Source organism: Dryobates pubescens, chromosome 4, assembly GCF_014839835.1.
Source record: "Dryobates pubescens isolate bDryPub1 chromosome 4, bDryPub1.pri, whole genome shotgun sequence".
Taxonomy (NCBI): domain Eukaryota; kingdom Metazoa; phylum Chordata; class Aves; order Piciformes; family Picidae; genus Dryobates; species Dryobates pubescens.
Genome location: NC_071615.1, coordinates 29442513 through 30320997, shown reverse-complemented (window position 1 = coordinate 30320997; position 878485 = coordinate 29442513). Strand labels below are relative to the sequence as shown.

Here is an 878485-nt window from a genome sequence, read left to right as displayed (position 1 = left end):
AGATAATGCTGGGGCAAGGGGCAGAGGGAGCACTGAGGGGAAACAGGATAAACACAAGAGCCTGAGCTAATAAATGCAGTGGAACAATAGAGAGTATTTTTTTAAAAAATTAAGATCCTACCTTCTTAAGGTGATCTAACAAACTCATACACAGCTCACTTAATGAGAACTTAAAGCACCATCATTTGTGTATGCAGTAAACCTAATCCCACTCAAGTGCATCAGCAACCTGACTCCAAGACTTAGCAGCCATTCTGGGAATCAAAACTCACCAGGTGGTCTGTACATCTCCAGTCAGGAAGACAAAGAGCAGGGACCACAAAAACCACATGGGCATATGCACTTCATGGGTCATAGTATCTTCAAAGAAATTACTCAACAGGTAATATGTAACAAAGACCACATCTGAGAAAGGAAAAGACAAAACTCAATCATTTGTTTAACAAACAAACAAAAAAGAAGAAGAAAGGTACAACTGACAGAATGTGCCTCTTCCTAAGATGTGTTACAACAGCTGTACAAGGTAATAAAAGCCTATCAGTCACTTGGTATCAGCTGAGCATACACTCACTGTACTTCAAGCAGGTGAGAAGTCTGTATTATTTATAACCTACTTTCTTCTGCTGCTGTGGTTAAAGGTGTGATATCAAAAGCAGGTCCTGTGGCCCCAGCCATCAACTGAAGATGAGAATATGACAAGATACATTTATGTCTGAAATGGCTTGAATGTCACACCAAAATTGAAACCTGACTGTTCTAAATATGTTAACTTTTTTCAAAGAGATAAATGTTGAGCCTAAGACTATTTTACTGGAGTAAATTTTCCTAAAACTAATTTAAATCCTCTCTGATCTGTGATCATTCATGGTTTTGAGAGGGCAGAGAGGTAATGTCCATGATGGCATAGCTGGTTTTGATGGGGGTTTTTGGTTGTGCATAGCTCAACATTTTCTACTTTAGCTGCATGTAATCCTGTAGCATGTAAAAGGTAATTTACCTGTATGCAAAGCCAGCATCTCCATTCTAGTCCAGTCATGTCCCAGGTAAGCAATCCACTGTGTATTTAAATGTTTATGTAGCCATGTTAGCTTGGTATCACAAAGAACCCACTGCATGCTTGCTTGCTTTATCTACTTAGATTTCATACAGGTTTAACCTCAACACTTTAAAACATTGGCCAGTGTCAAACTAACCTGACAGAAAGGGAAAAAACTCACAGGTAACTACAGGTTTAATGGAAATAGCCTAAAGAAAAAGGCATATTAGAGAGCCATTGAGGGAAAACTGCAGTGGGCTCAACCCTTCTCAACACCTGAGAATCAAAATGGGACAAGGAGGAACTCCATCTAAAATTCCCAGCTAAAGGAAAAAATTATCACACTGAGCTCATAAGTCACCAGGAGACACTCATCTTAGGAAACCAGAGTTTATCAAGTCCTGGTGCTCACAGTTAGTTCTGTTTTTCATATGGTTTACAAGCTCTCCACCAATGCCTCAGAACAGGTACACCAGCAAGGCTGTCTGGGCTCACATTCTTCCTTTCTCAAAGCCCACTGCTAACTTCAGAGGAGTTAATCTTGCAGAGGAGCATTTAAATGACAACAAATGGGCACAATTCTTTTCCCATCACAACAGGGAGGTGGGCCTTGGCCTCATTTAAAGCTGCTCCTTTAAAGTTGCCCCTTTCTGTGAAGAGGTACTATCTATAAAAGAAAGCAGTCTGTCCCTTCCCTTTCCAATACAGCAGTTATTTAGGGTGGAAAAATATCTAGCTGAAAAAAAAACCGTTCCATTCCTATTGCATTGGGAAGGTGATTAAAAGGAAGAGAGAGAGGAAAACAGCCTGCCAGTAGAAACTTTATGAGGTATTGTATTAGAAAGTCTATTTCTCTGTCTCAAGGTTTAAATCAGAAAAAATAGGCTACTTGTGAACACAGGAGAGAAATGAACACAACTTTTCATTCATTAACAAAATCTGCAGCAGGTTTGAGGCTTTTGTATTTGTTTGCTTGTTTTGCTACTGTCAGCAAGATTTTTGTACACTGAGAGCAGCCTGTTTAAACTTGGGGTAGATGTTCAAGAGCATGAGATTATGGATTTAGATTAAGTAGCTTTGCTGCTTAGCTGCTTGAGCACTGGTTCCAGAACTGCACAGGGTTTGGACAGCTCTTTTCAGTGCTTTCCTTTTCTTCTAACACTCATTTGGTTTCAAAAGCTTACTGCCTTCAGCACCTGTGCAGTAAAATGGGTTAGAGAAGTCCAGCCAAGTCTGTATCCAGTTTGGTTCATCAGAATAAAGGCTGATCATGCTTGGCAGTGACGCTTATAGCTCTCTCCCAAACCTACCCCTCCAAAGAGGAAAAAAACATGTTCTACCACAGAGCACTGTGCAAGCCAAACATACTGGAAGGCTAAATGAAACCTCCACCAACCCTGCAGGCAGCTCTCTGCACTGGGAGTGGGTCTTTACCAGCTGTTTCGTACTAAACCCTGTTGCTGGAAGAGGAACTCTGCCCTGCAGGCACCTAGAGCACACAGTGCCTAGCTCCTGAAGCATAAGGATACTTCAGTATGCCAGTACGGGAGATATAAATAAGGAAGCAAACTCACTACTTAGATACAGACACTGAGAAGCTGGAAAGCAGTGTGGACCTGACCTTCCAGTCTCTGAAACAGAAAATGTGATAAAATAGCAGGTTTAGATAAGGAATGCAGCTACCTGGGCTAAAACACAGTGCTGGAGACCTTTTCTTTCACAAGCCGGTAAGGTAATTTTCAGGTATAGTCCAGATAACCAACGTGCAGTTTTTCCCCCTTTGCTTGGTTAGTCCTAGTGATTTTCCTTCAGGCTTTTCAGTGTTTCACCCATTGCTTTCCTTTGCCTTTGATGTTTCCAGTGCAATCTGCATAGAATCAAGGACCATAAACATATCTGGCACAGGCAATTTACAGTCTTCCCAACACTCTGACATCCAGATCAACTAGGCAGCAAGCTTCAGAAAGTGATGGCCCACCCAAGTGATGGCAAAGATGCTTTGTAGAAATGGCTGCTACACCACTTTCTCACCTCCGCCTCCAACTGCTAAAGACTGGCTCTTCAGGTCTTCCAGCAGATACTTTTGATCTTCCCATTCACTAACTCCTTATACTTGGGAGAACCTCAACAAACAGTTAGTATTCACATTTTTTTAAGGTAACCCACACCTCTATGACAGAAGCAGGTTGAAAAGCAATCACACAAGCCACTTTAATGACAAAGGTGCAAAAAAAGAAGGAACAAGGAAAAGGTTGAGCACAAAAAATGTCACCCATGTGAGCACAGCTGCATCCCAAACCTCACCCCATTCCCCTCAAAAAAAGCAGATTCACTGCATCAGAGTTCCAGCAAGTCCTTTAGGGAGATTCACACCACCTATGATTGTGCTTTGAATTTTCTGCTCTCTTACATGCCCTCAGTAATATTTAATCTTTTTTCCCCTTTGGCAACATGAAGAATATGCCATATCTGTTCTGAAGAAGGAAGACTGTTCGTCTGAGGACTGGCTTGCTAGAAATACCTGTATTTTTGTTAATGAACCTCAGAGACTTTCCTCTAAACAAGGAATTTTGTGAGAAAAAAAAAATAACTGAAATGTGTTCTTGTTTTTCATATCAATATCAAAGCAGTTTGTACTGCTTCTGTATCGTTTGTTTTTATCATTATGACATGATCAAATAATTTCTTTGTTTCTCAGTCTCACAAATCCTAATTTAAGCTGAAATTCTGATGAAGAAGAAAAATTAAAATTCATCATTTTTGTTTTATAAGGTAGGGCGACCCTCGACATGAGCATGTCTGAGTAGAAATCCAGCTGTTGATCACTTATTATACTCCCTGCTACCGTACGGAAGGAGGTTCATTTCATATGGGAAGTATCAGACTGGTAGGAAAATGAAGACCTTTCTTTCATTGATGCATTGGTGCACATACAAAAAAAGAGGGGGGAAAAAAAAATAATTAAGCTCTATACCCCTCTATATAATTAAGCTCTATAATTAAGCTCTAGACATAGACCCTGTCCTACCACTTGAGAGTCCCAACAGAGTGCAAGCTACCACCAGTTTAACAGTTTTCCAGTTAGAGACGCCACTCTGCTCTCAGTCGGATTTGTCATCAACAATTCACCTCACATATGACACCAAATGGTGTCCCTCATGTGAAAACAACTCGTAAACTAATAAATAAGAGGAAGAGATATTTAATAATTGATAATGAAATGGAGTAAAACCAGTGACCTTGGCAGGAAACATTCTGCAGCTTATTAGCAATTGGCAGAGCCAGTCATCCATCCTCCTTAAATCCATTTCCCGAACGTGTTGCATGTCTTGAATTTATACTGCTCTGGCATCAAACCATGAACATCACATTTCTGTCTTGCAGTCTAAATCCGGCAGACTTTGCTCCTCCTACCAACAACAGCCTCTTTGTCTACTTTTCCTACATACAGATATATATGCTCCTCTAAATTTTCCACAGAAGCCTAGATGTAGAAATATTTGTAGGTCCAATAATTTAATTGATCTTTGTAGCCTCAGGCAGCATAGTGCCTGAGCACAACTAGAGTTTATGGACTGCTGGCATGAGGTATATATTTTAGAGTTCTCCTTAGAAGCCAGAGGAAAAAATGAGAGCAGTATTATTCCTTCTACAGGTTTTATGGTGGGAAAAAAAGTGCATTGTAGACAATGATTACTCAGTACGTTGTGCAAAAATCATTGCCAGGGACCAAAAAAATCACCTTCTGTACAGTGTTTTTGGCAGTACAACAAACATTCTACACCAGGATTTTTATAAGTAATATTAATCTTTCTTGCTGGAGTTGGGCACTGTTAATGCACTGTCATGGTAAGGCTGTATGTTTAAGCCATTCAGAACTCATCCTATTTTACACTATTTTTCAAGTACCTTTTAACTACAGCAGTTGTATCGACATTTCCTTTCTGCATCTTCTAGAAACTCAACAGGAGCTCTCAGCCTTTTGGAAGAGACATGATTAATACCATTTTCCATGCCTGCATATGTGAATACATACTGATGCAGATGTAAACCAGCATGTACACATTCATGTGTCTATATGTATTTGAGTATTTTTATATATGTGTAGCACACACAAACATGCCATAGATGCAGATATAGACACATAAAACTTTTCCATTGTGGCCACTGTAGCCACATTTTAGTCCATTGCTGAATGGTTGACCCCTTTTTCTAAAGAAATGCCTGGATATGGTATTTTTGGCTTCAGCTGCATTTTAAAGCACTCACACCTAAATTAGAACTGGGGAGGTTCCAGGCTCCCGAGGAAGCCAGCATTCACCAGTTCCCAGAACAAGAGCAGCCTCTTCCCCAAAATAAACCTTCCTAGCAATTTCTCTTAATGTGTTTGTGCGTTTTAAGGGCTCAGCAGCAGCAAGGGAACAGGTCAAGTATTTTTGATGATTTCATTCCTTACACCACACAGCTAATTATGTTGGAAGGTGGGTTGTTTGGGTTTGGTGCAGGTTTTTTTGCTTTTCATCTTTTCATTCCACACAAATATGGATTGATTTTTTTTTCTTCTGCCGTTGCCTGCAGCAAAGTGAAATGTACACATAAAATAACCATATAAAAGTCTAACAACTTTTCTTTTCAAAGTGTTTTCTTACACATCCTCCTGGAAGAAAATTCACTGAGGTTTGTTGATGGGGGTGTGAAGGATGCTGCAAGAGGAGGGAGGTTAGGATATTTATACCCCTGCCTGGATTCAGAACTGGGTTTAAATAATAAAACTTCTTATGAGCAGCTGCAAGGAAGGGAGTGAGCAGGAGAGAATTTTGATTCTGTGAGGCTAGACTATAAGTGGTGTCAATGGTAGTAAATCAGAAACGAGACCTGAATGAAGACTGGGGGGGCGGAAAAACATATTTCTTTGCCTGTGCATTGAAACTCGTTAGTGAATTTTGATTAGTGACTTTTCTGTGTTTGCTTTCTGAAGACATTTAGGGGTCTGAACTGTCTTCATTCAAGTGGTAGATGCACTATGTGCTCTAACTACTGTGAGAGATGTTACATAAAGCACAAATAAGCTAATTAGCGGAAGCATCTCTCTAGGGTGCAAAAGAAGCCAGCTGCATACGCAGGCTTCAGAATCAGGAGGGGTCTATTTTCCTCTCAGACATGGTGGAAAAGTCCAGTTGAGTGGTGAACAGCAAGTTGCATTGTGAAATGGATTAAATTCAAACAAATTATGCTGTCAAGATAGTCTGTCACTACTGGAAATTCCTCAAAGGAATCTGCACTGGTGTTGAATGACACAGGCTGTTGGTTAATTTCCACTACCCAATACAATCTAAAGTAACAGAGCTATTGACATGAAAGTACATAAATTACTTTATTTAGCTCTTGAAACACTGCCATTTTGCATCCAGACACACAGTTGGAAGGTTGTACAGATGTACTCACAGCCTTCACCTTTGGCATTTTGGCAGGGCACCCATGGAAAAGTGCCCTATGGACCCTGTCCCCCTTTGCTTCCCTGAAGGGCAGATAGCCCTGATGACTTTCTCCAAAAGGCTTTACAGCAGCTTCCTGGGTACTTCCTCCCACACACAAGCACAGGCTACAGTACTTTAGCACTCGCAGAGCAACCACCATCCCGAACATCAGTGAGTGCAACCCCCTCAGATCATCCAGAGGCATTTACAGTTTCCCTGTTCTATCTCTATAGTCTTGGGCCAGACCACTCCTCTTGGCACCATGAACATTCAGATCAACACAAAGTGAGCTGGAACGGGTCTTCAGGGGCTGAACATCTGACAAACTAAAGCATGTATCTACTGATTGTCTTTGTCAGCTCTTTGTAGACAATGTTTTAACATTTACAGGTAAGTGAATGCTGCCATTTCCAATACATTTACAGCAAGAACCTCCTTCATCATTAATTCTACAGACTTCTATGGATGTTAAAGTGGTGTTGACATTTTAAGCACGCTAACTCTAATACTTGCAACCAACATAGATGTCTGCATACTTAAAAATAAAGTTCCATACTGATGACAATTATTCTGATTCCTCATATGCAGCTCTTGCCTTGGTAGGTGATGTGTATATGTTAACAATGCACAGAGAACTGAAGAGGTGGCTCTAGAAGCAATCTCCTGGGATTTCTGAGGAGCAAAGGGGGAGCTTTGAAAAACAGTAACTCTCAGAAGGCAAAATTGTAGCAAGGACAATCTATAGGAGAACAGGTCTCTACAGCTACCTGAAAGGATCTTGTGGAGGGGCTGGTGCTGGTCTCTTCTCACAGGCAATTACAGTGGTGAAATACTGGAGCAGGTTGCCCAGGGATGTGGTTGAGGGCCTGTCCCTTGAGATTCAATGGGGCCCTGAGCAGGCTGACCTAGTTGCAGGTGTCCCTGCAGGGGGACTGGACAAGATGATCTTTGAGGATCCCTGCTAACCCAATTCAATCTTGGGCTATGGGCTCTTTCCCATAGCCCAGGATCCCATTTCAGCCTATCCCAGGGTGCTGATCCCCAGCTCCCCAAGGCCCTGTCACTTAACCTGGGTTAAGAGCAGCTTCTCACCCTGCCAAAGCCTGCCCAGCTTACCTCTCTCAAGGATAGTGGCACATCCTGCTAGTCAGATCTTGCCCTTCATAATCCCTTAAGGAACTGCTGCTCTGGCTGTCTCCTGACATGCACTATGCAAGGTTAGCTTCACTGTGGGAGTAGCCTGCAAATGTCCCACCCAGATCAATCAGATGAGATAGGAGTCACCTGAAAACACAGGTGCTTGTTCTACAGTTAGACCAAGAAACCTTCATTTCCCTAGGCTTATCCTGGCTGCCTATATCAGAAATACACATATCATTAAATCCAGAGGGACAGCACTAAACAAGAAGACTTAATATGGCACTGCACACCAGCAGAACACTAACTTTGGGGTGTATAGTTCCAGACTATAGCAAACATGAAGTCAAACTCATTAGCACAGCCCTTCTGCTGCTGAGGTCACGGCCAGACCCACAGCGGAAAGGGCTGCAGCAGCTTAAGAGCTGGATTGCTAATGAGCTAATCGCTACCACCTTTTGCTTGTTTTCTCTTTTGTGTTGCAGCCCATCTCCCACCCCTTAAAAAGCGTTTCAGCAGTCTGGTTCCAAAGAGTCTATGACTGTGGTTTAAGTGTGTGGAGAGGCAATATAGCTGAGGACCTTGGGAGCTCGCACGTTCTAAAATGGACGCAGGTCTGTCCCCATCTCTGCTGCTTCCAGTGCTTTATCCTGGCTGTTCACTCCTTTATTCTCTTCTACCAGCTCTGATGCTCATCTCCTACAAGGTAAGCTCACCCAGCTCATTCATCCAGGAAAAAACACAATAGGTCAAGCTACCCGAGTTAGTTTTCCACTGAATTAGTAAATTGAATGTGGTTTACAATGCTACCAGAGAAGCATCACAGCCAAGACAAGGGATGGGGGAATGGGATTACCCTCCTTTTGTAGTAGCAAATGGTTAGACACATTTCTAAATATTGTCTAACCATGTAAAAATGTGCCAAACCTACTGCTGATATGGCTGAGGTGTACATTTGTATTAAAGACTTGTGATAGCCTTCAGCACAGGAGGAGGGAAGAAGCCAGCTTGGGGCAAGTAGCTACTAAAATGTCCTAATTAGCTTCACAAAATTTTGATGTGCTCTGACCATGCTAGGAAGAAGTTAGTGCATTTTATTCCATGTTTGGTACATGCTAGCACCAGGTCAGCAGTGCTGATGGCATAGGGGGATTTGGTGGCTGTGTTCCTGTGCCAACAGCTGTGGTGTATTGGGTCATTAGAAACACAGATCTTGCACTGTGAAGAGAAGACAAGGGGATGAGAATAGACTGGGCAAATGAAAGTGTGAGGTAGAAAGAGAATAGCTAGGGCAAGAGGGAGGAAAAGAGAGTGAATGCTGTTTGGTGGCCTCTTTTGACATTCTTTGTTTTTCTTACACTGCGAGGACTGAAGTTAGCAGTGAGTGATGATAATTAGCAACCAGAGTTGAGAATAAGACACTCTGAATTACTGGCTTCCCTATGAGTTACGATGACTTATAAGGTAATTGTAGACATTTGTCAGACCACAACTTTATCTGACCAGTTGTGACCACTTCAACTTTCCACACATATTTGCTTTGTATTCATTTAGTTATCAATTAGTCTATTGAGACTACTTCTTAGTATGTCTCCCTGTCACACTTACTGAACAATGCTAGAACACCACAGTGCAATTCAGGTGCCTCTTAGAGCCAAACTACTAGTCCTGACCTGAGCTGATTAAAGAGACATTCTTCTAACCAATTCACCTCTGAGTATGATACAAAGCAAGAAAAAAAAATAATTTGAAAGGATATGTATAACAAAAGCATACATTTTCTTTTAGCTCTTTCCCTGACTGCATGCTACATGGGATATGCCACATGGTGTATCCATATGGGATATGCTAGGCATATCCTTACGTAGGCGTAACTGATAATAAATTAATAATTTAGTTTATCGAAGAGAGCATTGAAAGGTAAACTCTGAAGTCAAAATGCAGACCTCTAATGTTGGCTTCTGTCTGAAAGCAGAAAACCCTGGCTCCTTCACTGTTCGCTTCAAAAAGTGGGGTTTAATTTTTTAACAACATCTTGCTCCACTTGCCACAGACATTGGTGCCAGCTGAATATTCTAGGTGCTGTGGCCAACACCTTGAATAAACATGTGCCTGCCTAAAGTAATGGAAAATCTGACTACTGCCCTGGGGTGTCATATTTTGTCCCAAATGTCTGTGCTCTGCACGGATACATTCCTACTTTTAGATTTGAAAAACACATAAGAAATACTTCTTCCTGCCCACACTGCAAAGTGCAGCAGCAGAAGACCAAGGAATTTCCAGAGCCAGTGATTCTGTTGAAAGATAAATGTATTTTTCTTGCGAAGCTTGACTTTAAAAAGTGAAAGAAAATTTTGTTATGACTTTCTGAGCTATTGTTGGTATAGAGGACAAGGAATTATCATTTTACCCATGAGAACTGGGAAACTCTGGTTCTGGTATTGTCTCTGCCTGTAGTTGCAACATACCTTCTCTTTCTGGAACATAGAATCATAGAATCAATAAGGTTGGAAAAGACCTCAGAGATCATCAAGTCCAACCTATTGCCTAATACCTAACACCTCCTGACAACTAAACCATGGATCCAAGTGCCATATCTAAGCCTTTTTTGAACACCTCCAGGGATGGGGACTCCACCACCTCCCTGGGCAGCACATCCCAGTGGCCAATTCCTTTTTCTGGGAAGAACTTTCTCTTGTACCACAGATTTCAGAGATTGATGAAGCTCCTGATTATATGCAAGGGAGATTTCATCCACATGGAAGAACTTATACACCAGTGAGGCTGTAATATAGCCCTAGTGTGGAAGTTCTAGTAAGGGGCTTGTGTACAACGTGTCACTCTGTGGGAACTCCAAACACTGTGGCCACCCTTGTCAGACAGAGAGAGTATCTTGTGTATACTGGTACCACGTGGATAGAGACCTGACACAAGCCTCTAGGCAAGTGGTAATACAAATAAATCATAGTGGACAGCAGCTTCTGAGAAAGAAGGGTCGCCCTTTAAGGGACAAGAAGCCCATAGCAATCAGGAAGTCAAGTCCTGTACAAATATTTTAAATACTGTTAATGTTTTGATGGCTGAGGATGTGATTTATTATTTATTTTTCTGTCCCCTTCCCTCTAGCTTTTTAATCAAAACGAAATCTAATCACGGTCAGTTACTACAACTCTTCTGACAGACAGTAACTTGTTAAGCCAGGGTTGTGTGACTGTGTTCATCATTTTCCCACATTCTGTGCCAGAGCCAGTAGCCTTCATCTGGTCTCAAAATCTTTATTAATGTAACTTGATTTAGCTCAGAACTCACTCCAGCCACTTCTTTACCCCTACTGTGAGACATTATCTTATTTCAGGTTAATTTAATAACTGACCAACTAAATACAAGACGCTCTTTAAGCCATTGGTTGAAGGCTGGAAGACAAAGGAGTTTAGAAGTAGTTTTGCTGCACTGACACTAAGTAAATCTCTACACTTTTCTGTGTATATAAAGTTTGAGTACACTTGAAGAAATGTCAAGTTACAGTGGTTCAAAATCATATCGTCCTTCAATCAAGCCACAGCAACAGGCTGAGTGCTCCTGTAAAGTACAACAGAACAGCTTAAATCTCCTTTTGCTGGTTAGCCTACAGATTAATTTGCTTCATTAAAATGTAAGCCACTACCTGATACCTTGGGGTCAGACTGACCTAAGACAGTGTCTGTGGTCAGTTGGCACATCTCAGCCGATGAGGATAATCAGTTAAACCACTCACTATTTCAAAGTGGCTTCATGTGCTAAGTGCATTAACCATTTCCATATTTTAACCACTTGTAGGTTGAAAGGCATTTCAGTTTGAAAATATCTCCTAGCTCTAATAAGCTTGATTCTTTTGCAGCCTGCCTAAAAGCAGTGGAATTCACCTTTTGCAACAGATGCACAAATGGATGTGTCTTTGATGTTTTTAGAGCTACAAAAGTTAGATGTTTTCAATTAAAACAAGTGCTATTTACTTCTGTACTTACGGGTAATAGAACACTTTTGACTTTTACAAAGTGCATGTTATTAAAGCACTTTGCTAATGTACAAAGGCACTTTCATAAAACAAGAAAGAAAAGAAGCAGTCCTCTTTCAAACTGTCTCTGGAAAATGAGATGAAAGAAAAGAAAGACTTGTGAGAAAAGAGTTCTTTAACAATAGGAGAGCTGTCTTCAGCTGTTCCTATGTATGATTTCAGCCATCATCTTTATGCCTAGAAGTACTTTTATAAACATTCGTAACAATTTAAACATATTCTATCACTCAAAACTTTTCACACAAGGGCTCTTCACCCTAACCTTTTTGATGAGGCCAGAAAACACTTATATTGCAGTTTCCAAGGTATTCCTAAAATAGTACAATAGAGAAGTAATATGGCATTGTTAGTGTTTTGGAGTAACTATTACTGATTTATTACTTAATATCATTATTGAAACTCTATGAGGACCTCTCTGTATATCTCAGTTTATTTATTTTCAGCAAATATTTCCTGTATTATGCTCTGGAATTGCAGTTTTCAGGAATTTAAGCCTTGATTAAGCCAGGCACAAGGATGAGATTAAGTCTTTTTCTGAAGCCATTTTCATCTTCTGTATTTCTTGTCTTCCCTTGCACTGACAATGACAGAGTTCCAGCACTCAGAAATTTGCACAGTCAGATCTACAACTCCTAACTATTTAGTATGATATGCCTAAAAATATAATTACTAGGTTATGCTTGCAGTGGCCAAGCTGAAGGAAGGAGTGCTGTGTTTTTCTCCAAATATTTTCTTGTTAGGCTAAGAAGGGCTTTTGTATTTTTTCCATTTCAAGTAAACCCAAAAGGCTGTTTTATGGGGGGGGGGGGGGGAGGGGTGTATTATTTCCAATAAAATACCTCTCCATTTGTGAGTGTCTGTAAAATGGCAGAGGAAAAATGTATTATTCTTCAGGTCATATAGCAATGTTTCCAGTAATGTGGCGTTTCTAATGGAGAAATCATCAGCAGAGATGTTGTTATTTTTCTGTACAGACCTTCATGCAAGATGCTTAAAAGCTCTTCCATTTCAGTTTCAGAATAAGGCAAAAGAATGGATGCCTTATTCACTATTTCTTAAATATATGTATTGCTTCTCATCTCTGAAAAAGGAGTTTTAACCCAGGGATGATGATTACACTGCATTATTTTGCTTCTGCATGGCACTTTCAAAACCAAAATGCCCCATCTCAGTTTTCTATCAAAAACCAGATTCTGATGGTGTCTTCACATTTTGCCCCATCAAACTTTCTGTCTCTATGTAATTTCTGTCTTTCCATTCTATTGTGTTTTGTCTCATAAGGACAGCTTTTTCATCTCCTCTTATTAAAGAAGAGATGAACAATTAGAACAAACAGCTAGAACAGATGCTTAGTGCAGAGCATGTAGAAAAGCAGATATGAAGGAATTTGTCTTGTAGAATGCAAAAGCAAAGCATAGCTTTAGGTAGCTGGGTTTTTGAGGCCAGAGTCAAAAAAAACCTTTTGGAGAAAGAATGCATTTACATGCTTCTATGTATGTAAGCATTTATTTATTTATTTATTTCTCTTAGAGTAAAATGTCATCTCAAAAAAGCATCAGCTGCAACCAGAGATGCTATTACAGGTTTTGTATTATTAGCATCCACAAGTGCTGGGGGTGAGGAAAAGGTGCAGAAGCAGCAGGGGACTGCTGCCACAAACGGTTTCACAGAGTCATGGGTCTTTCAGAGACATCTCCAGCTTATATTACTTCTAAAGTTAGCATTATTTCTCCATTCCAAATAATCAGAAATAAAACATCAGACAGTAAACACTCCCCCAGTGACTAACTGTGTTGTTTGGGTCTTTTCTTCCCCCAGCTCCCCGCCCTACACTCTTTCCCCCCCCAACTACTTTGCAGAAAGAAAAGACACTAAAAGTTCCTTCTGTGAGTTACCAAGGTGCTCCCAGCCCATTGTGCAGAATCATTGTCAGGTTAAATTAGGGAGTACAGACTCCATGAGTGTAAAAAAATCAATACTTGATGGAAGATTGCTCCCCGGAAAATCTGTTTTGATTCCAGGATTAATTCGCGACCAAAGGCTTCTGCAAAATGACATGCCATTAGTCAGAAAATGAACACATTCTACCCTTGAAATTGGATGGAAATATGTCAGGTGATTGACCTATTCATTCTCTTCGCTCTCTGGGCAGAGAGAGTAGGTGTGGTAGCTGTGAATTAGGCCTGCGAACCAGGTCCATTTTCCAAGCAGTAGGAAAAAAAAAATAGTCCAATGTGAATTGCAAGTATTCTCTAGGCCATTGTTGTAAAGCTATTGCAAATGCATTCCGTCAAGGTAAATGCATTTGTCTGGAAGGCCTGACTCTCTTGTGTTTTCTAAATCTCAGAATAAACCACACTAAAAATCTTAAAATAAAGCAGGGATTTTTTTTTTCCCTTCTTCTGCAAAAAAAGCCTTGCAATATTAATGACAATGTAATTTGTTTGCCATATATAAAGTAACATTCCACCCCCCCTCCCTTTGCTCACCAGTTTCTTCCACAAAAATCTTTCACAAGACAAACCCAGTGCTTAGGCTGTGCTGGCTGCTCTGTGTTCAGGCCTCTCAGCAGTCCCCATGGCAATCACAGCAGCCAGCCATGAGCCTCCAAAGGCCTCCAGGTTGTCTTCTCTGTTTTGCAAGGTGCCAAACTCTAGGACAAAAGGGCATTTTAATCTTTCTCTTTATATATTCTGAGTCTCAACTATGTCTGCTTACACTGTTGAAACATGCTGAATATGTGGAACAGAAAGGTCATGACATGAGATATTTGTATTTATTTATCTGGTGTGGAATTGCCAAGGTGAAGCTAACCTCTTGGTAGATGGGCTTTTCCAGTAGAGAGAGAAGTTGTAGGCAGCAGCATTAGACCTTGTGTCTGGAGAGTGGGGAGGCTCTGTGTCTCTCAGTGACCTGACTGGAGTGCACTGAGAGGGAAGAGGAAAGAATGCAAAGTTGCTATATTGCACTAGATGTTTCAGATAGAAGCCACCACAAAAGTTTTCTTCTTGTAACCTCTGAAAAACATTGCTAGCTGGTATGTCATACTAGGATTCAAGAACAGAAGCAATGAACATCACCAAAATGTATATTGGCACTGGCTGAAAACTCAATAGCAGCCTAACACATCAGTCTACCAAACAATGATGTATATCAATGGACTTATTCTCTAAGAATTTGACTCTCCTTTGGCTGAAATCCCCCTCCAACAACAGGCCTAAAGTAAACCTGAAGAATTCTGGACTTGAAATTCTGCACTTACTATCTTCCACCCTGATTGTGATACAGTATCTGTTGGTTTTCTCACAAAGATCCCACCGTAAAGGTTGACCCTACTAAAAGCTGTACATTTTACATCCAGTTCTGGTGTTTCTTTCATTCAAAATTCAGAAGTAATCTACTGTGTAAAGAGTAAGTCAGTGAGGGTGATGATCCACAGGTGATTACCCAGGTTGTAGAGACAGCACGTTGGTGGATTAGGTCTTCCACATGAGGTCAAGCTTTTCAACATAGCCATCAATATCTAGGGAAAGGAAAAAGCATTTCCTGGCAGTATCATGGGAGCAGCTTGGAATGGTGGTACTGGAACACTCCACTAATCTTTGTTTCTCTGGTGATTTCATGGACTAAGTGTCTTCCAAGAGAACCATTTAAAACTACAACACTAAGCTTAAAATCAGCAGGAGACATTTCTCTCCCCAGATTATAGAGATCCTCACTGACAACCCACTGCAACAGTTCTATTATAAATGTGCACCAGATTAATATTGTAACCTTCTGATCAAGCACAGAGGGTCTTATCAAGCATGTTACACAACCGGTAGTTCTTTCCCATCAAGTAGAACCCTGGAGATGTTAAACCACCAAAACAACTAAGGAATGTGCTATGTTAATACCAGAGTAGGACAAATTGTTACCCCTCAGAGTTCATAGCCAAATCACACTAGCAGAGTCTTATCTTTAATCCAAAGTCAGTGCAATCACCACTACATTGAAGAAATTATCACTGTGAATATAATTTATCTCTTCTCATCTTCTGTCATCTAAAAGCAGGATGCCAAGTTTCCTTGACTGGAAAGGTAGGAACCTCATGGAAAGGAAGTCATCCCACACTAATATAGGAAGGGCGAACTGTCCTCCCAAGTTCCCTTCCTCTTCCTATTAACTTCAGAATGGATCTTACAAGATTAACTTAGACTGGTTGCCAAAGTGCTAATATTAGATAAAATTAATCCCATTTTTCATGCCCACATCCATGCACCTACAAAAGAAGTATAAAAATTACCAACTCTCAGAAACACTGGGAGGGTTCCCTAATTAAAGCCAGTGTGTTGCTTTCAGTGGCAAAACTCTCACTGAAGCAATGTATGACGTGTTTGGAGCCCAGTGGATGTTAAATGTTATGCAGGTTAAAAATGCCTTGGAGGAATTTGGTTTTGATAGAAAGAGAAGCAACAGCCTTAACCTGCAGCAAAACAGATTAGAGGAGAAGTTAAGGGGAAAAAAACCTTTCTAAGGGGCAAGGCAGGTGGATAGCTGTGCTTCAGAGCCTACCTAAACAATCAGGAATTATTTAAATGCATATGGTTATGTTTCCAAACAAGAACTTAATTTTTATAATGTATAGCAGTTTTGATTCTCTCTCCCTTTTGGGGGGAGTTCATCTAGAAGGTCTGGAGAAAAGGAGGCTCAGGGAACACATTCTGACTGTAGTGAGGTTGGAGTCAATCTCTTCTCCCTAGTAACAAGTGAAAGGAGAGGAAATGGCATCAAGTTGCACCAAGGGAGGTTTAGGTTAGATATGGCAAGAAAATTCTTTACTGAAAGGATTCTCAAAGACTGAAACAGGCTCCCCAGGGAGATGGTTGAATCCCCGTCCCTGAAGTGTTCAAAAAGTACAAAGATGTGGTGCTGAGGGACGTGGTTTAACACCAGACTTGGCAGAGTTAGATAATAGTTGGACTTGATGATCTTAAAGTTCTTTTCCAACTGAAGCAATTCTATGATTCTATGAAATTTATCATTGCAAAAGATTTGCAGGTATAGAAGGGGTATGAGAGATTTACAAGTGTCAGGTGTTATGGTGGCAAAATAACTTTTGGGCTGCAACTGCATTGTGAGTGCACATTTCCAGACATCTGACTATCAATGACTTTGTCCCAGGCTCTAACACTGCTTTCTTTCTTTCCTTCTAAAGTAATTTTTTTTTTTCCTCACTCATTTCTACCTCTCTATTCTCTCATATATATTGCCTGAGCTTCTCTCCCATTTTGTATTTTGGATCCTTTGGGCATCTAATTTCAACTTACAGACCACTGCTATCACCAGATAATCTTCATGAGCTATTATGTGAACAAAAGATTCCAGGCTTGAGGGAGTTTGCCTGAATATTTTCAAATAATATTGAAATATTTCTCAGTGCAATTACCCTGGCTTGATACTAATGAGATAACTTGATGCTAATGAGAATATGGATTTTTTTCTTATGAGAAGGCCACCATGATTATGTTGCATATGAAAAAAAATTTAAAAAGGAAAAGACTGGCCTATGCAGTTCTTTGGGTGCATCTTCTGTGGTGATGTGGCAGTAAGAGCAGCTCCTCCTATTTTCAAAAACTGTTAGCCAAGCTTTACTCTTAATGGATCTAGAACTTGAGATAAGTTAGCAAATCATTCTAAAGGTGCTAGTGGAGCTTCACCTCCAAAGAAAAAGAATTTGCTTCTGAAGGCATGGTAAAATAAATTCAAATGATGAGTCTAAAATGGCCTTGATTGACTATTTAATTAATTCAGCAAATTCTCTAAATAAAGCCCCTGACTATGGATGTCTTCTAGACCTAAAACACTGAAGTATGTACTCTAAAGAACTCTGCATTACCTTATTTTATATATATATATATATACACACAGGTAATGGTTTCTGACCCCTCCTTCCATCATTCCTATACATGGCCACAGCATCAACCCACAAATTCAAAGAAACACAGCAGTGTGTTCCAGTGTGAATACTTTTTCTTCCTTTTTTCATCCTGATCTCTCATTTTTTCCATAACACAGCTGTAACCTCCCCCTAGGACAATTCCTGTTAAAGAATTAACAGATAAGATATAGTAACCACCTACATTCTGTCCAAATCCAAATGCATCTCCACCAGGAACTGTGAACAACCCTTCTCTCTTCCTCTGCCCATAATTGCAGGCTATGTGTCTGTCCCATGCCTGATAACGAACTCCTGAGCTCTCTGAACATCTACATTTGAATCTGTGTCACTGATGATGATCTGCTGCACACATGAGATTGGGGGGGAAGAATTAAACTTTCCTGATGAATATGCCTATAATTTCAGTATTCAGTATTCAGTATCACTAAGGTTGGAAGAGACCTCAAAGATCATCGAGTCCAACCTGTCACCACAGACCTCATGACTAGAGTAGGGAGGACACTAGTGCCCACTGCAGGCTTGAACTCACGACCTTCCCCATTAAAGGTCTTATGTGCTACCAACTGAGCCACACCACTCCCCCAAAAAAAATAAAAAGCAGATAAAGTTGGAGTGAGCCTTAAGTCTAGGTATCATTCTATTAAAATGCTATTAAAGATGCAGACATTTCTTTCAAAAGACGGAAAATAGTCCTTGAAGCCAATGATTAGCAGAAAAGCGAGAATCCTGTAAAGCCAGAAAATTGACTGTATGGCGCAATCAAGTTTCTTTGTCAAGTTCTAAATGCTTTCTTAGAAAAACCCCTACAAGAAAATCTAAAGGAAGGTGAACTCTTGGCATAGCTTCCAATCACAGTTTGCACATGTAGTTCATAACGGTTAATGACATTTTTCTTCTCTTCAATTTCACATAAGAAGATAAAAAGGAAAACTGCATGAATTTGTCTATAGCATGATGACTGTGGTCAATATCTTGCTATTTGCTCTGTCAATGCCATCAAAATATTGTTTAATAATTTAGAAGCAACCATGTAATTTTCTTCCCCAGTAGTAGCAAATTAGGCACTTACTAAATAATTGACAAAAAAACCTTAATTCTAGGGATGCTTTGAGGAACATACTATTAGCTGGCAGTTTTTAAAACTTTTCCTTGCATTAGTGATGATATTTTTAAATTATCATCATGCCAATTCTTACCAGTGTAGGAAACTGCACAGCTTGATATTTCAACCCTCTCATTTTCAAGAACTAACCACCTTCTCTTACAAAACCAGAGAGGGAACCATTCAAAGGAGTCATGAAAAATTAGATATATGTGGGGAAGAATTCACACAGGCAGGGGAATGCACTTTAAAACTTTGTATCATAATGCATTATGTTTACCTGCCTATTTCTATGAAGATACTGCATAAATTAGGATTTCAGGAGAAATGTCAAACTGCAAATCCAGTTTTATAAGTAGCTTGAAAAAGACAAGTTTTAAATAATGCAGCAAACTATACACTTAAAAATCTTTGCAGGAAAAGCACGCCCACAGTTTCACACAATTGCCTTCTTCAGACAAAGAAGCTGAAATACTGATATCAAAATGCACTAAGAACATCTGTGACCTGGAAATATAAGTTCCACTTTCTCAAAAAAAAACCCCAATCCTTCGTTTGTGAAGCAATGTTTGATGATGAAGTGGCAGCAGTACATGTGGGATTCTTCTTGCAGGAATGGAAAAAATGTAGCATTTAGCTGAATTCAGTTTGTCCCACCCATGATGCTGAGGGATAACCACTTCTGTTGTCTCAGGGTTATTTTGGGTGACTGTGCATTCTTGGCAAGAAGAGCCAGGGGAATTGTATGGCACTGTCTGCTTGCACCAAAGGTGTCTCCAAGCACTTCAGTGACAAGATTTGCCTAGATGAGCTAGGCAGAGCTGCTCAGCAGTAGAAGGTGCAGCAGTTGTGTTAGAAGAATGTTTGATATTTTACCCTCGCTTATTTTTGCATAAACCTTAGGAAACAGAACTGGAGTAGGTCCTGTGAGCACTTCAACTGAGATCTCTATGACATAATTGATGATTTCCAGTAAGTCGTCTATTTTTTTTTTTTTCTCTCCAGGGAAACAGGTGGTGTTGAAGTATTTATTATACGGGCTCCAAGAGCTGCCAAGGTATGCAGCTCTAGTGCCAGCAGTACCTGCAGGCAGAGCACCCCAGCACAGTGCACAGCGGGGTTTCCCAAACCAGAGGAACCTCGTGCAGAGTTTAGTGGCCAGCAGCCTGCAGCTCATATGACAGCAGCTGACAGGAGCAATGGCATCTAAGCCTCCCCACATATACAAAAGAATCCCTTAGTGAATGCCAGGACCAAGAGCAGTGGGAGCAGGTCATGATATGGTAGTTCACATGGGAAGGCATGAGGATGGGGGCAGAAGCTCTGCCAGCTCAACAGCAGAGCAATGGGCTTCACCTGGCAGAGAGCCACGGCCTCTGAACTTTGCACCCACCACAACAGACACAGCTGCCCAGACAGACCTGCCACTCAGGTGCCAGGCTGCAGAATGTGTCCTGCTCTTGCCCAGTACAGGTCAGCAGCACTGAGCCACACCTGTGGGAGGTGAACCCAAGTAGAACTTTTCCACTTATCAGCAGAGTTCTGGAAGGTGAATAGGTTGAGAACTATCAGGGTGTGTGAGAGAGAGGGACACTGCTGGAAACATACTGTCCTCCCTGACACAGGCCAAACAGGCAGGCAGCATGCATGATATGGGGAATTCCCTACTCTTTCTCCACCTGGCTAAAAACAGTGACTCAAGAGCCACAGGGCAATGACAAAAAGTTCCCGCCTGGTGTAGTAGATGTCACCTCTGCAGCCAACTCACCTTCTCGGGTGCCCTTGCACACAAGGTAGAATTGAACAATGACAAGGATGACAATTCTAGCATGGAATTGTCACTGAAGTTGTGCCAGCCTATGCCCTGTGTCTAAACTTTGTCCCTAAAAAACCAAACAAACAAAACCAACAACAAGCACAAAACAAACTAACACAAAAAAATCCACCACAAAACCTGGCATTGTCATAGGTGACTCCCTTCTGAAGGGAACAGGAATCCCTATATGTAGACTGGACCCACTTCTTAGGGAAGTCTGTTGTCTCCCATGGGTGCAGGTTAAATATGTGGTGAGAAAACTTCCTACCTTGATAAGACCCTCAGGATACTATCTGTTATTAATTTTTAAGGTAGGCACTGGTGAAGTTACAATAAGAAGTCCAAGGACAATCAAGAGAGACTGGTTAAAGGATTAGGAGCACAAGTAGTGTAGTATTCTCCTCTGTCCCTCCAGTTGCAGGGAATGATGAGGGAAGAAACAGGAAAAGCTAGCTGACCAATAGCTGGCCCCCAGCCTAGTGTGACCAGCAGAATTTTTGGCTTTTTGATCATGGGTCAGTCTACATGACACCAGGCCCACTGACAACAGGAGGGGTACACCTGCCTCAAAGATGGAAAAGGATCTTGGCACAGGAGTTAGCACTGTCAGTCTCTTCTCCCAAGTAACCAGTCATAGAAGAAGAGGACACAATCTTAATTTGCACCAGAGAAGGTTTAGATTTGATATTGTGAAAAAAGTCTTTACCAAAAGGGTTGTCAGGCCCTGGACCAGGCTGCCCAGGGAAGTGGTTGAGCCACCATCCCTGGAGATATTTAAATGACATGTAAATGTAGTGCTGAGGGACGTGGTTTCATGGTGGATTAGTAGTGCTGGTATAATGGACTTGATGATCTTAAGGGCTTTTTCCAACCTCAGTGATTCTGTAATCAAACTATTCACCTAGAGACTATTCATATTCACTCTTCTCATCCCATATCTTCTGTTTCACTTTGGTTTGTGCATGAAGAATAAATGTTTTTCCTGGTCAATGTATCTGTTTAACTAGTAGCTAGACAGCATGACAGGTTAATGTTATAGCAGAAGATTTCAAATCTTTAGCTTCAAGATAAAATACTGCAAGATTCTTTAGGCAACTTTCACCCTAAAATTTGGCACCAAAGTGCCTTTGAGTATCTTGGTTGTGTACATTAATTATTTGTCCTAGTGATTATTTCTAAGCGATCTCTGCAAACATTGCTAGGGAATTCAGAGAATTAGTACTTGCTCGGAGGGTGGGACAAAAAGGAATAGAGCAAGAACTTGTTTCCTTCCTGCTCTCAGTTTGACCAGATTATTTTTTCAGTGTAACACAGTTGATTTTAATTTCACATTAATGAAATTACTTTTCATTACCATATCACAGAGCTCAGAGTCCTGCTCTACATACTGTATAAAACCCATGTAACATTTGAAGCTCTGCTGTTGAAAGCTCAGATATTTGTTTTTCTTCTGTTCATGGCTTTAGCTGTTCTGGCCAGCTGTCACAAAAGTAAAGGGGTGTGTTAGCTGTTTCTTTGCTTTTTAAAAAGAAAGAAATTCCCTATGCTTAAAAAAACCCTCACTATCTAAGTGGTACAAATTACAAGCCTTGCCATTCACACCTTACTGAGGTAATGAAGTGGAAAGGGGTAAGTTGCCATCTGCTGCTGTTTAGCTGTAGACAGTTTTCTGCAAGACTAAGTTAACTGGTCAACAGCACATCTGTTTTTCCTGTGATCTGTGATGCCTGTAATTGCCCACTGCAAAAAAATATAAAAGCATTATTTTAAGATGAAAATTGAGAATTTGCAGCGGATTGTTGGAGGCAGCAAAAGCCAGCAGGGCATCTCTGAGATGGCAATTTCCAGAGCTTTCTTACATTCCTCCTCTGGCTGGTATCTTGGAGGAACTGAGTGTCTGTGTTTCATTATGATCTCTGCCTTGTATCTGGAGAAAGAAAATTTGTAGTGATCCTACAGGTTCACAGGGACAGAAAAGAGTCAATATTTCTTATGGTTGTGGTTTTCAAATAGGCTAATTAAATTGCTAACATTTGTCACAGGAGAGTTGAGCTTTAGCAGATTGCTAATAGCAACTCATTATCATAAAACACTTTCAGAAAGTAGAAGTATTACTAAGATCTAGAAATCTAAGCAGAGTCAGAACTCATTTTTCATCTGTGTTTTAATGCTTTCTTTAAGAAAAGGCTGTGCTCAAAGATAAGAAATGAGGTTTCTTTTTCAAGACAAAACATATTTCCCAGAATCTCTGGCAGTGGCCTGATTTGAGCAGCTAGAGCTGAATTCACAAGAAAAATCATCCACATTAACAGCACAACTTTGCCCTTGTCATCTACGTATTTCATGTGTCCACCTTTTAGAAGACAAAAGCTGAGAACAAATGACTCCAGTATGACTGTGTTCTTACAGAAACCATATGATAAATAAAATACTTGGTCTTAGTCACTGCAAAAAGCGTCTGCTATATTATACAGCTGTCTGTGAGTAGCCTACCTCTCTCAGAAAAAGATATAGGCAATATTTGTCTTATTCACTGTAACAACTGAGAACCAAGGAACTTTAAAAGCAGAAATAGCTGCAACCATTGCCTTAGACTGTTTCTGGTAGGAAAGAAACATGGGTAGCATATAGATTTGACTTTTATGTGTATGCATGAAAATTGCTAAGGGAAGTTAAACTCAAGAGATTAAACTACAGTCACTTTTATCTCTGCATTAGAGTAGTTTTCAAAGGTTAGGTCCATCTTAAGAGTAAATTTGATCTCTCATAACCAGTGGAAATCACAAGTGACAGATCATAGTCTGGGAAGCAGTGGATCTGCAAAGAGGCCTTGCTCAGAACACTGAGTTGAATAAGGAGGTAAAGCATGTGCTAAATAACAATTGTCTCTGTCAAATAAATCATTTAAGAAGCTAGTAAAACCCTTTAAAAGGCTTTAAACAAAAATGCCAGTGAAAAGACAATTTTTTATAAATAGGTTTCTTTTTGCTGCTTTAGAACAAGAGTATAACTTTGAAAGGAGGTCATCTGGTTCAGTCACCCTGCACACCCTCAAAGCAGGGACAGCTTCAAACTTTAAGAAGCAAAGTATACAGCTGGTTGGTGACATTTTTTTGAAAGTGCATACATTTGGGGCAATGATTTTTGTCTGTAATCTATTATTAGACTGTCTTGTACATTTTTGTCTCCATCCTGCCTCCTCCTCCTGACTGTAGCAGTAAAAAATTAATGAAGTTGAAAAGGAAAATCTAAATCTATTCTCATTATAATAACTGTTAAATGACACTTTTTCTGATTCTAGCACATATTTTCCATATCATAACCATGCTTAGTTTAGTTTATTTGTTTTTCTCTGACTTCCTTTATCCCAGGATTTCCCGGATAACTGAGCTAATGGTGGTTTCAGCATTTCAATGCAAGGGCTGCAGGGTCCAATTATATTGACTATGTTGCCACTCCTTGTTTCCCTTGCCACATTAAATCCCTCACCCTTCAAAATGAAAATAAACACCTTAGAAAAAATAAGTCTCTAACCTTTTGGGAATATAAGCATTTGCAGCCTGTTAATTGCAGTGAAGTTATTTCAGAAGAGAAGGCTGGAAGATTTCAAAAGTTCTTCTTGTGAATGGATCCAGGAAGAGATTAAAACACTGGTAGAGCCTTCAGGAACATTTGCGACAGATAAGAGAGAAATGTAGCAGACAGTGAGGCAGACCTTACAAATATGGTGGAAATAGCTGGAGGAAAATTGAGAGAGGCCAGAAAGGAAACAGACTATGAGAGAGGAGAGACCAGTAGTGCCAAAAGCAGCCAGAATATTAAAGAGGTAAAAACAGACAAGAGGTTCTGGGTTTGCCCACGAGGAAGGCTTGGGTGACCATTATCAATAGCAAACTCCTATGAAGAGCTGGGGGAACAATTAGAAAGATATGATGGAAAGGAGGAAAAATATCAAGAAGTGACTGGCTAAAGAGGGCTGTCTGAATAAGGCTCACAAAAACTTTGTGTATCATTGGGATAGTAAGAACATGAATTTGTGAGAGAGCTGCTAGCTCAGAGTCATCAGCTGCTGTGCTCCCTAGCTTTAGCTTCGAGGGTTCAGTGACAGTACAGCTAATAGGACAGGAGTTGAATAGGAACCACTAGTTAAGGCAGACGCTAATGACATGGGAACAAAAAATTTCTGAGGATAATTTAAAGCATGCATGTAGAACATCCCCTGTACCATATATTTTATAAATGAGCTTGCATGAACACCACATCTGAATTGTCGTTTGGCTATGTAAAGGAGAAACAGCACACCTGATTTCCAAGTAGACACTGGAGCATTAGAAGCCATAGAGAGTACATCATCTTGTTACAATATAAATCTTTCCCCCCCACCCACCCACTGATGCTCCTTGTTCCAGTAATCATTTGTAGTGAAATTCCAGGGAGAACAACTAATAGAGTCACAGCAGTACACCAGCATTATAACAGGAGGGGACTGTGATAACCAGAGGAGAATTTAAACAACTCAGGATTAAGTGATGCCCTAGCTGTTCCAGTCCACACAAAGACCTTAGTGGGCAGAGACACAATGCTGGTTTTAAAATCACCCACTGCCCCCAGAATCTTTGCTGTTCTCTTGTAAAATAATGCACTATTAAGTCACAAAAATAAAAGGGAAATGATTGGTACTGTCCCAATTAGAGGGTCTCACTGTCAGATTTGCCATCCAGTGATATCCAGTATGACAAGAATATCAACATGACCTCAGTGGTACTAGTAGACCATGGATATGGGCAGATTAAGCAGTAATAAGCAACACACTGGATAGCATCAGGTAGGGTTCTGCCTATGCTTTGGAATATTGGAAGGTGGGAACTGTTCGATTAATACTTGTTCTTTGCTGAATCCATTGCTGGATAAAGTTAAGGGCCATTTGTATAGATGCAACGTGTAAGGTTAGAAGGGTCAATGCTTGCTATTCTCAATGTCCTGGTGTCTGTAGTTAACCTTGGACTCCTGTCACTGCATATAAATGTAATGAAACATGTATGTAAAGGTGCCGTGGCCTTCTGAATTCTCCATCCAATCCTTCTGTCAGGCTGCCAGATGAAAGAGGATTTGAAAATATGCTCATTTAAATCCTTTCCAAAAATATTTACTATTATTACTGAACTCTTCAAGACTTCCTGCCATTCCCACAGCTGAACACTGTAGTTTATTAAGCAATACTGACTGTCATCAGCAGAGATTTGGACCCAAAAATACTCAGAAACTTGTTAGATTATGAATCTTCTACATGACAGAAGACACAAACTCCTAATGGAGGAAAGAGCACATGCTGGTGTGCTTCTTAGACAGCAGATACACTCACATAATAGTTCCATTTCATAAGTAGTACTTGTGATGATTGTGTGTCCTGCTTTGAGTTAGAACAGACACTGTACATTCTCAGAAGTTTTCTGGTTTCGTTCTGGAAGCAACTTTTAAGACAGAATAGGAATTACAGACCTATCCTCCCCAAAGTTTGGCACCTTGACTGAGAAAGGAATTCTTCTGTTGTCTGAGATAAGATTCACAGTTAAGGCATTGATAACAATGCTTTTTATGTAAAACTAAAATAATAATACCAACGCTTTTTCCAGGTCATTCTCCTCCCAGATGTTTAAAGGAAATTATTATGTGGTAAAGGGAAGCCACCATGCAAGCAGAGACTATTTGGCAGGTTCTATACTGGAATATACAGGACTCAACTATATGTTTATGGTTTCGTCTGGACATTGAGGAAAACTGGAGCTGATCCCTAGCTGCTTTTTTACCCTTTCTGCTCTACTGTTATGGTTTATAAAGTTACATGATAGCAATACACATCTTAAATCTCCTTTAGTCAGCCTCCAACATGATGATAACTGACAGCTTGTCTCTGGTTAGCAGACTGAATTGGGAGTGAGTGCACTCACATGGCTGCTCCATGCTGAAAGTCCTAATCTCATTTTGCGGGATTCTGAAATGCTGCTGACTTTATTTTTCCAACATCTTATTAGGGCTCTAGGTGTATCTTGTAGACTAGAGAAAATTCTCTCTCTATAATCAGCATTTCAAGGAATGGTTGTACATTCTTATTTATCTTCTAGACCTATGCTAGTGATACCTTCACCTTTATTGTCATCTGCATGTATGTCTCTCCTAGCTACATTACTTCCATCATACAGGATTTGCACTTTCTTTAGGTAGTTCTGGTTTCTTCCACAGCTGCATTGTGCCTAAAGCCACACTCAGCTAGTATTTTCTCCCAGATCAAAACGTCATTCCATTAAACCTTCATGCCTCCCATCCCATCAAAATATTGATGATTTTTCCCCATAAAACACCCAGGGAGCTGAACACGTGCCAGTTCCACTTGCTGTTTTTGCCGGACTGAAACTTTTGAGCTCTGCATGACTTTCGGCCTCGGGTGGCTCATCGCGGTTTGGATTTTCTTATGTCTTCAAGTTCAGAGCACTGACCATCCTCCATAGTATTTCTGTGGACTAGTCGATTTTCTTTGCTCAAAATGTTTCATGAGGGGTTAATTCTGATTTTTATTCTGTAGTAGCCCCCAGAATTTTTTGATTCTGCTCACAGACTCACCTCCTGCTGGGAACATATCTGGCCCTTAAAAATTGTTCTTCAGCCACAATTCTGTCACAGACTGTTCTCTGGCTTCACCTTCAGTTTGTATTTTTCACTGTTTGCAGTTGTGTGGTGCTATACTCTTCAAATGTCCTTATAACAGCATTACTTTCTCTTTGTCTAAGTTACACGGAAATTATTAAGCACATAAAACATTTTGAAGACAGCTATTCTAGAATTAGGGCAACCATCTAACTGATTGTCTCTGTTGCTGGTATCCTAATACAGCTGCTGACAACCACAGCATGACACACCTTTTAAAACTTCCTGTGAGTTTTCCAGATCTCCACAGAGTTTTGGCTCCAATGGAGCTTTTAGTCACTCCATTCTCTCACTCTAGTTCTTTTCTTGCTCCATTTTACAAAGACCAGGAAATGATCAGCAGTAATTCAGAAATTACCATTCCCACTTGGGGTGGGTTGAAGTTTCCTCCCCCCCCAGCATTAATTTTGCCAGGCCAATTCAGTTAGCAGCAAATGAAGCTGTATTTAAAAGCAAAAACTACACTCTACAATGCAATGAATATGTAAAAAATATAAAGTATTTACAATAATATGAAGATATTTACAATTAGCAAACACCATGGAAACTCCCCCTGGTCAGAGACCAGGGAAGCTGTTCCACTGCCCCTCCTCCCCCTGTCCCACAAGAGAGAAAAGGAGCCAAGAGAAAGAAGTGCTTTAGACTTAACTAAACATCTCAGCCAAGGCCAGCCAACAAGCAGGTTAATCTCTCCTGAGCGAAGCAAACAGCAGAGATCAGAAAAGAAGAGAGAGAATTGTGTTGGTACAACTTGTCTTATACTAGATATTTATCCAATGTATCTGTTTAGAATAATCTTTAGTTTTCCTTTTAACACCCAACAGTGATTTATTTATATTTTTCTACTTTTTTGCTCAAAATCTGTAACTAAATTTTAAAGGCATAGCCAAAACCACCACACCACTGGTGTTCTGCTTTATTTGATTGTTTTTGCCAGCTGCTTTGTGCACAGAGGGAGCAAAGCAGCAAAGACTCTTGCCATGTGCCAGGAAAAAAAGGCACAACTGCTGGCATGAAGGAAGAGGTGACAAAAGTCACTAGGAGCTCTGAAAGGAAACAAGTAGGAAATGGCAGCTCTCAGTGGGTGATGGAGAGTGTAGGCGATCAGCCCTTTGCCTCTTCCAAATGCCCTCAAATCAGCCAAGCACAAAGCCCCTGGTGCCTACTGTTTCACTTATATCAGCTCATTTCCTAACTGAAGAACACCTACTTTGCAGCTCACGCTCCTCTCAATCACAAAAGAGCCAGGTATTCAGCTGCCTCCATCAGGACCCAGTGGGCTCTAATAGCCTGCAGCAGCAGCACCCAGAGCCTCCCCACTCTCTCTGCACATTGGCCCAAGAGCTCAGCCCAACACATTGTCTTGTCACCTGGACTGAGTTACAGGAGTACCTGTCTTCATTCTTCAGTCAGGCCTTTTTTCATGGATGGAGCTGGGAGCTGAGGTTGTTTAGCCTGGAGAAGAGGAGGCTCAGGGGAGCCCTTCTTGCAGTCTACAACTACCTGAAGGGAGTTTGTAGCCAGGTGGGGGTTGGTCTCTTCTCCCAGGCAACCTGTGACAGAATGAGAAGACACAGTCTCAAGCTGTGCCAGAAGACGTTTAGGCTGGATGTTAGGATGATTGGCCATTGGAATGGGCTGCCCAGGGAGGTGGTGGAGTCGCTGTCACTGGAGGTGTTTAAAAGTAGCTGGTCTCCAGCTCTGCCTCCTGGATGACTCTGGGACCTACAGTACAGTCTTACTTCAAGCCCTGCCTCTGGCCAGACCCACCATGTCAGAGGCTGCTCACTTAGCTTGGACCCTGTGGGATGGTACCCTACCAGTGACAGGCTGGCCTGCTTTGTGATCACCTGTGGCTCTGGGCTTGGCCCCTGATACGGTGTGGCCCTGCTTATGCTTCTCTCTGACAGCTACAACCTCTTCTCTTCCTGCAGAGAAGAGAAACCTTATACCATGGCAGCTCCTGATAAGACAGACATAAGTCATACAGGTAAGTCAATGCAAGTAGTTTGGTCTGTTACATGACTTTTGCTTACTCTGATCCATGCAAGGGCCATAAAATACAAATTTTCATCTGCACTTTTTAAACTGGAAGTCTTATACTTGCCATATTGGATGACCTGGAGTCAGACTACCTGGTCTGTACGTTCCCATCCTTGTATCAGAGGGGAATATGGCATTAGCATGTTCAGCTCAAGCTCTTCAGAGCTGACTCATTGAGCTGAAGATTACAAGAAGATTAAAACTAGCAGAGGGTACAGCTGAGGGAATCAGAAAGGCAGAAGTTCTGTGACAACTTTCTCAAACACAAAACTTTAGTCTGAAGTCCTTAGGGAAGACTGTCAAACCTCACTCTGCTAGCACAGAAAGGAAGAAAGCAAGCTGCTGTCCTTAATGTATCAGTGTCTGGGGAAACCATACTAACAACTGAGAATAGTTGAGAGGAAAGGCACATAATATGCAACAGGTTTTTCTAAATCTAGTTGGGAATCATGTTGCAGTATACAGACTTCACATATAACAGAGTCTTAAATGAGGCTGCTGCTGGGATGGGTGTTTTTCCAGTGGGGAGAAGTCACAAGCAATTATACATCCATGTGAGAAAAGGAGAAAATTGTACTTCTAATTTCAAGTATTACACCTGAAGATTCAGCTACTGAGCTACCAGAAATAATAGCACACTTAGTAGCAGTAGAATCCTGCATTCAAACACATAGTTTTCTTCTAATACGGATCTAGAAGTACATTTCCTTTGACAGCTAAGGGCAGGCAGCCAGATAAGCTGCTATTCCAGTTAAGAAACTTTACATGAAGTTTACTCTGAAGCCATATGAAACACTTCAATGAATGCCAGAGCCATTCATAAAGATTTTTCAGTTTGTGTCTAATGTAGGAGTATATTTGATTTTCTATAATGTGGACCTGCCAATACAGGACGTGGGAATATCTATCTGATGATAAAACCTGTTAATATTTCTCTAAAGCATTTGTTGGTGCAGCCTTTCATCATGAATAACAAAACATTTGAGGAAAGAATGGTATTGGTAGTTTAGATTTGTGAGATTTCCCTATGTGTTCTCAAACTGAAGGTCATGTAAAATTCAAACTTTCATGTTTCCTCTCTAAATTCATTCTCATCTCAAAGTAATTTTTAATTCTGAGTTTCTAAAGTAGACACTTAACATTTCTTTGAATGATTTTTTGTTTAAATACAGAATTACAAATAGTTGTTAAGCAAAAACAGTGAAAATGTTACTGTACTTCTGTGTTCAAAAAAGCAAAACAACCAACACCCCACCAAAAAAAACCCAAACAACAGCAACAAAAAAAAAAAAAAAAAAAAAAAAAAAAAAAAAAACCACACCACCACCACACTGTGCAATTACTTTTCCTGAAGTTTACAAATATTTTAATACCTGTCCTCTGTTAGCATTGGGTCTGTGTTTTATGGTTCTGCCCCCACAGGGAAAGAAATGGAAGGTAAAGCAGCATGACTGTTGTCCTAATTGAATGCATAAATACTTCAGAGTTATTAAACCCAAATTTTTATGCTTTCCCTTGTCACTTCCTGTGCCAAGTTTGCTATAGGATCTATTGGGTACTAATTAAACAGGAGAACTAAATTCACACATCCCATCTTTGCAAAGGTTCTCATCCTAATGTTTTGGATGTGGATACAACAATTCTGGTGCATACAAGTATTTTTATGCACATCTAAATGGCATTAGCTCTTTTATAGCAGTTATCAAAATCTACATTTTTTTTTTCCTGCTGAGGCTTTTCCACATTGTATTCTGCAGAAACAGAATTCCCCAAAAAAGGGCAGAAGGTTCCTAAAATGTAAAGGTTGAGGGCTAGCTTCATTCTATGGGAACTCAGTGAGAAGCTTGACATAGGCTCCTCTTAAGGACCTAGTTAAAATTTGACTTTAATGTGGTAGCACAAATCAGAAATCAGACTTTTTACTTGTTTTTTGAAACTGAGTGAAGTGTAAAACTTCATTTTGTATTACACTGGGGATCAGGTGCCTGGAAAGGCCACAAATAAATGCTGTGCTAATAGTAGTGAAACTGAATTTTTTTTTTTATAATGGATTTGTTATTCTCCTATCTACCATGGATATAAAGAGAGAGCTAACCTAACAGTTAGAGCAGGGGACATGGAAATCAAAAATCCCATTTATTTTCCGCTGGAGTTCAAGAATCTTCTACTTGTCCACTCTTTTAACATTCCATTTCCTAAGCAGACTTCAGTGATTACTTTTGTTTGGTTGGGGTTTTTTCAGGCAAAAATTCACCTTGAGATTGAGCTTCCTGTCAGCCCTAGAATATCTCCCAGATGAAGTTTTATGAGAAAACCCAAAGCAGGGAACAAAAAGGCCTTTCTTTGAAAGGGGCTGGCTCAATGTGTTTTCAAGATATTAAGTAGCCACAGAAATTACTCGTCTAAAGAAGTTTAATATTCCTTTTTGTTTCTGAGTGCAACAGTCTTATTTGTGGCATATGCATAATCTCAAGTTACAGACCTCTCTTACCCAGGTAAGAGGAAAAGCTCATCATGTCTCACTCACTCTCTAAGAATTCTAGAGAGCTGGAGTCAGGAGATTGCTCAATCCCAAATCATATAGCACCATCTGCTGTACATTGTTGTGGTTGCCTTTGATTTTCAAATACACCTGTATAGGAACTAGTTAAAAATATGTAAATTAAAAGAAAAAAAATTGCTTAAGGAAGGGGTAAAAAGTCCATGCCCAAGACTTGAAAGAAGCTTGCATTATTGAAAGGCTGGAGTGCAAGAAGTATTACACTTGTGATAACCCAAAGTTTTGTTCCCTAGGCCAGCCTTCCAGCTGTGGGTTTGGGAAGGATAAAGCACCATGTAAGCTGAGATTCTTCTCCCTTGAGCTGTTGGGACTGCAGCACCTGCTCAGCTCTCTGCCTCCTCTGTCATGCTATTGCAAGGTAAATTCAATCTGGGGTCTTTCTGCTCATAAAGAAGTAGTATTCACTGTGACAAGTGCTAGCTTAAGTAAAAGCCCTGGGGTGGGTTCCACTTGCTGTGGCTGACTGTCCTCATTACTGAGACCAAAATCTTTGGGGTTTCTTTCTCTTCCCTCCTCTGTAAATTGTAAATGAGGCAATGCCCAATGAATGTTACAGTGGGCTAGGACTCAGAAGATCTCCAGTTCCTAGCTCTGTCATTCACCAGCTGGATAATTTTAGGAACGGTCTAGTTCCCCTGTTACCCTGCTTCTAAGTGATGACCAGCAGTTCCTGGTTTGCTAAGAGTCCTTTCCTAACTCTCTGGAAGATAAGAGAATATATATCAGGAAGACTGAGATGCCCAGGTTCTGGAGAAATCTACCTCATTTGACAGAAAAAAATCTACACAATTAAACACATTTCAGCTTTGTCAATAGAGAACCCTCCCTATACCCACAGTGCAAGAAAAGCCTCAGACTCCAACATGTTTAGTGGCAGTCAAGGACAATAAACCCATGAGATGGCTGAGGAAGGTCTGACCTAAAGAACACAGTTGTATGTCACTATAGAGATTCTGTGGAAAATGTTACATGAATGGTTCTTATAAAATAATAAATTTGTGTGTGTACTGCAGTGTTTTTAAAAGACAAATGCAGGATAGACCTAGACAAAAAGCATTCTTTTTTTCTGTGTACAGATGCCTTCTTTGCTCCATGCTACATGGATTATTACATTAAGTTTAATTTCTTCATGGCATACTGTCAATTAAACCCTCCCATTAGTATCCACTGACAATATTCTGTATAAATCAAGAGTCTTTGTATTTTCTGATGCTGTTAGTCCACTAACTAGTGGTTAAAGTATAAAATTAAATGTTCTTGCTGGATCCTACAAGTCAGTATCAAAAAACCTTAATGTTTTCAATCTGCTACCTGATGTCACTACCATATAGCTAATACCCTTGAACACTAAATATTTTATACAGAATCAAAGCAATGTGATCCATTCCCTCATGATATCAGCAGACTCAGGGTTACCTTATAGCAAAAGCTGCTGGAAGGATTTCTGTGTCAGAAAGAAAGTGAGATCACTGTAAATTTTCATGCTATGACCATAATGGTCAAGCAAATGGTGACAGAGTAATATGTTCTATTACTGATTGGAGGAGCTGGGACCAAGACGTAGTTGACCTAAGCAACCAGATATCAGGCCTCTGTGCCATGTTAGTTGAAATAAGAGAGACCAGTGATGGAATCATGCGTCTTGGTTATCTCGGCACTCTTCTGTATCTCTGAAGCAGTGTTTTGCTTTGCCAAATGCTGAAGAAATCAAACAAGACTAGTTTAGTGCCTTCTTTAGTAAAAGCAGATTCACCCATAAAGTTTCCTCACGTTGATTTTTCTTAGGGCCAGCTTACCAGATCCCTCTTGCTGGGTGGTTGGGGTTTTCATTGATCCTTTACCACCTTAATACTACAGTTACAACCATCCAAATACAGTCTTGTAAATATTTTCTTGAGTCCAGGTCTTGCACAGTATTTTCATTACTTCAAGATTTTTGAAGGGGGGGAAAGGAAAGCTTTTATTTCTTTTTTCTCCTTTGATTATCTTATGGTACTATAATATGGTTCCGTTCAAAACCTATTGCTATGCCTGTTCTGCTGCCAAAAGTGACTAGCCTCTTGAGTGATGTGGATTCAGGCCACTCTCTGCTGAATAGTTGATAGACCAGGGATAGCCCCCTGAGGCCAGTGCCCTGGGCAGTGTAAAAATGCAGAGCTGGAGGTCCCTCTAGGCTATACAGATGATCTCTATTTAGATACCGTGGTATGGTAGAACTGCCATTTTGGTGACCTGCATCCAGAGGGCAGCCAATTCAAGTCTACTTAAGTGAGCTTTAACCTGAACCATAAATGCACAATTCACTTCTTGCAGCCTCACAGGCTCCTCAGCCAGTGTCCATGTGCCTATTATTATTTTGTAATTCCTTAATATAATATGTGCTTCCAAAATAACCGCAAAGATTTCTCCATGCTCTCCTTCCATCTGTGCACATAAGAGGATACAAAAGAAGCCTGATTCTCCTCCCTGAAAATCATTCTCTACAGAGAACCACTCTTCAGTCATTTTCCCACATAGCACATGTCTTTGTACAATTCAGCACCTGATCCCCAGCAGTACAGGATGCAATTTCATATTCCATGCGTCTCTCTTCCCTCTGCAAGTGCAACACCCACTCATGGCTCACTGGCACTTTCACATCAGGCATCTTCTCTCCTTTCCACAGTAACAGGTCCAGTCAAGTTCCCACATCCAAATAACACACAGTGCTCCTTTTCAGGAATTTCACCTAGTGCATTTCTTGCATTTAATTTGAATAAACCAGTTGGAAGAAGAGCACCCTCCACCACCATACTTAAAACAGGCATGTCCTTTTGCACTGAAAGCAACAGAACTTTATTAGGAAGCTGTCAGATATAGACAGACAGATTCAGGAGATTACAGTCGCATAGGTCAGAGGGAAAGAGCAGCAGTAATAAAGAAGACAGATGATCTGTAGTACTCCTGATTGCTGCTGCTATACCAACAGAGGTGCAAGTGCTCCCAGCACATCTGGAGAGGCTAATACCTTTGTGCTGAAGGTATAACCTGAATGTGGAGTTATACCACCCTAAACAATCCACCGTGGAGTGCAGGCAGGGACAAATCTGACCCTACAGTCTCTCTGACACAGTGCTTCCTCATCCTCCATCCTCCATGATGCAGCAGGGACCTTTTTGCTGCCAGAAACCTACACATTTATAGTGTTACAGCAAACATTATGCAGTCACTTACTGCTCAGATCAACCTCTTTCATGCTCAGTTAGAACATTTCTGCTATCTCAAGAGTTCTGAGAGACACACTGCAAATAAAGACTATTGCAGGAAACTTTTTCTGTAATAATGATTTTTTTCCCCCTGCTCTCCTAACATGAGAGAAGTGACATTGTTCCTTAATGAGGATTGGAAGGTCTGAACCAAAAGAGTCCCCAGCACCATAGCATGCTGCTGTTTCAGTGGAAGCTTTGTCTCATTGACAGTTGCTGTCACTAGCATCAATAATTTAAAGCCACAGACACTATGAAGTGGTAAATAATTTAAAATATATAATTCATGTCCGTTCTTATTGCTGCAGCTCAGTCAGGATCCAAATTTTTTTATACCTGTATTTATACTGAGGAGCACACACAATAGCCAGCCAGCAGCAGTTTCATCAAAACAGCTCCTATTATTTTTATTTACTTAACAATTCAACATTTTGTTCTTGAGAGCAGAGGCTCTGGCATACTGTAGCACACTGGAACACCAGGTTCTAAAACTTTTTCTGTTAAAAAGGTTCCCTAGAAGAACAGTGGCATCATAAAGTCATAGAAAACCCTTAAATAAATAATAATTTGACCAAAAAAATAAATAAATCAGAATTCACACTGCTTGCCAGAATGTTATACAAAAATATATTGAGTCAAAGTATGATTGAGATGTGCTGCACCTAAAAATTCTTCCTCCAAGCAATACTAAACTAAACAAAATCTGCCAAACAATCAAAACAAAACCCAGCCTTCATTTTAAAGTTACCTGGGACTTAAAAGGACTTTTCTTCATAGAATAAGAAATAAAGCTATGTGAAAAGAAACCTTGTAAAGTTTTCCTTAAGTATGACTTTCTGACAAGGACCCTTTCCAATATCTTCAGGTTTCTTTCCTGATATGAAGTGTTCACAAATCAAATGCTAATTGGCTACCCAAGTTTAAAAACTATGGGGCTAGGTAAGTCCCCCAGGTGACAAGTGCCTTTGAATCACAGACATTCCAGTATTGTTAAGATATACCGAGGAACTGTTTTGTAAAAGGAAACACTAGTTCAGTTGTCACTCATGAGAATATTCCTGTTACCAATGTAATTTACATGTATTCATATATTTTGCCTGTATGGGTAAGGTTGCTTTACTGAGCAAGGATGCTGAACTCGGTTATTGACACATTGTTTTTCTGATGAAGATGATGAAATTCTTCTGATATTGGACTCGCAGTGTTCAAGAAAGGAGGGATGGGGGTGGGAGGTGGGGGTGGTATTTACTCTTTTGTTTATTGTTTTTCTTTTCTAAAAGGAAGGGAAAGTTATGAATTTTTCTGAAATGGATGCTATTGCTTTAATAGGCTATCCTGGGAAAGGGCTACTCCTTGTCTCTGGCAGAAAGTCTTTATAGCATCTCTTTTCAGTTGCAGTAATTTTCAGAGCCTGCAAAAGAAAAAGCAGTTTGTGTGCTGACTAGATCTAAGGGGGGGAAAAAAGTAAATGAAAATAGGTGTGAGGGCACAAGAAATCCCTAGATAGAGAAAGAAAGAAAAATATTCTAAAGAAGATTCAGTCTTTCTTCTCTATAAACTTTTTTCAAGTTCTCTTTTCACTTGTCCTCCCAGCAGCCTATGTAGAAAACGTTCCCTTTTCACCAGTAACATCTCAGTCCTAAAGAAGAGCTGCCCTAGTGGGATCAGATCAGATGATAGGGGATGTTCTTATTCACTTGGGTATAACTGATTTGGTTTGTTAATTAATTTATTTTTAAACAATGTGTGTTCTTTGTTGCTCAAACTTCAATTTAATCAGTTGTGTGGCCTCCTCTAACTAGACTATTGTAACCCCTGCAGAATGTAGTTATACTTTTACGTGCAGAAACATCAAAAAAGATTCCCATCATCCAACTTTCCAACTTCTTTTTTTTAATGCATTCAGAATTCTTTGAAGTAACAGGAAATCTTCCTACTTATTTTTTTGCATGGGATCAGGTTTTTTTGTTTGGTTTGTGTGAGCAAATGAAGTTTGCCTCCAAATTAATAGTCTTGAACAACTTCAGAGTCAATAGGGGAAAACCAAATGCTTCTAAGTAACTACTAGTTGTGTCAAAAAACATGCCTTTAAATTGTCTCTTTCCATCCAGTATCTCTAAGGGAAGCCAGGGATGCCTTCTTTGGACGTACAAATATCTATATAGAAGAAACAAAGTTGTTTGGAATGAGTTATACTGTGCCCCTGTCACTGTGAAAGACAAGGAAGTCTTCCAAGGGGCAGATCAAAAAATATACTTTAGACACAGCCTTCAAACATAGACAGAGCACAGTGTGATTTCTGTGGCACTCGCACTCCTAGTTCAGCCAGAGTGAAACTTTGCATTACAAAGTCAGACACACTTCTACAGCAGGTGGGCAGGCAGGATGTCTTCCTTCAGCCAGTACTAGTCTGAATAGTATGAAAAATAAAACTAGAAATCTCAGATTTCTGTATATTGGAACGATTAACCAACTTTATGGGTGTACCTAGAACTGACCCAGGTCTTCAAAACTTAGATTAATATATTTTCCTTTCAAAAGGGTAATGTCCTCATGGCTTGCCCTTTTAAAATTAAAGAGCCAATTCTGAGCACCTCTTACTCCTTCTTTCTTCAGAAACAATTCAAGCATGGTACCAGCTGCAGGATACACAGTACATTTCACGCACTTTTTTCATACCAGACTACCTACCAACACATTGAAATAGGAGAGCATGAGGCAACCTCTTCCAGTTTCCTCTAATACCACATAGTGTCTGGCAGGCATAGGCCAGCATCTAAGAGGAGGACATCTTAGAAACCAGATAAAACTATCCTCATCTGAGATGATGCTGCGTGTGTTACAGCTGACTGAATTGGCTGGAGCAAATGTATGGTGAAGTGTTTCACTGTGTAATGTCATGACCAGTGAGATTGTTACAGAGTGTGAAGTTCAAGGCTTCATTTAGACAACTTTAAGAAGGTTTTTAAATATTCGGATCACAGCAGAAATATTCAGATACTGAAACTGGATTTGAAAATCTACTGTAAACATCCATTACTGCCTCCAGCTGCAGCTCCTTATAGCTACAGAAGTGTTAAATCCTATAGTAAATCCAGGTAGGAGATAAAGAGCTAAAAAGGCCATACAGCTCCATGAACAATCAAGTGTGATCTCTAGTTGTATTCTAAAATTCCTGCACAAGATAGTATGATTATCTCATAGAAATGTCAAGGTCTAGCATCCTCAGTGTGCCTTTCTTATTCAGAAATCCTAAAACCTGGTTTCATGTTGCAATAACTAAAAGTTATTAAATTAGATCTTTCTATAAATGAGTGTCTACAGCAATAAGCATAGAAATCTTTCACAAAGTTATATAGTAAACCAGAAGGGGGGTTATGATTCTAACCAAGGACTCTATTTTTACCACCTTGGGTCCAACATGAGCTATTTTTCAAATTATATCAAAGAACTGTTTACCATTTCCCCTTGCCTTTGAGAAGAAAAGAAGGCTCAAAACACAGTTACCAATTCTAATTAATCACATGGCTAATTCTCCCTTAAATTCTGTTCCTTCTTGCACTTCACATTTATGCATAGGATGAAGAACTTCCATCTTCTAGTTCCATTTTTCAGGTAGTGATTAAAAGAGAAGCTTTGAACAGGCATTCCCAAAATGGTTCCTAAGTGTTCACTCTTTCACATGTTTTACAAATGTCCAAAGCTTTATCACCTCTGTCCTTGATGAACTAGAAGTCCCACTGAACCTTTCACTGAAGGAAAATAATCTCTTCCTACAAATCATAGTAGCTGAGCACTGGCCAAGCAGAATAACCATTGCACTGTGTTCACAAAGATGTTTGCACAGCAGTGGCAGATTAAATAACATGTATGTAAGTAGCCTATTGACATGTTATCAGATTCTGATGGATCTTATTGCTAATGTGAACCCAGCTTAACTTTATCTCATGTAACTGCATGTAACCTTGGATGACATGTTAGAAGTTCATTGTTAGCTTCCACTGCAGCTAGAGAGAACTTGACATCTTGGGTAGACCAGAGTTCTCCTGGCGATGTTTGAGCATTGGATTGATTATACAGAGAGATTTTTACATAGGTGTTCAGGAAAGGGCTTGAAGTTAGTCTGGGTAAATCTAAGATTTGCTGTCCTAAACTACTTAGGAGGCTATGAAGTATGAGAAATGGTATTTGAGACTACCAGGTTCCTTAGATGTTTCTCTAATATTCACTGCAGCTTCAGCATATGGCCTTATTACACCCACAACACACCACTCCATTTCCTCAAAAGGCAAAGGAATATGCAGCTCTTTCAGTCTTTACAGTCACTCCTCTGAGTCTTATTTAAGTTAGAGCTATTAAGAGGCGAGAGGGAGAGTGGAAGAAGAGTTGGAATCAAGACAGGTAATTCAAATTCAGATTTGGAGGCCTCTGGTTAAGACTTTTGAGAAAAACGGTTTGTAGCTGAGAAATCTGAGAAACTTCATCTTTGGTGGTACAGAATGTGCAAAGAAAGCCTTCATACTGTATGTTTGTCTATACACTAATTGATCCACTCATGAAGCTTTGATAAATGACACTATACACTTAGCAAGGGCACTGCTTTTCAGGAATTAATTTCATCCATATTCTGACTATGACACCTACAGGCCACAGAGAGCTGTGCAAATGTGTGAAGATTATTTTTAGGATGAAAGAAAAAAGTCTTGCCCATTCCATCTCAAGAGAAGCTACTTATAATGAGGCACTTACCTCTCATATTACTGAGCTAATAACAGTATGAATTGATGTGGTTTTCCTTTTTTTTCTTTCAATTTAAAGTGGAGTAAACAACTGCTTTCTTAAACTTCTACAAGGATATCTTTAATGGCATATGGCTGTAGATTAGTGAAAAGGAGTTTCACAAAAGGATGGTGTAATTCCTAAGTGTCTGTTCATTCTGAATAGCTGTATTGTTCCCTACAAGAATGCACAGATATTAAAATACAATGCTTTTCACCAATGGCTATTGAAAAACTACTGCCAGAAGAGAACCATGACAGTTTTTATCTTCCTCAAATTGGAAGGGATCAGGAAAAAGGAGTGTCTGCAACAGGGCAAGAGGTGCTGTAATTTCTGTTTGCCACTGGGTTCCATGAAAACAATTAATTGCCTTGGGCTGGTGAGACGTGGTGCCCAACCCAGCAGTGATTACAGCTTCAGTAGTGACTCTACGAAATGAAAACTTGTTCAGGAGAACTTCAGCACACAAGGAGGGAGGAAAGGACAGAATACAAAATCAAGAAGTAGGAAAGACATGGTCAAGAAGTAGAAAAGACATGGCAAAATCTTTATCTGCTAAAGGCTAGATATATCTTTTCAGAAACATTGCCAGTCTTTTTCCCATGTGAAATTCTTAAACATGTCACATTACTGGGGAAAATCCTTGGAAAATACAGTACATGTGAGTTGATCTATTCAGACTTTTACACGAACCACAATCTGCCTTTAAACTCCTAATAATGTACAATATAGACAGACCACAGTCTTAATCAGTCATCTGAGCTGCTGTCTATACTTCAGATACACCAACACTTTTGCTCTCTTTTCTGTGTGGCAAAATACTTGGTGTCTGTTTTCAGGGTTCCCAAATCCCCCAATCTTTGATTGCTCTGTCTTCTGCTTCTTTTTATAGACTGGTTTCTGATTCTCCCTAGGTACCCCTAAGTACCTCCCAATGGGAAGAACTATATCCTGGGTGAACAAATAGGAAATTTATTCTAACCTGCTCTGTCAAAGAAGTGGAGACTCCAGTGGAAGCTCTATTTATTTTAGTGAAAGACTTCTAAGTATGATTGCTGTTAATGTTACCATTACCAAGCACCTTAAGGAGACAGATTTAGACGTTATTGAACATCTTTTGCTATAAAGTCCATTTACCATCTCCTCTGGTCACTCTGAATTTAATTCAGTTCAGGTCTTGGGTGACAGGTTGGACTTGATGATCTTTGAGGTCTCTTCCAACCTTATTGATTCTATGACTCTATGATTATCTGAAATGATGAAAAACTTCTCATGGGTTTGTTATTCCAGGAATTGACTGGCAAGGAGGAGGGCAGCAAGATCAATATAGTCACAACGAATATCATAGGTGTCAGTGTCCCTGCCTGGAAACCAGGGGACAAGATTTGCTTCTCCTACAAGAAGTTAGTTTGTAACACTGATCTCTGCAACAGCAAGGAGTGAACTGTAGCCCGGCGGATCTAACACAAACCAGTCTACCGTTGTGAGGACAAGGGATTGAAAGGGCTGGGCAGATATCTCTGGTTACACTGCTCCTTATATATATACCTATAATGTGTCAGGTGCTCTGGGATTCTATGCATAAATGACTGCAGCAATGAGATTTTAATGGCTTGTTTAGAAGAAGTTTTGCTAGTAAAAAAAGCTTTCTTAGAAAGTAATCTACTTTCACTTTTTTCAGAGAACCACAGAATGTCAGATTGGAAGGAACCTTAAGGATCCTTTGGTCCAACCTTTCTACCCTTTAGCCCTTGTGTTTTCTATGTAGCTCCTCATAAAAAGGGAGTCTCAATCCTCCCAGTAACCACCTTTTGTGTATTGCTATGTGGTAAGAAAAATCTCTCCTAACCCTTCTCTTCTCAAGGCTGAACAAACCCAGTTCTCTCAGCCTTTCCTCATATGGCAGATCTGCCAGTCCTCTGATCATTCTCATTCTCCTACTTTCAAATCCTGACATGCAAGACTAGGAACACGGCAAGATATGCGTTTTGGATAACAACCTTATCCCTGGAACCAAAGCTCAGATCACTTCAGGCTTTTCTCTTAAACTATTATTTGTAATAATAATCTGCTTTCTTTATCATCAACAATTACTTGTCTTCTGTGACATTCAGTATTATTCTGTTTCTTCTTTCGCTTATAGAGCATCTTCATCATGCACTCAAATCCGAGATTAAAAGAAAAGCCTCTTAAGAAATACTATGACAAATAAAGCCCATGTGGTAGGCACACAGGTAAATGAAATGCAGAGTAAAAATTTCAATAAACATTGAATCACCATCAATCTAGCATACCTGCAATGTCCCCAAACAAGAGAATTATTTTCCAGTGAGTGATGTCTTGCCAATGGGGTACTACACACAGCATGATTAATTTTCACAGTCTAATGAGTTCCCCTCACACACACACACAAAAAAATAAAATTAAAAAATCTAAATTTATTTTGCAGTATCTGTCTTAAATTTCATTAATTCACTTATTCTAAAGTACATTTGTTGTGATTTTTATCTATGCTGCTGTACTGGGAAACATGTCACATATGCGTACAAAAAATCTTGTTATTTTAGCTTGAGAAGGTCCTTGCTTTCTGTGACAGGGGGTAAATGTATGCAGCAGGAAGACAGTGCCTTGGCTAAGGTCAGACCATTACTTCTGATCAGGCAAAGGAGGAGTAACACACCAATACCCACGAAGATTTGACCAAAGGTTCTTTTTGTTGCTGGTGAACAACCTACGCCTCAAAATTACACACCAAGAGGTAGCCTGTGCCCTGCCTGTGCCTACTGAGTCCATGGATTGTTGAATCAATGGCAGCAAAGCCAAAGTTTCAACCAAGGCCCATGCCTTGCTATCATATCCTGGTGCCCCAAAACAGGGCATGACAGCTGCTGAAGGGATGACCTGGACTTCTGGTGAATCTGCTAACAGCTAGCTCAAGGGAAAGAAATAAAATCCTGTTACCTTCTCTGTAGTCTCCTCTCAGGAGGAAGATTTAGAAGCCAGCAGCTAATCTGACAAAGAAAGGGTTTATTTTCACTTCAAGAGCTCTTTCTTTCTTCTATTCCTGATAGTCATCTCACCTAAATAATGATTTATCCACTGTCATTCCATTTCTCTCAATGCTAATGACTCCACAGAAAAATGTCAAAATCAAGAGTTTACACCAAAGAAAGCCCACAAAACTTCCCTTGCAAGTGTACACAGACCAAACAAGGGAGAGGATAGAATTTCAGGAGCATTTTAAATTACAGATATCTGTAAATTATTTATTGATATTTAATGAATGACTGATACACACTGTTACATTATTTAGTAGCAGAGAACTCTTTTGAAGGGCTTTAGATTCTGCAGATATTTTTACACAGTACTTCTGCTTTTCTTTCTTTCATTCTTTCTTTGGTTTTGTTGTTGTTGCTGTTGGGTTGGTTTGGCAGGAAATATCTGCCACCTACCTCCCTTTTTTGATTGGGTTCAACTACTTCAAGTATATTGACCCCTAGTCAGATACCAACACAAAATCTAAGCCCACAGCAGAAGCTGAAACTGCCCTTCCACTTAGCCAGATGTGATGTGAAATGCTGGGACCTTTTCTAAGTTCTCAGCTATACCTATGAAGTCTTACTGGTGGATACCCCTAACTTTTACTATGGTTTTGACATACTGTAGAAATGTGGTGAGCTCTAAGTGCACAATAAATCAATAGTTTCTTAGCAGTTATCCAAGAGTCCATAATCATCTTATTCCACAATACTATCCAAACCATGGCTGAGCTCTAATACTATATGGTCCCACCATGTAACAACCACTGTGTTACAGAGCCAGAAATAGCTAGTCCCTGACTAGAGCTGATTGGGTCATTCTTCCAAATAATGCATTACAGGAATCCTTTTCCTTTAGTATTAAAATAAATTATTCATGTTCTTTACAAAATGAGCAGTTTTATTGTGACTGATTAAATCATATACCTAAAATACATTGCTTGCAATATTTTTTGACCATCAATCATTTAATGAATTATTCAGAAATATTTGTATTATGCTGTCTCTGGTTATTTGGAGTCAGGGAAATAGATAAATATCCTCTTAATGTGTTCTCCCTCAACAGAGACTTGGACTGAGAGATGGGGGCAGTGTTGAGGGTTGCTTGTTGTGGGTGTTGTGGGAAACGCCTTCAAGTTTAAAAAAAAAAACAAGAGCACAGCAGCAACAAAACACACACCAAACCCAAATAAGCAAAACCAACAAAATACTTGTGATTCTAACTACAAGAAGTGTGAATTCTTTCTTTCCCCTTCCTTCCTTTCAGAGAGGGAAGATACTGCAGTTCAGTAATGAATTTGCACTACACTGAATCCAGACTGAATCTCCAGGAGAGGGAGACAATGAATAGGCCAGTAGGAAGGATTGAATGCTGATGTCAATTAAGCCAAAACCATGAAATAAATGAGGGGTTTCAGTGGTTGTTCTCCACAGCCACTCCAGTTTGGTATGCAAGGAAACACTTCCCTTTTATTGCAATAGTAAATTTCAGAGCATACAGAGAGAGAGAATATTGGCATTTCAATCAGGGGAGCTTCGCGCACACACGCACAGCCCACTCAACTCTGTGTTGAAAGCTTTATGAAAGGAAGCCCGTAGGATATCCAAGAGATTACTTACAAGATTCCAAGGGATGGATTTTTACAAAATCCTCATAACACAGGCTGGTGCCCTTGTTGAAGTGAATTTGAAATATGCCCCTGAGCTCCTCAGTCTGCAGACAATGCTTACAGGTATCGGGGTATACACGCATACCTATATTTATTACAACAAACAGACACGGTGCTTGTTGCAAATACAAAGATAAGGTGTCAATCTGTAAGAATTTTAAAAATCAATGGTGTTTGTAGGGGCTGCTATTAATTTTCATCATCACACCAGTCATTCAGGAAACAAGGTTTGTTGTCTCTGTAGCTTTAGCTTCTGAAAAGAGAAAATAGCCATTGCACAGGAATATGGGGGTTGGAGTGACAGACAGAACCAGGTTTTATGTTCTCAAGTAATCAGAGACTACACCATCTTATGCCTTAATAGTGTTCTGAGAATTTTCTTGAGGAGCTAATGCTGCATGAGGATAAAATGTAGCCCTCAGCACATTAGTAAAACATTTGCACACTACTTTCTTGCTAGAAAAACTGGAACTATTCCACATGTGCTAAGATGATTCTCAGAGGACCTGCAGATTCTCCTTAAATGATTAAGTCAATCTCTTCAATAAACTGGCAATGCCTTTGCTAAGCATTGTAGTAAAGGGTGACCCTCAACAGAATGTGATCATTTACAAATCCAAAAAATTTAATTAGTTATTTAGAAAAATACTCTAAAATGGGATTTTTTTAATAAAGCTCTGGGAACAGAATTGACAGTTAATTTTAGTTTATACCATGTTTATAAATAACAGGAATAGAAATTAACTCTAATGTTTCACAGATCTTACAATACGCAATGTGATCAATTTACAATTGCTACATAATTAGAACACAGTTCCCATTTTGAGATGTGTTTTTCCCCTCAGCTGAATCATCCAAACAAAGCTATTGCAGTGAGGTTTCGCAGAGGAATTGATATCTGTATAGGATTTAGAAAGAGAAATGACTGGAATCTGGGGTTAGGAAGAAATAAATTAAGTAGCCCATTTCTATAGAGAGTTTTTAGCTGTCTCTGTGCACAAATTGCCTCAAATCAGCTTCCCTTACATTTCATCTCCTGTAATTTAGAATGCCTGCCAATGAATTTGATCCCCAGCCTTCAGGTGGTGCTAATTTTTTTCAGATTTCGCTATGTAATTGCCACATTACTTTTAAAACTGTTTAGTCACAATTAGTCAGCTGACACTTTGAGTCCATGGCAAAATACAATATGCAGTTTTGCCAAAGGTGTGACCTGATTTTTTTCACATAACAAAGGATAGTTTGTTGTTGTTTGGTGGTTTGTTTTGGTGGGTTTTGGGGGTTTTCTTAGCTCTTTGAAGAATTTTGAAGTTCTTTATTGCTATTTAAAATATGAGCCAAGACTGCCTGATGTATCCCATTGAGCCACTCATTGCAGCTTTTGTTTGGGCAAACAAAGCCTGCTGGACTTTGAATGTATCATATGATTACTCTAAAGTAACATGAGAACTGCTTATTTAGTTTTCTTAAAGGGCTAGGAAGTCTGCTGCTGCTGACAGTTTGATGAGAAAGCTCACTTCTCTGTGATCCTGCATGCCCAGCACCGCATTAGCTGAGTGCAAACCCACAGAAATCAATAACTGCCTAAAGAGCAATGTGCCTCTTGGCATAAGTCAGAGTGACAGATACTGACCACAACAGTGCAATGAAAAAAGTACCTAATGTTTAGTTGGTTTCTTGCTGGGAGATGAACAGCATTTGTTTTTTCCTGAGCAAAGTACAGGCAGGTAACTGCATGTAAATATATCTAGTTAAGTCCTGTGAAATAAATCTGGACTAAGTAGGAGTCTTTTCCAGACTACTGAGTAAAATCCAAGACATGTCACATGCAATAGGTCTCGTTTAAATGTCAAATTCCCTGCTCTGTTAGCTGCATAGCACCTGTAGTTGCTATCAAGGACAGTAGCTTCCACTGACACAAATGGTAATTGTGAAAGATGAGCGCTTCTGTACTCACAGCTCTGAGAAAGGAACCCAGGAAAGTGGTAAGATCACATTCCAGAGAAGGCAGGAGAATAAATTCCTGAGCATTTAGCTACATGCCATCACCTCCAGGTGGCTGAGCATAACTCAGTTGTAAGGAAAGTGCTACTTGCTTTTCCAGCCTTGGTTAAGAGGGTAGTACTAAGAATGGGAGAAAGAAAGGAGCTAAAAGAAGGGAAACCCACTGCCCTGGGGCAGTGCAGTAATATCTAAGACCACACCTGGCTGCAGCAGCTGTTGTAAGGTAAAAACGGGCAAAAGGGGCATAATCATTTTGTACCCCGCAACATGCTGTCCTGGCCAATTCCTCAGTGAGCTCTGGTGCAGTTCATAGGTGACAACGGCCCTGCAGGAGGCTGCAGCTTCCTGTAGAAGGGAGCCAGGCCCAATGTATAGCTGGGTCCCAAGAGGCCCAGCAATGCCAGCTGACTTTCTCCCACAACTGAGGATATGAATTGCCCAGCAGCCTTTGTGCTAGCACTGCCAAACAACCAATTATACACAGCAGATATGGCATACGTGCTGTACCAGAATTGTTCACCAACCACATGCAATTGCAAAGCCACCACTTAACCACCCTTGTCATAACCTCAACCTTTCATAAACTGTGCATTGTAATTGAAAACAATTGTTTTCTCATGGTTTCAGGTGCCAAAGAAATCAGTGCACTCCACAAGTTTTATGCCTTCTAGCAGCACTATTCACTTCAGACAACTGGATCAGAACTGTACAGCTGCTATTCCTACAGTTTTTCATCATTTGCCTGAGTTTATACAAGTGATAAAACAGAGAGGGCAAGGCATCCCTTAGCCAGAGGTAAAATGCTGACATTTCTCCCTGTCGAAGCAACACAAGTGTGATAGTCTGTGTGATTTGAATAGAGATGCATTGTACTGGGGAAATTCACAAGCAGAATATAGCATTTTCCTTGATCCAATTACAGTTAATGTAGTTTTGTACACTATAATCAATTATTACACAGAAAAGGAAAAAAAGTGTAACAACGTAGAAAAATCTTATTGAAGGACATCTGAATCACACAGCTATGAGGTCCTGATGTATTGGTGATACAAGCTCATCGCTGATGCTACAATTTCAGTAGACACATGATTCAGCTACACAACTAAAATGTAGACTTTATTACATTTTCTTGTTCCTGTGGAATTTCACATTGTCAAAAAGCTCACTGTCAAGAGATCACATAATTGGGAATATCCCTTCCTTGCTTCTCTATAATGTATATATTATAAAAAGGATATTATGTATTACACTCTGTTCTGTCAGCATTATCTTAAGCTGGAATTTGTATGCTGCTCAGCCATACCACCTTTTTCGCAATGTTACAGCTGCCTGTAAGATTCCAGAATGAAAATATGGACTACCTCTGGGGGTAACAAATTTCACTCATTTGAGGAGCAAACCAGGGAAAACGACAGTTGGAGGGGAACTGTGTTGGTGTTAATAAGATGTACCTGCTGCTCTACTTAGTACACAACAGTTCAGAGTACAGCTTTTCAGACTGCAAGCCTGGCTTCCCTGGGGATGTTCAAAGCAAGCGTGGGGAAAGCAGTGGGGGGAATATATTCTTTTGCTTAACCACTTCCACTTATAACTCAGTACAAACCAAACATCTGGCTATCTGTGGAATATTCAAGAAAGCATTCTTTTTTCTGCCACGATCTCAAATAATGATTCTGCAAGTAGAAAAACTGTCCTGTTGTGACCTTTAATTATCAAACTTCTGTGCTTTGGTAATATAGGAGGAGGGGGGAAAGGAAAAAAAAAAAATCCTCTCCCTTGAAAACACTTGTGTGAAAAGAAATGGCAAAATTATTATTAAGATTCCTGTGGTGTCTTGAAGTGAATGTTAGACACCTACCCCTGAGATTGAGATTCATAAATTTCTAGCTCTTTTCCCTATTATTCCATTTTCTCCTGACATTAAACGAGACATTTTGACCCAAAGTGTTGTGCAATGTTATCAGTTGTTATTGAAGAAAAGTGATTTCACAAACACAGGGAAGTGATTCCTATGTATTACCCTCATGACAAAAGGATGATAGGGCTTTAGTAGTAAATTGCCTTAATACTCTGAATGAGAGATGTTATAGGAAAACACAGAAATGCAAGTTTATTACTATGCCCTGGTAATAATTATTGATCCGAGAGGTTTATTTTAACCCTCTTGTTTAATGTAGGGTCATAATGGTCTCCTGTGCTGTGAGCTGCAATATTTAAAACCTCATTAAGCCTATGACCTTGCAGTTAACCTGTTGGCTTGCTGTTTTCTTCTCTGTGGTAGGTCTGGAAGCAAAGGATTTAAGTAGCAGAGGTCACTGCATTATTATTGCAACATGCAGCTAGCAGTAACAACCCCACCATCCCTCACATGGAGGAAAAATGCAGAGAGACAAGATGAGGAGAGAGACGTGGACTGCATGTGAGCACAAGTAAGTCTTTCTTTTTGCTGCTGTAGGCAGTGCTACCAAAGCTCTGTTATTCACCACATTCACAAAAACCAGTTTAGAATCTGCCTAGGCAGTAGAGCCACATACTTGGAAAAGACTACAGGATACACATTTTTGGAGGGGCTTATGGTTTAAAGCTCTTTCAGAATCTTTATGCAATGTTTGATTATAGTACATATACCATCTTTATTAAATATTGACACTTCAATAGCTTACTCTTTCCATTATGTTTTCAACTCATTTACTACATAGAACAAGTGAAAAGTGATTCAAGTGTTCTTGAAATTCACCCAAATACCATTTTAAGAGCTATGGTTTCTTAAAAAGATTCTAGTACTCCCAAAATTAGAGTCAATGAAACATGGTTCCATCAGTCCATAACAATAAGAATTGTGTGACTGGAGAATAACTTATGGTGTAAATAGTGCTCTGCCCTGGGCCCTTAACAAACCTCATCTTTGCCAGAGACAATAGTACACAGCAATAGAGTACTGGTGAGAATGTGATCATCCTGCCAATCGAAGTAGCCCACACACAGCACAAGTCCTGGCTATGGTAATCAAGCATGCTTCGAAAAAAAGCTTGAAATTTTGAGATGTTTTTGTGCATTAAGACAAAGTCCATTGACTGTTCCCATCATTTTGGGTTTGAGACACTGATGACCGAAACTGGGAGCAATGTTTTATCATCTGAAGCATTATGTACAATAATGCATGTGTAAAGGAGCAGCTCAGGCCACTGTGTTCATGTATTTTACCATAGGCAGTTGCTTGCAGCTGATTCTTAACAGCAGACTTTGCTGCTAAGATAAAGCTGTCAAAAAGCCTTTGTAATGACTCCCCACAACCATTTATTAGTCCTGAGCTCTGCATGACCATGTACTGGCTTCTCTGGAACCATTCTCCAGTACTCCAAGTGTTTACGGCTCAGAGGTACCTTTGGTACAACAGATACCATAAGCCTAAAATTAACCAGTTTTTAATCCTAGATATGCCAGTGACAAACTTTACAATGGGTCACAAATCAACTCTCCCTTTGTTTTTCGCATTCTCAGGTAACTTTTCTTTATTCTGCAAAAATACCAGAACTGTTTTGTAGCCACTGAAATATTGTTCTCATGTTTTTATCGTTGGACATGTGTCATTATAAAGTGTCAACATAATACAGACACTGATTTATTAAGAACAAAAAGGTGTGGGAAACATCCACACCCCAAGGCACCACACCTGCCCTCAAGGCCTGCCAAGGCCATCAGCATGCAATCAAATTGTTTCCAAGTTGCAACTGCACTTCATAACCCAGTACTGTTGCTCTACATGTACAATGTGATTCACCAAATTTTCCACCCACAACTGCTAAGAGAAAGGAATGGTAATATGATGTTTCTTCATTGTTTCTCATGGTTGTAAGGCCTTATCTTAAACAAACATCTTTATGACAACTTATCTTAAACAGACATTTTTATAAGGACTTATCCAAACATCTGTGTGGAATGATCAGCTTTGGACATTTAAACCAAGATAATATGAATAGGGGAAAATCACATTGAGCCATAACTTACGTATCTTTCCAGAAGAACAAGAGGCTGAAGGGACAGAGTGCAAGAGCTGTTTTGGATGGGACATAAGCATTGGGTAAACCCATTTGCAATTGTGCTGTTATGACTGGTCACAAAGGGTCCCAAGTTGCTAGAAGGCTTTTCTGTGACTGTGCATTTGTGTCTGTGAGGTATATTCAGTATCCTTGCCTACTTGGAAAAACAAAACCAAAAACCAAACCAGGCAGAGCTAGCTAAACAGGCCTCTACCAGCCAGGAGGTGAAAGTAATACAATTGGAGCAGGAAATCAGCAGTCACAGGCATGTATGGTAACTGATGAGGACCAGCTGTGTGCAGTTCTAGCATCCAGAGGTACCAGTAACATTTCATCCCCCAACACATCAGTTTCTAGACAGATTTGGGTTACTTGGTGATCCATACCTCACAGCATGCAACCAGCAGCAATGCATCCTAGAAGGGCCATGAGCAGAAGGGCAGGCTGTCTCTGCAAAACAAGAGATAAGTGGAATGACAGTGCTGTGGCTGTGTAAGACACAGCGCATGATCATTCACTACTTGCGGCACGAGGACAGGTTCTGCTGCCACCCAGGCAGTGTCCCTACCCATGCTGTAATGAATCTCACCAGCCATCTGTGGGACAGGAGGTGGGACATATGGCAGTTGGTGTGGGGTGAGTGTGCTACCATGGCCAGTCAAAGTCCCCATTGGCCTCTCAGAGAAGTATTCAGTACATGAGGGCATTTACTGTAACAAGAGCCGGCAATTGGAGAGATGTGCAACTTGAATTCAAGTTTGGTGTGTCGCACATTGATGACAAATACTATAAAGATGAATAATATTTATCTAAAGAGCTAAAGGGTGTCAGGAGGATGGAGCCAGACTCTTCTTAGTGGTGTCCAGAGACAGGACAAGTGACAAATGGAACACAAGAGGTCCCACATAAACATAAGAGGAAAAAAATCTTCACTTTGAGGGTGGCAGAGCACCAGAAGAAGCTGCTAAGTGAGTGTGAGAAATTGTTATATTTGGCTTTTGCAAGGGGAAGGTGGGTGCCAGCGTTGCTGGGGACCGCGGGGTTTGATCCTTAAGCTGATCGGCTGGTTGTAGTCTGTGGTGTGTAGGATGTGTATTGGGAGAGAAATGGAGGGAAGGTGAGGCATCCAGATGCCAGAAGACTGGCTGGGTCAAGAGTGCAAACCTTTGTCCCAGCCCTGCCTGCAGCCAGCAACAGGCGGGACTGGGAATGAGGGGTGTGGGAGTGTGCTTGGGAAATGTAAAGGGATTCGTGGAGATATTTATGAGTATGTATGTTTGACTATATAAGCTCAACCCATGTTGTTCTGGTGCTCCTCTAGCGAATCTGGTATGTGCCCAGAGCTGTTTTCCCTTTATTTTATAATAAACTGCATTTAAAATTTAGCAGTGAGCTCATTTCTCACATGAGGTTGTGAGGTCTCCACCTCTGGGGGTATTCAAAACATGCCTGGGCATGTACCTGTGTGATTTACTGTGAATGATCCTGCTTGGGGAGGGCTGTTGGGCTAGGTTGTCTTCAGAAGTCCCTTCCAAACCTTACCATTCTGTGAAAAGGGTATTACTGTTTTCTCTAATAGAACCAAGAAACTGACTTCTGCTGAAAAAGGACTTATGATTGTAACGTCCAAATTCTGTAAATGACAATGTAAGGGCACGTCTGACACAGAGACCTCGAGAACTCAAAAGCCAACACGGCAAAGTTTTTACACTCCACAATTTGTGACCGAAATGAGAACAAAACCTCTGTAACCCGGGGAATACACTCTCCCTGGGCGTGGCCTGCGGGCAGCTTGGAAGGCCTGGGGCAGCCACACACACACCTGCTCCGTAGAGCTGCACTAGGTATTCGGCTAGGTAACGGCTCCCTCCCGCGCCGGCGCCCAGACTCCTCCCACAACGTACAGAGCAGGAAGACTAGGCCGGGCCACCCCGTCCCTCCTCGCTGAGGATGGGAGGAGGCTGCGCCCGCACTCAAGATGGTGGCCTGTCTCCAGCGTCTCACACGAGCTTTGAAGCCGCAGGATGCTGGTTAAGATGGCGGCTATTTACCTGCGGCCTCCGCGGACTTCGCCCTCGGCTAACATGGCTGCCGCTCCCATAATACTTCCGGCGGCAGTGAAGCTAGGTTGCCCTTAGTCAAGACGGCGGCGTCCAGCGAGCAGGGGAGGGCAGTGGCTCGGAGGCTGTGGTGAGGGGACGGGGCGCGGGGCTGGGCTGGCGGTGGGGTATGAACGGGCAGCCGGGAGAGGAGAGGTAAGGCTGCGCCTGCTGTCAAGTCAGGGAGAAAGAAGGGCCCATACAGCACGGCTGTCGGGCTGAGCGGCCGGCTGTGAAATGGCGGGCCGTGGCCTGGGCGGGGGGGCTCGGCCGGGTTTCCCTGCGGCAGGGACGGAGCCGGCAGGCTGTGAGGCTGCAGCCACTTGCGTCCCAGAAAGAGTAGGATGGCTCTTCCAGCCTGCGTTTTCCTGAGAGCCGCGGCTGCAAGAAACGGCTGTTGGGGGGTGGGGGTGAGAATTTCCACCAATGCAGTGAATTAGCTATGAGTGGGCTCTTAAGGATTTGTTCAGTGGGATAGAGTAAGCAATCGAGTTCTGTCTTTTTCCCTCTGCAGCAGAGCTACTCAAGTTTTTATTCAAAATAGGTCTGGAGCATAAGCTCTATGAGGAGAGGCTGAGGGAGCTGGAGTTGTTTAGCCTGGAGAAGAGGATGCTCAGGGGATACCTTACTGCTGTCGACAAGTACTTGAAGGGAAGTTGTAGCCAGGAGGGGGTTGGTCTCTTCTCCCAGGCAACCAGCAGCAGAACAAGAGGACACAGTCTCAAGCTGCACCAGGGGAAGTTTAGGCTCGATATGAGGAGAAAGTACTTCACAGGAAGAGTCATTTGCCAGTGGAATGGGCTGCTCAGGGAGGTGGTGGAGTCACTGTCCCTGGAGGTGTTCAAAAAGGGATTGGGCATGGCACTTGAAGCCATGGTTTAGTTAGTTATGAGTTGTTGGGTGATAGGTTGGACTCGATGATCTCTGAGGTCTTTTCCAACCTTACTGATTCTATGATTCTATGATTTCTACTCGAGATTTATAAGATACTTAACCGTTCAGCATATCCTTGACACTGCAAATCAAAGGTGAAAGTCCTTGCCAGCTTATTAATTCTGCAGGCAGTTACCTGTGTTTAAGCGTAATGTACCTCATGGAAGCTGTTTGGGGCTGTGTCAGCTACTAGTAGAATCAAGTCATGAAGTTGTTTCTGCCTGCTGTTCATGTACTAGAAGCATTTAGAAATGCTAATTTGACTTGGGGGGGTGTGTCCCTGCCATGAGGGAAGAAACTGCTTACAGTTGTCCTCATAAGTTGCAGAGGTTGCTTTACCAGTGATGACCTGACTGTTTTCTTTTGACAGATACACCCTGATGGTAAACAGCATCCATTTTCCATGTGGAAAGAATTGTACAAGTTGAATAACCAGCTCCTGACATGACTTCTCTTGCCTGTACTTCTAATCTGAAACTTAGCCAGAGGATCTTTTGAGAGCTTCTTAGTTTTTTGTTACCACATAAACACAAGTCATAGTCATCGCTGCTGTTATGTCCTGGGTACAAGTTGCAGTCAGCCGATCCAGTGAGGATATATTTGATGAAGATGCAGATGAGATGTATCTACTACAGAAAGAATGGAACAGCACCATGAAAAAGAGATTGAAGGTATTTCTATAACAATGATTGCCCACTTCAGATTTACTGATGTACACCTGATATACATATGGTTAATTTCAAGTGAAAGGCTTAAAATATTTGGGGCATAGTTTCTTCTGAATGTCAGGAAATTTTTAACAAGGAATTACAGAAACTCTATTCTAGTAGTCGTCAGAGCAAAGTATTGTTTTACAAGACATCATGTGTTTGTGAAAGACAGTGCTAAATTCTGATGCAAGCTATTTGCTTCATACTTGTAGATGTAGGGCCACACAACTAAACACTGCTAATAAAAATATATGAGATGTTTGGGGATTTAAGTACAGTCAGATTTAAGATGTGCAGCTTCACATGGAACCATAACTGGATGGTGTGGTCTGAGTAGTTCTTTGGCTTACTTACTCTCCTTGCAAAAAAAGTATTTCATGAAAGCTGGCTTCCAGAGCCTGTCATTCTCTGGAATTCTACAGGGAACAAACCAAGTACATAAACCCAGATTCCTCCAACAGATACATGATCAGAGTGGGACCGGCAGGACTCATCTACTCATGGGTAAACAGCATTTGTCTGGAGAACATGAAAGAAAGCTGTTGTGCAGGCTGTTGACAAGGAAGGGTATTAAACAGAGCTGTTGTGTTATTCCTTGTAAATCCCTTGAAAAGACTGGTTTTCTTAAGAGGCTGTTCAGTGTTCTTGCAGAAATCCCTCTCATATTTTATGAGGGGATACTGCAAAAATTACAAAATGTTACTGAGATTAGAGCTCTATAATGGGCAAAATAAAGAAACATTCTTCTTCCCTACGGTTTCTCCAGCAGGGCCACCAGTTTTCATCTCTCAGGAGCAAACAGAAATTTTCATTCTTACAACTAGCAATTTTGGTGTGGAAAAAATTTAAGGAATATTCTAAATGTTATGGTAATGGGAGTAGGATATAAATATATTAATTTGCATTAAAATCATTAGCTATTTCTTACAGAAAGCAATCACAATGTTTTCTGTATTTATATGACTCACTCCACCGCTATCTTTTTCCAGCATAGCTCTTGAATTTTGGGTATGATCTGGGAAACAGAAGAGCAAGGCTCAGTCATTAGTTTTGTGAAAACAAGTAGATGGATTGCAGAGAGGAGACTGCCCTTGCTAAAGGGGAGGCTTTGCAGTCTATGTATTTTGGATGTCAAGGATTCTGTATGTGGTATTCTTTAAGAATTCTTCCTGAAGGAGTTGGTCATAATCAAGCATGCTTTCACAGAATTGTCAGGGTTGGAAAGGACCTCAAAGCTCAACCAGTTCCAATCCCTCTACCATGGGCAGGGACACCTCACACTAGATCAGCTTGCTCAGAGCCACATCCAGCCTGGCCTTAAAAAAACTTCCAGGGATGGGGCTTACACCAGATTTCCTGCAGATTTTTTTTTTTTAAATTTAATATTTTTTTTTGGCTGCTAAAAATAGAGTGCAATGCAAAAATCATGTTTTGGCTTGGCAGTAGAGGTGTAGCTGAGAGGGGTGTTCAAATCTAGAAGCTGTGATTTAGGAGACTGAACACTTGTTTAAACTTTTATTGCCATGAAATTGTCATAGGTCCAGTTTTTCATCTTGTGAACAACCTGTTTTGCTGCTCTTATTATAGGAAGGCTACAGGGATGGAGTTGAGGCTGGGAAAGAACTTGCACTGCAAGAAGGCTTTAATCAAGGTTACAGACACGGCGCTGAGCTGATGGTTACATGCGGCCAGTTCAGAGGAACCCTGAAGTAGGTTACAAACTGCTTAAGGTCAAGAGGGTGTGTGCAGAGGGAGCATGTAGGCAGATTGTTGTTTGGTTGGTTTGGGTTTGGTGGGTGGGTGGGTTGGTTGGTTGGTTTTGGTGTGGTTTTTTGTTTGCTTGTTTGTTTTGGCGTGGGTGGGTTTTTTTGGTTGGTTTGTTTATTTCAATTTCATTTTTAAAAAAAGATGCATAGCCAATCTGTCCACAGGAAGCAACCTGAGAATTCTCTGGTCTCAAATACAGGGAATTGCCTACCTAGGGCAGAGAGTGATCAGTGTTGAAAGTCCTCCTTCAGCTGCTCCTCCAAAATTATCTGAATCTACCGCTTTAATACTCAGTTCTGCTGACTGAATTTCCCAGAAAGTGCGAATGAGACATGCATACATTTATATAGTGCAGATATCTTGTCACATTGCCATCTCCCTTCAACAACTAGAGATCTTTGTGGGTATGTGTAATCACTTTTGTGTTTTTTTCCTGTTCTTCACTTTTCAGTGCTCTCTTATCCTGGTGTCATTTTAATGGACATGATTCTGCTTTAAATGAGATAAATAAACTTCTTGATATGGTTGGAAAGCATGAAGAGGATGTCCTTAAGTATCTGAATTCTACTGAACAACAGCCACATCTTAGCCACATTTTAGACTCTGTTCAGGACATGGACCTTAACTACACAGCTCCAGCTGGGACAGAGTGCAATGAAGATAAAGCTGGAAAACATGAAGACATTGGAAGGTCTGATGAAAACATTGGTAGAAACAATGGTGAGGTTGATTCCTTGCAGTCTGATGGCAAGGCGAAACTCTTCACAGATCCCGAAAGGTCAACCCTTGCTTGGGTTAAAAAGCAGACTGTTTGGCTAGTAGAGCAACTGGGCTTATCTCTGGATATAGTCCATCATGTTCAGCAACTGGAACACTAGTTTTTCTGTCTCACGGTGTTTCAAATTCTTTCAGTTGAATTTTATTCTGTGTTTGTGGACCATGTACAGGCTGATGCATCACTTCTTTAGGGAAATCTGATTTTGATACATCCCAGTAGGGGTAATTTCTGTAAATCTTAACCATGCTTTGGCTCCTGGCAAAAAACTCTTGCCCTCCATCTAAACTTTCACAGTAGGAGGAAGTGGTGTTAAAGCTCTAAAAAATTTTACCAAACCTGTTTCTGTTCTGTGTCAAAAGCTGTCATTTCACACTGGCTTTCTCTCTTGGCAGAAGTTTGGAAATGGAATGGGTCCCTTAAGTATCCCCTCTAAGGAGGTACATTTTAGTATCTAAAAAATAAATTTCCCATTTGTCAAGTGTTATGGACAAGCACTTCTTGCTGAATAATCTGCTGTTCATGGTATTCTAACTCAAAATAGAAGAGGATTTGCTGCTGATTTCTAGAGTGTTGTGAGTCTCTCTAGTCACTATATAAAACGTAAACATTTTCTACTCTGTCAAATTCTTCCTCTTTTGTAACCACTCTGCAGTGCACTTTCACAGTTTAAAACTAGTTGTTTTGCTTTTTCCCTTTTTCTCCTACAGTTCTGGTTAGTTCTGCTGAAAACACCATTCTCCTCAAATGCAGTAGTACTGACACTTCCTTTGCTTTCCTGTTAGACCATCTACTCCTACCTTGTTAGACCACACTGAACATGTTTCCAGTCTAATGAACTTCGTCATGTTATATTTATTTTGCCAGTTTCTCTAGCCTGGACTCTTTCCCTCGTTCCTCTAGTGGTTTTCCCGAATTCTTAAAGGAGGCCTGGCTAATTCACCTCTCAGAAACCCTTGCCAGTCATACACGCATGCATCTGACGACTTCGTATTTCTGTGCCAACATTCTGTACTTGAGTGCTTTTCCTGTTGTTTGCCTTACCTGTAGCTGCAAATTGCTCTAGTCAGGAAGTGTTTCGTTTGTCAATGCATATCTCTGTTTTACACTAATTAAACTGATTTACAGGAAGTTAGGAGTTTGCTTGTTTTTAAATTGCTTGTAACTTTCCTTCGTGTCTGGACAAACTGAAACTTTAAACAACTGACTTAACTATACATGAGAAGAGTTTAATACCTTGAGGCCAAAAAAAAAACCAAAAAACAAAAATGAGGTATAAGTTACTTCATTTTCAGAGACTGAGTTTACAATTTTCTTAGTAAAGACTATTGTCCTTCTACTGAGTTAATATACTGAAAGTTTGGCTGACATTTAGAATAGAATTAACCATGTTGGAAAAGACCTTCGAGATCATCAAGTCCAACCCATCACCCAACGCCTTCTAATCAACTAAACCATGGCACCAAGTGCCTATTTAGTACCTACAGAACTGTAATTTAGTCTCTTATTGAACCCATGTCTGAAATAGTGGACAAATAGGGCTGTCTGCATTAATTACATATGTACAAAATGGTTCAAACAACTTTCTCAGTTTATTTCCTGTAATGCTGACATGGATAAACATTACTTTTCTACAAGTGCATATGCTATGTTGTAGCTTTTATCACCTACATTAGATGGAAATTTCTTCTATACTCCGGTAGAATATGATGCAGAAAAAAATAAAGGTTACTAGAGCAGTGTTCCGAATTTGGAAGTTTAGAACTGCAAATCCAAGAGTATTACATCTTTGTATTTAATAATGGCTAAAGAGGAAACTCCATTCACAAGTTACTAAGTAGACAATGAGCTTGCCAGGTTCTGTCCAACCACTGCAAGAGCAAGCTATGCCAGGGAAAACTTTTTATTTCTTATTTGATTATTAAACAATAGACTGTTTTTCTTATCTGTCATAACAGCTTCTGTACTAGCTGTGGAATTACTTCCCTCCACTCTGCACAAAATTCCTGTGCTTACTGGGGAGTTGTTTTTTCCATGTTAATAGCCAGAGTTTCCAGTTACGCTGTGAAGAGATTTTCTTTGGGGCCGCCTGTAGTACCTGACTTATCTGTCACTACCAAATCTTGCTGACCAGCAACAGAAAGACTTTCTTCAAGACTATTATAATCCATAACTGGTTCACATGGTTGTTCAGGTATTTGTGCTGTTTCTATTTCCATGTCTTGTATTTCACTATTGGCTTTCACCTTGGCAGCATTCCTGAAAATAGCTCTCATGAGAAGTGGAACTGACATGCAGCTGTGGGAGGAAATGAAAGGTTAGTCATTACTACAATCTTCATTCATTCTTCAGCTGTGGCTGGTGCCTGAATGATAGGTGTGGAACTGCCTCCTTGGTCTTTTGGCCTAGTACAGCCTCATAGGTGTAACATTGTTACTGCAGTATAGAAATATATTTACATAATGAAATTAGATGCTGGATCTTTGAGCTTAGCGGTGCAGAGAAGCTTTGACAGAAATAGTTTGAGGGTTTGGTTTTAAAAGAAGTCCTGAGGGTGCTTTTAATGAAAACCTAAATAATATTGAAATATATTAATTCTTTCTGAGTTATATATTGCAACTTCTGTGTTTTGTGTAAGACAGGTAGAGACTTTATCTTTTCTAAAACACCATCTATCCTAGAGGGTTTTTTTCCCAGTCTTAACAATAGAATTACCAGGGAGAGCATGTGGTATATCCTGTGACTTAAAAACAGGGCAGGCTAATTAAACAGGCTGAAAATCCAGCCTGCACTGATCTTGCTGTCATCAAATAGATAATAGTTGCATACTAGCTTATGCCAAATGAATTAGTGCTCAATTGTTTCTCTGGCTTATGTTGCTGTCTCTCAGCAGCTTGCCACTCGTAGGATTTGTTTCAGAAAACAAGCCAGAGACGGAGTGGTAGACATGCCACATACTCTTCACTTCCGGAAAAGAAGCACGGATTGTTGTAAGGTGGATGTGGAAAAAGTTTTTTCATGCAATTCTAAGTTATAACACTCCTGAGCCTGTCATGGGCTGGAGTCTTCAGAAAAGCATGCTTACAAAATCAAAAAGCAACTTTATAAAAGGTCAAACTCTCTTCATTCAGAAGCGTTGTCCTGCCCCACCTGGTTTCTGCTAGAAAGAAACACTTCCCCTCACTATTAATGTTTAACCTTTTTTGTAAGAGACACTGAAGAAACTAACCTCACTATTTCCACTTAATACTAGAGTGAGGTTTTCTGTTTGCTAAGTTTATGGCATTGTGAACACATCTGCTATTTCCATTAAATGGATATCTAGGGTTCATGTCAAGTGTTCTGAAATAAAATAAAACTACATACCGCATCAAAGCTCTTGCTATAAAATCATCACTAGAATTTAGAGTTGGATCTTGAGGATTTAAATGAAGGTGACAGCGGACGTCTCTGGACGCTATAACATCAATTGCCACTAAGAAAGAAGAGAAGTACTTCAAAGTAAACATTTTACAAGCACTGAAAGCCATCCTTTTGCTCTTATGTTTCAAGAGAGGTGAGTTTGCACTGGACAGGAAGGGGCTTGCAGCAATGCTTCTTCAAGACTTAATTGTGGTTTTTTGTTAATAAATCAGAAACAGTAAATTTAGAATTAACTGTAGGCAAAGAGAGAATAGGACTTATTTACTTTCTGTTTTATGCTGAATACAGATTGCTTTTCAGTAAGCATTTTATATGCAGGAGCCCCTTTGTATTGTTTGTAGGTTCTACACTGCTGAAAGTAACCTTTAGGATGTACTTGTAACCCTGAAGTATAGTGCAGGAGCCCAGAAAAAGCCAAGTCCCTTGTCAGCCCGATAAAGAGGATAGTATCAATTATTCCACACATACCACAGGCTAAATTCTCTTTCACAGGATGAAGGAAAAAGACAGAAAAGCTGCTGTTCTTATGTGGTACCACTTCAAAGTAAAGCAGTTCTGAATCATCTAGAAATAAAATTAACATCTAATGATATGCAGCCATTGAACCTAGACTCTTTTTGGCTGAATCACATGCCAGAACTTTAAAAAAACCTGATACAGTACAATTTAATTATTCATTACTTTGGCAACTTGCTTTATGCTTCTAGAGGTGTCAAGCCTAGGAGACTTTAAAAAAAATATATATTTAACAGAATGTAATACTTGAGTTAAGGAATTTTGCTATCATCTAAAATATTCCCCAACTGACAGCTTTGGCAAGGGCGCAGTAAATGTTAACACCCATCTCAGAAGCTAGTTTCCTTCTAGTGCTCTGCCATTCCTTCCAACCACACGATTTACCTTCATTGATATGCCTCTCTGAGACACAGCTGCTAATTAGGGTGTTACGTGCCACCTGATGTCGAAGAATCTCTATTACGCCAGGCACACACTTCGGGTGACTAAATGGGATTTTACTGACCAAGGCCCCTGCTAGATCCGATCTTCCTGAGCCCTTGTTTATGAAGTAACAGTGCTTTGGGCAATCTGGAAGAGACTGATCAACAAATACAGTGACATTTCAAGCACTCGAAACAAGAAAAGCGAAGCTTGATGCTATCAGGAAACTGCACAGTCTGACAGCAAACATAATTTTGGAAGACACACTTCTGGCATGTCCATCATGTCTCTACATTTCAGTAGAGGAAGCTAAATGAGATACACTCTCCCTCCCAAATGCATCCAAAGTAGGTGAAGATACTCAGAGCCAAGTGGTCAGGCAAGTGCCACTAATTCTTCCAACCACTCTTAAGAATGCTGAAGGCTATAGAAATGTTACCAATCACACTCTCTCAGAAGAATATCATTGCAGTGCTGCTTGACGGTTACAATACAAATAGGGTAGCAGTTTTGCCTGAAATCTCTGGGACATTGTATGTTGTTCCTCCTTCCATCACTACTGCTTTCTTTGGAGGAACATGCTCGGCTAGAATATCTCCTGATGATTCATGTGAAGAGGAGGAGAAGAGGACACAGTAAGGAAAAAATTGCCACCTGTTCATGTTGACAGTGATTCTATGGCACAATTAGAAGTGCAATGTTGTGTTACCTACTTCAGGATGCCAAATGGGAACCTTAAGAAAAGGGCAGTTTATTAACAAGGTCTACATTAAGGAAAGCTGAGGAGCAGAATAAAAGAGGATTTTCTCCCATGCTTATGGAGTAAGAGTGTTTCTTCTACCTTCCTTTCAAGGTTGCAATTCAGTTTAGTAATTTATTCCTAGAAATAAAATCTAAACTGAGAAGCAAACCACTCTCCCAACAAGTACTAGTGTTTTAGGGAACTGCTGGAGGGTTAAAAGCCTTTTGTGTGTGTGTCTAATGGAAATGCAAAAATTATCCATTTTGTGGGTTTCATAGAGAAGAGCTTTGCTAAACCTTATTTTATCATGGTGTAAACTTACTACTACCCTCTGAACCACCACCTCAGACTCCAAGAACTATATAAGCAATGGGCTCTGCTAACATCTGCTGGTGAAACAGAAAGAAATTCCCTCTTCTTTTGTTGTCATGAATTGCAAAATTAATGTCTCCTACCATAAAAACCCTAAAAAGTCAATCTTTGAAGCTTCTTTTGTAGTTGCCCTGTACATAAGTGTGGCAGAAAGCATTTTAGCCACCATTTTTTTTATTCTAAAACTTCCCTTCTAAATATAATATAGCCTAAATTAAAATTTTTTGTAATAATCCAGTTATTAAACCAGTTATTATTATTTTTGTAATAAACCAGTTATTAAAAGGGAAGTCATCTACAATTAAACAATCATGGCTGTGCATAGTAATTGACATCACTGTTAAAACACTTTGCACTTTTCTTCTTGCCAGTACCTTGAATCATTATTCCTAGTGTTACCTAATCAAGAAATCTTTTTTGTTCGAACAGTGTGATATGCAGTGTGACATCCAGCATGATGAAGACCTTCAAAAATCTAGGTAAGTACCATACTGGGATTTGTTCCTAACATCAGTCAGTATGTTTCCTTCTTTTTAAGGCATTAATGATAAAGCTCCAAGCAATTTTTACAAGTGTAAATATTTGGGTTACACACAGACAAATTAGGGTGACTTCAGCAGCCTTGCACCCAGTGTTTCATTAATTCATTCACTTGAAAGGGTCTAATACTGTTTTGTAAATAAGCTGAGCATTTAAATACTGCTGGGATTCTTTGAAGTCTGCTTATGGGGAAATATAATTCAGTACATATCTTGCACAAGGGCAGAATGTGTGCCAAAAGCACACTGTACTTACCACAAAGAAACAGGATTGATGTGTAGACAAGTCTTCACTGCATTTTTCTTTCAGGGTGGACTGAACAATCAGCTCATAGAGAGGAGCCAGTTTCAAGCCAGTAATCTGAATTCCTGAAAACAGGTGATTTATTTTTTTTAATTGGCATTTAAGTTATGACTGTACATGAAAGCTAATATTAAAACCAAACCCAGTGTTCTGAAAAGACAAAACCATTAATACCCTTTCTTACTCACTTTTTTTGCTAGTGGGACTTGTAGGTGGTGTGTTTAACAGCTTTGCCTGTAATTGTCATATCTTTCTTAGAACTTCTCTGTTTTGCACTGGTTGCTAAAATGTAACACTTGGACTGAGAGAACAGAAGGTGTTCTGCCCCAGAAAACAATTTCATCTCTTCCAACATTAACACACCAAATAAGCAATGCACAGTCACAGAAGTACTTAGTCTTAAAAACAATGACAACATGCCTGTAAGCCTCTGTATCTCTTCAATACTGGATGAGGACATAGGAATAGGCTGGTGAAACTTCATCACAAAAAAAGCTGAAAACTCCATGCTGAGTTCATCAGTCAGTGGCAAAAAAGTAGGGTTCCTGGGGGGAAAAAAAAAAAAATCAGAATGAAAGCTTGTTCCAGAACTTGGCAAAAGAAGGACTCTTAGTGCACTGTCTGGTCCTTAGTGGTTTACTATGTTCCACAATTTTTCTGTCTTGAGAAAAGTTTTGCATTATAATTGCAACTATAGCCTTTAATGTTTTCAAACAAAGCTAATGTGCAGGCTGGCAGAAAGGAAAAGTGAGCCACCAGAAACTGGGGAACAATGCATAAGGGTGTTTGCTATAGATCATTCACTAGTGATTTATTTTGGAAAATGACTTCATACTTTTCTTCTAGCTTAGTATTGAAGTATAGAGAGGGATGTCAATATCCATGGTGGGATGGCAAACTATTTTGTACAGTTAATGTATAATATCCTTTGACACATATTTTATTCTGAAACTATGCAAGAGTTGCTTGTTGAATACCAGGAAGTTAAGCAGTTCTATTCCAGTGGCTCCTTCTGACTTCAAATCTATGAATAAATCCATAGTTCAACACAAATGACACACATATGACAAATATGAACACAATAGATTTAAAGACCATTTGGGAAAACTGTAAAATCCCCAAGTTATAGAGGGTGTAACTATGGAGCATAACACCATCCATAAACCAGAGTTGCCTGGTTTAGCAGAGGCTAAACCCAAGTTGTGCTGAGGTTACTGCAACTGATTCATAACTCCATTTCTGTACGGACAAGTGTCCAGAGCCTCACCCATCTTCTCCAGTTTGTGAATCTACAAGCAGTGGAGAAAGAGAAAGTCTGTGGAGAGTATCTGTGCCTTCAACAATTACAATGGCTTTTGTTCCACATACTTGGGAACCTGAGGATGAAAGAGAAGTGTGTTATTTTTTTCTCCTGTCAGTGTAGATGAATCCTATGCATATAAATATAGGCAAGGTCTTTTAAAGGTCAAATCCAATTAACAGCCCTAATGGCTTGGCCAGCAAGGAGAAGCCTGCACAAACCATGCTCAGAATGCCAAAGCTGCCCAATGTTGGTAGCTGCTTTGGAGACATACCATGAGACAGGTCAAGCAAGCACCAGTCATTTTCATGTTGGCCAGGTAGTTTAGTTTGGTGGTGCTCTCACTTCAGTTTGGGTCAACAGCTGAGAAATGGGAAAATAGTTCCCGATGTACACTATAACTGTGCTAAAGTGCATCACATGAATCATTCTGCTATGCTATAGTTTTGGATCTTATTTTTGAGTTTCATTAATGAACTTTGCTTCATGAAACAGGTAGTGCTGAAAAAGTCACACTGGTTATTTCTGCTTTTCTGGCTTTACCAGGATTTAGTTCTGCTTCCAAAGCTTGATAAGGAGAAATGTAAAATTCAATGCTCATTGGAGTTCCTGTGGAATGAAAAAAAAATAATAAAAGTCACTGCACATGTCAACAGAGGGCACAAAGGCAAAAAAACCCAAAACCAGGGTAGATGGGCAGAAGAGGAGTCTTTGCAAAAGCATATCTCTAGTTATAGTATATGTTCAAATCACAGCATCTTCTTGGCATTTAGCAGCTAAACCCTCAGTGTACTAATTTATCAGACATCTTTGGAAAGATTAGATTAAGTTTCTCTCTTTTGCACAATTATCTGTTGTCCAGCCTTAAAAAAACTGGTTCAACTCCTCACTTTTTGTCACTAGGCTAAAACAGAAGGGAAACCTGTAACACTTGCATAAGGGACACTCAGGGTTGTGGTAGCAGACATTAGAAGTACTTTTATGAACCTTAACATATTTATAGTTAGACCTCACTTCTGACAGTGTAGATGAAGAAAAATAATATCAACTGTATTTGCCCTTTAGGCAACATAAGTATTATCACAGCTGCTACCACTGTCATTTCATGGTTATTCCCAAACCTGAGTGTTGCCACCATTGCTTTTGGCTGCTGCATGAGTCAGAGCTGCAGCAGCAGATAAAACACCTGGCCTCTTTGTATTTTCTCCTGTATTTCTGTACACTACCGGAGAATACAGACACACCAAGACCCTACATCATGTTTAATTTATAATGGAGGATCTTTTCTGTTAAGAAAGGTCAATTCAATGAGGGTTTTTGGTTAAAAGTCTTTGAATCTATGAAGGAAAAGAAAAAAAAAATATCACCTCCAGTTCTTGGCACCAGGTGTCCTACTTTTCCATGAAGTACTTCAGTAACTCTGTTTACATCCTGAACTCTGGTTCAAAACACATCTTGATTAGTGTTTCCTGAGTTGCTGTGCTTGCTAGGCTAATGTAGAGAGTAATTTGCACCCTTAATCAGAGGGAGATGATGCTTTCTTGGAAGTAGATTGTGTCCCCATTTGCTATGGCAGCTTCTGAAACCCATAATTCCATTCACACATTACTCCTCAGTCTTAGGCTTCCAGTTTCAATCCTGTATCAGAGCTGTTTCATGTTGCAATTTGATGTGCTATTTACCAGACATGAAGTGGGACAAAAATATTGGGAGTGGCAAGTTGAAAATAACCTGGATAAACTAAGTCAAACAGATCTAATCTCTAGGCTCATATGTTATCACACAGCTAAATACATACAACCATACAATTACACAGCTGTACATTAAAACTTTGAACTGCATTAACTTACATATTCTATGACTCATAATTTGTATCTACTGAGATATCCATAATCAACAAGGATATAGTATATATGTTCAATTAATATGCTTCTTAAAGGAACACTGAAAAACAAGACAAGAGTGTGCTTCAAGTTACAGAGGGCCATGCTTGCCCAGAGTACTTAATAGGCACAATATCAGAAAAGATGCTTCAAAAGGAAAGCACTGCCCTCAACTGTGAGTTTCTGAAAAGAATAAAAGTCACTGTACAGTTACCAGAGGGTTTAGGAGAATCTGTAATCCTTCTCTTTGAAAGAAGAAATGAGAAAAGGAAGGATAGGAAAGAAAGCTAGCATCCACTACACCTGACCTGAGCACAAAATGAGACATCCAAACAGCAGGACCCCAAAAGATATGTTTTACTTCTGCCACAGGGAGATCTAAATATGAGTGCTGGCATTCAGATGCACTGTTAGCTCCTGGTAGGTGGTCATATGCATGCTCTCTCAAGTTCTGCAATCAATTGGTTTCCCAACAAGTCTCTTAGATAAAGCACAGGAATTCAGCAGATTGTCATTTGGCATGCCTGGGGTTCTCAAGCTGGAGAAAAGCTTCAAGCTTTTCAGTGGAAGAAAAGTCATTAGATGTCTACATCCTGCTCGATAATTTGATAATTTAACACGTTTTCATTTAAATGAAGGCATGGAGGGAGAAGAAGAAAGAGGTAGACTTCAAGTTAGACTTCTAGTTACCTGTCTAGAAGAGACATTGAATAAATATCTTTTTCAAGGGCTTGCAAAGCAAGGTATCCCTTAGCTTTCATTTCACTGTGAGGGAGAGATGACAAATTGTGATTTTTGTAAACAAAAGCCAGTTACAGATTTTTAAAGTTTTTCAAGTAAAGTTGCAACCTGTTTCCTGGAGTTTGATATAGATTTGACAAGTCCTCTAGAATATTTCCAAAGGCATCATAGTTCTTCATTCTACCAAAAAGAAACAATTGCTATCACACTACTGAATAAGGTAGATAATAGGTCTTTTATACAACTTGCTAGAAAAAACACAGTTTCAGAGTGACACAGGCCCCCTCCTTATCAGATCTGGCAAGCAGCAGCACTTCTTTTAAGTTGTCTTAGAAAATACCAGGAAATGTGAATCCTTGGCTCTGTTGCAACAAGCAAGCTAATTATAGCTGACACTAGTTAAATATGTACTACTGAAAGCTATAGATGTGTGTGACACACAAATTTGACAGCTTATCAGCTGAAAAGCATTTTTCCTGGTGTTCCAATAAAGCTGGTCATGTAGTAACACTTCCCTAATACAATGCACTTTCTCATAGGTCTCTTCATCAAAATAGCAAGGGTTGTGTTAATATTGCACTCCACAGCACCCTGTGAGAGAGATGGATCTTAAATACAGCTGATAGATATGTCAGTCAAAAAAAGAACAGGGGACAAGTGGTTTGCAGAAGTTTGTGAAGAATCCTGCAGATTCTGATTATCTGTGATAGCCTGGAGCTTGTGTCAGACTAACCCACCAGGTATTTACTCATCTGTTTAAGTGGATTTTAAAAGCCTTAGTAAATTCTGTAGTGCTGCAGTCAGAGAGATGTACACAAGAAGACAGACCTTCCCTTTATGCACAGATGTGGCTGCAGTGTCAATCAGCAGAGAGGCCTAATAAGCCTGCCTGGAATTCCCCAATGGGACAAAACCTTTCTAAATAGAAACCTAAACAAGTCTGTTCTTCCAGATGGACTAGTAGAGAAATGGGGAAAAGGGATGGAAGCAGCTCCTGCATAGACAGGTGCAGACATGGCACCAGCTTATGCATCAGCTGGTTGGGTTTTCATGATTTTATAGCTAGTTTGAGATTCACAGAAATCACTACACATATAATAGACTGTCTTGTGACCAAATAAAATACCCCAAGAGGTGTAAAAGAGATACTTGCACTTTGTGCCCAATCCTAAAAAAAATAAAAGAGGAATGCAAACAAGTAGTACCCACAGTGTCAGTGGCAATGAAATGACATCATTCAGAGCCAAACTGCTGGCAGTTAACATTACTGAGAGTCAAAAACTTTGGAAAATGACAGTTAAAGCTTTTAAGATGTAGCTGTTTATAGCCATAAAGTTAATACAACTTAATTTCTGAGCGAAAAGAAGGCCAGAAAGACTGATGATATATTACAGGTGCACAGAGAAGACAGATGAAATATGCAAGGTAAATGATTATTCTTTCTTTACCTTCCCCTTCAACTGTTCTGCTAAGGTATTTAAATAAGAATCCATATATTTAAATAGACTCGTTATTAGTAAAATCAGGAACCTTGATTCTTTACCTTAGATGCTGCACCAAGTCATCACAAACCTAGAGGAATAAGAAAGAGGAGTTCTCTGTTGCCATCCTTTGTGAAGCATCTCTTAAAAGCATTTTATTCCTATCACTAGGATTGTTCCCCATTACTTTCAGTTAGGTGATGAGTTTAAAAAAACACCCAAGCAACAAAAAACCCCCAGACTAACATTACAGTAGTCAAAATATGATATTAATATGATTAGAATTACAAAGGCTCTGTGGAAGAGGATAAAATTCACAGAAATAGTTTGTTGATAAATTCATTTAAAAAAAAAAATCTTTGCTAGTTTTTCTTTTATTGGCAGTTACTGTTCTTAAAAATTCTCTAGATGTGCATTTGCATCCTAATAATATTGTCCAGCACTCACTCATCAACAGCCCTATGCTAGTTAAACAGAACAACTTGAAATTCCTGGGCTAACCGCAACTGAAAAAAAAAAAGGCATTAGATTAACTCCAAATTAATATAACCCTTTGGATGCTTACTGTTTAAAAATAGAGCTTATGCTTCCTGCTCCCTTCCCCACGACAGCTGTAGAATTGTCTGTAACACTAAACAACTGCAGAATAGGGTTCGTGAACTGCAGAGTAATATTTTGCCAACATTTTTAATGAGAAATTTTACAAGAAAAACATCCCCATTTGTAGGAATGCACCTAAAGAAGCCAGAAGGGAAAAGAGACTCTGGTAACAGCTCCAAGACATCCCTTGGGAATATAAATTGCACTACACCTTGGCAGGAGAATGTTCTAAGACCCCATTGTTTGCTGTATATATATATATCAAAGTAGGAGAATACAAGTATTTATGCAGGGTACTACAAAACTCTTGGAATATAGCCAGGTCAGCTGAATTTTACCTTAATATTTATCCTACAGCACTTCATATCTGTAACTGAGTTGTAAGTTTAGGTGAGAGATTCAGGTGCCTAAAGAGGCAGCTGATGTCATGAACAGGCTGGTAGGTGGGACAGAAGCAAAAGGAAGCCAAAGTCTTTCTGACACAGCAGCTGGAGGCCAGGTGGGAGATTACAGGGAGGTGAAAGAGAAAATTACCACAGGAGCTTCTCCAAGGTGAGCCAACTTTACATCCACCACTTCTCCATCCTTCTCCAGCTGTACTTCTATATAAAACATGTTTGATGTTATGTAGCAGGTAGTCCCAGTGGGGCTAACATGAGCATTAAGCCTGAGGAAAGAGAAAAATTAAAATAAATAAATAAAGCCTTGTATATCCAAAAATGCTGTAACATGAAGAAAGGAAATGAGTGTAGTTTACTTGGTCGTGGGAAGAGGCTCTGGGGATGCTTCCAAAATAACTCTTCCTTGGCTCAGCTTCTGAAAACTATCCCATCAGGCAAGATATTTGTGCTCTGCATTATCATGTTGCCTGGCTGAAAACTATTTACCTCAATCTGCAGCTTTGGGACCTAGGCATGCAAGCCCTGTCTTCACTCAACAACTTCTTTCACAAAGGGCTAATCAAAATAGGCAGTTATGCTCAATCCAAGAAATAGTCTCCATTAGAACACTGGGTTAAAAAAAAAATTGTTGACAAGCCATCCAGATGGTGTTCCCCACTGGACTTGGGACCATGCTTGCTCATTTTTATTTATTCATAAACAAACTTACCCTTTTTGTTTGGATAAAGATTCCAATCTGTTCATCATGGAAAACAAAGATTTAGCTGAAAAAAAATTAAAAGGAATTGTTATTTAATCAGGCTGCAATGATCAAGTAGAACCATTATTATTCTGCTTTAAGGGGTATGATTTAGGTAATGAGAAAATGGTATCTCTTGTACGACTTATTATTATTAATGACAACTACAACCCTATGATTAACAAGTGGTGTGCTGAGGAGAGCTTGTTCTCAGATTTTGAGAATAGCTGTAGCCTGAAGGCTTAGTCCAAAAATGAGTCACAAGTCTCTTGTGTCATATCCACCTCTCTGTTTATACATCTGACCCTTTTGGGCAAATATCACCAATAGAGAAGGATGGGTAGTTTCCAAGGAATGTTAAAAAATACATTTTGAGTTTTCTGACAGCTCGTTACCGTTTAATGTCCTCTGTATCTTCTCCAAGCAAGAGCGAAATGGACCATCTGGAGCATTACTGACAGGCTGTCGAAGTGGCTTATCCTAGCACATTTGTGAAAACAAGAGACAGGCTCCTTAAATTACTAGCCAAAGAGGAATATCCCTGCATGCAAGACATAACGCCAGTGCCCAGAACAACAGAACTCTACATATTTCTTTTTGTCACACATAGAGGTGACCTATCATTGGAGCTATCTCCAAAGTGGCAGCATGGAATGGATTTGTGAAGAACCTGTTGTGCAGAGGCCTCCGGGGCAGGGAGCAGCTTCCCATTCCCTTTTTAGCAGAATACAAGCTCTGACAGCTAATTTCACCATAATAGTGGAGATCAACTAAGAAAGTATTCCTGTTTTAGAAGGAATCTTCCTGAGTGAAAAAGGAGAGATCAGTAAGCACAACAGATCTACTTGGCTTGATTCAGGGTGCAAGTTCCAGCTGAAGATGTTAAGTAGCAAGCAAACTCTCCCAGCTTCTCTTCTAGCTCTTGTCTGAGAACTTCTCATACCTCACACTTCAATTCACAAAGAACAGTCAGTTTTGAAAAGTTTTCACTATGTTCAAACTCAGGACATTGTTTTCAGAGCAAGGCTTTAGTTAAGTATTAATAGAAAGAGGCATGGAAACAAGTGGGACTTTTTATATAAACTCGCAGCAGTTGTGCTAATCTGCTTTTTACAAAGATGATCCTTAAATCTAATTAGTTGCTAAAAGGGCGGGAAGCATGGAACCAGTTAAGGTATATCACAGCAGAAGAGAGTCTAGATAGCAGGTTTAGGGACAGATTCTGAAAAACAGTCTTTTCTCCTATTCCTGTGGGCAAGAAATTGTCTTTAGGTACTACAAATGTACTAACAAAAATGGAGAAGAACCTAAAGTATTAGACAATCAGGATTAATTCCTGAAGAGTTAAAATAATGCAAAAACCCAATCTCCACAGTGTTAAAATGACATAGGAAGTTTTTTTGTTTCTCCACTGTTGGAAGAAAAGTCAGGAGCCAGGCTATAAAAGGCACCAGTTTTGGGAGGGGTTTTCTCAGTTGTTTTACTTTTTTAAAGGCAAGCGGTTTTTGAACCACCTCAGCAACCCTCTCTTGCACCACATATCCTTCTCCCACCTAATCTGTGATTCTTACCATGCAAAAATGCACAAGTTTCAGCGTTTCGGCCCATGTTTTTTGTTGGTACTTTAAACGCAACTGTTCCATTAAATCATTTGTAGAAACAGCAGTTGCAGCACCTGAAAAACATGTCAACATATTCTAAATATAACGGCATGTATTGACATTGGCAACCAGAAAAGTTGAAGGGGGAAATACATAAAAATTTGCTAAGTGATGAATATTATGCTTCAAAAGACAAGGCAGAAAAAAATTAATTTAGTTGAATTTTGCTTACAAGTATCTAATATTTGTAAGACCTGACAGAAAAGTTGCAGGGATAAATTTTGTATGGGCAAGTATTTTCAATGTTAAATAGAGGGATGCAGTCTTATCTCCAGCTTGTTAATAAACTAGGCTATCTTTACATATGCTAAAATCTCATATGTATATTCTTAATAAATACCAAGACCTTGCTGAGAATACCAAGCATCCAGTTTTCTACACCCATCTAGAGCTTATTAGAGATAATTTTTATTAGAGATAATATTTTCTTTGGGGGTGGTGAAATATTGGTACAGGTTGCCCAGAAAGGAGGAGAAGCCTTATCCTTGGAAACATTCTAGATCAGGCTGGATGGGGCTCTGAGCAACCTGGTCTAGTTGAAGATGTCCCTGTCCACTTCAGAGGGTTGGACTAGGTGACTTTTAAAGGTCCCTTCCAACGTAGACCTCTCTATGATTCTCCAGAGAGAGATAATCTCAATGTAGAGAAAAATCAATGCAGCTGAAAGAGTTAAATATGTTTGCATTTCAGCTTTTACAAAGGAAGTGCTATTAAATATTAATTTATTTTTAAAACTGGCATTAGAAGTGACTACAGGTATAGTCATGAGCTTTACCTGTGACTTGATGCATCCATTTAAAATCATGTTCTCACCATTTATAGAGAGACATTTTACCTTAAGTTTGCTTGAACAGTATTGAAATGTTTTCTCCTGGGCTAGAACATGTACAATGGCCCATCTACAGTAAGTAGGTTGCCTCAGTCCACATTGTGTGAATGGGTGTGTGCATGTATGATGTACCACAGCTGGGTAGTGTTTTGTGTTTCTGTGATAATTGTCATAAATGTTTGCCTTGAATCAGAGCTCCTTAGAGTGTCTGTGATCTTGATACTGACTACGGTGGTTTGATCATGTCCTGAAGAAGCAGAGAAGTTATTTGCTGACTCTCAAATAGATCACTTCCAAAGTAATGGAGGGAAACAAGCCACTGCTTGCCTTTGTCTGTAAAATAGCTGCTCTGCAAATAAACAGGACTGATGTTAAGTAGTCACTGTCCAGCATGCAGCCAAGCCTAAAATTCACTTCAATTTTTAAACACAAAATAACCCTTTCCATTGTGATCAAATATATGTATTTAAGTAGATAAATATACATAATTTTTTCCAGGATAGGGATAGTGCCAGATTTTTGTAACAGGACAAATATTCCAAGACAAGTAGTAGCCTTCATACCTACAAAGAAGTGTAGCAGTGGCTAAGGTCATGAATGAGAAACAGCATCTTAACCTTTGTCAGAATGCTCCGCAGATCAAGGTGTTGTTCTAGTATTCAGAACTGTCCTATCAAATTACCACACTCAAGAGAAGAATTAAGAGTGCTGAATAATTAAAACCATTCTAATTATAGCATCTCAGGCATATTAGATATACAAATGTTTAACTGGGTCAGTTCATGGAAAGAAAAAAAGAAAAGGCAACTGGCCAAGCCTTATCATCAGTATAAAAGATAATAGGAATTACCACATAGATCCTGCATGCCCACCTGCTCTGGATTACTCTGCAGGTTCAGCAAACACTGATGTTGAAAGATACTTCCATGAGCAGAGCTACAAAACAAATTGTCCCCAGAGAAAAATCTTCTCTTATTCTCAAAGAATTGGAGGTTATCTTATCCTCTTTTAAAGAGTTAAAAATGGTATGTTTCTTTAGGGACCTTTAGAGAGATTCATTTTTATTACTACTTAGTTTATTTTTTTTATGGTTTTCTGTGCCTTGCTAAATCCCTGACTCCATAACGTGCTACACAATGCACACCCTGGGCACACTGTGATTCATACAAAAGCAACGTTTTGTAATGTCATACTTCTTCCATTTCTGAATAATTTTTCTATTTCATTGAATGTTCACTTCTCTGAGAAAGGATCAATGTATTTTCCATGCAGATTCTTGCATGAATTCAAGTAAGCGGTTTGTTTCAGTGAAGATGCTGTACACTTAACACAAAGCAAGAGAAAACTGCATACTTTGGATACATTTTAATGATAGCAGTTTGGAGAACATTCCAAGGATTCCATATTCAGTGCAACACTGGTATATATATATTTTTTTTTTTTGGCCTAACTTCTACAGAGGGTGCTGGGAGTTGCTTTTTTCTGTTATTGTTACATCCAGTCTGGATTGTTTTTTTCACCTGAAGAATACAAATCAAAAGAAATCACCAGCAATATCTCCTCTGGCCTACTTCCAGCATTTTCTTAGAATTGCATTTTTCCAAAAGTCCTCAGCTGAACTGATCAAAAAAAAACCCGGCAGCTACATGACAGCTGGAGCTGGGGTGCTCAGTGAAAACCAGTGGTTTGTTAGAACTGCAGCATATGGTAAGAGGTGTGGCTGTGATTATCTGAACTGATACCTAGTCAGGAGGCTGAGGGAACTGGGGTTGTTCAGCCTGGAGAACAGGAGGCTCTGGAGAGACTTTAGAGCAGTCTTCCAGTACCTGAAGGGGGCCTACTGGGGAGAGACTGTTTACAAGGGCGTGCAGTGACAGGACAAGGAGCAATGGCTTCAAACTAGAGAAGGGCAGATTTAGATTGAATATCAGGAAGAAGTTCTTCACTATGAGGGTGCCAGAACACTGGAACAGGTTGCCCAGGGGGGTGGTTGAGGCCTCTTCCCTGGAGATATTCATGGTAAGACTCAATGAGGCCCTGGGCAACCTGATCTAGCAGGGATGTCCCTGCTGACTGGGTGGAGGTCAGACTAGATGACTTTTGGAGGGCCCTTCCAGCCTGGACCATTCTGTGATTCTATGAGATCACAGGTTCTATTGTGCTCTTTCACAAAGTGCCCTGAGACTGGGGAGTGATCAGCAGTGACAGAGCTATAAAGTGGCCATGTAACTAACTGGACCATGACTCACTGTTTTCAAAAATGTTGAGCACTCAAACCATTCCTTTGTCTGTCCCAGGTGCTCTTCAATCTAAGGTAGGCTAAACCCAGTGCTGCTTAGCTTTTATGAACCATAGCTTAATGCAATACAGTCTACAATTTATGGTTTTACAATCCATAAAAACTACTACATGGTTTGTCATTTTTGCTTCACACTACATCATCAACACAATTATGAAGTGTAATTATTTTGTTCTTAAGAGTAACATCAGAAAGTTGGTGTCTGAATTTTATTTCACTACAGCCTTACAGACTGAACCAGTTTTACTTCACAATTCATTGAATAGTACTCCTGGCTCTGCACTCTGAGGCGCTTAACACTAACAGGATTTGACTGTATACTACTCTTTCACTGAAAGTGATTCAGATCTTTCAAAGCCAAAGACAGACATAAAAAAAAAATAGGTTTGTAGTAAATGGCTATGGATGTAGAAAAGCATTGACACTGACAAGACATATCTTTTCCTCAGAGTGCAGTCAAGGTATGGCTAACATTCAATTTCTGCTTGATATTTGCATTATAGTCTCCAAGTAGTTACTGTCTAAGTCTTCTCCCAAAGGTACTTGAGACATACAGCCATAACTTAAATAACCTCATGAGGTTAACTGGAGGGCTGGCTTCACATACATACACTCTCCCTTTACAAGGTTTCATAGGACATCATAACTGATGTTCATAACTGAATATTTGTTGCTTATCCCACATTTCATCTTTCCAAGACACTTCTGATCATTTTTATAACTCAAATCAGGTGTTGCACCATCATTCATGTTCTTTACTGACATCACTCAGGTGAAATTATGAAGCCCATCACTAAAGATCTGCCAACAGCTCTCCCTCAAGATAAGAGATAAAGCAAATGCAGCTGGAATATAATCTGCAAAATATGTCAGAATTAGTAATAACTGTCATATGTTGAAAGTCTGCAGTGAAAATGTAGTTGTTGAGTGGGGGAGAATGGGAGCGAAGATTTAAGTGAGGAGCTGAAAATCATGGCAAGCACTTAGGAGATAACTGAGGCAGAGAAGGGGTGAAGCAGAGAAAGAGACTAATTGTGCTTAAAGGATCTTTCCACCAGTATGTCTGAAAGCTAACCACACAAGAGTCCATCTTAATTTTCCTGGTTTTCCAGGTGGGGAGAGGAGGTTACTCCTGAAGCTGGCCACAGCTACAGAACTAGAAAACAAATTGTGGATTACCTCACTCCACTACAGCAGTAAGAAGAGAACCTCCAAAGAAAGAAAGAAAGAGATGGGGAAAGAGACTAAAGAAACACAAGAAGAAAGGCTGTAAAAAGACATGTCAAAACCATGAAGTAAGTATAAAACCACAGAAAGTCTGAAAAACAGGAGCAATAGAAAAGGAAGGATATGGAAAGCAGAAAAAAAATATAAAAAGGGAAATACAGGAGGAATAATTACATAGCTACCTCTAAGATTAGAAAAGATAGTTTTAGAATGTTTTTGTCTTATTTTTATGACAGAAAAGTGACGTGACTGTAGGTCTACTTTGAGCTGCTTTAAACCAATAGGAGTTTGGAGATGATTGTTAGGCTTAAGTGTTCTGATTGAATATATATCAGGATGTGAGTTATATAATATCCAGACTAAAAAAAGCAGCAGCATTCAGTGGCAAATACTGATTTCAGTAAAATAGTGTGTAGGAAGGACACATTTTTCAGGAAAGACAATATATAAAGGAGCTCAATCTCAAAAAATGCCAGTTCAAGATGTTACATCAGTGCCATGCAGAGAAGTATTCCATAGAAACTATGTATTTTACAGCATTCTGTATTGGTTAAGCAATTTGATACTGCTTTTTATATCTTATGTTTTAAAACCAAAGCTAATTAAATTATGAAGACTTGTAATAAATACATGCAATAAATGTTGTATTATACATTTTAGTGTCTGTATGTTTTTAGACATTTTGTAATTGCTTAACTATGTTCCTAATAATGTTGGGGGTTTTAATATCTTGTAAGCCAGCTGTGTTGTAACCTTCAAATCTCAGAATTCCAGGCTCCTAGACACCTACTAGAATGATGTTATTTCCCCTAGCTCCGTTGAATGACAGGATGAATGACTGCAAACTCATCACTAGTCTTGAGTTCATCGTTATTCAAGTCGCTTGACTGCATTTTCCTTATAGGCACAAAGCATTCAGAAATAGATTATCTTCTCAACATGATAAGAAAGCTACGAGTGCTAAGCACCATGACATGCTCAGAAGGAGTACTGAGAATAGTGTCATTTGGACAGCTTAGCGAACACAAGTATCTTATTACCCAACAGTTTATTACAGCAATTTCACTATCTGGTTTTTAGGGAGTATGGATCTGTCTGCAAGAGTAGGGGGACATGTCTTACAGGTTTGGAGGCAGTCATAGATGATGGGAAGCTTCTCTATCAACTATCAAATTAATATGTCCTTGCACTTAGCAAGATTAACAGGACCAACTGCTCACATAACCTGTGTGTGTGTGAGTTGTAGCGTTCAGAATCTGGACTGGATTGGCTCATTCTGAGAACAGCTAACATTCATCCCTGCCCATCACAAAAATACTCTCTGGTTTGTGTGTGCTGCAGAAGCATAGAGAAAAAAAAAAGCTATCCATAACTTTAGAGCTTAATGTCTAAATACAAAAGATAGATTAAAGTTGGGATGAGAAAATGATGGGACAGTGACTGGCCAAGATCAGAGCAGATTAGTGACACTGTGAGAGTTTGTCATAGTTTAAACTCAGACAGCAACTAAGCACCATACAGCCACTTGCTCACTACCCACCCCATGCCTTGAGACAGGGAAGAGAATCGGAAGGGTAAAAGTAAGAAAATTCATGAGCTGAGACAAAGGCAGTTTAGTAAGTAAAGCAAAAGCCATGTATGCAAGCAAAGCAAAACAAGGATTTCAATCACTACTTCCCACTGGTAGGCAGGTGTTCAGCCATCTCCAAGAAAGCCAGGCTCCGTCACATGTAACAGTTATTTGGGAAGATAAATGCCATAACTCCAAATGTCTCCCCCTTCCTTCTTCTTCCCTTCCCGTTTATTGATGATGTCATATGATATGGAATATCCCTTTGGTCAGCTGGGGTCAGCTGTCCCAGCTCTGTTGCCTCCCAGCTTCTTGTGCATCCCCAGCCTACTTGCTGGTGGAGCACTCTGAAAAGCAGAAAAGACCTTGACACTGTGTAAGCACTGCTCAGCTATAACTAAAACATCCCTGTGTTATCATCACTGTTCTCACCACAAATCCAAAATACAGCCCCATAACAGCTACTTTGAAGAAAATTAACTCTATCCAGCCCAAACCAGCACAGAGTAGTTTTAAGATTACCTAAATCCCAATCCAGTAGGCTGTCCCCTAGGACCTGCAGTTGTACTGCCTGATAGCAGGCACCAAAATAAGATTTGTCACATCAGATTCTGCTGCTAGTTTTTGGAGATTCAACCTCCCAACAGATGCACCATACTCCCAAGGCAGCCATTGCTCTCACTTGTATGGGGAACTATGTACTAAATCTGCACTTGGGCCTGTCAGTTATATACCTCAAGTGTAGCACGTCCCTGAACCCTGAAAATCCCTTACAGAAACACACACAAAAGCACATAAACTTGGGAAGGATGAGCATGTTGCTAATTAGCCGGGCAACAGTTCACCATATTCTTCACTCATTATTACTTCTGATTGTTTACAGCTGGTACAAATGAGGCAGGTGAAAGCTTTGAGCTCTTTCCTTGTGTTAGGGAGGTGATTGTCCCTAGAATACATGGTGGCTTTGAGTTAGATGGTTTCTCTCCTTCAGTCCTGCTGCTTAGAAACTCCATTAAATCACAAATGCATTTCACGTATCCTTATATATTGGTAATAAAAGGTTGTCTAATAAATTATAATCCATAAAAGATAAGAAATTATTTGTAATACCAGGAAACCCTACGCCCCACTATTGACTTCAGTTCAGCAATGCCAACACCAAGCTGTGTAGTGCGGTGGACTCACTTGAGGGAAGGAATGCCATCCAGGGGGGGTCTTGACAGGCTTGAGAAGTGGGCCAGTGGCAAATGCATGAGGTTCAATACGTCAAAGTGCAGGGTCCTGCATCTGAGTCAGGCCAATCTCAGGCACAAATACAGGCCAGGTGCAGAATGGGTTGAGAGTAGCCCTGAAGAAAGAGACTCGGGTATACTGATTGATTAGAACCTCAACATGAGTCAGCAGTGGGTGGTGGGACTCTGCAATAGGTTGCCCAGGGGGGTTGTGGATGTCTCCTCCCTGGGGGTGTTCAAGGCCAAGTTGGATGAGGCTTTGAGCAGCCAAGTTTAGTTGAGAGGCATCTCTGCCCATGGTGGGGAAGTTGGAGTAGATGATCTCTAAGGTCCCTTCCAACCTAAGCCATTCTATGAATACTTCACAACACATGGACATACAGACCCAGCAGATGCCAGGTAAACCTATGCTGAAACAGGTATTTTAATCAGACTGAACTGCATATGAATTGTTCCTTCTATGCTATGAGTTCCTTAGATTCTGTGGAATATACAAAAAGTAGTTCATACTGAAATGGATAAGTAAGTAGTGATGGACTAAACACTGGCTAAATGTCCATGATGTCAAAAATTGCAGAAAACTGAGCACAGAGAACAAGGGGGTTTTTAAGTGCACCTGCTTTGCAAATAGAGCACAATGCTTGTATGATGCAAAGACTGAGGCCAAAGATTTCCAGCTGAGGTAATAAACACCAAAATTTCTAAACTCAGAGACTACTTTCAGCCAGGTAATTGTGAGGAGGGAAGGGGTCAAAACAGTTTGTGTCTTCCTTCAATGGTTACAGCCTGATAAAACCTGTACTGATAAGTCTATGTCATGCTTAGGTTCCATGACATCTTACGTTACGAACTTGTCATACTGCGTTGACATGCAGCTCCTATTTAAGTTACTGATTTACCAGTGAAAGATACTGTTATTAAGGCATTCTTATTATGCAAATTACTATTATTCATGTGGAAACTCTATCTCCCCATTTTCTTTGGAATCTATAAAAACTGTCACACATGGAGTGGGCCATAACCATAAAGCTCCCCCTCACGATCTCAGGGCTTCATGCTCCCTTCTTCCAGGGGTAATACTTCTTACAATCAGTATACGAAATGCTTCCTCAGCTTGCACTCATGCCTTGAGGAAAGCCTATGTTCTGCTTTCCACGCTAGAAATAACTGTGTTTGTAAATCTAGCGACAGATGTCAGGAATTTATCTTCTTACCACGGCAGAACATGCTCATCTACTTGCCAGAGCAGGGATTACATGGGGGAAAGAGCAATGAGCATGAAGCTACGCTGTTGGTCACAGTCTCGATACACTCGGCTGAAAGACTGAGAAGCAGTCACTCTGCAACCATTAGGCTTCCGAGTCAAAGTGCCGCCGGGATGGGTTGGGGGACAGTCCCAAAGAAGGGCCGGCCTTGTTCCGCGCCTGGGAGCCGCCCACCAGAAGCAGGCCCCGAATCCCCCACAGAGGCGATTCCCGCCTTCGGCCGCCCCTCTCCGCCCCTCCTAGCGGCCCCTCCTAGCGGTCCCTCCTGGGCGGAGCCCCGCGACATCACCCACCCCCGCGCCCCGCCGGAAGCAGCTGCCGCGCTCATGCCCCGCCCTCTTCTCCTCCCGGAAGTGGGTTCCGCCCGCGCGCACCGGGTGCCCGGCTCCTGCGCCGCCGCGCCCGCGCCTCTTCCCTTCCACCCCACTGCATGACTCCCTCCCCTGCGCGCCAGGAGCAGGGGCGGGGCCGCGCCCTGTGACGATCCGGCCTCTGCGGTCGTGGCCTCGGCTCTCAGTGCGGCGCAGCCCGCCCCGGCCACGGCCCGCCCCGCTCGGCCCCGCCCTCCGCCGCGGGCCTCGCGCGCGCCGCCGGGTCAGCGCGCGGGGGCGGTGCCAGGCGGCGCCAGGGCTCCTCTCCGCCCGCTCCCGCCCTCCCCAATCGCTTCTCTGGCGGGCAGCAGCGCTCGCCCCACCGCCGCAGGTGAGTCGGGGGTAGCGCTGGGCGAGTGGGCCACGCCGCACCGCGCCAAGGGACGGGCCGGAGGGAGCCGCCGGGCTTCTCGCTACCGGGACAGCACGCAGAGACCCTTCCCCGCCCGCCGCCGGGGGAGCGCTGCCGCGTGTGGGGGGAGATGGCTGGGGGGAGAGAGGGGAATTCTCCGCGGCTCCGCGCCCGCCGTTCTTCCTCGCCCGGTGGTTGGCGTTGAGGCGCGGCTGCCTTCTCCCCTCCCTTGGCTGATGGTGTGTGCCCACCGACCCCACCCGAGGGTGTGGGGAGAGGCAGGCGCGGCCGCGGGCGGTGCCCGGGAACCTTCCGCGGAGGCCAGGCGGAGGGTACCCGGCCGCTCCCTGAAGGTTACTGGCGTCGACCTTGGGGGTTTCCCGCCCCAGGCCTGCCGCTGCCCGCCCGGACTCTGAGGGGAGTGAGGAGAGGGCGGTGGTGTCCCCGGCATAGTGTGCGGCGGGGCTTGGCCGTCTCCTGTTGCGGTGGTAGCGGCGGCGTGAGGCAGGTGCGGGCGTCCCCGCCGCGTCCTCGGGGCGCGCCCGCACCTGCGGAGGGCGGAACGCGGCCACGGCAGAGCCGTCAACCCAAACAAAGGAGCCGCACCGCGGGGCCGGCGGGGAAGGACCCGGGGCTCCCATCCCTCGGACCGGGCAGCGCGGGGCGGCAGCTTCTGCCGTGGCTGTGTCAGCAGCTGGGTGCCGGAGCCTCTGTGCGTGCGATTACAGAATGAGTAAGAGCAGCGATTCGGTACCATGTAATCGCTGCGCGCTTCCCTGCGCTGTGCTTTTCTGTAGTGGCACACGTTAGCAGGCGTTGCTGGTAACTACAGCTTGTGCTTGCCTGCAACAAAAGGAAGAAGTATGCCTGCTGCCTAAATGAAAGAGCCTTTCAATGCTCACCTATTTGGTTTGGTAAATAATTTGATGCTTACTTTTGGGTTTCTTCTAGATGGAATCCAGTAACTTCAGATCCTTCCCCTTCACTGTGTTTCTTTCAAAGGGGAGATGTAAAGTGGGCCATACATATCCCAAGAGTCTCCTACAGAGAGATTTTATGTATGATGTGTGTGTCTGCTTTGTAGCAGCACTGAACTGTCCTGGCGGAAAGGCTGACAAAACTTTTATTTTCAGACCCAAAATGACCCAAATGTTTTGTTTTCAAGTTTGGATTTCCACTTCTTCTTGGAGAGAGACTTTACATTCTGTGGGGTGAACCATTACAGCTCCACAAGACGAAATGATAGGTACCTCTGCTGCCATCTCAGTGTCTGAAGCTAGGGTGCAGAGAGGTCTGCACAATAAACCCCTTGGTTATCTTTTCCAGTGGAAGTTAAAGTTAGAAGAGAGGAGCTCCTGGGAGAGGGGCTGCATGGACTGGGAAAAGATCCTGTCAACCTATTAGTTATCAGGATAGGTAATAGTGATTCCTATTTTAAAATCCTCTTCTTTTCAACTGACACATAATAGCATGTATCCCAGCATTTAAATCCTGGGCAGTTGTGAGTGTTCTTCATGGAGTGAAGAGCAACCGTGCGATGCGTGGATCTCTGATGCAGATCTAAACCCCTTGGTCGATGCTTGCTTGCTTGCTTTGTTTTTTTTTTTCAGAAGCCCCCACTAACTTCTAGGGATTGTCAGTGTTAGTGATGCCTACCCCTTTTTCCTTTTTTGTGAAAATGTCACATACTGCCACACAGAAAAAGCTTTGAGTGTGCTGCCTGAGAGAGAAGCTGTGGGGTTAGATAAGTTGTAACACTAAATAACAAGGATACTCTCTTACTATTGCAGATTCCTTGATCTCTGTGTTCACTTGGTCACGTTTTTCTGAATTTGAGAAAGTGATAAAAATAGAATCATTTTAAGGTGAAGTGTTTTGCGTTGCATGTGCTTGGGAAATGTTGAAATAATTATGCCTTTATTGTTTTTTTAGACTTTAAAGAGAGGATCTTTAGCCATTAAAGAGAAAGCTGGAATGACTCCTAGCTGTGCCCTTGTTTGTGCTGTGTGTCACCTGTGGGCATGTACTCTTTATGTAAATAATCCATAGGAATAGTAGTCTCTTGGGGAGGAAAAAAAAAAAAGTGAGGGAAGTGGGCAGGGAGAGTATGGCTGTGACAATAAGACAGTGCTGGCTAAAAGCAACCAAAGAGGAACATGAGATGAATAAGTGATGTTGGAGACTTTGTAGTGGTCCATGTGTCTTATTGCGTTCTGACTTCTATAAGAACACTTGTGTTCCTAACCTCTCTTTCAGGAATGCTGACATCTCTTCATGTTCTTTTTCTACGGGATTACCCTGAAAGAGGGGTATTCTGTGGAAGATGAGCTTTTACTCCTGTTAAATGTAAAGTGCATCTGTCTTGGAAGAAAAGAATTGCTGAGGCAAAGGCTCTTGCTGTCTTGAAACCAATGTGTGTCTCTCTGGTGTCTAATGTAGATGCAGTGTCTTGTTACCTGACAGCAGCATTGTTTCCTCTGCGGCTTCACAACCAAAGAATAAATTACTATATGAGAAAAATCTTTAGACTTTGTGACTCGATTTGCCACCCTACCAAGTGCCATAGGATATAAATCGCTGGTCACATGTCCTGGACAGGGAACTCCCCACTCTGTTGCGACTGCTTAAAGCCAGCTTCCTGAACTTCTCATGGCTCCAAGCTACTGAAAGGGCATTGCATCTAAATTGAAATCTATTTTAAGTGAACAAGGTACTTTGGTAATCTGGTGACAGCATGCCTGTGAATATATTATAGTCTGGACACATCACTCATGCAATTATGGGACAGCTGTTTTAAGTCTCCTTCTTACCTTATGAAGAATTGACGTGAGGAACCAAGAAAATGGAACAGTTGGTATAATTACTGTACATCCACTGAACATTTTGCAGAGTGCTTTATTCTTTATAAATTACTAAGTAGGGAAGAAATAGTTCTATGTTATTAGTCTGCTGCAGTACTTAAAATCAGAACTACTCTCAGAGTAGTTCTAAAAGGCTATTGGTAAGTCTGCAAAACTGAAATTATTTTAGTCCTTGTGGTCATAAAGAACTTGGTGTCACTTTAATTATATCAAATAAGCCTAGGAGACAGAGCAGAGTTACTTAATCCTGGTTTGCTTCTTGTCTTGTGTTCTTAACTATTGTGAGTCAGAGTGAGCACCTGCCAACCCAGGATTTGTGAGTGGACACAGCTGCTTTGATAGGTGGACAACTCACAGCCACCAGGTTAGGCTTATACTCTGAATCTTAGGAGCTCTACACAACAGCAAAGAATTTCTGACATTCCTACAGAAAAATCAGGACTGGATTTAGGGCCTGGAGCAAGCTGGAAAGAAACTTAGTATCAGCCAAGTAACACTGCCTTAGGAAGAGCCAGCGTGAGAACTAATTGTCTTTGCCTGAAGGGTGTCTCAGTCTTTACTGTTTGTGCTTTGTTTAGGATTAGTTTTATATCTGTCAGAATTCCCAGCACCTTTGGAACTGTTAACACTCAAACGTTGAAACTGTGGACAGAGAGGAAGAATGAAGGAAGAGGTGTGTAGGAATGGTTAGATGGCATAAAGAGAGGAGATGTAATGAAGAAAACAAAAAGTTACTATAGAGAATTCAAAATAAGCTCTGCTGTAATCATCTTCTAATGCTAATAATATAGAGAGGAGCCAAGAATGCAAAGAGGGTAGCACAAACAAGATAGAATGCTGATTGCGTAGTAACTCTACAATGGTTACTTCAGTGGAATTGATGGTGCTTATTTTGTGGTATTGGCTGCTTAGTTCAAGCAATTACAATACACATCCAATTCTGACCAGTGCAGTTCATTTAGTATATTGTAATTTTCTGCATAATGGTGAGATTGCTACATCATTTGATGCAAGAGTGTGGCAATGTCTTTTGTGGTGGCCCACAAGTTTCATTTTAAGAAGGCATGTCAATAGACTGCATGGCCAGACAAGTATTTCTGCAAATCATGAAAAATGTGATTTTTGTGGAGGAGCTTGGCACCTACCCTTGCTTGGTGGGTGGCAGGGTTCAGGTACCTGTTTCATTTTGCACTCTGAAATGAGAACTTAATACCCTTCCATGCTACTGCTGGACTTGGTCTTTAACTGCCATCTTTAACTCTGATCTAGTAGCCTGAAAATGCTTGTATACAATACCCTCATATAGGCAGACAGAAATGTTTCCATCACGTTAAACAGTGCAGTAAACATGGAAGTCTTCCAGACATAAAGCTTGTGTGAAGAACATTAAAAGGCAGCTGTGTGTGCTATAGTCCTTCTCTTTGCCCATGTGCCCATTTAAGCCCATCAAGACAGCACAGAGAAAAGCTGATGTGTCATTTTAGGGCTGTGCCAGTGTAGTCTTGTTGGCATGTCTCTGCTGTTTCCTGAAAAGGCTTTAGTATGGAAGTAGTTAATTCTAGCAACACTTTCCTAATGGGATTTATTTCAGACCTCAAAATAAAAGGAACTCTCTAAACAGGAAAACAGCATTAATGTGACAGACTTGTGTGGACATGCTATGTCAGTCACAAAAACCACCCTTGACTGATGTGGCTACGCCATGGAAGATTAAGTAGATGGACCCGAAGGCCAAACTCAGGGCAAGGCTGTTAGAAGCATATCTTTAACCAGCTGTCACTGTTACCCTTGCAGACCAACATAAGCTAAATCAGATGCTGATTTTAAGTAATTATTGTGTGGAAGAGCTATTTTATTTTGACAGCACTAAATTCTGACGGTTTTTACATACTTGACCACTTAAATTAATTCCACCTTTGTAGTGTAACAGGCTAGTAAAGCTTTGTTCCCATCCTAAGAACACTTGTATTTTTAGAAATAACACTTTAAATTGCACACTCTTAACTGGTTTCCATATGGTTAAAATGTATGTATTTTTTAAATGTCTTAACTTAGAGTTCACTGCAGTTTTTCTGTAACTGGTTGAGTATGGTCATAGCTGATAGCACACCTTCTTGCAACTTGGATTCTCTGGCTTGTTATGTGTTTACATTTTGGAAGCTGTCCCTGATTTGAAAAGGAGTATGAATTGTGTTTTATGTTGATAGAGTTGACTTTGTGAAGTTGATGATGCAGTGCTGGCCTGTAGGAGTACAATTTGTTAAAGCACTTCTTCTTCATGCTTCAGGCTGTGTATTTTCTGTCTGTTGCTGAGCAGGCATGATGGCTTTGGGATTTCAGTTTGTTCATATGCACTGGAAGTGAGGTGTGTAATAGCACAGAAAACCTGGAAAGAAAACAAGTGTGCTCTGGACTCCCTCGCTAGACAGTGTGGTGTTGTCCTTCAGAATTTAAAGAGCCAGTGCATAAGGCTAAGTATCAGAAACTGCTTTTTTGAAATAAAGTTCACCCTCTAAAATGTTTTTAAGTAGTGTTGCAAGGAAGAAAAGATGGCTACATATTGCTTTCATGGTGAAATCCAGTGTGGTTTTGCCACATGTTGGAGAACCCCAGTAGAACCAGCACCAGAACAAGGGGACACAGTCTCAAGCTGCGCCAGGGGAGGTTTAGACTTGAGGTGAGGAGAAAGTTCTTCTTCTTCATCATTGGAATGGGCTGCCTGGGGAGGTGGTGGAGTCACCATCCCTGGAGGTGTTCAAGAGGAGATTGGATGTGGCACTTGGTGCCATGGTCTAGTCATGAGGTCTGTGGTGACAGGTTGGACTTGATGATCCTCGAGGTCTCTTCCAACCTTAGTGATACTGTAATACCCACCAACTTGAGATGCATAATGTGCAATAAACTTTATTGGTTTTCCCCACCTAACGGAGACTGCTATGAGAACGATAATGAAAAAATGAAAGACTTATAAAGAACAAGGGGAAGGCTGCTAGTCTGAGTTGTTAATTTGGTGTCAGTACTCATTTTGGTTTGCTGTACTGTGTAACATAAAGCACTGGGTTTAGAACAATTTTAAAAACCCACAGGTGAATTTGTTTCAGCAATATTGAAAAGGAAGAAGTTTACCAAGTGGTCTTCCTGCTGTTGCTGCTTTTTGGAATTAGAGGAGTTAAATTCTAAGTCTTAATCCAAGCTATGTCAGATCTCTTTCTTGCATTTTGTTTTGATGATAATATGGATCTTAAGTCATGATCTCAAGTTTTTACCCTTCTGCTACTGCTGTGAGGGGAAAAATGCTCCCCTTTAATCAACTTATCTTTAACAGCTCTGTGCTTTCCTAAAGAATCCCGTTGCAGGCATTGGCATCTGGTATTTCCTGTGTTCAGAGCTGGGAAGGTTATAATTTGAAGATTGATGGTATCCTTGATGGCCAGTGGGTGATATACAAAATACTTTAGGGAAGTCTGTATGCTACCATGCAACTGGCTCCTTATCAATCACTAATTTTGAGCATGTAGTTAAAAGTTTTACTGGTGGGCTTACAGTTAAAACTACATTTAATAGGAAGATTTTTTTTATTAGTGCAGATGCTCACCAAAATGCTGCATTTTCTGAACTCCTTTTTGCCCAAGAACCAAAGAGTAAGATATGAAAAGTTTGAGATGGGAATAATTCAAAAACCTTTGAAGGTGCTGGTTTTTATTTTGAGAAAGCTCCTTTGCTGCCCTGTCCATTCAATTTTTTTTCATTATATCTAAGCGGGGAAAGTTGATATATTTAGGTAACTTGATTTGGCACATGTTGAACGTCTCTAGAAGAGCATAATTTTCTTTAAATGAAGGTTAGTCTATATTGTATTTTCTGTCTTGCAAAGGTTGAGTTTTGTAGCTCTTTCAGTCAAAATGGGTAAAGGGATGAAATAGTCTACCCAAAGCATTCTGCTCAGCAAGATGTATGAGTTAGAACAGACACCATGTGTATAACGTGCACAGTTTAAGTGAGTTTCTTCAGGCTGGAGTATTTTGAAGAGCATTGCAAAAGCAAGTTAGTTCTAGTGAAGTTTGAAGGAAACATCTGGCTTGAGGAGCAAATTTTTATATTGTGATTATTTTTTTTTTTTAATTTTATTTTTTAACTGCAATTTTAGGAATTAAGACTTTCTTACAGATATGGAAGGAAAAGATAATTTTGGGAAGCAGAAGCAATCTTACAGCCAAATAGGTTGTTCTTTAGAAAAATCCTCTGAACAATGAAATATAATATGGTAAAACACTGAAATGGTCAGGCTGACATAGTTATTCTTGCATTGTCAGTAGTTTGGAGGAGAAATTTTCAGGAACATGTTTCTTTGCAGACTTAGGATCTTTTATGTGGACCATATCTGTGAAGAATGGGAGTCGGTTTTAACAACACTTCTCCAGGCTTCATGCAGAACTGATACTGTGTGTTTATTAAGGTAAAAAGAAACAAGCCCTTCAAGGGAGGGGAAAAAACAAAACAAACCAACCAACCAAACAAACCCCTGTAGAATTAGCTTCTGAATCTGTGGAGAAGTGATGCTATTGGAAGTACTGCAGTTGAACTGAAAGCATGCAAATGATGCAGCTGAAAACAAAAAAGCTTTAAGTCAGCAGCAGTAAAGGTTTGGTAGGCCAGAGAGAATCCTATGTTGCATGGAGCATTGAAAAGGAATTAGCTCACATACTTCTCACTGGAATTGAAAAGCTCTTGTGGACAGAAAGGAATACAGCTCTCACTTGATAGTGTTTAGCATTGCAACATGTGTAGAATAAAATCAATTAAATGTGTATTAAAATATTGGATTTCACTATAGACAGACTAGTTTTTCCCTGGGGAGACTGACCTTTAAAATAAACCAGATTTGGTCTGTGACCACCACTGAATTGCCTTTAGCATTTGTGTTGGGTGCCTGACTGTAGGAAGAGACACGTGTAGTGATGTGCAATAGCATACCATCCTTGAAAGTGCCTTTTCTAAGACCCTTACATTTGCACTGTGATTACAAAATTATTTTTTAAGTTGTTTATCAGCAGGTTTTGATAGCTACTTTGTGTGGTTACCCAGATAGTCTAAAATGAGTGTTCTGTGTCTTTGGTGTTCAGATGTTCCACGTTTTTCATGTACATTGCTGTATAAACAGTGTTTTTTACATAGCTTTTTATTTTAATAGAAATAAAACAGAACTTGCACACATTCTTGTAAGTTATCTAACAGTTCTGCACTGCTCTGAATCAGAACTGCATGATAAGAACTACAAGAATTTAAATAGGAACTTGAAGCAATTTTTAGAAGTTACAACTTTACAAATTAAGAACATTTAACTTGGAAATGGCTTCTGTGGTACTACAAGGGAAGTCTAAATTGGCATTTTAAGCAAGGCAAGATCAAAACCACCTTGCCCTTGCACTTAATGTGGAAATTAATAAGTTGACCTGAATATTAATAGTTTTATACTAAGTTCACAAACTGAATGCTGTTTCTAGCCACTGTATGGTTTATGCCATAAGATGAAATAGTCATGAAACTCTACCATACATCATATGACTGGCAAGTATATATTGAACTGAAACACAATTAATTGCCTATTTGGATTTCTAGGTCTATTGCATTGACTCTACTAATTTTTCAAATCCTAGATCTAATGGTTTTATAGTAAGCAGCAATATTACTCTTATTACCATGTGACATCAGGCCTGTAACCACTTGTGTCTTTGAATCACCTAGTCAAAAGGTTAATTACAGGTCTTTTTGTATTTGCAAACCAGTCGCATTCAACGAGTCATACATATGAAATCCCCTTTCCCTGAATAAAACAGAAGAATTATTATGACTTTAGGTAGAGCAATTTACACTGCATAGAATATAAACAGGAGAAGTTACTGGAACAGATACGGCTACAAAGTCATGTTCTTGCAATAACACTACAAGAGTGCTTACACATTTGTAATTGGGTGGTAAAACAGATGGCAAAGCCATAAAATGAATGAAGTAACTCACTTTGCCAAGTCATATTTCACTAATGAATTTTATTTTCTACAGCTGGATAATTCCTTAGACAAAAAAAAATGGTTTTTTTTGAAATGGGAAATCCAACATGCTCCTATTTTGTTAGGTTCCATTTGGCTGGTGTATTCATGCAGCTTGCCTGTGGGGAAAGAGAATGCCTGTGTTTGTAAGGGGAAGATGGAGAATTTGGTGGTATCTGTTTCTTGATGTCTTTTGCTTGTGACCTGTGTTCTGTCCTGTGTGTTTGCCCCATTTGAGTTGCAACCTTTGATGCTTGCAGCTGCTGGAACACTTGTTCCCTGAACCCTTCATTGCCAGAAGCCAGTTAATAAAATGCAAAGGATTGTGTGTTTTGGTATTCCTATTCTGCTTTTGTTGAAGGTTCATCCAACTAGGCAGTGACCAGATGGAAGAAAGCAGTGCCTGCCTCAAAAATGCTTTATTTGAAAGCTTAAACTTTTTCTATGTCAAAAATGTCATAGGAGTGTTATTCAAACAAGGCTTCTGTGTTCATTCTGTCTGAGCTAATACCTTGAAGGAACTTAAGGGTGTTCATGTGAGTTTTCACCATAGTACTATATGACTGGCTAACGAGGGCAACTAAGTTGTCCTAAGCAGGATAAACTCCCTGAGCTATTGGCGTGAGAACTTATGTCACTGTGAAATGAGATGCTTGCAACATGACAAGGCAGGTTCTACCCGCCAAAAGCCAAATAGGTGGCACCCCACTATAGTTTCTATGATTGCTGAGTGTAGCCTTCCATGAGCCTAGTAGAAGCTTGGTTTTGTTTTGCAGATACCATTTGTTTCTAAATTTCTCTGTTACAAGTTAACTTTCCAGACTATAGAGCAGTGACATAATTTGGGTGGAGTTTTGGCTTTAGTGAGTGTGGATCTTAGGTCATCCTTTCTAGCTGTAAAAGTGACTTTTTCAGAAATACATATCTGACATCTAAACTTCTAATGAGAGAGTATAGAGTGGTTAACAATTAATGGGATACTTGTGTTAGAGGCTTTTTCTGGCAAACCTACATTTTTCAAGTATGTCTTTTGAAAGCCTTCTTCAGACTTTGAAGAATTTACTACTTCAAGCCAAGTCAAAATGCTTACATTTAAATCCTCCTTAAATTTCTTTATAAATGTTGAAGTGTTCAGGGGCAAAAAGGACACAGTAATGTGATTGAGGTTTCTTTTGATGTATGGTTGATAAAATCCCCTGGGTTTATGATACTGAATATGCTGCAAGCAACTTGTGGAATGCAGAGCTCTTGAACTGCTTTTAGAAAAATGCTGAGGCTCAAACTGCAAGCTCTGGCACAGTGCCTTCAAGGAAACTCCATTTTTGTTGCTTTCCAGAATAGCTGAAAGCAGCAGCTGTACAAGTGTGAGTGATGTCTGACTTATCAGTAAAAAGTCAGCTTCCAAATGTTCTTTCTTGCACTTGAAACACAGGGTGAAAACGGCAGTAGCTAGTATGTCTTAGAGGACACTAGCTTAAATGTGTCCTTGAAGTGCTTCCCTCACTCCTTAGTTGAATAGCACTAATGCAAGGCCCTGACTTGTTGATCCTGTATGGCTAAAATTTATCCCTGTAGGTTGCGCATTGCCTCTTAGATGTTATGAAGGGGGGGAGGGGGAATAATCTTTGTTCAATACCAAGTGCTGAATAAAATTCAGTAGCAGCAGCTGCTTTACATAGCATTTTCCCTGTAAATAACTTGTCTTTTGTCAGGAGACTTGATTGTGGGTATTTCATGTGGAAGCCTTCTCTGCAGATGTTTGCCCTTCTGTTCATTGGTGGTTAGTGGCTTCTTGTTGGATGGATCTTAATTCTCATGATGATGTCTTAATAGTACAGAGCTGCAGGCATGTGGGGACCCCTGTTCTTTATAACAATATGATGTAATTTATAGGGTGGAGGAGGCATCACCTACTTGATGTTCACTGGTTGATTCTTCCAGTTTCAGTGTCTGGATATGGTTACAGTTTGAAGCATCTGTTTCAAGAAGTTGAGGAATGTAGGTCTTTTACCTGAGGAGAATTGCTGCTGCTGAGAGGGTAGAACATAAGTCAGTTTTCTAGTCTTTGTAGATGTGTATTCACCTTAATAAATTTGTTTGTAGGTGTGAGAGAGACAAGCACCTTTTATGGTGTGTGCTGGATAGCTTTTGGAAAGAAGGATTCTTGCCAAACCTTGAATGTGCTTGTTAAAATCATGGGAAGCTAAGAATCCTAATTCTGGTTAAACAGATTTGTGCCAAAGGATTGTTTTCAGGAGAAAGGAAAGGACTTACTGTAAAAGCACTTCTCACATGTCCTGAGGCTGAGGTTCAGATAGCCTGTTTCATTGTCTAAGGAGACAAGTTGTTTCTAAGACAGGTGTGAATATTTGGGTTTGATTTCCTCTTTAGGCTACTACTTAGACTTTATGGTGGCTATTTAATATGCAACATTTGTTTTAACTTAATAAAATTATAATGTTACTTTTTGAAGAGCTTGACACATGTTGCATGTTTAATAAAAACACCAGTCCAACTCGAGGCATGGGGTGACACTTACTGCAAGAATGCTGATCTAACCTAAAAAATTTCCTTAGTCTCCAGTTCTTAAAACAGCTGGCATCATGTATCTCATCCTATGATGTCATTTATCCTATTTGTTTCTGGGTCATGGGGTGTTTCTGCTGATCTGGTTTGAATGTTGTAATTGGAGGCAGCTGTTGGGAGGGTTAGACTCTGTTTGCCTGGAGTTGCCTCCCTCCACTTCCAGGAATGTTTTCATTGCAGGAATATCTGAGTCATTCCTGAGGTGTCTTCCAGATATTTTGCATCTAACATGATAATTTTCAAACAATACATTCTCAAGTATAATTTTGCTTCTGTTAACCAAACTGAACCCCCTGGACTCAATAAACAATGAAGTAACTGGATGAAATTGTGATCTTTTAATAACAGATAAGATTATATTGCTTGATGGGCCCTGGGGACATGAATTATGTTGATCCTTTTTAAAACTCTTGTTTCTGTTGTTCTTCTCAGAAGGCTGAGCTGTTAATTCATAGGTCATAGGAGGCAGCAAAGTTGTGAATCACTTTGTGTGCATTAATAAACTTTGGGGAATGTTCAAACTAACTTTAGAAGATGGAGTTGCTGTCAATTACTAGAAGGTTTTATTTCAGAGTAAGATTAAAAAGCTGTAGCTAATATTTCTGGAGGTGATAGATTATAGTAAGTGTAGAGTAATGCAATTATTAGTTTCTTCAGTTAATCACACCCAAACCATTTGAATTATTTATTTAGAAGAAGAAAAGTCTGCAATTACTAAATTATCTTTCATTGTTCAGTAAGTGATTGGTACAAGATTTTGCCTTTCTGAAAGCATTCTGGTCAAAGCATACTAACTATAGTAATTAGTATTGTGCAGGTAGCTAATGTATTTCAATTAAATATGTTCTTCTTCAAATGTATCAAATTCTAATTCAGTTAAAAAACAGAGTAGAAGCAGGTGCTGTGTTGCATCAGCTGCCAGTTGTAATTGATGCTTATTATATAAAACAGTCTTCAGGGAAGAAAGTAACTCATAAAAGTGAGTAGGTAATGAGGTTAATATGACAGTCTTACACATCTTTATGTAATCTTCCCTTAAAGGAAAGGGAACAAGAGAAATGGAATTTGGTTTCGATGTCATAGTTTTATGAGATCTATAAAAATAACAATGTAAAGAATTGTTTTGTAATTGAAGAATGGCACCACTCTCTCTACTTATTAACTGGAATCTACTATACTGACTGTACCAACTATCTTTAAAAACAAAGCTATGTTTAATTAGTCCTCTTCAAACAAATGCCTCCAGCAAATCAAAGTCCTCCTGTTAAGGACAACTGCACTTCCACAAAGCCCGCATTCAGCTTTATGTATGGCACTGCAGAAGATGCCAGCTGAATTTGTGCCTGTAATGATGTGGCTCTGGTGTAATGCTTTTCCTTTCCTGGTCTTCTCTCTTTGACATTGCATTTATGAGACTCTGGGGCATGAAAATGGGCAGAGTAGTTCAGCCTCTGTTAGTCACATTCTCAAAGAAAATTAATCTGGTCATGTGCTGTGTTCTTTGTGAATTTTTGGTGTATTGGATGCTTTTGGGTACACCTTGATAGAAGTTTAGGTGTCTTGGATATGTTTGTTCCATACATTCTGTGTGTATGTGCTGCTGGCTAACGAGGGAGAAATCTGTAATTTTGGGATTGTAACATTGAGGAGGGATTTAGAGGACAAATGGTATGGATGTGTAAGGAAGCATGCTTTAGTTGTTTTGGAGTAAGTTGTTCTGTAAGAAAAAGCCATCTGAGAAATTGGACAATTTAGGAGCAGTCTTGTGAATTAGATCAGATGAGCAAAATGCCTGAGGGGATAAAAAACTTAAGGGTTTTTTCACTTGGAAGCATATTTCTATGTCTTGATTTATTGGGCTAGGGAAGTAGATGGAAGGACAAGGTAAGGGCTACTGTAGAGAGATCAATTACTCCTGCTTTTTTCTTTTTTTTGCCTCCTCCTCCCTACCATGTGTTTGCAAAGATATTTCAAAGATATTTTCCTTAGATTTTGTTTGTGGAGGCGAAAACTTCTTTCTTATGGTGGTACCTGATACCTTACTCTGGTGGATATGGATATGCAGAAGTTATCATGATGTTTTCTGTCTCCAAGTCCCATTACAGGAACACCTTCCAGCTCTGATAGGTGGAACTGAATGTGATGTTTAAATCCTTGGGGACTAGACATAACTGTATTTTTGGCACAGATCATCTGTGTAAGGTGTGAAACTGGAGAAGGTAGCAGTAATAGAGGTAGAAGTCCATCATCAAAGACAGGCAACAGTTTTACAGCTCCATCTGCAAGCTCCTCTTGCTACATGATGTTAATCATGTAGGATATCCTTAAAAGCTATTTAGTTACCTACTATTCTTGCTCTTGACCAGGTTTCTAGACTGTTGGACAACATGCCATTGCTAATGCTAACATGATTTGTAATTCCTACTCCTGCAGTTCTTATTTAATCTAATCAGTCCCTAACCCAGCTATACAAAAATTATTCTGGCTCAAACTGGAAGTCTGCCATTAAATGGAGCATAGAATTGTGTGGCTGGTTATCTGCAAATGGGCTATAAGCAGCTATAGGAGCTTAGGAACTGCTTACTGTGGCTGAGCAGCCACTGGATTCATATGCTTGTACCTTTATCTGTTCAAGCATGTCAGAAAAGGGCAGTTTCCTAGGAGTTTATCTGCAGCAGAGGTGAGGATTGATCTATCACATAGTGGTTAGACAGTGCTCTTGTCTTTCTGAGTCAAGGTATATGAGTATGTTGTTCAGCCAGTTAAGCCTTTCACTTCCCTTCTAACTTATTGGCCTACACAGAACTGTTTAAACTTTCATATATGTCATCAGCTGTAATGTTGCACTGGGGATAACCAGTGGGTGTGGTAAAAAGCTGATGTCAATTGACAATGCCCTGCTTGGTTCTGTGAACCTCCTCCCTTTGCTGGAGGATGATGTAGGGTTCTGCTGGAGGATAAGCTTGTGTTTAACTTCTGACCCCCAGTTTTGCAGTAGCTTAAAACTTAGCACTTTTAAGGTCATTCTCCTCTGTCAGAATACTTCCTCTGAAGCTCTCTTTCTGGATTGAGTGTCTTTTGCACAGTATCAGGGAGTACTTGCTTTGTAACTTGTTTCTCTCCATGTTGTTTACCATTCAGCAGGATTATTTTTTGCCAAGCATTGTATCTTTACTGCACTGTGAAGAACCTGAGAGCAAAATGACCTCCCCAAGCACCTCCTCCCACTACAAAATGGGGCAGAGTATTTATGGCAAGCTTATCTTTAAGATTTGAAGTCTGGTAGTGCAGAGTTTTGCTATCTTCAATACCTTACTGGAATGTTGCTCACTGATGGTTACTAATGACTTGATGACTCAGGATACTGCTGTGACTGGTTGGGTCAGGGTTTTTAGTTCCAAATTGCTTTCTTTGACTTTGTTTTGAAATTATGTTATCAAGGCTTCTGAAAGTGATTTGTTACCATAAAATCTTTGGTAGTTAAAGAATTTTTCTATGAAAAAGGGGCATCATCACTAACTTGATCACTGATGAAGATCTTACTGGTTAGACCTTCTTTTGACTTTTCAAGCATGTATCAACTGTTGCACAAAGTATAAAATGTAGCAGCTCTTTCTCACGCTTTCTCTACTTGTTGAATTGCAGTTTCTGATAAAATACAGATTTGCACCTTGGTCAAGCTACTTGGAGACTGTAGGTTAATTTGCAACAAATACTACAGTGAAGCTTAACTATTTGATTTTGCCTGCCTCGCCCCCCAGATTGCACTAGGAATTTTTGCACAAGCATCTGTCAGAGGTCCTGCTGAATTTGTTTGAACTTGTTCTGGAATTGAAGTGCTTAGGGAAGAATAGTCTGTTTTGTTGCTCAGTAAGATTAGTATAGAACATATCCAGGTATACTAGTGCTTCCATTTCTGTGCTTCTGAGGGCACGTATTCTAGCCTAAACTCGGCGAACTGAACTATTGTCAGTCGGTGAACTGGAATACAGAGGAGTTTGCTTTGTACGACTTTCCCGAAATACATGCTAAAACCAAGTACACAAGACTTTCAGGGTATGTTTTTCCTATTAAAAGTGGAAAGGCAACAATGTGGAATGGTTCAACATGCCATGTAGCTGGTTGAAAATGTGCACAGGGCTTGTAGATATTTTTGTGTTGTCATACTCCCTCTTGAGTCAGAACCAAGCAGTGGCTTTTTCTAAGCCTTGATGGCCAAAATGAAAATGTGTTTTTCTAATCCATCTCCTTTTTAAGAGAACTTGTAACATAATGTTAGGTGTATTTCTCTGCTGTATTTCTATAGTTAGTACAATGGCTTACTCTTATTTCAGTTAGATAATGTTTCTGGGGAAAACAATTTAAATAACTTAATTCTCAGTTGCATTTTCAGAGTTCTTTGACAGTAGAATGTGTACTGAGGTGATGCCAGAGAGTTTTTCACATAGGTTGTGGGTTAACCTTGGTAAGCAGCCCTGGCAAACTTCCCTGCCAGATTTTATTGCCAAGCTATGGCACAGGATTTCCCTTTGGTCAGCTGTTCCAGCCACGACCCTCACAACTGCTTACCCACCCCCAGCCAACTTGCTGTCAGGGCAGCATGAGAACCAGGAAAAGGCCTTGATACCGTAAGCACTGTTCAGTTATAGCTAAAACATCTGTGTCTTATCACTGTTTTCATCATAAAGCCAACATGTGGCACTATATGAGCTTTCCTGAACAAAACTAACTCTCCCCATCCAGACCCAGTATACCCTTTTATTTAAGTCCAGGAAGGGTAGGCTTAATCTCTAGTGAAGGCTTAGTCAGTTGCTTTTACACCGAACCGCCTCAGTGCTAACAAAGCCTTAGTCTGTGTGTCCTCAGCTAGGCATTTTGATACCGGTTGTAAGAAAATTATCATGCTTCACATTATGATTAAGCTTCACACAAGGGTAATTAATTATGCAGGAGGATGTAGTTTTAGTGTGAGATCGTCAAATGATGATGATGGGTAGCTGTATCAAGGCAATGATGTCTTCTTACTATGCAGGATTGTTACATGATAATTCTGTATGGAACTAAACTGTGCAAATGTGCTCATTCTGAGCTTTCTAGTTCACAGAAACTGTTATATTTGGGTCTTAGTTGCTACTCTAGATGTCTGCATTACAGAAGATGTAAATACAAGAGACATCATTGTGGTTTTTGGACATCAGAGTTTGTTTTGCTCCTAAATCTCTAGAGGAGGGTAGGGGACTTTCCCTGTGTCTGAAGAGCTGTGCAAGCAGACAATGTATTCTGTCCTCATGTAACACAAATACTGCTATATTACTGTTACATTACCCACAACAATAGGGAATAAAATGAAGTTGTGAAAGAGTTGGAGAGCCGATAAAACTACAACACAATGTTTAAAGTCTACTGGAATTGTTACTTTTCATACATGTGCACATCAGACTGCACGTGAGCCAATGGTCAGAGAGCCCTTTGGTGAGGTGCAGAGATTGGTGTTTGAGCAAGCACTCTGGGACTGAGACAACAATCCCAAGCACACAGAATAATTGAATAACAGCATTTGTAGCCTAGGGAGGCAAGTCAAATCTTTCCACTCTGCATAAACTAGATCATTCTTTCAGTTCCTGATTAACTTACTGAAACTGGGTATTTTTAGGTTTTAAGTGGCACATTTGCTTGGTTTCTCTGGAAAAAAGTACCCTAGCTAATCCTTACTGCTGCTGCTGTGTCTTGGTGCTAGCTATTTAAGCTGGAAATTCTTTCAAATGTCAGGGCTTTTTCCCCTTGCAGCTGTCCTATCTCATGTTTTCTTGTATTGTATTGATTCACTGTGGGTTCCTTTTTCAATTCTTGCTTAGTAAACTAACATATATTTTTGATAGATACTGTATTTCTGAAAGAAAACACTACATACCAAGATGTAAATCTTTTATCTTTATTGCTTTTGGATGCTGTGAGCCCACTTGTGCCCTTTCTAAATGGTGAAGGCTTTCTTGGCTCATGCCAAAAAAGATGAGCTTGGTATAATTTGTGGAATGGCTTCCAGTGAAAAAGCAGCTAGTTTTCACTGAAGAGAGCAGAACTCAAGTTAAATCCTTAGATTGTAAGGATTTAAGTCAAATCCACTTTAAATAGTGCACGTGGAAGAAGGAAGAGAAAACTAATGAAGCAATATTTTTCTTCTAGATTTTTTTCATTTAATACCTGTGAATTTTCTACAATCCAAAGATGGCAGCAAATAAGCCTAAAGGACAGAATTCATTGGCTTTACACAAAGTCATCATGGTGGGAAGCGGTGGTGTAGGAAAATCTGCTTTAACACTACAGTTTATGTATGATGAGGTAAGAATCTGCACTAGAAATTATCTCAGCAGATGTCTGCTGTGTAGTGTTGTTTCAGCCTTCATTGGTTATTTCCTGTGTATGATGTGGTATGAAAGTCAGTGATTAAATCAAATAAAAATATAGATATTTTTTTATTTTAGGTTAGAGGGTAAGTCACTAGAGACCAGTGAAGGTATAATTTGGCATTTCTCAGGCTTCTGTGCAACCAAATGGTCTGTTACAATATACCATATATGTTGTCATTGTTCGCTAGACTTAGTAGACCTTAAGTATCAAGGCTTCTTCACTTAGTGAGTCACATTATGCCTGAAATGATGACCAATTTTCTCCCTATTTTTAATGCTGCTGTGATGAAACAAAAGCTTTATTCTTTCCTTTTTTTTTCCAGTGAAATTAATTATTTTTTTTATTAAAAGGCAAAAGTTTGGGCTTCATTGTCTTTCAAAGATTGATACTGAATATATTCCAAGTCAGGACTGCCTGGTAGCATAATGGATCACAGCCAAATGTTGTGCTTGACCAGAAGCAGAGGCTTGGCTAGTGCAATTACCTGTTTTGCAGTTACATGTGAAATTCCCTTGTAGACGCTGTAGAAAGCAAAAACCTATAAACTGGGCTGATGGAAAGCCTGCTTTAGCTGTGAATCATCCGAGTACCTCACACAGCCTAAATAGTTGTGCTTACTTATTAGAGACTGCAGCCACGTCAGATGTTTGTTACCTCCTAGATACAAATAGAAGCATTTGCCTCACACAGGCATGGTTTTATATCATGAAGTGTTGTTTTCTTTTTCTAGTTTGTTGAAGATTATGAGCCCACCAAAGCAGACAGCTACAGGAAAAAGGTGGTTCTGGATGGGGAAGAAGTCCAGATTGATATATTGGACACAGCAGGGCAGGAAGACTATGCTGCAATTAGAGACAACTACTTCCGAAGCGGAGAAGGTTTTCTTTGCGTCTTCTCTATTACAGAGCTGGAATCCTTTGCAGCAACTGCAGACTTCAGGTAAGTTACAAGGCAAAATATTTTTTTTTTAATTACAGTGAGATAATTAAAAGCTGTTTGTTTTGTAATGTCCTTATGATGGTCCAGACTGGATGACTGGACTCTTACTGCAGCCGCATGATGTTTTGACCAGATGCCTAGTCATACCTTTGCTATCTGTACCACTTCAGATATCTTTGCTGCTATGTTTCTGAATACCCAGAGTGCTGTTGCCTCAGAGCAGATACATAGCAATGTTCAGAAGGCTTCTGCCTTTGTTTGGCACTCCTGCTAAGAAGCTGTATTTTTGAGTAGGTGCACTGCTATTCAAAGCAATGGAGCTGAGAAAAATTGCTTATAGATTGTATGGTTGTGTAATGTATGTACAGTACTGTGTACTCCCCAGCATCATCATCTTTTAGCTCTTGCTTCATATAGAGAACTATGTTGTGTTTCTCTTAACCTGTAAAACACCACCTGGAACAAAAGAGCAGCTGTAGCATTTCCAGCTGGTTTATTCTAGTATACTAGATATTGTAAAGATGACGTGACCAGATTCCAGTTGCAGACTGTGCAGAAGAGCCATGGCTGGTGATGTCTGCCAACTCTTAGGTGACATGAAGCATCTGCATTGTGTTGTGGGAGAATGAAATGCCCAGCATCAACAACACAAGTCTTTTTTATCTCTTAAAGGTCATTTTATGAATGACAGCAATAAGAATTATCTTTGAGCAGTGTGTAGTAGCCATGTATTCTGTGTAAATCTGTCCCTTCTTTTTTTGCTTGGGTGGAAATTTTCTCTGTAAAAGATACTGATGCAAATTTTTGAACTTAGAAGGCAGAAGTTCAGCAAAGTTCAGGTTAGCATTTGCCCTTCCCATCAGCCTCAGTATTTTACTTAATAGGGAGAAATGTGGTTAAAAAAGCAGAATCTGGAACGAGATTGTTTTATGGTGTTAAAATAGATTTAACAGTAGGGGTTTTTTTGAGATGCTCTTCAGGCCTACAGCATATTAAACCCCTTGTAATGGTAAGAGTCTATTAAACAGGCAGCAGTGTGGTTTAGGTGCTTAATTTTAGTTGAAAGAGAAGGCCTGTTTAAATCACTTACCACTGTATTAATTCTGATCTCTTCTGTCCTTTTTTATTCTTTTAATCAGTTCAAACTGTAGCAGAACAGGACAAGAGATGGCCTTTGAAAGAAAAGTAAGGAAATAAGTATAAAAAGGAATTATCTGCATCCCACTGAACTAAGACCTCTCAGAGATGCTGCCACAATTTAATTTAATTAGCACTGAGCATCAGAAAGCTTAATATCTCTAAGGGATGAGGAGGTATGGAGTGGGGAGAGAATGAGGTTTTCCTCTTCTGGTGTTCTTTGTCTTTATATATGTGTGTTTATATATTTTGGGAGGGAGATAAGAATAGTTGTTGATCAGTTTGCAGGCTTATGCTAATTTTGGTCAATCATGGAGGACTGTTTAGTATAGTTGAGCTCTGGAGTGCAAAATGACCTCTTCAGATATGTTTACAATCCTGTTACTGCTTCAGAGTTCATGGTCTTACGGCTCTAGAAGTTGTCCTACTTCTCCAGCACAGGTGTGAATGTTGACAATATACATGCTGATACAGCAAAAAATGGAAGGAAAAATCCCCTTGGTAAAGAGATTAGAACTCTTCCAAATCTATCAGTGCCTTTCAAGTTGCCTTTGAAACTGTAGAAGCCTACATTCTGAAATGTAACTTGGGAAAATGACATTCTTTCTGCTCTGTGTAAAATCAGCCTGCCTCTCTCGAAGGTACAGTTAAAATACTTTTGGCCTTGTTGGGTGGCCTGAGGGGATACTGCTGAAGAGACAGATATGAGAGAAAAGTGACAAGAAGAATTTGGATGTTTGATCATTTCCATGGAATTTTGTTGTGCTGGAATGCCAGAACTTGAACAGGAGAGTTTTTTTACTGCTCTTCAGTGCCTTCAATGGGGTTCCTGGTATGCTCTGAAATTCCATAGCTCCAAATTGTGGGTCTTTTCAGTAGAAAGCAGATCTGTGACTAAACTTCTAAATGTCTGATAAAATGTGGTCTTGTTTTGAGTATAATTGATCTGGTTGGGGGGGGGAATTTTGTTTTTCTTTCTTTTATTTTCTTTATGTTCTAGATTTCCAGCTGGCATATCATTAATTAGATATATGTTGAGGAAATAGAATCTTCAGAGGGGGCTCGAAGGAGGATGTTGTCAGCTGGATTGCTGTTAGGTTAACTCTTTATACAGTGAGAGTGTTGTGCATCTCCTGAAAATTCAAGTTAAAAGCTATTAGTTTTTAGCAGAAATCTTGTTTACACAGATACTGCAGCAAGGCACTGACTTTTCTTTTGGATACCTTTCCTAATCCACTGATGTTCAAACTGCTTTTGGATAGCTGCAGACCCTGTTAAAACATTTGCAGGGGTATTTGTTGGGGAGAGGAGGAACATTCCTATAATTACACCTCAGAGATGAATGTGGTGTTACAAGCTCCTTAGAATACATATTTGTTGTTTCGGTTTTTTTAAAAGGGCTTTCTGCAGTTTGTCAGCCCTGAGTAAATTCCTCCAGAAGGCTGCACACTGTTCAGAGGTTTTTATAATAGCCAGAGGATTCTGCCATGCACCGATTTAAAGCACTTAGAATATTAATTAACTCTTTTCAGCTTCCCTCCATTCAGCTTGAAATCTGACAGTAGGATTCACCTCAGCCAGCACATGAAATTTCTTTTCTTGTGCTTTTTGACAGTTTATCAGAAGTTGCTCTATGATAAAGGGCTGCATTTCACTACTAATTTGTACTCCTTTCTGAGACAAAACAGTGTCCTGCTCATGGGAAAATGTTTTCCTGGTACTTAAAATGCATTTCTAATTAGAAGAATTAATTTTTAAGTGCCTAACATTTATATACCAGACAGTTTGTAGTACTGAGTTTTATTTACGACTTTAAACCCTTCATCCTAGCAGTTCAAACAGTAGAAGGCTCTGTCCTTAATCTGATGCATGTACCACTTATATATGTACACTGGTGTATAACTGAATGAAGATCTCTGCAGAGGCTGAACATAATTGGCTTGAGAGATTCCTGAAAAGAATGATTTTTTCTCTTGATATGATGTAAACTGTTTTATCAGCTCTAAAAATGGCACATGCATTTTATTAGGGGGGAAAAAAAAGGGTAAACCTGAAGTTTGGGTAGGTAAAAATAAAGGGCAGTCACAAACAGTAACATGAAGAGAACAGTAAAAGCTCTCAAGTAACAGCTTTTTTTAAATTGAATGACTTACTAATATAATTTATCATCTAAACCAATCCTGTTTGTCTGCTCTTCTAGTTTCATACTAACTTGCCTCTTTCCTTCCTGGAGGAGTAGCTGCCTGTCTTCATTCTGTATAATGTCATAATGAGGTTTAAGATATTACTGTTACGTAAGCTTCATAAAAAGTATGAGTGGGTTTTCACTGTAAGAGTGTTTAGCCTCAGTATTTCTTTTCTAAAATTAGTACTCTATGCAAGGCTTAATTTTCCTCTTCCTTTCCTTTTTTTTTTTTTTTTTTCTCTCCAGGGAGCAGATCTTAAGAGTTAAAGAAGATGAGAATGTTCCTTTTTTGCTAGTCGGTAACAAATCAGATTTGGAAGATAAAAGGCAAGTTTCTGTAGAGGAAGCAAAAAACAGAGCTGATCAGTGGAATGTTAACTACGTGGAAACTTCTGCAAAAACACGAGCTAATGTTGACAAGGTAATAACTGTTGTCTTAATACAAAGAATCTCTCCATCAGTTTTTACTTTCTACCTCTTTTCTGTGGGTCGTGCTTCTTAAGTTGAGTGTTTGAATCGAGTGCTTTTCTCCTGTAGCTTGTGAGGAGTGCATGACTAGGTGATTCGATGTGGACCAGTGGAAATGCTTAGTGTAACAAGTTCATCCCATCCTAAACTGCAAGGAGTACAAGATGTAAATTCATTAAAAATTCTTGAGGCATCTACTTTAGCATAGACTACTTGGATGTGTTTTCTATAACTAGAAGACAATCTGGTTTTGAACAGTAAGGAATGCTGCTTGTCAGCCAGAATAAAACCAGTTATAAAATCAGGGATGGGAGCTATCTCTGCCCTTGTTTAACCAGATGCTTGGTTGTGTGTTGCTTTGATGAAGAATGGGTGAACCTTCTTAAGCTTTGACTAGTCTAGAAATGCTTCATGAGTTTTCAGGGATAAAACAGTTTCAGAAAGACATTAGATGAGGCAGTCTTTGTCTCCAAGAAGGTGAATTATTGGTTAGCTGTATTTTGGCTGTAACTCAGAGACAGGACTTCTTGGAACACAGAACTCAGAATAACTCTCAGCCTTGTAGACTGAAAGAGTCTACGGATGTGTGGCAAAAGAAATAAGAAGCTTAGTTCAGTGTGCCAACCTTTCCTTTCAGAGCTGTTCAGACTTGATCACACATTGAAAAATTTCCCTGATGTAAATCGTTATGCATGAGCTGTCAGTTGCAATATGACAGCCATAGCATGAGTTCTCTGTTGCAGTAACTTAACCTTCACTGTTGTCTTCTATCAGTTATCTTCCTCAAGGAACTGATTGTTTAGTACTACAGTAAGTAGTTGCTGTTCTGTAGAGAAAAGTCAATTGAATGCAGCAGGACTTAGGTCTCATAGCTGAATAGAGCTCTGATTTCATTGTTGGTATTAAAACTAGTATGTCTTTTAGTTTTGGTACATGGTTGCAGATAATGTCTATTCAAAGGGTGGCTGAGGAAAATTTTTCACTGTAAGAACAGTCAAATCTCCCTAGGAAAGTGGTGGAGTCCCCGGCATTAGGTACTTTAAAGAGTCAGCTGGACATGGTGCTGGGCCATCTTCTCTAAACTCCGCATTTCCCAAGAAAGGTTGGACCAGATGATCCTTGAGATCCCTTCCAACCTGGCATTCTAGGATTCTATTACAGTCGCATGGGTATTCTCAGCTCTTCAAAATCCACTTTTGTTCAGTGGCTGGGGAGAAAAAATCCCAGACATGTCTGTAATAGCTCTCTAATCAACAGCTTTTGCACACCCTTTAGTAGGCTACTAAAGAGCTCCAGGTCTCTCTTTTGGAGCTGGTGGCATTATGCCGCTGAAGCACATTGGCAGTTGCATTTTACCATTAACACAGTTTTAAGTACAAGAAAGTAATTGAGTGTACATTTGGAAATCTAAAGGTAATCTTATTTCCTGATGGAAATTATTGGTTCCATTGATTTTCTTAGGTTTCCCTGTACTGAAGGCTGGTGCTTTTGCTGCAGTCAGTACGAGATCAGTGTCATTACAAATGAAAACCTGCCAAGTTCTGTAGAGGAGAATTCAGCCCCTGTGCTGTCCATGTTTCATGGAAATGGATCAGGTCCCCTGACAGATCTAGAGAACGTCTCCTGAGAGAAAAAAGTCTTAGAATTGGTCAGCTGATTACCCACAATCAAATTATAAAGATGAAATTATTTGCTCTAGCCTCCCACAAGTCAAGATCTGCTTTTCAAATTAATAAAGTAGTTTTAACCAGTCCTGTCATAAAGCCTTAACTGACAGTGGGATCTCTCTTAAACTTGCCATTGATGTATCTCCAGCTTTGTAATTTTCCTTTCCTACTAAACCATTTGATGAAAATGAAGCTTGCAGGTATTTTGAGATTGCAATATGGCAGTTGAAATTACCTGATGTAAAAAATTGCTGATGTGATTGTGACTGAGAAAGTGCTGACTTTATTCTTTTCCTTAGTCACTTTTTTTCCAGACTTGCATCATGAGACATACCATAAAATTTTCAGTGTATGCTACTGTTACATTAATGTCTCTAGAATTGGATGCCCCACCTTTTCCTTGAGCTTACTCAGTAAGATGTAGATAATATGTTTTTCTTAAAAGCTTAGCTGGTGAAGAGACTCTTACTTCAGTCCTTGTGGAAAATTGTCTGACAGGATTCATAAGCAAACATCAGAAGTCAGAGGATGATTATGGTCCCATGAAAGAAGCAGGATTGTATCCTATCAACTTGGCCTTCAAAACCAGTGATTTGTTGTATGGATTTTTTTTTTCTTGAACTGGTTGCAGACAATTGACTTAATTCTAAGCAATCAAAATGGATATCATCAGTGATAGCTTAAATTAACTTGTATGTCTGTGTCTGGTTTTGCACTTACATTCTTACTTTTTTTTTTTAAGGTGTTTTTCGATTTAATGAGAGAAATTAGAGCCAGAAAAATGGAAGACAGCAAAGAAAAGAATGGGAAGAAGAAAAGAAAAAGCCTAGCTAAGAGGATCAGAGAAAGATGTTGTATTTTATAATCAAAGCTCTAAATTCCTTTCCTACCCTGACCATACTAATAAACCATAATTTATAAGCATGCCATTGAAGGCTCAAGTGACTGAAATTAACATGTTGGAAATTGTAATGTACCACTAAAAACATGAATTGGAGTTGCACTGAAAGTCAAATTCACTGAAAAAAAAAAAAAAAAAAAAAAAGAAAAAGATGTGGCTTCAAGAGAAGCAAAGTTCAGTCCATTTCATAATTGCCTACCTTCTCACATTTCTGAATGTAGTGTTTCATAGACAGTCTTTGACAGTGAACAGAGGGGGGGGAAGTATTACTCTCTGGGTTCTTGTAAAGCATACTTTTTTATCACTGGTACTTGTCAATTCATCTTGTCTTTGTTGCCTTGGAAGTTACAGTTGTGAAGGTGATACCTAACAAAGCAGTACACAGTTGTTTTGCCATGGAGTTATGCAAACTAGAAAAGAATAATGTGTATGTGAACAATTATGCTGGGGGAAATTCCATGTGGTTCTGCATTACCTGATTAACCTAGAAGAGTGATGTAATCTTTTATGTTGAAACATTTGAATATGCCTTAATTTTAAAACCTAAACATAGCAGGTTGCTTAATCAAGGGTGTATTTTCAACTTTGTTGCATGGAGACTGTCCCAGCGCCTCAGCGCCAGCCTGCCCTCTGTGGAGAGCAGCTATCATGTGAATGATTTTGCTAACTGTCTGCTAGCAGTGTCTGTTCTTTACATGTGTGCCATACTTGGGTCTCGTGAGTAACACAGAGCATATTCTGTCTGCTGTAACTTGGGAGTCAAAACACAGGGTCTTAAAACTGAAAGGTCAGAATACACTTAAGACTGAAGCCAAGCCTATGGCACATCTAAGCCCGGAATGGTTGTTTAAAAATGTTCTGATCCCCTGAAACTTCTTTTTTGCCAGTAGATTTTTGTCTAGGTGTTCCTTGGGGTTTACCTCCCTGAATTTGGGTGGAGTGGAGCTGTTTCAGTAGCACTGTGTTTTCAGTTAAGATGTTGCCTGAGAAATTCTAGTGTCATCAGTTAGTTTCTTTTGTGTTCCTAACACTTAGCTATGGGAACATGCTGTGTTCTGCTGAAGCTCTTCGCAGGTTTTGTACTATTCTGCCTAACTTATGTTGCTTTTTGAAATGGGGAACACTGTAGCTGCTTCTTCTGGTTACTGTTGATCCCAAACAATGGAACAGGCTTTGCAAACACTGAAACATTTACCATGTGCATCTGAAATCCCCAGATGGAAACATACTGCTTCAGAACAGCAGAATACCAGCACCGTGGTCAGTATGCTCCATCTTAACTGAAAATACACCAGAATGCTGGAGGGTAAAACAGGCTAAATCAATTCTACAAACTTATACTTTTTATACATGTGTAAGCCTATAACTGACAGTTTAAATTGTGCTCAAGCAAACTAGGTAACAAATATTTAACTTCCATGCTAACAGACATTTTAGGGACTCAAGTCTTAGAACTTATTTGTCATGTTAAATATTTATCAATAGGGATTTTGTATGTGCATTTAGTAGACTGCCAAGTGCAGAATTAAAGTTACTCATGCAACTGTGGCAGATAAGCCGGTCTTCATCTTACTGTGTACTCATTTGGGTCTATTTAGCCAGGGGGTTAACCACTAACGTTGTGACTTTGCTTTGGAACCTATATACTGGGAACTGAGGTGTTATGAAGCCACTGGACACATGAAATTTGTCTTGGCTGATGCCTTATCCTGTCCTTTTCTTTGCTATTTGAGCCATTGAAAGATGAATAAACTTCCATTTTTTTTTAGCTTTGTGTGCAGTGTTGACTGATATTATTGATAAACTTTATAACTGCTGCCAGTTGTCAAGCAGCTTAACCTAACTACTCCAGAAGCCTTTTGTGTGTGTGAACAAAACTGTAGATTAAATCTAATTAGCCTGGTAAAAAGCCAGTTTGTGAAAGCTGAAACTATGCATGGGCTCCCTTTTATCCCTGCTTGCTAGAACAAGGAATTTCAGAAAACAGGCAAAGTGAGGTTAGCTTGTTCCAGAAGTAGTTTTCCTTAGGAATGGGAAAAATAAGTAAAAAACAAAAGCAAACAAACAAAGCCCCTTACCCTGCAAAAGAAGAGCAAACAAAAAACCCAAACAACAAAACCCAAAAGCCAATAAACAGTAAATATCTATATGAAGTTAGAATGGATTTTTAATTTATTACTAGAAGTAATTTTAACACACTTGGGTAGAGAACGTAAGGGTGCTTCCCCAGCCTGCAGGGAATATAGCTTGATGTGTGTATGTAGGATTTGGGTACATCTTGAGGGAGTCATCCAAACTGAGTGATACATTTGGATCACAGAGGGATGGTTGATTATTGTCTTCTCTGTCTCAAAGTGCTTCTGTACTGGAGAACACTTCTCCTCCCCTGTTTCTCCTCCAAGAAGCTGAAGATACTTTGTTAGGATAGCGGGATCAAATTATTCCATCGTATTTCCCTCCAAGTCAGCCTAACACTGGCAGTGTCACTCCCTTCTGTGAAATTACTGTGCATTGTGCAGCTGCAGACAGGAGAAAGACACCTTCATTTGTAACAAGCTATAAAGTTCAGTCTTCCATTGTGTGATGAATATTCCATATTGAATTCTTAGGCTACCTCCATTTTTAATGTAGCTTTGCATAGCTTTAAACGTTCAACAGACAAAATGCTGGCCAAGAAATCCATGGTCTTCTGTGTAGTTTCAGTTGCCTCCTGACAAATGTACAATAGCAGTGCCTAGCAGTTTCCTTTGGTTACTCTGTGTAATGGGTTGGGGCAGATCCCCTCCCCACCACAGGCAGAAATAACGACTCAGGCAAACGGATTGCAAAAAGTGATGGAAAGTTTAAATAGGAAAACAATAACAAACAACAATGAAAGTTTTACAGAGACCCACAAGCACCATGACAAAGAGAGAGATCCCAGAACATACCCAAGAACATCCCATCCCCACCTGGGGGTACACCCAAACCCCCCCAGGGCTCTTTCTTCCCCCCCCCCCCCAGCCTTGGGCCTGAGCAGGCCCAAGGGAGGCGGCTCACGCCATGTTACCTAGGTAGCAGCAGGGGACGAAAGAGGAAGTGCAGACCCCGCATGGCCTTTTTATAGGGGTGCAGGGCATTATGGGAATGGAATACCTGGTCCCTGTGACCACCCCCTGGGCTGGGCCCACCCCTTGGGACCTCCCAGGTGTGGCCTGCGCAGTGGCATCTGGGCCAGCACCCAGCCTAAACCACCACACACCACCCCTTATTCCATACCATAATCCCTGCACCCAGAACATATCATCAAATTAGAACTCTTCTTATGACATATCTAGCAACAGTCCATGTCTTCTTCTGGGCGTCCTTCCACACAGTCTCTCATTCAGGCTCAAGCATCAGTCCATTCCAGTTGTTCTTCCTCATGTGATGGAACCTCCCAGCGACGCAGTCCTTCTCCTGCAGTGTGAATTCCTTGTGGACTCCTTGGGACATCCTGGTCACCTGGAAACACCTCACAACTTCTCAGCCAAGCCTTTATCTGCATTTACAGTTTCTCAGCGGCTTTTTCCACCCCTGGGGCAAGCCGGTTGGAGCAATCAGGCTCCACGACCGCTTTTTCCATCTCTCCAGGGAACCACAACCGACCGCTTCTGGCCAGTCCAAAGCTACACCAATGCACATCGCAGGCACATCGCCCCCCCACGGGGCGTTCACATACCGAGGCATCACCGCATCCGGTTCACAGCCCTCCCCCGGAGGGGGCGGCTGCAGCACAGCTCGCTGAGAAGAGAGGAGGCGGAGCCAGGTGCTCGGCGCCGTTTTCAGAACATGCCCGAAAACACCAGGGAAAGATTTACAGCTGCCGCCGCCGCTTGAACGCGGCCCGGCCCGGCCCCCGCCGTCTCTGTCGCCGCGATGCAGAGTCCGAGTCACTTCCAGCAGTCGCTTGCCCGCTCGCCGCGGGTGTCCGCCCCCGCAGCGGCCGCTGGCCGACCACACTCTGCTTGCCGCTGCCCCTCTCCGCTCCCTGCCGCTCCGTAGAGAACGAGGAGAAGGCAGGTCTCGCCGCCTTAGGCTACTCGAGCACTCTTAAGCTACCCTGGGCAGAAAGTCACAGAAAGAACCACCCCTCGCTGTTCCCAAGCAACAGGAGGGAATTCCATGCCATCAGCCACGCACCAGCTATCCTTCTGCAGCCCACAGGAGTTCACACAGTCGCCCCGGCAACAAAACCTGAGCCCCAACTTCCCAAACCCAAACCGACGCCCAGAACTAAATTAAAACTCTCCATCTTTTGCAATCCGAGCTGCAGTTGGCCCCACGTTGGCACGCCAAAATGTAATGGGTTGGGGCAGATCCCCTCCCCACCACAGGCAGAAATAACGACTCAGGCAAACGGATTGCAAAAAGTGATGGAAAGTTTAAATAGGAAAACAATAACAAACAACAATGAAAGTTTTACAGAGACCCACAAGCACCATGACAAAGAGAGAGATCCCAGAACATACCCAAGAACATCCCATCCCCACCTGGGGGTACACCCAAACCCCCCCAGGGCTCTTTCTTCCCCCCCCCACCCAGCCTTGGGCCTGAGCAGGCCCAAGGGAGGCGGCTCACGCCATGTTACCTAGGTAGCAGCAGGGGACGAAAGAGGAAGTGCAGACCCCGCATGGCCTTTTTATAGGGGTGCAGGGCATTATGGGAATGGAATACCTGGTCCCTGTGACCACCCCCTGGGCTGGGCCCACCCCTTGGGACCTCCCAGGTGTGGCCTGCGCAGTGGCATCTGGGCCAGCACCCAGCCTAAACCACCACACTCTGCAACAGCATCACAGTGTGCAGGCAGTGTTTACCCATTCATAGACACCCTGTTGAGACAGAAGTAGCATTCAGGACAGCCCCTCCAGCAAGACCAATGGCCATCATAATGCAAGAAAATGCACTCTATATCCAAGCCTTATGTTATATTCATCTGCAGGAACCAAATATTTTATCTGTAAATATGTGAAATAGGCTTACTGAAAGTCTTGGATGCCTTTTTGGGACATCAAGCTTCACAAGTCTGCAGAGTCTGAGAGAGCAGATGTTCTCTGCATGTTTGTGATCCAATGCAAAATGCAGAGCAGCGGAGAGACAGCTGGTGTCACTGGAATGCATACAATACAGTTAGCTGCACTAGAGCGGGATCAAAAGGTAAGACTAAGCCTGCAACAATTGATAATTGAGTATGGAAAGTTAATGTCCCACCTTAATTTCCAGACCTTTCCCATTGCTTTTAGACATGGTGGCTCTTCTAGCCACATGGATGCATACTCAGAGGTGTAAACTGTATTTCTTTCCAGACTGGCTCTTGCAGAGTTTTGGCTGTGATTTAAGTAAATGACTGGGTATATTTTTAAGAGATGAATCATGAAAGAAATCTCCCCATCCACATTTTTGTGGTAGTTTCAGCCCGTTACTAAAATTGAATGATAGGAGAGGTGTCAGTGTTGCTGATACTTTGATCAGACTAGAATATTTTCAGCTGAAGCTTTATTGTCAAGAAAATGCTAAAGTGCATGCCACTTGAGATCTGCCCACCTTCAGATGGAGGCTGAGACCCCTTATTTTCAAAAAGATCCTGGCTGAATCTAACCAGTTATGTAACTGGTACAATCCATTCTGGGAAAACATTCAGGAGATATCTTTGGTTTGTGTGTCCTTGGGTCTCTTTTTTTTCTTCTTTTTTCTTCCTGTGCAGAATGGAAAAAATAACAAATCTTAACTTGGAAAAACTGATTTGTCTGCAGCATTCTCTTGATTAGTAATGCACTCAGTAACATTTAACACTCCAAGAGCACTTACTATGTGATGCCCATTCCTTGTGGGTTTCAGCAGGACAGTTCCAGCTCTATGGAAGACTGTTCTGTTATGGATGCAAACACCACCAGCAGAATTCAGCCACTGAGTCAGTGGTGTAGTGTCAGTAGGCTCAGCACCCCTGCCTGATTCCTTGTTCTGCCCCATGCAAGGCAACTGACCTGTTGAGACTGCTCATGAAACTACACACCTACCATAAAGCAGTAAGGATGGGAGTGCCTGGGTTCTAAATCATGGCATCTAATGGCACTCTGCAACTTTTGCAAGGGCATTTCCTACCAGTAGACTAAAAGTGTTAAAAAACAGGGTCCTCTTTTCACCCCAGTAGCATGGAAGCATGTGGATAACTGTAAGGCTGTATGTGCAGACATCATTCCTGAATGAAAAACAAGGATCACTTCTGCAACAGTTTACACCCAGTGCAGGGTTGTGAAAGACCCAGTTTGTTGAATGATGTAACATAAATCAGAGAAGAGGAGAGAAAAAGAGATGGTGGTGGCAGCAATGGCATCTGCATCACAGACCCATAATGGTGAACTCGAGCTCTGCAGCACTACCCACTGTGAGTAACATTGTCCTGCAATACTGAGGAGCATATTCTGGTGTTTGTTCATTTTCTGCTTTGTTGATAGGACTTGGTGTTGCAAAACAAAGAAGGGGTGAAGGATAGTTTCCAACCTAAAATGGTGCTAAAGGTAACCAGGCTCCAAAATGTTCTTAAAAGTGTCAGAATACTGGGAAATGTTTCATAGAATCACAGAAAGTTTTGGGTTGTAAGAGACATTAAAAAGTCCCCTGATTCAATCCCTCTGCTTTTGCACTTTGCTAAACAGAGGTGAGGAGAAAGATACATGCTTAATGACATTCCACTATCATTCTTTCTGTGAGAACCACTTTGGAAATTTTCTTGAGACAAGCCAAGCCTGTAGCAGGTATTCTCTTGGGACTGTAGTTTCAGTTTTGTATTCCTCATGCCGGAAACTGTTTCAGAAATCTCACTTCCTAAGTATTGGGATGTTAATTTTCCTTTTCCTTTCCTGACATTTTAAGGAAATTTTGGTCATTTCTCCTAATAACAGCACCCATCTCAAAGCATGTCCAGTGGATAGCCACCCACCTGTGTTTACAGATGGAAGGTGAGCCAGGGCAAGAGCAAGGGGCTTGCCAGGTCTAGGAACAAAATTGATTGTTAATCAGGAGAGGTGGTGAGGCCTCCTTTGCTGCATCAGGTCTGTTAGGAAGGTGGCTGCAGCTGCACTGAGGTAGGCAGCAGTGTCTGGAGGTCAATTACAGATTATTTAGGAACTGCTTTGTTGTGTTGGAAATGGTGGGAGGGTAGAAGACATGCTAGAATATATTCACGTATTGAGCTTATTCACATACCACTTTTTTTTCCCCTCATTGTCCATTTCTGTTTGGATTTGACTTTATGGCAGGAAAGCAAGGTGAGGAGAGGAGAAGCTGATTTCTGCACCACCTGATGGGATGCAGACATCATTCATGGGCAGCTGCAGCTGACCAAAGTGGGACAAACAGCCAGCAAGGCTCAGCAGGGCTGACATCTGCAAACCAGGCAACATCCTGGCAGTCAGTACTGACTTTCAGGTATTTCCTTACTAAGCACCTGCAGTAGTGTTGGGCCTATGTTTTATCCTCTCCTCTGCCTTCCCTTCACAGTTTGCTCTCATTCCTCACTGAAAAGGAGTGGGCAATGAATAATTTATATCCTGTGAGGTACTGATGTTGTCAACGTTGCCTCTCTGCCTGTGTTATGAGCAGAGAGAGAAGAGGCTGGAGGCAGGTTAAGAGAAGCCCCTTTCGCAGACCACAGCAGCCACGAGACCAATCATATGCTCTTTCTGCTGAAACTCTGGAATCTTAAGGTAGTGCAGAGCTTTTCTTCTTTCCAAGCTTCTTCCAAGTGGAGAAGGCTGGAAGTTGTCAATTTTCTACCTCTTCATGTCACAATGGCTTGTTGGTTGCCAGTATCCTAGGCATGAAGGAGGGGATCTCCTGGTAGAATGGAGCTTGTGCCTCCTGATGCCCCAGCTAAGGGTGGAAGCATGATGATAACCATGAGTTTCAGTTATATTTGAGTCACTGTCTACCATCCTGAAAGCTTGTGTGGTTGAGAGAATTATATTTGCTTTTCTCTTGTTTTGTGAAGATGAAGTTTTGAGATGGGGTGGTGGGGTTTTTTTTCCAGTGAAACAGAATAGGAGACCTGTTGACTGAAATGCTGCCAGACTAATGTGTTAAATGTTAGTCATCTCTAAAGAATGAGCCTAAAACAGTAATCCTTCTGCTTTATCTGATAACTGCCAAAATGCCTACTGAAATAACCTGGGGAAGTGTCAAAAGAGCAGTTAAAAATAATGTACGTGTCTATGGATAGCAGTTTGCTGTGGGCGGTTGCAGCTCCTGTGTTAGAACTGACTTGAGGAGGTAGGTGCCGATGCCCTTAGATGCTTGTGACAGACTTGCACTGAAGCTAACATCAACCTGGTGTCACTCAAAGACTTCCTCTGGGATGTCTCTGGGCTGCCCCTGGACCAGGTCTGGCATCAGACAGGAGAGGATGCTCCCTTTTTCACTGTCCTGGTGGCATTGTCACTGCTGCCAGGTAGTGACCCTGTGACATTGTGACTGGCTGGGCAGTCCTGGCATATCCTCTGCATGTCAGATCTGGTCCCTGGTCTTTCTCACTGTGGAGGCTCCTGCAGAGAGAGGGGCCAGCCAGTAGGGGTGATCTCTGGGCTGCAGGGTTGGTGTCTGCCATGGCCTGACAGAGTAACAGGACAAGGTTTGTCCTTGGGAGTCAAGTGGCAGAGGACACAGGCATGCCCCGCAGTGGGCCCAGCACATGGCCACCAAGTGCAGGGACAGCCCCTCAGGCCTCCTTCCCACAGCGCAACAGAACCAGCTCTAACCTGGAACACGCTTAGGAGTATTCAATGTCTTCTGCTGGTGCAGGGGTAGAAAGAAATGTCAGAATTTTCCCACCATGTCCAGGTAGGGAAAGGAGCTGGTAGCTGAAGAAGAGAAGGGAAGAAGGTAAGGGCAGATAACTCTGTTGTGTTTTGGTTTAGTGTTTTTTAAAGGGGTTTGCCCAAGTGAAAAAGTTGACACTTACCCACATTTAGTATATGAAGAACCAAGATAAAGCAATGAGGCAAGCTACTGCACATCATAGAGGGTATTCTGCTGCAAACATTTGCCACCTCTAAAAAGTTAACCCCCACTAAGCTCTGAGTCAGAATTCTGTACTTGAGGTATCAGATCAGCATATCACTTTCCCAGGCAGGTATCAGGTTGTTACAAACACTAGCTCTCACCCCTAAGTTTGAGCAGGGAATGGCATGAACAGTCAGGAGCAGTCCTGAGAGCAGCAGCTCAGAGCCATTGCCTTTGACGGCACTTGGAGGATGACAGATTTCTTGTAGCAGAATTATTGGTTTGCTAACGAACAGTATACCCATGTCATCCAGTCTCTGGCTTCACGTTCTTTGCTGTGCTGACCTCTAGGGAAAGTTTTCTGCAAAACGATTTGCCAAAGCTTTTGTAAAGGGAATTGTTGTGGCTTCAAACCAGTCACTGCCCTTATTCCGTGAAGCATTTGGTGTCAAATCCAAAGCATGTCTTCACATGAAGCTGCAAGCTGTTTGCTGCTCCCTCAGCTGGTTTCAGCACTCTTGAGTCAGTGGAGGTCTTGGTATGTTTGAAGAGGGCTCAGTCAGCAGAGGAAATGCACCCTGAGTTAAGAAATGGGGTGATTGTTCTGAATATTTGTGAACTGGGACGTAAACACTTTGAAAAGAACTCTGTGCTCTGAGTTTGTGGAGGATAGCGTGTATCTTTTCATCCATTACTAAGGCTGCTTCAGCAAAGGTGTCAACCACCTCAGTTCCAGCCTGACAGCTTTCAGGAGAATTAACAGCTTGCTTTCCCAAGAGAGCTATGCATAGGACTCCACCAGCAGGCAATGAGCCTGTTTCAGAAGGGCCATTTCATGGGTCAAAAAGCCAGACAGCTCTGCAGGACAATGCCAAGCAATGAAGCCCAAAGAAAGGAAATAGAAGACTAAAGGCATGGAAGACTTTTTTTTTTTTTTTTTTTTTAAAGGACTGTTTAAAGAAGAAGAGGTGTTAAGAGAAACACACATATTGTATAGGAAGAGCCTTGGGAGAGCTTGTTTCTTTTTCTCCTGAAATTCAAACAGGAAAAGTTTGCTGAGAGTGGCAGACAAGAAGCATTTTTCTTCTAGATGCAAAAGGGTGAATGTGAGTCATATTGGCTAATGACGACCGTTCTAGAGCAGTGATTTCTTTCTCAAATAGCCTACTTCTGGCTTCTACCTCATTTGTTTGGCTCAAGCAAAAGATCTGGCATCATCCAGTATGCAAAGTACTGTACAATAGTCTATTATAGAAGTCCTAACTCTAACAGAAATTAATTAGCTATGAAAGCATATGATGGAAAAGGTTCTTATTTCTCAGCAAGTTCAGGCTCCTACTACCATAGGCAACTACACCACTTTCATAAACAAGGAATCCCTTTCATAAACTGGTCAGTTCCACTCCTTGCTGGAAAATCCCCATTCTTGTAATGAATAAACCCCATACATTTTCAGAATGTGTTTCTTGACAGTTTGTTCATTTAACTGCCTGCACTAAATCTGTGTCTCAGTGCAAATAGCTCTCCTTTCTAGGTGTTTGTCTCCTTTCCTACCCTCAAGCTGAAGTTACAGATTTCTTCTCTGTCTTTGTTAGGCCAAACTAACTATGTTCTGCCATTCTCCCCTGAAACTAAGGTCTTGGTATCACTGATGATCCTTCACAGCCTTTTCTACACCTGTTATGAACTCATCTTTCTCTACAAGCAGCACTCTACAAGCTGCTTCCAGAGGTTTCACAATCGTTACCTCTTGTTATTGTGGGGGATTTCAACTTCCCAGATGTCTGCTGCAAATGCAGTACTGCAAAAAGGGAACCATGCTGGAGGTTCCTTGAGTGTGTGGGGGTAACTTCCTAACACAGCTGGTAAGGAGCCAACTAGGGAAGGAGCCCTCCTGGACTGGCTGCTTGTAAACAGGGAAGGACTTGAGAAGGATATAATGGTAGGAGGACATATTTGGAATAGTGACCATGAAATGATGGTTGTCAATCTCAGGGAACTAAGCCAGAGGGTTAGCAGAATGGCTACCTTGGACTTCTTGTAAGTAGTAGCACCTTGTAGATTTTGGCCTGTTCAGGAGATTGATCAACAGAATCCTTTGGGAGGCTGTCCTGCAGGGCAAAGAAGTTGAGGAGGGCTGGAACTCTCCAAGAAGGAAGTCTTAAAGGCAGAGAAACAGGCCATCCCCATGTCCCAAAAGATGAGCTATTGAGGAAGGAGACTTGCAGGGTCAAATAGAGAGCTTTGGCTGGAGCTCAGGAATAAAAAGAGTTTATTGTCTTTGGAAAAGGGGGCAGGCCACTCAGGTGGGCTATAAAGATGTGAGACACTGTAGGAAGAAAATTAGAAGGGTGAAAGCCCAGCACAAACATCATGTGGCTCCTGCTGTGAAAGATAATAAAAAATATTTCTATAAATACATCAACAGCAGAAGGAGAGCTAAGGAGAATCTCTACCCTTTATTGAATGTGGGATGAAGCATAGTGACAAAAGATGAGGAAAAGGCTGAGGTACTCAATGCCTTCTCTATTGTTGCAGCCACTGTTCTCAGGGCAGCTGCTGGCCGTGTGAAGAGTGCATGATTCCTTAGCTGACCAATTGCGTGCTGCAAAAAGCGAAACAGATGTATGCCAAGAACAATATCCTCATGTTGGCACCCTTTGACTGGAACATGCTGCAGAAACCACCTCCTTGACATGCTGGCACCTCTTATTGGGAAAAGATTTTAGCTTATAGATGTGGTTGGGTTTTACTGGGTATGGGATTGATAACAGTATAAAAGACAAACACTCTGAGCAATAGTCACTTTCTTGCTCTCTTAGGTTAGGAACTTAGGTAGGAATGGCTTTGGTTAGAGCTGCTAGGGACTTCTGCTTCTGTTAGTTTGTAGACTTCTTCTGGCTACAGCTTTGGTGTAGGGATGCTGCAAGGGCTATGTTTGGGACTTCTGTTAGCTACTTCATCTGTTAAGGGTTTCTGGGACTTCTGTAAGTGGGACTCTGACATGCTGGGGATTCTACAACACAGTAATAAAGGACTTCTGGGAGGACTTTGGAGATTCTTTGCTTTCTGCATTTCTTGAATCTTGTTGCTGTATGACAACAGGGTTCGTGCCTTCATTCATCACCCAATGGGGCTTGAACCAGGTAGAAAAACAACACTCTGCCTCAGTCTTTAGTAGCAAGAGCAGCTGTTCTCTGGGTACCCAGCCTCCTGAGCTGGAAGACAGAGAAGGGGAAAGGAATGAGGCCCTCATGCTCCGAGAACAAATGTTTGTGTTTGCACCATTTAGATGCACACAAGTCTGTGGGACCAGATCAGATCCACTCAAGGCTGCTAAAGAAGCTGGCAGAAGAGCTCAAGAAGGCACTCTCCATCATTTTTCAGTAGCCCTGGATAATTGGTGAAGTCCTTGTGGACTGGAGGTTGGTAAATGTGACACCCATCTATAAGAAGGGCCTGACAGAAAAGGATCTGGTGGTGCTGGTTGACAGCCTTATGAACATGAGCCAGCAGTGTGCTCAGGTAGCCAAGAAGGCCAACAGCATCCTGGCCTGGATCAGCAAATGTGTGGCCAGCCTGAGTAGGGAAGTGATTGTGCCCCTATACTCAGCATTGGTGAGGCTGCACCTTGAATACTGTGTTCAGTTTTGGAGCCCTCACTACAAGAAGGACATTGAGGTGCTGGAGCATGTCCAGAGAAGGGCAGCAAAGCTGGTGAAGGGTCTAAAGAAAAAGTCTTATGAGGAATGCCTGAGGGAACCGGGATTGTTTAGTCTGGAGAAGAAGACTGTGAGGGAAGACCTCACTGCTCTCTACAACTACCTGAAAAGAGGTTGGAGTGAGATGGGGATCAGTCTCTTCTCCCTAGTATCAGGTGACAGAATGACAGGAAGTGGCCTGAAATTGTGCCAGGGAGGTTTAGTTTGGATACTAGGAAAATTTCTTTACTGAAAGAGTGGTCAGGCATTGGAATAGGTTGCCCAGGGAAGTCACCATCCCTGGAGAGGTTCAAGAAATATGTGGACACATTACTTCAGGATATTGTTTAATGGCTGTGGAGGTCTTAGGTTGAAGGTTGGACTTGATCTTAAAGGTCTCTTCTGACTGAAACAATTCTTTGATTCTCTGAATAAGAATGACCAGAACTGTTGCAGACTTGATCTAACAGTGACTTAAAGACAGCATTTATCTCTCTCTACTCCCCTAGTGTGTAGGTTGCATTTGCCATTTCACTGGTAAATCCACTTGTGTCCTGAACAACCAGGTCTGGATCCTCCTATGTTTTTTTTCCAACACTTGAGTTCCCAGTTCATATAAAGGTTGGGAAGAACAAACACACATGTATTTAATCTAGCCAGCTTTTCCACAGTGCCTTGGGAATCATCGCGTATCAGTCACTAGACAATCTTAAGGCAAGACACAAATACAAGTACAGTCAAGACATAGCTGAGGAAGTAAAAAAAGAAACCCCAAAATTAAACAGAAGACAGTATATATAGACCTCAGGTTATTGTAAAATGGTTAGAAGACATGTGAATACATATAATACTTCAGAGAGTAAAAAATAAGGTATCCTCTAAAACCCAAGGCCCCTAGGATAATGAGATAATTAAATTCAGGCCAGGTATGGGAGACAACACAGAAATTTTAATTTCCAGCTCTCTGTATGCTTGGGGGAATGATATTGGGTTTTGTAAGAAAAAAACCCAAGTTGATACTGGAAGAGTGGAAACAAAACTTCAGAGATAAATGTTACTGCTCAGGAGAAAAACAGACACCATTCCCCACCACCCAAAAAACCCAGCCAAAACAACAAATGCAAGCAAACAAACAAAACCAAATCCCCAACCAAACAAAGGAAACCCCAAACAACCCCCCCCGAGGAAAGACCCCCACCAGGTTAACAAACCAACCTTGGTAAAAATGAAAGATCCTCAAACAACTGAAAACTCTTCCTCTCTGTCTTGATGGAATAATTGTTTGTCCTGCACCAGAAGGATGTTGCTGAGAACCTGGCAGAGCATGGCAACAAAGACAGGACACAGAAACTTTAAACGAGGAAGGAAGTACAACAAAAATCTTAACAAAATAGAGGCGGTAACGCTGCCTGTGAAGTGTGTAGTACAGTGCATGACCAGCTGAGCATCTCCATCAACTGTATCACCCATGGTGGACAGTCACTCAGAACAGACTCTTGGGAGCCTTACTGTGTTTTTGCAGATCCAACAAAATATCTGAGTGAAAAACAGGATGATTTTTTAATTTTTTTTTTTTTCAATCCCTAAGTGGTAGCCCACGTTCCCTCTACAAGATGGCTGCTAGGGAGATCCTTGTCTAAGGACTCACTTTCTAGAGCTGGCATACAGATACTTCTGGAGCTGATGGTATTTTGGCTGTACCTTTCCAAGTGTGTTTTTCTGTAGTGTTTATCCTTATTTTTTTTTCCCTATGTACTGATCATATGATAATATCTTGCAAAATGAAGAGATACCTGCAAACACCTATGGCGTAACATTTCAGCTTGTGATGGAAAAGCCAAGACCTGATCTCTTCAGAGCACTGTTTCCCACTGCCAAAATGTATGTTCTATATTGCTCTGGTACTCCTTTCTCTCCTATTTACTCTTCCCTGTTAAGCCTTGTGGAAACAAGTAGTAATCCATCTTTAATTTTCTGGCCTTTCAGGAAACAAGCAACTGTCACTGATGTTTTTCAACACTTCTGAAGGATTTGTTCAGATTTGCTTTATGTCAGGAACCCATGGATGGCTACGGATTTTCACTGACAAGTCCTCTGCTGCCATCACCTGATGGCTGAATGCTGCCAACACTGACATGACTGCTATGGCAAATCCTTCTACAGCCTGGTGCAGCCAATTTCCAGGCAGAGTAAACTTGCTGTCATTACAGTATCACAGTATCACAGTAACTAAGGTTGGAAGAGACCCCAAGGATCATCAAGTCCAACCTGTTCCAACAGACCTCACAACTAGATCATAGCACCAAGCGCCACGTCCAATCTCCCCCTGAACACCTCCAGGGACGGCGACTCCACCACCTCCCCGGGCAGCCCATTCCAATGACGAATGACTCGCTCAGTGAAGAACTTTTTCCTCACCTCGAGTCTAAACCTCCCCTGACACAACTTGAGACTGTGTCCCCTTGTTCTGGTGCTGGTTGCCTGGGAGAAGAGACCAACCCCCACCTGGCTACAACCACCCTTCAGGTAGTTGTAGAGGGCAATGAGGTCGCCTCTGATCCTTCTCTTCTCCAGGCTAAACAATCCCAGCTCCCTCAGCCTCTCCTCATAGGGCTTGTGCTCAAGGCCTCTCACCAGCCTTGTTGCCCTTCTCTGGACACGTTCAAGTGTCTCGATGTCCTTCCTAAACTGAGGGGCCCAGAACTGGACACAGTACTCAAGGTGTGGCCTAACCAATGCAGAGTACAGGGGCACAATGACCTCCCTGCTCCTGCTGGCCACACTATTCCTAATACAGGCCAGGATGCCATTGGCCTTCCTGGCCACCTGGGCACACTGCTGGCTCATGTTTAGGCGGGTGTCAATCAGCACCCCCAGGTCCCTCTCCGTTTGGCAGCTCTCCAGCCACTCTGACCCCAGCCTGTAGCTCTGCATGGGGTTGCCGTGGCCAAAGTGCAGCACCCGGCACTTAGACTTATTAAATGCCATCCCATTGGACTCTGCCCATCTGTCCAGTCGGTCAAGGTCCCTCTGCAGAGCCTTTCTACCCTCTAACTGACTAACATCTGTTCCCAACTTGGTGTCATCTGCAAACTTGCTGATGACTGACTCAACCCCCTCATCCAGATCATCAATGAAGATGTTAAAGAGGATGGGGCCCAGCACTGATCCCTGGGGGACGCCACTGGTGACTGGCCGCCAGCCGGATGTGGCACCATTCACCACCACTCTCTGGGCTCGGCCCTCCAGCCAGTTCCTAACCCAGCACAGAGTGTTGTGGTCCAAACCACGAGCTGACAGCTTAGCCAGCAGTTTACTGTGGGGGACGGTGTCAAAGGCCTTGCTGAAGTCCAGATAGACTACATCCACAGGCCTCCCCACATCCACCAGACGGGTCACCTGATCATAGAAGGAGATCAGGTTGGAGAGGCAGGACCTGCCCTTCCTAAATCCATGTTGGCTGGACCTGAGCCCTTGGCCATCCTTCAGGTGCGCAGTTATTGCCGCCAGGATAATCTGCTCCATCACTTTCCCTGGCACTGAGGTCAGGCTGACTGGTCTGTAGTTTCCAGGTTCCTCCATCCGTCCCTTCTTGTGGATGGGGACCACATTGGCCAGTTTCCAGTCACCTGGGACCTCTCCAGTGAGCCAGGACTGGAGGAAAATGATGGAGAGCGGCTTGGCCAGCTCATCTGCCAGCTCTCTCAGCACCCTAGGATGGATCCCATCCGGTCCCATGGACTTATGGGTGTCCAAGTGGCTCAGCAGGTCCCGGACTAATTCCTCATGGATTTCTGGGGCATTACACTGCTCCCCGACCCTATTACCCAGCTCAGGAGGCCACTCATCCTGGACTCCTACCTTGCTGTTAAACATAGAGGCAAAGAAGGCGTTCAGGACCTCAGCCTTTTCCTCGTCTTTGGTCACCATGTTCCCCTCCAGGTCCAGTAAGGACATTAGCAGCTTAGCTTCTAGTTAAGAAGCTTCTCTGAAAAGTCATGAGGCTTGCTCTGCGTGCAAAAATGACAGTGTGCTATTGCTAATCATACAAGTCTTTCAGATATTATCTTTTTGCTCCAGAATTGTCAGAGAATGCTTGGGAGTAAACTGGGAATTGTAGCCTGTGTTGCCCAGATCTGTCCTGTGTAATTATCCACGTTCTCTACAAGAAGCTCTGAGGTTTAACTTTGTTGTTGGCTTTCTGGGTTTTGTTTTTCAAATGTGCCAGAAGTCGGATGGTGTACTGGTTTTGCAGATTGTGTTTCTGTGTGCTGCAACACACACTGGAAAACCTCTTCATAGCTGCTAAATATTCACATACACAATGAGCAGAAAAGGACATCAACAAAGCTGGGAAGAGTCTACAGGCATCTATGGAAAGATACGTGATTCCACAATAGCCTACAGATGAAGTCTAGGAAGTAGAGCACTAAACACAGTGGGGAAGATCTGAGGCATGCTGTTACTGTGCATAATTTTCATGATCCACAACATGTTCATAAATAAACACAGTTTGATAAAGTATAAATGCATTGTCCTCTAGGTCAGAGTAAATGCTCTTGGACAGGGACCTTCTTTTCTGAATGGGCAAGGAGACCAGCATACCAGGCCCTTTGCTTAACCTTCCTTTGGGACATTGGTAAGAAGAAAATACTAATGTGGTTGTTCTCACACAGCATCCTAACAGAAAGAAACTTGAAGGAAAGTGCATGTGTGTGTGTGCATCTGTAAGTAGAGAAATACCTAAGCAGAGCAAATGGAATCCTTTTCCTTCAACTTATTTTTCTGTATTGATAAACAAGTATGGTTTCCTTGAAGTGTTAGGACAACCTCATGAGGTTTAACAAGACCGAGTGCAGTGTCCTTCATCTGGATCAGGTCAATCCTAGGCACTGATACAGGCTGGGCAGTGACTGGCTTGACAGCAGCCCTGAAGAAAAGGGCTTGGGGATTGCCTTCTGGGCTGCAAGTGCACATTGCCAGATCATGGTGAGTTTTTCATCAACTAACACCCCCAAGTCCTCCTTGAGACTGCTCTCAAGCCACTCCTCACCCAGCCTGTGTTTGTACCTGTACTGTGTAACGCAGGGCAAGCATGCATTGGATATGTGCTTATGTTGTGCTGGAGTAGAGGAAAAGACTTGCTACCAAATGGAATTAAAACTGTCATTAAGTGATATCCTTCATGTGAAAATTACAAATTGGACAGGAATTTATGCTTTAGCTAGCTAGTGAAGAGTTCAGGGTTATTTCTAATTAGGCAGGCAGCTTTTCTACACATCCGTAGCTGAACTATTACCCTTCTAACATGACTCACTTTAAAAGCAACTTCAATAGTTCTCCTCTGACTGATCTTCACAGGTGACCTCTTACATCTTTCACTGAAGAAACATATACAGAACTAGCTTTGTAAAAATGTTTAAAGCCATGGCTGTCCTCACTTCTTTGTGCCGTGAATAAATCTCCCTGCAAACTTGATGCTGTCCGCCACAGTACTTTGCTCTTCATTTCAGCATGCCAGTTCTTGGAACTGCATAGGCTTCCATGCTTTTGCTGTTTATTTCAGTCATGTAATGCTTGACGGAAGGTAGCATTACCAGCTGGGGGAAAAGGGAAAGTTCGAGCTCGTGTTTTTCTGCCTCCTTGTAGTTTTTACCAAAAACTGCTAGGGAAAATACCTGATTTGTACAGTACGGTGGAATGGAACTCCTGCTACACTGCTCAGGCCCCATCTCAACGGGGCAGGCATGGGGCCACATTAAGGTACCTTTTTGGCTTTAGCATGTATGTACGCATGTATATAAAATACATTTAACCTAAACGAGTACGTACAACTATAAATAAAGTATACATGATTTGCGTGATAGACATTAGGACAACTCTTCCGTGGCTCCAGCCAGCAACTAAACTGCCGTGCCAGCACAGGCCCGCCCGCCTTCACCGCTGCGGAAGAGAAGAGGGCACCGAGGCCTCAGGCCACCCCTCCGCCGCGTACCCCGGAGAGAAGCGCCCCAATATCCGCGGTCCCTCACCAAAAAATACCGCCTGCTGCCCGGGACGCCACACCCCATCGGCCGGGGGCGGACAGAAAGGAAGAAGCCGCCGTAGAGCAGTAAGCCTCTAAGCACTGCGCTGCACCCGGAAGCGCCCTTTGGCCGCCGCGCCCGGAAGTGCCTCTGCCCCCGGGGTGAGCGCCGCGCCGGTACCGCGAGAGGCGTTATCCGCCGGAGGCGAGATCTCGCGAGAGCCGCCTGAGAGCAGGAGGGAGGGGGTGGGTAGGGTGAAATCTCGCGAGAGTAGGGCGGCTCTCCCGGCTCCGGGCATGCGGGCGAGGGCGGCCGCTCCGCGCGCGATTGGCAGGGCGCGGCCCCCCCGACTCCGCCGCCGGCCCCGCGCATGCGCTCCTCGCCGCCGGGCCGTGTCCCCGGTGCGTGTGTCTGCGTGTGTCACCCGCGCGCACAGCGCAGGCCACCCTAGCACTGCTGGCCAGTCGGGACCGGGCACCTGGGACCCCGCCTGGCAGGGTAAGCGGGCTCGGGGCCAGCGCAGGGCCGCGCGCCGCCTCGGACACCCCGCCCGAAGGTAGCCCGGCACGGCCTGACCCCCATAGCCCGGACGGGGAACGGGTGAGGGAGGAGGCGACGATCCCACGACCCTCATCTTGCGTCCAGTACCCCCGTACAGCGCCGCCCGGCGCCGGATGAGGCTGCCGCGGCCTGGGATGGAGTGAGGAGGCCGCCACCAGGAGACACTTCCGCGTTGCGGGAGGCCGCGCCGGGCCCGCGGGAGGTTTCCGCCGTCGAGCCGGCCAGCGCCCGTCCCGAACTTCGGCCTGAACGCGGGCGGCGCGGCCCCATGTAAGGCGGTGCGGCTAGGCGGGCTGCGAGGCGGGCCGGGCCCTGGCAGCCGGCTGGAGAGCGACCGAGGAAGTGAACGAGGCCCCGGTGCCGGCCGTCGGGTGTCCCCGTGTGTTTGTGTGGCGCCGGGTCTCCATGGCGCCGGCATCGCCCTGAGGTCGTCGTCGTCGGGATACCCTAGGCCGCGTCCTCGTCTTCGGCCGTGAGTGAGCTCGATGCCGAGCACCTCGGACGCGGCGGCCGGCGGGAGTGGGGGAAGCCGGGGCTGGGGGAGCGGCGGCGGCAGCAGCTCGGCTGTGGAGGCAGCAGCAGACAAGAAGCGGCTGCATCACAGGAGACGGAAGCGCTTCGCGGCCCAGCCGCAGCCTCCCCCCCCACCGCCGGCCCCTCACCCGCTGCTCTTCCCGCTCCTGCAGCCGCCCCTCCTGCAGCCCCCGCTCCTGCAGCCGCCGCTGCCGCCGCAGTCTCTGCTCTTCCTGGCGGCCACCGGCGCCTCCTCCTGCTGCGGGGACGGTGGGGAGCGGAAGCGGCCGCGGGGCAAGCGGCGCTCGGGCTCCCGGCACAAGCGGCGGAGGGGTCGCGGCGGCGGCGGCGGCGGCGCGACTCAAGAGGCGGAGAAGCGGCGCGGTAGCGGGGGGCTGAGCACGCTGGTGGAGGAGTACGACGACGTGAGCTCCCAGTCCGAAGGGCTGGTGGGCGGCGGCGCCGCCGGTGGCGGCGCGGCCAGCGGCGGGGGGAGCCCGGCCTCCTCCTCAGGCGGTGGTGCCCAGCGACAGAGGGGCGAGGCGGAGCGTAGCAGCCGGTCCCGCCGGGAGCACCGCAGCAGCAGCGGCCGCTCCAAGGAACGGCACCGGGAGCACCGCCGGCGGGGGGAAGAGAAGTCGCAGCAGGAGGGGGCGTCGGGGGGCAGAGGGGGAGCCGAGGCTTCCTCGTCTTCCAAGTCCCGCAGCCGCCACAACCACACCGGGGGTCAGGACCGAGAGGGACTCAAGAGCAGCAGCGGCAGCGACGGCCGCAGGAAGGGCTCCGTCGCCTCTCCCAGCAGTGGCAGGAAAGAACGGGAGAGCAAAGGGCACCGGAGCCGGACTAAAGCGACTAAGGAGCCACCGTCGGCTTACAAAGACCCGCCGAAGGCCTACCGAGACGACAAGCCTGAGCCCAAGGCCTACCGGCGGCAGCGATCCTCCCCCAGCCCCGGCCGGGATGACAGCCCGCCGCTGCACCGCTCTTCGCAGAGTCAGCGGAGCCGCAAGTCGCTCAGCCCAGTGGGCGGCCGCTCGCCTCTCAGCCCCTACAGCCGCCGCCGCTCCCCCAGCTACAGCCGGCACAGCTCCTACGAGCGTGGTGGAGATGTGTCACCCAGCCCGTACAGCAGCTGGCGTCGGTCGCGGAGCCCCTACAGCCCCGTTATCCGGTAAGTCCGGGCCTGAAGAGAAGGTGGGAGAGGAGTACTGGGGCGGGGTGCTTGGTGGGTGAAGGAGAGTGACCATGGCTGGGTCTGGGCTGGAGGGGAGGCTTATATGTAGCAACAAAAGCCCTCCCTCTTGTTACCAGAAAGCTGGGGTGGGGGGAAGGGGAGCGGGACGCGGACAATGATCTGCCTGTCCTGTCTTGGGGCAAAAGATGCGTGCGTGCAAATAATTTTCTTATTAGTGGGAACTTGGAGTGCAAAGGTCAACGTTGCTCTGGTTTCTTGAATATTATATGGAGGGGAAAGATGGGCTATATCTAATCAGATGCAAATGATATTGTGGAATTAAAGCTCTTCAAAATACTGTAACTTGCAACAAAACACCGGGAATTTAAAGTATTTGCTTAGCATGCGCTTCTAACTGAGGATTTTTATCTCTTTCTTGGAATCTTACTGTTGCCTCGTTGTTTAAAGGCTTAGTTAAGTTCACATCTGGGATGCAGGGTTAACTGTATCAGGTGATTTGCTATGCCGCTGACAAGAGTTTTGTTTACAAGGCATTATCTGGTGGGTTGCCTGAGAACTGTTATTGGGTCTTTCTGATGAGCCCTTTGCATCAGTTCCCATTTAAGGTGTCCCACAATGTACCCTGGGAGGATGCTGAGCCATTCCCATGTTTCACTGCCCTTTGGTAGAGTCTTCTGTCCTCCAGGGTGTGCATGGAATTCTCTTTAAAAAGCAAAGTAACAAAACTGTCTTACCTTGTTTAGAGGGATAGAACAAAGATACCTGTGGGGGAAAAAAAACAGTGATTGTTTAAGGTGTTGTTGCATGTAATAATTTTGTCAACATTGGTGTTTCAAGCAGAAAAAGCTGTGCGTGCTCCAAAATAATGGCACCTTGTTCTGTGAGAGCCAGTTACAAGTGGTTTAAGAACACTGTCAAGATCTATTTGAATGATAGAATAGCAGGAATATTGAGTGTGCAGTTTGACTTACACTCACTAGAAATCAGATTATTTTCTGCAGATGCTTGTATCCTGGAATAAGAAAGCTACTAATAAGAAGTAAAGTTGCACTGGTTTGCACTTACCAGGAGGTGTATTAAGTCAGATTGACAGCCCAGTTAGTTTAGAATCCTCTCTTAAGCACTGATGGGTAGGGTTGTGGTAGAAGGTAGAGGAGATGTTGTCTAGGGGACAGTTGCAGAACATAGTTTTGTTAGGAGCATTGTGTTTCTATTTTTTTTTTTCCTGTTGGAAGTGGGTACAAGAGTTTAAATCTCCTGATTTTTGTATTTTCTCAGTGGTAAGTGCAAATCTTCCTTGAGTTGCAGGTCTTTTTCTAGGCATTAGCATTGTGGCTTCACCCTTTCCTTCCTCTTTGCAAGCTTAACTAATTTGCATCCCACCTTGAACTGCATAGAGATAAATTACTTCAACAAAACGAAGATTGTCTGTTTTACTGGAGAGGGATTGGAGTGAAAAGGAGAGGTTGCTATATGTACAAAGCAAAGGTGGTTTGTCCTGATGTGGCATTCCTTGCAAAGATGTCATTTTCACAGAAAACAAAAGAAAGTAGAAGTGTGAAGATAAGCTCAATTGTTCATAATGTTTGCCTGGTGTAGAGAAATGCAAGCCAGTGTTTCCTTGCTCCCATACTGCTATTACTCATGTATATTGCGCTTGGATAATAAAGATGGAAGGTATTTATATGATTGTTTTAGCCACACAAAACTGTGTCACAATCACTTTTTTAGCTTGACTTTGTGGTACTGTGCCCAAAATGCTGACAATTTTTGCTGTGCTGTTTAGGTAATGGCATAGTGGTCATAGCGTTGATACAGTATTATGATTTCACAAGGCAGCAGCTTCTTACAGCACCTGTCGTCCTCATCTGGATGATTTAGAGACTTAATTATGAGCTTGTATCCAGCTGTAGTGTCATCAAGACAGTGAGAACTTTGTATGTGACTGAGCGTTCCAGGCTGCAAGCCTTTTTTGCGCTTTTCATTCTATCTTCATACATCTTCTCTAGTGTTACATGAATTATCTAGTTATTTTGGTGTGTAGAAAACAAGAATTAAGTGATTCCAGCATGCTGGGAAAGCTCGTGCCTAGAGTGCTGATTTTTCATCTAGGTCTCTGAGCTGCTGAGAGAGAAACTTCTGGTAAACAGTTGAAGAGAACAAATGAAATCATCTTCGCTCATTTGAATCCCTGGTTTTCTCAAGCAGAAGCACAGTTGCTGTGAGTTCTGAGTGGCAGTAGTGACTCGGGCTACTGTCTTTTTGTGATGCTGCCTGGAGGTAGATTTTAAAGAGAAGAAAAGATGCTAGTTATGCATTCCACACTTGGAAGATTCTCTGAATGGTAGACTAATTTCCTTTTCCATTATAATAGTAGTAAATGTGTGGTTTCAACAAACCAATTGAGCTGTTTGCACTTGTTGGACTTTTTTACTTACCACTGGTGGATGTGTTATTAGGTTGGTTTTTTTGTGGCTAGTAACACAGATGTTCTAAAGCAAATGCACATTTTCAAGATGGAAACATTTTCAAGCTGGAAATTCTTCTGTAATACTAAAGTACATGATACTAATTTTTCTGATAAGATGACTGGATTTAAAAAAAAAAAAAAAACAAGGAAAAAAGCAGAATGGGCAAAAATGAAGAAAACCACCATGACTGACAAAATTAAGCATAGTCTCTCTTTGGAAACTAGTAGGAACCTCTTGTAGGAAGAGAACTATTTTTCATAACTTAAGTCAGGTCATATGCTATGTGATCACACATTTAATTCAGTTAGCTGTACAGAGGAGTAATCACAGTTTTTCAAGTTTGGATACACCTACCCATCTGCCTAGATAAAAGTAAGTGGGTGGGGCACTACAAGCATAGTACTACTGTGTGTCTGGATGTTGCTTGTAGGAAAAAGACAAGATTTCGTGTTGCTACTGTAGACCTATCTCATTCTGTGGCTGTTGCTAGTCTATAGTAGCGAGGCTCTGCAAAATATGGAACATTTCTATGTGAAACTAAAACAACCATAAGGAAAATTATAGAATAAATATTCAGCTAGTAAATGCCTACTTCACAAGAAGACATAGTTTCATACATTGGTATTAAAAAAAACCCCAACTTTGAGTCCAGTAATTCTGCCACTTTAGGACTTAAAGGAGTAAGAAAGGTTTTCAGAATGTTTTCCCCCTTGTTTGGTGAAAGTAGATGTTGTTTGTTTGCTTGCTTGTTTACGTAAAACTCTGTAATCTTGCTCAGTGAAACTGAGTTTTGCAGAATTTAAAATGTGAAACTTGACTTTTTGCTGGTTGATTTTTTTTTTGTAGGCAGTGTTCATAGGGTTCTATAGCAGATTTAAGAAGCAAAATTCATGTTCAGAATTCTTCAGTATTCCTTTGTTGTATGTATTTGAGACCCTTTTAGAGATTTATACTTTGAATTGGCAAGGCAAGTCATGCCATCTTCATGCACAAAGCAGTTTGAGTAAATGGTTGGTGGCAGAGCTGCTTAGAACGTAACCTTGAACTAAGGCATAGGGAAAATAAATAAAATTAATTAATAAGGTATCAAATGTGAGAGCACTGTTAACTGTTATAGTTTAAAGAAATGAGGGATATGTTTGCCTACAAGGGCAACATAGAAAAGCTGTGCTGTGAACTAGAATGCTTTGCTAACGTGGTTTATGTTACTGAGTGATTATAAATGTCTTGGAATATCTGTGGTGAAGCAGATTAAATTGAATTGATTAAATTCAGGTCTCCCTTTTCAAATACACTGTGACCTTACTATGCAGGGGAACATGGCAGTGCTTAGTCGGTAGTGCAGCATTCACTAGTAGCTAATGAAAGAGCTGGGCTGCAGTGGGTCTTTTAACCTCCCTGTCTGTTCGGTTTCTTGTTTTTCAGTCTTATTCACAGGAATCCCTTTGTATTACATCTTGTCAAAAAATAACTGACAAAATCAATTCCCTTGTTCAGCTCTGCACTTAGGTAACACGCGTAGCTGACTACTAGCATGTTGGCTTTAGCTTGTTGTTAAAGCAGTTAAGAAGAAAAGAGGTTTTCAAGTTTACAAACATGAGAAGATAACACGTGATTTTTCTGATTGGCCAATAAGCTTTTTTAAAATTTATTTTTTAGTATTAAAATAGAAGGAGAATTGGAACGGGAAAGAGAGAAGCACCTAGAGAACAGTAGCATGTTAAGGAAAAAAACCCCAACATATAAGCCTAGTGAGAAACATTCCTGGAAATCTGACATGCGTAACACTTATACTTTGGAATATCAAGAGAGTAAAATAAGCACTTGAAGTTTTAACTTGATATTTGGAATTCTTTCATTCTGTGTTTGAGAATGTAAATAATATTGCATCAGCAGACTTAAATAATTAATAAATTACTATTTGGTAAAGATTTTAATCATTGACATGCGGTAGAAGAAGGGGGCATGTTGTAACAGTTTAGAAACTTGTAACTAGTAACACTTTGATATGGTAAGTAGCTTGTTATTTATTTATTTAGTTTACAGCAAATAAGTAAGATTGTATTATTGAAGCAGAGAGAAAATGCAATAGTGCTTTGGTTTGAAGGCTAGGGTGCTAGGCAAGAAAATATTAAAAAGAAAAAAACTGTGATACTGAAACCAAAATTTTTTTCCCCTCTGTGAAACTAAAAAATCCCCAAAAATTAAAAGTATGAGGGGGTTTTTTGTTTGTTTGGTTGTGTTTGTTTTTTTTTTCCTATCTGAAAAATGCAGGAAAGCAGTGCTGAGTTTTGCTTTCAGGGTGACTTCCTTACTAGTGCTTTCTTCCTCTATCAGTTTTTTTAAAACCTGCCTTATCTTACATGTGTTTTGTAGATAGTGTCTTCAACATTTTTTATTGGTTTTATTTTATAGCTACAGATAATACTATGTAATTACTTCAATTTCTCTTTGCAGTTAATGTAGTTGTGCTTACAGTCTCCTTTGTTGCCATCTCTGGGGAAGAAAAAGAAGCAGATTTAGAACTTCTAATGCAAACTTGTCCTAGTGATACCTGGGGTGGGGGTTTTAGGCAAGTTAGTGGTTTTGTTGTTGTTGGTTTTTTTGGGTTTGTGTTTTTTTTTCCCCATTCAATATATATAAAAATATACCAAAATCTCTACATGGTTTGGAAGCGGTTTAATGCATGTCACAAAGTCTGGCAATTATTGTTTCTGTAGAGATGGACATAGACCTGTGTGAAGTGAATTCAGTATGCTTGTAGGAGACTCTTTATGGCTAAATCTGGCAAAAGTATGTGTAAATGAGGCTGAATGCCTGTTTTGTGCAAACTGGAAGGTGCATTGAAGCAAACTTACCTTAGGGGTTTTTTAGTAGTCTCTCCCCATGTGTGTTACCTGCAGATGCTGGTGTCTCTTATTAGGGAGACTGTGATTTGGCCCATAGCTTTAGTACTCTTTCTTGATCTCTTCAGGCTTGGGAAAAAGAAGTTCAGATTGTTTTGTTGGATTTGCCTGCCATTTGCAACACAGTTCTGTGCGGTTTTAGCCACTGTTCTTTTGTTCTTGTTTACTGTGTTAAAAACAAACTCCTAATTAAAGATGAATAGTTGGTGGTGAATGTCAGATAAGGCTCTTCATATCTGTGTATATGCGCACACATTTAATAGAAATCTGTTGAAAGATTCAGAATCAGATGCCTCTCCTGTTGTTTTCAGGATCCCAGTAAAGTACCAGTGTCCTGTTAAATGGCAGACACCGATTATTGTGTCAGCTGGTATCTGTGCTACCATGGCTCTGATTGTATGTCAAATGAGTGTTAGCGCTCAACAGTGAATTGGCTGGTTCCACTGTGTACAAGGCAGTGTTTCTGAGCTCTGTACTAGACTTCTGAGGGAAAGCTTGTAAATGTCCAGAGTTTTGGGGGTTGTGCCACTTGTATAGATGGAAACTCCTATGTAATCTTTGTCTAGCCTTGAAGGTTGTCTTGGGTCTTTGGAACTAACACTGATGAAATAAAGCGATATTTGAAAAGATCATTAGGTTTGCAAAACCAGCATATTTTATCATTGTAACTTGAATAACCAGCACTTTGACAAAGCTGCCTTTTATTTAAGATTCAGCATTTGTCTCTTTAGTTGAAAGTGGTTTTGCATTAGCTCTTGGGTCTAGCCCAGTGGACAAGGTTCAGCAAATGATTCTTGCAAAGGTCTGTGGGATGCCAAAGGAGCTTCTAGTTATTATTAGCACAGACACACACTGTGTAACACAACATAAATTTGTTTTGCAGACACACAAAATAAATTTTACATAAGATTTTCATTATTTAAACCAGCACAGGGATTATACTGTGGCAACATATTTCATAACTAGGCTACTGTAATTTTGAGCTGCGGTTAGGGGCTGTAGTATGTACTGGAACTTAAGTATTTGTGTACAAATGTATCAGCTGTCTCACACATGGATGCAGTTCTGACTTGAGAAAGTTACACTGTTGTTGTTTAGGGTCTGAAATCTGGGATGGAGAATGTAGTTGGGGGTTCTTGTTGTGTGGGGTGCTTTTGGTTTTGTTTTATGAGCTTTTATACATTGCAGATTCTCTTGACTAATGTTGATAAATACATCAATTCACTGTCACTGCTTGGCTTCTGTATGTGTTTGTTTTTGAAGAAAGCATAAAGATTTAAGTTATTTTTGTCCCAGCTTTCCAAAATTGTTTCTTCCCCACCAAGTTATGGTAGCTGATCTGGTGAGCAGTAGTAGTTGCTAATTTGAACAGATTTTCTCATTTCGTCCTTTGTGGTGATCTAAATGAGCCCATTTTATTTTGAAACAAAGGAGAGCTGAAACAGTTTTACGATGAAGCACTGTCTTTCAGCAGCTGTAGTGTTTTCAGCTGCTGCTTCTTTCCCAGTGCATGTAGAATTACGTCTGCATTTCAGTTTGTGACATAGATTACCATCTTTACATTAGGCACTTTTCAAAGCAAACAAAACCGTCCCTCCCCCTCACACCTCCCCCCCCCCCCCAACAGAAATTGTGGTAATGAAATAAATAGAAATTATTTTCAGACCTTTAGGGCACATTTTAAGTCTAGTACAGATTACAGTGAGGTCCTTGGAATGAGGCCGTGTTCTACAGGTAATTGGAGTGAGTGTCAGTTTAAAATAGCCGAGCTAGGAACAAGATGTACAAGCAGATGTTTTCCAGGACAGGTCAGTGACATCCTCGCAAATGATGTGCCATTTATAGAAGTCAGTTTAGAACTAATGGATCTCGTTAGCTTGGGCTTGATGCTGGAGAAATACAATTACACTGACTCAACAGCTGGATCTGTAGCAGTGCACCTCTGCCTGAGATCATCATTCCTATTGGGAAGTGAGATAACGGTACAAGAAGAGCTCTGGCCTGGCATTTGAAGTGCCTGCATTGTCTGGATATTCTCATCCCTGCTTTTTCTTCCTGCTACCCCATCTTAACTCTGCAATATGGAACTTTTTCACCAGTTCAGCCAAACCTCTGAAAATTTTGTACTAAGTACTTAGATTTCAAACCTAATAATAAGAAGAGAACTTCAGCAACATGATTCATAATGGAGCAGAAGTGAGTTGTCAAAGGCATTTTTGTGATCAAGGTTATGTTTTTATTTAGTTTGTAAAGGGCATGGACATTAGTATCTCTTTAGTAAAGTCAACCAAACCCTAAAGTTTTGGTTGAAAATTCAGAGAGCAGAATTGTGCATGCAGCTTTTTTTTCCTAAAAAATTAAAGTGCAAACCCTGTTAATTATGGTGGTTGTTATTATGATAATGATTGTTATTGCCATCTGTCATTGTTATCCTGCCATGCCAGAAAATTCCATAAAACCTCCATCCTGGCATGGAACTGAACTGCATTAGTTTCCAAGAGCTGTCCTCATCTGGGGTTTAATGTTGTTTTTCTTTTCTTTCAAGAATGAATTTCAGTTTCACCTAGAATTTTGAAGCTTGAGCTGTAGTATACATTGTGCATATCCACACATCGTTTTTCAGTCACTTTTACATAATCTTGATTTCTCCTGATGACTTTTTATGTTGCTTTAGAAAGAGTTCTTTTTCTAATGTAGGGAATAAATGTGAATTAGTAAATACTGAATGCATAAGAGAAAAAATATTGTGCTATATTAAATACCTGTTCACTTGAAGTATTGAAATGTAATTTCTTCTGTTGAGAATTGGAGCGGAATTAATTTGTTACCAAAATTAAATTTGTCATAGAGGTGGATAGTTCTGACCATAAATACTGTAGTTGGCTTCGAGTTGATTTAGTTTGGTTTGGTTTTGTGGTGATTTTTTTTGTTTGCTTCAGCAGTCTCCATACACCGGTGCTATCTTAGGAACTCTTAAGACTTCTTAAAGATAGAAGAGTATCACCATTGCTACCGCTTGATACTTTCTTTGTCCAGCTGATTAATACTTCCCCCCCCCCCATTATACTTTTTTCTCCCCTTCAAGTGTTACAGTCAGACAAGAGAGATTTCCACCAAACTGTAATCAAGAAAATACTTGTAAATCTGGTGGCAGTACTTGCTATTCTTAGTATGGTAAAATGGATTAAAAACATCTAATTTCATTTATTTTATAACTCTTCTGTGTGGTAGCAGTGGGTTATGCTACTTTACTTATTCCATGCCCTTCACTTCAATTAAATTTTTTTCTCTTTTGATTTTTAATGAACTGAATCAAATCTACTACCAGGCAAATTAGGATATTCCTTTGAAACTTTTAATGACACAGTAGAAGTTTGCTTTTCCAACTGTTAAGATTTGTCCTCACTCCCACCCTCATTTTCTAGGTTGTTTTACTGCTATGATTTTGTAGGTGGCTTAGATTTTATTTCCTTTTTCCGTTAGTCTCTGTATTCTTATGCAGGTATAACACAGGCCGTCTTGTAGGTGATGTTTGCTTATCTAAGGTTTATTGCTATCTTTCAGTTGGTTACATTACAGCCTTTACTATTCAGTGTTTTGAGTTTTTTTCCAACTAAACTTATTTTAATGATAACTGTGAAAATGAAACTTGAAGTGGCCACGATTACTGTTTCAGTGTTCTGCTTAGATTTTTCTTGTCATGTTGTAACACTAATTTTATTTTGTTGAATTCTGGTTATGTAGCCAGCTGTGTTTTTCCTCTAACATACATACTAAAGATGCTTGCACAGGTTGGATAGAATCAGATTTTCTTTAAAGAAGAAAAATATCTCTGATAAATAGTGAGGAGAAAGGAACATACCTGTCCTATAGGTATAATTGTATTTTGCAGTTCTTTAATGGGAGCAGCTAGATCTAAGAAACATGTAAAGTTTTCTAATAACCTGTTTAGAAGTAGACTCTTGATCAATTAACTCCATAGATTATTTTTTTAAGATTATTTTTAAGGCAGAATATTTCTTCTTTCATAGACTCTGGTTTGTTTTATAAACATGGTGATAATAGTCGGTTTAATAAAACTAGTTTGTCAAAAGAGCAGATAACACGAGAAGAGCAATTAGACTACATTGTAACTGGGTAAATCTTTACTTCTTGAAACAGGAGATCAGCAAAATCTCGAAGCAGAAGTCCATATTCATCAAGGCACTCAAGGTCTCGTAGCAGGCACAGGTTGTCTAGATCCAGAAGTCGTCACTCAAGTATTTCTCCTAGTACATTGACTCTGAAGAGTAGCCTGGCTGCTGAGCTGAACAAAAACAAAAAAGCAAGGGCTGCAGAGGCAGCCAAGGCCAGTGCAAAAGCTTCCAATACTTCAACACCTACCAAGGGAACCACGGATGCTGCTGCAAGTGCACCCCAAGTGAACAATGTAAAGGACCTGAAGAAAATAAAAACGGAGCATACACCTTCTCCTACAAGCAGTGCAAATGTGAAAAATGACAAGGCAAAAACAAAGGTCTCACTTCCTGAAACAAAAGGGGAAAATAATTTAATTGCAGACAAAACTATTAAACAGAAACCTACAGCAGTAAAAGAGAACAAATTAACTGTTGTAAAACAGCCACCAGTCACTGTAAAAGAGAAAAGCAAACCAAGTACACCAAGTGTAGTAACCAAGGAGAAGGATCGAATTGTTGCACTACCAACCTCCACACTGCCACCTTTGCCTTTGCCTCCCATGCTGCCTGAAGACAAAGAAACGGATAGGTGAGTTGTCACATAGGTTTTGGGGTTGTTTGTTCCTTTTTATTATTGCTGTTACTGTCCCTTGTTTTTTAAATCAATGTTATTTCCTTTGGAAAGTAAATATGAATCACTTTGCTAGATCAGGCTGTTAGATAGCTTGTTCTTGCTCCTCAGTTTAATTTGGCAAATATTAGTGAAGGAATTCTGTGTTAAAAGGATTTAACTGGTTCTTGAAAAGGTAAGGATTTCATCTAAGAGAAATCTTTCAATAAAAAGGATACTAAAGAGACTATTTGCAATTACTGGTGCATAATAGCTTTGGGACTAACTCAAGGGTACAGTCAGGATTCCAAGCCTGATGTGGACATGTATATGCTTCCATGGAAAAGCTGAATTCAGTAGCAGTATGTGAAAATTCTTTAATTATCTGGAGTTTGAGGTAAAGGTTTTCTTCCCTTTTTTTTATAACTGCTCATTATTTAATATAATTTATCTTATAGATGAGTATTGAGTGTTTATAATAGAATCAAGGATCATGGCTTGTCATTTGTGTTTACTTTTGAATCATAAAAATTGGTCTGTAGTGAAGAAATCCATGTCCATGTTCGAAATGTTATCTGAGTTTAGACTACGTTATATTTCATCATAGTCCTAACAGAGACCTGCTGTGATTTGTGTTGGAGGATTATGCTGTTGAGCTGGAATTTACTATTTTTATTTTGGTCTGGTGATGAAGTTGAGAAAAGTTACTTTTTTTAACTCGTGGTGTTTCAAGCCTCTCACACATGGAGAAAAAAGTCACCTTCTCACAACAAGAGAATTTCTTAGCATTGAAGTAATAACTGATATGTGATATATCTGTCTAAAAAAATCAAGCTGTAAAAGAAAAATTCAAAACCTTATGAAGTACTTGATTGGCATTCCCTATCTGTGAAACTAGCCTGTCTTGTTCTTTGAGAAGTGTATAGTGTTTCTTGGATTATTAGAACTAGTTATAACTAGAGGTGTAAATTTTTCTCTTATGCTTGCTAGTAATTTAATGCTGTGCTAAACATTGGGCTAACTTGGCAAATAATTATAATCTAGTGAAGCATTGGACAGATAGGATTTTTTTAGCAGAAAAGGAGAAGTCTTGTTTCTTGCTTTTCAGCACTCTAGCAAACATCATTCCAGTTGTTCAGGATCATTTCTGTGTAGTGAATATAAAGTTGCATTTAAATTTCACAAAACCATCTTTTCTAGATAAACAGAATTTCTGACACTGTTACTTGCTCTCAAGTTCTGCTGTTTTATCCAAACTAGTTTAACTAAATATATGGCTAGTGTTAATTTCAATAATAATAAATGAGATTTCATCTTGCAGCTGACTAGCTGCTTCTCCTTGTTAGTATTTTTCCTGTAATACCGTTGTTAAGTATAGCTAAACTGCACAGAGGAGTTCAGCTACACTTATGCTGTACTTCTTCCAGCACTGGGCTCATTCTCTTTTCCAGAAAAAAGAAGTTAATTCTTGCAGGCAGCTGTATTAGAACAATTAATGATAAGCAACAGAACGTTATTTATGCTTTGCTTAGTTTTCCTATAGGATGTTACAAATTTCAGATCAGAGTGGTTGTGATTAGAAGTCACAGTAAAGCTTACGTCACCAAAGACAAATGATCAATGTCTTTTTGAGGGGAAGAGGGTAAAGGCATTGATCCTGAGCTTGGAGTTACTATGGGGAAATTGTGCCTAGAAAGAAAGCTTGGTGCTCTGCAGAACTGGCTGGTTCATAATGTTGTGTCAGTTGTCAAGTTCAGTGAGAGTGATAAACCCACAAATAAACCCTCTGAAGGAACAGAAGTGGTGCAAAGCCCCTGTGTAGATTAAATGAAAGGGAAGACTTCTGGTGGTCAGTGATGTGTGATTTAACAGATCCGGAAAAAAGCTGCTCTAGGCTGCTTCTGTTTACTGTTCCACTTCTAAAATCTGTTTCAGAACCTCTCATGTATTGCGTTTTCACTAATATTGGAAGTTCAGAGGTACTAATCTTGAGAGAAATACAAGTATTTGAACTTGAAGAATTTTTCTTTACTCTGATAATTACATGAGCTGTTCAAAGGTGGTTTGTTCTTTATGGCATGTTAACCATTAGATCTGAGATGAGGGTAGTAAATGCTTTGTTGAGGTGCCTCTTTAAATTCAGGCAGTGGCAGGCTGAAGAAGTGGTGGAAGACATTCAAGTGTTCTGTTGCAATGGGGAAGCATAGGACGTACATGAAACACTAGAATGCTTAAAAAAATATATGAAGATTGCTAATTGCAATTAATGTAAGAAAGAATATATGAATTCTCCATGATGGAAGATAGCAAATTCTTTAAATTTATAGAAGATACTGCTTTATCTGTGAAACTAATCAGGTAAAAAAATTGCAGTAGAACTTCAGAAAAGGTTCCCAGAGGGGGAAGCAAAATGCAGTTGTTTTGGAAAATGTCCCCTCAAAGCATTACAGAAAGTTTTCTTGGTGCAATGACAAAGGTTGAACATAAAGAGAGAATATTGCATGAGAGTCCTGGGTGGGAAGAAACAGTCATGTAATTTATGAAGTTGAGAGATGGTCGTGGCTTTCAAATTGCAGGATATGCAGTAACTGCACAACTAGCTAAAGTAAAGAAAGCCCTAGTGAAAAGGAAGCATGCCTTTGAAAAAACATCCTGCATCAAGAATTTCCTCATTAGAATTGAAAGAGTGTCTCTAGCATTATTGTGTGTAGTAATTGTTAGAGGAATATATTGCTGTACATGTTGGGGGTATTTTTCTCAAGAGGAGACTGACTGTTGGTATCTGTTATCTAATTATGGTTGATGATTAAAAAATGATCAGGTATCAGTAACCCACGGCAGAAAAACACATAGTCAATTTTTAATCTTTTTTTTTTTCCCCCACGTGATTTACATGCAGGTCACTAGAAGGGTGTTGAATATAAAGTGTTTTGGCAAGTGTATGAGATTGGCATCTGTAAACAGGGTGGTGTGGACTACTTCTTAATGCCCTGCAGTGTTACTGTAACCCCAAAACTCATCATTTCTGGAGAGCAACCTTATAAAGAATAGGATTGTGGGTTGTTTTTTTTAATATGAGATATCAAACTACAGATTTGACTACTGCACTTCCATTGTCTGGCAGATCCTGAATCATCTAGAAGGTTGTGTGGCAGAAGTCTGGCCTGGTAAGGCTTGCTGTGTTGTTTAACTTCAGCTTTCACCAAAAAGTTCTGATTTTAGGATTTCAGTGGACTTTTGGTAGTTAGCCATGCATCTTCTAAAGAATAAATCAAAGTCCTGCAAATTCTAAGAGCAGAGATTGCAAACGTTGGTGTGTTGACAGCCTAAAATGTATTTAAACCCCCCCAACATTCCTATAGGTATTCCTTTTTGTATGTTAATATAATTCAGCTATGTTCAACTTACTAGAAAAATTGTCTTTTTTAGTACTTTGCGAGAAAATGTTTCAGTGAAGTCAACTAAAGAAACAGAGAAGAAACTTCGCCATCTGCTTGCAGACTTGCCTCTTCCACCTGAGTTGCCTGGAGGAGCTGACTTATCTAAAAGCCCTGAGGAAAAGAAACCAGCAGTTCCGTTACACAACAAGAGAAGACCAAAGTATGATGATTAGACATTTTTAAAGCTTATCAAGCGAGTAGAAGTGATAATATTTTCTTTTTAAATACTTTTTGTTTTCCTAAAAGAATATATTTATTTCTGCTTTTAATGATTTTTTTATCATTAATGAGGCTTGAATCAAACTGCTTGTTTTATTGCCACTTCATGCTAGGCGGGCAGTTATCTAATAAGGTTTCGTAAATATATAGTGCTGGTTTTTGGTTTTGTTTCTTTCAAAGTCCAGAAAACCCTTAGATATATTAGTTGTTATTCTTAGAAAAGCTGCTTGTTTTTTAGAATATGTGGACCACGACATGGTGAAACAAAAGAAAAAGAAATAGACTGGGGAAAGCGCTGTGTGGATAAATTTGACATCATTGGTATTATTGGGGAAGGAACTTATGGGCAAGTGTACAAAGCCAGAGATAAAGACACAGGTAAGTTCCAAAAAGTTAAATCTGATCACACAATTCTGAACAGGATATTTTTTGTTTGTTTTTGTAGTGAGTAAAATGTGTGCGTTTCTGCCATACAATGCTTCAAAGGTTTTTAGTTGTTGGTTGATTTGTTGAGTTTTGAATCTAGCATTTTTTTCAATCAGAAATTGTCTTTTGCTGCCTTGGAAAATGATTTACCTATGAAGTTGCGGCTGAAAACAACTGAGTAGTCTTGTCTTCTGATTCTTATTTCTTGAGTTTGGACATTGTGTACTGTTGAGCTAGTGAAAAAGAGAAGGTAAATACTCTGGGGAGACCAAATGGCGCCTAGGCAGGTTGACAAAGAATAATGAAGTTTGTGAAGGGATGTAAGGGTGAGGTTTAGCCATTTTTCTTCTTCATACTCCAATAGCCACCAGTCAATGGCAGGAAAAGAATCTGCCTCTGTGCACCATATCTCTGCAGTGTTGTATGTTGGCTGTTTTTCTTGCAGTATAACTGGCTTTACAACAGTGACGGAGTCTTTAAATTTCATGTTGAACTATTGGTCAAATGAGCAAGCAGTGCTTGTCGCTGCTTCTGAATAGATATTGTAGTGAAACTGATTCTTCGTAAGTGCTGTGTGTTGCTGGAACATTTTGTGTTCATTTAGTGGTTCTTTCTGTGGCTGCTTGCCCTTCTGGCTTATTTGTACATGCGTTGAATGGTGGATAATTTTCAACTTCAGCAGTAACTGGCATACATAGAATCACATATCAGCCTCAGTTTATTCTTTCTGATCTCCAGAAGAGTGAACAGTGTAATAATTTCTTCTTCACTTTTTCCCTGTGCTTGTCACAGATTGTGAACTTCAAGGTGAGCTCAAAGTTGAGCTGTCACTGATTGGTGGTTTGTTTTGGGTTTTTTTTACCTCTGCCTTGGGAAGCACTGCAAATCATCATTAGGAGCTTCTTCCTGCTCTCCTGGAGTTCTGTCCTTGCACATTTAAATTTTTATTCCTGTCATAATGGCAGTCATTTCTTAATCTCCAGCAGAGTTGTTGCTGTCTGTATTGAATGGGTCCATACAGTTACAGCAAACCTTCCACTAGCTTTGGATTCAAACTCTGCAAAGAGTGGCATTGTGGCCTTTAAGATACCTTATAACAAGCTGTGCAATGCGTTTCCAGAGCAAGTGGATGTTGTCATACTGGAATGCAATCTGTTGTGCAGGTATCACATACGCTGGTGTAGTGTAAGCTTTTTTAGAGCTGACAGAGATGTGTGTGCTCTCAATAAACTTCCCAGACACAGCAATAAGCTTCCGAGACCAAAATGGTTCAGCTGCCACACAGATTTTAAATATCCTTCATCATGAGTAGATGATGCTTCTGCTATTTTACAGAATCCGGCTTCACCCGACCCACAAGCCTGCACTAAAATAATAAGGAAAATACATCCTCAGTGTCAATGTAGTAGTGATGCTTCTGCTTATAGATCCAGAGCAGACATAGGCCTCTGTTGATAATCACTGTTCTATGCAGGTTTCCTGATAGCCCTGGTGTGGAATTTCAGGAATGTTGGAAAGAGAAGACAGGCCTTCTTACAGTAGGCGACTGAAAATTGTCATAGTTTTGCTTCTCCGTGTCATAGTTTCCCAAGACTGGTTAATTGTGTTTCCATTCAACATACTGCCTGGTCCATTCAGAAACGGTAACAAATGTGAAGGGTTTTGAAAGCAAGCCCAGTTTTAAATCCTACTGTTTGGGTTGCTAATCTTAATGTTTTTATTTACATTTTCTCCTAGGGGAAATGGTGGCACTAAAGAAAGTTCGCCTGGATAATGAAAAGGAAGGGTTTCCAATTACAGCTATCCGAGAGATTAAGATTCTTCGACAGCTTAATCACCAAAGCATTATCAACATGAAGGAAATAGTGACAGATAAAGAGGATGCTTTGGACTTCAAAAAGGACAAAGGTACATACAATAATGTGGGAAAAGCTCTTCTTGCTCCTTAATGCAGTAGGCTGCTGTGCTGGATTTGAAGTTAAGCTTCACTGGAGAGTATGTTTGCAGGTTTTGATGCTTGACTAGGGATTTTAATTTAGATTTAATTGCTGTTAGAAGTTTTTTATTTAACTCAGCTATGCCTTTTGCTTATAGAAATATTTTTGCAAATATTTTGTGGGATAAAAAAATGTATTACTTGATTCCAGTTAATGCTAGAGAGGACAGATGTTTGACTCCTTGACATGGATTAGGGATGCCAGCAACAGTAGGAAATTCTTAATTGTGAGCTTTTTTTTAGCCTTTTATTTTCCTCATAGTGTTTTCTTGTGTCCTAGAATATGGTAGGCTCAGTGCTGAGGAGATGTTTTTCATTGTAGGCCAAAGTTTCCTTTGAATTGTCATTCATTTACTTTTTTTCATAATTTGGCTTCTGTGTCTTGATGTCTAGAAGAAGGATGAAAGAAAAGAATGAACAGCAAGATTTTTGTGGTGATGGTGGTTTTCTCCAAATAGAAGGCATACAGATTTTTACTGTTTCTGTTCACTAAGTGTTAAATCTGGCGTGTTTGAGTTACTGCAACCTCCTCAGCTTAGGGAATCCAGCAAGCAGTGTGAAAATTGTGTGGTGTTGCTGCTTTATACTTTTGTTGTTGGGGTGATCGTTTTGTGTTTGGAAGCCTTTTCCATTTAGGTCTAAGTCTTGTCAACCTATCAGGGTTATTTTAGTGTTCTGTGGGCAGTTTGATACATGGTTTGGCTGAGGAGAGTGTTTGGAGTGTGGTACCTGTGTTTTCTCTCCCTGGGTTTCTAGCTGGCACGCCCAGCATCAGTGTGGGTAGGAAGTGCTGCATGCCAGCAGAAATACAAGTGGGGCTGAGATGAGTTAGGAGATGGCTGGCAAAATGAAGCAGGAATTAGTTGTTGTTTTATTTTCCTAGCATCTTCAGAAAGTGTAATACCTTGAAGGCTGTACAGCACTGATATGCTGCTTTTATTGTGTTTCAAAGTAAGAAACACCTAGCAAAAGAGTTTCTCTAGAGATGTGCAGGTTCAGTGGTCAGCACCCATTTTGATTCCTGAGAGTCTACAACAGCAGGTCTAGGCTTTTCATGTGAATCTTGTACTGAGTTTTAATTAGGTCTAACCTATTTGGCTAATGGGACTACACTGAGCCATGAATTAATACTTAATGACTCAATTAATTTTCTCTCTTTCTGTTTCGTGCATCTAGGACTGAATTGTACAAATTTTCTTGTGTACTTCCAACTGTGTCTCATTAATTTCAAAACTTCTTTTTCGTCCAAGCCTACATTTGTCCTTTTGATATTGCTTTTAATTTAGTTTCTCATTCTTACTGAACAGCTTGTTAAAACAAGCACATTTTCAGGAAATTTGCAAGGGAAGGGGCTTTTCTAGTGATGGTAGAATAAAACTAGTTTCTGATAGTCTCTTGAAAGCATTAGCATGATAATGAGACTGTCCCATTAAGATTTGTCTGTAAAAAGATAGAAATTTGTTGGTTGCTTTTGGGTGTTGGGTTTTTGTCTGTTTGTTTAATTTCAGTGTATCATTCTGTATTTCTCTAATGAGTAGTTGATTGTGAGATGGGGATTTATAGCTGAGATGCGGCCAAATTGTAGTCTGCAGGGAATGAATGCAAGGGGGAGGAAGTTAGGTAATTTTCACAGTAAATCATTGCAAGCACAAAGTAGGCTGATTGGCTTAAGAAGGAACTATTCTAAAAGTGGTGGTGATGTCTTAGGCAGAGCTTACAGTAGAAGCAAAGTTTTTTGCCTTCCAATGAATGGGCTTGTGCTTAATTTGTGTTATATGCTTAACTTTGGAATAGAACTCCTACATAATCCTGCTGATAGCCCGTTTGTAAAAGCAGGAATGTGAACATTTCTGCTGACACATAGGTAATTTTACTCCTTAATTTTGTGGTTAATGCCGACTGTCATATCCTGATCTATTGCTTGTCTGCTTATTCACTTAAGATGGTGGTGGTTTTGGTTGGGTCTCAGTAAATTTTGGGCATGCTTTGTACAGTACTTGTTTTAAGGATGTTTTTAAAGATGGCAACAAGCAAGCAATGGCTTATGTTATACAACTTTGTCCTGGTACTTCGAGCTGTGCTACGTGTTCTGATATGACATAGTCCTATATCTTCCAAACTTTTGAGTATCTGTCGTAGCTTGGCATTTTTAACAGCATTTTGCTTTTCAAAATACTAGAAAAGTATATCTGTGTTTTATCTTGGGCACTTCAGGGTATAAGCTTATCAGTAGGAACACCTTTAGTAGATTTCGTTTATTGTAGTCCAACTGTTAGATGTAACACACTGAAGTTGCAAGATTACACATGTTGTAAGTCTATTTCCATCTATTTCCATATTGTTTGAACAGATTTGGCACATAGACAATTGTCTGGGTGATACATGGGTCTGGTATACTGAAAATCTGGAGTTTTTAACTCTGCAGTCTTTATTACCCACCAGACATGCTTGATCGTGAAGTTGGAGAAGAACTTTATTGACTATTAATTACTAATCCCCTGAGCTTCAGTAAGGCAAAGTGCAAGGTCCTGCACCTAGATTGAGGCAGCCCTCAAGATCAATACAGGCAGGGGAATGATGACATTGAGAGCAGCTCTACAGAAGAGCACTTAAGAGTCCTGGTGGAGAAGATAGACATAAGCCAACAGTGTGCACTTGCAGCCCAGAAGGCAAATTGCATCCTGAGCTGCATAAAAAGAGATGTGGCCAGCAGGTTGAGAGAGGTGATTCTGCCTTTCTGCTCTGCTCTGGTGAGACCTCACCTGAAGCTCTGGGGCCCCTAACAGAAGAGAGACATGGACCTCCTGGAGTGGGTCTAGAGAAGGGCCACAAAGATGATCGGGGGCTGGCGCACCTCTGCTGTAAAGACAGGCTGAAAGAGCCAGGAAAAGAGAAGGCTCTGGAGATACCTTACAGCTATCTGAAAGGGCCCTACAGGAAGGCTGGGGAAGGACTGTTTAGAAGGGCTTGTAGCAAAAGGAGGAGGGGCAATAGTTTTAAGCTGGATCAGGATAGATTTAAGTTGGATGTAAGGAGGAAGTTCCTTACTGTGAGAGTGGTAAAATACTTGAAGAGGTTGCCCAGGGACATGGTCGAGGCCTCATCCCTGGAGACATTCAAAATCAGACTTGATGTGGCCCTGGCCAGCCTGCTCTAGTCGGAGGTGTCCCTGGACAAAATTACCTTTGCAGGTTCCTTCCAACCCAGTGCAATCTGTGAATCTGAGGCGTGATCCTGCCAGGTAATAGATAGATGTTGGGTGTGGTGAGGTGGAGCATCCATTTTGTGTATTTCTCTCCTATCAGAGGCAGGTAGGTGAACACACAAGCTTGGCGATGGGAACACATGACTCAGTTTGCATTTTTGTCTTGTGTGTGTATGTCTGCATAACAGCTGACTTAACAGTATGTTCAGCAGACTTGTTTAAAAACCTCCTCTGCTTCTCTTGAGACGTAAAGCCTCATTTGACTTGATAGCACTGATGAGCTATGGTTTCCATTAATTTTTTTCCCCCCAAAAATCTCAGAGCTCTGGTTATTTTTGTTGAAGATGTTTTCTTCTAGTGAGCTAGTGCATGAGCAATTGTGGCTGTCAGTTGGTGACAGTAGTAAAAACAGCCTGACGTTGTTGGTGCTAATGACCAAGTCTACTGACAACTAAACTTTCCTTTGCTTTCCCTTTTTATTTGTTTGATGGTATTGTAAATAAATTCGAGTTGGTGTTCACAGACTTCAGTTCACATCCATTTGGACCCAGGAGGATTGTGCTTTGCAGAAGTTCTTCATCTTCTCTTGTCAGTGTTTGGGCTTTTTTGTCTGAGACAGTTTGTGTGACATTCCCTGTGCAACAGTAATTAAAGATAACAAGATTTAAAACAGAAGTTGAAAACAACTATTTTCTAGGTATATTCAAATCTATACACCTCATAAGCTAAGTTAATTGAGCTACTTCATCAATTATAAAGTGAATTGTTAGATAAAAGGCCCTTTTTCAGGCTTTTATCAGCTCTGGTTTGTTTTCTCAGTGAGTCTCTTGATTTAGGCATCTCTTTCTTTGGTCCCCTGAGATGGTCCTTCACTACTCAGTTGGATCTTTAAGAGCTAGAAGCTGTTTGCAAATGCTAGCTACAGGACTGCCACAGTGTGTTTTTACTAAACACTGGAGAGTGCCTGACTTAGCTTTTGTTGCTGCGAATGTAACATCGTAGGCGTGCTGTCTGATGCCTCTTCTGCCTTTTGACTGGGGAAGGCTTTTTTAACTGGTAACCTGAGGGGGAGGATGTCAAACTTGGCATGGGAGACTCAAAACAGATGTGTGGGTTTTTGTTCTTTGTGTAGAATATCTGTTTGGCATGTGTCTAATTAATTTTAAGAGCTAAGTTTACTTTTGATTGTTTTCAACTGATGTTGCAGTACAAATTATGAAACCTTTTCAGGCCTATGAAGGTGGTACATATGTCAGAAGGACACTACTCTCTGGTACTCCTTCATATGACTAGCAGGTTACTTTCTCACAGCTGTAAAGGAATACTTAGTCTGAAAGGTTGTGGTTTGGAAGGAGTGTGGCAGCAGTTGTAGTCATCAGAGCACTTCAGGGCTCCTTCTCTACTTGTGTCATAGCTAGCTTTATCTGGGTTTCCTGGGAAGCTGAATAAAACCAAACTGCACTGAATTACAGAAGCATCTCATGGTCTATAGTTTGCCTCGATGCTTCCAAAAGAGCTGATAGAAGCTTTTAACCCAAAGACTTTGTGTGCTACAGTTAAGTTATCAGGAGTGACATGACTGCTGAAGTGGTGCTTCCCCTTTGTGTGTACTGTACTGGGCTCTGGTCTGGAATGAGTGAGGACTTAATTGTGTGGATTTTCACCTTGGTCCACATTTCGGCAAAATAAGAGAATTTTTTTATTATGAATCAGAGATTGTAGTTTTCCAGTTCTGTTTCATAAAATTTGGTTAGAATTTGGTTCAGAGGGATTCTTTTTTGTAAAGCATTTTTGTACTTCAAGATACTATTGTAATGCATTTATACAAGGACTGAATTAAAGTGTGCCCATAATAAGGCACATCTGTTCTCCTGATTCTTCTGATCTCTATATAATCAGATATTTTGAGAAAGCCCAAACACCTTCCTTATGAAAATATATTTGGCAAATTTGGTAAAATTTGCTAAAGGGTTGTCATCTATGTAGGCTTTTGGATTATTCTCCCATGCTGCTCTCTCCCTCCCTCCCTCCTTGCCCCCAAGTCTAAAGCACTTGTATCTTACTTTGGCAACAAATGTGTCACTTGATGTCTCTCTTTGGTTGGATCTGTGTAGTTTGATAGTCCAAAAGAGTCCAGAGCCTGCCTGTGTCACAAAAATGCACAGTATGTTTTGTCTGGTGATTTAGCCCCTCAGAAAGTCTTTTGGCTTTTCTAGATCATCAGTATCATGTTTTGTTGATTTCTCCATTTTGTATGCGTAGCCTTACAGTGTCATACCCCAGTTAATGGCATGTTATGGATAAGAAAACTGATAGAGCTCTGTTACTTCAAATACACAAACAGGAAGAGGAAATGTGTTAATCTTTTCATTAGTCTCAGCCAGTGCCTCCCTTTCTGACTCTTAACCAAGATGAGTTTTTCTAAGTGGGAGCAAAAGGAGTAGGATGAGGATCATTTCCATCCATGTGAGTCGTCATTGTTTACTGTCATGCCATAACAGATTCAGCTGCTATCTCTTAACCAAAATTCAGAAGCAGCTCTGTGGACTTGCAGTGACATTAAGGATTCTTATTATCTCAGTACATGACGAAATGGAGATGAGTGGTGAGCTATTGGCAAAGGAAATGGGCTCCCAGGATGTGACTCCTCCCTCGCCAGTGCTTTGTGGTATCATGTAGAAATTAACTGCAAGCTGCCTCCCACCCCACAAGTACTTTTTGGGAAGTGCAGGTCTTTAACATAGCAGCAGGAAGAGGAGTAATGTTAAATAAATAACTTTGGGTTCATCTGAATTGCATGTTCATTACTGTAACAGAGCTTTACGTGTTAGGACACCGCTTCCAGAAATGCAGATATTGGGCTAAATTATCGTGAAACAAAGGGTAATTTTAAAATGTAACCTCCAAGTTATTGAATGCCTTGGCCTTATAAAGGAAAGCTCCTTTATTGTTTGTTATATTTTCCTTTCTGAGGATGAATATTTGTGTGGTACTTGTTTTGATTGAACTGAAGGATGTAAACTAGAGCTCAGACTTTGCTGTCATAAACAGATTGTGTGTGGTTCACTTATGAAGTCTTCTGTGACTGTTTTCTATTTCCTTAATATTTGTATCTTCTGTCCTTGTTACGAAGGATCAGATCCCCCCAATCCAGTGAAAGGCAGATTTGAAATGATCAAATGGAATAATGTAACTGTTGTGTTGACTAGAGCACTAGGTCTCTATCAGAAAAAGTCTGTAGATCTCTATAGGTTTGTTGAGGAATAAACTAACAGAAGTTTCATTTCAATTTCACTTTATACCTTATTTTACAGCTACAAACATTGTAAATATAGTTCAAGTGATACTGAAAATCAAGATTTAATGGTTAGATTGCCAAGGCTAGTAGACCAATTTTAATAGTTCCCCATAACCAGCCAAGAAGATTCAGCTTTGACAGTTTTTAGAACAAATTCTATCTTTGTATAATATGTAGGTAGCAAATAGGTAGCAATGCACAAGTGAAGTGGACCCATGCATTTGCTCTTGCTGTGATACAGAAGGAACATCTATCACTAACACCATTCTAGGGTATGTTTTTTAATGAGAGTTGCAGGGAATATAAATAATCAGATGTCATCTCCAAGGTACTACTCTCTTCTATAAATTGTCTCCATTGTTGTCAGCTTTCCTTTTTGCATAAGGGTATTGTGATTGCTGATTATGAATAGTGGTGAAAAATCCTGGGGGCTAGTAGCAGAGTAGGATATTGCTCAAGGCATGGAGCCTACTTTGCATATAAACAAGATGACTGTGTTCAGCTGTTCACACTAAACAGATCTTTGATCCTACTGACCCTTTGCAGATTTTGTCATGTATACACAGTGTGGCCTGCTGCCATGACAGGGTTAACTTTCCTTTGTGTTCCAGAGCAAGAAGGTACCAAGGTCCTCAATTTTGTTGATGTGACATCCTCCGAAGGGCATATCTAGATTACTCTGGCACTGCAGCATTAATATCAGGTGTTTTATTTCAAGGCATTTTAAAATGTGTCATGGTTCATGCTTCAGTAGTTGCAAGTGAGATAGACCTTACAGGAGATGCTAGCTATCCTGTTTTGAAAGACCAAGCTTAGGAGCCTCTGTACTTCTACCACGCTGAGCTGGTGAGCTGCACTGGTGAACTCAGTTATTGATACAGTAACTCAGCAGACTTTGAGTACTTCATGGCTCCTGATACTTGTTCCTTTTGAAGTGATGGCAGGAAGTTGTACTTGCTTGATTCACCTTCTGCTCCCCCTCCTCTGAACACACCAGCAGGATTGAGTGGTATTTTGATCCACTATATAACATACAGCAGGACAAAAGGACCTACATATAAACCAATTAATGCTGTTGCCTTATGCAGTGGCCTGTGGTTTTGCTGCTGGACAGATCTGTTACAAGTTTAACTGTATGAGTAATCTTTTTTTTTTTTTAATAGTAGATGGATTTAGTACTCTTTCCTCCCTTTTCAGCTATGATGCAAGAAAACAAGTTGATTCATTAGAACTTGGCCATGGCATTTGTGTATGTTCTGGCAAGCTGACTTCTCATTATTGCTCCAAGACTTTCAGCAGCTTCTGAATTGACACTTCTTTAGGAGCTATAATCCTTAAGACCTGTTGGGCTGAAGCTATTTGTAATTTAGAGTGCTGGCTTTGAAATCTCTTTGGGGGAAGCCTTTGAAAGCGGGAGGCAGACAGATCCACTCAAATGTGGTGTCTGCATTGCCACCAGTGGACTGCAGGGACTGTGCCACAGGGTTAAGAAGGGGGAAAATTAAGTCCTAAAAACCATGTTACTGGAGTGGATATGTTGGAGATGGGTTAATGCTGCTTCTGAAGCACTCAGCACACTTCCTGTTTGAGAATACTTGTACAGCAAAGAGCTTTGACTGTAACAGCTTGATTTGTGGAATTATGCAGGCTAATCTGAGATAAAACTAAGTTCTGTTATGCTTAATGTATATATGTGGCAACTTGGAATATACATTTGGTCTTTGCAGAGCTGCTCTTGCTAGTAGGTTAGCTCTGCTTTCTCATGTTGTCTTGCCTTAAGTATTTTTAGTTTGAGAAGGGTGGGCTTATTTCTGACCCAGTTTCACAGTGAACACTTGAAAAAAATCAATCACCAAAACATGGCAGATGAACTAATGCCATTCATATTTTGTTTCTGGATTTCTCCTCAAACTTTACATGGGGAATATTAACCCAGTTTGTCTTAATTGAAGTGTGTAGAGATTGAGAGCCACAGGGAGAGTAGATGCCCATCTAGGTTAAGGTACCATGTGGTAGCATTATGTTTGCTTTCACAAATATTTGTTTACCTGGAAAAAGCAATGCCATGCAAACTTTTTACTGCACTGTATTTCATTGCTGTTACTGGACTTGAGATACAGCTCTAAATACTGCAGAAAATGTAAACAGTTGTGTGAAAAGTATTTCTAATCTCTGAAAGTAAGGAGCAGCAATGTTTTGGACTGCTATTTAAATACTTTGTTTCCTCTTTCTTTCTCCTTCCCTTTCAATTTATTTTCCTAGGTGCATTTTACCTGGTATTTGAATATATGGACCATGACTTGATGGGACTGCTGGAATCTGGTTTGGTTCATTTCAATGAAAATCATATTAAGTCTTTCATGAGACAGCTGATGGAGGGCTTGGCCTATTGCCATAAGAAGAACTTTTTGCACAGAGATATCAAATGTTCAAATATTCTACTAAATAATAGGTATGGATATTACTTAAAGTATGTAAAAAAAAAACCAAACCTCATGTACTAACATCTTTTAATCTTCACAGTTCACTTGCTTTAAGTCATTAGCAGAACATTATTTTTATAGAGTGCCTAATTTCTTTAGAATCAATTGTAAAATATTAATCTGGAAATTTTACTGCTTAATACTGGATCCTACAATTGTTTGTTAAACTTGTCTGTGTTAAACCAGCAGGATTACAACATGAATGTTTTAGCTGAAAGTATGGGGGGAATTTATTCCAGTTCCAATATATTAAAACAGAATTTTAGGACATAAGTGTTTGATGTGTATTCTTTTTGCCATCTCGTTTCAAGCTGAATTGTGGCTAGGCTGGTTCTTTGTGATGTAATCCTGATCCTCGTCTTCATCAGACAAGCTAATGTTTTGAAAGAATATTTGATCAGACATGTTCAAACGTGTTATAGTCATAATCAAATGGGGAGAAGAATTTGTTTCTTAATTCTTTAACCACTTGTAGTTACAAATCAAATTAGTAAGTAATGTGCAACAGCAGGAGATAAAAAGCCCGTGTGAAGCTAGCTTATGACTTCTGTACAGATCAAATCCATCAGTACTAAAACCAGGGAGAAACTGTAAGAGTTTATAGCAACAAAAAAGAGTATCTTTACAGAGTGTGTAGTTAGATTTTGGGATTTGTTGTCACAGGAGGTTTTTCTATCAGGAAATTCAGAAAGATGAGACCAGTGGCAGGATCTTGCTAAAGGGAACGCACAAGAAAGCTCCTGCTGTAGCATCTTGAATGCAACGATTGTGGGTGATGCTTAAGTAAGAGGAAAATGAGCCCCAGACTTATCAGGTTCACATGTTCTCTTTAAAAATCTTCTAATACCATTGGAGATGAGATACCAGGCAAAATGGATCAAGAGTACCTTTTTGTAGGGCCCTAGTTTTGTCCCAGTTTTCTCCAAATTGAGTTTTCAATTTCTTCCCCCTTGTTTTCTTATCATGAACTCACATTAGACTGTATTCAGCACTGGATTCCACTGCAGTCTTGCCAGGCTATGAAACAGATTCTTGAACAAATGTACACATGCTCTATATTGCTCACTGTGTCCACATGCCTAATCTTGCTGACCTGCTAATCTTCAGTGGTTGTGCTGTCTCTGTCCCACCTCTGAGAACTCAGAAGCTGAGGTGTAACCTGATGGTGGAGCAGAGTGCATTGTGGTAGAGCTGGAGCTTTCTATTGTATTATGCTCCCTTCAATCTGGGACTGGATTTTTTTTCCCCTAGGATATTTTTGAGCTTCCTTAGATATTTCCACTGGAACAAGAAAAGCTTCATAGTTGATCTTTATAATTTTAAGCAAATGTTTCTAAACTCCCGTTGCCAGTTACAGCCTGAAGCCTAACACATGAATTTCTATCTTTCAGAGATACCACTTGAATGTTTGCTCAAAAAATTCACTGATCTTCTGCAAATAAGGTCTCTGAGGAGTAAACATGCAAATCTGAGGGAAACATTTTTTTTATGGGGGTTCTCCAAGTCTTGCAACAATATCTGAGGGGAAAAATGGATGGAAAGTGTAACTTGTATATTTTATTACCACAAAATGGTCATTTTTACACACATCAGCAAGTTTTGCCCTGATATGATTAAAATTTATTTGAAAATTATATTTGCACTTTTGGAAAGTGACAGTTTTAAAAGCTCATAATTAGTGAAAAACAGCCTCCCCACATAACATTCCAATGTTGCTTTCATGTGTTTGGAGAAGCTTGCAGATAGATTTGTGTTTAAACAATCCAGATTTTACACATGGTGGGGACTTCTGGTCCCTGAGCAGTGCCTTTTAGCTCTGGAAACTTCCAGGCAAGAGCTCTGTATCTTCTGCTCTTCCCCTCATACATGGGAAAACTCAAGAAAGGGCTAGGGGTTGTGTCATTCAGCAAGTTGGCTGCTGCCAAAAATAGAAACCCTTATCTGGCTGTATTTAAACATTACAAGAGCAGAACAGGGCATTGACAGTTTCCTACAAGGAATTACGACTGCTGATAGTTGTTTGTTGTACAAATGCTTATGCTAGTAGTAAAGCATGAGAAAATAGCAGCTTCCTCCCTCATTTTTTCCCCACAGTTACTGATTTGACTACATATATACATCTGAATTTTGACTAACATCTGATGCTGTAAATTCCATGTGATGAGCATACCTAATTTTGTGTATTTGTCTTTGCTATTCAGTAAGTTAGTGTATTTGTTAACTGAAGAGATGCCTGGATTGTAAGGCATTGCCTCCTCGTTAATGTGAGATGAAGATCAGTTGCAGCTGTTTCAAAATCACCAACTTTACCTGGTTTTTGGGGAGGAACACTTAACAGGATTAACCACTAAATAATTCTTTGCTTTTTCCACCAGAGGGCAGATAAAGCTTGCAGATTTTGGTCTTGCTCGGCTCTACAACTCAGAAGAAAGGTAAGATACAATTATACTGCAACAAAGCATTCAGAATGTTAACCTTTTTGCATAACTTAAGTATTATGAGTGCCAGAAAAGAACACTGTTTTGCTTAGAGGACTTGTTACTGTACTGTAACACAAGTGATTGCTTAGGATGTGGAAAGAAGCACATCTTGTCTTACCCTGCATAGAAACACAAACTTCTCTGTATGTAAGTGTATTGCTTTTCCTAGTGCTCTGGAACTGTAGAGAGTAGCCATAAATTGATTAGAAATGAAGAGTTGCAGCCTTAAGTAGGTTGCATCAATATGTAGGCTTTTACAATTCCTTTCTGGTCCTCTAAACCTAAAGTATGTTCTTTCTGTTGGCATACTTAGGAAAAATTTATTTAGGGAAAGCAAATTTTTTTGCTGACGCAAATGAGCATATGCTTTCTTTGCAATAAGCATTACTTTTGTGTAAGATTTAAGCTTACATTTGAAAAGGTTCATTGTATTCTTTAGGCAGTCAGTGCTGTTGAATCTGCTGGAAACAGAGATACAAGTTTAAATAAAAGTTATTCTGAAACTTCTTGTGACTTGTGCTTCTGTTGTTCTTGGCTTCCTTATGCTTGTACTCCAGGAAACAGGTGCACAGCTTTTTATGAACAAGAGCTTCCAACGTTTACTTTGTCATGCATTTGTCATGTGGAACTGGACTTTCAAAGTTCAGGCTGAATGTTCATTACACTAGTATGTACATAAGGTGGTTGGATACAGAGAATATTAGCTTTGATTTGATTTCTGCATGCTTACATTGGGAAATAATATTTATAATGTTGGCTTTGTGAGTTTATTGTTTCCTCATAGAGCTCTGAGCTTGTTTTGAACCTGATAGCATTAGTTTCACTGTCTTCTGAGCTGTTTGTTAAGGAACATGTGCTTAAGTACAGTTACGAGAACTGCTGAGTATAGTAGCAGGGTAAGAGAATCTTAAACAGCTGCTAAGTAATGAATTTTTGGTTTGAATGTACTTAAAAGGGATTGATGCCATCCCACTGTCTCATTTAATGTGCACCAGACTGATGATTTTTCCCCCTCTGGTTTACCATGTGGGGTTTTTGTCTGTTTTTAAATTATTTAAATTTTGCTTGTAAAACTGACTGTTCATTAAGAATTGAATGATTGAAAGTTCAGTGTCTTTGTAGTGCAAATAACAGATTTTACTCTACATCAAACAACAATCTTCTTATGCCATAATACTTAAATGACACCAAGAGTAAAATGTAATTATACTAGCTAATAGATTTGCCAGTTGAAGTTGGGAGGATAATTAGAATCTCATTAGTAGATTTTTGACAGTTCTTTTGTCATTCATTGTCCTCTGAGTAGCTACTGACCTGCAGTAACAGATGCAATTAATGTATAACAACAAGTGTGTAAGAACTGCTGCTTTACATTCCTGTATTTGACAATCAGTTTGCGTGTTTAGAATTAGCATACTTGTGAGAAGGGTATAGAATTTAGTAAGAGCATTACGGGGAGGAAATAAAAATACAACTTAAAGCAAGGTCCTGGTGGTTGTTGTAGTTGTGCTTCTTTAAATGTTACTCTGGTGAATTTAGTGTATTTGGAATAGGAGATATGACAGATTGTGTAGGAAAACATCTGTTCAAATAAAAAATGCCATATACTAATACGAGTGGTGTATCTGTAGAGAAAGTCCATACTATGTAAACGTTTCATAGAGGAATGCTTACTTCAGAGATAAATATGATGAATGATGGAATTGGTCCCAAAACATACTCAATTTTAAAGAGGAATTGGGGAATTTCATAATGAAAAAAACACTGATTTTGCAGAAATGAGACCTGTAGCACTGACTGTGTCATAAGAGCTGGTTTATGCTGCAGTTATTCAAACTCCAGACTTAATGTTACTCAGCTTTCTATTTGGAGTTGCCTAGTGTTGGTAAGAAATTATTAAAACTGAGTGAATTTTGGGACACCCTGGTTGAAACAACCTAACATCTCTGTTCTTCCTGCTATTCTGAATATGTGTGTTGGTGCACACACATACTAAAAGGAAAAAAACTAAGATAATCTTCACCTTAGTGTGAGGGTAAAAAGGATTATTCCCAGATGTGGTAGGTTGAGAGAGGGCTTAGCTCTCCCTCCTCCACAGAGTAAGAAACCACAGCTAACTCAGTCGAAGAGCAAGCTATATATTTACAAGCATATATGGAAAGCAGGTTATATATAACACAATATATACAGGTATTTACAATATATACACAGAAATACACAGTAAAGAGAAATAACACAACAAAAATCCCTCCCAAAGGGAGGGATCCCCTCCTTGGAACCCCCTTTTTCCCCTCCTACCTCCCTTTTTCCCCAAAAAGGGGTTAGAGAGAGAGAAAGGCAAGTTACTAAGGAAAAGAGTTGTTAGTAAGCTTCAAAAGCCCGTGCAGGATTAGTGTTTGCTTATCTGAAGGCCAACTCCAGCAGTTCGCAGAAGAAGCAGGCAGGGAGAACAGGCTGAAACCTCCAACTCCCCCAACTCCCAAACCGAACTCAACTGAGGAAAAAAAAAAAAATTCCAACTGCTTCACAATCTAAAGTTGAATTTTTGTTTATCAACCAATGAAATTCGTTTAGAATATCAGAATGTTTTGGTTCTAGTACCGAAAACATTAGCCAGTGTGTTCCAGCAGTGTTTGTTCTTAAAGGCACAGCCTCAAATGACCACACCAGATGACCAAAACTACTGGTTAGAATCGTTGTGAAATATAGGAATGTATTGGAAGTGTTCCAAGCTTTGGCATCAAAACTGTTGAAGCATGTAGTTCAAGAAAGTCTTTGTGTTTTTTTCTTCTACTTACAGATGGGGTAGTGACTTCTTTCTTCTTTCAGAATGCTTGTAGAAGTCCTATATTTAGTATGCTAATAATCAGTAGTGGCTTAGAACTGACTGGTTTTATGTAAGCAGGTCATTCTCCTGAAGTGATCAGCAATACAGTAGGCATACATTACTGCTATCCAGATGATAACTGAGATACAGGATTCATGCAGCACCCAGACGGCTATGTGGATATTATTCCTATATTCAGCCTCTCCTTTGATAGCCCTGGTGAGACAGCTCTGTTTGCTTTTGTGCAGTTGCAGCTTTGTAGAACTAAAATTAGGAAAAGAGAGCAGAAAACTGTACTGTTCTTAAACAGCACCACAGAAGTAAAGTCCTCAAGTACCAGTTGTTCAGAAATTAGGTCATAGTAAAATTATAGTACTCTCTTTTTGCTCCCTCCAACAGCCGACCATATACCAACAAAGTTATCACATTATGGTATCGGCCTCCTGAACTTCTGCTTGGAGAAGAGAGATACACGCCAGCTATCGATGTCTGGAGCTGTGGGTAAGAGTTTGGGAAAGTGTAGTAAGCATTAAATCAAGCCAAGAAAAGCCTTAAATGTTCCTGTCAAACTGTATTGGGAGCCATAATGATGGAATTGTGCAAAACTGTTTTACAGCTGTATCCTGGGTGAACTATTTACAAAAAAGCCAATATTTCAAGCAAATCAAGAGCTTGCTCAACTGGAACTTATAAGGTAACGTGTACTACCACATAGCAGGTGCTTCATACACTGTCAGATTTCTTTTATTATTGTTCTAATTGGAGATCATGCACTACAGGCATTTCCAAGTACTCAGTTACTTTCCTGAGTGAAATGTTGGAGTTTTTAGAGGCATGCAAAGCAAGTAACATTTCCTCAGATGTGCAGAATGATTTATTTATTATTTTGGGGTAAGTATTCCAAGGTCCAAGCAATGCACAGTTGAAAATGAAGAGGGATTTATTTTATTTTTTTTTTTTTTTAGAGCAGCTGGAGTTGCCTGTTTCTGAAGTTGTAGAAAGAGAGTAGTCAAAATACCCATTATTTTGTAAGGTGATGTTGCAAATTCCTAGCAACAAATTAAACCAAAAACCACGAGCAATAATAAGCACAAATGGGATTTGGGAGAGTCCGTTATTTGGCATACTCCTGACCTTGAGTTCTTGTTTCAAGCCTTCCAAATGCACACCTGGGCTTTATTATTTTTGTGGGAATATTTCTCTCCCCTTACAAACTGCCAGACACTTTGTGGAAGTAAGATTCTGTTTCTTTCCTTGATCCCAATAAATCATAGAATGATATGTATATAACTCAGTAGAACCAGAGCATCTGGGGTTTTTTGGTTGGTTGTGTTTTTGTTGTAGACTTTCTCCTTTATTGAGAAAGCAAATGTCGCTCTTGATTCTGATACCATAATTGACCTTGTGAGTGAGGAAAGGTCCTCTTCCTAGAAACAAGGGGAAAAGAGAATGCGTCCTACAGAACCTGAACAGTAAATGGTCAACATTCTTTTAAAAAATAAATGAATAAAAATCACAATGTTTTTCAAAGGTTAAACAATAGCAGGTTTCTGTGTAATGTGTTAGTAGCTGACCTGGAAAAATAAAGTTTTTAGAAGGTGTGAAGCAGATAGGTGGCCATTCTCAGTGTAAGAACTGATGACTTTTTGAAATGTTTGCTTTTGAGCACTAGGTGGCATTGAAGCCCGTCACTGTGCAGTCACTTTTTAAGTTATTTTTCCTCTTTGTGTTGTATCTCTGGTAGAGCAAACTAAAATTCTGCAATTTCCATCTCCTGCTGGAGGCTTCTGTTTGTAGCTCATTTTTTCTTTCTGCTGATGCTGTGCATTTTTGGCTGTTGTAGTGTGACAATCTTAGCAACATCTTTACTAACATTTCTACCAACATCATGTTACAGTCAAAAATTCTACACTTAGAATCTAACTTTCACGTTCAAAGATAGAGCTGAAGTAAATTCTAATAGGAAGAGATGGGTATGTAATTTTTCTTTTCCCTCCTGAAAGTTACATACTTGAACCTGCTTAAAGTCAGGTTGGTTTGCATAGCATTCATTCTATAACTAATAGATCATTATGTCTCTTACACTAACCATTTAAATCTAATAAATAGGACTGCTGAGTTAGGGCAATCTATTTGCAACAGTGTCCTTTTGTGGCTGCCTGCATCAGAGTTCAAAATTTTGAATGTATAATAAAATGTGTCTTTAGTTCTTCAGCTAACAACTGTGGTGTTGGTCAACCTGTGCTTAGCCATCCTCAGTTGGACAGAATGGATGGGGATAGAAAAGGAGGAGTAAGATTATGGGCAACTGTCTGTGGAGGTGGATGAGGCTTGAGACATAAAACTTGTAACTGAAGTGAAAAAATATGCAATCAAGTCTTGCTTCTTCTACTCTTAGGCCTTACTGAGATTTCCCTTACCCCCATGTATTCAGTGTTAACTAAATTCTCAGGGAAAAGTGCTTTTTCAGCCATTTGCTGCATCCTTCTTCACTTGCATTGGGAGCTAAGGACATAAAAGTTAATTAGCACTCTAAACCTGGCCTAGCCAGTTCCTTCAAGTCAAAACCCCAGAATTACTGTCCAGGGTGGGATAAGATAGGAACAGTGCACTTAGAGCAAGGTGGTTACCTTTCATAGGCACTTCACTGTGATTTTATGGTGTTGAGCAGTAAAGAAATGTTGGCTAAAAGAACCCGAACATAAAAATTGAAAACTGTTTTTGTATTTAATAAACATGCAAGAATACAGTGACAGCTGTGCTCTCTTTGTGGTTTTGGATCTCATACCTGTTTTTTCCTTTCTTTTTGGTACAGCCGAATTTGTGGGAGTCCTTGTCCGGCAGTGTGGCCTGATGTTATAAAATTAGCTTATTTCAACACAATGAAACCAAAGAAGCAATATCGTCGAAAACTGAGAGAAGAGTTTGCTTTGTAAGGATGAAGAATTGGTTTAGTCAACTGTAGTAGCATTACATTTTCCTGGAGAATTTGTGAGCTTCATTGTTTTCTGGAGAATGAACATAGATTAAATGTAAAGAAGAATGGCTTTGGGTTCTTGTCCTTCCCATGATACCCGCATTAGCCCTTAATTAATAGGAGCTTCAAGAAGAGGGAAGAAATATCTAAAATATCAGCTGCCTGTCAGCTTTTGCTTAAGGAAACATTTGTTTTCCATGATTGGTACACCTGCTCCTTGTCCTGGTACAAAAACCAGCTCAGAGTACTTAAATTGTTTTTTATTAGGACAACTGGCTACAGCTAAATACGTCGTCTGGTTAACATTACAGTCCTTTAGGTCATAAATTCATTCAGCACAGAGGAGTTATCTGAACCATACAAGTATTCTACAGTACTACCATTGGACTAATTTTGTGGGAATATCACACGTGAAAGTTATGAAAACCAGCTGTAAGCTTGTTTTTAAGGGTTTGTTCCCCTCCTTCAGTTATTCTGGGTTTGAGGAGACATGTATCATCCTGCTTGTACTAAGGAGACTTAGATCTTGAAAGCAATAGAATTATTGTCCATGGACTAATCAAAAGTGTAACTCCCAGAGTGCCAAGTGTAAAGAAACAAAATAGTCTTGACCTTAAAACATTGGCTGCCTTTTGTTATAACGACAATGTTTCAAGCTATCAAGCAACACAAAACAAAGCAAGCCTGGGTTATGTGCTTGCAGAAGCAATAAGTAGAGTTCATCCCTGCCTCTTTTCTGCAAAGCTTTTCTTCTGCAAAGAATGTAATTTATCTGAGGATTTAACGATCAGATATTTTGGGAAGGGTGTGTTTATTAAAATTTTGCACAGAAGTGTGTGCTTAAAAATAAAAATGTGATGCTTTCCTCCCTTTTGCTCTGTCATAGCATCCCACCAGCTGCATTAGATTTGTTTGACTATATGCTTGCTCTGGATCCCAGCAAGCGTTGCACAGCTGAGCAAGCACTTCAGTGCGAGTTCCTGCGAGATGTGGAACCATCTAAAATGCCGCCTCCAGAGTAAGTAATTTCCTTTGGTAACAGTCCTTACCTCTGCAGCATGTGATCGTGCATTGATTTCATTAAGCTCTCTGTTTCTGTTAAAGTAGGTGGTGGCAGAACAAAAATCTTCATCTGTGTAATGGTGATTTTGCAGTAAGCTGGTTGTACAACTGAGTGACTTGGCGCCGTGATAGCAGTGGTTGTAAGGATCTGCAAACTGTTTCCTTTATTATCCCTAGAAATTGTTATTGAATTAGTACCTTTGAATACAAGCAGAAATTTTTCAGATGAATGCTTTTAATGCTGAGAAAACATCATTTCCCTTTTATTTATTTATCAGTGTCTACCTTTTCCAAGGGTTTTGAGGTCCTCCATGAATCTCAATTGCCTTCTTTGATAATAGAAGGACACTAGGTATAGAATTCTGCAAAGGTACCTGAGAGTTAAAGTCAAATACCATAAATCATTTTCCATGCCAGTTGAGATTCCTGGTTTTACAGAGAGAAGAAGTGAAATACTTTGTGCACAGCTTTTCCTGTTGGTTTTCTTTGGAGAGGAAATTTGTTGCAGTGTCCAGTAGGGCTTTTGCAGTGACATAATTGTCATTTTAATCAGTGTGAATCATTGTAACAGACCCCGAGGAACCCAATGAAAAAGCATTACAGAATGTACAGGTTTCATTCTTCCCTCAAGATAACTATCAGAACATAGAACATTTAATATTATTTGAGTAATTTAGACCTTCAAGGCTGACTTCTATTTAGCTGACAGCTGGGAAAAATGTTTGTGAGTTTTGTGTAAGAATGTTATTAAAAGTCTTTTGAGGCTTTATGTGTTACATACATATGGATGCTCCTGAAGCTAAGAGGTTCTATTGTCTGATTGTCTGAATATCAGCAATCTTAGGGTATTCACTAAAATCTTAGAACCACTTGTACAGCACATTGCTTAGATGCATTTTAAAGTGAGTGAGAAGGAAGGAGTTTGTTGTGGGTTTGGTGGTTGGTTGTTTGCTTGTTTGTTTTTTTCGTGGTGGAGGTGGTTTTGTTTGTTTGCTTTTGTTGTTTTGGGGGTTTGTTTTCATGTTTTTTGGGGGGATTTGTAGTACATCCATTCCAGGAGCTGATATATGGAAATTCCAAACAAGCTGGTCATTGGTGTCCTTTTAAAAATTAGGAGGATTTACACTCACTTCAGACAGGAAAGTGTTGACTATTCTCTTGGAAAATAAAATTTCTGCTTTGGGAAAAAACAGCTGTTCAGTCAAACCAAGTGACAGTGCTGACTGCAAGGACTGTAGGATATTTCTCATAATGAGTTCTTGCTTGCTTCCAGTTGGTTTTGACCTGGTATACAAATGGAGAGAGTTAAGGAAGCAGTTGTCACAATTGCCTTTCCAGTGGCTCTTGTCATCTGTCATGTAATTTTCCCATGTTCCTGGGTGAGGAGAATACTCGGTTATGAATATTTAATAGGAAAATAGAAGGCACAACTTATACTGCCTATCTCAGTATTTCCATAACCTATGCAATGGGTTCCTCAGGAAGTCAGAAATGGGGTGCCTGCAAGGAGCACTAATGGAAGCACAGAACTAGGGGCAGCTGACTTCCTTAGGATACATTTGCCTCTGCTTTTATCTGTCTTGTCCTTCCCAGTATCCTAACTTTGCCAGTGTCAAGTGCTATTTACTCCTGCAACTTCCCCTCCCGCCCTGGCCCCATTTTCTTGGTTGTACAACCCCAAATACTAGATAGCCATGTCTGTTGCTGGGGACAGATATTTGAACTCGGGAAGCAGTAGTACTTTCACAAGTAGACAAAAGGAATTGGTCACCTGGACCCTAAAAAAAAAGGCAACCAAAAACCCAACACTTTCATATTAATAACTCTTTTACCTGTTAACTGCAATTTATGTTTTATAGCAAGTGTGCAGCACTGACTTTCAAGTCTTGAATTACACAAATAATTAGGCATTTTTGAAGTATGAGTGCAAGAATTGATTCTTGTTTTAAGATGCATGTTCCCCTTTTCTGCCAGAGGGACCTGTGCTTCTCAAATTGGCAGTTAGTGAGACTGAAAAAAAGCAGATCTGAGCTTCAGCTGGCTTTGGCTGTTTTCTGTTATATTTCTGAGTTCAGTACATTCACCTTTCAAAAGACAGGTTATGTACAATTTGAGCATTTATTTTACCAACATGGTTTTAAAAAAATATTTTAAAAAAGAAAAGGTGATAAATAAGTCTAAGATAAAACTGATTTACCTCTAACCATTCTTTGCAGCCTTCCTTTGTGGCAGGATTGCCATGAGCTGTGGAGTAAGAAACGCAGAAGACAGAAGCAGATGGGCATGACTGATGACTCAACGGCAGCTAAAGTCCCTAGGAAGGATCTGTCTCTAAGCATGGATGAGAGCAGAACCAACACCCCACAAGGCATGCAAACTTCTTCCCAACTCAAAACTCAGGGCAACTCTAGTGTAGCACTTGGTCAGTAATATTTTCAGTTCTTATAATTACCTTCTACTTGGATTGCACCTCTAGAAGTTTTAGATGTTATTTTCAGAGTACTGACGTCTCCTGGATTCTTGAGGGAGGAACAGTATTGTAAGTTAAATCTTTGTTACAAAAGATTTACCTTTGCATTTGGAAGTTGTATTCCTTTTAAGTCTTACATAATTTTTCAATCTGGTCAGAGCAACTGCCTTGCTCTGTATTTTGAGGGGATTTTCTCTCTTGCTCATCTGTAATTCTTCTGAAATCCCAAAAGGCAGCTACTGCACTAAGTTCCTCACAGACTCCATAGACTGGAAGAGCTTCATTGGTATTGATAAACCGATCAGAAGGCAGATTTTAGAACAATCATAATCTCAAATGAAACAGATTCCCTCTCTGTGTTACCTGAGCCTTCAGCTTTTCAAATTGTTGGGTCTGAACCAAGTTGTAAAAATATAAGCACCAAAAAAGAACCAACCCTGAAAGCTGATATAACAAGAAGGAGCTACCTCCATAGATTGCATAGCCATTAAGTCTAAAACTTAATGGATATAGTGTAAAACTTAATGGATATAGTGTAAAGAGAAAAGAAATTACTTCCTTTGCAGACTTAAGATAACAATTCAGGGATAGTTTCCTCATAATATGTAGAAATATACAGAGTAACAATATCACATGGACACCTGAGAAGTGTGATTTAGACCATTGTTGTGCAGGATGACCATAAATCCTATGGCACTTACACAGAAGTTCCTCTGAAGATAAACAGCAAATGCAGTCACAGGGCCTGAACGTTTGTCAATACTAACCACCTTGAATCAACTCTTAACTAAAGAGCAGAGCTCAAAATACTGTTTGCAAAGATGCAGAAACTAATTCTTTTGATAGTTTATTGCCTCTTGCTCCTGTTCGTCCTCTGCCACTTTGTATGTTTAGGCTGAACTTCTGGCAGCACTTTCAAGCATGACTTTCTGTAGCCCTTAATTATTTTTTTCCATGACAAATGAGAACTGTATGGAAGTTAAAAGAGTCCAAAGGACAGTAGTTACTCTTTGTGGTTTTATAGCAAGTAGCCTGATGAGAGACTATATTTATTAGTCACTAATACTAACCATGTAAAATAAACTAAACCAATAGAGAAGGAATGATTCAGACCTGTATTGCTGTTTGCTCATAAGTACATAGAAGAATATATCCAGGTAGAAGACAATTTAATTTTCAGTGAGGTTAGACAATTCAGCAGAGAGGTGTTTTCTGTATTAATCAAAACACTTCTGGAAGCCATAGTGTACTTCAGATAGTATCATCAATAAGACACATCAAAGAACTCCCACATACAAGTATACGCTTGAAACAAAATTGTTGCATTTGTTTCTGGGCACCCCAAAAGAAGAGGCTAAAAACACCTTAGATCAGTTGCTAATGTTTGCATTTATGAATGAGACCCCTGGTTATTGCATCTTACAAATTAACAGGAGCTTTGTAGATCTCAATAATTCTGTTCTGGTAGAAACTGGCAGATTTCCCAGAATACAGTTTGCTCTTTGAAGGAACTTGAAACTAACCAAAGAATGTGGAAATGAGTGCATTCATTTCCCTGTGTGGCGTTTTCCTCCTGCATTGTCATTGAGAATCTGAGAGAAGTTTGAGTTTTGAGCCTACCATCCTCAGATGATGCAAAATCAACTGTTAAGCATTAAACCTGAGAATCAAGCCATATAAGGCATTAGGAAGGAGGCTTTTTTGCTGTATTGTCAAATAAAAGGCGGTTTTATTTTTATGTTTATATGAATATATAAAGTCATTTAAGTCCCTGGCTCCCTCCTGAGTAGCTTCCAAGCACTTGTATCCTGGTGCACATCCACAAGTAGGGTAGTGGGTTTTGCAGCACTTCGCAGCTGTGCTGCTTAGTCTTGCAAGCAAATACTTTATATTTTTGCGTGACCATTTTTTAAAGTATAGCTTTGAATCTGCTGTGAAATTAGTATGTTGCTGAGTTAGCAGAGTGGAAGGGATAGAAGAGGACAGAATGTGTTCATGTTGATCAGAGTTTAAAAATGCAGGGTTCTGCCAGCAGTCACATGCCCTTTTTAAATTTTGAACTGTTTTCTTCTCTAAATCATCTACGCATTGGGCATGTCAAAATCTGTGCCTCTTCACTTCTTTTGAAATAAACTACCAAGATGGGTGCTTGATACTAAGCAATTACTTTGATATTCTGACTTCCTTTTTCATATTCCCCTGCGTTGTCATAATCCCTTCTTTGTGGCAAACTCAATTTCACTGAAGAAGTTGTGTATTGTCACAAGCCTGTGTTTTCCTGCTACTTAATAATGGACTTGTCCTTCAAACTCAGCCCTTGCTTTTGCATTTACACTGCTAGCTTCTGGGTCATCTAGAGCCTGGTCACTTGAGCAGGTGTTAGGATCTAGATGTTGAATTAGAATGGACCAGAATATGGCTGAAAATGTGTTTTGCAGATGGCCACTCTTTAACAGAGGGATGTGATATGTCAAAGATAGGAAATTTTGCGGGGACTGGAAATCTTACAGCTGCCTAAAGCAGGTGGCCTTAAGCCGTAGCTTAGTTGTGTTGTGGAAAATTGAGCTCCAGCTTGATGTTTCTCATCTGCTTGTGTGCATCCCTTGGAGGTCACTTTATGTTGGATCTTACTACTCCATTTCCTATAGATGCTCCCCCAAAGGCAGTTAATTTGTAAAAGCATTCCATTTCTGTGTTGTCCAAACCCATGTTTTGTCAGTTGTGTCAGCCATGCTAGATTAGTCATTATTTTGAGTTTCTGAAATATGCCATTCTAAATAATACTTAAAAAACCCTTTTTTGTCTTTAGCAAAAACAACCACTGGACAGCAGTTAAACCAGAACGAAGTGGCAATCCTGCTAAACCTGCTACAGTCTAAGACGAGTGTTAGTTTGGCACAGTTTGCCCAAGTGTTGAATATTAAGGTAAACCCGGAGACTCAGCAGCAACTAAATAAAATAAATCTTCCTGCTGGAATTTTGTCAGCAGGTGAAAAACAGTCAGAACAACAGCAGCAGCCGCCACCACCTCCACCACCACCACCAGAACAGGAGCCTCTAAAACAGCCGTCAGTCGCGCAACCTCCTGTGCCACCTGCTCAGCTGAGTCAGCCTAAAGTTGAGACTGATGCTGCCCAGGCAGCTGTGCAGAGTGCGTTTGCTGTTTTGTTGTCTCAGTTAATAAAGGCTCAGCAAACAAAACAGAAAGATTTTACGTTGGAGGAGAAGGAAAACGGATCAGGAAATGAAATGTCATTGCAACTCAGGCAGCCTCCAGAGCCCACCACTCCTGCATCTGTCAGCCGGGACGAGGTGGAATCTCCAGCACCCAGCTACCCACACCTGATCAAGTCATTGTATACACCTGCAGGTACTGAAGGGCTTTATTGCCTCCAGCAGTGGAGACCTCATAGTGTGGGGATACAGAGTTAATGTATTAACCATATGAGTCTGTATGAGTGCGGGAGAGATGAGTAAATTGTCGCCTTTTACATCTGGATCACAGAATTTGTCTCACTGTAACAGATGCTATGCAGGCAGAACAAAAGATGATCCCCACTCTGAGGTATGACAAAACAGTTACACCAGTTATTCTGGGGGCTTGGGGGGTTCTCAGTGATGTTTGTGGTGGAGAAGACAGTCTTCTGTACAAATTCATAGATGGGATTTGCCAGACTCTGTGTTTTAGGTAAAACCTATTTTGGGGAGAAGGTGTTTTATTTTTGTTTTAAATGCTTACTGGAGTAATTTCTTAGTGTCAGATTCTTTGTGTAGTTACTCATAACAATTGCTAACACACAGGGTTGAAGGTTGCCATTGGAGTACAGCAGCAGCTTCCTTAGTCTTCTCAAAGTTTACAGCTCTGTTGATCATTTTGGGGTGCTATTTCAGTTTGCTGATACATTGGGTTTTGTATTGTTCTGTGACGTTTGCAGGTGCTGAAAGAAATAATCCAAAGTGGATTTGGGGGTGGTTTTAGAGTTTTAATGGGTGGTGATGTTTTGTGTTCATGGGGATTTTTTTAAGCTTAAGTTTTGCTGCTCCTTGATAGAGTGGCATTTGTCCCTAAAGACTTTTATGCCAATTTGCAAGTCTCTGCTGATCCCTCTTTGAATATCCTAGAGTTTGTGTTCCTTGGGGTTTGCTTTCGGGTTTTTGTTTGTTTGTTTTTCCTTAAGGAACTGGTAATCTTACTTTGAAGAGAAACCTGCATCCTCACTCTCTTGAGGCAGATGAGCTCTTGCTTTCCCCAAAATAATCTGTGCAGCTATCAATAAATGCAACTAATAAGTTAGTGAGAATTGAAGTAATTTCATTGTTCTAGGAAAGAGTCCTTCCCTATCTGCTGTTACTGTATTTGCTTTATTCCAAAGCTTTTCTTTTTTGTTTGCTTAGGTCAAGAGGACTTGGTTAGGCAGTCTGAGATGAGGCTTCTAAACCGAACACCTGAACAAGAACGCCCTCGGATCTTGCCTCCAGACCAGCGTCCCCCAGAGCCACCAGAGCCTCCACCTCTCACTGACGAAGACCTTGATTATCGGACAGAGAACCAGCATTTGCCTATAACTAACTCTTCAGGAGCAGATCCTCACGCGGGAGTGAAAGCAGCTCTTCTGCAGCTGCTTGCTCAGCACCAAGCTCAGGCAACAGCAGAGGAGCCAGTACAAACAAGCGTGGATTATCAGGCTAGAGACTCCTATGTAACAGGCCCAGACTACAAGGATAACTTTGGATCATCCGCCTTCTCATCTGCGCATTATGGCAGTAGCGATGGAATAGGAAGTGGATCATCGGGAGCATTAGAAAGGAGGAGCTTCCTTGGAAACTCAGATATTCAATCTTTGGATAACTACAGTACTGCTTCATCTCACTCTGGTGCTCCCCCTCCTCCGTCGGCCTTTTCGGAATCCTTTCCCAGCTCAGTAACTGGTTATGGAGACATTTACCTCAACACTGGCCCCATGCTCTTTAGTGGAGATAAAGACCATAGGTTTGAGTACAGCCACTGCCCGATCCCAGTTCTGGGGAGCGGTGGCGACGCTTCTGCGGGGCCAGAGACTACGCACTCTTTGCCCACAAAGATGCACAACTACAGCTACGGAAGTAACTTACAGGAGAATCCCAGTGGCATCAGCCACATGCATGGACAGAATTGGACTTCTCCTGCCCAAGGACCTGGCTATTCCCAAGGATACAGGGGACACATTAGCACATCCGCAGTGAGAGGGCGAGGCAGAGGATTACCATATTGATTATCTGTTTTTCCTCAGGCACATCATTTTTATCTGGAAAAACTGTTTTGTTTGGGTTTTTTGTTTTTGTTTCGTTTCCTAGCTGCAGTTTAAAGCAGCAATTCAACAGACTTGAATAATGTTAATTCAACAGCTTTATTTTTATGTGGAAAAGGGTCTTGCATACAGTAGGAAAAAATGCAAAATGCTTAAAACTCATGCTGTCTGAAAACTAGGTGAATTGATTGTACATGTTCACAAACTCTAGTTCTGAATTTTATTTTGTATTTTGGCAGTTTTAAGTGGATGCTAAATTTAGGGACATCAGCTTTTTATGGCACTCTTTCAGATCTTCTGAACTATGCACATTTGTGCTTTTTTTGTAAGTTTGGACCAACTTTTATGTAAAAAAAAAAAGGAAAAAAAAAAAAAGGAATTTTACAACAATCAAAGCAGGGCACTGATTTATTTGGTATTTTTCTTTTTACAGAACTACCTTTAGTCAAAGGTCACTGTCAGTCTTTGCACTGCTTTCAGTGTTATTGTGGAAGGTGTACTTTGTGCTCATTTCAGATAATAAAACACAACCTTTCTCTTGATGCAAAATTTTATAAATATTTGGTCAATGTTATTTTTTTTTTCTTTCAAGGAAAAAAAAAAAAAAAAAAAAGGAAAAAGGATGTTCTGATAAAATGTTCTCTCCATCTCCCAGGCTTGTTTATATAAAAACTGTTGTACTTGAATGGTAAGTGCCTTAACATGTAAGCTTAAGGTCTGCAAAAAATTGGAAGTACTTCATAGATTGATATGAAAATAATACCTAAACCTAGGTAGTGAAAATTCAGCTAATAATAGGCAACTCAAATAGGTCATAACCTTGTGCTCTTTACTTCAGGGGGGGGCAGTTATTTAGAGACCTAATCCTATCTCAGTGAAATCAGAATTTCCAAATTGAACTTCATGAGAAACATTGAAAGTGAGGAGAAGAATGAAGAGTGTAGTTTTTCCTCAGCTCCCTCTTGGAGGTTGTAGTAAGTGTGTTAGTTCCTCTGCCAAATAAACTGTACTTTATATGTCCTTACCAAGTGATGAAATAGTTTTTGGGTTTGTTTTTTTTTTTTCTTCTTAAATGTCAACAGAAGTGATTACTTTGTGTGAAAAGCTGGCACTGTTGTCTTTTTACCACAAATCCTGCATTACAAGAAGTAACCAAAGGAAAACCAAGCAGTATTTAAAGCAACAGCAAAATGTTTGCCACTAGTTCTGATTCTTTGTAAATTTGTGATTGTGCCAATTAATTGATTTTATATCTGCAATTCAACCGAACATTTTAATAGTGGAATCGAGTCTCTCTGAACAACTGAGTTAAAACTCTTGCCAAGAGTCACTCCTTGTTTTAAGTACAACTTCCAGCATGTCTTTTTTTTTTTGCCCCTTTGACAAGTGGTCTCTCTCCTGCAGAGAGGAGGTATGGTTATATTTTTGCATGTACGTAAAAGAATGTTTTAAAGCCCATATTGGAAACAATTTTCCAACTGATTATCCAGTTGACAGATCGGTACCTTATGTAACTGAGTGTTTAATTATTACTTTTTAAAAAGTAAAATTTCTACTTACACTATTACAAACGTAGTCTTGTCAGTGACTTTTTGGATTTTTCAGAATAACTTGTTGGTGTTTTGTTTTGTTTTAGTTGAAAATCCTGGTTCATACGTGGCTAACTACCACCGTGTAGAGCATGGAGAAACTCACTTGGCTAACTACGTAGCATTTGAGGATCTGGCAGATGAGAAATGGAGAGAGAGAGAGAGAGAGTCATGCTGCTTATGATGTCCCTGTAAGTCTGGCAGTTGCCTTCCCTAGATACAGCAGAATATGCTGCACTCTGGAAATATAAGTGGCCTGGTCAGAAGGACTTAGAACCTGAATTAGCCTGGAAAACAAAAGCTTCATGTGTGATTGACAGTGCATCGGGCACTTCCCCTTGAGTAAGGACACACTCCCCCTAGCATTTTTCTGCTAGTAATCATTTAGGTATGGACAGTGTCAGCTAAGGATTTTTGTTTACTGATCTTAAAAGAACAATCCCACAGTGATACACACAGATTGCTGCTTTTCAGAATCAAGCGAAAGACGTAAAGCTTTGAGGCAGTTGTTCTCAGTAAAAACCACTCCCCTGCACTTGAAAGTCTATCTGCAGGTGATAGTTGTCTTGGGAAAAAAAAAAAAAGGCAGGCAGGCAGGCAAGTTCAAATGGAAGGTAGATCAGAGGACTAAAGGATTTGACTTCCAATACAAAAATGCAGGGAGGATGTTGTGTCTCCTGCTTCTTCTCTTTTTGGAGGTATATTTTCAAGTCATTTAGTTCATCTCATTTAATGCAGAGAAGTCAGTCCCCTCAGCAGGTGCAAATGGCAGTGCAGCTTCATTATGGACTGACAGTACCCTCATGTTGCATCATTTCACCAAAATGAATTTCAATCTTCAGCCATAAAAAAAAAGCCACACAAAACTAACAAAACAGCACAAGTAATCCTGACTGTGAGGAGAGAGGAGGAGATGCAATAGACAGTGACTTCCAGGTGAATCAGAAACAAAGCTCTAGCACACTGTGGCAGATACAAACTGCACAATGAGTTTCCCCAAATTCAGTTTAAGAATTACTGTGGCTTTGAACACTATTATTTGCCTGGGACAACAGTGCTGGGGTAATTTGGAGGGAAAGAGAATGCACTCTCTCTCCAACCCAGGGATCTTGGCTCTTTTGGTGATAGCCTTTCCTCCTGGGCAGGTAGAGGCTGTGCATGGGCCATGAGGGTACAAAGCTTCCCCCTCTGCAAGGCAGTCTTCAGGATGTGTTGGAGGAAGATTTCTCTCCATGGCCATGCTTCCCGGGCCCTAGAGTTGTGTCTGGGCAGGATCTAAGGACTGTAGGTCTATATTCATTTGTGCTGGACCTGTGTGTTATCTTTAAAAAATTCTTGAGAATGAAATCCCATGCTGAGGTGCTTATGTCAGTTCAGAACATTACCCTTTTGAACAAATTACACTGGGCAGAGTGAGTCTGTACTAGTTTGGCATTTTGTATCACGTGGCTCTTGCATTTTTGATGCAGTAGTAGATGTTCTGAAAACCATGTGATTTTTTTCCTGTGGAGCGGTAGCTTTTGTTACTTCTCTCACTCATTCCTTTGGGTTTACATTTTCTGTGCTGCAATTCCAAAGTGTGCTACAGAGACCTGGACACTACATCAAAAAGTAAGTGTTGTGTGTTTGTATTTCTAAATATAGCAAAATACTGTAATCATGGACTGTCAAGTAGCAAGTACTTCATTATTTATATTCAGTGGTCTTTAGCCATACCCAGAGGAGGAAATCGAGCACGAGTGGACTGCTATGGCCATGACTCAAAATGCTTAGTCTATTATAATACTTAGAATCAGCCAAAGGAAAAGGAAACGGCTTTTCTTGCGGATCCCTAGGTGTTACCTCGAACAGAAGGAGCAGTGTTAGGGAAGAAGGTGTAAAAAAATACGTGTTTCCTTAAATGTTAATTTAAGGACTTGGAAAAGTAATTTTTAAATGCCAAACTTCTCTATTTTCTTATGTCTCCATAAAACATGGTCTATGTTAGATTTTCTCCATACCACAGTAGTGTGAAGCGCGTTCTGGGAGCAGAGGCGCCAAGTGTTGTACTGTAAGTTCTGCGGTTTTGAGTGCTCTTCTCCTTTTGTTGGTGCAGGAGGCGATTTCAGTTTTGGTGAAGTTTACAGTTGGGTGAGTTTAATAGATTATTGTGCAGTTAAAAACTGAAGTACTGAAGTAACATAGGATACCTCTTGTCTGCGGGCAAACTAGATCTCAGACCATCAATTCTGTTTCCAAGAGAAAAAAACTCTGGTATGTCTTTCTTGCATTCTTCTTTTTGTTAATAAAACACACGAGTGTTTGACATACAATATTTCTCCAGTCTGTTCTGTTACACTGTTTTCAACATGGGGAAATTTTGGCTATTTCTCTTCCTGATAGTTTTGGGATGCTCTGTATAGGAGGAAGCGTGTCCTGAAATCAAGAAATCGCCAGAAAAAAAAGATTTGAATTCTGTATTTAAAACGACCTTGGGTTGACTTTAAAAATCAAACTAACTTTTGCTTATCAGGGTGAAGAATACTTTATTGCAGGAGTTATTTCAAGACAACCTAATTTAAAATAATCAAACTGTTATGCTTCAGCTTGCTTACTCTTTGTTGTTTTAAGCCATTTGTAAATAGAATGTATTGTGCGGCCTGTAAATAAAATCATGAAAACTTGAAGTCTTTCATTGTTTTTTGCTCTCTGGTTGTCAAACAGCATTTCAAAAGAGTTCTGAGTTAAACTGAGGTTTGGTTGGTTTTTTTGGGGTTTTTTTAGTATCCAAATAAATATAATATTTAGTGTGTTTAAATTCTGCAAGTTATTTAAAAATATTTGCTGCTGTGCTGCTTTCTGAAAGGAAAACTGCAGCAGCTGGCAGTCTGAGGGCTTGGTGCTGGAGCAGGGCTCCTGGTTAAGGCAGGAGCCCAGATGCAGTGCAGTGTACTGTTGAGCGCTGGTGGGGCAGCAGAAGCAGATTAGGGGATACAGGCCTCTCCAGTGGAGAGAAGCTGTTGGTTCCAGCACCTGTTCTTAGCACAGCATGTGATGTTTCTCTTCACTCTGTCTATGCAGAAGTGCAGTTGGCCCACCACTGGCTCTTTCAAAGGGCATGATGTGAGTGTTACAAGTAAGAGGAAGCCACACCCAAAGGGCCAGGAACTCTGTATCTCTCTGTGCGCACACTGCTGCTGAAACATTGCCAATCAAGTGTGGCTTCAGCAACTGCCCTTTGAATGCCTGAGGCTTTTCTGCTTGTGTTCTGCTGTATCAGCTGATCTAATGGGAATGTTTGTATTTTTCAATAAATGCTGTACTTCCATCCAAAAATAAGGCACTTTGGTACTCCTAAACGTCAGGTCAGACAGACTGCTGCTGTCACCACTTCAATTACTTGTCATTGATAAAGTCAGAAGATGGGCAGTGAAGGTGCAATAGGAAGTTGGGGGGGGGCAGCAGTGCTTACATAGCTGTCATTTGACATGAGGGATGTGGATTCAAACACCTCCCTGGGGAGCCTGTTCCAGGCTTTGATAACCCCTCCAGTGAAGAAGTTCCTTTTAATACAGAGTGTCAGCTTAAACATAGCAGGCAGTTGCTTGAAACAATTTCTAGTCATTGGCTCTGGTTTTCTCATGAAAGCTACTGCTGCAGCTAGTTAACAGGACAAAGTTGGTTCTGGTTTATGTGGGGACTATGAACCTGTAATGGTTTGAGAAAGGTGCTGTGTCCCATTTGTTCAGCTGGTAGTGCTGTAGGGCCACCAAGCTGTGCAGAAAGGTACCAGCAATAAATCTAGTGGGTGCTGTATGTGAATCACTATCCTCAGCTGCAGATAAAATAGCATCAAGTGAAAGAGGAGAGCTGCAAATAACTGCAGTACAATAGCCTGTACCAACACAGGGCAATGAATATGTCCATAAAATTGGTGGCAAGAGAGGAAACAAAGCATCTCATGTCACAGCCATGAATTATTGCCTGTTAGCTTTGAGGGAGCCATGCAGTTTTGCAGGAAGTTCTGTTAAATTGGCTGAACTGGGATTAGCTCACTTCTATTTTTAAGGAATGCCTGTTAGCCCGAGAGGCCATCTGGATGAAGGGGATTACAGCTACCAAACTCCCCCATCACGTGGCAGAAAACACAAGTCAGGGCTCTTGGCAGCGACAACAAACAAGGGGAGAGAGCTTTGTTTGACAAATGAGGGGACCTGTTTCTTTTCCCAGTCAACTGCATTCGCTTCTGTGGAGCTTGAGGGGTTTGCATTTAAAGCTGGTTGCTTATTATGTCTGCTTATTTTGGGTGTTTTTTATTGCCTGTGGAGAAAACTCAGTGTGATTGAACTCAGGAGGAACAATGGGCCTGAGCCTATGGTAATGATTTCTTTTTCCTCAGGTGTGCCAGCCCCTACTAATAGGCACCACTTGGATTGCTTTTCACGACATGGCTCTGATTCCACTGCAGCTGTTCCTCTGTGGCTACTTTAGATGTACTATTGACACAGAAAAGTCTCATAGCGTGGTGAATGTGTCTTTAATAGGACTCCTTGCAAAGAGGCTTTGTGAAGAGGATTTTTCAGTGTTGGAAAATACAGTGCAGAGAAGTAAGTGGTTAGCAAAGAGAATACTTGAGTGTAAGCTTTACAGAAACCAGCCTGGCAGCCTGTGGCATTCGCAGGCAGATCTGACAGCTGTATGCTGCACATAAGGTTGAGTCGGGGCGATCACTGGTCAGTATTTGACTTGTGCAGACGTGCATCTCTGCTCTACTCCCTGCTACATGCTAGGGTATGCTAATAGTTGCTAGAAAATGTAGTTGGAAACAGGTGTTGAATGTGCAGGTTTAGCACAGGTAAGAGCCTTTATTCTTTCTTCCTCCTAAGTCTTTTCAGGCCCATTTCACAAATGTATAAAACAGGTTAACAGGTTCTGATGTGGGAGAAAGACTGTTTCTCCTGCTGTTCAGATGTCTTCTGAGAAAATCAGTAGATAAGAATTAGAAACAAAGTGGAATTGGGGTTTTCTGGAGCTACAAAGCAGTGTCTTCACGTTTCCCATTAGCATTGCTGCTTTTGCTTCAAGTTACAGAAGCCCCGCTGTGCTCCCTGCCATCTCTGGTGACTTGCTCTCTCCAGGTGGCATCTGCTGCAGACTCTGACCTTGCAGTTCACATGGTGGAGCCCATAAATGCTTTTAAGTGTCTTTAGTGGGTGTTTGGAGGGACAGATACCTGGAAGTAAATGACAAAACCCAGCAGAGCATAGCTGCTTTGTTCATCTCCCATCTTTGACCCTGTGGCTGTGTGGAGCCCTGCTCTTGGCAGGACAATACTGTGGTTGGTGCCTTCCTTGTCTCCTTCTGGCAGGTGGTCCGTGCGGGGCTGGTGTTTTGCACTCCTCTGATGAAACCAGAGAGGCAGGAAACAACGTGGAGGTGATGCTCTACCATGGCAGCAGTCTGTAAGTGTTCAGAGATGTGGAGACATTGCAGTGTTGGTTGGTTTAGATCTGAACTTCCTACATGGAGCATCTGGAATGTTGGGATCCAAGCCTCAGGTGTGTGTGTTTGTTTCCAGTTGGAATCATTGCTTGTCTCCTGGAATAGTTGTACTAGTGTCACTGGTTCAACAATGACATAATTTTCAGGTCATCTGGGAGGCTAAACCACACAGCATCCACCAGTGTGTCACTCTTCACCCCCTCCACAAGGAAGGAATACTTGTCTCACATCAGCACAGTTGGTAAACACACCATGACCCTTCTTTTCACATTACCTTGGAGGGGATTTAGAAAAGTGGTGTGATGTTTCGCTTGGGGATTTTGGAGCAAGGGGCTTACCTGAGCTCACACAGCACATTTATAATGATGTAAGGAGCCAAGTATGTGTCTCATCTGTTTTGCAGCAAGTGCAGAGATGACTGTGCAGATGGCCCAGTATTTGTAATGCCACACCAATATTTGTCTCTAAATTGTCAGCTCCAAGAAAAGATAAACTGGAGGTCCCCTGCTCTGAAAAACTGGCGGAAGTTCCAAACTGCTTTTCCAATGGTATTGCTGTTCCAATGGAAGGATGTTTAGGTAACAGTATAAAAAAAATCCAAATATTGCTTTGCAGTATTTTTAAACCCAGCATTACCAGCTCTACCTTTTGTGTGTTGCTTTGATTATTCCTTCTGGAAAAATGGGTTCTGGATGCTGCAGCATTTGTTGTTCCCCAGTTTCCCTCCACCAGGCCAATGGATGTTGATTGTTTCCAGAATACAAGATAGAGCACCAAGACTTAGTTTAGACAAGGTTGTTGCTTCTATCCTGGACAAGCTGCTTCGCCTCTTTTTGCCTTGTTGCTTGTCTGTAAAATATGAATAAATAGTTGTACCTCATCTCTCAAGACCGACATAAGAATAAAAGCACTGCCTGAGTTTCTCAAAAATGCTGGTAAGTGTGATAAAGGTCATTAGAAAATTGATAAACTTCTTCCTTCACTTCCTGATCCATGCCTCTGCAAAGTAATGTATGATTGTGAGATCAGGACATTTGCAGCTGAAACAATAGCCAAATAAAAGGTGTGACAGGAGAGGAGCAGGCCATCCTCAGCCTTCCTGCACTAGGCTTTAAAGTGAAAACCTCTGCACTGGGAAACAAAGGACACTGTGTGGTGTCCAAAACCAGCAGCAAAGTGACTCCTGTGGAACCCCGTAACCTTCTGCACCACACAAAGACTCTTGAAAAGCTCTGTATCATCTCTGGGCTGGAGTCCTTGCCCTTAAGACGAGGAAGGCAGTGGCTATCTGGCTGCTCAGGCACCTTCCCGCTTTTTACCCTGCTACTGCAGAGAAAAGTTTAATTGTGACCATTTATTTTAAAAGCTTTTTTGTGAAAGTCATTCATTGTAGAATGAAAAAGTAGACTGAGAACTACAGAAGGCATGGGAAATGAAGAGTAATCTATTAATGATGTATATGAGAAGGCAGGTAGTAAATAATAGTTTAAAACTTATCTGCAGATGCTCTGGTGAGTCCACATCAGGAAAGTATTACTTTAAACCTGGCAGACTTTATTAGAATCTATGTATGCTTTTCTCCCCAGATTGCTTCTCCTTATGGATTGCAGATCCTGCTTTGAGCCTTCCAAGCAAGCAGATACAATTATGCAAGATAGTAAAAGGAGACATGCAGGTAGGAGTAATATTTTTTATTTGAAAAGTGTACTTGCAATTACAATGTTGCCTTTTGGGAACAATGACCAAAAAAAAAAACACCCCAAATTTCACAAACTTTGCAGACCTGTTCTATCAACCTTATTTCAGCTTCTCACATCAGACAAACCAGAGATGGCCTTCTCTTTTAACTGACTTCCTGGAAGGCTCCAGTCTGGGTTTGGTGGGTTTGGGTTTGTTTTGTTGTTCGCTTGGGGTTTTTAAGTACAGTATTTAAGTCTTAAACACAAATATACAATTTCTTTACTGACATCCAGGGAACCCTTCTGCGTGCTTTACTGAAGCTCTTGTCATTTGTTGCTACCAAGTAGCTTCTTGACTCTTCCCTTCCATCTCTCAACTCCTGTGCTGAGGTTTCAGCATTATAGAGCATTTGTATTTTAAAAATGATTACCTGCTGCCCTTCATTGTGGGGGAACAGTGAATCAAAGCATCACTTTGCATCTGAAATCCAGTGCTTTCTGGGTGTCTTTAAAATGCAGAGATATGGCTCGACACAGCGTGATGAAAACAAGGTGTTCTTGACCTTGCAGGAAGACTGAGAGTGTGAAATGCAGAAAGGATATGCTAATAGGCAGTCTGTGACAGGAAATGATTTTGAACTATATACCTTATAATTTAGTATGCTCAGAGTATGGACATATGGGTATGCAGTTTATGTGAAATCCCAATTGCATACAATTCATTTAAATATTGATTCACAGGCATGCAATTTATATGTACAAATACAAAGGAGCCATACCTTGTTACAGTCTGTAGTTTGTAGGCTGGTAAGTAAATACATGATTCTCTTCAACTACTTTTTTGAAACAATGTTTATTTAAATGAATATCTGTCTCTCTTTGAAGCGGTGGATGAAAAATAACCAACACCAACAATTATTTGATTAAGAAAATGTCAAAATTCTCAAGAAAAACCTAATTTTCACCAAAATCTTTTGATGAAACTGACATGACTACCTAAATGGTCTTTTTCTTGAACATATGTTTTCATCAAGTTCTAAAATTATCTGAGTGCTTGAGATATAGTCCCACTACAAGGCATATTCCTGTCTTGGTTAAACTATATTTAAGGTGAGGCTTGACAGGGCTCTGGGCATCCTGATCTAGCTGAGGATGTCCCTGCTTACTGCAGAGGGGGTTGGACTAGAGGACCTTTGAAGGTCCCTTCCGACCCAGACCATTCTATGATTCTATGTTTCTGTCTGAAATACTTCATCCATGTAACATAGAATAGAATAGAACATGTTTGTGGTGGCAAGAGCAGAAAGGGAGTAAACAGCATCCACCAGGATTGAATAGAGTCACTGCAGTCCGTAACAAAATAGGTCAGTAGCATAAGTATTAGGTGAGCTCATCAGTTATCTCTATAGAATTGGGAAGAAAAACATAATGAGAACAAGAGGGATCAGTCATAAATAAAAATTTCCAAAGCCTTCCACTGGCAACAAGAGGCTGAAGATAACAGGAAGAGGTCAAGATTTCATACACAGAAGAGAAAGAAGACCAAATGCAGATGCTTCACTGACATTCAGTTTGAGGGACTGTCTTTCTAGTTGTATTTTAAGTGTGATCAATACCCAAAGCAGCTTCTGCTGTAGGGAAAGGGGGTAATTGTGTAACTTTCTACACAATGCAGGACAATAATTTTACAAGACAAAATCAGCAACATGTAGATGCATGCTTTGCTGGATGGAGACAATGTTAATAGGACACTGGCTCAGCCTCTACCAACAGAGTGCCAAGTGGTTGCTCAATGCTTGGCTAAGTTCTGTAACTCTGTTGGAGGATTCCACAGGGCCAGAGAGCTAACACAGCAGCAGCATTGTTAAATTTGTAAATGCATAAACAGACCCCAAAAAACTGGATTAGATTTCTTATTGGTAGGATTTTGGTAAAGTAGGGTGGAGCACCCCTCCTATGGAGACAAATTGAAAGAGTTGAGGGTATTTAGTCTGGAAAGGAGAAGGCTCTGAGGAGACATTATTGTGACCTTCCAGTATCTTAAGGGAGCCTACAAGAAAGCTGGTGAGAGACTTTTTAGGATGTTGAGTAGTGATAGGACTAAGGGGAATGGAGCAAAACTAGAAGTGAGTAGATTCATATTGGATGTTAGGAAGTTCTTCACCATGAGGGTGGTGAGACACTGAACAGGTTGCCCAGGGATGTGATGGAAGCCCCATCCCTGGAAAATTTTAAGGCCAGGCTGGATGTGGCTCTGAGCAACCTGATCTAGTATGAGGTGTCCCTGCCCACAGCAGGGAGGTTGGAACTAGATGATCTTTGAGGTCCCTTCCAACCCTGACAATTCTGTAATTCACAGTATCTCTAAGGCTCCCTCAGCCTCTCCTCATAGGGCTTGTGCTCAAGGCCTCTCACCAACTTTGTTGCCCTTAAGTGTACCAGGGAAGCTGGTAGCTCCTGTTGTTCTTCAGAGCAGTTCTAAAATGGTTTCTAAGTAGGAGGGAAAAAGCTGCTGCATTAAAGGCACTGTAGCTGGTCAGAAAACAAGGTGTGTAACCCTTGTATGATGGCCCCTGTGTTTTACAAAACGTATCTATGTCTTGTTGGAATGTTCTGTTCAGCACTTCCAGAGTCTGGTCACTACTAGCGATGCATTAATAGTTTTAGGCTTGATATTTCTGTAGCTTTTTAAAAATAAGTTTCATGAAGGTTTGTCATTATTATGGTGGCAGTTTTATGCTGTAGAAAGAGAAGATGCCACCTAAAGCCTCTGTCCAAAAAACTTTTTCAGGGCCTGTGCCCTGTGGAGAAGGACCTGGCAGTCCTGGTGGACAAGAAGTTATCCGTGGGACAACAATGTGCCCTAGTGGTCAAGAGGGCCAATGGGATCCTGGGGTGCATTAGAAAGAGTGTGTCCAGCAGATTGAGGGAGGTTCTCCTTCCCCTCTACTCTGCCTTAGTGAGGCCCCACCTGGAATCCAGTTCTGGGCTCCTGAATTCACGAGGGACAGGGATCTACTTAAGAGAGTCAAATGGAGGGCTACAAAGATGATTAAGGGACTGGAGCACTGGCTTATAAGGCTAAGAGACCTGGGGCTGTTTAGTCTGGAGAGGAGAAGACTGAAAGGGGATCTAATAAATGTATATAAATACATAAGGATTGGGTGCAAGGAAACAAGGGACAGCCTCTTCTCACTTGTGCCTTGTGACAGGCCAAGGGGCAATGAATGTAAACTACAGCACAGGAAGTTCCACGTCAATATGAGGAGGAACTTCTTTACTGTAAGGGTCACTGGAACAAGCTCCCCAGAGACGTTGTGGACTGTTCTTCTCTGGAGGCCTTCAAGATCCATCTGGACGCATTCTTGTGCAACCTGTACTACATTCTATAGTCCTGCTTTGGCAGAGGGGTTGGACTTTGAAGATCTCCAGAGGTCCCTTCCAACCCATAACATCCTGTGATTCTGTGACCTGAAAGCTGAACTGTAGACATGAACTTGTGGATTATTTTTTTGTTTTGAAGCAGGGAAAGTTTATTACCATATACATTAGAATACTGTCGTGTTTTGCATTCTCATTCATTACTCTGAAAAGCTGATCACATTTGTCTCCAGATGAGAGAGCAGGTGCTTGGCCAGATTGAGCATCTATCAGTTGTGGAGACAGTGGTTATTAAAAAAAAGGTGTCATTAAATTAATGGCTAGTTGAGCTAAGGGCTGGTTTAGTCTGTGATAATTGCTTGAGAATCATCCACTGGAAGGAGCTACACTTTTGATTACAGTGTAAATCATTTCCATATGCAGTGGAAGTACAAGTATCCCTCTCTTATTAGGAGGCTGTGACCCCCACTGCTATAGTGTTGAGATGAAAACTGAGACTGTTACTTTAGCCTGAAATTGTTTCTGCTGTCATTGTGGATTTTAGTTCAGATAAAGGATGAAAACCAAACCCCTGTTAACTTCAGCAGGGATTTCCATTTAATTCCCCAGTGACAGAAGTTCCCTTTTCAATAGAATGTTGGGGGTTTTTGATAAAACCACTTTCCATTAAAGAAAATTATGTGTAATTTGGCACACTTATCATGGCCACAGAAGAGCTGTGAACCACACAAATGTGTGGACTATCATAGAAGTCACAGAGTCTTGCTTGTTCCAAGTCCTTGCACCCTTATGATGTAAGAAATGGAATTTTTTTTTCCCTAAGATAAATATTTTTGAGACTACTTCTACTCTCTACAGCAAATTTCAAAGGTGCTCAGGAAGAATAGAATGGCTTTGCAGAGTTTTATCAGGATCTGGGACAGTTAATGAATAATTACTGCAGAGACAGAGATGCTCCCAGAATTAAACAGCTGCCATTTATCATTACTATATATTGGAAAGTGTGGCTGCCTTGCTGCTGGCATCCCTCCTCCCAGGAAGGTGCTGCATTTAAAACTTGCTCTGAAAATGTTATTGATTAACTAACTTTAGGGAATGCAATAGGGAAGGAAAAAAACACTGGGCTCTCTTCTGATAATAAAATTTGACCAAGACACCTTTTCTTGCTGTTCTTTAATTCTGCCATCTGTAAAATGGTGGAATAAGAGTGTTACATCTTCTCTAAAGGGTGCTGTGATGTTTAGTGAAGCGTAGTTAATGCATTGGTTTAACTTGAAATTGGAAGCAATGTTTACATCTGTAAGGTGGATTTCTGCTGAGAGGGATGAAAGCAATCTCTGGAACTGTGCTCTGTCATTCTCCTGCTTGTGCACAGCTTTCACACTGGGTTGTCTGAGGGAGCAGAGGTTTGGGATCAACTGCAGTTGACAGATGCTGGCATGTCTGTCATCTGAAATCTTTAAATAGTAGATAATCTCTCTTGTGCTTTGAAAAAAGTTTTTAGATGTGGGAATTGACAGGTGAGGTTTAGACCTAAATATTATGCAGGATATCAGGATAAATGTTTGGTGTTTGTTTTTTTTTCCTAGCACTAACCAGTGGACAGTGGGAATTGAGATTTGACAAAATCTATGTACAAGTTCCTAAGAAAAAAATAACAATTAACAAACTGCTTTAGCTTATAGAATCCACATTTTACTGAGATCTATATCCCATACCCCGTGCAGTGCTACAGGCTGGGGTCAGAGTGGCTGGAGAGTGACCAGGCAGAAAGGGACCTGGGGCTACTGGTTGATAGTAGACTGAACATGAGCCAGCAGTGTGCTCAGGTGGCCAAGAAAGCCAATGGCATCCTGGCCTGCATCAGGAATAGTGTGGCCAGCAGGGAAGTCATTCTGCCCCTGTACTCAGCACTGGTTAGGCCACACCTTGAGTCCTGTGTCCAGTTCTAGGCCCCTCAGTTTAGGAAAGATGTTTTGTTGCTGGAACGTGTCCAGAGAAGGGCAACAAAGTTGGTGAGGGGTTTGGAGCACAAGCCCTGTGAAGAGGGGCTGAGGGAGCTGGAGTTGCTGAGCCTGGAGAAGAGAAGGCTCAGGGGCGACCTTATTGCGGTCTACAACTATCTGAAGGGAGGTTGTAGCCAGGTGGGGGCTGGTCTCTTCTCCCAGGTGACCAGCACCAGAACAAGAGGACACAGTCTCAGGCTGTGCCAGGGGAGGTTTAGGCTGGATGTTACGAAGTTCTTCACAGAAAGAGTGATTGGCCATTGGAATGTGCTGCCCAGGGAGGTGGTGGAGTCACCATCACTGGAGGTGTTTAGGAAGAGATTGGAGGAGGCACTTGCTGCCATGGTTTAGTTGATTAGACGGTGTTGGGTGATAGGTTGGACTCGACGATCTCAAAGGTCTTTTCCAACCTGGTCTGGTCTATTCTATTCTCTTATCAAACTAGCATCACAAAGCCCATTTCACCTACTCTTTGGGGGTTAATTTGTATAGATTTTGACTAGAACATTAAGAACTATTTTTCTTTGTTTCTCAAATATGCTTAGAATTTGGAATTAGTAAAAAGACATAATAAAATAAAATAGGATAAAATTAATCCAATAGGACAAAGATAATGAAATGCAAGTCTTAAAAAAGATTTTGCAGGAAGAAAAAAGGAGAAAGACATTGGCAGGTTACAGATGGAGGTATGTTAACAGATCACCTTATAATTGATGTTGCAACATTATTATTGCTAGGGAGGTTACTGACAGCTCACTTGAGTTTGCTTTCTTGTTTCAGACATCAACGAGTTTCAAACACACATTGTACTGTCCAAGATCTAACTTGTTTGATTTGAAAGCATTTGCAATATCTGCTCTGTCAGGAGAAGTAGGGGAACAGTGGTAGTCAGTTCAGGGTGGAAAAAGATCTTGTGATACAGATAGCTCTGAAGAAGGCAGTTTGTGGGTGGCTTAAGTCACAAAAGCACAGAAGTGTTTTAAGAGACAAATACCAGGTTCAAATGGAGTGTCAGCTGAAGAGACAATGTGAGAACAGTTGGTAGAAAAGGATTCCAGAGCCGAGGCAAGACCTGGCCACAAAGAATGTTGAGCCTGTGAAGAAATAAAGAAATGAATGCAGGCCTTAGGAGTTCTGGAGGAGGAGGTCTGGAGTTCAGTCTTAGGAGTAAAGACTGAAGCAAAGGCGGCATTCAGCAACTTTGCCTTCTCTGCATCCACAGTTACCAGGGCTCAAGCAAAGAAGGCTCATTTAGATGAGTCAGGAGAATTTGCATGCACTTTACTTGTTGACATCATCTCTAGCAATGTAAACCAACAGGACCTTTAGTGGATTGGGTGTGCTGCGTGGTTGTGTGGCATCAATTCCAGCAACCCCTCCAGCAGAGCACTGAAGGGTGGATCAAGCCTATTCCAGTGGAAGGGGCAGGAAAAGCAGGCTGGTTGCCAGGGAAGGCCTCAGCAGAAAAGCTTTAATATATAATCATAGAATCATATGGCTGATGTACATACAGTTCTGAGGCAACAGAAGACTTGCTGTAGCCAATGTATAAAAGATTCAGCAGTTATTCTGAGAGGAAATTAAACAGTGGCAGGAAAGTGCAACCGGATGCAATAGATAACCTGAAAACAGGGATTTAAAGTTTCTTTGAACAAGTTTTCTACATGCTTGGAACTTCAGAAGCTATTCTAAGTACAGGAACACTGCTGGTAGGGTAAGCTGCCTTTAGCTTCAACAGGGACACGATTTGGGAGTTCATTAATTTGAAAACAGCGATGGCAGTCTCTTAACCTGTTATCCATGATGCACTTACTGCTTTCTTAACAGCTGAATAGAAACAACCAAAAAATTTTTCTTGGTGTAATTTAATTGCCATAGCAACCAGGGGAATACTAAAAATGTACAGCTAAGAGAAGTAGCTTCAGGAAAGTGGAATGGCAAGTAATCAATAGACCCTTGGTGTCCTCTTGCAGTGACCAGCTCAAGTTGTACACTTGGACTATTTGCAGGTATGAATTCTCCCTTTCCCTTTTTTGAGAATCCCCAAGATTTTAAAATGCAGTTTTGTCTCAGCTTAAAGAAAAGTGCAGATCAAATGAGACTTAGGCAGTGATGCTAGGCTGTGCAGGTTAAGTGGTGTGAAGGTAGTTACTCTCTTCCTCGCACTGTCCTGGTGAGACCATGCTTCAAGTACTGTGTCCAGTTCTGCTATCTCCGGTTCAAGACAGATGGGAACACACTAGAGAGAGTCCAACGGGGAGGACTATGAGGATGATTAAAGGTCTGGAATATCTGACTTGTGAGGAAAGGCCTGGAGCATAGAAAACTGAGAGGGATCTTATGGATTATAAATACCTGAAGGGTGGGTGTCACAGTATCACAGTATAATAGAGGTTGGAAGGGACCTCAAGAGATCATTGGGTCCAAACCCCACTGCCAAAGCAGGATCACTTAGGGTAGTCCACACAGTAATGCATCCACATGTGTTCTCAAATCCTCCAGAGAAGGAGACTCCACAACCTCCCTGGGCAGCCTGTTCCAGTGCTCCATCACCCTCACTGTAAAGAAGCTTCTCCTCATGTTGAGGTGAAATCTTCTCTGTTCAAGCTTGAACCCATTGTTCCTTATCACTGTACACCACTGAAAAGAGCTTGGCCCCCTCCACTTGACGCCCACCCCTCAGATATTTATACACATTGATGAGATCCCCTCTCAGTCTTCTCTTCTCAAAGACTAAGTAGCCCCAGGGATCTCAGTCTCTCTTTACAGGGGAGATGCTCAAGTCCCTTAATTATCCTTGTGGCTCACTATTGGATTTTCTCAAGCAGTTCTCTGTCTTTCTTGAACTGGGGAGCCCAAAACTGGATGCAGTATTCTAGGTGTGGTCTCACCAGGGCAGAGTAGAGAGGTGGAAGAACCTCCCTAGACCTGCTGGGAGACCACTTTTCTTGATGCATCCCAGGATACTGGGTGCCAGTCCCAGACTGAAGGTGTCTTCACAGAGAGAGTTGTTTGCCATTGGAATGAGCTACCCAGGGAGGTGGTGGAGTCACTGTCCCTGGAGGTGTTCAAGGGGGGATTGGATGTGGCACTTGGTGCCATGGTTTAGTAGTCATGAGGTCTCAGGTGACAGGTTGGACTTGATGATCTTTGAGGTCTTTTCCAACCTTATTGATTCTACGATTCTATACCACTGGCTCTCTTGGCCTCAAGGGCACATTTTTGTTCCATGGAGAACTTGCTGTCCACCAGCACTCCAATGTCTTTGTGGAGCTGCTTTCCAGTAGGGCAGGCCCTAACCTGTACTGGTTCATGTTGTTATTCCTCCCCAGGTACAGGACCCTGCACTTGTCCTTATAAAACCTCAGGTTTGCCTGCACCCAGCTTTCCAGCCTGTCCAGGTCATGTTGGATGGCTGCAAGTTGGTGTCAAGTAGAAAGGGTAAAGCTCTATTTACTAGTATCCTGTGATAGGACAACTGGAACATAGGAAGTTCGATCTAAACATAAGGGGAAACTTCTTTCCTGTGATGGTGCTGGAGCCCTGGAACAGGCTGCCCAGAGGCTGTGGAGTCTCTTCTCTGGAGATATTCAAAACCTTTCCTGGGTGTGTTCCTGTGTGGCCTGTCCTAGGTGATCCTGTTTTGGCAGGGGAATCGGAATCAAGGTCCCTTCCAACCTCTACAATATTTTTAACTGTAGGAACAGTAACAGGTAATTCCCAACATCTGCTGAGGGAATCCAGCTCACAGCCATATTTTACATTAACCTAAAAATCTTCATTAAGCCACAGGAGGTAGTGGTTTGTTTTTAAAAATGCTGCACAACTGCTATTTAGAGTGCAGTGCCTGTTGATACTACTCCCCAGCTGGCAATCAGTGCTGTATAAAGCTTATGTTTGCTCTCTTATTTGTGGTTTGTGCTGTGTAGTCACCACAGAAGTTGTCAATTAGCTTGATTCCCTCTTCCCTTGTTTCAGCATTGGCTCCTGTGATGCTTGAAAAGAGAATGATTTGCCTCAGCACACCGAGGGATTTGCTATTAGTATTTATGCTAATAGTTGCCTCAACATGTTCAGCATCTGAACTCTGAGGAATTCCCTCATGCAGACTACAAAGATTTAAACCCAAAGCAAAACACTTGTTGACTCCACACGAATAGCTGTTAACTATGCTGACTACACAGCAATTAGGTTGTGGCAAAATACACATGGTTACCAGGTTTAAGCATATTTTCAGACAGGGTCAAGCAGCTTGATTACTGCTGTCCATGAAAATAGGGTAGTACCTTCAGTTTTGGTGCAGCCCATATGAAATTAATCGTGTTAAAAGTTTCAGTTGGATATGATGTCAAATTCTTTGCCTCCTAAGATGCTGTCACTAATGGAAGAATGAAATAATATTTTAAATTCTCTTATCCTTGATTCCTATAACCTAATGATTCACTGTAGGCTTAGAAAATTGAAAACCTCATGAGGTATGTTGGGGGGGGGGGGGGGGAGGGAAAGGGTCTCACTCATGTTGTCCTTGTTAAAAATCTCATTCTAGCTCCAATGTGGAAATGGGCTAGCACAGATTACACTGCACTGCAAAGATGTCTCTCTTGGTTAGACCATCTGGCACTGCACAGACCACATCTCCATTTTTCTACCTGTAATAGTTCTGACCCTGCTGGGTGAACTGTGCTGGCCAGGTCTAGGAAATGTTAAGTGCCATCAAATAAGGGAAAGGGAGCCTCAGAGTCTTTTGAATTATGCTATGCAACCACCACCACCTGCCCTGCCATAAACTGACATCTGAATAAAAGTAATTATGGTTTTTTTTTCCCTTTGTAGGGGGGAAAAAAATACCAAAGTACCAATTTTAAGATACCCTCCACACTGCTGTCAGTGTTTGCTGGAAAACACTGATACTCCGAATGAAGCAAGTTTAATATCTGAAAGTTATCTGCCTGGTAGAACGTGAAGGAACTTTTTTTTACTGCCAAATAATACTGCCATTTGAAATCAAAATGCAGGAGTACTTGACTCTAAAATGTTAAGAAACAGAGGCAAGAGCTTAGCACAGCTGGTGAACAGAACAACCTTGTTTTGTGAAATTGTGTCCAATAATCTGTGTAAATGGGACTTTTTCCTTTTGACAGGGAACAGCTTTGACTGATGTTCGCCTTGGAGTAACTGCAAAAAAGTCAGGGCTTCTCCAGCATTACAGTAAGAACAAGACAAGCCCCACAGTTGGTGAGGCTGTGTAGGAATTCTTCTTAAGAATTATTCTTGTGTAAGTTAATTACTGAGAAATCTCCTTTTCTGTCATGTTAGGGAACCTGTTGGTATTTTTTTCAGCTTCTTGTTTAAGAACCCATTTTGCTTGCAGTACTGGGAACAGGATAATACAGGTGATGCTGAACTGTAATGATGGCCCCAGTCATGTAGTCCATCTTGTACTGTGCAAAACAAAGTTTCCAGCTCTGCATCTCAGCTGCTTAATTTTGTTCTTTTTTTTTGTCCTGTTAAAGGGGGACAAAAATCTCATATTTTAATAGCAGTAGTGCCAGTAGCATTAAAAATGTCATTCTGACAACTGTACTGGTATGGCCCCCCCCTTGGCCACATGTGACTTTGTTGTATACAGATGTTTACATTTATAATTCAGATGAGGAATGTGCCACAGCCAGAGATCAGTGAGCAAAGGGCAGTGGAATTCACCTGTGATTTTACTTCAGAAGAGGTGACTATGCAACAGGCCTAGGAGTTAAAACTAGAAATTACAATTTATAACACTGGTAAAGTTTAAAATCTAGGCTGTGCACTCAGCAAACCACTGATGTGGTTTAAGATGCTGCAACCCACACAGAGCTGGGGACACAAAATGACTGTTGGGCTCAAAACACTGCCCCAGCCCCACTGCACTGGAATGGCAAGAAACTAGCAGTGACCTCTAGGGGAAGGGTAGTTTGATCACCCTTGTCTAGCACCAAGTATCTGCCCAACTGCTTCTAGCCCAACAGTCTCATTTTCCCAGTGTCATGAAGGAATAATGGAGATGAAGCTCTTTGAGACAGATTTAAAATGCTTTAAAGATTAGGCCTAGGTTTGAGGGACAATATTCAAGAGCTCATAGCTTTTTAAAGGGTAAATTCAGGAGTCCAGGTTGAGAAAGTGTCCTTTATGTCAGCTAGGTACATATTTTAATGAAACAGCAGAAAATTAAACTGATTCACTCTCTGCCTAGTGAGGCATGCAGATAGAAAGTTAGTGTAGGCAAAAAAATTGTGAACTGATGATTGAGAGCTGGAATTGCACTGCTAGGTGTTAACGCAACAAGAAAGGTGATTCCTTTCTTGTGGTGCAAGATGCACGAGCCAGCTGGCACACACAAGCTCCTGAAAGCCCAAGCTATGAAAATCATTACATGGTTCTTCACCAGTCAGCGTAAGCAATCCTTCCTTTTCTGCCCTTCTTCAGGGAGGAGAGGAGGAAGGCAGGCACCCAGATTTGGGAAAAGGAGAACAAGTCTTTCTCTTGAGTACTTAAAATGGTGTAAAAACAAGTGGAATTCATTGCAAGACAGTCTTGGCTCATGTATGAATTCAGATTCAAAGCATCTGCTAAACAGAGCAGTTTATTACAGAGCTGACAAAAAGCACTGTCAGAGAAATGGATGACAGAGTTTTCAAACTGTAAAGTTTAGATATTTACATATCTAGGTTGCAGGAGTAAATCCTCTGACATCAGTGATTACTCAGAAACCCAGCCAGCCTATAAAAACTCTGCTTTAAATAGGAACTACTTTACTTGTAGACTTCCCCTGTTTCAACTGCTCCCCTTCAAATGTCTAATCAACACTCTTACACAAAGTGATAAGCGTAGAAAATATCCTTAACAGGAAAAGAAAAACCAGCTGTCTGCAGAAGCAGATACCTGTTCTGCTGACGAGAATGTCCCCTGCAAAGCGTTCCCAGTTTTGACGTGAGGAATCTGCCTCGCTGCCTTACTGCTAATTCTTAAGGGAAGTGATTTGACAGGTTTTTTTAATTTTAAAAGTTTAACATTCTAAATTGTTATACAGTCTTAATATAAAATAGGAGAGGAGAATGAATATTCCACATGGAAGCTGCAGAGAAACCCCCAACTTAAACTCTGTGAAATACTGCACCACACAGCTTGGGGCACCTCCTCACCTCCCATGTTGCTCTTACACAGAACAGAACTCTGCTGATTTCGGCTGTCTGGCTGTGGTGTTAGCACGGTGCAGTACCAATAGTTTCAATGTTCAGCAAAGCAGCAAACAGCAACAAATAAAACAAAATTTTTACTAGAAGAGAGTTAGCAATGAGTTATACAACTCCTTTACAACCAAATGTGAAGTCAGTTGGACTTGACAGACACACACACAGCACCAAGGCAACAGAACGGAGAGGTACATCAATGCAGACTTGGTGAAAAAGGAGCTAAATGACTTACCTTAAAATCTAAGAAGTCTGTCGAAGAAAGAACAATGCTCATATTCTTAGTGTGTTTGCTATAGAGGAATCCCTTTTTTTAACAAGACACAGGCACTATTTGATTTTGTGGAGTCGTGAAGAAAGGCTGTGCTTATGTTGTACTTCTCATCAAATGCCACTTCCACAGCCACGCTGCAGAAGTGACAGATCCTATCTCCATTAGACACATGTGAGTGAAAGGAATGTTTGCCATATGGGAAAAAGGAGAAACCATGGGTGAGTGCTTCCTGGATGTCGTAGCAAAAGAGGCAAAGCTTAAACTAGCTTTAAGTACATAATATTTATCGTTCTGAACATGTGTTCATGCATTTTACAGCTTATTCAACAACGACGTTTTAGAATCTTAACTGTAATTGCAGAATTTCTCCTAGAAGCCCAAGAGGTGCAGTATGATGCAGTTAGGAAGTTTATTGCATCTACATTTTAATTCCTTGATGATTCTTGACCACATTATTGGAGTCTTTAGCAGTACGATGTACTTAGGTCATATCCTGCAGTGCAGTGGAGCAGCAGCTTAACAGATGGCATTGTGGGAAGCCTGTATTAATTAAACAACGCTTCAAGATTATTTCCTCAGTTCTCTTTCTGGAACATTTACCTTCGTTGATGTCTGACACTCAGTTCCAGGAGTTATCACCAGAGGAGGCTGGCTTTGATCCCTGGGTCAACTGCAAAGCCCAAGAGGCAAAATGCATCTCTGCACTGTGCAAGGGTGGCTGATGTTGGCTATTGTATAAGCAGTCCCAGCTCTAACCATTTCTCTTCTCTCATCAATCTTTTCCCTTTCCAAACCCAGTTTCTTCTCACGTCTAACTGGGAACACTCCATAGCTTTAGTCTCTTTGATAGGTATCTCTTTCCCCAAGATCACCAAACACTGCAAAAAGTAAACTGCACTGAATTACAAAGGAAACGGTAACAAAAAGGTGACTGGGTGAAGCACCCTACAACTTTTGCTTTTGCTTTTCTTTTTTTGTGTGTGTGTGTGAGCTTTACACCATCTGACATGGTTAAAAAAAAACGAAAGGAAAGAAAGCCTTTTTCTTCACTTTTGACAATGACATTGATGGATTGATTCTATAAATTCTAAAGACTATATACAACTTCTTGTCTCAGTTTTGCTGGTACCTGCTACAGATAACAATGCTGACAGCTGCCATTTAAGACACAGTTTAGAACCTGGGATGAAGGTTTAACTGTTCTTGGTATCAAGCAGGCATTAATGTTCTCAGTTCTCTGAGCAGCCTTTTGGGGTATAAAACTAGAACAATGAGGTCAACTGGGGGAAGACAGAAGTGACAAACTTCAGGTAATGGTCATAAAAGTGCAAAGTCTCCACTATCACATTTCAATGTGTTCAAAACTGAAATTGCTCCTGAAGGTGGCACTAGCTCAAGACAGTTTATACAGGACTATCCTACCTCAGCAAAAGACATGTTACAAAGAACAGTCTGATTCCCTGTGCTTTTTTACCTACCCATTCTTCAGGACTACAAAAATATGCTTTCTGTGAAGCAGGAAAGAAGCTTAAAACAAAGCATACCTTTTGAAAGCTAAACTAATGCGCTTTTTTGCCCCCTTTTTTTTTTCTTTTTTAAACTAAGATTTCACTCTCTACATACTGCTTAAAAGCTAAGATAAACAGTGGCAGGTTCAACAAAAAATTGAATTTCTACTGCAGGCTTACCATGGCATGTTAAGCCCATGCCTGCAGGTGGAACTATTTCTTACTTATTCTAGATTATAATGGATGCACTGAATGGATTTTCCACAATCAAACAGGCTCCAAAAACCCTTTGTTTCCCACTTCATTATGAAAATACATCATGCCTGCACACAAAACAAGACTTCCCTAGGCAAAGCTGCCTGCCACAGATAAAAATAAAAAATAACTTTAAAAACATTGAAAAATCCTGTGCAAGTAAAAATCCCAAGATGCTTTGCATGTACTAATGTCAACTGTGTAATGAACTGTCACTTATTCTATGCTGGCCTAACAGCTGGATGCAGAAAGTACATTTACGTTTATTTCATCTTGATGTTTTGTGTGCTCCTTAGACTTTAAATGCCACTCAATGGCCTTCTTACTGTAATCCAGAAATGTCTAATTTTGTTCCAAGCAAGGGTTTTTTTGTGTTGTTTTGTTGTTTGTTTTTTTCAACTACAAAAGCAAATTATTATGATATTATGTTTATGACTCATGAGCTAATTCAACAAACTAAACTTACCAAAGACAATACATTTGTTACCTGAGATGGCTAAAAATCATGCTTCAACAAAGAATTCTATGCACAAAAATCAGCATGCAAGCACATTGACAAGAGTCACCTCATTGCACTAGTACTGTCTGTGTTCACGTGGACACCTTAACAAACGTTCTAAAGTAATCTTTATACATTACAAAACAAGGATTACAAAACCTCTATTTTATTTCCAAGGGTTTTTTTGTTCTAAAAATGTTGAAACATTAAAAAAATACCATTTCCTAGCAGAGTTTACAATAAAAGGCTGACAATCTGGCACGGAAGAGGTAAATATATGGAAACCTGTTTTAACAGTTACAAATCAGTCGCTGGTGACTAAAGAACATTTTGTTTTTCAAAGCTGGTAGGCACTTCCATGTAGCCAGAAATATAAGTTTTCCTACCACTCCTTTTCCCTCTCATACATAAAAATATCCAATGCAGAAAAAAAGAAGTAGGATAAAAGGGTGGATAAGTGATCAAATAAAAGCATTATCTAAGGTCTTGCTTATTGTTCATCTTGTGTAAACATAAAGATTTTGTCCAAGTTTTCCTGACAAGATGGAGTTATTTGGCCTTTTAGAAATGTTAGCTGAAATACCTCCCTTTTTTACCAGTGTATGTTGTTTGCTCACTGCTGTATTGTTGGTTTATGTCTGTAACAGAAACTGGCTCTAGGCCAGCCCATGGGTCCTCAAGCATTGAAGGTCTGTAATAGTTTTCCACATCATTAGACACTCTTTTCTCTCTGCCATGCGGTGTACCAAATGGAGTAGATGTCCTGGGTGATCCCTTTGGAAGAAAACCATCAGGTAAAGAAACATTTAATAGACTAATTAAAACTAAATAAACAAAACCAAACAACTAAATAAATAAATAGTTTCCTTCTAATGTAGCAGGGTTTTGAAGCTGCTTATTAATGATGACTATTCTCTACTTGCATCTTCCTCAGAATATATTAACTTCATTATACTTTTAATTATGAGTGACAATTTATTAGGATAAGAAAAACAGCAGTCTTCTCCAAAATAGTCACTCTGGCCTCAGGGTGTTTTCATAAGCTAACTCACAAGCTGAACAACAAAACAGGGAGTTAGAAGCCGAGTAAGAGTTAATAATATTTACAAGAGCAAAGTCAGATATTAAGTACTCATAGCTTGAACACAGCATTGTATGATGAAATTAGCTACAAATGACCTGAAAAACATATGGGGAAAACCACCTTGTTTTAACTAAACTGGTGTTCTGTGGAATTTGAGAACAGATTACCTCATCTGATATACAGCTGGGATGTATTGCTGATAAAGTAGATATTGCATAGGGGGAAAAAAAGCTTTTGCATGGAGCTTTTGATATTTGATTTGTTTTTAAAGATAAAGGATAACCACACTTGCTTCTGTAAACCTGTTGTAAGTCTGCAATTTAGAGAGCTATGACATGCAGCAAATCACTTTTCTCTTCCATTTGCATTCTTCATGGCTCTTTTCCTCAAATTCATCTCCCCCAAAAATGAGGTTTTTGTCTAAAGCTGTATTTGTATAATTTGTTGTAAACAGAGTTAAACAACCTATACTACACATACACCATGGTTAGTCTCCAAACATGCCTGCTGCATTCTGTAGGATTACAAGGGGACTCCTTGAAGCTGACCATCAGTCTCTGACTGTGAAGGAGGGTAAAAGCACGGAGTAAGGGCTGCTGCTCCTCCCACTCTCATTTCTTGGGCCAGCAGTGATGGTGTTGAACTAATATTGGCCATTGGAATGGACTGCCCAGGGAGGTGGTGGAGTCACCATCACTGGAGGTGTTTAGGAAGAGAATGGATGGGGCACTTGGTGCCATGGTTTAGTTGATTAGGTAAGTGTTGGATGATAGGTTGGACTCGATGATCTCAAAGGTCTCTTCCAACCTGGTTCATTCTATTTTATTCTATTTTACATAAATGGATCACACAAAACAATTTCTGGATCAAAGTGAGAAATGGTGCCAGACAGTGAAGGCCCCTGTGCTTAGCCAGAAGAATGGATTCCACTCATACTGCTTGAAACTCTTTCTGAAAACATGCTGCGGCAGAAGGCTCTGTATGTGGTCCCAGTAACACCTTTTCTAGAACTCCTAAAACTTGATGATAATGGGTACACAACCAAATGTGGGAACATCTATGTCTCATTACAGGGCACTTGTCCCTAACAATTCATTGTAGCACAATGAGGTCCTGTAGCTAAAATGATGACCTCAGAACGGAAAAATCACTGTAAGGTAGAGAACTGCTTTATTGCATCAAAACATTCAAGGGGCAGAGAATAACCTGAAAATACATATAAAAAACTTTGAGGGACATGAAGCTTCCTAAAGCAAGCCAACATGTGCTAGCCAAAATGCCATTTCTGTTAAGCACATTTGGAACATAGTGTGTACTACTGCTTTACTATCTTCAAAATAAATAAAAACTCTTTAAAACCCCACCAGGTTTAATGGAGACCATGTAACTGGCACTGTAAAACAGGTTGAGTGTGGAGCTTGTGTAATGTCATGCCTAATCTGCAGAACTCCAAGCTGAACTGATGTAATGTGTCCAGTGACAGGCCAAATTAACCCAGGGCTAAAGCTTTTTTGAATGGATTTATTTTTAACAAGAAATTTCACTCAAGTATTGTGCAGGCTGGCAGTGGCACTGACATTTCAGCATCTCTGATATCTAGGAAATCTATCATTGTGCAATACAAGACTGATAGCCTTTGGTGATAAGTAGGTATTTAATTACATTTCAGTCATTACATTTTTTTTAATTGGCAAATATGTGATTTTTTCATAGGGCCTGTGGAAGACAAAAATAGCCCTACCCATGCAAGAGCAACCATTCTGTGCAAGAGAAATAGTTTAGTGCCAGAGATACCTTAGAAAAGCCTTGTATTTTATTGTCACTTGTGCCAACAGCCTTTTCTCACTTAACTTGCCTTAAATAGTCTAGTCTAGAATAGACTATAGTAGTCTATTACAGTATAGTCTACTTTTTTCAGGTAATATCTCTCTATACTAAAATAAAAAAATACTCTTTTGCTGCTACTCATTAACATTACTACTAAATATGGTAATAATGCCTTGAAAATGAGGGCAGTCAATCACTCCCTTTATGGGGTTTCTTCAAAAATCATGACTGTACCATTTCAAAGGTTTGTTGTTTTTAGCTTTCTGTAATAATTTTCAGCCCATGACCACTAACTAGCTACTGCTGCTAGCTAGTTTGCTGAATCCTGTGGAGTGTAGAACGAGAAACACTACCACTAGGTGAATTCTGAGATATTCGAGAGAGATGACAAATGTGTTTTTATAAAATGTAAAGCAGATTCATCTCTCATAGAAAAAAAAAACACAGAAAGCTCCATAAACTATTGGCTAACCTCTGTAAACTGTTTGCCTTAACACAGGTCAAGTCAGGCATTTCCAAAAAGATCCACAATCTTTATGTTTTCTGTTACACAAAACAGCATCTTGTAGACCTCTACAAGCTCAAAACGAGCACAGAACGCTAATGAGACCAAAGTAAATAGAAACTCTTTTGGATTTCCTGATAGGATTTCAAAAAGTCACTTCAGCCTTTCAGCTCAAAGGTGACAGCAGCATCATAGATTCCAAAAGCATTGTAGTTCTCTTAATAATAGCCTCTGAGGTGGAGAACGGAGGGGGGAAGAATCTGCATACCTCAGAATAAACTTGACAATTAGAAAGTGTTAAAAAAATCCCTCTACCTAAGTGTATTTGTGGCCTTAGGGATTGAAATTCTTGTTGCCCCCACTGAAGAAAATGGAGAGTGAATTTCTGAGCAGCCTCTGTGGCTGCCTCTATTGCCCTCTCACACTAAACAACCCACGTGTGCACACAGAAAGTGCACATATGCAGACTACCTTAGTCCTAGGCAAAACTACAGACAGAGGATGTCTTAACAGTCTTAGAAAGTATCATCATCTGAGGTCAATGCTCCTAAACTACTCTCAACATCTGCAGAAGGAAAGGGCAGGAGAAGAAACCCTGAGACTGTCTTGAAACTTCTACCTTTTTTTGTGTCATGTTTGTTACTTAACACCATGAATGGAGCCTTTGAGGCTCTTCCTGCCTGACATGAAACTGTTCCCACTACAACCAGAGGCAAATAGATTCCTGCATATTAATTTCAGACAGGCCTAATTGAATATGTAAAGAATCATCTTCTGAAGGGAAATTAGACATTGGTGACATAAGCTGTCCCACCAGAATCTGCAGCAGAAACCCCACATCCTTCGCCTTTCTAACGGGCAGAGACGTTAAGCGATCTGTGTAGGCTTCCATGCTGAAGGGAAGAGTCTTTGACTCTGTGTTGAAGGATATGCATAGAGTTTGTAGTGAACTTTATTCCACCAACCCTGAGATTACACATCATAAAAAAGTAACCAAAGACTATTTTTGAATGGAAACATAACTATGCAGTGTAGGCATTTGGAGATTTTACAGATCTCTCAAGACTTGACTCCATTATTACACTTCAATCCTGACAGTGTCAATAAGAACATCAGAAAATGTTACCGTTGTTTGTATGGCATGTGTCATTTGTTACACTTTTAGAGTTTCTCTCATATTGTGTAAAGTAAGCTCTGTAGATAAAATTGGTATCATCTCAAGAACTGTCATGTCCATCTGCACTGCCAGTCACATGCCCCAACTCAACCAGCTGAAAAGAGTGCAGCTCACAGAACCTGCTGTTGGTAGCTCTCAGGAAAAATACTATATAAACGAAGGCTTACAGTGCAATGCAAAGACTTTGAAATGCTACCCTATTATCTCAGCAGATGCTCTCCTTTCTGCTTAAAAGAGTCTGAGCTTAATTCTCTTTAAGAGAGTATTTATTTTCTCTGCTCATGTCCCAGAAAGCTGTGTGTGAATAAGGCAGCTTCCACGATGTAAGGCAACACAGGCAAAGTAAAAGCATATGGCACTTCACCACTATGCGACAGGAAAATTATCAAAGGGAGGTACCTATAAGGAAGAGGCGTTTGCTGCAGTTTTGTGTGGTGATTAATTTTCTCTCTACTTTAAGGTAACAGAGTATGAAAAGGAATAACGGTACACGCTCGTGAAGAGTTCTTTCCCAACGGGCCCAGGGCCTTTTCCCCTTTCCTAATCACACAGCTGCCTGAGCTGAGATCTCCCCATCGTCTACTGGGGGAAGGCACATGTTGCCCAGTGCGGTGCAAGTCTCGCTCTCCCCTGAAAATCGCCGTGGAGGGAATGGACGCTGCGCCATGTCACAAGCCCTCGGCATGCTGTCTCCTGCGGGCGGCGACCCCGCTTAGCAGCAGCAGGTCCCTCCCTCCCGCCCCCGCCCCGCTATGCGGAGGCGCAGGGCTGTCTCCCTTACCGCCCTACCCCATACCTGGTAGTGCCTCTGGAAACCCCCGGGCGAGCGCTTGTGCTGCTGCGGGTGCAGGGGAGCTCCAGACGGGGATTTGCCGCCGTAGGGAGTCGGGTATCGTGGGCTGACGCTCTGCGGCCTGCGCGGGGTCTGCCCCCCAGGCAAGGGGCTCCCGAATCGCCCGCCGCCGCCGTGAAAATTGTGGCCATGAGGCGAGTGGCCGCTGCCGTAAGGCCCAGGCCGGTGGCCATAGGGCGGCGTGTGGTGGGGGTTCCCGTAGCCCCGCGGGGAGGACGGCATGGGGCCTCCGCCGGACGGAGGGCTCCGGAAGCCGGCACTCGCGTACGGAGGCGTCGGGGGACGGGAGCTCTGCCGGTACATAGTCTTGGCCAGCAAAGCGCTGGCGGAGACGAATAAAACCTGCGCAACGGCCTCGCTCGGCAACCACCTCGGCGGGGCGGTGGCGCGTCTCCTTTTTCCTTTTCCCTCCTACCCCCGCCAGGCGGCTAGAAGGTTCCGGCCTCAAAACGTTCCGGGCCGGGGATGGCGAGGCGGGGGCACCCAGCTGGCCTCCAGCCGCCCCGGCTGACCGGGCCTGGGGAGCTGGTGGTGACCGGGCCTGGCAGGGCTGTCGAGCTCAGCCTCCGCCGGGAGCGGAGGAACTTCACCGCCGGGCTGCCCCGCGGGCGGCCCTGACCGTCGCGGCCGCGTTTCCTACCGGTACCTGGAGAGCAGGTCCCCGCGGCGGCTGAGAAGGAATTGTCTGAAGCAGGAAGGTCGTGGAAGATGTGTATGTAGCAGCTGTGCCTGTTATATTGTGAGGCATTGCAATAAACATCGGTATCTGTGAACTCCGTGTGGTTGCGAGTGAATGAATGCCCAGGTACTGCAGCTGATAAAAATCAACAAAACCAGCTGTTTTGCTATTGTTGTTATTACTACTACTACTACTACTATTATTATTACTACTATTAATATTACTATTATTACTACCATTATTACTATTACTATTGTTATTATTCTTCACACAAGGAAGACCATGTTTGCACAAGACAGTTTTTCAACAAAAGTATTGATTTCTCTGATCAGTGTGATTCCAGACAGGGACAGCTTCATCTAATTTAAGCACCTTTCACACCAAACAAACCAGAAACAGATATCCTCTCACAGATGTTCAGTTATATTGAGATAGTTTCCAGTTGATCAATCCCAATTGCTTCTAGGATTTTAAGTGTCCATGTCATACTTTTCATTACACAGAGCATGTCAAGTCGACAAACACATTACGCTGAAGTCTTTTCTGTGTTCTCCCTGCAGCACTTCTGAAGTCTGTGCTATTCATAATGCTCATATCCAAGCAGTCAGAAGTTTCAGCTATTGTTGAGATGCAGCTGTTGCTTTATCCTCATGGAGTATTTCTCATAAATACTGAAGCTCTCAGTACTGAGCAAGAAGACACCATGGTGTTCCTGTAACAAGCCTTTCTTTCTGTCCCAACAAACTAAAAATAGGCTGAAAGTTCTTAGCTCAAGAATGGCTTAAAGGTCAATTCAGCTTAACCCTTCCATAGCCATATAGAACTACATATAAAGTAACAGCCATATAGAAGATTTATCTTAGAGTGCCAGTGCACCTTCGGAGAAACAGAGCTCAGGTCTCCAGCTAGCGACGGGATTTAATGACATCCAACACAGCTGCCCAGCTTTAGGTGCAGAAGGCTACTCTGGGGACACTTTTATTCCACCAGGAAAATACTGCATGTCACAGTCCGCATAGTCAGCTGGCACTTCAAGTTTCTCGCCATCAACCAGGAGTTAAATGGTGTAGCAAAACCTCCTTAAGTCTGTTTTGCACAAATTTCTGAAGTTTTGACAGAGGATCTGGAGTTCTGCCGCAAGCCCTGCCGGACACCTCCCTGCTTATACAGCCTAGCCACCTGCACGCTGAGGATCGAGGCCCCACTTACAACTGGACTAGCTTATACCGGAGTCGGCCTGTCCCATCGCCGGGGACCCGTCACTCGGGGCGGGAAAACCCTGGAGCCGCGCCTGCCGAGACGCCCGGCCCCGCCCCAGCCCGGGAACAATTTGACGCTCCTGAGGGTGCGGGAGGAGGGAAGGGGCGGTAGTGGGCGGCGCTAGCGCGGTGCGGAGGAACCGGGCACCGTTTCGCGGCGCTGCCTGGGGCGCGCGGTGTTGGTTCTTGGGGTGGGTGGCGATGCTGCGCGCCGGGCTGGGAAGAAGCAGCTGCCTATGTGGTGGCGGGTTGCGGAGGAGCCGGTGCCCCGCAGCCGCCGGCGGCAACGCTTCGCTGCGCTGCTCCAGAGTCCTGAGCGCCGCCTCGCCTAGCAACGGCGGTGGGGCGCGGGGCGGAGGCCATCCCCCGGCAGGTAGCCGCGCCGCGCCCTCCTCCTCCTCCTCCTCCTTCCTTTCTCGCCTCGTTGGGTCTCTCTGCCCGTTAATCCCGCCGGGCCTCACAAGCGCGGCAGCGACTCAGGCAGTGCTCGGAGCCGCTGCGCTGTGGGACAGGCAGGACCTGAAACAGCTAAGGGAGGCTTCTGCTGCCGTGGCCCGCCCCGTGCCTCTCCTGAGGTGGAGATCGGAGCTGGACCGTGCCGACAGTCGGCTGCTGAGCCCAATTGCCAGTCCCACCGGCACCGCGGGGCCTGGGGCGTGGGGGTGGTGGGTGTCGATCAGGGGCGCTTCGCGCCGTGCTTATGGCCGAGCCGGCCGTCTGTGTTTTGTCGGTTCTCTGCTCGGCTCCTGCTACGCGGCGGGGACCGGCGGAGCGGGTCTGCGGCTGGACTTTGCACAGGAGCTCTGGGGCAGGGAGCGGGGCAGCTTCAGCTGACGGGGGTGGAAGAGCGCTTGCTGTCTTGTGCTGTGCCTCGGTTGTGGCAGGCTACAGAACTCCAGCTTCAAACAGTTGTTACGTTATTAAAAAAAAAATCTTATTTTTTAAATTAAAAACAAACAAAACACCCCTCCCCCCCAAAAAAACCACAAAACCCCCACCAAATCCCCAAACAAAAAAAAAAACAACAAACAAAAACCTCGAAACAAAACAAAACAAACCCCCAAAACAACCTTCCCCCTCCAAAAATAAATTAAACCTAAGATGCAACAAAGTCGTTTCTCTCCGGGTCTCCGATTTTTCTGTCATTTAAACCCATGTAAAAATACTGACTCTTGTGGTGATTGTGTAAGAATCAGAGGGAGTTTGGAGTTCTGTTTCCCAGGATGAAAGAGTCCCAAGTTCATCCCTGTTTGGAATGCACCTGCTGAGAGGGAAGTCATTCACAATAGTGATGGACTTGATCATAGCTTTGCTGCATGTATAAATTAAAAAGGTACCGATTGTGCAACCAAAGATGAGAAGATAGACTTAAGGACTGATGCCCTCTGCTATTAGATGCAATTAGAATGGAATCTGTTTGTTTCCTGTTAAATTGCATTGGCATAAAGGTATTAAATGCACTAATTGGCTCTCTGTGCCCTCTTCTGTCTCTTAAAGGAAAGCTTCTTTTGGGGAATATGATATAAAAATATCCATAGAATTATCTCTGTAGGTTGCTTACTCATTGTCACATTAGACTGACCTTGGGAGAACCTACTGAGCTTAAGTAGAGAGTTTAACCCACCATTATATCACTGAGAGTGAATGGATTTATTTATCCACTGAAGTTATTTGTGAAAGAAACATAAGACTAATTTAGATTAAATTCAAGCATCATGGGAATAAAGAGTTTACAAACAGGATATAGTTAGATCTGGGAGAATGGATTTTTCTTTCAGTCATTGAATCACTGGAATAATTAAAAGCAAAAAAATATGAGAGAAAATGTGAGTTTGCTTTGTAGGGAATTTAAATTATTGAGAGACGGAATTCCAAGGAAAAAATGCTCTGCAGAGAAAAGTCAACTTTGGGTATGTGCCTGATAGGATGCTAGCGAGGAAATTGAAAACAACCCTGAACAGCAACAACAATAAAAACCACCACCACTAGTACCAACAAAGAACCCCACACCAACACATAAACCCCAGGAGATGCTTCTGCAGAATGCTGATCAATTTTGATCTCCTCTGTGTGTTTGTGCTGTCTTTTTTATTTCTTTGTTGCTGCAGTAAGGGGTTGGTAGCACTCTGATACTTGGGGTCAGTGTACCAGAACTGCTGCTTCAATAGTCTAAAGGCTTTCTATTGTAATTGTTTCAGCAAATTAGTGTCTTGTTGGAATGCAGATCTAGGTCCTTTGTGAATATCTGTGCTTTTTCTAGTTTGAAGAAGCTAAAAAGTCTTTTCTTTCCACAGATTTTCAAAAGCGGGTTTTTGATCTCTTTCTTGCATTTCTCCGTCATTGTGGACATCAGTGTTATTTATCAGCAGTAAAAAAAGTAAATGCCACAATGGTCTGTTTGTCTGTAAAACAACAGCTGTGCTCTCCAGTCCTCTTCCAGCAACAGAAGAGTCTTAGTCCCTGACTGGAACATTAGATGTTACCATAATGTGAGTCATATTGCTTCCTGACGCAGCTGTTAAGTGAGCCTACCAGGGGACAGGCTCTGCTTGACTTGCTGCTCTCCAATAGGGAAGGGCTAGTGGGAGATGTGACCGTGGGAGGCTGCCTAGGGTGCAGTGACCACGAGATAGTGCAGTTTTCAATATGCAGGGAGATAGGGAGGAGTACCAACAGAACCTTCACCTTGGACTTCCGGAGGGCAAACTTCAGCCTCTTTAAGAAACTTATTTGTAAAGTTCCCTGGGTACCAACCCTCATGAACCGAGGGGTCCAGGAGGGTTGGACCTACTTCAAACAGGAGCTCTTGAAGGCACAGGAACTGGCGGTCCCCATGTGCCGAAAGATGAGCCGGCGGGGAAGGCGACCGGCCTGGATGGACAAGCAGCTCCTGAAGGATTTAAGGGAAAAAAAGAGGCTGTATCACCTTTGGAAGGAGGGGAAGGCTTCTCGAGGTATGTTTAAGGAAGTGGTTAGATTATGTAGGAATAAAATTAGAGAGGCAAAGGCCCAGTTGGAACTGAAGCTGGCCACCTCTGTGAAAGATAATAAAAAGCAATTTTACAAATATATCAATGCTAAAAAGAAGGGCAAGAAGAACCTCCACTCCTTACTGGACCTGGAGGGGAACATGGTGACCAAAGACGAGGAAAAGGCTGAGGTCCTGAACGCCTTCTTTGCCTCAATGTTTAACAGCAAGGTAGGAGTCCAGGATGAGTGGCCTCCTGAGCTGGGTAATAGGGTCGGGGAGCAGTGTAATGCCCCAGAAATCCATGAGGAATTAGTCCGGGACCTGCTGAGCCACTTGGACACCCATAAGTCCATGGGACCGGATGGGATCCATCCTAGGGTGCTGAGAGAGCTGGCAGATGAGCTGGCCAAGCCGCTCTCCATCATTTTCCTCCAGTCCTGGCTCACTGGGGAGGTCCCAGGTGACTGGAAACTGGCCAATGTGGTCCCCATCCACAAGAAGGGACGGATGGAGGAACCTGGAAACTACAGACCAGTCAGCCTGACCTCAGTGCCAGGGAAAGTGATGGAACAGATTATCCTGGCGGCAATAACTGCGCACCTGAAGGATGGCCAAGGGCTCAGGTCCAGCCAACATGGATTTAGGAAGGGCAGGTCCTGCCTCTCCAACCTGATCTCCTTCTATGATCAGGTGACCCGTCTGGTGGATGTGGGGAGGCCTGTGGATGTAGTCTATCTGGACTTCAGCAAGGCCTTTGACACCGTCCCCCACAGTAAACTGCTGGCTAAGCTGTCAGCTCGTGGTTTGGACCACAACACTCTGTGCTGGGTTAGGAACTGGCTGGAGGGCCGAGCCCAGAGAGTGGTGGTGAATGGTGCCACATCCGGCTGGCGGCCAGTCACCAGTGGCGTCCCCCAGGGATCAGTGCTGGGCCCCATCCTCTTTAACATCTTCATTGATGATCTGGATGAGGGGGTTGAGTCAGTCATCAGCAAGTTTGCAGATGACACCAAGTTGGGAACAGATGTCAGTCAGTTAGAGGGTAGAAAGGCTCTGCAGAGGGACCTTGACCGACTGGACAGATGGGCAGAGTCCAATGGGATGGCATTTAATAAGTCTAAGTGCCGGGTGCTGCACTTTGGCCACGGCAACCCCATGCAGAGCTACAGGCTGGGGTCAGAGTGGCTGGAGAGCTGCCAAACGGAGAGGGACCTGGGGGTGCTGATTGACACCCGCCTAAACATGAGCCAGCAGTGTGCCCAGGTGGCCAAGAAGGCCAATGGCATCCTGGCCTGTATTAGGAATAGTGTGGCCAGCAGGAGCAGGGAGGTCATTGTGCCCCTGTACTCTGCATTGGTTAGGCCACACCTTGAGTACTGTGTCCAGTTCTGGGCCCCTCAGTTTAGGAAGGACATCGAGACACTTGAACGTGTCCAGAGAAGGGCAACAAGGCTGGTGAGAGGCCTTGAGCACAAGCCCTATGAGGAGAGGCTGAGGGAGCTGGGATTGTTTAGCCTGGAGAAGAGAAGGATCAGAGGCGACCTCATTGCCCTCTACAACTACCTGAAGGGTGGTTGTAGCCAGGTGGGGGTTGGTCTCTTCTCCCAGGCAACCAGCACCAGAACAAGGGGACACAGTCTCAAGTTGTGTCAGGGGAGGTTTAGACTCGAGGTGAGGAAAAAGTTCTTCACTGAGCGAGTCATTCGTCATTGGAATGGGCTGCCCAGGGAGGTGGTGGAGTCGCCGTCCCTGGAGGTGTTCAAGGGGAGATTGGACGTGGCGCTTGGTGCTATGATCTAGTTGTGAGGTCTGTTGGAACAGGTTGGACTTGATGATCCTTGGGGTCTCTTCCAACCTTAGTTACTGTGATACTGTGATACTGTGATATGACAGTTAGTAAGGATTGATCAGTCTTAGGTAGGAATGAATGCATATTTTGGGGCTAGTCTTAACACTTTACAGGCTTCTTTGAGTATTTACGTGACCCAGTTAGCCACAGGTAGAGAACCTGTTGGCTGTGAGAAGTTGCTGCTGTTGCAGTGGTGTATCTGTGAGAAATGCAACATTAAACACTGGCTCCAGAGGAGGGGGAGTGAGCCTTTGAGTAAGAGAATGCAGTTTTAAAATTTGTGGAGAGAACAGAGGAAGATGGGCTCATTTTGTTAACTAAAATGATGTCTTTTTTTCAGGGAGTAAAGCTGTTGTTTACATATTTTTTGTAAACACGGGGTAGTGCCATTGTGAAGCAAATGGTGTACTAGGTTCCTTAACAGACAAGCATATGCTTAAGTGTTTGCTCAGCTAGAGCCAGCTTGATAAAATTGAGGTTACTTGGAGGACCTGTGGTGTTCACCGGGCACTTGCACAAGTATCTTCCAACACCTGGAATTTTCACTGAGGTGTGCAGCATTGATGAGAGGTGGCAAACTTGAGTTTTCCTAGTCTCTGAAGCGCGCAGGTTACATGGCTGGTCCTCAATAAGCACATTTGCAATATGCTCCTTGATTTGCATGCTGTATTAATACCCAAACCCAATTAACACTATTTTCCTATGGAGTGATTGGAATAGTTAAGGAAAATGTCATGAAGAATGGGATGCAAGTGTTCTCATTGAGAGGAGTATAGTGAATAGAAACATTTGAGCAGGAGTCTTGAATTCCCAGTGATGCTTCCTATCTCTAGCTTTGTCCTATCTATCTCTATCTATCTCTAGCTCTATCCATCTCCTTCATACTGTGTATACAGTAAGGTATGAGGGAGAGTTGGGGTGGCTGGGAGGATGGCTCAGGTTGTATGGAGGGAGTGTGGAGCAGCTGACACAGGTTGCATGACTCAGGAGACATACCACACAGTCCTGCATGCTTGAGGGACTGTGGATCATTCTTCTGTTCTGTAAGGAAGTCTATACTTGAATTAATTGAGTGTTTGTGTCATTTTTTCCCCACGATTTAAATCTTTTTCTTACCAAGAAGAGATCCTTACCACTGTAGTCTTGTGTAGTTTTTTTGAGTGTTATTGGTTATTTGGTTGGGATTTTTTGTGTGTGGTGTGAGACCACCTGTGAAATAGTAATGAAATTGCCATCCACAGGGGATAGTGAAGTGATGGCATCCCCAGCTAGAATTAAAGACACTGAGTTAGCAGAAAGTAGTCTGAAGTTACCTAATAGACAGTTGGCAAAATTGTGCTCTAGACTAAAAGATTGCTTGCTCTAAGATGCTTATTGTCACTGCTCTTGTTACTTAGAGCTAGTCAGGTTGGAAAGCATGAGGGAAAAGAGGAAAGCATTGTGATTTCCTGCTAGTTACTTTGCATGTGGAACTGCCATTGAAAGTTAAAGATAGAATGGGGTTTCCTTTGTTCCTTTGTGACCTCTTTTCTGAAATTCTTGGTTTGTTTGTTTTTTTCTGTGTGTTGTAAGTGCTTAAGTCTACGCACATCAAAAGACTTCATGAGGATTTTGTGCTTCATCTTGTCTACTACCCATTAGTTGTAGTTTGTGTCATTCTGATGTTGCTTGTTACACTCTTACTGGATCTTCTTCAGGTTAGTCTTTAAGCTATATGAATTTTTGTGGAAGGCACATAAAAATACCTCTACAGAATAGCTCTATTGTCAAATACATAGGTGTTTAGAATAGGTTCTGCAGTGTTAGCCCTAAGATTTTTCAGCTTTGAACAGCTTTACTAATGTAATGTGCTTCTAATAACCTACCTGTGCAGAAAGCTTTACTATCCTTTGTTTGGGGGAAGTAGATGGGGGAGGAGAGTGCCATAACAACAGCGTTTCAGGCTAACAATGCAAAACATACCTTGCAGAAAAAAACAAATAATTACTGTTTTCTGTTTCTTGTCAGGTGCCAGTAATGTAAAGCCCTTGGATGGTGTGAAAATTCTTGATTTAACAAGGTTTGTATTTTGTGTGTCATTTGGAACATTCTGTCCAGCTGCAAATACTCTGATAGGAAAAACCATGCAAACAATCCTTTTTTAATGTTACAGGGTACTTGCAGGGCCCTTTGCCACAATGAATTTAGGAGATCTAGGTGCTGAAGTTATCAAAGTGGAAAGACCAGGTAAGATTTTTATCTGTTATTGATATAATAAGAAGGGGGAGTAGTTTAACAAGTAGCTGTGTGTGCATTTTAAGCAATACATGACTGAGAATGCAAGATTGAAACCTTCCAAAAATATTGAGAAAGACAATGGTTGTGTTTATCTGATGATGTTGTGCTTTTGGTGACTGTGTGTATGGCATTGTGCTAATTTTGTAGCTATTTGTCGATACTTTTGAGCCAGCATTTTTCAGGTTTGGAGAAACTAGAAGCTCTAGTGTGGTAGAGAAATAGTTATTAGTAGGTTTGCTTATACAGGGATGATCTGTTAGCTTTAAGCTTAGCACTGTGCTCCACATATATGTGTTTGGATCAGAAGTAATCTATGTAATTAGAAAAGAGGGAGACAGTTCTAAGATCAGGGCTCAGTGTTGGTACCACTTCTGTTTAACATCTTTATCGATGATCTTGATGAAGACACAGAGTGTGTCATCAGCATGTTTGCAGATGACACCAAGTTAGGTGGGAGTGTTGATCCTCATGAGGGCAGGGAGCCTCTTCAGAAGGACTTGGATAGATTGGATCGATGGGCCAGCGTTAGTGGGATGAGCTTCAACAAGGCCAAAGGCCAGGTCCTGCACTTGGGTCACAACAACTCCAAGCAACACTACAGGCTTGGGAAGTGTGGCTGGAGAGCTGACTGGCAGAAAGGGACCTGGGGGTTCTAATTGATGTGCAACTGAATATGAGCAAGTAGTGTGCCCAGATGGCCAAGAAAGCCAATGGCATCCTGGATTGTATCAGAAATGCTGTGTCTGGCAGGAGCAGGGAGGTGATTGTCCCCTTGTACTCAGCTCTGGTGAGGCCACACCTTGAGTGTGTCTAGTTTTGGGCATCCCAGTACAGGAGAGATGTGAAGGTGCTGGAGCCAGTGCAGAGAAGGGCAACAAAGCTGATGAAGGGCCTGGAGAGTAAATCTTATAAAGAGTGACTGAGGGAGCTGGGGCTGTTTAGTTTGAAAAAGAGGAGCCTGAGGGGAGACCTCATTGCTCTCTACAACTACCTGAAAGAATGTTGTAGAGAGGCTGGTGCTGGTCTCTTCTCAAAGGTAATTAGTGATAGAACAAGAGGGAATGGCCTCAAGCTGACTGGGTAGGTTTAGACTGGACATTAGGAAAAAAGTTTTTCACAGGAGGAGTGGTCAGGTGTTGGAATATGCTGCCCAGGGAGGTGGTTGAGTCACCAACCTTGGATGTGTTTCAAGGCTGTTTGGATGTGTGCTTGGGGATATGGTTTAGGGGTGAACTTTATAGAGTAGGGTTATTGATTGAACTTTGTGATCCTGAAGGTTTTTTCCAACCTGAATGTTTCTGTGATTCATAAATAGAATTTACTTTATTTTTGGTGTAGTTAGCTTAACATAGTGGTTTTCTTATTTCACTTGGTGCATGTATTTCTTAGTCAAAGATTTGTTACTGACTGGGTAGTGGTAAAAAATGCTTTACAGTTTATACTTCCTAGGACCATAGAAGAAGAATGACAATTTTCATGGCATTTAGTGCTTTTTAAGGAATATTCCCTTCATTTAGCTTTCAGTTTTCTGCATCATTGCACATTCAAGGAATGTAATTATACCACAGCAGCTGCACATTATGTCATGTATTTTTTCCTTCTCTAAGTTTCCATGTTTTAAGTTTTTACCTTTTAACTTTATTTTTATTTTATCTTTAATTTGGAAAAGAGCTGGTGAAGATAATCACACACACAATAAAACATATTATGTTGTCTATATTTTATTTGAGGTAGGAAATACTGGATGTTGGAATAGTTATCAAAACATTAAATGTGTTAGAAAAGTTTTGTCGCTTCAGCCTGTGGCCATCCTTAATCACTCACCACTGTTTCAAACGTTTTCATTTTTGTCACAGGGCAGAAGCTGCATCAGTTTCATTTCTCTCAGCTGAGACTGACAGTGGTATTATTTCTGTTATCTAGCTAGTAGGGATGGAGCAATGCAAGTGGTTAAGTATGCACTAATGGTTTTGGGGATTTTCATTTCAGCAATTAGAGTTTTGGTTTGTGATTAAAAGAGAAGGGCAGCCTGGCAATTCTGACTTTCAAACATTTTAGAATGTGAGTAGTAGGCTCCTTCTATGAGAGGATGTCTGCTTTCACAGGGCTTTTAATCCATAAAGGATCATAGCCACATTATGTGGGAAGTATGACTGAAATGTTCTGTTTGGACAGTTTGAAATGGTAGCATACAGAAGAGAGATTTCTTTTTTGTTCCCCCCCAGCTTCCTGCATGAATCAAAATAGTTCTGTGAGATACTAAATATGACAAATATCGATGAGTAATTGACATGTTTATATAGCTTCTGCCACAGCTGATTTTAAATGGCTATAGACTTTGGGTTACTATAGTGTGTAGCATTAATCATGACAGTGGCTATATTATATAATATATGCAAGGTCCTTCAGCTTTTTCTGTTTGCTGCTATCAAAGAGTCTTTTATGTTGCCTTATGGAGAAAAATTTTCACTTGTGTGAAGCTACCAAGTAGATATAAGAATGTGCATGATGATTATATCTGGATTTAAATTTAGCTTTAATTCTGATAAAAATAGATTGCCAATCATAGTTTAGATTCTAATTAAAATAGATTGCTAGTCTTTGTGACATTTAAGAAAGGTTTAAAACTGGAAATTAAGCATAAGTGATCTCAGTGTCTGCACCTGCTTTAATGCCATCCTGCCTGTCTGTAAGGGCTGGAGGTGGGGGATTGCAGCAGCTATAGCAGGTGCTGCTTTTAGTTGGTGCTCTGCAGTACGTAGCTTAACAAGTTGTTGCTGATCTGTGGTGGATGTTGTCCAGGGTGTTTCAGGAGTGTCTTAGTGACTACACACACTGTGTGATTTGGTGCAGGTCAAGAGTTCTACTACATTCTTCCAGATTGCCTGAAAGAATGGTTTTGTATCTCTGCTTTAAGTTAAAGCAAAAGATCCGCTTCCCCAAAACCAGCCAACTAAATGAAAACTTAACCCACCCCAAACCCACAAACCAAGCCAAGAAAACCAACCCACAAACAAAACCAACAAAAAACCCCAGATATACATTGCTGGTGTGTGGCTGTATATTGGTATTTTGAAACCAAAAGGCAATCCCAGTGCTAGCAAGCACTGTTCACTTAATCATGTTCCCTTTTTAATAAATATCCTAAAATATATTTATAAAACTATATTTTGTCCTGCCTGCTAGATGGAGTTTAGATTGTTTACATATGCTGTTGAAGCAAAACTTTTTATTCTATTTCTTTGTTGGCAGTGAGACACTGAACAGCTATGAAAATGTCATGCTGTTTCTTTCAGGAGCTGGTGATGACACAAGAGCCTGGGGCCCACCTTTTGTTGGAACAGAAAGTATTTATTTTCTCAGTGTTAATAGAAACAAAAAGGTAAATGATGTCTGGTATTGAACATTAACCTATGTTTTCTGTTATTACAACTGAAGGCATGATAGTTCTTTGTTGGGCTCTTAGCATGTCTGATGGAACAATAGCTGTGTTGGCCTTAAGTTACGATGAACGAATTTCTAGAGAAAAACACGGTCTTTTGAAGGTAGAAAACCCTGCAAACCTCTGATATGGTGCTTTGGTCAGCTGAGACAAATTCAGAAAAGCAGGAGTGGTCCTGCCAGTCTTCAGCTGCTAGTGTAAATTGACTGAAAAGTAAGGATTATATTATGTGAAGGATCATTTTTTTCAGGTGCATCAGCTCAGCTGGCCTGCATCAGCTAGCAGTTGAAGCTGGGGGAGAGCAGCCATCACACCACAGTTAGGGTGGCTGAAGGTAGCTTGTGCAGCTTCAGGATTAAGATGAAATTTTGTGAGATTCCTGAGCTGTTTAATGGCTTGTTGACATTGTAACAAATGTTTCTGGTCCCAAGGCGTACTTGCAGTGGTAGGTGCCTTGTAAACATACAGTGAGCAGATTTCAGTGCGGTTCTGTCAGACTTGTTTTGGCTCTTGTCTGATGCAATGGTGAGACAGTTCAGCTTGCATTACCAACAGATTTTTTTTTTTGCAAGGGGATGTGGGGGTTGCATCCAAAATGTACTTACTTTATTTAGCTCTAGTGTGGAACTTGGCTGTTGGTTATGATAATCACCAGAAGGACTTTCACACAAGTTACTGTGGTGGTGTTTTTGTGTTGTTTCTCTTTTTTTAATCCCCAGAGTATAGCTATCAACATGAAGGACTCAAGAGGAGCAAAACTAATCAGAGAGGTAGGTTTTGATAGCATGCAGACTTTGCCTATTTTATATTGTTTTCCTGCTGGGTATTAAAGAATAAACTCCTCATTTTAAGTATTAATTTGATATCTGATAATTACATATGCATGTGTGTAATAAAATTTCTCAATTGCAGTACATAGCCTCTGTACCCTGTGGTTTTGGACTTAATATTCAGTGTAATTTCTAATGATTTTTAGATACAAAATTTACTTTAAAATGTCATCAGAAGCTTCAGATGAAATATTGTAAGGGAAAGGTCTAACAGTGAGCAGTTTACAGAGATGAGCTACTGAGCCTGGCAAGTACTGTCCTGTAGGTCAAACTTAATATTAGGTCCTTTTTTCAGTATTAGAGTTCAGAATGCAAGGGTGTCTTCATGGTAATCTTTTTTTTCCCAATTTTGAAATTAATAAAAGCAACACAGCTTCTTTCATGCCTTTCCTATTTCTTGAGAAACATAAGACCAGCAAATGCTGTATATTTAGTGCCACTGTACTAGCACATCTAAAGGTGAGGTGGCTTCTGCTACTGTTTCAGTATTATTTCCAGTAACTTTTTCACTGACTGTCCTGCAATAAGTGGAATTTGTCTGGTACTATTTTGGGAATATTGCATGAAAAGGAAGTAGATGAAGTTGTCTCATTTGCTTTCTTTTTTTGTTTTCTTCCCCATCAGTTATATAAGAGACTCTTCATGTGGAAGTCTTTGTAGTTTATAAGCTGAGGATTCTGCAGGGCCTTTTCTCTTTGCAGAACAGAACTATTTATTGCTGATTTATTATGAACCTGTATGTTTATCTTCTCAGGGTTTTGAAAGCAGACACTGTCATCACCATAGAATGGCTTAGGTTGGAAGGAACCTTAGAGATCATCTACTACAACCTTTGTGCCATGGGCAGGGATGCTCTCAACTAGACTTGGTTGCTCAAGACCTCATATAACCTAGCCATGAACACCTCCACAGCCTCTTTGGGCAACCTGTTGCAGAGTCTCACCACCCTTGTACTAAAGAACTTCTTCCCAAGGTTTAGTCTAAACCTGCTCTTGCTTAGCTTAAAACTATCAATAAAACAGTCCTTTTCCAGCCTTCTTGCATGCTCCCTTCAGGTACTGGAAGGCAGCTATAAGGTCTCCCAGAGAGTCTTCTCTTCTTCAGCCTGAACAACCCCAACTCCCTCAGCCTTATAGCAGAGGTGCTTCAGCTCTTGGGTCATCTTTGTGGCCCTCTTCTGGACTTGCTCCAACAGTTTTGTGTTCTTCTTATGATGGGGATACCAGAACTGGATGCAGCATTTGAGGTAGTGGCCTCCCAAAAAACCAAAGTGAAGGGAAAGAATCTCTTCTCTTGACCTGTTGGTAGCGTTTCTCTTGATGCAGCCTTGGAAATGGTTTGCTTTCTGGGGTGCATGAGCTCACTGTTGTCTCATGCTGACCTTCTGTCATTTGGAATCATTTTGCATGGTGTAACACAGATGTACTTTTGGATACATTAATCACATTCTAAATAAGGGCTCTAAAAATGGGTCTTTTCACATGAGAAGACTTAGCTTGTCATTTGACCTTTAAAAATGGCAAAAGAAAAACCGCTCTGTGCAGAATGTCCACTTGTGCGGTCTGGACCTTCTTGAAGAGTTAAAGGCAGCGGAGCCTATGAATCAGGATGAGCTAGAGAAAAGATGGGTTCAGCATAAGCTTTTTATGTGACTGCCAGTATTTGTAGTTAGGAATTTCCCCTTTTCTTATCATCACATTTGTGCAGGAAGATTGTTCCTTGATTCTGATAGCAAATGTGTAACTTTCTGCCTTTTTGTGGTCTGTGGATTTGAATGGCTGGTGACTTAAGAATATGCAGGGTAACCCTTAAGCCTGAGGCTCAGGTGCCTGGTTGAGTTCAAATTCCACATAATTTGTTAAACAAAGCGTCAACTTTCTTCTCCCTTATTTGCCATGCAAGAACAGCCTCCTTGCTGCCAGCTCGGTGCTGGGCTTTGCACCCTCTTCCTAGTGGTAATATAATTGTAAGGCCCTTGTAATAGAAAGCTATCATGATGCTGAAACTAGGATAGCTGGCTGTAGTGAACACACAGAGCTACAGACAAATGGTTCCTGCCAGCAGCATTATTAATTTTTCCCTTAGCTTGATGTCACTGAAATAGTCAAGCATGTATGAGAATTATTTCCTAAGATGTGATATATAGAATTACCAGTGGGAGAACTAACTTGAATATTTACTAGACTGGCTGTGGAAATGAGGTGATCTCCTGTGACAAAGTAATTTCTTATAGTTTCTATTTGTTATTAAAATTGCTTTCATAACCACTATACCTTTCTTTTCCTTAAATCCGTGGCACCCCTGTCTGTGTTATAGCAACATTGTGAACTGAAGTGAGGAGGCATTATTGAAATTTTACTCTACTTGTGGAGTTGTTCATCATTCTGCTTCATTTAGAGTGATAGTTTCAGGAAAATATTTGATGCAGAGGTCTTGACATTCCATTATTGCATCTCTAATGGAACCAGAATGTAATTTCTTCTGTTTGGAGTTTTGTCAAAAAGAATATGTAAAGGGAAGTTATCTGTAATAGGCTTTTGCCTCAGGACAGATGTGTATACAATCGAGTGGTGCTCAGCACTTTATCATTACTATGAAAAGTAGTGTTCATGTCTCTGTAGTAATTGATGGCAAGAAGAAATTCAAGTTTCTGACAGGTTGCACATGCATAAATATGATTTTTGTCATGACCCTAAGCCCTACAAAGAAAAGTAATGAGGCTATAATTTTTTTGGAGAAAAGTAGTATGCTTAGAATAAATCTTGTTTCCCAGTGTCATAAATTCCATATAGGTAGAAGAGGGCAAATCTCAGTCCCAGAATCTAGAATCTTATTAAAAACACAGGAGGGGAGAGTCTTCAGGTATGTGACAAAAAGCACAGTTTTGAGAATTCTGTCAGTCGTACCAAGTGAGCTGAAGAAAGCTGGTCATGGGGAGTTCTGCCTGCTTTTCTTCCTTTGGCACAGTGCTCCAAAATGCTTGTCCAAGGGTCTGCTCTTTCATAATAGCACAATTACAGGATTCCCACAGAACCTCCCTCCCCCACAACAAAGGAAATAAAAAAGGCTAAAACTCTCCTAAGGCATATGTCATTCTTTTAACATGTAGTTCTCTTGCTTCAGTTCTTAATTAGTATTAGTCTTATTGAAACTGGTGTATCTATATCTATGACTTCTACAGGAACAAAACAAACAAACAAAAAGATGTGATTTAAAGCCCATCAAGATTATATGTTAATCTTTTAACCTCAACAGATTTTTTTGGGCTAGGCCATTCACTTACAGAATCACAGAACATTAGGGGTTGGAAGGGACCTTGACAGATCATCTAGTCCCACCCCCCTGCCAGGGCAGGATCACCTAGAATAGGTCACACAGGAACATGTCCAAGAGGGTTTTGAATGTCTCCAGAGGAGGAGGCTCTGCAACCTTTCTGGGCAGCCTGTTCCAGTGTTTTATCACCTTCACAGTGAAAAAGTTTTTCCTTCTGTTTCCATGGAACCTTCTATTCTCCGGCTTGCACCCGGTTTAGATGTAGTGGAGAAAGTCACATTGCAGAGCATGACAGCTCAGTTCTAACTCAGAGGACTTTTATTGGGTTAAATTGAATGTCTGAAACTTTTGGATTCTTTATTCTGCTTCTGCATACAGGAAGTGGGGTACATGTCCTCTGTTATGGTAATTGTTTGTCAATTTTGAATAATTGATTGCAATTTATAAAATTATTTCTAAGGTAGAGAAAGTGTGAAGGCTAAAGATGCATTCTTTCTCCACCCTTTTTCTCAAGCTAAGTGCAGATACCGTGAAACTGTGATATAAAGGTGATGATTGTTCTGTACACTATTGTCAGGGCTTGGGAAATTGATGTGATACTGATCATATGATTATTTCATAGTTTTGTCTAGTTGCTTCAGGATTTTGACAATCTCCTTCCTAGACAGGCAGCACCTCTAGTATGTATTTGCAGAGATGCACAGTCTAACATGCCAAAAATATGTCTCTAGGTTTGTAAGTTTTGTTTTGTCAGAAAGGCTGGAGCCATTTTAATTAATGTGATTTTAAAATTAAGTTCTATGAGGAATTGATTGGACTTTTGGAAACTCATTAACAAATCTTGCTTATCCTTTTCTTTTCTGAAGCTTGCAGCAGTGTCTGATGTTTTTGTGGAAAACTATGTCCCTGGAAAACTGTCTGAACTGGGTCTAGGTTATGAAGACATTAAAAAGGTTGCTCCTCACATAGTGTACTGCTCAATAACAGGTATTTTGATTTCAATTACTTGTGTTCCTTTTTTCCTTTATTCCAGTCAACTTGTTAGAGAAATCATGTGGTTATATAAAAATATATTATTTTGATGTCAGTTAAGCAAAATTGGAAGACTAAATGAGTTTGTTCAGTTCAGAAGCAAATACAGAAAAATTGGGAGGCAGCAACCACATCAACAGCTTAGAAGTTGTTCAACAGCAATGTTACCATTTCAGCCTGGCATGTTCCTGTTGACTTCAAAGGAGCCAGGATTGGCTGGACTACTTAGTTTTTTGTGTTGAACTAGCCCAAACCTCAGGTTTATTTTTTTTTTTCCCCAATAGTTTTACTGTTACCAGTTTCCATACTGCAACATTTGAATCTGGTAATCTTCATGTTCTTTACTGCCATGAAGCCTCTCTCTTCAGAATTGTGCAGTTACACCTTCATGAAAGTTTTATGTTAATTTGCTACAGTCTATTGCCTGGTCACTGAAATGGTGGGAGAGTTGTAGGTACTTTATAAATGCTGGGAAGAATGAAAAGAAAGTAGACATGAATATCAGCGTGAGCAACCTAGTCTAGTGGAAGGTGTCCCTGCTGATGCCAGAGAGGATTGGAACTAGATGGTCTTTAAGATCCCTTCCAACCCAAACCATTCTATGGATTTGTGAATTGGGAACTGCATATATGTGACAATAACTTCCAGGTCTGAAAAACTGCTTTAAAAAAACCACAGTAACCTACCAACCAAAAGAAAAAAACAGCCCTAACAAACCCATGACAAAAAACCACCCCAAAAAAATCTTGATCAAGCACTAAAATTTAAGGGTCTGCATATAAAGACTACTGCTAAAATACAATGATATTAAACCATTGAAGTCACAGATATTTTTAGATTGTTTTAAAATCTTAGTTGCAAACTTCCTATACCTCTAAATTTCTGAAGAATAAATGGCTTTGTCTTTTTAGTCACTGGGTATTGATGCTGTTCAATAGAAACCAAATAGCTCTTTAGTCTGTTACGACACATTTATCATGTCTGTGCGGCGAACGTCTGAAGAAATCAACAGCAGAAAGGCAATTTATATTCAGGGCTTGCAGAGCATCTCATTATTTCAGTCTCTTTCATTTTAGGTCAGTCAGTGGCTGTTTACCACAGTGCTTTCCACATTTGTTTGTGCATGTAACCTCACAACTGGAATTGGTCATGTGGTTATTTTTTTGATAGTTTGTTTTGTTGTTGTTTAGTTGATGTCTTCATAATTAATGGAAAATAATACAAATGGTATCTTTTTCTGTTTTAGTGCTAGCAGCAATCAAGCAGGATACTTTGTTACTATGCTTGGGTTTTGTGTTATCCTCATGCACAATAGGTGCGAGCAGTAATTATAAACGAAAACTGGGCTAGAACATGCTTATTTGGTCTGTGAGGACAGTTAGAGCAAACTGCTCAGATGTGTGATACAATGGGGCATGCACTTCATGGACTGAATCTTTGCCTTGAAGCAGCAACAAATATTTCCTTGGAGAGTGTGCATTTCTCAGCTCCCATTATACCTTAAAGCTGGACTTTGGGATTTTCTAGTGGAAATAAAAAGTACCAGCAATAGTAAAAAAAAGCATAGTCATTACAAAAAGGTCTCCCTGTCTTTTAAGTCTTCACTGCAAAGAACAGAAATGCTTGAAGTTTTTTAAGGAAACAGCTATAAGTTGCTTTTTCTAATGTAGCAGAACAAATGTGCCCCTCTCTCTGGTTTTGTGCTGAAGAACAGCAGAAACATTCTGTAAGAAATTCCATAAACCTTGTTACACAGCTTAGAGATCAAGGTTAGATTCTGTTACATAAAATGCCTTTTTGCCAATGGAACATACACGGAGGTGACAGGTTCAGCTGAATAGGCACATGCAGCAGGGTGTCGTATCTGGAAGATGTGCTCCTTAGAAGTCAGAAGATGTACTGCTTCATAACTTAAACACAAATGAGCAACTTTTCTTAAGTACAGGAATAGTATCTGTAATGGAATTGCATCTCTACATTTTGGATAGTTAAGGATTGTAAAATGGAGTACAGTCTTAATTTTTCAGAAAGTTCAGGGTCATGTATGGGTGAAGAGTTTAGCTATAGGCAAGCCAGATGCTGTCTCAATTACAGCATTTTGGAAGGTGTGATTACCAAACCGAGTTTCTTATCTAAGCAGCTCTGATTGAACAGATCCATCCCTGCAGTGGCTGTTGAGAGGATTTCTGGAATATTCCCCAACATTCCTCCTGATTTTGAGTGTTCTTGAGCTTCGGATTGTTTGTTCTCACTCACAAGCTGGCTTTGCTGATAAGAGTAATCTTAGAACTAATTTAAATATAATATATTTTGACAGTTTTGTGGTTGAGGCTGGATAGAGTTTTTGAAAATTGGCTGGTAAATCATGTGCAGGTCACCAGGTTTGGTGCTGTTGGTGAAGTCTCGGAGTGCTTCCCCCGAGACGGTAACAATTTATTTCTGAGCAGGAGGGGGCGCTGTTTAAAAGGACAACACTGCTTTCAAATCGAGGCACTTTGCCCTTTTCTTACGGCCTCCGCTCCGAAGGAAGTATGTTTAGAAACAATTTTGTAGTTGATTTTTGAATGATGAAGGCTGCTCTTCTTAGGTTCTCTGCTTCATCCCCTTGCTGATTTGACAGTGCAGGTTTTGCAGAAGATAGTTACTTTTTTTTCCCCCCCATTTGTCTCCTCCCTTTTTCTCCCTAATGCTTTGTGTCATATACAGGTTGCTCATGCCATTACAAAGTTATTATTTCACTAGTTTATTTTTTTTTGCCTTAAAATATGGATGTGATTTGTAGTTTTCTGACTTTCAAAGAAATTTTACTCCTGTAAAGACTTTTTAATGTACTTATGCATGAAAGAAGTTGAATACATAATGATAATCCTGGGAAATCTAAAAAATATTCTTGGTTCACCCAAAAGAAACTCTGAAGAGCAGGCTGTTAGGATTGGTATTTTTATTAACTTTGTTACTGTAACAGACTACATTTCTTGGGGATTTGCAGTCTCTATCCCAAAGAGCTTTAGTTGGAAATTAAAAATTGATTGTACTAAACTGCTGATTTGATTGTTGGCAAACAGTATTGTTGTGAAAAGGCAAAAAATAAGTAAAACTTCTTCCACTCTTTACATAAAGTGTTGTGCGTTGCCTGAGTTTTATATGGCTCTGAATCTGGAATTGATCACAGAATCACAGAAACATTCAGGTTGGAAAAGACCTTCAGGATCACAAAGTCCAATCAATAACCCTACTCTACAAGGTTCATCCCTAAACCATATCCCCAAGCACCACATCTGAGCAACCTTGAAAGACATCCAAGGTTGGTGACTCAACCACCTCCCTAGGCAGCACATTCCAATGCCTGACCACTCTTTCCATGAATTTTTTTTCCCTAATGTCCAGTCTAAACCTACCCAGTCAGCTTGAGGCCATTCCCTCTTGTTCTATCACTAATTACCTTTGAGAAGAGACCAGCACCAGCCTCTCTACAACATTCTTTCAGGTAGTTATAGAGAGCAATGAGGTCTCCCCTCAGGCTCCTCTTTTTCAAACTAAACAGCCCCAGCTCCCTCAGTCACTCTTTATAAGATTTACTCTCCAGGCCCTTCACCAGCTTCGTTGCCCTCCTTTGCATTTTTCATCTACTGAGGTGCCCACAACTGGACACAATACTTCAGGTGTGGCTTCTCCAGAGCTGAGTACATGTATATATAGCTTTTATTTAATGTACATAAAGTCCTTAAGTTCCATAAATGAACACTTCTCTTGAAAAATAAGTAAATCTTCTGTCTCTTGAGTGATTTCATGAATCTTAGAAGGAAAATAATTCTCCATTCCACCCATTTACAAAAATAAACCACATTTAGTATTTCTTTGTTTTGTAGTGATAACATATAGCAGCCTCTGATGAGAAGCTGGGGTGTTAGAAGTTTGATTCATATCCTGCTTTGTCAAGAAAAGCCAACTGCAGTGTGTTTTGCTGGGTAAATGCTAGCCAAAGTGTTCTTCACATCCTCTAATTTGTGAACTTACTGTGGTGAGATGTGGAATTGCCTTGGATTGGGTACAGATTTGTGGACTCCCTTTTACCAAATGATTCTGGTCTGTAAAATTATAGATGTCACAGAGTGTCTGTGTGTTTGTGCCCACTACTTCCTCTTGTGATTGATGTTCTTGTGGTTTCTAAATGGCTATAGTCTGGATACAACAACCTGGTACAAATTGATTGCTTGACAACACTATATACATATTTCTTAATGCTATAAATTATTTATTGATAGCAGTAGGAAACTGAGTTATATTCCAAAGCTGGCTCAAGCAATGGTTGCAGTTAACACTAAATCAACTATGGAAGTGGTCTTGATCATTAGTCTGTTCAAAAATTATTAAAATTTGTAAGCTAAAATTACTAAAACCAGGACTTTTTTTAATTACAAAAAGGCAGAATGACCCGAAAAAATTGGGGGAAAAAAAAAATTGAGGTAAAAAAAGGTGACACAGCAAAATGTGTGGGCTGGTTAAGCCAAATAGCCAGTACAAGCAGGATGATGGGCAGAATGGAATGGAAATTAAGGGATTTAACTAAGAATTTTAAGAGTTGAAAGAGTCTTTCAGATAACATTAAAAGCAGGAACAAATTAGTGAAGGAAGTAATTAAGGGAGATGGAAAGTGCAAAAAAGAGGATTGATGTCTTGGTATCAGTCTTCTGGAAAAGATGCTCATAGAGACATTTTCAATGGATGTATTTTTTTCTAATAATAGAAGATGCTGCATTGTCAGAGACTGATATGTCAAAAGAGGCATTGTCAGAACAAACTGGGTGTCATGCTTCCAGTAGTTCTTAATCTATCTTAAGAACAATGATGCAAGTCTGGATAACTGTGAACATTATACCTCTCTTAAACACAAAAATCACAGGACTGCAAGTCTCAAGGAATAAACTTAAGTGCTGACAGTGACAAAATTAAGCATTTGTAGGGGGAAAACTGTGGAGCTTCTACTTGAGCTTGATTTGATATAGAGTCTTCCAGCCTTACAAAAGAAAATCAAGCCTCTCCCCATAATTGTTAATATAAGAGCAGCAGGCAAAGTAACATGATACAGATATACTATTAGTCATTTTTGTTCTTAGTAGTAGTAAATAAGGGCATCTTGTGAAGCTGGAAGGGTTACTACTTAAAGTTGGTAGTGCACTGCAGAGAAAGCTTTGCCTTTTAATGTTCTGCAGAGTCTGCTGCCATATCTTAAGAGCAAAATGCTAGAAGAGTTGAAGGCATAGACAATTCTGTGATCAGGAGAGTAAGCACCATTATGAAGATATTCACTCGGGGAGTTTGAAACAAATACCTTCAAATACCAAACTAAGTGATGCCAGTTGTTTGCTGTGTACCTTGGGATCAAGATGTGAAAGGAACTTCATAATCAAATTTAGTGATGGCCTGACTTTGCAGTTTTTAGATGCAGAGAGAGATTCATTGAATACTTCAATGCTTTTTTGACTTGCACTGTTGTGGTGCTTTGTAATTCTCGGTGGGAACTACATGTTTACACCGATTGGTAACTGGTTCCTTTTGCAGGACAGAACTGACTTTATGGCGTGCAGCAGGAGCTTTAAGAGGTTCTTATGCTTTGCATGTGAAGTTACTTTAATATCTGAGGTGGCCATCAATGTGTAATAATGTACTGATGCTTGTATGATTATACTAATTCTAAATACAAACTTCTGTAAGAATTTGGAACAGTTTTAAATTATAATGCACAAAGATTAAATTTGGTAGGGCGTTAAAGAGGTCAAAGTTACGGCTGGAAGTTTGCTTGATGTAAATTGAAGCCAAGGAGCTGGTTCTCCCTAGGTTGTAGAACAGTTTCAAACTGTCATTCCTTGCTTTTTACATTCACCATGTGAGTAGAGCAGCTAAGGAATCTTATGTGACAATTCTAATCTCTATTTCTACTATACTGTGTTTGCAAGTAGAATTTCTACAAGTTAGTATTTAGACAAAAACTGTGTGGGAGAGGTAGAGTTTTGTATTCTTAAGTGAGTAAAAGAGACCTGGTTTCTTTCTAGACATCTAAACAGATTTGTGCCTTGCCCTGAAGAACTTCCACTTATATCATCTGGATATCTGAGTTGTGTCAATTTTTCTTTTTGGCTGAGCTATCACACCAGAAAAAACTAATTTAAAAAGGCAGAAAATTTGCTTGTATGAGGAAATGCAGATGTTCAAATTCTCTTTCAATGATGTAAAAAAGAAGTACTTCTTTCATTATAATGTAGAAAAATGTGCCTTGTTTTTGTAAACGAAGAAACAATTTTTGTTTCTAGGAATATAGCAAATCAATCACCACAGCAGCACAAGAATGCTTTTGTGGTGCTCTTTTGTGGTACATATTGTTCTCTCAGGAAATTTACCAGCAGAATTATCTTCATGTAACTTTTTTCCTGTACAAAAATGAATTGTTGAGGCCAGCCAGAATACATTTGCATCACTTGGTATTGGTGTGTAGGAAAACAACCAGAGCTATCTCTATAAACCAGCATGGTGAATTTGCCCTAGGGTATTACAGTTATATTGCTTTTGTGGGCTAATTGGTTGAGTCATTTATCGTGGTGTAGCAGTATGTGCTGTTGATGTTCTTTAGGACCAAAAGGTGACCTTTGTAAATGCAAAGTTTCAGGGAGGAGACTCTGAAAGGAGACACACATTGATTTAAAGGGAGAGGGTACTATAGCTGAGGCTTCTGAAAATCACCCTTATGTATTTAGGGTCTATCGTATTTTAAGTATTTGCTTCATTTTGGCAATAAATGTTAAGACAGAGAGAAGCAGAGGCACAATCTTGTAGAAAGTCACCTGTAAAGTCCCCAAATCTCCTTTTGTTTGGCATGAGACTCATTCCAGAACAAAGTCTACTGGCTTTAGGATTGGTACTTTGTGGCAAGTATTTCTTCCCAGATTAAAATATATGAAGCATAAACTTCAATTCTAACTACATTAAATTTAATTTTTCTAATGCCATTTATATCTAAAATAAAGCAAATTATGTTACAAACATCCAGCATTCATCTGCTTTATTCAGAAATAGATGATGAGACCAGAGGGAATTTTTAACTACTTTTCCCAACCTGTGGTGCCCATTTCTATCCTACTGAAGCACAGCTATACAAGCAGGGGGCTCTTTCTGATGCTGTACGAGGAAACTGATTCTTCATTTCTGCTGCTTAGCATCTCCTAAATCTTTCCTGCTCCTCAGGTGTTTACCACTTTTGCTTTTCTGGACACAAAAGAAAAACTTTATATGAGTGTGTTAGACCCAGTATTTTTTTTCCCCATGATGTATTTGGTGTTTTTTTCTTAATGTGGACTTAAGTTATTTTGTGATATGTTTTATTCATGCTGAAAAATAGCTAAAATAATCCTGATTATTCTGAGGGAGACTGGGAAAAGATGACTTCGCTGTTAATCAGACTTGCAAAGAGCTTACACATAATTGTATTACTTTGACTTCTACTTTATTGTTTACATCTTCATATTCCTTTTTAAGGGTCATATGCTTTAGAAACCTGATGGATAGGATGTAAATTTTTGGGATCGCTTGTTAAAACGTTGTAATGGTGTTTGAAGTCCTTGTAGATCTGGTTTGTTTATTTTTTCTTGTTTATGTTGAAAACATAAGCATAGTCAGATGCAAAGCCTATTCTCATCGTCAACTGTGACCATTTTAGAATGGAGCAGTTCATTGCATGCTGAAGTGACATGGTTGGTGAAGAACCCGGTTTTTGTCATAGGCTGTTTGTAATTACTTTTGCTTTCTCTGGGAGAATGCAAATAATAATATGTAGACATTAACACCTCATGAATATATTTAACGTTCCATTTCTTCATCATGACTATAGGTAAGAGTAGCAACAAACAATCATTGAAGCTTAAAGAACATTTTAAAAGAGAGAAATAAATCTGTTTGTTCTTGTTAAGTTGAAAGTGTCTGCTTAGTCTGAGCAGCTGAAGAGTGCAAGGTTTTTGTGTGTCTTACTCCTTAACAGCTGATTTGGGAAGTGTCATATAACTTTACCTCTTAGTTCTATCATACTCTAAAGATTAACTGGGGGGGTTAAAACTTAGCCAACCAAAAGCCTTAAAACCATATCTGCTTGTTCAAGAAGACTGTCGGCTGCAAACTGTTGGAAGCTATGATAGTACTCAATATAAGTATTAGATAGGCTTATCCTGCTTGTACTGGCATTTGTTCTTCTCTGTTCCTGGACACAGAAGATGCAGCTAGCTGGGCCTTAAGTCTGATCTAGTGCATTTGTTTCTATATTCACTTTACTCTGTGCTTTCCAGACACCAGCCAAACTTTGACACCCATAGGCACAGCACAAGGACAGATTTGCTGTGCTCTCAGACCCACTAGAGTGTTATTAATAGAACTGTTGTCCAAATATCAATTGCAGGACTAAATTCCCTTAAATACACCTTCACAACTCATTTGGAGAATGCTGGCTTCCAAAGGTCACAGGGTAAACTCTGGAATGGCAAGGTTTGACAGGGATGATTTGCAGAGCAATTCAACTTCTTAGCTCTTACTTGAATAAGAAGCAAAATGAACTTGACTTTTGGAGTCTTAAGTTCTTCTAGTGGTAATGGCAACAATGCTCTTTAACCTGTATTGTACACAGATATAAGTATCATAAAGGTGCATTTTTAGGGTGCCAGAGAACAAAACTAAACTTCAAAGGCATCATCTTGTACAGGACAAATGTAGCTGTGCTCTGTCAAGATGCATTACCGAAAGATTATTTTTCTACTTAAAACAGATTTGTGTTGCTCATCAGTGTTGCTGATCTGTTTCTCTGCTGCTCATAAAATTAACATACTGGAATCCCCAAAAGGCCTATTTGAAAGAGTAGGCCTCTGTAAAATTCAGCCGTTTGACAAACTTTTTGGACCTAAGCATGAGACTGTTCTCTATACAGCAGGCTTCTGTCAGCACAGCTGTCCAGGTAAGGAGTGTGAAGAGGTGTGAACACTGATGGGCTTAGCTGTTTTGGCAGAATCCATTATCAAATATTGCATTGACAAATCCATTATCAATTATTATATTGACAAAACTTTTATTTTGCTGGTAAAATTGGTCTGCTCAGAGATGTGTCTACAGAAATGGTTTTACATTCTAGTATGAAGTATAATTTAGTCCAGAAACCTGTATTTGTCTGAGATTTGTAGTGCTTTACCAGTACTGAGGGTCTTTGGCATCCATATATACCAAATTTCCCAAACCTATCAGTAATCCAAACTAATAGGAAAAGGGTGGAAGCTGAAAGGAGATGTGTTGAAACAAAGATTGCTGAGAAACAGATGGGAGCTGACAGGACACCTTCCATGTTGGTGGGATTGATGTCCATGCGTGATTCAGATTTGCTGTATACCTCCAGGAAGGTGGGCAGCCCACTAAATCTTTGAGTTTGTGCTGCTTCTGTCATCAGTCCAACAGCAGCAGCTAGGATGCTAGCCTTTTTCACTGGCACTAAGCATCCTAGCAGGAGGGCTTTGCTGGTTTTTTCCAGTATTACTTCTTCAGTCACGAATTCCAAAATCCTGTGAGTTTAGGAATAAGAAACAGTTGAAAAAGAGTGTTGTTCTGAAACACTCTGCTCCCATTCGTTGTTCAATATGAAGCTTATACGAAGTTTAATGAACAAGTCATGATTGCTTTAAAAGCAAGTCATTCCTTGCTTTAAAATTAAGTACTGGCTTTCAGCTGTGTGTGGAAGTAATATTTTTCTTATGACTTCATGCTTGTCGCTTGTTCTTTCATCTAAATAGCAGTATTTTGTATAAAATCTAAAACTTAAGGCTTTTGGACTCTGTCCTAATGAAGAATACCATAGCAGACAGAGAGCCTGTGAGTTGTAATACTTGACACTGGGTTAGTTTACAGTGAATGAAACCAGATTGGGCACTGAAATTCTGGATATGAACAGCATAGCAACACAGTACAATTGTGAAGAACTTACTGATGGTTTAATGTTTATTTTTCAGTAGCTATTATACTTGGACTGATGCCTAGCTTACAGAAATAAGCTGTAAGATTTTAGGCAGCTTCAGAAGCCTTGCAGTAGGCTTCTTGTGAAGCAGTATTTGTTGTATTTGAGCTCTATTATTCTAAAGAAAAGACCCAAGAAAAGATCACCAAACATTTATTTGTTTTCACTAAAGATTGCTTTGCTGGCTTCCAAAGAAAATAGTTTTCAGGGAATCTCCTGTCTTAAAACTGCTTTACATTACTGCCTTAATCTTTGTGCCTTGCCTGATGGACTTACTTCACATGAAGATTGCAGGAATTATTATTTTTTTTCTTTTGTGCAAGTGTGTGTTTTATGGTTTAAAATGGTGAGGTTTTGAGATTTCACCAAAGAAATGAATATGACTTATAAAAATGGTGCAAAGACCCAGTGTCTTTGTTGTACCCATTGATGGCATTTTCTGTGGGTGTTGCTAGACTGGTAGGAAGACTAAGTAGCTGGTGTTGACCTGACAATGTTTTCCAGTAGGCATATGGTCCTCATTACTTCTGCTTTTAAAATACTGTGATAGAATAAAATGCTTTGTCAGTGGCTAACAAAGAAAACAGTTTTGGGTGTAGAAGACACAAACTTGAAAAACAGCCTGTATTTTGTAATTTTTAGAAACCAAAATGGTGGTAGTGTCTGGCACTTTTCCTTGTACTTGAACATTAAAAGCATTCTGTATCCCAGTGTTTATGTCAGAGTTGGCTGAAACCCACTGATCTGCAAGCTGTCTTGTAGAGGAAACTGTCACTAGAAGTTGTAGATGTTACTGCAAAGCAAGGGTGTCATGAGAATCGTTTTGTGAATAACATCCTTCCCATAAGTTCCTGTAAAGAGAAGAGAAGAATGATTGTTTGTTGTACATGGGACAAGAAGTAACTATTAAACTTTTGGGTAAAAAAAGAAAATATTCTAACTAAACATTTAGAAAGGCTTTCTAATAAGTATGTAGGGTGGGTGACTTGTCTAGGAGTAGAGTCCTCTTGGATACTGCAATTAGGGAGGAGTCTCTAGTGCTGATGTGATGACCTGCTGCAGTGAACCCTATCTTTTCCAGAGGAGAATGGAAGGCCAAAATTTTGTCACCTCTATTAAGATAGTACACCTTTCAGAATGATTCCATGAAACCATGACTACAAAGCACTTATTCCTAAACAAATTGGGCACAAGCCCTATGAGGAGAGGCTGAGGGAGCTGGGATTGTTTAGCCTGGAGAAGAGGAGGCTCAGGGGTGACCTCATTGCCCTCTACAACTACCTGAAGGGTGGTTGTAGCCAGGAGGGGGTTGGTCTCTTCTCCCAGGCAACCAGCGCTGGAACAAGGGGACACAGTCTCAAGCTGCGCCAGGGGAGGTTTAGGCTGGAGGTGAGGAGAAAGCTCTTCACTGAGAGAGTTGTTCGTCATTGGAATGTGCTGCCCAGGGAGGTGGTGGAGTCACCGTCCCTGGAGGTGTTCAAGGGGGGATTGGACGTGGCACTTGGCGCCATGGTCTAGTCATGAAGTCTGTGGAGACAGGTTGGACTTGATGATCTTTGAGGTCTCTTCCAACCTTAGTGATACTGTGATACTGTGAAATGTCTTATTTATACAATAAGAATTAGTGTTGCACACCATGTACCTGCTCAGGGTATAGAATATATAGTTGGTTGTCAGTTTCTTTTTTAGTGTGTGTCAAACTAAACTCACGGTCTTAAGATACGTGGGGGCAAAATTTCTAATGAATCTTACCTTCTTTTAACATTGCCCAGGGAGGTGGTAGAAGCCCTCCCTGGCCAGGCTGGATATGGCTCTGAGCAACCTGATCTAGTGTGAGGTGTTCCTGCTCATGGCAGCGGGGTTGGAACTACATGATCCTTGAGGTCCCTTCCAGCCCTGACAATTCTGTGGTCCTATGAGTCAGAATGAAGACCCCAAATACAGTGAAGTACATGGTCTGGAAGTAAAGATACCTCTGCTATATCTCCTCTGCTATAAATTACTGTAATTCTATTAATGTTATTGCAGTTCTGAAAACTTTCACAAAGTGTTGTTCCAAGATGAGTTCTCTGTCCAATGAAAAGTCTGTTCAGTTGTTCAGAGTGAGCAGCTGGTATCTGATGTTTTGTATTGTTTTTCTTTATTTAGAAGGCATTCTCATCAATAAGATATGAGTCAGAGAATTTGATTAGAGGTAATTCTGTTAGGAAAATCTTTATAGAGGGAGGGAAAAACCCAAGATTGTGAAATATCAGTTGTGTCCACTATGGGGTGTTTGGTTTTTTCTTTTCTTTTTTTTTTATGAAGGCAAAGATTATTTTCAGATATGACCCTTTGTAAGGGTCAAAATATCTGTTAGAAAAATATTCAAGTTAGGCAATACATTGAATTAATCAGTTATTAGATTCAGCTGTGTCAAGTGACCAGATGAGTTTACTTTTTACCACTCCACATACTAAATTCCTGTAAATGATCAGCAACTGTTATATTTAACTATGTATTGTTTAATTAAGGACTCTGTTAATGTTAAGAATATTCAAGATCACTTTTGTATAGTTTTCCAAGAAAAGGCTCTTAACTTTTCTTTATGTTCACTTAGTCTCTAGTGTTCTGTTAAGTTACTGCAACTTTCCACTTCCATTTGATCTGCAACAACAGTTCATTTAAACTTCAAGGTGGGATATACACCTTCATTTGCTTGCACAGAAAAATAATGTTGTATCAAGGCTGCAAATCAATTCATGTTGCAGTTCATGGTTTCAGAAACAGGAGGGGTGTGTGTGGTCTTTCCCTGAGCTGAGTAGGGGTTGCGGTGTTTGCATGTATTTTGTGTATAAATCAAAGAGAACTATTATCAGGCTCAAAATATCAGTAAAATCCTGAGGTTGAAAGGGCAGCCTGAAATTTTAAGAACATGTTGTACTCCATATAACCTAATCCTCTTTGGGAATTAAATTTTACAGAGGTGTTTTGGAAATTCCTGAAGAAATGCTTAGAAAGTTGAGAAAAACTTCTATACTGGTGTTGTGTTTGCTTGATACTAGGGGGAGAATTCAGATTCATAGTGCATATACTCGTTCAGACTTGGATGTTCAACTCCTAGATGTAGCAGAGTGCTTAGTCAAGGTCATCTTCTTCACTGGATGATGCTGCATTGGTTTGTCACAACAGGTGACACTCGCTTCTGAGATCATGTAGAAGAATGACTCCAGTTGGATTAGGAAGCTGCCTTGAAATTCAGAGTGACAAGTTAAACTTTAGCTGACTTAACAAAAGACAGTGACAGCAAAAGATATCTCTTATGTAGTTAGAGTTTAGGTTAAGGAGGGAAGAAGTGCTTTCTTGTAACTTACGTTTGGCATGTTGAAAAGCTAGAAAATATGGCCCAGAAGTTTGCAGGCCTGATTAAAAACCTGTTGAAAACCCAGGCTTGCATGGTTTGAAATAGTCTGTGGCTGTGTCCCAGAAGTGTGGTTTGGTGTTTTCAGAGGAGGGTTGTGAGGCTGAGTACCCAGATCACATGAAAACTGAATGGAGTTGGACAACTGGCAGAGGCTTTCAGTAGCTAAATCCTAGTAGAAAGGTTTGTATTTGATATTTTATCCTTGCCTTCCAATTTATAACACCTCCTGACTGTTTAAAATACAGGGCTAGAAAGTGTAAAACAAGCATGTGTATAAAAGCAATAAAATAATTGAGGTATTGTACACATTCAAAGTCATCAGTTGGGAAATGAACTCTATTTGTCAGGCTGATCAGATTTTATGCCTGCTGACTTCAGGTTAGTCATTTGTGTTTTTCAAACTCCTTTCATCTCTCTTGATGGTTTGCTCCGATTTCACCTTTCTCGTATCAGCTCTGATCTCCTGTAAGCTTGCCTACCCAGGAAGTTGTACTTCCTTTCCTCCTGAGCAACACATGGCAAGCATTTTCCAAAAGTCATTACTCCTTTTGCTAACATATTTGGCAGCCCTGACATTGCAAAGTTTCATATAATGCGTCTGTTAGATTTTGGCTTTTCTCATCACAGAGAACTGCTTATGTTCTTCTGCTTGTTTCATTAATCTTTATTAAGTAAAGATGTAAGCTGTCTTTAATTGAATGTTTTCTTTTGGCAATAGAACAAGTCAAAAGGTGTTTCTCATTAATTTGTTATTCAGTAGGGATAGCCGTCTATCTGGATTGAATTTGTGACAATGTTTAGTCCCTATTTGTAGAAATGCCTATGTTGAACATATTTTTCTGTGTTTTGCTCAGAGTATCCTATACAGGCTGACTTTATAAAGTCATTTGTCATGTGGGAATTGAGCTACAGGGAGTTGGTCTGTGTTGACAGCATGTCTCCGTGTTGGTTTTTCCTCTCCTTTTAGTACAATGTGTTTTATATTTGGTCTTATAAAGTTTTATCATGCTATCAAATCATGAAGAAGTGCAGAAATAATGACTTTTGGTTTTCTCTACCATGTGATTCCAATATTTTGGACAAAGGTCATAATGAAAAATGCTGACCTTTCTTTTTATGACACAAAATCATTTTCAGACTCTTCTGTAGTAGTTAATTACAGGGCCACCATTAGCTAGAAAGCAAATTTTATTGATGAGAGTAAGGTTTCAGGTGTTGCCTGAGTTCTTTTGTCTCCCTTCCAATCCTTATGCTTTCAGTAATTTTTAAAGATACTCTTATTTCTCTGTTATTTTGTGGAAGGTGCCAACTGTATTTGTGACCCACTATCCTGGGGAAAGTGTTAAACTTCATCAAATACAAATCCATTGTGCAACAGCCTGAGAAATGCAGAAGTATTTTCCTTAACTTTAGTAAAAATCCCGAGTGACTTTAAGGTAACCTCTATGAAAATGTTAGTCTTAGAGTGATTGTCTTCTAAGTGATGGTATTGCAACACTTGGGTGTCTGTTTATCCCAGCTGCTTTGAGGCAGCTCCTAGCTGAACTAAGTTGGTTTTGTACATGTGTTAGGAGGCCTGTCATCGTATCGTGGGTGACTCCTAGCAGGGAAATGGGATGTCCAAATGTGTGTTCAGTACATGCCTTGGAATAGCGCAGGATCTGCAGGCAGATGGAACTTAGTCTGGGACAAAGTTGTTTATTTGGTTTGCCTGCTTTCTTAAAATGTATGAAGAATGTCTGCCATAACTGTAGCTAAAAATCCCACTGTCATCTGGCAAAAATGAAACAAAGCTATGTTGTAGCTGACACGGTATTATAAAGCTAAACCTGGAAAGACACATTACTCTGTTTTCTAACAGGGTTCTTTTTGAAAACAATTTTAGCTAGCATTTTTGAGCATCTGGCATTTGGCAACTTCACTAACAACACTTTTGTGCAGTCTAACAGCTTTTACTGTTACTACATTTTTCCTGATCTTCAGCCTGACCTTTCTCACTTCATAATATTTAGTTCTGTCTCTCAGAACAGAATCATTTAGGGTAGATTCCAAAGCAAAGTGTGTCTCTCTTATGTGATAAATATATTGACCATTTTCAAGTGGATAAACTAGCAGTAGTTTGTTATGACATGTTATTTTTTCCCAAACTTTCATCCCATATGATGGCTGCAAATATTATCATTTTTCCTGTGCTATGTTCCAAAGCTTGAGTGCCATCACATGGCACTTGTACACTAAGCACAGAAATTATTAGCTTTGCTGTTGGAGCTGACTTCTGTGTTTTTGGACTAATTGGCCTCCTCTAATCAGAGCAGGAATGTCACACTGGCCCTGGAAAAGCAGCTGAGATTTATTTCCCATTGCAGAGTGTCTTTGTTTTTCTAGGCCTCTCTGATACAACTAGAAAAATCTAGGGAAGGAAATGCTTTCAGATGTTCCCTTTGTCAGAAATTGTGTAATATTAATAATGATATAATTTAATTGAATAACAGCAGCAGTCTCACTCATGGTTTTAACTGCAATGGGTATATATTGCCAAGATTTAGAGAAAATATATTTATTTCAAGCAATTGTAGTTACTGTCTTGCACAGTTACTTCTGTATTGTCCCCAGCTAGTGATGAGTACCTTAGTACCATTATAATTTACTGTTTATCTTGACACTATCATCATTCAGTTTTGCTAGATAAACATTTCCTAGGCATCTTGAGTCTTCTCTTGGTCCTCTCTATCAGACTTGACCATCAAACAACTGGTGGCTTTTTCAGAAGAGCTGTGAGATGTACTGTTCCATATTAGCTGCCTTTTTTTAATGAAAATTTGTCATATTCCTCCAGAGGAACAGAGATACACCCTTTTTTAATGTCACATTAAGCACGCTTCATTTTCAATATGTCATTGTTTGTTATGCTGCAGACTAACAAAAGTAAATAGTGGAGATCATGTTAACTAAGAATATTCTTTCAAAAATTTTGAGCTGCAAATTCATCTTTAACCATTTGGAGAGCTCTGAAAAACAGAGGGTGCAACTTGTAGGCAGTAAGGTCACTTTCTCCATTCTTGTCTGAGGTAAGGATACAGTGTAGCTGGTGGAAATGGTGAGGGATATGGGACTGCTGCTGGAAATCTGTGGCATGCACTTTGTTAATGCCTACCATAAAGCCCCTTGTTTCCCTTGAAGTCAAAGCAGGCAGTGCAACTTGTTCTTTTGTACTTGCCTCATATCCACTTAACTTGTCTGCTCACATAAAGTTAAAGACAATAAAGCTTCACTTTCTTAAGCAGAACATGAACTTGGCTGCAGTTTCAGGACAGGAACAAGAAGGTTTACATGTGACTATGCTACATAAGCAAATAGTCCTTTAGTGGACAGCTAGAGTTTTACTTACTGTGAAGATTAAATAATGCCTTGACAGCAACAATTTTTGGGAGGCATTTTGAAATCTTGTTGGGGATTTTTGTGTCTTGTACCCAGTTTGATTGCAAAATTGATGTATATTTCGCAGGGCAAAGCAGCTCATACTTCCAGTGGTTTTGATATCTAGGTACATGAGGATGTGTCAGGCATCAGAATAAATTGTGTCTTCCTAATGCAAGGTGTAGAGCAGGCATTTTGGGAGCCAAGAGGGGATTTAGATGGGATGTACCTTTCTTTGGCCTTTCTAGATTCTATTTTACACAAAAGCTTTACATGAGATTTGACATCTCTGCAGCTCCTTCTGCACCTGAAATGATTTAGGAAACTTTTAAAATTAAATTAACTTTGAAATTGTTTTGTTTCTTCTCCAAAATACATTCTTCCAAATAAAAATATATTCACTGGACTTAAGGGACTGAAACAAATTCTCTGCTGGGAGAGACTAAATACTGAGGGCAGCCTAAGGAGGCAAGCTCCACTAGAGGGCAATTCAGCGCAATCGTGTCATCAGTTGCTTTGTTTCCGCTTCAGAGACCATGGCTGTAAAATCAGTTTTGTCTATATTCAGGAGGGCTTGTATTTTCTGCTGTATCTAAACTACATCATACTAAACAGGAACCTATTTAGGGCTAAGTGGGTGGAACTGCAAATCTATGCTTCTGCATGCTGAATTTGAGTGGGAGACAACATAGGGTATTTGGGCAAACAGACTTGGAGTGGCATTTTTTGGTATCTTTAAGAAGTTATTTTATGTATTTTTATATACACACACATATATATGTCTGTGTATACATTACAGTTACAGTAAGTTCTCTGTGCCAGGTTGAACATTTTCTGAATGCAATTTTGTGCTCTCCTTCAAGCTCTTTGTTTCTCAAACATTGCACTGCATTGCTCCATTCACCTGTGCAGTTTACTGGAACAATGCTGCTTAACCTTAGATTTTTTTAGTCTGGGTAATGAGGTCTTTCATTATTAGAAATAACTATTTGTCACTTAACTCTTATAGTTAGATGATTGCTGCTTCTCCTGGGTATTTGACATGTCTACAGTGCCTGGGGCAAACCATTTTCTATGACAACAGATTTTTGTCCCCCCTTTTCAATGCAGAATTCAGATCAAAAGCAGACTTAAGTATTTTTTTTCCTAATCTGTTGTGACCTGTGGAAACCAATTAAACACTTCTCAGAACCTCTAATTTTAACCAGAAAGCCATTAAATACTGAGTTTTGTTTTGGAACCAGGCTGTTACAATGTGTGAAAAGGGCTTTTAAAATTGTATTTCTAAAATGCCACTAGAAAAATACATGACTTGTTGTCTGTCACCTTTCCTGAATATGGTGTTTGAGGCATGGATGTTTGTCCTTACCAGAAGAGCATTGCAAAGCAGTTTATAGTTCTTCCATCTACATGTTAAATGCTTAATTTTCAGATGTTTTCTCTTTATGAAAACATTTGTGTGAGCAGATGTGTTGAGATGTCTTTTCTTTGTTAGTAATTGAGGCCAGTACATAATTTCTCACTTACTTCAATATGCTTTTCACTATTCAATTAAAGTTGTTTTGAGTAATTTTATTTTATTTTTTTTTATTGAGCAAGATTCTGTTTTTGAAGTGGCCCCACACATTTAAATGGTTTTAATGCTGCCGTTTGTTCCAGTGGAGAGCGGTATATGCCTAGTTAGAGCCCTACAGAGCATTTTGGGTGAATCCACCATGTTTTGTTTACTAGTACAGTTATGTTTGAAAACAAACCCACTTATTTTCTGTAAACTTCAGTGTGTGAATATGACAGGAAATGTCACCAGTTGCTCTTTAGGGTCTCACAGTCAGCGGTTCGCAGGCATGATTTCTAATAAAAATGGCTAAACCATAGGTTATGTTTTTTTCCTTTCTCTTGTAAGCAGTGAAGTCAATAAGATACAGATTTGACCATAAGGAAAGCGTTGAGTCCTTCCTTGTGCAATGTTTGTTTTGAGCCTACACTGGCAAAGGCAGTGTGCTGGTAGATGTATCCTGATATTCCTTGTGACACAGTATGCATAGGTTGAGTTCCTTCTTAAATTTGCATAATGTGGATCTGATATGTCTAGAAAAATATGAGGTAGTTAAGATAGGTATAATGGGGAAATCGGTGTGGCTAGTGGATATTGTTTTGCTTGGAACGATTTACTAAATAGTTGAAGTAACAGAGTGCTTTAACTTCAGTTTGGAATGAATATTATTTTCTTTCACTAGACATTAGAAGTCACTTATAAATTTTGTACAAAACAGTGTTGATCCTGGTGGAGGACCGGAGGAAGGTTACCCCAATAAGTAGTGATTTTTGCGTGCTGTAATGAGCAAAGCTAGTGCTTTGACTGTCATGCCTGGCAAACAGACTTTTTATATATAGGAGATTATTCCAGGAGAATAATTAAAAGAAATTTAGGAGACTGGAAGTTTTGTCTTGCAGTGTATGTTATTTTAACGCTGTCTTCATAGCTAAGAGTAATACAGAAACATTGCTTGAAAAGTAGCAGCCAAACCAAAATCTTGTCTGTGACAAATATCCTCTGCTTACTCCTATGATTAGGGGATTTCTTTTAGACATACATGAAGGAAGAAAGCATGATAATAGCTTTTGAATTTGCTGTGTCTTGAAGGAGGAAGAGGAGAGACTCTTAAATATGCTTCACGATTCTGACAGTTTCTGTTAGTTCTAATAATAGCAACCAAACATATTGCTCCTTCCATGTTGACTTCTCCCCTCTGTGTTGATGGTTGCTGGTTCCAGAAAAGAAATCCAAGCTTGGCTCTTTGACCACATAATGTCATTGCATTGTACAGGCCTGGTACATTAACTGCCTCCAATTGCAGCCCTGAATTATTAGGTTATGCTGTGATTGACAGGCAGGGAATTCCCTGGCAGGGAAACAGTTGATATCTGGATTTGTAACCTCTTCAGCTGATCCTGAAAGACCTACTCAGCTGGAAGATTTTGTGCTGGTTATTGGAAGAATGTGGTGATTTTAAAGCAGAGAAAATTGGCAGCATCCTTCTGGCTACAGCTGTTAATTCTATAGCTGAAGAAGACTGTGTTTATTTAGTTCCATTAATGTTTGTTGTATTTTGCATTTCATTGTTGCTAACTCTTGGCAAACACCTTGTACTTGCTGAAGGGCCAGCCTTTCCCTCTGTTGTAAGCAATATTATATTTTGAAGGTAATTCTTTTTAGTTGTGGAATAAAGAAGATGAGAACAATTTATGCATCTAAACCATGATGTCATGAATTTAGTATCATTTAGCATCAAAATATCTTCATGGCAGAGTGGAGATACAACACAGGCAGTATAGGTCCTTATGGCCAGCAGTTGAAGGCCTGGAGGTGCTGAGATCCGATAAAGACTCTGAAGTGACATTTGAATCCCACCTCAGCTGACCCAGAAAATTAAAGGAATTATATCCAAAGTGAATGACACATAGCAGGGCCAGGAATGTGCCTAGAATTAGTGTCAAACACCTCACCAGCCCACACAGGATAAATCCAACAATTTGCTCTTAAAAATGTCCAGAAGTAAATAGAATACAATAGCATTCGTTAAATACCAATTGATTCCTTTTGGTACTAAAACAGTAATATTTGTTTATCATAGAAGCATGGAATTACAGAATTGTTTCAGTTGTACTTGCCCTTGAATGCATTACTAATTGTTCTCTTTCTGGTTTAGGTTATGGTCAGACCGGTCCCAAGGTTCAGAGAGGTGGATATGACTCCATTGCAGCTGCTGTTTCTGGTCTCCTGCATATCACAGGGCATGAGGTATTGTGCTCAACTTGCATTTTTTAATAGTCTTTGTGCTGTATACTAAAGCTTGATGTTGCATGGAGTAAGTTAGCCTGTGCTAACACAGCTGTTATGCGTGCCCTCCTGGTGTCCAATAAGAAGTCTTATCTCTAAGAACCTAAGAAAATTAAACCGCTTATGTCCTTCAGGTATCTTACCCAAGCTCTCAAAGCCAATGTCCAAGAAACAGAAAATGGAAGAAATATGGTATCTATCCTAAATCTCCTGTGAATAAATTGACAATTTATGCTAACCCATTACTGGCTACTTGTAGTCACTTCAAGAGCTGTAACAGGCACATTGTTGACACCTGGCTGATGGAAAATCTGGATGGTGTGTGGGAAGTCTCACCTGTACTTCCATACTGATGCTTCTGCTTTGAAAGAGGAAATTGTGAGGCCATCCAGATAATGCTGACAAATGGTCTTTTAAATTGTCCTGCTTGAAAATAAGTAGAGAGATGCCATTACTGGTTCTGGAAAAGCTCTATGTGATGCTACTCCCACTGATACCTAAAATCTTTGGTAGCTGTGGTAATGCAGGAGGCATTATATAGTAGTTTAATGTTTAGATTCCAGGCATACATAGAAAGTGTGTCTTTGTCTCAGAAAAATGCTGGTCAGCTAGGTGTTTACTTAAGTTGTCTTCAAGCACCTGCAGAAGCAGGGAATGTTGTCTCTGAAAGTCACATCCTCACTGTGATAGTGTTACAAGTCTGTTCTATGCATCATAAACTCTAGACAGTCTTCTGTGGTGCTCTTGATACTCTGTGAGCCGTAACGCAGATCTTTGGAGTGTGACACTTGTGTACTCTAGATAAACAAGAAGTTCATCAAGTGATGTCCACTCCCTGGTGGAGCTGCTATCCCTGATGTTGTTCAAGAGGTGTGTAGATGTGGTGCTTCATGACATGGTTTAGTGTCATGGTAGTTGGATTACAGTTGGACTCAATGATCTTAAAGATGTTTTCCAGCCTTAGTGATTCTACAATTCTGTGCTCTCATGTGGTGGTTTTAGGCTATGCCTTTAAAATTCAGTTACAGATTTTGAGCAGAAAAAGTAGAAAAATATAAATAAATCACTATTGGGTGTAAAAAGGAAAACAAAAGATTATTCTAAACAAATTCATTGGGTAAATAAGTAGAATGAGAGGAGCTGTACCATAACAATTCTCCTTTTCTCTTCTGATCTTGGTTGTTTTTGCTTTGCTTGGGACAGATAATCTATGTGATTTGGCTGGCCTTGGCTAAGTCTACCCCACTGCTTCTCTCTCCGCTCCTCTTTCCCTTGGGACAGAGGGGTGGGGTGTGGGGGGGAAGTGGAATGGCTTCCCTGGTCTCTTGACTGGGGTGGGGTCATGTTGTCTGCTAATTGTAAATATCTGTATAATATTGTAAATACTGTCTATTTTGTGCATATTCTTTGCATTCCATCACAGAGAGTAGATTTTGCTTGTAAATACGGCTTCATTGGCTTCTAACTGAGTTGGTCTGGCAAAGTTAATGTTGGGGGGAAACTTCAACCCACTACATTACAAAAAATAATTGGTGCCTATTCAACGTGGGGCAATTGCTTGATTGATTAATTCCTGCTCAGATTAAGGAAGCAAAATGAATCTGTTTTGGGGGTTGTAGCATTTGATATATTCTGCTCTGATGGTGATTTTATATAGATGGTGTGTAGCTCTGATGTTAGATAAGCTGGGAAGATATTTAGAATAGAATAGAATAGAATAGAATAGAATAGACCAGGTTGGAAGAGACCTTCAAGATCATAGTGTCCAACCTACCATCCAACACCACCTAATCAACTAAACCATGCAACCAAGCATCCTGTCAAGCCTCGCCCTGAACACCCCCAGCGACGGCGACCCCACCACCTCCTCGGGCAGCCCATTCCAATGGGCAATCACTCTCTCTATGTAAAACTTCCTCCTAACCTCCAGCCTAAACCTCCCCTGGTGCAGCCTGAGACTGTGTCCTCTTGTTCTGGTACTGGTTGCCTGGGAGAAGAGACTAACCTCTGCCTGACTACAGTCCCCCTTCAGGTAGTTGTAGACAGCAATAAGGTCAGCCCTGAGTCTCCTCTTCTCCAGGCTAAGCAACCCCAGCTCCCTCAGCCTCTCCTCATAGGGCTTGTGTTCCAAGCCCCTCACCAACTTTGTTGCCCTTCTCTGGACACGCTCCAGCAAGTCAACCTCCTTCCTAAACTGAGGAGCCCAGAACTGGACATTTATATTTGGCATATAAACGGTTCCTTTGGTTTAAATACAAGCTGAAAATGCTCTATGACCACTGCTTAGGATTTCTTTGGCTTTAAAGATTTGATGTGACTGTAACAGTTCCCACAGAAATACATGAATTCAGCATTCCTGTAGCTGAGAGCTATGTAAGCAGCTGGGATCCAAAAGTGGTTTATTTGCGATGTGTGAATCTGCTATTGGTGATAATAGTTGTGTTCTTGTTAATGGCTCTGTACTGAGAGAGATGTGCAGCAAGTAGGTGTTCTGCTTTTAGACGCAGCAGACACAGACATCGTAGGGCTAGTTCTAACTCAAATGCAGAAAATTCTAGTGACGAAGATACAGAGACAGGACAAACAGAGGGAAACAGGCAAACAGGAGTTAATGGGAAAGCAGCTTTGAGTGAGGATGGCAGCAGTTCTGGCATTCAGCCAGCAGAGGGGCGGACACAGCCCACAACAGCAGAGCCAGTACATAAGATGGCGGCCACATTGGCAACGCCAGCAGCTAAGATGGTGGCTGTGGTTCCACCGGCAGCCATTAATGAAGCAAAATCGCTTCTACCTGTAGGAGCAGGAGTGAGTTCTGCAGCAGGTGCTGGGTCCCAAAGCCCACCCACTGATGCTATTTCCTTGCAAATACCTTCTGCTTCTGCAAAGTCTGCTGTAAATTCAAATACAGTTCCAGTTAATTGGATAAAAGGGGCAGATGCAAGGCAGATATAGAGGCAGAGGATCAGCAAGACCAGCAGGGTCCCTCTGCTGGTCAGGGACCTTCAGTTAAAAAGGGTCTTTCTGAAGATGGAGAGAAAGTTTGCCTTAAAGATACAGCTGAATTACCAAGACCATCAGTGGATAGGGGAGATGCAGGACAGGATATAGGTTCTGGTAAGTCAGGAGCTAATGGAGGTGCTTCTGGACTTAAAGAGGTCCTACAGAGAGTATCTTCAGGATTATGGGCACAGCCTCAAGAGGAAGAAACTGATAAAGATGATGGACATCAAGATGACATCAGACAACTAACGCTTCCAGACAGGAAATTAGGCATGTGAGAAAAGATTGTTAGAGGAGAGAATGAGCCAATTCTGATCTGCTTAGGAAGATGTTATGATACAGGTGCACCTGCTTTAGTAGTGGGGGACAAGTCACCGTCTCAGTTTGGAACCCTCTCAAAAGATAGTGGAATAGATAGACATCTAGGCAGGTGTCTTGGTAAGGTTTCTCTGTGGACATGCCTTCTACTGGCAGCTCTTACGAGGTACCCATCCAGAGATGAGCTTCTATGGAACCCTAAGCCTTGGAATACCATGGATGAGGGAATTACGCGCTTGAGAGAGTGATGTATGGAGCCCATGGTACTCTGAATCCTGATGAAATTCTTGTGGGAACAAATCTTGCCAAAAAGCTCATCAAACTTGCTCCTCCTAATTATGCTACTATTCTGGCAAGAAGAGTTGCGGCAAGAAATTATGGGGGAATGCCTCCTACTGTTGGCCATTTCACTGACCAAATGAGACAGTTGGAGGATAGTCTCACATGTGTTTCTTTGGTTTCAGCCGTTGAAACTCTGTCTGGAAAAATTGAGAATTGCATGAAAGAGCTGAAGAAGGAATTTAAAACCTCCATATCCAAATTGGCACAGGGAGATAATTCCAATTCATTTTCTTCCAGATGGATACAAGTTTCAGCTGTTAGAAATAGATGTCCTCCAAGGAGGCCATTCCAAAGCAGGTCAAACTAAAGTAGACAACAGAGGCAATCACATGGGAGTATTTGGGTAACTCTGTGTGATCACTTTGGTGAGAATATGAACAGATGGGATGGTCAACCAGCTTCTGATCTTTTCAGGAGATTAAGGGAACTGCAGAGTGGCAGAGCCCAAGGTAGCAATACCAGAAGGGTAGCTCTTACTTCCTCAGTTTCCCAGAATAACTGCAATAGCTTCAACGGTGATTCCAACTCTGATACTAGACGCTGTGCTAACTGCACTTGCGGATGTATTCCCCATAATTAGGGGTGTCCTGCCTCCCACCAGGGGGAGGAGAAGGAGACAACAGAATCTACACATCTATTGGGATGTGTACACTCAGTGGCCTGGCACTTCAAAATTTCAGGAGTACAGGGCCTTGGTTGACACAGGAGCTCAGTGCACCATAATACCATCAAATTATCAGGGATCAGAACCTATAACTCTTCTGCGAGTCACTGGTGGATCTCAAGAGTTGACTAAGATACAAGTTGACATAAGTTTATCTGGTAGAGTGGAAGAAACATACTGTTGTGACAGGACCTTATGCACCTTGTATTTTGGGAACTGATTTTCTGAGAGAATGGTGTTTCAAAGACCCTAAGGGTTACAAAAGGGCTTTTGGAGTAGCAACTGTAGAAATTGAAGGAGGAAAATTGAAGTTGTCAATTAGACCTGAGCTTTCAGATAAATCTGCAGCTGTGGGACAACATGAGATAGAGGATATAAAGTTGCCGGTTGCTTCTCAAACTGTGCATCACAGAAAATGCAGAACCAACCCTGACTCTTTGGTGCCCATTCAGAATCTGATTCTCAGCTGGAAAATCAAAATGTTGTCAGCAAAACTCATTCACCTTTCACCAGTCCAGTGTGGCCTGTGCGAAAGCAGAATGGAGACTGGCGTCTGACAGTTGACTTCTGTGCCCTGAATGAAGTAATTCCACGTATGAGTGCAGCAGTACCAAACATGATGGAACTCCAATATGAGCTGGAATCCAAAGAGGCCAAATGGTATGCTACCATAGACATTGCTAATGCTTTCTTCTCTATTCCCATAGCAGAGGAATGCAGGCCTCAGTTTGCCTTTACCTGGAGAGGTGTACAATACACATTTCACAGATTGCCTCAAGGCTGGATTCACAGTTCAAGTATCTGTCATGCAGTGATCCACAGTGCTCTGGAGAAAGGTGGTGCTCCAGAACACATCCAGTTCATTGACGATACCATCGTCTGGGGTAAAACTGCTGAAGAAGTCTTTGAGAGAGATAACAAAATTTCAATTCTCTTGAAAGCAGGTTTCACCATTAAGCTCATGAGACAAAGTGAAAGGACCTGCCAGAGAGATCCAGTTTCTGGGAGTGCAGTGGCAGGATGGTCACCATCACATTCCAGTGGATGTGGTAAACAGTGTCTCTACCGTGGCAAATCCCATGAACAAGAAAGAAACTCTACGTTTCTTGGGGATAGTGGGATTTTGTAGACTGCACATTCCTGGATACAGTCAGATTGTGAAACCTCTGTATGATGTGACTCAAAAGAGAAACAGTTTCCAGTGGGGTCCTGAGCAACAAGCAGCCTTTGACCAGGTAAACCAAGAAGTAGTCCAGGCAATGGGTCTGGGACCTGTCTGAACTGGTCCAGACATTAAGAACATTTTGTACACGGCTGCAAGTGACAATTGTCCAACCTGGTGCTTGTGGCAAAGAGCTCCAGGTGAGATATGTGGATGTCCTCTTACTTTCAGGAGTCAAGGCTACAGAGGCTTGGAGGCAAATTATACTCCAACAGAGAAAGAGATTCTAGCTGCCTATGAAGGAGTAAAAGCTGCATCTGAAGTAATTGGAACTGAGTCACAACTTCTTAGTTTTCCCTGCTGTTTTTCTTTTATTAGACCTTGAATTATTAAACCTTCAATTATTAACATGGTATTCATATACTAAAAGAATTATCCTCTTTGTTAGTGAGTGTGAGATCCATCAATGCTCCACTGTTTTCATCAAGAAGGTATCATGAGTCCACTGGAGGAACCTGCTGGACTGTAAATGGCTGGATGAATATGCCTTCCAACAAATACTTGGGTAGTTAAAATCCTCCATGAGAACCAGAGCTTGTAATTGCAAGCCTGCTGTCAGCTGCCTGTAGAAGGCATCATCAGCTTCTTCATCCTAATCAGGTGGTTTGTCATAGCCACCCACAACGGTATCATCCATGCTGGCCTGCCCCTTAATTCTCACTTAAAAGCTCTCAACTTGATCCTTATCTGCCCCTGGACAGAACTCAATACATTCCAGTTGCTCTCTCACATAAAAAGTAGCTCCACCACCTTGCCTTGTTGACCCATCTTTCCTAAAAAGGGCAGACCCATCCTTGACCACATTTTAGTTGTGCCAGCTGTCCCACCATGTCTCTGTAATAGCCATCAGATCATAACCCCTTGACCATGCATAGATTTCTAACTCCTCCTGTCTATTTGCCATGCTGCTTGCATTGGGTTGCAGGCATTTCAGGGAGTAAGCTGAGCACGCTGAGCCCAATACTACAACAATGCCCCAGTGGTGCAAACCTTGCTACAACCCCAGCATCCTTTAAATCTAGTTTAAAGCTCTGTGAATGAGCCCTGCTAATTCTTGTCCTAGAACCCTTTTCCCCCTGCAAAGTAAGCCTTTCCTACTTACTACCATCAAGCCTGGTGTCTTACAAAACCATCCATGATCAAAGAAACCAAAACCCTGCCTGTAGCACCAGTATTCACAGAGTGGATCCTTCTATTCCATCCTATGTCATCACCTGCAACTGGAAGGAGGGAAGAGAAAATAACTTGTGCCCCAGACTTTCACCAAACATCTCAAGTTCTTCAAGTCTCTTTTCATTCTTCTTGGACTACAGGATGCAGCTTCCTCCCCACCTGTGTGGGGAGTAGTGGGTAGTAGTCCAATGTCCACGACAGGTTGCAATCCCTGTGCTCCTGAGGCATTTTAAGAGCTTGCTGAGGCTGTGGCTCTGCCCATGCCTTGTCCACCTGTTTTGTGAGAGCAGCTGGCTTGGTGAGGGGGGCTCCTCTCTCTAAGTGTGTCCTGGCTTCAGGGGGCGGGGGGGAAGACACTGTCTGCTGAGCACTGCTGCTTGACCGCTGTGGGATGGTTCAGTTCTGGGTGCTGATATTGTAGACTGATCTCCGAGCCTGATCTCTGCTGTCTGACCCTGCAATCAGTTTAGAGGACAAAATAATATCACATCTGGCACAGAGTCCAGATCATATGCTTTACAAGTCTTGATTTTTTGAAAGATGTTGATAGATTACTATGTTAAGGAGTTCTGAATGACTTGCTATTTTTTTCCTTCCTAGAAAATAGTTGTTAATGAAGTGACGTAGTGCTGACTTCTTTGAAATGCTTCTGAGCAAAGCTCTGAACCTTGAAATCAAGCTGTAACTTCTGTAATATAGCAAAGTCACAGGCATAAACAAATGTACTTGTGCTAGTGGGGTTTTTTGCTGATTGTACAAAGCCTAACTCATGCAGTGTGCGGTAGAATTCTATCTTGCAACATATTTTAGGCTGGATGTTAGAAAGAAGTTCTTCATAGAAAGAGTGATTGGCCATTGGAATGGGCTGCCCAGGGAGGTGGTGGAGTCACCATCACTGGAGGTGTTTAGGAAGAGACTGGATGGGGTTTAGTTGATAGATAGTGTTGGATGATAGGTTGGACTCTATGATCTCAAAGGTCTTTTCCAACCTGGTTAATTCTATTTGTGCAGAAACCTTTTCAGAATTCAGGCTCTTACACATGTCCTTGAATACCTCTGGATTAGAACTGTATGACACCTGTGAAATTTGAAATTTTAGTGTGTTTATAAAAATGTACAAGCAGTAGTGGGGAATCTGTTTTGTATAAATCTCTACCCACGAGCTTATTTTGAATGAAAGTAGTTGCCAGTGTGCCTCTTTCTTAAAGGCACAGTGTCAAACGGCCACAAGGCCATAGTCAGTTTTTCTTTACATAAATTAAAAATCGCCTAAAAGGACAAAGTTTACCCTGATGACGCTTTTATTGCCCTGGATGACATAGTTTATAGATATTTCTGGGTTAAATACCACATTCAAGTTTCATATTTGATGAACAGAAAGCTTTTGCTTAATAGATTCAGATACATCAGTGCCAGATGAGTATCCCTTTGAAAATTTCTGTGACTCATTTAGGCAATAACTTGAAATTAATTAAATAAAAAGCACTTTGGCTTCCCTCTCCATGAGGACTATTAGGTGCAATTTTCATTATTCAGAGTATCTTTGTTGATGCATTCTTTCTTGAAACAGTTTTGTTTTATGGACCACAGGACAGCAAAATCTGTGCTACTAGAAGGGCAGTTCTTCAGCTTTAAACCCAAATGAGCTGCAACAGAAGAGTATGCATGGTATATAGCTCAGCTGTTGAAAACTGGAGCCATTGCTGGTTCATATTAGTTTCAGCAGCTCTTTCCCATCTGTAAAGACTCCTGAACATAGAATGCTTTTATTAAGCATGTCACTTCAGAACAAATTCCATTTTAATGGATAATTTTTATATTGCAGATGTAAGTTTAGGAGCAGAAATTACGTCTCTGGGCCAGAACGTGTTGACAAATTGCAAGGAATATAGCAAACAGCAAAAATTAGAAATAAAAGTGTGAATTGGTGGTAAAATTGAACAGTGTGCAGTGTTCTACTGGAGTGAATCTTCATCTTTTCAAACCAGCAAAGAGCATGTCCTGGTGCTGTCCCTGATTAGAATTCAGCTGAGCCCTGGAGACTGGATGGCAGCTTTACTTAAAGCCCTGATTAGGGCTACATTTTGTCCTTCTGCCAAAATAGTAACATACCTTTGGGCTGGCTGGGGTGGTCCTGATGATGTTTGTTACATTTAAAATAATTTCTTTGAATAAAATCTGCTGTACAGATCCTTACTTTACTCAGGGAAGAGTAGTGCTGTGTTGTGGGAAGCTCCATCTAAAGGATGTGTGTGTGTGGCTTTATCCTGTGCCGCCTTCTATAGGGTAGAGATTAAAACCTGAATGAACCCATTTCACAGTACATACAGTTATGCATCTTGTCTCAGAAAGGCCGGTTTATGGCCCAGGTGGACATTAGAGCCTGATTAAAGGTTGAAAAATGTCATCTGTTCATGGATCTTAGCAGAAAGACTGGGGAAGAATAGAAATTGTGTGGACTGCTGCAGTATTATAGTTTGTGGCATGTTGGGGTGAAGTAAAACTAATATGTGAAAAAATAGTAAAGCGTAGTGCTAGTAAAGTATAGTGCTAGTAGTACATAGAAGTGTTCTATAAAAGGAAATTGTGAGAGCACTTTTAGAAATGAAAGTGAACTTTTTACTGAGCATTTTTACTAAAATGCTTGCTTTTAAATCATTAGGTAGTTTAGTGCTTGAGGAAAGTGCTGGAATCAAGGCTTAAAAATCATGTCTTCAAAGTGTAGTTTTCTCCATCAAGGGTGAAATTAATGATGCTTTGAAAACAGTGGGAGGGCAGTTTTTCAGAATATGATTTTTTTCCCCACATATATTTGTAAAATCTTAAGTCTTTTTGATTTCTCATCCCAAGATCTTGGCTGTAATGAGGAAAGACCAATTTCACAAACTGAGAACTTACATCAGGTAATAAGGGAGAGTTGTTTTTTTCTTCAGTTGTATTTCTCAGTGGTAGCTCTGAAAAGCAAAAAGCCTTCCCGTGCTCATTTAGTGTTCTCAGTAGCCTTATGTGTATGAAAATAAAGAACTTCCTTTCCTGTTTTTTGCCCAGCGCTGGATACAAAGAGCGGCAAATGGGTGGAATATTTGAGTTGTTCATTCTATTGAGAAGCTAAGTGTAAAGTATGGACAAAGGAGAAATTCTCTTAGATTCTCTTAGAATCTTCGAAAAATAGTACTTTCTAGAGCAGTGTTCACCTTAAGGATGTGTAGTTTGTACATCATAGACTACAGAGTCATAGAAGGGTTTATGTGAGATTAGTTTAAAAGCACTTATGGGAACTTTGGCAAACAGTTATTATTTATCAATTCTTCTAATTTTAGGTTGGCTTATGATGGGCTGAAACTGGAACAGTCCTGTTAGCTTTGCTCTGGTGTTTGTGTTCAGGGCAAGCAATTGCTGTCAGAATCTGAGCACCTGACCTTAAAATTTCCGAAGTGGGAAATGGGAGAACACCTCAAAAGAAGAACTTCTAAGTTCCTGTGGTAAAAACCTACTTTGACTGAAATTAGAAGTTTGTTTTGCCATTAATTGCAGAGGGGCTGTGTTAGATGCCAACATTCTATTCTATTCTAATTAGGGAATTTCTGAAACACATGATGTAAAATGAAGGTTCTTCTCTTGATGTTGGAAAAATGGATGATGATGTACCGAAAGAAGGTATTTGAACCAACAATTTTCTAGTGATTATTGGTCAGAAGGTCAAGGAGCCGCATGTATTTCCATATGTATTGTGTACATGTGTAAACAAAGTTGGTTTTGTTTTCCTAATAGAAGCCTGGAGTGTGTATACTGAATATACAAATCTGAGATTTGGCTGGAGGAGGGCCAGAGCCGAACGGGGAAAAATACAAAGAGTGAAAAGAGCAAAGCAATATGCTACTGCCTTTCAAACAGTCATGAATCGTATAGTTATTTTGGTTGGAAAAGACCTTTAGCATCATCAAGTCCTGCCATTATCTAATTCTACCAAGTCTGGTGTTAAACCATGCAACCATGTCAGCATACTGTAGAAATCATTTAGACCTTTGACTTTTAGGAGTAATGAAATTCAGCATTCACCATGTTCTCTTGCCTCTAACAGTACTTCTTTACTCTTTGCACTGATGAGTTGAAGTGTTATGTTACTAAGCCAAAAAATAGCATAATAAATCATTTATACTTTGCAGTCTGCTGCATCACGTAGTTACAGTATTGTGTAGGTGCTGCAAGAATGTCTGGTTTTTAGTGGTAGTTTTTATACTTCAATTTGCTCAAAGATACTCTTTATTTCTTATTGGTTGGAGTGCAGAAATATGTAAACGCTTTCTCAGATGAGTCTTGTATAGAATGTACTGTAACATAAAGTAATGTTTTGCCTCTGATTGTTTTATCCTTTTTTTCTCTCTCTTCTCTGTTTTGTTTTGTTACATTATGTTTGTCTTGTTTTGTTTGCTTCTATTTCTTTAGGGTAGTGAGCCAGTTAGACCAGGAGTAGCCATGACAGATCTTGCTACCGGATTGTATACACATGGAGCAATTATGGCTGGTTTACTTCAGAGGTACAAGACAGGGAAAGGACTGCACATTGACTGCAACCTCTTGTCATCTCAGGTAGGAGTTTTAAAAAATTGCTTTTACTTGTGTAGCTATTTGGATGTAAGAAAGCCATTGTGACATTAATGCAAATTAGCTAGTACAACTAACAACTCTTCTCTTGAGAAGAGAAGGCTGAGAGGGGATCTTACTGCCTGTAAATATATAAGAGGTAGGTGTCAAGATGAAGATGCCAGTCTCTTTTCTGTGGTGCGCAGTGACAGGACAAGGAACAATGAATACAAGCTAGAACACAGGAGGTTCTACTTCAACACAAGGAGAAAATTCTTTTTGCTGAGGGTGACAGAGCACTGGAACAGGCTGCTCAGAGAGGAGGTAGAGTCTCCTCTGGAGATATTCAAAACCTGCCTGGATGTGTGGCCTGCCTTAGGTGATCCTGCTTTGGCAGAGGGGTTGGGCTCGATCTCTGGAAGTCCCTTGAAACCCCTAATATTCTGTGATGATAATAGCATTAGTGACAGTTTCTTTATTCTGCCACTCTGGTAGTGAGCATTTTATATGCATGATTATATTTACTACTGTGTTGTGTTTGGATTTCACCTTTAACAAACGATCTCCACGTTCTCTGAAAACATGGGTTAATAAAAGTTCATATAATACCTGAGCTTCTAAATAACAGTTGTAGTAGATAATTTAAGATAGGCAAGTATAAATGGTGAAACCACTGTTGGAAGGGAGGCCTGGACACCGAGTAATATTGCTACCAAAAGTGACTAAATGACTTGTGCAGTTACCCAGAGAAATCAAGCATTACCCATATGTTAAAGTAATGTAATCCAGGAGGTCTACCTTTTGGCTCTGGGAACAACAGAATAAAAGTAATCTTGATGATGCACCATTTTCTCATGACACATTAAAGAGAAATCTCACCAAAGGTGTTTTGATTGTGAAAGGCATAACATATACCACGAAGAATGAGAACTTTACATTGTCTTTGAACATGTAAGCACTTTTGGTGCAGTGATTTATAATTCACAAAAAGAAAGTGATGTTGGTATGACTTGCATATGGTTGGATCTTCTGTTATCTTGTGCATGTAGATACCTGCTGTTAGCAACTGGCTATGTGGTGCATAGTAATTTTTGTGTATGTCTTAAAACATACATCCAAACTGTATCTAGTAGTAATCAAAGCTACTACAGTGCTCCAATATTTTTACTTCTATTCAACTGTATTTTTCTTTACATTATGCCTGTCAGTACATTTGAGAGATGATAAGGTGCCCATTGTGCAATATGTTTGCCCTGCTGTGAGCAGGAGGTTGGACAAGGTGACTCCAGAAGTTCCTTCCCTCCTCTGTTGTTGTATGATAATAATGACAGAGAGTAATGGTTGAGGCTGCTCTTGTTTTAGTGCCTACTGCCTACTGTGCCTACTGAAATTAGATCTGGAAAGGAGGGGGAGCCCTTGCTTAAATCAACAAAGAATTTTTTTGTGTTTTGTTTCAGAAATGTCTGTAAGGACAATATCTGAAGAACTTTTCACACACTTAATGTATATTTGTAAATACTATGCCCATTTAAAAAAATTAACCAGCCATTTAGAAAAATATTAAAAATGTATGTTATAGTCTCATTAATTATTTTGGTTATATGTGGCTTATTATTTTTTTTGTTTCGTTTAAGGTATAGTGGTGTTTGATGTGGCAGCTTCTGCTTGATCATCCTCATTTCTAATCTTATTGAATGAACTTCTGGTAATTTATATTAATTTCCAGAGTTACTCTGTTAGTTTTTGGTTCCTTGTTCTACTGGTTTTTGGCTTTCTTTAAATGGAGCCCTCTTGATTTATTATTTTATGCTTTGTCAAATGCTGAAGTAAAACGAGTTGCTGTAACTCTCTTATTTCAAATTTTTATCTCATCTGTCTTTAGAAACATTTTCCTTGGTTAGAATAGAATAGAATAGGATAGAATAGAATAGAATAGACCAGACCAGGCTGGAAGAGACCTTCAAGATCATCGCGTCCAACCTATCAACCAATCCAACCCACCTAATCAACTAAACCATGGCACCAAGCACCCCCTCAAGTCTCCTCCTGAACACCTCCAATGATGGTGACTCCACCACCTCCCTGGGCAGCCCATTCGAGGTTTGGCTGTGTGCAAAAGTGTTCTCATCTTGCAGAATTTCCATCTGAAGTTCCACATCATCATCCTTTAGGCCACTCACATATACAAGAAAGGGAATGAAGGTTTGGATAGGTGTTAGTGAACAAAGCATGATATGTGGTGTTTGGTTTTAGATAATCCTGTTGTTTCAGTCCAAATCAACTTTAGGGTGCTGGCCCAAGACTGTAAAGAGAACATTTATTAAGATGGAACAGAAAAAAAAAAAAGGTGATGGGGGTACTAAAAATAATCCCACATGATAAATCCCATTTGAAAAAAATGTGTTAAAATGAAGAAAAAAGGTAACTGACAACTGAGTCTGTCTGAGAACGTCTGGTTTTCCTGGCTTGTTTTCTTTCTTTTTGCAAGACTGGTGGTTACTTTTAAGTCTTTAAGGGTGAGTGTACTAAGAGTATAGCATAAATCTAAAAGATCTAAGACAAGACCTTGCCTTTGCACTATTTCTGTTGGTCATTTATTTTTTGTAAAGGGAAAGACAATTACTGTGATATGATCGGGTTCTGGAAAGATCCATGCTTTCAGAGGGATTATGGTTTTGCATACCAAGCTGTGATAGCTAAAAGTAACTCTTCCTCATGTGATGAATATTTACAAAGAATGACCTTTTGAAGTCTCTCATGGATGCTGCCAAAACAATAAGAAACCTTAAGTTATAGGCTTTTAGTTTGTTAGGTTCTTGTTGCAGTTGATTAATGGTTGGAACTAGGTCAGATAGATGCCTCACAGTAACTTTTCCTTCAGTGTGATTTTCACTGGAGTGTAGTAATTTTTAGTAGGGAAAAAAAAGAATCTATTTTCTCCATGTAAAAGAAAAGTTACTGAACTGTCCTGTCAGTAGTGTGACATCAGCAGGGTTCTGTGTGAAACTTGGCTCTTGTCAGTATTTCATGCACTGAGCTAATACAGCATCCTGCTTTGCACCTTTTGTCTATCCCTTCATCTAGACTGAGAATTGTGAAGCTGGCCTATACAGAAGTCTTCACTCTGCAGCACTGATGACTTAGGGGTTTTAAAGCAGTTACATAAGTAGAAATTCCTGAAATCCACTTGGTCTATTTTATAACCAAAGCCCTAGCATGTATATCACAGAATCATAGAATTGTCAGGGTTGGAAGTGACTCCAAGGATCATCCAGTTCCAACCCCTGTGCAATGGGCCTGGACAGCGTCCACTAGATCAGGTTGCTCAGAGCCATATCCAGCCTGGCTTTAAAAATACCCAGGAATGGGGCTCCCACCACCTCCCTGGGCAACCTGTTCCAGTGTCTCACCACCCTCATGGGGAACAACTTCTTCCTAACATCTAATCTAAATCTACCCTTCTCTAGCTTGGATCCATTCCCCCATGTCCTATCATTACCCAACACCCTAAAAAGTCACTCACCAGCTTTCTTGTGGGCCCCCTTCAGATATTGTGGAAGGTCACAATATATCCATCTATGGCTATGCTTTCACTTTTCTATTCCACTTTTCTGCAGATCTTGCAGGAATGCAAGAGGATTTTTTTTTTTAAATTTTTTTTTTTTGGGGGGGGGCTTGGGGGGGCAGGGCTGGAGGATGCTTTTGATATTAATTTCCTGCACGGATATGCTAATGACAAAGAGCATTGAACTGAGTTCAGCTGCCAAAAAGAATGATCTGAATCTGTTTAAAGAAATATCCCACTGGCAAGTTTGTTTAGTATTAACTGGTCTGTGTAGAATGCAGTAAGTGAAATCCTGTTCTGTAAAGAAATGTTATTTTTAGAGTATCTTAAAAAGACATTTTTCAAATTCTGTGTATAAGCCACTTTTGCCCTATACCTTTATAGCAGTGTATTACTACCACAGATGATTTCTTTCCCTACCACAAAATAGAGTTATTTTATTGACAAGAGAGATATAGTGAGAGCTAGGATGTGGTTTTGCAGTGAGCACTTACTTTCTATATCTCTCATCTATACACTTTTAACCCATGTCATAAAATTCCTTTGAAATTTTTTGCTTTTAGATGATTTACAGTTGTCAGCTCCAGACCTTTCAGCATCTAGTGTCCTTTAGATGACGCTAGTAAATAAGAAGGAAGTGGGTTTTGGATTTGGTTCCAATTATGCAATTGTGCCTTTTCTTCTGTTGTGGCTTAAAAAAAAAAAAAATCTCTTGGAAGTTTTAATATCCTTCCTGTATTTAATTGCAACCAGGCTCCAACAAATACTGTAACGAGTTGGTTTCTCTTAGGTTGAAAATCTGTAAGAAGTATTTTACATTTAACATTTCTGCAATTTTGGACTGTAATTTTTCCCCCCAGATTCCCCAGACAGGATAATGTAATTAATATTGTTTGTATTATAAAATTGTCCATCAGGCACTTCTCTGCTTCTTATTACTATGCTTAATTTGCATTTAACATAGCAAACTCCTTAATCTTTGCAAAATTTTGAGGTGACCGTAGAAAAACCTAGCAAACTGATAGAAATTATTTGCTGTATTTTTTTTTGTTTGTTTGTTTGTTTTTCTGCTTTAGTTTGGCAGTTAGTTTACTCAGATGAGGGTGATATTTAGAAACTCTAGTTTTTCTTTCTGCATCACTTTTCCCAAGATGATTGCTCTTAAGGCTTATCTACTTAAGTTGATTTTAGTGCTTACTATTCAGGGCTTTGGTGACACATATTTTGCAAATATCTGAGCACAGGTGAAACTGGTAACAATTACATACTGCCTGTAGGATTTATATGGCGTCACAGAACCCCTGAGCAGTAAGTTGTACGAGAAATACCAATCTTGGGATTCACATACTATTCAGGTGTCTTGACTTTTTTCTTCTCTGCTTGCTAAGAGTTGCAAGTTGACAGCATGCAGCAAGAAAATCTGTGTTTTTTTAGAGGCCATTGCTGCTGGTGATTTTTGGGGATGGTTTGAATAAGCTGTTCTTTTTTACAAGCTTATAAAGCATCGTCTTTGCAAAACATTGTATTCTTAATCTCCGTCATGATAAAAACCCGTGTGTGCACTGTACGGAGACGGTGCCTTTTTCGTTGCATGGCTCTGATACGGAAAGATAATAACATACGAACTAATGTGAACATTTCTTTAAATATAAACTGTGCACTAAACACTTTTCTTGGCTACTATTCTTGATAATTTCCATTGAGGACATCAGTATAACTAAGAACAGAACTTATCCCTCGGGGTTTTAAGTAGCTAGAATTTTATTGAATAGAGCAGAAGACCATACTAACATGAGAGTAACTCAATTTAATATTGGTCTCTGCGGAATGTGTGTTGTGATTTCTAACGATTAGTTATGCAAAAAGTCATTGGTAGATCATACTCCAACTGGATCTTGGATTTATTTAATGGCTTTTTTATTTAACACTGTAAGCAGAACATACACCCACATTGCGAGGGAATTGCTCTTTTAGCTGCTATCTGGTAGTCAATTCTGTACCTTTTGGTCTTTTTACTATTGTTCCTGTGCTAAAGGAATGAAGTCCAAGGGCTGCAGGTTAATTTTGAGGTGGTCCACTGCTTGGATGAATGTGTTTCGGTTAATAGCTGTAAGGAGTGGACTTTCTGGGTGTTTTGTTGGGTTTTTTAAGTTGCTGTAATTGCAAGTCAGCAGAGGAGATCCAGGTGAGCTGTGTCTATGTATATAAACACATACAGCATTGTGTTTGCACAGAGCAAATAAAACCATCCTATGCAGAAAAAGACCTGAAGGAGCTGTCAGAGAGAATGGTAGAGTGAAGGGAGAAGATTTAGCCAAGGAGTTGTTCATCCTCTGTCTCAGAACTGCGATGAGAACCATGATACACACATGGACCAGATGCATCTTCTTTTAGCAGAGAAACCAACTTCCATGAAAGGAACTGATGATGATTTACTTCACCACCAGTCCTGCAGCAACTGAAGCTCACTTTAGCCTGTGGTTTGTGGGGACAATTGTTTTTAGCAGGGCCTGTTGTGACAGCACAAGGGGTGATGTTTTTAAACTAAAAGAGGGAAGATTCAGGCTGCATAGAAGGAGGTTTTTTGGACTGGGAGTGGTGAGACTTGGCCTAGGTTGCCCAGAGAGGTGGTGGATGCCCTGTGCCTGAAAATGTTCTGCATTGGGTGGGCAGGCTTTGGGCAGCCTGCTGTAGTTGGAGAAGATTTGCTGGCTGTGGGGTGGTTTGGCTGGATGACCTTCCAACCCAAAGCATTCTGTGATTCCTGTGTTTGAGCTACCCCTGTCATCAATTAGATGACAGGAAAAAAGATAGGAACAATATGCTCCTTTAACACATAGGAAAAATAACATATCTGTCTGGAATGGGGAGGCAAGATTGTTTAAAGACTAAGGAAGACATTTCTTTAATAAGTTCATCATTTAGATGACCTTTAAATAGGGGAGTAATTCTGGAAATGGAATCGAGATGTTTGGTGTGGTTTATTACCAGCAGATCTTATTTTGTGATTATGCTAAGTACTGGGAGAAGGATAACCTGTGTAGTTCAAAAGAAACTGGAATGATTTAAGCATCTAATAGAGTAAGTACTTTAGCATACTCCAAAAGCTTTAAAACGCAGGGAATCCTTCAGATGTCATTCTATAAATTGGTTGAATTTGGAGAGGGCCATTCAACACCTTATGTGATATTTATTTATGTGAATAGCAAGGAAGGTGGAAGAGGTTTCAATTTTATGTCATGGAAAATTTTAAGTTAGCAAAACAGCTGATTTCTATGTGCTGTTGAACCCCTGGAAAGCCAATAAACTGTAACAAGTATGTAATTTTTGGGTATGCCAATGGAACACTAGCCAAGGTTTTGACACTGCTTGGTTTGATCACCTCAGACAGCTCTGACTGGAATTTCTCTATAAAGAAGATGAAGTAAAGGATGATGCCGGAACAAATCTGGACTAATGAATTCTTTTTGGTCTGATGGAGTTCCTCTGTCATGACTTTTTCTCCATGTAAAAATGCTTTGCCTTCTTTGTATTAAATATCTGTAGTACAAGATTCCTCTGATAAAAAATTATGTGAAATTATTTTAAAATGAAAAAGCAGGTTTGATCTTACTCTACAGGATTGTGGTGCTATTTAAATATTTTTGTAGATCAGTTAAGGAAAAACTTCTTTCCTCAGAGACTCATTTGCAAATTTATTGTCATTATTCAAAATTCATTATCGGGCAGAAGTGCCGTATTTTGACTCCAGACTCATTGGTAATACTAACTCATTTATTTTTCAAATCAAATAGGTCTTTGGACCAGGTTTCTCTGACTTGTAGGCGGTTCAACAGTTTTGTAGATGGTCCACATCTACGTTGTCCGAAGCATTAAAGTGTTCAAAAAGTGTGGACAGCTGAATAGTGGGTGCAGAGACACAGAAATACAGTCTTGTGCATGGTGAAACATTCCTATTTCAAACATTTCATTCAATTTCATGAGTTTGTTTCTTGTGTAGTGCAGTAGCATGTAAGTGAAGTGCTTCATGGCAATGTCCAGAGATCCCTCAGTGTTAAAACTAATGGCAGTCCTGTTCTGTAGTAGGACTATAGTAGCTATAGCCAGAGGAAATTTGGCTGTGATAATAGGGATGTAATATGCACACATATCTCACTCAATCAAATGAACCTGGCTTGTTTCTGCTTGTGTCTCCCTATGTATCAAATAAAACAAATCTAAAAATATGCCTGCTTGCAGGGCTGCAGCACAAACTGTTGAAATCATCATTATTTTTGTGGAGGGACAATTCTCCATGTATAGGATGAAAAAGAAATTGTCAGGAGCAAACATGCTCGGGCTTTGTTTTTCTGTGCAAGGGTATTTTTTCCGTGCATGTATTAATGCTGATAAATATGAAGGCAAAAGGAGGAGTGTTGTAAATGGTTAGGTGTATGCGTATTTTCATTGTAAATGGCACTGTTTCTAATCACAAGATCAAAAGTGAAAAGTGCCTTAATACAGCTCTTGGATGCTGGCAGCTTTCCATGTAAAAGCATCATTATTGCTGATTAAATAGAACAATAGAAACCCTCATGAAGTGTATGCAGCATCCAAACTGGAGCCTCTGGATACTACCCTGGTACCAATAATAAAGAGAAATTGCTATAGTTATTCTGATGCCTGTCCTCACAGGTAATTAATTTTTATATGAGCCAAATCTGTTTGCCTGGATTTCATTTGTATGTTTTGTGCTTTCCATTCTCAGCTGTCAAATATAGCTACTGTTTTCAGAAAAGAACAGAGTAATTTAGGTTATAAAAGACCTTTAAGATCATCAGCTGTTAACCCAGCACTGCTAGGACACCATTAAACCATGTCTTTCAGCTACATGCTTTTTAAAGTGTCCAAGCTAAACCGTCCCTGGCACAAGCTGAGGCCATTTCCACTTCTATAACTTGTTACTTGGGAGAAGAGACCAATCCCCACCTTGCTACAACCTCCTTTTTGGCAGCTGTAGGCAGTGATAAGGTGTTCCCTCAGCCTTCTTTTTTCTAGACTGAATAACCCCAGCTACCTCAGCTGCTCATGAGACCTGTTCTCCAGACCCTTCACCAGCTTTATTGCACCCATTTGGCTAAGTTCCAGCATGTCAACGTCCTTCTTGTAGTGAGAGGCCCAAAACTGAGCCCAGTAGTCAAGGTGCAGCCTCACCAGAGCTGAGGATTGTTCTGACGGAGGTGTAGGAACTTGGCAGTGTTGAACATTTGTGTGTCCTGACATTAGTCTTCACCTGACCTATATCCCTCAGGACTGTGAACTCCACCAGTGTGTGATTGCTGTTGCCCAGGCTGCCTGTAATTTTGACTTCTCTGATGAGCTTGCTTACATTAGTAACCATCAGATCCAGCATTGCATCCCCTCTGGGATCTGCTCCATTATCTTCCCTAGCACTGAATTCATACTGACAGGTCTGTAGTTCTCCAGAGCTTTTTTTTGCTGCCTTTCTTGTAGATGGGTATCACATTTGCTAGCCTCCAGTCAGCTGGGACCTCCCCAGTTAGCCAGGACTGCTGGTAAATGATGGAGAATGACTTGGTGAGTGTTTCTGCCAGCTCCTTCAGTACCGTTGGGTGGCCCCATAGACTTGTGTGTGTCTAAGTGGTGTAGCAGGTTTCTAACCACTGGTCCTGTCTGCCTGCTGTGCCTGTCCCAGGCAAGCTATGGTATGATCTGGTAGTCTCTCTCTCTCCCAGTCTCTGATACTCCTCAATCTACTCACCCCCTCTTGGAGGACTGTCCACAAGTGGAAGAATTCCTTTACCTGGGTACACCTCCCATGACTCAAATTCTTGTTTTGCAAGTATGTTTGTGGTTCTCTGTGTGAGTAGAAGAGACTCTGAGAACATAATCTGTGGCATTTTCTAATAATCAGTGACATACAACCTGACATTATGCAGACTTAAAAAACAAGTAAGTTGTAATTCATATTAAATATATAAAGGTTAAGTATATGTAGTTTTACAGGCTATAATTAAGGAATAATATTAGAAAATTTGTTACAGTGTTAAAAAGCTGTGTAAAATGTAGCAGAAGAAACATTTTGTAAGTTGAATTTTGCCTGGAATTAGCAAAGCCTAGTGAAAATACAGAGTGTAATGCAGTTAATATTTCAGTGGATATATTTCTTTCGTCAGAGAAGATGGGAGACTTGAGGAAATGATTGTAGAAGTGCCATTTATAGTTAAGGTTGTCTGATATGTCTGTTATCAGACTCTGATTTTAGTTTTTATAACTTTGCCAAAGTTTTAACTGTTTTGGCTGAATTTTCCATGCCATGGAACTGCCAAAAAGGGATTTGTTTTCAAAGTTACTATTAAAATGATTCATCTGTTTCCAGGAACAAGTTATGGGAAAATACGTTGATGGCTTTTATTTTGTCCTCCTGGGAAGCTCAGTGCCTTTATTCTTTGGAGTGGAAACTTGAAATCTGGCAGATGAATCACCCTTGTTTCAGAAAAGTGTCTTTTGAAAGGAACTCAGGGTGGCAGGAGGTGCAACACGCATGATGTGCACGAAGGTGGGTAGGGACTCACCAGGAGATTTGGTGGACTGCTTGGGCTGTGTGTTCTCAAATAAGTTAAAAGTTAAATATTCAAAAAGTACCTGCAAATGAGTCAGAAATGTAATAGAAAAATGCTGTAGGAGCATATGATTAAGGTTTCTATATAAGTGGACCAAAATCCTGCACAGAGTGTATAGAGTAACTTTGGAGTTCTTGGTTTTTTATAACTTTGGAGTTCTTGGATTTTTGTTACCTGAATGTTAACTTCATTTTTTTTTTTTAAAGTAGCAGATTCCTTAGAGCTATCCCTGTGTGGTTATGAACCTGAAACAGGAGTTTTTCAGTGCTTCAAAATGCCACCACAGTAAATTCTTGCTCCTTTATGGGCAATGCCTTTACTTGTAGGTGGGGATGTCTGCCCAGGCTCTGGTTGCATGGCATTCTTGAGCTGATTTTTAGCTCCTGCAGGGCTCTCGGTTTCAGGCACGATACCTGGATTTAAGGTGGTGTTTGTTGGCAGCTGCTGGGAAGGCTGTGGATTCTTGCTGGGCCCCTATGCAAAGCTGCCTTGAATTGTGGTAGCTTTCTTGCCTCTGTGCAAGGCTGTGGTTCCTGCAGCCCAGTTAACTCTTGCAGGAGTTCGAAACACAGTTGCCTGCCTGAGAACTGATAGAACAGCACCAATTATAGTGGCATGGTGCCACATCCTCAAACAGCTGGGTCAGTGCGTACAATGTAACGTAAAACATGTATGGCAGTAGTGAGGTGATTGCAAACCAGCCTGAGCTTACTTCCGCTGTGATTAAGCCTTCTGGCTAAACTTAATCAGACTTCAACTAGAAGAGTGGGGTTTTCTTGTAAGTGGAGTGTTGGGTTCTTTTTGGTAGAGATAGAGAATTTTTTTTAAAAGTTTACTTTTATTTTTTAAATGAGCTGAAAGTCGCCCCATACACATGTTGATGGAACCAGCTTCAGTACAAGGATATGAATGAAAAAGGTAATGGAGGGCAACTGCAAAAGCAAAATTAATCAAATTTGAATGTTGTCAAACTATTTATTGCAACATGGAAAGGGGAAAATGTGGAAAACAGTAACATCAGTCATTAGGTAAATACTAGCACAGGATCAGTGATTTTAGGAGAGCTTTGTTAGTGTACACCAAATGAGGATTGTGGGTTTATGTTCAAATTCTTCTCATATAAATGCCTTTTTTCCAGACACCAAAAGTATGGAAAGGTGATATTTGGTTTTCCACAACAGAAGGCACTGAGATTTTCCAGGATAATTTTTTCTACAAAGTTCTAAATTCATATTTGTGTTATTAGTTCAGTAGTATAGTGTAAAATAATGTATCTGTGCTGTAAATGCCTGTGTCTCAAAGTTCCTAAACTATGGTTTACATACCTACTTTGAAGAATTGTGAATAAGTCAATACATTAAAAAAAAAAGTAAATGGGAAAAAAATATAACTTGGCTGAGAGTCAAAGCTTTGTTAAGATACATGGCAGGAAAGCAGACACAAAATTGGAGAGAGAAGAAAGTAAAGAATATAATTAAAATGTTATTTTCTCCTCTTACCAGTTACCTGTCTCCTTTTGTTATTCATATGCACTTGTTGAAGTTGCATGTAAATGATTGATTGACTCAGTGAACTCATTGTAATAAATTATGTTTGATGTGCTATCTTGAAAAAAATCTTTTGAAATTCTGTCTCTTTGCTTTGTCTGCTCACCTTGTGGCTTTTAATATCTTGTTTCCCATCTGTCTGATTCCATCATAAACTGAGCATAACTTTCCAGACCTTAATGCAGCCCTCTTTCTTCTGGTTTAACTGAGTACGTAACGCAAATATGTGATTTGGCCGTCAACAGTAATATCAGAAAGGAATGTTGAAGTGTGTGTTCCCTTTATTGATGTGAAATAAAGAAATGCTTATCTGTAGATATTTGATAATAGATATTTACAGTTCATAGATATGTCTCTGCAAGAACACAGAGATGTCTGTATCATTGTATTACATCAGCTTTAAGTAGCATTTAAGTCCAAAGGTTACTTTTAAGGATTAATTCTTAATTAAAGGAGGAAAGAAATGGGTCTCTAAGGTTTCCAGAAAGAAGTTTTAAAAATATAGGTTTAAAAATACTTAGCTAAATATGTAGTACAGATACACCCAAGCTTCATTTTGAAGGTTGATTGTACTATAGATATTCCTACTGCAACAAGTGTCTGTGACAAGGGAATTGGGAGAAATAGTCTTATTTTGTTAAAGACATTTTTTTTTTCCCTAGGGGATAAAACGTCTGTAGAAATGTTTGGTTGGGATTTTGTTGGGGTTTTTTGTTTGTTTTGTTTGTTTGTTTGGGAGGTTTGTTTTTTTTTTTTTTTAATGCTTTGAGTTCAACAGTTTGTTTAACAGCAGTTAAGATATAGGTAGATAAATTCTTTCTGTTCTTTATTAAGGACATAAAGTCTGTATACTGAAAGGGTTTTTTCCATACTCTCTTTTTAGTGAGAGTAAGTTTTCAGAGAGACCAGAGGGAATGCACTGAGCTGGAAAGAAAGGAAGGGAAAAGCACAGTAGTCCTGGGACTGTCCTTAGCAGTTTTGTGAGATACTGAATTTATGAGAGAGCTAGGATGAAAAGAGTAAAAGGCCACTGAGTTCACCCAACTAAGTGTGTTAATAGATAAAACAAAAAGCAATGAAATATTTACATTGATGTGGTCAACATACGTTTCTTTGTGTGATCATGATGATAATACTACTACTGCTACTTCTTTTAGACTGGCAGATTTAGCTATGAACAAGGTACCCAATTCAGAAAAGGATGCCAAAGGGAACAAAAAGCATTTTCGCTTCATGATTTATTGAAAACAGGCAATAATAAGTGAAGTAGTTTCAGCAGGACACATAAGCATGTGCATTCATGCCAGTGATTGGTACATTGACTGAAATGAAATTGTTCTTCAAACTAAATGCCATGTTGAACTGAGGCCTTGATATAGTCTAAGCAACTGTTAGTTCTAAAATTGCATTCTTTACTAAGCTTCTGATTTCCTTGAAATTTGCTTCTATTGCTGCTGGAACAAGTGTTTGAGAAGGTTTAGTAGCAGAATTCCAATGTCTGGTGAATATTATGTTTTAATGGTTTTCTTTCCTATTGTACTGTGAAAAAGCACTTTGGAGAAATCTATATGCATGTGTTTTCCCACCACTGAAAAAAGTTATATTTGTCTCATTGAGAAAGATGAGGCAAATTACAAAACTGTATTAATTATTTATTTTTTTTAAACAGTAGCAGTTTTCTTGTGACATTTTCTGTGAAGAGTTTCTGTTTATGAAACTCATGTCTTTATTTCCACTGCACAGAATATAAAAAATAAATTGAATGAAATCTTGACTTCATTATATTCAATATTAGTATTTTAGGATTTCTGATTCAGTAGATTTTCTTTCACTGTATTCTTTCCAGAGTTATGTTTGGTATAGTATTTCCTTCTAGAACTGTGAAAAGAAAAATGCATGTATCATGGGGTATGCTTGTGTCCTGTTCTTAAGAGTAAAAGCCTGTTGTACTGGATGCATCTCACCTGTTACTGACATTTGTGTGGAATAGAAGAATAGAATCGTAGAATGGTTTGGGTAGAAAGGGACCTCCAAAGGTCATCTATTTCAACTCCCCTACAGTGAGGCTGCCCAGAGCCCTGTCAAGCCTCACCTTGAATATCTCCTGGTAAGGGGCATCAACTAACTCCCTGGGCAGCCTGTTCCAGTGTTCCACTACTCTCATGATAAAGAGCTCGCTCCTAACATCCAATCTAATCTACTCATAGGCTAGGCTAGGCTAGGCTAGAATTAACCAGGTTGGGAAAGACCTTTGAGATCATTGAGTCCAACCTATCACCAACACCATCTAATCAACTAAACCATGGCACCAAGTGCCTCATCCATTCTCTTCCTAAACACTTCCAGTGGTGCTGACTCCACCACCTCCCTGGGCAGCCCATTCCAATGGCCAATCTTTCTTTCTGTGAAGAACTTCTTCCTAACATCCAGCCTAAACCTCTCCTGGCGCAGCTTGAGACTGTGTCCTCTTGTTCTGGTGCTGGTTGCCTGGGAGAAGAGACTAACCCCCACCTGGCTACAACCTCCCTTCAGGTAGTTGTAGATGGCCAGAAGGTCTCCCCTGAGCCTCCTCTTCTCCAAGCTAAGCAACCCCAGCTCACTCAGCCTCTCTCATAGGTCTTGTGCTCCAAACCCCTCACCTCTTCTCTAATTTCAAACCATTGCTCCTCATCCTATTGCTACATGCCTCTGTAAACTATCCCTCTCCAGCCTTCTTGTAGGCCTCCTTCCAGTACTGGAAGGCCACTACTAGGCCTCCCTGGAGCTTTCTCTTCTCCAGGCTGAACAACCCCAACTCCCTCAACCTGTCCTCACAGGAGAGGTGTTCCAGCCTCCCAATCATCTTTGTTACCCTCCTCTGGACCTGCTCCATCAGATCCGTGTCAGCAACTGTGTTGTGTTACACACAAACACAGAAGATTATCTAACAATTAATATTTCATCATCATTTCATGGCCGTTTGATTTGGTAGAAAAAATATCCCTGTGGAGTGTGACCTGAGTTTGAAAGGACCAACAGGAACGATGGGTCTTGAGTGTGTTATTAATAAATAACATACTTTTGTGACTCATTAAACTCCCTCTGTAATAATGGTGTGTTTCATTCTGTGTTGCTGAAGAAGGTTGCAAATGCAGGGGAAAAGTTCGTTCTGCGTACTCCCAGAATAATTTCCTTAATTGCTGCGATTTTCCTGGGGACTGAAGGACAGAGTAGACATTGTTCAACATTTTAGCAGAATGAAATGACACTGGGCTATAATAAGCTGCAGCTGAAATCCAACTACAAAGTGTTTTCCAACATTACTTGGGAATAAAGCATTGCATTGGTAGTTAGTATATGGGTATAGCGTTTGGAAGCAGTTAAATTCTTACTTGCTGTATGTTTTCCTAGGGTTTCTGCTGAACTTAGTCATTGTATTGGTGATTCATAGTTAAATATTTGCTTTAGATGTGAGTGACACATTCACATTGACTTTTCAGCATATATGGGGAAAAGAGAAGAAGATAAAATGACATTCTTTTTCTAGAAATTCTGATAGAACACACATATTGGAATGAGTTTGCTGTATTCTGAATGAATTACTGCATGTTTTCATGTAGATTAGACTTATTATTAGGCATAGAATAGTGTAAGCACTGCAATCATTGGCAAATTTCATCTATACAGGGGAGACTTATGAGGAAAATAATATTTCAGGGGAGAAATGGTCATGTGGCCTATTGTTTAGACAAGCAGTTGCTCTTATTGGCACAACTACTTAACAGCATAAAGCAAATACATTTTGTCTGCTGAATGCTAACTGTGATGCTTTATTGCACTACTTGGCTTCAGATATAGCCACACCCTATCTTCCTGAAGAAGTAAGAATAAAGAAATCTGCCATTGATCATGTACAACCACTGTTTTTCTTGCATTGCTGTATCTTAAATGTTCACTTTTATTTCCCAAGATATATTTGTTCTTACAAAGTATATATTTATTCCCTCAAATTATGGTTCCTAAATTAGCATGCTGTATTTTTCACCAAATTAATCTTTTTTCCAGTTTTGTCTGACTAACAACTTGATAAATCTCTCCTTATCTTCTAATGGCAGATGATTTATCAAGGCCTACTACTTAATTAATATTGCAGAGTATGTGGGGAGCTGAAGAATTCAGAAGTATTTTCCGTAGCTTGGATATGTAAAATGAGAAGCATAGGAGAAAACAGAAAGATAATCTTGTAACTGAGGAAAAAAAAAAAGCCTTTGTGATTTAAGCATGGGATTGAGGTTCAGGAAATGGTGAGTTCTATCCCACAAATCCATCATGCTTCCCACTAGACTTTGGACAAAACACTGTTTTTCTTTCTTTGCTGCAAAATATTAAGGGTAATATTGTCTTATCTCTTAGGGTAGTTTAATGCTGAATTTGGGTAGCATTACTAGTGTGTATAGGATATGTATTATTTTTTGAGTTTATTGAGTTGTGCTTATATGAACACTTTCATGTTATAGCCTGACTTTGTCCACATTTTAGAAAGTATACATGATATGTAATATACAAAAGATACTTCTGTGGTATAAATATTCTGTATCTGAAGCACATATAAAAGGACAGAAATCTCCGAGAAGTTGTCAATGACATCTCATCTTTCCTGAATTATTTTTTTTTTCTCCATTTTAGGTTGCATGTCTCACTTATATAGCAGCTAATTACCTTAATTGCAAAATTGAAGCAAAACGCTGGGGTACTGCTCATGGGAGTATTGTTCCCTATCAGGTAAGCAGAAAACATTAGGGTTTTTGGCTCATGGAATTCATGATTTTGTGCATTATGAGACTGAGAAGGGATTTACTTTTCCCATGACCTTCTGTAGTCTGTCTGTGTCTAGGTAGGACAAGTTTCTGTTGTTCATTGTCATTTCTGCGTTTTGCATGTTTCTTCATCAGCAGTAGATTAGTAACAGAACACTGAAATAGATCAAAGGTGTTTGCTGAAATTGGATGACTTTAAAGCTAGCATGATGATTTGATTGCTTTTCACCTGACAGAGAAACCTTTTTCTTAAAGGGTTACCTGACTTCCATACCAGTTACAGACTGAACTATTTTGTCTATGAATTTTGATGTTTTTGTCTTATGAGTCTACAAGGACAATATAAATGAGCATGAACATCTGGGAGTTCTACATATTTGTCATATACTGTTGATTTTGCTACAAATCATTGTGGCTCAGTGAGACACCAGGTTGGCAAAAGGAATTAACCAGACCTCAGATCTCTCCAGCGGAAATCGTAGTCTGCTACATCTAATGAAGAGTTGAAAACTCTTAAAAATAACATGACCTTTATCATATAAACAAGCAAAGAAAAGAAAAATGCTGCAAGTTTAATCTTACTTCTTCTGGCTGTTATGGGAAATCTTCCAGTAAATAAGGAAAATTTTCTTCTTTTCTAGCTGATCATTTTGTGTTCTTGACGGAAGTCATGCTAACTTTTGGAGATTTGGACATATACTTAATTATAAAATTCTATTATTTATTTCATAATTTTTGGCACTTTTCATCAAATAGTCATGTTTGAAGCAAGCTAAGGAGAGCCTGGATTTCTTGATTTCTGGCCAGATTCCTTTAAATCCTGAGAGGGACAGTTCCCAGCATTTGTTTGGGGTATCTGCTCCTAAAAACCACTCAGTTTTTCCAGCTTCTTCATTCTTTTAGAGAAAATGAGGGAAACTCAGTGTGTTGTCTCTCTCAGAGGTGAAGATGGTGATGATCATAACATTAAAAGATTTATTGCTTGTGGCCATAGAAACTCTGAAGCAAAAAAATCTACCATCAGAACACTATCACTGGCTGGCATCACAGCCAGGACTCCTCAGGTCTAAAACCCAGATCAGTTGTTTTAAAAGCTACCTTTACTTGAGCTTGGAGGCTTTTCCCAGTACATTCTGCTGCATAGTCAACCGTCTTGCTATGAATTAGCTAGAAGTGATTGCAGATGGTCCCAGACCAATGGAGAGATGTTACAGATCTTTCTGCAAAGGTGGCTGTGGTCTTGCAGTGTTCTTGTCATGGGTGTAGTGCATACACCTCTGGTTGGCAGAACATAGCAGTATGGTCAAGTCTTTTAGAGCCAGCACTGCATGACCCAATGTAACCACTACAGAAGTAGTTACGTTCTGCTGCATTTCTGTGCTGTGGCCTTTTGGTGTGACCCTTTTGAACTTTGGTGTGTTGACTGTATAAAACAGATCTGAAGTGTCTGAAGTTTGTATAAGCAAAACCAAAAACCGTACTAAACGAGGTGCTTTATCTTCACTGGACTGTATTTGGCTGAATAACTTTTATGTTGTTTTGCCTTTGTTTTTCCACAGTCAGGATTAAAAGAAAAGCATGCACTGAGCATGTTCTGTTTCATTTTTTTTTTTTTTTTTTTCCCCCATAGACAGCTCTCTGGATATAAAAAAAGTTGAGGAGATTGGTTTAGCTGATCTTCTGGTTAAATCCAAATTAATTAATATGTCTAAAAAAGTCCTCTCTAAACTATGGTTCCTGTGTTTCTATCTGCTGCTTCTGTAGTAGTTATTAGAAATATTAACTCAACATTGGAAAGAACTTAAATCTGAATTTCTTTGTCAAGAAACCAGTAATTAGCTTGGATTTACTATGGGTGGAGTTGTGTGCATGTGTGTATTTATGGCTCATCTGTTAACATTCCATCAGTTAGCATGGTTATAATTCTGATTTTAACCATAAGTACATTAGGCTTTCTAGAGATTATTTTTCCTTTGTTGACACAAACTATACTTAGGCTGCAAGTAAATGTGGGGGTTTTAAGATATTTTTGAAAGTCAACCACAATGTGTTCAAAGCAGGAAATTGAATTTCTGTCTATTTTATAACAAGCATGTGATAGAATTCCCTCCCCTCCCCCTTTTGTCTTCAACTTTCTCTTGTTTTTATTTGCTGCATTTTGAGTTTCCACATAGGTACTAACTTTTATCTTTGAAGTGATGCAGAGCCTGCAGTCCTGCTAAAGAGTGTCAGACTATATTAAATCATGGAAGATTGGGTAAACATGAGCGATCCTTATATAGAATTAAAATGGCAAAATCTAAATAATTTACATCATGGTCGTGTAACAGAAGTCTGATCACAGTCGTGACCAAAATTTGATCCAAAATATATATGTGGAAGCCACCTTAAAAATGTACAGTTGTTGCAGTAAGTGTTCTGGTGCAGTTTAACACATTTGGTGGTATATGCAGAATGCTATTGGGCTTTTGTTTAATGGAGCTTCAACTGAATAATTTTACTTACAATAACATTGCAAAAGGCTCTATCTTTCCTATTTCTTATTTTCTTAGCTTTTAGTTGCATGCAATTTCACTGCATTCCCTGTTGCTTTTTGACTGAAAACCAGAAGCATGTTTTCTCCCTGTATGTGTTCTCTAGACTGACCTTTCTTACTTGTTTTTAAAAACATAAAAAATAAGCATTAATGGGCATCTGGATTTTCTCTATCTTGAAACTACCAAAATGTGTGGCACTTCTGCAAATCTATTTCTGGTCTGAGCAACAAGCTCTTAATAAGTGAAATGTACAGTAGTGTGCAAGGACAGTAATTGTTTTTCAAGCTTTTTTTTTCTCATTTGCTGATCATTTGAATTGTTTGAGTTTTCAGCCTTGTGTGCTCATAACCAAAGAAAAGTCCTGAGGTTCTTTTGAGTGTACAGTGTCTTTCAGGGCTCCTGTAAAGTTGTCTTTAAAGGTTTGCCATAGGTTTGTGATGGAGGTGAGCTTTGCAATGTGCCACAGGGATGGAGAACTGTAAATTCTAATCAACCAACCTTAGAAATAGATTTTTGGGTGCTGAACCCTTCATGATAAATTTTCTGCTTTGAGCATATCTGCTTTTTAATCCAAGCACTGTAGTTTGAATAGGTCACTTCTGTGATCCCAGTTTGCTAGGTTTCAAGCTTTAAAATGCAAACCTTGAGATTTGCACTGTGTCTTAAACATTTAATTAATGCAGTTTTACTAAACAAGTTGCTATAATGAGACACCCTGTTTAGTTACAGCTGTTCTGTGATTATCCAGTGGAAATCAGGGGCTTAAAAGCATCCAGTTTATATGATTGTGCTAAAAAGTAAAGTTGTATTATTGTCTTCTATTTGGGGTCACAAGGTCTTCCCTCATTTTTGTTATTTCAGTAGTGTGGCTGTCTTGCCTGTACCACATGTAAGATCTATCATTTGCTTTTTCATCTTGCAGTTGGCCCACTCAGAATGGATTTTCATACCCCTGAGAAAGTAACCTGCATGTTTGTAGGATGTTTCCTGTAGCAGCTTATCACTCTGCCTTCAGACACCCAAGTAACTGGGCAGCACTTTCAAAGGCAAACTTTCAGCAGGTCTAGGGCTGTTTTCTCTTGGGCCTTAATGATGAAAATCTCTGTGAAAAATAAAAACCCAAGCTCTTACACGTATCCTCTCCCCTAAAGAGTATGGTATTATTATTCTTTGGTCCTCACGTCTTCTCAACTATGTTTCAGTATATTTTCAGAATATGGAAAGGGCTAAACCATTCTGAACAGGATGGTCTGTGTCATCCTTGTGTAAAACAAGAAAACAAGGATACAACTTGCAGAAGTGTGACATAGTGACATGAGAATTCTAATGAAACTGGTCATCAGAACACAGGTGTACTGATGTTTAGTGTCATTAGTGGACGTATTTGTCTTTTGTGTATGCTGTTCCTTATTTCCTCCACTTTTGTTTCTGGGTGGGGAGAGTGATCTAGTTTATATATATCTATCTATATATATATATATATATATGGTTAGCCTCCAAATGAATTTGCTGAAGATGCATGTCAAATTGTAATTCTTAGGGCAATGTAACAGTAGATTGCTGTACAAATTTCAGTTGTTTGGAAAGTGGTAAAAGTAGGATTTGTGGGCTTGTAGATGAGATACTGACTGCAACTGGATCACTCCTTTTTTCTAATCTGCTTGTTGGTTCCAGGGCAGAAGGAGAAACTTTCTCTTTTCTGAAAATACATGTCATAGCTGTTACATAACTACAACATGCGACCACTCAAAAGCTAAAACATGTTGAAACAGGCTGAAAGAGAACTCAGAAATCTGTGTGCAGAAATACTACTCAGTGATTCCTGACATAATCACCCTATATATATAAAGTGATTTGTATTGCCATAGTAGCTAGAAGCCCTGATACAATACCACAAGCCCTTGTGCAAGGGATTGTACAAGGAGGACAAATGTGTGATTTCTGGTCAGTAAGGGCCAGTGAAACATGAAGAAATTACTTTAAATGACTGATATGAGTAAGGACTTCAGCAGTATTCACAACCTTTTAAAGCTGTATTTTATGAAGAATTTGAGGATCTGGTGATTTATGGTGAGTGATATTCATTCTTGGCCACAGGAAAGCTTAAGGCATGTCCACATGATAATGTTAACTTCATGAAAATGGAAGAAATTAATAAGTGAGTAAATGCAAGAATATTCTTACCCTTCTTTACTTGATATTCAAGTGCACTTGCCTTTACTCCGTGAAGCCTGTGAGTTTTGTTTGGGAGATGTTGATTGTTATGGAAGATTATGTCCACTAGATGTCATTCATGTAATCTCGATTTCGTTGCAGCATATATTTCATAGGAGCTATGTAGGATGGCAAAAAAAATGATCAGCATTATTAGCAGCTTTTGTATATGCAGTGCTTATGGCCTTATATATATGTGGCATGTTACAAAATAATATTCTGATTGTCTTTGTGATGTGTTTGACATACTGTTCAGACTAGAACTTCTGTTTTAACATGCTTTTGCCTACAATTACCGCGTTGTATGAGCAGATCTGTTATATAAGAGCACCCAGGTGAGCTGCATGTAGTCTGTAACTGCTCTGCAAAGGGAGACATGTATATAGAGGTAAGGACGTTACTTCCCAAAGGGAAGCAAATGTATCCTGTAACTAATATAATTGCTCCAAAACTATATTCTTTTCTAAGCTCTTTATACCTCAAAGGGCACTTCTTCAGAAAAGTCATGGCTAATCAGGGAAGGTGGTTCAAATTTCGTAAACTTACACAAGTGGATTTATATACTCGCAGATCTTAGCTGTAGAACTGTGCTTACAGTACTTGATTTGTGTCACCTTATTAATAATCTGAGGCATTTCAGCTAGAATCACTTTAATCAAGCTTAAGTGAAATACTCTGTGTGTGGACAACTCCAAGGTGCATCTGACCATTCAGATATTAGCAAAGAGCACGCGCATCCCGCCACCTCCCTGCCCCGGCTTTGTAGTATGACATGTGTTACTAATTGCTAGACAGCTTCTGGGAGCCTGTATCTGTACTCTCATTGAGGAGCAACTGCTGCAGCATTGGCCTGTGCTCTTTCGCACTTTCTACTTGGAGTAGCTACAGCAAAACTGGAAGCTGGAGATCACAGCTTCCTGCAACCTCCCTCTCCCCTTCCATATGGAATAAAGAATTTCTCTGCCCTGTGTAGTCAGCCAGAGGGCAGGATGGGGAAGTGATAATCCTCTTGGAATGAGCACTTGCATGAAAAATGATAAATGCTACATTACATGGGGATTAACACTTGCTTATGAACTTGCTTTTAATGGAGTGATGCTTCTCTTTCAGCAATGTGAAGGTTCACTGTACTTGTAGACCTGATTAAGAACCTTTACCGATGTTCAGCCAAAAGGGAGCCATCTGCCATCAGAAACCTAATGGTGTTTGAAACTGATCCACTCTTTTGCATATGGTCCTCAAGAATGTAAACCACTTACTTTCACATAGCATTTACTTCCCTAGAAAAATGCTTGCTCCCTGCATCTCACTGCAAGATTCTTCCTTCTCTCAGCATGAGAATTGCATTTCTGTTCACACTTAATGCACCCATTTGAGGTCTGTGCTTTGTCACCATCAAACTTTGAAACATGACTATCCAGAGCTAGTTTAATGAATGGAGTTGCTATGTAAATCACATCTGTTCTCATTTTTTTGATGGAAGAGCTTATGATATCCTGTGAGGATGTTCACAGAGTGGGTCAATCTGTGAGTGGAGTTTATGAAGCTTGTTTGGCATCTCCAGATGTATTTGATGCTGAGCACTGCTTCACAAATCTGATTTCTGCTTTGCAGGATCACCCTTTCTTTTCACACTGAGCTGACGTGTGGTAGAAATGTGGTCACCTAGTTTATTTCCAAGCACTGATGTATGCTTATAAATTTGCCATGGACCATATTGTTTCCTCTAAAAATACTGCATTACTGCTACAATCAGCTTAGCTCTGCTGGAATAACAATTGTGGTCCTGCACTACAGAAGCAGTGTCTGGGAATTTAAGTGGAAGGGGGAATAGCATTTTTGAGAGAGCTTCTGTTCTGTTTTCATAAGTGATATATAGACTTAAATCTCAGTCCTGTTGTTTTGCTAAAGAATTAATGTTTTAAATGCTAAATCTACTTATGAAAGTAAGCTTTAAATTGCAGTGCTTTTTAATGCCCATCTTCATGACCGTTGCTACATTCAGATGTAACAGGATGCTAAACCAGGTATTTTTACACGATGATAGACAAAAATTGTAATCTAAGGCTTTGTCTATTACTAAACTCTTTATTATTACTTAAATTGTTATGATTTGCTTACATTTGAAGATAGGCAGGCTTTTTGCTACAAAACATGAATTTGGTCGTATTGAGAATGATGGCGAGAGACAAAACCATACTTCCTGACCATCACCTAAAACATAGAATATTCACTGAGTGAAATTTACTCTTATAATGCAAATTAAGCTAGAGCAATTGATCTTACCTCTGTATCCTCAAGGGGATCAAAATGAGTTTTATCTAGTTTAACTCATTGCCTTTGTTCACTTGGATATAAGGTACTTTTGACAGATGTTTCTCCCAATTTCTCATCACGGGAAGTTTCTAAATATTTGTTGAGTTAGTTCTCCATTCTCAGTGAGAGGAGGAAAAGAAATAATTCTGTTTTCAAGAAGAAAGTTAGTGCATGGATATAGACAGTTTAGTTTGACTGTGTAGTTATTGATGCATTATGGCAGTTGATAGCTATATTGTCTGTAGCAAGTTTATACATATCTAAAATATATGTAGTGCTCATGTACAGTGTTTTCTTTCCTCATTTCTGTGAAGCCAGATCATTCAGATTTTCCTAAAGGTTATACTTTTTAAAATGTATTATATTTTTTTTCTGTTTTTCTTTCTGACATGGTTTCCACTTTTTTCACCTCCTCAAGGGGTGTGTCCAGGTCTGGTGAGTGCCTTAGGTAGTTTTACATGCTTCTGAGTGACATGAAAAGCTTTCATGTGCTGTTAAGACACCTGAAAATAGTCTGCTTTCACTTATTAACCTTATCCCATTGCTCTGACTCCTCTTCTCAGCTGTTCAGCTGCCAGGGTAGGAGAACTGCATGTAGCTTTACATCTAAATTTGTTGATTAGTTATCAGGTACAGCTTTAGTTTGATTTACTATTGAAAGATCCTTGATGTTCCTTTGTGATCCATGATTTTTGCTTTGTTTCACCATGGATCATTTTACTGAGTAGTTTCACTGATGACTCCTAGTCAAAGACAGTGCTGGAAGTGAGGTAGCGGCAGCCAAAACAATTGTCTAGCTGTGCTCTTGGTTTATGTCAGCTACAGCGAGTTTAGGACACTCAAATTTTGAAGGCATATGTCCATGTGTGTTTAATGAGCTTTTCAAACTTCTGCACATTTTTAAAAAATCATTACTCATCTTTCTTTTCCCCTGGGTATTTCAAGATAGGTGAACTCTGAGATTCTGAAAACTTGTCTTGTAAGAGTATGGAACTCCAACCTTGTATTTCATATTTTGTGAGTTCTCTGTTTTGCATTTGGGAAAGCTACCAGGGTAAAGAATACAACTTAAATTATCTTAGTAGAAAGGCTATTCTTTGCTAGATTAAAATAAGAAACACAAGGGTAACCTTTAATTGCTCTACAAATGGTACACAGTTATTAGTTGTGATTCTGCATTGGCACAATCCATGGTCATGTATACATAGAATACATAGAATAAACCAGGTTGGAAGAGACCTTCAAGATCATCGCGTCCAACCCATCAACCAATCCAACACCGCCCAAGCAACTAACCCACAGCACCAAGTACCCCATCAAGTCTTCTCCTAAAAACCTCCAGTGATGGCGACTCCACCACCTCCCCAGGCAGCCCATTCCAATGTGCAATCACTCTTTCTGTATAGAACTTTTTTCTAACATCCAGCCTGAATCTCCCCTGGCGCAGCCTGAGACTGTGTCCTCTTGTTCTGGTACTGCTTGCCTGGGAGAAGAGACCAACATCCGTCTGTCTACAACCTCCCTTCAGGTAGTTGTAGAGAGTAATAAGGTCACCCCTGAGTCTCCTCTTCTCCAGGCTAAGCAACCCCAGCTCCCTCAGCCTCTCCTCGTAGGGCTTATGTTCCAAACCCCTCACCAACTTTGTTGCTCTTCTCTGGACTCGTTCCAGCAAGTCAACATCCTTCCTAAACTGAGGGGCCCAGAACTGGACACAGTACTCGAGGTGTGGCCTAACCAGTGCAGTGTACAGGGGCAGAATGACCTCCCTGCTCCTGCTGGCCACATTGTTCCTGATGCAGGCCAGGATGCCATTGGCCCTCTTAGCTGCCTGGGCACACTGCAGGCTCATGTTCAGTCTACCGTCGACCAGCACCCCCAGGTCCCTCTCAGCCTGACTGCTCTCCAGCCACTCTGACCCCAGCCTGTAGAATGTGGAATAGCCATAATAACAAATAGGAGGTTGATGTGACTTCAAGTCATCATTAGCTGAATCCATGTAGCATTGTTAAAATCTAACGTAAAGATGAGGAATATCAAATATTATAAATACCAGTCTTAGTCTATATAATAATGTCTCTTCTAAACAGGGACAATTTTTTGACCTTGTCAAATTTATCCTTGGCATATGTGGTTATGATAGTGGCTGGAGAGTTTTGACCATGAATAATAGTTGTAACAATGCAACAAAGCCTTTCGTCGTACACATAAGTGATTAACATAGTTCATTAGGGCAGAGGTTTCATTTTAGTTTAGCTGGAGGCTTAGAGCAATGGAACCTGAGTCTTATTTTAGTGTTTCCACAAACCACAAACAATTTCTTCCTCTTTTGTGTACAGGCTTACAGTATTTTATGTGAAGGTTTTTAATATGGAAGTGAATGTTTTGAAGTAATCTTAGGATTTCACCTGATTTTCCTGCTGTTACCCATTTTTATATATGCAGTTTACTTTCATATATTTGTCAAAGTTGGAAGATAAATGAGAAGTAAAAGTGGCCATCACATGACTGTCTATAACATGAAAGAGTCTGAGATTTGTTTAATACATACAGTGTTTACTGATACATTTTATCCATGAACAAGAAGGGTAGCCTTGGCCAGGAACAGAATTCTGTGTATTAAGAATCTGATCAGGTAACGTAAGAGAATCTTGTTAGTGATACCTCGTAGCACTCATGCATAATTATGCTATCTTTTCACTGTTATCTTTTCAAACTCCTTGGAGATTCTTAAGTAATTTTATTTCCTGCAATTTAACAGTTTTAAGTAATAATGATTATGAGAAAACAGTTAAATAGTTTCTTTTCTCAAGTACCAGGTGCTGAAAGCAACAGAGAATATTGGTAGTTTTTATAGTGGTTTCCTGCACATCTTGCATGAGCCTCTTTAAACATTCATTGTATAGGCCTTAAAAAGATAATAGAAATTATTTGTGGTCAAGGTATGGGACTGAAACTCAGAAATATAGCTCTGCATTTGCTTGTAAAATAGGTGTATGATTTCTGATTTGGGTTTTGGATGAGTGCTTCCAATCCTTTTGTACTACAAGGCAGAGCAATTTCATGAAATCACCAGTTCCAGGTTGCAGCAAGTAATAGTGGTAATTTGAGATTTTCTGCTTGTCTTTCCTACCAGATTTTGTCCATGCTTTTAGATTTAACTCCTCCTGCTGTCATTTGAGTAGGGCAATTTCTTATGCTCTTCCTCTGTCTGTGAAAGAACTGATCTCTTCCATCTACTTTCCTCCTTTATGCATAGGCTGTTCAAAAGATACTGTTCCTGTGTTTCAGGGTGTGAGTGGATGGCATTCAGTAGTGTAGCATAAAAAATGTGTGAGCTAGTTTCCATGCTGCAAGCAGGGGACACTCATAGACAAACAGTTGTGGTTGGGGCTATCCCTTCTTCATGTAAGAGCATCTTTAACAACATTGCTCTCCACACTTGTGCTGGGACTCCACAACTTTCCAGCTTTAGTTCTTCATTTTGTTCTTTATCTTTGTGGCACATGAGGCAAGAAGTAATTAAATCACAACTGGAAGAGTCAGATCACACATTAAGAGAAGCTTTCTAACAGAGAAGCCAAATTCCTTCCTATTTTCAGTAGTCTTTTATGGCTGATATGCCTAAGTCTTCTCTAGGTTAAACATTCCCAATTTGTTGAGTCTTCCGCTTCAATCATGCTTTCCAGAACTTAGTGATATTCTCTGTGCTTTCATTTTGGAGGACCTAATTTTTGTGACATCCTGAACCAAATGTAGTACATTACACCAACTCCAGTTTTATCATCTTGAAGTAGAACGGAAAGATTATTTTGTCAATCTTAGAGGTTCTGCTGACCTTCTGAAATACTGCTTTGGTGTTAACTAGCTGGTGCAAAAGAGCCTTTGTTTAATTCATGTTCAGTTTGAGAAACATCAATTTTTGATCCTTTACTCTTGTACATGAATTATTCATGTGATTGAATTGCTCATGGCTAGTTCTAGAACCTCCCAGTTGATTTTCCTTGTTGAATTTCACCTTCTTGCTTTCAGACTTTATCTCCCAGTTAGTTGCAGATATTTTCAGTCCGTCAGTCCAGCCACTTTGATATATATCCTTTCTTCTCTCCTTCAGGTGATACCCAACCAGTTGGTAACCCTGTTTCTCATATGGCCTTATTTAAGTTGGTACTGCCTTTCGCTGGTGAGCAAAGACAGACATCTAGGTCTCATGTACTTGTACTCGGCAAGTCACTATTGGCTGCTGCCTGTTCTCTTGTTCTTTTGGGATGATGGTATGTGTGTCTTTCTGGGAAGAAGGTGCTCACATATAATTGCTAGATTTTACTTTTTATTTATTCCAGTCACTGTGTTTACACACTTATAAGCTCTAGTATCTCATTTCTGTCCCCATGGTGCTAATGTGCACCACTTCTGCAAGGATTCTGGAAGTCTTAGGAAGTCATGAGAGCTAAATAAAACAACCCCTTCTTTTCAGAAGTATGGTCTCAACACACCTTTATTTGTAATTTAGCCCAAGTTTCACCTGTCCATTGGCATGTTGGTGTATTCTTGTACCTTTGCTAATACATTCACGGAGTATATGTTTGTGTAGTGCATAATAAGAGTCAGTAGGTATTATTTTAATGTGAGTAAGCAATTAAACTAGTAACATAGTGCTTGCAGTAAACACTAGGCAGCTGGGCTGCACTTGGAGGTTGTGAACATTCATACGAATCAAGAGGGTCATGAGTTTCAGATGGCATTGATTACTCCGCTGAGCATCTTCAGAAGACTTAATCACTCAAATCCAATTTAATCCTTTAGAAGTAGAATTTAAGTATGACTTACAGGACATGAAGACCGTTGATTAACTACTGAGCTAGGGTTTATGAATTTCACATGGAAATAGAAGTTAAAACAATACTCTCTTGAGGAATGTGCGAGTTCCAAGTTTTATGTTAAATACTAATCAATAGTAGAAGGAGAAACTGGATAGACAACATATTTGCGATGAAGTAGAACTTTGTGGAAGTAAGGTTCTGATATTTAAATATTGACAGATGTACCAGATGTCTTTTTTGCTCTGCATTAAGCTGGCATACCAGGTCCTGAAAATCATAGAAGTGGCAAAATAATAATAATAATAATAATAATGACATTCATAAAAAAATTGATTTTTTCTGTGTCAGTTTACCAGTTTTCTGATTCCCTTCTTTTGGTTTTTTGTTTGTTTTTTTTTTTCCATTATGAGTTCCAAAAATTGCTTTGACGGAAAAAGAAGACAACTGACTCTTTCACATAATCACCCAAGCTGACTTGGCAGCATGCTAGGCTTTGTGTGTTTCTGCCCACCATTTTAATAAAAACCTACTCACTTATCTGATTTTTGCATGTTTGATTTCAACTCCTTGAGGGAATCAAGATCCTGTTCTTGATTTAGTGAGACTTTACTGTCCGGATGTAAATGGTATTTTTTGGTAATGTATGTCAGATTTACCAGTCTCATCAGTAAAATAGCAGCTCATCAGGACTTGGAAGGGAAGGTGGCTTCTCCCTGATGCCCCAAAAATCCTGAAAGAGTAAAATACTGATTTTTTTTTTTTCAGCACATCTTATGGCTTTTAAGCCAGTCTTTTGAGAGATCTGTGTGGCTTGGCATAACATAATCATTCTCAGTACCATCTGCTGTAATTCCAGCACGAGATGCTGCACCCTAAAACCATTTCTGATGACCCTGCTTCCAAACTCTGCACTCATGCCTTCTCATGGATACACAGACTTCAAACATATCCAAAAGGCTGATGGAGACAAACCTCATACCTGCTATATTTAAAATGCTGTTCATATCCATCGTAGTTGTTGCTCTGATGTTGCACTCCAAGAATGTCTTAAAACATATATGAAAAGGATTTGTAATGAGCATTGGAAATACCGCAGACTGAATGTCTCCAGAACCATTATGAAAGTGGCTGCAGTGGAACTGGCAGCAGTTGGTGACTGAGTAATGGTATGATGGCAGTTTTTGCTCAGGCAGGGAAGATGCTGTGTTTGCCACATGTGAATTAATATAGTGCTGCTTTTTTACTGTTGAGGGATTAGCACAAGTTATTTTCTTTTAAATAGCATATTTGAAGTAGAAAAGACTAGGAGAATGGATGAACCCATATTGCAGACAGCTGCGTTTTTGAGCTGATGAGCTAAAAATCTGCTGTAGCTGGGAAGCATCAGATCTGAAATTACAACACTGCTAATGTATGTGGTAGGACTTTTAAAATGCCAGGTAAGAGCTAAGCCTTCCAGACAAGTAACCGGAAAAAGAATAAGAGGCAAGAATATCTCTATGCCATTTGGACTGGGCTTGCTTGCTCAACAGCAACTTGTATTGTAACAATTTTTTCCAATGTAATTCTATTTGAATACTTTCTGAATCTTAATGGAAAATAAAACTGGGAAAATATGTTAAAGAGGTACTGGAAGTGATAAAAAGTTAAGAATTTGGCTTTCATCATTCTCATTCCATGTTTCCTAGTATGTGTGTTAAAACTCAAAGACCAACTATGTATTTTTGATTCTGTAACGTCCATGAGGCCAATATTTGGTATTCACTTAAATAACATATCTTGCTGCTAATGCGAGTTAACATAGTGGTTTGAAAAAGCCTCTTTACAGGATGTAGAGAATGTACTTTATAGGAAATAATTCTTTATCATAGTTCTTGCAACTACCTGTAACTGTGAGCTGAGCTTTATCACACTACACCACATACAAGTAGTGAGGGAAACATTCTGAGGCCAGTATTGTCCTTTCAGATTAATTTGTCAATAAAATTAAGAATACCAAGTTCCTAAACCAAGAAAGAATATATGGACTGCAGCATCATACTCTCTTCTCTTGGAAGTGAAGCGTGTGGAGAAGCAACCACAAAACCTTGCCTAACTAAGATGTAGCTTGTGCACATTGAAGCTGCAGTGATCAGAGATTGGAATGTTGTGTGGCTATAACCTATTGTTTGACATCCAGTGCCTGCTCCTCAGTAATTTGCTTGCCTCTTTCGGTCACCTGACCAAAGACATTAAGTGGGCCACAGGGTAAGCCAGGAAATTCAGCTCTCTGCTTTCCAAGTCCAAAGCTCGGTTGTTTCCCCTTCCCCCTCCCTCCTTCTTCACAGCTGGTCAGCACATGCACAGGAATCGCTCAGGCCAGGTAGAGCAGATATGGAAAGATCCATATGGAGCACATGCAAATCTGCACTAAATTTCTGGAATGCAGCAACAGGGTGAAGTTAATGTAAAGCAAGATTTCTTTTATGTTTAAAGTTTCTAAAACTAATAAAAAAAAAAGAGACAACAAATTCACTTTATAGCCTTTCCTTTTCTCTACTACTACTAACTGAGCAGGTTTGGGATTTTGCCAAAATATTACACATTGCTCATGAAGATTACAAAGAAATCCCAGACATGCACTAGAGAGCTATTAAATTTAACATTTCTAAAAGATATTTTCAACAGCTAAATACTTGTTAGAGCATTGTTTCCCCCAACTTTCAAAAGTTACCACAACTCAGTCACAGATAAGAACTTCCAGCTTTTTAATTGATATATAAATTGAGTTTAAACCCAAATCCACTACATTTCCTGTGGTAAAGGAAACAGAGACTCTTCAGTTTGGTTTGTCCCTAATTTGAAAATCATGTTCTCAGGAAATCCTGCATAATTATTTTACGTAAACAGGAAAAGTAATTATTTGCTTCGGGCTCTGTTTGTGTGGATGCAGGGGTGCACATAAATAGTGTAGATTCTGGAACCCAATGTGTTAGTGAAAATGTTTTAGTATAAAGGCAATCATGATCCAAATAAGGTGATTTTCTGTTTGGCTATGGGTGGGCTAGTACAAGCAGGTTTAAAATGCTTGGTTTTTCCTTTATGTATTCTTGTAGTTTCTTCAAATTTCATTAATGGGCAGAAGAAAAAATGAAACTATGATGGATTTGTAGTGCAGATATCTTTGTATTCCTCTTCAGGAGCTCTTGCCTTGTCTGCAAAGTTACTCTGTCATCTGGAAATGAAAGAATTGTAAAAAGCTATTGTAAAAGTGCTGCAGGATTTCAACCCTCACATCCTTCTCTTCTCTCACCCCCTCAAGGCCCTAAATTTACTTTTGCCGTTTGTAATAGTTCAGTTAAAGGTTGAACTTCCCCTCCTGCTCCTTGTGAGCTTTTCTGATTTCACTTACCGTTTGAACAAGATACATTGGACTTTGTTTTCTCTAGAGTTAGTATGAACTCTACACTTCTTCACACTGTTGGTTTTGTTTTCAGTTGGAAAATAGCATTACACATTTTGAGTATAAATTGTACAGTAAGTAGGCTGGGATTTTTTTGTGTGGGTGGAAACAATCTGTAGAGTTATTGCGGGAGTTGAACCCTGTTTGGTTATAAAACTTTTGAAATAAAAACCCAGATATTTTTGAGGAACTATTTGTGGATATTATTTTATTTATTTTTTTTTAAACCAGGATGTGATTCAGACTATTATTTAACAAGAGGACTCAACAACCTCACCAAATGCAGAGAAGAATTAAGTATGGGAGCAGGTGCATGCTTACTTTATTTGGATTTGTTTGCGGCATTTTTGTAAAAGTTTAAAGTTCAGTGTACTACTCTAACAAACTGTGGTCATGGATGGTCCTAGCTTCAGGGGAAAATTGGAAGCAATGATTGTCTTAGCAGAAATTTTAACACTAAAGTTGCTCAGAGAACATAGTTTAAAGTGGAAAATCAGGTTAGTTTCCTCTTGTTTTCTCAAGGGAAAACTGAGAGTTAATATAGTAACAATGAAACGATAGTTATTTCTTTGTAGATTTTTAATCCAGTGGAACAGATTTATTCAGTAATCATTCCAAAAGGTATTTTAAGAATGTTAACCCCAAATGGTAATTATTAAGTGACTATATGCTTTGTGTGTTGCATAGCTACACGTAGGAGGACTTGCAGTGGAAGGGTATTCTCAGGAGCACAGACTATGGTTCAAAATGTACACTTGGTGAAGTCATACTTGCCTTAGATTAATAACATATTTACCTCTGCTAGGTAATCTTGGAAGGGTAAGCAGGTTAAGCTACTACAGAATAGTTTTCCCCAGACCCTTTCCCCCACTCTGCCCTTGTATTAATTTTCTGAGTATATGTTCCTGAAAACTTCCATTGCACATCCCCATTTCTCCCATGTGATTCAGAAGTAAGACTTGAGGTCTGATCATGAAATCTTGGGACACTGATTTGAAGGGACTAGTAATTGTTCCTTCTCATAAAGAAGGTTAGGTTAACCTTTTTTTTTTCCCCTTCCCCCTTGCAAACAATTTTTTTCAGTGCTTCATACTGCAATTGTTTTAACTGTTTCTATTATTTTTTTTAAGCTGGTAGTTCTTGTGGGGGATAATCTTGATAGCATGGTTTGTACACAAACATGAATTTTATTCAGAACCCCTGGATATCATGCCAATAGTAGAAGTTACCTTCTGTGTATATTTTACATGTTTTTGAGACTTGTGGCAAATTTGAGCTATCCTCTGTCTTCATATATAAAAATATTAGAACTCGGCAGGAAGAATACAATGTTATGAAGAGCTGAAAAGCCTTTACAATTCAAATAAAAAACATCAGCTGAGGGAATAAATTTATGGGTTACTATTGCTATGTGTGTTTGTAGTTTACAGGTGTGAGTCCAGCACAAGTGTTATTTAAGGATGTTTTCTAGAAAATAAGGGACCAGAATCCCTCAAACCCTTCTGGCTTTGTGCTTTTTTTGTTTATTCTTCATGAGCATTGCTAACAAGTTACCCTATACGGTTCTTCACTGCTAACAGTATTGTTCTACCAGCAAAGACAGTTCTTGGCAAATTCTTAAATACTGACTGTTTAGGTGGGATAGCAAACCCTGCTTGGGCCTCATCTTTTGGCCACTGATAATTGTATTTTTCTTGTGCAAATTGTTTAAGTCTTAGCCATAGAAGAGCAGCCATTTTCAGCTTTAGCCTTGGATCAGGCAAGAAGGCTGTGAATTGAGTTGTTATAAACTGTTTAGAGTTGCTGTGTTTTTATATTATGTTTACTAAGGCCTTAATAGATCTAAGGAACATACTTTACAAGGATTTTGTTCTGTTTATAAATAGTGATATTTCTTTTTTATATTCCTTCGCGTTTTGTTTCTTATCCTGTATTTTAGGAACCATTAACAAAATAACTTTCAGCAGGTACTGCCAAGTATGTGGTTTCTTCTGAAGAAGGGGAAGCTGATAGTTTGTGAGAAGTAACAGTTCAATCCACCTCTCAAAATTGGATGTAAATCTTCCTGTAGACTTCACTGGGTGCTGCAGTAACCCAGGACCCTAATTCTTGCAAGCCCTCTAGAGCTTCCTATCTTGGAAGACTCTTCTGAACTGAAGCTTCCTTCTGTATTGATTCCATTCATCATCATGCTCTTTCAATTCATGACTCTGCCCAATAAATTCAATATCAGCTACTTGCAGTAGCAAGTCTCCTGTGTCTTTTCCAAGTTTTACACTTCATACTTCAGCAAAGATTTTCTACAAATGTATGGAAGAGAAACCAAACCCTTCCATTTATTTCACTTTAATGAACACATCGCGTAGAACCAAGGGTGGAAAAACAAACCTGAAAAGAAATAAACGGTTAAATAAAATCAGTTTCTGCAGTGATAAAAGCATTATGGTATCACTTTTTCACTGGCAAAACTCTGAGTTTTTTACTTGCAGCAAAATTGGCAGAAACAACTGCAGGCAATTACAGACTTCAATTCATCAAGGTACTTAAGCATATGTCTAACTTTAATTGAGTGAGTAGTCATTTGACTTCAGGGGATTATTCACGTTCTTAAAATTAGACATATTCTTAAGGAACTTGGTGAATCAAGACAATAGTAACTACTTTAATAGAATGGAGGATACAGAACTAGCAAATGTAACCTGTAATGTAGATATTATTTGATTGCTCTAGTTTTTAAACAATAGTTTTTAGTGGGTGTATTTTCTGGTCTTTCATAAACTAGGGCTTACTAAGGGTATAGTTCTGTGTTAATCTTCTCTGGACATTCCTTGTTCTATATCCAAAGAACAAGCAATCTCTGAAAAAAAAAATGAATTGAACCTGTGGAGGGTTGTTAATGACTGCTCTCCTGTAGGTAAAATGTATTTAATAAATCATTGTTTTATTTTACAGGACAGCAGCCCAGGGGCAGGAGCACTGTATGTTTCCTGCCAACTGTTGTTTGTTAAATTTGCTAATTTGATTTACAGGCATGGTACATACCATGACCAGTTTGCATTCAGAGACATGCAGATTTTTCATCTCAGGAGTTTCCTTTGCTGTGTATGCTTGTTAAGAGACTTTGAGTTTCCAGGATGCATTGCATTAGGTAATTCTACCTCAGACTCCCTTCAAACATTCCAAGTGAATGCGTAACGACCATTGTGACACATTTCTTTTGGAGATGCAATGTGATAGGATTCTGAAGAGTAGCTCCAATGTACCAGTTTAGATTACTTGTCATTTAAAAGTGGAACATCATTTTAGGCAAAAGTTTGTAATAGGGACGTTTACACAGCTTGAAAACTTATATAGGGAGTTTATGTAGCTTTACTCATAGAATCAGAATGGCTTAGGTTGGAAGAGACCTTGGAGACCATATACTCCAACCACCCTGCCGCAGTCAGGGATGCCTCTCAACTAGATTTGGCTGCTCAAGGCCTCATCCAACCTGGCCTTGAACACCCCTGGGCAGCCTATTCCAGAGTCCCACCACCCTTGTACTTGTTTTGTCCTGATGTGCAAGAAGGTTGTGGTTTTGTTCAGTCAAGTTAGTTTTTATCAAAATAAGAGGACTAATGAAGAATAAAACTGCTGTCCTAATCATCCATGTTGCACTGTTTAAGCAGAAGGTGTTTTCATAGCTTTGAACAGATTAGCCCTTTTGTAATCGAAATTTGAACTTGTTATTCTGTATCTTCTGTCAGTACATTCTAACATTTCTCAATAAAATTGCAATGAAATATCTGGCATTACTGTAGTATATCAGAAGTAATAATTTAAGTTACATTCATTTCAGTACTTCAGTACATTGCACTCTAGTGCTAGGAAACTTATTTTTATCTGGATTCCAGTAGTTCCTTTTCCTTCTTTATTCAGACTAAAATACCTTTTCAGGCACTTGACAAAGTATATGATTTCTTTTATCGTAATGGATAATTGTTAAAATGGGAAATGCTGTGGCTGTGATTTGTCAGGCTTCCATGGCATCCTGCAAAACTCCAGGTATTTACAAAAACCAGGAAAATGGCAGACTTGGGATTCTGTCCTCTGCTTTTGAGAACTTTGCAGAGTAGCATCAATTACAGCCACAGAGAGCAGGCTTAGGAAACAATAATGAAGACTGGCTTTGTGAAATGGATTGTTGGTTTTCTTTTTGTTTTGTTTTGTTGTTTGGTAATGCTAAAAAAACAAGTAGAAAGCAAGAAATATCTGTAAGTGGAAGTGAGTATATCCAGATTGTCAGCTGACCTCTGATGAGGTCATCAAACTGAAGAATTTGGCACTTCCGTTTCTGTTTATTGGATAATAAGAATATATAGGCAGAGTTTTTTCTGTTAATGAAGGGAATGTGACCCAGGTGTACAGGAAGGAGCAAATGAATAAAAAAGGGATGAGGTTTACATATCTGATCTAGATCAAGTATGTATAACTCTTATTACATCAGTTCTTTTCACTTATGACATCTGACTGCCTTTTGTTCTGCCAAAAAATAACTGGACAGAATGCTGTGGAGGTGCATAATGGACATATAATTAAGCAGCTGTGGTTTTTGTGAGAACCAAAACCAAAGAAAAGACATAATAAATGTTGCTGGTTACAGCAGACGTAAAATATTTGAGCTTTTGTAGGTGTGGCCAAAATATTTTCTCAAAAGCCTCTGCGTAACCAGGACCAGTTGAAGTAACTGGTTGGAACTCATTTTATTATTCCATGGACATACTAGGACATGAATGAGAGGTGGTTACTAAGAGTTTGATATATTGCCTGTTAGATTCTTTAAGCAGCTACACAATTATAAAATATGCTCAATGTTGCTGATTGTTTATATGGATGAGACTCTTAAACCAGGAAAAATCCTTCTTTCCCTTGCCCTACCTTATCTAATACCCTGTTCCGTTTCAGGTGAGTGTTGCTATCTCTCTGCTTTTGAAGTTTGCTTGAGACAAATTTAGTGGAGTGATAGTTAAGTGTTACGTGTTGTTATGCCACTCCTCTAAGGTACTGAGGGATACTCGGCAAGATTGATGCTGCCTTGTTAAAGGAACCAGCTGTGAAATGAGGCTTGCAAGTTGCCCTTTGAAGGATACTGGTAAATCCACATGGTTGACTATTTATGGTAATGTATAAACCAGAATTGCACATAGAGGAAAATCTGCAAAGGTTCTTTGCCTTGTAGGCTTCTTGAGGAGCAATGCTTAAGGCTTGTTTGTACTTGAGTTGCAGTAACATGGAATTTGATGGAAATAGGTTTCCTCCTCTTATTCATGAATCCAGAGCTGAACTGGGGCAAGCCTAATTGGAGTGAGATACTGAAATACAGCAAAATTAGAAAAAGTGTAAGTGACCTGTAGGACGAAGACTGAAAGGGAGCCATACATTTGTGGAAGATGTGAGCACATAAATCACTTTCTCTGGTTCTGAGTGTGATTTATAACACACTTTTTGGATATGCAGAGAATGAATATTTATTACTATAATCATGAGAACAAACTCTCAGTACAGAGAATAGGAATTCCTTCAATACATGAAGGATCTCTTGAATCATTTATGGCGTTGCTATGTGACTTTCATTTTTTAATTTTCAATTGTTCTTGCAAGTAGTAATTTAACTGATTCTGAATTATAATGCATGTCCCAGTGGGAAGAAAGCTGAAATCCTTCTGGGCCTATGAAGGTGCCACAAATACTCAAACTTTTCTTTTAATGCCAGGAATTAAAAAAAAAAAAATAGTGTGTTAGGTAGATCCCTTTGAAAACAGGTGCTTCCTCAAGTTTTATTAACTATATATGTGGAAGTAACAGTTGAAGTTCAACACTATTGACAGATTCTCAACCATGAGAAGTTTCTGAAGGAAAAGATTGTTTCTCTGTATTGCAGAATACATACTTTTAAAAACTTTTTTTTTTTTTTTTAACTGGCAAAATGAGGTGAAGCTAATGCTTTAAAGCATTCCAGCAGGTGCCAGCTGGAGCATTTCAGGCTGTAAACTTGGGCTACTTAGTCAGAGCTGTGTTTCAAGTACAGAACAGTACTTTTCTAACTTCTGGTCTGAGTCTTTCTTATGTATTATAGGAGTTGTAGAAAATTTCCTGTCTAGGTATAGCTGGGGCATTTTATTTCTGTATCTTTCTTCTTAGCTGGTATATATTCATCTCTTGTAGAAAGTTGATCTGATCTTGTGATACATTGTTGAGCTTCTCATTTCAAAGAGAACATGGTTTAGGTTGGAGTTCTTGAAATAGTTAGACTTACAAAGTGGTGTTTGGAGAGTTCTCTGAGGGGACGACAGCTTCAGATACAACCTGGTCAACATCTCCTTCTCTCAATTCGTTGTTTGCTTAAGTATGTGAAAAAAGTCCCATTTTTTTAGATGTGCTATTGGGGGGTTCACAAATTGTCATAGACTGAAAATGGCAACCTAAAGAATAAATGAAAAAAGGTTACTGTAATTTATTCTTAAATTGGGCATTTTCTGAAGCTGAAAAATTACTAGGACATACGAGGTTATTTTAGATGACACTTTCAATTTTTGATACAGATTGGATTAGTAGCTGCATGAAGTCTCTGAAGTCGAATGCAAACACATTTCTTTAGCTCATTTTGTGCTATAGAGACACAAATGGTCATTAGTACCCTGTATTTATCTTTATTACCTAATTATTTTTTTTGGTGGAGTGGGGTGCAGGATATCTTTGGTGTCTGAGAATTGAGATGGTATCATGTTACCCTCTGGGCCCTGATGAGATTATGACAAAGAGTAGCTGCACTATTGGTGCAGACTTTGTAGCACACATTCTGTCCAATGTCAGTAACTGATGTCCCCTGTCAAATGGCAGGTGTCGTGTCTGCATATCGCAGAACTGAATCCAAATCACCTGTGTGTATAAACACCATAAGAGGCAAAGATGTATTTGTCCTACTGTAATACTTTGAGTACCCTGACAGGATACTTAGCCCACAGAGCTTCCTTTAGATCAACAAATGGAGAACTGGAATCCTTCTTACAGAGTAATTTTTAGAGTTCTTTGGAAGAGTGACTTGGCTTCATTCACACCCTGGTCAACATCACTTTTCCTTGCTATGACATTTGCCTGAGTGCATGAAAAACAGCCCATTTTATTTGGTTGCATAATATGAGTCCAAATTTAGTACTGATTGGAACTTTCTAAATGTAGCCCTTTTTGGCTCATTTTTCTTCCTGGAAAGCTAGAGCCTGGGCCACGTATTACACACTTTACAGTCTTTTGAAGCAACTCCTGCTCCAGTGCCAATATTTTAATTAAATGTGGGCCACAGTTCTTTAGGCAATGACATTTTCCTCTGATGCCTGACCATCTTTTTCTCTGTATAGCCTTAAAATGACCTGCTGCCATCCTGTCAGGGAAGCGCTGTCTACTTTTAAGATAAGATCTTTCTTGCACTTCAAGTCTGCCATTGATTGGCCATATGATCCATGAAGGACACACTGTAGTGAACTAACTCCAAAGACCATATTCACATCTGTATTGTCCTTCTTGCTGTGATTTTAAGGAAGATCTGTCTATAAAAAAGATGCTTAGGACATTTTCAATTTAATTTCTTGGTGTTGGCAGTTGGTTTGGGTTGAGAACTTTCACATGTGGCTGATGGCTAAGTAGCAATTAAGTAGGACTTTTAATTTTGTTGTTTATATAGTCCCTGTTGAATGTAGATGAGGTATTGGGACCACTGAGGAGCCCACAGGTGCTGTTCAACCTGATTCTGTGCAGTCGTAGTGTGAAATGAGTTATATACCTGGTGTTGACCTAGTCAGTGTACCTGGGACATGCAAACTTGAGGATGCTGTTGTCCTTTTATTGATTATTTTTCTTTTTTTAATGTTAAGGAAGGGATTGGTTATCATTTCAACTTGTGATTTGTATTTATTATCCTTTAAAGACAAAGAATTTTCACATTATGGTTTTCATTACTTAGTGTAAGCAAATTCAGTGAATTTGTCCTTGAAGCAGACATAGCCTTCTTTTGATGCTACGAGTCTTTGGCTGCTTTTCACTGTATGAAAGATTTAATTAAAATGTAATTCTACGGTGTTTAAATTTTTTGAGTTTTAAGGTCACTTGCAAGCCAATAATAATAATAAAAAAAAAGACAGAAAGACAATGAAAAACTTCCATTCTTTTTATTTGTTTTGCAGTCTCGGAAACACCCCTAAGATGTATGAAAAGATACGGTTTTAAGTCCTTCTTAAAACTGGCATTCAGTGAGAAAAAAACTGCAGCTCTGGACTCCAAATAATGACAAAGAAAGTGCCGTAGGGTGATACTGAGGAGCAGACTGTGGTTCTTGTAAACCCCTTTTTTCATTTTCTTCCTGTTCTCCTTCTCTTTTTTTGTGTAACCTGTCATCGTTATTTATACTAAGAAATGAGTGATATTTTTATCACTCTAATAAAAATGTGTTATTACTACGTTATTGAAATACAATTCTTAGTGCAGAATGGTCCATTATTTTCAGCACTGGGATGACATACAGTGTACGAGGGACACGCTACAAAGAATGTTCAGTTTTACAGTGTACACAGTGATGCTCTCAGCTGCTGAATTTTTTTTTTTTTTGGGGGGGGGCATAGTGTAGTAAATGTCAAGAGCCTCTGAAACATTTGAAGCAGATGTTCTACTGCCAAACTGAAGCATTTGAACTCAAAATGAAACAGTTCCCTTAAACCTTGACATTAAGTCTTAACAGTTTCACTTCCCAATTGGATGTGGTATGAAGAAGATAAATAATAGAACTGTAGCAGGATAAAATATTTATTCTCCCATGAGGTGGGGAAGAAAAACATGTTTAGCATTTGCTTTGCAGTGTTATTTGTTCTGGCTCATTTCCCTCTTATACTCACATATATACAGTTCCAGGCACATGTTAAAAGCAGTAACTAGGGCTTGGCTGGGGCCCGGTGTCCTTCCTCTCCCCTTCCATTTTGTTCTGAGTTTCTCTCACAACTTCCCTTAAACTCCCTCTCTGTCCCCTTGTTCCTTATGGGAAGCATTCATCAAAATGTTCTCACTTTTCCAGGATCTGTCTACTTAATCAAACTGATCAATTCCTAGGGAAGTCAGTGTCAGCCTTTTCAAACAGGCATATTTAAACACCTCAATAAAAATGGGTTGAATTTCCCAGGCTCTCAGTACCTGCTGCTCCCACAGGCACTGGGAACTAAGAGTGGGTGCTAGGAGGTCACAGCAATGAAAGTATTTTAATTAGGTGTCCACCTTCACTTTGGAAATGTCAGGCTTCATTTCCTATTTCTGTTCTAAACATATTCTCGTAATGAGAGTTTCTCTGACATGTTGGTTATTCTGCTGGCTCAGTCCAAGTATCTCATCCCATATACATCAGGGATGTGTGCTGTGCTACCTGACAATACCATCGTTATAGCCACTCAGAACCAAATAACAAGCTCGTTAGGTCCTGTCACTCATCCCACTGTTATGAAACCCATGGCACTAGTTTTGGGCCCTTGTCCACATGTTGTTTTCCATCTGTACTCTGTGCTTTCAAAGCATGCTTTCCCCAAGGTGAGTCAGTGCTATCAGCAGACCCTTTCTGCATGAACAGTGCTGGAAGATCTGGAATTGGGCTGCAGTCTGCACGTACAATGGGGAAGTTGTTATTTCTGTAGTAATGAAGCAATAACCTTTGAGAAAAAAATGGAATTTTTGTCAGTAACCACATTCTTAGAAAAACATATATATATATATATATATATATATATACACACATATCATAGAATCAGAGAATGTGTTGGGTTGGAGGGGACCTTTAAAGGTCATCTACTTCAACCCTCCTGCAGTGAGCAGGGACATCCCCAACTACTATTTACATCCCAAACAACATATCTATATCTATACCTATATCTGTAGTGTTAAGTATACTGTCATAGATAAATTATCTGTACTTATTGAATTTCCTGTCATTCAAGTTAGTCCCCAGAAAATACTCCTTTTCTCTCTTGGGGAAAAGGTTGCTAAAAGATAGATGTGCAGCATCCAATTTCACACATACAAATTAATGGTTAGCAGCATGATCACTTTATCAGCTTTATACAGATACATATGCTTGAGAGCAACGTGTATTCCTTTAAGGAAAATCCAGCATGAACATACATCATTAGTGTAGTACAGCATGTCTAGTATTTGTTGGTTATGGGTGGGGTATTTTCATGCTATAATAAGTTCTGTGTAGCAAAATTGGCAAGAAAACTGTACCATGTACTTGACTAGATCTTGGAGCCAGAATGTACAAGCTCACTTTCAGTGGTAACCTTATAAAGCAATGCTTTTAAGTGAGAGAGCTGTACTTAACACAGCCTTTATAACATCCTGTGCTGTGATTCTGCATTGCTGGTTGAATTAGGGTCTTGTCTGCACTGATCCATCTTTTAATCATCTGGCTGCTTCCTTTGGCTTCCTACTGCAACCCTGGTGTGGGGAAGCAAATGTATTCTGTACAGGCTGCAAAACAACTAATGTTTTCTTCAGATCATCCTCTGTTTAACCCCTTACAGAATAAAACTTCCCATGAGCTTTGTATGTTCATCCTTCTGAGGGCTTGGTTTGTCTGATATTTTACAATAGCTATCTAGAAAGGTATTTCATGGGGTGAGTGTAAAAGATTTATTCCACACACACCTTTTATAAGGGTGGAGTCGTGCTGTGCAATTCTGATCAGACTGCTTGGTTTATGTATTTTCAGTGGCCTTGGAAACAAATATATAGCAGCAATTACAAACTTCTGTGTTTTTTTTTTTTCTCTTTTCTGGGAATGTAGACTATAAAGAAATTTGATTTGTGTCTTATGGATGAGCTACTTTATTCCTAGCACTATCACGGTATAAAGTTCAGTTAGGAGATACATATACACAGAACAGGATAAGTTTTTATATTGCTTCTCTCTCTATATGTATATGCATTCATACATGTATAAATACATACATACATATATATATATAAATGGTATCTTTTTAGGCTTTAGATACCTGTCTGGATGAAGGTAAGTCCGAGGAAGTTACTGTTATGGGTCGTTAGAGCTATGCTAGATTCTACACATGTACATATATGTGTATATTTAGATATTTTGCTTTAGCAATTATAAATACTTATATCAGTATTATCACAATCATTATCAAATTTACCTTTTTTTCACTCAAAAGGTTGTAGAGAGTAAGTGAATCTCATTATGCTTACTGTGTAAATGAGGAAGCTGAGACAGAAATGAAATAACTAGGCAAAGTCAGTCCCTAGGCTACCAAAAGTCCTATTAGGAGTACCCCCAGAAAAAAAAATCACCAGTCTGTTTTATGGGTTTCTCCATTGGGCAGCACTGTATCTTATTTGGTAAGGTCAGCTGCATCATACAGAATAAATGTATATTCCTTGTGCTTATTAAGGGGATTGCTTAGGTAAAGGCATTTGTTAATTGCTAAAGGTATGTTCTAGTAAGAACATTTTCAAATGCAATTATGTTTTCACCATGGGGACATCCAGTGAAGCAGGTTGCCTGGAGAGATGCAGCTTCTGTCTATGGAAGCCTTTAAAAACTGGTTCCATAAAGCCCCAAGTAACCCATTCTGATCTCATAGGTGATCCTACAGGAGGATGTAGACTTCTTGAAGTTCCTTCCAACCCCACCTATTCAATGATCGTCAGAGTTGCAAAAAACCCCAATTCTGTTGTTGGTGGAACCACAGGAGAAGAGAAAAATCATTGCAGAGTAAGCACTGTGATTATCCTGGTTGTGCCATTTTACAGGGAAGGCAATGCCAGGAGCAGGAGGTGATGGCAGGGGTGTTTTAGAAATTGGTGATGAGTGTCAGGGGGAGCAAAATGCTGTGCACCATCACAGGAATTCTGTTAGGAGGGAGAAAAGCAGGCAGGAATATAGGATGAATGGGGAATAGGAGACAGGAAGATAAGAGTCTCCCCACCCTTCTACAGTGTAAAGAGGGTCACCATACGTGTTGTATAAAAACCCCAAACATTTGGAGATTCTCCTTAATCACCAGTGACGTCTGTTATGGCTCTGCCTGAAAGCATAGAACAACTGTGGGCTGAGAAAAACTGCCTAAAACTCTTCAAGATTGTTTTTAAAGTAAAGTTTTAACCTTTACTGTTTCCATGACAATGCTTCAGTAATACATTTTTTAATGGAGACTTTATAGGGAACAAATGGCAAATAAGAATGTGACTGCAGCCCTTTGGAAGAAAGGTGCAATAAAGAGCAGGAGTTATTTGAGGTGTGAGCCAAACCCTGTTCTAGCATAGTTGTGATTTAGTTGTGCGTCTTGGCTCAGCGTATGGTGGTGTGAAAGCCATTAGTAGTGCAGAGGTGAGTGCTGCAGACCTGCTGTGCTTCTGCTCTGCAACGAGAAAAGACTGTGGGATATAATGCTGCAGCTTGGGTGTGACAGAGCTTGAGTTTTTGATAGCTTTACACTGCAGGTAAGGAAGTGTGGTGGAGCACAGAGGAGAGGATTTCAAACAGTGCTGTCACGGCAATATGCAGGTTGTTTGGAGGCTGCCTCCTTGCCCAGGATTCAGCCTGCTGCAAGGTTTGCCAACATACTTTGCTACAGAGTTGTGCTGGTTTTGTGTCAGGATTGATTATTTCAGTGTTTTATCTGCAGCAGTTTATCACTTAATGCGGGCAGCTGTGTAGAAACAGAATCATTTCCTGTAGTGAGATTCTTGCAATTTCAAAACTTCTTTTGTCTCAGCACAACAAAGAACCACCTCCTCTTCTGCTTCCATGGCCTCAGTCCCTCCCAATAAACCGTATTCCACGAGCTGAAACTGCTCAAATGTTTCACTTCGATTCTGGTTTTTCCATTCCATAGAATATTTTGCCATAAAATATAAAGGAAATTAAAATGGCAATTTGTTTCAAAATGTAAGCATTAAACTCTGAAAAAAAAAAAAAAACAAATAAAGAATGTTTTTGAATTACTGAAGTGATTTATTTGAAATGTCATTTTAAACTTATCTTGTTCTTTGACATTATGTATTGTAGTGAGTTTTGTTGTTGACTAATAAGCATTTTCTATAGGAAACTGTGTCCCTGTACTCTGCACTGGTTAGGCCACACCTTTAGTTCTGGGCCCCTCAGTTTAAGAAGGACATTGAGACACTTGAACATGTCTAGAGAAGGACAGCAAGACAGGTGAGAGGCCTCGAGCACAAGCCCTGTGAGGAGAGGCTGAGAGAGCTGGGGTTGTTTAGCCTGGAGAAGAGAAGGCTCAGGGGAGACCTTATTGCTCTCTACAACTACCTGAAGGGTGGTTGTAGCCAGGAGGGGGTTTGTCACTTCTCCCAAGCAACCAGCACCAGAGCAATCACAGTCTCAAGCTGCACCAGGGGAAGTTTAGGCTCGAGGTGAGGAGAAAGTTCTTCACTGAGAGAGTTGTTCACCATTGCAATGAGCTGCCCAGGGAGTTGGTGGAGTCACCATCCCTGGAGGTGTTCAGGAGGGGATTGGACGTGGCACTTGGTGCCATGGTTTAGTCATGAGGTCTGTGGTGACAGGTTAGACTTGATGATCTTTGAGGTCTCTTCCAACCTTGGTGATTCTGTGAAACAAATACAGTCCTTGGAGTCCGTGGTAGTTCTGCTTTTGACTGTGTGTATCAGATGACAGCTACTGTACCCCTAAGCATACATGCAGAAATAGGGAATAAAGAAGGATTAGCAGAAAAATGCAACCCACCAGCATCAATGTAGCTCCTGAAAGTGCTGTTTAAAAAAAAAAAAGGCAAAGTTCAGCTGCTTTTCAGCTGCTTTTCAACAGTATGCATTTTACTCTCAGCTTTATATCTCGTATGTTGAAATACATATCTTACAGGTTCAAATGTGTTTTATTTGTAAGTACTGTTTTTTTTCTAGCATGCTGTGTTTCAAACAGATAAGTATAGAGCTCTGCTAATGTAGATCTAGTTTCTGAATAGTTATGGTAAATGTTAGTGGAAGAGAGAGAAGGTATAGCTTGAAAAAGCATGTGTCTGTAAGCCTCTAGAAGGTGTCCATGTTGATTCACTGGGACTCAACCAGATGCTCCCACTTTGGGGTGAGAGGAAGTTCAGTTTCCAAGCAGCTTTAAGTCCTAGACTTCCCTGAACAGCAATGGCCAATTTTCTGAACGGTATGTTGTTTTAATGCTGAGAACTACTGTCTTCTAGGGACTGAGGTGAGAATACCACAGGCTTTCCACTGGAGAATGAGGCTGGACATCAGCTTTTCCAAAGCTGCAGCCTAAGAAATGACTGTTTTCAAACCAGTTATCTTATTTCTCCATGTAGCTTGTGGCATTTTTCCCCCCAAATACCTGTTTATTTCCAGTAGACTGTCTTTTCTTGTTCCTGATAGCCTGCCCCTTTTCTTACATACATTTTCCCATTTACTTTTTTCCCCTTTTGGACTGTATCATGTTTTAAAATCCATTTAAGTTGCATTAATTTTCTCTTTGCTGTCATTTTCCATAATTTTATCAGATTTTGTACAAAAGTGCAAGGCCTTCAGCTGCTGACCTGGCGGAAAATGCAAAGATGTGGATGAGCCAAACATCATTAAAGTCCTTCTGTCTAAAATTAAAGAGTCCCATGCAAGTTTTGTACTCTCATAAATAAAATAGGACCTGTCAGGTTGAAAAAAAATGCATGTAGGCTTCATCCGGACTGTGCAGCCTGGTGCAATTTATTAAAGATACTGTACTGCAAGATGAAATAAAACATAAACAGGAACTTTGAATTTATCTGCTAGAGTTGCATAACTTGGGTGTTTTAGGAACAGTGACATTTTTAGTCACTCAAGCCAATTGTGTTTTCTAGTGACATCTGTATAGTTGCTGGAGACAAGAGAACGAATTTCAAAAGCATAGAAAGGGCAGGAGCTTGGGTATGAAAACATTAAATTCAAACCAGAACATTTATCGAAGAGTATAGAAACTATACTGTTTAAACAGGAAGGGAAAAGAGCCAAAGCTAAACATCTATCAGGCTCTTCAGAGAGTAATATTTTGTGGGAGAACATTATATCACTGTACTGTAAAATCCTAAGGACTGCAGAGGGGTCATCCAGGTCCTTGGGACTGTATGCACGTAATAGCATAGGGTAATTCTGTTCACTGAAAGTGTTGGTAAGTCCTTTCTCTAAGATGATTGTACAAAACATTAAATCTCATGGGTTTGGTACGACATAGGAGTGACTACTGCAGGGGATTTTTGATTGTTTCTGTAAGGGAGCATGCTTTCCATAAAATACATCTCCTCCTGTATCTTTCTGCTTAGCATCCAGGTAAACCTATAAATATACCTCATAAACAAATGATTTAATCTGAAGTTGAAATGCCATTGTCACAGTCCTGATTGAATCGATGTAGACAGGCAGTCAAGTCTGACCTTTTAATCTTAGAGCCAGCTTTACATTCTACCAGGAGACACGTATACAGTGGTGAAATCATTCATGATACTCTTTTCAGCCTCATGGGAAGAGTATGCATATAGGTTTCCAGTCCATGTTGAAGTCATAAATAGTATTTAATGACACAGGAAGGAATCCATAAAATGATGCAGATATTTTTGTAATGCACTAAAAGTGTTTATCAAAGCTGATTCGTTATTTAATGTGACCAGGTAAACTTTCATTGAGGTGGTATGTAGGGAAGAGTCATCATTTGATCCAATAGCCTAACTATCTGCAAAAAACATTTGAATCTTCACAAAAGTTCTGACAGCTGTACAAAAGACACTGTCTTGGAAGTATTTATCAAGATTTGATGGTAATCTACAAATCCAAAAATAACTCAGGACGTGAAATGGCTTAGAGTTTGTGGCAGTTCTGGGTCTTGCTTATGAGTTGTATTATGTTCTGATTGTGTGAGTTATTGGGCATCTGACCCATAGTGAATGAAGTGATTTGTTTTTCAGAGAAAATAATGAGAAAAGAATGTGTAAAGGGTGCTGCAAACTTGAATTTGTGTGTCTAGGCTTTTGTTTATTTAGGAACTGCAATATTGTGCTCTGCCAGATTTTATTTGATCTAATTTACTACTGGATTTTCTCCAGTGATACAAGAACTAGCCTCAAAGAAGGCTTGCCTTTTCTTGAAACGTAGTCATGAGACTATTTTGTAACCACCCTGTTACTGGGAACCATGGAAGCAGCGTGTGTGTGCGAAGCCAATGGAATCATGTACAGGAAAGATCCATGCACATAGATACATTTTGGTAATAAATTTTGATAATCTGTGACTTTCTGTATTCATTGCAGACTACAGCTGCATACCACTGGTTTGGTTTAGGTCAAGCAACTCAACTTCCATATCTTTCGTATATCCTAGGGAAAGAACCCAAACAAAACATTCAGAACATTTTCCATGATGGCTGGAGCACAGGTGAATCTTAGCAGCCTGAAAATGAGCTGGTACTTCCTTTGTGTATAAAGATGATCAGCTCTGTACCACTCCCTGCTGAAGTCAGTCTTTCTTGTTTCTGACCGTAGCTCAAAATGATAAGCCTTTTGAATTCTGAAGGGTAGTTATTATATGAGAACAAAGTGTAATGGAATACAATCAAATGAAACAGCTTGCAGCTCTTAATTTACTAAGATTTAAACTGTCCCAATATGAAACACACACAAATGTGTTGTAAATTCAGGATAATTTGAATCATGAAATTAATCCAAGCCAGGAACAGTTGACTCAAATGTTTCTTGTAATTAATGCAAGCAAGACACTGTTAATTAAAAAAAAAAAAAAAAAAAGAAAGAAAGAAAAAAAGAAACGCTGCACACCCCCTAATCCTCCTTCATATGATGACAATGTGCAACATTTTCCTTTGACTATTGTTCTTGTGTATCTTTTGTGGTGTTTTCTTCCAGTTGACAAATAGGGCATTTGGGTTGACAGATTTTTAATAACCTTTCCATCTCACATAAAACTCATATCACACGGAGACATGGGAAAAGATGATCTTTGCAATTGCTTCACAGGCTAAGCTTGGCTATACTTGAAAGTGTTGCTGGCATAGTTATGTTGGTTAGATGTGTGGGAAAAATCACAGTTCAACTGATGTAGCCATGTTGGCAGCAGCTCCACTGTAAACAGTTGTACTGGAATTGGGGTTACTTTCCTGGCATATGACTATTTCAGGAGCTCAGATGGACTATACCAGAAAGATGACTTTTCTGACAGCAGCCGCTGTTTACCCACAAAGAAAATTGCTTGCATAGGTCTGCCATAGCTCCGCTGTCTCAGAAGTCTTGGATTTGTTTCTTAAGCTGTTGGTAGAAGTAAAATGTTAGGACATACTTGGCTTGCTTGTCTTTTGAGGAAGAACAGAACAGGAGGATGATCAGGTGTGCTTTCAGTGGTTATTGTTGGTTTATAGTGTGGCAGAGCCAGAGGCCACTCCCCTGCATGGGTAGCAAACAGTACCTACTGCAAGGAGACAGGGACTCACAGTCTAAACAGGAGCAAGATACTGTTTTCAAGAAAAGAAACAGTCTAATAAGACCTGTAGTCATTCTAGGATACAGATAATTTCTTTAAATAATTATGCAGTGGAAGCCTTCTTTTAAGTTGCATATTATTGTACAAAATCTGAAAGTATTAGCAGAAACATTTAGAAAGAATTTCTAAGTGAGTTTTCCTTTGGATTTTTCTTGACATCTTGACCACTAAGTATTCATAGCTCCATTTATCATAATAAAAAAAGAAATAATTCTAGCTTTCCCACCAGTTTGGATTACCACATAAACCATTGGTTGTGCTTTTAGGAGGAAAAAAAAAGAAGACTGTACAAAGTTTATCCTGAAGCAGATGAGAGAAGCTGTGTTAGGTTAGAATTCTTTTGCTTAGCTGCTGATCAGCCATTTGTTTTAAAATCTTTTGTTTAATGTAGCTTGAAAGAGTGGTTGAGATAACAAATGGAACAATAAAAAACTTCTAAAATAAAGTGTTAACACCTTACATTCATCTAATTGTTCATGTAAATAAGACAAAACCAGAAAGGAATTAGAAAATTCATCCTTAAATCACTTTGCCAGGTTAGGTCAGTTATTATCATCCAACAGTTATTAGTGCTGCAGATTAACAACAAATTTTAAAAGGTTGTAGTGGTTGGGGTTTTTTAAGGAAGATTATTAAATAGTGAGATGACATGAGTCCTTGTGGCCACTGGCATTCTGACAGTAGGGTGGCCAAGGAGAAGAGATTTATAGCTCCATCCTAAAAGAGCCTGGCTGACTGTAGCAAGTCTGTGTGGGAAGGCCTTACTTTTCTGAAGTCTTCTCTGTAGACAGAAAGCAGACTTCAATTTTAATGCTTGATTTAGCTTTCTTCCTGAATAGTTGTTGTTTTTTTAAGTGGTGTTTCACATTGCACAATAATATTGCGCATTATGGAATGCAAACCAGTATGAATATGTCCTTTTGTATATTGAAAAGGAAGATGCAGGCAAGATAAGTCCTGTTTTCAGATCACAGCTTCATATTAATTCTGATTAGAAAGTCTGTTTTCCTATGAAGAATGCAAATAGGACTTGGTTATGTAGGTTATTTTAGACCTTACTCCTTCAACCTTATTAATCTATGAGCCTAGCTATTTAAAGGTAAGACATACCTTCCATGGAGCAATAACATATTTTTTCTGTTTTCTCTGTTGAATGTTAAACTTTTTATTGTAAACATTTTAAATGAAGAGCAATAAATAAAAATTACTGACAAGTGGACAAAAGTCTGAAAAGTAAAATATTTTTCATGTCTGAATATTCTTTTTTTTAAATTGAGCATTTAGGTCTTTCCTCTTGACATCTTGGGGTTTTAAATATTTTAAGAAACTTGGTGTCTGATTGTTCCAATACTAGTAATGTGCAGCTGTCACAGGCATTTATATGGACCTTACAGATGGTCAGAAAATATTAATGAAATCAAGTGGAAGCAAAGCATGGCAAAAACACAGGATCACCAGGATGCTAGGTGTTGGAAGGGACATACGGAGATTGTCAAGTCCAACCCCTCTGCCAGAGCAGGACCATAGAATCTAGTGCAGGTCACACAGGAATACATCTGGACAGGTCTTGAAAGTCTCCAGGGAAGGAGACTCCACAACCTCTCTGGGAAGCCTGTTCCAGTGCTCTGTGACTTTTACAATAAAGTTCTTCCTTATGTTGAGGTGGAACTTCCTGTGCTGCAGTTTACATCCATTGCGGTTTGTCCTATCACAGGGTGCAACTAAGAAGAGTCTGTTCCCTCCCTCTTGACACACAGTCCTCATATGTTTGTAAACATCTATTAAACCCCTTCTCAGTCTTCTCCAAACTAAGATGAAGAAAGGTAGTCCCTCCAAAATGTAAGGTTACCATGTGGCACTGTATCAGTAGCTGCAGAAGACCCAATCCTGCCTTAGATTGTCCTCTATGCTCCTACCAGGAGGAAGGTGTTACCTCTCAGAGACAAAATTTAGAGAGAATGGCTGCAATCTGTATGTGTTGTAAATAAAGGTTAAATATTATATTAGGAAAAGTCCAACCCTGAACAATTTTATTCTAATTTAAGAAGCTATATTGTGCGTCCTTCTGTGAATTCCCTAAAGCACTGGGTTTGCCTCCCATTCCTATAGATCATCTGTAGGTTTTGACAGGGGCACCCAGAGCTGCATTATGTTTGCTGGAATATTTGAGTCTGCTGCAGAAGTCCCACAAGCCCCAGAGCATGCTGTCCAGCTCTGCTGGAGGTTGTACTTGCAGGCAGTCTCTCTGTAGTGGCAATGAATTTGATTTTGAGAATACCACTGGAGCATGCAGAGCAGAGTGGAGCCATCTCTTCCTCCTGAAAGAACAGAAAATGCACACTGCAACTGACCTCCTTTTTGAGATTAGCACTGTGTCTGCCTCTGGTATGGCACAGGTTTTGTATTCCTTGAGTAACAAGACTATTTCTCTGTGCATGCCACAGAAATGGGTGCCTCTGTGTTCTGTTTAAAAATGTTCTAGGAGTGGAAGCTGTGTACAGAGGTTTGTCTGTCTGCAAAACAAAGGAATGACAATCTAAGCAAAGAGTCTTCTTGTGCTGCTCTTGGTTATAATGTAGAAGACAGTCTTAAACGATAATTTGAGGGTTAAGATGCTACTACTCTGTTCATACTGTGGTGTCAGAACTGACCCAAAGCTAATTTAACCTGGGTTTCTGCAGCGGGTGCTGCTTTAGCCATTAATAATTAATCTGGAAGATGGAATGGCATAGAGAAAATTAAGGAAACTGCAGTCCCTATGTACTGTACTTATATTTAGCACAGAATGAGGCTCAAACTCAATATATTCAACTGGAAGGTGAACTATAAGACACATATCAGGAAAAGGTGTAGTTGTGAATAATGCATTAACATTTATATTATAAAGTTCTGGTTTGGAAAGCCTGTTCCTGTTCTGTCCTCCTTTCCCTCTACTTTGCCCTGGTGAGACCACACCTGGAGTAATGTGTCCAGTTTTGGGCTCCCCAATTCAAAAGAGACAGGAAACTGCTGTAGAGAGTCTAACAGAGAGCTAAGAGCATGACTGTGGGAGTTGAACATCTCTCCTTTGAAGAAAGACTGAGAGACCTGGGGCCATTATTCATGAGAAGAGAAGGCTGAGAGGGGTTCTTATCAACATCTAGAAATATCTGAGGGGTGGGTGTCCAGATGAAGGTCCCAGTCTCTTTTTGGTGGTGTCCAGTGATAGGACAAGGAGCGAAAGGTACAAACTAGAACACGAGGTTCCACCTCAGCATGAGGAGACACTTCTTTATGGTACGAGTGATGGAGCACTGGAACAGGCTGCTCGGGGAAGTTGTGGATTCTCCTTCTCTTGACGTGTTCCTGTGTTGCCTCACCTAAGTGATCCTGCTTTGACAGAGGAGTTGGCCTCAATGATCTCTAGAGGTCCCTTCCAACCCCTAACATTTCTGTGATTCTGTGAAACCAGGCATGCCTGAAGGAGGAAGTTGTTTTGGTCTTCTTGACCAGATAGCAAAGAAGTCCCCCTTCAGTCTTATGTAATAAAAGTCAACAGTTTTGTTCAAGTTCCCGGAGTTCTAAAACTTTCTGTATTGTACAGTCTCTCACTACTCATTGTCTTCATAATTTTGTTTTTCATGCACCTATATTTTACATGTCCAGTATTGTAATAAGAAAATTTGAAACTGATGAATAATTAGCTTGTGAAAACTGTTTTTATTTCATGGAATTATGTCTTTTTATTGTTTGTTGATTATAGTCAAGTCAAATCAGTTTGCAATGACTGAAGAGAATCTGCTGCAGTATTCTGGCTGTGTAGTCTTTATAAAAATGAGAAGAGCAAACTGACTTGGTAATGCTGCTGAAGGTTCTTTCCAGATATCTCTTTCTATTTGAAAATAATTTAGAATAAGTTTGGGGAATCATAATATTGCATCCTTTAATCATAAGCATGCCATCTGATGCAGGCAGGGGTGAATGACCCCCACTTCTTTGTTTTGAATCCATTATCATTCCATGAGCAAAAGATATTGATTCATGCAACCTTGAATGATATCATAGGATATGTGGTAAACAGCCAGATTTGAATGATGTGCTGCTTTGTGGCATCAGTCAGGGCTGTATCACTGCATGTAAACACTTGAAAGAAAAGACCAAGAAAATTCACAAAAGGCAAGATTAAAATACAGCTATTGTTCTCTGGCTTAAGATCATAAAAGGAAGGAAATTCATAGTTAAGCATCCAAACCTCAAGTATCTGGGCACAATTCTGTGGCAGCCTTAATTTTACGTAACCGTACCCTGTTATGAGTAGACATTGGTGGTTTGATCCTGAGTGATGAGTTACATTGCTCTTAGCAACTGAAACCAGCAAAATAATTTTCTTTTAATGCTTGCTTTTGTTTGGAGAATAGACCTTTTGGAACAGTTGTAATTGTTTTCTTTATGTTTTCTTGCCAATTGGAAAAAAAAAAAAAAAAAAAAGAAAAAATCTCTAATACATAATATTTTTTTTCCCAAAGGTTATCCTTAAAGTTCTGCTACACAGCATTCTGTTAAAATGGAAAGGGGAAATTGTGACAAGAAGTCAGTGTCATGCTTGGATTTCAGGAATCTTAAGAAATTTGTGTTAAGTTATAATGTTTATAGTCCTTTAGAAGCTTGATTAAAAAAAAAATAGAAAAAAAGTCAAAATCCCCAAACACTGAACTGGTGACAGAAATAGTTAATAATTAACACAGAATGTGCAGAGATTTTAAAGGACCTGCAATTAATTGTTTTTTTCTCCTACTTTTCTTCAAAAATTCTGTTTCCCCCTTGGTTCTTAGAAATTGTAATGAAGGTAGCAGAGACTGTGCTTTATAGGATACCAAACTGTGCGTGCCAAAATGCAGAGGAGAACTGGCAAGGACATCAAACCTTATCTTGACATTTTAGCCTAAGGACATTGTTTCAAGGACTCCAAAGGGGAGGATCAGCAATTCTTTAGCAATCTTCAGTTAAGTCAGGGAAATGTCTTCAGCACCTTAAAAACCAGAGATGAACAGTCTGGTGTGTTGAAGCTGGCTTGAGAGAAGGATGTTTGTAGTTTTCTCAGAGGTATTTTGATTCTTTCACTGGTAGGAAAAAACCTCAGCAGTGACCAAGTCACTTGCACCCTTTCTGTCTTTATCTGCAGTTTGTAGGGATGCAGTACACAGGAGCTGGGAATCTGAAGAGACAAAAGACTACAATGATGTAGCTTTTTTGCAACAGATGGAGCTCTGGTCAGGTTTGAATGGTAGTTTAAGTATTCTCTTGAACAGTAATTACTAAAGGTATGGGAAATTTGCATTGCAGCTAAACTAGTCTCTTGGGTCTTGCAATGAAATGAAAAGGTCTCTGACCCACAGTCTGAAAAATTACAGCCCATGAGACAAGACCACTGAAGTGTTTGGTGATAAATCTTTTGCTCTTCAGTATAACCAAGCATATTGCTAAAAAAGATTTACACATGAAAAAGCAAAGTCCCAGAGACAGAGAGAGAAAGAAAACAGCTTTGTGAATATGAATGATAGTGCTGACCTGAACAGAATGGATAATGACTATGTAGAAGGATAGTACCATGGTAGACCCAAGGTACAGTTCAGCCAGCAAGATGTTGCTTCAGAGAATTGCTGGATGTCGGAGTTTCACGGGTGGGAATTTGGCAGTCTGTTCTCTGTTCTACTTTTCCTGTAATCTCTCTAGTGAAACACTGATTAGGATTGCCTCATAACAAAGAGAAACCACCCTCTTTTCCATCTCAGCACCCATTCTTCGGTTCTTCTCTGAAGCGAGTGCAGAGAAGGTCAACAAAGCTGGTGAAGGGCCTGGAGAATAAATCCTATGTTGAGTGACTGAAGAGGCTGGGGCTGTTAGTTTGAAAAAGAGGCTGAGGGGAAACCTCATTGCTCTCTACAACAACCTGAAAGGATGTCGTAGAGAGGTTGGTGCTGGTCTCTTCTCATAGATCATTAGTGACAGAACAAGGGGGAATGGCCTCCAACTGCAACTGGGTAGGTTTAGACTGGGTATCAGGTAAATTTTTTTCACAGAAAGAGTGGTTATACATTGGAATGGGCTGCCCAGGGAGGTGGTTGAGTCACCATCCCTGGATGTGTTTAAAGGTCATTTAGATGTAGTGCTTGGGGATATGGTTTAGGGGTGAACTTTGTATAGTAGGATCAGTGACTGGAGTGGATGATCCTGGAGGTCTTTTCCAACATGAACGATTCTGTGATTCATGTGTGACATTTTGATTTGTCCTCTCTATCTACAAGACTACGTGTTTCAGGGCTAGGGATTTCTGTCTGATTTTCTGATGCAATCTTTTCCATTCATATTCTCCTTTTTGTTGTTGTGACAGACCTGCTAATGATGGTATCATTGTTCAGCTGCTCCATGCATCAGCGGGGTTTGGGGAAGTTGAGTTTGTTTGGCATAGTTGCTGTAAATAGTTTTTAGCATGGAGTACCTATTTGTAAATTCATATGCAAGTCAAAGCAGAGCACTGTGTCTACACTGGCTCTATGGGTACTTCATTAAGCTACATCACTGTATGAATCTTCCTGCAGCATATCTGGGAAAACTTTTCATCCCCAGGCCACCATACAAAAATGTTTTTAACTCAACTAAAGTACTTCCGTGGCTTTTGTTCCAGCCAGTAGCAAGGCATGGATCCAACTCTAGATGATGATGTTTTCCATCTGTTGGCATGAATGCAACTCTCATTTTGGGAAGAGCAGAAAATTGTGGGCATGTAATGTAGTGCAGAAGCATTTCAAGGGTAGCTCATTGCCCTAGGAAGTCAGAAGTATGTTTTACCAGGTCTCTCATGTAGATGTGTATATATTGAGACAGCTGATGCAGGTTGAATAGCTGCAGAATCTTCGTGCATCTTCATCCATATAAGGCATGGCTTCTCCAGGATGGAGGACACCCTCTTGGACCTTCACAAAGGACTTGCTATGCCTCTGCATAACTAGGATTTGCAGTTGAAGGGGTACTTACTACTATCTAAGCTTGCTGCAGTCCCTTTACTGCTGCTTTAGAATAGAATAGAATAGGATAGACCAGTTTGGAAGAGACCTTCAAGATCATCGCGTCCAACCTATCAACCAATCCAACCCACCTAAACAACTAAACCATGGCACCAAGCACCCCATACAGCGATTACTTTTTTTTGACCAGTCTTTTGACTGTGCCCAGAGTGTAAAATTCTGTGCTTTAGTGACTACTTCAAAGCCAGAGGTCTGAAAAATGTTGATTTCCCTGAATTAGCATCTGTTTGGGTTTGTTTGTTTGTTGTTGTTGTGTTTTTTTTGAAAGTGAGAGATGTCTGTGGAAGCCACAAATTTGCCCAGCTTTCATCCAGAAAGGATAATAACTTACCTGCCAGGCAAGCTGAGGTCATCAAGATAGAAGGTCCATGAATGGGGATGTGGGGGAAGAATGTATGACAAAGAGATAATCTGGAGATCCTATCTTTTTAATTATTTTTACATCTAGACAGCAGTTTATTTCTGCCTCAAATGTGGAGACAGTTGTTACTGCTACAGTTGTTTAATGGACCAAGACCATTCTCAGCCACCCTGCCTCAAAAAGAAGCAAAATGTAAGAACACCTAGCAGCAGAACATTCCTTTGTGTTCTTAGCACTATGTATTTACATACTGTTGCTGCGATTTGGCCAACTGGGGCAAAATGTCATGGCCAGTAAAGCTTTTGGACAATTAAGTCCCTGTATGTCTACATGCTTTTGAAAACACTCAAACTTTGTGATATACCTGAGGGGAAGCAGTGATGGGTTACATTAGGAGTAGATTTGTGTCTGTTTATGACTGTGTCCATACTGAAAAATTAACAATGTTAGAACTTGTGTTTTATTTCAGTCTAGGTGCAAGCTGGGCTAAGAAATCTCCTGAACACTCATGAAAACCTTTTATCCAAGTTTATGGTTAGAGCCACGTTTAGCTCCACAATGATGATACAGTGTCTCCTGTGTTCCTGTTTTGAGACTTGCCAGACCACAAAGGCATATGCATTCAAATTCCTCCCCAAAAGGACAATTTATGTTCTTCCACTGCTCGGTTCACACCTTTCATTGAATTTTAGAGCTTTGATTCCTCACCCTCTTATCCGTACACCCTATCTTCATCTGTTTTCGCTAGGAGGGTACAGAACAGCATGACTACTCTGCTCTGGTGAGACCCCACCTGGAGTACTGTGTCCAGTTCTGGAGCCCCTATTACAAGAAGGATCTGGAGGTGCTGGAGCATGTCCAGAGAAGGGCCATGAGGATGATCAGAGGGCTGGAGCACCTCTCCTTTGAGGACAGACTGAGGGAATTGGGGCTATTCAGTCTGGAGAAGAGAAGGCTCCAAGGACACCTAATTGTGGCCTTCCAGTATCTTAAGGGGGCCTACAAGAAAGCTGGTGAGGGACTTTTTAGGGTGTCAGGTTATGATAAGACTGGGGGGAATGGAGCAAAACTAGAAATAGGTAGATTCAGATTGGATGTTGGGAAGAAATTCTTCACCATGAAGGTGGTGAAGCATTGGAACGGGTTGCCCAGGGAGGTGGTGGAAGCCTCATCCCTGGAGGTTTTTAAGGCCAGGCTGGATGTGGGGATGGCAGAGGGGTTGGAACTAGATGATCCTTGAGGTCCCTTCCAACCCTGACAATTCTATGATTCTTTGACAAGCTTGTAGAAATCATTTCTCTATGATGAATCAGGCACTTTGTTTTTGCTTGGGAAGGTTAAAGAAATTCAGTGTTAGAATGGAGATGCCAGTGAGAGTGAGCTATCTGGTTTTGCTTTGATGACTTAACATGGAATTCTGTGATAATCTACCTGTTAATGATTTTCAGGCTATTGGTGTGCTCTACATGGGGACTGTCTTATTTTCCTTAAGGCTAAATCCATTAGCTTTCATCTAGAATAATGACACCTCAAGTCTTTGCTGCCACTAATTCTACAGCTATTGCTACTGGTTCTATCAGGAGGAGAGCTATTGGATACTTGGAAACACAACAGTAATTTTCAGAACAGCAGGTCTGATTATGGTCCCTCAGAAGTTCATCAGTTCATTAGATTAACTTGTTCTAGTTTGAGAGTTTGCTCTAAATCACTGCACATTTGCTATATTTTTTTTTCCACCTACATTCTTTAATTTTTCTTCCAAAATATCCAGGTCTAACTCGTAAATCAGCTGTCAGGTTTAGAATGAGGTCACCCTCTTTGAATCAGGTATCCACTTGTTTCTGTGGATCTAATGAGGTTTAGGAACTTCTGCAGCTGTCATTATTGAAGTTGACACTGGTCCATATCCACAGGATACTTCTCTGCCAAACCTTCATCTTGGACATCTGGCTGTGGACACTTGTGTGGGAAGCACAGAATGTGGAGCAGTTAGCAGCATGACTGACAGCTGCCATTGGTAGGGTTTGCATCAGTCCCATCCCTCTCTTCCTTCCCTTTCTTCTGCAGAGAGGTTTTTGGGTAGGAGAGTTGTCTGGGAAGATGTTCAAGTCCTGTTTTACTGTTGGCTGCTTCTGTTGTCTGGATTGGAGCAAACATGATCCTACATAATAATCATCCTAATAAAAACGCTTTTTCTTCCCTTTCTCCTGACATGCTTGTGACTGTCCCTTCTCATATGCAACCTTTATTTGAACTCAGATTTATGACATAAGATCTTTCAAACTTTAAGTTTACATTCTGCTAACCAATCATCATCACTGAATCATCATAGAATAGTTCAAGTTGGAAGGGACCATAAAGATCATCAAGTTCCAACTCCCCTCCCACGTGCTGGAACACCTCCACCTTGTGGCTCCTGAAGCTGCCTTTCTGCAAACCATGTTTTTGTAGGTGGCATTTAAAAAATGTTAATGTAATAATGACCAGTGAAAATCATGATTCATTTCTCCTTGTTTTCTAAGCTCATGATTCTTGATGTCAACACAGACGAGTGGCATGGGGTTTTCAGAAACATCCAAGTAGGAGATGACCACTGTTGTACAAAGGGATTTCTGCTGTTGTCCAAATGGGTATCATTGAAAGGCCCAAACTCCAAGTGTGGGTGCAATTAGTAGTGTATTGCTTGTGTGCTGCATTTTGCAAGTACTTGTGGCAGGTTAAGAAGGGCTGTTGGGAAGACGGGGCTCAGTTCATGTTCTGCAATTTATGGAAAACCAGGAAAAATATGAAGGCAGTTAGCCTGTGCTGGCTTCAGTGCTTATGCACAGTCTCCTGTAGAGGAACAGAGATTGTCTAGTTTAAACCTTGTAAAACACTCAGGGTAGGCAATCATGTGCCACCATAGACTTCCTGTTAGTTTTCCTGTTGTTTTTTAAGACCAATAAGATTTTGAGTGGGCTTTAAAACTATTGTGGGGTGGGGGAGGGAAAGGCTATCCTCCTGTTTCTTACATTTGAAAACCAAGGTTTTCTTTGTATGTGAAAAGAATATGAATCTTATTCTTTAGGACCTCCATTTTCATTTGGAAGCTGCAGTCCAGTGGAAACCATATGTCTCACTTGTTTCATTTGATTTTGCATTCTTTATGGCGGCTTAAGGTTGTTTTGTTTGCTCACTTGGTGTATTTTGACTTCTGCAGATTTTGAAAAGAAAAAGACAAATCAGGTAGCTGAAGAAATCTATTTTTTGTCTGAAATGTCTCGTGCTTCAGTATGTAACTTGATGTGAAAATTGGTATGCCTCCCTGCATAATTTTCACTAGCAATCTTTCCCACACAGGAGCACAGCTTTGTCGATGCCTAATAAAATGCCCAAGCGTTGTAGCTATGACAGGAAATGTATACTGGAAGGAAATTAAATGTACTGGCATTCCTCTGTTGCTGAAAGCTGTCACTGTTTGTCTTAATTGATATAGCCATTTAAATGCATGTTTTTACTCCTCCCTATCTATTATTTTTTTTTTTACCATTATAAAGGAAGCTGTAAACCATCCTAATGCTTTCATCAGCACCCTGACAGGGAGGAAAAATGCCCTTAGACATCTATGCACCTCTTCTCCCTATGTGCCCCTTCCCCTTCCCCAAGTGAGGCAATCAGCTTCATATAATCAAGGGACAAGGACCTTGTTTCTATGAAAGGTCATTTCATAGCCAACTTCAGGGGACAGTGGGCAGGCAGCACTTCAGGCTGTCATCAGGAGTGCAAGAACAGGACAAGCTGCTGCCAGCAGCCCATTTTAGTCCTTCCCAAAACAATGGCAGGCCTGTGTGGCTGAGCTTGTTGCTTCCCATTTGGTGCCAGCCCTAGTGTCACCACAAGGCCATTTGGATCATTAGGAGACCAGCCCTTTGACTTTGGCCACTCAACAAAGAGGGAGGCGAGAGCATGATGAAGGCCAGGTGCCAGGCTGCTCCTCCAGCCTTGCTGGCGCCATCCCTCAGCCATAGTCAAACCAGACCCTTCAATAGCTGGGATCATTTCTGTAACAAGGATCATCTGCTCTTTATAAGATATTCACTCTTGCTGGAGGTCTTTGCTGTTGGCCTGTCAACTGCAACGTGGCTGTGCTATGGTATATAGATGTCAATAGCTGGAAAGCTTTGCACTTACTTGACTACATATGACTGACATCTAACTTAACTGCAGCGCTGTGTGTACTTGGTTTGGTTTTGTTTCTGTAAATTATTTATTATGTAAATATGTAAAACAAAACCTCTCGTGGAAGCAGTGCATGTTCATGCTTACTTGTCAGTTGACTGAGGCACAGTGCTGCTGGTGCAGTGTTCAGAATCAGCTTATGGCAATTATCTGGCAAGAAAAATGCAGTAATTTTGCACCTTCCTTTCTGTCACAGTGTTCAGTGAAGGTGAATATAATCATGGTTCTTAACCTTTTAAATTGGCACTGTGGTTTGCAATTGGGAATTTCTCTAAGAAAGTGAAAAGTGAGGTTGTAGGTTGATAGTGAAAGTAAATTGGCTGATTGTGCCAAGAAATTAAAACTGTGTGGCACTGGGCAATCCTCAGATTCAGACTCTGGCCCTAAATAAGGCCAGGCTCTTATGATTCTCCCATAATTAAATAAGCATTGTCATTTGGGTCTTCATGCTCTCTTCTATGAGAGAGGGATTGTTCCACAGCCATCCAGAGCCAAAAAAAAATACTGTGACTGCATTAGGCAAGATGAAACCTCAAATAAACATAGCAATTTTAGAGAATCATAAAATGGCTTAGGCTGGAAGAGACCTCAGAGACCATCTACTCCAACCCCCCCCCCCCCATGGGCAGGGACACATCTCAATTAGTCTTGGCTACACAAGGTCTCAGCCATCCTGGCTTTGAACACCCCCAGGGAGGAGGCATCCACTTCCTCGCTGCTCAAGCTATTCCAGAGTCTCACCACTCTTGTACTGAAGAAATTCTTCCTAAGATCCAGTCTAAACCTACTCTCCCTCAGCTTAAAACCATCCCCCCTTGCCATACTGCTAGACACCATTGCGAGAATTCCCTCTACAGCCTTCCTGTAGGATCCCTTCAGGTATTGGAAGGCAGCTGTAAGAATCAAGCATGTTTATTGAAGAACACCATGAGGTACTTGTGAGTGGAAACTAGGAGCATTTTCCTTTTGAATCTGCAAGGGGGAAGTGTGGGATGTTTTCAGAAGCTGGAATTTTCTACTCCTTTTGTCTCATCCTACTCCCTTCTGCTGCCATTTTACTGATGTAATTACATCATCAGACTTTGGAGGGGTGCAAGGAGGTGATTTTGATCTTTGCTAAAAACTGGCATAGTAGCTACTGCCATGCAGATTTCCTCAGCTCTTCTCAGTAGATATATTTGACTTACTAGTTGGCAGCCTGAAAAATCAGTTCAATGTTGGCCAGCATAGTTTTAAGTTGACAAAAGGTGTAATGTTTTTATTTCCAATTGTATTGTTTTTCAAACTTTAACAATTGGAATAATGCTAAATTTGAGCTATCTAAAGGTTGTAATTGTGGTAATGTGATTTTATATTTCAGTATTTCTCTGATATTACATTTCAGCATTTCTCAAACTAATGGGGAATGATCAAACAAAGAGAATATTAGAGTAAAACAGAAGACTGAATTTTATATTTATCAGGAAATCTGGTAAAAATTTACAGTAAAGTGAAGAGGAAAGGGACTTCTGACTTTTTAGCCATATACAAGTGTTCCATTTATGTGGCCTTTGTTTTTGTTGTTGTTGTTTTGTTTATTGTTGTTATTTTAAATATATCTCACTATCATTATTCCTATGGCCTGGCAATGAGTTTTCTTGGCATAAATTCAGAATTTTAAATACTTTGCATCCAGGATGTCTGGCCAGTTCTCTAATCCTTGATTAGAGATAATGTAGTGTTTTAAACCAAAGCAAACTACAGGCAATAACCCTTAGTGAGTCTGATTTAAAACCACAAATCAAGGATGCTGAAGAGTCAAGGTTGAAATGCAATCTTAGTTCCCCATGCTATGCCTACTGAATAGGACATAGGATCACATACTGTTTGAGATCGATATTAATGAAACAACTCCTCTAAAACAGGGTGAAGGGACATTGGCAGAATGGAGTGGAGTTTCTTTTACCTTTGTCCATTCTGTGGCTAAATGGCAGATTTCAAATATGCATGCTGCTTATTTTAAGTTGCCAAGTGCCAAACTGTGAAGTTCAGCCAATCTTGCACCCCTGTAATTGTTATTTCCTCATTGGTGTTTTTGCTGATTTTTGTCAGCATCAGTGCTAATTTGATCCCTTGCTCTTCTCTGCTGGCTGTTAGTCAGAGAAACAAATCATTCAGCTTGGCTTTTTGAAGAGCCTTCTTTATAGCAGGACAGTAAGTTATTAGGGCCTTTAAGTTAATGGCATTGCCTGCCCAGACTGAGATCTGCCTGCAGTGGGTCATCTGCCTGCAGCTGGAAATGCCAGGCTGATTGGCTTAGTATGAGCTACCAGAAAGGCAGCGTTACAAAGCTCACCTTTGAAAACTGTACCACTGCGTCACTTAAAGTCAAAGAGTAGAGATGGAAAAGGGACTGAAATAATGACACAAATCCTGTTCTGATGATTTCCACAGAAAACAAAAATAGGACCTCATGTAGAAATAAATTGTAAATAGCACTCTTAAGACTTCATATTGAGTACTCAGATTTTCCAGACAGCTATATCTCATGATTTTTGGAAGGTGTGAAAACTCTTTTGTCATTTCTGCTTCAGCGATGCCTGGAGGCCTGTATCAGGATCAGACTGTGGTCATGTGTGGTGTTTTTGAAAATAAATGTTTTCATTGCATTCTTTCACTTGAAAAGTGAAAACAAAAAAACAATGCTCACAATCCCAAAATTGGAAGAAATTGTGTGAACTATTGTGTGAGAAGGAAAAAGGGTGAGGAAATATAACTTAGATTGAGGCTTTTGAGAGATTATTATAAATGTTGAAAAAAAATTGTTTAGAAAAAAAATAGCTCTGCAGTGCCCTTTAAAATCAGTAAGAGTCTATTTTAATTCCCATATAAGTAGTAACTGGCTGCTCTCTGTATATATACTTAAATGTTGCTTGCTGTATAAGACCTTGTTTGCTTAATTTCAACCTAACTGAGTTTTTATGGCTGGGCTATAAACCTCTTGAAAATAGTGGCTTAAATGGAAATGCTGACACAATGTTAATTACACTGGCTCCAGTGTGATACTGTGATTAAAGTTTATTTATTTTGTGTGTGCATGTCTGTCTGTGTGTAATTTCATTGTTGAAAAACTAATGGAAAACTAATGTGGCAATGGAGAATGTGATTCTGTGCCTGATATTTTAATTTTCAATAGCAAGGGACAGTTTTAATATTAGTTTACAGGATCAGAGAATTTATATTTAATGGAGGTATAGTTTAGGCATTTAAAATTTGAGAAATTTGGGAAAGTGTCAAATTTGCCACTTTAAAGCTGTTCCTCGCTCTTCCAGGAGTTATTAAGTGGCTTTTTGAGTGGCAGGGTTAGACCTACATTGCATTCACATTAGAAAACAAAGTAAGTAGTGCAATTTCCTTGCACCATATATTTTTTGAGATGATTGGGAGAGGTCTCATCTCTGAAAATAAGGGGATGCGATCCGAAAATCAATATTAATTGCACTGTGGAGTAGAAACTAACAGCTACAAAAATCTTCCTGGTAAGTAGTGTGCCCAGCTGATACTTTGGAGCACATTTAATGATTCTCATCTGCTGTGCTTCAGGACTGGTTGGCAAGGTAATTTTTTTTTGCATTCACACATATGTAGAACTTGAAGGTTGTTCAGAAAAATTGTCTAACGGATCATGGATTCCATGGAAGTGAGTGATCTCCCTGGCTGGTAGTCTGTGGTGTGCTTTCCCTGACATCAGTGCTAGCTCTCTGCCTCATCTCAGAGGCCAAAGTAATCATTTCCACTCTCACCATAAACACCTTTCCCACAAGCTCATGGCTTCCCGTCAAACTTTCCTTCTCTGCAAGAGAATTATTGCAGGTTTTCTTAATAATGATCTGTCTGGTAGACTGTGATAGCTCTGGAGCTGCACGATAGCACAGTTTGCAACATGGCAGTGAAGAGAGACAAGCAGTGCAGGTTGAAAAGATGAGAGGGGAAAAACTGAAATCTTTGTGTGGAATGCCCTTCTCCATTTTTCTCAGTGAGCACATTCAGCATACATTAATCCAGCCTATGAAATTTACATTTTTTTTATTTTTACTGTTTGCTTTCACTGGAAGAGAGTGCAAAGTAGGCAAATAGTTTCAAAGTGTGTGGTCTTTATGATTTATTTGTATTGCTCAGAACAACCACTGACCAAACTTCTTGGTCGTGTTCCCATTTGTTACAGTAATTAAATATTAAGTTGTTATGAAAGGATTGTACCCTTCCCTTGAAAGAAGAAAGAACTACTCCGTGGTTCTGTGGCACGGCTGATGTTTTATTCAAACCAATATGTAAAGGTTGAAAAAGGATGTGCCAAGTTTTTCCCATCTGGAAGGAATGTAACTGTTCTGGATCTGAGGCAAAACTGAGGATCTTCTATTCTTTAATACATTTGAGAACCAGAGTTTTATAGAGTTGGTAGAAGAAGGGAGCCTGTGTATTGGTCAGTCAAATCCTGAGTACATCACCTTCTCTATTGCAGCCTTTAGGCAATGGCAAGGCCATCCTGGACACTTCGAAGTGTAATTGAAGACAAATGACGCAATACATTAAAATTAACATTCTAATTTTTCTGTGGTTCCAAGCCTGCAAGAGCAGAGCTTTTCTCTTTACTACGCTCAAGCGTGTAAATGGAGACCCATGGGTGGTCATGTAGTGTTTGACTAGGTAATGAGAGAGGGTGATGCTGTGAGTGAGGCAGGAGACTGCTGTGAATCGGAAGGTGGAGGGGAGAGCAAGGAGTGGCATGTGAAAATGACTCTTGAAAAGATAGTGCTGATATGTTTGAAACCTGTTGTATTTTATTTTGGTTTGGTTTGGTTTTAAATGGTTTGGCTTTTCTGGTTTTACTTTTACAGACTTCTCTAGTAAGTGCTGCACTTTCCCGAGCTGGATTCTTTCAGCCTACACATAAAGCTATTTGCTTATATGCCTTGGGAAGGAGCTCAAAGAAGTGTTCTGCCTTGATGAGAGTGCTCCTTGTTTTGCTGACAAACATGTCACTTACAAAAATACTGAATATAGCCTTTATTAAGGATGGCTTCTTCAGAAAAATTGAACAAGCTGTTTCATGATGCCAGGTAGAGCAATCAGCCTGTTGCTTTGTAAAACAATGAGAAGGCAGTTGATATCATGCTCCAGAACTCATCAATGCTATTGACTATCCACAGGCCCTTGGCTGTTCCCCTCACCATCCATCATTGTGTGCTTCTAGACACGCTGCTGTTCAGATTTATGAATCAAAAGGCAGTGCTGTCTTGCAAGATAGTTCAAACCTGAGGATATCTAACATCAGCTATTGCCAGTGAAGAAGGGTTTATCAGTATCTTTACAGATCCTATAATTCACCTAGGAACACCAGATAAGAAAAGTCATAGATAAATAACAAAGACCTTTTTGCATTCCTTCCAAAGGAGGCCTGAAAGCTTTTTGACCATTGACTGCCATTATTACTAAAGGGGCCAATATGGTAACTGATAATGAAAATCATCTGTACTTTGTTCAGATAATTGAAGCTATTAACCTCTCTTAATGATGGAATAATTTTTTAAAAACCCCAATGCTTTGTTATCCCCATGTACTGTTTGCCTCTAAATTCTGCATTCTGAGAAGTTTCTGAAGAAGTGCCTGGATGGCACACCCATTGATACTTGACCTTGACATTCCTTGTGGCACTGGAAAGCTGCCCACTAGTTGTGATGGCTGGATTTGATTGTCAGTAGCTTTTGAGACTAGACCATGAAGTGCCCTCCTTGTGCCTTCCCTCAACATAGTTGGTTCTGATTTAGATTTTTGAGGTGGAATGGAAACTGGCTGACCTACCATGCTCAAAGTCCAGATAAGGCAAATCACCAGTGGCGTCACCAGGGGTACACTGGGCCAGTATTGTTTAACGTAGTCATTAGTGACCTGGGTGATGGACAGAGTACAACCTCAGCAAGTCTGCAGAATATACGGAACTGGGAATAGTGACTGATACACCAGGTTTTTGTGCCACACAGGGAGACCTTGATAGGCTGAACAGATGGGCCAACAGGAACCTAAGGAAATTCAATGAAGAGAAACACAAATTCTTGCACATGTGGGGAATAACCTCATGCATTGCTATGGACTGGGGACTGACTGACTGGAAAGCAGCTTTGTAGAAAAAGGCCTGGAGGTCCTGGTAGACAAAAAATGGAACATGAGTCAGTAGTGTGCCTTTCTAACAAAGAGAGCATCCTGCTCTGTACTAGGAAGAGCATTGCCAGCAGGTTGAGGGAGGTGATTCTTCCCCTTTGTCAGCACTAGTGAGGGTGAATAACCATCAGATTGAGTTTTGGGTCTGCAACTGGGTCTACTTCAGGGGTTTGTAGGACAAGGATGTCCTCATACTGGAGCAGGTACAGTGAAGCACCATGAAAGTGATTAAAGGCTTGGAGCATCTCATATGGAGATGATGGGGAGCTGGGACCGTTTATCTTGGAGGAGTGGAGAGGAGACTGGAGGAGATGTTATGAATGTGTATTAATACCTGATGGAGGGTGTAAAGCATCACCATATGCAGCAGCAGATGTGCTGGTTGTTTTGATTTTCATGTTTTGGATTCAAATACTGAAAACTGACCTGGACTTTTGATCATTTTATTGGAATTGGCATATCTTTTAATTAGTCCCTTACATTTTAAAGTTTTGTTGTGGAATCAACATGCAAATTGAAACATATGTAAAGATATTTCTGTATAATTGATGATTGCCATAGCATATATATGCTTAGAATTCATAAAGCAGACAATAAATACAAGAGATTGATGGTCTTTTATTAACACTGTGAAAGCTGGCAAATTTTGAAAGGCTATTGACTTAAAACAGTGCAAAGACTGGTTGGTTTGGCCTCATATTGTCTCAGCAAGTCTTTGACTTCTCTGATGATAAGCTAAGGTTAAGTTTGGCCTGTGCCTTTACTGTGTAGGCTATATAGCATTTTTGGAGAATACTGGTAAGCCACCTAGAACATGTTTCTGAAGGTGAATAGAGTTTATATTCTGTGTGTTTAGGGAGGTTAAAATGTTTCAGTCACAAAGTATCTCAGGTATATGCAGTGATAAAACTCAGAAGTGTGCTGACTCTTAATGAGATTCTGTAATATCCCGTAATCAGTGTGAGGTGTTGATGTATGCACACTGGACCTTGAGATCCGGTGGTGAACATCCATATGTTGGTGTCATGTACTGTGTATCATTTAGTGTGATCATTTACAGATTGTCTTCCCAAGCTTTTTACACCATGCTGGAAAGCTATGCTTCTGGATGCTCCACGATCTGTCTCTGCCTTTTGCACGAGTAAGATGTGGACTGATTTTGGTTTGTTTGTTTGTTTTCTTGTTTGTTGTCTTCCCCAAGTGGTGTCTTGTTGCTCAGGATACCACATGGAAATAGCAGGTTAAATCATGCTTGTGCCCTCAAGAATCTTACCAGAAAGCCTCATTCTTCTGAAAAAGGAGAAGGGGAAAAGGACTTTTGCCATGTGTGTGTAGTGCCTGTTATTGCACTAATGTGAAATGATTCGATGTGATGGACAGCAGTTTATCAAAACAAAATCTCATTAAAATCTGTCTGCACTTTGCCCTTATACTCCTTTGCATAATAAGATTGTGCAGCTTTCTGTGAGCAGACAGTAACCTGTGGTAACCTGTAGTGTGCGTACATTTATGGATGATGAATAAAACCATTGTTATCACCCTTAAATGTTGGCGTCAATATTGTGGTAATAACATTTGGAAGTTTCTGCTTTATCAGCAGCAATGACTGGCAAATAATCAGCTGTTTTGTAATGGGAAGCTTAAAATAGCAGCCGAAGACATTTGAGTTAAGCTTCATGGAAAAAGACACTGCTGCATTTATGATGATACCATTTTTGTCGGGGAGGGATGACATGATTGTTGGTTTAGCTTTTTAGACATACAGTGCAATTAAGAATAATCAGTTTTCCCACACATTCCTCAAAGCAACTGAAGCACACATGCTAACAACCAGACCCTTAAATTTGGAGTGACTTCCGCTGCTGCCTGGGCAGCCCACGGGTACAGATGCACGTTTCACAGTGGCGTGCAGCTACTGTGGGACCCCACTCTTCCTACAGAGAGGCGAGGTGCAAAAGAAGTGCCTGATAAATAGTAGACTCTTCAAGATTTGCCCATACTACCAATTTAAGCCTGTTTTGGAGTGTGGAGGAAGGGGATCTGTGTACAAGTACATGTGAGATGCATTGCAGGCTTTGCAATCTGTAACAGGCATCCAGATTAGAAGTTTAAAAGAAAGTGTAAAATAATTTCTAATTTGTGATTACTGGAAGTAGTAGGTGGTCCCACCAATAAAAACTCTCATGTGTTACATATGCACACACAGATACATGTAGTGTTTAACCTATAGTTTGTGTGAAATACGTGTGGCTGGTTTTAGAATTCAGAGCACAAGCAAAGACAGGTCAGGATTTGGGCAAGGTAACTGAAGGTAGTAAGTTTGTAGTGACAGTTTTAGTTTGTAACTGCTGCTACTATAAGCCATTTGAGGGGGGAGCATCTTAGACCAGCTTCTGTTATGGTTATTTTAGAGAGAAATATGTGTGAACAGATATATCTAAAAAGCGTTTATGCCTTCATGTACAACCTTTTTGCCATGCTCCTTGCTTTCCTCTGCACGAATATGCAGTACCTTTATACTATGCATGCTTCTAAACTTTCACTGTATTGGGCCAAGTAGGTGGGACTTTTTTTTGCATGCCTAGGACTAAATGTTTGCTGAATTTCATCTTTTCTTGCTAAGAATCTTAGACTGAGCTATTAATTAAATGTGTGAAAAATAAATTGCTAAACATTAGCACTGTCCAATATTATTTACTAGGAAATGAAAGAGAGTGAGAGCAAACAAGTGATATCCTAACCGTGATGCAGAGTTACTTGCATTTCAGGGGACATAATTTTCTACATAAAATTTTAAAGCTTTTGAGTATACCAGATGGTAGAAGAGTCTTAGCGTGGATGTAGTTGAACTATTTGAAAGATTGCAAGTTGCAACGTATATTCCTGTTTGTGAAGAAGTATAACCCATAGTGGCATGAGAAGACTTTTTATTCTTAAAGTGTTTCTACACTGGGACTTATATTTATGTGTTATTTTGCCAAAACGTATGGTTAGAATTCACACCTTTAGATTAGGACATGGTGGCTCATTGGGAAAAAAACAACACAACAGGGAGTGGAGAATGAGTTTTGCTCTCTGCAAGAAAGTATCATAAGGCCTCATCGTCATCAGTGCACCAGCCTGTGCTGGCCTTTTGAACTGAAATAAAATTAATAGTGAAAGAATTCTCCCCAGATGTTTGCAAAAAGCGTGGCAGTAACACATATGACTGAAATGGCAGTTACCCTTGTAGCAGGGAGAGGCATAGAGGAAAGGGGAATCTGTTTGCATTAACCAGTTTTAGAAGATGCCCTGACACAATGATAAAAAGTAAAGGACGATGGCAATTATATTTTTCCAGTTAAAATTTAAGTTAGACTGAAATGGAAGTTGTGTCCTACTCAGTTAATTGTTCTGTTCATCATGAAAAGTGCCAGTAAGGGCACTGTAATGAAGTCAGAAAGGAAGAATGAAATCCTTAAAGCTCAAAAGAAGTCTCATTTTCTCCAGGAGCTCAATCTTGAAACCAAGGAGATAGCTTAATCTTCAGCTGAAGAGCTGGAAAGATGCAGTCTACCCCTTTCATCCTCATGAGAGCCCCTAACTTGTCATTGCTATTTGGCAATTTTTAATATTTTTTTTTGCGTATTTGATTTGATCATGTTCTGTGACACCTCAGTGCAGCTGTCTGCTTTCAGTCAGGCTAACAGTGAAGCTGAATAGATAACTCCCAGCAAGAAAGTGTTATCCTGGTAAATCCTTCTCAGTCCTTGTGAGCCTGGGACTCACTTGAAAAGTTTCAGGATGCCTCAAGACACATTTTCAGCAAATAAGCTATTGACCAAGATAACTTTTCAGCTCTAGAAGAACTCCAGAAAACTCAAAAGGGCCACATCCATCCTTGTGGGAAGACTTTGAGCCACTTTTATGGAAGCAGAGATTGAGTCTGAAAGGAAATATTTAAGGAAGTAATTTGAACATTATTTATAAAGCTTTCACTTAAAAGATGTGGTAGTATAGTTACAGCTTATCACCTCTCTTTGTTTTTCCAGGCTTTTAAGACCAAGGACGGCTACCTTGTGGTGGGAGCTGGAAATGATAAGCACTTTATCACTGTGTGCAAGGTAATAAGCTAGATGACAGTACAGAAATGTGTAATAGTTTCCACTCTGACTAGGAATATAATTACTGATTGCTTCTTAATTCCCCCATTTTTTTGGTGAAAATAAGTGGTAAGTAGAAATTCTAACCCTGGGTTTTGGCTGGTACTTTAGGAAGTTGAATTGGGTTCCCTGCTTTGCTTCTGTTTTTGGAACACCTGAATTGCCAGGCTTGTGGGTGCTGAACCCCTTTTGATGTCTGTGCAGCTGCACAGCTAATGAGCTAAAGAACCCCAAAGTTGGGAATGGTGAATGTCATGAATGATGAATGCCACTGGTGCCTTTTCCATGAAGAAATGTGATGCTATTTCTCCTTAAAATACATGGTAGGCATAGCTTTTAACAAAGCAAAGCTGAGGGTTGGATGGTTCTTGTATGTCTTCAGTTGCTGTGTGTACAGCCCTTTTGAACACTGGTCTGTGCTCACACGGAAACTTGCAGACTTCTTAGAAAAGAAATATTACAGGTCTGTGGGCTGACTTTGGAGTAGTGCAGAGGTACGATGTTGAAGATCAAATTTTCAAACAGGACTGCTGTGTTCAAAATCTGGTATCTGTTACTTTGAACTGCAGGAATGCGATGCTGGCAATTCTGTTTTCAGAGGAGAGTAGCTTGGAAATTGTAAAATACTTCTCGTTTTTTTCACATATTCTTTTCCTCTTGGTTTAGGACCTGGAATTGCTTTTCCCAGGACAGTGAATATATTGTAAAAGAAAAGTGGTTGTAGGGGAAAAGAAAGTTTCTAAATAAACTGCAGCAACATTCCAAACAAAAGACTCCAGTAATGTGTCAGCTGAGACAAGAGAAGCTTTGCATATAGCATTAGACAGCATCTTCAAAAAAAAGAGTTCTACTTTTTTTCCCTGCCATTGTGTTTCTTTGGAGTCTTGGATATTTAACCTAAATTAATCATGCTCAGTAAATGAAGCATTATTTTCTTCTGTCAGACATTTTACATTCCCATGGATGCTCACAGCTAATAACTGGCATATATAGTAAGAAGACCATGCTAGTGTGATTCTCAGTACAGTCTGGGGTACATGTCCTTACTATCTGGTGGGATCTGGTTTCACTTACTTGAATTGTCTCTCTCAGTAAGTAAAAAATTAACCTTCTCAAAGTTTTCTCAGTGGGTTTTCTTCATATATGTGGTCCAACCACTGCAGTGTGGTCATTACCTAAATGTGAATGAAGACTGATGACTAAATTAGCATCTACCTGCAACAACTCAATTTTATCCAAGAGTCATGGTCTCAAAAAGGAAATCTTTCCAGAAAGTCCCAGGACATAGCTCTATCACTTGAAGAATTACTTACCAAATGTTGGTCATCCTGCCGTCCTCAGATAACACAGAACTGAAGATCTGGGTCGGTAGGTTCTGACATGGGGTGAGCTAGAATGCCATAAAAACTCAGTCCATACATTTGCCTCACTGTAGGGTGCGGCTTGACTTGTTGCTACATAGTCCCTCTGTAGTTAGTAAAGAGTGAGTGGTAGCCCAGAAGGTGAGGCAGCTTGTCTAAGATTTGTGTTACTTCCAAATCTGCAGGGCTAAAATTAAGCGAGATGAATATTTGCCCTAGTCTGCAGGCTGATGGTTTTGGGTTGTTTTTTTTTAATTTCACCCTTACAAAAGTGTTCAGGTATTTCTGGAATTGAAACTAGGAGGTACAGAGTGTGGAAAAATGATGATTGCTTACATTCCAAAGGGATTAAAAAAAATCAGGAAAACCCAGTTCAAGTTTTGATCAATGGTTAGAATTCTTCTGTAAACCTGTTAGCATTTTATTTTATTTTTTTTACCCTTATCAAGTTATTGTATGTTTGGATAAGTGACAGAATGAGAGGAAATTGCCCCAGGTTTAGACTGGATAGGAGAAGAAAGTTCTTGACTGAAAGGAATAGGCTCCCCAGGGAGGTGGTTGAATCTCCATCCCTGGAGGTGTTTAAAAGAGGCAGAGATGTGGCACTGTGTGACATGGTGTAGCACCAGACTTGGTAAAGTAATGGTTGGACTTGATGATCTTAAAGGACTTTTACAACCAAAATGATTCTATGATCCTCTGAATTTGGGCTGTTAACATTACCCAGAAATGGAGGGATGTGTGCTATGAAACCTGTCAGAGAGAAGCTCTGTGCTGTTGATGGTGATCTGGACCTTAAATCACTGTGAAGGTGGAGAGCCAACAGAGGAAGAGGACCTTGTTACAGGAAAGCCTTCAACACTCTAGTGAACCTTTTGTAAATACAAAGACCACTAATTCAAACATTGGAATTGCTATTAGAGAGCCCTTCGGAGATGAGTTGGTGCTAAAAATACAGGCTGTAGGGAAGCTGTTGCCCTGAAAACATGTACTCTAGAGATGTAACAGCTGGCTTAAGCTGTAAACAATTGCAAACATTCTGCTTCAACCATATCTTTTCAGGCAAGCAGTAGGAAAAAAAGTGGAATAATTCATCGTGATATTTTCAGAATCAGTGACAACTAACTGTAGCTTGTTTGGGGATGGGGACGATTGCAGAAAAACTTTGTGACATTGCTGGCTGGATTGCATTTCAGAGTAAGCACATCCTGTTGTGTGTCTGCTTTGGTCTAAGTAGGAACACCGAGCAAGAGTCATCAGGAGGCTGAACTTTTTGTGCACAGCAAAGGAGAGTACAAACAGGTTTGCTAATGTTGGGGGACAGCGTGTAGAGAGTGTAAAGTCTGAATGTGCATCTTAGAGCTTGAAGGAGGCCTGGAAGTGGAGAACGACAGTTTAATTCCAAGTGGTCACAGTGAAATAAGAAAATAACATTGGCAGCCTGATGCAGAAAGATGAATGGCACATTAATGAATAACTTCTCAAATGCGCATTTGTTAGTCACAAAAAAATTGAGGAGAACATATATAGACACACAGCTTTACAACAGATGGACATTAAGTTAAAGCTGAAGTCAGGAACGTTAATTAAAACAGTAGAGTGAGCAACTCCATATGATCATTTTTCATATAACTCATCAAATGGAACCATCATTTACTGATTAATTTCTTGAGGTTTTAGCTCTCGTAAATAAGATCTAGGAGATACCTCTCTCCTTTCTTAGAGGTTATACCACCAATTTTCTTCGTTATTTCTTTTGGAAGAAATCATAAAGAAAAATGGTGACATATTGACAGGAAAACACCTCTTAATGTTCTTTCTTTTTTGACAGAAATTATTGCAGTGTGTGGTGGTTTGGCCCTGGCTAGGGGCCAAATGCCCACCAAATCCACTCTATCATTCCCCCTTAGATGGACAAGGAAAATATAACAAAAGCCAGTTTTATGACAGAGGCAATTTAATAATAATGATAAGCAAAAGCAATAGACTGTGCGGAAGCGAAAAGCCAGAGGGAAATGTTAGTCTCTACTTCCCATCAGCAGGACGATGGTTGGTCTTGGGAAGCAGGGCTCTCTACGTTTGGTGGTTCATTTGGAGGACAGATGCCTAGGACGAATCCACCCCACTTCCTTCTTTCACTTCATTCTTATATCTAAGCTGACATCATATGGCATGGAATACCCCTTAGGGCAGTTTAGGTCAGCTGGCCCAAGTGTGTCCCCTCCCAAGATCTTGCCCACCCCTCAGCATACTCTCAGGGTGGGGAAATGTTGGACGAACACAGCCTGGATCCTTGTTCAGATGTAACCAAAACGCTGGTGCATTGTCAAGTACTGCTGCAAAACATAGCAGTAGAGGGATGCTTTGAGGAGAATTAACTCCAGCTCAGCCAAACCAAATACAAAGTGGAAATAAATTTTCTTAGACATATCTTTTCTCAGTCTGGCATAGGAAGTATAGCCATATTCTTTTTTCTATAACATATAAATTAGTGCTGGGCAATCCCACAGATCTCTCCAACCTCACAGTGAAATCCTTACAACTTTTTTCCTGTTCTGCAATAAGAATTTCTCCTAGCTAATGGTGAAAGCTATCAACTAAGATCCGGATCTTGGGTTAATTTCTGTGCTTGTTATGTAACACTAACCAGGAGGCATTATCTTTCCTTAGCTTCCTAACCTATATGAAAAGATTAATCAGAAGTAGGGATTTTTGGAAAGCTATCTTAAATTGGTAATGGATTTCTTTAATTTTATGACTATTTTCTTCCAAGCACATTTCTTACTCACCTTTATTTTTACTTAGATCTTGAACTTGCCTGAAGTCAGTAAGGATTCCAGATACAAAACTAATACACTCAGAGTCCAGAACAGAAAAGAACTTATTGATACACTGTCAACCCGGTAAGTTGATTAAAAGGGAAGAAATTGCATTGAACATGCTAATGCAAATAGTCATGTATAAGAAGCTCTCATCATACAAAAAAGATTACTCATTTGGGGTATTTTTATTAAAATGTACTGAGAACACTTACTGATGTTAAATGTAGTGCCTTTTGCACACCAATAAAAATGTGGAATAGGAAGATTTATGTTTTCAGAAACCATTCTAATTTATTTTTTACCATTAACATGAATTTTAGTGAAACAACCAGTGCTTTCTGCTATCCTGGAGGAATGTAACCTCTGGAAATAAAATGCTCAGACCACCATTTGCTTGTATAATGGCTGAGGTTTAAAGGTTTTCACTTGCTGTATTAAGGAAGTTCCACTTGCTGCTACTCTGCCCCAAATTCTCTCTGGGTTAATCCTTTTCAAATCAAAAGGTTTGTGGTTAGTATTCTATGTGCCTTCAGCAGCGCTTCATGCTTGTGGGGATGAGCAGAAGAGGTAGTGTATATCTGCTTTTGTCAGTGATTCAAGAAAAGCCATGCTGTCATTTTGACACTTGGCCTGTGTGAGTTTTTCTCAACAAATGTGTAACAACTAGCATTGCATTTATTTACTTATTTATTTATTTTTAAGGAGCATTAAGTAAGATGCCTCCCCTTTTCATTCCATCTGAGGAAAGAGTTTCTGTAGCGCACCTCTCCCCTTCCTCTCAATCCTACACATTTTTTTGGTTATTGAGACCCTGAATCACCCAAATCATTAGACTACAACGGAAGTAATTTTGCCTCTTCTTGTCACGCCTGCACGCTTGTCTTTGTCTTACCTGTCCGTTTGCTGATATCCTGTCCCCAGTGAAATACTGAAGTACCAGGTGACTTTGCAGTTTTCAAATAATTATGGTACAAGTGTTCATGATGAACTTTGGGAACTTGTCTTTTACTTGTGCCTACCTATTAAAAATGTTTTGTGGTAGCAGAGATGAACCCACTCCTACTGCTTGTTTTAAGCCCTTGAAAGGGAGTAGTTAATTTTGGACCTAGTTTTGAGCTCTTATATTCTTGACAGTTTCAAGGTTGGTCCATGTTGACATATTACTTGGAGTTTGTTTCACTTAATATGGGATTTATGTGATGTACTCTGGTACCTTATGAGACTGCTGTTTTGTCATACAAACATCAATTACTTAATAGCTTGTTGCCTGTGGTTAATTTTGAATGCAGGGTTTTTTTATGGACAATATCTGAATAAGAAGATCAAGTTTAAGGAACAGTTCTTTGAATGAATCGCCAGAATTCTAATTTGTTTTTATGTCTGTAACTATTAGTTCATCAGATTACCTCATTCCTCTTTCAATTACTGCTTTATGTCCTTTTTTTTTTTTTGTGTCAGAGTTTATGTTCTGTTTTATTAGCATCATTTAGGCTGAAATTCTGTGTAATTTATATGCAAGTTTGTGACTCTAAACACACTTTTGGAGTAGACCTTTCCAATAGTGTTATGTCATATTATTGTGAATTCATCTGGCATTCAGTTTTAAAACATAACAAACACCTTTGGCGTTCTAATGGAGGTCAAATATGTTTCCATACACATTCCATGGTAACTTTGCTTTTAGCTTTTATTCACTAATGCACAGTTGTTTGTAAAATTATATGTGGTTCATTTTGGGAGTTACTTACAGAATTAAATGAATAGTTTCTCAGTGCTGAAAAATGTCAACCCTTGAGAAATGAAGGGAAATGACAAAATAGTAATGGCAGAATTTCACTGAAAAATACCTTAATCAAATCACTGATTGCTTGATAGTATTGCAGCTTTCAGCACATGGAAAATATAAACCTAAGGTGCATTAGTTGGAAAGAAACACCTGCAGACCCCCCCCCATTCATTCACTTTATGAACGCTGCTGTCCAACTCAGAATGAGTTGGAGCTGGAGCAGCTTAGGAGAGTTGTGATTTTCTAGCCGTGGGTTTGGCTACAGTCACTTTTGTTGAGAAGAGCCTCTCGTTTGTGTGATGGAAGGCAAAAAGCAACATGAAAGTCCTTTAAGAATTTAGTCAGGCTATTCATTTGTGTCTCGTTTTGGTGCTGTGCCAGGCAAGTTGCATACAACTTGAGGCAAAGCAGCTTTTTTCCAGTGATGTTGCAATGGAAAAAGTCAGCAAACTTGTTTGGTGTGCCAGGCTGAGCAGTAAAAAGCAGGTAAAAAATTGCCTCTATGTATAGGAATCTAGTGATTCCTAAATGTTTCTTCTCTTCTGTACATGCTTGGAAATATAAGTGCGAATTACAGTCCTGTAGTGGAAACCTTTGAGAGTGTTCCTGCTGATAAAGCCAGCAAAAAGATTCATGGACTTGGTCTACATCTCAGCATCTTAACAGTAATTACAGTGACTAGAAGGACACAAGAGGAAATGTATAGTTGTGTTTTCTTTCCTTTCCCTCAACCATTTTTGCTGCTATTTTCACTTTATACATCCTTCCTGTACTACCACATCACTGGTCTTTAAAGCATCATTTGTATGGCAGGTAGTTGGTACTCTGCAGTCGCTTGCATACATCACTTGCTGTTGCAGCGTAGCAACATATATATGTAACTATATGTATACTTTTTTTTTCCAAGCTGCTGATGCTGTTATAATATTTTTGAACTGAGGTCCCACAGAGCCTAGAGTAGAATTCCATTGACTCTAACCTTCCCTCTCCCTTGTCTCTCTTTTGAACTATTTCCAGAGGAATTACTTACCTCTTGTTTTCCCTTTTTCAAAATGGATTAACTGCAAATCATGACTAACTTCTGAGCTCTTAGTAAGTACAGCAGGAAGGCTTCTTAATCTCCACCTCTTTAGGAAAGGGATTTCCCAGGTTTTACTTAGGAATAGAAGGAGATGTACATACCTACTCAAAGGGTCAGGAACTGCCTGAAGTCTTGAACATTTAATTCACAATATGGGTGGAGGTGTTTTAAAAAACATCTGAACTCTGCATACTAAGGAGGCAGTTGATGCCTTTCATTTGTTAGGGTAAGTGTTAAGCAATTGAGACTGGCTACAGATTCATCCTAGATGTGAGCACAAAGGAAACATTGGTACAACCGATCAATGTTAAGGTTTTGTTGGTGGGTTTTTTCCCCCCTAAAGTCTGTACTTTGGGAATTCTTGACTCACATGACCTCTAATTTAGATAATAATTCTACTCACCACATGCAGTAACCATGGCAAATTTCAAGGCAGATAGATAAGCATGAGAATTATGAAGCACTTAGCAGAAATTTGCCTTTAAGCCTAAGACTTTTCAGAAAGGTGTGAAATGACCTATTCATTACTGTCAGATGTCCTGAGCTGACTGAGAATACAAGATAGAGATGAATATGGCTTGAGACATAAGCGTAGTTTGAAACAGCTCCAAGAGGTGTGAATTGCTTCATCCATTTCAGGGAAAATTTTCCTCATTCTCTCTCTTCCCTGACAGAAATGAAGAGTGAAGGACATCTGTCCTTAGCTCTTCACCCCAGCTTGCTGCCTACTTAAAACCTCTGAACTCCCTCCATAGGGTGCACATGAATGAAGAGGGGAGAACAGGTAGAGGAAGGTAAATTCACATATCTGCAGAGACTGCCAAATCTCAATGAAAGTACTGGGAGGTAGACTCCTCTGGAGTGGTATGCAGCTCTCACGCTGGGGCAAGAGGAGGGAATTACAGAAACCATTCTCAGACATCCTGAGAAGGGGAGTGCTTTTCAGTTCTATCTTCTGTGGGGAAATGAGTACCATGCTGCAAGGACCACTGGGATATAGTCACAGGGAAAAAGAATATAGGCCTATGGGGTATTTTATACTTCCTTTGCTACTTGTAGCATTGTCCATTTTCCATCTCTGATCCTCTTCTTGCTATGCTCTTTTTTCCTGTTCCCATCCTCCACTTCCCATGACTCCTCCAGCTTTTTATTTCCTTCTCCTCCCGTTGCTGGCATTCATACATCGACTATGTTTGCTGTACAAAAAAAGGGAGTTTCGGTGCCTTCTGTATCTTCCTCTTTATTTAGGTTACATTCTCCTCAAATGACAACAAGGCAGAACTCTGACAAAAGTGAACTGCTTCTGAATGCCTTTCTTTCTTGGGTTTGTGCCAGAAGTCAAGTTTAAAATGACCCTACCTGGGTGGAGGTCAGGTTCAATGGCTACTACAGAGGCCCCTGAGACTTCCAGCTCATGTGAGAACTGACAGACTACAGAGCACTCTGGTTTTTATGTTTCCAGTGGAGACCTCTGGTTTGTGAGTTAGATGTACATCTATCCAAGAGAAGCAAGTTTTAATTGTTGCTTTGTTCCTCTCTCCCACCTCCTACTACTTTTACTCTTGTTTCCTCTGGAACAGAATGGTAGCAGGCACACTGTGGATTATTGTGTGCATGCATACGTGTATATGTTCATACATATGTCAAGACACATATAGTGTGCCCCTGAAATCTGAGATGCATCTGTCCAGAAGCTGGAGAAGCTACTTTGAGGAAGGGGGCTTAATCTGTTGACCTCCTTCTTCAAATTACTTCAGAAGCTGAACATCAATCCTACCTTGCACCTCGGTAATGTAGACACATTTTAAGACATTGCAGTGGAATGTGTACTCCAGGGTACTTTGGGAAATTAACCTGTGAATGGAACCGAGTGTGTGGGGTTGTAGGAGTACAGGGGGAGGAAAATAGCAGACCTACCCTCAGCCTGTGAAGTGAAGCAGCTTGTGTAATGGAAGACATACATTCATCATGATTAGTGCTCCTGCACCTATAGCTAAATTATTGTAGACTTAAAATCAGAAGTGTTAGGGCTGGAAATGATTCAGCGTGGAACTTCTATTCCTAGCACTTATACTTTAAAGTCCTTTTCTTTGTGCACCACAGCTGCATGTTGCATATTGAAGTGTGAGGGAAAAAGGAAGCAGCAGGAAGGAAGCACAGGAGAACCTGATCCTCAGTTAATAAGATTGTTGCTAAATTGTTTCCACCTTGTAACAGGAGAGGAGAGCACCTAAAGGGGAAAGTGTAATGTAAAATATTTGTCTGATGTGCAGCACTGTTGAATTCAGTTGGTGAAACACACCCAGCCTCTGTAGATCTCCTTCCCCATCCCCACCATTTCTTTCTGTAAATGCAGAGCCTCACAGACCCTTGGTAACATTACAGGAATGAACAGCTGGTTGTCTACCGCTTCAGCAGACAGGTGCCTGAAGTTTGAAAGATAAGTGATTTCAATGTGGCCCAGCTGGTAAGGTTTACCTGGCCCCAGTCATCCACCTTTTCATTAGTGCTTGGATGGTGGAGCTGCATAGGCATCAAACTGCCACAGTTTGCTTTACAATGCTTTGCTTTAAATCATTACTAGTTTTATGTTGACTTCTATGTGTGCAACTGAGATCTGAAATGGCTCAAACATCTGATTTTTTTGACTGGGTAAGCTAATGTGTATTTTCTCTGTTCTTTTATCACCATTTAGTAAACTTCAAACCACTTTCATATGTGTATAGATTTCAAGATCCTTCCTGAAAAGGAACTTGCTGTCTTTGTTTCTGATGACACAGATTACTGGTTACAAGGCTGCTGAAATCCAGGGAGATCTTTTCATTGATTTTAGAATGAACTTTTTGACCTGACTTTTGTTAGCTCTTTACTCCTCTTGAACAGTTAAAAGAAGAAAAGTAACAAAATCAATATAGCTTTCAACTATTCTTCATGTACTTATACTGATGTGTGTTTATTTAGCTCATTTTCCAACCTGGTTAATTCTGTTCTATTCAGCTCATTTGCACTTCCTTTGTGATAGCTATAAAAGTCCCAGTCCTCTTGCTTACTTGAGAAGTGTGTCTCTCATGTGTGTAGTCTAACATTATCTGAATCCAAACAGAACTAGTTCTGAAACATGCTGGATTTTACATATTTTACAATACATGTTTCTCCCTCTTTGGTAGCTATTCTTTGAAAACCATACAGGGTTTTAAAACAGTATGCAAAACTTCATCAAGGAATCTGTCTGTCCTTTCATCTCTAGCACAAATTTTGCATATCAAGATGAAGGTTTATGAATAGTTCTATTAAACTGATAGTAATGTTTATAGTATGCAAAAATTCAAGTGTATTATGAAGAGTGTGGCCAGAAGGTAGAGGGAAGTCCTTCTCCCCCTCTGCTCAGCCCTGGTGAGGCCCTGTCTGGAATATTGTGTCTGGTCCTGGGCTACCAGTTCAAGAAGGACAGGGAACCTCTTGAGAGGGTACAGCAAAGGTCTAGAAAGATGATTAGGAGACTAGAACATCTCCCTTATGAAGAAAGGCTGATGGACTTGGGGCTTTTTAGCCTGGAGAAGGCTAAGGGGAGTATCTTATTAATACTTACAAATTATAAATACTTACAAGGTGGGTGTCAGAAGGGTGGGGAAAGTATTTGTGTCCTGTGGCTGGACAGGAGGTAACAGGCACAAACTTGAACAGAGGAAGTTCCGTCTAAGCTTGAGGATGAAGGTCTTTATGTTGAGGGTGGTGGAGCACTGGAACAGGCTGTCCAGAGAGGTGGTAGAGTCTCTGTTTCTGGAGTCATTTAAAGCCTCCCTGGGTGTTGTCCTGTGGAACCTGCTCTAGGTGATCCTGCTTTGGCAGGGAAACAGGACTAGATGATCTCCAGAGATCCTTTTCAATGCCTACCATTCTGTGACTCTGTATTGGGGTGGACTTGTGGTACCCACAAATGTCTAGAGTGCACCTTCTGGAGCTGTCAATTAGAATCTGCTCTATGTTACATCTTTCAAATTAGTTAAATATCCATCAGCAAAATGTGTTGTGTTCTGCTGAGTGGTTAATTAGTATCCAAGTGTCTGCTTACAGAGTATTAAGTAAATTCTATAATATTCACTTTGAAAGTTCTAGTTGTATATTTACTAAGGCATTATCCATTGTTTTATTTCTGACATAATTTTTTCTACAACTTTTATATAGCATTTTCCAGAGATGTTTCTGTAAGAAACTGCACAAACTCACTGACTTAACTGCCATTTAAAAGTTGATTAGCTGTGAAGAGAGAAAATATTGTGGATATCTGAAAGCAAATAGACAGTTGATAGAACAAACCAATGTAAAAACCATAATGGAAACTTGGGTTGTGCTGGAAAACACAGGAATGCTATTGTGGGCTTTAGCAAGAACAGAGAATGTTTCTTGTGAGTGACCGCATGTAAAAAGTGATTACTTATCCTAGATGTTGCTGTTCCATCTGTGTTTGGTAGCTGTCCAAATTACTTTTCTAAATTAATTGCCATAAGCTTCCTAGAGAAAAGAGCAGTATTTGGCTTCAGTAGTTGTTCTAAGCTTTGTGTGGAACTGGATGGTTTTATCCATTAGAGTAACATGGATGCCCTTCTACCTAGGATGCAGCAGTGATTGAAGGTTTCCTAGGAAATATGGAAAATGGGATATATGCAAAGAATGCACACAAATTGGATTCATTCATGCTTTAGAAGTCTTTATTTCATTGAAAGACAGAATAGTTGCTAAAAAAAGAAACGGTTGACATTAATAATTAACAAAATGTGAAACTTAGTACATTTTAATGGACTTTGGGTATGTTTCTAACTCATTAAAGCCATTTCATCCAACTTGTGCAAGTCAGGCAGACACTTTCTTTTTTTGCAGTTAATGATCCATTCACCCTTGGTTTAAAATTAGAATTTGTTAGAAAGCAGAAGGGGATTTAGATTATACTTTTGAAGAAGCAAAACTACATTTGTGGTTTGTGTAAGGAAAAAAAGTTTATGTCCTAATATTTGGAGCTTTGGAAGCTATTTCTTACCTTGTGCTGTAATAGTTTTTAATGAATTTACTGAGTGTCTAGTTTAAATGTATAATTTGTTACATTTAATGGTGCCTGCTAGATTTAAAAATTGAGGAAAAATATATTTAGTTGGATTTCTTCCCACAAAATAACATTTTAATTAGTTCAGCTCATGCTACACTTTCTATTCTTATTTTCAAGCATGAAGTAGCTTTAATGTTAGATGTTTCAGAACCTGATGCCTCATTGCAGCACTGCAAATTAAGTAGCTTCATGAGTGCTGTGTAATTCACTGCTTGAAATACAAATAAGACATCGTGGAGACTACTACCTCTTTCAGTGAAGTAAGCCTTAGTACAGGATTTGTATGAAAGGTCCTAGCAGTGGTTCTTTTTTTTCCCACTGGTGGTGTTTATATAAAGAGTCTGCATTCAGCCTGCATTCAAGATTCACACCGCAAAGCAGTACAGTAAATCCTTTTGAACTTCTAAAATACTGGTAATAATTGTAGACTGCTAAGCTACAGATTTAAAGTGATTCTACAAATAAATCATAAGTAATTTAAATGGCACTTATGTAATTATAGCAGATGGAACATTTTAGAGGGAAAAAGGACTCATCTGGAAATACATGAAGCTGTAGTGTGAATCACGTGGTTAAGCTCTCTTGCAGTCATTGAGTATCATTGATGTTCCATGGACAGATGAAGATTTGCTTGCAAGTGTCATGCTTCAGACTTCAGATGCTCTACAGACTTCGATTTTTTGAAAATTTTATTTTTACTAGGTTAAATTTGGAAGACAGAACATCCTTTAGCCTTTTGCGTGTTTCCATCAGTGATTCTATTTACAAAAGTTACTTTTTTTTTCCCCCCCTACTGAAAGAGAGCAGATGACATTGCAAAATGTGTCAGTTAAGAAAAGGACATTCTGCAGTAAGGAGGATATTTATAAAGGACAATACTGAAGCACAGAAAAATATTTTGAAAAAAGTGGTAAGGGGAAAAAGTTTTGCCAGGCCTTGTACATTCTTCTTGTTGCAAACCTTTTCATTTTGCAGGAGAGAGAATTTCAGTCTTTTACTTCTCTTGGAATTTTTTGTTGAAGGTCTTTACTTGGTATTTTGGAGTGCTGAGCATGGTATCAACTGATACTTAGTAACCTAAACATCATCACTTTGCTATAAGGAAAGCTTATGGTATTTGTTTAGATGCTATTAAAAAGTACATTGAGATGGAGAGAATAATGTATGCGGGCTAGCAATAAAGTAAGTCATTCAAAGCTTGTGCAGCAGACATCAGAGAAGTAAACGTGGGTATTTTTATCCCCACCTTATCTTTCACCAGATTTTGAAACAGTGTTTTCTCCCTAATAGATATCTCAATGTATAAACCACAACTGAATAATCCAAATAGTTGCCTCCTGTTGCTTTCAGAATCTGAGTAATAGACCTTTATTGGCAGTGGTGATGTTCTGTTTTGTTTTGAAACAATTTGCTTAATAACATGCTCTCAACAGCCCCTTTTTACCACAAATAGAGGAAGCTATTCTACATCAGATTTTGGTCAAGAGTTTCAATTTCCAGAGAAAATGCTATGTGTCTTTTTGAGGGTGATAGAATGTGGGATTTTACATCTTTGAATGAGTTGAAAGCTTTTAGGAATTCTCTCCAACCACCAATATTAGTAAGACTAAGACAATTGTTAGGTCCATTCAATATAAGTGTATTTTAAAACAGAACATCACTTGTTACATAGGAAGGAAAAACATAAGCAGAAGCTAAAATTCCAGAAATTCACACAACCCATAGAAATTTTGTAAAACATGCACTCACTTCACTGGATATTGAGTAACTAGCACGTCAAGAGAGTGATGATACAAATACTAAGACTTACAGTAGACTCTTACTGATGGGCTTCAGCACCATGGTGATGATGCAGAGTCCAAGAGTCCTCATGTAGATGTGCTGTCTCTTGGTAGAAATGAGATAGTACTGGAGGCTGAGGTGTTGAAAAAAACAGTAGCTGAAAAAAGCTTTTTAATTTATAAGAAGTGAGTTAGTGGGCCATGAATTGTGAAGTGTCTCAGGAGGGAAATGTCTTTGTTGCTAGCAGACAACAGCACAGTTGTGTATAAATAGCACCAGTAACTCATGGGAAACAGTTCTTAGTGTGAATAGTATTTACATTGTACAATAGTTTGAGCTCCAATCCTTAGTTACAGAAGACTGTGAATAAAAATACATGGATTATGGGAATTACCACCAAACAGAATACTGAAGGGGACCACAAATAATATTTTAGGTTAAAATGGTGCTCTTCTAGTGGCTTCAGTCATTGAGGAAGGAAGGTTCACTACCTCTCTGAGTTACTTTTTTTTCCCCAGTTTCCTGAAATATTACTGGTTCTAGGTATGGTCAGCTATAGATTACTAAATTAGCTGGACCCTAGATGTTTCCAAGATTGGCATTATCTTTATGACTGGCTTGATCTTTGCCATGAAATAATCCTAATTTTCAATGAAGGGTGTAGTTGAACAGTGCAACAGACTTACATCTTCTTCACTTCTTCAGAAGTGTGGCTTTTTTTTTTTTTTAATGTAACACATTTTGCACTTTTAAAGCCTTTTATTCTGATTTTTCTGGTTTATAATTACTTGTTATGTTCATGTACATGCAGTAGGAGTAAAGCTTCTATTTCTGAAGAAGAGCTGTGCAAAGCCTGTGCATTTTCCTAATCATTTAGAGTGCCAAATGCATTGGCTATCAGAATTTATTGCCTCAAAGCTCATTGTTCCTGCACAGGGAAAAAGACATTAACTGTGAAGCTTGGATCCGTACCTGTGCTGTGTACTTAATATAACTGTAAATTGTCTCCATCACAAGGTTGTTTCCTTTAGTCTAAAGGCAGTGTGAAAGGCTCTGCAGCCAGCCTCTGGTGTATGTGTGAGAAGACATAGAGTTTGATTTTGTAATGACTTAGGGGGGGGTTATGCTCTTGGGCTTTCTCACTATTAACTTTTCCAACAGAAACTTGGAAGGTGTTTTTTTTGCACATTAATATGGTGGAAGTAAAACTGAATGTTAATGACATTGTTCCGGATAATGCTTGGGGAGCTCTACTGGTGAGCTCCAGAATAGCAGTAACTGGTTGTCCCTTATCAAGGTTCCTGTTATTTCCTTTTGCTCAGGTCTTTATATCACACTTGATTTCTTTTCCATGTTCTATGTATCATAAAGTAGATCCTTAGCTTCCTAATAATCTGGTAGAACTCTGTGTTACTTATCTTGATTAAATTTGAGGTATGATCTCCAAATATGTTCACTTTGATTCAGAATCCCAGACAGGTGCAGAAAACACCATCTCTCACTGACTAGTATTGTTTCAAGAGTGTGTTTTCTTTGTGAATGTAGATGAGGAAAGAAATAGTATCTATCAAAAGAGGAGAAATGGTGGTGCTACTGGGTATGGAATTGAATGCTCAGAAGGAAATAAGCTGACGTTTTTGAATGTGATACAAGCTCTGTGGAATGATGTGTTCACCAGCATTGGCACTACTCATATATGCTGGCCTGGATGTCCTTATGGTAGCTTATACAATCATACAACAAATACATAATCAGTGTTGCTATCTGACCCAAAATGTGGCTGTTATTGTGACATATGGTTTTTAGTGTAATGGAGGAAAAACTCTGTGGTACTCTACACCACCTTCTAGTGAGCAGTGTTGTGTGTTGGACTCACATTACATTGATCTATTTGTGGTTAAAAATGTACATAAGAGGAAGCAAATGTGAAGCACATTAATGCAGTAAAGGACTGGAACAAACCCATTGATCCTTATTTGAAATTCTTAATGAATTCAGCTTTACCTAATTGTTGGTTTGCTTCAGGTGATCAGATAGAAATAGAGCTCAGCTCAGCTACGTTCTTTCTGTCTTCTAAAGAACATGTCTAGTGCATTTTGTTATGGTATTTGCTGCTGGGAAGAAATTGATGGGGAAGAGTATGGAAGCAGTGAGGGAGGGAGAAGATGTTTTGGGAATCTGGAGGCACGGAGTTGAAACCACATGCTTCTTATTTGCTTTTAGGTTTTCAGAAAAAGCCACAATCGAGTGGTTGCAGCTCTTTGAAGGTAGTGGAGTCCCATATGGGCCAATCAACAACATGCAGCAAGTGTTTGCGGATCCTCAGGTTGGTTTTCACCAAGTGATTTCTGTGTCTTATTAGTGTGTTTTACAAATGCTGAGTAACAATGGCTTTTCCTGCCACTCAGACTTGATTTCAGCTACTTGAAAATGGGATTTGAGATTTGTGTGGTGGATTTGGTTTAAGTAACTAACGTGGCCTAATAAGAATTAAATACAGGTCCTTAAATGAATGACAGATTTTGCTATAATGCCTTAAACTGTAGGTATTCCATGTTTTGTATGGAGTCATGTCATTCAAAAACTGTAGGTAAATCAGGGAAAGAAACTGTACTATATTCTGTAATCGCATTTTGCCAGATAAACAAGCAGAAAAGTACCTTTCTTGATGTCCACAAGCAATCAATTTTCTGAATGGAGTTTGGATAACCAGAATCTATATTGTTTGAAATATAAAGGGCAACCTTTTGACTGGAAAGAGGAAAAAATGAAGCACAAAAATGATATCAGAAAGATTTTAACTGTTTCTGGGCCTGGTAATTTCTCTGGCTTCAGGGATTCAGCTTTTTATTAACCTATTTTAAATTTTAAGTCTTTCAGTGAATTGCATGTATGCTTAATTACAATATTTTAACTTTTGAGTATCTGTAGCATTACATTATCTACATATTTCTTGATCCCTCCCCTTTTCCTCACCTTTTGGCTTGCGATTTAAAGGGCCCAACACAAACAGAATTAAACTGTCTTGACTAGTGTAACAGAGCATTTAACGGCTCTTCTATTTTGTAATGAACCTCCCTTTAAATTAATCTATAGTAATGAGAGAGATCAGAAAAAGGACTGAGTAATGGAGGAGATAAAAAAAAAGGCAACCAGTTTTGTGTGTCTGCTGTCAAGAAATGTTTGTCAGGATTGTGAATACTATTGAAGTCTTTGGAAGGAAGAACAATCAAAACAATTCTTGTTATGAGGGAATATGTTTACAATAAATGTGTTTTTGATGTTTATTATCCTTTTTGAGGTATAGGATGATATTGACTACTGCAAGGAAAGATTTTTTTTTATTTTTATTTTTTAAATTAAGTAAATAGGCTATTTCTCCTTCAGATTATGCTGTAAAGTATGTGTGGGCCAAATTGTTCACTTCATAACTTTCAAAAGGATTAAGGTTGGGCTTTGAAGAACATACAACAAGAGCATTTTACACAGGACGTGGTTAACTTGGCTGTACTTTGAGCAACACTGGAAGAATATTCTTGTTTTGGGTTGTTATTTTTTGATGCTGCAAACGTTAAGAAGTCAGATTCACACTGAATGAGATGGCTTCTTAAAAACATAGTATGTAGTGGGATGGCCACTACCTTGCAGGTTAGTTTGGTTAGCTTGATCTTTTTAGAATTCACCTAAATGATATAATTCTGTAAAGTAATATATTATTTACATATCAGGTGTCACAGTGCTTGGCCTCACAAAACTCCTGGAAATTGTTGTCTTTCCTTCAGCTCTGTCTGAAATGAAGTGCATGCAGAAGCTCTGTTCTTACTACTGTTGGAAATTAAATGTCAGTGTGGGTGATGATGCTGGACATCATATATAGGTTTGTTTCCTTTCTGGTGCTGCCTGTGACTTTAAGCATTTTCTCAGTTTTCTGTTGAAGTGGAGTGCAGTCACGGATAGCTTGGATTTAGAGGCTTAGGTTCAAAATCAATTCAAAGATTTTTAATCTTTACCTCTCTCTACAACTCCCTGAAGGGAGGTTGGAGTGAGGAGGGGGCCAGCCTCTTCTCTGTGTTGTCAACCAACAGTACTAGAGGAAATGCTTACAGGCTGTGTCAGTGGAGATTTACAGTGAATGTTATGAAATATTTCTTCACTGAAGCGGTTATCAAGTGTTGGAACGGTCTGGCCAGGGCAGTGGTGGAGTCACCATTCATGGAGGTGTTTAAGCAGTGTGTGGCCCTGGCACGCAGAGACATAGTTTAGTGTTGACCCTTCAGTCCTGTGTCAAGGGTTTCTGTGAGTCTCTTCATAACCACATTTGTTTTTGCCTTTGTACCTTGCTCACTCTCTCTCTACTTGTTTGTCTTTTCTTCTGCTGTATAGAGAGAATGTGTCTGAGATAAACACGTGTTTGTGTATAGATTTGCTCTTTCTTAAACCAGTCTGCATTTTTGGTTTCTGAAACCATGAGAAACATGACAATGCCCTGAGACTATACCTAAGACAAGGGCAGAACTCTAGCAACACCTGAGACTCTGTAATCTAGGTGTCCTCTGCACTGCAAAATCATAGTTATAACAGAGAAAATAACAGCACTTACTAAAAAGAACATGCTGTTATGACAGGGAGGTTTTTTTTTTCTTGTGTATAAAGCTGAACCCAGTCATTAATTATGAGAACTTTGTAATCATTCTTCCTAGTGCATCAAACCCAGTGATACTTCAATACAGATAAACTCGACCTCTAATAGATGATACTTAGGTTTTGCTGACTTCTTCCATTCTAGGCATTATCAGCAGAACTGGATATAAACACAACTCCATTTTTTTTAAACCTCAGTTTGTTTCCCTTGGTCTTCCTATTTTGATCTACACATTTCAATATTCATGACGCAGCCGTCATTCATGGTAGCTGCATTGTAGCTCCATGTGTGACCATGATGCACTGTGTGGACATCAGCTGTCATCAAAGCATGTTCCAGCTTACCTCTCAGTAATGCTGCACAGGGTTCACTTGGCTGGTAAAAGCCAAAATTATAAATTCAGGGAGGGAGGTAAAATAATGCAAAGCGATAACAGAAGCAAGTCTGAGGAGACTGGAAAGCAAAGCAAAGACTTGACTGAAATGGTCTAGTGGAATTTAATCAGCTACAGGTAGGTCATGTTTTCAGATTTTATTTTACTTTAACTAAAATGATGTCAAGAATTCAGAAGGCCAGGAGTGGTTTGTATAACTTCTTCAATAAACTGAGATAAAACAACACATTTTTGATCCCAAGACATTTTGTTAATATCGTTAACAGCTTCAATCATACTCCAAGTGAGCTGCCAAAAAACATGGAGTGCCAGGTGATACTGTTTTTTCCATGAATGGGGTGAAATGTCCACTTTTCCCACTGATTCTAATCTTTTATTCATTTGTGAAGCTAAAATGAATACCACAGGCATTTGTACTGCTAAGTCAATCAGTCTGTGGCTGGAAGTATATGTGTACTCGTGCATGTATGGATCAAAAGGCTGAGAGAAAGGGCAGCAGATCCACTGGTTAAGGGAACAATTTTGTTAAAAACGAGAGGGAGGAAAGAATGTTTGTAGAAGTTCTTACAAACTCTTAATAGTACAGTATAGACTATTTTAATGAAGATTTTTATAGTCAAAACTTTTTCAAGCTATTTTTAAAAAACTGTGTTCTTTTAAGCAGGCCAAGATAGTACAAACATTAAAGGAATTCTTAAAGCGTTTTAAAAAACTTGCTGGTTACCTCAGTATGGTCCCATTTAACATACCCTGGGGAACATGTGTATGAAATGCAATGTGGTTTGAGGTTTTCCAAACAAAACAAACTTAAAAGAGAATACCATTTTTTAAGAGAAACTGTTCAAATTCTCCCAAAAGATAAAACAAAACAGAAACAGGTACGCACTGTACTGCAGCAGAGTATGAAAGAACAAAGATCGTTGCTGGTTAAGTGAGGGGACCGAAGGGTTGGGATTTTAATGTTTTCTTTAAAACATTAGTCTCCTCTTTTTCACAATGTAATTTCTTTCATCGTTCTTATTACAGTGTTATTACTTTAATTAAATGGCTGGCATAGATGAGACCCAACAAAAAAACCCAGAAATATTACAGGCACTTGAACAAATTGTTTATTAATCTGATGCTTTACCAGATTAAATCTGTTCATGTTGGTTAATTTTACTACATGAATGTTGCCAGCTGACAATAAAAATGAAAGCTGTGCAGTGGTACTTCCCTCCCCATCCCCCACACAAACACTCCCCCTCCCCCCCCCCAAAAAAAAAAGAAAAAAGAAAAAAAGGCAGTTACAGTCATACCACACAAGTAGAGTACATCAGGTGTAAGACATCACCCTGATGCATCACTTCTGAGAAATATGGGGAGGGAAATATCTGAGCTGAAATATCACAGCTGGCCCTGATTTCAGCCCCTGCCAAACACCTGCAGACTCTAAAAGGATACCAAAACAAAACTCCACCCTGTGGCAAGAGGCCATCCCTTAACAACCCTTCCCTGACTTTGCATCACTATAAAAATTAATTTAACATTTTTTACAGAAACTTTAGTCTTCCTGTCCCAGAAGGCCCTTATGGTTCCTCCAGCCATTTTTCTGAACAAACCTCGGGAAAAACCCCATTGTAAATTGAGTAGAGAAATATCTGATAGCTGGAAATTATCTGATGCTTTAAGTTTATTATTTGTGGAAAATGATGAAGGTGGTAGGGGTTTTATTAACCTCCAGATCATCTTTTATTTTGGAAGTAATTTCATTTGGATGCATCCTGGCAAAAATGTCCTAGCATCTGGTAAAGGCTTCTACAATCGGTGTTGTGAACATACAGAAACAGTGAAAGATATTGAGTGTGACGCTTTGTTGGGTTGTTTTAAATTTTTTTTTTTTTTTTTTTTTTTTTTTTTTTTTTTTTAAGTCATCTTATGCATGGTTGTTATTGATTTGGAGGTTTGGCTTTGCTTGTTTTGTGTGATTTGATTTTATGTATTTTTTTTTCGTTTCTTTTAATATGTCCATATTTTAATTGTTACTCTTTGTTGAACTAGACATTTGTGGCCCACTGAGGGCTATCCCAAGTCAAATGAAATTATATTCATGTCCATAATACTGCGGGGAGTTATTACATATAGAGGTTTCTGCAACTGGAAAGCAGTTGGTGAAGGCCCGAAGTTACATGATGTGTCTGGAAGTAATTCTTAACAGACAAGAGAAAAATTAAATTGTACATGTGTCTTTTAAATAAGTACTAAAATGGGTTGGAAATTTTCTGATGGAGTCGTTCTTTGCATTTAGGAGTGCCAGTTCATTGAAAGTGAAACATCCACATGAAGGTGTCTAAAATTAAATTCTGTTTTGAAACAGAAATTCAGCCCTATTCCTTCCTGTCTTGCTAAGTTGAAAATGTCTACTGCCTACCTTTGATTTGGTGTTTCAAGTTTTTTACTTTAAAAATTATATGCAGTGAAAGAAGCCTCACACCGCCAACCATACCCAATCCTTTAATTTTGTCAAGAGTAGTCCTTTTATTCTAAATTACAAATGTTTTCAAGCTTTTGGCCTGTGGGAAATTTAGGGAAGTAGATTCTGTCCTAAAGTGGAAAGCATTAAGGAATGGAACAGAGTTTGAAGAAGTGAAATGGAAAATCCAATTCTAAGGCTCTTTGTAGTATGTGATTCCCACAAATACACAATTATGCAGGCTTTAAATGTGTTAGGAGAGTTCTATATCCAGATGTTATAGGAAGGGCTCAAAATGAGACATCACTTGTGGTTTGGTATGAGGAATATTGTAACAGGAAATGTTTTCAAAATTTGGCTGTAGTAAAATGTGGCCCAAGGCTATGCCAAGGGTGTTTTTTGTAGCCTACCTGTCTTACAGTGATGTTTAAAGTCATGGCAGAATGCTTATAGTGGAGAAGTCTTGTAGTATGGTGGGATTCTATACGAGATTATCTGTTTATATTTATGATAGGCTATTGTTTGTAGACACATTCAATATATATCTATTGTCTAGATAAGAAAAATAGTGATAAAGGAAGTAGATCAACAATTTCTATTACGAGGTTTTATTTTCACCTGCCTGTAACTTTGCAGTCTGATCTGAAATTTCCAAAACTAGTTGTCTGCGCAAGTCTGAAGTATGCTTGGAAACATTTCTGATAAAATGATCCACTTGTGTTTGATAACAAGTTTCCTGAAATCTATTGTCTGCCATATTAACATACTCTTACAACTGTTTTTTCCTGGGAGCTCTGATGAGAATTAGTTCTTTTTCAAAGAAACTTGGGTGGAAAGTTGGCTGTGCACTTTCACTATCTCATGTTTGAAGGATGTGGAAAAGATGCTGACTCTGAATAAAGAGGTCTGGAATCTCAGTGGATTCAAAAGAAATGCTTGTGCCTTCTGACACATGTTCTGGTCTTTCACGGATTTTGTGAGCATGAAGGTGTCAGCTTTGCTTGTTGCAGTTGTCTTAACTGCGCTAGGTAAAATAGTTAGGCCTTTTCCAGCAGCTGAATTTTGCTTTCTGAAAATGTCACAGTAAATAAATGAGAGCAATACAGACATAAGACATTTCACCAACAACTTTATTTATCTCCTTACTACATAAGAACTTCTAATTCATAAATACTGTGATATTTTAAAATCAAGTAATGTGTTTCTGCTGTACTCTTTTCCTGAAGTGTGCACGATAGACTTGGCTGTTCAGTACAAGAGCTTTTAGTCTGCCTTGTGATCCAAGTTGTTGTCTGTCAGACTCTTAATTCATTTGATTCAAAATATGGAAAGTAGTCAAAGAGGCAAGAGGTTACAGAAATACCGCTTCATTTTTATAGAAGTTGAATGCTGGACAGGAATCTCTTCCTGCATCTGCCACACAGTTCAAATGTGGTTTTGGGTAAGTCACTTCAAATAAAAATATTAAAAGGTGGTTGTGAAATGTGTGTACCTCATGTTTTGAGTGCCTGACTTGTGGTGCCATATGCTGAATACACAGCAGCACTGAGTTCTCATGGATGTCAGCAAAATTGTTTAAAGTATTCTTTGGTCATTTAAAAACTTAATATTGTTGAAAGTGCTGAAAAGCCTAACATGATAGCTTTAGCCTTCGATTTCTCCGTACTTTGGTTTCTTAGCCACGAAATTGAGCCTTGTCTGAAAAGATGTGTTGTAAAGATTCCAGAAGTAAGTATGCTTTCGGAAACTATAGCCTCTAATGTCAGAGCACTAGAGAAATAACTCCTTTGGAAATTATTTTTTCTATGATTTGAGTGATACATATTAAAATAAGTTGTGGAGCTACACCTTACTAATATTCAAAAGTGATTTTATATCTCATCTTTTCAGTGCATGAATGAGGAGTCTGACAGGAAAAAGGTTGGGCATGCTCTTAAAAGATGGTACTGAATTTCTTTCATGCAAGCAAGCAAATGATGCTTAGTAGCAGCATTTTTAAAGTTATTTTTTAGTTTCTTTTAAATCTGCACATATATGAATGACATGCCTTTAGGTAGACCTATTCATATGTGCTTTAGCCTATATATTTCTTAGTTATGGAGAAAATTAAGTTCTCAAAAACATATCAGTAAACCTGTTCTCATAAAATACTAATTTGTGTTTAAAAATTACATTGCAGTCATGGCTGTTCAAAGGTAGGAAAAGTCACCCAGCCTTCTTGGATATTCCATTCTAGAAGGAGACCTGTCAAAAAGCCCTTCTGAGTCTTTATCAAGGAGCCTATTTCTGAAACCTCACATACTTTGTGAAGCCTCAGAATTAGGAGTCCATAATGCATGCCCGTTGCACCTCAGATTCTGGGATTCATTCCTGTCCTTGCAGGACTTACACACTGGTTCCCTAACCTCACAACTCCTCTAAGTGATATCAGATAGTTTCAAAGAAATCTGTATTTGGCATCTTCTGCTACTAGAGTATGCTCAGGGTGAGGCCATCCAACTTTCATATGTGCACTGAGCTAGATGATGTGTAACTTCTCAGAAATCCCTTGCAGAGCGTGAGTCCAGCTCTCACTTATGTTCATATAAACTGTGTAACTGTGAGGTCAAAAGAGAGAGTTTTCAATTAACCCAATTCCTGGTTTTATCTAAAGTTTGATAAGCATCAAATCTGATATATGTATGGGAAGGGGGGAGATACATTTATGTGTCTATCTCACCAAGACGCACAGCCTCGAGAGAGTTTATATGCTGAAGCTATTGGCTCAATTGATCCTTTAAAAGTTTGGTGGCTTTTTTGGAGGTGTTTTTTTTTTGGGGGGTGTGGTGTGTGTGTGTAATTATTTTTAATCTGAGCATTCACTGAACCATTGTCACAAATTCATGATCAATTAGAAACAGGTATTCATTGCTTTCTCCTCAATATGTAGATTTTGGGAATATTAATGCCTGTTGTCCAAATCAGCAAATCAAGTAAGAAAACGCCATTTTTAATTAAAAAATATTTTGGAGTAGATGTGCATTCATTTGGCAAGCTGAATTTATAGGAGTCAGTAATAAACTCAGATTTTAGACTGCATTTTAGACATGCTTCAATGTACTACACCCACCAACAAAGGGTCACTTTCAAAATTTCCTGTTGTATTTTTGTTTTCAGATTTAGTTGCCACCTTATCTTCTTGGAGTCTATAGAAAGATAGCCTGGTTAATTATTATTATTTTTCTTTCTCAGAAACCACAAAGGCTAGATTTTGCCATAGGTCTTGTTCACTTTTAAATAGGTGTATTTTAATCAATATAAGTAGTGGGGTGAAGCCTTGTAGTGTGAGTTATGTTTTTTGGGCATGGAAATACTGATGCTGTTCTGAAGAATAAGTATTTGGCGTCTTATACTTTGGAATCTCTCCAATGGTAGTAGCTACAGATGATGATAAATGTATTCCAACAAGGGAGAAAATGGAAAATAGGACAAAAACAAACAAAGTGCAGAAACTGTGCAGATCAGGCTTTTAGTTATCATTTGATCTTCAGCTGCTCTTCTGGAATGCTCAACTTTAAATTTAAAGATCTTTACTCAAGCCATGACCCTGGCCTATCATCCTGAAATGACAAGATTTCCCACTGTCTTCAGCCTAAATTCATCTTGGCATTGCACTCGCTGCTGCTGCTGCAAAAACAGAAGTGATATTTTCAGATAAGGTGCTGACGTGTTCACTTTGCATTGTACTTATGCTTTAAGAATAAATGCTAATTTAGTTTTATGCCTCTTGCTAACAAGGAAGAATAGTTGAGCCATGAAAAGGCAAGAGTGTAGGCTGAGTAGGAGTGTGTATGAGAAGACTGGGATTTCCAATAGCCACAAAAGGGCATTAATTAGTCAGGCAAGCTTTCTCAGTCTGCCATTTTGCTTCTCATCTCTTACTGGTTTCATATAGGTTTCAAGTATGATTCAAGTAGACATTTTGTAAGGAAGGAGGAAGTATTTCTTCACTGCTTGGTCACTGAGGCCACGAGTGTTACCATTGTTTTAAAGAGCTCATACTAAGTTTAGAGCTGGCTGCAGTCTTCAGATGTCAACACTCTGTGCAGCCAGCCACGCGTTGAAATTTTCTCCGTACAATTTCAACTGGCTACTTAGCAACTGTAGTATTTCATTATAACAACTTAAATGAAAAGTTGTGTGATTTTGCAATATATGTTTTAGGAGTTAATATTCTTTTGGACTGCATATAAATCTTGATTAATGTTGGTGGTGATCTCAGGTGTTCTTCAGAACTGAAAACCAACCTGGTGTATTGTTAATTATTTCTGATACAGGCCAAGAAGGTCAACAGCATCCTGGCTGGTATTAGAAATAATGGGACCAGGGAACTGGTTGTACCCTTTTACTCAGCTCTGGTGAGGCTACACCTCAAAAACTGTATTCAGTTTGGGGGCCTTTGCTACAAGAAAGACATTGAAGTGCTGGAGTGTGTCCAGAGAAGGGCAATGAAACTGATGAAGGGTCTGGAGAACAGGTCTTTTGAGGAGTGGCTGGGAGAATGGATAGGTTTTTAGTCTGCAGAAGAGGAGGCTGAGGGGAGACCTTGCTGCTCTCTGCTTCTCCTTGAAAGGAGATTGTAGTGAGATGGGTATTGGTCTTTTCCCCCAGGTGAATAGCAGTAGGACAAGAGGAAGTGTCCTCAGGTCGCACCAAGAGACATTTAGGTTGGATATTAGAAAGAATTTCTTTACTGAAAGAATGGTCAGGCATTGGAACAGGCTGCCCATGGAGGTGATGGAGTCATCATTCCCGGAGGCATTCAAAATCATGTAGACATGGCACTTCAGGACACGATGTGGCTGTTTGAGTTTCCTGGAGCCAAAATCCCAACAGAACAGAATATAGGGATTATCACTTCTCCCTCTTCCCCTTCCCCTGTGGGAAAAATAGGCAGGGGAAGGTAAAGAGATTAACAAAAAAGACTTGAACAGAGTTGGAAGGGCAAAAGGTGATTTAAAAAAAAAATAATTAAAAAAGGTATATAGGGAAGAGAGAGGTACACTGGTATTAGGGAAAGGATTATGTAGAGGTATATATACAGAATGAGGTTGGAAGGCAGTGGATTCCCAAAGTAGCAGGCCTGGTCCCATGTGGCAGGTAGGCCTGACGCCCTGGTCACCAGCAACAGCTCTCAGGCAAAGCAATGAGGTGCAGGCAAGAGAGAAAGCAGCAGGAAGTGGTTCATCATCTACTCCAACCTCCCCATCATGGGCAGGGACAGCTCTTAACTAGACTCAGCTGCTCAAGGTCTCATCCAGCCTGGCTTTGAACATCCCCAGAAAGGAGGCATCTGCAACTTCCCTGGGCAACCTATTCCAGAGTCCCACTTCTTCCTAAGATCTAGTCTAAACCTATCCTCCCCTCAGCTTCAAACCATTCCCCCTTGTCCTATTGCTAGACACCCTTATGAAAAGTCCCTCTCCAGCCTTCTTTTAGGATCCCTTCAGGTATTGGATGGTACTGTCCGTATAATGTGTATTTTCTGGATGCAGGTTTTATGCCCAACTTACTCTTGTGTAGTATGGCCTAGTGGGAACTGAAATTATATTGATGCAGTGTTTTGGTATTTGTTATTCTCCATCCTAAGCATTTGGATTTGGCTTGCAGGGCAAACCCTGTTGATTGTAAGAATATGTTGAATTTTTCATTGTTACATCCTGTTCTTAGGATACCAGAATACACAGTTAATGGGAATGTATGCTTGAGGCTTCTCTAAGTCATGGGTTTTGAAACTCATTTTTCTTCAAAGCCTTTTTTCCCCCCCTGTCCTATGTCTAGCTCCTGTAAACACACTGCTACACCTAGTGTCAGTTATAAGTATGTGGTGTTAAAGGAAGGTGACATTTCAAAATACATGAAAATTTAAATAACAGAACTTTTGTGTCTTTATCCTCTGAACACATATGTACAGAATCTAAAAATGGAAAATATTACTCTGCCAAACAGCTGTTCTAATTGAAATTAAAGGCACAGCAAGGCCAATGTCATTGAAAAGAAGTAAGTATCTAACTCTACCCTCTACTACAAGCAGATTTATAGAAATAAGAGCATATTCTAGGTTCTTTGTGATGTATTTGCTATTGCAGAACGCTCTTTGGTGCACTTTTCCTGTTTTAGAGCAAAATGCAAACATGTTCACTCTTGTTGCGTATGTGTTACTTCTTTTAGATGAATGATTGAAAAATACACATGAAATGAGAGCATGTGGAGAGCATTTATATCTTTACAAGCCATCTAGGAAAGGGTGTAGAAAGAATTGTTACTGTAATTTCACAATACTGAACACTTTTTCAATCTTTTTTGGCTGTTTTAAGTGAATTTTTCTGTTGAACATATGAAATTCTGTGGATACAAACCTTCAGCTACTTCAAAAGCAAAGGCAGATGCACTCATCACACTGTATGTGTTCTCTTTGAGATGACTGCCCTGGCATCAGTTTGACCTGTGTCAAAGGAGCAAAATCCGGTGCTGCAATCTTAGCTGAAGCAGCTAACTGATCATCCAACTAGTCTCTGAATTCAGTGGGGTGATGGGTGCAGCTGAAATTAAGTATTTGCACAGAAATGAATAGAGTTTGTATTTAGCCATGCACCTTAATTAAAACAATGTAAAATATCAGTATCCAAGCAATAGGGATGTTATAAAGAGAAGATAGAGCAGTTGCACTGCTTTTTCTGTAACCTAAGGATAGCCATTTCCAGAATCGCAGAATTCTCAGGGTTGGAAGGGACCTCAGGGATCTAGTTCCACTCCCTACTGCCATGGGCAGGGACACTTTCTACTAGATCAGGTTGCCCAGAGCCAGATCCAGCCTGACCTTAAAAAGTTCCAGGGATGAGGCTTCACTTCCAAGGATATAGCTTCAGCTGCTTGCTTTTAGCTGATGAAACTGCCAGTGGGCAAGCCAGCCTTTGGGTGAGTCTTTAACATTAGATCACCAATTCATGTTTTTATCCAGTTTTTTTTTTTAAGCAGGAACTTTTTACTACGTTTCTTACTACATAAATACATATATAATGAAATATGAGGGGAAAAAAAGAAGGTGTATTGATTGATGAGAAGCTCAACATGAGCCTGCAGTGATCTCATGCAGTCCAAAAGGCAAATTGTGTCCTGGGCTGCATCAAAAGGCCAGCGGGTCAAAAGTGGTGATTCTGCATCCAGCAGGCCTATAAAAAGGAAGACACTGCAGCTATTTGCTCTCTTTTACTTCTGCCTCTGAGGGACGAAGGAACTGAGAGAGTTGATGCTGCTTTTCTGCCATGTGGTCAGGCCTGGTCTTTACTCCCTGCTGTGTCTTCAAAGGACTGTTGTTTTTGTGTATACATTCTCCCTGTCTATCCTTGTTCCTTACCCTTGAGAACCCTTCCTGTTATTGTTATGTACATATATATATGTGTGTGTGTGTGTGTATATCATTTAGAGAAAATTTTTACTTCTCTACTTCCAAACTGTCTCCAAATTACTTCTCGGTAGATTTACCCCCTCCTTTTTTTTCTTATCCCCCTTGCCTTTAAATCCCAGTTAAGGCTCAAACCACCACACTTCCAATACCCAAGGGGATCGATCCTGCAGGCAGACTGGAGGGTGTCTGGCAATTGGGCAGGGGGGAATGTTTTTAAGCTGAGGGAGGGTAGGTTTAGACTAGATCTTAGGAAGAAGTTCTTCAGTATACGGGTAGTGGGACTCTGGAATAGGTTGCCCAGGGAGGTTGCAGATGCCTCCTTCCTGGGGATGTTCAAGGCCAGGCTGGATGGGACCTTGAGCAGCTGAGTCTAGTTAAGAGCTGTCCCTGCCCATGGTGGGGAGGTTGGAGTAGATGAGCTCTGAGGTCCCTTCCAACCTAAGCCATTCTGGAGTTCTATGAAATGTTAAGACCAAAGTATAAAATCTCTATATAGCAATTATGGACTTGAAATGTATATGTAGAAAGAGTAATTAGAATTATTTCACTAACTATATAGTAAGAGAACATAGTCTTGTTGCAGAGGAGTCTTGCCTGCTGCTCTGTGTAGATACTTAGTTAACTTAGTAAACATCACATTTGCCTGAAGTTCTGATAGAGTCTAAAAATGTGCATAAAATACATGGCAGCTTGATTTAGCTGTACTTGAAAGGATGACAGAGGATGAAAGATAATGTGAGATTTGTTCTTGCTTAGAAAACCTCCATCTTTTTATTTCTGCTGAACAAAGTTATCTCCTCGGAGATAGTATGTCCCAAATTCCTGTTTAATTTCTAATTTAAGCATTTGTTTAAAATCTCTGAAGAGATTACACACAGTAATAAAAGTATACATAGGGAGATTGCTGTAGTTGATAACCATCATTGTGTTTTCTGTGTAGAGTGGCTGTGTGTTTTAGCTGGTCCAGTTAAAACATTGTAGTTCTCCACTCTCCCACTTACTCCCCCTGTATTGGAGTCATTGCAGCTGTTCTCAGCAAAGTAAAATACTGAGTATATTTGCTGACTGAACAAAGTTTTTTGTTACCAAAGCAAAAGATTGTTCCCAGTATGTGTAGCCTTGTACTAACATGTACGCTTCCTTGCAGAGAAGTATTCAACAGTAAACATTTTTTCACTGCTAACTTGGAAAATCTGATGTATGGACTCAACTTTAATGCAGCTTAAAAGCAGGTTGTTGGTTGGGGGTTGTTTGTTTGTTTATTTGTATTTTTCCCTCCTTCCCCCCCCCCCTCCCCCCCCCCTTCCCCTTTTGAGTTCTCTGCCTTAGGCTTTTGGGTTTTTTTATACAATATATGCTAAATAGAAGTCACAGAATATAAGGGGTTGGAAAAGACCTTGAAAGATCTAGTCTAACCCCCTTGCCAGAGCTGGATCACCTATACCAGATCACACAGGAACACATCCAGACAGGTCTTCAGTATCTCCAGAGAGGGAGACTCCACAACCCCCCTAGGCAGCCTATTCCAGTGTTCCATCACCCTCACAGTGATTTTTTTTTTTTTGTTTCCTCATGCTTTCATGGAACTTCCTATGCCTCAACATCCACCCATTGCCCCTTGTCCATTGGGCATTACTGAGAAGAGCCTGACTCCATCCTCTTGGCACTTACCCTTTATTTATAAACCTGAATGAGGTCACCCCGTAGTCTCCTCCTCTCCAAACTAGAGACACGCAGCTCCCCCAGTCTCTCCTTGTAAGGAAGATGTTCCACTTCCTTATCATTTTGTGGCTCTGCACTGGACTCTTTCACAAGCAGTTCCCTGTCCTTCTTGAACTGAGGGGCCCAGAACTGGAAACAATATGCCAGACATGGCCTGATCTAGTAGAATATGTCTCTGCTGATTGCAAGGAGGTTGGACTAGATGACCCTATAAAGGTCCCTGCCAGCCCAAAACATTCTATAATTCTATGGTCCTGAATATTACACGTTTAAAAATGCTTCCTTTTTTTTTTAATTACTGTTGTTTTATACTGTGTCAAGGTGAGTCTAATGATGAGTAACAGCAGAAGACAAAAGCGAAACTATTATTTCATTTATCTTCATTTTTAGGCAGAAGGTTCGTCATAGACTGGGTAAACATGGTTGTCTTGAATCAGTTGATGATTTAAAAGGTTCAGCAGTGTGGCTGTCTTCATGACTTTGCATGCAGTGACAAGAGTTGTTGGTTGGTTTGTGCATTTCCTTGCTTTCAAGCACCTCAGAAACAGAAATTTCTGCAAGGAGTGTTTTATAAGCAGTTTAGCATGGCAGCGTTTGGGAATATGGTTTATTTTTGTTGTTGTTTATAAGTAAGTGTCAAGACAGAGATAGCTACAATGGAAACAGTTTGTATAGGCTTTTTTCAGAGCAAGATGGGATCTCCACCTGCTTGCACTTAGTTTGTCTTTTCCTAAATGCAGACAGCTCCAGGGACTTGAATCTGAAAGGTGCTGAGCGTTTCTGACCCCCATCCATCAACCAGCATGCTTCCCGTGCACTGCTGCATTCACAGCAGTGTGATTACTCATGCTTTTTTTACTTCATACTAGTGTATACTTCACGATGTTTAACAGTTTCAATTTCATTATTGAATTTCCTATAGTCTTCCTCTCCTAAAGCATTTTCATGTTTTTGTTTCTTTTGTATCTGCCTGCCTGAAACAGTTTGTCTATGTTCTCTGTGGATGAAAAGCAAGGTGGTGTTGCTAGTTGGCATTTTTTTCAGAGTTATTTGCTATGGTGTTCATCCATACACCTAGTCTGTCTTCCCCTCTGCTGGAAATACTGTCTGTTCCTGTTTCTGCTTTTTTTGTCATGCAAATTATTTTAGGATTTATTTAGTTTGGGTTTTTTTTATTGTTTTGGACAGGGAAGTAATTGTCATTTCATAGAATCATGGAATGGCTTAGGCTGCAAGGGACCTTAGGTATCATCTACTGCAACCTCCCCACCATGGGCAGGAGTGCCTCTCAACAAGACTCGGCTGCTCAAGGCCACATCCAGTGTGGCTCTGAACACTTCCAGGGAGGAGGCCTCCACAACCTCCCTGGGCCACCTTTCCCAGAATTCCATAACCCTTGTACTGAAGAATTTCTTCCTAATATCCAGTCTAAATCTACTCTCCCTCAGCTTCAAACCATTCCCTCTTGTCCTATTGCTGGACACCCTTATGAAACGTTCCTCTCCTTCCTAGGCTAGATTTTAATGTCTAGATGCATTCAATCAGTGATGGCTGACACACTGTCTTTTAGTCTAGTGTATTTTACTGAGATTTTTAGAAGTTCTTTGGATCAAGGAATGTGCTTCCTCCAGTCAATTAGTGCTCTATTCCCCTGTAGCACTGAACACCTAGGAACAATACCAGCAATATTAATTAAAGCCATTTATGCTTTTTTTTCCACTGATGCATATTTTTTATGATATGGTGTAAGTTCTAGCTGTTGTACAGTGTGGACTGCAAAAAATTATTTGTCCAATTTAGTGAATTGACGTATTTTTATTAATTGAAAACTTCATTTATTTTATGCAGTGTTGCATGGAATGTATGGTTTCTGTATGGTAAGTTCTGCTTATATCTAAGAAAGAAAAGTTTTGCAGTGGAGTTAGTTAGGCTTTGGATCAGGGATGCTATGAAATCTTCATCCTTAGAAACAGTCAATACATGACTGAACAAGGCCATGAACAGCCTCATCTGACTTTAAAGTTGGCCCTGCTTCATAAGGGCTTTGGACTGAAAGACTACCCGAGGTCCCTGATGATCTAAATTACTCTAACTGGTATTTAAAGTATGATAGCATTGTTTCAGAGGTATCTGAAAGTGGTGGCATCTGACTAGCCACGCAGCTGAATTGTATGACTGTGAAAACATTTCTTAGTAGAGCTTTGTTAGAGTGCAAGCAACAGTTGAAACTGAAAAGATAAGGAATCATCAGCAATTTAGAAGCCTGTTCAAGCTGAAATTTCAGCAGGTCTGTTTTTTATTTATTTCTTTTTAGTGCTATGGTTCCTGCCTGTTTCTATAGCAGATGACTTTTTTACTCTAACAAATTGGATCAGGTTGCCAGCACCTGCAGGATAAGGACAAAGAGAGATTTCCCTGCCTAAAAGAGATATATTTTTGAATAACCTTTTCTAGTCTGAAGAAAACAAGAAAAGAAAGGGAGGAGTGACTTTTAGGGTGCATTGTGTTTGAAAAAGAAAAAAAAAAAAAAGGTGCATAAACCAGACGGTTTTATTTAAAGCATCTAAAGCTGATAAGGGAGAAAAAAGTGGGGATACAATGCACAGGCTGAAAATGCAGTTCTCGTTATTTAAATCTGGAAGGCTGTACAGTACATCTGTTTAACATCTTGCAGTTTCAAGAACTCTGCCTTGAAAACCTTCTGTCACAGTGACACATGAAATAAAAGGTTAAGTTATGGCTTTCAGATGCAAACCTGTAAAAGGTTTATCTAATAGCATCCCATCTTTTATTAACCCATTGCTGCTGCTCACCTACAACTCTCTTCTGCCAGCAGTTCTGGGAGAGATTCTACTGTGTAATGAAATGTCAACTTAGACTACAAAAGTAATTCTGTAATGGCATTAAATTACTTATTTGCCATATCTAAATGGCAAATTTACATATCTTCATACCTCCTCATCTCTTTTCTCTATTGCTCTTAATACTATTCCATTGTATCTTTTTTTTTCACTTATTAAAGAAATGGACATGTTACTTTATTTTTGACGTGAATTTTTGGAACAGTTAGTGGCACAGAATACTTTGAATAGTGTCAAGATTTATGGTAATAGAATGGCTTAAAGATGGTATTCTTACTTCAGAGGTCTGAGTTTAAGGCTAAGAAATTAAAAGAAATTAGGGTGTAATGGTTGCCTTCTCATTAATATTTACTACTTCTGCATCTCATTATTTTAAAATAATCAAACTTTGCTCACAGAACAAAGCTATAGTATAAAAGTTGTGTTGTCAAAATCTTCTCGACAGCTATGTGAGGAAATGTTTATCAGGCTAGGCTGAAGTTTGCTTAGTTATAGAAAATGTGGTTAGTGCAAAAGTGGTTCTTCAGGGTGCTCCTCAGCCATTACCTGGGAACCTAGTGTATAATACAAGGGGTGCTACGACCCATTTAGCAGAAATTTCCTTTAACCTCTTAAAAGAGAATTTGGGACAAACTGCCCTGGCTTGCCTGCCCCTGTCATATTAGAACCAGTATTGCTCATTGAGTCAAAGAAAAATGAGGGTCTTTACTGCCCAGAGATGCTTTGTACCTTGCTAGATCAGGTTGTGCAAGCTTTCATCCTAATGTAATGGTTGAAGTCTGGTAGTTCCAAAATTAAGAGAGTCTGGAGCTTGGCTGTAATGCTTGTCACTTCCATGGGTTTTTCAGAGTGATTTTGGTTAAGTTATCCAGCTAGGTAGTGCTGTGGATTTACAAAATACAGAGAGCAATATTTACCTTGCTGAAACATGCTTTATTCATTGTCTGCAAAGTCCTTTAGAGATCCTTGGTTGAAATTTCAATGAGTGCTGCTATTTAATATGCTGAAGTGTGATTTGTTAGTTTTCTTTACAAGGTGCAGATGCTCCCCAAGAAACAATGGTAATTTCTTTACCTCAAGGAGCTGGTGCCACGCATACAGCAGACACATCACAACAGTGAGCTCTGCTGTGTGACCCGCAGTGAGTGGGTGTGTGAAAGAGAGAGAGAGAGATAGCATTTCCTTCATAGACATACACACCCTCTGACCCAGACTGGAGAAGAATCTGCTTTGCAGAAGGTTTGCTTCAAGGGATTTTCCACATGTATTTTATTATGTTAAAGCTGATAGTGGTGACAAGTTGCACATTAAGTAACTGTTTCTTAAAAAATATGCTGTTTATATTCTCTTTAGGAAAAGTGATGTAATTCTGTGTTTCTCAGATAAACAAAGTCACTCGGTTATAGAATATGTTACTATTTCATATGAACCTTGCTGTCATCTGCCCCATACTTACTCCTTTTAGGCCTCTGGCTTTGTATGATGATTGCTTGCATGTTTAGGGACAAATGTATTCATACTCACTAAGTTAGTAGCCAGTGGTTTCCACCAGGGAAATAAGTTTAGTATGCTGTTAGTAATTTGGTTTCGAAAATGCCGTCAAGGTCCTCAACATAAGTCAGTGGAACATGTGGTCCTAATCATTCCCTTAAAAAGGAGACATGGTCTATTTTCCATTAGGAATGGTGCTTACACCAAATGAGTAAATACAGAATGAAATTTACACATGTACTGTAACTTTTGTGTGTGTGTATACATTCAAACATGCATGTACATGTGTAAGCTTAGGCATACTCCCAGTGAGTGTAACATGATGTCTGCTGTAACACAGCCAGGCATAGGTGTCCCAGTTTGAGGCCAGGCAGATCCTCTCTTGCCCTTGAAAGGGGCAAAAGAATGACACTCACACAAATGGATTGCAGAAGTGATGGAAAGTTTAAACAGAAAAGCAATTAGTGTTTTACAGAAAGCTACAAGCACGGTGACAAAAGAAACCCAAAGCATACAGAGTCCCCTTGCAGCACACCCAAAAGCCTCCCAACACTTCCTTTTTCCCCACCTGAGGGTATACCCAAAACCCCCAGGGCTCGCTCTTCCCCACTCCCCCCCTGCCTCCACTAGGCTAGTCTCAGATGGCCAGGTCTGAGACAGCCCCTCCCCCTTCTCCTCCTGGCATTAGCCCTAGCCAGGCCTACGAGGCCTTCAGATAACTCCCCCCACCATTACCCGATAGGGAGCATCTCTCAGGAGAGCAGAGAAGGAAGAAAGAGGAAGTGAAAGACTTTGCAGATAGATTTATAGGGCACAGGATATTATGGGTATGAAACATGCTGTTTTCTGTGTCCACCAACTGGGCTGGACCCTCGGGACACTGGAGATGTAGCTTGTGTGGCAGCAACAGGAGGCACCCAGCCTAAACTGCCACAACAGGGAACAATAGGGTTGGTAGAAGAACTGGAAAATTCATCTGTTTTCAAATTTATTTATTTTTTCTCTCCCCCATCAGCCAGCAAAGTTCAAAACTTGCCTTTGCATTATTAGTTGTCATAGAGGAGCTACAGTAAAATTTCTTGTCAAGGTACTGGGATTTTAATGTACTTTCTACTCAGAGTTCCTAGTGGCAGAACTGCAGCCCCCAGCCCTTGCAGTGTGCTGCACCATTATAGAGGATCGGAGACTAGCCTTAGATAGACTGATGCTATAGAGCATGGCATTGGAGAGCTGAAGTAGAGAGAGCTGCCTGGTTTTGTAGGATCTGTTTTATTGCACTGAATCAGGAAGGTGCTGAGGGGCTTTCCCCTCTTTCCCCTGTTCCTTCTTACAAGAACTGAGATTAAATGGTATACTGGTTGGCAGAACTTCAGTCCAGTTTCTCCCTTGTTTTCTGACAGCCTTCTCTTTACTGTACATGGAACCTTCTGGTGGTGGAGCAGCAAAGTCCTCTTGTGCATTCCTCACTGTTATGTTCCCTTCAGGTGTTGGAGCAGAGGCCTGGGTATTATTTCCACTTTCTCTAGTTTTAGCTAAATTTCTTATGCTTAATGCTCTGGTGTTCAGAAGATAAAACCTGAGGAGAAAGCAGTGCTTGGCTCTGTCTTGAGCGCATTTTATGTAGGCTAGGTGTGAGGTGGAATGTAAACTACAGCTTTCCTACAGAAGCATTCTTGCTCAGCTTTTTCAGCTGAATTTTCTTCTGAGATAGCCTGTTCAAAGCTGATTATCTGAAATTAGACCTGTTCCTCTGATGCTGTCCAAACAGAATCTAACCTACAGATAGGCATAGCAAACTACGATAACAAAATGCCTGTGAGAAGGGGACACAGGGCTCCTTCATTGTCTTGTAGGCTTGGTAGTGTCTGTACTGTTACACCTTTAATCGCGCTTGGGCATTTCTTTGTCTTTTAATGGGTACAGACCACTAGATATGGTCTCACTAGTTGCTAACCAAGAGCTTCCTGAGTAGTATATTTGCAGGACAAGAATTCATGCTGAATGATAGAATTTTATTCACAGCATTTTGGAAGCTGTTAGAGAAATTTCCTTTCTTTCACAAGCAGTGAAGCTGCTTCATATAGTAAATCCATGAGCTGGATTTACTTATAGTTTAGTTTATTATTTTCATATACTGTTTTTTCTGTGATTGAAAATTAAAAACCTCAAACTTATAGGAACCAGATATGTTTTGTTGTTGTGTTGTTATTTGTTTAACAGCCTCTCTTATCCCTCCCCTGCTCCCTTCCCCTCTCCACCCCCCCCACTTCTTTGTTAGAAATGTGTATTAATGAAAATTACATTCTTATTTCCTGGAATAAGTAAATTTTCCAAATATTACTGTGAATTTCTGTCACCCTGTCCTCTATTGTGAACTTTTAACTTCAAATTTCATGTCATGCTGAATCTGTTGTCTTTGAAACAAGCAGGTCCAAGGCTGCAACACTGACCTGTTTTAGGGGGTCTCTGCTTATGTTGTGTGCTCCTCTCACATATTCCAAGTCAGGTAATGGGCCTTGTTTTTCTATGGCCTCCTCCTTTCTCTCACAAGTGTTACATTTCTCTTGAAGGGAAACTTTTTTTTTCTGACTTGAAGTTGTTCCTCACAAAGCTTCACTGCTGCCATACAGTATGATTTAGATGTGAAAGGTGTTGCCCTGATGACATATCTTTACACAGGTGGCATATGAAATACAGTCCCACAGGTGGGGAGTCAGAGTATACCCACTCTTTCCTATTTGTATTTCATCTTGAGGAAGCAATTTCAACACACATCAGTTCCTATCTTTAATCTAACAAATCACACAGCCACTATACACCCTGGTCAGGTACAATCACTGCCTATTAAAGATAGGATATATTTAGCTGTCCTCCAGCTGCACTACAAGCTTCACTGTGGACATGCATTCCCTGTGTCACATCTTGGAGGCTGAAGTCATTGTTACCTTAAGGTTCTCCAATTTCTGTTACATTTATGTGAAGTCCTGCATCTGACACTTTTGGCACTTTTGGCTATGGAGGTTTTCCTGCAGATTGTCAAGATGGATCTCTCCCTTTTCCTCTGACACTTGCAGTATTGTCATCGCTGATCTCCAGTCTCTTGTGTTATTCATGGGCTTGTTTTCGGATGAGGGAGGACATTAGTTCACAAAAATGAATGTGTTCATATAAGTTTCACACAAGTCAACATTTCTCATTCAAGAAAGCTGCTTGGGCATATCCATAACTTTGACAGGATTTTCAGCATGTACTTAAAATACTTAAATGCTTAACTGGACAGGGATGGACTAAATCTTTCCTGAATCAGAGCCATAATTTTTGATGTGTCAGTTACATGATCTATTGCAGAATCTGCTTTGACAGATAGATCTAGATAATGAGAAAGCCACAGAAAGGCATCTTAGTGGGAAAGCTGGGTATTTCTTCTTGTATTTCACTTTTTTCCCCCTGTTTTCATCCTGGGAATAGCATTTAGCACTGCTTACCTTTTTTTAAATTTATTATGTATTTATACCTCTGTGTATGTATATATGTATATGTGAAGTTTGTATATGTCTGTGTATCGCTCTGTATACGTACAAACAAAGGTAAATTCCTCTACTTGGCTGTTGCTATTAGAACTTTAGCTGTGTTATAGCAGAAAATGTATTTTCCCTTTATTGTTCAGTGTGAAAATGTACAGATGCTAATGTACCCTGAATGACTTCTTTAAAACAAATTGCTATTGCCTCATCTTTCCAGAAACAGTAAGGTTTCATGTGGGAGCAATACATGTTCTCCTTCATGGAGGCCTGTTGCCTCTAGTGTCCTATTTGAGAGTATCTGTCCTAGGTTACAGTTACCTTTCTCTGGGCAAACTGGAGAAGAGGGTTAACAAGAGTTAAGGTAGACAGGAGGAGATGTGAACTGTTATCAGTTCTAAATGTGTGGTAGAAATACCTCTTTGTATGGATTTGTGCCTGAAGTTTAGGATACTTAGGTTGTAGGTAATCTGCTGAAGAGCCAATCATTTTGCTGCAGACTTACTCTAAATATTCACTATGAGTTCAAAGACATCTGAAAGAGGCTGAGCAGCTGATAGCGATGAGAATTCAAGGGAATGGTAATAGATTTATTTGACAAACTAATAAAGCTAGTTTGAGGAAACTTTAAGGGGACTGCATCCTCAGTCCCTGCTGAAATCATCAGAAGCCATTGTTTGAAATCAGACCATGTTATTGCAGATTAAAAGAGACAGACACATTCAGAGAAAAGATGCTTTAGGGCAAATACTTCCCAGTCTAAGCCCTGCCCTTAAGATGCTTGTTATCGGTAAGAAAAAATTAAAATGAGGGAAATACTTATAATAATGTACATTACTCTTGCAGTAGAACACTTTTTACCCCCAGTTCCAAAAAGATGCAGCTTCCTCTGTATTTCATTTTTCTGCTTTTGATATGCAGACAACACAGGGAATTTAGGAAGGCCATTTTATTTTTACAAGGCAGTCATGAAAAATATCTGTGATTTTCTATTGGTGACTTTGTATCTAAGATGACACACACAAAAGAATGCCACAAAACTTGGCACTGGTGAGATTGCACCTTGAATACTGAGTTCAGTTATGAGCCCTTCACTAGAAAAAAAGACATTGAGTTGCTGGAGCATGTCCAGAGAAGGGGAGCAATGATGGTGAAGGATCTGGAGAAGAGTGGCTGAAGGAACTGGGGTTGTTTAGTGTGGAGGAGAAGACAACAAGGAAATACATTCTTGCTCTCTACAACTCCCTGAAAGGAGATGGGAGTGAGGTGAAGGTTGTTCTCTTTTCCCAAGTAACTAGCAATAGGATGAGAGCAAATGGCCTCAGATTGCACCAGGGGAGGTTTAGGTTGGATATTAGGAAAAAATTCTTTACTGAACGTGTAATCAGCCCTTGGAACAGGCTGCCCAGGGAGGTGTTTGAGCCACCATCCCCAGAGGTGTTTGAAAACATGGAGACATGGCATTTTGGGACATGGTCTAGTAGGCATGGTGGTGTTGGGCTGAGGGTTGGACTTGATCTTAGAGATATTTTCCAGCCTTAATGGTTCTATGATTCTATGAAAAAGGAAGGACAGTTACTTTGTACTGCAGTTATGTCATTTGTAAATTCTAGAATTATTGGTCATGTTTATGAACACAAAAAATCAGATTTCCAGAACTTCTACCTTGAAGAGTTATCTGGAAGTCGTACAGTATTGCTAAGGAACCAAAACTATGGGCAGCTTGTGTAGGAAATTTCCAAGATGAAGTTGAAAGTACAAAACATAATGTGCCACTTTTTCTCTGCTATTAGATATTAGTTCACGATTTTTCACTTTATTATTTTGGCACTTATGTTCAACCCAGCCATATACTTTAAAATTAATTAATCAGCTCTATAATATCATTTATCTGTTCCTTAACACTTTTTTCCCTGTACATCTCAAAGCTCTTTGCTGAACAGGTATGTGTTGGTATCTCCATGTAATCTAACAGGAAATGGAAGCACTAGGGCCCTGGAGTAGCTTTACCTGAGATACCAGATTGTCAGGACAAGAAATGGGATCTCCTGTGTTCTAGGAGAATATGCTTAAATTTTTTTGCACTTCCAGAATTCTGAAAAGGTACAGAATATGTTAAAATTTGAGGTTTTGTTATGGTTTTCATATGGTTGGTAGTTTGGTTTTTTTTTTTCATGGAATTGAGAAGACCTCTAAGATTGTCAAGTCCAACTGTCTGAAAACTGGTCAGTTGTTAAACAAGCAAGGGCAAACTGCTGTGAGCTGAAATCTTGCCAGGTATCACTGAATTTTATTGTTCAAGTAATAAAACATGGTGTTTTCAGTTTGGGTTTTACCATTTATGTTCAAGTTTTCCTGTATCTGAAGCTTGAAGCAAAACAAGAGAGTATGAAAAAACTGGCAGAAAGACTGATTGGGGAATAAAAATACCCAAGCCTCACTCAGCTCTGCAGTGTATACCTTTCTGTTGCATAAAAAAAATTGCAAGCAGTATTCAAGTGAATCAAAACTATTCAGCAGAGAATTCTGTGTTCTCAGTTCATGTCATGAAGGAAATGAAAAGAGAGAGCGTGTTATGACAACTTTGTCAGGCAGTGACTGAATTTTAACTTTTTTTTTTTTTTTTTACATTTTATTTTATTCTTTTACTATATTTGAATGGAGACTTTCCAATCTGCTTTCCTATGAAAACCAGTTTCTCAGAGAGTTGACTTGACTGTCTGAAAGGGGAAACCTGTGCTTGGCTTTTGGCTAGTACATCACATAGTGCTGAGATGACGCTCCTGTCCAGCTGGAAATATTCAGTTCATTGTTCATCCATCGCCATCAGGATGTGTCATGGGGGTTGCCCTGTTTGTTCTATTTTTGTTTCTTTCCTTTTGCCTTCATGGTTGAATAGCTTTAAGTGCATAAATGATAACTGGGGCTTTATCCTAATACATATGTCTGTGCAATGTTTTTATCAGTAACACTCTTAGGGGGAGGAGAAGAGAATGCTCCTAACTCTGAATCATAATCTAGCTTCCACTGGGTTTGCATCCTGGTCCTTTTTTTTTCTTCTTCTCTCCAGGCAATCACATTTTTTTCTTTTCTTCAGGGGTTTGATTGCTGTGTTTGTTTTCCATCTTAGCAATACAGACAGATTATTACTGCATGCAATTTAGGGAACTGTGCTGTTTGATGGATTAAGCATAATTCTGTCTGGGAATATCATGGATTCTGGTTCTGAGGGTGATGTACTGTTTAGCATTAAGAAAATCACTTAACAGGGCACACTAAAAGGTTAAAAAGTTTGTCAGTTAACATAAGAACATGCTAAAGTAAGTTTATAATGAGTTGCTAATTGAAGATGTAGCAGTTTATAGATTTCTGTGTTTGGGTATGGGAGGAAATGTAAGATAAATGCTGAGCATTATTTTAGGGTTAGCTCATAACATAATGCCATTGGTAAAAGCTTCTTAGTCTTCACTGTAAGTTTTCTATTAGTGTTAACTACCATTCATGAGCAATCAAAACATAACTTATGTGCAATTCAGTTTTCCCATTGTAAAATAGGTACAGTACTTCATAACTCAGTTATGTTTTTATAAGTTATACTTAGAATTTGTACTTTCATACATATAATTTATACTTACATATTTATTACTGTGTATATGTAATACTTAATATTGTGTATAAAATTCGTGGCAGAGAAGAAAAATAAGTATCTCTGTATGAAAGCCTTTGGTAGGTTCATTGGAGAAAGGATTGGTTGGTGAATTTTTTTTCTTTTTTTTAAGGGAATAATTAGATCTGTCTCGTTCTCTTTATTACTGTTTTCAGTTTCATGAGGCAAACATTTTTAAGAAGTATGAAAGTTATTGCTCTTGATTTTATGCAAAAACCAGTGTAGATCAGAGAGCAGCTAAGGAAGTTAAATAATTTGGTTCCCAAATTTATTTTCCCCTGAGAAAAATGAAAAATTACATGCAATGTAAATTAGTATTTTCCCCTACAGCAGAAAGATTGATAAATCCTGACTTCTGGGGCTACTCTAAGAGATACTGGTATTAGCAGTATGTGTAGTGCTCAGTAGTTGGGTCACACCATAGGAAGGAAGCAGTGCACAGTTGCATAGTGAGTAAGAAAATAGAAAGGAACAAAGAGCTGTGTAAGTTATAAATGTGTGGCCTTTGCCAAATTTATGTGAGAAATGTGTTCTTGACCACTAGCATAGGTTTGTAACTTGGTTGTTGATCATTGTGTAGAATCTGTGTTAGGAATTTAAAATAATTAAATACTTCTAGCAGTGCATAGATACAGGACATAAAACTTCAGTGGTAATCTTTTTTGACCTCTTACTTTACTAATTCTAATACCAGAATCACAGAATATGTGTTACACCTATAGGCTGAGAGTTGATGCACTTTTTCCTTGTGCTTTTGAAATAAGAGATTAATACACTGCTGTGGTGCACTTAATTAGTGGCAAACCAGCTTTCGTTAGCTTTGTAATATTACACAGCAATCCAAGTGAAAGGAGGAAAATTGTGGGTAAACATGAATAAATAAGGAAGCAATTAGATTATATGAAAATTGTTTAGGTTCTGATAGAAGAGTCTGTAATCTACTAATGGCAGTAAGTACAGTTTAATTACCAATGCCAAAAAAGGAGGTTGAACATAGAAGGGAGGGAATGTTTCTACTTGTTACCACTTATGATTTTCTAAAAGCTATCCATATGGGTCCACTTGGTCTGAACTTATAGGCAAGTTGGTTTCTAGCCAGATGCTCCATCTCCTTGAGCTCACACCTCTCTATAGAGCTCTAATGTTCCCCCAAAGAGTACTTTTTTCTCTTTTTTAAAGAACTCTCTAATTTAGATTTGGCAGTTGAAGCATGATGGCGATTGAATGTTTTGAGAATGAGCAATAAATAAAGCTTTAAAACTTCCATTGTTTTGTCTCTCAGTTGCTGTGCTATGCAGTTGCATAAGCATCCGTAGGCTAATGCAGTGCAAATCAGATTGGATTACATCTGCTAAGGTCACATTTTGGTTAAGATTTTTTTTTTTTTAATTAATTTTTTTTTCTTTCCTCCAAAGCTCCAGCTATCCTCATTTGTATCATAAATGTATAAAGGAGGAGTGCTTTATTTGATGAGACAATATCCAAGAAGGAATTGGTTGAATGAAGATGGTAGAGGTTGGCTGATCTGAATAACATACTTGTAATGAAACATGATTTCTTTCCCCACACCTCTGCCCCCACCAATCCTGTATGAATACTAGCTAATCCCCCTCTCTTTTTCCACCATGATAACCTGCTGTTTTGTCTCTGCCTGCTCAAAATTTGATCTGCATGTCATATGGCTCTTTCAAACTGTGCAAGCCCCAGTAACTCCAGAGATTTGTGCCTCTGACAAAGCACTCTAACAAGCTAAACCATGACTGTATTGTAGAAAACACAGTGTGTCTGTAGCATGGCAGTGTGTTCTCCATCCTCCTGCAGAGCTTTGTAGGCAGCCAAGTGTGTGGGTTGTCTGACTGCATGTAGTGAAGGTAGTCTGGCCACAGGTTCTCTTCCAATGTCCCAGTCCTGATACTGGGATTGTAGTGATAATGATTATACAGAGCCATGGCTGAGAGAAAGTACACATAGCTCACCAAATAGAATGTGGACATTAGGTATGTACATGAAAGACTGAAGGTTTTCTGGTTGTTATTTTCTTCCATTCTTATGTGCAGTGTAGGCTGGCTATGCAGATATCCAAAGGTCGAAGAACATCGAGATGATGTAGGTCTGCACTGCCATACACATTCTTGCTCTCTACAACTACCTGAAGGGAAGTTGTAGCCAGGTGGGGGCTGGTCTCTTCTCCCAGGAAACCAGCACCAGAACAAGAGGACACAGTCTCAAGCTGCACCAGGGGTGGTTTAGGCTGGAGGTTAGGAAGAAATTCTGCACAGAGAGAGTAATTGCGCATTGGAATGGGCTGCTCGGGGAGGTGGTGGAGTCACCATCATTGAAGGTGTTTAGGAGGAGACTTGATGGGGTGATTGGTTGCATGGATTAGTTGTTTAGGTGGGTTGGATGATCGGATGGATGCGATGATCTCGAAGGTCTCTTCCAACCTGGTCTAGTCTATTCTACACAGAAAGTGGCATTCACTAAAATTGGATCACAAACTGGGCACGTGCAAACTAATCCATACTCTGCCATGTAATCCCTAAACTGTGGTCATGAAAATGATCGGAAGGCTGGAACACCTCTCCTATGAGGACAGACTGAGGGAGCTGGGGTTGTTCAGCTTGAAGAAGACGCTGGGGAGGCTTAATAGCAGCCTTCCAGTATCTAAAGGAAGTCCGGAAAGGGACTATTTACAAAGGCCTGTCATGGTAGAACTAGGGGCAATGGTTTCAAACTAGAGAAGAGTAGATATATTTGGTTTGTTTTATTTTGTTACATTTTCCCCTCTCCCCTGTCCATCTAAGGGGGAGTGATAGAGTGGCTTTGGTGGGCATTTGGCCCCTAGCCAGGACCAAACTACCACAGCAAATTTAGGTTGGAGGTTAGGAGGAAGTTCTTTACTATCAGAGTAGTGGAGCACTGGAACAGCTTGCCCAGGGAGGTGGTTGAGGCCCCATCTTTGGAGATATTCAAGATCAGGCTCGACAGGGTTCTGGGCAACCTGATCTAATGGAGGATGTCCCTGCTCACTGCAGGGGGGTTGTGCTAGATGACCTTTGGAGGTCCTGTCCAACCCAAACCATTTTGATTCAAGTGAAGTAGCCCAAAAATACCACTTAAATACCTGGTAAAATTTTGTTTTATCCTTTGCATACTCAAGATCAAAGCTGGGAATCAACAAGTTCCTTCTTCTTAGTATTCTATAGAATAGAACAGAATATAGTGTTCTGTAGAATTACTTACTCGACACCAAAGGGGAAATGTTAAGTATTATTGCTTCATTATTATTTCAAACAATTTGGATCATTTTCCAAAATATTTGCATTCTACAAAGTTTGCAAAAGCATACTGGAAACTTCATAACATACTTTCTTGTGAATTTTCTGGCCTTTTCGTCATCTGATTGCACTGCAGCAACTCTTCTTATAGTATACTTGGATTTCTTTTTCTTGTTTTATTTAGAAGCACTTTATTTTATTTGTTTGTTTTATTTAGAATCGGGAAACACACGTGAATTTCAAGGTGGGGGTGTGGGTAGTTATGTTTACATTTTCTGAAATTCCAGAAACAGTTCAAATCAAGGTTTAATTGATCATTTTTCCTCTCCTTTTTCTTTCTTTTGTTTCACAAGTCTAGTTCATTTGAAACACAGCTTGGAGTTGGCTGCAGGGGAATGCAAACTGTCCTAATGTAGGGGAGGACATGCCTAATACACACTGTTGTCTTCCTCCATGCATTGTGTAGGCAAATAGCCTTCATGATTTCCTATCTTGCTATCTTCAGCAGTTACTACCTACAAAAAGAGCCATGTGTTCTTGATGCTTTGCTGTGTTCTTTCTTCAGCTAGCATGGTTGTGTTCTTCTAGAAAGTGATCTTAGTTTGGTGTTGCTATCACTTCTACATTTAGCTGGTGTGGACCCCAGAGTGTTCTGAACCTCTTGACGTTAATTACATTAAATAGCTACAAATCTGGTTAGAGACTGAACCTGGTTTCAGTGGGGGAAAAAAAAAAAAGAAGAAACTGATTTGGTTTTGTTTTTCTGACAAGAACAGAAAGGCATCTGCAAACAAAGTGACAGTAGAGCTTCAGAAGCGTTTCATCCTGACGTGCCATGTGGATGCTTTTATTCTCAAAGGCAGCCATTTTGTGGTTTCATTTTCAAAGGAACTAAGTGAAACGATATAAAGATGCACTGTTTGAAGTAAGCATGTCTGCAGAGGGAGTTACTATTCAATAATTGCCTTTTTTCCCTTTTTCTTTTTTTGACCAGTTAAAGATTTTCTTTCTAAGCCTTGAACCTTCATTAGCATACCATGGTCCATCTTTGCTCAGGACAGCTTTTCATTTCATGTTTCTTTGTCATGGTGTAGATCTGACCACAGAAGGTTTTGCCACCTGTGGGCTTGACTTCAGTTCATAGTGCTACTGAAACTCATAGGGACCAAGTGAATTGAGTGAAATCTCCAGATATGTCTCTGAAGGCCATCTGGTCATCTCCATGTCACAAAGACTGTGTTTATTCTTAGGTGCTGAAACAGTAAAGATGAGGCAAAAGGTAAGAAAGCAACAGGACAGAAACTGAAATACCTACTATGGTGTCAGGTTGAATTGACATTTCCTTTACTCCAGGACTAAAGACAAAGTGTGGAAACCAGAGATAACCCCTGTGGTTTTATTGTCTTTGATAATTTAAAGAAAGTAAACCTCATTCTTCTAGTATTTTCTGATGATTTTGTATTCTGTAAGATTCTTACAGAGGCCTCCCACATGAAGAAGAGAAATCAAGAAACCAATTAATCCTCTTTTGAGTTTTAAATATTGCCTAGGAAAGATGTATTGATGGCTATAGATTACCACCGTTTACAGAAGACGAGGAACAAAAATGTTTTAAAGTGATCCCAGGCTCCAGAAAAGCTCAGACTTCACTGTCTGAACTGTGTGCACATAAATAATAAGCTTTTGTTAAAGCCCCAGGGCTATTACGTAAAAACTGCAAATCCTGATAAATTAGTTATAATATATAGTCCTCAGAATAGATGACTACAGTCTTGGAAGTGAAACATTTTAGCAGTCCATTAGCCATTTTATTTTTCTTGAATTCAGAGGACATACATATCAGTCACAAAAAGATATGTTATGAATATTTCTTGAAATGTGAGAGAGGTTCTATCACACTTGGGAAAAGACTTAGAAAAATGCTGATATCTTTGGCCACTGGGATCTGTGCTATCCTGGCAGGATTTATAATTTTTTTTCCCCTACTGTGTGCAGAATCTTAGGCCTTTTTTTTTCTTTTTTTTCCCCCCTTCCCCCTAACTGAGAACCTTCCAATACAGCATTAGGCAGAGTGACTAACATCTGCCATATGCCTTTTGTTCTTTATCTTCTGTTGAGGAAGGGATTGATACCTTAAGAATACTGAGTGATTCGTATTTTTGCTTTTGAAAGTGTTTGTCTTACTTTAGGTGTATCTTGGGAAGGTAAGGTCAAAGAAACTTGTTTTCTTATTTATTGGAAAGTAGTGAGTCTGTCAAACTCCTGGTGAGTCTGTCAGACTCCTGTCACCATCATATAGAAATAGACAATCTCATGGCTGGTCATTGTTTTGTGCCTAAACTTTGTGGGGAATCAGAAAGGGATTGTTAAGTTATTCTGCTGTCCTCACCCATCTACCTCCAAGTTTACATGGCTGTACGCTGTACAGCATTTCTCAAAAGTTTGGTTTCATGTTTCAAAGAGAAATTATTGATTTCGATTTTAAAGAGAAATTAAGGATTTTGAAAAAATTGTGGGTTTGAATTGTACTTCTTTTTAATATTTTTTTTCAAATGTGTTTGAAATGTGGTCAAATGTGTTTCCATGCCTGAAGTCTTCTCCATGTAGAGGGATAGTTTTTGAGTTACAAAATCAGTAACATACAATCTGAAAAAAATAATCCAATAGGATGAAACCCCGTGTTGTTAAATCGCTTCAAAGCTGATTTTGATTAGCAAAAGTGTTAAAATTTTGGTTTTCAGTTGGTGTAAGGCGTTTTCATATAAGGGCTTTCAGTGATACTGCTGCAAAGTGAACACTGCTCTTTGTTCAATGTTGATTTCAATGGATCTCCTTCCTTCTATGCAGCCCTGACTTAGGGATGAAAAGCTTTAACCCAAGTGATAAACATTTGTATTCATAGCTCATTCAGTTTACTTTTGTTCTGTTCCGGTTCATACTATATTCATATCTAGAGATATTTTAGACTACACAATAATTAACTACCATGCAAGCGGTCTCTTTGCAAAGAGGGAATGGATCATGGAGGTGTTTATTTGCCCTGAATTTTCATAGATTTATAGATTCATAGAATGGTTTGGGTTGGAGGGGACCTTGAAGATTACCTAGTTCCCACCACTCTGTTATTGGCAGGAACACGTTCCACTAGATCAGATTGTTCAAGGCCTTATGCAACCCGACTTTGAACACCTTCAGGGAGAGGACATCCATGACCTCCCTGGGCAACCTGTTCCAGTGTCTCACCCCCCTTACACTAAAGAATGTCTTTCTAATATCCAGTCTAAATCTTCCCTGCTGTCTTTCAGCTGTTTCCTGGACCTTTTCATGTCAGTGCTAGTACAGTGATTCTGAAGATAGTTTGGAGTGGTGGATTTGCATAGAAAATTTGGATGATCATAATTCCCTCATCCCCGTGTTCCTGTGATATGGAAGAAATACTTTCTTCAACACAAAATGGGAGGGTGAAGTTGAGTAATAGTACAACTTCTCCTAAAAATTGGAAGATTTTCCTGGTATTTCTGGGTATAGAACTTCATTTGACATATCTCATGCCAAGATACTCACTGAGTTTGTAGCTGGCAATGAGGTAGAGGAACCTGAGACTAGGCGATCCTTTTGAAATAGTGAAGTTGGATCTAATTCAGATAGTGTCTGCTTTAAAGTTTTAGCTGAAACCACTTTTGTCAGTGAAAACTGTATGACTTTGGTCAATTTTTATTTTTTCTAAGGAAAACCATAATCACAAGAAACTTCAGCCAGAAGTTTGTGAGCTCACCTCTCTTTCCAAATAAGTTTTCTAACATTTTGAAATTAAAAAAATCCTGAAAAAAATCTGTCCATCTAAAAAGTTATCTTTCAGGGAACACAGATCCTAATGCTGCATTCTCGCAGGTGTGAGGAGCAAATCAGCACTTCATACAGCCCTGAAGGTGTCTGTATATCAACCCTCCTACACTACTCAACAGCAGATCAGTGGAAGGAGAAGGGATTTAATTATCTCCCACTTTGTTCAAGTCAGAGTTCAAGTTCAAGTTGATCAGTTTATGCTTTTTTTGTCTGTCTTGAAATAAGTTTCTTTATCTGTTGCCCTCTCAACAGTGAAGAATTTGTGAAGTTAGGGAGAACCATTTCATGTTACTGTTATACAGTATGCTGTCTGGTACTAACAGTCAGTGGCCCCAAGTAGCTGTGTTTAATGGTGCAGTAATTACAAAGGCAGTTTTGCTAGCAGGTGTGACACCACAGGTCAGGGAGTCTACAATGTGGAAAAACTAGAAAATAAATGCCTTTTAACAGATGAGGATATGACCCTTTGTGGTCATCTTAAGCAGCTGGCTTTCAGAGGATGGACTGAATTGAGTACTGTGTCCAGTTCTGGGCCCTGCAGTTTAGGAAGGATGTTGACTTGCTGGAACGTGTCCAGAGAAGGGCAACAAAGTTAGTGAGGGGTTTGGAACACAAGCCCTGTGAGGAGAGACTGAGGGAGCTGGGGTTGCTTAGCCTGGAGAAGAGGAGGCTCAGAGGAGACCTTATTGCTCTCTACAACTAACTGAAGGGAGGTTGGTCTCTTCTCCTAGGGAACCAGCAGCAGAACAAGAGGACACAGTCTCAAGCTGTGCCAGGGGAGGTTTAGGCTGGAGGTTAGGAAGAAATTCTACACAGAGTGATTGCCCATTGGAATGGGCTGCCTGGGGAGAGGTGGTGGAGTTGCCATCATTGGAGGTGTTTAGGAGGAGACTTGATAGGGTGCTTGGTTGCATGGTTTAGTTGATTAGGTGGTGTTAGATGATAGGTTGGATGTGATGATCTCGAAGGTCTCTTCCAACCTGGTTTATTCTATTCTGTTCTATTCTAATCGTGGTTCACATTGTATACTGAACATACATTGTATATATTGTAAAGTATGTTTATATTCTGGGCCAGAACACTTTCCCCCCCCCCCCCCTTTTTTTCCCTTTTTTTTTGTTTCTTTTCTTTTTTGCCCCCTGAACTACCAAATATCACCCCTCCCAGTCCATCTCATAAAATGCTGATCTTTCTATTTCACATGAGCCCCTTTTGGCCCTGACTTCATTCTATTTCTGACAAATTACAATAGGTAATCAGAGAGTTTGCATGATAGCAGTGGGGTGGGAACTGAGAAGGAAGTAGCATTCAAAACAAAGAGGCTAAAGGTATTAAAGTGGAGAGTAAGGAGACTAGGGCAAGTATTCCCTGCAAACCTGGTTGGCTATTTAATACTGTCAGTGCTATAAAAGTGGCTTCTATGGATTTAAGAGTTGGTCTTAAAACGATATATGTTTCCAGAGAGGTAGCTACTGCAAAATTTTATCATATGCCATCAAGAGTAAATGTGAAGTGGCCTGTAAAGCTAGAAGTTTTTGTCTGACTTCTTTAAACTGCTGTACTGTTGCCAGTTACCTTGATTTATACTATTGGAAACTACAGCTGTTCTGTTCTATTACTTCCTTAACTGAGTTTTGTATATTGAAATCATTGTTTCAGTTAAACTAAAATGGGCTTATAATAATATGGCTGCATAAAGGCAAATAATTACCATATTTTTAAAATAATAATAAAAACCCCCTTAATTCTTCTTCCTTTCCCTTGTGTCTTATAAGTAGGAACAAAAGACTTTTGAAATCTTTTCTTTAAGAAGCATAGAGACTGAACTCTGTTTACCTGTTTTTAGGAAGTTAATTTTGCAGGCACTGTGGCTGTATCCGCAACCCGTCCATGTTTGCTTTTCCAGAATGTGATTATTGCTCATAAAAGCAGTTTTAATTGAATGCTTATGTCATGAATGGCTTGTAGCAGGCTTAAAACACCATGCCTTTATTTATACGACTATAGTTTATTTTTTAGAGCTCCCTGTATAACAATACTGGGAAATTACTAAAGGCTTTTTGCTATTCAGCTGGGTAATTTTAAAAGATATTGCTGTTATATTGGACTATTGGCATTGCTGCTAAGAAATAAAAATTTAAGAAAATCATCCCTTCCCCCTTTCGAACAAAGCCACATCTAAAAAGGTCACGAAAGGAAACACACAATTCAAATAATCTCCTTGCAGTATCTGAGATTAGCTTGTACACAGATGTTTCAATTTATAGTTTGATCTGGCGTAATACATACATTTAACAAAATCCTGGTTTGTGTTGCTTCTATAAACACTAACGTCTGATAAAAGCATGTTGGCTTTTCTGCCATCTACTCGAATCAGAAACCTCTGAGCCAGTGCTTAGAAAGCAGGAGTCTGACATTCAGAGACCTAAATTAACTCTTACAGCTTTTGGCTGCAACTTCTCTCAGCCTTTCCCCTGCCTTTCAAATGGTAAATCCGTTTGTGGTTTTCCCCATTTAAGCTGCTGTGGATAATTACTGGACTTTGTTCTTGCCGTATTTAAAAATGAAATGATTCAATGCTGTTCATTATGGCTCATTTCCGGGCCACAATGTAGCCATTAAATTTCTGAGATGCTATCAGAGAAATCACTGACATTATTCATACACCGTGACTGCAATGTTTTCCCCCCCTGCTGTTTGCCAGGCGTTAGCCCACCTGTCTGCAAAGGGAAATGGCTTTGGCATGATCAGAATCTTTATGGAAGGTCATGAACAAGCAGTCTTTGTTCTTTTTTTGCCAAGAGCAGTTTCCCCTTTATCTGCAAATAGCATTATCTAAAAAATGAATTGCTTCCTCTGAATCACAGATCTCACTCGGAGATCGGCTGATTTTTACATCCCAAAGGTGGTTATCATGCTTCTGACTGTGTGTGTCCCAGCAAATTTTGGTCACCAAAAGTGATACTAGCTTTACTTTAGAAAATAAGTAGCAACTACTTTGCTGTTTCATGCTAATTATCCTACTAAAGAAGAGCTTAATAACCAGAAAGATACCTGACAGCCAGGCAGCCAATTCTGAGGGTGTGGAGGATCATACCCAACCTCAATTTAACTTCAGGATTTAGTTGGGATCTGCAACAAGGAGGGTAAATATTGCTGTATGAGGAGGGGTTTATGTATTTTGGTGTCTGTATGCCTGTCCATGACCTGCCTTTCTGTTATTTCTAAAGTTGGAGAATTTCATCTTGCAGGCTGCTGACTCTCTGCAGATCTGTTGATCTTGGTAGCTGTTATATTTGGTAGCAAGTGCAGGATTGTTCCTGTATTCCCTCAGAAAGGATATGATCACAGCCTTTATGAAAGTATAAGCAACATTTATACCTCTGCAGGGAAATGAATGAAACAACAAATCAGTAACTAATGAAAGAATTATCATAGACTTAAAGATTAAAAATCTGAATCTGTAAGGTACAGTTTCATGGAGTGATGTAAACTCCTATTCCTTTAGGTATGTCACTGGCTGTTGTGGAAAGGGTGAATACCCTTGTATTTGTAAGGCATGGGTTTACTGTGTGGCCTCCTTTAAAACTCCATTTAAGGAATGAACCTTCTGAACTCACCAGCCTGGGGCCAGCATCAGGTGTAGGGTCAGGCATCAGCCCAGACCTGCTTAGTTCAGGATTGTGAAGAAGGGCAAATGTTGGCAGTCTCCTGTGTTGCTTGGATGGCTTGTGGGAAAGTAGTCTCTCTGTCCCCCTTCTTTGCCCATTTACTCTTCCAAAGTTCAGATCCAGCTGTGGATGTGTGCAACTGGTGTGGTCAGTCCAGGCCTTCTGCTGGAAGAGGCATTGAATTAACAGCTGTGCTGACAGCCAGCAGCATGCCTGAAAAGCTGACCAAGACGAGGAAATCTTTGTAGGCAGGGGCTGGAGACAGTGGGCTGACTGCCAGGAGGTATGGTCAGGTGGTCTGGTGTGTGGGTTCTGTGGGTTTTGTTTGTTTGATTTAATTGCTTCTACTGATTTTGGTTGGGTTTTAAAATAACCTTTATTGGTTTTTCTTTCTTTCTATGTACCCTTTGAAAAATACGAGTGTCCTTATATTTGAAGTCACCTTATATTTAGGCCAGTATGGTAGTTCTGGGTAAATCCATGAGATCGGCCAGAGTCTACAAGGAGAAACCACAATGAGGTGGAGAAGAAAGCATTCAAAATTTGTTTTGGCAGAAATTGGTTAATTAAGTCTGTTTAGCATTACACAAGACCTTAGCTTGGCCAACTTACTATCTTTGTTAAATATGTGGCTTCCCAGGAGTAAAGCTGGATGAAATGTCTTAGCATTGTTTAACTTATTTTTTCGTAGGGAAAGCACAGAAATTGTGCAATTGCATTTATTGGACCAGGGAAATATATATGTTTGCATTTTCCCATGAAACTCCCTTTTCCAGAAAGAAGAAAATCTACTGATACAGTTGGTGGCTTTAGGTCCTATGTTGAGTGAATGCAAATGCAAAGGTAATAGATGTCCACTGTCTTTCCCATCTGGCTTTGTTCCTTTTTCCAAAGTGCACTGGTATTTGTTGGCAGAATTTTTACTTTGGTAATTAATGAAATGCTTTCATTTTCTAGTTTTTGTATGTGGAGCTTTTTGAATTGTTATAGTGTTGCTATGCTTAGGACAGCTGATGAGTGAAAGACAAAGATAGAATAGAATAAACCAGGTTGGAAAATACCTTCAAGATCATCAGTGATGGTGACTCCACCACCTCCCTGGGCAGCCCATTCCAATAGCCAATCACTCTTTCTGTGAAGAACTTCTTCCTAACAACCAGCCTAATCCTCCCCTGGTGCAGCTTGAGACTGAGTCCTCTTGTTCTGGTGCTGGTTGTCTGGGAGGAGAGACCAACCACCACCTGGCTACACCTCCCTTCAGGTAGTTGTAGACAGCAATAAGGACTCCTCTGAGCCTCCTCTTCTCCAGGCTAAGCAACCCCAGCTTCCTCAGCCTCTCCTCACAGGGCTTGTGCTCCAAACCCCTCACAAGCTTTGTTGCCCTTCTCTGGACACATTCCAGCAACTCCTAAACTGAGGGATAGCTTTGAATCGTTTGGTATCCAGGTACTAATGAGCTCTGCAGACATTTCAAATACAGTTTTTCTCTCTTTAGCCAGGTGTGGCTTAATCTGCTCTATTTTCCCATAAGCAGTATGATGGCCAATATACAACTTTCTCCTCATACTGCAAAGAATGTTTTCAAAAGGTTAGAGTAATGCTTTTTGTGACACAGAAGAGCCTTTGCTAATTTCTCTTTTCCTGATGTTATATTACTATCTATTTCCACCCTGAAATTTGATGGCCTGACAATATTCTTCCCTCAAAATCTCGGGTTGTAAACTGTGCTAGGTTGTATATTCTGATTTATGTATTCATGTTTCTTATGTTTACAAACTGTTTACGAATCAAAGTAAAAAAGCTATTTCTACAGGATTTATATTTAAGAATATTTTTTCTAAATTCTAGCTTTGACAGTACAAACAAGTTACATTCAGATTCCAAGGAAAAAATATTAAGGGTTTAGTACTGCAGTAAAAGCATTGAAGTCCTTGCAAATGACTTTATCAGGAATTTGCTCTTAATGTGGTACATGGAAGCTTGTAGGACTTCAAAAGGATATTGTATAACTCCTGATAGGATTTGCTGCTGCTTCTTAGAGAATATGCAGATGTTCTGCTATTGATTTGTTTACAGACACATAGTTAAACTGTAAGATTTCTGGCTAGAAAAATCCTTGCATACATATCATGGGAGTTCTATGCTTTGCTCCAGCTCCCGGAGGAGGGTGCCAGCTTTTGCCTCAATATTTCTGACTCATTTCACAAAATGTAATTTTGCCAGTGCCCCATTGCCAGAGTGAGCCCTAGTTAATACAATTTCTATACATCAAGTAGTTTTAGAAATGTTAGTTTAATGTGCTCTTTGTGGTTCATTTATAGTTTTAAAAAAACATTCCAGTTACAGGCTGGCTTCTCTAGGATGTCATCCACACTCAATGCTGTAGTGTGGCAATGCTATGACATTCTTCATGGCAGTTGCCAGTTTTTGTCTTCCTATAAACATGTGGTTCAGCAAAGCATCTGCATCTACTAAAAATACCCTGTTGAAGCAAATGACAACAAATGCTTTGATAAGCAGTAAAGAGGACAGGTGTCCTTCGGGTACTTCCTCAGTGATATTTCCCTTTGTGTTGTCATTTAAAGGGTTAAATGTGGCAGAGATGTTTTCTGCCATTCTTTCCTTACCATCCAAAAAGGCAAATGTTTTGCTAAAAAGGTTGCATGTACAAGTCAGTTTCCTCAGAGTACTGAAAAATCTCCTTAAGTACCTGCATATATCAAGAAATACTTCATAATCAACTACCCATCCTGAACAAAAGGTATTCCCACCCAAGGAAAAACAACCTTGCATCATGATTGTTTTGTGTTACTACCATCATTTGTACTCAGTAGATACAAGGGTGGTATCTTGTAATTCAAGGTGAGATGTTTTTCTGTAGTTCTGGTTCCTATTGTCAGGGATGACTCCACTGATAACAGAATAGCATACCCCTTCTTTGCGTGGGGAAACATTTGTGTTTCGCTAGAAATGTTTGGTTAACAGAAGCACAAGAAACTAAACCACAAAACCTAAAAAGGGAAGTTTAAATGTATTTTTTTTTTATAGGAGCGGATCTGTAATAAAAACAATAAAATCCAGTGTTTAAGCTTTATAGAAATCATTTAATGACCAGCTGCAGCAATAAACACCTTTCCGTTTTGATTGGGTCTTAACTCCTCTATCCAGTGATTAATTGCTCTACGAAAGACAAACACATTACATTCTACCTTAAATATAACATCCTGTTTTAAAGATTCCACTAGTACAGTTTAAATGCTTCTGAACCTGTTCAGACTTTGAAAGACTATTTTGAGGATCCTCCATTTATCATTGCTTCTTGCATTTATCCAGAACTGAGGCAATAACTGGCCAGTATTTCCTTTCTTGCATTCAGCTTTGTTCTTGCTTACACTTGTATTCTATTTAGATAGAAAGTAATATAATGTTGTCATGTCACAACTTGTTTGGAAACACTATGGAAAGTACAGGATGCAGATTGTATTTTACTTAAATTGTGGGAAAAATTAGAACTTTATTAAAATTCTGTAACTGATTCCCGTGCAGGATGGAGCATGCATTAATGCATTATTATTAAAGCCATACTCACTGCAGATAATAGAACAGCCAATAAGACAATGATTTAAAAGGAGTTTGGATATGAAGTAGATTTTATCTGATGATCTGAAAGGGAAATAATAAAAGTATCTTAATTTTCCACTTCTCCTCTTGTACAATTAGGCTCCCTTGCTCAAGGAAGCCTGAAATAGGGACTATATATGACACTACCATCAAGAAATCTGTGTCACAGCAAGGTTCTTATGTATATATGAAGTATGAACTTGATTTGGTTTTTTAATTCCTTTTTATTTCACTTTGTGTTATAACCTCCACTTGAGAGTGTTACCTTGAATTCCATTTCAGAATTGCAGAAGGGTTGAGGAAGGGGTGTATTGAGATTATCTGGTCCAACCCCATACTCTAGCAGGATCACCTGAAGCCAGTTTGCCAGGATACCGTCCAGCTGGATTTTAAATGTCTCCATGTGAGGTGGGAGATTCCAAACTGTTGCTCTGTTTCCCTCACAGTTTCCTGGTATTCACACAACTCCTTCTGTTTGTGCCAGCTGCCTATTGTCCTGTAACTGAGCACCATGGAAAAGAGCCTGACTCCCTCTTCTTTACAATCTCTCTTCAAGTATGTGTATACATCGATAATGTTCCCTTGAGACTTCTTCTTTTCAAGCAAAACAGTTGGAACACTTTAGGCCTCTTCTCTCATGTGAGTCCCTTAGTCATTGTAGTGGTCCTTTGCTGGACTGTCTCTAATAGCTCCACATCAAACTTATACTAGGGATTTTGTTTTATTTTGGATTAAACCATTTGTCTTGGCATGATTCCATTCATGAAAAATCAGCACAATCTAGCACTTGTTCTTTAATGGTTTCTTTGATGAGCCCATCCAGAGCAACAATAAAGAGATTCTTCAGTTGGAACAGGAGCAAAGACCAAGTTCAGGACAATTTTTTTTCCTTTGAGTCTTTTGTGGCTCAGAGTACTAAGCTGGTAGTCTTTGCTTACTTGTTGTGTTCTCCCATAGCCCACCTGAGAGCCTAGAGTGAGCGGAACTTGACAGACATGGTTATGGAAGATGAGGCACTAATATTGGGAGCCAGAACAGCTGAATGACAGCATCCTTACTGGAAGGGAAAGTTGTCAACAGTTAGACCTCTAAAGAAATCTAGTGTTTAGTAACCATCCAGTCCTGGGAAGCTGGATATAGTCATCTTCACCACTGGGGGAAAGTGGTCAGGCTGGGATAAATCTCTCTACTCATTTCATGATCTGAAAGGAGTGACCTGATGGACCTAATTTAAATTGCAACTAGGTGAAATTGACCATATGAAGGCTTGAATAATAAAGGTAATGTAAAATAAAAGTCAGATTCTTTATGCCTTGGAGACAAAGATTTAACGTTAAATGTTTTCTATCATTGGACTTCAAAAATATCCCTGTTGTTAGCACCTACTAACATAAGTGTTTGTGATGCATCTCCTTTATCCACAAGAATCCATTGGGCAATACAAACATGAATTATGTTTTCAAGTACTCATTTAGGTATTCAAATTGGAGAACTTCAGTAAAACATTTAAATTATGTTAAAGGCCATGGGCCAAAGTATTTCTTATGCTTCTCTTGTACTGGGGGTACTGGTCGATGGTAGGCTGAACATGGGCCTGCAGTGTGCCCAGGCAGCCAAGAGGGCCAGTGGCATCCTGGCCTGCATCAAGAACAGTGGGGCCAGCAGGAGCAGGGAGGTCATTCTGCCCCTGTACACTGCACTGGTTAGGCCGCACCTCGAGTACTGTGTCCAGTTCTGGGCCCCTCAGTTTAAGAAAGATGTTGACTTGCTGGAACGAGTCCAGAGAAGGGCAACAAAGTTGGTGAGGGATTTGGAACACAAGCCCTATGAGGAAAGACTGAGGGAGCTGGGATTGCTTAGCCTGGAGAAAAGGAGACTCAGGGGTGACCTTATCACTCTCTACAACTACCTGAAGGGAGGGAAAGAACTACCAGACGGATGATGGTCTCTTCTCCCAGGCAGCCAGTACCAGAACAAGAGGACACAGTCTCAGGCTGCACCAGGGGAGGTTTAGGTTGGATGTTAGGAAGAAGTTCTATACAGAGAGAGTGATTGCCCATTGGAATGGGCTGCCTGGGGAGGTGGTAGAGTCGCCGTCATTGGAGGTTTTCAGGAGGAGACTTGATGGGGTGCTTGGTGCCATGGGTTAGTTGTTTAGGTGGTGTTGGATTGGTTGATGGGTTGGATGCGATGACCTTGAAGGTCTCTTCCAAACTGGTTTATTCTATTCTATTCGGTGAGAAATCTGGCCCCATCTGAGTGAAGCAGTAGGACAGTGAACTACTTAGTTTTAGTACTTCTCAAGGGAATAACTGTCAGATATTTAGCTACTTCTTAAAAGTGCTAACTCCTTGTTGTTAACAGTTGTATATTGGTTTTCATCACAGGTGTAAAGTTATTTGTGATTCCTGAAATAGGAGGAGCAACATGAAACATTCATTTAAAGCACTAGAAAAATATACCTTAAGTGTGTACAAGAATATAGGAAAACAGTTGGGAACACAATACAGCTGATGGAAGTTCAGCAAGGGAAAATAAGTCATAAGCAAAATTAATTACAAGTCAGAATACCATGTAAAAAACATGATCTGTTCTTTCCAACTTTCCTTTTTTTTGGCAGCGTTTGTTTAGGTATTCTTTAAATAGTGTTTGTTTACTTGATTTGGGAGATGAAATAGAAAAATATGGTAGCTTTTTATGGTTAGGGCAGATTTTATTTCAAACATCTACTTTCTATTACTATATTATAGTCTGTATGTATCTTTATGCTTCTCTATTTTCCGTAGTGATCAAAGCAATAAAGCCAAACAAAAACTCTGTATGTGCAATCATCTGAGCCTATGTAGGATGTGTATGAGAGAGCATGTACAGCAAATGGCACTGCATATGCTGTTTTCTTCTCTCATTGCCTTAGTTACCATTTGGTGTTCCAGGTATGATATAGGGTGTCTAAGCAGATACTGTAGCATTCAGAAAACAATTCACTGAGTTTTGTTGTCCTGCTGTATTACTACTTGCACAATGGTCTTGCAGGATACATTATCCCCTGTCAAAGACAGGGTTAAAATTCTGGTTTCATCAGTGTTAAGGTTCATGTATTTGATCCTCTAGACCTTTTTAAACATAATTTGTTTTGCAGACTCTTCTTTGAAAGTGTTCTCTGTTCCAGTCTAATTTTTTTAAAGTTTTCTTTATAAATTTGGGTGTAGTTATGCTAAAAATCAACTAGTTTCAAAAAAATAAATAAATATAGAGTTCCAATCGTTATAGAGACGCTTTTAGATTTAAGACATGTTAGCATTTACACACACCTTTACTTTCTAGATCCTCCTTCTCATTCTTTTCTTGGGTGCTAATCATGTTTTTTCCTGATACTTTTGGACAGGATATCAAGAGCAATTGATAGTTGATAAAATGTTCTTTATGTTGAAGTATTTCACGAGTTGTAATTACTATAGACATGTTTAAACTGACATCCATTGATTTAGTTCTGTATGAGGTCATAGTGGAATAATCCACTTGATAGAGTATGACCATACCAGTGCAAAAGTAATTGTGGCTTTGGAGGTGATATGGAGAAAATTCTGGGAATCAGTACTCATCAGGAATTTTTTTAAGTAGCGCATGCAGAAGATGGAAATATAAAGTGACAGCAATCAATCCAGAGATCTCTCAGAATAACTTCTATTTGTCTATTTTAATATCAGCAGCCACAGTGTAATGTAAACATGACAAGCCTGAATATGAGCCAGTCATATTCCCTGCCCCCAGAGCAGCTGATAAAGGACTGGGCCAGTCCCTTATGCTTTCCTGGGAATTCCAATGAAGCTAGGAGATAAAAACCAAAATAATCTTGCAGTCCCCCTACTTCTGGGGAAGTGTGAGCAGAAAAACCCCTACATACCTGAAAATGATTCCTCACTTTGTCCAGAGCAGTGGGTGTCCTTTTCCCTTTGCTCTTTATTTAGATTCAGTAAAACTCGGATATAGCCTAGGATGTGGGCCAGTTACTGCTGTATTGGACAATACTATTAGTCCATCTGATGGTTTAGAGGAAGACAACCCCCTCTCCTCCTTCATTCCCTTCACAATGCACCTGGCCAGTTGTGCAACACGAACCAATGAACAGCTGCTAACAATGAGGAAATTGTGCTCTTAAGAAGTAGCTCAGGATCTGATGGTTATTCTCTGGGGAGAAATTGAAGCACTAGGGACTTGTTTCTTGCCAGGAGGCTATTCCTCTCCACATTCCCCCCTCCCCCCCCCCTCCCCTTGAAAAAGTTTTCTCTGTGTTGAATTAAACACTTTTATCTTCTCTGTTTATAACTTTGTGGAGCTGTTTTCTTTAGAGGGACTCAATTTCCCCATCATTTCCTCTTCCCCTCCCCCCCTCACTCCAGCTCTCTGCCCTTCCCGTCCATCTGGGAGGATTAAGGATTCTCAGCTGAGAAACAGCTAGGCATTGGAATAGCTATTTATATTGTGATTAGTAACTTTTCCTAGCAGAAATGTACGTCTGCATTGGTGTTCTCAATATATGTGTAGGTGAACACATGGATATGAATTAGCATATGGGGTACATTTTACAGAGACTGTGTGCATGAAGCAAGTATCTAGGATATCCTCTGAAGACATTCCCATTTACTGAGTGTCCTTCCTACAAACATCTTGTAGTACTTTAAAAAAAACCCAAAAAAGAAAACCACCAAAAAACCCAGCACAAAACCAAACAGGATATGAAAACCCAGTACCAAAGAGGCAAGTCTTTAGACGTGGTTGAAACTTAGGTAACAACATAAAGAACTCTATCTCTAAAGGGAAGTCACTTCTTTGGGCTTGAGAAAATATGCAGAAATATCTGAACTCTGACGTTCTAGTTTGAAAAAGTCTGCCACCATTCACAGCCTGAGTTGGACATATGCTTCTGGGAGAGCAGTCAAATCCATATAACAATGAATGTAGTGAATCTTTTCCTTTTGTAAATATTAAATTCTTGCGTCAACTTATGTTTTCAGTCTGGTGAAGTCTTTTAAGTCCCAACAAATTCAATTCAGATTGGTTATACAGTAGTTTCAGAAGTTACTGGCAGTAACTCCACTGCTCTATGTAAAATTTGCCCTCCCCCCCCCCCCCCTTTTTTTCCCCCCCTTTTTTTCCCCCCCTTTTTTTTTCTCCCTTTTTGCTTTTTTTTTTAAACTTTAAATCAATTTCAGGTGATGCAGATGCTATCAAGGGACACATAGAAATCACTATTAATTTATAAACTCATTATTTTAGTGCAGATTTCTCTATAGGCCTTTCTATTTCATCATGAGATTGATCCAACTGGAGTACTCTGTCACAGAGTTTTATTTCTCATGTTAAAATATTTCTTACCAACTCACTATGGTTCTACACTGGCATAAGAAAGCTAAAACTGTTTCTAGCTTGAAAGTATGTCTGTTATAATACAAACAGATGTGTATGCTGTTCTGTGTGAAAATACAGAGAAGAAAGATAATCTTCAAAAATCTGCTATAGTTGAAAGTTTTCATGAGTGTACAGAAAACAAGTGATCAGTAGCAGGCATGATTCATCAATCTGTTCAGCAATGGTCATGGCATTTAGTAGAAAATCTACTATAATCACTTTAAATAAAACTCATTTTCTCTGTTCTTCGTCTTGAAATAGTTTATAGACCTCATCCAACAGAAAGCTGGGGGAAAAAAAAAGAAAAGTAAAATTACCTCTCTTCTTACCTTGTTCTACAATGAGGAAGTAAGGAGAGTACTTGGACTGATGCGTTGAAGCTAGTGACTAGGGTACCATTAAATAGATGTCAACCAAGCAGGCAGCATTTCCATGTGAACCTGCATATAGCCAGTCCTGAAATAACTGTGAACACTTTACTTGGTAACTTGAACTGAATCTGACATTTTTAGTCATAATTATGGCCACCAAATCACAATATCTGAAAATGTTCCTTACAAAACCCAGACTTTCTTGGAAGTCCTTCAGCTGCCTTCAAAATTCTGCTTTGTGATCAGATCAGCAGAATCCAGGAGTATCTTGCTGTGACCAATGAGGCAAGAGCTAAAACCTAAAACTAAGGATTGCGAGCCTATCTCTGTTGACATGGTTTGGGCCAGTCACAGAGAAAGCATTTGAAGCCTTGAGGAAGTTCTGGCCTACCACATAGCTGATGAAAAGTAATGGAGACCATCTGGCCTTTGTAATAACTGAAATAATCTATGCCAGCCTCAGAGAAGCCAGCATTCCATCATTCCTAAACATGCAATAGTCTAGCCAGTCTTGGAGAAATTTACATTTCATGCCAAAGTCCTCATAAATTTTACCCATGCTTCTTCCTGTCTCTTGTCAACTCATGTTCTGTCTTCTTGGTTTAGCAAGATTATAGAGTAGTTGATGGCAACTCATTTTGTGTAACACCTCAATTCTCTTAGTACATATATACCATGAGGTGACAGAAATTATGCAAGCTCTAGATGAAATACAAATGTTCAAGTTCTTCTTACCAGATTTCACTTCAGCCTTTGACAGATGTAAATACAGAGTACATGTGCAGCCTATGCAAGGTAGAAGTCTGATATGCACGTATTCCTTTGGGATGTATAATACACCATTTCAGAGGCTGTGCCCTTTAATTCACCTGGATATCTTTTTCCCCCCCTCTTTGTTATCCAGGGCTTTCCAGAACAGCTGAACTCCTCAGGAATGATGCTGTACAATTCAAGATTGCAGTGGGATATATTTTCATTACAGTTAGCATTTATTAATTATGATAGGCATGAATGTTAATGATTTAAAGATATCTCTGTAACTCCAGACTAGCACCAACAGGTGCACATCCAGTCTAACTCCACTGAGATGGGCAGCAAGACCTTGGAATTCTTCAGTCAGAATGCAGTCTGCAAAAGCCTCTAGCCACTGAGGCAAATGCAGCTGTTGTTTTTTACACTGATAATGCTAGTCCATTAGATGACTTTATCTGATTCCTGAAATACAAACTGCTGTGCAAGGTGTTTGCTTTGTTTAGTTTGTTTATTTGTTTGTTTGTTTGAGGATTGTAATTATTTGATAAAGTTATGCTAATTTTCAAAGTTTCCTCCATGGAAGAATGGACATAGTTTAGTCTCCTCAAATAGCAGCCGGTACCCCCTTTATCTAAATCACGATTTTCATGTTGGTGTGGTGTTTTTCAAATATGAGCCATGTCTTCAGCATTCCTGCTTGCACATTTTTTTACTTCATGGCTTATTCCTATTGTTGTTCAGTTGTTGTTCTAGTCTTTCTGATCTTAATTTCCTCAAGGGCTCTTGTTAAATGTATATTAGAGTTGGGCATATTTTATTATGCTCTATAAAGGCACCTTTCTGTGTGCAAGCTCACGAGTCACAGTTGCTCAAGCAGTTGGATCCACTGAAGTCAAGGAGACTACTTCCATCAGTAGAGGCATGCAAAAACAACTCTCAAGCATCCCAAGGTATGAAATTGAATCTCGTTAGCATAAATCTGCTTTGGGACTTTATGAGAGAACTTCCACGCATCTGTTTAATCCCTGGGGCTTTTACATCATTTCTCTGAATTAAGTTAATATGATCCATGCTATTTTTCCCTCTCTGTCTTGAATCCTGGGAGAGTTTAGTATTTTAGTTACAATGCATTTAAATGATAAATCCATAGCAAATTTCTTGAAAGAAGTACATTGTGCAATAGATTTCAGAATATTTGGGAAAACAAGCAATTCTATTTGGGTTTCCTTATTAGAACAACCTGGTCCCCTCAAGAAGTCAATGACTTGTAAAAAGTGACTAGAACAAAGCACATCCTTTGAAAGACCTGTAGTACTGCAATTCAAAACAGTGGTTCCTCCAGTTGAGGACTTGGTTTTACCTCTCCCTGTTTATAGTATAGTGTTAAAGTAGACTTGTTAATACTACCAAAGTTTTGAGAGGTTTTGACCTTTATGCAGGATGGCAGATCTCAAAACTAGCTTTTTCTTTCAGCAGGAATTTTGAGAAAACAAGTTGTACAGATGACCTCCTTAATGCAAGTGTAGGCACTTCAGTAATAGCTGAGTTTGTTAGAGACCTGAGCACCTGGATATCCTTCCCTCAAAAAATAAGATTATGAAGAAATTAGGGCAAAAATTTTTCTCCTTATGTCTTTGCTTAAGGCGATTTGAAATGTTTAATTAAAGATATATTCTTGATTTGCTTGAAGCAATCCAACTTCAGGGATCAGTGTCATGGACTGACTTCTAGCCCTGTTGATGTTAGAGATAAAATGTGCATTGACTTTTTAATCAACTTATTTTTAGATAGTTGCAGTTTGCATCATTTTACAATGCAGTTAAGTAAAGCACTTGCTTTTAATAAATGTTACTCTGCAGTACTGGGAGCAAAGTACAACTTTGTTTTGTTACTGAATTACTACCAAAGGTGGAAAAATAACTTGTCTGTCTTGTTCTGTAGTCCAACCTATCAGTATAAACAGATGTTAAAATGGTGTTTATATATGTACACTATATTCTTATCAATTGTTACACTGTTTGTAAAGAAGATAAGATGTGTCCCTTATACAAACCAAATGTATCCGTATGGCTCCCCAAATAAGAGCAGGGCAAGAAATTAATCAAAAAATGGCACCATTGCCAAGAAATCCAAACCCCTTCCTGAATGTTTTGAGAGTCTGTAGAACAATGATTAAATCACAATCCTGTGTTTTGTTTTGTTTTGTTTTTTATCAGTTAAAACAGAAAAGCAAAACCAGCACTCGCTGTTAATAAAATACTTTAAAAACCCTTTTTTGTAAAGGGAAAATTGCCAGTATTGATGGAGGGATAGAATACCTGAAGTTTCTACTAAGTTTATCATCAAATGATATGATCATCCACTCATGATCGAGCTTTTGTTGCTGCAGAGGGTCAAGATTCATTTTATTACAACTTTCTCTTGAGGTTCATTTCAGTCCAGCATTCACTCTGGGTATTAATTCAGGCACTGGTTAGGGAATGAGCCATCAATGCGCAGGTTCAAGATACCAATCTGGCAACAGTTTACTTCATTTCTCATTATTCTGCTGTTGTTTTGTTATGATGTGTTTCTAAGAACATCCAGCTTTTATTTGCAGGAAAACGATTTCCTCGTGTAAAGAAGAACATGCAGACCTGATTTATTTCTCATTTCAACTGCAAATCCCTTGATTCTTACTTAGAAGAGTTCATGTCTCTTATTCTTTTATTTTTTCTTTCTCCCCTATCTGTATTGCAGGCCAGGCTGTGACTGGCATTTGCAGCAGTATGCAAGAAATGAAGGGAGGGCTGTGAGAGAGGAGAGAATTTTGTTCATTTTTAACACCATGTGTGGGATCCAGCTGTAAGTTTAGATTTTGTAGCTCATATATACTCCTTCAGAAGGAGCTATTCACCATAATCCCCTATTTTTTTATGCAAGAAGTACTAGTCACTTAGTCTGCAGTTTCCATTTAACCTAGTACAAAAAGGATTCCATACATGGTTGCTTACTGTAGCAGAGGATTGGGTTTAATGGTGTAGGAGCCCCTTTCCTCTGTTGTGTTAACAGCCACTTTTTTTCTAAGATAGTGACGTGCTGGGAAAACTTTTGTGTTATATAACCAGCATGCTCACCTATTACAATACTCACAGCTTTTACATGATGTAGTGAGTACTCTCCTCGTTTTATCTTCTTCCAGCCTTCATCAGATGTGCTGGGTTTAGGCTTCCCACTCTCGCAGTGGGACAGTGAGTTCTTGTGGGCCTGTTCTCAGATGCAGTGTTCTCAGTTCCCTGTGAGCAAAGTTTGTGTGACAGGGGTTGCTATCATCATATCCATTACTGTACTTGTCAGTAAGAGTAATTCACTTTTAAAAATGGTCTTTGCTGGGCAAAATGGAATCACTTTTAAAGGTCATCGCAGGGAAATTTTCATTGCTACATCTCTCCTGATCTATATACACTAGAAGCTTACATATTCTGACAGGGTATCACAATGGAGTTAGAGTGGAAAGGATGAGGTGGTCACCTCCTGTGGCCACCTCTTGTTTAACTATGTGATACAGAAGTTTCAGACAGTACTGCTTAAAGATGCTAACATGATTGCAGGAGACCAAATGGAGTCATTAATGCCATGGAGCATTAACAGGTCAGTCAGTGATAAGGCCAGAGTGTGTATTAATACAGAATTTAACCATTTAATAAATGGCCATGGGGAATTTAGAAAAACTAATTGGCTCTTGGACTTTCAAAGTGTCTGGTGTAGGCTGCTCCTATACTGTTAGCAGTATCCAGAGTAGGATTTTGATAGGCTCCAGTTTCTCTTTGAGTGTGGTATGGATTTGCCCACTTCAGGTGTGTATGTAACTTCAGGTGACTGAAGGGCCAGTCTCTTCAGTATGCAGGGGTTTACTGCTCAGGTTCTCAGGTGGGTGTATCTCCCAATATTCCCCAGAACACCTAAAAAGTAGAAGCTTTTCTGGATGACCTGTTTCAAAGAATGGGCTCAAATTCTTCTAGCTATTGTTTACTTCTTGGAGGAATGCTGGGTTGGCAATGCTGTACTTGCCATAAAGATAGTCAGAGTGTATAGGATTAGTTTCTCCAAGATTTTAGAAATCTAAACACACAAAAGGGAAAGGAAGCAAATATAATTTCTGTATCTAAGGAATTAAGTCAAATGTCTGCTAACATTTTATAGCACCAGGACTTGTTATACCTTAGAGTGTTCATGCTTTCAGCCCCTCTTGGTGTTTGAACCTGACCAGGTCTCTGATGTTTCTACATTGAACAATACTTTATCTTCCTGTAGATTCCACCATTTCCTAACTGCATTTTTTTTAAACCCAAACAAGTTGAATTTTACAAATTTATTTGTCTCCTAAAGTTGCACTTCAGAATTTTATTTATTTTCTCCTGTAGTTTGTCAAGTCTAATAATTGTTTTGTTCTTTCTGTTGTTATACTTCTGATTGCTGTATGTATGTCAACTGGTTTTGTCCCAGTTTCAGTAAACAAAAGAAAATTGCTGAGAGTTAAAACTGCAATGGATGGCAGAACTGGCTCCAAGTAAGCCATTACTGCACACTTAGAGGTGTTTTGTTTACTTGAAGGCTAATGGGCCAACATGTTAACGCTTCAAATATGGGGTTTTGGGGAGCTTCTGAAATTGGCACTTGCTTTGGCAAAGCAACACACATGGCATGAGTTGAAAAACAAGCAATAAACACATCTGGGACATGCTACTAGTTATGACAAAACCTCAGGGTATTTTTCCAGAATCTGGCAGGAGGCAAGGCAGACTGGGAACCTGGTAGGGGATACCATTCTGTTCTCTCTTTGTCTTCCCCATTGTTACAGCTCATTAGGTGTTTTTTATTGCAAGAGGTTTTGAAGTTTTAGCTGCATGGCCAGATGACTTCAAAACTGTTCTGCTTAGTTGTCGCTTGTGTTTGTATTCAATCCCAGGTTGTGAGGCTACAAAATTCCTGTTTCAAGGAAGCAGCTGCATCATGGAATCATAGAATGGTAAGGGTTGGCAAGTAGCTTCGAATATCATTGAGTCCAACCCCTCTGCCAAAGCAGAATCACCTAGTGCAGGTCACAGAGGAATGCATCCAGATAGATCTTGGACGTCTCTAGAGAGGGACACTCCACAACCTTTACGGGCAGCCTGCTCCCGGGTTCTGGCACCTTTACAGTAATGATGTCTTTCTTCATGCTGAGGTGGAACTTTCTGCATTCCACTTTGTATCCATTGCTTGTCCTTGTCCTACTAAAGGACACCACTGAAAAGAGACTGGCACCTTCTTGACACACACCCTTCAGATACTTATTCAGATGCTTATAAACATGAATAAAATCTCTTGACAGTCTTCTATTTTCCAGACTAAACAGACATAGTTTTTTCAGCCTGTCCTCATCAGACAGCTGTTCCAGTCCCTTCTTCATACTGAGGGACTGCAGTGGGTTTGGACTAGATGACCTTCCAGCCCAGTGCAGTCTATGATTCTGTGATCAGCCTCTGTTGGACACTCCCTACTGTGTCCATGTCCCCCTTGAGCTGGGGAGCCCAGAACTGGACACAGCACTCCATCTGTGGTCTCACTAGGGTAGAGTAGAAGGGAGGAGAACCACACTCTTCTTAATGTACTCCAGGACACCATTTGCCTCGGCCTCAAGGGCACATATCTTACTGTATACCAGAACTTCAGCTGAAGTGCTCCTTCACATCAGACCTGTGGCACCTCACACACCTGTGACTGAGTGACCTCCTCATCTGCCTTCCTTTCCCCTCTGGCCTTTGCCTGCCCACCATGGCAGAGGCCTGGGGACTGACTGAATCCTTCCTGCCAGGGGCAGTGGCAAACAACGGGCCTTGAGGCCTCTGAGGGGCCCAGAAGCCTTGGATGGGTGCAGAGGCCTCAGGGGTGGACATGAGTCCCCACTGGCTGCTCCCCCTGCTGGGCAGTGCCTTCGACCTTCTCCCATGCCAGACCCCTGCCCTTGGTGCTGCTTAGATTTTGGAGTGGTGATTTTGAAGGCTGTTCTCACTACTTGAGTAATGCAAATTAAATCCTGCCCACCCCCAGCTTTCCTGTTGTGGCACAATCATCAGGCTAAAAGTAAGGTATAATTTAAATTCTTTTTTTGAGTCAAGCTTTTAAAATCATGTTTCATACCCCACCCCCTGGTATGTTCCTTCAAGACAGAGAGCATGGGGAATTACACCTAATAGGGAAAAGCCAGGTTTTCTTTCACTTCTTTCTGTTAAGAAGCAAAAGCACAAACAGTGACATTCTGCTCAATAGCTAGGAATGCTTTTGACACCCTCATTTTAAGCAAGACTGCAGCAAAAGTAAAACATCATGCAAATCATTCAACACTGAATTTGTAACAAAATTTTGCATAACATTTTACTCTTCACAGGCTTCCTTTTTATAGCTTTTTGTCAGATTCAATATTGTGATATTCGAAAGACAAATACACAGGCGAGCTTTTGCATTAGCATGAGAATACAATAAAATGATCTTACATTGGCAAATAGGTGAATATTAGATTATATAGAAATAAGAATTTGCCATCTAAAGACATCTAGAATTTTTAATTTTAATGTTTACATGTAGGTGTTTTGTTATCAAGGATTCAAATTGCAGCAGTCTCAAGCTGTGCCAGGGGAAGTTTAGGCTCAAGGTGAGGAGAAAGTTCTTCACAGAAAGAGTAATTGGCCATTGGAATGTGCTGCCCAGGGAGGTGGTGGAGTCACCGTCCCTGGAAATGTTCAAACAAGGATTAGATGTGGCACTTGAAGCCATGGTTTAGTTAGTTATGAGGTGTTGGGTGATAGGTTAGACTTGATGATCTCTGAAGTCTTTGGCAACCTTATTGATTCTATGATTCCCTCCACATTGTAATACAGCTCTGAGCTGATAACTACACAGAGTTTAAAATGAAGTGTGTTTTGGTCTGCTTCAGCCTTCTAATTATCAACTGATTAACGATGATGTACTTTTTTTTTCTGTGTGGTCACCACAAAGCTGATGCACAGGACAATTTCAGAACATCTTTCAGGCTATGGATATATTTGATTTATTGAATAATGTGCTGTGATACTGGAAGTGTCTGGAATCATTGATTTGTGGCAGCTTGAGACTTGGCCCTTTATGTTGTCTGGGAGAGGCCAAACACCAAAACCCCGCTGTCATATAAGTATACCAATGTAAAAATCATCAAACGTGTATTTCCTGGTCGGCTTTGTAAGGGCTAAGTGTATATGTAGCTACATCCTTTTTTTCCTGGGGTCAGTTATTGGATAAAGGCTTCAGTGTCTTCCAGAGATGGCTGGTTTTTTTTTGTTTTTTTTTTTTTTTAATCAAGATTTAAACATCACTACTTACTGCTGTGAAAGACTTAACTAATACACTCATCAGTACATTAGTCTTTGGGGAACTACTCATATGGGGGTTATTTGAGCAGTGTCAAATTTTCTTGAATAATACATGTATTCATTTTGAATGGAAGGTGCTCTCTGGCACATTCCCAAAGCACAGAACCTGTCAAAATGATCTTCCATTATTTACTGAATCCCCAGAATCAGCGTTTAGAAGTGTGGCTTTGTTACTGCCTTGTACATTGTTTGCTCTTGCAGTCGTTGCCTGGGCAAAAATACCAGTTAAGTAAGCAAGTTGTACAAACTTCAGGATATCATCAAAGCATGGGGAGAACCAGATGTCTGTTCAAACAAGAAGAGTTATGCCCTGGGCAAAAATCAAAAACGACATCAGCTGTATTCCTCTGGAGGCTAATAAATGCCATTTGAAAATGAATTGGTATTTGACACCTTTTGGGAGTTATCCTGTCTGAGTATATGCCAGTGCAGTGTGACCATTTAGGGTTGTTCTCATCTATTTGGCATTTGAAAAATAGCCTTTATATTTGTATGGGTATTTATTAGTGGTTCTTTTCCACATTATTTTGAGATTCGTATCTGATATTAAATTGGGAAGCCTTCTTAGATGATTTTTTTTCAAGCCGAGTTGCAAAACGGCTGCAAATGCTGCTTTTTCACATTCTCGCCCAGGGCACAGATTATTCCTGTCACCATATCGTTTGACGGAAAAGGAGTAGCAAGTCAGACACTTGCTCATGTTGTGAGAAGAGAACAGTTGCAGCATTTCCCTTGATGCTGAAAGAAATAAGCCCTCCCTTGTTTCATGAGATTTGGCTGCTTTTGAAACTTCTACATTTACAAAATAAAATGCTTCTGGAGTTTTTCTGAAAAAAAAACCCCAGTGATTGTGATGGGATTTTGAAAGGCTGCAGTAATTTGTTCAACTTTCACAAGAAAAAGCCTGTGTGCATTTGTCCTGTAAGTCAGAACAACTTTTTCCCAAATGTGGCTTTGTCAGCTGAAGTCTTTACTGGCCAGTAATTCTGAAATGACAAGACCTAGGATGAGGCTTACCTGCCTCGAAAGTCAGAAGCTCTGTCCAATGTATGTATTTCAGAAAGGCCATTTTTCTTGGACTATGTCTTTTGGTTCCTTTCTTGAACATCTTTTTTTTTTTTTCTCAACAGGATTGCTCAGCTGTGATTTTTTTGCTGAATTTCTTTTCCATTTGATTTCAAGCTCTGAAGTCTGCAAATTGGTGATCCATGATGAAACATCTTCTTGGTTATGAATCATCTAATGCCCTAGTTTTTCTTTAACAAAACAACAGCAACAGAAAAAGGCAAAAGAGAAAGTAACCAGTGTCTGCCATGTTGCAAGCTACAATTCCATTTATATTTTCCAAAAGCACTTTTGATTCATAAGAATACATCAAGGCGGTGCGGTAGATGCGAGTTGAAAAGTTCAAGAGTGAATGCAGTTTTGCAAAGTGATATACACAAGATCAAAGCCACCTGCTGCCTGGTCTTCTGCTCTCTGTTTATTAGTGCATGTACAAATATTCTGGCTGGTCTTTCTTGTAATTTTCCTATCATGGTCCCATCTCCCAAGACCCAAGCGGGGTCCTGCTCCTCGCCCTTTTTCTTTCCTCCGTGCATTTTACTATACAATAATTCTTTTTCTTATATAGAGCAGCAGCATAGGAGAACTATTAGCCTTTTCTTGTTTCCAGCCATTTTTACTCTGAAATGACATCTCTGTACTCTCATTGTCTGCTCTTTTCAGTCTGCTTGAAATGTTTTTTTGTGTCTTGTGTGAAGTTAGAAACAATTCGTTTGATACTTGACCCCATAGATTACTGACAGCCCAGTTCTGCTTTACTTTCTGATGTTGTGTAACACTATACCGCTCAAAAAATTCTATTTAAAATAATGTGACTACTTAGCACAGATCCTGCAGCTCATAGCTGTGCTAAGTAGTATTCTGTTTCACAAGTGGTGCCTTTGAAGTCAGTAGAGTTACACATGCTTACATCATGTCTGAACTCGGTCCACTGTGTTTACAACATGCATATTTGATATTGCACAGTGGGCGTACATAACTTTAAAAATAATAAAATCTTTATTACTGTGAGGAGTGTGCACATTAAAGAACAGAATTTCATTTACATCAAGGCTTGTTACACTCCTTTGGCTATTCGAAAGGCCTTAAAATGAGCATAAATTCCACTAAAGACCAGCTGAAAATCCCTTTTCACAGCCAACTTCATGTAAAATAGTGCTGCATTTAAATCAATGTGGAGTTCTTCCCAAAAAGGGCTTTTTAATTTTAAGGGAATATCTTCCATTTTTTTGGTTATGTTTTCATGTTTTAAAAATACAATAGAGTTAATCACTGTAACTTTCTGCTTATTTTAATGTACAATATTCTGTCTTATGCAAAATCTCTTCTGATGAACAGTTGATTTTTAAATTATTTTTTTTAATACCGATGAGTTTCAGATCAAATCTTAACAGTTTTTCTAGTCGTCTATATAGCTAAGTTCGTATGAGCAGCAAAAAGGCTTTATATACCTTGAATTACTCTTAGGAAGTAAAAACAAAAAAAAAGGTTAATCCAAATATGTAATGACAACAGGAACCTGTTTCGTCTTGGTTCCTGGTCTGGGAAAGGCAGGTAATGGATAAAAACGCATCTTTGAGGAGTGTAGGGGGTATCTTTTATGTCTAAACCTTCTCAAATCTCTTAATTCTTTGGTTTTAAGCTCCAGTCCTGGTCTGCCAGCATAAAACAGGCACCTAAGTGGCTACAAAAAGAATCTGAAGCTTCATTTTCTGCAGGTAAAATGATAAACAGCTAGAAGCAATATAAATGTATTAGTTTTCACCTGTTCTAGAAGTACCACTTTTTCCAATACAAGGCATCCCAAACATTGGAGAACAACTTGAGCTACCTGGATCTATTTCTCAATTGCAGGTAATTCACTTAAGTCTGTCTATCTGTTATCAATCTATCAGTCTGTCTATCTGTTATCCGTCTGCCTCAAAGGACTGTTGTGAGAATAATGTCACTTGTACTACCCATGCAAGGGTCTGCCTAATATCTTTAAGGAAATGCTAGAATTGGGGAAAACACTTTCTGCTGTTTTCAGTACTCTTCCCTGACTTTGCATGTTATTCTTCCCACAAGGAAAGTGAAAATGGCTGCCTCAAATCTTAGGGAAAAACCCATCTATATGAAACCAGTGTATATCTGTGCAGTCACATTTGAAGACATTTTCATAAGGAGGTTTCCTGTCTTGGCATAGAATGTTTTGTTTCTTTTGGACAGAATGGTATCATGTGTACCCATATACAGCTAGTTTACAGCTTTCCTATATGGTTCCTAAATACATCCTTCTTGTCTTCTTTCTTTTTAACTGAAAAAATAAGCAGTGTATTGGAAATTCTTCTTTATGTGCTGTAGGCTACACTTAAACATTGAGGTCTCAGTAATTTGTGTTTTTAATGGATAGAGGTTTTTCCTTTTGGGTCATTTTCACAGAGCAACTTAGGTTGTCCAAACATATTCTGAAATACATTGGGGATTATGGTTTCAACACATGCATGCCTAGGGCCAAAGTATGAGTAACATGAAATTTTGTTCCATTCCATGAACAAACCACTGTTCTGTGGTGTAATACAAAACATATCTAAGCAGTTTAGATCACTATCAGGCATTACTACGTTAGGTTTTCTATTTATGTGACTACCCAAAGCTCATTAGAAGCTCATTTTGTAGCTCTAGGGAAGTAAGAATAAAAAGCAGTGAAAAATAGTACATTGTATTCTGTTCTAATTATACTCTATTTACTATACTTACTAATGTATATCAAGTGTATAATTTTATAGTTGCAGAGCCCAAGTTCTAAAACTTGTGAAGTCCAGGATTGTTCATAAAACTGTTGTGTGTGCAGTTTAATTGTGAACTTGGATTGCATGGACAAACTAGCTGTTTGTGCATGCAGGCAGACTACCAGTCACTACTCCCTTTGTGCCATATAAGTGTCCTTGAAGTGGAGCATTTTCCAGTTCCTCTTCTCCACCTGCTCTTAGGCCTGCAACAAAAATGGTGATTGCCAGGACCAGAAGGATCATTAAGAGTGGACAGACATCTGAAATGTTGGAAGGGATTTGCAAACATAAGCAATCAGATTCTGGAAGTGGGTTCTGACTGTTCGGCACTTACACTCTGGCTTACTGGGTGAGTCTTCTTACAAAGCTCACAGCATTGCTCACCTTGGTCATACATGAAAATGTAGCATGTCTCCATCAGACTAAGTTTGTGCATGAGGGAGGAATCCTGACTTCTTCTGTAAGGTGATGATGTAAGAGAATGGGATAGATAGTAGAGCCAGAAGTGGAAACAGGACATGTCCCTTTTTAAGGGACAATAATTTTAATTACTGTTTGTTGTCTCGTTAGGTTGTCCTTTTGTACTGCAACTACTCTTTTCTTTTTAAACTGCAACTATTTTTCTTTTAACCTGCAACTAGTGTTTTTCTTTTGAACTGCAGCTGCTATTTTCCTTTTAAACTACAACTGCTTTTGCTCCTTTAACATATTGGTCTCAGCTTTTAGTGAAAGGATAGATGCAGGACACAGCCATAGACAAGTAGTACAGCTAAGGGCAGAGGAAGGGAAAATAACTCCTTTAAGTAATAGAAAACACAAGGTTCTGTCCAACAGTGATAACTTTCACCTTTCTGTACTGTTCCCTCTCACTGGAAATAATTCTGTAATAAAAGGATAAGTTGCATAAACCTAACTGAAAATGAATGTAAAATTAATGAGCCATTCCCTCAACAGTAAAAAGCTTATCCCGGATGTCCGGTAGTGGACTGTATGCACGCTTCACAGGTGGTTTGATACATGAGACTGAGACACACCCAGGACATACCCTGAATCCCAGGGGGGCACACTCAATCATGGCTTAAAGTATAAGGAAATATTTAACAGCATTCCAGTTTCATATGACACTTTGCTTAAACTAGGATGTGTAAGCTTTGTTGTTCTATCAGAACATGTGCTTTAAAAGAAAACCTGTGCAGGAAAAAATTCCCTAAAACCCAGTTAACAAAGGCGCTTCTTCATGTTCTTGGTGTAACAGCAATAAAGTGAAAGCACCATGCAGTAGACTGAAAACAACATCCCTGCTCTACAAAATGAATGTGTTTATTAGTCTGTCTTCATGCGCATTTCAGTGCTTCTACACCCACAGATAGCGAGAAGGTGTCACTGAATTAAACTGTCCCTATATTAAGGTCACTTTCACTTCTGTGCTCTTTTCTTTTTTATTTTAATTAATGAGTGCAAGCTCTGTTTTTCTTCATCTCCAGCCCTCTTTCAGGTTTGCCATTATGCACCTTGTTATAAATTCCTTGGCTTCCAAGCAGAGTTTTATGAGCATGGAGCATTGTATTTAAAAAGAGGGATCCTGAACGTCCATATGTTTTGAGGTACAGTTCCTTTCCTCAGAGGGTATATAACACATAAAACAAAAAAGCCTATTTTATAATAGAAATCTGAAAACAATCAGTGAGCCTCTTGTTCAAAGTAACACCAGGTTTGCTTTAATTTCCAACAAATTCAATTTTCTTTAAAGTGCCGTTTATATGCCCATGTTGAATTATAATAGTTAGTAGTAATTTATTGGGGATATTATGCCAGGAATTTTTCTATCTTCTACCCTTGACCCTAGGGATGTGACGGAGGAGAATAAAGAATGTATAATACAGCATGACACAATATACAGTGGGGAAAAAAAACACACTGAAAAAGGAGCATTACAACAGGGAAATGACCTAGAAAAGACACATTGCTTGCATTATTTTAACTTTATATATATAAAAAAAATCACTTCCATACTGCTTGTGCATCATGAGGCTACTATGCATTACTGATGATTTTTTTTTTCTGGTTTGGTTGTGTTTTGATTTTTTTACTATTAAGCTGTCTTCACAGCCACTGTATTTTCTTGCATGACACTAGGAGAGGGTCACAGCAGCACAAAAATTGAGTAATTTTGTCCCAGTTCAAAGCTATTGGTAACAAATGGAGAGTCTCTGCTGTGGGGTTTGGATGAAGGCAGTAATATTGTTTTTCTGCCAGTTCCTCTGTATAAAGTAAAGGCTCTGTGACAAAGTTTGGGATTTTCTTAATGCTGTCCTTTTGAATGCATAGATGTGGTGCCCCAGACTTGGTAATCGCTGGACTCTGTCTTTTCCAACTGTAACAGTTTTATGAACCTTTTCAAGCAGAGCTTTGCCATTATTTTCTTGTGAACTTTCTGTTTAGGTCAAACATTGCAAGACACTGTTCTTGATGTCATAAAACCAGAATCCACCAATAGCCATTTCCAAGACTAACAGTGTGGAGAAGTTGTATTGGGCTGTATTTTTTGTTTGTTTGGGTTTTGCTGTTTGCCTCCTGAGGCATGATGTAGAATTATAGGGAAACTGATACCAACCTGTCTGTATGCTTTATGTCTGGCATCAGGACTTTAAGCCCAGGTCTTTATTATGATGTCTCAAGAGGCACTGTTGTAAATGAAGAAATAATGCATCTTCCTTCCTCAGCTATCATCCCGCATCTGGGAGTGAGGTGGTTTAATTCAGCAAGGTTGAAACCTCATTTCTCTAGTTAATCTTGGCCCATACGTAAGTGAGATGGACCAGGCAGAGCCATTTTTGCCCTATCTACTTTGGGAAATTTCTTTGCTCCTGAATATGGATCGCATTGGTGTTTGGAGAACATGTTACCAGATATGAAAGGAAGTTGTTTGAGAGCTGACAAATACTTTAAAAATAACACATTGAATTAATTATACTAAAATAGAATACAGAATTAACCAGGTTGGAAAAGACCTTTGAGATCATTGAGTCCAACCTATCACCCAACACCATCTAATCAACTAAACCATGGCACCAAGTGCTTCATCCAGGCTGGTTTTAAACACTTCCAGTGATGGTGACTCCACCACCTCCCTGGGCAGCCCATTCCAATGGCCAATCACTCTTTCTGTGAAGAATTTCTTCCTAACATCCAGCCTAAACCTCCCCCTGGCGCAGCTTGAGTCTGTGTCTTCTCGTTCTGACACAGGTTGCCTGGGAGAAAAGAGCAAACCCTACTTGGCTACAACCTCCCTTCAGGTAGTTGTAGACAGCAATAAGGTCTGCCCTGAGCCTCTATTCTCCAGGCTAAGCAACCCCAGCTCCCTCAGCCTCTCCTCACAGGGCTTGTGCTCCAAACCCCTCACCAGCTTTGTTGCCCTTCTCTGGACACGTTCCAGCAACTCAAGATCTTTCCTAAACTGAGGAGCCCAGAACTGGACACAGGACTCAAGGTGTCGCCTAATCCGTGCTGAGTACAGGGGCAGAATGACTTCCCTGCTCCTTCTGGCCACACTATTCCTGATCCAGGCCAGGATGCCACTGGCCTTCTTGGCCACCTGGGCACACTGCTGGTTCATGTTCAGCCAGCTGTCAACCAGTACCCCCAGGTCCATTTCTGCCTGGCTGTTCTGCAGCCACTCAGACCCCAGCCTGTAGCATTGCCTGGGGTTGTTTTGGCCAATGTGTTCAACATGGCACTTAAATATGTTAAATCTCATGCCCTTGGACTCTGCCCATCTGTCCAGCCTGTGAAGGTCCCTCTGCAGAGCTCTGCTACCCTCTATCAACACCTGCCCCCAGTTTGGTGTCATCTGCAAATCTACTGATGATGGACTCAATCCCCTCATGCAGATCATCAATAAAGATATTGAACAGGATGGGGTCCAGCACAGATCCCTAGGGCACACCACTAGTGACTGGCTGCCAGCTGGATGTGGCACCATTCACCACCACTCTCTGGGCTCGGCCCTCCAGCCAGTTGCTAACCCAGCACAGAGTGCTGCTGTCCAAGCCAGGGGCTGACAGCTTGGCCAGGAGTTTGCTGTGGGGGACAGTGTCAAAAGCCTTGCTGAAGTCCAGGCAGACTACATCCACAGCCTTCCCCACATCCACCAGGTGGTCACCTGATCATAGAAGATCAGGTTGGTGAGGCAGGACCTGCCCTTCCTAAATCCATGCAGGCTGGGCCTGATCCCTTGGTCATCCTGTAAATTCTGTGTGATTGCACTCAAGATGACCTGTTCCATAATCTTTCCTGGCACTGAGGTCAGGCTGACAGGCCTGGAATTCCCTGGTTCCTCCTTCTGGCCCTTGTGGATGGGCATCATGTTGGCCAGCTTCCAGTCATCTGGGACCTCTCCAGTGAACCAGGACTAGTGGTAAATGATGGAAAGTGGCTTGGCCAGCTCATCTGCCAGCTCCCTCTTAGCACCCTAGGATGGATCCCGTCTGGTCCCATGGCCTTGTGGGGTCTCTAACTGCTTCCTCCTGGATTACAGGGCAACTGTACTGCTCTTATATGTCTTAGCCTCGTAAAAAGATTCAAGGGACAATATATAGCATTGCTGGCTGATGAACCCTCTTTACAAAATGCTGCTGTAGGAAAGACTGAGATGAGGTTTTATTTTGGGTGGCCTTGCAAAAATTTACTTATTCAGTGTTTCTTTCATCTCCCCACAACTGGGGAAACCCTTTGCCTAACCTTTACCTTTGTGCATGTGTGACTTGCCGTCTTCAACTGCCAGAAACAGGAGTGCCAGGGCAGCTGATGCAACAGTTTGATTCCCACTAGGCCACCCAAAAGAGCGGTTTCTATTGTAGTGTACTGTGTGAATTGGCTGTCAGCCTATAGTCAGGTGAACTCTGCTTCTACATGTGCTCCTCCTATACTGCTGCCATCTTTCCAGTAACACATCATCATTCCTGCACTGTTTTGATGATACAACATGTTTACAGATCACTGGAGCAACAGAGCCCTTTGACAATGTGTTATTGCAATACATCATGAGAGACAGCTTTTCCGAGTGTGTTTTACTCCAAGGGTGCTTTCATCTTAAGCAGTACAGCTGATCTGAGGGCTGCCTTAGAAAAATGTTGAGACAGATAAAACGCTGTCTTCAGAGTGACCCATAGATGTTGGATGTGTGTAGGTCCAATGTCCGCATTGCAGAGGACAGTGCAGCAACTCTGACTTTTAACAGGATCTTTTCTACAGCTTCTCATATCATCCTGGATTCCTGAGCAACAATTACTTGTGTTCTCGTTTCTCTGTTTATTGAGAAGTATTCTCGTTTTGTTTTAATCATTAGGTGGCTTTTACGATGTGGGCAGAGGCAGGCATGGAAAGAAAGGGCGTTTGAGCTCTGAAGATGGGGAGCGTGGTGGCAAAGAACAGCACTTTGGCACAGCACATGGTGGTACGGGATAGCACTTTATGTAACAGGATACAGACCACACGGCAGGCAATTGGCACTGCAGGAGAGCACTTTATGTAACACGAGAGATAATCAGCATGTGGCTGGCATCGTGGCTTAGTGACACATACAATGAGTTGGGGAACAATTGCATTCTCTTCTCTCTTTCTCTTGCAGAGGTTGCTGAGGGGAAATCCCTTCTTCCCACTCTGAATAGACATGTGATATTAGATATATTTGCTGGAGGAATACAGGGATCCAGTTCCATTGTGCTAAGCTTTTTAGTTGTTTTAATTTATTTTTTTTAAAACATGCCCTTTGCTCACTTGCTACTGTTGGGGGGACAGACTAAACAATTCAAAGCTTTCCTAAGAAAAAAGAGTAACTTTTTCAATCGCTGCAGTGAGCAGTACTTTTTGGCAACACTATAATGCTACTGAGAGGCAATTTTAATAAAACAGTCCAGTGCTTCAGAAGCTCCTGAAGTACTAGCAATTTTAAGGAAATAAGGGGATATATTTATTTCTCCACTTCTCTTTTTTAATCTTGAAAAGAAAGCCATGGTGCCTCTTTGGTGCCTCTTAAGTGGGCACAACTGTTGATTTAAAAGAAAGACAGCTGGTCTTTATGGTTAAGCATCTCAGTCCAACACCCTCTTTTAAAAAACAAAGCACTTTAAGGTTTTGTTTAAGGTGGCTCGTTCAGATCCAGAGGGACTGGAAAAGGTTGGCTGTGTAAGGGCAATTTCCCCACACCAAAGTTCCTTTGGTAGGCCTCCAGGAAGGTTTTGGGGCATCCTGATTTCTGTCCACCACTTGGCTTACAGTATTTTCTCCTCATGTAGTGAACAGATGAACTGTTTTTGCTTGCTTATGAAGAAGTGGCCTGATGTATGTTTTGCAATAGTGTTTTATGCTGATGCAAATTCATGTATGCTGGCAGCAAGGAAAGCAGAGTGAGATACACTGCAGCATCTGTCATTTCTTCTCACACCAGTCGTCTGTCTCATGGGGTATCGTGTTCAGATGGAGTCTTGTAATTCAGTGCTAGAACCTTGCAGATGAATTTTTGCTGTGGGTATGGCAGAAATAGAGAATAATTTGTAATTATCTCTGGCTGTTTGATGGCTGTCATTGGATTACCGTTTGGAGCACTTGAATGATAGGACTCCTTTCCAAAGTCTGGAACCTCCTGTACATATGCAGTTTTACGCAGACAGTTACCCAGACATGTGCATTTCCAAATTCAACAGCTGACTATGAAGTTAAGAGATTCCTGCAATTACAGCTTTAGGTACATTTGTTAAAATATGTAAATATACAGTGTAACACCCCAGTAATTGCAAGTACCTAATGCTGATCATCATGAAAAATATCTGAATGCCTGCCTGAAGCGCTGCAGCACTCCTCATTGTACAAATGCAGTCAAAATTTAAATAAAGTAAAAGTCACTCATTTTAGTATATATTAAATACATGTAATACAATGCTAATGCACACTTGTAGCTGAAAAAGTCTTGGAATATAAGATGACGGTAATGTGTACAGTGGAGTTTCCTGAGTAGTTTTCCTAATATGCATAACAGTTGGGATCTGTAGATCTTGTTTTGGGTAGAATGTATCAATTGAATGAGAAGTAGATTTTAATCTAGGACTGAGGTCCTTTCCTTCCGACTCTGTTCAGTCATATTTTGGGGTTTTATATCCCTGAGTGTCCTCCACACGCATTATGTATACATACATGCAATTTACTGCACAAAACAGACATGCTTATTTCAGAGTTCTTTTTTGACAAATAGCCTCCATATGAATAGGCTCATTACAGTACTGAAAAAAAACCAGTGTCATGAAAGCAGCTGATAGTTCTAAAAAAGCTTACAGTTAATTTTTTTCTCCATTTGTAATGAGGTCTGCTTTAGTCCACTTCAAAAACTGGCCTAAAGTGGATGTCATTGCCCAGTGGATGGCACCATCCTGGTTTTAAATCCAGGTATAGTTCTTTCATGAAGTATGCAGGGGAGATAGAAAGAGCAGGCAACATATGAGTTGTAACATCATTACATTTCAGTTACACCAATAGCCTGTTTGTTTCTTTACTGAGAAGGGAAATTCCAGTTCCTTCATCATGCTTCTGTCAAAGGGATGATTAGGAACTGTTCAGATGCCTTGGTTTTGCTGAGGGATTTAGAGTAAAGGACCTTGCAACAACCTAATGAGACTGTTTGGGCTGAGGACTTGTTCTGGATTTTTGCAAGGTGCACAAAGTGTTCTCTTCTTTTGGTCCATTTTCACTACGCAATGGTAGACAAGAATTCATTCCCAATGTTCAATAATGTAGCTCATCCATCCCATATACCTCACTCCCATCTTGCTCTTCCTCTCCTAATTTGTTTATTTAATAGATATTTAGAATACATTTTGTTGATTGCATAGAGATCTTGGTGGGAGTCATCAAGTACTGGAAGAGTTACCACATTTCATTTTTGACCTCTGTTCTCATTTAAATTAGTTTTCTTTTTTCTTAATTCAGTAAAATTATTTTTAATTATATTTCAAGTTTTCTGTCCAATTTAGTGCATTAATGTCTGTAGATTGAAATTGCAGTTAAGACAGGCAAAACGTACCAGATATGGAAAGAATTTTCCAGTTTATGAAATAGGTGGTGCTGTGTACATTTTGCTTGGACTTAGTGTTTTGCTCTCAATACTTAAACTAACTTGCTTTGCAAATGTAGGAAAGATAGCACTCTGCAGGCCTTGGGTTATTCAAGGCAACTATGCAGGGTCATTTCTGATATTTCTGAGTAAAACAGTAGAGTTTTCTACCTCGAGTTAATCCATGGGCTGTTATTTCTCTCAAATTGTGGAGTAACAGTGACTTTTTTTTTAAAAAACAAACCTTGAGGCTTCAGGGAAAGGGTTAGGTTCTTTTTTACCCATTGAAAAATGCTCATTAGATGTATAGCTTCAAGGACACTAGTGCTGAGTCAGAAATAAAATACACCGAGATGAAGGAGACACAGTGAAGCTTTAAGTGATCACGACAGATTTTTCTTTAAGAAAATTACAGTGAATGTTATCTTCAAACTGGACTTGTTGTGGAAGAGTACTTGAAAAATTTCCCCAGTGTTTAGTTGTGTGTGGGATTGTAACTTCATACACACTATAAGCAAAATATTTTTACATTAAAATATATCTGTTCATTTAGCTAGGTGCTGGCTTGTTCTAGATTTTATTTCCAACCATATCAATAGTGTGGATCTTGGAAATTAAGGAAGTTGCATCAACGTAGTTTTATGAAATGTTATTAAATTTATTTTTATTATGACATATTTTCAAGTAAAAGGAGTGATTTTTCTCCAGAGCAGCTGTTAAAAAACAAGATTCAGTGGCAAGCTATGTGCTTCTATTGCTTCTTAAACACCATGGATTTCACTCTACTCATGTGTCTTCTGTCCCCAGCTGTTCTTCTGCAGGTCCTACCCATTATAATCGGTGTGCATGAATGAGAACATCAATTTTGTCTTTGTCAGTTAATTAAAAGTCCTGCTGCTTGAAAGCTCCAGCATACACCTTTTACATCTTATCATCAGAGTTCTTCTACAATCTATTGGAAAAGGAGCTGGCCAAAAAAATAAGGGGTGTGCTTCCAAGTGAAGTAGGTTAGCCTAGATATCAGTGTCCTGGATGGAGCCTGTGACAAAACTTTTCTGTGTAATAGAAATGTCTCTGAAGAGGTACCAAGTGAAGTACAGTAGGAGCTAGTTTTCTTATAAATGGATTGTCAGAAGACATGATCAGCATAAACCTAGAAAGGAGCTCTTTTGATTTGAATTGGCAGCTCTTTGACTAGTGAAGAGCTACATTTCTCAGCTTGCAGCAGAGGGAAATTTCTAGTTATTTCGTTTTTACTTTCAAGTGAAGGAGGAAGTGTTAGTGCCAGCAGGATAAAAGGATGCCTTGTTGTTGTCAGCAGAGAAGCATTATGGACAGCACTTGCATCCTAAGTTTTAGATTCCTGTATTGTTAATTGAAGAGCCACTATGAAATTGAAGAGGTTTTGAAACCTTTCTGAGCTCTCCAGCTTTGCTTAGTGATTGAATGTTTTTAAGGGGCTTTTTGCTTTCAATCATGTGCAGTTTTTGTCTTTATTTTTGTCTCGTGTGTTGTCTTGTGGGAAAGTCCTAAAATGGCATTGGCAGATAAACATTGGACAAATAAGAGTATTACCTGGTGGGGTCTTTTTTTCTAACTTGGTATAATGGTGAAGGTTTTAAATTTGTAGAAATATATTCACCTAAGAGTATTGGATAGAAAGAGCAGGATATGTTTTCTCTGCTGAGCATGTTTGGTCTATGCCTTCATTGGCTGCAAATACAACAGCTGACCAAAGGCTGTTAAAATCTTCTTTAGTCTAACTTGAGTACACCATTTATGCAAACACTTCACCAACCTGATGAATATTTATAATAAGCACTTCAGGACATGAAAGTTTTAAAATATTTATTTACTTATTTTCAAGTCAAATTTACTTATTCATTAGAGTAAGTAACTCCAAATACATATTTACAGTGTAAACAACATCCTGGGGCTTTTTTGCTTTATTGTATGAACTCCAAAACACAGCATAATTTTTATATATGTTTACATCATTTGCTGGTTTTTTCCTCCTTTACTGTAGCTGTAGCACTGAAAAAACTGCCTTTTTTTTTTTTGAGATTGAATAAACTGTTACTTCAACATCATAAGAATACTTTTATTTCCATTGTCTCTAAGAAATAAGAAATTCTAGCCCTAGTGTTAGGGAGACCTTATGGCTGTGCAGTGAAGGGTGTGAAACAGGATGTGGAAGGCACTCATGCTTGAGTGGTGTTCAGGCAGATCTTTGAGATCAAACTTTTCTTGTCCTTCAACAGCCAGTGGAACTTCTGTATCACATCTGGGGCTAGTCCCAAGAAAAAAATGGTTGTGTCTAATCCTGATCTTGTTTCTGTTTTGTTTTGTTGGTTTTTTGGTGTCTTTAAAAAAAACAACAACCCACCACCACCACACAAACAAACAAAACCCAACAAAAACAACAGGTTTTGTCCATTTTATTTATTGAGACTGAGATCTCTTTGGAGCAGTGATTTCTTTCATGTTTGTGAGTATTTTAACTGTACCAAACTCAAATACGCTTTCAGTTGAAGCTGCTAGATGTGATTAATCTTAGTTTTTAAAATCAGCAGTAGTAGAGTCCACATAGTAGCAGACAAGATTTATACATCTGAACTGTTTTGCCCTCCAGTATGATTTCCCTAAAAGATAGCAAGTTATATCTGCAGGTTCCTCAGAGGTCCATCAAGTGAAACAAAGAGGTTTGTGACTGAGCTGACCCTTGCAATGTTTAGATATTTGAGAAAAAACCTAATTGTCATTGAAAAAGGAATATGTGTTTTACCATACAGTTACATCCTGAAGGCTTCCTTGTGGGCCTCTGTGACTGGAACTTACATTGCCATGATAATAATACTGCTTTTTCCCCGCACAATCAGTCTTTGATAGCAGTATGATCAACCTTTTGAAATTTGAAGTAGTTGGAAGTAGACAGATATGAAAACTCTGCAAGCAGTTGCACCGATTTCTGCAGCAGGGTTAGGTAGCTCAAATTGGGAGTCCCACGCCTGCAGAATTCCAAGAGTCCTGGCTATTCATTGTCCTTTGAACCTTTGCTTTTGTGTTTTCCTTTAACTGTTTTAGTTGAATTGAATGTACAGTGCTGTCTGTGGAAGTGAACAGATGCTCTAAGTATAACAGTAGGCTGCCAGAAATGGAAAAAGCACAAGAAAGGGCAGTCTTGGATGTTTGCATCCAGCTGCCTGCTGTGATTTTTCCACTGAAGCACTAGAGGGATTAAGCAAATGCACTGCCAGCTTTACATGGTCTGGGGCAGGCTTTAAAATGGAGATTTTTACACTCTTCTGTCTCCTCTCCTTTCCTTGCTTCCTTCCTTTCCCCCTTTTTGGCATCCACTTCTACCACTGACAGTGCAACCACTTGGCTAACTTTAGGTTTGTTGATACTCTTTCAGGTGAAGTAAAAGCTAGGTGGAAAAGGATCTCTTAAACAAAAAAAAAATATTTCATTTGGCCCTGTGCTGCTTGTGTTCATAGGAGACTCTACAAAATGACTTGGCTGACAGGAATGTTTATTCTAATAGTAAAAGTTAAGAGAACAAACTGGTAAAACCAGAGAGATCAAGTCTTTAGTGCTGCTATGGGTAGAAGCACAGAGAGTCAAGTACATGTGCAGTACACTTCCAAATTAATTTCCGTGTTCTGTGTGCTAGTGCAGAGGAAGGTAGGATCTGGGCCTGTTTTCTCTTATTTCAGATTCCTAGAATTGGTAATCCAGGAATAAATGGGTTTCTCTTTTCTGAGAAGAAATTATTGTGAGCAGCCTTTATGCAGCTGTGTGGAAAGAGGGAAGCTTTTTGCACACCTCCTTGCAGTTGACCGGAGACAGCTTACAAATGTAACTGTAACAAAGGTCTCTGGATAACGAAGCCTGAAGAAGTAAATGCCTTTATGTGTGGGGGATAGTGAGAATTATGCTTTTCAAATCAGGGAGCTGTCTTAACATTTTGTATTGTCTGTATGTGGTATAATGTCACTAGGCTATCTCAAATACCAATATTAGATTTGTTGTTTGTCCTTAAAGACCTAAATAATTACTTAAGTGATAAGGAATCCCAAACAACATGTATATTGTTACCAGACACTGAACAGAAAAGGAGTCTTTTTTTTTTTGGTGTGTATTACTTTACCATGTAGTGGAGAGAGTGGTGGTGGTAAAGAGGAGTAGATAGGTAAAAAGGTGACTAAATCTGAAATAAATTTAAAAAAACCCTTAAGTAGCCTGAGAATTAATATACAAGCTCAGTATGTACCATGCAATTGTGCTGTTTCTCCATGCAGAGGTCTTCTTCACGCCATTGCTCTTTTGAGAGCCTCCTTGGGTCTTATCAGACACCGTGAGCATCAACCCTAATGCTTTTATTAGTAGGCCATGGAAGTGGGTAGGTCTCTGGTAGTGATCTTTCTAGTTCAATCTCCAGATCTCGTAGGGTAGTACACAAAATCATAGAATCATAGAGTGGTCTGGGCTGGAAGGGACCTCCAAAGGTCATCTAGCCCAACCCCACCTGCAGTCAGCAGAGGCATCCTCAACTAGATCAGGCTGCCCAGAGCCCTGTCGAGCTTCACTTTGAATACCTTCAGGGATGGGGCCCCAACCACCTCCCCAGGCAACTGCTTCAGTGTTCCACCACCCTCATAGTAAAGAACCTGTTCCTAAGATCCAATCTAAAACTGCTCTTCTCCAGTTTGAAGCCATTCCCCCTTGTCCTATCACCACAGACCTCTCTCCAGTCTCTCTCCATCCTTCTTGCACTGCCCCTTCAGGTACTGGAAGGCTATTATTAAGGGTCTCCCCAGAGTCTCCTCTAGGCTGAACAACTGCACCTCCCTCTGTCCTCACAGCAGAGGTGTTCCAATCTCCTGATCAATTTTGTCTGATTAATATCAGACAAACCTAGGTCAAAGACTCATTTAAGTTAATACTCTATTTTAAAGGATAACCAGTGGGAGATCATTTAGGCAGGAAATAAAAGTGGCAGATACATATCTACATAGTGAGTGATCCTTCCTCTTTTACATCATAGCATCTCCTGGTAATAAAACCTCCTGGAGGCATGGCTGTGCTTCAAGACCTTTTATGTGGGGGAATTGGGACTATAATAGTACAAATTAAAAAGTGTTCCCTGTAGGTTTAGAATAAAGTCTTTTACTGGTGATTGTCACTTCAGAAATAGAGGCAGAGGCTTAGGAGCCTTGGAGAAGGCATGTTTGGCTCTAGCTTTGGGAAATCGGATCCTTTGATGAAAGCCATGTAAATCTGGAAGTATTGATGTGGTGACCATTGCTGGTAATCTCCCATTAGCTATTTGTATAATGGGCACATTTATTTCACAGGCAGGTATTTGGATACTTTTGAAGACTGAATACTATACTTTGTGCTGACAGAGATTCCTCCAGATCATACCTGAAGCTTATGGGCAAGACAGAGCAGCAAATTCAGCTTCCATCGCTGATATTCTGGGATGAACAGATGTCTTCAGATTTTAGAGGCTTACTACTGTAGTAATAACCACCTTGAAACAGAGAGGATCAGGAATAAAACCGGTGTCAGTCATATGCTTCATTTTGCTAGCCTAACAGTATTTGGGTTTTGTATTTTTAATTTTTATTTTTGTACAATTCCTGTGGATGTGTGAGGCAAGGACAGTTAGTTGCAGCTGTGGAATGTCTGGAAAACAGTTCTCTTCAAATTACGACAGTTTTGCAATTCTGTCAATTAAAAACACTGCCATTGAGTGGAAAATAAGGAACATTTGGGGAGCCTTAAACTAAAACTCAGAAATATGCCACTGTCCTGAAAGAATAAAGGGTGCATGTATACCCTTAGGAATCAAGAACTGTTTGGCTTGGGCTTTTCTGGCTAGCTGCAAATGTGGGAAGGAGAAAAAGATGTACGAGAAAGGCACAATGAGAGATAAGGAAGGAATCTTCAGTTACAGACCAACAGTTTGTCACTGTAAGAAGAGCCTTAAGGAGGTGACTTTCAGACAGATGCTAAGATGAACAATTTCTGACTTTATGAATAAAGAAAGGACTTCTTTGATGTGATCTGTCCAGAGTTCAGGGAAACAGGGCTATATGTTTTCTGAAATAACAAACATGTATCTGTACATGACTATTAATTTCCCTGCTTAGCTAAAGCAAAATTCTGACTTTAGAGATAACTTTTTGGGTCAATTAAAAAAATGTATAAGCAAAATGAAAGTTACCTGCTAGTAATAAAAAGCTTATTAGCAACAAGGTGTATCACTCTTGTACTTAGTCTTTTGTTCTCTTCAATATTATTTTCAGCAGGAATGAGAAGGAAATGTATGCTTTGTGTACAGACAATAAATGTCTCAAATGTCGGAGCGGATCAGAGAATAGAGGAGTCTTTGTATTTCACCTTCTTTTGAACTATAAGCTGTCAACCATTGCTAAAGCCAGCACAGCAGCTCTGTTAGCAGTGTGTTGCAGAAAGGTCTATGTAATACATACCGTGGAGGTGGAAGAGGTGCAGTTGTTGGTGTTTTTTTGGGTATCTAATTTTCTTCTGAGAAGTGCATCCGCAGTAGAGCATTGAGAACCTACTTTGCTTTTAGTTTCAAACTACTTGGAGCCATGGAGAACCCTATGTGTCTATGTCAGGCTAGATGTTGGAGTGCATGAAGCACTGCTGATCCTTGGGATGGTGTGATTGGCAATACTCTGAGGTCTGCAGAGCTATTTAGGAGTGGTGGAGCAAAACAGTCAAGTCCAGGAGATGTAAGAATCAAGGGTACTTCAAACGTTATAGTTTGTACCTACCCTTTAAACAAGCAAACAACAGAACTACTGTTACTTGGAATAACCATGTATTACTCCTCTCAGCAGCTTCTATTATTTCTACATGATCATGACTACAATGACTCTGTGAGATAAATGTTGACTTGTTCTGCTTAAAGCAAGTAATTTTGGCTTTTTACCTGATTTTGTCTCCATTCTGCCCTCATACTTAGTTAAAACTGATACAAGTAAGAATTAATTCAAGGTCTTCACTGTGATGTATTTGTTGATATGTGTCTGTGCTCTTCTGTCAAATTACTGGGTAGGAATATGTGAGGCTAGTCCTGTCGATACTGAAAAAGATGTCCAACTTGCTTGAGTGTTTCTTTGCAAGCCAGATAAGAAGAGACCATGGCCTTTGGATTTGAATTTTATGAGATCTGTTTGTAGTGATATATGTTACATTGTTGGTCAGTGAACACAGTAGCTTTTTGTGGCCGGAAGGAAAGGAAAATTGTTGGGGTTTTCTGCCTGCAGCCATGTATCATAACTTCTGGAGCAATGATTATGGTGTTTAGCGGATACTTAACATATAAGGAGTTAGTTTAATTTAATCACCAGTATGGACAAAAGGAATTTCTGAACCACAAAAGTACATCTGAACCAAGAAGGCTGCTCTTTAAGTTTATTGCCTGGTTTGTATCTACTGTATCCTTCAATCCTCTTTTCTCTTTCTCTCTCACCATAAAAATGTCCAAGTATCTTTAAAATTCATCTATATCATTTACTTTGATGATTTCACTTGGCAGCTCTTTCCATGTGCTCAGTATTGGAGTTCAAACTAAATTCCCTTTTTATTCCTGTAGTGCTTTGTTTATTTATTTACATTCCAACCTGTCTTAGGAAGGTTATTCCTTTTTAGCTCATCAGTCTTTTAAGGAATGTTAAATGATTGGCACTGTGTTAAAGTGAGTCATGTCAGCTGTTATTTATTTTTGTTTTCCACATGTCAATTCCCTCAATTTGGATTTTTTCTTTAATTTGTATGACTTCTAAAGAGCAAAATTTGACCTTGCCTAGTAGGAGTGCAGTGAGTTCACCCCTTGTGATCCACATCCCATTGCTGACTGAGGTCAGAAGCTGACCAAAATCCCGTTTGGGCAGATGTAGGCAGAAGTTGTAATAACATCGCCTTCCACATTCAGATAACATGCCTGATGCCACTGCTTTTTCTTCCTTTTCTCCCCTGTGAATCCATAGAGTTTCAGTTAGTTTACATACCTTTAATAGGATCTGCTTTATTTCACACATACTTGCAAGTAAATCCTTATTGTCAGGTTTGGAGTTCTTTCTAAATACAGGTCTTGTTGCTTTTCCTAAAAGCCTCCCCAGCTGTAGCTTTTCCTCTTGCTCCTGATGGGTTATTTACACCTGGCTGATGTGGCAGCTTTCACTCAGTTGCATCACACTTTTCCTATTTTTTTTTCTCCCTTTTTTTTTTTCCCCCTTTTTCTTTTTCCCCTTTAATTGCTGTGGTGTTGCCTCCAGGGATAACAATGGGGCTCGTGATCCAGCTGTAAATGGGATCCTCAATAACATATGCCCACCAGAGTCTTTGACAGTGATGTGCCACTAATGAAGTCTTTCACAGAACCTTTTATGAGGATTATTTTCCATGTCTTAGTGTTTTGCCTGTTGTTGTACTTAGACAGCACAACAGCCCCTTTCCCATGGATATTTGACAAGCAGGAGATGACGAGTTGCAACGGGCAATATTCTGAGTTGGTGAAGATGGATACAATCATGGAGACCCAAACATTCTACACAAATCTTAGAAAAGTGTATGTAAAAGATGGTAAAAGACTAATTTTCGCCATGTTTCAAATAATTTGAAGTGTGGTGAGGCCATACCTTGAGTACTGTGTTCAGTTTTGGGCCCCTCACTACAAGAAGAATATTGAGTTGCTGGAGCATGTGCAGAGAAGGGCAGCAGAGCAGATGAAGGGTCTGGAGAACAGGTCTGGTGAGGAGTGGCGGAGGGACCTAGGATTGTTTAGTCTAGAGAAAAGGAGGCTGAGGGAAAACTTCATTGCTCTAAAAGGAGGTTGTAATGAGGCAGGTTTTGGTCTCTTCTGTCCAGTATCAAGTGATAGGACAAGAGGAAATGGTCTCAAATTCTGTCAAGGGAGCTTTAGTTCAGATACTAGGAAACAATGTCTTTACTGTGAGAATAGTCAGCCACAGGAACAGGCTGCCCAGGGAACAGGTGGAATCAGTGGAGTTGTTCAAAAAACATTGAGACACAGCGTAATGGCTGTGGTTATGCTGGGTCAGTGGCTGGACTCAATGACTTTGGAGGTCTTTTCCAGCCAAAAAAATTCTATGATTCTATGATTTAATTGCTTTTTGGGAGTGCCTCCTAGAACTTAGTTTGCCTTTCATTCTAGCAATGGCTGAGTGAAATGTTGTGAGTGAATATTTAGAAAATGGACTGGGCAGAAGAGCTGAAGTACCTTTTCCTTTTTCATATTAAAGTAATAAAATTTCAGATGCTGAGGTGTAGTGTCTGAGGAGCCTATATGGGTGACATATATACATATATGTAGTCGTACTTTATTTTGCTTGTACATTTGCCAAGCCTAACACATAATTGAGCTCTAACTAGTCACTTGGAATTGTTAATACGTATGCGAACACAACTTCCTATTGTGGTTTTCTTCTGTAGTCCTCGTTTGCTAAATACATTTGCTATTTTTCAAATATTTTTCCTTTCTGCTAATACTCTGCATTCCATTCCTACATCTGTGATTTTTTTTAACAACAAAAAACCCCACCAAAAAACCAAAACCAACCAACAACAACAACAAAGTCCTGACAAATTATTTGCCCCACTAGCATTCTTATTAAGTGTCTTAAAGAAATCAAGTGCTAGACTGGATTTTTAAACTTAATTCCCATCTCTGGGCTATACATAAGACATGTATCTTTTGACTTACCACAGTCCTTAAATAGGTATTAGAAGTCACATAGTTGGAGGGTGAGGAAGACCTGTGATCACAGGTTTATAACACAGGAATACAATAAATTCTAGAAAGGTAGGACAAACTCTTGCAAAACTGTTGTGCACTTGTTCAGCAGAGTTCTCCAGGGGCAGTTCAAGAAGTTACTTCTTTTTCCTGTTAAGAATGCTGAATGCCAGAGCAAGGACAGCAAATGTTCTCCATTCTTGTCTCCCCTTGTCCTATATTTTGCATGTCTCTAAGCTCTTTGTCTGCACAACCTCTTAAAATTATAAGAAAAAGATGTATTCCTTATTTTAAGGTGGATAAGTAAGTCACAGAGGAAGTTAGCTCCATATCCACAGATGTGGGTAGGTGCATGATTGCTTTTGAAGAAAACTGATTTCCTGGAAAGGTAGAAAGTTTGGGTGGAAGTGACCTATCCGGAGCAGTCAGTGACAGACCACAGCCATTCATACACATCTTTCAGCTTTCAGCCTTCAACCAGGGTGCTCTTTACCCCATATAGCATCTGCTAGCTGGTAGAACTATGTGTGGCTTTGCCTGAATTTCTTGCAGCACTGGGACCCAGTCCAATGACCACTGAGGCTGTTGGTCAGGAGTGAAGTGGTTATCACTTAGTAGTCCAAATGCTGAAATCATCACAGTGGTCCAAATGAAGGACAAGAGGGCAGCTCCCTGTTGTTCTATCACTAATTACCTCTGAGAAGAGACAGCACAAACCTCTCCACAACATCCTTTCAGGTAGTTGTAAAAGAGTGATGAGGTCTCCCTGAGTCTCTCATTAATTTTCTGTCATCTTTGTATGCCACTAAGATGAATAGCAACTTCCATTATTCTCATTCCTATCATTTATGTAAATCATCTGTGTGCAGTCTGTGTTAACTTCCTATCATGTGAAAGAGGAAACAAACTATTTTCAAATCCTCATTTAAAAAATAGTTTTTCTTTTGAACTTGAAAAAAGTGCTCCATTTCCAGAGCAAATGGAATCCTTTTCCTTTCAACTTGAAATATCTTTCTGTGTTGGTAAACAAGTAGGGTTTTCTTGAATTGTTAGGAGGACAAATGCTGCATGCTGGATGCTTCACTGATAAATGTTATTTGCTTCTCACTTCCAGGTTTTTGCATAGATACAGGTACAACATTTGCTAATTAAAAAACAAAACAAAACAAAACCTGATAAATAACTGGCACAGAGAGGGAAATTAGTCACTTTTTAATGATTCACACATTTTTCCTTCAATTCCTATAATACTTTCAGGAAACACCTCAGATTTAAATAAAATTTTGAAAGAAAACAGATGACACATGGATATTTTGTGTGAGACCTGGCTACATCAACCTATTGTACTTTTTATTCAGATTTTTACCTTCCTTTCCTCTTTCACTCCTCATATCATCTTCCACATCTAGACTTGCCTTGAGTAGCAGTAGCCCGGCCAAGGGTTTATCAACCCTGCTACTGTGATGCAATGCAGAGATAGGGAAACTTCCATAGCTATAAAGAAACAGCAGCATGTCTTCAGCTACATGATAACCAGCATAGCTAATTTCTGTATTATACAATATCAGCATAGTGTTAAGGTCATCAGAGTCAAGTCATGTGCTTTCAGTAGTCTTAGATCAGATTTTATTCTCTTTATCCTAATCCTAACCCCTTCCCAAACCATGTTTTTTCTTTAATCTTCATATTGTTTAAGAAGCAGAGCAACACGTCAGCTGAGTCAAAATTTCGAAGCAGTGGCCATCTAAATCACTATAGAGTTGCCTATTGCAAGCTGCCTGTAGCAAGAGATGATGATTTATCTCCCTTACAGCAATCCAGTTAACAGTACTCAGAAATAACAAGCATTTTTGCAGATGAGCAAGCCAATAAGCTGTGCTGAACTGCAGAGGTGAATGAAAATATGTGGGGCCTCTATGTTCTGTGTAACTGTATTCGATTTTGAAAGAGCATGAAAATGGCAACACCACAACAATTTTAGACTTCTTGCAGCTTCCATCTCTTTGGTGAACTTCTACCATTGCCGAGGAGAGATCTGTATTCAGTTCAATAAAAATACAGTATCTAGTTCTCAGTGACCAAAAGTAATTGCAATTAACACATTTTTCACATGCATCCTGTGGTGTGATTTGTTTCATGGCACATCACCTGCCGTATTTTGGTGTAAAAACATCTGTTTGGTTTAGGAAAGATAGATAGTGCATGACCGGGAGGTTCTTGGCTGTCGTGCTGTCATTTAGTCTGCAAGGCTCAGTGCCATAAACTCTCTGGTGCAAAGGAACACCAGAATTTTCATTCTGAAATCCCTTTATGTTTTCCATGGGAAGAGCATATCTAAGTTTAGATGCGGCTTGCCGGTGAAAAGATTGAGTTTGACTGATATTTTGACTTTCTCAAGAGAAACGGCATTTGGATTCTAGGCACATGCAAAGGCCTTTGATGCACTGTTTCAGTAAAAAATATCCAAAATATATCTTCACAGTTTACCTAGGAGGTTTTCATCTCCGGCTTTATGGCCAGAACTGTGCTGGTATTTATTAATTTCTCAAAATTCTCTCTGAAGAGCAGCAGTCCTCAGTGACACAAGAGCTCTGAGGTTCCACTTTAGTTGCCTTTAGACTTCAAATCACTTCCTCCATTGCCGTCCTAGAAAGGTGCAGATTTGCTGGTTTTGCCTTCCTTTTTGGTTGTTATTTTGCTGGATTTAATTTCTGTGTATCTGTGCCCCATACCTGCTCTGCTTTATGAAGTGCTGTGAGATGCCATTTTGAGTTTCCAGGTGTTGAAATACCCAGTATTCTGTAGGTGAAAGTGTTTCCCTTAGATACTCTTTTCAGTGTTTTTGTCTAGTGTTTTTAAACTTGAACTCTAGATACTTAAGCCTTCTTTCAGCACCATAGGAAAGTGTTTGCTTAAATAGAGATGTAGAAGTACTGGCACTCAAGTTTCAGAAAGTACCTCTTGTCATGTGCTATAAGGAGTAAAATGCAGCGATCTTTCAGTGTCTCCCAGAGCAGGCCAGGTTGGGCAACAAATACACAAGACCCATTCAGGTCTGATGGTTAACACAAAGTGATGACTTGTGAGGTGCAGGACAGCACTGGACTTAGGCCAATTCCTGAAAAATCGCAAGGGAGGCTCTGCAGAACATTTACCTTCAGTACAGTAAATAGTCTCGTGAGTATGTACATATTAGATTTGTGATAGGGTCATATCTGTGCAGCTCTGCATCCAATCTAATGTGAAATCCAGAGCAAGGAGAAATGGTGTGGGACAGGTCCGCAGTGCAAGCAGAACTCATAGATGGAGGTGAACGTGTCCTGATGCTGTGCAGAAGCACAGGAGAGTTGTGATGGTTCTCCTTATGCTCTGGTTCAGGGGAGACGCTGCAGAAGCATTCAAACTGTGCATGCATGGGGTTAGATTGGGGTTGGCAGGTTATTAGTTTTGACTACAAATTGAAATGATAGTGCTCCTTCAGGAGCCAACTTTGGATGGAGTTCAGTAATATTTACCTGAACCCCATACCAAACAAATGCTTTCAAATTCCAGTTTTCTTGCATCCAGGCTTGGATAAAGTAACCATCCTAATGTGAAAGGTGAGCAACCAGAAACCTGTGCACTCACAGGCAGTAACATTCAAGAAGTACAAGGACTAGTCACCATTTATACTTTTTTTGTCGCGAACGCTCTCTCCACTCAAATGCTACTGCTACAATAATGGAACGTAACAAAAATACTTCTGAATTCTGTTAACTTAGGATTTTCTCGTACCACCTTCCCTCATCTCATGTACGTCATGAGGTCATAGAAAGACTCAGTTGAAATGAATATACACAATAGGATAGAGGTAAGGTTGCTGTGGGAATGTCAACTCTGAATTTCCTGCTTTTGTTGTGATCAAACTGCAGAATGAAATGTTCCATTAATGATAGGTTTTTAATACTTTTTTTAACATAATTAAGCATAATTTGTTAAACCAAACCTTTTAAACACGGGTGCCTCTGTATCAGTCAGCGTTCACCTGTGCACAGTCTACAAGGTTTTCTTTCTAACTCTATTCATAATACCATCCTACTGAGCTCTTCCTGAGCCTGGAGTCAAGAAACAGTTTGTTACTTTTGCTGGTGAAAATAAATAGTCAACAGTAACAGAATTAATGAATACTTCTGAGCTGTGTATATTTGCAGTTTACAATTATGGGGTAAAAAGGGTGATGAGTTGTTGTGGAAAACTGTGTCCTTTTTTTGCATAGTAGGGATATAGTTACTAGATTTCCTTACTTAAAATGAAAAAGTAGAAAAACTGTCCCATGATGACCATATCAACCACTTTGGGTGTTGTCATGTTTCTGTTTGTACAGTGCCTATCTGTATGGTGGGGTTCTGATGTGACCGATAATGTAGGTAATATAAATATTTATAGGCTGCTCAGACAACATTCCTGTTTACTACTGACATAGTTTGTTAAATTCTGGGGATCTTTCTCATAGTCCTAGTGGAATGTATTTATTGATGGAATTTAGGAAAAGAGATGTCCGTCCTAGACCAAAAAAAAAAGGCATAATCAAACCCAAACCAACCTCCAGCCAAAACAAACCCCAGGATGTTTATTTAATTCAGGCTACATTATTTGTCCTGTGTTCTGTTGTGCTTTTATCTCCAGATACTTGGTGTAGAATTTGCACTTCTCCAAATACCAAGGATGAGATCTGGCCTCAGGAAAATAGTCAGTAGAGACTGACTTTGGTGGGACAAGGGTTTTACCCAGAACAGTTATTCTGTAATTCAGGTTGTGTGATTTAATGTCATTTAATATTATAGGTGAGCCTGCATTTTTCCATCATAATGAATAAACAAGAATAGGTATTGTTTCAATGGGTGGTATTTTTTTCAAGTCCCTCAATTGCTTTTAGACCTTTCTTTCCCACACAAGTTGAACCTGACTTGAAAGGAAGCAGGTAAACTTATCTCGCAGATCACCTCCTTGTGAATAAAGGGTAGCCATCCTTTCTGATAAGAAGATAAGCTTGTGGTTCAAATCAGTTTTACGGTGGCTTTCTGCAAAGCAATAAACCTGCACTTGTTTGGTTGTACTTAGGGCTGAGAGGGAGACAAGTCCCAGCATTGATGGAAGCTCAGAGTGTGCAGTTATTGAAACTTTCCTTGAAACTGTTTCCACAGTCACATCTTTCCATTGCATACAAAATGCGAAGTGACACCGCTGAGAGCTGACTGAGATCACGTAATGGCTGAATTTTTAACTTCCCGGTCAAGAAGGGACCCCATTTGAGTTTCAGGGCAATTAGCAGCATTCATTTCAGCCTTTAAGTTTGGGAGATGGTGCATTCTTCTTACCTTGAGATAAGAGCTGAGATGGTCTCATTTATATAGAGGTATGCTGGAAAGAATTTCTGGTTTCAATTCAAGAATGAATGCTAGCTCTGGCTTTGTAAACACCTGTTGAAATCATAGAGTGCTTCATACTCTGGGAATTTTAATTTATTTATTTCTACCTCAAGCTCTCTTTTGTGTGCGCTTGGGTTCCTTCTATATCCTTCTCTTTGCAGGAGATTCTGCATGGTGGATTATTAGAGGCTGAATGCGAGTTTCTCTGAAATTCATGTGCCTTATTGGCAGCTGGCAAAACTGGGGGCACTCTGGAAGGTGTTTGCAAATAGTCTGCTTCCTCTGTTTGGTGGAAAAGGGATAAAAAAACTTCTGCACTGCACATGTCTGTGCTCATGACCTCTGGCTGTGGCGGAGGTGAGGAGCAGAACCTCATGTTAAGCAGTATGTCATTTCAGCTCATCTCCAAACATCAGGACAAAAATGTAAGGGGAAGGAAGTGTTTTATTTATCTGGATATCTGCTTTTCCCTATTGTACAGTTTCTGAAAGTCCTGCCCATTTGTGGGTTGGTGACTCAAGGCAAATGTACCATGTATGTTTAACCATGCTGCAGCTGAGAACCTGCCCCAGCCAAGAAGGATTGCAGCAGAATAGCAGGAAGTATTTCTCAGCACTGTTGCTGAGAGGAGAATCCCAATTCTTGCTGCTTCTCCATATTTAAATTCTGGTTGTGTTTTGTCATGGTTCCCTCATCCTTGTGAGTTTAATTCTGAGCAGTTTGGTAGTTTCTAAGTATGCATGGACATTGAATATAGGAATGGACTTGCAAAATTAAGAAACACTGATTATTTTGTAGGTAAATTTACCCCAGTGAAGCATAACCTTTTTAGTAGCAGCCTGACTTGTTACTAAATAACAAGAACCAAACTGTGCTCATGAAGTTGCTTAGCAAAGGATGAAAACCCCATCTTTTTAATACCTGAAATGATGCTAATACTTTCTACTGTGGAAGCCAGCAAAATTAGTGTGGTGAAAGTATTGTTTATACATATTATGAGGAAAATGTTTCATTTGTACTGCTCTTTTTCTGTGAAATATTCAAAACAATTGCCTTGTATTTGGGAAGGCAGCTCATGCACGCATAGTTGTGTGACAGTTTGCTACGATGCAAATTTCCAGTACTCTGGACTGCTTCCAAGAGCTTTTTGGAAGCAGGAAACCATACTTTTAGGACTAGACTAGGACCTCCTTCATTAGCCTTGTCTTTTGCATGCATGTTCAGAAGATCAATCTGTCTATCTCTCTGTCTATCTGCCCATCTAAATAAAATGTCTGTATAGACACATGTAGCTCTAGCTAGCAAAATGTGTTGTTTTCTGAGACAAAACCTTCAGGTTTTGATTGGCTGCTGTATCAGTAGACTGGAATACTTACTTACAGCTGTCCTCGGAGGCCTTCTATAAAACTGCAGGTGTTCAGCTTTAGCAAATAGTTCTTATTATATGGATAGACTTTTGGCAGCTAGTAATGATGTTTCCTGAAATTGAAAAATGATTTTCTACCTTACACACTGGTTTTACATTACTGGAATGTTGGAGGGGAAAACAAATACCTCTCATCAAGTAGTACTGAGACTGTTTTTGTTAGTTGTATATGTTTTCTGATTTGTATATTTTATAGTGGAGTGCAAGTTTTTTTTTTCCTTAACTGTTGTGGTCAGATTTGAAATGTCTTCCAGCAAAACTCAAATTATGAGGAATTAAAGAAGTGTCTGGCAACAGACACTTATACAGAGCTAGTAACTGGTTTGCTGTCAGTGTACCACCAAACCTGGAGGTAAGGGGGCGTTCTAAAGCCTTTAAAAATGCTGGACATTATCACAGAATACTGTTCAGAACTCTTTGGTTTGTGTCACTGAGTAAGGCACATGACAATTTTATGAATATATGTTTAACCCAATCTGTACCACAGTTATAGAGGGATGGAAGAAAATAGTGGATCATTTTGTTACACTCATTCTTTTGGATAATGAGATTGATGGTAGACTACATGTCACTTCTGGGGAGCTGGAGTTTGGCTGCAGGGAGTTCAACAACTCATTTGGATTGTATTTAATTATAAAGATGCTTTACTGGGTAATTCAGTACTCAGGCTTTCTTCAGTATACCCACTTAACCTTTACAATGCTAAATCAGCACCTGCTGTGGTTCAGGACAGGTACTGTCCTGTGCTGTGGTGGTTCAACATTCTCCTCTCATAACTTCTTTTTATTTCCAAAATAATACCTCACTGAAGTAGGGTTGCATGAGAGTTTTAAGCGTACTGTGACATATGTCAGGATTGAGGCCCTGTTAGATACTAGACACAGCTCAGGTCTATCAATTAGAATGTTTCCTCAGGGAAGGTATTGATCCCTTAAAAACAGTACTGGGAAGTTGGCAGAGTCTTAGGGGTTTAGAGGACACTAAACCCTCTCTACCTGTTTCATATGGAGGCCTTTGGATATGATATGAATTGTTATAATATGATCCTGAAAATATGGTGCAATTGGCCAGGGGCTGTGCAAGCTGATTCAGTGTGCCCAAGAGACCATCTAAATTCTGGAAAGGAATACCAGGACTGAACTTTAAGTTGTTAGGTATGTTTGGTGTTTTGGGTTAGTGGTTTGGTTGGTGTTTTATTTTGTTTTGAACTATTATTTGTTTCCTAAATTTGCTTACTAAAACTGTCACAGAATGCATAGTTATTTTGTTTGTCAAATACAGTCCAGGCAAGTAATTCTGTGCTTTGCCTGCTGTGAAAAAAAGCTGTGTATTTGAAACCTTTACAGAAACAAGGAAACACTAAATAGTTATTTTAAGCTTAAAATTCAACCTCTAATATAATTTTATCTGATGCTAATTCACACTGCTACAGGCATGAGTTATTGCTGATGGCATAAGTATGTGGCCATGTTCATTGTAAAGGTTCCTCTTTATCTCCTCATCTGTACCCCCCCCACATTTCTCACACCCATTTGCGCACAGTTCTGCAGGGTTTTTTCATCGTATGAAAGTATCATTTTCAAAGGCTTTTGCTTTTCACATCCATGTCAGTATTGCAGATTAGAATGTGACAGGGAATACCTGGTTGCATACTTCCTTTAAACCTGAGCCAGTAGCACTGCAAAATGTTAGGGAGAACACCCTTTCATCTCCTACCATCCACCACTTTAAAGTGAAAGGTTCGTTGATGTAATCCTATTTCCAATCTATAGAGGTCACCTGTAATGCATTGCTCTGAAGCTAAATGCCTCATACTGTTTGATGTTAAGAGATTTTTTTTTTTTTTTTTAAGGCAAGATTAATGATGTTTTGGTTTACCACAATACTATATGGAAAATCTTGAAGGCTTCATCTGTTTTTAAACCATTGTTGACCTTTTATTTGCCTGTTAACAAACTGATTTTAATATTTTTTTTTCATTTCAAAATGTTTCAGGTCATTGTTTTGGTGCTTTTGCTTTTTGGCAAGAACTGATAAGTTGAAGGTGGTCTGTGATGTGAGATGCAGTGACTAGCTTCTGGGTGACAGGACCATAAACCAAGTATATACCCTTTTGGCAATCAGTGACAGTGAGAATATTGATTCCACTGGGAGAAGGATTGTATCCTGCCAGCATATCACAGAGGGATGAAATAGAAAACTTAGCTCATAATGCATTTCTGATGCAGTTGTGAAACTGACAACCAGGATCTTTTTAAATCTCTTTAAATACACCATTGATTCTATGATTAAAAATAAAAATCTCTGGAGTCCTGTATGAAAGGAATCACAGCATTAAAAAAGTAGCCTGATTTGCATGTTAAGGATTGTACATATGCTAGGTCCATGTGTATGTGGAATGCAAATTACAAAATACAGTCATTTTTTTCCTCTGCAATTGTTCTGAGTATCTGAGTCTACTTAGATCACAAAAGTTACTGTATTGATTGTGGATTTATAGGTTAAAACCTACCCCAACTAATGCTACTGGCAAAACTGCAAATGTGAGGGAGGATTGAAGACTGGGTTAGGGAACAGTTAAGTAATCTGGACATCCATAAATCCATGGGTCCTGATGGCATGCACCTGCAGGTCTGGCAGAGTTCATTGCCAGACCACTCTCCACCATCTTTGGTAAGTTGTGGTGCACAGGAGAGGTGCCTGGGGACTGGAGGAAGGCAAATGTCACTCCAGTCTTCAAAAAGGGTAAGAAGGATACCCAGGTAACTGTAGAGCAGTCAGGCTTAGCTCCTTGCCTGGAAAGGTAATGGAGCAACTTATCCTTGGTGCTGTTGTTAGGCATGTCAAGGACAAGAGGGTTATTAGGAGCTGTCAGCATGGTTTTACCAAGGGGAAGTCATGTTTGACCAACCTGATAGCCTTTCATGGGCACATAACAAGGTGGATAGATGATGGTAGAGCAGTGGATGTGGTTTATCATGATTTCAGTAATAGCTAGGGGTGTTGTGGGGATTCAAGACCCACCTGCATGTGTTCCTGTGTTGTCTGGTATTCCAGGTGATCCTGCTCTGGCAGGGGGGTTGGACTAGATGATCTTTCGAGGTCCCTTCCAACCCCTAACATTCTGTGATTCTGTGCTTCTGTGATTCAACTTCCTGTTCGCCAATATGCAGTAATTGGTGGTGTAATATCTTGTGGTGTTTCCCCAACTTTATTAACACTGAGAAATATTTCCTGGCTGGAGTGCATTGGCAAATTCTCCTAGAGAAATACAGTTTATGGGTTTTGTTGGTATAGGTCATAGTATTTTTGCCCAATAACAAGGTAGAATTTTATTTCATAGTTTAGCTGCATGTACCTTTGCTAGCAAGCTGAAGTCAGTTAGAGATGGGCTTTTTTTTTTCTCCATGATCCATGATAGAGGTTGACAAACACTTGCTGTAGCCCAAATGAGTGAATCTAAGCCTTTTGGATACATCTGAGGATTTGGCACACTATGACTGAAATTTATACCCGTCTGATTTGGTAGCAGAATAAACCACTTCCTTTGTAAATTGCTCTGCAGACAACTTTTACAATGCTAGAGCTGCAAGTGAATGTGAAACACTTCGGTGAGCTTTTCAGAACTAGGCTTCCATTTCCATCCCCGAGGAACATTGCAGCAGAGAGGAAAGTAGCTCATCTTGTGTGGAGCAGCAGCTCTTTAATTGTAACCACTCCATTTCCTGATCCCAAATAGTCATGTAAGAAGTTCAAGTTAGGTTAACAAGAGCAGGTTGACATGCAAAAGTCTTCATTCTGCTGGATTTGCTGACTCTTGTCCTTTAACTGTTAATGCCCTTTTGATAATTTTCTTTGTCTCATCTGCCTGAGAGTTCAACAGTCAGGGAACTTTCCCTGGCCTGGCCTGGTGTCTGGTTTTAATGTCCCTTGCTGCTTCAGGAAGAACCCACTTTCCAGGGCTCTGTCACTTTCCCTCTTTTGCTTTGTGTTTTCAGTCCCTTCCTTACCATTCCTCACATATGGTATGCACAGTTGCAATGACTTGCATCTGTCCAGAAGTGTGATTTTCTTAGAGCTGATTCTTCTGTTTCTTTGTGCATGAGCCAAAAAAGGACTTTGTGTTACACAAGGCTGCCAGCACCCTTCTCCCAAGAGAACATGTGTGGTCCTTCCACATTCGTCTGAATTCCCACTAACCCCAGAGATCAAGATTGTTTAGACTCCTTCCTGTCTCTGGTGGCCACCATTATCAAAATGACTTTTTCTGCTCAGAAACTTGAAACCTATTGCTGTTACACTTCCAGTTCTATTGATGATAAACTATGGAAAACATCAGTGTCATACATTATGTTTAACCTTAAGGAGCTGTTTGACACAGTGTATTCTTGAAATGTTTACAGTCAGTGAGCAAAACTTTGAATTCACTTTAATAAAAACCTCCCTTTAACCTCTGAAATTGAGCCTCTACAGTGAAGTTTATCTCTCTTGGTGTTATTCACCCTTCTCTTTCTAAGGGCCAAACACTGCATGATAAATGGCAAGGAGACTCTCCATTTTATTATGTCCTTTGCTGTATGTGTTCAGCACATCTAACAAGAGAAAAATAAAGATCCTTCTTTGAATTCCCATAACATGGAGGTCAGCTGGTATTATTGACCTCTTTATTTCACTCTGCATGGTCCCTGCTCTCAAAGGAAGGTGCTGATGAAGGATGAAAGGAAAGAAGAAGGAAGTGGATGTCTTGCAAGCTGATTATCTTTATAATGTGGTTTATTACCTGCTTGATCCCATTCCATGCTAGTTATTCCAAGTTGTCTCTGAGAAAGTACAACTCTTTTTGGGTAAATCTTAATAATCCCCTTATCTGTGAGCATCTTGAAGCTTGTTAAAGACACAAAGCAGTATAAGAGACAAAATGGCATCTCTGTGATTTGAAGTTTGTGAGAGGAGAGCTGCTTCATGGCTATGGAGAGAAGTACTGGTTTGTTACAAGTGGGAAGGCAAAAAGGTTTTGAGGGAATGTGGTAAGGCAGAATTTTGTTAATCCTAATGTCATTTTAGTGATGATTGTCATTGTGCCTCTCTGAGCTTTTCATAAAAGGGTGGGTGGGTCACTGGATGTCCAAAACTGCCATGAAAAACATTCTTAGATTCAACTGAACTGGTATTGATGGTAGTTACTGGAGTGCTTTTTCCAGCCTGCGTCCTGCCCTGTTCCACCCAACCCCAGGATGAGTAGCTTTAAGTTAAATCTCACTCAGACACTCATCATTTCATCATTTCACAGTTAACAGCTAAAGACTAATAAAATATGCCAAAGAACATGAGGGATTAATGGACCTCTTCATCTCTCTTCAGTCACCAGAAGAGTGAGCAAAGGAATACTCTAGCATGATTCCATGTGGAGTTGTTACATGAAGTAGGATTGATTATCTTGTGTTGAAGAAGTTTTAGATGGAAATCCCTAGGGAGAATTACCTTGAGAGAATGCTGGAAAAGTATCGTCACATATTTGTCCTCTCCACAACCAGATGGTCTTCCCTTGACCGCTGACCTACATCAACTTTTGATCTGACTTGGCCCAGCCATTACTATTTCTTAAATGTGCATTACATGAGCAAGAAGAAAATAGGTTCAGTGAATAAAAGATAGGGTCCTGGGTGAAAGTGTGCTCTTCAATTTAAACAAATCAACTTGCATAACATATTGTGACTTCCCCATTTCATTTTCTTAGCTAGACAAAAGATTCCACTAAAAAAATCTCCTATGTAACACATGTATGATTTCATTTGCTCCTTTCAGGCCTCATCTCAGGCCATAATTCTTGATTTCTCCTAATTAGTTGCTGTGGAAATGATTATGTCATAAACACAAACAATGGGGATATAAGGAGCAGATGAATTCTTAAGAAGCAAAGATTTGTTTTCCTGTAAACGACCAAAAAACCCCAAGGAGAGGCGTTATAATACTTTCTGCATTGTCTTTCCTCTCAGGATTTTACAGTACTTTTCAAGTATTAATACATTAAAGATTTTTTGAAAAGCTGCTGCATAAATGGTGTTGAAACCTTCCATGTTAGTTGTCCTCAGTAACTCATGATCAAATTGTTGTTGCTTGCAACTAAAAGTAAGCTTTTCCTTGCAAAGCGAGCCTTTGCTGCAAGAGCCAATTGGATGCTTCCCCATGTACTCATCATCACTAGTTACAAAGATTCTGCTGACCAAGTTATTTACACCTGTGCAGCCCAATTTGCTTCAAGGCTCATTTTATCCCTCTGCCTTCAGATTTCTTCCCTCAGAGATTTGTAGGCAGTTCCGACAATCTCAGTAGTGTTGCCTCACTGGTGCTGCACTATGTGAGAGAACAGTAAATGATTGTACTGAAGGACTACAGGGTGGAATGGAATCTGCAGCTGCGTCAATCTCAGCTACTTTCTGTGTGACTATCAGGAGAAAAATCAATAGAAATGTATTTTTTTTGCCACTGAAGTCAGCACATGTGGCTAAGTGTCCTCTGGGAAATGAAATCCATCACTCTGCACAAGCCCACTGTATAGAAATGTTCTCCTTAAGTTCTCAAAAATGGGGCTTGTGTGCTGTGCAGACCACGTGAATTCACGTGTGGATTTCACCAAGGGAGAGGCTCTTTGAGTCAGATGATGCCTTTTTGCATAGTCACTTTCCAGAGTTGTACTATACTTTGGCATTCATGACACCTCTGTCAGACAGCTGAATAACTGCTGCCTTTTACAGATGGGAAAACCAAGGTACAGAGAGATTGCATGAGTTGTCTAAAGAGCACGGTTGGTTAATGGCAGGGTGAACAGAGCTCAGGATTCCTGACTCTCTTCTAGCCTCTGCAGAACATTTCCAGTGCAATATAGAACTTATGTATTGTGCAAGCAGAGTTGTTACCAAATTAAAATGTCTGTCAAGTTGCATAAAATATCTGCAACAGCTCTTTAAAAGTGCAAGAACAGATTGATTTTAATTGAATGTAGTATCTGCCTTAGTGATTGGAAGGGATTTTTAAGTGTTAAAATTAGTTACTTCTCTCATTGATAATAAAATTATTGAATTATTCTGCTCATAGCTGTGGAATAGAAAATCTGCATAGCTCTTGGACTTGCAGCTGGAAGTTTTTTTGAAACTATAGTTGTAAGTGCAAGTTAGGAAGTAGGATCTTCTTGTCGGCTCCCCACATCTGTTGTTGGAACTATACAGTAGTACATTTCCAGCACTGCCTTATAACATGCCCATGTCAACTTTATGGAACTCAAACATGCGCAATAAAGATACACTAAGAAGGGCAAAATGCTTTTGCATAGTTTTTATATTATTCACACAGCTGGAATGTTTACAGCATAGTACAGAGTGTAACAAGAGCAAATGCTGAACCACATCAAGCGGTTCCCTTGTTGTGCATGTCATTTAAATATCAAATCTATAAGGGCGTTTGCTATGTTCTTCACACACAGAAAGACCACAACTAAGTGACTTAAAAGTATCCCATGAGTTTTTAAAAATGCGGACAAACAACTCTCTTCTTTTGATAATTGCAAATACATTGTTCCACTCTGTTGGTTCTGCAACATCTGGTGTTTTATAAAGCATTTTAAAATGTCATCTCCCTTCCCCCTTTGCCCACACCCTTCCCACTGCACCTTAACCCCAGCATAACAAGAAACTTTAATTCCTAAGGAAATCTGCGGAAAAGCTTGCAAACCCAAAGTTAAGGAATGGTGTCTGTATACATTTCTGCTGTTCCCTTACATTAACAAGAAAGCCAAGTCAGTGACATGGAACAACACTACTGCATGGAAGGGTTTCCATGAGGAAGATGACAAACATTCTGGGCTGATTCAGAGGAAAGGTGTTATTAAATGACTCATGCAGAGGAGATTGCTTAGAACTTTTTGCTTGGTAGTGTTAACTCAATACACTGGTCTTGGCATTAAGCTTTCTTCAAAAGGTCACAGTGCAGCTTCTCGAGAATGAAAGTCTGTGACCGCCCCCCTCCTAAGTCCTGGTACGTGTCCATTTGAATTGCAAACCAAATGTAGCTGCTTCACGGTTAGCAAGCTAGTGAGCTTCATAGCTTGTGCCTAGGAAAGAACTCACAGGTTAAGGAATCAAAGTGGGCAAAGGGAATGGTGGTCACTGTGTAGTATTTGTCCATAATCACAGTGTTTACACATTTTTCATCAAAGTTCTTGTCTGTTGCAGTGTACATTGAGTAGGATACTTTGAGAAGTAGGAAGTGAGTGCAGATCTAATCTATATCAAATCTAATAGTGAAATTGAATACAGAAATAACTGCAGAAGCTTCAGGAAAAATATCTTAAAGCAAAAGGTCTTTATAAATGTTGTGAACTGTTAGGGTCAGGAGAGGGAGGGGCATCTTGCTTCATTTTAGCTATCTGTCAGTTAAGTCTATAGTTTAAGCAGGAGTCCCTCTGTTTTCAGTGAGGAGAAAGGGAACAGGGGCACCTCTAGATGGCAGTTCATTCCACCTGTATAGGTGAGACTTCATCTGAATTTAGATGGGACGAATTTCACATTTACTAGTCAGCACAGAGGAAGATGCTTTACTATTTAATACTTTTAAATTTATGACTTACTTCCTTAGCTCCTGAAGTCACTGGAGTCTGCTGTATATAAACCATAAGGGCTGAAGAAAAGTACCATGAATTGTTTGCTTAGTGAGGTTGTCTATTTCATAAATTCATTGTAAGTGTGTGGCAAATTGTAAGATAAAATACATCTAGCTGCAGTCAGAAGGTTGCATGAAGAGGTTTGTACTTATTTATTTTTACATAACTGGTAAAAATTGGCAAGATTTTAGCCACAATGAAAAATGTCATGGTAAAGTATGTTTTTAGAACTAGACTGAGAATGTACAGGTCACATGGACCTGGTGATTAGACTACTCTGCGCATTCTCGTCCTCACAGTCCCACTGGCATAGCACTTCTCCATGGGCTACTGAAGACTTATTCAAATTGCCAGGTACTGTTAGTGCCCTGCCAAAGATTTCTTAGAGGCTAAACAAAAGTGCAGCCTCTAAGAAATTTAATTCTGAGTTTTGTGTTGCCTTAGCCAAAATGTTATTAGTATCCGAGGAGATGCACTGTGACCCTCCGTCCCTAACCTTTCTGAGGTCTGTTTTGCCAGAGCTCTGTGACTGTCAGATAAGTTGGGATACCCTTACCTGCTTCACTCTTACTAGAGCAAGTAACAAGCAATGAAAGTACAGTAGCACAGTCTTCAGCATGGATTAGAAACCAGAGCACCTGCTTTAAGGTCCCAAGTAAGCTTGTACCTGTGTGCTGTCATCTGCTTTCCTTTCTGCTGTAGTTCACTTCATGAGGTTTTCCAGCTTGTGTTGCAGTCAGACTTCCATTTTTCCTAACTACCCTTGAGCTTGATAGGTTTAAGAATAGGTTTGTGGAGAAGGTTATGGTCCTGAAGTACAAGGGCCTGCACACCTGGGATTGAAAGAGAGCATAGGAATTGTTTTTTCGGAGAAGTCCTGGTCTTCTAAACTCTTAGGTCAAGTCAAGCCTTTTTGATTGTGGCGTGCTGTTGTTATGAAATAAAAGTAATAAAGATGCAAACTTTGCTAGCTGCAGTCTTCATCTGCCAAATGCTGCTCTTGAACCTTTATCCCTGTCTCTATTGTCCCCTGCTTCACTGTGATGATTCCCAGTGATGACTGTGGTGCCAGTCAGTGTCCCCTCAGCATTGTGAGCCTAAGTCCCGTTACTATGAAAACACTATTCCCAGAGCCCTGGAAGTTTAGGAAACAAAGGGAAATGGTGATTCCCTTTGGACCATCAGCCACATGACCTTTTGTTCTCACATGGTTTAGTCCCTCTTCTGTACGTGACATCCACTTGGGACTTTTTTTTTTTTGGCTTTTCTCCATTTCATTCAAGTTAGTATTTAGTTCACACATCGTTATGAGAAGCACTGGTTATGAAGATACGCAGCTCTTGTCATAACAGAAGTATTTTGTATGCACCTGCAATTTGACGTTTGTGTTGGGGGAATATTGCAGAGTGAATAAAAAATGAAATAATTTGGGTTTTCTTCTGACTACACCTGCTATGGGGTTGTTTTGTTGTGTTGACTGATACTATGATATTATACTATGATACTACTATGATATTATCCTATGATACAATTTTTGGAGGAAGGGGGTGAGGTGTATTTGTTGGGTTTATTTCTTCTTTTTTTTTTTTTTTTTTTTTTTTCCCAAGAACAATCTGAAGGTGTGTTTATGGTGTTAGGCAGAAGGTACATTGTGGGTTATAATGCTGTAAGCAGAGGAAAAAAGGAAAATCTGTAAGACAGATGGCTATTAACATGGCGTAAATACCTTATTTTTAAATGCAAGAGGAAAAAGGTGTTCCATATATAGTCCTCAGGCTGGAAGCTTCGTGTTTGTAATAGCACCATGGGAATGTGAAAGGATTAATCACTTCCTGTGTGCTCTTTGTAACAGCAGCATCAACAGAAAGTGTTCTCAAGAAGTGTTATAGTCTTATTGCATGTGATCCTCTTTTTTCAGATGCACTTATTCAGATACACTGAATTCATTAAGACCACTCTAGTTACCTTTGCCCCATAGAAATGAAAGGACCAGTGACCTGCTTGTACCTGACCATCTGAGAGTGGGGTGTGAAGATCTTTGCCACTGTACCCAGTTGTTCCACCACCCTTTCATCATGTACTGGAAAGGCAAGAAGGGGGAAGGTGTCAGAGTGCACTGCAGCTGCGCTCTGCTGTGTCTCAACCAGGTGCTCATAGAACTGGGGAGCTATAAATGGCTTCCTGATAGTGTTCCTCAGTTTGCCTTCCCCAAGTAAAACTGCACAGGAGAGTGTCCGGATTGATACTATTCACAAAAGCAAGAGATTTGGCCTTGCTGCTCATTGCAGGAACTCAAATGGCTGAGAATGACCTAATGTATTTCAGCAACTGCACCGAAATTAAGAGTTCGATCTCATATATCCACATTAAGTGGAAAGACAAACAAATTGAGTTATGTTAACAATGATTCTGTTATAGAAAATGTTGGTACTTATGCTGATGGGAATTTTCTCTAATTGATCTTCTCTATTCATGAAGCTGTTACTGGAAACTGATATTTCACACCTTCATACCATGATGATTGTTACATATTAAGTGCTTTTATATCATAATGTCTGGGAGTGAAGGGTCCCCAAATTATGTTAATGCTAATCCATCTCATCAAGTCATTTTTTTCAGGATGTGGCTTGACTGGAAACTGATCACTTGTGAACTTTACTTTATAGTTTAACTCAAGGCAACATTAAAAGTAGCTTAAATATTTCTTTTTAGTAGGTTTAATATGATGTTCAGAGATTCTGTTTTGGGTTTTTTTTTTTGGGGGGGAGAGATAGTTTCTTGGGGAGGCTTTGGTATTTTTGTTGAAAACCGAGTGTCAGGGCAAGAGTCAAGGTTGCAGTAAAATAGCTTGTACTGCAAGGTAAACTGCATGTTTCTATGGAATATATCCTGTGATGAAAACTGCTTTCTTAAGTAATCACTCTTGCTAAATAATTCATTCTTTCCAAACACCACTGCTATTTTGTTCTTTGGCAGGTAATTACAAAATTACTCCTCAAAAAGAAAAGAGAAAGCCATGCACCAACAGGAAGGCTTTTAAATGCAGGTCCTGCTTAATCTGGTTTAATCTTTGTTTATATAAATTCATGTGTGTTTTGAGAGCTCGTTTTTCAACTTTGAAGCACCCTTCTGTATTTATTTCTGTGAAACTTTTTGCAGCTCTTGTACTATGAGAACAAAAACAATGCTGGCAGTGAGTTTGTGTATATAAGCTAAAGACTTTTTGAAATGCATGCATTTTGGCAACTGTAGTTGCTGGTTTTAACTGGCAAGCTAGTACCACCCTCATAGAACAGTGCCTTGAAAAGCACAGCATTGCATATGATGTTTGTGAATTCATTCCTTTATATTTAGTTTTAGTTTGTACTCTCCTATGTTCGGTTTGAATATAACGCTTTTTCTCAAAGCAGGCAGTTACTGAATGATGCAATTTTTATGTAGCATCCTCATTGCATGAAAAAGCCATGAAACAGATAAACTAAAGGGGAAAAGGAATGGAATATCTAGGCAGAGGATGTGACTCAGGGATTCAGGATCCCTTCACATTGAGAGAGCTGCTCCAGAAAAAGAATTACATCCAGCTGCTGCAGACAGACAGATGGAGAAGAGGCCTAGGATGAAGAAAATGAATGAATGGAAGAATATATGTGGTCAGAGACATAGGGTGGAGCTGGTCCTTTTTCTATTTCTGAAAGGGAGAGAGGCAGTTTGATTTGGAAATGAGCAAGACCCCAGTGATGGCAAGTGAAGCTTGTGAGTGAGAGTGAGAGGATTGTTTGGTTGTCCTGAATTATTTTCTTCTTTTCTTTGTATTTTCAGTGAAAATAAAGATAAAATCCTTTCCTGGTGACCTGAAAAGTTTTCCTGCAGTCAGTTAGGTATAACCCTGTCATCCCAAATCAAAATATTTTGTTGATTTTTAAAATATAGACTGCCTCCCCTCCCACCCCACCCCCTTCCCCTTTCCCTTTAAAGATGAATTTCAAAGTAGAAGCATAATTTAAAAGCCATCACTTTGGAATTTAAGTGATGTGTCTTAGATTTTGGAGGTTGGTTTTTTTCAGCTGAACTATTGCTGATTTCAACTTGAATTTGTAAATCATTTTCAGGTGGGCTCAAAACCAGCACAATATTCACTGAAAAGCAATACTGAGCTGTACAAATCATGAAATATCTTGGGGACTTCTTCAAAAGGAAAAGCTGTGTGCAAGGCATAATTGCATTCAAATAGCTATTTGTAGGTATCATCTAATCCAAGTGGCCTTGCATCCAACCTGTACCTATTTGTGTGCCAGTACCTGCATGGTTTGGGAGTTCTGATTGTTTGTTAATAGTCAAGACAAGAGTGACAGCACATATGGTGTCAATGACCATGAATGAATTTTTTTTGTTGCTTCCTGCTTCCAAAAATATTTCTAATTATTTTAAGTGCTGCTCATACATCCTTTGTAAGATGAGGCTCTTTAAAAGGCAGGCATTCAAACGAACTGGTTACTTATGAAAAATATTGTCTTAATTTATTTGACATGAACACAGTGAGAAAATAGAAATAACCAAATTGTTTACTTAAAAGTCACCAAAAAATGAATTCCCTTGCCAAAAAAATATATGCTTATTTTAGTAATGAACTGCATACCCCTAACTGAGTGCAAGAAGCTTCCTTCTCTTTTTCTAATAATTGTCCCTTGGCACATTCATCTCTGTGTGTTGCTTAGAGGTCTGTCTGGTAATCTTTAGCTAGTTTTAAATCACAGGTTCCTCCATATGCAGGCCAAATGTTGCTGAAGACACTGAAAGTTCATGCATGTGTGCGCACACACTCTCAAAGGCTTTAAAATATCTACAGATATCCTTAAAGGGCATATGCTAACAGAAAAAGTTAATATGCTGTGATACAGGAAGGAGCTCCAGAGGAAAAACAAGTTGTCAAACACACAAAAACTGCTTTTAAGAGGACAAAATTTTGATCTGTGTACAGGTTTCAGGTACCCAGAATCTGGAGTGTTTGTTTGGCTCAAGTTACAGGTCTTAATCTAACCATGAGTAAACCATTGCCGGACATTTTAGGTCTCACTGGAATGCCTTTCCTAGTTACAGGAGCCTATTCCATGGCTTTTTGTTCTATACTGTAATAATACTTTCCAATCTAGTGTCATCTTTTTGATTCACTTTCTGCCCTTAGTGTGTACAGCAGATTTCATAAATAAAGACAATTTTGTTTGAGAGGCTGAGACATCAGTGTGTCATAGCTCATACTTGGAAAGATCTCTGTTTCCTTTCTGAGCACCACTGCCTCTATGTTATTATTGAATTGTTTTTGCTTAAGCAGGATCAGGACTCTGTACATGCACAAAGTATATGGCCTCAGTATAGAGATACAAAGTATATGGCCTCAGCATAGAGATACAAAGTATGGTTCAGTATTTTGTAAGCTATATGTAAAACTGTGACTGCTAAAGGCTAACTGGGGCAAACAGAAGTCAGTTTCAGGAAGAGATTTGGCAAGGCAAGATTTATAATCATCTTCATGCTCAAGAGATTGTGATGTATTAGATGCTTGGTGATGTATACATTGTTCATTGTGCACTGCACAAAGAAGTTATATTTTAAACTGATTTCACACATCCTTTCAGTGGAGAGAGGCAATGTGTTGGTGGATGTTCATGGGATATTCATTAATGTGCTTAGTCATCAGGAGTTATGTCATGATGATCTTTTATAGAATACATAAACCAGCATGTTTAGGGAAAGAAAATCCTGGATGACTAAAAGATTATGACTAGCAGGGAGAGTAATGACAGATCACCATAGGAAGTTCTTACTGATGGAAGTAGGCACAATGAACCACATTGGCATTGCAATATATTGTCATAAGCCATATTGAGAACACTAGTTTTCCATGCCGTTGGCTATTTCTAGCTGCTAGCAGATTTTGGTCATATTCCATGTCTTAATTTTTTTTTTTTACTAGTTAAAGGCCTCACAGTAGCAATAATTTTAAGTCTTCTGTGTATTAAATGGTAAAAAAACAACCCAACAACAGAACAAAACAAAACCCCAACACATAAAAATAATCTATCTTTCAATTCCAATAAAGTGGAAAAAACAGAAATGTAGTCCTTGCCTCCACAGCGGCTGTTGGCATTTTCCAGTAGTCAGAAAAATAGCCAGTGTGAACAGAGCATTTTGTATTTAAAATATAGATTTACAGTGTCAGATGGTATCTCATTCTTAGCAATCTTGTCAACACATAAGGAAACAACATATTCTGCCTGAAGTAATATGTGGATTGTAAATCATACATAACCTCAAAAAACCACCCCTTTTCCTATAATTAACTGACACAAATCTAATTTTTTAAAGTCATTACATTAGCAAGTACTTTCTAGAATGTCAAAGCTATGAAGCCCTAAGAAACCTAGGAAGACAAGGGTTTTGGTAAGAGGCCAAATATTCTGAGCACCTTGTATGTTTTTGCTTGTGTGTGCTTATTTATGTATCGCTCTCTCTATATATGTACCCGTATATATATCAGAGAGAAAAGATTCTGTATCTTAGTTAGACTATTAGACCTAAATTCAAAATACTACCTAATGCAGTGCAGCAATAGAGAAGAGCATAAGAGCTTAACCTAACAGGGAATGTAGGGATTTTTTTGATCTGGTTTTGTTGTGTTGTGTTTTGTTTTGTTTTCCAGAGAACTGTGTTCCTCATGGAAAACTCTTTTCATTTACCTACAAATGAAAGGGAAAAGCCCTTAAAAAGATAGCCTGCCCTTAAAGTAGCCCAACATAGATAGTGGCAGGCTTTGGTTTTTTGACATCAATTTTCTCCTTTCTCCTCCTGACAAGTAAATCAAGTAATAAACGTTTAGTGAGTTAACATAGAATTCATCAAAATAATGAGGTCTTCGTGTAAACAGAATATTTTCTGTCAGTACTTGGCAACAAAAAGATGGGTTTTATTTTATTATGTTGAAGCAAGCAGGTTGTTTAAAACAGATGCATCCAATGCTTCACTGGCATTTTTTAGCTTTTGTGAATGGCTCATTTCACCTAAGAAATCATGATCTATGTTTTTCATACAACAGAAGTATTGGCTTCTTTAACTGAATTAAACTCTAAATTTAGGTGATTTGGGTAGGAATAGAGATCAGATATGTGTTTTACATAGGTAATAATAATAAAAAAAAAAAAGAGTCCAAAACCCCAAGGTCAGAGTTAGAGCAGTGCAGTTGAACAGCTTGAGTATTTATAACATGATAAATGTGACAAAAATGATTTCAAAAAACCTTCCATGAAAGAATCCCCATGAAGAACAGCAATGTTGAAATGTGATTTTTATATAGGATTTGTTTTATTTCGATTTGGCAACCAGGAGGGGAAAAAAGAAGATATTTTTATTCCATGCTGCTGAGACCAAAATTCAAGTTTTCTTTAAAACTCATTGTAAATGGGGTATTTGGTGGAGACTGTGTACTACTTTAATACATATTCCATCATTCTGTGCTGCATTTTTTCTTGGTTTTATTCACTGCAGCATATTGAATGATCGAAAATCCAGCTACAGCTAGCATAGGCTTCATTGTTGGAGCTGAAGCCTTAGATGTGCACTGAATGGCAAGTGGTGTACCCAGAAAACCTGATGCTGTCTCAAAGAAGAGAAAGACTGGGGTAGTTGGATGAATACTTAATTCCTTATATCTGTTTTATGTCTCTAGTCAGCCTGAAACCACAGATTTCCTAGTGAAAGAGTTATGTGGTCTTTCCAAGAACTCTGCTCACTTGCAAAAGAAAAGATTGGCTTCTATGTAAAGTGTCAGCAATAAAGGAAAAGTAGGAAAGAAGAAAGAAGATATTGCATAGGGATTGCAGCAGAAAAGCTAGCTTTAAAAAAATAACATTCCTACTGGCACAATCTCTTGGCCTGTAATAAAGATGAAACCCTCACATGACAAAACACTCCATTCCCCTGTGTCAGAAAAAGGACACGGTCTAGCAAAGACTTTTGGTTGCCCAAAGCAGTAATTACCAACACTCCAGAATGAGACAAGAAGTTGTTTCTTTCTGTTTTATAAATTCTGTGACAAGGATTTAGTTCCCCCTCACTAAATTCTCACATTAAATGCCTGTGGAACTATAAAATAAATAATAATGAAAAAACTAACCAAGCCAAAAAAACACAACTAACCCTTTCCCAAATAAACAAGCCTTTAAAATGTTAGGGTACTATCTGCAGATTCTGACTGTTTTCTTTCATCTGTCATTTATTTCAGCCATAGGTTTCCATGTTTAAACAAAAGTCATTGTAATTTACCACTTAATAGTCACAGTTGCTTATGTCAGCAATCAAAATTTTTCCAACAGGAGAAGGAAACCGATATTTTGCTTTGTGTTTGCAAGGATTAATGCATATGGTTACCATACTGAACTGCAGTTCCAGTATTTAATTTTTTTGTTTAAGTTGTTTCATGAATAACTTAATACTTCTTCTCATTTGGGATAGCTGTGGAAAAGAGGAAACGTTATATTTCGTCCCTTACTGTTAAGGGAAGCAAAGACAAAAGCACCATAGCTTGGCAAGGAAACCCATCTGGTTAATTCAGTGGAATAATTCACTTTTGGCCATCTTTCTGATTATTATAGTATAATATATTCTGTTTCTTTTTCCAGTCTGGCCTCTTATACATAAACAAAGATGCAATTGAGAAATCGAAAGATTCCACTTAGGAAGAATTTGATGCATTTGTATCGGTAACTTTAGTCCTACAGCTTGATAGGGATTTTTCAAAAAGCAATATAAAAGTATACTTGATAAGGCATGTCTCCTCATCCTTCATTATCTGTCTTTCCTAATCATATTTTTTATTAGCCTTTTCCTTATTTTACCAAACTATTTTTATTAATGCAGCATTTTTTGGTATTTATTATAAATACGTTTGATGAAACAGGCTATGAGCATCTTGCCCTTGTTGAGAGCATTTGCCACTGATTTGCCAAAACCATCTCTGCATATAGGCTATTTATGTCAAATTTTAAGCTCTTTTTTCATTTATTCAGTGCTGGACATTTATAGTGTCAGAACTGTACTATACATAAAAGTCATAGAGCCATCCTTAACAGGAGATGGATCCAACAAGTGAAGTTATAAGCAAGACATCTCATCTTTGTGAATCTCAGACTTAGCTACCGTGCAGGTTTGTTTCCCTCTTAGTTTCCCCAAACATGCATTAGGGATGTAAATGAGCATGTAAATTATGTAAGTGTAAATTATCATTAGAATAATAATTTAAAATCTTTTAAGGTACTTCCGACTTCTTTTATGTCTGCCCTCCATTAAAATTCCCATTTTAATTGGAGCACTAAAGCTGGGCCCTTCAATTCTCAGTTCTGGCAATCAATCTAACCTTTTTCCTTTGCTTTATATTTTGGGGATTGAAAATTCTGCTTTAAATAAGGCAGAAGGGAAGTTTGAATCTGGATCTTTTGGCCATACAACTTCTTTGTCAACATAAAAAAGTACTATACAACAACCCCTTCTCTGAGGTAAGACAGAGAGAAGCATACATTTTCTTCCTTTTCGTGATAAAGCTCAAGTTCAATCAGAAAAGAACAATATAATTTTGACAAAATTGCACAGACGATTTTGTGTTCATTCCAGTACAGAATAAAAGAATTTTATGAAACCTTAAAATCTGCCATGAAATGGAGCTGTCATCTTCACTGACGTCACTTCTAATCTGTGTTTTCCACTGACTTATAACTAATACGGATAAAGCCCCGCGATCAATAGATTAATTTCATCCTCTTGACTTACGTACCATCCTATAACACCAACACATTCTGACTATTCTTCACCTTCATCTTTGACTGCGGTAGATTTGCTCTCCCTTCAAAATTCTGTGTATTAAAACAATAATCTCATCCAGTTTGAATAGCCTGAGTTTTGAATGAAAACCTTCCACTGTTAATTAAGTTCAGCTGCATTATAATATCTGAGGTACATATATATAAACTTGATGATCTTGGAGCCAAGACAGTTGCAAGACTGTTCTGATCTAAGAAATCCTGATAGTTCTCTGCATTTTCCTAAATAACAGATACGAGGTCAGAACTGAGGCCTAGGTAGACTGATGGCTCAATGTATGCAGTTTGTAAGAAATAAGACTCACTTTGCTCAGACGTTCCCATCTGAAGTTCTCCTTCCTTATGTGAAAGGTTAATGAAGCTCAGATTTCAGCAGGGAGAGGCTTTTCCATACGACACTAGCAAGACTTTTTTTTGACACAAATATGCTTACTTGCCCAACATGCAACAGGTAAAATCATTCAAATTAATGGTGTTCAGCCAAATGTAACTACACAAACACTGAAAGGCTTGAGTTACACATTCTTCCAGAATGGGTCAAACCAGTTTTTTTGGTTAACTTGTATAATTGAAAATTGTTAGTGTCTGCGTTTATGTGCCAACAAGTGAACGTGGGCGCCTCTTGTCTGATTAAAACTGTCGCCTTCTGTGTCCTTCAGGAAAAGAGAAGCGCCAGACACCACAAAAGGTGACATTTGAGCAGAGAAGGTGGTGAGCTGAGTCCATTAATCTCGTATAAGTCACACTGACTTTTTAAAGAATGATTTTCTTGAGCAGAGAAAAAATGAATCTCCCAACAGCTTACTAGACACTGTGAGGGATGGAAACAGAATGGGTAGTCAGAGGCCAGTGATGCATTGAAATTTTTGTTACCAAGAGACAGAATAAACAAATATGTTTCATCCTGAAAATGACCACTTGGGGAAGAGTTCTCAAAAGGCAGTCACTCAGTAGGCCTTTTGGCTTCTTTGGATTGGGATCAAACTCCCAAGAACAACCCAAATTTTAGGCAGCTATCAGAACCAAATTACCCTGTCACTTACTGGTATATGAATTATTTTTTTTCCCTTCCTGATTACCAAGCTCTTTTTAATATGTGTGTACAGATTGCTTAACTATATGTCCTTGCATTTTCCATCAGCCCTGAGTTTATCAGCTAGAACTGTTTATCTTTTGAAGCATCAGTGGTAACCAGCCGTTTTTCCTTCTTGGAAGTATTTTCTTATTAAATTGTCATTTGCTTACCCTCACATCTGCACAGGATACATTGCAGAAGATTTTCAGAAGCGGTCATCATAGGGTGTTCCTTTGGGAGGAACACAGTTCTGTCTTATCTGTCACTGCACTTGTGATATAGGTACATGTATTTCTTGGCCTCTTGTGTTTGGCAAAGAACAGGACTATGCCCTTACTGTGCTGGGATCACATAAAACCTCTCTCCGTCTATACTTAAGATGGGGACCTGTTAGTTCTCTGTAGTTTTTTTTTCTTTTTCTTCCTTTACCTTACTATTGAACATTCAGTTTCTCCTAGTCACAGCCACATCAAAAGCTTTCCCTTCGTTTTAACTTGTCTGTCAGTACATAACACCCTCAAATAGGGGTATGTTACTTTATATTACTTACTACTCTTGTTTACAAATTGTATGGAGCATTGGCTGATATAATCATTGCAGACATCCCAGTAAATGTTTTAATTGGCTGTAATGGCTGAGAGACAGGTTTTATTAGAGACAACTGCAGAATTTTTGATACTTTTTTCCACCTTTATTTTCTGAGAGTCTTGGGCACTTACCCATAATCCTAGCAACTGTAGCAGAGGTCTATAAATTTCTGACCAAGACAATATGTCTATATAAAGCCCTTCCCTTCTCTTTCTTCCTTTTCAATTCCAGGAAACTACAAACAAACAACACCACATGTAAGATTACCTTTCTACCTGCCCAAATCCCTCAGGGACTCACACAGCGCTGCTATGCTCATGATGTCAGTGTCATTATATAGGTATAATCTGTGAGATATCTTCTCCACTAATTCCCAAATTCCCATGCAAGTTCATCCAGCCCTGGCAGCATTGCAGCTCCTCCTGTCAGGTATTGTTCTCGGGAGGTGTTTCCAGATGTTATAAAATTAGGATATATCTGCCTTGTTTGTAGAAGTCACCTTTAGTAAAAAAAAAAAAAAAAAGTCGTAAATATTCTCTGTAGCTGAGTGAAAAAGCGAAGTTTAAATCTTTGCTAAGTTCACCCATAGTGTTCAAGAGTGTTCTCACAATAGACACATGCATGTAATGTTTAGGAAAAAAAAATCAACCACAACAACTCCTAGTATTAATGTTTATGATATTTGGTAATTTTCCTTTCCACCATCTTCTGAAAATAAAACACATTTCCTAACAAAGCCAAAGTGGTTTGTTTAACATTTCAGTGTTCAGACAATGTAAGGTCTATATAGACTCTTAATATTAGGGGATTCTGCCTCCAATTGCTTTAAATGGTGTTACTGCTTTATTTCTAAATACCATATATTGTGTTAACACTTCAAATGCTTCCCATCATTTTAGCTTTCATCAACAACTGTTCCAAATTGTAGCTCAGATATTACGTGTTCATTGTCCATATTCCTTAGGTTTTGTAGTTTATATGTGAAAAAGACAAACTGCTTCTCCTTCCAATCCTTGTGTCTTCATGCTCATCCAGTCTCAAAAGCACAGTTTAGAAATTACATTTTTTGCAAATACCTGGTGAAGGTGAATCTATTGCAAATCTAGACACCATCAAAAGTTTAAAAAATTGAAAGCTGTAATCAAAAGTCACCTGAAAAATACATGATATCTTCTTTAGAAACAACTGTCTGATCTTTTCCTGAGGATTAAATACAAGTTGAAGAAATGCTTGTAAAATAGTGGATCAAAACTGAAATTAAATTCTGCAATATGCTAGTAAAATAGTATCTTACTGTATTATTAACAAAAATCCTCTCGCTATCTGTACTCTCTTCTGTAAAGAATATTGTGCTGTGCTCTTCCCCTTCGTGGGTGCCTTGCACTAGCAGATTAGTACCTCTGGTATTTAAACACCACAATATTCAGAACGGAATATGTATAACTGTGGGTTTATATGTACATAGACTTATATGTAATATTAGTACATTCTTGTAAAGAAAGTGCTGAAGCAACCAGGCCATCAAATGCCTTGAATACAAAAAATGAGATCTGAACTTGATTTGAAATTATGTGGGGATCTAGTGTCATAGCTGTGATTCTGAGGAGATATTCCATGGTCTACAAAAACTGGAATGTCTGAATCTCTGAAATACTCATGTTTGGATATGTTGTCTTGGGGTTTGTTGAGCTGAGAAATTAAAGGGCCTTGACATTCCCAGTAGTTACGGAGTACTCTCCTACCTGATCTGGCTGACAGAACGTTGCTGGTGATTCTAGCCAAAACAGCAATCAGTGTGCTGCTCCAGTACTCACTGACTAGTCTTTGACCTGTATAGAAAAGATAAAGTGGCCATAGACTCTCGAATTTTTGTTCTCTGTCCTTCTTCCAGTGTAGCTGGCTCAGGCAGGAGCTGGACTATTGTGGCAGTGGTGATACGACTTACGTAATGAGAGACTGATTGTGCACTGTCTGCATATTGCTGGGACTTGATTCAATTCCATTTCAGCTTGTTGTCCCTCTAGCTATTGAAAATACACAGAGGGAGATTTGATACTTTTGAAATCCTACAAATAGAATTATACCAAGAGTTTTGTTAGGTTATACAAAGGACTGCCAACAAGGTCCTTGATTGTGCTAGCCGATGGATAAACAAAGAGGTGTCAACCATTAGTAGCCAAGGAGCTCACATCCAAATAAAGCAAGGTTAGGGTGGGGTAGAGGTATTGGACAAAAGCTGTGTGAACGTGATATTTGGGATAAATGTCATTTCCACAGTTCTTGGCTTCTGCAATTACCCACGCTGTTTGAGGAGTCCAGTGGTGGAGGTACAGTTTCCTGTCCCTACTCACTGGGTGTACCTCTCCAGGAAGGACTCAAATAATTTTAGAGCACTACTCTCACTGCAGAGCTCCAAGATGATGGGAACGGATGTCTGTCTTTTGACCAATGATGGGTGGAGAATATTCATCAGTCTCCTAGGTGGTGTCAGTGTGTGTCCTGGCTTCACTCCAGACTGTGCTGTGCCTAAAAGGTTAATTTCCATTAAATGAAAATGTCCTTGGCCTTGACTAGTTTCTCTGTGGACTTGCTCATGGGAAACTTGATACTGGGCGGTAGTTGGCTAGAGTCAGTGCATCTAGGGTGGGTTTCCTTTCTGTGGATAAACAGAGCACGTGTATCTCCAGAAATAGGAGCTTGGCATCTTCTGCCAGCATTCAATTAACTAGTAGCAATCAAAGGTGGTTATTACAGCAGTTCAATACTCTACATAAACAATCTCTTTTGCATTTTCCAGTCTTTTGATGACTGATGTACATATCTAGCTGCAGTATTTCAGCTGACTTAGCTAGTTGTCTGAGTTTGTGCTGTTCATTTTACTATCAAGAAGCGTGAGTTAAAGAGCTATGCAACCCATTTCTGCACTCTGCTTTGGTCCTATAATATCCATATATGATGAATTTGTGTTCATGAATGCTAGTACTTCTACTGCAATTGTATCTCTTTCAGTGTCAGTGAAATCTTTACTGAAATGGTCTTTACTCCTTTTCTATTATTATTTTCTTCATATGGTAGAATCTTCAGTTTTAACAAGTACATTTAGTAGTATTTGCAGCTACAGTACAGGTTCTGGTTGGGTTTTGCAGCTGTTTGGGGTGACAAGGCTTGAACTACGCTCCAACCTGTATTCCTGACAACAGTACTTGCAGGTTTGCCTTTGTGTTTAGGATGCTGTTTAGTTTAATTCTGTGCTTGATTCATATACATACTGATACCAAGAAATATGGAATGTTGGCTCTAAATCTGAGTTTAACTTAACTGTGACAAACAGTTAATCTAACAGCTAATCTAATCCGTTTTCAGTAGTAGCTTTCTAATCAGTGGAACAGTTGACAATGGGAATTTTCATGGTAATCCCAGAAAGCTGTAAAGCCATACTGAGAGCATCAGTACTGCACTGCTACAGTAATGTGTACTCTGACATCTTGGATGTGTCAAAGCAAACTCAACTGATGAAAGTTAGTTTCTCATAGCTTGTTAAACTAGTCCTGCTTGACATCTGGTAACCTCCATCATAGCAGCTGATGATTATCTAGTACAAAGTTAGCATTTCACTGCTGCTACTGTGCTATACCAACCATGTTTGTAAGAGTACATGGCAAGATGAAGAGTTCACAGCTCAAGGTGGAGAATTTGCATCTATCATTATCTGTATGTTTTGTGGTCACAGATGTTTTTAGTTGATAGCACCATTAGTAATGATGGGAAAAAAGAAGAAGAAGATATTATTATGCTATTGAGTAACCCACTTAAGGACAATATATATAAGGACAAATATAAAAGCTATCTTATTTTGTTTCCATTATAAAATACTGCGTCACAGTATGAAAGACTCATCATAGACTAAAGCTGTACTTTAAATACTATTATGGTATTTGAAAACTGAAAGGCCCAAGAATAAGACTGGGATCCCATTCAGGTAATGTTTTGTCATCACAAGGAGTTAGGGATCTTGAATCATTTTTCCAAAAGGTTAGGTTTGAGGTCAGTACCCAAGTTACTTTCTCACATGTGCTTTATGATTGCCTGCAGTGGAAATTTGCTTGAATAACATGTAAAAGCTGGGAAGAGAGCTCAGTAAACATTATCCACCTCAGCACAATAGCAAATTTGTTATTGCTTTCTGAGGAAATGAGTTTGAATCTTCTGAAATGCTTGTTTTAGCATGTGCAGGTAGGATTCTTTCTGTTCTGCTTTCTCATGTACACATTTCAAGGAATGGATTACTGTTGGAGTGTACATTTCTTAGTTACCAAAATAACAGATTATATGTGCCCCCGCCATTTTTCAAATCTGAGTTTTAAGATTTTCACTGGCTTCAGCTTTAATGCTCATTATTGTAACTGTCTCTGCCTGATGTACACTTCACATGATGTTAATCTTCACAGTTGTGGGAGTCCCATCGTAAAAAAAATGCTATTAATGTCCTCCAACCACTGTTCAAACATTACCACCTTAATAAAAACCAAAACAAAATAACTTTTAAATGTTCTCTCGGTGCAGGCAAATCCATTCTGCTTTTTGCTTTCATTTCAGCCTGTAGGCAAACACTGGTTTTAAAATCTGTCACATAGTGTGATTGATCACTTTCCAGGAAAACAAAATTCAAGTAATTTTTAAAGTCGATTCATAATGGATTAACCAGAGTTAAAAGAAACATTTTATTCTTTTGTAATGTCAGAGGAGCTGATACACTCTGTTTAGCAGTAAAATGTCCTGAAAAGCTCAAGCATTCACTGCTTAGGCACAAAAGCTAGATATAAAACAGGAAAGATAATTTCAGACCCAAATGTACGAATCTTCTATTCTTCAAATTGTTGTATTAATAAGTAAACTATGTTTGAAAAGCAGACCTCTGTAGATGTGTCAGAACAACCCTCTAGCTGTGCAGCATGTAACGGTATTAAGCAAACATGATGGTGAAAACCTGACTTTGTTGAATTCTGTGGAGATTTTGTTGTTGACTCCCAGGATCCAGAATTTTACACAGTTTAAAAAGTGTAACTTCATGAATTTACAGTTTTAAACTCAGACAGGATTGACTCAGTTGTTAGGAAGATACACTGAGTTTTTACTGAAGATTTTTGGCTAACATCTAGAAAATGAAGTCTCATCTGTTCTGAGAATAAAGACTGTACTTTTAAATGGTCCTGGTATACCTGGACAGTTTTTCCTTCCTTCAGAACTATATGCTGTGTTGCATGCATGCACGTGCATTTCTCTGTAATTTTATCCTACTTATAGAATCATAGAATGATTTGCATTGGAAGGCACCTCTAAACATCATCTAGTTCAAATCCCCTGCAGTGAGCAGGGATGTCCTCCATTAGATTAGGTTGCCCAAAGGCCTGTCAAGCTTCACCTTGAGTATCTCCAAGGACAGGGCCTCAACTACCTCCCTGGGCAACCTGTTCCAGTGTTCCACTTGCCTCATGGTAAAAAACTTCCTCCTAACCTCCGGCCTCCAACCTTCTCTAATTTCAAACCATTGCCCCTTGTCCTATCACTACAGGCCGCTGTAAATAGTTCCTCCCAAGCCTTCTTGTAGGCTCCCTTCGTATACTGGAAGGTCACTATTAGGTCTCCCTGGAGCCCTCTCTTTCCAGGCTGAACACCCCCAGCTTGATCAGCCTGTCCTCACAGGAGAGGTGTTCCAGCCCCCTGATCATCTTTGTGGCCCTGCTCCATGTCCCTCTTGTGTTGAGGTTACCAGAGCTGGACGCAGTACTCTAGATGAGGTCTTACCAGAGTAGAGCAGTGACAGAATCACCTCTCTCAATCTTCTGGCCACACTTCTTTTATCACAGTATCACACAGTATCACAGTATAACCAAGGTTGGAAGAGACCCCTAGGATCATCAAGTCCGACCTGTCCCAACAGACCTCACAACTAGACCATGGCACCAAGTGCCACGTCCAATCTCCCCTTGGACACCTCCAGGGACGGCGACTCTACCGCCTCCCTGGGGAGGCCATTCCATTTTGATGCAGCTTAGGATGCAATTGGCCTTTTGGGCTGCAAGAGCACACTGTACTTAGTTGTGTCATAAAAGTCATCACTATTAATAAATCAAAAAATGCTTAAAAACCCCAGAAAAGATGGAAGTGTGATAATGATTCTTAATGTCACATTTGTAGGCTACCCTCGTTAAAAAGACTAAGAAGATACCACAGAACTGCTTTCTGGAAATTAGACCCCTTTGTCTCACCTAATTTTGGATGTCTCAACTCTCCATGCCAGATTTGGAAATACAAGTTGTATTCATGTTCTCCAATTACTTTTAATAAAGCACTGAGCTAAATCAGTTTTTAAAGAATCATCCAACCATTGCAGTTAACTTACAATAGTTAGTATTTTCTGCTAATTCATTTTTCACAGCTGCTTGATCAGTTTTTAAATTTAATTATGCCATGGAGTCGTACATTAAAAGGCAAGAGAAAACAGGACAGTTAGTATTTTCCTGTAAGCCACATGGACTTTACATTCTTCGAAGTACATAATTTAGAGGGCCCTGTTTGCATGCAACGTGATTTAGCAGCCAAATAAATGAGGCAAACCTTTTCAGTGTGACTTATTTCCGCGTGGGAATGAAGCCTATCTCAAGGACTTCCCAGGAACTTCTGCTGTAATAGCTTACTGTATAATTTTTGTAGTATGGCATGTTTTTGTGAAGTTTGTTGATGCTCATGGGTAATTAATTGGAGGGAAAAGCCCTCTGTTTATTTTGTTAGTTCACAACACAAGTAAATTGTTGTGCAAGTAACTTACTCAGCAGGATGTGCAGAGACGTGCTTACATCAGATGAGGTATAAGTGATTGTGTCACTATCTCAGAGATAACTTGATGTCAGTTAACTCTGCTGTGGGGTTGACTGCCAGGAAAACAAAACAACACACAACAGAAACAAACAAACAAAAATGTTGATCTAGACCAGTTCTGAGGGTATTATTATATTCTGTTGCCAGGTTACTATGCTCTGCAATTTAGGTGTTGGATTTAGCCTATAAAGGAAATATAGATAAATGATTTATAGTCAGGCAATGACAACAGTTAATTGAATTTGTAAATGCTTTTACAGTATTTTGGTGCAGTTGTATTCATATTTTGCAAAGCTGCATTGCCTTATGCTAAGGCAGGGTGTTGTAATTCCTTTTCTTTAGAGCTGGATACAAAAACAGAGTGAATGAATGACACCATGGTTGTTCTAACCATTTTTGAATAGCAAGCATTATGATTCTTGAAGTCTTTGTGGTTCAAGAAGTCAACTGAAAAAGAGCAAATTGTGACAATAGTTATAGCTGATAGTCTGAACACTTGTGTGCCTGGCACAAGTTTGGGTTCTTGTGCCTTCACAGTTCAACTTCATTTTCTTTTTCCTGAAGGAGATGGTTTCAGTAATGGATTTTTCTTTCAAGTATTTGCTCAGGGAGTTCACAATACAAAAGAAATCTTCTCTAAATATTCAGTTTGCCATAAGAATTAAAACATTGTGGTATTCTGGAGATTTGCAGTATGCAGGAATTATTTATATTTTTTTAAACTAAATAAAAAACTTTTTTTTTTTTTACATGCTTCAAGGATTATTTCTGAAAACCTATTTTGCAAGGACCTATAATATCATCTCCGTATTCAAAAGGTAAAATCACAAGTTTATTCAGTGTTCTCCATGATCTGCTTCCCAGGCTCAGGTTTTCAGAGCAAGTTTCCTTTCAAAAATGCTTTTCTGTCTTGCAGTTCAATTTCCTGTAGTACTGGTTGTGTTGAGAATCACAAGCGAAGTATTCTCTGAAAGTCTGTGGATCGTGATGTCAACTTAAGCTGGGAGGGGTAGAGGAAAAGGAGGGAGGGCGAAGGTTCCTTCCGTTCTTAAAAGTAATTGTCCTGATGTGATGGAAATTGCAGTAACCTGCCTAGCAGTGGAAAGTCTTTAGCTACAAGGAAATCCACAGCATCATCACTTCATTATAGTTGCTAGCAACCTCATGCTGGACAGCAGCTTTGATGAGACTGATAAAGGCAGGGTTATTGGAACAACAGAAGTGCTTGGAGAATCACAGTTATAAAGACCTTGGTGAAGCTACTGCAGAAATAACTTTTATGTTCTTACAGACAGTACTTGAAGCAGATTTTTGGGACTTGGGAAAGTGGAGCTTTTGCTAGTCTAGGGTAAATTTAGAGATAGAGTTGGGTGGGTTCTATTCTAGTGCTATTTCAGCATAAATTAGATTGGATCTCAACCCTGAGTTTTATTAAGCATCATTTCCAGTTTACCAAGCAAATTTGAATTGATCAGTACTGGTCTTACGAATACCATGACTGAATATCTAAAGCAACTGAAGTGTTCATTACTCAGCAGATTTCAAATGGAACCATTAACTTCTTTGCATCTCAGCTGACCATTTTAAAGAATACTTGCCCTATGTTGCTGCAGTTCTACTTTTATATTTTTATAATTCTCCTACATTCTTTTCCCTAAAATTGTATACAGTATGCTTCAAATACAGTGTCTTGCTTGTTTTCAAACATAAGGAGAATTCTTCTTACAATGTAGACTTGCAAGCTACTAGGCAACAAAAGCTAGTGGGTGTTTCTTTCTACATATATCAGTGCATCTCTCTCCTTTCCACTCCACACCCCCCCACACACCCCCCACATCCCCCCCCCCGCTAATTATTCTTTAGAAACATCTGGTACATTTCTGCCTATCTGTCAAATTTCTATTTCTGTTTTATTAGCTGAACACCTGCATACCAGCTGAGTATGTACAGACATTCCTGAATATCAGGAGTGTTATTGCCAGCCTGACTTGTAACAAATTTGTAGTGGGGCAAGATTATCTGTACTTCCGTGTTATTAATTTACAGATTAAAAAAGCTCATAGATCCTAGTACTTAAAGCACTAGCTTATCAAAGTACTGGCTCATTAAATCCCTGATACTTAACCACACTACAAGTAAAATACACTGTTAAGTACAGCAATATATTTATAGTGCTCTTGCTTGTCTTCTTTATTCTCTTGGCTTCACTCTATGTGAAAAGCTAGTATGACTTCAGTTATCCCAGAAAAAGATGAACTCAAAAGATGCTTCTTAAAAATCTCCTAGTGAGCTGAAAAATCCATATACAAACTTATTTTGAAATATGTCAGGCCAGTGGGTTATGTTTTATCCTCATTGAAATCTTTGTCATGTTTTAGTCAGCTTCTGTGATGCCATAATATAACCCAAAATCTAGAAAGAGGCTGAGTCAGATAACACTTTTACCAAACTAGGAGCCATCTTTTAAATGAGATGTAACACTGGAAAGAACATTGTACTAAAATACTCATAAACCAATTAAAAATATACTAGTTAAAATCTGAATTTAAAAAAAAAAAAAAGCCCTTGCAAGATTATCTGCTTTTTCTGACTGTATCTGTTGAGCTAATAAAAGATATTTCCTCTCTTTCTAAATCCTGCTGCATGTAATAATTGCCATTCCATGTTTTTCATTGTTATTCTAAGGGAGTATTGTAAACTGAGGCAGTGTTTCTGAAATCTCTTTTGTTTCAGGCCCTTAGTTTATAGCATTTCCAGTTGAGCTTCACCTGCCTGCCTGTGCTATGTGCCTGCCCAGTGGAGATTTCTTTGTTGTGACTCTGTGCTGCTATTTGACAGGAGTTGTACAATGCCTCTTGCCTATTGCTCCTGCTCTCTGCTAGCTCTACCTTACATAGTCTCTTTCTGCAGCTCTCAGCTCCAGCTGGCTCTCTTCAGCTCATTCCCACAGTGCTAGTTTCCTTTTAATCACCTGTGCATTTCCCAGCTGTCAGTTCTGCCAGTTCTGTCAGTCCCCTCATGGCTGTGTTGCTGATTCTGTTCTGATTTCTGAATTCTGTTTTGGGGTTGTTCTTCCCCCCCGCCCCTTTGCTATCATCTGAGCTTACCCAGAGAGTGGCCTTCTTTTAATTTTTTTGTGTGTCTTCTGTTCATAATTTGCCTTACTCGTCTTTTCTTTGTCTTCCTTTCCCCTGTCCTACAAATCTTACTGTGCAAGGTTTATCATCTGGGGTGGTGTGAATGTGGACTTTACACAATAGAAGCAAAACTCATTGGGCAAAGGCAGTGTGAAATGGAAGATGGTTAAGTCATGGGTGGCAGCAGTGGGTTTTGAAAGAGAAGTTGCTGACCGAATCCCAAGTAGAGAGCTGTTGAATATTATCCACTACCCTGTGAATGAAACCATAGGAGATTGAAGTGATACTGGAAAACTTCAGCATGAACAGGTCTGTGAGAAACAGGCAGGCCTTAGTAAGAGAATGGTCTTGATGGATGGCTGACCAGATTTCTGATGCTTCTCATTCTTGTGATTCCAAGAAAGAGTGATGAAGGGCTGTTTTGTGCCAGAAATGAGTGGTAGAAAATGCAGCACACTTAGATGCTCAGAATACCCAAAAACTCATATTGGAAAAATGTTATACAGCAGAGGGTTAAGTCTGAGCTTATAATTCTTAGGAAACATGTTTGAGTTCAATATGAAAAAGCTTTACGGACTTCATTTTAATTGACCTTGGATACACAGCAGGTCATGGCCTTCGGGGGAATTAGAACCAGAGCATTCATCAGGGACCAATACAAGTTTAGAATGTCAAGAGCTGGTTCCTAATCATAAGTGCAAATGTTCTCACGTGTGTTTAATATGAACTGGGAAATAGTTTGCAACATGCTGGCCTGGAATAAATGGGATAGGAAGCCTTAATATGTGATTTTTAGATTAAATATTATATTTTGGATATGTGGTTTAGTACATTTTAAAATCATGAGAAAAAGAAGTATGATAAAGGGGCAGACATAGCCATAACCACATGCTTTTTGTAATAATGAGATCAATAAACAACTGAGGCAATGACCTTCCCAATGTGTTGTTGAAAATTTAATTGTGAAGACATGGGTTTTAACTAACTTGTTTTACCCAAACAGGAAGAGGGGGTGGGTGCAAAGAGTTTCCCACGTTAAATTTAGGAACAGTCAAAATAAAACAAATGCTAAAATTATCCAATTTACTCCAGGCTTTGTGGGGAAGAATGGGCAAGTAATTGACAATTATGGAGTGGGATTGGAATGCAGGTTGTAGAGGGATAATTAATTGAGAGATATTTCATTTTGATTAGTGTGGCTTGAAAAAGTGCCATCTGAAGTGGTTTCAGGGCTTGCAAAGGCGGTCAGTTGGAGAGATGGGCAAGGGACTGGCATGCAGCACTAATGGGGTACAAGGTAGATCAGAATCTGTCATGTTACTGAAAATAAAATAAAGAATGAAGGCTGAAGAAAGGATAGTCTTATGATCAAGTTGGGTCTCTGTACTGGGAAACCTGGGGTTGTTCCCAACTTGTGCTATACAGTTCCTGTGTGGCCTCTGGCATAGTGTTGAGAGCTGGATTGCAATACACTCCAGGGGCATTCTTGCAGGGTATAAAGCAGCTCCCCTACCAGGATCATCATATTAATGTTCCCTTCATCACTGTTCCAGGTTGGGTGTCAGAGGAAAGAGCAAGAGAAGAGGATTAGTGGGTTTGTAACTGGTACTTCTCTTTCATGTTCAGTAGGTGTTGAGCTGGGAAGAGGCTGGGCTCTTCTTTGCTGTGTTTTTCCATTCTGCCTGCTGACCTACCACCCTGCTGAAAGGGCTGCCAGGAGGCAGCTGTGGTTCAGCTAATGCCATAGTTCTTTCCCAGGGTTTCTGTGAAGCAGTACACATGGCAGCTCATTCTTCTCTTTAACATCCCTTCATCTCACTGTCTTTTCATAACCCAATAGGAATACTTGGAAAAGATACTAACATTATCTGAGGCAAGAAGGCAAAGCAGGGTTATTAGTTTGCTTAAAGAAATGATGAATTTAGCTGAGAGTATGATTTTCATCTCAGTTTCATTGTGGTTAATTTATGAATTTGGGAGCTGAGACTTCGAGGAGAGAATATAACCTCTTTCCCCTGTGTTCCCTTAGTGGGGATTTTTAGGACTTCTTAGAGCAGGGGTTCAAAATGTAAACATGGTTACTGTGAAGAAGCATCATTAGTGGGGTATGTGGAAGGAGGCTGCCTACCTTCCTGCATGAACCACTTTACCACAGATTCCTGTTCTGACACACAGCTTTCAGCAAAATCAGCCAACAACTGTTAGCCAGACATGAGTGTCTTTGGCATTCAGCAAATTACTTGCACATCAGACAGTGCTGATTACTACCAGAAAACAGTGTAAATATCACATTTTGTATTGCACTTGTGAAATGGATTCTTTCCCCCGTTGCTGGGTTAGTATGCCAGAAAGCTTGTTAATTGTGTGATGGAGTTCAAGGACATAATTCTGGCTGCTAAATAACAAACAAACAAACATACAGAGGAATACATGTGTCATTATAACGTTCTTTGGCTGATTCCATTTTCACTATCACCTGCTTCCACTGTTGCAACCCATTTGTCATGATGCATTTTGTAATTTCTGCTGCATTCTGATCTCTGTACTGATTAAGTATGAATCAAGTTCAGTGTCTATATTTCACCTTATTATAGCATTTCCTTACTTTTGTAAAGGTATGCATGGATTTAATCAAATGTTTTCAAGTGCCTAATCTTTGGAAAGTATGTCGCTGTTTTCATTTCACTAGTACTTACAAGGAGAGTCCTTTGAAAAGTTCAAATAGTAGTTGAGTTGCCAGATGATGGTATTTTTGAACATGAACTGTAAATCTTTAAATAGACTCACCTGAAAAAGAAAATTAAATGCAGTACTTCTTTGTAGCCATTTTAAAATGAGGCAGTTTAGCACTTTTTTGTCTTTCACCTCAAAATGACATTTTGAGACCAAATTCACTTCTACATGAACCTGAAGATCAATACTTAGCTTCCAATTGAAAAGAACTCTGCATTTCACCAAAGAATTAGTTCTTTTTATCCTTTTGGCTTAAACTGTGGTTTGAAAAATAAACTATTTTCAGAAGGATAAGATTGTTAAATCATTCTTTTCCCTCTGGAAGGCTCCACAATTTCTGGTCATAAGGAAAAACCAAGAATCTAAATCTACTTATTTTAAAATCTGTGTACTGAACATACAAGCTCAGTTTCAGTTGTACATGTGAATAGCATAACTGCTTTGAGTTCCCAGGAACACTGTGCACTGATAAAGCTGCTTACATCCTTAGAAGTGTTCAAACAATTAAATCTCTTAGCTTTTGTGTCTGTTTAGGTGGCAACTGAAGTTTGCTAGCTGCACAGTGCCTGAAACAACATACTCCAGTATTTCTCGAAGCACAACTATACAAAATATTATTTATCATTTGATTTCTAATAATTCAGAGTGGAAATTAGCTGAAAAGCACCAAGATTAAAAAACAAACAAACAAAAAAAAAGGGCAGGGGAGTGACATTAGAAATCTTGATGCTGGGTGTTCTTCTTTTCTTCATACCATCCAGTGGTATGAAGAGCCTGCTGCACATTCTTTTAAGGCTGAAAAAGAGGATAGAAAAAGAGATGCAGCCACCTTGCTAAATATTTTTCAGAAAGCGCCATGATAGATAAAACTGTACAAAGCTCAGATCAGAAATAAAGGGGGGGGGGGAGAAAATTAAATCCAGATTACTTCAGGTTATATATTTGTCCTTCCTATATTTCATACCAGTTTTAGTACTGCTTGGAAAATTCACACTTTGTGAAGGGACTGAGGGTTATGCACAAATAGCAGATGAATAATCAGATAAGAGATAATTTCAGCTGACAAGGTCAACATCTCTCTGTAGAATTGTTCAAGTCTAGTTAAAAGCATGAGACGTGGGAAAGGTGCAACATCTTCCACTACTTCAAGACTCAGGCCCTCCTTTAAAGCTCCTTCTTTGCCTTTGAAAGGAAAAGCTTCTGAGTTCCTGAAACGGACACATCTTAAACCATGTGAACCACTTTCCGTGCTGACAGAATTTAGTTAAAGCTCATTATGTAAAAAGGTGCTATAAGGAAACTTTATAGAGTGAATGCTCTTTATAAACTGGAAGCTAAGGTTCAGCCAGTTTCCATTTAATCCTCCAATATTGCCTGCAGCAGTCAAGTAAATTTCATAACAGACTCTCTCCCCCAAAATGAAAACCATGTGCCTGCTTCATTTTGCACTCCTTCCCTAGTCTCCCCGTTCAAACCTATTCTCATTGCTTTAAAGACTCTTGCAAGAATCGAGAGAAGTAAAATAACAAAGTTAACTCATGCTGTTACTAATTAGGACACATTAACACAAGTACTATCCTTCCTAAACAAGCTGCATTGACAGGCAGTGGGTTGACTTGTGTGTATGGCAAAGGAAAGTGTCAAGAAGTATATATGTGCATGCTGTGTTCATGGAGCTTCCAAAATTGCATTACAATTTTCTTTCTTAGGTGGAGAAGCAAATAGGCAAAGCACTGTGATTTGCTAAGTACTTGTTTGAGTTAAACTGATCTAGGGCAAGCAGACTTTTTTCTTATACAATACTCCAATGCCTATATTTTTAGAGAGAATGCATTTGTTACGCTTTGTCCACATAATTACAGGTTTATTTATTTTTCCTGATTTATGTCAGTGGAGATGACTTCTCTGAGAGGAAAATGTCTCTGGAACAATCATAGCCTTTCTTTGTGACCTTGTCATGCTAATGCATAAAACTAACAACTGGCAGGCATTAGCAAGTAGGAGTCATGGGGATGTCTGCTCTTCCTCTAGATCCTCATTCTGTCCCTCAGAGGATGCCACCACTGGCAGTCAACCTCATAATTTCAGGGCTGCAGAATGACACAGACATTCTATTGACATGTCAGCTTGCTGACGGAGAAACTACTATTTTTCTCACAATGATGGTTCCATTGATCCTTTCTCAAGGCTTAAATGCAACTTTAAAATACATTGTACGTAAACCAGTATACCTTTAAATCTGCATACAAGTAAAAACACTGAAGTATAGAGGGAAAATGTTTAAGAGCATCCCAGAAACCGTGTTATGTCTGATAGAACCCATTAATCAACAGGTGTATTTAAACATAATGGAGCTGAGCTGGTCTATTCTGTTCTGTTCTATTCAGATTGCCAGCATAAACCAATTCTGTTTGGCTTCCATTACAACTAGAGCTTAAAAGAAGACCGTGGCTCCACTAAAAAGTTTAGCAATGGCCTTTGTGCCATGAGGACCATGCTCCTAATGCTATTTCTGCTTTCAGATCTAAGGTGACAGGAAGATTCTTCCATCATCATCAAGTAAAACTGAAATTCTTATTCTGAGATGTCAGTGCAAAGAAGCATAGATAGGCTTGTGAAGCATTTAGGGGTTCACCGGTGGTATTCAAAGAGAGAATTCTTAAAAGTAGAAGATCAGATTCTGAACCTTCAATTCAATGTCACAATAAATGGAAGTTAAAGCTAACAAGGATAGAGATTTTGGGTTCTATTTTAGATTGGAAATAGGGTTTTTTAAATCAATGGATGTGAATTATGCTATTGAACTTTTGTGATGTATTTTTAGTTGGTTTTCTTTGCTAGCACTATTAATAGTAATTTTAATTGCTGAGTTTTAGATGTCCATCTTTTCATGTGTTAGAGGGTATTGTTAGCCATTACAATGATTTTGGGAAGCATTTTTAATACACTCTTTCAAAGTTACAGGGAGAACTAACAAATCTCTATTGTCATTTGGATTACAGTGGTCAGATTTTAACATAGTTTTCATGTTGCTCTTGCAAATTTAAATAATCTTGACATTAATTAGAAAAAAAAATGAAGAATGTGCTTCTCAGTACTGTGCAATAATGTGTGGTTTACTGTATAAACATCTAATTTCAAAATTACCTATATTAGCTGTAAGACTTTTCTGTATTGTAGTACAGAAATACTGGCTTTAAAATCTGAAAAAGAAAACTACCATTTCTGCTGGTATGAAAGGAAGAAAGAGGGAGCTTGGCCTTTAGATTGATTCCCCTTAGAAATTTGCTATGGGAACAAGAGCTAGCGTAAGATGAGGTTCTTGAGGGCTTTCTGTGTTCTATTTGCAGTCTCAAATGATTCTGTGATTGCATGTGTTTTCTAAGATAAGATAGCTGATTGTAGAGGTCTAAATTATTTTTAAGCATGTTACTGTAATGGGACAAGTAGTCCAGAGAAAGATTTAGGGAACTGACTTCAGTGACAAAAGCACATTAGTCTGACATCACTAGCCTAGAAAGAACAACACAGTAGAAAGAACAGTTTACATGCCTGAAGGATGTTTTTAGCCTGTCACTTACAACTTACACCTAAATAGATTAATGTTCACGAACTAAATGTATTTGCTACTACATTTTTCCAAGAGACAACTGAATGTCTACTTGGGGTTCATCATTAACAGGCTGAAAAGGAAAACCTCACTGAACAGCGCTAGTCTGGCATGTTTTGGGCTTTGTTCTGGCTTCTGTTTGTATCAGTGAAAGCAGGATCTGTCACCTTGCTAGATAATGTATGTATATCCCCAGGTCGTGTTGTACAGCTCCTTGCCCAGGTCCCCATTTATGTACTTCTCCAGGTGAAGTTATTTCTGCTTAATTGCAATGAACCTTTAAGCAACTGTGAGTTCATTTAACTTAGCATTTTAGAGCTGGTGAAACAGATCTCCATTTCCCATGCTTTGGGCCACATTGTTGAGCTGTCTCAGAGAGAGCAGATTGGATTCCTACTTCGTTTGCTTTTCTCCCATGATAAACCCCAATTAAGGTTGGACGCCTACACTTTCTCAATCAAACTTAAGGTAAGTATAAATTGAAGAGCTTGTAGGTACATTTGGGGATCAGTGGAAGTTTTTCTTATGATTTTTAATTTTATTTTTTTTTGTACCATGTTCCTTAAATTTGAAAATTGTCCCAGATTAGCATAGTTTATCTTTGTGAAGAGTTCGGCAAAGATTTCATTGCCTTGAATAGCTGAGCAATAATAATAACAACAAAACCCCCCCAAGCATCAGACTTCGGACAGTTCTGTTGTCTTTGATGTTGGTTGTGTTCTTGAGTGATGTGTTTATGCAAGACAAATAAGTAACCTATCTCTATGAGCCCTATTTGAAAAAACTCCAGGTTTGTCCTGGAGGTGGAGTATCTCTTTTCTCTTAAAGTATGTGTTGATGGATAAAGGGAGAATGCAGGCATGTCCTGACTGTCAACTGCCATTGAGCAATGAGGCTTGACTAAAGATGGAGCACTTGGCAGTACTGAAAGGGAAAACTGGTTTATACTTACATCTGAGCTGTCCTTTTATACCTAAGACACTTACCACTTACTCAGGTCACATCTTCTGAATGCATTACTGCTTTCTCCTTCAACCTTCAGAGTATTGACTCTAATCCTTTGAATATTTTGTTATACATAAAAATGAAAGAACTGATAAGGAACATATATGTCAGTGGGTATATGGGAGCAGCGACAGTGAATTTCAGCAATACTGAGAATTTTATTATTTAATGCAAAGTCATTTTAGCAGCCTGTATCACCTCTGCTGCAGTAAAGTAGAAGGCAGATGTCTTCTGTCAACTGATCTGAAATGAGCCCATATGAGGTCCCCTCTCCATCTTTCAGTGTCCCATGTGCATTTTATTCTTCTGAAAAAAAATGTGGAATTATTTGTCACATTTTACAGAAGAGACGCTGTTGGAGACAGTCCTGAATACATCTCAGTTAAAATGAAATATTTAAGTGATATTTTTGAGGTAGCTACATTCTTATCACTCTGTAATATCATAATCATGGTCATGATAGTCACCGTCACCTTCTGGAAGTGTCTTTCCGTATTGTCTGTAGTGAGGAAAATTTGGTAACCATCTTACAATCCTCAATCAAGTGTGTAATGGTAGCTGAGGTCAATGTGGATCAGAAGATCAGTTTCCAGAGTCATCCAATACATGCATGATAGAGAAGAAATCTTACAGTATGAGTCCATTTGTCAGTGAGAAATCCTTTCTTTGACTAACTTCACTAAGGGCACATACTCCACTGCAGTCCATATCAGTAGTAACTATAAATTAATGTTATGTAGCAATTGTGTTTTGATAATTTCTGGTTTCCTGTAACTGAAGGGATGCGTTTGGGTGCAATGAACAGCCCTTATCTTTCAAAAAGCAGCATTAAGGTGAATATTGGCGTCTGTAATACCTTCAGGGGCACAAAGACAGAAGTTTTTAGCTCTTCCAAAAGATTATTTCTTCAGATATAAAACTGGAGGGTGGGGAAATGTTGGAATCATATGTTTGTTTGGTTTTCTTTTTTTTTTTCTTCTTCTATTTATCTTAACTAAAAAGTGGTATTGGATGAGTGAGAAAATGTTTGCCCATATACAGATTCAGTTCTGAAGAAAAAAAGAAAAGCCTGACTGAAGCCAATTTGTATCTATTTATGTGGAAATTAAGCTAGAAGTTTTATGGGAATGAATTTCTAGTAGGTCTCTGACAGGACCTGATCCTCAGAGGAAATGCTGTGATACTGGGATTTTGTGTAATTGCAGAAACTGGATACCAGAGGTGGATCACATCACTGAAAACCCTTTCTGTCTTCTGAACAAAACAGTGTTGTTCTTTACAGTCTATTTTCTAATGCTTTTACTTTATTTAGTTTTAAAAATTCTGTCCATTCAAAAGCAGAGGTAGATTGTAGCAGCAGGAAATTTAAAATGGTGCTAAATCTTTTCCTATTTAATGTTAATGTTTTTACATACTAGTGCATCGCCCTAATTTGTGGCTTTCCATCTTCAATTGCTGTTTAAATATTTTAAGTGGCAATTTCTTCCATGACTTGAATACACCCAGAGAAGGGCAACAAAGGTGGTGCAGGGTTTGGCAGACATGTCTGCTGAGGACCCTTTCCTGAGGAAGGGAAGTGGAGAGGGAAGTACTGATCTCTGCTCCCTGGTACCCAGTGCCTGGGCACATGGGAATGTCTCAAAGCTGTGTCTATCTGGGGAGGTTTGGACTTGACATGTGAAAACATTTCTTTACTGAGAGGGTGGTCAGACCCTGGCACAGGCTTTGTGGAGAGGTGGTGGTTGTCCCATGCCCTTGTCAATGTTTAAGAGATATTTGGACAGTGCCCTTAATACCGTTCTTGATCTTTGGTCATCCCTGATGAACAACAGTCCAAAGGTCAGGCAGTTAGGCTAGATGGTTGTTGTAGGTTTCTTCCAATTGAGCTGTTTTCTCCCATGCCATGCCTTATTTAGCATAGTTGAAAGCAGTCAGCTCTTTTGGCCTTCTCTTTATTTTAACCCAATATTTTTGACTTCTTGTCCACATTCTTTCTTTTGTAGTTTATTTTCTGGTTGGCACAAAACCCAAATAGTGCAAAATTGAAAATCACAGTATTAAAAGAAACACTTCTAGAAATTATTAAGGATCTTCTAGGTTTGGGACTGACAGCCTATATCCCTTGTTATTTTATCTCAACATTCACATGTCTTTGTTAAGGAATAAAAGGCCTTTTACCACTTGCCTTTTGGATATCTCCACTTGGTTGACCTCAGTTAAGCAGACTAGTGCAGAAAAGAGTTCAGTGAAATTCAAAACCCAAACAACCAAGTCAATGGAACAATTGATTATAATACAAAACGCTCTAGTTTTATGCACTCCACTGTATGTACAGTGTATATATTATTGAGATACAATGAACTAATGCTTTCACTTTGAAAATGATTCTGTGATGTGTATTTTAAAAGATACAACTTACAGCTGTGTCACACTGAATTGCTGTACAGTATTGGGTTTCAACTTGCTTAATATATCAAAGATTACCGTACTCCCTTTTGGTCTGGAATAACAAGCAGTGTTTTAAATGGTAAACTCTTCCAACTGATGTCTTGAACAGCAAGTAATCAATCAGAAAAATGAAAATAACTTCAGAACAGTCACTTGATGATAGCAATGGGTGGATTTAATTCACCAGACAAGTCGTATTCAGTTTTATTGTTACAGCATTTGTTAGTGGCCTGTAACTAGAGAGTACAGCAGATATACTTTGTCATTCAAATGGAATTATGTGCACAAAATTCTTGTGGCCTGCTTGGAATACTAAGGAGTTGAAGAGTTTTGTTTTCCAATAGAAGTTCTGGAAGAAGAATTTCCTTGCAGGACTGGAGTTTCTTAGATAGGTTTGCCATTTGTAGAAAATACTGTATAATAAGCTAGTAGCATTTTAATCAGAAGGCCCAAAACATGATATTTTGATGCATTTATGTTGTACTTAACTCCGGTTGGACCTGATCTCTTCAAACAGCTGCAAGCCTAAGACAACTCCTTTTTGAAAAATATTTTTCTTTTATTTTATTAGATGTCACCTCTGGACATTTTTTATAGTTTAACTCCCCTTCATTCTAACTGTCTGCTTAAATAGCAGCAGTTAGAATGAAAGGTCTTACACAAAGCCAATATTCAAAGTAGAACATATGGCTTGACACAGGACATTTCTTCTGACAAATGTTAATTGCTGTGTAACCTACTTCAAATGAATTCAGACACAGTGAGATGTTGTAAATTGATGGTATCATGAAGCCCCTGAAATATTTTGGTGCGTAGACACGTACCAATTGTGTTCATTGCCAATTACATTGAACATCTGCTTAGATTTAAATGTTTGGGAAAAATAATCTTCTGTCAGGAGAAATTACTATCAGTTCTGCTTTTAGTGCTATCAAATCCCAGTATTATGTAATGTTGCGTGATAGGTATTGCTGTTCAGGTAGAAGAAACCCTCCATACAAAGCTGAGGAGTTAAAATTCAAAATTAGGTTAAAGCATTTGAAGATATAAATTTAGCCAGGTGAAATGCGTTTGTGTCTTTCTTCATACAAACAGGTGTCAGATTTTAAGCAGAAACATCACTCCTATTATTTTTCCTTCCCCCTCCCTCCCCTGCCCTCCTTGGGGAACTTGAGGGTCTTTGGGGGCCCTCTTGGTCCCTCACAGCTTCTATAACATGTTGTAGCAACTATGTGTTCTAATCAAGTGATCTGTAAAACAAAAAAAGACTGTTAACCTGTTTTTCTGGAGAGCATGTGTGAGTTTCCTTCTCTGTATAGAAAATGTGACCTCTTCAGATTTCTGATAATGTGGGAACAAAGTTGAAGAAAGAATGTCATAAGGGACTGTTAGGGCTTATATTTGGCGTGTAGTTGCTTGCATGTAAGTTTTCAGGCATAATGTTCATGGTAATTCTATGTGGAAGTGCTGATCCTTCAGTTTGTTGAGGGTTAGCCTGGTACCTGCTTTCGGAGGTGTCCTCGTTGGAACCCAACAGGGCAAAGCAAAGTTTGGGCTTCTTCAATGCAAGTTCTGAACACAAATGAGAACCTAATATAGAGGATGAGTGCAGTTATGCAAATACAATGCATTATCAGGTTTTCCATGGTTTTAGGAGTTTATCTAAAATGTTGTACATTTCTGACTTTTCTGTGGCTTAAGGAAGTGAAAAGTGTTTTGCTAAGATTGGGTTCTGTTAAGTACTTGATGTATATTTTCCAGCCAAATGAGATTTTGTTGTGAGAATATCAGTAACTTGCAGAGTATAATGACCAGCGACATTACTGCAGGCTGTTTGTAAGTCTGTACATTAGCAGTCAAACCTGCCATGGTTGTGTTGTGTTTCATCAATTTAACTCCTGTATTTTCATTGCTAAGGTTAATAGAACAGAATCATTAACCTCAGTCTGGAAGCACTGCAGAGTTTATAGGAAGCACCATGTTTAAAAATCTGTATTGCTTTTTACTTGTGTTTACATAATAGTATTCAAATAATAATTGCATTTTACATTAAGTCCTCTCAGAGTATCTAATGCACATCATTGACAAAGTAACTGTGAAAGGTACTGTTTTCAAAACTGTTGTTTTCTTATCTTTTTTAAATGAGCATGGTTTCTGCAAGAAATCCTCTTTTTCATGTGTACGCTGATAGCTCTGAAATACCTGTCTGGCTTTAGATTCTGTTTGCTTTACTGCAAATAGGAGAGAAATTTTGTGGTTGGGTAATGAAACTCATGAAATTAAATGTTAATAATAGAAAATTGGTTAAAAATAGTTAAGCACTGAACTGCTAGAAAGGAATGGAAGATACTGATACAAAGTGAGAACTTATTTTCCATTGAAGTATGCTTCTCCATTACATGTCTTACAGGTAGCACTCTTGAATCCCACCTCCTTGGCTTGTACACAGTTAGGAGTTCTCGATCTTAAATGCTTTTGTTAAAGGCCAATGTTCCTGGGGCAGAGCATAAATCAGGAAATATCTCTGTGTTCCAGAGTTTGTTGGTGAAAGTTCCTTTGATTGTGCCCAGGACATAAAACACTAAGGAAGGAAAGCCCAACACTCAGGCTGAAAAGCATCTATATTGTTTACCAGGGTAGTCTATCTGTGTTTCTCCACAGTGCTCCTTTGACTCAAAAAGCTGTAGTTAAAACCACAGTCACAGCTCCTTTTCTACAGAGCCACAGAGGTCAGTGCAAGAGTATGCAGGAATACATCACTTCTGAGGAGAGATGTGGTGAGTCTTTGTCTGCTGCAGGCTAAGGGGTCTGCAGGGAGATGGTCCCATCTGGATGTATTTTGCTGTCCTAAGCAGGTGCCAATATTAAGTGGCATTCTCTTGGATGAGGCAGTTTTGCATTCCTGGGAAGAGAAGTACTCTAAGCTGACTGACTGGATCTAACAAAACAATGAATGATGTATAAATAAACTGCAACACTTACATGGCATATGAAAGATGGATGGAGTACTTAAAAGAAGGCTCTTGGGAACTCAGTGTGGCGTGCAAGATTGGAAAACCTATACTAATTATGTACTTTGTACTGGGAGAAACAGATGAGGTCTCCCAGGACCATCAGAAACCAAGTGATACATTAGCATGATAGTACAATGCTGTTATTAATGGTTCCTTTGCTTGCTATTAGCCCAGAAGTAAATCTGTGAATATTTGAGGTTTCCAGAGTATTGAGATTTCTTTTCTTTCTATAAAGGTATTCTTGGAATAACATGCATGCCTATCTGAGAAAATACATGATTTCTATAACAGAAATCTTAGAAGTGGTCTTGTTCTTCAGTATTGTTAAAGATTGCACATTTTGAAATAACAGTTCTGCTACGTGTTGGACAAACGCCTCGGGACATTTTTCAGTCCAGAGCTGCAATTGCATGTGACTTACTCTTATACCACATGGCCAAGAGGTACTTCTGAAAGCCAACAGTTCTACAAAGCCCTGTAGAAACCATCAGACCTTTCTCTTCAACATAGGCAACTCTGGATATGATCCCTGACTATAATGAGTACAGGAACTATCTATATAACTGTTATGAAAACATTGGCATTGCAAAGGTTCTCAGTATTTTCTTCCCAGCAGTTTCCCACTTAGGGCATGCAGTGTTTGAATGCATGGTGGGCCTAGCTTGTTGCCACAATAGGAATACACTTAGATTCATTTGCATTTACAAATCAGTTTCCGCAAAGGAAAACAGATGAAAACTCTGTTTTCTCATTGTTTAATAGAACAGATAAATTGAAATGAAATAAAATAAAATGGAAGCCTTTGATCTGACATTCTTGACACCAAAGCAGTATAGCCCATTTACAATCCAGGACACTTGTCTTTGTTTTAAAATTCACTTGCATTTAAAAAAAAAAAATAAAAAAAAAAATTAATTGGATCTCTGCTTTTTGCTCAGAGAAATTGCAAACATCATATTTAACACAGCATTTGTGATAATCAGAAGTAGAAAAAGTATTATGAAACCCCGGTGATTTGTAACCCTACTGCTAGCAGTAAGTTACTGGCAATTCTTCTCGAAAGAAGCAAAAGCAGTTGTATGACACCACCTGGAGAACTGTGTCCATTTTTGGAACCCCTATTACAGGAAAGATATGGATGTTCTGGAACATGTTCAGAGAAGGGCCATGAGGATGACCAGAGGGCCGGATCGCCTCTCCTATGAGGATGGGCTGTGAGAGAGTTGGGGTTGTTCAGTTTGGAGAAGGCTTCAAGGAGATCTTATTGTGGCCTTCCAATATCTGAACGGGGCCTACAAGAAAGCTGGGGAGGGACTTTTTAGGGTGTTGGGTAGTGATAGGACTAGGGGAAGAGGATCCAAGCTACAGAAGGGTAGATTTAGATTAGACATTAGGAAGAAGTTCTTCACCATGAGGGTGGTAAGACACTGGAACAGATTGCCCAGGGAAGTGGTGGAAGCCCCATCCCTGGATTTTTTTAAGGCCAGGCTGTATGTGGCTCTGGGCAACCTGATCTAGTGGAAAATGCTCCTGTCCATGGCAGGGGGATTGGTACTAGATGATCCTTGGGGTCCCTTCCAACCCTAACAATTCTTTGATTCTGTGACTCCAGCATGTTACAGTAATAAAATCAATCTGCTTCTGAAGTACCTGCCAGGTGATCATTGTGATGAGAACATGAAAGGTGTGCTGCAGCTGGAGCAGGCTTTTTGATCCCAGGGCCAGTGCTTTGAGTGCAGCCACATCCTGTCTTGCTGTCAGGATGAGCCGGATCTCATGGCCAAGTAGCAGCACAGCCAACTGTCTTTGCTTAAATTTTTCAGTGAATTTAGGATTTACATGTTCAAATCCATTGAAAATTTGCTTTTATAATCAAATTCAGTTCTCAGGTTAAAAAAAAACCCATCCACATTTGAAAAGTGTATGTATTTTTTTCACCAATAAGGACAGAATGCCTCCTCTGCCACATTTCCAGACTAGTGGTGCAAGAGATCATCGGCTATACTTGGACACTGGAAGAAAGAGGACTGATTTTTTTTTTTTTTCAGCACTCAGTGGCCCCCCTGATATCAGGATGAAGTCTGCAGCCTTCAAAACTGGAAATTGTATACCGTTAATTACAGACTTGTATCATGGCATTTGTGTATCTGTTGGCCCTGAGTTATAAATCTCCATTTTCTTAATCTCCTTGCTATTCATCCTAAAAATTAATTATACCATGTATGCTGATAATCTCATCTGAAATACTTGCTTCTCCACAAGAGTTAAAAACCCTGATCCTTGACTGGAATATGGCCTGCTATTAGAATAAAAGTACTTTCTTTTACTCTTATTATTTTCCAATACACCTGATGAAAACATTTGAGATTTATGTAGATGCATTTAGCAGCTGCCTCATATTTACCTAGGCTGTGAGGTATAAATTGAATTCAGTACTTTTTCTCAGGCATAAGTGTGTGTTTGATGATTAGACAATGGCAAAGGTGTTTCTGCTCTGTCATAAATGGTTTCCATGGTTTAATACTCTGTTGTGCATTATAGTGATTTAGCAAATAAGAACGTATTCATTTTTATTTTGCATTTTTATTTCTGCACTTTTTATTTTGAAGTAAGACATTAACATGAGAAGCACTTTGAGTATCAGGGTCATATCTTTTGTTGAATTTGAAGGATGATTTTAGGAAGCTGAATAACTAAAAACATTCATTGTCTGGCTCATGTTGGCCACAGAGTAGATTCTCAGGGAGAAGGAAGGTGAGGCCAGAAGTTGAACAGACTTTCACAGGGTGCCTGAGAGAAGCTTACTGTGGTGGGTATATTCTGTGTCAGTAGTATGAACCACATAAAGAATCTTGGAAAGCTACCCAGGAAAACTGGTGAAGTTCCATCTTTATGCTTCCTGAACTGCTTTTAGTCTAATATGCAGGTTTCTTAATTTAAGATTTTCAAGATTTCAGTTAATGGATGACAAGAAGTAGTAGGATTTCCACTGGGATACTTAAACAATGCTTTGGAGGAGGAAGAATCCCTGTGGAAGGGGTTGTCTAGAGCCATAGTAAAAATATTTTGCTGATGTAGGAAATAAATGAGTGTGGTTACTCATACAGGAGTTGAGGAAAACCTGACAAATGAGAGTTCACACCATTTAAAGACATCTGCTAGTCATGTCAGTCATACAAAAGGCGTAGGGGATGAGAATGAAATATAGAGCAAAACTGAAGGAGGGACAACTGAGAAATTCTGGAATGCTAATGCAGTGTCAAACTTTAGAAATTACATAACCACCTCCCTGCTTCCCCAAATGCATACAAACCCCGTATGTATCTGTATACCAGCATGAGATATGCAAGAGGAAAAATAAGTGACTTGAAATTCTTGTCAAAGGAGGAGGATCTTGACATAGTAGCCATTAGAGAAGAATGTTGGCATGACAAAAATCAATAGGAGAGTGTAATACCTGGCTATAAACTGAACAGGAAGGACAGATTAGGTCATAGAGCTGGGGGAGCAGAATTAGGCCTATACTGTTCAGCCTTCTGATCAGGAAACGGATATTGAGTCCAAAATGTTGAAGGACATCAAAGACTCAACTAAGCCTAATGAGGTAGTAATAATCGGTGACTTCAACTACCTTCAGCTGGTCAGATGTCACAGTGGGATAGAGTATAAGGGAAGCAATTTCTCATCACTCTGACTAATTGCCTTTTTGAAGTGTATATTCTGGATCACACAAACAGAATGTCAATTCTTAATTTAAGTGACATACAGGAACTGCAGGTAGGAGAGACCCTGAAGCCCTTTATCAGAGCAGGTCTTCTTGGGTTAATGTGATGGCCACTTAAATTCAGTATTGAATAGCCAATAGCTAGATTAAAGAAACATTAATAGACTAGAGGATGACAAGACAATTTGGCCAGAAGGTAAAAATTAAAAAGCAAGGAAACTAAATCCTTAGAATCAACATGGAACCCAGTTGAGTTGTTCTGCAGTGGAACAAGAGAGACAGCAGCTAAGTAGCAAAGCAAGTATTTGAATAGGATTGCATGAGTCAGGAGGTTTTTGAATCGTGTGTATATTTTCAGGCATTGAATCTCTATCCCTAGGGAATGTCAACAAAAGGTAATTTTGTCGACAGCACATGTGTGACAAGCTGTGAAGCTGTGGCATAAGAAGGTCTTTGTCGAAGCCATCACCTCACGCTCACAAAGAAAAAGCTTACCACAGTGAGCAATCTGTAAGACATGGGCCTAGCAGAAAGCAGCAATGGAGAATAAGGACATTCCAGTGAGCTGTGGTTTTCTTTGCCTGTATTCTGTTAGTATGTGATGCTATGGACATAAGGGACTGAACATGCAGCATTTAGTGCATCAGAATAAGGGACTGGGAGTGAAGAGGTAAAGTAACAAGTAATCAGAAACAAAAAGACCAGATTTCACTCGCTCAAAAAATTTGTAAATAGCATTACTTCTGCTTAAATTGTGTACTGCTCCAGCATGAAATGGTGAAACACTTCAGATGTGAGGGGTAGGTGCAGGTAAGTGGAGAGAGGTGTGATTAACTAATACAATAATTACATGACCCATAGAGTAGAGAGAGATTAGCTTCTCATTGTGAGCAGTGTTTGGAAAGAAGAATAAAGTTATTAGTGATAAAAGACAACTTCTATTATCAACAAGACTTGAAAATACTGGAACTATTGCATTGATAAAAGGGGAGGGAGAGGTGAAATATACCAACAGGCAGAACATTCTGCTGCATGGCATAGTTCTAGAAATACCAGACCAAGCAGAACCTGGCATCAGACAACGATGCCTTAAATGTCCTTTCTAAATTTCAAATGAATTAATATCTTTTAATTTGGAACGAGGTGCTTTTAGGAGGTGGGACGCAATTCCAATATGGCTGTGTGTTTGCAACACGTGCTGTTACTTCTTTAGGGGGGGATTATGGCCATAGCTCTTTGTTCAGCATACACAGGAAAAACAGTATTATTATTTTCTTGAGGTTTGGAAGCCCGAGTAGTAATTACATTTACCAACAGCTGGCTATTTTGTGGCTACAAAGCTATGGAGAAAACAGTTACATCATTTTCTTTGTGGCCCTGAAAATCCTTTTCACTGAACTGTGGATGAAACTGAGAGAGTGGTGTCTGTACAAATGCACATTGCAAATGCACAGCTCCACATCAAACAGAACTTTTTCAACTCAGGGGCAGTGGGGCTGATAACATGTTTGATATGTTTCTGATTCCATTACCTCCTTCAATTGGGATTTGGAAGCTGATTGTTTCTTAGGTAGTGCCTAGAATGCATTTGAAACCTTTCTGTCAGGGCAAAGAGAAACTGCATTGTCATGGGTGATTGGTTATGTGCATAATCAATTACATTGGAGCTGAACTAACGTGATATGAAATGAAACATAACTACAAAATTTGCTAGATGTTTACTAGGTGGCAAAGCATCCCATTATCCATGTGAAAAAAAAAAAAGGCAAACCCAATGGTTTTGATTCTCCTACCTGCCATTTGTGCTGCTGCATCAGTAATACAATGAAATATTTTACCTCTTTGGCATGTAGGAGAGCAATCACTTTCAGAGGGGTACAAGGAAGATTATCTGTTTCACAGCTTTGTTACTTTATTATATAACCTTTTTACCAAAAGAACCCATATATGTATAGAGAGAGCGCAAGTTGCTGTATTTACCAGTTAAGGGCCCATCATCAAACATCAGGTATTCTAACAATTTGTGAGGTGCCCAAGAAAACACAGATTTCTTTCAACATCACAGAGCCATAATCCTGCATGATGATAGTTTTTCTAGATGTCATTTCCCCCCCCCATATAACTAGATACTCATACATAAATTCAAAAGAAAGCCACCATACATGTTAGTAGTCTGTACATTTTACTACCTTAAGGGACAGAGAAAAGTGAGTTTTTCTTTGAAGGATCTGTGAAAGCTGAAGTGTCTTGCACCGCTCCAATGTACCTTATGGTCTTGTAAAGAACGGGTCTTAAGTCCCAAGAAGTCAGAGACAAAGCTGCTGTTCGAATCTAGATTTTCAGCCATGGAAGTCTCTTACATGAAGGTGAAATTTAGAACAATTTTGGTATTTTTATACAATAATTATATTTCTTTTGAGGTTCATTTTATTTTCATTTTTTTCTTTGTATGTCATCTTGCTTTCAAGTGAGACTCAAATATAGAAAGAAAAATTACAAGATTGAACTGAACGTGTCCACTGATAATACAAATATTGGTTCATTAAAGTAGTGTTGGTTGAATAATTGTTTTGAACAAGGTGAGAATACAAGAAATAACTAGACTTAATATTTGATCTTCTTGTGAAAGCAGATGGCTAAGGGATTTTAACTCTGCCTCTGACAAAAATTTTAGCTGCTTTTTAACTTACAATTATTAACAATGTTAGGGAAAAGAGAAAAATTAATCATTGAAGTTATTATAGCTGAATTACAGTGAGCTTCATAGCAGCTGAAGTAAGTATCCTCCACAGTTTTTCTCATGACAAGCTAAGGGGAAATGATGAAACAACTGAGACTATGTATGATGAAATATATTAAATTACCCTTGGTTATTACACAAGTAAAATGTTAAGATCTTTACTTACAAGGTTCTATGTGGACTTCCTTGCATATAGTATTGGGAAAATAATATTGAAGTAATTTTAAAATGAAATTCTTCTATTCTCTGAGGTTAGAAGACAATCATATGAATTGGTCTGTTTGCTATAGTTTGAATAAAGTCATGCAGTAACCTTTACTGGCTAAATACCTTTACAATATAATGACTTCAGTAATTTCTACATTTTCTTTTTGTAACATAGGCAAATCTGATAGGCTGCATATCAAATAAATTATCTCAAAGTAGAATTGTAGTGACTAGTTGTAGCATCATAGAATCATTTCAGTTGGAGAAGATCTTTAAGACCATTGAGTCCAACCATTATCTAACTCCTATCAAGTCTGATGCTAAACCCTCACCCTGACCCAGCACCACACCTGTAGTAGAGAAATATGTATATTTTTCACTGTATTTAAAAAAAATAATATTATGAAGCAAAAGTTGGTGCAGAAATCATTATAACAGATGGCACAAATCAGAGCAACCCTATCCTCTATTGTATTCAGTAGAATGCAGAAATTATTTTTACTATTTCAGGTTGTGTAATGACATCATATTTTCTTTTCATTAACCAGTAGATAGACAAGAAAAGTTCTTTCTGTAATCTACAAGATGACTGTATTCGAAGCAAAGTGAAATTGCCTGGAAAAGTTCTTGCTGAGAGATAGAAGGCTATGCTTCTGATTCCCTTACGATGATCTCATTAGAATCAATGTAAAATGCCACCCAAACTTTACTTTGATTCACAGAATCTCAAACAGTAACAGGTAATTTAATAATAGGAATATTCTAGCTTAGAAAGTCAGCCATATGGAAAAAAATTAAAAATAGATATACTGAAGGTCATTATCTATGTGCTCCTCTGGATTCATCAGTTCCTTATGCTGAGCTAAGGTGAATGAATACAAAGGGGCCAGGGGACTCTACTACATCAGAAGCATAGAATCATAGAATTGTTAGGGTTGGAAGGGATCTCAAGGATCATCTAGTTCCAAGCCCCCTGCCATGGGCAGGGACACCTCACACTAGATCAGGTTGTTCAGAGCCACATCCGGCCTGGCCTTAAAAACATCCAGATATGGGGCTTACACCACTTCCCTGGGCAACCTGTTCCAGTGTCTCACCACCCTCATGGTGAAGAAGTTCTTCCTAACATCCAATCTGAATCTACCCATTTCTAGGTTTTTTTCCATTCCCCATAGCCCTATCACTACCTGACACCCTAAAAAGTCCCTCCCCAGCTTTCTTGTAGGCCCCCTTAAGACACTGGAAGGCCACAATTAGGTCTTCTCGGAGCCTACTCTTCTCCAGACTGAATAGCCCCAAATCCCTCAGTCTGTCCTCATAGGAGAGGTGCTCCAGCCCTCTAATCATCCTCATGGCCCTTCTCTGGACATGTTCCAGCACCTTCAGATCCTTCTTGTAATAAGGGCTTCAGAACTGGACACAGTACTCCTGGTAGGGTCTCACCAGAGCAGAGTAAAGGCAGAGAATTACCTCCCTCAACCTGCTGGCTACACTTCCCTTGCTGCAGCCCAGGATGTGATTTGCTTTCTGGGCTGCAAGTGCACACTGGTGACTCGTGTTGAGCTTCTCATCCACCAGCACCCCCAGGTCCTTTTCTTTAGGACTGCTCTCAAGCCAGTTGCTGCCCAGCCTATATTGGTGCCCCTGGTATTGCCCCAGTCCAGATGCAGGACCTTGCACTTGGTCTTGTTGACCCTCATGACCATTTGAGCATTACAAGGCAGCAAAAGGCCTCCAATTTCTGTGGTTTTGCCCTCAGACTTCCCTGATGATAATGGACTTGAACATTGCTTCTCCCAAAGGCTAGGATGTAGTAATCTTATGTATTTCCTTCACAGTTTTTAGAATGTGCATGAAGAGGAGATGGTGATGTTGTTTTTTCAATTTCTTCTTTGGAATCCTAACAGAGCAACACATGAAACAGGAAATTACACAGTTCTTTTAAATAATGTTGCTGATGTGGGAAATAAATCCAGCCTTTGGCCAGATTCATTACTTGGGGGTTGTTTTCTTCAAAAGGAAAGATAGAACTGAGTATACCAATAGAGGTTTAGAAAATAAGAGTAATGACAGTTGTTGTCATTGAGTAAATACCATATCTGAGTGGGAAAATCAGCACTAAACTTACCATGAAAATGGAAAGGAAGCTTGACTGTGTCTCAAAGAATACTTTTAAAAGACAACAGAGTTGAGACTGGTGGTCCTCAAAATTACTGCAGGTTTTTCTCAGTTTGTTCTGTAAAGAAAAGGGAGTTGAAATCTAACAAAAAGAAATCTTAAAAGTAATGTTTGCTTTATCAGAATAAGAATTTGGAGGCCAAAACCACATGGATTTTGGGTAGCTTTGCGTACCTGCTAGAGATTATGTGTTTTTTTTCTTTAACCACAAGGTGCCACTTTTAGGTAATGCCTTTAATTTGCACCATCTAAAGACATGCTTGTGCACCTGAGTGTACTGTTGATTCAAGTTCAAATAAGCATGTTTTCTGGTATTCTTTTCAGAAATAATTAAGTAAATATGAAAAGTAAGTGGTGAAGAGAGGAGGACAAACTTTCAATACTTTTTGATTAAGGGCATAACTGGAAACATTCTAAATATGAGTTAAAACAAGCAATTATATTTTCCAATTCTGTCATTTGGAAAAAAAAATAAATTCTGGATGTCTCACTTGAATGTCTACCAAAACTGGCGTTAACCTTCCGAAAAAGAAATAGAACTAGTGATTTGGTACAGCGCCAAACAATTAGACCAGTGAACAGACATTCTTCCACCAGCATCTATTATCGGAAATATCTGGATCGCTAAATGTCAGCTAAAAGAAAGCTGACCTGACCTTTTGACACCACCTGTTCAAGAATGGGAGGTTTTTTAAGTATGCTGTTCTACACAGATAAAAGGTTCACAAAATTTGACCTGGAAAGAATGGTTAAAGGAATTAGTTTTGTTTAGTCTAGAAAAGAGCAGACCGAGGGAGGATGTGATTACAATCTTCCAGAACATTAAAATGTTATAAAGATGCTAGTGGTTGGGTTTCTGTGTCCAGTTGGGAAAAAATACAAAAAGATACACAGAAAAAGATACTTAGATTATGTATCAGGAGAAAAAAAAATCTGTAAATAAAAATAAAGAATATCATGCAGACTACACAAGAAAATTGTCATCTCCTTAACTGGAAATTTTCAAGAGTAACTCGACCCACACTTGTCATTAATAGTCAAGGTTACTGGTGATGTTCATGGTGCAAGGTGAAGAGGCAGATGGATTACATGACCGCGTAATAGTCTTTGTCTGTCTTTCATTTTCTACAGGTGATACATTTGGCGAGGCACTCTAGACTTGTTGTTAGAGTGGATACCAAAATAACTGGTTTATGGGAGACTTCTGGTTTGCAGAGGATATCTCAATAACAAAATACATTATTTTTAAGAATTCTGATTATGTGATTAAGTGTTGGAGGGATGGATGTATAATAGGCAAGGAAATGATAAAGTTTGCTTACTGACTTTGGATGCATAATTCTACTAATAATGGTACAGCAGTGACTTCGTTATTATTAATTTCTTTTTTGCTTTGTTACTTGAGAATTTTCGTATCATACCTGGTTTGATGGTTGAGGTTAATAACAAGAATGGGAAACTGTGACAAATATTCATTCAGTATAGAGCTACATAGGCCTGAAGCTTGGCATACTCATTTCAAAGAACAGCAATAATGCTGGTATCTTTTAACAAATGCTTGTGAAAGCTACTAAGGCAGCTTTTCAGTATGATCCATTGCAAGCTCAACCAACTGAGTAACTGGAAAAAAAAAACCAAAACAAAAAAACACCGAACAGCGAGAGAGCGTAAATTACTTATAGGCCTTCAAATACATGTGGCAGGTTGAAAGTGCAGGCTTTAATTCTCATTTCATGCTGGTACCAATTGTCTGCTGGTGGTTGACAGCAGGACATACCTTCAGCTCAGTTTCTTGCGTTTAATGTTGGATATAAGGGCTTCAGGATATGTTAGACAAGTAACCAAAGCATTTACTTTGATGTATAAATAGCGCTAAACATCAGGGCTTTCATTTTACGAATTAAGCAAAATATTTGAATTGTAGCTCTCCTGTATTTTCAGATACAGTTGTGAAAGACCATGTAATATTTCTCTCTCATTTTTTTCCTCTTAGGATTAGGAAGTGTGGGGTGTTGATTTGTGGTTTGTTTTTTTTTTTTTTAATTATCATTGTTACTTATGTGTTTTGGGCTTTTTTTTGTTTGTTTCTAGGTGCTGCACAATGGACTCGTGATGGAAATGAATCATCCGACAGCTGGGAGGATAGCTGTTCCAGGTTAGATGTTTAATTCTTTTTTCTAAATGGAGCTTAAAATTAAATGCTACATGACATCCTGAGTAGTTCTGGAACACAGCTGAGGACATGACACATCTTCACATTTCACTCAAATGAACAAAAGTTTAACCGGGAAGACATTTGTGCTCATAGTCATTCCAGTAGCAGAAAAATGGGTTAAAATGTGTGTCAAAATAGCTTCTGGTTTTCATCGGTCAGTTGTCATAAAACATGAACATGGATTTGATAATATTTGCAAACTCCCACTGCTAGAAATATTACTGCTAAATCGTCTACATGAATATGTGAATCTGGTTTTGATTTAGGTCTATTTTGCAAGTTACAGGGAGTTTTTTGAGACATTTCTCATTAAAAAAAAAAGAAAAAGAAAAAGGATGCAAGTTCGTACCGACGATTTCATCCCATTCGTGCATTTAATGAGATTAGATGTGAAACTGTAACAATGACCTCTCAAACAGGAATTTTACGTTTCGTAGAAAACGGAAGGGATAAACTAATGCCTCCTCTTTTGAGATCTAAGTGGATCACAACTTCAAGCTGATGTAGCTTTATTTCCATTAGAGTTAGTTATGGGATGGGGTTAGTTTCATCCAGAGCCATGATGAATGTTCGTCTTCAGATCCTTGTAGTTGACTGTTTTGACAGCTGAGCCTTATCTGTAATCTACTAGCTATTGGGTCAACTTTTTTGCTTCTCTATGCTTTTCTGTCTCCCAAGCCACACAGAATTGTTTCTTCCCTCAGTGAAATCACCATGGCTTTTTATAACATTTTCTCCCTCCATTGTGATTGTGTGTGCAAAATTTCACCTTCTGATGCAGCATCCAATTGTCATCAATTTCAGTTTACTGGAGCACATGTAACGGTAAGAAGAATGTGACCCATAAAATTTATCTTAATGTGCACATCCTGGAATCACACTGGGATGCAGAAAGAATTATTTGAATGAAATCAATCCCACATTAGATCATGTTTTCTGCAAAAATAGAGGGGGTTGTTTTGTGTATGCTTCGTATTTGCTCTTTATCACAGTTTGTGTTCCACATTTGGTCCCACTAGGCTTGGATGTTTGGTCGACTGTATTCAAAAATGCTTCTCTATTTGGATTCACATATCTGGAAATAGTAATCCTTTTGTTTTAGTTTCTAACAAAAAAAAAAAAAGTATCTTGGTTTATTTATCCAAAATGAAAAGACTAATAAGGGGTTTGATTTCATTATTTTTAAAGAAGTGGGCAGAAAAGCCTTGCAGATGGTAGAGAAAGAGTGTAAGGTTTTCATGTTGCATACAGTGTATAATCTATCTTAGGGAAAGAAAATACTCCTTAAGGGGATAGGTTAAACTGCAAGAAGAGGAAGGAGATGAAAGGAATGTTCTAATGTCTGTCAGCAGTGATAGAATGTATTGGCAAGAGAGTGAGTTTTTACATAGGTAAGCCATAGTACTTCCCAAATCCTTAGTTATTTTTTATTTTATTAAACCAGTGACACTGCACTAAACTAAAATAAATCATCCTAATCTCTAATGGTTTGCCATTTAGGTTGGCTTCTATGAAGAGTCTCTTGTATTGAAGCAGATGGCTGAAATGATTATTGGATATTTGAGCAGGAAAAGGAGAATTCCTTCCTTTACTGGCATGGGAGGATAAGCAGGGGGAGAGACAGGGGAGGGAAGGGTGGAGGATACTTATTCAGTGCGAGCAGAATGGACCTATTGATATCACAAGAAAGACAGTGCATTACTCTGTCCCAAAACTGAAGTGTGTAAGTGAGTTTGGCCACTGTTAGTGACAGGTAATGGAAGTAGCCTGGAATTGTCCTGGTTAGTGATATATCTGAAGAGTACAGGAAGGAGTGTTTAGAGAAGACCTCCAGTAGATGAACTACTTCTCAGTGACTGTTTAAGAGAGTAATAACTTCTTTTCCCAATGTGATTGTATTCTACAATATTGTATTTGTTAGAAATTTTACTGACCTCTCAGTTCTTGGCTCAGGGTTGATTATTAAGCAAGATTAAGATACTAATGGGAATGTTGAAACTGAGTAAACTAAAAATGTCTCTCCCTAAAGAGACTGGGAAGGAAAAGACTGTGATCCCAAAATAAAAATGAGTGACTGGTATTTTTTAACTATATCAGCCAGATTTTAGTTTGTCTTTTAGTAACTGAGCTGGACATCACACTTGAGGCTCTTGACAGACAGCAGAATTTTGCTGCTCTTGGAATGGGCTGCCCAGGGAGGTGTGGAGTCACCGTCCCTGGAGGTGTTTAAGAGGAGGTTGGACGTGGCACTTGGTGCCATGGTCTAGTTGTGAGGTCTGTGGAGACAGGTTGGACTTGATGATCCTTGGGGTCTCTTCCAGTCTTAGCTATACTGTGATACTGTGAAAGTAAAGTGCGTGCAATGGCATGCACTTGTCAAGTGAAAGCATGCTACCACATTTCAGCTCCAAGTATCACAGCTGACCCCTGAATCTAGCATCTTGGTTTAGAGTACTCCTTTTCCAGGCCTGTCCCTATTTAGAGAGTGAGTTTAAATCTGTACATGAATTCTCACTTGAAGATCTTGCACCTTGAAATTCTGAGGGATTTTGCTGTTGATTCTATTTCTTAACATTAAACTTGGTGATTCATACTCCTCCTTTACTCAAATATCTTTTGTTGTGGTTATTGTATTTGGTTCCACACCTAGCCAATGCTTTTCCCCTGGCCTTTTTTTATATAACCCAGCCTGTGTGTGCTCTTGAGCACATCATAAAGTACTGGTGGGACTGGAGTGGGAGAAGTTGCTTTATAAAAAACGTATTTCTATTAATTTTTCTTTTCAAAAGGCATATTGATGGTAGGAGAGATACAGATCTTATGTTTCAACATCTCTTTCTTCAGGTGTTTATTGAAAAGGTCTTTGTGCTTGTATGATGCTGTCACTATTGGCAAGATGCATTAGATTCAGGAATGGATGTGGAAAGGGAGTTCATCATACCTGACTGTGTAAAGGACTGTAAAATCATTTTGAAGAAGAATGTGGCTCTATGGTAGTCAACTCATTTCATTAGGATAATGTCTCACATATACTTCAGTACATTCATGTTGTGAAATTATTCTAGAGCTGACTTGTTATACATATGCTTGACATACCATATATAGAAGGTTGAACACCATGAGAGAGCCTTGCTTGAGTCCCAAAGGCCTGATGCTGTCCAGCACTCATTCTTTGCAGGACTGCGTCATCTGATTGGAGGGCTGTGCTACTGAATCTCTTCTGGTTCTATGTCTGAAGTCAGATTAATCATCTTTAGTTTGGGACAGAGCTCTGAAGATGCTAAGGAGCTGGAGCACATCAGCTGGAGAGGCTGAGCTGGTACAGCTTGGGGAAAAGACAGCTTCAGGGGGGCCTGGCAGCAGCCCCCCAGTAGCTACAGGGAGGTTGTCAATGTGAAGAGCCAGACTCTTCACAGCAATGCATACATGGAAGATGGCAGATTCAGACTGGATATTGCAAGGTCTTTTTCATCATGATGACAGCCAGGCAGTAGAGCAGGTTATACAGAAGTAGTGCAGGCTCTGTTCTCGGGGATTTTTTGAGAAACAGCTAGATGAGCAACATGGGTTGACCTTAGACCTCACCCTACTTTGAACAGGACCTTGGGCTGGAGAACTCCTGAGGTCCTTTCCAATTTGGATTATGTTCTTATTCTATGATTAACCTTCATATCTCCTCACACAGCTCTGTGGTGTTAGCCATTTCCATAGAGAAACTACCTAGTTCAATAAAATGTGAAATGTAGAGCACAAGAAATACTTTTGAGGGCAAAAAGTGATAGCAAAGAGATGTTTTATGGAGTGCTAGGTTGCAGATGATGCTGGATGGCACAAAAACAATATAGTTACGTGAAGGGACAAAATTTCAAGAAGCTTTAGCATCTCTGTTATTCTTGAATTTTGTTATCTAAGAGTGACAGACTTCTCCAAAGAACAATAGCATGTGGGTTTCTGGGAGGTACTGAGTAATTTATTCTGAGTTGCAATGTGGAGCATAATGGGTACCAATCCATACTGCTTGTGTGGAAAAAGCTAATTGATGCAATGTAATATGCCCAAATCTTTTCCATTCTCATCTATTTTATCAGGTTTAGGAAACTTGAATATTAATAATCCCAACTTCTGCATTATGCAGTGTCTAGTGATGACTTCTAAAAGCAGTCAGTTGTGTTTTATAGTGTTTGTAATTTGATTATTGTATTTTTAAAGAATGAAGCACAATGCATTCAGCTATTTCTAACAAACCCAGCCTTTGTAACATTTATTAACTAGCAGGAACCTCTGTGAAATAAAACTCATTTCTGACCCCTTCTAAGCCTTAGCAAATTGAGGATTTGGATATAAGCCTGCTCTTTGAAACCATCTCTCATCAAACAGGAAACAATATAACTGTAGAAATCATGTAAAACACCTCTTCCAGACAAAACAACTATTCTTAATTTTGGTAATGTTTATATTTAAAGTTCTCCTCATCCCCATTTCCTGAGTTGATAAACATTATTTCTGTCCTTTGGCCCATGATCTGCAGCAAGGATGCCTTCATTGCTCAAAAAGGTCAATTTCATACCTGGCTTGGTGATTTCCTTCTGTGCTCTTGAGATAATGTGCTTGTGGGACTGCTCAAAGGTCAGCTAGGAAAGGCAGTGCAGGATTCCTCCTTGGCATGGATTTCTTGGACTGAATTCAAGTGATCTGTGTTAATTAATCAACCCACTCAGGAGAAATGTCTCTTTTTCCGGTTTTCTCTTGTCTCTGTGCATTACAAATACACTACTGAAACAGGAAAGATTTTTTTTTACCCAGAGATAGGCTTTTCCTGTTGTATGATCCATTAAATGGTGTCGTGGTTCCATGGAGACTAATTGCCATCAATCTTTTAGAAGAATGGTTTTAAGAAACAAGACAAAGAGGCAAGAAATCTAATAGGATTTCCTTACTGTGCCATAGCTTTCTTCCTCGACCTTGGACAAATAACTAGCTGTGTCTCACCTTACTCTTTGCAGTTTGTCAGATCTTAATTAATAGTTGAAAAATACTTTGATTTCTAAGGAAAGGAAGTTCTTGGGGAAACTTTTCTGCTTAAAATGGTTATTTCTGTTTATTCCGGATGCATTTATTTTCTCCATGTATGAGGAAGATCGGTTATAGTTGTGGAAAGACCAGTGGGGTAACGATGTGTTTGATCAATACATTTCAACGCAGGGATCTGTTAGTAGTATGTGCTTTCTCTTTTTTTTTTTTGTCATTAAATGTAAGTGTAGTGGGAGAAGCTTCAGTAGGACTAGATATATTGCAGAGAAAAGTGACTTCTGCCTGGGAGAAGTTGGCAGGAAATTAAGGAAGTTGTACTCCAATCCATTGTTTCCTGCAGCTAGAAGATCCCACAGCGTAGGAACAACAACAACATAAAAAATCCCAACTTCTTCTTCTTTTTCTTCGTTATTTTTTTTTTTTTCTTCACAAGAACCTCTGCTTGAACTTCTGATCCTGTCTGCTTCTCATCAGGCTGTTTTTTCATATGCATGTGTGTGCGTGCATGCATGTGCATAACTGATGTTGATTGAAAAATTTTAATTTCACTTCACTATTTATGGTACATTGGAGACAAACAGCTTCACCAGCATTACCGTTACCTCATTCGCCTTTTTTAGTCATCAGGGCTGACTGTTTATGTCTTTTACATTCACAGAGCTGATTTCAATTTTGAGGAATTCAGGACCATTACAGGAACTCAGCAGAAATGATATATGACAGCTCACTTAGCTATCCTGAAAATACTTCAAAAAAAATCTTAATAAATATATAAACAATATATTCATACTGATTGCAAAAGCAGAAAAGAGATTGTGGGAATGGCAAGGACTATGTTATAAACTTCAGGATTATGTAGAAAAGGCTAGGCTATGTTTTTAATGAATGATACTTTAACTTGGAATCTTTTAAGATTCCTTTAAAATGTAAGCAGCAAACCTTTTCATATATTTGCTCCTCTGTCAGATATTTCCAGAACATTTCTCTACTGTATATTTTAAAATGCACTACACCTCCCAGAATGGATTTAGTTCCACAGTAAGTGTTTTAAGGAAGAAAAGCCTACGATGTCTTACATAGTTCTGGGCCTTCAGTTGTTTGGCAAAATTAAGAAATACTGGGAGTTTTTTCCATCAGGCCCAGAGTAACAGTCTTAACTGGGACCAGCAGTGCTGTGTGTTACTCAGGCGTGGGCTCTCCAGGGCTGTTGTGCAGGGTGTCTGAACTGGACTCTTCTCTCGACAGGCCCTAAGGTTTTCTGTCTTTCTTTAACTTGTGGCAAACAGTGCTGTTGTTCTTGCATCATGTGTTTTGTGCCTGGACCTGACACTGCTACATTGGAAGGGGAAATAATTTTTTTCAGTGGACAAGTAGGGATGTTTTCCTACTCTCTACATAATAAGTGAAGTAAAATGGTGGTTGAAGTTTTGCTGAATGTTGGTAATTATACTTCTACCTACTGGGGAATGTTTTCTTTATCTTTGCCTCATGTGTCCTAAGATATGCTAGGATTTGCTTTGAACTAGACACAGTTTCTTGTGGAGTGTGAGCAGTATCAACTTGCTCTTGTAGAGGGATAAAAAAAAAAAAGTTGAAGTGTTTACTGAATAGCCAAATAAACTCATTAACTTCCCACCAACAGCAACACTATTTGAATTCAGCTTTGTTTAAATTTGTGTGTGTTGTTTGCTCTGTTTAAATGCATTTATCACTTCTTTCTTTATAAGCAACAGTAATGTAGAAAGCACTTTCTTAACCCCCCTCTGTAACAAGCACAGCCAGGTGCTCACTCAGTGCAGGGTGTGTGATTGTAAAGATATATCTGCATGCCTCGGGTGCATTGTAAAACAGCCAAATTACTTCAACACCCATAAATTGTAAGTATATCTTTATGATCTTTAATAATTATTGGATAAGGAAAGGAATCTACTGTCAGCTAAAAAAGGTTTGGTTTCATTAAATGTGCAAGTATGTTTTAACCATTTATACAATTTTACTTAGTCCCTAGGATACTGAGTATGCTAATCCTCATTTGTGTTTCTGTCATGTCGTCTTGACCCAAGCCCTGCCTCCCCATGAATGGCAAGAATGACAGAAAATGTTTGAACTTAAACTGTTTACTGTGAACATAGACTGAATAACTTCTTGGCCAACAGTGGCCATTAGATCATTCAGTTTAACTTCTTACTGCATTGGCCATAGAATTTCATTCACTTGCTCCTTTCATGTGTGTTTGACTGCAGTTTATTTGATAAAGATGTCCTCAAGAGATGTAAAATTCAGCAAGTCTCTGGCTCTTTCTTTATATGTCTGATCAGCTTGTTAAAAAAATCATGCTATGATTCTAGTTTTATAGAGCAACAATATTTCTTTCATGTCTTTTTTTTCTTGCAGTCTATACTGCATATTAACAGGAAAAATTAGCAGTTGTACAGTGCATTGCAAACTTCCTGCCTGACTCTGGGCAAAGCCCTTAGCTCACAAAGTTATATTTCCTACTTCAGCCAAAAATTGAGATAAGACAGCTCACAAGATACCATTTTAACCTATGTTCAAGTACTTCTGTAAAATGAGACTATACAGAGAAAACTACTGTATGGAAACATTCACCTCTTAAGAGTCATTATTCTGACATAAATCTTTCAAAATGTTGGCTACTGTGGACATACCTTGCAACCTTTCTTCCAGTTAAGTGTAAGAAGTCAAGCAATACAATTTTTACTACTTTAATATGACTTTTAGATTCTCACAGATTCATACAATGGTTTAGGTTGGAAGGGACCTTAAAGATCTAGTTCTCGTCCTGCTGGTCATAGTTCTCTTGATGCAGGACGTGGCTGGCCTTCTGGGCTGCAAATGCACACTGCCGGCTCATGTTGAGTATTTTCATCAGCTGACCCCTAAGTCCTTACCCTCGAGACCACTCTTGAACCGCTCCTTGCCCAGCCTGTATTTGTGCATGGGATTGCCCTGACCCAGGTGCAGTGCCTTGCACTTCGCCTTGTTGAACTTCATAAGGTTGGCTTTGGCCCACCTCTTAAGACTGTCCAAGTCTCTCTGCAGGGCATCCTTTCCCTCCAGCGTGTCAACTGCACCACGCACCTTGGTGTCATCTGCAAACTTGCACAGGGTGCACTCAGTCCCACTGCCCATATCACTGACAAAGATATTCTCACCACTAGACAGTTCGTTGCTCAGAGCAGCATGGCTCACCACTAGCAGTCATGTGGCAATCTCTTACCATTTCCATGAATTTCCATTTACTTTCAAGATTTTTCTGTCAGATGTCTTCAGGCCTTGGTTGCATTTGTTTTTTGGGGTGTTTTTTTAGTGATGGGAGTTTGCAGTTTGTTGCTGTGTTATGAGGCATAGCATTGCTTCTGGTCTTAAGGTATTTTTAGAGGTTGGTATTAATTTCCCTGAGTGTACCCAGATGTGAATCAAAATGCTTCAGGCATTGTATTTAGAAACTGTAAAGTCTAAGGTCTTATCTTGATTCAACAAGAGCAATTGCAGGGTCCTGCACCTGGACCAGAACAATCCTCACTATCCATACAGGCTGGGGAGGGAGATAATAGAAAGCAGCCCTGCAGAAAAGGACTGGGAGTGCTGATGGATGAGAAGCTGGACATGAGTGAGTGCTTGCAGCCCAGAAGGCCAATCGCATCCCGGGACGCATCTAAAGATGCATGGTCAGCAGATCCAGAGAGGACCTGCTCTGCTCTGGTGAGACCTCACCTGGAATATTGCATCCAGGTCTGGAGCCCTCAATGCAGGAAGGACACAGAGCTGATAGAGTGGGTCCAGAGGAAGCCCATGAAGGTGATCAGGGGCTTGGAGCACCTCTGCTATGAAAACAGGCTGAGGGAGCTGGGGGTTGTTCAGCCTGGAGAAGAGAAGTTTATAAGCAAAGATGAATCAGTAAATTCAGCAATCTGAGTATTTTGGTTTAGGTCTTATTTTTTTTTGTCTTTTATCTTTTTTTACAAAGTTTTGTAGGAAAGAAATTTTTGTAAATTAAAAGGAAGCTATCTCCTCATATCATATCATACTTTGTATGTCCTCAACTTTGAGCAGTATTTATGTGTAATAGTAATTGTTATATCACAGTATCACTAAGGTTGGAAGAGACCTCAAAGATCTTCGAGTCCAACCTGTCACCACAGACCTCATGACTAGACCATGGCACCAAGTGCCACGTCCAATCCCCTCTTGAACACCTCCAGGGATGGTGACTCCACCACTTCCCTTGGCAGCCCATTCCAATGACGAATGACTCTATCCACGAAGAACTTTCTCCTCACCTCGAGCCTAAACCTCCCCTGGCGCAGCTTGAGACTGTGCCCCCTTGTTCTGGTGCTGGTTGCCTGGAAGAAGAGACCAACCCCTTCCTGGCTACAACCACCCTTCAGGTAGTTGTAGAGGGCAATGAGGTCACCCCTGAGCCTCCTCTTCTCCAGGCTAAACAATCCCAGCTCCCTCAGCTTCTCCTCATAGGGCTTGTGCTCAAGGCCTCTCCCCAGCCTTGTTGCCCTTCTCTGGACACGTTCAAGTGTCTCAATGTCCTTCTTAAACTGAGGGGCCCAGAACTGGACACAGGACTCAAGGTGTGGCCTAACCGATGCAGAGTACAGGGGCACAATGACTTCCCTGCTCCTGCTGGCCACACTATTCCTAGTGCAGGCCAGGATGCCATTGGCCTTCTTGGCCACCTGGGCACACTGCTGGCTCATGTTTAGGCAGCTGTCAATCAGCACCTCCATGTCCCTCTCTGTTTGGGAGCTCTCCAGCCACTCCAACCCCAGCCTGTAGCTCTTCATGGGGTTGCTGTGGCCAAAGTGCAGCACCCAGCACTTGGACTTGTTAAATGCCATGCCATTGGCCTCTGCCCATCTGTCCAGTTGGTTGAGGTCCCTCTGCAGAGTGCTTCTGCCCTCTAACTGACCAACATCTGCTCCCAGCTTGGTGTCATCTGCAAATTTGCTGATGACTGACTCAACCCCCTCATCCAGATCATCAGTGAAGATATTAAAGAGGATGGGGCCCAGTACTGATCCCTGGGGGACGCCACTGGTGGCCGGCCGCCAGCTGAATGTGGCACCATTCACCACCACTCTCTGGCCTCGGCCCTCCAGCCAGTTCCTAACCCAGCACAGAGTGTTGTGGTCCAAGCCAGGGGGGGAAAATTCATTATTTATTTCTCAGCAATGAGTATTTCAAATATTGAGCACATCCGTAGAATTTACATGCTCTGATGATTTGTGGCAGGTACATTGTTGAAGATAAATGCCGTAGAAAATTGTGGGTGATTTTTTTAACTCAAGAAGAACAAATTAAACAAATGCTGTTTTATTTACAGTAAAGAATGGCCTCAGTAAAAGTGCTCTTCTCTTATTTGAAGACTTGAGTTCTATTTTCAGGAATTTTGTAATTTAATTTGTCTAAATTTACTGTAATTAATGAGACATAATAATCAGTAATCAACTTAAATGCTTCATAAAATAAGTTGAAGCATCCCAATTCATGGTACCCTTTGTAGTATATTGACTGATAATTGCACAGAGATATTAAGGAGATCCATTTGCAGAGGCTTTTTAAAAAGTCAAGAAGTAAGATTGAAAACGTAATCATAATTTAGGAAATTTCTGTCTTCTAGTGCTTCTAGACCTGAAGAGTCTTTAGTAGTGCAAAATATACTTTTATATCTGAGTAGTGTAACTGTTACCACCTCCTGTCTTATGACCAGAAATAAATCCTGCTTCCAGGGATCAGAGAATTTGAATCCCCACTTTGGGAAGGAAGAACTGTGTATTGGTTTGCTCATCATATTGGGATAATAGCTGATTTCCTCTTCATTGCTGCTTTTAGCTACTTAACTAGCAATACCTATCATCCAAAGACTCCAATTCAGGCAAAAATGTAATTATACTTAATTCTGGGTGCAGATGTAATTGGTGTACAACCCTTACAGTCTTTGAAAGACAGCTCTTGGCTCTAGGTTGACTTCTTCCACAGTTCTCGTATTTCCAGTCTCTCCTAAATACTGCAACTGTGAGATCTAATGATTGAGGCATGCTGGCAGTCAAATCCATTTTGTTCTGCACTTCAAGGTATAATGGATATAAAGTTTACTTAGCAGTGGTGTTTTCCTACTAGCAACATTCAACCTATCATAAGAAACAAGGTAGTTGGATGGATTCACATGTGTGTAGCTATAAGAAAGCTATGCAATAGGGGAAAAAGGCTGATGATTAAGACAATGTACCTTCAGCAGAGTATTTAACCCTCTTGTGTGACCACTCGCTGTACAGGGTATGACCTAAATTGTGTTCTCTAATGCTATTATATCTATTTGACAAAGATGATAAAATATATCCAGCTAGTTTTTCTTTCCTCTAGACTCCTACTTCACATATGCCTAAAAGATGGATTTAAGCCATGTAACTTGTGTATGGTTGTTATCTATATGATGATAAAAATGATTTTATCTATATAAACAAGCAGGTAAGTTTTAAATTTCTGCTTTATAAAAATATTTTATATTCTAACCTTTTGTGTTAGAGCTCTTTACCCTCACATCCACCCAAAGCATATTTTCCATCAGTAACATTTATTTGTCCCAGACATCTGTAATGTGGGCACATGCTAACTATGTTTTGTATACTAAGGGAGATCCTTTGGAACGGGACATGCTCAAAGTGCCATACACGCTGTCTTTTGGATGAGAAGGAATGAGTTAATTCTGTTGTGAAGGGATGTTATCCTTACAGCTCTGTTGAGAGTTATTTCCATTATCACACAGACTAACTGCTCTCAGTGAAGAGCTGGCTGTGCTCAAAGGATTGCAGTGAATGGGGATACATCTGGTTGGTGACCAGTTATCAGAGCTGTTCCTCAGGGCTCAAGCCAGTTCTGTTCAATCCTTGTATCACTCATGTGGAGGCAGGATTTGCATGCTCAGTTGGTAAGTTTGCTGATGATAATAAACTGGTAGGTGCTGGTGACTCTCTCAAGGGACAAGAGGGCTTGCAGAGGTATCTGGTAAGGTTGGAGCATTGGGCAGTCATGAGTTGCATGAAACTGAACACAAATACCAGATTTGTGATTACCCTGCTGTAATCTGGTGCTGCAGAGAGAGACCGGTTAATGTAGGTTGTCTGTGAGCTACAAAATTGTGTTTTCTGTCATAGCCTGAGAGAAGAGTAACAGCACAAGGTTTGTCCTTGGAAGCCCAATAGCAAGGAACAACACATTCAGGGATGCCCAGCAGTGGGCCCAGTGCATGGCCACCAAGGGTGGGTACAGCCCCACCAAAGGCCTGCAGGGCACAGGGATGCCTTGGGGCCAGCACTCTAAAAGCTGCCAAAAGGATGCTGGGCAGAGGGGTGGTGGGTGGAGCTGTGCATGGGGCCCCCTGGCACCCTGATGGCACAAGGCTGTCACCTGGCAATGGCACTGGCAGTGCCCTGGGACGCTACAAAAGGGAGCATCCTGCTGTACCTGCTGTCAGACCTGCCCAGGGCAGCCTGTAGACATCCCAGAGGAAGTCTTTGAGGAGCTGGTGGAATACTTGGTGAGGGCTGAGAGAGCAAGATCAAAGGCAGACAAGGGTGCTCGAGATGAGAACAGCTACCAATTGCTGGAGGTGCCTGAGGCTTTTTCAGAGGGACAGCAATGGCAAGATCAAGAGAATGTGAGATGGCTCCAGACTGAGGGAGAACAGTGCTTGGGTATCTCCTGGGTGTCATGACATGCCTGTGGGAGGAGGAAGCAGGTCTTGCTCAGATGCTCAGGGAATAGCCAATCACCAGCACTGGGGTCAGGAAGGAATTTTTTCCCCCGGGGCAGATTGGCACTGGTCCCCGGGGGTTTTTTGCCTTCCTCTGCAGCTCTGAGCATGACCACTTGTCAGGGCTTCTCTGGTTCCTTTTGGCTGGGCTACTGCCTGCTGCTCATGCACCAGGAAGATGGCCTCTCATGCCCTGCAGTTAGGGGGAGGAAGGCTTTTTTCCCCTCAGGATGGACAGTTAAGTGTCCCTGGGGTTTTTTTTGCCTTCCTCTGCAGCACTGAGCATGGCTTCTTGGCAGGTCTCTATTGGACCATTCTGGCCAGGTGCCTGCTGCATGTGCTACACAGATATGGCCTCCAGGCTGCACATCCAAATACAGAAGTCTTTCCAGACTCCCAGGATGAGGGATCTTTCTTGGCTTCCCCAGGAATTGCTTCTTTTTCCACTATAGCACTGAGCATGGCCCCTTCCTTGTCAAGACTTCTCCAGATATCACGCCAGCCAGGTTCATGCTGCTTGTCCTCCTCCAAGGTGGCCTTTGGGCCATCCCTCCAGAGGGAGCAAGATTTCTGCACTGGCAGGACAGGGAGGGAACTCTTGTGCTCCACAGGTGGCCTTTGGGCTGCTCTCCCCAAAGGTGGCCTTTGGGCCATCCATCCAGAGGGAGCAGACTTTCCACACTGGCACGATAGGGAACTCTTGTGCTCCACAAAGTGGCCTTTGGGCCGCCTGTCCAGGAGGAGGCAAGCTTTCTAGACTCTCAGGATAGGGAAACTGTCACTTGCACTTCACAGAGGTGGTCTTTGAGCCCACTTACCCAGAGGGAGCAAATTTTGTAGACTCTCAGTATAGAGACGCTGTCACTTATGTTTCACAGAGGTGGCCTTTGGGGCCACACATCCAGGAGGAGGAAGCTTTCTGGACTCCCAGGATGGGGGAAACTCTTGGCTTCCCCAGGAGCTGATTCTTTGTTCTGTAGTATTGAGCACAGCCCCTTGTCAAGGCTTCTCTGGGCCCTTGATTCTTGGCTTGATTCTTGCAGTTATCTGGCATCTCCAAGGCACCACTCATGGCCTGGCTTTTGTGGGCTCTTTTGCCCAGTGCAAGCTTGCAGCGGGAGTGAAATCTGCTCCTGCCTTGCCTGGGCACTGTGTTAGTGCTTATATGAGCACTGAAAACTGAAACAGGTTTGAAAAATAACATAAAATAACAAAATAATATAAAATAAAATCCTGTTTGCACTTGTATCCTTTGTGGTTTGTGTCCTTTAAATTGTTAGGAGCTGGAATCCCCCAGCATTTCAGGCAAATAACAGTCTCATGGTTCCTCGACTCATTGAAGTGCAGAAAATGGAAGAGCACAGTTCTGCTGTGTGATGCTCAGTTCTGCACAAGTTCTAACACAGGGCTGGGGGCTTTGTCCAGGAAAGCAGCTCTCTGCAGTACAGGTCCAGATGCATCCAGGAGACAGAGGCAGGGACAGGCACACCTACAACGTAGCTCAGGCAGGGACTGGAGCCCCCAAGCTGAGCTGAGACGTGTACCCTGGGACCTTGGCAGGAGATGGGGTGTCAGGGGTCCAGGGTCCCAGACACTGAGATCTATGAGCACCCCAGGACCCTGACAGAAGCAGACTTGCACTGCTTGTATGCTCTTTTGTTGGTTGGCCACTTTGTAGACCAAGTGTTGTCCAGGTTAATCTTCTTTCTGATAGAGTACAGTTGTTCTCAGGCTCTTGTGGTTTGGTGTGTTTGTCCTAGTGAAACAGTTCAGCCACACCTAAAAATAAATACAAGGGAAAAAAAAAAGAAATGAAGAGTGAAATGAACAGGCATTACTCACCTCCACAGGATTTGCAACCACTTAGTGGAGAATCTTGTCCTGCTTTGGACTGAGGACTTAATCTTTGAGCCTCACTACTAGTATAAGAGATGTGGAGTCTTGCCATCCTGTGGTATCTTGCCTGCACTGGATGAACATAGAAGACTTTTAAAAAACATGGTTCATGCATTTGTTGTTTGTAAATTTGTTCAGGTTGTCAAATTATCTTGAGATGATCCGGAGTTCTCACCCCTATCTGAAGGTACATGCACTTTTGCCACAAGGTGACATAACTGATGCCTAGACTGGGTCATGACTGTCCATTCAGTGCCTTCTCCTAGTGCAGGGCTGGTAAGAAATGTAATCAGAGATTTCTTCATGAAGTACTTAGAGAGAAGAGCAGGTAGACTAGTTCATCTAGAAAGGACCTACAATCATCCAACTTCACAACCACTTCAGGAATGACCAAGTTCAAGCATGGTATTAAGGAGGTTCTCTAAATGACTCTTAAACAGCGACAGACATGGGGCATTGACCACCTGTCCAGGGAGCCTGTTCCAGCCTGTTTGACCACCCTTTTGGTAAAGAAATAGTTCCATATGTCAAATTCAAAGCTTCCTTCACCAGCTTTGGTGTTCTCTTCAGGATGCATTCAAGGACCTTTATACACTTTTTTAATTGTGAGGCTCAGAATCACACACACAAGGTGAAGCACCAGCAATAAATAGAGTGGGGTAATCACCTTTTGAACAACTGGTTATGCTGTGTCAGAAAGAAGGTCTGTCTGTCCCAGTGCTCTACTTCCATGGTGGACAACCATAAATGTTTTAAGGAGAGCATGTGAGCAATGAAGATCTGCTTCTGTTAGAGTTCTAGGGATGCCCCCACCTCCACTGTCTCCTACCAAGGTCCCGGGGACATGGAAGTGTCTCAGCTCAGCCTGGGGCCTCCAGTCTCTGCCTGTGCCATGTCGCAGGTGTGCCTGGCCCTGGCCCTTGTCTCTTTCATGGGGCTGGACCTGCACTGCAGAAAACTGCTTTCCTGGATAGAGCCCTCAGCCCTGTGTCAGAGCTTGCCATTCAATTCTATCATTAGGATTACAGATATATTCCACAGGCCATGTGAGATAGGCACCTTACAGCAAGACAGCCTTCGTGAAACCTTTGTTGTATGTTGGTGTTTTGATCTACACTGGAAATTTCTCCCTGAACTATGAAAGCATCTGGTCTTGGCTTCTTCATAGAGACAAAATGCATTATTCTTCCTCCTACAGTCCTAACGTGTTGAAGACCAGCAGAGGTTAAGAAACTGGGTTTGTTTGGCAGATGTTTCTGGTTATTCTGCCAATTAAGTCAACAATAGGTATTCATAATCCTAGGGAGGCTTGGAGGTCATAGAAATTACAGGGCAGGCAGAATAGTTCATGCATAAATAGCGGCAAAAGAAAGCAATCTTTTGGGGATTATTTCCTCCCCCCCCTCCCACCCTTTTATTCTGCTTGTCCTAGGGGCTGTCAGCAATTAGTAACATTGTGCACTGGCTTCATCCCTTGATTCTGGCTGCAGTGTTCAATGTCCTGAATGGCACAAACTCTGTCTTATTGTTGCAGAGATGTTCTTCTGCAGTTTGTCTTATGCTCAGCTTCCAGTGCTTTGTATAAGTATTAAGATGTTTTTCTCAGCAACTATTTTGAATTACATGGTTTAAATACTTGCATTCTTAAGAGGGAACAGGCAGCCTCAGTAGAATAGTGACAGCAGTTGTGAGGTGGCATTGGTGTAATGCATTTTTTTGTTAGCGAAATTCATTATGATTCCTACTTTCTGGCCTTCTCAAACTTAGCCTTGCTGAGCAAGACATGGAGCTAGCAGAGAGGAGCAGTGACCTTAAGAGGAACATGAGATTTGGAGAAATCATCAAAGAGGTACTTTGTGTGCTTGTGGCTGGGATGTTGATGGTAACTGGACTTTACAAACATGGGGCATCCTCATTTTGTCACCCCTTATGGAGAAAATAATAGTGTGATACAACCTTCAGTTAGCAAGATTCACAGCAAGAGTAAAGCATTACTGAAAGACAAATAAAGTAGGAACTTCAAAGAGAGAAGCCATGAAGTAATGAACAGCCATGAGACAGTAACTTCACTAAGAAAGCTGAATTTCCATACAAAAAAAAAATTCTTAATCATTAAACCTTACTTAATTCTTAATCATAACACTATAGATACTGGATAAGGTATTGACTGGGAAGGGTAAAGATGAGAAAAGTATGATAAAGCAGTTCTACTGTCACTTCTGGTAAAAAAGAGAAGTGAACAAGACATTGTTGGTACTAGTAATACATAAACCCTTCTAGCAGCTGATAAAAGTATGTGATATACTGTGACCCTAGGGGGAATGTGACTGTTTATATCTGGACTCAAGAAACAGAAGGGGGAATAGATGCTTGTCTTAGTCACATACTCTGACATCCATATGTATTTTTGGAGGTATAAAAGATTTCTTAATGAGAGACAGGAACATATATGGGACAAATGATCCCAGAATACAGGAGAAGCTGTTGAAAGAAACAGAGAAATTTCTTCAAGTGTCAAGGGCAGCTGACTTGTCAAAGAAAAGGATCAAAACAGTGTTATTAGTGCAGAACAAGTTCACAGGGTCAAACTAAAGGAAATTGGGAAGTAGAACTGACCAGGCATGCAGGTGTCACGGTGCAGGGTATATTTACTGTGAGAAACAAATCAAAAGACAGAAAGAAAATGATCTGGCTGCTGGAAAAGCATGTAAAAAGCCGAGAGCATAGCAAGAATTTCTGACCAGTGCATGACAGCTCAGGAAATAGAAAAAGCGGTAGTAAAAATGAAGAATATACATATTATTGAGATTACAGTTAAAAGAAAGATGTCTTCTGGCTGGTTTGCCAGAGATAGATTCAGAGATTACAGCACAGAAGGATGCAGAAGCCTGCCAAGTAGTCTATTCATTTTTTTCAACTATTCTATCTAGTCTTAAATCAGTTGACTCCAGCTGAATGTCAAAGTCATCAGTAGCCAAATTCTACCAAGATGCTTAGTGGCAACTTGGATCTGGAGGATTCATGATGCAGGTATTTGAAATCAAACAGTAATTGCAGTCTGTAAAGAAGAATCTTGAAAATCAGGAGATATTACACATGCAAGATCATAATTTCTGAGCAAGAATGAGGTGAAAGAATGGGCACTGTATGTTCCTCAAGCATTTTCAGAAAATGTAAGTTTTCAAAGAACCAGACATACAAAGCTCAAGTAGAAGTCAGAAATAAGCCCTGATACAGTGAGATGAGTAAAACTCAAATTTTGTTAATGATGGCAGAGTAATAACAAAAAGTTGATAACTTTGCTAAAAAATGACATCATTATATCCATTGAAATTTTCAGGGAATGACTCAGAGGCCTAATTAATGCTGAAGGAAATCTGGAATAAACTGAAGATCTTCAGTTAGGCAAACTACTAAATGCATAATTGTGAAGAAGTTACTGCTTATCACCACTAATAGACTCTATAATCTGCTACCGTTTTAACTGTTTCTGAGGCAACAATGGAGTTCTAGCATGTGGCAAATGGGTCCATGAGTCGTGTGAAAACACTGACAATTCCTTTTGGAAGGTAAATGCTTTTATCATGGGCCCAACAGCTGAGGTGTTCTAATGTAAATTGAAGCTGGGAGGGATTCCCAGGCATGTGGCTTGAAGCTGGTGACAGAGCTACTAAAAATTAACGATCTGGCAAAAGACACAGTCAGTGTCACTACGTAATAAGCAAACTATGAGACTGAACATAGATATGTAGGACTTGAGAAGAACTGTGTTCTCTGTTAGTTGGCATCTTGGGAGATGGCAACAAGACCTAGGAAAAGTCAGCGCAATTAGGAAAGCGCTCAGAATGAAAGGAGTCCCAATTGCTTATTAAGTGGTGAGGTTTTTTCCTAGAACTATCAAAGATCTTTAAATTAGAAAGCAATGTCTGCTCCTAAGATACTGCAGGGTCACAACGTTATTTTATTCTGAAGGAAGTTAGGAGCAGTGCTAAAGCAAACCTAGCAGCTGTCCTGGTTTTGATTGGGACAGAGGTAATTTTCTTCTTGTGGATGGACCAGTGCTGTGCTTTGGATTTAGTATGACAATAATGTTGATAACATGGGTTTACCTGCTGCTAAGTTGTGCTTATCCCAAGTTCAAGAGTTTTCAGTTTCCTAAGCTCTGCCAGTGAGCAGGTGCACAAGAAACGGGGAGGGAGCACAGCCAGGACAAATTATCCGAACTAGCCAAAGGGATATTCCGTACCATAGGATGTCATGCCTAGTATATAAACTGAGGGGAGCTGGCCAGGAAGGATGAATCACTGCCTGGGGACTGGCTAAGCATCAGTCATTGGGTGTTGGGGAGTAGCATTGTGCATCACTTCTCTTTTCTTGGGTATAATTTTTCTCTCTTGTTATCTTCCTTGTTATCACTATTATTGTTGTTATTGTAATTTATTAAACTGTTATGTCAGCCCACAAGTTTTACTTCTTTTGAATTCTCCTTCTCATCCCACCAGGGATAATGGTGGAAGTGAGTGAGTGGCTATGTGGTGCTTAGTTGCTTGTGTGGGGTTAAACCACAGCAGCAGGCCAGAACATTTACATAAAGACTGGAAATAAAACAAGGAAACTCCGAGACATCCTTTTTGAAATGCATTTCCCTAAGTTCACCTTTCAGCACTAGCTAGCACTGCTAATCAACTATCTTGTTTGCCCAAAATCCACTAGAAGGAACCTGGGCAATGCTCTGAGTTAAACTTAGGTTTGTTTCTTCTTAAAACCTTATCAGTAAGATATGAAAATAAGGTACTTCCCAGGAAAGTTGCTGCCTATGGCAGATACATTGAACAGAACATGTCTTCCAGAATACAACAGAAATGATTTTGTGGAATGAAAACTGCACTTCAATGGTAAGCTTCAGGTAAGCTTCCTCTGAAGAGCAAGCAGTAAATCAGTTTCTGTGCCAACCGTGGCAAGCTGAAGAAGCAGTTGCCACAAGAAATTATTCCGGTTTACTCTGTCTAGGCTGAGCTGTACATGCAAAATAAGATTTTGTTTGAAGAGGACTGAACAGCAATCCTAGAAAGCTTAGAGGGTGTTACAGCGAGCCTGAAATATCCTTTAGAATGAAATGAGCCGGGCTGTTTGTCAGCCAATCATGTATGCCCAAGAGGGAGCAAAGAAAGAGCAATCTGAGGTGCTCATACTTCTGATTGACAACAGGAGACTGAACAACTTTGTAAAGTATCAGTCCTGGTAAAAAGGCAAAGCTGAAAAAAAATATTAGATTCTGTTCTGATGGTCAGAGAAGCTCACTGCTGAAGCTGCTGTAAGGCTTGCTGGAGGACATACAAGCAAAGACTGACAGGAGTTAAGATGTATCTAAAAGCATATTTTGCAAGGCCTGGAGTACTGTGAAAAGTAAACATGTTTGTCAGTAGATGTCAAGGTCACATTAGCCTGAGTGCTCAAAGAGCAACAGGAGAGGAAGTGAAGAGCTTGCTAACAAGAACGAAACAGGTGAGTTGTCCTTTGCATTATTCAGCTAACACATTCATAGTATCAGTCAGGTTTGGAAGGGACCATAAGGATCATCTAGTTCCAACCCCCCTGCCATGGGCAGGGACACCTCACACTAGATCAGGCTGGCCAGAGCCTCATCCAGCCTGGTCTTAAACACCTCCAGAGACGGCACCCCAACCACCTCCCTGGACAACCCATTCCAGGGCTTCACCACTCTCATGGGGAAGAACTTCCTCCTCATGTCCAGCCTGAATCTCCCCACCTCCAGCTTCATTCCATTCCCCCTAGTCCTATCACTACCTGAGATCCTGAGAAGTCCCTCCCCAGCCTTCTTGTAGGCCCCCTTCAGATACTGCAAGGCCACAATTAGGTCACCTCAGAGCCTTCTCTTCTCTAGACTGAACAGCCCCAACTCCTTCAGTCTGTCCTCATAGGAGAGGTGCTCCAGCCCTCTGATCATCCTCGTGGCCCTTCTCTGGACACCTTCCAGCACGTCCATATCCCTGTTGGAATAGGGGCTCCAGAACTGGAGGCAGTACTCCAGGTGGGGTCTCACCAGAGCTGAGCAGAGGGGGAGAATCACCTCCCTTGACCTGCTGGCCACACTTCTCTTGATGCAGCCCAGGATCTGATTGGCTTTCCGGGCTGCAAGTGCACATTGAGAGCTCATGTTGAGCTTCTCATCCACCAGCACCTCCAAGTCTCTCTCCTGAGGGCTGCTTTCCAGCCAGTCACTGCCCAGCCTGGATTTGTGCCTGGGATTGCCTCGACCCAGATGCAGGACCCTGCACTTGGTCTTGTTGAACCTCATGACGTTAGTTAAGTTAGTAGCAAAGAGAAATCAGAATACAGTATACAGTACCTACATAAAATCAAAATCAGAGTAAATGAGCAATACCAAGAGAAGTAAAATAAAGAAGATAGTGTAATATTCATGCTAACAGAAGCACGAAATCTTTTAGAAATTGTCATAGTTTGGTCGAAGGAAAAATAAAACAAAAGTATGTTATGGCTAAGGCAAAGGCACTATTAACTTGCACTCTCAATTCATTGAATTTCAGGCTGTTCTGAAGGTGTTCTGTGGTCAGAACTGGTGACTGTACAGCTGTAGCTGCAGGAGACTGCAACACTCATGTGGAGTACATGTTCCCCCCCATTCCTGTCCAGTGTATCTGTAAGCTGTTTAAACAAGTCTCACATAAAAATAGAGAAAATAAAAATTTGTCCCTAGGGGCACTTCAGATTTGTTTCTGCTTTCCCCTGTACCCTTTGCAATGTAAGAATAAATCCCCCAAAGTGGAAAACGTTTTGTTTCTCCCTTCTGATGTCAAATTCCGAGCCCAAGAAATGAGATGCAGCCTTCTTCCAGGAAGGTGTCTGACCTGGCAGGTTGACTTTGTTGGTCCTCAGTGCTCTTTCTGGCAGAAAACATGTGGTGTGTGCTTCATGCAGGTTAGGTAAAGTTTCATGTTCAGAACCCCACTCTGGGAAAAAAACACGACCCAAACTAAAACTGATTGCACTAGGCAGTTGCCTGGAATGAACTTAATATGGAAAAGTCAGAAAGCTTGAGAGATTTTAGTCTCCGTGGATGTCTTTTCATACTGTTTTGTTCTGTTATGCTTATGCAGAGACAAACTTCTCAGAAATGTCAGGCTATGTCTTAACTCATGTATGTGCCTTGGGCTGAGAACTTTACCATGGCTAAGCAACAAAGTTGGTGAGGGGTTTGGAACATAAGCCCTACGAGGAGAGGCTGAGGGAGCTGGGGTTGCTTAGCCTGGAGAAGAGGAGACTCAGGGGTGACCTTATTACTCTCTACAACTACCTGAAGGGAGGTTGTAGACAGACGGATGTTGGTCTCTTCTCCCAGGCAAGCAGTACCAGAACAAGAGGACACAGTCTCAGGCTGCGCCAGGGGAGGTACAGGCTGGATGTTAGAAAAAAGTTCTATACAGAAAGAGTGATTGCCCATTGGAATGGGCTGCCTGGGGAGGTGGTGGAGTCACCATCACTGGAGGTTTTTAGGAGAAGACTTGACGGGGTACTTGGTGCTGTGGGTTAGTTGCTTGGGCGGAGTTGGATTGGTTGATGGGCTGGACGCGATGATCTTGAAGGTCTCTTCCAACCTGGTTTATTCTATGTATTCTATGTATTCTATGTAAGATCCCTCTCTCAGAAAGGGGAAACCATCCTTGCAAACCTTGCTAGAGAGTGGTTTCCTCGCTCACTCAGCTCAGGACTGAATCTCATTTTTCAAAACAAAAAAGCTTTGAAGTGCCATGACTGCTAGTCCTCTCTATTTTGTGCTGGTGTCTGCTTCCACCCTGGATTTAATAGTAGGGTACCTTTGGATATGGCATAGAGAACTTGTCTTCCATATCTGCCAACCAGTGTGTGCACAGATTTGACTCCAGAAGTCTGCACAGTGTTGTCCTGCAGCTCAGGGCAGTGTGCTCAGTTCCCCAGACCCTTCAACCACAGGTAGTGCAGCATCTCACTGACTGTACCACAGCTGTGCATGGACAAGCAGAGCAGGCTTCACAGCAGACCTCTTGAGAGGCAGTTGGTGCATATCCTTTTACTGTGAAACTTCACAAGACTTGTGGGACCTTTTCATCTGTACTTTATATAGACTGCCTGTGCACTCATACTGTTTGACATTGTTGGCTATGAATGTTTAACCATATATCTAACATATGGTTAGACCTGAAGAACTTAGCAAGTGATACACAAGGTATGTGCAGATTAAATTATCCTACTGGGGGACACAGAGGGGTCAGATCTAGTATTCTGGTTTAGAGTAAACCAACCCTATTAGAAATATTCAGAAAATTGTAATAGAAACTTTTTAAGCAATTGAGCAGTCTACAAGAGAGTGTTGGGAAAATTGTCATTTGGGACTTGTAAAAGTAGGCTGGACAAAGCACTAACAATTGAGTTTAAGAGAAAAGGAATGACAATTGGAAATCATTTGCAGTGGTAAGAGAGGGGAGCATAAATGATTTCTTAGGCCTTTTGTCTAATCTTACAATCTTAAATTATTTCTTTGAAAGGTTTTCCCCTTGCAATGAATTCCATAGCAATGATGAGTAATGTATTTAGGGACTTCTACCAGGGAATGTTTAGAAGAGATGATAAATTATTATTGGCTTCAGTTACTAATTGACACAGTAATCTGTGCTAAGGGAGTGCTCTTTACTTTTGAAACTATATTCTAAAAAGAAAGTAGAATTCATTTGTTAGATAACACACTCAAGTCAAGGGACTAATTGAAGCAGGATGGACACTAGTGGTCTCTCATTTTTTTTTCTGAAAACATTGTGTCCTTCTTGGCTTTATGTTTTTATTTCCTGTAATTTGTGATAGAAAAAAGATGGATAATTTCAATAGATGAGCTGTGACCATGATTTTAGGATGCAGTATGCCAAAAAAGAGGAAGCTATGGGAATAGTCCCATAGGTAGTTTCAATGGGTTTCCTTTTCTAACAAAGGAGAAAATGCACAAACAGAACAAGTTTGCTCAGCTACCTTTTCTGTAGAATCACTAATGTTCACCTTGAAGAGGTCAGGCAGATTTATGGAATAAAACAGGGCCTCCGGCCACATAACATGATTGTGAGCTAGTCAGCCACTCATTTGTGCCAAGTAAATTTTGGAAATGATTCTCCTTTGCTGACAGTACCCTCATTACTGATTGTGTAGAGTAATTTATCAGGCATTTCTTAAAATAAACCGTTCATTTATGCTAATAGGACTTGGCAGGGAGGAAAAATTGGCAGGACTTGAAGTTCCTAGTGTTTTTCTTTTTTCAAACAAAAACTGTAAAGTCCTCAGTATTTTGAGCAACCGTTATCACAGCCGTGCATACAGTTTATTAAAGTGACTACTAATTGCACAATAAATTTTCAAAATGGGAGAAAATGATTCTGATGTTAAGTTTACAAAAGCAAATAGTTTGGTAGTATTGTAAAAGCAGGGTCATTAGTTTCATACTTGGGCATTCTTTATTGGCTAAGCTTTTCGTATTAATGAATCACTTAGCATCTTTTCCATGACTCATCTATTCTCAGTGCAGTACCTCATCTTGAAACATCTCTTTGTTCCTTACCCCTCATGTATTTTCTGTTTGGTAGCTCCCTCCAAGGAGATGTTTCCATTCTGTTTCATAGTGGGGCTTTGATCCTGCAAACAGCCGTGCACATCAGTATCCACTGAAGCAAGTAGTCCTGTTGAACTTACGGAGCTGGTCAATAGGTACAGTTACCCACATGTTAAATGTTTGTAGGACCCAGCTGCAGTCACTGTACAGAGTGTAGTGCTATCCTTTGTAGCTGAACTGTGGAGATCATTATGTGTGAATCAATACATTTCACATTCATTTGTCTTAAAAAAAAAAAAAAAACCCAAAGAATTTTTTAATCCATCAGTTCCTGCAAAAAGCCATCCTTCCTAGCCCACAAGAAAACTTTCCAGACTCAAAATAAAAAGGAAGCATGTATTGAAACACACAAATGCGGTCTGCAACACTGATAAAATGACAGCTGTAGCAAATTGTGACTCACCAAAAAACAATGCTTTAATCCAATGCCTGCTGAAGTGTAAGGGGAAGTCTTCTGTTAACTTCACTGGTGGTTAGGTCTGGTCCTCATTTAATAAGACAAAGCTAGATGTATCTCCAACTGTACATAAATTCTGTGATAAGTTTTTTTGATGTAGTCAGTTTCCCAGCAAATGGCCCAATCTGTTGCATCTTTGAATGTAACTAAAGAGTCTTGTTATTTTTGTTGTTGTGTTTAATGAAAGTAAATATGGCAATGAGTAAATGCAATTAGTACAGAATATACTGTGCTTCTTATAACAACAAATTGAGCATGACACATTGACCCCAAATTTTCATCATGCCTCAGCCTTTAGCTGCAAATTCCAGAAGCTCAAGCTGTGTTTGCAAAGACAAACAACTTAAAACAACCAATGGCATCTTAAATCGGAGATTTAGCCTTAGGTAATTTTTAATAATGAGAAACTCTGTGATGATACAGCTTAGGTTCTAGCTTTAAATTTTTTTTTTGGTCTCATGCTGTTGTACTTTTTAGTTTGTAGAACACTAGAAAGACACTAGAAAGAACAAACATTCATTAATATTTTGCAAGTTCTCAGATTTTTTAGGCTTGGAACTCAAATTAAAAGTGTAAAGCTCATTCCACGAACATTTATTGAACCTGGCCCTTTCCGCTACATGTCTATTACTCACCATCATAATTAGAATGTCCTTGCAATGGGTCTAAATGTTTCTGTTAATGCTTTCCACTTCTGTCTGCATTCTTTTCATATTGTTTCCTGCCATTAATGCAATAAAAATGTCAGCCACAAATACCAGATTCCTAATGGAAAAGCAAAACAAACTAAAACCACAGCCAGCACCACAGCTGAGAGATATTATTTTTCCCTGATACTCCAAATTGTTACTAGGCAAAGAATTAATTGAGGCTGTGTATATGATGTGCATTATGAACTGTGTTATAGACATTGTTCATACACAGAGATCGGAATTGCTGAGGCTCACTGTAGCTGAGTATTTTCTTGTAAACATCAGAGAAAGGTGGTCTCTTGTTTAGATGAAAAGGCCTTGAGTTGTAGTTTTGGCTTCTCCTACTGTTGGAGAAACAATTTTTAGTTTTCAGATATAATGGGGCAAACATTACTTCTTAATATTTAATGGTGCACTTTTAGTTTGCTGTTCTTAAATACAGTTACATGAAACATTTTTAATAAGTGAATAAAATTTATTGAAATAAATTGGTGAGGAAATTAAGTTAGAAATCTGTATTCAGTATATGACAACTTAGTTGTGGTAGTGAAGTTCTTCATTTATTTATTAATAATAATGAATTTGGAGGTGAGATCCCCCTATGTACTATTCCTGAAGAATAAATCAACTAGAGTAAAAAAGTAGACCCTTCCCCATGGAGTTTGCAATCTTAAGTATAATACAGGAGAAAATAAATTGGTAAAGAGAGTGTAGAAGCATCGAGATAATACTAGTCAGCATACAGCAAATGGTCACAGCTCTTTGGTAAATTTCTTATATTTTAGTTACTCATTGAAAAACTCCCTAGTTGCCTCTGCTAGTGAAGTTAAAAGATGCAGGAGAGAAAGGCTGGAGGTCTATTACCTACTGGATAGTTTTCTAATATATTCTGTAACTCTCTCTGTTAAAGCTGTCTGAGGTGCCAAGGGAAGGATTATGCTGAAAACCTGAACATATTATATCTGTTTATTCCACTTCTCATTTTAATAAATCTAATTTGATAACTTGTGCTCTATTTTTGAGGCTCTCTGCTGTCTAATAGTGTAAGTTTATCCTGCAAGCTCTTCAAATGAAGGGTTGTTTTCTTTTAATTGTCTGTGCAGTTCTTGGTTTAACCAAGCCTCTGTCTAGATTAAAAACAATAGCAATGACTCAAAGTAAATATGTACTCTGAAGATGCTTTCAAATGTTCCATTCTCTACTGAGAAATTGATGGAAAATGGCAGGAGGTTCAGAATACAATGGATCCGCTATGCTTGCCTTGTTTCACTTTTCTTCTTCCCAAAATCTTTTGTGATGATTTTGCAGGCACTGCAGCATAGGAACTGACCCTCACTGCAGAGTAGCCCTGTTTGTTTATTGCCAGGGCTCCATATTCCATGGGGAAGCTGTGCTGAGCCATGCTATGCGGCAATCTGATATCATCAAGGGAAGTGTCAGGTCAAAATGAAGGATTTGAAAGACAATAGTAATTGCAGTGACAATACTAGCTGGCATATCTCACTTCCTAGTGCTCTCTGAGAAGAGCTGTATGTGCAGTACCAACATGAGCAATGCACCTTTGTCTAGTCCTAGCTCCAGGTTATATCTGCAGATCTGGACGCTGTCATTATTGCAGCCACCGAAAGTGCAAAGGTATTTAGCGCATGCTGGATAACAACAGTGAGGCTATACAGGAAAATGTCAAAGCTGCAGATTTACCTTCCTCCCCACCAGACCCTGGTAAAAATTTTAAATAAATAAATCTACAAAGGTGCTTTCTCAAGAGTCTGCTTAACAAGCCTTTGCACAGTGGCGGCAATAATGATATACAGTAGAATCTGACACCATATGATTAAGATAAAATTGTCATTGAATACTGTTTTTAAAAAGGTTTGCATGGATATTGCAACTATAGCAGTATTTCAGTACTTTCATCTGTATTTAGTCTCAGGACATTGGTGATAGGACTGAAACCTATTAACACTTGTGAAGTTCTGTGTTCAAGATCTTTTAGTGGAAAATATAAATGCAATGCCAGGCAAAGTAAAAGTTGAAAAGGTTATCCTTTATCTTTTCAAACCAATGGCAAAAAAAAAAATAATCCTAATCTAATTTAGTTTGCATGAGTGTATCATATTTTTTGGCCTCCCTAGAAAATGACTGTTCCTCATTTTTCTCCAGCTGTAAGTAATACGACTTAAATAGCTCAGTGAAGCAGCTCTATTATTTGCTGGTCAAAAAAACATTACAAATGATTGAAGGGTTTTTATGAAAGAGGTGGCAGAGAATTGTTCTCATTTGCTTCCAATTGAATGCTTAATGCTTGTGGCATATTGCAGGAGCAATATAAATCCATAGGCAGGCAGAAACCCTGAAAAAAATATAATTTTTTTGTGGCTCATGTTTTTCTGTTTCTCAGGTTTGCGAGTATTTAGTATATTTAAAACATGTGGGTTTTCAAAAGTGAGTTTTACATGCCAATTTTAAGGTACTTCTTAAATAGGTATTGATTTTTAGACACTACTTACAGGCCTGATTGAAACTAAGCCTGGTGGAGCAGGCCTCAACCATAGAGTGAAGGGTGAGACAGGAATGTCTCCAGAACCACAGAGTCTGATTTCCCCCATGCAAAGGGGGAGAGGACTGCAGACCATAAACCTTCTGACATTCAAAAGAAAATCTTTGCTGGACACCTAGGAAAACCTTAGGCCATGTTTCACATGTTTGCCTAATGAGAGCAGGGCAAGCCTTACGAAACAGTTGGTTGAAAAGATCCATTTGAAGCCCAGCCAGTTCATCTCATGCACTGCAGGTAGAACTCAATCTTACTAAAAGTTAATGTAGCACTGTGTTTAAAATCCTTCATTTGAAAGACAGGAGGAATACTGAGTAATACAGAAGGCATAACACTGGTGAGGCCTACTTGTGATCCCTTCTGCTAGTTTTTGTCCGTTTTTACCCCATTTGCCTGTGTCAGATACTGACTTTCCTTCTCTCACTCACTGATGAACTCAAATTATTAAAATACCAGGTTTACCTTCACAGGTTCTTTCATCTTATCTGCTTAAGTAAGTCATGAACACAGTGTTTGACTAGAGACCTATTGCTGAAGTTGGCTGCCAGGAGGGAAATACTGAAATTTTCTATATTGGGCATTCTGCATCCCAGAATCATGCTGGCTGCAGCAGACTCAGTGCTGAATTGTGACAAGGTTACTTGGGACTTTATCTTGTTGAGTCTTGAAAACCTCCAAGGGTTGAGATTCCACAACCTCATCTGAAAGCTCTCATAGAAAATGTTTTCTGAAGGCAGTCTGTGCTGGAGCAGTAGGAAATAAATTCCTTGTTCTCTTCCAATTATGGTATTGCCAGGTGTTATCTGAAACAATACAATGAAAAAAAAAATCCAGTGCTATTTAAAAATTGACAGTATCACCTTAAAAAGATTATTTTCTAAATGTTTTATATGAGTGCTGTGGAACGGTAACACATGTACATACTCTTCCAGCTGTACAGTAAAATTTATGAACCTCACACTTCTGGTACCATCGGTATCACTGTAAGGACAATAGTTTTGCATGAACTTTTGTAGCGTGGTATGTTGTGGTTGTGCTATGATGAAAAAAGTTAGAAGACATGAAGTTGTTTTGGTTTTGTTTTAAAGAGAGCAAAAGTTTTTATTGTAACTTGATGTTTTTTTAAACAAACAAAATCCTGCATACATACACTTTTTAAACATTCCTAAAGGATATGGTTTTTTTACTGCTTTATCTTTAAGACAAATTCAATGTTAAAACCTGTCCTTGGACACAAACTTTTGATTGCAGAGGAAGTTGAGTATCTATCTTGAGGTTGCTTTCCTCTTCTTTATCATGCTGCCCATCAGAGAAGTTCAAGACTGTGCAGCTGACTTTTTTTCAGATGCAATCTGTTTAAATTAGCTATTTTCCTTTTTGCTGTCTTTTGTCGAATCAGCTGTTGGCTCCTACCACACTGTCCCTTAGCTCAGTTCTTTCACCCCTCTTCCTAACTGCATTATTCACAGTCAGTCACAGTTGGCCGAGCACATTCTGAAACATTCTTGTGATCGTATGAACTTCCTCATCTGCAAGTGATGACTCTGCTTCATATCTGCCATCTTCTTGCTCCAGCAGCATTTATTCTGAATCCCATTGATAAGTATCTCAGTTACCTTTTCATCACTTTAATATCAAATTCTTCTCTGCTTCTCCTGCTTTATCTATTACTTTCTTCTTTAACTATTCAACTACTTTTTTTTTCCCTCCATAGCTCTGTACTTTCTCTGCTTTTTGTTGCTCCTTCTGTTGCTCCTTCCCCAATGTTACTTTCTCTGTTATCTTTTTCTTTTCTAATTTCTAGCTCTCCCTAGATTAATTTTAAGGATGGATCATGCATACTCAAGAACTGAAGAGTCATCAGCCTGGGGCAGATAGGAGGCCTGTCTCATCTCTGACGATGACCAAAGTTTTGGCTCCCCTGTCAGAAAAAAAAAAAAAAGGAAAACTAAAACCTAAACAAGCCCCAAAATTCCTTTTCTGACTGTTTTTTCTATCAGTTAAGGGCTCCTTCAACATGCTGCCCAGAGCAATTACATGAAGTTCCTCTGTTTGACCCCACTCTTTCTTTGAGGAAAACTCATGACAATATCTGTGCTGCTGAAATGTTTATTTTTCCTCTGTCGCCCCAAAAGTACCAGAATCCAGAGATGCGTCATTCATTGACTTGAGCTAGGGAAGGACCCCGGATGGTTGCGGAACCGTGTGACCCTGGAGCAAGCAACTTTGAATGGAAAATTTAGGGGTTTGGTTTCGAGAAGCAAATATAAGCAAAGAAAGGCCTTTTAGGAATGACATGAACTAAATGAAATGTCCCCCTTTTTGAGGGCTGCAAACACAAATCCTGCCCTTACGATGCACTATTGCTTTTTTTTTTTTTTTTCTCTGAGTGACCCAGCTGGAGTCTTGCCTTTTCCTCGCTAGTCTGCCAAGGAACCTTTGTGCTGAATCACTGACTATTTCTACTGTAATTGGCTTGGACTTCTAGGGTGAGGGGTGTGCTGAATACTGCTTCTTTTTTGCCCGCTAATTGTTTTCCATGCCTCATGGGGCATTTTCTTGAGATTTTCAGTGCTCCTGTAATACCTGATTTGGAGCTGGATGTGTAGCAAAATGAAAATGGTTTCAGTTTGATTAATTTCTTAAATGTTGCTTGTCAGTTTAAGGAAATCTTGGGCTGAGGAGTGAGTTTTAGTCTCTCTGAAGACCTCCTGCAGGTAACCAAATGTCAGAAAAATCCTCAACCATTTTTCCTCACAGTTATTTCAGCCAAGATTTGTGTTTATCCCTTTATTGGTCCTTTTAGAATAAACAAGAAATAATGGAATAGTTGTGCTTACATTGCCCTATTCCCCACTTCCCAGGCAAATCAAGGGTGTCTCTCAGCAGCAGAAGGATGAGGTGGAGTTGTGATTGCAGCCATTCTGTGGGGGAGCAAGAAGGTGATAGGAACCAGTGTGCTGGGTTTTTCATTAAGAGCTCTATTCCAGTCATATTGCTCTGTCTGCAGCAGAAATCAGAATTTTTAGCAGATGACTCAGTGCTGTAGTAAACTTTACATTGAGGAATTGTTTCTACAAGGGTGCTTAATATCACTGTAGGCATGTATGTGTGTGTTTGTGCACTAACACGTGTGTTTATGCACTAACACACTTGCCAACTACAGCAGCCAAAAGAATGGGGTCAATTTGGAGAAAGGAAGCAGAGATGCAAGCTCAGTGAAGAAGAGACAGGCATATAAGCGTGGTTGTTCTATGAATATGAATAACCTTCTGTTGCAGATGGAATGGTGGGCATCACCCATATTTTGAGGAGAAGAGGACTAAGAACAGAAAATGTATGGTCTGAATGGCTCATCAACTTTGAAAAATCAATCCATGTGTGATTTGCTGCTGTAGAAAAGCAAGTATTTTACAGAGATGGGCATAAAAAGTAGCACTGAAATGCTTGATGTGGTGGGATTAAAAAAGAATAACAAGGTTTGACCTCAGTTATTGTACCACTTGTCCTGCCTTTAAACTTCAGGGCACCTTCTTCTTAGTCATGTTTTACATGTTTCCTTGGGAGTGTATCATGTGAATGTCAGCCTGAGAGCATCCAATTGCTTCAAAGTGTATTTCCTTGAAAACAATTCACATGCAAAAAAGGGGAAAAATAAAAAAAGGCAAGTGTTGTCTGATAAAGGAAATCCTTCACTATTCATAAAATATTTAGGTTATTTGAGAAAAGAGGAAATTGCTAAGGATTAGGTTTACAGCACATGAGCATGTCTCAGAAGTGCTACTCTGTGAAGCTTGTCAAGGAAAAAAGAAAAGGAAAATAAACCCCAGTAGAATTCCAGAGTTTTGCATCCTGTAGTTTATTACATTTGTCAGTAAAAGCAGAAAGGATTATGGAAGTAGATTTATTAATTTTATGAAATCCTGGCACAAAGAATTGGTGGCCCTCTGATAGAAAATGAAGTGGAAGTATTTTGCGAGAGACAGACATTGTGTACTTGCAGTGAAAAGTTATTACTGTAGCAAACCTGTTGCAAATAAATTGCTGTAGCAAATCCCGTGGAGTTACTTGCCTTAAAGTCAATGGGATTATGTTTTATGTCTCCTTGTGTAAAGGAAGATCCTTGGTTTCAGTGGGTGTTCAAATTCCTTGGGGCAGTATACAGAATTAGAACAGCTAATCATAACCAGTTTGGAAAAGTTTTCTGTTGTCGTTTTAGCATTTGTTATTAATGCCTTAAAGGCACACTGTCTGCTAAAATGAAGGTTCTTTTTCTCTGCTTTCAGGATCTTATCCTTTGTACAAGGTTTCTTTTGGAAGACTTTAAAATACTTGATCCTCTTCAGGATCTACTGTCTGTATATTGGGAGGAAACGCAAACAAGGGCAGTAAGTTGTACTCAAAAAGGTGTTAATTGAAACATGATGATTAGATAATTTATAAACAGGATCCTTTTTTCACCTCAGTGCAGAGGTGAAAAGGCGGGGTCCATCATGTGCGACAGACAAAAATACTGCTATGGGGATTTGAGTTGCTGAAAGTACTTTCTCAAAGTTCTTAAGTCATATCCTTCTGAAAGCCTTTGTAGGCAACTTGCATAAAATCTCTTCAAGGACTCTGTTCTGGTTTAGTGGATAGGTATTATGCAGGTGCCTGACTAGGTTCCTGTGTCACAGAAATAGCAGTTTTGCTTGTCTCTAAATGCTTCAGTGCTCCAGTGGGTATGGTAAATAAAGTCCCATTCTCTCTTTTAGAAATGTATCTCTACAGGAGAAGGTTAGTGCCTTCTGGCTCATGGCATAGAAGCTGAAGAAGCTGCTATGCTTTTCTTTCTCTTTTAAATGTGGAAGTTGTGTCCATGCTGACATTGCAGTATGCCCTTAGTAACAGACTATTTAATTTTTGTTGCAAGTAGTAATTACTTTAAAAAGTAAGTAAAAAGTAAGTCTGACTTTTCATTTGTACCAATTATCAAGGTTTTTGCATAAATTTAATTGGAAAAGGCAGTTCCTATTTGCTTAAGATGCTTCAATGGGCCTATTACCATTGTATCAAAAGAACAGATAAAATAATAAACCTCAGCATCTTGAGCACCACTTAAGAACAATTATCCCTTTTTCACAGGGATAAAGAATACTTTCCCTGAGGTTATAATAAATGGGTTCCATAAGCTGCGGTCCTAGAACCATAGACTCACAGAACCATTAAGGTTGGAAAAGACCTATAAGATCATCAAGTCCAACCATAACTCAGCTACCATGACCACTAAATGATATCCTGAAGTGCTGTATCTGCACACTTCTTGAACACCTCCAGGGATGGTGACTCCACCAACTCCTTGGGCAGCCTGTTCCAATGCCTCACCTCCTTGAGTACCTGCTCATCACTGGGCTATCCTTTTCTCATTGCAGAGGAACAATGGCATGTTCCAGGCTCTTCACTTGCTCTTTATCTCTGGTCTCTTTGAGTCTGTTCTCTACAATCTAGGGACCTTCACAGCTCATGGATCCATGTGGGTAAATAACCTCACTCACAGAGTGCTGCATGAAGTATCTCTTCTAACCGTCTTACTCTATGAGCGTAGGCAAATCTACATAATATCAGTATATCTGTTTGTATAAATAGGCTGCTTGTTCATGTGCAAGCAGATGAAATGGGGATCTAGGCGATCTGGTATGGAATTTATTTCTTCTCCAAACTCTGAGTTTATGCCACTAATGTATGTGAAACACTCAGAGTTACACTGGAAGTGTAAGACTAAGAACTGATACTGAAATCATCACATCAGAAACACCGTTTTTTACAAGTACTCAATGTGTTACAATTCTGTAGGGGTTTTCTTCCTATTTTTCCCTCTTTTTAAAACAATTCTGAAGAGCATGTTATTATATCACAGACAGTATTTGATTTGCACTTAAGGGAAATATCACACCTTGTAGTTCAGTCTTCTAATAAACCTCAGACCTCCTCTGTTTCTGTCACTTAATTTAAAATTTCCGAATCTTGGAAAGAAGCTGATTTCATTGTATTTCCATTTCTACGCTACAGTGCTGTAGTACAGGCAAAGAGTTTTTACACACTATCTTAGTATGATTATTGCTATTGACTTGACATGTCTGGATCAGGATTCAGATGTGGATGAGCTGAAGCAGTTGTTCTAAAAGCTTCATAGCCTTTTCTTCATTTATTTTCCCACATTCGCACTTGCTTTCTCCTTGCTCCCTGCTTTTTCCTTCCTTTCTTAAGAGCTTTCCTCTAATTCTGGTTTCCCCCTGAAAAGGTTATTGTTAACTTGGTGTTAGCTTGTAATGAAAATAGCACTTTATTTGTGTATTTTCGTTGTGACTTTTTTATCCAGAAATAACAAAAGAAGGAATTTTAAATTATCAGTGATTTACTTTCCCTGCATCATCAGTTGGTGCCCTCTGGGAACAAGACCTTATTTTTGAAATGGTCAGAAAATTTTAGATAGCCCAGATTCACCAAAATATATCTGTTCCTAAATCCCTTTTTTACAATCCTTTACATGGACTTTACACTGCACTTAAGGGATTGAGAATTTGTTGAATCTATTCCTATATATTTTGTCTAAAAGCAGGACTACTGATGGTCTCTTAATTAAATGTGGTAGATAGTGAGACTCAAAGCTTAATTTAAAAACTCGGATCTGAATCCTATTAAAAAGTGTTCAAGCTCTAAAATATATCTTAGTATGAAGGCAAATAAGGAAATCATCCCCTGCTTTAATGAGAAATAACATGATTTTCCTTTCTGTCTTTCTCACTCTGAAAACATTCGATGCACACAGCAGCTCCTGTGAAGCGTGTGGGTTTGCTTGTACACAGATGTAAGGATTATTTGCATGCTGTCATTTGCCATAGATCTCCATGGCAGTTCCAGCATGTCACGGAAAGCACCCCATGAAATGCAGACGTGTGTCCTCCGTGTACACTGTGTCTGTAAACCAAGCTGGACAGAACTATTTGAATAGAATTTGGACTATCGTTGTAAAATGTTTTCCAAAGGATTCAGAAAGCTTTACAAAAGAGGACAGCTACAGCATAAAAATACTAATGAAGCTGAACTTTCCAAAGTTGGTGAGTAGTTTGGGTTTTGATTTTTATTACCTAGCTGAAGATGCCTTAGAGACTGGACTTCAGAGAGTGCACTTTCTTTATGTTAGGATTACCATGAGCAGCTCAGATCCAAAAGTAAAAGAATCCTGAGTTCCTGCTCACTCATTTGTGAAAACTCCATGGCCTTATTTCTCTAGTCACATTATGAGTCAAAGCTGGTTGGGGATAGAGATGGAGGGGAGGCATATGCTCACTTGGATTGTCCTATTAGAGTGCCACTCTTAAGAGGCTGAGCATCTAGATTTTTTGCATGAGTCCACTCCTGTTTATTCTCCTCAGAGAATAAACGAAGGTACTGTGGCTGCGTCTTTCCTCCAAGTCACCCAACCCCCCAGCATTTGGATTTCTTTGAGGAGAAAGGCCATTTCTCATATCCAATGCAGATGCCTGTGGTACCCTAAAGCTTATTTTTGCCTGTGTATAAATCACATAGTTCCACTGAAAGTTCTCCGTAATATAAAATTAAATAAGTCCACCCTGTTTGATTTATTTACCTGAATCTGTTTTTAGTTTCATTTGTGGACCACCTCTAAGATGACTCTGGATGACCCAGACACAGAAATCACAAAAATTTGCTTTGTGTATTAAATTGACATTACATCTTTAAGCATGCACTCAGGTTCTGCTAGCACTTTTTAGGAGTCATTAGTGCTTTGCTGAATTTTCCCACACCTGCTTAAAATATGTTGGTTGCAGTTTATGCTGTGAAGTGGGGTTACTTGGCTTATCATTAAGGATAAGTCCCAGCTGCAGAGATCTAACAAATCCAGAGGAGGAATTCAGCAAATGTGTTCTATTTAGTCAGAAGTGCTTCCTACTTTTTCCCTCTCTCTCAAGTGTTGCTTTCATTGTACAATATGCAACTGGTAAGCTTACATAAGAAATAGATGGGGGGAGTACACTGATTAGTGAAGGAACTGGGAAAAAAAGTGAATTGCAAAGAATATCAAGCATTCAGAGTATTCAATATCTAAGGTCAATCAAAGGGTTTGGAGAAAGAGGGGGAGAAACAGTGAGGGAGAATACAGCTTAGGGTTCAATGGAAAGTGCTGTGGGGAGTTGTGGGCTTTGGGAACAAGAAAGGGCATTGAAGGCTGATGAGTAATTGAGCTACATGGGATATATTATCTCATGGTGTATTAAGTTCCTTGTGGTGATTATGCTCAGGATGTTAGAGTAGGCGTTGGTTAATGGGAGACTAGGGAGAGGGATTTGGGAAGAATAGGGGAGTATGCACAAGAGGAGGGTGGGATACTGGAGCTAGATGGTGAATTGTTAGAGGCTGGGAAAGTATCAGGGAAATATTGGATGTTCTTGTTGTATTCATATACAGAGCTTCAAGAGCATCTACTTCTGACCATTGTCAGAGAGTTGTCTTCTGTACTGAGCCACTATGGGTAGCGTTCTGCTTTTACATTAACTTTTATGGTCTTTCTGAAAGAGCAAGGGTTTGCCCACATGCAGTTAGTTGGCAAAGGAGAACAGAGTAATGCCAAGCAGAGAACTAAGGAAATAGCTTAGCCAGGACGGCAGAGTTTGGCTGTGGGAACAGGAGATTTGTTAGACCAACTTAGGATATGGGCAGAGGTGTTAGAAGGTGGTGGAAGGATTCCTATCTTTAGCTTCGTTCTATAATTGTTAATCCCATGCTTCTGAACTGCTGAGCATAAAAGGTGGACAGCCTACTCTACATCTCACTTTTCTCCTAGCTTACACTTTCACCCAGCTAACTTTGCTCTCTTGGTTTACCAGCACTTTCAGGTGTGGGGATTTGGCTCAAATATTGCAACATACAGTGAAGAGCCCTTGATTGGGTGGTACTGCCTGTGATGTTTCATGGTTGCACTCTGACCATAAAAAATTATATTTACACAAATAACTTTGTCTAACAATCTGGTGTTTCTTGAAAAGTGTGGCTGTCTCTAGTGTTTGTAGCCCCTGAGGAGACCTCATTACAGTTTTTCAGTATTAAAGGGGCCCTATAAGAAAGCTGGGGACAGACCAGGGCCTGTTGGAACAGGACATGGGGTGATGGTTTTAAAGTAAAAGAGGGGAAACTAGATATAAGGAAGAGGTTTTTTACACTGAGGGTGGTGAAACACTGGCACAGGATGACCAGAGAGGTGGAGGATGCCCCATCCCTGGAAGAATTCGAGGTGAGGTTGTTTGAGGCTCTGAGCAGCCTGCTGCAGTTGAAGATGCCCCTGCTTACTGCAGGGGGGTTGGACTAGATGACCTTTAAAGATCCCTTCCAACCTGAAGCATTCAATGATTTTAACAATATGGGAAGTTAAGTATTTTTTTTGGCAAGGTGGCTTTTGACCGGAGAACCCTATGAAGATGGGATGTGACCAGAATAATTTCTGAAATATTTCCTCCACATTTGTGTCTGGCAGTCTGGTATCTGCCCCCTCTATGTACCCATGGGAAGAAAAGATGTTGGACACCAGCTGTTTCCCGCAGCCTGCTAGTGGGGTCTGCCTCACATCAGTAATGTCACTATTTCACGTCGGTGAATAATAGATCAATGTGCACATCCAAATGAGAGATATTATAGTGAAATACCATGTGCTAAAATATACTTTAGATTTTAAAACTTTCAAATTTCTTGATTTTTGTGCAAATTTATACACTCCTAAGACACTTAACCAAAATTATATTCAAAATTTTTAGCTCCAATTTTCTGTGCTGCTTATTTGGAGAAGGTGCAAAATTAGTTACAATTCAGTACAACTGTCTCTGCCTTCAAAGAGGAACTAAACCATGCTAAGCACTACTGGAGCCACTAAAATCTCAATAATACTTTTTGATAGCTAGTTATTATTTCATTTTAATTGAATTATATTGCACAGACATAGTTCAGTGGAGAACCTGAATATCGCAGTCAAGATCACGGCTGCGATGTCCAAGGATCTGCAGACAGAAACCAACATGTGTTTTCTACCACATTATGGGAAACAGTTTCCACCCAAGAGTTAGCTAAGAGTTTAATCCTGCAATTAGTATGCTCTCTGCCCAGAAACTATCACTTGCAGCACAGCAAGACAGATGGATTTCGGATTAGAAAGAAATCTCTCCCACAATAGAGTAAAGCACAATTTATCAGATATAATTTGGGACAGTGGTTCATACTCCTCAGAAGCAGCTCTGGGAGACAGGATATCAGAAAAAAATATTATTTGTATTTTATTCCAATACAAAGTGGGGCCCATTGTATCAAACACTGTATAAACAAATAGCAAGAGATGACTCCAGCCCCTAACATTTTGTAATCTACATAGGCAATGCTAACACAACTACACAGGAAACGCAGGGATATGGCAAGGGAATGTGATTTGCTTGTGATCACAGTGTTGATTGGTTGATAGAGCTAACAGCCAAATCCAACTCTTTGGATTCCCAACTCTACAGTCTGTACTACGGTTGACCTCACTGTCAGACAGTTATTCATTTCTTCTTCTGAGCTGCCTGTATTTTCTTTTGTATTTGGTGTTACTTGTTAGTTAAAATTGCTATACAGAGAATAAGCCCCAGGAGGAGCAGGAAGCTAGTTGCCCTACTTATGTGAAAAAGCAACAAAGCAGTAATAAATAGATCTATAATCAAGATGCATTTAAGTGTTTCTATGCCATAGCAAGCACTACTTCTTTTATATAGGCATCTAGATATAAAATTTACCATCAAGGATTACTTTAGGCAAAAATAGCAGCTGGCTTTGAAATTAATGAATATAATTGGTAACAGGTACATATATAAAGGATGAAGTAATTGCTGGCATTCTTCAGTTGATACAGTATCTGAAAGTTGGGAAGAAAGCATTAGAATCCAGGAAAGCTACACAAAATATTGTATTTTATGAATTTTTTTTCCTGCAAGTGGATGAACAAGCATTACAAACATGCCCTACACCTGTAAGATCTAGTTATATGGCAGGTAACCAGGGAATATTCTGTGTTTTAAAATGAAATCTGCACATTGAATCAGGCACAGAACAGCTGGCTTAGAAATCAGCCTGAGAATCAGAATAATCTATGAAAGGTATTTGTCTTTGCATTAAACATTTTTGCATGCTGTCAGTGCAGAGGACAGCCTCTGAGCTTTGTGGATTAAGGAAGTGGCTGATATGACCCTGGAATTGGGTTGCCTTATTAAGAACAGAAAACTCAATTAAAATTTAATTATAAGAAAGCTATGTGAGCCCTTATGATTTACTGTTGCACGGTGCAGATTTGTGTTTTAAAGGGCAGAGTTTTCAGTCAAATTCCTGTCAGATTATTAGGGAATAAAGTTTTGGTCATTTCTGCAGCATGTCATTGCTTTCTGACCGAGAGATATGTACCCATATCATATGTATCTGAGAAGCAATTATGATAAAAAGAAACTAATCTTTATTAGCCAAATGCAAGTACACTTGGAAAACTAACTTAAGCACAGACTAGGGAGAAAGAACTGACAATGAGAGTTAAATTTTCCTGTGTTCAGGAGCAAGCTACCAGCACTGACACAGAGCAAGCATTCAATACAGCATCTCTAGTCCTGATGGTAGGGTATGAATCCCACTTTTTTCCACAAACTGGAGGTGACACATCTACATGTTAATCCACACTTTTAGATATGTGATTGGAAACTGAATGCCAATGCTTTTCTCTTGGATTTTGCTTGAGATTACATTGGTACAAAATCATCTACATTAATTCAAAATAGGCAATTATAAGAGAAAAATCAACCAAAATCAGATTAACTGAAAACCTGAGATTAAATGGAAACAAAACCTCTTGGTATTGGAACAAAAGTGCCCACACACAGACTTGCTTCGAAATAACTTATTGTGTAAAGTAAAACCAACTGTTACTTTGGGGCCATTTTTGTGTGTGTGGAGAAGCCCTAGGACCGCTGGTAATTAAAGTATAATTCTTCTTGTGATGCAAATATTCACTACCACTCTAAAGCTCTTCTGGACTGCCAGTGTGGTGTAAAGCAGAGACAGAGCAGCTAAAAATGAAGCTAGAGATAGTGAGGCCAGAGACAGCAAGACCCTTCATATTTTATAAGGAATTTTAGGAGACAGCACTTGCCAATCGCATGAGGTAAAAGAAAGGAGAGGAGAGGTCGGAGGGTTTGCAGTGAAAAAGCAGATTGTGGAAAGCAGAAGAAATACAGTAAATGAAAACCCACAAGTACAAATGGCAAAGGATCAAAGTTGAGGGGCTGTGTAGGAGGGAGGTGCTACTGATGCTCCCAGACATTCAGGGATGGAAAAATTCCATTAAAACCAAGCACCTGCTGCTTAAGCTTAAGGCTTCAAAATTACAAACCATGTCAGTAAAAGCATTTTGCTTTGCAGTTTAAAGGGGAACTAGAGGAAACAGCCAAAGTATTAGGAGGTGGAAAAAGAGAGAATGGGGAAATATTTTAATGAAACTGATCTGTGCACGTTTAAGATGGGATATTGCTTAGGCATGGCTGGTTTCAATTGGATTTTGGTTTTATTTTTTTTGTTCCCCAGCATTTCAGCTGCCTCCTTGAGCAAAAAGAGACTTTTTAGTTTAGTTTAGTAAGAGGATAGGCAACCAAGCTTTGGATGGCTTCCTAACCTTGTGTCTCATTCCTCATCATGGGTGTGCCTGACTCTTAAATTTCTCTTTCTTAATCCTACTCTAGTCTTTGTGGGCGAGGAGAGATGATTTCAGACTCTTTTGCCCATTGTAGGATAGAACACAACACTGAAATCCTTCTGACAGAGTAAAGGCTGGCAAATGTTAGAAACCACAAGAACTTAAGATACAGAACCAGCCTATACTTAAGCGACACACACACGCTCACATCGGCATGCCCCCACAGCCAAAAACCAAACCAGAGGCTGCTTGGTTTGAAGGCTGTCTCTCCTGCCCCATAATGCTTTGATATTTGCAAGCCAACAAGCTTAGTATCACATGTCAGGCACTGGCAGAAAACAATGGAAATCCAAAAAGCTGTTCCCAGTCCTTCACATTGAGACAGAATTGATCAAATTATCACTTATAAATAGGTATTAAAAACCCAGCCTAATCTGCAGTGTGTCCTCTGTCTAGTCCCACTCTGAGACTTCAGTTTGAGCCTTCTGTTTCCCTTTAAAGAACTGAAGGTTAACCTGGTGATTGCTTTTAAATAGGAAATAGGAAGGGGAAAAAAAAAAAGTGGCTAAAAGGAGTTACATGTGTAGAGTTTTACTTTCCCTTGCACAGTGAAGGGATATTCACCCTTCTTGTCTACTTTGAATACCAGATGTCTCTGTACAGTCAAATTGAGACATCCTGGAAAAGAAAGATTTTCAGATGTCCTCAGTTGTTGTATTTTTTAATTTCTTTTTTTTCTGGAAACTGGGCCCCTTTAAAGATGTCTCAAGTATGACACTCAAAAACAGAGTTGTCCCAGATTGCACAGTGCTTTTTGAAACTCAGCCAGCATTTTTAGTAGCCTATGCCTCAAGGAGTCTGGGCACCTTACCCAGAAAGAGCTAAAAATGTAATTTGCAGTTCTTCAAGTAATCCAAAACAAAGTATCAAATCCCTTCCCATCTTCCTTTGCCAGGGAAAGTCCCTGTGCACTGGAACTGGCCTCCTTCTGCTGCACAAGGGATAGAAGAAGTAAATGGAGGGTGGAGTGGGAGAGCTTTTGGAAGAATGATCAGGCTGTGCACAGTGCTCAGCCCTACTTAATCACAGATGCCTTGCTTGAGAATCTAGTTCCAAGTATTTCCATGGTGCTCACACATAGAGTTACCTGGCTGTCGTCTGTGATGAAGAATTTCAACCACCAGAATTTCCTTGGCTGTGCTGCATCTGATGGCTTTTTCCATTATTTTAATACTCGCTCAGCAGATACTTACTTGGTGTAGGTCACTAACCAGGCAAGAAACCATTGACTGACTGTTGAATTTTCCAAATGTGAAGGTTTATATGTCTGTGTGTTGTGTCCACAGAGGAGCAGTATAAAGATGTGTAGAATAAATGTGTGTGGCAATATGTACACAGCACATGACAGACACATGACTTGACATCTAAATAAATGTCTGATCTTGGCCTTTTTAGAACAATATACCCCTTCTGGGACTTAATCCTGTGGCCAAAAGAAGAGATTGTTGAGGAAAAATTATTCATCTTAGTAGTTTTGAGAAGTGATTGAAAATAGTTCTGCTACAGGTGGACTGAAAAGGGCTTTCATTTCTGTTTCTTCTTCTTAGTAGGCTAAGATGGATGTTGTAAGACATTGATCATCCTAAATAAATGAATAAATCATCTGTACTAACGTACAGATGGGTTGTGGTGAGGTTAGGGAACTAAAGCAAAGCACTGTGATAGATGGCTTCTGTCTTGAACTGTTTGCCACCCAGCCCACTTTCTATTCTGGCTACCAACTCTTGCTGCCAAAGGAGTTGTTACAGAGGGATTAAATACAATCAGACAGGAATGCCAGGTAGACCTGTGAAACGGACACCTCTGGTTTTGAAAGCAGACTTAGCATGATTACGGCTGTCAAAAATAATCATCTTAGCATAAATTCTCATTACAAGTTGTACCGAAAAGATTTAATTTGCTCTTCAAAGATAGGAAAAGGGGACACAGAAAAACATTTTTTCTGCTCCATAATGATCTGTGTCATGTCCTGATGGCCACACTTACAGAAGTATATAGAAATTACTAGAAAAAGTCTTCAAGGACTGGCCATAGAAAAGTGTTCCCCTAGGAGCTGCAAGATCAGACTTGTGAACCTTGTCAGGGTGTTTGGGAGTGATAAACATATTTTCTAAATTTGCTTTGGAGAATGCTTTGAATATGCTTTCAAATCTCAGTTAAAAAAAAGACCCAAAGGGTTTTATTTTGTAGTTATTTTTACCAGTTGTTTGGGAAAAGCTTCAAGTCTACCCTGAAAAGGCACCACTTTAGCAAGAGAGAGATTAAAGAGAAAATTAGACCCAGCCTTAGGATCAGGTTGTGTATGTTCATAGAATGACAGAATGTTAGGGATTGGAAGGGACCTCCAGAGATCATCGGGTCCAACCCACCCTGCCAAAGCACCTAGGGCAAGCCACACGGGAACATGTCCAGGTTGGCTTTGACAGTCTCCAGAAGAGACTCCACAACCTCTCTGGGCAGTTCCTTAGTGTACATTGTGTTGCATCCTGAATTAAGAGACTAGAATCAACTTTAGCTATCTGGACTTAAGGTGGTTGCTTAAATACCAAGGAAGAGCTCATTTGCTCCCATTTTGATGATGCACAGCCGGCTGAGAGACACTTTTTGTGTCTCTGTAGAGCCAAAGACTCTAACTTATAGCTGGAGACAGGACATAGGAAAGGACAAATTGGTGTGCTGAAGAGATACAGACACTTTCTGTGTTGGCTGGTGTGTCTTATTCCAACATGCAGGGTCACACTAACCACAAGGCATGGGACTTGGAAATAGTTTTCACCAGGCTCAGTAGGAGGGCCCCGTGGAGCTTCTTGCCTTCCTGTGCAGCTGGGGGCATGATTCAGCTTTCAGGATCTTGTAAGCATGTTGCAACTAGGCAATTCTCTGTCCTTACAAGAAGCTAGTTTCATTCTGTTTTTTCTTATTCCATACTAGAAGGGCACTTCTCACTATTTACTCTCCTTAAAATACAGTAATTAAATTAAAATTACAGTAAAGATGTCTACCTGAAGTAATATGTTGTTTGACTTCTTAAGTATATGAAGAGGTTCAGGTAGGCCAGATTAACCCCAGCCCTGTTGTGTGGAAATAGTCTTGCTTATGGGCATTTCAGAAATTCATCTGGTTTGTGCCCAGAAATAACCATTACGATCATATAGTTTGATCTCCTGCTTAGCACAAGCCTTTTAGCCTCTCCCCATCATTTCTGTCTTAGCTAAACAGCTTGTGGTTAACCTTCATCCTGTGGTGGCATTGTGTATTGCGTTTTGTATTGATTAGATCATGACACAAGACAAATCAGATTTTTAACTTGAAATTTCAGTAGTTTAGGCTTGCTTCTAGGTTCTTCCTTTTAGAGTTTCTCAAGGTGTAGGATGACTACACAAGGCTTCTCCCAGTTACTCTTCTTTGCTATCTAGTTCTTCAGCTCCTTCCTGCAAGAACACTTTCTATTAAACTAATAGTCCCTGACTTGCTTGTTTGGGGCTTGCACAGCCTGAGTGAGCTGAGCCTTCCTCAGCACTGCAGAAGATATACCTAGAAGGAGTTGTTCCGTGAACACTGAAATTAAATACTGTTACTCTTCAGGGTTACATCCTTTATAAACCGGTTATGTAATCCTTACAATAACCTGAAACTTCCTCGAGTCCTTTACGCCCTGTCACCCCCGTGAAGGACAGTATGTGCTAGGTGACTCTTCCTGAGCTGCGTCTTTACTTAATGGTGAGTCATTTGTAGCCAAACAGAATATATCACAGCTGTGCTCTTTTGGTTTTTAATGTCATCACAGCAGTAACCCAGGTGCCTGTCCTTCAGCAGTTGTCAATTCTCACAACACTGGGAAGAACTTTTCCATGGCATTTCTACACTTTGGTTAGGATTGACATATTCAGAAGTTACTGTGTGTGGTGGGGACGAGGCAGACAAACAGATGATTAGAAAGACAGCACAGACACGTAAACTTGCTTCCTTAGGAAATGGAGCTACAGATTATTACCTGGGGAATTTATGGTTCTTTACAATTGCTCTCTCTGGGTATTCTTACTAGTCATCTTCCTTCCTGTCTTTTCTTTGAGTCTTCTCTTAAGGTCTTTGGGGGGTTGGGGAAGGAGTGGGACCTTGCGAGCCTGTAGAAAAAGTCAGGCCACATTGTCGGCGTTGCGAGGCGATACATGTGGGAAGCAGTAGACACCACCTCACTCAATTTTCTTAAAGCCTCTTGGTGCCAAGAGTCCTCTCGCAAAATTGCATTATTTGAATGGTGTAATTACGTGGGATTACTTGCAAATATGCAACCGAAGCGACTGATAAATGATTTCCTTTACTCCGGCAATCATGCAAGATTAATTAGGTACTGTGAGTATGGTGACACTTTGAAAATGTAAAGCATTATATAAATGGTGAGTGGTATTTACACTGATTATATCCAGGATGTCTGCTGATAGGAAATACATAAAATGTTTTTTTAATGCATTTCTATTTATGCAGCTTCAGGTAAGAAATTACTTTTAGAAATCTGCTTGCAGAGGGTTTTAAGAATTACGTAATGGATGCTTTGAATGCCTAAGTGTGGGTTTAAAAGCGGCCCAATTTTTAGACGCCCATCTAAGGCTATCAGACATAAACAATGTTTGTGCTCTGCCTGTCAACTCGTTCCCCTCATAGTGCTGCAGTTTTTACATTCTTGTCCCTTGTGACGTTGGAGGGTTCTCATAGCTCTCACATAACAGTCACTGCTGGCCACATGAGAAAAGGTAAACAGATAGCTTGTAGATATTTCCAGTACTGATGCTTTTTACTGTCCTACCTGTGTTTGTATGGCACCTAGAATAAGGTTTACTTTTTTATTACCTTTTGAAAAAGTTTGTCCATCGTCTCCACTCTCAGTTACTCATTCCTACTCATCCTGCCAAAGTTTTCCACCCTCTCAGCTGTGCTGGATGCCAAGTGAACACTGTGTGGCTTCACTCTAAGTGGGGGAGGAAGTGGAAGCTGCAGTGAGGGAAGGACAAACAAGTCTTTCAATATTATCTCATTTGCTCAAACCTTTTGCAAGCTGTTCTTAAAAGGTAAATCACCAAACTCTGTTGGAATGCAAAAGAAAGGGATTTTCCCCAGGGATTAAATAGATTCCTGAAAAGTCCCCCAAACTTTCAGATCTATGGTAAAAAAACAGAAAAAAATGTGGGAGTTCCCCAGTTAGGATGGAGCAGATCATTCATTCTAGACATCTCCTTGAAGCCTGTGTGCTCTACTCAGAATGGCAGGACTTTTAATGAGCTTTTTTTCTCTGTGTGTACTTTTCTACTTTGTGTTTCATCAAGGGGAAGAAGCCTGGTATAAAGGCAATGTAGCTAAGCTGGGCTGTACTGTGTGCTTGGGCATCACATCTTCTCAGAAATCATGGATGGGACCAGGCACTCAAAATCAAATTTTCATAATCTACTTCTGGTGACATATCCCTGCACAATTCACTTTTAACACCCAAATATCTTTCAGGGCAGCCATGAAGCCCCTCTTGCTGACTTACTCTGTACTATTTTCATTGCCTTAAAAGCCACTGCTTGTTTTCTGCTGATCCTCCTTTAGGCCAGTTTCATAACCAGCTGATTGCATGCTCCAAACACTTGACCTGTAGCATGTATGGGATCTGGGTGCAAATGTACTGGCCCTTGGCCATCACTGTTGACTGTTGATGATATTTCATTGGAATTGCAAAACTTTTATGTAGCAACACCATGTTATTGGAGAAGGCACAAGGGCTTGGTTTGTTTTTCTGTGATTCAACGTGTGCATAGACTACACTGTGAACTGTTGTAGCACTAACTAATAAGTGGTGTTAGGTTTCTCATTGCTCTTTTTAGCGAATTTAGGTGATATGTTGCAAGCAGAATGCATACACATACGTTAGCTCAAACTTCCCCTTTCTTTTTCTTGTCCCACTTGAATAATAACAAATAATCATGACTTTTCCCTGAGCTCAGCTGTCCCCAGGCCTGATTCCCTCTACATAGTTTCAGAGGTAGATTGCTTCAATATGCTCTAAGCTGTGGTGTAGAAAAAGTGTTATTCAGTGACTGCTGCACAGTGCTGCAGGATTGCTATTTGTCAGAATAAAGCTAAGATTACTACCTTTATCCACTTGTATATAATGGACTCTGCACCTTCAATATCATTCAAATTCAACTTTAATTTCTGCTACTTTTCTTCTGCAGCCCCAAATCTCAGCAGTACCCAGTGACATGTTGGAAAGACTCCTGTGTGTTTCACCAGTTTATGGTGAATGTTCAAAGGCATTTCATTATTTCAGGGCCCTTCCTGTGGACCTGTATCCATGGGTTTATCTCAGTTTTATCTTTTGCTTTAATGTTTTTGGTATGGACTCATCAAACTGAACTATTAAAGTAATAGCTCAGTTAGAAGACTAGCAATACTGTAATAGATAGGCACTAAAGATGGAATTGATGGTGATGTTGAATTCAAGTACCAGAGAATTCTTCAAGATATCCTGGTACAGTTGTCATTGTGGTTGCAACTGCTATGAATTTTAATTTATTGTTGCACTATTAACTCTTGTACATTATGTGGTGTGCACAGCATGTGCTTCAGTAATGTGCCAACGTCAGAATAATAGTAGTAATAATAATAATAAAGGAGGATTAGATTAGAATTTAAATGTGGTGTGAGAGCTCTCTGGTATACTGGAAATGATAAAGCAGAAAGAGAAACACATTTCTTTAAAAGGACAAAGGTAAATCACAGCAACCACTCATTCCCTCATTGCTTTTTTCAGGTGACTGTATGTGTCCCTTTAACTTAATTGCTGAATTTGATGCGGTAGTGTGCTTACAGCAGGGTGCACAGGTGACTGCTCTCTTACCTCCTCCAACCAGTAGCCCTGCTTCTACCCCAGCAAAGGCCTGTTTTCATCTGCAAAGCTCCCTGTAACTCACCCACATGCAAATGCTTCTGACCTTAATTAAAGCGGTTCACCTCTCTCTGCCTCAAGGGATGGTTTCCTCATAAGGCAGTTGTGTTTAATTAGCATTTGCATAGCATTCTGCTGGTTGCTCTCCGGGAGCGTTGTTCGGTAGGAGCGTGGGATTGCTGAAGCCTGACTGGCAAGCTTTGCACCCTCCTAATTGACACAGAAGCCAAGTAGAAGTTACACAAGGAAAGAACAGAGAATCGTTAATGATGGATCATTAGCAAGTAGCTCCTTTGAATGAATGTAGATAACTTTATAACTCTATCAAAGTGAAAAGTAGCGTGATGAATTATGCATCAAACAATAAAAGCTCAAGGAAGACACTGGTTTTATAATTGCTGTGCAATTTTCTAGCATGCTCTAGTTTGTAAGATTAATTTCTCTGGGAAGTGTGAAGCATTCTATGCCTGTTGTACACTTTATGTCAATTTTGGTTTTCTCTCATTAGAGATTTTATTCTGTGTCTTTTGGTACCACTGCAAAAACTCTCAGGGTTTCAGATACACATTTTTTTCATACTATTAAAAATTTGCACAACCAAGTGAAAAGTCTGTAGCCACTCAATAGTTCCTTTGAGGGTTGCTGATTTCTCAGTAGAAAGAATTCACAGCTACACACATTTAAATTAGCATTGCTTTACATCTCTCTATGTTTTTTAATAGAAATTGCCTAATAGTTTTGTGGCTACAGTGAATTTCTAGACTAATAAATATCTAAGGGGCATTTTTGCTCCAAAGTGATCTGCAGAAGCATTTCAGATAGATCATTCCCATGGCTTGCACTAGTGCCAGTCCAGCCCTCAGTCAGTCTTAGGAAGAGGAACTAATTAATACAAATATTGCCTAATGGTGTCATCTGTCCCTTTAAAATGTGCTGATAAAATGTGCTGATCTTTCACGTGAGATTGCCTCTGAAAATTGAACTGTTTTCAGAGTGAGTAGAATTAGAGGAATAAGTAAACAGGAAGTTATCCCTGATGTGACGTGCTTCTTAGCTTTCATGACTGTTAGTGAGTGAACAGGATTGTGAGAGATCACCTAACCCACCAGGGATCAGCTGTAGGATCATCTGTACTAGCATAATTTTTGTTCCTAAAGACCTGATTAATACAAAGTTGGTAGCATCCACACAGGGCCTATTTTAGCATTGTGCTTACCCCTTCCATTATAAAAGTTTATTCTCTAGTACTGAATTTTGGGTTCCTTTGTTGCAGTTTAAATAATTTTTTTTCTCATTCATCATGGACATGATAAAGAATGTACTTCCTCCTTGCAGGAAGGTCACATGGATTTTGGGAGGGGTTGGGATGGGGGGGGGGCTGTTGTGTTTTTGTTGTTTTTGATTGTTGTGTTGGTTGGTTTTGCTGTTAGGTTTTTTTTTTAATAATTTTTTTTTTTCAAAGCAGTTTTGAAAATATTTTTTCCCTGCCCTTTCTTTTCAAGTCCATTATCCAACTTTGTCTTGTTTTCTGTGATCATTTTGGTTGCTGTCATGTAGAACCTCTTCAGGTGTTCCAGATGGCTGTGCAGTGGGAGCCCCACACCACACACTTCTCCAGCTGCGACCTGCCAGCTCTAACTAGAGCAAAAAGATTATTTCATGTGTCCTGCAGGCTTCTCTCTTGTTTGTACATCCCTGTATGACACTCGCCTTTTTCGCAACAGCATGGTGTTGACTCATCTTCACTTTGTGATCTAGAATAACCCCTAGCTATTCCTACCTTGCTATTTGTCCCATGCTCTGTATTTATATAATTACAAATTATGTCAGTTATATAATTACAAATTCATATAATGAAATGTAGCTCCTTCCCCTTAACATTATTGTATTGCTGTCTACAACTACCTGAAGGGAGGTTGTAGCCAGGAGGGGGTTGGTCTCTTCTCCCAGGCAACCAGCCCCAGAACAAGAGACCACAGTCATAAGCTGCACCAGGGGAAGTTTAAGCTCGAGGTGAGGAGAAAGTTCTTCACAGAAAGAGTTGTTAACCATTGGAATGTGCTGCCCAGGGAGGTGGTGGAGTCACCATCCCTGGAGGTGTTCAAAAAGGGATTGGGCGTGGCACTTAGTGCCATGGTTTAGTTGTCATGAGGTCTTGGGTGACAGGTTTGACTTGATGGTCTTTGAGGTCTTTTTCAACCTTATTGATTCTATGAGTCTATGAATTTCATTCTGTCATATCAGACCCTTTTCCCAGCATCACCATAGTGGAAGCTGCTTCACAGTCAGTTTTAGTTTGAAGTCTTCAGAAAGCTGACCAGGTATGATCTGAATTCCATCAGCCAACCCACTAAAAATGTATTGATTGGTGAAGATTCCTCACTTGAAATGTTGGTGAGTTTTTTCTGTTGTTGCTGTAGAAGATCCCAGCTAGCAATCTCTCAATATGATTTCCCTCTCAGTATTGTTCCTGGCTTTGGATTTAGCTGGACCATGGTTCTTTAGTGAGTTCATGGAAAAGAACAGAGAATTATCTTTCAGAAAGTCAAATCTTGATCTGGCATCCTAGTGTATTGAGAGTCATCTCACCTGACTTAAGATGACTGGGTGGTAGAGGTCTGTGCCTAAGGTACTTGTCTACCCTCTCCTTTATGGAGAAACAGGTGATCACAATTCACCTAGCTAGGTTTAATTGTTACCAGTATCTTAGACCTGCACAATAAGTGTGTCCTTTCCTAGAAGAGTTATTTGCCTTTCCATGCATGTACTGAGTGCATACCTCAGTTTTGATCTTAGAGGAAATCTATGGTTTATTCTCTTCTGGGACTGGTAGGGATGGTGTAGCTGCTTGTGTGCAGGGACCTACACTGACAGCTCAGTTCAGTTCACCACAGGGGGTTGCTAAATGTGAGATCTACCTGCAGTAGGCGTATGTAGTGGTTTGAGCCTTAACTGGAGTTTAAGAGCTCAGATGGTAGCAAAAAAACCACCTGAGAATTCCTCCCTCTGCCCCGAAGAGACTGGAGGTAAATATATCAAAAAATAATCTGGAGTAGGGGAAGTAAATATTTTAAATATCTGTATAGATCAATAGATAGATAGATAGCAGTAACAGGGAAGATGTACAAGGGTAAGGAACAAGGATGAATAGGAAAATATACAAAACCAAATTTGGATGGCCTTCTATCTCCCTGAATGTATGTGGATTTCAGTCCTTTCGAGAAGCATGGACACGGCAGGGAGAAGATCAGGCTCAACCACGTGGCAGAACTAGTAGGCTAGCAGTGGCTGTTGCTCCTTTTGAATAGGCGAGGCAGGAGCCAAGAGGGAACATGGCTGCAGTGTCTCCCTTTTTATAGGCTTGCTGGACAGGAAGGGGGAATGGAATAGACCACCTTTGACTCAGGGGACCGCTCCTCCTGGGAGGGGGGAATTAAGTCCCTCTCTGTTCACCTGGATCAGGTTTCTTTTGTCCCCTCGGGAAGCAGGGCTCTCGCAGCCTTCCCCCAGGATGGGTGTAACACAGCACAGCATAGAAGTCTTCTCATCATTGGCAGCTTCCCTAAGTGATTTCCACCTTTGAAATTGTTATTGCCAGGGTAAATAAATCACTGCACATTTTTTAAATGGTTGCTACTACCTATTTTTGATATAAAATATAAACCAAGCTGGGTAGTATCATTGCTGTGCACAATGTCAGTCCTACATCACTGGAAGATAATGGAGCGTGCTGCAGAGGTACTTGAATTGCTGCTTCCCATTGTCTGGTGCTCTGTTCCCATCAGTGACTGTTTTGATGCAGCATTGCATTGCCTTCTTATGCCTGTGCCATCTTCTGCTGCAGACAGAGTGGGGTTTTGGCACCACATTCTGGTGTGTGGGCTGGGCGTTGCCTGTGTCCTTCAGGTAGCAGAGAGTGGTAGACCTGTGATGTAATATGACTCAGGGCACCCTGACAGACATATCAGTGAGAACAATGGGAAGACTTTCTTAATGTTGGGTGAATATTCAGCAATTCTGCATTTGGGTGTCTTGTTGGTACTTTATTAGTTTTAAATTTGTAATTCCAGAACATAGCAGCTCTGTGGTAAAACTGCTGTGACAATGAGATACTGTCCTTTGAACTAACCTAGATGCTTCAATATAAATACAGGAAGTAACTGCTGAAAATAGTCTCCATCCTATCTGCTTTTTTTGCAGGACCAGGTGTCAGATACAGTGAATTTGCTGTGTCACATCCGAAACCACCTCCCCTTGTTGGACAGCATACGGTTGAGATACTGAAGGGCATGCTGGGTTATGAGGATGATGCCATAGAAGAACTGCTCCGCACTGGTGCTGTGGCTCAGCATGAGGTCAGATAAGGAACATTAGCTACATTCCTTCACACTGAGTTCACATTACTTTGTCCTCTCTTTGCTCCCTTCAGCTCCCCTAATGGGACTCAAAGAGAAGACATAATTTAATTCCTAATTTTCTTCCATGTGCATTTGTATGATTTTTACACTGATGTATCAAATAAACAATCTCATGCTGCCTGAGTGAAAGATTTTCTTGGGGATGGGTGAGGGTAAATGTAATTATGCAGTCCTGTGTGGCTACTCATTTTCTGTACTTCAAATGGGAAATAGAGTTCTTATCATAATTACAGTAATTGCCCAAACATTTGTCCCCAGAAAGGCTTAATGTTAGTGAAAAGAAGCAGAACCTTAAAAATCTATATACTGGAGCTGCAGAAAGATGCCTTGTACAATTATTTTAGTAGGAAGTCAATTATGTACAAATTGGTGGTTTATCTGATTGATTTGGAGCAGAATTATCAATTGTAAGCTCTTTGTCCATCTCTATTTTAAATCATGGGTAGAGTAACCATTGCAAAACTCACAGAAGTGAGGCCTAGGTTCCCCATTTACCAATATGTCTTTATATTGCATTGCATGGTCATGACAATCCCAGCATGCCAGCAGGAGTAAGCTGAAATTGGCACCGTTCTTCAGTTACGAAACAAGCCTATTCCGAGATGGGTTGAGAGACAAACTGTGATTGAATAGTCTTTTGTAATTTTGTTCAGAAAGGCCAAGGGTACTGTTAATTAAACATCGATCCACACAAACCCACATGCTGCATGTCGGAGACCAGAGCTTGCCAGACATCTCGGTCTGGTTCTGTGGGTAGGTACTGATCTCTGTCTCTGACTCTAGCTGCCATCCAAAACGCCTTTCACCATGGAAGAAACTCGGGTTAAAATCTGTGCAGAACTTTCGTCTTAGTCCCACCCCCATGGTTAAAACACAGCAGGGGGTGACAAACCTTCCTCAGATTTAGTAATACCATATCCTGCAGTAGGGTTATTTTAAGAGCAAGGCACCATGCATTACAAGAAGGTGGAAGAATTTGATCCGTGACAAAGAGTATGGAAAAGATTAAAGAGGAGCCATTTCTTCTCTCTGAACCAATTTGGCAGTACTTCACTCACAGAAGACATGCCATGCTTCTTTATTGCAGTATATAATTTACAGCTGAAGTAAACTCAGCGTATGGGAAGGGTCTAACCTTTGTTGTGTGCACCCTGGGAGCAAAGCAAAGCATTTCTGTTCCTAGAACTAAATAAAACTAACTCAAAGTGACACTCAACACATAACATCCGTATTTCTCTCAAAGTATCGGAAACAGGCCTGGCATTATAACTAGCTTGTCACTTTGTTTCCACTCTAACAAACAACATCCTCTGTATTACATTTGAACTTCACAACTCTGCATTACCTTCCAGGGGAAGAAAAGAGGTTATTATATAATCAAATTGCAGCAGAACCCCACTGTGGCTGCTCCTTTTTGAAGCTCAGTGTGTTTTGGTTCATTTGTTTTCTTGTTTTCTCTGTGTTTTTGTGTTCCTTTTTTTTTTTTTTTTCATATCTTCTCTCTCTTTTTATTCCCTGCCCCCCACCCCCCCTCTTCTTTTGCACTGCATTCCTGGCACCAAACTCCATACTCTGTCCATGTGCTAAAGACATCATGAGATCCTGGAAGAGTGACTCCTTAAATAAATACAGAAATAAGTCTGAATTGAGAATAGGGACACCATAAGGGAAGCATTGAAGCTGGATTGGAAGAGGTTTTGATATAGTCCACTTTCCTTTTAATCTAAGGGGAACATCCCTTTTGTAATGAGAAAAGCAGCAATTTGAATTCAGCTTCACATAAAATAGATAATCTGCTATTGAACTGAGCTTTGTTTACTTGTGAGAACTATTAGAACTGTCAGATAACATCCACAAATATATTGGCTGGGTTTATTTTGTTAAGGACTCTTTTATTCCCATTTCTAAAAATCGTGTATCTAAGATACAGTAAAGTGTTGCTCAGTTTTGTTCACAGATTTCTAAAAACTATTTTTTCTGTGCTTTTCCAGGCAATGGAAACAGCTAATCACCACATCTTTAGCCACAGCAAATTGGCAAAGCTTGTTTGATTTTAAGGTGACAATGCTGGTTTACATCAGCTGAATATCAGGCTATGAACTCCATAGTGTATTTCCTGCAGAGTTCACATGCAAACACAGTTTCCATTTATTTATTTATTTATCATTTTAGTGTTTTCCTCTCTGCTGTGTTGGCAGACAAATGCCTAAAGGGATAATCAGATACACTATTTTGTCTCACCTACATGGAGAAATCCAGATACCATTTCTCAGTGTTTAAGTCAGATACTCACAAAAAGGCTGTTGCTAAGCCTTCTTCAGACATAACTCATAAATCAGCGGAAGGCTTTAAATAGGTGGGTGTCTGGGAACCTAGCAAATCCTGTAGCTTCTGGGGTCTGCTCATGAAATTTTTGCCCTTTGACAAAGGGGGAATGATTTTGAATGATTTGGAAGATGGTTAAATAGTACCTGATTAAGATCCATGATAATGCCTAATCTGTTATAGTACTCTTTTTGGTTTGAAAATTAACCAAAAATGCACAGAAAGAGTATTTACAACATTTATTGTACTCAGCTGAAGAATCTTCAGGAATACATGTCTCTAGAGATCAGTTGCATTTTGTCAATCTTGTAATTTCAAAATTGTTTTTTCTTGTTCTGCAAAACTGGAAATCAACCATCACATGGGATTCTGGATCTCATAAACTAAGATCTCTCCAATTTCAAGGAAGGGATATAGTTAGAAATGACTATACACAGCTGCTTCTGGCAAGGAATGTTTGTTTTTCTCTGCTTAAATTGGAAAGGAATCTGCTGGTGCTGCCACGATGCGAGCCTGTGTGGTATTGGTTTTAATTTGACGTGATTTACACATCACTGTATTAAGGGGGAAAAAAAAAAAGAGAGGGAGTTATAGACCATATCTGTTATCTGGTTCAAAACTGAGCCCACCTCTAGCTGTTTACCAGGAAGCTATAACTGCCACTGGAAAGGGGCATTTCCATTTTGTCATCTGTTCTGACTCCTTGGCCCCTTTGGCTCCATTCTGTGCATTTGGGGATCCCATTGTTCTTGTATTATCTTGAGCGTAAAAAATGTTTCTTCAGCCTTCCTTGTATAACTGTCTCCTTTTTTTTTTCCATGCAAGCTATTAAAGTTCTTCACCAGGTATACATCAACCAGAAAACTGCAAAATCAGTGAAGTCAGGCTAGTTTTGCATAGCCTGACTGTTTACTGAGGGATATTTTAATACATCAAAAGAAAATTCCAATCAAGCAGCAGGCAAATAGTAATGGATTTTTCTTGCTTGTATGCAGATCTTGTTCTCAGTATCTCTTCCCCAGAATCTTTACAGGCACTTGGGAAGTCCCTGCATGCTTGTCTGCAATGGGTGCCCTAAAACTGATGTTCAAAAGTAGATCTTTTTTGATTACTGTCCAAGAGGAACAAGTTCCCCACCAGCAGAAGCCCTCCAGCTTCCAGCTGTCCAGTCTATGCGCAAAGCCGGTGAAGCCTTATTCCAGTGAACATCATCTGTTGAAATGGGTCCCTTAGATGTGATGGAAGGGAAAGTCCCTTTTTTTCTCAGGCTTATAAGATCAAAATCAATGGGGGAAAAAAAAAAAAAGTAATTTTGTAATTTTCTTTTTTTCTAAGAAATATAAAAACAAGCAGAGAAAGGGGAAATATCCCCATTCTTGACTTACACACGAAATGTAGGGGTCTTCTTTTCTAAAGACTAGTGAAGTAGAGACTTTCGATGCCTTTTGATATTAATCAGAGTTTTGGCTTTGCTTCTTCAAGGGTTAAATCTCAGCCCAAAGATGTCTAATGACAGCATGCTAAGGCTAAAGCAGCAGTCAGTGTGTGTGCCTGCATACCTAAAACCCGGGCAGAGCATTTTCATTACACAGCCATAGAGCTCTGCCACTCATGGAGCACTGTAAATCCTCAGACTGGTGAAACTGGAGATAAAGGGCAGCCAAGCATCTCTGTAACTAAAACCATCATGATCTCTTTTAATATCTGAATGACAAGACATAGTTAATCCTTTGACCTTCCTAACATTATAGCACTGTATTAAAATGTCTTTATTTCCCAAAATGTATTTAAATGGAATTTAATTGCCAAAAGACAGAGGAAAGGTAAAGTACTTTCAGAGTTCAGGAATGCTGGCACAGCTGCTCACATTTCATGTCAGTGACATTAAACAGTGCCAGATACAGTACTTTTCTTAACTGCTTGTACACTGAGTTTAATGTGGCCTGGTGAAATGCTAAACGCTATTAGCTGGTGAAAAAAAAACACCAACAACCGACCTCAGAGCTGTTCCTGCAGGATCAAGTAACCTCCCTACACAGAGGGCTGCATGATACTGGCCAGAGTGATAAAAATACACTGAAAAACAGTGATACAGTCACCTTTTTAAAGCTGACAACCAATCAGTTCAATTACTGTATGTTTCTGTTGTGACTGGAACTTGGATCAGATGTGTGAGAAAAATACCTGGGATCACACATGCCAAGGACCCATGAAACTTTTGCAACAAGATCTCTTTCTTTGGCACAGGCTGTGTCAAGCATTGAAGAGTGGCCAAGCCAGGGTTGAGGTGAGGACAAGTTGTTAATTTTTAGCGTTTTTTTTTTTTTTCTGTTCTCCAGAACTAGAGATAAAAGTGAATTAGTAAGAACCAATTAGCCTTTAGTTAGCAAGAAATTCTTAAAAATCCCAGCGTAAAGGGTACACTAAATTGACTGCCCTAAAAGGCTTTTGTAATGGTCTAATTTACAGTGAGCAATGTCACACTGCTTACTTACAAGGTACTGAGGAAAGCAGACAGGAGAGAAGCCCACTTGACAGCCATCACTTCTGTCTTCAGCTATTTTATTATTATTACTACCCCGTGTTAATAACTACCCCAAAGTGGCCAAAAGAGCTTTAAAGCACAAGAAGAAAGTTGGAAGATGTGTGGTCAAGGAATGCCTATGTAGCTGTCATCTCTTGCAGATCCATCTTAGGAGAAGCTAAAGGTTCATATTAAAAAATTGCCTATAAAAATGCAAAATAGTGTGTACATTTTCCACTGACAGTCTCTTCTGCTGGAGGTCAGAGCCTCTGACTAAGGCAAGTGTCTTTTTTGTCTTTTCATCAAAAGACTCTCTATATCCAAAGCCAAGACTGAAGGTTTTTAGCTGAAAGTTAGAAATAGTAATTCAGCAATGCCACTGTGGAACTTCCTGCAAGTCACAGTTCAAGTATCTCATGCCCTTTTTATCTTCAGTCCAAGTGGCCATGGGACTCCTGTGATGTATTACATGAATTATCACAAGAGTATACTGTGCTGCTTTAATGGGAAATGCAATCTGGCCAGAGGAAAAAAGGATTGTGAAGCAGTCACTCTGCAAAAGTATGCATGAGTCACTGGGGCACCATTTTCCTGAATTCACGTTTTTCAGGAACAAAAGCCATTGCCCAACTGCTGGGCAGTTCTGCCTACTCAGTGTAACATACCCACTCTACTAAATTCTCTCTACTTTAAGGAACACATTTAATGGAGAACAGCTTGAGGTAGCGGAAGGACCTTAAGAATAACCAGGATAGAAGAGAAAGCACTGTTTGAGACTTAAACTCAGTTACATCCAATGTTGACAGAAAACTCCGGATTTGGTGGTATGGTAAGTAAGGCAAATGTGTTATCTGCAGCCCAAGTCTCTTCATACCTCTGCAGAACTGTTCTGGCTGTAGCAGCAACAGGCCTGGCATGAACTTACATGTCCAAACAGAATAACAGTAGATCCCACTTGCAAAAAAGCATCAACTACCTTAGACCTGGTTACATGTAAGGACCTGCTACTGTCAGTGATGTTTATTTGTAGGAAATGTTAATTTGTTAAGAAATTTGCATTTGTAACGTTTTGAAGATTCCTGTTTGCTAACTCGTTTTGTGTGGTTTTACAGACTTGCCTTCTTCAAATTCTCTCTTGATGCATAGCTTGTCCTATCTTCGTTTACATTTACAGCTGCATTTTTGGAGTCTTAGCGCATGTATTTCCAAACCATTGTACCTTTGACCAAGCAATTAATTTTCCTAAAGTCTGGAAACTACTAGAAAATATTTTTTTTTCCATAAGCTGTGAAGTAAAAGCCGAATCCATTGCCCTTTGAAGGCAATGCAGGTGAATTCACACTGATTTCTGTGGATTTTGAGTCTGAACCTAGGTCAGCATCATGAATTGTTTCATGTTTCCAAATATGCCAGATGATGTTGTTTGCTTATGAGCAAACTGTTAACATATTTTCTCTCTGGAGATGTTTTAAACTAATTAGAGACGTTCTAGGTGCACAAACATTAATTTCTTTTACTTCCTATGGGAAAAACTTTCATATTTTTTGTGCTTTTATCCAGAAGCTTTAAATCTTTGGGGGGTATGTTTCTTTGGTAGGGTTAAAAAGTGTTTTCTCTCTCTCTTGTCATTGCATTTTCACTTTGAATTATATGATCTAAAATATAGGCGTTTGTACTTGCATCAACAACCATACTATTAGCAATTTTAGGAGGTGGCATCAGTAGGAGACTCATTTATTGAAATATGTTTGAAGAAAGGAGAAAACCTTACCCCTTATTTTTTTTTTTGTGGGCAGATTATTTTGAGCAATGTGGACTATTATCAACCCTAACTACTCATCTACACAGAATCAGATCTTAAAATGATCAGGGGCAGTTTAAAATTTCAGAAGAGAGTGCTAAAATAGTAGATAGAACAAAATGCAGGTCATTGATGGCTTCCTTGCAGGCCTGGAATTTGTACAACTTGACTCTCTGGGCTTTAGGATTTTTTAGGATTAAGGAATTGGTGGAAGTGATTTCTACTGCTGATTTTTTTTTTTTAATCTAGTTGCTCATAGTAGTACCTTGGGCATTCGATCAGCAGTTGAATGCTGGAATCAAGCTGATGCTACTTGATAAATAGAAATGGATGCTTGTTGTAGTTTGAGCTGGGTGCCCCCCTGGTGTGTTCATTTCCTGTGTCCAGAAGTCCAGCCCAGAGGGATGGACACAGGAAATTGTGTGTATTTCCTACCATAATTCTTTGCACCACTATAAGATCCAGTGCGGAGTCTAGCACTCTCTCTTTTCTTCCTCCTCTGCCAGCCGGTAACTGGGGGAGATGTCTCCTGGCTTTGGGCCTGGCTAGGCCCAAGGCCATGGGGGGATGGGCAGTCTCAGGCCTGGCCAGCTGAGACTAGCCCAGCAGAGGGAGGGGGAAGAAGGAGCCCTGAGGGTCTCGGGTGTACCCTCAGGTGGGAATGGGATGCCTCTGGGTTTGCTTTGGGATCTTTCTTTGTCACTGCGCTTTGGGTTTTCTGTAACATTCACTGCTTTCTATTTAAACTTTCATCACTTTTGCAATCCGTTTGTCTGAGTGTTTTATTCCTGCCCGTGGTGGGGAGAGAGGGGGCTGCCTCAACCCAGCACATTCTTGGTAGCAGAGGATGGTTGTTGTGGGGAGGGGGTCTGCCTCTAAACCCACCACAATGCTCTTCTATGTTATGTAGCATGCATTTAAATAGGCTGAATATGAACAGTGTTATAAAGATAAGCATTAGGTGATTGAAAGCAGTCTTAATTGGACTGGCCAAGTGCATTCCACACCTCTTTCTACAAATAAAATCAAAGGCAGTTCTTCAAATTCCTCACGGAAGAAGGAGCCACAAGCTGAACTTTTAAGGAAGAATGAAGATTGATAACAACTGATACTAGACATGTCTTGAAATCATGGAATTCATCATAGCTTTCTTGGCTTGCAGATCTTTTAAGGATCTATCCTCCTGAGAAGACTGGTCCAGTGGTTGGTGGGCTGACCAAGAGCTATCAGAAAACGTGCATGCCACATATTTCCTGTTTGATGCTGGGCAAGTCCTGTTGCCTTCATTTAAGCTTTCTGTATGTAGTTTGGTACTTTACAATCAGAAGCACAAGCTAGAGATTGTGAGCTGACCTGATAGTAGAGGCCATCTCTGTTTAGACAGATGGAATCCATTGTCTGTCTTGCAGAGCCATTGTGTTGATTTAAAAATGCTTGTGTTGCAGCACAGCAGAGAAGTTAAATTGTTTTGCAAAGTGAGGACATTCTATTTTACCCGTAAAACCAATATGAGCAACCGCAGTTTCCCAATCTCCCATTACTGAAGCAGAGAGAAGCCTCCCCAACGGGCTTGTGAAAGGCCTCCAGAGATCACTTGGGTATAAACAGATAGTATCTTTGTACCTAGTGGTTGCTTACGCATAAAACTTCACAAACTTGTAGAGTTTGGCCTTTCTGGCAGCAACTGCAAAAAGTTCAGGAAGTTAATCTCATTTTCTGACAGGAATAGTGACTTTAAGGTTAGGGAGATTAGCTGCAATGTATATTTCCAGGAAGAACTACTGGCAGCACTAGAAGAAGCTAAAAAAAACCCCATGTTTTTTTATATCTAAGGTGGGAAAAAAACAAAAAGAAAGACAAGGCAGAGAAGAAAAGATAGAGAAAAAGGCAAAATAAAAATTTGAAAAGGAAAATGGACAGAGTCCAACACGATGCCATTCCACAAGTCCAAGTGCTGGGTACTGCACTTTGGTCACAACCACCCCATGCAGTGCTACAGGCTGGGGTCGAAGTGGCTGGAGAGCAGCCAAAAAAAAAGGGACCTGTACTGATTGACAGCTGGCTGAACATGAGCCGGTGGTGTGCACAGGTGGCCAAGAAGGCCAACGGCATCCTGGCCTGCATCAGGAATGGTGTGGCCAGCAGGAGCAGGGAAGTTGTTGTGCCCCTGTACTCTGCATTAGTTAGGCCACACCTTGAGTACTGTGTCCAGTTCTGGGCCCCTCAGTTTAAGAAGGACATTGAGACTCTTGAACGTGTCCAGAGAAGGGCAACGAGGCTGGGGAGAGGCCTTGAGCACAAGCCCTGCGAGGAGGGAGCTGGGATTGTTTAGCCTGGAGAAGAGGAGGCTCAGGGGAGACCTTATTGCTGTCTACAACTACTTGAAGGGTAGTTGTAGCCAGGAGGGAGTTGGTCTCTTCTCTCAAGCAACCAGCACCAGAACAAGAGGACAGAGTCTCAAGCTGCACCAGGAGAAGTTTAGGCTCGAGGTGAGGAGAAAGTTCTTCACAGAGAGAGTTGTTAGCCATTGCTCACAACAGCCCGATGCAGAGCTACAGGCTGGGGTCGCAGTGGCTGGAGAGCTGCCAACCAGAGAGGGACCTGGGGGTGCTGATTGACGGCCATCTAAACATGAGCCAGCAGTGTGCCCAGGTGGCCAGGAAGGCCAACGGCGTCCTGGCCTGCATCAAGAATAGTGTGGCCAGCAGGAGCAGGGAAGGCATTGTGCCCCTGTACTCTGCACTGGTTAGGCCGCACCTTGAGTACTGTGTCCAGTTCTGGGCCCCTCAGTTTAGGAAAGATGTTGAGACTCTTGAATGTGTCCAGAGAAGGGCAACAAGGCTGGGGAGAGGCCTTGAGCACAAGCCCTATGAGGAGAGGCTGAGGGAGCTGGGATTGTTTAGCCTGTTTGTGGTGACAGGTTGGACTTGGTGATCTTTGAGGTCTCTTCCAACCTTGATGATTTCTCTGTGATTCTATGTGTCATTCTGTGTGAAAATGAGAGGAGAGAAGAAGGGATGATGGGCCTTGGAATACTAAGAAAAATGTGTCATATGTATTACTGTGGTTAATCCTTCTGGTAGCATTCATGATGTGGTAAACAAGTGCAGCCATGTAAAGGCAGAGAGCACCAGCAGTGACCTGGGCTAGCCCAGTGAAGGGATTTCAGTAGGGATGCAGGAGGGCCTTAGGTACCTCATGGTTTAGTCACTGGTATATGACTGTTGGTTACCAAACAGAGGGGTAACCACACAGGGAAGGACAGACACATAGAGAGCATCAAGCAGAGCTACCTCTGCCACCAGGGCAAGGAGGAAACTAGGGAGAACTGAATGCAAACAGAGCCCACCAGATCTTTGAAAATACACTCAAATGAGTTAGAAATCAGTTCTCTGATCTGGAGGTGTCTGCTGATCACTTTCTTAGAAAACTCCCTTTGGAAGGGTGGACAAGAGACTTTGCCTTTTGAAAAGCAGAAGGTAACACTGTGTACTTTTCCATATTCCTCATCCTGCAAAATTTGAAATGAAGGGCCTGATCCCATGCCAAGTGGAGCACATGGAATTACTTCCTTTGCCTTTGATACAGTCTGGCTCAGCATTTAATTAATAATCTTTATTTTATAGTTTTCAGTTTTGAACTTTTCACTCCACCTTTCTCAGATAGAAAGATGGGACCCACACTTAACTCATTAATTTCAGATGGTTTGTTTCTGCTTTCAAGGTGGGTACTTGGAGCACTCTGAACTTCCTGGACACAAATGAACGTGAAATCTGGCCTCTGCTTAAAAGTAGGTCTGAATCTGTACTGCCAAAACGTTTTGAAAGTGAATTTCAATCTGATTGTATTTGTGATGCTCATATGCATTCCAGGAAATACTGAAATACTTGAACTGCAGAAGAAGGGAGAACAATGAAAAGTGGATTGGAATCTTGTATTTTCTAATACAGGAGAAATTTTAAACTGATCAAGACTTGCTAAGCCTGACATTCTGTCATTTGAGCCTTGCTGATTAGTTATTGAAATCATTCAGACAGGACAAAAAGAAAAGACAAAAAAAGATTCAATTTGATTTTATCTAATTCTTAGTTTTGCAATCTGCTCTCAACGTGAAAAATTAAGAGAAATAAATGACCTGCACAGTCATGTCAAACCATACACTTTAAATCAAACTAGTTCAGTTTCCATGCAGATCAGCAGGGATCTGCATCAGCTTCCAAAGGAAGAAAAAACAGAAATTCAGGCTGTTGTTCAAACATTAATCTCAGTAGTTTGCCTTTCCCCCTGCTATGATCAAATCTTACTTTTTCTCATTTAAACTTTGGAAGAAACTGAAAGTATGTGAAAGAGAATCTGAACTCAAAAGTTACTAGATTGTAGACATTACCCCCTGAAAACTGTCCAGACTACACCGCCAGTGCAAAGGGTATTTGCTCTAGAGGAGCAACTGGGGGTGTGTGCCCCAGCAGTGAATGTACAGCTTGCCTTTTTTAAAATCAGCCCCAAACCAGAGCATTAATGCAGAGGTAAGAGAGAATCATACTTATTCCTGGGACACACTGGTGTCTTCCTTTCTCCTGAAAAGATGGTAGTCATGGATATGGACACCTGTGGCCCTCAGCACAGTGGCTTTGGAGCAAGCTGGGCTCACAGAGCTTTTATCTGCTGAGGAATGAAGTAGTTCTGCAGGGAGGACTCAGCATGAGTGTAGGGAACAGCTTGGGGCACCAGATGAAGGAGGGAGGCCTGATAGATTATTTGGAAGCTGAAAGGTGTTTTGGTCTCTATTTCTGTCTCTTGAAAAGGAAAGGTCTCCTGAAATTCATTCTCTGAGCTCTCTGCTTATCTCTTGAATCAAGGATTTCTCTTGCTTGTTTTACCCTGTCCTGCTCTCTGCTTTATCCAGTTGCTTTGCAGTCTCTTTGGGCAAGGATTGCTTGTTTCTGTGTGTTTGACCAGGAATATGAGGTAGTCCTTTTGCTTGGATGTTACAGTGGTGTGAATAACTAGTATTCTGTTTGTCAGCTATAACTTCTGAGAAAACTGGATAGCTTTCTTCTTATGCTTTTGGACTTTCTCACCAAGAAAGTACCTAATTTCTTCTATCACTATGATTTGGGCTATACTCAAAAGACCTGACTTGTACTTTTTTTTTTTTTAATTCTTTGTCCCTATTTCAGACCCTTAACCTTTAAAACTGCTTTGCACTTATCCCTTAGACCTCAGATTTTTATTCTTTTCCCCTCTTCTGAATGTTTTCTGCTGTTGTCAAAAGAAGAAATGTGATAATTTGGAAGGTTCACAGAAAGCACGTTTTGTGATTATTGTTTTTGTGATCTGTCCAATGTAAACTGCTTTAGAAAAGCTCTGTTCCAGCCACTTTAATTCACTTTTGCAGAATACTGGATTTGCAGTTGGCTAAAGACAAGGGCTTTTCTTTTAATCGGTACACTGAGAGGAACGTAGTTTAACTCTTCCATTTCTGCCCTGGTTTTTACCTCTGCCTAACAGTGCCTGGGGACGTCTCATATGGTTAACTTAAAGCTGATCTCTTCCTTTGCCACCTTTTCCATGTTGATAAGGGGCAGACGTGGTTCTGCTAGTGCTTTGAGTGTGGTGGCCCTGGCACTGTCCTACAAGGGTAATTTGAGGGTCCCCTGTCTAAACCAGTTCCTCATTCCTAGGATGGTCTAAAGTAGTGTCACAGAAACGTATGTGCTGCAGCCAGGGAACAAGTCTGTTGCACACAGGGACCCAAGAGAGAGATTCCCACCCAGCCTCTAAACACAGTCTTCTTGTAAAGCCTGCCCAGTACCCAGTCACTGCTACCTGGGAGCACAGTTTCAGTAGGAGAGCTTGGCTTTCCGTGGGTGGAGTGACACCAGTTCGCACCAGCTGGGAACTCAGCCCGGTGTCATGTTTCTGTTCACTTCAGAGCCCTTTTACTGGGTGTTTACAAGGTTGCTGATTCTTGCAAAGGCAAGGCTAGGTTCCCACAGCTGGGTTTCTCTCCCTGATCCTGAAGAATTGCTGAACAATCTCTGGGGCCTATGCCAACTTGATAGGAAAGAATTACCCTGAATCTCTTCCTTTTTGTTTGCTCTGTTGCTGTGGCCTCCTGGCAGCAATCATTCCAGGAATTAACTTTTCTAAAATAACAGGACATTTGTTTTCTCTAATCTTCCAACTTCTTTAACTCTTGCCAAATCAAAGAGACAGTGGGGAACTTAACCATCTCTAGCTCTTCAAACCTACTGCTCCAGTGGCTGGATTACTGCTCTCTGTCTCCTCCCCTGCAGAGTTCATGCTCACTTGCTACTTCCACTGTCTGGGAGGAACTGGCTCCACAGAGGGTCCCTAGAAGGTGTTGATGAGGGGCAAGAAAGCTGGGGAGGACTTTATAGTGTGTCGGGTAGTGATAGGACTTGGGGAAATGGATCCAAGCTAGAGGAGGGGAGATTTAGATTAGGCGTTAGGAGGAAGTTCTTCACCATAAAGATGGTGAAACACTGGAACAGGTTGCCCAGGGAGGTGGTGGAAGCCCCATCCCTGGAGGTTTTGAAGGCCAGGCTGGATGTGGCTCTGAGCAACCTGATCTAGCGTGCAGTGTCCCTGCCCATGGCATGGGGGGTGGAACTGGATGATCCTTGGGGTCCCTTCCAACACTGACAATTCTGTGATGGGAGTGTGCAGAAGGGCACTTTTATGTAGGGACATGACAGCTAGAGAGTGATGGCTAATAGTTGGGTGGGAGCTGGGGTTGCTTAGCCTGGAGAAGAGGAGGCTCAGGGGAGACCTTATTGCTCTCTACAACTACCTGAAGGGGAGTTGTAGCCAGGTGGGGGTTGGTCTCTTCTCCCAGGCAACCAGCACCAGAACAAGAGGACACAGTCTCAAGCTGCACCAAGGGAGGTTTGGGCTGGATGTTAGGAAGAAGTTCTTCATAGAAAGAGTGATTGGCCATTGGAATGGTCTGCCCAGGGAGGTGGTGAAGTCACCATCACTGGAGGTGTTTAGGAAGAGACTGGATGGGGTGCTTGGTTCCATGGTTTAGTTGATTAGGTGGTGTTGGATGATAGGTTGGACACGATGATCTTGAAGGTCTCTTCCAACCTGGTCTAGTCTATTCTATTCTATTCTATTCTATTCTATTCTATTCTATTCTATTCTATTCTATTCTATTCTATTCCAACTAGTTAATTCTATTCCATTCTATTCTGTCAGGCAGGAATGGCCTGTTTTCCAGTATAGCTTAGGTCTTGAATGATGTAGAGTTAACCTCCCAGTGAAAAAAAAACAGCCAGAGCACACTTAGTCCTAAATGCAGTGGAGCCATGAACTGTGATCTCTCCCAACATCCTTTCTGCTTTGCCACCATCATTAGAAAAGTATGCATCCATGTCAGAAGGACTGACACTGCTGATACAATGCTACATTGTCATGCTACAATGAAGCTGCCCTAACTTCATTATTGAAGAAGATGCATTCTGCTTTGGAAAGAGATCCCTGGAAGTGATCTAAGAGATGCAGCCCTATCATCTGTTGGAGTTAAACCCTGACACTCTGTTCTGCTGAGTTTGTTGTAGATGGCAGAAGTTTTGTCTAAAAAGCAACAGCAGTTTTGTTTTGTCTCATGGGAGCTAACAGCAATATAACAAAGAGATCAGACTGTGAAAACCTTTCTGAAAGTTCAGTTTCTTGTTGCTCCTTTTGATACATCTGTTAACTTTCAGAAAACTACACAAGTGTTTAGAAGAATACGGTGCTCTACTTTTAAACACATTCTTTATCTGCATGAGATAAAGAATGGATTTTGGCAAGAGTTACAGAGGCAGGAAAAAAATCTGCATGCTAAAATAGAGTATTGATGTTTCCTGGCCTTTCTTTGCAAGGAGCAGGAGAAGAAGTTATTCGTTTTGGGGTTTGTGGGGTTTGTTTTGGTTTGTTTTAATTTATTTATTTTGGGTTTTTTTAAATAAGGCTTCTTAATGCCATGTGATCTAGTTCCCTTTTCAAGATGAAAATCAGCTAGTGCTTGAAGATGATAAATCCGTATATGTGGATTCTGGTGACAAAAAGAAATTGCTTGAACTAAAATTTAATTTCTTGTGAAAAAAGCAAGAGTTGCTTTTAAAATCCATTTCTAAAGCATGATATTTCCCTGCTTTCTCTTGGTTTTTGTTTCTTTGTGGGTTTTTTGTTTTCTTTTGTTTTAGAAAATGGACTACTTTTTTTCTTGTCATATACTGTTATTAAAACATGTTGGTGCCTGTAATTAATTCTTCAAGATTAAAAGTGGATTCTTACTAACTTGAAAATTCTGAAGCACAGGTTGACGTTTAAGCTCTCTTCATTAATTGTTTTAATTTTTACTCACACATGTGGATTCCATATGTCCATTAATTTTAATTAATTCATTTTCATGGTATGTGATGTAGCAGGTGTTCCTTTTATGTTGTATAGGCTTTGGTAGTTCCATCAGTAAAAAGCACTGGTTGAAGTTCTGCTTCTGTTACACAGTTAACTGAGACTCGCAGCTCTGGGACTCAGTTTATGCTAAATTATATTTAACTAATATATCTGTTTCAGTGAAGTATTTGGAGTGTCTACTCAATTATTGATTTATTTTGCTATTAGTGACCCTCATGGGATATTGAAAGAAAATGTGTCATGTGGAACAAGTGACCTGTGCACTGTGATAATCTGGGCTGCAGAATATAGGAGGAAGCTATGAGGTGACAGTAGATACCTGACCTAACAAAGCTTGAGAGAGCAAAACAGCTTTTTGTTCCCGTGCAGAGGTGTACTATTTGGTGAAAACTTAGAATGCCTAAAGTTGCTGGAATGGTTGAAAGGTAAGTTAGGTTCTTACTGTAAGCACATAAAGCCTAGCAAATGACTGAATTAATACATAAACACCATTTCACTTCCATTTTAATTAAGTAGCACTTAAGCATCGTTGGTACTTGACATTTAGGTCCCAGTTTGTAACAGCATCTGCTGTTAGCTTTGGGAACCTCAGAAGTTGTGAGTGCCCATCTTGTAGCTCATGACCTGATTTTTAATGTTTCTCTAAATAAAAATCTATGTTAAAACTGCACATACACACTCATGAAGCTGGATCTGTGGCCTCATTGCTCCCTGCTGGTGTGTGCTGGAAGCCTCCCTGCAAGCAGGCCCCAGGGTTGCTTGTTCTGTCTCCATTTATGCCAGGTATGTAAGCATAAGCCTCACGTTAAGCATGTTGAAGAGATCCTGTTGATTACTATGGGAGTACTCCTACAGCTTATAGTTGTGCAAATGTTTATATACCTGGCTCAGTCTGGGCCTATATAAAGATCTGTCTCCTTTTCCTTGCAAAGCCTTTTCTGTCTGCTGCTTTGAAATTTCCCATGCATCACACTTTTCCCCTAGTTGGAACAACACTGCCAGGTCCTTACTAGGAGAAGTCGTAGTGTCAGAGGTTTGAAGAGAGCAGCTGGCTGGGGATTTAAAGAGTGCCTAAACCAACAAGCCATACCTTAGTGAATGAGTGCATGCTGACAGTGAGGGTCACGTTATGAGAGTGGTTTTCAGCAGTGTAATGTCTGTCAGGGTTTTCCAAATCTTTTCTCTGGGTTTGTTCTTTGTCTCTGGCTTCCCTGATGTCCCAGAGAAAAACCTGGCATCGTTACTTACAGACAGACTTTGCCTGCATGCACCATTGCAGCTTACAGAGAAGGTTGGGTGCTGGGGCCAAGTGTCTAAACACCCCTACTCACCATGTACGTGCATGTGTGAGAATACAAATGTATATATGCATGTAATGTATGTATGCATGCAAAGTTATCATCTTTTCAAATAGATTTTCCTTCTGGAAGCTAAAAGAACAGGAAGGCCATGGAAAGGAATAACTTGTTGGTTGTTACAGGCAGTGAACGCATTTATGTTAGTGAAAAATCAGCCTGGCCTTTGCTCAGTCATTCCTTCACTCCCTCAGTTTGCTTGATGATTACATTGTTGCTCTGTAGAGGGAAAAATAACCTATGAAAAGAGTCTTTTCCGGACTTGAAAGATTTATGCTCTGCTTTGCTGATGGTTTGTGCTAGCACTTAGGTCAGTCCTGCTCTTAAACTGAGTGTGGTAATGATCCTTTAATACATTTTAAAGTGAATTTTGCTAGCTCAGATTTTTTGGTAAGGTATATGTAATAGCTCTACAGGTTTGAAAAAAAGTATCTTGCTGCTTATGTGTTGTAATAGAATATACAGTCAATGTTTGCTTTCTATCAAGCAAATTCTATGTGTGATAGACCTTTATGGAACCAAACCTATTTTTATGGGCTGTGATATTGTCCATGTCTGATGAAGGCCCTGACTCTGCTAAGCAGTTGAACATACTCTTGCTTTCAGCAAATGGCTCTTTAGTACTTGTCAGAGCACTGAAGTGGTAGAGCTTACACTCATTTTCTTACAGTCATTTTCTGTCCCAGAATTAATGGCAGGTGGAAGTGGCAGGAATAGCCATATTTCCAGAGTGCCCCTCAAAACAGTGTTGAGAATACATCTATCCTGGTAATGCTGGTCATCGTGGTCTGCAAAAGGTGCTGTGATGGAAAGAAGATGCTGAGGGAGCTGCCAGATCAGAGCACACATCCACAGTGGGTAATCAGGCCTCCCAGAGTGCCGCGGTTACTGTTAAAATGTTTATGGGTTTACCTCGTGCTTAATTAATGTTCATGTGGCATTTGTGGTATTCTCCAAGCCCGCAGAGCACTACTGAGCTTGAGTAGCACTGGGTTTGTATCACTGCAGCTATGTCAGAGCTCTTAATGAACAGTTTTCCCCTTCAACTGTATGCAGTAACTAGTTTGTGCTGGGAATTTAACTGTGCCTCATCTCATCTTACTATATTTGTAAAATAGCTTTGGGTTCATGGCTAAAGGTATTCCTTTAGAGCACTGCTTATGCTTGCAATGGGAACCAGGCACCCTGGATTTAGCATTAGGAGCTTGCTGTGCTATCTTTGAAGTGTTACAGATGCTTCTAGCAAACAACTGGGAGCCAGCTTTACTGGGAGCTTTGAATAATGCCAATGATTGGAATAAGCCCGGGGCTAGAGCTGATGTAGAAGTGCAAGTCAGCAGGACATTGCATCGGTGAACCTGCAGTGACAGCTTCAGTCTCTCTTGAGGGATGACATGAATCCTGTTGGTAGATGGTTACAGCAGGATGTGACAGGTCTGAGTTAAAAAATAATATGATATTGCAGCTGTGCTATAGGTATCTTGTGTGACCTTAAGCGAGCTTCTCAGTCATTCCGTGACTTGGGTCTGTGTTACTAGAAGTAAGAAAAATAATCTCTCTTGTATCTCTTGTGTTTATATGGTGAGGGATTGGGGATGGAACGCTCTCACTGTACCACTGTGCAGCGCATAACACAGGGCAATCTTAAGCAACTAATATAAATAAGAGATGATCTTCTCCCAGCTCAAGGGATAACAAAACCTTTAGAAATCTAGCTTGTTTAAATGAAGCTAAACAGATTGGAGTTGGTATGATAACTGTTGGTGTGGCAACTATCTGTCATTACTGCTACTCAAGCATGGTCCTTTATCTGTGTGGAAAAACGTGAAAATAAAAGGTTATTAGGAGTGTTGTACAAAGCCTTAGACTGCTCTGTCAGTAGGTCTCTTGTAAACCAGCAGCCATACCCATTGCCAGGCTATTCAGCCTTCTTGCCCCTTGCATCTGCTATGGCACAAAATGAGAATCAAATATCCCAGGAATCCCCCAGGAATCCCTGGGTCCTCCCTTCCTGCCTCAGGCTTGTTCCCTGTTAACTTTTCTTTCTATTGAGAAAAGGAACAGCAGTATTGTTTTATGAACTGTTATCAGCCATGTACACTTTTGTTAAAGGCATGGTTGATTTTTACTGAGCCTGTATTTATCATGTAATTGTGTTAATTGTCTTTATCAGAATGCCTTTTAGAAACAAAATAGGTCATCATAGCAAAACCCCATTTAGAAACTTTCTATACAAAAGCTGATCACAGGATGATAGAATGCTTCCCATTAGACATTTAAAGGTCATCAATCCCCCTTCAGTGAGCAGGGATATCTTCAACTATCTCAGGTTGCTTAGAGCCCCAGAAAATCTCACCTTGTATGTTTCTAACAATGGGAGTTCTATGGCCCCTCTGGGCAACCTGTGCAGTGTTTCATCACCCTCACTGTAAAAAATTTCATTCTTGTACATAGTCTAAATCTCCCTCTTTTAGTATAAAAACCCTGTCACAACAGGCCCTGCTATAAAGGGCCCATCTTTTTTTATAGGCCTCCTTTAAATACTGAAAAGCCACAACTAGGTCTCCCTACAGCCTCCCCTTCTCCAGGCTGATCAAAATCAACTCTCTCAGCCTTTCTTCGTAAGGCAAGGTGTTCTATCCTTCTGGTCATTTTTGTGGCCATCATCTGGACCTTTCTCCAGCATCTCCATGTCTTTCTTGTGCTGAGGACTCCAGAGCTGGATGCAGTACTTTAGGTGGGATCTGACCAAAGTATAGGGACAGAAGCACCTCCCTTAGTCTGCTGGCCATACTTCTTTTGATGCAGCCCAGAATGCAATTGGCCGCCTGGGCTGCAAGCTCACATTTCCAGCTCATCTCTGGCTTTTCATCCATCAATACCCCCAAATACTTCTCTATGGGCTGCCCAAAATCCCTTCATCTCTCAGTTTCTATTGATAGCAGGGGTTGCCCCAACCCAGGTGCAGGACCTTGTACTTGTCCTTGTTGAACCTCATGAGGTCACAGGGGCCCACTTCTCCAGCTTGTCAGGGTCTCTCTGAATGACATCCTGTTCCTCAGGCATGTCAGCTGTGCCACTTGGCTTGCTGTCATCTCCAAATAGAAGTTTTACCCAACAGGTTACCATGATTTAAAGTAGCCATAATACAATGTACCTGATATCTGGGACCTGGATTCAGATTGTCTCAGTGGAGATGGCCGTAAAATGAGTGCAAGATGATGCAGCTGAAGAGATCTTTAACCTTCTGAGAAGATAGGTTCTTGTTAATGCTGCTTAACCAGTTATAACTCTGGTGCTGCAGAAATGCTGTGCTCCATGGCAGCGATCTGTTCCATGGCTATATTTGGAGAAGACACTATGGTCTGGTGGAGGAGCGAGAAGCCTGGGTATCAGTTTGGTGATCCACAGTAACATACAGTGGAACAAGTCCTGGAGGCCAGATTAGCTCAGAATCTGAACCTTCTTCAGAAAGCACATTGAAATACTTCAGTAGCATTTTTCCCTCTTCAATCTCTGTAAACTTTTTTTTTTTTTTTAAATAGCAGCAGCAACTGTTGGTTTAGAATCAGGGCCTGTGGGCTTTGGAGAGGAGGAGGATTTCCCCCCAAGATAAGAAGCAAGAGCTGAAGAACCCCATGAATTCCGTGGAGACCTTTTACTTTCACAATCAAATTGGGGAAGGATGAGGCATATACTCAGACATGTGACAATACAAGACAATACAAACTGATGGCTAATCTTTTATTCCTACTGACCCACAGGATATACAAAAGCAAGTAACAATTTCTCCCAGATGGAAATTTACACTTCAAGCCACAGGGGCAGACATGTTGTAAGTTTCTTTCCCATAAGGTTTTAGTTTCAGGAATAAAGTCTCTGCAAGAGATTTTCAGACTTTATTTATGTGGATGAATTAAGGAAAAAGATATCAGTGTATAAATTTTAAATTCTTGTGTCTCACAACTTTAATCCTTTGTCATGATTTTGTGGAAACGGTTCATGCCGGAATGTTGAGTTTCCCAATTTTGATGAATATGTATTGAAAGGTTCTCTGGAATGGAACTGAGCACTCTGATCTGAAGATGTCTTTGAAATATCTGTTCCTTGAGCTTTTCTAGAATGTTTCAACTCTCTCTGTAGATGACTGCCAAGCATTAACTTTATGTTAGAGAGCATCTTCAACGAAACCACAGCTGCTGCTGGGACAATATAAAGAGCTCTTGATGCAATTTCATTCATGATTCCCCATATTCACTGAAAGACAAACCCCATACCAACCTTCCAAAAGGCTACAGGGATGCTTAAATGAAAAGGAGAATCTGTAAGGTTTATATGCTTTTTCTGAGAGAAGTTTTTCTAGTGAAGATCATCTTTGGTTGGAGTGTGTGAGTTCTGTATTCATCCGAAGGTGGGATTTTAACCTTTTTATCTTACCGAAAAGTGCGGGTGGAACCCCATCATGTTTCTTCCTCTAGTAACAAAAATACTTTCAGAACTAGTAGGGAAGTTGAGTTATTTGACCTGAAAAATTCTAAGTGGATTCTTTTTAAGAAAGGCATCCTCTTAACAATTAAAATCTATTGTGTCATTAAATGTAGTTGTAAAGTTTGTGGTCACTGTGTGTGAAAAAATCCATGTAGAAGAGCAGTTTTATGCAATCACTAAGAGCATATAAAATGTGGCAAACACTAGTGGTTTAGTGTTCATAGTACAACGTGGGGCGGCTATCCTTAGCATCCAACCTGTGCGCAGCAGTTCTGCATGCTGTGAGTGTTATGAGAGCCACCAGTGTTGTCTGTTCACCTATAATTTGTTGCTGTTCTGTGGGTCACTGCTTCTGTAGGTGCTGTGTTCCTGTGCATCAGTGAGACTTCAGCCACCTCCCAGTGCTGTGGAAATGTGAAGTGGTACTGCACTGATCATTCTATTGGAATGGATGGGTGAATCTAGAACTTGAACATCAAGATGAACTCTATCCATCATATCTTGTCAGTGACTTGGTGATACCGAACCAAACCTTATGGATTTCTTGTGTAATGGTATCACATGTGTTTTTTCTTTTAAGACTGGAAAATGAGGAAGTTCTGCTTACACAACTCAATGATGTATGGCTGAAATGTTAATGGAATATCATAATTGAAAGGTAAATTTGAAAGAAGTCTAAGCATGCTAAGGTAAGCTCTACCTTAACCTCACGTGTTAATACTTGTGTCTTTATAACATCCATAAATTATCTGTTCTACAGGCTACTGGCTGTGCTTTTGGTATTGCATATTTGGGAATGTGAGCACTGAGTGGAAATTCACGTTTCGAGCTATTCAAATGTGAGAAAAGGTGGAAAAGCTGTGTTGTATTTTGAGTAAGTGACCAGTATATGTGAATGAGGATACTTGTACAGGAAATTCCACAGAAAGACAGGGTAGGATTTTTAACTGTAAGCCCAGCTAATGCTATAGTATCATGCCACTTTTCTAGGATAATGTAAGGATTGCACCATTCATGAAAGGGAAGACACTTCAGAAGGGCTTATAGCTCCTTCATTTAAAGCTGTGTGGTGAAAAGCGGGGATAAAGCAGGGACATCTATAGAAAACTCTGAGCCTGTGTGCTGCAGAAGCTGCAATACACAAGCTGCTCTGAGGGCAGGTGCCAAGGCAATCTACATGAGTTGAAATGGAGAAAAGAAAAGATAGACTACAGAGTAGGTAGCTTGTGTCAGGTAATGCTGATAACTATTAACTTACAGTGCCTCACTATCGCTTCTTGTTACGTTTTCGCATCTACTGTTAGATGTTTACCTTGTCCATCTTCTGAGAGCCTTAGGCTGTAAAATGGATAGGTAGCAGCTGTCCTGATGTCACCTTGTTACCTAATGCATTCCTCAGTGAGCTCCTTAAAGAGCATCCTTGATCACTACACCAAGGAAAGCAACAATAACAAGAAACCTCTAGAGGTTGCTATCAATATATTTTTAATCTTAGCACATGTTCAGAAAAGGTTAGTGGCTGAGTATGCTTGAAGAAATATTGATTCAGGCTAAATGCTCATCAGATGCTTGAGAGCTGTAGTGTGGGCATCTGCACTTTGGCATTGAGAGATTGCCTGCTTGGGCAGTAGCTTCAGGGCAGCTTCTGGGGAGGGCAAAAGTAAAATTGAGAGCAATATGCAATGCTGCAGGGTCTTGAGGGGCACAGGGGTGTGGTAAGAAGAGAGGGGTGCGCCCATGGGTAGCACTGGCGTTATCCTGCTTTCGAGTGCGTGTGCGTGTCACGCACTGCTGCCGCGGCCCCGCTCCTGTTGCGCGGCTGTCACAGCGGGTTAGCGCCACTCGAGCAGCACGCAGCCTCCTGCTGCGCCGTCCTCATTGCCTCTGACTGATTTTTCCTATGGCAGCTGAGAGCAGAGGAGGGTGCCTGCGTCTCGGCTGCCGAGAAGCGCGCCCGAAGGCTGGGCAGCGCTAGCGCAGCCTTTGAAATGTCGGTGCCCCCGCAAAAGCCTCCTGTGCTGGAGGCTAATCAAGGAGAGGCTCTGCTGCCCCGTGCAGATAGAAGTGGTTGCAGGAGAAGACAGTACGCCAAACTAGCATCGGGACTGATATCTGGAGGCAACTTCACATTTCTCTGGTTTCTAAACAAAAGCAGACGCCTGGACAGAAAGCTACTTCCAGTTAGGGCTGGGGGGCGTGGGAGGGGGGTGGGGGGGTTGGATGGGAGAAAAGATCAACCGTGGTGGAGCCTCTCATTTCCTAGTGTCTTAATGATCAGCGTTAACCTTAAAAGTGAGACACTGCGCACATGCAGCCAAGAGTCTCTCTCTAGCCTGTTAGAAATGGCAGTGCTAAGGATCAGAAAGACCCCCTTAACTTCATGCTTAATGAGCTGTGCTACTTTGTGCTTCTGAGTCTTGGACTAAAAACTTCAAGGTTAACTCTGTCCATCCTACTCTAGTCAGTGACACGGTGACAATAGGACAGTGGTGAAACCAGAGAAACCAAATACGTCAGGCAAGGCACTGGTACCATTGTACAAGGTGCTAAGAAAGCTTATTTTAGAATGTTGCATACATTTTAAAATCAGTATGTTGAAGTTGAATTAAAGCTGGAACATACGTAAAGTTGATGGAAAGTCTCACGGTGATATTAAAAGATTGGAAAGCCTATCTTATGGGAAGGGACTACAAGAGATTGGCTTGTTTAGCTTAGCAAAATAGAGTTGAGAGAGGATTTGACAGCACTCTATAAATACATCCAGGGCTACGTGCCAGAGAGGGGAAAAAGCTATTTAAACCCAAGAGCAATGTTTGCATAAGAACAAGTGGGCATAAACTTGGCCCCGAATAGGCTTAAGTTGGAAATTGGACTGTTCTTACCCCTCAGTGTAGTAAGATCCTGAAGCTGCCTCCCAGTAAGAGCAACAGGGGCACAAAACATTTTTTTGTGGATGATGAGAGGGACTATACTATATGGTGCCTGTGCCTGCAGAAACTTGGCCTTCATGGTTGCACAGCTTTGTTCTGGCCCTGTGTTCCTAACCATATGCACTGGTATAGGAGTGATGGACATGTCCTGCCACCAGTAGCAGTCTCCTGCCCTGAGAAGTACCTTTTGAAAATGAAAGCACTGGTGTAAAATTACAGCTATACTAGTAATTTAATGGTCCCAAGAAATTTCCAATATGCCTTGTGCCTGGGCATGTTGATGCCAAAGTGCCTATTAATATTCCTGGGGCTTTCATATCAATAAAGTTCCTCCTGTAAGGAAGGGATGCAGGATTAGGGATTTTAATTGTGTAGCCCCCAAGGATGTAAAAGTAGCTTCCGTAACTGGAAATGGCAGCAGTATCTCAAAAATGACAGTACAGAGAAGGATTTTTTTCATGACTTTTTTCTTCTGCTGCTAAAAATTCTTGTGACCTTTAAATTTGATGCTCATGCTTAAACATTTCTTTCTGTACTGCAGTTAGTCTTGCACTATGATACATGTCTGTCAGGTGAGAAGGGACTGCAGAGGATTTGGGGATTTGGAGGTTGGCATGATGATGCCATAGGTGCCAGTCTTTTGATTTTCAACTGCCCAATCTGCCTTTTGTGGTATCCATCCTCTTGGGTGACTGCACCCATGAAATTCAGCTGTTTCTGTTTTCACCTACTATTTCCTATTACTTCTTTTATTTCTGAATCTGTGGCCTTTGGAGCTGAAACTCTTCAGACTTGCTTCTTTGTCAGTGATATTTTAGCAACTCCTGCTCTTCCCTAAAACTTTAGAAGTAAATGCATGCAAACTTGATGGTGGACCTCTCTATTGCAGAAAGAGTTAAGAAGGGAAAGCTGAAGCAGGCACAGAAACAACCTCCCAAGGAGATCAACATAGAGCACTTTGGTGGCTTTGATTTGAGTCAGATGTAGCTTGCTGAGGTTTGTACTCTCTATGCACAAAGGTACTGAGAGTTAAACTGGCAAAAACCATAACTAAAGACAACAAATTACAGTAGCACTCAGTCAGCAGTGTGTCAGTTATCACCATTTTCCCTGGGTTTTGGTTGCTTTTCCTTGTACCTTGTATATTCATTCAGTGTAGGATAGGGAACATGTCTTGCCTTCATGTTGTCTGTAGGATGCTAATGTTTTGTGGCATTGACAGACTGTGGTATGGAGAAGGCAGTGTGTGCAGCACTCCTGCTCTGAACACACCGTCCTGACAGAGTGGGAAACATTTCTGCTACTGACCTCCACCATTAACCTTGCTTTTCATGCCTCTCCTGCCACAGCTTTTTGGCAAGGAAAAGGGAAACTGAGACAAATATCATACTCTTGTCCTCTCCTTAGGAGACTGGGATGAAGGCTTTTTGATGTATGGAAGATTTTGAAAATAATTTGGAAGGTTTTAAGACTTCATGTATTGGGCTGAAATCCAGCCATGCTTTAATTAAAGGAAGAGAATTAAATTGGTCTTTAAACACGTTTTAAATGAAAAGTGTTGGTTGAGAAATACAGAATCCCTTCAATGTTTCTGAAAAGTAATATGTAATACTGAGTTTAAACCAAGACTATTTAAAAAAACCCCTACCTATCAAACAAACAAATAACAGTAATAAAAACAAACAAGGCAAAGCCACCTTTGAAATGATCAGAACAGTTTAAAAGGAACCCCAAAATCTAACCAACCAAAAAAAAGATGCAAACAACAGAAGCACCCCAAAGAAAACCAACCAACCAAAGAAAACAGAAAAAAACCCCAACCCCAACACCAGGACACAAGCAACCACCAAAAAAATAAAAGAGAGAGAAAAAAATTACATTTGGGCAGAGGGTAAAACTTATTTGGATGTTGGCATCAGCTTTTGTTTTTAGGTGAGAAAGTCTCTGCTGCTTGATGACTTCAGCTTCTTTCATGCAGAGCAAGCCATTTTCCTTCTTGGGACTCCAAATAGTGTGAAAATGCAGCCAGCCATGCATTTGCATTGCAGCTGTCACTGTACTTCCTCGACAGCATCACATTAAGTCATTTTAGCTGTACTGTATTTGAGGGGGAGAGAGACTGTGTTTGTTGATAATTTTAGGACAAAACTATGTTGACCTATACAGTCTTTCTTTCCAGGAAAATAAAGCTACAGAACCTTTAAGTTCTTTCTGAACTTAAAGATCTGTTTAAAGACCTGGAAAGCTGTATTTTAGGAGAACACAAACTCTTCCAATACCCTTTTCCGTACTGCCTATGTCTGTTTCACAGCACCTAAATCCTTACAGAAATCTGTGTCCAAGTGTGGGGTTTTTTCCTTATATATGAAAAGAAAATGAAATGAGATAAATTAAAGATTAGCAGATGGCAAATACTTAGCAGCCTATGTGAAATAATTTTTGTTGGTATTAGTCCAGTTCCAGGCGGTTGGCTGTCCTCATCCCAAAACCTGCCATAACAAATTGCTAAGAAAGCTGAATACTGAATCATTTACCACCTGCTTTGGGAAGTTGTCCCTGAAGTTGGGGTTAAGGTAAATTTTGGAGGGGTATTCTGGGGATACCCACACCTTTGTTGCCTGTGTTTTTCCTTGCTGTAAATAAACAGCAGCCTGTAGTCTCCACGGCTGTCAATGCAGCACCCCTCACAAGCCTTAAAATTCATCTTAAATAAAAATAAAAAGCTACTATGTAGGCACAACAAAATTTACTATAAACGGGTCTTAAGTACATAATTACATGATATACCCAAATGGCGCCAAAAGAGTTGCTCCAGGCTATTGTGTAAGCAATACTCCTTTGAGAAATGTATAAATACATGTAATTCAGTACATAATACACATGTTAAAAAACTACCTAATTACATATTTTCCCAGGAGAATGAAAAGGCTCCAAAAGAGCTACTCCAGCCTCTCCAGTATACAATGTGTGTTTTATAACCTTTCATGAATCTCTTCCATTCTTTTTCCTTGAGGAGGGAAAAAAAAACCCCAACCACCCCAGTAAGGAAATTAAATACAAAACACCTACTGTACATGTAATTTAGAGGACAAAACGCAATGTTGAAATAACATTAAGGGTGTGACGCAAGCGAAGGAAAGCCAGGAAATTGAGTGTAAAGGCTGTTACTCCATCCTTAACTCACGTCACTTGTGTAATGTTTCAGGCCACTGTTCTGTAATGGCAGATTCTAAATTTCATCACTTAGAGCAGGGCTAGGGCCTATCTGCACTTACAGGTACTTACGTGGTCTCTGCTGCTGAAATACCCGAGTGCTGCTCATGTATTTATTTATATGCAGGCACAAGCACGTATACTTTTAGGATATATGCTTACATTTCTTTAAAGAATCTTCTGTCTTCCCTAGCACTGAAATACTATGGATTTTTTGTTTGCTGAGAGCAGGCTCATGTATATCACTGTGATGAAAGGCAAAAGAAGAAGTGCAACTTGCCTTCAGCTTTGAGGGTGGTGAGACTTGATGATCTTTGAGGTCTCCTCCTACCTTGGTGATACTGTGATGCTGTGTGAGACTGTGACTGCTCTGGGTTTTTTTGGGAGAGCAGCAGGAGGTCTGCCCTGAAGTCTGGATCGAGCTCTGGAGGAAATCCTGCTGCCCAGATCTACAAGCCCCCACTCCTGGTTGATGGTTTTGTTAGTGCAGGCACTGGGATGTCCTGGACTTCTCAAGTGACCCTACTCGGGAGGGTGAGGGTCTGCTGTATGGTTGCTGAACTTGTGCTGCCTCAGCAAAGAGGCAGTCTAGAGAGGGAGTCATGGTCCCATGTGCTTATAGCAACTTGTGTTACTAAGCAGATTGTTGTCAATAGTGTTTTCCTTTGCATTTTGCATTGGATCAACGTGTAATTTGTGTCCTCTTCTTTGCACCATACCCTGAAAACATAATGCATACTTTTTTTATTGTTAGAAGGACCTGCAAGTGTATTTCAGTGTATTGTATATGAAGTCCACCACAGAGGACAGTGGAATATGCTGCCCTTTTCTGTGGAGAGTTTGGTGAATCCTGTGGGATAGATATGTTTATCCCAAATACTGGCCCAGGTAGAACAAGAAGATTGCAGAAGACAGATAAGTTTTCCATTCTTACTAAAATGGTCATGTTTTTAATTAAAAAAATAATGAAATGTATTAGCTAGCTAGGTTTTCTTCACTGGAGTGAACCCAGGGCCTTTTACAACAACATATTTTCCCCACAGAGAGCAAGAGAGTGGTCCCCTGCTGTAGATGTACCAAAGATGTGGGGAATTCACCTAAGATGCAGGAAACCTGAGAAGTTTTTGATTAGCATAGCATAAAGGTTCCCACAGAAGAAACCCAGAGAGTCTGGCCTGAGACCAGGCTGGAGACCAGAGGAACTGTCTGGTGTATGAAGCCTGTAATGCAGTGAAGGAGGCAAACATGGCTACAGCCAGATCCCTGGTGTCCTCCTAAGAAGCTATCTGGGCATTCTGTGGTGGTAGCTTCTGGTCAAAACCAGGTAGATATCTGCCAAACCCAAAGCTGCTACTTGTCTGTGGGTTCTTGCTGACTCAGCAAGTCAGTGCAGTTTAATGAAAACCTGTTTTCTCCAAATACTCTCAGGCACCTCTCTTCCATTGTCAGATTCTCTACTGCTAATTGTTTTACTGTGTTAAGACAGAAAACTTCATCTTCCAGGTTCTTGGAAAAACTTTTTAAAGTTTCTTAAGTATATTTTCCCTTGGTGGATCTGGCGATGGAACTGCCTTTATGCTTATGGCATCCTGTTCCTTTTTGATGGCAAGAGAAGGTGCTTTAAACCAAAACAAAACAAAAAGGAATTTTAACTCTCAGGGGTCACAAACTTGGATGGGCTCTGAGCAGGAGCTGCTCTATTAGAGAGGTAAAAGAAAAGGTAAGTGAAAGACCATAAAAAAGAAAAAAAAAAATCCCTACAGAGCGTGCTCTTTACACTAGTGTGACATTCTCCATCTGAACCTGGTTTAACAGTGTTTTCCAGCTGAGTGGTGCTGTTGGTTATTAGCAGCCATTAGAATTTGAGGTGCCTCATATCTAAACAGACCCAGAGCATGAACTAGTTTGGTATGTGCTTAATAGCAGTACAGATTGCAGAGGGGGGATGACAGATAATGTCTCTTTCCCTCACTTTCCCTTATAGATATCTGGTGTTTTTATTTGGGTAGTTTTGTTTGATTTGGCACAGGGCAGTCTTTCAGGTTAGAAGAGCAATGGCTAGCTGTTAGCACTGGGACTGCTGGTCTTGTATGTGGTCACCTGAAAATATTTGCATCTGAAGCAAGATGCTTCAGGAGGCTGCAGTGTGACAATGGGCTCTGCTTTATGCTGTGTAGCTCACCAGCGGTGTGGATTAGTGGGGACTTTGCACACTGGAAGGCAAGAGTGAGAAGAGGAAAGAGTTGTATGTAAAAGCATAGTAACCTAACATGGGCAGCAGATAAGCTGGTGCTGGGTAAGTGCTGGTGAATTACTGGGTGCCAGCTACCCTGCAGTATGCCCCTGTGCACAGTCTCTTAACCTGCAATACCCTTGATTGTTAGGTACTGAGTAGCCCCTTGAGTTGCCTGTCATCTTCAGATGATGATGGGCAAGGTGAAAATGTTTAGTCTTGCTCATAATGTGAGATTGTCTAGTCTAGCACTGAAATGGCCTCAGGTTTTAAGTACACATGCTTTTAAATCTGTGTCTAAGCATTGGAAGAGCCTGGATTCAAGATACTTGCTCTGGTACATATTCCACCAAGACTGGCAAGAGAATGTTAAAAGTTTGTAACCACCTATAGCAAACATGTCAAGTGATTTCTTAGCTTTGGCTCTGCCTGGCTCCAGTTTTAATATTAAATACCTGTGCAAGTGAAAACTAGGCACTATGTTAGCATCAGGAAATTTATAAGACTTTACCTTTGTTTCCATAGCAACAGCTCAGGATGCAGCAAACAAAGTTATGAATTGAATTCTGGTTTCAGTTCTGCCTGTAGTGCCCCAGACTATCCCCATTCATTGGCATGAGCATTCAGCTAACCAAAGCCTTCATCTGGCCTTCCTGACTTCTTTTAAGAGACAATAAAGGAAAAGGGTCTCTGTGAGCTAAAAAAACAACAAATGGACTTCAGAACTGAAATTATACTGGGGAGAACAGAGAATTGGTGGTTTAGCGGGGGGTAAGTACATCAATGGATTGCTGGTGGGTGAATTAGTGTGTGAATTTATAGCACACTGGTTAATCTTTGATGGCTGCTTGTGTGCACAGAACATTTAAAGCATACTACTATTCAGTAGAAAGCACAGCCAGCCTTGCAGGACTCTGTAGAAAAGGTGAAATTAATAAATGGATAAGCAGGAATAATCTCTACTTCACCATATCTAAAATTATCCTACCTTTTAGGGTTAAATCAAAAAAACATCTGACTCCCAAGACAGAAGACAGGACTGTCTATGCCATCAGGAACATATCTGTTAAATACCAGAGAGCTATTTTTACACTCAGAATAAAGCTGCCCTTGCAAAGATCATGTTTAGCTTGTAGGGTTGGTGACCGAATCTGGTGGGATTGCCTTCTGAAGTCTGTTGAGCTTGAGGAAAGGAAGGATGGTTTGATGGTCGGGGCACCAACCTTGGGCAGGGGTGACAGAGGTTCAGGCCACCAGATGCCCACCCCATTCCCTGCATGATGATCTTTGCATCGCTTCAACTTCCTCACTGAGAAATAGGGTTAAGAAAGCAGAGGACAAATGCATCCAATGCTTGGCCTGTGTGGGCAGCTACATGAGTGAACAGACTGGAAAATGTAGACATGTCTTTGGAGAATGGGTCTGTCCTGAGTAAAGAACAAGCTCAAGAACATGCAAGAGTGTCTCCCTGTGCAGATAGGTGGTCATGCACTAGAACAAGGTGAGGAGAAAGTTCTTCACCGAGAGAGTCATTCGTCATTGGAACGTGCTGCCCAGGAAGGTGGTGGAGTCACCGTCCCTGGAGGTGTTCAAGAGGAGATTGGACGTGGCACTTGGTGCCATGGTCTAGTCATGAGGTCTGTGGTGACAGGTTGGACTTGATGATCTTTGAGGGCTCTTCCAACCTTAGTGATATTGTGATATGTGTAGCCAGTGCATGGAGGTGTCATTATGCTAGGGAAGTAAATGAGGTGGATTACTTGAGATGCTATTACAGACCATAAAATAGCACTAGTGGCTTCTGTTGCCCCTCTTCTCTCTTTGAGAGAAAAACCTGACTCATCCTTGATGGGACTTGAATGGCTTAGCACTGTGGAGTGTGACATTAGCCAGTCATTTCTATATAAATAATCATGGCTGCAAAATCATTACCAGGCATGAGTTGGGAGCACCAGGGTTCTTTGGTAGCTTTGTGTGTCACAGGCATAAAGAAACCTGTTTATTTTCTAAAAATAAGGTGCTGACTGCATTTTTAGGTTTTCCTTTTGCATCCTGGCCTAAAACTTTCTTTGCAGTTCTTTAGCATCTATCTTGCTGGCCCATTTTCCTCTCACAATGGAAGAAACTAGAGAACAGGGCTAGAAGCTCGAGAAATCATTAGCCAAACCCACCCATTTTTAAGATGGTAACAAGCAGCTACAAAAGGTCAGGATTCCTGAAATCATCCTGTCTGATAGAGGCCTGGGTGGGTTGAGCCACCTCTAAAATATGAGTTCTGTGCTTTGCAAACAATTATTCTCTGTCAGCTCCTACAAATGTCCTCTTCTCAACTTTTTCTTTCTGGATTACCACCATCCTTTAAGTCAGATCAGAAGGATTACTTCCACTGAGCTTTTGTTTGCCCTGTTCCTGTTCATCTACCATGCCTGGGTATGCTGCTCTGATGTGACCCAGCCAGGGAACGGGCCACATCCTCACCTGGAATAGTGTAGTGGTGCTGCATTCATATGGGTAATTGTAGTGGAGCAGCATCAATCAGCTAAAGATTGTGTCTCATCCAACACAGAATTTATGCATGTCCTTGAGTTCAATGGCCTTTTAGCCTTGCTGAATAGATGTTGCTTTGTAAACTGGGAGTACTAATCCTCTGTGTGATAAGAGGAATTTCAGAACCATCCTACCCTGCACACACTCCTGAGTGAATGTGATATTGTATACGAAATCATACCAAACCTCAGAAGTATACCACAAATGTTTACTGCGACTTAATTCCCATTAGTTCTAGTCATGCAATGGCTATTTTTTCGTCCCTTTAAAAACATTCTTCCTCCTGACTGCATTCCAAGGTAGGTGCAAGATAACTCACTAAGTCACCATTTAATTTATAACTTTGTCAGTCATTCAGTGAGTCACAACTTTATTATTGCAGGAATGCAACCCACAAAGAGATTCCCCCGCTCCGCCAAGCTTCAGTTTGTTTGGTCCCAAAGAAAACTATGGTGCCACATTGCCCAACAGACACTTAGAGGCCATTTTCTACCCAGGGCCTTTGTTGATAAACTGTATGACTGATTTTAATTATTATTATTTTTTCTTCCCCTCTCTTGCTCCATATTCCTCTCTTCCCTTTATGTGGAAGTAACTGAGTATTTTTGTGTATCCTGGTTCTTGGACCCAAGCTTGCAGGAGCACCTTGAAATGTAAGTCTTCCAAAGCTACCCCTGAGCTACCCTTTAGCTTTCAACCATTGTTTATGCAGTAGTCAAAATAGACAAATGGCATGAGCACTATCAGTGAGAGCACACGAGAAATCGCTACCTCCTCCTCTCTTCCTCCACTCAAAAACAACAGTATTTGTAACCAGAGACACCCTTATGCAACACACAAACATCTCAAATATGGTAAATTATTTCCAATTGTTCCATGTGTCGAAGTAATTCCTGGTCCCCCACTTCTGGTATCTTTTGCAATTTTTATTAAAACAATTGCTTATTCCTGTTCTATTATTGTCTGGATGTTTTGTGTGAACTGCAGATGTTTGTTCTGTCCTGAAAACTTCTTTAACTATTTAAAAGTAAGAATACATACTGAAATTTGTCATGGGTTGTACAAAAATAATGAAAAACAAAACAAAACAACAAAAAAGACATGTATCTGTTCTATACATTTCCAACCAGCATTACTGGGTGTGGCACTGCAATGCAACAGGTTTCTAATGTTCAGTGTCTTCTGACTAGCGAAAACCTTCCACAGGGAAGCTCCTTTCCTATTAGGAGCTTTATTGAACAAGTACTACAGGCTTGAGACAGGGTGGCTGGAAAGCTGCCTGGTAGAAAAGGACCTGGGGGTGCTGGTTGACAGCCAGTACCTTGAGTATTGGGTTCAGTTTGGGGTCCCTCACTACAAGAAGGACATTGAGATGCTGGAGTGTGTCCAGTGAAGGGTCTGGAGAACAAGTCTTATGTGGAGCAGCTGAGGGAATTGGTATTGTTTAACCTGCAGAAGGGGAGGCTGAGGGGAGACCTTCTGGGCAGTCTCCTCTCCAAAGTAACAAGTGATAGGGCAAGAGGAATGGCCTCAAGTTACACCAGGAGAGGATATGAGGAAAAAAAGTACTTACTGAAAGAGTAGTCAGGCATTGGAACAGACTGCCCAGGGAAGCAGTGGAATCACCTTTGCTGAAGGTATCCAAAAACACCATCAATGTGGTTTATTGGGGCATGGTGGTGTTGACAGTTGGACTTGATGATCTCAGACATCTTTTCCAACCTTAATAATATTATGATTCTATTTTAAGTACAGGTCATGTCACTGGAGTGCCATCTTTTAATGATGTTGGATGCATGTTTCCAGTCTGTCTGGAAGACCTCAGAGAATCTCTGTGTGGTCAATTCACTTTACAGGCTAAGGTCCACAGCCAGGTTTTTCAATAACTCATGTTGAAATCCTTGTTTTGGTCCCATATGGGAGGCACCTAGACTTTGACATAAGTATGTATTTAAGCTTGCATCTTGGGATAGATCTTCTCACCTTTTTGTTTTGAATTTGAAGTACCAGCTACAGAAAAAGAAAGTATTACTGCTATTGATATTTAAAATCTTGCATCATATTTGAATGCTCCTTTTCTTAATTGAAATTAAGTGCATATTAGCACAATGTCGTTCTCCTTATTTTTAATCCCCTTCTCTGTATTGCTGGTGTTGGGTTGGGCTTTAGTCTAGAAAAGGCCTTCAGGAGAATTAATCAGGATTAGTTAATTTCCAATGTAAGATAGTTTGTTGGAGATTTGTTTACTTACTCGTTTAGCTGACAGCGCTGCTTTGCTAGAGTTTCTCTTGTGCTAAACCCTGAACTGCTCAGGAATAAGTGCTGCTGCTTTACACCACAGATGTGATGGCAGTATCACTGTGACATGTTTCAGGATCATGTGCTAAGCTCCTTATTTTACTGCTTGTGGTTAACCCTGTTGTTCCACACGCAGAGCAGTCAAGTCCTCAATCTTTCTGTCACAGACCACATGTCTGTCAAGGTTTGGGCTTTAGATGTGCTGCTTAGGGTATTGGAAGGAGGATGGCAATGAGTCATTATGGAAAGGAAGGGAAAATAAAAGTCCATTGAGTGTATGGGTGCCACAGTACCTGGAGTTGGTGCGCATGGAATGGACAGAGCAATGGCTGGGATGTGGAGCCTCTGGCTCTGTGACTATGAACGTTAGAGGTATAAGAATATTTGCAGCCTGTGCTTACAAGGTGAACAAAATAAATTGCACACAAATGTATAAAAAACACCTGTCTGCTGAAAAGTCCAAAAAGTCTCATTTTGCAAGCCATTGATATGTCAAGCAGGAAAGTACTCTTTATGAGATTATTCTGCCAAAAAATTCTTCATGCAAAATTTTGCATGGGAGAGTCTGTAAAGCAAAGAAAGGAAAATCTTCAGGACTGGGATTATGCTTTATGACTCAAATAGGTGTCAGTGATGGATTCTCCAGGCTGCCTCATTGATAAGATACTGCAAAGCCAGGACATTTTGTCCAGTAATATCAGCATGATGAGTGGAAACACATCACCAAGCTTGCAGATTCTGAAATGAGAAAATGCCAAAAGAAACACTGATTTTATTTCCTCAGCTGCTATCATGAGTGATCACAAGCCTGTTGAGCAGTAAAGCAACACTGCTTTCTAAAACAAGCCACAAATTAAGAATTAGGTGATTAGAGATAAATTTTTCCTCTCTCCCTTGTTTGAGTGACTATTTGACCCTTGGTACTATATGTTTTGGGGGTTTCTGGTGAGGTGCACATCCACCGGGTCTAATTTTTTTTTAGAAGGTGTTGAGCAATTCTACCTCTTCCAGTAAAACCATACCTGGGGTTGTGTGAAAGGAACAGAAGGGCCTATAGGGATTTCCTCTGAAGCTAATATACAAACAGCAGTTGGACTCCAGCTCTTGAAAGTATAGAGAACCTTAAGTGGATGGTCTGGGATAACTGGGAGGGAAAGAGACATCTGTTGAGTTGTTGAAAAGATATATGCTCCTAGCACTTCCTTTGTCATGCACTTTGGAAACCTTTTCTTTCTGAGTTTATTGCTAATATTTAATTTAGAATCAGATTTGAATTGTTGACAAAATTACAACTTGTAAATGGACACTTTCCCCCCTTCCTTCCCAGTCTAATCTGAGCAGCACTCACTCTCCCATCGCCTCTTCCTGCGGTTCCCGGTTTGTGCACCCTGGGTCATACTGGAGAAAAGGGGGACCTCATTCTGGCTATGGCCTTATGTGAGAGGGCAAGACTGGCAGGAAGTGATGGTTTACAAGTTGGTAACACCTCAGTCCTCCTGTCACCCTCCAGGCTAGTAATCATGTTTGTATCAGATGGAAAACGTGACTTTATTTGTGTGTGTTTGTGTATGAGCACTTAATGACATTTCAAGGCATCCGACAAAAGCCTAATTCCTTGGATTGGTTTCGTCAAATAATGAAATGACTTGACATAAGTATAATTGAAAGCAGATGTGGAAATATGGAATTTTAGCAGTCATTCTGCCCTCTCTCCCCCTTCACCCCCCCAGCTCTCAGTTCATGCCAGAAATATTTTCGTTTTTGTTTCCTACTTCCTCTCCACAGAACAAAGCCTGAGGAGGATGAGTTCTGGGGCAGAGAACCAAAGGGTATTCATTTCACATTGTCATGCCTGCTTGTAAAATTTCCACCTTTTCTGAGTTTATTTTCCATTTCGAAGGAGATGTGTGTGTACCTCCCCTCCTCTCCCCTGATTCTGAACTCATCCTCTAGATGAACTCTGTTATATAACCATTCCTGTCCACGATGGCTGTTTACTGCTGTTGCTTGAGTCTGAAATTGTAGGTTATGTGCTGGGCTGGGCTGAGCAAGCAGCCTATGGTGTGTTTTAGCCTTCCCCGTTTGGCTGGCTTGAGTAAGCTTTGGATGGAAGAAATTGTAAGGTGCAGAACAGAAACTGGAAAGTTTGTGCAAATCCAAACCCATCTGTGGGCAAAAGGTGGAAGGGCTCTTTCCCAGAGTTTTACAGTATAAAATACATAGTCTTTGTGGCAGCTCCTTATCCTGAAAGGAATGAAGTAAAAATATCAGTGATGATAGCAAATGCATTATCAGCCACTTAAATGGTAGTGATGAATGTATCAGTGAACAGTCACAGAAAGACAGAATTGTCAGGGTTAGAAGGGACCTCAAGAATCCTCTAGTTCCAACCCCCCTGCCATGGGCAGGGACACCTTCCACTAGATCAGGTCCTCCCCATTATGTCAAACTGAAAAGGTTAAGGGCTCAGAGCCACAACAATGACAGTTTAAAATCAGCACTGATTTTCTGGAATCTTCAGCCATGCTAGCCTCATGGTATCATTTCTCACAATGATTTGGAAAGAAACAGGGCATATAAAAATGATTACTGCTTTGATTTAATTGTCTTTTAATAAGAGGGTTGTGTTCTTCAGGAGACTCAGGTACTCAGGTGCTGCTTCAGTGGGATCCAAGACTAATACCTTGTCAAAATCTCAGCCTACAGCTTTAATTGAGGTCTTTCAGCCTCAAGATGTTTGTGTCTGTCTTCCCTGTGACTTCTGAGCCTTTTAACGACAGGGAAAAAAACTCCGCCAAACCAGACAACTCAGAGGGATGAAAGTCTCAATGTTGTTTATGGTACCATAAGTTACATCCAAATAGGTGGTCAGTTAATGGAACAAAGAAGAGAGATGCCTTACTACCAGTACCAACACAGAGGCTGCTGGTGTGCAAGATGGTGCTGTCTGAACTTGTCCTTACTTAGAATTCAAAGTCAGCCCTATGTGAGCCTCCAATCCATCAGAAATAGGGGTTCATTCAGCTGCCCATCAGACTTAATGGTTCCTCACATGACAGCTGAGCTGGTTGGCCTGTGTATGAAGAGGATTCAAATCTGACTTTTGAATTCTGGACACTATCTTTACAGCTTCTTTACCTGGGGCATGGTGGATCTGGTTTCCAAAAGCCTGGAGACCACAGAGATCCAACGGCAGGCATCTGTAACTTCAGGCTTCAGTTGTCTTTAGAAATCATAGTCTCCACAATGAGCTGCACTGCTAGTACAATGCCCAGTTTAAAAGCAGCAGTTAATGTCTGAGGCATCTATTAATTACTGGTGAGATCCTCATTTAAATTGTACAAGGTGAAGTACGCAGGCTGAAACGCTTGAAAAGTAATCTTAGTGCAGGAAAGCAGCTGCGTGTAGAGTTTACAAAAAAAGAGATGGAGAATAGGGTGGTCTGCAGAAGGAGGGTCAGTGAAACCAGCCAAAATAGGAACTGTCAGGAACCTGTTAGGGGGTTAATCTAGCAAACACAGTTAAACAGAGGTGTTACTCCTGCAGAGAAGTGACTAAGAGGAGAGTATAAGATAAAGCAGCCTACTGATTTAGTGTACACCTGCACCCCAATAGACATACCTACTGTTCCCAAAAGTATGCTCCTATTTCATGCAGGACTGCAGCATGGCAGGAAGAAGTTATATTAAGCCAAACATGTTGAAAACATTCTTCTGCTCCATCTTTTGCTCTCCTGTGAATCTTGGGGCTCTCTGAGGCTGCTAGCCAACCTGATGTAAGAGTGCCAAGAAGGTATCAGGCTTTCTCCATGTTGGGCTGACGGGTAGGTTTATTGAGCTTACCGAGGGTAGCTCGCTCCTCCCTGCCATGCACAGTACAGCCAGATCAGTTTGTGCTATGGAGCAATGTAGGCTCCTCAGAGATCTGGTGAGAGCAAGCAGTTTAGCATACTCAAGAAAGGAGATCTTTTAATGAACATTCTAAATATATTAGTAAAGCATACTGCTATATTAAATGATCAATATTTTTAAAAATCAGTAATAATAACTTCTTAGAATATAGAAATAAAAAGTTCTGAAAAAGTAAAGTACTAACTTTATTGCTCACTATTCTAGTAAGCTTCTTCAGGATACTGTAACAGGATGTGTACATACTTCTAAAGCTAATAGTTACGTGTACCTGTATGGGATGCTAGCCCAGAGAGACAAAAGTTTAAAGCCCCCGTCTCTGATCCATCTGCCAAGTATGCCAGGAAAACCATCCATGGGCTGTGAAACTGCTGGTTGCATGGTTCAGCTTGCACATGTGATTGCGTCATCTGTGCACACACTTATCAGATCTGTGTTGACAAAACAGAAGCTTGCACAGTACTTATGGAAGGTTCATCTCAATGATTTCTCCTTTGCTATGATGAAAATGTCAGGATTTTCAGGTCAGCTTTTCACATGTGCACACTGTTCTAGAGTTTGAAAACACAGTCAGTGGGGGTGCACAGGCATCAGCTCCATTGGGCTGCTCATTTGCTGTAGGCTTCTGTGTAGTATGGACCTTAAGTTTCCTTCACTGCATCTGTCAAACATGTAAAAATGAAGTGCGTGGCCATGATTTCTACACTGGGCTAATTCAGTATCCCTGACTAGAATTGTAATGATGTACTGAATGCTGTCTCTTGCTGGGAGGTAAAGCACTATTGACCAAAAATATCCTTGGTTTGTCTTTGCTGAAGGTGGTGAGCTTATGGCTGAGTAGAAATTTATCATGCTGTTGAAATAACTCTTCAAAGTCAAAACTGTCCGGATCAAGACCCAAGACTGTGTTTTAGCAGGAGGGACAGGGGTGGAAAATGCATTGGACTTAAGCAGTAGGTGAGCCTTCATATCATGCTCACTTTTTTATTCTTTTTTTTTTTTTCCTTTTCTTTTTCTTTTTTTTTCCTTCTTTTAATAACATGAAAGTATAATTGTGTCCCAAAGCTATTCTCACTGGCCCTTGCTTCCAGTGTTTAGCTATCAAGTCCCTCAAGCTCAAAGTTTGACCTGAAGTTTGAAGGGAGCATTCAGAACTCTTTTCATAGAATCACAGGCTGCATTGGGTTGGATGGGACCCTTGAAGGTCATCTTGTTGAACCCCTCCCTTCAGTGAGCAGGGACAACTTTAAGTAGATCATGTTGGTTAGGGCCCCATCACGTTTGACCTTGAATGTCTCCATGATGGGGCCTCCACCACCCCTCTGGACAACTTGTTCCTGTATTTCACTACCCTCATTGTGAAAAACTTCCTCCTTATGTCTGACATAAATCTACCCTGCTCTAGTTTAAAGCCGTTGTCCCTCATCCTATCACTACAAGCCCTTCTAAACAGTATGTATTTGTGTGATTTCCATTTGTACCTCTAGGTCTGGAGGCTTCCATCCTGGAGTTGCTCTTCTCTGCTAGTCCTCCTCTCCCCTCCTCCTCTTCCTTTCTGCATCTCAATTGCACCAGAATCACTAATCATGCTTCCATAAAGAGTTATGTACTGTGGGTCTTTACTCTGCTACCCATGTCCCACAGCCTCCATCTTCCTGTATTTGTGTCCCTCACCTTCCACTTCCTTTCTCATGTTATTTGGGAAAGTAAGACTTTTGTTGGGGGACAGCGTAATAATAAGCTCTACTGGAAATGGGATGGAAAGACATGAGGGAGTGATACTGTTATTTCAGAAAGCATTAATGAATGTTGTCAGCCAAACCTTTGACCTAAGAGGGTGGGGTGGAAGCACAAAGCAGATGATGAAGGCTCTTTGTGTTCCCCATTATTGTTGTGCTAGTTTTCCTTGGCTGTGAGCATCTGGAATAGTCTCTAACATTTTTAATTGAGCAAATGCAGAATTCCCAAGCTGTTGTGTGAGATGAACAAATAAATGAACCTACAAAGAAATGCTATGAATTTGAGTGTGTGGGTTCACAAGCTCAGTCAATTATTCACAACTAGAAAAAATAAGTTTATATAAATGGTCAAGATTTTTTGAGAGTGACTAATTGTTTTGGATGTCTTATTCTTTGGATGATCCATGCAAAAGTACCTTAAAAGGGCTTTGCTTCAGTGTACAGCTTCCCATAAGCTTCTGAAAACTGAGGGTCCTTACAGATATTTCATAGTGGACACCAGGAAAATCTAGAGGTTATCAAAATCAGTTCCCATCAGAAAGTGTTAGCCATAAAGTTGTGCATAGGGGCATTGCTTTTTGGTTTATATCTGACTGTGAATCTTCCTCACATGTTTGTATACAGACTCTGCAAATAAATGTTAACAGTACGTTTTATAGGTTATGTTGTAGGTGGAAGCACTTTGCTAGGAGCAGACACAGTTGTAATGGTCTGGAAGACTGGGAAGGGAGGCATAGGAATAGCTCATCTGTTAGGTCTTGAACGTGGAACTGTTTACTAACCACACACTAAGTATTTTAAGAGGGAATGGGGCATTTATGCATTGCTCTGCAGCATTGCTGGTGCCTGAAGCATGGGGAAAGAACATATAAAATGTCCTAATAAACTGGAAAAGCTGAGTGGTGGCAGGCCATAGTAGCCCTTCTTAGGGTTGCTGTAGAATGAGTAAAGTAGGCAGGAGTTTGGTGGGCCCAGCCACAAAATGGTCACTTGCAGCACCCTGAAACAAAGCTGGAGAGAAGCAGTCGAAAGGTCACACAATCCATCCAGCCAAACAGTCCTGGTGGGTGGCAGTCTGAAATAATTCCTGAGCTATTAATTAGGAAGATGCTTCTTTCAGGTTCCGGCCGAAGTCAGAAGACATGCCAAGGCAAGGAGCCAAAAGATCAAAAGGACACTAAATATTTTTTTTAAGCCATTCTGTGGTGAGAGGGAGGAGAGAGCTGTCCGGGGCCGGTTCATACAGGACATGCTGACAAGGCTTGGCTTTGCTCAAGGATTTGAACAAGCAGAGTCTGTCTGGCCCTGCTCTCCTTAGTTTTCATGTAAAGACAACTGTGGGGGCTTTTATCTTAGCTCTATCTTTTGTCACAGCTTCTCTTATAAAGTTTTTGTGCTGATAGCATCTTTAACTCCTAGTGTCAGGGATGCAGAGTATCTTGGTTTGAAAAGGCTGTGTAATTGTCTGTGCTAACCATTTGTTTCAAGCCTTTAAGAAGGAATATTGCAAGTGTTGGTTCCAGGCAAATTTCTGAGTTAAAAGTAAGCCCACCACATTGTAGCTTGAGACTCATCTTTAATAGTGTGTGAAATACTGAATAAATCCAATAAAAGCAGTGATGCTTAGTGCTAAAGAATGGGTGAGAGGATGTACATTGCTCAAATCCCATGTTTCACAAAACAAGTAGTTCAGGAGTAGCACGACACAGTCTTGTTTCCCACAGACTTTTCTCTAAGACTCCTCCTTCTGCTCCTCTCATTTCCGCAAGTCTCCTGTTTGTATCCTCTGAGGTATAGAAAGGGTATATGCTGTTACCTTTCCCAAATTGGCTCCACATGCCAATTTTCACTCACCTCACACCTACCATTCTGTCAGGCTTGGCTGAAAATGAACAAGGAATTTGAAATTTATTGGGGAACAACTGATATGAGAAAATGACTGGTTGACAGCATGATATCTTAAATCCCTATTTCCAAGGGAACTTGGCTGAGCTAGGTAAGTTTGCAGAACTTATTGTCCAGTTCTGCATCCAGTTCTGGAGCCCCTATTACAGGAAAGATATGGACCTGCTGGAGTGTGTCCAGAGAGGGGCCATGAGGATGATCAGAGGGCTGGAGCACCTCTCCTGTGAGGACAGGCTGAGAGAGTTGGGATTATTCAGTCCAGAGAAGAGAAGGCTCTGAGGAGACCTTATTGTGGCCTTCCAATATCTTAGGGGGGCTACAAGAAAGCTGGTGAGGGACTTTTTAGGATGTTGAGTAGTGGTAGGAGCAGGGGGAATGGAGCAAATCTAGAAGTGGGTAGATTCATATTGGATGTTAGGAAGAAGTTCTTCACCATAAGGGTGGTTGAGACACTGGAACAGGTTACCCAGGGAGGTGGTGGAAGCCCCATCCCTGAAAGTTTTCAAAGCCAGGCTGGATGTGGCTCTGAGCAACCTGATCTAGTTTGAGGTGCCCCTGCCTATGGCAGGGAGGTTGGAACTAGATGATCCTTGAGGTCCCTTCCAACCCTGACAATTCTGTGATGCTATGATTCTATGAACTGAAAGCAGCATGGAAATTACTTTTGTGTGAGGAGTCTGGTAGGAAGGACACTAAAACTTCTAAACTTGCTTTGTGTCTCATGAATTAATTTCTTGTTGTTTTTGTTGTTGTTGTTGTTTGGTTTAATCCCCCACTGCAAAATGCCATACAGGACTTGAATGTGGAAGTAGGAGTTGGTCATTTTGTACAGTGAAAAATAAAGGCAGAAGTTTGCAACCCAAACAGGAAACATGATGGTAGGTCCCAACTGTATAAAATCTTTCTTCTTCTGCCATTCCTTTTGTGGCTGTGCAAGGGAAACCCCCTTTCTAATGGAATGTTTTTGTGGGGTCCAGACTGAGATTCCAGTGGGGACTCTGTTGCAATCTTAAATTTGGAGCAGCTACTGTCCCTCCTAAATGACGTCAGTGGCTTTATTTGATAAAAAAGAGCAAGTTCTCACAACTTTGGTGTGGCTCAGAAAGTTATTCAATGTGAGAATCATTTTTTAACTATCTTTTTAAAAAAATTATTTTAATGTTAGCATGTTGGTTTTTTCAAAAGCCATTGCAGAAAGGAAAGGTTAGAACAATAGATCTGCAGTACACCACACCTGAAACTTTTTGTGCCTATTTCTGATTTTTGTGGGCTTTTCTATGCATATTTAAGAAAACAAACTTTTTTTATATATAATTACTGAAAAATCCATTATCTTCTTTTCAGTTTTTCTCTCGCTTTAAATGGGAAATAGAGAAAAAGACAAGCCTACCAATCAGTTCGTGACATTTTGGATAGTGAAAATGCACTTGCATAACTCCTGGAGGAAACTGCAGTGTTTACACTTCTCAAAACCAACTGAGGATCTTGGGAGTGGGTGTCTTTTTGTAAATCTGATTCAGATAAGTGAAATAGGAGCTTACAAATGATTCTGGGATTTGGAAAATACCATCAGACAATTCTTATGACACTTAATTTAACCAAACCATCTAGGATAGTGTTGGCTTTTAAAAGCTTTTTGTTGGATTCAACTTTTATTTGGATTCAAAGGACTGAGAAGAGTCTACCTCCTACAGTAGCCAGCTATGCTCAGCATTCTCTCTGATGGAGTGTGGCCCTCTGAGGAGGGTCACCAAAATGACCAGGGAGTTGGAGCACCTCTGCTATCAAAACAGGCTGAGGGGGCTGGGGTTGTTCAGCCTGGAGAAGAAGAGGCTCTGGGGAGACCTAATAGCAGCCTTCCAGAACCTGAAGGGGGCCTACAAGAAGGATGAAGGATGAAGACAGACTGTTTACAAAGACCTGTAGTGATAGGATGAGGGACAATGGTTTCAAACTAGAGAAGAGCAGATTTAGATTGGATGTTAGGAATACGTTCTTTACTATGAGGGTAGTGGAACACTGGAACAGGTTGCCCATGGAGGTGGTTTGGGCCCCATCCCTGGAGATAATCAAGGTCAGGCTTGACAGGGCTCTGGGCAACCTGATGTAGTTGAGGATGCTCCTGCTTAGAGCAGAGGGGTTTGGACTAGAGGACCTACGGAGGTGCTTTCCAACCCAGACTGTTCTGTGATTCTATTGATTCTATGATTCTGTGATTCTCACTGAACTTATTAGACTTGTATATGTAAGTGAAGCTGATTATACATCTAATGCAACATTTTTAGAACGCCAGAAAGGAAAGGTCACAATACCAAGCCATTTATTCTTTTCAGCTATTGACAGATGTGAAATGAGTCCACTTGACATGAAATCACATTTTAATCACTAATTTACCCTCAGTCAGCAATATCCTCAAATTCACAAACTTGTCAATTTTCTCCTTGTCATTAAACCCACATTTTGTGTTTCATCCAGCCATTACTTTGTGCTGCATAACTTTAAGCAACAAGTCTCAGTTTTGCTCCAGTGATTTCCTTCTGCCTATGGTGCTTAGCCGATGATTAATTTCAAAATGAAATATTATATTCTCCTGTTGTTGAAGTGTTTATAAAAATAAAATTAGTCAAAATCAAAGGCAGGTGTACGCCCTTTACTGAGCTAAGGGAAACCATGTTCTTCATTTTCCATTCTCCATACAAATAAGATGGCTGAGTGTGAGAAAGTTACAGCATCACACTGCAAAACGATAACATTTGGCATGATACGGGGATTCTGTAGTTCCTGAGATAGCAAAGAGGAGCAGCCCTTCCTTTTCCACTGCTCAGACTCCTGAGGGCTGTGCATTTATAATATATTTTAAAAACCCCACAGCTTCCTCCTGCAGCAATACCAAATTGCAGAGTGTCTCCCAAAGCTTAAAGGACAGCACTCGAACAGTGACAAGGAAAAGCAAACACATTTGGAGTCGTTCTGCTTCACAGGTGTGGACTTAAGCAGAAGTTGCGTGTAAGTTTGCAGGCACACATACGGTAGCTTGTTATAGAGCTTAAGCTTGATCCTCATTGACAGCTATAAGACTGAAAAATATGTCGGGGCAGGATGTAAATCCGTGCAAATATTGGAGATATAACAATGGAAAAAATGAAAATCTCTCTGTAGCAGCAGCCAGGAGGAAATTCTGAACTAAAAGGTTATCCTTGAGGATAAATTCATTGCTTCATGGTGCTGTCAGGTGAGGCATTGTCACAAAGAAATGCCAACTTGTAACTGAGTGGTGATAGAGACTATGTGGCCTCTGGAAACTGTAGATCTAGGTTGCAGAATGAGTAAAGGGTCTGCCCAAGATGGATGGATAGTAATCACAAGTGCAAATCCCACTCCAAGCATATGCTAAGGCACAATACAACCTGGAAAGTTCAGGTGACTCCTGGAAATTTGTATTCTTACACACTAGGGCAGACTGTAAGCATCCAGTCTGCTTTAATTTGCCTTGAATTGCAATGTGTCCAAAGCACAGTTATGTAAACTAGGTGTCTGTGTGGTGCAGGGATTCCCTTGTGATGCTGTTTCTTCCCCAGCCTAAGACTGTCATAAAGGTCTTGGATTGGATTATGGATTAGAAAATCAGTTCTCTGTCACCAAGATTCATTGCGTGTGGCTTGCCCTGCTATGGATTCCTTGCCTGCATGGATTTTGGAAGAACAAAATCTCTCCATGGGGGAAGATTTCCACAGCTAAATGCAGCTTTGGGTTGTCTTCCTCTGCCTGGCATGGAACCAGAATTATTCTTGGTGCTAGGGAAAATTAAGTCACATTAGTGTGGGATTTTGTGCAGAGAGACCAGTGTAGGTACATCTGAGCCCAGATTTTGGTATGCCATCTGCCAACTGTTCTGCCAAAACAGTGCCAGCTGCTTAGAGGCAGAGCCCCTAATGCAAGCTGGGCTGCCCTTTTCCCTGAGGGGTTTGGAACACAAGCCCTATGAGGAGAGGCTGAGGGAGCTGAGATTGCTTAGCTTGGAGAAAAGGAGACTCAGGGGTGACCTTATCACTCTCTACAACTACCTGAAGGGAGGTTGTAGACAGACGGATGATGGTCTCTTCTCCCAGGCAGCCAGTACCAGAACAAGAGGACACAGTCTCAGGCTGCGCCAGGGGAGGTTTAGGTTGGATGTTAGGAAAAAGTTCTATACAGAGAGAGTGATTGCCCATTGGAATAGGCTGCCTGGGGAGGTGGTGGAGTCGCTGTCATTGGAGGTTTTCAGGAGGAGACTTGATGGGGGGCTTGGTGCCATGGGTTAGTTGATTAGGTGGTGTTGGATTGGTTGATGGGTTGGACGCGATGATCTTGAAGGTCTCTTCCAGCCTGGTCTGGTCTATTCTATTCTATTCTGTTCTGTTCTAAAAAGGCCAGATCACAGGGCCACTTCTCTCACTTATTTGTAGCTGTGTTTTGCACTGCACTCTACCAGATACAAAAAGGGGAAGAATACCTAAATATTGAAGAAAAAAGAAAAAAAGAAAAAAAAAAAAAAGAAAGAAAAATAAGTGATTTCCTTGGCACCACTTCTGTCTTTTCCTCTGAACTGTAGTTTCTCATATGCCTTCATATCCAACATCTGTTTGCTGGATCTGATTGTGAATACATGCTGGATGCCTCATTATGAGTAGATTGTAATCTCTCTGTACATAATTTAATCTTTTTACCAGTCTGGCTCTGCTGTCAGCTTGTTATGTTGGTGGCCTTTGAGACTTTATTGTGCTTTCTGTTGATGAAAGAGAGAAAGTTTTGCATTAGAGATTGGGGCGGGAGGGGGGATGGGGGGGAGGGGGCAGAGATGGAATATGTTTAAACAGGCCATTTCAAAGTCTTTCAGGAGAGGAGCAGAAGAGCAAGTAAACCAGGGCCTCATCTATCCCAGAGTCTAGTGGCAGTGAGCATTTTGTGTGTATTTTAAAGAGAAGATAAGAAGAGTGTAGCGTTCTCATTACATCCCTCTTGCTTCTGGCAAATTTTAGGAATGAGCTGAAGAATGTTCCCGAACCATTGTGTTTAATAGCTAATGACTTTTGGTTAGAGAAATCTGAGCCTCCCTTTGGTCAGTAATGTGTGCTAAATAATGTCTTCAGATCTCTGCCAGCCATGTTTTCCATGAATCTTTGAAGGTCTGTGGAAATCTGTCAGGCTCATTTTTCAGTTTCTTGTTATTCAGATCAGCAGAGCCGCTCCAGCTGAGGCCATCTAAGGATCTGACCTTTGGATTCATGTCTGCACTGGTGTGCCTGCTGCTGCTGCCGTGCTAACATCTTGCCACTGTTTGCACTGCCAGCAGTTGAGCAGCGTGTGATGATCTGTGTTGGTGGTAATGGGTCCGTCCGACTCGCAACATTCAAAGAAGTGGGAAGGGAAGGCTGTTTCTTCTTTCTACGTGGCCTCTGGGATTGAAAAGGCTTTTCATGAGTTGTTAGGTGTGTATACATGTGTCTGTGTATTTGAGGAACAATTTTCCAAAATTTTACGGTCTCATAAACACGCCAGGTTTCATCTTTTAAAAGCATGGCCCTGGTACATGATAGGAAAAAAGAGCTTTTGTTCGAAAGAGTTTTCTCAGTCATAAACCATGCATTTAGCTACTGAACTTGCCCACATTTTGTTACTGTTTTCCCTCCAAGTATACAATACAGTGTCAGATTAGACATTCTACAGTGTATTACAAGTCTTCCTTTTAGTTTCACATAAACAAAACTGATAAATATTGTCAATCAGAGTTACTATTTTTTAACTGCATATGGTGAAATTGTGGTCACGAGCCATGTAAAGCCCAGGCAGCTTTTGTAGCTCTCTTTGCTGACACTAAAGGTTTTGTAATTTTCTTTTTAATTTCTTTGAACTATAAATAGAAGAAATGTACTGCAATGCTTTATTCCCGATGACAGAATATACAACAGTCCATATGCCTGAGTTTTGGCTCAGCATCGGCCAGATAGATGTTTGTAGTTTTTTCATGTGCTATTGATGATTCAAGGGTTAGATAAATTTACTGTAGTGGGAGGTATTGGCAGAAGTAGTACTTGTATAAACATGATCCTTTCAGTTATAAAATAAAAACTATCACTAAATCACTTGATTCCCAGTTGCACACATCCAGAAGTTCTTTCTCATTCCCTGGGACAAGGTTTGCTAAGACCCTTCTGGTCATGAGTTGCTTTCAGAGGATGATTTAAACTGTAGATTATTCTGTTGTATTCTGCTCGGAAATCAGCTGGCAAAACAAGTTCAACACAGTGCAATTTCATCCAGGTTTTAGGTGTCAAGGAGTGTTAAAAACATAAATTTCAGGGATGCTTCATACATTAAGGTGGTAGGTAAGCCACTTGTTAGTAGCTGGTATGTTGTGTATGTCTGTGAGCATCCATGCAGAGCTGATAATCAACATGTAGTAGCTCCCATTTACTGTGACTAAGATCACTGATTGATTCCCAGGTGCAGTTTCCTGCTTTATGCAGTGCAATACAAAAACATCTTAGTTTAAATCTTTTCGGGTTGCTCATTTTTCATGTGGTTGCTCACCAATTTCATAGAAAGGCTTGAGTTGGAAAGATCACTAGTTCCAACCCCCTGCCATGTGCACAGTCTCTTCCCACTAGACCAGGCTGCTCAAAGCTTCATCCAGCCTAGTCTTGAACACTTCCAGGGATGAAGCATCTACAACTTCTGTGCTCAACCCAAATTTGGAAACTTCCTTCTCTGAATTGTGCATTGCTGTAGTATCCCATGTTTTAAGGCAGGTATAGAATTACTGTTTTATGCAGCACTTGTTAGTGGCCCTCAAATTCAGATCCAACTTGAACATGAAATGAAGATAATTGTAGCTTTTGCTAGCTGAGAATGACCTTGTAGGTCACTTGCTGCATTTGCTGACACAGTAACTGCTTGACTTGTACCTTCTGCCCCTGTACCCTGCACTGGTTAGGCCACACCTTGAGTACTGTGTCCAGTTCTGGGCCCTTCAGTTCGGGAAGGATGTTGACTTGCTGGAATGTATTCAGAGAAGGGCAGCAAAGTTGGTGAGGGGTTTGGAGCACAAGCCCTGTGAGGAGAGGCTGAGGGAGCTGGGGTTGCTTAGCCTGGGGAAGAGGAGGCTCAGGGGAGACCTTATTGCTGTCTACAACTACCTGAAGGGAGGTTCTAGCCAGGTGGGGGCTGGTCTCTTCTCACAGGCAACCAGCACCAGAACAAGAGGACACAGTCTCAAGCTGTGCCAGGGGATGTTCAGACTGGATGTTAGGAGGAAATTCTTCACAGAGAGAGTGATTGGCCATTGGAATGTGCTGCCCAGGGAGGTGGTAGAGTTGCCATCATTGGAGGTGTTTAGGAGGAGACTGGATGGGGTTCTTGGTTGCATGGTTTAGTTGATTAGGTGGTGTTGGATGATAGGTTGGACGTGATGATCTGGAAGGTCTCTTCCAACCTGGTCTGGTCTATTCTATTCTATTCTATTCTATTCTTTGATGTCATACTATGAAACCTTTGTAGGCTCACATGGTAAGGACTCCTCAGAAAAATGTTTATCTGGCCATTTTATATCATTTTTAATTTAGTACTGGTTTGATAAAAGTAATAGATTTGGGAATCGTGAATATAGGATTTTGGTTCTTTTGGTGTGTTCACAGTACGAAAATACCAAACTTCAAACGTGGCTGCTTTGTTTACTTTCACTACACTTTGGAAACAAGTAAACTAAGGCGCAAAAGATTTCAGACGTTTCATTTATTTATTTATTTATTTTCTCCAAAGTTTGCTGCACAAAATATCAGGGGAGCTGAGCAGTTGGATCTTTGGCAAAACATTTTCAATGCTTAGTACCTTAAAAGCAGCCTGTACTTACTTGAGCTCCTAGAAGGCAGAAGAAAAATTTGAAGAGGTATTTAAAAGTGTTTACAACTAAATCTTACTTTGTATTATTTTTGTCTCTGTGAAGAACTGGCAGTTGGTGTTTGTGGGGGTACTTGTGTATACATACTTATGTGTACGTGTATCTGTATGTGCATCCATCCACATTCAGATATGCAGGTACAATATCTGAAATATAACATGAAGGCACGTACAAAATATGAGAAAACAGCAATGCTTTAAGGGAATTCAAGCTACTTTTTGGCTTTTTTTCTTTTTTTTTTTTTTTATGGTTTCCTGCTGGGAAAGCAATACCATTAGCGGTGTCCTGGGAAAATACTTGCTCCTTTCTTCAAAGAGTCTTTATCAAGCATCAAATGATTCAACAGATCTGGAGGTCCAACAAGTCACAGGACACATCAGAAAATGCCAGCACTGAGGTTATGGATGCTGTCACTGAAAGCAGTGATCCCAAAGCGTCAGCAAGAATTAGCTGGCATTTCACAGTACAGGCTGTTCTGTTCCTGTCAGCTAGGTGATTATATTTGGGGAAAAATTTGAGTTGAAAGGCATTATTTTATTGGATTGACTTCAAGAAATACTATGCAGTTACGCACACAAGCTTTCTCCGTGTGACTCAGGAGTGTGGTTTTTCTAGCTATGAAATGTGGTGTTATCTGTAGCCTGGAAAGGTTTTGTTTGACAGCTCTGGTAATCCCTTATGAACATCACCAGATTACAATTCTGATTTCGCTCTTAAATTTTTTCCCCCACATCTGGCCACACATTCATATATACTCTATATGTGTATACACAGTCAAACTGTTTGGCTTTAGTGCCCTGACTCACAAAAGACGACTTCAGGAAGAAACTGTAAGCAAAGATTATTTGGAGAAGCAGTGGATGGCACTGTTGGATTATAATTATAAGGCAATAAAGCATGCAAATAATAAATTACAATGTATTTTTGAAAAGTACAGGAGATGCGTTACACACTGCTCACAAGGTGTGAATTGAGGTTAAACCTCAGTGGAGCATGACATTTAGATGGGTGGTGTTGCTCAATATTGTGTTACAAAAACCATTGGGGCCATCTGAAAAGAGGCAATGCCAGGTTGGGGTCCAGCATTTTATGGGGTCTCCCTCATCCCAGAACTGCTGCTTATAATGGATGTTGGTTTTGCACCAAGGAGACCAGCTGCTAAGAGGGAAGAAGGGCTGCTGGCAGCATGGAGCCATGCTGTAATGCTGGAGCAGCATTGCTGGTTCATCTTCAGACAGCTTGATGTTGCTGTTTGGAGCTGAGAGGGTCATGAAGGGCACCAGCAGCCTGCAGACATTTCATGTGAAGAAGCAGCACCTGTTCTGGTGTGGTGCTAAGGCCTGTGCACCCCTTGAATCACGCTCATCTTGACCAAGAAAAGCATACATTTGGACAGAACTCTGGGCTGATCCTGTGTACGGAGGTGAATATTGCCCTGCCTTAACATGCCCTTCTTGGGATACTTCTTGTTCTTGGCTTTCCCTGGTAAGGGACATTTATTACACTGGAATCCTGTTTGAAGGGACATTTGTTACACTGGGAACCTGGCTGTTTCTGTGTATTCTAAACATTTATTTCCTTTTTCACCACCTGCTTCCATGGATAGATTTGTAGAGTTGCAGATTATAGGGAAAAAATAATTTGAAGTGCTTGTTCTACTGCAACCATCAAGATAATGCCTATTACATATTAGTGATCACAACCAAATTAAAAACCAATAGCGATAGCAGGTGAACTTGTGTTAAAGCACAGCCTGGTAAAAAAAGCTCTGATTCTTTCTTTGCAGACAGGCAGATGTTACAGGCCTTTTTCCCCAGGTCTTTCTCAGTAGCAAGCTCTTCCCTCACAGCTTGTGTCCGATTGTGCTTCTATACAGTCTGTTGTGTCAATCTCTGGACACTGCCTGTTCTCCTCAGCTTCCTCTGCTGTGCCTTGCTGGCACTGTGAATGCCCACTCCACCTGCTTTGCAATTGCCAGAGGCCACAGAAGGGTGCACAAAGTCGGGGGGGGGGGGGGGGGGGGGGGGGGCAGGAAAATGTTTTCTCTTTTCTTTGGAGGAGTACCAGGGCACAGCAAGTCAGGCTTTACATTTTTGAAGATGACCAAGCAAGCTGAGATGTATGGTGGAAGCTGTTTAATCTGCAGCTTGTGGAGTTCAAACCAGAAATGATTTTTTGTCAGAGTCTGGCTGTCCCACTCACTGAATTTTAGAAGGAAGCATAGAATGTTTTGAGTTGGAAGGGATCTTTAAAGGTCATCCAGTCCAAACCCTCTGCAGGGAGAAGGGACATCTTCAACTAGATCAGGTTGGCAGAGCCCCATTCAGCCTGACCTAGAATATTTCCAAGGATGGGAGTCCTTCTATCAGTTCACTGGGCCAGTGTTTCACCACCCTCATTGTAAAAATTTTCTTCCTTATACCTAGTCTAAATCTCCATTCTTCTAGTTTAAAACCATCATCCCTTTTCCTGCATCAGGATACCCTCCTAAAAAGTCTGTTTCCATCTTTTCTGGCACCGTTAAAGTACTCAAAGGCCACAATAAGGTCTCCCTGTATCCTTCTCTTCTCCAGGCTGAACAACTTCAACTCTCTCAGCCTTTCTTCATAGGAGAGGTGCACCAGCCCTCTAAGGGGTGAAACTAACTCCTGAAGCCACCTGAGAAAATGAAAGAAATTAAAGGAGGTTAAAATAAAGGAGGTTAAAATGATGAGTCTGGAGGAAAGTACCTGCTGAACCAACCCTCATGGGAAGCAGCTTCTCTCAGCTAACAGCTTAAGGAAGGAAAGAAAGCCAGAGATCAGGAAGAGGTGGGGAGAGGTGAAGAGGAGGGAGAGAGAAGAGAGCAGAGGCTGAGATGACGGTGTGGAGGGTTGTGAGAAGCACTGACAGTGCCCTCACTGTGGCCACAGCACATTGCCCTGGCTATGTGAAATGGGAACCTGTGCCATACACGGCATGGGGGAAGGGAGGGAGAATAAAACCAGATGTCAGATGGGAGTGGGGGGAGGAGGAGGTTTGTTAGAAATACAAAATACTGTTTGTTTTTTAAAATAAAAAATAGTAGGAAGTGTGATGAAGGAAGCTGAGTGTAGGCGGGGAGGAGTGCAGAAGGAAGGGAAAAGGAAAGGAAGGGGGGAGGGGAGATCTGAGGAGAGGTGAAGGGGAGATCAGGGCAGTGCTCTCTCCTTTAACTTGGTATACCATTTGAAATGGCTATATATAGTTAAGAAATGCTAACATATGGCACTCATATAGCATATGGCACTCAAAATAGTTAAGAAATACGCTTGTCTTGCAGCCAAATGCTGCCTTCAGTTGCATGGGTGTAAGTGAGGATAGGATTTATTTCATACAAGAATGTTTCTCAGATTGCTCTGACTGTTAAAATAAAATTATGGGAGGGAGCTCCCCTTCTATTTTATCTTGAACCCTCTTTCCTCTGTGTGCAGATTCAAAATCCCTAGGGCAGAGCAGGATATGTGTACCAAAAAGATTCCCCACACCCTTCCACTCTCTGCCTGAGCTCATAGAGGCTTTTGCTGAGGTTTCACAGAAGTCAGTGGAGAGACTTAGTCATTTCAACAGCCGTTTAGTAGGCTCACAATATCCACAAAGTTGGGATCGTTTTATAGGTTTTATTTTTATTTTCTTAATTGAACTTTGCTAAAATACTTCTTTTCCCTTTGGAGATTAAAGAATGCACACAATGCCATACTGTCAAAGAAGATTTTTTTCTTGGGAAATGTATGGATCTGTGAATTAAGCAAGAGTGGAAAATCCTGATTTCTGTTTCTCGTTCTGTCCCTGACTGGCCTTAGTAATCATTTGCATCTGCAGAGCAGTTCTCAAACTTCCTGTTGCTTGGTTGTATTTGAAATTGGAGGTGCCATTTGAAACAGGAGACACAGTATGAAGGATGTTGCATACACGTGTGGAAGGGAGTAGTCCCTATTCCCTAGGAATTTATAACATAAATGGACAAGAGAGAACAGGGGGTGGATGGAGTGATTATCATCCTAGGTGAAAGGCTAATTTTTTACTGCAGTACTTTCTTACCTAAATAAGTCCTTCTATTGGAACCAGATTAATATTCAGAAAAACAAAACAAACATCCCCCCACAAAACCAACCAACAAAAAAAAACCCACCCCAAAACATTCAATCCTTTCTACCAACAAATGAGAAAATAATTTTTATTCTATCCTACAAAGAGGTTTGCTTTTCCTGTTGTTGTTATCTAATGATGGGACCCTGTGAGTCTTCAACTGCTGCTCTCCTGTTCAACAGCATGGTCAGAATATGAATTCCAGCTTCACATGAGAAGTCTCCTGATCCTGTGTCCTGAGCTGTGCAGTTCTGGGCCACAGTGGCTTCAGTCAAGCTGATTAACTTTTCTCACTTATACATGGCAATGGACATCTTTTATCTGATTTTCAGTCCTGACAGCTGCTGCTTTACAGGGGTTAGTTGAGGCTATCCTTCAGAAGGTGCTCATTACGTAAGGGGTTAGTTGAGGCTATCCTTTGAAACATGTTCATTACTTCCACCCCTCAATAAAAGGAATATTTTATGTGGGCTGAAAGGTGAAGGAGAAATGTAAATGTGAATTAGAGACATCATAGTCAGTTGTGCCAATTTCATGCTTGGCACAGATAATGAATTCGTGTACTAATAATTGCAGAGGGGCAGTGATGATATGCAGTAGATTAAGTTGCAGGAGGGAAACCCATTTTGCTCAGTCTGAATTTCTGTAGGACTCCCCAGACTCACACTGTGAGTGGTATCTTTGTCATCTCTGCAAGAAACAGAGTATATATACTACTCCTTCAACTAGCCAGTGGAGTTCCTAAAGTGCTATTCAGAGTGCTATGTAATTGAATTTACAAGTTCAGGTTTAGGTAATGGTTTGCACAGTTGTGTAGCACAAAACCTAGGTACTGTCCTTTCAAAACAGGTGAGCACATGAAATACAGTTCCAATAATGATGGACGTGTCAGGAAAATAATGTCTCTTTCCTAAGGCATCTTCCTGCACAGCAGTATGCAAGGAGGGAAAGTTTTGGGTCTTTTTTTTTGATAGACTCACAGTTAGTCTTGGTTGTAAACCCTCAGAATTATATTCTTCATTCCCCTGTTATGTTAGATTTAGTGACACTGTAAACAAAGAACCACATGTATTGTACATCCTATCAGTAAATATCAGTCGTAGTTAGATGAATGAAGAAATGTTGTGGTAAATCCATAACTGAAAGCATGTATGGATTTTTAATGAACTCATACAAAACTAGGAGGACAATTTGCTTAGGGCAAGCCATCTCTTCACATTTGTAAATCATGGTAAACAGCCTGAAACGTGAGCACACAGTGTACTGTCTCCCCCAGCTATGCCTTATCTTGTGAGAGTTCTGAGTTTTATTGAAGTTTGCTATCTTTTTGGAGCATGTGAACTTCTTGGCTCACTAGGACAGCAGTGTCTCATACAACTCAATTAGAGTTATATCACCATCATTCCTTATCGTTCAGCTCCCGAGCTTTTATTGCTTCCTCCGCCTGCACATCCTTCATTACCTTTGTAGTTTTCATGGAGATTTCCAGAGTGTGAGCCTACACACCACGAGATGACCTGAAAAGCCATGCCATACAAAGTGCTTAGTGATGTGTACGTTAGTCATCTAACTAAAAGTTACACTTATGCCAGTTGTTTGCAGATACCCTAGGATGCTCTTGTGCTTACTATAATTTCTCCTTTGGAACTCTTAGTCACTGCTTAGTCAGACCACCCCCAAGGGAAAAACTCTCCCCCAGAGTTCTCATCTCTTTAATTTTTTTATTATTTTTTTTTTAATACAACCTCCAGAGTAAGCAGATTTCGTGAATGCACCTTGCAGCTTTGCATTAGTCAGAATGCTCTAATAAATCACATCATCTTCCCTGCTCTTTCTAGCCTTGGAGCAGTTGAGGAGGATTTCAGCATCTATTTCCAGTGACAGCTTCTAGACAGTGGAAATGAGCATTATTAAATTCTCCTGCTACGGAATGTTAAATCAATCTCTTTTGTTTATGGAGAGTCCTTAGAGAAAGCAGATGAAACTGAATCTGAGATTAACAACTGATTGCTGCTTTTTGCCACTGAAAACACACCTTCAAATCAACTATTTAAATAATACTAACACTTCATTTCAAGCCATGTAGCTCATTAAGTTCTTTTGTCGGGATCCGCGGTGCAGTCCTTTTCCTGCAGATGACCTTTCCCTTGGTCTGTGCTTAGAGCCCAGGTTTTATGGTGGCTGGTGCCCTGCTTGCCTCTTCCTGCAGCACCACCACACACCAATGGATCTGCCACCAGGTCACTGCTGCTTTCTCCCCTGGCTGTCTTGGGGACACTACCACTGCTTGTCTCCTGTTACAGTCCTCTTTCTCCAAGTCTGTTATATCAATTGCACCGAAGAAACAGGGAATAAATGTGCGTCCCTTCCAGACACTTAAACTTACATTTACAGGGAGATTTTTCCTTTTGAGAAGAGGAAAGAATCTGAATAACCTCTCCCATGAATATCCCACAGTCTTTACGTACCTTTTAAATGCATCCATGTTATGTCTATTCCTTTCCAATGTTTTCCTGATAGCACAATGAGATCCTTCCAGTGGAGACGACTGGTTTATATTCCCTTATGAGCAAAGTGGAAACTTGTTAATGAAAATGTCATCACAGCAAATGCTTTTAATTCTCTTGTAACCACAGGCAGCAGTATGTGTAGTATTCACTTGCCAGCCCCCTGTATGCCTGTCCATTGCAGCTACTGCTTGTTCTGGGGCAACTGTGTTGGATGTCTCTCTGCAGATGCTAACTTTCAACTTACCAAGGAAAGGTATTCATTTAATTGGCTAAATTTTGATCTGAGAAAAACTTTTTCCAAGTGGTACTCAGACAGAGCCCTCAGAGCTCCTGATACCTATGAGTATCTCCTTGGGTTTCCCCAGGTGCTATAAAAAAATAAACCACCCCAAGCAGTAGTGCACTCTGTCCACATATCCTATTCAAATTATGGAAGTATTTAGGTATGTTCCTACCCTTAAGCATTTGGGCCCAGCAGCATACCTACAAATATCTGTATGGCTCAGCTCTGGGCCTGGAACCCTATTCATGAAAATTTTCAAGCACATGCTTCATGAGGAAGCCATGCTTAACTCAATGCCTGTGCCACAAGAGATGGATTGACATGTAAAATGTAGACAACAAAGCTATCACAAGAATAGAATAAATGCATAGTTCCATAGCATGTGTAGATGCCATACCTACCTGGTTTTGTGTGTGTGCTTGCTTATTTGTGTGTGTAACCACTTAGGTACCATTAATGAGAAGCCTGCTGGCCAGAAGACAATATTTTGACAGACCTAGGAGACTTAGGAACAGAAAGACACTAAAAAGACTTGGGATTTTTTTGTTTATCAAAAGCCCCAAGCAGAGCTCCAAGCTGGAAATAGAAATACTACACTGATATTTTTGGGCTCAGTAGGTTGGTGGAGGTGCAGCTACTAGATTTGCACCTCATCATTTAAGTACTCTGCTGCTCCAATCTTTTTCCCAAGGCATGTACCCTGTATTTACCATCAGATTAACCCCCCAGCCTCCTAGTATGATATGCTGGCTGTTTTCTGGCAAACACAGCTTGAGTTGCCTTTTTTCAATAGTTCACACCTCATTTTATACCCTCAGATAATTTGGTACCTTTTCAGTCCAGCTACTATTTTTAGTAGAAAATGTTTTCCCTTATGGAGCCAAGGAGATGTGAAGCAACAGTATTTAGTAAAGAATCCATCTGTCCTTTTTTTCCCCCCTCCTGAATTTCAGGATTTGTTTGGTTTTTATTTTATGTGCATTAATATGAACTTCCTGCACAAATACTCCTCCCTCTCACTCTTCTCCTTCAGTGTCTTAGGAGATCTATTATGGTACAGACCAGCATCAGTTCTGCAAAGGTGAACAAACAAGGCCTTCAATACAGGTTAGAGAAACTCAGGAAACCACCTTCAGTGGGTTGACCAAAGCAAAGTATGTACCTTGCATTGCATAGGAGACAGTAGCCTGACAACAGTAGCTACACAGGATTAGGTAAACTGTAATTTTAATTTTTTTAAAATTTATTTTAAATAGGCTATTTAGCAGCCAAATCCCCATTTAGCACTCTGAACTGTGCCATATAGCAAGGGTTATGCAGCTAAAAAGAGTTTTCAGAAGCAGAAATGATGTCATATACTTAATTTAAGGACAGATAAGGGTATAAACTGCTGAAGCATTGCTAAAAGGGCTTTAAGTACTTTTAATATTTGTGCTGAAGATATTCAGTGGCTGAAAAGATGGGGGTTGTGAGACTGCTTTTATTGCATCAGGTCTAGCTGTTGTTTTGGAAGGAGTTATGATAACACAGGGTTACATATAGCTCTCAATGCCAACAGGACTAGGGACAGTGAAACCTATATTGACAGATTTTTGTGCCTTTCTGGCTGGATTAAGATCTACAATAAGTGTGTGTAGTGATGGAATATGGCAGATAGAAGAGCAAAGCTCTAGGTGCTACTGATGCATTTACTGTGTACATTACCAAGTGCAACCTAAACACAACAATAACTGGGAAATTAGTTAGATTAAATATACAGGAAAACATATAAAAGGAGAAATTACTCTAAATAGTTCAAGTGTCTCCAGTTTCCCACACTTGTGCCAAGCTGCTTGTTTTTGAGATCTAGAGAGATATATTGCTCAGGGTGTATAACATATTTAATATGTACTCTTCCCCTGATTCTCCTCTGAACTATCTGAGCATCTTCCAGACAAAACCAGATTTATCTGGACAATCAGTAAGAAATTTTTGTAACCCCCTTTTTACTGCTTAGCATCAGGGATGCTTAAATCCTTGTAGCTGCCATGGTTTAAACTCTACTTTGGAGAGCTATGAGCTAAAGCCACCAAGGGAGCTCTAATTTTTAGGCATCTTGGTATTCTTGCCTCAACCTGGAGAGAGGTGTCAAGGCTGTATGTGCTGAAGGTGGGAAGGATCTTCAAAGTGGGATTCACAACAACTAGCCTCAGTGAAAACAGTAAATAAAAAGGGAACAAATATGTCTGTGTGGTGACTGGGAGTGAGCTGATACTCATGTGCCTGTGTGAGAGGACTTGGTAAACTCAGTTTGTGTGCGTTTGTTCCTAGCTACAAATGCAGCTGGAGGCTAACTTCCTGGCAATAACATGGATAGCCATGTCTCCCTCTTCAGGCTTAGGAGCTTTGATTCCAGTTTGTAAGAAGGTATCTCCTACCCTTTGGGTTTGGAGACATTTGAAGATATTTTTGTGTTGGGTCCTTGTCTCGGTCCGGAGAGGGAAGGAGACTAGTTCTTTTGAATATTCCCGTGCTGTGAAATTAATCGGCACAAACGAGGCCAAAATATCAACAGCTAGACTATTTATTACATAGAGAAAATGGAAAATGGAAATAAGAAGGGGAGAGGGAGAAGATAGAGAGGGAGAGAGAGAAGAGAGAGAGAGAAGAGGAAAGGAGTTATATTACCACACCCCTCACCCACCCCAAGACAGTTTGAGTCTGTGGAGGAGAGGTGCTGCATGAGGTGCTGGGTTTGTGCTGAGGCTTTGGCTGGAGATGCGATGTGATCCCTCTGGGCAGCCTGGGTCTGTAGAGAAAGGGTGCTGAGGCTTTGGCTGGAGAACAGATGAGGTCCCTCTGGGCAGCATGGGTCAGCTCCATGAGTAGAGGACATGGAGAGAGGGTTCAGTCTGCTTCCTTCCTTCTCAGCGGCATGGTCCTCCTTCAGCGTTTTTCTCTCTGCGTTTTTCTTCCCTCCATTGCGGTTTTCTTCCTCTGTGGTTTTCTTCCTTCTGAGCCAGCAGTGGTCAAGTCTTTTATACAGTTTTTAGTCCTTAGGTATGTGTCCGAGCATTGTCCCTCAGGAATTCAGGAGCCAGGAAATCATAAGTATCCAGATATCGTTCCCCAGGAAGTCTTTCTGTGTATTCATGTGAGTTTGGACAGTGGTCTGGATGGAGTGGGGGGGGGCCTCCGCCTCCTTCCTCTCCATCTCCCTGCCTACCCACTTATCACACATCAGGAGACAGGTGGAGAGTCCATTGACTCATCACCCTCCCTTCCTGGGGGTATCTGATAGCTGTCTTGAAGGCGTGATGGCTGGGTCCTTGGGTCATTGTTATAGGCCAGCTGCAGTCCAGTGTTATCAGGATGCAATCGCAAGGTGATTTGCATCCAGGATTGGTACTGTCTGGGCAAGCAGCAAGTGATTTTATCTTTGTTGAGTCACACCAGGAGTAGACTCTTACAGTCCTGGAGAAGATCAGGTTACAATCTCTTATGATTGGTGGATCTAATCTCTGTTCCATTACCAAGATGAAAAGCAAATTAACTTGTGTCTCCCCTATGTCAATTAGTTTCTTACTAGTTTCTGATGTACAGTAGACTATTAGCAGAAAGAGTGTTTTAAGAAACAAGGAAATAGTCTAAGGCAGGAGCCAGGCTTGTGAGCCAAGTACCTACATCATTTGATGCCAAAGGAATTAAGAACTGCTTGCAGTTTTTAGTATGTACCAATGATTATGGTGCTGGAACCTTTTGCAGGTCACAACTAAACCTCTTCCCAGCAGTGAAATCTGCAAGGTGACCAAGGGGCTTTTAAACAGAAGAAAACAAACTCAAAACAAACCCCCAAATTACTAAAATTAAAACTAAGATTTTTTTTTTTTTTTCATTAGAATGAGCTCCAAGTGTGATACCAGGCAGAATGGAAATGTTCAGAAATCTATATACTGCCCCCTTCACTGTGTCTCACCAGGTTGGTTGTAGCTTCCAGCCAACTTGATGATTTCCTACTAGCAACAGCTGTTTGCTGGTCACAAGAAGATAATTCTTTGCACCTGTACCCCTGCCTATATATTTTGTCCTGAAGACTCCCATACTGTTTGAGACCTTGCCTCGTCCTGCATGCTCAGTAGCTGTCAAGGTAGGTCTTTATATTCTATAGTTTTATAAATATCTGTCACAGCTGATTTTGATGGCTTTTCTCTCACCACTTGGGTTATGGTGGAATCCACTTTGACAGAAGTCTCTCCATCTATGAAACAGAAAGTTCAGGCAACTAAGTTGGAGTTAAGTTTGGGTTGTGAGGGTCAGGTGTCCAAAAATGAGCTCAGGGCTGTGCACTTAGAACAGAAGGACTAATCTACAGCAGACCCAGAACATATTTTTTATTTTTTTATATGCCCAAAAGAGGAGATTTTTCCACAGGTAGCCTGCCCTCCATTTTGAATTAAGCTCAGAAACAACTATTATTTTTAATGGAGAAAGTTTTTACAAACAGGAGGACATTGAAAACATGTGCTTAAAAGGAAATGCAACCATAAAAATGTAAGAAAAGTTGAAAGTCTTTTACTAAGCCTCTTTTTCTGCCAGTCAGAGGGAAAAAGGCTGACAGGACCTTCAGATTTTTCTTGTGTGGGGGCATTGAAACATTGTCCACCTCAATCCTCATAGTGCTTGTGCCTTTGACTTGGAAAGAGAGCAGTCTTGATGTAAAGTAACTCCATGGAAGGAAAGTATTGTTCAGGTTCTTCTAAAAAGTTCATCTTTAAAACAAAACAACTTGATTGGCCATGTTTGGGCTAGCTGAAAAGTGCTAGGCCTTTCTGATAAGAAGAAACAAACATTTTCTGTCTGATTCACCAATGTTAACTGCCTTTTCTTTCCCTTTTTCTGAGAAGTTAAAGCAAGGATGTGTGTGGAAGCAGGAGAGGAAGAAGGGCTGGCTCCTGCTTCAAAGGGAAAGAAAGTGTCTTTGGGGTGTGAAGTACAAAAGAGAGTAAAATCCTAGTAATAACAACCATACTTTTGGTACTGATAATAATGTCTAGAGCACAAGCTCTATGAGGAGAGGCTGAGGGAGCTGGGGTTGCTTAGCCTGGAGAAGGGGAGGCTCAGGGGAGACCTTCTTGCTCTTTACAATTACCTGAAGGGAGGTTGTAGCCAAGAGGAGGTTGGTCTCTTCTCCCAGGCAATCAGCACCAGAACAAGAGGACACAGCCACAAGCTGAGCCAGGGGAAGTTTAGGCTCAAAGTGACGAGAAAGTTCTTCACAGAGAATGTTGTTAGCCATTGGAATGGGCTACCCAGGGAGGTGGTGGAGTCACCATCCCCGGAGGGGTTCAAGAGGGGATTAGACGTGGCACTTGGTGCCATGGTTTAGGAGTCATGAGGTCTGTGGTGACAGGTTGGACTTGATGATCTTTGAGGTCTCTTCCAACCTTGGTGATTCTATCTTACATGTTTTGCACTGTGGTCCCTGGGACTGCTGTCTTCTGCAAGGGCCAGTGCAAATGTATGTTGGGTCAGAGTTCTGGTAGTCCATGCAGATGAAATGCAAGCAAAGGCCCCAAGTTTCCTGTGCTGGTTCTCTTTCTCTGCGTACTTAAACCACCCAGCCACAGCGAATAAATAGGCAGTTAGAGTGTGGGTGTGTAGTTGGCAGCTTAAGGAAGGATTTTAATGAGAAAGAGTGCCCACTCCTCCTCCTCTTCCTCCCATTTCCCCCCTTTTTAGAATGAAATTGCAAGCACCTTCATTAGGGGACAGCTGGGAAAAGCGGTGTCTTAATTTATCGGAGTCTTTGCTCCTTCTTCAGTGTTTTCTGTTATCATGTGCTCAAGATGTCCCCTGGCTTAATTCCCTACCACACAGGTATGCTCCTCCAGCTAGCCGGAGTGGGGCTGGGGCCGGAGTGCTCCTGGGGCAAGGCACCTGGGTCCCTTACCTTTCTGCCCTCAGCCAAACCCTAACTCCCCTTTAGATTACACCATTCCCTTTTAACTCACAATTCCATTATTTCTTCCTCCCTCTCTCCCCAGGGAAACATATTCCATAGCTTGGAAAAATCTGCAGGAATTGCCCTGCCAAGATCTTGTATCTCCTGTTTCAAGCCAGCAGGCTGCAGGAGCTCTGGCCTCACCAAGCATTCCCTTGTGGCAGTAAATGGTACTTTAGACCATAGCTCAGGAAGCTTTCTTCTCCCTGTGTAGTTGAGAGTGTTATTGATAAGACTCAGTTCTCTGTTGTCTGAGGACCATCTGTTACTGGAAGAGGCAAATATTTTGCATTTTTGGTGATAATTTGTTCCATGAGAAAAGGCGACTGCTGAAATGAATTGATGGCTCAGTACTAGAAAAGTGACTCTAATGATAAATTCTGGCTGCAGTTAGTATTAAAAGGCATTCAGTGCCATTATGGTGAAAGTCTCGGTGACAAGGCCTAGGTCTGAGTAGGCAATGATCACGTTTTCTGGTTTTTTTTTAAGTTGGTGAGTTTTCTGTAGTTGCAAAAGGTCATTTGAGAACATGTATTTAATGGCTTAGAGAGGCCTTTTAGGCATGAGACTTGTCTCACAACATTCTTGAGGTGGGTGCCAGAATGATGCCAGTTGACACACTGCTGTGGTTTATTTTTTATTTTTCCTTCCTGCAGTGAGGGGTATGTAGGTCAGTGCTGAAACACATCTGTGAGGTCCTGTTAGAAAGCTTGTACTACCCTTTCCTGAATTGAACTGCTTTTGGATTCAGCTAAGAACTGTGCTTTTCATACAAGCACTGACTTCACCATGAACTGTCAAATGCAAAGAGGAAAAACTGGTACAGAGTTTAGTAAATATTTGTCTGTGAAGATGACTCTTCTTTCTCTACAGGTGCTTGTGCAGTGTTTAGGCTTGCCCTCAATTCTGGTCGTTGATGGGAAAAGTTCACCCCACATCCCTACACAGAGGGAGGTGCAGTAGCAAGGGTGGAACTGGCAAGTTAAGCAAGAATAGCAAGCAAAGCTGACTTGGCCAAGTGAATTTGTCTTTGAACCAAGAGAGGAACTGAGGCTCCCAGTCTCTTTTAAGACTTGTATTTGCTAAATCAGCAATTCCCAAACATGACCACCAGGGTCTTTGCATGCAACCACCATGTAAAAAAAATCACTTTTTATTACTCTGTTGTGTGTCTGGCAGCTGTGACCACTGTGAATTTGCTGTGGCTACATGTGTGACCACAGAACAAATCAATCTGAGAGCTCTTGAGTCAAGGGCTGTATTTCTGCTACTCTCCTTTGGAACTGTTGTAGGCTAGCATGTGCTAAACTGATCATAGGTGTCTCAAAGTACTACCACTACAAAGTGATCTTGTGAAGTTAAAAAATGTATTGAGTCACTTCAAATGAGACTCTATGATAGCCTAATCTGTTGCCATGTTTAGGATTACACTTTGAAACTGCCTGCAGGATGCAGTGGTTAGAGTAGGTGTTGGAGGGAGCAATTTTTAGCTGTTGTTCCTTAAGCTTTCTGTGGAGGTAGCTGGCAGTTAAGAGTTTTCTGTGAGTAAATGGAGCATTTATACATGCTTTTAGGATATAGGCTTGAATTTCCAGGGCTAGTCCAAAGGAAAATACTAACAGCTGAGCTGTAAGTACTGGAAATATGACATTTATAATAGGCATATTGATGAAGCCTTAGCTGTGGTAAGCAGCGGGGTAGGAACTGTATTAGCACAGTCCACAGGAATAGAAGCCAATGAGAATTAAACTTTCTTGTTTGCTAATCTTCCAGTAAATGAATTCCCAAAGATTCTACCTTCTGACTTATCTTTAATGCTGTAGCAGAGGTCCTTTATGGTAGAGCTGGACTCAGAATCCTTAAGACTGGAAAAGACCTATACAATCATCAAGTGCAATTGTTAGTCCAACACCCTACCATGCTCACTAAACTTGTTTCCTTATGCCACGTGTCTACATGTGTTTTGAACACCTTCAGGGACTGTAATTCCACCACATCCCTGGGAAGTCTATTCCAATGCCTGACCACTATTTCAGTAAAGACGTTTTTCCTAATAGCTTATCTAAACCTCCTCTGGTGCAACCTGAGGCCAGTTCTCGTCATCCTTTTTCTAGTTACTGGGGGAAGAAACCCCTGCCTCACTCCAACCTCCTTTCAGGTAGTTGTAGAGAGTGAGAAGGTCATCCCTCAGCCTCCTCTTCTGCAGGCTAAACACCCCCTGTTCCCTCAGCCACTCTTCACAAGACCCTTGACCAACTTCTCTGAACATGCTCCAGCACCTCAATGTCCTCCTTATAGTGAGGGGCCCACAGCTGAACACAGTATTCACTGTGTGGCCTCATCAGTGCTGGGTAGAGTGGCACCATCACTTCCTGGTCCTGCTGGGCACACTGTTCCTGGTACTGGCCAAGATGTTGTTTGCCTTTTTGAAGTTTTTCATTTGATTGTTTGTTTCCTTCACAAGAAACTGGGAGGAGCTGCAGCCAAGACAGGCAGCTGAAACTGCCAATGAGTATTTGATACCCTACTGATGTCATGCTCACTAGGGAAGCCCAGGGAAGGGCTGAATGGGGCAAGCTCGGATGCTTTGAGCAGGTGGCTGTGACGTGGCAGTGGGGCAGGATCAGGCAGCTGGGCCAGGCCATAGTGGTCAGTGCTGAGTTTTGTCTCGCTTTGTATACCATTTCATTAGTGTTACTGTTCTCCCTGATTGTTGCTATCTCTTGGTGCTGTTCTGTTAAACTCTCCTTATCTCAACCCACAGGGCTTTGCCATTTTCTCCTGATTCTCCTTCCCATACCACTAGGGGGTAGTGGGGGGGCAATTATGTGAGCAGCTGCATGGGACTCAGCGGCTGGTTAGATTTGAACCACCACAAAAAGATAGTCTTTGCAGTAGGTTGGGTATTGTGGTTAAAAAGAGGCTTAAGGAACCTGCTACTTCTGTCAAGGTCCTGCAAACAAAGAGTGTTTACACCTTCTGTTACCATGAACAATTTTCCCTCTTCTGGTGGCTTGGACCATTTTGAATTTTAACTTTTTAAAGCAAACTGTAATTACTGTACAACATCAAGCCACATTAGCCCTGTGTAATCTTTGACAGAAGCTATGCCCTTTAGAGAGTAGTGTAAGAAACCATGTAGCTAATGGCCCAGGCAACCAATGAAATAAGGTAGTGGCTTTGTCTCTTTTGGGTTTTGTTGTTTTTTTTGTGGGTTTTCATAATTTTTTTAAAAGTTTTTCAAGAAGATAATACTTCCATGTGGAATGGCTGAGAATAGGGGCTGAGCTGACTGGACAGACACAAAGACTAAATTATGACCAAATTTCTTTGGGTTTGAATCAAAGATGAGTTTTTGCTTACTCCAATTGATTTTAAAATCTGCTATTTGTGTTTCCCAATTAGAGAAGGCTTCCCCAGGAGGACAGCCTACCACGTATCCAGTGTATAACTGTCCTCATGTAAGTGGTGGTGAGGTAATTCAAGGCTCTTGTAAGTGAAAGAACAGTAAGCTACAGCAGTTCTATAATGTGGTGATAGCATTCTCAGGGGTGATTCCTAGGGATCAGCTGACTTGAGAAAATTTATTCTTGTGTCCATAATCCCTATCATGATAGTGCTGGGGAAAGTGTGTATAGTGCCAGTCTCCTCAGCACTTGACAGTCAGCATGTGCTATGCTGTCTCTGGATCCTGAGAGTTAGTGTAACTGACTTAGATTTGCTGTTGCTTGGACCATGGCAAGCAAAGAAAATAGATTATGAAAGCATCCTCTTCTGCCCGTATTTGGCCTCATGTACATCATGAACATACTCACTAACACAGGCTTTATGTGATCACATGCTGCTTGTTTCCTTCTACACATCTACCTTGTTCAGTGCAACTAATGAGCTTCACAAATTATGACAGCAGAACCAAGTAAGAGGGAAGTATGCAGCATTTAAGGCTGAGAGGGCATACCATTTGGTAACCTTGTGTAATTCCAATGTAGAGTTCCCAGTTATGATGCATGAGAGATCATTTCTGTCTGTTCAATTACTGACATAAAGGAAAATGCATTGGAGAGCCCCCAAGTCACCACCTGTAACTTTACAGGTCATTTGATCATTTTGACCTGATAGCACTTGCCACATGCTAAATGTAGTAGCATGCTGGTAACATGGTTTGTGTTGGTATAAGACATTCATGGGGAATGTAGCACTTCTTCTGGCCCTCCTTCTTCTGTATGTTTCTGAAAGGTCTTCTTCATTCATGAGCACTGTGTAGGCCTAAACAAAGGTGACAAGCCATATTAGAATAACACTTTTGATGAGCTTCTGCTTGGAGATCCCTGCTAGCAGGTCTTGGAGACGACCAAAGGGTCTGCTGGCCTTTATAAATTCTGATCACAAGCATGGCTGCCTTTTTTTTTTTATTATTATTTATTTTTTTAAAATTAGAACTCCTTCCAATTTGCACAGTATGTTTGGCAAACTACAGAGGTCTCCTGCATAATTTGAACTGAGAGACAATTGCTGACGTAGTCAGGAAAGAGATAAGGCTTGGTACAGGAGAGGATATAACAAACTGGATCAAAAGTACTGGCAAAGCTTTAAGTAGAAGATAGCACAGCATCTGCTTTTGCTATATTGACTTTGGGCAGTGATATCAGATTTTTCCTTCCCTTCCATGAGAACTGAATTTACACACAAAGCTTGAAAGAAAAGCGGTAGGGGGATTTGGAAACATTGTCCCTGGGTATAGCTGGTGTTAATAATCTATACATTCAGTAAGCATCAGATTTAATCCTCTGTCTCCTCAGAAAACAATAAGGGAAAAACGATATGGAACAATATCAGCCTGGGTTTCAAGTTGGCTTTGAAATGAATTAGCAGCAGTAGAAATTCCCCCTTGTCTCCAAGTGTTTCCAAGAGGTTTGTTACTAAGGATAATAATTTTGGGGGGAAAAAGAATAAAAACATTTGCCAGATGCAATATGCTCTGAAGATCGCCAATTAAAAATACTGTTGTTGTATGATGGAGTGTACTTGATGTAAGCTTTACACAGTACAGCTACTGTAAAACCCAGTGGTATGAATTTGAGAATGTTTTGAGAGTAATCCAGAATATATCATTTGAAATAAAGACTACAAGTGCTTTAATATATGTAATTGCATGCAGTTGACTCTAGTAATAATACTTGGATCTGACTGAACAATTCCTGGTGCATGATTTATTAAGCACATTTTACTGCTGCTTCTGCCACGGAGTGGCCTTGACCAAAAGCAAACAAAGCACCTTGTTGGCACTTATTCAGTGTTTTCCATGCTCAGAGCACTGGAAAAATATTAATAAATTTTCATGATGCTTTTGTTATAGATACATTACACTAGTCCTGACTGAAATTGCAGATTTCATTGTACCTGGCAATGTATCTCCATATACCAAGACCTAGATAAGCCTCTGAAGAATTTATAAATGAATCAAACAGATAAAGGTCATTGATGAGATGCCTCGATCACCACTGTCTTTGAGAACAGCTGCTCTCATCAGAGAGAGTCAAACTAGAATGAAAAATAAAGTGACTTTCCAAAGGTGACACAATAGTTAGTAGTGGGTTTATGCTTTGTGACTACCCATGAATTTAATGAAAGAAATTTTTGCTGCAAAATGAAAAATCTAAGTACCTTGCAACTTGTTGAAAACATTAGCTATGTATCTAAGATGGTATAGGAAATGCTATTCAGATAATATGTCTGTTACCTGGAAGATGACCTAGCTTGAAAGCAGTGTAATATTTTACATATAAGTACCTCTCTCTAGATATGTGTTCTTTACAAAGACTGTTTCCAGGCTCCCAGAAGTAAGAGTGAGAAGGTGATGACCATTTGGTGCACAGCTAGATGGGAAACAGCTCTGTGTTTTCAGGAGGAGCTCAAAGGTAGGAACAGTCCATAAAAGACATCAGAAGAATCTTGGGGATTAATTTTAGGCAAGTGGTCAGGGAGCATAAATAAGGGAGAAGAGGGATGTAGGCAGGAGTGGAGATTGCCATGGAAGCATGAGAAAATTCCTCTGAGTTTAGAAAAGACTACAAAAGGATTTGAAGGGAAGAATATCAATATTTAAAGGGGACCTACAGCAAGGCTGGGGAAAGACTATTTAGAAGGGCTTGTAGCAATAGGATGAAGGGCAATAGTTTTAAACGGGAACAGGGTAGATTTAGGTTGGATGTAAGGAAGTTCTTTACAATGAGTGATGAAATAATGGAACAGGTTGCCCTGGAATGTGCTTGAGTGTCTCCAGAGATTGGGGCCTCAAAATCAGACTTGATGTGTCCCTAGGTAGCCTGATCTAGTTTGAGTTGTCCCTGCTCAGTGCAGGGCAGTTGCACAAGATTACTTTTGAGGGTCACTTCCATTCCAATGCAATCTGTGACTGTGATTAGATTAATGGGGGAGGATGGTGAGGTGTTTTTTATAGATACATAATTGGTACTCTTGAGTTAGAAGGAAGGTAATAGTAGTAATTGATTCTAGAGTTGGCAGAGTATAATACAATACTTTGTAAATACTGCCAATGGCAGTAGCTTACAAAGAAAATGTTTAGAGGAAGCAAGATTTTTTTTTTTTTTTAACTAAATGGTCATCAAGGGAAGAACTCAAAATGTACAGGTGCTCCTGTGTCTATGAATTGCAGAAATTTCATTTTAAAATATACTGTAGAGCAGCTGCAGAAGAGAATCAGACTGAAAGTTTTGAGCAGCTAGTTAATGATCAGCAAGATCTGCATGTTTTCAGGACTTGTGCCATTTGTCCAGTGATAAAAATGGGAATTTTGAATGAATACTTTAGTTGCCTTTCCTATGCAAGGATATAATTTACCCTGGGTTAATAGTTTCTGAGGACATCAGCAAGATTTGTAGCTGAAGTATTAAGTCTTTGCTAGAAGGAGGTTGTGTTACTCTCAGGCGTTAGACAGCAGCATGTGCAATAGTCGGACCATGTTATGCCAGTTCAGGAGCTGCAAACCCAGCTATGTAGCTGGCTCTTCACAACCAGTCAACTCTGTGTTTTTAAAGAGGGAAAAGGGGAAATGTGGCATTTGAAACATGTAGGCAAAAATATCTTGCAAATTGTGTTGAGAATTTCCATGCTGTGTGTAGACCACTGAACTGTTCCACCTGCACTCAGCTGGTGAATGCTGCAGGGTCCAAGTGCAACACACGGGAACCTTACACCAACACGTACATACATGCACAACCACAAAACCATGGCGTGGTGAAGCCTGTAAAGAGATCCCTCAGCAGTCATCACCTGCCAAGGGCTGCAGCTTGAGATTAGCAGGGTCGCCCGGGTGGGGTGAGTTTGAATAGTGCTACAGCCCTGAAACACATTTGTACAGTTAAAAGAGCACCTCGGTGACAATGCACATAAATTTTAATCAGCTCACTTCATCTGGGCAATGGACAAAGATAATACACTGGAAGGAGAGGGAAAGCAAGACAGAGAGGGCAAAGGAGCAAGAACTCTGTTTGCTGGAATAGATATTAAGTTTCAAGTCTCCAGGGGGAAGTGTGAAAACAAAGACATGTTATAAGAAGTCGCAAAGGGTATGCCCTGGCAGTAAATCATCCCTAAATGACAAATGCACATGGGGAGGCACTCTGTAATCACACCCTGTAGCAGGTTGGCATCCTTACCAACTGGTGTGAGGGTGGGGGGTGGTGGGGAGCAGTTCCTGGCTAGGCCAGCAGGGCCTGGCTGATCGCAGCACAGCTGCGTTTTCTCAAGACCTGCGTCGTTCTTGAGAACCGGAAAAAGTCCTTTTGAGCCCTGGGCTGATACGCTGTACCATCTTTTGTGCAGCTGTAATTTTGACAGGGGGAGCCAATTTGAACTTCTGTAATCCTCAGCCCCAGACACCTCCAACGCCTGAGACTGTGTGTTTTTTTTTCCAAAGGTTTTTCAGCTGTGCTCTTGAGAAAGTCACTCCATCCAAAGAAAGGAGCGGGGGGGAAGAAAAAAACATCTGTCTGACTTTGTCCAGGAGATTGTTTCTATAGCTGTAACATTTTGAAAAGCAGTAAAAAAAAAAAAAAAAAGAAAAAAAGAAAAAAAAAAGATATTTTTCCAAGCCTGCCTACCCATATTTTTCACTTTTTTATATCCTCCTCTGATGGACATCATTTCCTGCCCCTCCTTTCTTTTAACCACTGTTGATGGGGGGAGTGGGGGGGGGAAGGGGGAGAAAGGGAAAAATAAACCTCCAAAACTGATTGAAACTTGACTTAGAATTGCACAATGATCTTAAATTTTCCCAAGACTTATATTTTGTGAGGGAGCTGTTTTATGAATGGATATAAGGCTGACACATGAAACGCGTGGGATCTGTCTGAGTGCATTGTCTGGGTCAGCTGTGACATCTGGCTCTTATGAATCTGGTGTATTGTGACTCACTAATACACAAATAGTAATCCTTGATAGTATCCACTTGTGATGCTTTGCGGGTCTTGTCACAAACAACATCAAATGCCAGAGAATGGCCTTAGTTCTGGCCCGTGCTGCTGTCCCAGGCTGAGGCAGCTGGTGGGACTTGGGGCTGGGTGGGGCCATAGGGGGGCCCACCCTGCTCCCTCAGCAGCGCAGTGGCTCCCTAGAGAGGGAGAGGGCACGTGGGCAATGGCAATTGGTGTTAGCTGTGCTGGTGTACAGCCAGTGGGAAGCTGCTGTTGATGGGGAGGGGGATTTGTGCTGCAGCTTCTGCCTGATGCTTGCTGTCCCCAAAGTTGTTAATGACAGCAAACCTTTCAAGATCTCAGCCTCCTTCTCCTACCCTGTATCTGTATGCAGACAAGGTGAGGAGTTCAGTCCACGACCCCCATCAGTTGTGATGGGGTTTGGTATCAGAGGGAATTTTGTACTGAGACCTTGATCTATGGTACAGCAAAGGTCATGGTCATGGCAGAAGAAAGTGTGTGGATTAATACAACCCTTATGATGCCTGTGTCATTGCCTAGACTGGCTTAAAGAACCTGTTACAGTGTGGTAAGGCACCCAATGTTGTGATACAGTCAGAATTGCAGGAGAGAGTCCACAAGAGAATTCACCTCATTTAGAAGCAGATTTTTTTTTTCCCTAATGTGTTCCTGAGATTAAGGGACTTAAGAATTCAAGGTGGTGCAAAAGATGAGGCAATAGCATGTAAAAAGTCTGGCTTGTGTTTCCTGCACCTCTTCTAGTTGGAGAGGGGGTCTTTAGGATGGGTTATGTGCTAGCCCTGGACTTACAGCTATGGCTGCGGAAAGCTACACACCTGACTTTCTGAAAGTGCTGCATGAGATATATTGATGTATGTGTGTGTGTATATACATACAGTGTATACATATATATACACACACTTTTAAAAAATTGGTATCATGACAGGGGCTGCAAATGGACTAACTTCATAGAAAACAGTGACCATGGTGAGGGGAAGGGGCAGTGTACCAAGGGACTATGCTGACTATGCCAGGAATATCATGTACAAGCTAGTGTTTAGGCACAAGGTGATTTAATCCCCATTGGCAGAAAAATGGAGATCAGCATTACATTTCCATAGGTATGAATTTGAAAAGGTTGGTATTCAAGACCAGCAATGTCAGATTTTCTCTTCCTGTGTCTACCAGGGGAGTACTGTATTCACTATAAAGATGGACTTCCTAAATTTTAAAGGTATTTTAGTCCATCTGTTACCCTGAACAGTGATCTGAGTTGGGAGAGGTGAGGAATTCTTGCTGGGAACGCACTCTGGACACTGTAGTAGCTTTGGTGGCCGTAAGTGCAATCCTGTATCTGCCAGGGCTTTTCCAGAGTCTGCATTTTTGTTGTATGTCTTTAACTCACAAAACCCCCCTGGGGTCTGTGGTGAGCTCTGAGCACCACAAAGCTGCCTGGGGGCCCGTGTATCCTCTCCTTTCCTCACTTCTTGAGTACAGTGCGAGGTAAAGGAGTCAGCTGCACTGCAACAGTGAATATTTTTCCTGTTATTTTTGTTGTAGTGAGTGAGGATTATTTGAAGATTATAGCTATCTGGGGAAAAGTCTGCTCTAAGTAATTTTTGATATGAGGAGGGATAGGCAGTTGTTGCTTTTGCCTGTGGCTAGAGTTCACACATTGTCTCTGTAAAATCTTAGAATCAGTGGAAGGCAGTGATTTATTAGTGGTTTTCTATGCTAGCACTATCTAAGATACCGAGTAATGAAGGCTCGTGCAGCCCCACATGTTAATTGTGTTAAGCAGCATGCAAACACACTGCAAAAATGCAGCACTGAAAAATTGACCTTTCAAACTCAAGACAAGAGTCATGTGCTTCAAGGGTGATAAATTTTGAAACAGGAGAAGAAATGTGTTTCAGAAGCTTTTTTGTTGTTGTTTTGTTTCCTTAAATTTTCCCACACATGAACAAAATCAATCCAGAAGAGCCAAGAAACCTGTAATGGATGAAATGTTTTACACATATGTGATGGAAAACTCTGTTCTGCTAAGTCAAAAAGCAGCTTCTGAAGAACTTAATGTGGCTAGAAAGTCACAGGTGCCTGACCCTTCTGGCCCTGTTACATCACTGCTGCATATGCTTGGACTTCTTTCACCACTTTTTCAAACCTGCCATATGGGGAGATCATATTCTGCTAACCCGAATCTTCCAGAACGCTTTGTGAGACCTCATGCCAGAGAAGATTCCCCACATCTCACCCTTTTATCCTCACACAGGAGCATTAGCAAACTAAACATCTCTCATTTCAACTTCCTCCCAGCCCCACTTTTTTGGCTCATGGATTATATCTCTTTTCAGCAGCTGTTTTTCAGCTGACATTTAAACTAAGCTCACATTCTTAAGGCTGATTTCTAATGTTTCCTTGGAAAAAAAGTAGAGAGCACTCACTCACATACACACATAGAGGCACAGGCATACACCCTTACCACACAAATTCTCCACCAAACCCAAATACTGAGTCCACTTTAATGCCTGCTGGTGGAGACTTGCTGGCAACCCAAACTTGCTTTCACAGTGGGTAACAAACTGTTCACCAAGAAATACCTACCTCAAGGGACCAATAACAGGCTATACATAAGGCTTTTGCACCTCGAAGTTGCTGGTTCAAATCCAGCTCAGGTCTGTAGTGACTGTAAAAGTTTATTACCATGTGATAGCTGTTTGGTGGTCCTCAACCAGTGAACAGGTGTCCGACTCATAAAAGGGAGCAGAGGAAGAGCGCTGTGGTTAACACACAGGGCTGAAGCACCAGATTTCTTGGTCTTATTCCCAGGTCTGCCACAGATTGTATAGCCATAGGCAAGTCCTCTCTAAATGGTGATAATATCCACACACCTCACGGGAGCATTGTGAGGATATGTTCATTAATATTGCTGAGATGCTCAAACACAGTGGGAACGAGGAGCTTGGTAGAACTAGAAAAGCAGCTCTCCTCTACTGGCAGGGCCAAGGAGAGGCTGTGAGATGGATGGTGTGAGAGACTTTGTAATAAATGGTCTGAAAATGAGCTGTACACTCATAAATGACCTGTACACTCTCAGCGCCTGGCCATAACATCTCTTAAAGGTAGATGAATTTTACTACTCCTGTGCGACTTCTCCTGTGGGTAAACGAATAGGAAACTGGTGGCAGATATTGTGCTTTTGCTGAAGGGAGGTAACTCTTGGTACAGATACTCAGAATTCCCTGGCCAGCTACAAGCAGAATATTTTGACCTCCAACCCTGTCAAATAATCAACATAGCTGCTGCTTGGTCCTATGTAGGAAGGAAGCTTCAGTGTTATGGGCCATGGAGCATCCTACCCAAGATGCTGCCTGGAGAAGGTCCTGCTCCATGCTTTGGGGACTAAACCTTTGCTGTTACCTTAGCTCTGCATGAGCAGAAGCAGGATGAGACCCAACTTCAGGAACCACCTGAGTCACATTTCTTCTGTTTCCCCCAGGGTGAAGGGAGGGGAAGGGTTCACAATTTGCAGAGTACTGCAGTGTCCATGCTTTTTTCAGCTGGAAGAGCAGAAGGAGGTAGAAGCCAGTGTTATCTTTCCCTTTGCAAACTGGTGCTTACCCCTGTGTTGCACTAGATGATCTCCAGTGGTTACTTCCAACCCCTATCATCATTCTGTGTGTCCAGGCCCTGTTTTTGAGTACGAACATGCTGGTGGTAATAAGTAAGGAGGGAGGTGGCTCTTGCTGCCAGGAGTACTCTGTAGTGGAAGGATTAAATCCCACAGAGGATGGCATATTGGGGATACCCTTAAATCTCTCAGGGGCTGCAGAAGGTATTTTTTTAAGTGTGAGGTATTTTTGTTAGGGCTTTTGAAACTCAGATTTCAGTTGCTTTGTAATGGCCTGTTCTTGCTGACTTCTGAGCACCTAGGCACCACTGTGCTGATAGTCCTGTTGTGCAGTTAATGGAGTGATCTGTGTGAGTCGAAGGTAGGAACATGTTTACAGAATTGGGCTCTGAGTTTGTTCTCCTGCCTCTTACAGTGGTTTTGAAACTTCTTATCTTGTTGCATCTTAAGCATTTTGCTAAAGGTACATCCAGTGGTTGGGAGGGATTATTTTTTTCTCTCGATGGCAGCAGAAACAGAAGAGCACATGTTGTGGTTTGACATTTGAGAGAAAATGAGCTAATTACTGTTACCCGAATTAGCTTCGGTCAGGAGTAAACTCAAAAGGTGGTGCCACAGGGAGAAGCGTTTCGTTTACATTAGCGAGCAGTTACCAGAGTTGTTCCATTGATTCACCGGGGCGGCTCCGGTGAGCGCCGGCCCATCTCTGTCGGCAAGCCCGGCGCAACCTGATCCTTCAAACTGCAAATCCTCCTGCTATGCCTGTGCTTCACACAGGCGTGCTGGATTACTTCTGCACTCTTCCGAGCTTCTCAGAGTACTTGCTTCAAGATACTTGCAAAACCTCTAACTGGCACAACTACACCTCTCTGAATAACGTATTTTCCAGTGCACTGGAGGTCTTGACACTTTGATGATTTAAATTAAACATGGGGGGTGGGGTGTGTGTTTAAGGTTAAGGGGGGGAGGAAGAGACACAAAATGGAATATTAATTAATCTTCTGCTCCAAAAATTGCTTTGCAATATACTAGGAGAAAATCGATTTTCAGTTTGAAAAAAATCCCCCACTTTGATTTTATAACTGTAAGGAAAGTACTGAAACAAAACTTCAGCCTCTAAGAACTTAAAATGTTCTTTTAAATACTTATGAAAACATTTTAACCAATGAAACATTTTAATATTTCAAATCTGCTTTTTTTTTTTTTTCCCTGGAAAAGATTTGGTCTAAAGAGTTGTTCTTTTATCAGCAATGCTTAGTTGCTTTAGTTTGGGGAGTATATCTTGCATTTGAAATTCAGGACACAGGTTCACACTTAGTGATTAATAACAAAGTTAAAAGGAAACTGTGATATGTTCCTAAGAGAAGTGATCATATATTAAACCAGACTGTGATTCAGAAACTCCTTCTTGATCTTTTAGCAAAATATTGGACCTGAATGCTCCAAGCTCTGGAGGATATGAGCTCACTATTCTTATTTGAATATTGCACCAGCTTAACAATGCTTAGTGTCACTTGCATGAATAAGTAATATTACTATATATCATCTTGGATTTCCTTAAGCTGTAAAAATTAATCATGGCATTAAGTGTTTTCAAGACTTGTACTTTTAATATTATTTCCAGTGATCATGGCACCTGGGGGGAGAGAGGAAAGGAGTGAGAGACAGAACTGAAAAATCATATGTTGAAAATTTTATTATTCGAGGGAAAGTATCAGGTGAAACTCTTGCTGGGAAAAACCTGGTGGAAAAATGTGTTGAGATGTAGGTAAACGCTGCCAACCTCCTGTTCCAAACTCTGCTTCTGTGCTGTGCAGCCTCGGTTTGGCCCTACAGAAGTCTCCCAAGATCACACCAGACCTGCTTGGCCAAAAGGGGACAAGTGGTCAAAAGGTGTCCTCTCATCCTATTTCTGCCTCCCACATCCCATTGGCCTTCCACCCCCTTTCAGAGTCCTACCTCCTTTAGGCCTCTGACCACCTTTGAGAATCAAAATACCTTCTGATCTCCCACCCCCTTTCAGCATACAAATCCCTTTCAGCCTTTCACCATGTTTTGGTAACCCAACAAATTTTAGCCTCCCAGTCCCTTCTTTGGGCCTCCCACACTGCTTTAGGACTCCTATCCCCTTTTAGCCTCTCTTTTAGTCTTCAACTACCTTCTGACCTTCTCCTCTTTGAGTCTCTGACTCCCTTTGGATTCCCACTCCCTTTCATCATCTCACCTCCTTTGATAATCCTACCTCTTTTTGCCTCCCATTCCCTTTGCACCTCCCACTCCCATTGGGTCTCCAAATGGTCTCCAAGGGGTCCAGCCAACATGGATTTAGGAAGGGCAGGTCCTGCCTCTCCAACCTGATCTCCTTCTATGATCAGGTGACCCATCTGGTGGACGTGGGGAGGCCTGTAGATGTAGTCTACCTGGACTTCAGCAAGGCCTTTGACACCGTCCCCCACAGTAAACTGCTGTCTAAGCTGTAAGCTCATGGCTTGGACCGCAACACTCTGTGCTGGGTTAGGAACTGGCTGGAGGGCCGAGGCCAGAGAGTGGTGGTGAATGGTGCCACATCCAGCTGGCGGCCAGTCACCAGTGGCGTCCCCCAGGGATCAGTGCTGGGCCCCGTCCTCTGTAACATCTTCATTGATGATCTGGATGACGGGGTTGAGTCAGTCATCAGCAAGTTTGCAGATGACACCAAGTTGGGAGCAGATGTTGGTCAGTTAGAGAGTTGAAAGGCTCTGCAGAGGTACCTCGACCAACTAGACAGATGGGCAGAGTCTAATGGCATGGCATTTAACAAGTCCAAGTGCTGGGTGCTGCACTTTGGCCACGGGAACCCCATGCAGAGCTACAGGCTGGGGTAAGAGTGGCTGGAGAGCTGCCAAACAGAGAGGGACCTGGGGGTACTGATTGAGACAGCCACCTAAACATGAGCCAGCAGTGTGCCCAGGTGGCCAAGAGGGCCAATGGCATCCTGGCCTGTATTAGGAATAGTGTGGCCAGCAGGAGCAGGGAAGTCATTGTGCCCCTGTACTCTGCATTGGTTAGGCCACACCTTGAGTCCTGTGTCCAGTTCTGGGCCCCTCAGTTTAAGAAGGACATCGAGACACTTGAATGTGTCCAGAGAAGGGCAACAAGGCTGGTGAGAGGCCTTGAGTACAAGCCCTATGAGGAGAGTCTGAGGGAGCTGGGGTTGTTTAGCCTGGAGAAGAGGAGGCTCAGGGGTGACCTCATTGCCCTCTACAACTACCTGAAGGGTGGTTGTAGCCAGGAAGGGGTTGGTCTCTTCTCCCAGGCAACCAGCACCAGAACAAGGGGACACAGTCTCAAGTTGTGCCAGGGGAGGTTTAGACTCGAGGTGAGGAGAAAGTTCTTCACTGAGCGAGTCGTTCGTCTTTGGAATGTGCTGCCCAGGGAGCTGGTAGAGTCGCCGTCCCTGGAGGTGTTCAAGGGGAGATTGGACGTGGCACTTGGTGCCATGGTCTAGTCATGAGGTCTGTGGAGACAGGTTGGACTCGATGATCCTTGGGGTCTCTTCCAACCTTAGTGATACTGTAATATTATCCAGCCTCCCACCCCCTTTGAACCACCCACTCATTCTGGGCCTCCCACTACTTTCTGACCACCCACCCTCTTTGTGCCTTCCACCTCTTTCTGGCCACCCACCCCCTTTGGGTCTCCCAACCCCTTTTAGCCTCCCTCCTCCTTGTGGCCTCCTACCCCCTCCTGTTACCCTCTTACTGCCTCATCTGCTCTGGGCTTGCCACACCTTTTTGTTCTCTCTCTCCTTTCTGGTCTCTCACCTCCTTTTGGCTTCCAAATCTCTTCTTTCCTTCCACCCCATTCAGTCTGCCACCCACACTGATCTTCCAACATGCTTGGGCCTCCCACCTCCTCTGGTCCTCCCATCCCTTAAGGGCACCCCACTGCCTTCCTACCTTCCACCCTTTTCAGCCACCTTCTCACCTGGGTCCCCCTACACAACTGGGTCACAACACAGTGCCAGCTAAGGGAGGGCTAATATCAGTCACCTGCCATAACATTCTGTGATTCTGTGATAACATTATTTATTTTGCTCTACAAAGTTAATGACTTTCCTGGTTCTTTTCTCATACAAACTTTTGGATATGATCTATGCCAAATCTATATGAAATAAATGAGATGCAGAAAGCCATCCAAAAGCCATGACTAGACTCAACAAAAATCATATTCACTCCCCAACTGGCTTGGGTAATGCAGGAAATTCTTTAGAAAGCCATTTCCATTTGTTGGTTTGTTTTTTTTTCCATCTAAATAAGGGGGTAGATGGTATGTGGTCATTCTGTGTTATCTTGTCCACTGACTTGTTATAAACTGCTGAAATCTATTTATTCATAAAGATAGACTGACTTTGCTCCCAACCTCCCCCACTATGGTAAATATACTAGTGGAAGATGTTGACAAGTGTAATAATCATACAGTGTATTTGTTGTGGGACTGACTTTATACTCTGACCACTCAGCAAGGTTGACAGTTCTCCCAATTATTTAAAGGCTAATTTTTGGACTCATGGGATAATAGGAAACCTCTGAAAAAGAGAAAAATATCTCACTTGGAAAGGAAAGAAAAGCTTGAAAACTGAAGTCTTAATCATTAAAAAGGCAAAAGTTGAAAACTGTCAACTCTCATATGATTGATGGGGATTAGCTGGGGTTTGTGTGTGTGTGTGTGCAGAGTCCAGCAAGGTTGATTGCTTCGTGCATGCAGCCATGCTATTTTCAGGGATAAAAAGAAATCCAAAAGTAGTGTAGGATTTGTATTTTTTTTTTTTTTCTTTTACAATGTGGAGTCTGTGTTGATTAACAGGACTGGAACAAGGGTGTGGTGTCAGGAGGAATAATGCTTTCTTCAGTTTTGCTGTCTGCTTGCCTGTTCCGGAACCAAAATCTAAATTGTAAATCTGCTTGTGATATGGATCTCTCCTGTGAGATATCCTGTCCTGTGACTCAAAATATGGCAAAGGGTGCTAGCAAGGAGCCACATATCTGTGGTCCTGTGGTGATCAGCTCAGATGTCAACTGAGTATATGCCAAGCCTGATGAAACCAATGTGGATGGAGCTGACTTGATGCATGGAAGAGCTTAAAGTGTCTCTTCATCACTCTTCATTGTCTCTCCCATGTCTGGAAGCTTTTGCTCTTAGCCAGAATATAACAGCTACTCTCGGTCATTACTGACCAAAATAAGAATTTCCTCTGCAAAGACATACCAGTTTCAGGCACACATGAGAACAATTGCACGATTTTGATGTGAGAGATTTACATTTGTGCTCCTCTCATTCTCAGTTTTTATGAGTTAAAACAAAATCAGCAAGAAGGTTGCACATGATCATGTTTAACATTAATCTGTGTGCCTTATGCACATTAATTGGTTAAGACTGTAGCTAAATAGTTGACATTTAATTCCAGGAGAGAGGAAAATGTAGTGAAAAATTCAAGTAAAATGTGTTGATATTGGGTACAATGAATGTGTGAGAATTAGAATATTTGAGCTAGTGATGTAAATTTTTTGTCTGCAGTGATTCAGTGATTTAATACAGACCACAAGAATGCCTTTTCAAGTTGCCAAAGGTCTGGGAGAAATCCCCTGACTTGAGTAGGGATATCAGACGCGACAGAAATTTCTGAAGATGGCTTTGAGTTCAGTCGCACAGGAAATCAGACAGGCTGATCACACTGGCTGCTTCTCATGTGAAAATACACAAACTGTCAAGAAATCTCCAATTCAATAGCTTCTCAGAAAAATAAAAATCTAATTAAAGGAATGTTGCTGGCTGAATAGGTTTAGAGATACTTGTAATATTTTCAAAGAGAAGGTCTTTTTCACAAACCAAAGTATCATCATAAGCTTGGTGCAGATAGTCTGAGTTGTTTAAAACAGTCTCATTTGGAGAATCCTGAATTTCTGTAGGGCAAAGATGTTCTAACTTGTGGTGTCTCTTTTTTTTTTTTCTTTTCTTTACTTTTAGTTGATATTTTTCTCCTTTCATAAGGTTCTTAGAGGGGATGTACTTCTGCTAGGGAGCTCATGGTGCAGATAAGCACTGGAGTGGTGGGGAGGTGACCCAAGCCCTCTGCTCCTGCCCTGCTCCTAGGGAACCCCTAGCCATCCTATACCCCCATTGCCTTTGTTTTTAGTATTTCAGGCTGAATCTGCCTTCCTATGCATGATCTGAATGGGCTGTAATCTCAAATGGGCCTTGTAAGTACTAAGACTTTGGCAGTTCTGAGGTTTCTCAGGGCAGACAGGGCTATTAGATGGTCTAATCTGACAGTAAATTCACACTGGCCATAGGATTTTGGAATGCCTTCAGGAAATGAACTCTTGGATGAAGAGCAGCTGGCTCAAGTTGAATGCAGGCAAGACCAAAGCAATGCTAGTCAGAGAGGGGGAATGCTTTGAAGAGTGGGCCAAGGCACTGTCTCCACCTTCCATTCATTGAAGACATATGGCCTCCATTTATCAAAGTTGTGCAAAGCCGCTGGGTTCTGCCTGGTCCCTTGGCCAGGTAGCATTTCTTTCTAAAGATTTCAGAGCTAGCTGGAAAATGTCCCTTCCTTCTTCCCAGGAGATGATATCCTGCAGGAGTGCACACCTCTGGGTTCTTGGAACTCACTTAATATGGATGTTTTATCTGACTGTAAAAATGGTGCTCGTGTTCAGGATCAGGTTAATGCAGCTACCCAGTGGTGTGCTAGTTGTAGGTATCCTTAGACATAGGCTACCTTAGACATAGCAATTCAAGTCCTCCTTAGCTTCTGATGTCACTTTCAGTACTGAGAGTGGTTAGTGAATTAACACCAGCTAATCAAATCCAAATTTTGGTGCATGAACCACCATGACAGTAGCACTCCTTTGACTGAAGTACAGCAAATCACCCACAAAAAAAGTATATGAGAACCGGATATGAGACTTTCTTAATTAGAGAGTGTGGAGTTGTCTTGCAGAGATCAGACAAACCTTGAGTCTGACTGATCTTTGGGAAAGAGGCTGTCCTTTTTTTTTTTTTCTTTATTTCTTTCCCTGTCATACTCAATGCTCAGAAAGCTTCTTATTCCTTGGTATTAATACAGGAAATAAGGAAGGAGAAGGGCTTGCTCCTGTCCTGTACTGGGCTTGAAGTAATTTAGCACTTAACACTGCTTTGTTTTGGTATTTATTGCACTCTAACTTTCTTTGTTTAAAAATTTTATATAAAATTACAAAAATGATCCAATTTTAATCAGTCAGACTGGAAGCTTCTACTACTTTTAAACTTCCAATTCTCAAATAATAATAGAAATATTAGCAACAAGAAAATATCAAACTGTTTGATATTTTAAAATTCCATGTATTTCTATTTTTTTAACTTACTAAGGGTGGAGATGTCCCTTGTGAAAACAAATGGCAATTTTAAATACCTTTCCAAGGGGTCTTGAATACACATACAAAAAAGGTATAAGGCTTGGGATTATGTCTTGCCCTAAGTCATGGAATCACAGAATCATCCAAGTTGGAAAAGACCTTTAAGATCATCTAGTCCAACTGCAAAACTATCACTGCCAAGTCTACCACTAAACCATGTCCTTAAGTGCCATGTCTACATCTGTTTTAAACACCTCCAGGGATAGTGATTCAGTCACTTCACTGGCCAGCCTGTTTCAGTGCTTGACGAGCCTTTTGGTTAAGAAATTTATCCTAATATCAAACCTAAAGCTACCCGTGTACAACTTGAGGCCTTGGATTAGAGATTTATGACATATTTTTCATAGACATGAATTTTCTGTGGGCTATAATTGTCCCTCACCTGTTCCCTTGTTACTCAAATAGTTTTCAAGGGCCTGTTCTGAGAAATCTGGAATCAGTCAAGCAGAAGAAGAGGGGATTTAGGCTTCATCAGGTGTCTCCATCATGCCAGGTAGAAGGCTGAAAGTGTTAATATAGATCTTGGTTTCCAAAGCTAATTGGAGACATGGCATTTGCACAGCGTTTCGGATTTCACAAACAGAGTGATTGTCCTCATGCTAAATTTCTTCAAGCTTAATACAAGACAGGAGCAAGCCCTCCTCCTTCCTTATTTCCTGTATTAATACCAAGGCATTATAGCTTTCTTCCCAAGCTACCTTTACTTGATGAGAGAAGATGGTGCAGGTGTTGGAGAGGATGACATGGCTGGGTTAGACATGCCCCAACAGCATCCCACAGGTCCAAATGTTACATGCAGAAATTAGACATATTTTGAACCCAGAGTTGGACAAAGTCCTAAATTTCTTTCTCGCAGAGAAAGAATAAGTAGGAATTTTTCTGTCTCTTTACCAGACAGAATTATTATTTTGATTGGTATGAAGTATAATTATTTAGAACAGTTATCCAGCTATGACAACAGCAGTGGAAATACATAACAGCAGTGTATAAAAGCCAGCTTTCCTCTTCTGCAATGGTTGTTACTGAGCAATTTCCTCAGGATGCTAGGAGTGTGGAGACAAGCTCTGGATGGAGAAGAGCATTCTAGTTTGTTTTTACCCTAGAAAGCTCTTGCACTGTAAGAAGTAATTCTTTCTTTGAAGAGTGAAAACAAGCCTATCCATAACACAATGAAATTAAGACTATGTACAGAAAGTTTGAGCTCTATTATCTCTGTTTTTTCAGTTGGGTTTAAGGACATGGAAAGCTGCCTGTCGTCAGGGTGCAGGGTCAGCAGGGGGTGCCCTGCTTCTTTACGACATTGGTGAGGATTTCCTGCCCTAGAGAGAGGCTTGGTACCTATGGTGAGGCACCACCCTCAGTGACTTATACTTGTGGGAGAAAATTAATCACTGTAAGCCATATCCTTAGCTCTTAACTGAGGTTTTATTCAATCCTCAAGGATTGAATCCAGATCCAAGTGAGAAAGTGAGTCAGGGCTGGGTGCTCTCTTGCTCGTATCTGAGTAATACCAAGTATGACCGTGTTATTAGAGAGGAGATGTGTTTGGGAAGGGGTATCAGGAAAGGGGTATCAGTGAAATTCCTAGCTTTGCCTCCAGCATCAGTGACAGGTCCCCCAGCAACAGATGATTCTGTATTACACAAAGAGGATAGTTTTTGTGAGCAGAGGTTTTTACAAAATAAACTATTACTAGCTCTCTTAAGAAACTCTTGCAGACAAGTTTTGCCATAATGAAAAATCTTTATTTTAGAACATAAAGGTGCCTCTTTGTTAATTTTTGATGTTGTCATTGTTATTATGGATTCCTACATTGTGACTCTCAAGTAGTCCTTGTCCAAAGTCTAAAGGGGGGAAGGAAAAACCTGTAAAATATATTTGTCCTTTAAATAAATATTCTTTTAAAAAAGGAGTTCCTATGGTGCAGCTCTAAAGTCAAGAAGTAGCTGATCACAGCAGGAGTCTGGACCCATGCCCTACTGTGTCTGAAACACGTCTGGTTAGAGAAAGAAAGAGGATGATGTTACCTCTGGACTGGAATTACCTCTGGACATGTGAACCATAGATGAGGATTTTCATTCCAGTACAGGAAATAATATTAGGAAAACAGCATCTTCACAGGAGAGGAACTTGGTGGATTCTTATGCTGAAAAGAGCAGTAATATTTTTGTGCTGAAAATGGAGGGACAGTTTGGTTCATTTGTGAATCTCTCTTCCCTGCAATAAAACCATTTGGCATGTTCTTAATAGATTAAACATATTAAGAGGAGGAAAAAAGTCAGTGAACTTAACAAATTTCCATTTCCAGGAGACAGAGCCGTCTATGACCTGGCAGGGTGCCACCTTATGACGCAGGGCTTTGTGGAAATGGGTTGCAATGGTGACTGAACAACTTGAAACAGAGTGCTGAGCTGTCAGATAAGTCACAGTTGGTGGATGTTAACTTCTATTTGTTATGTTTTGAAGACAAATACCATACCCACGTACCAGACAGGGCAGGGTTAGACTGTGGGGGCGAAGAAGGGAGGAAGGCTGACCAGAGGAAGGAAGATATCCTTTGTACATAAATAGAAATGTTGGTCTTCCCCACTTACTTAGGCTGCATTGCTCATGACCCTGTTATACCAGAGGCCGGCAGGGCGAGTCAGTGAAAGACCATCTCTATGCTCCCAATTGCCATGCCGTAGGATGCAAGTTGTGTTAAATGAGCCTGAGATTTGAGTATATTTGTTAACTTTGAGTCACAATCAGTTCCATGTGAAACCCCATGAAAAACCTTTGGCCCTGTCCCGTTCCATATTCTTTGCAGATACTGTGTGTATTTTTAGCTCTCCAAACTACAACAATTGCCTGTTCCTATTTTATTGTAGTGAATGTTTACGTGGCAGCAGTGCACAGTGTTTTTAGGCAGAAAACACTCTTGCCATTAATATATATAACAACAAACAGGAACTTGTGGAATTATAATACGGGGTTCCATTTATATTTAGGTGCACCAGAAATGCTGTGCTGATTACCATGATATAAATGAAATAACTATTTGCAGACTTTACACATTTTATTCAGTGCAGCTCGTCAGAGCAATTTTGTCTGTTTCCAATGGAAAATATTAATTGTTAGTGAGAATGATGCCCCTCCAATCTCTAAGCACATAAACAAGATTTATTTTGGTTTAATGGCTGAAGAGAGGACAAAAAACCCAATACCCCCATATTTGCAGTTAAAAAATAAAGGTTTCTAGGAAAATGGTTTTGATTTCCTACTTTCACTTTTTCAATTGGCTGCACTAATGAAAATACAGGAAAAAGAACAAGTCAGCTCCTCTGTTTATTTTATTCACAGGTTTTGCCTAACAAGGCTTGCACTCCAAATAGGTGCATAATTAAGGCAACACAGGAGCATTTTATAGATGTACTGTTATAGAAGTAAGCTAGAAAGAAAGCTTACTTCTCAGCATTGGCTGGTGTGGTCTGTTACAAGCAGTAGCGTACTGTAAGCTCTCTGATGCTGTTCCAAAAGGTCCTAATACACCGTGTCACGAACAATGGATACAATTGGGCCAACTGTGCTACAGCTCCTTTCTCCTGCCTCTGGCAAGCAGCAGGATTTCGTAGACTTGAATCTGGTTCTGAGCCATTGCTCTTCCAGCCAACTGTCTAAGTGGGTTATGAATGAGTTGAAGGCAACTGGCTTTGGTGTTTGGTGGGATGCTGAGCACCAAACACCAAAGCCAGTTGCTTTCAACTCATTCATAACCCACTTAGATCTGCAACTGTCAGACAATGGTGATCAGTCATATTTATATGAGAGGATCTTCCTGTATTTTCTGCAAGTTAGGTAGCCTCAAAATTTTTTGCTCTACTGCACAATGTACTTTGAGCTATTCAGCAAGATGGGGTGTGAGCAAGCAAAGAGCATACTGCCCTCCCCACTGTACATAGCTCTTGTCTGCCCTATTATTTCCACGGGTAAGCTATAGAAGTGGTTTTACTTCATGGTTTGTACTTAATCAAGTGTGTGAAAGCCAGCCACTGTGTATGAACATGTTACACAGCATGTGTTTATCTTGCCTTGCTCTGTCACATTCATTTGATGTTGACTGGTGAAACATACAGGGAAGTGCACCATTTTTTGGGCCCTTCAGCAGAAACAGGTACTTTGGTTTCAAAAGCAGCACACTCCTGCTTTGGCCCCTTGGGGTCTTTGGTCTGGTGCAGTTAGGTGAGCCCTGTGCCGAACTGCATGTTCAGGTATGTGAGCTGTCAGGAGTAAGTCAGGACCAAGTAGCCTTTGTCCTTTTCCCAAGGACAGACAGAAACGTCTCTTTGTTCATCTTTCCTTTATATAGCCAACCAGACAAAGATGGCAGCAACAAGACCTTCATTTATCCTTCCCCAGTCCTTTCTATGAGGTATGCTGACAGTAGATGTGTATCATTACAATGGTGCTGATAAGATCCTGTGGAGTGCTTGTTCTAGTAGTTAATTCTCTGTAGATATACACAGGGCAGTTCATATCTTTCAGCACTATTTCAGCATGTCGGCAGAGTTAGTGTTGTTACATTGGTTACATCTGGCCATGTTTTCAAAGTTTTCTCCTTAATCAGCATAGGCTTGAAAGCCAGGTGCTTTAATGTGTTTTTATTTGCTCACTGAAGTTTTACTTTTGTTTTAATAGAAGTTGAATGCTTGTTGTCTTCACATGGCTTTCAGTGTGGTAACTGTAGGCACAGGTTTGTGATTCTTTTATCTCACCCTTACCCTGCACATATTTTGATACAGTAGTTGCCTACAGTCCATTGTCTTATTTCAGACTGGCGTTGGCAATAAACAGCAGAGATTCACAACCAAAGCCTGACTTTGGCATATCAGAGGGTGTCGAGGTGGCCTGGTGCTTTCTAGATGTATCAAATGTACTCCATTTATTGCCACTCTGCCTGCCACACTCGTGCCAACTTAGAGATCACCCTATTAATGAGTGAACTGCTTGGACATGGTCTATAGCCTCTTGAGCAATTATTTTAGTCTCTGCTATTGCAGTCTCAGTTTGGCTAGAAATAACTATAGCTTTCTGTGAAGTTAGTTCCAGTTCAAGCACTAATTGCTTACATAGCTGTGGTATGGCTGTTCCCTCTACAGGCTCCACAGATTTATCCCTATCCTAGTATGTGCTAAATTTTGTAAGTTAGCATCATTAGTGTTGGGTTCTTTCATTTTCTGGAAGGGATGGAATAGGTTAAGGTGAAGTTCTTAAGACTGGCTTCTCAGTGTTTGAATGTTTGTTCTCCTTAGTAGTACGACTATATTACTGGGAAATGAAAGCAAAACAAACCCACCCAAAACCAAACAAAAAACCCACAAAACCCCCCAAAACAAAACACTTTGTAAATCAATAATTATTTTTAATACTGGTTGTATTTAGAGTCCTGAACAGGTTCAGAATCCTGTTATGGTAGGGGCAGTAGAAACATGCATGAGACCCTGTATCAAAGTACAAGGCATCAAAAAAGACCTGTTTTAGCAGGTTACTGGAAAAGGAAGATAAAGTAACAGCAGCAGAATGAAAGTTTAGCCATGGGCATAGTTTATATGAGTCAGATGGGATAATTTCTGTAGTCCTGCCTTTCTCAGCTCACTCAGAGGAAGAACATTGAAATAAGTGACATGGAGGAGAGGCAGCATGTATGTTTGATGACAAGACTAGGACTATAATGCAGGCTGCTTTACTCTAGGATCTTTTAGCTAACAGCTAGGGTTTTATACCAGAATGCCAAATAAGCAAGTTGTGGTGTCAGCTAACAAATATTCAAGGTAACACTTCACCTAATATGGTGGGGGAAAACTGGGGACCTTCTGGGAGGGCTGGATAGAAACAGTGTGCCATGTAACAGGGCCTTTGGAAAAAGTGTAGTAGTGAGTCTCAAATAGTTGATATATTTCAAAAAGGTATCCAGAAATCTGGGTGGTTATCTGAGCTAAACTGAACCCTTTAAGGTTAACCCATCATTAATAAGTTCATTCCCAGGATTAATGGCCATGCAGCACAGTATGTGCGTGTTTAGTGAAGCCACACATAAATTATGAAGGTTAATAAGTGTTTCTCTGAATAAGGAGAATTATTCCTTGGGGAACCACAAAATATGCTATTAAGACCTTAACAAAATAGGCGGCCTCTACCATTTTGAGATTGTGGCTTGTTTTGTTAAATAAGGCAGTAATTGTTTTTGTTTTAATAGTGTGACTGGCCAGGTATTCCTGCTTGAGCACTTTCTCTGTTTCTCAGGGTGAGAAGGTCAGATCCAACCCTTTAAAATTTGATTTGGAAAATAGAACCAAGGGGGGGAAAATAGTCAAACAGAACGGGGTTATGTGTGGAGTTACAGGTCTACAGGAGCACTCGCTAACCAGATCTTGCATAACCAAGTTGGCAACGATCTTCACCAGGTTGCCAGACTGTTCTGCTTCTCAAATATAAGTGAATACATGAATTAATGCTATGGATTTTCCATTCAAATGGATGGGGATGACCTTTGCACAGCCGCTAACTAAGATGCCGCTGCAGGAGCTCTTATTTGAACTAAGGTGATCCTGCAACATAAACAGCTTTTGACAATCATGTCCTCATTACATGAATTGATGAAAATCATTATGAGAACAGCACTGTATTTGATCAGCACTGTGACACAAGGAGGAAGATGGACCAGATAGAAACACCTGTAAGGACAACAGAATTAAGTAGATATTGAGAGTAACAAGGAAATGGAAATAACAAGAAACGAGAAAACACTGTGTTGGCAGTGCTTCTGGACCTTTGGAATCAATCTTCAGAACAAATATCCGTCAGAGAATAGCTGGCCTTGCCAGCCTGAGTTCTGTGCCCTCACAGCAAGCTTCAGAGTTTCACTGGCTCCAACTTAAAATATTTTCTTGAGGGACACATAGGCTCATTTCCAGCAGAGTCTTCTGAAGTAATGGAAATTAAATGACCGCCGATTTTCAGAGATCTACAAATCAACATTGCTGTAAATGCTGCTCTCTCTTGGTCTGAGCCACAGCTGCACAGTTAAGAGGAGCTTTGCAGAGTGTCTCGAGTCCAAGCGTGCATGGCATGAAGCTTTTATGACTTCACAGTTTCTCAGAACACAACAGAAATAAAACCAACCCACCAATCTTTGGTTAGTGTAATGAATTTCAGACAAGCTGGTCCAAAAATGGACCCTGTGGTCATCATGTAAAAGTCAATGCTTTCCAGGGGTGATGACATTTTTGTCACCACAGTATTTCCTTAGGGTTAAAAGAGGAAATAAATGTTCCATCTCTGATACCACTGTGTGATAACTGTTGGCATATATTCACCAATGTAAGTAGTTCCTGATGTTAGATAATTTGGTCCTGAAACTAGGTGAAAGGAGGTGGCTTTAGCTGTGCTTTGCTGCAAATTTCTGGTTCTAAAGCTAGTAACAAACCTCAAGGCATGAAAATGAAGGCAGAATTACCTCAGCCCAATTCAGATGCCATACACGAACGTTCTGTGGGCAGAATTTGAAATTTCTCTCTTGATCTGGATCCAAACACTGCGGGTAGAATCTACTCTAATCAAACTGAAGAAGATGCTTGCATAAACGCCTTCAAACTGAACCTGCCAATTTTTGTAGAGCTCTGCTGACAAGCAGTTATTTTTCCCATGTTAATATCGTTAGAAGAAAGATTTGAACAAGAAAATAAACAAATAGACACATTGACTTGAGGCTGAGCAGAAGCATGTGGATAGCTGAAATCAGTGGGAGTTTGCCATGGAGCCCAGGACTTCAAGCTTTCTGTTGCCCTCTAAACAGTTGCAGAAAACTGAAATTATGAGTATTGAAACCACTTTCCAGGTGCCAGTTAGTGTTAACACTAAAGAGTGTGTGTGTCTGCAAGTGAATGTGCATGCACGTGCTTCTTGTTGAGATACCTTTTAGCTGTTTCAAATGGAGCTTCAAAATTATTTCTTTAACGTGAGGACTGTATCGGTGTGGCATTGACAGAAGTACGGGGGCAGACCAATGTGAGCTGCTCCTGAGCTAGTTCCAGTGTGCATTCATTCTGACTGGAAATTGCCTTGCCTTCTGCCACAGGTTTGCTCACCAATTTTAGGGGCTGATCACATCAGATCTCCATGTGTTACTTTGTCGTGCTTGCACACTGAGATTACCTTCTTCATTTCCTTTCAGCAAGAGACCATAATGAATTATTTTAGCTAGTGCTGAAAGATTTAATGTATGTATTTATTTCACTTCACAAAGGGAAACTGGCTTTATTAAAGAAATCTGAATATCACCTGTATCAGTTCTGACTTCCCTCCTTAGGAAGAAGCAATAAGTAGTGCACAGAGTAACAAGCCAAACACGACACTGGATAATAAGTGAAGTTTTTGAAACAGAGAAAAAACATGTGAATTTTTTTGAGGAAAAGAAGAGAGCACTAGAGGGGAAAAGGACAATTTCTGAAAGTGGTGGCTGTTATTTGTGGAAGATCAGAGAAGCCAGCTAGAGACTGCTCCTGAAGAGAAATGCTGTGGCATTTATTAATGGAAGCCATCCAGGTGAATTAGTGGAATATGAAAAACTCCCAAGGAAGAGTGAAAGTTGGTGTTTTGAGCTGATGAGGAAGGTATTTTTCAAGGCTGTAGTACTGGGAAGAAGTTGACTATGGGTTGGTTTAGTACAGTAAGGCAGTGAGATGTATAGGCACTTTGTTTTTAAGAGGAAGAATGTGTGCATGTATCTCAGAGTCAAAGAGAAGCATGGAAGACAACAAATTTAGATAGATGCTTATAATCCTGGTGGGAGGTCCAGATGATCCTTAGTAGCTTGAAAAAAATTGGGTAAACTTTTGCAAACATCTTGCAAAGTTCTTTCTTAGCTAGTGTCAGCTTCTTAGCTCACCATGCAGCTTCTTAATTTCCCTCCTCCATCCCAAAGCAATTGCATGCTTGGCTTGGGAATCTTTAAACTGTGAGAATTTCAGTGACTGCCCGTGTATTTCTTCATACCAACTCATTGTTTGCTTTGTCTTCAGCCAATACCTCTGCTTCTGTTTAGAAGGGAGAATGTGGTACTGAACCTATAAACAGTGTACATGGGAATAATAGATAATTACTATGTCAAGGTAAACTATGATCTGCTCAGGATGGAAAACCCACTTCTGGCCACTGCTGTAACGAACAGTGACATTAAGAAGAGATAACACCATAATGAAAACTGCTCAGAATTGCTTTATTTTAAATGGCAAGCACTTGCTTAAACATAACAATGAGCAAACGAAATAATTTGTTGAGACTTGACTCTCTGCTAATTGTATACCATAGAGTAGCAGGTGTCTAAGCATGTAATGGTTTGTTTAATCTGTATTTCTGAGCTGCTCTCAGGCTGCCAAGAACAAATATTCAGTACTGGAAATTAAATCTTACGAGATAAATTGGTAAAGGCAATTAACTGGCAGGTCTGGCTGAGTTCTAAAGAGGGATTTGTGAGAAGGGTTTTTTCCTAAGCAATAAGATGCTCAGTCAAGGCCCAGATCTCTCAAGAACTGACTTGCTTCTACCTATGTAGTACAGGCTTGATTTCAGAAAAGTAGAAGAGCTTCAGCTTTTCATATGAAACAATATATTTTATACCTTTTCAGATCTTTTGACTTCTATTGTGTTCTATCTTGTTGTTCTTTAAAGGTACAAATGGGTTTTAAATACAGAAAGGGGAACATCTAAGATATCTAGTGTGTTTCTCTGCTTATTCTGCTGTGATACAGCCTTACTGAACCTAGGTCACTGCTGAATAAAGTGTGTGATAGGAGGTACAATAGACAATAACATTGGATGGATAATAAAAGCATTTGCTAAAGTTGCTTTCATCTCTTGTTACTAATGATGTGTAATGTTTCCAAATTTCTCTAGTCCTCTGTGATACTTCAGTGTCAGTTCTTAGTGGGATTGGATCAACATATGAAATCATTTAAATACCCCCAAATGACACAACTTCTGGAATATACAGAGAAAATTATGAATACATTTAAACTACAATATCATTTCAGAGGGATAATTTGCTTGCACAGATAAAAGAAGTGTGGGGGGGAGTAAATATCAGTTCAAGAACTTAACACAAAGATTTTTTTGCTGGTTTTTTTTTGGTGCTGAATGCAGAATGCCACCATATTCTGATAGTACTTTAGGTAAGCATAAGGGATAATCTATTGTGAAAAAGTGGAAAACTGAGTTTTGGTTGCATTTTTAAAATATTTCAATCACGTCTTTCTTAGGATGCTTCCTTTCAAGGATGGCTTATTAAAATAGAAGAGAATAGAATAGAATAAACCAGGTTGGAAGAGACCTTCAAGATCATTGTGTCCAACCCATCAACCAATCCAACCCACCTAAACAACTAACCCATGGCACCAAGCACCCCATCAAGTCTCCTCCTGAAAACCTCCAATGACGGCGACTCCACCACCTCCCCAGGCAGCCCATTCCAATGGGCAATCACTCTCTCTGTATAGAACTTCTTCCTAACATCCAACCTAAACCTCCCCTGGCGCAGCCTGAGACTGTGTCCTCTTGTTCTGGTACTGGCTACCTGGGAGAAGAGACCATCATCCATCTGTCTACAACCTCCCTTCAGGTAGTTGTAGAGAGTGAGAAGGTCACCCCTGAGTCTCCTTTTCTCCAGGCTAAGCAATCCCAGCTCCCTCAGTCTTTCCTCATAGGGCTTGTGTTCCAAACCCCTCACCAACTTCATTGCCCTTCTCTGGACTGCTTCTCTGCTATTGCAGTAGCAGTCTGTAAACCTGTGTCATTTTGGGAAGATAAAATCTTTCTAAGAATTCATGATACAGTCAAAATACGTGAATGCCAACTTAGCTTTACACAGAACAGTGTCAGAGAAATTAAAGTGCAGTCTTATAATTGCAGGAGATAAACTTTTTATCTTCACTTTTCCAAAGCAAGAAACTCATCCTGTGAGGTGCTCAGCTTCTGCTGCCCTAATCAATATAGCTGAGAGTTGGCTTTTCTTGATAGGTTTGTTCTTCTAGCCAGCAACTGTCCAGCTATAAGAAAGCATCATTGTTTGGTGTGAGGAGGGAAAAAGAATTATATCTTTTATGGGAAATCTAAATCATCTTGTCATCATATAACTCAAAGATGGCCAAGTATGTTTTCCCTCAAATTTGTTTAAACAAACAAACGTAATTCTTAGGTTTAGGACTTGGATGCCAAGTTTCCGTCCAACATGAATTTAGGACATAAAGATTTGTTTGTGATGGAAACAATGCCAGACACTTCTGCATAGCAGCGTAATGGAGCACTGCTAGAATGGAGCTTATAAAACCGGATTCAGGAAAACAGAGCTACTCTGTCTCATTTGGCCTGTGCTGTGTGATTACAATAGCATAATTGTGCAGCTTGGAAGCCTTTCCTTCTCTGCTGAAATGATGCAGTATTCAAACACGTGTGAGAGCGTTTCTGCAACAAAAGGCCAGGGCTGAAGCCTCTGCACATCCTCCAAACCCTGCTCCAGGATGGATTCTCCTCGCACTGTTGTGACTTCCCACAGTGACTGGATGCCATCACCTGCATGTGGCTCTTGGGGCATACCCATCCCCTGCTACAGCCACAGGTTTGTTAGGACAGATCTTTTTTTCTGGCAGTTTGCAAAGTTGCCCTGAATGGGAGCATTTGCTCTTCTCATGTGTTAGTGCTATTTGGTTAGTGAAGACCATTTGTATGTTCAACCTCTGTTGATACTTGAGGGGTTCACTCAATACCTACTGAGTGGAAAGAAAGTGCTCCACTCACAATTTGGATTCATTTGGAGCCTAGTCCAAAGGATTTTAAAAAGGTTTTCTAATATTCTAAAGGAGGTAAGGTCTGTTTCCTAGACAAGGTGTGCAAATACAGTGATGTTTTTCCAGCAGCAAAACTACAAGATGAGAGAAGAGAAGCCTTTCAATATTTGCCTCCTTGTGCTTCATGCTTCTGAATGCTTCATCCCTTTAAAGAAGCCAGCACACAGATATATACATTTAAACAGAGATAACTTTGGGTTGTCTTTGGGTTCTTGGTTTCCAAATGCCAGCTTGTGAGGAAACGGAATGAAATGTTGCTTAAGTATTTTGTAGGAGACTTCTCTGAACACTCTTCAAACACTTTTGTAACCTCAGGTTAGTATTTGCAAAATAGATAAAGAACTAGCAAAAAGAAATGTATCACTTTAATTTTTTTAAATGAGGAGCTCCATTCTGAGGGCTTGATTCAGAAAAAAACCCCAACCAATCAAACAAAACCAAAGAAAACCAAACCCAAAACAAACCCCAAAACAACAAAGAACCACCAGGAACCCAACAGGTTATTTTTTGGGGGGTGTGTGTGTTCCCCTGCTGTACCAGGGGAAGTTTAGGCTTGAGGTGAGGAGAAAGTTCTTCACAGAGAGAGTTGTTAGCCATTGGAATGGGCTGCCCAGGGAGGTGGTGGAGTCACCATCCCTGGAGGTGTTCAACAGGGGATTGGACATGGCACTTGGTGCCATGGTTTAGTAGTCATGAGGTCTTGGGTGACAGGTTGGACTTGATGATCTTTGAGGTCTTTTCCAACCTTATTGATTCTATGATTCTATGATTTTTATTTTATTTTTTTTATTAAATTGATTAATGAAATGTTTAGCCTTTTGCCATTATGACCCCTGGCCAGCAAAAAGTTAGAAATGCAACAGTTAAGGGATTTTCCTGGTGAAGGTTGGGGAAAATAGAATTTGTGGCAAAATATTATTGCCCATCTCTTTTCAAATTTAAAGGTAAAGACAAAGCTCAATAGATTAATAGGAGGGCAGTGAAACACTGGCACAGGTTGCACAGAAGTGGTAGAAGCTCCAATCCCTGGAACCATTCCAGGTCAAGTTGGACAGGGCTTTAAGCAGTATGATCTAGTTGAAGATGACCCTGCTCACTGCAGGGCAGTTGGGCTCCATGATTCTATTTCATATGCGCTATTGCCAGACTCTGTAGTGGGAGACAAAGGCAGCCTCTCCACCACAGAGTCACCCATCACTCACAGATAGAAGAGAAATTTTATTTCTGTGGTATGTAGTAAATTTGCCATTAATGGTAGTGGGAGCTGGAGAGAGACCTGTGACTTTATTCTCTGTGTCTTAGTCAGTTCTTATCAAACAAATTTAGCATCCACCTCAATTGGAATTACTTCTGACTCGACACTGAGTAAGACCAACTGAATATCCTGCTGATACTTTCTGAAGACATTCTAGAGTTTCCATTTTAGATTCTGTACTTGGTAACTCCTTTTTAGCTGCCTTGATCATCTTGGCGCTTCCACTCCTGTGGGTAATGTTGTCTCCTAAGAAAAGGTAGGCTAAAGCTTCCTCTGTGTGTCTGCCCATTTGGTTTTTTTCCCATGTCCCATACCTGATGGCACTACTGAGTACTGTTGTCAGTAGCAGCAGCTCCTTGCTTTGGCATGGCTTGCACACTGGTGCAATCCATATCGCATCTTGGAAGCTCAGGAATGACTGCATATCTTTTAGAAAGAGACCCGAGACATGTTCAAAGACAGAAAAGAGCAAAGAATCAGTTGCTTCTGTGGAGACAAGACTTTCTTGTTAAATATTTGTATGTGTTTCTCAGCTTTGACTTTTGGATTGTGCTTCCTCCCTTCTCTGCCTCCCTTCTGAACAGAAAATTTCTAAAACAAAGTCTGCTGTTATGCAAACTGGGAAGACACTTCTTTAAGTGATTTTTAGTGCAACAAGAAAAACAAGATCTGAAACCATAGACTAGACATCTCATTTGGTCAGTGCCAAATGGAACTTGGACCACAGGTCTTGAATTACGCTTTGAAGTTCTGAAATTAGGTCTGTTCAAATGAGCCACACTGACTTCAGTGATGCCAGGGCCTCCCTGAGCAAAGATCTTTCCCATTTCCCAACTGAACTTAAACCCAGTCATTTCAAAGGGTATCCAAATATGGTAAAATAAGCAGAGAAATACTTCCCTTTTCATCAGCCAAGAGCTGTCATTCACAACACGAACACAAAGATTTCAGTCAATTCCAGAAAATTTCTTACTGCTTGGAGGAAGGGAAAAATAGAGCATAGGAAGAGTTGTAGCTCTCTTATGTGACTGCTGTTGCTACCCTGGAGGTAAACAGGAAGAGGATCTGATACACTTAAAACAACCAAGATGGTTTAAAAATGTGTGCTCCTTGCTTCCTGCCTGTGAGACAGAGTTAACAACTGCAAGTAGCCAGCAGTGTGTTTTCCTATGGAGAAACTCCTCTGTGTCATCCCACAGTACGCACTTTGGTGGCTGCCTTGCTTCAATGACACAGGGTGTACTTTCCTTTCTTAATCATCCTGGGATGTTATGGGGTTTTCCTGCCCTCTGAGAATATTTTTGTTGTTGTTGTTTCAGTTCATAGCATAAATGTCTAGATACTGAGGCCAAACAAGGAGATGCCTTGCAGTTCCTATGACACACCTCCCTGCTGGTGACTCATCTGATGATATAAGACTTTCTGTTGATATTTCTTTTAATGACAAAAATAATAAACATCTGGTAAGAGAAATTACTTCATTGGTTAGATTTGATTTGTTTACTGAGCTGTTTTAAGAACTCCAATTATTTAGTGTCAGGAAATAATACACCATGATTAGAGGTGACTTGCAGTGTGAAGGAAGATTAGAGCTCACCTCTAGCCTGTGGAACTATTAAGAGGTTTTTACACTAAGCTTAGATAGGAGCCAGAGTGTTTGAATTCTCTTCTGGATTCAACTCCAGCTCTGAGCAGGCTGAGGAATGCAGGTTTGCCATACTGATTTAGATCTGTCTTGGAGAAGGCTAAAAGGAGAATGCTTATCATCAGGAGATAGAGTTACTTACAGACCAAAACTCTGATTTCATTTTGTTTATGCTTTAATGCATCTTCCTAGAGTATCTGTGTCCATTATACCTAAACCTGATGTAAATGAGGGTGGAAGCAAGCCTGAATAACACTGTCTTTTAGAGCTGTAATAAAAAAAGACTATAGTGATTGTAAAACAACTTGGCAGCATTTGTGTTGCTAACTTAATGGGAGACCCAGTGATGAAGTATGGATGTAGACCTTGTGAAAATGGGACCAGGTAACTGGAAGGACATATAAAAGTGCCTAGTTAAATCTAGCAGATTTTAGTTAAAGGTCTCACAGGAACACTTAGATTGTGTTTCCTTCCTATTATTCTGTTTTGCCAATGGGATGCACCCAGGTGTATCATCTCAGATATCCAGATTATCTAGATCACCTTGTCTTTCCCAGGAGACATCAAGCTTATTATAACTGAGAGAAGCATTGCTAGCTCATGAGTGTGGAACTGGCCGGTACAGTTGCTGGGCATGAGGATTCCAGGGGGCAGATTTGGCTACAGGTAAAAGCAAAGGGTATAGTTGAGAGTTTTGATAGTACGAATCGAGGCTATGTTCCTAAACATGAGTACTATTCAGTTTCCTAGCTGGTCTAAAATGGTCTAAATCTGCTAGAGTTTCTCTGGCACTGATCAGTGCCTATCCACCTTTAGAAATCCTTTGATACTTTTGAGTACCTATTGACTCCTTTAGCCCACTGTACAGAAAGTGTCTACAGAGACATACAGCATTTACATAGAAGTTAGGATTTGGAAAGCAAAGATGCATAAAAAAGAACTCTTGTTTTCTCCATTTCCTAAGGACTAACAGAATTACGTTGCTCTGGGCTAAGGTTTTATTGGATTTGATGCTTAGCTCTGAGATATTAAACATCTGTATGGATTTCTCATGCCTTTTCAAGATGAAATCATCTGTTTCCAAATCCCATAATGACAAGAGTTGTTATTAGATTATTGAAATTATGGGAACATTGAGAATTCATTGCTTATTACTTACTTGTTGACTTTGAGTTGACAAAGGCTAGGCAGTACTGCAGTTGCAGAGTTGCCAGGCAGATTGCTCCCACAAGAGTTGGCATCAGTCAGCAGCAGACTTGGTGGCACAGGCTAGAGGGTGGGAAAGGACCATTCCCAACCAGCAACGCTCAGTGTATCCTCATAACCTTTGGGCCCTGCTACATATATGCCCTGCTTACATGCCTAGATATACCCATAGTCAATGCAGATGGTCTTAATGCTTAGACATTATATTCTTGTGACCGGATGGCACATGTTCATGCTTCTTGTTTGTAATGATCAAAATAATGCTGCAACCTCACGACACTGCTATGCTGACTTTTCCTGTGTCTTCTCCAGCATGTGGGGCGCTGAAGCGTCTCTCTTTGAGTAGACTGTTGCAGTTTTGTCATTTATGTGTGAAAAAGTGCTACCAAAAGAAAAATATATTCTAAATTCTGCTTTTACATATCTAGAGAACTTCTGGACAGTAAACACCAGAGGCTCAATTCCCAACCACATAAAAAAAAATCACTGGCACTATAACACAGCATCTGTCATCTGCATAGGAATCCTGGGTTCTCAGATTAAACTCAAAGCAATGACCAAATTTTCTCCCCCACCGAATAGCAGAAGCAGGATAAGAATGGCCTCCTACTCTTCCTCTGTCTGTGCTCCCAGGTCTTGTGATGATTACAGCTAAGTTGGCCACTGTAAGTCTGCAGCTAAGTCTAGAGCTGAGATGTAGATCCATTAACAGAAATGTCAGTTTACTATAAAGAAGGCTCTTGTGAAATTTCCCACTGGATAACAGGAGGTGGCAAAAACACATTGAAACATCCTGAGATTCCCCATCTCTTTTTGCAGTTCCAGGAGGATTCAACCAGCAGCTAGGAAGCAAAGCCTCTAGCTGAGCCAAAGAAAATAAACCTTTTGAGGTTCCTCTCGTATTAGTTACAAAGACATTTAAAATGTTTCAGAGGCAGAATTGATGCTGCTGGGAAAATAGAAAAGCAAAAACTGACTTAAGAGTGTTGAGTTCTTCACAGGGGGCTGGATTCTTTGGGCTACTATAGTAGGTGGTTTTTCACAATGTTTAAAAGCAAGAGGGATAATATGAAGATTATAAAAATAAGACAGAAGAACAAGTGAATCATTAAAAAGTCGATATTAGCCCAAATTAACGCTGCACCTCACTCATTACTCTGTACAGGTCAGCTCCTGTGAGCACATATGTAACAGCTTAAATACTAACTAAAAACCCCAAGAAATACCTTTCAGCCGTGACTTGTTATCAACCAGCCCTTCTCAGGATGGTTCACAGTCATGTCATTAGTACTGGACAAAAACACAGGCATGGTAACTTTTCCTACTCATTGACTATTAGTCACATCTTGGTTAAACTGAAACATCGTTTTAAATATTACAGAAATGTGGCACTTTGCTCAAATAAGGCATCTGTTCCAGCAAAATGTTATGTTTTGAACATTAAAAAAAAAAAAAGTTTTCTGTTTTTAAAGAAAGCATGTGGACCTGAAGATGAGTCAGTTGGTTTGAGTGGTTACTGTATGTGAAGTTATTTTGAATCGTGTAAAAATTAAAAATACTTCGAAAGAAATCGCTTGCCTGAAATATTACTTTAATGGCTTTCTTTGCCTTTATTTTATTTTTATCTCTCCATTTTATCAAGCACTCAGGGAGAGAGAAAATAGCAAACTTTTACAACTCAAAAAGATCAGGAGATTACAAACGTTGTCATATAGTTGTGGGATTCTGAATGGAGAATACAGATGAGACATCAGCCACAACCAAACTCCCCTTAGAGCTTTAAGACATGCCAGTTAAAAGTTTAGGTTTTCTCTAAACACCAGGATTATAGTGATGACCTTGATAATTTGACAATTCCTAAAATAAGTGGAACCCAGGGGATAGTCAAAGCCTTATAAAACAGAGTATTCTGAGCAGTGATATTCCCAAAAGCTGTCTAGAACAAAACGGGACAACAAAAACTGAGGGGTTGTTTAAATCCAAAGAGCTACTCAGACTTTCCAGGGAGGTAGGGCTCTATTTGTCCATTTGCCTGAACATCTTCACTCCATATGTTTTCACATTTTGCTTCTAAGCTTTTAATGCATTTTACATTAAACAGTGACTGAATAAAAATAAAATTATCCCAGGATAATTTTTCCTCCTTTCAGTGGCATCTTCTGCCCAGGAGGCTGCAGAACTGGTGTCTTGCCTGCTGCTACCCTGTGTGTAGAAGTCCTGGCTTCTTGTCCATGCTTTTTTGTCCTGCCTTCTTGTCCATGCTGTGACCTCACCTTCTACCTGTGGGAAATGCCCTTCCAGGGACAACATGCTAAGGCCTAGGGATCAGAGCAACCTGAAGCAACAAAAGGCAGAGGGTTTAGGCTGAGAGAATGCAACACTTAGAACAAGGACTTCCAAGAGACATGCTGGAGCTTTTTGGATTCATAGAGAAGGTGCCTGTCCCTGCAGCACGAGCAGAGGAGGGAGGAGTCTGTCTAACACTGTCAGGATCACCAGAAACCTTATGCTATCCTCAAAGCACACCGGTCCCACAGGTGGGATTCACCTGCAGGCACATCCAGCCCTGATATTAGTAAAACTTTGTTTGGAGAGACTGTACTTTAATAACTCTGATGGAAACAGCCCTTTGAAGAGTGGTTTTGTAATGACAGTTTTGATGCTTCTGAAACTACCCAACTGCCTACTCTGGCAGCCACGTCCTGCTGCCTGGCAGTGAAAGCTGAGCTAGGTGAGGCAGTGGTGTGAGGACATTTCAGAGCAGTCAGGCCTTTAGCACCAGTTCCATGCTGATGTTGTTACAGATGGGCACCTGGATTTGTTACAATAGCTGGTGCAATGAATGTTGGTGCTGTGCAGGAGGCAGAAACGGCCAGATTTTTTAGCATGAATTAAACAGCTGCAAGTGGAACTTGGAGAAATTTCTGAAGAGGGGAGAAAAAAAAGTCAAAAAAGCAACAGAAAGTGCTTTGCTGTTATTCCTGATGTATTTGTGGATATGCTATGGATCAGAATGGGCTGGGACAGTGATCCTTTTGCAGGCTGAAAGAAATTAAAATGGAAAAAATGTTTCCTGCCCAGATTAATTCTTAAAAGTATTGTTTTGGCACAAGACTTACTGAACTCTTCAAGAAACATTAAAATAAGAGGATACTGAAGCTAAGGCCTCTCAGAAGGGTATATTATGATATTTGTCCTTTCCTTCCCTTTACTCCTGCTGCCTGTATTGCTGAAAACCCATCACAATGCTCATGTGCAACAGCAAGAAAACAGAGGCCATGTCTTGGGAAGATACTGAACACTCTGCTTCTGATTAATTCATTAATACTGTAAAAGTGATTGGGAAGTTGGAAAACGTAAGCTTGAATTGAGAGCTAAGATTTTATAGAAAATTAATAGTCTGAGAGAAAGGTATGCAGTAATTTTCAGGATGCTTTAAATGTTGCTATGGATTTCTTTTGTTGTTTGGTTTTGTTGGTTTGTTGGGGGTTTTTGGTTTATTTTTTTTTTAACCCCAGCATTCAATTTGTTCTGACTCTCAAGATTAATTCTGTCTCTATGTATTAGAAAGAACATCAAGGTGTGATATTTCCCTTTCTGGTTTTGATTTTGGAATTGATGCAGTTCTACAAGATGTTTTGCTTTTGATAAAACTGGGGGTTTTGCTCCTAGGAAAAGTTACTAAGGACCGTTTAACCAGCTTTACATAAAGTGTATTTCCTCATACTGTTTTGGTGGCTTGTCTTTTAAAATGGACATAGAACACCCAGAATTACAGAAGCATGAGAGCAACAGGCAGTTTGTAGATTTGAGAGTGCTGTGGTGCTGAAGTCTCGTAGTGATCCTATTGTATCCATTTTTCCTTGTATGGAAATCGTTGGCATATTGGCCTTGGAGCATGGCTGTACCATACTGTTAATGCGATTTTGGACACTGCAGTAAAATCTTGGTGGAGGGGAATGTGTGAAATGTCTGGGCCTTTGGAAGGTTCAAGCATGCAATGAATGTGATTTATTATCCTAAATGTAGGATGCCTTCTGCATTCACAGCGCAATACTTTTTGCAGTGGATGACCTATGGAAAAACAGATCATGATTAATGAAAAAACTCCTCCTTGCAGTCAGTTGGATGATCAGCTTACTGCTACTTGGCTTTTATTTTTTTTTTTGTTCTCCCCCCTAAGCACGAGTTTGGGTGTGGGTGCACAGTGGCATGTGGACAGGGGAAGGGGGGGAGCATGTGTGCATGTGGGTATATATATGGAATTAATATACGGATTGGGATATTCTTTTTAAGTCTGTAAAGCATGCGTGCTGCTTTTATTCATTAGCACCTACGAAGGACTAATTGCCATCAGGCATGTAGGTGGAATTTTTGGCAGTAGGCAAGAAACGCAATAGGTTTGATGACAACCAATGATCTGCCAAAGTCTTGTCAGAAGAAGAAGCTAGTTTTGCTGTCACTCACCCACCCCTTTAAATTCAAATGCAGATGCTTCCAGGGGGTGTGTGGCACCCATCCAAATCAGAGTTTGAAGTGGAGGGCTCCTAATGCTGTATATGCAGACAGTGATGTAGCTGCAGCTGCTGCCTAATGCGTGAGGTGGGAGGGAAATGTGAAAGCAGAAAGGGAGAGAGAAGGATATGGGCTTCTCTGCCCTTTCTGCAACAGGGCAACAAGGCCTTTGCCCCTGTGGGGCCCAGTGGGGCTTCTCGTTAGTGAAGCCAAGGACAAGAATTGGCTTTAGGTTTGCAAACCCCATGAAAGGTGTTGTGGGGAATTCTGGATTTATAAGAATGACTTTGCTGTGGTCCAATTGCACAACTCCAACCAGTGGAGTACCCTTGTGCCTAAGTGACAGCAGTGTGTTTCTGGCATTGTCAGCAAAGCATTCATACCTGCTGCTGAAGGACCAGAGACACTGACAACCCAGGAGGCCAGAAAGGGTCCATCAGATCTTTGTCTTAACCTTGGAAGTGACACGTTTCCCCTCTTGTCCCAGTTCTTCAGATGGAAATTAAAGCTTTTGCAGAAACTCTGTGAGAAGTCCAGCATAATAAAAGTGATGTAGATAGAAACTGACAGTATGTTAAGTACTTGTGCTGTTGTGGACAACACATGAACCATGGCTGAAAACTTGCCTATGTGGTATCTGTAGAATGGATGTCAGCCATGCAGTAAAGTACTACAGGATATCTGCATAAGGAATGTTATATAAACAATGACTTTTTCTTTTCTCTCTCCATCAAAATAAAGCAAATTAAACTGTTTGAAAGAAAATTAAGGAAAAAAAAATTACATTGCACTCTATTAGCCTTTTCTTTCGCAGCATTAACTCTGTGTTATTCATTTTGTCTGGAAAATGTGATTATATTCCTTACAATTTGTATGTTTGGCTCTAGAGATGGGTTCCAAATGCATGTGATGCATAAGATGGGCTCATGGTAGTTTTGCTTTTGACTTGCTTATCTCTAAATATCTATGGTAGGAGTTGAAATTCGTCTAATACATGACAAGGGTTTTTCTTCATAGTGTTTTCTTTTGGTTATTCTAAGAATAAACTTTATCCTTTAGCTAGTTGTGTAGAGCAGGCATTGACTGTCTCAGAGAGGGCCTGCACTGATGTGATGGAAGTGAATGAGATGAGTCTTTGGAATCTGTCTCAAGTTCTCTTTATATCCCAGAGTCAAAGGAATCCTCCTTGGGCTTCCTGATTGCATACCTCTCCTGTCACCTCAGATGACCTTCTTCTTTCCCCCAGTTTCCCACCAAAAGCCGGGAGAGGTGCTAATTCTGCTGGAATGTGGCATTTATCACCTGCTGCATTCCAGGGGGATTAGTAGGGTTGCTACTTTATACCGTATTTGTTTCAATGTAGTCCATATTCTTTGATTCACACCCATAACCCTTTGTGGAGTTTGGAGCTATCTGCAAGAAATCTGTACAGAAATACACGAACTCTGTGTAAATTACTCATGTAACTACATGGAGGGACAGTAAAAAAGATGTGAATGAAATGAGTTTATATGTTTTAAAAAAACCCCAACATGTAAATGTTACACATAAATTTTCCTATTGGACTAGTTGCTGTGGTGTAGAAATCTTCCTATAAAATAGTATTGTATCTTAAGTGTCTCGTAGGGCTGTTGTGAGACTAATGAATGCTTGCTAATCACTTTGACAGCTTCAGAAAAGGTGCTCTGAAAGTAATAGTTATTTCTGTTCTGCCTTTTTTGTTTTCCATGTTACAGCTGTGCTCAGGAATTGGAACATCTACTTTTATCAAATGGTGGGTGGTATCTACTTCAATTCGTGTGCCTATTTCTCCAAGTCACAAACTGACACAGGAATAACAAATAAACGTAACTGGGTGGTCCTATATTTTGTTTTGCATAATGTCATAAGAAGAACTCATTCAAATAAAAATAATGCTTCATTTTCTGTACCTGTATTTAACATGCTTAGACAGCAAGTTCTGCAAATTAGGGAGACAGAGGCTTCAGGGCCAGATTCAGTCACACTTCATCACATTTCATGAGACTCCTTGCCAAATAATTTAGTGCTGGCCTTTTTGGTGATAAGTGCTATTCACTGGAGCAGAAGTGGTAAAATTATTTGGGAAGGGGGAACTCTGACTTGGGGTCTGATGGTCTGTGACACCTACAAAAAGATGGTTCATGCTTTTACCAATGCCCCTTATTGTCATTCTTTGAATTTCATTGAGAAACAGCTTTATAACCACAAACCTGCTTGCTTCTCTTTTCTGTATATGGTCACTCTGGTATTTGCCACAAAGATATGAAAAAGTCACTAAAGGGAAACACTTGTGAGTGAGAAAGGAAGTAGCCCATAGTCTGTTAGTGTTAAGATAAATAGAACTGAGACTATCTGATTTATAGAAAACCAGTAAGAACAGCATCTGAATTTACACTGACCAAGAAAAAGTCAAGTGCACCATCAATCTCCTTGTCAAAGGGCATCTGCTGATCACTATCTGCAGTCAGGAGCAACATCATTCCTATGGTGAAGTCACTATGACTTGGTGTGTTGTTTGACTTTTGTGTCCTCTGGAGAATCACACACTTTCTTGAGCAAGCAACTCGCTGAGAGAGGACACCCAACTAACAGGGATGTGGAAGTGCTTTGGTACTGCAGCTGTGCTCCTGCAAATGTATCTTGTTTGTCCATGTAAATGCTGACAGAGTATTTAATTGAACCTATTTCTTATTTGTTACACAAGTGTTGCATTTTGTTTTTCAAGTCCAGAGTGACTACATTATCTTGTGATGCTTGTGAATGTTAAGCCACTAATGCCTGTAGGTGGAATTAAAATTGCTGTAGTTCTAAAGACAAGGCTTCAGCCTGAGCAAGAGGCTGAGAGGTGGAAAGAAGTAACTTTTCCTTTGTGGTTGCTTACAGTCATTCAGATAATATTTGTAATCCAAATACCAGCTAATGATTGATCAACTAATGTTTGTAATCCACATATTGGTTAATAATTTCAGGAGTTTGGAGCATTGGTGATCTACTTGTCAAGAACTTGGGAGATGTTGCTCTTGGTGAAGTAACCTTGACTACAGTTCCCTTTTTCTTTATTTCTTTTGTAGTAATTTTGGGTTGTGGACATGTCTGATCAGGCCTTTCCTATCCTGTTCTTGGCTGCTTTTCCTCTCTCCAGAGAGACACTTCCTGGAGCAGTGTCATTCACACCACACAGAATTCCTTCTGGAAATTTCACATAGTCTTGCCTTTCTCCCCTTTGATTTGGAAATGCAGTTATTAGACATGAAGCAATCACTGCAGCTCACTTGATGCATGGTCTGTGGAACAATGCGTTCAATGTAAAAAAAAAGTATGCTAATACTGCCTTGGAATCAACATACCTAGATCAGGTCATAAAAATGTCCAATGAAGAATATTCTACACCTCTCTAGGTGGCCTTTTGAGTGCTTCATAGCCATTATAAAGAGATATTTAGAAAAACTTTGCTTCAAATTAGGTCAAATTCTCCCTGAGCTACTCCAAGTAGGAGTAGGAGTCTCCATAACTCTTTCTTGCACATTTGAAAGCTGTCATCAGGTCTTTGCTTCCCCTTTTCCTCCCTCATCTCCTCCAGAGTAAAACATGACCAGTTTCTTCATCCTGCTCATGCTAGCAATTTTTCTGATCTCACAAATTTGCCTTGACTGATCCTATGGCATAGTGCTGAAAACTTGACTCAATTCAACACCTGAGACCTCCCCAAAGCTGAGCAGAGCAGCTCAAAAAGCCAAAGAAGTTGAACCAAACCCTGTTAGTTCCAATACTTTGACACTGTCAATTGCGTGTCAGTGTAGGCTCAAGTTGAGAGCGGCAACTGATAAAAATGTCTTTTTAATTACAGAGGTAGCTAAGCAATTAAACAGAGGTTAAAACATTACTGTTTAATTCAAAGAAATTATGAGTAATATGAGTCTTTCTGAGGTCAAATGGAACAGGAGGATGTACTGGTTTTCTGAAGAAAGAATGAGGTTCCGGATATACTTCCCTGACACATAATTTCCCATTCCTAGAGGAACTTGTATTCCACAAGTTCCTGTGTTCTCTATTTGTTGTTTGTTACAGATTGGCATTGTGATTTGCCCGACATTCAGCACATCTGAGCATACCCACAAGCTAATTTAATGAAACATCTGTGTGCATCTGTGTATAATAAACCACAGCAGGAATTTTTGCTATGAAAGATAAGAGCAAGTCAGTAGATTGCTTTTTATTATTCCCTTTTCAAAGTATTGAAGTGTTTGTGAAATGAAGAGAGAGGAGCAGAAGTGAAATGGATGTGTGGGTTTTTCGAGGCTGTTTAGTAAAATATTTTAAAATATTTCCTTTAATAAAAGGATTTTCCAGTTGTGCAAAGCACTGCTTGATGAAAAGTCTGTCTAATCACCTAATTTAATTCGTTTACTACATTATTTAAGCAGAAATTATTTAAAGCATGATATCAGGTACCTGTCCTCTGAAAGCGCAGAGACAACTTTTCAAATTTGAATGCCTGAATTCACACTTCTAAATTTAAGATCAGAGATCTGAAATCTTGAGGGGTGATGGGTTTGGGGGGCTCGGGTTTTCAACTGGGTTTTTTTTGTGTGTGTGTGTTTTTGGGGTGGATCGTCTTTTGTTATGGTTTTGTTTGTTTGTTTTGTGTAGTTTCTTGATTATTTGTTTTGATTTGGTCTTGTTGTAGTGTCATTTTATTTTTCTTTCCCCTCAATCTAAGAAATCCAGTGTCTTGAGTGTGGATGTTAGTGGAGGCTATATGTTCTTTTCATGTTATTACACAAGGCTCCTTTTAAAGTGCCTGAGTATGGATTTTGGTCTGCCAGATTTGAAGACTGAGTGCTAAGGTACAATACAGTAGAAACTGTTTTTAAAACTTTATTTGCATGTACAATGTTTGTTCTGGCAAGTTCAGTGTCTTCAAAGGATACAACAAAGCATCTCAATCTTAACCTCATCTTAATTCAGGGAAGTGATGATGTACAAGCTTACCAATAAACAAATATGAGTCTCTCTCCTCTGAGTCTCCTCTGCTGAATCCAGGCCTACAAATATACCTTAAATAAATAAGTAAAATACTCTTTTTGTAAAAAAAAAAGTCACCACCATTGTATGTTCTCTTGGTTCTCTTTATGTGGAACAGCACATTGCCAGAAGCTGATCCATTTTACTACAGTTTTTGAGGAATGTGACATTGATTAATGTGAAACTGACCTGAAAAACCATGAGTATCTTTTTGACAAGTAGCTTCAAGTGGAACTGTGGGCATCACAAAAATGTGTGAGCCTTATGTTTATTGTCTCACCAAACCCCAAACAAATAAACAAAACCCCCACCGTGTTATCCACCCTTATTTCACCTGTTGTTAATTAAAAATCATCTTAGTGCTTTGATAACCTGTTGAGCATCAAGTCCTCCTTTTGTGACTGTTGTAGCATTTAGAAGTCTAATGCTATTACCAGCTTGTGGTTCTGTTCTGTTACAGTGGGAAAGCTATCCTTTGGTACTGAATTCTTCAAATGCAAGTATTTTTGAGGATCAATGTATGGTTTCTATTCCCACCCCCCCCTCCCCAAATGAAAAATCAGCTAAGCCAAAAGATTTTGGGTTGGTGTGGTTTTATCACAATTGTGCTCATGGCCTGTTTCCAATAGTGACAAAGAAAAAGGGGTTTATTGTTGCATTCATTCTGTGATTATGGAGAACTCTCAGGAATCTTATGATTTCCCTTAACCTGAGGCACTTTGTAAAATGGTGCTGCAAAGCTACCAATCAGATCTCTTTAGCTGCACAAAGAACTCTGGGAGTGAAAAATATCTTTAAAGAAGAGAAAGAGAAGATCGAGTCTGGTTTGGTTTTGGTTTGCATTTATCTTTAAGAGTTGTTATTGTTCCACATCTCTCTTTCTATGAATCATTTGGTAATGTTAAACAAATTCCCCAAGAGTGAGCAAATATTACTCACCTCTTTCCTGATACAGGTAGCTGCTCAGATGGACAGGTGGAGGCAGGTTAGACTGTAGGCATTGGTATATTTTCAGCATATCCGTTCAGCTGACTAGAGTTTTTTTCCTGATCCCTGGAGCAGAACAACTGCACAAGACCAATATAGAAGCATTATCCAGACATTTACCACAAGTCTAAATAATAGGAAAATTATTTTTGCTGATAATATGGGGAAAAAATCCCAATCAAAATAGGCATCTTGTTTCACATGGAGTAGTACACATTTCAAGTGGATGACTCACTTGGGTATAGGCCTGCATGATTACACTGGATATCTCACACCCTGTGTAATAGGATATAGCCATCAGAAAGTGTCAGTAAAAGACATTTTTCTCCCCTCCCCCCAAAAGGCAAAGCACAACTGTGCATGTTTTACTAAACAGTACTAAACTCACTGTAGTTTAGAGATGCTCAGTGTCCAAGTAGAAAATGCATCATCTTTGAATAAGAAGGAGCCCAGACAGCGTGTCATCCTTCACTCCTGATGCAACTCTTAAAACCCCAGATGGTAGTTCATTCTTTCACATTATGTCTGTCTTGTCCTCCAATTGCTGATTTCCATCAAAGTTATTTTCAACAAACTCAGTCCTGTGATACGGGGTTTTTTTAGTAAAGTTTTCTTCTATGCTTAAACCCTTTTGCTCTTTTTCCTGCCACTTCTGTGTGGCTTTGTGCTATATTTCTCTATTGTAATGCTGGAACATCCAATTAAGATAACTTGACTAGCTCCTGGAGCAAGAATTTCATGGACTTCTATGTTTTGGGAGAGTTCAGACTATGTCAGTTCAGCCTTCCAAAATGTTCAAACCCAGTGGCAAAAATTAGACTTGAACTTATGCTTTGGCTTTGAACATCCTTGAGATGTCAGGACTACAAAGATATGTTGATTAGCCTAATATTCACCCCCCCCAAGTGGTGACAGGACAGGGACAAGGGCCATTTGTTTTATAAGGGTGTGCAGTTTGCCAAAACTAGTCTGCTCTCTCCCCCAAGAATGTTCTTCAGTAGCAGTGACTTCAGCTTCTGACTAATTTGTTTTTGTAAAGGGTTTTTTGGATGCTTTTGGGTGAGATGCACCACAATTTAACTGGTATTTACTGGCATGTCAGATAAGCAATGCATCACTCGAGTGTTTCTTGGAGGCCATTTGTTACAGTTGCTGTGCAGAATACTTCTGGATTTGTTTGTGCTAACCTCTTTATTTAGGCTATATGACAGAATCCTGGTATCACTTCCAGCCAGCATCAGTTTAAGACTTGGTTATCTTTTAGGATGTCCTTTCTAGCTTTAGGTTTTTGGTGAGGCCTCATACTGGACAAAAGACATTAGCTATAAGCCTGTCTGGCTGTACTTGCACCAGTTCACACATAATGAAGGAACCCAATCCTTGACTGTGGGTCAGCACAGGCTTTCATTTATAAGTGAATAGGATGATGGTGGCGCTCTGAATTTCTTACGGTTGCAGTCCTGGTGAGTAAGTCATACCTAAGACACATGAGAGTTCTCAGGTTCTCATTGCTTTTAAAAATGTCATTGATACTGCACAAGTGGACTCAATAGTTTATGCTGAACCATTGTGTCAAAACAATGTCAAATCTTGACACTTTAATGGAAGACAATGTTTTCTTCCCTTAAACATCCACAAGACTATCCTGAAAGGCAAGAATAACAGACCTATTCTATTTTTTTTGTTATTTTTTTATAAGCTATTAAAAATATAAATACATATATAAAGACTATCTTAAATTTAATAACAAAGTCACTCCTAACTTGAAAATGGTTGACAATTTATTAGGGCAGGAGATGGGGTGAAAAGCATGTGAAGATGGTGCTTGATTATGCTCCTTTTATATATAGCTCAGTTCTCAGCAGTAATGAATACATTAACCAAACAAATGAAGCTTTGATTATTCTCTGAAGTATTCCCTCTGTGAGGAAGGCCGTCACTCAGCCACCAACCAGTGGCTATGTTCAGTTATAGATGGAGATACTGCTAAACCAGCTTTGTTTGGTGTGCTTTGCTCTGGTTTTTGTTTATTATTCTTTTTTTTTTTGGTAAGTGCATTGTTGCTGGTATTACAATTTAATACAGTTTATACATTAAAAATCTTGTGTATTATGTTTTTAAATGTGGTGCAGCTTTGATTGCATTTCATGTGGTTTAACATGTTTGGAGAATTATTTTAAGAAGTTTTACCATTTTAATGAAATGCAGACGTTTATGAATGTCTCATTTCTGAAAGTTGTGTTTGGCTGGTGTGAGGTCTGAAATGAAATCAGCCTAGCTATGCCTTATTAATGAATAAAATTTCAGATTTATAGTATTCTGACTTTTTGTGTAAGGTTTTCTCACTCAGTGATGGGGAATATGTTCTCCGCAATGCCTGTAGTCACTATAGCTGCCAGCTGTAGCCCACCTCTTCCTGGAGAGTCATGAAATGAGCTGTTGCAGCACGAAAGTTCAGCCTCTCTGCTGGAGAAACCTCCCTGTGAGCTGTTCAGTCACTCTTGCTGGCATGTCTGCCTCGGCACTACTGTCTGCATGGCTCATAGTGGAGCCAGATGGGCCAGCTCTCATTTTTGGCTGTTAGCCTTATGGAAAGTTGAGGAGAAATCCATGGTCTTTAAGTATCCCTTACTCAGAGCAGAAGACCACAGCAGTTTTGCCTGATTTAACTACCACAATGACACATGAGGAACAGTCTAGAGCATGTAGAAATAGTGGCAATGAATGTGACTCCTAGAAAGTTTTGTGATCCTCTGCCATGTGGTCGCTGGAAGATTTTTATCGTCTTTACAACTGGCAGTGGGCTTGTCAGTCAGTTCAAGATTTATTTTGATTTCTGACCTGGAGATCTCTGAGCACCACCCTGTGGGGACACCTGTGGCAAATACTGAAACATATCAACGTCCAGTGTTGCTCCAGGAGCACCATTACTCAGAGGAGGTATTCTGTGTCTCTCCACTGTTTAGATGAAGAAAAGGTGAAGGTTTCATCAAAGCTCTGAGACACAGAGTGGGTTTGGGCACAAGGGTATGTGATGACTTCTCAGATCGCCTTGATAAAGTTCATAATTTTGTAATGAACAATTAGAGATATCCCCAAAGCAAACAGTTAGTACCAAGTTTTGAGTTACAACCCTATGCATGAACTTTGTGCATTGTTTGGGGGACTTTTGTTGTTGTTTTCCCTCTTAAAGGTGTTATCTCCTTGAAGATCTTTTTCAGTACTTGATAGATGGTGGAGGTGGTTTTTGTTTGTTTGTGGTTTGGGGTTTTTTTGATTAATTGGGATAGGTAAACTGTGAGGAAAACCTTCATGATTGATTGGAGTTTTCACTGAAAAGGTAGCGAAAACATTTCCATGTCCTCTTTTTGATATTTTAGAAATTTTATTCTGTCATGAATGCACTGTGAACTTACCATGCTCTGGCTCAGGAAAAAGACCACAGCCAATTTATTATTATTTTTTCTTTTAATGAAGATGATTTTTTCCCCCCAGTATATGCACTTTGCAGTCCACTGATTTGGACAGAAAAATCTGTCCTTGTTAAGCAAAATACTGAATAAAATGAAGCTGTTAGACCATATCCAAAAATATTCTATGGTTTTGTTTTGTGTTCTGCTGGAAATGCTTCCTTAACTTTGCCTCAGGACATTAATTAACAAACTGGCCATTAATTGCTGGTAATAAGGGAGTTGTCAGCAGTCATTGTTTCCTTAAACTGCCTAAATTCAAGAGGACAAGTTTAGAAGAAAATACCTCTCTGACAGATCCTACTCTTTCTTCCCAGTAAATGAAAAGAATCTGGAGACTATTTATTGTCAGATACTTAGTTCTTGAAGCAACAGGGTTTCATGTAGAAATGACCAGTAATGTGATGCGAGAATAAGCAGTTTCCTTGATAACGCTTCTTGCCTTTGACTGGAAACAAACCCCACTAAAAATAGTCATGAGAGAGAGGATGATTTCATTGCTGAAGATTGAAGTGGTAGCCATGTACATATTTCTTGCCTGTCTTCACTTATCTTGTTCATGTAATAAATGGAATGACGACAGATACATGTGGTGACACTACAGCCAGCAGTAACAATTGCTGCCATTTACTTGGCAAGCAAAAAGTTGGGTTGAAACTGGAACAGGTATCTTAGGCCCCAGGGCATTTGGAGAGAGGTTGCAGTATTCAGAGGTGGGGGTGGAAAAGTACTCCACTAAACAAAGATGAGAATAATGTTCAGGGAATTCACAGACAACTTCTGTCTATTTGTATTCTGGAATGATACAATGCTTCTATTTTCATAGCTTCTGATTTGCAAAAAACATCTGAAAAAGGATGCAAACCTAGATAAAATTCTTTGATTCAGAAGAGATGTGTGGGCCTTTATGTTCTGTAGGTTATGTGGAGATTCAAAGGAAAAAAAATATAATTAAAAAAAGAAAGAAAGAAAGAAAAAGCAATACAGACCTTTTGAGAATGAGAGTGCATTGTTGGGATAATGTTTTGTTTTTCTTACATGGAACTATGGAGCCCAGTTTCTCATTTGATTAATAATGACCCAAATAACTATCTATAACTATCTCCTTTTATTTTTTTCCCCTGCCCCCCACCAGATAACCCTTTTTCTTAGACTTAAATCATCTTTTTAAACATCTGATGCACAAAGAATTTTACCTTGGCATTCCAGTGAGGAGAAATATATTTAGACGATCTACTATTGGTATCTTTAACTTTGTGTGGGATCTTTAAGTATCCCACATTTTTGTGGGAATGTTGGGATTACTTAGCCGTATCTTGGTGTTTGGGTTATAAATTCATGAAATTAACTCTGATTATTGCAAAGCAGATCAAAAGAGGAATAAAACTTGGCAGGATTTTAAATTCAGGTGCATAAATGCATAGAGAAGTGGTGTTCCATACCCAAACTAAAAGTTTTTTGAAGACTCTCAGATCTTAATTCAAGAAAATAAGTCAATTTTTATTAGATGTAACCCCTCTCTTTACCACCCTGCCTCTCCAAGAACCTTGCAAAGCTTGGGGGAAAAAAAATTAAATTTCTGACAAGGGCATTGAACCTATAAATGAATATCATTGTCATTTCACTTAATGCATTTCCAGAAGGCATTTTGGTATTGCAGAGAATATTGTATTCCAGGAGCTTAAATAGATTTTTGATTAATTTCTGAAGCTTTTTCATTTTGGCCTTTAATTAAAGGTGCACAGGGGGAAGAAGTGTAGGAAAACAGTGGCTTCCCAAAAGTAGACATACATAAAATAGAAACAAGAGGAAACAGAAAAGTTTAATGAGACTGCAAGTAAAAAAAGGTTTAGTGACCTTATGGTGCCAAAATCAAGAAATATTAAACCTGATAGACTCTCTTTAAAGGAGTGTTTATCTCTGTTAAGCCAGATTTGCTTAAATGAGTATGGTAGGTTGACCCTGGCTTCATGCCAAGTGTCACCAAAGCTACTCTATCATTCCCCTGCTCAGATGTAAAGGGGAGAGAAAATATAACAAAAGGCTTGTGGGTCAAGATAAGGACAGGGAGAGATCAGTCACTGATTACAGCCATGGGCAAAACACACTTGACTTGGAGACATTAATTAACTGCCAATCAAAACCAGTAAGAAGAAATAAACCCAAATCTTAAAAAGACCTCCCTTTCATCTCTTCCTTTTTCCTGAGCTAAACTTAGCTCCCAGTTTCTCTACCTCATCCCCCTCAGTGGTGCAGGGAGATGGGGAATGGGAGCTGCAGACAGTTCATTACATTGTCTTTTCTACTCCTTCCTCACACTCCTCCCAGTCTCCATCATGGGGTTCCTCCCAATGGAGAAAATACTCCACAGACTTCTCCAACATGGTCCTGCCTCAAATGGGTTGCAGTTCTTAATGGATTGCTACAGCATGGATCTTTTCTGTGGAGCGTAGTCCTTCAAGAACAGACTAGTTGAGCTGGTGTCTTCCTCAGGGTCACAAGTCCTGCCATCAAACCTTTTCCAGTGTAAGCATCCCATGGGGTTACAGCCTTGTTTGGGTTCATCCATCTGTTCTGTATCAGACCCTCCACCAGCTGCTCGTGCTTCACCATTAACCTTCATGGGCTGCAGGTGGAGAGCCTGATGCATCATGGTCTTAACCATGGGCTGCAGGGGAACCTTTGTTCCAGCCCCTGGAGAATTTCCTTCTTTTCATTCTTCACTGACCTTGATTTTCTGCAGAGCTTTCTCTCACCTATTCTCACTCTTCTCTTCAGGCTGCTCCAATGGAGCAGTATTTTCCCCTTTCTTAAATACATTATCACAAAGGTGCTTCCACCATCACTAATTGGGTTGGCCAGTTAGGTTCAGCTGGCCTTTGCTTTACAGAACATGAGGGAAGGTTCTAGCAGCTTCTCACAAGCCACCTCTGTAGTTCCCACTGCTACCAAAACCTGCCTATGCAAACCCAAAACAAGCAAGGAGAAACAAGCCACTTTTGAGATCCTGGTTAATGTATTTTAGTAACTGCAGCAACAAAGGGAAAATGCAGTGATGATATTTCTCAATGCTATTTGTGAAAACTGGGACTATTGAATTCAACCAGGATTTAAAACCACCGAGGAGGCATGGTAGAAGATGGGAATAACATAGGTGAGTTAAATTCTAAATGCTAAATTGACTGAAAAAAACACCTGTATTTTGAAATAATATCAAGGTTCTCTTAAATTTGGAATTTCTGTTAGTGATCATCAGAATACAAAATGTGCTTCATTATATTTGTGGATGATAATAAGATGGGAAGAGTGGGGAACCTATTCTGGAGAAACTGAGTTCAGAATGATGAAAGGCTGATGTAGTGATTGTTGTAGCTTGCAAGCTGCTGCTGTGGGGTCAGATGGGAAAGTGTATGAGTGAAGATGAGGAGAAATACATCTTGGAAGAGGAATGAAAAAATCTTATACTACACTATGCATGTTGTGGGAAGACCCAAGATAAAGGATGGTACTGGGTTTAGAAGTCTACCCTCCCAGAATGGTGGGTTCTAGTGGACAGGATCCACTAAACAACAGCCAGATGACTTAAGATGTTCTCCAGTGATGAACTATTGCCATAATTTGGGCTTGCTTAATCTGACGTAGAGAAGACTGAGTAAGGATACAATGATAGTCTTCAAATATTTGGAAGACTGCTGTAAACAGCAGAGCTGCTTTTTGGGTTTTTGGTGGTTATTGTTATTTTTATTTATTTATTAAATGTGAGACTGAGAGGACACAGTCTCAAGCTGTGCCAGGGGAAGTTTAGGCTTGAGGTGAGGAGAAAGTTCTTCACAGAGAGAGTTGTTAGCCATTGGAATGGGCTGCCCAGAGAGGTGGTGGACTTGCCATCCCTGGAGGTGTTCAAGAGGGGATTGGATGTGGTACTTGGTGCCATGGTCTAGTAGGCATGAGGTCTTGGGTGACAGGTTGGACTTGATGATCTTTGAGGTCTTTTCCAATCTTATTGATTCTATGATTCTATGTGTTCACATAAGGAGAAATAATGATCTAGGAAAATGTTTGTCACAGTAAAGATACTGGTGAGTTGTCAGATTGGTGGAAACTTCGTTTTGTCTCTTAGCACTATGGATGTGTTGTCACAGCCATGTCAGATAAACGTCTGTCAATGGAAGCATAAGTATTGTTGACTTCTGGATTTACTGTTGATTTATGGATCCACTGTGGATCAGGGACTGGGGGAGCTACAGGGATCTCTTTCAGCCCTATGGTGGTTCTCTGTAAGTCAAGGACTTTGCTGAGCCCAGTCAACAGGGAGGAAAAATATTTATCTGTCAGACTTAAATCTTTAAGAACAAAAATCCATAAGACACATATCAGTGAGATGAGTAGTCCAGGGAAACACACACTTAAAGGCAGAAAAGAAAGGTAGATTTAGTTTATAATGTTGTCAGTGATTGTATTATAATAGACTAGCAGCTTGGGAAGGACCAAATAAGGATTTATGTTAAAGGAGCACTCCTGAACATCTTTCTGAAGTTGGAATTCTAGTAGAGATTATTCCAAGATATAGCAACTAGCTGATTGTGCCTCCAGATGTTTAAAGCCTAGGTGAATGGCAAGAAACGACATGTGGATGAAGCAAATTGGTAGAATTAGATAGCGAGAGGATGAGCTCATTTACAGAGCAGCTATCACGCAGTGCATCTCCCTTCTTGGCTGCATGTTACTGGCTGGCAGTGGTTGGTAGGCCTTGTGGCAGAAGCAAGCCTTAAGGTGGGATAAAATCCAAATGAAATAGCTCTTTATTTTGAGTTAAACATACCCTGTTCTTATTAAAGGTTTAGGGGATTTTTTGAGAATTTGAGAGTGATGGGTGAGGGAGTGGTGGGTAAGGCTTACTAGCTGGATGAGTTCCTGAAGAAACCTGTTTCTACTGAAGAAAAGGGAGCAAGGGCTGGAGAGTGAATTCTTCCTTGTGCTTGTTGGAATGGCACCACCATCAGTTTTGGTCATCAAGAGTTTAATAGTGCCCTTGCAACGTGTGTGCTCCTTGAGCATGCTGCTTGTCCTAGAGATGGAGGCTTGGTTGTATGCTGGTTAAACTTAATCCACCTCCTTTCTTGTACAGGTGAATTACTTGTGGGGTTTTGAAATGAAGTGCTAAGGATTATGTAAATAAAAACCATTAATTTGGTGAAATATTTCAGGAATATGTGTGAGGAACAGTATTTTTCTTTCTGTTCCAAGAATTTGCTTTATTTGCATTTCGTTTTATTTGTGTTTTTCTTAGGGCTATTTAAAAATCTTTGGGAGTTAAACATGATAGGTTGTATGTGAAGGGAAGAATTGCATTGGAATATGATTTACCACATTTTTCCCATGCCATGAGTATATGCATTCCTGCTTACATAAGAAAATATTTTGAACATAAAAAGCAATAATTTGGAATCAGATTGTGCAGGATGAATCATGAGACAAAATCTCATTAGAGATCCAAAAAAATATTCTGGCTTTCCTGCCAGAGTGTTTTCATACAACATTTTTTTCTGAAAAGGAATTACTCAGAAGGTGATAATTAAAAAAAAAAAAAGAAGGCAACAGGAAGTTGCAAACTGATTTCACATTATGATAGTTTACACATTGTATGTGTTATATGGGGAACAAAATCTAAAGAAATAATAAAGTCCATTCACTTTTTCCCTGCTATAGATTACTCTTTTAAGAGCTCTTCTGTTCCACAAATAAGCAAAACGCCACTGTCTTGGAATCGCTCTTCACTTGTTTATTTGCTATAGGTAGAATTATTAGGTAATGGAATAGTCATTGTCTTGGTTTTGATGGGACAGAATCCCAGGCCAGACACAGTCTGCAGGCTATTAGCTGTTTGGAGTCAGCCAGGGCAGCTGACCTGAGTGTGTTCCAGACCATAAATGTCAGCTCAGTATAAAGGGTGAAGTTTTCTGAGATGAGGGTAGCCTTCTGCTTTCTGAGGCTTGCCTCCCCCTTCAGTGTGACCAGTGTATATTTGTTGGGCTGAGTATAACTGTGTGTACTATATATTTGCATTGGTATCAGTTATGTTGTTTCATTAAATCTGTTTTCATTTCAACCCATGGGTCTCCTTTTCCTCCTCCTCCTCTGCTGGGGAGAGGTCATCAGATGAGCAGTTGCTGCAATTTAGTCCTGGACATAGGCTAAATGTAGATGCTAATCTATAGTGTTCATAGAGTCACATAAAGGTAGGAATCGGAAGAGACCTCTGGGGATCATCTAGTCCAAACCCCCTCCTTTCAACATAGGAGAAGAGATGTCAAATTTCAGATGTGTTGTATGGGAAATAGGCAGAAATGTTTGCTGCTTTAGGAAATTTTGCAACATAATAGCATACGTTAGTAAATTTGTGGTGGTGTTGAGCTGAGTGATCATTTTATCATGATAGAACTGGTAACTCCAGATCTTAATGGGATTAGCCTTTGAAGCTATCCAGAAGGATAATTCCCTGTGACTGGTAATATACTGGAGCCTCAGCTTATGTATAAGATGTGACAGATCTTCCATGTAAGGAAACAAACATTTGTTCAAAATTCCAACTTTACACTTAAAAATCAGTTTGCTAAATTTGAAGCAATTATCCATTTAGCAACTTTGGCTAATTCATATTCTACAATTAAAAGAATAAAATAAAAAACTCAGAGTTTACTTTTTGCTTAAAAAAAAATTGCTAATGTTTTGATGGTACCAGTTGGAACGCAGGGGCCTCCTTCTTACTTGTGGGAAAGGTCCTGATACTTTTCAGTACAACTTTTTGAGATGGCAAGTATTCTAGAAATACAGGAAATCTGTTTTCCACGCCTACATGCAGAGGGACAAACCCTGTGGCCATACCACACATTATTTATTGAAAAAAAAGCCATCAATCACTGTAGTATTGTTTTACTGATGTATGCACTAATAGCTACCTGAAATTAGGTAGCTGTTAGTATCTTAGAGCTAGGAGGTAAGAAAAAGCTTCTGTTTTCTTAGCGAACGCTCTGGGTTGCCAATTCAAAGCATAGTCACTGTGGTTTGCCTTTCTGTAGGGGTGCTCTATATGAGGGACATTAGAAAGCTCCTAAACCGAAGTGCACTCAAAGGTCTTTTCAGTTCCTCTTTTGTGGTTACTTTTGTGGATGGTTTATTTTTTGGGTGGCTGAAGGGAATGGCATTGTGCAGTGAGCACCCTGATCTTCAACTTTTCCATTTTTGTTCGCTGTCCATGAACATATGTCCTAATCTATTGCTCCAACTAACTTTGGCTCCACTGCTTTATGTCATAGGAGTCTGATAGAGGAATTAAGGCAGTGGGAAGAGCACTGACCCTGTCAATGTCCCAATGAAGAAAAGGGTAGTGGTATGAGCACTCCTGAAGTACAAATCAGAAACAATGAAATTGCAGGGTGAGGGGAGGGGAAGGAATTGGAGTTCACATCTTTCTAAGTAGCTATCTGAACTTTCCACAACAAAGAATTGTGTAGGAAATGAGGCTTCATTTTCTCTAGTGCTCATAAAATACTTACTTCAACCCTTTCTTCATCCTTTTCGCCTCCCTCCCCAGCAATCTCCTATACATATAATAAAACCTGTTTGCAAGCAAGCTGATTCCAAAGTAAAATCTCCCAGAGTGACCTGGCAAGAACAGGGAAGCAATGTAAGGAATATAGTGGAAATGCTGAGGTGTAGCAAGGTGTCTGTGTGGTGGGGAGGTGGCTGCTGGGACAGCACAGCATGGGGTTGATGCTCGTCCAGCGCCACAGCCTGTCCTGGGACACCAAGCTGGCTATGAGTGCTTTCATGCCAGCAGGCAGCCTAGAGCTGAGTAAGTGGTCTGGGAAGGGCTGTATCCGCTTTTATGTACGTTTTCTTCATTTGAGAGATTGTATTATGGAGCCAGAGGGAGTGCTTCAGGCAGAACATATAAATTAACTGGTTACTGAACTGTGTAGGAGGGACTGAAGTGCTGGAAAGAGAAGCTTACAATAAAACCTTCATCTGTGTGCTGCAGAAAGGCATTTGAGCTGTCCAGGTCAAACCTCACACACTATTTCCAGCAGACGAAGGTGGGGGCCTAGAGCAGCTCTGGAGGTTGAACTGCTGAAAATAGAACCCTGGCCTGCAATGCTGTTTTTCAACAATTGTGTTAATGTAAGATTTCCAGCTGACATGGGTGGAAGATTCAGGATGCGAGTCCAATGATGCTCTCAAACTGTCCCAGAGTTTGGAAGCAGAGTTTGGCCACAAGTCCATTATAAAATAGCAAATTTGTCAAACTCAAATCCAGTTCAAGCTATCAAGTGTCCTCCAAAATTTAGACGTATTTGGATCAAGCATTTTGGTTACAGTCCACCTCTAATTTACACCAAATGTTCCAAACTTTTAAATCCCCTTTTGCTCCTACTTTTCTTTCCTGACTGTATTCTCTTTCTTATTCTTGTCTGAAAACATCAGTCAAGGCTTTACCAGGAAGTTTTATTACTTTAGAGAGCCCTTAGTTTTGTCATCTTCTCCTCTTTTGTCCTCCCCTCTGCATGTAATCTATTTGACAAATTTATTTTGTTCTGCAATTGCTGTTCCCAGCAATAAGATGCAGTAGCTTTTAGTCACCTGCCTAGTCCATTACACTATCTGCACATAACCAGACACTGTAAAAATATTGTTTGTGGTCTTGCACTACTAAGAATTTTGTGAGTTCTTAAATTTCAGAATAGCCAGGAGTGTTCTTATAGAAGTTGGAGTGATCTTGAACTGTTTCTCCTGATAATTTTGTAGCTCTGATGGCAATATGGATAGATGATCTGAAAAATATTCTGACAAAACCAGTCTGAAACAGAATTCATGGCAAGTGGGAATTTCAGCAGTACTTAGTAGCTTGCCTTTGTGTCTGTGTAAACCTTTAGTTTATAATGGAGCATAGTTCATTAATTGATAGTTTTACTACCTGTAAAAGCCATAAATCACCTGAGCTAGAGGGTTAGAAAAATACTAGTCTGTTTAATCCAGTACATAGTTTTCATTAGCAGTCAGAGCAATGTGAAAACACAGGTCACTGCAGTGGAGACGACAGATTTCAGATTATATGTTGCTGTAGGTTTTACTCGGTAGCTCAAAATACTAAAAGTAGTAGACAAACAAGTATATTCCTTCAGACTTTCTTATAGGTAACTGAAGGGATATCTGAACAACCTTGACTTCATAGTATCATGGAATTGTTTTGGTTGGAAAAGACCTCTAAAGTCATTGAGTACAACTACTGGAGTAACACCACCATGGCCATTAAACCACATCCCAAGTACCCTGTTCTTGAACACTTCAAGGGACAGCTCACTCTACCACCTGCCTGGGAAGCCGGTTCCAATGCCTGACTAAGAAATGAGGAGAAATATGCATAGAATACCAGCTTGGAAGGGGCTTTAGGAGTCATCTTGTCCAACCTTTCAGGGTGGGAGTAAAGTTTGAATGAGATGGTCCAGCACTCTGTCAAGCTGGGCCTTGAAACTGTTTAATGTAGGGGAATCCACCACCTCCCTTGGGAGTTTATTTCAATGTCTAAAAGACTAAAAGGTAAAAATTTTATTTTGGGCATCCAGTCTGAATGTCCCCAGTCGCAACTTGTGCCCATTACCCCTTGTCTTTGCCATGGGACTCTTTGAAAAAAGAGTGTCTCCTCCTTCATGACAGCCACCCTTTATATATCTCTGCATGGTTATGAGGTCTCCTCTAAGCCTTCTCTTCTAAAGGCTGAGCTAACCCATTTCTCTCAGTCTTCCTTCACATGACAGGACTTCCAGCTCTCTGATCATTCTTGTGGCCCTTCTCTGCATCCTTTCCAGCCTGTCCACATCCTTCTTGTATAGCAAGGACCAAAACTGTACACAGTACTCAAGACGCGACCTGCATCTTTGTGTCCTTAGTATTACTTTTTGACTTAATAACACTTATCAGTACAGTACACAATTAGCATAGAGGGTTGGGTTCTTGCTGTTTTTTAGAGGACACAGTCTCAAACTGTACTTGGGGAGGTTTAGGCTGCATGTTAGGAAGAAGTTCTTCATAGAAAGAGTGATTGGCCATTGGAATGGGCTGCCCAGGGAGGTGGTGGAGTCACCATCACTGGAGATGTTTAGGAAGAGACTTGATGGAGTGCTTGGTGCCATGGTTTAGTTGATTAGATAGTGTTGGATGGTAGGTTGGACTCGATGATCTCAAAGGTCTCTTTCAACCTGGTTTATTCTATTCTATTCTATTTTGGTTATGTTTCTGAAGTGCTTAGCACAGTCATTTAAGTTTGCTTGGTGTCTTCCAAGTTCAGCAGTGTGAGGTATGTGCAGAGTCCTTTACTCTGCTTTCAAAGGGTGTTAGTAAGTTAGTATAGTCAAGTACTCAGATGGTAGGAAGTGCCATTTTGTAAGCCTGGCATCATGAACTCAGGTCAGTCCTTTATGTATCAATATTGATAAAGACTTACTTAATCACACAGTCACATGCTTTTTCTGCATAATCTCTGCATTATTCATGCCATGAGACCGATAATATTCTTGGAGCTTCCAGTTAATCACAGCCTTATTTATTTTTTTGTTCAGAGTAATTTCCTGCATTCAGACTGTATTCCAAATATGGGATTGTTAATTTCCTTAAAAGTGTGTTGTGAAAATAATTCTTATCAGTGCATTTTCAAATTGTTTCAAGAACTCTTTTTCTCACCATACAACTGAAACAAAGGAAGTGTTATTGCTGATTTGCATCCTGGAAACTGATGTGATGAGAGATTAGGCTAAATGTATCCATTCATTTTATGGAAATTTGAGATACCTAGGAACCTGATTTCTTTTCCAAGTACTATGAATTAGCTTGATCTATTCAATGCAGGATAGCTGCAGTCATATGTGACCAGCACTTAATGTAATTCAAAAATCAGCATTCAAGTTAGGCATCCAGAAAATGAGTTAAACAGAACTTGTGACTATCCCTGGCAAGCTACACATAAAAGGATTACCTGATATTTCAAAGGTCATAATGTCAGTGTCTTTCATGGGGATTACAAAAGGCATAACCTTGGAGCTGTAGCAAGAAAGGTTACTCAACTCCTGTCTTGTCAAACGTGTCCTAAAGAATTTCTTTTTGCTCTCCTCTAAAATTTGCACCCTTGGAAATGGACAAATCCTTAATGAAACAAACAGTAATAGCAAAAATAGACTGGATGTTAGGAAGAAATTCTGTGCACCATGGGTAGTAAGACACTGGAACAGGTTGCTCAAGGACTTCATGGATTCCCCCTCCCTGGAGGTGTTGAAGGCCACGTTGGATGAGGCCTTGAGCAATCTGATCTAGTGGAAGGTGTCCCTGCCCATGGCTGGGAGGTTGGAACTAGATGGTCTTTAAGGTCCCTTCCCACCCAAACCATTCTACAGTTCTAAAATACCAAACCCCAAACAAATCTGGATTCTTTCCTCTTCCTATCTCATCTGGAATGACAGGAGTTCTCCAGGCTGAACCTGGAGTTGTGGCCAGGAAGATTCAAATCTGGTTTATCCTTGTTTTCTTGCTCAGAGATTCAGGGAAGCAAAATCAGTGTTAACTCAGGCTTGTCTCTTCCATCTACAGAGCCAAAGCTCACCTATAAAGTGGACCTGATGGCATTTTTTATTCTTGAATTAAAGTAATTTAATTGACTATGATAGGACACACAAGGAGGGGAGGAAGGTATTCCTGTTGCCTATATTTCTGTTCCAGTGCAGGGAGTTGAACTCACTGACTTGCTGGTTTTCTCCCCTCACACCCTTCAGTAGATATTCAGACAGCACCAGCAGTTTTGCCTGCTTTGGCAGTGTTCTCCATGTCTCTCTGTGTTTAGTTACAAACTTAGCTGAAAACCTACTGCCAGCAGTGGTTTACCATGGAATACTGGATTTGTAATAGGAAGGCAGCTTTGAAAGAAAAGAAACATTTTTATTTTTTTTTCCCCCTAGGGACAAAGCTAGCCTTTTGGTGAAAAAGCTGGATTCAGAAAGACTGGGACTTGAGAACAGTGGCATCTTTAGAAAAAGCTGTGTAGCAACAAACTAAGCTATATTCCTTAATCCAAAGGGAAAGAAAATATATAATTAAAAAGTCATTTAAAAAAAAATATACAGAATTCTATTTTTTTGAGGAAAGGGACATAAGAATCAATTTTTTTTCTTTTAGAAAAGTTAGCTTGAAGGTAGGATTGCTCTTGTTGCTAAAATCCCAAGCTTGAAAGCCTTTAACAATACGAAGAACTTCAATCATGGAATATCTAGGTTTAGGTTACCACTTACAAATGAAGCTATATTCACCAGGCAAATAAAAGAGAAAGTCCCACAAAAGTAAATAATCCTTCCCCCCCCTCTTTTTTCATCTTGTCTTAATTCAGTGTGAACTCTTATGCTATCATTGTTTAGGAATTATAAAAGGATTTTCCTAGAGGTTTCATAAATGAGATAATGCAATGGTATTATCAGAGTTCTTGGAGTTGCTTAAATTCCTCAGCTCTCTAATTTTTTAATTGTGTATTTAACATGACAGGAGGCACAGGAACAGTGTCTTACTCAAAGTACTGGAAATAAGACAGGATAGTAGTCCTCTTTGCTACAGGTAGTTCATATAAGTAGCACAATATTATACAGTGACAACCCAAAATGACAGCTGAAAGTTATGTTACTGCGTAATCTGTTATGTGGCATATTTTCTACAGCATATGCTGAGGTTGTCCCTTCAGGCTTAGTGTTACCATTCAGTTTTGTGATGCTAGATGTCAGTTTGATAGTGCTTGTTAGGAAATGGAGAGGCTATTTGATGCTGTTTAAGTCCACTGGGTCACCCTTGGGTATTTCCAGGCTCTCTGGAGAGTGTGGTGTCTGCCTGAAGTTTCTCAACAGCTGCTAACGTACTCTGCCACCAAAGTAGACCAGTGTTGCTTTTTTCTCATCCAAAGAGGGTTGTATCTTAGTTTCTTTAAAGACCTGGTATTATTGCTTAGTTGAGGTATCTTCGTATACCACAGGCCTTTATTTTTGGTAGGTTCAGCGTTCAGCTGCATACGAGGGTGTGGGATGTAGGTCTTTGGAAAGTTTAGCCTGGAATGGACCCCAAGATAACATTTTTTTTTCTTTAAATTAAATATATATATATTTCATACAGAAGAAATGTAATAACCTATGATTAATGAGCAGCATTTCACAAGAATTAATATAATTCTGACATTGTAACCATTAAGTATAATCATTAAGGAATGACTGAATAAATAAACAAATAAAGGCAGCTTTATTCTACTTCTGTAAAGTCTATGATTCTAAGTGTCTAACTCTATTGGGGTTTTTTCAGTGGAGTTTGGCAGGTATAGGGTTACCTGTGGTCATGAAACATGGTGATTTTAAAAAAAAAAAAAGAAGGAATAAATAAAAAGTAATTAGGGCATGTGGACACTGTCACCTGCATTTAATGCTCTCAGGAAAGAGGAAATAATGGTAAGCTTCTGAGAGCTTTGTAAAAGCTCTTATCAACTGTAGTCTACAACATGGCAAGTCAAATATAGATGGAAAACCCTACAGAATGTGAGCTTTGATTGAAAGGTTAAGGTTTAATTAAAAGGTCAAAGATAAAAATGCATAGTAAACCTTGGCTCTGAAAGTTTTCTTCCCAATGCTTGCTTTTTTATTACAGATGTTATTTGTTAGCTATAGTCTTCTCTGCTTTTTAATACAGAGTGACAGTAGCTGGCTGCTACAGGCTTTATCCTGCTATGTATGATACTGAATATCTTTGTTTACTCATGTCAGCAAACCTAATGAAACTGACAGGACACTGACTTCCTGATATTTTCATTCTCCTTGCACATGGGAGGGACTACCAGCACGTCAGCTGCTTGCAAGTCCATCTGCCCTTACAGTGGATGAGTTGTGTGAGTTTCTGGGAAAGGTGTCACCTTCTTGTACCTCACTGAGCTTGAGGGGAAAGTGTATGTACAGTGTTCAAAATCCACATGCTGCACCTGAGCTGGGCTCTTTTGGCTAAGGAAGTTCTACAACAGATGCAATGAAGTTATTTTGACCTTGAAAACTTTTCTATGGTTGGAATAGAGTACATAGAGTACAATAGAGACATATTAGGGGTACAAGCTAGAACACAGGAGATTCCACTTCAACACAAGGAGACAATTCTTTATGGTGGGGGTGAGGGAGCACTGGAGCAGTCTGCCCAGAGAGATTGTGGAGTCTTCTCTGGAGACTTTCAAAAACCCTCCTGGATGCATTCCTGTGAGGCCTGCCCTAGGTGATCCTGTTTTGGCAGGGGGTAAGTCTTGATGACCTCTGCAGGTCCCTTCTGATCCCTTACATTCTGTGATTACAGGATCTTCATCTAGCAGTAGATGCTTGTAATCCATGACTGATGTTTTGTGTATGAAAGTTGGTTTAAATGGAAACTCTTGAATATGTCACTGTCAAAAGGACCCAGATTTGCCAGCGTAGTTAAGGTTGTTGCCTGCATATTCCAGGATGGATCTGATTCACCATGAGTGCAATAGCTAGTCAAAAGCGTTCAGGTTCCCTCAACACTCTCATAAATGAAAGATTACTTTGCTAGTGAAGGGCTATACCAGGGCTTTATAATAAAGAATAATAAATAAAAATAGTTCCTCAGAATAGGAGGGCAGGGAAATCAGTTTCTCCTATTCATAACTTTTCCTTTGAACATTTGATGATGCAGCTAAAGCGAGACCCTGCATTCGGCAACTCTTAGTTACGGGTCAGCAAAAAAAAAGTCTCTTTCACTTGTTCCTGGACTGTTTCAGTGTTCCATACTTTAAGTCTCTGTAAGAAATTATTTGGTTTCCATTCGTACTCTATCATAACTCATAGTTCAAGGTTTTTAAAAATAATTCTCCTGGCCAAGTGCAGATTGCTGACTCTTACGTAATGCTCCACTGACGTAGTAGCAAGATTTTTCCAACGTTGCTGAATGGGTCATTGTTCACATTTCGGGGAGGATTTGCATTTTGTGCTACCATTCTTGAATAGCTGAGTTCTAATATTAGCAATGCTACCTCAATATGCCATCTTGATATTTCACGAGTTTAAATTAATTTTTCAAGTTGAACATCTACTTTAGCTGGGTTAGAAGTTTCTCCTTCATAATTTTCATTCCATGAATCACTGAAACGAGCCCCAACTTGGTATGAATGATCTACCCGCCACTTGCTTATAAAGACATTATTGGCACTGTTTCAGCAGTTATGCTCAAGGGTTTAGCTGGAACATTTCACCACACTCAAAAAAAAACCCCAAACCAACAGAACCTGGCTGCCAGGGGCTTGACACTTGTTAAGCCAGTATTTTTGGAAGGTCTTGAGTAGCTAAGAAAGATCTAGTCTCATTGCAGCCTCTAATGATTCCTTAATCTGCCAGCTATGACAATCTGCATGTATTTCTGGAGTTTCCACAGTTTTCTTTATATAAATGTTACCCTTAAGTGAAGGACTTTTCAGCTTGACTTTATAAAAATGTCTTCTAAGTTCAAGTAAGCTTTATTCTTCCCCACACTCTACCTCAGAAGATCTTTGACTAGTCATTCTCATTTGTTTCACTTCTCTGGATATTTTTCCAAATTGTGAAACTCAGTTTTCTCACTTTTCTTCAAATCCAATGTTTTTTCCTGTTAGAAACTTACCTAGTTGCAGATTTGCCCTTTACATCCCACGAAATCAAATGCAAGGTGAGTGAAAGACCACGTGAATGGGAGCTGTGAAAAATCTCAGCAGCCAGATTCAAGATGAATTATTATGTTTTTTACTTGCCCAGACAACCATGGTTTGCTTATGCTGGACTATTTTTCTTTTTTTCACTAATTGCTTTCAATTACCTGAATGCCAATTTACTCAAGGCAATTAACACATCTCTAAAAGTTAATCTGGGTAGATTTATTTCAGGATAAGAATCCTTGTGCTCCAAGTAAGTGAGGTCCAAGAAAAAAAAGATGAAGTGTCTTGGAAATATCAAGTTTAGCTTAAAACTAAAATTTTATTTGAAAAAGAAAGAAAAAGGGATTGATTAGACAGTAAGTTAAAACTTTCATGAAGGAAAATAAGCATAAAAAAAAAAAGCCCCAATCTCATCCCCTTTAATGTGTCTTATGCCAGACACAGGCTTCATAGTTGGACTGGGAGGGAAAGAGAGCTCAAAATTCATAAAAGTCACTGAATTGTGACTGTAGTCAGATATAAAAATCTGGTTATAGTCAGTACAACATTGTACAGGCCTAGTGGGAGGGCCTGTGATTAGTGCATGCAACGTTCTTTGTCATCAGTTCTGTGCTACCAAGACTTACAGAGAGAGATCTGTCTGTTTGCTGGGGCTAGATCCTGTGTGGTGCAAGCCTAAGACAAGTTATGAAAAGGGGGAGAGAGAATTTTTCATTTATTTTTTTAAATACAGTTGGCAATGCAAGATCATTTGGTACAGGTGGACAAGGTTTCATGTTTAAAGAAGCTGGAGAGCTCTACTTCTATTGTGTCATAAAACTTGAAGGGGCTGTTGGGAGTTTGGGAAGCAAAAAGGGACAAGAGGAGAAACAGGCAGAAAATGTGGTTAGGAGATCACAAAGTATGTCCACTTCACTAACTTTCTCTGAAGCCTCATGAAATAAAACCTGACTGAGAAAAGTATGTGGGCATCTGTGTGGCTTCAGCTACATAATCATAGGTTGGTCTGGGTTGGAAGGGACCTTCGAAGATCATCTAGTCCAACCCCCTCTGCAGTCAGCAGGGGCATCCTTAGCTAGATCAAGCTGCCCAGAGCCCTGTTGAGCCTCAGTTCAAATATCTTCAGGGACAGGGTTCCAACCTCCTTCCTGGGCAACATGTTCCAGTGTTCCACCACTTTTGTAGTGAAGAACCTGTTCCTAACATCTAATCTAAATCTGCTCTTCTCCAGTGTGAAGCTGCTGCCCCTTGTCCTATCACTACAGGCCTTTGGAAAAACTTCCTCTGCAGCCTTCTTGTAGGCCCCCTTCAGGTACTGGAAGGCTGCTATTAGGTCTTCCCATAGCCTCCTCTTCCTCAGGCTGAACAACTCCAGCTCCCTCAGCCTGTCATTGCAGCAGAGGTGCTCCAACTGCCTGATCATTTTCATGGCCTTCCTCTGGACCTGTTCCATAATCTTCCACAATCAGCAGTAGGAGAGAGTAGAAAAAATGAGCAGTAAATCCAAAGTCTGAAACGAGAAGCTGATGATTATATGGGGACTTCATGCCAAGTTTACCCTACATCAGCACCATAAGCTGACCATTACCTGACAGGCCAAGAAGTAAGAGCTCAACGGTTTTGGTTTGGGGTCCATTATTACAATTGGCTGTCTAATTTCAAAAAGGGGAGTGCTTTTTCATGACCTGACCTTCACACATGAATGAGATTTTTCAAGAACTTCAGGCTTAAGCTTCTGAAGCTAGTCCCTAAGTCCCTGCTAAGGGAGCTAGATTTTCAAGAGTGCTTGTCAGCCATCGTTTGTAAAGCTGAAACTTAGGAGTCTATATTTTTGTATTGTAAGAGATGTAGGTACTCCATATTTAAAATCTGACTTTTGAAATTAAGATGAAAACTGTGTCAAAACCGTTGCCTACCCCAAAAGCACTACTTCCATGCAGTATTGCAGTTTCAGGGCAATAATGTCACATTACCTACCCAGAGAAGAAGCCGCTCTTCAATATCCTTAACAGCATCAGCTTAAATTTGAGGTGATATTGTGACAGTTCTTGTAACCACTGTTGGTGGATATCACAGTCACTTTCCAAACACAAGATGCCACATCTTCTGGCCAGGACTCATGCGCTGGCAGAGTAGCCGTGGTGAGCCTGTATTGCTCATATCTACACTGCACTTGGCACAGGGGTTACATAGAGGTCAGCTGCTTCCAGTTTCTTTGCATCTTTGTTAACTAACTACTGATTCCAATATAAAAAAACAAACAGTGCTGGGAGAGAGCTAGCTGAAAGAACTGTCTGAAGCAGGAGCCCTCTGAACTAATTTCTGGTGTCATCATGGTTTTTCACAGTGAAAAGGCTGCAGTATGTCCATTTAGTTTGCATTCAGGAAATTATATTCAGCATAGGAACTTTCCTTCCATGTTATTGACATCCATGATAATTTGAGGCTGAGCTATGGAACTGAACTTTCCTTTACAAAAGCAGATTAAAACCAGCAAATGGCTTAGTCAGCAAACCACAGTTACTTGTTCCACAAAGAGGAGTTGAGCACAATTCAAGCAAGCTAACCGCAGCCTTGGACACCTGATCATACGAGTCCAGGAAATGTAAAATTCAGTGTTCCAAAACAGAAGAATCAAGCTGTGATCAATGGAGCACTGTTCAAACTTTGGCTCATCTACCCCTGAAAGTCCTGTCTGAAAATCCCTCTTACGCTTTTAAATGATGAAACTGAAGATGCGCTGTAGAAGAGAGGCCCATGGTCTGGTTTGTGTGGCCGTTTAGTGGAAATAAACCTGCAATTGCTTTGCTCTGGATACCAGTTAACACACACTAACAGAACCAGTTCTGTCTGTGTTGTCTGTATGCTAAAGGCTTTTTTTGGATGAGGGCTTTTTATTTGGTGGGATCCTTTTATGCTACCTAAATTTGTGAGTTGGTTTTTTTTTAATTATATTTTTTTCATTTTGTGTTTTGCTTCATTTTAAATCAAGCTATCAGTAGACAGGTTTGTCAGAGGGATGTCAACACTTTCTTTAAGTGTAGTCTGAGGCAGTTCAGACTTCACAAGTATATCTGCTTTACTCTGGGTCAGTTTTGATGCTTAATCCTTGCTTTAGCAAAGTAGATCTCGTCCCAGGTCCCTTCTACCCGTTCTTGTAACGACAGAGGTAACTTTTATTTTTGTTTGAGATACTGATGCAAATCCTGCTCTGAGTGTATGGCATAAAAAAGAAGTTAAAGCTTTATTATAGCTTATTTCTCCTCCATCCATCATTCCTCTGTTACAGAAAGGAAGCATCTTTCTGCTGCTTGATTGACATTGCTGTTCTGGAAGGCAGCCCACACTGCTTGAACATGATCCTCGCAGTGCGGGGATGCACGCTAGATTTCTTCCCAGTTATGCAACGTGCTGGTTATGCGCCAAAGCAGAATCATCGTCATTCACAGAGCCGCAGAGGAAAACACCAGACCTATGAGGGCTAACCTGGGGGCCACAGGGAGATTAATTCAATGCAGTCATTAGGTCTCTGTGGAACACCCAGAAGATGCCCAGTAAGGCTAACAGAGACAGTGGCTGAGCCCAGCCCTTCTCATTTCCTTCCATGAGGTCTCCTTTTTCTACTCCACTCCTCTCCTTGAAATGAATGGAAATTATTTTACAGATTAGGTACCAAGAGCCATTTGTTTTGGTTTCTGTTGTATCCTCTGTTCAGGCTCTGGGAAGGTGCTTCTGCTAGGATATTTGTTTGTTTACTTGGGTTATTAATTGACTAATGATTATTTAGGTGTTGCCATTTAACAGAAACTAATCAGTAAGATGAGCAACACATTTTAGGGACTTAAGCATCAAAATCCAACCTACAAAAGAATTAATTTCCCACTCTCATCAATCCTTTGATGATGGAACCTGATGTTCATGGAAGCCAAAAGTAGCTGTCCTCTCAGAAGCTAAGGATAGTCCCTCCAGATCAGGCCGGATAGTATAAAAGCAGCTTAGTGCAGCTTGTAACCATTTCCTCTAGTCCTGTTGCTTGTCATCAAGGAAAAGAAGCTGGCCCCTTCTTTGTTCCAGCCTTCCTTCAGGTAGTTGTAGAGAGTGATGAGGTCTCCCCTCAGCCTCCTCTTCTGCAGGCTGAACAATTCCAGCTTCTTCAGACACTTCTCGTATGTCATGTGTTCCAGGCCCTTCACGAGCCTCATTGCCCTTCTCTGGTCATGCTCCATCATGTCAATATCCTTCCTATATTGAGAGGTCCAGAAATGAACACAATATTTGAGATGTGGCCTCCCCAGTGCTGAGCACAGGGGGATGAGCACCTCCCTGTGCCTGCTGGTCACGGTGTTTCTAATGCAAGCCAGGATGCCATTGGCTTTCTTGGCCACCCAGGGAACACTGCTGTATTCAGTTGACTATCTACCAGTACCCCATTTGGCTAAAGTCCTGCTATATATCTGTGTCTTTTTGTGTAGCCAGAGGAGGAAAGGGGCTGGAAAGCAGCTGTGAACAACCAGCCTGACCATGCTGGCGATGGGCCCCAGCACTGCATTTCACAGAATCACAAGATGGTAGGGGCTGAAAAGGGCCTTATCTAATTCAACTTCCCTAACCTAAAGCAAGTTCATCTCTTGTCTCGCTTCCTTACCCCCTGTTTCTAGGGGTATGGGGATCCACAGCAGTGCCATGCAGCACTTCACCCATTTCAAATCGGGGTCTAATTTAGACTTGTCTGGCATACCTAAAGCAGGGCCTGACTCCCAGTCTCAGGCAAATTACAGTCGCATCCCTGATACTCTCTTTACTGGTCTGCACGCTTGCTCTTTATTTTCTTAACAGTTTTTATCCTAGCCCAAGACCAACTAGTTTCAAGGCAATCCTGCTGATGACTGGAGCAAGGGTAAAAGAGGCAAAAATCAGGCTTTGGTGGCTTTATTTTTCATGCTAAGTTATGGATTGTGTAAGGTGAATTCTTCTAGTCCTTGCAGCTTCATAATGAAAAGGACTTTGGAAAATCAGTCTATAGGGAAATGAACAGACTGCTCTTAGGAAGCTCAGCAGCTCCCAGGAAACATTTTGTTGTTCGGAAAAGCGATCTATTATAATAATAAGGATAAAGGCATCCATATAATTAGAGAAGATATTTTTTTTTTTTTACTTTCCATGAATGTAACATAGAAACAGATAAAAGAATACTTATGATGAATCCAGAAAAGCCCAAGAGAAACTGACTTCTCAAACTAAGTCTCAGATGAAAATAATTTTTGTAGCTGGAGAAAATGACATTTTGATTATTACAGGTGAGATTTGTTGGAGGTGGGGGGAAAGGGGATGTTGTTATTATTGCTATACTTTTACCTTATGAAAAAGGAGGAGAAGGAAGCATTTTTGTAATACCTAAATGAAAAGAGTAAATTCAGTGAGTATGTCAGTGTCAGCTTTCTTATGTCCCAGATCATGTCACTGATAATACCCTGAAGCATCTCATCTGGTGATTTTATGTTGGAAGGTGTCAAATGTTTGCATAATGTTGTTGTTAAATGATATGGGATAAGAAAGATTGATGAAAGTTGCCAGAGTTCTTAAGAGACACACAAAAATTATTTGTGCTGGGTATTTTCTAACTTTCAGACAAAACCCCCTAGGATTCTTCTTTAAAATGCAAAATCCCCACCCCTCATTTTAATTACAGCATTGTAACCAGCACTGTCAGGAATAAGGTTTCCATAGGGTGTTTCCCTATGAAACCAAGGTTAAAAGTAGTTATCTCCCTTCCAGTGTTAATTCTTTAGGTTGTAGACATTAGGGAAAATGAGTTTTATTTACCTTGGTATGAAAGTCAAGCATGGATTTGCCTGGGGGTAACTCAGAACTGTTTCCCCTGTAACCCCCTGCTTACTAGGTCATTGGAAAGTTGTCAGTCTAGTTGCTGTTTGATACCATGATTTGCTCTAGCTAGCTTCTAGCATCATCTCACAACCTCTGACGGTAGGTGTGGCTCGATCCACACTATGGCTTTCATCCTGCCCCTGAAAAAAGTTGAGCATTGTCAGCTCCTTCTGCCTTCTTCTTATTAAGACTCTGTAAGTTTATGCCCTCAGCTTGGTCACTTTCTTGTGAGGCATGCTTGTTAAACAACAGCATGACACAATGAAGCTGTAGAAGCAAAAGTAATTTATGGAGAGTTTTTTTATACTTCCTTACTGTTCTTTTAGAAATCTGGGAAGTATTTTGAAAACTGTCTCTTCATGTGCTACAGGTTGTGTCTCAACACTGAGAAAAGAGAGATCTTTTTATTTCCTACTGATCTCTCTTAAGAAAATGTCTTCCCTCATCTTCTAGTTTTGCTAATAAGATGGTGTCAAAAATATGTTAATTTTGGTCTCTAAAGGCGTGGAGATAATAACCCTTTCTGTTTCAGGAACAGAATTTTAGTGCCTATATACTCATATGCCTTTTTTTCTTACCTGGCCTGCCTCAAAATAGATGTTCTGAGCTTTCTCTTGCATTTCTGGGATTTACCTCATTGCTAAGGATGAGATTCACCCAAGATGGCCTTCAGGATCAGGAAAGTTTACATTCTTTCCCCAGAAAGTTAGCAGAGGGAAACTGGACAAGATAGGTGTAAATATTTACCAAATTTTGCATTTATTTCTCACAGGGAAATTTCAGAACAACTGTCTCTGATTTCTTGCTTCCTTTGTTTCTATTTAACATGGGACTGAGGAAAAGAGCTTATTTTTGTTCCTCTGGTGTTATCCAGGCATGGATGTCCTTATCAACCTTTGTCAGAGCTGATGACGTATGTTTTGTGTCGAGTTGTTCCCAATGAAAATACATTGCTCTTTGTGCTTTAAGGAGGTAGGGCCTCTTCCCCTGCTTTTGCACACTTGCTGGTACAGACTGGACAGCAGCTGAAGGGAGAACCCCGCTGTCCATCTTCAATATATGGATAAGACCACACCTTTTACTTTCATGGTTATTGTAAGGAGTAGGGGGAGGTCATCACCATCTGAACTTGGATGATATCCAGTGGTCTTTTGTACCCTGACAGCATGAGGGATTCACTGCACCTTAGCAGTAACTAGTTGCAATGAAGGAAGACACACTTGTTGGTTCTGTTTTCAATCTTTTCCATTCATATTCTTTCTCCTGGGACTTCAGTGGTATTGTTCTACCTGTTGTCTTTTGCCCATCTGTAACAGCTTTGTGGAGCTGGAAGATAATACTCTTCAGATCAGAAGGAACCATAATTTAATTCCTTCATTTTCAGAGGAAAAGAAAAATAACCCATTCTGGCAGTGAGGTGCAGGGGGTTGGCGGAGCAGGAGGACATTCAGTGAGTTCCCCAACTCAGCTCCAGTACTCCAAACTTTCTGGAATGCATGAATATCTTCCTTGCTCTGCAGTAACCTTTCATCTTACATTCTTATCTTTAGACCCCATCAGCCTCTCTCTACACAACTCATGGACTCCTCATTTATTTCTTCTGTGTTGCTCAGTTTTTAAATTAACTTTTTATTTTTTTTTTTCTTTTCTTCATGTTCCTTCTTCCTTACTCATTCTCAAAGTTCCATGTGTGACAGTGGGAGCCTGTGCACAGACCTCTTTGTCCTCTCTTCTGTACTGCCTGGTGTCTTCTGGTGAGTGAAAGATGAGCTTTGCTTCCTGAGCTTTAAACTGATGGACTGATGCCACAACATGGAACTGAAATTCCATTTCTGCTGTCTCTATTTTCTCCTAAATTTAGGTAGTATATATTTATTTCTTCGCTTTCTAATGGAAAGTAATTTCCTGGTAAAGAGCTCATGAGAAATTGTTATTCACACACTTTGCTTGCTTCATGCAGGGAGCAGAGAATTATTCTTACTTTATTTCTCTACTCAGAACCCCTAGTTGTGGTTTCACATATGGTTTGAGTCTCCTTCTTTCTTACTCAGACTGTGATGGATAACTTTTTGTCCTATGTTTTTTGACTACTTTAGCTTAGGCAAATCACCTGGATAAGAATTAGTGATTGCTTATTTCTTTTGGACTATAATGCAGAGAAATTGCTGATTTCTCTTGAACTATAATGAAAACTTCAGTTCTTATTTCACATTCCTTTTATGCATCGCTCAATGATCTCTCACTTCTGTCAAGAGGCCCATGACAATTACAAGTACTGATTTTTCTCATGCATGTTACAATTTCTTCTCAGGAAACCCACACCATGTAACATAAGGTGAAAAGAAGGAATCTTTCCCATAGAGCTCCAGGATTCATGCCTCCCTCTTCTTATCACTGTTATCATTAGCATTTGCAGGTTTTGTTTCTTTTTGGGTTTTTTTTTGTCCCCCCATTTGTTTCTTACATGTTTAACTGTGCATAGAGTTTGCTTTACCAGAGATGCTGTAATATTCGAGCTTTGACATCTGAGGGTCAGTCTGAGCTACTGTTTCAGATGGTTTAAGTACAAGTAGAAAATCTTGCTGACTACTCTAAATTGCCTTCTTTTCCTTGGCAATAGTTACTTGACCTTACCAGAGAGGAGAGGCTGAACACCCTGTAGTTCCCTGGGCCCTTCTTCTTGCCCTTTTTGAGAACAGGGGTGACATTTGCTTTCTTCCTGTCATCAGGCACTTGTCCCAACAGCCATGTTTGCTCAAAGATAATCAGCTGTCTCCTTGGAAATAACATCTGCCAGATCCCTCAGCACTTTTGGGTGCGCCACATTAGGGCCCATGGATTTAGTTATGCCCATTTTCCTGGAGTGTTTCCTGACCTGATCCTCATCCACCAAGGAATCCTCATATCACCTGAGAAACTTGAAAATACAGAAGTCTATGGGACCTGAGGAAATGTGTATTTTATCTTTTCAGTACTTAAAGGAGGTGTATAAGAAAGATGAAGACAATCTTTTTGGTAGGATCTGTTGCAACAGAACAAGGGGTGATAAACTAAAAGAGGGGAGATTTAGAGTAGATACAAGGAAGCAATTTTTTACACTGAGGGTGGTGAAACACTGGCACAGGTTACCCAGAGCAGGCAACCCACAGAAGCCCCGTTCCTGGAAATATCAGGCTATTGGAAGCTCTGAGAAACCTGATCTAGTTAAGGATGTCCTTTCTCACTGCAAGGGTGTTGTACTAGATGATCTGTAAAGATTCCTTCCAATCTAAAGCAGACTATGATTCTGTGATCTTCCTTGCTTTGGAATTTCCCCCTGATCTCTGGGGCCTGGAATCCCTGACTGCAAAGTATTTGGTGAAGACTGAGGCAAAGACATTCAGTACCTGAACTTTTTCTAAATCCTGTGTCAACAGACTCTCTGCCCTATTCAGTACCAGATACACATTTTCCCCCCAAGCTTTCTCTTGCTAATAGTGGACTAGAATCCCATCTTGCTGCCTTTGACATCCCTTGCCTGGTTCCACTTCATATGAACTCTGGCTTTCCTAACAGTTTCTGCATGCTTGGACATTGTCTCCACATCCTCCCAGGTTGCTTGTCCCTACTTCCACCTTTTGTATACTACTGTTTTATGTCTATCTTTGCAAGAATACCTGGTTTATCCATACAGGCATTTCTGTCAGGCTTGCTGCTCCTTGGGATGGACCACTTCTGAGCTTGGAGAAGGTGATTCTTGAATATCCATAAGCTTTCTTGGACTCATCTTCCCTCCAGGGCCTTATGCCATGGGACTCTTTCAAGCAAATCACTGAAGAGGCCAAGTCTGCTCTCCTGTTGATTCACTAAATAATCACTAAGCTGGAGAACATGGAAGTGATCCATCTCAGGGGTGAATCTCATCTTGGTTGTGCTAGGTTAATGCAACCTGACTTGAAACAAGAATCTGGGATTCCTATATGCTGCTCCACTTCTCTGTCCTAAATTAAGGGTCTGATCCAGCAGGAGGTAGTCACCTCTGCTGTCTCTTCTGATGCTGCACAGGTTGCATAAGAATGTGGGATCCCACAGGGACATTGGCTGGAATAGGTCCATGCCTTCATGAATTAAGCAGTTGTGTGGGCTGACCTATATGTGCTAAGTGCAGAAAAGGAGAAGAAAGGAGAGAGGGGAAATGAACAACAGAGTAGTGGTATAGGTAATTTCTGACATAGGTATAGGCAATCCCCATGTCAAAGGAAATACAACTGAGACAATGAAGTTGGGAACCTTGGCTCTTCTCCCTTCCCCCAGCCTTTTGACTGGCATGAACACTCATATTCATTTAGAAATACCAACTCTTTCTTTTCTGAATCACTCTCCTATGACTTTTTAATTGTCATATGGCTTTTTGGACCTTGCTCAGAAATTAGAAGCAAATATTTTCATTTTTTTCCAAGTCTCTTCTGAACCAGAAATAATGAAAGTCATTTTATGTGGTCTGTTTTCCTGACATTTTAACAGAAGGGCAGAAATAGGGTAAATCTGAGGAGAATCTTGTCATAGCTACTTGCTCATATACAGTGGCATATAGTTTGCTCTGTTAAAAAATATACTAAGCAATGGTGCAAGGTCTACTGTTATGCTTACTCCTTCACTTCTATGAACTACTCTCAATGACAAGATTCAAATTTTAGATCTGAAAGTGAAAATCAGCTCAGCGGTTCCTAACTCTGTTGTGAAGAGTACTGTTTTAGATATTTCAGGCAAATCTCAACTTCTGTTTTCATCTTAGACTCAAAAGATTTGGTTAATTTGAATAATATGATCATTCTCATGCAAAGATCTGGGACTTTACCTGCAAATCTAACAGCTGTTCCTTCAAAGTTCATCATTCATAGCAGAACCTATTCTACATCTCTGTAGTCTTACCAACAGCATAAGGTTATGATTTAGCGTTAAATCTGGAATTCTTGTATTTAGTGGTTTAAGATGCAAACTTCTGTCTGATTTAAAAATTAAATGTTCAGCAATTTATATTAAATTATCTGAAGAATTAATTGTCAGAGAAAAGAACAGGGCTTTATTAGTGTCAAACATTCTAGTGCCTTGAAACATGGCTGATTTTTTTTTTTTTTTCAGCTTGACACTGTACATAAAACTGAATTCTACTTTCTACAGTGCATTCAATGCACTGATGAAATGAACTGTAACTGACTTTCTGGGGTAGGTACTACAAACCAACCTCTTACTCCATAAAGTAGGAACTGTTCTGTTAAAGTCTGTTAATAAGGGTTCATAACAGCAAGGTTGGAAGTGCTTAATTCAGACCTCTTCCAAGACAGCACCAAATTTCTTTTGCTCTAAACTATGTTGCCCTCCCTGGCTTGGCCAAATCTAGACTTCTCATGAGTGAAGACTCCAGCAAGCAAGTAGAGCTGAAGTTATCTTCTTTGGCTTACTGTCCTTTAATAACCTTTGAGAGCGGACACTGTCTAACTCAATTATTTGTGACCTAGGACTGATTTAATTCAATTCCACAATGGCAGAGAACCAAGTGTTGGAGACCAACGAACCGTTATCCGCACTGAGAAAAAATCTCCTTGTGCAGTATTATTATTTGAGAGGGCCAGTGCCTGATTTTGTGCTGTGTAGCAAAGAGCCTGGCATGAATTTGGTCTGGATTCATTCAATCAATGGTGTTGGCAAACTACAGAAGTTGTTGCCACTTACGAAGTAAAATGTAAAGGGCAGTTGGTTTTGTATACAGGAGTCAAAATCTGATTTGTTGTCTTTGAAGGATCCACATTGAATTTTCGGGGTAAAGAGGATATGTTCCTGAGATTGGCACACATATATATATAAAAAATATATTGATTGTGGAAAAACACTAACAGCTGTAAAAATTGAATGGATTTTAAGCACCATATGATCTAGCTGTGGGAGAAATTTTCTACTGAATGTGAATGAAATGACATTAGGGAAAAATAACACTGAGCATGTTAACTGTAACAAACTTGCCACTGATTATTACAGTATGTTTCATTTTTAATAGGAAGTGGCATGGGAGAAGTGATACAAACAAGTAGGATCTAAGCCATGAAATATTTTTTTCAGGCTGTCAAGTTAATGCAAAATGGTGGATCATTAAGTATCAGATGGGTTTGCATTATTAAATTCAAAATTACAGTCATATTGATGCAAATTTTTATCATCTGCTTAACAAATGAAAGTAAGTGAAAGATTTTCAGTCTTTCTTTAAAGTGTACTTTCCTGTATCTTGTGGATTTTGGTGAGAGGTTTGAACTGTTTCTTGATGCTGTTTGTTTGAGGTTGAAAACTGATGCAGACTTAAATAGCTGAGGCTGTTAGTCTTGGAGGTTCCTTCAGCTCAGGAGAAAGTAAAAGGTATATGTGATCCATGGCAGGCCTCCCTGGGGACACATTGTTGTGCACAAGGCAACCAGTTCTACACTTTAGCAATCTGAACGCAACCCTACTCCCGTCCATTCAGAAAAGTGCTTTTAGCATGTATTAAATTGTCATTGGTTTCATACATGGAACGGGATGTCTTGCCAAGCAGAAGCAAGCTGTTTGAAGTGTAGCTTTGATCCTGCAGTCATGGAAATCTTCACTAGTTTTACTTCTGAATGTATTGGTGCAGAAGCTTGTTGTAAAATATGCAGCAACAAGCCATGAGGGCATTTATAATCTTTATCTAAGGCAATAAGAAAAAATAATAATAATAAAAAAATTCTGCTGCTTTTTATGCTACTTCTGCAAAGTACTTCTCAAAGATACAGTGAGCTTAAACCAGTGGTTAACCCTCACCATATGAACACTAAAACACGGGTATTAAGGGATGATAAATGTGTTTCATCATTAGTTGTTGCTTTGCACTTTGCGCAATGTTTGGAGAAGTTTCTGAACTATCAAATGTCTTGTCCCTTTGACCAAATAAGACCACCCACTACTGTGATATGGTAGCTGCAAAAAGAATTTAGTGGGACTTGTTGAGCACCAGTGAGAAGCAAATCAAATATTGGTGACATCCTCTTAAGAGACAATGCATTTAATTTGTGAAATATTTTCACTATTGCAACTAAATAATAATAATAGTAAACTTCAGAAGTCTCAGATGCTGAAGTAACCCAATCCCATTGCATGGGGCAGTGTGAGAGTTAGTGATTATGTGGTTTGACCCTCATATGGTACATCAATCATGGCAATGTTCTTTCCCTTTACGTCCAAGTAAAACCGCTACTTCCCACGCAACATGTCATTACCATCACAATAGGATCTGCTTGGTAATAGCATTTGGAAGGGATACTTCACTTTAAAGCACTGTTTGAAATCAAAGCTCTCTTCCTGTTGCAACTTAGCTTTAAAACAGACTTCTAGTGATCCTGGCAAATACAATGCTTTTTCTTTACCCTCCTCAGTTCTGATTCCATTCATTGCCTTTTGGCTATTTTTTTTTTTTTTTAATGGAAAACCAGAAAAGAGGTTTTTCCAGGTCTTGAAATAATATTAAAATCAAATTTCAGAAGGGAAAGAGTAAAAAGAAGAATTTTCCAATTGACATTTGCCTGTGTGATTTTGAAACCTCCATAGTACGTCCTTTAATTGGAACCATCCAACAAACTGCAACAATCTCCAATGTTTGTTCAAATAAGTAAGTAAAAAAGGATTTAAAGTAGAAAATGCTACTTTTATAAAGTAGCATTACGAAGAATTGATAGAAGTAAGCTGGAAAAAAAGAGAAACTCATAAACACTAACTCCACCTACTGCAGTAAACGGTAGCAAATGGTAGTCACTTGCAGTCTTTGCTGTTTGCCAACAAATTGGGCAAGGGTTCCATTTCTTTCCCTTAATTTTAAATATCGAGTCATTAACTGCTAAGCTTTTTACCCTCGCACATATTCAAAGGCTAATATTGCAAAAGAAGACAGTTTACTCATGTCCTCATCTTTTAGTATACATCACTGCTAGTTTTTGGCTATTATCTAACCAAGTGTATTAGAAGTGCACCCTGCACTACGTTATGTGGGAGGTCCACATAACATAATGGAAATAGTTATCTTTCTCAATTAAAAAGGATAAATATTTCCTTCCTTTCTCATGTGACAGCTGTTCTCCTAAGGAGGATAAAATCCCCATTGGGCTTTTGGGACAACCTAGCTGGAGGGAATCATTTGTCTATTAGGAAGGAGAGGGCCTGCCTGAGGCCATGCGAATTGTGTCATGATTTAAAGTTATGTCAGCCTGATTCCCAGCTGGAGTGGACACTGCAGGTCAGGGCCCACTTCTGAGAATATTCAACCGTTGTGTGTTCATGTAAAGCTTCCCCACCAAATTATCTGCTGGAGCAGAGGAGAGATGACTTAGGATAGTAGGAGCTGCTGTTAATTTTCCCAGCAATTTATTAGAACCTCATAATCGGCTTACAAAAGGAAATTCAATTGATCTGGTCACCTGTTGTTGGCCCGTCTTCACCACTTAGTGGTTACTGATATTTAATGCAGCGTTATTTATTTTGCTTAGAGTCCTTTATAGAGTTACCCCGATTAGTGGGTACTACAGTAGACTAACTGGGCATAGTGTAAGCACAGACTTCTCTATCTAGGCCCATAACTGAAAAAGATGCACACCGTGACCAGATGTACCTGCATATTAAAAAGGACTGAAGCACAAAAAACACATTATGTTGTGTTTATAGCTATAGTCAATGCTTTTTGCTACTTCTCTCATTCCACAAGTATGTGTTCATTGGCCTTTCTCCATGATGGGGTGGTACTACTTAGCTTTTTCTTTCTCTTTCATTTTTTTCCTTTTTTATTTCATTTTGGTCAGGTCTTTCTGGAGAGCAGAATGTGTGTCTACATGTGGCACAAATAAGGACTGAAGAGAAGGCAACAGCACTATCTTTAGAACTTGAAGGTCTCTTCCAACCTGGTTTATTCTATTCTAATTGCTTTTTGTTATTCGTGCTAGATATACTGATTTCTTTCTTTAGTTCCTAGGCTTGTGCTTTCTATAGCAAAATGTTCCTGAATTACTGCATTACTACATCCTCATGTTTGTCAAACAGTAATTGCCTATAGTTTCTAGTAAAGAGGAATGCTATGCATTTCATTATTATTGTCTAAAATTACTTAGACACTTTGAAATAATTATTTCCTTTAACAGAATTCAAAAGGGAATTAGTTGGGACTTTCTTGTAACCTATGAGTGTCTTTTCCATGTCAGAAAACCTTTCTATGACTACAAGTGTGAAGCCTAAGAATAGGAGAGCGCTTCCTGAGGTCCCCCTATGGGCATCGTATGCTATGGGCTGCTGGGCTTCTGTGATCTTTTGGGCCTCGCTGTAAGAGTTCTCTATCAGCCTCTGCTGTAGAGGCAAAGGAAGCTTAATTCATGTGCATGTTCTTTTTGGGATGTTTTTATTAAGGCAGTTTTTAATTGTCATAGTTAAGCTCCTCTGGCAAAACATGTGGGCAGCCCACCTGATTCGAAAACATTTGGGTCGTCAAACTATTCATTATGGCCTGCAGCCTGAAGTGAAGGAACTTTTGGCAAGGAAAGGTAGGTGAGAGAGATTTCTGGAAGATAGAAAAAAAACTGTGTGTAGGAAATCTGTTGTTGCCATGTTAATGTACAGAAGCTGTAAATCATTATATCCTCTCAGAAAGAGCTGACAGCACCGTGGAGGGAGAAGTGTAAAGTTGTAGACTGCAAATTCATGATCTGAGTGGGGCCAAAAATGCAGGAAATAGGATGAACAAGCGGAAACAAGGTGGAGCAATTGATGAATTCAAATAACAAGGAATGATCAGAGGCCAGCACTGTTACTGGGAGTACCTTAATGAACAACTTGGCTAGTGGGTGCTGGTGGAGAGTGAGCTTAACAGTGACTTTTGGGACTGTCTGACAGAAAACAGAGTGTAAACCCATAGTGGTGGAAGGCTTGGCCCTCAGAGAAACTAGTCTAAGGGTTAACCCCTAAAGAGCTTCAGGGACAGAGCACTGTCTCTGTAAAGCCTCTGTAAAACCTCTCTGTAAAGAGGGTATAGCACCTGGTTGAAAAGGCTATGCTGTTAGGGACATCAGATGAATTTGCCCATTTGTTGTAGTCTTGGATATGAAGTGGTGAGTGCTGCAGCTGGACAAGCTGCTATTTCAACAATTTTAGTACAGAGGCTATTGCTGGTCTGTTCTGGGGAAAAATGTAGTGTTGCCTTTGGGATTGTTTAGGCTTTCCTAATCCATTTCCAAAATGTTTTTCTCCTATTCCAGTATGCTGTATTTAAACCCATTTGTTTGACTTACTGCATATAAGTGGGGAAGTAAGGCTCATTGAATACCTTAGCAATATAATTTGATTGCCAGACTGCTGGATAATGACTTGAGCATTTTATTTTGAACTTTTGAAAACTCTCTTGCTGCTGCCACAGCCCCAGTGCTTGCTAATCAGTGTCTGGCAGAAAGGTTAGGTCTGTGGAAAGACAGGTCAGCACTGGAGGGCGAGTTGGGTAGTTTGCGTCTTGTATTTTTCATGAAAGTTGCCTTGAATGCACAGATTGACAGGTGAAAAATTAGCTGATTCAAAAAGGGGGGAGGTGAGGAGGGAGGCAATAATCTACTGAGAGTGCTAAGTTAATTAGAATATTCAGGGCAAAGCTGACCAAAGGATTGCAGAAGGAACCAACAAGACTCAATGATTTGTCAATAAAATGGCAAATTAAATTCAGCGTGGACAAAAATAAAGCAATTTAAGGGAAAACAAATATTACCTTTATATTACCTTTACATCACCTTAAGGACACTTAGAGGAATGACACCGGGCTAGTCAGACCTTGGGTCTAACCTGTAAATCTTCTGGTGTACATGTTCTCTTTTCCTCACCATAGTACTTCTGCAAGTGCTGTCCTTTATACTCTGTAAACCATGGAAACACTCAGCAATTTAAAAAAAGAAAAAAAAAGGCAGAATTTCTGGTCCTAACAGAGTATTGCAGGCTTCAGTACAATTTCACAGAAAAACTTGTACAAATAATCTCTCCTCACAGAACATGTTCTTGATCTATGTGTGAGCATCTTTGCAGGAGAAGGAAAGTGGAGCCCAGGGTGGCTTTCCCATGTCACGTGTCTCAGCATCTGTTTCTAGGCATTTGCACAATTCTCCTTTCTCTTCCATTCAGAGGAGAGATTGCTGTTCAAAGTGCAGAGATAGCCTGTATCCCACAGGCTACCTAGTTGTCTTCAGGTCTTATTGACCATAAAAGTACTCATGTACAAAAGGGGTAAAGATAGAGCCATGTCTATATGACCAGGCAGGGCAGAAACCAAAAGTCAATCTAAAAGCCATGTAGCCATCTTAGTTTAGAAGGTTTATAAGCTGAGAGTCACAGTACACTAGCTAGCCCAGAGTGACATTTATACTGGATTGTCTGGCCTGCTCAAAGAGGAATTTGTACAGTCTGTACTTCTCTGCTTATATTTTAGGACTTTCAGTTTAGTCTAGGTTGGAATATGAGAGCTAGACTCTGTGCTTTTAAAAAGAGCACTCCAAACATTCTGAATGTCCAGTCTTGAGAGCCATTTCCTTTCTCTAGGGAATGTGGTTTTCCTAGATACAAAGCTTAGCACGAGCATCAATGTGACAAACCACTATGGTTAAGATCATATCTTTAATCTTCCAAAAACATCTTATAGCATTCTTAACAGCAGCAATTAATTCTACAGGATAGAATGCTTTATGATTTATCACAGTCAGGAAGTGCTGCACAACTTGATATATGACTGAATTTTCCAGCCTCTTTGGAGTTAGCTTCAATGCCTTATAACCATCAGCAGGATATGGTCATTTGCTTCACAAGTTCTCTTAAACAGTTATGAATTTCAAGTTCACCTGCTGTTTCTTTTTATTGAGAGGAGTGATGGGAATTTCAGAATTAATTTAGTGTTTCATCTGGAGTAGTAGCTGTTCCTTTGTAACGTAAGCTTTCATTGATGCCTTCATAATAGATATAATAGATAAGCAATTTGTATCTGATGTAGACAGAAAAAATTGATGACAAGTGGAAATGTGTTTCTAATTGCAGTGAGAGTTTGAATTGGCTTCAAGTTCTAATACTTATGCAATATAAGTTATTAGATCAGCTAAGGCATTGCCAATAGCTGAACTTTTATGCTATTGGATGGAAAGAGCTATAGCATACAGTAAAATTGAATCTTTTCTGCATGCGCATACACACGTACACACAAAAATACTAGTATAAAGCAGACCATTAAAGCTTAGAAAGCTAGTCTAAATAATGCTGGAGTAATGAGTGCTTGAGAAGTTCACATCTTGTGGTTCACTTCTACCTCATCCAGGAAGTACTCTGCCTCTACAGTTGCACTAATACATGTGTTTGTGAGACTAGCCTGCATATGGACCACTGAATGTTTTCAGGTAAAAAGCCATTCTCCCCCATTTCTGTGCACCTTGGATGTAGGACAGGAATAAGGCACAGAGGGTAAATAACTCGTGTTATATGTCACAGGTGGTAAATCTCTGCCCATGTTTCTCCTGAATTGAGTACTCTAAAAATATCCTGGTGAAGGTTAAACTAACTTCGAAGAAACTGGGTACACTACAGAAATATTTCAGGCAGTGAAAAGACAATTCTGCAGACAGCATCTATCAAGTCTATGTTCTGCATGTCAGTGGGCATTCAGTGTTACTCTGAAGGGTCTTTCTGATTTCTGCCTGAAAATCAGCGATGGGAATGTCATCTCAGAGAGAAGTTGTGAGGTCTAATTATTTTTTTGCAGAATTCCTTCCTGTTCGTGGTAGAAGCCACCCTAGGTAGGAAGATAATTCGTTTAGACATGTGTAGCCTTTGCTCCGAGTTATGATTCCAGCTCCTACAGAAACTGACTTCTCAGAGACTTCATTGTGATTGATGAGATGATAAAATACGATTTGCTCAAAGAGTTTCCATTGATGGATTTGAAGAATAATTAGTAGTGTAGTTATAATTAACATATAAATTTTAAAAATTTAATTCTTCTCTTCATACATGTAGTTGAATAATTTCTAATTTTTACTTATTTCCTATGTCTTTAAGACTGCAATTTTTTTTCTTACTGATTCTGAGAAGATACTTTGTTTTGGGAGGGTTTCTCTAGCAAAGCAGAGAAATACTGGCTGAATTTAAGCATCTTTTTTTTGTTGGTGGTGGTTTTGTTGTAAAGGCAATATGCAATGCTCATACTGAAAAATAGTTCAAGTATAACAAATTTAACTGAACTTCGTATGTGGGAAGGTTCTTGCAAAGTTGCTCACCTGTTACTGATAAACTAGCAGAAAATGTCTGCATTATGGTAAGATATGGATATGGCATCTTGACTGTAAAGGCAAAATAGGTGATTGAATTTTGCTGTTAGTGGCAGCAATCATTTTAGGAGTAGTGGTTGAAAAGGGGAAGGAAAAAAAAAAAAAAAGTTGTCTCAGGAAGAAAACCATCCAATAAGTTAAAAATGTTTTGTAGTCTACTGAATATTGTTGTGTGTGCCACCATACATGGACTCATTCTGAATATCTGAGAGTGTAAATGTTTGCTATGTGTCAGCCCAGCCCAGCAGACAAGCTCACAGGAAGAGGCCTGGTTTTCAGTAAAACTTTGCCAGATACATTACTGAATGCATATGTAACTGTCCAGGAGTGCAGAGCTCACCCTGCACTGCTCACTTGAACCTGTCTGGCTCTTGTTGTATGTGGTGGCAATACACTCTTCTGCCAGGAGTTTCTGTCAAGCCTGGCTAAACCCTTTGCATTTGAAGGGAAAACAGTTATCAACGTGTTATTACTTTTATTAGGAATTCTCCTAAGCACAGGTTACACCTAAATACCCATTTTCTCATTCTTGCACATAGTCACACCTGAGAAGACATTTTACCCTTAACATTAATTTAGTAGCTACAAGACTCAAAACAAACTTTTTCTTATTTCTAAGAAGTGCAGAGAATTGAGAGATTATTTTAAAGGGTTTGAATACAATGCCTGTTAATGTTTGCTTTCGTTCCTCTGCTACTTTCAAAGTTGGTTAACTTTGTGGACATCAGTGTGTCACTTGGAGCCCAAGATCTCAGTATTAACTATGGAGATAATATTGTCTTATTCCCAGCTTGCTTCCCTTTTCCCTTGAAATATTGCTTTAACTGTTTTGGTTTTACTAGTCTCTTATGAGACATAATCTTTTCTTGCAGTGTGAATATGCCGAACTTGCACAGAGATTCTAATGAAGATTGACACCTCTAGGTATTAATGCAGTGTGAAAATAAACAGTAATTATTTGGATCTTTCTCATCCTCTTTCTACTTCAGTGGATCTTTTCTTTAATGGGCTGATCTGAATTTTAAAGGACTAAATAATGTAACAGTTTTGCCTTCTGGAATTTTGTTTCACTTTCTTTTCTGTGTTTCTTGCTGTAGTATTGAGGGACCAGATGGAGAAAAGTTGCAACAGGTAGTAGTTATTTGTACTTAGATATAAGAGTTTCAGGATGCTGTTCAGGCCCCTTGAATTCAGTTTCAGCACTCTCTGTAGTTTGAGTGAGGATTATATTCTTTCTGGTCTTACAGGAAAATTCCTGATTCCAGAAAATTTCTGGTTTTTTCTCAATCCAGTAACACTCAAAGCCATAATTTTCCAGTTCGATATGAGGCTGAGTAAGTGCTCAGAAAAGAATAAAAATACGACCTTCTAGTTCAGCTGTGACAAAGAAAGCCATTTAAGAAATCATTCAGGGACGGGGAGGCAAAAAATCTCAGGTGTATCATAGGTGCATTATTTTCTTAATTCACAACAAGCCACAATATTTTTTTAATCCCCCCCTCCCCCCCAAGAACATAGAACATGTGCAGTTTGGGCTGCATGTTGAGAGATAATTCACTGAGATGACTTATTGTTGTGCTTTGTGGTGAGATCACTGCTCATAAGCTGGGGAATTAATATGTATTATCTAGCCAAAATCAAAATTCTATGTATGGTATTTCCTTGTTTGAAGAGGGTGGGGGTGGGAACCTCTGCCTCTGTAGCATTTCCAGAGGAGTTTGATTTTCTCATTACAGCAGGCAGCAGGAAGACCTGCACCAACTGTCAACCACAGTTAGCCAAAAGCCATCAAGTTTCTCCCTTGCTCTTCACAACTGTGGCAAAAATCAGTCATTAAACAAATCTCCAGAGAGTAGGAGGATCATCTGAATAGATCTTGTATTCTTTTTTCAACTCAGAGAGTAACCTAAGGGATCTCCCAACTTCATACTTGGCTTGCCACTTAATATTGCCATGGCATAAACTGGAACCCTTGTAGGAGGCAGAAGGAGGTCAATAATATACCTCTTTAGGCTAAGACAAGGTGTGTTGATATCAGAATATTTAATATAGGGTTATATACATATATTTGTATGCATGCATACAAATAAATGAGAAATCCTCAGAAGTTCATGTAGTCATGGATAATTTTGCTATGTCTTTATTTTGTAAACCTTCAGTTTAAATGAGCTTGATTTTAAATGAGCAGTTGATTTGAAGTATCGAACATGGTAATTTTGTATCACAAAGTGGTGAGGAGGGGTGTGGAATCTTGTTCCTGACAGCAAGTAACAGCAAAATTGAAACCCGAATTCAGCTTCAAGATTAGAAAAAGAGTTTAGAGAAGCAAGGATGTTTTCATGTGCATCAGACTTTTAAGCTGAGGTCTCCTACACTTGCTTTATGCAAGTACTAAATAACTCTGTATTTTATAAATTAAGTAGGTGGACATGATGATAAGAAATTATTAACTGGCAGTTGGCAGGTGTACCTTATAAAGATGATGGAGAATTACAGTCAATGTAAGTTTTCTGGTGAATTTCACAACTTGAGCACGTAGGTGTGCACATGGACAAAATTAGTTTTTAAGTAGAAAAGTAGTAAGAGAATATAATGTTATAAAATGTATTGATTGCTTAACTTGCTTCATGTTCCTTTTCATCCTCTGGATTGCAAAGCAAAATTGTGTCCAGCCTTGGAGAATTTCATGATCATAAAATGGCCTAGGTTGGAAGGGACCTTAGTGACCATCTAGTTCCAACCTCCCCACCATGAGCAGGAACACATCACAACTAAACTCAGCTGCTCAAGGCCTCAGTCATCCAGGCCTTGAAAACTTCCAGGGAGAAGGCATCCACAACCTCCCTGAGCAACATATTCCATAATCTCATCACCCTTGTTCTGGAGAACTTCTTCCTAAGATCCAGTCTAAACCTACCCTGTCTCAGCTTAAAACCTTTCCCCCTTGTCCTGTTGCTACATACCCTTATGAAAAGTCCCTCTCCAGCCTTCCTGTAGGATACCTTCAGGTACTGGAAGGCAGCTATAAGGTTAGAGTCTTCTTTTCTTTAGGCTAAACAACCCCAGCTCCCTCACTCTAACCTCATAGCAGAGATGCTCCAGCCCTTGGATCATCTTTGTGGCCCTTGTCTGGACTGTGTGCTTCTTATGATGAGGACACCAGAACCGGACACAGTATTTGAAATGAGTTCTCACAAGAGCAGAGTAAAGGGGCAGAATCATCTCTCTTGACCTGCTGGCCACACTCCTCTTGATGCAGCCCGGGATACAATTTGCCTTCTGGGCTGCATGAGAGCACTGCAGACTCATGTTGAGCTTCTCAATCAATACACTCAAGTTTCTTTCTTTGGAGCTACTCTCAACCCACTCTGCACCCGGCCTGTATTTGTCCATGGCATTGGCCTGACTCAGAGGGAGGACCTTGCATTGTAACATGTTGAACCTCACGAGGGCAAAGCAGTAATTAAGATTTTTTTTCAGTCACTGATTAGGTATGTAACACTTGATGGTATAATTTATGGTGATGGAAAGCAAGCAGTGCTGTAGCTCTCGGGCAGCTGGAAGACACTGCTCACAGTGTGCGAGCTGGTGCCCTTCTTGCAGAACAACCAGCATGGAAACAAAGTTCAGAGATGCAAGAGAAATATAAATGCTTATGCAGACAGTTCTGCCTGCCCCCTTGTTTTTCTTGTCCTAAAAGAGAAAGAAAGGGAAAAATGTGTGTGCTACATAAGAGTACTCAGCCATGAAAGCTGTTAATTCTAGAGACTAATATGGTAGCAAACCTTCTTTTCCTAGTATTGCCTTGTTCTAAGCTATTTAGACAAACTAGAGAAATGTTTTGATTTAAATTCACTTGATTGGATTTTTCTCTTTCCTTTTTTTTTTTTTTTTCCCTTTGCTAAACTTGAGGGAGGGCAGAAAAGAGAGAAAGATGCAGAATGTTTTATTTTTCTCAAGCCTTTGAAATCTTTTTAATTGAAGACTGGTGACACATGGGCTTGATGGGTGGACCACTAGATGGATAAAGAACTGGCTTGATGGCTGCACCCAAAGAGTGAGAGTCCCTCAGATATGAGTCCTGGGACCAGTCTTGTTCAACATCTTTGTCGGTGCCATGGACAGTGGCATTGAGTGCATCCTCGGCAAGTTTGCTGATGACACCAAGCTGTGCGGTGCAGCAGACACGCTGGAGGGAAGGGATGCCATCCAGAGGGACCTTGACAGGCTGGAGGGGTGGGCACAAGCCAACCTCATGAGGTTCAACAAGACCAAGTGCAGGGTCCTGCATCTGGGTCAAGACAATCCCAGGAACAAATACAGTGGCAGTGGCTGGCTGGAAAGCAGCCCTCAGGAGAGGGACTTGGGTGTGCTGGTGGATGAGAAGCTCAACATGAGCTCTCAATGTGCACTTGCAGTCTGGAAAGCCAATCAGATTCTGGGCTGCATCAAGAGAAGTGTGGCCAGCAGGTCAAGGGAGGTGATTCTCCCCCTCTGCTCAGCTCTGGTGAGACCCCACCTGGAGGCTGAGGGAGCTGGGGTTGCTTAGCCTGGAGAAGAGGAGACTCAGGGGTGACCTTATCACTCTCTACAACTACCTGAAGGGAGGTTGTAGACAGACGGATGTTGGTCTCTTCTCCCAGGCGGCCAGTACCAGAACAAGAGGACACAGTCTCAGGCTGTGCAAGGGGAGGTTCAGGCTGGATGTTAGGAAAAAGTTCTATACAGAAAGAGTGATTGCCCATTGGAATGGGCTGCCTGGGGAGGTGGTGGAGTTGCCATCACTGGAGGTTTTCAGGAGAAGACTTAATGGGGTGCTTGGTGCCGTGGGTTAGTTGTTTAGGTGGTGTTGGATTGGTTGATGGGTTGGACGCGATGATCTTGAAGGTCTCTTCCAACCTGGTTTATTCTGTGTATACTATGTATTCTACTGCATCCAGTTCTGGAGCCCCTATTCCAAGAAGGATATGGATGTGCTGGAAGGTGTCTAGAGAAGGGCCACAAGGATGATCAAGAGCTCCTCCTAGGAGGACAGACTGAAGGAGTTGGGGTGGTTCAGTCTGGAGAAGAGAAGGCTCTGAGGTGACCTAATTGTGGCCTTCCAGTATCTGAAGGGGGCCTACAAGAAGACTGGGGAGGGACTTCTCTGGTAGTGATAGGACTAGGGGGAATGGAATGAAGCTGGAGGTGGGGAGATTCAGGCTGGACGTGAGGAGGAAGTTCTTCCCCATGAGAGTGGTGAAGCCCTGGAATGGGTTGTCCAGGGAGGTGGTTGGGGCGCCATCCCTGGAGGTGTTTAAGCCCAGGCTGGATGAGGCTCTGGCCAGCCTGATCTAGTGTGAGGTGTCCCTGCCCACGGCAGGGGGGTTGGAGCTAGATGATCCTTGTGGTCCCTTCCAACCCTGTCTGGTACTATGATACTATGATTTTATAAACAAAGGTGTCACTTCAGAATGAAAACAGATGAACTCATTAAAAATAAAAATAGTTTAAGCTTTTCTGAAATTGAAAAATCCAAAGTAATAAATTTACTACAATCACAATAAAATTGGTCTAATAATAAAGTTCCTTCTTCCCTTTTTTTTTCCCTTCTTAGTAAAGTATATAATAAAGCCCTCAAAAAACTCTTCTGTTTTGTTTTAGTTCCAACTCACGGCTGACACCGCATCTTTCTTCCTAATCTCATTGTTAAAAGTTTCCTTACCCTCTTATTTTCCCCTTTTCACCTTTCTTTCCTTATCAAGGTCTTTTTTTCCATGCTGCTTCCTGTAAATGCAAGTTCTCAAAAAATAGTCAATGGAGGTATTAAAGTGTGGCCACAAAAGGTCTGTTTGAGCACAACAGATTCTGCTCTGTATTAGGATCCTCCTTTGGTTTGACCCATCTATGAGCTGCAGTGTATGGAATATGGTGACTCAGAAAATACTCTTGTAATGTCACTTGTAGAGCAAACTGAAGGAGCAAGTTAGCATGCAAGGGACATCTTTCATGATATGATCTCAATCCCATTGTTTCAATTATATTCAGCAGATTACTGATGTCTTTGCCTTCTGTACAATATCACATGGTCCTTTCCCACTATATAAAGTTTTCACTCTGCCAGGCAGCACAGACCTGTCATGCATCCTCTTCATAACCAGAAGAGGGTGGAGGTACATATTTCTGGTTTCTGCTTGGAAATATCTCCATACTAGAGCACATATCTGTGATTTTGAGAAAATCCAAATCTAACTGGTTCTTAGAGATCACCCCTCCCAAGAGTCTGTTTCCTCATGTTTTCTCTGGTGTTGCACTATGTGCCTTAGGATTTTGTTTGACTGCATTCCTAATGCTGGTTAGACCTGAGTCTAGCAGAGTGATATTCTTCACTGGGTCAGTCTTGATGTGTGCAGGAAGGTCACATGAAAAAGGCTGGAGTTCAGGTATAATATGAAGAAAATTTCCTTTTAGATTTCAGCATAACCCACCCAGAAGGTTCTGTTGAATTTGGGGTCTAGTTATGCCTTTTTCAGTTTTTGACCTCCCGACTGCCCAAACAACATTTCAGAAGCCTATGCTTAAGCTTATGTCTTTTAACATCTTGGTCTTAATTTACAATAATATTGGATTGTTGCAGTCAAAAACTCCATTATTTTGATTAGGATGGATGTGGGCATCAAAAAGCAGCCTCAGAAGAGAAACCAGAGAAATTATTTTTTAGCCTCATAAAGGCTGAAGGGAAATGTGTAATAGGTCTGTATAATGCATAGCAGAGATAAATGCTAGGGCCAGAGAAATGAGTGCTTAAGCTGAAGCACACTGCTGTCCCAGGAAAAAAGGATATTAACTGAATAAATTTAGGCTAGAAAATATTACTGTGATGGTAAGAATACTCTTCTAATGGTATTCTGGAATTGCCTTGTAATGTCAGCAGCAAGACTTCAGCCAAACCCAGTTGTAAGGTAAAATCTGAATGACTTGCTCAATAGGATTATATAATCAACTTGCATTAACAGAGGTCTGCTTTGGAGGCACTTTCTTTCCTACGTTTGTTTAATAGAAAAAAAAGGTAAAGGTTTTAAAATAAGGAATGTAAACTGTGTTTATTTAGGACACAATATTTGGAGGTCTATGTAAGAATTCTGTGAATGAAAAATTTTGCTGAAAGGGTGCATTATACTTTGCAGTTTTTCAGGCATTAGGTAAAATGAATCTTGATTATATGATGTGCCCTGTATTGCTTCATACTTGTGTGATACCTCTGGATATGTTTTTGAATATGTGAAGGGCAAGTGTCAGCAGGACAGAGCCAGGATCTTCTCAGTGATGCCCAATGATAGGACAAGAGGCAATGGGCGCAAACTGCAGCATAGGAGGTTCCATGTGAACATAAGGAAAAACTTTTTCACTGTGAGGGTGACAAAACACTGAAACTGGCTGCCCAGAGAGGTTGTGGAGTCTCCTTCTCTGGAGACATTCAAAACCCGCCTGGACATTTTCCTGTGTGACCTTACTCTAGGTGATCCTGCTCTGGTAAGGGGGTTGGACTTGATTTCTGGAGGTCCCTTCCAAACCCTAACTTTCTGTGATATGACAGGCATGCCATTGAAGGACATGCAAAATACAAAGGACATCTATGCCCTTTTTGATACTCCATGTATTTTATTAAGAAATAAACTCTTGTTATGACACAATCTCCTAAATGTGTTGTAATCATATGTGGTTTGTGGTCATAGCTTAGTAGTGTTGGATTGCTGCCTGAGGTGAAATGAAACAGTTTGGGTGTCACAAATGCTACCCTGTTTCCAAACAGAGATTGGCTTTTCCTGTACTTTTTCTATCTATTTCAGGTGGTGATTTTTCTGGTACATCATACAATTTAACATACGACTTGCTTTTTAAGTTGTAAGGCCTGTGATACTCTATTCATTGACTGGCAGTCTGTTATTCCTGAGTTGGATTCACTTTCCAGCCTCTGATATGTAGCACTTGATGTTCAGAAGTGGTTGTTGTATGCAAGCTTGATTAGCCTGCGCAAGATTTAATTTCTTATGGTTTTTGCTGCTCCATTAGCTACACTGAAGTGAAGCCATGTTATGCAATCTTTCTGATCTGCCCTGTAAAATTCCATGAATATATGCTGGAAGTCAGGTTTTCTGAATTTAGAAGAACTAATGAAAATTTGCCACTCCTGACAGTGCAAAGCTGTAGAAAAGACATGTTTTTAGGAATTTATGCTTGGGTCAAGGGAGAGATTAATGTACAGATGGTAGCTATGGAAACAATATCTGAGTTTATGTAGCTCTGAGGTGAAACAAATTTACTGAGAAAAACAGAGCTAAAGGTTTAGTGACAACTGCAAGCTTGTTCCTGCTGAACCTATGTGCAGCAAAGGTTATCTTAGCCAAGTGTTGGGTTGCTCATCTGCCATGACCCTAATGCTGTAGGCTCCAGTATAAATATTAAATAAATCTATTTAATGGCTTTCAGAGTAGTCTTAGTAAGTATAATCACCCTTGCTTACAATGTTTTTAGCTTTCAGTTTTCCCTGGCCCAGCTCTGACATGGCACTTACTAGTGATTTCCTATGAGTTTTAGTAAGTGGAGCTAGATTGAAGGATTTTGAGCTGGACCTTCTTTCTCTGTCTGCTCCATATTACTTCCACAAAAAAAGATAAGAGCAAATACTGGAAACCATGACTCGTACTACCAGTGGTTCTTAATATAATTTTTCCAGATGGGATGAATTCCAAGGACTAAGGCAATACAAATTATTAAGTAAGACCTAAGACTTTTAAACACAATCTTTAAAATTTTGAGTTAGTTTTCACTGGAAAAATTGACTTGGTTTTTAATATTAAGCTTTTTGCTGTTTATTTTTTAACTACTTCTCTCATTATTGCACATTCAGATCTAAAGGATTCTGTAAATAATTTGATTGTCATGCCTTAGCTGATCAACAATTTAAACAAATTAGTTGAAAATTTGTTTCAAAGGCTCTAATTTGGGTGTGGGGGGGGTACTTGTCTCACTGAGTCAGAAAACTAAGAAGAGGTTCAGCTAGTGTTCACAAAAACATGCTGTGGTAAAATGAAATGTTTATTTTCCACATCTGTAAATTATTCAAATGATTTGCAGTTAAAACAAACAAACAAAAAATCAACCAATAAAACAAACCAGAACTATGTCTGGTTTGGTACTTGGGTATACTTACATATTTCTACAATGTGCAGAAGAGAGGGAAATTGGAAGCCTCACATAATACTTAAATTATGAAAATAGCTGTCCTGGAGATTGTGGGTTCATGCGTCCTTCAGCAAACAAAACTGCCTATATTTCATTCTAGGTGTCTGGCTAAAGACACTTTCCTCCTTTTACAGACCATTGGGTTAAAAACTATTATTGTTCACCTTCATCTGTGGTAGTGATAGACAAGCAGGTGTGACTGACCAGAAACACCCATAGAAATCAAATCAAAATTATTGCTGAACAAATTACTTTTACTATCTTACACCGAATTTGTGAAATCTCAAGCTGAAACTGCATTTTACAGAAATTCTGTGGTTTGTGAATAAATTTTGCCCAGCTCTCCTCTGGGCAGGTCAAAGCACACCCTAAAATTGTTCACCCAGTCATCACCCTGCGTACACAAGTATAGAGAAACGTGTGTTTGGGTTTTTTTATATAAGTGGCCAAATCAGGCTACTCTTTCTCCTTGACATGAGGAGAAACTTCTTTAGAGTGAGGGTGACAGAGCACTGGAACAGGCTGCCCAGAGAGGTGGTGGAGTCTCCTTCTCTAGAGACTTTCAAAACCCACCTGGATGAATTCCTGTGTGGACTACCCTAGGTGATCCTGCTTTTGGCAGGGAGATTGGACTTGATCTCTGGAGGTCCCTTCCAACCTTTAACATTCTGTGATTCTCGGCAGTTATTTTCTAACAGTAATTTCCTACATGATCTCTGACAGGGTAGAAATCTGTGAAGAGAAAATTTTATAGTTCGACAGTAATCATAATGGCAGAGCTCTCATTCCAAGAATGGGGGCCTAATTACCTTCTGAATTCCAAAAACTCAAACTGAGTGTAGTATATTTTACATCATGTGCTGCAGTTATTTTAAGATATGAGCAATTTCAATCTTTTTTAATAAAAGCTTTTCACATGGCACTTTAGGAAATCTGTATATAAGTGGGTTTACTGAATCACTTACTTTCTTGGCTTTTATTCAGAGGGATGCAAATCTTGTTAAGTGCCAGCTATATATAGATGTCATAAATGCACAGCCATAATTTAATTAACTGTTGGGTTTTTGGTTCTGTTTTGTGTTCCTCTTTTTTCCATTTTGTTTTTTCTTTTCAGAAACATCCTTAAAACAAATCTCTGTGCATATTCTTTGTGGTAATTTTGAGTAAGGTTAATTTACAGTCCCTGTGCAAAGGTCTGCTTATATCAGTCTTCCAAAGTTTGATCCATTTGAATTATTGTTCTCTATTTAACAAAAACAAAACAACACACACAAAAAAAATGCCAAAATAACTAACAAACAAAAACCCCAACCAACAAAACCAAAATGAGACAAACTTTGAAAAAATCACATCCTTATTTTTTTGTTGTTTTCACTCATGAAGGGATTGAGAAATGATTAGCACAGTCCAATGGTAATGGCAGAGACAAGAAGAAAAAAAAGGTCATCATAAATTATTGAATGTTGTGGCAAGTTTCATTGCTTGCAGTGCTTCAAAAACAATCGCTGTTTCAAGGGTCTGGTCCTGCTCCCATTTAAGCTGATGGAAATTCTTTAATTAATTACAAGAAAACCAGTACAAGTTAAAAGGAAATTGGTAGCTGGAATGTTGCTTTATAGTCTGCCTGAGCAGAGATGAAACCTGTTGCCTATAGAAGGAACTTATCGTAATATACTTAATAAGTGTTTACTTGGTTTTGGTGTTTCCTTGTGTTAGTCTTCACATGCCTGTGTCACAGTGGGAGGTATACTCGCAGGTTTCCCATATGGAGAGCAATCTCTTACCTGTTTACCTCTGAGTTGTTGGTGACAATTAAGCCTTGGTTTACCAGACTCTGCTGGCTTGTCTAAATGAACAGTTTCAGTCATAGTACCTACTGTAGCTTTAATTCTCAAGTATTCAATGCACCTTTAAAAGTATAGCTGTCAAGAATCTTATGTTATAGTGACAAAGGGTAAATGTGGTTTTAAGATCATATAAGGCAATGCAAACACACAGCACTTTCTCATTGTGACCTTGATTGTCTGCTAGGTACCTGCCCAGCCGCATTCTCACTTCCACCCTGTGGAGAAATAGGAGAACTAAAATGGGGAGGGGGAAACAAACTTGAGGGTAAAGACAAAGACAGGGACATCACTTACTTGAGGGGTGCAGTGGGTTGAGGAATGGGAAGCTCTGGTCAGCTTATACTGCCTCCTCTCTGCTGCCTGTCCTCTCCTGCCATTCCCCTGGTTCAGCATGGGCTCTCCACAGACTGCAGCTCCCTCAGGAGGGGAATCTCTGTGGGAAGTACACCTGGAACCCCTCCTGCTTTGCCTTCTGCTCTCCCCTCTGGGTTTGTAGGGCCGACCTTCACTGGTGGGTACAGTTCTGCCCTTTCTCAGCTGGGCTCCTGTGCACAGGAGACAGTGGTGGTGTTCTTTCTGGTAGTTCTCAACACTTATTTTCATCTTTCCATTCTGTTTCCCTTCTCTCACTGTCACTGATCTGGCCCTGTCACGTTACTAGCATTGCCTTTCCAAGCAACATTTGGAAACATTTGGTTATTTCTAGTTCAGAAGCGCTTTCCTTCTCCTTGGTATCTTTAATATGGCTTTCCAAGAACAGTTTCTGGTACATGTTTTCCCCTGAAATATCTAAACTAGCAGCAGATTTTCCAATCTCTGTAATTTTTGCAATTTTTCCCTTACTGACGTTTGTCTACTGCAGGCTGTTGCCTTACAGGACTATTCTGTCTTTGGAGTTTTGAGAGTGCTGAGGGAAATGTGCCTGGCTGCTGAGCAGCAGCATTGCCCTCTCTTGCGGGTCTAGTGATGTCTCTTGCATTGCTTTGATTGTTTTGGTCTAATTCCCTAAGCTCATAGAGACTGAACTACTATGTATGCTGTAGCAAGATGGAGGAACACATCTGCCTTGGTAAACCATGAAACGCTAAGTGTTATAACTGATGTGTGTGAAAGCTGACATGCTGAAATGTCAATTTTTATAGGCATTTGTGTGCTGTAAATGGTTTAGACGTTTTGAATAGTTGTGACAATTACCATGAGGAAGGTAAAGTTGGAGAGACAGCCCTACAGGCAGAGTTTGGTTTTGGGGAGGCCTGTTCCTAGACGCAGCATACCCTGGGCACCAGCATCTTGGTCTGAGGATTTTGGTGTTTGTTGGTGGAAATCTGCTGCCTCCTAAACTGGGGCATGGGAGTAATGTTTTATGTATGGGATAGCACACAGTGCTAAGAAGCCATAAAAACATTAAGTATGTATTAAAACATCTCTTTTGGTGTGGAGGCAGGCTAGCAGTGATAAGGATATGGATTTACAATTAAGTGGTGCTTGTTGTGGTGAAGGAAATCTTACACATTGCAGCATATTTTTATTAAATGTATCAAAAGTTTCTGTCCTTGTGGATGGCAGATCTTCTACACTGTAGGGTTTTAGGGCCAAAGAGTCTCTACTAATGATCTTACCTAAGGTGTGGTAAAGGCCATGTATTGATCTGAGTGAGATTCATCCCAAGGGATTAGCAGAATGACTTTCTGAAATACTTTTTTCCTTAGATTACTTTATGTGCTACCTATAGAAGAACAGGAGATAAATAAGTGGATAAAGGGAAAACAGGAGGGCCAGCAAAACTTACTTGTTAACAAATATCATTAAGAGTTTTGAAAGGCCTTTAAAAGTATGCCTTCTTTCCTCAGAGGCAGAGAGAAGAAACCAGGTAGTTGAGATGTGGATGAAAAAAATGTTATTTTTAAACTGACAAATGATTAGGTCACTTAACAAAGACAACAACAACAACAAAAAAAAAAATAGTGAAAGATCTTTGTCCTACTACTAAGCTACAGTCAGAAGAACCTAAGTTACCCTAGAAATATGGTACTGCTTTTCCAGCTTTTATTAATGTGCAGTGAAAAAGGGGTTAAGCAATGGTTCCTATGACAAAACTTCTAAATGTTGTGACGGGTCTGTAACATAAATGTTGAAGTACCTGAATTGTCTTAAAAGAAGCACTTTAGCCATGATAACTTGGCATCTAATTAACACTGGTGATTCCTCCTTTTTTTCATTCTTATGTTCCTCAGCAGAAACAACCAGGGAAGGTAGCTGAATCTTGGCTTCTCACAGAATAGGAGAGCCCATACTGAGACCTTTGTTGAACTGCTTCTGGGATCCCAGCTCAGTTCTTCGAATGCAGGTAAGATGCCTCTGTATCAAAGTGACAATTATGTACAAAATTATTTAGGGGAATTTCTGAGCATTGTAACTTGGAACACAAAAGGAATCAGAGGATCAGGGGGAAAAAAATTGAAAAACCCAACCAAACAAAAAACATGAACAAAAGAACTAAGCAACCCTTCAAAGCAAACAAAAGTTTATACATTTAAAAAATGAGGATACAAAAACTGTCAGATATTTACGTGCCTTCCAGGAGTTCATAAAGCTACAATAAGGAGTTGGAAAAAGAACTTTGAAACCAATTGCTGTCACTACATTTGTTTAGAGGATAAGCCAACCTTTACTCTCTAAGATCAGGCAGATCATCCTATGGCAAAGTACTGAGACGATTTTTGTGCATCTCTTGCTGAATCAGCTGGGACTGCCCACTTTTAAGGAAAGGATTTCAGAGGATGTGATCCATTGGTTTCATCTAGCAGGGGAGTCCTTTTATCCATAATGCACAAACCAGTTGAAAGGAGTGTGGTTTGGGGAGCTCAGGTTGAAATAGGGACAAGGACTGGTACTGCAGAGGAATTACTCTATTGCCAACAATTAGACTCTGGACTGAAAATGTATGCTAAGATGTTCACAGTTTTGTTTGATATGGGATTTGCAGTCCTGGGGGGGGTGGTGGTTGTGGATATGGGGTTTGTTATTTAGGTGTGATTTTTTTCTTGTTTATGTTTTTTTGCTGCTCTGGTTTTAAATCATGTGCTGTGTGTTACTGACTCACTGATACCCATAGCTTTTTCTTTCTTTCTTTTTTTTTTTTTCCCCCCTCTTTAATTTATAAAGGAAACTTTTTATTAGTAATTTGCTATGCCAACTATAGAATTTTAATATGCCTTCAAGATAAGGCCATGACAAGGTCCCATGAAAATCAGATACAGATGTTTCCTAAATCCAGTCATTCATACCTTCTTGATTTCTAGTAATTACCTCATCCACAAGAAATACTCTATTCCTGTATTGTGCCCCTGAGTACACTCAGTATTTCTAATAGCTTGCCTGCTGCTGAGACCTCTTAAATTTAGTTTTTTAAATTTTATCATTGTTAAAACATCTTTCTTTCATCTGAATAAACAATATGGGAGTTGCACTTTACTATGCATCATCAACATTCTCACTGGTTTACATCAGTTTTTGCTGTGTGTATTCCTTGTTTCCCTTGATGTTTACCTACAGAAGTTTAAGATCAGGCTTTCTCTTACACTCTGGAGTCTTGTTGGTCAGAAGCTGAGATGCCCAAAGGTGGCATTCTGGTGGTTCATAATTTTTCTGTCTTTCTCCTTAAGCTACTGGGAGATGTATATCTGTCTGTAACATTTAATCTATGGGGGATTTTTGAGCAGATATTCATAGAATTAATATGATGTCAATAAATTACCCTTGTCTCTGTCAGAGGTCGTCTTGTCTCCAGCTGCAACATAGTTCCAGAGGTTTGTTTTTTTTTAAATGTCATCTGTTTCTGAAAAGATGGAGTTTAATTCGTGTATTTTTTCTGTGTCACTTAAGCCTCTTCTATAATTTTCAAGGTCATCTTGTCCCATTTCTGGCCCAAATACAGTAAAATACTTCAGATTACTAACTACTCCTATCATCTCTAACATTGTTTTGTTGGCTTCCTGTGGAAAAAGTATCTACTTCCTGTATAAAATTTGATTTATTTGACATATTCAGTGATATTTGGCCTTCCCCTGACAAATAGAGAGTCTCTATCATGTTTTACAGAATGCACAAAGTTAAATACCTTTTTATAAAAATTCATTTCCACATTGTCTGCTTTCTTCTCTCAGTGGAACAGATGAGTCAAATCATACAGAAAACAGACTGACAGTGTGATGGAGATCTCTGATTGTAGTAGTAAACTCCTGGCAAAGCAGCCATTTGTTTCTTTTATACTATGTATTCCATACCTTTCTGCTAATTTGGTGTGATTCCCCCCACCCCCTTTTTGGCTTGTAATCATTTCATCCCAAGGAAAGTGAGGCATAATGTGCAACTTCAGATGTGTGAGCTTCACCTAAGTTTTCCCAGGTTTGTCACAGCTTTACCTTGAGTTCACTCACATGCCATGTAAGTAAGAGTCCTATATAAGAATTTTGAAAATGGAAGAAAAATTCCTGAATCTATTTATCACCCTTTCCCATATCTTTTGGGAGGTACTGGTTGCTGCTTTCCATACTGTAGGGGTGGGAAAGCAGTTCCTGTGCTTTGTTCTCTATGGATTCTTCATTTCAAAGATGATTTAAAGAACCCAACAAAGCAAACAAAAACCCCCCAACCCAAGTAGTGTATAATTAATTAAATAGCCTAACAGCCTCTGCACCACTTAAATAGTTGGGCTTTTTTCAGTTCTAAGATGTTTAGCAATGTATCCTTCTCTATCCTGTATTTCTAAAATGGTAAAGCATTAAACAAACCCATTCTCAGTGAAAGTGGATAACAAACTGGTTGGGTTTTTTTAAATTATTATTATTATTACATACCATTTGCACTTACAGCAGAACTGTTTTTAGGATTTCCTTTTAGACTCTGGGCTTTAATTTACCTTTACCAGCTGGTGAAAAAAACCAGTATTGGCTATGTTTCCAGACAGCATGTGCCTTTTCATGCCTTTGCTTAACGCTGTCAATGGGATATCCTATGGATGTATAAGGTCAGATAGCTGCGCTTCTCTGTGTAAATGTGTTTAGTTTTGATGTTCAGCTCTGGTGTTGCTGCAGGTAGCTGTTACAAAGCACAGAATGTGCAGGAGAATAAACTGGGCCCAGAAGGGAAAGAGAAGAATGCATCAGATTTATTTTTTTTCCTTTATATTATACTAGTTTGAATAATAGTGTTACTTCAGTGAAGTAATCTGAAGTTTGAAAGCTTCATTGCAAGAAAAAAGTGTTTGGATACTACAGTGTTGTGTGTCCTGATGGCATGATTTCTTCCGATTCCTAACAAGCAGTGACTTGTTCATAACATGCAATGTGCCTTTAAAACACTTTTTAAAAATGGATACTTGGGATATTGGCTGCATTTTTGAACCTCTCGGAATGTTTGCCATCACTCTACAGCACACACAGATCCTGTCATGTCACTTAAACACTCGTTGAAGGTTCTAGCTGTAGATCACAAATGAATATTGATTAGTGTACGCTTCCAGAATTTAGGACACTGCAAGAATGTTGTGTCACTTGGAGTGACAAAGAGTGCCAACTGCATTTATTTTCTGTGAGCCCTCCTTGACAGCCTGTGAGTAATGCCCTGTTGTACGTTCTGCATTTTGTGCCCCAGAGTCTGCATTCTCTGTTCATTGTTCCAAGTCATGAAATCTGGACATGATACGGGCAAAATAAATGTTGCTTACTTTTATTACCCCTTGGTGTTTCTCAGCTAAAGAACAAGTTAATTTAGATGAAACACGCAACTGAAAAGAAAATTGTGCTGCCTTGCCTGCAACACAATTCAGGCTTTGTTTCTGATCCAGGATAAAGGTGAGCCTTTACCAGCTTTGAATGAATATAACTGCAAAGCTTAGCATAAACCCTAAATATAGCTCTGATAAGGTACCATCTGGGCTTCAGTAAATACAAGTGTAAGCAGCGCAAATTTGTGTTTGAAATTTCTGAAGTGATTTCCTTCATCCTCTTGTTAAATGACTTGGCAGTGGATCATCCTTCAATTTAAATGATAGCACAAAAGGTCCTACAGCTACAAAACAAACTATTTTGGCTTGCTTCTTGGGTGGCTTCTTATTGTTTTGCAAGACAATGGGAATTGTCATAGTGTTTTGGATTATTTTCATAAATTTATTGAATATTTATTGTCAGTATTACTGACAGTTATTGTCAGTTTTGAAGCTTGATATTACTTACACTTTAAAGAAATACTCTGGTGCGTTTCCAGTTTTCCATGACTTTTCCTAACGGCTTACTTTCAAAATCATTGCAACTTTTATTTGTCAACTGAGTAAACAATCTGGAAGTCATTGATAGACAATAAAAATGGCACCCTACAATGATATTAAAAAAAAAAAAAAAGGGAAAAAAAGGCGACAGACACTATTATCTTGTCTACAGTTGACATACTTTCCTAAAATTTCCCACAATTACTGGCTCAGCTTCAGCTCTACTGGTGGCAGAAAATGTAGAAATGTCAGTAGACACAGGCACTGATGAGAATGAGTGTTTCAGATCACCCCTCATTATTTATCGCCATTTATTACTCGTGTGTTACAGTATCCCACTGAAGTAGGCACCTGGCTAGCTTTAGAGACCAAGACTGTCCCTGCTACAGTGGGTTAAAAGATGAGAGTTAAAATTCTTGTGAGCTGTCAATGTGAAAATGTCATTTTGGTTAATAGAAACACAGAGGCGAACTAATACAGCACGTTCAAACACTAGCTTATGCTTTTACGACAGCTTCCACGAGGAGGTTGCACTTTCTTTACCACTGCCAGGTTGAGTAATTTCTTAGTGTTTGATTCTACTCACTACCATAATACAAGTACCTTGCAAATAGAAATTGTGGTGGGAAAATGAAAAATGAATGTTTATCTTCCAAGACTTTGCATAGTATGTAGCTTTTGTTGCCTACTGGCCAATGTAGCAGTGAACTGTCCTTCCTGTATTTGCTTGTCAGTTAGCAGAGGGCTTGAGAAAATAAGATGGAAGTAAGTTTTATCTTCCTTGTGAACATTTGATGATCTTTGAGGTCTCTTCCAGCCTTATTGATTCTATGATTTATCTTATACAAATACATCACTTTGTGGAGTGCCATTTTGTACTGTTTCATAGGACAAGTTTCACCCATAAGCAGAGGTGGCTAGGTTGAGAAGGCACATAACAGGTAAAGATCGGTGCAAGAAATTTGTGGAACCAAACATGATATGTTTACAAGAGCACAGAATCTGCTGTTTCTGGAGAACTGAACATCTTTTGGCTGATCTGAGATCGAGCTTTGTTTTTGACCAAAGGAAGATATTCCAGTATATTTGTTCAAATGAGCCTTTGCTTTAGAGGAAGGTGTTTATTGCTCTTTTAGAACAAGCACATGTAGCAACATAAATGTGTTTTGCCCTTTGCAGCTTCTTCCTATGGGGAAAAGGCGCTAATTTTTCCCTGTTTTAAGGAATAAATGAGTTTTCAATAAATATACAAAGACAGTAATTGGTGGATATGTTGAAGTAGTGTTTTGCCTATAAACTTATCTGGAGTGGCATGCTGAATGAGGTTAATGTGGTATGAAATATTAGCCTGGAGCATCTTTACTGATGTTGAGTTACATTTAGTTCTTGATAATTCTTGGATTGTTTCTTCTTTGCACCAAACACAGCATTGCTGGGAATTTACCATGTTGTGTAATGGGATTAACATTTATTTATGGATTTCATTCATCAGCACTGAAGTAATTTCCTAAAGGCATTTTTTGAATGCTTTATTATTATTGTATCTACTTTCCATTGTATCATCATGTTATTTTTGGTTTGGAGGTGGCAAGCATGCAGGCATTTAAAAAAAAAAAAAGGCAGGAACTTGAAGCCCAACTTTAATTTGTCATTTTTGTGCACTGTCAGACTGCTTTAGCTATTAATATTTCTTGGTATCAATTATAATTGATAGTGTTTTTATTTAATTTCCAATTCTTTGATAGTAAGTTTAGGGGAGAAAAAAGGACCTTATTGGAAGTATTGAGAGTAGGACAATAATTGGGAAGTTCAAAAGATCTCTCTAGAAGTGACATCTAGAAATTGTAAACTGGTAAATCTTACAGAAACGTAGTTACCCTCTTACGCAAATGTCCTTTAGTGATCTTTCAAAGTCAGGCAAGTTCCTTACTGTCTTTTAGACTCGAGGTGACCAGAAAGTTCTTCACCGAGTGAGTTGTTCGTCATTGGAATGTGCTGCCCAGGGAGGTGGTGGAGTCACCGTCCCTGGAAGTGTTCAAGAGGAGATTGGATGTGGCACTTGGTGCCATGGTCCAGTCATGAGGTTTGTGGTGACAGGTTGGCCTCGATGATCCTGGAGGTCTCTTCCAACCTTAGTGATACTGTGATACTTTTCATGAGAAATATTCTCTTTTGTTTTCTTCTCTGCCACCCAGAACCAGAATCTATCTTGTATAATTTTTTTTTTTTTGTAATGGCTCTGATTTTTTATTTTTTTTATTTTCTTCTGAGATTACAGTTCCCTTGGGACAACACCTATGGAGAGAGGAAACTTCTTCTTTAGAAAGCACTTTGGTTTAATACTTCCATTTGGTACCTTATTTAGCATGTTTCTAGCTACTGATTTTCTTTATGTCCTTCTAAGTAAAACTTCACATGGCATACTGGGAGAAGTAGTGATACATTATTTTAAAATGTATTTATTCAACTTACAGGGATCATATCTGGTTTTGCTCGAAGATCATTGGGTAAAGGCTGTCATTAAAGATGCTAGAATCAGAACTGAGACCACTAGGTGAAAACCTATTTTGCTCCTTTTCAAATCCAGCTGGCTGAAGATGCATGGCACAGCTACCAAGTCCTCTGATTCTTGTTCCCACTACAACAGGTCTCATGGCAGGAAAACAACTGTGCAGCTGCATGCCCTGTCTCGTCCACGTGACTAATATAAGAGGAGATGACAGAAATAAACCCTAGATCAATCAAATTACATTACATTAGGAATTGCAAAGAAAATACTTAAGAGTTTAGTAATCCACTAATGGGGGTGTTTGACATTTCTTGGCTAGAAATGAGACTTTTTTTTTTTTTTAGAGCTACAAGGAATGAGTATTAACTCTGCTTTAAGAGAGGTATAGCAAAAATCCTAATAGAAAACTTTTTGAGACAGAAGCAGGAAGCCAGGTATCATTATATTTGCATCTAGTGATGAAGCATTTAAAAGACAGGTCCAATTCTTTCCTAGGGTGAATTGCATTAGTGGTCACAAAAATATCTGGAAAAATACAGTATGTCTGGAAATAGCCTAAATGGCCTTTTTTAGAAGGCTTTTCTCTATAATATAGTTTAATGTTTTTCTTTGTGTGTTGTTTTGTTTGTTTTTACCGAAGCAGAATGTGGGCTGGAAGAGGAGCTATAAGAGGGTATTTAAAAGAACTATTGTCTATTTGTGTATAGCATTGATGATCAGACAAAAGGAAAGGTATTGAATGGAAAAATGCAGTTGTCTGTGATTGCAGGCAGTTTATAATGGGAAAGGCTGTAGACAGGTGAAAGAGACAGAATTCTGAAGATCTCCAGTGTGGTTTTTACCTTGAATGATTTACATTTTTGGAGGTGGACCATAAGTAAATAAACTTGGAAGCATTTTTTGCACCTAGGAAATTCTGATTTGCAATTAATAAATCAGTTGTCTTGTTTTCCTTAGGGAGAACATGACTGAAATGTTTTTAAATTATAATGGAAGGCTTGACTTAGCTTTACTACAGAAATCGACTCAAACCAAAATGTTATTTGGGTCAGAAAGAGTAGAACATTCATGTATTATTATACGTGATGAGAAAAGTGGTAAGAGTTTGGGTGTTGCAGCAACACTGTGACCTGTCCAATAATTAGTAAGTCAAATAATTCCAAATACACCTTTGAAAGAGGATACCAACTTTAGCGGATGTTTGTATATTGAACATGTTATTGAGTATGGGCTCACAGTCTCCTCACTTTCTTGATGGATTGTCTCAAACATATTTATTTTTGGCCTGATTCTCTGTGGTGGAAAGAAGTAGGTCTGTGTTCCCATCTTCCTACACTGGAGCTTCAATTCCCAGTTCACCATTTAGAGGCTTCTTTCAAAACCATTATTCTGAATTGAAGTGTAACTTTCCTTTTTATGTTGATATGCACCCTTGTCCCCTGATGCCTTGGGTCAGATAACTGGAATTTTATGTAAGTGTGCCGAATGATGCAGGTTCAGCAATGTTCAATTTCTGTTTCTTATGAATGTAAAGTGAGTAGAAGAGGCTTTGGTTTAAAATTTCCAGTTATATCTGCTGCAAACATGGTCAGGGCTATTGTTAGAACTGTCTGCCTCTTGTTATATTTGTACCTCTGCAAGTTCAAAAAAGAACAAACAAATGTGACATATAATAAGTGTATGGAAGTGAGTTCAGTTGAGAAATTATTCTTCCTTAGCAACAGTACATTCAGATGGCCATGCCACCTTTTGTAGGCAGTTTAGGGAATAGAGCAAGTTCAACATCAGAGACAAGCTGAGTGTTTCAGTCAGTGAAATATCTTGTTTTCAAAACATTTCCTCATGTGGGTAGATAGGAAATGTTTTGGAAACATGATAGTGTGAAAGAATAGCCATGGACCACATGCTGCAGTAAGGTGAACACTGGTATCAAATGGTCTCTCCAGCCTGAGTGGACAATTTATTTGTTGGCAGTACTGTTGAAATGTCTTTGCTTAATTGCCTTGCCACTATTAAATAGTAGTGTCAGACATTTATGGCTCCACTCCACATCTTACAGGGGCTAAAAATACCTGTTTGTTTTGCATTGAATGCCCCTTTTGTTGCATTCATTTTGCTGTTACTGTTCTTACTTTATTTGCAAATGAGCATAGTTCAGGATGAACTCTATTGCTACTTGAGATGGAGACAGAAACCACAGCACCGTCTTCACTGTAAGCAAGACTCTTCGCATCTATCAAGTGTCTGAATAGACAAAAGAGCTTTGATCACTTTCAGTCTCTTTTAACAAGGGACTTGTTTTAATTATAGAATGCTTGAGCTATTACTAAACATTTGCCTGGCACAGTTGGCATATGACATCATTTTACAAAAGCCTTAGGCTGCTGCTCCTAGAATTAAAGAAGGAGCATTATTTTTCCACCGTCTGAAGAAGGTATCTTTAAATTAGGGCCAACAAAAATAAGATGATAATCCAGAACCATTCCCAAGCAGTGACCGCAAAGCAGCAGCCACCTAACGAAGACTTATTCATATTCACCACAGCAGTATTTCCGGTGACCTCACAACAATACCAAAAAGTTTCCCATTCCCTCATGCAGGAAAAAATAGGATAGGATTTCTGGTAATCCCCCCCCCCAACATTAGTTTTCATTTTATAAAAATGTATTGTTCTCTATAAAAAAGAACAACTGGGAAATGATTTTCCTTCCTTGCGCACAATGTATATTATCAATGAAATGTGACAGGTGGTCAGTATAATGTGAGACGAAACTGTCATATCTCTCAGCTAATGAAAATAGTAAAGAATATTTGTGTGTGATTACATTGTAGTATGCACAGTTTGTACATAAACAGACTAACAACATTTAGTGTCACTGATATCTATCAGCATTTTCTATATTTCTTGGAGATATGAAGATATGATGAAATAGGTCTTCTTAATCACACTTTAGCGATTCTTTGGCAGAGCAGACTGTGGCGACTATTCTCAAGGTCATGTATGTAAACAGAGTGAATTCTATCCCTATACTAGCATTTGGGCTTGTTTGTCATTATCTCAATTCAGCTTTATAACTTAAGTCATGATCTTTTTTCTTCCTGTAATGAGATGTAAACCATTCATTTATTTCACACAGCACAGTGTGTTTAAAACTTAGCATAATGTAGCTACAATATTATGACAGTGGCTGTCTGAAGTGAAAGTTTTATAAAAACTTTGCAAGTTCATTGAATGATTTCTCAGAAACAGACTGCTGAAATAAAATTTCATAGCTAGGTGTTTGTCCAGTTTCAGGCTTTTCCTGTGTTTCTGAGTAGTGAGTTTGGGTTTGGATGTTTCGGCATCATCTGAAGAGTGCTGCTTACAGTTAAAACAAAGAAAGATCTAAATCCTTCGCTGAATCTTGATGTTTCTCAGTTCTGATTTGATTGACTACAGAAGTGCAGGATCAGACAGGAAGAATTGGTAATCTAGTTATTGTACTTTTTTTTTTAACACTACTGTAACTATTTCCTTTATATTTCTGCATAAATTAAAATGTCTTACTTCCCCAATTACACACTTAAAGGAATTTATTTAGGATTACTTAGGGTTTTTTCAGCAGTATAAATCCTATTCTGTAATGTTTGGTATTGCATATGTGTAGCATGACCTGGCAGTTCTTTGGTGATCTGTAAGAAAAGCTTATCCTTTTGCTGACTTCAGTGTAAGCAGGGCCATATTGGCAATGTAGGGGAAATCCAATGAAGATTAGTATGCTCAGGGTATATTTATGTGAGTTTTCTTTAGAAAGCTTGTCAGTTTGCCATCTGGTGATTCTTCTCATGTTAAACCTCAGAAATTACTTAGTTGGTATTATTAAATATTTGACATAAGAACTCTCATTTTCTCAGAACCATTAGCAAAAAGATCTGACCTGAATAAATTTCCAAAATCTTGGTATATCAAAGTATATAACTTTTTATTCTGAGGGCTTTTGAGCCAAACTTCAGCATATATGACTTTTTTTTACTGATGTCTTTTCTATTAGTAAGTCTTTTGTATGACATTGATTTTAATGTACATAATTTGAAAAGCTACAACCGTTTGCCTACACTAAACACAAGATGGAAGTTATAACTTCTAATTTAATAAATCAGTGCATAGCTTTTGTATGACCACCCCAGGCATTAGAGTTGGCATCAAGAGTGCAAAACCTTATTAAATAGGATGAGTAGGAATGCTATTCAATACCATTTTACATTTGGCAGGTTTAGCCTTCTGTTTTTACAAGGTTGAATAACATTTTGTTTTCTTAAGCTGTGGATTTGCATGGCTTCAGAAAGAGAACCTCATTTTCTATTTCAGAAAAATTATCTCTCTGCAGTGTCTACAGGGAGCATCTACATGACAAAATTAAACAGTGGAACTGTAGTCATCTTTATCACACTAATCCTTCCCCAGTGATTAGACTTTATTTATTCTAGGGTCTGAAGTCTTTCAGCATATTTAACATGAGTAGATTCATATTATCTTTAATTATGCTATTTAAACCCTGTTCAATTTAATGCTCAGATACAGTCATGTTCTTCGGGAGCCATTTCTGTATCCAGGGTGAGAAGTTCCTAGTATAACGTCACTGACAACCATAGTAGCTCTGATTTAGCCCTATTAGAGGCACATATTGAAAGCTCATTAAATTTCTCTGTTAAATCCAGGGATGCCAGCCGTGCCAGTTGGTGAAAGCTGCACGCTGTAACCAGCTGCGTTTTCAATTCAGGAAGGCCTTAGCACAGGCATGAGACACAAATGTGAAGCCTGACTGTTTATGTTCCCATCACAGCTCTGAGTAGGTGGTAGAGGGTTCACATGATGATGTTTTGGGAGGGCTACCTGTATTTTAGGACCACCCCCACCTTGTAATCTAAGGTGTTGATAGGTCTTTATTCCTCCAGCCAATCTGTTACAGTGCTGAAGCCCAGCTGCTGGTGCTGTGTTTTTCACATAGATAGCAGCCTTTTAAAATATTTTTAGAAAATATAATAATTCATAGTTCAGTTGTGTGCTCTGAGTAGCATTATTAGTGCACAAGTGGCATTAGTAGGCATGGAATCTTTGATTATGTAGATCTAAAATAAGCTTTGTATCTGATACAACTTTATTCTGCTGATTCTGAAATGGCACAGGATCTGTATAAGCACTTGTCCTGAGTTAACCACTTCCTTCATTTCCCTTAGTGCAGCAGTGCAGGCCTAGAGGGGAATAAGAAGGGAACAAAATTGTTTGGTGACTCTTTAGGGTAGGTTTGCAGGGGTTCTGGGCTAATCCAAGTAGACACTAATTGGCCTGCAATCTTCAGCTGCCTTCTCTTCATGCAGTTTTACAAATAATGTACCTGGGGTGGGAGTAAGGTAGGATGGGGAAGGAGGGGTGGAGAGAAGAGAGAGGACAAACCAAAAGAAAACATACAGACCGCATTTCTGTTTTCCTCTTGAGCTCCTTTGCAGTTCCTTCAGGTTGGCAAAAACCCTCTCTGTCTCTCTTGCTGTAACTGCTCTTCTTCCTGGAGGATGAGGAGCTGGAATAGGTTTTGTTGCTTGTCATAAGCACCAGCTCTGCAATGCCTTTAAATGCTGCTAGGGCATTTTCACAGGGGTAGCATAAGGAAGAGGGGCAGCAAGATTGCCATTCTCTTTCAGTGTTTGTTAGTGACTCCAGTGTGCATCCCCTCACAAGGAAAGGGAACCAACTAGAGACTTTGTGGAAAAGTGACAAAATATTTGTGTATGAAACTGACTTAAAAATGCTAATTTTTTTTCAAGGCTACTCTTAGTAGAAGCATACATTTCAGAAGATGCTGAGCTGGAAAATGTTCTTCCTCTCTGTGAGGATATCTCAAGTTTTGTTCTGAAAGAAATAGCTAGTGGAATAGAAAGATAGATGGTGCAACACAAGAGGCAGTTGTCTAGATACAGGAAGTTCGCACCTCTCCTGTGAGAATGTCCTATGAGTCCTCGCATTGTTCTATCCTTCACTTTCCTTGGGTGGAACTATTGCACTTTCTAGAAAAAATGGTTTTAGTGGGAACTTATGGCTGAGTCTTGCACAGGGCTTTGTCAAGTCATTCCTGAGCTCCAGTACTCTTTAATGCTGATCTGAAATGGAACATGTATGACAAGGTTGAAAAATATTTACCAGGGAATAACAAATCTGATATAAGACCCTTTCTCCTTCTTTTTTTTTTTTTTTTTTTTTTTTTTTTTGGTAATAGCTCAGTTGAGCTGAAAGTAGAGGAAATCCTGAGCCAGCACTGGTTTAGGCTGGCATGCATACCAGCTGTAGTATGATGCCACTCAGAGACACACCATCTCGATTCTCCTTCCTGGTTAGCTCCTGTGATGCAGTTTCTGCAGTGCAAATAGCTGCTTCTCAACCCGTGACAACGCAGTCCTGGCTCATGGGTTTCATAGCGTGGTGTCTGCAAAATGCTGTTGCATGCAGTGAAGAGCTGCCCTTAACAGTCTTGTCTGATATACTATGCTTCCCTCCTTACAGGTCTTCCCCACCTCATGGAAATGCTTCTTTACATGTAATTAGTCTTTAGCCTCCTTTCTCAAGAAAATTGCATTTAGAGGATGACGATCTTCCTCTCTCTTTCTGAATTTACTGGCATACACACACAAAAAAAACCCCTGAAAATGCAATAAAAGCAGATCTTTCTTCTGTGAGATTGAAGAATGTAAATATGTGTTGAAACTTTTGCTTTTCTTTACAGCATTCCTAACAAATTGCCATCTTCACCCAGTATTAGACCACTGTTTTGCTTTTTTTTTTAAGCCCTTTTGTTTCCTGGAGAGCCAAGATGTTCTCTGGTTCTTTATGTGGAATTATGGGGCTTTTTGCTAATAATTATGGAATTTTAGGGTTAAAAGGGAGCACAGCAGATCACCCAGTTCATCACCCTGCCGCAAGGCAGCATGAGCTAATCCTGACAGATGTTTTCTAACCTGTTCCAAAACTTTGCAGTTATTCTTTAATGCCTCCAGGCAATCTGTTACAGAGCTTCACTACCCTTACTCTTGGATATTTTTTGCTAATGTTTAAAAAACCTCTCCTTTGCCATTAAGCTTGTCACTTCTTGTCACTATGGATATGGGAAGCAGACTGCTACCTTGCCCTTTCCAGTAGTCTTGTCTTTTCTTTTTATTTTTTTGCTTGAATCCTATCATGATTCCCCTGTTTTACTTTGCTTGATGGTGGAGCTCTGGTTCTTTCAGTCTTCTCTGGTGGCTAGTGATTTCTATAGACCATGCATGTGGCTATCCTGTATACCTGTAAAGTGTTTTTAACAGTTCCTGCACTTCCTTTTCCCTGCTTCTCTCAGAATATATTCTACCATTCAGTTTGATTACATTCTTCTCTACTAGGAAATTAGTTCTTCTGAAGCTGTTATTAATTTGTGGTCTACTATTGCCATGATAGATAAGACCAGAGTTAGCATCTGTAGACACAGTACTTTTTGTTACGAGATTACAGCTGGAGGCAGTGAGGGATATCATATATACTTAGTTGCCATTCTTTCTTCACCCAGGTTCTCCACCTAGGTCACATCATCACCATGGTAAACTATGGACTTGGGGATGTGTGGTTGGAAAGCTGTAATTTGGAGAGGGACCTAGGAGCACTGGTTAATAGTCAACTAAAGCCATCAGTGTGCCCAGGTGAGCAAGAAGCCAGGGGCATCCTGGCTTGTATTTGAAATACTATGGCCAACAGAAACAGGGAGGTGATCATGCCCCTGTACTCAGCACTGATGAGGCCATACCTTGAGTATTGTATAGTGAGGATATTGAGGTGCTAAAGCATGTCCAGAGAAGGGCAATGAGGTTCATGAAGGGCCTGGAACACATGATTTATGAGGAGTGTCTGAGGCAGCTGAGGTGGTTCAGTCTGGAGAAGAGAAGGCAGAGGGGAGAACTTACTGCTCTCTACAACTACCTGAAAAGAGGTTGGAGCGACCAGGACTAGAGAAATGGTTACAAGCTGCACCAGGGGAGGTTTAGGCTGGCTACTAGGAAATATTTCTTTGCTGAAGGGGTTATCAAACATTTGAACAGTCTGCCCAGGGTTGTGGTGGAGTCACTGACCCTGGGGGTGTTTAAGCAGCATGTGGACCTGGTGCTTAGGGACATGGTTTATTGTTGATCCTCCGGTTCTGTGTTAAGGGTTTGACTGGATGATCTTTCAGGTTTTTTCCAACAAGATATATTCTGTGATTCAGCAGACCCCAACTGGCTGAAGTTACCAAGAATGGCTGTATGCTTTAATAATCTGTGTTTCTCAGTGATGTTTTCCACATGAAGGTTTTTATGAGACTTCTAGGATATGTTTCTCTAAGGCTTTAAAAAAATCAGTGCAAGAAGTGGGCACATTACAGGACCTATTGGACATGCATTTAATACTAAGCTTAGAGAAATCGGAAATCCACACTATTGGCCGTCTGCTGAACGGCAAGTGACCGTCATTGAGAATGCTGGTCTGGAGGAACCCTTGGCTGACAACCTCTGTGGAAACAATTTTATCCCAGCATAAAATGGGGAGACTTGTAGCCATTGCGTATGCGTCCATGGAAGCTAGACATTTATAGATATCAGAGGCACTGTGAATGAATTGTAATCTTTGCTAAAATCTTTAATAAGCATTAACTCTTGTGTTAAATTTCCATGACTTTATCTCAAAAAAATATGTCTCTTGGGGAAAATAGTGTTTTGGGTTTGATTCTTAAATTCAGAGTGAAGAGTTCAGTTATGTGTGTTAGATTGTTATTAAGTCATCATGTCTTCAGGGTTACATGATTTAAAGCACTTTACTATAGCAAAACTTTTATTTGCACCAGCTTTGTCTTCCTTGGAAACAGAAACATTCAAGGTAGGAATCCAGGTTTCAAGCAAATGTTCCTCAATACAAAATTTTCTGCTCTTCCTCCTTTTTAAAACATGCTGGGATCTTTTTCTTTTTGTTTGTTTTTTTTTTTTTTCTGACAATTCAAATATTGTCATATTCAGGTCTCTGCCACTGCCTCCATTTATTCCTTGAATGCTCTGGTTGAAGATGTATGCACCTTGTCTAAAAAGCCAGCTGGGATGCCACAAATAGTGTCTGTTCTATTTATGACTAAAAAGTAATTACAATGGAATTTAAAGACTCAGTTTATAGATCTAAGGCGAGGATCTTCTGTGTACACTAAAAAGATGAATCCTTTCCAGACCACTTCTTATTTGGCTGAAGATGAACTTGAGGAAGCATTTTGGAGTGTCAGCCAAGGCTGCTTTTAGAAAGACCTGGGTGGGATTCATACTGTTGATATCCAAATAAAAAGAGGCCCTGATTTTAATCTCTGCGTGGTTACTTTATTGTAGTTATGAAACCATGAATTAACTTTAAAGCTTTCAGGGATGAAAGGAGACATATAAGCAAGTGCCTGTTATCTTTTTTAGATTCATGGGAAAATATTTTAACCAGTGTCCTAGTGGCTTTCTCTTGTGGACTTGTCTTTTGTTTATTCTCTTTCTGTGTGGTATGTGTTTTAGTTTCTTTCCTATGAGAGCAAGAAACTGTGTTCATGACAGAAATATGTACGGGAACAGGAAAAGAATATGGGCACCAGTCTGGCGAGGAGAGGGGGTGCTAGTCTGTTGTACTGAAATGACAGTGTAGCAAGTATTCTCTGCTTAAGGCAAAGCTGAATACAGCTCTTGGTAAATGTCACTGAAACTTGGTGGAGTTTAGTCTTTGTCATCTGAAGAGTGGCTTTTAGAATTCAGTAAGGAGTAACAATATGAAGTGATAAAGAACATAGATTTATTCATATAAAGAATACAGATATAATTGCTATGGGGAGTTTTAGATTATCTCAAAAACTTTGAGAGATGAAATACTGTCCCCTCCTAACTTTCTTTAGATATTCCAATATCCCTTCTCCTCTTTCAGATATCAGATGGATGTCAGGGCACAATTTGTAGAAAGCCCACACTTTAAATGCAGGTGATTTTAGTATTTAAGTCTGTTAACGTAGCTTTATTTAGGAAATATTTTGTCATCAAGAAAAAACGTATTTGGCTGTGTGATGGCATTCCCAAGCAAAGGGTTACATTTTAGTACCTAAAGAATAAGATATGCTGATATTCTCAAACATACTGTGACAATTTCTTTCTGGTTTGTTTCTTGTGGTAAACTCACATGGGCTTCCAAGCCTAACTGGAAGGCAAAACTGGACCCATCTAGTGATAATGACATTAGTTAATGAGTCATGGCCGACAATGTACAGACAGCACAGAAAAGAGCAATGAGACCACTTTGAGTTAGCCACTGAGTGAACATACAGTGAAAAACAGCTTTGCTTCTCCTCACCAGCATGGAAAAGCAGATGCTTTGAAGTCCATTCTGCATTCTTTTCATTATGAAATTATAATTCTTGAGCTGACCTGCATGGTAATGTTATTAAAATGTCTTCTGAAAATGAAATTCTTTACTTAATTTAGCTCTCTTCATGGATGGAGCATGAACAACATTTTCTTCTTTCTTCCATCCGCTGTACCCTGTGTTGCATCTTTCTTTTTTATTTCTACAATGTCATTTTACAGCTGTAATGAATGTATTAGGGTTCCTATATATAGTTAAACTTGTGCTCTTAGCACAGTTAGAACCAAACAGGGGCCAATACAAAATTCAAACAAGGCTGGAGTGCCAGAAAGGTGGACTAAATGCAGTGATGCTGTTGTCCTTGGCAATCTCTTGAGCAGATACTGTCAGTGTCACTTTAGGGGGAGAGCGGGCAGGGGATGAGCCAAAAAAAGAGACCACCTACTGCATATTATTTTACACTGGGGTTATACAGTTATTCTAGTCCCTGTGCCAAAAGTGACAGACCTTGAATGTGTGTGTGGCTTCTTAGTGGTTAAGTCCAGCAGCAGTGCATGTTGGCAAAGGGAACTGACACCATCTTTATCGGAAAGCACACAATTGTTTGCATAGTTAGTCTGAGTCTAGCAAGTACTTGTGTTCATCCTGACCCTGTCTGCATTCCCAACCTACACCATTTTGCCTTTTCTTCCCTTCTCAAAGAGGAAAAGGAACAACCAAACTGCAGATATTTTTGTGAGCCTCCACAAATATTATTGCAACTGTGTTTGCAAGAGACCTGCTCTTTGGGTCAAAGGCTGCTAGTTAAGCAAATACAGTTATAACACTAAGACTGCCTATCAGTTATTGGAGCACTGTTCTGTTTTTTTTCTTTCTTAGGGAGAGAGGGGATAACAGAGACACAACAAAATAACTACGGTCAGAGATTGAAATTTATTTCTGACTTTGTAGCACGTAGTAGTTTCTGAAATAAAGCACACTCGTGTATCTGTGCCATGTGAAGCTTGTCCACATGTTAGTGGGAATTTAAGAGTTTTCAAATTTGCTGTGCCTTTTCCTCCTTCTAAATCTATATGACAGGACTCACTTCCAATACCCTGTTCTTTCAGTATGGGCAAAATGCCTAGTGAAATCAGTAAACTCATAAATTGGACTTTTAAAGTGTAACAAGATCTGAATATAGGAAGTACAACAATCATCCCTATTTGAGAGAAAAAAAATTTGCCCTTAAAAGCTTTGCTGAGGCTAAATCATCATTTACTTAATTCAGCTGACATTATTTAATGTTGGCAGGAACATGTGTGTATGTACCACTGCCCTCCTAGTCAATGGAAGATGTCATAACCATTCAAGTGATTTATCAGCTTATAATTGTTATTCTCTGTAGTAGCTGGAGGCCAAGAGGAAGATAGTAGAGATCCTGCTTTAGCTCAGATTTTCCCTGTGGAAACATCCTGCAGAATGGTACTAAGACTAAAACCAGTGCTTTACTATGGAAACCTAATAGGATTATCTCATCCAAAAGTCTGTATAATTTACTGGCCATAATTATAATGCTTTTCTCTGCAGCCTGTAACATAGAATTGCTCTTACTATGGCATGATTGAGAAAAACAAACTACAAAATTATTAGACAAAGGTATTATTTTCCTTTAAATTAAATAGCATTCTTCCAAGATGATCCAAATAAATAGCATCCAAAATTAGCATGGGCTTTAGGATGAGGTTTTACGAAGGCAGTTGGGCTACCATAATCTATCCATACCAAAGAAAAGATTAGATGAAAAGAATAGAACTAATCTAAAGCCATCTCTGCTCAATCTACCAAACCATGTACACAAACCCCAGGATTAGCTGGGCTTACTCCCTGGCAGTTGTTTCCACTACATGCTTTAGTTTTTATTCCAAAGCTGCTGCAGAATGCTCAAAGATTTCACTAAATTAAATCTCTTAACTCCATGTGTAGTTCATTGCACTTAAAATATTTTTTTTCCAGATATGAACAGTGTTAAGTGACCCAGGCCTACCTGAGTCTGCAGGTTGCCTGAGTTGTATCTCAAAGCCTCTTCCTTTGTGACACTTTGGGAAAAATGATGATGCACATAATTTTCCCCATTATGAATTGTTTCCGTAATTGTTCCTGGTTTGCATACTGCCCCAGGTATTCAAATGATCTCTCATGATCAAAAGTGCCAAAAAGTGCACTTTTCCCATCTGGTCATACATAGGGTGAGGCCCTCTCAACATTTCCACATTCTTAAACCAAAAATCTGCATTGTACATTTTCTTTTGTGCATTTACTTTACTAGAAATGGATGTGAAAAATTAATGTTAACAGAGCTGCCCTTACAGAATAAAAAAGATGTCAAACTTCCAGGCAGTGCTATTTTTGGAGTTGCAGTTACTTACAGAAAAATCTTACAGAATTCCTTTTTGTTTGTTTGGAGGTTTTGTTGTTGTTTTTTTGTTTGGTTGGTTTTCATTTTGGTTTGTTGGTTTGTTTTTAAATAAAAAGTAAATCCTTCCATACTAAGAGTTGCTAGAAGGCTATTTAAAAGGTAAGCATTCTAAAATAAATGAAAGTGTACAGATACAGGGGACAAATGACTTTAAAACAGTGGGTAGCAAGCTGAATTTCATAAGAAATTAAGAGAAAGGTAACTTAGATTTTCTAAATAAATGTGAGCATGCTTGTGATTCCAGTAGTCAGAACAGTAAAGGTAATTTTTCATTTATGGCTCAGCACAGAATAATTTTTCTGTTGAGCAGAACGTGCTGAACAATTGCCTCTGTCTGGCACTCATCCATACAGGGATATGGATGTGCTTGCCTATAACCAAGAACTGTAAGTACTGAGCCTTTTTTCTATCCGATGCACTGTGCATGTGCAACTTTTGCACTGTAAGGCAATCTGTGCTTTTAACAAAATTAGCACATCAGTTTCCAAAACACAGCTTTGAAATACGGGCAATTCCATTCTTCTCAAGTCTCTGATGGGAGCTCTGTGGCAGAGAGTTTAATATGTGTTCCCAGGTCACTTCATTACACAGTGAAACTGATAGTCTACTTAAAATCAGCTGTGCTTGACCAGGAAACAGAAGGGTCGAGAATAGCTCTGAGTCAGTTTTGGACCTCTCTGAAGTCTGGGACTATCTTCAGACGTACCTCAAGTCTCACAAGAAAGCAGAGCAGCCTCAGGACATCATTGGCCATAGCTGTAAATAAAGTGGAGTGTAGCAGTGGTAAAGAAATTTGATTACATATTCTGTGTGTGGAACTTTGTACAAGGGATCTAGAGTTATCACCATTCATGTTATGATTTTTTTGGGGGGCAGATCTTGAGAAATTCTTTTTTGGGCCTTTTCAGTTGTCCTTCTTTTGGGATATTCAAAGCACAGGTATGTAGGCCCAGTACTTACTGTGACCATTACACATACTTCCATGCATAAAACAGGAGATTCTTCTGACAAAGTAAGTCTAGATTGAAAATTAATTTATTTCCTAACACCTATGCATAGACTATATTGAAGTCACTTATCTATTTTTGCTGTATGGGTTTTTATAGTCTATGTTGCATCACTTTCCTTTAAATGGCAGTACATAAATTTCAGTAGGAGAGGCCATGAAATCCACATAAATGGCAGAGAGTTAAGAAACTAAGGCAGTCAAAACATGGAGGAAGATGTAAAGACATGTTGCAGTCTGATGAAGATTACCAGATCACCACAGAAAAGCCTCAAAACTTCCTTCAAACCTCAGGAAAAAAAATGCATTAAGAAGTTACCATGGGAACAGCCAATTTAATGAACTAATAAAAAGAGACAGCTATCTACACCTCAACCAAATTATACAAACAATAAAACCAGAACTGTAAATCAGCTGAACTCTATCACTAAGCAGGAAGTGGAAAAACTAAAACACAGGAATAAAGAGGGAGGAAACACAATTCAATGCTAGCTAAGACACAATAGAAAATACAGATGCTGTAGAGAACACAAAATTGAACATCCCCACAAGGCAAAATGCAGAAGTACATGGTTTGATCTAGATAGATATTAGCGTGCCTTTTTTTTGTGTGTGTGTGGGTGACATCTATTTCTTTCTTGACTGTATCATCAGTGATTTTTTTTCAGTGTCATACACAGGCAGCCTGCTTCACCCACTGTTCTGAAATCAGCATGCCATGCTTTTGTCCAACATATTGATATCAATGAATTAGACATCTATGGTTTCAAATCTAGGAGAGAGGATTTTGATTAAAGAGATGTCAGTCTATATCCTCTTAGGCATTCAGGTCCATTTAGACTCAGACGCTTCTAGTATTTGTCTACCTGCTATTAATAGCAAGCAATGTAAAACTACAAAGTGGTGTTATTAGGTGACATTTCTTTAACAAAGCATAATTAAGTTGAACAGAATTTAGTATCTATTACTACTAGCAAGACCTAGTTTTTAAAGTGGGTGGAAAGAACAATTCATGAGGAGGAAAGGCTATTAACCTATAGCTGGAGTAAGTTTTAAAGAACTTAGATGTCATAAAAAGACATGTGAGATCAGGCCCCCTAAGATTAATTTGTAAGTTGAAAGTAGCTTGGAAGTGTTCTGTCTTCCTCAACCAAATGGTTTAATTCATGCAAGATTTGTGAACGTGATGTCAATAAAACAGGATATTGTAAACAAACAAAAAAGAAAAAGAAAAAAACTAAAACCAAACCAAAAACTTAGTATACTTTAGTGTGTTGGAAGCATACTTCTTTCTATTTTACTTATGATATAAAATGTAATTTCTCAAATTACTGGAGTCCATTAAAGAAGAACAAGGCTGTGTGGTCCAAAATCTCAAAGGGATTCTGTTTTATATTTGGGAAGCAGTTTGTTCATGTTCTCACAGACAAATATTTGTTACTTAGCCATTAAATCAAAGATGAGCCTGTGCTGCCAAAGAGATTTGACTTGAAACTAATAGAGAATTTTAGGTTTTTCCCTTCCAGAGTTTTGATTTGTGTGTATCTCTTACTTAATGTGAGGCTTTTAAACTTCCAGTCACTTTACCAGCATTAGTTAACAGATGAAAGTGTGTGAATGTTGAAGGGGGGGAATGGTGCATTTTTGTTTGAAAGTTTCTATTAATTTTCTTTGGCCAGGCTTTGAGTTTGCCTCTTTCCACTTTTTGGCGAGGTCATGGTTCTCACAAATATTTGAACAAGCAGTTGAATTTGCATATGAGAAAACTTATAATGGAAGTGGGTATTTTCACATTCTTTTGACTCGGCGCTGACAAGTAACTAACACAACACACATTGTGCATTTGTACACTGTACTACACTTTAGTAGAAGAGAACTGTCTGCACTTAAAAGTTGCAAACACCTCTGTGAAGTGAACTTGAGAAACTGAACTTGCATCTGATCATTGCTCTCGCAAAAGCAAGAAATATGTAACATTCTTCAAATAATTAATTAATAATAATTTTTTCTTCCCATGATCTCTGGTTTGAAAGTGGGAAACCAAGTGATGAAGATGAAAACCAAAATCCTTCACTTCTTGGAAGGCAACACCAATCTAAAATCTACCCAGTCACATCAAGTCAGAGAAGTGAGTTACTTGCTTCAGATACCAATTAGCATCTGTGCCACAGTTGAGAATACATCTCAAAATTTCTTGGGGTCCCATTCTATGATAACATTCAGAGTTATTCCAAACACATCAGGGCCTCCCAGAATAGATATGGAATATGGGAATTTGTGCACAAACTGAGATTTAGCAGCAAACTGAGTAAGTTATACAATGCCATAACGTTAGCATCTTGAAACAAATTAATCGTGTTTCTATTGTAGAGATACTACTACTGATGTTAATCATAAGAAAGAGAGCTGAGAAATCCTCCCCACACACTTTCCACCCCACCTCCTTGGAGTTTTTGAGAATTCTAGCAGACATACCATGTATTTCAAGTGTCTTCCTCATGGTTTCTTGTTTTTGTTGTGTGCTCTCTCTCCTGTTGATGTGCTGCCTTGGTCTGCCTACACAGAGATCCCAATTTTTGACAGGCTGAGGCTGGTTGTATCACTAGATTGCATGTGAGTTAGGGAAGGTCACAGACAAAGTGACAAAGCATTTCCAGTCATTTCTTTGTAAAGTACCTAAACCAGGCAATTTTTATTACTGTTTACTATATCTCCTTGAGTAATAAAGGACCATTTTCCTAAGGAAAGCCCAAAGTATTTGTCCTTAAGGCAGCTGTTTATCCATCAAACATGCACTATGCTTGAGTATTTAGTTTATTAGTTGTCTTTTTACTTTGTTTACCATCAGCAGCAAATCTTACTTCCTATGCCCCTATTTCATCCCTTTAACACCTGTAACCTACATACAGCATATGGTGATCCCAGGAGAAGCTTTCTCCAAAATCTAGTTAAACGAGAGTTGTCTGTAACTGTAGAAGATTTTTTTCTTGTTGATAAAGATGCATCACTATATGCTGTGAAGCTGCCTCTCTGTGCAAAGTAAGTACTTTTTGCCAGCGTATTACCAGTATTTTAGTTGAAAAATATGGCATAATCAATAGAAGAAAGTAAACGAGCGATCAATGAATATGTTTGTTTCACTGCACACTGTGTGGTTGATAAGGAATAACTGGGAAGATGGGGGCCAGGTTTGTGTAATAAAGTCTGATTGGACTCCAGAAAATATTTTTTTCCCCGTGAAAACATATAGACATTGGAATAACTTCCCAAGAGAAGTAGTGGATTCTCCTACATTGGTCAGTTTTAAGACTCAGCATGGCAGGGTTTTGGGCTGTCTCATTTATACTATACTATTACCTAAAAGTTGGGCCCAGATGACTATTGGGGTCCCTTTCAACCTGGCATTCTGTGATTGTGTGAAGTTCTTTATCCATTAGAGATTTTTTCCCTGTGTTGAGTCTATGTCAGTAGGACATTGTGAAACTCAAAAGTTTTTCTGGTCTCTCTCATTCATGTGTTCTGGCTCTTACTGAAAAGCTTACATGTTTTAAAAACACACACTACACTATAAAATCTCCACAATTAATGCAATTATTTGGATAATCTTTATTTTTTGGTGAAAAATACCCCCGAACAACACAAACCAAACACCCTGGATTAATTCCTTTTATTTGTTTACAAGCATATGATTGTGAAACTTCAGTAATAAACTTTTATTAACAATAATAGATGACAGCTGTGGGTAATATGGACATAAAGCCTGTTCAAAGATTCATTCCAGGTTGCATGTAATGTTTAAAGCTGTAAAGTATAATGACCTTTTCAAAGATCAAAGTCCCTTCCGTTTTTTTTTTTCCCCTCAAAGAGAAGCTTGAGTTTATATGTGAACCGGACACATTGAGTGAAGCTTCAGTTTCTACCACTAGCTAATTAACAAAGAAGTTGAGAATGACAGTGCCATGGAGGAGAGAATAAGAAGGACAAGCCAGGTGGATGGGCAGGTGACAACATGCACTTTTCCTCATGTACCACCCAGCAGTGCATCCTGCCCCTTCCACAAGACTGTGTAATGAACCTGGCATAGACTGTGCATTGTGGTGGTGCGTGGCTGGCACAGAGCAAGACTTTGCTATTAGTCAGCTTGCTGTGCTTTGTCACTCAGAACATTGCATTCTCTCATGCCTGTGCAGAAGCATGCCTAACGTGACAGCTTTGATGCTCTTAGTCCTGCATAATTTTTTCTTCTAGGCTAACTCTATTCAGATGGTGTAAGCCTGCCAAAGGACAGCCTCATCTGGCTACACATTCCTGTATCTCCATCAGTTTTGTTACAGGCTTTGGTAGTCCTCCCTATCTATAAAGAATCTTTTATAAAACATGCATCAGAAGTATGTCTTCTTTCAAAGACTTTTTGTCTGCTTTCCTTTCCTGGTGGTTGTTCAGTAAGTTATTGAAGAGCTGATTAGCCTATAACTGTCCTCAAAGCTGTCATGAAGTTCCTTAAGTATAAAGCAGCAAACTGATTTGTGAAGGAGAGAAGATGTTTGGAATGGGCTACCAGGGCACTGCCACAGATACTGCTTTTGACCTGGAGTCCTGTCTGAAAATGGCAGGCAGTCTTCATACAACTCAAACATGCAGGTTGTCTTGTCCTCTCCTGTAACATAAAACAAATAAGCAGCATAGGTCATATTACAGAATGTTGCTTACCACTACTTGCTATTGTAAAAATCAGACAGAATTCTTTCAGGCTGTTCTCTGTTCTGTGAAGAACCATGGACACTGTTATGGATTGTTTTAACCATCAGGTTCCAAAACAGAGATAGACTTATTTCACTGAAGTCTCAAAAAAAAGTAAAGGCTGTGATGAAAGCAAACTACTTATTTTTACCAGAGTTTTTCTATGTGAAGATAGGTTTCTTGAGGAATGTATTGAAACCCCACACTGTTGACAGTGGTGCTGACATTGAGGAGATGTTGAAAAGGCTAGTTTCAGTTCTGATTTGTACTTTCACAATCTCCAGTGAATATTTTTACCATCTATGTTAGGCAGCATTGTCCTTTCTTACTTTGTCCATAAATGGCCTTATTCTGAGCTAGTACAGGTAGACCATGATCAAAATTACATGGTATTTCACCACTTCTCTCATTCAGTGTTATTTCATAGAATCACAGAATGGTTCAGGCCAGAAGGGACCTCCAAAGGTCATCTATCTGACCTCCCCACAGTCAGCAGGATCTTTTCCAACTATACCATTTGCCCAGGGCCTCATCAAGCTTCATCTTGAATATCTCCAGGGACGAGGCCTCAACCACCTCCCTGGACAACCTGTTCCAGTGTTCCACCCTCATCATGATGAATGAAGTTCTGATATCCAATCTAAATCTACCCTTCTCGAGTTTGAAACCATTGCCCCTTGTCCTGTCACTGCAGGCCTTTGTAAACAGTCACTCTCCATCCTTCTTGTAGGCCCCCTTCAGGTACTGGAAGGCTGCTATTAGGTCTCCCCAGAGCCTCCTCTTCTCCAGGCTGAACAAGCCCAACTCCCCCAGCCTGTCTTTGTAGCAGAGGAGCTCCAACACCCTGATCATTCTTGTGGCCCTTGTCTGGATCCTCTCCATCAGGTCCATGTCCTTCCTATACTGAGGGCTCCAGACCTGCACACAGTACTCCAGGTGACGTCTCACTAAAGAAGGGTAAACTGGTAGAATCACCTCTCTGGAGCTGCTGCCCATGCATCTTTTGATCCAGCTCGGGATACTATTGACCTTCTGGGCTGCAAGCACACACTGCCTGTTCATGTCCAGCTTCTCATCCATCAGCACCCCCCAGTCCTTTTCCACAGGGCTGCTTTCTATCACCTCATCCCCCAGTCTGTATTGATAGCGAGGATTGTTCTGGCCATCAATTTGGACATATTGGTGCATCTTTCTGTAAGCCAGCTTCCCAGCAGTTCATTCTCAGGTTATTTAATACAGTCAATGTAACAAATGGCTAATTTCTGTTTGTGCTGAAGCTGTGTGCCTGCCCGATTGCCACCACTCCTGTCCTGGTGCTGCTGTATATAATGAGTCACTGGATTGCTTACAAGTGCTGTGGAATCACAGGGAGTTTGCACTTCTCTGCTTAGGCTGGATCATGAAGTGTGTCAGCAATGATATCTTAGTAGCCAGGTCTGAAGGCCTGCATCTCAGAATGAGAGAAGGAGCTATTTTGGGTTGTATTACTCCATTGCAGACACAGAGGCTGTGCATAAGCACCTATATTAATAAGGTCTGAATTTTGGAAGACACCAGATATTGCAGTGATGAGTGCGCACAAGTACCTAGATAAACTGTTTTCTGGGAGACTGCCAATGTAACATCAAATGAAGTATGAAGTTAACACCTTGTGTTACATGACCAAATGGAAAACCAAGTCACCATAATGATGGTGTCTGGCTACCAGAAACACAGAGATGACATTTAATATAATGAAGTTAGGACAAGAGTCAATAATGAGTACAGGTCAATCAGTAAATAGAATGACATGCATTTAAATCAACCAATATGTTGTCCTCCTGTAAGAAGCAGTCCTTGCCAGTGGGGTGGGTCAGACTGAGAAAGCCTGGCAGATAGGTATAGAAGTGAGGTTTCAGAATTACAGAAGTAATTAAGCTAACCAATATATCTTTGGTACAGGGATAAAATGACAATGCAGTACCCTTATCTCTGGGTTTGGTCATAATAATGTGCATATATATTTGTAGTTAATCTCTCTGCCTTCCTCTGTCTTTCCCTCTCTTTGGTAACATTGTCCAGATCTTCTCTCCCGCTGATGGGGCCTCACATTAGGGTATCATGTTTTTTCCTATCTGGTTGCCTGCGGTTTGTCCATTCCTCTATCACTTGAGTGTTTCTATTTTGGTGCCAACTTATAATATCACAGACTTCAGATCAAGGGTTTCTAAGAGAGACATTGTACCATTGGCCCACTTCCTTCCTATTTGTGATCATAAACCCACCTCTTTTGTTCGCATAAGGCCCGTGTGGAAACTGTAGGAACCGTTATGTGGAAACTCATACAATGAAAATATTTTAGTGGGTTTTGGTAACTGCATTTAGAGTAATAAACTCTTTATTCCTCATCTAATTTCTTCCTATTTCTCATGGATAAAGATAAGGAGGGACAAAACCCTATGACCAGTCAGTGCTCTAAGGGCACCATGAAATGCTCTACAAACTAGCACGTAACATTTTGAAGTGCTGCAGAAGCTGAGTAAAGGTATGATGAGCATTGAGTCACAGACCCAGGAGTGCATTGCAACATACACCGCATGAAGGGCTTCTGGCTGATGGAGAGATGTGTTCCAAAAGGAAAATGGGAGGTGATGAGGATCAGGATGCAAACAAGTAGCTTCAAAGACAATAAAAAGTTAATATTGCTAGGTGACAATTATCTTACATTTAGCATTGCATGTTTAAAAAAGAAGAAATCAAATTTGGGCCAAAATGGAGGCATGAAGGCAGCATAACCTATGAAATGCACAGCTCCTAACAAGAGCAAAATAAATTATTTTCAGAATTTCTTCTGTATATCTATGCAACCTTTCATTTCAGTGGCTTGGATATTACTGCAATTTTGTTTGTGTAGGGAAGGAGTGAGGGCAAAAAGAAAGGTGCAAAATTGACAGAGTAAGGTCAGATAGTGTTGTCAAACTGGTTATTTGTATTTTTGTGCTATTCCATGCACATACTGTGATCTGTTAAAGAGTGTCTCCCTATTGTGCAAGCACATTGAGAAGTAGAATTATCACTTGGGGCAGTGCTGTTCTCTTTCACATGGACATGATCACCCCGGGATTAAGGGAAATGTTTACGGTTTGAGCAGACACTGTCCATGCTCACATACAAGCTCTCCAGGTGAGGCAGTGCACACTAAATTGTATTCACACTGCTGAAACTTCAAGGTCCCTGGGGAGTGTGGCAGTTAGACCCACAGTGCTAACAGGAGAAATATCTGAATATGCACACAACCCTCCTCTGTGCTTGAGTTCCCTTCTTGTTGGAGAATTTGTTGTAGCACAACTTGCATCATAAAAAAAGTTTGTTTTGTTTTTAAAAAGCTAACCTTAAAACTCCAGTTATTCCAGTCTTCTGTTTGTCTGCTGCCTCTGTATATTGGTCAATAGCGAAAAGTGAAGGGAAAAAAACATAAAGGAAAGTAATAAATAAATAATATAGAGAGAGAGGTTGTTAAGGAAGAAAGGCTGCTAATGAAGAAAAAACATCCTCCTGTGAGAACATGTAGAATGCCCATTTTGATTATATTTTTTTTTCAAAATATAAGAAATAAATATTAACATGACATTTTGATATGTCACGTTAATATTTTCTCCTCTAAAAAGGAGAACTCTTTATTGTAAGCTTTATGTTGGAATTCTGATACATTTTTGGTTTTGTTTGTTTCAGACTACTAAAATGCATTTATATGTTTTGTTTTTCACATGACAGCTTTAAGTTGCAGTGATCTTAGTCTTATTGTGTCACTCTTTAAAGTTTTGTGGTTTAACCTCTGCCATTGTATTCCTCAGAAGCAGTTCTGTTGAACTGTACATATGACTCCATAACCAAGAAACCACTGTTCTGCGTGGTTTATTAAAAACAAACAAACAAACAAACCCCTAAATGGCAAAAGCACTTCACTGACAAATCCCACTTAATAGTGTGTTTAAATTATTAATTGAAATCTAGATAGGAAAATATGCTACAGCTCCAAGATGTGCAGCTATGTCTCAAACTGAAATATTTTCTTGAGAAGAATAATATACTTCTGTCTGACTGTGAACCATCTAAGATTTACGGTGTCCTTAGTTTTTAATTTAATGTTTTTATGTGTTTGGGTTTTGTAAAAAATGATGTAGTAGGTAACTATAACATTGTCCCCTAGCAACTCTAACAAGTTTTTGAAACAAAACTTTTCTGTTTTGTGACATATATCCAAATCATCTGAATTCTCCTGAGTAATTTGGGATAAATATGACACATACGTATTCAGATCTGGATTGTCTGTTGTGGCACTAAAAAAAAAATATTCAAATACATATGGAAATGCCATTAAACAGGGAACTTGCTTGTCCTATGCAATATCTTCAGCCTTCATAGGACCCAAACATTGCAAGGCATTTTCCTAGGTACCATTTACCAAGTGCACTATGTAGTTTAACTGTTATTACAGTCTACAGCTCTAGCTTATTGGAAGGGCCCATGGTTATACTGTTGTACATTGGTGTCTGTACTCAGGCATCTACATGGTATCTCAGCCTCTCTAGTAGGATACCTGGTCTCACACACACACACATATCTTTGTGCATGAGTTAAGTGACCATGAATATCTTACAGATATTACAGATAATAATTTTGGCCAGTGCTGCCCTGGTTCTGGGGTCCAAGGTGAGAATGCAAGGAGAGAAGTAAAAAAAATGCTTCACAGTCCCTCAGGGATGATACTCACTTTATGCTGCTGAGGGAACCAAGGCCTGCCCTAACAAGGCAAGCAGAATTTCTGCTAGTGGAAATGGAATAAATCCAATGGAGTCATCTATATGCTCCACACTTTCATCACCCAGGCGTGTAGGAGTTTTGTCTGGGCAGACTGGGTACAGTTTCATTCTGTTCCAGAATTAGGAGAGCAGATGGGTGACTTAGAGTCATACTCCCCTCCCGTCTCTGGTCCTGTACTGAATCCAGATCGACATCTCTATTTTCCATCTCATCACCCTCATTCCCTTCTTCTAGCCAGGCTAATTCTGTTCTCTTCTTCCCAGCCTTCTCAGGGAGATGTTGTCTTTATTTCAACATGAGACTGTTACCAAAGTTTCCTCTAGGCAGTGTGATAAAAGGTGACTGTTGGTCCAAAGTTAGAAGGAGGTATGGAGTATCATTCTTCCCCCCTACCCCAAAACATGTTCAAGGAAAACAGAAGTATGCTTGTTCTAAAAGTTGAACTTACTTGTTTGCAATCTATTTTAAAGGGTAGAGAAATGGCTTATTAATCAGGTTCTCCAAGGATGACAATATTAACAGCAGAGAGGTGTTCATTTGAGCAGGGAATTCTGCCTTTAGTGTGCCTGTGTTATTTTATTTTTAAGAGTTCCCTCTCAAAATTGCTGCTGTTGCTTTCCTGAACTCCTCTGAAGCGTGGGCAGGTTTCTGGCTGTAATGGCTTTGATTCCAGATTATTCATCATGAAGAACCCAAAAATATTTCAGTGTTCAAGTAGCTTTTTTTGTCTATTTATACCTTTTTACAGCATATTTTTCATCTTTTTGATGTTTATGTGCCATGGAAGAAGCTGGGGTTGTACTGTTCTTGGGTTTCACTCTTCATTCCAGATGGAAAACCTAAGGGAAAAAATGGAAATACGAGGTCTACCAGTTATCTATACTGTATCTGTGGAGACTGTTGCATGTGTTTTCCTATCGAGTGCATGTTTTTGTCTACATTTGCCTGGGTCATTAAAAAAACAAGAAGTAGAGCTCTCTTTTTATTGTGCTGTGTAATCTCCCATAAAATCTATTTGTCAGGTGCACTGCAGGGCAACTCTTTACTTGGAAGGGCAATGGAAATGCAATCTGTTAAAGATCTAGGTTAAGTTTTAGTATTTAAGTTATGACTAAACAATTTAGCAAGCAATCAGAAGTTACAGTGAGACTCAGGCATTCCAGCATTCGCTGAGTTCTTTTGCAAGTGAAGTAATCTGTCATGTAACAACTACTGTATAAATGCAACTGCAATTTCAAGGTAATGCATTGCATAAGAGTATACACTTTTGCTATCAACACTGGCTTTTACAGCCTTAAGCCTGGTCCTTAAAAGTAAGGTTAAGACAGATTATGCTGTGATACTGATGCTGTTGTTTTCCTCTAGATGCTAAATAGTATCTCTTACCCCCTAGATTTCATTCCTCTATCAACCTCACTATGTGATAGTTTATTGTTCCTGAGACCTGTTGTGTCTAACATATTTTGATACAGACCACTACCAAGAACTTCCCTTTTAAGGACACTCATGTCAAGGGTGCATCAAGCATGCCCTGTGTCACAGGGGGATGCCAATGCTGTATGAAGTTAAGCCAACAGAGTGTAGAAAGGGACCAGTGACAGAAATCAGGACTCTTTGCCCAGCCCCCAACCCTGCTTATTTAGTCTAGCAGAATATAAGAGCATATGCACAGACAAACTGGCGTCCCATTACATTCCTCCAGGGTAAATAATTTATCATGACTGATGCTGATTAAGTATAAATGCAGAGAGCGTCAGCAGTCCAGGTGACAGTAGTGTGTGCTGGTTTTTGCCTCCAAGACATGCAGGCCACATTTCATCCTTCACATTCACATCCTCTTTTGGGGAATGTGTGTAGTCCTTGTGTGCCTTTTTTTTTTTTCTTTTTTTTTGTCTTCCCAGAGCAGAGCTCTTTTGGAAGAAACCAAAATGTGTACACTCAGGCTACGGTGTCACAGCACACATTTATTCCTAGAGCACGTATTCATTAGGAGATAATTACATTTGGTTGGATCTTCAAACCACTGATTTTATCCAAGCCTCTTTATACATTTTTCTGTTTTAGTCCTCCCTTCTGAATCCATTTTATTCCTGAATTTATATTTGTCTGTTTTAAAAAGGTTCCAGTTTACGTCTGCCTTAGGCCCCTGGGCTTTTAAAGGTTGTGTACGTGTACCTCTCATCAGATGGCAATACTCACTGCACTGTGCAAGCATAATACATGGACTGAGGTAGACCTTGGGAACCCAATAGCTCTCAGGACATTCAAAAGCTCTGAAGTCCTGATGTGGATGTAATTGAAGTACCCAAGCTGCTTTTCAAAAGAGATTGTAGCCAAATGATTTATTAGGCTGTTGCCCTACTGAGATGGGAAATGCCATCTGCTATTTAAAATTCCAGAAACACCTGAAATGCTGCACATTTCACATAGAGAACAAGCCTGAGCTCTACTAGTAGCAGCTATTTGGAAGATCTTTGTCAAATATATAGTTTAATGAGAGAGAAAGTGTATCATCTACAGAGATAGCAAACAGGTCAGGATAAGAAATTGGAAGAGTGCTACCCTTTATGAAGGGCACAAACTTCAGCAGAAGCTAGAGCTTCTAGTAGGTGTCTAGAGAGATGAGAGTTTTAACTACATGTGAATCAGCAGGGACCACAGCTGGAATCCACAGCTAGTGTAAGGGATGGGAAGAAGGATAAACATCTTTCTAGAGCTTCAACCAAGTGCTGCCAGGTTTACCTTTGATATGTTTCATGATGTTACTTGGGTCATCCTGAAGTCAGTCCTGCTGTCAGTGGAAAGTGCCTCTTTTTATGCAGTGACGTATTCTCTGCTATATAGTGACTTTGTATAGAGGGATAAGCATTGATTTTCAATGGGTGATATTGGCTACATGGCATGACAAAGAACACATAAATATTGGAGGACCTGCCCTTTTGAAATGCAAGAAAATGAACAGGAAAAAACACTTTTGGTCTAGTATGGGACAACTGATAGGGTTATCAAAGAATTCTCCATCACAATGTTTTCGTGTCTATCCAAAAACCAGCTCAACATTTTCTTACAGAAAAAGAGAGACACTCCTTTTCTTATACTTGTGGTCCAGGCATGCTCAAGTACATGCCTCTTGCAGTTCAAGACACTGATGTTTTAAGTCACCTTCCTCTATTTCCCATCCAGCTCCTTATATAAGTACATCAGCAATGAATCCAGTGGAATGTGCTGAAGTAAATTCCAGACACGTGGAAGGGAAGACAATCAGTTGTCTTCTGGCATGGAATATTTACAATAAAGCAAAAAAAGGCCTTCACCCAAAAGTCTACCAATTGTTATTAAGAGGGGGGAAAAAAAATTAACCACATTAGCTAACTAATATATGACTAGTCATTATAGTACAGAAATATGTGAGTCTTGAAATGGACTGATTAGATTGACATATTTTTAAACAGACTGTATCTGGTCTGTTCCTTTTTTTTTTTTTCCTGTTGTGTTAAACTGTGTTGACAGCTATGCTAGAGAAAGTATTTCAATGCACTCAATAGATGAAGACAGACGTAAAAGCTTCCCAAAGAATAACTGGGAAGAAATCCTTTAAATAAATGTAGAAATGAGCTTAAAACCACAAAAATTTGTTGGAGCTGGTTTTGACTTTCCCCAAATATTAAGCATATTTGAATCTAAAGTCCTAATCCTTCTCTGTTTGGAAGAATTGACTCTTAAAAAGTAAAATCATTGCAGAGGATTAAAATTTTCAAAATATATTAATGAAAACATTTTTTAAATTTTGTTTTAATTTAACACTTCAACTTAAATATAGCTTCACCTCGGTTTCTGAATGCCAAACTGATATTTTATATAAGCAGCAACATTTTTGTTTGAAACTCCTGCACTACACATTTGTCTGAACATTTCCCCATGAAAAGTGTCTTTCCTTTTTTTTTTTTTTTTCTGGAGACAATCTTGGAATAGTAATAGCTTTGTCCAGCCTCTGAATTATACAGCTGCTGGGCTTTACTGTCAGTCCTCATAATTCAGATTTTCTTGCTTTGTGGTATTTGATTAATCAACATAATTTTAAGTTTATTGTGAAATGTCCATTAATTCTGGCAAGCATTGCAGCCTAAGTGAGGGGTAATGCTATCTAAACTTAGAAGACCATAAGAAATAACATCTTGATGAAGGAAAAAATAGAGTCAGAACTTGCTTCTGAAATATTTCTTCATTTTTGTGTTTATATATAGCAGTCATGTTCACCACATACAATTTAGAGGATAGGGAGAATACTGGCTCTGCTGTTCACGTCTCCTTGACAAGGCGAATAAGAGAGTTAGCTGGGAAGAGAGTGTGGAGCCCTCTTGGAAGAGGTACAAGGAAAGTCTGCATGCTGTACGGGAGTCAGTCTTCTTTGGAAACCTTTTATTAGTACCAAGCAATAAACTAACTAGTGTGTGTTCAACATCATGACCTACAGCTTGAGTATTCCTCCCTCTACTTGGAGCCTTGCCAGTAGGAGTAAAAATTTTAAGCAGTAGGTGGCCGTGGAGCCATTCGGGCCTGATTCTCAAGGTCTTCTATGGAAGGTGGCCTGCTGTTCGTCTCATGTAATGTACAGTGTAAGCCAGTTGGGCTGATGCTGCATGCTTACCTGACTTAGCCTTTCTGTGGGTGGGAGAAGTGAGCAACCAACACCTTGCCAAGGAGAGACAGCAGCCTTCCTGTGTTTCTGAGCACTTTGCTATAGCTTGTAGCTGCTTAAGTCAGCCTCTGTCATTAGTCACCCAATGACGGTATATGCCATTGGCGTTCTCTCAGAAGCCAATTCATAGGCCTGCTCCTTGTGAAGGGCTTGTAATGCAAAACCAGAGCTGTGGTGAATTCAGTATTTGAGCTGATTTGGAATGGGTTTGGGGAAAAAAAATAGAGACTACCATGACTCATTCCAAGACGGCCATAAAATACAGCAGTGCCAGAATCATAAACTGTTGTCCGTGAATGTACCACCCACCAATAGATCTGCCAATAAGAGACACACCTTTGCCAGTAATTTTTTTTAAAGGTGGAACATGCTGCTATTTATCTCAAAACTCAAGTTTGCCACTGGAGAGACATTGTGGCACTGCTTCAGATTATTTTCTTCTCCTGCTCTTAGCAGCTCTAGATACTCTACTGTGAAGCAGTGGCCTTCTTGAATATGCTTCATGAACGTTAGGAGCAAGAAAGGAAACACAGGCAACAGGGTTTTCAAAGTTTCCCAGAAGTCAGCACTGAAATGGGACAACTGGTAAAGAGGCAGCATAGAAAATAAAGCCATGCTTCAGAAACTGGCATGTCTTGGCATCCTTTGTACAGGATGTTCCAATAAATTCAGAAAAATAATCATATTGCGTACCTGTCCTCTTCTATTGCCTGAGAATCAATAGATTCATAGAACTGGATCTTCATCTGAATCACCCTAGGTGCAAGCAGCAACCTGTGTTTTGCCAAGGTGGGTACAAAATGCTATCAGTTAAGGACTGAATGGAGGAGAATTGTTTATTTTTTTTTTAAGATATGTTATGTGCTCACACAGAAGTGAAAAAAACCATGCATCCTCATCCAACCTGTGTTAGTTTGTATGAGGCATGCTCGGGAATGAATACTGTGATCATCTAGAGCAGCATAAACTCAACCATATTTTCATAGTTTTTGTGTTGGTTATCATAGTCTCTTAGAAAATATGGTAGTTCTGAGAATAACAAGTGATAACTGTAGGAGGGACAAAAAGGCAAGTCTGAGAGGTGATGTAAGGATTCCCAGCTTCTTAACATTACGGATGACATAATTGCTGTCACCACAATCCATCGATGCAAAGAGGCTGGAAGCAAGCTGGCAGAAATACAAATTTTTCCGTGACTTGACTGGTGGAGTCATTTATTTAACTGTCCCTTTGAGCAATGTTAGGACTTGTATAGGCTCCCCATAGAGCACATACTGTATATCTTCCCTATAAAGTATGATGAAGCACAGATCTTTTTGAGCACATTAGTAACCAGATCCAAAAAAAAAAAGAGAGCTATAATTTTACAGTTACTGTGCATAATCCATCCCCCCCCCCCCTTTTTTTTTTTGGCTGTTACTTTATAAAGCATGAAATATATTCTGTAGTGTAACCCTTCCTAAAAGAATATATTATCAAGTGCTTCTGTGTAGAAGATGGAATGGTCTAAAGATTTCTATTATGTTTCTCATTTTTCCAGTCTCTTTCAAATTGTTTTGAGAACAAAACAAATCAAAATCACTTGAATTGGGAAATGGAAAAGGACGAGCAGAATTAAGAGCACTATATAACAATATTTAAGTGACTATCAGGAATTTCATTGGCTTAATTCTAACAGGATGCTGGCTACCATGCTTTTCAAGCAAGGAAACAGAAGACTATAAATACTTCAGTTTCCAAAGCCAAACTTCTTCACTGCTCATGTCTGTGATTCAGGACCACTTAAGGAAAGAAAATGTGCAAGTTGTTATGACTGATATCTCCTCAAACTCATGGTGAGGGAAACATTGAATTAGATGAGATGCTGTCATCTTGTTATATCACCAGTGATGTGGATTAGTGAATTTATATGCTTTAACACCCTGAGGTAAAGTATTTTTTACTAAATCTATGGGACTAGCAGAGCAGTGAAACAAGCATTATACTATTTATTTTTTTTAATGCAGATTGGGGGGAAAATAAAAGTTGAAGCAGAAAAGCAAGAAAAATACCAAAGGTAAAAAGGTTACCTCTCTCTTGTGCTACATAGGAGTGCTTACAGTTCTGTAAGTGGCCTCAGAAAGTGGGAATAGCTGTGTTGCTGTGAGGAACTCCTCAGAAACTGCCAGTCCCATTCCTACTCCTAACAGAGTTTTTCAAAAGTCATAAGCAAATCAATGGGTTTTTAAGTAAGAAAGTATTAAAAGGGTTTGTCTGAAACTTGCTGCCTTAGACAGAACCTGGCTCCTTTGTCTGGGATTGTGATTGCATTTTCTTGGCAGCATGTATGAAGGCTGTAGAATTTGTGGAGCATAGGGAAACTAATGCCTTATTTCAAAACAAGCTGCAGTGTTGGTATGGCAGAGTTATAACTTCTCATATCCCTTAGAGAAACTTTTGAACAGACCTAACACTGAAGCATCTGGGAGAGGAGTCTGACAGGAGGGCCACATAAAAATATGCAGTATATCATGTTTTAAATGACAGGTGGCCATCTAACTGAAGCCCCTCCTTGTCACAAGCCATGGGGTCAGTGTCTCACACACTTCACTAGTTAAAATTTCAAAAGCAAGCCATGTGATTCTAGTCAGGAGATATTCTGATCATTGAGTGAACTACAAAGAATGAACCAGTAGGAATTGGCCTGAAAATCACTCATCTATCATTAAAAGTATAACATGTTTTTCCATTATGACTCATGCTGTCGTTGCAATCGCTGTAACTATCAACTGATAGCTGAGAGTGGAAGCCAACCTAAATCTCAGGGTAAACAGGGAATGTAAATATTACTTTCAGAGGAGTTGTGCCTGCTCCTCTCCGTCAGTTAATTTCATTAGCTTCATGAAATGACAAGCATCATCCTTTGTTGTGTTGTCAAGGGAAGATGGGGATTTTGAAGGATATGTGAGTCTTTACTCCTACTATGTGAAGTAAATCAATAAAATCTTCTGCTAAAGGGTGGGAAATGGGCTCCTAGTGCACTAGATCATTGCTAGGAGCTATGTTTCAGTGAGGGAAGTCTCACTCCTTGACTGCCACAACTAGCAACCAAAGTGTGGGCAGACTTGAAAGAAGAAAATAATTAGTTACATGTAAAAGACTGAACCTTTGCTTTTCTGCAAAACAGGGATAGTTAATTCCTGAAATGAAGAAAGCTATATTGCTCTTCGCAAATGTCCACTGTTTGAACATCATTGCTATACATCAGTGCTTACTGTTTACTTACTGTCCTCCCTTTTTGCACACAAAAGCCCTGTTTGCTGTGGTAAGAATTTTTGAGAGCCCCAAAGAATGCAGGATCAGGTAGAAGCTAGGCATGGACACACTAGCTGTGGTTACAGAACATTCCCTTGCTGGTTTCTCATAATTCCTGGATCAAAGAGAAAGCAGTGTAGCTGGTGTATATCGTTGGGGCATAGCCCAGATGTGTGTTGGGGACATGCAACGTGCAGCACTCTGCTATTTGTTTTCTGAGTGTTTGCAAGTCATGGAACTGCCCATACATAATTCAGATGTAAGTGAAAGCCACTTTCCTGAGCTCCCCTGTTGATTCTTTTGGCTTTTTTAACTTTGTAGAAGCTTGCAGTGGCAAAGGGCAAATGTAGTTAGAAATGCTCTTGTCTTTTCCTATCAGTTGCATTTGTCTAAATTCCAGTTCCTAGTCTGACAGCATTCTCAGAGCCATATCTTTTAAATCTTCCCAGTAATATTAATAGGCAACAAGGCTAACCTGTGTCAGTTTTACACAGCAAAGAATTTTCTTAGCTGAGCTCATAATTACATACAGCATCATTTCCTATCACTTATTACTGTAGCATATTTGTTGTATAAGAATGATGTCTCTTCATTCCTCCCACTGCTACCTTTCATTCTTTGCCAATCTACATAATGATTTTGGAGGATGAATGAAGAAGCTCTGTCTGGATTTTTAATGAAAGTTCCCTTTTTTATCTTATCTTCCACCCTCAAAGTAAGTTTCTGATAAGTTTGTTTGTTAGAGAGAGTAAACTGTTTGCTTCAGCTCTGGTTTAAGTATGAGACTGAAGTGTAAAAAAAAAAGGCAGCTTGATCAGGATGCTTGGTAGTGCTGGAAAAACATTCCTGCATTTCTACAATTGCTTATAACTGGCTTTGACCTTTGGGATTGCTTTGTACATAGGATCCAGGAAAAAGTTTATTGGCAGAATATTTGCAAAAAGAGATAAATTTGGGCTTGAAATAATTTCCCTCAGTTCAGGTTTTGAATAGCTACTTTTAGTTGGTATTTTCTGCTCACTTTTTTTTGCCTGACTGTCTATGGAACAGGGCTTAAGAAATCCAGCCACAAAAGAGTGCTCTTACGTGTAAGAAGATGATGGTCTCTGCTACTGCATTTCTAAATTTAAACCTATCTGTCCTTTTTCACCCAGAAGTCATGTTGAAATGAAAAGACTGAACATTTGTCCAGGGTGTCTGAACGTCCCAGATGCAGTCTGTGTGATTAGTCCATGGGGTAGGTGGAGGACTTGGGCAGGTACAGGCTGGTGGTCTGCATTCATCCAGTAAGCTGGGCATCAGTGCATAAGTGATGGGTATTTACAAGGCACTGTGTGCGCACCACTGAGTGCAAAAACAAGCATCCCAACCTATGGAGCCTCAGTCAGAGCCACAGTCTAAGATACCACATCAACAACTGAAGCACAGAGTGTGGCTTGCAACATGCAGTTCAGAAAGAATCTGCATCTAGCCAAACAGTGAAATTTATTGATGAGCTGAGAGACAATATAGTGCTTTGAGACTCATTTGAACCCCATTCAGAGTATTGAAGTGATGCATATGCCTTATGCTGGTCCTCCACAGAGGAATGAAATTCATCCAGTGTGAATAGTTTTGAATAGAGAATGAATATTTAAACCACATGGAGACAACTGATGAATAGAAAAAGAGGATAAATTATCAAATTAATTAATATTAGTAGTGAGTGCTTACAAATACTGCTCATCAAGAACTAGACCTTTTGTTCTTCTGACTGGGTGGGCCCTTGCTGGTTTGAATTATCTTTGCAAGAAAACAATCATCAAAGAAGGCAAAACATATTTTAAGAAACCCTTTTAATACAGCATAACTTAGAACAAATTATACTATTGTTTAATACATCTATCATAAGCACAATTCTGATTGTATAAAAGTTAGCTTCTTGGTTGGAAAACAGAACAATATCCTATTAAAATATATTTTGTTTACTTATTATGAGAATTTTTAGTCACTTAAGTATTTGTTTGTTACAACCTGGAACATAGTTGACCCATAAAAGTGGAAGAAATAATCACAGAGTCATAGAATTGTTTAGATTGGAAAAGACCATTAAGGTCACCCAGTCCAACCATTAACTTAGCACTGCCAAGTCCACTGCTAAATTATCTTTTAAATACCTTCAGGAATGGTGATTCAACCACTTCTCTTGGAAGTCTGTTCTAGGCCTTTATAACCCTTTTGGTGAAGAAATTTTTCCTAATATCCAAGCTAAACCTCCCCTGGCACAACTTGAGGTCTTTTCTTCTTGTCCTATCTCCAGTTACTTGGGAGAAGATACCAATGCCTATTTTGCTACAGCTTTCTTTCAGGGAGTTGTACAGTGACAAGGTCTCCCTCAGCCTCTTTTTCTCCAGGCTAAACAACCCCAATTCACTCCTTACAACCTCCGACTGCTTCTCACAAGACCTGTTCGCCAGACCTTTCACCAGCTTTGTTGACCTTCTTTGGACATGCTCCAGCACCTCAATGTTTTTCTTGCAGTGAGGGGCCCAAAACTGAATCCAGTATTCAAGATATGGCCTCACCAGTGCTGAGTATAGGGGTATGATCACTTCCCTGGACCTGCTGGCCACACTAATTCTCATCCAGGCCAGAATGCTGTTGTCCTTCTTAGCCACCTGAGCCCACTGCTAGCTCATATTCAACCAGCTGTTGACCAGCATCCGCAGGTCCTTTTCTGACAGGAAGCTTTCCAACCACTCTGCCCCAAGCCTGTAGCATTGTATGGAGTTGTTGAGACTCAAGTGCAGGACTCAGCATTTGGTCTTGTTGAATCTCATACAACTGGCCTCAGGCCATAGATTCAGCCTGTCCAGGTCCCTCTCCAGAGACTTTGTATGCTCTAGCAGATCAATGCTCCCCACCAACTTTGTGCTGTAAGCAAACTTGTTCTTCTTGTTCAGTTCACTGATAGGTATTAAAAAGCATCCTCAAAAGCTTTGCCAAGCTTAGGTAGAGACAATCCACAGCAGCAAGTCAAACACTTTTTCTTGAAGTTTTTGAAGAAGCACTGAACAACCTATTTTAAAGGTTTTTTTTGTCAGTACCATAAAATGTAAAATTAGCTCTTAAATGTAGACCAAATAGAATGTCAAAATTCTGTACTGTAGCCCCAAAGATTTTGATGATTTCATGATGACTTTTTCTGAATATTGTGCAACCTCCTCCAATTTTAATAATTTTCAACTTCTATAATATATGTTACTCTCACTTTTAAAATTTGAGATTTTGTGTAATGCCTGGAGTCAGTAGAGAAGACTTTTAAGAGTATTTTAAACCACTTTTAAATATTGTAAAATTTGTTGATGAGAAGCTTCAAAAGACATCTGTACTTCAACAACAAGACATACATCATTTTTTAATCATAACCAGAAATCTTCTGCAGTGTAATATTCAGCTATTCACTCTAATATTTTCACTTTCAATAACGCTGCTGTTTTGTTTTAGAAGTATTTTGCACTTGAAAATTGTAAATTTTTACATCTTAGCAAAGGTTTTGAAGTATTTAAGTGCCCTCAGATCATTAGAACATTGGATAGAAAGGAACCCTACAGTCTTTGGTTTTATGAACCGCACCCTAAAAGAAGCAAATCCAGATGGAACTGTTTTGTTTATTCAACTTAATTTTTCACCAAATAAGTTATTCAACTCCTAACTCTGTCTCTTCTCTAGTTTTCCAGTTCAGTTGTGGTCTATCTTCCTTAGCTGACACCTCATAGAGTGTAATTTTATTTCAACATGGTGCTTAACAGTTACTCACATGTTGTGTACTAACATCAGTTTTCAGTGATGTCTGTTAGTGGCCCAGCTGTATTCCAATTGAAGTTCTTGCTTTTCCTCCTCCACTTTGCTTCCATGTTGTTGGTGGTAGTAGAGCCATTATCAAATGAGCTCTGAAAATTTGATGTCTCTTAACTGTGCACTGTCAGAATAATGATCCTGTCCTTGTTATATTCCAAAGTAGTCACATTTGTATTCAGTAAAAATTAAATCTCTAGTTAATGAATTTGACCTATGCTTTCTTCCCAGCCCTAGGCCAGCTGGCTGATAAGAGATTTTTGTTTCAGGCTCTTAACAATTTTACTTTTTCCAAACCAGTTTCCTTTCGGCTGGATTTTGGGTTTCAGTATGCAACAGTTGTAATCCTGTTAGCTGTTGGCACTGTCACCACTTTTGATTTCTTTGTAATAGAATTGCAATCCATGCAAATTGTATCTTCTCTGTCACCGAACACACTCTGACCTGTGAACTAGGAAAAAGTCCATGTGCTGTGATCTAGAGGATAGAGATTACAAATATTGCAAATAAATGGGTCAGAGTCAAGCAATGTGCTCTGAAGCTCCTGTAGTGGCTCTTATAAGCTGAATAGAACTGAAGAGGCTGGAAATGTTTGTAAGAACAAACAAGGGAGGGAAAACAGTTTAACCTTGTCAGAGAAGGAAATATGGGAGTTAGCAGGGAATTAACAAGCTAGTGTGTGAATCCAAAAATCCTGAAGGGACCAGAGTACTTTAGAGCAGGAACAAGAGCCAGGAGTGGGGATGAAGGTAGGATTCCTCTCCACAACATCTCTCCTATTTGCTGAGAGGAATCCTATCTGCTAGACTCACTGCAGCCTCCAGCCTCTGAGCTCAGGGCTGTGGTTTCATTGGGCTCTCTTCAAGGGGCTCAGTGTATCCTTCACTTCACATGGCTCTTTGCTTTCACTTGCTCCTTTTCTAGTCTTTTTCATCTTAGTTACTGACTTTATTCTTCAAAAAATTGTTCTACATTATATTGCATTTAACTTCTACAGGTCTTAAAGGCATGTGGTGTTTTAGTCATCTTCCTTTATTGGAAAAGGCAACATTGCAAAGCAGGTCTCTGGAGAGCTGTTGTTGGCAACATGACATTAATCAGCCTGTGTTATGCAAGGATTACATATAGCAGTACAGCACAAGTCACTCCTCCACAAGCAGTGCAGACTTTCACCTGCCGGCTGCCTTAGAGTTTTCTGCCCTGTCCTTTTCTTGTCTATGTTCTTGCTTGGTTCTCCTTTTAACATGATGTTAAGAGACTCCACCAGATACTTTTTAAATTTTCTTCCTAATTATTCTGTCCCTTGGGAAAGTAAAAAAATTACAAGCTTATACAGCTGAGCTTCCAAATGTCTATGATGCAACAGATAAAACTCTCTCAAAGAGTTATAGAAGTCGCCTTTTCTTGTAAATTGCATCATGACTGCTTTGAAATCCAGTGGAAATAATTAAAAAGTGGGAAGAGCATTTGTTGCAAGCACATCTTTAACATATTAAAATCACTCCTGAAACAATACTGGCTATGGACAAAAGGTAGTGTTTCAAGAAGAAAATACAGAAGAAAATAAAGGGTTGGCTTGCCACTCCCAGCACATGCATGTGCAGGCTGCTACAACATTTTTTCTAGATTGTCCCATCTTGAAATCACCAAAAAGCAGAATAGATACTTGTTTTAGTTTTTGCATTTGAAGTAGCTAGGTAATTTTCAAGACCTCCTTGTTAATACAACAAGGGCTCAACAAAAAGGTGAATGCAATTTTGGCTATTGCTAATTAATGGACCAGTTTACTGCTGGTAGATGTGGGGAGATATGGTGGCCCCAGCATTTTCTCTGGAGTTTGAAATTGGTACAGGAAGGTGTATATGAACATCTGCATGGCAGGAGGGCTTTTCTTCATTCAGAACAGACAGATTTTTCTGATGCAATGTTCTACAGTGCCTGCTCAGAGGTGTAGCACCCCCATAAATAGATTTAGCATTGGAAGACAGACTTTGGCACTGAAAAACAGAAAAAGAAAAAACCCTTTCCACAGTGAATCTATTCTTAATGATTTTTCTGTTAGTATCAGTGGCTAGTGAGGTCTCTTGGTGGCCTGATTTTACTAACTCATAGTGAGGTTCTTACAAGGTGAGGGAAAATATAGATAGATCTGTAATACCAGCTGTAGGCAATAGTTTAATATTTAATTCCCAGTGGCAGAGGTATAAAGGTCTTGTAGCTCACAAGCAGTGAATTGAGAAGTATTGAAAACTACAAAAATCCTATTAGACTTATCTGAGCAGGAATGGGCTTTATTAGTGGCTCCCATAAATTTCTGGATTCAATCTCTTATTGCTTAAAATGCATTAATAAGTTATTAAAGTTTTTGTACATAGTTTTGTATATTTGACTAATGTTGAAGGCAATATAAGGAGAAGAAATTAGCTGTGCCACTGTGAGGCACATCACCCCTGTTCTGCAGAAGGATTACCTGTTTTCTCCATTTTCTTATCTCAAGCTGAGTTGTTGGGGTTTGGTTTGGTTTTTGTGTGTGAGGTTGTTTTTTTGCTTTTTCCCCCGTGGGGACATGAGATCATAGATATTAATTTCACATTAAGGAACTTAACTCCTTAACTTAAATGAGATTTTCCACTGACAGCTAAAGGAATCTGTAGATTGAGAAAACCCTTGATTTACCTGAGAAGGATGACATTTTTGTCCTCCTACTCACTAACTGGGCCTTCACCTTTTGACATGATGATGTTTGGAAGATACGAGCAAGATTTGTAATTGCGATCCTCTTGTTTCCTTTAAGAGCAATAAGTGCACTTGTAGACCTGGACAGGGTGGCCACTTCTCAGATATGCTGACCTGGTATGTTTCCAAAAGTATGATCTAAAGTTAATTTATTTCAAGGTCTTGGCTAAATTTTGTACTTGTCTTCTTTTCTGAAACAATAATTCAACCTGTATGTGTACCTGGAAATGTGTGTATTTTTGATACTGTGGGGTTGGTTTGGTTTTGTTTGTTTTGTGGGCTTGTTTGGGTTTTTCATGGGTTTTTTGTTTGATTTTTTTTAAAAACCCACCAACCAACCAAAACCAAACAAACAAGACAGAAAAAAAAGTCTTGCTGGAACCATAGGCTTTGTGTTTAACACCAGCTTTCCTCTTCTTTCCCTTTCTTCCCCCCTCCCTCAGTTTTGGATGCTGTGTAAGTGCAATGGACGTGACTGATTTAGACAGGAAGAAGTGTGGAATGCTTGCTCTATAATTTATTTAAAAACAAAGTGCCCAAAAAATATAGTATAAGACACAAGATAATTGCCCACAGTAGTTACTGCATGTGCAAAAAAAAACCAAACAAACAAAACAAAGAAAAAAAAAGGGGGGGAAAGGGATTTTTTGTTGTTGTTGTTTTTGTTTGTTTGTGTTTTTAAAGAACAAACTGGCTGGTAGTTTAACATTTCCACACATAATGACTCCTCTGAAATCTAAAAGAATGTAGCATAGGTTGCAGGATGCTGCTTAAAAGAGCCATGTGAACTTTACTGAAGTAGCTATGGAAAGCCCATCTCATATCATCATGCATTTTTGAGTTATGTTGGTGGTTCTGACTGTAAATGATCTCTATTACCTTGAACATGGTTTTAATTTGAATTGCCACTCAGTGTAGTCACACCTAACTGAAAACAAAGAACCTTGCCTGTTAGGGACATAATGGAATAGATCACAATTTCTAGAGTAGATTCTCGTAACTAACGTAAGAGTTTGATAAGTTGCTCATGACTATTTCATATTCTGCTATGGTAATCCCCCAGTAATGTGATAAACACAGATAAGATCTTATAGTCATGAAATATGGCTCTTCAATAACCATATATGGAAAATGAATCACATTAGCAGACAGTACCATATTTTGTTTTCTCCTGCATTTTTTCAGCTGTGTAGAATCTCCATGGGAATTTTAGAATGCTAAAAAAGGAAGACATTCAAAAGAACACCACTCCCCTGCCCCCCCACCCCAATAACTCAAGAGAAAACAACCCCCCAAAAAACTAACCCAGGAGGAATATTCACTTCTGAGACCACTACTGACATGGCAGGATTTCATGAGTCTAGAAGATGAGATAGACTGCATATGTCAATAGATGTATAATAGAAAATCAGTGTTTATTTTCTTTTAGAGAAATAATTTGATTTGAGATTATAATACACAATCAAGGTTATAAATAAGACAGACTGAAACAGACACTATTATTTTTGCTGCCATACTGAAAGAGAGATTCAAATCTGGTGGAGACAGGAGAGTGGGACGGAAAAATCTGTGGAATGATAGCAAGCTGGAAACAGGTCTGCCTTGAAGAAATTTTGTTTCACCAGAAGTGATGTCCAAGGACTGTTGTGTCATTGCAAGGCAGTGTTAGATGTAAGCCTGTGCTGTATAAATCAGATGTGGTTCCAGAGTTGAGGACAGAGTTGCGTAGAGGACACAGTCTCAGGCAGTGCCAGAGGAGGTTTAGGCTGGATGTTAGGAAGTAGTTCTATACAGAGAGAGTGATTGCCCATTGGAATAGGCTGCCGGGGGAGGTGGTAGAGTCGCCGTCATTGGAGGTTTTCAGGAGGAGACTTGATGGGGTGCTTGGTGCCGTGGGTTAGTTGTTTGGGTGGTGTTGGATTGGTTGATGGGTTGGACGCAATGATCTTGAAGGTCTCTTCCAACCTGGTTTATTCTATTCTTCTATTGTTGTTTTATTGTTCTATCCCTTTTTTCCTTAAACATAAGGAGAGGCAGTGACTGAATTTCACACTACATTAGTTCAGAGCTCCAGTTCTTTATTGCTGTTCCTCACCATGAAGAGTTCTGTGCTATTATTCCCTGTGAATAAAAGTGCACAAAACAAAACCCAATGCTGATTTTGTTCAATGTTATCTAAAAACAAAACAAAAACCCAAACCCACAAAAAAGCCCTGAAGCTGTGGTAGCTTTAGTTTCCTCCAGTAAGATAACTTTTTTATTTTAAGTACTACCATGCCATAGATGTTTTAAGATATCTGCTGTTATTTCAGCCAAATATGCCTGGTAATTTGAGAATGAATCATGTGAGAATAGCACCGCTATTTTGAACCAAATAGAAAACTTATTAGTTCATAGTGTCTTACAGGAATTAAGCTGTGAAGTAAATAGCATTGTTCATTGTTAGAAGCAAAGTAGGCAAGATCATTTTTTTCCTGTAAAAGTTTTGTTAAAACAGACAAGTCGTAAGAAGTACCTTGCTCATTATCATCAGATCTCCTCTGCTTTGTCTAATTCCTTTATTTAATAAATCAAATAGATTTCCAGTTGGTGGTACTAGGATGAAAAGGTGCCTATGAAAATTGACATTGTTTCTTTATTCTATAAAATTCCACATTTTTAGTAAATAGATATATATATATATATAAAGAAAACATTAAAAATGTACTGTGCAGGTGACTAAACAGGCTCAGCTGAACCTCTTCAACTTCCTGTGTATCTGAGAATTACTTCATAGCTTTGTCATTTGGTTTCCAGTGCTACTTGAGATTTTTGACTCCTGTACAGAATCTGGAAACTGCTTTTTTCAGTTAGGAATAAGCAACTGTCACGAGAATAAATATATTCATATTTTACATCAAGGAACTGGTGGGCTATTTTCTGTAACCATTTTTACTGTGATATTTTCTTGTATAATAAGTTTGCTGACAAGTTATTATTCCCCACAGGAGTAGTAGACTCAGGGAAATTAGAGATGGAAAAGACCTATTAGGTCATCTTGTCAGTTTCCCTGCCAACAGAAGATTGCTCCTTGCAAAGAGTTTTTTGTCAGTGTTTTTGTCTGCTGAGCTGTATGAAAAGGGTAAGAGTATACAGTTTCTGATGTAATAGTAGCAGCGAGGAGCTGCTATTTAATTTCTTTTGAGGGGCAAGGATGGTCAAATCAAGCTAAAAACAAATTCAGGGCTGTTCTTTACAAAGTAAAGAATGCTTAACGATGAAGTAGAATGAAGTGTGAGATTGTATTAACTTTGCAAATTACCCCCTTTGGTAATGATATTGGATTAGTTTTATTTGCAAAACATGCTTGTTGCAAAGTTCTGGCTACTGGTACAAAATGTACATATTGGACCACATTCCACTGGCCATTTCTCACAAACAGTGTCCTTAGGAATGCAGTACTATAGATTAGGTTAAGTCATAGGAACAGGAGCTCTTTATACAAGTAATAGTTTCAGCAATGATTGTATTAGCTGTGAGAAACAAGTAATACTGAGAACTGGGTAGCAAACATATTTTCTGTTCTGAAAAACTTCTCACATGATCAAAAATGTTCCTGTTGCATGGAGAGGGGTGTGTGTGTGTGTGTGTGGGAAACAACTGTGAAAGTTTTCCATCTTGCAAAGAGAGTGTGGGTGTACTTGTGCACTAGCACAAACATGCAGCCCAGCCAACACCCCTGTGCTTGGGGCAGGTAGCCAGCTCAGTGCTATCTTTCAGAAGCCTCAGGAAGACACTAACAGGGTAGATGTCTCCCAGAATCCTCTTCACTGCTATGGGAGCCCTTCCACGGCACTTAATTTTGATTTATGCAAAGTGGGACAGCTGCAGTGAGAGCAAGTGCCCCCATTATGGCCTGATTTAAAGGGTCTTGCGTAGGATGAGAGCAACTATCTGAAAAACAGCTCTGAAGCCAGGTCTCGCATCCCCAGCCAGTGCTGCAACCACCTGTGAGCTCTTGGCTGTCCCTGATCCTCAGTTTCACACTGGGATTCCAACGCTGTTTTTTCTCAGAAAATCTCCTGAGGACTGGTTATGTTTCCACGGTGTGTTTCAACTTCAGTGAACTTACTCCATTATTTACATTAAAATCTGTTTACCATTGAAGCATTTGCCACTAATTCTATTTCTCCAGACTGCCAATCCCTAATATCTTATGTTAAAAACCAAAAACAAGCAAGCAAACAAAGAAAAAAAAGCAAAAGCTGAAAGCATTTTACATAACACTGTTTTGAATACAGAGACTCTGGCCTGTTTAAGAGAAGGCAAATTCTGCAGTACTAAGACACATCAAAATTACCAAGCAGATCCTTCCTGCAGCTCTCCCCTTCCTCAGATGGTTTTGTTGGGTATGACAGTATGACAGTTTATACTGTGAGAAAAAGGAACATTAACTTTGCAGTGGCTAGCTGTGCTTTACTTGCAAGGAGTAGTGTCGTAGGACCAGATATGTGATTGTCCCCTGTGTGTGGCATTGGTTAGGTCACACCTTGAGTACTGTGTTTACTTTTGGGCCCCTCACTACAAAAAAGACATTGAGGTGCTGTAGCAGGCCCAGAGAAGAGTAATGAAGCTGGTGAAGAGATCTTCTGAAGAACAGATGAGGAAAGTTTGATTGTTTAGTCTGGAGAAAAGAAGGCTGAGGGGGGACCTTCACACTCTCTACAACTACCTTAAGAAGTTGTAGTGAGGTGCGTGTTGGTCTCTTCTCCCTAGTAACAAGTGATAGGATGACAGGAAATGACCTCATGTTGCATCAGGAGAGGTTTAGGTTAGGTATTAGAAGAATCTTCTTGACTGAAAGGGTTCTCAAAGTCTGGAATAGAATCCCCAGGGAGGTGGTTGAATCTGGGTGTTTCAAAGAGGCAGAGATGTGATGCTGAGGGACATGGGTTAGCACCAGTTAGTTAATGGCTGGTCTTGATCTTAAAGATCTTTTCCAGCCAATATGATTCTATGATTCTAAACTGACAGATCTGCCTGTTGCAGATACAGTTGTCACTGCATGAATTCCAACCGCAATGTTTTAGCTGAATGCTTAGCAGATTTTCTTCCTTATATATTTACTACTACATAGCGCTTCTAAAACAGGCTAGGGAAAGACACATACAGCAAATTGCCACCAATTGCTGCACTTTTTCATTGTTTTAAGCCATTTCTAACAGTAAATGCCTCTGGTTGCGTCCTTCTTACCACCTGCTGTGTAAATACCTTGCCGTGTTTATTTACTGACTTTATTTACTCAGAAAGACCAATACAAGATGACATCACTCACATTATATTTTTTTCACATACTTTTAATAAAATACAGTTCTGTTACTGGTTCTATTTCTCAGTACTAGCTTTGACAGCTTGCAATGGATTTTACATCATAATCTGTACAGTGACATCAAAATATACGAGCCATAATTTCTTTTATTCCTTGGGGGGGTGGTGGTGGTTTTGCTTTGTTTTTCCAGTTTGTGGGTGCACAAGAACATTTCTGATAATATAAAATTCAGAACAAAGTTCTGTCCATGGTTTGAGATGAATGAACATCACAAAGCACAGAGTGTAAAACACATTGTCGTCTTCATCTGAAAGCTGTGGCTGGGTTGGTATGCAAAAAATTCAGGAAACAGTACAAATATTTAACATGTTACCTCTTGGCTATAGTGTGTCTCAGAATTGATACCTTATAAAGAAGACTGTTGAAAAGCAAGAATTACTAGGTTTTGCCTATGACTTTACCAATAAGAATTTTATTTATTTATTTATTTAAGCTTTTACTCAGGGCATTTAACCACTTGATATTTTGAAAGAGGTTTTCAATTCTTGTTCTACTCTGGCAACACTGCTTTATCAACAGACATGCATTATCTGCCTATGGCTGCATATATACTATTCAGTTGCTTTGCCTCTGTCTGGAGAAATCTATCTATCAAAGTGGACTCTTTGCTTCAGTTGGCTTTTAACACTGTTCATCTGCAGGGTCATTTTGAATGCAGTGAGAATTCTTTATCTGTTCATGGAGAAGCAGGAGCTAGTTTCTTCTAAATAGCAAGGCTTAAACACAGGTACATGTGTACTCTGGACATAACTCATTTACTTCAGCAGTTCAGAGTACTGGATAACTTAGAATAAATGTTAATTTAGACATATAATTGTCTAGATCCTGATGAAATGACAAAATCATAGAAGCACAGAATATCTTGATTTGAAGCTGAGGGTGCATTTTGTCCCAATCTTCAGGTCATTAATGAAGATGTTGAGCATCATCGACCACAGTATCAATCACTACTACATCACAAGTTATTTGCCTCCAAGTGGACTTTGTACCACTTATCAGAAACCTCTGGGCCTAGCCACCACTGAGCCAGGTCTTAATTCAGGTCACTGTCCATTTCATCAGCCTTACTATGGGACAGAGTGTCAAAGGTTTTATAACATTCACTACTCATTCATTCCCATCCACTGAAATGGGCACCTCATTGTATGATATTCCCCTTAGAAAAAAATCATGCTATATACTTCTGATCTCTTTCTTGTCTTTCATGTGTTTGGAAATGCTTTCCAGGAGGATTTTCTCCATCATTCTTCCAGGGGACTGAGTTGAGACTGACTAGCCTTTTGTTCCCTTGGTCTTCCTTCTTGCTCTTTTTTTGCAGATAGGAATGCCACTTACTCTTTCCCAGTCTTTAGGAATCTCTCCAGTCTCCATGAATATTGAAAGACAATCAAGTGATCCCACAATGGTGTCAGCTATCTTCCTTGGCACTCATTAGTGCAGTCTGTCAGGCCCCATGAACTTATGTATGCTCACTTTAAGTGCTCCCAAACCTGATCCTCCTCTACTGAGGATGTCTCACTTGCTCCAGGCTTTCTTCCTGGTTTCAAGGGCAAAGAAGGGATAAAGTCAATATTTTAGTATTGTCTCCATCCCCTTCACTGGATTTTTGCAGGAGCTTCCCCACAGAGCTGGTACTTACCAGGTGGTCAGGGAAATATGTGGGTCTAATGTATGGACTTGGTAAACACCATTTCTCCTCTGCCAAAGAATGTTATTGCACCCCATTGTAGATAAAGCTGATTAAGATGTATTGTCTTCCTCATTCACTCAAAGTAGTATCTAGAGTAACAGTGAGAAAAGCAAAGTAGGTCTGGTTGTGCTGTGTAAGGGATGTGTAAAGGAGGTACCAGGCAAAACATCTGTGCAAGTGGAACAGTCCAGGGGAAACTCCATCAAGGGACATTTCAAAGTTCCTTGATAAACATGTATATTATTTCCAGGCATTGTATAGGCTGACAACTGCTCTTTAAAATCTGGCTCACATAGATGTTTGTGTAAGATGAAAAGATTATTGGAGCTGGTTTATTTTTCAGAACAGAGTTTTGAGGTTTGCCTGTGTATGTTCTGATTCATGATCTTGCATCTTTTCAGGCTTGGCAGTAAGTAGTAGACCTCCAATCCTTCAACTTTCTGTTGGTCGTTTATCATATTAACATGTATAACTCAAAGCTCTATATTTAAATTAGTGAAACCCCAATTCACTTTAAAGCTTAGAAAAGAAAGGGAGAGGGGGGGAGGGGGGGAAGTTTTTGTACAAGTTTCTCCACTGAAAAGTTCTAAAGCATCTATAAAGCAGAAGTTGCCTAGTAGTGACATTGTTGAGGTCCAGACATTTCTGCAACGTAAACCAGCCTCAGTTGAAACAACACACCAGTAATGCCCAATTTGAATCAAATGTAGAATTTAGGCTGCCAGCATGGAGTTTGCTTGAGTCATTCAGGGCCAGTTCCTGCTTTTCTTGCTAATGCAAGTAGGTCGTGTGACTTCAGTGTGACTGTTCATGTGACTGAGGTAAATTTAAATTCTCTTTGGAGGATAATTATTTCCTCAAAAAGCATCCAAGAGGTACTTTTTAATAAAATAAAATATATATTGCTAGACGTTAGTCCAACATTTTACTTCTGAGATATTTGTAAGTGCTGTTGACACTGCATTTGGGAGTAGCATATTTACACAAACAAAAGCTGCACAGGCTGGGTTTGATTATTAAAATATGCTTCAAGAGCACGTTCTTTCTTTTCAGAGGATTTGCAGATTCAGTATTAAAAAAGAAAAGGCTGGTGACTAAGAGCTTATTGACTAGTGAACGAAAACATAAGCACGCACTATAAAAAAATTCAACGTAGTAGTACTTTGCCTTTTAGTGGGTTTGAATTTTACCTGGTTTTAGTCTGGTCCCTTAATTTATTCTTAAAGCATCCTGTAAATAACAACGCTCTAGAATCTAAAGTGCTGGTCTGATGATAAGGTATTTCCAAACTGAAAAGACCAACTGAAAGCTTGGGTACGGGAAGTGCTGAGAAAGCTAAGTGAAGGTGATTTCTCTCAAATCCCTTGGTTCAAGGTGGGTGTATATACTGACATTGTTGCTTTGTGTCCAGCACTTCATGGCAGAACCTGTTATAATTGTCTTGCTACCTCACCCGTTTCATCCTGAGATCCAGAGAAAAGCGTTCTTAAGATGTCATTGAAAAGTTGAGTCAGGTATTTACTTTCCAGAAAACTTCTGTCTTCTGAAAGGAAGACCTGCTGATAACTTACCCAAACAAGCTGGTTAGGTATTCTCTTACCATTATCCTAGAAAGTGTACTTACAAGGTCAGGTTTCTAGGAGAAAAAAAGAAGTTTATCTGGTGTTGATAGTACAGTAGATTTTTTACAGGGAGGTATTGGATTTCACTATTTCCCTTTCCACCTGCATTATCTTTTACAGATACCAAATGACAATTGCTTGCTGACATTTTATTGAAAGCTGAGTGAAAGAGTAAACAGTTGAGGAAAAAAATCCTTGCCTAGAGCAGCCAAAGCAGAGAAGGAGTGTGTGGGGGGGAAGCTCTCTTGGAGAGTTGGGGGTGCTAAAAACACACATGAAAATTAATCTTACAATTGAATGTTTTCCTTGAAATTCAAAAAATGTAAACCATTGCAATTTTACCACATAGCTCAACTTCTGATTCCAGCCTTCTATTCTTTCATTTGTTTGGTCTTTTGCTTTCATTGTTTCTTCAAAACCTGGGATTTATGGCCTTATATTTCAGGGTCTTATGAAACAGTATTTTCTTGACTCTGTAGAGCAGAGGTCTTTCTAGCCTGACAAGGTCAGCTTAAAAGGCCCTGAAATACAAAGGCATTGTCGAGAGTGTAAAAGGCTTCCAGAAGATAAACTTTTAAACTCTCAAGTTTTGTTTTGTTTTGCTACTTTACTTTACCATGGCAAGATGCCTGGGTTCTTCTCTCACTCAGTGTACAAGTCAAGCTAACTTGGCGTCTGCAGACTCTTAAATTTTGGACTCTGTTTGTCAGCTGCTAGACACCTTACCAGAACAATGAACTGAGAGAGAGAGTGAAACTGCAAATGCTGGCTGCAGAGGGTAGCATTTATCCCATCACAACAGCCCTTTGTTTTTGTTGCATTTAGACTGGGTATCTGGTGAAATGTCTGGATACGCTAGCCACGGACACCTGACTTTCTCAAGGACAAAACTTGGTGAAATGCAAAGGTGTGTTTAAAGCTCTGCCTTGATGAAATAGCAAGGCTGTGGCTGGCTGCTGCTAGTTCAATCTGTGAAATGCATAGACCAAACCTCTAGGTAAAAAAAGCTTCCTCTCATAAGACTACTTCATCTCTTCTGCCAGTCCTACAGAAACTAACACACGCCATACCGTATCTTGTTCTATATGGTAACACTTGGTACAGCTGGTTTCCAAGGGCAGCCTTCATGAAAAGGTGCATTGTATTTTAAAACAAGTCAAAAGTTAGCACAGAACATTTAGTCAGAGCAGCAGGGGGATATAGGCCATCTTCATCTTTCTCAATACTCCCCCTCCCCTAAAAGGCAAACCAGCACAACCGTAAAAAAGTTGTGCACCACCTGCTTTTTATATCAATATTGCTCCTCATGCCGTTGCGTAGCTGCAAGCCCGCAGAGGTCTATGCAGCTCGCTGACGCCAGGGGCCCAGCCCCTCCGCGGAGGTTTGGCTCTGTTGCACCACCGGGCTGAAACTGAAGTCAGCAGAGGCCACTGCAGTGTCTTGCTGTCGGCGGATGCCGAGTTTCCGCTTCTCTTTTTCTGGGAAACAATGAGATTCGTGTGCAGGCATGTAGAGGGGGCTTTGTTGGGAGCTGCTAGGGAGACATTGATCCATGATTTTGGGGCTGAGAGGCCAGAAGATCTCTGAGCACTGCAGCCCTCTGACAAGCATTGTACAGCCAAACTGTGCGGTGAAGCCTGCTCCGTCCTGCTCCATGTGGCATTATTCCAGGGCCAAGCATCTCTGTTCAGGATTTTAGTTTTTGCCATATCACTGTCTGGTTTGTTACTTGAGGTGACTTCCAGGATTGCAGAAGGGAATACTTTTCCTGCATGTGATGTCTGCTCCTGACTTTAGATATTGTATAATCTTCCTTTCCCACTATTTCCGCTGCTCAGATGAAAAAAACTTCTTGGAGGACAAGGCAGTTGAATAAAGGGATGATTTGTTCTGTAGGCTGTGGCACTAAGGCCAGCTATGTTTCACTAGAGCTTCTCACCACAATAACCTGGCTGCCTTCCACTGTGCCAGTGGTGGGCTCTTCCACAGCATATCCAGTTTCAATGTACACATCCCAGAAGTGACCCCTGTGTATCCCCCTCATGTGGATATAAGGTATTGGATGCTGTAGGGTGCTCTAGTTGATGACTCAGTGGATGCAGAAGCACACAAAGGAGAGAGATGCTGGGAACTGCTGTGGGTGTCCTTTCTGTGGAGGTATAACCAGATTTGCCTCCTGTTATCCTTCCATCCTTGGCTTTCTGGACATTTGTGGGAACTTGATATCTTTGTGAGTCCTACCTTCCTACACCCCTGCCAATCATAGTACAGAGAAGCAAATAGATTCCAAACTGAGAGAGGCAGATGGGCAGAAAGCATAATCATTCAAGCTTATTTCTCCACAGAATTCAAGCTTGCAATGCTACATTTGTAGTGCAAATGGCATATTTGTAGGTAATGGGTTAGGTTAATCATTAGCAAGGAATGGGGGTTCATGTTCTGCCATCCCAGTGATTTTGCTCAGCTGTGTGGCCTCCTGTGGCCAGTTCTCAGATGATGGTAAGCATCAGCACTGCACACCTTGGAATGAATATGTGGGGCTGAACTAGGGTTCCCCTTGGCCCCTTTCCAATTTTGTTTCTGCAAAGTAGGACACCTATGAAATTTCCATTGCATCAATATAGTACTTGTTGCAGCAAAACACAGATCATTCAGCAGTATTACAGAATTTGTTTGCACTGCTTTTTTGGCATTTGGGGTTTTTTTGTTCTTTTTCTTTCTTTCTTTCTTTTTTTTTTTAGTTGAAAAAATAAGCAAGCTGCATGGAAACGGTGAACATATACCCAGGAAATAGTTTGCTGATAACATAGGAGCCTTCATGTCTGCTGGGTGGTGCCCTAAGTTTTCTTAACAAAGAAGTGAGTGTTAGTTCTTCAAATAAAAGTTACTTTTTGCACTCACATAACTGAAGCTGAGAATTTCCAAGATGAAAAACTTGGCTTTTTATTTATTTTTCATAATTTTTTAAATGGGGCATAATTTGAGTGGGATCTCCTCTCCCTCTTGCAAACTCCTACCCCCTACATTGCCCTCCCCACCTTATGAGGGTTACAGTATTCCAAAAACTCTTTAGCACTGTGCTCAAAAGAAACAGAAATGGCTTTGCATTATAAACTGAACAGAGATTAAGTTATTGGCGGCCTTGAAATAGCTCTTTCTCAACTTCCATTCCCATGAGGTTATCCACATAAAGTTGCTGTTTAGTACAGGGTCAGCGTGATGAAATTTATTTGTTGAGTCTCTTCGGTGCCAAAGCTTTTGCCAACAATCTGATCTACCTGATAGTGGTACTATTTCAGAAATGTCCAGTCAGTAAAAGAAATGCAATGTCTGTGGAGTTTCAAAGACAGCAGTAATAAGTGGGATAAGAACAAAGAAACCAAACCAAAAAAGCCTCTCTTTAAAATATATATATATATATATATAATAATTACTCAGACCATTTGCAAGATATGGAAAAGTAGGCAATATTACTTTTTCATTTCACATGCTGCCTCTGAGCCCTGAGCATGGGGAATCATTTTTGTATAGCTCAATGTATGTGTTCGATGTGCTTCTACCAACTGCTATTAACAAAATTAACTATTTGCTGGCCCTTTCAGATAAAAATAGACAGACTATATTGCAGACTGTATTGATACAGGACCAAAGGGTTAAGATAGTGTGGACTGTGGATTTTGCACATGGTGTCTGCTTTGTTTTCTTTTGGTCTTACTACATTTAAAGACCTCTCTGCTCAAACATTAGCTATACCAAAAAACCCACAGTACAGTATATCTACATAAATTATACATGAAATAAAGGCTTAGGAGATGAAGCCTTGCCATTTTAAGTACATACATTGTAAAACTATATATGCTTTTACTTAGTCTCCAAACTGTAAGGCAGGGTTGTCTTTCATTTCATTTTTCAAAACCTTTAATTACCAACATCAAATGAAATGATTATAATCTCGTCTTTGTTCAGTCATCTGTGAAATGAGTTTATGGCAATGGTTTTCTCTAAGTCAGTACCACATCAAAACCTGAGTGTGTATGGGAGTAGTGAGACTGTGTTAACTGCAGGCAATTGAGTAAAATTAGTCATTTTGCCTTTTATAAGGAATATATATGCAGGTATACAGATACCACGAAAGCTTTCCACTCATCAGCCTGCCTTTATTTCCTGCAAACTAACATGAAACCTTAGGAAGTCTTCATCATGTCCGTGCTCACCTCTGTAGTGTGACATGCATTACCTCAAGATGACTGAACACCCCTTTTACAGTACCCTCACTGGTCTGACCATTGTTGTCCTACTGCTACTCTAAGGCAATGTGATTTGACCATCATCCTTTCTGCTTACATGCAAGTATTAGCCAAAACTATTTAAACAGATGTCAACAAATTGCTTTCCTGTTGTCAGGTTCATGAAACATAGCATCAACAATGCAAAGGCCAGCTCTCATTTATTGTATTGCAAAATAAATGTCTGGCAGGAAGCAAAGTGAGCTGTCTGTGGTTTCAGATCTCTACATGCCCAGTGTGGTACACTGGCTGATGTCATCATGACAGTTTTTCAGCCACCTCAGCTGGTCAGTGTGCTCTAACCTATACAGAGGGACTGTTACAACCCTTGGTCCACCTCTAAACCAAAGGTTGCTTCTTCATGATAATAAAATGTCTTCCTTTTAAACTGGGCTGTTAGCATCTCTTCTTGGCTTCCCTTGTTACAGCAAGCACAGTCAGTCAAGCAGCATGGAGAGATATTGCCAGCATTTAAAGCTGAGGACTCAGTCAGAAGAAGGAAAGAAGGAAGGAATGAAAACCAGTGAAGGATGGATGTTAGATGTGTGCACTCACAAGTGCCCACAGGGAGCTCACCCAGCTGGATGTTTCTGAGAAAACATAAGGCTCTATTAAAGGCTTTGAAAGTAGCTGCATTGTGGGTTCTTCTGCTTGTGTTTTGGGGGGGGTTAGGAGGAAAGAAGTGGCAATATGTCCTCTTGAAGTTGTGCCCTCTGCTTCTCTGGAAGTGTTCAAGGCCAGGCTGGATGAGGCCTTGAGCAACCTGGGCTAGTGCAAAGTGTCCCAGCCCATGGCAGGGAGGTTGAACTAGGTGATCTTCCAACCCAAACCATTCTGTGGTTTGATGTCTGCACAAGTGAGAGTACAGGAGAGGCTGTAGGGCTGAAGGGCTCTGCAGAGGGACCTTGACAGGCTGCACAGATGGGCAGAGTCAAACATGATGGCATTCAACAAGGCCAAGTGCCAGGTGCTGCACTTTGGCCACAACAACCCGATGCAGTGCTACAGGCTGGGGTCAGAGTGGCTGGAGAGCTGCCAGGCAGAAAGGGACCTGGGGTGCTGGTTGACAGCAACTGGACATGAGCCAGCAGTGTGCCCAGGTGGCCAAGAAGGCCAATGGCATCCTGGCCTACATCAGGAACAGTGTGGCCAGCAGGAGCAGGGAAGTTATTCTGCCCTGTGCTCAGCACTGGTTAGGCCACACCTTGAGTCCTGTGTCCAGTTCTGGGCCCCTCAATTTAAGAAGGACATTGAGACACTTGAATGTGTCCAGAGAAAGGGAACAAGGCTGGGGAGGGGTCTGGAGCACAGCCCTGTGAGGAGAGGCTGGGGGAGCTGGGGTTGCTTAGCCCTGGAGAAGAGGAGGCTCAGGGGAGACCTTCTTGCTCTCTACAGCTACCTGAAGGGTGGTTGTAGCCAGGTGAGGGTTGGTCTCTTCTCCCAGGCAAGCAGCACCCAAACAAGAGGACACAGTCTCAAGCTCTGCCAGGGGAGGTTTAGGCTGGAGGTGAGGAGAAAGCTCTTCACTGAGAGAGTTGTTAGCCATTGGAATGTGCTGCCCAGGGAAGTGGTGGAGTCGCCGTCCCTGGAGGTGTTCAAGAGGGGATTGGACATGGCACTTGGAGCCATGGTTTAGTTAGTCATGAGGTGTTAGGTGACAGGTTGGACTTGATGATCTTTGAGATATTTTCCAACCTTATTGATTCTATGACTGCCTGTTGCAGTCAGGCTGCTGTAGCTGTCCTGCAAGACAAAGCCCTGTGGGAGTCTTGCAGCAGTAGCAAGAACACCAATTGCATTTATTGAAGCTTAGGGTTATCCCTCAATTGGTGAGTGTGGGTCCTGGTTGGAAGGCATGCCTTTCCCCTTTTCCCTCTGGCCCTTCAGCTTTGGCTACAGGGGGTTTTATTACGTTTGAATGTCTGAGAATGGCCTGGGAAGCTTTTTGCTCTGAGATGCTGTTTGCTGAAGATATTATAAAACACATTCATCTTCCAGTAGTTTATGCCTCTCTTAGAAAGAACAACTCTGTGACAGAACTTTCTTTAAGTTCAAGCAGAGCAGGCACTAGTTTATGGAAAGCTGATTCATGATGGCAGCAAAATCACAGTGGTGATGATTTGCTCCCTGTCCTTGTTAAATGCTGTAGGCCCATGCAAGAGAGCAAACTTCTTGGCACTGCTCTTCCATAGCTGCTGGTCCTAGTTGGTGCCTTGAGATATTTCTGATTCTTTCTTCATCCACAGGATGGCAAAATCTGTTGTTACCTGCACAGCTGAGAAGCTTGCAACTGCCCTTTTGTAAGGCTACACATGTTCAGGCAGCAGGTTTGGAAAATAAGGTGGAGAATGAAAGTGTGTCAAGTGCCTGCAAGGTGTACTGTAACTTTGTTTAAGACAGGTTAGAGATGAGATTGGGCCTCATAGTCATGGTTCATGCCAGGACTGTTTGTCATAGCAGCAGTGCAAGGAACAAGTACAGTGTTGTCAGTATTATTTTAGGAATTTAATCAAGGGCCATATGCTGACTCAGTCACAAGAGGATGATAGGGATGTCTTTTCAGTTCAGCTCTCACAGAAATTCTCCCTCCCTCTTTCCACCTCTTTTACCTTATGTTCTCTTTCTGTGCTATCCACTGAGCTCTGATTCTATGTTAAATTATTTTTTTCTCCTTTCTAATGTCTTTATTGTTCCACTTTTTAATGTTCTTTTGATTGGAATTAGAAATCAACAACACTTTATTCAAACAAGCAATGTCAGGGAGTTTGAAAAATGTGAATAATGGATTAACTCACACATCACTTATTCAAAGAAAGAGATCTCATGTGCCAAAATTGGGAAAAAAAAAATCTCCAGGATTTCAGGAAATTTCATTATTTCAGATTTCTCTATTTTACTGGGAATCAGAGTAAGAGAGCAATAAATGATTATAAGGCTTCTGTTAGTCAGAATGGACTCAGAATGGACACTGGTAGTTCAAACACATGTCATCCAATCCTTTGCTCCTTTGTCTTACTGATAGACTGCTTGGTGTTTTGCCCTAAAGCTTTATTTAACCTATGCTGTGTTAGGTTTCCTGTGCCAAATTCTCTAGGCCTATTTTCATAATTTACATGATAAGATAAACAGTACTTGTCTGCTGAGGAAGGTTAAATTGCTTGCCACTTGCTTTATGTCTTATCTTTTGCTTCAAACAAGATAGAGGCAGATTCAGCAGATGAATAATATCAGAAATTTAGTTTTGTGGAATGCATATTGCTGGAGTTCTAAAACAAGTAAACATTAAATAGTCTTGACTGAAGGCTATTGGTTTTAACTATTTAATTATTTGACTTCTACTGTCCTTTTTCTAAAGGCCTCTGCAAACAGGTGCACATTGACATCATCTTGTGCTTGTGCTGAGACAGTGCACTGTAAGGTGAAACATGTCTGACAGGCTAGGGGATTCCTGGTGAGCATCCATGACCATCCTGGGTTATGAAACCCAGGGAAAGAGCAGTAGACCTGAGCTAGCTATGGGGTATACAGGAGGAAAGGTGATCTCCTCTGCAACTTGGCTGCAGGGTTCAAAAACAGCCTAGGCACAAACAAGCTGGCACTGTGGGACCAGGCATGCTTGGGGTTTCACAGCCACCCCACCTGCAGAGGCAGGAGGTCAGTGGCTGCTTCCTGGACCTGCTCTGGCTTGCAGGATTTCTCCAAGGCTGACAGAGAGCTGCCACAGTTTCACTATGGGGAATGGAGGTCCAGGCAGCACCAGTGTCGCCTTAGACAAACAGAGAGGCCATGTCCCATGTACAGCAGACCTCTGACAGTCTTAGACAGCATGAGGCTGCTGACAGTCAGGCAGACCTTTGATTGTGTTCATATTTCATAGAGGTAGAAAGACAGAGACAGTGTATGCCTCCAGATAGATAATGATTAGTATTAAGCAGTATGTTTCTCAGGAGAGAGATATACTCCATGAAACCGTAGCCCTCCAGAAGGGGAAGTGTGAGGTGGAGCATGACTTGTTATTCCATATTTTGGTGCATTTTGATGGGCCGCAAACCAGTGTGGAGGACTTTGCCACTAACATGCAAAAAAGGCAATAAGCTGGAAAAACTAGATGCAGGTAAAACTTACCTGTGTGTGGTTTCCTTCCCATGCTCAAGCACCTCCCCAGAATGCTATAATATTTTAAAAAGTCTTGTTGAATACTGCAAGTCCAGGTGTTACGGTGTTTCTCCCTGGAATGGGCTCAAGAGTTTTGTAGCCGGTACAAAAGGAACATACTGGATTTTGTATTCATAGGACAGTACATTATGTTGTTTGGACTTTTCCACCTTTGTGAAGCACAATTAGTTCTGGAGAATATTGTGCCCTTTTCCCATTGAAAGGTTTGACATGAGTACTAGGGAGAAGAGAGAACTGGGCAGTGGGACAGGATGAGAATTTGAAAGCTAGAAAGTAACACGTTGGGTTATTCAAGTCAGAACCAAACAAATGGTAGTTACCAACTCCAAGTACAGCAATGAAGGACTAAATGGAATTAAAAACAAAACAAAAAGAAAATAAAACAAAAAAAAAAGCCCCATGCAGCTGTCTGTTGATAATTGATCATTTCAAGTCTGCAGTTTCAAAACATTTAAGAGAGCTTTGCCCTTGTCCTGGCAAAAATCAGGTTTTTACTTTGTTAGTATATATCTCACACTGATTTATTGCATTGCAATTGTTGTAGCTTGGCATGTATGCAGCTGAAGGCCATGTTTAGAGTTATAGTCTTTAAATGTTTTTGTTTTAATTAATTTTATGCTAAAATCATTTAGTGCTAGTTGGCCTGCATGCCTTTGCAAAAGAAGAGTTCAGTTGTTCATGTGAGACTTCCTGGTAAAAGAATGGTTAGACAAATAAACAAAACAAAATGAAGGAGGAGGGAAAGAAAAAAAAAAAAAAAAGGCCAAGCACCAGCCAAGTTTTCATACTGGCATTCCTTTCTCAGTTCTCATCATCTTCAGACATCCCCTCAAGCCTTGCCATGGTATTGTTGATTTTGTATTATGAGAACAAGACAAGTGCCTGGAGGTGCTGCAGATACTGTAGCTGGATTAAGGAATCCTGCAAATTGTGGCAGCATTTTTCATTAAAAGTCTTTAATTGCCACATGGATCATGCCAAAAAAACTATTGCAAAATATGGATAGTTTGATTTGTTTCGTGTCTCTGGGGTTTGTCATAAAATGGGATTCTTACCTTCAAAAAAGAATAACTGTCACAGACAGAATAACCCAGGATGCTTTCATTGCTAGTGGTATACTGCTAGGTCAAGAAAAATGGAAACTGAGCCCTTAAAACAGTCTCTTGCCTTTTACAGATAGTGAGGATTCTTCTTTGTCAGTTCTCTTCTGCAGAGGCCCCTTTTTGGAATACTTGCCACAGCAAGATATAGTCATCTTCTAAGGTGCCCTGTATTTCACTGTCTCACTTCATAAGAAAAATAAAATAGATGACACTTTTAAGGGGAGGTAGTCTCCATCCTGAACAGGAGACTGAAGAAATACGCATATCAGCAGGGAGACAGCTGAGATTTCCCAGAAACCAAACCCTATATATGTCTCCTCCTCCACTATATTGTGGTGGGCAAATACAGCTGGAAAGCTGAGGTATTTTCTAAATTGCATCTTTAAAACTTTTATTGTTCAAAACAAGACTTCATGGAGACATCTGCCTCTCTTACCATTTGATGACTCATGGCTCTGAGTTGGTTTTTCTTTTTTCAGTGTGAGAATTTTGATTTATCAAGACTTTTGACCCCGTTGCAGAACATTCAAAATGCCAGGGATGTAAATTTAAAGATTATTTTGCCAGTGTTTTGTCATTTAGCCGTAGGTTGGGTCCTGTTAAAAGGTTTTAAATGTTTCCCATCTGCTGTGGCACAGCAGAGGAAAACAGAACCATATCTGGAATATAAAGTGCGGTTGCGGTCAGAAAAGTGACTACGAGAAAATGGCATGTTCTTAGTCAACAGATCTGTTCCCTATGTGTATTACCGCTTTCATATGCACGTTTCACTTGTGAGAGTAAGTCTGTCATTACTCTTCAATCCTCCTGCCAGTGGAGTGCCAGCGGGGCTATGAGGAGCAAACTATATGCTATCCCGTGTCTCACGTCAGAAATGGAGTTGTTAGTGAGATTCCGGTTGCAAAATCTTTTAGTGGTGATGGAGGGGATGCATGAGCCATCCTGGCTTCCAGAGACATGGCTGACAGTGTAGCACTGGTTAACCTTACTTCCGTCTCCATCCCCCCCACATGCCTAAAAAGAAACAAAACAAAACAAACCCCAGCCCAAAACCAAGCACATGTACCATCCTTTTGGTTTCAAACTGAATAAATTTGATCTGGAAGTCGTTGAGAAACAGTAAACATGAAACCCTACTGTGACATATTTACGGAGTGATATATTCAGAAGAGACCACACTTAAGTAAAATAAGTTCAAAGACCAGTAATCAAAAGCAAATATAGTCAGTCCATCTTCAAAGGGAAAAAAAAAAAACAACAAAAAACCCAAAACTGGAACTAGCATTTCTTGGGTTGAGTGGACACTGGTGTATGAACGGTAGCAAAGAAATGATGAGTTGGTATGACTGACTGTAAAGTAGGAAAATTAACATTAGAAGAACAAAATCCTTGCACAAACACAAAGCCTGAAGCAAAATTTATCTGTTGGTTTTCATTGTTCAAGTTAGTACTGTCCTAGGAAAAATAAGCAAAGAGCCTCTCCTCTTTTCCCTTCCTTGGACTGCTTTAAGAGTTTGTAGCACAGTAGTGAACAAATCCTAGTGCCATTATTCAGTTCAGTCCACTGCTGCAAACGACCAGCCCAGCTGAGGCTGCAAACTGGTTTTTCATAAGGTGTTTTTCTCTCTGCGCACTTCTGAACCACTCTGTCTCAGCAGGTAGGGTGAGTGGGTACATGTTTCTGCAATCCCAAAGGTAAGTAGATCTGCTCTGTTCTGGGCTGTCTGCAATTGCCAGCATCAGGTAAGGATTTAGTCCCTTGTGTTCTTGTGAGCTGTATCAGAGATGACGTGTAGGAAGGTGAAAATTATATCTCTGGAACTTTCCAAGTGAATTTCCACATGTGGAAAAGCTGGAAGAAGCTGTAAATTGGAGAAACTTACATTCACTTAAGCCCTTTTAAACATTCATCTAAACCCATTTTTATACCCAATTAGGTGATAAAATTTGAAAGCCTCTTTCCTACGCTGACATGCTACTGGTTTATCAACTAGTGTAATTTTGAAGTGGGTGGGAAAGGAGGAAGAGGCTAACTAGCAATTTTGATTAATAACGGTAATCTTTCTTGCTTTAGAAAGTATTACTCTTAAGCTGCCATGTGCTCTTTCCTACAGTATTTCACTTGCACTTGTTCTGTTTTCTTCCTGGGATGGGAGTCTCGGTGGAAAGTACTATGTCATGTAAATAATATACACATGACAGTCTATTATTTTGTATGGTTATTAATCCCTGTGGAATTGAGAGCTTTCTGGTTTGCCTTAATGTAAAATCCATAAGCATGTTCCCATGCAGAAAAACTTTCAAACTTATATTTCATAAACCTTAGAAAAATTCTTCTCTATGATTGTCTGAGAAATTTTGAGAACCTTAAAACCTGCCGGTAAACTTTGTGCTGCAGATTAGGATTCAGACAGGCTTAACTTCTTAGTTCTGTATACAGTACTCACAGATATTTTAAAAGTACTTAAAACCTTGGTGTTTCTAAATTTTGTGTGTGTTAACAAAAGCTTGAGGAAATTGTTCTCAATTGGACATGGCACCAAAACAGTTGTCACTCAGGAAGAGAAAAATATCAAGGCAGGGAATTGGAATCAAGCCATCAAAGAGTGTAAAAGAGGTATTCCCAAGGCCTCATATCTGTACCTAAGTAATGATTAATTCTTGCCTCCTTTACCATGTATTCTCACTAAATTCCTCATAAAGCTGCTAAGTTAAATATATATATATATGTGCACAGTCAGAATTTATCTAGACCTGGGATTTTCCTGAGGTCTAAGTCACACCTCTTTTACTGTAGAAGCACAAAATGGGATTTTCAAAGAAGTGCAATTAGGTAAAGGCAAAATAAAATGGCACTGAGGAAAGCACCTTGCAGGGGACTGTTTCTACTGTAAGTTTCAAATTTCTGGCTGCTTCTAGAAAGTCTTGCTGTTCTCAAATGGAAAAGAGCTTTTTTTTTTTATTCTCTCTCTTTCCTAGGGTGGAATTTTTCTCTTTTCCCTATACTTCCTTTCCCTCTCTTTTTAGAATGGCTGAAGTGTTCAGGGGAAAAAAAATTAAAAGTAATCATCTGTAGCCAGAGGCTCAGAAAATATATTCTTAAGTGATAGCTGTCTAAGAAATCTGTCATTGTCTGAAAGCAAGAGCTGTGCTATTGAGTTCTGTTATCATTTCTGAAGCAGACCTGGTTTTCTGCAGGATTTCTAGTTTAAAACTCATAAGGTTAGTAAGAATCATTATTAAATAAACTCAGCACTATCTCCCTGGAAGAAATAATTCGGAAAAGTGAAATGAGCAAAAAACTGAAGAGAAAACTGAAAAAACTAAACAGCCCACTTAATGGTCACTCAAAGAACTGAAATGCCTTGGATAAAGTTGAACAGGGAGAACCAGTAAATTTTTTGCATTTTTACTTCAAATACATGTGATGTTGTGAAACTTCTTAATTCTTTTACAAGGAAGTAGGTGATGTGAGGAGGCCTGGACTTCCCCCTCTCTCTCCCCTCTCTCATGCATCCTGAAGCCATGGGTTTCTGGCAGCTATGGAGGAGCAGGCAAAGTGGTACAAAACCTGGGGTGGTCCCTTTGGAGCTCAGCAGCCTTGTTTCATTAACTCCGGAGAAGCAGTTAATTTAAATTAGTGAAACAAGCATCAGAGACTCCCAACAACTCTCCTGTTCCTCCACAGGCTATCCCTGAAGCAGTGGCAGTTTCTCTGGGCATGCTATCCTGTGTCTGACACACAGGTAATCCAGCTCAGGGTTATTGTAGCATCAGGACTTGACAGGCCACCCTGAACTCATTTAGCAGTCTCTTCAATACTCTATCTACACCATGCTGAACACAGCTCAAAAGAAATAAACTGGGACGCTCAGAACCAAACATATGGTCAACACTGATGAACCAGGGGACAAAACCTTGAGTATAAGAAACATGCCAGAAATAACAGAGGGAAAGCCATCTCCAAGCTGCTGACAGTGGTCTTTGCAAACACTGGACTTTGCGTCCATGAGTCTCACAAAGATCATACAACAGCCAACACCACAGCAAACCTTAAAGACCATATAAATGTGTGGTTTACCTCCCAAGGTCTCTCCCCTGGTGTTATTATCACCAACAATGGGACCAGTGTTATAAAAACAGTCACTGTTGGCTAAGCCACATGAATGCCATTAATAAAAATATCTCCCTCCCTGGACTATAACCTAAAAGGTTTGGAAGGTTTAACTTTTTATTTGTTTTTATTAAAATTGTGTTAAAATTCAAAGTGGCCTTTGTGGTAGCAGTAGCTTCTACGTGATAACATGTAAGCCATTAGCTGTGAACAAACAAGGAGATTAAAAATAGATGTAGAAGAGTATGTACTGTTCTTGTCAATCGGGCATTTAAATGCCTTTTCCCCCCTTTGCTTTCATGCTTTAACCTCTCTGATGAAGAGGAAGATGGTGTTGAAAATATTTGTTTAAGACCTGTTCCGATATGAGTATGTGCTTTGCCCAAGGACACGTATTCACATTTTTATTGGCAGAAACAGTATGAATTCTGCACTGACCTTCTGGAATTTTGCAATTTTTTTCCTCTTAGCAGCATGAGATCTTCAGGAAAGCCCCACTGGGGAATATTTTTTTCCCTGTTTTTCCCTCCTTTTTCAACTTCTGACACCATCTGGTAAATTGGATTTTGATATTTTTGCATAGCCACTCCTCTCATATTCACTCTTCATACTCTCCATTTTTTCATTCCAACATTCCCGTACTCTCTGCTCTCCAATGCTCATGCAAGCAGACTGGAATTATTCTTTTTTTATTGGGTTACTAAGCACACCACTGAGGATGTTTACCAAGGCAGGAAAGCCTGACATGAACCTAATAGATGAATAGAGAACTGGTCCCAGATTTTTTAAGAGAGTCTGGAGGGGTTTATATTCCAGAATTTCATCTCTGGTGAACAATGCACTGAGCTTTAATTGATTCCTGCACAGTGTCTTTGACTGATGAAAGGGACACTTCCCAAAGAAAAACTGCCATCAAAAGTTTCACATATGTATGTGCAAACAGCCTTGGAACGATTGCAGCGAGACTTCAGATCCTGCCCCAGTTCCGTGTTGAACTTCAATTAACTGTTTCACCAAATCCCCTCTCCCATGATAATCATGACATCAGTCAGCTACACCCTGATTAATATTCCTTACCTCAAACTGCATCTGAAACAGGTTTTGAGTACTAGAGGGAAAACCTCCAGCCTCATTCTCAAGTAATATTGAAATCCTTTATAGGTGAGTTAAAACAAATTCACAGAAAAATAACTTTTAGGGTTGCAGTGGATACTTTCTCATTGAACTGGAGAGAAAAGAATTACCTTTTCTTCATGCTTAAATTGTTTTAGATGAAAGACAAAGGCTTAATAAATGTGTTTCATCTCAGCTCTGTTATTGCTGGGTACCCTTAAGACTGTGATCTGAGTAACATGTATTACAGCATCTTCTGATCCACCCCCTCACTGGTTTAGACTTCTGATTTTTGTTTTAATTTTCTTATCCTTTTAAGGAGAAAAGAATTAAGTTACTGGTCTGTTCATACCTGTCAGTCTTCAGATCTTTCTGCTCTCCCTCATCCTTGACCAGAAGAGTGGCGGGAGGGTGATTTAAACCTTGGTCATGTCCAGCTGGGCTTGTCAGGGAAATAGATATCTCAAAAATGCACCGTCTGTGCAGCTTTCTGAACATGATCAGCTGAGCTGGGTAACAAGCCCTAAAGTAAGGGCTAGTGAGGATGCACCAGGACAAGCAAGTGTTGCGGCCTCTGTCTGTCAAGGCTTTCAGACCTTAGCACCACACTGGAGAAGCGGTAGGACATGTCATCTCTCATGGATGAAATGCTGTCTAGGATGTCAATGACAAAATGGGAGGGAATTGAGTTAATGTAAGGAGAAAACCTTTAGGGTACAAAGGGGACACATCTGTAGCGCACTTTTCATTAGTTCAGCCATATGAGAATGACTTTAAAGTATCTCTCAAACTGACGTGAGTCCTAAGCATTTCAAAGAACTCTTTTTTCCAAGATGTTCCATTGCTGGTTTTGTCTTTGTGCGCAGATGTCTTTCTTTTAATTAATTTTCCTTTGCCCATATGAAGGTTATTAACGTAATCAAGTACTTTTGCTCAGTAGTTCCATGTACTTTGCTGTCACCAATAAAAATAGTAGAATTCAAAACAGATCAAATTATTCAGGATTACGTATTTTTAAAAGATAACGTGCTTTTGATTTTAAGAATGAAACACACATGCCAAGATGACGGTTTAAAAGCTGCTTGTGTAAGGTTTGGGAAAAGGGTCAGGTTGACAACTTGAGGAAATAATGTAAGCTGTAAGCAGGCAGTTTTCACCATGTTGATAGATTGGTGCTTCTCATTCAGTGGAAATCTAAACGGTGGTAGCACATCTACTGTGATTTATTTAGGGCTTCTCCTTTCTGGGGAATATCACCACGAAGAAACAAAACCAAACCATGTAGCAGGGTTAGCCTTGTGATGTCAGGAGCACTGTAAATGTGTCATTTGCCAAACAAGGTGATTGCCTATCTTCATAGTACCCAGTTAGCAACCACTTAACTATTATTTTTGGTCACTAAAACTGATTCAAACTCATTCCTTACACACAGAAGCCTTTACAACAGATTCTGGTTAGTACTTTGTTAATTTGTCTGTGTCCTTACTTTCCAAATATACGATAAAATGAGGAGATATTAATCCAGAACAAATTTTTGTGGCACCATTATACTTATTTTACACAGATTTAAAACTCTGACTGGCAAAAGTTATTGTGAATTGTGAACATATGTCTCATACTGAGGAGCAGTTATTCATCCATTGTCAGTTTTCCAGAATGGCTGGACCTGGAGTAATGCATGGCTTTTTAGTCAAGAATCTAGGGTTCATTTTGCTGCAGAAATTTGTTTCCTCACCTGATTTTTCAGAACTTCCTGTCATTTCTAGTAATGATAAAATCATGACTTTTTTTGGTTTGTTTCTTTAGCTTTTGGCAGAAGTCTTAATAATTTTCCTTGTTCATATGGTGTGAGATATTTTATACAGTAAAATATTTTTGTTTTAAATACCTCAGAGTACGTCATTACTCTGTTTCCTAGTTTAGCCGTTGTACAAGTGACATGTGAAAAAGAAGTTCCACACCTGCAAGTGTCTGTCTTTTTTTTTTTTTTTTAGTGATTGATTGTACTAATTTTAAGATTCAGTTCTGACTAATACTGCATCTGGGTCGTGGCAATCCCAAGGCTGGGCAGTGACTGGCTTAAGAGCACTCCTGAAGAAAAGGGCTTTGGGGTACTGGTGGATGAGAAGCTCAACATGAGTTGTCGGTGCTCACTTGCAGCCCGGAAAGCCAATCGTATCCTGGGCTGCATCAAAGAAGTGTAGCCAGCAGATTGAGCGAGGTGAGACCTGTATCTCCCCTCTGGTGAGACCCCACCTTGAGTACTGCACCCAGTTCTGGAGCCCCTATTACAAGAAATATATGGACATGCTCAAGCATGTTCAGAGAAGTGCCATGAGGATGATCAGAGGGCTGGAGCACCTCTCCTATGGAGACAGATTGAGAGTGTTGGGGCTATTCAGTCTGGAGAGGAGAAGGCTCCAAGGAGACCTTATTGCGGCCTTCCAGTATCCTACAAGAAAGCTCGTGAGGGACTTTTTAGGATGTTGAGTAGTGGTAGGAATGGAGGAAATCTAGAAGTGGGTAGATTCAGATTGGATGGTGGGAAGTTCTTCACCATGAGGGTGGTGAGGCACTGGAACAGGATACCCAGGGAGGTGGTGGAAGCTCCATCCCTGGAAGTTTTTAAGGCCAGGCTGAATGGGGCTCTGGCCAACCTGATCTAGTGTGAGGTGTCCTTGCCCATGGTAGGGGGGCTTGAACTAGATGATCCTTGAGGTCCCTTCCAACCCTGACAATTCTATGATTCTAAATCTATGTTCTGCATGACTACTAGAAAGCAGCCTAAGTTTCAAAAAGACACTCGTTATGTAAAGATAGGTCATACTTGAGGTAGCCAGTTCAAAGCATTCTCAGAGAAGCAGGGTTTTGGAAGGTATTGTCCCTTAGAAATTTTCCATCCTCTTCAAATCAAGCGTAAGACACTAGCTGCTTTGGAAAATTAAACCAATGTTTGCAGTTGCAGCTGGAAACAGACTTCCCAAGAAGTTCACAAAGACTTGGTACTTGTAAGGTTTGTTTTGCTGCAGGATCAGGATGTTCTATCTCCTTATATGCAGCTGAATTTTGGGACTTTTTCCAAGTAAGTTACGAAGCTTTTTACCTTCCCCCTCCCCCTCTGCCCCCAACTCTTTGCTTAATCTTTGTGTGAGATGCCTGAGAACTAGGTTGCATTTTACTACAAGAAAGAAAAAAAAAAAAGTATCTTTCATAACATAGCTACTTTCAGAGTAGATATGTCTTCATTATTGCTGAAGCCCTATTTTAATGTAGTGGAGTACGGTTTTATTCTGTGCAGCATGATTTTATGGTGTTTATTCAGTCCCTGTGTCTGCATGAGTTTGACGCTAATCAGCTGTAATTGCATAATTTACAGATGATTACTGAGAAATCCTCTACTGGTCTAGCAAAGACCTTCTGCATTACTGGCCTCTGTAGTTTCAGGCCATCATTCTTGTGGTCCTTAGTCTTTCACAATCCCATCAGTTTGGCAAATGTCCAAAACATACTTAGTCATGAACTCATTACTGATACAACAGGCAACCCAGCGCATGAAACGCCATGCTGCCCACAGCATTCCTACATAATATGTTCTGGAATGCTTATCTTAAATTCCATCTTGTTATTACTTTGGCACGTTTAAATAAGTGGACGTGTCAACAAATAACAATCGGAAGCAACAGGCATTGTTTCGTTCAAGTTATGCTCCAGATTTCATTGTCCATACATGAAAAGCATTCAATTCTTGGGAAATAAGAAACATGGGGGAAAAAAAACAGTACATTTTAGTTACAGTTAATATTTGACAGCAATTCATGTGTTTGATGACTCAAGAAGGCAGTGATACCAATCTAACACAGTAGCATTATGGTAGCCAAGACCAATAGCTTCTACCTTGTGCACCACCTGAGTCATTGCCTGATCTTATCCAAATTGCTGCTTGCCACCAAGAGAAACCTTTGACCCCATTATGCATGCAAAGCCAACAAGAATTGGCCAACCAGAATTTCAGAGAGAGAAACTAAGAAGCACTCATAAAAAGCAAGTTTGTGCTGTCTCTGTGCTTCCTTGCATCCTTTTGTAAAGTATAAAAACCAGTTGTTACTTATGTAAGCATTGCAGGACATGCTTGCTTCATGGGAAGTTACTAAAAGTGCGTGTCCAGAGTAAGGACCAATGTGCTCTCCAAATACATTTTTAAACGAGTTCTAAGAAGGGCTAATTTTTGTTTGTGTGAAAAGTGACAGAAATGTATATTGCAAACTGTGATCGTGACATTTTTATGTGGCTTACAGATTTAAAGGTTTTGGGGAGATTAACAGTTTAAGATTTAAAGTGAGCCTTTACAGTATTTTGAGCCATAGGAAGCAGCTATTCCAGTCACGGGATCTCTGTGTGTGGGAAGAGTGTGGGAAAGGGTGAGTGCATAACCAAGACCTTCTGAAAAGAGCAAGACGAGCTCTTTCTTGGTTTCCATGTTTTTAAAGAATAAAGCGTGGGGTTAGGGGGTTGGTTTTTAAATCCATGTAAGAACTCCTACTCTGGGCACAGAGAAGGGCATACAGAAGAGTTAAATCTGACATTGAACATGCTATGGTGAAAGAGAAGGTATGAGTGGGTAGTAGATAAGGCAGAGGCAATGCTGCTGATTGTTTGTGATGCAGTGTCATCAGTTCTAAGACAAATAAATAAAACAGACACTCTGAGCTATCCCTCTTTTTCTGTCACTGGAAGTTATCTCCAAATACAAAAATATTAGAAGCAGGAACTACTCTGGTATATCCACATCGATGCTATTTCCTGAGACATCCAAATACACCCTTCAAAAAAACCCAACCACCAAGCAACAAACCCCAAACCCACAAAGAAACAGTATAATAAAATATTTTATTGTTAGCATGGTGCTATTGCTACTCAGAGAGGCAATCACCTGCTTTGTCTTGTTTTTTTAGCGTTCCTGAATTGCTGTACTTTCCTTACTTGAGACTTTGCTTCTAAGTGATACCAATTTTGCTGCACTGAATCTCTATTTAAGGCTAGTCCACTGCTGAAAGAAAGATTGACATTTTGAGCTACGCTGGGTATTTCCCATTGTAACAGCCTACTGTTTCCATAGAAATCCTTCAAAGTGTTTTAATAGAATGCGAGTAAAGAAGGAGTTTTGTTGACACATTTATTCTGCCAGGTTTTTAACAATCTGATGAATGTCTCCTCAATATTCACTTCTTAAAAAAAAAAAAAAAAAAAGAGAGAGAGAAAATAAAGAAAAACCAAACCCACCCAACAAAAACAAAAGTATAAAATATAGCTGCTGTTTCCATGGTACTTTCACTGTCCATTTCCAGGACCTTTGAATTCTTTCCTGTTCTTTCCTCCCCACCACCCCTCATCCTATCATCATTCTGTCCCTGAAAGCCCTTTTTTAGCATTAGCAAATCTATGGTGGTGACAGAAAGTCCTTAAATGAGACACTGAGCATTTTATGATTCATCAGAAACTCTCTGTGCCTTTGAATCAAGTTATTACTAAATGGTGGCTGCGTTACGGGCAGAGTGAGATGTAAGTAACCCATGCCACGCATTGTCAGAACTTTTGGAGCCCGCTGGAGATACCCACGTTGAGCTGAATACATTTTGTTTTAAGGGGGTGTTGATTTAAATGTTGGATGATTCACTGCCTCCTGCTGTCTCCTGCAGTGTGGGCATAACACTCGTACATTTGAATGCAGTGCTTTTTAATCGCTTTCACTTAATGTCCATCCTCCTCCTCTTTGCCACCACACGATACCAGCTACCTTGTGAAACGTTCCAGCTACTCCTTTTCATGCTCACTCTTTATCAGGCTCTAAAGTTGTACTCCAGCCTTCCTAGGAGTCATAATTCTATCTTTCAGCATCTTTGTTATTCCTGCATGATATATTATTACATATAGCCGTGTGAATCCTTCTCATGCCTCGCTTGCATTTACTCAGTTCACACAAAAAGAAGGATTAGTTGTCAGTCTTTGTTAAGCATGAACAGAAATAGAGAATGCTGGCAATGACACACATTAACTTGATTTATAGTTAAGTTTTCTGACATCTGGAAATAAGGTTTTGGTGAGTCGTCTGATGATCAATCAACTTTTTTTAAGCAATCAGCTGACCTTTTTGTTCATGACAGCCATGGAATTATTATGAGTGACTTCTAAGTGTTCATAAACCTGAAAGATAATTTGAGTTCTTCTAGAAAAGAGTGAGATGGTTCTCATTTCTTTGTACCCATTATGTACTTTGAAAGATTTCAAGCTAGTAACCTGCTAAGCAGAAATCCCTTGATCTGCCAGGCCCTGCAATGCCCCTAGCCAGTGAAGCTGTAAGAGATTCCTCAAGTATGCATCTGTTTATCTTTCTTAAATGCTTCCCTCATTTCTGACTCTCTCCAAACACTGTGCATTTTACACACCTTGAGATAAGTATGTGGATGTCTCAGTGTAGGCATTTAGGGTCTGTTTAGCTATCTCCAGTAAGTCCTGGTTCATATCCCCCTGTGTTTTGCAAATGTCTCAGGCAAAAGGATGCATTTAAAAGACATCAGATGCCTATACTTAAGCATCTGAATCCCATTCCTTACTACTTTTTTGCCAGCATAAACCCTCCCTCACTAAACATATAAATTAGACAAATACAGAGCTGCTTCTCTGCATCTTCAAATGACTTGTGGTAGGAATACACCTTTGGGACAAATCTAGCTTTGGTACTTGTACTGCATTTCCACTGGAGTGAATAAGATCCTTTTTATAGCATGAGTGTCACTGGATCACAAATGTTTTGGATCCTGGACACTTCTTTGACTATCCCACATTATTTGCAATGTTATCAGAATGAATTGGCGTAATTATAACATGAACCCTCCTGTCCATGAAGACTGGCTTGTGCCTATCAGTTGCTAAATTCTGTATCAGTTGCTAAATTCTGTTCAGTATACATCAGAGACCAAAACTGCAGCTGACACCCAGTGACAAGAACTGCTCTGTGCGTGTCTCTGGAAAGACATGATTTTAATGTCTTGCTGTCACTTGAGTGAGGTGTAGCTTATTGCCAGGGGACTTCCACAAGAATAACAAGCCTACTAGATATCACAGTCATTGTCTGTACAGTACCTTCTCAGCACTCATGTAGATTTCCTCCATATGGCTTGCTCTGGGGGCTCAGCAGCAGCAAATAACTATATGAACTGGGTTTTAGTTGCAGGAAAATGAAACAAAGAGATTTATAGGAAGAATAAATGATTGAAAACACAAAAATGGAACACCTGAAAAACCTGGAGGAAAATTGAGAGTAGAGAGTCAGTGGAGGAGAATAACAACCCATGCAGCTGTGGAGAAAGAGCAATACTATTGTGGTGTCTTTGCAAGCCAATCCAGCAGGTATATGCAGCCATTACATTCAGAAAAATGAGAAATGAATTAGTAGGTTATAGATAAGATATTGCACCTCTGTTACTATAAAGTCACTGTTTCCTACTTAAATGATACACAGCACAATCTTGACATCAACCCAGGCAGGCAGCCTTTCAGAGCTCTGATACCACACACACACACAAAAATAATTAAAAAAATGCTGCATGAATGGCAGCAAGTGAACGGTATAGTACAGTATGGGTGGTTATGAGAGCTTTCAAAAACCCATTTAGGGTCTTCTGAGTTATCTTGCAGTTATTCTACTGCTAAAATTCTTTGCTTAGGGGATAGAAACAGCTCATTAAATTAAATGCAGCTTCTTCAAGATGTGACAGAATATAATGAAGCTAATAGTGATTTGGATTAAGGAAATTTTGATACTGGTATTTTTGCTCTGACTGTTGGCATATATTGAATGACTGGATAATTCCTTTGCAATGAATAATGGATCATTTTGTCTAGCATACTGTAACATTATGCAAATTCATCATGCACAGCAGCAGTACAAACTTTGCTATTCCCTCTTGTTACAGCTGGCCTGTACAGCTGAAATGGGGAATGCTGAATTCATTGAAAAGGGTCTGCAGGTTTTTGCACTAGCTTTGGCATTAAGAGCATGCCTACATCCAGAAGTTGTGTGACTTTGTCAGATTTTTTCTATTCGGTCAGATCAGTATAGAGTGCAAGCTTTGTCTGCCTTTGATTGATCAAGCGAAATAAAGGTCATGGTTAGTATCAATGGGCAAAGTTGCTACAGCAAGTCTAAGGTCTCCTAAAATGTCCTGAATTTTGCTATGCCTAGGTTAACATTTCAGCAGAACTTATATTGTAATGCTTACCAGTGGCATGATATTCTCAAGGGAAAACACGCAAGAGCAATGTGAGGGGTTGTTGAATTGTACAAAAATATTGGGAGTGGAGAGCATATTGATTTATCTTTAAGCTAAAAGCAGTATATGCATTTTCATATCTGAGGCATCACAAAAGTCTTTTTGAGGGTCTCTCATGGAACAGCTGCTCTCTGGGATGTGCAGAGCCTGCCACACAAATCTAAGTATGCACTGGATACTTCAAACAGAGGCAAACAGGAATGTTAAGCATGTTGTCTTAGTACAATGCTGAGAATGCTGATGCTACAGCTCTGTTAGATGAGTTGAGAACTCAGCAGCTAGGAGGAATATAGGAAAACAATTCATTTGGAGAAGGAAGAACAAAAGAGAGCAATGAGTTAGGACCTGTGTGTACATAGAACAGGTAGATAATTAATAGGCAAATTCATCACTCTCTAGTTTCTTCTCAAACAGCATAGTAAGAGCTCAATTACATATCCACAGATGAAGCATTACTGAAAGTGATAGAGAGATGAGCAGGAGGAGATTCTGTTCCTAAGAGACAATAGCTGTAAAGAGGTACCTATCTTTGTGCTACCAGTGCTGTCTTCAAGGAGTGGCAAGTACTGTGAGGGGCTTACTAGATGTGAAGGACCAAGGTCTTTGCTACTAGAAGCTAAGTGAAAGGAAATAGTTTGAGAACTGACCAATAAACTTCGTTCTCAAACCAATGCTTAAATGAGAGCTGTTCATTGAAATGCAGACTCTTCCACTTCTCTGGGAATTATCAGAGTTTATTCCTACACTGGGCAGTGCTACAAACATTTCTGAGGAGGAGGAGAAGACTATCTTTTCAAAGTGTCATTATATGTCTGAAAAGGGCACTACCTGAAAGTATCCCTCAAGAGATTTGTTGTTTTCAGATGCTATTTCTCACACAATGTGTTTAACTCCACTCTTCAGCACAGCTTTGCTCCTTACTATGTAGGATTAAGCCCTTATCTAGCTTTGTGTACAACAATGGGCAAAGACTATTTTAGGAACTTTTTCCCTTCTGTTGAATCCCAGGCTCAACATAAGCCTCAGTTTAGGTGCAGGAACTGCTCATCTATTGCTACTTCTGACTGCAAAACAGTTTCATGCTCTTACCACGTGCTATTGTCTCTTTCCCTTCTGAGATCACTATAACCTAACACTAAATGTTGTTGTAAGCAGTTGTGTTAAATAGGGCTGGTAGCATGAGCTACATTCTCCACATTTATTGTATGCTGCTGCAGAAAACTTAGCTTTCCTCTTTTAGCACCAAATACATACGTGTTTCACTTGCGTCTCCTTTTTTGCTTTGCTTGCCCTGAAGGGGCTGATTTATGTGTTTTTAAATAGTTGGTGTAAACAAATGCAATACATGAGACCTTCTGCAGTACTTGTGAAACCCCTCCCAAGTCCATCTGTCCTTTGCAATTGTTCCAAGCCACAGAAAGGGGTGTGTACATGAGCTGGTATGTGTGGATGTGACTATATATAGAGAGTGCTTAATAATGATCAAGCTGTCCTCTTTCCATTCAATTGTAATGGAAACATCTCAGTTTTAAGTATGTCATAGTTTCAATACAGGATTTTTTTAAATTGTTTTTCTTTTTTAACCTTTGCACCAAAAATTAAAAGTAGAACGAAGAAGGTTGAAGTTGCACGGTTTGCTGAGGAAATGTCATAAGGGAATGCATTGCTTCTTGAACTGAGTTAATTTATGAGGAGAACAGAAAGTAAACAAAGACTGCAAATGGGGTAGTGCCTCCTTTTTCTTTTGCAGTAACTCATGATGTCAAAATACCATAAAGATTGCTTCTTAATGTCCAAAACTTCCCCTCTTCCCTCTCAAGATGCAGCCCCCCACCCCAACAATAATACATAAAGGAAAGTGTAACTCAACAACTGAGAAAATTTTACAGTGCAACAGTTACACTTGTTTGGACAACAGGGAAAACTTCTCATTCAGATGCTTTCTGGTTCCTTCCTGAAGCCCATAATTTAAAAACCTCTTCAATATTTCAAAGATTTGAATCAGGATGTTTCAGCTGTGGTGAAATGTTTATTGAAAATGCAGGCCTTCTTCTGAGTGAAGTTTTAGTGCTGATGAAAAGCATTGCCACTTTTGTCATCAGATCTAATGCCATTTGATTTAACATGAAACAACAAATTCACGACTACTTGGTGGATTCTTAAACGTTATATAAGAGGTTGTCTCAACTTGTTGGGATTTTGAAGTTTAGGGTGTTTTTTCCAGTATGTGTTTGTGTGTTTCCAGTGTGATGATTGTACAGCCAAGCTTTACTAGTTGTTTAGGCCAAGTCTGAATAAATCTAATGGTATTTTGGGGTTGAGATCTGAGTACTATTTAAATGAACGCATATTTTGCCATTGCTGAATAATTTGTTCTTCAACTTAAATAATTTCTTCTACAACCAATTTACATTGTTTCAAAGGTGATGTTTAATGGCCCTATGCAATACTATAGTATTTTTGGTTCTTTACCGCCTAATCACTGCTATTTCAGTACTCCTTTGTGCATTCATTTGCAGTTTTACTTACTCTATGTTCAAACACGTAACGTCTGTGTAACCCACAGCTACGGGTAATAATTTAAGGCAACTCCACTAAAATATTCAAAAATGCTTGTGGAGAAAGTTTCACCACAGAATATATTTGTGACCTCCAAGATCAACCAGTCCAACCTTTGACCTGGTACTGAAAGGTCAACACTAAAACATATCTCTAAGCACCAGGTCCTAATGCCACTTAAAAACCTCCGGATATGGTGACTCCTCCTCCACCACCCTGGGCAGACTGTTCCAATGTTTGAATAACCTTTCAGTGAAGAAATATTTCCTAATATCCACTCTAAACCCCCCTGGCACAGCTTGTAACCATTTCCTTTAGTCCTGTCACTTGCCAGCAAGAAGAGGTTGGCCCCCTCCTCACTCCCAACTCCCTTCTGGTAGTTACAGAGTGCAATAAGGTCTCCCCTCAGCCTCCTCTTCTGTAGACTGAACAAACCCAGCTCCCTCAGATGCTCCTTGTAGGTCATGGGCTCTTGACACTTCTTTATGTCTAAATAGCATACAATGAACTGCAGTCACTTTTCCCTCAGTATAAATAACAGAAACAAATAACAATGGTGGGAATTGCTTTAATCATTTACAGTATCCTCTATCTATAGCAAATCTCTTGTTAGTGTGATTTTATTGATAGTGTTTGTTTCATTGTTCCTCACAGAAAGAACACTTTAAAGTCTCCAAAGGTGGGGGGAATAATAAAAATCCACTCTATTTGATTTTTAAGGTGATGTATTTATCAGTTCTTAATTTATCCACACTAATACAACCTTCCCTATTCATCTCATCATCTCCTGATGAATAATACATGAATAAATATTGCTACCTATACACTCTACGAATGCGAAAGTAGTTTATAATTTCCCAGAAAGGTTTTATTAATAGTACAGTGTTAACCACCTTGGTTTGAGTCATAATTAATTGTTACTGTATATTTAAGAAACCAAAGGGAATGAAGATGAGAGAAGGAAGAAGATGAGGGGAGGGAGGAAAACTGAAACCACCCTGGAGTTAGTTGCATTAAAAGAATGAATTCTTTTTAGTCTGAACAGGAAGGTGCTAATACTTGTTAATGCAGTCATTCTTCAAAATAGTCATTGAGATGATTCAGATAGAAATCTTCATTGTGCTCTAGCTATTAACAGAAGCCACCTGAATTTCTGGGTGGAAGTCCAGTGGAAAGAGAGTGATAATATCCAGAAACATCTAAGTTTTCCATTGACTGGTTTCAACTCTCATATTCACTTTTCATTTTAAAAATATAGTACTAAGGAGGAGTTGAGAAGTGGGGAAGTTTGACATCTTACCTACTTGTTGCTTCACAGCCTACTAAGAAGTATCAGTTTTGAATGATTGAAAAATATTATAATCAGTTACTTTAAGTTGTGTGATACACATCCCTTCAACCTTGCGCTTCACAATGTCTCCAAAATCCTTCATAGGAAGTTGAGACAGCAAATCACTAACAAGACCAGGAGTGAAGCCTGGATATGCAAAACATTGCTCAAAGTCCCTGTGTTCCTTCATGAGTGCACAAACTTTGTGGGTGATAAAGTCCAGGGGAGCCCCAACAGCAAAGCAGAGAGAATTCTCCTGTGAACATAGCTGCATGTCTTGGGCAGGGGAAAAATCCTGGCTAACAGTGGAAAGCACAAATACAAATCTAATGCTCTGAACTCCTCTGAACTTTGACAGTGGTAATTCATTCCCAGAGAATACCTATTTGTCATTCCACCCACTGCTGTGCTATAGCCGACACTGAAAACATATTAGGAAAGTGCATGTAATGTTCAAGGCATCTTCAGGCTCTTTCAGATGTAGGAAAAGCCAGACTGGGTTGCTCAACCACCTTATCTACCAAAACACCAGCTGGAGAGGAGCTCCTAATTATTTGGAACTCAGTGTGCTAGTATGAGCTTGAACAGATGAAGACTACACCAAGCCAAATTGCCCTTTCACACCACCTTTACACTGGTATAACATCACCAGCTTCAATACCACTAAGCAACAGATGAGTGGGTCTACAGATCAATGTAGCATGCAGAGGGAAGCACAAACTTTTAAAAGTGATCTATAGGATCTGGTTGGTGGGGGGAGGGGGGAAGAAAGAAGAAACACAAAATACAAGGTGGTCAAAAAAATGAAAGCAAGCATTTTGCGGGGGAGGAGGAAGGCAGATCACGAGGGGAACAGAGCTCCACATTGAAAGACCTCTGTGCATGGTGTGTTTTTCTTATTGTCACGCCTGTAGTATGCGGCAAGCACAGGAAAACACTGTCAGTATTTGCCAGCAGTATGTCTCATTATGTCCAGGTTAAGCTGCGAGAGCACTGAACGTGCACATCGTAAATAATAATGTTTGTTTAGGAGGCTGCAGAGGTTTTAGCAGTCATGACAAAATCATCCCAGACACTTGGAGGCTTAAGGTGTATGGATTCTTGTTCTCTCCACTCTGTTGTCACTTCATGTAAATTGATTCTTGCAAGAATTTTCACAGAAATAGGCATTTTAAAAATGAATCTTTCAGCAGCTGTAACGTTGGTGGTGTCTCTTTTCCTTTACCCCACTCTAGTATGGAACTGGCTGGATTGTCCTCCTTCATTATTTAGATTCATATAGCTTCAGGCAAAATCTCAAGCAGAGATGTATATATCATCTCTGAAACCACTGATAATGATGTTGTTAACATGACTTATCAGTCTTTATATTGTCAGCAAGTGAAGCTAGCAGAGTCAAACCACTTCATTAGCAGAACACAACTGTGAGCCTCTGAAGCATAAATTAAATCTCAATGCCTTTATCTGTCTCTCCAAGCTATAGAGGAAACATTATCAAACCATTTCTTTACACTGCAGAGTAGCATTACTCTTTGGAAGATCTCCAGCAGATGCTGAAACAGGCCCCTTGGGGATGGCTCTCTGCAGCTCTTGCTTCTTTCCTCTTAGTGATATGTGGAATCAGTAAAGAGAATTGTGCATAGGCAAAGTTTGGTTTGCCTCCATGAAAAGCCTTTAAGCTGCCCAAGAAGAAGTCCTCTCTTCTCTAAGATGCTCAAGAAAAACAATTCTTGATCAGTCAAGCTGCTTGTTGAATTCCTACCCCATCAGTGGGAAGCTTAAAGAAAAGGCAGTAAATGATTGACATGTGTTTTTTTCAGGCATTGTTAACAGGTAAGCAAAATTTGATCAATATGTAATTTAGAATGTAATCTGGGCACTAGAACCCTGTTGGCATTATTCATTATACTTGCTGATTTATGTGGCAACGGTATAGGCAATGCACTGAATACATTATTCAGGGTTTAGAGCTTTACCCGTGGAGAGCTTACAGTCCCTAGGTATGCCAGGAAAATAATATTGTTGTTATACACAGGACTATAAGGAAGCTTGTATTATCAAACAGGCAAAAGCATGTCATGTATTCCAGTGTGTAAAAGATGTCACTTTATTTTGAGTTTAAGTAGAGGACATAGGCAAATACTTTCCAATTTATTAGGCCACAGGCTGAAAAAGCATGGAAATAATTTTTTCCGGTGAGTCCTGTCATCAATTTGTAATTCCAACACTGCCATTTTCTGAGACTGAGCAGACCCATGCCACCCTTTGCTCTGCTAATGTAGGTCCAAATGCATCCTTAGAGCTTCCCAGGGCTGGCTGTGAGGCTGCATCATAGTGGGAGCCATGACACAGGAGGTGCAGGAGGAACACAAGGGGATTTTTTTGCCCTGAGTATCTGCTTTAAGATAAGTTATGAGCTTATGAATCAGGAAAACAAGCTATTTTCAGTTCATGCTCTCTGCCAGGTTCCTTTCTTGATGCCCACTCATACAGACATAATTATTCTGCTTTTACAGCACTGGAACAAGGGCAGGGTTTGAGAATCTGAATATGAGCTGTAGAAAATGCCTTGATGTAAGAATAAGGAAGGAAGAAAGTCACAAAAGAAGTGCTGCAGCTTCTGTGTATTTAGAAGGGAGGAGTTCTATCGTGTACTGCCTGTTGGAGGGGTTTCCCTTCTCTTTTGTGCCAACTGGCAAACTTCTTACTGAACCTTTTGTTTCAGTTTTCAGTATTACTACCAAAAATCAGTTGGCTGTTGTAATCCTGTTGTTTAGATAATTGCAGTCCACTGTAGGACAAAAGATTTGCGTCATCTGCAAAAGTATGCCAGTTTGTAGAAAGTGCATGGAGCTCGCTTTTTTGTTATTGTTGACATTTTCCTTTCAGCCATTCATATAGTTGGACTTGGTGATCTTAAAGGTCTTTTCCAACCCAAATGATTCTATGATTCTATTTATAAAGAAGCAAAATCTCTTGGTGCAGCTTGCCTGATGACTGCATTCAGTTTAAACGTTTAGAAACAAACATTGCTAAGCACTGTTGCTAGTGGTACATAAAGGTCATCTTGTGATGTGAACTGGTCACAGGGGTGGGCACATACCTCTTGCATTTTTCCTCTGTTTTTATGAAAAAATGCATTGTGAGTTGGAGAACACTTTGTTTAGCATAAATTGTGCAACAAATGACTTGGAGCTCAGAGCTTAACCACAAAGATTAAAAATATTTTTTTCTTCAGATCTGGCTAATAATTACATGGTGAATGTTGCCTTTGTTTCAGCCTCTCACAGATATAATGTCTGCATGAGGTATCTGGGGAAAATAATTCTGCTTTCCTGAGACCCCACCTGGACTACAGCATTCAATTCTTTGGTGGAGGTTGTTCAGCCTGGAGAAGGACCCATTTACTGTAGCCTTTCAATATATAAAGGAAGCCTATAAGAAAGATCATGAGAATGTTTTCATCGAGGCCTGTAGTGGCAGAGCAGTGAGTAACGGCTTGAAACTGAAAGAAGGTAGATTTAGACCAATGTAAAGTAGGAATATTTTTACGGTGAGGCTGGTGAGATGCTGGAACAGAGTGTCCAGAGAAGCTGTGGATGCCCCATCATTAGAAATGTTCAAAGTTAGGTTGGTCAGGGTTCTGAGCAATCTTTCCTCACTTCTGCTGCTCAGTTGCCTTGGCCTCAGTGTGGGTTCAATAATTTTCTAAAAATCTTGATAGAAATGGTCTTCATTTCATATTAAGAAAGGATCTTTAGTGAAATGGAAATAAGAAATTATGATGCAGCAGCAAAAGTGTCCTGGAGAGTGAATTTGGAATCAATCTTCCGGTGGGTTTATATATTAGGTCTATAAAGAAATTTACCATATTGCATAATTTGTTTTTAGTTACTGTGTTTCAACAGCTAATAGTACAGGAAGATTTTGCAAAAACCTGAAAATTTGAGTGTGTGTTTCATGTAATTCTCTCCTTTTCTTAGGAAGTTACAGTAAGCTTATGTGTGAAAGTATTGTTTCCCACTCTCTTTCAATGAAAACAAGTCAGGTCTGGTTGTTGATCAGAATTTTCAGATCAACAATACTAAGTTCATATTTCTTCCTAAATTGTCAGAAGTAGAAGTTCTTTCTTTATTTCACTCAAGGGAGGTTATTTTTTTTTTCCCTAAGGGTTTTTGGGCTGCTCCATGATTTCAGTACCATAGTAATGGAAATATAAGCAAGATTCCAGTAGTTACCAATGCTATGTTAAATAATACCATCTTCTTAAGTGTTTTGACTTCTCTTCTCATATAATCTAAGTAGCATTACACCCCCAAGAAAATATTAAAAATACAATAGATAGGATTATGTTTGCTGGCATATATAGAACAGTCACTGAATTTTTACACTACTCAGTCCAATATTATGATTATTTACCTGTTGATACAGACATAAATCACTATGGCTCCTAGTTAGCAGGATTCTTATGCTAATGTTTGTCATCAGTTCTCATTAAAATCAGTGAAAGTATGCAAATTCTTAAAGCTCTATACTTGGAAATATTTTCCTGAGTTGAGCTTCTATGTCTTAAAGCAGTGTAAGTATTTTCACTGACACGAAAACTGCATAGAAACTCAAGGTACAATAATAGCGATATTTTTCTCATAAGTGGTATGTAGGGGACCCATACTTTTCTTAACCATGTGTATGTCAGCTGAACATGCCTGTATTTTTGCTCTATTCTGTTCTTTTGTGAAAGAGTTGGTGTAGCTGTGCTAATATATATTTTTTTGTGGGAAGGGTTTCAAGGAAGATCTTCTTTAATTGTTCCCTCTTAGAGCAGTAAATAGGTACTTCCATCTTGGAGCAAGGAATGTCTGGGTTTGGTTGTTTATATTTTTCTATCCTCCAGCCAACATAAAACCTCAAATATACATATGTATTATGTATAGTGATTAGGGTTTACTTAGTAGAAAGCATGAGTTATATATTCAGTTTTGCCACAAAATAGAAGTCTTTTGTTCCAAAGGAATGTCCCCATTTCCTCTATGCCAATCTGGTTAAAGGGCACATGATTTTCTGTAATTTACATGTTTTCTTGTTTGTTTGTTTTGGTTTTATTTTCTTTCATCTTTCTTTCATAGTTTGTAAAGAAGCTTTTTCTATTTTTTAATTTTAAGTGCTTCCTGGGATAAACTAATAGGATGCAATAGGGAACTGCCTTATTCAGCAGCCAAAAATAAACATAATTAGAAGTTTGTGGAAGGACATCTTAATGGTCTGGTTTTGGATCTAGCTTTACAGTTGTTGATGTGGTGGTGTCTCTTGCAGCGTTAGGCAAGTAGGTGGAAGGGGCAGGTGGTTTAGCTAATTTCCTCATGGTTTATCATCTCTTTCATGAGGTTTTTTATATCGAGGCACTGGATGAATGGATCATTAGGAGTTTGGCAAGAGAGTTTTGTGGGAAGAGCAGCCTAGAAGGAATACCACTGTAGTAAGCACACCATAAAGCTTAAAGATAAGCAGAAGAGAGAGCTTACAATGGTAAAACACTTTATATCAGCTTAAACTTCTGAAGTTACACTTTGGAGAACTGAGAGCAATGGTTACTATCTGTCTGGGATCTGTTTAGGTCACTGAAATCTTGTACCCACAGTCTGTGTGCAGACTGAATTGTCATTGCTCTTCATCTGGAAATTTTAGGCCACCATCACTTAGTTTGCTTGATTATATTTCACTGAGGTGATTTCCTAGTATGTGATGTGAAGTGGATGGTCATTTCAAATCCTTTTCAACCTCCTCCAGCTATCATGAGTAATGAAAAGATGATTCAGTCTTTTTGAGGACTTTATCTTCAAAATGCTTTGTATATTTTTGAAGTAATTTCTCAGCCGTATTTTTGTCTCTTTAGTTAATCAGTACATAAGGACCCAGCTTTGACATCAGCTAGAATGTTACAGGTGCATTTGGAAACCCCCAGCACAATTTAGTTGCAGAGCCTTCATTCCTCCATCCCTTAGGTTCCTAAGCTCATGCCCTCCATGAGCCTTCACCAATATCTGCTTGTGCTGCAGTTTGGCAGCACATATTGATTGCATAAATTCTGCTAGCAGTCTGCTGTTTAAGCATTCTTTGAAGGGGTGGTTACAGCATTTTATGCAAGTCAGTGTATATCTGTGGTTCTAAAGAAGAACATGCTTAGTTCAGGTTTACTTTTCTCAGAAGAATAATCCTAATAAATTCTGCTTAATATCTTTACTACCAATTCCTTCCTTGCTCAGGAAATCTCACATTGTGCTGGCATGAGTGTTGTTTTGTTTGGGTTTGGGTTTTGTTTTGGGTCTGGGGTTTTTTTTAAAGCTTTTTAGTTACCTATTGCTTATAAGGAGCATTCTTGCTCTGTTATCACACCCAGTACAGTTTACAACACTGAATGCTACCAGTTCCATTATTTATAAAAGCCTGCTTCTCAAGTACTTGCTCATTTGATTTTAAGGTTGCACGGATAGAACATGAAGTACCATACAGTTGGGCTGAATATCAAATCTACTGAACTGCTGTTTACTCTCTAAATCTCTGCTCCTTGTTCCTCTTCCTTCTTTCTACAGCCACTAATTCACCTCTCCTAGCTTTGGTTTTGATTAATCTTTTCTATTGAAGTCCTAAGTTTGGACTCCCCAACCTCCCATTTTTAAATTTCCATCTTAGCTTTTGTGCTTTTAACACAGATGTTCCATTTATAGCCATATACTTAATTTCATATTATTTTAATGAAATCCATCTTGCACAGCTACACAGGAGTACCCAGCATGTATGACATTTTGACTTACTGAGATCATGAACAGTAGCACAACCCAAACAGCTGGAAAGAGGAATAAAAATGTCCAACAGCAGAACTGACTGACTGTCCCTCCATCCCTATCCCTGTCCCTGATCTGAGTGTCAGGAGAGGCAAAGCTAATTCAAAAGTGCAATTGATCAAATAATCTGTGAATGATAAAAAGCAGCCCTTTGAAGTTATACTTTATAACTTATGTTCTCTTGTTTTCCTTTTCTGTCTTGGAGGCAATTCTCCTCTCAGTTCACTGGAAATGGCTAGTCTGCATATTTTGGTAGGAGAATTACTGGCAACTGTGTCTTGCATAGCTGTTTGACTGGAGAAAAAGGTTAACTGACTAATTGAATGTCACAAAATTCTCCAGCGTGGGTCTGCAGGCCCAAGCTAAGAGGAAGAACTGACGTTAGAAAGCAGTTTTGCAGTGCTGGCATGAAAGCATGGTCTAGCTAACACTGACTGGGCTCTGCTTATCATATTCAGAGGAGGAGAAACAATGAAGCATCCTGTTATCTGGTGTGAAAGTACTATAATCCAATTTAACCTTGAATAGTTTGATCCTAGTGAACAGAAGTCAGGTCAGATCAATTTGAGACCAAAAATCATTTCACAAGCCCACCTCAAAATGTTCAAGCTGCCTTTGCCCACACAAGGGTATTTTGAGGATTAATGTCCTGTCAGCACTTTGAAAATGTAAAGTGCTAAGTATATGTTGTTATAACCCTTTCCATTTATTACTTTTATTGATGGTCTCATGGTTTCCATGACGCTATGTTGATTTGCACGGGATTTTCCTGCAGTGTGCATTTCATCTCATGAAGAGTAAAAAAACAAATAGTTCTTTTTAGGCCTTGTGCCTTCTTGGATATCCTCCAGTTACTGGGGGACTTGTTTATGACCCACTATCTCTGTGCTGTGAAAGCCTTACTGCAATACATTATGCAGCTGTTTGTTTTCAACTTTGTTTTCTCAACTGTATAAGCCTCTGCTGCTACTGAGACCAGCATCCTGCTCCTAACTGACTCCTGAGGGGTGCCTGAGAGAAAAGCAGAGTTTTACCACCCACGGAACTCCCTATGCTTTTTACAGTAGGTGCCATTTTCTGATAACTGCTTTGGTGTGTTCAAGGAGAGGGGTTGAAGCCAAGCTTGTCAATCACTGGCAATCAGGGAATATCTTGCTTGTTGAAGTTCAGTCCAGTTTTTTTCTGCCTCTTCTGGCACTGGCATTACAGCCAGACCTCCTGGTGGCCAAGCCTTTCTGAGGAAAATTCCAAACTTTATTTCAAAATTTTAGATTTACAGTTTGGCTCGGTAACGTGTCTGTCTAATTCCCAGCCAAGTCCCCAGGCGGCATTTACTTTTGGAGGAGTTTGCCTCCTCAGCTCTGCTTTCCTACAGACTTCAGGGATGAAGTTAGTCCAAGAAAAGCCAAAGGCATATGAAACCACGTGTGCTTTTTTGCTTCCTCCACTGTCAAGAGGCTCAGCAGGGAGGTTGGCCCCGACCTGTCAACAGCATTCCCTCGGCTGACAGCCTCAGCCAGGTGGGTTTTCCTTGGCCCAAATCTCCCCTTAAGAAGAGACATAAAGAAGGTAGGAAGCCATGGCTGCAGGACAGCCAGCTTCCCTCTTACACAGATGGCCATGTGACAGGGCACAAGCACAGCAGGTTGTGCTTGAATACGTGAATGAATTGCCAGACAATGCAGCTACTGAAGTTACCCAAGACCCTGTTACACCTTTGACATCCTTAGGGCCTGCATCATCGGCCACACCCTTAACTATACATTTCTCTGTCTTTCCTTGCAGGGCTTCAGGGTGCAGGGTGGACAAAGTCAAAATGTGTTGCAAAGGGTCTTGGACCTGCCATCTCATGTTACCTTTCATGCTCTTTGTTGAATTACAGGCTTACACCATCAGGGGAAACACACACTTGCCTTTCTTCTGTGAAATATAAGGGGGTTGGTATCATGTAGGTTGGTGGACTAATGTAGGTTGGAAGAAACCTTGGACAGTCATCTAGTCTATTCTGCTCAAATCCAAGCTAGGGCTGGTGGCTCAAGGCTGTCTCCAGGTGAGTTTTGAACATCCCCAAAGACAGAGGTTCCCCTGCCTCTCTGGGTATCTAGTCCATGCCTCACTACCTCACGGTGAAGAATTCTTTTCTTGTATCCAGGCCAAATTTGTATGGCTGGATTGTGCAACTGTTATTTCTTCTCCTTTTGCTATGCATCTCTCAGAAGCATCTGACTTAATCTTCTCTATAATCACCCATTAGTTAGCATTCAGTCATGTGGAACATGCAGTATGGGTTCTTTGCCAAAAATATATCCTCAACATTTTTCTAGAATTTTCTTTTAGCTTGGTTTTGTTCTCTTGTTCAACCTAACAAGAGAATATAGCACAGAAAGAAAAGAGATGAGAGGGCAAAAAAGCTCATGATGCAACCAATTATATTTTGTTCAATACCTTTAAGGAAACAGCAAGCCCTCAAATATGATGATTCCTGTAGTCACAGTTTTCCAGTTCTGCCAAAACAATCTTTCTCTTAGTGGAAGAAAGCCCAGCTGCCTGAACTGGAGAAATGAATACAATATTCTAGCTTCTTAAAATGCAGATGAAAAGAAGTCAAATAGACAAAGGCTTAAACTATATGCTACTCAGTATAAGGAGCCTATATAGCAACTTGTTTTCTGTAGCAAAGAATAGTGGGTTTTTCCTGAAACAGCTGAGAAATGAAATACACCTAGTTTAGGTGCCTAGTAGCTGCAGTGTACCCTGCTCAAGAAGCTACTCCAGACTGCTATGGACACATACCTGCACTGTTTGTCCCAGCTTGCTGCCATGTCTAATTGCAATAACTTGTCCCCCTCTTTCTGTGTCCACTCCATGTGGCTGTGATGTGGAGAGGGACAGAAGTCCAGGCACTGGGAAAAAAATATGGACAACAAAGAAATGTCTTTTGCAGAGTGATTTTCATATCAAAAGGAGAGGGAAGTCAGTAGGGCAATGCTCAATGGCTGCCCCCTTCACAGAGATTCCACTTAGTATCTGACCCAGTTCCCATCCAAGTCAGATGACCACAATCAGCTTTATCTCCAAGGACTGTCCTGCTCCTCATGGAGAATATGTCTCTGTGTGTACTGTCTGCTGAAAGAGAAGATAAACACCAAGACACATACAGAAGAATTGCATGCAGAGGTAGCTTTATTGCAGAGCTTTGTGGGCTGGCAACTGACCTCTTTGGCTATCAGGATAGGTAATAAGAAGCATCATGCAACCTGTCTGCATCCTTTGACCTCAGACATGAGTTGTTAAATGATGCAAAGTACAAGAAGTTTCATGGTCTGTTGTTGTACTCCATGTATGTTTTCCATTGTTCCTCAGGGTAATGCTGAAATAGGAAAGAAACCCCAAAGTGATGCTGTTTATGTCATGCTGTCTCTGGGGCTGTGAGTCTCAGGACAGGTGAACAAAACAGATCCTTAACTCTAGAACTTCCAAAGAGAAAAGAATCCATTTTCCCTCCAGGACCAGACAGAATTCAGACTGATATGTAAAGGAAATAGTTATTTCTTTATAGAATTCCCAGTGGAAATAAGGAAAAAATTTAAAAGTAGAACTTGTGGGGTTTGGGATTTTTTGTGTTACTTTTTCTTTGGTTGGTTTTTGAATGATTCTAAGATTATTGTTAGATTATATTATATATTAAGGTTATATTATTCCAACATATGAGTTATATTGGTGAAATCAAACCTGTAGATGAATTCTTCATGAAAAATTATAAATACTCAAAAGGAGGGTCCACTCTCTTTCATTAAAAGGAAAAGTATCTAAAACTGAAAACATTAAAGCTGATAGCCTTAGAATATTGTTCATCTATATCAAATCCTGCAATGTCACAAAATACAGCATTTGACATTCTTTACCACCCAGAGCAAACCTCACAACTGATAACGCTGTATTTCATTTGCCTTGAGAACACCTTCTCCAAAAAGACTCCGCAGTGTACTTTTAACTCTGACACTTAATCTTCAGAACTGTCATAGCATCCATTCATAAACTACAGGGAAACTGTTTCTTGAACTTTCTTAAATGAAAGTGTTTTACAGTCTTATGGGCTTTGGGACCCATGGTTCTAGAACCATGTCCCACAACTAGAGATGTGCTAGACAGTTAACTGGCCACCATCACATACCTTTAACAGCACAAAATGGTCAACACTGTTTCATACTTTCTAGTTTATTTTTTTCTCCATACATTTTCATATAATCTAACTTCCTTAGATAGCCACACGAAAAAACTCTTTTCCACCCTTCCACATCTTTAGAAATGTGTGAGAATCCAGTTGCTGAGAGGGAGAATAAATGTATTTATTCATGCACTTTTTAGTATTTTTGTTCCATTTAGAAGTAAGATTCTAACATTTCACTTGTCACTGGAAACAAGTATAATCCTAAAGAGAAACAAACATTGCTGTTCCAAGGCTTAAAGTTTGCTCTGGAGCAGAAGCAGCTCTTTGTGCTTTTTTCCTTGTGTTTCTGAAGTATAGTTAACATGATTCATGGTCTGAGAAAATATATCTGAGCTAGCCTGACTGTGCAGATTTCATCAATTAGAGGGAACGCTGGGAGGCAGGGGATCCTCTGGTGTCAGTGTTTTGAAAAATCATCTTTTGTGCCTTTCCATCCAGAGGATTGGAGGAGGGGAGGGAACAGCAAAAAAAAAAAAAAACAAAACAAAACAAACAAAAACAAACAAAAAAAAAAAAAACAAACCACAGAATGAACTTTTATGTTACTTAATTGCAATGCATTTTCACCTGATCAAAGATTCATTTTCCAGTACTCTTGTTTGGCAGAAAAGCTGAGATCTCATTTCTGTTGCTCCAAATATCCCAGAAACAGTCATTCTAAACATCTGAACCCTTCATATTTATTTCTGTGAAATATCTCAGTTAAATATTAATTAAACTTTTGGGTCTTTGAAGAAGTTCACCCACTCTCTTTGGCTTTGACTGGGCCCAGTTTCTGTGTATTCTCAGATTCTTCCGATATCAGAGGAGTGTAGGTTTCTGTCCTACTCCTTAAACAGAACATAAAACCAAGTGGTAAATCGGAATCAGACCTTCTGCTTTGTGGGCTGTGTAAAAGCATTGGGTAGAGAATGAGAGTGACACATGACAAATGTGAGGAAGATTATAAGATCATCATATGCAATGCAACTTAATTTGCTATTTCTTTCTCAAGGGAATCCAGACAGTGCAGCAAGACTGTCAAATGTAGATTGTAAAATAAATGGCATTAAAGGGTAACACTTGCCATTATTTCTGCTTTCACTGTATTTGTCCAGTCTCTAGAGAATTATCAAAGCTCCTTCCAAAAGTAAAATCTTTTTAAAAAAAAAAAAAGGCTTCAATGTATGTGCCTCTGTATGCCAAGGTAGATCAAGTGCTTTAGGAAAGAGAGGCAGAAGTTCAATATATCTTTCCTTTTACCTTACACATTGGAATGGCTCCAAGTTATAGGATCATAGAAATGGAAAAGACCTATTAAATTATACATTTCCTTGCCAGTGGAAGTGTATTCTCAGTATATAGTATTTTCCATCTCAGGCTATTAGGCATCTATCCCTTTACTTGAGGACTCTGTTCCATAGCACAATAAAACCAGTGTTGGGAATTTTCCCTGCTGTTCAGCCTAAAAATGGATTTATTCATTTGTATTGCCTTACTCACACCTGTAAGCCAGCCTTTTCTGTCCTTCCTCCTTGAGAGTTCAACCATAGAACTCTTGTAAATTGTCATCGTACATACTTCAACCTCTGTAAAGTCAACCAAGTGCAAAAGGAAAGGGGGAAATCTGTTTCTAAGCTAAACTTATGGAAAGACTGCTACATTTACTATAGGTGAAATATTTTTCTCACCTTTCCTTTCGCAAAATTTCTCAATTGTATCAGTTCATAGATCTTTAGCCCAATTGTTATCTTTCTCACTGTCTTTGCAAAGACTGAGATGACTCAGAGATGAGAAGGGCAATTTCACTTACACAGTTCTACATTTGGATTTGTTTCAACAGAGTTGATATTTGACTTTAGAAATTACCCAGAGAGGTGTGTTTCTTTCACGGAAGTATGCTACCTCATTTAACATCAGCTCTACTTCCTTTGTTCATGGAAGTAGAACTAACTTACAAAGCAGAAGCCCTAGTGATGATGTTTTGTGCTGAGCTGGAAGTAGCTCTCCCACAACTCCATACAGCATATGGAGTTTCATGGACTTTATAATTTTTCTGTCAAGTGGTACCTTCAATCACTGTCTTATTTTTATCTTCATATTTTAATGTAATCTGTCTGAATCTTTCCCTTGAACTTTTCATGGTAGGTAAAATGGACCATATGCAGTTAAAAAGCACTTTTGAAAGGTGCAATGTATTTAGGGGCAGCCATTCTAAGTCTCCTTGTTAGAGAAGGGCTGTGTGGTTCACTTTTTAAAATATTTTTTAAAAAAAAAAGAGCGAGAGAGAGGCAGAGGAAGCCACCACTGGTCTGCATGAGAATTTGTGGGATGGCTGCCCATTGTTAAATTAAGTTCATCCATTCATTTCAAGTATTTTCACCACACTGCTTGCTCTATTTTTGCAGTGGATACCAGCCAGGTTAAGGATTTACAGCCTTCTATGGTTGCTCTTGCCAACACATAGATCTTGAGAAGGTGTTCAGTGTGTATGAGGAGATTTAAAATATAACTTATTTGCTGTAGGAATTCACTGCTCGCTCTCTTTCCCTCCTCTCCTCTCTCTGCCCCTCCACCACCTTAGTTTGTCTACGGACTTGGCTTCTTTGTTCTTTCATGACTAATATTACCATCTGTGACATTACATATCAAGATAGCAATGCAACATATTAAGCACAGGAAAACCCGGAATGTTTGAGCTCATCCAAGCATTTGTTGCTTAAAGCTCCAGCATTACTTGTAGCCACCTGAAGCATTCCAAAGTTTCTAAAAGCACGTTGCAATAAATCAGCAGGTTTCTGTGCTGTTATTGCAGTTGAGATATAAGACTTTATTGGAGCTGCCTTCTTGAAAACAATCTCGGGAACTTATTCACAGTTTTATTTCTCACTAAGGGCTCATGAAAAGAGTGTTCACTTTTATGGTATTAGCCTAACTACCACATAGGGCAGTTCACTTTGGGAACTTCTCAACTCACTTTTGTTGAGTGTTCATACACTATCAAAGAAGAACTACTCACACATCAGACTGTGCCCACAGCCTGTTGGAACTATGCTGTCATGTAGCAGGGGCCAAGCAGCCTGGCAATTCTGTGAACAAATGCTTATCTCTGCTAACTTCTGCCCTTCTGAGGATGGGGAAGGGGCCTCAGGTGTGGACACAGGTGCATCAAGCAAAAAACATCTTGAAATGGACACGTCCTGAGACGTATGATCAAAATCAGAATGGAGGTCTCTCCCCCTCCTGCTTCTTGTACAGTTTTAGACAGATCCAAATCTTACTTACCTAATAGGGATTGCAGTAACCACCAAGATCTGATATCCTGAGAGACAGTTCTTTCCTTCTATTTGCTGATTCTTCAGACAGTGAGTTGCTTCACTGCTTATCTCAAACCCTGTACTCATCTGCAGACATCAACCTCTCCAACTTTTCTCTGCATTAATAATTTTCCACTTTGGGTTCTAGTACCTGCATGTAGCGTTGAATATTGAACAGATGCATGCTTGGCACTCTATCTTATTTGCATGCTTACACTCTACTTTTGAAAAGAAAAATAATGAAGCAATGAACAACAAAGATTCATGGCAAGGTTGGGAGTGTTCCTGCATGTCCATATTTGAAGTCTCTTACTTCCTTTCTAGTTTATCCAAATTGCCCACTAGCACACAAGTGAGGTGGGAGCAAACTTCCCCAACTTGTCTGCTCTGCCAGTAGCACCCACAGCTCCTGAGAGCTGAGGAGCCACGCACTCGATTTGTGCTTATACAGAAGTGAGGAAGGAAGAGTGAACAACCATCACCTGTAGCTAAGGGGGATCTAAATTGGTACTTTTTTTCTCTGTTCCTGAAGTAGACGGGGAGCCAAAAAAGAAGATGTGATTTTTACATTTACTTAATTGATTTGACCCTAAGGTTGGCAAGTACAGAGGCGAGTTGCCCTTGCCCCTTATTTAGAGCAAGTTGTAAGCTAGCCCTGATAAAACATCTTTACTGTGTTTTGATACACAAAATAGGTATTATAAAGCAAGATTTCTAAATTATATGTAATTCTTCTTTGTCTGGACATTTGCAAATCTTTCTTGTCTTACATGACAAATATTCTAGTAGTTTCCTGATGAAACAAGCAAACAAACAAAACATGATAAATATATATTTTTTTTCTTTTTGTATAAGCCATAGAAATGAGAGAGAAATTACATGAGACAAGTAATGTTAGTGTTAGGATTCATGAGTTTGATTAGGCATGATGACAGACTTAGAAAAACTTGTAATAGTGGTGTTCTTTAAAGGAAGAAAGGAGGGAACTGGAGGATAGCAGAAAGAAATGGAAAGAGTAAGAGGGAAAGAGAATATGTGTCTCCTTTAAGAGAAATGTCAGCTTTTCCCCTGGACCAGCCATCAACCTTTCAAGACCAAGACATTTGCTAGTGGTAATGGGTCATTTCTGGCCACCGTGTTGAGACGTTATATTGTATGTGATTTATCACTAGGTAGGGTAAACAACCTTCCTCTAACCAGGAATTTAAGGATAACTGATCTGGCCACTTGAGAGATACATGTGTCTGAGTGCACACAACCCACTGTGCATGAGAATCCATCTGCACAGAAATTGACAGAGGTGTAGGTGCTGACCCATGTGGGGCTATGCTTTCAGTCTGTAGCACATGGTTGTCTGCTGTGTGACATATGCGTGTAACTTACCATAGTTCTCTGCATCATCATAGGAGAGACAGGATGCTATAGAAACTGCATTCAGTATTCAATTTGTTTATGTTAGTCAGACTCTAGCTATTCCTTGTAGCTTATAGCATTTTAGTATAATGGAAATACTGATGGTGTAGCAATAGAATAGAATAGAATTAAGCAGGTTGGAAAAGACCTTCGAGATCATCAAGTCCAACCTATCACCCAACACCATCTAATCAACTAAACCATGGCAACAAGTGCCTCATCCAGTCTCTTCTTAAACACTTCCAGTGATGGTGACTCCACCACCTCCCTGGGCAGACCATTCCAATGACCAATCACTCTTTTTGTGAAGAATTTCTTCCTAACATCCAGCCTAAACCTCCCCTGGCTCAGCTTGAGACTGTGTCCTCTTGTTCTGGTGCTGGTTGCCTGGGAGAAGAGACCAGCCTCTGCCTGTCCACAACCTCCCTTAAGGTAGTTGTAGAGAACAATAAGGTCTGCCCTGAGCCTCCTCTTCTCCAGGCTAAGCAACCCCAGCTCCCTCAGCCTCTCCTCAAAGAGCTTGTGTTCCAAGCCCTTCTCCAACTTTGTTGCCCTTCTCTGGACACGTTCCAGCAGGTCAACATCCTTCCTAAACTGAGTGGCCCAGAACTGGACACAGTACTCAAGGTGTGGCCTAACCAGTGCAGTGTACAGGGGCAGAATGACCTCCCTGCTCCTGCTGGCCACACTGTTCCTGATACAGGCCAGGATGCCATTGGCCCTCTTGGCTGCCTGGGTGCACTGCTGGCTCCTGTTCATCCTACTATCAACCAGTACCCCCAGGTCCCTCTCTGCCTGGCCACTCTCCAGCTACTCTGACCCCAGCCTGTAGCTCTGCATGGGGTTGCTGTGGCCAATGTGCAGAACCCGGCACTTGGATGTGTTAAATCTCATGCTGTTGGACTCTGCCCATCTGTCCAGCCTGTCGAGGTCCCTCTGCAGAGCCTCTCTACCCTCTAAAAGATCAACACCTGCCCCCAGCCTGGTGTCATCTGCAAATTTACTGATGATGGACTCAATGCCCTCAGCCAGATCATCAATAAAGATATTGAACAGGATGGGGCCCAACACTGTATTCTCTAGAAAAGACAGGTGGTTAACTTTTGATGTCCACCTGTGTGACCTAAAACCACTTTTGGGCACAGTCCATTATTAGAGGCATTATTATATATATAGAGGCATTAATATATATATATATTAGAGCCATTATTATAAAGGCAGCTTCTATTTCTGTGCATCTTTTTGGTCTGGGTCCATAGGACCCTGGCGGTTGAGATCTTCCCCAAGGAGGTGAAGCTGGGCTCTTTGCTCAGTGAGACTGTAGAACAACCTGCAGCTCTATACCTCAGATGTTTTCTACCCTGCTGCTGCCCTGTCCCTGTGGACTCAAGAGCAGGATGGATAAGGGACAGGAGGTTTTCCTCTATCTATAGTCACTCCTGGTCCCAGACACTCGTGAGGCAGCAGCAGCCCCTGTGGAGATGAGGCAGGGGAAGGCAGGTGCTGTTCCCACGACCGGAGCCCAGCTCCCAGGAGTGGAAAGCCGAGGTCAGGAAGTTAGCAAAGGTCAGCCAAGTCCTGCTGGCTCTTCCTAATCCTCTTTTCCACCCACAGCCCCTTGAAACTCCCCTGATTCCTCCCAGTGCAGCGTCTGGGGGAGTTGCTCTACTGCAGGACTCTATTTTGCTTGCTTCCAAACTATACTTCTGCGAAGTCTCAAGTCAGCTTTGTTTCAGCTGGTGTCGAGCAACACACAGGAGAGATGCGGCTCTATTACACTGCTTTGTTTTTCTTTCTTTTCTTTTCTTTTTTTTTTTTGTGTGTGTGTGTGTGCTTTGTTTTGTTTTTACTATTTTGACAGGAAATCTCGCTCTTTTTTCTCTTGCATAAGTATGAAGTAACCCTGTGAAAACAAATAGGGTTACTACTTGTTTACGTGCGTAAAACTCAAAGGAGGGTTTTGCTGATCAAGTTAGTTCTTGCTAATCTGAAGACTAGAGTTGTATAAAGACTTCATTTATTTCTAGTTGTATGCTGTCCAAACCAAAAAATTCAACAACAAAAAACCCATTTCTTTTGGTCCACCCAGAATTAAAATTTGTCAGTTTTCCTGCCAAATAACAGCACACACTTTTGAAAGAAATGTCATTTCAGGTCAAAAGAGATTTCACACAGGCTTCTGAAAATTAATTAAAACAGACTATAGGTAAATTTCAGAAGAAACCCTTATTGCAGAATGAGAACTGGAAAGTTTCTGTTTTGCAAACATCAGTATGATCTTCCGTGACAATAAAAAATGTTCTTTTTCATTTTGCTCTAATAAAGATTTTTCCATGTAAGGAAACAAGAGCAAGCTTTTTGACGCTGATGATGCCTCCTTAAAGAGGACTGGAAAGGTTGAAAAGCAGTTAACTAGCAATCTTCTTTGATATAGCTAGAGAATGTACTTCTTGGGTTTGGTTTTATACAAAGTATCCAGGCAATAAACCAAATTAATATATATAGACTCTAGTGTCAAGGGAAGGTTTTATCCAAACAAAATGTAAACAATTTCATGCATCTCTCTAGGTTAAAAAAATTTAATCAAATAAATAATTTTGCACATATGTAATAATCTCAACATTTTGTCATTTCTCTTCCATTTTTAAAACAATAAGACCCAAATGTGGATAAAATCATCTTGTTCTTCCCACTCAAAGTGAACAACTTTTTCCAAGTTCTTATGCTGAAAAAATGTGTTTCTTAGGAATAAACGATATAGAATAAGGGTTTTAGTGCTCTAGTTAAGGAAAAATAAACAACTGCATTAGCTAATCTGAGTTCAAATAAACAGATGCATAAGCTGGCCTATTTCAAAGCAATGCAGAACTGAACAGAGACCATTAACACTCAAAACACTTCATAAGGTTCAAAGCTGGTTAACCTCTTCAAAACAGAACGTGCCTAGATCTTGTATGACTGCACCAAAGGAGTGAGGAGCAACACTCCTGTGCAGTGGCAGGCTGTAACTGCAGGTTTGCTGAGCATGTGTGCTGGTACAGAAGGCAGCTCACATGAGCTTCATCTTTAAAATTAAGGGAACAAAAAATATGATCTCACTTATTGCTCACTAGAGACAGCATAGCTGACCAGACACAGCAGTGTCCCGTGCTCTTTTGAGTCTTAGCAAAATGTCTACTTTTCAAGAGCTTTAAATGCCCCTGCCACAGAAAGCCTCTTTGATATGCTGCCCAGATTTTGTGACATGGCATTGACCATTGCATATTCAGTGCTGTGTTTAAATGATTCATGTCTCAAGATAAAAACTTTAATGATTTGTAGGAGAATTTTGGTTACCTGCGCAGCTTGGTAACAGAGGTGGAAAACACAAAATCTGAGCTTTGGTGCATTGTGGATTTAAAAGCAGATCTCTCCAATTCGTCCCAAGCCTATTGGCTGTTTCTATAACAAAAGATGGCCACGAAAAATGAGGTCCATATTCAGGGAATTTATTTCAAGTGTGTGTGTATGTTAAATACAGAACCATTTGTAACAAGCAAAGGACTGTAAGTGTTGTATATAGATCTCAGAACACACAAAAAATGAAATAGTCTTATTAAGTGTAATAGTGCTGATTTCCAGGCAGAAAACAAAGAAACCTACCAAAGTCTTCATTCAAGCATCATCTTGCAAATGTTTTAAATTCATAGCAGCGCAGATTATTTTGTATGAATTTTTAATTTGATTAGCTTTCTTCATAGCTCTATAAAATAATTCAGAATCCTTGTCCAGCTTTCAAAATTTTAGGGGTAGGGAGAGACATTTAACACTTTCTGAAAAGCAACCAAACAAAAATTTGTTCCTCAGGAATCCACTCCAGATTTTACATGGACCTAAGTACATGCCAGGAGAGAGTTTTGGTGTTTTAGCCAGCACGATGTGATTACCCATAGGAGGGTGGACATGATCATAAGGTTTCTAGTTGGAGAGGTCACTATTAAAATCATTACAATTGCCATTTGCCTGTAATTAACAGTAGCATAGGGTTTACAGTACTCCCCACACTAAGAGTGCTGCTGTAAAGATAATTAGGTAAAAGATAGAACTGTAAAGATTTTAAATTTTGTATTGCTTAATATGAAGTCTCAATGCTGTGATTTTAAGGAATTCCCAGTAACTGCAGAAGCAGCCTGGGGCTTTGCATGGGAAAGGAAGAGGAACAGTATTTCTTTTAACAGCTCCTTAAAACTTTTTTCCAGTTATGCGATCCTTTTTAGTCTGTATTATTACATCTTAAATAATATATATTGTAACACCAAATATACATATTGTAAGCACTTAGTTTTTGCACTTACAGAAGTGTCTGTTTATTCTGTTAGAAGAATTCCACTTGGAAATTTCAGTTTCAGAAACTGATAAAAATAGCTGTAAGAAGTCCTGATGTTTTTGAGGTCAAAGTTTTTAAACAGGTTTTCACATTTGCTAGTTTCTACAGCCCATTTAAAAAAATATGTGCTAGTGTCAGAGAAGCCCAGCTGTGCTGAAATGATGAACATGACTAGGGGTGCTTCAGACAGTGGGTGACCTCTTCAAAACACAGGAATGAGGCTTGACTTTTCAAGCAAGGGCAGAGCAGCTCTTCTGGCACCCTAGAGACTTCCTGCACTCTTACAGGCGGATGCTCAACTGCTTGGGAAATGTGAACAAAGGGAACAGCCACACTGCACTAGGAAGACGTGAGCTACCTTAGATGAGATGTGGTGTCTGTGTGTCACCCCACAGCCTGTAGAGTAGGAAAGTCTTAAGTGTGCATGAGCTGTTTAAACATAACCCCAGGCTGAACAGTTCCATTGTTCGATACAGATTTCTACTGTGCTTGGGAAAGGAATTATAAATGCCTTTTCATAAAAGCATCCTAAGGGTAATGGATGCCTAAAACACATCGGCTCTGCTATCAAGGAGCAGATTATCCCAGCTGAATACACAGTATCAGAGTTTCCTGATTTGTATATAATCTACATTCTTAACATTTTCCTGGAGTGCTTTAGTTTGGGTTAGCAGGACTTATTGTACTCTCAGCGTTGAAAGATGAATAGGCCTATCAGCCAAACAGCATAATAAATTGGGTAGGCTGCGCATGTCATGCTCCACCTCTCCCTCGTTCTTCATCATGTATAATGCAGCCTAATGCAACATGACAGCTGTTAGCAGAAAAATGGTGCAGCAGCCATAAAAAGTGATTTATGTCTTATTACTGAAGCAGCTACAATTAAGAAGCTGGTGTTTGGGAGGGCAGCAAACAAATGAAATGTGAAACACAGCATACATATATATATATATATATATATTTATGAAACATAGGAAGCTGTGAAATGCTTAAACTGACAGTGGAATTCTCCCTGGGTATCCACCACAAGGTTGGACTAATAAAGGGAGTAATTGGTGGTGATGGTTGCGGATGTTCAGAATTGCCTACATGTCACAGCTGCTTATGCTGGAGTACCAGAAGCATGTTAAATGCATCTCCTGACATGAACCCAAAGATCCTTACTACCAAATCACACCAGAAAGCTAATTTAAGGTAGCAGCTGGCAGAAAGAACAACATATCAATCAGGAAAGTTGTTCTTAGCCACCACATCGCAGAGAGAAAACAGTGAGCTGGGAGAAATAATGTGGACCTCATTCCCTTCTTCATTTTATCTGATAGCGTAGTCACCAGTTTAAGGCTGCAGCCACGGATTAGGAATTTCTCTGCAGATGCTGAAACTATGAGCATCAGAGAAAATGCTGTGTTTGGTTTAGGACACACCTCATGTGAGCAAGTGTAATTGTGTAACATCCTGACAGTTCTGCCACTGGATGATGTGACACATTTATCACCACCATGTCAGATCACTCCTAGGTTTCTGTTCAACACAGACTGTGTGAGTATAGAATAAATACACATATGGCTATGTACATCTATACTCAGGCCGCTGCTTTGGTTCAGTGGGTGGCAGTCTTCCTTTTGAGTCAGTACTAGGCTAGTTCTTTCCCCCATGGTGCTTAATGAAAAGTGGAATATGGTCAGGTCAGAGAGGTTAATAGCTCTACTTTTGTGAAAAGTGCCAGGGGATCTTTCTGAGCAAGCAGTGAGAAGCTCATGTTAAATACTATCTGAAAGACAGCCTGTCACCTGCTCAGAGTCACAGGCTGGAGTGTTGCTGTAATGCAGAGAAGGGGAAACATTCTATGAATTTAAGCAACTGAGTCGTCCTGTCCCATTGATATTTACCAGATGCAGTGAGACTTTGCCTGTGTGGGGTTACAAAATAATAACCAAGAGTAGCATGGCTGGAAAATATTAGAGTTTGGCATTTTTACTTAAATAATTATCATAGAAGAAGATCTAGGAGAACATTTTGTGAAGTCCTGTTGAGCTTCTGTCCTTTGCAGCTCAGTACTTCATATTGGCCCCTGTGAGATGACTGTCTGAAATTTACCTGTTAAAGAAATTTGTGTGACTATAGGATTAGGTTTAACTTTTGCCAATACCAGCAGTGCCTTAACATTGCAGTAGAGAGGCATTTGTAACCACAGAGCATTTCTGTACCTGAGTAGGCTACTGCTACGACACTGAATAGTTCAGTCACAACTCAAATCGCATCCAGATCCTCACCTAATCATTTCTCACGGACATCAATGACACATCATTTTCTAGCATAATGATAATTAATTTCCCCAGGATTCATCTTCACATGTGCCTCTTCTCCCCTACCCAGCCTTTCTGTCCAATGCACAAGGAAAACCTTTAGCATGTGCAGAGGATCCTGTTCTCCGCTAGTCTGTTTATGGTGACTTCTGCCTCCCGAAGCCATTTGGGGATTAAAGTACCAACCTCCAGTTCTCATCTTAGAAGAGCGTATAGGATTTATTGCAGCACTGCTGTATGACTGAGGTAAAGGCGCATTGCCTTGCACTGGCTTGCTGCAGCATGCAGTACCAGGACAAGAGGACACAGTCTCAGGCTGTGCCAAGGAAGGTTCAGGCTAGATGTTAGGAAAAAGTTCTATACAGAAAGAGTGATTGCCCTTTGGAATGGGCTGCCTGGGGAGGTGGTGGAGTCGCCATCATTGGAGGTTTTCAGGAGAAGACTTGATGGGGTGCTTGGTGCCGTGGGTTAGTTGTTTGGGTGGTGTTGGATTGGTTGATGGGTTGGACATGATGATCTTGAAGGTCTTTTCCAACCTGGTTTATTCTATGTATTCTATGTATCATTCCAAGCAACTGCATCCAACTGCTGCTTCTGCATCCATAACCGCCTTTGTCTCTGCCCCAAACACCTTGTGCTGGAAGTCTGTAGCTCCTAAATATGGCAAAATGGCTTAGGAGTGATCCTGTCCCACTGTGAAAAGAGGCCAGAAGTGATGAGAAATATGTACGTGTCTCAGTGAGAATTCTGGGGGGAAAAAATGGCAAGGACAGCATGACAGGATTAAGACACATCATAATTGTGTCTCTTGGCCATAACTGTTTTCATAAGCTGTATGATTAAATTCTACTGTGTAGTTAGGGTACCATACTTGTAAACATAAACTTTTTCATCAGTTTCTCTTCAATCTCTTTTTTAGAGCATCCAAAATTTTGTCTTTACATTTCTGGTGAAAAAATAATTTATAAATCCTTTTGTTAGTCAATATTGAAATAATGTTACATTTTTTCATAAGCACAGTTCAGTCATCTCCTGAAAATTGTGATTGTTTCAGATGTCTGAACTAGATGTGCAGACTAATTCCAAGCACACAGCAGTTTGTCAGCTAAAATCTTGCACTGGTATGGACTGTTACCTGAATAGATTCCAGAAACAGAGCATAAACCGTGTTAGGAATCACTTGAGCTGTTATTGCTTAGTGGTATTTAAGGTGAAATGAGGCAACTTTTAAATAGCACAAGGTAAGATTGCATAATAATTTAGGTCAAAAAGTAAGTAACATGTCACATAAGTGAAATGTTAGATGAGTAGAATATAGTGAACAACAAATACCATGCTTCCCTGTCATCATTCTAGATTCTTTTTGACTAAGTATTTCTTGCAGTCCAAGCAATGATAAAGGTTAACATTTCTGCTAGAAACAGTTTCTCCAGAAAGAAACTCATAGGTTCTGTTTAAAAAATATTCATAGAGATGGAAGGTGCAATGAATGTACATTTGCTGGAAAGCTGACAAACTTACTCTAGCATGAAGTGTAACAGCTTTAATGACTGTAATACAAAGAAGTGATTCCTGTCCATTACAGAAAGAATTATTGCCCAGTTATAAAAATGTGTGTGGTATCAGAAATCTAAGCAGTGCAGGCAAATTGAAGCAGGCTGTATTTCTTTCTTCACCTTGCCTTTTTGGAGTGACTGTGCAGCACACATGGACCAAGGCAAAGGGTTGTCTACGTGGCTGCAAGCTCTACTATTTCCTCTTTTATACCAAACCGCACAAATTTGGCCAAATAGCCATAAACCAAAGGAATTGTGATTAGCTGACCAGAGGAATCTGGGCAGGCGGGAGAGGTGGACTGAGGAGAAACTCACCAGGTTCAATAAAGCAAAGTGCAAGGTCCTGCACCGAGTCAGGGCAACCCACCATATCAGTGCAGACTGGGAAATGATGAAATTGAGAGCAGCCCTGCAGAAAAGGACTTGGGGGTACTGGTGAACAAGAAGCTGGACATGAGCCAGCAATGTGCACTTGCAGCCCAGGAGGTCAGTGACATAGATATAGGATATAGATACAGGCTTGTAGATATAGGACAAGGAGCAATGGTTTTAAACTGGAGCAGGATAGATTTAGGTTGGACATAAGGAGGAAGTTCTTTCTAGTTCTTTACTGTGAGGGTGGCAAACCACTGAAACAGGTTGCCCAGGGATGTGGTTGAGGCCTGACCCCTGAAGACATGCAATATCAGACTGGATGTGGCGCTGGACAGCCTGATCTAGTTGGAGGTGTCGCTGCTCACTGCAGCAGGGTTGGGCAAGATAACCTTTTTGAGTCCCTTCCAACCCAATGCAATCTGTGAATCTTTCAGTGTGTTATTTAACTGAACCATCAGGTTTTTTGTTTGTTATATATCAGCTTAGCCAAGCATGCTGCTGAAACAGAGTATATTTCTGCTTGTTTTATATGTTTCAGTAACAATCTGTGGTGGGGCTCTGTGTCCTTTAAGCTTTGCATGAATTGCTAAAGCACTAAATTCTTTACTTTTCAACAACTACCTTAGTAGATGCAAGACTTCCTTTGAGGGAAGCATCATAGCCTCATTTACAAAGATAAGGCATAGGGGCCACATGTAATTTTGAATCTCAACAGATAAACACTAACTTTATATGCAATTTCCATTCCTAATCAGAATTTTTATGCTGTCTTGTTCTGCTTGCTATATCTTACAATAATTCTCTGACATCCTGTCTCTTTACTCTCTTGCTCAGTAACTGTAGAGACAAGCATTGCTAGGACCAGCCTGAGGAGCAACCTTACATGCTCCTTCCACCTCAACATTTTGTCCAATAACACTCTGAACATCCTTGCATCAATACAAAATTAGAGAATTTCTTTGACAGAACTGAGTTGTAGTGCCTCTATTTGCTACTGGTGAAAGTACATGGCCTTTGCTTCAGACTCCAAAAAGCTTTCTGGGGAATGCTGTACCTGTGCTTATGCACCTTTTTTTCTTACTTGATGTACCTTTGTTGTGTGTAACTGTCTTCAGGACCTCCACAAGGAAGGATATTTCTGTCTTTGTTTATTCTGTAGTTTACTAGATCCCGATTTCAGTTATACTTGTCTGCATGAGAAATAATCCTAAAGCAGTAATTCCAGATCTCCTCCTGTGTGCCTGAGACCAGGTCTGACTCACTTCTCCAATGCCTAATCTTTAAAATCAAATCCATTCTTTTTCTTTTTAAAACTGTCATTATGTTCTGCTGTACATTAGTGTCGTATTACTTAAAAAAAAAAGAGTGTAAAAATGACATTTCAGAGTTCTATATTTGTCTGACAGTTGTTTCTGTTGCAGAAGTGCTCATTTTATCAGTTGAAAAGCTCTTTCCCAACACCTAGCCCTGCAAAATGTACAGGGTGTTATGATTCCAGCTACTGACATGCCATCATCAGATTCTGCAACCAGTGTAGGTCATCTTACATTGTAAAGTTTCTGTCTGCTTGTACCACCCTGTCTTCTTCAAATTATGTCCTTGGTGACACTGTCAGGCCCCTTGCATTGCATGGGCATGTTACAGGTCTAAAGGATCACATTATGCAAGGAAAACACATACCACAGAATAAAATGCTGCTCAGGCTTTGTAATAGAATTGAAGGAATATCCAGTATTAATATCAGTAAAGCTTTGCTTTTCTTTCCGGAACAAAAATAGACCCACTTAAGGACATTCTTTGAGGTGCAGGTTTGAGGAATAGCACTTTTAGCATAGATTGGGTCACCATTCTGCTGAAAGTACTGTGAAAGCCTTAATTTGGCCTAAGAAATTTAAAACAGTATTAGTCTTGCAGAAGCGGTGATCTTTTCAGTTCCTTTGACAAGAAATGTGTTGCTAAGGTTGCATAGGCCTGGGAAGGGGTTAACTGAAAATGGTGGATATAGCACATCATGGCATCAAGAAAACTTCCACATCTCCTTGCAGTCAAAGGTCTGTCTTTCATTTTCTTTTATAAAATGTATCAAACAATTTGGCATTAAAAGTACAAGTTTTGTCATATTGAGAATAACAACGTGTTATAAGACAAAGGAACAAAGACTGGAAGTTGAGGGAAATTAAAAAAAAAAGAAAGAAAGGGAAGAAACAAAGAAAAAATGAAGATGTGAAACAGTTGTGTTTAGTTTGGAAGAAAAAAGCAAAAGCAAAAACAAAACAAAAACCCCAACCAGCTTCATCTTTCCCCTCCCTGTCTTTTTTTGTAATACATTTGAAAATGCAACATTTGGAAAAATCTACATGTGCCTAAATTTAGGCTCTGTGTTCCTTTACTCTGCATTTCTTTATCACACTTTAGTCATCCATATATCAGTTTGCAGAAAGTGTATGTGGCAGGCTGATACATGTCTTATTTTATAAATATTTATTACCCACTGGTGTGTTCCTATCTTTGAAGTTTCATCCACTTCTCCCTTTCAGCCTATGTTCCCTCCTTTTCCCTATTGAAAGAAACCACTCTTGTCAAACAATTTTGCTTATGTGGAAATAGTATGAAGATTAGTTTAATTTTGGTTTTGGCCTCATCTTTGTTGTAGTTTGCCTTGCTTCCCTCCTCCCCCTCACACCCTTTCCTTTTCTTTTTAGATAGTGTAGACCAGGAATAATAATGTAAACAACATAATTTCTGCTGCCATTGCATGAACAGAGCAATGCAAACCTGGCCATTCACAAGCTGGTTTGCCCACCAGTGTTTCTCCCCAGGGATGTGTATGGCTTCTGAAATTGAAACAGACAGGAGGACTTGAACTTGAGCTTGAAGGAAGCAGTGACGGGCCTTTGAAGAAAGCTGAGAGATAATCATCACAGGCTGTTGCTGCTCAACAATGAGGATAATACAGTTTTGTGATTTAATAGGAAGGGATGTTAAAAACTTGTATTTAAATAAAAACTAAAAAATCATCTGTCTGCATCAGAAGGGTAACCAAGCTGTCTGGCTTGCTGCAGCAGATCTGTGTTTTAGTCTTTTGATGTTAAGTGAATTCTCGCTGCATACACAGAATTAGTGTCTGCCCACAACCTGATCCCCCGTGCCCTACCAGAGAGAGCAGAGTAAGGTAAAAGTCATGCAACTCATGGACAATCAGCAATGAGCTTTTCCAGCCAGAAACATAATGACCTAAAAATTACGTCTTACTTTTCTTCCTTCCATCTGTCCCTCTAAGGAAGTTGTATGAAGAGAGTTTGAATGAGCCAGACTTTCTCAGCCTGGAGGAGAGAAACTCAAAGAGGGGTCTAATTGCTTTCTTCAGCTACCTAATGAGAGTTTCCATTTTACCCTGAAATACACCATTCTTTTTTGGTACTCAAAAAAAAACAACCAACTCTGCATTTTCCAGATATACCAACCAGTCTCACAAGCAACAAACTTTGTCTTGTCTAGTAATCTCTAATGTCCAGCTTCCCTTACTGATGATGAGTATTTAGCTGATGCTGTTAACGATGTTCAAGCCCCTTTCTATGCAAGTGAAATTGACATTATTCTCTTCTATGCGTCCTTTGTGCTTCTATTACTTTACAGTTATCCATACTGTTTTTCTGGATTGTCAGGAGACCTTGTCATCTGACTTTTCAGACTTTTATGCTCATAGCACAGACCCTAATGCAGAGCTAAACACTCAAGACATCTTTTAATTTCTTTCATCTCTTTTAAACTACTAATTATGGGTGTGCTGTCATCTTTATCCCATGATGGTTTTGTTTCTTCAGGAAAAATAAATGGGGGTCTTTATAAATTTCTTCTGGAAAATCCAAGCTGACTACATCAGCATGTTTCCATTCCATGAACTTGTTGATTCCTTCAAAGAAATTAAACAGGTTTTCCACCTACAAAGGGTGTGTTGACTCTTACTGTCTTTATCTCACTTGACCTTTTTACTCATTCTTAGACATTACAGATTTTACAAGGTATGTGGATTATTTTCTAATCTTCTGTAATATGTTTTTTAATTAAATGTGATGTCATGTCTTTTCCATTTTTCTCATTTAAATATGACTTTATTCTGCTCACTGACCATACTGGTTTCTGGGATCTTTCTCAGCACTGTCTCTCTAATACAGTGTTCTTAAATGGACTGCAAGATGCTTTGAAATATTTTAACCTTTCAGGTGTACCTTGTAGTTTCTTGGAGTTTTGCAACTTCTCTTTCTGGAGAAAAAAACAACCAAACAAACACTCTGCTGTAGAAGAATTAAGTCAGTGGAAGGGTAATTATGACTTACCTTCTTGCTGTAACAAACTTAAGTGTGGCATAGTTACTGTATCAGAACAACAATCCTGCATGGCAGTTTGCTGCTTTGCTTGTGGATTTCTTGCCTAGCTGCTCCCTGAAGAGGTCATTCACAACAGTAAAGAATTTAATCTCTGCATCATAGCCTGATGTGACATTACTGGTAGTAATTGAAACCACTCTCCTGCTGCTGCCTTTCCTTTCCCTGCAGTCCCTCTGCTCTTCCCCAGGTACTGCAGACCCTGTCAGTACCTGGGCTGGGTCACTGGCAGGGCAGGTGAAGTACTGAGCTTCTCCTGTTTGGACCTGGAGTTTCTAGTGGTAGAAAATGTCTCTTATTTGTTGACATAATTAACTTCTTTATCTGATCTCTTTCCTTCCTGCCCAGACATGTGGGGGTGGCATAATGCTCCTGTGCCTGAGAGTATTTTCTTAGGCTGTGGAAATAGGAATGCAGAAGAAAATCCTGGTGCCTAAGTCATGAGCCAATTTTGCCACTCTAGTTGCGTACAAATGACCAGGCTGTCCACTGAAAGCATGAGAAAAGAGTAGGATTTGCACAAAGGTGTGCATTTGGAAGCATGACACATTTCAATGGGATTCATACTAAGGTAACTTGCCAGTGTTGACACAGGCCTGAATTGCTTTTGAGGGCTGTCTCATGCTAGAAATTTCAAAAAAAAGAAATAGTCTGTGATCTTTCTTGCTAACCAATCTGTCTTCCCAATCAGGTAGGTTTGTGGCTTCTACACTCAGGGTGGCAAAAGTAGTAAGTGTCAGTGATGCCTGAAAGTAGTGCTGTACACCTTCTTCTTGCATTGCACTGTTTCTGCAGCTGGTATGACCCTGAGAAAGGGCTGTGTCAGAGAAGCAGAAGATGCATAGCTTTGCTGAGAAGTAACATTTGTACCTTTGAATGGGCTCCTTATGTAGAAAGACCCTGTGAAATTGTATTCTGTAACTGGAGATTTTTGTGCCTCTACTCTGATTTAGGTTATCTTCACATTTTTAAAAAGTATTCAACTCTGATCACTCTCATATGTGGTTCATTAAAGTGCCCACACCACCTACCATCTTACTCTGTGCTCTTTTGTACTCACTGATCTTTCTCAAAAAATAGGACTTCATTTCACTTTCAGTTAAGCCATCCAGGTCTGTAATACCCTGCTGACTTCATTAGGATCAAGCTCAGGCCTATAAGCTGCATCCTCGTGCGGCCATAAGGCATTCTTGTGTGTGCATAAGTTGTGGAGGAGCAGTCTGCTCAAGAGCCCCTCTAGGGACCTCTGCTAGTATCTCTTGCCAGCTTTCCTCTGAATGTTTTTCTTGTTTGAATAAAGCTTCTATGTTGATTTTTGTCTGCTGTTATATGAAATTCTGGCGGCCATAACTCTGGAGATATACATTTCTCTCTTCTCGGAAACAGAGTAACTTTCTCATGCAGTACAGACTGGTTGAGTCAGACATATGAAATAATTGTTATGCTGCCTCATGATGTGGTGCTTTAACATGTACATTGAGTTTGCCACTGCATCTATAAGATGCAGTTCAGAGACAAAAATACACCTATTCCCTTTCACAATCCTTGTAAGACAAAGATTCATAGACAGTTACTACTCATGTGGACCTTTCTCCCAACCCATCCACTTCAGGTGCTCAGACCTGCTGACTGTCGGGAAGCAAAGGGAAACCTCACCATTAAGTTAACTCTGTCTTGTAGAGAGGATTTGGGGTGCTCTAGCAGCTGGAGATTTTCGACCCTATCTTTCATGTCAGTGATATTCTAGCAAGCCTGATGAAAAGCAATAGTAGGCAGGAAACACGGTCAGATGGTAACAATATGACTGAAATGCCTAGAGGTCACAGAAGCTGGGCAGCAGGTATTTGCAAGCCATGGATTTAATCACTGTGTTATAGTTGGATCATAAGGGAGGACAGTCACATTGAGCCCTAAACAATACTTGAAATTAGTCTGTGGGTGTATTTCAGGGAGACAGACAAACTTAAGTAAGAAAGGGAACAGTGAGGGCAGCTACTGGGACTCTGTTACTCTTATCTGTGTGCCAAGCATGGGAAGAGTCACACACTGAATTATATACTGAAACTACCCCCGTGACTTAACAGCCCAAGAAGTAGCTTGAAGACGTTCCCCTAAGGTAGGAAATCCACTCTGCGTAAACACTGTCTATGTATCTGCTTTGCAAAATCATTTGGTGATTTGGTGTTATCTTCCTTTGTCTATATATTATTGTCTTGGTCTCTTTCGATCAGGACAGGGTTGTGGGTTTGGTGGAGTTTTTTCAGTTTTAGCAGATTGTTCTGTTTGTGCAAAAGGCAGCTTTTAGTTCTTCACTGTTCTTTGCAGATGGGGCGTTTTAACAAGCCTGTACAATAGCAATAGTTCTCAATAGCATTCTTAAACTAAAAAAGAAAATCAAAAGGCTGAAGAAAATGGAAAAAATCTGGATTATGCCATCCAGTACTGCACTTTGTCATGCCAGGAAAAGGACAACTCCTCATTTTACACCTGACATGTAAGCTTCATATATACCAGGTTAACACAATAGCAGTTGGAATCAAGTAACCCTTATGATTTTATTCTCTTAGAGCAACTTCCAAGTCCAGTTGGATTTGTCCTTGCTGGCAGTAATAATAATAGTGATCCCAACAAAGGAAAGAAAGCAACTATTCAGTCATGTCTTAATTACATCTGAAACAAAGACTTTCTCTAGCTCTGATTGACTTGATTTGTTGAAAGTTTATTCTAAGAGGAAAGCAATTAACTTCTCCAGCCTTTGTAAAACGTCTCTCCGTGCCTGATTATTAGAAGGCCTGCTTATAGCAGTGGCCTGTGCTTGAGCACTGTGCAAATAATCCATTTAAAGATCAACCTCAAAATTCTTTTTCCCTGATTCTCACCCCACTGGAATGTAGCACAGTCCATTTATCACTGTAGGAATGCAACAACTGAAGAAATCCCTTCATAAATTCACTTTACTTTCAAATATGAGGGTATTCAGATAATTTCTCACCCTGACCAGGGCTTGCCTATGATCAGGCCTGTTTGATAATTTCATTTGACTACTAATTGATTTCTAAACTAGCACAGGTAAACTGATAGCCTTTCAATTTTGTCTTGGTCATAAATATTCCCCTTTTATCTGTGTAAGCATCTAATTCTCGATTAGTCGAAGGAATTGTGGTAGCTGAAGACCTAACAGCCTGCAGGCAAAGGGAAGCTGCAGTTGGCTTTGGTTTTCGTACTTGGTGTGTTTCACAAGGAGAAATGTACAGCCTAAAATTCCATTACATGTAAGGCCATGAATTGGAATGTCCACTTAGCACAGTCACACTGAAGAGAAAGGCATTAAACTGTCCAATCCAGAGAGGCACCCACATGTCTCATCTCTAAGGTGAATTGTTTTCTCTTATTTCCCAAGGTCCTGTGAATTTCCCAACCAGGAATGAATATTAAGGGACAATTACACAATGCTTGGTGAAACTCCCTTTATTTATTTCGCTTGTGTTGTTGCTGCTGTTGTATAAGAAAGAGCAAAGTAACAAAAAGACCAAAGTAAAATAAAATAGTAGCTGACCCAAACATTTTTAACACATTGAAAACCTCTTCCAAATGCAAAGACTCTTTCTTTCTTTCTTCCTTCCTTTTCTTTGCATTGATTTGCACAAGCATTTTCTCTGTAAGCCAAATACATCTCTGGTATAACTTCACTGAAGTCACTGGACTTACACCAGAGGTGGTTTTGGTCCTCTGTCCTGGGTAAATACAGTAGGAATAAATTGGTCACACAGGCAGAGTGTCTGGCAATAAGTGCACTGAGTGGTCCTGGCAAACCAATAGGAAAGATTTAAAGATCAAAATCTCAAAACAGGTCTTTTATTTAACATAGGGCCTAAAAATCTACTGGGAGCTGCTGAATACTGCCCACTAACTGTACAAAGTATAGGTAGCATGCCTTCCAAATATCAAAATACCAGACGGAATGCCATGAAAATAAATAACTTCTAATATAAACAAATGAGAACATATCAAACTGTTACCTCTTTAAACATAATGTAAATAAAAAAAATACCAGTCCTTCTACACAATAAATATTAAGAAACCATTGACATAGTTGAAATGTACTCATATAAATTAACAACTTTAATTACATTAGCCGAACAGACATTGGTTAAAGCACTGCATGTAGTATGCAAAATAATAATAATAACAATAATAATAATAATATCAACAACAAAACACAAAATGATAAAAACAAAATAGGCTTCATAATATCTTGGCTTTCATAATTTATATATATGTATATACATATATATAGTTGTGTGTATATATATATACTGTAGATATATATAATATGTATATATACATACATATATATATCTTTAACCCATCGTCAATGTACTGTTTTGAAAGTATTTAAATACAAAGAAACCCATTGAGAATTAACACAGATTCACTATATCTCAAAAAATAAATAGCTATATAACCCAGAAGTGTTTGGTTTTGCCCAGGAAATTGTTGCTTATAGTTGTTCGTGAACAGTAAAATTATGATTATTTTTCTTTCCTCATACTGAAAAGGTTTTTTACTCCATGTGAATGCAGTGAGAGCAGTTGGGGAGTAAAGCTTTTTCAGTGTAAGGAAAGTGATTAGCATCTGATTCTTTTGCTGATGCACACTATTGACATGAGGTTTAACTTAAAGAACTTAATCGTTTCCATCACGTCTCTTCTACCTATACTCTAGAAATAGATTTTGCTCACTTTAGTGATGCTGACTGGTAACTTTCTAGGAAAGGAGACCCTCTGAAATCAACAGCATTGCTTACAGAGTAAGGCACTATTCCACACAAGTAACTGTTGTCCATACAAAATTTCATTTTGCAGTTAGACTTTACAGATGCCTGAACTTCCCTACCTAAGAGATATTGCTGCTAGCCTTTACATGGCCTTGTGGTGTCACAGTTAAATAAACTTGATGGCTTAAATCTCAACTAAATAAAAATAATTTAAAAAAAAAAATAAAAGAGGTATATATAACAGAGTCCTACTTTGCAATGGTTTGGTAAAAGACTGTTTCCATTGAAGTCAATGACAAAACTCCCATTTAATTCAGCTCTAGTTTCGGGCCCTAGATCAGTATTCTGCTATGACATATGAGTGCAGAATAATTATAAGCATCTGTAAGCATTTCCTTTTGCTAAACCCCAAGAATACAAATACATGCAGCCCTCCCAAAGAAACATATCTTAATGTGCACTTCTGCCAGTTTCTTAGGCTTTGTAGCCAATGAGCATCTGACATGAAGAGGGAGAAAGGCAACCAAATGTGGTCAACTGTGAAGCCAGAAGATTGTGGAGCTACTAAACGAATACATTTCTGTGATTAAACATATACTGAAAATACATTTTCAATATAAACAGGAAGTAGGTTATATGGAAAGGAATGTGTTAGTAGTTAAAAGCCTCTTTTTTCCTTCTTTCTTTTTCTTTTCTTTTTTTTTTTTTTTCTTTTCTTTTGGTATAGTCATACCTGAAAGGAAAAGTAATTTTTGAGATTACATGCTCTTGAACAACTGTTTAAATATGGTAACAATTTCTAATGATATTTTAAGTACCTGCAGATTTAATTAAATCAAATTATCAGGGATGGGGTGTTTTGCTGGAATCAGTCAGTCTTGATTAACATCCCAGTTTCTTATTTTATCAGATAGTTTTAAATTTCCTCCTACTTTAAGTAACTGACCACAAATCAAAACTCAATGACTGAACCTAAAAATTGGAGGGAGAAACCTTTAAAATTTGTCACTAGTATACACACACAAATGAAAGCTAAAAAGTAGGGCTTAGGAACAGTTCCTTCTTGATTTGAAAACTTTCTTCTGGTTTTGGTGTATCTATTAAGAAACATACTCGCCACATCTGAAATCCTATTTTCTTTCCTCACTCGCAAGTTGTCTCAGTCTAGTTTCATGTTTTCCAGGGCCAGGTCCCATTCATCACATAAAGGCTGGTTTCAAGCTCAGCATCAGACTTTTTTTTAAATACTATTTCTGCTTTGGCTGGGAAAACCATAATCCTAGACTTAACTGTGCTTGCAGCCAATGGGAGTTTTGCCATTGTCATTTAGGGAAAGGTGCTGGGATTTCAGGTCTCCAATGCTCTCTAACTAATCACACTTGAGAATCATTTTTACCACTGTGAGCCACCTCACCTGCTTCCCTTGCCACTACATTCAGAAATCAACCATGAAGTGAGCAGCCTGGTTTAAATAATTACACAACATTGGATATGGTGCCATTCATTCAAAACCCTTCATCTCCCTTCACACTGCCCACAGTTAAAGGAATTTGTGATTCATCCTGGCTTATCTTTACTCATGTAAGTAGTTCTACTACTTGTGTAACCAGTAGATAGCAAAGATTCTGTTGACATGAGTAAGGGTTCTGGGACAATATGCATCCATTTTTAAGGCCAGGCCTAAACCTCAGTGAAATAAAAGGTCCTCTTCTCGACAACTGTCACAGACTGTGTCCCAGCTCCTGCTGTTCCAGAGCCTGGCTCTACTTCTAGAAAAATGAACAGTAATTCTGCCACTTACTTCAAAGGAAACAGAGTCAGGAACTTGATTTAAGTTATGAAGATAAATTAGTTGTGCATCTTTTAAATTTTGTTCTTTTTAATTATCCTGCTAGCATTTGGTATCCCTCCCTTTCCCCAGGAAGAAAACACAAAAAAAACCCCAACAAACTTCTGCAAATAATTTAAATCAGAAAGCCTTGATATTTTACAGAATACTTTAGTGACAAATTTAGCATTTAACCAATTGTTATCGTTTTGAATTTTTAAAATTTTGTAAATTTTTTTTTTTTTTGCAAATTGCAAACAAGTCTGTAAAAAAAAATGCATTGTATAAAAAGTACATAAATGTATAATCCATTAGCTGTACTATGCAATCTAAATACTGTGGAATAAATTAGATAGAAAACTTAGCTATAAGCATGTATGTTGATATCTATTCAACAGAGGAAAGGAGGAAAGGGCTTTTTTTTTTTTTTTCATTCTTTTTTTTTGCCTTTTTTTTCCCCTCTCTTTTCTTTTTTTTTTCATCTCTATTGATAGGTCCAAATGCAGACATGCGCCCATGCGCACATACGGATGCACACACAGAGACACCCACCCCCACACATGCACACACACACATGCACACACACAAACAGTTTTGGCTGACAAAGAAATGAAGGCCCTGATTACACTGTTTAAACATGATTCTTGCCATGAAGGTGCTAACACGCTATCCCATGCCAATGTGACCGGGTTACATTGTGCTATCTTTTTTTTTTTTTGCCTCTTTTCTTTTTTCTTTCTTTTTTTTCTTTTTTCCTTTTTTTTTCCTTTTTTTTTTCCTTTTTTTTTTCCTTTTTTTTTTTTTTAACACTGTGCTCTTGGCAAGGTGGGGAGCCACATTAATGATTCTTTTCATGACAGGCATTTTGAAGTCCATCCCATCAGAAAGCAGCTAACAGGGGTTTGGTCTTGCAAACCTGTGAGAGTCTGAAGCTCCAGGCTCAGGGTTATCAAACTCAGTGTAACCAGGGCCTAAAGGTTTTTCCCATTTCCTCTTATCATCTCCACCTACCCAAAGACAAACGTAACTTCAACATTCTTTTAAATATGACAGCAATAGAATTTAAAAAATAAAACCCAAAAAACCCCAAACAAACAAACAAAACCCCAACAAACCAACTATCTACCTATGCCCTATGGGTTGGACCCTTCAGGTTAGGTGTTGACGCTGAAAATTAGGTCTTACAGGTAACACACAAACCCATTAAGAGTTGTCATGCTTGAGGGTGGTGGTTGAGACAGCCAGTCTTTCGCTGAAGACTTCATTCCAAACAGCAATCCTACCACAACAGTCATTGTTTGTGTATTCACGGGGGCAATGGTGGGCAGAGCCCAAAGCTGTTTATAATTTTACATCAAGACTTTCTAAGTGTACACCAGCACTTTAGGTTCCTCTCACACGAATACCACTTTGAACATGTAGCCTCCCACTTGGTAGTAACAATCTTTTAACATGCTGTGCTTCACACACAAACATTCATTGTTTTAAAAACCTTAGTGTAAAACCAGAACTGCTTCTATACTGTGTACACATACATATATACATACATAAATATATACATATATATGTATATCTCTTGTATAAAGTTGTTCCCAACAATGCACAGTTGCCGTGCATTAGGTCTTAGTGTTGAATATGTAGAAGAGTACAATTATGCTTAGATGGATCTCAGATCCAAGCACCATGGGTCCAAATCCCAAGGCTTTCCTGGGCTTACTTCAAATGGCAATTTTCTGTTGAGGGCACTATTTGAATTTAGCTGGTTAACAGATATTCTAGCCTGAATATAATCAACCCCCTGACCCTTAATTCAAACCCTAACTTATTACAGGTGAATGGTACCAACCACAAACAGACTTTTTTAGAGGCTCTCACAAATGTCTTTGGTGTATGTGTCTATTCATTTTAAGGTACAAAATAATAATAATTATTATAATAATAAAAATAGCAATTTTGTGTGCTGTAGCAGTTCTTGTATAGCTCACAATAAGTGCAGCTCTCAACCCCTCCCACACCCAACCACCCTCCCTTGCAAATATTTGTTAAATAAGGATTAGACAGGTCAGACACCATTGTAGTGCAAATAGTAAACGATTAAATTTTTTTTTTTTTTTTTTTTTTTTTACAAAATATAGAAATGTTTGGCTCCAGTAACTGGACAAACATATTCCTTTCAAGTATCTCTCACTGAAGATTTTTTTTTTTTTTTTTTTAAAACAAGTTACTTCCATTAAAAAAAAAAAAAAAAGTCTTTCTGGTTTTGTTTTGTTTTTGTGTTCTTTCTCTCGCAGGTAAACAGTTTCAAACCAACTATGTTGCATAGTTCTAACGTTGTAAGCACCTTTTACAAAATGTAACTTTTATTCTTTCATTCGTTCTTTTTTCTTATTCTGTTTCTTTTTCTTTTTCTTCACTTTTCTTTTTTCCTTTTTTTTTTTTTTTTTTTTTTTTTGTAAATGTAGTGCAGAAGATGAAGGTGTATACACCTGCACAATATTGTCCCTTTACCAATGTTTAGGATACATCTGTGCATAGTGTCTGTATGTATAGAGATACGGATATAAACCCATAGCCATATAAATATACACAAAAACACTATCCACATACTCAGTTCCTTGGTAAATTTTGGGGGAAAGTGCCAGTGAATGTAGTGTTCATACACGTGGCTTTTCAAGGAATTTCAACGACAGTTTGGACTTAGTCCAAATTGCTGCAGGTTAGATGAGCTGCTACCACGGCTTGAACTGATGGGTAACTAAGGGAGGCAACATAACTCCCCTAGTAGTAACTAATTTTTAGTACTCTGTAATAATATAAGGAGCAGACTGAAAGGAAGGGGAAATCCCCAACCCATACCGCCATTCAGATGTATCTCATTCAAGCCCGGGTTCATGAAGCTTTTTCTTCCTTTTGATAGCTGAAGTCTTTTCTGATTCTCCGTAAGTCTTTTTATTTTCTCTTTTCTCTCTCTTTTGTTTTTGCTTTTATTTCTCATGATCGTTTCATTCAAAAAAGGTTATACCGTGTCTGGTCTTTCCTCTTCTTGGGCTTTTCTTCTCAACTTAATAGGAAGGCTCTTGCACACACGTGTGTCTATGAACAGCCACACTCCTCCACAATCATATTCTGGATGTCTTTCTTTATGATGTTCTGGCCATCGTCATAGTAGAGCATGGACATGGGCCGCAACTTGGTAGGCACACAACATGACTTGAGGTTGGCAAAGGGGCTATGGCCCCGCATGCGGTAATGGTTGATGACAGTGGAGTGGAAAGATAGTGATGAACCAGATGTGCCTGCTATATGGCTGGGGCACTCTCCTTCGCAGTAGTTGGCGTGATAACCTGTAGGTGCAATGATCCAGTCACTCCATCCTATGTCCTTGAAGCTGACAAAGAACTGCTTCTTGCAGCAGATGTTGACTTTGCCATCACACTCCAGGCCTCGTCTCTTCCGCCTGTGCTGGCGGTCCTCTGAGTGCCGGGCAAGCATCATCAGGAAGGGACGATGTGATTGCTCCTTCTCCTCCTCTCCTGTGAATTCTCCGGGTTCCTTTTCTTTCCCTTCCCCATCATCTTCCTTTTTCTTCTTCTTGCCCAGTAGCACCAGGCTGGCTCCAGTCTCTTGGCACAGGTCACAGGCAATCCGCACATCCAAAGAGCTCTTGCCTTGGTCCAGGAGCCTCTGGACACTACTGGAGACAGGAAAGATGTGCCAAGTGCTCTTACGGGTGTCCACTGCCTTTTCTGAAATCAAAGTCTCACTCCTTTCACCTTTCAGCCCCCCATCCTCCGTATCTTCGGCTCCTTCTGAGTTGCCTTTTGGGTGCCGTTGCTGTTGAAACAGGCGGATGGTGACTTTTGTCCTGCTCCGATTGGCCTTGGAGACCTTCAGAAAGAGCCACACTTCAGCATGTTCCACCACCGACAATTCACTGCCTTCCTTGGAAATCTCAAAGTGCAACATTTTCTTGGCTGTGCCTGATTTGGTAAATGGAAATAGGAAGAACTTGTTAGTACGTCTGCCTGTGTTCTGCTAAAGAGAATTCTGTTAACTCTCACAACAGTCATGAGAGTTTCCTACTTGGCTCTTTAAATTTTTATGATTCTTCTGTTCTACCCTTCCTTCACCACATGCCCTCCTCAGCCTTCTGTGAAAAATCCCTCTTTAGAAAAGTATTTCTTTACCTCTTGTTTTCCAGTATCACATTTTAACCAAAGCATTTTGTTACAGTAATGATGCAGTCATTTATGTAAAGCATCTCATGGCAAATGAGCATCAGAACTGTTAAGAGTTAATTTGCCTAAGCTGTCTTTTTGATCACTGTTAGCAGAAAGGTAAAAATGTTTTTGTGAAGAGAGTCCATACTTATATGCACTGCACACATACAAACCTGTGCCTAATCACTTGCATTAGAGAATGAGTTCCAGCCCTGACAATTCTTTGGCAATGCTTTGAAAGGTGTGTAGGAAAGAGGTCTACATTTTCTGTCTTCTTAAAATGCCATTCTTCACGTGCCTCTTAAAATAAGTTGTAAATGTCAATTGTTTCAAAAACAATTAAATATTAAAATATGAGCCTCAGCTTTGAGGGGTTTGCAGAGTTATATTGTAAAGAATTGCAGCAGACTCTTCATCCTGTGAGATGTTAGCTGTAGATCCTGTTCTTAATTTAACATACTGTGCTCACTGTGATTATAGTAATGGTGAATACACTAAGAAATGAGCTAAAGAACTGTATAATTATGGGGATGGTTCCCTGGCATAATTGTATCAACTTGCTGAGATGTCATGATGATGATTATGATGGTGAGGGGGTGTTTCTCTGATACAGAGCTCATATCCCTGGCAGAAGTTGGAATGAATAATGAGGGCTGTTTAATGATTTGATCACTAGAGCATGAAGAAGTTAAGAGAGAATGAATTAGCTGGGGGCTGGTGGTGGTATTATCTTTTTAAGATAGGTACTTTCGTATTTTCTTGACAAAAGAAAAAGCCATGTTGACATCTTTTGTTCCTTCTCAGCATGGAGGCCAGGGTGGACTGGGATCCTAGATTTGAAATGCAAAGATATTTGACCTTAGTGAGACAGAAACACTGCATTCATAATTATCAGTTTGTCATTGATATTATTCTTGAGCTACCCACAGTTGTTCCGACTCTCTGTGTGGTGGTTCTGCTTGTTAGGGAACCAGAACATTGCAAGTGGTGATCAAAACTGAAGCTGTTAGATGCACACAGTAAAAATGGCTCTCATGGAAGCAAGGCTCTCCTCTGTATTTTCCACACTCAGCTCCACTGGTACAGTGTCCCTCGCCATCTCTCTTCTACCCCGTTCTCAGGTGAGAGAGAGAAGTGGGGCAAAATCACAAGAGACATCTACCCCATATTCACGTGCCAGTTCAGGAGCTGTGGATTTATCAAGTCTGTAGGCAGGCTGTGCTGTCCCTAGGGCTACCTGTTGCTTTCCTTCTCTGCTACGTCCTGGCACTGACACATTCAGCTTTCCCTAGTGGCATTCCCAGGTCAAAGGGACAGACATTTCTGAATTAGAGTGGCCAAAGGGCACAGCATTTTGGTTTTGTTTTCCTTCTAAGTGAGAGTGTGAAATTGTAGATTTTAACTGTCACTGAGATAGGAAAACACATGGTTTGTGTTAACTGCTTCTCACAGACTTCACTGGTGCCAGTCTCCAAAGTGAGTTGCATTAATTTCTCAGGGAGCTACATGAGGCAGTGGGACTATGGCTTAGAAAAAGAAGTGGCTTATAGAAAAGGGCAGAGCAAGTGGACCAGCACTGTAAGACATGGTGGAGTTACTGTTTTTCTCTTATTTTTTAAACAATATTAATAATGACTGAAAGTTCTTACCAGCTAACACTTTTGGGTTTTTTTTTCCATTCTGAAAAAAACCAAAGTTGCCAATTGTGTTAGAGCAAAGGGCAGCTGATAAGCATTAGTCCCCTTCCAGCCCAGGTTTCAGACTATGAGGAGGTGTACAATGACATTCCTCCACTCCAAAGTCTGCTTCAAGAGGTGAGTTGCCTTGTATGTAGAAATGTTATAAAGCATGTTCTCCATGAGAATGGAGAATTGTAAGGCCTCTGAGGACCATCCAGTCAGCCCGTGGCTTCATTTCCCCCCCGACTCTTTTTCTCTAAAGCAAGCTTCTAACTTTAGCTTATCCTTGTCCTTGGCACAGTCCGAACAAATCTGTCCTGAGGAAAATCTGTGTTTCAGAGGAACCTGAAGGCAGGTGACTTGCCAGGAGTGGGTTGCTGCCTCTGAGACTTTCCACCCAATGCCTTCTGCTAGCTATCCCTACCCAATAAAACCTTAAGAGAAAAAAGATAGTTTAGACCACCAGAAAGTGTTCTGGAACCAGCAGGCTCCTCCCAGCTGCTCTCAGAGTTCACAGAGTGGTATGGGGCCTAGGTATATACTGATGGAAGGTACACCACTTTTTCTCTCTTCCTCTGGTACTAAGCCAGGCACAGACAGCAGCTCTGGCACTACAACGGGGCCTGTGCATGAGTGGATCAACTGTGCTGGACATAAACATAGAAAACTGGCCCAGTCATGCTCTAAAGAAAGCAGCTGGGCTGTGCAGAGAGGATTCAGAAGGGGAAGAAGCTGTATGGCCCATCTGATCAGGAAAGGCAGCCAGCCCTGCCTCACAGAATAACCTAACACTGCTAAGTGCTAATGCATGATATTTCACCTTCTGCTATTTCTATGCTTCTGGGAGTTGGAAATAGTTATGAAGTGACACATCTCCAGCAGTAAATATTCACGTTAACTTGTGCACTGGCCAGAAGTGTAGCAGTGCAACGAGTCTTTTTGAGAGATGTTACATGAAAGAAACAGAACCTCAAGAATGCTCTCAATTAGTTTTACATATGGTCCTGTGTGTGTGAAAGTTGAATTCTCCCTTATTACTAAAAATATTAGGATACTACCATGAGAGTACCCAAGTGCTTGCTTTTTTCACTTGAGGGAAATGAGCTTAAGCAAGGTAGTGTAAGAAATGTCCTTACACAGGGATAACAACTTCGCTGTAGGTTGTTAGTTACAGCGACAGCCTCTGTGGATGTGCTCAGCAACATTTTTACACACAAATGGTCAGCTCTAAAGACAAAAAGGTACAGGAAGCTTATATAAGCCTGAGTCCTCAAACCTGCATAGCTAATAAAAAGTTTTATAGCAATTAAAAAAACTCCTTCCTTTTCACAGATCTTTTTAGGAGACTGGGAATGCTGCAAAGTTAGGGATAAAAAGCATGCTTTCACTTTAGGGAAAAATGAAGCTTTTCTGAATTGTCTCCACATTCACAACTAGTTTGTTACAATCTCACAGCACAAATGGTATGAATCCTGCAGTTTTTACGAGGTCACTATGCTCAGACAAGCCCGTTTTGAAATCCGAGTTGGGCCTGTGCTAAAACCGAATTGAGATCTCTGGATCTGGCTTATTATACTTACACATAAACTTTATAACAGGATCTTTATTTCCAAAAGGTTCGATGCTACAATAAAATAAATTCTTCAAGTGTTCTGAGACAAAGAATCACTGTATTTAATTTTCTCCAAATATTGCTTGGGGATTTAGTAGCTTCAAAGCTTTGGAAATACATTCTGTTCATCTAAATGAAAGCGAAAAGGAGCCCTTCCTGAAAATTTGGGATGGTATCTCCTCCATAATCAGAGTTTGTTTATCCTCTTGTCCTGCCTTTTCATCTGCCACAATTGATTTGCAAGGGTCTTTTTTCATTTCTAATCATCCTGCTCCTCCTGCCTGACTCCTGTGGAAAGACCCACAGCCCAATGGTGGTAATGCCTTCATCACTTCCATGCTCGTATAAGCGGCGATGTCAACAGCCTGGATTGTTATCATAGCAGAAAGCAGCTGAAAAAGGAGATGAGGGATTACTATGGGCCCCCTTTGATTGCTTTTCCTCATCTCCCCTTCCCAAAACCTTTGAGAGGCCACCTCTCAGCTTTACTGCTGAGCAAGGTCCCTTCCAGGAAGAGGGCTGTGGTGCCGAGAGAGCAGTCTAGCCGTGCAAGTGACACGGGCAAATGCTGTGAGAAATGGTTAAAAACACAAGCCCTAAGAAGTAGTGCATATATGGTAAAAGGTTTAATGGAAGGAGTTACAGAATGGAAAGAAAGTCTAGCATCAGTATATATAGCATGAGACTTTGCTCATATCTGGTTTTCTCTTCAGCGATGCTCACACACCTTTTTAGGAGAGAAACCTGAAGATAGAAGCAGAGGGGGGCTGGCACAGGTACCTTCCTCTCCACCTCTAGAAGGGCTGTTCAGGGCTTGTGCATGGATGCTGCTCCCAGTAGGCACTAGGTGATAGGCACAGTGCAAGAAAGCATGGAAGGGTTGACAGAGCCCTGGCAGGCCCAGGTGTGGGGCAACTGGTGTGGGCAGCCCTGTATGGTGTAGCTGGTGCCAGGCTCACTGCTGGAGCCTGTGGGTCTTTGTGTGGGGCTAAGGACCCTTCCTTGGCTTGGACTGTACAGAGCTCACTTATTTGCAGTGGGATTCAGGATCGAGCCCTGGTAATTAAAGCTCTTTGCATATAGCAGGTAGGGTCTATGATATAAAATAAAGAAGATCTCTCTTTTTTTTGAGCAAAATGCTAAGATATTTTAAATGACCTTTGTTGTTTAAACTACATACTGTTAAATGGTTAAGGCTGTTTTTTACGTAACGACAGCGATCATCCTTTCTGACGTTACAATGTGACTTACTCTTAATTCCCTTGATAGGCAGTTTTTAAATTTTCCTTTGAAAAATGTTTACTGTGTAAGAAGGTGCTGTTGCTTTAAATTTCCATGCTTTGCCACTGCTTAATTTTGAACCGGTTTTACGTTATACTGTAAGTGAACTGTTTTTCCATACAAAGCAAGCTTTTTTTCCCTTTTTTAGTTGCTAACTTTACTACTGCCTATGTTTAGATTTGGGGGAATTTGTACTGCGTGCCAATCTGTAATTACATTCAAAAGCATCCTTCTCTTCACTTCTCATTTCCGTTCCCCAGGAGACAGAAAAAAATAGGTTACTAGAAAGGTTCCTCTAAAGAGAGTGAAGAGAAGACCATGGTTATTGAGAGATAATTGCTCAAAATGTTTACTAATGAGTGACCACTAGAGTTAGATGAATTGTTCACAGCATCAAATTTATCCAGTGAATTTAGCACTGTTATCATCTGGCAATTATCCCCGAGGCAGACTGATTATTACAAATGTGTCATTACCGCAGTTAGACAGTGGCCATTTCTGTGAAGGCATTTCAGCCTATAGATCGCTAGCAAAAGATTTATTCCAACTATTCATCCCCGCTCGTATGTGACTGGTCATCCAGGTTGTGTGCTTTCATTCCTGCTTACCCACTGCCTGACTGTTGCTTTTTGTAAAGGGAGGAGTAATTAAGATACAAATAACAAGCACCTTCTCTTTATGTCCACATACCCTTTGTTGCCAGCAAAAGGAGGTGTGGGTTTTTTTGTTTTGTTGTAAGAAAAAATAAAGAAGAAAAAAAGAAAACTATTCCCTGAACATTCGTGGGTGAAAAAGCAACAGCAACCTCATTTAAATACCTTTTCTTGAAAAGTTAACCTGAAGGGACATTTACAAGGTCATTCAGAATGTGAAATAATTCAGTCCTGGTGAACCTTGACTTTCTTCTGCTATTTTGTTAGAAGGGGAGCACTTTACATATACAGCCTAGAGTCCTTTCCAAATTGAAAGCCCTTCCCCCACAAGGATTTAAATATTTAGAAATAAAAAAGGTGTTTTTTTGGTTGAAGTTTTTTTGTTACTTAATTCTTTGCATTTCTGTTCAAAATAGCTCAAGCAAAGTTTAGAATCATTTGCTTCAATAAGGTATTCCAAACAAAAGGCAATACCAAATCTTTGTCTTTCATAAAAGAGAGAGTAGTTTGTTTGGGGTTTGTTGTTACATGTTTGTAATCATTTGTTTTAAATTCTAAAATTAAGTGGATCAGAAGCTGCCAGTCTGTTTTCATTAAAATATTTAATTTCTATGCACTAAGGCCCAAATCCCAAGCCCACTGAAATTAATAACAGAACTTCCAATTGCTTCCAGTAGACCAAGTTTGTATCCTAAATCAGTCTTGCAAAGCTCTCTTGCATTAAATGAGATTGCTTTTTCATACCCATGCAGACATATCCAGACATAAAAACTCCTCAGCATGGCTCATGTACAGATAGGCAGTGTAGATCCCTCCTGCACACAGGAGAGCACCTGAATGCCCATGAATGCATGTTCCTGCATCTGCAGGATCCTTTTCATACTACAGTGGTGCTGGTACAGCTCCACAAGTATATAAGGAATACCATATATATGTGAGCTCATGCACACATACAAACACAGACAAATGCATATCCAGATATTCCCAATTGTGTTTGCCTACAACACAGAGATGGACACACACAGTACTTTCTATTCCTCTCTCTCAGGTATCTTTTTGTAAACTGTTTCCCACCTTCTCAGATTCATCTATTCTTTCTCAAGCTGCTCTCCAACCAACCTCCCTGAATTCTCACATTTTGTTACAATGAAAGAGATTAATACACAATAGCTTTCTTCTTCTGGAAGTAACTTGCTTTCATTTGCGACAGTATGCCAAAGGGAAAAAGAAAAAATAAAGAAAAGAAAAGAAAGAAAGAAAGAAAAACAACAAAACACAACCAACCCCAAAACACAAAACCAAGGGGAAATAGGCTTGTTTTCTAAAACCAAGGGGACTGCATTAAAAAAAAAAAAAAAAAGTGAGAAAATCAGCTCAGATGATGATTCACAGTCACATTTCTCAGTGTTCTGTAAAAAATAATAATGAGAAATTCTGATCTCTCTAGATTTCTAGAACTTCTAGCATCCATCAGTGTATCTTTCCCCCCTTTTTCTATCTGCCTATTTCCTTCCTGCGTTATTTTACTTGCAATCTTCCATTCCAGTGATTCTCTACCTTCTAAATAAAGTAGAAGAGAGAAACAAGAGCTCCACTCAGAGAAGCTACAGATAAGCATGAAGATCTCCGGGGCTCAAGATCCAATTAGGTAAAACGGGAGCCTGCAGGAAGGTTGCCTTGCGTGGAGCAAAAAGCCTTTGGAGTGTGCCCTCTCGTGGCCATTCCTCATTCAGCAGGGATACCTGTGCCCTTAAAGACATTTACTTTCGAACTGAGGAAGTGATTTAAAGAGGCATAGGCGACCCATCCTTGTTTCCTCCTGCACTGCCAGCCTGGCTACACAGAAGTAGGCATCTTCCTAGAAAAAGGTGTGTGCAGGTACACACATGGCTCTGCATGTGGAAGCATGAATCACACCATAACTCAGTATGCCCTGGGTTCAGCACAAAGTGATAGAAAAAGGTAGAGGCCGCCTAAAAAGCTGTCAGAGTTCTCATTTCACACCCCCCACCCCCACCCCACCCCCCACCCTGACCTTCTAATGATAAGCCCTTGGATTTCAGCATTTCCATCCAGTAATTCCTATCACCTTCTCAGGGGCAGGTGTTAGCAATCCATTTCATTGGTAGTTTAGTTGCCAGGATAAAATAGACCTGGCAGAATTCCAGGTCTGCCTAATAAGCTATCTACTTAAAATAATGAAAGAGGTAGTAGCCAACCATATTTTATGAGCATTGGGTATCTCAGTTATGGAACCTGTTGGATTTGCTTATCATAAAATTATATGACCCCTCTCCTCAAAAGAGTGTTTTCAAGTCCTTGATGTAACCCACAGAGCTCTGGCACAGCTACTCTCATAGCAGAACTAATCAAGGTTAGCAATCTCAGTTTGATATGCAAGTAGAAAATCATTTTCATGTTTTACTTGTAAGAGTGCCAAAGGACAGTAGGGTGCATTTGTAAACTTTTGCCCAATACTCTTGGTCATTAGTTTTGCAAAGATCTGCCTGGATTTGTTAGCTGTGAAAACTACCTGCCAACTATTTTGTTGATTTCCTGGACGTAACGACACCTGTGCTGCAGACAAGTTCACTGCAGTTAGTTTCCTCTCTAACTGTCTGAAGCCTGTGCTCATTCCAATTTGGGTCTGTTTTAGAAAATAGCAGTCTCAGGCCAGAGCCATGTGCACAGGGTACTGTTTGTTCACTCCATTTCATTGTATGTCTGAGGATACAGCTGATGAAAGATGGAAATACTACTTTTTTTATGAAGGCAAGTAGTAAATGTGGCTTCTGAAAGGTAGAGGGAATGGCTGGTTTGTATCAGGTCATACCCAAAGGAACAAAAAGCCTAAAGTCTTAATTCTCTCTCCACAGATCTTTATTTGATACAATGTGAGATGTTTCCATTCATTTTCATTGATTTCCTACTGCCCTCTTTCAAGAAAGAGTGAGTTTCATATTAAAAATGGGAAGAACATTAACCTGACCGTGTGAAGAGCATATTCTCCCTCTTGGTGTTTTAAACTTATCTGTACTCTTCCCAGCTCTCACAGAGTGAAAAGTGAGGAGTATCCATGTAGCTATATTCTATTCCTACCTTTCTAAACTCTTACTTTCTATGTGACATGCTGCTTGCCTTCTTTTTGCCTCACCTTCCTCAATGGGAAATATAATATTGCTTTAACATTTGACATGCAATACTGCTGGTGCATTGAGGGGAACACATTCCAAGTTGAGTTCACTCAAGTTATTGCAGCATTGGCACCTGTAAAGTATGGTAGATCCTCTGATGTTAGCAAGTTGAAAAATATGTTTCAGCAGTCTGAAGTTACTACATAGAGTGGAGGTACCACATCCATCATAAACCCAAACCCTAGAACTCAGTTTCTAGATTGCTAGTTTGTTCCTCCCTCCTCCCACATCAAAGCCTAGTTGGTATGAGGGGGGAAAAAAGACAGGAGCAGCCCTCCTGCTTTAGCTTCCAAGAATGGGCTTAGCATGAAGGTGAGGAAGAGCAGCAGGGCAGAAAAGGCATGGGAACCACAGTGGATGCCCCATCCTTCAGCTGCACAACTCCATAGCACGTCTCCTTAAATTATTTTGGCTAGCAGCAGTGGGACAACGCTACGTAAGTCACGCCAAGGTGCCGGTGTTGGATACTTTGTGGCGAGGGATCGATGGCTGGACTCTTGGCCAGCGTGTGGGCAATGGCACAATTTGCACTGCTCACATGACCTCGAGAGCCAATGGCTTCAGGAGCCACTGTTGGAGGGTGTCATACTGAGTAGGCATATATCAAATTCCAAATTCCTTTGTGTCAGAGCTCAGGAGAGACAATAATGTGTTTACAAATGATTGGGACTCACACAGTGAAGAAAAACCACTGCTCATGCCATATGTGTTTCACTGTGCTCAGAGAGAGCTGCTGAGAACCAGGTGGGGAATCCGACTCACAGATAGCTCAGAGATTGCTTTGCTGTTAAAAACTCATTTCTAAACTAACATTGAGCTGCCTCTGCTTCTAATGACCACCAGCATTGACACCTTCTGCCTGCTTTCTGAAATGGAGGGGATGGAAAAGCAAAAAAGCCTGAGCTCTTGCACTGAAAGAACTGATAATGTATATAATGACAAGGGGCAAGGGCTCCTTGTACAGTGGGAAACCGGACAGCCTGCAGGAATGTCTGCTCTTAAAAGCATGCACACTTCTTGTGCATGGCTTCCCTGCAAACAGAACATCTGAGTCAACAGGTTTTCAGGACTGGAAACTCTGAGTGTTGTCTTAATTGTTTATACTTCTGCAGCAAACTTTTAAACAAAAATGCTTGGAGTTCCTTTGCATACTTTGCCTACCATATGCTGTACCAAACAAAACAATGACATTCTTTTAAAACCGTCTTGGCAACAAGAAAAATGCTTTGGCTAGACAGCATCATAAAAAGTTGCTGTTAGTTAGATGATAGAGTTATTGCAAGATACTGCTATTGATGCCTATATAAACATACTCACATATGCTAACAGATATATATGCACATACATTGAATTAAAATGGGTTCTGATCCTACTCATGTGGGAACAAGACAGTAAAGTACAACTTTAGATCTGTTTCCTATAGGCAGTTGATGTGAGTCTTAAGCCATTACTAAATAAATATCCATATTCTGAGCTCTTACTGTATAAGAGCTAGGGAAAGGAGAGCTGTGAAAGAGTTCAAAATACACCCTACCAAGGTTGCATTTTTTTGGCAGGAGTGTTTTAGAGGCAGAATTTCCCCCCCCACCCCCCCCCCCCCCACCCCCCTTCAATATGCAGAAGTCTGTATTACAAATTGGATCAGCTACAGCAACTTCTCTGGTTCTATTGAAGTCATCTGACAGTCCCTGCAACTCTTTCTTGCCGAAGATGCTGTGTTAAATTTAAAAAACAAAACAAAACAAAAACCCCAAACAAAACCCAACCAAACACAAAAAAGCCCTCTCACTTCTGAAAGTTAAAGCTGCTTCATCTGATTTTTACAACTTCCACTGTAATTTTTACATGAAAGGGTTGTTTCTCAAGTAGTTTGCAGCTCACTTTCTCTCTTGATAAGCTCCCCAAAAGGTTTCAGCTCTTTTTCTTTCACCACTAGCTCTACAGCCCAGTACTTTGCTGCAAGTACTCTGGTTTCACAGGCACAGTTTGGAGGACCCCGCTGCAGCCTGACTTTCTGCTCAAGATTGGTTAGAGAGCTTCCTCCCTGTGTGGCTGCCTGTGCTTAGCAAGTGTAATCTGTAGCCAAGACTAAGTCAGAAAAATCAAATTCCTTCAGAGTCCTGTCGTGTGTGTGTGTGTCCCCCACATCCCATTCCTCCCCCCTCCTCCCCCCAGGTTTTATCCTACAACCTTGCAGAAAAACATTATTGCTGAGGAGAACAAAAATAAGTTAATTGCAGGTCTGGCACAAAGGATATTTTACAGGTTTGTTTTTTCAAGCACTCACCTGATTCCGCAAAAGTGATGATTTCTGAGGTTTGCTCCACAACTTCATTCATTTCGGCTCTTCTTCCAACATCATCCTCTATTTCCACATAACCATCCTCTCCCACCTTTCCCACGTGGAGTTTTTTGATGGCATTTAAAAGTGCTGCCTTGGGCACCGGCTGGGTAATATTAGGTCTGTCCCTCAAGTGCAACATGTTCAGTATGTGCTTCTTTACTGCTTCCACCATCTCAGGCTGTGAGCTGGGCACATCCTTTGAGAGCGTGGCAAGGGCACATGATGGACAGTCAGTGACTGAACTGTGCCCCTCGGATCCTGGGGTTGGGGAACTCCTCACTATAATCCAGCAAAGCACCAACAAAAATCCTCTCTTCCAAAGCAAAGGCATCCTGGCAGCAAAAGTTGTTGTGATTCCCTTTTTAAAAGGCCCTGCTTTTCCTCCCCCTTCACGCACAGTTTTTTTTGGGGCTGGTTTGGTTTGTTTGTTTGTATGTTTGTTTTTCCTTCTCTTCAGCAAATTCTCTGGAACAAGAACCAAAAGTTTTCTGTGAAGTTTTGTTTGCAGGTTCCCTCTCTGAATGCAATAAGTGCTGTAGATGTTTGTGGCTGTCAGGGAGAAGAGTTCTGACTCTGTCTCAGAGTAGGAGAGAGACACAGAGAGAGGGAGAGAGAGAGAGAGGACGGATTGGCCTAAAGTGAGTGAGTGAATGAGAGAGGGAGGGAGTTTTGTCTGTGAGTAAAGGCTATGATTAGGAAGGGGGAGGAACAGGCAGGCTGGCTTCCTTATGCTCATTGCTCCCCTAACACACACCTCTCTTCAAATATCACTACTCGTGGTTTCTGCCCTCCCCCCTTTCTAAAAATCTCTTTTCATTCCTGTAAATTTACTCCTTTTTATTATTATTATTTTTTTATTCCCCCCTCTGTTTTACCTCCTGGGTCCCCTCGGCTGTCATTCCCCCTTCCCCCCCCCCCCCCCCCCCCTTCTTTCTTATTTTTTTCTTTTTTTTCTTTTCTTGTTTGTTTTATTCCTTCAACAGTATCACTGGCTTAACTAAGCAGAGGAAACATGAATGAATGAATGAATGGAGTGAAACCTTTTATTTACAAGCACCTTGCTCTTGGTCCTGTTCTATATTGTTAGAGATAGGAGGAGATGTTAGACAGCCTGTGAATGAGATAGGCATGTGGGCAGGGGCTCTAAATATTTGGGGCAGAACACTATTCTGCCTTGAGCAGAAGAGAAAAGATCTTTTCTGCTCACTTCTAAATGCTGGAGATTATCAACACTGGCAAGAGATCTGACGGTAGCAAAACAAGACTGTTGTTTGGAGGGCTATAGAATACATGCTACACTCTCCAGCTGCACTGTGCAGCCAGGCACTGAGAGCCTAAACAGGAGACGGTGCAGCACATATCTGTGACATGCTAAGGTAGTGCCCTTGCACCAGAAACATCCCTGCTTCTATGCTAATCTGTGCCTAGAAGTTCCCAGGAAGATATATTTAGGTTTGGGGTTAATCAAGTAATGTCTGAAAAAATGCTTTGAAGGTGAAAAGTGTTACATGTCATCTGGCCAAATCATACTCACTCCTGACTCAGGCAAATCCCTCATCAATGCCAATAATAATTCTGTCTGAGTGAAGGCTGAGTAAGATCTTCTACATTTGGCTCATTGTTATTAGAAGGCACTTTTTGTGTCATGCATTTAAACCACACAGAGCAATCATAATATGAGAATAAGAGATGGGGAATGAAAAGCAACCTAAAACATTGCTAGGAGCCAGAATTTCAAGGTAAATCCATGTCAGTTTATGTATGCCTGTGAGGGTTTTTCTCCGCAGTAAGAAGACATTCCCTGTGTCACTGCCATGGCTTCATGTTGCCTTTGCATTCTGTAGCCTCTCCTTTCTGTTCATTATCTAGTGAAGGTGAAGTTAGCAAACTCCCTCACATTTGAACTCGGTAATGGAAAATGACAAAACTACAGCTGATAGGCTTTAACTTTCAAAGTTCTTTTCCTCCAGACTTTAACTTGTACAGATTTTCTTAGAACAGCTTCTGCTCTTTCTTTTCCTTCCTTTCACTCTCTTTCACTCACCTCTGTCTTCTCCTACCCAGCAAGTATTCCACTTTCACTATACTACCATCAATCACTGCATTTTAGTGGAAGGATTAATTTATAAATATAAGCATTGTAATGTCTCCAATTTCCATGAGATGACTACAGGCACATGGGCTGAGAGACAGGAGAGGAATGAAACATGCAGAAGTAATTGAACAATCAGCGAAAGTTCTACAAATGTTATATATTGCAAGTCCTTTTCAATTAAGCTCTTTTATAAGTCTTTCACTGTTATAAGGCATCCACAGTTCCCCCTCATCTGTGTTTTACTGACCTCAGTTGCTATACTGTTATATGCTGTTACACTTACTGGTCTGTCAGCATTATAAACCCTGCAGCCATTCTTATAAACACATCTTTGTAACACAAACCTCGCTATAATACATCTAAATTTCTTGGATCTTGTGAACAGCCCAAAGTCTGTTGCAATTATATGAAGTCTGAAAGTCAGCTTGAAATAGAACTAAAAGTTTAATTGGACAAAAAAATAATTTCAGATGAAAATATGCATTCATAATTAGAGGTACTAACAGATGACATAATTAAAGGAGTTATTTATAGTTCTAATATAGCACCTATCCCAACAGTGTCTGATAAAAAGTAAGGGATAAGCATAAATCAATGTAAAATACAGTTAAGTATAATGGGGTTCTTGCTGTGGGGTAAACGTTACTCTCCATATAGAACAGGTACACTTATCACACACAATCTCTATTGCATAGAGGTACAGCATATTTTACTTGAATGTCATGATGATGACAGATTTAACATTAAAGCATAACTTTCCCCAAACCACTGTTTTCTAAAAGCAAGGCTGCTGCTACCGCTGCTATCTAGTTCCTCTGTACTCACATCCATACATTCATCTCTGTGCAGAAACACAGAGCGCTCGAATCAATATAGAAATGGTGGTTCAGACTCCTTCTATAAAATCACCTGAGCTGTAAAGCTCTGTCTATGCATTCATTCCACACAGCCCTAGCAGTAGGCAACAGCATGCACAGGAATGAAAAGTTTCAGTTTTAAAAGAGAAAAGCTGATGTAAAGTTTTACCTCTCTAGTCCTGACTCTCAGGAGGAGACTGCTGTACTGTGCATTAGGAACTGCTGAAGTTCCTCTTGGTGGCATTTATCATGCGAAGCTTTATACTGTACTTCTCATGTGTACACTCACATCGAATGCCTATCAAAAGCAAGTGGGCTGGATCACTGTGCTGGATTGGTTAATCCTGTTACATCAGCAATTGACTGTTTTTCCTGTATGAGACATACTTCTGGTAATTATCTAATGGAAACTCCTAATTGTCTAGCATGACAAAATATCGTGGATTCAACATGTAGTGGTGATCTCTGCATCCATTTAAAGAATAGAACTTAAAATCAGACTGAAAGCAAACATTATGAGTCAGGAAGACACACTCCAACTTGTTTTATTGCATAGCTAGATATAGATATTATTAGATGTAGATATCACTGATTTAGTTCAAATGCAGTATTTGCCAGATACTTAATTACTAGTTTGCAAATTGTTTTCTTCTTCTTTCATGCTTCAGGGTATACCACATAATCTATTTCCAAATTTGGATTCTTTTCAAATGCAGGGAAATGCATTTGCTTAAGGAGCCTTTTGCTGTGTAGGATTTTTTTTTTTTTTTATTCAATCTTTATTATAAATATGTTAACCTAGGGATCCCTTTAAAGCTCTTTAAAAATGAATCATATTACTCTTGTCCAAATCTCCTGGCTTCTTGACGTGCAGATTGCATCACACTATTAAAAACTGTTTAGACATCTAAAAATAAGTTACAGTGAATGACAGGTTATATTTTTTTGCAAGTGTGATATTAACACATGTGAGGCAAAATAAAATGCAATTTTTGTTCCAGTTTACAGCAATGCAAATCAGAAATAATTGTGTGCCAGTTAGGCAGTAGAGAAGTGTTATATATATATATATATATATATATATACACACACACACACACATATATATGTATAGATATCTATCTATATATATAAGGTCAAAAGTAAATCCAAAATCCATCTCACACACATAATAGCTGGCTTTATGTGGTACCGTTTATGACAAATGGCATGATCATGCAGTCTTTACTCATTCAAAACACCCACTGATTACCAGAAAATCCCCATCCCTCAGGTTTTTTTGGTTGGGTTTTTTGTTGTTTTGTTGTGGGTTGTTGGTTTGGTTTTTGGTTTTTTGTTTTTGTTTTTGTTTTTTCCCCTGAGTTGTACTTACAAGTGTATTTTCATGCCCTGTTGGTAATGTAGGTTTAATCTGTCTTGGAATATGACTGATCTGGATCAGGGAAGAAAGATTTAAAATTTTCAATTTACAGTGATGCCAGGGAGCCCTTATAGCAGCAGTGATTCCAACTGGTGTGTGTGCTCTATTCACACAACAGCTTTGGTAGAATGAGCAAAAAAATCAGGAGTTAATGGGAAACATATGACCAGATAGGTTGTTTTGTTTCCCAGGTTTAATATGCATATAATAAGTTTTCAGGCTGTAACATGCTGTGGATTGAAGCCTCTTGAAACAGGTTTCAGTAGCTTTCCTGCACAATCTGACGGTGGTGGTTCCAGTTGTCACAAAGAATAGGGCTTACTTTTTTTTTTCTTCTGTTTTGGTCTTTTCACTTCAAGAACAGCAAGAGACATGCTTGGGGGAGAAAAAAAAAAAAAACAACAACCAACCAACAGCAAATTATTTGCAGGACCATTTTTAATGGAGATCCTAAGGAGATCCTAAAACTGAGCTTTGGCAAAGAACTTTACCAGCATGAAATTCTACTTTTCTCAGGACCAGACTGAATTTGGTTTTATCTGGTACCCTAAACCTCTTTGAAATTAATTACATATTGGTAGTGCAGTGACTGTTGTAATTTGGCAGCAGACATATGCTCAGCAAGAGATCTTGTATTGCATTGGTTTTACAGAGAGTGGAAAAGCTGCCCGGAAAGTAACAGAGTTATCTTCTCCCTGGACGGGGAGCAGTGCCGGGCTCCGCTGGCAGCAGCTGGTGCGGCAGCTGCTGACCATCACAGCCCTACCCAGGCAGCACCCAGTGACTCCACAGCTTCTCCCACAACAGCAGTGGGGCAGCGAGTTCCCAGTGCAAAGCTGTGTGGTCTGTGACAAAAAAAAAAAAAAAAAAAGAAAAAAAAAAAAGAAGGCTCCCGAGTGCAGCACAGCAAACATGTATGTGATTTATAGCACAGGATAACTTCTGAAAGGAGATTAGGAGAAGTGAAAAGCATTATTCATTTCAAACCATGCTCCTTATTGCCTCGGGGAATTTGTGTATAGCTTTACCAAAGGCCTAATGAAAGCTTTACTCAGTGACTAATTTTTTTTTTCACACCTATTTCTCTCTTTATAAATATTTTCCTCCCCACCCCTCCACCTCTTTTCATTTTGTTGCACACAGCAACACCTGCTGGCAGTGGTCCGGGAGTACTGCTGGAAAGACCCACTGATCTAACTCTTCAGACCAGCTGCCATTAAGCACTGCCAAGACATATTAATGAGCTGCCTCTATTTTTACCCCTTCCTGCCAGAAAGGGCAATTGCTCTTGGGAAAGACTGTAGAGTCTTTTTTTTTTTTTTAATTCTTTTTTTACCTTTTTTTTTCTTTTTTTTTTTTTTTTTTTTTCCCTTCTCCTGACAGCTTCAGCATCCAGATAATCCTTGTTCATTTAGTGAAGTTGGGATTTCTGAGTTTAATTCTGACATTGTCGATTGAGAACAGATAAACTATGGGATTGATGCTGAGCCTATCTTGCTGGCTCGCAGGCATATTTTAGTTTCCTGCTGGATCAGAAATAATAAAAGCAGTGGGACTGAGAGAGAAAGGTTAGTGTTCCAGCAACCTGTCTCTTTTCTTCCTAATTGTGGATTTTATCTTACAAACCATTAAAAAGAATGGCCCAATGCCACTTCATTATTCACCTAGTGGAGATTGTCTGATTTACTGGCTATTTTGGAATCCTGAACTGCAGACAACAGTATTTGTGCGTCTCCATTCCTGCTTTGAAGAGCAGTCACTAGAAAATACATTGGCACAGATTTCCGTGCAAATCAGCTGGAATCTCACTCTGTTGTACCTCATTTTACTGTAACACTGAGAAAAGATATGCCAGAGACTTATATTTAGAAGTTTCATGTTTTTACTTTTATGTAAGTGGACCAATTAAGGCTGTTCTTGCTGTTGCTGCTAACTCTAATGCTTATGTGCTGTTTAGAGGGGCCAGTGATTTCAATCATAATTAGTGAGCTGGTCAAGAAATAAAGTTCATCTGAGGATAAGAACTCAGTTTAGAGGGTGGGGTAAATAATAGCTTTCAAGCTCTCACCTTTTTTTAAATATTAATGGATGACACTTTTTACAGGGGGCAGGATAAATATAAATGTTCTTAGTGAATCTTACGTAAAGTCAATCTGAATAGCAGAAGCAAGTGTGATAATTTTCTTTCTGAACTATACCTATGTCTTCTGCCATGTCAGTCATTGATCTCATGGAACAGGGAGCTGTTTCTTTAACAGGGGTGTTTTTATGTCCACGTTATTTGAGCACCTCTATCTCCATTTTACACTTGGAAATAAAAATCAGGGGATAGGAATCAGGAGATAGTTATTAGTGTGATATGATATGACACTAATGTCTTCTATAATCAAAACTTTGCATTTTTTAAATTTATAGAGTGCGGAGCTTAAGTCATAACTGTAGAGGGGAGTCCAAAGAGCTAAAGTTGTTCACACAGCTTGTTCATTTGACAGGCAATTTTTCAGTATATTACTGGATAAGTCTTCTTATTTTATTTTTCCTTTTTTTTTTTTTTTTTATGAGAAACAGCTCTGTACTGTGTAAAATGTCTTGAGTGATGCTGCCTTCAAAGATATTTCCAGGGGTTATGATTAGAGTCACATCAATGATTTAAACCACACAGAGAGGGAGCCCCAGATGACAGATCCTATTTGGTTCCAAGTAGGGTGAAAACTTTATGTCTAAAATTGGAGTAGCATTTAGTATTTATAGGTGAAATAAATCTATTATTGTAAAGTAGATGCCACTAAATTAATTTGCATGCTGTTGAAAACTTCGACTGGTGCACATTAACATAGATCAGATTAATTCCTTATGTAATTGTACTTCGATTTGTGGAGTTTTATCAGGGATATATTTGGGCCAGCTGCAAAATAATGGGGAACAATTTGATTTCTCTGACAAGCCCTGAATTCTCTGTTCTGTGTTCCTCCTTTTACTACACTTACTGAAATCACAGTATACACAACAGTGTGAATACAGACTTCTATTACCTTTTTGCTCTTAAGGCCAATACTTGATGCCACCAAAGGTAATGCTGACTGTGGGAGCAGAGGTCTGTTGAATGAGTCTTTGACTCTGAAGCTTAATATTAACCATTAGTAGCTGGAAAGAGAAACAAGAAATTGAGTCTTAGCTAAAAGCTCTTCAGATGATTATTCACTGATGTACTTCCCAAAGTAATATTGCCTGTGGATTTCAGGAAGATCTACAATTGTTTGCAAGAAGAGGGCTGGACTCTTAGTTAAATGTAAATTAGGGTAGTTTTCCTGACTTCAGAGACTGGGTTAAATCAGTAGGAGGTCTAATCTGTTGTTGTTGTTGTTGTTGTTATTATTATTATTATTTTCCCTTTAAAAACAGAGCCCTGTTTTCATATTGTAAGAAAAGTCCAATTTCATCGTGTTTTATCTCCCTCAATGTTGGGGATATATTTTACCTATTATGTTTTGATTACTTCTAAATCTGCTGACATGTGGGAGGGAAATGAATGAAGCTCATAAGCTTGTCACTTTCATTGAGCTGAACTCTACATGAGGTTATGCTGGCACATCTTCCAATGTAGTCATCATGCACAGGCCATTGGGAGAGGGTGCCGTGTCACACATCGACAGATACTCCCTCTCTGAGACTGGCCAGCAGAGAACCGCCATAAGTGAAATACTGAGAACACCAACAAGAGGCATGTAAAGGGTAGGTTAATCTTGTGCATTGTTGCTGCTTTGTCTGTTGTCAGTCCCTTGCAAGGCAAATCATTAAGGAAAAGTAAATAAATCCTGAGTAAAAATGGCTAGGGGAACTCTTAACTGCTTACAACTGCTTATTGACTAGAGTATTAGATGTGGATCTGAGAAATCGAGATTCTCTGTCTCTGCCCTCAACTGCTGAAGAGATGTATCTCATCTCCCCAGTTGGTTTCTCATGACCCTTTGAGATCTGAAAGAAGGCATAGTGGGAGACAAGGTGCAGGTGATGGCACAGGCATCAGATAAGCTTTACTGCCACCACGCTAAGTGTTGGTGCTGCCCATGTGTTCTGACTTTCCTTCATACCACCTTGGCACCATCTTTCCTTGGCATTCTTCAGTGCTGCTTCCCAAGGCACCAGTGAGATTCTAGGAAAGGTAATTTCTTGCCCCCACATCAAACTGCAGAACAGACTTGGGCTATCCCAGGAGCCAAGCACAAACAAGTATCTGTGTCTTCACTGAAAATTTCAATCCAGCATTTTTGCCATTAACCACCAAATTCAGAAGCTCCTTGACATCATGTCTAGCTAAAGCACATAATGTGCAGTGAGCAATGCAATGCTGAATTCCTACTCCTAGTACTGGTTTTCATGTTAGTTATTTAAAGTAATGTTGGGACTTGTGTCCACTATAGACACTGCTAACCTCTGAGGGGTGGGTGGGGGATCAGTGGTTATTTTCAGGAAACACAGGAAATCACTGAGAGCATTTCACATATGGGAAGGTGAGGGGAGTAAAATAAACAGCCATCATTGATCCATGTAATGAAGCCATCACACACACACTGTTTCAACAAGCACTGAAGATGACCCTGTGTTTCCAGGTTCAAATGTAAATCTACCCAAGTTTTGAGGATTTATCTCAGAATTTTCCTCAAATCTGGGGATGTAAATTTGACTTGGTAACACTGAACTTAAGCTTTTGGAACGGATATGGGGTCCTCAAATCTGGATTTAATTCTCTAATCCATTTCTGTTAATTTTTCTCATGTGACTTTGCATTTTATGGCTGAAATTTTACACTGGTAGTTCAGTGCAGGTGGGAGGTGTAACACATAGTTAAATACCTATTTGCCTGGTGTCTGCCTACAGTGTGCATGCCTACAGGTTTAAGCCTGTTTATCAGTGAGCACAAAATTGTACCTGCCAAATTCAGAGGTCTTGTAGAAGTGCTTTTAGAATGAGATTTATAATGCCCAGTGACAGTTGGGGGAACAGAGGGTTGATAGGCAGCAGTGATGGCCAGTTGCCTAGAATATCAGTTCCTCTTCAATAACTTTTGTATGCCAACTATGAACTTATAAACAGTTATTTTCATTATTCATTGTCTGCTTATTGGTGTCATGCCCTCATGATGACTCCTGCTAAAAGGGGTGACATAAGGTAGCTCAGAATAAAGTTTTTGTGTGCAAACAGGGCTCATCTGTGTGTCCATGCACACATTTTTTAATTGCTCCTTTGAAGCTGCCCGTTCAGGGACAGTAACCAAGAATCTAGGAAGTATAAAAACAACAAAGAAGTGCTCAGATGTTTCTCATGAAGCAGATTCTTTTGGGGGGGGAGGGGGTAGTTCTAGTTTTTTTTTTTTCCCCTTAAACTGAATTTAGCTCCTGTGATCAGAGCCAAATTGACAGCTTTGAACCATACTGTAATCTGCTTGCTCACAGGAGAGATGTAGCAGGGACAGACACAGGACAACCTTCCTCACCCGTGTCCTTGGGTGCACAGAGGCTAGCTCATGCCCTCGGTCAATCAAGCTCTTGGGACACTCAGCAGAACTGCCTGCTGGCGTGTCTTACTTTGAGTGGGAGCTGAACTGAAGAAGTGAGTCCTTTCATACAAACCAGCAAATAGCCAATCTGGAAGTGATGCCCAGAGAAGTACTCCCAAATGGGTATCTGCAGCCTAGGGAGAGAGGGGTCTCAGAGGTATTATTTAGAGAAGAAGTTTAATGTGCAGTAGCAATCCAAAAAGCCAACAGAATGTTGGGTATTAGGAACCTAAGTGTGAGAGCAAGACAGAGGGCACTATTTTGTCACTGTTTAAAGCCCTGATGCACATACAAGGTGAATGCTGTGTGTGGTGCTGGTCTCCATAATTCAAGAGGAGCACAGTAGAGTTAAAGAACCACTATAATAATTAAGGTGCTTAATAAGAACTGATTGGAAGGTAATGTGTTGAAGAGAAGGCTGAAAGAAGTTATGTTTGAGGTTTAGAAAATCATGAAGATGGCAGATAAGGTAAATGCTGAACTGACTACCAGGGGGAACTCATTGAAATTAGTCAGAGAAGAATTAAAACAGATATAGTGCTTACACAGTGGACATGGAGCTTCTGAGATTTTTTGCCACAGGAGGCTGTGGAGGCAAACAGCACCAGGAGACTCAAAAAGGTTCATAAAAAACTACCAGAGGAAATAGGCAGGGACATATCCTTTAACATCTTTAATACAATTGTAGATGCTGGGGAGTTTGAAGGGACAGGTTCAAGGAAAGTGTCCAGGCTCACTTTCTCTAAGTATCCCCTACTGTTGCCACTGCTGCAATGAGAAAAGGAGGTTAGTTGGATGACCAAGGGGTCACTGTAGAGTATCTCATGTCCTGTCTCCACACTGTGGAAAGAAGAAAGCTCCTGAAGGTGATTCAGAGCAAGACCTAACTGCTCCTGACCTGAATCACCCTCAGAAAAGCCTATCTCTTACCATCATTTTCAAAGGAAATCTACCCTAGACTAAAGCTAGTCTAGTGAATAACCACATTAGTCACAACTGACACAGATTGGGTTTGAGCTGTTGACCTAGAACTGAAAAAAATGTCATATACAAAAATCTCAATCCAGACCCCTCAGAGTCATTTTGGTGAGTGGTTTTAAAAGCAAAACCATTGTATCAGATGATTATTGGTTAACTTTGATCACAAGCAATTGGAAACGTTTCCTCAGCCAGTGAGGCTGAAGCAGTACGTCAGGCTCTGGCTAAGATGGAAAGTTAAGAAAACATCTTTTGTGTACATTAGACTGCTTTCTCATAGTCTCAGAGCTGAGTCACTGGGAAAGACTGCCTTTGCTGTCTAGGTGCAAAGCTGCTTTGAATTGCCCAGGTATGGCCGGATGTCCTAATGTTTATGGGAAGCCTGCTGCATGTCACCATCTGGAAAAGGAAATGGTCGTGAAGCTGGAATTGCAGGACATCTGACTCAGAAAGAAGGGTGAAAGTCAGGAGGTGATTCTTTTATGCCCCAGTAGCTTCCTTTGAGCCCTTTCAGCTCATAGAAATGAAATAACAGTTTAAGTGACTAATATTTCATTACCCCATCTCTACATTCAATTAGCTATTTAGACATGTAAATATAGATTATTTTTTAACATACATTACTAGAGTTGCTGTGAGATATTTATAGGCACTTCAGGAAAAAAAATCCTAAAAATTGTTCCTAAGCATATTCTTATACTCAAAACCAGGCTAAAATACGGTAAGAACTCCACAGAATCAAAACCTGTCTTTTAAATGTGTTCTAACTGTGAAGATAAGTGTAAGGCATAAAATGACTGATGACTGGTAGCATGAATACTTGTATTCAGATTGTAAGTAGGTCTTTTCAGAAGTCAACAGGTTAATCACTGCTTATATCCTTTGAAATAGGAATGGGTCTTTTTCAACTGCGAGCTTATTCAGTGTCTAATTTACTGTCTGCAGGCACCAAAGTCTATGGTCCAGATAGAAATGTGAACCTGCCATGGTTCCCAAGCTGTTCTTCCTACTTGCTACAACGTGTTACTATCTATTTATGAACATAAAACCACTCCAAGCTACACAAAGCCTCCAACAGAAAATATTTAGCATAGAATTGGATGGACAGCAGGTGAACATTTCAGTATCTCTAATACTCAGCTCATCATCTGGATGAGTTTCCAGATACTGCTATTGGGACCTTTATTCAGTGATTCAATTTAGAATGTTTTTTATTTCCCTCACAAGATGTCTTTGTGCACAAAGTTATTATTGTTTGGACAAGTAAATGGTTAGCTTGCACCCTCTATCTTTTGTTTAATTCATGTTCCAAAAGGACATTTGAATTGTCCCAGCTCAGAGAACTTTTTAGTAATGTAATGTCAGAGCTCTGCATTTCCTGTTTTGAACTGTTTTCTTGGTGCTTGCAGGACAGAGAAACTGAAATGTAGTGTCATAGGCCCATTTTATTATCAGTGCACCTCTCATGAAAAAGTTAACTTGATAGAAAGAGTCCAAAGCATCTAACCTTCTCTCAGGGCACCTCATAGTTATATTCAGAACTACATAATGCAAGTGCTGTTATTCTGCGGGGAGAGTGATTCAATTTACACTGGTGGTGCTTTCACAGGAGCATTTCAGCTCAACTGGTAAATATTCCCAGGTGGCCAAGTCTAATTTTAAGGAGGGCAAATTTGCAAAGGTTAAATAGCAAGCAGGATTGCTCTAAGTCTCTATCAATGGGGGAAGGGGGGGGAAGAAAAAAAGTAATTAAATATAGCATTCTTCCAGAGATTAACCAGAGTCTCAGCATTCTACATTCCACATCTAACTTTTTGTGCTGTTATTGTTAGGATCCATGCTTCAAAGATGGGTAAGTTCATTTTCTGGAATTAGCAATGAAAACAAAAGTTATTAGCAGACGAGACAGAAAATAGGGACTGTGTAGCTTTATGTTGGAAAGGCCATTGAGGTAGTTTTCAACCAGTTTTGAGTTTGCTTGTGCATGTTTAATGAATAAAGAAAGGCAAAAGCTTGCTGCAGGCCAACCCAAATTTCTTGCAATTGTAAAATGAAGCAGAATTAAAATAGTGGCTTCTATTCAAACATTTTGGTAGAAGTGTCCTTCCAGTTTCAAGGGCCCTTTGTGCCATCAGATGCTGTTAGCCTCTTGTTAGTCATTGCTAGAGAAAAAAACCTCAACAGCACACAGCTAAGTTTGGTCAGTTTGCTCAGCTGCTGTTGATGTCACCCCTTGCCCACTAAGAGTAAGTTACTGTAATAATCCTCCCCTTTTATTAATCATAACTTTGTAGAAGGCAAGAACTGAGTGACATCATTGTTGAAAAGGGCTGGCTAACTCATGCTCAGCTTTAGTCAGCTTTGCTATAACATCTCTCGCATGTCATATGAAAATAATTACCAGCTCTCACTTTCCATGTCTGACCAATCGTCCCCTTTTTACCTTTTTATGAGGCTACAGGCCTCTGCCTATTTCAAACACCTGCTGAAGGTGTAATCTATTTAAAGATGAAAGAGAGTATCTTTAACTGGAAGCTGGGACATTCCAGGAGATCCTCATAGGATGAAGTCACTTGCCATATAAAATATTAGTGGCATTTATTATAGTGAAAACATAACCTTCCATAGGATAACATATTAAAGCACTTCAGGTACAGGCTATCATCATCCTCTGAATGAGATTTCAACACTGGCACCTTTCACTGTGTATTTTCTGCTCTGCTTTTGTTATGGGTTTGTTTGTCTGCTGTACATCTATCTATATAAAAATTCCAAGGACAGTTTTTCTCTTGTTGATTATTTAAAGGCTATTCAATTAGTTATTTGCTAAAAGGCCAATGTCTTTCTAGCCTTGCTGACCTATTGCATAAGACCGAGAAAGTGATAGACTCTACCCTTCACTTTTAACTCCACATTTTGAGGCCAAAAGATATCTTCTTACTTCAAAAGTTAGATAGCCTTCATCTGTTATGGGTCAGGGAAAAGAGCAAAGCAGTAGCCATGACTGAATGAATGGGCAGCACAAGGCAGACAGGTCAAATGTACAGACAGATGAATTTCAATAAACCACAAAGCAACACAAGATGGATATTTCTATAGCTTTTGGATTTTTTCCCCCATGTTGCATATTAGAATGGGTACATTTCCTTATGGATAAAATACATGATTGGAGAGATTGGTCACAGATGTGTCCTTTTTGTGTTTGTTTTTTTTTTTTTTCCCCCATAGAGTTCTAATTTAATTTCTACTGCAATCAATAGCAAAATTCTCTGACTTCAGCTAAAGTCTTGCATTGTGTTTCTGTGCTCAACAGTCATTTCTAGCTCTTCAACTTTGTGATATTTGAACTTACGTAAAATAGTTGCAATGGTCTGTCTCCTTTCCAAGTAAGCTCGTGATTCCTCAAGAAAACATGAAAACATTACATACATTCAAAATAGGGGATTTAGCATACCAGCTATCCACACCTCCTACAATGTAAAAGATGTCAAATTTTACTCCTTGACACCTGTGTTCCCATCTCTCCCATCTCACCAAGTGATGAATTTCAAAAATATGTTCATTCTTGACAAGAAAGATCCTAAGGAAGAGATCCAACAGCATAAGAAGTTCCCAAATTTTAACTTATTAAATATTAATAACAGAGAGAATGAGACTGATTCCATGCTAAATCACTTTTGTGATAATTGTTGTTATTAGTAGGCAAGTGCACCCTAGCTCTCAGTAAATTCAGCTAACATCACCTTCCTGTAAGAATTTGGTAACCGTCATTACAATGACACCTTAACATCCTTTTTGGAAGGCTCATTGCTTGAGCTTCTTAAGTTTATCACTGGTGAACAATCTTCCTGGTTGAAGTAATTCTTGTATTTTTCCTGAAAACTTTCTGCTTTTGTATCTCTGTTTCAGTATCTTCTTTTTATTTATTTTTTTTTAATGTGTGTGTAGTTTTATAGACTGAGGAAACCTCAGTTTCTTACTCTTTTGCAATACAATACAAAGAATTGAGTTTACATAATTTATTTACTGTGACATCTTAATTTTTAACCCTAAGGTAAATGCCACATGGATGAGTATAGCAAGTATCCTCTGTTGAAAGATTCGTTGCATTGCTCTCCACTGTACTGAGACACCTGTAATGCACTTGAGCAGAGCTTAGGAAGCTGGGTCAGAATATAAGAGAGGTCACCCATACAGATCACTGCCAACTGAGTATTCTGCAGAAGTGATCTACTATTATTGCTGTTAATGTGGCACCAAACCTTCACTACCTTTAGCTGTTGCCAGTAACGATTTAATGTTATATTCCATGTTATGCATTCAAATTGCCATGCTAAGTAACACCGGGACGCTGGAAGGTTCAAGGCAATTAAAGTGAATTGCCCTGTTCTATGCTGTTCCTCAAGAACAGTTGTCAACCAACTGTTAGCTAGATATAAAACCACTTAATGTCTCCTGTGCTGATTTCGCTACAATGATCTTGCATTCCAAATACTCATTGGTATTCCATGGGACTATGTGGATTGGTATTATTTGTTTTCACTCTCTGCTGCTTTTTTTTTTTTACTGAAGGAGTCCATGTACCTGTTCCAGACCTAGGAGGATGTAGTTTGACTTTATCTGATTCTTAGAGATTCAGCTGAGTGCAATGAAACTAAGTCCTTTTTATAATAATGGGGATTATTGCTTTATTTTTTAAATGTTAAAAATCAACAATCAGGTGGTAAGAGAGCACAGAAGCCAACTCCTTTAAAACTGCTTGGAAAAATGCATTTGTCTTGGGAATGGTTAACATGAATACATCATGGTGAACAACATCTGTAGTTATTGCTAAATTAGAAACTAATCCATTATGATAATGCATGCAGTCTCACATTTTCTTTTTTTACAGAAAAAATACAGGCCAGGAATATTTATCATGCATATTTGCCCCTTTTTTTCTGTCATTATTGCTGACTGAAAAATTCCAAATAGAATTTGAACTGATGTATTGCTGGCATTCTGTTTCTTTCTGATTTATAAACTAGCTGGGACATGAGATGTTTATTTTTGCAATTAGCACCTATTGATCGTGGAGTTTCATTAATACTTTTAGCTTTCCTTATCAATTACTTGCACTCCTCTGTCTAATTTATAGTCATTGAACAGCATGCTCATCAATAGTTCAGCAGAATCTATGGTTTTAGGGCTTTAGAGAAAGAAAATATGACTAAAGAACGCCCATAAAATAACGTGATTTAGAAAACGACACATTACTGTCGATAAAGACCACTTAACCTCATGTCAGCTGATCATACTTAATCTTCTAGTCCACTTAGGTTAACTGTAAATTGCTATAATGTTTAAATGTCAGTTCTTCTCAAGGCTCTCTGATTTTATATTATGCCAAGGCTGACAAGGCTGTCATATTTAACATCATGTTATTTGTCATATATACCATTTTGCCTAATTTTCTGCTCCAGTCTATCCTGTAACCTTTAAAAAGAAGTTGTCCATGTCAAGTTTGGACAGCATTACTGGAAGAATGTGGGGAATTTGCACTGTTTCTACCTGTAATGTACTTTGTTCTGTTCATAAACAGGATTTTAGTCTCCAGGCTATTAATCTGGCACCTTTCATGAATGTGAAATTCAGTGCCAAAATGCTTCAGCCTAGGAAATAAAAAATTCTGTATCCATTTCTAATTTCAAGGAGAATATAGGCAGGCAGCAGTTAATTGCCCAGCTTAGAATTTGGCTGGAATTACTTTACATGCTTATTCATAATATCCAGTGTGCCTAGATTTGATAATTTACCCATGCATGACTCACTTCAGTATCTTCACTTTCACATGATAATACATTAGCATCATGCTGTAAAATGTAACATACCACCAAGCAACATTATATAACTTCAGTTGTAAGAAATTTTACTTTCTCTAGTATTTGCTTGATTGAACTTCTTTCTGTTCACATATGATTACACTCACATATATAAACATATACATGGATAGATAAGCACTATATTTTGGTGTGTGTGAAGCCAAGTATTTCACTAGCCAAGAGTTAGGAAGGAACATAAATGAAGTGGACTGTCAAGCATGTCTGCATGAATTGTCCTGCAGGTTTTGAGGTTGCATGCCAATTACATGCTTGTTAAACACAGTTTCCTTAGCCTGTAAATACACCTCAGATGGCATATCTCATTCCTTCAGACCAAAGAGCAAGGGCAGAGTCAGTGAGTTTGTCCCAACAGAAATCCATCTTTCTAATGAAGGGCAAGGCAGTAAGAAATGAGGCATTATGACATTTAAGTAGATGAGCCCCACTGCTGATTTCTTAATTTAATTTAGTCATCTTCCACAGTTAAAGATGATTGAGATTGTCTTTCTTCCCATTCAGGGGCACTAGGGCAGGACAGCAGCCATCAGTTTGTTCAGTGTCTCAGTACTTTCTTTCTTTTTTTTTTTTTTTTTTTTTTTGGTCTTCTTTCACCTTTCTTGTGAAAGCCTCCCTTTGCATCTCCTGTCAGCTTCAGGCTATGACATTCGCTTAAGATTGGTTTTGAGGGAGCAGCCCTTGTGGAGTCTCTTCTCCTGAGATTCTTCTTTGAAAACATGTTTCTGCTCTTTTTGAAACTAGTCTCTCGTGCTACAAACCAGAGATTGCACAGTGGGAACATCATGTTTCTTAGAGCTCACAGGGTGATCCAGGCTGTTAAAACTGCTGACACCTCAGGCAGAAAAGTGCACAGACCACTGGAAAGACTAGACACTGCTCGTCACCCTTCATGCCAATCAAGAAGGACTTAGAGAATTTCTGAGTTTATTAGGAGAATTAATGCTAAATATGGCTGTTACCATGGGTCTGTGAGATCCAGTAGCAGTGGTCACACAAAACATACTTCCATTTCAGTTGTTGTGTGCTCGGTGCTGTAAGGTGTGGCATGTTTGACATTGTGTAATAGTTAGACAACTCCTCCTCCTGCTAAAATGATCACTTCAGTCCCATCTCCTTCAGGGCAGAATTCTCCAACTCCAGTGCCTTAGTAATGCTCTCAGAGCTGGGTATCACTCCTGACTGGCATCTTTGTTCTTTGTTGTTTGGTTTTTTTTTTTCTTTTATCTAAGACTTAAAGTCTCTTCTAATGACAAGTCAATTTCCAGCAATATAAATATCATTGTAACCATTATCTCTGGCCTTTGTAGCAGCCTTTCAAAGTGTTTTTTTTTTTTTCCTAGAAGTCTTTTGCTAGTCCATACTATTCACAGGTCCTATTTTCAACCATCATTTCATCACATTCTTCTGCAGTTCCTTGAGGCTTAAATTAAAGTATCTTATTTTCCAGATTTTGTTTCTGAGCAAATCACTGAGAAAAACATTCTGCTTATAGAGGAGATGATTTGAAAATGTCCAAAATCCTCCATACTCTGTTCTGGGATGTGACTGATCTTCAAAGCAGAATTCCTCTTGAAAGTTCCTAGTCATTTCTGTTGTAGTATCACACCAAATGTTTTACTGAAATACAAACTGTCTTACTTTTCTAGGAAATTGATCTAAATAGCAAAGAAAGGGTTGTTGATATCTTGACAAAAAGTACCTCTGATGAAACACTGTCCACTTTTTACCTGTTTACTGCTCAGCTGTATAGAGCCGTGTGTCCTCAACTATTCTTTTCTTTAAAGCACTCCTGAGATCACTCAAATGCCCTTCTTTGCCTGGATCACAGTTCCCTCCATTATCTCTGGCTGCCACATTCAAAATTTGTCAGTAATTCAGTGGTCCCACAGCTTGACAGATTTACTAACAGATTGTTACCAGGCTTACTGTTCAACAGGCCAATTTTAAAAAGCAATTGGGGTGGCACTTACCTTGTGGTTTGAGCATGCCTTAGCTGTTTCAGTTTTGTTTCTACTTCAGATATGTCCATTACAAATTCTCACTTGCATTCACTCTATAAACTTGCCCTTTAAGTTCAACAGCTGTGTCTTTGCTGAAAACTGGGGCAACACACTCAGTTCATTTTTGGAGCTCTATCTTCAGGTCTATAGTACCCTTTCTTCATATCAGTAATTCTTGTTTTATTATTATTTGTAGCAAACAAAGGACCCCTTTTGATGGCTGCTTTAAGAAAAGTCAGCAAATCCATGAGGTCTGTGTGACTTAATGCAACTTTTGGCAATTTTCAGTCTTCTTGAACTCCAAAATGCAGTCTCATTCATGTGTACTTTGTTCCTTCTCTATAAAAGCCTGGTTTTCTTCTCAAATCCATGTCCACCCAGTTAGCTCTGAAGTCTCTGTCAGATATCTTTTTGTCTTTTATGGAATATAAGCACATAGTTAAAGCAAAGTTTTGTATCTGCTGAAGTCTTCAGGGTTGGCAGAGAAGGATAAGGCATAAGAGCATTTAGATTTTTTTTTAATTTCCCAAGCTGTAACAGAATTACCAAAAAAAAAAAAAAAATCAAAGAAAGCAAGATCTGGAGAAAATATCCATTTAGTGGTATTTCTAAGTTACTTCAACCATTTATATTTTTTCTGAATTTTCGTAGTATCATAGTATCAGTCAGGGCTGGAAGGGACCACAAGGATCATCTAGTTCTACCCCACCTGCCATGGGCAGGGACACCCCACACTAAATTAGGCTGGCCAGAGCCTCATCCAGCCTGGGCTTAAACACCTCCAGAGACGGGGCCTCAACCACCTCCCTGGACAACCCATTCCAGGGCTTCACCACTCTCATGGGGAAGAACTTCCTCCTCATATCTAGCCTGAATCTCCCCACTTCCAGCTTCATTCCATTCCCCCAGTCCTATCACTACCTGATATCCTGAGAAGTCCCTCCCCAGCCTTCTTGTAGGCCCCCTTCAGATACTGCAAGGCCACAATTAGGTCACCTCGGAGCCTTCTCTTCTCCAGAACAGCCCCAACTCTTTCAGTCTGTCCTCATAGGAGAGGTGCTCCAGCCCTCTGATCATCCTCATGGCCTTTCTCTGGACACATTCCAGCACATCCATATCCCTGTTGGAATAGGGGCTCCAGAACTGGAGGCAGTACTCCAGGTGGGGTCTCACCAGAGCTGAGCAGAGGGGGAGAATCACCTCCCTTGACCTGCTGGCCACACTTCTCTTGATGCATCCCAGGATCTGATTGGCTTTCCGGGCTGCAAGTGCACATTGAGAGCTCATGTTGAGCTTTTCATCCACCAACGCTCCCAAGTCCTTCTCCTGAGGGCTGCTTTCCACCCAGTCACTGCCCAGCCTGGATTTGTGCCTGGGATTGCCTTGACCCAGATGCAGGATCCTGCACTTGGTCTTGTTGAACCTCATGAGGTTGGCTTGTGCCCACCTCTCCAGCCTGTCCCTTCCAGTGGGACAGAAATTGCAGGTACTTTTTCTGTCTTTGTTTTCCAGTAAAGATATTCAGGAAAACTGCCCTTTCCTACTAAGTTTTGGTTTAGACAAATGAACATATTTGTCTGGGGGGGGGGGGGGGGGGAACCAAACATGAAAAAAACCACAAACCCACAAAACTTGCATATGATCAGAAATTTTCCATCCAAATAATTTCATCTGAGTTTTATTCTCCAGAGCGGCATTATAATGCAGTGTCATATTAAGCCACTACCTTCTGTCACTTGGCTGTCCCTTTCATTTGACAAGATGCAAGTTCATTATATGCTGTAGCACTCTGATTCTGAGGGATTTAATCATACAGGGTAAGGTATAAAAGCAAAGCAATTTCCCTTCTGGCAGTCCCACCATTCTGTATTGTGCCCAGTTAAAAGTGATACGGATGGGTCAGCAGTACGCGAAAGGTGTATGTGTGAATGGAGTAGGCTGATGAAAAAGAGGTTCTTTCTCCTGACAGAACACGTACCAGTATGTCAGAAGCTGAAAAGATTAATATTGGGATTGAGATAATGTCTTTGGGAGATAAGCAAGGCCAAATTTCTGCCCACCTCAGTTGTTAAGGTTCCCGGTATAAAGGCACTTTCTACAAATGACTTTCTTTAGTCTTGCCTCCTTGACATCCTGCTGATCTAACTTTCCAGCACACTTCTACCTGCATGATACCCTCCCCAAAGCCCATCTGTTCAGCAAAGTGTAATATTTAGAAGCTGTCACCCTTCACTTCTGAACAAATTGTACCCAGCTAGCATAAAAAAGATTGTGCAGTCAGTATAGTGCAACTCAAAGTGCATCATGCTCTTTCAGTTGTGAATCTCGAAGGATGAGCTGGCTTGAAAACTCTTAATAACTTCCACAAATCTGAGTGGCTTTCCAATGTGTTTCTGCTTAGTTTCACCTTATGCTCTGCAGGGAAAAAAAAAAAAAAGGCATGTGCACCTCAGCGAAATTTCAAATGAGTCTGTTCTTTGCGTGCTCCATAGCTCAGTGATCAACACAGTTCTGACCTAGTGTGAGTCAACAAGACTTTCTGATTGTGAGCCGAGTATGTTGTGCAGTATAACAAGGCTCTTCCTTCTAGACCTTCTCAATGGAAGCTGGAAGTCTCCTGGGGTCAGTGGCTTAGCAGATAGGGTACCCTTCATTTTACCATTCTTTAACTCCTAAATATAATTCATATATAGCTCTTGCTTCCTGAGAGACAGCAATTTGTATCTTGAAACCTAAGACCACTAACTCAAAATTTGCACAACTTGACCACTTCTGGTCAGGAAAGTCTCACGCATAAGCTTGCACAGAGAAAGGCTGAGTTACTGCTGGCCCCACAAGAAATAGTCCCTCCAGGTCATGGTTGAGGTCATTATTAGAGCATTTTCTAAAGGTTTGTCAGTATTCAGAGCATATTGTTTGCTTGTACTTGGGGGATTTAACCCTGCAAAGCGCTGAATACTTCTGATAGATACTGAGCACCATCAACTTTCATTTGGATTAAGATAAAATTGAGGACACTCAATCTGTCTTGAAAATGTTTAGTATTTCGTAAGTTTGAACCTTGACCAATGTTTTGTTTTTCCCACTTGATGGTCCCTAAAGAATCTTAAATTTAATTACAAAAATTCTGCTGAAGCTTAGGCACAATGGACACCAGTACATGCCAATGGTATTTAAAACTGTCAGTGGAGTATTGAATTGCTCAGTTTGAGTTTTAATAGCTTTTTCTAAATCAGTAAAAATATTATTAAAATCCCATGTAATGTAAATGTAATTAAAATGTACTTTTAATGCAAGACAGTACATACAGAAAATTGTTGGATACCTCTCCTGTACTCGAGGCGGGGGAAGATGCTGGGATTAGGAGCTCTTCTTAAAAGTCTAGTGAGAGCTTAACATTTCTCTATGCACTCCTTGAAATCAGAGATAACCAAATGATGAGATAAGTGGATAGCTCTTTTTTTGTTATTTTTAATTCAGTGAAGGCCTCCCAGTGCATATTCCTGTTGGAGCTGATGAATAGCTCCTTAGGGATGCTGTAAGTTCCACTCAACATATTTATGGAATACCTTCCATTTACACAGACCACATTTTTCTTCATCAGCCCACAAGGATCAGGGCAGAGAAAAAGAAGCAGTAAGCTTCCTTTCTTTGTTGGTTTTCACTTCTGAACAGTCATTTTATGTTCTGCTTTATGACTGTGGCAAACTGAAGCTGGTACAATTCAGTCTGGCCTTAACCTTAGAAGGTACCATCCTCCCAAACCCTAAAGCCATCCAGTTAAAGAGTGCATTAGCCATTCCTTTTCCTTTTTAGTTGAAAGTCAATGTGTAAGGAAGACTTGCTGGGAATGAATAGGAAGAAAGGCCTTCTTTCAGCCCAGCTCACTAAAGAGCAGCATTTTTTTATGCACTGTCTTTTTCAGATATACTTCTAACATAGCCCCAGATGCTTCTTGTATTTTCTTTACAAGGCCATTGGCAGCAGATCAGTACACTGCATGACACCCTTAAATCTTTGTAGTACATACTCAGGTCATATGTGTTGGTCCACAACTGCACTTCTCCTGTATGGGCTTTTTCCAGCCTTTTCAGACCTGCCTGGTGGCTGAAATACAGTGGCTGTAGTACTATTGATGGGGGGAAATGAAAAAGAGAAGTATTACAGGCAATAACACATGCTGCCATCATGAACTCCCCTCCTGTAAGTGAGTGGGAGGTGAATCTGATTCATAGACAGCAAGCTAAATGGTTTGCAAGTTTTGAGGTAAGGATGGAATCTTTCCCTGTGTCAGAGTAGTGGATGCTGGGATTTTTTGGGGGGTTGCCTTTTTACAGCAAAATTCATGCTTTATTTCTTGAAATCATTCTACTTTAAAATGATGAGAGCCTCCAGTACTTAGATGCTGATGATCCCGGATGCTGTGTGCTTTCTATGGCACATTACAGTTCTGCAGGCTCATTATTATTCATCATCTTTCTTAATTGTCTTGCATAGGAACTGTTTTATGGCCAGTGACATGTGGAGTAGATGTTCTGCACACTGTTTGCAATTAAACATCTAATTCATAGTAGCCTACAGTGCGAGGAACGGCTCACAGATGGTTCCAGATGGTCCTTTCCAGTTCTGTGTTCTCATGTTTCTATTACAGTCGAAGGGTAGAAGCAGCAAAAGGTAGCTGGCAATCCCTGCAGCTTTTCTTCAATGGGTTTACAACGCTCTTTGATCTCCATTTCCTTCTAAAGAAAGAAAGAAAAACACGTTACTTGAACTCAAATGCAGAAATGAAGAGTAAAATGTAAGGTTAAAAAGAAATAGTATGAGACATTATTTTGCCAGTTGGTTGGAAGGTTCTCACTACTGTATTGTTATCATTTTGCTTGGAATAGCAGTGATTTGCTCCAGCCACCAAACCAAGAGCTCACCAAATGTTTTCATCTCTCAAGCAGCATCTAAGAATAACATATTTCCTCTTCTCTGGTATTAGTAGATTTAAATTGCATTAATCTGTGCATCGTAAAGGCTAAGCATTTTTCAAAATTATATCAATATATCTGACTTTATCTATATCTTGCTAATAACTTGCATATGAAACACTCCATAGCTTGCAAAACAGACATATGACACTTTTGCTGCTGTGTGAATGCTCCACACGCTTTACGTAATGCACACACAGGCATTCTGACGCAGAGGGATGAAGCAACCTGGCTAGGGGGAAGCCTCAGACCGAAGTGGGCCACTGAAATACAGAAGTGGGAGAAAACAAACCAGCCACAGGAAAGGTCTCAAACCTTCTCTGCAACAAGTCACTTGTGCTCAATTTCCACAGCAATCCATTATGCTGAGTGTACAGCTTGTCCATGTTGGCACACACAAAATGCCTCCTAGTTAGCAAGGCCAGGATAGTACTGAAGAGTTTGTTTTCCACAGTGTTTAACACTGAGTTTCATGCTCCTCCAGCTATTAGTTATGGGGATAAGGATCCAATTAAGCCCATATACATTTGGAAGCTCCCACTGGAGGTTTTTAAGGCCAGGCTGGATGGGGCTCTGAGCAACCTGATCTAGTGTGAAGTGTCCCTGCCCATGGCAGGGGTGTTGGAACTAGCTGATCCTTGAGGTCCCTTCCAACCCTGACAATTCTATGATTCTTAGGGGAGTTCATAGGTCTGTATTTCTTTGACTGTGTCTGTAACGTTTTCTATTAGAGTTGGGACTGAAAAAACTCTACATTCAGAATTGGGGAGCTACAAGACAGCCTTTGGATTCAGATCAGAATTTTGTAGCTCCGGTCCACCTCTGCTGTCAGTTGGTGGGGCTGTGGGTGAATGGTGGTGTTTACTGTTGTCTGAACAAGCAACTGCATAGCTAAAACATGGAAACAAGAGAGTTGGGGCTTTTGACACTCCAGCATGTTTTCAAACAAGAATTTCCTGTGTGCCTGCACTTAGAAGGAAAATCTCTAGCTGAGGGTTAAAAGCTAAGCAGGCTTGTAATTTATCAGTTTCACCTAGGCCAGCATCTCAGCACTGAGGAGAAGGGAAATCATGAGACAGTTGTCTCCTGATGCTCCAGTAATGTATGGCAAATGAAGGGATACAATGCTTTCAAAGTTAACTGATTTTTCCCTGAAGAGTGAGTATTCTGGGTGAAATCTGTGTCCCAGGCCTGTTTGTCCAGGCACTTCAGAAAAAGTAAATTTGGCCTGCTAGATTTCATAGTCATTTTCAGTGTGTCAGCCTGCAGCTGGAGATAAAACATTTGGTTTTTTTCTCCATCTGAGTAAGTAATGGGTACAGAAGCTTTAATCTTACATCTTTTTTTCTGTCATGGATTTAATACACTGGATTTTTTGTTTTCTCCTCAGTCTGTTGAGGTCTCAAAAGTGACCTTGACAAGTGATTTCTCTCACTTCTTCTGAGTGTGAATAATCCCAGTTATTTCTGTGTTGATGGTTTGTTTTTATTATGGATTTCCTTGAGCCTAAGAAGCTTGAAATAGCAGCTTTTATCTTAAAAATGTTTAAACTTGATTGAGTCACAATAAGTCTGTTGCTGTCCAGATATGCTGATGCATATCTGTTGTTGGCACCTATGTGGCCATCACTGATGTTGTCCTCAAGCATCTTGCAGTCCTAGCAGGGATTTACTCCCACGACCCCTGCCAGGCAGGGAAGTATTAGCTACACTTTGTAGACAGAAAACTGAAATGTGGCACAGAGTGAGTGGTCTGTCCAAGGACTCCCAGGAGGTCCAAGTGCAAGTTCATAGCAACATTCACTAGGTAAAGCTTATCCTCTCCCCATATTATCAGAGTAGCTGCAGGAACAAAATAACAGCAATCTTGTTTCTTACAAGTTAATACACTTTGGGGTTAAATGTGGCTGTTCATAACACTTATATTGGTTTAAAAATAAGTTTAAGCATGGAGAATGTTGTTCTTAAAAATATGCCTATACAATCAAATCAAACTAATACCTGAGGGCAACTTCTCTTACCACGCTGTAATAAAAGCTGATTGTTTAAGCCTCAGAAACTTCAATAAACTAATTCTAGACTTATGGTAGTGAAACTTAAAGGAGTGAGCAAGCCAGCAGTGAGTGAGCAGCTGCAATGACAAAACATGACAATCCCTTGCCTGCTAGCACTGAGATAAAATTCTTGACCATTTCAAATGAGACATTTTTCTAGTTGGCCCACCAGAAAATGCCTTCTTTTTCTACAGGATGGATATACACCACCAATTCTGTTGCCAATGTCCACACATTTGCCTGGTTTTAATAGCAGGATAGGTTGTCTTCCAGATAACTGGTCTCCTGAGCTGGCAGATGGGGTCAGGGAGCTGTATAGTTCCCTTGTGATCCAGAAGGAAGTAGTTAGAGACCTGCTCAGCTACTTGGATCCCTACAAGTCCATGGGACCAGATGGGATCCATCCTAGGGTGCTGAGAGAGCTGGCAGATGAGCTGGCCAACCCTCTCTCCATCATTTTTCAGCAGTCCTGGCTCACTGGTGAGGTCTCAGATGACTGGAAGCTGGCCAACATGATGCCCATCCAAAAGAAGGGCCAGAAGGAGGAACCAGGGAATTCCAGGCCTGTCAGCCTGACCTCAGTGCCAGGAAAGATTATGGAACAGGTCATCTTGAGTGCAATCACACAGCACTTACAGGATGGCCAAGGGATCAGGCCCAGCCTGCATGGATTTAGGAAGGGCAGGTCCTGCCTGACCAACCTGATCTCCTTCTATGATCAGGTGACCACCTGGTGGATGTGGGAAAGGCTGTGGATGTAGTCCACCTGGACTTCAGCAAGGGCTTTGACACCGTCCCCCACAGCAAACTGCTGGCCAAGCTGTCAGCCCATGGCTTGGACAGGAGCACACTGCATTGGGTTAGGAACTGGCTGGAGGGCCAAGCCCAGAGAGTGGTGGTGAATGGTGCCACATCCAGCTGGCAGCCAGTCACTAGTGGTGTCCCCCAGGGATCAGTGCTGGGCCCCATCCTGTTCAATATCTTTATTGATGATCTGGATGAGGGGATTGAATCCATCATAAGTAGATTTGCAGATGACACCAAGATGGGGGCAGGTGTTGATCTGTTAGAGGGTAGCAGAGCTCTGTAGAGGGATCTTGACAGGCTGGACAGATGGGCAGAGTCCAATGGCATGAGATTTAACACATCTAAGTGCCAGGTTCTACACATTGGCCACAACAACCCGATGCAGTGCTACAGGCTGGGGTCAGAGTGGATGGATAGTGGCCAGGCAGAAAGGGACCTGAGGATACTGGTTGATAGTAGACTGAACATGAGCCATCAGTGTGCCCAGGTGGCTAAGAAGGCCAATGGTATCCTGGCCTGTATCAGGAACAGTGTGGCCAGCAGGAGCAGGGAGGTCATTCTGCCCCTGTACTCAGCACTGCTTAGGCCACACCTTGAGTCCTGTGTCCAGTTCTGGGCCCTTCAGTTTAGGAAAGATGTTGACCTGCTAGAACGTGTCCAGAGAAGGGCAACAAAGCTGGTGAGCAGTTTGGAGCACAGCCCTTTGAGGAGAGGCTGAGGGACCTGGGGTTGTTTAGCCTGGAGGAGGCTCAGAGACCTTATTGCTGTCCGTAACTACCTGAAGGGAGGTTGTAGCCAGGTGGGGGTTGGTCTCTTCTCGCAGGCAACCACCAACAGAACAAGAGTACACAGTCTCAAGCTGTGCCAGGGGAGGTTTAGGCTGGATGTTAGGAAGAAGTTCTTCATAAAAGAGCGATTGGCCATTGGAATGTGCTGCCCAGGGAGGTGGTGGAGTCACCATCACTGGAGGTGTTTGAGACTGGATGAGGCACTTGGTGCCAATGGTTTAGTTGATTAGATGGTGTTGGATGATAGGTTGGACTTGATGATCACAAAGGTCTTTTCCAACCTGGTCTGGTCTGTTCTGTTCTGTTCTGTTCTGTTCTATTCTATTCTAATCTAAATTCCAGCCAGCACTGGCAATGATGGCACTGTCCGGTTTGGAAGGGACCCTTGGAGGGTACTGCCTGACCACCTGAGCAGAGCAAGGCAAACTTTGAAGTTAGACCCAGCTTCAGGGCTAGGTTATGGATACGAAGGGCGTCAGTGCTTCTGACTGGTGAGACCCCCTGTATCAGATTACAAGCTGGGAGGGGACTGAATGAGTCCACAGAGCAGGGTCCTCATTGCAGGTATTTGAGGGCTGCTTCGCATCCTGGGCACCGCAGGAGGCTGGGGCTCGACTCTGCAGGTGGGTGGGATGTGAGCTCTGTGCTCCAGAAGCCGCTTGGCTGTCGTCTCGCTGTGTAGAAGACGTGCCAGGTCTAAGGGAGTGGTGGGACGTGAGAGAGCAGCAAGGGGGCAGGAGCCAGCACATTGTTACTCTGGCAGGAGCAGCTGTGGCTTCCTAATGTGTCCATCCAAGCAGCTACCGCAGGCCGGAAGGGGGGCACAGTAGATCCAGTGAGGAAACTCACAGTCTCGGGACTCAAATAGGTCATGGCACAGCCTCACTGCTGCCCTGCCCGCGCCGAGCGCCTGCCCTGGGGAAGGCAGACATTTCCCTTCGGTAGAGTCCCGTCAGTCTAGAGCAAAAGCTTCCACAATCAAACCGCTCCCGCCGCCCGTACCACGCTTCCTGCCTCGCTCCCCGACTGCGGGTCGGCGCTGTCCCCGAGCTGCTCTGCCCACCCGGCACGGCCTGCGGAGCACACCCGAGCGTTCAGCCAGCCCGCCCGCCCGCCGCGGCCTCCGGCACGGCCCCGAGCAGCCTGCCCTGGCGCGGCCCCCGCACACCAGCGCCCAGCAGACCCTGCCCGGTGCGTGCGCGCCCTCTGCTGGCCCGGGCCGCCCGCGCAGGCGGGGCGACGTCAGCTCAGGGAAAGGGGAAGGAGAAAGGAAAAGGAAAGAGAAAGGGGAAGGAGAAGGAGGGAGGATGCTGTGATTTGAAGGGAGGTTGTAGTGAGGTGGGAGTCGGCTTCTTCTCCCAAGTAACTAACGATAAGATGACAAAAAATGGCCCGACGTTGCACCAGAGGAGGTTTAAGTTGGATATTAGGGAAAATTTCTTTACAGAAAGAGTGGTCAAGCATTGAAACAGGTTGCACAAGGAGGTGGTGGAGTCACCATCCCTGGAAGTATTCAAAAAATGTGTGGACACAGCACTTCAGGACATGGTTTAATGGCTATTCTATTCTACTATTAGACTCAATGATCTTAAAGGTCTTCTCCAACTGAAATGATTCTATGATACTACACCATCGTGTATGTGGGTAGCATTCCTAGCTGTGTGTATAATATTGCTGAGCACTCAAAATCTGGCCCAGTCAGATTTCCCAAAGTCACTCTTACCCCTCATCCCATGCATCACTTTTTATCTGCTTAGCATCCAGCAGAAAGGTTGAATTATCCTGTTTCTTCTCCATCACATGCTTCTCTGATGGTGTGTGAAGAGAGGTGTTAGCCTGGATTTGTCTCTTAGTTTTGCTCTGTCCTTGTGACAGGAGCATCATTTTCATAGAATTGTTAAGGTTGGAAGAAATTTCTAAGATCAAGTCCAACTGTCAACCCAGCACCACCATGGCCACCAAATCATGTCCTGCAAGTACCACGTCTACATGTTGTTTGAATACCTTCAGGGATGGTGACTCCGCCACTTTCCTGGGCAGCCTGTTCCATTGCTTGACCACTCTTTCAGTGAAGAAATTTTTCTTAATGTCCAATCTAAACCTTTCCTAGTGCAACATGAGGCCTTTTCCTCTCATCATGTCACTTGTTACTTGGGAGAAGAGACTGACCCCCACCTCACTACAACCTCCTTTCAGGGAGTTATAAAGAGCAACAAAGTGTTCCCTTAGCCTCCTTTTCTCCAGGATGAACCATCTTATTTTCCTTAGCCACTCCTCACCTTATTGCTCTCTACAACTACCTGAAGGGAGGTTGTAGCCAGGTGGGGGTTGATCTCTTCTCCCAGGCAGCCAGCACCAGAACAAGAGCACACAGTTTCAAGCTGTGCCAGGGGAGGTTTAGGCCGGATGTTAGGAAGAAGTTCTTCATAGAAAGAGTTATTGGCCATTGGAATGTGCTGCCCAGAGAGGTGGTGGAGTCACCATCACTGGAGGCATTTAGGAAGAGACTGGATGGGGCTCTTTGTGCCATGGTTTAGTTGATTAGATGGTGTTGGGTGATAGGTTGGACTCGATGATCTCAAAGGTTTTTTCCAACCTGGTTAATTCTAATTCTATTCTAATTCTATTCTATTCTATTCTATTCTATTCACAAGACCTGTTCTCCAGGTCCTCCTCCAGCTTTGTTGCCCTTCTCTGGACATGTTCCAGCAACTCGACATCCTTCTTGTTGTGTGGAGTCCAAAACTCAACACAGTTTTAGAGGTGTTGCCTCACCAGTGCTGAATACAGGTCTGCAATCACTTCCCTGCTCCTGCTGAACTGTTGTTTCTCATCTCCTGCAAACACCTGATTGCAACAGCCTGTGTTGCTGCTGAGCGGCCCCAGACCTGTTCAGGTGAGGAATGTAATGCTGGTTACATACCTTCATATACAGAGATTCTTCTGGGAGCAGCCTTATAATTGATTTTTTGGCTGAGAAGAAATAATGTATGTATGTGACTTTTTGGACCCCGCTACCATTATTAGAGGATGCACAACTTTAAAAGCATGACCACTACAGTATTGTTGTTGCAGTGAAAGTAATGATCTTGCAGAACAGTCTGGGCATAACTTTCATTCATTCACCTTCTGCTCTCTTCAATGAGCTGTAATCCAGCAGAGAATATTTTTTTTCCCTTCAGCCCATTACAGAGGTTCTTTAGTCTCTTGTATGGGGTGAATTCCAGCAAGAGAGGACCCACAAGTTTTTGTCACAGGGACCTACAAAGACTGAGAGCATTGGAAGGAAGAAACAACTTCCATGAAGCTGTGAAACAGTATATGGATGGCCAGAAAAGGGAACTGCTCTGTTCTTGGATACCAATTGCTGTCAAGTGCAGGAGATTCAAGGAAACTGGGTTGAACAAGGCAGGGCTGAACGTTTTAACATACTGTCTACTGCTATCTGGATTTTGCACCTGACTTATTTTTGTCCACCTGAAGTTCCAGGGAGAAGTCAGCAGTTGTAGAAGGCTGGAGTTGCTGTGTGTATGCAAGGGAGTGGGAAAGAAAGCAAACCTTTGGCTTTCAGGCCACAGAGTTGACATAGACTGAGGTTGTGGGCCAGCCACAATTGTCTTGGGACTGCTGTTCTTTTCTGCTGGCACATCATCTGCCTGCAACAATGTGCTGACTGAGCCTGCTTGTCTATTGTAGTGCTTATCCTACCACTCCTTTGCCCTGTAGAGCATTTCTGCATTTCAGTCGTGGATCATAGCAGCTAGTCTTGTTTACATCCCTCCTCACTCAAAGCAGGAACAGAAGCAAACAAATTTTCTTGCAAGCACAGATACCACCCTAGGGTGTGGGAATGTGCTCTTTGGGATCCTTGCTGCTTTTGCTAGTTTGTGAGTCTCTCTTGTATTCATGAAGTTCAAGTCAGCACAGTATTTAAGCTTTGGTAGTGATATTTGATAGCACAGAGGAGGGTCAGTCAGACAGCCCTCCTCTCCCAACACCCAAGGTAGACAATGTGTGTTGCAGTGCTCTTGGTAGTACCCCACATGCCCTAGAAATCTGCAGAAGTTAGTAGCACTAAGTCTTCCTAGAGAAGCTGATAAGGAGAAGTTAGAGATGAGTGTGTTTTATTCAGTGAGCTCTCTATAAACAGACTTGGTAATGATGAGGAAGAAGTTCCTTTGAGAAGGTTTCCAAAGTGCTTGTGGGACTGGCAAGTACAGCTCGCAACCAAGATGCCTATGGGTAAAAATGTGTATCAAAAGGGAAAAAAAAAGAATAGCTTAGAAGAATTAAAGCTTTGGCTTCTCTTTCTGTGCTTCCTCAGGAAAGGATATAAACTAGCAGCAAAATGTTCTCAGCATCAGCAAAAATTTTAGTGCTGTCAGAAAGATCTGAGATGTGTTAAACTTCTGCAGATGCGAATGGAAGTCATATCAGATTTGATCGCTCAAGGAACTTTGTGCCCTGAAATTTCACATCGAAGCCTTGCCCAGCAGCTCCCAGAATGTCTGTTGGGACACAAGGTTCTACTTATGGTCAGAAACACGGAGGGTCATGAGCATTCTTCTTTCAAAAGTAATTTTCTTTCTGTTGCAGCAAACATGGATGTTTTATAGTGACGGCATGGGATAAAGAAGTGTAACAGTGTATGTGGCCCCTTAGAGGACCTGTGGGAATTGCTGGTCCTGCTGTACAACAAAACAGTACCCAAATACTGGAAATTAGCCAAGAGCTACGATTCCCAGCTGACAGCCTAAAAGGAACAGAGAGGACCAGAGGCACCTCTTTTGGAGGGATAGTCTTTCAGAAGGGCTAAGGGACCAAGAGACTGTTGCTAAGGCCTGTAGCTGTGGCCTATTGTAGCACCTGAGACTGACTTTTCATTAAAAGGGAGACTTTGGAAGAGCAAAAAATTTTACCTGGAAAACCCAGAAAAAAGTTCTACATCACAACAGACAAGCTTGTTTCTCCTGGCACTTTGCTACTTCTACACAGAAAGTGCAGAACTTAATTCAAAATTTATTGAAATAAAAGAAAGAGTTCAGATCTCAACATTTTTGTCTCATTGTTTAGTAAAGGTGTGAAAGGAACTTTTATGAGTTTTTTTTTCTCCTTTGCTAGTAAAACCTAGTGTCTTGTTGCCACCATCTCTTGAGACTCAGGTGTGTGTGAGACAGGTATGGTCATGAGAGTGAAAATGTGTCCATGGTACCCTTTGCACAACCACTTAGAGGGTGTTTCACACCCTTTTACCCTGTTAGAGCTGTTATTACCTGGTTTATAAGGTAAACTAAGAGCAAATCTACTTCTTAGCAAAATTCAGCATTGCATTATGCTCCTGCTAAACCAGGAATGACCTCCTGCCTATCTACTGTACGTTGCAGTGAGTGGCTAACTGTAATGTCACTGGTATCCCACACTAACAGCTGGGACAGCCATGTCCACTGTTTGTGGCTGAGAGCCTCAGCCCATCTTGACATTTGTTCCTGCCATGAGACATTTTTATCTTGTTCTCGGTGGATAATGTGGCTTGGCATTGTGGCTGTGACTGTTGGGCTGGGGAATGGTTTTCTGTGTCATTCCTCACAGAATTTATTCCTTTTCTGTTTAACACACCTGTAAATATACTGCATATTTCTTGCCCTTCTGAGCAGCAATGGCCACATTCATACATTCAATGACATCAACACTGAAGAAGCCAGTCCTGTTCAGTGGTGCCCTCTGAGATCCAGTTGGAACCAATCACACAGTTTACTGGCCTCTTGTGCTGTTTTTAAGGGAGTGAAGTTGCAGGGGCTTTCTCAGCCATCTCACTGCCCTGTGAATGTTCCAAGCAAGCGATATACCTCACTGGGTGTTCACTCTGTAACTTGAACTGCTAATGTTCTTTGCCTTGCACATCATGATTTGATCTGCATAAACATCGACACTGTACTAATTGTTTATTAGTTTTGGCCTGTCTTTGAATTTTAGAGTAGGAATCATATTCTAAGAAATAGGTTTTTAGGTCAAATTCTCCCTTGCTTTTCCCATAGTCTGTCATTTCATGAACTTAATCATTTTTTTCATTTGTGTTCTTTGGAACTATCATGTCTTTTATCTAAGCTTATATCCCAGGCTATAGCAAAATCCGTCTTCTCCTTTGCTAACTTCTTTCAATACCTATAATACTGTCTTTTTCCTCAACTGCTGAACTCATATTTCTTCTTCTGATACTACAAGTTTCTATTAATTCTTTTCTTCCTAAAATGCCATGATCTTTGCTTGTTAGGTCCTTATAAAACAGGGGATTTTAGTTAACACAGAACTAGAGGGGATAAATGTATCCCTTGATTGTTTTCTGACTCTGTGGAATGAAAAGGAATGTGCTTTGTTTTCAGTTGGTGTAGATGTCTTTATTGCCTTGCTAAGCTTATGACCTGTCCTGAAATCAAATTATCTCCCATATCTGTGTTCTAGTTGCAGCTAAAGAAAAAAAAAATGTAAAAAGCATTTTCAGTTAGAATGCAGTTAATTTATGCAAGTGTGAGGTGTCCCTGACCATGGCAGGGGCGTTGAAACTAGAGGATCCTTCCAATCTTGATGATTCTATGTTTCTATGATTATGCAATGACAACAAATCATGAAATAAGTTGCCAAAATACAAGCATAGTATTGGTGTTCCACTTAGTGCATGAAGAACAGTGAATTATTTACACCAACATCTAAATGGTGTTCCTAAGTAAGAAGCTGTTCCTTTGAGAGGTTGCATAAACAAGAAAGTAGCTTGGTCAAACAAACAATTAAAATAAGTTGACAGAGTTCTTTGTGACTTGTATGTTAGCTTATGTGTATCTCTTAATGCTAAATAAATATTAGTTTGTGTGGGAATATCTTGAGTCAGGCTCAGAACATTCCTGTGTGACTTACCTCAGCTGAAGCCACCCTTATATTCAGGCTTTTTGGGGCTCTGAGAAACCTGATCTAGTTGGGGATGTTCCTGCTCACTGCAGGGGGGTTGGACTAGATGCCCTTTAGAAGTCCCTTCCAACCCAGTGAATTCTATGATGCCATGCTATAGGCTAGTGAGAAATACCATCACTCTCCAAGTGGAGTATTTGCTTCAGCACTGCTCACAGTCATACCAAGGGGTGCTATGTGTTGTAGGGAGAAGAATGCCAGTCAATGACTTGAGAGCATTTCAGGCATGGATTATATGAGTTAGTGACCTCATTCACATGCTGGGATGTGAGCAGAGGCCAGGGAGCAGAGGACTGGGCAATTGTGGCTGTGGAGAAAAATACCCCAGTGGGGATTGCTGAGGCCACAGTCAACATACTGCTATAGGAGTGAGCTATGGGCATGAGATGGAGCGTGCTGAAGTAAGGAGATGTCTGAGCTAGTAAAAATAATCACTGCTATAAATCAACTTTTTCTTCTTGGTTTCGATTCCTGGGTTGATGGTGTCTATTCAACCAGATATAAGTTCAGTGTTCGGTATGTCTATTATGTGGAAACATTGTCTGTGTCCTTCAGTGCAATTAAACTTCTTTGGTAAATGAAATGATCACTTGTTGTAAATCCATCTCTTCCTTCACTGCTCAGGGAACTCAGGTACTGACTTGGGGAGTGTCTTCTGCAAATATTAATACTGCCTTAACTCAGTAGACTTCATTTTAAATATCTCAGAATTTCTGGGAATGTAAATAACGTTCTTCCCGAAGGAGGTTCACCAGTGTGATTTTTGTAATGTATCTGCAGCAGGTCAGTCAGGATATACGAATGCTGTGTTTGACGTTGGGCAGATGGTACGTGTATGTCATTCCTCCTCTTCAGTAATCTGCACAACAAGTATTGCTCTTTTTTTTTTTTTTTTGCCTGGACTGCGAGAAGATGTTTATAAATCTGCAGATATTTTTGGTGTTAGGCTTCATCCAGATTCTCAAGCTGATTTTTTTATACTTGTGCTTAGCCAATGAAATTTCTTTTGGCAGATGGATCATTAGAATTATTGATTTGCACCTCTTTGTGTGGCATTTTTTTTTCCCCAGATCACATAGATCTGTGGGTTGTGCTGGTTAGCTTCTCCATATGTGATCTGTGACATGCAGAGCAAGAAGCTTTTTAGCTGATTTCAAAGCTAAGCGAGTATTAATCCTAACATCAGAGATACAGCTGTATTTCTGACCTAGAGGGCCATTGTTTCATTAGGCCTGATTAACTACAGCATTATTCCAGTCTTGCTCTGGTGTAGATTTATATCAGTGTACAACTTCAGTAATGTGATAAATTAAAACCAGCGCACCAAAACCTGATTCAGCTGAAGTCCGGAGCAGCAGTAGTGCTGACCTCACGTAGCAGAATGGCCTGTTTGAAAGCACTTGCAATGTCCTCATATCTTAACTTCCTTGTGTTTTTTTGTGACTCAAAGCATAAAAAAGCCAATTGTTTGGGGGGTTTTTGTAACCTTCTGTATGCTCTCAGCAATATGCTATTGTGCTTCTTTTGCAAAACGCAGTATATATATCTGTTACAGTGTCTGGTTCAAAGGATGGGGCTCTGCTGCCATTGTCTGCTTTGTTATTGTTTGCCCTGCGTTAGCTAGGCCTACAAAAAGATCTGATTTACTGCCTTACTGTTACCCAACCATGGGACATTCTTGTGGCTTTAACTGTTTGACATATCCTTAAGAATGGTTTTCATTTGATTTTAAAGCATAATTGATCAAATGAGGGGAAGTTTACTGGCCCATATGCCTGACCCTTATTTAATGAATAGAAGCTTTTCCTGCCCTGTAAACCATTTGTTCTTGTTGAGCATGCTAGCTGACTTTTCATACTTGGAAGTGTTTTTTTTGGATGATGTAAGATTTGATAATGAAGATTTAACATCATTTACCTCAGTGGAGTTCTGACAGTTTTACCAGTTGAAGATTTGGCCCTGATCTCTGCTGCTTTAATTTCACACAGGCTCTTTTCCAGCATCTCTGGTCAAGGTTAAATCAGCTTTTCACAGCAGTCAGGGAAAACATTGTTGATTCATTCTATATTCTACATTTGAGCCTTTATTATATTCATGTCTGTTTAGAGATAGCTATGTCAAGTGCCAAGCAGCTATCTAAACGGTGAATATCTCCTCATAACAGTTACACGGTTGCCTTAAAAATCATGTTTGAATTCCAAGTTTTAAGGCAGTAGCATGGATCAGCCATGCCACAGTGTCTGTGGTGCCAAAGATAGACAAAGGTGACAGACATGTAGCATAGTTCCTGATATTACTTTGCTGCTTATGTGTGTCATAACCTCTCTTGTGCTTTTTATTCTTTTCTTGTGTAAAAGTGCTGTGTATGTATCAGCAGAAGGTTCATCACAGAAAGAAATGTCATTACATACATGTGAGGAGCCTCCTCTGTGAGAAAAGGTGTGTGAACTGTCACAGTAAATCATTCCATTTTTCGTCAGAGAGAGCATGTCATATTTATTTAGGGGATAAGCACTCGCTTGTTAAATGTCTTCTGCCTAGCTTCTGGGAACCTGCAGCTTATGCTGGGCACTCTTATTAACTCACTGTAAAACTTTTGTCATCAATTTCATAGCATAACAATTCCCATTCTAGAATCATGGTACCTATACTTACAGAGTTCACAACATGTAATATACACCATCATTAGAGACATCTACTGAATATGGGAAACGTGAATAACTCCAGCTGTTGTTATTGCTTGTTATCCAGTGGGCTTTTGGGAATGATTCCCACTGTCTCTTCTGTTGTGGTAGTGAAGTGCATAGTTTGGTATGACATCTCGATTTTGCTATGACTAATACAGAGTTCATCATGTAGCAGAAGAATGTTTGGATCTGGCATATGGGAGAATAAGCAAAAGAAGGGGAATGGAGAGAGAATGTTAAAAATTTAAAGATTTGAGATTCTTTGGCATTGGTGGTTGTAGACTATTCTATTCAAATCAACCTTGCATGAAAATGAAGTTGGCCTCATGGTTACCCCAGCTTGCCTTGACTGAAATGGAACTCCAACTACCTCCTAATGGTGGATCCACAACAGGGAAATACTTGGATATCCTCCTAAACATCTTTTTTTTTGCAATTCTTTTGTGCCAGCAGATTGATTTGAAAAAAAGAACCATTACAGCTTGGGCCAAGATCTGTAGTAACGTTCCAGTTTCCCATATGGGAAACTTTATACTATGTGAAAACTAGAGGGGACACCTGCTCCTATAGAAGTTATGTTAAAGTTTTGCTGGGCTTATGTGAAAAACAAAATGTTCACTACTTCATCCAGCACCAGTCGAGAGATTGTGCCTTTGTGTCCTATTGCACAGTAGGAATGATAACCCAAGCACATCATTTTTGATTGCTGTTGCTTCATTTTCCACCTGCCTTAAATCTGCTTTGCTGCATACCAGTATCTCAGCAAACATCTATTTCCAGGAACCTCTCCTGCCAGTTTCCTGTCATAATCACCAAACCACACATGAAGGATTCCTCCCAGTACATGGTGTACTCATTTGGCCTTTGAAATACAGTCCTGTTGCACAGGTTCATCATTAGACTAAGTCACTCAAGTTGCTGAAAGTCCAAGAGAAATTTGCAATGAAGAAAATATAGGTTGTCCCTCTGTTTGTATTGCATGGGCAGGTCAGGGCTATATTGTCCCTATGCACAGCAGCGAGGCAAGAAACATTTTCTTTGCTGTTGCAAATGGAGAGACCACAACACTAGAAGGACAGAGGGGCAGACACCTGGGTGACTCTTTTTAAACGTCTTTAATTTACATTTCTGGGCTTTTTCTTCCTTTGCTGACCTGTCATTTTCTACTTTGCCAGATTGCACATCAGACTGACCTCAGTGGTTTCAAAATGCTGTATTCATACTTCTACATGGGCACCTGTCCCTTAAAGTGTGATCTCTGATACATGGCCTCCAGCTTTGATTGATTACAGGTTTCAGACAGGAGGCTGGACAGTTCTACAAGGCTGAGGAGCTATAGCTGATCCAGAATGAACAGAGCCAACAGTTGTAAAGATTTTGTATTCTCAGTGTAGAGCTGGGCAGCCCTTCTACCATACCTGTTGCTATAGAGTGTATTAGTTACCTGTTAGATTAAATGTTTTGTGCTGTTTCTTTTTGTCCTAATAGCAATGCTCAACCTGCAAATGTTTCTGTTGCAGAATGCTTACAATAAACCCCCATAATCTGAAACAACTGGTAGAAATCTGAATAATGAAAGTCACTGGGGCCTCTGGAAGAAAAAGTAATTTTCAGATAACTTCACATGTTCAGTGTATTTACTGATTTCTGGTTTATTTCCATATCAAATCTCCATTCTTCACAACATTTTGCTCTCTAGCAAAGCATGGGGGAAAATTTGATCCATTTATCTGAATACCCTCAGTTCACAAGTTCCTGAACTTTAGTTGCTAGGAGTATCAAAGTCTGAGCCAAGCTGAAGGGCAGCCCATTTTTGTAATGGTCAAAGCAAAACCCTTGATCTCAGACGTCTTGGCTTATCCCAGATCCAAACCCTGGCCCAAGCTTCACAGCTTTATCCCATCTCTCACAGTGACATCTAACACTCTGCTTTTATCCAGGGGGTGCTATCAAGAAACCACTTGTAATGTCATTATTCTCAAGATATGTTTTTAATTGTAAGAGAAGTTTAGTGTTGCCAGAAGTAAATAGAGGATATCTGAAGGAATAGCCCTGTAGACTTTGCCATGTTTTTGCTAGGCTCACCTTTGAGGATTGGGTCCTCAGCTCCAGGCGGAGGCTATTTGGCTGGTTGGTAGGAATGAGGGGGCATGTTGCTGTGGTTTGCTGCAGAGCACAGAAGGTGGTTAACTTTGTGTGTGTCTGCACTCCTGTGCCTGTGCAGCGTGCTCGTTGCTGAACTGGACAACTGTCATGGAAAGACCACTGATTTTCTTCCCATGTTCTTTAACTATAGTGACATGTGGCCAAGCTAAACCCCCACAGTGCAACTGTTTTTTCCTATTTACACATGTTACTAAGAAACATCAGCCAAGGATATGTTATTACAAGTTTGGGAATGACCCTATTCTTGGCATAGGGCCAAGCCAAACGTTTTATTTCATTTAAAAAAGCAAAATGTGATATAGTCAGTAGTTATAATTATGATTGGCAAGCAGAGGTGGAGTGCTACTATGAAACAGAAAGACGGGAAATTCCAATAATCCTAATTAATAAGCGTAGTCATTAATTCCATCAGTGGGATTCTAAAGCAGAAATGTCATTCTGGCTTAAGTGCAGTCTGACTAGGAAAGGGCACAGCAGACAAACTGTGAAAAAAAAGATTCATGGATCATGGTACCTTGGTATGATAAAGGTGCTAACATTGAGATTTTTTAAAGAGCTCGGGTTTGATTCATGAAGCTTCATGCCTATCATCAAAATAAGGACAATTACAACACAGAAATAAGATGTAAGTAATAAGACGGATTGAGGGGGGGAGAGAGGGGGGATTAGAAATAGACAAAGAAGAATCTAAAAACCAATTAATTGTCTCTAAACACAACTCACAGTCCTTCTTTATCCCACCAGGACAGTTCTAATCTGTTTCTAGTCCTTCCCTTCTCCTGATCACATATACATAAGGGAATATGTTGCTTTCTCTTTGACAGACTCTATGAACCACAACATTCTAGTAACAAAATTACCCTGGGTTTGTGGTTATTTTCTAAAGAGGGACAGTAATTCAGAAATGACTATTTTCCTCTCTTTGTACTGGTTGTTTCATTGTGGACTCTAAACACTGGCATGAGACATAGTGACTGCACTGGAGCAGTATTTGGAGGGGATGTTACTGGCGCACCCTCTTGTGCTGCTCTGCTTGAGAGTTTGTCAGTGTTTCAATTGCAGAGATTTATAACTAGGTCATAAAAGTTCCCTCCCAGCTGAAATTTGCACTTCTTTTAAGTGTTATGACACAAGCATGAAATAGAAGTCTGATTTTTTTTCCTGGGATGTATTTCATCATAATGCATAAAGATTTATGCACTTTAAATCCCATTTTTGTTTGGTATGCAGGCTCCATCCATGAGCATCAGCACAGGGATAGACAGACAAATCATCACTGGTACTTCCTACCCTGAATGAAGCCCACAGAACAGCACCAGTTTGCACCAGCCCTTCTGGCTCATAGTCACTGTCCTTCACTTGCTGGCTGTGACCAAATTGGTTTTGTCAGTCCTTTGATCAATAGAATTGCATTATACTTCCTAAACTAGTGGTGGAGGAGAAGGAGAATCCATTTCAATGTACCTTATAAAGTAACTTAAAAAGCTGGAGTCAGAGCAACACATAACAGATACTAGGGTCTGAAATATGGGTGGTTTTTTCCTTCTTTACCAGAACTAGCAGCCTGAATCCAAACTGATGGGAGCAAATGATGTCCATTGGCCTCCTTGTCTGTCAGTGCTGAGTTCACAATATCTACAGCCCTCTCTCACAGGGTGGTCTCCACTGCTATGCCAAGTACAAAGTTTATTACCAACACTGGAAGACTGACATTTCATTTGTTTATGAGTTATCTTTCATGTCAGATGTTAGGATCTATGTACTATTTTCCTGTTGCCATTTGTGGACAAAAGCTGTGCTTGACTTCATGAGCACCACATTCTACAGAGCTGGCTGCAAGAGAAGTGTATGGGCCCTTGTGTCAAAGGCCACTTCCTTCCTGAAGCTTTAGCAGACCTATCACAGATTTATGTTTCTTTCCCAAGAGTACCAACTGTCCTTCCACAGTAACCCTGGACTCTTCCAAGATCTTCCCATTCAGCCAGAAGCCAGATCTTCAGGTAGTTGTGGTGAAAGCTGCGGATTAGGCAAGAATAGTGCAGTTGAAATAGTGCCAGTAGGGGCGCTTTTTTTTTCTTCCTCCCTCCCCCCCATCACCACAAAAATACATAGGGTTGCCATTGTACATTACACACTTCCTTTTTGCTATTTTACCAATCCAGTTTTCAGGAATTTGGTTTTCTTTTGTGGACGCTGTCACAGCGTATTTCCTTAGCCAATAACTAGGGCCATGTGAAATATTCTGTCAAATCCCAAACCACCAAACACCGGCCCGGTTTCAGTTTTCATTATGAACTCAAAAGTCAGACCAGGATGGTCTATGAAGGAAATGGTTTGTTAAGGTTCACAAACCTTGCAAACAGACTTTGGCCTTATTTTGATTAACCCCATTGCTAATGGGTGAAGGCATATTTGAAAATCAGCCTGAAGATAGCTCCTCCTGATGCATTTCCCAGGTCTTGGCTAAACCGGCCAGACAAACCAAGCCTCCACTTAGCCACTGCTTCTGAACAAAATTTGTAGTGTGGTCTGGCACTCTTTACCTGTCAGGTGGTTAACCTGTGTAGGAGCACAGCACTGAAACAGCCATTTCAAATTATTTTCAAACATGCTTCATTCTCAGTCCAGGCATGGAACTAGCTAATCAGAGCTGCATGGCTATAGTGTTCAGGCTTCTTGGTCTCCATCCAAGGGTACTCAGAGCTCAAGGTTTTAAGTTACTGCTCAGTTAGTTATATATTCAGAACAGAATTACAATTTGAACTTCTAAATAAGCTCATTAGAAAAGAAAACTCCCCTCACCCCTTACTTCAGTGCTCTGAAACAACTCTCACCATTGTAACATTCAGTGCGCAGTGCTGTGTATGTGTGATGGAGATACTTTGGGGGTTTGGTTTTGGGGTTTTTTTGTCTCTCCTGGTGTTATATTCCTGAGAATTGTTTTATCACCAGATGAAAGCCTTGGCAGTGGTGTATTGTTGTGTGGCTTACATTAGTGATAGTAATAGTCTGCTCCAGAATTACCCACCCAACATGCCTTTGAATGTGTTTGATTGAACTGACCTGTTGAGGTCTCAGACATGGCTAATCTTGGTTCTCCAGCAGACTGCTTCTATTAGGACATGGCAGGAGCCTGCAGGGCTAGTGTCACTTCACAGCATGCAGTGCTTGCCATCAGTAGCACAGCAAGTATTTCAGTAGGTGCTGGAGTTTTTGTTTGGTTGGGTTTTTTCTTGTACTTGCTGACTCCAAAGCTGAGGTTCCTCAGACCGCTACACGAGAAGCCAAAAGAGGCAGACTGTATGTGAGGGGAAACTCCCAAGTCTGGGAGAGGCACTAAATCTAGTATTGGTTGTGGCACTGCTGAAGCTAATTCTGGCTGGCAAGTATGAATGAGTCTGAGCAATGCTGTAATCTGTCACCTCTCACCCTAGTTAGTGTGACAGCACTTGCAAGGCATCCCATGTAAAAATAAAACATATCTTAAAAACCTCTTAGAAACTAGTCTGAGGTGATTTATTTGATTTGAAACACGGAGTAATCAAAGGAAGCAGCCCTCTCAGTTCAGCTGTGTGCATGGAGCAGCAGCCGCTTCTAAGACTGCTGTGGGTTTGTAAACTGTCCATACAAAATATTTTCCTCTCCCAATACCTTTGTTCATCGATATATTTAGAAGATCTCCAGCTTTCTGTTCATGTTTATTTCACTGTAATGACTCACATAAGAGAAATTAAAACAAAAAAAAAAATCCTGTGTGGCTGAGAGGCTGAGCTGTTCCCACCTTGATGAGAGATGCAGAGAAATAATGGGAAGACATAGTTAAGGGGGAAGTAAAGTATTTGACAGACGTACACCTAAGAACTAGCATCAGAAATATCTGCAGACTGAGGCATATATTAAGAATAAAAGAAAAATAAAATAAAATTATTTAAAAGAAGTGTTTTGATCCTGGACGTATAAACTGATTTGTCACAATCCCTGCCACAAAATGCTCTTGAGATTAAGAAGACAATCACAAACTATCTGGGAAAAGGAACAATGTGCCAGGTGGAGGAATAAGGAGAGATCAGGAACCAAGAATGAAGACAAGTGGTAGTGGATAAAAAGATGGAAGAACCTAGTGCTGTCTGGGAAATTAAAATAGGATTAGAATATAGCTGGGCAGGGGAAGGAAGAGAGGGAGGGAGAGGTGTTCTGAAAAGATGTCTAGATCATGAAGGGATAAACTGGAGCTAACTGGCTGGGAAACATCTGAAGGCAAAAAGCTGATGAGAAGGTGGACACAACACTGTTACATATTCTGTGCTGAGACATGAGAGAGATATGGTAAAAAGGAAGTGTAGATTGTCAGGAAGCTAAAGTGTAAAAAGGAAATTCAGTCTTTGTGGACAATAATACTAGGACTGGGAGAAGGAAAATGTCTGTGCATAAACATCCAGAGGACTCAGATTTGTTCAGCAAGGAGAGAGAGATGCTGGGAGCAGCAAATGGAAAGGTTTTATGAGAAAGATGAAATTTGGATCCTGAGGCAGCAGCAGGGAAGAGATTAATGAAGGCAAAGCTGTGTCAGAGGAGGTGAGAAAGGAATGCTGACATGGGATAGACAAATAGCCAAGGACTATGGAATAGTACATGTAATATTTCAGTCCTCACACAGTTCCTCTTCTGTCAGCAAAAGCCTGTTGTAATGGTAGTGGAGTGTGTGTCATCCCACTGCAGCACTGCCAATGGAGAGGTCAACAACCTATTGCTATAAGCTACTCCATTAAATTAAATTACTTAGACCTGTGTGGAAAATTCATATGGTTGACAATGCAGTGCTTACAAGTAGCTACATGATGGAACTTCTGTTTTCTCACTTTGCTTTCAAAAAAAAAAGTCAAATTGCACAGAAAAAAAAATATAGAGTACTGCTAAAGTTTCATTTTAAGTACCTGGAAGTTTTAAAGCTTACAAAGCACTCTGAGCTTTGCAATCATGATTGCATTTCCCTGCCCTATCTCATAAATTTGCTTTCTGATACCATCTTTAATTGCAGGCATACTGGGTGATTTCAGGGGAGTTTTATTATTTGGTTTTTTTCCATAGGCCATTTACTCACCTGCCTTGGGTATGAATCAGGAATGAGTACTGGGGCAAGGTATTGCCTTTAATGCTCTTTCTCCATTTATTACAAAAACCTGTGAGATATATAGAGCTAGAGTAAGATAGCTACAGGAAGAAGAACAAGACATATAGCTACAAGAATGGAATACTGGCTCCCACAGTTAGACTCTCCCTTTACCATTTGGTTGCTGCGCCTTGCCAGGCATCACACTTTTCCACAGGTGGTCACTAACTGTGTGTTCCTCATTTCTGGGGTCCTGACAGGAGGCTCTGGGGCCTGTTTTGCAGAAGTGCTGAACATTCACAGCTGCAACTCAAGTTAGTGGTACTTGTGTTTTAAACACATCAAGGACCATGTAACTTTATATACTCGGAAATATCCATATGATAAGTTTTAAGGGAACTGGTTAGTGAAGAAACTGGCATGAAAAATACAAGGATTTGAACGCAGAGGACGTTTGGAACTTCTCAAGTCAAAGGTACAAAACTATCTGCAATTTGGATCCCAACAAGATGGATGGAAAAGATTTACCAAGAAGGCCCCAGCCCTAACTGGATGAATAACCATCTCAAAGGGGATATTAAGAGTAAGCAGGGAGCTTAAAAAGAATGGAAAAAAGGATTGACCAGTAAAGAAAGTTGTGTCTTGGATGTCAGGAAGTATAAAAGCAAAGTGAGAACTGCCAGGAATCAGACTGACTTGAACCTTGAAAAGAAAATTAAAGCAAGCAGCAAGAAGTTCTTTGGGTATAGAAATAAAATGAGAACAAGAGAAGAAAGGAGATGAAACTGGAATGCTATATGAACTAAGGATATGGCAGGCATTTGGTTCTCAATGTATAACCCAAAAAAAGTGAGTAAATACTTTACCTCAGTTTTCAAATAAGACCAATGATGGACAGGATGACAAACAGGAATAAGGATCTGGAGAAACCAAAATGAGGTGAAGCAAAATTTAAAATGTTTACTGCTATCAAGTGAGGAGAGTGCATAGTCTCCCCTTCTGAATGCTGGAAAAACTGGCATATGAAATTGCAGGTCATAGGCAAAGTAACTTAATAAATCTATAAAAGGATTGGTGTCAGGCAACTAACAAGAGTAAATGGCACATTGCTATGAAATTATATTTGATATTTCTAGTAAATTGAAAGCACAAGTTTAGTGCTGCTTGAAGGGAGGAAATCTATTTTGGGGAATTTACTTGCCTGCTAGGGTCACCTACCTAATATGCAGCATTTTAGATTATATTTTAAAGATAAGGCAATTAGAAATGGTGGAGAAAATACTAAATTTTATCTGGGGTGTATCAAATTTTGTCATGCCATGATAACCTGATAACTGTTTGATATTCAGTGGATATTATGTGTGTACTTCACTGAAAATTTCCTGTAGATTATACATGAATGGTACAAGTAGTTAAGAGGCAACAAATAAGGTTTAATAATGAGGCTTCAAAGGAAAAGGGTGTGGGGGAATGAATGGAACTTGTAGGTGAAGGACAACTGGCACGACAACACCAGTAAACATTTGGAAAGGGGTTTTCAGTCTTACCTACTCAAACATTCTCATTAATGATACTGACTCAGAATCAACTGTATGCTAATAAAACCTGCTCTTGACTTCAAGATGGGAAGCACTGTCAAAAAAAAAAAAAAAAAAAGGAAAAAAGGAAAAAATGCAAATATATACGAAGACTTTCATGGCACTGAAGGCTGCACTGTTGTGAGGCCATGCGCATAAAGAACTAAAGCCAGAAATTTTTCTTCTAGCCTGAGATCTCATCAATTTTCCTATGCATGAGAAGGAAAAAGGCCTGGGGGGGTTGAGTTACATTGTGACCATAAATGTTCATGTAATTTGAAGGAGCCTAGGAAGTAGCAAATGAAATCCTTAAACTATGTCAAAGGTAACTTCAGTAAAGACAGGAAAGAATTAATATTATTTTACAAAGCACAGGTGATATCCAAGAAGAGTATACCATGTAGAGTTTTGAATCTGTATGGTGAAGACTGCTGAATTTAAACCAGAACCTATGTATGTTTTACAGGGGGAAGGGGGGTGGGGGGAGAGGGAAGAGAGAAGAGAAGAGAAGAGAAGAGAAGAGAAGAGAAGAGAAGAGAAGAGAAGAGAAGAGAAGAGAAGAGAAGAGAAGAGAAGAGAAGAGAAGAGAAGAGAAGAGAAGAGAAGAGAAGAGAAGAGAAGAGAAGAGAAGAGAAGAGAAGAGGCTGAGGCAGGAAATTGTTCAGTTCTATAAATATATGTGAAGAGGTGGAGCTGGTTTGAAGGTATGGGGCAGTGAGGAGGAGGATAGTCAATAATGGATTTCAAGAAGTGTTCTCTAAGATAAACAAAGGCAAAGGAATGCACAAATATGAAATACATGTGTATGCCTTAGCCTGGGAAACTGGAATGAGCTTTGTGAGTACCACAAGGCTACTGAAAAGCTTTGGATAGAATAGAGATGAGCAAAAGTGCTGTGCCACAGCTGCAGTTAGCATCCCTCCAATGCACACTGACCTTCCTGCTGCTTTCTATCTCTCTGACTAGCATCAGCTTGTATTCCTCCCTCCAAGCTTCATGAAGGTTGCTTCATGGAGCAACTTGCTTGTTGCCATATCCTTTGTGCCAGTACTTGCTGATTTTCTGAGGCTAGACACTGCAAGAACATAAGTCACAAAAGAGACAAGGAATCTTGTCTTGCCAGCCCATTATAGCCTCATAAGTCTCACAGATGTTCAAATATATTGGTTTGGAAATGAAACTCCTACTATGTGGTTGAATTATAGTGAAGGACCTGCCTCCACCCGATCTGGTTTCCCTTAATAGTTCGATGCTTTCGTGGTTGTTTGTGTGACTGGTGTATTTTATATCCAGTGATGGTTAAAACTCAGCATTTCTAAATTCTGGGCTTGGTTCCATTTATCGTGACACATGGACTTTCTGTGCTTATTCTGTAGGAATACTCATGGGGTTTTCTGCCTCTTGCATTTGCCCACAACAATGGGCTGGGTTAAGCTTGAAGGTCCATCAGTATCTCTTTTCTGAGGATGGTCAGGGCCAGATGACTGGAGAAGGCTGTGGGAAGAGGGCAAATGTAGTGAGACTTCCTCAAAACACTCTTCAGGCTCCAGGAATTTGTGGCTCGGGTAGTTCCTGAGCCAGAGATGGGGCCTTTGTTTTTAATAGCTCTGATGGATTTTTCTTCTGTGAATTTGTTTGTGAATTTTTTAATGCAAGTTAACTTGTGGTGTCCCACAACATCCTGTGGCAAGGAGTTAGCTGGCTTTACTGTGAGTTAAGAAAGGGAAATGCTACCTTTTTATTTGCTTGAAAAATGCTTCCTGCTTTTCATTTAATGCCTTCTGGCTTGTATATCAGAAGGAACATTGTGTGGTTGTTTCCTATTTACCAGTCTTATGCCACTTGTGATTTTACAGACATCTGCCATAATGTCCCTTAGACTGAAGGGTCTAATTGTTCCTTATAGGGGATCCAGTCCATAACTTTTGTCAGCCTTGGTATACTGCTCTGTACATTTACCAGATTTACTAACTATTTAGGTCTAGTTGACAGTGATTTCCTCCCACACTATTTTGTACTGGGATTTCATATCCAACCAGTACTGAAAGGTGAACTGATAGTGTTCTTGAATTCCCAAGAGCTCAGGTCTGATACTGTTTTGATTTTGAGCTTTTTATGTGTCTCTGTCCAGTGCTCAAAGCAATGCTCTGTTCTGCCAGTTCTGCTGACTTCTTCAAGGTGCTTAACTGTCCCTCCCTTTTTCCTGCCACTTCATTTTCCTTGTCAGTCTCTTTCTCCTGCATGCATGCATCCTTCCTGGCCTTCTGCAGACCCTTTCACCCCACCTCAAGGTGCCCCTGAGCCAAATATAACAGATAGTTGTCTAAAAATTAAATATCTTCCTAACAAGCCTTGCAAATTCAAATGACAGCACATCAGAGCCTGTCTATTCTACCTCTCCCCAACTTCCCAGTTTTTGCTTGTCAGCTCCTGGTCCATCACCACTTCCTATCTGTTTCTCTGTATTTCTACTTCTAAAGTCCTAGCCCATCTCCTCTTTGCTGTCTCCTGACTTTGTACCCACTACCTATGCTAACTTCCCTGGTATAGTCATCATGACTATTTCCCAAAGGAGCCTTCCTTGAACACCTCTTAAAAGCGGAATGAATCCCTATCCCTCAACTCAAGAGCCACAGCTTATCCCCTCAATATCTCTCAGCCAACCATTGCACAGAGAGGGGAAGGCATGGGAAGGTATAGGCAGCCATCTGTTAGCTTCATGCAAAAAGATCTTCAGCCTCCCACATCCTTTGGTCCTGTCAACTTCCTATTCCTGTGCCACTGCTGGCTCAGAGTGAATCCCCTACCAGAGGAGAGAAAGCTTCCAGAAAGGACCACCCCTGTATGGCATCATTGTATGTGAATTATCTGAGGCAGAGATAGGATGAAGCAGAACCCGGAAAACCAAAGGCCCATCGATGCAAATTAGTGGGTTCCTCCTTTCATCTCCTTGTCTAGGCATTGTCTCTCAGGTCTGACTAGTATCACTCAGAGATCAAAAGATGTCTTGCTTCATCTTTTCTGCATGCAGGTACATCAGACTCCTAGTAATTGCTTGGGAATTGGTTGTGATTGTTATCGTGCCATTAACTAACTGGAGAGCCTGCTCTTGTTACCTTTGGCTGCTGCAACAGGGCTGTGAAGAACTACACACCTGGTGCCTCTGAGTCCTCTAGTTAGTGACAGGTTTAGTCCTTCTCAGAAAATTTGGGTGGCTAGATTTGTGACAATAGTACTGAGAATAATGATAAGTGCCAAATGAGATGGCAAATAGCCAGGTGACTGGCGGTAGGTCCAGCACCTCAATCCTCTGCTGACATGAAACCTACTGAGCAGTTTTGCCCAAAGTAGTTTGAGTAGTAACCTCCCACCTTACTGGAGGGTGGGAGTCTTTCCAGCATTCTGCTATGTGGCTCCCTTCAGCCTTGCTTTGAAGGCTTTCTCTGGATTAGTAGACCACTGTTTGTTTGGTTTTTTGAGGAGACTTTTGGCTTTAATGATTATTGCCATTTGTAGAACTACTGCTAGTGACTTCATCATGGCTAGTTTTTGAGCTGCACATGGAACGTCAATTCTGGCTTTGGTTTGTCTTGTGTCTTCTTGAAATGTGGCTTTATGTGTTGACGAACATTAAACAAAGTAATTACTCTTGTTCCTGTCTTGTACTGAGAAAAAACATTCTGATTAGCTGCATGATTTGTGCTGACCTGCTCTTAGTGGGCTGACCTGTCAGTTACACCAAATTTTGCACTTAGTTTTGTGTATATGGATGTGTTTGTTTCTTCATGAAAATTTGCATTGAATAAGAGTCACTGAAATGGTAAATTAATCCAGTCTTGTATGACTTGCTTAATACTATTGTGTTTCCAACGGGCCAGAAGTAAGTCTGATAAGTTAGCTAATCTAATATATTCAAAGAAACTTTTTTTGGTGACAGATTAATTAAATGTGAAAGGCACTCTAACTTATCATTTGCTTGCTACCAGCCTAAATCTTTGCTGGGTCCAAAATTGGCATCTGTGCGAAAGGTTTGCTGCACTATTCCCATGGCCTAGTCATCCCTAACTGCCCCAAACCACAAATCATTTGCTCATTCCTGTTCAAGCCATCAGTTTAGCCCTCTGGGCTTTGCAGAATCCAGCAATAAATCTAGCTGATGACCCAGATCTTGTGAACCCTAACCTTAAAATTAAAGTTAATAGCCCAGAGACCCCTAACAGCAAAAGAATTAATCACAAGCCATTTGTCTCTGATGGCCCAGCTTCTAGTCCTACAGGTCATGCAGTACCCAGCAGTATAACTATCTCTTTAAGCTCTGCTGTCCCAAAAGTAATATGAACCTTAACCCCAACTTTTACCCTACCCTGAAAACCAATATCTGACCCTGAATTAACCATGAATCTTTAGCCTGTAGTACAATGAAGAGATGTTGGACTCAATGATCTTAGAGGTCCTTTCCAATTGAAACAATTCTATGAGTCTATAAGAATACTATGTTCCATTCTCTTCCTGAGCTGTCCATCACCCTTGCAGAACAAGGAAAAGAAATTGTCCCATAGCATCTCCTGATTGAAATCTTTCCTTGTTCTAAATGCTACCATTCTCTTCATGGTAATACAGAGGCCAAGAACTGGTAAAGACCCTTCTCTAGTGCTTGGTCTTTGAACATGGCAAATTTTCTGTCCTGCAATAGGACCTGCTAGGTAAGAACAACCTAAAATACTCAGTCCATTCTGCCCTGAATGCTAAACATAACTGTTTAGATTATCTGTGCTGGCAGGGGGAAATGAAGCTTTCTGGGTTTGATTTGAGTACAAGGTGTTCTGAATGTTAGAATTAGTTTGGGTTTACAGGTAACTTCAGAAAGTGAAAAAAAATCTGTGGTTTACTCTGCAATGAAATTCTTCTTGCCCAAGTCTTGCAAATCCCAAAGGATTGTTATGATTGCAGATAAATGGTTTATAATTCGTGTAAACCAGTTGTAAGCTGCAGTTTCTTTCTTCAGGTTTGGACAAGAATTAGGACTGAGGAATCCTACCTTTAATTTTATTACTGGAATTCACAGTTACCAGTGAGAGAAGATGTAGCTAACAGAGAAAAGTTCTATGATGACTGTGATGCCTTCCATGATTTTCAGGCCTCTCCTTCAGAATAGGGTTTAGGCAGCTAAAACTGTGAAGCTAGATTTGTTCCTGAATCTTACTAACACTGAGAGGGTAAGATATGGGATGATTAATTTCTTTTCCCTCATCAGGCATGACTAGATCAAAGCTGACTAGGGCTAAACAACCTGCAGCTCATGGGAACCATAAAATTAATGATAAATTATTTAACTTGCAGGCTATTTACCTCATGTTGGTGATGTTAGCAAGTTCCCAGAGAAGAGGAGTCCCTGAAGTTATATACTTCCTCTCCCCTTTCTTACCTCTGCCCTGAAAGACAGGTTCATGGAGTGCTAAAATTACTCATCAGTTAATTTTTTGCCTGTTAGCTGCATCCTTCATCTTACCTGTTATGACTTGCAACCTACAAGTATAAAACTATTCAGAGACTTCCTCCCTCTCAGCTTCAACCCCGAAAGGGAGGTTTCCCTCCTTACAGAAACAAAACTTAAATCATTTCTGTCAAATGAACATATGGTTCTGGCACAACTTGTAAGATTCCAGTCTAACAATGTTGCTGCTTCTTTGTCTGCAAGAAATCACAAACCATTAGAGGAAAAAAAAAAAATAATTGTGCAGTAATCTTCTCTGCTAACTCTATCTTGCTGACTTTATCAGAGCACAATTTTCAAGACTTAGAAATAAAATTCACGTCATATTACTTCTCTTCCTGTCCCACCAAGCCTAAACAGCTGAAAAAGATGCTTACAACTCAAGAGAAGTTATTTGAAATTCCAGGGTTTGATAGCAGAACTCTCTGCTGGCTTTTCTTTTCTTAAAACCTGATGCTAACTACAGTGTTAATTCTCAGCTGAGTCAGGGGCTAGACAAAAAAATCAATCATACACCCTTTCTTGACACTAACAACTTTCTTCATCCTTCTTTACCAGCACCTGCAAGATTTAGGCTTGTGTTTCACTCTAGATTTTCTTGTATTAAATTGCAACCCTTGAGCTGACCCCGACCCTAGCCTCAAGGCAGTAAAAGTAATCCAAGGCAGTTTACAGTACAAACATATTATATTTTGCTTTGCAAACTCACAGTTTTAAGATGTATCTTTCACCTGCTCATTTGAAATTCCGAGTTTCAGAAGGAAAGCAGCTCCCTGCTTCCTAATCCCAGCATTTGCCAGAAACATGCTTGCTGTGCCTCTGCTCTGTGTCACAGTTCTTTCAGGAAGCCCCATGAGTGTTCTGGCAAGGCAGGAGGTGAAGTTTACTAAAGCAACCCATATGCACATGGTTGGTTAAGTAGAAATACCTGCCAGGGTTGATCCTTATAGGGACACACATGTAACCAGTTGCTGCAGCTGCTCCCTGAGCATACAATATGTAGTGAAGATGTCCTTCCTAGCTACTTCCTAGTTTCATCTGCTGAAGTTGTCATGAGAGACCCTTTCTTCAGGCAATAGCAAATTAATTCCTACTCCAAGGCATGCTGACCTTTTCTCTTTATTGTCCTTTTTCATAAGACATGACACCCAAAGACATCTATATTTCTCCTGTACCCTAGTAAGAAAAGGTGTGGAAACTCAGTGGGCACATCTTGGAGCTCTAGCCTCGAGCTCCAGACTGGTGAAGTATACAGGATCAGAGGTTGTCATGGCCAAGGGCATTTCTCGGTCTCTGTACCTCAGGTCTTGGGGTCCTAGCGGACCACAGTATGATGCTAGGAGCCATGGCAGAGAGAGCATGCCAAATCTCACTCCAGCAAGTAAAGTATGCCCTAGAGTTGCTTGTCAGCAGGTCAGAATAACCTGCTTCTCACAGTTTCATACTGTAGAAGCATATTTCTAGTGTCCAGAAATAATTTCGTTTATCAGCATTTATGGAGCAACTTCCTCTGAAGCTGAAGACATTGGTGGCATGGATTTCCTCCTCATTCCAATTCTCTTCTGGACCCTACAGGCCCTGCTGGACACAGCAGAACTCCTACTTCTTCTGTTCCAAATTCTAAATACCAAGCCAAACCTAGGCCTATCCCCAGGAGCAGCCGTGAGCCTCTTCTGGCCATGAAAATCAAATTCATGGCTTACTCTGTTGTATACTCTATGCATCTGCCTAAGATCCTTCTCAGAGGCAAGTGGACTGCTGGTTTGATCTGTATCTTCTATGACCCATCTTATGTCCTGAAGTCCAAGCCCTACATGGCTGTTTCAAGTGTGCCAGTGACCTGAAATAGCCACAAATCCAGCCACAGCTGTAGGAAAGCCACTCTCAGATTCCATACCATATCTTAAATAATAATAATAAATAATCTTCAATAACAATAAGCTTAATAAGAGTTTTCCCAATCTTTCCCTAAACTCTGACACTTCCATTGCTCTTTCAATCTCTTCATCTGCTGAAAGCTGTTCATTCTTCTCAACTGGCTGTATGCTGGGACAGATTTCTCACACTCTTTGCACTTGTATTCAGTGGCTAAGAACATTAATGTCTGCCTTTCATGTTCTTCCTGCAGTATGTACATGGAGACAGGATTTTCTCTGGCTGTGTCCTGAGTCACTGGCTTCTTAACTTTCATCTATATACTTGTTTCTGCACACTAATGGCTGTCACTGTTTTGATTTTTCACTTGGACAGCTCCTGTGCTGTTGACGTTTGTATGCATTTTGCCAGGGTTGGAGAGATTTCTCTTGATATTTTCTCCTACAAACTGAAATCACATGCCTCATAAATGGTGCTGTTTCTGATTATAGAGTCTTTTTTCTCTCCAGAGTTACATGTGGATACCAGAGCTCTCCATTGTGTAACTCACATATCTAAGTTACATTCTTCTTCTTGATTCTAGGTAAAACCAAAATACTTTCCCCACCTCCATCTCAACTCCAATATCTCTCCACAGTATCTTTCTGCCTAAAATCCTGTACAATTATCTCTATTGTTCCTGTATTTCCCAGCCAAAGCATGGGAATGAGGTAGAGACAAATCAGTCTTATTAATGCTTACTGTCAGTTCTGTACTCTTGATCCATTTTTCGTTTGTACAGTTTCAATACTTATGCAATACTATTTGTCTAGCAACCCAGCTTTCCTGTGGAGCAAGTTGTATTGCTTCTCTCCATAAACGTTGCCTTGCACTCCTCTTAATCACGTACCCTTCTTCAGTATGAGCGTCATTCTCCCCTCACTTCTACCCTAGGTAATAAAATGGCAGGATTTCATTTTCCTTCCATTAAAGAGCCTTTTTTTATTAGGAGAAGTCTGTTCACAGATGCTGCAAGTCAACCTCAACTAGCACTATGACTACATAATGCAAACAGACTGGTGCCTCCTCCAGACTTCTCCTCTAGCTCACACTCCATGCATGTTGCTGCATCTCTAAAGAGAGACTGACACAGTCTATGCAATTTCTGTATGGTTTGCACCCTTTTCAGATGCTTTTAAGATCTCACATAGGATAATTTTGCTTACCAGTTCCTTGTTTGATGTTCAGCTTACACAGCTGTATTCACAGTTTACCCAGTTCAGCAGAAGCAGTTTCAGGTAGTTCCTTCTCAGTGACATGATACCACTCCAGCTGAGTTCTCTGATTCAACTTGGGGTAGGTGGGAAAGGCAGGGAGAGAAAGAAACAAAACAGGGTGGAAGTGTTGGAGGGTGTATTTCTAGACTGTACTCCTGGTTTGGATTTAATTTCTACTGACATCAGATCATTGATTCAAACACTGCTACACACAATTTGTACCAGCTCAAATAGAATTCAGACTGGCAGCCTCCAGCAAATACTCTCTGGTAAATGCATTGATTGGATCTTTCCGATCCTTTGAAACAGCAATGCTGTAGTGATGTATCTGGGCTGGTGTTTCTCTCAGGGGAATATTTTCAATTCACTGCTCCCCATGCTGCATTGTTTTACAGAGAGAGTTTTGCTTCATGCAATCTGTGCAGAATTCATGCAATGTGCCCTCTGATCGCTCCTTCCTCCAATCAGTTCCAGTAATTTGGCACTACTATGAAGAGGTGGACATATTTTGTTTCATTTCAAACCCACTCACACACTTTTGAAATGAGGAACAGAACTCCAAAAGGATTAGATTTGTTTTTCTTTTAAAGGGGGCAGCATGCCAATTTGGGCTGCTGTGAGGAGAAGGAAGTCCTGAATTAACAATGTATGTGTTCCTAGCTGTAGCCAGACACTCTTCCCTCCGGCTGTTATGAAGAGGGGGAAAATCCCATGTTATCAGTGGATCCCAGTTCTTACAGCTGCACCCTACAACTTCTGGAAAGCTCTGCCACTCTTCCCATTATCCCAGAAAGAAATTTTGCTGTGGATGTAAATTTTAGTATCTGTATTTGTTCATTTCTGGATGGGAGAAGCAATGGCAGCTTGTCCTTTCTACATCAAGGCAGCTGCTACATTCATCTGTTTTGAGAGGTCTGTTTTCCAGAGTCACTAACTCCTAGTAATTTCCTTTTTGGGTTAGTGGAACCTAGAGAAGAGCAAGGGCAGTGCAACTGGGAGAAGCTGAATAAAAGGATTATGTCCAAGGCTTTGCTGCTGTTGCTGCCATTGCTGGCCAGGAATACAAGCTGCATGTAGGGTAAGTGGAAGATGTTTACAGATGAAAGAAAAATGGAAGCCAAAATACTCAGCTGCTGCCTGGGCAAAATGTTTCTGTTCATGTCACAAGTGTGAAACTTTCTCATTAGGCTCTTTGAAAGAAACATTCCTCAAAAGCAGGGATTTGGTTATGTCAGAGCAAAGCCAGACTGCATTTAGAATAGAATAGAATAGAATAGACTAGACCAGACCAGACCAGACCAGACCAGGTTGGAAAAGACCTTTGAGATCATCGAGTCCAACCTATCATCCAACACTATCTAATCAACTAAACCATGTCACCAAGCGCCCCATCCAGTCTCTTCTTAAACACCTCCAGTGATGGTGACTCTACCACCTCCCTGGGCAGCCCATTCCAATGGCCAATCACTCTTTCTGTGAAGAATTTCTTCCTAACATCCAGCCTAAACCTGCCCTGGCACATCTTGAGACTGTGTCCTCTTGTTCTGTTGGTGGTTGCCTGGGAGAAAAGACCAACCCCCACCTGGCTACAACCCCCCTTTGCTTGTGGCAGCGTATACCTTGAGTATTGATGTCTTATGGAACTTTCCCTTTATGCCTTAGCTGTTGCTGGATTTCAGAATGGGTAGCAAAGTCTGCTATGTAGCCAGGCAAGCCTGGTTTTCTTTCATTTCTCTCTCTCTGAATGGGTAAGGAAGAAAGAATCCACTTGCAGAGCCAGGCTGCTCTTTTTTCACAGCAAATGAAGAGAAGGGATTTTGGAAGGAAGAAGGCTCGTGTAGCTCCCCAGGTAATGATTTATGCGACTTAATTTTTTGCAACCATCCAAATTACCTCTCACAAATCTGCATAGTTGTGATAACTCTGCACACCATTTGCACCTCCACTTAAGCTTAAGGTCACTGTCTCTTGCCACTGTGCAGTGAAGCTGGGGCAAGAGCAGCAAGGTTTTAAGCAGTGGCCTCCGATTAGCAGAGGTGAAGCCAGGTAACTCTGCGTGAGGTAGAAGCAGCTGGCACGACGGAGCTGTCTGCCGAGACAGCTGGATATCTCTGGAGAGCAGTAACTCCCTGCTCCCAGCTGCTGCTGCTGCCAGCACAACTTTTGTGCTTCTGCTCTTATTTTTTCCTTTCTTTGCTTGAGGCTGAGAAAGCTGAGCAGGAGCTCAGGGACTGCTTTGCTGATGGGCTTCTAGGTAGTGTCATAGTTACCATCAAATGTGTGGTACAGTCAGCAGTGCAGTCTTCTGGAGTGGAGGAGTCATGACCCAGGACAGCTTCTTTGAGAAGGCATGGCACCTAGCCTCTGCTTTCATATCTTTATCTTTCCTTTCTTTTTTCTAAAAGAATAATGAGATTCCTAGGTAATAAGCCAGCTGCAGTAGCCAAGACCTTGACAAAGAAACACCAGCTATCGTTATGGGTGCAATAAAAAAAGAGCAGCTTGAACACACTGACATTTGCCAGCCATTCTGCCTGCTCAGCCGAGGAAAAAGCACTCTCTCTGAGCTGCTTGGGTGTGTGAGAGGCAATAGGACAGCCTAGTATCCTGCAAGGTGATCAAGATTTAGATTGTCCTTCTTGTGAGACCTACTTGACCACTGCCATTATTCCAAGAGAAGCAGTAGAGTATGAACAGAAAGAGGGAAGGTATGAATTTTCCAACTCTCTCCAATTTGGTTAGGTTGTGGTTCTTTTTTTTCCCCTTAAGCCTGGGATTTTATAAAACTCTAACTCCAAAGCACATTAAAAGCCTGAGCTGCTTACAAAACCTCCAGCTCCACAGGGTTTTCTTATCCCTAGTAATTATCACTTAGTATTTGGCCCAGCACAGCTATCTTTCAGTCTTATAAGGATAAATGTATTTGTTTCACTGCTATCTGAGCTCTTTTTCACCGTCAGACTGAAACCTATAGTTTATTATTCCTGGACAGAGGCCTACACACACTATGTGTTACTTCTGTAGTTTCCTCAGTCAGTGGGAAATGTTTTAGTATTATTATCATTAAATATTTTGCCAGATGCTGTGGTCTTCCAGCTTTCACATAGATAGGGAGGGAAGGGATGTGTGGCTAAAGTGCAAGCTTTAGAGATGGGAGACAAGGGGTTTTTTCCTTATCTCTGCCAAACTGCTTAGAGGAAAATTCCTCTGGTAACAAGAAAGGCTATGAGGCCCTTAACTAGCTACTATCTCCTCATACTTAGGCTTCTCAACCCATCAAATGAAATTAAAGAATTTTATCTCCACAGGTGTGTTTAGCAGTAAGGCTCAGGCTTAAATCACCCATGCATTAGTTCTTTATAGCATTGTTGGTTTGGTTGGGGTTTTGGGGGTATTTTTTTGTATGTACAGAACAGTACAGGCTTAGTTAATACTTTTTAAGGAGAAATTAAAAGACTCCTTTTGCAAAGTTCATTATTTCAGTGGGTTTAATACCTTCTCAACCACTGCAATTTTTTTATATAGTATTTAATATAAGGGTTTAAACTGGAATTGTAGATATTGGAGTTTAAATGCTTAAGAGACTGATGCCAACCTATTTAATAATGCTGCAAAAATCCAAACTAACAAATTAATGTTAAGCCTGCTCTTTCAAGTTCTTAAGGCTGTAGTTCAGAGTGGAAATGGTAAGCACTATGTACCATAATAGCTGTGAAGCATTTAATTTCTGCAGCGTTTGCAATTGTTATTAAATTCACAGCATGTAAGTTTCAGAGGGCAATGTCAGAGCTGGATGAGGCACAATACCACAGTAAACTACATGTACAGTAGGAAATACACTAATTGCCATGGTTTAGTAGTCATGAGGTCTTGGGTGACAGGTTGGACTTGATGATCTTTGAAGTATTTTCCAAGCTTTTTGATTCTGTGATTCAGACTGTGCCATTCAGACTGCGTACATCATTCCTGGACAAAGACCCTGAATCTTGTAACGCTGTTTATGAGAATTCCCTTAACTGCTGCCTGAAAACAATGTGTGCCAATCATCTTATTTGGACTGATGTGTCTGTAGTTTCATCAAATCTTCTCCCCTGTTCAAAAGGGGAGGCTTGCAGGCAGCACCAGCAGTGTCATGTGAGCAAGAGGAAAGAACATTAGCAAAGAGCTGACTCCACAGAGAATCGAGGCTCCTTAACTCCCATAGCGGAGGTCTTACTGTGAAATGAGGAAAGTTGAACCCCACACGCCTCGCTCAGGGGTTCATATCTCAAGCTTTCTATTGGACTGACTTTCAGTCCTCTGACCTCAGACAAAGTTGCTCAACTTTGAAAATCAGCCCCCCCCTCTAGATACAATTGGACCATATTGATTTCAGAGCTGAACTTGAGGAAATTCCAGTCTCCTATATTACCCGTCTGCCTGCACTTTGGGAGATGTAACAGGACCAGAAGAAAACTGGGGCTCATAGTTTGGCAGAAGGACTGGATGCAGGTGGATGTGGAAGAGCCATATTGCCAAGTGCAATAGGATGCTGATCTCTTCCACCCTCCCCAGGAGCCTGCTCTTCCCCCAGCAGCAGAGGCCATAAGGACCAGGAACTCACACGGTGGTGAGCTAGTTAATAGTTCTCCTAATGGCCTACATGCGCTATATGCATCAAACGAAATGAGTATGAAAATGGTTCATTACCTGCCTGAGATCCAAGGTCAAGTTTTTCAAAGGAATTGAGGTACATAAAGTTGCAGGTGGACAGCTAGTAATGTTTGCAAAAGCATTCGTGTGCCAGATTCCCATGGATTTCAGTATGGGTTAGAGGCATGAAAACTGTTTCTTTAGGCATCCAAATCCTTCGAGAGGTGAAGTATTTTGCATTTACTGCAGCGTCCTGCAGGGTGCATAAGGATTATTACCACAGAGCAGCTTGTGCGCTGTCAATCCAACCTACTGGCTCACCCTGCAGTGACTTGTTCAGCTTCCCATACCCAGTGGAAAAAAATCTGTTGCGTACATCCCACGTATCTACCATCCAGGGAACAATGCTTATTCGTGTTCTGGAAGCCTTCTCTTGAGTTTACTCTTCTTAATAAGAAGGGGGAAAGATGGAGAGAGGGGGGAGCAGAGGGAAAAAGAGAGAGAGAGAGGCATCAGGGTCCAGCACACAGCACATTACCAGCTCCACTGCCAATTAACGTGCCAGGATTCCCTCACTTGCACATGTTATGTTGTTTTGATGTAACTAAACGACAGTTGCATTCAGCTGCTTCTTTCTATGGAAAAAACAGCTTCAAAAGAGCAGATGAGCATGACCCCATTTCTCATTTTGTTTCCCATTACTTTAATTTATATACATTGAATGTATCTGCTTTCATCTCTGTAACATCTGCAGGACACTACTATGGCGAAGAGTAGTGCATCTGCTGACGCAGCGTTTGCTCTCCCCATTTGTTATTCCATTTCATACGCACAAATTTCAAACCTGTGCTCCTACAGCCAGCCTGCTGAACCCACTGATTTCACTGGGAAGCACAGGTGCTCAGTGACGCAGCACATCAGGCCATTTTTGTTTAGGTGTCTAAATATGCCTTTACTAACTTAGACATTTGGACTCAATGCTTTTGCTCTGGGAGCATTAATCTTGCATCTCAAGTGTACACTAAATTCCAGTTTGCTTCCTCCATCTCAGTCTGTTAAAAATTTGGTTCCGTGTTTTTATTAATGTCGTTCAGGAGAGGTTCGTGTGGGTTTTTTGCTTCAACCACAGTGCTTGCTTATTGGTGACCCCAGACCGATGGACAAGTAATGTCCTGTGTGTGCACGCAGCCTTTATTTTTAGAGACGAGTGGAACCCCGATACTGAGGCTGATAGTTAGAATTTCTTTGCATGCCATCCTCTACTCCTTGTAATCCTTACAAACCAGAAGAGCCTCTGGTTTGTCAGCAGGACTGGAAGGTCTGTGGGATTTATCCTGAGGCTAATTTATTCTGTGAGCTGCTCTGTTTAATCCCGTGACTGTCTGTGTGCAGTGCATGCATATCATCCCCAAATGCCTTGGTACACATGTTAACAATGGGAAAAGTGCTTGGTGGAAGAATGTAACTTTCTAACTCAGCTGCTGCAGTTGGCAGAGGCTGTTCCTCCCTCAGTCCACAATTTGTCTTACTTGATCTTGTGACTGCCTGCGGAAATGCCCCAAATTGTTTTTCTTGCGTTTTCACCTGCAGGACTTTAAACTAGAGACAGGAAAAGCATTTCAGCAGTATTGAAATAAATGTTTTTTCTAATTGCATGCTTTACTTTTTATAACTGATTTTTTTTCAAAGCATTTGTTTAAAGATGAAAATACACTAGTTGTGAAAAAGAAAGACATAGGGAACTACAGAGTTCCACATGCTGAGTTCTTTTTAATCCTATTTTTAGGGAAGTAAAGACAGTTTATGTCCCTTCATATGAGCTGTCAATTTATTCTTCAAAGCAAGTGGAAATCTTTCTGAGAGCCTCAGAGATCCTGGGACATCTGCCAGGGACAAAGACATTCATGGCAAGGTTCAGTACCTGGTCATCTTGCCTTTTTTTAATTCCACTTGGTAGCATCCCTGCACCCCCAGAGGTGTGAGCGCCTTTCAAGTCAGAGCCAAGCATAATATTTTGGGCAAGGGCTGCAAGCCATTTTGACCCACTTCTCAAAGCACAAGCATCTCCTTCTCAGACCACATTAGTAACAGAACCTGCCCAGTGGCAAGGCCCTGCACGATGATGCTTCAGTAGCATCTCACATTTATGTGTGTATGTATAGGTCCTGGACAAAGCAGGGAGAGAATTTTGGGGTTTTGCTTCTCCTATTCTGCCACTGCAGAGGGGACCCCAGCCGTCTGTAAGTGCTTTTCAACCAGTTCATGTTGGTTCAAATGCTGAAGGCCTCTTTTTTTTTTTTTAATAGAAAAAAAAAATTATAGCTGTATTTATAAAATACATCATATATGCTTATAAAATTAAACATGATCTGTGCTGGTTTGCTTAAGTCACAGAAATCCCTGGGCAAAACAGAATCTAGGTTAGAGGTAGTGAGAATATTTCCAGAATCATTGAGCCATTTCTTGCAGCTCTCATCTGAAAAATGAGCTTGTGTAGAGATCCTGAGGCACCATCTCTACCATGCATGTCTGTAAATCCTTACAGCATTTTGAATCTCTTCTATATTGTACCTTTGAGCAGACTGAGCTCCTTACAAAAATGAATGGCTTTAATTTTGTAATAATTACCAGGGAATCTATTAAGGAATAAATCTCTTTTTGAAAATGAGTGAATTTGCATTGTAATTAAAGCTCATAGCTGATATTTCTTTTTTTTTAAAAACAGAATAGGTAATTTAGTTTAAAGATCTAAATGCTCATATGTAACATATTTAGAAGAGTCTGAGTCCCTTCCAAGAGGCATGCAAATTCCCATGCTCCTGAGACTTTCCACAGGAGTTAGACTTCCTAGATATTTTACAAAAAAACCCCAAACCAAATTAAAAT

At 40.2% G+C, this 878485-nt stretch overlaps 6 protein-coding genes across 12 annotated transcripts; 4 read left to right on the top strand and 2 right to left on the bottom strand.

Moving 5' to 3' along the window:
• The first annotated feature begins 52881 nt into the window (after nucleotides 1-52881).
• YAE1 (YAE1 maturation factor of ABCE1) lies at nucleotides 52882-58165 on the top strand. The gene is made up of 4 exons (XM_054161381.1): nucleotides 52882-52899; nucleotides 54047-54347; nucleotides 55974-56095; nucleotides 56605-58165. Exons 2-4 carry the CDS (start codon nucleotides 54231-54233, stop codon nucleotides 57029-57031), a joined length of 666 nt encoding a protein of 221 aa, XP_054017356.1. The 5' UTR covers nucleotides 52882-52899; nucleotides 54047-54230; the 3' UTR covers nucleotides 57032-58165.
• A 22899-nt stretch (nucleotides 58166-81064) lies between these two features.
• RALA (RAS like proto-oncogene A) lies at nucleotides 81065-108149 on the top strand. Its single transcript, XM_054160995.1, has 5 exons — nucleotides 81065-81177; nucleotides 98876-99031; nucleotides 99831-100039; nucleotides 103608-103782; nucleotides 106239-108149. Exons 2-5 carry the CDS (start codon nucleotides 98918-98920, stop codon nucleotides 106359-106361), a joined length of 621 nt encoding a protein of 206 aa, XP_054016970.1. The 5' UTR covers nucleotides 81065-81177; nucleotides 98876-98917; the 3' UTR covers nucleotides 106362-108149.
• Nucleotides 108150-125804: 17655 nt separating this feature from the next.
• On the top strand, nucleotides 125805-170348 carry CDK13 (cyclin dependent kinase 13). 3 transcript variants are annotated; one of them, XM_054160994.1, is made up of 14 exons: nucleotides 125805-127384; nucleotides 136947-137552; nucleotides 141003-141173; nucleotides 141471-141610; nucleotides 143396-143566; nucleotides 152420-152609; nucleotides 155016-155072; nucleotides 158347-158448; nucleotides 158564-158641; nucleotides 160763-160879; nucleotides 161811-161942; nucleotides 164203-164354; nucleotides 167446-167826; nucleotides 168852-170348. In XM_054160994.1, exons 1-14 carry the CDS (start codon nucleotides 126186-126188, stop codon nucleotides 169706-169708), a joined length of 4353 nt encoding a protein of 1450 aa, XP_054016969.1. In that variant the 5' UTR covers nucleotides 125805-126185; the 3' UTR covers nucleotides 169709-170348. The 3 variants fall into 3 exon arrangements, with proteins under 3 accessions (XP_054016969.1, XP_054016967.1, XP_054016966.1); XM_054160992.1 differs by having other exon boundaries at nucleotides 167266-167826; XM_054160991.1 differs by having other exon boundaries at nucleotides 164203-164408; nucleotides 167266-167826.
• A 22626-nt stretch (nucleotides 170349-192974) lies between these two features.
• On the bottom strand, nucleotides 192975-199585 carry MPLKIP (M-phase specific PLK1 interacting protein). Its single transcript, XM_054160990.1, has 2 exons — nucleotides 199032-199585; nucleotides 192975-194416 (listed from the first exon to the last, which is right to left on the bottom strand). The coding sequence occupies exons 1-2, from the start codon at nucleotides 199389-199391 to the stop codon at nucleotides 194213-194215; spliced, it is 564 nt and encodes a 187-aa protein (XP_054016965.1). The 5' UTR covers nucleotides 199392-199585; the 3' UTR covers nucleotides 192975-194212.
• A 1572-nt stretch (nucleotides 199586-201157) lies between these two features.
• On the top strand, nucleotides 201158-685948 carry SUGCT (succinyl-CoA:glutarate-CoA transferase). Of its 5 annotated transcripts, none has more exons than XM_054161377.1 (15): nucleotides 201158-201399; nucleotides 207854-207905; nucleotides 207999-208072; nucleotides 211420-211505; nucleotides 212285-212335; nucleotides 216535-216655; nucleotides 237264-237355; nucleotides 248560-248703; nucleotides 265098-265193; nucleotides 320010-320081; nucleotides 324287-324384; nucleotides 336277-336379; nucleotides 473145-473208; nucleotides 525297-525451; nucleotides 685869-685948. In XM_054161377.1, the coding sequence occupies exons 1-15, from the start codon at nucleotides 201228-201230 to the stop codon at nucleotides 685911-685913; spliced, it is 1425 nt and encodes a 474-aa protein (XP_054017352.1). In that variant the 5' UTR covers nucleotides 201158-201227; the 3' UTR covers nucleotides 685914-685948. The 5 variants fall into 5 exon arrangements, with proteins under 5 accessions (XP_054017352.1, XP_054017351.1, XP_054017354.1 ...); XM_054161376.1 differs by having other exon boundaries at nucleotides 685866-685942; XM_054161379.1 differs by lacking the exon at nucleotides 265098-265193 and having other exon boundaries at nucleotides 685866-685942.
• Nucleotides 685949-804501: 118553 nt separating this feature from the next.
• INHBA (inhibin subunit beta A) lies at nucleotides 804502-817047 on the bottom strand. The gene is made up of 2 exons (XM_009904747.2): nucleotides 816376-817047; nucleotides 804502-805429 (listed from the first exon to the last, which is right to left on the bottom strand). Exons 1-2 carry the CDS (start codon nucleotides 816761-816763, stop codon nucleotides 804543-804545), a joined length of 1275 nt encoding a protein of 424 aa, XP_009903049.1. The 5' UTR covers nucleotides 816764-817047; the 3' UTR covers nucleotides 804502-804542.
• Nucleotides 817048-878485: the final 61438 nt, after the last annotated feature.

Bases quoted from the DNA above. Each gene is read 5' to 3' on its own strand.
- YAE1 (XM_054161381.1), top strand. From the start codon at position 54,231: ATGTCCTGGGTACAAGTTGCAGTCAGCCGATCCAGTGAGGATATATTT. The intron at 54,348-55,973 runs GTATTTCTATAA...CTCTTATTATAG, and splicing joins CCATGAAAAAGAGATTGAAG to GAAGGCTACAGGGATGGAGT. The intron at 56,096-56,604 runs GTAGGTTACAAA...TTCACTTTTCAG, and splicing joins CAGTTCAGAGGAACCCTGAA to TGCTCTCTTATCCTGGTGTC.
- MPLKIP (XM_054160990.1), bottom strand. From the start codon at position 199,391: ATGTACCGGCAGAGCTCCCGTCCCCCGACGCCTCCGTACGCGAGTGCC. The intron at 194,417-199,031 runs GTATGGGGTAGG...TTTCTTCCAAAG, and splicing joins GTTTCCAGAGGCACTACCAG to GGATCACCCAGGACATCTAC.
- CDK13 (XM_054160991.1), top strand. From the start codon at position 126,186: ATGCCGAGCACCTCGGACGCGGCGGCCGGCGGGAGTGGGGGAAGCCGG. The intron at 152,610-155,015 runs GTATGGATATTA...TTTTTCCACCAG, and splicing joins AATATTCTACTAAATAATAG to AGGGCAGATAAAGCTTGCAG. The intron at 155,073-158,346 runs GTAAGATACAAT...TCCCTCCAACAG, and splicing joins CTCTACAACTCAGAAGAAAG to CCGACCATATACCAACAAAG.
- INHBA (XM_009904747.2), bottom strand. From the start codon at position 816,763: ATGCCTTTGCTTTGGAAGAGAGGATTTTTGTTGGTGCTTTGCTGGATT. The intron at 805,430-816,375 runs GTGAGTGCTTGA...TTACCAAATCAG, and splicing joins CATCACTTTTGCGGAATCAG to GCACAGCCAAGAAAATGTTG.
- RALA (XM_054160995.1), top strand. From the start codon at position 98,918: ATGGCAGCAAATAAGCCTAAAGGACAGAATTCATTGGCTTTACACAAA. The intron at 99,032-99,830 runs GTAAGAATCTGC...TTCTTTTTCTAG, and splicing joins TACAGTTTATGTATGATGAG to TTTGTTGAAGATTATGAGCC. The intron at 103,783-106,238 runs GTAATAACTGTT...TTTTTTTTTAAG, and splicing joins CACGAGCTAATGTTGACAAG to GTGTTTTTCGATTTAATGAG.
- SUGCT (XM_054161376.1), top strand. From the start codon at position 201,228: ATGCTGCGCGCCGGGCTGGGAAGAAGCAGCTGCCTATGTGGTGGCGGG. The intron at 208,073-211,419 runs GTAAGATTTTTA...TGTTTCTTTCAG, and splicing joins TATCAAAGTGGAAAGACCAG to GAGCTGGTGATGACACAAGA. The intron at 216,656-237,263 runs GTATTTTGATTT...TTTCTGGTTTAG, and splicing joins AGTGTACTGCTCAATAACAG to GTTATGGTCAGACCGGTCCC.